This window comes from Sus scrofa, chromosome 3 (genome assembly GCF_054392235.1).
Source record: "Sus scrofa isolate SSC_HxYL_T2T_F1_AM1 chromosome 3, Sscrofa_HxYL_maternal_Yorkshire_Landrace_v2.0, whole genome shotgun sequence".
Lineage (NCBI taxonomy): Eukaryota > Metazoa > Chordata > Mammalia > Artiodactyla > Suidae > Sus > Sus scrofa.
In genome coordinates, this window is record NC_139385.1 from 65,772,143 (window position 1) to 66,917,022 (window position 1,144,880).

Sequence of the window (1,144,880 nt, forward strand, 5' to 3'; positions counted from 1 at the left end):
TTGGTTTTTTTGGACGCGGATGGGGGAGAAGAAGGAAGGGAGGCCGACTATGCGGCGGGGGTTATGGTCCTGCGGTCTCTTAGTCCTGCCTGCTCGCGCCTCCCCGCGGTCCTGGCAGCGCCCGCATGCAGAACGCGGGTTCGGGGCGCAGGGTACGTAGGCGGGGGCGCGCAGAGCCGCCAGGGGACGCGCACAGCCCTCAGGCGGCGGCGCGCACGGGCCGGCGGCGGGGGCCGCGTCGGGGCGGTGACGGCCTCGCCCGGGGAGAGAGCCTCGCGCGCCCGCCTTCTTCCTTCCGGCGCCGCGGCAGCCGCCGCCGCCGCCGCCACCGCCACCACCACATCTCTGGTGGGGCGGGCGGTGGCGCGGAGGCCGCCGGTGGCGGCGCCGAGGCCTCCGGACGGGCCTCCCGCGCTCCCTGGGCACCAGGCCACGGCGCGCCTCGCTCCCAGGCCCTCGAGGTCCGAGTCGAGCTTCGTCCCCGAGGCCGCGGAAGGGCCCAAGGACCCCGCCAAGCTCCGGCTCCACGGAGGGTGAGCTCCCGCACGGCCAGGGAATGGGCTTCCCAGACCCGGGGACCCCGACCCGCCCCCCACCCCGGTGGCCGGAAACGGGAACCGGCTTCTCTTTTCCAGCAGCATCCCAGTGTGTTTCCGCGTCCTCAAGTGCCTAGTTCGTGGGATTAAAGGGGAGAACCTTTATCACGTTAATTATGCAATGAGGCGGCGTCCTAGCTGGGGATGCAGTGATCAGCGGCATCATTGATGCCAGTGATCCATAGTTTTCTTCTTTCAGCCTTGGCTGAGAATTTGCATTGGTAATTGGGGGCGGTAAGACGAAGAAAAGATTGCACTGGGGTGCAAGGAGCATGCAGAGAGGGAGACAGAGACCAGGGAAGAAAGGCCACGTGCAGCCCTTCCTAAATGCACAATTAAGCACGTCTTTGGCGAGTGGGCGGGCTGGGAGGGGATGGTTGGAAATGTCAGGTAGGTTCCAGGGTGCCTTCCTCCCTACTTCTGACAAAAGAGAGGCCTGTTAGAAGTTGGAGGTTGAGGCGTAAATTTCTGAGGCGGGGAAGATGAACCAAGTCTTCCAAAAGCTGCGTGGTTATTTTCCAAGTCTGTAAAGGCAGGAAAGGGCTGGGCACTACGTGGAAACTAGCGCAGCCAGGTTCTGGGAAGACTGTCATAAAGGGTTTTTTTGTCTGAAAGACCCAAAGTCTGGGGCTTGGGGCCATCAGGAGTTGGCGATTGGTCAGTTTTCACTGCCCAAGTGAGGCATGTCTCAGACATTCTTAAAACCTGGCAGCTCCCTTTAGCTCCCGGCTTATTCATTCTTTTCATTGACTGGGTGAAGAAGAAGAGACACAAAGAGAGAAATGGCCCTTCTTCCCCCCCCCCCCCATTATTATTAGGGCATAGGCCATCCATGTTGGGTCAAAATGGGAATTTGAAGATGGAAAGAAAGTTCTTTCTTTGTGCTTGACCTTCAAGAATAGAATCTGCAGGAGGAAAATTCTCTGCTTCCCTGGAGTTCTTGCAAAAGTGAACAAAGAAAGGGAAGAATTAGTTCACATCCTGGGCAATTTGCAGTTACGTTCAAATGGGTTTCCATATGCTTGAGAGTATACAATACAAAGGTGAGCCAGAGCCAGGAAGAGAAATGGGGGAGCAAGGTGAATGTAGGACCTCAGAGATGACAGAAACCAAGAGAGTGTTTTCACCTTGCAGGTCTGGAAGAATCTGCACGGGAGTATGTAAAGCTTAATCTTTTTATCATCTGAATATCATATTGCTTTTCATGTTAATACTGCATTCCTAAGAATAAAAGCAAGCCTGGCTCAACTGTGCTCCCTGTGTTATTTAAATGAGTTGGATGTTTCTTTCGCCAGCTCACTCTCTTAAATCTGTCATCTCTGTGATCCCATGAGTTTGGCTTGTTTTCACTTGTTCATTCACGATATGACATTTGGCTAGAATTTGCCAGGGTGTTAAAAGCTTGAAGAAATTTAAAACCCAGCGAACATCTCTCTCATTGAAACATTCAGTCATCTTATATGGGCATCCTTTACCCAGTCTCAAACATATCAAACAGGTATAATAGGATTTGATTATTTTTCCTCCAAAAATTTCATTTTTCGAAGGAACGAAGCAGCTAGCTCTTTGGGTACTTTTAGAATATTTATTCATTTACCAAGCCATCCAGAGGTACCCGCCCCCCCATAAGGTATGTGTTGAACAGAATACACTTGAATAATCAAAGTAGTTAACTGGTTCCCAAGTATAAAGCAAGTTGTGTTCAGTAGGTTGATCTTCTAACCTTTTATGGTGCTTTTTTTTTTTTTTTTTTTTAATTGTCTTATGTAGTGATAGGAAGGCCTGAGAGCCTCAGGCAGAAGGCAAATACTGCAAGGAAATGTGGACCAGGCCTCAGAATGTATGGGAAGGAGGCTGTGGATACCTCTCTAGTTATGTGCGCTCTGTGTCCCATAGAGCTCTCCTTTCTTGTTCACATGGAGATTTTAGGAAGCTTAAAAACCTAAATAGGAGTAGGTACACACATATTCTTAGAAATGTTTCTTTAACCGTGATAATAATAGGAGCACCTCTCAGGCAGGGGATTGGCAAGTTGAGGACCTGCCTGGAGCAGGGCCTGACCAGTAGCACCCCCTACAGAGGTGTTTGCTGCTCCTTGTTATCACTCATGAGGATCTGTTTTCACCTCTGGTTCCTTCTTCAACTGGCCAGAGTGAGGAGTGTGTTTTCATTTTAGTAATGAAGGCTACCCAGTCATTTTGAGATGGTAAATTGTAATGACGATGGCCAAGTAGACGAAGGAGGTTTCTGAACTCAGATGGAGAGAAACTCGTATTATGCATTTCAAACTCACAGGGATTGTCATGAGACCTTTTATATATTATTGTAAATTCATATGCAGTATTTCATTTTATTAAGTAGTGATTTAATACTTTTGTTCATTGAGCAACACATCTTAGTTCGAAATCCAAGAGTATGAAAGGGCTGGTTGTAGAGTGTCCCCGTGGCTTTAGCCTGTTGTGGTCTGGTGTCCCTTCTCCAAGGGTTACCAGGTCTATGTGCCTGACCAGATTGTTTTCATGGCGTTTCCTTTAGTGTCTGGATGTGGGTTTTTTTTTTTTTTTTCTTCTTTTAATTGAAGTACAGTTGATTTGCAGTGTTGTGTTAGTTTCAGGTGTACGAAGTGATTCAGATATATATAGTAATATATACTATGATATAGTAATATATATGCTATATTCCATTATAGTATGTAATAAACTATAATGAAAAAGAATCGGGAAAAGAATTCTGATATATATTTATCTATATCGGGATATAAATATATTCTTTTCCTGATTTTTTTCCATTATAGTTTATTAGAAGACTGAATCTAGTTCCCTGTGCTATACAGCAGGTCCTTGTTGTTTATTTTATATATCGTAGTGTGTATCTGTTAATCCCAAACTCCTAATTCATCCCTCCCCCGTTCCTCCTTGGTAACCATAAATTTGTTTTCCGGGCCTGTGAGTCTATTTCTGTCTTGTAAATAAGTTCACTTGTATCCTGTTTTAGATGCCACATATAAATGATACTACATCTTTGTCTCCCTCTGTCCGGCTTACTTCACTTAGTACCATAAGCTCTAGGTCCATCCATGTTGCTGCATGGATGTGTTTTGAATGACGGTTTTAAAAACTGAACACTGGACACATGGTCCTTTCCCCCGGGGGTGCTTGTGTGAGAGGGGTGAGGGGTGAGGGTCCCGGAGTTTCTGTCTTGGTAGAGGGCTATCAACAGGGCTCTTCAATGGGCCTCTGCCTTGCCCTCCTGCATACCACACATGAGACACACTGGCCTCCTTGCTGCTTTGGGGTTTCTGGGACCTGGACCAGCTCTTTGCCAGGTGGCTGTGTGATGGGTTTCTCGCTGTGATGAGCCTCTTCTCAGTGGTCCCCCCTTCATCCCTTAGCCTTCTTGGTTATCAAATGTGTCAGCGCCTGGCATGATCCTGCACATGAATGGCTCTTATTGTTATGGCCTGGCTGCCTCTGTTTGCACCAAGCACCCAGAGAGCAGGGGGTGTGGTTGCTGTATCCCCAGAGGGGAAACAGCTCCTGGCTCAGAGTAAGCCCTTGGTAAACATTGCTAAATGAATGAATGGCATTTGGGGAGAAGCTGGTTTTTGTTTTTCTCTGTCTAGTTGTTCTGTTCATCCTTCTGCCTCCTTGGAGTTCAGGGAGCTGAGTGGAAGTTAACTCCTCAGCTACCATTCCTTTCCCAGGGCCCCTGTCTCATTTTATCTCCTTGTAGATTCCGTGTTAATTCCCTTTCCTAAAGTTCATCTCCCCTCCACCACCCCTTCATAGAATTCACTGGAAAGGCCATCCTTTTCTTTCTTTCTTTTTTGTAGAACATGTATTTTTGGTTTTGCATGCATTTCTAATTTACATAAATGGTCCTGTGTCATATAGGCCATTCCATGTTTGCTGTATTCCCTTTGCACCACGTTTTTGAGATTTATCTGTGTTGCTGTGTGCATAGCAGACCACGTCTAGACCAACTGCTTTTAAATTTTTTTTTAAATACCGTTTTAAACAGAGTTAAATGGGCTTTTTTTTTTTTTTTTTAACCACAGGATGAGTGAATCGTGGAGTCAGAGTAGTATTGGGCAGGGGGAGCCAAACTTCACAAATTCAGAAAGATGGTGCTGGGGAGTTCCTGTCGTGGTGCAGTGGAAAAGAATCCGACTAGTATCCATGAGGATGCGGGTTCGATCCCTGGCCTCGCTCAGTGAGTAAGGATCTGGTGTTGCCGTGAGCTGTGGTATAGGTCGCAGACATGGCTCAGATCTGGCGTAGCAGTGGCCGTGGTGTAGTCTGGTAGTTACAGCTCTGATTCGACCCCTAGCCTGGGAACTTCCATATGTCATGGGTGCGACCCTAAAAAGCAAAACAAAACAAAACAAAACCCCAAAAAACAACTATGCTTTTGGATGAGCAGCACTCAGACATGGGGAAAAAGCCACTGACAGCTGAACCAAAAGGATGCTTTCAAAAGCATCTTGTCGAAAGTGCAAAGGAGGGAGCATTCATACCCAAGGATGGTGATAGGGCCCAGTCATGTTAGGCATCACAAACATGTGAAATGTATGCCATCTTCTCGAGCAGGAGGGAAATAGGCTAGGATTTCTCATCTGTCCGGTGATCTTCCTGCTTCCCCTGTATGTCCCTCAGTTCTTTCACCACCAGTTCTGCCCTGTGGGTTTTCGAAGAGCCCGGCTTCTGGCTTGGTTTCAGAGCCTGACGCCTTGACTTAGTGACTGGAAGTAGGGAAGCTCTGCAGAAGGCAGAGCTGCCCCTGCCGGCAGGGTGGGGGGGGGACGACACACACACACTCAGGTCCCTCCTGTTAGTGCAAGAGGCACTCAGAGAGTCATCTTGACTCCTTGAACAGAGGAGACTTAATTACAGAAAATGTCCAGCTTTTTAAAGGCCATTGTCACCTGGCTGCAGGGAGAGCAGTGGCCCTTCCAGAGCCTGGGAGAGAGAACCAGGTGTCAGGCCCAGACTCTGAGCCTTGAGGCTGTCGCCCTTGGACCAAGGCAGACCCCGTGGGGAATATGTGTATTCAAGGAAACGCCGATTCAGAGGGTGGGCAGGCCCAGAGGAGCCAGCCGGGGCCTCCCCCAAATTCAGAGTGGCTTTCTTTTTATTTAAAAAAAATGGGGCAAAAGTCATGAGTTTTCCAAGATCAGTCCAAATCCTAATGCTCCAGGGGCTGGTTACCTACAGGTGGGAGGGTTGGCAAAGAGTAGATGGGAACAGTGAATGGTCTTTATTCTCGTTGGACCGCTTTAGGCCTTTATTCAGAGCACAGGCAATTCAGAGCCTGACAGTTTTCCTTCTTAGACTGGAAGAAGGTGGCCGAAGGAGGATGGCTCTCAGGTTAAGAGGCCCAGAATCTGCATTTCAACAGGATCTCCTGGGGGTGGTGTGGGCAGGAAGAGCTGAGGAGGGCTGGGGGCCTGACCAGCTGCTCTCAGGCCCAGCTGCTCATTGGAATCCTGAGCAGAGCTTTTCACACACACCCACATTCATCCTCATAGGTTGGCCTTGTCTTGGCTCAGGGGTTCTTGGGACCCAGGGCGTTGCTATAGTTTTTAAAAACTGCCCAGGTGGTTCCAGTACACAGGACTGGGAGCCACTGCCCTAAACATGAGGTCCAACAGCGTTAGCAGGTGCATGCGGTCACAGAGCAGAAACACCATGGCTAATGGACATATGGCTGTTTAGGATTCATAAAAGCCTAGCCTGTCAGACACAGTGGCTCCTGCTGGTTCATTCGCTGGTCTTCAGATACCTAGAGGGTGATAGGATGTGGCGCCTCTGCCTGTGCCTGACCTGATCCAAATGCTGCCTGCTGCTGGTAGCAGTGACCCCACCTGACCCCTCTTTTCACGTAAAACTCTTCAGTGGCATCCTTAGCTCACCGGCTCCCCACAGTCCAGCCTTGTGTGACCACATCTGCCTGAGTTCCTTGCTGGCCAAGCTCAGGAAGCTCCAGCCACTTGGCCCTGAGTCAGTGACTCAGGGCCTGGGCCTCTGTTCCTGCTGTTCTGCTGCTGGGGCACCTAGAACCCTGCCCCTTGCTGAATAGGTCACTGTGCCACCCTGCCCGCCCTCTGCCAGTTTGTGGCCCCACGTCCTCTGCCTCATCCCACGTCTTGGGTGGAGTCTTTGGTGCATGTGGGTTTCTCCATTAGCCTGCCGTCTCCACCGGGAAAAGTGGTGTGTGTGTGTGTGAGAGAGAGAGTGAGATTGGAGATTGCTCTTGTTTCCTTACACCTGCTTTGTGGGATGTGTTAGGACCCCTTTTCATGATGAGCTTGGTAAAGAGTTGTTTTTAGGTGGGTTATTGTGTCCTTCAGAGATTATACAGGTATGCGTCTCCCCGTGCGTGTGTGTGTGTGTGTGTGTGTGTGTGTGTGTGTGTGTGTGTGTTGTAAGTGCAGAGATACTGGTCCTGAGAGGTGAGGTGTTGGAGGGGTCCAGGCTTTCGTCTCACTGGCTCTGGTTAGCATGCCCCTTGGAGAACAAGTCGAGTCCTGGTCTGTCTTAAATTTTTAACCAGCTTTTTTACCTTACTGGCTTCTTCACTTGCCTCTGAAAATTTGTGAATTTTCTCATTACAGACCATGAGGGGAAAAAAAGGTAAGTGCTCAAAAACGATGCCTCTCTCCACATAGCTTTCCCACTGCATGTGCTCCCCGGAAGCAGGAGAAGCGATGTGGTATTTCCCGAAGCCCTGGGTGAGCTCCTGCCCCAGCCTGCCCTGCCTTCATCAGGGCTGGGAACCTGCCCTCCTCACCCCTGCTGCTTCTGTCAAGGGAGTCTGCTCCATGCTCCATGTAGTGAAGGAGTCATCATGGGGTGGGGGGATGGCAAGGGAGGCTGGGTAGGGGGGAGTGGGCCGGGCAGGGGCTCTGCCTCATTTGTGACTCTATTTCCTTTAAAAATCTCAAGTACAAACAGCAAAACTATGAGAGCCAAGCATCTGTTAGCAGGTGTTTGCTGTGTTATTCTAGGTTTTCAGTATGAAATCATTTTTGAAAACTAAATAAAAACTAGGGAAGACAGATGCATTTACTAAATACTTGGATGCTTGTCACCTGTCTGTTTGGCTCCTTCTTTCTGGGCCACAGAAGCCTTTACCCTCCTTTCCCCACTTGACACAGTGCTAAGGACATTGCTGTTGGTGGTAGTCAGAAAAAAAATCAAACATCAGAAATAAAAACACCCATATCCCCATAGGTAGGTGGCATTTTCTATATGTTTTTGATTTCTCTTATCAAATGGTTATTTGTTTATTGCAAAAATGTTTTTAAAATGTAAAATAGTACAAAGTAAAAAATGACTGCACTTATCCTTTCAGAGTTTTATTCTGTGCATCACACCTGTGTCCATGTTTGCATATGGCTATAATTACCTACATTCACACGCACATATATATAATTCTTCTAACAAACAGGATCACAATTCACTTCTGCAACTTGCCGTTTTTTGGTTGAGTGACGTACCTTGACACTCTAGAGCTATGCAATTGGCTTGCAGCCTTTCTACATAACGTTTTATTTTAAATTAAAAAAATTATTTTTGGACTCCAGCATCATTTATTAACTTTCCAGTCAGTATGTTGTAGTTGTCTATCTGTTCAAATGCATGTGAGTGTGTGACTTATAAAATACAACTTTATTTTCAAGTAATTTTATTTTTAGTTCCTAGTAGCTTTCAGTTGTATTCTGGTCTCGGTTAATAGGTATTAAATATATAACCACCTCTGATGTGGAGTCTGCAGAGATATTCTGAGGTTGAAAGGAGACCTCATACCCCTGGGGAGGAGGGGTGACCAGTGTCTTCTAAAGCATCTTCCTTCTCCTAAGTCAGCCTGGTATGTTCCTTGGTTGACATTGTCATCCAGCAAATGACAAAGGTTGCCTTGTTGCGCCCTGGGCACTAAGCTGTCCTGGGGCACCAGCATGACCCAATGCTACTAGGGGAAGCAGAATGGTCCAGCTGTGATGGGTGCAGGGAAGGAGATGAAAGTAGGGGCCTTGATGGAGGGTAGCCAGGTGCCAGCAGGGTGGTGGTGGGTGTGGTGCTGAGCTCCCCTGTGCTGTGGGGGGAGGAGAACAGATCTGCCTGGCTGCCCTTTGCAGAGGCCCCAAGGCTGGGAGGGGACTCCCCCTAGCCCCCAGCATAGGCCAGCCTTGGTGACCGCCACAGGCCGTGTGGCCTATGAGGAGACTGCAGCAGGGCACAGGGTCATTGGCAGGGCTGTCTGGTCGGTATGCTGTGTACTAGTGAGGATCTCTGGATCACTGGTATACGCTCCTTCCCATGAGGTTTTGGCTGGGGTGAGTGTTTGTAAATGTGAAGCTTTCCAAATCTGCAGTCCCATCACAACCCCCACATGTCACAGGCACCATCCCTGCCCGTCCAGGTGAGCTGAGGAGAAGACAGGGGGAGGTGGGGGCCTTGCATGCCTCCCCTCTCCCGGCCCCCTCTTCCCACACTGGGAAGGGGAGAAGCTCTGTAGAAGCTTTAGTTCATGAGGAGTTTAGCAGAAATCACTTTAGAAGTAAATTGCCATCTGGAAGGCGACCTTGGGTGGTAGGTTTTAAGTTGGAGCATGGACACTCTAGCAACCTCTTTCTCCTAGTAGGTGTGCAGGTGGCTGTTTTGTCCCTGCCGATGAGAATGCTGGGGCCCAGAGAGCTGAGCTGTTCAGTAACTAGCCCCCAGCCACCAATACAGAGAAGAGAAATCCTGCCCCACCCCCACCCCACCCCATCCCCAGTGAAAGAAACCAGACAACCAGGTGAGGAAAACCTGGAGGGCGGTCAGGGCTTCAAGATAGTGCAGACCTCACTTTCCAACTAGCCCAGAGGTGGGAGTCCTGCCCTAAGCCCCTGGCTTCCAGGGGGCATGTTCTCGGGAGCCTCATTTTCCTGGAGGCTGTTTATTCATCATCTTTTTACTTATACCTGGAGGTAAGCTAGCTCATGGGCAGACTCAGATCTCTTCAGAACACTAGTTCCCACTGCAGAGATTAGTCCTTAAACCATAACCCCAAGAGCCAAGTGCTGGGGTGGCTGGGGTTGTGCTCGGGGCCAGAAGCGGGGAGGGTGGCATGTGTGAGCACAGTGGGAAGCTGGGGTGGGGGGTCTCCCCCGCATGTGGAGCAGACCAGCTCCCTGCTGTCCAGGGATGATGAACCACAGCCCCATCAGCCAGTGGAAACTGATCCAGCTGAGGATGGTCTCTCCCTGTGGCTTGGCTGGGCTTCCAGAAGTCCTGTGTTAAAGGTGACGTGAAATGCCTTTCTGTCTCTCTTGCCAAGAAGTGAGTGTGACATCCCGGTTCTTCTGTGTCCGGTGCAGCAGAGTGTGGCCTGCTCAGTACCCACGTGCCCTGCACCCCTCCCAGGCAGCGGTAGCATGAGAAACACCACCCCCAAGGCTCAACACAGGCCCTGGCAGGCAGGTGAACAAGAGGGACACTCTAGGTTCCTTCCACCGTTTTAGAGATTCTCTCCATCTCTAGGTGTGGCTGCAGTTTGTCACCCGGTCAGGATTTCGATCACAACCTGGAATCACCAGGGAATGGCGACACCCCTCTGAGAATTGCCCACAGCAAAGGTCTGGCCCCAAGCAGGTCCCCTCCGGCCCTGGCAGGTGCTGGTACCAGGGACACAGTAGCCTGTGCCAGAAAGGAGCCAAAGGCACATCTGCAAAAGTACAGTCTCATCACCTGTTCCAAAACCAACTAGACAGGGCTCCTCTTCATTAAGGTGTTTTACATTTGATTTGATTATCTAATTGAGAAGTTAGTAATTCAAAATATGTTAAGTTAAATACTGAGTCAAAATACCCATGGTACTGGTAGAAAATATTTTTAAAATATTTGTGTTGATGCTATTGACTGAAATTGCCCATTCGTTCATATTGCTTTTGGCTTAAATGCCTTATTTGTAAGCAGCGGGGCCATTTTGCTTGTGTTTTCCAGGGAGAAGTGCTGAATGGCTGGCATTTGACAACATGCACCACCAGTGGCTTCTGTTGGCCGCATGCTTCTGGGTGATTTTCATGTTCATGGTGGCCAGCAAGTTCATCACGCTGACCTTTAAAGACCCTGATGGTAGGTACGCCTCCTGGTGGAATGGATTTTGGCGCATTCAGGGCTTGCTGTGACACTGCCCTGGGTTCATGCTCCAGTGAGCTCTGGCACGGAATCAGGATGGATGCCAGAAAGGACGCTGAGGTCGTGGCGTCCAAGGCCTTGATGTTGCAGAGGTTGGAGGGGAGGTGGACAGGGTGGAGGGTGCCACCATCACCTCACCTAGGGGCCGGCAGGACATGCTCTCCTTGGGGCTTCTCTGGTATCCTCCACCCAGGCTCTGGGTTTGGGGACCAGCCCTGCTTGGGGTCTCCTGAGACGCTGCTGGCGATGCTGCCTGCTAGTGGCCAAGTGTCTGCAGGTCACCTTCGGTGTCCAGAAGGAAGGTGGCATAAATATTTGTGTATTGGGGGTGTCCTTGGGGGATTTTTTAACTCCCTTTGCCTTGATGTAGGCATTCAGATAAGGGCACATAAAGAGCCCCAACCTAGCCTCAGGAGAGCCATGTCTGCTGTGCTTGCCGCAGCCTTAGTGTTTTTTCTGTGACTTGGGTGTCTTACCTGCTCTGACAGCTCCAAGCCTGACCCTAGCACAGTGAAACCTTGTGAGTGACCTGTGAGGTGCTGAGCACATGTCAGGAGCCAAGGGGACGGTCATCTTGATTCCTGAGGCCACTCCTTCAGTGTCAGAGTGAGGCAAGGTGCAGGGGAGATGTTGAAAAGGCCCGTGAGTGGCCCTAAATTGGCCTGGCGCTGCTGGGCTGGCAGGGAGGCCACTCACAGCATCTTTATTCCACCTAAGGCTTTGATCTGCACCTGCAGGCGGCGGCCCTCAGGGAAGGAAGTAGAAAAGTATCACAGGCCGTTTTCCCAGTTTCCTCCCGGCTGCACAGCCTGTACCATGTGTGGCCAGTGGGCTCCAGGTTCTGCTCACCCTGGAGAGCTCCCCAGGGATGTCCCCAGCTGTACTGAGGCTGCACAATGTACCCCCCCCCAACTTCCATCCTTCCTGTAGAGGAACAGGGTGAAAAGGAGATCTGCAGGCAAAAGAGAGATGCTGAAATTAACCCCAAGGGGGTTCTCGGCTCTGACAGTTCTGCTCAGTAGCGATTTTCAGTGCTCGGGGCCCGACTGGCTCTCATCTCAAGTCCAGGAGCTGTGGGGAGAACCTGAGGGGCTTTCACACCTGGGGAAGGTGGAATCACACCCTGCAGATGTCTGTGGCTGGGAGCATCCAGAGCATCGCGGATGATCACGGTCACTCTAGGGACCAAGCCTCTGTCAGGACAGCACAGGCCGAGTCTTGGAAAGTGGTTGGAATTTGAGGATCTCAGCCTGATGGTTTGGCCATTTCTCCAGTTGCTCCAGCACAGTTTATGTCACCACTGTGTGTTGGGGGGACCCCTAAGAGTCAGAGCAGTAGTTCTCATTCCCAAGGCACTTGAAATCCCGTGTGGACTTTGTAAACCTCCCGCTGCCGGGGCCAGCAGAGTCAGGGGACGGAATCTGAGAGTGGGGCCCAGGTGTGGACCACTGACAGGAACATGGCTGGGGACCGCATGAGAAACTGAGTTGCTGCGAACGTGAAATGGTGTCACGGAGGGTCCACACGTTTCGCTTGTGATTTCCTTAAGTGTCACTTCTTGGGAAAAGAGACACTTAAAAGGTGGATCATGAGGTTAAGTTGTCTGTGGTTTATTTTATTGAAAAATTAGGTGCATATATAATAAATTTTACATTCCACCAAAAATAGTTAAATAAGACATGTGCCTCTTAGTTTTAATATAATCTGGCAGAATAGCCTCTAAAGAGCACCTTGCTTCTCAGTGGTGTCTGATAAACGAGGTGTCCTGCTGTGATGTGGCAAGTTTTCCACTGAGTGTTTTTAGCCAAGTGTCCAAGCTCAAGAGGGTTTTGGGAAGAGGAGCTGCAAGTGGACAGAGCTGAAGGCAACCTTGCAGAAGAGGATGAGGCCTTAGGGTTTTAAACCTGGAGAGGAGGCCCGAGGCCATCCTGGGTGCTGCTTGCAGGCGTCTCGGGCCCCATGAGGTGCGTGGTGGTCCTGGCACCCTTGGGTCCCACGTGGTCGCTGTGCAGTGAATGTGAGCTCGGTGGTGGAGATGCTTCTGGGGGGGAGCATCAGAGCCGGTGCAGGCAGGGCCTGCCCCCCTTCACACCTCCGAGACTCCCAGGAGCCCAACCAGCCCCGCATCATGCAGCAAACTAGAGTGAGACTCTTTGCTCTGGAGCCCAAACATAGCCAGCCTTTCTTAAGCACACAGTTCTTACCTAATTGTCCCCATGTCCCTGGCTGCAATCACAAAGGTGGTGTCTGCTGGCTGAGTCGAGAGTTCAGGAAGTGGGCCCATGGGCACGACATCTAGCTGGTCTGGGCCACTGAGTCGGGGTGGCCCCCCCAGAAGTTGAGCACTCAGCCCCTCGTTGCCTTCAGCTCCGTCCACTTGCAGCTCCGCTTCCCAAAACCCTCTTGAGCTTGGACACTTGGCTGAAAACACTCAGCAGAAAACTTGCCACATCACAGCAGAAGGACATCTCGTTTATCAGATGCCACCGAGAAGCGAGGTGCTTTTTAAAGGCAGGGCTCAAGCACCATGGTTAGTGGGGATGGTCACTCGGCTGTAGGGGCCCTTCTGTCTGCGGAGCCAGCTGTACCCAGGGGATCCCGGGGTCCTGCAGGAAACTAAGAGGGGTTTTAAATATGTGGCTGTGAGGAGTTCCTGTCGTGGCTCAGCAGTTAATGAATGTGACTGGGATCCCTGAGGACACTGGTTCGATCCCTGACCTTGCTCAGTGGGTTAAGGATCCTGCATTGCTGTGAGTAGGTCACAGATGCAACTCGGATCCCATGTTGCTGTGGCTGTGGTGTAGGCCGGTGGCTGCAGCTCTAGTTCAACTCCTAGCCTCTGATTGGACTCCAATGGTGTGGGTGCAGCCCTAAAAAGCAAAAAAAAAAAAAAAAAAAAAAAAAAGCCATGAGAGATTTCCCCTTGGGTTGAAATTTATGTTCGGTGTTTTTGCTTTTGAACCAAAAGCCCACTGAGCTCTGTCATCATCACAAGGAAGTAAGTGACCATGCAGCAGTGTCCTGGGTGGTGTAAAGTGACAGCAAATCTGTGGTTTTGGTGATCAGGGAGCCGGTTGCACTCAAGTGTCCTCAGGGCTGCTCCTCTTGGCTCTGTCCCCTGGGAAGTGGGCTCTGTTTCAGAATCCTAGTCAGTGGACATGTGGTTTCTGAGGGAGAGGGGGTCTCTGGCTCAGCAGTGAAGCCTGTGTGTTGGTGGCCGTGAGTCATCCTTCTTTAACAGATTCCAGTGTCACTTTGAACTCAACTTTGTCATAGGGAAAGAAATCCCCTTTAGTGACGGGAAGTCGATGGCATGGTATGTTGAGACTTGAACCCAGAAATGACATCTTTGTGAATCGGGTGTGTGTATGTGGACACTGATTTTTCCTCTCGCTCCTCCTCTTCTAGTCTTTTGCCTCCACGCAGCTACCAGCCACTTAAGGGCAGAACCTATGACAAGATGGCTTTGTCTGCCTCTGCCCAGCGAGTAGTGCAGTGGTGACACTGGGCAGCTGACACAGTGTGGTCAGGGAGATGAGGGGGTGAGGTCACTGCTGGAGAAACAAGGCAGTACCTCGCTTGGCAAATGTAAGGACATTTTGTAAAACAGATATGATGATATGTAGAACGAAAGTGAGGCGGTGTGTTACGAAGATACCTGGTCATACCTGTCGGATCACAATCCTTGGGCCTGAAGCTGGCATCTTGCCCAGAGGGTCAGGGTAGGGAAAGGATTTGTTCTCAGATCAGTGGGGACAGTGGTTGTCAGCAAAGCAAAGGAAAAAGCAAAAACCAGACATAAGTTGTGCAGTCAGTTTTACTTGAATCTAGTTGAATCGGGTTCAAAGTAAAAAACAAATAAATAAATAAAAATTGGCGGATGACTGGCTGGTGTGTGTGGCCGGAAGGTGAGATGTCCATGGCTACGAAAGCCCATTTTCGATGCTTCTGAGTGATTGAAACAGGCTGCTTTTGAGAAATTCCCTATCAGCCATTTGTTTAGAATTCAGGCTATTGTTGTCCATCTGAAATGTGGGAAAGGAAGCTTAGGTTTTTAGGAACCCTTTCATCCTGTGGCAGAACTGAGTGTTGCTGGGCTGGTGGAAGATACTGGGACCGGAGGTGAACAGAAGGAGTGGAAGGTGATGTTTTCCTGAGCGTGTTGGTGCTCAGAGGAGGAGGATGGGAGGACGCTGGCATTTCAGCCCTGAGTGTGTTCTGGGGCCTTGGGGCCTCGGGCACTGCTGCTGCCACTTTCACTTCCCACTGTCCTCACCACAGGTATAGAACGGCCCCTGTGCGCAGGCTTGGATAGGGGTGCATTTTAACTCAAACCTGGGAAATGGGAAGAGATTTCAGAGGGACTCGTAGAGGTGTGTGGCCAAGATTTCTGTTGGAGTTGAGAACTAGGAGGTATGAGAGTTGGGAGGTGTTATTATTATTGGCAGGGCCCTGGGAAGATGTGTTTCTCCCCCCAGCACAGGGAGGATGTCAGGCTGATGCTTGCTCATGGTGGGGCTGTTGGGGGAGAGGATGGGGGAGCAGGGATGTTTAACAGCCAGATGGCGGGGTCTGCAGAGTGTTGGTAGTCATGGCCCAAGAGAAGTAGGTTTTGATTTTCTTTAACAAAGTAAAGTGTGCCTTTGTGTATGCTTTGTTAGGCTGATGTCTCTGCTTTTATTTCAAAACTGCTTTTTTTCTCTCTAATTATGTGCTTAGGCTTTGCAAACTTTTGAAAGTAAATGTTTCTTTAATTGTAGAGATCTGAAAGTTACCTTCAAATTCTACCCAAATGTTTTCCCCCAAGCCAGCTTGTTGTAAATGACTACTCTGGTCTAGCTTTTTGTAAGATTCCCTCTAGTCTAATTTCATTTCCTATAAATTTTGAAAAGAATGTATAAGCACTAACTTGACTGCTGACTTGGGTTTTTTCTAATTCAACTTTTAATATTGAAACCACTGTAGAGTTTCATGCAGTGGTAAGAAGTAACGCCAAGTCTACATACACTTTACTCTTTTGTCTCAGTGTAACATGTTGCAGAACCACAGTGCTGAGTCACAAGCAGGGTTTTGACAAGGATGCAGTCAAAATGCAGAACATCTCCATGACCAGGAGGTGCCCTTTTATAGCCACACCCACCTACCTGTCCCCGCCCCTCTTGTGCCCCTCCCCCTTGGCATCTGGTCTCTCCATAATTTAGTCTTTTCAAGAATGTTGTATCCAGGAGTTCCCGTCATGGCACAGTGGTTAACGAATCTGACTAGGAACCATGAGGTTGTGGGTTTGATCCCTGGCCTTGTTCAGTGGGTTAAGGATCCGGTGTTGCCGTGAGCTGTGGTGTAGGTCGCAGACGTGGCTCAGATCCCTCGTTGCTGTGGCTGTGGTGTAGGCCGGTGGCTACAGCTCTGATTCGACCCCTAGCCTGGGAACCTCCATATGCTATGGGAACAGCTCTAGAAAACGCAAAAAAAAAAAAAAAAAAAAAAAAAAAAAGTTGTATCCAGTATAATATCTTTGGGGGTTGCTTTTTTTTTTTTTTTTTTTTTTTTTTGTCTTTTTGCCATTTCTTGGGCCACTCCCACAGCATACGGAGGTTCCCAGGCTAGGGGGCGAATAGACGCTGTAGCTGCCAGCCTTACGCCAGAGCCACAGCAACACAAGATCAGAGCCATGTCTGAGACCTACACCACAGCTCACGGCAACACCGGATCATTAACCCACTGAGCAAGGGCAGGGACTGAACCCGCAACTTCATGGTTTCTAGTCGGATTCGTTAACCACTGTGCCATGATGGGAACGCTTTTTTTTTTTTTTTGCATGTTAGTACTGCACCTGCAGCATATGGAAGTTCCCAGGGCTAGGAGTCAAATCAGAGCTGCAGCGGCCAGACTATACCACAGCAATGCTGGATCCGAGCTGCGTCTGTGACCTACACCACAGCTCACAACAACCCTGGATCCCTGACCCACTGAGTGAGGCCAGGGATCAAACTTGCATCCTCGTGGATACTAGTCGGGTTCTTAACCTGCTGAGCCACAACAGGAACTCCCAGAGGATTGACTTTTATTCACCGTAATTCTTGGGAGATTCATCTGATTTACTTGTGTATCAGTACTTTGTTTCTTTTTAGTGCTGAGTCGTCTTCCATGGTATGGATGGACAGCTCTTTGATTAACCTTTCATCTGTTGAAGGACAGCTAGTTTGTTTCCGTTTGGGGCTGTTGTAAATAAAGCTGCTGTGAACATCCATGTTCAGCTCTTTGTGACACAGATTTTCATTTCTCTGGCGTAAAAGCTCAAGAGTGCAATTATGTTGGCTCGAATGGTAGTTGCATACTTAGGTTTTTTTTTTTTAATTACTCAATGAATTTATTACATTTATAGTTGTACAATGATCATCACAATCCAATTTTATAGGTTTTCCATCCCACAACCTAAGCACATCCCCCCACCCCCTGAACTGTCTCCTTTGGAGACCGTAAGTTTGTCAGAGTCTGTGAGTCAGTATCTGTTCTGCAAAGAAGTTCATTCTGTCCTTTTTTCAGATTCTACATGTGAGTGAAAGCATTTGTTGTTGGTGTCTCATTGTATGACTGACTTCACTTAGCATGATAGTTTCTGGATCCATCCATGTTGCTAAAAATGCCAGTATTTCATTCCTTCTAATGGCTGAGTAATATTCCATTGTGTATATGTACCACATCTTCTGGATCCACTCCTCTGTTGATGGACATTGAGGTTGTTTCCATGTCTTGGCTATTGCAAATAGTGCTCAATGAACATTGGAGTACATGTGTCTTTGCGGGTCATGATTTTCTCTGGATAGATGCCCAGGAGTGGGATAGCTGGATCAAATGGTAGTTCTATTTTTAATTTTCTGAGGCATCTCCATCCTGTTTTCCACAGTGGTTGCACCCATTTACAATCCCACCAACAGTGTACTAGGGTTCCTTTTTCTCCACATCCTCTCCAGCACTTACTGTTTGTAGACTTTTGGATGATGACCATTCTGGCTGGTGTAATATGGTACCTCATAGTGGTTTTGATTTGCATTTCTGTAATAATGAGTGATGCTGAACATCTTTTCATGTGTTTTTTGGCCATCTGTATGTCTTCTTTGGAGAACTGTCTGTTTAGATCTTCTGCCCATTTTTTGATGGGGTTGTTTGTTTTTTTGGTATGGAGCTGCAGAAGGTGTTTATAAATTGTGGAGATTACTCCCTTGGTCAGTTGATTCACTTGCAAAGATTTTCTCTCATTCTATGGGTTGTCTTTTCGTGTTGTTTAGGGTTTCCTTTACTGTGTGGAAACTTAAGTTTAATTAGGTCCCATTTGTTTATTTTTGTTTTTACTGTCGTTACTCTAAGAGGTGGATCTGAGAAGATGCTGCTGTCATTAATGTCAGAGAGTATTTGGCCTATGTTTTCCTCTAAGAGTTTTATAGTGTCTGGTCTTATATCTAGGTCTTTAATCCATTTTTAGTTTGTTTTTGTGTATGATATTAGGGAGTGTTCTAATTTCATTTTTTTATATGTGGCTGTCCAGTTTTCCCAGCACCACTTATTGAACAAGCTGTCTATTCTCCATTGTGTATTCTTGCCTCCTTTGTCATAGATGAGTTGGCTGTAGGTGCGTGGGTTGAATTCTGGACTTTCTATCCTGTTCCACTGATCTGTATTTCTGTCTTTGTGCCAGTACCATATGGTTTTGATGACTGTTGCTTTGTAGTATAGTCTGAAGCCAGGGAGCCTGATTCCTCCAGCTCCATGTTTCTTTTTCAGGATGTTTTTGGCTATTCTGGGTCTTTTGTGCTTCCAAACTTTAAAATATTTTGTTTGAGTTCTGTGAAAAATGTCCATAGTAATTTGATAGGGATTGCATTGAACCTGTAGATTGCCTTAGGTAGTATAGTCATTTTGATAATATTAACTCCTCCAATCCACGAGCATGGTATGTCTTTCCATATATTTGTGTCATCTTTCATTTCTTTCATCAGTGTCTTATACTTTTCAGAGTACAGGTCTTTTGTCTCTTTAGGTAGGTTTACTCCTAGGTATTTTATTCTTTTGGATGTGATGGTAAATGGGATTGCTTTCCTAATTTCTCTTTCTGGTCTTTCATTGTTAGTATAGAGAAATACCGTCGATTTCTGTGTATGAATTTTGTATCCTGGGGCTGACAAATTCATGGATGAGCTCTAACAGTTTTCTGATAGAGTCGTTAGGATTCTCTAGGTATAGAATCATGTCATCTGTGAATAGTGATAGTTTCACTTCTTCCTTTCCAATTTGGATTCCTTTTATTTCTTTTACTTCTCTGATTGCCATGGCTAGGACTTCCAAAACGATGTTGAAGAGTAGCGGCAGGAGTGGACATCCTTGTCTCGTTCCTGATCTCAACAGGAATTCTTTCAGCTTTTCACCATTGAGAATGATGTTTGCTGTGTGTTTGTTTGTCGTATATGGCCTTTATCATGTTGAGGTAAGTTCCCTCAGTGCCCACTTTCTGAAGGGTTTTTATCAGAAATGGGTGTTGGATTTTGTCAAAGGCTTTTTCCGCATCTATAGAGAGGATCATATTCTTTTTCAATTTGTTAATGTGGTCTATCCCACTGATGGATTTGTGGATATTGAATAATCCTTGCATCCCTGGGATAAATCCCACTTGATCCTGATGTACAGTCCTGTTAATGTATTGTTGGATGCAGTTTGCTAGGATTTTGTTGAGGATTTTTGCATCAATGTTCATCAGTGAAATTGGCCTGTAGTTTTCTTTTTCTGTGGTATCTTTGTCTGGTTTTGGTATCAGGGTGATGGTGGCCACATAGAATGAGTTTGGGAGTATCCCTTCCTCTGCAATTTTTTGAAATAGTTTCTGAAGGATAGGTGTCAGCTCTTCTCTAAATGTTTGGTAGAACTCGCCTCTGAAGCCATCTGGTCCTGGCCTTTTGTTTGTTGGAAGTTTTTTAATCCCAGTTTCCATTTCAGTTCTTGTGATGCGTCCATTCGTCTTTTCTATTTCATCTTGGTTGAGTCTTGGAAGATTGTACTTTTCTAAGAATTTGTCCATTTCTTCTAGGTTTTCCATTTTATTGGCATATAGTTGCATGTAGTAGTCTCTTATGATCCTTTGTATTTCTGTGATGTCCGTTGTTACTTCTCCTTTTTCATTTCTAATTGTATTGATTTGAGTCCTCTCTCTTTTTTCCTTGATAAGTCTGGCTTAGGGTTTATCAATTTTGTTGATCTTTTCAAAGAACCAGCTTTTTGTTTCATTGATCTTTTCTATGGTTTTCTTTGTTTCTAGTTCATTGATTTCTGCTCTGATCTTTATGATTTCTTTCCTTTGACTCACTTTAGATCTTGTCTGTTCTTCTCTCTCGAGCTGCTTTCATGTAAAGTTAGCTTGTTGAGTTGAGCTTTTTCTTGTTTCCTGAGGTGAGCTTGTATTGCTATAAACTTTCCTCTTAGAACAGCTTTTGCTGCATCCCGTAGGTTTTGGAGTGTCGTATCTTTGTTGTCATTAGCTTGTAGGTATTTTTTAATTTACTCTTTGATTTCTTCGGTGATCCATTGGTTGTTTAGTAGCATGTTGTTGAGTCTCCACGTGTTTGTGTTTTTTGCAGTTTTTTCTTGTTGTTGATTTCCAGGCATATGGCATTGTGGTCAGAGAAGATGCTTGATATGATTTCAGTTTTTTTAAAGTTACCGAGGTTGGATTTGTAGCCCAGGATGTGATCCATCTTAGAGAATGTTCCATGTGCACTTGAGAAGAATGTGCATTCTGTTGCTTTTGGATGGAATGTCCTATAAATATCTATGAAGTCCATGTGGTTCAATGCATCCTTCAGGGCCTGTGTTTCCTTATTGATTTTCTGTCTGGTTGATCTGTCCATTGCTGTAAGTGGGGTGTTAAAGTCCCCCACTGTGATTGTGTTATTGTTGATTTGTCCTTTTAGGGTTGTTAGCAGTTGCCTTGTATATTGTAATGAACCTATGTTGGGTGCATAGATATTTAAAATTGTATCTTTTTCTTGGATTGATGCTTTGATCATTATGTAATGACCTTCTTTGTCCCTTCAAATGGTCTTCATTTCAAAGTCTATTTTGTCTGATATGAGTATTGCTACTCCAGCTTTCTTTTGATCCCTGTTTGCAGGAAATATTTTCTTCCATCCTCTGACTTTCAGTTTGTCTGTGTCGCTAGAAGTGAAGTGGGTCTCTTGAAGACAGCATATATATGGGTCTTGTTTTTGTATCCATTTAGCCAGTCTGTGCCTTTTGGTTGGGGCATTTAGTCCATGAACATTTAAGGTAATTATTGATATGTATATTCTTCTTGCCATTTGATTAATTGCTTTGGATTTGTTGTTGTTGCTCTTTTTTCTTTCCTTCTTCTCTTGTTCTCTTCTGGTTTGATGACTATTTGAGTTGTATTTGAGTTGATTTTTCTTATTTATTTGTGTATCAATTGTAGATTTTTGGTTTGCAGTTATTCTGAAGTTTTGGTATGAGTCTATATATATATATAGATATATATATGAGATTGTTTTAGGTTGTTGGTCTCTTAATTGCAAGTGCATCACCAGTGTCCTGCATTTGTACCCACCTCTTCTCATGATTTCTGATTTTGGTGGCATAATTGTGCATGGATGATTTCATATATTTACTGTATATATACATTTCCTGGTGAGCCTTGTCATTTGTGGCATTTTTGTTTCCTGTTGTGGCCTTTTCTGCCTAGAGAAGTTCATTTAGTGTTTGTTGTAAAGCTGGTTTAGTGGTGCTGCATTCTCTCAGCTGTTACTTATCTGTGAAGATTTTGATTTCTCCTTCGAATCTGAATGAAAGCCTTGCTGGGTAAAGTAATCTTGGCTGGAGTTTTTTTTCTTTTCATCATGTGAATTATATCATGCCACTCCTTCTGGCCTGCCGAGTTTCAGGTGAAAAATCTGCTGATAACCTTACTGGGATTCCCTTGTATGTTATTTGTTTCTTTTCCCTAGCTGCTTTCGAGATGTTCTCTTTGTCTTTAATTTTGGTCAGTTTGATGAATATGTGTCTTGGGGTGTTCCTCCTTGGGTTTATTTTATATGGTACTCGTTGTGCTTCCTGGATTTGACTGAGTGGTACCTTTCCCATGTTAGGGAAGTTTTCGGGTATTATCTCTTGGAATTTTTCTGTCCCCTTCTCTTTCTTCTCCTTCTGGCACCCCTATAATATGGATGTTGGTGTGTTTGATGTTGCCCCAGAGTTCTCTGAGACTCTCTTCATTTGTTTTCAATCTTTTTCCTTTTCTATTCTGCATCCGTAGTTTCTGCTAGTCTGTTCTCTGCCTGGCTTATTTGTTCTTCTGCCTCCTGTATTCTGCTGTTAGCTGCTTCTAGTGAATTTTTTTTTCAGTTATTGTATTTTGCATCTTTTCTTGTTTAAGTTTTATGTCTTGTATCTCTTTGCTCAGTATTTCCTGTAAGTTATCCATCTTGCCTCCAGTTTATTTCCAGTGTCTCGCATCATCTTCAGCATCAACAGTCTAAAGTCTTTTTCCTGGAGGCTGAGAATCTCCTGATCACTTAGCTGATTTTATGGGTTTTTTTCTTTCTCCCTCATCTGAGTTATAGTTCTCTGTCTTTTCATTTTTATAGGTTTTTGGTATAGTGACCTTTTTACAGGTAATCGAGTTGTAGCCTCTCTTACTTCTGGTGTCTGCCCCCCTTGTGGCTGACGTTGGTATGGAGGGGCTTGCTGTAGGCTTCCTGATGGGAGGGGCTGATGCTTGCCCACTGGTAGGTGGAGCTGATTCCTATCCCTCTGGTGGGTGGGGCTTTGTCTCTGGATGGGATTAGAGGAAGCTGTGTGCCTGAGGGGTCTTTAGGCAGCCTTTTTACTGAGGTGGCTGTGATCCCACCTGGATTGTTGTTTGCCCTGGGGCTTCTCAGGCTGACTGAAGGGTGGGGCCACATTTTCCCCAGATGGCCACCTCCAGAGAAAGGCACTCTGGTGAATATTCCCAAGAGCTTTGCTTCCAATGTCCTTCTCTCACAACAAGCCACATTCACCCTTGTTTCCCCAGGGGGTCCTCCAAGAACTGCAGTCAGGTTTGACCCAGATTCCTGTGAAGACTCTGCTTTGCCCTGGGACCCATGCTTTGCCCTGGGACACAGTGCACGTGAAAGTCTGTGTGCGCCTTTTAAGAATGGGGTCTCTGTTCCCCCAGTCCCGTAGAGCTCCTATGCACGAGCCCCACTGGCCTTCAATGCCAGATGCTCCAGGGGCTCTTTCTCCCAGTGCCAGATCCCCACACGTGGGAGTTTGATATGGGGCTCAGAACTCTCACTCCTGTAGGTGAGTTTCTGAATCATCACTTTCCAGTCTTTGGGGCTTCCCACCCATGAGGTATGGGGTTGCTTATGTCACGTAATCCCTCCTCCTGCCCCTTTATGTGGCCTCCTCTTTGTCTTCTGGAGTAGGATATCTTTTTGAAGGTTTCTGGTCCATTTGGCTGAAGATTGCTCAGCATTTAGTTGTAGATTTTGTTGTTTTTAGGAGAGAAGTTGAGTTCCAGTCCTTCTATTCCGCCATCTTAATCCCATCTCCTGCATGCTTAGTTTTTAAAGAAACTGCTGCTTCTAGAGTTTTCTAGAGCTGCTGAACCATCTTACATTCACCAGTCATATAGGATGTATCCTCACTAGCATTTGAGTTTTCACTGGTTTTTGTTTTAGCCTGTCTCTCTGTGGTGTCAGTTTGTGTTTGCCTGAGGCCTGGTGAGGTTGAACATCCTCTCGTGTCTTTATTTACCACCTATAGATCTTTTTGGTGAAACATCTATTCCTGTTTTGCCCATTTTCTAATAGGATTGTTTGTATTTTTTACTGTTGAAAATTGAGAGTTCTTTACATATTCTAGATACCAGTCTTTGGTCAGATGTGTGGTTTGGATGTATTTTCTCTCCAAGTCTATAGCTTGTCTTTTCATCCTCTTTGGGTTTTTGGCAGAGCAAAAGTTTTAAATTTTGATGAAATTCAGTTTATCAGTTTTCCCAAAGATTTACTCCTATGCTTTCCCTATATGTTTTTAAAGAACAGCTATTTATTTATTTATGTTATTTATTTATTTAGGGCCACACCTGTGGCATATGGAAGTTTCCAGGCTAGGGATCGAATCAGAGCTGCAGCTGACGGCCTACACCACGGCCACAGCAACGCCAGATCTGAGCCTCGCCTGCGGCCTATGCCACAGCTTGCAGTAGCGCTGGATCCTTAACCCACTGAACGAGACCAGGGATCAAACCCACATCCTCATGGATACTAGCTGGGTTCTTAACCTACTGAATTACAAAGGAACTCCTCTGCCTGTGCTTTTTAAAAAGTTTTATAGTTTTATGCTTTACACTTAAATGCTGCTGCATTTTGAGTCTAATCTCAGTTGAGAAGGCTCTCCCTCACAGCATTGCTTTTGCACCTTGTCTGCTATCCCTTGAGGATGTTTGTGCAGGTCTCTTTCTGGGACCTCCATGCTGTGGTGCTGATCCGGGTCTGCTCCTCCACAGAAAGACATTTTAACCTCTCTGTCTCCTAGTATACAGCGCCAAGCAGGAGCTTCTGTTCCTGACCGCCGTTCCCGAGGATGCAGCGAGGTCGCCTGGAGAGACGCACTTTGCTGAGGAGCTGAAGGTGGGCATGGCTGGGCTTCAGCACTGTCCCCTCTGCCCATTGGTCCCTGGGTGTCTCCCTCTCACCTACTCACTCACCCCCCGCCCCCACCTGGCCCTGGCGGGTCCCCAGTTGTGGGGAACAGCCGCTCTCCCCCCACCCCTGCCCTCAGCAGCTGGTTTCTGCTTTCTCTCTTTCTCAGCTTTATAGTCGCTGCTTCTGCACGTATCTGCTCATTTTTTTAGCATCTGTGCCTCACAGAGCCTTGTGCATCGTGGGTGATCTGGAGTGTTGACCGTGTCGAGCTCCCGACCATCCCAGAAAGAGCCTTGAGGGGAAGGGATCTGGGATATTGGGCAAATGGAGAGAAAACCAGAGACTGGGAGAAGACCTCTGACCCCGAATCCTGGGAATCATGGAATTTCAGAGTATGGATGAGAGAGCTGAGTTTAGGAAAAAAGCTGATCATCAAAAGTCACGTGGGAGTGAGCAGCAGGGCCTGGGGCCAACTCACCCGGAGCTCACCTCCCTGGACTCTCTGACTCTAGGTCTTTCTCCTCTGGCTCCCCTTGCACAGGAATTCCTGATTATTCCCCAGCCAAGATGAAAGGCCCACTCTTTTTTTTTTTTTTTTTTTGCCTTTTAGGGCTGCACCTGTGGCATATGGCAGTTCCTAGGCTAGAGGTCAAATCTAAGCCATAGCTGCTGGCCACAACCATAGCCACACCAGATCGTCTGTGACCTACGCCACAGCTCACAGCAACGCAGGATCCTTAACCCACTGAGAAGCCAGGAGTTAAACCCACATCCTCATGGATACTAGTCGGGTTCGTTACCGCTGAGACACAAGAGGAACTCTGAAAGGCCTACTCTTGGGCCCCACTCCATACTGACACCTGTGCTAGGTCTGGAAGGTTTAGGTTGCAGTCTTGCCAGAAGAGATGAAATGGGTGAGTCCAGCTCCAAAAATGTTTATCAGCCCCGAATTAAACCCAGAGGCGGGGGGACAGTCCTACCAGTGATCAGTGTAAGGACACGGACAGAACCCAGTAAAGTTGGGACAGCCACACCTGGTCGGAGTGAAGTGCTGCCTGAGTTTGCTTCTTGCAGGGTGTGGCTGGGGTGGATGGAGCACCTCTGCAGAAGCCTTTGAAGCAGGCCTGGAGGGCGCTTCGGGTTGTGGCCTTCCAGGGCAAGGCGCCAGTGGGAATGGGTTGCAGAGACAAGAAACAAGCCCCACAGGAAGTAGGAGGCTGGCTTTAATAGGAAGAGTTAAGGAAATAAATATTTACTGACTTGTATAAATAATGTGCCCCAGTGACAGCTTTGCAAGAGGCCTGTAGGGCTTTGAACTGGGGTACCACCCTGATGCTGCGGTGCTAGAGGCAGGAGCGAGTGGCCCACACCGTCACCTCTAGAAGACAGTGTGCTTGTCCTGAGAGGCCGTTGGCCTGCAGGACCAATGGTGGTTGAAAATACTGCATCTAACATGCCTTACAGTTTACAGAGTGCTTTGCGGGATTTTAATCTTACTGGTCCTCACAAGCAGTACTCTCAGGTGTAAATACTTCCATTCTCATTTCTCATTTCACGGTTGGAAAGTGCAGAGCTCAGGGGTGCTGGGCCTGGATGTAGAACTCCGGGTTCTTGTCTTCGACTCTTCCTGTCCTCTCCCACTGGTTCTGCTAAAACTCAGCTGAAGCTGAAAGAAGTGGGAACTGTAGTCAGACTTGGTTTTCTGAGACCGAGAGTCGTTAGATATTAAAGTCCATATATGTTTGCCCCAAAGAAAGGTGATGTATAATGATGATGAGGTTATGTGTAGCTTACCTTTAAAAGTTTATTTTGTGAATAATGCAGCTGAACATTTTTGAATAGAATATAGTGGAAAATAATATATCATTAATATCAGTTTTGGGTGTTTGCAAAGGGGAAAAGTAAAAAATGATGACGGCAAACACAACTGAACGAGAAATTTTTCTTCTTTGTATATAATCCTTAAGCTTGAAGAAAAGCAAACTTGAAGGAGATTTTTCTGTGGTTTCTGAAGAGAACCTGTACTGTTGCTGCCACGGGCGGCACTGCTCTTAAGTGTTGTCTAGGATCAGGGTTAGAGCTGAGGTTTAAAAAGTCAGAACAGAGTGAGGAAAAGAGAAGGATTCTGGATAAGTGAGCCAGAGTTGGGATCCAGGAGGGAGGTTAAGTTAGACCTGTCTATGAAGCAAGAAGGCGAGTGTTTCCCACAGAGGTGGGGGCAGGGTGGCAGGCTTGAGCTCCAGTTTCTGGGGAGGAGCAGGGTTCAGTCATTCTTGGGGAGGAAAGTGCAGAGGGATCCTTATGCAGGTGTCTGTCCCACTGCCAGAATGGCTTCATGTTGGGAAGTCCCTCCACCAGGGAACCCAGGCAATGCAGTCAGACATCCGACAGCCAGCCAACCCTGGGGGAGGCTGTGCCCTGAGGCCGAACAGGGGTATTCTGAAGTCTTCCTGTTTTGTAACTGGCCCGGGGCCCCTCAGGGTGGACAGGGTTGCCTGGCAAGGCCAGTGTGTTTTAACCAATACAGTAAAGGTAGTTTGGTCCATTCAGTCAAGTAAATTTAGAGAGATCATCTGCTTTGAAGTCTTGAGGAGATGTCCTGTGTAAATTTAAGAGAATAACTAGGCGTGGTAGCAGAAACATCTCAAGATACTGAGAAAAGGGGCCATGGCTAGAGGCGGCCAAAGGAGTAGGGTTGGAGGAGACAGCCTCCCTCTTCAGAACTGCCTTTGCAGATGCTTCTGGGAGAAGCAGGAGGCACCTGTGGGCACTCAGCTTCTGCCTGAGCTGGTGGGTCTCCCTCCATCCCCCCCCCCCCCAGTGCACCTGCGTACACATGCACGCGTGCGCACATGCACACGTGCGGCACCTCTCAGCTTCCGCTGCCAAGGCTTTCCCTGGGCCCCCACAGCACCTGCAGCTGCAGCCAAGCAGAGTTTAGGCCCAGTACATGCTGTTGGGTTAGAGTCCACTGCCTAATGGGGCTGTCTGAATGTAGAAAAGGGCCGTGGTCATAGAATCACTGGGTTCAACAGCTAGTAGTCCCAAAAAGTGTCATAACTTGGCACTTGAGCTTTTTCATCTTTGGGGGTTTTTAAGTCAACCTTCTCTCAAGAAGGAAAGTCAGATAAACCTGTTCTGCATCTCTTTTCCTTGTCAAATGACTCAGATCACGGACTCAGCTCCGTGATCTACAGAGCAGTGGAAGGGCCCCAAGGCCCCTTCAGGAAGTGGCTGGAAATAGTGGGTGTCACTGCGGAAAAGTGTGGGGGGGGAAGAAGAGAAGGGGCCCCTGGATGACGAGAAAGGACAGGTCAGTCCTAGGGGAGGTGCAGAGGGGCTCTGGGGGAGGGCTGCAGCCTTTCTCAGTGGAGCGCCTGCTGAAGGAAGACAGAAAATGAGGTCCTGTCTGTGCAGAGCTACCTCCGGATACGGAAAATACCCAAATGTGGTAGATGTGATCTGCGGAGGACTTGGAAGAGATTTCTAGAACTTCTTAGAAGTCTTTATAGGTGCCCCCCTCCGCCAGTATTTTCAAATCAGGTTTTTTATAAGAAGGAGTAGCTACTCATTGTGTTTGCTAAAGAAATAACCAACATTGAAAAGACATCAGCTATGCTCTACCATAACTAACTCTCTTCGGCCCCTGTTAGAACCTCTGTGTATTTTCGTTTTAAAAATCAGAATCATTCACTGAGGTGTAACATTAACACAGTAGGTGGCTCCATTCCTGAAGACGGGCACACATGATCTGTGAGGCCAGGGGCTTTGCTGGGCAGTCTTGTCAGGAAGGAAGTTCAGCCACCCTGAGCACATGCTAGGCACGTCGGCACTGGTTATCCTCTAAAGTGAGAAGATCCATGTCAACCATGGGGTGGAGGCCGTCATGCCAGAAACTCCTGCCCACCCAGAAAGTGGGCCTCCAGCCCCGAGAGCGGGTGAGCTGGCCACACAGCCTCCCCTGGGCTGTGGGATCCAGCTGGGAACTTGGACTCTGGCTGTGTTTCCGTAGTTGGGGTCCAGGCTGCAGAAGCAGGAGGGAGAAGCTAAACTTCGGTACCAGGGACATGACTGCCAGGCAGGACCCTCCACATACCTGAAGCTGCATTTCAGAGAAACAACCACGCTCAGCACTGAGGAAATGCAGCAGTGGTTCCTGCCTTGTAAAAACCCATACCAAGTGACCTAAGGTTTTTCTTAAATTAATAAGCCAGATATACCAATGTACCAGATTATCTTCAAAACAGCCACCGTCTGTGAGAATAGCAGGTCCTTAGGAGCCTGCCATCCACACACACAGACTCAAATTACCTGGAGGGAGATGCAGGTGGGAGCCGGGAGGCAGCAGCTGGCCCTCCCTAAAATCCCCAAGTGAAGTCTCCTGCCATTTCCAAGAAATCATGGGCCGCAGTGCGGTCTGTGCAGGGACAGACAGACAGCCCACTGTCCCCTCTGTTTGTCCAAACCAAGGATGAGATAGCTGGTCAGCCATCTCTGGTGCACCATGGTCCAGCCTGAACCCAGGCGCCAGCGGTGACTCGTGCCCTCAGCCCCGCTGTTTCTGTGGGGGAGGCTCCCAGGCTCCCACCTCCCCAAGTTAAGGCCCAACCTGGCAGAGGTGGGCACAGGGGTCCGTCCTTTTTCTGCTGACAAAGCCCCAGTGCCCATCCTGCCTCTGTTCCCTGCAGCCGACCGGGAAGATGCCGTTGGGCGACCAGCTGGTTCAGCCCCTGGTCTACATGCAGCGCCTGGAGCTCATCAGAAATGTCTGCAGGGAGGAAGCTCTTAGGAGTCTCTCCCACACTGCCATCTCCAAGTTTGTCCTCGACCGAATATTCGTCTGTGACAAGCACAGGATTCTCTTCTGCCAGACTCCCAAAGTGGGCAACACCCAGTGGAAGAAGGTGCTCATCGTGTTGAACGGTGCGTGCAGCGCCCAACCGTGGCTGCCCCCGCTGGACCGCAGGGTCTGCGGGAAGGGTGGCCGTGACCTGGGCAGGGGCAGGGGCATGGAGGAGGGCAGCAGAGAGGAGCCAAGGAAGGGCAGGTCAATCCCCAACAGCTTGCCAGGGGTCTTCCTTTCATGTCATACAAGTAGGTGGGCTGTATCCAGATGCTGCTGTTTTCAAACCTACTTTAGGACCTCCTCACTTGTCCATCTCTGCCTACGGGCTAGGTCGGTCCCTTTTCTTCTCTTCCAAGTTGTTCACTCCTTCCTGGGAGGTCAAGGCCCCACGTTGAGCCGCTACCCTTCCAGGCTGAGAAGGACCCTCAGCCAGTGCCAGGGAGGGGAGCCCTGCTGGGGAGTCTGGGGACCTCTCCGCTTGCAATCTCTTGGGTCGAGGAATCTGTCCCCACCCCACACTGAGCATCCGTAGTCAGAGGATTTCATCAACCTGCTTCTGGAAATGTGCTGTTCACTCAGGAATAAATTGAGATCATTGAAAAGTCCCCTCACACACTACAGTTTTGATTCCTCACCACTTTTTTCAGGCACCATGTTTGTTTGTTTAAACTCCAGTTACTCTGAACTGACCCAAGGTAATTGTGGGCTGTGTCTGTTAAATTCAGCTTCAACAGGAACGCATTCCTGTGGACAGCAGTGTGACTCCTGGCTCGGGAACAAGGCCAGGTGATAGTCAGAGTTGGATGTCCAGTGGCCTCTTCACTGGTTGGTTGGGGGAAAAAAAAGAGAGATAGTCACTTTATCTTCTTGTGATGATGAATATGCTTCTTGAGTAATCTGACAGTATGTTATGTTGGGTTTTTCTTAGATTTATGTTGCTGCAGCATATGGAGGTTGCCAGGCTAAGGGTTGAATTGAAACTGCAGCTGCTGGCCTATGTCACAGCAACACTGGATCCAAGCCACATCTGAGACCTACACCACAGCTCATGGCAACACCAGATCCTTGACCTAGTGAGTGAGGCCAGGGATCGAAATCATGTCCTCATGGAAACTAGTTGGGTTTGTAACCCACTGAGCCACAACAGGAGCTCTGGATTTTGACATCAGACAGTGAGGTTACAAATCAAATTTAAAACAACAAAATGAAAGTCTTGCAAATTTGCCGCCATAGTATGAAGTATCAGACTTTAAAGAAGAGCCTGTTGACGAGGGCGAGGTAAAACCGTGCAGGTCTGCCGGGCCATGTGGTAGGAAAAGGATGGTCCTGGACAAGGGCAGTACATGGAGACAGGTACCAGAGCAGGTGCAGATCCTCAGAGCTGGCTCTTCTTTGACCCCTCCAGAGCAGACGCGTGTCCTGCTCATTTACAGCCACGAGTGGTACTTCACACAGAGCTCCGGATCGGGCCTTAAATATTCCAGGGAGACTGTGGCCACTGGTTAAATGGCCCAATAGAAATCCTTCCCTGCCAGACACTGAGTTTAACAGTGTGGTTGATACAAAGCTGGATGGATGGGATGTAGAGGGTTGCAGAGACTTGGCCAGCGCCCCAGCATAAGGATGCTTTATCTCCGTTTGTCTAAGTTGAGAAAAGCGTGAGACACCCGCCAAACACCCCAACCCTAAGATGAGCCCTGGGGTTCTAGCAGCAGCTCTGGTCGGTCCTGCCTGCCTTCTCAGACACTTGCCCTTCTCTTGGCCCTGCCTCAGGTACATCACTTAGCTCCCAGAGCACTGGCCTGATTTCTCCAGCACTTCATGTCTTTGCCACCTGCAGGTCTGGGATGCTGCAAGGTCACCTGTGAATATTGCAGGTCCGGGCAGCGTACAGGGGCTTTGGGCATAAATCAGAAGCATGTTGCAGGTCTGGCGTGCTCCCCAGTTTCAGAGTAGAAGGAAGCGTGCTGGATTTCGGCGTTCTGCCTGCGGGCAGTCAGCCAGCTTTCCTGGCAGGCAGAACCCTGCTTGGGTGCTGTCCTCATCCCTCTCTCCCCCTCCCTCTTCCCTCCCTCTTCCTCCCTCTCCCCCTCCCTCTCCCTCCCTCTCCTCTGCCTCTTCCTCTCTCTCCCTCCCTCTTCTTCCCTCTCCTCTGCCTCTTCCTCCCTTCCCCTCCCCCTCCCTCCCTTTCCCTCCTTCTCCCCTGCCTTCTGGGTCACCACTGGCTTTTCCTCACGCTCCTCCTGCCAGCAGAAGTGGTAGAAATTCAAAGACTAAACGTGGGTATTGGGGGTGGCTTGTGGGGTACACAGGTCTGAGTTCAGAGATGGGGCTTCTTTCTGTACAGGCAGCACCCCCAAGGCAGCCAACATGCCTTCTTCCTGCTTGCTTTCCAGGAGCCTTTCCTTCCATCGAAGAGATCCCGGAAAATGTAGTCCATGACCATGAGAAGAACGGCCTCCCGCGTCTCTCTTCCTTCAGCAATGAGGAAATTCAGATGCGGTAGGAGCAGGCTGGGTGCTGATAAAACCCCAGGCTCAGTGCTCTGTTGCCTTGTGTCTCCCAGGTCACTGCCACCCCAGCTGCTGGTTGTGTGGATTAGAGAAGCAGCTGGGCACATCCGCAGCTCAGCGTTGAGCTCATCTAAATTCACAAGTCTTCATGAGACCATGAGACTTTCCGAGTGTCTTCACCACCCTAACCTTCATGTAGCCTGTTAAAATGAAGGTTACATAGTTGTCTTAACGGGAACGAATGGATTTCTTACTGAACATGACCTTTGTTTCTTCTTCTTTTTTTTTTGGCTGCACCTATGGCATGCAGATGTTCCCAAGCCGGGGATCAAACTTGGGGCCCAGCAGTAGCAATGCTGGATCCTTAACCCAACTAGTATCCATGAGGACTCAGGTTGGATCCCTGGCCTCTCTCAGTGGGTTAAGGATCCAGCATCGCTGTGAGCTGGGCTGTAGGTCACAGACGCAGCTTGAATCTTGGAGTGGCTGTGGCTGTGGTGTAGGCCGGGGGCTGAAGCTCCAATTCGATTGGACCCCTAACCTGGGAATTTGCACATGCCCTAGGTGCGGCCCTAAAACAAAAGACAGAAAGGGGTTTGGGCTGCAGGGAAACCCCAGCTCCTTTTTCACTTTCTCCAGAGGCACCTGCCCTAAGGAGTGGTGGTGTGGGCTGGCCCTAGCACAGGCCTCTCGGACCATAGCAGGGATGGAGACTGGCATCGGGAGAATCTCTCAGCAGGTGGAACAGTTCTCCCGGTAGCTGTGAAGCAGCCTCACAGAGGAGGTTTAAAGGAACGAGTGTGTAATATGCGATCAGTGTCACGGAATCGGATGGTCTCTCATCGCCCTTTTCCTTTTCAGCCACTTGATTGTCGTGCTTCTGGCGCTAGTCATTCACTCTTCCCACCTTGTAGAGCTTCAGAATGGAGGTGTCAAAGGCCAGAGCAGAAACCCTTCCTCCCGGAGGCAGGCTGTCCAGTCGCCACCCCTGAACTGACCTTGGCCTTGCGTGAGAGTAGGTGTGCTGAGACAGGCAGCACAAGGAGGCCTCCGGCCTGGATGAGCACACGGAATTAGAGCTGTGCGGCCTTGTCATTGGTCATTGTCCTTAGAGCTCTTCACACTGGTAGCACTGCACCACCATGGCAGTCCCCCCAGGCCCCTTCCTGCCATCCAGAGCCTGAACCCTCCCTCCGCATTTTCTCTTACCACCACCCCCCACCCGCCCCCAGTTTTCCTTTCCCTGCAGTTTTGAACTCAGGGTTTTTTGGTTGGTTTGTCTGTTTTGACTGAGCCCACGGCATGCAGAAGTTCCTGGGACAGGGATCAAACCCAAGCCACAGCAGAGACAACACCAGATCGTTAACCCACTGAGCCACCAGGGAACTAACTCCGGATTGAGTTTTTAAAGATGCACCCTTAGAGTAACTTTCTCTGGCCTCAGCCATTTCTAACTTGATCAGTGTTCCTGCCCTTATGGGTTTTTTGCCCAGGAACAAAGACTTTTACACACTCCTGAAGTTTGGAACTACTCCATTAAACAACACGTGGTTAAATAGACGCCTTCACGGGGCCCCCAAGCTGTGGAGTACTGTGGTCTTGGCCAGTTAGGGTTTCAGAACCTCCATTTCCTCCCCTGTGAAATGGATTATTAACCAGATCTGCTTCCCAGGGTGGCTTCGTGAGTTAAATAAGAGCCACACACACGATGCACTGGGCCTGGCGGCTGCTGCCATCCAGCTATCACTCTTCATGCTTCCCTGCTCACCCCACAGCCAGCACTACCAGCAGTTAACCAGTCAGGTTAACCTCTTGTCTGTCTTCATTTCTCCCCTTAGCTTGAAAACATACTTCAAGTTTTTTATCGTAAGAGATCCCTTTGAAAGACTGATTTCTGCGTTTAAGGATAAGTTTGTTCACAACCCCCGCTTTGAGCCTTGGTACAGGCACGAGATTGCGCCCGGCATCATCAGAAAGTACAGAAGGAACCGGACAGAGACCCGGGGCATCCAATTTGAGGACTTTGTGCGCTACCTGGGTGATCCGAACCACAGGTGGCTGGACCTTCAGTTTGGGGACCACATCATCCACTGGGTGACATATGTGGAGCTGTGTGCACCCTGCGAGATTAGGTACAGTGTCATCGGCCACCACGAGACCCTGGAGGAGGACGCCCCATACATCCTGAAAGAGGCCGGCATAGACCACCTGGTGTCTTACCCAACCATCCCTCCAGGCATCACCGTGTATAACAAAACCAAGGTAGAGCACTACTTTCTGGGCATCAGCAAACGCGACATCCGGCGCCTGTACGCACGTTTTGAAGGGGACTTTAAGCTCTTCGGGTATCAGAAGCCAGATTTTTTGCTAAACTAATGTGTAGGACTGTGTTCAAGTCAGACCAGAGGCTAACCCAGTAGAGGTCTGGGCGCAGAAATGACACCTCCTCCATCACACTCCTCTGAGGACTCCGCAGCTCCCTGGACCTGTGTGGGCCTCGGCCGGTGAAGCTGGACTCTGATCCACCATAACGTGGGCTCAGGCATAAGATGCACTGAGGGCTCCGTCCCCCCACCCCTACTAGTGCCATTAGGCCTTTGCTCTCCTCAGAAGATCAGAGGACTAAACATCTACAGTCTAACAGCTGGGAGGGAACATCACCTCCCTCAGGTGTCAGACACCTGCAGCTGCCCCGAGGGGGCAGGGTGAGGGGGGCGGTCTGCTGTCGCCTCCACATTTCAGGAATGGTACCCAGTGCTTTCAGGAGAGATGGAGAAGCCAGTCATCTGCCAAGATCACTGGGGCCGAGACAGGACCACATCTGGGTCACAAAAAGACACCTCTGGCTCTCATCTCGGCAAACTTCTTTCCATGACTGGTTCCTGAGAGATTCAGGGATGACCAAGGGTACTTTTAGGCAGTCCATCTTTTCAGAACACATGCCGGTGTGTTGCTGGTCCAGATTTCTGAGCCTGTACCGCCCCCCCACCACCCCGGGTGATCAGGAGACACAATTTTTAAAAGTGAGGGGAGTGTATGTTCTTGCCACCTGAGAAGGGGACCGTCTCTGGGGCCATAAAGGGAATGTGGCTGGGAAGGGGCAGAGCCGCTTGGGGCCCGGAACTCAGGCTGCCGTGACCTGGGCTCCATCTGTCCTGAAGACTCTCCACCTCTTGTGTCTGATGGTCCCACACAGAGGGCATGGGGGTTCTGCCCCAGCTGCTCGGGGCAACATGCCAACGTTGCCCAGTCTGTGCAGTTGACACGTGTGGATTTCCTCTCATCTCAGCAGAATGCACACCTCTGGGCCCATTTCTGGTGTGAGTTGGATAATCGAGTCCACCAGCAATAAAATCCTGGGCGAGGCATCTTCTCAGCACCAAGGAGCAAGCCACGGCTACTTCTTTAGATGCCATCCGACAGCGAGGCCCCTCGAGGTGAGGGCCAGTGTCCCCATGAGCTGTCTCAAGTGCCCAGCCCACACTGTGCCCTGGAGCCCAGCTTCCGCTCCAGGCGGCCTCCACCTCCCTCTCAGTGTGGCCTCCTGAGTCCGTCAATGTGAAAGTAAAATGGAATAAAAAATATGTGCCAACCTGACATGGGCTGCAGTTCCAGGGGAGGCCTCGCTGTGGTGACAGGCACGCAGGCCTGTGCGGATGGCTGCTGGTGACACAGCAGGGGAATGGGGCTCCCCTGTGCCCATCTGCGACGTGCTCAAAGGGGGTAGTCAGCGTGGTGGCCTGTCTTGCTTAGCTGACAGGCTGAGGGTGTAGCCCCAGTCGTTTTTCTCTCAAGTTTTAGCAAGTCCCTCAAAGTCATCTCACCGCCGCCGCCCCCGCCCCCATGCGCAGATGGGTTCCTCTTTCCTATTTGAAATGTTAACAGTGTGAATAATGTTTGTGAATTGAAGGCCTTAAAGTTAGGAACAAAAGGTTGGACATCTGGGTGCCCCCCATCCCAGGCCTCTGGAACTTAGATTTTGGCCATTTTTCTCTGGCATTTAGGTCATTTTCCTAACGTTTTTCCAGACACATAGAGACAGCCCCCGTAATGTCTAGACATTGCACAGTGAGCCGGAAACCCAAGCTCCCCACCCCCACCCCAGCCCCTGGGCTCCTGTTCCTACCAGCCCGCCCCCCCTGCATCCTCCCCCTGAGGTCCACCACCTTCCTTTCATCTTCCTCCCTTCCAGCACCTAAGAGCAGGTGCCATTCTCCTGTCACCTGCGCGGTTTTCCCCCACATCACTGCCTAGAAGGCAGCTCTACACAGGCAGCCTGGAGCGAACCTGGCTGCATCCTGCCTGGCAATGCCCAGCCTTTGCTAGGGTCTCCCTCACCCTGGGCTGCTCAGCCTGTGCCTGCACAGCTCCTGCATCCACGCTGGGCCTTCTTCGCTCACCAGGGGGGTGGGGGCATGGCTAGGGTGCTGGTGGGGGGGGGATGCCTCCAGGAGTGGGAGCATAGCTAGGGCGCCTCAAGGGGCAAGTGGGGGGGGAGTGTCCCCACCACCCTCGCTGCCCGCCCCACCCCACCCAGTGGAGACATTTGGGGTGTGGGGGGGAGATGGGCAGCCAGAGAGGGCAGACTCTTCAGGAAATGTCTAGGTGAGAACTCCCAAGTAGCCTTAAGCCTGGATTTGGAAGAAACAGAAGTAACTCCATCTTCAAGAAGGGGTCTTAAGGCCAGGAGGGAAATTCCAAAATTTGGAAACTTCCTATTAAACTAGGTTGACTTAATAGGCATGTGTCTTAGATTGTTATTCTCTTACTGGATTTCTCTCCTTCTCCCACATTTAATTTTATTGGCCTTATGTTGGAAACCGTTGCGGGAAAATGCCCAGAGCCAAGGTGAGATTTGGTTTTCATAGTGGCTGACTCTGCACTGAGATGGCAGGTCACCAAGGGCAAGGGGCCCAGGTGACTCTGTCACAGGGGTCCTGGGAGGAAGAGCCCCTGACCAGGGAGGGGTCCCAGAGGTTCCTGGGGGTGTTGGTTCCACATCAGCCCACACTCTCCCCCTCTCCACACCCACCCCTGCTCTAAACCCCAGCATAGCCTGTTCAACTGGAATCTCCAGAAGGAGGAAACAGAAAAGACTGGGATTAGATGGAGAAAATGATCAAGATTCAGCAAAACTTGCCAAGTGCCCAGTCTGCACAAGACAGCAGCTTTGCCACCTACTTGAGATTTAAATTGTTCCAGGTACATTTTCCAAGCCCTTTGGACATGCCAAGCCTTGCACAAGGTTTGTGGGATTCCCAAGCTGAGCAGAACCACAGGCTCACGGGAGGAAGGGCTGGGAGGGGCTAGACGGGCCTGGGAGTGGCACACAGTGGCAGTTACACAGGAAGGATTAGGGAATTCCGTCTTTGTTTCCTCGCTCCCTGTCAATTTAATAGCAGTTACCTTGAAGCTGTCTACAGCAAGGCTTAATGGCAACATCCATAGTCTGTTTACCTGGTAAGTCTTAATGGACCTTTCTTTGCTTGAAGCCTTTTTGTCTTATTTCCTATTGTCTGGAATCTGTAAGCTCACTTTCTGTGGCATTCCAAGGGACCAAACTCCTGGACGGTGTTTTCCTTTGTGCTTTGCCAATTTCAGCTAGCCAGCCCTCTCTTGCCCTCCCTCCCTCCCTCTTTGCCTCCTCTCCCCCCTTCTCTCCCTCCCCCTCCCCCTCCCCCTCTCCCCCTCCCTCTCTCTACTCGATAGAGAGGAACAATCAATACACCTTAGCGTTTTCCCTCTTTCCCTCCATTTTCCCCAGCAGCCTCTCTCTTCACTTTGTCACCCACATTATCACAGGTGAGTGCCACCCAGTCCTGCACAGCAGCACAACACGAGTCTCAATCTTTCAAGCCTACTGTATCTATTTTTCAGCCACCCACCCAGCTCTACTGAACTATTGCCACATATTTTAGGTTTCTGTAATGGCAGTCCCACGATCAAGATAACAGTTTATTTCTTATTAGATAAGTTAACATTAGCTGTCCTAACAGAAATCAAGGTTTCAGTGACTTAGAAAAATAGAGTGATGATTTCTTGCACACATAACAATCCAGTGGTCTGTTCCTCATAGGCAGGGATTTTCCAGCTCCTGGCTCCATTATGCCCAAGAGATGCATGACCTTCTGCTTCCAGGGGAAGAGTTAAAAGGAGAGGCGTGCTAGGGGTGTTATTATGAACCAGTTTTAGAGTTGGGATGTGTGCCTTCTTCCTTTTGGCACAGAGCAATTCTCACAGAGCTGGGAAATGTAGTTCCTGACTTAATAGACATTTCCTGGTAACAGCTCCACAGATTTGTGGTGGATGTTGACAAATGGATAATAGTACTTTACTGTTTATAAAACACTTTAATGTAAATAATGACATGGAGTAGGCCTAAAAGGTGTACCAGCTCCATATCATAAAGGGAGAAGTGGCTTCAGAGGAGTTAACTTGCTCAAGATTCTACGGCAAGATTTCTGGTATCAGGCCCCATGTGTAGCTTGGAAGTTGTTCATGTTCTTATTACAACAAGAAAAAAGCTGAAAAAACTGAAAATCAGTGCCTTTCCTTATGTTTCTTAGAGAGTGGAGAAATGAGTGACTTCAGAGATTCCCAGCTGAGATCAGCTTTCCTGCAGCATAAGCTGCTGGAGCTGGGAGCCTGTAGGATCACTTAAACAGTAGTTTTGACAAGTTGCCAGAGGTTGAGTGAGCTCCCAGAAGTTCTTATGATGAAGAGTCAAGAAAAAACTCTTCCTGACCCTGCAGGTAGAGGAGAAAGATAACTGCTTTGAAATATGCCTACAGCCTCCTCCATAACAAAGGGCTACTCTCTAGGGGGAAAGACTATCTAACTTTACCTCAACCTATCCCACCTGGGAGACTGGGCATTTATCCAATTCCAGCCCCCTCAAGCCTCCTGCCTCACCTCAGGGGTGAAAAAATAGCTAAGAAACACCCCTGAAGGTGACAGCTGGGAGACACAGGCCACTAAAAGATGGAGATTTAAAAATAAAATTGTGGAATGTTGCCCCTCCCCCACACCTTGCTGCCACGTCCACAGAAATCAAATCTGATGACAGTGAGTTACAGCTGAAAACACTGCAAGGCGTAGACTCTCTTTAAGGAGACGTTCCCAGAGAAGCCCAAGGATGACAGCAGCAAGGCCGAAACTGGAGCCTCTGGCACCTGTGGCTGCAGCAAACCTTAAACACAGCCGAGCCCCAAGCCAGGTTAATGTACATTGTAACATTAAAGGCCTCTTACCTCAGTTTCTATTACCTGAAGCCTTGTGTCTGGATTTGAACTTCCCCCCAGATTGCAAGGCATGCGAAAAGACAAAAAAAAAAAAAAGAAGAAGAGCATCAGAACCAGACTCAGACAGGACACAAGTGTTGGAATTATCAGGCAGAGAATTTAAAATAACAGGTTAATGTGTGGAGGGTTCTAATGGAAAAAGGAGACATCATGAAAGAATAGGTGGGCAATGGAAGCAGAGAGATGGAAACTCTAAGACAAATCAACAGGGAATGCTAGAAACAGTGTAACGGTGTAATGCCTCTGATGGCTTATCAGGAGATTGGGCACTTCATATATAGTGTTATTTGAAGGTGGACTCAGATTAGCTATCTATATAAATTATAAACTTGAGTGCCACTGCTCAATAATATAAAATGTAAAATGTCATTGATATTCTAAGAGAGAAAATTGAATCATAAGAATGTTTAAAACCAGAGAAAGAAAAATGAAACAGGAGTTCCCGTTGTGGTGCAGTAGTTAACAAACCCAACTAGGAACCATGAGGTTGTGGGTTTAATCCCTGGCCGCGCTCAGTGTGTTAAGGATCCCGCGTTGCCGTGAGCTGTGGTGTGTAGGTCGCAGCGGCTCAGATCTGGCATTGCTATGGCTCTGGTGTAGGCCGGTGGCTACAGCTCTGATTGGACCCCTAGCCTGGGAACTTCCATGTGCCACGGGTGCAGCCTTAGAAAATATTTTTTTAAAAAAGTATGAAGATCATACAACTGATGAGTATCAGAGCCAGGAAAATTTGCACCCTTTAACTTCCATCCCCCTGACCTCTTCCCCCAGCACAGGCCATCCACGAATTACAGAGCCACACACAGTTTCTAGGAAAAGCAGAGCCTTCCCACACCTTTGGGCCCTCATTCCCCTGCAAGTCCCGGAGCACTTGCAAGCACGGGGACTGCCCACAGAGTATCAGATTCAGGAAACCTGACTCCTGCTCACCTGCAAGGAAGCCTCAGGTCAGTTACCTATCACAGGAAAGAATGTTCCCAACAGAGCTTGCTCCCCTTTTTCATGCCTTCTTCAACCCCTACTACTCACTTCACTCCTCCCACCCAAGACTCGGTGACCCCCAAAGAGCAGGGCCTGTCTCCATTTATCACCATAGCGCCTGAGCCTGAACACTCAGTGCGCTGCCTTAGCTTGTGCAATTATTTCTAGTGAGCATGGCATTCGTTTTTTTCACAGGGACCCCAGCTGAGGCCTCTACCCATCTACTGTGCCGGGCACCTCCTTGGCAGCATCACCTGCCTCTACCCCCGCTGCCAGTGCTCAGTGGGGAGTCAGGAACTAAGCTGCAGCTACCCCACCCCACCCTGGGGACTGCTGAGCATCCTGTAATGGATGATGGGGATACTAAGAACACAGAGTGATGGTCCACACACAAGGAAGCTGGCAATTTCTAAATGCACACTCTTCCTCTTGGCCATTTGTTGCCTTTTTTTGGAGGAAAGGGCCATATGTAAGAAGAACAAATTAGCCTTTCTTTCATCTCTCACAGTGACTCGAGCGTGAGATAGACTTGAGGGCCTTTCTGCATGATAGCAAAGCCAATCTCGGAACATCTGGTCGGTCCACTTGTGTCAGGTGACACTGCTCTGGAAATAGGACTCCGAGAAGCTCACCGTGAGCCAGGTGTATTGGCTGTGCTCCACCTTAAGATCTGGAGGCTCAGATGACCTCCTGCAGGGCTGGAGGCTTAAGGCAGAGAACAGATACAGCTCTGAGTTGAAGCGCAGGAACTGGGCACAAGCAGAGCAGGAGAAAAGAGGTAAGGCCTCCTGTTCCCATCCTTGTTGCTGGTAATGAGCTCTGGCTGCCTCGGAGAGGTTAAAACAGTGCTTTGTGGCTGGTGAGAACACACTCGAAAAACCACTGCTCAAGGCCCTCCCAGAAAACCCTGGAAATCCCCATGCTAAGGAAGAGTATTCCTTTTGCCTTCCTCCTGCATCCCCGACACAGGGATGTCCTCTTTGGTTCTGTATCCATACAGGCGCTCTATTCTCTAAGTTCATAATCATGACTGATGTCCCTGTAACGTAAGTACACTCCTCTCTCAATAACAGGCCAGAACGGTTGACATGGATACAAAGACACATAAGCCCACCATTCCCCCTCTTTCTTGCTGTTCCAGCCAAACCTCACGCAGTTCTATGTCTGAGCCACTGATGTGTTGCTCAGACACTGACCCAGGCTCAGGACCCTGCATTTTTCCAAACCTGGGTTACAGATGGGAATCTGGAGCAGCATTATCTGTCTTTCCTGGTCCCTGGCCTTCTTCCACTTGGACCTTGCTCCTTTCCCGGGAGCTTTGCAGAGTCTGCCTGCTGCTCCCTCCCACTGAGGCAGAATCCTGTTTGATCTACCCTGAACAATGGTCTTCTTTTGCTGCCCAAGTTTGGCATGATTGATTTAAACTAGTTTGTCAAAAACGAATCCCAAAGTCAATAAGCCAACTCAATTACTGTGACGTTCAATTGTCAAAATAAACTTTTTTTAGGATACAATTTTTATAAAGCTAGAAGTGACATTTTAATTTAATTTTATTTTATTTTATTTACTAGAGCATAGTCGATTTACATTGTTGTGTCAATTTCTGTTGTACAGCATAGTGACCCAGTCATACATACATGCATACATACACATTCTTTTTCTCATACCATCTTCCATCATGTTCTACCCCAAGAGACTGGACATAGTTCCCTGTGCTATACAGTAGGATGCCTTTGCTTATCCACTCCAAACATAATAGTTTGCATTTACCAACCCCAAACTCCCCATCCATCCCACTCCCTCCCCCCTCCCCCTTAGCAACCACAAGTCTACTCTCCCTGTCCCTGGTTTGTTTCTGTTTTGTAGATATGATCATTTGTGCCATATTTTAGATTCCACACATAAGTGATATCATATGGTATTTGTCTTTCTCTTTCTGACTTAACTCACTCAGTATGAGAATCTCTAGTTGCATCCATGTTGCTGCAAATGGCATTGTTTTGTCCTTTTTATGGCTGAGTAGTATTCCATTGTATAAATGTACCACACCTTTTTAAGCCATTCGTCTGTTGATGGACGTTTAGGTTGTTTTCATGTCTTGGCTATTGTAAATAGTGCTGTAATGAACACAGGGGTGCATGTATCTTTTTCAATGAAAATTTTGTCTGGATATATGCCCAGGAGTGGGATTTCTGGATCATAAGGTGTTTCTATATTTGGTTTTCTAAGGAACCTCCATGCTGTTTTCCATAGTGGTTGTACCAGTTTACAGTCCCACCAACAGTGAAGGAGGGTTCTCTTTTCTCCACACCCTCTCCAGCATTTGTTATTTGTTGACTCATTAATCATGGCCATTCTGACCAGTGTGAGTTGGTACCTCATTGTAGTTTTGATTTGCATTTCTCTAATAATTAGTGATGTTGGGCTTTTTTTCCTGTGCCTGTTGGCCATATGTATGTCTTCTTTGGAGAAATGTCTCTTTAGGTTTTCTGCCGAATTTTCTATTGGGTTGTTTATTTTTTTGTTGTGGAGTTGTGTGACCTGTTTGTATATTTGGGAGATTAGACCCATTTTTTTCACCATTGAAAATCAAGTTAGCTGTGGGTTTTTTCATATATGGCTTTTATTATGTTGAGTTAGGCTCCCTCTATGCCCACTTTCTGGAGAGTTTTTATCAGAAGTGGGTGTTGAGTTTTGTCAGAAGCTTTTTCTGCATCTATTGAGATGATCATATAGTTTTTATTTTTCAGCTTGTTGATGTGGAGATATTGAAGAATCGCTGCATCCCTGGGATAAATCCTACTTGATTGTGCTATATGATCCTGTTAATATATATTTGGATTCAGTTTATTAATATTTTGTTGAGGATTTCTGCTGAGACCAGCTCAGCAGGTAAGGGCTGAAGAACGGGTGCTGTGAAACTTAAGGAAAAAGTTAACACAAAACAAGACACAGAGACATTTATCTTAAGTAAAGGTGGGAACCAGGGACTCAAGGTCTCAGGGACCAAGAGCCCAGCCTCAAGAAACCACACTGCTTTTATTGTGCTCTTTAGGATTACGTCAAATGAGGAGGGGGCTATGGGTGGAGGATATAGGGTTTGTATATTATTTTATAAGTTCTTTTATTATTTTAAATGTCACTTAGCTGGTAGGTGGTTAAGCTTTTTTTTTTTTTTTTTTTTTTTAATCTTTTTGCCTTTGCTAGGGCCACACCCATGGTATATGGAGATTCCCAGGCTAGGGGTCCAGTCGGAGCTGTAGCCACTGGCCTACGCCAGAACCACAGCAACGCAGGATCCGAGCCGAGTCTGCAACCTACACCACAGCACATGGCAATGCCGGATCCTTAACTCACTGAGCAAGGCCAGGGATCGAACCTGCAACCTCATGGTTCCTAGTCGGATTCATTAAACACTGAGCCACGAGGGGAACTCCTTAAACTTTAGGCACATAACAATCATTAGCATTTGAGTTAGCTATCTATGCATAGCATTCCAGAGAATCCTCACTGTGCTTCTGCATTCCTATTTGCAGCAACCCAGCTTGCCTAGGTTTGCACCTTGGTTCTCTTTGCTAATGCATATTCTGCTAAGGATGGCTCATAAACCGCTTGGCCATAAGGTTCCTCTTTCTCTTATTCCTTAGAGGACATATCATGCTTGTGCAAACGGTGTGCCAATCTGCACAGGTCCGGTGTGTCTAGACCAACACATTATGTCCTCATTCAGCTGACCCTATGAATAGCTTATGCCTTTAGGTCTTTGTTCTTAAGCTTAAGTCATTTACCAGCACTGTGACTGTTTTTCAAGCAGGAAGATGGGATAAAGTAAATTAGGAAGATGGGATAAAGTAAAGCAGTACAAGATGGAGTTTTCAGCAGAGGCTAAGAAAATATTGTAGAAACATGTCTCACGACATATTTTTTGCATCTATGTTCATCAATGATATTGGCCTGTAATTTTCTTTTCTTGTGGTAACGTCTGGTTTTGGTAGCAGAGTGATGGTGGCCTCATAGAATGAGTTTAGGAGTGCTCCTTCCTCTGCAATTTTTTGGTAAGAGTTTCAGAAGAATAGGTGGTAACTCTTCTCAATGTTTGATGGAATTCACCTGTGTAGCCATCAGGTCTTGGACTTTTGTTTTTTAGAAGTTTTTAAATCACATTTTCAATTTCAGTACCTGTGATTGGTCTATTCCTTTTTTTTTTTTTTTTTCTTTTTGCCATTTCTAGGGCCGCTCCCGCGGCATATAGAGGTTCCCAGGCTAGGGGTCTAATTGGAGCCATAGCCACCAGCCTACACCACAGCTCATGGCAATGCCGGATCCTTAACCCACTGAGCGAGGCCAGGGATTGAACCTATAACCTCTTGGTTCCTAGTCGAATTTGTTAACCACTGCACCATGACGGGGACTCCTGATTGGTCTATTCCTATTTTCAATTTCTTCCCAATTCAGTCTTGGTAGATTGTACTTTTGTAAGAATCTTTCCATTTCTTCTATGTTGTCCATTTCATTGGCATATAGTTGCTTATAGTAGTCTCTTGGGATCTTTATATTTCTGTGGTGTCAGTTGTAACTTCTCCTTTTTCATTTCTAGTTTTATGGATTTGAATCCTTTTCTTTTTTTCCTTGATGAGTCTGGCTAAAGGTTTATCAATTTTCTTGATCTTTTCAAAGAACCAAATTTTGGTATCATTGATCTTCTCCTGTTTTCTTTATCTCTGTTTCATTTATTTCTGCTCTGATCTTTATGATTCCTTTCCTTCTGCTAATGCTAATTTGGGGCTTTGTCTGTTTTCCTTCTCTAATTGTTTTAAGTGTAAGGTTAGGTTGTTTATTTGAGATTTTTCTTGTTTCCTGAGATGATTTTATGGCTATAAACTTCCCTCTTAGAACTTCTTTTGTTGTGTCCCATAGGTTGGTTTGTTTGTTTTTTGTCTTATCTATTTGTCTTTTTGTCTTTTCTAGGGCTGCTCCTGCAGCATATGGAGTTTCCCAAGCTAGGGGGTCTAATAGGAGCTGTAGCCACCACCCTACACCACAGCCACAACAACGCCAGATCCGAGCCATGTCTGTGACCTACACCACAGCCCCAGCAATGCCGGATCCTTTACCCACTGAGCAAGGCCAAGGATCAAACCCACAACCTCATGGTTCCTAGTCAGATTCGTTAACCACTGAGTCACGTTGGGTACTCCGTGTCCCATAGGTTTTGGATTGTCGTGTCTTTGTTGTCATTTGTATCTAAGTATGTTTTGATTTCCTCATTGATTCTTCAATAATCCATTGGTTATTTAGCAGCATATTGTTTAGCTTCTGGGAGTTTTTTTTTGGGGGGGGGTGTTTTTTTTGTTTTTGTTTTTGATGTTTTTCTCTTGTAGTTGATTTCTAGGCTCATAGAATTGCGGTCAGAGAAATTGCTTAAAATAATTTAAACTTTTTTGAATTTACCAAAGCTTGATTTATAGCCCATGTGGGTTCTATCCTGGAGAATGTTCCATGTGCACTTGAGTAGAATGTATATTCTGCTGCTTTGGGATGGAATATTCTCTAAATTTCAGTTGGGTCTCTCTGGTCTGCTGTGTCATTTAAGGCCTGTGTTTCCTTCTGGATTTTCTATCTGGATGATCTGTTCACTGATGTAAGTGGGGGTGTTAAATTCCCTGTATTATTGTGTTTCTGTCAATTTCTCCATTTATGGCTGTTAGCAGTTGTCTTATATATTGTGGTGTTCCTATGTTGGGTGCGTATACATTTACAATTGTTATATCTTCTTCTTGGATTGATTCTCTGATCATTATGTAATGTCCTTCTTTATGTCTTGTGACTTTCTTTATTTTAAAGTCTATTTTGTCTAATACGAGTATTGCTACTCCGGCTCTCCTTTGAGATATATTTTTAAAATGTGAGAGTTTTTTGTTTTAGCTTAATTGAGGTGAAATTTATGAGCCATTTGATTTACCTATTTCAGATCTACAGTTCAATGATTTTTAGCAAATGTATATAGTTGTGCAGTTATTTAGAACACACTCCTTGCTCCAAAAATTTCCTACATGACCATTTGAGGTCAATATGTTTACCCACTTTCAGTGAACTCAGGCAACCACTGAGCTTCTTTTTGTTTCGGTAGTTCTGCATTTACCAGAAATTCCATGTAAATAGAGTTGTACAATACATAACTCTTGAGTATGACTCTTCTCCCTTAACTTAGTCTTAGGTTCATCCAAATTGTCATGGGTACCAATGTTTAGTTCCTTTTTACTGCCAAGTGGCCTTCCATCCTATGGAAACACATTTTATCTATTCACTGTTTCATGGTTATTGGGAATTTTTTACAAAGTGTTTAGCTCTTATAAATAATGCTGTATATAAATGTTTGCATACAAATCATTGTGTAGATATGTTTTCATTCTTTTTGGGTAGATACTTAATAGAATTTCTGGGTTGTATATATTAAGGAAAAGGAAAAAAAAACAACAACAATGTAATGATCTCAGGGAAGTTTCTAAAAGGCAAGAAAGTTGGCACCAACCTCCACATTACACAGAGAATAAGAGTTGGCCATAAACGAATTACACTGTGAAAATAATTGGAAACCAGAAAGATATCAATTAAAATAGCAGCAATGTATTCTCTAAGTATTCAGTTGGCTAGATATTAGATAATTGTGACCCAAATGCTATAGACTTGTGAGCCAAAGACTGGTCTGGTCACCCTGCCCAGCCTAGGAGGACTGGGAAACCCCAAGACATCTGAGTTTTTTCTGGAAAAAAAGGAAAGCATTAACCACTGTTTCCATCTCACCTAGCATAACTGCATGAAAGTTCATGATTAACTTTATTTTTTATTTTATTTTTATATTTTGTCTTTTTAGAGCTGTACCCACAGCATATGGAAGTCCTCAGGCCAGGGTTGAATAGGAGCCATAGCTGCCGGCCTATGCCACAGCCACAGCAACACCAGATTTGACCTGCATCTGTGACCTATGCTGCAGATCACGGCAATTCTGGATCCTTAAACCACTGAACAAGGCCATGAATCAAACCCCCATCCTCATGGATCCTAGTCGTGTTTGTTACCATTGAGCCACAACACAAACTTCATGATTAACTTTAATCAACTTCCTGATATTCTGTAATTTTGGCATTCCTACTGATGTTACTTCTCACTTATCTTAAAAATGCCAAATATGGGAGTTCCCATCGTGCCACAGTGGAAGCGAATCTGACTAGGATCTATGAGGACACATGTTCGATCCCTGGCCTTGCTCAGTGGGTTGGGAATCCGGCATTGTGGTGAGCTGTGGTATAAGTCGCAGATGTGGCTAGAATCTGTCATTGCTGTGGCCTGTGGCTGTGGCCAGCAACTACAGCTCCAATTCTGCCCCTAGTCTGGGAACCTCCAGGTGCCGGGGGTGCGGCCTTAAAAAAAAAAAAAAGTCAAATACGAAAACAAAAAATTTCAGATAAATCAAAAGTAGTTCCTGAGGAGGAAAGTGTGACGGACCTCTGACCTGCACTTCCAAGCATAAGAAGTGGAACAGGATGGCAGAAGTGAGAGTACCCAGTTTACCGTTGGGGACATCAAAAGGACACAAGTGAAGGGGATCCTGGAACCACCACCTAACTCACCAACTATCCTGTGGTGGTATCCATTCCTCTGCCAGCTTTGTTTCACCATCTTCCTCCAGGGGGCGCTGTCTCCTATTCCAGCACTTGCTAAAACTGAGTTCCCTTTGTGTACACAGGAAAGCTCACTTAGGTGGTTGGTTTTTTTTTTTGGTTTTTTTTTTTTTTTTTGGATAGGATTTATTACAAAGATCTTTCTAATATCAGAAACATCAACATATAGTTTGTATATACCATATACAGAGTAAATAGTATATATAGTATATACAGAGTAGCTTGTGTGTATATATGTATATTTATATCTATGTATCTATCTGTAAATTTTTTTTCCTAAGAACGACTGTAAGCTCTGGAAAAAAATATAAATTAAAATAACAACTATAAAATTGTTTCATGGCACTGGAGAGTGATCAAAACTATGCTTCAGCTGGAGGCTATATGACCTGGATTGTTTTCTCAGGACACTACAATGAGGAAAGTACAAAACATTACTGTTCCGAAATTAGGTTCAGGACACACATGTCAAATGTTTTCTGCCAAAGGTCAGGTAGAGGATGGGAAGTGAAACTAAGTCTACAGAGAGATTGCTGAAAATCTCTGAGCAAAGGGAATGGAGATTTTGTCTATTACATCATAAACTCTAAAAACAATTGGAAAGCTTCCCTTCCAGAAGATAATTTTTAGGAAAAGACTGGAGCCTTTTGCTTTGGTCTTTGTATGATGTCGCCACTATTTTACTCTTGCTGGAACTTGCCTCAGTGGTGGTCAGAGCAAATCCAGCTAATTGCACCTTGTTCTGAAGGGAATGGGGACCTACTGCGGGCCCAGAGCAGCTGTTGTATTTGCAAAGGGCCATCTTCACCACCCTCCCCACCTCCACACACAGTGAAGGAAGCAGCAAAGGGTTTGGCCTTCCTTGGCCTGAGCACACTCCTCAGGAGGTTTGGTGGGAAATCTTCCACATGCCTGTCCAGAATTGCATGCTCATCAGCATTGATAAAACCCAGGCAGGTAGCATTCATGAGCACGTTTTCTATTCCCTGAATGTTCAAACTTGCAGGTAAATTAATTATCCCACAGAGAGTTCTTCCTGCTTAATGTTCAGCAAACATAGTAGAGTCAAGATCTGCATAAAAAGCTTTGGGTGTGTACAGATATAAATATATCTGTGTAGGTGCATATGTGTCTGTCTGTACACACATACTATTAAAAAACAAAAATTTCACCAAGTAGGGGTTCCTGTTGTGGCTCAGCGGAAATGAATCCAACTAGTATTCATGAGGATGCAGGTTTGATCCCTGGCCTTGCTGAGTAGGTCGGGGATCCTGTGTTGCTGTGAGCTGTGGTGTAGGCTGGCAGCTACAGCTCCAGTTCAGTCCCTAGCCTGGGAATTTCCATATGCTGTGGGTGCAGCCCTAAAAAGCAAAAAAAAAAAAAAAGTAAAATGTAAAGTCAATTTGGCTTAATGAAGTGATTCATGAACTGGGCAGCATCCTAGCTGGCAAATATGGAGGAGCTCTGAGGAGTTGTACAAAATGGAAGACTTTTATAAGCAAAAGGAGGAAAAGAGCAGATTGTTTCAGGCTTAGGTAACCCACCTATAGAGGACAGAAGGTAAGTTGATGCTGACCAGAACTTTCCATACTAACCAGTTAAGACCACATTCCTAGGGGAGTTTGTAATTGCAATTAGGTTAGATATTAAGTCTTGGTTTGCTGATCTGGGCTTAGTGCAAGTGACTCCATTTTGGCTTTTTTCTTTGTAACAATACACATGTCCCATTTATCCATATCCGTGTGTCATTTATGTCGGTTTCAGGAAGCCTTGAGCTTCCATTCTTGGCAAATAGATATAAAATGTATGCTTTATTTCTATGTGACTCACTGGGATTCTCTTTCATTAAAAGCTTTGTGCTCTACACATTTTTTTTTTTTTTTTTTTTTTGCTTCCCCTATTATCATGCATACACTTCACTGACAACCTTCAACCCATGCTGCTTGAGAGAACTGTCCTGTGCAGGGAAGCCACAGTATCCAGTTGATTCTGTCTTCCCCTGTTAATGGAGGATGTCATTAAAAATGTAAGTGGGGGAGTTCCCATCATGGCTCAGAGGGTTAAAAACCCAACTAATTATCCATGAGGATGTGGGTTCAATCCTTGGCCTCACTCAGTGGATTAAGGATCTGGTGTTGCCACAAACTGCAGTGTAGGTTGCAGGTGCAGTTTGGATCTGGCATTGCCAGATCTGGCTGTGGTGCAGGCAGGCAGCTGCAGCTCTGATTAAACCCCTAGCCTGGGAACCTCCATATGCTGCAGGTGAGGCCCTAAAAAGGAAAAAAAAAAATGTAAGTGGGAACCTGCATGTGAGTGCAGTCACCTGGGGAAGCCTTGGTGGGTACAATCCATGAGCAAAGCACAGGAAGGTATTTCATGAGGGGACCCAAGAAATGAGGACGAGGCTCTGAAGGAGCTGTGAATGCAGACAACGCAGAAGGAGTAGGACTGTTTTCTGTCTTGAATTTCTTTTAGCGTACTTGCTTGTCTTTTCGCAAGATGGGTCTAGGCTGTAGAAACCAATAGCGAGATGATATAGGAAGCTGAGTTATATATTTGGGGACTACTTTGTGAAGAAGATTTACTGGGATATAGTGGAAAAAATTTGTTGGGAGACATTTCCATCGTAATGCTGTATATGCTCAGGTTCAGGGAGTTCCAAGGGTTTGAAAAAAGGCCGCAGAGCTTTTGTCGGATCAATAGCCTCCTTACCTCTCAGCCATTAACTCCATTAACACTGATGACGACTTGTTTCCGCTTTGGTCAGCAAGTTCCAAGCTTGTAGAATGACTGATGGTCATTTTCTACAGAAATTCACAGCATCGCCTGCTCATTAGGCATCTGTGTCACTGGCGACTGGAATGTTTTCCGTAGATGATTTTTATACTCCATGAGTCCTGCAGAAGCTGTGCCTGATTTTTAAAAACTGTCTGCCAAGAGCCAGGATATAGGCACAGGAATCAGCGATGTTTCCTAGTGACTGGCTTTTATCCTCACCCTATAGGAATTCCTCATCCATCATTTAGCTTTAATGCTTAGAGATCCTACTCATTTGAGCATTACCGTGTTTTCTCAACAGAATTGGAGTGTAAATATAATTGTGAAATAAGGAACAAGCATACTCAGTGCCCATCGAGGGCTGGCATCAGAATCTCTTGGGTGTTATGGGGGTTTCCAAATTCAAAACATCTCATTTTGCTTCTTCCCCTGTCTTGGCATATGATTAGTTACTTCATCCTTGTGTGCTCATTAGTTTTTGTTTTTGTTTTTTTGTTTTTTTTTCCCAGGAGGAATAATAATACAAGCTACTAAGCTGGGATGTTATGCTACAAAATCTACCAATATGTTCTCAAATCTTAGTGTCCGGGAGGTGATACTGGCTAAAAATGTACTTAAGATCAAGAAGACCTTAGATGCTTTAGTAAATGATAAAGCTGTAGAATTTAATAATGGGTGTAGAATATTTGGGGTTTTATTTTTCACTTTGAGGTTGCTAAATAAATACCATCAGACTTTCCAAAATACCATTACTCAGGGTCCCTGGCAGAAACAGGAGGATGCATTGAGTGAATCATCCTCATCATTCTCATCATCATGACGATCAATACATATGGGTTATACAGTTCTGTTTCTCTGTGTCACTCAACTTTGTTGGAAACTGGTCATTGTAATACAATATACTATAACAACTCTGAGTACTGATCGACTTCCTCTCCCAGGGCTTGTTATTGTTATTTGCTTATTTATTTGTTTGAAAACAGACAAACAGACTGGATTATTTCTGTGAAGTCTGTTTTTATCCTCCACCCCCCCCCAGGTGTGAAACCTCTGATGCTGTTATTTAGACAGCACAGCCTCGAGTACTCCCACTGCTTTGACCAGCTCCCTTGACTATCTGTTTCCTTGACTACACTCAGCTAATAAATTCTATTAATAGCTGGCTGATTGCTCTATTATTTCCAACCATGTCTGGGACATAAATTATTGCACAGACTAATCCAGCCAACTCGGTCTGCTTTGACAGGACCGTTTTCTAGTCCACTGTTTGGGATTTGTTCTGACCCCAAGAAAGTTCTTGCAGCTTTCTTTTTCCCTATTTCTGTCTGGCACATAGCTGACCTGCAATTTAACCTGTATCTCCAATGAATCTATCGCTCTCTACCCTGCTGCCTTTCACCACAACTTTCACTGTTCTTAAGAAAGCCCTTAGACGTGAACTTCTCCACCCTATATTGCAAATAAAGTCAGTCCCTTTCTGGAAGGAATACTCCTATTTCCATCAGAAATTAAATTATATATATATAGCCTTTGTTTCTGTGTCTCAATATGTATATATGGAGAGAGAGAGAAAAAAAATATAGTCTACACATGGAGAGAGAGAGTAATACCCAGAGCAACTACTACAAAAACTACACATATATGTGTTTTTATATGTGTAAGATTCTAAAAAATATATGTAGATATACATAAAAACTATATATATATAAGCAGTAGATATCTATCTATATGGATAGATGCATCTATTATCTATCTACCTTTCTATTTTTCACCCTCAGATTCCAACATTTTATCACTTCAAGTGAAATTTGGAAACCTCACTTCCATTTAGATCTTTTTACCTTTCTGACTTTTATTTATTTATTTATTTATTTTTGTCTTTTGTCTTTTGAGGGCTGCACCTGCATCATGGAGGTTTCCAGGCAAGGAGTGTAATAGGAGCCACAGCTGCTGGCCTACACCACAGCCACAGCAACTCGGGATCTGAGTCGTGTCTGCCACCTACACAGCAGCTCACAGAAATGCCGGATCCTTAACCCACTGAGCAAGGCCAGGGATTGAACCCGCAACCTCATGGTTCCCAGTCAGATTCGTTTCTGTTGTGCCACGACAGGAACTCCTCTTTCTGACTTTTAAATATGGTTGTCTTGAATTTCAGAGAGTTATAATTTTTGTTTTTATCATCAAATATGATTTTAAAAATTAAAACAGGAGTTCCCATTGTGGTGCAGCAGAAACAAATCTGACTAGTATCTATGAGGATGCGGGTTTGATCCCTGGCCTCACTCAGTGGGTTAAGGATCCCACATTGCCCTTGAGCTGCAGCGTAGGTCACAGACGCGGCTCAGATCCCAGGTTGCTGTGGCTGTGGTGTATGCCAGCAGCTGTAGCTCCAACTAGACCCCTAGCCTGGGAACCTCCATGCTGTGGGTACAGCCCTGAAAAAACAAAAAAATAAATAAATAAAAATTAAAACATATGATTCCAGAAATTCATGAAGAAAAGCAGAGTCTATTCTATATGCCTATATTTCTTCTCTTTCAGTTGTTCCATCTTCTTTCCTGATGCTCCAAGATTCCTTCTTTTTATTTAAAAAAATTTTTTTATTGTAGTTGACTTACAATATTGTGTTAGTGTCAGGTGTACAGCAAGGTGATTGGGTTATAGAATAGATTACTACAAGATAATAAATGTAATTCCCTTCTCTATAAAGTAAGTCACTGTTGCTTATTTTATGTATAGTAGTTTAGCTCTATTAATCTCATACTCCTAATTTGTTTCAAGTTTCCTTCGTTTTCCTTTACCTGAGAATATCTTTATTTCCCCTTTATTCCTCAAAGATTATCTCAGTGGATATTGAATTTGCAGTTGACTTTTTTTAAGCGCTTAAAAAAAATGACCTCCATGGTGTTAGATGAGCTCCACTGCCATTTTAATTGATGTTCCTCTACAGGTGATGTTTCATTTATCCCTGGCTGCTTTCAAGATTTTTTAATTTGATTTTAGTTTTCGTTCCCCTCTGGTAACTGCAAGTTTAATAATGATGTGTGTGGTCAGCAGGATAATGACTCCCAGCTCTAAACTCCAGATCCTGGGAGTATGTGACCTTCCATGGCAAAGGGATTGTGTAGATGTGATTAGGTTACGGTTTCTGAAATGGGAAGTTAGCCCAGTTTACATGGATAAGTACAACCATGTTTCCCCAGCTGTGCTCAGAGGGAGATGTGCCAGCTGAAGAAGGGGGAGGTGGCACTACTGGCTTGGAGAATGGAAGAAGGGCCCGTGAACCAAGAAACACTAGCAACCTCTAGAATCCGGAAAAGGCAGAGAAGCACACGCTCCCCCAAAATCTCCAGAAAGAAAGGCAGCCCTGCTGACACCTTGATCTGAGCTTGTGTTGAGACTTCTATTGGACTTCTGACTTATAGAACTCTTAAGATAATAAATCTGTATTGCTTTACGTTTGCAGTGATCTGTTATGACAGCTCTAGCAAATGAACGCAATGTGTCTTATCTTCTCCAGCTTTGCCTTCCTTGAGGCTCATTCTGTTTCTTAAAACTATAGGTTTGTATCTTTTACCAAACTTGTAAGTTTTGAGCCATTGTTTCTTTGAATATTCCTTCAGTCCCCTTCTCTTTCTTTCTTGTCTCTTTCTGGGACTCCAATGACACAAATGTTAGATCTTTTGTATTACAATTCTGTCCATTCTTTTTAAGATGACACTGTCCATTCTTTATTCTTTTATTTATTTATTTATTTTTTAAAGCCTCCTCTCTCTGTTGCTCAGATTGGGAGAATTTTATTGATCTCTCCTCAAATTCCCCACTTTTATCCTCTATCATTTGCATTATTGAACCCCCAAGGAACTTTTGAAATTTTTTGTTGCATTTTTCAATTCTATAATATCCATTTGGTTCTTTTCAATAATTTCTATATCATGACTGAGATTTTCTATTTTTTCATTTCTTTTCAAGAGGGTTTGTAATTGATGTTGAAGGCCTTGTGTTGAGGCTGCATTAAAATTCTTGTCAGATAAAATTCCACATGACAAATCACATCAGTGATGGTGTCAGTAGATTGTGATTCGAGTTGGGGTTTTCTTTGTTCTTTTTTATAACAGGTGATTTTTTTTTTAATTGTATCCTCAGCATTTTGTTTGTTATTTTAGGAGCTCCTGGATCCCATTAAATCTTTTATTTTAATGGGAAGTCACACTGTCTCTACAGCATACTGAATCTGGCCTGCATTTATGGGCTGTGGCTCCAATAACAATGTAATTTTCGGAAGCTCTGGTGCCATTTTCTTGACCTTTATCTGCTGCTGCTGCTGCTGCAGGGGCAGGAGGGGCTCTCCAGGCCCTCTGTGCTGCTGTGTCTGTGCTGTCTGTGGCCTTTCTGGGGGGCGGTGGTAGGGGGCGTCTCAAGCTTGGGAAGAAAGTCGCGCATTTCCCTTGGCTGTTTATTGTTGGCTGGGCTCCCAATCCATCCCTTTATTGGTGATGCTGTGCCCACCTGATGCCTTATCAGACTGACTCCCATTGGATGTGGGGGAAGAACTAGCCCACCTGCGCTACCTTCTGTTGCTGGATCAGGGGTCAAAAAACACCAGGTCCAGGTCCCCTCCTTCTGGGGTGTGAAACACCTGCCACAGTGCTGTTCCTCCTGTCCTGGGTTCCCGGACTAGCCCGTCTTCATCTTAGCACATCTGAGAGATCCCCTTTGGTTGCCTCTCTTGTAAACTTCAGGATTTATAGCTGTGCTTAGTGGGTAGGACCAGGGGAAGGTAACTCCATACCATCTTGTCTGGACTTCAGGGAAATAGCATTTTTTTCAATTACACCTTTCCCCCCCTTCTTTACAATGCAATGGTGCTAACTTTCAATTTTTTAAATATTTTATTTTATTTTATTTGTGGGTTTTTTGTCTGTTTTTAGGGCCACAGCCGCAGCATATGGAGGTTCCCAGGCTAGGAGTGGAATTGGAGCTGAAGCTGCCAGCCTACACCAGAGCCACAGCGACATGGGATCAGATCCGCGTCTTCCACCTATACCACAGCTCCTAGGAACACCGGATCCTTAACCCACTGAACAAGGCCAGGGAACAAACCCAAGTCTTCGTGGATACTAGTCAGGGTCATTAACCACTGAGCCACGACGGGAGCTCTTTTCTTCTTCTTCTTCTTCTTCTTCTTCTTCTTCTTCTTCTTCTTCTTCTTCTTCTTCTTCTTCTTCTTCTTCTTCTTCTTCTTCTTCTTCTTCTTCTTCTTCTTCTTCTTCTTCTTCTTCTTCTTCTTCTTCTTCTTCTTCTTCTTCTTCTTCTTCTTCTTCTTCTTCTTCTTCTTCTTCTTCTTCTTCTTCTTCTTCTTCTTCTTCTTCTTCTTCTTCTTCTTCTTCTTCTTCTTCTTCTTCTTCTTCTTCTTCTTCTTCTTCTTCTTCTTCTTCTTCTTCTTCTTCTTCTTCTTCTTCTTCTTCTTCTTCTTCTTCTTCTTCTTCTTCTTCTTCTTCTTCTTCTTCTTCTTCTTCTTCTTCTTCTTCTTCTTCTTCCTCTTCTTCCTCTTCTTCCTCTTCTTCCTCTTCTTCCTCTTCTTCCTCCTCTTCCTCCTCTTCCTCCTCTTCTTCCTCTTCTTCCTCTTCCTCCTATTCCTCTTCCTCTTCTTCTTGCTGCACCTGCAGCATATAAAGTTTGCAGGCTAGGGATCGAATCTGAGCTACAGTTTCAGGCCTACACCACAGCCACAGCAATGCAGGATCAGAGGTTCATCTATACCACAGCTCACGGCAATGCCAGATCCTTAACCCACTGAGCAAGGCCAGGGATCGAACCTGCATCATCACGGATACTAGTCAGATTCATTTCCGCTGAGCCACGATGGGAACTCCAACCAGTAGCTTCTGTTAGAAGGTCCTGTCCTATTTCCCACTCAACCTGAACAGAGCTGCAGAATCCTCGTGAAAACATTATGCCTGGCAGTCCCTTCTAGAAGCTTCTAATCCCAGCCCCAGTCTATTCCTGGTCTTGGCCACAAAGGTGATTACACTCACCTTTCATCTAAGGACACCATACTTGCTGCCTGGAGTTCTGTTTGTGGTTCCCTGTGATCCCTGCATCCTTTTCTCCTGTTGCCTCCAAGAGAAGAAAATTCCCAAGTTGTGTTTTAGTTTCTTTCTCTTTCTCTTCCTCCTCCTTTTAGTATGTAAGAGCTTTCCCTTTGTTCTCCAATACTTGTTCCTTTTATTTCCTGAGCATTTCTCCCCAAACCATTTTTTTTAACAGTAAGGTGAACAATTTAGACAAGGCCTAATGTAAAACTATAAATGAGTACAAAATTGTCCACCAACATCTATTTTTCCCCAAGGCATTTCATGAACTCTTTTAACAGGCTCCTCAGCATGATTTCTATGGATCTGAGTGCTTTTGCTACCCACTTGTTTAGCCATAGTATTTCTTAAATTGCACAGCTTTATGCATCAGCACATCTTGTAATGAGTATCTTGTGGGAGGAGCCTTTTCATGTTTTATTGATGCTTCATTTATCTGCGGCCTGTGCCTTCCTTGCTCTTACTGACATTGTATATGTGCTGCGGCCCTGGACAGTCATTTAGCTCAGCCTGTAGGTTTAGAAAACCTGCTATTGGGAGTTTCCGCTGTAGTATAATGGGTTAAGAATCTGACTATGGTGGCTCTGTAGCTGTGGAGGAACAGGTTCAATCTCTGGCCCAGTGTAGTAGGTTAAAGGATCTGGTGATGTCACAGCTGTGGCTCAGTTTCAATCCCTGGCTCTGGAACTTCCATATGATGTGAGCGCAGCTGTAACAAGAAAAAATGTGCCTAGAGTTTGCTTGGGTTAGGCAGGCTGCCCCAGGCCTCATAAAAGGGACTTGCCCGCTGGGGGCCTCGAGGCTGATCCAGGGCCTTCTTCTCCTTGCAAGTGGGAGTTATATTCCCCTTCATCCCTCCCATTTGGTCATTACTCATTTGGTCACCTTTTCCCTCCAGAGGATGTGTCATCCCTGAATGCCTGCAGTTGCCTCTGGTGACTCCCCATTGCTCTCCGAGGTCTAGAACAGTGCTTTTTCTCGACCTCACAGTGCCCGCAGCTCTGGTTAAAAATGGACCTTTTTTTTTTTTTTTTGTCTTTTTGCCATTTCTTGGGCCGCTCCCGCAGCATATGGAGGTTCCCAGGCTAGTGGTCCAATCGGAGCTGTAGCTGCCAGCCTACGCCAGAGACACAGCAACGCAGGATCTGAGCCTCGTCTGCAACCTACACCACAGCTCACGGCAACGCCAGATCCTTAACCCACTGAGCAAGGGCAGGGACCGAACCCGCAACCTCATGGTTCCTAGTCGGATTTGTTAACCACTGCGCCATGACGGGAACTCCAAAAATGGACTTTCTGATTCTTAGTTCTGAGATGGGGCCTGAGATCTTTGGTTTCTAATCAGTCCAGGTGATGCCACAGCTGCCAGCTGGCAGAGCGCCCTGGAGCAGTGAGGTCTGGGAGCCGGATCCTGCCCAGCCCTATAGCACAGCCTGCTCCCTGTCATCCACATGGCTGAGTGGAAGCCAGCTCATGGGTAACTAAGCGTCATGGTGAAAGTGATACCCAAGTCGGTCCTTGATTATCTAGGGACATAGTAACTGTGATGAGGGTGGCAGGAACCTGGATCAGAGGGGTGGGTTTCCCCAGCAGGTGCCCTTAATAATTAGGCTGATTATTAGGCAGCAGTTAATTATTTTTAAAATTTTTTATTACTCAATTTATTACATTTATAGTTGTACAATGATCATTACAATCCAATTTTATAGGATTTCCATCCACAACCCCAGCGCATTCCCCCACCCCTCGAACTGTCTCCTTTGGAAACTAAGTTTTTCAAAGTCTGTGAGTCAGTATCTGTTCTGCAAAGAAGTTCAGTCTGTCCTTTTTTCAGATTCCACATGTCAGTGAAAGCATTTGATGTTGGTATGTCATTGTTTGACTGACTTCACTTAGCATGATAATTTCTAGGTCCATCCATGTTGCTAAAAATGCCAGTATTTCATTCCTTTTAATGGCTGAGTAATATTGTGTATATGTACCACATCTTCTGGATCCACTCCTCTGTTGATGGACATTTAGGTTGTTTCCATGTCTTGGTATTGAAAATAGTAGGCAGCGGTTAATTAGAATGCATTTTTGGCTGCCACAGTCCAGAAGCAGACAGCCAGTGGACTGGGTGGGCAGCCCAGTGAGTGGCATTCGTCCATAGCAGAGGGATGTTGGGGAGGGACCTGAATCCTCTGGAGGGAGTTGGCACTGGCCAGGAAGGACAGAGATTACCAGGGCCTTCTGAGCCAAGCAATAGTTAAGCCACAATGTGTGGTCCCCAGACAATGAAGAGGTGAGAGAACTCAATAGAGTGATCTTGAAGGCGGGCTCCTGAGGGACCCATCATGACAAAACAGGGGATCCTGTAATCTGGTCCTGGGGTGCTCACCCACTGCTCTGCCCAGACTGCGCATGGAGGGGTCTAGTATACTCACCCCCACAATGTTCATGATGTGTGAGCCGACTGGCCTCTCCTAATTGGGAACATCCTCTCTGATTGCTTTAATTTACTCTCAAACACAATGGCATCCTGGCCACTCTAAATTCGTTAATCCTTCTATCTGGCCCTTTATACTTTACAGAGCACCTCTGTGTACATGAGCTTGTTTGATTCCAAGAGCAAGACTGGGTGGATCACTGGTCATTTGCCTCATTTAAGAATGAGAGAATTCAGGAGTTCCCTTCGTGGCACAGTGGTTAACGAATCCGACTAGGAACCATGAGGTTGCGGGTTCGGTCCCTGCCCTTGCTCAGTGGGTTAAGGATCTGGTGTTGCCGTGAACTGTGGTGTAGGTTGCAGACGCGGCTCAGATCCTGTGTTGCTGTGGCTCTGGCGTAGGCCGGTGGCTGCAGCTCCGATTCAGCCCCTAGCCTGGGAACCTCCATATGCCGCAGGAGCAGCCCAAGAAATAGCAAAAAAAGACCAAAAAAAAAAAAAAAAAAAAAAAAAAAGAATGAGAGAATTCAAGTCCAAGTCACACAGTAACAGTTACAATCAGGACTAGAATCCGGAGTTCCCCTCGTGGCTCAGTGGCTTACAAACCCCACTAGTATCCATGAGGATGTGGGTAATCCCTGGCCTTGCTCAGTGAGTTAAGGATCTGATGATGCCATGAGCTGGGGTGTGGGTCTTAGATGCGGCTTGGAGCCGGTGTTACTGTGGCTGTGGTGCGGACCTGCAGCTGCAGCTCTAATTCGACCCCTAGCCTGGGAACCTCCATATGCCTCAGGTGCAGCCCTTTAAAAAAAGAGACTGGAATCCATGTCTCTATTCCCCGACCAGTCATCTTCCCAGCAGTTTGCATGGGTTGTCCACAGCTCCTGATGTCCACTGGAGTGCACTGGGATAGTTTTACATTGATCTTGCTGAGCAAAGTTTCCTGCGGGAAACAAAATCCCAATTTCTTTTCTTTTGGGAATGCCTGGGGGAAGAATAGCTCTTTGCTTCAGCCATTTTCTTCCATGTGTTTACTGCACTTATTACCCAGATTACGTTTAAACTGATCCTAAAATAGTGGAAGAATTGTTTTTATCTCAGTAATACATATTCCATACATAGGATAGTTTATTCCTTATTCTTCTATGCATTCCTAAATGCTATACATTTCTCCCCATGGTATTCTGTCCACTCCATCATTCTGTCTGGAGGTACATGCTGGACCATTGAGCAGAATGGGGATCCCAGAGGCAGACAGAATTTTCTGAGTTTAGAAGACAAAGGTGGGAGCACAAGCAACTAGAAATTGTGGGACAGAGTGCCAGAGGGAGAGTAATACAGAATTCAAAAAAGAAAGAGCTACAGAGTCTTGTATGGGTGTCCACTCGACTTTCCCCTGAATAGTAAGTTGTGCGTTTATAACATGAGACCCTAAGACGTAGGATAAAGAGAGATCAGAGAGTGATGAGCTGCATCGTTCCCAGGGCTCACACCGTCCTTGAAACCATGCAAGCTCTGCATTAGCCAGAGTAAAGAGGCCTCCTCAACATTCAGAGCATTAATCAGAAACTTCAAAAAAGCCACGCCTTAGACACGGGTCTACCTTGGTCCCAAAGCAAGTAACCTTCTTTCAGGTCCCAGCTGGATCTGAAAGCTGGACGTGGAGCTGAGAGGTACCCTCAGATGCTGCAGTGGGCAGATGGGATCCTGCAGCCCCTGTCTGCTTCTTGACCAATCCCAGAGCTCTCATCCCCACCCAGGGCTGCACATGCTCACAGCAGTGCACGTACGGACGCTTGCTCTGATGCCTCGTCTCCTAATAAAAGGGCAAGAGCAAGAGCCCATCCCTCCCCGCCAACAGTAGTAATTCCCCAACTCCCCCCCTTACTTCTCCTATTTTATGGTAAAAATGTAAATAAGGAAATGAGGCAAGAGAGTTTTGACCCAGGAAAGGCCAGTGCTGAGATTTGAATCCAGGTAAGAGGGTTCCGTTGTTCTCTGCTCCTAACCACCCATCTTCGTCCTGCTGCCTTCTCTTCCCATCTCCAAAACTCACTCTGGCATTCGATGCATAGTTGTTTGTTGAGCCCATGTGCTGGACCATCAGCCTGATTTAGCATCTAGTCTCTTGGGTCCAGTGCCCCAGGCGTCTGGCACCCTCTTGACCTCTGTCAAGGGAGGGAGAGCCACATTGCTTGGCTCCTCCCCAGCTTCCTCCATGCCTGAGCACCACAGAGCTGTTGTTCCAGATGGTTTGTTTATGATGTGCAACATATCAGATAATTGAAAACTGATGTTTCTGTCTGGATCACTAGACATAATGCACCTGGAGTAACAAATCAATGTCCTGTACTGCCTTCCAAGGCTTCAAAGTCAAATGCGTAGCTCACCCCAGTGTGTGTGTGGGTGGAGTTGGGCGGGGTTTCAGGGGTAGGTTGATAAAGAAAATTCCCAGTGTGGTCACTCTTCTGGGTCAGGCATCTGTGTCACTCACCCACTGGGTCCAGTATTCTGCCAAGTGGAATCAGCCTTCCAGCTTGAGGGTCATGCAGGCTTTGTGGGTTTAGAAGAGGTAAGATATCCATCCTGCAAAGGTTTATGGGGCACAGCCTGCAGGCCCTGAATTCGGAGCTGTTGGGAGATACACCACTACCTCACAACCTCACACAAACTCAGTTTGGGGGTGAGACAGACCCACACGATTGCTCAGTTATGTCTGTACCTGTGCTGATGGCTCAGGGTTCATTTTGTGCAGACTTTTAAACTAGCTAAGCAGTTTCTGGGTATGTTCTTGTTCAAAAAGTCACCCCTACAGTAGGCAGGGCAGCCTTGCTCGTATAAGGTGTTCAGCCAGCATAGACCAATTCTAGGATTAAACCGCAGAACTTGCCCTGTTCTGGTTGAGCTTTGTAAATGTGAAAATGAGGGGGGTTGGGGAATGAATAGTGGCTCCAGAGCATGTGCATCTGTAAAGGAAGTAAAGGGGGTGGGCTGCAGAAGCAAAGTGAACCAAATCAGTTTCCACACCTGCCCTCCAAGGCTTCAAAGTCAAATGCACCGGTGTGTGTGTGTGTGTGTGTGTGTGTGTGTGTGTGTGTGTGTGTGTGTGTGTGTGTGTGTGTGTGTGGAGTGGGGTGTCAGGGGTTAGGGTGTCAAAGGTTTCTAGATGCTGGAGCAGCACACACGTTGTTCACTGGGGTTAACTAGTTTAATTTTAAATATGAATAAGCCCATTAATAAGCTTGAGTCGCTGCTGCGGGGAGTGACTCTTGGAGGGTGGATGTAAACACTTTAAAATGCAGAGACTTGGAGAAGAGGCTCTTTTGGAGAGGATGGAGCCAGCAGTTCAGCAGTAAACTGTGTTGACAGATGAGGAAATCATAGACTTGTTGATTAAAGATTTAGCAAATAATTCCCCCAATGGTCCTCGCTCTGTTCCTTCCTCTCTCAACAGAGGCCAAGTATGGGGACTTAGCCAATTTTGTTCCTCTCCTACCAATCCCTACAATCACAATGATTAGAGATTCCGTGAATTCATGAGCAAATATCCCAAGTTGAGCATCATTCATTTCAATCTGGCTAATCTGCATAAACAGAACAGAAATTTTGATGGAGGAGAAAAACCGGGATTTCTATTAAGTCAGTGTTTCTCAAACTATCTTTAATTTCCAGTCCACTGTAGAACAATATTTTTGTAAAATACAATAAAATAAATTACTAGGGACATGAAAGGAAACACTGAAGATACACACGAGGCTATATTTTTATTCAGATTCTACTGATTCTATTTATCAATAAGTTGAACATAAAATTACATTTCAATAAATATAATCACAAGTATAGAACTGGGAAAAGAAAAAATAACCTGTATACATTCATTGAAAGTATGCATGGTATAGGCATAATTAATCTATACACTTGAAACTTTTGCTGTTTCCATAATTCTAACTAAATAAAACTCATGATTGAAATAATGATTCCCCTTATGAAATGCCTATATTCATGGTTTGAATAAATGCCATGTATATTCATATATAAACTTTTTAGGGTGACAAATGAGTTTACTTCTTGCTTATTAGTTAATCTAGATTGCCAATAATGTTATTTGAAAAAGATTTTCCCTTCTGTTCTGTACTTTGTTTTAGTAACGAAAAGAGTAGAGAAACCATCTCACAGAAGAATGTTGATAAAAATTTTAATTTAAAAAATTTACATTTTAAAGGACTTTCTGTGAATCCAGAATGAAGCAAGTGGTACCTACTTATTTCCAAAATTAATCTTCACTCCTTCATTTGTAACCAGTTCCACCAATTTGTTCAGTAAAGTTAGAGTTGAATTTAAATTACCTTTTAATGGGGAGTTCCCATTGTGTGTGGCTCAGCAGTAACAAACCTGACCAGCATCTGCGAGCACTCAGGTTTGACCCCTGGCCTTGCTCAATGGGTTAAGGATCTGGTGTTGCCGTGAGCTGTTGTGTAGGTCGTAGACTCTGCTCGGATCCCAAGCTGCTGTGATGTAGGCCAGTGGCTACAGCTCCAATTCGACCCCTCGCCTGAGAACTTCCTTGTGCTGTGGGTGCGGCCCTAAAAGGACAAAAAAAAAAAAGTTAAATTACCTTTGATGAAAGTAATTGTTTCCAGCCTATGAATTTCTTATGAGAGTTTCTTTTGATGAAAAATTACATCCAAAGCACAATACCCACAGTGTAAAATGTGTGATAACTGTTCACAGATGTGCAACATCAAGACCCTCTCTTAAATTATTGGTCATTGTGGCTAAGCTGTGGCACACAAATCAGCAATCTGTACAGGCTGTCTTTCTTCACGCTTCCTTCCCTTTGCTCTCAGTCTTGTCTGAAATTGGTAAGACTAGGTTCCTGTTTTACATTTAGGTCTTTAATCCATTTTGAGTTTACTTTTGTATGTTGCTGTTAGAGAATGTTCTTTTAAAAAATGATACAAATGCACCCATTTATAAAACAGAAATAGACTCACAGACATAGAAAACAAAATTACGTTTACCAGAGGGGAAAGGTGAGGAGGGGGGATAAATTAGGAGTTTGTGATTAACAGATACAAGCTACTATATATAAAATAAACCACAAGGACTTACTGTATAGCACAGGGAACTATACTCAATATTTTGTAATAACCTACAGGGGAAAGTAATTTTATATATATATATACATATATACACACACATATAAATATATATATAAATATATATGAATCACTGTGCTGTAAGCCTGAAAGTACGATGACATTGTAAATCAACTATACTTCAATTTAAAAAATAGACTGGAGTTCCTATCGTGGTGCAGCAGATACGAATCTGACTAGGAACCATGAGGTTGTGGGTTTGATCCCTGTCCTCTCTCAGTGGGTTATGGATCTGGCGTTGCTGTGAGCTGTGCTGTAGGTCACAGATTCGGCTCAGATCTGGCATTGCTGTGGCTGTGATGTAGGCCAGCGTTTACAGCTCTGATAAGACCCCTAGCCTGGGAACCTCCATGTGCCACGGGTGCAGCCCTGAAAGGACAAAGGACAAAAGACAAAAAAAAAAAAAAAAAGAAAAAAAGAAAAAACACTGCATTCCTTCCTTGAGTGGAAATATTAGGTCATTAAAAACACAAAGCTAGCAGACAAAGAAGCACATCTGATTTTCTAGTTTACATATCTAAAAATTGGGATCCAAGTTTTGGTTTTGTTTTTGTTTTTGTTTTTGTTTTTTTGTCTTTTTGCCATTTCTTGGGCCGTTCCCGTAGCATATGGAGGTTCCCAGGCTAGGGGTCACATCGGAGTTGTAGTTGCCGGCGTATGCCAGAGCCACAGTAACTCGGGATCCCCGGCAACACCGGATCCTTAACCTACTGAGCAAGGCCAGGGATCAAACCCGCAACTTCATGGTTCCTAGTCAGATTCGTTTCTGCTGCGCCATGATGGGAATTCCAAGTCCTATCTTAATGAATCTATTTCTTGCCTATCACTTTGTCTCTCGCCAAATTTCTTTCTTTCTTTTTTTTTTTTTTTTTTTTGTCTTTTTGCCATTTCTGGAGCCGCTCCTGCGGCGTATGGAGGTTTCCAGCCTAGGGGTTTATTGGAGCTGTGGCCGCAGGCCTACACCAGAGCCACAGCAATGCAGGATCCGAGCCATGTCTGCAACCTACACCACAGCTCACTGCAACACTGGATCTTTAACCCACTGAGCAAGGCCAGGGATCAAACCTGCAACCTCATGGTTCCTAGTCGGATTCATTAACCACTGTGCCACGATGGGAACTCCTCGCCAAATTCCTTATGAGTGACGGCATGAAGAACTTGAACCTCAGTGAGTCCAGACACAGGGTGAGTGATTCTAATTTAAAACCATGGGTTCAAGTCCCAATCTGTGTTCTGGCTAGGTTCAGGCCGTTAGTGCTGTCAGTTTCATTACCGCAATATTTTCTCTAAAGGCATTGAGCACCTGCAGGTTTTAGCATCTGACGGGGTCCTGGAATTGATTCCCCACGGGACACAGAGGGATGGATGACTATTGCCAAAATTCTAAGTGTTCATTCTGCAGTTCAAACATTCTCAGTAGAACTTTTCCCCTTGACATACCTCAGTTGTCAATAATAGTTCTTTGTGATTTACATGTTCATATAATAAAGAGAATAATCTTGATTGTAACACATGCCGCTTTACCCATTTTACAACTTCTGTTAGGACACTAATGACAGTTTAGTTTAGCTGACTTTTTTTTTTTTCATAGCATGAATTTCTCGATGAAAAAGAAGAGCACTATTTTACACCCCGGTACATGTTCCTTTGTCCAGGTGACAATTCTAGGGTGTTTTCCTATCATGACACCTTTCCATTTCACACTTTGAAATACTCTTTCCTATGAAATCCTTCCTTGTGTTACACTCTTCAGAGCTAGCTGTCTTCATGGGCAACAATGCCGTAATGAGAGGTTCTCCTTCATGCAACCATCATATTCAAATTATATGGAAAAGAATTGCCTTGTTGGTGATATCTGTGTGTTCATCAAGTTGCAGTAAGCAGTGCTTTGCGAATCTTCTTTATTCTGTGAGTTGGTTTTCCATAACATTCACCAGTTCCTGAAAACTTTGAGCTGTATATCACTGGAAAGTGGTTCTTGAGCTACTTTCTTTGCATCAGGTTGACCTATTTTAAACAAACATCTTCAATGCCATTTTCCACCAATACATTTAGATGTGTTAGTATTTCAAAGTGTTACTTTATAAGATGCACGTGAGTCACTCATGTATATAATGTAACATATTGCACATTTCTTCTGTCAGCTTTTTAATTCTATACTCCTTCTTTCAAACAATTATTTTAGTTTGACTCTTAACTTCTTTATGGTTTGCTTGTCAATGCCAGTTGGGTTTGGAAGACTTTCTTGCTCTGTTACCCAGCACATCTCCACAAATAACAGACTGGCCCTAGCTTTTCACCATCAGTCATGGCTACAAACCCAACTTGACACAAAGAAACTCACACGTCCAAGGAAAACCAATAATTTTGATCTTCACCTCTTTATAGCACTTAGACCACCATCATCAGGCTTACTTCTGCAGCTACATTCAGAAAATATGCATCTTTTCCGGGGGGGAAAAAAAGAAATGCCAGTGTTGCTTTTTTCCCCCCATCTGTACATCCTTTAAAATAGGGTTCCCCATTGAGGTGCAGCGGAACCGAATCCGACTAGTATCCATGTGGATGCAGGTTCGATCCCTGGCCTTGTTCAGTGGGTCAGCAATCTGACATTGCCGTGAGCTGTGGTGTAGGTCACAGATGCCACTCGGATCTGGCGTTGCTGTGGCTGTAGTGTAGGCCAGCAGCTGCAGCTCCAGTTTGACCCCTAGCCTGCAGCTGTGGTCCTAAAAAGCAAAAATAAAATAAATAAAATAAAATGTACAGATTTTACCTCCCTCTTTGGTCAATCATAAATTTTTAAAAACTGACTTAAAAATGAAAATGATTGTGACACTAGCAAATTATAAGATAATACCCCTTTTCTGAGTTTTATACACTTTTAGGATACGTTTGGCAAATAGCACATGTTGTGCTGTGATTTGCACTCAGCGGGAGCCACAGGCAGCTCCAGTTGAACTTGACTGTTCCCAGAGAGATTTGTGGCTCAGAAAACCCTGACCTGCCAAATTGCTCTAAAAGTTCCTAAAGGATTACCCTCAGTCTGTGTATTTATCTCCTTGTAGACTGGTAGCAAACTGTTCAAGGACCAGCATTTTCTGCTCTGGCACTTTAGGTAGCAGCACTGCGAGTCACCCTGCTCTGCTGTTGTGCACGGGAAAGCCAGGGCCAGGGAAGGCCAATGGAGAGCGGCTTGTGGTCCTTGGAGTCCAGAAAATACAGGATGTATGTAACCAACCAGAAAAGCAGGGAGTTCTAGAATCCCAGGGGTGATGGCTCGTTAGATTTTCAGAGTAGCCTCTCTGTCTCCGTGTGGACCTAGTGAGCATGCTCCTTGGTGAGGGCTGGGCAGGACCAGGCAGGGCCGTCCAGATGCAGTGTCTGCCAAACATCCGTGTCCATCCATCCAACAGGCTTTGATGGCTACATACTTTTAAGTTTTATTAATTCTCTTAGGAATATGTTTTTTTAGCCCATTGCCAGAGAGGGGGTGTGGACTATTTTTTTTTAAAGTTGATGTTGAAGTATAAAAAATTAATAAGGAGCTTTATAGTTTGTTTGAGGAGGTCCTTCATCAGACCAGTAAACTGTATTTTTCTCACCAAAATGCTAATAGAGAAAATAAAGATGTCTAGAATTTCAAAAATCAAGGTTAAAAAGGACAAAATGCAGTGGCAATTATTTCTAATTTGCTTTTCACTTACTGGGATAATGGGGTGGGGCGGAAACTAGCCACATCTGTGACATTGTTTTTCAGATTAAGGTTCTAATAAAAAAGTCTGAAATTCTATTTGCTTAATAACAAAACATAATTTATAAGTAAAAATCTGTTGATTTTTTTAAGGCACAAAATTATAAAATTACAAATATTTGGACATAAATGCAGTTTTTGAGTATTTGTATGCCCAAACACATACATAATTGACTAACAATCCATGCTCTAGTACATGTGTATTTAAAATTTCTTAAATCATTTTCTTTTGAAATTAGTATAAATAAGCTGTCTTTACTATTAGTAAAAAGTATATTTCATTACATATTATTTTATAGATGGTACTAAAATCAATTGTACAGTATAATTTAAAACATGTCAATAAAATTTGTTTAACCTAATATCATTTTTCCTTATCTGTTTTGCAAAAATTATGACATCATTTTAAGAGGTCCTAAAGGTAGTTATACAATTACATATTTCCATGAAAATTGTTCCCGAGTAGAGTGAGATGGGGAATTGTCACAGAAGACTTTACAGTGAGAATATTGGGGGCATCAGGATGGTCCCTGTCCTTCTACAGGAAGGAATGGGGTGGTAGGGGATAGAGTGAGGAATTCACGATGTGTGTGTCCTTTTCTTCCATTTTAGCCAACTATTGGTCCTTCCAAACACATAACTTTCTCCTTGCCTCAAACGTTTTTTAAGATATAAACACAATGACATCTTTTACAATGCGTAGAAAAAAGCTGAAAATTATATTTTCCCAAAGATATCATTACAAAGACATATATAATTTCCAGTTGAAATATTGCATTTCTTGAATGTTTGTTAAAGAGACCACGTGGCTGAGATGATGTTTGGAATGGTTATTAGGACTTTTCTCTTTATGACCTGTATCTTTAATTCCAGTGCTTTAGGACATTACTATGTAGGATTGAGAAAACAATACTGTTTGCTAGATCATTTGGAGTTCATGACAAAGGTAAATGATCTTGCTCATGTTGTAAGTATTCCATAATTACCAGTTCTTTTAGAAATAAATCTCTCATTGTGATGACATTCAGAATTCCAGGAATGTTCATTTTTTTTTTACTTTATAATTATCCTATCCTTATACATAGTGAATTCCCATGAGTGATGTTTGTTGCTTCCTTTGAAATGGCCAGACCACGCTCAGTATCAGAGAATTAAGCAATATTGATTTTTTAAAAAAAATTTAGGGAACTAGGTTGAAGTCAGACATCTTTTTTTTTTTTTTTTTTTTTTTTTTTTGTCTTTTTGCTATTTCTTGGGCCGCTCCCGTGGCATATGGAGGTTCCCAGGCTAGGGGTCGAATCGGAGCTATAGCCACCGGCCTGTGCCAGAGCCACAGCAACGTGGGATCCGAGCCGCGTCTGCGACCTACACCACAGCTCACGGCAACGCCAGATCCTTAACCCACTGAGCAAGGGCAGGGACCGAACCCGCAACCTCATGGTTCCTAGTCGGATTCGTTAACCACTGCGTCACGATGGAAACTCCCTGTTTTTAACATTTATTTGATTTTAATGCAAAAAGCATAAAGTTGAACATCCTATATACTTTAAACATATATATTACATTTTTAATATAGAACATATAATCCTACAGTCTGGATAGTTCTGAGAAAATTTTAAATCAATATATATGTATGTGTATTTTCTAGAAACAGAATGCATAAATATAAAATGAAAAGTTGGGGTTCCCATCATGGCTCAGCATCCATGAGGAGGCGAGTTTGATCCCTGGCCTCACTCAGTGGGTTAAGGATCCCGTGTTGCAGTGAGCTGTGGTGTAGGTCGCAGATGCGGCTCAGATCCAGTGTTGCGGTGGCTGTGGTATAGGCCGGTGGCTACAGCTCCAATTGGACCCCTAGCCTGGGACCCTCCATGTGCCATGGGTGCAGCCCTAAAAAGACAATAAAATAAAATAAAAAATGAAAAGTTCTGTCCATTGAAAAGAACTGGAAACAATGATACCTCCCCGCCCCCCCCAAAGACACAAGTCCAGAGCACCCCTAAGTCCAGGTAGTTTTCTGAACACCATTTCTCACCGAAGGAACCAGGGCTCCCTGGGGGAAACATCTGGTTCCAAATTTGGGACAGAAAGTGTACAAAATGAGTTATAACCTCCTGGCATTCCAGAATACAAGGAAGCTCTCAAAGACTACCAGGAACTCAGGACCCAATAAAAGAGGCTTCTGTGGGACAATTGGAACATCAATAGGAGTTAGAATGGCAATAGATTAACATATATTAAACATGTTTAAATGCATATATTTATAATGGCTAATAATAAAACACCACACAATTGTGCCATATGCTTGGAAAATGACTCATTATTTTACACTCATAAATAAAACAAATTCCTGTTCAGATTTATCTTATTACCTTGAGGTAAAAAGATAATTAGAGGGGGGTTAATAATTAGAACTGATAGGAAAATATTATGATTGTCAACTTCTAATGAATTAAACTGGATCTGGGCCATGATCATCAATGGCTGCTGACAGAAAGTAGATAAACAGACATTTGTGTCTCCTGATGGAAATATACTATATCACTCATGAAGGAGTCTTGCAAGGGAAAAAAAAGAAGAAAAGATGAGTTGGATTAAATTTCTACATCTACCTTTAGTAGGTAGAATTTTAGCATTAGTAGCATTAGTATTTAGTATTTACTAGGTTGTAGTAATTCAATATTAGCAGGAAATATAGGAGATGGAGAAACAAGTTAAAGGCACAAGAATACAGTCAGCAAGATTAGGATTATGGCAAACTATAGAAAGTATAATCCAGTTTCTTTCTCCAAAAAATTTATATATTGAAAGGAACTTAAAAGATACATAAATCAATAGGAATGTATGAACATAATTTGAATTCTTACCCAAGCAAACAAACTTGAAAAATAAGACAATTAGAATTCTTCTTCTTTTTTTTTTTTTTTTTTTTTTTGTCTTTTAGGGCCACACCTGTGGCATATGGACGTTCCCAAGCTAGGGGTCAAATTGGAGCTGTAGCCAGTGGCCTACACCACAGCTACAGCAATGCCAGATCCAAACCGCATCTGTGACCTTCACCACAGCTCACAGCATCTCCAGATCCTTAACCCATTGATCAAGGCCAGGGATCAAACCTGCGTCCTCATGGATGCTAGTCAGATTAGTTTCTGCTGAGCCATGAGAGGGATTCCAACAATTAGAATTCTGAACGGACTGGATATTTGATGATATTGAGTGAATTCTGGTTAATGACTTCTTAAAAAGTCTCTTGAAATCATGGTAGTTCATTTTGAAGAGAATTCCTTATCTTTTAGAGATACATGCTGAGTTATTTACAGATGAAATGAGATGGTATCAGAGTTGAAAAATGCAGGGGAGGGACAAAGTGGGAAGCAAGATATGTCACAAGCTGTTAGAGCTGGGAGATGGATTCATGGAGTTTCATTATTATTATCCTCTCTACTTTTGTATATGCTTGACATCTCCTATAATAAAGGACTTTTTAAAAACAAAGAAGTTACCCTTAAAAAATAAAATTTCACTCTCCTTCATCCTCTTGTCTACCTAATTACTTCCAACAATTTTTCTTTATGTATTTTGAGGTTCTTTTATATCAGTTGCATATATTTGCTTAGAACTTAATATCTTTGTGGTGAGTTGAACATTATCATCATTAGGTATGACTATCTGTGCTTTTTGCCTTAAAATCTATTTTGTCTGCTATTAATGTAGTTATCTTAGCTTTCTTTTTATTAATAATTCCCATAATATCTTTTTCCATCTTTTTATTTTTAACTTATATTTGCCCTTATAATTTAGGTGTGGCTTTATAAAATGACATTTGGTTGGATTGGATGTTTTCCAAGTCTGGCATATTCTATCACTAGCTGATGAGTGTAGTCTTTTTACATTTATTATAATCATTGATATAATTGGATTTATTTTTGTCCCCTTAATTGTATAGTTTCATATTATTGCCTTTTTACTTATTTTTTCTTAACATTTTCTTAACTTTTTTTTTTTTTTTTTTTTTTGTCTTTTTGCCTTTTCTAGGGCCGCTCCCGCGGCATATGGAGGTTCCCAGGCTAGGGGTCGAATCGGAGCTGTAGCCACCGGCCTACGCCAGAGCCACAGCAACGCGGGATCCGAGCCGCGTCTGCAACCTACACCACAGCTCACGGCAACGCCGGATCGTTAACCCGCTGAGCAAGGGCAGGGACCGAACCCGCAACCTCATGGTTTCTAGTCGGATTCGTTAACCACTGCGCCACGACGGGAACTCCCATTTTCTTAACTTTTGAACTGATATCTATGACTTCTTCTTGACAAGATAACGAGTTTCTTCTGTTTTCTTCCTGCTTTGGGGGTTCATTCTGTTGCTTTTTTCCCCCAATTTTGAATTGAGTGTTTAGCACATTAATTTCAGTTCTTATTGTCCTCTAATATAAGCATTTAAGGCTATAATTTCCTGCAAAGTATGGTTTTAGATGTAGGCTACATAGTTAAAATATTTAATTTTTAAAGTCTTTCTCTTTAAATCTATAGATTTACAAAACAGCGCTATTGAGGTATATTTGAAACATAATAAAGTGCATATATATATATATAAAGTGTATAATTTGATAAGTTTTTTCATGTCAGTAACCCCCTAAGGCCATCACCACAGTCAAGATGATGAACATAAGCATCAATCCTGGAAGTTTCTCATTTACCGTTGTCATCTCTCCTCCCATCCCCATGTGACCATTGATTTGCTTTCTGTGACTGCAGAAATTCATTTGAATTTGCATTTTCAAGATTTTTGTTTAAGTAGAATCATTTGTGTATGTCTGGATTCTTTCACTCTGCATCGTTATTTTGGATTTTATCCATATTGATCCATGTATCAATTGCTCATTCCTTTTTTTTTTTTTTTTTTCTTTACTGGTCACACTTGCAGCATATAGAAGTTCCCTGGCCAGGGACTGAATCTGAGCTGTGACCTTTGCTGCAACTGTAGCAACGCCAGATCCTTTAACTCACTATGCCGAGGGGCCAGGGATTGAACCCACACCTCTGCAGGGATTCAAGCCACTGCAGACAGATTCTTAATTCACTGTGCTACCGTGGGGACGCTGCTCATTCCTTTTTATTGCTGAGCAGTATTCCATTGTGCAGACCACAGTATGTTTATCCATTCATCTGTTGATAGATATTTGGAATATTTTTAGTTTTTGACAATCACAAAGAAAATTGATGTGCGTATCATGTACAAGTTTTTGAATGGACATAATGCTTTCACTTTTCATCAATAAATCCCTAGTAGGAAAATGGGTAGGTAATGTAATAAGTATATATTTAATGTTTTAAGAAACTGCCAAACTATTTTTCAACGTGTATGCACTGTTTTAGTTTCCCACCAGCAGTGTGTGAGAGTTCTGGTTGCTCCATGTACTTGCCAACACTTGCTATAGTCAGTCTTTTAAATTTGAGACACTCTAGTAGGTCTGCTGGATAGCTTGATTTGGTTTGATTCGCATTTCCCTAATGACTAAGGATGTTGAGCATCTTTTCATGTACCACTTGCCTTTTGATATATCTTCTGTAGTTAAATGACTGTTCAGATCTTTTGCCCACTTTCTACATACAGTTATGTGTTTTCTTATTATTGAGTTCTGAGCATTCTCTATACTTATTCAAACAAGTCTTTCATCAGGTATATGATTTACAAATATTTTCTTCAAGTGTGCAGCGTACCTAACATTGTCATTTGAAGAGCATCCAATTATCAGGTCTTTAATGTCCTAGTGCCCCAAATCACTAGGAACACTGCAGTTTGTATTTTGCTTTCTCATTCTTTTCAGTAACGCTCACCATGGGGAACCACGGGGAGTCTCAGTAAGAGGGTGTTAGAAAGAGCCTTATATTGGATTTGGGCTTTGATTAAGTCCTTTTAGAAAAGATTTAAGGAAGTGGGAATTCACTCCAGATTGGGTGCTGTCAGAAAGCAGGTGCAATTCTATGACTGAATATCCCAGTAAATCTTATTTATAAGTAGGACAAATCAGAAGCTATACTTGGGAAGAAGTAGTGTGTATTCTTTCCTTTCACTGAGAGAGAGTTAGGTCAGCTGAGAGAGGAAGACAGTTGATATTTTGTGGGTTGCACAGTGATCTTGTTTTTGTTTCACTTTATTGTGGGCCCAGGATGACTTTGTCTGATGTTGGTATTCTATGAGATTACTTATGTCCAACAGGAGAACAACATTTACTAGTTGTGAGCAGCCAGCTAGGTTTGTAATAATACTTAGGTCTCCCCATGGGTATCACATAAGTTCCTGGAGGTAAGATGCTCTTTTTTTCTCTCTTATTTTTTTCTCTTATGGTCATGATTTGCTGTTACATTTGAGACCCATGAAATAAAGATTCTCTCCTATGCATCCCCCTCACGCCAAGGAGTTCTGTGATTTTACATAGAGGTCAATGATCCTTAAGTTAATTTTCAATATGAGACTAGGTATAGATCTAAGATTTTCTTTCTCTTCCTTCTCTTCCCCTCCCTCCCCTTCTTCTTCATTTTCTTTTGTGTATAGACATGCAATTATTCCAGCATTGTTTGCCGAAAATATCATCCTTTCTCTGAATAGCTTTTGTAGAAAATCAACTGCCCATATATATGTGTGGATGGGTCTGATTTTGGAATCTTTATGCTATTCCATTGATCTGCTTGTTTATTTTGACACAAAAACCACACTATCTTGAATGCTGTAACTTTATAATGAATCTTTTTTTTTTTTTTTTTTTTTTTTTTTGTCTTTTTGTTGTTGTTGTTGCTATTTCTTGGGCCCCTCCCTCGGCATATGGAGGTTCCCAGGCTAGGGGTTGAATTGGAGCTGTAGCCACCGGCCTACGCCAGAGCCACAGCAACGCGGGATCCGAGCCGCGTCTGCAACCTACACCACAGCTCACAGCAACGCCGGATCATTAACCCACTGAGCAAGGGCAGGGACCGAACCCGCAACCTCATGGTTCCTAGTCGGATTCGTTAACCACTACGCCACGACGGGAACTCCTATAATGAATCTTAAAAGCTTTACTTTGTTCTTTTTTTTCAAAGTTGTTTTGGATATTTTAGATCCTGTGCATTTTCATATGAATTTTAGAATCAGGTTGTCAATTTCTACAAAAAGATGTGCTGGAATTTTGATTGACATGGCATTGAATCCATAGATCAATTAGGGGAGAACTGACATCTTAACAACCTTGAGTCTTTTGATCCTTGAATGCAGTCCATCAATTTGTATAGCTCTCCTTTGATTTCTCTCAGTGGCATTTTACAGTTTTTGTGTATATGTTTTACACATTTTGATGATACTATAAATGGTATAGTTTCTAAAATTTCAGTTTCCACTTTTGCTAGTATATAGAAATCAGTCCATGGGCTATTTAGAGATGTTATTTCATTTCTAAATGATTAGTGATTTTCTAAATGCTTTTCTATCATTGATTCCTATTTGCAATTCACTCGTGGTCAAAGAATATACTCTGTATGACTCTACTCCTTGAATCCTTTTAAATTTATTGAGAGATGTTTTATGGCACAAATATGTAATACTGATAACTGTTCCGCATGCAGTTGAAAATAATGTCTATTCTGGTGGAATGTTCTATATATCAAACAGCTCAAGCTGGTTGGTAGTACTATTCAAGTCTTCTATATCCTTACTGGTTTTCCATACATGTGTTCCATTGATTCTTGGGAGAAGGGTATTCAAATATCTAACTATAATTATGAATTTACCTACTCCCCCTTACTGTTCTATCAGTTTTTTTTCCCACATACATGTTGAAGCTCTGTTATTAAGTACATACATGTTCAGGACTGTTAATGCCCTCTTGACCAACCAACTCCCTTATCAATATGAAATGGCCATCCTTTCTCCTAGAAATATTCTTGGCTATGAAATCTACTTGGTCAGATATCCATGTATCACTGTAGCCTTATTTTGATAAGAGTTCAGATGGAATAACTTTTTCTGTCCTACTTTTAACTTACTTGTAACTTACCTTAAGTTGTACACAGCTTCTCTTTTTTGTAGACAGCATATATTTCGGTCTTCCCTTTTTTTTTTTTTTTTTTTTTTTGTCTTTTTGCCTTTTCTAGGGCCCCACCCGCGGCATATGGAGGTTCCCAGGCTAGGGGTCTAATCGAAGCTGTAGCTGCTGGCGACAGCAACAGCCACAGCAATGCGGGATCCAAGCCGCGTCTGCAGCCTAAACCACAGCTCACGGCAATGTCGGATCCTTAACCCACTGAGCAAGGCCAGGGTTCGAACCGCAACCTCGTGGTTCCTAGTCAGATTCGCTAGCCACTGAGCCACGATGGGAACTCCTCGGTCTTCCTTTTATATATAATATGACAGTTTTGACTTTTAATTATAGTGGTTAGACCATTACTACTTAATTAATTAATATGGTTGAGTTTAAATCTACCATTTTGCTATTTGTTTACTATTTGTCACATCTGTTTTTATTTCCCTTCTTGCTCTTTTTCTTCATTCTTTTGGATGAATAGACTTTATTTTTTTAAAATAATTTCATTTATCTCTTTTGTTGGATTTTAGCTATAAATATTTGTGTTACCTAGGTGATTCTTTTAGGGTTTGGAATATGTATCTTTAGCTTCTATTATATTATACCATTGAATTATACCATTTCACATGTAGTATTAAAACCCAACAGGCATATCCTCCTGTTTCTCCTCTATTAGCCTTTGTGCTATTTGTCATATATTTTTTCATGTTATAAGTCTCACAATACACTGATATTTGTTTTAAACACTTCTTGCTCTCAGCAGGCAAACCTCCGACTAGCTTTTTTCTGTTCTCTTGCTAGAAATGTGTCTAAAGTAAGAACAAATAAGATATGAGATCACAAGATTTCATAATTGTTAGTATAGAGTTTGTTACAGCCATTTAAACTACTCAGAAGCCCCCCCCCCCAAACTTCCTAGATGTTGGTTGTGAATTTTTTGGATAAGCAACCTTCAAATACAAGTGAATTGTCTTACTATGTAGAAAGAGTAGATGAAAACCCAGAGAGTGATGACAAAGAGAGCTTACAACCATTTAGTAATGAGGAAGAGATGAAAACCTAGTTTGATTACATGTGTTATCAGACAAAATAGAAAGCTGAGGAGAGACATTCATGGAAAGGGTGGGTGGTGTTAGGTAGGAGAAGGGCCTGGGTGGGGCGGAAGGGAATTTGCTCTGCATTTTTCTTTATTAAGGGACTAGAAGTTAAGTCAAAGTCCTCTCCTTTTCCCTTTTACAAACTCATCTCAAACTTTCTCACCTCCCTTAAGGAGGCATTTCCCGTTTTCTGGAGCCAGATTTAGTGGAAGTATTTTATATTTTACTTAGCCATTTTTAGATGTATTCACAAATTTAGAATGAAGACATTTTTGCTTACAATAAGGAACAGCACGGATTCTGGAATAATGTAATGGATTTTATTGTATTCAAATACATAGAATAAAACATGGTGAAACAATAGGGAGAGAAGAACAGGTCATGTATAGGGAGGAATTCTGAAAACTGAGCACACCGTGTGTAGGGAGGAATTCTGAAAACAGAAGGCGCACTGGGTCCTTGCTTAAACACCAGAGTGGCTTTTAACTTGCTCCTTCGAGCAAATTTTCTCTGCAATACTGCACATTAGGAGTCGGTTTAAGAAATTCTATTTCTACTTCCCAATCAAGGACACAATACAATTATCCATTTCTTAAGTCACCTTTTTTTCCCAGCACCTAGTTTGGTATTTCCTGGCATTCTTAGTTAAAATTAGAGTTCTAAATTAAAGCTCTAAAATGCGTCCAAAATTTAAACTTTCCTTGAGTAGCTTGCTGATGACGAAGTCCAATGAGTGCACACTTCAGGCTTCCCAGTCCTAGGTCAAAACTAGGGATCCAGCGATGTTCTGGTAACTTTCCCTCAGTTCTCTCTGTTCTGTCTCTCTGCGTGTCTTTCTCCAGATTCACTAACAAATAACTGACATACATCATTATCTAGAGTTAAGGCATACCGCATGATGGTTTCATTTAGATATATTGTTGATATGTTTACAACAGGTTTAGCTAACATCCATGTTTTCCTATAGATGCATTAAGGAGAAAGGAAAGGAAAGAACGACAGAAGCAGATTTTCTCCTGGTGATGAGAACTCTTACGATTTGGTCTCTTAACAGCCTTCCTGTATGTGGTACAGCAGTGTTAGCTCTAGTCATCATGTTGCACCTTACATTCCTTGTACGCATATATCGTTTCTCTCATTAACCACAGCCACAGGTGGTCTTGGCCAGGCCTGGGAACCAGGCTGGTCCGCGATGTGCGATGCGCGGTGTGGGGAGCTGCGCGTCGGGCCGGCAGAGGGCAACTGTTCTGGGCGCGGCGGGGGGCCAGGCAGAGAACCTGCCAGCCCAAGACGCGTGGAGACGAGCGCGCACGCACACGCGCGGGGCTGTCCGGAGCGAGGAGCGGAGGGTTTGAGGGAGACGCCGAGCGGGGAGGGGTCGCCGCGTTCCCTTAAGCCGCCCGACTACCTAAGCGAGTGGAGCGAAGCGAGCGCGGGGCTTGGGCTCCGCTGCGCCCGCCCACGCCGGGCGAGGGACGCGGCCCCACCCTGCGCCCGCCCCCCGCAGTGGTCTAGCGGCCCGGAGCGCACCGCCCCCAGACGCGCGTGGCCCTCGGCGGAGGCGGCGGTTCCCAGGTGCAGAGTGTTCTGCGTCCTCCGCTCTTCCCTCCTGGCCTAGTCGCCGCAGACCCGCGGTCATGAGCCCCGAGCCGGTCCCGCCGCCTCCTCCCCCACCGCAGTGTCGCGGCTGCGACGGCGGGGAGCCGCTGGCCCAGCGGGTGGAGAAGGGCGACGAGGCCTTCCGCGCGGGCGAGTACGAGACCGCGGCAGAGCTCTTCCGATCCGCTCTGGCCGGCCTCGCGCAGCCTGATCGCGGCCTGTGCCTGCGGCTGGGAGACGCGCTGGCCCGCGCCGGCCGCCTCCCCGAGGCCCTGGGCGCGTTCCGCGGCGCCGGGCGGCTCGGGGTGCTGCGGCCCGACGAGCTGGGGGAGCTGGCGGGCGGCCTGGCGCGCGCCCTGGGCCCGCGCGAGAGGCAGCAGCCGGCCAGGAAGCCCGGCGACGCCTCGGAGGAGGCACCAAGCTGGAGGCCGTCGGCCTCGGCTCCCGCTTCGCCCCGGGACCTGCTGGGCTGCCCGCGCTGCCAGCGGCTGCTGTACAAGCCGGTGACGCTGCCGTGCGGGCTTACCGTGTGCAGGCGCTGCGCGGAGCCTGGGCCGGGAAGGCTGTCCGCGCGTCGGGTCAACGTGGTGCTGAGCAGCCTTCTGGAGAAGTGCTTCCCCGCAGAGTGCCGGGCCCGCAGGCTGGCGGGCCAGGCGCGGAGCCTGCAGCGCCAGCAGCAGCCGGAAGCCGCGCTACTGAGGTGCCATCAGGCCCTGGACCTGGGTAAGTGGGCGCGGGAGCTGGGCCGCCTGCCTGCCCGGGCATCTATGGAGCGGTAGGACCGCGGTGGGAGAGCTTGGTTCAGGCATTGGGGCTCTGGCTTTTTGGAGGTGGTGAGAGTGAGAGCAGGGGCCAGGTACACCCTTGGTCTGTCTTTTCCAGGACCCCCGGGGCTTTCCTGAGCCGCCCAGTAAGACTAAGATTGGCTTTCGCCTCATCTCAGCTGTAGAGTAGTGGGGCGATGGCCAGGTATTCTCTCACGTCCAGCAGGTAAGGCAGATAGCTAACACCCTCGGGCAGGGACCCAGAGAGCCTTGTGACGGAGCAGGATTTGTTTTGGGAATTTAGCTGGTGAATCCAGGAAGGATGCGCCTCTTCTTTGCTCTCTGGTAATGACCTCCTTTCTCTCTCAAAGGCCATGAGATGGTATTACGTGTAATTACTTTTTCAGATGGTTATATTCTAACTGGTACGTGCGGATTATTTTTAAAGTGGTTTTTTTTAAACTAAAGTCTGTGACCAGCACCAGGTGCTCTCTTTATCTTGCCACCTCCACCCAACCACCACCTGTTAGGAATATGTAATTTAAAGAAAGTCCAAACTTAAGCCCTGGTCATGGCGTTTGATTCTGAATTAGCATGCTGTGTTGACAGTTTGGGGTGGAGAAGCATGTGTGAAAAGAAGGTGATTTCTGAATTTGCTGGTTTTGACACAGGATGTGTATGTATTATTTAAGAAATACATTTCAGGAGTTCCCGTAGTGGCTCAGTAGTTAACGAACCTGACTAGGAACCATGAGGTTGCAGGTTTGATCCCTGGCCTTGCTCAGTGGGTTAAGGATCCGGCGTTGCCGTGAGCTGTGGTGTAGGTCGCAGATGTGGCTTGGATCCTGGGTTGCTGTGGCTGTGGTGTAGGCCAGTGGCTACAGCTCTGATTAGACCCCTAGCCTGGGAACCTCCATATGCTGCGGGAGCGGCCCAAGAAAATGGCAAAAAGACCAAATAAATAAATAAATAATAAAATAAAAAAAGAAAAGAAATGCATTTCATAAGGCTCTAGAAGCCAGATACAGTGATTCCTCTGATGGAGCTGAGCAAAGGGAATTGAAAACCTCAGGATTCAGGGTTTTAGATGCTATTAAGAACATGAGAAGAGGTCTGGATATCTGTATTAACATGAGTTTAGAAGTTGATTCCAACCCTTGTAGATGACTTTGAAGAGTGCAAGACTTCAGTGGAGGAAGTAACTGTACATGTTGGCAGCAAGAGAACCAGAATTAAAAGTGAAGTCTAAAGATGTGACTGAATTGCCACAATCTCAGGATAAAACTCACTGATGAGTTGCTGCTTATGGATGGGCAAAGGAAGTGGTTTCTTGAGATAGAATCTACTCCTGGCGAAGATGCTATGAAGATTGTTAAAACAGGGGAGCTCCCGTTGTGGCACAGTGGAAACAAATCCGACTAGTATCCATGAAGATGGGGGTTCGATCCCTGGCCTTGTTCAGTGGGTTGGGGATCCGGCATTGCTATGAGCTGTGGTGTAGGTTGCAGATGTGGCTTGTACCCCACATTGCTGTGGCTGTGGCATAGGCCAGCGGCTGCAGCTCCGATTGGACCCCTAGCCAGGGAAATTCCATATGCTGAGGGTGCACCCCTCAAAAAGCAAAAAAAAAAAAAAAAAAAAATGTTGAAATGGCAACAAAGGGCTTAGAATATTATATAAACTTAGTTGATAAAGCAGCAGCAGGGTTTGAGACTTCAATTTTGAAAGATTGTCTACTGTGAATACAGTGCTATCAAACAGCATGGCATCTACAGAGAAATTGTGAAAGGAAGAGCCAATCACTGTGGCAAACTTCGTTGTTTGCTTATTTTAGGAAATTGCCACAGGTTTCCCCTGCCCTTCAACAACCACCACTCTGAGCAGCTGGCAGCTGTCAACATTGAGACGGGCAGGACCGTCTACTAGCAGAAAAGATTGATTTGCTTAAGGCCCAGATGATGATTAGCATTTTTTAGAAAAACAGTATTTTTAAACTAAGGTATACACACTGTTTTTTAGACATGATGCTATTGTATACCTAGTAGACTACAACGTAGTGTAAACATAACTTTATATGCTCTGGAAACCAAAACATTTGTGTGACTTGCTTTATTGCTGTGGTCTAGAACTGAGCCCACAGTATCTCTGATGTATGCCAGGAGGAAAAACTATGGGAAGCCATCGCAACAGTGTCTAGAGAGAAATCTTTTTTTCTTTTTAGGGCCACGCCTGCATCATATGGAAGTTCCCAGGTTAGAGGTTGAGTCGGAGCTGCAGCTGCCAGCCTATGTGCCACAGCAACGCCAGATCTGGGCTGCCTCTTCAACCTACACCACAGCTCATGGCAATGCCAGATCCTTAACACACTGTGCGAGGCCAGGAATCAAACCCGCATCCTCATGGATACTAGTCAGGTTCATTACCACTGAGCCCACTGGGAACTCCAGAAAACGCCCCTGTGTCACGTTCTTAACATTCTGAGCCACAATGGGAACTCCCATGGGAAATTTCTTGATTTAAATTCTGTACTACAAAAGGAAAGTTGAAAATTAGTGACCTCCAGGCTTCTCTTTTAAGATATTAGAGAAAGAAAATCATATTGAATCCAAAGAAAGTAGAAAGGAGGAAATAAAGGTGAGATGGAACATCAGTTGTAAGAAAAGAAAAATACAGTCTGATGTTTCTTATGAGCATTGATATAAAATCATCAACAGGAAGTTCCCATTGTGGTTCAGTGATAATGAGCCTGAATAGCAACCATGAGGATGTGGGTTGAATCCCTGGCCTTGGTCAGTTGGTGAAAGATCCGACTTTGGCATGAGCTGTGCTGTAGGTTATAGACACGGCTCCGATCCTATGGCTGTGGTGTAGGCTGGCAGCTATAGCCCTGATTTGACCCCTAGCCTGGGAACCTCCATATGCTGTGGGTGCGGCCCTAAAAAGCAATAAATAAATAAATAAATAAAATCCTCAACGAAATATTAGCAAATTGAATCCAGTGATAGGCTTAAAGAACAACACATTATGAACAAGTAGAATGGAGTTTCCCTCATGGCTCAGCAGCTATCAAACCCAACTAGGATCCATGAGGTTGTGGGTTCAGTCCCTGGCTTCACTTGGTGGGTTAAGGATCTGGCATTGTTGTGAGCTGTGGTGTAGGTGGCAGATGTGGCTTGGATCCCAAGTTGCTGTGGCTGTGGTGTAGGCTAGTGGCTATAGTTCTGATTAGACTCCTAGCCTGGGAACCTCCATATGCTTCGGGTGTGGCCCTGAAAGACAAAAAAAAAAAAAAAAAAAAGCCCATGAACTAGTAGAATGTTATTTTGCTTAATCATTGTAAGTCAACCAGTGTAATTCATCACATGTACATAATAAATGAGAAAGATCATCAGATCCATATTAAAATTTCTCAGGAAACTAGGAATGAAAGGCAACTTTCTTAGTATGTTAAAGACTATCTATAGAAACTATTCTAATTAAATATTGAATGTTTCCCCATTCAGTAGGTGACAAAAGTATTCAGTGTCATCACTGTCACCCACCATTGTACCTAGTGCAATGAGGAGAAAATAAAAGGGCATCAAGTGTAGAAAAATAAAAGTTATTATCTATAGATTACATGTTGGAATACATAGAAATTCCAGGATAAAATTTGGACTATTATAAATTATAAGTGAATTATCAAGATTGTTGAATATTAGGTTAATACAGAAAGAGCAATGATAATTATGTATACCTAGAAAAAACAAATAGAAAACAGATTTTTATTTATTTGGCTGCTCCCACAGCATATGGAAGCTCCCAGGCCAGGGACTGAACCTGAGCCACAGCTGTGGCAATGCCACCTCCTTAACCCGCTGTGCCACAGTGGAAACACTGAAGGTAAAATTTTAAAATAACCCATTTATGGAACAGAAGATTTCTTGGAATAAATCCTGAAATATCTAAAGGATGTTCAAGACGTCTGCACTGAAAATACAAAACGTTTCTGGGAGAAATTAAAGTAGACTTAAATGAGTGCAAAGATGTTATTTTTTCATGGATTGCAAATTTCAGTATCAATAAGATGTCTGTTTTTTGCAGATGGAGCTCTAGATTCAGTGCCTTTTCAATCAAAATCTCAGCCCATGGTTTTGGTGGAAATTAATGACTGGCGAAGCCGGCATTGAAGAAGAATAACAGAGCTGGAGAGTTTTACGGTGTAAAGGCTAACTTAGTATAATGTTGCAGTGGTTATAGGACAGAGTTGTACTGGCCCAAGGACAGACATGCAGAAACTGACTCTTGATTTACTACGGATACGCCAGTGGAATTCAGTGGGGAAAAAAGTATTTTATTTTATTTTTATTTTTAATTTTTATTTTTTTTGTCTTTTGTCTTTTTAGGGCCATACCCGAAGCATATGGAGATTCCCAGGCTAGGGGTCTAATCGGAGCTACAGCTGCCGGCCTAGGCCAGAGCCACAGCAACACCACATCTGAGCTGCATCTGCGACCTACACCACAGCTCACGGCAGTGTCGGATCCTTAACCCTTGGAGTGAGGCCAAGGATCGAACCTGTAACCTCATGGTTCCTAGTAGGATTCATTTCCACTGCACCACAATGGGAACTCCAGGAAAAAAGTATTTTAAATAATCTAAGCCATTCACTTTTTCATATGGAAAAGAGTGAATCTGGATACTTACTTCATCTCATAGATTGGAATTAGAATTAGATATCTAAAAGGGGAGTTCCCATCGTGGCGCAGTGGTTAACAAATCCGACTAGGAACCATGAGGTTGCGGGTTTGGTCCCTGCCCTTGCTCAGTGGGTTAATGATCCGGCGTTGCCGTGAGCTGTGGTGTAGGTTGCAGACGCGGCTCGGATCCCGCGTTGCTGTGGCTCTGGCGTAGGCCGGTGGCTACAGCTCTGATTCAACCCCTAGCCTGGGAACCTCCATATGCCGCGGGAGCGGCCCATGAAATAGCAACAACAACAACAAAAGACAAAAAGACACACACACAAAAAAAAGATATCTAAAAGGATCATAGGAAAACATGAACTTGGGACAGGCAGTTATTTCTTAAATAAGATACAAAAAGGATAACCATAAAAGAAAAATAAATATAATTTAATCAAAATGAAGAACTTCTATTTCTTAGAGACCCCCAAAAGAGTGAAAAGGTGATGTCTATTTGTAATACATATCTTACTGCGAATGCAAATCCAGAATATCTAAAGAATGCTTGTGGTTCACATGAGGTTGCAGGTTTGATCCCTGGCCTTGCTCAGTGGGTTAAGGATCTGGCAATGCCGTGACCTGTGGTGTAGGTCGCAGGTGCGGCTCAGATTCCACATTGCTGTGGCTGTGGTATAGGCCGGCAGCCGTAACTCTGCTTTGACCCCTAGCCTGGGAATCTCCATATACTGCGAGAATGGCCCTAAAAAGCAAAAAAAAAAAAATACCTATGGTTCAAAACCAAAAAAGGTGTTCTGTGTAAATAATAGGCAAAAACTTGAGCAGATGCGTTATGCAATTACATCTCAAACTGGGCACTCAATGTATGAAAGGGTGCCTAGCTTACTTAGTGATCAAATGCAAATTCAAACTAAGATAAGCTATTACTACACACCTACCAGAATAGTTAAAATGAAAAAGACTGACCGTACCTAGTTTGGGCAAGCAATTGAAGGGATTGGAACTCTTCAATTGCTGGTGGAAGTGGCGGTTAGTACTAGTTAAGTATTGGGGGAGTGGGCAGCAAAGTTAAGCATGTATACAACCTCTTGACACAGTGTTTCTACTTCTGAGTGTATACCAAACAAGAGCCATGAATGCCATGTCCACCCACGGACACATATAAGGATGTGTCTGCTTTATTTATAGGTGCCAGAAACGTTTGAGAAAGAGTCCCGGGGTAGAATAAGTCAATCAAATCAGTGTAACAGTACACAGAAGTTAATCTTTGAAAGGGTCACCAAGACCTACAACAGTATGGATGAGTCTCAAGAAATGATACTGAGGAAAAGATACAAGTGTCTGTTCCATTTATATAACTATGTGCATAAAGAGTTTTAAAAAGCAGGCTAAAGTAATGTGTAGTCAAAGAGGTCAGAATGGCAGTGACCCTTCAGAGAGGTGTCCTAACTGGGTCAGAGCCCAAGGGAACCATCTTAAATCCTGGAAATGATCACAGCGGTGCTTCTGTGGGTGTGTACGTAGGTGAAAGTTCAGGAGGTAAATGTAAGAGTTATGGACTTGACCTTGTAAATCTTGTGTCGATTAGAACAGATAACCCATGAGCAGATTGCCATTTATTTATAACTCCTATTCACTGGAAACTTTACCCAGTTGTCATTGCTTTGTGTCATTTCATTCAGCCCTTAGAAAGTAACACTTAGGCAAAGCTCCCCTTCTCCTCACTGCCCACTCATTTTTCAGACCATCCAGCAGTGACCTCAGCTCTCAGCACCACAGTGACCTTGGGTTGCAATTGGAGGAGAACAGCTCTTTGATCAACCCTAAGCGCAAATTCTGCTCTCTTCTCTTTCGCAAAAAGCCTGTTCTCAGGCTGTCTTCTTTTAACTCTTTTGCCTGTACAGGGGTTCATTGGAAAACCCTGTAGACTTTGTGTTAATTTTTTTGGAAGAAACTTTTTATTCCAAATACCTTCTCCACACAAAGAATGTTAAGTTGCTTTTCTGCTTCCATTTAATTTTGAGCAATTGCTCAGTAAACTTTTAGTTTTATTAAGCTTAAGGCTTAATGCTTAGAAAATGTGATGAGATTTAAGATGTTAAGATTAAATTATGAAGTGCCGGCTTCATAAGTGCATTGCGAAATGCTCCAAGCCAGCAAAGAAAACAGTTTTGATTCATTCAGTGTCTGGATGGGAAGTGAATTTTATTGCTTTTGGACTTCAGTAAAAGCCTTTAGAGTGTGAGGAGTAGAGTTTTAAATGCATTTAGAGTTTAAATGCATAGAAATGTGTTTTTCACTTAGGAAACTCAACATCAATTGAACTAACACAAAGTGTAAGCAGAGAAATAGTGAAGAAACAGAAAAATTAGTGACCCAGGAAATATTGAGCTTGTTAGCAAGTCAGAAGCTCATTTATTATAAAACTAGTAAAACAGACACATATGGCAAGTGTGGTGAAGAAAAACACAAAGCAAAGTAGTATCAGGAAGGAAGAAAAACAAAATTGCAGATATAAAAAATGGAGCAGATTTTAAAACCAGTACACAAAGGACAATTTTAAGGAAATGATAAATTTTCCAAAATGATGAAGAAGAAGTAAAAGCCTGACATGGACCAGTAACCATAAAAGAAATTGAACTCAGAGATTTTTTTCTGAAAAAAAGGCACTATAGCCAAGCAAGTTCTATCAGACTTTCAAGGAAGATTAATTCTCACCTTATTTTAGATCATAAAAAAATTGGGAAGAATTCCATCTCATTTTATAAGATGAGTGTAATCTTGATACCACAATCAAGTCAGGCTTGTACAGGGAAAAAATTAGAGGCTGATCTTACATATGTACAAAGATGCCAAAACTTTAAATTTAGTACTTTGAATCCAGCAATGCAATGAGTTAAGGCTAAGAAGGAAGGATTATCCAGGGAATGTCAAGATAATTCAACCTTAGACCAGTCTTTCAGTGTGATTTACTCTAGCAGGGAGGAGATGTACTCCATGTAATCTCTCAGATGCAGAAAGAACATTCCATAATTTTCAACGCCCACTTGTTACAGTGCGCTCTAGAAGACTCTAGGAGTAGGAGGCAATTTACCTAATTTGATACTCTCTTTCAGAAAATGATAGTCAACTCACTTCATTGTTAAAACATTAGATTTTTTTTTTTTAAATTTGAGAATCCAAAAATGTCCACTGTCACCATTGTTGTTGCAGTTTGAGAGTTAAAAGACAACACAGTACAGATATCAGCCTGCAAGAGTCCAGACTAATTGTTCCCATATGATGTGATTGTTCAGATGATTCAGAGAGAATCAGCTTTAGCAAAGTGGGAACAAGATGGGAGATTTCCATTCTCACCCGGAATTGGAGTGTTTCCCAAGCTGAAACTATAGGTCCAGCTGCATTTTATTTTTTTTTAGATTTCCAAAAATCTCCAGAGAAGATTTCTGCATTTCACAATGCATGTGAGGCACTTTCACCTTATATTCAATTGGAAATGATAAATCTGCAGTTCTGTTTAGTGTAGATTGACATACTACAAAGGCACCTATCATGAGCAGAATCTAATAGAATCTTACAAATACCTTCCAGGCAGTGGAATGCTCATTTTAAAACCATAAGCATGCGGATTGACATCAGTATTGCATAGTACGCATGTGCATTTTCAAAGATGAATGTGTAAAATCTCATCACTGATCAGCAGGTGAACCTTTTCGATTGATTTTGATGACAGGGAACATTTAACTCTGAACCCAAATTGAGGAAAATGCTATCTTCTCCAAAATAATTCCATTCTTCTAATTAGACCGTATTACCAAAAAAAAACACTAATTTACAATGCTCTGAATTTCATCAAAAAACGGTTGTGAAAATTTATTTTCTTTGTTATGTAAATGCCTGCATTATATCCTCCAGTTTACCTCTTGCTCTGCAAAGCCTAAAATAGCTTTACAGAAAAAAAGTTGTTGCTCTCTGCTCTAGCCAGTCAGGGACTTAAAAAAATTCATTTTTTTTTTTTTTTGGTTTGGCTCTCCATTCCTGCTCTTCCTTTCCCCTTCTCCCACTTCATTCCTTGTCACCCCTTCTCTCTATTACACATTTGTAGCACATTTATTACACATTTATAAGTATGGCCTGCTCCCCCTGTCTTGCTACAATTTTTTTTTTCTGCGTGAGTTCTTTTATGCACATTTGCTCAGCTTCCTATGTAAACTAAGAAGAGATGTAGTAACATTTGTAAAGTACCAAGTGATTACTCTGAGAAAAAGTCAAGATCAAGGATATGGAATAAGCTAAAATGAGTATAAAGTAGAGAGATGAGAGAGAGATGAGAAACCTCTTGGGTACCCAGGTTTTTTTCTTTTTTTCTTTTTTCTTTTTCTTTTTTTGCTTTTTAGGGACTCGCCTGTGACGTATGGAAGTTCCCAGGCTAGGGGTCTAATCAGAGTTGTAGCTGCTGGCCTACACCACACCCACAGCAATATGGGATCTGAGCCGCGTTTGTAAGCTACACCACAGCTTCACAGCAATACTGGATCCTTAGCCCACTCACTGAGGCCAGGGATCAAACCTGAGTCGTCTTGGGATGCTAGTTGGGTTCGTTACCACTAAGCCAGGATGGGAACGCCCCCAGAGTATTTCTTGATCAACTCAAGTGAACACACAGGCCTGTTTCAGAGATCCTACCATGAATATGGACAGAGTGAACCATGTCCAGCAGCATTAAAAAATAAATAAATAAATAAAGGCTATTACGATTCTGCTCTCATGAGTTCTGGCTTTGTCCCGTTTCCATGGCACTCTGCCTCATCAGTGACTTCATACAGTATCAGCCATGCATGGTGGGTGTCTCTCAGCTTCTGTGTAGCTGGACTTACGTCCTTAGTAGCATATGAGTAATTCTCAAGATCTCCTAGGTTTGAGGATTGTAAGGAAAAGGAAGATGTTTTCCTTCTTTTCCCACTTAACATATTACGGGTATAATTAGAGTCTTAAATCTGGGTCCACACAGTTGTGTGGAACAATAAATTATGTTTTACTTTTCTGTTTTTAAGCATGCGTTTTGCCGTATCCTTTCAAGAAAATTATTCTAAGTTGGTTAACATACCTAGTGAGAACATTAAGATGATTCAGCATCTACTCAATGGAAATTATATTGTGGCGTGTGTGTGTGTGTGTGTACACTTTCTTTGTGTGTGCGTGCATTTTGAAATCTTTCTAATTTCCTGAGAGAAGCTATATAAAATATATTTACCAAACTACTCAACTCCTACATATGATCAGAGGAGGCATTGTTTATTTTTATCTTTGTTTTTTTCATTTACTATCTTTAATGACTTAAGGATAATTTTTAAAAATGCAGTCATTTTTATTTATTTCCATGCCTCATGTCTTTCAGCTCCTGATGATAGTTCGTTATTGCTGCTGCGAGCAGAGTTGTATTTAACCATGAAGAGCTATGAACAGGCTCTACAGGATGCCAGTACAGTTTGTCAGAATGAACCCCTTTTACCTAAGGTATTGGTGTTGTTGAATTTAGAAATAAGAAATGTGTATTTATGGGATTTTCTGAAGAATAAATTAGGATATTTGTGATTAGGTACCCATGGAGAATGTACATTTCCCTCAAATTATGGTCTAAATGTGGCAATACCTTTCATAATAAACAAATTCAGTTTAAAAGACCAAATTTCCAACGGTATCTAGATAAGAAACACTAATTTAGGCTGTTCTTAGTAGATGATTGACTGAATGATATTCTTTGTGCTCTGAACAAATATGTAAACAAAGTAATGGAATTTCATAAATTTGTGAATGAAGAAAGAGAAAATGTTGGAAATGTCAGTTTAAGTGGGAAGATCACTTAATATTGTGATGAGCCATTGAACCTTAGTGTGCGTGGTGCATGGAGAGGTGTGAGTAAAGGGTGAGTGTTCCTTCCTGTTTTTCTTTTTTTTTTTTTTTGCCTTTCAGGGCATATGGAGGTTCCCAGGCTAGGGGTCTAATTGGAGCTGTAGCCGCCGGCCTACCTCACAGCCACAGCAACTCAGGATACAAGCCACGTCTTCGACCTACACCACAGCTCATGGCAACACCGGATCCTTTACCCACTGAGGGAGGCCAGGGATCGAACACACAACCTCATGGTTCCTAGTTGGATTCATTTCCACTGTGCTGCAACAGGAACTCCCTTGTATGTATTTCGAATAAGCTTAGTCTCTGGATCTTGGCTGGAAAGAAGTAATACTTGGTTTGCTGACCTGTTAGTGATTATTTCAGTTGTCCTTGAAGATAGATAAGTCAGAGAATAAAAGTTGTAGCTTTTTTTCATCAATCTTTTAATTTTAAACCACTGAAGAGGTTTTAAAGAACTCATGAGATTAACACCTGTAGCATTCTCTCTTAGCTCATAATTTAAAAATATTTTTTCTTCTACTGCATTACTTTTTTTAATCATCTTTGTTTAGAAACACTGAGGAGACATTAATGCAGGTTAATAGACAAGATGGATATATTCTACCTTCCTGCCTTCCTTCCTTCCATCCATCCATCCAACAACTCATCCTTTAAAACAAAATGTTTTCAAATTAGATTGAGTGTTAAGTTGGGCTTGGGGATGAACCAGAGAATGGGTTCATTCTAATGGGTTCATTCTAATAGACCACCAGAAATTAATTTATTAGACCACCAGATATTAATTTATTAGACCACCAGAAATTACTTTTGTCGCTTACATGCTTCACTAAAAATCATTTCCTACCCATATTTCTGGTGCTTTTTCTCCAATTCCTTGATCTGTTATTCTTTTCAGCTAATTTCTCTCCATAATCCTTGAACCTTAATAGTTATGAATTACAAGTCCAGTTTCTGACTGACAGTAGACCTGCCTTGCCCTCTGAAGCTAGATTCTTAGATTCTTCTCCATGGTGCTGATCTTTGACCTCAAAATCTGGCACTGTGTTTGTGACAAAAGATAGACATGATTATTACAGAGTTACATGGCTAGTGGTACAATGTCAAGGGTCAACCCGACATGCAAAGAAAAAGAAATTTTACTCAGGATAAAAGTTGGTCAATAAAAATGGTCTCTGAGTGAGGTTGCAGTCCTGCAAAGCAGAAAAAGTCTTTGAAGCAGCTATTATAAATAAGTATAGAATTGAATGAAATTATGTCCAAAGAGTTGAAGGAGAATATCCTATCTTTGAATTAACAGACAATCCCAACAGGGAAATTGAAACTATTAAAAAATGGAAATACTAGAACTGAAAAATACAAATGCTGGAATAAAAAGTTGTTAAAGAATCACCAAACTGAGGATAGAGTGAAAGAAATTACACAAGCCAAAGACAGAAACATGAAATTAAAGAAAAATGAAAAGAATCTTAGAAACCTATGGTACAATATACGTGTAATTGAAATCCCAGGAGAAGATAGCAAATGACAGAAAAAAACTTGAAGAAATAATGGCTGAAATTTTCCAAAAATAATGGTAAATACCAATTTCAGGTCTAAGAAGCTTAAGGAACCTAAAGCAAAATAAATACAAAGAATGTACTGTCACAGTTTTTATAATTTAACTTGAAGTGATTAAATATTAACTAAGTAGAATTGGATTTTTTTTTTTTTTTTTTGGCCTCAGCATGTGGAGGTTCCCAGGATAGGGTTCAAATCAGAGCTATAGTTGCCAGCTTACACCACAGCCACAGCAACTCAGAATCCGAGCTGTGTCTGCAACCTACACCGCAGCCCACGGCAACGCTGGATCCTTAGCCCACTGAGTGAGGCCAGGGATCCAGCCCACATCCTTATGGATGCTAGTTGGGTTCATTTCCGCTTCATCACAATGGGAACTTCAGAATTGGATAACTTTGAGGCATATTGTAATCCCCTAAAACCTCCACTAAAAACAGTACAAAGAGATATACAAGAAAGCCAGTAGGGGAATTAAAATGGAATAATAAAAAATATTGATTAGCACAAAAGAAGGCAAGAAAGGAGTGGGGGAAAAAGCAAATGAGACAGACAAATAGTATAATAGGAGTAAATAATACCACCACATTGATAGTTATGTATAAATATTCCAATCAGAAGGCAGAGACTGTCAGACCAGACCAGAGCAAGATTTTTTTTTTGCATTTTAATAATTTTTTAATAATTTTTATTTTTTCCATTATAGTTGGTTTACAGTGCTCTAGCAATTGTCCACTGTACAGCAAAGTGACCCAGTCTTTCTCTTTCTCTCTCTCTCTCTCTCTCTCTCTCACACACACACACACACACACACACACACATACACACATATAAATACACTGTTTTTCTCACATTATCCTCCATCATGTTCCATCACAAGTGACTAGATATAGTTCCCTGTGCTACACAGCAGGAACTCATTCCTTATCCACTCCAAAGGCAATAGTTTGCACCTCTTAACGCCAGACTTCCAGTCCATCCCACTCCCTCCCCTTCCCCTTGATAACCACAAGTCTGTTCTTCAAGTTCATGTGTTTCTTTTCTGAAAGACACAGATTTAAAAATCTATAAAAATAGGAGGTCCCTGTTGTGGCTCAGCAGGTTAAGAACCCGACTAGTATCCATGAGGATGTGGGTTCGATTCTTGACCTCACTCACTGGGTTAAAGATCTGGCTTTGCTGCAAGCTGCGGCATAGGTTGTGGATGTGGCTCAGAACTGGCGTGGCTGTGGATGTGGCATAGGCTGGCAGCTGCAGCTCCGATTTGACTCCTAGCCTTGGAACTTCCATATGCTTCAGGTGTGGCCCTAAAAGGTAAATAAATAAATAAATATCTGTAAAAATTTACCCTCAGAGGGATTTTCCCCCATGGGAAAGGAGACCAGGAGGAACCCAGCAATCCTGGTCACCACTGTGGACTTTTGTAGCCTTTGGACCCTGACAACCTTCACCAGTCCTGTACCCAGTGATGGAGCTGCTCAGCATTCTGGCCCACAGTCTCATTCCCAGTGCTGGAGCTCTCGCTAGGGTGAGGCCCACCCTCCAGAGCCCGAGGTGCTGCTGCGCTCTGCTGACCAGGATTAGGGTGCCATAGGGCCCCACCACCTATGGAGACCAGAGCTGCCTCTGTGCTCCGCCCTCCCCCTTGGGCTCTGGAGGGACTTAGGGACCATGCATCTACTCCTCTGTCATCACAGGGCCATGACGCTGCTGCTCTGTGCCCTGCCCCCTGGATCCTCTGTTGGGGCTTTGACCCTCTGTCACCAGACCATGCAGCTACTGCTTTGTACCCTGTCCCCTTCCTCATGTGTCCTCACTTGGGACACTTGTGTTCCTCATCATCCTTGGGCTGTGCTACTGCTGTGTCTTACCCCCACCGCCACTTAAATCACTGCAGGGAAACCTACCCTGGTTCCATGGGTGATGTGTATACACTTGTACCTCAGATACTGACTCCATCACAGCAAGTGAGCCTATGTCCTGGGCCATGTGGCCTGGTAGTTGTGCCGGCCACTAAGCCCATGATTCCAGCTCTGCTGATGCTCTGAATGCAAGTGCCCTAGGCCTGGTACCCCAGAGGCATCCTCCCACAGATAGAAAAGAAGAATAGGAGGAGCCCTAGCTGCTGCTGCCATTTCGGACACCCACAGGTGCTGATAGCCTTGGCGGCTGAGGCTGTGCACTGTCTTTGCCAGTGTTGAACTCAGCTGGCAGATCTGCACAGGGATAGTGCCCTGCACCCCCACCCAGCTAGGTGGAAAATGGGTTTAGATGGCCCTTTGAAGCCAGGTCATCCAGATGGAAAATCAATAAGGAAATCATGTCCTGTTGAGGCAAATGGATCTAACAGACACATACACAACATACCATCAAACAGCAGCAAAATATATGTTCTGCTCAGGTGCACACAGAACATTCTCCAGGGTCACATGCTAGACCACAAAACAAGTCTTAATAAATTTAAGAAGACTGGAATTTTGTCAAGCATCTTTTCTAAACATACTGTTATGAAACTAGAATTAACTGGAGGAAAGCTTGAAAAGTTACAACTATATAGGAATTAAACATCCGGGCTTTTGAACAACCAGTGAGTCAAAGAAGAAATAGAAAGGAAAATCAAACATATCCTGAGACAAAATGAAAATAGAAACACAGCATACCAAAACTGATGGAATGTGGCAAAAGCAGTTCTAACGGGGAAGATCTAAAATAAACTTAAATCTCAAGAAGGTGAAGAACAAAGTAAGCCCAGAGGTAGCAAAGGGAGGGAAACAATAAAAATTAGAGCAGGATTAAATAGAGCCAAGAAAGACAACATAAAAGATTGATAAGACTGGAGTTCCCATTGTGGTGCAGTGGAAATGACTCAGAATAGTATCCTTGAAGATGCAGGTTCAATCCCTGATCCTGCTCAGTGGGTTAAGGATCCAGCATTGCTGTGAGCTATGGTGTAGGTCTCAGACATAGCTCAGATCTCATGTGGCTATGGCCATGGCGTAGGCCAGCAGCTGTAGCTCTGATTTGACCCCTAGCCTGGGAACCTCCATATGCCTCGGGTGTAGTCCTAAAAAGCAAAAATAAAAAGTTCAACAAAACTAAGATATGGTTTCTTGAAAAGGTACAATTGAAAACCCTTAGCTGGACTTGGAAAAAAAAATGACTCGAAGATTGTAAGTAAAAGAAGAGACGTTTGATACCACAAAAATACAAAGGTTCAAAGCAACTACTTTGAACATTTATAAACCAACAAATTAGATAATTTAAAAGAAATGAATAAGTTCCTAGAAACATACAACTTACCAAGTCTGAATCGTGAAGTAATAGAAAATCTGGACAAGACCAACAAAAACCAAGGGGATTGATTGAACCAGTGGTAAAAAATCTCCCAGCAAAGTGAGTCCCAGAACCAGGTGGCTTCACTAATGAATTCTACCATTTAAATTAATGCCAATCCTTACCAAACTCTTCCAAAGCTCTAGGAGGATGGAATACTTCCAAAGTCATGGATCGCATTGCCCTGATACTGAAGCTGGATAAGACATTGCAAGAAAAGAAAATTATAGCCCAGTATCTCTGGTGAATGTAGATGCACATAGGAAAAAAAATTCAACAGCACGCACTAAACAGACTAAAAGAAATGGCCAGAATAACTGACCCCCTTGGAAACACAATACGTGAACTAGTCAAACAAGCCACAGTATTTATAATGATTGGAGAAAATGTTGCATCCATAAAGAATATACTGATTGGATACTCATTGGAAGATACTGATTCATCTTGCATGGTGTTCCTCTTTTTGTGGGCCTTTGTGTATTACACTTTGTGCTGTGGTTATTTCTATCCCTTCTGTCAACCTGCAAGGGATTCTGTGCTCCTTGAAAGACAGGAACAGGGTGGGGACCTGTGGTTCTGGAATCAGTTAAAGCCAGTTCTTCCTTAGTGTGTCCCTTGGAACTGCTTTGGGTTCAGATTCCAGGTATGGACTCCTGTGTTTTGCTAGTAGGTTGCCCAGGCAGTAGAGCTGGAGCTGTGCCTGGTGGGTTTGTGTTTATTCTACTTCATATGAAAATGAAATAGGTCTCATGATTTTTAGGGCTATTGGAATGTAAGTATTATAATCACACGGTTTCTATTTTAAATGTCTCTTTGTCTTTGGATGAATCCAGGGACATCATGTGAAGGCGCTGGCTCTTTCTGGACTGGGGAGAAGTAAAGAAGTGTTGCGGGCATTTCTCTACTGCCTGGCTCTAAATCCTGAATCTCACTCAGTGAAGAAAGAGGCACAGAAGGTCTGGTTTGCTTTCAGTGACTTTCTTTTCTTTCAGTCTTGTTTTCAGCCTTTGGGTCCATGCGGGGGTGCTCCTGTTATGTCACATAAACAAGAAATGGGGTTCTGAATATTCTTGACAGTGTGATTTAAAACAGAGTGGTGATGAGGAATTCACGTGTTTGGTAGCTTGCATCCACGGTGAGCATGGAGTGTTGCATGAGACAGGGTTCATGTACCTCAATTCTGCTGAAACAGTGACACATGTTTGTGAGGCTGGGAGGCAAAGTGATTTATCCTTGCACTTGTAAGTCAGGTATTGTCGTTTATGTAGGAGCCCAAAAAGGCATTGCGATGTATGCAGTATACATCACTGGAGCTACCGAGGTTGATTTGAAAGTTTTAGCAAAGCCTCACCAACATGATGCAGAAAGGCCTGCTCTTCTTTGTAGATCTTTAACCCAATCTTATGAGAGGTCCTGAGTGACACTTGATACAGGAACCTATCCTATAAAAAAGCCCATGTGATCATAGCTTTAGATTCTGATGACCGTTCTTGTTTTAGGTCAGTGTTTCCCTATATTAACATAATTTATTGCCAACTTGTACATTTACCCTGTAATTTCCACTCTACTGTCTAGTTCTAGTCTCTAGAGCAAGAGGAAATGAATTGTTCTTCCTGCTTCATTTTAAACCACCTTAGATATTTGAGAACAGCGGTTATTTATTTATTTATTTTTTTGCTTTAAGCTGTTCTTTGGACCAAACATCCTTTCCCCATAGAACAGAGTGATAAGCTTTTCTCCTCTGGATGCCTGCTAGTATGGCCTGAATTTTAGCTCCCACATCCAAAGGTTACAGGTGGTGAACTTTTACCTTCCTTCGTGTTCACAGGCAGTTTGTTTTTAGCCTGATATAGTCACCCTGTTGGCTTCTATTAGCACCGTATTTAGCCAAAGTAGCCCAGATCTTTTTTTTTTTTTTTTTTTTTTTTTAAATGAGGCGTTTCTAGCAGTATTTTATCCTTATGCAGTTTGCTGGTCTTTGTTAATCCCATTGAATTGTCAGTCATTGGTTTTGACTGCTGTTTCAACTTGTGAAAATAATATTCCATCTTGTGTCAGCTGTTTTAACTATTCCTGCCTGCCTCATCCCACCCACATTTCATGAGAATCTTAAAACATGCCTCACCTCCACAGATTCTTTTTTTTTATTATTTTATTTTATTTTATTTTCCCACTGTACAGCAAGGGGATCAAGTTATCCTTACATGTATACATTACATTTTTTTTCCCCCACCCTTTGTTCTGTTGCAACATGAGTATCTAGACATAGTTCTCAATGCTACTCAGCAGGATCTCCTTGTAAATCTATTCTAAGTTGTGTCTGATAAGCCCAAGCTCCCAATCTTTCCCACTCCCTCCCCCTCCCATCAGGCAGCCACAAGTCTGTTTTCCAAGTCCATGATTTTCTTTTCTGTGGAGATGTTCATTTGTGCTGGATATTGCATTCCAGTTATAAGTGATATCATATGGTATTTGTCTTTGTCTTTCTGGCTCATTTCACTCAGTATGAGATTCTCTAGTTCCACCCATGTTGCTGCAAATGGCATTATGTCATTCATTTTTATGACTGAGTAGTATTCCATTGTGTATATATACCACATCTTCCGAATCCAGTCATCTGTCGATGGACATTTGGGTTGTTTCCATGTCCTGGCTATTGTGAATAGTGCTGCAATGAACATGCGGGTGCATGCGTCTCTTTTAAGTAGAGTTTTGTCCGGATAGATGCCCAAGAGTGGGATTGTGGGGTTCTATGTATAGATTTCTAAGGTATCTCCAAACTGTTCTCCATACTGGCTGTACCAGTTTACATTCCACCTCCACAGATTCTTACCACAGCATCACGAGAAATTCAGCCCGGGCTCAGAAAGATAAAGCAGATTAATGAAGGTCCCAGAATTTAGGTCTTGTGGATTCTTGCCTGTCTGGTGCTTTTTCAGACAGGATGTTCTCCCCTCTGGATGATAGATAGCTTCTCCCACAGACGGCGCCCCAGCAGTCCCAGCTCCTGATGCCCATGAAATATGGTACCCTCCATGGAAGCCTCCTGCAGCTCTGCTGACCCCCCAGGGCCAGTGCCGAGGATGCTTACATCCCTGCTGGTGACCAGATGCTGGTCCTCACTGCTGCAGAGGTGGTGGGTCCTGGTGCCCTCCACTGCCACGCAAAGAACAGGGGGCAGGTTCTTTGTTTAGCTTTCAGTCAGTCCTTCCTCCCTCCCTTTCCTTTTTAGTGCTGCATCTGCGACACATGGAAGTTCCCCAGTCTAGGGGTCGAATCGAAGCTGCAGCTGCCAGCCTGCACCACAGCCATGGCAACACTGGATCTGAGCTGCATCTGCAACCTACGCTGCAGCTTGTGGCAACACTGGATCCTTAACCCAATGAGTGAGGCCAAGGGTCTAAGCCACATCTTCATGGATACTAGTCGGGTTCTTAATCTCTGAGCCACAATGGGAACTCCTCAGTCAGTCCTTTTTGTCTCTCTTAAGCCCTTGGATTCAGCTGAATCTGTGAGGTTTGGCGGGGCCCTTGAGTGATTGGTAATTGCTTCCCACCACCACCCAAATCTTGTCCATGGTTCTTGAAGTCAGAGTTATGTTCCTTCACCTTCTCTTCCTTTGAACTTCTTCCTAGTTGGCTCTTCAGGTTCTCCTGTAAAATTAAGCAGCCCTCTAGAACTCTCTTAATCTCATGGAGATCACAGCTTAGGTTCAATCTAGGACCTGCTGCAATCCCACATCTCTCTCCTATCTTTCAGAGTTTAGGGGTGCTTTTCTATAGCATGTGTGTAAGAGCCAGACTGAAAGAAACTATAATACTCATATTTTGTAACATAAAACTAAGATGGACAGGGACTGGGAGCTAAAATACTTAAGATATTGACTATGGTTTCAGAAACATTTGAATTTTAAAACATTGTCCAAACACTGTATAAACCAACTATAATGGAAAAAATAAAAATCATTAAAAAAAACGAAATGTATTCACGGAAGCAGTAGAAACTACAGTGTTGACAGGTCCCGTTGGTTGAGTAGGTGTTTTTATTTTAGTTCAATAATTAAATTAAGGTTGAATTTCTTGCCGTGAGCAATGTTTATCTCACTACAATAATGGGTATAATCAGTTATGTGAGTGGTCTTATACTTCTTTTACAGAAAGGATATTGCTTTGTAAAGTCCTACTAAAACTATATTTTCTTTAAAAAAAAAAATCAGCAGTTGGAATATAGTGATTATTCTTGTCAATATCTTAGGCCTTTTCGGCCCCCAAGTTTCCTCCGAATCTTTAAGGTATATATTTTCCAAAAGTGTTTTAACATAGATGTTTTTATTCTTGGTAATTTTATAGGTCATATGTGAGGTGTTTTTCCCAGCTTCTGAAAATGGGCCTCAGAATTTACCATCTGCCACCCAGAGCAGAATGTTGAACACCGTGTTAAAGGCTCAATGTCATGGCCACTTAGACAGCCAGCCTCCCCCGGAGGAAGGGGGCAGTGCAGGGAGTTCTAAGGTAGGAAGTGCATGTGTCTGTCCATGTTATCTTGATGAAGCCTTGTGTCATTCCTTAATTTTGAACAGTTGCAGGTTATTCTCACAGTGGCATGATGTTAGCTAGAAGTACTTCTCAAGGCCAGTTCTGGCTTCTCAGCCTGAGGGTTGAAACTTTTAACAGAAGATTTTTTTTTTTTTTTTTTTGATCTTTTTGCCTTTTCTAGGGCCACTCCTGCAGCAAATGGAGGTTCCCAAGCTAGGAGTCTAATCGGAGCTGTAGCTGCCGGCCTACCCCACAGCCACGGCAATGCACGATCCGAGTCGTGTCTGCGACCTACACCACAGCTCACGGCAACGCCGGATCCTTGACCCACTGAGCAAGGCCAGGGATTGAACCTGCATCCTCATGGTTCCTCGTGGGATTCGTTAACCACTGAGCCACGACGGGAACTCCCTGGAAGTAATGAAAATTATTGAAGATTGAAAGAAACCTTTTTTTTGTCTTTTTAGGATCACACCTGCAGCATATGGAAGTTCCCAGGTTAGGGGTCGAAGTGGAGCTACGGCTGCCAGCCTACGCCACGGCCACTCGGGATCTAAGACCACAGCTCACGGCAATGCCAGATCCTTAACCCAATGATAGAGGCCAGGGTTTGAACTTGCATCCTCATGGATGCTCGTTGGGTTCATTACCACTGAGCCACGATGGGAACTCCCTGAAGGAAACTTTTAGAACATCTCTAAACAACCCAAAACACTGGGAGACTTGAAGTCAATTTGTCTTGGAGAAGAGAAAGCAGAGGGATGATTTGCATCTATGGAGGTTGATGTTCAGTTGATCTGTTTCAGGCAGAAATTATCCTGTGTTTTACCATGAAAAGTGTAAAGTTCATCTCAGAAGTTAGTGGATGAAACCAATTCTGAAGGAAGAGTATAAACCCTCTTATTTTCCAAAGATTCCTAAGGAAGGCTGCTTCTTGAATTTTTTTCTGTCATGCTATGATTTCTTTAGTATTCTGAATTCTTTTTCCTACTCAACCAGAATCCTCCTGAGAAATCTGATGTTTTCAGAAGTACCCATTCTTCAGTTTTATATTTTATACTGGGCCTGCACTGCGAAGAAGATAAGGAAGTGTTAGAAAGTATCCTTCCAGTGGCACCCAGCACTGGCTTAAAGAGACAGTTTCCAAATAACTTGGAGGATGCTCATGACCTGAACGTGTCTGGAAAAATCCCTAAAAGAGGTCAGTGAGCTATTTTGTCGTGAAGTGTATGACCCTTGAGTGATAGAATGCTGGCTGATATTCATTACACTTTTTGGAGGGCCATGCCCATGGTGTGCAAAAGTTCCTGGGCCAGGGGTTGAATCTGAGCCCCAGTAGTGACAATGCCCAATCCTTAGCTGCTAGGCCACTGGGGAACTCCCTATTCAGTATGCTTTTTAACAACTCTACACAGGTAGTTTAAGATCAGTAATGCAGTAAGTATATCACCTCTAAGATTATAAAACTGTTTAAATGGCTAATCCTGCAAGGAACATCATAGTTAGAAGCATCAGAGAAAATTGAGGTATAACTGTGATGTTTATGCATGCTTACTGTGAAGATAAATTATGACTATATACAGTCAGCCCTCAGTATCCACAGGTTCCGTATCCCCGAATTCAACCAAACACAGATCAAAAATATTTGGGAGAAAAAAAAAATCCAGAAAGTGCGGAGAAGCGAAACTTGATTTGGCCCTGTGTAGCAATATAGCATTTATATTGGATTTGCAACTATTTACATAGCATTTACAGGTATTAGGTATTTACATTAAGGCAGAAAGCAAGATGCCTTTAAATTCTTAACCTTATGTGTTGTGCCTCTACCATTTTCTCCTTTTCTCTCTCTTTTTGTTTGCAGGAAACATAATTTCTTACATTTAAAAACACATTTTCAAGTCCAAGCAACCCTCATGTATTGCATTTCACTTTATTGAGCTTTGCAGATACTGTGTTCTTTTTTTTTTTTTTTTTTTTTTTTTTTTAACAAATTGAGAGTTTGTGGCATACCTGTGTTGTCCAAGGGTGGTTAGCAATTTTAAGCAAGAGAATGATCTTTATTTAATACATATACCATTTTTAAGATGTAATACTGTTGCACACTTAAGGGATTACAGTATAGCATAAACATAAGTTTTATATGCACTGACAAACCAGAAAAATATGTATGACTCCATTTATTTTAATATTCACTTGATTGCAGTGGTCTGGAACCCGCCCTCAGTATCCCTGAACATAAATATAAGTTTTATATGCACTGAGAAACCAGAAAGATGTGTATGACTCTATTTATTTTAATATTCACTTGATTGCAGTTGTCTGGAACCCACCCTCAGTATCCCTGGGAGGGGGTGCTTAGGTTTTATGCAAACACTCTACCATTTTATAGAAGGGATTCCAGAATCAGGGATCTTGGTATCTGTGGGGGTCCTGGAACCAGGGATGTGGAGGGACCGCTGTCCTGCCGAGGGTGATGTCACCTTGGTGTAACACCTTATCCAGAGGAAATATAGGTACTGCATGCTCGTGCTGTTACCCAGATGTGCACGTGCTGATGAGAGCATTTAACTTTTTTTCAGAGGCAGATTCCTCACCGCAGAGGGACGCGAGCTGTAACCCAGGAGAAGGTGCAGAGCTCCCGATAGATGTGGCTGACTTTGAGTGTGCCCTCTGCATGAGGTAAGAGGACACAATCTCCGCAACTCTGACAAATGCAGCCTTCCTGAATTTTGTGTCTTAAACGTAATAGGCTTTTCACTGTCAGAGAAATTATATCTACCTCAATAACAATTGATTTATTTTCTAAAATTTTGATAAGGAAGATATCAATGGAAAATGCATATATAGGTGATTTCTAGACTTCTTACGATAGTCAGTCGGTTACTTGAAAGTCTCTTGTGGACCTTTCTTGCTGAAAACCCAGATGTTTCCTCCAGGTTGCTCTTTGAGCCTGTCACCACGCCATGTGGACACACCTTCTGCCTAAAATGCCTTGAGCGCTGTCTGGACCATGCCCCACATTGTCCTTTGTGCAAAGAAAAACTTTCGGAGGTAAGTACTTCTTGGGAAATGACAGTTCAGCCCGACTCCTCTCCCCTCTGTAGATGCTCATTTTGTGGATTGGCTTTGCTTCTCCCCATTTGTTAAAGATGTCAGGTTTCTCCAATCAGTGTGAGGTCTTTTCCCATCTCTCTGATTTCTCAGAAAACACATGGGGGAAGTGTAGATACAGAAAGAGATAAATTTCAAGGAGATTTTTCGGGCACAAGTTATAGTTGAGCTAGCCTGAAAAGAACTAATATTTTTGGAGCTTTTACTGTGTTAATTGTAAAGAGTGGCGGTGCCGTTGCTCAGTTCTCACCATATGTTCCTAAGGGTTGAGATAACAGTATGGAGCACTTGGTGGGTGCCAGGGACTCCTTCTACCACATCTCAAGGTGAAGTCATATTATGATGCTTGGTTCTGCTTAGAATTGAAGACTTGATCATTTCTTATTAATAAAAATGTATTGAAGTATAGTTGATTTACAGTGTGTTAACTTCTGCTGTACAGCAAGATTCAGTTATATATATATACATATATACACACATACGTTTTTATGTATACATACATATTTTGCATGTATGTAATGTATGTACATACATTACATATGAGCACACACACACATACATTTTTCATATTCTTTTCCATTCTGGTTTATCCTAGGATATTGAATACAGTTCCCTGTGCCCTCCAGTAGGACTTTGTTGCTTATCCATTGTACATGTAGTACAGCCTCTGCTAATCCCAAACTCCCAATCCTTCCCTTCCCCACTTCTCCACCCTCCCCTTTGACAACCCCAAGTCTCCTCTCTTTGTGAGTCTGGTTTTGTTTCCTAGATATCTTGATTTGTGTTGTATTTTCGATTCCACATATAAGTGCTATTACATGGTATATGTCATTCTCAGTCTGACTGACTCTGCTTCGTATGACAATCTCTAGGTCCATCCTTGCTGTTCCTAGTGACATTAGTTCATTCTTTTTTGTGGCTGAGTAGTATTCCATTGTATATATGTCCCACATCCTCTTTTAGCCATTCATCTGTCGGTAGACATTTAGGCTGTTTCTTGGCCATTGTAAATAGTGCCACTGTGAACATAAGGCTCAATCATTTCTGACCACTGGGAAGTCGCTTTGATGCCACACGAGTTGCAAAGGTTCTTTGTCTGAAATCAAGACCTGTAAAACTTAGGTTCCACAAGGAAGCTATGTAACTGTGTCTAACATAATTAAAAGACTGTTAAATCCATTTGTTGGGCATGGTAAATACAATAGACAGCATTTAGAAACTGTAGGCTTTCTGATCAAACAGTGGATATGTATGAACTGTAAAGGGCTGTGATCCCTTTGGCACCACTGACTTTCCACAAAGCAGGTTACTTAGCTTTAGTGGGAATGGGATCTTCCCCCATTTCCATAAAACACTACTAAGAATATTTGCCTTAGTTGCCTCCTAGACATTAAGCTCCCTTAATACATCATAAGTAGGATCAATATTTTTAAAACAAATATATGTATTCATTATGAAAATCTGTATGGTAAGAGGAGATAGAATGCTTATGTGACTTTTTCCATATTGGTAACTTTTTAATTTACTGATTAACCTTGTTAAAATAACTTGTTATAATTAAAGTCTCTCTAAGACACTGTAGGTACACAGGCTACTTGCAGACATGCTGAGTCTAATTATCCTGCATTCATTCTCAAGAGGAATGTCAACCATGGACAGGGCTGTCACTTGTCATCGTGTGCCGTCATGGTGGCTGTTCCTGAGTCTGATAGCATCCACCTTGGCGATCCCTGTGTGATTCTACCCTAGGGTGTTTTGCTGTCTCTTCTTGCTAACAGGGAGGTGGCATCTGGCCTGCCGCTTGCTGTACCCAACCTAGTCTGGGCCAGTGGGCCTGGAGAGGGTGCACGTGTCCTCAAGAGTAAACCGCACTTCTTTGTGACTACTATTTATAGCACAGACCCACACTCCCTTCCAAGTTAAGTGTTGTCTGGGGCGGGGGGGAGGGGAGGGGGGCTATGCAGCGAAGATGTGGATTCCATCCCTGGCCTTGCTTAGTGGGTTAAGGATCTGGTGTTGCCATCAGCTATGGTGTAGGTTGTCAGCGCGGCTTGGATCCAGCCTTACTGTGGTTGTGGCTGTGGCTGGCAACTACAGCTCCTATTCGACCCTTAGCCTGGGAACGTCCATGTGCTTGCAGGTACAGCCCTAAAAAGACAAAAAAGAAAAAAGAAAAAAAAAAAAGACTATAAGCTCTTTAGGGACAGAGATAACATGTTTTGTTTTTACTTGGTCTTTAGGGACCAGATATGCTAGGGGTTTGAAAAAAATCCATGTTGAATGAATGAATGATTCCATGCAAGGTATATATACATAGATTGCCAATGTTCCAGAAATGAGAATATAATGAAGCAAAGTTCAGACTCCTACTCTGGTCTTTCTTGAATGCAGAAATCACTTCATGAGCTTGGACTTCCTCACAGGTGTTACTGTAAACATGAGCTATCCATTATCTATGTAACAAAAAGACAAGTCGGGCTAATTTCATTGTATTGCTCTACGATAAAACGAAAGCATGAGCTAACAGTTTGTACTTAGTCATTAATAACAGCACTTAGTCATTAATAACAGCAGTTATAAGGTAGTATTGTGAATGAAGCAACACTTGTTTCTGCTGGTTCGTCTCTTACTGAGGTTCTCAAGTGCAGTGGTTTCCAGAGGTTGAATTCCAAGTTCTCAGTCAGGCATAGTGATCTTTGGAGCTTGTTTACATGAGCTAAAGGGAAAGATGGCAGTGTGTCTAGGACTCACCCGTGTGTTATTACATAGAGCAAGCCCACGCCCAGAAATGCAGCAGGTTGCCAAAACTGCAGGACATTGAAACCTACCAGGTCTGGGGTCCCAGCTATGCCATGGTGGCTCTGTATTGGTCCCTTAATTTCAAAGACCCCAGACTTCTTTATGAGTGCAGGGTAGACACTACCTATAGGATAGAGCAGTAAGCCTACCTTAACTTATAGGTATGTTAGGATGTCTGTGAAAAAGAGCTGTTACTTGCAAATTTGTATGCTTGAGATAAAGTCAATGCAGAGAGTTTTATCACACACACTCAGTAAGAGTTCTTCCGCCATCTGTGACCCTTCAGCCTGCCGATCCTAGCATTATTGAAATTCAGTTTCCACCTCCTTTCCCTTCACATCCAACTTTTTTTAAAATTTAATTTTTATATTATATTGGGCTCATTTATTTATACACATCCAACTTTAATTCCTTGGTCCCTCACACCTTTTCTCAATCCAAATAAAGTCAACTCTTGGCTTTTGGTGTGTGTTTGTGTAAGAAGCACAACAGAACCAGAGAGCACCCACAAAACTGGGAAATTGGTTTTAGTTTAAATCCACAATCTTAAATCTGAGATGCAGATTATTATTCATCATTCCTGCTTGGCTTCTCTGGTCACTGAAGCCTACATGGTGATTATTTCATAAATAGGAAAATAATCTCTTCCAGCTCACCCCTGTCCCCTCCCTGACATTGTGACACTTGCCAGCAAGATTGGAGTTGCTCCTCCAGGTAGACCCCTCCTCCTGTGCCCCCCTCCCCTCAGGGCTGAGTTCCCTGCTCTCACCCCCTCCCTTTTCTCCCCCAAGTCCCCACCTCCACCTCCTTGTTGACCCTTGACCCAGAAGAGAACACTTCGTCCTTGAGAATGAATTACCACATGGTATTGATACTGGAATCTGGGTTCTTTTTCATCGCAGCTGAAGAATGAACTTTGTGAACATACAGGAGCAAGCAAGCAAAGTCTTTTTATTTTTATTTATTCTTTTAATTTTTTTTTGTCTTTTGTCCTTTTAGGGCTGCACCTGCGGCATATGGAGGTTCCCAGGCTAGGGGTCTAATCGGAGCTGTAGCCACTGGCCTAAGCCACAGTCACAGGAATTCCAGATCCAAGCCACGTCTGCGACCTATACCACAGCTCACAGCAATGCCTGATCCTTAACCCCCTGAACAAGGCCAGGGATAGAACCTACAACCTCATGGTTCCTAGTTGGATTCGTTTGCTGTGCCACAATGGCAAAGTCTTTATTAAAGGAAAGCAAACAGCTCCCAGGGCTGCTGGGAGCGGGGAGAAGAGCCCCCTTCTTTACTATCCAGTAGGGGTTTTTATCCCTTAAAGATGGGGGGGGGGGTCCAGAAAGATGTGGTTTTCTCCCATTAGCCTTGCTCAATTACCTATATCAGTCCTTCTCCAATAGGGTTTTAGGGGTGGAAATGGAAGTTTTTGGTTTCTTTGTCCTTTTCTTTGCTTAGCCTAAGTCACCATTCCTCTCATTCCTTTTTTATCTATTGAGAGGTGGGCTAGAGATTCGCATTTCCTGTAGTAAACAAAGCCTGTGCAGAATGTGCATATCCTACAATAAAACAAGGCCTGTGGGAATGTTCCTCCCTGGAGCCCTTAAGCCACAAATGTTAATCAATATCTATATCAAAGAATGTATAGGGGAGCCGTGCTCCTAACACTGACAACCTGAGTTATTATCTGCCTCAGTATTACTTACCATTGTCTTTTGTCACAGTTGTTGGCCAGCAGGAATTTTAATATAACGACTCTGGCCGAAGAATTAATACTGCGCTATCTGTCGGATGAACTGTCTGACAGGAAGAGAATTTACGACGAGGAAATGACGGAGCTGTCAAAGTAAGTCGTTGTGCTTCAGGTGCTTGGTATTGAGTTCAGGTTAGAGAAGAAAGTCCTTGTTAGCCTCACAGCTGCAGGTGTTTCCCCCTTTGGCAGAGAAATGAGCCTCAAAAAAGAAAAAAAGGAATGATCCCAAAGAGTTTATGGAAATTTAACTGAAAAAGGGTTTAGGAAATATTTCACAAATGTGTTTTGACGAAATTATGAGGTTGCTTTTTGTATCTCAATAAACAGTATTGAATTTTTCAGAATTGAAAAGGCACAGCATGTAGAAATGGAAGGGAAAACTGGATTATGACTCAAACTTGATAGTTGTTTTTCCTCTTTTAAAGTGATTAAAGTTTTGGGTTGTAATAACCTGAACATATTGAAATTCTTTTTTAGGGTCACACCCACAGCATATAGAGGTTCCCAGGCTAGAGGTTGAATTGGAGCTGTAGCCACTGGCCTGCATCACAGCCACAGCAACACAGGATCTGAGCCGTGTCTGTGACCTACACCATAGCTCACAGCAATGCCAGATCCTTAACCCACTGAGCGAGGCCAGGGACAGAACCTGCGTCCTCATGGATACTAGTCAGATTCGTTTCTGCTGAGCCACAATGGGAACTCAGGACATATCGAGATTCTTATCATTCATCTCTTTTTATCTAGAACTCATTACCTTTGACTACTTTATGGCTTGTGCTTTCATCAGAATTTGTTTTTATTCCGATATAATTGATATTCAACATTATATTAGCTTCAAGTGTCCAACATCAGTTGATATTTGTGTATATTGTGAAATGATTAGCACAATAAATCTAGTTAACATTTCTCACCAGGTATAGTTACTTTTTTTTTTTTTTCTCTTTTTAGGGCCACACCCGTGGCAAATGGAAGTTCCCAGGCTAGGGGTCGAATGGGAGCTGCACCTGCTGACTTACACCACAGCCACAGCAACGTGGGATCCAAGCCACATCTTTGACCTTACTACAGCTCATTGCAACACGGGATCTGGATCCTTAACCCACTGAGTGAGGCCAGGGATTGAACACGTATCCTCATGGATGCTAATGGGGTTCCTAAACTGCTGAGCCACAATGGGAACTGCCAATTTTTTTTTTTCTTATGGTGAGAACTTTTAAGATCTACTCTCAGCAACTTTCAGACATGTAACAAAGTCTTGTCAACTAGAGTCACTGTGCTGCCCATTACATCCCCAGGACTGACTTATTCTATAACTGTAAGTTTGTACCTTTGGATCCCGTCACCCATTTCACCCCCTGTCCCCTGCCTCTAGCAGCCCAGTCTGTATCTCTGAGCTTGGTTTTGTTTATTGATAGATTCCACACATAAATGAGGACATAAGGCATTTGTCTTTCTCTGTTGGAGTTATTTCACCTAGCACAGTGCTCTCAAGAACATCAGAATGCTTTTGTAGTGGTCATCAGCATATTCTCTCTCATCAGATTCTCTCTCTCCCTGGCTTGGCATGAAACCAGGGTCACCTGATGGATGTTCTCCTGCTGTGTGGCCCTGGCTTTCTTTTCCTGCTTAGGACCGAAGCAGGCCAGAGGGTTTTGTTCTGTAAATAAGCAAATTGAGGTTGGCTAGCCTTAGCTGTTTTACAGCGACCAGCTCTCCCTTCTGTTGCTAATGGCTCCCGCGTCTAAGTTACCCTTTCTCTCACCCTGCAGTCTGACCAGAGATGTGCCCATCTTTGTGTGCGCCATGGCCTTCCCCACCGTCCCCTGTCCCCTCCACGTTTTCGAGCCCCGCTATCGGCTTATGATCAGAAGATGCATGGAAACTGGCACCAAACGGTTCGGCATGTGTTTATCTGCTGAGCACGCGGGGTAAGAATCACCAGCCTCCAAAGGAAGGGTCCTGATTAAATGCATCATTTGTTATTTCTCTTGATGAACAATTGAGGAGGATGTTGCAAATCTCTAGTGGCTCCTCTTAAGACAAAGTATAAATCCAGGGCCGTCCAGGATGTGATCCCAGCCTTCTTCCTAGCCTCATCTTCTACTCCGTCCTTTCAGACATTGTACCTGCTGGTCCACTGCCATATCATTTGCCTTCATCCAAGTATTTCTCCCAATACGGGTTGTGTTTTCACGCCGCCATTCTTCCCTCTGCCTTCCCTTCAGCCTCCCACATTATACAAGCAAATCTGGTCCAGCTTTTCAGATCTAAAAAATTGTTTCATCTTCCATGAAACCTTTGTCTACATAGCCAGAAAAATTTCAGTCTTAGGAAAACCCATGGCACTTGGTTTTTCTCTCTGTTTTGCATCTGCTATCTGGGGAAGACGGTCCAGATCAGCAGAGAGCTCCCCTCCAAGGCCTGCTTTGGGAACTCCAGGTCCTTTCCACCTCCTGGCCTCCTGATCCCCTAGGGCTTTGTTGTTACTGAGTGGTCCTGATGAGGTCACTGCATCCAGGTTCTAGCTAATGCTTGTAGGGGATTCCAGAGCAAAGGGGCCCAGGTCTCTGCTGCTCACAGTTGCTGCAAAGGAGGCTGGGAAGTGTTCATCCAGACACCCAGGAGGGAGGGGAGAATGGATGTTTGGGCCACCTTCTAGGCTAGTTTCCACCATCTACACCTAGGAACAGATCGTAAAGATATGTGTAGGGCCTTTATGGAGAAAAGTCTACCACTGTATGGAAAGATGTTCAGCAATGGACAGAAATACTACGTTCATGGGTACATAGATTCAGTGTCCCCTAGAGATGTTCGTTTGCTCCAGTTTGGTCTATAAGTCAAAGGTCACTCTGATCTGCACCCCAAGAGGGGCTTTTTTATGGGATTGCTCAAGCTGATTTTAGAACCCCTGTGTTAAGGCAGCAGATCAAGACCATGATGGTTTTGAGGACACCTGCTGAGCCAGATGGGAGAATATTCCTTCAATGAACTTAAAAGTCCAAGTCAGTAGATCTTTGAAACAGACCATAGAGATAAGCAGTCTACTCATATATGGACTCCCAAGTTTATATATAATTTTGTGAAAAAAGGCAAAACCACTTAATAAAAGGTGCTCAGACAGTTGGTGGGTGGTCTAAACAGGAAAGGAAATTTCTTCTTTGCCTTATGCTGTACACACGTGTATGCGCCCATTGTGAGATGTGAAAACAAAGTGCTAAAAGATTTGAGAGAAAATATTGGGGACTGTCTTTATAATTAGAAATAGGGATTTTTTTGCTTTCTTTTTGTCTTTTTAGGGCTGCACCCCCGGCATATGGAAGTTCCCAGGGTAGGGTTCGAATTGGAGCTGCAGCTGCTGACCTACACCACAGCCACAGCAATGTGGGATCCGAGCCTCATCTGTGACCTGCACCACAGCTCACAGCAACATTGGATCCTTAACCCACTGAGGGAGACCAGGGATCGAACCTGTGTGCTTATGGATCCTAGTTGGGTTCATTAACTACTGAGCCACAAAGGGAACTCCAAAAGAATTTTTTCTTAACACAAGATGCCGAGAGCACTAGCCTAGAGGAGGAGGTGAATAAATATGAATATATTAAAATTTGAGTCATCATAGCAGGAGCAGAGTGACAACAGAAGTTCTGCAAGTTCCACTTCCACCGAGGATATGGATCACCCAGACTAGATTTACTCCAGATAAAGTACGGAGCATATGCTTCTTGAACCCATTGAAGTGCTCAGGGTAACAGAGGCAAGACGGGTCCTGCAGGGAGAGCAGGCAGGAGCCCTGGCTCACCTGTGGCCAAGCCCGGGGGAGGCATGGGGGAGAGGGAGGATGCTGATGATTCTTGGGGCAGATTCTAATGGCCTCATGTGGCGAAACACGAGAGCTTTGAGCCCCGGCAGCTGCAGGCTCTGCGGCCGAGACAGACTTGGGAGGAGCCGACACTGGAAGGCTGAGCCCCGAGCACAGGGCAGCGAGGCCTCCCCTGACAGGGCTCTTCAGGGCCTGCATGCATGTCCCTGCTGAGGAGATGGACCCTCACGTGAGCAGGAAGAGAGTGTTTGGCCATCCCAGTAGCGGCGTTAGGACTGCGCAGGTGGCTCACCGGGGCATCGGACTTCAGAGCTGTATGCTTGTGCGAAGTTGTTCCCTTTAGAATCAGAGCGCCTTGGGTTCTGACCTCAGCCCTCGGTCCTCCTGTGGCCTTAGATCAGTTGTTGAGTTCTTCCAAGCCTCCGTGTTCATGCTTGTACTTGGATGAGTACGTGCGATAAACTCTTCTGCGTAATGCTAGACACTGTAGGCACGGCCAGTACCTTCAGGACACGGGCGTCAGAACCATGATGGGGTGGGATCAGGTGGGAGAGCTTTGCAGTGATGACACAAGTAGCCCAGGCCAGTATCTGGGGCTGTCCCTGCGTGTGGGGACAGGTGAGGGAGGCAGGACCTGTCAGGGAGGGCGAAGGGGGGGAGCAGGGGTGTTGGGTCAGCGACTGGTGAGCAGGGGCACAGTGTCACGGGTGACTCCGCTGGGGTGGTGTCAGCGGATCGGTGGGGTTTGGAGGCTGGATGGGGAGCCGGGAGATGAAGGCAGTGGTTGGAGCCGACTTTCCAAGGCAGCACGCTCTCTGGATGCCGGTGACGCCCTCTGGGCCTAGGGGTGAGGGCTGTGAGGGGCCGAGGGCTGTGTTGGGTCCGGATCCCCGCCCTGTTGGCCTAAACGACTGGGGCAAGGGTGCCATGTCCCTGAAGGCCCTTCCTCTGCCCCCCATGCCCACCTGTGTGTAACGAGAGGAGTCATCTGCTGGTGTCCTTCAGAGAAGAAGAGATCCTTGCTGCTCTGATGTGGGGACGCTGCTCTTTTTGTTTGGCTTTTGATTCCTTCGAGACCTAGGCTTTCACCTAGGGAGAAGTAAGGACCTCCTGCCTTCTGTTCTGGTCCATTCTATTCTATCCCATCCCATCGTATTCTGTTCTTTTTTTTTTTTTTTTTTTTTTTGTCGTTTTAGGGCCACACCCACAGCACATGGAAGTTCCCAGGCTAGAACCAGAGCTACAGCTGCTGGTCAAATTGGAGCCACAGCAACGCCAGATCTGAGCCACGTCTGTGACCTACACCACAGGTCACAGCAAGGCCGGATCCTTAACTCACTGAGCAAGGCCAGGATCCAACTCACGTCCTCATGGTTACAGCTGAGCCACGACGGGAACTCCATCTTCCTGCATTTTAAAAAGTCACAGTCGTTTCTTCCGGCTGTCCCGTCCCGCCAGGCTCTCGGAGTATGGCTGCATGCTGGAGATTAAGGGTGTCAGGACCCTTCCTGACGGAAGTTCTGTCGTGGATGCCATTGGGATCAGCAGGTTCCGCGTTTTAAGCCACCGCCACAGAGACGGCTACAACACGGCAGACATCGAGTATCTTGAAGATGAAAAGGTGAGGCTGGTTTTACTGGTGGGGGTAGAGGTCCTTCACCTCGTTTCCCTCTGTGTTGTGGGGAGGCCAGGCTAGGTCGTTACTGGCAGTCTTACTGTTTTCCTCCTTAGTTCAGTATGTAAGTGCCTTTTTTTTTTTTTTGGTCTTTTTAGGGCCACACCTGTGGCGTATTGTATGGAAGTTCCCAGGCTAGGGGTTGAATCAAAACTATAGCTGCCAGCTGACATCATAGCCACAGCAATGCCAGATCCGAGCTGCGTCTGCGACCTACACTACAGCTCCCTGGCAATGCTGGGATCCTTGACCAGCTGAGCAAGGCCAGGGATCGAACCTGCGTGCTCATGGATACTAGTCAGGTTTGTTTCTGCTGAGCCACAACGGGAACTCTGTATTTACTTACTAACTCAGGATTTTTACCTGAGTTGGAGCTGGTGGAGAAACCCTCCCCTTCTGCAAACTGTGACTGCCACACATTGCAAAATGGGTTTGTGAGTTGTCGTTTTGATGTTCTGTCCCAGGGGTTGGAAGGCCTTGTCTGTGAGGGATGCACAGTAAGTATGGTGACTTTCCAGCTCACGTGGCCTCTGTCGCAGCTTCTCAGCTCTGCTGTAGCACAGATGTAGCCACAGATAAGACATAGATGAGGGAACATGATTGGTTTGCAGTCAAGTGCTGTTGGCAAACACAGCATATGGGATTTGACTTGCAAGTGGCCGTCCATCCCTGTTCTAGATGCTGGTTTTGGTTCAGGATGTAATAATGTAAAACCCTGGTGCTTAAAAATACCTCCTAAAGCTACATATCAATGGCTTGGCTCTCTTACCCCTTTAGAAGTCTTTACATGTCTAATAGAGACATCAGAAGATGTATTTTGACAGATCGGCAACATTTTTGAAAGGATTCTCAAATCTTTTCCTAATTGTCTTTAGTCATTAATTGCCCCAAACAAGAAACAGCTCTGTTGCCTATCTGCAGATGAATAGATAAACAAATTGTAGTGACTCATACAAGGCAACGGCCTGGCAGTAAAAAAAGAGTGAATTTCTGACACACAGAACAACATGAATGCATTTTCTAGACATGGTCTCCTAAACTGAAGAAGCCAGACACACAAAAAATACACTGTGCGACTTTGCTTATGCCCTTCTGAGAATAGGCGTAACAAGTCTTTGGCGATGGGGTCAGAGAGCGGCTTCAGGGTAGGGAGCTGTGATGGATGGGAAGGGGGTGGAGAGTCCTTCTAGGAGATGGAAGTGTCCTCAGTTCTGTTCAGGATGGTGGATGTGCTAGAGTGTATGGTTGACGACACTTAGAGCCCACAGTTGAGAACTGTGCTTTCTCAGTGTGTAAGTCATGCTGCAAAAAGCATTAAAAATGACTATAAGGAGGAAGCCCTTGGAATGACTGGATCTCTCTTTTGAATTCTTTGATCCACATTTGGAAATGTGGATGGGGCATCTTCAGCTCTCTCATATACCGCTGGAGGGCACTTTGGGGACAGAGATACATTTTTGTGACACCTGTGAGCAGTCACATCCACACCATGGGGTCAGCTCTGTCCTTTTTCCAGACAGAAAAGGACATCTGTTTCTGGTCATCTGTTCACCCTGATTTTCACAAAGACTGTCATTTTATAACCAGGAAGGACCTTTGTAGTTTAGTCCCATTTTACAGATGAGAAAATTCTGTCCTAAGGAGGCCACAGAACTGGCTCACATTCCCACACAAGAAGCAATGCTGAAGCCAGAACAAACCTGGGCCCCTTGTCCCCCGCCCAGTGCTTTTCCCATCAGGTGTCCTCAGCAGAACTGAGCCATACTGGCCCGTGAGATGGGTACCAGGTTGAGGCGGGGGCGGTGTGTGTGTGTGTGTGTGTGTGTGTGGTCTGTCTAAGGGCTTAGGGCCTCCCGGGGGCATCAGGCTCAGGCCATGCGCTGTCACTGTAGCATGTCTTTTGGAATATAGTTTGGTGATGTGGAATACAGTTTTAAAAGGTTACAACTCTTTGACTTGATAATTCTGCTTCAGGGACTCTATCCTAAAGAACTGAGAGCCCCTTCTCTCTTTCTCTCTCTCACACACACATGGAAAACCACCTTTGCATAAATACGTATGTTACTTGTGTTATTTTAAAATCTATCTCACTTGAAGGATTGAGTGAATTATGATGTATCTCAGAGGGTTGTGTGTCGCCATGGAAAATTATTCATAATAACATCAGACCTATGTTATGTCAAGAGAAACATCTGGGCGTTACAGATGGACAGGCAGGGAGGGTAGCTTCAGATCCATGGCATAATGAATGTGCAGATTTCTGGGTTGGGCATCTATCGAGTTTATAGAACACTAATGAGTTCCCTGTGGCCTTGTGGTTAAGGGTTTCACATTGTCACTGCTGTGGCACGGCTTCGATCCCTGGCCCAGGAACTTCTGCATGCTGTAGGTGCAGGCAACAACAACAACAAACACCACCTTATAAATTATCCAAGTGCCGGGAATCCACCCAGTGGATGTGGCTGTGGCCGCTGTGGGGGTGTATGTGTGTGTGTGTGGCGGTGGATTGCTGAGAAGGTCGTCTTTTTCCTCATTTAGGTGGAAGGTCCAGGGCACGAAGAACTCTCCACGCTCCACGATTCTGTGTATCACCAGTCCGTGTCCTGGTTTACTTCGCTGCAGGATCACATGAAAGAACAAATTTTAAGCCATTTTGGGTTAATGCCAGACAGGGAGCCTGAGCCTCAGGTATGCCGTCCCCCTCCCCTTCATGGAGCTGAGACCCAGGGTGCTGATGGAGAACTTGGGCATACCTGCTGTGCTTTTGACTCCATCATGATCGCCTCTGAGCCAGTTCATGGATCAGTAGCCCCAGGAAGCACCTAATGGGTAGTGTGTGCCTTTGGAAGCAGAGCAGTAATTGCCTTCTGATGAACACGGTGTGAAGGTAATTCTTTTCTATCAGAAATCAGTTTATTCTGATGGGCTGTCAGTCTTTGTTCTTCTCTCACCCACATGGGAAGATCTGGCAGTCATTTCACTGTACTGGCAGGAACCCTCCGCATTTTGTGCATAATGCTGCCTTGTACCTAATGAGCAGGTGTTGCATAAATGAAGAGGAAGTTCCCTAAAGCTTGTTCAGTCAGAAGCTCTCCTAGTGGAGTTCCCATCATACTTCAGTGGTTAACGAATCCGACTAGAAACCATGAGGTTACAGGTTCAATCCCTGGCCTTGCTCAGTGGGTTAAGGATCCGCCGTTGCTGTGAGCTGTGGTGTAGGTTGCAGATGTGGCTCGGATCCCGTGTTGCTGTGGCTCTGGTGTAGGCTGTCGGCTACAGCTCCAATTGGGCCCCTAGCCTGGGAACCTCCATATGCCATGGGAGCAGCCCAAGAAGTGGCAGAAAGACCAAAAAAAAAAAAAAAAAAGGGCTCTCCTAGCCATCGGTCCTGTCAGCATCATTGGCTTTCTCCGGTGCTCCCAGGAGCGCTTTCAGTGATGCTGGTTCTTTAAGTGGTGAACGGACTTCAGGTCTGTGAAGCATTTCTGAGTGCTGAGGCCACCTCTGCCCTGCCTTTAGGTGACAGAGCCAGGCAGGGTGGTTTGGGCTGGTGACTGAAAGCGTATGGTTCTTCCTATATACACACTCCCACCTGTCCTGGGAGGGGCAGGACCAGGTCTCAGGATGTTTAGGGTAAGATGTGTAGCTTTTCCATCCATTTTTACATTCTTTTCTCTCTTGAGAGCTTCTATCTTCTCCCCATGCTTGCGTTCTTTCTTTTCCAAACTCAGGACAGTGCTTTCAGCTGAAAACTGCCCCTGAGCCCTTCCCCACCCTCCGCTCCATCATAACCTCTTCCTCCTGTTGTGTAGCCCGGATTCAGAAAGCACAGTGATTAGAGTAACTTGGTTATGGTGTGAGTCATTGTTTTTTTCTAGGAATTTTTGCTTATTAACTCAGTTTATCTGGGAGTTCCCATTGTGGCTCAGAGAGTTATTAACCCCACTAGTATCCATGAAGGCGTGGGTTCATTCCTTGGCTTCGCTCAGTGAGTTGGGGATCCAGCATTGCTGTGAGCTGTGGTGCAAGTCACAGACAAGGTTCAGTTCCCATGTTGCTGTGGCTGTGGTGTAGGCTGGCCAATGCATCTTGGATTTGACCCCTAGCAGAAACCTCCATATGCTGTAGGTGCAGCTTAAAAAAAAAAAAAAAAAAAGCACCCCCCCCCCCATTTATCTCTAATTGTAATGCATCACACAAACACAGCAGCTTCAAACAATAGACATCTGTTGTCATACAGTTCCAGAGGCCATAGGTCCAACCCAGGTCTCCTGAGGCTGTGCTCAAGGCCACAGCAACACTGGATCCCCTTCTGGATGTTCTGAAGCAGAATTGTTCCCTGACCTTTGCTGGCTGCTGGCGTACCCTGGGCCTTCCTTCCTCCATCCTCTCCTCCAGGCCAGCAGCATTACATCTCTCTGACCATCCTCCATGGTCACATGTCCCTCTGACTGTAGCCCAGGAAAGCTGTCTGCTTGAAGGACCTGCTTGTTTGACGAGATTGGCCTCCCCATCAAGCCTGTTACTCAGTTCTTCCCTGCTCTGTAAGATGAGGAAGGAACGGGGATGGTGAGTCTCATGGAAGGTCATTTCTTCCAAGACCTATACCTTCCTCCCTTGGAGAGGAAGCTCTGGTGCCTTGTGCGCAGTGACGTAGGATGCCCGTACGCTCTGATCGCTCCCCAAGCAGAGGTGACACCAGAGCCCCCTCGTTCCCTGGTTCCCAGTTTGGATTCTACTTGCCTGTGGAGTGGGAACGGAAAAGAGGCCACAATACTGGATGCCAGGGCCTGGATGTCTTGGTTCCAGCCCCAGGAATCTTGAGAACAACGACGTGTGTATATAATTAATAATAACTCTTTATATATGTATTCAACAACTCATATATATGCATATTTGATACATATGTCCATTTGTCAAGTAGATGTTATTAATGTTTTTTTTTTAATTTCTCCAGGCCACACCAGTGGCATTTGGAGGTTCCCAGGCTAGGGGTCAAATTAGAACTGTAGCTACTGGCCTGTACCACAGCCACAGCAACACGAGATCTGAGCTGCATCTGTGCCCTGCACCATAGCTCACAGCAATGTGGGATCCTCAGCCCACTGAGTGGGGCCAGGGATCGAACCTGCATCCTCATGGATACTGGTTGGGTTCTTAACCCGCTGAGCCACAGCGGGAACTCCACATCGACTTTATTATTAGATTTATCTTCTCATAGGACCCAAAATGTACACATATTACTGGCTTTATAAATATTTTGGCTTGTATAGTCTGCTTAAAGCTTAAAAAACAAAACAAACAAACAAAAAAACCCAATGCCACACAACATTGGAAAGTAGAGGTAAAATCATGGTCCCCTCCTCTTGCGGGTCATGTGCTCTGAAGTAGAGCCTCGAGAGAACAAGAGTGACTGAATTCACAAAGAATTTCCCTGAGGAAGCTGCTTATCTTTGCAGACTCTTCCTCTGTGAACTCCCCACCTGCCTGTGTGTAACCCAGAGGTATACTCTGTGTTTTCAGGGCAGGATGAATGGTGAAGCAGACCTGGGATAGAAAGTGGCGTTTAACCCCTGCTCACATGTCTGTGGGTGAAACCAAAGACAGCGCTGGGGGAGCAGGCTTGTCTCTTGGGTGCTAATTTTGTGTTTTCTTTGCACTTCTCTCGCAGAGTAATCCCAGCGGTCCTGCGTGGTCCTGGTGGATCCTGGCGGTGTTGCCGTTGGAACGGAAGGCCCAGCTGGCCATCCTCGGCATGACCTCACTGAAGGAGCGTCTGCTCGCCATTCGGCGAATTTTAGTCATCATCACACGTAAGATGAACAGTCGGCAAGAGCTGGTTAACAGCAGGGAGAGAAATAATTGACTTTCTCTGTCAAGGCTGCTGGAAGCCCTTGGGGTTTTAGGAGGGGTGCCAGATATGGACGAGTTGCCTCCATCCATTGTGCTTTGTAAAATGCTTGTTGATAGAGTTGCAAAACGGAACACTTAGCAAACGTTGACTCCTGCTCAGAAGTGCAAAGTCTGCACAGGACTGTATAGGTTTACTCTGAAATTTGAATGGAGCCCATAGTTGGAAAACAACCTAAAAAAAAAAAAAATCTCTCTGAAACAGATGCTTCTGGTGTGCAGAGTACTGGGAACAGGGGTCGGGATGGGGATCCAGATGGTGGACAGTGGTTTAGGTTTTGCAAGAAAAAAGAGACACCTTTCCTAGAGAGGGGTCTTGCTTCTCCCCTCCCGACGGAAACAGCATGCTTCTCCCGATGGGAACAGCATGCTTCTGTGGGTAGATAGTAAGAGGAAAAGCACATTTTTATCTGGAAGCCTATTTCTCTGAGTACACACTAACTGAAAACGTGCTTTTGGGCTTTAAGTGAAGTCACTGTGGAGTTGTCTGTGAAGTTGAGGCATCCAGCTATTGTCCCTTGCAAGGGCCGAAGTCAGTCCTTACCCTAGAAGTAGTAGAGAACCGGATAGAACTGTGTTTTGTGTCCTGTAGTAGTTCAAACATTGTAAATTGCATGTCGTAATTAAATGAATATCAAAATACAAGAAGATATCTCTTGGATATAGAACAGTCAGAAAACCATGTAGTTGATTTGAGGATATGTATTTACACACACTCATACTAAAGGAAGAATAAAGGGAGCTACAGCTGTATGTGCATTGGGATGTTAAGAGCACAACCAAAGTGGTACAAAGACCCTCTTGCAAATATAACCCTGTCTCACTGACTCCGTGGATGTGAAGGAAGCACTTAGAAGACGGTCATCTTTCTATTCAGATTTATCTTGGAAGTCAGACCAATCAGTAAGGTTCAGTTCACCATTCATCTGCTAATACAGGAAGCCTTTAAAAAGCTCCTATGAAATGGGTATTTATTTATTCTAGGAAAACGTACCAGGAAGGGGACAGGGGGACAGGTATGGAATGTAAATATTTAGCAAGTTTTTCTCCAATCCTGACCTAAAAATCTCTTTTTTTGGCTTGAAGTTTTATAATGATGAGACCAGGTGTTATCTATTAAAAAAAAAATCATGTGACTTCCAACCTCTAGTATGTTTTGGTGATATTAATTGGAATAGCCATTTGGACCTGAGGTACTGAATCTTTCTATGGTCCAAGAGCTGGGGCATTTCGTTGGCTTCTTGGCCTGTGATGTGGATATTCTTAACTCAGAAACGAGGAGAACAAGACTAGAGAGGAAACCAGCTTTGAGTTTTGCTTTATTCATTCCAGGGATGTGATGTTTGAGTTTTTAAAAATATATCTAAAGATACTGAATGTTGGTGGTTTATCAACCCATCAAGCAGTTTATTATTAGAAAGACTTCATAAATCATATTTGTTTCTAATTGTAGGAGTTTTCAGTGGCTGAAATTCAGCTTCATCATAGCAGTGAGTAAATACTATTCTTGTGTAACTTAGTCATGAAGAGAAAATTAGAAAGTATTTTCCAATCAGATGTTCCCAGTGCCTCACATATTATCATTCTCAAATCTCATCTTGAACATGGTTTAGAGATAATTGGGCTAAGTGATTTCTAAAATGTGTTGTTAATTCATGCATTGACAATACTATTCACAATGTTTAGGCCCTGTATCCTAACTTGGTCATCTAAAAGAAAGCCAGACTGCATCTAGTACACCAGAGACCTTTGTCAGAAATGGTTTGTGACCATGCAGGAGCATTGACTATGCTCTTTCTCTTTTGGAAACCCTTTTTCTGCCTTAAAACCGTATCATTGCTGTTTCCATGTGGAGGTGTCCAGATAACCACAATGCGATCACAGTTTCTCGAGCTTTTCTGAAGTTGAGCCTCTGTGTTCAGAGACTCTGGGCTTCCCCATAGCAGTTGTGTGCTATTGCTCTCTCACATCGCTCTTGAAATGACCTCAGTTCTTTAACCAGAATCATTCACTTATCTCTTCCTGACTGTCTGGCACTTTCTGAGTTCGCTTCTCATTCTGAGCCTGCTCAGCAGTTGTGACGCAGACTACAGCAACCAAAGTTTTTATTTTTAGTTATTTATTTTGCTTCTTAGGGTGGCACCCACAGCATATGGAAGTTCCCAGGTTAGGGGTAGAATTGGAGCTACAGCTGCCAGCCTACACCACAGCCCCAGCCACGTGGGATCCGAGCTGCCTCTGTGACCTGTACCACAGCCCAGGGCAACGCTGGATCCTTAACCTACTGAGCGAGGCCAGGGATCAAATCTGCATCCTCATGCATATCAGTTGGATTCATTTCGACTGCAGTACAGCGGGAACTCCCAGAGGTTTTTGTTGTTTCTGTTTTCAGACCCCAAAGGGAGTTGACTGCTATTGTTTCATGCGATGTCCAGCATCATACCTCTGTATTGTGCAAAACAAACAGGAAGAGATTGGTACTTCCTGAGCACTTAGGTCCCATTATTTGTCATGAACTTGAATGAAGGCAGCAATATCCCAAGTCATATTAGGCAGGAAGCTTCCTTTTACACATGTGAAAAATGAAAAAAGAAAAAAAATCTCCAATTGGGTTTGCGACAGATCCAGCTAAAGTAGAACAGTCCCCCTTCCCCTCCCCACCTTTTTTCTATAATAGAGATGTCATTTCTAAGGATTTCTCAGAAGAATAATGTAATGTCTCATTGAAAGTCACAGCATTCCAGTTTAATTTTACAGAAGCTGTTCTGACCCTAATGTTTTAGTTAGAGCAGAATGAAAATAGAACCTACTTAGAGTAATAACAGTGTAGGGGAGTGATTTTTCTTCTTTAGATTTAGCACTTACAGTACAGAACAGAACACTCTGTTAGGTATTTTTCCATTCACTCTCCTAAGTGGCTTGACTCGTAATTCCATCCCTGTCTGTATCTTTGAAATGCAGCTGATATCCTGACAGGCAGTATTCTGAAAGCCCTCGGGATTTGGGGGGCAGGGGTATTCTTCCTTTTTTATGTGTTCGTGGCTTCTGAATTAAGAATTTTTTGAAAATTCCAAATGAAAACATTAAAAATTTTTCAGGTTTATCCATGCGAGCACAAGATTGAACTAATTCATAAGCCAAATTTTGGAATGTTATCCTGTTTTTATACTCACAAAGACATCCTTTCTTACCACAGGACTTTTGAATCATCAAGAAACAAAGTTAGTAGATGGTAGAATTGCTGTGAACAATGATACTATCATTTTGTCGTAAAAGTTTTGGAACATTGGCAGTTGATGCAGTCAGCTGACCTAGCCGTATGACATAAAGTCAGGATTCATAAGCTACCTTTAAAAAGTGTTCATCTGTTTCTTTTCCTTTGTTTTTTAATGTTGTCTTCCACCACTTAAATTACTGTTTAAAATTTAGATGCTGTCTTTCAAATAATAATAAAAATATTGGAGCTCTCCCTGTGACGCAGTGGGATCAGCAGCTTCTTGGTAGTGGTGGGATGTGGGTTCAATCCCTGGCCTCACTCAGTGGATTAAGGATCCTGAGTTGCTGTGAGCTGAGGTGTAGGTCAAAGACGTGGCTTGGATCTCGCATTTCTGTAGCTGTGGTATAGGCTGGCGGCTGTAGCTCCTATTGGACCCCTAGACTGGGAACTTCCATACGCCGCAGGTGTGGCCCTAAAAAAGAAAAGAAAAGAAACCTATCAAGGCCATATTCAAGTAACAAGGAGGGGTGGGAGGGAGAGCTCTCTGGCATTTCCCATCCAAGCGCTCTCTTAGAATAGTTAACACAGCAAATGCTCACTCAAAACTGAGAGAGTTAAACAAGCTCTTTGGGAAGATAGGGTAGGAATAAACATGAAGCAATAGTTAATAAACTCTTTGCAAAAATAGCAAAACTTCAAAGATGTTGTTGTTGTTAATCTCCAAAGAACTGTTTGGGACCAAGTGATAATAGAGCCTAGGTGCAAATGTAAAGACCATGAATTTGAGAAAGAATCCAGAATCAGTTAATAGTCCAGGTAAAAGAGACAGACTGTGAATCCTGAACTTTCTAATGGGGCTTGTCTGGACATCTTGGGAAAGCTGTTTCATCTGATGTTATCTACTTCATTTCTGGAAAATTTTCACCTTCAAGTCATCACGTGGTATGCAGGTCCAGTTAGGGTTTGGTGCTTTCGTGAGATGTGTCACATGAATCCAAGAGTCTGTTCTCTGGAGTTTTGTGGCACACATAGCCGTTGGTACCTAATATGGGCCTTTCTGGCCACGTTGAAGAGAGTCTTTATGGAGGTGTCTTTTTCAGTAGACGAAATCTGCAGGTTGCAAGGTGTTCAGCTTAAGGTCTTTGACTGCCTGGGACATACCCCAAAAAGATTGCTTTGTTACAACATGGTCGTTTATTATAGAAGAAATGAAGCCTTTACAGAATGACATGTATCTCCTTGTATCAGGTGTGGATCAGAAGAGGCAGAGGCCAGGGCCCTGTGTCTGATTACGAGTTGCAAAGGGGATGGCTCTGAGACTGCGAAGGACCAAAGGCGATGCTTTCAGCCAAGGTTATTTGGAAGATCTCTGCACATTTTGCCAATTGAGTCTTAATAGTGCTGTCAGCGCTTTGAGCTGACCTTGCAGATTGAGCCTGGGTGAGCCCAGTGAAAGTGTTACAAAGCTGGCAGGATGGCACAGATTTGTTGAAGCACCTGAGTTGGGAAATGGGTTCTTCCTTACTGAGAAGCTTGAGAGGAGGTTCCCCAGGAAGAGAGAGTCTTTTTCTAACAAAATTTTAGCCATAGAAGCAGTGTTCTGTCTCCAGGGGAAACCTTCAGTCCAGTGCGAAAACATACAGACCATGATGAAAACATAGATTTATATCCACGAGGCGGGGGCAGCTGTATGAAATCCATCTGACAAACCTTGACTGGTCCATCAGGCAATTCAGAGTGTCTAGGAGCCACGTGAACAAGTTCGCCTGGGTTGTATTTGGATGGGTGGGACGAGTAAGGTAGCTACTTCTCGAGGCCTTATTATCTCCCCACCAGGATTGGTTCAGGAGTGCCTTGTCAGGGGGCCACTGGTTTAAGGCACAGGCAGTGGTAAGGAGTGCTTATCAGCTGTCACTACAAGTGTTCGTGGTTTTGCCTGTGGCTACAGTGTGAGAGTGGATAATTCAGCCTGTTGGGCCAATGTAGCCGAAGGTTAAGGTGCTGCTTTGATGACCTCAAGAGGAGTTGCGGTAGCAAACGCAGCCCAATACGTACCATGTTCATCTTTTAAATGGGAACTATTAGTAAACCACGAAAAACCTACATCCGTTAGAGGGGTCTCCTGCAAATTAATACAGAGACTCAAATGGTGGTCTTGCAGTGTGAAACAGTCATGAGGGGTTTCATCAGCGAAGAGGGGAGAAGATAAACAGGATTAAGGTTGAGGACATGAAAGAATTATGGGAGGAGCAGTTAGCAAAAGGATTTCGTAGGTGTGCTGAGAACTTAGGACGGCTGCACTGCACAGGGGCCAGAGAGGGTTCGGGAGGAGCGGTGATTATTTCTTTGGTGGCCTTCACCAGAAGAGCAGTGCCAGGCATGGCTCTGAGGCAAGGGGAGTATTCCAGTGCCATGGGTATAGCTATTGGCGGTAATACCCTCTGGGTTGGTGACAGTCCCCTTGTTTTGGGGTGAAGACTCCAAGGCTGTTCCCTTCCTTCTCACATACAAAGGGGAAAGAAAGGGGGAGCTGACGATGAGGCTGTCCAGGGGTACATGGTCTCATTGAGCGTTTCTTTCAGGTTTCAAAGCTATGTCATCTCCTCAAATAATGGGGTCACATTTGCTGTTTTTATTTAATTTTCTAATTTTTTTCTGTACCTGTGGCATGCAGAAGTTCCTAGGCCAGGGATCAAACCCTCACCACAGCAGCGACCCTCGCCGCCGCAGTGACAGCGCCGGCTCCTTTACCTGCTGAGCCACAGAACTCCTGCTGTTTTTAAATAAAGCGTGTAGGGGCTGGGCCACAAGAGATAAATTTGAAATCCAGTTTTGACAGTAGCCAGCTAGCCCAGGAATGCCACGTGATTAGTGCAGAGTTTTAGACTTTGGGAGGTCAGGATGCCACGAAGCCAGCCTGGATCCTAATGTAGCCCTTGTTGTGAGATCAAGTGGCCAAGATGTGAACTTGAGTTTGGGCAAAGCACACTTTTTTTCTGGAGGCTTTGTCCCTGAAGCTGAAAGTTTTAATAGGTAGATGCTGTCTTCATGTGACTAGGCTTGAGAAACAGCACATAGAAATAAATCACTATATAGCTGACCCTTGAACAGCATGGGTACGAAATACCTGGGTCCACTCATTTATGGACTTTTAAAAAATAAATATGGGAGTTCCCCTCGTGGCTCAGTGGTTAACGAATCCGACTAGGAACCATGAGGTTGTGGGTTCGATCCCTGGCTTTGCTCAGTGGGTTAAGGATCTGGTGTCGCCATGAGCTATAGGTAGGTCGCAGACGCGGCTTGGAGCTGGCGTTGCTGTGGCTATGGGATAGGATGGCGGCTACAGCTCTGATCAGACCCCAATGCTGGGAACCTCCATATGCCATGGGTGTCGCCCAAGAAAAGACAGAAAAAGACAAAATAAAATTAACAAATAAAATAAAAAGTAAATGTGTACTATAGTCACCCTTGGGTGAATCCATGGATGTGAATGCAAAGTTCTGACTATGAAATTATACTAGGATTTTTCAACTGCATGTGGAGTTGGGGCCCCCAGCCGCCGTGTTAGTCAAGGGTCAGCTGTATGTTGTAACAGCATAGAGCCTGCAGAAAATTTTTATTTCATCCCAATCAAGTTTTAAGACTTGTGGAAAGTCAGAGGACCTTTCCACGAAACCCTGCAGCATCACTGTCCAAGTGTATTATTTATAGTCCTTCCCAGGTAAAGGCAAAAAGATACGGACTCATCTTTTCAACTGCAATGCAAAAGAAGGCACTGCATAATTCAGTTAAAGTGAAAAAAAATGCCTTCTGGGGGGAATGTCAGTTGTGCGTAAGGGTTGGGGACAAGACAGTGTCAAGGGATGACAATGTTGTGTGTTGCTTGCACGTCCTGGAGAAACCTCTATTGTTGGCCCTTGGATTTATCTTTTGGGTAAAATAGGAGTGTCACAGGGATTAACACAAAGCATCAGGAGGCCCTGATAGAGGAGTGGGATAGAAGTGGAATCTTCTATCACAGACTTTGTGCTTTGAAGGGCTTCTTTTTTTTTTTAGTCTTTTTTTTTTTTTTTTTTTTTTTTTTGGTCTTTTTGGTATTTCTTGGGCCGCTCCTGCGGTATATGGAGGTTCCCAGGCTAGGGGTCCAATCGGAGCTGCAGCCACTGAGCTACGCCAGAGCCACAGCAACACTGGATCCAAGCCGCGTCTGCAGTCTACATCACAGCTCATGGCAACGGCGGATCCTTAACCCACTGAGCAAGGGCAGGGACCGAACCCGCAACCTCATGGTTCCTAGTCAGATTCATTAACCACTGCGCCACGACGGGAACTCCTGAAGGGCTTCTTTACGTAGAGGGTATTGATTAATTCTAGGGAAAAGTTTTTAGGGATCACTTTGATGAAAATACACTGTGGATTTTGTCAGTGTCAGTGGGAGATTTTGCAGTAAGGTGATGGCTGATTCTGTAGCAACACATGATCAGTGTCTTCAGAGTCAGCTCCAGTCCAGCAGAGACAGAGCAAATAAAGATGTCAAAGCATCACTGAATGTTACCTGGTTGGGTATTTTGATTGCAGCAGTCTAGGTCTAGAATTACATTCCCCTTTGGGGAGTAAGACATTTTGGCATCTTACTAATAAAGGATGCCTAGACCTAATAAACGGATAGGGTCAGAGGGGCTAAGGACACGAAGATGGGTATCTCTCAGAGTCTGACTAAAAAGAAATAGGTTCAGAAACATGACCCTGCTGGGGTTTGTTGGGGACCCCGCTCTTGGGCCTGTTTCTGTACTCAGAGGCAGGGGAGTGCTGCTTTAGAGCAGTGGGGCTGAGCTCCAAGGGAGGGTGCCTCTGATGTCAGTAGGGACAGACATTCGCCCCCAACCTGGAGAGTGATTTCTCTGACCCAGCAAAGAGGGAGAGTGGGGAAGAGCGCCTGTAGTTCCCCCTCGGGAGCTCCATCACTGGGAGTTAGGGGGGCACTGGAAAGGCTGGCGGAAGGGCTGAAAGTGCCCGGAGTGTTTAAGCTTGTGATAATTTTTTGTTCTGCTATCCTGGCTTTTTGCAGTAATAAAAGAAACTAGGAGATTTTGGTTTCACTTAGGGGCCTTCATTTGCCAGAGTAGAAAATTGAGACTTTTCATGATCTTGCTTTTAGGTGACTCATCTGGGGGTGGGGTGGGGGAGCGAGTGAGCCAATTTGCTAAATTAACTGGATGTGGAATGGACATAGTTTCCCTTTCCACCCTTGTCCTTTTACCTAAAAGAGAAAGATCCTGGTTCAGCCATTAATAAAGATAGAATTAAAGGCTACCTGAGCAGATTCAGCATCTAAAGATCAGGATTTTCTTTGAGACAGTCGTCAGTTGATTGTAATAGTTATGAACAAGTTCATCACAGTTGTGTGTGCAAGACTGATTTTTGTTCCTATCAGTAAGCTTAGGAAAAGCTAATGGAATTGCTAGATGGAGTTCTCTGGTGAGTGTTCTAGCATGTTGCCAAAAAAATAGGAGTTTGTTTTTCTTTCTTTTTTTAATTAAAACAATTCTCTTTTTTTGTCTTTTTAGGGCTGAATCTGAGGCACATGGAAGTTCCAAGGCTAGGGGTCAAATCGGATCTGATGCTGCCAGCTTACACCACAGCTACAGCCACGCGGGATCTGAGTGATCTACGCCACAGCTCACAGCAACGCCGGATCCTCAACCCACTGAGCGAGGCCAGGGATCGAACCCACATTCTCGTGGATACTAGTTGTGTTCTTTAACCACTGAGCCACAATGGAAACTCCCAGGTTTGTTTTTCTAAATCCATTTTAGGATGTTCCCATCAGATAAGTTTCATCCAGTCTTTGGCTTGACCCTCACCAACAAGCATGTGATGCAACCAACTGGTATAAAGCTGAAAGACCACGTTAGTGAGTTTGATAGCTGTGTTAAATTCTTTGGCAAACCTGTGTGGGTCCTTGGTAATGTTAGGAAACTCTTTAACTATGGCTCACAATTTGGCTTTAGTCCACAGAACACAAGCTTTTGTTTGGTTTCTTAGAGGTCCTACCTTTCAAGGGGCAGGTTCTGACAGGTTCAGGGGAGGAAGGAGCAGGGAGAGGTTTCGGGAAAAAAGGAAGTTTAGTGTAAGAATCAGAATGGGGATGCAGAGGGTACAGAGGAGGTGGGAGGCAGTGCAGAAGGGAAGGAAGAAGACGGCCCTAGAGGTGGGCACCAGATGACTGTCCTGGGTCGGGAGACATGAGACGCGGGAGGGGAAAGAGGCCTCAGAAGCCGTTTCATCTTCCTTCAGTTGTTGTTTGCTTCAGTTAATTTAAAAAGTGTACTTTGCAGGGAGACAGTTTTAGATTCCTGATAAAGGTTTGGAAGCCTCAAAATAAGCATCCCATTCAGTTTTGACAATTTTATTTTTTCTGTATTTTTAGGGCCACGCCCATGGCATATGGAGGTTCCCAGGCTAGGGGTCTAATCTGAGCTGTAGCCGCTGGTCTATACCACAGCCACAGCAAGGCCAGATCCAAGCAGCGTCTGTGACCTACACCACAGCTCACGGCAACACCGGATCCTTAGCCCACTGAGCAAGGCCAGGAATCGAACTTGCATCATCATGGTTGTTAGTCAGATTCATTTCCACTGGGCCACGATGGGAACACCCAGTTTTGACAATTTTAGACTCCTGGCTGTTCAGTTCAGTTTAGGAAAGTAAGTTTGAGGCATTCAGAAGTTCCCCATAATGCCCATTGGTGTTCTAAATTATTTGTGGTAAAGTCAGTCCTTTAGTTGGAAATGCACACAAGAAGGGATCATGGTTTTTTAACATAAAACCAGCCAGGATCCCTGAAGTGGTGCAGGCATGGTGCCTACAAGACATTTAGATGACCACGATTCCATTTCTTAGGGGTTTTTCTCTAGCGCAAAGGGGAAAAACCATTCTGAACAGCACAAGTCCAGTAGGAAGAGCTCAATTCCAAAAGGGGTCAGACCAAAAGCTTGCACAGTTCCAGTAGAAACAGATTGGTTTCAAAGTCAGGCCAAGTGTCAGGCAAGTACTCACAGAAAAGACAAAGCCTTTAACGGGAAGGGCAGAGCCTTCAAAAAGGCAGATCCCCAATAAAGCCTGGAGCTGTTTCCAAATGCGAAAAGGGGAGACCTTGAATCCAAGAGAAGACTTACCCTCAAACTCCAGGACTGACAAGAAAGCAGTGATGCAGTGGGCATGCTGGATGCTGGCACCTGTTTGCTCACCAGTCTTAGAGTTATTGGAGTTATTCCAGTCTTACTTCTCTGACAGCAACTAATGTTTGTCTGAAACAATGAAAACGCACTCATTTTACCAGCAAGATGGGTTTATTTAGGAACAGCAAAGAATTGCAATTTGGGACATGTGATCTATGGAAAACCACAGGCAAGTCTGGAGAACAAAGGAGAGGAACATCCTTTTTTAGAGGAGAAGGGGGAGTTGGGAGGGGCTGTTATAAACAAAGAGTCCATTGGAGGAAACAGAGTTCAAAGTATAGTGGCTTTTTATTGGCTGAGCTGTGACAGCCTCTCATTGGCGGGCTGTGGCTGGGCATGGAGAATTTCTTCCTTCTTCCTATTGGGTAGTAAAGTAATAACATTTTTCCTGTTGGAAATGCAAGGTATAACTTCCTGCTGGGTCTTCAGTTGGCATCAAGTGGTAGGGCATGAGGGCTTTGTCTTTTGGCCTCCTGATTCCATTTTATTTTATTCTTATTATTTAATTTAATTTTAATTTTATTGTCTTTTTACGGCTGCACCCACAGCATGTGGAGGTTCCCAGGCTAGGGGTCAAATCCAAGCTGTAGCCGCCGGCCTACACAATAGCCATAGCAACTCGGGATCCAAACCACATCTGTGGCCTACATCACAGCTCATGGCAGTGCCGGATCCTTAACCCACTGAGTGAGGCCAGGGATTGAACTTGAATCCTCATGCATACTAGTCAGATTCATTTCCACTGAGCCACAATGGGAACTCCCTGACTCCATTTTAAATGAGGTTTCCAAGTGTTCATTTTCACAACCTTTTGGTCAGCTTCTTCGCTTCCTCATCCTTTCGAGTCAGAGATTTCCAGCATCTGTTCAGGACCAGATATCAGAAGGAGCCTTTCTTAGCTATGAGATGTGTACCCAAGGCTCAGTGCCTTCTAGTTTTGAAGCAGGGGTAAGGTGCTTCCAGCAGTGCTCGAGGGAAGTCTTCCTCTGATGATGTTTCCAGAATACCCACTCATCAGGCTCTAGACTGTGTCCAGCAGGATGCTTGGCCTTGGAATTGGGGAAAGCTGCTTTGATCTGCTGATGATAGGCTTGGGCATTAGACATTAAAGATGTACAGAAACTGGTTATAGTAGCCTGAGCCTGCAGGGGTTATCTGAAGGCTGTGTGCCAGTAGATACTGGTCTGCTGGTGACTGTCTTGTGTGGAGTGAATTTATGTTTCCCAAAGGGGATCCTGCAAACAGCAAGACCAGAGACAATACCCTAAGCCAGAGGAGTTCCCATAGTTTTGGTAAGTTTAGAAATTTTTAAGTTTGAAGATCCCATTAGTTCTCTCAACCTTGGCTGGTGATTGACAGAAGCAGTGATGATTCCAGAAGTTTGCAAAACTCTCACTAAGACTTGATTTGCCCAGTGAAGTAGGTGCCTCAATCATGGGCGGTTGTGGAAGGTCCATCCCAAGTGGGAAACGTTCTCTGATAACTTATTTGCCACCATGAGGGCATCAGCCTTGGAGCAGAGAAAGGCTTCAGCCCATCAGGAAAGCATACACACAATAACAAGAGCATCTTGGTGACCCTGGTGACCAGTGCCAAGTGGCAGTTGGTTGAAGTCCAGTTGCAGGTGTTCAGAGGGTCTAGGAGGAGGAGCTCACCTGAGGCCCCCGGGAACAAGAATAGTTTCTCCAGGACTGTGGACTGGGTAGGTCAGACCCTGTTGGTAGACTAGTTTTGCAGTTTTGCAGAACTCTCCCTGCCATTTGATGTACAAGTTGACTCATCTTAAATGCACTCCGGGGAGTGAAGAGTTGCAAAAACTGAAAAATAGGGTTTGCCAGGGACCTGGCAAGAACCAGGAGGCTGTCTTGGATTTTCCGCAGCACTGACTATTCATTAAATTTACAGCCATTGTTTATCCATCTCAACTTCTCTGATTCGGGGTCAGACCCAATGTTGCCATGTTGCAAGGACATCAGATGACAAAAGTCTGGCAGTGAGGGGTCATTTTTGGCAGATGCAGAGTGGACGTCTTCCACACATGGCACGGCCTTTAGAGACTCTGACGCTGCTGCCTCCACGTGAAGGTCAGCGGGGCTATTGCCCTGGTACCCAGCTTCATGCCTTTTAGTGTGGCTCTCGCTTTGGACGACACCAGTCTGGGAAGCAAGAGAGCAACAGAATGGAGATCATTGACTTGTCCATTTTTGACTGGAGCCTCCGGGGACATTAGAAGTCTCCTTTGGTTCCATAACATCCCCAACTCATGGATGACCCTGAAGGCATCTCATCTCTCAGTAGAAGTACTCAGAGCTTATCCTTCTGGTCACTGTTGTGTGGGGGAAGGTGTGGAGCTTGGCCTGTTGGGCTGATCTAGTGTGTGGGAAGGTTCCCTTTCCTAGGAGTTATTCTGGGACATGACAGCAAGAACCGGCTCAAATATCTCTGCTTTTAACCGGATGACCCATCAACTAAACAAGATTAGATCAGGGTTGGTTAAGGGGTGTCTCACAAATCAGGTGTCATGAAATGAGGTGTTATTACCCTCCAGTCATAGGGCTCGACTTGTCAGGGAGAGGCTGTAAGGTAGCAGCGTGAGGAATGTTGCAGAGTTGAAAATGCAGGTGAGGTGGTGAGAGCAGAAGGCTCTTATAGGGAGATGCCTCCTTACGGAGAAATGCTGAGACATTGCAGAGTTAAAAAGACTTTGGATAGGGCGTGAATTTGGACACAAGCATCATTTGCATGGTTCAGCTCTGCTGAGGCTTCCCCAGCCTTAAGACTGTGTGGTGGACATGCCGTGGGTCAGGTGGTCTGCTGCAGTAGGCTGCGTTTTATTACCAAGTTCTTCCTTTGCACAAGTAAAATGAAAAGTTTTCAACAGTTGGGTAGCCCTAGGGCAGGTGAAACCTGCCTGGGTTCTTCTTCCCAAGGAAGGGGTTCAGGGACTGAAACTTGCTAAATTTCATGGAGTGGGGAACCCAATAGGGAAGAATTGGGAACCCAGGGTCTGCGAGAACCAGCCAAGCCTGGGATCCACCAAGCTGTTTTCTTAGTCATGGTCCAGGAAATCCTATATAACCTCATTCTTTTTGGAGATAGTGGAATCCTTCAGCGTTTAGACAGCGACCTAGGTAGTGAACAGTGTCTAGAGGTGATTGTCATTTTCCCCTAGAGACTTTGTGTCCCTTTGCAGCGCACCATTGGAGCAAATACATGGAGGCTTTTGTGGACGCCTCTTGGGTAGCTGAGCTCAGCAGCAGGTTGGGTCTTCGGCATATTGTGAAAGAGTCGCTTTCCCAGGAACTGGAGGGTGCTCATGTCTTGACGGAGCCTTTGGGGCCTCAGCGAGCCCACGGGGCAGGCATGCATGTATCACTGGTTGTTCCAAGTCAGGGCAGTGGGAGATTGGCTGGTGGGGTCTAAGGGATGCTGAGAAAGGCGGGACAGGGGTCCATGGCGTGAAGCATTTCAAGTCAGGTGGAATCTGCGACAGAGGGTGTTGGGCTCAGAACACCTGGAAGAGGGTTAACTGTGGCTGACTCTTGACCATCGTGACCAGCATGGGTCCACTTAGGTATGGATTTCATTTTCAATAAATAGTACTATGGTGCTATGCACTCAGAGCTTGGTGGCATCTGGGGAGGTGGAACCACAGATGTGGGGGTCAGACTGTAAATTACATGCACATTTCAGCTGCACGGTGGTTGGCACCATGCTAATGCCCATGTTGTTCAAGGGTCACCTGTATCCTACTAGTAGCTCTTGGGCCCCGGACTGATCGCCACTGCCATCATTAAGTTTCCAGACCAGCGGGACGAGCAAGCTGCAGGGCTGGTGCAGGGAGGGATGGGCTCCTGGGCCCCAGTCCCCTGCTTTCATTGTGGGGCTTGGGTGGCCTCAGACTTTGATGGATGGTGAGGTGACCTGGGGAGAGTTGGAGCATCTCCTGGAAGCTTTAGAGGGGCCACACTTTTAATTCTTTCAATGCTAGTCATTACAAGTAACCTGCACCTGCTTGGCTGTGTCAACTAAACTCGGGGCGTTTTGTTCAACTTCTTTGTCCTCTGTGACCAGGACAGACTACAAGGACCATGAAAGATCCGTTTGAGGTTGGTCTGGAAATCCTAAAACGAGGTCTCTTTGGGAAGCCAAACCTATTGGCCTTTTTAATTTGCAAAGGAGATCTTTGCCTAGAAGGTTGGAGGCTGGGTCACGTAGCGCAAAGGAATGTTTTTCAGTGAAATGCCCAAGACTCATGTCTACCAGTTGAGATCAAAATTCTCTCTGAACTTTACTAGATAGCCCCACTATGAAAATCCCCTTTTACTCTGAGGGTTCTCTTGGCCTGTGAAGGTGGCCAAGTAGAAAATGCAGCTCTGGTATCAACAAAAATTTGCCTTATTTTCCCATTAATTTTATTTTATTTTATTTTTTGTCTTTCTGTCTTTTCTAGTGCCGCACCCACAGCATATGGAGATTCCCAGGCTAGGGGTCTAATCAGAGCTGTAGCCACCAGCCTACGCCAGAGCCACAGCAATGTGGGATCCGAGCCGCGTCTGTGACCTACACCACAGCTCATGGCAACACTGGATCCTTAACCCACTGAGCGAGGCCAGGGATCAAACCCGCAACCTCATGGTTCCTAGTTGGATTTGTTAACCACTGAGCCATGACGGGAACTCCTTCCCATTAATTTTAATGTTAGTTCCCCCTTGACAGTTGAAGGGAATAACTGATAATAGTTTGAGAGCAATCTCTTTTCCGGTGTCTCCCAGTCGATTACAGCTGCGATACCAATCTTTGGACAAGAATTTTTTAAAGTTGGACTCCTAAGGCCTTGTTTCTCCAGGATAGGGAAGGAGACAAGGTGAAGAAAAACAGAAAGGAGAGACTCTATACAGGCCTGATCCCGTTGTCTTGGGAGTGCTGTCTGCTTCAGCTGTTCTTTGCATCCATCCTTAGAAATCTTGAACATGAGGCCACCAGTTTGTGTGCAGGTGCAGTCAGGGTTGGGGGCTTTCTTTTTTTTGTTTGTTTTTTGATATCATATGAGTTCTTTTATTTCTATTTTCATTTTTTATTTTAAATGATTTTTATTTTTTCCATTACAGTTGATTTATAGTGTTTTTTCAGTTTTCTACTGTACAACAGAATGACCCAGTCACACATATGTATTTATAGATACATTCTTTTTCTCACATTATCCTCCATCATGGTCCATCATAAGGGAGTAGATATACTTCCCAGTGCTATACAGCGGGATCTCATTGCTTATCCGTTCCAAAGGCAATAGTTTGCATCTATTAACCCCAGATTCCCAGTCCATCCCACTCCCTCCCCCTCCCTCTAGGCAACCACAAGTCTGTTCTCCAAGTGCAAGCGTTTCTTTTCTGTGGAAAGGCTCATTTGTACCGTATATTAGATTCCAGCGGTAAGTGAAATCATATGGAGGGACTTTCTTTAGATGAGACTCTTGGACCCAGGAGTCAACTCCTTGGAGTTTGGAGGCACAAGTATTGGTCAGTACACTTGAGAAGGGCTTTTCCAGTGTGGCTGAAGGCTTTTGGGAGATACTTTTTCCAGTTAATCAAGTCCCCAGCTTGCAGAGTGTAGTGTGTGAGACCTTTGTCTCCCTTGGAGCCCTGTGAAATGAGAAACTGCTCCAGGCAGTGAGGGAGGAGTTAGGATATTTAGGAGTTTTTGAAACAAAGGGCAGGGAGCAGGAACAGAAGAGTCCTGGGGCTCTAGGAAATCCCTCCTTTGATATGCACCTCTGCTGTCAGGGCCAGGATCCTGAGTTTTCCCAGCCTGCAGGACTCACCAGCTCTCACCCTTGGAGGTGACTACTGCATTTACAAATGATGGTGACATTCTTTATCCTTAACTACAGACCTGGCTGCAATACCACCCAAGGAGGAAAAGGGAATATCAGGATGTAATAAGGTGAGGGGAGCAGTGTGCAGCATCCACACATTTTAAAAAGTTTGTTGCTGATCACCTGAAGGTGACTACCGGTCACAAGGAGCAGACATCACCATGAAGGATTTTAGCGTTTTTTCTAGATATGAGGAGATGCAAGAATTGGGCACATGAAATCTTCTAAAAATATCTGACTATCTGAAGACCTGTTCTTCCAGCTTTCCCAGAGCACAGAGTGCCTCCCTCCTGATGTTTGCCCTGAGCTGGTCAGCAGCTGCAGTGGCTCATAATCTAATCAGGTGGCAAACCATTTGGTGTTGAGTGTATACACCCTTCAGGATTCAGATTGGATTGTTGGAAGGGTTGCTGTCCCCTCAGTTCAGGAGACAACTAGAACACTCCTGGTAGCCTGCAGTCTTGGAGACACAAACTTGACCAGAAAATGAAGAATTAGAGGCCCAATCAGAAGAATCACTATGTCCATGACGAAAGAGATACCAGTGGATTTAGCCAATTGAACTAAGACTGGGGATGAAGTCCTGTGTAGAATTCCAGACATCCCAGGCAAGAGGGTTATTCATGTCATGGGACCAGCTTTCCTGTCAGTATATTTTCTGTATATCTTGTCCCACTCATCTGGAGGTATTTGTCCATGTGTACCAGGAGGTGTTAGCAGCTGCGCAGATACTGCCTTGTCCTGCCATGAGATGATCAAAGCCATTCTGTTATCCATCCCTGCATTGGCTAAGGAACCCACCACCACAACTTTTAACTGGTCTAATCTAGAAGCTGTGGTTCTGGCCTATTCCTCCGTTGGGGTGGTTAGATTTGGAAGAGTGGCCTTGTAAGCACCCCTTCCCACATAGCTGCTAATAACCCTAGCGTGAGGCCTATTCCTACAGTTACCAGTCCCAAGGCTCTTTCCCCTTCTGTCTGCTTCCCTGGGTGAAAAATACTTATCACAGGGTTGTCGTGTCCCAGGGTACATTGACTGCATGAACACATGGCACCTTGGGACCCTCTGACCTGGTTGGAATAAACTGGTCCTGGGTTTCCTTTAGGCAGTTGATTCTCTGGGCCCCACAGAGAAACACAGATCCTTCTGGGGTCCATATTGTCCTCTGTATATTTTTCCAGAGAGAAGAAAGGACTGGGGCCAAGGGTGAGTTCATGGTGCACGCGTTACAAGAGGAGGATAACGGGTCCAGCTTGTAGGGCCTGGTCAGCCTGCAGGCTTTTTTTTTTTTTTCTTCGGAGGACCGCCACACCAGCTTTTATTTTTGGTGTGCTTGAACCATTCTTTGATGGGCTTTCAGTAGTCAGCAAATTCTAAGGTCCTCCAAGAAAAGTGGGGGTACCCTTGGAAGGCTGGACCATCTTTTGGGTTGGGTCAGTTCCTTTGCTGATTCATTTTAGGTTCCTCCTATGGAATGGTTACAACTTGTGAGGTTGTTTTTCTCAGCGAGGAGCAGTTTCCCCAGGCCTCCCGGACTGTGGATGAATGGTGGGGCCAAGCTCTGTAGAGAGGCTTCAAAGGGCACAGCACATTCTAAGGGAACTGTGGTGTGTGCTGAGGTGACATCAGACTAATGCAGGGCAGTGTTAGTTCAGGGGTGGATACTAGGGTAGCTACTAGAGGAAATTCAAAGGTTATATAGTGTTTAGGCCACACTTTACATATTAATGGGGGAAACTAGGAGAAGTTTTGGGCTGGCGGGGCTAAGGATGTCCCTATGAGGCCATTACACATCATTGGCATATGGCCTGACACCCCAGTAAATTCCCTAGTTACTTGGGAACATCCCAGAGGACCGGAGGTAATAGTGCCTCTTTAATTTGGAATCAGAAGACCCTCGTGAGGTTAGTAATTCCTGGAGGGAGTTTCATTATTGGATGCAGTGGGTCTGACATACAGGGCACACAGTCGATGAACACACCAAGTGTTTTTGATGAAGGTAAAAGCAATTACTACATGTGACAAGTAAGGAGACAGGGAGATGGCTCTCAAAACACTGGCTTCCCAAATGACTGGACTAGGGGAGTTTTAAGTCTGGAGAGCATGCATATTTATGAAAGGATAGGCATGATATTATAATGAGGCAGAGGTTACATAAAGATTACTCTTGGTTGCCGAAAATTGTGACTAGATAGGTACTTAGTTGTTTATTGGTTGTTTATTTGCACTGTAGTCTCTTGTTGACTGGAATACATTGTAACCTTTTGGGAACATGTGCTTGGAACTTTCTGCAGCTTGTCCTTTTTTGGTCTGTGACTTCTGGTCATGGCCACTGGTCATTGTGTCGTTGTTTAGTAGCTAATGTAGTAAAATCAGCATACAGTGAGGTTCAGGATCTGTTAGAGGTCAGATTCATTGCCATTTTGGTTTCAGCTGGTTCTATCCAGTTTATGTTTTTATTTTCTTATAACTTCCTTTGTTTATGTCCGGACCCTATGACTTTAAAGATATATGTAGTTCCTACTGAAGTGAAGGGGTGGTGGGTTTTGAGCAACTCTGGTAACATTAGGAAGGTCAATTTCAAAGAAGAGAAAACAGGTTTTAAACCCATGTACTGAGACATTCATCCAGAAGTCTTGTTCCCAAGTCTGACTTTCTGCAAGGGTGAAACTGCTATGTGCCAAAGGTTGTAGGTGCCACGCTGGGGCAGAGGTCCCCAAGATGAATATTCTGGGAAAGTTGTCTAGGCAGTTGCTGAAGCAGGTCATCTGGGCCCCCATTCCCATTGCAGGGCCAGTAAGCCATGAGCAGTTGTCCAGACAGGGCTTAGGATCCCATCTGGGGCACCAAAATTTGTAACCAAACAAGTTGGCTCTTTGCCCTTATGTTACCAGAGTTGCTCAAAACCCACCAACCCCTCACTTTAATAGGAACTGCATATATCTTTAAGGTCACAGGGTCCAGACACAAAGAAAGACCAGATAGCAAGACAACTGTCTTTTGCAGAGAGAACAGGCTCTACTACAGGGCAGCCAAGCAGGGAGACAGGAAGCAGTGCTCACATCTGTCTCCCTGGTCGGGTTTTGAGTAGAACATTCACTGTGGAACTAGGGAATGAGAAGAGGGAGGGAGGTTGGAAATGATTGATGGAAAGTAAGTATAAGTTTCAAGAGTTCTCTGCACAGGTGATGTGGTCCTTCATGCCTCTGCATGGGTCTCATGTGCATTTTGGGGGGAGGCCCATATGTTACATGTGGATTTTTGACCTGTGACATCTGAAGTTCACTGTGGGTCTTTCTAGTTGCTCAGTATGCCTGCTCTCTTGACCAGTGCTTCCTTGAAGGGGTCATTAGCAAGTTTCCATTTCTGCAGTTTTCTAGTACTCCTCCAGACAAGCTTGGGAGGCTTGGTGATTCATTGTTTCCATCTTCTGAGCCTTGTCAGTTACAGGGTATGGTTTCAGTGCCATCCCTGAAAAGGTGGTACTGGCACCTCAGTCCTGAATGTTGTTGTCAGGTGTGTAGATAAGAATTTGTTCATCACCTTGAGCCCTGGAGTTGTGCATAAGAAATGGTTTTCCATATCTGGTTATGTTACACTCCTCTGGAATTTCACTTCCATGCCATGAAGTTGGATCTGGAGGTTGGTGTCTGTTTTGAATTCTGTTTGCTTGTCTCTGATGAGTTTCGTTTTGGTGGCATTCACAGGACCTCTCCATCCTGAATATCACGGAGAGTTGCCTCAAAGGACCTATAGTAGCATTGCCCTTGGCTCTTCTTCCTGTTGTTTTTAATCTCTTCATGGTTTTCCTTCCTCCCCCTTCAACACTAATGTTCTTCTGGTGTTTTCCTGTCCCATCTTGAGTGATTGCAATGTTTTCTGAATCCTGGCAAGTTGTACACTAGACCTTGTAGTTTCTTCTCTCCTCTTAATGCCAGTACCTTTTACTCCTATTGCTGTTAAAGGAGTGGAGATGGGGAGTTCCCGTCATGGCTCAGTGGTTAACGAATCCGACTAGGAACCATGAGGTTGCAGGTTCGATCCCTGGCCTTGTTCAGTGGGTTAAGGATCCAGCGTTGCTGTGAGCTGTGGTGTAGGTCGCAGACGCGGCTCAGATCCCGCATTGCTGTGGCTCTGGCGTAGGCCAGTGGCTACAGCTCCGATTGGACCCTTAGCCTGGGAACTTCCATATGCTGCGGGAGCAGTCAAAGAAAATGGCAAAAAGACAAAAAAAAAAAAAAAAAAAAAAGAGTGGAGACGGTAACAAAAGTTTTGATAATGCAGTATTGGCTTTTCTTTTTGCGAGTATACCAGTCCTGCCATATTCTGCTGAGAATTTTTGAATAAAGATGTTGTATTGCTTAGCAACAAAGAAGGGTTGTTTTCTTCCCCCTTTTGTAGCTGTCTCTCCAGTAGTAACTGGTTTACTGGCAGGGAAAACCTTACTAAAGCTTTAGGGACTTGACACCTGAGGTCATCCAGTCAATAGGTACCAAGGGTGTGGTAGCTATGTCAGTTGACCCACGTGTGAGAGAGTCACACTCACTGACACCTCTTCAAATAGTGGCAGATGTTTCTTACGGGTCTGCCATGATCGTACCTCTAAATAATACTGGTTTAAAGGGAACATCATCCATGAACCCTGGGAATAGGAGGGTTGTAGGGGGTTAATTTGATGCTTGGTACCCTCTGCCCCCCAAGGCTATGACACCCGATCCCTGTGTGGTAGGAGAGCCACACCTGTTCTCACTCCTCCTAAAAGGAGATGTTCTATACAGGGTTCACGCCACTGCATTCACTGCCTCTTCTATGTGGTATCTTGACTGAGCTCCTTCCAGACTCCACCATTATTAAAGGACCCAACCATGTCCAACCAAGCAACTTACTAATCCACCATGTGTCACAAGACCCCAGCCTCCACTTGTCATCCTGTGTGCATTTCTCTATCTGCAGCTTCTCCCCCAGCCCTGCTCTCCTGCAGGTTTCAAGCCCTGATCTATCTACCTGATCCCAGGTGCCGTTACCAGCAACGCTAGTGGGGCAGGAAGGGTTATTATTGGCAATACGGTTACAACACAGCTTTTGGGCCAACAAAACATGATAGTATTTTTAATGTATTAATCCTGTAAATGAAAAATATAAATAAATGTTCTGGGCTAATTGAAGCCAGAGACATTGCCTAAGCATGGACATTTTTTGACAAGACCAAATATCAAGGGACATTTGATGTGGACCAAAGGTCTCAGTGACTGTTTAGGACAGGACCAAATATCTGCTAATCATATTATTTGTCATATATACTTTTAGTATATAACTTTTGGATTTCCAGTTGGATCAAACTGTGGATCTTTGTTTTAGTGTAGTTATGTATGTGTATGGATGGATGACTTTAAAATTGTTATTTTACCAGCACTAATGCGTTTATTCAGTAGCTGATTTTTTTTTTTAATATGAGATACAACGTACACCTTTCCCTGTTGAGGCCTCCGCTCGTAATTGATGCTTCTTTCTTGTGGATGATTCACCTGTTGGGGTCTGTAATTGACAGTGCTTCCTATCGTTGATGCTGGAGTGGTCCTGCATGAACAGCCCTTTTGGCCTCCCCATTCCACTTTAGTGAGGTTTCCCTTTTAAAATTTTCGTTATCTATATTTTGTTATTAAATTTTAAATTTCATGCAAACATCATAAATTAAGTATATATTTTATGATGTTTGCATTAAATTTATACACATATACACACATGGATGGATAGGTCTCTATGTACTTACCTTTTATTTTTTTCCCTTGTACCTAGGGGGATAATTCTTCTTTTTCCTCTTTTTTTTTTTTTTTTTGTCTTTTTGCCATTTCTAGAGCCGCTCCTGTGGCATATGGAGGTTCCCAGGCTAGGGGTCTAATCAGAGCTGTGGCCACTGGCCTACACCAGAGCCACAGAAACGTGGGATCCGAGCCGTGTCTGCAACCTACACCACAGCTCACAGCAACGCCAGATCCGTAACCCACTGAGCAAGGGCAGGGATTGAACCTGCAACCTCATTGTTCCTAGGCGGATTCGTTAACCACTGAGCCATGACGGGAACTCCAATACTTCTTTTTCTTAAAAAAATTTTTTTTTTTCCTGTTTCAAGCCTCTAGTACCCTGAAGCTGAGGTTTTTCATTTCTGTCTCTGGCTGATTGGAGGGAGAAGGCTGTCGGGGTAGGGAATCAGATGGGCCAATCCAATTACATATGCCATCAGGTGCCAGTAGGGGGATCACCACGAACATCAGCCTGGACCGAAGTACCTGTGCGGAAATGAGGACCATAGCGGGGCAGACCTTTGAGGTCCTCCCCGTCAGCCGGGGCTCCTTGGTGAATCTAGTTGGTGGGTCAGGAGTAGTCAGGGGCAGGCCCCTCTGTCCAGCACACCTGCTGCAGCAGTTATGTTAAAATGTACCCATGGGACTTTGTGGAGGTGACTGAGTGACATGGAGAGGCCAGTGCCCTGCCACCGAGGGCCACAGGGAGAAGAATCAGAGCCCATCAGGAGGCAGAGGCTGGAGGGAAGAGGGAGCACAGGGCAAAGAAACAGCCAGGGATGGACTGGTCTGGGTAATGTTTGGAGCACCTGGCTTAGGGGTGGTGTCTCATGGGCTGGTCCTGGCCCTGGGTGATTGGGGTAGAAGGAGTACTGCCTCCTGGAGGGTCAGAGCCAGACAGAGGAGGTGGCTCAGAGGGTGGGCACTGGATTGGGTGGTTTTCCTGTGAAAGTCATGCTTCTTGGTGAGCCCCTTGCTCTAAGATTTGGCTACTCTGGGAGGGGCAGTGTCTCCCCGAAGGAAGACCCCCAAGATGTCAAAATGTCACCAAATATGAAAAAAAAAATGCATGATTAAACAAGCTTGTTTTAGTATTCTGGCTGCAGCCTCTGTAAGAGCTTTGTGCTCTGGACATGAGCAGGTATTTCTATGCAGGGGTGGGCCTGGGCCTGCAGGCACTGACCTCTGTGGGTGCAGACCCACTGCTGTAGTCAGGCAGCAGCAGGACAGCTGTGCAGAGCAGGGGGCTCCCAGCATGTGACAGTCCCCAGGTAGAAAGATCAGGCCTAGATAACCAATAAAATACCCTGAGGTAGTTTGCCTTGGTCATGAGGTTGAAAAAAGGCGTTTGCAACATGGATAATTTCTCACCTTTTACTTTAAGGGATCATTTTAAAACCTCGCATAGTGGACCTTCTTTATTTCATATACTCTTTTAACTTGACTGGTTTGGTCAAGTTTGTACTGGCTAATTGCTCATACTGCCTACCCTACCATCCACCCCACCCCACACATGCAATTTTTCACAAAACTCTGGGAAAAAAAATTGAAGAGAGAGGTTGGGAAGTTCTGTTTGTATATTGCTCTTTGATGCTAGTCAGGGATGGTGTGATGATAGCATCTTAATTTTATAGTTGTGATTTTACCAGTTAAGAATTTGATGTGTATATTCTTCTACTTAATTGAGTGGATTTGAACACATAAATCAATGGAGATGAACTTAAAAATCATGCTTTTTCCTATTAGAGCTAGGCAGTGTATTATCACATTCATAGAATGTCGATTATTCCTCGGGTTCGTATTTCCCAAGTTCAAGTCAGGTGTAAAGATGTAATAACGCTGTTTGGCGTTTCTTGTGGCATAAGTGAGGCCACACTTCAGTGTTGCAGTATTTACTTTGTGTATTCCTCTACTGTTCACTTACTTTCATTGGAATTGTGTATCGAACATGTATTTGGAGTAATGTGTTGTAAAAGTTCTTTAATAAATAATTGCACCCAAGTAAGAGGATAGAATGATTGGAAATTAGATCAAATCAATACGGAGGCTGTTGTATTAACTTTCTGTGGCTGCTCTCCAATCAATTACCATAAGCTTGGTGGCTTAGAACACTAGAAGTGGATTATTTCAGAGTCCCAGAGATTAGAAAAAGGTGTCAGCAGGGCTTTCTCCAAAGCCCTTTTGGAAGAATTCTTTTTTGCCCCTTCCAGCTCCTGGTGGTTGTTGGCAAGCCTGGGCTTGTGGCAACATAACTTCATCTCTGTCACCATGTGGCCGCCACACCTGTGTGTATCTGTGTGTCCAGAACCCCCTCTTCTCCTCTAAGGTCACCAACGGTTGGCTTTAGGGCCAACCCCAATCCAGCATGACCTCATCTTGGCTTGACTGCACCTGCAAAGACCTAGTGTCCAGAGGTCCCATCCACAGGCTCTAGTTGGACATGAGTTTTGGAGGAACACCATCCAACCCAGTACAGATGTGGAATGATTCCGGCTCCAATTCTAGCTCCTGGTCAAGTGGGCTTGGTACCTATGTGTAGGCTGCAGATAAATGGCAGCTGTGTTCACCCTCAACCAGCGGAGGTCTTGAAAGGTTTTTCAAGGGGAAGACCTTGCAATGGGCAGAATCTGGGGCAGAGCAACTGGTGGTCCACTTTGTGAGGAAAGAAGAGTAGCCCAAGATGAGAATATGTATGGACTCCTGGGCAGTGACAGGTGGCTTGTCTGGATTCAGGAGCCTGGAAAGAAGAAGACTGGGAGACCTGGGGCAGGAGCCGTGGATGGACTTAGGGGAACAGCAGACAGTGTGGTGAGACTCATGTCACCTGTGTTACCTGGAGAGCACTCAGCGTCAAAGGGGTGCTGAGCAGCCAAGGAGTAGAACAACCAGCCAGCATCCGTTGTTGGCTGTCCTGGTGCTGAGCAGCCAAGGAGACAGAACGACCAGCCAGTCTCCTTGTGGACTGTCCCAGTGCAGGCACGGCAGTGGCAAGATGGGACTGTGAATGGAGCCAGCAGCATGGATGTCCACCTGTCAAAGGCGATCTGCCCCAGATTCCAATCTGCCATTAAGAGTGACAGCCTGCATAGTCATTCAAGAAGACTTGATGGCCAGTTGAACTTGCTGGACCCCTTTAGGCCTAGAAGGACAGTGGCTCCTTCTGACAGAAGTAGACACTCTTGAGCATTGATGTAACTTCCCTGCCCCAAGGCCTCCATCAGAACCATGATTACTTGCTGACGGAGTGTTTGATTCACAGCCTAGGATGTCACAGACCATGCAATCTCCCAGCATCCTTCTCCCAGCAAAAGGTGCAGGAGAGGCCTGTGACCAGGGGAGCTGCCTGTCCCATAGGGGGTCGGGGGGGGGGCTGTTCAAGGGAGAGTGCCAGCCCAGGGGCACTGCCTCACAGAAGTGGGGGGGGGGGGCAGCCCCCAGGGTGCCGGATGCACTTTGGGTCCAGTACCTCTTTACGTGGTGATTGTGTCCCCAGCAGAAAGAAGACCTGGCTCCAGGAGCCCAGGGCTGGTTTCCAGGACTCCCAGGGACCCGTTTGGAGCCTCTGCGCCTCCACCCTCTTAACCTGAACCCTGCAGGCTGAGATGTCTTGGTTCCCAGAAGTAGATTTCTGCCTGTGAACGTAGGATGAGACTCCTTGAAATAGAAGCTGCCCTTTTCATCTGGGCATGTGTCAAGGTCACCAGCAGGCTGGAAGAGTCACTGTCCTGAGGGGGCGTTTGACCTGGAGGCGGGGAGAGGTGATGTGTGTGCCTGTGGGCCCTCCCTTGCTCCATGTCGATGGTAAATGAACACAACTCCAGCCTGGGACGTGTAGACCAAAGTTGAGTACTTCTCAGGTTCTGAGTCATCACAGTGGTTAAGCCCCTGAGACCAGCAGAGGAGCTGGCGGGCGGGCAAGGGGGGCTGGAGTGGATGACGCGGAAGGGAGATGACGGTACCAGAGGTGGCCTTGGGACCAGCAACTGACCTACAACCTTGGCTTGTTTGTTCGTTTTTGGTTTTTGGGGCTGCACATGGGACATAGGGAAGTTCCTGGGCTATAGGTCGAACTGGAGCTGCAGCTGCTGGCCACAGCCACAGCCACACAGGATCTGCCACCTCCACCACAGTCATGGCAACACTGGATCCTTAACCCTCTGAGTGAGGCCAGGGATTGAACCCACACCCTCATCGATATCAGTCAGGTTTTTAATCCACTGAGTCACAACGGGAACTTCCCTACCAATCTGTTAAGAGAGGCCTGTGGGAATCTTGAAGGAGCTGCTTCCAGAACATCTGTGAAGAGGTGTGTCCGAGAGGCGCTTACAGGGGCAGAGGCAGACACTATGCTCTCAGCCCTCAGCCTTCAGCTCTGCTCCTTCCACGTTGTCTAACTGCAGCTGCTCAGACCCCCACGGCTGGCCAGGAGAGGGACAAAAGCCGGCCCTCTGCCTGACTCCCTAACTCAGATGGTTCTGGGGCCAGAGCTCCCTCCCCAGGGGATCAGCCAAGCTCTTGTGGGGCCACCTCCTTTCTTTCCTTTCCAAGCACATTGCCTTTTTTTTTCTTTTTTTCTTTTTTGGCTTTTTAGGGATACACCCGCAACATATGGAGGTTCTCAGGCTAGGGGTCCAATCAGAGTTGTAGCTGCTGGCCTACACCACAGCTACAGCAATGCAGTATCTGAGCCACATCTGCAACCTACACCACATCTCACAGCAATGCCAGGTCCTTAACCCACTGAGCAAGGCCAGGGATCGAACCTGCAACCTCATGGTTCCTGGTGGGATTCGTTTCTGCTGCACCACGATGGGAACTCCAGTGCTGGATCTTTAACACACTTGCACCAGGCTAGGGATTGAACCTGCACCTCCTCAGCCATCCAAGCTGCTGCATTCTGAGTCTTAACCCACTGCGCCTCAGCAGGAACTCCCAAGCGCATTTCTTGATAAACATTCCACACACTAAAGAAATTCTAAGAATCTGTTTCCCAAAACCCAGCCTGCAGCATTATTCACATCAGTGGAATATGTGGGCCGCAGAATGTGTTAGTAACAAAGCCTCTGTCTGGCGGCAGAATGTCCAGCAACCAAGTCAGAGGTGTTGGGCTCTTAGCAGCTGGACTCAGGCTGAGGGTACCAGGCAAAGGGGTGGACTTCCCTTGGCCAGCAGTAATCCCACCAAACCTGGAGACCTGGCTGCACCACGCAGGAAGGCCTTACCAAGGTGCCCATACTCCTCATTACCGGAGCCTAAGGGCTCAGGGCCTGGCTAGGTGGCTGTGGGCAGACTGGTGAGTGCTGAGGCCCCCTGTGGAGGGTGGAATGGTGACAACCTCCAAATACCCTTGTCCTCACCCCCATGACCTGTCTTATGTTAACGTACAGGCAAAAGGGACATGGCAGGTTTGATTAAATAGGGATCTTGAGGCGTTCCTGTTGTGGTTCAGTGGAAATGAATCTGGCTAGTATCCATGAGGATGTGGGATTGATCCTGGCCTTGCTCAGTGGGTTAAGGATCCCCCATTGCCGTGATCTGTGGTGTAGTTCACAGATGTGGCTCAGATCCTGCATTACTGTGACTGTGGCGTAGGCCGGCAGCTGTAGCTCCCATTCCACCCCTAGCCTGGGAACCTCCATATGCCACAAAAAAAAAAATCTTCAGACAGAGATTACCCTGGATTAGGTGGGTGGGTCCTATGAGACCCTTGACCTTGATGGAAGGAATTTTTCACACTTTGAGGCATATGGGGAGGTCATTCTGGCTTATGTATGTTTTAACTTGAACTTCATGCTAACTCAAATAGCCTGTTTTGTGGCCCGTCAGACATGCATGGTACATCCACTTTCATCATTAAAGAAAAGAATGATTAAACAACCAAAATGGAGTCGCTGTGGTTTAAGCATCCAAAACAGAGCTGGGTGGCCATTGTGGATGTGGCTTTAGACAAATTCCTGTGTCACTGAGAACTTGAATTTTCTGAACTCTATCAGACTCAAGGACACTGCCAGATGCTCTCAAAAGTGTCTGCTTTTGGCTGCAACCTTACGGTCTCAAGGCCTCCCATCATAACTTCAGTCATTTGGACCCCAAGCCATCTTTGCTTAACAAGCGTCCTTCCTTCTTGCCAGCTCCAGTTATAACTCTTGACAAACAGTTTTTGTACTTTTGTGGTTTTCGTTACTTTGTAGTCCAGCAGAACACAATGCACGCACTTCTTGAATCTGTGTCCTGGGCTGTAGTTCTCAGTTGGACTCAAATAAAACTCTCTTCTCTTCGTATTGTAGTTTGCTGTATTGATCATTTCCATCAACAGCCTCAGAACTGAAAGATCATTAGCTGGGGGTAATTTGTGACAGAGCAGCAGGCAACTCATGCACTCCAGAAGGACTGTTTTCCAGGTACTGGGCCACCCCCTTGCCAATCCTCTTCAGGAGGAAGGATGTGACAGCTGTGTCATGAGAAAGAGGACACCTCCCCCCCGCAACACACCTTGGGTCTTCAAAGGTTGCCTCGGAGATACACACTGCCAGGGGTCCCTGTTGAGCACGACACCTCAGAAGCTGACTTTGGAAAACACAGCAGGTGACTGGCCATTGTTTCAGAAAGAAGAGAAAAAGAAGCTGAGAGGCATGGTAGGAAAGAGTAGGAGGGAACGCATTTCTTCCTCCTGCAGCAGTAGCGTCAGACCAGACGCTATAGGTCAGCTGCTCAGTGCATGGGCTGTGGCTCCCTCCCTTGGATGCCCACAACAGGGGCAGTGGCACAGAAAGCAGGCGCAGTTTCCAGATCCCTCCTCTGTGTCTTCACCTCTCTAACACTGTTGCAGAAACAGCAATTGGCATAAACACAGCCCTGGAAATAAGTAGCAGGACACTTCAGAAGCTCTGCTCACAACTGAGGGCCACCCAATGGCTCTTGGGGTCATGATTGGTTTGTCTTACAGAAGAGCATAACCTACATGGCTGCAGCCAGGGCCTTGGGGCCAGAGGAAGAGAGGGACGAGGTGGGGACCCCTAGTGTGCACCAGAGCTAGCTCTGCAGTGTTTTGCTCTTGCTCACCTCTGGACAGAGTTGGTGCACCCTCACCTCTGGCTGCTGTTCACAGGAAAGGAGGCTCTGAAAGGCCCAGAGGCCCCAGGCCCCTGCCAGGATCGAAACCAACATGTGAAGAAAGTGACATCAAAGAAAAATAGAGCACCCAAATAAGTTGTAATAGTACTGGACTATTTATAACTCCAACATGCCATTTCTGTGCATGTTAGTGAGAGGATGCTCGTGGGAGGAGGGAGGAAGGATGGGAGAGAATTGGACTCTAGCAAGGACCTTCTCTAAGTCAGTGGTCCTCAAAGTGTGGTCCTGGCCCAGCAGCTTCAGCACTGTCATCTGGGAACAGCACTTTCTCAGCTTGATTGACATCTCCCAGCAGGAAGAGGGAAGATTTTCTCCTCACCCAGCAACAGCCTGGCCAATGAGAAACCACTACAACTCAGCCAATGAGGAGCCACCACAACCCCTAGCTCTTGCTCCCCTCTGAGTGAACTTTCCTTCCCCACAGCTCCTCCCAGCTTTCTTGTGTATAAAATACTCCTCTCCTGTGTTCTCCAGACTTGCTCATAGTTCGCTGTAGCTTCCATGTCCAGAATTCTAATTCCTCTGCTATTCTCAGATCAACTCAATTTTGTTACAGACCAACTACATTTTTTTCCCCCTCAAGGATTTTTTAAAATTTCACATTCTTGTTATGGAAGAATTCAGACCTATACAAAAAAAGGAAGGATGGCATAATTATCCCCGCTCACCACAAATCAGCAGTACCCTTTTATTTTAAAGGTTGAAATTGTTATAAAACAAATGCCTAGAAAATGAATGCATAGAAGAATGAGTTACACGTGTTAAATATGAATGCTTTAAGGGTTTTTATGTGCTAAGTGCTTTATTAATTCGTTTATACCAACTTGATGGAAACTTCATGGTGTGATCGAGTGTCATCATGTTACAGGTAAGAAACAGCCCTGGAGAGCTTAAGGCTCTTGCCCCAGGTCACAGCAAGTGTGGAATTGAAGCCCTGGTTAATCACGAGATCCCTTTTACCTATTGTCACTGATCAAGGTCATTAACAAAAGACTTGTATGTTGTTTAAGGGGCATGTAGCCTAAACAGCATATTTGCCCAAGTCATTTTATAGGAATACACACAGTCAGCTGTGTTCGAGCTGAACTAGTTCAGTCCGGATAGGACTGGACAGGACCACTAACCCTCCAACTGGCCACACGTGAGTGTCCTTCAGGGACCTTTTGATGTCTCAGGGCCCAAATTCCACCCTCAGATGGTGTGAAGTGCCTCAGTTTTCCGACCGTACAGAGGCTGGTAGCTTAGTTAGGCCAAGAAGCTAACTAAGGGTAGAAGGACGATGATTGCACTTTTTCCCAGTCATCTCTCCCCACGACAACCCCCCCACCCCGGCCTCAGATGCCCTCCTGCTTTAATTCTTTATCCCATAACTACCCCGAGCCTCTGCCTTTGGCCTGTTCTCCCATCTCCTTGTTTGGCTGCCTTATGAATAAACTCATTGCTGCAAACCTCAGGGCCTCAGTGGGTTTTGCTGCACGTTGGACAGGATGAAACTGGTTGGGTAACAGAATTGGGATCTGAAGGCAGACAAGTCTGACTCCAAACCCATAGGTGGAGATGAGGGAGCCCAGGAGTGATGCTGCTCCCTCAGCAACCTGCATCCCCTCCCGTAGTATTTCAGTAGTCAGCTCTTTTTCTCATTTCCCTGCTCTGTGCTCTTCAAAAGCAGAGTCTTTGAACCTGGTCTTAATTCATCTCCTCAATATGTGCATTGAGCTCAGCTTTAGGCTCGCATATAGCTATTTGGTGAATCAGCAAGTAAAGGAAGAAAGTGAAGAGAGGGAGAGAATGAGGGGGAAGGCAGGGTTTTAGCGAAGTTCCTTCTGAAAAACAAGGGACGTTTGTGCCACCTGCTGGACATTCGCGATACTGCAGAGGGACTGGTGCGCAGATCTGTGAACAGCGGGCAGGGAGAGCCCCATCAGGGCTCAGCAAGTCAGCTGAGATCCCAGGACATGTCTTCGGGAAAATGAAGCACAATCACCCTTGCACAGGCATCAGTTGTGGAGCAGAGCGCTTCTTTAGACCCACTCTGCATTTCTCCCCTTCATCAGAAATCCTAGGCAGAGTTGGACTTTATGTGAGAGGCATACAGGAAAATTCTGATACATATCTTGATGTGTCATTATTTCTGGTTGATTTCCGAGGGGCAGCCTGTCACACAATCTCTTTACATTCCTCTCTCCTTGGGCCATTTTGCCAGCTAGTTAATACTTAAAAATATCTTAAAAATACTGGAGCACTCCAGTCAAAGGAACCCTGGAGTGAGTTCTTTTATGAAGCCAAGAGGTTTTTTACAAAGCAAAAAGATTTTTGTTTTAATATTTAAACGATTTTTAAAAAAGTTCCCAGACCCAATGGTACAAATAGTAAAAGACGACACTTTCATGGGATATGAAACCAAAACAGCCCAAAGTCACGTGGAAAATTTCACCTGTGGTTGTAAAGTCAGCAGCAGGGCAGAAAAGGATGACAGTCACCTTGAAGTGGACCTGGGAAGCTTGCTTATGTGGACAGCCTGTTCTATTTAATGCTCTCCCCTCCTCACAGTAGTGGCAGCAGCAGCACCCTCCTAAAAAAAAAAAAAAGTGTTTTGGTGTCGTTTCTCTCTACTTACAATTAAGAATCATTAGTTAACTGTGCCAAAGGAGCAGCTTTGAAAGGTAGCCCTGGGGGCTAAATACCACCTCTATCCTGCAGTTCTTCCCCTTCAACTGGTGCTAGAAGGTTAAGACCATGGAATTTGGAGTCAGATCTGGGTTCAGATTTTGTCTCCATCACTCACTAGTTGGAGGGCAGGTAACAACCTCATCAAGCTTCTTTGTCCTCACCTGTGAAATGGAAATAAGAAACACTGTCTAGTAGGGTTTTATGAGACTGGAGGAGACAGTGCATGTAAACAGTAGGCAGTGAAGAAATAGAAGTTATTATCACCACTACTTACAGACGAGGCTTCTGTCTTTTCTGCCTGGAACTCAGAATTGATGGGTGGAGCTCTAGCAACCCCATTGCGATGATGATGTAAGCTTGTGCATCAAAGTCATGCTTCAGGACTGATGAAGCAGAAAGCAGGGGAGTTGGGGTCTTGGATGACATCGTGGAGCCACCATAGCAGCCCTGGCCCACCTACTTCTGAGGAGCTTTAGGTTATATGAGAGGAAACACCCCCTCCACCTTGGTTAAGCCACTGTGACTTGATAAATGTTAGTAGCAGCTATGTGCAAGTCCTTGTTGGGCAGCTTTAAGGACAGACTTCGTAAAATTTCTGGGCCTCCGTTTCATTTATAAAACAAAGGAAGGTCTTAGATAACCGCTGTGTACCTTCTCTTATGTAACACGGCCCCATTTCCACCTCCTGGGTCTGGAGATTACACCGAAGCAGAGTTTTCTTGGGTTCAAGGCGAACATTGATCTTTTTGCTAAATTACAACAGCCTGGTTTGGGGACAGGGGGGAGGGTGAGGAGGAATAAGGCGGAGGGGGCCAGCAGAAGGCAGAAGAAAACCTCGAGGAGAGCTCCACATGCGCTCAAGACCTTGCGGTCCTGATCCTCTTATTGCAGTGCCCCAAACATTGCCTGAAGGGGATGCCCTCAACCCACTTGCTGACCTCAAGAGCTGCCATGGTCAGATTGCTAGGAGGATTTATCCCATACAAGCTCAGCCTGCCTTTTCCTAGTCAGACCTACTTCTGTTGCCGCGCCTCCTCAACGGGATGAAAGCAAAACGTCTAACAAAAGATATCAATCTGGTGATGTTTTAAATGATGAACTAGAGCAGCAAGTGGCTGTACTGAGAAATGGCCACAAGGGGTCACTGCGCGCTCAGTAATGAAGAGATGCCCGCGGACGCGGGAGCGGGTCGGGAGGGAGAGGCTGTTTCCAGCGGGTTTGAATTTGATAAAGGAGCTGCCTGGTGGAAGGCATCGAAGATGGTCCTTCCCTTCAGCTGGGAGGGAAAATCTTAGTGTCGTCTTTGAGCTGGAAAACAAGCTTTCAGAATATTACTGTTATTGTTTTCATTGTTACAGGATTTTGGAATTCTCGTGTAATTTTTCTTGACTCACAGCTGATAAAAGTTATAGATCCTCGCTCTAAAAAGATCAAATACCCACTGCAGTAAATCGAGGCCAAAGCCGGTGGCTTCAAGGTGCCTGATGATTAGTGTCTAGCTCCCCCTGCTGGGTGGAGGGTGAGAGAACGTCTGGCCACCAGACAGGGGTTTGAATTCCACGCTGGTGGGGGGACCTGCCTCACTTATTGGAGCCTTGACTTTCGGATTTATAGAATGGGAAGTCTAACTCCCACCTTGGTCTGGAGTTATTGTGGATGAAGCACTAGGAGAGCCATCAGTAGGTGGGGAGCACAGGAAGGAGAGGCCCTGGGAGCTCAGTGGGCTGGGCTGGAGCTGGATGTGTTAGCCTTTGAACAGAAGAGGCAGGTGGAGCAGGGGAGCTTAGGGGAGGGGAGCGCTCTCTGGTTGGTGCAGATGCACGTGGTGTAGACGGTGGTTCTCAAACTTTAACAAGCTCGGAAACACCTGGAGGGCTGTTCAAACAGATCTCTGAGACAGTTGACACTGAAGACCACGCAGTGGTAACCAGCTCCTTCCCCTGCCTGACAGCAGGAGCCCTGGACTCGCTCCTCTCCAGTGGTTGGTCTGAAGTCAGGGGTGAACTTCAGAATTTCCGGTCAGTTAGGAGTCCTGCCTTAGGAAGTGTCTGGCACGCCATTATCCTGTTCCTTTATTTTGGCCTCCAAGAGATTTCATTTGACCATCAGGTTCCCTGGCTTTAAAACATTTGAAGATTATTGCTCTAAAGGAGTGTTTCTCAAAGTATGTCTTTGGGACCAGTGACATCAGCATAGCCTGGAAATTTGTGACACAGCTTAAGCCTTGGGCCCCACCCCTGACTCTCTTCCTAGGAGTTTAGGTGGCAGCCTGCAAATGAGGGCGTAACAAGCCCTGCCGGTGATGCTGATGTGATTTAAAGCCTAAGAGTGCTGGTCTAAAGGAAGCGTGATCCCGGTGCCCACTCTGCTATTCTTTTTTTTTTTTTTTGTCTTTTTCTAGGGCTGCACCCACAGCATATGGAGGTTCCCAGGCTAGGGGTCTAATCAGAGCTGTAGCTGCCGGCCTATGCCAGAGCCACAGCAACGTGGGATCAGAGCTGCGTCTATGACCTACACCACAGCTCATGGCTATGCCAGATCCCTAATCCACTGAGCGAGGCCAGGCATCGAACCCACAATCTCATGGTTCCCAGGCGGATTCATTAACCACAGAGCCACTATGGGAACTCCATCCGCCATTCTTCTGTTGGCAGATGTGCGCCAAGCGTTCTTTCCTCTCTGGCGTCCCTTACCCTTCCCGCCTTCCGTTCTAGGTCCCAGGTGTCTGATGATGCTCACCCAGCACCCCTCTGAGCCCCTCTCAGTAGATCATGAAGGGCTGACCAGGTGCACGGATTTCTACTGGTCCCATAAAGGGAGTAAGGAAGTTCCCACCCAAATTTCCACTTGCAAAAATGCGTGCTTTCTTATGAACCCGAAAGAAGAGAAAACGGGAACCCCAGGGCCAGCTGAGATGTATTGTGGCCTTTAGAACCTCTCAGATGGCGAAACAATAACGGTCGCGGTTGGTTAATCCAGTATAATACTGCTTCGCACAATAGGCCAATAAATGGGAGAGGTGGGTTGTTGGGGGCAAGGAACAGCGACTTTATTTGGAAAGCTGACAGCCCGGGGAAGATCCCTTTGAGAGCTGAGCTGAAAGCTGTGCGGCCTTATGTGGGCACCATCCTGGCCAGCCATGTCTTCGACCTGGTGCCCTTACCGGGGACATTCCTCTAGCTGGTCCAAGGCAGAAGAACTTCCACGGGGACAGAATATCTCAGCTCCGCTCTGGAAACAAAGCTCAGGTTTGGTGAGCTGCCCGCCCACGTGGAGTGGAGGCCGCCTCTGGGTCTGTTTCACCCCCACCAACGCACCGAGGGTGTCCGCGGGGGCACTCACACTACAGCCGTCCTGTCTGCCTGGTTTCCCAGCCCCTGGCCACAGGGGTGGAGGGATATATGCTGAGAAGGAAGCGCCAGCCCCTCTCCCAAGTAGGGAACTGCCCGGGCCCCTGTGGGCACAACTAGTGGGGCTCCGGGAGTAGAGGAGGTGCGAGAGCTCGGGCGGCTCGGATTCCACTCGGTGCTGAGTTCTAAGGGTCAGACGAGGAAGAAACGAGAGGAGGCGAGCCTCCTTCCTGCCTGAACCCCCGCTTCAGTATCTTGTGTGCAGTAGGGGCCGCATAAATGCACATTAGACCCCCGCGGCTCCTCCCTCCCCACTCCGCTCCGGGCCTGGGTCACGCCTTCCGTTTCCCTGCTGTGTGGTCTCTAATGGCTTGGCTTGCTTTCACCTGAGAAGGTGCCTATTTTTAGTTTCCGTGCACACGTGCAGCAGCTCCGTGGAACCACCTCCAGCGCCAGCGAGGAAGAGCTCAGAGTAGAGCGGGGAGATGAAGTGGGCTCAGCGCCCTGGAGTAAAACACAGGTTTGGAAGGATCTGGCCCCCCAGGGAGATGTGGGAACAGAGGAAGCTTCAGGCCTAGGAGAGGACTTGGCACCCAGCCTGCTTGATCTCTGACCCACGGGTGTGTATTTCAGCCAGGAAAAGCAGGTTTTGCACACATTTTTGTGATCTGATGAGATTCTACCTTCAAAAGGCCCTGAATCTAAAAGCTGAGATGCAATAAAAGACAAGCCACAAAGCCACAGGAAGTGATTTTGAGCTTAATCAGAAAGCCCCCCTCCTCCGAGGAGCCTCCCCTGATTTACCCCTCAGTTTTTCCTTGCCCCTCGGTCCCCAGTCCTAGCCACACTAAAGCTAACAATGGTGGCACTTCAGGTGCCAGCGTCAGCCCCAGGCACTTGGCAGGCACTGCCCCACAGCCAGTGTGCTCTGTAGAAGGCCCTGCCCCGCCCAGGGTTGTGCAAGGAGATTTAAATCCGTCCAGCTGCCTCCTCCTTTTCCCATCCATCCCCTGGCGCGTGCCTGTAAGGAGCTGCAAGGGTTAATTTTACGTGTCAAGTGAACTAGACGGTGATGCTCAAGATACTTGGTCACACATTATTCAGGGTGAGTCTGTGAGAGCGTTTTGGGAAGAGATGAACATTCGCTTGGTGGACTGTGAGTAAAGGGGCCTCAGCCAATCAGCTGCAGGCCCAACGGAGCAAAAGACCCGCCCTCCCGGTTCCAAGAGAACTCCTCCCCCCTGAAGGCGTCACAAGGAAAGTCAGCTGCTCCTGGTCCTGTGCAGCTTCCGGTCGTTGGATTTGACCTGGGAAGACAGGTCCGCAGATTTTGGACTTGTCAGCCTCCATAATCATGTGAGCCGATTCCTTTTACTGAATCTCTTGACACACAAACACTTGTCAGTTCTGTTTCTCTGGGAAAGCCTAATATAATTTTGTTTACTTTTGTAAACACTGTGCTTTTTGCAACCGGAGAATTCAGTGAAGTACCACATCCATCGGGGCAGCAAAAGCTTTTTTCTTTTTTCTTTTTCTTTTTAATTTTATGGCTGCACCTGCGGCATAGGGAAGTTCCCGGCCAGGGATTGAATCTGAGCCACAGCTGCGGGCAGCACTGAATCTTTTAATCCACTGCCCCAGGCCCGGAATGGAACCCATGCCTCTGCAGCCACCTGAGCCACTGCAGTCAGATTCTTAACCCCTTGCCCATAGCGGGAACTGCTGAAAGCATTTTTCTTTTTTTTAGGGCCACACCTGAGGCACACGGAAGATCCCAGACTGGGGGTCCGATCGGAGCTGTAGCTACCAGCTTGCGCCACAGCCACAGCCACGCCAGATCTGAGCCGTGTTTCGACTTATGCTGCAGTTTGCAGCAATACTGGATCCTTAACCCACTGAGTGAGGCTGGGGATGGAATCCACATCCTCTCAGATACTATGTTGGGTTCTTAACAGGATGAGCCACAAGGGGAACTCCTGGTTTTGTTTTTGTAATGGGATCCATGGATGTGCCAGGTAGCTCAAAATACTAATAACATGTTGCCATTTTCCCCAAGGGAGGAACTTCTCCTTATTTCTAAAGCAGGAAATGGATGCTGTTTTCCTAAGCAGGAGTGGTAAATGTTGAGAGAAGAGGAGCTTTGCCAGCTGAACCCCAGTGCCTTGTAATCAACCAGCAGGATTTTGCTCCCAACAAAGGTGACAGGAGCAGGAGGTGAGGGGCCTCTGGAGCTGGACTTCCTCACCAATGGCTGGGCTGCAGGTGGTGCTTCTTGCTTTTCTATTTTTTTGGTTGCACTGTTCAATTTTCAAGCACGCGCTGCTTCCGAATGGTCCCGGAACTAGCCTTAAGATCAGCCCTGGAATGGGGGCTCAAACAAATCCTTGGCATCTGAGCCTCTAGGGGGACAAGCAGCACTTTCCTGAGATGGGCCCCGGCCAGTCCAGCCACAGGACAACAGTGACATGTGGCCTCAGGTCTTCCTGGCTGGAAGTGGAGGTCTGACCTTGTGGGACACCCACCGCCCTGCCCTCAAGACTCACATTCTGGGGGACAAGGGCTCTTCCGGCAACCCTGCTCAGCCTCCCACCAAGCAGGGCTCCCATCTGAAGCCTCATCCTGGCCCCAGGAAGGACACAAAGGGGGTCAGACATGAAGCCACGCTGCCCCAGCCATGCCCACGTTTCTCTACCCTCCTGCCTAGCTGAAAGATGGGGAAGGGGACACGAGAAGGCGTCTGGGGGTCGTTTTCCTGGCCATGTTGTGCCCCACCCAAACCCTGGCCTGGGAATCCCCTTCCAAGAGGGGAAGGAGGGGAATTTGGGTCCTGGGTGTCCCAGCCAGCATCCTCACCTGAGGTCCAGGTAGCCCATCCCCACCCAGGTGGCCTCTGCATGCAGGTGAAGGAGAAAAGGTCCCTTCTCAGTGTTCCCTCCGCCATCATGGTGCCTGCCCCTGATGTGTGGGCAGAGCCCTGGAGCAGCTACAAACTGCCTGGAACCCGGCACCTGGATGAGGGTGTTATGATCTTCAGAAAAGAGGCAGTGAGGTCCAGACAATCACACGATCGATCAGGTAATCATGAAGGATGAATGCTCCCGTGCCTGATTCCTCCACTCCGCACACATCTGTGCCATAGTCCTTCCTATCTTTGTGTGCCCAGCGGTTCCCGCCTTTACAGCTGCTCACAGTGTTCCATTGTATGAAGATACAGATATATCTGCTGTGTGCACTTAAGATCCGCTCACTTTGTGTATCTTGCTGTGTTTGTGCCCTCCCTCCATTTGAAAAGTCGTAAAAGGCATTCAATGAATGTGACCACTCTACACAAAATCTGGCAGCTGCACACAGCCGAAATGAGTTCTTGCTCATCTGAAATTTTGCTGATATAAAAGATGTGTGGCACACAATTTACAAATAATTATAAAATACCCAACACTCTTTATTGTAAAATCCCCATAGGCAATTGATTCACCCAGACTTTTCAAAATGTTTTTCTTGAACTCTCGTGCCCCTAGCCATTCTGCAGTCACGTTTCCACTATGATTGGATAAATGGAGTGGTTTCAATGCTTCACATGATTCTTGGTATTTTCTGTGTCTGTTTTCATCTTGCTTGCATTTGAAAAACTTAACCAGGAGTTCCCATTGTGGCTCAGCGGGTTAAGAACCTGACACAGCATCCATGAGGATGCAGGTCTGACCCCTGGCCTTGCTCAGTGGGTTAAGGATTGGGTGTTGCTGTGGCTGTGGGCATAGGGACTACAATCTGAAAAATAATTCTGCAATTGTTAGTGAAATTCACGAGACCACTGGAGGATGAACAGAATTTTGTTAGTGATTTTGTTATTTAAGTTTAGAAATGACATAAATTTTAGGGAGTTCCCGTCGTGGCGCAGTGGTTAACGAATCCGACTAGGAACCATGAGGTTGTGGGTTCGGTCCCTGCCCTTGCTCAGTGGGTTAACGATCTGGTGTTGCTGTGAGCTGTGGTGTAGGTTGCAGACGCGGCTCGGATCCCGAGTTGCTGTGGCTCTGGCGTAGGCCGGTGGCTACAGCTCCGATTCAACCCCTAGCCTGGGAACCTCCATATGCCGCGGGAGCGGCCCAAGAAATAGCAACAACAAAAGACAAAAAGACAAAAAAAAAAAAAAAATGACATAAATTTTAAACTAAATACCTTGTTTTTCAGTTTATACTTATAACTTTGGTGTGACCTGCTGTCTCTTGCAAATTCTATTATAGGTCATTACAATCCCATCACCACCGATAATGTCACAAACTCAGACTATAAATAAATGCCTGATATTCTCCGATGTGGCAGAGAAGTCACTCACATCATCGTAAATGAGCAAAGCTTTACCATAAATGTCAATTGATATTTTTGTTTATGTTTATAAGACAGTAAACCAACAAAGATGTATGTTGGAATTTCATGCATTTGTCAATGATGTAAGCCACTTTTTGCTGAAATAGATAATAGTTTATAAATACTGGAGGGATGTTTTCTCCATTTTTTAGCTATTTGCAATGTAACAGCTCCAGGCACAGCACTCTTAAATTTAATCTGCTTTATTAACACGTTTGCCAAAACTTTCTCAAGTCCAGATAATCATCCGAATAATAAACCCAGCCCTGGTGTGCAGTATTCGCCAATTCCCCTTGTGTAAATACTCCCAGCATGGTCAGTTTCAAGCTATTGACATGTTGTCATAAAGAAGTGACACCTGGAGTTCCTGTCATGGCTCAATGGTTAACGAATCCGACTAGGAACCATGAGGTTGTGGGTTCAGTCCCTAGCCTTGCTCAGTGGGTTAAGGATCCAGCGTTGCCGTGAGCTGTGGTGTAGGTCGAAGACGCGGCTGTGGCCCTGGTGTAGGCCGGCAGCTACAGCTCCGATTGGACCCCTAGCCTGGGCACCTCCATATGCTATAGGAGCGGCCCTAGAAATGGCAAAAAGACAAAAAAAAAAAAAAAAAAAAAAAAAGTGACACCTAAGCTCATTTTTGAAGGGCCAGTCTGGGTTAACTGGATGGATGAAGATGGGGCTGTTCTAGGCAGAGAGAAAAACATGAGAAATGCATGGGGCTCAAGTGGAGCATGAAGGACCCCGTCCAGACCATGGAAGGCCTTGTCTGCCCATGGGAATTGAGAGGAATGAGAGCTAATATTCATTGAATGAACACACTGGGCCACCTTCTGAGCTAGACAGCATCTCATTTAACCCTCACCAGAATCTATGAGAGAGGAATTAAAAAATTTTTTTGAAATACTCTTGATTTATAATGTTGTGTTTAGTTTCAGGTGTAAAGTGATTATATATACATATACACACACATATGTATATTCTTTTTTTAGGGATACATTAGGGGATTGGGTTTAAAATATGCACACTACTGTATATAAAATAGTTAACCAACATGGACCTACTGGATAGCCCAGGGAACTCTACTCAATATCTTGTAATAACCTATAATGGAGATAAGTGTTTTTATTTTTTATTATTTTTATTTAATTAATGGAGATGTGTTTTTATTTTTTATTTAATTTAATTAATTTATTTATTTTTGCTTTTTAGGGCTGCACCTGCGGCATATGGAAGTTCCCAGGCTAGGGGTCTAATTGGAGCTACAGCTGCCAGCCAACACCACAGCCACAGCAACACCAGATCTGGGCTAGGTCTTTTTTTTTTTTTTTTTTTTTTTTTGTCTTTTTGCTATTTCTTTGGGCCGCTCCCGCGGCATATGGAGGTTCCCAGGCTAGGGGTGGAATCGGAGCTGTAGCCGCCTGCCTACGCCAGAGCCACAGCAACGCAGGATCCGAGCCATGTCTGCAACCTACACCACAGCTCACGGCAACGCTGGATCCTTAACCCACTGAGCAAGGCTAGGGACTGAACCCACAACCTCATCATCCCTAGTCAGATTCGTTTCTGCTGCACCATGACGGGAACTCCTGAGGTAAGTATTTTTATTACCCGCTTTTACACTTAAGGAAACTGTTGCAGCTTAGAGCATTGGCTGACCCTAAAGTCACACAGCTAGTAAATGGTAGGACTGGGATTTGAACTAGGTTAGTCTGAACTAGAACTCCACCTACAACCTCTTTAAAATTTTTTTATTGAAGTATGGTTGATCTACAAAGCTGTGATAATTTCTGCTGTACAACAGAGTGATTCAGGTATACTTATACACATAACCATTCTTTTTCAGATTCTTTTCCCATATAGATTATCACGGAATATTGGGTAGGGTTCTCTGGGCTATACAGCAGGTCCCCATTGACCAATCATTCCATATACCACAGTGGGCATATGCCAATCCCAAACCCCCAGTCCATCTCTCCCACCCCACCCCCCACCTGTCCCCTTTGGTAACCATAAGTTTGTTTTCTATGTCTGTGAGTCTGTTTCTTCTTTGTAAGTAAATTCATTTGTATCATTTTTAGATTTCACATATAAGTTATGTATCATATAATATTTTCTCCGACTTACTTCACTTAGTATATCCATGTCCATCTATGTTGCTGCAAATGGCATTATTTCATTCTTTTTTATGGCTGAGTTGTATTCCATTTTGTATATGTACCACATCTTCATCTATTCGTCTATTGATGGATGTTTTACCCACAGCTTCTAAAGGGCTCTCCTTTTCCACAGAAATCCAGGCAGAAAGTGAGGGGGCCTGAGCCAAGGTGGGCTGTGTGTGGGGAGAGAGGAGGGAGGCAGTAAAGTGGAGACAGCTTCAAATAAGATCCAGTAACCAGCTGGGTGTGGGGGTAAGAGAGAAAGGGGAGAAAAATATGCCAGTGGAATTTTTGACATGAACAGTTAGGTGACTGCTGTTGCTATTGGCCAAGGTAAAGAACATACTGGAAGAAGGGCTGATGAAGGAGAGGACGAAGGGGGTTGAGGTACATTGCACGGAAGGCAGGAGAATGCCTAGGAGGCATCAGAAACACTGCCCTGGACCTTTCGGGGGAGCCTGCCCTTTTGGTTCAGGTGCAGCCATCGCAAACCTATGGGTGGGGAGGGGCGTGGTCTCACCTATGCGCATGTGCAATCTCTCAGGGGCGTGTCAGCATTTAGCCTCTTGACCCAAACCCTGAGAGCCAACAGGGAAGGTGGGGGGTCTTCACGTGTGGAGGCGTTACCGCTTGGCTGAGCACTCCTGGAAGGCTGGCTTTGGTCACTGCAGATTCTAGTCAACGGTAAGTAGTCAGTCCTGCTGAAAACTGCTGCAAGACCTTCTTTTCAGAGATAAGCCTTCCACCGGGAGGCCCCTCCTGAATGGAGAGTCCACCCTGCAGACCCCAGCCTGGGGCTGCCCTGCCCAGGCTAGACCCCGAAGCTAGGTCCCCGAAGCTCTCGGAGGACCCCGTCCCACTCTCTCTGGCTGAAGGAAGATGGGGGCCAGGGCTCTTAGGCCCTGATGATCGGGGAAAAAGAGGGGCTACCCATCTCTGAGGGCTCTTTGCTGGCCACGAGGCTCAGAGAGAGCAGCAGGTGTTTTCATTCACAGGAGAGTGAGAACCCCACCCCTACCCCGTGGTGCCTGCAAGATGCAGATTCCTGGGCGCCTCTAAAATTCACTGGGTCTGGGGCGGGGCCCAGCAATCTGCATTGTAATGACTTCCTGCCTCAGGAAATTATAAGGAATTTTGACTAAGCATCTGGACGCCCCATGGCGCCCGCAGAAGGACATAAAAGCATCCCTCACCTACCCCCAAGTGAGTCTGCGCCGGGCAGCCCCGGAGGACCACGCTGAGAGCAAAGCCAGGAAGTGGGAAGGAGGGGGAGGAGGGGAAGCTGAGAGCCAGGGGCCTGCCGCATCCTCAGCCCCTGGTGGGGGGGGGGTGTCAAAGACGGGGGAGCCAGCTGGGTCAGGGAGCGCAGGTGGGACAGGGCAGCAGAGGACCCTGGGCTGTGGCCACTGGAAAGTCACTTGGGCAGAGCAGCCTTCATGGGGTGGTGGACAGAAGCCTGACCTGAGGATGGGGAGGGGGCCAGCGGCGGGGGTTTCCACAGGCAGCCGCGGAAGGAGAGGCTGATTCCATCACCACGCGGCCATCTGAGATGAGCCCAGGGCCTGGCTTCACCCGCTGCTGCCATTGCGGTGGGGGTGGGGGTGGGTTTCTCCTTTCTGCACGTCTAGGGAACCCCGTTTCCCCTCATCACCTCTGGGATCTGCCTTCCCCAAGCCTGGCTGCGGAGCGGGATGTGGGGCTCCGGGGCACTGTCTCCCATCCGCGGACCCCCAAAGCAGAATGCAGGACTCTTCTGCTTCCCAAACTGCTTTGAGCAGCCCTGTGACAAGAGTCGGGATTACAAAAAACACAAATGTGGGCAGTTGGCAAAGATTCCTGATGTTTGCAAGTTCTCGCAGTTCCTAACATCTGGGGATGGCAAAGAGAAAGGTGAGGAGACCTGACAGGAAGGGGCCAGACTTCTGAAATGCAATAATGCACAATAAGGAGAAATACTGAGAATATATTCCATACCATTGGGCCCACTGGCCACTGTATTAAATTCTAACACGTTTCCATATTTGATTCATATTTATTTTTAAGCAATGGGAAATAATAAGTGATAGAGCAGACCTTTAAGTGCCAGTGTATTCTCCCTCCAAAGCCTGTGCACGAACAGGTGCACACACAGACTCTGTCACACACACACACATACACCAGGCAGTGAGAACTGGGATCTTGACTCCTCTCACCCAGCAGACTCTCCACTGTGTAGACACTTAACACCTTTGAATGTGGGGCTCCTCAGAGGAGCTAAACGGCTGAGAAGGAATCTCAGCCACTCACTTTATCCTTAAACTTGGGGACAGCCTTGCACTGTTCTCCATTTCTCAGTGAAACAAAAGAAAGCCATCTTCAGAGTTCCCATTGTGGCTCAGTGGTTAATGAACCCCACTCGTATCCATGAGGACTCGGATCCCTATCCTTGCTCAGTGGGTTAAGGATCTGGTGTTGCTGTGAGCTGTGGTGTAGGCTGGCAGCTGTACCTCTGATTCGCTCCCTAGCCTTGGACCCTCCATATGCTGTGGGTGCAGCCCTTAAAAAAAGAAAGAAAAAGAGAAAGTCATGTTCACCCAGCATGCATTCTCAAACTGTCCTTTCCACGCTGAGCTGCTGTGCTTGCTTTACAGACAGCCACATTGTGTGACTGTGCCTCATTTTCCAGATCTGTCCTCCTCTGATGCCCATTTTGGTTCTTTCCTAAATGAAAGCTCCATCTCCCGAGGTTTTACCAGCCCTGGGCACTGCAGGACGTTTCTAAGTTCAGGGGATCAGAGGTGATGGAAACACATCCATCAAAATTGACTGAAATGTGGTGCCTTGTGGTTGTAGGGTGCATCCTCTGCTCCTGGTGAGGCTGAGGATCATTTCTTAGGTCATTGCTCATTCTCCTCTCTCTGCCCTTGAACTGCCTGACGTGCCCTTGGTATAGGTTGTTCATCACGTGAGATGATGTCCATGGACTGTGTTTATGTTCCCAGAGGAAGGCACAGCTGGGATGGAGCCATTGAAGACACTGGCTGAGGCTGAAGCACGAGACCTAGGGAGCAAGATGCAGGGGAGATTAGACCTGGAGTGGAGAGGGGACGGGTCCTCTGAGAGGAAGGGAAGCTTGTCGCTGGATATAGGGCCCACTGGTAACCTAGGATGCAGTGGATGGTCTCATCTCAAGATCCTTAAATTAATGCATCTGCAAAGATCCTTTTTCCAAAAAAGATGACACTCACATGTTCTGGGTTACATCATGATGTGGACATATCTTTTGGGTGGGGGCACTGTTTAGCCGTCTATACTAATTGCTAAGCAACCCTTCTAGAAAGCAGATGAAACCAAAAGCATCAAAGAGGTGTGACTCAGGGACCCTGCAGAGTAAGGGCCACAGGGATCATCCAGTCCCATTGCACAGAGGACAACACTGAGGCCCCTGAGGGGAGGTAGCAGAGCCCAAGACTGCCTCGTGAGCCTTCCTCTCCTCATACCTGGGAACAAGGTCCACTTGCCCTTCCTGCAAACAGCAAACCTTGTGTGGACATCTTTTCTGCCATCCCGAAGTCACGGCCACAGGCAGACTTGATGGCACGTAGTCAGGGCAGAACATTGGGAGCAAAAACCTCTTGATTTTGGCGGAAGCTCTTAATGCTTCCTGGCTGGTGTAAATGACTGTCCTCCTAAATAGATGCCTGGAATCCATCTGATTTTTCTTGAAGAGCTCAACTGATTGCCAACGTCATCTGTTGTAAACCGCTACGACCAACCTGCCATCTATTTCAGGACAAAGGTTTATTTGTCATTGTGAGGTTTTTGTGGAGGGAGATGGGGTGGTTGTGTGACCAGCTGCAGGAAGGGCCTGTGTTTGAAATCATCCTCCATCCTTTAATGACCAGGCTGTGTGCCCTGAGCCAGTTAGCTAACCTCTCTGAACCTTCTCTTCTTCTCCTATGAAATGGGTCAGTGACCCCCAGCTCTCAGAGGTGGTTCAATGATTGGTGAAAAGCCCCTGGCGTGGAGTCACCATTCAACAGATAACTTTGAGTTTGACCTTTTACAGGAAAGGCCCTTCCAGTAGAGAAAGGAGAGGAAGTGGTGCTTAAAGGAACCGCTAACACGTGTGTTCGAGTGGGTCCCAGTGCCTCATGTGTATCCACTCACTCTATCCTCTTAATGACTCTGAGGTGCAGGCACTGTGATCACGCTGTTTCACAGGTGGGCAAACTGAGGCTTAGTGCAGGGAAAGCGACTTGCCCAGGGTAGCAGAAGTCTCTGCGGGAGAGCTGGGTTTGTGCCCAAGCAGGTATCTTCCAAAGCCTGACGCGGCCTCTGCAGCGTTTCAGAAAGAACGTGCCAAGGTGGGTGGAAGAAGCGCAGGCGGGATTTGCAGGTTCAGAGGACAGCTCTGGCTGGAGACACCCAGGAGTGCTTCAGGACACCGGTGGCCCTAAAGGGGCTGGGCTGGATTTGAACAGACGTGTCTGCCCCAGAGCCCATCTCCCCGCCTCACCCTCAGCTGGGCGGTGGGGGGGTTGAGTGATTGGGATGGAGGTGGCACAGACAGGCCGGACTGCAGGGGCCAAGGAGACACTGCTGGCCCTCAAGGCTTCCTCACCAGGTAGGGTGAGCTTTGTTCTGGTCCAGTGACCCTTCAGGGAGTTATTAACCGTGAATCCAGGGCAGGAGGTGTCATCTAGGGGCTGTCCCAGCAAACTGGGTCATGCAGTCACGCTGTCACTGAGTGGCCAGCTGCCTGGGCCTCCAGAGAACATCCAACCAGCCCAAGTGGGGGGCAGGGGGTTGGGGGGCCAGGCTCAGGCTCAGGTGTGCTGACCAAACAGGGCGTGGCCAGCGAGAGAATCTCATATAGCCCTGTGTTGGGGGCAGCCCCGGGCAGTGAAGGCACCTCACCTTCCTGGACACACCTGGCCCACACACCTGCAGCCCCCACTGGGTTCTGGGAATGGAGAAGCATCTTCAACTTCCCACCCAGAAGGGACTTTCTCGCTCATGAAAGGAAGACACCCCGGGGTTGTTATTTGAGTAAGTCCAGCAAGAAAACCCAGCGTCTACTAGAGTCATTAGGCAAAAATAGTCTTGTGAGTGGTTTTTCTTCTTTTTACCAAAGCAGCCTTTAAGAGGAATGGTGGTGCCTCCTGTGTAACCATGGGCCCCAAACTCTTACTTCCCCCTCTCCCGGGGCCGGCGGGGGGGAGGTAGGGGGCTGGGGAAGGGCCCTGCCTCCAGGAGGGTATTACAAGTCACCTTGTCCCAAAGCAGGGCCCTAAGGATATGGGGTGAGGGCAGTGAGCTGTGTTGTTCCTCAGGGAGGGTGGGTGCATCTGGGCTGCACAGGCAGCTTGGGAAGGGAGCGAGGACAAATCTCCCCTCTTCCCACCTGGACTTGGCCCAGGATGCTGTGGACCTGTCAGGAATGCTGTGTACCTGGCCAGGGATGCTGTGGACCTGGCTGCAGCACTGGTGAAGGGCTGCAGGGGAACAGGTTCCCAGAGCTTCAGGGTTTGTGATGTGGAGGAGGAGCGAGGCTGGGGGCCCCGTGGTGACCACCCAGGCCTTCCCGTGTGTCCTCACCCCCAACCCCACTCCAGGTCATGGAGCCCTTCTGGGGACCATGCTGCCATGTGACAAATGCACAAGTGCCAGGCTTTTCTCTGGAGCTGAGTCTATCCATTTCCCAGCCACATCCCACGGCTTTGCTTTGTCTCCAAGGAAATAATGAACCAGTGTTAGTGTGATATCAGAAAATTGCTAATTATGGCAAGGAGCTAACGCAGCAAGCTGGGAACTCACGGAGCTATAGTTAGTGATGACAGAAAAGGAAAATATTTGACTGTTTGGTGCTATACTCAGGTTCCCTGGGGGAGGCGAGAGACGAGGGTTGGCACCAAGCCAGGCTGGAGCCCCCAGTCCCCAGACTGTGCTTCCTCCTGAGAGTGGGGGGCCAGGCTCGTGTCACTGGGTCTGATGTCCCAGAGGGACCCAGTGTTGCCTATTCTCATCCCAAACTCAGACAATGTCTCACACTCATGGTTACACACACACACATGCTCACATACCATCCTCACACTCATGCATAATCTCAAGTTTACATACCACATTCACACACACACTGTCACACATATACACCTGGTCTCACACACTCTCACAGTCTACACACACTCACACATAGCTCTTCTGTTCACACACCGCATACTTTAAATCAAATTAGAGCTCTCCTCCTGGTCCCAGAAAGAAGGTAGTGACATTAGTGTCTTCTGCTCAGAACCAGCCTATTACCTTCCTTATTCTCTGGACCTTGAGAGGAGGACCAACCTCCAGGGGGTGGCAGAGAGAACATTAGCAGTGCCTGATGTACATTTTGCTAAGAAGCCTCAACTTCAGTAAATGTTGGTATAAGCTGTACTTGCAAATTACTGCAAGGAGAAGTACTTTCATGTGAATGAACATCTCATCTGTTAACAATGTGTGATGTGTGGGTGGGTACTGCATGGTGTGGAGCCTCAGGAACACATGAGGAACCACCAGCCCTGCTGCAGTCAACATTCAAGGTGCTTCTTGTGAGCAGTCAGGCTTGGGAGCCACTGTGAGTCTAGGTCCCAGTATCACAAAACCTGTTGTCCAACCAAGCATCCAAATCTTGGGTTATAACACCAACTTCTAGTGAAAGCACTCAGGGCTTGTTGAAGAAATGATTGATTCTGGGTATGGGGCAGGAAGGATACAAGTTGATCCTGGAGCATTTGGGGTGCTCGAGAATAAGGAAATGCTCAAAGAACACAGTGATGGGGGCATGACAGAGGGACATAGGAGCCAACTGCACTAGCTTCCAGGTGGGCAAAGCTAGAACAATTTGAGCAACAAAAAATTGGACCATAAGCAATGTTCGAAAGAAATATCCATGAATCTATACTGATATAAATAAATGGTAAATAAATGAGGGAGAACAGACAAATATCTCATACAGAAGAATTACAGGTAATTTATATAGATGCACCTCCCTTAAAGAAGTGGAGCATAACTCCTCCATCCTCAAGTGTGGGCTAGGCATAATGACTTCAGAGAGAGTATAGTGTGAAAAGAGGGGGAGAGAGCAACCTCAGCCAGGTGATCGAGGTCTACATCAACAGTGATAAGTCATGTACCCTTGATTTGTAATCACTTCTGGGGTTTTCCTCCCCAAAACCCATTATCTCAGTTTAACCATGTGGAAAACATCATGCAAACCCAAATTGAAGGACCGTCTACAGAATACCTGAATGGTAGTCCTCAAAACCACCAAGGTCATCAAAAACATGGAAAATCTTGCAGTTGAAAGAAACCTAAGGAGACATGATGACCAAATATAACATGGTGTCATAAGTGGGATCTTTGGATAGCAATGGGCATGAGCTCAAAACGAAGGACATCTGAATAAAGAATGAACTCTGGTTGGAGTTCCTGTCATAATGCAGTGGTTAATGAATCTGACTAGGAACCATGAGGTTGTGGGTTCAATCCCTGGCTTTTCTCAGTGGGTTAAGGAGCCAGGGTTGCCGTGAGCTGTGGTGTGGTTCACAGACATGGCTTGGATCCTGCGTTGCTGCGGCCCTCGTGTAGGCCAGTGGCTACAGCTCCGATTAGACTCCTAGCCTGGGAACCTTCATATACTGCAGGTGCAGCCCTAAAAAGACCAAAAAAAAAAAAAAAAAAAAAAAAGGAACTTCATTTTCACATCCATACTAGTGAAACCAAAGTGCATGGAGTGAAAGCTGGGCATTGGAACATTTTAAAGCTCCTGCATGATTGTGATGTGCGGGCAAAGTGAGAAGTTTTAGGCCAGTTTGTGCTACAGAAACAGGTCACTCTGGGACAGATTTTTCTGTCCTTCCAGCTTCATAACTATTACAGGTGTACAAGGGAAGCTGTTAATTATAAATGATTCAGAGATCTGGGCTGCCACTGTCTCCAATGGGAACAGGCCAGAAGGACAGAGAACTCCCAAGGTCTTGCACCAGAAATTACAGGCTGCAACAGAAGGGGCAGATGCCATTTGCACTGACCACTCTTTGGTCAGACTAGTCACATGACTCCATCCAACCCCAGAGGAAGGAAATGCAACGTCGTGGGCCGTGTCCTTAGAAGGTGGAGAGCAAAAAATATTTGGCAAACAACTCTCATGGCTACCACACATGTGCAGTCAGAGCTTAGCAAGAGGAATTTCAACAGAAAAGTTTTTCCTCCCTGTGTGTGGTGTTGACTGAGGCCCTGGTTCAGCCTCATGCCCAAGCCCTTCTTGAACACTCAGTCATGGAAAATGGCTGTCTGTCTTGGGTCCTGTGCCCTGTTTCTGTCTTGATCTCCTATCTAGGGCTCTAATCTCCCTAAGAGTAGGGACCCCTAGAGACTGGGGTCCCACTGAGCCACCCCCTGCTCCACCAGCTGGTGGTTGAGGTCTTTCTATCTGCTGACTGAATTCCCAGAGGCTCCTTAAGACTCAGTTTCTGAAGAGGATCCTCTCTGTGTTCCTGCCTCATGCTCTGCCCAGCTGTCAGGACACCTGTGACGGCCACGGAGGCTCCTGACCTTGCAGCTGGGCTGGGTGACCTCTTGGCTGTGTCTATATGTCGACTGCTACATTCTGCCTAAGAAACTAAGTTCCTTATCACCATAGATCCACCCCTAAGATCAGCCGCATGGCGAAGTTCTCGATGCTCTCAGCATTCTGGGGTGAACCTATATGACGGGAGCTTCCTAAAACATGAAGGACTTTTAAAAAACGTGGTTTTATTAATTAAAAATTTTTTATTATAGTTGCTTTACACTTTTCTGTCAATTTTTGCTGTACAGCAAAGTGTTAAAATATTTTTAATTGAAGTATGGTTGATGTACAGTAATATAAATTACAGGTATACAGTATAGTGATTCACAATTTTGTTTTTTTGGAATTGTTTTTTCTTTCTTTTTTTTAATTTATTTTTTTATTGTCATTTCCCCCAACACACTTTTTCCCCCACTGTACAGCATGGGGACCCAGTTACACATACATGTATACATAATTTTTTCTCCCATTGTCGTGCTGCATTGTAAGTATGTAGATGTAGTTCTCAGTGTTATACAGCAGGATCTCATTGTTTGTCCATTCCAAAAGCAATAGTTTGCATCTGTTAACTCCAAGCTCCCAATCCCTCCCACTCCCTCCCCCTCCCCCAGGACAACCACAAGTCTAATTTTCAAGTCCATGATTTTCTTTTCTGTGGAAAGGTTCATTTGTGGTATATATTTGATACCAGATACAAGTGATATCATATGGTATTTGTCATTCTCTTTCTGACTTACTTCACTCAGTATGAGAGTCTCTAGTTCCATCCATGTTGCTACAAATAGCATTATTTTGTTCTTGTTTATGGCTGAGTAGTATTCCATTGTGTATACATACTACATCTTCCTAATCCAATCGTCTGTTAATGGACATTTGGGTTGTTTCCATGTCTTGACTATTGTGAATAGAGCTGCAATGAACATGCAGGTGCATGTGTCTTTTTTTTTTTTTTTTTGTCTTTTTGCTATTTCTTGGGCCGCTCCTGCGGCATATGGAGGTTCCCAGGCTAGGGGTCTAATCGGAGCTGTGGCCGCCAGCCTACGCCAGAGCCACAGCAATGCAGGATCCGAGCCACGTCTGCAACCTACACCACAGCTCACGGCAACGCCGGATCGTTAACCCACTGAGCAAGGGCAGGGACCGAACCCGCAACCTCATGGTTCCTAGTCGGATTCGTTAACCACTGCGCCACGACGGGAACTCCTGCATGTGTCTTTTTTAAGGAAAGTTTTGTCTGGCTATATGCCCAAGAGTGGTATTCACAGTTTTAAAGGTTATACTCCATTTGTAGTTATTATAAAATATTGACTATATCCCCATGTTGTATAATATACCTTACAGCTTATTTATACCTAGTAGTTTGTACCTCTTACTCCTCTACTCCTGTCTTGCCCCTCTCCACTTCTCTTTCCCCTTGGTAACCACCAGTTTGTTCTCTGTATCTATGAGTCTGCTGCTTTTTTGTTGCATTCACTAATTTGTTGTATTTTTTAGATTCCACATATAAGTGATAGAATACTGTATTTACCTTTCTCTATATGATTTATTTCACTTAGCCTAATGCCAATGGCAAAATTTTATTCCTTTTTTATGGCTAAATGGTATTCCATTGTGTACATATACCACATCTTCTTTATCCATTCATCTGTTGATAGACACTGAGGTTGCTTCCATATCTTGACAGTTATAAATAGTGCTGCTATGAACATTGGGATGCATCTTTTCAAATTAGTTATTCTTTTTTTTCAGATATGTACCTAGGAATGGAATTGCCAGGTCACGTGATAGTTCTACTTTTAGTTTTTGGAGAAACCTCCATATTATTTCCCATAGGGACTGCATCAATTTACATTCCCAACAAGAGTGTACGAGCATTCCCTCTTCTCCAACACTTGTTATTTGTGTTCTTTTTGATGATGGCCATTCTGACAGTACAAAGGCCTTTCCTCTAAAGAGTTCAAGGAGGGGCATAGTCAGGTTGATGAGGAATAAGGCTGTGGGGAGGGTGAGGGAGCCATGTGGACATACACCCTACATTAGTTTCCACACCCCCCCATGAGTCCGTCTGTGTTCTGTCTCTTGATTGGCTGAAAACCCAATGTCAGTTCAGTTCTGTGCAAGTGCCTGGGAACAGAAGTGAATAAAAGATGTGGCCTATGCCTTTGAGGAATTTACAGTCTATGGGGAAGAGAGATATTGAATAAGTGTGAAAATATGAACAACCTTGGGGGGTGTGTGATGGTGTGTGTGTTTTGGAGCACCACAGGAGCAGGTACAAAACATAGGAATTTACCTAGTCTGGGGGTCAGAAAAGACCCCCTTAAGACAGTGTCATTTAAAATGAAACTTAAAGCATCTAACAGTGCTTGGTCAGACCAATAGGGTATGTGGCTTAAGCTGGCCACAAATTCTTTGTTCTTCCTCCCACTGAAGTACAGATTCTAGTTCTCCCCTTGAATCTGGGCAGGCCTAACCTGACCTAGAGAATGTGGCAGAAGTGATTTTCTGCATCTTCTCAGGCTAGGTCCTAAGAAGCCTTGAATGTTTGCCCAGACCTTCAGAAACATGTTCAGGGAAGATAGATATGAAGTAAGAAGTCCAACCTCCCTGAGACCACCATGCTGTGAGGAAGCCCAAGCTAGCTTCATGGAACAGCCTTATGGAGAGATTGCCAGTTGGCTGCTGGCTGTTGCAGCCATCCTAGAAGATTCCAGACATGTGAGTAAAGATGGCTTTTGATGATTCCAGCCCCAGCCACTATCTAACTGTAACAGCATGAGAAACAGTGAGAACCACCTGTATGAGCCAGGTCAGCCCAGAGAACCACAAAAAATAACTAGACACTGGGAGTGGCAGAGGGTTCCAGGCAGAGGAAGAGCATGTGCAGAGTTCAAGACAGTTTCCTTAGACTTCGTTTAGAGAATAAGGCTTCTGGATCAGCTTAGAACCAGCTTAAAACCAGTCACAGTGCTTGGCCTTCAGGCACTGGACAGATATAGAGGGTCATTTAATTTATTCCTGGACAGACTAGGGAGGGGGCTTCATATACCCCTTGAGATTATGGCTGAGTTGGCTTGGGTTTGGGTGCCTTAAATTCCTCCTGGGATTTAAAAGGAGTCTAAGAACTCTTTTTAAGAACTGGGGTAGAGATTTAGATTTTTTTTTTTTGGTCTTGTTAGGGTTGCATCTGAGGAATATGGAGGTTTCCAGGCTAGGGGTTGAATTGAAGCTACTGCTGTCAGCCTATGCCACAGCCACAGTGATGCAGGATCTGAGCAGAGTCTGAGACCTGCATCACAGCTCACTACAACGCTGGCTCCTTAACCCACTGAGTGAGGCCAAGGATCGAACCTGCATCCCCATGGATACTAGTCAGATTCGTTTCTGCTGAGTTGTGACAGGAACTCTGAGTTTTAGATTTTTTAAAAAATGGTGTTTGCTAAGCCAGCCATAATTATGCTGGGAACAAGTAAGAGACACTCCTAGCTGAGTACAAAAAGACTCAAGGAAAACAATAGCTCTTGGGTCAAGAAGTGTGGATTTTCCATATAGTCTATGTTGACTTGGTTCATAAAAATAAGCTTCTCCCCCTCGAGGTCTAAGAGTCCACAGGGTTGGAATGCATTTGAGAAGACTAAATGTGAAGGAAAAAAACCCCAAACCAAAAATTCAGAGGAAGCTCACAGAGCTCTGGGATCGCCGGCCTCTCCCTGGGTCCCGATTTTGGTAAAGGGCCCTGGCTGTGCCTGAGCCTTTCCCTGGCATGAGGTTGAGGCCACCAGGTCCCCCAGAGCAAATGAATGCAGGAGGGCAAAGTGGATGGATCCTGCCCAGAGGCTCCCTTTGGCGTGAGCCCCGCCGAACACTCTGCCACCTCTGCCTCCAGGTGGCGCTCTGTAGCCACGTCCTGCTTCCCCTTTAAAAGGCGCCTGATGACGCGCGCACCCCAAGCTTTGAGTCAGCCTCTCCCAGAGCCCCTAGAGGCAATTAGGGAATTGCACGTGGAGCTTTCTAGAATTGGAAAAGACAGAAGAACAAGGAAACTGGATCTGAGGTCTTCTTCACGGGCCATTAAAGAAGTTCTCACTTTGGGTGGTGCAAAGAATTGAAAATTAGCATAGAATCTGCTCATGTTACCTGGAGATCATTTTACCGAGACATGCTTAAGTTAACTGTGTAACAAACTGCCTTTTGTCCTCATTCTGGAGCAAGGACCTGTTCTTCCTTTAACTGTCTTTGTGGAATCCCAGGTTCATAGAAGCCCCTTCATTTGTCACAAGCATATTTCTGGTTCAGGTGCCCAGGGGAACAAGATGAGCCAAGTCAGGCTTAGGTAAGCTCCCCAGCTAACCCACGTGTGTAGCTGAGAGCATTGAGAAACTGCCTGTCTCCTGGCTTCTCCTCAAAGTACATCCTGAGGCAATGTCTGATGTGACTGATTTATTCAAGGATGTGGTTCCAGGGAGCAGGATGGAAGGATCAGACAGGTGTGTTATCGAGCCAGGCACTACAAACAGAAAATGGCTCCTTGCTCCTTCGGGACTCTGAAGAATCTTCTGGAATAAGACTCAGAACCGCCCACCTGGATACTGAACACCCTTGAGGGCGTTAGGTCTGCCCTGCCAGGTGAGGTGTGTGTGCAACAGTTCCCACTGGCGTCCTGCACCTCGGCGTCAGAGAGGAGACCCCAGGCAGGTGTGGCGATGCAAAAAGCTGGCAGTTCATACCTGTGTGAGGCTGACAGCAACCAGGACCTGGTGCTCAGGGCAGCAGCTGGAACAGGAGGTGAGGCTAAGGGGAGCTGGAGTGACATACCAAAGGTGCACCTCTCAGGCATGGATCCCATGCCGGGCGGTGTAACTGGTTGGTGTTCAGACCACTCTGCTTCATAGTGAGCACGTGGCATGTAAATGGGGCTAGATTCCTTTGGAGACCGGTCCACAAGCAACTCAAGCTGCTGTCTGATGAGCCGCTCGGGAAAAAATAACCATGCCATCAAGGCTCTCCGAGCGAAGACAACAGAAAAACCACTGCACTGAGAAAAATCGTGTTTGTGAAGTTCATCTCGAATGCTGGTGCTTGAGGAAAGCAGGTTTCCTTGGAGAAATAGAATGAGTAGTTAGAGGCTCTGGAGATTGAAAGGCATTTCTGAGTACTTTCCAGAGCTTTCCACAAGGAGTGCACTAGAGTGTCACTGCATTTACCTCCAGGGCAAAGGCAGGTGTACCTGGATCCCCAGCACCATGTTGACATCATTCATCCCTAATTCTGGTTCCCATCTGGCTCTCAAATGGAAGGGAAAGAGGGGTAGGATCTGGGTAGAGAGTTTCCTGGAGAAACTCTAATGAGTTTCAAGAGAATAAGGAGGAGGAAGACGTTAGAGAGGGCAGGAGTGGGCATGTGAGAGAAAATCTATTGGAGTTAACGAATCCTCTAGATGTAAATGTTTACTGGATTCTTAAAGATGGAAGGACCACGTGGGAGGATGGTGGGGGGAGTACATGCCTTGCACAGACTTTCATCTGGAGATGCCAGCTCCAGGCACAGGCGCTGTGGACCCGGGAGGGCTGGGTGGCTTCTTGGTGGGTGTGGCTAGCGTGGAGCGGGGATTCGGACATAGGTAGTCACTGTCCATGCCACGTGGAATGGCATGTGGCAACACGTGATTCCTAGGATGAAAGTGCTGGACCTGTAGATCCCCAAGTTCACTGAAATTGAAGTTTTTAAAACATGGTTTGCTAACATCTCATTTCAATGGAGAAAAAGCTTTGAGTGTTTCATGGAATCTAGATTCTAGCCAGGCAATGGTTTTGCAGGTGAAGAGACCATTTAAAACGTTATCTAAGATGCTCAGAGGGGGCCGTTGCAGACTTGGATGCCTGTTTCATCCTTTCTGGCACACCACCTGTTCCCACAAGCAGATTTATGAAAATGTAGTGTTTACTGTACAATATTCATGTTTTATTATATGCGGTTACATTGTAAGAGAGTGATCGTGGTCACAGCCTCGCCATGGGGCCAGGGCTGAGTTCCAGCGACATGGGGATGGGACCAGATGTCGTTGGCCTGGCTGTCATTAACCTTGTTCCTTGGGTTTATAACCTTGGGGTCACTGTGCCTTGGGGAAGGCGCTGCCTCTTCTGCTGCTGCAGGGAAAGAACAGCTGGGTCTCCTGTCCCTGCTGGGTAGACAGCAGACCGAGTGAGAGTATTAATAACACGTTTGGAGACAGAGGCCTCAATGTTATCTGTGCTAGAAAAGAGTCTGGCACGTTATCCAGTCTGCGCCCTCAGCTTATCTAAGGAACCACACAGCGCGGATTCATCCTTTGCCCCCGCTCCCCAGCCAGCCTTCCCTCCTTGGAAACCTGAGACCCTTGGCTTCAAACCTGGCCCTCTGGGCCCGGCATCAGATGGGCCCGGCTCCCCTCTCATCTCCCTGAGTCCTGGAGCCGGGGGTCCCAGCAGCTGGAGTAACTCTACCCGGGCGTCTTTTCTTTGCCTGGACGAGATTTATATGGCAGGGTGTAGTCTTACACAGACATTCCCCAGAGAGGCCCTGAGCTCCGCGTCACCATAGCCCCCACTCAGCTCCTGGCAAGTTCATGTGAAGATGGGTTTTTAGATAAAACTGCATCGATCCTTAAGCCCACTGGGATTTGCACATGGTGGAGAGCCCACTTTCTGTGACTTGGTGGGTTGTGCCAGCCCTTATGAGGGAGGGGAGCAGGGAGAGGCAGGCTCTACCGATTCACAGGCCTGGGCTGGGAGTCGAAACAAACCAAACTGGAGTCAGGGCTATCTCCCTCCCTGGCTGTGTGACCTGGAGCTGGTGGCTTAACCTCTCTGTGCAGAGCTTCCTGACCTGGAAAAAGAGGGTAGGAACAGCCTCACATGGTAGTTGTGAACTCACGTTCATGAAGCATAGTCCCAGGCACAGAGGGAAAGGTCAAAACCAGTTAGCCATTATTACCAGGTCATTTCCTTAACCCATTTAAGCCCCGGAGCCAACAGCTTTGCTGTTGTCCTTTGATACGGGCCATTAATGACAAGAGGACAGGTGTCACGTACAGAGAGGCCATGGCCCAGGAAGTGAGTGGGGGAACCAGGAATTTGACTCCAGACTCTGATCCATCACCCCCAATGCTACATCCCAGCGGTCCAGGTACTGGCCTGCTAAGGATGCTGGTGATGGAAGGCGAACTCTGGCATAAAATAATACATTCCACTGGGCACAAAACCTGATGCCTGGATCTGGGGGGGGCTGGAGACATTTCTAGGCAGAGTCACAAATGCCATGTGAGCTGGCATATCCCCCTTGAACACATGCTCCATCCACAGCCAGTGCCCTTTTATTTATCTGGCAATGTCAGTTCCAGGCAGCCTGGGCCTAACTGCTGATATGAATAGTAATCAGCTTCTCCCACCTCCCTGTCTTTGCAAGAAGCCAGGATGCTAATAACCTCCCTGGGGAGGGGCCACAGCCTTGCCCAGTGTCTGCACCAAGGCCCAGCCTCCAGCAACCGCATCCATAGAAGTGGCAGCCATGGATGAAAAGGATTTTTCAACTTGGCTGGTAGTTTTATTTTAAAACAAACAAACAACAGGAGTTCCCGCTGTGGGGCAAAGGAAACAAATCTGACTAGTAACCATGAGGTTGTGGGTTCTATGTCTGATCTCGCTCAGTGGGTTAAGCATCTGGCACTGCCATGAATTGTGGTGTAGGTCACAGGTGTGGTTCGGATCCTGTGTTGTTGTAGCTGTGGTGTAGGCTCACAGCTGTAGCTCCACTTGGACCCCTAACCTGGAAACCTCCATAGGATGCAGGTGTGGCCCTAAAAAACAACACAAATAAATAAATGCTTGTTTCTGTTGGCCAGAATGGAGTGACATTTGTACTTTTGAACAATTGCTCAAAATTGTTTTCTATGGAACCAGCATTTTATTTTGATTTTTAAAGTCTAAAGTCCATTGATTTTGTAATTCCATACCCCAAGAAATTGTGACCACAGCCCCTCTCAAGTCTTCTTACACGGGGGTTTGTGTTGGAGGCACCCCACGTGTCCAGTCACCCAGAGAAAGGCCGGGGGCTGTTCTAAGGATGGTTTGATTTTAAGGTCCTTGAAATTGGATCCAGCCTTCTTTTGTTTGGTATGTGTTTGCTGTGTGCTCACTTGGACGGATTGAGGCCCTGCCCTTGGGGGCTTCCATTCAAGGCAAGATGCTGGCAGTTTCCATCTGAGGATGGTTGGGGTGCTTCCTTGCTGCCCAGGCCCTGTTGTACAGCCCTCCTTGTTGCCACACTATGCCTGTCCCCCAGCCCTGGAGAGGACACAGATAATTACTGTAGGGCCTGCTGGAGAGGTTTCCATTCCCACAACTAAATTTATTCCATTGGAGTTTGTTCTTTGCTTCAGTCTAATTGGTGCAGTCATTATGTCAGAGCGAATGTTATTACTTTAGTCAAAAGCAGTAAACTAGAAAAGACATTCTGTGCCACAGCTCTCCTCTCTTTCCCAGGGCTAGGATCCTTAGGAAAGAGCCAACGAGACCTGATTATGTCCTGTCGCCACCAACTCAGACCTTCTGGGGCCCTTGGAGAATGAATGGAAAACTGGCCTGTGTGGTTTGCCCCTAAATAATCTTTTTTTTTTTTTTTTTTTTTTTTGTCTCTTTTTGTCTTTTTTTTTAGGGCCGACCCATGCATATGGAGGTTCCCAGGCTAGGGGTAGAATTGGATCTGTAGCTTCTGGCCTATATCACAGCCACAGCAGTGCTGGATCCAAGCCGAGTTTGTGACCTCCACCACAGCTCACGGCAATGCCAGATCCTTAACCCACTGAGCAAGGCCAGGGATCGAACCCGCATCCTCGTGGATACTAGTCGGGTTTGTTAACCACTGAGCCACAATGGGAACTCTCTGCCCCAAATAATCCTAAACAAGGTAGTGAATGTGCACAAACATAGACTACGTCTGCATAGATAGAAAAAAACAAAAGGCTCTGCACTACTTTCCTTCTAGGATGTGTTATTCTATCCTGCAGGAGTCCTCACCATCCAGGGTGCTGGTCTCAAGTCATGGAGGGCAGTGTGAGTTTGTTGAATGAATAAATGAAATATGCAGTGTCCATGTGTATGACGCTGTGCCATGCTCGTGCTGCCTGAGGCAAATCAAACACCAGCTCCACTTTTGCTGAGCTTGTGTCCTGCCTGTCTGTGGGTGTTGGGTGACAGGTACCAGTGATGAGAAAAGAAAGACAAACCCAAATGGAATTTATGTTTATGCTTTTCACCCAGCAAACTGCGTATCAGATGACAGAAAAATCAGAAAATCTGTGGGTAAAATTACAGTGCAAAGTTTTATAAAGTCATCAAGGTAAATCCTCTTTTGCAAAATTGCCACAAAATTATGAATGTTTTCATGGCCCTAATTCAGAAAACATTCTTAAACAAAGAACATCTTGGTTTGATTCCATTTGTTGTGGAGCCCATATTGTACGGATTTTTTCCTCCGTGGGGTATAAACATGTGAGGATGCTAAGTGAAAAATTAGATCATTTTTCAGATGCCTAGATTTCTAATCGACAATTATCTAGAAGACTAAAACATGGTTTAATATAATCAACATGCTTTTAATCTAATTATCGTCTAATATTTAGGACTGCTTACAGTATCAACTCCTTGGTTTTTTGTGTGTATTTACAACCTGTCAGTCAAGACACAAATATCTCCATCAGGTGATACAACACGGCCCTCACTCTGCAGATGGTTCTTGGGAGGTTTCCTGAGAAGTGAGGAAAAGCCCATGGTCCTATTTTAGGCTGAAAGCACATAACTCTGGCTTTTCTGTATTTTAATGTGTAGCCTTACACTGAGAACTGCTGTAAACAGCCTGGGTTTCTCTTTGCAGAACATTGGAAATGAGCTATTGTATTTATTTGTCAGGGCTGCCAGAACAAAGTACCACAAGCTGAACGGCTTAGACAACAGCACTGTATTGCCTCCCAGTCTGGAGGTTGTGGGTCCGAGATCAAAGTGTTAGCAGGGTTGTCTTTCTAAGGGCAGTGAGAGGAGACCTGCTCCAGGCCTCTCTCCTTGGCTTGAAAATGGCCATCTTCATGTTCACATGGCCTTTTCCTTGTATCTACATCTGTGTCCAAAAGTCCCCTTTTCTTTAAGATGCCAGTCATCTTGGATTAAGGGCCCACAATCCTCCACTCTGGCATCTTAACTGATGACATCAGCAATGATCATATTTCCAAAGAAGGTCATATTCTGAGGTACTGGCAATTAGGACTTTATAAATTTGAGGGGGACACACTTCAACCCTTAACAGCTTGCCCTCCTCCTTCTCCCTGTCCTCTCCGTGCCTCTTCCCGAGCCTGTCCCCATGGGTGACTGAAACACCCTTAGAGACTTGTCCTGAATCTTGGAGATGAAGTGATATTCAGCTATCTCACCCTGATGGCAGTCAAGCCCAGGAGCAGTGGCCACATACCAATTTCTGTTAACTCTTTAGCACCAGGGCCCTTCACCTCTGTGCCACCAATATTCACCACCAAATTCTGATCAGTGTGTGAATCGTTGCAAATTAGCGCCTTCAGCCTGTCACTTTACCATCTCTCGGAGGGGATGCTGGCTTGGTGTGACCATGAGATGTGGTGAGAACTGCTGTATTTTGCAATGAGTAAGAGTTAAAAGGTGGGGCTTGGGTCAGGTTGGCATGGTCTACCAGCATCAGTCAGAGCTTGGGGCAGAGACCACCCTGTTCACATAATGATGCAGGACTGAGACCTAAAGGACCAGCAGATGCTCTTTTTTAGGCAGTGTGACATGATAGGAGAGATTATTTTGCAATTATTGCTGAGGTATCTTATTGACTTTTTAATATCGTGGAAGTGTAACTTTCTAATGTATTCAAAAGGGCATCACAGGCAGACAGACAAGACAGCCTGCTTTGGGCAGGTCCAGCTTTCTGACTGGATGGCTCACGAGTGTGCCTGACACCACAGGCACAGGAAGAGGCAGGAGACATCCCGAAAGAGAGCCAAAGGCCAGAATCAAAGGCAGCCACATCAGAGGGAGAGGAGCCAGGCAGAGCTGGGCTGGAATCCTGACCCCATCTCTTCCCAGCTGGGTGGCTTTGGACAAGCTGCCTGACCTTTCTGACCGACACTGACCCCTCATGTTTAAGGCACATCACAGTGCCTGCCTTGGGGAGCTGCTGCAAAGATTAGGCCAGCACGGGGTGCCCATAAAGTACTTTGTAATGGCTCCTGTGTCATTGGTGACTTCATCTCTCTCCCTGGGCCTGACTCCAGCTGGTAATATAGACATAAGCCCAGCAGGACCGTCCCAAGTTCACTCGTTGGCTTGTCTTTGCCACCAAAGCTGTTCATAGGGTGAGAATGGGCCTGGAACTGTGTCCACACCCCCACCCCTCTTTGCTCCCCAGGCTCGTGGAGGTGCCGATTTCTGCACACACAGCCAGGGCCCCACAGCTTCCTGAGTGGCGAGGGGCTACAGGCAGGAAGGGGAAATGAGGGGCCCGAGGCTCTGCACACCTGGCCTGGATCAATGGCCACGTTGTGGAGCGGGCCCTCGGGGCAGCTGGAAGGCGGGCTCTGCGGCTGGGAGTCCGTCATCGCCTCTTCAGGGCCTGGTTTGTTTCCCAGACTTTTGTGAGTGTGATTTGCACCTCCAGTAACTCATCCTCCACTGCCCTTCCACCTGACAGTTCCCGTCATCACTCATATTCTCTTCTTCCTGATACATTTCTCCCAGTCTCTGTCTCTCTGTTTCTGATGTTCTTCCGTCAAGTAAAGGTGGGAAAGCAGAGGCCTGGGATGGAAGAGAGAAAGAACTGGAGGGAGAAAGGCCACCCAGGTTATTCTGGAAAAGTCTGTGTTGAATGCAGTGGTGGTCAGCCAGCTTTCACGGCCCTGGTCCCAGCAGACGTGATGGCACCTGAGGTGGCCAGCAGAAATCACCTGCCCACACTCTGCTTACCCGCACGCAAAGCCCATCTCAACCAGACCTTAAAAAGGACACCTTGGAGTGCCCGTTGTGGCCCAGTGGGTTAAGAACCCAACATAGAGGCCATGAGGATGCAGGTTCGAAATCTGGCCATGCTCAGGGGGTTAAGGATCCAGCATTGCCGCAAGCTGCAGTGTAGGTTGCGGATGTAGTTTCAGTCTGGTGTGGCTATGGCTGTGGTGTAGGCCGGCAGCTGCAGCTCCTCTTTGACCCCTAGCCTGGGAACTTCCATGTGCCAGGGGTGAGGCCCTAAAAAGAAAAAAATAAAAAAGACACCTTGCCCAGTTACAAATGACAGATAAAACTGAGACTTCAAGAGACTTCAAAATTCCTTGTTCAAAGGCCCACAACCAATTGCAACTATTGATGTGATGTGGGATCTAAAAACCTGCCACGTGGCCTTATGTCCCCTGTTTTTCCACCCAGGAGACCTGTATCCTGACACCTCCATTGGTATCACCTCATATATGTCCACCTGTTTACAAAGATCATGAAAAACTCCTGCAAATATTCGCTGGATGCAAGTGTGTTTCAGAACTACACTAAGATGGGTCCTACCTTTTTTTCTGACTAAATGATGCAAAGTTTCTTAAAATTCCAAACTTTCCAGAAATGTATATCATTTTACTTCTAGAAAAATGCTGCCAAAAATTGGTGCCTAATTCTCCATCTTCTTTTTTACATTGACAATAACTCTATTTTTGTTGCTATTGATTATTTTGCATGTGGACTCAAACCATCGAAGCTGCTCTGAGTTTGCATTTTTCACTTTCCATGGCTTTACAAAGAGGTCTAAGTCATTCTTATGCATGTATATTATTCCATTGTGTAAAGGTCCCAATATTTATTTAATCTTTTTAGAGTTCATTTGAGTTACGTGTATGTTTTTAATACTTTTTTAAGGTTTTTTTTTTTTAACAAAGTCACAAGGAACATTCTTGAGTCTTTGAGCACTTATAGAAGGGTTTTGGAGGCTTAAATCTCAAAAGTAGAAATGCCTGATCAAAAGGTATGACCTTGAAACATTTCAGTTGACGTTGCTAAGTTGCAAGCCAAAAGGTGGACGGGTTAACACTCTCACCAGCGATGGACCCAGGCATCCATTTATTTCTTATACCCTCACCAATATTGATCCTCAGTGGCCCATTTTTGGCTTCTCCAATCTGATCCGTGAAACAATATGTTATGTCAGCAGAATGTGCATGTTTGGAGAATCTCCTAAGGAAAGTTCTAGCATTGGCTTCCCAGGCTTGGGCTGGTTCCTCCTCCTGGACAGTCTGCTTCTTGACTCTTTTCTTAATCCTTTGTACTTACGTGAACAGGAAATGCCTATGAATTCCTAGCAGAAGCCTCAGCAGAATCTAACCAGAAGGACAAACCAGGTTCAAATTCATGCCCTAAGTTCAGAGCAGAGATTGTGACTTTTAGACCAGAAGTGCCAGCACCCACTGCCATTAGCCTAGCGAAGGGTCAGCACACCATCTTTGGATCTCATCACCAAGGCACTTTCTAGCTACCTTCATACTCTAAAATGATGATAAAGGGGAGGAGAGCCTTCAAGGAGTGATTCTGTTTTGTAGGTAGATGGTGCTTTCCCCCAGCCAATCAGGCAGCCTTCTCGATAAGCACTCAGAGGGTGATGTCCCACTTGAAGTCAGCTTTTAAGGGACAAAGATGTGGTCATGCAGGCTCCAACCTGCTAACTGCTGCCACTCCCATCCTTTCCAGTCCCTCTCTGCCATTTCCAAGGATTTCTCAACTCAGCTCAAGACGTATGCTGGCCAATTATTTCCTTTGTCAGCTGTGGGTCTTACCTGGCCAATAAGATTGTAAAATCCTTGAGGGCAGAGACCAGATCTTATCCTCATTCGGTGCCCAGTCAGCCCCGACAAACCTCCCCCAAGTGCAGTGGCGAGGGCAGATGAATTCTGGTGTCATCCTGGATTCCAAGGGCTGTCCAGATTCCCTGGTGGTTTGACCTGTCCTCCCACCCCCCACCCCACTCCAGCTCCAATTTAATGTCACTAATGAGGCCTGGAAATGAGCCAATTCCAGAACCGGCCAGAAACTGGCCTTGTCCAGGTGGCCGTCAGACCACCCCCAAAGCCAGCCTGGACCTCTGCTCCTGAGTGGAACTTCTCATAAAACACGTGCTGTGTTTCTCCTCTCAGACACATACTCCTGAAATTAACTTGTCACCACTCTCGCCAAGGTCCCTGCCGGATGGGAGGCAGGAGATGTCTACTCATGTACCTATATCCGATTTTTTTTTAAAAGAAAAATGTTTACATTTGTATCACTACATATATTTCTTTAATTTCTGAAGATTAGTTTTTGAGTGCCACGTTGCTTTCCTAATACTTGGCCTAAACGTCACTAAGCCTGCTTTAGCTAAGCTTCACACTTCTCAAGTGTGAATAACATAACTCATTCAATGCCACTTATAAAAAGAGGAAACCTGCAAAGCTCATTAGAGGTTCTCAGGCATTCATTCAGGAATTAATTGCCAGATTTTATGCCCCATTAGAGCCTTTCCAGCTCTCTTTAGGAGCCATTCCTAAAATCAGGACTTTATTAACATGTTTGAACATAATTTGCTCAATGACACCTTCTATGAAAGGAAAAATTCCTTTCCTTAAATTTTCATACCTGCAGAAGAATATTGTGGATTATAATATGAATGAATACTTGTAGAGAGCTGTGATCGGTGAGGGGAGATTGTGTTGCAAGGCACCCAAAAATGATAGAGAGGTAAGAAGATGGAAAGGCACTCACCCCCGGGGTAATTCAACCTGGGGAAGAAAACCCTGATGAGTGACTTTGGAAAAGAAGGTTACATTCTGTCTGTTATAAACCTCTCAAACTTGTAAAAGTTGATGAGCATTTCCACACCATCCTATGTATATTTTAAATTTCCCTTTTGGACCAATGGATGTTTTAGAAGTAGGTTGTTTAATTTCCAAATGTTTAGATATTCTTGCCTTTTTAAAAAAAAATTTATGGGGGTCTAAATTGATGCCATTATGTTCAGAGACCATATTCTCTATGATTTCAGTGCCTTTACAATTTTTAAGACTTGTTTGATGGTCCTGGTTACAATATGGCACGTCTTGATGAATGTCATGAGCACTTGAAAAAAAGTGCATTCTGCTCTCGTGGGATGGAGTATCTGGTATGTGTCAACTAGATCCTATTGGTTGATGGCATTGTTTAGATATTCTCTGTTTTTGCTGTTTTTTTTTTTTTTTCCTTTTCCCCCTAGAAATTCTCTCAGTTGCCAAGAAGAGGGGTGTTCAAGTTTTCAGTTATAACTGTGGATTTGTCTATTTTCCTTTCTAACTCTATTAGTTTTGCTTTATAGATTTTTAAGCTCTGTTATTTGTTGTGTATATATTTAGGATCATTACTTTTTCTGGCGAGATTGATTTTTTTTATTATTACATAATGTTCCTCTTTGCCCCTGGTGATTTTCCTTGCTCTAAAAATTACCTTATCAGATATTAATATAGCTACTTTATGTATTATTACTGTTTGTGTGTTATATCTCCATACTTCTGCTTTCAATTCTCTCACTGAACTTAGTGAGTTTCTTATAAATAACACATAGTTGAAACTTTTTTATCCACTGAAGCAGTCTCTGATTTTTTAAAATTGGAACATATTTGATTTACAATATTATACTGCAGGTGTACAACACAGTGATTCAATATTTTTATAGATTATACGCAATTTAAAGTTATAAAATATTGGCTATTTACCCTGTACTGTACAAAATGTCTTTGTAGCTAATTTATTTTAACATAGTAATTTTTACCTCTTAATCCCCCTCTTCCCTCTTTCCACTGGTAACCACTAGTTTGTTCTCTGTTGAGTCGATTTTGTTATATTCATTCATTTTACTTTTTATATTCCACATATAAGAGATAACATACAGTACTTGTCATTCTCTGACTTACTTCTGGTATTACTTAGCATAATACCCTCTATGTCCCCCCACAATGTTTCATTCTTTTTATGGCTGAGTAATGTTCTATTGGGTATATACATGCCACATCTTTCTTATCCATTCATCTGTTGATGGACTCTTAGGTTGTTTCTATATCTTGGCTGTTGTAAATAGTGCTGCTATGGACATGTATCTATTTGAATTCATGTTTTCATTTTCTTTGGACTTAATACCCAAAGGTGGAATTGCTGGATCATATGATAGTTCTATTTTTAGTTTTTTGAGGACCCTCCATGCTGTTTTCCTAGCAGCTACATCAATGTCCATCCACACCAACAGAGTACTAGGGTTCCCTTTTCTCCATATACTCACTGACATTTCTTATTTGTAGACTTTTGATGCCAGCCATTCTGACAGGCGTGAGGTGATATCTCATTGTGGTTTTGCTTCACATTTCTCTGTTGAATAGTAATATCGAGCATCTTTTCATGTGCCTCTTGGCCATCTGTATATCTTGTTTGGAAAAATAACTATTCAGCTCTTCTGCTTATTTTTTTAATTGGATTGTGAGTTTTTAAAATATTGAGTTATATGAGCTGTATATATACATTATGGATATTCACTGCTATTGATATCATTTGCAAATATTTTCTCCCATTCAGTGTATTTTTGTTTTGCTAATGGTTTCCTTTGTGGCACAAAAGCTTTTAAGTTTAATGTATTTGGACTATTTACATTTAAACATGGATATGTTAGAGGTAGTTTGGCCATTTTATTATTTCTTGTTTCTTTCCTCTGTTTCTCATTTGTCTGTTTCTTTTACCTTGTCTTCCTGTAGATGACTTGCACAAATTTTAGAATTCCATTTTATTTGCTTATAGTGTTTTCAAATGTATCTCTTTGAATAGCCTCTTTAATGATTGCTCTGGGTATTATGGTAAACAATATGGCTTACCACAGTTTACAATTATCAGCATTTTGCCACTTCAAGTGGAGTGAAGAAACTACTTTCACTGAGGTCCCTTTATTTCCCCCACATTGACTTAAATATCAGATACTGTTATTTTTGTTTCCATAGTTGAATAAGATTTATGAAACTCATAAGGAAAAGGAAAGTCTATTGTTCGTACCCATAAATGTTCTCTTTCCATTGTTGTTTCTTCCTTCCTGATGCTCCAGAATTCTTTCCTTATTATTACCTTTCTGTTTGAAGAAATTGCTCTAGCCATTTGTTGAGGGTAAGTCTGCTAACTGCAGATTTTGTGTGTGTGTTTATCATCTGACAGTATGTTTATTTCCCCTAAATTCCTGAAGAATCGTTTTGCCAGATTATAGAATTTGTAGGTTAGCAGGTTTTTTTCCTTCAACTCGAAAAATATGCCACTTCTTTCTGGTATCCATAGTTTCAAGTGATGCAGAAACTACTGTCATATAAATTGATGTCCTCCTATAGGTAATGTGTCATTTCCCTCTGGCTGATTTCAAGATTTTTTTTTTTTTTTTGGTTTTTTTAGGGCCACACCTGTGGCATATGGAAGTTCCCAGGCTAGGGGTCGAATCAAAGCTGCAGCTGCCGGCCTACACCACAGCTACAGCAACGCCAGATCCAAGCCACATCTGCAACCTGTACACAGCTCATGGCAAGGCCAGATCCTTAACCCATTGAGCAAGGCCACGGATTGAACCTATGTCCTCATGGGTATTAGTCGGGTTTGTTACCAGCAAGCCATGTCAGGAACTCCTGTTCTTCTTCTTTATTATTCAGAAGTTTAATTATGATGTGTCTTAGCATACAATTTTTTTAGATTTATCATGTTCAGGATTCACTCAACTTCTTGAATTTATAGGTCCTTTGCCACATTTGGGAGGTTTTCAGGTATTATTTCTTTGAATCCTCTTTTAGCCACAGCCTCTTTCTCTCTCCTCTGGGACTTTGATGTGACAAATGTTGGATCTTTTGTTCTTGTGACACAGGTCCTTGAAGCTCTGTTTTAGTGTTTTCTTTTGATTTATTTTCTTTGTCTTATTCAGATTGGGTAAAATCTATTAATATTTCCTCAAGTTTACAAATTCTGTACTCTCACATCTCCACAGTATCATTGAGCTCATCCAATACTTAAAAAATTTTTTTCAATTACTTTTATAAAAATTTTTTAATGGCCACACCCATGGCAAATGGTTCCTGGGCAGGCCAGAGATTGAATCTGAGCCACAGCTGTGAACTACACCACAGCTGCACTGGGCCAGGAATCAAACCCACACCTCTGCAGCAACCCAAGCCACTGTCGTCAGATTCTTTACTGACTGCACCACAGCAGAAGCTTTAGTTACTGTTTTTAAGTTCTACAATTCCCCACTGTCTCTTTTTTTATAACTTGTGTTTCTTTGCTGAAATTAAAAAAAAATTTCATTTGTGTCAATCGAAGTTGTAATTGATTGTTGAAGCATTTCCACTATGTTTGTTTGAAAATCCTTATTAAATAATCCCGACATCTGATTCCTCTCAACATTGGCATCAGTGGATTGCCTTTTTTCACTCGAGTTTCTGGTTCTTGGTATGACTGGTGATTTTTTTTTTTTTTATGGTATCCTGGACATTTTAGCTCTAATGTTAGCAGACTGTCTTTTTAGGTCCAGCACCTGGGCTACTTTTGTGAGCTATGGTTATAAAAACCATTACATTTCATGGCCTTCATGGTGCTATGTGATCTGCTTGGTTCATCTGGTGCTGCTGAGGCTACTACTGGTTGTTCCTGGTGCTGCCACAGGAGTGGAATGAATTTCTCTAGGCTGGTGCCTCCAGATGAGGGAAGGGGCAGGACATGGAAAGAAAGAGGGGTTCCTGGGCAGGATGCCTAGCACACCCCCCCACCTTTGGGGGCAGAAAGCACCTCTGGGACAGGTATGTCTTGTGAGCGCATCCCTCTTGCCAATGCCCTGAGCCTTGGTGTCTCTTTGTCAGGAGACAAAGAGGCATCCTGGGCTCAGAATTTCCTATGGCAAGATCCTCTTTGACACTAACTGTACAGAAACAGTACAGAAACACCTGTACCTTCCTGGTGTTTCTCAGTGAAAGGGTTGAGTCTCAAGCCAGGAGGAAAGGAGAACCCTTCCCCATGGCATTTTTTTTTTTTGTCAGCAGGGTTCCTGATCCATCCCTTTTGGTGTTTGGAGATGGGACTCCTGGTTTATCCAATGGAGGAGTGAGCCTCCCTGGTCCATTTTCTATTGCAGAGCTGGGGGTTGGAAAATAAGGGGCCTGTGTCACTTTCTAGGGGGTAAGAGGGTTGGAAAAAACAACACAGCCATGCTTGCTGCCTTGTTTTTCCTCCAGTTTTCAGTCTCTCATCAGCTCATTTTCCTCTCTCTACCTTGCAGAGCTCTTCTGGGTTGCTTCTTACATTAAAACAAAAATATTTGGGAACTAGGGCCAAACAAAGTGTCCTTAGACTTGACAGCAAAAACACAATTCAATTACTCATTTGGACCTCATCAAAATTAAAAAATTTTCTCTCCTGTGAAGAGGGTGAAAAGAAGCTACAGACTGGGAGAAAAGCTTTTCCTTCCTTCCTTCCTTCCTTCCTTCCTCCCTCCCTCCCTCCCTCCCTCCCTCCCTCCCTCCCTCCCTCCCTCCCTCCCTCTCTCTCTCTCTCTCTCTCTCTCTCTCTCTCTCTCTCTCTTTCTTTCTTTCTTTCTTTCTTTCTTCTTTCTCTTTTTAGGGCTGCACGCACAGCACATAGATGTTCCCAGGCTAGGGCTTGAATAGGAACTGTGGCTGCCAGCCTACACCACAGCCACAGCAATGCAGGATCCTAGCTGTGTCTGTGACCTACACCACAGCTCATGGCAATGCAATATCCCTAACCCACTGAGCGAGGCCAGGGATAAAACCTGTGTCCTCATGGATACTAGTCATGTTCGTTAACCACTGAGCTATGATGGGAACTCCAAGATTTCTAAACCACATGGCCAACAAAGCAATAGTATCTTAAAACTCAGTTGTATCAAGGATGTGAGGAAACAAGCCACAGAGTGGGAGAAAATTTTGCAAAAGTCACATCAGACAAAGAACTGTTATTCAAAATATACAAATAATTCTTAAAACTCAATAAGAAAACAAAACATCCGCAATATAAAATGGGCAAAGACCTGAACAGACACTGGTCCGAAGAACATATAAAGATGGCACAAAGGCGTATTAAGAGATGTTCCACATTCTTTGTCATTCTGGACTTGCAGACCAAAACAGCAATGAAGTACCACCACACACCTATTGGAATGGCCAAAATCCAAATTCTTGTCACCATCAGATCCTAGCGAGAAGGTGGAATGACAAGATACACTCATGGTTGGTGGGTGGGCAAATGGTACAGCCACCTAGGAAGACAGTTTGAAAAAAAAGTAAACATACTCTAATTCTACATTCCAGCAATTCTGCTCCTTGGGATTTACCCAAATGCATTGGAAACTTATGTCCACCCAAAAACCTGCACAGGGATGTTCATAGTGGCTTGTCTCATAATCACCCAAACTTGGCAGCCACCAAGATATACTTCAGTAGGAAAAGGGATAAACTCTGATGCAGCCAGACCATGGACTGTTATTCAGTGCTAAAAAGAAATGAGCTACCAAATCATGAAAAGACACCAAGAGTCCATAAATGCATCTTACTTAGTGAAAGAAGCTAGTCTGAAAAGGCTGCCTGTATGATTCCAATTATATGACATTCTGGAAAAGGTAAACAGTAGAGACACTAAAAAGATCAGTGGTTGTCAAGGGTTAAGGAAGAGGGAAGGATGAGTAGGCAGAGCACAGAGGGTTTTTAGAGCAGGGGAATTATTTTGTACGATACTACCATGGCAGGTGCATGCCATTACACATGTGACCAAACTCACACTGTACAGCATCAGGAGTGAACCTAATGTAACTACGGATTTTGAGTGATGATGTGACAATGTAGGTTCATGTGTTGTAATAAATACACCACTCTTGGTGGGGGTTGTTTATAGTGGGGGAGGCTGTGTGTGTGTGGGGGGGGATAAAACTTCCTGCCCAATTTTGCTGTGAACCTAAAACTGCTCTGAAAAATAAACTATCTCTCTCTTTTTAAACCTCAACAGTAAAACAGCAACAAGTCTGCATAGTTGTGGCTGTGGCATAGGCCAGCAGCTGCAGCTCCCATTCAATCCCTAGCTGGGGAACTTCCATATGCCCCAGGTATGGCCCTAAAAAAGAGAAAAAAAGGAGAGAGAGAAAGAGAAAAAAAATTCAATCAGAAAACATGTAAAAGACATGAGCAGACATTTAACCGAAAGGTATACAGATGACAAATAAACACACAAAAAGATGCTGAACATCATTGACTTTCAGGAAAATGCAAATTAAAATTATTACAAACCTGTCAGAATAGCTAAGATAAAATAGTGACCATACCTAGTGCTGGTATGGATGTGGAGATACTGGATCAGTCACATATTGCTGGTGAAAATGTAAAATGGTCTAGCCATTTTGGAACATAGTTTGGCTGTTTCCCCTAAAATTGAGCATGCAATTACCGTATGACCAAACAATTGTGATCTTGGGCATTTATGCCAGAGAAATGAAAATGTAAGTTCATAGAGGAAACTTTATATGGATGCTTGTAGCCATGGAATACTCCCCAGCAATAAATATGAACCATGTAGTGACAAATGCAGCTACTTCTGAATCCCTTGGGTGGGTCTAGAGGGAATTAAGCTGAGTGGGGAAAAAAAAAAACCTGCCTCAAAGGCTTACCCACTATAATAACTCCATTTATATAATTTTGTTGAAATGAAAAAATATAGAAATGGAAAACAGGTTAGTCAGGGGAAGGAAATAGACGTCTATAAAATGTCAACCCGGGGATCCTTGTGGTGCAGGAAACTTTCTGTATCTTGACAGCAACAGTGAAAGTGCAAACCTACCCACATGATAAAACCACATAGAACTCGACCCGCCCACTCACACAAGTGCAAATAAAACTGGAGCGAACTGGTAAAACCCACATGCAAGCAGTGGACAGTGTCATTCTCAGTCCAGACCCTGGCTGTGGGGTCCTGCTACAGTGTTGCAGAACGTTGCCATCAGGGGAGGGTGTGTCTCTGTGTTCTTCTGAAGCTACACCTAGTTCAAAAGTTTCAAATTGGTTTGTTTTTTTTTTAAGTGAGCCTTTCAGTTCTTTGAAGCTGGGCTCTGTGTGCACAGGAGCCCATGGGCACAGCAGAGGATGAAGCCCTGGCTTTCATGTTGGTGATGCAAGGATTCCATGCAGCTAACCAGCACCTCTGTTGTCCCCCTGACTCCTCCTGGCTTCTGAGTGGTGGGTCCTGAGAACACTAGGTGGAGCACCTCTTGGTCGTTTCTCTTCCTCCAAGTATCTCAGATTCTAACACCCCACACACCCAGCTATGGTGCTAGGTGAGGCTTTTCCTATATGTGATACTTTCCTCTCGTTTGTTTTGATGAGAAAAAGAGATGTATTATGGTTAAAAAAATCAAATAGTTTATATATTAATATTCATCAATCAATATGAAGTACTATTACTTATTTAACATGCTAACAAATGCAAAGTATTACATCTGGAATGGATAAGCAATGAGGTCCTACTGTTCAGGGAACTATGTAGCACAGGGAACTATTGTCCAATCTCTTGGCTTGGAACATGACGGAAGATGGTATGAGAAAAAGAATGTATATATGTGATGGGTCACTATGCTGTACAGCAGAAATTGATACAATGTTGTAAATCAACTGTAATAAAATAAAAATTTAAGGCAAAAAAATAAAATGCTAATAATTCTTTACAGTTAAAAATTAAGCATAAAACCACTAACATGATAAACTTTAATGATTACATGTTGTACTAATGGAGGTTAGCAGGAGAGAAGGCAGAATGAAATCTTGATTGTTTATTTGGAACTAAAACGAGCTCCGCCAAAACATGATCTGATGAGAAGCTTAATTAACCCTTTGGAAATACAAGTAGAAAATATCTGGAGTTCCCGTCATGGCGCAGTGGTTAGCGAATCCGACTGGGAACCATGAGGTTGCGGGTTCGGTCCCTGCCCTCGCTCAGTGGGTTAAGGATCCGGCGTTGCCGTGAGCTGTGGTGTAGGTTGCAGACATGGCTCGGATCCCGCATTGCTGTGGCTCTGGCGTAGGCCGGTGGCTGTAGCTCCGATTTGACCCCTGGCCTGAGTACTCCATATGCCGCGGGAGCGGCCCAAGAAATGGCAAAAACACCAAAAAAAAAAAAAACCAAAAACAAGTAGAAAATATCAAGTCAGGAGTTCCGGTTGTGGCTCAGTGGTAATGAACCTGACTAGTATCCCTGAGAATGCAAATTTGATCCCTGGCCTTGCTCAGTGGGTTAAGGATCCAGCATTGCTCCTAGCTATGGTGTAGGTCGTAGATGTGGCTCAGATCCAGCGTTGCTTTGGCTGTGAGGTAGGCTGGCAACTGTAGCTCCAATTCAGCCCCTAGCCTGGGAACTTCCATATGCCATGGGTGTGGCCCCGAAAAGACAAAAAAAAAAAAAAAAAAGAAAGAAAGAAAAGAAAAAGAAAACATGAAGTCAGTAATTCTGTGCAGATGTCAAAGTTCTCCAGGTTCCTAAAGAAGCTCTGTGGACGTCTTGCACTTTTTGTGTAGATTACCTGGTGTCTTCCCCAGGGCTGATATTTGAAAAATTAGTATCCTATTACATTATAAACATTTCTCCAAGTGAATAAAGCCTTGATGAACATGACTTTAGTGGCTTTATAAGGTTCGATGGGATAGAGAATCATCATTTTCTTAACCATGAGATATATAGATTATTTATATTACATAAAATGATACACACACATATATAACTCCATGGTATGTATTATGATCTTATGTGATACTCTCAGCCGAATTACCGGATGAAAAAGAAAGAACATCTTGATGTAATATAATGCATTTTGGTCCAAAAAGTTGTGTTTTTTTTCCCAGAGGTGTTGTATAAATTTACACCTCCTAGAAGAGTGTTCCCCACTGGAAAGCCTTTCCAGAATCTGGTGATGTACATTTAAAGAGAAACATGTGCTAATTTAATAACAGGAAAATAGAATCCTGTCATTCTTTTAAATTGCTTTTCCTTGGTTGCTAGGTGGGTAATGCTTTTCCCCTGTGTGTCTGTTAACAATTTGAAGTCTTTTTGGAAAATTATTCATGTCCTTTGAGAAATACCTGTGAGTGATTCCACCAGTTTTATCGACTATGTAAAATTCCTTTGAGAAGTGAAACTTTAATTTACTTAATCATTTTTCTGCTATTGGATACATGTAATTTCTGAGTTCTGTTATAAATTATTTTATCCACATAGAAGATGTTAAAATGTGTTTATGTGTCAGTTACTGTTTATATAGCAGTGAACCAATCAGACAAAGGGATTTGCTTTCCCTTGTAGGTCATGGAGACAGACTCTAAACAGATAACCATATGGTTGAAATGCTAAGAAGGGTGAATGGGGTACAGGGGTTGGGTTGGTGGTGTCTGTGCTATTTGACAGAGAAGATCTAACCAATAAAAGACCAGGAAGAAGTACAGAGCAAACCAGGCAGATATCTGGCAAAAGGTATTCTGGACAGAGGGTAGAGCCAGTGCAAAGGCCATGAGGCATGCATTAGAGAAAGAACAAGGAGCCAGCATGGCTGGTGTGCAGCTAGTTAGGAGGATATGTGCGGATATGAGGTCTCATAGGGATTGCCAGCAAATTGACCTTACTGTAATGAGATGGAAAGTGACTGTAAGATTTGGGGCATATAAGTGGAATAATACAGATGATATGATTTATACATCATTTGAAGGCCCATTCTAGTTGCTGCATAACTAGAATAGATTATAGAGTCACACAAGGGGAAACAGGGAGAGACCAGCTGGGCCATTGAGCTGTCCTGGTAAAGTTCTCATGTGGGTGGTAAAAAAAAAAAAAAAAAAAAAAAAAAGTTGGATTTTAGACATAATCTGAAATTTGAATGGTGGGTTGACTGTGCTATGTGAGATAGAAGCCAAGGATGTCTCAAAGATTGTTTGGCTTCAAGTACCGTTCATTCGGAGCAGAAAACCCATGTCTGCTCCAGGGTTCTGTTTGGATGTAGCAAGTATGAGAGGGTGCTTGATCCTTAGGCAGATGTCAAGTAGGCAGTTGGCTATGAACCTGCCACTCTTGGGAGAGGCCTGGGCTGGAGATAATGAATTTCCTTGTCCTCAGTGATTAGGAGTAATGATCCCTCATAGGGAGTGGGTGTAGAGAGAGGGAAGCAGAGACCTGAAACCAAGCTCTGGGCACTCCAGGTTGACTTGATAAAGGGGAACCAGCCAAAGAATCTGAGGCAGCGCATCAGGGTAGGAGGAGAGAGGGGAGAAGACCAGGTAAAGAAAGACTTTCCAGAAAGACTTTCCAGAAAGACACAATGAGCAAGATGAAGGCTGGGAGCAGAGAGCTGGGTTTGTCAGCAGGGACTCAACTGGTGCCCTCAGTGGATTGGAGAGTGGAGGCCAGGTTGGAGATTGGGAGAGGAAGTGGACCCAGAGACTGTAGACAACCATTTGGAGGAGTCTTGCCATAGAGGAGAGCAGAGGAGTGGGGCTTGGCTTACAGGGGATGAGCTTCAAGAACATGTTCTTTTTTTTAATCTAAGAGATGTTTCACCTGATTTGTGTGCTCATTTGGGGGGGAGGGATTATGATTTGTTAAAAAGAGTGCTGGTATGAAGCCCTTGAACAGGCAAGAATGGATGGGATCCAACACCCATGTGGAGGTGAGGGCTAAGGTAGGGACACAGTGGTATGGACTTCATGTTTGTGGCCCATCAAAATTCCTATGTTGAGACACAGACATGGAGAACAGACTTGCAATTGCCAAGGCAGCGGGGAGGGAGTGGGATGGATGGGGAGATTGGGGTTCATAGATGCAAACTATTACCTTTAGAATGGATGGGCAATGAGGTCCTACTCCACAGCATGGGGAACTATATCCAATCTCCTGGGATAGACCATCATGGAAGATAATATAAAACAAGGAATGTGTATATATGTATATGACTGGGTCCCTTTGCTGTATAGCAGAAATTGGCACAACATTATAAATCAACTCTAGGAGTTCCCATTGTGGCGCAGCAGAAACAAATCTGACTAGTAACCAAGAGGATGTGGGTTCAATTCCTGACCTCACTCAGTGGGTTAAGGATCCAGCATTGCCGTGAGCTGTGGTGTAGGTCACAGATGTGGCTTGGATCCTGTGTTGCTGTGGTCATGGTGTAGGCTGACAGATGTAGCTCCTATTCGCCCCCTAGCCTGGGAACTTCCATATGCTGCAGGTGCGGCCCTAAAAAAGCAAAATAAATAAAGAAAAAATAAATAAACAACCCCCCCAACAAACAAACAATACATACATATATACTTAAATAAAAAATAAATTTTAAAAACTCCGAGGTTGAAACCCTGACCTCCAATGAAATGGTGTTAGGAAGAGGGGCCCTAGGGAGGTGGTAGGGTTTAGATGAGATCATGAGGGCAGACTCTCCATGATGGGATTAGTGTCCTTCTCTAGAGAAAGACTAGAGCTCACTCCTTCTGCCTGTGAAGACATTCATCTGTAAGCCAGGAAGAGGGCTCTCCCCAGAACCTGGGGGAACCTTGATCTTGGCCTTCTCAGCCTCTAGAACTATGAAAAGTAAATGTTTGCTGTTTAGGATACCTAGTCTATGAATTTCCATAACAGCCACAACTAGGACACATTGGCCGTTCATTCATGGCAACAGAAGTGAAGGCAAAGATTACTGAGGTCCAGATTCAGGGGAGTTTGCGGGTTTGTTGGTGGAAGTTTATAGAACTTCTTTGCTGATTGCTTTTACCTTTTCAGTGGAATAAGAAGCAAGTTCATTGTCTGAGAGTATGGTTGGGGGAGAGAGAAGGTGGGAGTAGCTGTCAAGGAGAGTGGAAGGGGTGTTCCCATCATGGCGCAGTGGAAATGAATCTGACTAGCATCCATGAGGACAGAGGTTCGATCCCTGGCCTTGCTCAGTGGGTTAAGGATCCGGCGTTGCCGTGAACTGTGGTGTAGGTTGCAGACATGGCTCGGATCCCGTGTTGCTGTGGCTGTGGTGTAGGCCAGCAGCTGTAGCTCCAATTCAACCCCTAGTCTGGGAACCTCCATATGCCATGCGTGCAGCCCTACAAAGAAAAAAAAAAAAAAGAGTGGGAGGGTGAACGGACCAGAGGAGTATGAGATTGCAGGGAGCATTAAGGTACCCCTTGAAGTACATGGTCAGGGTTTTAAGTCAGACCAGTCTGCTGGTTGTGGGGTTTTCTTCAACCTCATTCACCAGCTCAGTTGTAAGTATACAGAATGTTGGATTTCATAATAATTGGGGTTTTGACAGGCAAGTAGGGTACAGGGAGAGCGGGCCAGAGAGTCTAGGGTGCAAGCAAAGGAATGATAGATCCCACGGGAATCTAAGCCTGAGAAAGAAGGAGGCAAAAATATAAAAGATCTATTGTGGTCTTCTTAAACACAGTTTCTTCCATATTCTCATCTTCCAGTGAGAGTCATGGCAGTGTCTTTTTCCACTTAAACTTAGAGCTAGGTGGGGAGTTCCCATCATGACTCAGTGGTTAACGAATCTGACTAGGAACCATGAGGTTGCGGGATCAATTCCTGGCCTTGCTCAGTGGGTTATGGATCCAGTGTTACTGTGAGCAGTGGCGTAGGTCTGTCACAGCTTGGATCTGGCATTGCTGTGGCTCTGGCATAGGCTGGCAGCTACAGCTCTGATTAGACCCCTAGCCTGGGAACCTCCATATGCTGCGGATGTGGCCCTAGAAAAGACAAAAAGACCAAAAAAAAAAAAAAAAAAAAAAGACAAAACTTAGAGCTAGGAAATTTTAAGAGGTAAATTGGAAAATTAGTTACTTTAGCAGTTAACTTATAGATAACTTATTAACTTGATTCAGAAAAGCCTGAAATTTGCTAAAACTTCTCCCAGGAATAATGCTTTTTAAAAGGAAAGGTAATCATTCTCCAGGCACTGAATTTTGCTTATGTCTCTATTTGGGAAAAGAAGGAGAAAATGTTTCCCTGGAAGCTGCCTAGTCAGCATGGTGGCCCTGGCTTCATCCCAAAGAAACTCTTACAGGTTACCCAGGTCTTTAGGTAAAGCTGGTAGCTGCTTGGATGATGGGAAGTCAGGCAGTATAAAAGGTGTCCTTACTCAACCCTAGTCCCTTTGTTGAACAAATAGATAACTGCTGCCCTCTTGTACCTTACAGTCTAACACAGAGGAAGATAGCAACAGAATTGATACATAAAATGCAAAGAAATTGAGAGGACAGAGGTGCTAGGGGTAGGGATGGAGATTAAATTTTAGAGAGCGGTCAAGAACAGCCTCACTCTGAATGTGATGTTTGGGTAGTACCTGGAGACAGGAAAGGGGTGCACCTGTGACTCTAGAGGGAGACTGTTCCAGGCAGAGGGAACAGCAGATGTGTAGATGTGTTTAAGGAGATCACTCAAACAGAAGCAAGTGGAGAGGCAGGGAGTGTAGAGATGAGAGCAGAAAGACAAGTGGGAGCAACATCTGAGAGGGCCCAGTAGGTCGCAGTAAAGACTGGCTTCTATTCTAAACTTAGCAGAAAAATGACATGACCCATGGTGGTTGTTTTTTTTTTTTTTTTTTTTTCTTTGCTTTATTTTTATTTATTTAGTACCTTTAACCCCCTCTTTTTAGGGCCATTCCCATGGCATATGGAGGGTCCCAGGCTAGGGGTTGAATTGGAGCTGTAGCCAGCCTATACCACAGCCACAGCAACACGGGATCCAAGCCGCATCTGTGACCTACCCCACAGCTCACAGCAACGCTGGATCCTTAACCCGTTGAGTGAGGCCAAGGATCAAGCCTGCATCCTTGTGAATACCAGTTGGGTCTGTTACCACTGAGTCATGACAGGAACTCCATTTATTACTTTTCAAATTGAAGTGTAGTTGATTTACAATAGCATATTAGTTTCAGGCGATTCACTTACATGTACATACATGTCTGTGTATATATTCACATATATTTTTTTCAAATTATTGTCCCTTATATGTTATCATAAAGCATTGAATATAGTTCCCTATGCTATATAGTAGGTCCTTGTTGCTTATCTATTTTATATACAGTATTGTTTATCTGATAATCCCAACCTCCTAATTTATCCTTCCTACCTCCTGTTTCCATTTTGGTAACCATCAGTTTGTTTGCCATTGTTTTCTGTTTTGTAAATAAGTTCATTTGTATCTTTTTTTTTTTTTTTTTAGATTTCACATATAACGATATCGTGGTGTGATATTTGTCTTTGGCTTACTTCACTTAGTATGATCATCTCTAGGTCCATCCGTGTGGCTGCAACTGGCATTATTTTGTTCTTTTTATGGCTGAATAGTATTCCATTGTATACATGTACCAGATCTTCTTTATCCATTCCTCTGTCAATGGACACTTAGGTTGTTTCCATGTCTTGACTCGTGACTATGCTTTAACAAGAGCACTCTGGCCCCAGGGTGAGGATAAACCAGTGGGCAGAGTGGAAGCAGCAGAGCAGTGGGAGGTCCTGGAGTCACCTGGATGAGAGGTGATGGTGGCCAGGCCCAGGGAGGAGGCCCAGTGCCACTTGCTCCTCTGGTGTGGTTCTCATTCCACCTTTGCAGACCTCATGGAGGATGAGATCTCTATAGCTTAGAGATAAGGGGAGTCTAATTAATGGGAGCAGTTTGACAAGCTCTCCTCTCAGGAATAAATTTGAAAAACACATGAAGAATGGGTTCCATGCAGAAAGGAAGCCAATAACTGTAGTCCAAGAATGACGCTGAGAATTTGGTTGGATTTCTTGAGTCTTGCAAGTTCTCCATCTCTATTAGTTTTGCACCCTAATTCCATTTCCAGGTAACGAGGATCAATAACAATGAAAAGGACTCTCAAGGATAGCAAAAAATGGAAGAAGTTTAGGAACCTAACCTCTTTGCAGCCAGACTGAAGTGGCAAAGAAATCACCAGAAATGGGGTCCATAGTGGCAACTCTAAGGGCTCTGGCCCTGTGGGATATGGGGAGGAGGGCTGTTGATAATAACTCTTCAGAGGCCAACTCTGCAAGAGGCACAGAAAATAAGAGTGTTGTGGGAGTTGATCACCTCGAAGAAGCCATGTAACGTCAGCCAGCCCTCTCCAGCTATAGAGAAGAGTTCTAGGCATCTCCACTAGCACCTGCTGCATTTTGTGGTCGTCTGCAAAACGGTGGCAATTGAGTTCCATCATGCTCTTGTTCATGCACAAACTCATATTTTGGACCAATGGTTCAGGAAATTAAACTGGCTCAAGAAAAGTTTCTAAATCCTGCAGCCACAATCTGCTTGCTTGGAAGAAGGAAAAGGACTCAGCCACAAGTGTCAATTCAGTAGCATCTCTGAGATTGTCCCTTTATGGTGACTTGATTCTTTCAAGAGATCCCCAATTGAGAGAGAGGGAAAAAGAAAATCTGAATAGACCTGTAACAAGGGAGATATTGAATTAGTAGTAATAACAGTAACTCATAGAGAAAAGCCCAGACACAAATGGCTTCACTGATGAATTCTACTGAATATTTGAAGAAAAATTAATACCAATCCTTTACAAACTCCTCCAAAAAGCAGAGAAAAAGGAAACATTTTCCAACTCATTCTATGAGGCCTATAGAACCCTAATCCCAAAGCCAGGCAATGATAACTAATCCCCAAACCAAAGATATCACAAGAAAAGAAAGCTACAGACTGATATGTCTTGTGAATACAGGTATAAAAACTCTCAACAAAATACCAGCAAATCATATCCAGGAACACATGAAAAGGATTACACACCATGACCAAGTGGGATTTATCTTGAGAATGTAAGGTTGACCCCAAATTTGATCAATGAAATACATCATATTAACAGAATAAAGGACAAAAACCATGTGATTGTGTCAACACAGGTGAGGAGTACATTTAACAAAATTCAACATATCTTTATTATAAAAATATTCAACACACTAGAATTAGAAGGAAATTTTCTCAACTTGATAAAGAGCATCCATGAGAAATCCTCAGCTGACACCATACTTAAAAGACTGAATGTTGCCACCCTAAGATCTGAAAAAGGGGACAGTGTCACTCTCAGCACATCTAGTCAACGTGGTGGTGATTCTAGCCAGGGCAATTAGGCTAGAAAAAGAAGTGAAAAGGCATCAGATTGGAAAAGAAGTCAGACACGTTATTTGCAGATGATATGATGACATTTGTAGAAAACCCTAAGGAATCCACTCAAGGACCCATGAGAGCCAATGGATAAGGTCAGCAAGATTGCAGATAAAAGATCAGAATATAAAAAGTAGGTGTGGAGTTCCCATTGTGGCTCCACAGGTTTAGGACCCAACACAGTCTCTGTGATGATACTGGTTCAATCCCCGGCTTCGCTCAGTGAGTTAAGTAAGTATCCGGCGTTGCCACAAGCTGCGGTGTAGGTCACAGATGCGGCTCAGATCTTGCGTTGCTGTGGCTGTGGTGCAGGCCGGCAGCTGCAGCTCCAATTTGACCCCTGGCCTGGGAACTTCCACATGCTATGGGTGCATCCCTAAAAAAGAAAGAAAGAAAAAAAAAAAAGCAGTTCTTATCTATACACCTGCAGTGAACAATCAGAAAATAAAATTCAGAATTCCCTTGACAATAGCATCAACAACTTCTCCATCTTCTGGGTGTTTGAATGTTGACGTGAGGTGAGGAAATGGGGTCAGACCACAGCTGCAGGACGCCCAGGGAAGGTGTTTACTCCCAAGAGGTGTGTGTGGGGGGGAGATGAGGTCAGAGGTCAGTGAAAGTTAACCCTGGGTTCTTGTGGAAAACTACCCACTTCAGATCAGTCCTGCCAGTCTCAGGGGTGTTCTTAAATATCCACAAGCAGGCAGCTTGTGGATTACCCAAAACAAGTATTTCCAACAACAAACAGGGTTCCATACTGGCAGAATTGGGGGACACTGATATGCCTCCCAGTCCCCAAATTAGACCCTCAGTTCTTCAATAAGAAGTTGGCAGCGCAGATTAAAGTCTTGGTTCCTGGAACCAATAAAGACATCTCTGCAAGAGACATTTGTACTTTAGTGGGAATGAATTATCATCCATTTCGTGCCATATGTGGAGATAAAAACAGAGGTCAGTTACCTCCAAGGACCAGGAGATACACTGGGAAGAAAATCATGATTAAAAAAAAGAACTTTTCTTGATTCTCATTGTTCACTTTCTCCCTTCTACTAGTGAATCAAAAACAAACTTTACCCTGTGCTTGGGTAAAGTTTTATAGGTGATAAAGCACATGATGATTTTATTTGGTCTTTATAGTAAATAACTGATGAAGCAAGCAGGAATGTGATTGATTCCTATTTGCAAGAGAAGAAAGCAGAACCTAAAGATAAGGACCATCCAAGGCCACCTGTCATTAAATGGTTGAGCCGGGACTTCAGCTTAGGTCTCTGAATTCCAAATTATGTGCTCTTTCAACTACGCTAATGTTGATAGGATCTACTGTCTCCTTTTCCTCAGACAGAGAGTTTAAATCACAGCTAATGCCTTTTGAAGCAACACAATAATACCTTTGAAAATAATTTTAGGGAGTTCCCTGGTGGTCTAGTGGTTAGCACTCAGCACTTTCACTACTGCAGCCCAGGTTCAATCCCTGGTCTGGGAACTAAGATCCCACATCATGCTGCTGCACACCATGGCCAAATAATAATAACAATAATAATAATAATAGTAACACTTTTAAAGGAATTTCTTAGATCAACTAAAAATGAAAGATGTACTCTTTTTATAAATTCATTGTTAGAATACTTTAGCTCTTTTTTTTTTTTTTCCCCAAAAGGCCCCATTCTATAGAGGATGCATAAAATTGCTAGGTCATCAGCCTATGTTGGAGAATTTGCTGTTTTCACTTAGGCCCTTGATGCAGCAGCTGTGTTCTGACAAATAAAGGCATATTTCAGAACTGGCCCTTGCTGAGTGTGGAGAGGGAGCCTCTGACTGAATTACCATAAATCCTGGGAGAAATGCTAATGACATTAGCATCAGGGCAGCTCGGAGTCAACAGGAACCTGCCTGACCCAGGAATACCTGTGTTGGTGGCCTGGAAGTGGGTCAGGGATTTTTTTAAGATAAACATTCTTATATTTCCATATTAAACACTATGTAGGTCATTGCCTACCTAAGGGCTTGGTTGCTATTGAAGCTGCCAGAATCAGAGTCGCATGTGTTTCTGTTACACAGGGGGTTGGTGGCTGACAGGTGGCTGCATTTGGTGCAAAGGGAGGGGGCAGGGGGCCTGATGGCAGAGAGGAATGTGGGAAGGACATGCCTACCCCAGGTCCTTCCACTCCCGCCCCCCACCAAGGAGCAGCAGCCTTGGAGATGCTCAGGGAAGCACAGGCTCCCCCCTCTTCCAGCACCACCCCCCAAGATGCCATTTCAAACAGCCATCTCCCAGGCCTTCAGGAGAAAACATGAATCACACCCTCATGTCAGGAGGCCTTGGTCACCTCCATCCTTTTCCTCTGGGTGGTAGGGGGCATCTCAGGACCAGCAGCAGGACCCCACGGAACCCAGAGAGGTATGCATTGAGTTTGGGGTCGCTGCCCAGCACCATGTTTGCAGCAGTGCCATGCGGAATCTGCACCTCTGCCCATCAGAGCCCCAAGGCAAAATCTGGGGTCTTCCACTCCAGGTAGGACTCTGGTGATGGAGACTCCAGACAGGGCTGAAGAATGTCACCTGGACACCTGCTAATTAGTTTTTCTGTGATCTTGGAGTGTCCTGCATGCCTCTCTTAAAACATTCAAGTTAGAGAAAATCTTTCTGGGAAAGAAAGGAACATGTGTGTTTTACATTTTTTATTGAAGGAACTGGATATTTTTGTGAAACATACACCTTAAAGCAATCAGAAATCCACGGAGTGGAAAAGAACATTTCTATAAATTCATCTTCAACACACAAGGTCCCTGGGCTTACTGGTTACTACATCAGTAAAAGGAAGAAGGTTTAGGCTGGTGGATCTAATGCCTGGGGGATTTCCTGGAGACCCTTTTCTGCTTAGGAAAGCAGGAGAGCAAGGAGCTCACAGGGAGAATGGCCAAGACCTTGGCTGAGGCTGTGCATATGCTCACCATGAAGGCTCTGCACCCAGGTGGGGTGTCTGTGGTCCAGGAGGGAGTTTGACTAATGCTTGGGTCCCTGTGCCTGGTTAGTTCCCCTTCACTGCTTGGACCTGGGACACAGCTTTCAAAGTGTTTACTTCTAACCCTGGTCAACAGCAGGTCGGGGGACCTGAGTTCCTGGAGTTGGCTCACTTGCTACCTACCTGCGGACACTGGGCAACTTATTTAATTTGAGCATCTCAAAATCTTTTTGTCAGTAAAATGGGGATAATGATTTTGTAGATTCTGCTGCATGGGTGTGGGGTGAGGGCTAAATACGTGGGAACTTTGAAAGCAGAGGGCCCGGTGTAGAGAAATATTTGCAATGAGCCCAACTATGACCTTGGACAGAGGGGCCCACAGCACTGTGTTTGGCATATCATGACCTTGGCCCTGTCTGAAGGTCACCACCTTCAAATATCTGCATGACCATCAAATGGGAGAACTATGAAAGGCCATCTGTATGCCTTCAGAGAAAGAATCTGAACACAGGCTGAAGACTTCCTCAGCAGAATGTCAGTTCAGCACATGGAGGAGGAACTCATATTTAGCTGTGAAAATCCTGGAGGAGGATGAGACCTGGGTAGCCAAGGAACCATAGTGGACGTCAGGGGGCCAACCAGACCCCCATCAGGACTCTCTCCCCTGGTGCTGCTGAAGATGTCCCCAGGCTGTCAGCCCTCTTTCAGAAGTACCAAGGCCCAGGGCTGTTCACCCACATGGCTTGGGACACCTCTGAAGGGCCACCCTGCTTCAGGGCCCCCCGTGGAGTTGGCTGAGACCTGCCTGAGTCTGCATTGCAGCCTAGCTTCTCACCTGGCCCAATCCTGCTTCCTTCCTGTCTCTTCCCTTCCACAGGTGTTGAGCTTGGGAGCCCAGATTGGAGCCCAGGGACCCCTGATGGTGGGGATGGGATGGGAGGGGTCAGAAAAAAAGAGGAGATCAGATTGAATGACCTTGGAGGTATCCTGGGTCTTTGATGTTAAGCCTGCATCTCACAGCCGAAGGAGTCAGGGATGCTGTGGGATGCTCACTAGCAGGGCAGCTTCCCAAGTCCTCCCTTGGCCCCAGCCTGGACCCACTGGACCAGACCCGCTGGACGGCATTCATAACAAGGATTGTCCTTCCAACCAGGAAAACCACTGCCTGAACAGGTGGGCGTGGCTCTAGCATCAGATACAATAATGCAGGCAGTTCTGAGTCGTCTGAGGCCAGTGTGGGATCTGGTGGATGCTTTTCTGTGCATAAAGAAATAGGACTGGAGTTTCCATTGTGACTCAGTGGGTTAAGAACCCAACATAATGTCTGTGAGGATGCAGGTTCGATCCCTGGCCTCTCTCAGTGGGTTAAGTATCTGGCATCGCCGTAGGTCACAGATACTGTGGCTGTGGCATAAGCCTGCAGCTACAGCTCTGATTCTACTGCTAGCCTGGGAACTTCAATATGCCACATGTGCAGCCATAAAAAAGAAGAAAAAAAGTGCATAAAGAAATAGGACAAAGGAGTTCCCATTGTGGTTCCATGGTAACAAACCCAGCTATCATCCATGAGGATGTGGTTCAATCCCTGGCCTCGCTCAGTGGGTTAAGGATGCGGCATTGCCATGAGCTGTGGTGTAGGTCACAGATGCAGCTCAGATTAGACCCCTAGACCCATATGCTGTGGGTGCAGCCCTAAAAAGCAAAAAAAGAGAAAAGGAAAAAAGGAATCAGATAGGGACCAGCCTGGACATAATAAGTCTTTCACACATGCCCCCACTGCCTGCCTCCTCTCAGCACTGCTCCCTAACACCGTCACAGTGAAATGACCTCCTGGTCAGAAGGGCTCCACTGTTCATATTTCCTGCCAGGCCTTTTACTCCCAATAGATTTTTTTCAAAGAGGTCATTTACGTACATTTTACCAAAAAGCCTGGGGGTCAGAGATTCTTTGCAACTTTCAAATGCAGTTATCAAATGATGTTAATTTCCCTCCAAAAAAGGCAAAACCTCTGATCAACTCTTAAGTATTTATAGGTCACCTTGTTATTCAATTATTTCTGCAGGAACTCAGGAAAGCACCCAAGTTTTATAGCCGAGTTAGTCATTCAGTTCTAAGCCTGGCCACACAAAATGAGCATGAATCATATCAGGAATTTGCGCAGTGAAATTCAAATCGCAGTTTTACTGTTCTCTTAACCACTGCTCAAGCTGGCCTCCAGCCTTGTGTTCAAACACTTTCTCTCTGATCAGCCCTTGTGTCAGTGAGACCATAGCCGAGGCAGCATGCTCAGAAAAGCACATGCTTCGGCTCACACAGACCAGCGTGGGCACTGGGCCGCTCTGTGACCTCAGGCAAGTTGCTGCACCTCTCTGAGCCTCACCTCCCTCCCCTGTAAAATGGTGCTCATCACCTCCTTCTCTGGCAGATGTCTTATGGCCATTTTTCTATCTTCCTGCAGGACTCGTTGTCCCTGGGTACACAGTAGGCAGCTGGTTATGTCCTCCTGCTCATAACTAGTGGCATGTTTCACTTTGTCTTTTTCGGCCACACCCATGGCATGTGGAAGTTCCTGGGCCAGGGATCAAACTTTCATCACAGCAGCGACATGAGTGACAGTAGCAACAATGCTGGATCCTTAACCTGCCGAGCCACAAGGGAACTCCACTGGCATGTTTAAATGCCCTGGAAGGGGAAAAGGGGAAGGATGGAGAAGGTGTAAAGATACTCGCCACCCACCAGGGGGAGGCAGAAACAAAATGACAAATGAGCACCAGGAAGCAGTGCTAAGCACCAAGTGAATGGCCAAGATAAGTATTCCAGGATCAACGCTGTAGAAGCACAAGCTCTGGGAGGCACTGGATGGTTTTCTGAGATGACGGTTCCCAACCTCGGCTGCACAGCAGCATTGTCTGAGAACCTTAACCAAGTGTCCGCACCAGTGTCCCACTCCCAGAGCCTCTGCCTTCATTGGCTTGGGGACATCTATATTTCCCCAGATCTCTCCCTTGAGTCCAGCATGTGCCAGGGAGCAAGGTCTGAAAAGGCAGGACATTTGAACAGTACTTTTTTGTTCTAGACACTCACTGACATGGTTTCAAGAGGCCCAGGCAGGGGAGGAGAAGGGGAGGAATCAGAGCAAAGGCCCGAGTGACAGTGATGTTTCCTTTCCAAAGCATCCTGGGGCTTCACTTAGGCTCCAGGCTCCCAATGCTGTCACCTCTCCCCGTAACACCTACTCCTCAGGGAGAAAGGATTGTTTCTTCAAACATGTAATTGGCCCATTGTAATAGGAGGCATGGAGCCCAGTCCTTGGAGCTTATGCAGTTTTATTATGGAGTCCAAGCTTGTACTGCTCGCCACATAACTGCTCACCACACAACTCTGGCTGATATATCCATAGACCAGAAATAGCAATTAATGGGGCAAGGAATAGCCACTATTTGGAAAGCAGGCAGACGGAGAAGTTGATGGACTCGTGTCCCAAAGAACCATATTGGCTGAGTTAGAAATCAGGCTGCTTTTAGACTAAAAGGGGAGGGAGTGAAGTCAAGCATTTCCTGGTACTGTTCAGTCTCCCCAGGGGATGTGTTAATTTCTTCTGCCCACAGCCTGCAGAGGTGGGCCTGGTTAGGAGGTTTCCTATGAGTTAAACCGAGCTATTTCAGGGTAATGCTCATTATCTGAGAGACGAGGCTCCTAGAGATGGGCCATTTCAGCTTAGAGGCAACATCCCTTTTGTGATTAACTTGTAATACAATTGAAAGGTTCTTCCCTATTACAATTTGAGGGTGACCCTTCCTAAACCAATGATGAAAAACTACAACTATGAAAAATCGTAGGCTTCGTAAAGTTTAGGCTAGACATGCCCCTGGGAGAGGTAACCGGTTTGGTCTGTCATCTGGTTAAGTAGCTGTCCCCAAGGTCCCACAGCTTGTAACCTGTTGAACTGGCATCTGAGTCCAGTTCTAATTCCATAACCTCTTAACTACCAGTGGAAACCTCGGTGTCTGCCCTATGTTGAGCCATTAAAACATTGAGAGTTGGTCCCATGGTGGAAATTATTGCTCATTCACAGTGTTTCAGATGAAGCTCCCTGAGCAGAGTCCTGAGAAGTAGTGTCTTTTTCCATTCCAGGTCCTGTCCCAGGAGTATGTCCCCGGACAGACACCAAGAATCTTTCCCCACAGGGCACAGCCCCTCTCCCCTCTGAAGCCCTCCTTTAGAGAGCAGCTCAGGCAAATTTCCAAATTGTGAGAGGGAAGCCATGGTGTGCCTCCCTGCCACCTGCAGCCAAACTGCAACATTTATGGGCTGGCCCTGCCAGAAGATTTTCGGGGATTTAAAAAGCTGAGAACTGGAACTAAGTCCTTTTAGGGAGGCAAGAAGCCAAAGAAGATGCCTCTGCTAGGGAGAGGCCCCGCCTGAGAGCTCCCCCCCCCGGGGGGGGGCTGGGGATCAGAGAGAGGGAGGCCAGTACAGGGAGAGGAGACAAGGGCCAGGGCGACGCCCCTTCCTGGCAGGCTGCCCAGACTCCCATCTCTGCCTTTAGGCCTAAGACATCCTTTCCATCCCTACAGAGGGGAAACTCCTCTGTAGGGTGGGGGCAGCCCTGCCCTCCCCCTGCCATGCCCTTGTGTGACCTTAGATGAGGCTGTGAATCTCTTTTGCCCCAGGTTTTGCCACTGAAAAGTGGAAGCTAATTACAGCTTCCTTGCAAGGTGCTTGTGATGATAACGTATGCAAGAGATGGGGCCTGGAGGCACTTAGCTACACTCGCAAGTAGCTTTTTAGAAAATTGTATGTACTTATTACTTTTTAATAAGTAAGGAGTGAGATTCCTTTCTCTTGCACTGACGTGGACACTGAGGACCAGGGCAGAGTTGGGGACCTTGCCCCTCCCTGAATCACCCCAGTCCCTAAAGCACAGTGCCCTGCAGGTGGCCTCGTTGGCCAAGAAAGGTTTACAGACTGGCTTGGAGCCAGTATTGCACATGCTCAGAACTTGTAGAGTCCGGAATGGGGTATGACTCTGCTAACCTCGAGCTGCCATCGGGCCATGTGGAACTGGTGGCTTGCAGGGAATGCTACGACTGTGATGCAGGGAGAGCTCACCATTGTGGGCTGGGGCAGAGGGCATGGCTCTCAGGCCAAGGCAGACTTGGCAATGAAATATATTCTCTGTTGAAAGGATTCTTTGAGGTAACTCATTACAAATGGCTCTGACGAGCAGTGTGTGGTGTGTGAGGCTTGGAGCCCAGAAGGGCTGGAGTCTAGGCCTGGCTCTGCTGCTGGCCGAGCGTATGACCTGGAGATGGCACCCCTCTCACTGGGGTCCAAGAGGCCTCATGAACCAACCAACCAACCAACCAAAGGGAGGGGCAGCCTGGGTGATATCCATGGCTCACCCACTGTATTTCACCCATTGTAAAAGACCACGAAAATGCATCTCTTAAACTAACTTCAGCTATGTTAGCAAACAATAAACATAGTCAATGAGTGAATAAATCAATTGACCAGGTCTTCATAGAGGACCTGTGAAGAGTCTAGCCTGGTTCTAAACACCTCAGGCAAGACCCAGGGCTCTTACAGTGGAGCTCTCAGCCTCTGACCCTACTGCCCGTCCGGGTTTCATTGTTCCAACTGCTGCAGTGGCCTCTCCAAGTTCAAATGCCCTTATGTTCATCTGAAAGCCTATCATGCACACTAATCTTGGTTTCTAAATGTGATTCTCCAATACAAGGAACTAGGGCTCCCAGGAAAAAGGACCAATTCCAGGGTTAAGGCTGGAAAGTACAAGATGAGCCTGGCTCACTTTGTGGTGCCAGAAAGTAAGGAAGCACTGCAAGAATGATGGGGACATGTTAAAAGGACTCAGGAGATGGGAGCCAGCTTGAAAGCATTCTCACTGACCAAACCTGAGACAACTTGAACATAAATAAATGAGACGTAATCGAAGTCAAACCATTCAAGTAACAGAATCCATGAATCCATACCAACACACAAAGCCATGTGCAAACATACTTAGATGCCTCCATACCCACAGGAAGAGGGGCTGCTCTTTTTTACAGCAGAACGCCAGCTAGTAAAAGCCAAAAAATGTTGGGGTTGACAAAGGCACTGATTTGCAACCACCTTGGTAATAGCTGAATCAGGCAAAGAAGCATCAGTTTTGCTAAAACTATTGGGTGAAAAACTGATGAAGAACAGGTTATGACTTAAGCATTACAAGGGGGAAACTGGTACCTTCACTACAGATGAAAAACTCCTAGTGGACGGTACCTTCACTAAATGTTCAGAGTTCACATGACCCATGATGGGACAAACAGACCTTGGGTGCTGAGTTAAATTTCCTGAGTTAGGCAATTGTATGTGACGGCAGGAAGACACAAAGGTGTGTCTCATCAACCTCCCACTTGATGTTCTTGCCTGGATGGTCCTTGAGTTTGGGCAGGACCACTGACCTTTTTCTTTCTTTGTTTAACTGAGGTGTAGTTGATTGTTCATCTTATATTAGTTCCACTCACCCTGGGACCCAGCTTTGCCCATCAGTGAGCCAGTGCTAGCCCCTGGATCCCTGGTGCTCCTCGGCCCCACGCACCAGCAGCCAGCAGCATCCACATCTGGCAACCAGCAGAACCTCCTGGGGGCCAGCCACACCTACCAGACCACACATAGTAGTCGAGCCCCCAGAAGAAAGGATCATTAAGGTGATCAAAGAACTTGGGAGAAGAGCGAGAAGTTAGAGGTTTTCAACCAAGAACTAGAAGAGCTGACTACTGTGTGTGGTCTGGTAGGTGTGGCTGGCCCCCAGGAGGTTCTGCTGCTGGCTGCTGGTGGGTGGGGCCAGGGAACTCCAGGGATCCAGGGGCTAGCACTGGCTCACTGATGGGCAAAGCTGGGTCCCAGGGTGAGTGGAACTAATATAAGATGAACAATCAACTACACCTCAGTTAAACAAAGAAAGAAAAAGGTCAGTGGTCCTGCCCAAACTCAAGGACCATCCAGGCAAGAACACCAATTTGTCTCAGGTTTGGTCAGTGGGAATGCTTTCAAGCTGGCTCCCATCTCCTGAGTCCTTTTAACATGTCCCACCTTGTAATGCTTAAGTAATAACCTGTTCTCTTCTGGCCCAACAGAAGGACCCACAGAGCCCACATGGGAGGCACCTCGGGAACATCTAGCTTGGGTGGCCAGAGGGACACAGCAGACATCTCCTACAAAAGGCCACTTCTCCAAGGCTGGGAAATGTAGCCAACTTACTGGGTACATAGAAACAAAAACAGCAAATTAGGCAAGATGAGGAGACAGAGGAGTGTGTTCCAAACGAAGGAAGTAACAAGATAAAACCCCAAAAGAAGAACTAAGTGGAGACAGGCTGTCTTCCTGCAAAAAAAGTTCAAGGTAATGATCGTGAAGGTGATCAAAGAACTTGGGAGAAGAATGGATACACGATTGAGGCAGAAGGGGCCGGAGCCCAGATGGATGTTTCCTGACCAGTGACTAGAATGTCACAGGCACACGTCTGCCTCTCCTGAGGAAGTGGTATGGTCACATCACTTCAGGAAAGATGGCAGCTGGGGAAGGGAGGACTCCAGAGAGCCAGACAGGCCAGGATTTGTGGTAAACGAGCTCCCCTAAGACTACCTGTGTCTTGGTGAGTCCCTCTGTGAATGGGCCTCTTTCCTAGAAAGGAAATAAGTATAAGCTCCCATCAGAGAACTTGGGAGAAGAATTGATCATTGAGGTGATCAAAGAACTTGGGAGAAGAGCAAGAAGTTACAGGTTTTCAACCAAGAACTAGAAAATGTAAGTACCAATAGCTTTTTTTCTAACCAACAGACTGTGGTAAAGTGGCTGGTGGGGCTTGATGCACCATGACAGGATTGCAGCACATAAGACTGTCCCGTCTTGCTGGAGTCTCTCACTCGCTTGTTGGTTTTGAAGAATGAAGCTGCTATGGTTTTGGAAAAAAAGGGGTTTTGATGTCATCTTTTCCTATCTTTTTCTGCAATTGAGGTATGTCACTCTCAGCCTCATCTATTTTCTGACATTTTGAACTTGGGTTTGCCTTGATGGTCCCATTTGTGTTCATTTGGTTTGTGGGTTGAAAAGTTCTTCTGAGGCATCATGGTGGCACTGGCACGTTTCACTATTTTCAGTGTCCCCAGTTCATTCTTTTTAAATGCATGATTTCTGTAAAGAGTCAGTTGGATTTTGCAGGAATTGGGCTACTTAGTGCGATGATCTGTAATTGCAGGGTTGCTCCAGGCCACCTAAAGGCTCAGGTCTCCCAGGGGAAGCCAGCCTTGCCCTGGATGGTCCCCAAACCCAATCAGACTATATTTGATAATCTGTTCATGGAATTGCTGCTCTCGAAGACGTCTCAGAACCGTTCTCGCGTGAAAGCCATGTGGGTAAGACGATGCTGATACCAGCAGAGGTGCTTTGAAATAGCCGAGACATGGTTTAAAGAGGACCCTGGTTATTGCTGGAATTGGGGCAGAAGGGGAAGGAGCCCAGATGGATATTTCCTGACCAGTGACTAGAATGTCACAGGCACACGTCTGCCTCTCCTGAGGAAGTGGTATGGTCACATCACTTCAGGAAAGATGGCAGCTGGGGAAGGGAGGACTCCAGAGAGCCAGACGGGCCGGGATTTGTGGTAAACGAGCTCCCCTAAGACTACCTGTGTCTTGGTGAGTCCCTCTGTGAATGGGCCTCTTTCCTAGAAAGGAAATAAGCATGAGCTGAGACATCTGTGCCATTTCCAGGCAATTGGAGCAGGGATAGCTGGGTGACAGGCCCAGGCTCACGCCTGCTCTTCTATCTGTGTCCACTCTGCAGCAGCTCGGGGTCCCTGAGTCCCTTTGGGTCTCTGGCTGTTGGGCCCTTTGTGAGCTTGTGCCTGGCTATGCTTTTCTCGTGGAAGTAATTCCTTCATTCGCCGTGCTCCAGTGTTGTGATAATTTTAGCACATGGATGGGTATTCCTTTCTTGTCCTGGACAGATGATGGCATCCTAACACTTCCGTTAGGAAACAAAGCCTCACTGGCATCTCCCCTAGTTTGATGGACTTCAACCTTCTGGAAGGGTCTGAGGTTTTTGCCTTTGGGTGAAGCAGAGGAACCCCGATTTCTGTGTTTTCTAAAAGGGAGACATGAAAATCTTGCATTTTTACTAACAAGTGCTCCCACCTCATTGAAATTCAGGCTTGAACTATCCGCCCTGAACATGCCGGCAGCGCTTTCTCCAATTTTGGAAGCCGCGATCTCGAGAGAGAACTTTTCCATCTGTCTCCTAAGCTGCAAGTGCAGGCCGTTATTTATCACGTTTCCCACTTTGCGTTCAAGTACGATTTTCTTTTTCTTTTTTTTTTTTTCCCCGGGTATTAAGAATTCAGTCGGCTTGGTATAAAAATAGGGTTGGCAAAGGCTCCTGCAGACTGGATTTTTTGAACAGCATGTTTGGGGGGAGGTTCGTATTGACTCCCGAAGGGCTTTCATCCTCAGCCGGGACTTGATAAACTATCCTGGTTGTTTACAGTCTCCTATCAGACACGTCCGTAACCCACGTGCTCCAAATCTGCAGTAAGAGAGATGTCTTCCAAGGCTTTGCCCACCTGGCGGGGAGGTGTCTGCCCCTAGAGGCGAGGAGATGACACGGCACGCGGCCAGAGTGAGGCATGTGTGTGCGCATGCGCGTGCGTGTGCGCGCTCGTCTAACATCCACGGCAAATCCACAGCCTCAAAGGAGGCAGCCAGTGGTTGGTACACGCATTCAAAAGCAAATGTATTAACAGACTGAATAAGGGAGTTTCTGTTGTAGCTCAGCCTAACGAACCTGAATAGTATCCATGAGGATGCAGATTCAATCCCTGGCCTCACTCACTGGGTTGAAGATCCGGCGTTGCTGTGAGCTGTGGAGTAGGTCACAGATGTGGCTTGGATCCTGTTGCTGTGGCCATGGTGTAGGCTGGCAGCTGCAGCTCTGTACCCGTAGCCTAGCAACTTCCATATACCATGGGGTGGGTGCAGCCCTAAGTAAAGCAAAAACAAACAAACAAAACAAACAAACAAAATAGACTGAACAACTGACACGCCAAAGGACTCCTGGTTCTCTGGGGCAGCCAGTGCTGTGGCAGTGATGTGACAATGAGATGACTGGGAGCTGGGTTTCTCAAGCCTGGGGCCTCCAGCTGGCCGGTGCCCCCTAGGGAATCCTATCCCTCCCTCAAGCCTGGCAGGGACACCCCTGGGCATGGAGTGTAGGCTGCTTCCCCCCAGCCACATAATGACAGACAGCTCAGGGTCTGGAGGAAAGAATGGGAGCCATGGCGCCAGCACTCTTGCAGTTAGAGCGTTTTCATTCACTGCTCCAAGCTGCGGAGTTCTGTCCCTGGCCATCCCTAGCCGCTCACGTCATGCTGGCAAGAGGCTCAGGGTTGGTGAAATAACTGTGAAGGATGCCTATTTCATGGCAGCGAAGTCGAATCCTTTTCCACCCAGCCTCTCTTTTATAGTAATAGCCTATCCGGCACGGAAAGGAACAACAACGACAAAAAATTGCTGTCTTTTGCGCCGTAATTAAAGTATTGCTTTCTCAATAAAACATTAGCTAGATTATCCCCCCAAAAGTGTTGTTTACCATTGTGACTATAAATGTAACATTACCAGCTAAAATAGTATAGGAAACATTACTTACATCTCACACGTCTTCGGATGGGCTAGTTCAGAATAAACAGACTTATCTTTGCTGTCATCGAACACCGTCTTTAATTTAATGGAGACGTTATTAAGATAAAATCTCTATTCAGTTCCATATTGTATCATATTAACACACGCAATTAGTAATGCTTTATCAGTGATGAAGAAAGATGATGACTGCTTTTAAGCCAAATTACCTTTATCATGGTAGCACATGCAGGAAACGGCAAATATTTACCCAGTGTATGTTAATTCTTATTTAATTGTTACACTGCTTTTATCAACCAAATTAACCAATGGATTTTTATAAAAGGGAATGTTATCATAGAGGAGCTTCCAATATTGCGTTCCATCTGCTTTTATTTATATAATTTTGACGGTTTCTTTTTCTCTTTCATTTCATTTTTAATTAAGAGGAACACGTGGAAAATTGAACATTTGGGCCTAATTTTAGCAGAATTTGGAATAATTAGACCTATGTTCTTGTGAATATAAAGATTGTCAGCTTTGGGACTTCAGGGCCTGCGTCTGTTCATTTGAACCGGGGCACAGGATGGTGGCTAAACACGGTCAGGTGACTCTAGGGACATGTTGACAACCTTGAAACTCCCAAAGATAACCTATGACTAGGAAAACAAACAAACAAACAAACAAACCCTCACCATGGTGATTTTATCCTTAAGGAGGCTAAGGGATTCCTTTCTGTACTTTGAGAAATACACCTCACAGCATAAGGGGGAGGATGTTATAGTAGTAAGCACCCTAAAATTCAGGTTTGGGGAGTTCCCATTATGGCTCAGCAGGTTAAGAACCTGACATAGTGTCTGTGAGGGTAAGGGTTCGATCCCTGGCCTGGCTCAGTGGGTTAAGGATCCGGTGTTGCTGTGAGCTGTGGTGTAGGTTACTGATGTGGCTTGAATCTGCGTGGCTGTGGCTGTGGTGTAGGGCAGCAGCTATAGCTCTGATTTGACCCCTAGCCTGGGAATCTCCGTATGCCACAAAAAGAAAAAAAAAAAAAAATGAAAGAAAAAAATTCAGGTTGGGAGTGTTCTTCCCAGCAGTTTGTAAGCAAACCTGGTGTCCTTTGGTGCTGGAACTGCCCTGGGACTCAGGATTTTGTGATTCTAATTGTGGGGTGTGTATACAGAGGGGAGAGATGGCAAGGAAAGAAAAACTTGTATTGAGGAATTTCTTGACCTGCTTTGGCTAGGATCTTTTTTTTTTTTTTTTTAATTTTTTTTCCTGGCCACCCCAAGGCATATGGTTCCTGGGGCAGGGATCAGATCCCAACCACTTTTGTGACCTATGCTGCAGCAACACTGGATCCTTTAACCCATTGTGTCGGGCTGGGGGTAGAACCTGCATCCTAGTGCTGCAGAGACACCACTGATCCCACTGGGCCACAGGGAGAACTCCTTTTTAATCATTTCTTAAATGGGAGTATAGTTAATTTATAATGTTTTGTTAGTTTCAAGTGTACAGCAAAAGTGATTCAGTTACAGGTATACAGGTATATATATTCTTTTTCAGATTCTTTTCCATTATAAGTTATTAAAAATAGCGAGTATAGTTCCCTGTGCTATACAGTAGGTCCTTGTTGTTTACCTATTTTGTATATAGTATTGTGTATCTTAATCCTAATCTCCTAATTTATCTTCCCCCTTCACCCCCACTATCCCCTTTGGTAACTATAAGTTTGTTTTCTATGCGTGTGAGTCAGTTTCTGGTTTTTTAAAATTAACTTTATTAAAATATAGTTGATTTACAATGTTGCGTTAATTTCTGCTGTACACCGAAATGATATATATATATATCTCATATATGTTCTTTTTCATATTCTTTTCCATTATGGTTTATTACAGGATATTGTATTCAGTTCCCCACACTATACAGAGCTAGGATCTTCTTGATCTAAACTTTCTTAACTGTTTCCTCCACTCCAGCCCCCCAAATACCCAGGGTAGAGGCAGGGTATCAGTGGAAATCTGTATATCCTGCAGGTCCAGTTTGCAATTGGAAGATATGAGCTCAAACCTTAGTGAACTTGAGAATCTGAATTTTGCTAAATTTTCAACTTGATCTTTGGAAACCCCCTTGAAGTCAGAACTTCTGCCCACCTGTCATTGCTTTTGGGGGGTGGGGGCAGAGTGGCTGATCTCCTTGAGAGCTGTATCTCAGTGCAGAGTCAGTGAGCAGCTGGGTGGTGCCTTCCGTGTCCCCAGGGACACTTCATGTGTGCCCCACTCCACAAGCACAGGGGCAGTGCAGCTGGCTGTCTCAAAACCTCTTCGAGTCGGTCTGATGGTAACTGTGCAAAAATTAGACCCCATACAATGGGACAGGGACTCTGCCTGGGCCCAGACTGGCCAGAGCTAACACTAAGTTTCTGGGCTTATGAAGACTTACTCTCAGGTCAATTGAGATAAAAGTACCTTAAAAAGTGTGTGTGCATTTCTCATAACAGGCACATCATGTCCTGTGGCTGAAGGGCTATTGATCAGGTCCTTCTAAGTGGGACTGGACACTGACTCATGTGACCTGGAACAAGTCACTTGATTCATCTAAGCCTTGGTTCCTTATCTATAAAAAGCATAAATACCTGTTATCTGTAAATTGTAGCAAATAATGTGTGTTCATCTAATGCTCAGGATCTTTTAAAGAGAGAGTGAAATAATAAAACTCTTTTTTTTTTTTTCTGTCTTTTTAGGGCTGTACCCGAGGCATATAGAGGTTCCCAGGCTAAGGGTGGAATCAAAGCTGTAGCCCCTGGGCTATGCCACAGCCACAGCAACACCAGATCTGAACTGCATCTGCAAACTACGCCACAGCTCATAGCGACTCCGGATCCTTAACCCATTGAGCAAAGCCAGGGATCGAACTTTTGTCCTCATGTATACTAGTTAGATTCGTTTCTACTGAACCACGGCAGGAAATCCAAAAAACCTCTTTTTAAATAGCTGAAAAAATTACATAGTGCAAACTATCATCATCATTTTTTTTTTAAACTGAAAAAATCTGAGTTATTTTTTATTCCCTCTAAACCAAAAAATCTGAACATATTACTGGAAAAATAGGTTCAAAAATGTCCATGGATGAAAGGGAATCATTTCGAGTTGTGCAAGAACCCAAAAGGTGCGGCATCTCTGGAAGTTCTCTTGTGGCTCAGCAGGTTGAGGATCTGGTGTTGCCACTGCTGTGGCATGGGTTCAATCCCTGGTTCAGGAACTTCCATGTGCTACAAGGGCATCTCTGATAACCCAGTTCTGGTTTCAATGTTCAGGGCATGATTAATCTTAGAAACTTGAAAAAAACCAAAGGAGTATATGTTATCAAACTGGAAACAAATAATTTGCATCTATGTGCTTGCTAGTGTTCAAGTAACAATTTACCAGCAGTAGTAATAGTAACAATAGTATCATTATTCCCATGAGTAAGGATTACCACCTGAGAGCCAGGGTTATAGCGGGCAGCCTTATAAAATTTCATTGCAGGCGTAAATAAAAATAGAAGGTACCCAAAGCCTCTGTATACCTTACTTAAACCAGTACTTCCCAGCCATGGGCATCTCATAAAATTCAGAGCCTGGCCATTGGCACTTAATCTCTGTGAAGCCCGTGTGTTTGGGTGAAACTGCTTCCCCTCCAAGCCCTATGAGATGACAACTGGGCATGAATATTTTCCGCTGTATAAAGTGGCTTGTCTGGAGTAAACATATTAATTTGACCCCAAGGGAGAGGTGAGAACAAATCAACTGGAGTGAGCCACTTATACTCCTTATTTCTGAAGATGAATCCTCTACATATTTTCATCTTGTAATCGGGCACTTGCCAAAAAAAAAAAAAATCTCATTTTCCATCTCCATAGCCTATGTATACCTCTCCTCACTTTGGTAGGTCTTGTTTTTAGGAAGTAGCGATGTTTTAAAATTACATTTTAAGCAGGAAAAAAAATCAGTCTCTGTATAATTAGTGAATGTAACCAGAGTATTTGCAATCAACATCTACTTAATGCCTTATTACCCTAATGGAAGTTATTGTAAGTGATGATCAAATTGTCAGAAAGAAGTTATGCTAAGTGATGATAAAATTAGCATTATTAAGTGGTTAAAAAAAAAAAACCTGTCACCTTCTGCTTGGCTTTTTTAAAAAAAATCTCTATGCAAATTCATCCCTACTGAGCAAATCTGAAGGACCCGTGTATAGTATCTGGGCCAATGAAGGTACCCTGGGCTTAATCAGCCCCCCCCCCCACCCCGAATCTGTATGCTGAAGCCCTATGGACTTTGGTAAGAAATTAAGTCATGAGGATGGAGATTTTGTGAGGGGATCAGTGCCTTCAAAGGAGACACATGAAAAAGATCATCTCTATCTCTGCCATGTGAGGATACAGCAAGAAGGCAGCCATCTGCAAGCCAGGAAAAGAGCCCTCCCTAGAAAACAAATGGGCCAGCACCTTTATTTTGGACCTCCTGTCCTCTAAAACTGCAAGAAATAAATGGCTGTTGTTTAAGTGATTATTTGTTTCTTGGCCTGAGCTGACTGAGACAGGAGGAAATGCACCACCTCTCACCCGCAGCCAGAGGAGGTGTCCGAGAGCACAGGTGAGATAGACAGGTGCAACAGCTGTTGTCCCGTTGTCAGGACACTTTGCACAGCTTTGCTCATGTGGCACCTTTGTCTCTGTTCCTAATCCGTGGGTTTTGCTGTTGATCTTGCGGCCCAGGCTTTGTGCCAGAGAAGGAATAAACACGGAATAACCCAAGAAGCGCAACAACTGGGAAATCACCCTCCCTGGGCCAGCTGATCACTCATACCCGTCTGGTACCCACGTGACTCCTTCATCTCTTTTCATTAGCACTTAGTGGATACACTGAAGGGGAAAATAAATAAATATGGATTTCTAAGTTAGTGTAACTCACTCTGGCTTGTCTGTTAAAAGCCCTGACGCTATCTTCATGTCGGTGGGAATGAGGCTGATGAGGCAGATGTGAACGTGTTTTCAAAGATGAAATAAACAGCACGTCCCTGGAGAAGGGTGTGCGGGTGAGTCTGGGGTCTGCGGCTCCTGGATTATGATGCTCCTTAAAGAAGAAGCAGTGTGGGAATTCTTTTGTGCTGCAGGGGCTTGGGTGGCTGCTGTGGCATGGTTCAATCCCTGGCCTGGGAACTTCCACATGCTGTGAGCACGAACAAAAAACAAACAAACAAACAAACAAACAAACAAACAAACAAAAGGAGAAGGAGAAGAAGACGTGTGTTTGGAAATATCTACCCCATTGGGCTCTCAGTGCTGTGCTCCTGGTGATTTTGGTTGGTTTGCTCACTGCTTGCTCCTCAGCACCGAGGACAGGGGCTGCCAGGCGCTCAGCCAGACAACCCTTGTGGGATAAAGGCATGTGCCTGATGATCACCAGCACCCTGGCTTGAAAAGAGGAAATGAAGAAGCCAGTTATGCCCCTACTTCCAAAGTTCTCCTCTTTACATCCCTCTCGTTCCTGCCCTGTCTTTGGAGAAGCTGGTGCTGGGAAGCTCTTGCCAATTTCCTTCTTCTTCGGCCACTCACCACATTTGATTGCTTGGGAAATTGTGTCCTATCTGATCGACAAAGCCTCTTTCATTCCCTCCACAAGGGCTCTGGGCCCGGTCTCTTGCCTAGGCAGCTACTCCAGCCTCCCCCCGGGCCTCCCTGCCTCCACAATGCATCCTGCAGCCCAGGCCAGAGTCACTGCCCTCCAGCACAGCTGCCATCATTTCCCCTTTGCTCAGTTGGTGGCAGAGGTTCCCCGTTGTCTGTGGAAGAAAGTCCAGGTTACTCATGCAGGCCCAGGGACCCTGCATTCTGAGGCCCAGTCTCACTTCCTCAGCCTGGCCTGTTGGTGGGGCTTCTTTGAAGCTGGGGACATTTGGCATGGCCATTTTAAAATGTAGGTTTTAGGGAGTTCCCATCATGATTCAGCAGAAATGAATCTGGCTAGCATCCATGAGGACGTAGGTTCAATCCCTGACCTCACTTAGTGGGTTAAGGATCCAGCATTACCGTGAGCTGTGGCAGAAGTGGCTTGGATCTGGCGTGGCTGTGGTATAGGCTGGCAGCTGCAGCTCCAATTCAACCCCTAACCTGGGAAACTTCATATGCCATGAATGTGGCCCTAAAAAGATAAATAAATAAATAAAATTAAGTAAAATAAAACGTAGGTTTTAGGATTTCCCTTGTGGTGCAGCAGGTTAAAGACCCAGCATTGTCACTGCAGCGACTTAGGTCACTGCTGTGGTACAGGTTCTAACCCTGGCCTCGGAACTTCCTGCCATGCAGCAGACATGGCAAAAAATGAAATGATGAAACAAAATAAAATGGAGGTTTTATTATTACTCAGGTAGGGGAGGCCAACAGATTAAGAGACACATAGAAAAGAGAGTTTGTTCCTACTCACAGTTCCCAAGAGGAGGGGATGCCGTGCCAGGCAGGGCCACAGGGGAAGCACCACGGTGGCTCAGGAGGCAGAGGAAACAAGGGGAGGCTGTGGGTGGTTAAGAGCCCTTATTGTGGTTCCTGCAGGAAGGAAGGGGCCAGGTGGGAAAAGCAGGTTTAGGACTGGCCCTAGTTTGAATCATTTCAGCAGGCTCTGGGACATAGAGGCTGTCCCCACTTGTCTGGTACTTGGCCTTGGGGTGATTAGGGCAAGTGAAGAGTGGTCCTGCATATAAGGCCTGATAGAGGGCTGGTTGGGGGTCTGGGGTGTGGATGGGTGTCTTTGTATATGAAAGGCGAGCTCACAGCCCTAGGAACTGGTAAGCCCTGGAATGGGTCATTCTTTCTAGGCTTCTCTAGCAGCCAAGATGTCAAAGCATCAAATACACAGAAAATAAGCATAATTAATACAATGGTCTAAAAAAATAGAACCCCAAATTATTAAAATATTGCATAATGCCTAGACTAGCCAGTCTCCCCTGTTCCCAGGTTTCCCACATTCCTAAGCCCTCCTCTCATGCAGACCTCCTCCCCCACTGCCACCCTCTATACCAGACTTCTTAATTTGCTAGAAAACACTCAACAGTTGATGGGACGTTAGACTTGGCTTTTCCTGTTCGATCCCTGGGGAACTTCTGATCCTCATGTGGAGAGGTACCCCCATGCCTTGTCTCTGCGCATATGGCCACTTCTGTATCTGAAAGCCTGTTGTGGTCCATTTCCTTCACAATTGGCTATTAGGAATCCAAACCAGTCATCTGTTCAGCTAGGTATTTGCCATTTGCCAATTCAGAAGGCTTAAAATAGTCATCTAAACTATTTTGTTAATTTTTAATGGGCTCTGTCTGTGTGACTGGATGCCAATTCCTCAGAGCAGCCGCTCTGCTCAGCCTCCTGATGGTTGAAGAACTTGGCCGAGCCCCCAAAGGCTTTTTTTTCCATCCCATAGACTTTTATTCCAGCTTTAAAATTACATAAATTCCACCTGATTACTCACTTCCTCATTTTGTTCATGCTTTGTCATTAATCAGTTTTATTAAAATTGGTGATTGACTCAAGTTCCCATAGCATGTAAAAGTAGTTTACGTTCAGGATTTGTTGGAGAAAACCCTCTTTTTATTTATTTTTTATTTTTTTATTTTTTGAAAGTGAACAAAATGATGAGAAGGTGAGATTGCCATTTCTTACACGTTCTTCCAAATCTGTCTTTAAAAGGGACATATCATTCCACCTCCTTAATCTACTCTACTCAGGTAGGGGAGGCCAACAGATTAAGAGACATGTTGAAAAGATAGTTTGTTACTACTCGCAGTTCCCAAGACGAGGGGATGCTGTGCCAGGCAGGGCCACAGGGGAAGCACCAGAGTGGCTCAGGAGGCAGAGGAAACAGGGGGAGACTGTGGGTGGTTAAGAGCCCTTATTATAGTTCCCATGGGAAGGAAGGGGCTTTTACAAGGGGCTTCATTTCAGTGGGCTCTTCCAAAACTTCCTGTATGGGTATATGAAGCAGAACTCATGCATACTTATTAAAAACTTTAATTAAAGTCTATTCTTGAATCTGACATTTAAAAGAAATAGTAGATATAAAAAATGTCTTTATGATTGAATGTTCTCCCCCAAATCTCTTTTGTGACTGAGGTTGTAAAACACTCTCATGCCATAACTTTGCTATCTGCCATTCATCATGATGGTGTTTTTTAATGCTCTGCAGATTTCCAGTCTGGGTATAGATGCCTGTCTAGGAATAAAGGACATCCAACTTTGAGTAGTTAATTGCAATGAATCCCATAGGATCTAATCATTGCACAAAACATGTAGGATTAACTAATGTCAAATTTGCTTGTCACTGAAGATGGTCCATGTGGAACAAAGCTTGCTAGAGTGGATGTGACTGATAATTTTGGACATGCACTGAGTATCTCACACACATCTTCTCATTTATTTTTCAGAATAACCCTATGAGGTAGGTACACTAATGATCCCCTTTTGAAAGTCAAAAAAACTGAGTGGAGGCCAGGCGAGCCTGGGCACGTAGCCCAGCTGCAGAGCCTGGTCCTCTGACTCTGCCTTGGATGGAAGGCCCCCTCTCCGGGCCACCTCCCTCATCACCCCCAGAGTCAGCCACACCCCTTTTCTCACTGCAGCTGCATGCATGCTTACCCAAGGGTACAACTCCCTATTACAACATGCTCTCGAAGAAAAAATAATTGGTTACAAGATGTCCTAGAGATTTGAGAAAGGCATAATGGCAACCAGTAGACCAGGGACTGCAGAACTTCTGCTGTCCCTGCGTAGACTGGACCTTGGAGGCAGGACCTGGCTGATATTTCCTCTCTTTCTGCCCGCCAGCCACCTGCCCGGTGCTGGCCGTGGGGCAGGGCTCAGCTGAGGAAGACCTTGGTTTTGTGGACAGAGCTCCCGCCTGGGAGGTCACACCAGAGTCAGAATGCTCAGCTTTGACCCTGGGCTCTATGCTTTGCGAGGTGACATTCGGCAAGTCCCCTAACCTCTGTGAATCTCAGCTTTCTCATCTCTTAAGAGAGAGATGAAATCTGCTTCCCGTGGTGGTTGTGAAAACAAGTGAGAAAATTATTGGGAAGGTGTTTTATAAACTGTAATTAGTACAAGTATCAGCAATTTGGCGAATTGTGGTTGCATCATAACAGGCTTGTGCCCAGGCACACACCACCAGCTACCCACCTTCTAGGCCTCTCTGTCACCCCAGGGGCCCGGATTTCTGAGTCCGTATTGGCCAGTTTCCCTGGTAAGGCCAAGAATAAGAGTGGATACCATTGGAATCGAGAATTCCAAGCCCAAACTCCACACAGCTGAGTCCTGCTGGCCATGCTCTGAGGTGGCTGGAACTGTAATCTCAGACATGAACTGTCATTGTCACTCATCATGTGCTCACCACCTCTTGTGACCTGCCACTTGCCCTGACCGGATGAGGCAAGTCCTGTTATGATCCCTCTGGAGCTGTGAAAGGGCCAAAGCCCACAGAGGCTGAAGGTCCCTCAAGGTCAAGGGACAAGGGAGAGGCAGATGCAGGCTGCCAACCAGGGCGCCTGGCCACTTGGCTGCGGATGGCCTCTCGTAACTCTCTGAGAGCTTGAGGGGTTTTGTGGGGCTGGGAGAGCCTGTACCCCACCCATGGGGTCCCGTTATGTGGGGGCTGGAGTCACAGTCTCCACAGGATATGGACAAGCAAAGCTTCCTCTGTACTCACCGGCTCCTCCCAGCCCCTCACTTAATTCAGCCAAAGGAGGAGAAATGTCAGTCTTTTCTGTTGGATGACCTCTCTGGAGGGTGGATGGGTCCAGGCCAGGCCCTGGAAAGCAGACACTCTTGAGGCATTTGTGAGGGCGAATGTGGGTACCCCCATCTTCCCAAAAGGCTGCCCAGGCTTGGGGACGGGGAGGGGGTGGAGTCCAGGCTCTGCCAGAGGGAAGGGTGGGAAGGGAGGTGCTGAAGGCCACCCACCCCCATTATTTTTTTTTAATTGAAATATAGTTGATTTACAATGTTTCAGGTGTATAGCAAAGTGATTCATATATATATAATCTGTAAATTCTGATTCATTTATATATTCACGTATAAAAATTGATTCCTTGGAGTTCCCGTCGTGGCTCAGTGGTTAACGAATCTGACGAGGGACCATGAGGTTGCAGGTTCGATCCCTGGCCTTGCTCAGTGGGTGAAGGCTCCAGTGTTGCTGTGAGCTGTGGTGTAGGTTGCAGATGCAGCTCAGACCCTGCATTGCTGTTGCTTTGGTATAGGCCAGCGGCTACAGCTCCGATTGGACCCCTAGCCTGGGAACCTCCATATGCTGTGGGAGCAGCCCTAGAAAAAGGCAAAAAGACCAAAAAAAATTTTTATTCCTTTTCAGATTCTTTTCCATGGTAGGTTATTACAAGATATTGAGTATAGCTCCCTGTGGTCTACAGTAAATCCTTGCTGGTTATCTGTTTTATATATAGTAGTCTGTGTGTGTGAGTGTGTGTGTGTGTGTGTGTATCCCAAACTCCTAATTTATCCCTCCCTCTACCTTTCCCCTTGGTAACCATAAGTTTATTTTCTATGCCTGTGAATCTATTTTTGTTTTCTAAGTTCATTTGTATCATTGTTTTAGAGTTGACATATAAGTGATATCATATGATATTCATCTTTCTTTGACTTAATTTCACTTAGTGTGATAATCTCTAGGTCCATCCATGTTGCCTCAAATGGTTTTGGTTTTTTATTTATTTTATTTTATTTTATTTTTATTTTTTTGCTTTTTAGGGCCTCACCTGTGTCATATGGAAGTTCCCAGGCTAGGGGTTGAATTGGAGCTGCAGGTGCTGGCCTACACCACAGCCACAGCAACTCGGGATCCGAGCCACATCTGCGACCTATACCACGGCTCACGGCAACACTAGGGCACCCCCACACTGAGCAAGACCCGCATTGTCATGGATACTAGTCAAATTGTTTCCGCTGTGCCACTATAGGAACTCCCTTGGTTTTTTTGTGGAGATGAAATTCACATGGCAGAGGATGAAGCATTTTTCAGTGGCACATTCACAATGCTGTGCAGCCATCACCTCCATCTAGCTCCACAATATTGTCACCACCTCAAGGAAGACCCTGTGGGGGCAGATTCTGGAGTTGGGAGCTGGGAAGTACATGATAGAACTCCTCGGCTGGGCCCCCACCTCTGTCTCCATCAGATCAGCTTATGATGCTTTTGTGCAAGCGGATTCCAACGGGGGAATCCCAAGGGAGTCTGCATCTGAGCCCCCATGGGGCAGAGGACACTGGAGACAAGGCAGGGTGGGGCCTGAACTGAGAGTCCATCTGCGGGTGTTCAGGAGGCCGCTGGGGGTTTGGGAAGCAACCTCAACTCCAAGAATAGCGAGGCCCCAGCTGACATTTGGGTTAGATCAGCAATTTGTCTGCCTAAAAGGCAGCATCTCAAACAGGCACAGAACATCTCTAGTATATAAAACGCCTTCCTCAGAGCTGTACCCACTGTACCTTGCCTTGCAGAAGCCACTGTGCTTCAGACAGCAGCTGTAAATTGTCCGTGAAGCAAAGGCTGCTTTCCTATTGGCTCTGGGATCCTCTCAAGGCGGGGCCCCATCGCTGGCTGTTTCTGGCTTGGGCTGTTAATGGTGCAAAGCAGGCAAGAAGGAAGTGGGGGATGGGAGCCTGGCCCTCCTGGCCCTGCCAGCAGTGGTCCCCTTGGGCAGCCAGGGTCTCCAGCTTCTTGAAACCACAGACAGTTCCAACAACAGAGCAGAGGCCCCCTTCCCTGGCCAGGCTGAGGCTGGGCTGTGCCCCATCCTGTCCCTCCAGGCTCCTGCCCCCTCCCCCCTCTCCTGTCTGGAGCCTAAGCCACATTTTTCATTTCCCTTCTGGTGCATTTCTGGTATTTCTTAGTTGCTTTACTGAAAAATCACTTTGAAGAACATCTCTATTCTTTAAAGCAAGGCATACCTATGCTGTCCTGAGCTAAAACTGTATTTTATTGAGGATTCCCTTCTATTGTGATTATTTAATGGACAATCTGGCCTGCTGGGAATGGCAGCAAATATAACTATTGACAGGAAAAAAAAAAAAAAAAAGATGCGCTTTCTGAGACACATTTGGCAAAGTAAATCCAGCTTCTTACAAGAAAAGAATGTAATGAATTTTTCTCTATTTTTAGTTACGCATAAATCCCTTTAATACGTTTGAGCTCCAAACTCCATATTTGTCTTGGTCTGAAGTGAAATCTACAGGATAAGTTTAAAGGACAGTATATTTGTCCAGTGCTGTGGATCGAGGCTCCCCAAGTGGAGGGAGAGGTTTACAGGACCCTGGGTGTCATGGCAACCCCAGAACTGGACCCTCAAGCGCATGTCCTGTGGGAAGGAAAGTGCCGTCCCTCAGCTTTCCTGGGAGCAGACTGGACGGGGACAAGGTGCCCACCGAGGGCCTGGGAATACCAGTTTTGGTGTCCAGTCAGCATCGAGGGGAGGAGATAATTTTGAACTTGGCCCCCAGGGCATTTAAATAAAGACCCAAGTGGCAGGGGACGGGAGGGAACTATACTGAAATAAAAAGTGAAGCAAAGGACCCTGTAGGACCCAGGTCACTGTAAGACTCTAAGTCCCCTTATTTTAGGATTTGATTTTTTTTCCCCTTAGTCACAGGTAGATGGTGAGCCCTCTCCTGACCTGAGGTAGAGCCAGGCTTCCATGGGAAAGGGGGCGCTCCCTGACAATCAGAGGTGCAACTAAGTGGACTTCACTAAAAAGGGAAGTCGAGGCCATGAACTCTAGGGTCTTGAGGGACACAGTGTGTCACTGGTCCTCGCTTGGGGACAAATGAGCAGCAAAAGTAGTGCTCCTGACTTCAGAAGCCAAAGTCCCCGAAGGACAAAATGTGAGTGACCATGACGCTGGCTTTGCATGTGTGTCAGGGGAGGGACTTTTTTTTTTTCTTTTTAGGGCTGCATCCACGGCATATGGAAGTTCAAGGCTAGGGGTCGAATCGGAGCTCTAGCTGCTGGCCTGCACCACAGCTACAACAATTTGGGATCCAAACCACATCTTCGACCTGCACCACAGCTCACAGCAGAGCAGGAGCCTTAACCCACTGAGTGATGCCGGGGATGAAACCTGCATCCTCATGGATCCTAGTCGGGTTTGTTAACCGCTGAGCCAGGAAGAGACCTCGGAGGAGGGATTTTGCCTGTTTTGGGGGGGGGGGGGCCGCTGGCAGGCTGAGGACCAAGCCGGCTGACACCCCTTGGCCACACCTGCCTGGTTGCTATGGTTTGAGAAGCATAATAGCAGGGGTCCTGTAGTGCAGAGGAACACCCCACCCGCATCCTTACCACGTGCTGTCTTCAGTGGGTGAACATCTCAGACGACCTGGAAGGTGCTGACATCACTGAGGTGCTCACCTCCTCTGACATCCACCAAACCCACACCTGCTGCCGCCAGGGCAGTGAACATTCCCTGTGCTGCTGGGAGCAGCCCCATCCTCTCCACTCCCATTCCTTGCCCACCAGGGACCCAACCCGGCTGTAGCCCTGAGGGCGTGGCAAACAGGCAGGCGAGTGCTGAGCGGTATTATGCCTTTGTAGGATGCTCCGGGCTTCCTTAAGCTCCTGAACAAGTTCTTTACCTGTTGGTCTTTGATGAGGCAGTGAGACAGAGGTGAAGGTCTTCATTCACTCCCTGAGAAATGAAGCCACAAAGAGGCTCTGCCACTTGGCAGAGTCAAAAGCCCTGAGCAGAGCACAAGCCTTCCATTTCTCCTTCGTCCCACCCCAACCATTGCGGTGGTGATGGCCTCTTGGAGTGATTTAAAAAATATCCCTTTGAAATGGACAAGATAGCTAGTCTTTTAAAAATCTCCAACAATGGAGTTCCCGTCGTGGCGCAGCAGAAACGAATCCAACTAGGAACCAGGAGGTTGCAGGTTTGATCCCTGGCCTCGCTCAGTGGGTTAAGGATCCGGCATTGCTGTGAGCTGTGGTGTAGGTCACAGACTCGGGCTTGGAGTGCCCACCCGGGAACCTCCATATGCTGCTGGTGTGGCCCTAAAAAGACAAAAGACAATAAATAAATAAATAAATAAATAAATATCTCCAATAAAATTTAAGATGATCACACACAGAGGGTATTTTCCATGAGAGTGCCCGTGATTGACAGCACAAACCAATGCAGAGTTGGAAATCAATCAACTTGCCAGGTCAAAACGCTTTAGTATCCACTCCCATGAAAGCCTTTTGAAAAGTATCTTTGCTACCTTCCCGATCTTTCCCTGCCTTTTGTCTTTTCCCTGCGCGCTTTAACATGTGAACATCTCCGCCTGGTTGCCAGGTGCCTCTGCGATGGAGTCATGGCTGGGAACCTATACGTCTCCCCCGCCCCTGGGTTTTCCTTGGAGGGGCAATGAAATGCACAACTTTGCGGTCTCATTTTTCAGCCAGATGTCTTGGTCCATGTAGAGCAGATGCAGGCTTTGAGAACTTTCAGAGTGGCAGGGAAGGATCTGCTCCAAAGATTTCATTCGAAACTTGCACTATCCACCACCATTTTCATTCCCTTACGGGCAGAAATTGACTACCTGCTGTTCTTCCTAAAGGAGATGGAAGAACCAGATCCTTCACAAATGTTGCTTCTTTATGTGAGCCAATAGACGGGCTAACTGAGCCAAATCTCACTTTTTTTAAGGGAATTAAAATTTGAGATGAGGACATGCAGGCAAGTTTTCAGTTTAATTCAGCACTGTAAGGAAATCTAGTCGGATCACAGAAATAGTTTCCAACCTTCCCTACAGTATTGAAAAGAGCACATGCTACATACGCCACTGGCAATGCCTGAACTCCAGCTAATGTACTCAGTAATTGAAGAAACAGATCAAAACCCCTAAATTCCTGAGTGCTTTAGTTTAGATTTTTCTTCCCAAGGCCTGTTGTATAAGTGGAGACCTTCTGCCTTAGTGAACGAACATGTGACTGGGGTTTACAAAGGACAGCTGATTCAGCAAACACATTTACATGTGAGAATAACTGCCAACAAGGCAGAAGCATCCATACACATCAAAATAATTAACAAGTAGACCAAATCAAACAGACCAACACCAACAAAGACCTCAAATGAGGGAAATAAAAAATTTTCCCTTCTGACCTCATCCTCAGCTCTCAGGGGATCTTGGAAAGTCTCTGCACCAGCTCTTTTCTGTCTGCCTGCCAACTTTCTTATTGTTGGCCCCTGAGGAGTTGTACCCTCTGATAATTACCGAGGAAGGATATGCAGCAGATCACTGAGTCAAAGAGTTGGAGCTATTCCGAGGGTACTGGGAAGCCACTGAAGGGTTTAAGGAGAGAAGTGCTATATTCAGGTCTAAGTTTTAGAAGGATCACTCTGACTGCAGGGAAAAATCAGTAAGGGGAGGATGGAAGGAAGATGTATGTTTCATTTTGCCCAGAAACTCTAGATCCCTTGAGGGTAGGCATGGTGTTTGATTAATCTGTCGCAATGCTTTTCCATGGTTGGCACTCATTGTTTGTTCAGTAAATGAGGCCAGTTGCAGAGTGATTATATCCTTTGTCTTATTGCAAGAACAGCTGGAGGTCAGCCTCCAGCCATGTCACATATAAAATACCTATAGGTTTCTTGCCAAGAATTGCCTGTAAACTTTTTTCCTTCCTTCCTTCCATCCATCCTTCCTTCCTTCCATCTTTCCTTCCTCCTTCCCTCTTTCCCTCCCTCATTTCTTCCTTCCTTCCTCAATTTCTTTCTTTTAAAATTTTTTTTTGTGTGTGTGTTTTTAAGGACCACACCCGTGGCATATGGAGGTTCCCAGGCTGGGGTCAAATCAGAGCTACAGCTGCTGCGGGCCTACACCACAGCCACAGCAACGTGGGATTCAAGCCACACCTGTGACCTACACGACAACTCATGGCAACGCCAGATCCTTAACCCACTGAGTGAGGCCAGGGATCAAACCTGCATCCTCATGGATGCTTGTCAGATTTATTAACAGCTGAGCCATGACAGGAACTCCTCTTTCTTTTTCTTTTTCTCTCTCTCTTTCCTATCTTTCTTTCTATTTCTTTCTCTATTTTATCTTTCTCTCTCTCTTTCTTTTCCATTCAGCATTCCTGTATCCACAATCAGGTACGTAATTTATTTGCCCAGGGCAAAATGAATTTGGAGAGTTCTTTGTCCAAAAAAGGGGTGGGGAGTGTATCCTTAAATAGGCACTCAAATATAAAGGTTTTTCCTTTTTTATGCACATCTTCTCTGCTCATGTGCCTATTCCATTGGACTTTACTTATAACACACAAGTTCAAAGAATTCCTAAGAACTTAAAGATGGTGAGAGCAGAGTATTAAATCCCAGGCCTGGGACCCACCTGCGCACAGGGCTTTGTGACACTGCACAGCTGATACCCACGAGGCAGTGCTGCCTGGAATCCAGAGCCTCAAGCTGAGAGGTTCACAGCAAAGTGAGCTGGGTGCTAGCGGGGAGGGGATCCCAGGGGTGGGTCTTGAGGGTGCTACCTACATTCTAGTGATTGATTTAAGTAGCGTCGTAATCACATGTACTACAAATTTATGTCGTTATGCATGTCAATCTATATGGATTGTGTTTTCCAGTTATAAAAATTTAAGCAAATGATGCAGATAAATTCAACGTGAATCTAATGCATTTTCTAAACTTCCCTCTCCCGGGAACTTTCTTTTTGTTTCCATGATTGTTTGGGGTGTTTCTACCTTATCATTCATCCCCTTCTAAGTTCTCAGGAGAAATTTAGACTTGGAAGTCCCAGATGGCACACTTCCTTTTTTTTTTTTTTTTTTTTTTTTTAATTTTCCCACTGTACAGCAAGGGGGTCAGATTATCCTTAGATGTATACATTGCAGTTACAGTTTTTTCCCCCACCCTTTCTTCTGTTGCAACATGAGTATCTAGACATAGTTCTCAATGCTATTCAGCAGGATCTCCTTGTAAATCTATTCTAGGTTGTGTCTGATAAGCCCAAGCTCCCGATCCCTCCCACTCCCTCCCCCTCCCATCAGGCAACCACAAGTCTCATCTCCAAGTCCATGATTTTCTTTTCTGAAGAGATGTTCATTTGTGCTGGATATTAGATTCCAGTTATAAGTGATATCATATGGTATTTGTCTTTGTCTTTCTGGCTCATTTCACTCAGTATGCGATTCTCTAGTTCCATCCATGTTGCTGCAAATGGCATTATGTTATCCTTTTTTATGGCTGAGTAGTATTCCATTGTGTATATATACCACCTCTTCCGAATCCAATCCTCTGTCGATGGACATTTGGGTTGTTTCCATGTCCTGGCTATTGTGAATAGTGCTGCAATGAACATGTGGGTGCATGTGTCTCTTTTAAGTAGAGCTTTGTCCGGATAGATGCCCAAGAGTGGGATTGCGGGGTCATATGGAAGTTCTATGTATAGATTTCTAAGGTATCTCCAAACTGTTGTCCATAGTGGCTGTACCAGTTTACATTCCCACCAACAGTGCAGGAGGGTTCCCTTTTCTCCACAGCCCCTCCAGCACTTGCCATTTGTGGATTTATGAATGATGGCCATTCTGACTGGTGTGAGGTGGTATCTCATGGTAGTTTTGATTTGCATTTCTCTTATAATCAGCGATGTTGAGCATTTTTTCATGTGTTTGTTGGCCATCTGTATATCTTCTTTGGAGAAATGTCTATTCAGGTCTTTTGCCCATTTTTCCATTGATTGATTGGTTTTTTTGCTGTTGAGTTGTATAAGTTGCTTATATATTCTAGAGATTAAGCCCTTGTCAGTTGCATCATTTGAAACTATTTTCTCCCATTCTGTAAGTTGTCTTTTTGTTTTCTTTTTGGTTTCCTTTGCTGTGCAAAAGCTTTTCAGTTTGATGAGGTCCCATGGGTTTATTTTTGCTCTAATTTCTATTGCTTTGGGAGACTGACCTGAGAAACTATTCATGATGTTGATGTCAGAGAGTGTTTTGCCTATGTTTTCTTCTAGGAGTTTGATGGTGTCCTGTCGTATATTTAAGTCTTTCAGCCATTTGGAGTTTATTTTTGCAGATGGCACACTTCTTTGTGATCCTGCCTACCATAGGGGAACCCAGCATAACATCCTGAATGAAAGGGTTAACTTTTTCCAAAAGGCCAAGACCTAGGAAGAACCAGGACCATATCACATATCAGCAACAGAGCCAGCCCCCTTCGACACATAGGCCATGTCCATTTTGGCCCCTCATGGCTGAAAGAAACCCTCAGGATTTCTTCCATAGAGGTTTTTTGTTTTTTCAATGAAAAACTAGAGCCCTCCCTCTCCCAGAGGAACAGGATCCACAGTTATCCTGACAAAAGGATTGTACATCTCCACTCCCATCCTGCTGGTGGCAACCCTTGTGGCTTCTCCAGCTGTTGGGACACACTGTTATTCATGGTGCCTTGAGGGTCCAGGATGAAAAGGACTCCAGTCTTACTGGATGGGTGGGCTGTGTATTCCTTGCCCACCCAACTGAGTTGTTAAATGGTAAGTTCCAAATGAGGGGGCTTAGACTATATCAATGCCTTCATATCAAGTAATCTATATGCAAAATATAATACCCATCACACTTTGTCAATACATGTCATCATTTTAACGATACACATTTTTTTAGAATTTTAACCTTGCTGGAAGTAAGACATACCTTGCAATCAATTGACATCTTACATTCTTGGTCAAGGCTGTTGACATCATTGCCCTTACCTAGGGAAGCATTCATATTGAAAACATCAGCCTCAAAACTCACAGAATGGAGATCATCGACCCAGAGGAAAATCCTGTGATCACAGTGAAACCATGTGGTTACAGGATGTGGTGTGTGTGCTTGTGGGTGGTGGGATGGGGGGATAACCCAGGCTAGTTGGCAGCATTCTCAAGGCAGGAGTCACAAGTAGGCTGACTCCACAGAACAGCAAGAAGAGCTGAGGTACTCAGCACCAGTTTTTTTTAGGGCCTCTTGGAAAAACTGCTGCATCACCAGTGAGCTTTATGGCCCCATATCACAGAGCAGGACATTGGGTAGGAAAACACCATCCTCCTAGAGTCATATAGTGACTCAGGAAAGTCAGACTAGATATGAAGAAGTTTCAGGAATGTCTGAAACAATTGATTCCACTTACATTTTCCTTTTTATGAAGGCACAAGAGTGATATGTGATAGAAATCTCTAATTAGAAGAGTGATTGTAAAAAAAGAAAGGCAGAAAATAACAAATATGGATGAGAATGTGAGGAAATTGCAACCCTGGCACATCCCTGGTGGGAATGTAGAATGGTGCAACCACTGTGCGAAACAGTACGGTGGTTTCTCAAAAAATTAAGCACACGATCCACCAGTTCCACTTCTGGGTATAGACCCCCAAGGATCGAAAGCAGGGACTTGAGCAAATAATTATGAACTCATGCTCTGAGCATCATTACTCACAACAACCAAAAGGCGGAAGCAACCATAGGGTCCTTCCACAAATGAATGGATAAACAGCATGTGGTCCACACATACAATGGACTATTACTTGGCCTTAAAAAGTAAGGAGTTCTGGAGTTCCCGTGGAGGCTAGGTGGAAACGAATCTGACTAGGAACCATGAGGTTGTGTGTTCGATCCCTGCCCTCGCTCAGTGGGTTAGGGATCCAGCAATGATGTGAGCTGTGTAGGTCACAGGTGTGGCTCGGATCCCATGTTGCTGTGGTGTAAGCCGGCAACTGCAGCTCCAATTTGACCCCTAGTCTGGGAACCTCCATATGCTGGGGATGCAGCCCTAAAAAGACAAAAGACAAAAAAAAATAATAAAGTTCTGACACATGCAATGATGTGGAAGAACTTTGAAGACATGACACTAAGTGAAATAAATCTGGCACAAAAGGACAAAGGCTGCATGAATCTATTTGTATGAGGCCTGAAGGTAGTCAAACTCACAGGGACAGAAAGCTGAACAGTAGGGGCTGTGGTGAGGGGAGATGGGGAGTTACTGTTTAATAGGTACAGAGGTTCAGGTTGGGAAGATGACAAAGCTTTGTGTGTGTGTGTGGGGGGGGGGGGCGTCTTTTTGCCTTTTCTAGGGCCGCTTCCTGCGGCATATGGAGGTTCCCAGTCTAGGGGTCGAATTGAAGCTGTAGACACCAGCCTACGCCAGAGCCACAGCAACGCAGGATCCAAGCCGCGTCTGCAACCTACACCACAGCTCATGGCAACACCGGATCCTTAACCCACTGAGCAAGGCCAGAGATTGAACCCTCAACCTCATGGTTCCTAGTTGGATTCGTTAACCACTGAGCCACAACTCCGACAAGGCTTTTTTAGATGGATGATGGTGATGGTTGCACAACAATGTGAATGACTTGATGCCATCAAACTGTCTCTTTAAAATGGTGTAAAATAGGAGTTCCGAGGTGCCTCACGGGTTAAGGATTGGCATTGTCACTGCTCTGGCCTGGGTTTGATCCCTGGCCTGGGAACTTCCACATGCCATGGGCATGACCAAAAAAAAGAGAAAAAGGTTAAAATAGGAACTTTATATTATGTATGTTTACCACAATAAAAACCTGTATCTTATTAAACCTAATATAAATTATAAAATAGTTTTAGGTGATAGAGCATTTGGTGAGAGCTAATTGACAGCATTTTCCTTTTTCCTTTTTCATTGGTATGTAAAGTAGATCTTTTAGCCACCAGCATCCTAGGTTTGTGACATATGACATATGCCTTCTTTCATCTCCTCCCTTCATAGGAAAAAAAAAAGGTCCGTTTGCAAGGCTCGCATTTGAAGAGTTGTACCCAACTTCATCTCTGATCAATTGTTAGGATTTACTCCAGCACTGTTCTAAGAGCTGGGATTAGAGACGTAATTTTTTTTCTTTTTTAAAGTTTTATTGAAATATAGTTGATTTCCAATGTTGTGATAATTTCTCCTGTACCACAAAGTGATTCAGTTATTCATGTACACACTGCCATTCTTTTTCAGATTCTTTTCCTGTAGAGACCATCACAGAATATTAGGTAGAGGTCCCTGTGCCCTACAGCAGGCCCCTGTTGGCCAGTCATTGGCCAGTATTACCTAATTCTTGACCTCAGTGAATGTCAACAATGCTTGTTGTTCAGGCAAAAAGTATGCAAAATGCTTAGGTAGAATTGTGAGCTCTAGAGCAGAATTTTTTTTTTTAATTATTATTAAGTGGTTTTCCGAGGCCAAAGAGGGAAGGAGATTGAAGGCAAGGGAGCCAGAGGAAACTTTTTGGTGTGATGAGAATATTCTGTGTATAATGACTGTGGTTATATGGTTATAGTCAAAACTCACCACATGGCATGTTTAGATACTGTTATTTTGGAGTTCCCATCATTGCTCAGTGGTAAAGAACCTGATTGGTATCCATAACGATGCCGGTTTGATCCCTGGCTTTGCTCAGTGGGTTAAGGATCCGGCACTGCCATGAGCTGTGGTGTAGGTCAAAGATATGGCTCGGATCTGGTGTTGCTGTGGCTGTGGTGTAGGCCGGCAGCTGCAGCTTCAATTTGGTCCCTAGCCTGGGAACTTCCATGGGCCACAGGTGCGGCCCTAAAAAGACCAAAAAAAGTTTTATTGTCTGTAAATTATAAATAAATGAATAAAATAACCCAAAGAGAAGAAGGAAGGGAAAAGGAAGGAAGGGAGTAACCTGGAAAACCAGGTTCTTAGTCTAAACACTACTGAGCAAGTCTCTTTGCTTGTCTTGGCTGCTCCCCCCAGCATATGGAGTTCCCTGCCCAGAGATCAGATCCAAGCCAAATCCGCCCAAGTCACAGCTACGGCAACCTGTGACCCTTAACCCGTTGTTCGGTGCTGGGGATCGAACCCACGTCCCAGTCCTCCCAAGACGCTGCCTTTCCTGTTGCCCCACAGCTCTGAGGTCCTTTATCGCTTCTCTGTATCCGTGGAAATTTATAGACAAAATATAATCAAAGCGAAGCACCAAACCACGGAGCAGAGGCAGTGCTTGTGGTCCCTCAGATGGGTCCCTTCTTCTTCTGGGTAGGCAGCTCAACTCCATTTCCCTCTGTGCCCAGCAGGTAAGGAGGCCCAAGAGGCTGATTCTGGCCAAGGAGACATGGCCAGAAGTTAGGTGCGGTCAGAAACGAGGTGTGCCCCTCTCAGGTCCGGCCCCTAGAACATTCCAGTGGGATCCTCCACGTTTGTCCCCCTTCTGTGGTGCCCTCCGCCATGATGGGGCATCTATCCTTCCTGGATCACCTCTGGAGACATGCTGCCCAACCCATGTGGACTGTGATGTGAGCAAGAATGACATCATTGCTGTTTTAAGCTGCTCAGATTTTATTTTGTTTAGTTTATTTGAATAATTAGCATAATCTGAATAAAACAAAAAGCAGAGTGTGAGTTCAGTAACAATTCTTCAGATATAGGAAAGATCAGAGGAGGGATCGTGATCCTTGAGCCTGGCCAGGAAGACATAGATAAAAAGGGAAAGGGGGACATTCCAGCCCCAGCAGGAGCGTAAGGATTCAGAATTTGGTGATTTGGTTGTAGTTTTCCCGAGAGCTGGAGAGAAATATTTGATGTAATAATCCGCCTCCGGGTACCTCCCCCCACCGAGGGCACACCCCCAAAGATCTTCACCATCCAATCATATCAAATATGCAAATGACTCTGAAGGACTCCGGCAATGTGGAAACAAAATCTATATCACAGGAAAGAAGCCAAAGCTACTCGCAGCCTGAGTTATGCACTTTGCAGGTGTTGACAGAGCTAACCTGAGGTCAGTCTTCTCTAATACAAGCCCGCAAACGCATCCCAAAGAGAGGAGGCTAAACAGAATAGGATGGATGAGAGCTCAAAGCTGCATCTTGCAGTCTCTGGGAAAAAATGTGAGGGCAAGCTCCAAGAACCACACTGAGCAGCTGACAGGTCGTGTGAGCCCTGGAGGGTGGGGAGAAGCCACATCCGCTAAGCCCTGCTGAGGGGTACCCATCACCCAGCACTCCACAGTCGGGTCACTGGGTTCATCCCAGGCTTGAGGGAGGTAGCCAAGAAGAGTCGATTTGATTTGGTAAAAAGGGACATTTATTAAGAAACCTAAATAAGGAGCAAAACCTCCCTAAAGGGTTCAGGAGAAAATATCTAGAAGTTCAAGGAGGTTCCCCCTTAACCTACACACAAACCTCTGAATTATTGCAGCCTCTGCAAGGGGTTTCAGCCACGGAAACAAGGTTTTTCAAACACTTTATCAGAACCTCACCTCTGGAGACAATGATGAGAAGGAACAGTGCTTGCTGAGGTGAGCCATGCTTTGCAATGATTGGTGAGCTCGGAAGATGGAAGGATGGGGCCAGGCTGAGGAGCAGGGATGGCAAGAGATTCCTCATGCATGCTCCCACCCCAGGAGCACTTGGCACTTGCTGTTCCCGTGGTGGAAGACTTTTCCCCACTGGAGTTTGCAGGCACAGCTCCCTCCCTTCTACTCACATGTCCTCGTCAGAAGGTCAGAGATGACCACTAAGAACAAAATACCCCCCACCCTCCCACCCTGGAAGCACCGTCTCCTTCTCTGCTGTAATTTCCCTTCAATACATTACTTTCCCTGCTGGATGTTAAATTATGTATCTAGGTATCTGTGTTCTAGGAATGCATGTCCTTTGTTGTGTTTTCTGCTGTGGCCCCAGGGCCTCAAAGAGGTACCTGGGGGTACAGTAGCCTTCAATAAATACTTCTCTGCTGAGTGATCTTGCTTGCTAACTCCCGTCAGTAGCTAGTGGCCTTTCGGAGAGCTGTGTTGAGACAGGCTGGAAGCATCTGGAGGTAATAACCAACAACAATGGGTATTTTTCCCAGGATGAGGAGGCAGAGCCAGACAGTAGGTTGGCCACCCCTCCTACTGGGGTCGAAAACGGCCCTGGGTTTATAGTTTCCTAATGCATTAGCTGGTAAGTCAAAACTCTGGGTTTATGGATGGAACAAATGTCACAGTGAAAATCTGGCCAGGGAAGAGATTCTAGCTGGCAAGGTACACAGAGCAGGACAGAGTGGAGCTGTTGTGAGAATGAGCATGAAGCTAGGGTGCTGGGGTCTGAGGAAGCCAGGTCTGGGTGGCAGGTCCTGTGCAGAGAGAGCGTTTGGAGGCTGAATGGGGGAGGTGGGGCTTGAGATACTGCCCAGGATCAGGGAAAGAAGAGACACAGAAGGACCAGATCATCCATTGCCACCCCCTAGCTGCCATGGCATCCTTGCATCACCCGGAGCTGGTCCACCATCTTGCTGGTGCAGACCAGAGCGATGAAGACTGCATGAAAAAGGAGTGAGCAAAGAATAAATAAAACCAGATTCATGTCACTAGATGATATCCTTTTAACATGCCTGAAATTTAGACTCCTTCAGTACACTGGGTTACAGTGTATTCTTGGGTAAACTCTTGGGTCCTTTGTTTGTTTGTTTGCCTTTTAGGGCTTCCCCTGCAGCAAATGGAAGTTCCCAGGCTAGTGGTCAAATTGAAGCTGCTGGCATACACCACAGCAATAGCAACGCCAGATCTGAGCTGTGTCTATAACCTACACCATAGCTCACAGCAACACTGGATCCTTCACCCACTGAGGGGGGCCAGGGATTGAACCCACATCCTCATGGTTACTAGTCGGGTTTGTTACTTTTGAGCCACAGTGGGGACTCCCACTCTTGGTTCCTTATGGGAAACTTGATGGAAAGGAAACCGACACCTCCTTTTTTGATTGGAGAATTCGCCAGGCAATGGCAGCACTCTTTTACATTATATTTTAAATCCCAAGTTAATCATGCCAGAGCCTGGCACAATACCGCTGGCTTCCCAGGGCCAAGGTGCGCTGTCTTCCTCTCTCTCCCCAGAGCCAAATAAAAGAACATCACTGAGCATCTTGGGACTGCATGGCCCAATTTCTGGGATAGGACACAGAATTGGTGGGCACATCTTTATTTCTGCCTACAGTATGCATTCTTGTGTAATAATCGCCTTCCCATTTCCTAGAGTGTCTTCCATCCAACGATGACAAACATAATACAAACACCACTTGCAGAAGAGATGGTCTTTTATTAGTTCTTACAAAGGCCTTAATTTCCTTCCAGGCTCATCTCTGTCACTGGGAACCAACTGATGGTTGGGAGTGAAGCAAATAGATCAGAACAGTAAACACCAGGTTTTCGAAATATGGTTATGCTTCTAATGGTGAAATAATTATAAGTAGGGGCCTTAAAGCAGACTTTTGTTTAGCCCCAGTAAGAGTTGTACTATTACAGTTTGATGCTAGATTAAGACTGGAGTTTTAAATGATTTAATTGTGTCTCTCCTGAAGTGGTACGGCTTTATCTCTAGAGAGAGGAGAAAATAATATTTAGTTGCATATTTAGAATATTTTTTTTCCCCCTGAGTTGCTGTTTGGATTTCAGAACTGATTTCTCATGCAAAAGAGCTGTGGAAATGTCAGAAAATTATGCAGAGTTCCATTTTAGTGATCACCACTCAGGATGGTACCGTCAGATGCAACGAGCTGAGTTTCAGGTTCTGGTACACAGGTTCTTTTTATGCAAATGGAATTTTACACAAATGACACAAATTCCAGGTTATTCCTTTCTCCATTGTTCATGGCTCATTTTAAGCAAGAATTGGGTTCAAAAGCATCCTGGTTATAGACTGTGCATATGGGTTCATGCCACCTGCTTACCCCTTTCTGCCTGAGTGACTCTGTTGATGCCACTTGAAATTTATCAGCCATTAGGATTTATTTTTGCAAATCTACATGCCTCAGCCCAGATAAGTCGGATCATTAGTGGGTGCAAATGGAAGCTCAGGAAATGAGCGCCCTCCAGCACTTGTCACTTCATTGTGACTGTTGCCTGGTCTGATAAAACAGAAAGAGCAGGCGGGGTGGGCACGGGGTGGGTTGGGGAGGGCAGTTTCCCCCACCTGGGACATTGAACTCACATAATATGAGACAGCACACTGGGCCGAGGCAGTCAGGTCTCACCAGAGAGACCAGGATAAATGTGTGTCTCCCCAGTAGCTCAAGGAAAAGATTCCAGCAGATGGCAGGAGGCCAGCCAAGGGACAAAGAAAGTTAGGAGCATGATGGGAACGGCCCTTTGAGGCCACAAGGTGAAGAGGTGGGAGAGACGCTGACAATCAGCCAATTACCACAAAGACATCAAAGGTGTCTGCGGTGCACCCAGCACTGCGTTTTCCCATTTCTTGCAGAATGAAAGGCTAGCCCAGTGTGCGCTGTCTGATGGGTGCAGGTGGTACCCGTGGGCATCTTTGGGGCCTTTGCTGATCTGTCCTCTCCCAGGCCTGCACCAGGAGAGCCACCCTGCAGGTCAGAAAGGTTGGACCTCCTGGAAAATGCCTACCTTCCCTAGAGGGCCTTCCCGTCCGTGGGGGAGCTCTCTCTCCACCCAGTTGTGCCTGTGTCCCCCCCACCCCGGGGTGGGGGGGCGGTGGTTAGAGAGCCCGGGGATTCCTTGGCCCACTCCCCTCCACTCAACCCCAAAACAAGACCATCCTATCTCAGGATGCCTGGGAAGAAAGCCGCTGCTTAATGAAAAACAATCAGGACCAATCTGCCTTTTAATAACTATCGCTTGTTAATAGTTATTAATTGATGCCAGAGACAAAATGTAAAAGTCACCCTGGTGACTTTACTAAAATAAATTGGTGGAAGGCCATAGAAGTAAATTTATTCCTTTTATTTTAATATTTTATTTTATTTTATTAGTGGTGCCCAACAACATACCAAAGTTCCCAGGCCAGGAATAGAATCTCTGCCACAGCAGTGACCACACTGGTTCCTAACTGCTAGGCCACCAGGGAACTCCAAATGTATTCCTTTTATTTTTTTTGTTTGGTTTTTTGGTTTTTGTCTTTTTGCCTTTTCTAGGGCCGCTCCTGAGGCACATGGAGGTTCCCAGGCTAGGGGTCTAATTGGAGCTGTTGCTGCCGGCCTACACCAGAGCCACAGCAACGTGGGATCCGAGCCGCGTCTTCGACCTACACCACAGCTCATGGCAATGCCGGATCCTTAACCCACTGAGCAAGGCCAGGGATCGAACCTGCAATCTCAGGGTTCCTAGTCGGATTTGTTAACCACTGAGCCACCATGGGAACTCCAAAATGTGTTGCTTTTAAATAGCATACTTTTTAGGATGACTCATGATCCTGGTTAGCTCCTGGCCAAACTCGGATGGTTGGTTACTCTGCTTCTGGTTAATCTGAGTAGCTGGTTTAGGATAGTGTAGGATAAACGATTAAGTTTTTCAGACCTGGAGAGCAAAATGTAATAGATGATTGGCTCCCTTTGCTTTATCTACAGAAAGAAAAGTATGAAGGAAACCCCTGTGAGTCAACTTAGCAGGGAGACCCCAGGGAATCTGGAGTCAGGCCACCTGGACTTGAACCCTGGCCCCATCACCTACAGGCTGTATGAACTCAGGCAAGTTGTCACCTTTCCCTCTGTGCCTTGGTTACTTTATATAAAGTGGGGATAACAGAGCATATTTCTATGGGTAATTTTCTAAATTAAATGAACTAATGTGTGTGTGTGCTCTTATGATTTATAATAAGACATATTTGGTCTTCATCCCCTTTCTGGCACAGAGAGCCTAAAATCCTTTGAATTTCTTGTGATGAGAGCAAGGACTGTGTCTTTTGTTATGTTAATGAGGCATGATTTGGATTGAACCTTAGGAGGGCAGCTGGTTGCCAGTGGAGCCAATCCTGTGACTGGAGGGTTGGAAATTTCAGTTCCACCTCCTGACCTCTGGGGAGGGGAGAGGGGCTAGAGGTTGAGTTCAGTGACCAACGGCCAATGAGTTCATCAGTCATGCCTGTAGAATGATGCCTCCACCAAACAACGCAAAAGGATGGGTTCAGGGAGTGAAGACATGGAGATGCAGGAAGAATAGAGCTCCCAGAGAGGGCATGACAGCTTTGCACCCCTTCTGCACCCCTGACGCTATGCACCTCTTCCATCTAGCTCTTTCTGAGTTACATCCTTTTATAATACATCGGCGGTGACCTAGTGAGTAAAATGGTCCTCTGAGTTCTGTGAGCTGCTCTAGCAGATTAATCTATCCCAAGGAGGTGTTTGTTGGAACCTCTGACTTACAGCCAGTCGGTCAGAAGCAGAGATGACAGCCTGGACCTGTGATTGGCATCTGGAGTGGAGGCGATCTTGTGGGACTGCGCCCTGAGCCTGTGAACCTGATGCCATCTCTGGGTAGATTGTGTCAGAATTAAGTTGAATTGAAGGACACTCAGCTTGTGCTCGGAGAATAGCTTCCTTATTGGTGGTGGGGAGAAACCCCACCATGTGCGCACGCGCACACACACACTCACACACACACACACCATGGTGGAACTGGGTGCAGAACTCTTAACATATAAGAGGCTTAGAATAGCCCTAGTACCCAATAAGTGCTTAATACATCTCAGTTATCGTCATCATTATTCTCATTATCTCATTATTCTCTTTTCATAAGCCCCAAATTACTGCCAAGTACAGAAAGGGTTAAAATAAATATAACTCCCAAGTGTACATTAGGACTTTATGTCATTGCTCATGTGTTGTAACTCTTATGTCACTAAACATTGTATTCTTTGAGTAAACCTCAAATGTGATGTTTTTCTTCTTGACTCTGCACTGGCCTGGAACGTTTCCATTTCCTCTGGCCACATCTGCTGGAGCCAGTTCAGAGAAGCCTCCTAGCAGCCCCCTGGCCAGACTCCCTCCTTAACCTGGAGCTCATGCATCTGTAGCCTTCCCTTCTGCTCTAGGGCTCTTGCTGCCCCTCCAACACACACACGCACACACACACACACACACACACACACACACACACACACACACTCTATTATGAACCACATTCCTAGTAAGCTGTGTCTCCAGCTCATCCCAGAGAGCCTGGCGGAATGTTTCCACCATCTTCACATGGATTTAAAGGTGGGCCTTTTCCTGACGAACCTTTAAGGAGGAAAAAAATGACATTAAGAAAAGGTCATTAGGAGTTCCCTTTGTGGCTCAGTGATTAATGAATCTGACTAGGATCCATAAGGATGCGGGTTCGATCCCTGGCCTCACTCAGTGGGTTAAGGCTCCGGCGTTGCCATGAGCTGCCGTGTAGGTCGCAGACAGGGCTCAGGTCTGTGGCTGTGGTGTAGGTCAGCAGCTGCAGCTCTGATTTGATCCCTGTCCTGGGAACTTCCATATGCGGTGACCCTAAAAAGCAAAAAAGAAAAGGTCATTATATGTGGTTTTCTTCAGTGGCACATTACAAATATTCATTTTGTAAAAGATCCTTTCAAATATCAAAAGTTTCATGTCCATACTAGTCATTTAATGTATTCAACAAATAATCAAAATTGCAACAGAAATTTTTTGTTTGTCTCTAAGACTTTATCATTACCTAACTACTTCCTGACAGGTCATTTCATTTATTGAGGAACTTCTACATGCAAGGCATTGAATTTGGTGCTATGAAGATGTCTGGCCTTGGAGTATGTGTGTGTGTGTGTGTGTGTGTGTCTGCTGGGGGTGAGCTCAAATGTGGAATACTTGGGGCTAGGTGAGGCCAAGAAATAGCCGCCAGAAAGTGGAAGGAATAGAGACTGGTCTGGCTCAAAAAGTACAGTTGGTCATCGGGCATGGTGTGGACTGGGTACAGCGGTTCTAATTTTAGAAATGATTGGCCCTCAGTGACCAGTCAGGCAGATGAGGGGAAGCAGAGGAGCCTGAGCTCTGCTCCCAGACATTGCCCGAGGCAGCTGGAGGAGGAGAATGAGGACCTTAGCCAAGGAGCTGGAGGCAGAGATGGTGAGTGGTGGGCGGAGGCTAATCGCCAGGTGGGCTGGAGCTCCAGACTGGACCATGGCCCTACAGGGAAACCAAGAAAGGACAGTACCCCAGCAAGGAGCTCTAGGCCAGTTGGGAGGTAGAGGATTCACAGGTTGGGTGGAGACTTCCGTTTTCCCAGCTCCTTGTCTGATCAGAAGGAAAGGAGACGCCAAGGGTGGCAGTGGCTTTGGGGCTGTCACCCGTCTATGGTATCTCAGGCCCAACCTCCCCAGTTGGGGTGCAGGAGACTGCTCATTTACACATCAGTCAGGATGCTGGCAGGTTGCAGGGAGCACGCAAACTCCGTAGTCTGATGATTTAATACAGGAGCTATTTGTGAAGGTCTGGGCAGAGTTTAGGGAAATTGACAGATGCACTAGAAATAGTCACTGGCACCCTTCAGTCTGAGCAGCACCCAGAGGAAGCAGTGGCACGTGGAGGGGCTGCTGGAGAGAAACACTGGCCTTCCATGGAGGGGGGCAGCCAAGCCACGGACAGGCAGGATGCAGGGCACTGGCAGAAAACACCCACCTCACCCTTCTCCCATCCTTTGATATCTTTTTGGCGCCTCGCATTGGCCAAGTCAGTGAGAAGGCAGAAGGCAAGCAGGTCTGTTAGCGTGGTCCATGCAGACCAGCCTCCCGTGCGCGGAGCTGGGAGCAGAAACCAGGAGCGTGGATCTGGAGGGACAGTGGGAAGTACACAGAAGATGTCCATCCCCCTCTTTGACCTTTGGCTTCATCATTGGTTTCTTTTTGGGGGTGGGGTGGATAATTGGTGTTCCCAACCAAGGGCACATACAGTTCTCTCTCGGTGATGGTGTCAGGGTCAGAGTCCCTGCTGAAGTCAAAGACATTAGCACCACTTGCCTTTTTTTTTCATGATTTTTATTTTTTTCCATTATAGTTGGTTTCCAGTGTTCTGTCAATTTTCTATTGTACAGCAAAGTGACCCAGTCACACATCCATTACCACTAGCACTTTTCATATGAGGAGAAGAAACAGGGATAATGGCAATTCATCAACAGACACACAGATGCCATAGTCCTGCCTTTTGTAGCTGGTCAGGGGCCTCAGTTACAACATAGGGTTCCTCCTCCCACAGGTTCCTTTCCCTCTGCCAGTGTCTTGGCTGGACAGCAGGGGTCACCAAGATCTTTCTTCCTGCAAAGTCTGATTCCTTGGTGGTCTTGCCTTGACTGGTTGCCAGCTTTCCTTTCATCCAGGACCACTGGGCAGGCAAGGATGAATCTCCTGGGCTGCAGACTCCCATTCTGTAACAGTCACCCTCTCTCCCCTTGGGTGATCAGAACCCCAGACAACACAGTGACCCCCCTCTTCCTACTTGGTTCAATGGCAGGAGAAGGTCAAAATGACCAGAAGGCTTTCCAATGTAGCAGAACCACAACTGTTGTCCCAGGAGCAATATGCCTCCCTCGGACACTATTAACTCTGAACTGCCTGCAGCCAAGGTTGTGAGGACAGAAAGGACACACTCCTTCAGGTGTTATCTGGTGTGTCAGTGAGAGAAGCCACTCCCACCTCCAATCCTTGGTTCCCGCAGTTCTAGAGTTGATGGGACCATGTGCCAGCAGCTGGTTTAAGGCTTATCCTGCGCCCTGAAGGACAGCATGCCAGCGTATCTGGGCCATCAGTGGGCCACTGCCCCATTCTACCAAGGCAGCTGTGACCGGTTGATGGGACATAGGGAAGACCAGTAGATTCTGTGTCAGGAGCCAGTTGTCCCAGTTCCTTTGCTGTAGGATGTGTCCTCTTGTCATAGGAGATCTTGTGTGGATACAAGGATGATAGAGGAAATGTTCTTTGGGGCCACAGATAGGGGTCACTGGCAGAAGTGCTTCAGAGTTAGGGGTGTCTGAACAGGTTGCACTTAGTAGATTCATATCATCATTCCCATCACCCTTGATTCTCAGACACTTCCCTCTTTGGGTACTTTTTAATGCTACTCCAAGTCTACTTTTAGCATAGGTACCACCTAGAGGCTTGTTCGAAATGCAGATTTTCATGTGCTAACTGAGACCTAATTAATCAAAATCTCTGAGAGTGAAGCCCAGGAAATTGCATTTTTGGATAAGCTGGCCAGAGTTAGCAAAACATCACCAGAAGAGTTCAGCCTCCTTATAGGCCAGGGCTTGAGTTCAGGCTTTGAGTAATCCTAACAAATAATGACTGTCACTTTCAGGTACTAAAGTCAGCAGTTCAAATCCCAAATCTTGAGTGAGTGCATCTTCCATATGCTGCTGCCGGTACGGCCCTATTAATTAATCTCCTGATTGTGTGTCTCATTTCTTCTTCCTTGTCTTTACATCCTTTGAATGCACTTCCATATACACTTCCTAGACTCCTAGCAATAACACCCAGCAGAGTTCTAAAACTCTCTTAGCTGTGTAGGTTATTATCTTCCCGAGCAGGCCTTGTCAATGTATCAGGGTACACTGGGATGGAACTCTTATTAGGGTCTAAAGGTGATGGCAGAGGATTTTTTTTTTTTTTAATGGCATGTGGATGTTTCCAGGCTAGGGGTCGAATCAGAGCTGCAGCTGCTGGTGTACACCACAGTCACAGCAATGAGAGTTCTGAGCTGCACCTGCGACCTATACCATGGCTCCTTTAATCCACTAAGCAAGACCAGATATCTAACCTGCATCCTCATGGATACCAGTTGGGTTCTTAACCCACTGAGGCACAACGGGAACTCCCAGAGGGTCTTTGATGCAACGGCTCAGCTCAGCTTTGGGGGTGGTGTTTGGGGAAAGTCCGAGGTCTTCTTTTCACTATCAAAAAATTAATGGGAGGGAGTTCCTATCATGGCTCAGTGGTTAATGAACCCGACGAGCATCCATGAGGATGCAGGTTTGATCCCTGGCCTCACTCAGTGGATTAAGGATCCGGCATTGCCGTGAGTTGTGGTGTAGGTCGAAGACACAGCTCAGATCCCGAGTTGCTGTGGCTGTGGTATAGGCCGGTGGCTACAGCTCCAATTCGGCCCCTAGCCTGGGAACCTCCATATGCCGCTGCCAGTGCAGCCCTTAAAAAAAAAAAAAAACAATTTAAAGGAATTTGGCAGTTCAAAACTCAACTCTCAGCCTCTTCCTGTCCGCCCAGAGGTCTCCATCCTGCTTCTTAGGGCACAGCCCCTTCTTTACGGTGATATAGGACAGTGAGAGGAGAAATCTTGCGTCGAGACTTGATGGGGTTGGTTCCTTAATGGATGTGATAACACTGAAGTGGTTACAACCAGACTCGAGACGGTGCCTGCCCTATAGCTGTAGGAAACGAGGGACTCCCTCTCTGCTTCCATAAAGATTTCCTGACTGAGTGTTCTGGGTTTTCTTTTGATTTTGTCTTTTCCTGTATATCCCCCTTAGACCTATCAAAAGCAGTCATCTGAGCCACCATCACCTGTCATCACTATAATTGATTATGCTGGCTTGGACATTGTTTCCCCCCCCCCTAAATTCTTGTCTATCTGTAAATTTAAACTCACTTCGGGAACAAAGTCTTTAAGATATAATAAAATTAAGAAAGAGGTCATACCGGATTAGGGTGGGCCTTAGGTCCAATAGACTAATGTTCTTATAAGAAGAGGGAAATTTCAGAGTCCCCTGGTGGCTCAGAAGGTTAAGAATTCCATCTTCTCACTACTTTGGATCACAGTTGCTGCTTCCTCTGTCGTGGGTTTGAATCCTGGCCCAGGTACTTCCACATGCCATAGGCAGGGCAAGAAGAAGAGGAAGGAGGAAGAGAAGAAGGAGGAGGAGGAGGAAATTTGAACACAGACACAGGGAGGAAGGCCATGGGAAGATGGAGGCAGAGACTGGCATACTGCATCTCTGGAGCCAAAGAACACCAAGGATTTCCAGCAACCACAAGAAGCTAGAAGAAGTTAGGAAGCATTCTTCCCTGGTGCTTTGGAGAGAACATGGCGCCAGTATCTTGCTTTTGGACTTCTAGCTTCCAAAACTCTGAAAGAATAAATTTCTCTTATTTTAAGCCAATGAATGAGTTGATGATGCTTTTTTATGGCAGCCCTAAGAACCTCACACATTGCCATGGCAACTGAGTACCACAGATACCCTTTTCCCAAAGCTTGGCCCCCACCCACACTTCAATCCATGCTGCCACTTGCTTGCCCATACCCCCACTCCCAAGTCCTGTCCTCCCCAGGCCCTGGGATCAGCCTTGTTACTGTCCCCACCCTCCAATGGACATTTATACATGCTGAAGTTTGTGAACCTTTGGCTTAAACCTTAAGAGGCTTGGGTAGGAGCTCTTTGTTTAAGACCTTAATAGAATGCATCTTCTATGGTGGAGTTAGACAGAATGGCAGTTGGATGGAACATTCTTTGGAAAAAGACCTCCTAAGAACCTCATCAATGTTGGTGACTTGCCAGGTACATTTTTTGGAATCTACATACCTAAAATCCTAGCTATCCCATTACTTGTTGGGTAGCCTTGAGCAGATCATAACCATATCCCTGTCTCAGTTTCTTTGGAACATGTTATTATCCTGATTTCTTCCCTTAGTCTCCAGGTTCTTCTATGTGGGCATAGAGTAAAGGGAGAGGCTCAGCCCATTTGATCCAGGAGGGCACATTCTTTCCTTGGAAGGCTAGTTTGAAGCATCATCAGCATTTGAGTTATCCTAACCTCTTGCCGATGGGCAAGAGTATACCAGCCCTTCCCGTCATGGCTCAGTGGAAATGAATCTGACCAGTATTCATGAGGACGCAGGTTCAATCCCTGGCCTCGCTCAGTGGATTAAGGATCCAGCATTGCTGTGATCTGTGGTGTAGGTCGAAGATATGACTCAGATCTGGCATTGCTGTGGCTGTGGCGCAAGCCAGCGGTTACTGCTCCAATTTGACCCCAGCCTGGGAACCTCCATATGCCGTGGGTGTGGCCCTAAAAAGACAAAAATAAAAATAAAAAAGCTTGTGCCAGTGCTGGTACCTTTCCTGGATGCCCTTTCATCCTTGTATCTTTTTATGCCTCTCTTTTTCTCTATTTCTCTTTCCCTATTTCGTATTTTCTCTTCTTCCTTTCCTGTCTTTCTTGGGGTCACAAGCTTCCTGCTGCTGTGTTCCCTCTTAAACAACCATTTCTTTTTTCTCTTAACACCTCATTTTTTCCCCTAAGAAACCTAACCTTATTACATATCAGCTCAACCACAAATTAAAAGCAAAGTCTGACATACTTTTCAACCCAGACATGAGACACAGCAGCCCTTCCTAATAGCGGAAGACAAATTTGACCATTGAAAGACAGCTTTTTCCATCCTTGTATTTCTGCTTGTATCTGGACCCTGGGGCTAGAGCAGGTGTGAGAACCCTGCATGCAGCAGGGTCATCCTCTTGTCTGTCCTGTTTTTGGGTCATGATGTCAAGGTTTCACCAAACCATCTAAGACAATGAAGGAACTTGACTCTGTTGAAGCCTGGAAATAAAAATGTCCTAGAGAAGCGTTTATGAAATCTCTGTTACTGGAATGTGGATTAAAAAGGCTTGCTGGGGTGAGCTCCTAAATCTTTACAAATGTTTAGGATAAAGCACAAATGAGAAAAACATGTTAAGCGAGGCTTTTTGATTTTGGCTTAACTGCTTTTAATTCTCTCCTACTGAAATGTGTTACTATCAGGAAGTGTGACCACAGGCCAGATGGTGAACCGGTTGTCCTCCTGTAATTGGGGTAACTTCCATGCTCTCTGTTCTCCATGACTCTGATTTTTCTTTGCCTCTCTCTTTCCCTCCAGCCTCACTCATGACATGGAAAGTCAATATTTGGGGTACTCTTATTTGGTCCCATTCCAGTGACCATGAGTCACAGTAGCAATCTGGGCCACAGGCAAGCTTTTTAGATGGAAGTGGAAACCTGGGTGGGCTGAGGGTCTTACTAATTAAAACAGCTGGAAGAAAGTGATATAAAATGGCAATAAAAAGAAAGTCAATTGTGGGGGGAAACGGGGCTTCTAGGATTTTGAAATATTTTTAAATAAAAATGATTTGCAGGGAAGTTCCCATTGTGGCTAAGTGGGTTAAAAATCTGACTAGTATCCATGAGGATTTGGGTTTGATCCCTGGCCTTGCTCAGTGGGCTTAGGTTCTGGCATTGCCGTGAGCTGCAGTGTAGGTCATAGATGTGGCTCAGATCTTCTGTGGTGTAGGCTGGCAGCTACAGCTCTGGGTGGATCCCTAGCTTGGGAATTTCCATAGGCCACAGGTGCAGCCCTAAAAGTAAAAAAAAAAAAAAAAAAAAAAAAAAAAAAAAAAAAGTTTTTCAGTATAATATACATACAGAAAATTATACGAATCCTAAGCATATCGCTCAATGAATTTTCACCAAAGGAATTATGTGTAATCACCACTCAGATCAAGAATCAGTATTGGAGTTCCCGTCGTGGCGCAGTGGTTAACGAATCCGACTAGGAACCATGAGGTTGCGGGTTCGGTCCCTGCCCTTGCTCAGTGGGTTAACGATCCGGCGTTGCCGTGAGCTGTGGTGTAGGTTGCAGACGCAGCTCGGATCCCGCGTTGCTGTGGCTCTGGCGTAGGCCGGTGGCTACAGCTCCGATTCGACCCCTAGCCTGGGAACCTCCACATGCCGCGGGAGCGGCCCAAGAAATAGCAACAACAACAACAACAACAAGACAAAAGACAAAAAAAAAAAAAAAAAAAGAATCAGTATTGACGGCCCCTTGGAAGCCCTCTTTGTGTCTGCTTTCATCATTACTATTACCATTACCCCAAAAGGAAAGTAAGACTTCCATCAGCAGCAGTTTCATCTAGAGTTACAAGTATGCATACTTTTGTGAACGGGTTCTCTCATGCACAATTATGTTTGCAAAATATATTCACATTATTGCAGGTCAAGTAACATATCCATTGCTATTGGTCATAAGTAGGGACAGGCACACAGCAGGTCACCCCAGCCTGTCCTTGTATATGGCCCACCAGCTCAGAATGGCTTTTGCGTTTGCAAAGAGTTGTTTAAAAAAAAATAACAAGAATGTGCAGCAGAGATGATATGTGGTGCATAAAACCTAATCCATTGACTCAATACCCTTTGACAGAGAAAGTTTGCAGACCTCTGCTGCAGAGAATTGGGTTGTGTGAATATACCACAATTTTTTGTTTCCTTTTACTGCCAAGGGATATTTGGGTGGTTTTCAGTTTTCAGTGATCATGAAGAATATGATGCTTGCACCTGCCTTTTGGTGTCTATGTGTACACATTTCTGCTGGGGATATACCCAGAGGTAGAATTATTAGATCATAAGGTATGAAGATATTCACTGTTGAGAAATACTTACTGCCAAACAGTGGCACAAGTTTCAACACTCACCAGCAGAGGCTGGGAATTCCAGTGGCTCCACATCCTTTGCTGCTACTTGATATTGTCTCTCTTTTTAATTTTAATCATTTCAGTTTAGATGTAGTAGTATCTCCTTGTGGTTTGGTTTGTAATCCTCTGATGCCTATGACCTAAACACTTTTTCATGTGTTTATTGAAGATTTGCATATTTCTTTTGTGACATAGCTGCTCACATGTTTTGTCCAAGTTTTGTCTGTATTTTCCTTATTGATTGGTGAGACTATCCAATTGTTTGTTTGGTAGGAGTGGCAATTACCTTGTTCTACTCAATGATTTGTACCTTAACTCCTTTGATGAGCAGAAATCCTTGATATTCACCTAGTCTAATTTACCAGTTTTCCTTTGTGGTCAGTGCTTTTTGTATCCTATTAAAGAAATCTTGGCCTACCCAGGTGTCACATGTGTATTCCCAGGGTTTTCTTCTAGCAGTGTTATTGTTTACCTTTCGCATTTAGATCTCCAGTGCAGTGAGACTAGGTTTCTTTGTATAGTGTGAGATAAATATCAACATTCATTTTTGCCAATAGGTCCGGTGCTGCTTTTGAAAAAGAAAAAAAAAAAGGCTATTTCTCCACTATAATACCGTGTCATAAATCAGTGATGGTTCTGGACTCATGAATGTCCTCCATAGGAATTCATCTATGGTTGAATAGGTACTTCAGCTTTCTTATATAAAGTCATCTTGACACTATGTGGTGCTTTCCATTCCCATATAAATTCATTGAATTGAAGAGGGAATGAGATTTTTATAGCATAAAAAGTGAACATGATCTATTCCTTCATTTAAGTCTTCCTTATGTTCTCTATATGCTATGTTGTAATTTTTAAAGCAGAGGAATTGCAGTTAACCTTTGAACAAAATGGGTTTGAATTGCCTGGGTCCACCTACATGTGGATTTTTTTTGTTTGTTTCAGTAGTAAATACCGCAGTATTGCTTGTTCTGGGGTTGGTTGAATCCTCTGAGGTAGAACTGCAGATTGGAGGAAACAGTGTTACATAGGGCAAACTTTTTTAATTAAAAAAATTTTATTTGTGTGTGTGGCTGTGCCTGGTATTAAACCCATGCTACAGCAGTGACCTGAGCAGTGACAATGCTAGATCCTTAACCACTAGACTATTGGGGAACTCCACAGAGGGCTAACTATATGTTATATGTAGATTTCCCACAGCACAGAGGATCAGCCCTCTAACCCTGCCTTGTTCAAGGGGTCCACTGTATGTAACTGTTATTAAATTTATCTTTAGCTATATGATATTTGTGGATGCTGGTTTTGTTTTGGTTTTGGTTTTGCTTTTTAGGACCACATGTGCAGCATATGGAAGTTCCCAGGCTAGGGGTAGAATCTCAACCTATGCCACAGCTACAGCAATGTGGGATCCAAACTACATCTGCAACCTACACCGCAGCTCATGGCAATGCCAGATCCTTAACCCACTGAGCAGGGATCGAACCCATATCCTCATGGATACTAGTCAGGTTCATTTCTGCTGAGCCACAATGGGAACTCCTGTGGATGCTGCTTTAAATACCTTCTTAAAATTTCATTTTGTGATTGTTCCTGATATAGAGAAATATCAATGGTGTACGATGGCCCTGTATTTGGTTGTCATGCTAAACCAATTATTAATTCTAAAATTTTGTCGAGTCTTTGGCTTTTCTACATATGCAAACATGTTGCTGTGAATAATAGGAGTTCTATTATTTTCTTTCAAATTCTTGTCATTTTTTTTCCGGTGGAACTGGCTCTATTATTCAGTATAATATGGACTAGAAGCATCCTTGTTTCATTCCTAATTACAGGAGGAAAGCTTTTACTATTTCACCATTAAGTTTGATTTTCATAGGAGTTCCCTGTTGTGGTGCAGCAGAAATGAACCTGACTAGTACCCATGAAGACATGGGTTCGATCTCTGGCCTTGCTCATTGGTTAAAGGATCCAGCATTGTCGTGAACTGTGGTGTAGGTCACAGATAGGCTCAGATCTCACATTGCTGTGGCTGTCGTGTAGACCCTCAGCTGCAGTTATGATTCAGCCCCTGGCCTGGGAACCTCCATATGGCATGGGTACAGATCCAAAGAGCAAAAAAAAAAAAAAGTCTGTTATTTATAGAATTTTTATAAGTACTCCATCACATTAAGGAAGTTTCCTTTTATTTCTAGTTTTCTGTTTCAAAATAAATGAATAGATGTTGAATTTGGTCAAATGCTTTTTATAAATTTGTTCAAGTAATAACACATTTTCCTACATCTGTCTGATAATTAGTGACTTACATTAAATGATTTTTCAATTACTAGAGTAAACCCAACCTCTCTGAGGTACATTACACTTTTCATAAACTGCAGAATACAATTTGCTTAAAAAAATTTTTAGAGTTGACCATCAAAATAGAGATTGGCTGGAATTTTTTTGGTATTGTCTTATTTTGTCTGATTTTGGTATCAAGGATATGTCGGCCTCGTAGAACAAGTTGGGAACTATTTCTTTCTTTCTTTTTTGAATCTGTTGTTCAGAGGAGTGTCTGTAAGATTGGTGTTAGTCCTTAATGTTTGGAAGTATTTACCATTGAATACAGATGAGCCTAAAGATTTCTTTGCAAGAAAACTCTTTGTTTAAATTTCAAACTATGTTTTTCAAAGTGTAATTGACAGGTAAAAAAACTGCATGTGTTTAAGTGAATAATCTTCTAGGTTTGAATAACAGTGCACACTCATGAAACAGTTACCAGTCACCACAATCAAGATAATGGAGGAGTTCCTGTCACGGCTCAGCAGTAATGAACCTGACTAGTATCCATGAGGATGCCGGTTTGATCCCTCACCTTGCTCAGCAGGTTAAATGATCCAGGGTTGCCATGAGCTGTGCTGTAGGTCACAGATGTGGCTTGAATCCCACGTCACTATGGCTGCGGTGTAGGCCAGAAGCTGCAGCTCCAATTCAACGCCTAGCCTGGGAACTTCCATATGCTGCGGGTGCGACCGTGAAAAGAAAAAAAAAAAAAAAAAAAGAGATAATGGAAAAATCCATTATTTTGAAAAGATCCCTCGAACTCTTTGTTTTACCTCCTTTCTGGCCTTCCCTGTGCCCATCCCCTGGCAACTAATGATCAGCTGTATGTCACTTTAGATTATTTTAATTTTCTCAAATTTTATAGAAGTAAATCATACAGCCTCTTCTCGCTTTTGTCTGTCTTCTTTTACTCAGCATAATTATTTTGAGATTGATCCTTGTTGCGCCAGGCCTAATTCATTTTTAAAAACTTGTGAGCCGTGTTGCGTTGTATGGACATACCACCATTCTTTTAACCAGTCACCTACTGGCGTACATTGAGGCTATTTCCAATGTGGAGCCATTGCCAACAAAACCACCATGAATATTTGTGTAGAGGCCTTGGTGTAGACATATGTTTTCTTTTCTCTTCTGTAGAGCAGTGGACTGGCTAGCACATATGGGGGGTAAGCCTTTCCCCTTGTAAATATCTGCCAAACTGTTTTCCAAAGTAGTGGTGTCCCTTCACATTCCTACCCTCACTGTATGAGAATCTCCATTGCTCCCCATCTTTCTCCAACACTTGATATTGTTGGACATTGAAACTTTAGACTTTCTCATCTACATGCAATGGTATCTCCTTGTGGTTTTAGTTGTGTTTCCCTATTGATTAATAATGTTACACATCTTCCACGTGCTTATCTGCCACCTGTATATAATCTTTGGTGATGTGTCTGTTTAATTCTTTTGTCCATTTCATATAGGGCTGTTTGTTTTATTATGATGGAGTTTTAAAAGTTATTTTCATATTTTGGATTTAAGTTCTTCATTACATATAAAATTTCCAGGTATTTTTCTTCCTCTCTGTAGTCTACCTTTGCATTCTCCTCTCCTATCAGTGTATTTTGAAAAGTAAAAGTTCTCAATTTTGATAATGTACAATTTCTCAATGTTTTGTTTTAATTCATTTTGCTTTTGATGTCATATCAAAAAAAAAAAAAAAAAGATTGCCTAGGAGTTCCCGTTAGGGCACAGTGGGTAAAAATCTGATTGCAGTGGCTTGGGTCACTGCAGAGGCGTGGTTTGGTCCCTGGCCTGCCATAGTAGGTTAAAGGATCTGGCATTGATGCATCTGTGGTGTAGGTCACAGCTCTTGCTCAGATTAAGTTCCTGGCCCTACTTCTGTATGTTGTGGGTACAGCTATTTACAAAAAAATAAAAAATAAAATAGGAGTTCCTGTCATGATTGCAGCAGAAACAAATCCGACTAGTATCCCTGAGGATGCAGGTTTGATACCTGGCCTTGCTCAGTGGGTTGGGGATCCAGCATTGCTGTGAACTGTGGTGTAGGTCACAGATGTGACTCGGATACCACATTGCTGTGGCTGTGGTGTAGGCTGGCAGCTATAGCTCTGATTCAGCCCCTAGCCTAGGACCCTCCATATGCCATGGGTGTGGCCCTAAAAAGCGAAAAAATAAAATAAAATAAAAATAAAAAATTATTGTCTAAACCCAGGTATTACGTTTTCCTCTAGAAATTTATTGTTTCAGTTTTACATTTAGATATATGATCCATTTTGTTATTATTTTTGTTTGCTTGTTTGTTTGTGTATGGTATGTTGACAGTTTCTCATTGAACCAAACATGCAGCTGCCATATGGGCCTGCATTGCATTCTTAACCTTTTTCTTCCCCAAAAGAAAATATCTGTCCACACAACACCCTGTACATAATTGTTTAAAGCAGCTTTATTCGCATCATCCAAAAACTGTAAAAAGCCCAGGTATCCTTCAAGTATTAACTGTGGTACATCCATTCCATACTGCTACTCAACAGTAAATAGAAATGAACTATTCTTATGTACAATAACCCAGATGGGTCTCCAGAGCCTTATGCTGAGTGAAAAAGTCAATCCCTGCCTCAGTCCCCTTATAAACTTTGTTGAAATGACAGAATTATACAGTAGAAAAGAATAGTTGTTGCCAAAGGTTAGATATAGGAGCAGGAGTTAGTAATAAGATGGAGGAGGCTGTGGTTGTGTAAGGTAGCATGAGGGCTCTTTACAGTTGAAATATTCTTTGTCTTGATTGTGGAGGTAGTCACAGAAGTCTACCCATGATATGAAATTTTATAGAACCACACACACACACACACACACACACACACACACACACACACACACAAGGGCCTGTAAAACTTAAGAAATTCTAATAAAATCCGGAGTTCCTGTAATGGCTCAACAGAAACGAACCTGATTAGCATCCATGAGGATGCATATTCGATCCCTGGCCTTGCTCATTGGGCTAAGGATCTGGTGTTGCCGTGAGCTGTGGTGTAGAACACAGATGTGGCTCGGATCTGGTGTGGTTGTGGCTGTGGTATAGGGCAGTGGCTACAGCTCTGATTCGACCCCTAGCCTGGGAATCTCCATATGCCGTGGGTGCAGCCCTGAAAAGAAAAAAAAAGAGCCAAAAAAAAAAAGAAAGAAAGAAAGAAAAAAATTCTAATAATATCAATGGATTGTATTCATGTCAATTTCTCAGCTATGATTTTTGCAAAACATTGGTTAAGCTGTTTTAATAAAGGCATTGAGAACTTGGACAAGAATAAGGACTGTAGAGTGAGAAAGGAAGATAAACAGTAATCTGGAAAAACATTTAGTAAAAATCATACTGAAGCCATTTAACTAGAGGATCATCAGTTCTATTAATGTTCTCAAAAAACTCATGTTTTTGTTTCATTAATTCACTATTGTTTTTCTACTTCATTGATTTTTGTTTTGATCTTTATTATTTCCTTTTTTTGATTACTTTAGGTTTCATTACTTTGATTACTTTAGTTTCTTAAGGTTTAGTCTTTGATTTGAATTTTTTTTCTTTTCTCATATAGGTGTTCAGTGCTATAAATGTCCTTCTAAATACAGCTTTAGCTGAATCTCAAAAATTTTGATATATTCTGTTTTCATTTTCATTCAGTGCAAAATACTTTCTAACTTTTGTATAGATACTTTTTATGAGGTCTTTAGGTTATTTGAAACTCTCTTATTGATTTCCAAATATTTGAGGATTTCTTACGGATTTTTGTTATTTTTTTCTAATTAACTGCCATTGTAGAGAGCATACTTTGAATGACTTCATCCCTTTTTAAATATTGTAGTTTTATGACCTAGAACATGTCCCGTCTTGATAAATGTTTCATGCGACTTAAAAAAATATGCATTTTGCTATTGTTGGGTGAAGTGTTCTTTGAGGTAGATTAGATCAGCTATATTGATAGAGTTGTTCAAATCTTCTGTATTCATTCTGATTCTCTGTATAGTTGTTTTCTCAACTATGAATAAATAGGTGGTGAAATCTTCTACCACAAACTGTGGATTTGCCTATTTCTCCTTGCATTACTTCTAATTTTTACTTTAAATATTTTGAAAGTCTGTTTGAGAAACATAAATACTAGAATTGTGTGTACTTTTGATGCATTGATCTGTTTATCATTATAAGTGACCCTCTTGATCCTTGGTAATTTTTTTGCTCTGAAAGTGACTTCACCTTATTTTAATTTACCAATCCAAGCTCTTTTGACTAGTGGTAGCATGGTTTATCTTTTTTCCATCCTTTTACTTTTAACCTATTTGTGAAATCACATTTCAGTTAGATTCTTGTAGGCAACATATAGTTGGGTCTTGATTTTTTCTTTATCTAATTTGACAATCTGTGCCTTTAAATTGTGGGGTTTAGGTGGTAAATATACATCTTCTTTATCCATTTATCTGTTAGATTGCTTCCATATTTGGGCAGTTATAAGTAATGCTGCCATGATCATTGGGGTGCATGTACCTTTTTTTTATTAGTTGTTTTTATTTATTTATTTATTTTTGTGATAAATACCCAGGAGTGGAATTAATGTGTCATAGAGTAGCTCTATTTTTAGTTTTTTGAGAAACCTCCATACTGTTTTCCACAGTGGCTGCACCAATTTACATTCTGACCAACAGTGTACGAGAGTTGCTTTTTCTCCACGTCTTCACCAGCATTTGTTGTTTGTGTTCTTTTTGATGGTGGCCATTCTGACGGGTGTGAGGGGATACCTCATTGTGGTTTTGATTTGCATTTCTCTGATGATTAACGATGTAGAGCATCTTTTCATGTGCCTGTTGGCCATCTGTATTTCCTCTTTGGAAAAATGTCTATTTGGTTCTTCTGATCATTTTTTGACAGAGTTGTTTTTTTTTTAATGTATGAGCTGTTTGTATATGTTTGATGTGAATCCCTTATCAGTCACATCATTTGCAAATATTTTCTTCCATTCAGTAGACTGTCTTTTTGTTTTGTTGATGGTTTCCTTGGCTGTGCAAAACTTTTAATTTTAATTAGCACTCATTTGTTTATGTTTGATTTTATTTCCTTTACTTTAGGAGATAGATCCAAAAAAAATATTGCTATGATTTATGTCAAAAAGTCTTCTGCCTAAAATTTCAGTATATTTTTAATTTCTATAATTTCCTTTTGATATATTAGGGTTTTCTATTGAAATTCTTCATTGTAATGAAGAATCTTACAAACACATTAATCCTGCATTAACATAGTACACATTAATATCTGTGAAGGTATATAGTAACTGAAATATCTTGATCAACTTTGTGTCTATTTCTATTGGCTATTTTTCTTTTGACCTTCTCTTATATATACTTGATATTTTTAATTAAATGTCAGACATTATATATGAAAATTGAGGAGGATTTTTTCTTCCTTCAAAAAAGATTAATGTTATCCTCTGACAGCTCAAATATGGGCAGTTTATCTTAATCCTTGGTTCAAAGCTGTGTTGTAGCTTTTATAAAACTGAGTCTATCTTTGATTCAAACCTACATTTTGTTTATACTCCAGAATCTCAGCTGAGAACATAGGTGTTTACTATGCTCACAATTTTTATCTCCCCATAGATACAAAATCACTAAAATCTCTGCAGTGTTTTCCAGCTTTTTCCTTTTTTAAAAAGAGGTTTCTGAGCCTTATGTATTGCACGCATTTAAGAATCAGAAGTACCTCAAGGAGAAAATGGCCCTGAGTGTCAGGCTCCCTTTCCTGAACTTCTCTTCCCCTGAGTACTGGGCCCTTTAAGTCTTGGCTGCCTTGGCAACCCCAGACTCTTATTTTGCCTTCCCATCCCTGTGAGATTATTAAAAGCTCTTCTGGCTTCTCTGATTCTTGATAACCTTCCTGTGCCCACTTCAACCTTACTCCTTCTGTATCAGGAATCAGCAAATGTCCTAAGAGGAAGAGTGGCATGAAAATGGTTGAGTTCTCAGTGGGTTTCCCTTTTCTCTAGGGCTTTGGCATTTATCCCAGCATCTCTCCAATGCCCTCAAACAAACTGACTTTGTATTTACGTTCCTATTTATTTTCGCCTTAATCATTAGTCTACTACAAATCATTCCATCATGCATAGCCTGAAAAGAGAAATACTCTGTGGGACTTTGTTTTTTGTTTTATTAAAGTATCATTGCATTACAATGTTGTATTAATTTCTGATATACTGGAAAGTCATACACACAAACACACACACACTCTTTCTTATATTTTCTTCCCTCATGACCTATCCCAAGAGATTGGAAATAGTTCACTGTGCTGTATGTCATGACCTCAATGCTTATCCATTCTAAATGTAACAGGTTGCTTCTACTAACCTCAAACTCCCAGTCCATTCCACTCCCTATTCCCCCTCCTTGACAACCACAAGTATGTTCTCCATGTTCTCTGAGTCTGCTTCTCTTCTGTAGATAGGTTTATGTGTGCCATGTTTTAGATTCCACAAGTGGTATCATATGATACTTGTCTTCCTCTTTCTGACTTATTTCACTTAGTATGAGATTCTCTAGTTGCATCCATGTTGCTGCAAATGGCATTATTTCATTCTTTTTTATGATTGAGTAGTATTCTATTGTATATATGCACCTCTGTAGGATTTTAATAAAAAGCAGATTTTAATTGGGAGCATGCAGATGCCAAAGATTATAGATAATTTTTTATCTGTTTCTACCTGGTCACACTTACTAGTGCTAGTGTTCTCATGATAACACTTTCTGTTGTGCTCACAGTAATCAAAGAACAATAACAATGGAAGAATCTATAGAAGAATACGTTTTCGAGGTGTTAAACTTCCTAATATTTCCACCTTTTGCTTTTTGTCAATTTTTACAGATAACCTGTTCTGTGTCCATTGTCCAATGTGAAAATACAATAGAACAGAGAGTTAAGAGGCCGGTGAACTTCTGGCTTTAATGTTGCAAGAACCCAGACCTTTAGGACAACCTAGAAAATGTGAGGCCTCAACAAAACTCTTGAGAGAAACAGAGTAGGGAGAGTTGAGGTTCCCAAGACAAGAACATAATTCCCCAGAACTGGAGATGATGGAAGGTGATGGGAGAGAGAGCTGTGGTGTAGCCATTGCTGTTGGTGCCCTGCTCCCATTCCCCAGTCCCAAGTAACCATCTTTGAATACGCCAGTCCGACATCCGGCCACAAAGGCCTGCACTTCTATGCCTGAGGACATTCTCTGACATCCAAAGCTCATTTTGCCTTCACCTGGGGCAGACTCAAAGTATCAACCAACAAGCCTTTCCAGCAAACAGCTTTCAAGCAATGACAGATAGGAGCCGGTATATAAATCCCCCAGCCCCACCCCCTGAGTCATGCATTCCACGCAGGTTCCTATGTCAGTCCCCCAGCAGGCTAAGTTCCAATTGCCCACGGTGGCTTGATGATACCCTGTTTTGGTTGCTTTCCCTCCTCTGTCTCTCTTCCCAGCTCCCCTGCTGTGTTTTCTTCATCTCCCAAAGAAATGATTTGCACTTAGAAGCCTCATCTCGAGGGTCTACCTGAGACTTGGCTTAGACTAGTGCAGATACGGCCAGACCTAGCTCCAGACAGTTACAAAAAGAGATAACGAGACCCCAGAGATGAAAGGCTGAGGGATCACGAGGGCCGAGGGCCATGGGCCATGGTCGGCTTCACAGAATGTGTGCTGAAGGCGTGGTAAATTAAAAAGAATCTCTCCGTCAGTGAGTGGTCTGTTTCCTGGTTGGGTAGGTTAGTGGTAAACTACATTTTGAAAATAAATAAATGGGAATTTCCCTTGTGGCACAGCAAGTTAAAGATCTGGTGTTGTCACTGCAGTGGCTTGGGTTGCTGCTGTGGCATGGGTTCGATCCCTGGCCTGGGAACTTCCACATGCCATGGGTGCGGCCCGCAAAAAAGATTCATCAGCTCAAAACAAATGCTTTTGGTTGCAAGTGTAGCCTAGACTGAGCTTTTTATCAGGTCGAGATATTCTGTGCCATTTGCCTTTACTTAAACATCAGAATGTTCAGAAATAGGGAAATGATTCCAAATGTATAGAAACAAATAGATTTTAATGATTATTCTAAATAACGTTTATTTCAAATTTTCTGAAAGACTTCAAAATGGAGCCAGAAGTAACTTTTATAGTTTTTTTCTTAAGCCATTCAAAATTGGATATAAAATAGTGTGGTTTTCTTCTTATTCCTTTCTGAAACTTCCACTTTGCTCATTAAACCTTGTAAATCATGTGAGATTATGAAACTGCTGATTAAGTTAAGGCCTGCAAACTTAAGTATGGCTGGCCTCTTGGCTTCACAGTACCTGAAAGTATTTTTTTGCAATTGACCTGTTCGTTACTGCCAGTGACTCAATAAATTCACTCCTGCTATGTAGGAGACTTTTTTTTTCTGCATGTGTATATGTTCTGTGCAAATCATTCTACATGTAGATTTTTTGGGGGGATGTGTTTGTGGGAGAAAGTGAATGCCATGTCTTACTCTTTTGCCACCTTGATCCCGGATCTGTGTGTGTGTGTGTGTGTGTGTGTGTGTGTGTGTGTGTGTGTGTGTGTGTATAGATATAACATATATATCTATACACAAACACAAATTTGTCCCCAGTAAACACACATGTTTGATTTACTCCTCATTCCACTTCTTCTCTGTTCAAAGTAGAAGGAAACTTTCTTCCGCAGAAGGGAAACTGCAGAAAATCACATTAACCCACGATTCCTCATCCAAATCACTCTGGCTATGACTTAACATAGGAAACACAAGGGATAAAACTAGAAGATCGTGGAGTTCCTATTGTGGCACAGCAGAAACAAATCTGACTAGCATCCATGAGGATGCAGGTTCGATCCCTGGCCTTGCTCAGTGGGTTAAGGATCTGGTGTTGCCATGAGCTGTGGTGTAGGCCAGTGGCTACAGCTCCAATTCTACCCCTAGCCTAGGAACCTCCATATGCTGTGCGTGCGGCCCTAAAAAAGCAAAACAAACAAACAAACAAAAAAGCAAAACAAACAAAAAGGGGGATGTGCTCAGAAATCTCCAAAGGAACAGACATCCTCTTCTCCCTCAATGGCCTTCTGCAGCTTCTCCCAGGATGTTCAGAAGGTCCTTTTAGCAAAGGTCATTGGTCCTGGAAAAAAGCCACTTCAAATGATTCCACATAAAATGGGGACCAAAATTTGATAGTCTGTGGGGGAAATAAGAGGTCTGATAGTGACAATCTTTTTTTTTTTTTTTTTTAAGGGCCACACCCACAGTGTAGGGAGGTTCCCAGGCTAGGGGTCGAATCAGAGCCACAGCTGCTGGCCTACACCACAGCCACAGCAATGCCATAGCCACACCGCCTCTGTGACCTATGCCACAGCTCTTGGCAACTCCGGATCCTTAACCCACTGAGTGAGATCAGGGATCAAACCTGTATGCTTATGGATACTCATCTAAACCCGCTGAGCCTCAGCAGGAACTCCAATAGTGACTTAATCTTTACAAATAAAGTGAAAAATTATGAAAGTAAGTTTATCTTACATATATTAAAATGTAGGTTGTGATTGTAATTATGTGCTTATTCTTAAGACAAACAAGAAATAAACTGAGTATTATGGGGGTGTTTTGGGGTGCAATATTCCTGACAAGAGCAGAAAAGCACATAAGGACATCCTTCACTGCAGAGTTTTTTGGCACATGCATAAAGAAAGTGTCTCCTTTATTTAAAAAAAAAAAGAAGCAGCAGCAACAGTAGCAGCAAAGGATTTATATGTTTGCCTAAAACCTCTCTTAATCCTTTGACATTAAAATCACTCTCTTTTGAAATGCCCAAGTGTGAATTTTCTCTTCAGTATATAACTAGAGAAACTCTACTAAACTGCACTAGATAACAGTCTTACATACGATTCCAACAGCTCTCCAACCCCACTTTCATCTTCTGCATGAAATCCCACTGTCTTTTGCACAATGTGTCATTTCGCTTTGCAATTGGCTTACACCACGTATCCACCACTGCATTGTCTTATTCTGCTTAACGTCTGACAAACACGGAGGGACAAACTGTACGTTCTTGGTTCCTGGAGGAAACAGATGGCATGCCCACTCAGACGGTAGAATTGAGGAGAGTTCAATAAAGCACACTTTTCAAATATCGTGGGGGCAGAGTTAGGAGAAACCAGTAAAGGATGCTGAAGAGGTCTGGGTCATCATCAGGAAGCCATTACCAGCCATCCCCAGGCCTCCAACCCCCTCCTGTGACCCAGGGAGCCGAGCTGGAGCCCAAGGGAGGGAGGCTTTGAAGGGGCTGTGATTTAGGTAGAGGGACATAAGCTATTTGCAGTAACCCAGCTGAGAGGGAGCTGGGAGAGTTAATTACCCCATCACCCCTCTTCTACTGTCTTCTGATCCCCTGCCAGGGACACCCATTGGCCAAATCCAAATGAAATCCAGACTACAAGGAAGCCTGCTGAGTGTGTTTAAACAGTTCCGCCTCTCAGGACATAGGGTGGGAAGGGAAAAATGGGACCTAGAGGGGCAAATAAAAATATATATGGTAAGTATGATAGATACTGCCCCCAAAGATATTGGTTGACTCTGTAGATTCTGATCTTAAGTGAAAAGGGATGTCTGAATAATAACCAACTTTAAAAGTTAAAACATAAATTTATGAAAACATAAAGAGGTGGGAGACAGTATTTATATTCATATAAAGTCAAATTCAATGCAAAAGACATTAAAATTATAATGAGAAATGGAATAATTTTATAAATTGGTATAAAGTATAATCAATAAAAAAGCAAGCAGGAACATTTATGCGCCTCCAAACATAGCACCAAAATATAGAAAGCTCAGTTTTAAGACAATCAAAGAATAACTAACAACCCCCCACTGCAGGGATACAGTAACACACATGCATCAGCCAATGGCCTGCTGAATCTGCAAATAACAACCCACTCTTTGCTTCCCTACTTGAAAAGAGAGTTTCCCAACCAATAACCACTCCTGTGCCATAGGAGCTCCTGAGCCCTTAAGTCACGTATTGTGGAGCTTAGGGGTGCTGACAACTTCAGGTTTTTTGTTTTTGTTTTTGCCTTTTTACCACCACACCTATGGCACATGGAGGTTCCCAGGCTAGGGGTTGAATCAGAGCTACAGCTGCAGGCCTTGCACCACAACCACATCCAATTTGAGTGCCGAGCCGCACCTACAACCTATACCACAGCTCATGGCAACACCAGATCCTTAAGCCACTGAGTGAGGCCAGGGATCAAGCCCACAGGCTCATGGATTCTAGCTGCGTTCTTAACCTGCTGAGCCACAGCGGGAACTCCTGAAAACTTCAGTTTGAACTCCCCTCCCTACACCTTGAGCAGCTTTTCCTGGTACTTCTCAGAGAACTAGTTGAGCAGACAGACCACATGGCCTGAGAATATGATAATCTCATGTGGCTCTCTCCACTGCACTCTTGTATGTTGGGCGTGGACAAGTGTCTGTCTCCAAGACATCTGATTGGGCAGCCTCTTGCAGAGATGTCTGTATTGCTTGTCACGGGACAGGCAGGTCCAGGCAGGCGACCCAAGGAGCAAGGTCCACAGCAGGCACATGGCTGGGAGTTAGTGAGAATGTGGCCACTGGGGCTGCATCTCCATCATGTGATTTGAATGCTTCTGTCCCTTTGTACTGGGCGGATGTGCCTATCTATGCTACCAGCAGTGTGAATCTTCAAACAACATATGCACGAACTGAAACTGAGGATTTCCTCACTATTTAAAATATTCCTATAAAGTTTCATTCGATACACAAATCCATTTGCCTTTCACAATTTATCTCACTGATACATGCGCCAAGAAAAGTCAAGAAGGACTGTTAGATGCTTGAAATAACTACCCTTTTAACTGCGGTAGAAGTTTTGTGGTTCAAGTGCAAATGTGTCTCACCCATAAAGGAAGTTTGTGTCAGTCCTAACAATGAAGGGTTTGAAGACATTATTCTTTCAAAGTTTTGTTTGGAAATTATATGCAGTGTATAGTAAGAGGATAAAAAGAGAATGTTCATGAGAGTTAAAAAAAAAAAAAGGAATGATAACATTTACCAGTGTAATAAATACTAATACTTCAGTATTTATTTTAAAATATTTGTTCCTAAAATAATACTTCAAATGCTAAAGTCAAGAATACATATATGTATGTGTATATACGTATAGGTATATATATGTGTGCGTGTGTGTGTGTGTGTATATATATATATATATATTTGAATCACTGTGCTGTATACCTGAAAGTCCCATGACATTATAAATCAACTATAGTTCAACTAAAAAAAGAATAAGTAAAAATTTGTAAAAAGAATAAAATTAATGAGATAGATACACACAAACTATCACTTGGCATTCTGACTTGAAAGCCACATACCTGATTTGAAGCTCAGGGTGCCATTTAAAATTTATTTGAGTAATGCAATGTACTTCAACCTACACAATATCAATTGAATGATTTTTTTTTCCCCACCGACGTGCTTTAATAACATGTATGAGGTCTTATCACTGTCCTGTTCCTGGGCTTCCAGCATCTCATTTGTATGCAAATTCTCGTGTATGCAACTTATTCGCTGGTAAATGGTGCCAGCAGATTGAGTGGCTCCGTAATTATGTTCCATCCCTGTCTACCCTATTTGTTTCTTATTATATTCCTGCCACAGTCCCTGCTTCGTGCTCCAGTCATGAATTACCAGGCAGCTCCCTCAGCAATTTTTCTTGTTTCACCTCCCACCCCTAACGTGTTCCCCACTTCCCAGTACTTTCTAAAGTGTGGGAGACCTGTTCCTTCTTCTTTTTGATTGCTTCCTTCTGTTATTTCATTTCTAACTAGAAGTCTTTGGTTCTAATAGAGAATCAAACTAACTTTGCCCCTTCCCTCGCAGCTTGATTTATGTGCTGCTGAAATTTACTACTGGTAGTAAAATGTTTTTTATCTACGTGCATATATTTGGGGTTGCTCAGGAAGGCTGAGAAATCTAATGAAAATTTCATGTGGGATGGTCATGCCAGGAATAAACAGTATGCATATAGATTTACATATAAATATAAACACAACGTGTAGACGTGTTTTTAAACATACAAAAACAAATGTAAGTGAATGAAGTGTGTGTGTGTGTGTGTGTGTGTGTGTGTGTAGAGACTATAGGTGCTCTAGAACAGTAATACTTGTGTTTGAATCCTAGATCAATCACTGATTATTTTTGTGACCTTGGGCAATTTCTTAAACGTCTGTACTTCACATTGGTGGTACATGAAATGAGGATAAGAATCAGATCTATTTCACAGGGTTTGGGGACGACTGTGCCAATGAGTACATACATAGTGCTTCTCGGGGCATTGTAAGCATTCGATAAAGGTCCACTATTTTTATGATCACAGACAATAGATATAGACACACACAAAGAAACATCAGCTAGGTTAGATCCCCCCTGTTCACCTAACGAAAACCAAACTTCACGGCATTTTCTGAGTGCCAGAGGCTCGGCCATTGTGCTCTGGGCGGTGGGGGGGCAGGGGAGGGCATCCATGATCCTGCCCAATCCTCCTGGGGGAGGGTTCCAGTGGGCTTCCTCCATCACACCTATTCTCTGTACCAAACCTAGCTCCCTGGCAGGGGAGGCTGCCCCACCCACTGTGGTTGGGAATTCTGATAAATGCCAGTCAGCACTAACCAGTCCATCCTCTTACTACCCGTGAGATTCCAGATGGTGATCCAGGTGGTTCCAGGTAATTCCAGGTGGCCTGCCCAGCAGGGGATGGCAGGATTCCCAAAGACACCACCACCATTCCAGCTTCATGCAGAGGCTCACTCATGCAGCCCACGTGGGCTTGTTTCCAGTCCGGGTAGATAGGACCAGCAGCGTTTCCTGTGCTCTCCTTCCCCGTCATAGAGCAGGAAGATGTGGGATGGACCACTCCCACGAAGTTTACAGAGTAAACAGGGAATCGGCTCTGGGGAATAGCAGCCCTTCCCCAGGGCAAAGGTAAAGCCCTGACTTTCTCCTGTTGGAGAAGGGGATGGGGGGTGGGGGAGGGGTGGAGTCCAGCACCCTGCTGCTGAACTGCTGGGTGCAGAGCACCTGCCCACCCCTCTTCCGTCATCCTTTCTCATCACTTTCTGCTCCTAGCTCCAGAGATACCCTGTGGCATCACTATCCCAAAGGGCTTTGCAGTTTACAACCTGCTTAGGTAACAGCCCTGTTCCTGTGGGAGGATGTGTCTTATGCGTTCCCATTTTATAGACGAGGAAACTGAAGCTCTGAGATGTTAGAACTTGTTCAGGGTGGCACACCACGACAAGATTAACACCTGACGGCATCTGGGCTCCTTATTGGTTTCAACCAACTGCAGTGAGGTAACTTTTTCATTCATGTCCTTCCTCGACAAATCCTTGTTGAGGGCCTACTATGTGCCCCCAGGTCATGCTGAGACAAAGCCTCCAGCCTCCCAGAGAAGATGCACAACTAAGTGATTGTAATTAAGTGTGATGGGTGTTAGAGCAGAGGAAGTACTTTTATTAAACATCGTCCAGATATTTTACCAGAGGCTGGAAATAAAGCTGAATGAATGCATCTGTGCCCAGCCCTGCCTCCAGGGACTTGTTTTTTGTGGAAATTATTTGAATAACAATAATAATTTTTTTAAGTGAAAGATAGTTAATTTACAATGTTGTGTTAGTTTCAGGTGTACAGCCGAGTGGTTGGATTATGTGAAATATATATATATTTCATTTTCTTTGCCATTGTAGTTTGTTACAAGATAGTGAATGTCATTCCCTGTGCTCTAGAGTAGGACCTTGATGTTTATGTACTGCATACATAGTAGTTTGGACTTGTTGCTACTCACATTCCAGGCCAGGGGCAGGGGTACAGGGGTCCTGGCTGAGAGGGCTGGTGCACAAGGAACTCATACAAAAGCACAGCCCAGAGGGTTCAGTAACCTGCCGGTGGTGAGTTGTTGCTGGGCGAGTGGGGGAGGTGAGTGGAGGGGGAAGTGGAGGAAGCCTGGTTAGGGAATGCACCCAAGGCCCATTCTTAGTTGGCAGAAAATGCCCTCTCTGACATTCCCAGGCCAGGGGTCGAATCGGAGCTGTAGCTGCTGGTCTACACCACAGCCATAGCAACGCAGGATCTCAACCTCATCTGTGACCCGCACCACAGCTCATGGCAACGCCAGGTCCCCAATCCACTGAGTGAGGCCAGGCATCAAACCCACATCCTCATGGATACTGGTCAGGTTCATTAACTGCTGAGCCACAATGGGAACGCCAACCTTTTCTTTTTTAAAATGAAGGCGGAGTTCCCATCGTGGCACAGTGGTTAAAGAATCCGACTAGGAACCATGAGGTTGCGGGTTTGGTCTCTGCCCTTGCTCAGTGGGTTAACGATCCAGCGTTGCCGTGAGCTGTGGTGTAGGTTGCAGATGCGGCTCTGATCCCGCGTTGCTGTGGCTCTTGCGTAGGCCGGTGGCTACAGCTCCGATTAGACCCCTAGCCTGGGAACCTCCATATGCCGAGGGAGCGGCCCAAGGAATAGCTAAAAAGACAAAAATAAATAAATAAATAAAATGAAGGCATTCAGCCTTATCAGGGGTCACTCTCCTTGGTATGAAATTGATGCATTTTATATGTTTTCTGAATAGTAAGGTAAACAAGCAAAATAACCATAGTGATATTTGCCAGCACTTATTGTTACATCCTGTTTGTACACACTGTCATTTAATTTGCACATCACTCTGGGGCTGGGGCGATATAGATGAGGAAGCTGGAGTTAAGTAACGTCCCCAGGGGACCACAGCCCGTAGATGGCAGAGGTAGGATTCAAGCTCAAGTCTTCCTGACGTCAGATCCCACCTCTTAACCCCCAGATTGCCCATAGCGACCACCCATCACAGAGGCAAATGCCACAGTGGCAGCTCACAGGTGTAATGAATTCTGCTCAGGGAGAAGTAATGAGGAAGGGTTTAGCATGCATGGGGACTTGGCAGAGAGCAAGTGGAAATACAGGCATCGCCCAAAGAGGAAATGGCATGGGAAAAGACAGCATGGCAGGGGAGTTGAGGAAATCATCCATGGTGTGGGGGTCTGAGGTAGTGGCAAGGGGAGGAGCGTGAGCGTGGCTGAGGTGATGTTGGGAAGGCAGAGGCTCTGGCATCAAGCAGCTTGTCTGCCCAGTGATGGAGCCTGGGATTTTCCTGTGGGTGGTGGTGAGCCGTGTGAGGGGAGTACGATGTCATCATTTTTGCCATCTCTTACCAAGAAAATTTGGAGGCAGTTTGGGAAGTACTCTGGAGCCTGTCTTGGGGGAGATGAGTCATAAAGCCAGGCGCCTCCACATTTCTGATGCTGCGCCTTCCTGGGAGAAGAAATCGTCACAAGATACTCCCACAAACCATCACAGTACCGGAGTGTCCATGCCTTATGTGCAGGAAGAAGGACACAGAAAGTGAGCACTAGAGAGATGCCGTCAAAATCCATGTGCCTCTTGGGCTTAGAGGGAGGTGCTGGTTACACAATGTTGTGAATGTTGTCCACGCTACTGGGTTGTACAACATCCAGACGGTTAAAGGTAAATTTTACGTTATGTGATCTTACCTCAATATAAGCAAATGAGTAAGTGGGAGTGGGTGTTCCAGTCTTCTCCTACCTCTGTGAAGTGCTCACACATCTGGGTACACGTGCCCTTTGATGAGGAGTGGAGGAAGGGCATGACTGTGGGAAGGGAATATAGAGAGAGGATTTGACATGTGACTGAAGAAGTAGAATGGATAGAGCTTGAGGATTGGGCGTGGAGGGGTCCGTGGGGCAGGAAAGAGATGGAAAGGCTTCCTATTTGCGGTTGGGATATAGGGACATAAAAAGGTTTTCCCCTCATGGGGAAGCTAGTGTGGCCAATACTAGGATCCCTTCCCAGTGGTTGGCATAGGATGGGATGGGCCGTTTCTAGGCATGTCCAGAAGTGAATCCAGCCTGAAGATATGGGTGGATGGCCCTATTTGGACGAGGAAACTGGGGGTCTAGCCAGAAAAGGCCCTACTGGCCAAGGGCAGAGCAGGAGGCCAGAAGGGGGCAAAGCCAGGAGAGGGAAACCAAGAGCAAGGCAGGAACAAGGCAGGAAGGGTTTCCCAGGGACCATGCAAGGGGGTGCAGGTGGGGGAGTTCCAGACCAGGGTCTCATTCTCATGGTTGGCCCTGATGCCTGGGATGGCCTGAGGAAGCAGCAGAGACTTGGACGTGGGCTTGGGAGGCAGCATCGAGATTGCAGAAGAAGCCACTCGGGAGAATGTGAACACTGCACTGAGGATGGAGCCCTGGGGAAGGACGCAGTTTAAGACGTTGGCAGAGGGATGGAAGCCTGACAATGAGAGAAATCCCCTGACCACAACCAGGAGAATTTGGAGTCACAGGGCCAAGGGGAATGTTCCAGAAAGAAAGATGTGGTCACAGGTGTCAAACGCTATGGGAAGACAAATGAAACAGGAACTGAAAGAGTGTCATTAGCTAAGCTCCCTGGTGATGTGAGTGAAAGTAATTACAGAGATGAGTGATGGGCTGGGGAGGCGAAGGCCTGGAGCAGGAGGCCCTACTGCTGTGGGTGGCCTGGGGATGGAGTTGAGGAGGGAAAAACCCCTGGAGGAGAGCAGCCTGGTGTGGTCTGACTGCTCATCTGGTGCTCTTTCTCCTCTCCCAGTGCATCTTTGCCCCAGAAAGTTCTGGAAGGCTTACTATAGCTCAGAGGCAGGATGCAGCTTTTGGTTCTGATCTCTTGGATGTCTGGGCAGTTTGGGGAAACCAGCAGCATTCTAGACAACTAGCCCATCTAAGTCCACATGCCTAATGATAAGAACATTCAACAATGTTTCTGGGATTCTCACCCTCATCCACTGTTGGTGGGAAGGTAAATTGGTACAACCACTATGGAATACAATACAGAGGTTCGCAGTAAACTAAATATGGAACTACTATATGATCCAGCAATCCCACTCCTGGATGTAGATCTAGACAAAACTTATTCAAAAGGATACATGCACCTCTGTGTTCATTGCAGCACTATTCACAATAGCCAAGACAAGGAAACAACCTAAATGTACACCGACAGACGAATGGCTTTAAGAGGTGTGGTACAGGAGTTCCCATCGTGGCTCAGTGGAAACGAATCTGACTAGCATCCATGAAAACACAGGTTAATCCATGGCTTCACTCAGTGGGTTAAAGATCTGGCATTGCCATGAGCTGTGGTGTAGGTCTTAGATGTGGCTTGGATCTGGCGTTGCTATGATTGTAGTGTAGGCCAGCAGCTGCAGCTTGATTAGATCCCTAGCCTAGGAACTTCCATATGCTGTGGGTATGGCCCTAAAAAGGCAAAAAAAAAAAAAATTAAAAATGAAGATGTGGTACATATACATAGCGGGATACTACTCAGCCATAAAAAAGAACAAAATAATGCCATTTGCAGCAACATGGATGGAACTAGAGATTCTCATACTGAGTTAAGGCAGAAAGAGAAAGACAAGTATCATATGAGATCACTTGTAGAATCTAAAATATGGCACAGATGAACAGAAGATGTCTCACAGACATGGAGAGCAGACTTGTGGCTGCCAAGGGGGAGGGAGTGGGATGGACAGGGAGTTTGGGGTTAGTAGATGCAAACTATTATGTTTAGAATGGATAAGCATTGAGGTCCTACAGGGAACTACGTCTGGTCTCTTGGGACAGACCATGATGGAAGATAATGCGAGAGGAAGAGTTTGTACAGATATATGACCGGGACACTTTGCTGTGTAGCAGAAATTGACAGAACATTGTAAATCAACTATAATAATATATATTTTTTTAATGTTCCTGAGTGTTTGCATAAAGTTAGAGGAGCAGAGCAACAGAGAGCTCCTCCCTTGGCCACCATGACCACACTTGTCTGGTTTGTGTCAGGTGGTCTCTGGAGCACGGCTCAGGCTGCTGCCTCCAGCCTTCTGGTAGACCTTGCTGCACTGTGGGTGACAGGCAGCCGGCTGGGTGCCTGGCGGGGACACGCCATTGGCTGGCTCAGTCACTCGCCTCCACACTTTCACATCCTCTATCAACACCTGCACACTTCAGTGGTGACCACACACACTCTTCCTGTTTGTACGGAAAGCTTGCCAGGGAGAAGGGAGCTGAGCCCTCAGCCTCAGAAGAAAGACATTGAACAACTTGAGAGTGAAAGAAAAGGAGCGCATGAGTTGAGAGGTAAGATCAAGCTAAAGAGCGTCTGCCCCCTCACCCCAACCCTGGTTGCCTTGAGTAGAAGAGAAGCGACCCTTCCTTTGTACCCTTCAGGGGCTGATTCAGGGGAGCGTGGCCCAGTCTGCCCCACAGAGAGAATCCAGCCTCCCTCTGGTAGAGGGAGACTTGGAATGTGGCCCAGAAAGGTCACAGGATCACATGGGGGTGACATGAAAAGAATGCACAAATGGGAGTTCCTGTTGTGGCTCAGCGGTAATGAACCCAACTAAGATCCATGGGGATGTGGATTTGATCCCTGCCTTCACTTAGTGGGTTAAGTATCCACCGTTGCCATGAGCTGTGGTGTAGGTTGCAGATGTGGCTCGGCTCCTGCATTGCTGTTGCTGTGGCTTTGGTGTAGGACAGCCGCTGCAACTCCATTTGGACCCCTAGCCTGGGAACTTCCATATGCCGCAGGTGCAGCCCCAAAAAGCAAGAAAAAAAAAAGCACAACCTGGGTCTGAATATGCAGACACACATTTGGCATGGGGGCTGGGCTGTGGACCTCAGGAAGAGAGCGTCTGAACCCCATTTGGGCCATTAGCTACACCTCAAATAAAGAGCATGTGACATGGTCACAGGCTGGACCCCAGTGCCTGGCCCCAGTGAGTGATCTCAGAGGTCTGGTCACAGGACGGGGAGGGTAGTCAGGGCTCACCCTGAGGCCAGCACCAATCCTGTACAAATAGCCCAGAATGCATGGGGTCCTCATGGTCAAGGGTGGACAGCACTGTTGGTATTCCTTGGCCAGCATACTATGTGTGTATGAATGTGTATATATGTACGCACATCATATGCACAGATACATGCCGCATTATAGGTACACACACACGTAGACACATGAATGTGCATAAACAATACAAAATAGCAATAGCAACCAAATTTTTGAGACTAGAGAGCTAATGGTGTGACAAAGTTTAGAACAATTTTTTTTGTCCTAAAATAGGAGTTCCTTGTGATTTGAGTCTTAAAAATTTAAAAATCCAATCCTGTTTGGATATGCATTTTATAATCCCTTTTATTCAAAGGGGTGAAAATTCCATACGATGGAACTGTTCAGGTAGTCTGGGACCAGATAGTGCCGCAAGAATTAGCTGAAGGCCAAATGTTAGGTCACACCCACGTCAACAGAGAGGTAGCAGGAAGCTCATTCTTTGAGTCTTGAGTGTGCACACTGAACCATCGATTTAAAAATAAACAACTTGTGGTCTCTGCTTTTGCCCAAAGTATTTGGTTCTTGGTTCACAGTGGAGGAAGAGCACCCTCCTTTAAGGGCTATCAAGGTTTCCCATCCCACTAAAGTGAGGTTATTAGAGCAATAGTAGCACAAACACTCTACATTCTAAGGTTTTGGCTTTGTGTCTGTCAGCTGCTGTTTTCTTGCTCTTCTTAACCTGCACTTAGCGTTCAGTTATGTTGTGCATATTTTTATTTATTTCGCATTTAGATAATGGAAAACCTATCCATTGCTCTTCGGCTAGACCTCTGGGTTCAAATCCCAACTCTTTACACTTCCTGTGGCTTCAGACAAGTCACTAGACTTGCATCAGGGAGGTCCGGGGGTCTGTAAAATGTGTACAATAACAGTCAGTCTCTGCCTCTTAAATAAAGGGTAGATGAGCTCATAGAAGTCAGGTGTTTGGGGAACTGGAACAGTGAATGAGCCCTGTGTTAGTGGCCATTACTATTGTTATTGTCGTCACCACCTTTTGTGCAATTAAGCCATCAGACTTGGAGGGAAATGGTAGGAGGAAAAGATTAAAGGTAGGGAGGGGGCTAGGTAGATGGGAAAAGGAGGAGACACATGAGAGGTCAGAGCCACAACACCAGCATGCAGTCCTTTCCCCTGCGAAGGTGTCCTAAGCAGGGGACTGGAAAGGAACAGAGCGATCCTCCCTGCGAGCGGCCTTGGGTGAAAGGACCAAGCCCTGGAATCCAGTAGGCCTGATTCCACGAGCTTGTGATCTCTTACATATTCTGTATGTCCATGTGCCCAGCAACCAGAAGCAGATGCATAGCTGTGACATCTGAATAAGTGTACGTGCCCTGTGTTTAAGCGCCCCTCAAGTGGAAAGCACATGCTGGCACACTATGTGCCTTCTCAGGTTCATCGATGCTCAGATCCCTTGTGTAATGCTGCCTATTTTAGAAGAAATCTGGGAACTAGCCTCAGCGTGCTTTGCCAGGGTCTGACTACCTCCAGGCTCTGCTGCTAGCCACCCCCCCCATGCTATTTCTATTGTGTGAGCTGAGTAGTAATGGAATGGAATGGATGAGGAAGCCAGGAAATTAAGAAAAAAAGTTGAAAGTCACACTGGGAATTAAAGGTGTGGGGAACTGGATGCTGGTCTTTGATTTCCAGACTCTCTATTCTGCTCTGCAGAGCAGGGGAAGGAAGTTCTTGAGGTTTGCACCCTGCCTCTGGGTTTGAGAGCCTTGGGGTGCTCCTTCCATAAGTCACATTATCTTCCCCACTTTGGTTTCTTTGTCTGTAAAGTCGGTAAAATAATCTGCCCTACATAGCTTACAGGGTTGTATGAGATTCCAGTGAGGCCACATCTGCAAAATGCTGTTATGTAAAGCTGAGTTACAGTGTTTCAGGATACAGCAAAGTGATACACACACACACACATATTTTTTTTCAGATTCTTTTCCATTATAGGTTATTACAATGTATTGAGTATAGCTCCCCATGCTCTGCAATAGGTCCTTGTTGTTTATCTACTTTATGCACAGTAGTTTGTATCTGTTGATCCCAAACTCCTAATTTATCCCCTCTCCTTTACCTTTCCCCTGTGGTAAGCAGAAGCTTATTTACTATGTCAACCATAAGCTTGTTTTCTATGTCTGTGAGTCTATTTTTATTTTGTAAATAAGTTCATTTGTATCATTTTTTAAAAGATTTCATATATAGGTTATATCCTATATTTGTTTTTCTCTGTCCAATTTACTTCACTTAGCATAATAATCTCTAGGTCCATCCAAGTTGTTGCAAATGACACTATTTCATTCTTTTTATGGCTGAGTAGTATTCCATTGTGTGTTTTTGTGTGTATGTGTGTATACAGACAGAATTGCCTATATATATTCCACTGGACATATTATGTGTGTGTGTGTGTAGTATACACACAAAAATATATACCACATCTTCTTTATCCATTTATCTGTCAAAGGACATTTCAATTGTTTCCATATCTTGGCTATTGTGAATAGTGCTGGTGTGGACATTGGCGGGTATTTGGTAGAGTTTTTGTCTTTTGTATGTATGCCCAGGAGTGGGGATTCCTGGATCATTTGGTAACTCTGTAGCTATTATGTATTTCTGATTCAAGTAAGAAAAAATGTTGAAAGTGACTGTCAGTAAAGACAAGTTAAAAGGAAAAGTGCAAATGATGTCGATTCATTACGTAGGATTTAACATGTGCTTTCAAGTGAGTACTTTGTACTCTCTGGTATTGCTAGTCCATAATTTGTTTAAACAGGCTCATATATGGAAATCCACTTATTTCCATTTTTAATCCTTCAAATCAAATGGCAATGACTGTTCTTCTACACATCCTTCAGTGCAATCATTTTACCAGTTCTTTTAATTTTTGCAAACCTTATAAGCCAATGGTGTTGCCTCATTTTGGTTTCTATTTGCTTTTCTTGATTATTAGTGATCCCCGATGTTTTAAAACATAGTTTTTCAAAAGACTAAACCCATTATCCTTCATCTAGCAAACAGTCATGATACACTTTCCTTTGAAAATGAAAGGGCACCATTTTTCTCATGATTGAAAAGGCAAGCAGGTATTTGTGTACAAATAGAAACCTGTTAAAAAGCACCTTGCACAGATATTTCTCTTTAGAGCTTTTACTAGTGCTAAAAATGGGGGAGTTATAATGAACACAAGACAACTAGACTCCTGCAATAATGAATAAACACGACACTTGGATTTATTGCTCTTCCTCTGCTGTAGCCTGTTGACAGATTTTTTTTTTCTTTACAGAAAAATTACCAGGATTTAAATCTCTGTCATATGGCACTTAATTCAGTTGACAATATGTTACCAATTAGATTCTGCTTAGACTACCATCAGCGGGCAAACCACGGAACATGTTAAGTAGGATGAAAGTCGGACAACTAGTAAGATGCTTGGTGGCAGCTTTCTCAGGGCCAAGGAGCAATGCTGAGACGGAGGGTAATAAGCCATAAAGGGCAGGTAGGGCCTGTACTCTCTTCCCATCCCCCAAAAGACATCGTTTCAAGTTCTCCTAAAAGCCTACAGGAGGATGCGTCGGAGTCAGTCGTTGTGTCTAGTCATGTCTGTTGCCATTTGCTGTCTCTCTTCCACCCACCATCCAGTTGACGCCTTTGATGACAAAAAAAGGCCCACTTATTCCCAGTCCTCTCTAGTGTGATGATCCAAAACTTTGGCTCGGTGGCCATGTCCCATTCAGGGCTGTATTTCAAGAGTTCTCCTTTCTGCCAAGCCCGGGTGTTGACCACCATAAGAGGGAATTCCTGTAAAGTAAGATAAGCCTCCTTTTCTGTTTTCTCCGGGAATCTGTCCATATCAGACTGTGCTCCCCCAGCAAGGGGGAGAAACAGAACTGCCCAGGGCTGAACAAAAAGACCATCTTTGTGAACAATTTGGGGAGCTTACCATCAAGAGATGGGATCTGAAGGCCAGGCAGCCAGACCCAGTAAGAACACCATTAAAAACCACAACCATAGAGATGTGGGCATAGTCCAGGCCATGCAATGTGGTACCACTGTAACAGATAAGACCTCAACTGCTCCCACATTGGGACATCACTTATGTAAAATACTGGGTTGGAGTTCGCTGGTGGCCTAGCGATTGCTGTGGCATGGGTTTGATCCCTGGCCTGGAATTTCTGTATGACATGGGTGCAGCCAAAAAATAAGATAATATCAAATACAGAATCCCTGTAAAAAGGGAGCAGGTGATGAGCTGCGTTTAGCTCACATGCCTGTCCCCAGGGAAAGGTCAAGTCCATCCATGTTGACTTCAAGCCATGCACAGGGAGGCCCCACCCAAAGGAATGCTGGAGTGGTAAAGGAAGGGTGACAGGGGACAGCAAAAAGGGACAAATGCCTTCTGTGGTTAGCAGACAGCAGTCTCTGAGCGGAGGCTGGCTGGTTCTCTTCTCAATGGGAGAGACCGGCCTTTCGTGTCTTATCTGTAAAGAGAGTTTTACAAAAGGGAGGATCAGGAAGCTGAGCCCCTGCTGCTTTCCTGCCTTCTCCTTCCGGTCGCTCAGGTGGAGAATGAGACTGCGGAATTTTCTTAAGGACTTGAGCAGCAGTACGGAACCTCCTTGTAAATCAAAGTCATAGGTACTATTTCTCCAGCTTCTCCTTGGGTCGAGCATTTTATAGTCAATTTCTGAGTTCCCACAATAGCCCTGCAGTGTAGCTATGACACACTCCTTTTACATACAAAGAACAGAAGCTCCAAGGGGTCATGGGACCTCTGTGGAGGTCACCTGTACGCTGGCCAACTGCATAGAGTTAGATGTGGGGCCCAGACACACAGCTGTGAAACTTTCCACTCCCACCAGCCTTAGTCCCAGAGTCCAGGCTGCCCAGAAGCATAGCATGTGGTATTATTTGAATGAAATTGTTTTCTTCCAGGCCACGACTCTGTGTGTGAGTGTGTGTGTGTGTGTGTGTGTGTGTGTGTGATCCAGCCACATATAACCAGGAAGAATTCTGAGAGGAGAGTTAGGGGTTCCAAAGAAAATCATCTCATATGTTATAACTTTGCCTGGGCCGTCCCTGTTTCTAAATACTGTGACAATACTTTTTGAAGCAGAGATCAAAGGACATATGGTCTGACTCCTGGGTTATCAAAGGGAAAAAGATCTGAGATGGTGACTCCCTGAGATGGTTTGCGATGCGTGGGTACAGTCATTTACAGAGCACCTGGAAATCATGGAGTTCTTTGGGAAACACTTTGAAATTCACATTATATCGCACTCTCCAAACTTGGGATGACTTTATCGGCAGAGATGGGGACAATCCTATACATTGGCTCTGTGATTCCAAAGCTATGAGGCCTCTTGCCCATGATAGTAACAAAGGTGTTGAAATCTGTTTGCATCACCTGTCAAACCCTGAGAAATAATAGGGGAATTCTTTCTACAAAAATGAATAGATTTCATATGGCAAAAATAGCCAGTAAGAAGGGACAGAATTTACAAAGCCACTGCAATGTAAATCCCTAGAAAAGAACTTAGAGGAGTTCCCGTCATGGCTCAGTGAAAACAAATCCAACTACTATCCATGAGGACATGGGTTCGATTCCTGGCCTCGCTCAGTGGGTTAAGGATCCGGCGCTGCCCTGAGCTCTGACGTAGGTCTCAGACACTGCTCGGATCTGGCATTGCTGTGGCTGTGGTGTAGGCCAGTATCTGTAGCTCCGATTCAACTCCTAGTCTGAGGACCTCCATATGCCGTAGATACAGCCCTAAAAAGACAAAAAAAAAAAAAAAAAAAAAAAAAAAGAACTTAAGAGAAAACAACACGAGACCTACATGAAAAAAAAATCTGCATGAGGATGTAAAACATATAAAATGGAAACACGCAGCCTGTGGAAACTAGAAAAGAAGATGCAACATGAACTGTTACCAACCTAACCCACATGCAAAATGTATATAGAATAAAATTTCTGATGTGTTGTGGGGAGGGATCTTGGTTAAACTCCAATCTGAAATTCTAACAAATCTTAGATGATAATAACAAGGATATTTTTAAAGAAAACAAGAAAAGCCGGGGGACAGGTACAAAAGTTTCAGTGGTCACATGGTTCCAGATGGATGAACAGATCCGTGGGAGAGAGGAGAAAGTACACTCGCAAACACTCTCACATACATGCAAAGGCAGCGTGGGATAAAAGCACCTTTTCGATCAGTAATATCAAGAGCGAGGACAGTCAGATTGAGAATGCTCCTGCTTTGACAGAGTTCTTCCTTCCTTCTTTCTTTCTTTCTTTTATTACTTGATGAATTTATTACATTTACAGCTGTACAATTCTCATCATTCTCATCCCATCTCACTGGCCAACCCTCCTTGGTCTCCTTTTCTGGCTCCTTCTCCAATTCATCTCTTCCCTGCATCTGGATGCTGGCGTGCCCAGGGCTCAGTCCTCCAGCCCCTCTGCTCTGTCTATGTTCATGCCCCAGGGGATCTGGTCCCATGGGACCATTGAAAAGGCCTTCTCCCAGCCATGACCTCTCTTTGGACTCAACACTCCAGCACCACTCAGCAGGGTGCCTTTAGCCTCACAGTCTGAGCACATCCAAAATAGAATTTCAGATCCCTTGAATCCCAAGTGGGATCCTTTTGCTGTTACCACATTGGCAAAAAGCCCCACTCGAGGGTGCCTTTAGCCTCACAGTCTGAGCACATCCAAAATAGAATTTCAGATCCCTTGAATCCCAAGTGGGATCCTTTTGCTGTTACCACATTGGCAAAAAGCCCCCTCCATGCTTCTGGGGTCAGGCCAGCCCCTAAAAGCCACCCTCACTTCTCTTTCACAACCCAAAGCCAATCCATTGGCAGGTACCATCCATGTGTTCTTTGAAACAGATCCAGAATTTCCTTCCCACATGCTCCCTCCGGCATCCTCTTCTCAGCACAGACCCAGAGGAATGCTTGTCAATCTTCAATCAAATCATACAATTGGTCAAAACCCTCCCATGGACCCCTGACCTCACCATTCCCATTATCTATCGCTGCTGCATAACCAGGTACCCCCAAACACGGTGGCTTAACCTTTCACTTTTGCTCCAGTTCCTGTGGGTCAGGAGTTTGGGCAGTTTGGTGTTGGCTGGGCTGGAGGACCCCTTTTCAAGACGGCTTCTTCACTCACCAGCTGGTCCCTTGTGGCCCCTCATCTTCCAGGCTCTCCCCATGGCTTGGACAGAATGCTGGTCTTGGGGTGGGTGCACTTTTCCCGCTGAGACTGTCCCTAAGGGGCTAGTGGAGGAAGCTGCCACATCAGCCAGGGGCTGCAACATTTTTGTTGGCGAAAGCAGTGGGCCGGCCCACCCAGAGTCCATGAGGTTGAGAGAAAGGCTGTCCTGATGGGGGCGGGGCTAGGCTATGATGCGGAAGTGCCCAGGGATGCTGCTGTGGCCGTCTTTGGGAAATGCAATCGCCTCACTCAGTCATTACCAAAATCCAAAGCCCTTACCATGACCTAGCAGGTCCTACATGATCCGACTCCCACCATCCCTCGACTTCTAGAACGCTTTCTTCTAATGTCTGGTTCTGCTTCAGCGAGAGGGGACTCTTTGTCATTATCTGAATCCACTGAACATAATCCCGCTTCATCGTGGTCCAGTCCTTGCAGCCTCCTCTGCCAAGTGCGCCCTTCCCTGGGTGCACAGGTACCTCTCACCTCCTTCAGGTCTCTACCCAAATGTCACGTTTCGGAGAGACCTTCCTTGACCAAGGAAGCCATTCCAGACCCTGGTTGTCCCTCATATTTGGCACTACGGAATGAATCACATGCTTAATTGCCATTATCTGCTCTTCCCGTTAGAATGTAATGTATGAACAGGACCTAGAAAAATGTCTGTTTCATTGCAAGTTTTGGATTAATAGTTTCTGAATAAGTGAATGATTGGACAAGCAATGTTTCATTAAATGGTATTAGGACTCTGCCGAAATGTTGAGGGTGGTGGTGAGGAGAGTGAGATTAGATGCGTACCTGAGACATTAAACCAAAGTAAGTTCTAGAAAGATTTTAATGTATTAAAATAAAGCTGGAACATTAATGGAGAAAAATTCAGGTGAAGATTAGTTCATCTTGGATGACAAAGGCTTTTGTAAGCCCGATACTGAATAAATGAAGTATAAATCAAAATAGATTTAACTCTGTCAAAAACACCATACTAGGAATGAAAAGAAGAACAGCAAACTTGGAAAAATACTTCAATATGTAATGAGCAGATACTCTCCTTAATTTATAAAGAGCCCTGTCAAATCAATTCAGAAAAGAAAAAAATATATAAATGCCTAATAAGCATTTTGGAAGAAAAATTCCACCATGTGGTGGCAAGCAAGCTAGTCAGTTCTGTAAAAGGGGAAGCCTGGTGGGTTCCATGAGCAAATACATGTACCTTTCTTAGAACAGTGTCTGGCATATAATAGTGCTTAATAACCATTAGGTTTTTGATTGTTTGTTTGTTTAAATTATTTTTATTTTTTCCGTTATAGTTGGTTTACAGTGTTCTGTCAATTTTCTAAGTACAGCAAAGTGACCCAGTCACACATCCATATATATATTCTTCTTCTTTTTTTTTTTTTTTTTGTCTTTTTTTTTTTTTTGCTATTTCTTGGGCTGCTCCCACGGCATATGGAGGTTCCCAGGCTAGGGGTCGAATCGGAGCTGTAGCCTCTGGCCTACGCCAGAGCCACAGCAACGCAGGATCCAAGCCGCGTCTGCAACCTACACCACAGCTCACGGCACTGCCGGATCATTAACCCACTGAGCAAGGGCAAGGACCGAACCCGCAACCTCATGGTTCCTAGTCGGATTCTTTAACCACTGCGCCACGATGGGAACTCCCATATATACATTCTTTTTCTCACATTATTCTCCATCATGCGCCATCATAAGTGACTAGATAGAGTTCCCAGTGCTAGACAGCAGGATCTCATTGCTTATCCATTCCAAAAGCAATCGTTTGCATCTACTAACCCCAGACTCCCAGTCCATCCCACTCCCTCCCTCTCTCTCTTGGCAACCTCAAGTCTTCTCCAAGTCCATGAGTTTCTTTTCTGTGGAAACGTTTATTATGTTATTAATATTATTATCTCCTAGTGCCATGGGACTTTTAAATATTCATTCATTACTTCATTCACCCATTGTTCATCAATCATCTATTCATCCATTCATCTATCTATCCATTTATCCATCCACTCGCTTGTTCATTACCTGGGGTGCAAGCGTTACACCACTTCACAGGCTTCACATTGACTCATAGATATAATGAAGAGGAGGTGCTGTGTGAGTCTCTTTAATTCTTGAGAAATCTATTTTAAAAGGCAGCCTCTCCCGGGAAAACTGCATTTACATCATATCAATAATACCAACCTGAAGTATCATACTCATTTGAGTAGTTTAAGGGCCGAGAAAGCACCTGGTGACCCACTAAAAAGCTGCTTCCTCAGTTTGGTGAACAATATTGTGAAGTTATGCCCTGAGTTTCCTGAGTTTCACAGTAGTGGTGGGCTGCTGCCTTCTTAAGGGAACAGGGCTGTTGGGGAACTAGGTTGTTGAGTCTTTTTAGTTTTTTAAATAGTGTGTTTGCAATCTGGGGGCTGAGAAACTCTGGACTGAAAACATTGTTGTGGAATTTCTGGTCATTGATATTAGGAGTCTATTATTCAGTCTTTGTCATTGTCTGATCTGCAGTTATGTTCTTGTACTTTAGGAGATGCTCAACAATCTTTGTTTAGCAATAACGTGTATGCTGCTGGGGAGTTCCTGTTGTGGCTCAGCAGGTGAAGAACCTGACTTGTAGTATCCAAGAGGATGCGGGTTCAATCCCTGGCCTCGCTCAGTGGGTTAAGGATCCGTCATAAGTCACAGATGTGGCTCAGATCTGGTGTTGCTGCAGCTGCGGCTTCGATTTGACCGCTTGCCTGGGAACGTCCATTTGCCACAGGTGTGGCTGTAAAAATGAAAGAAAAAAAAGGGAGAGTGAGCTATTGGAAGTGTAACATACATTCTGCAGCTCCCTTAAGACAAGGATTTGTGCCAGTGACACCAGGCCATGACCCACCTCCTCCTCATGGACAGGACACGTTGTGTGAGGCAGGACCACATAGAGGACATGTGTAAAGGCTTTGATAAGTTGAGATGAAACCTCAACTCAAATCCCAGGTGTGCCTCCTGGTAGAAAAGAACATCCAGTACTTTGCTGGATGACTGTGGGCAAATGACTTTTCTCTCTGAGGCTCAGTTTACTCTTCAGTGAAAATAGGCATGATAATACATTTGGGTTGCTGTGAAGACTTCATGAGGGTGTATGTAACACACTCTGAGGGCCTGGAACATACCAAGAACTCAGTAAAAAGTAGCTTTTTAAATTATGTAGACTCAGGAGCCATATCAGCTCTCACATGCCTCTTACTGGAGGAACAGGTAAATGAGACAAGTTGGGGAGAGGGTTAATTGCTCAGATTTTGGTGGAGCATTTTGTGAATAACAATAGTAATTTTCTAAATGGCCCTGAGTAACCTGGAAAAAGAGTATGTATCTAGCACAGGCCCTACTGGTTTCCTGGAGAGTAAATTGCCCGTTGGAACGGCCTGACCATTCCTTGCTAATAATGTCAACTGTTTTATATACATCCACTTAGTCATAGCACATTTGCCAGGAAAACGACAAGGCTGATGGGTGTTTTTTTCTTTTTTCTTTTTTTGCCTAAATAGCCAATCTTTTTTGGTCTTGAGTAAAGTGTCAAATATATTATTTAGATTTTATGTTCAGCTGATTGTTTACATCAGGAAGCATCCGTCCAGAGTAATTGGCAAGGGCACACATTCCAATGATATGATGAGATCCCTGCCACATTTTCCTGTGATTCTAGATGGGGCAGATCATTAGGGATTCTTGTTTCAGAATCTCATCAAAATAGACCCTTCGGGTGTTGCTGCTGCTGAGTTTGTCCACGGTGACAGCGTAGCTGACATCTGGGAGCTCTGACCCATTAGCTTGTATTCCACCCAGCTGTTCTCCTTGAAGCCATGACCTACACATTCCTGGTCAGATTTAGTGGAAGAGCAGCTTGGGTTAGCCAAGGCGGCAGATGGACTGGAGGTGCCTGACTGTTGACCCCTGACCTCTGACCCAACTCCAGAAACGTGTCCATAGGAGGGATAAGCAAATTAAATAGCTCAGAGTTGAGACCTTAGGGGTCATCTATTTTAAACCTACCGGCCTTTTCCAACACATTTTGGTAAGTAGTCAGTCATTCTCTTTGACTACCTTTGGCCACGGAAACCTCATAGCCCCTTGATATGGCCATTCCTTTTCCAGAGAGTTTCAATTATTGGAAAAGCCTTCATTTCAAAGTAAAATCAGCCTCTTTGTGATTTTGGCCCTGGCTTCCCATTTTGCCTTCTGATGTCACAATGAATAAACAAAAGAATAGGAGATTGACTAGGCCAGGCAGATCACGATTCTCTGTGTTATTGGGCCAAATAACAATAACCAACATTTATTAATTTCCAGTGGCCTGGGTTGGAAGAGGCAGGCTCTGGAAAACTCATTGCCTGAACTCTGAAATTAACCTATCTTGAGTGGGTCACACCAGTCATCCTTAACCAACCACTAAAAACATTAGAAGGCTCTTGAGAGCTTTTCCCATGAGAGTGGGCAAGGCGGGGGGGTGGGGGGCAGAGAGGGAGGGAGGGAGAGAGAGAGATGGAGGGGGAGAGAGGGGGAAAGAGAGAGAGAACACTAGGGTTGATAGTATTATAAAGGAGTCCCCAGCTGAGAAAGGGAGCTAGCAAGAGAATGTCAAAGATCCACACATTTGCCAAGTGGTGCTGACTCCCACCTGGGTTCACCTCATTCAGAGAGCTCTCTCTGCCTCTGGGTAACTCACCAGCATCAAGCTGGGAGGAGGGACCCCTTGGGGCTACTCCTCTCTGGTCTTGTTTGTTCAGACGTTCAAAATCTTGGTGTAGCAGGGGTGTGGAGCCATAGTTGAGGCTCAGAGATCAGGCCAACTAGGTCCTGGGGTTCAGGGAGTCAGGAAGAAGCATCCCCCAGGAATCAAAGACACCCAGTCTGGTTCTGGCTCTGCCAACAAGTAGCCACAGGACCCTGGCTGCTGAACCTGGTATTCCTCACCCATCCCTAAACACCTGGCTGGGCGCATATGTACTTTTTCTCTGACTCAGTGAACTGAGACTGCAGACTAACCTCCTCAAGAGGACCAGAAAGCTGCACTCCTGTACCGCCAGCCAATGGGATTGCCAGAAATATTCGTGTAACCCCACAGAACAGCCTGACAGCCCGTGGAAGCAAATTTATATGCAGCAGCACTGTTTGCATTGTCGACTTAAAACAACTTTAATTAATAATACCTACCTTTTCTCCGCATGTCAACATAACTCCACCTTTTCATTTGGAAAGAAATTAAATAAATATAGAAATAAAATATTCAATTATGGGAACCCAAAATGAGAAAATATAATTGATTCGAGAGGTTTTTTGCTACAAAAATTCCCTGGGGCCAAGGACTACATTTTATTAAAAAATACCGCACACTTATATTTCTACATTTCTTATGTAATCATTTTGGGTTTCTCAGGGGGAAAATAGTATTATGGAAGGAAAAATCATTATGACAAGTGTTAAAGATTAGTGAGCCGGATTCCCCTGGTGTGTACCCAACATCCTGCAAGTAAGTTAAGTGCCTTAGAAAGCACTGGGAACCCTTGTCATTCAGTAAATTACAGCTTTGATGCACTAACAAGGACCCTGGTGGGTTGGAAGAGTGCATTCAGCTTCCCAGGGCACCCAGCCTTAATCCCCGTGCAGTATCTGTGCCCTGGGAGAATCTGGATCTGCCTTCATCCCCATCTATTTCTCTTTTCCAAGAACAGGCGCTTCTTGGCGGGTAGAGCCCGTATTTTTATAATGCTCCTTGGCACCTGGCCCAGCTCCACGCTCCTGAGAGCCCAGCAAACGCTCCTCCAGCTTCTCAAATAGAACGTGCTTTGCCACTGATCAGTGCCTAAATGGCCTGAGAATGTTCCTCTGGCTTCCTGCTGAAACAGCTTCCCCACAGCCCAAGAAGCAGCAGAACCATGGGGATAAGGAAATCCACCCCTTCCCGGACCACCCGCCGCCCCCTGAGTTCTCGGCTCAGCTTGTTCAGTGTAGGCACTCCATGAATGGGATTCTACTCAGTTAGCTGAAAGAGCCTTTGCTTCTCCTTTGGTGCTCCACGTTATTAGATACTGAAAAGCAAATCCACCAGCCCAGTGCCTTCCTGATAGGCCAAGAACAGAACTGTCCAGGAGCTCTGGCCACAAGCACAGGCACAGGAGTCCCCTGCCTCACTCACGGTAAGGAAATACAGAAGGGTCACAGCCCTTGCATCAGATTTCTTCCTTTCCTTCCTTCCTTCCTTCCTTCCTTCCTTCCTTCCTTCCTTCCTTCTTTCCTTCCTTCCTTCCTTCCTTCCTACCTCTCTCTCTCTCTCTCTCTTTCTGCTCTTTAGGACCCCACTTGCAGCATATGAAAGTTCCCAGACTAGGGGTCGAATCAGAGCTGCAGCTGCCAGCCTTTACCACAGCCACAGCAACGCGGGATCTGAGCCAGATATGCAACCTACACCACAGCTCACAGCAATGCTGGATCCTTAACCCACTGAGCAAGGCCAAGGATTGTACCTGTGTCCTCATGAATACTAGTCGGGTTTGTTACTGCTGAGCCACAGTGGGAACTCCCTTTTATTCATTCTTTTTTTCTTTTTCACATTTCTTTAGTGATTCCTCAGCCTCCCAAATGTAGTGGGCAAAGCCTGACTATCTTGGGCCCCTCCTCTCCCCCATGCTCACAGGTGGTCCCCAGCCTGCAGCTCTCTTCCCTCAACTGCCTGAATCCTTCTCAGTTCCCTCTTACTGCTCATATCCCCAAGGAAACCACCATGCTGCATGGCTTATTCCATTCTTCAGTCTCCTCTTACAGGTGTAGCTTTCTTCCTCCAATACCTTGCTCTGGTAACCACCCAACGTTGGGAAGAGACACGCTCTGACCCTTCCCTCCCCACCCGAACACCGATCCCCAGAGTCAGTTTCTTTTCATTCACCGTGTATCAAGCAGGCAGGGAACCAGGTACGAGGCACCGGGGACAAGTTAGATGAACAAGGTCTCAATTCTAAGAGATTGTTTCCATCTTCAATTCTTCCACTCGTGCCTCGAAAGAGACAACAGGCTTATCATGCTATTTTTTTTTTCCTTTTTAGGGCCACACCCACAGCATATGGAGGTTCCCAGGCTAAGGGTTGAACTGGAGCTGCAGCTGCCGGCCAACACCACAGCCACAGCAACGCTGGATCGTTAACCCACTGAGGGAGGCCAGGGATCAAACTCACATCCTCATGGATACTAGTCGGATTCATTTTTGCTGTGCCACAATGGGGAACTCCATCATGCTTATTTTTACAATGTATTAGGAAGAGATATTCTTTACAGCCTCTTTGATAGGAAGATGAGGCTTTAGCTCAATACAACCACCCCTCTGCTCCAGAATCTCAGACATACCCCATGCCTGACATTTATATTATTATCCTTGTTTTTCCTCTGTTTATTGTATTTGTAATTTGAAGTATTACACAACATTGATATTTCTCAGCTTTTGATAATATTATATTGCTGAGCCCTCACTTTAGAAGGTGAAGCTGGTGCCCTGCCCTTGTCTCTACCTTGCAAATCCCACTTTGTGGGTTAAACAGTTACTATACACTCTGTCCAGCAGTTGCAGCCACATCTCATGGCTTTTCCTTACATCGATCATGTCATTTAATATCTGACATCATAACCCCGGGCCCGTCAAGAGAGGATGATCTCAGAATCAAGGTTCAAGGGATTTTCTCTCTCTTTGTTTTTATCCTCCAATGTGGCCACACTTTAGTTTGCTTCAAGTGTGAATTATGGTTTTATGATGCATTCAGCTTTATTACACATTCCTCACCTTACCCCTGATTTCTGGAGTTTCCAACAGATACTATTGTTTTTCTTGCATTATTTGCCCTTGTGGTTAATTTCCCCCAAGCCGGTCTTTTCTATTCAGTCCTCTTTTTCTCCTGGGGACCTCCATTCCTGATCTCCGCCTCATCCTCTGCTCCAGTCTGTTTATCCTCCTTCTAAACCTGCTATGCAATTGCTGCTCTGCAAATTTTTCCCACTGCTACCAGGAGCCTGGGATAGGATCCCCAAACTCCTAGATCCCTCAACATCCTTCCTATTCTATTCTTTCATTTTTCTAGGTATATTTCCAAACACCTTTACAGGAAAACATGTATGGGAAATGCATTTTCTGAGATTTGTTTTTGTTTTTGTTTTTGTTTTTATGCCTGAAAATACCATTGTTCTGCCTTCATGCTTGATTGATACCTGGCTGGGTATAGAAGTCTTTAGATAAAATTTCCTTTTATCCTTGATAAAAATATGTCTAGGTATGGCTTTCTTTAACTGTTCTGGGCATCCAGAAAGCTCTTTTCATTCTGAAGAATTTTGTCCTTAAAATTTGGACAATTTTCTTCAACTTTTTTTTTTTTTTTTTTTGTCTTTTGTCCTTTTAGAGCCACAACTATGGCATATGGAGGTTCCCATGCTAGGGGTGTAATCAGAGCTACAGCTGCCAGTCTATGCCAGAGCCACAGCAACTCGGGATCCGAGCCGCATCTTCGACCTACACCACAGCTCAAGGCAACATCGGATTCTTGACCCACTGAGCGAAGCCAGGGATCAAACCCGCAACCTCATGGTTCCTAGCTGAATTCATTTCAGCTGCACCATGACGGGAACTCCCTCTTCAACTATTTTTTGATAATTTTTTTCATTTCCAAGTCTATATGTGAAATCTTCTGGATGATTTCTCTCATAGTTTTTAATTTTTTTGTCGTTTCCCCCCCTACATTCTAAGAGAGTAGGGAGAGTTTGGCAAGTTTAGTTTCTAGTCCTTCTTTAGTTAAATTTTTTTTTCAATCGGTGTTATTTTTTTTAATCTGCAAACCCTGCCTTTTATTCTCTATTTTTTCTTTTCCTTATCATTTTGTTCTGATTGTAAGGATATAATATTTTCTCCAAAATTCTCTGGACAAAGTAATTAGACAGTTTTTTCAGTCTTGTCTCCTTTTTCCTAAATGTCTTCCCCCCCCACCCGGGTCTGTTTTTGTTTCTTTTGGTCTTTTTCATGCCACAGTTCTCCTCATATGCCTGATGAGCCTTGGTTTTGCATTTCCATTTCAGAGAGAAAGATTAAGTGTGTTTATGTACGTGTTCACTGTCAGCAGGTCTATTTTCTGACTGGATCTCTCTCCTTTAGAGCCTTGAGTGGGATGGAGGGGTGTGTCTGCTGGGAAGCTTTGCTTGAGGGTAACGAGATGGTGAATAGTAATCATCCTGAAGATTTCTAAAAGCATAAATGAGGACAGCTTTCTTCTAGTACTCCCAGCTATTAATGCCATTTTACGAAGAGGAAACCGAAGCCAGAGATTTGCCTGTGGTTAAATAGCTTGTAAGTGATGAAGTCAAAATTTGAACAGCAGTTTGCCTGATGAACACTTTTATTCTCATTCCCCCAAACCAAATAAATTTCAGTATAAATGGAAAAAGCATGTTATGGGAGCCAAAGCTCTGTCTTTTCTATAAACGGACACTTTCCTGGGCTCTAGAGTTCAAGTTTCCGCCGTGATGGTCACGCCAGGGACTCTGCACCTTACCACTCATGTTACAAGCCATCTTTTCCTCTTACACCATTAATCTACACTCTGCTATTAAAGCAAATGAGATAATTAAATTTCACTCACACTCAGAAGGCATCTAAGCAGAATTAAGAGTTTCCGAGGCACTATGAGCTGTGTAACTAGAGGGAATAATTTATTCTTGGGTTGGGCAGGCCATGAGATGGTAGATACTTCTTAAATTATTTTTTAGTAGATGTTAAAGCCACATTCTTCCTAATTCTGAGGTTTTGTCTGCATTCCGAAGGTCATCACTACTTTATCTTTTAAAAATTCACTTTTTGGAAAAAAGCCTATTGACAATGAATAATGATTTTGTTACTTAAAATTACCCTAAAAATTAAAAAATAAGTATATATGTATCACCTAGGTATACCAGATATCATAACATTAAAGTATGAATTTTTTTTTTCCTCTTAGGGCCACACCTGAGGCATATGGAGGTTCCCAGGCTAGTGGTAGAATCAGAGCTGAAGCTGCCAGCCTACACCACAGCCACAGTAACGTGGGATCCGAGCCGCATATGCAACCTACCCCACAGCTCATGGCAACATCGGATCCTCAACCCCCTGAGCGAGGCCAGGGATTGAACCTGCATCCTTATGGATACCAGTTGGGTTCATTAACCGCTGAGTCATGATGGGAACTCCCTGAATTGGTTTCTTAATTCAACATTTCCCACACCTTCCTGGAAGGTGGCAATAGAGCTTCTATGAAAGATGCATTCCCAGGTCAAATGAGTTTGATCATCTCTGGGTTAAATGAAGTTAGTTTTCTCTTATGGCTGGTCTTCTCAGAGCCTTTCATTGCTAATACACATTGAGAAAAGCACATTTTGGGAAATGTTCGGTTTAGAAAATACACAACTTGAGAAAATTGATTTAATTTATTAAAGAGCCATTTTGCTTCCTTTTCACTGAAAAGGCTTAGTCTCCATTACTCATACCTGGGCCCTGTTTCTGACCATGTAGCTTTTTTTTTTTTTTTTTGTCTTTTTAGGGCCACACCCATGGCATATGGATGTTCCCAGGCTAGGGGTCGAATAGAAGCTGAAGTTGCTGGCCTATACCACAGCCACAGCAATCCAGATCTGAGCCATGTCTGCGATCTACACCACAGCTCACAGCAACACCGGATCCTTAACCCAATGAACGAAGCCAGGGATTGAACCTGTATCCTCATGGATGCCAGTCAGATTTGTTTCTGCTGAGCCAGAACAGTAACTCCCAACCATGTAGCTTTTTATTCCTGAGTCATATTCAGGCTTTATTTGGGTTGGGTAACCTCACGGTTACCTTCATCTTCATTCTTTGCATTTGCGCTACAACCACCTCTTAGTTTTGCAACCACCCCCCAACATCCTTGAAGTTGCTGTATGTTAATGCCTTAATTTCCTAAAACGTTAGCCCAGGAACACATTAGGTGTGAGAAAGGAACCAGAAAGATGACAGCCCACTTGTGACCTGAAGGTGATAATAAAGCATTAGCAATAAAGTCCCTGCTTTTGGAGAGTTCTTGCAGGATCAATCATCTTAGCCTTTAGTAGTCAACAGTCTGTTGTGGAAAATAACAAAACTGAAAATATATAAAGACTCGGAGTTCCTGTTGTGGCTCAGCGGTTAACGAACCCGACTAGCATCCATGAGGACTCCGGTTTGATCCTTGGCCTCACTTAGTGGGTTAAAGATCTGGTGCTGCTGTGAGCTGTGGCTGTGGTGTAGGCCGGCGGCGACAGCTCTGATTTGACCCCTAGCCTGAGAACCTCCATATGCCGAAGGTGTGGACCTAAAAAGACAAAATAAATAATAAAGATTCGAGTTCTAAAATAGTCATAAATGTGTCAGTAAGATAGATGATCAGAAGATTGTAGTCGTGTAGGTACAGACAAAGGTGGTTTGAGACGGTAACACTCATCAAGATCCACCAGGCTCCGAAGAAAGGTTTCCCCGGTTGGTGTCCAGAGACCACATTTGTTATTACTTGGGACGGATATCTCCTCCTTCACCTGTCACCTTGGCCGCACTGCCCATCCTCTGTCTGAGTGAGAACTTCAAAGTCATCCACACCCCTTGGCTTTCCTCTCTGATTGGAACAAACCTCTTTTTCCACTGGCCAAATCCATCCTTTAACATTTAGCCCCAAGCCTCAACCAGCTCTGGCTCTTTCTAAATAAATGTATTCACCCAACCAGCATTCTTTGAGGACTTAGTGGTTTAGGCCTGACCGAGGATGGCTGACTGGCCGTATGGGTATGGGAACTTCATTTATTTTTCTTCACTTGGGAAGCCGCTGCTGTGGCCTTAGATGACCACCCTTCCTTCATCTCCATGATCTCTGGAACAGGTGGTGTAGACCATTTCACCTTCTCACCTGCTCCTGGGTAGTAGCAGCCCCTGAATCTATTTCTATCCATACATAGACTCATTGGAGTAGGTTAAAAGGCTGAGACAAAGTAAAGGACTCTTCCATCTCATGATAGTCTTCTGAAGCTACATTTAAAAAAATTATAGTTGATTTATAATGTTGTGCCAATTTCTGCTGTACAGCAGTGACCCAATCATATATATATATATATATTTCCTTTCTCATATTATCTTCTACCATGTTCTATCTCAAGAGATTGGATATAGTTTTATGTGTTGCACTGTAGGATCTCATTGCCCATCCATTCCAAATAGTTTGCATCTATTAACCCCAAACTTCCCATCCATCCCACACTCTCCCCATTTCTCCTTGGCAGCCACAAGTCTGTTCTCTATGTCTGTGAGTCTGTTTCTGTTTTATAGATAGGTTCATTTATGCCATATTTTAGATTCCACATGTAAGTGATATCATATGGTATTTGTCTTATTTTTTTCTGACTTACTTTATAGTATGAGAATCTCTAGTTGGGTCCCTGTTGCTGCAAATGCCTTTATTTTTTCTTTTTAATGGCTGAACAGTATTCCCCTGCAAAAAATGTCATCTTCTTTATCCATTCCTCTGTTGATGGACATTTAGGCTGTTTCCATGTCTTGGCTGTTGTGAATAGTGTGAAGCTACATTTTAATTGTCTTAATAAGTCAAGGGGGGATTTAGTTCCTTTCCTCAGATAAGTCAGGATAGCCAGAACTATTAGGGTAGATGGGGTGCTTGCCTTTCAGATTTCAGGCTTCTGGTTGGGTAAGTATTCAACAGGGGAAAAAAAAACCCTTGTATACATAGGCAAGTCAGCAGACTACTAAGCAGTTTTATTCTTATTGTAATTTCATTTTGCCTCTATAAAATTTCCTCAAGTACCGTGATTTCTGTGGAAAGTTTTGGATTGGGCTGTTAGAATTTGTCATGAGATATATTCTGCAACCTTGTTACCCACTAAATGCTTCTAGTTGGAAAGCTTGTAGAAACTCATATTCCAGTTGATCCAAAAGGTTCAGTTTTTCACAGCTTTATTCAATTATCCTTGAACAATGCCAGGGTTAGGGGATCCCGCCTCCACGGAGTCAAGAATCTGTGTTTAACTAACCCTTAGTGCTTCACATCTGAGGTTCTGCATCTGCAAATTCAACCAACCACCCATTGTGTAGCACTGTAGTATTTGCTACTGAAAACAATTTCCACTTAAGCTTGATTGAAAAATTCCCATTTAAGGACTGATTCAACCTGTGTGGTTCAAGGGTCAGCTGTATGTGCAGGAATGTCACCTCTCATTTTGCCCATTATTAGCTTCTCTAGGAAGCTTCTCAGGACTTGCTAATGCCTCCTCTTATGGATTATTTTAGACACCAACTCCTCCCTGACCAGATGTTCTCCCTTTGCCCTCCCTCCCCCTCTTCTGATGGATGGGTTTGGATGTTTGTTAAGGGAATTGCTTTCATTAAGTCCTCAATCTCTGTCCTCATCAGGATGGGCTTTCAAAGCACAGTCTCCCAACAAAGACCTACTGTATACTACAGGGCACTATACTCAAAATGTTGTAATAATCTAGAAGAGAAAGAATCTGAAAAAGTACATCTATGTGTAGATACATGGATGTTTATAGATATAGGTCTGAATCACTTTGATGAACATCTGAAATGAACACAACATTGCAAATCAACTGTACTTCACTTTTTAAAAAATTATGGGACTTTATTTTTTCTAATGTAAGTATTTAAGAATATGCCTTCTCCTTAAGAAATGCTATTTATATCCCTTATGTTTTAATACATGACAGGGATATTATCATTCCATATAAACATATTCTAATACCATTATGATTTTTTTTCTCATTTCCTAAATGCTTAGAAAGTGCTCCTATGCTTTCTTTCCAAGTTATCTCCTTGTTATTGGTTTGCAACTTAATTGCATTGGTAAAGTAGGCACATTTTGAAAAACTAAAGGTTTATTCTTCCCCCAACCGGCACCAAAGAAAAGCAAAAATCTACCCCATTCTAAGAGAGCAATGCTGTAGAATAACTACAGACCTATTACTTTTCTGAATGTTTGTTCAAAACTTCCCAAGTTTCCTCTATAAGAAACTGAGTCTGAGTTTCTCAGTCTAATATTCTACACGGAGAGCACAAAGACACCGCAGGTTGCTGACAAGAGCCCTGTTGCTGGTTTGCGGCCTCAGGTTAAATACTCTGCCCTTGTAAACCAGTTTCTCCCCCATAAAACAGGGGGAATGACAGTGCCTACTTCATCTGGTTGTTTTGTGAATCCAAAGAGAACATGTGTGCCTACCGCCTGATGCTTTGTAAACACTCAATACTTGCTAGCAACTCCTAAGTCCGTGATTAACTATTGTTAAACCCTCTCATTGTTTTGCCAAGTCCACCAAGAGTAACATAACATTGTTTGCTACTTTTATTGACTTTTCACAAGATTTTGTTCTGGGGTCAAGACTAGGTGAGGTCAATGAAGACTCCTAGTTATTGATGTTTAAATGAACTGCTTTCAAGTGCCCAATAGGCAGAAGAGGCAGCAACAGTCTCCTGAAGAGTGGATAATCTCTAGAGAGTAAAATAGGGCCAAGGCATTTAAACTGGGGCAAGAACAATGGGGCCCCTGAGGGTAATGATTGGGACTTTTTGCTCCTGAACCTTTGGCTTTACCTGTGGGTGAAGAAGGAACAAGTGGAGACATTAAAACAATCAGGGCAAGGTTCATTTGTGCCATATATTAGAATCATGGACTTGGAGAATAGACTTGTGGTTGCCAAGGGGGAGAGGGTGGGAGTGGGATGGATTGGGAACTTGGGGTTAATAGATGCAGACTATTGCCTTTGGAATGGGTAGGTAATGAGATCCTGCTGTATAGCACTGGGAACTTTGTCTAGTCACTTATGATGGAGCATGATAATGTGAGAAAAAAGAATGTATACATGTATGTGTAACCGGGTCACCATGCTGTACAGTAGAAAATTGACAGAACACTATAAACCAGCTATAATGAAAAAAATAAAAATCAAAAAAATAAAAATATATACAAAGACATTAAAAAAAAAAAAAAAACCAGTTGGGGCAATTGTAGAAATTTAGACACAGGGGCAGGAGTCTCACACATCTCTGCGTGTAGGTATGCTTTAAGGCTCCACATAGGCAAAGCCAGATTTGCCTTAATTGGAGTTTGTAATTGACCCCAGAATACAAGGAAAGTATTCCACTGGGCACCTGAGTTCTAAAGCATAAACACTGCTGAGATTTGAGTATGGAAAAATTACAAGCAAGTATTGCCAGGACCCCCAGAGTCATGACCTAAGAGTTCCTTTCTGAAATACGACACCAGGGGGTGGAGGGGGGGAGTCCCATAATTACAACCATCTTAAATCTAAAACAGTTATCTTTGGCTCATGTTATTAAATATTTAAAAATTTCATTTGAAATAAGAATAGTTGCCATTTGATGAGTGCTTATACTAGATGCCAACTCTCTCTTATATCTTTGCAATATTATTCCATTTATTTGTCCATAAAGGAGCGATAATCATCATTCATGTTTTACCAGTGAGAGACGTGAGAACCAGAAAGTTTAATTAAGTTGCTGAAAATCACAGGGCTGAGAGAAGCCAAACAAAGATTTGAACCAGATTTGCTGGCTCCAAAGCCTGTGCTCCTAATCAATACACAGGAGAGTTCACAGCCATCCTGTGAAGGTCACTGTTGGAGCAAATCACCCAAATCCAAACAAAACTTGGTTTTACATAGCACACATGCATCTAGTCAGTGCATCTAAAGAAGTTTTTGAATAGTCAGGCTCTAAAGACAGTAGAGATCTAAAAATTGACTGAAGAACTGCAGAGGCAAGCTCCACAAGAAAACAGGAATGAAAGGAAGTGAATTTGGGGTCTAGGGCTACTTTTCTCTTTTGGCCAATTTTGGAGGCAAGCAGTCAAGAGGCTAACACAAGCTGTGGACAGTGCTCTGGGGCTCAGAAGATGACAAAAGTCAGGATCCATCAAGAAAAACCAAAGCACAATGAACCTTATTATTTGGACTGGAACTGGAGGAAGAGTGCACCATAAAAGAAATAGGGGCTTGAAAGTAGACATGCCCTAGAGGTACTTTATTATAATTTCAAATTCCCCCAACTTGTGAAATGATGTAAAGGTAATTCTGAATTGCTAATGAGCCAACAAACCTGGTGGAAATGAATATACTTCTCTGAAAATAGATAATATCACTGTAGGCCTGAAATTATATCTGCAAATTATTTTGCAAATACAACATCCATGAGATAATTTTTAAAAAGTAGCTCAATAGAAGGACTTAAGACAATATGAATGATAGCTTGTCAGCAAAAAAAAAAAAAAAAGTAGGCAGTAGAGGTATACTCATGGAAGCTCCAGATAAAAGAGTAATTAGACACAAACTTTAAGATAACTCTACTTACAGTGTCTAAAATTGAGGGAAAAAAAGATAAGGTCAAGAATTTTAACAGAAGATGAGAAGCTACAGAACTGAATCAAATGGAAACCCTAGAAGCAACAAACATGGTGTTCTAAATTAAGCTCAGTAAATGGGTTAGTTTCACTGCAGATTATATACAGCCCAAGAAAGAATTAATTAACTGAAAGCTCTATTAGAAGAAAATATTCAGAAAGAAGAATTAAAAAGATGAAAAATTAAAATTTCAAAAGAGCAGGAGTTCACATTGTAGTGCAGTGGGTTAAGAATCCAACTGCAGCAACTTAGGTCACTGGGGAGGTGCAGGTTCAATGCCTGGCATGGCACAGTGGGCTAAAGGATCTGGTGTTGCCACAGCTGCTGCATAGGTCATAGCTGTGGCTCGGATTCAATCCCTGGCCCAGGAACTTCCATACGCTGTGGTAGCAGCCGTAAAATTAAAAAAATTGTTTTTTTCAAAAGACGGATTAGGAGTTCCTGTTGTGGCTCAGCAAGTTACGAACCTGACTAGTATCCATGAGGACATGGGTTCAGTCCCTGGCCTCGCTCAATGGATTAAGGATCCGGCATTGCCGTGACCTGTGGTGTAGGTCACAGACGTGGCTTGGATCCGGTGTTGCTGTGGCTGTGGTGTAGGTAGTTCTTTGAAAATACTAATAAAATTGCTAAAGTGACGGTGAGATGGATTTTAAAAGAGGGAGAGAAGCAATAAATATGCAATGTAAGGGATGAAAAGGGGCAAAACTACTGATCCTACAGAGACTAAGAAGATAGTAAGTAAACATGGCTTAGAGCAATCAACTTGAACATTTTCATGACTTGGATATCTTTGTAGAAGAAAATGTCTTACCAAAATTGACAGAAAATAGACTTAAAACTATTAAAAACTGAATCCATAATTAAAAGTTTTCCTTCAAAGAAAACTCTAGGCTCAGATGACTTTACAGGCAAATGTCACTAAATTCTTAAAGAAGAAATCATTCCATGATGACACAAACTCTCCCAGAGAAAAAAGAAAAAGAGGTAAATATCTCCAATTCCTTTCCAAGGGCTTTCTTAGCAAAAGCTAACAAGGTCACCTCAAAATAGAAAAATTCTATTCACTTATTCACGATCATTGGGGTAGAAATTCCCCTCGCCCGCATGAAATTGCACATTGAATTATAACAAGTAATGCATCACTATTGAGCTGTGTTTATTTCATTAACACAAGGCTGGCTTGACTTCTGAAAATGAGTGTAATTTAGTACTACTAATAGAAAAGAAAAGGAATCAAATAGTAGAACTATCTCAATAAGCCACAAAAAACTTTTTTTTTTTTTTTTTTTTTTTTTTTTTTTTGTCTTTTGTCCTTTTAGGGCTGCACCTGCGGCATATGGAGGTTCCCAGGCTAGGGGTCTAATCAGAGCTGTAGCTGCCGGCCTACGCCATAGCCACAGCAACATCAGATCCGAACCGTGTCTGCGACCTACACCATAGATCACGGCAACTTGGGATCCTTAACCCACTGAGTGAGGCCAGGGATCGAACCGGCAACCTCATGGTTCCTAGTTGGATTTGTTTCCCCCGAGCCACTATGGGAACTCCCACAGAAAACGTTTTATAAAATTCAGCTACAATTTCTGATTTCAGTCCACAATAACAACAAAAATTAATACCTATAGAGTTAACAAACTAAGAATAGATGGAAAATTCCTTAATCTGATAAAGGACCTACCAAAAATCCTAGTTTTGAAATCAGGAATAAGACAAGGATGCCCACCATTACTGCTCTTATTTAACATCGCAGTTAAAATTCCAGCTGGTAAGTCGAGAAAAGAAAGATGTAAGCATTGCAGAGGTTGGGGAAAAAAGAAATAGCCCTCAATCACATGATATTGCTGAATTACTGTGTACATAGGAGATAAAAATAAAGCTACAGCGACATTATTAGAGTGAATAGGTTTGTTTAATCCAACACCTAGAGAAAAAAAATCTAACAAATGATATGCAAGGTCTCTGTGCAAAAGAATATGAAACATGATTGATATAAAGTAATGGGAAATCTAATCAGAGGAACATACATAAGCTCAAGGATCAGAAGACAGTATTGTTGATGTATTTGTTCTCCAAACTGGCCTACATATTCTAAGCAATTTCTGTCCATACGCTAAGAGGTGTGTGTGTGTGTGTGTGTGTGTGTGTGTGAGAGAGAGAGAGAGAGAGAGAGAGAGAGAGAGAGAGAGGGAGAGAGAGAGATCTGACAAGCTGATTCTAAAATGATAATAAAAAACAAAGAACTAGGAATAGAAGGTTGTCTTGAGGAAGAAAAAGTTGGGAGTCAAGCCGCCTCCTCCAGCCATCAAAGCTTAGGATAAAGCCACAAGTACTAAAAGTGTGAGACTGACCCAAGGAGAGACAGACGGATGGAAACAACAGTTACCCAAGAAATGACTTGGACCAGGGCCGGAAGAGACACCTAACCTTGGTCACTTGTGCAGTGGCTTCTCAGAGTCAGCCTTCAGCATCTCAGGGGTGGTGGGTGGGTGGCTGGAATTTTTCCCCAGGTAATTCTAATCTGCAGCTGGGTTTGAAAAATACCGCCCCCAACACACACACACACACACACACACACACACACACACACACACACACACTCTCACACACACCCCAACCCCTCTCTTTCCTCCCTAAGCTTGGATGAGCAATGCCGTTTTTTATTTAAGACCCACTGGGAGATTGGAGAATGCGATTATATCACAAACAATGTTACAATCCCTTTTAGATTTTCTCTCTTTCCCCCAGATTCTACTCCCTGAAGCCGGGGCTCCTTCCCACCCCTCCCCGCTCTAGTCAGAGTCTCTTCCTTTCCTCCTTTCTGTGCTCCTGTTATTATTATTTTACTTTGGAGAACAATTTCTCCCTTCCCTCAGTTCCTCTAACCTACGTCTCTATCACTACCCTTGTCTAGCAAACAAAAACTTTTTTTTTTTTTTGCTTTTGAGGGCCACACCTGTGGCATAGGGAGGTCCCCAGGCTAGGGGTCAAAATGGAGCTGCATCTGTGACCTACACTACAGCTCATGGCAATGCCGGATCCTCAACCCACTGCGAGAGGCCAGGGATCGAACCCGCATCCTCATGGGTCCTATTGGAGTTTGTTACTGCTGAGCCACAAAGGGAACTCCAACAAAACCCTTTTTGAGGATTCACTCTGATAATGGAAAATACATTTAATGGCACGTTTTCCCATCACAGACTGCTGTGTGTGGCTTGGAAATTCTTTCCCTGGGTGTATTTTTGGTGCTGTGGTGAAGACCCTGTGAGCGTGGGGCTGTGCTCCCCATGTGCTGCTCCACCCACCCTCGTGATTCGGGGTTCCCCACACTCACTCTCTTAGTGCAGAGGTGCCCCAAGGCACTAACACCTTGGCATCCTCCATTGTGGGCTGTGACCTCTGCCCTCCTGCAGGGCCCGACACTTAGAAGGGTCCTGCGCTTGGGTTAATGCTCTGCTGTCATCATTTTGAAATTCTGAGTTATTAATGAACGAGGGGCTCCACATGTTCAGTTTGCCCCTGGGCTCTGCAGACGATGTGGTCAGCCATGTGCTGTGGGACAGGCTTGCTTGATTGGACAACAAAAAAGAAAAACCTCCAGGCTGAGTGCTGTGTGCCATACTTTCTCTGGTTTCTGAGAAACCATTTCCTCTTTTCAAGTTTCAGTCGTCCCCCCAGGGTTTAGCAGCTGGGTGTGTGCTTGCTGCTTTTCTGAATCTCTGATGTTCATTTCCTGCCCACTTACAAGTGTTTTCACAGCAGCCAAAGGGGGCTCTTCAGCACCTGGCCCCAAGCTCCAGCCCTGGCCTTGGCGCCTTTCCCCTGTCCCTTCATTCTGCTTCTGCTCCCACCTTGAACATGACCCACTGCCTGCTCCAGCCCTCCTCCCAGAGGCAGCCCTTGGATCCCATGGAACGCCCTCTGGCACCAGAACATGCCATGCTTCTCGCCTCTGTGCCCTGTCATGTGCTTTTCCTTCTGCCAGCATGCTCTTCCATCCATAGCAGCCACACTCCTTCTGGCTGTCATCCCTATCGGCCTTGTCAGCTTCTGCACGGAGTGCCTCAGGCAGAAATTGTCACCCACTGGCTCTTGTGCCTATGGCTTTGCGGACATCCTCTCTCATGGCAGGTGACACAGTCGAGCTGACAGACCTCTTCCCTTTTTCTGGATAAGTCAGTTCTTGACTTAGAATACAAGTTGGTCACGCCTTCTAGAAAGATCTCCCTGAGGACTTGCACTTCCCTCATCGTAGCACTAATCGCATTCTAACATGCTCTCCCCTTATTTTTTAAACCTACTGCTTGCATGGTTAAGAATGTTTGTTCTGTACATAAAAAATATTTCTGAAATGAAAGACAAATAAATAAAATAAACATGTTAATTTAAATATATATTTTATTTTAATATATAATTAAAGATATATTTTAATTTAGTTATTTTAAATATATATAATATATTATTTAATATATAGTTAATTTAAATATCTGTCTCTCTCTCTCTCTCTGAAATGATTTATGCGCTCAGGTCCTGAGCCCACAACCTGGGTTTGCTTAAGCAGCCCCAGTAGTGTCATCCTTGACTTGAGGTTGTACTCTTCAGAGCAGGGTGACAGAGGTGACGAGGTGGGGAGCTGGGCTGCCACTCACTCAGGCCCAAGAGGATGAGTTTCCCTTTATGTCATAATAAACCTCATATTGTTGCCTAGAGAGTGACAGAAAGTAATGCTAAATTCATAAAAATGTAACTGTGTGCCAAGTATATAGAATTATAATAAGCATCACAGGAGAGCTGGAACTTTGGGTACCAGCTTTTCAAGAGCTGCTGTTCTGACAGTAGGGGTGGGCCTGGCCCTGAGGCCTGGTGCTTTAATCAGTCCTCTTTCCTGTCCTCACTGTCACCCTTCTCCCATGAGCCTGGGCTCCCATTTTCTACCTCTCATGGTGCAACATCTCCCCTGGGAACCAGCAGGGGGGTATCTTTCTTTTGAGGAGTTTCCTGCTCCCTGTCTTGTGGTGGGCATTTTCCTTCTTGTGCCTCCAACTGTTTTCTGAAGCTCCCTTCTTCCAAGAAACCAACTCCCCGTTAGAAGAAGATGAAATTTCTCTTCCCTCTCCTGTCCACGTGCTCCTTTTAAGAGACCGGTTCCCCTTCTCTGCAAAGGATCCCCAGCTGGACAAGGTGCTCTCTCTGCCAAAGGTGCTGAGGACATGACCAGTCTCAGTGCACTGAGGATGGAGAGAAGACGCTCAGTGGAACTGAGCGCTGAGCGCTTACTGTAAGTGCGTGCTATGCTAGGAAGTTACAGGGAAATCAATTCGGGATTCATAAATATAAAGAAGAATGCTGTTGCAGGCAGAGCTAAGCTCCATTAAAAATGGAATAGGACGCCTTTTGAGAGAGTGAACTCCCTATCATTAGAAATGTTCATGTGTAGGCCGAACATACCAGGGCTAACAGAGAGGGAATTCTTGCATGGGGAAGGAGCTTAGGGAGAGAGAGCTTTTATGGTTTCTCCTGACTTTCAAGCTGCTACAGTTTCATTATAGGGTTCTAACCTTGTAATACAGTTTATATTTCAAAATACTGTTCTTAATTAGTTGTTTCTCTAAACTCCTTCTGAAGTAAACTAGCTTCATACAGTGGTAATTAGTTTATTGGTAGAAACAATGGCAGCATCTGAAACATGCGTATCTTTTGTATATGTGGCAAAGACACAAGAAAGACTGACGATTATTGTTCCTGCACTGGTTTCCAGAAATGAGATCTTCTAGTATCCCTGTGAGGATGTAACAGTAACTTAACCAGGTTAATAAATAACAGGAGAATAAAGACACATTTATTAATATGGAATACTTAAAAAGTGCTGGAGCCAGATTAGTCAGTCTTCAGACAATGGAGCATGGGTTTCTCATTAACTGATCTTCTTACAACTGGAGGGCACCCAGAAGGCAAGATTACATTTAAGAGTGAAAACAGAGACTTCTCCAAATCACAGTTGATGCTCTTGGAGTGGTGGCTCTGCTGGGGCACAGAGCCTGGGACATCTAGTAGACCTGACCATATGTGGCCATGTGCAGGGCATGCTGGTGAGAACATGACTTCTTTATGGTTTAGATGTAATAATCAAAATATGATTATAGCAGCTCGGCCAGATACAGTCTAATTTTATCCCCTAAAAATCCTGAGCTAGGTGGGTGGTTCAAAGATAGTACAGTTGTGTGAAGAAACCATCAAGAACACAGCCTTCTTTTAACTTCAGAACTGCCAACTTTAGTTTGTGAGTTTTGCCCTCAAGGCCCAAGACCACCTCAGGCCTTCAGTTGTTTCTGGAAAGAAAGAAGAAAGAAGTGACCTAGAGGGGGGAAAAAATGCAGCCTATTCCAGGAAAGTGAAACTTTCCAAGAAATTCCAGAGGACTAAGGCTTATGTCTCATTGGCTTGAACTGTGTTCCATGCCCAGTTCTTGCTGTAATAGAGACTGGAAAAATATAATATTTCAGCTGGGCTCATCACTTCCCCAAACTTAGGGTTTGTTAGTAGAGAAGAGGGCCGATGCACGTGGGGAGGCAGCTGGTGGCAGTGACTGACATCATAGCGTGACGGGCTAGACCTTGCTCCTTTCTTGTTTCTTGTACTCTTGGACGGGAGCATCTCCACCATGGACTTTGAGCTTCCAAGATGCTGTTACCTGATAGACATTGTGAGGATCTTATAAGGCTGTCCTTGGCCCATCCATGTTGAACAAAGGTAAAACTCTGAAATTTCTCTGTCTTCAGGACATGAGCAAGAATTGGCCCACTCGGACCCTCCACGTCCTCCAGGGGCTTTGCGGGGAACATGTGTGAATACTCTCTAGTAGAAAAGAGTCCTGACCCATCAGCCTTGTGGTGATTTCCTTCCCACGTTTCCCCCAGACCTAAGCAGAGTCTCTTCTTACTGGACACGTTGGGCTTGCTGTCTGTTATCATCGATTGAAACAGCAAGCACTCCTGTTTCGAACAGACCCATACCTTGAGATGTGTTTAAGCCAAGGAGGAGGTCCTACCATTAAATGAGAAGAGATTTATGGCTCTCCTGACATCCCAGTGAGATTGCTGTCTGGCAGCACTCAGGAGGAAACGACCGAAGACAGAACTCTAACATTTTAGAGCAGTCAGAGACACAGACTGACAGAGACAAAAACGTCCATCCCAGCCCTGGCTGCTAGATCCCTTCTCCCACCTGCCATTCTTTGGTGTCTGACATACGTCTGTTCTTTAGTTCACTCATCTGTAAAATAAAATCAATAGTCACATACCTCACATGGTTTTGGGAGGAGTAAACAGACTTGATAGTTAGATCTACCTGGTACATCATAATACAGAGATGTTGGCTATCATTACGACTAGTTATCTCCTGTTTGCAAAGGTTCCGAGTCCCTCAGTCTTGCTCGATGGCCAGTGCACATCTCAAAGGAGCACAACAAAGGGCCGGCAGGGACATTAAGTTTGAAGTCAGGACTTTGGTTCTTGTCACCAGCACCAAGATACGTCTCCTATCACAAGTCATGGGATTATCCCCCAAGTAGGTCAGTGTGGCATGAAATACATGATCTGGGATAGAAATTACTTTTCTGATCCATTTTTATGAATTGCTGATGCCTTTTCTGCTTGCATTTTCATCTTCAGTACATGTGCTTGGTTTCCTTCCTTTTGAAAGATGCGGTGAACTTCACACACTAGTCCTTTGTTGCAGATGTATAAGGCACATCTCACACAAAGACATATAGGCAATAGAATTCTGATACCAAGTCAACTTAAAAAAAAAAAACCTCTTTAATTGGAAAATACTTTAATTTTCTAAACAATGTCATAGTAGTTGGCTACATTTTGAAATTATCTTTGTCTTGTTTGGTACTTGAATGGCATGAAAAATTTCCCTCCACTGCTTCCTTACTCTCTCCCAAGGGTCATTTTCTCTGCTCTTTTATCTGTCCTGCCTGACCTCTGCCCTGCCTGGTTCTGCTGTTTCCACAGACTTCTGAATCTAATTAATGTCTTAGTAGCTATATAAGTGAATTATGTAGGCAGGAGGATGCTGGAAACTTTGAGGAAGGTACATTCCTTAGGGAATATGAAATCTGGTTTTGTACCAAAAAAATAAATAAATAAATAAAATTAAAAAAAAGACTGCTCATGGAGTGGATAGAATGTTAGTAAAGTGTAAACCACGGGTAACATTCTTCTACTCATTAGGTATCTGTTGCCTGATGACTAGATGACTAGATACAACCTTAGGAGTGTCTCTTTTAATGTCTGGGTAATAATCAGCCGTCATGGAATCTGGCTGAGGGAACAGAGAGTCCAAATACGCCACCAGAGCAAATTGGCCTCCACCACAGCACTGGGGTACAGGCCCCCACCTCTCCTCCCTATCCCTTTTCTAGCCAGTTCGCAAGCAAGTATGTCCTTAGAGGATCTTGGAAATGACCCTGGTGGAACATTCTCAAACTCTCCAGAACGTGGGCAGGAAAGGGGGAGGGGCCTGAGTGCTGAAGTTCTCCGCCAGAGGATACTGCCAGAGAGCCCAAGGCAGAGATGGTCCCTATGCCCCACGTTTCCATGGAAACATAGAAGGAGTGATGACAGCCAGCACAGCCACACCATCTGCTCAAGACCTGGTGAATGATGAAAAAAATAGAAAAAGAAAGGCACCTCAGATCTCAAGCTTAGAACTGCTCTGAGATAGCAGTGGAGAGGAAAGGCCTGAGACACTTGAACTCCTAGGTGAATTAAAACCAGAGCTGGCCTGGGGCTGGATATATTAGCATGTCATTTGCAGGCAGAGAACCTAGAGGGCTGATCCTTCCACCCCAAGATACGGTTTCACACACCCAAGAAGCCTCAGGAAGGAGAAGCAGACTGCATGCTGGACCAGGAGGGGAGTATGGTGACAAATAGTGCTGGTGGAGGTGGGGCTGGGCTTCCATCACCTTCCAGCAGGACCACCCACACAGCTGGCTTTTGGCCAGGCCTATCCTTCCAGGGGAAGGGGGGGATTGTAAAAGGAAAATTCCCACCTGGTCACAAAAGACCTCTGCATGGCAGCCAGGTCTGCAGAATAAAGCCAGAATTAATAAAGCTATGTAAGGTCTCTCCTCTCTCAGTTTCTATCCAAAGGGAGATCTTCGTTGGATGCCACATTGGCTTCTGGGCCTATTTAGGAGGTTTCCTATTCCAGGTTGGTGGAAAGTGAGTGGGGCCTTTGTGTGAACTTGTATGCCTGCGCCTGACTGAATAGGATCCATTTCTCAGGGCCTTTCCTTCATAGATGTAGCCGAAACAAACAAACCTGACCTCAGAAGCCCAGCTGCCTCCCCAGTGCCTCTCTGGAGCTTGGCACTATGGGTTTCAGCTTCCTGTAGTATTGCCTCATTTATCTCAGAAGTCCCTCCAATCTCAAGGCCTTTACTATGCACTGAGGTTACATCAGCTTCACTGGCAATACCAGTGTTTTTTTTTGTTTTGTTTTGTTTTTTGCTTTTTAGGACCGCACCTGTGGCAAAGGGAGGTTCCCAGGCTAGGGGTCAAATTAGAGCTATAGCTGCCAGCCTACACCACAGCCACAGCAATGCCAGATCCGAGCCTCGTCTGTGACCTGCACCATAGCTCATGGCAACACTGGATCCTTAACCTACTGATTGAGGCCAGGGATTGAACCCGCAACCTCGTGATTCCTAGTCAGATTCCTTTCCGCTGCACCACGATGGGAACTCTGGAAACACCAGTTTTTAATCTTTAATTTAGGTAGTCTCTTGTCCCTTTATCAAAACAGAAACAAAAACCCAAACCACCTCCCTTTTATAGAGTTCCCTTGTGGCTCAGCTGGCTGAGGATCCAGCGTCGTCACTGCTGTGACTCAGATCACTGCTGTGACACATGTTTGGTCCCTGACCCAGGAATTTCCACATGACATGAGTGTGCCCTCCCCCACCAAATTCTCCCTTTTAGTTTTGGCCTTTGCATCCCAGGAAGTGCGAGCCTTTGTCTTTTCGTGCTTTCTATTAGAGTAAAAATTCTAGCAATTAGGAGTTCCTGTCGTGGCTCAGCAGTTAATGAATCTGACTGGGAACCATGAGGTCGCAGGTTCAATCCCTGGCTTTGCTCAGTGGGCAGTGAGTTAAAGATCCGGCGTTGCTCTGAGCTGTGGTGTAGGTTGCAGATGTGGCTGGCAGCTGCAGCTCCGATTAGACCCCTATCCTGGAAACCTCCATATGTTGTGGGTGCGGCCCTAGAAAAGGCAAAAAGACATAAAATAAATTTTTGGCAACTAGATTAAGCGCTTGTTTTGGTATGTGTACCTAGGGACTGGAGGATAATGGGAACATCTTAGCAAATCAGATATTAATAATAATAATAATAATAATATCACTTTATAAAAGCTTTCATTAACTGCTCTGCATTTTACCTGTAAATAGTATTAATTGAAATTTATTTCCATGACAACTTAGTAAAAATGCAATCTACCATATTATTTGGGTTTCTTCAAAAGGACCTATTCTCCAGCTGGAGACGCTACACGAAAAACTGGAAATAAAAGTACTCATGCAGCTTCCCCATGTTAGAGGCCCCAAGCCCAAAATATGAGCTATTCCTGTAGAAAAAATATTGATGACCCCCCAGTGAAATTGCTTTAATGCTTAAGTACACTCCTGTGTAAACAGGAGGCATCGTGTTTAAATTCAAATGGAAATCTACCCATTCCTACATGGCTTTGGGGGCAAGGCCCTTTATGAGCAAATGACTCCATCAGCTCTATACCCCCCACCCCTGCACAGAGCTTCCTCCCTTTTCTTTTCCAGGATCATCTTTTGGTCCTCAGCCTCCTCTGACAGGGCAAATCTGTAGTCTGAGCTTCAGGCCCAAGATGAGAGTCCCAGTAAACACTGTTGTTTGTTCTTCATCCTTCCTCCACTCTATAAACAGACGTGGTGGGAAGGGAAGGAAAGCCAGATCTCTGTAAGGGGTGGGAGGTCTCCTTTCTGGAGCAGCTTCCTAGCTGCAGCCATGAGCAGTGAGCACAGGGACAGGATGCCTGTCTTGTTCAGGAGTGGAACTCACAGTTCTTCCTGAGTGGCAGGGCTGTTCCTTAGGCTTCCTCCACCCTCTGCCTTTGTTCCCAGGGAACTCTAGATGTTTCAGATGTCTCAGACATTTCCAAGGAGGCTTATGCTAAGGAGACTTAAATAAGACAGATTCCCCCCCCCCCCCACACACACACTGGAGACTGGGATTTGGGGAGGCAGTCCTTCACACCTGTGCTTTCTCCTGAATTCACATTCCCTTTGTTCTTTTGTAGCCTTGTTACTACTCTCAACTCACTCACGAGGGAGGTTTTTAGGAGCTTCGAGTGGTTAGCGTGTAAAATAATACCTTTCCCTCAAACTGCGTTGATGCTCACTCAGCCTCAGTTTACTGTTTCACCTTTTGCACCTCAGTTATGGATGTTAAGAAAGGAAGTATGGATGTTAGTTCAGAACCAGGGGAAGGAGGGAGGCTGAGCATCTCGTAATCCATCCCCAAAGACCAAAGAATTCTCATTGGTTTTTTTCCTTCTCCTCATTGGGCTTTATTAATTCTCCTTTGGTGGTCGGGGAGTTGAAGAAGGGGACTCCTAGGCTGGCTCCTGTGACTTTTACCCAAGGGGTCTAGATTTCTGGTGGTGGTCCTTCTTGCCTAGAATGAACAAAGGGTCGAGTACCAGAAAGGCCTCTGTAGGGCAAGAACTTGGGCGGGGGGCGCCGCCCTCTGGTGCAAGTGACTGGACTTTATCCTGCCCTGTACTGCTCTCTCCAGGAAGTCTTTGGAATCCTAAGCGAGGCTCCCAGAGCTGTGGCCATGAGGACAGGAGAGGCAGGGGACAAAAGAGGGATTGGGGGTTTTGGCCAGCAGTGGAGAAACAGGGCTATGTCCCTGATCTAGACGCCGGCTTCTCAGCAAGTCTATACAAGCAAGGGGTACGGGGGTGGGGGGGAAACGTTCCTTAAACTCAAGGAAGTAATAATAACAAAAACTTGAATTTTAGGAGATATTCCATCACCCTTTCAGCTGACAATACACCACTCTCCAGGCAGGAGGTTGGGCTGGAAGTTTGCGGACTACACCCCGAGGCCTGTCCTCTTCCCTGGAAGAAATAAGAAGAAAGGAGGTGGGTTTCCAGGGGCCGAGGAGCTGGAGGATGGGGGGGACCCTAATGGGAGGGCTAACTGCAGGTCCCATCAGAATAGGTTTCCCAGTCTCCTTTATTTCACTTAACTTACTGACTCCAGATATTTTAAACGGTTTGTTTATGGCGCTGCTGCAGGCTGCGCTAACTCTCCCCGCGCCAGGGGCGCCCAGGGCATCTCCCAGCATCCAGGTCTGCAGCCTCCTGACCGCGCGGCCCGCGGGGGAGCCGGGCAGGGTCAGTCGAATCCCGGGCCCCCCAAGAAGTGCGCGCACCCCGGGGAGGCCGGGGCGGGGGCAGGGGCAGAAGATGCGGCAGGCCGGGCCCGCAGAGCATCCCCAGCCCTCCGCGCCGCCGCCGGCCCCTCGCCCCCGCCCCCGCTCGCAGTACAGCGCGGGGCGCCCCCGGGAGGCCAAGAGGGCTGGCCCGGCGCGGGGGTCGGGGGGGCGGGGCCGCGAGGCCTGCGAGGGGCCGGGACCCCGGGGAGCGGCGCGGGGAGCGCAGGGGCGCGCGGGGCGGGCGCGGCGCGGGGCTCACGGCGCGCGCGCGTCTCGGTCTCGCCCGCGCACACGCGCCTCCCGGAGGAGAAAGGCGGGCGGGCGCGGCGGCGGCTGCAGCGGGCCGGGCCGGGCCGCCGCTAGGGCGGGAGGAGGGGCGGGCGCGGGGCGGGGTGGGGGGCGAGGAGGCGGCGGCGGCGATCTCTCCGCTCTCTGCGGAGTGTGCCTGCGCGAGCCGGCGAACGGGTGAGTGCGCCGGCCGCCGCCAGCCCGGCCGGCCCGGAGGCGGGGAGGGGGGCGCCGGGAGCTCAGAGCCAGGGGCCGGCGGGCGGCGGCCGCTCCCGCGCGGCCGGGATGCACCTTGAGCGGCGCCTTTCGTTGCAGCGCGCGGGCGGCCCGAGCCTCGGCGGCGGCGGCGGCGGCGGCAGCGACGGCGCTGACACCTCCCACCATGGACAGCTTCGACATAGCCCTGCTCCAGGAATGGGACCTCGAGTCGCTGTGGTGAGTCCCGGTGCCGGCCGGCCCGCCGAACGAGCGAGCGGCGAGGGGCGAGGGGCGGCCTCACCTGGGCCGGGGGCTCGGGCGGCCGGCCGCCGTGGGGGCGGGGTGGGTCGGGGGTGCCTGCGGCGCCGACCCCTTACTGCTTGCCCCGATGGGAGGCCCGGCCGCCCTCGGGTCTTCTCGGCCCTCTCTCCCGCGCCCTACCCCTGGCGCTGCCGCCCCAGCCCGGGGGCCAGTGATCTGGGGAGCCTGGGACGGAGCGCAGCCGTGGAGAGAAAAGGAACCGATTTCTGGGAAATGTCAGTAGTGCCCAGGGATCCACCCCTCGGTCCCCTAGCCCTTCTCACCTCCCTTCCCTCCGTTGGCGCCCCTCCCTCTTCTCCGCGACCCCCTGGAGTTGGGGCTGCAGCGAAGTGCCCTTAGAGGATGCTCCAGCCTCCCGCCTGTCTGCGCTGGGTCCTGGCGGCCGCATCCTCTCTGTCTCTCCCGCCCACTCCCACCCGAGACGGAAAGTGCACCCGAGGGCAGGGGGCGAGGGTTTCTCTGGGCGGGAATTCCAGGCCTGGGAGCCTCATTTCCGCGAGGTTCGCAATTCCTTGGGGCCCTCTCTTCACACCTCGCCTCGCTACAGTCCCACTCCTCTCCCCGCTCCAGCCCACCGGCGCCCTGGGTGTCCCTTTATTCCACGCTCACAGCTCGCAGCCTGGGGAGCGGGCGGCCGGGGGAGCCCTCCGGGTTCTGTGGCGCGGGGTTCTCACATTGAGGAGCTGCTGTAGGTAAAGCGCCGCTGGAAGCAGTTTAATTCTAGTTGCGGGTGTCTTAAAAATCCCATTGGCTGCCTCCACGTCCCTCTTATCCCCCCTCCCCCTCCCCAGTCTCCTAAAGGTTTCCAACCAGCCCTATTCAGGTGGTAAAATTACTGCTTGCATATTCCTGGAGGAACTTGAGTTATGTTTAATATTTACGGGAATGAACATCTGTGAAACAAGCATATTAACTGCACTCTGTTCTGCCTCTGGTAACGGCTTATTGTAGAGCGGAGGTTTCTTTTCTTTTTTATACCCCCCCTCTTTCTTCTTGAATTCAGGAAAGAGTTCACATGTGTCTAAAACTGCAAGTGGTGTGCACATGAATATGCAACGTGCAGTTTTAAAGCTAAACTGCCTTATGATTTATAGATCATTTAGATGATATGTGGATTCGGGTATGTTTTCAGTGATTTAGGCTTCCAGTGACTGAGCTGTCAAATGCCAGGTGTAACTAACAAAACTGGACACAAAGCTGGTTCATTATGGAGCAGTTTCTTATAAAAGATCCCAGGATGAGTTAAGTACAGCTTGCTTTGCATAATGCTGGCACCTATAAAATACACAAGGATGGGCCCTAATGTAATAAAACTTTTATATATTACACTGGAAACTTCAAAGAACCGGTGTAGAAAGAATATGAAACATGTTATTACTCTATAAAAGTTGCTAATTGCTGTGTTGTTGCTCCTGGGGTTATTTCATGTTTTCATTTACAAATATCTATTATTTTACAGGTTTACACTTAGAAATGTTGGTTTCTGGCTCAAGTTCAGTAGGTTTGCAGATAGTAACTGTGCTTTCAAAATGATATTTGCTTTTCAAAGGCAGTTTTTCAGTCAAAGGGAAGCACTTTTTGTTTGGCAGATTTGTGTGCTGCTTGTCTGCTTGCTGACTCAAAACTAAAGCCCCCTTATGACTTTTACGAGTAATATTTTGGAATTAGCAGCTATAATCTGTGGCTTTTCCACACAGGCCAGAGCTCTCTTGCCCTATGCATCTTTAGTTCCCAGCGGGTTACCTGCAGCTCAGTTACACAATAAATGTCTGTTGAAGAGCCTTGAGATTTACATTAGTTGAAGTACTTTTCTTATTGTTAGAAATGAAAAAAAAAAAAATTGTCTTTTGAAAGTTGCTGTACCTGTGGTCAGATTTTAATTAATCCATCAGTTTGTCTTTGGCTTATGAAACCGTGCAGGCTTTCTTGCATACGATATAGTAGGACCATTTGGCTTGACTGAGGGAGTGTTTTTAGTTCAAAGATGTAAAATTTACTTCTTGTAAAAGCTTCTACATTTTGAATCAGTTAACGATAAAACAAACTCCTGGAGTCTGCATTTCTAACACAGACATTTTCTCAGTCGTGGATGAATTTTTGGATGGTATTTTCTAACTCAATTTTATGGCTGACTTTTTTTTTTTTTTGGTCTTTTGTCCTTTTAGGGCTGCACCTGTGGCATATAGAGGTTCCCAAGCTAGGGGTCGAATTGGAGCTGTAGCTGCCAACCTACACCACAGCCACAGCAATGCCAGATCTGAGCCACGTCTGTGACCTGCACCACAGCTCACGGCAATGCCGGATTCTCAACCCACTGAGCAAGGCCAGGGATAGAACCCCAAACCCCATGGTTCCTAGTCAGATTTGTTTCCGCTGCACCACGAGCTCCCCATGGTTGACTTTTAAGTTTATAAGTTTTTAAGTTTGTGGTTTACTTTTAAGCTTATTGGTGACCCAAAGTAACCAATATTTGAAGTACTTCCTGGGTGTCCATTGTTTTCAGATCTATTGTTTCCTTATTTGAATCTCATAACAATCTGGAAGTAGTTAAGTAGTAAGAGTCCCGTTTACAGACAAGGAAATGGAGGGTTTTGACTGTAAAATGACATTACTGAGCCCATAAATCAAATGACAGCAGAAATTTAAACTAACATTTACCAAACACTTAGCCATTTGCCAGACACTGTTCTAAGTACATTACATGTTTTAGCTCATTTAATCCTCACAGCAATCTTAGGAAGTAAGTAAGGACTGTTGTTATTCCCATTTTACAGATTGGGAGGTTGAGGATTGGGAAAGTCGGGTAACCTACCTCAGGTCACATATCTAGAAATGGAGGAGCCATATTCGAACCAAGCATTAATTTCAAAACTCAGTTTTCTAACTTCAAATCTGGTGTATTTTCTATAGTATTGCAGATGTCTCCATGTTTATAAAGGTAGATCTGAAATTAATTATAGCACAAAACCTTGAGGGACTGGGAGTTTAGGTTGTGTTATATCAATGAAAAAAGGTCAGACCCGTTAAGTATATTAATTGAAAATTAAAGATTTGAAAACAAAATACCATGATTTAGGAAATTAGGTCTGCTCCCCTATCTGAATTAACTTATAAAATGTATGTAAATTTAAAATAGAGACCACTAAAAACTTCTCCCTTTGATTCCTCTTAGAAAAACCCTTCTCTTTAGAAGGGGGTGGGGGAAGGTACAGGTTAATAGACAAAGAGAATACCCTCTTAACAACTTACTTTTTCTCATTGGTGGGCCTCGTTCTCCAATAAAACAAATCGCAGTTTCTTAGTTGTGACTGAGGCTTTGATCCTGAGCTAGCGTAGTCTAGTGGTCCCTGGAAATGTCCCCAAGTGCCTGTATAGACACTATGAAGAGAAAAGCTCAGCTCTGTTGGACTTAAGCTCCCAGCTTTCTTGCACACCCATCCCCGTCCTACCGTACCCCCTGAAAACCCTCGTGCTGGTCTCAAGGACGGGGTGCTTTTGAGCCTGAGTTATCCAGACAGCTGTTTCAGCTTTTCTTTTCAGCTACACCTTAAAGTTGAGAAAGGTTGCCCTAATTCTCACCTCAAATTCCACTTCCCTTTTGGGTTTGAAGCCAGGTCAAGGCATTCATTTTACACCCAGCCCCCAGCTTCATCTGGTGGAGTTCTGTACGTTTACAGGGGCAGATGTCCAGAGGAGCAGAACCCCTTCTCAAACTCCTACTCTGTCCTCTTGGAGACTCTTCTTCCTCTTCTCTACCAGCTTTTGATCCAGTTGCTGGGCATGTAAGCCATTCTTCAGGGCCTTTAACATAAACCACCATCCCCTTTAACAGGGTAACAATTGCTTTCATTTATTCACTTAACAAATTTTATGGATGGTCTCTTAAATACAAGACCTCGTGCTGGTTGCCACAGGGGATACAGAGGAGAGTAAACCCTGGCTTGTTGCATTTCATTGTCTCCTGGTGATGAGACAAGTTCACAGATATAAAAGGAAGGCTTTAGCACTGGTGATTCAGAAGAGAAAAAGACCATATTTGTGACCGACAAGTTCACAGATATAAAAGGAAGGCTTTAGCACTGGTGATTCAGAAGAGAAAAAGACCATATTTGTGACCGGGTGGGTGGTGGAGGAGGCAAAGAGGAAAAATTGAGTTAAAAAAAAAAAAAAAAGGCTTCCGTGGAAAAGGTGGCCTTTGAACTAAGCCTTGGAAGATGAATGGGATTTTTACAGACGGTGGGGGTGGGGTATTGAGAGGACATAGCGGCATCTTGGGCAAAGAAAGAACTGGAACAAAGGCTTTCATGGTGTCTCTGAAAGATCCTTTTATGAATCATGGTGGAATTAACCTATACCAAATATTTTAAAGACGCAGAACTCTGTAATCAGGAGGTAGTTTCAGTGAACAAGAAAAGCTTTCCAGAGTGAACTTAGTCAAAATTGTATTTAATCTTCCTTAAATATATAGACACATTTTAGTTATGGGGAGAAAGTCTGTTGGAATATTGTATTCGGATCCCTCTCTACTACTGCCCCCCTCCATAGCTTCATGTAGCCCAGAATCCATTTACTTTTGTTCCAGTGGGCATTATACTTTATATTCTTTCACAGTGGAAGCTTTGAAGTTGTAAGAAGTGGATTGTATCCTACTCATCAATTTGTTCAATTCAGTAAGCATTCATAGCACATTCAACATCCCTCTTAGTTAGGTACCGGAGAGCAGTATCTTTAAAACATTTTCTGCCATGACTCACAGTAACAAGTATCTTTAACATCGCAACCCACCACATCATTTGTGTGCACACATACTCATAGCTAAAACAAGTGTCATGGAATAACACTTATCCGTATTATGGGAGATGTACTTGATATTTTCTCTTCTGCTTTTTAAAAAAATTTTCCATCCATGGGCTGAAACCTGTAATTTAAGAAAAACAAACAGAAACCAACCTTACTATAGGGATGTAAAGGGAAGAGAGTAACTGGTAGTAGAATAAGCCATACACATAAGTATCTGCAGCACAAAGCTCAAAGATCCCCTTTGAGGGATGAGGGCACATCCTGTTGAGAGGGGAAGAGACTTTTAGGGCAGAGACGTGTGTGAAATGCACCCTGGAGAAGTAGATTTTGAGAAGGAGAAAATAAAAGGGAGGACAGTCCATGTCGGGGGAAGACTATGAATAGAAGTAAGGCAGGAATGAAGCCTGGAGCTGGTTTGGTGAAGATAAAGTTATTAGCTAACTCAGAGTGGGGGTTGGACCTGCACTCCTCTTGGCGGGAGGGAGAGCCGATTGGAGCCACTACTGACTCTTCTCCACGCAGTGCTTCCCAGTGCCTGCTGACCCACCTGGTTCTCTTCAAATCACTTGCCTTCTAGGCGTCCTGAGGCTCCTCTCCGCCTTGGATAGAGTCAGAAAACTGCCTGGATCCCTTATCTGGACCCTCAGCCCTTTTCCTCGAGCCCAATGCCTGCCACCATCCCTTTGGTCCCCTTAGAGGTCAAAGTAGTTCAACAGAAAGGGCAGCAAGGAAAGAGGGGTGCACCTGTGAGCTACGGCCTTCGCTGGGCGGGGCCTGAGCCCGCGTTCTGTGGCCCATTGGTCTAGAGCCACCAGGTTGGCTGCGCTCGTTCTCATTGGCCCAAAGTGGCTGAATGGTTGGCTGTCATTGGCAGAGAATCCCCACCCCCACCCCCAGCATGCCCAAAGCGTGGGAAAGGGCTTCCGCAGATATAGGGATGAGAATGTTTCCCAGTAACTCTTCCAGGGCCGGAGCCTGTGGGCTGCGTCCGTGAAGGGACTGAAGGCCAGCATGGAGGAGGTAGGGAGGTGCCAATGGGAAGCAGTGAAGTTCTGGGGGCCCGGGGCTGAGGGGTGCATACACTTGGGAGGGGCATCACTTGGTACCCTGGGTGGTGTGTTTTGGAGAAAGCCAGGGGTGGGGGAGGGGGGAAATGGATTCATTCCAGGTGCTTTAGTTACGGACTTGAGCTCCATGTCAGTCTAAACAGGGAGGATGTGCCCTGGATGTGCAGATGGGTTTTAACCAAGTGCCTTTTGGTGACGATGAAGATGAGTATTGTGTGGGGGGAAGTGATTCCTTCCTGTGTTCCAGATTCTCATTTGTGACAATGTAGGAGGGTTATAAAATGCTAAGAATCTATTTCGGGAGAATGTCCCTGTGAACCAGAATGGGTCTAATCAATGACACTTTAAATTTAGCAACTTGAACGAGGCCCTCTGGCATAATATTGGTTAAAATAACAGTCAAATTAAAAAAAAAACAACAAAAAACCAACTCTGAAAATGAAATGTTTGTTTTTTTTTCTTTTTAAATGGATTTTTTTTTTTTTAACCCGGAATAAGTTTGCTGTTTAAATTTTCTTTATTTTGGGAATAAAGCCTTGGTGGCGAAATCAAGGCCATAAAAAACAGTTTTAATATCATTTAATGGAATATAATGTTTCCTTGTTTTGTTTCAAAGTGAAATCCATAAGAATTATTTTCTCTGTTGCCTGTTCTCTTTTGTTTGGGACTTTAATTGAGGTTTCTTGGATTCAGCTGGCTCCAACCTCACTTTCTGTTTGGCCCTGGGCAGCTCGCGATTTTTCTCATTTCCTATTCCCAGTCTTGGCTTTAATCACTTATAAAATGACAGCACTTATACTGGCCTACCTCATGAGGTTGTGATGTTAAGTCATAAAAGTGTCAATTGCTTTGTGAATGCCAAATGTAGTTCTTCTATACCCTTTGCTTCCTTCAAAATAGCTCTTGATCATAAACAAGGAAGGAGACAGAAAGACCACATTGGGTCGGGTCATCCGTCTGGTGCAGTGTTCTGTCCCTGGCAGTGGGACCCAGGGACATTTTTGAGTAGAGATTGGTAGTGTTTCTTAGTTGTACATCATAATCTAGCAGACAAATAGGTCCTTACTTATGGTTGTCCTAGTAACATATGTAGAAATATTAACCATTACATAATCATTGATGTTTCACTGAGAAGTTATCGAATTACCACCCGTTACATCAAGTGACTTCATTTGGCTCTGTGGGTCTCATTAAATTATGAGACCCACATAATTTAGTTTCAATTAATCATAATTTAGTTTCATATAGAAACAAAATACACAGTTTTACCAGAACGAGAGAATATGACCCATCCAAGAAACTTAATGGGTTTAGTCAGTGGAAACTAACACCTGGGGACGTGATGGGGGCCCAGAGAGTTTGAAGGCATTGCACTGGGTTGTCCATATGTAAGATCAGTGAGTACAAGGATATCTAACAGTAATATGACAAGGCTGTCTCAGAGGGTACCAATGACTGTCCCCAGGAGGCTGTAGACCCTCTGCCAAGGACTTTATAGAAGAAGCTTTCAGAGTAAGTGAACCAGGAGCAAGAAGTCATCTCCGAGCCCTTTCACCTTCAAAATCTTGTTTATTCCCATCCCTGGGGAGCGGGAATCAGAGAGTGCCAAAGTCATTAATTGTATTCACTTGTGTGTTTTCCCCTCTGCAATTTCTCCACTCACATGCAGGGAAGGGCATCGACGGTTCTCACACTTGTTCACATAATTTTTTCCCAGGAGGCTCCTTGTTAGCCGAGGTAAACAACATGACTAATTTGGAGACCCCTCTGACACAGCAACTCAGTTTAGAGTTCTGTGCTTAGCTTGAGCTCAAATAATTTTATTTTTCCTTTTTTTTTTTTCAACGGACAGGAAATTAGTTTCCAAAAGTCCTCTAGAGTGCTATAATATGTCTCTCAGTCTTAGTTAAACTTTTCTTGTCATACTTGCCCTGTTTACCTGAGTGATGAAGTGACAGACCACATTTTCTGTCAACATTCATTGAAATGTTAATTAGTTACCTGGCAGTTTAGCTAGAAATAGGGTTTATTCTGGTGGATGATCACCAGTTCTGGGCATTAATCAATTTTTGTTTTGTAATTTCAGAATACATTCGTTTTTCTATAAAATATACTTCGAGGAAGAAAACAGGACTCAGAGAACAGTTTTGAGAACAAAGGTCCATATACTTTACTATCAGGTCAGCACTTCTCAAACTTCAACGTACCTCCAGATAACTTAGGAGTCCTGGTAAAATATAGATTCTTTTTTCTTTTTTTTGCTTTTTAGGGCCGTACCTGTGGCATATGGAGGTTTCCAGGTTAGGGCGTTAAATTGGAGCTGCCTCTGCCAGCCTGCGCCACAGTAGCACCAGATCTGAGCCTCGTCGATGACTTACACCATAGCTCGTGGGAATGCCGGATCCTTTAACCCACTGAGTGAGGCCAGGGATTGAACCCGTGTCCTCATGGATACTAGTTGGGTTTGTTTTCCTCTGAGCCACAACAAGAACTCCAAATTGTAGCTTCTGACTTAATAGGTGCAGGGTGGGGCTATGATTTTGCATTTCTAACCAGCTCCCAGGTATTCCTGCTGGTCCATAGACCAAACCTGGAGTAGCAAGAACTGAAAGGATAAAATTTCCTTTGAAAAGAAGTTCTTTATTTATTTATTTTTTGTCTTTTTCCATTTCTAGGGCTGCACCCACGGCATATGGAGGTTCCCAGGCTAGGGGTCGAATCGGAGCTGTAGCCACCGGCCTACGCCAGAGCCACAGCAACATGGGATCTGAGCCGAGTCTGCAACCTACACCACAGCTCACGGCAACGCCGGATCCCCAACCCACTGAGCAAGGCCAGGGATCGAACCCGAAATCTCATGGTTCCTAATTGGATTCGTTAACCACTGAGCCATGACGGGAACTCCAGAAAAGTTCTTTAAAAAGACCCCCTTTTTTCCTTTTTATTTTGAGGAGGCTCTGTATAATAACATCCCAGTTCCACAGTGCTGGGAGGTTACCTCTAGATGCAGCATTTATTTTATTTTTCTGAGTCTTTCTAATACAATTTTGATGAGTGAGGGGGTGGTTAATTGTATTCTAGTGGGATGTAGTGGGAAATAAACATAAAAACCTAAGTAAACAAAGTTTGTAGTAAATAGGCTAATCACTTTTTATAGCTTTACAGTTCTTGTTAGTCTGTCAAAGACTGGGTCCTTCTACAGCATGAGCCAGTGCCGAATGTAACTGGATGCAGAGTCTTACAGACACTGCTCAATTTGTCGCTCCTCTCAGTGCCCAGGACTCAGACCAAAAGTGCCCATTCTCTCCCAGCTGCCCTCTCTTTGGCAAGGAGGTGGCAGTAGTGGGGGAGGGGGTAGCTCTTCAGAGAATTTCTGCACTACCCTGCGGCCACAGCTGCAAATTGCAACTTTCCCAGTGCCGAGAAGAAATCAGCTCCAGGTGGAACCCCTGGTGGGCTCAGCCTCCTCCAGTGGGGAGGTGGGTACCTTGGCTCCCAGCGCTGCCGGCCCTGTCTCCTTCATCACAGAGTGCCCCGAGTCCGTCAGGTGGTCAGACTTAGCTGCAGTTTCTGTGTTTAATTTCCAATCCAATTTCATTAGAAAAATGAGTGCAGATGGGACTGATTATGTGAGTAAATATAGCACAGTTGACTTTGAGTGTGCTGTGAGATTGGCGGGAAGTTTATTTACTTTATCTTCTTAATGAGGGCTTGCATGCAGACACACACACACACACACACACACACACACATACATTTCTGTTCTCTGAGATAGGTTGTGGCTGATAGGAGCAAGCCAGATTGGGTTTAAACAGATGTGACCATTTCAGATTTGGAAAATAGAGCTGACTCTTCAGGAATGATAGTGACGAGTTTCATTCGCAGCCTTGGGACACGTGAGCCCGCAGAGGCAGTGCTCGCAGTAGCTTGTAGCCCATTGGGGTGGTACTTGGCATGTGTGCTTTTTTTTTTTTTTTTTTTTTTTGGTCTTTTTGCCTTTTCTATGGCTGCTCCCGTGGCATATGGAGGTTCCCAGGCTAGGAGTCTAATCGGAGCTGTAGCCGCCGACCTGAGCCATAGCAATGTGGGATCTGAGCCGCATCTGCAACCTACACCACAGTTCACGGCAATGCCAGATCCTTAACCCACTGAACAATATCAGGGATCGAGCCTGCAACCTCATGGTTCCTAGTCAGATTCGTTAACCACTGCGCCACGGCGGGAACTACTTGGCATGTGTGCTTTTAGTGGCTGGGATATTGCCTTCTACCTCACAATCCATTCTTTGGTCAGACTAGTTGTATTTAACCCTTTCTTGTAATAAGCAGCTGTTAATTCCATGAATGTAACTTTTCTTTTAGACTGGGCAGAGGGGAGATAGAGTAGCCCCATAACAAGGAAAGAAGAGTTTGGTAATAGCTTTGGTTTGTACTGTGCCACCAAGTTAATGTGTTTTGTCTCACATTGGAGAAAACACTATGTATTGACTATGAATAGTGTTACAAATGATGGAATAATCTGGGGATTTGCACAACTCCCACCCCTCACCCCCTCGGAAAAGGGGGGAATTTCTCAGAGTCAGCGGTGTGCTCTGCTGTGTCCCAAGAGGAATACCCAAGAGTTCCTTCAAAACCAAAAAGCAACAACTGACAGTAGTCGGCTAAATCCTGAGCTTCGGTTACATCATTTGGAATAGGAACTTGCGTGAAAAGATGGACGTGGCCTTGTCTGCTGACTTTTGTACCAACCATTGGTGTCATTTCTCAGAGATGGTGAGGTGGAAAGTGCTGTTGGACGTTGAGGACTTTACCTCAGGGTGAGAGGCGGGTGTCTCCACTGGCCACGGACTCCACAGTTAACTGGAATAGGGGCTCGGCATCAGCCGAGACGGTTTGGTCCGTCCATTTCCCGAAATGTGCCACTTAGCCCCTCTCCTCGTCTGCAGCAGAGGTGGGAAATGAGGGTTCCTTGGATGAGAGAGTCTAGCTTTAGAGACCCTCTGAGCAAAACTGTCTGTCATCCTGGGGAAGCAGCCTACAGCATCAGCAGTAACAGTGCAACCACACCACTTCAACTAATATCCAGATGTTACAGCCTTCTCTTTGGGGTGGAAAATCAAAGGGTTTAATATTTTGCTGGGTATACAAGTTGTACGGCTAGCACATAAGTCCAGAATGAAGCCTTCAGCCCAGCCCTGTTGTCTGGGCTCAGGTTGGGATGAGGCAGAGAAGGTCCATGCTATTCCTCAGCAGCCCTGAGCATTTGCTGCTTGTGATATTTGGAGCTTAGGACAGATGTTGCCTGCAGAACCTGCTGAGTCCTTCTCAGAAGCACATCCATGTGCAAGAGGGGCCACTCAGCTGGAACCAAGTGGACTCTCTTATTTGTGTTTTGTGTTTTTTGTTTTTTTCATTGAAGATAGATACCTCCCCTGAATATGGCATGGCTTTTTCTGAGAACTAAATCTTTTAGGTGACTTTTCTTTAGAGTGCATGTTTGTTTTTTAGTAAGTAGGTTTTACTCTTTTAGCATGAGCAGAATACCTGAGAAAAGTATTTAATGGGCAAGCTGGTAAATTTTACCTACTATCTAGCCCCATCCCTGCCCCCCTGCAACTTGAATTAAAACTCCAAGGCTGAGTTAACAAGTTCTGAGTCTGGAAATTAAATATTTATAGTCTAAAAAGGAAGTATAGTAAGTTCATATCTAATATTTAGGTAGATAATTAGTTACATAAATTAATTTCTATTCTTTTCTTTACTGTTACCCCTCAGCAGGCTAAAAGTAGTATTTTAACATGCTGAAATATTATACACAATAATGAAACACAGTATGGATGCTTTAAGCTGCTCTTCATAGCTCTCTTTCTTTAGACGTAGAGGTTTCTGGGTTGAGATGAACAACTGTTTATTAAGCCAGACACAGAAGTGAATAGACCACACTTCTAGTCCTTGATGTGTTTGTACTTTAGTCTGGAACAGATTATTTCAAATAATATCAGTACAGTCTTTACCTGCTCTTATAGGGAATCCTATGGAGTATGTAAATGGGTTTCCTGTCCATTGTGGAGTTTTAGGGACGATTTCCTGGAGAAGGTGACCTCCCATTTGAGTTTTAAAGGATGAATGGGAATTAGGATGGGAGTTGGGGGGTGGGTGGCAGTGCCTGGTAGGTGCAGCAATGTTAGTTAAAGCAAAGAGGTGCGAAACAGCAAGTTGTGGACAGTAGCAATGACAAGTGTAGGTAAGTTGTGGCTCTGAAGCATTCAGGGAGGGAGAGAGGGGTTTGGGGCCTGGGTGGGCCATGCATGCATTTCAAGGAGCTTGGACATTTTCCAGTAGGTGATGGCCTGCTCTTGGAGCAGAGGAACAAAATGCTCACATTTACATTTCTTATTATTTCTAGCAGGCCTTTGACCTGGGTGAGTCTGATGGCTGTGATGGGCCATGTCTGGAGAGTGAGGTCCGGCAGGTGGATGGCCAGAGAGGTGTTTTGGGAATTTCATTGGCAAAACTTGCTGTTGGACTGGTTGGGGGAGTGAGGGAGGCTGAGCCGCCAAAGATACTTTTAGGATATTTAGCTTGTGTGGTGAGGAGGAACACGCTGAACAGGAAGGAGAGTGTGTTTGGATTTTAAAGTGTTCCCTTTGAAATGCCTGTGGGCCATCTGGGTAGAGTTGCCTGCAGGAAGTTTGCAGCATGGGAATGAACTTTAGGACACAGACAAGAGCAGAAAGAAGGATCTGGGAGTTGTCAGCATGTGGGGGTGAGTGCCAGCCAAGAAATTGGATAGGATGATCCAGGGAGAGTGAGGAGATGGTGCAGTGTATAGGCCGAGGACACGGAGGGGTGGTGGGAGGGAAGGCAGCCCCTGCCTCAGAGGGGTAGGAGCCGGGAGAGTGCAGTCCTACGGTCACTGCTTTGTTTTTTAATTTTTTAAATTTTTTGTCTTTTTAGAGCCACATCTGTGGCATAAGGAGGGTCCCAGGCTAGGGGTCAATTCCGAGCTACAGCTGCCGGTCTACACCACAGCCACAGCAACATGGGGTCTGCGCCATGTCTGCGACCACATGCTCATGGCAATGCCAGATCCGTAACCCACTGAGCAAGGCCAGGGATCAAACCCGCAACCTCATGGTTCCTAGTCGGATTCATTTCCGCGGAGCCATGATAGGAACTCTGTCTACTTTATTTTTTAATTTTCTAAAATTTATTTTACTGAAGGATAGTTGACTTACAGTGTTATGTTACTTTCTGCTGTACAGTAAAGTGACTCGGTTATACACACACACACACATTCTTTTTCATATACTCTTCTGTTATGTCTTATCGCAGGATATTGAATGTAGCTCCCTGTGCTCTACAGTAGGACCTCGTTGGTTATCCATCCTGTATATACTAGTTTGCATCTGCTAACCACAAACTCTTCAATCCACCCCTCCCCCAAGAGAGGACTGAGGGGGTTTGTGGAGTTGGCAGTGGGGGTGAAAGAGTGGCCACTGGAATGCTCTCACTCTCCAGGGAAAGGATGGGACAGGCGACTGGAGAAAGGGCTCAGAGAAGGACATGGACATGCCAGGCCCAGGAGACGAGGAAGAACACAGGTAGTTATAGATGTCTGTATGTTGGGAATAGTGGAGACTTAAAAAAAATTCTCAGGCATTACCACTGTGGTGCAGTGGGTTAACGATTCAGCATTGTCTCGGTGGCAGCTCAGGTCACCGTGGAGGTTTGAGTTCGATCCCTGGCCCAGCAGAGTGGGTTAAAGATCTGGCATTGCTGCAGCTGTGGTGTAGGTCATAGCTGTGTCTTGGATTCAGTCTCTGGCCCAGGAACTTGCATATGCAGATGTGTCCATAAAAAAAGAAAATCTCTGTGAGAAGCAAAAGTTTCAGAGAATGGGACCACAGAGAAGAGGATGGTATCAACTATTAGACTCGAAAATATAAACATGTTTCATAGATATTTTTGAATAATTGGCTAATGAATGAAAAGTTTATGTACGCCACTTCAGCATAAATCTATGTCAGACCATATGTCTAAAATTTAATTAGAGTGTTTTTAAAAGTGATTTTTGACTCAGAAGTAATTAGGTAAAGCTACACTGCCAGGAAAAATTAGTGGACTTTTCTAATTATGGACTGTTTCAAATGGATTTTTAAGATTATTTTCAAACACACAAGACTGATGGAGGCAGGCTTTCTAGGATGTTGTTCTGATATTTAACAGCAGCAGGATTTCCTTAGAGGGCACTCAGCCCATTTGGCCTCAGGGTTTCTTGGTGTCCCTCCCTTCCCCTACATGGCATGCACAAGTTCCCGGGCCAGGGATCCAACCCAGGTCACAGCAGTGAACGTGCAGCAGTGACAGTGCCAGGTTCTTAACTCGCTGCACCACCAGGGAACTCCATCTTAGTATTTCTTACACATAAGGAAGTGTAGTGAGCCCTTCACATGAACCGTATCTCATTCATTCTTTTTAACTTGTGAGCCAGGTCCTGTTATTTCCCATTTTATAGAGAAGGGGACAAGTGGAGTAACTTGCCTGAAGGCCCACAGCCAGTGCATGTGGAGCTGGGCTTTTTGCCCAGGAGCTGTGGCTGCAGAGTTGTTGCCCAGGGCTACCATCCTATATGTATCTCAGGACCTCTCAGTGGCAGAATTATAAGGCATGGATTCTGAGGTTTTTTTCCAGTCTTAAATATTGGTGATTTATACAGCTGTACGTACCCACGTGTGTATGTAAGTGCATGTGTGTCTGGTCTCTAGCAGGTGTGGTGAGGTATACAGGGAAAAGCATTTTCAGATGGACTTTCAGCTGTTTAACTCAGAATGAACACTATACCATGTCCAAGTCATTGTGTATTTCAGACTCGTGGCATTCTAATTGAACAGGCTTTTTGCTGTGCAAGGATTGTCTGTAATTCATTGTCATTTTAGGTACTGCTTTTTTGGGTGAGTATTTGGAATGTATAAAAATGGTGTGTACTCATTAAACCACCGATTTGCCAAGTTTTATGGATGACGAAAATGGTCGCAACTGTTCACCACAGCTGGTCAAATCCACCACAACACCTAAATGTGACTTTATTAATAACAATGATGGTACAGCAGTACAATTAGGAAAACTTCCTTGTGAAAGTCATAAGAAATTTTGTGTGAGGTGATTCTTTTTCGTGCACAGATTTATCTCATTGTTTCTTCTTAGTTTCTACACAAACTGTCTCTTGTAGCTGTATGACTGCTTCTATAAAATGGATTGCTTTAATGACATGGAAAGCATAAATGGGCCTAATTTCTGTTGGGAGATATTTAGGTAAAGTAAAATTAATGGATTCTTGGCTTAAGGAATTGTGATGTATTGAAACACATGACAGAAGTAACTTTAAATGTCTTCTTTAAAATCTTTGAGAATAAGATGATTTAAACTTTAAGGAAAAAAATCCACTTGGCTGACAAAATTCCAGAACGATGTCATTTGATAACAGAAAGGGCAGGACTTTCAGAGGATGTAATGAGTTCACATTCTGTGCTGTCTTAAACAAGTAACCTAACCTCTCTGAGCCTCAATTTCCTTGGGTATAGAACAGAGGTAATGCCTGTGCCACTGATTTATTATGCAGATTAAGTGAGATAATATATGCAAATAGCCCAGAACATAGTAGGTCTTCAAAAACTGGTAACTTTCTTATTAATTTTTCCCTTCTTGTTACTTGATGTTATGGCCAGCAATTTCATTCAATGATTGGATCCACTCTGTGGCTGAAAAGATACTTAGAGGCATTTATGTGAGTCACTGTTTCTGTGTGTAAATTATTTTTTAAACTGATAGCTTCCCTGCCCGCCAGATCTGGGCCTCTGTTTATTTAATGATTGCAGAACCCAGGTATAGAAGATAACCTAAGACTTTGTTCTGTTGAGAACCAAGGTTCTCTCTTATGACCCCCCCCCCACCTCAGTGCCCCTCATGCTAATGTCATGAGCCCTGTGCATTGTAGGAGCTAAGAATTCCCTGTTTTTTTTTTTTTGTTTTTTTTTAATTATATGTATTTTCATTAAAGAAAAAACAAAACCAGAACTTCAGAATTGGTGAAGCAATGATATCATTGCTTAGTTTAGGTAGACTTAGGAGTAATGACTTTCAATAGCCCAAATGGCAAAATTTCTGGTAATTCTTTTCCATCAGTACCAAACTGAGATCATTCTATTATTTCAGATGGTTGACTATACTCATACCTCTGGTTTTGATCCATACATACCCAGTGTCTGGATATAGAATGGCTCTGGATTCTCCAGCTGGATGACAGCTTCTTGCAGTCTTGGTATAGTGACCCTAAGTCATATAGTCATCATTTCTCTAGACCTCAGATTCGGTTACTCTCTGTTCTCTTTGTTCCCTTATTTTCTCATCACTGCATTAATTGCTGATACAGAATATAGGATAGATTTGTATCAAACTGCTCCATTCTGGTAAACGGAGGAGATGAATCATTATATACTTCTTTCATACTGAGATGTGAAATCAGTCTTCCCTAGGGGTTGTTTATGACACCTGTTAAGTTTGTCTACTTCCAGATAAATTAAAATGGCAATGTGGATGAAACATGAGGGTTGCAGATTGTATCAGCCAGCTTTTGTTAGGCAAAACAAACATCCCCCAGATCTCAGTGGCTTACGGTTGCAAAGTGTAGTTCTTGTCCATGTTACATGGCAGTTGAAGGTCAGCTGTGGTCCAGTGTCCTTTTCATTCTCAGACCCAAACTGACAAAAAGTGTGCCTTTTTTGGAACATACTATCCTCCTAGTGGAGGGAGAAAAAGCTTTTGCTGGATGTGGCATATGTCATGTGGCTGTCATTTCATCAACTTAATAAATCATAAGGTCATGCCTGATATTAGTAGGAAGGGAAAAGAGCCTTCTTTCCCAAAGCAGAACTGCCAGTCACATGCCAACCAGCAGGGATATGTATCCTCTCAAAGGAAGGGCGATGAAAAATTGAAAACAGTGGTATAGTTTACTGTGTGGTTAACCTTACCTTTCCTTTTCCTTCCCTCCCTCCCTCCCTTCCTTCCTTCCTTCCTTCCTTCCCTCCTTCCTTCCTTCCTTCCTCTGCCCACCCTCCCTCCCTCCCACACAGTTAATCAGTGTTTTTAAAGACGAATAACAGGATTCAAAAAAGAACTGTCTGGCAGCATATTCTTTTAAATTATAGAAGGTTTCTGTCATTTGGCCCATGATTTTCTTCTTCCTGGAATTTATCACCTCTTTTGAATCGTCACTGCCAAAAATGGGGACTGATGAAAAAACCTCGGTGAAATGTTTTCATCCAGAGGACCAAAGTTTCCCTCTTACAAGCTTACGGTGTTAGGAGGGAAATTGTTGTAAAAAGGATGTGTCTATTTAATATCTCATCTGTAAATAATTTGCCTTCACTGTGGTAGAAAAGAATACTGTTATTCAATTTTTATGTGCTGATTCTTAAATTAATAACTTGGCTTTGTTTGCCACTGACTAATTTGAATCCAAGTGTAAATGAGGAGTAAGATCCATCCATACATGGAAGAGAATCAGGCAATAAACTCTCTGCTTTCACAGAAAAAAGGTCTCATGAATGTTTTCTTTAACCGAAGCTCTACTTAGCCTCACTTTGATTTTTGAAAAAAAAAAAAATTCAAGGGACCAAAAAGACATGTGAACCTGCAAATACATAGGGGATGATAATTAACCATTTATGTGAATTAATGAATGTCTGTTTATTGAGTTCCTAAGGTAGAGAGCATAAAAGGCATTTCTGGAAACTTAGCAGGACCTCTCAGAGGCATGCTCTTAACCTTTGGCCTGCTTTATGCTCCACGGATTTTAGAGCAGACAAGGTCTCTATTCAGATCTTCAGGAAAGAACTAAAAGTAACGCTTTTCTGAAACAGGACAATTTTCCTTTCTGTGTATGTTGGGGTTATATTACCTACGAAGCATGTTCAATATTCCTGAAATAGGCTACCAATTCTATGTTAATTCTAGTGAAATGGAAGGAGTCCTACACCAATATTGTGAAGTGCTTAATGGTGTTAAAATCTCTGGGAGACTGGGCCAAAGTAAAATTATAAACTAATAAGTGAAAATGTAGTCATTACTTTCATTTGTATATTGCATCAAGATGCAATATTTTGAACTGATTGCAACTGCTATGTAGTACTTTGAAGAAAACCCATTAGAAGAGAATTAAAACTTGAACAAATTAGTATTTTTAATGGGCCTAGCAGAAGATGGTCGTGGCAGAATCTTTTCTAATTCTCATCACTTGATCTTCTTGGTTATGTGAGCAAAAGCATCTTTCCCTTCACATTTTTTTGAACTGTGTATAAACCAGGAAACATAGTTTAAAAAGCTAAAGTAGTTGTGAATTTTATATGCCTAAATCTCAGGTTGGGATTAATAAAAATAAAAGAGCAACCTTCTTAGTTGCTCGTCATTCTTTTAGTGATGGAATGATGGATCACTGATATTTTTATTTTTCGTACATTGAGCTTTTTCTTACAATCTTGCTGAATGTATTTTATTAGTCCTAATAATTGTGTGGTGGTGTGTGTGTATTCCTTAAGATTTTATATATGCAAGATCAGCTCATATGCAAATAGAGATAAGTTTGCTTTTTCCTTTCCAATCTGGGTGCCTTTTATTTCTTTTTCTTGCTTGATTGGTATGTTAGAACTTCCAGTAAGGTTCTAAGTGGGTGAGAGTAGGTATCCTTGACTTGTTCCTGATCTTAGGGGGAAAACCTTCAATCATTTACTATTAAGTATGATGTTGTCTGTGTGTTTTCATAGATGCCTTTTTATCAGGCTGAGGAAGATCCTTTCTGTTTCTAGTTTTTTGAGTATTTGTATCATGAAAGAGTGTTTCATTTGATCAAAGGCTTTTTCTGCATTTATTGAACTGATCATGTAACATTTTGTCCTTTATTCTGTTAATGTGGTTTATTACATTGACTGGCTTTTGTATGTTGAACCAACCTTGCATTCCTGGAACATCTCACTTGGTCATGGTGTATAATCCTTTTGTACATTGCTGGATTCATTTTGCTAGCATTTTGTTAATGATTTAAAAAATAGACATTTTATCAGTTTCTTCTTTATTATTATTGAATGAATACAGGGGAGGGGGGAGAAAGAAATATGACTTCCTAATGTGGAAGCTTAGTTTCTGCTTATACTCTGGATGACTGTCCTTTAAGTGATAATCAAATTTGAAAATATGCATACCTGAGTACTCAAGTTGAGAAATTTTTACATAATGGTTATCTAAAGAACTTTACCTTGACACTTATTCAAGAAATTCCCACGTACTGTTTTTTTTTTAAAGATTTTTTTTACTACAGTTGATTTACAATGTTGTCAATTTCTGCTGTACAGCAAAGTGACCCAGTCATATATATATGCACATACACACACATATATATGCATTTTTTTCTTACATTATCCTCCATTATGTTCCATCACAAGTGACCAGATATAGTTTCCTGTTATTTCTTACATGACACATTCAGATTTTAGGTCCTGACCTTGTATGAGTCACTTGAATTTTTTTCACACTTAGTAAACAGGATTATGAGGAGCAAGTGAAACATGGCATGTGAATGTGCTCTTAAGGTACTACGAGATGATAAAATATAATTATTTTTATAAGTATGTAAATATAATTATTTAGCCCAGGGGTCACAAATTCAAGTGTCTTCAGGGACCAAGAAGACCCATCGCTTGTCTGAAGCAGTCACATAATTGGATGTGATGGGAGCTGTGGCCAGTTGGAAGCTCTGCAGCCTTGTTGCAGTCCTTTCAAATTCAAAGTAAAACAAACAAAATAAAATGAAGAAAACAACCTCCCACTGTCTTGGCCAGACATCGTACATCTGTCTCCTCTGTGGGACCCCTGCTGTAGAGGGTCACTGGTGGAGTGTGAACCCTGGGTGTTTGTTTCCAGCTGCACCACGGAGGAAGTTCATAACCTCTGTTTCATCTTCTCATTTGTAAAAACGCAGATAATGTGCACCTTGCCTGCTCTGAGGGCTTCTTTGAGAGGCTGAAATGGCATAACATGTGAAAATGACCTGGCAATGATCAGGCCTATTTAAAAATGAGGACTATTGTTGTTTCTTTCTTTCTGTATTAACTTGATCTTGAGTTTCCATGAAAATACTTTTCTTGTTAAGAAGATTCTATAGCTAGACATGAGAAAACTACAAAAGGCCAGCTTGAACAGTCCCCTTTCAATAGAGTGAGCTTGGTAATAGATGCAAGACTGTTTGATTTATTTTCTTTTTTTTTCCTTTTTTTTTATCATTTATTTATATATATATTCCGTTTGATTTATTTACTAGACTTGAACAGTTACCTGCCTCATCCTGTTGTCATTGCAGTAAAAGAACCACTGTCTTGTCTTTCTCGTCATTACTTTCTGTTAGACATGTGAATTCTTTGGACAGTACAGCGATATGGTTCATAATTCTCACAAACCAGAGTGGCCTCTGTAACGGTTTTCTGTCGTTTCCTTAACAAGTAAACAGAAAGGCAGAACTTACACTTTCTAGATGTTGTAGAGGATTGTAAATACTCTAGTATCTGAGAGAGTGCGTTCTGCCGCTTTCTGATGGCAGCACATCCAGTGCTGATATCTGGAAGCCTCTGCAGGCAGTTCTTTTAGAGCCAGGTGTGACTTGTGGACCAGACCTGTACAAGATTTGCTACATAGCCTGGCCACAGTAGTGTCTGTGTCCTCAGTCAGCAGGGCTTATCATAGGGGCTCGTGATTGTAAGTTCATTGAGCTCCTACTGTGCATGAAACACTCAGAAGAGGTGTTGTGGCCTCTGTTTTGAAGAAACATGCAGTCTGGTTGGAGAGAAAATCAGTATCTATGGAGTCTTAGAAGCTGGACTCAGACTTGTGGCTCTGGCTGGATGAAGCTTGGAGATCACTCTCCGGCCCAGATCCCTCTTTTGACAGTAGAGAAAACTGTACCTATAGCAGAGTGTTAATACCCAAGGTGTAGCCCAGGGGTTCCCAAATCTAGATACTTCCCAGAATCACCTAGATCCAGAGCCTCTGGTTTGGGGGACCAGAGATTTGGGGTACAAAAACCCACAGTCTTTTGGCATAGACAGTTTGCTTAGTGGATTTGGGAATGGGAATAATTGGGCTATGCGTGGTTTTGGAATTCAAGACGTAGATGCTTCAGTGAAAGGCCAAAGGGCCTGATGGAAGACTTGCATGTTGCAGCCAAAGGGTGGACCAGGATCTTCTGGGATAGGGGTGGCTTTTAGGTGATGGTGTGGAGTTGGGAGCTGACATGGCTGAGGTGATGAGAAAGGTTGCTCATGCAAAGTTGACAGCAAGAGGCCAAAAGGGGATTTCATACCTTTGCTTTGAAAAAGAGCTATGGCAGGCTCAGACATTCTGTTGGTCACTTTGACTTTGTGTGTGATGTGGAAGGTTTTAAAGTATTTGATTGCATCACAAGTAATTCTGCAAACCCAAATTCATTGTATTTGGCTAAGCTTAATTTTTTTCTAGCTTATCATGGTTAGACAGTTGTCCCTTAGTATCCACAGGAGATTGTTCCAGGATCCCTACAGATGCCGAAATCTGCGGGTGCTCAAATCACTTCTGTTAAATGGCATAGTGCAATCAGCATCCATATCCACGAGTTCCACATCTGCAGGTTCTACATCCGAGGCTCCGAGGTTGGTTGAATCTGTGGATGGCTGAATCTGTGGCTGTGGGACCCGTGGATATCCACGGGTCACCTCTATCTTCATTGTGCTCCCCAAATTGTTTTTAGACTGGCACTGATAATTTTGTGTGCTCAGTTGATGTATTTCTTGGTAATAAAGTAATTGATATGTAGTAGGCTCATAAATATTTCCGTAAAGAAGTGTCTTATGGACAGCCAGTGAAAACATTAACATTTATGAACTATCCTTTGTTGAAAATAATTTTACTTTCTCAAGAAAGTAAGTGACCTTTATGATATTTTAAGTATCATTAAGATAGGAAATTGGGCAGTATCTATATAAATCCTTCATAAGAAATGTCTTTAACTGGTGTGTATGGTAAGACACTGATTTCCTTTTTTTTTTTTTTTTTTTTGTAAAAAAACATGAAACTGGAGTTCCCGTCGTGTGCAGTGGTTAACGAATCCGACTAGGAACCATGAGGTTGCGGGTTCGGTCCCTGCCCTTGCTCAGTGGGTTAACGATCTGGCGTTGCTGTGAGCTGTGGTGTAGGTTGCAGATGCAGCTCGGATCCTGCGTTGCTGTGGCTCTGGCGTAGGCCGGTGGCTATAGCTCCGATTGGACCCCTAGCCTGGGAATCTCCATATGCCACAGGAGCGGCCCAAGAAATAGCAAAAAGACAAAACAAACAAACAAAACCCACGAAACTATCCACTTTATATTTACTTATATTTTATAGCGACATTCCTTTTACTCCTAAAATGTTGAACATATGTATAGCTTTTGTACTGAAGTAATTCTCCCTGGTGTGTGAGTTGGTAGAAGGCAGGAACCACATGGTGATGCTCAAGAGCACAGCTCTGAACCAAGTGGTCTCAGTTCTCACCACCTTCACCCCACCCCCTGCCACTCTTGCTCACTAGCCATGAAGGACTCTTTATTTTGGTACCCTCAAGCTCTTGGAAAGTATGATACAGGCACCCCAGTGTTCATTGCAGCACTGTTTACAATAGCCAAGACATGGAGGCAACCTAAATGTCCCTTGACAGAGGAGTGGATAAAGAAGATGTGGTACATACATGCAATGGGATATTACTCAGCCGTAACAAAGAATGAAATCATGCCATTTTCAGCAACATGGATGGACCTAGAGATTATCATAGTAAGTGAAGTAAGCCAGACAGAGAAAGATATAATATGATATCACTTATATGTGGAATCGTATAAAAATGATATGAAACAACTTATTTATAAAACAGAAACTCAGAGATTCCACTATCAAACTTATGGTTACCAAAGGGGAAACTGGGGGAGCGGTGTAAATTAGGAGGCTGGGATTCATGGATACACACTACTATGTATAAATATAGATAACTAACAAAACCTACTGTATAGCACAGGGAACACTGCTCTATATTCTGTAGTATTCCATATGGGAAAAATGATGGATAAATGTATATGTATAGCTTATCTACTTTGCTGTACCCCTGAAATTAATACAACATTGTAAGTCAGCTGTACTCCAATAAAATTTTTAAAAAAGGGTAGATATAAGTAATTCCACATGAAACTATTCCATTAAAAAAAAAGAATAGAAAGAAAAAGAATTCTACCCACCACCAAGGATTTCTGTCAGGGTTCTACGAGTTAATATATGTAAAGTGCTTTGAGATTATCTAGATAGTGCCTCTTGTACACACTGACGAATCTGGGGCTTAGTCCAGGAGCTTGATGCTCAGGGTAACTAGGACCTTAGAACTGGAACCAGAACCCAAACCTCCTGATTCCCAGGCAAGGACAGCAGAGGAGGGAGTCAGTTGTCTGTGCAGTATGTTTTTTAGTGTCCGTCACTTGGTTCATCTCCCTCCCTCCTGCCCTCCTTCTCCTCCCCCCACCCACCTCTATCTCTCTATCCCTCCCATCTCTGCACCACCTCCTGTCTCTCTCAGCCATGCCGTTCTTCCTCACTTAGCCTGTGACCTGGAGGTTCGGGAACCCCCCTCACATCGAAATGCTCCCTAGGGCATCCATGACCCCCGCTCCATGAAGGCGGATGGGGCGCCAACAGCAGCTGTTTTCCATTATGAGCAGGCGCTGGGTGGCGCCCAGAGAGGTGAGAGAACTGTATTCCTCTGCTCATGGTTCCCACTGCAGAGGAAAGAGGGGGTCCTGATCGGGATGCTGGGCTGAGCTTTCTTGCAGGTAAAGATGCTGTGGAGTCCCTTGTTGTCTGTCCAAATAGGTGGGAGAGTTGTGGTTACACAGCTGGAGCATAGTGGCAACCTGAGCCACAGTTCAGAAAGGAAGTCAGCAAGAACACAGCACATGGGACCCTGGTGTCACCTGTCATTTCCTTAGGGCAGGAAGGCGTCAGATGCATTAGATTTGCCTTAATTGCAAATGAGCTGATTACATAGACTTTTTTTAATTTTTATTTTTTGTCTTTTTAGAGCCGCATCCAAGGCATGTGGAAGTTCCCAGGCTAGGGGTTGAATCAGAGCTGTAGCTGCCAGCCTACACCATAGCCACAGCAACACTGGATCCTTAACCCACTGAGTGAGGCCATGGATCAAACCTGTATCCTCATAGGTACTAATTGGGTTTGTTATTGCTGAGCCATAACTGGAACTCCTTGATTTCATAAACTTTTTCTGTGAGGCCTAACTTCTAAAAGAAAAAAAGCTGGTGTTCTGTGATTAAAGGAGAATTAAGGGGACCAGTGCTGTGTGTAAGGACTCAGGAATTCAAATGCATTATTCTAAGAGCCATTTTATAAGATTGCATATCCTAAGGGCTTTTCATGTATTAATTGTAGGCTGGGTTATGCTGAAGGTCACTTCTAAATGATAAAATCATGACCATATCGCCTCATGTGTCACTTTGATAGCAGGACTGTAGCCCTTGACTTTTTCCTCCATGATGCGATGTTTAAATTTGCCACACAACAGCTTTAACGTAACTTACGGCAATGCACTTTTTGTTGCAGTGGTGAGATCAACCACTTTTTAAAACAGTCTGGCTAGGAACTCCCATTGTGTCTTAGTGGATTAAGAACCCAGCTAGTATCCATGAGGATGTAGGTGTGCCCCCGGGGCCTTGCTCAGTGGGTCAAGAATCTGGCGTTGCTGTGAGCTGTGGTGGAGGTGGATTCTGTGTTGCTGTGGCATAAGCTGGTAGCTGCAGCTCTGATTCGGCTCCTAGCTCGGGAACTTATATATGAAGCAGGTGCGGCCTTAAAAACAAACAAACAAAAAATAGTCTGGACACCAGGAACCAAAGTGATCCGTTTCTTCCCTGGCACCTGGGTGGAGGAGAGTTCATGTTGGGGCAGTTTGGTTGAGCAGACAGGAGGGCTTTATCGGGATGGCATATTCTTCTGCCAAGTATGTGAGATTAAAGCCAGCGTTAGACTTGGAGTATTTGGACCCGGTCTGTATTTCCAGAGGCCGCCAAGGGGCAGTCATTGTTCCAGTCAGTTCTAGTCACAAGTCTGCTGAAGCTGGATGATTTAGGCCCCCAGGACAGAGGTGCCCTGTGCCGAAGTGTGTTTGTTCATTCATCCATTTATTAGTTCGTATTTCAATACATCTCAGTCTTTCTGGACCTGCTCTTTACTTATAGGTCACTTTTAGAAGGGTCTGAATGGTTTTTCATGAGAAAAGCTCATAATGAAAATTAAAGTGAAGAAAGCATTAGGGCTTTTATGCTTTGGCTAAGCTCTTAAAGAGCTTTTCAAGGAACCAGGTGTTAAACATTACTAAATGAAGGAAAGAAATGAACTTTCTTTAAAGTTCCACTAAGAACTTTAGAATAATTTAAAAAAACAAAAAACAAAAAACAAACGCACATCCACACAAGAACTTTCTGTGTGGTTCCATCCATTTTTACCCCCCATAGCCATGATTTCTTTCAAGAGGAGGCGCCTGCAGACTGCTGTGGGAGGGTGTTGGTCCACGTGGGCTGGCTTCTGGGCCTGCCCATCCTTAGCCTATGATTTTTCATTTCCGTATCCATAAAGTGGGGATGCTAATACTGTTCTGTCTCAGGAGAGTGAAATGGGTGCATTCTGACAGGTCCCCGGGGACAGAGCCTTACACTCAGCACTCGGTGACTCCTAACTCTTTCCCTGCAGTGATTCTGTGCTTCAGGAGGGGCAAGAGGGCAAGTCCGAGTCAGTTGTGGGGGGCCCGTATGCTGTGCGGAGACCCCCCTGCTCTTCTGCTCTGGGAGCCTCAGTGGGATGCGGGGAACGTGGCTCCTAGGCCGGCTGGGGGGGGGGGGGAGGTGCAGCCGCTGGGCCGTCGGGGAGGCGGAGCCAAAGGTGGAGATCAACAGAAACCCGCTGGGCCGGGAGTTCACTAGGTACCACCCTCACCCTAGTCCTCACTTGCTCACATAACCTAGCCCAGCTGGCTGATGAGGAAACCAGTAGTTAGGTTTAAGGCCAGTGACCCCCTGGGACATAGTGCCATTCTGATTTTAAAGCAAAGCAGGTTCTCTCTCTCTCTCAGGATATTGCAACTCTCAAACCTTTTATGTAGATTGTGGTTCTTTTTTTTCCTCTTTTTTGGTTTTTTAGGGCCATACTTGTGGCCTGGAAGTTCTCAGTCTAGGGTTCGAATCAGAGCTGCAGCTGCTGGCCTATGCCACAGCGACAGGGATCCGAGCTGTGTCTGCGACCTGCACCACAGCTCATGGCAATGCTGGATCCTAAACCCACTGAGAGAGACCAGGGATTAAACTTGTGTCCTCATGGATCCTAGTCCACTGCACTATGACAGGAAGTCCCTAGATTGTGGTTCTCATTCTTGGTCATTCTTTTGTGTCTGAGGCAGGACTGGGGTGGGTGTGGAGGAGAATTGTATCTTATGTACTCTCTGAGTAACAGTGACAAATGCGTGCTTAGTCAAGAGCAGAGAGGAGACCAAGATGTTTCTTAGGCAGAAAATGAAACAAGGCCTAAAAGGACAAGAAATCAGCATAACCAGCTGAATCCAGACTTGCAGACTCATTCTTATCGAACAGGCCCGTGTAATGGATCAAGTCCCCTAGAACAAAGATAGTCCCAAGGCCACAGACTACATGGCTCAACAAAATGACCCGTCTATAAAAAAACCAAGCACTCCCCTGCAGGGAGGAGCCTGGGTCTTGCTTGCTCCAAGCGCCCAACCACTCTGTTGGTTAATAAACCCTGCTTGCAATCTCATGGCTCCAGCCTTTGCCTCCTTCACTGCCTTTCTAACAATGTGCTGTCTGCATGGCCAGGAGCTCAAGGGATACCCCCACTTCAGGGGAATGACTTCCTCATCTTTTCTTACCATGAGTCTGGTAGCACCCCCTGCCCCCAGTGCTCAGACACAGCCTCGGCACCCAGCAGTCTGACCTTGGTCCTGGATAAAAATCAGTTTTAAACCAAGGAGTAAACACTGGAACAGGAACCTAGACCACCAGGAAAAGTCTAGGTTATATATGCAAGTGTTTATGATGCTGGGGCTTCGAGTTCTCTTGAAGGGCCGGAGGAAAGTGCAGCGTGTATTGTAAACTCTCGTGTGTGACAGGGTCCCCTGTGTCTGAGGGCTAAGCTCGGATCCCTGTTGCGGTGGAATTTGACATTTACTGATGGTGCACCTTTCGCGTAAGGGGTGGCAGGCCAGCAGGGAAGCGGGGCTAACTTTGAGTGCCCTGTGGCATTTTCAACTTAAAACTTGATATCTGGTAGTTTCTAGTTGGCCTTTTTATTTTTGGAGATTAAGCATTCTCTTCTGTATATAACACTTAACTACATTTGACATAATACTCTTCTTCATTTGATTTTTAAAATTTTTACTCTGGGAGATGTTGGCGGGTCCACTTAACTCAGTACACAAAATGAGCCTATTCTCTGGGTTAACGTTTAGGTCACTGATTAAAAACCAGACTTGATGCAGGGCCCTCTGAGACATTTGCTTTATGTTTCTGGGTCCAGGCCACCTCATATGTACCTACTCTCATAGTGAGGATTCTTTGTCTAAATGAAAGATGGAACTCATGGTCTCCAAGTCTCTTTCAGTTCCAGACAGATCATTTTGGTTTGAGAAGAAACGAGCCTTGAACAAGCTGTTGGAGATGTGACAAGCTTTACCCAGTATCTTGGGTGGATTTTGTAGAACCGTCAGCTTGACAAACCCGTGCATTGATACACAACATACTCGGCACTTGCAGCAGAGGCTGAACACACCTGACTTCAGGATGGAGTCTTTGCCAGCCTGGTATCCCTCAGCCTAGCCCATGACCTGACTCTGTGAACTGAAGTTCTCTGAGCCAGTCTGGGCCACTTCCTAGTGGGAAAGAGGCAAAATATGTCCATTTTATGAATTGAGATATTTATTTCAGGGAAACTTGCCAAGAGAATAACTTAGGGGAGGAAGGATGTGTTTCAGAGGGACAGTTGTTGACGCTACAAGCAAGGGGCAGGACCTTGAGAGAACTAAGTTAAAATGTCAGCTAAAGTCACCCATTGAGAGGGTGTCCATGGGTCATTCCTTGAACCACTCTGAGCTCTTATTTTCTTCTTGGATAAAATTGGTTGCTTGCCTTCAATGGCCCCTAGTCTCTCCAGCCTTAAGAATTCTGCAGTGCTGTGGGGTGTTCAAGTAAAGAAAGATCACCTGCTTGTTTTCTGTTATTGGAACAGATCGTTGGATTGGGCGTGGAGGTTTTTGAAAAAATAGAGATTCTCAACTAGGTGCTTCCTGTTTCCCAAAACTCCTAGGTTAGGTCAGGAGGGAGGCGATAGCATGCTGTGTTGGTTTCCTGTGGCTGCTGGTTCCAATTCCCACCAACCCTGTGGCTTCAGGCAGCACACATTTCTTGACAGTTCTGAAGGTCAGGAGTCTGAGACAGGTCTCATGGGGCCAGCAGCAGGGTGCCAGCAGGATTGTGCTCTTTCTGGAGGCTCTCAGGGATGGTCTGTTGCCTTGCTTTTTCCAGCTTCTGGAGGCTCCATGTTCCTTGACTCAGTCGCAGGATCCTCCTCCACCTGCCAGGCCAGCAGCCACCCCACTCTGACCTCTGCTTTTTTGACCCTCCTGCCTCCCTCTTCTAAGGACCTTTGTGATTAGCTTGGGCCCACCGAGCTAATCCAGGATAATCCCTTCAGCTCAGGATCCTTCCCTTAATCCCCTCTGCAAAGCCCCTTTGCCCACGTGAGGTGACATGCTCCCAGGCTGTCACCCCCATCTCCCACATGGCCTGGGAGACAAGGCTTTTTTCCCATGAAGGAAATACTAGCAGATTAAAGCTTATTTATTTATTTATTTATTTGCTTTTTAGGGCTGCACCTGTCATATGGAGGTTCCCAGGCTAGGGGTCACATTGGAGCTACAGCTGCTGGCCTATGCCACAGCCACAGCAATGCAGCATCTGAACCACATTTGTGACCTTCACCACAGCTCATGGAAACACCGGATCCTTAACCGACTGAGCGGGGCTAGGGATTGAACCTGCATCCTTATGGGTCAAGTTGGGTTTGTTACTGCTGAGCCCAATGGGAACTCCGGATTAAAGCATTTTTAGCATTCATGAGGGACCTATAGCTGCACTGGTCCATCTTCGGGTCACAGCAAGTAATAAAAGGAAAAAGGGGAGAAAACAAGAAAAGAGGTACACTGTTGGGAGGCAGTTTTATCAACGCAGAGTCAGAGGCCTGGCTCCTGGAAAGAGCATGTAGGATAGGACATACTCTGGTTCAGTTGTGCAGAGCAAAAGGCCAGTGGGCTCCCAAGGGCCAGAACCACAGGGATTTTGAGGCTTGGCTCCTAGGAAATTTCATGTGAGATAGTAGGTTTTAGGATCTCTGGAAGTTCACCTGCAGTGGCCACCCTGCCCTTGATGTTGAGGTCGCGGCATGTGTTTCCTTTCTGTTGGCCAGGCCTTTTTAATTTTTTAAATTATTTATTTATTTTTAAAGCACTGCCAAGTTGTGGAATCCCACAAAGAATTTCTGTATTCAGTCTGAAGGTGACATTGAAGGCCAGTGTTTGTAGTTCCCTGTAGCAGAAGCCATCACGAATTAAGTGTCTCCGGGGTGACATTTTAATTGTCACTGCATTAGATAAGAACTTATCTCGGTTTGTAGTTAAAGACACCCAACTGACTGAGGACAAGGCAGAGTTCGGGAGAACAAAGCAGGGACTCTGAAGCCACATCTTTTCTCCCATAAACCCAGCCACTTGGCATCCATGTCCTCAGAAGATGCTCGGTTGGTTTCTGAAGACATGTTTATTTTTCTAGTCCACTCTGACTTTCTAATTGGCTTTGATAGAGACGTGTCCACCTGCATCCAAACTGGACTAATGCCCCTGCTGTGTGCATGGGAGAAGTACCGAGTGAGGTCTTAAAGTAGCCTGGGGCTGAGCGTGTATGCCCGGTCAGCCAGGTGATGGGGGCTCCACAGCGTCCTGACTGCACACCACCTTCAAGGCCCAGCACGTCCTAGGGCGGGAACCCCAGAGAAGCTAGCGGTGCAGCAGCTGGAAAACGGTCTTCAGTTTGCCCTCACTTAGAACATCATCAGACAAATGCATGCTGGGAATTTGGCCAGAACCGATATATAAAGGAAAAGTGAAAGCTTGAAACATTTATGAAATACTCAAATTTGAGATTTTTCACTAATTTTAGTGACATTTCCTTATTTCCCTAATTAAGCTTTTTTTTTTTTTCCCCTGCTATCATTGCCACGTCTAGTAATAGGAGCATTCTGGTTTGACACTTTCTAGGAAACGTAGCTGCTTGTTCTCCCAGCCCTGTCGTGGTCGTGCTCCATGGAAGGGTGTTTCCAGGAAAGTGTCTTGGTGAGGGTGTCCTGAGACAGAGTGGCCAATAGCCAAGACAATCCTCCGTTGCTCTTACTGTGTCCTTGTTCCCTTCAGTTCTCAGGGCTCTACTATCAAGAAGAAGTGGCCCCTCATGGGCCCCAGACTTTGCTGTGCTTTTTAAGGACTTGTTTACTAAGTGAAGGTATTGCTCATGGTGTTTCTTAAGAGGGTTTTGGAAGAGGTGGACCGGGGAGACAGAGCTGTTTGCCATGTTTGACCTGGGAGCCTTGACGTTGAACTTCATCCCTGGCCAGCTTCCATTTAGGGCCTGCTCTTCCCCTAAGTGGATCTGCTCTAAACTCATCTCATTTTCCACCAAGCAACATGGGATGTTAGCTCAGGCCATTCTTGTGGAGGCAAAGGCTACTCTCTGGAGCAGAGAGCTCCATCACATGTGTGCTTCCTTTCTAGAGGGTTATATTTATAGCTCATTGTGATATAATTAAATGCTCTATTTACTGTCAGGAGTAAAGATCCCTTAACGGTCCTTTTGAACATTTAAACTGGAATCTTTTTGAATCTATTCAGGTTTCCTGCCGCCTCTCCCTACCTTCTCCTCTACCAGCACTTAAAGGTGGGCTTCACTGTGCCTCCAAGGGGGCAGTGACTGTTTCCAAAACCTTGCTTCATTCTCCAAGGGCAGGGGTGGTGCTATCGGGATAAACAAGGTCAGGAGGTTCTCTCTGGGGCCTCTGTCCCTGACTTCTTCCCAGGTGCTCAGCCCTTGGAAGGACCTCTCTAGCCTTTTGTTAAAAGCACGTTGCCTCTTTGGTACCCATCCAAGTACCAAAGTCAGAGACAAATCAGGCTTTAACGTCTCACCAGGTAACACGAGATCAAAGCATCTGCTAAAGCACAGAACACTGTTCACAAATTGCTGGGACGTGTTCATCTCCCTTAAGAGGCTCATCTATCAACAGGCCATTTTTCAAGTCATCTCACCTCTTCATGTGGTGTTGCTCCTGTTGTGGCTCCACTGCAAAAATACTGTTGAGCAAAACTGTACCTATAAGTACATGTAGGTAGGAGGTGTGTTGTCAAGATGATAAATACAGCTGCTCTCCTGGAGGTGGCTGCTTGGAAGGCAAGAGGGTGGGATTAGAAATTCAGGCTTGGATTGGACTTGGTGGGCCAGCTCCCTTGGGGAGAGGATGGAGAGTGACGGGAGTGAAAGGCAGGTGCAAGAGATCCAGGAGGCCAAAGAGTCCAGAAGCCCAGGAGGCGAGCTGTTTCAGGGGTGAGCCGCTGTAGAATCCTCAGCTCAGCCAGACCTGGAAAGTTCACCCTGGAAAGCTCCCCTTGGTTTGGGCGGCCATGCCTGAGACATTGACAGAACCACACAAGGAAACCAAGGCTCAAAGTGGTTGAGCATATGATCTACGGTCATGAGGCCTTTGTAGCGGTCCTCCTTCTGGAATGTTCTATGCATTCTCCTTTGTATTTATGAAGACTGACTGCTCTGATGCGACTTATTTACAGTATCCCATTGGGTAAGCTACATGTTCTCATTCTACGTAATTTAAATATTTCTCATTTCACTTTTCTCTTTATTAGCTATGTATCATGGATGGAGTAGAAGTCTGCTTTTGGCACACTAAACTGTGTATTTGCAAGTTTAAATTTAGACGTCACACTTTAAGTATTTTTTTTTTAAACCAAGATTTCCATCAGGTGGCCGTCTGAAAGCTCTTGACGGCAGCCTTTGAATTGTAGACGGCCACAATGATTCTTTTACTTTTTAACTTCTGACCACGATACAGGAACTTAACCTTTATTTGGGAGAGAAAGAGGTTCGTGTCCTGTGTTTCTGGCTCTATGTCGTGTTTTATTTGACCCAGTAACACGTTTCGTTGAGCTTTTGCTTGGATGGAGACAATGCATGACAAGGGCTGTGGTGCCCAAGCACCACAGACTGGAAGATGTTAACAGATATTTATTGCTTCGTGTTTCTGGAAGCTGGGACTCCAAGATCAAGGTGTTGGCAGGGCTTCTTAGTGCTTTCACATTGACACCCACTTCTCCCTGTGTGCAGGTCTGTGTCCGGATTTCCGAGTTGTAGGGATGTTAGTCATGATGAATTAAGGGCCCACCTACTCCAGTATGACCTTGTCTTACACTAATTATATCTGCAGGGAACCTATTTCCAGATAGGTCACATTCTGAGGTTCTGGGGGTTAGGGCTTCAATACATGAATTTGGGGCAGGGGTTGGGGGGGCGGACACACAGTTCAACCCATAACAGAGGTGAGGGGATCTGTCTTCAACACTCAGACCGTAACTGTTGGACCTTAGCTTATACTGCATTGAAATATGCCATTTCACTGAAGTCCAGCAATAGCATATTCATGTGTATCTGTAAATTAATAAGCTGAGTCATTTAATAGGGGGACAGACATAAGGAACAAAAGGACTCATTAAGATGGGTGGCAGGAAAGAAGAAAATGAAGATGAAATGGCCAAGATAAAGAACATACAAATAAACAGATGGCAGTGATGGTCATTTGGGGAGCATGGCGTTTTCTGGGTGCAGAAAATCTGTGAGGTGTTCCAAGCTCACCTCATTGGAGGAAGAACCAACAGGTCAGTCACTATTTGTGATGTGGTGGATTCTTAGCATTCATCCCACACTTAGGAAAACAAGGGTGCAGCTCTCAGGATGGCTTTGAAGATGTTCTGTTTATTGTTAACACCTCCTGTCCTGGTCCTAGACTGGAGCCTTCCCGGGAGAGGGGCAGGGGTGGTTGGCAGCCTTTCTCAGCAGGACGGGCCGCTCCGGCTCAGGGCTACCCCTGCACAGGCTCTGCTCACTTGGGTCCACAGCATGTGCCCTTGAAGGCCAAGGGGTCATTTGAAGAACACTCCGAGCCTGGGGCCGTGGGGAGGCCAAAACGTCTCCTTCTGTGGTTAGAACAGGAGTGATTTTTCGAGTTAGCCCATCTCGTAGATGAGAAATCTCTAGGTTTTAGCAGCTCTTCCCTGGTCTGTGTTTAGTAACAGACGTCAGAAGGCATAAAAATCTGCCGTCACTGCTGTTTTGTTGAGCAGCCTGGAGCTGCAGACTGTTATACCTGAAGATATCCACATCTGCAGGGCAGTGGCTGCCTTTTTGTTTTCTTTGTCTTTTGTCTTTTTAGGGCCACACCTGTGGCATATGGAGGTTCCCAGGCTAGGGATCTAATTGGAGCTGCAGCTGCTGGCCTACGCCACAGCCACAGCAACGCCAGATCCAAGCCACATCTGGGACCTATACCACAGCTCATGGCAACACTGGATCCTTAACCTACTGAGCAAGGCCAGGGATCGAACCCACAACCTCATGGTTCCTAGTCGGATTCGTTTACACTGAGCCACAACAGGAACTCCTAGGTCCATATTTGTAGATTGCGGCCTTAAGCATTATCTCATTGATGGACGGTCTAGTATCCATCTCACAATTCATGTTCTGGACATTCTTCACATAAAGACTTAGAATTTGGAGCTTTGAACCTCTCCTATATCTTTTATACTTTCATTAAAAGATATCACAGACTTTTGTCCTGCACACCTTCTGTTTCTTTTTAGAGAAAGGTCACATACTCTTAGATCACCATTGCTAAGAATACATTTATATTACTAAATTTCAGTATGTTTCGAGTCAAATGTTTCAATGCTGTAACTTCTAAAATGGACAGTCCTGTAAAACAAATATTTGAGTGTCTGCACTTTGCTGGGTGACAGTATCACTATAATTCTATTATGTATGCTCATATGTATTTTTTTCTTTTTTTATTAATGGATTTTATTACATTTATAGGTGTACAACAATCATCATAACCAAATTTAACAGCATGTTCATCCCAAGCCCTCAGTGCATCCCCCCACCTCCCAACCTGTCTCATTTGGAAACCATAAGTTTTTCAAAGTCTGTGAGTCAGTATCTGTTCTGCAAAGAACTTCATTGTGTCCTTTTTTCAGATTACACATGTAAGTGAAAGCATTTGATGGTGTCTTATTGTCTGATTGACTTCACTTAGCATGATAATTTCTAGGTCCATTCCATGTTGCTAAAAATGCTGTTATTTTGTTCCTTTTAATGGCTTAGTAATATTCCATTGTGTATATGTACCACATCTTCTTGATCCACTCCTCTGTCGATGGACATTTAGGTTGTTTCCATGTCTTGGCTATTGTAAATAGTGCTGCAATGAACATTGAAGTACATGTGTCTTTTTGAGTCGTGGTTTTCTCTGGATAGATGCCCAGGAGTGGAATTCTTGGATCAAATGATAGTTCTATTTTTAGATTTCTGAGGAATCTCCATACTGTTTTTAATAGTTACCTTAAATGTTAATGGACTAAACACCCCAACCAAAAGACACAAACTGGCTGAATAGATACAAAAACAAGACCCATATATATGCTGTCTTCAAGAGACCCACTTCACTTCTAGGGACACAAACAAATAGAAAGTGAGAGGATGGAAGAAAATATTCCATGCAGATGGGAATCAAAAGAAAGCTGGAGTAGCAATACTCATATCAGACAAAATAGACCACTCATATGTATTAAAACGTTCATTTCTGTCTGCAACTTTAAAACCAAAAGCTGGGGAGTCCCCTCATAGTTCAGTGGGTTAAGAAGGATCTGGCATTGTCACTGCTGTAGATCTGTTTACAGCTATGGTGCAGGTTTGATCCCTGCCCTGGGAATTTCCACATGCTGTAGGTGCAGCCAAAAAACAAAAACAAAAAATAAATAAAACTGAATGAAAGAAACAATATATTCTATCTTAAGGAAAACTTCATTTATTAAAATTGAGAACAGGAGTTCCAGTTGTGGCTCAGTGGGTTACAAACCCGACTGGGATCCATGAGGGTGCGAGTTCAATCCCTGGTCTCGCTCAGTGGGCTGAGGATCTGGCGTTGCTGTGAGCCGTGGTATAGGTTGCAGATGTGGCTCAGAAACCATGTTGCTGTGGCTGTGGTGTAGGCCAGCAGCTATAGTTTGGATTCAATCCCTAGCCTGGGAATTTTCATATGCTGCAGGCGTGGCCCTAAAAAGACAAAAATTGAAAACAATCCAACAGGTTTGTTGGGATGGCAGTTTGCAATATGAAAAGACTTTGCCAGAAACCATCCTCAGGGAACAGATCTTCAGGTGTTAGGACAATTACTTCCTTCATAAAATCTCGACTGAACATCTCCACTGAGTCAGATGCTTGTGATGATGTGACAGAAGTGAACACAGAGAAGGGTCAGCAGCCAATTAGGATCAGTCAGAAATGAAGATAATATATTTCTAAAACTATCATGTATGGCACAATGTGAAAATATGACCAATGATCGGAAGTCAGCGTATAAGTTCTCAAGAACATAGGAGTTTCCGTCATGGTGCAGTGGTTAAGGAACCCGACCAGGAACCGTGAGGTTGCGGGTTTGATCCCTGGCCTCACTCAGTGGGTTAAGGATCTGGTGTTGCCGTGAGCTGTGGTGTAGGTTGCAGACGTGGCTTGGATCTGGTGTTGCTGTGGCTGTGGTGTAGGCCAGCAGCGGTAGCTCCAATTTGACTCCTAGCCTGGGAACCTCCATATGCCATGGGTGCAGCCCTGAAAAGACAAAAAAAGACAAAAAAACCCCCACAGCTTTAGAATGATGATGAACACTGTTGTCATTCAGAGGAATCAGAGGATGAACATAAATGAAAGGCAGGGATTCTGTCTCAGTCACAAAGGAGAAAGTTGACCTGAGGTACAAAATGACCGCTCTGAAAAGGGATGTTATCAGAGTTCCCTGGTGGCTCAGTGGGTTAAGGATCCCGTGTTGTCTCTGCTGTAGCTCAGGTCACTGCTGTGGCGCAGGTTCGGTCCCTGAACTTCCACATGCTGCGGGCACAGCCAAAAAAAGAAACGATGTCGCTTCCGAAAATGCTCAGATTTTTCTGCTTATAACAATTACAGCAACAACGATTTCACATCTGTTAGTCAGACGGTTTTAATCTGCTGAAGGCGAAGTGTTTGACAGTTCCTTGTTCTCACCTACAGATCCTCTGCTTGGAGTTTAACCTTGAGATGTGCTTAAACGACCACGCTGTAGCACTTTTTTGTATAAAACCACCCAAACAGAAACACTCTAATAACTTGCCACGAGGAATGCAGAAATGCAGGAGACATTTTTTTCACTTGATATAAATTACTCCACTTACCTTCTTTCTTCCTTTCTGTCTGGGGGTACTTTAACTCTCACTCTAGTGTCTAGAAGCTCCTTCACAATTAAAGCATTGGAGCCATTTGCGGCGATAGAAATGTCAGAACAGGAGAATTCTTCCACTTGAGTGCCTTGCAGGATTTTAAATGCGTGAGTGTGCCTGCGTGATAAAGGGAAGAAGAGAAATGGGGCCTTTTATCTTTACCCTGTACGTGGGAATAAATATGAATTTTCCACTTTGTACAGAATTTATATCTTAAGCTTCTGATGGTTATTGGCAGAGCAAACATTCACAGGCTTTTTGTGGTACCGCGTTCAACTTTTAAAGGCGTCTTTATGTTAAATTAATTTCAGGGAATATTCACTTGGGTAAGGCGTTTTCTTCGAGGGATTCAAATGAGATTGTCTCAGGTTTTTTCCATGTTGCCTGCAGGAGATAGGATGGGAGAACAGGCAAGAAGATGGGAGATGGCTTGACATTCACTCTGCATCCGAGGTTCTGTCCTCACTTTTAGTCAGTGTGTGCTCTTACTATAAGCTTCATCTTGTATCACAGAGAACGTGCTTTGTGAGGGACCGTGTTTACTAGAGGTAGGCAGTGTTTTACATTTGTCATCTTATTTAAAGATCTTTATGACTCATTTAGGCAAAAACTAACATTAATCCTGTTTTACAAATGAGGATGATGTCCGCTAAAAATGTTTATATCCTTGGTTCTCCAAACTGGGACGCTTTTAAACAACAGGGGTTCCTGGACCAGCTTCTGGAGAGTAGGGTTTAGAAGTTCTAGAGTGTGGATGGGAGCATCTTTTGTGTGTGTGTGTGTGTGTGTGTTTAAACTTTATTTTTGGCCACGGCGTGCAGCAGCTTGAAATGGGATCTCAGTTGCCAGACCAGGGATTGTACCCAGGTCACGGCAGTGTTAGCTCCAAATCCTAGCTACTAGACCACCAGGGAACTACCCAAGGATATGGATTTTTTTTTTTTTTTTTTTTTTTTGGTCTTTTTTAGGCCCACACCCGTGGCATATGGAAGGTCCCAGGTTAGGGGTCGAATTGGAGCTGTAGCCGCCAGCCTATGCCATGGCCACAGCAGTGCCAGATCCAAGCTGCATCTGTGACCTACACCACAGCTCACAGCAACACTGGATCCTTAACCCACTGAGCGACGCCAGGGATCGAACCTGCGTCCTCATGGATCCTAGTCAGATTCATTTCCACTGAGCCATGACAGGAACTCTGAATGGGAGCATCTTGATGGTTAAGTAGTCCCCTCAGATGGTTCTACCGGTTGGGAGAGTCACATAGTTACAAAATGATAGTCTGAGAGTGGGGCTCAGTGTCTGCGAGTCCAGAGTTACCCGCTGGAAGTGACTTTCATGGGGGTCTGAGCAGAGACATTTAAAAACCTCATCAGATCCCAGCATTTGAAAGTATCCTTGCTTGTCTTGTATCTGACGTCTTTCTCTGTGCAGGGGTCTCCTGCCAACCTCCCTGGCTGAGAACCTCTGCAAGAGGCAGGTTGGAGGGGAGCCTCCACTTTCCCAGGCCGCCCTTGCTGTGGACGAGCGGGTCTGATGATTAGGGAGCTCGGCTGTGCATGTATACTCCTGCCTCGTCGGTACTGGGTTTGTCCTGTGGAACATTGTCCATGTAGATGACAGCCTTGGTGCTATTCACAGAAACCCAGCTTCTTCCTTCTGAGGCTTTGCTCCTCTAGGCTGATTGTGTCCTCTGGTGCCAGATGTGAAGCCCCCACAAGAGAAATCAGCCCCATCCCCCGAAAACAACCAAGGTATCAACTGTAGAACTGCCCCAGCCCGACAGGATCGCCCCAGGATGGGGTCACCTCTTATCTTCTCCAGACCCACAGCTCGTTTTCTCCTTCTTCTTCATCACTTAGCTCTGTATCAGATTTTGGGACCCTTGGTCATTGTTTATAACACAGATCTGAACCTGGCTTGCCAAAACAGAACGCCCACCCTCCAGGCCCAAGCTGGGCAGGGTTGAAAAGAACGGCCTTAGGAGAGAAGTTGGCTTTGCCGAAACAGCTGGCCTCTCAGCTCCATGCAGCCTGTGGTCTGTGGCCTCGGCAGACCCAGGCCAGCCTTTGCATAAGAACAGACTGTTTCTGCCCAGCTCCTCTGCTGGAAGAAAAGCAAACATATCTTTCTCTTCCTATATTGAACCCTACAGCCCTTTGTGTTTAAACACTTTTCCCTCTTGTTTGAACTATTTTTTTTTTTTGAAACAAACATTGAGCGTTGGTCGTGTAAATAACAGCTGACACTCTGTTTGTGTTGGCTTTTCTGTAACTCTTCTGAGCTGTCTATCATTCAGGTTGCCGAGAATGGGGAAACTTGAACTCACATCTCTACCTCATCACCAATTTAGAGTTTAGGAAAGTCTTTTAATTCTGCGGGCCAAAGTTTCTTCTGTGAAATCAGGTTCATACATACCCTAGCGCTGCCTTGTCGGGAGGGATGCTAAAAATGTTGGCTCCCCAGAGCCTCGCAATATCTAGGGAAATGGGTTACATCCACCAGAGACTATGTAAGCACCATGATCCGTTAATATCACTGTTAGCTTCAGTGGAATGGAGACTCTCTTTTTCACATGCTATTTAGTTTCTTATGTTGCTGCTGCTCTTGGTTTAAACAGGGTGGAGTCGTCAGAAATATTTACCAGAAAATTCTGACCTTGCAGGGAACAGGCTGATCACTCAGAAACAACTCGCTTAATTGATCTCAGATGAGCTTGGAGATGGGCGTGTGTGTGTGTGTGTGTGTGTGTGTGTGTGTGTGTGCACGCTCGGGCCATGCACTGGCTCCATCTGTTCTCAGGAAGGAAGCAGATAAGAGGCTGCTTCCCCTACAGATTAGCCAGCTCTTTCCTGGGCTGTGGATTGGATATGAAGAAGTCAACGTTTTTCCCATCTCCCTGGGGGGCGGGGGATTTAGGATTATCTGTCTGGCTTTTTGAGCAGCACCACTTTTAAAAAAATTTTTAATTTTATTGGAGTGTAGTTGACTTACAGTGTGGTATTAGTTTCAGGTGTACGGCATGGCGTATCAGTTATCCATATGAATATATCCATCCATTCTTCTTTTCCTATCTAGGTTATTACAGACTGTTGGGTTGATTTTCCCATGTGATATATATAGTAGGTTCCTGTCAATCATCTATTTTATACAGTACTGTGTACGTGTTATCCCCAGATTCCCAATCCCCCCCCCCCAAACAGTGACTATAAGATTGGTTTTGAAACCCGTGGGTTTGTTTCTGTCTAATAGATAAGTCCTTTTGTGAGCAGCACCACTTTTAACCAAGTGAAAAGTAGGAACAGATCTTCGAGTTTCTTGGATGAAAAGGAAAGAATTATGGGTAGGAGGGTTTAGATGAAAACTGAACACACCGCAGTTGCCCACAATCACGAGCTGTGTTGCTTTCAGGATGTAACACTGGAGAGGAAGATACAAATAAAAGTGTTGTCTCCCCAAGTTCATTGGCAGACGCTCTCAGACCGTCGTCCCATTTGTTGTCTGAATATCTGTCCCTGTTTTCCTCTCTGTAAAACATCCGTGTTGCACAGTATGTCCTCTAGCTTTCCTTGCAGAAATGCTGCGGGGGTTCATGAACAGAGTCCTAGCAGCTGCTCTGAAAATCAGACGGTACTTCAGAAATGACGAACGTTATTGGATTCTCATTTGGAGTGAGTAGAAATGCTATCTCCTTCCTTCACAGTAAGTTTAAGAAGATGGAAGAGGGGGTGCTTCACATTGTTCTGAAGGACTGCTCAGGTTGGATCAACCTGCAGTCATTATAAATGAGGAAACAAATGGGCCCTCCTTGGCTCTGCCAGAACCTTCCTACCTCAGATCGTTATAAACATATGACAGTCCAAGTGCCATCTAGTAGCCGTGGGTCTGCCCTGTGCCAGCCAGAATGTTTAACTGTGTGATACGAAAACACGTCTGAGAAGTGGAAAATAAGATGAGAAGTGGCATTTTGGCCCTTATTCAAGTGGCACAGAACAGAAGAGGGTGCGGAAACCAAGTTCGGCTCATTTCCTGTGTCTGTTGCCTCTGGTTCATTCGTTACTTAACACCTAGAGACACTCGGACACCACCCCTCCCCCGCACAGTCCGCTCTCAGGTTGATTCAGTTCTATTCTGTTGTTGAACAATGTGTGGAAATGTTAGAATTCACTTTCAAAATAAACAAAATGATTTAAAATTACAATGTCTTGATTTGGGGCTGGGTTTTTTTTTGTTTTTTGTTTTTTTTTGTTCCCAATTGCATAGATCTCCTACTTTCTTCCCCTCAAAAGTCACTACCTCCTAAAATATCTGTAGATTTTTTTTTAAACTGCAAGTGAACTATTTAGCAACATCGACTACACATGGGCTGCTTGGGAATTTCATCCGTGTAAAATTACTTTCTTCTGTTTCTCTTTTGGCTTAACTAGTGTGTATAAGCACTGATTTATAAATGTGAGCTGTAATAGTGTCAGCTATCTCCTGACATGATTGGAGAACTTATTATGAAATGAAGTTAATTTTCTACCGTCTTTTCTTGGAAACTATTTGACACTTAATTTTAAACAGATAAGTGACATTAAAAGACCAAGCCACTTGAAGATAATGCAGTTAGAAATTGCTGATTGATGAGCTTATGCTTATCTCATTTTGTTTTAAAAAGATCCTAATATATCTTTGGAGAATAGATTTTTGAGTGGAAGAACAAAAATAGGAGAGGTGGGTTGAGATACCCGAGAAAGGAAGATCGAAGGGCTCTGTGTGTTTTTCTCTTTCCAAAAATTATTTTAATAGTAATCCTGGAATTCATGTTTTAGTCATGGATGTCAGTTGTGGAAGATATTATTTTGCTTAATAGTTTTAATTAAAATAAATGTTTATGTTTCAAGCAAAACAGTTTAGGTCGTAAGAGGATAACAGCAACATTTTAGCATCTTTCTTTGCTGGATTTTCTTTTAGAGATAATGCTCTTTGGAGCTTTCTCTCCCCACATAAATATGCATATCATACTGGTGTTTCTGTTTCAATGCATGCCTGAGTAAGAAGCACTGAATTTGATTAACTTTATTAACCATAAATAATGAAGTGTACTCTTTTACGTTAACCTGTATTTTATTGTGTATCAGCCTTTAGACATTTGGCTATCTGGACGAGCAATCATTTATATCCTTTTAAAAAATATTTATTGCTTCCTTGACTAATTGCTTCTTACACGACTTAAAGCCTTTTTGCCGTGGTACCATTTGTTAAAACACAGCCAGAAGCAGGCAGAGCAGTGTCATTTTTCAAAAATTTAGTGTCACTTTTGTAGACAAATAACACTTGTAAATGATGGATAATAGCAGGCTGGCGCATGGTATAAAATGTGCATGAATTATATTTTCTGGGAGTTAGGAGGTTAACTTGTGTATGAGCTAATTGAAGAGCTTTATGGTAAATGCAGGATGCTGTGTGCACATTATCAGCGAGACTTAAACTAGCTGAAAAGGGGATTTTCCTTCCCTTGGGTATTATTTGGTATCTCATCCTCTCTTCTGGCTGGCTGATGTGTACTGAGTGCGTCTAATCGCCGAGCATCTATAGGATTTATACAAGAGTAGATGCGGTTTGCAACCAGTTGGCAGATTAATACTTTCCTTTTTAGAGATGGGAGTGGGGGTGAGTGCAGGTACTGAAATTATGGCGGTATAATGATTATTTTTGTATCAACACCGGCCATGGTCATCAAGCCAACTGTGGTTTCTGAGGTGGGAGATGGCCTTGATTTCTTCTGCAGCTTGCAGTATAAAAGTACCAGGAATTTAACCTGCCCTTTGGGTTGAGGGAGGCCAGCTCATGAGTCTCTTCATTCTCTTTTACACTGGATGGTTGTATTAAGTAGAAAACACACCGTTTCCAATTAGTAGCTGTTAGAATGTACGACCAAGTGTATTAACAGGCTAATAAAAACTTCAGAAACTTGCATTCTGGTTATGGGTGGGGAGGTGTGTTGGGGGCCTTTTTCATCCCCCTACCCTCCACCCTTCTAACTGCCTTTCTCTTTGGGTTTGTGTTGGGAAAGAAAAGGCGTTGAGAAAAGGAAGGTAATTGTAAGAAATAGAGAGGGTTTCTCACCTGACCGGTCTGGTCATAAGCTGGCTTTGTGTTTTCTGGGTTTAGCTACTGTTGAACTTCCTGTTTTTATCTTGGTGCTTTTCGGTCTTATTGCAACATAGCTAGGTTGGATTTCTTTTCATTTCCCCCATTAGAATAACTGTGGATGCATGCCTTACCACCCCCAAAGAAGTCTCAGCAATTATCTCCTTGAATATGTATTCCCTTTCCTCCACCCTTTCTACTCATTCTTTTGCTCAAGGACTGTCCCTAGACTTCTTTTACACCATGTCAGTGAGTGTCTCTTCTATATTTTCACTTCCTCGCCTCTCTAAATTGCCTTTTGGGTTATTTTTTTTCGGCTCTTCCTTCCACCTCATTAATGTTCTTTTCGGCTTTGACTAATGTGCTGTATAATCTTGCTAGTGATTCTTTAACATTTCAATATTTATTTATTTATTTATAGGTTTTCTTTTAGGGCCGCACCCGCAGCATATGGAAGTTCCCAGGCTAGGGGGTCTCATTGGAGCCGCAGCTGCCTGCTTACACCACATCTACAGCAACACCAGATCGGAGCCACATCTGTAACCTGTGCCGAAGATTGTGGCAGTGCTGGATCCTTAACCCACTGAGTGAGGCCAAGGGATGGAACCCATATCCTTATGGACACTATGTCAGGTTCTTAACCTGTGAGCCACCATGGGAACTCCTGGTTTTATTTTAAAATGTTTTATTTGGTTCTTTTTAAATGTAACTCACCATTTTTATTATTTATTTATTTATTTTGCAGGTTTTTTTAATTTTTCATTTTTTTAATTACTCAAATGAATTTATCACATCTGTAGTTGTATAATGATCATAACAATCTAATTTCACAGGATTTCCATTCTACAGCCCAGGCACATCCCCCCACCCCCTGAACTGTCTCCTTTGGAGACCGTAAGTTTTTCAATGTCTGTGAGTCAGCATCTGTTCTGCAAAGAAGTTCCGTCTGTCCTTTTTTCAGATTCCACATGTCAGTGAAAGCATTTGATGTTGGTGTCTCATTGTATGGCTGACTTCACTTAGCAGATAGTTTCTAGGTCCATCCATGTTGCAAAAAATGCTGGTATTTCTTTCTTTTTGATGGCTGAGTAATATTCCATTGTGTTTATGTACCACATCCTCTGGATCCACTCCTCTGTCGATGGACATTTAGGTTGTTTCCATGTCTTGGCTATTGTAAATAGTGCTGCAATGAACATTGGAGTACATGTGTCTTTGCGAGGCATGGTTTTCTCTGGATAGATGCCCAGGAGTGGGATTGCTGGATCAAATGGTAGTTCTATGTTTAGTTTTCTGAGGAATCTCCATACTGCTTTCCACAGTGGTTGCACCAATTTACAATCCCACCAACAGTGTACTAGGGTTCCTTTTTCTCCACCCCCTCTCCAGCACTTATTGTTTGTAGACTTTTGTATGATGGCCATTCTGGCTGGTGTAAGGTGGTACCTCATCATGGTTTTGGTTTGCATTTCTCTAATCATGAGTGATGCTGAACATCTTTTCATGTGTTTCTCGGCCATCTGTATGTCTTTTTTGGAGAATTGTCTGTTTAGATCTTCTGCCCATTTTTGGATGGGGTTGTTTGTTTTTTTGGTATGGAGCTGCAGAAGTTGTTTATAAATCTTGGAGATGAATCCCTTGTCAGTGGATTCACTTGCAAAGATTTTCTCCCATTCTGTGGGTTGTCTTTTTGTGTTGTTTAGGGTTTCCTTTGCTGTGCAGAAACTTTGAAGTTTGAGTAGCTCCCATTTGTTTATTTTTCTTTTTATTGTCAATATTCTGATAGGTGGATCTGAGAAGATATTGCTGTCATTTATGTCAGAGAGTGTTTGGCCTATGTTTTCCTCTAGGAGTTTGATAGTGTCTGTTTTTTTTTGTTTTTTTTTTTTTTTTCTATAATGTCTGTTTAATTCTTTCAATAGAGTCCAAAATTCTTGTGAAATACTATTTCCTTTCATCCTCACCCCCCCACTTTCCCCTCTAATTTTTTTTCTTCTTTTTTATTTCTATTTATTTATTTATTTATTTGTAATTTTTTTATTTTCCCACTGTACAGCAAGGGGGTCAAGTTATCCTTACATGTATACATTACAATTACATTTTTTCCCCCACCCTTTCTTCTGTTGCAACATGAGTATCTAGACAAAGTTCTCAATGCTATTCAGCAGGGTCTCCTTGTAAATCTATTCTAAGTTGTGTCTGATAAGCCCAAGCTCCCGATCCCTCCCACTCCCTCCCCCTCCCATCAGGCAACCACAAGTCTCTTCTCCAAGTCCATGATTTTCTTTTCTGAGGAGATGTTCATTTGTGCTGGATATTAGATTCCAGTTATAAGTGATATCATATGGTATTTGTCTTTGTCTTTCTGGCTCATTTCACTCAGTATGAGATTCTCTAGTTCCATCCATGTTGCTGCAAGTGGCATGATGTCATCCTTTTTTATGGCTGAGTAGTATTCCATTGTGTATATATACCACCTCTTCTGAATCCAATCCTCTGTCGATGGACATTTGGGTTGTTTCCATGTCCTGGCTATTGTGAATAGTGCTGTAATGAACATGTGGGTGCACGTGTCTCTTTTAAGTAGAGTTTTGTCCGGATAGATGCCCAAGAGTGGGATTGCGGGGTCGTATGGAATTCTATGTATAGATTTCTAAGGTATCTCCAAACCGTTCTCCATAGTGGCTGTACCAGTTTACATTCCCACCAGCAGTGCAGGAGGGTTCCCTTTTCTCCACAGCCCCTCCAGCACTTGTTATTTGTGGATTTATGAATGATGGCCATTCTTACTGGTGTGAGGTGGTATCTCATGGTAGTTTTGATTTGAATTTCTCTTATAACCAGCGATGTTGAGCATTTTTTCATGTGTTTGTTGGCCATCTGTATATCTTCTTTGGAGAAATGTCTATTCAGGTCTTTTGCCCATTTTTCCATTGATTGATTGGTTTTTTTGCTGTTGGGTTTAGTGTCTGGTCTTATATCTAGGTCTTTAATCCATTTGGAGTTTATGTTTGTGTTTGGTGTTAGGGAGTGTTCTAATTTCATTCCTTTCCATGTTGCTGTCCAGTTTTCCCAGCATCACTTATTGAACAAGCTGTCCTTTCTCCATTGTATATTCTTGCCTCCTTTGTCATAGATGAGTTGGCTGTAGGTGTGTGGGTTTAATTCAGGCTTTCTATCCTGTTCCACTGATCTATATTTCTGTCTTTGTGCCAGTACCTTGCAGTTTTGACGACTGTTGCTTTGTAGTATAGACTGAAATCCGGGAGGCTGATTCCTCCAGCTCCATTTTTCTTTTTCAGGATGCCTTTGGCTCTTCTGGGTCTTTTGTACTTCCAAACAAACTTTAAAATATTTTGTTCAAGTTCTGTGAAAAATGTCCATGGTAATTTGATAGGGATTGCATTGAATCTGTAGATTGCCTTAGATAGTGTAGTCATTTTGATAATATTAACTCTTCCAATCCATGAGCATGGTATGGCTTTCCATGTTTGTGTCATCTTTGATTTCTTTCATCAGTGGCCTGTAGTTTTCAGAGTACAGGTCTTTTGTTTCTTTAGGTAGGTTTATTCCTAGGTATTTTATTCTTTTGGATGAGATGGTAAACGGGATTGCTTCCCTAATTTCCTTTTCTGCTTTTTCATTGTTAGTATATAGAAATGCTGTCGATTTCTGTGTATTGATTTTGTATCCTGCAACTTTGCCAAATTCATGGATAAGCTCTAACAGTTTTCTGGTAGAGTCTTTAGGATTCTCTAGGTATAGTATCATGTCATCTGCAAATAGTGATAGTTTGACTTCTTCCTTTCCAATTTTGATTCCTTTTATTTCTTTTAGTTCTCTGATTGCTGTGGCTAGGACTTCCAGAACTATGTTGAAGAGTAGTGGCGAGAGTAGACATCCTTGTCTTGTTCCTGATCTCAGCGGGAATTCTTTCAGCTTTTCACCATTGAGAATGATGTTTGCTGTGGGTTTGTCGTATATGGCCTTTATCATGTTGAAGTAGCTTCCTGTTATGCCCACTTTCTGAAGCGTTTTTATCAGAAATGGGCGTTGGATTTTTTCAAAGGCTTTTTCCACGTCTATTGAGAGGATCATATGGTTTTTATTCTTCAGTTTGTTAATGTGGTGTAACACACTGATGGATTTGTGGATATTGAAGAACCCTTGCATCCCTGGGATAAATCCCACTTGATCGTGATGTACAATCCTTTTCATGTATTGTTGGATGTGGTTTGCTAGTATTTTGTTGAGGATTTTTGCATCGATGTTCATCAGTGAAATTGGCCTGTAGTTTTCTTTTTTTGTCGAGTCTTTGTCTGGTTTTGGTACCAGGGTGACGGTGGCCTCATAGAATGAGTTTGGGAGTATCCCTTCCTCTGCAATTTTTTGAAATAGTTTCAGAACGAGAGGTGTTAGCTCTTCTCTAAATGTTTGATAGAATTCGCCTGTGAAGCCATCTGGTCCTGGCCTTTTGTTTGTTGGAAGTTTTTTAATCACAGATTCCATTTCAGTTCTTGTGATGGGTCCATTCATCTTTTCTATTTCATCTTGGTTGGGTCTTAGAAGATTGTACTTTTCTAAGACTTTGTCCATTTCTTCTAGGTTTTCCATTTTATTGGCATATAGTTGCATATAGTAGTCTCTTATGATCCTTTGTATTTCTGTGGTGTCCGTTGTTACTTCTCCTTTTTCATTTCTAATTTTATTGATTTGAGTCCTCTCTTTTGCTTGATAAGTCTGGCTAGGGGTTTATCAATTTTGTTGATCTTTTCAGCTTTTTGTCTCATTGATCTTTTCTATGGTTTTCTTTGTTTCTATTTCATTGATTTCTGCTCTGATCTTTATGATTTCTTTCCTTTTACTAACTTTAGGTCTTGTCTGTTCTTCTCTCTCAAGCTGCTTTAGATGTAAAGTTAGCTTGTTTATTTGGGCTTTTTCTTGTTTCCTGAGGTGGGCTTGTAGTGCTATAAACTTTCCTCTTAGAACAGCTTTTGCTGCATCCCATAGGTTTTGGAGTGTCATATCTTTGTTGTCATTTGCTGCTAGGTATTTTTTAATTTCCTCTTTGATTTCTTCGGTGATCCATTGGTTGTTTAGTAGCATGTTGTTGAGTCTCCACGTGTTTGTGTTTTTTGCAGTTTTTTTCTTGTTGTTGATTTCCAGTCGTATAGCATTGTGGTCAGAGAAGATGCTTGATATGATTTCAGTTTTCTTAAAGTTATGGTTGGATTTGTAGCCCAGGATATGATCAGTCTTAGAGAATGTTCCATGTGCACGTGAGAAGAATGTGTATTCTGTTGCTTTTGGATGAAATGTCCTATAAATATCTATTAAGTCCATCTGGTTTAATGCTTCATTCAGTGCCTGTGTTTCCTTATTGATTTTCTGTCTGGTTGATCTGTCCATTGCTGTAAGTGGGGTGTTAAAGTCCCCCACTATGATTGTGTTATTGTCAATCGGAGCCACATCTGTAACCTGTGCCGAAGATTGTGGCAATGCTGGATCCTTAACCTACTAAGTGAGGCCAAGGGATAGAACCCACATCCTTATGGACACTATGTCAGTTTCTTAACCTGTGAGCCACCATGGGAACTCCTGGTTTTATTTTAAAATGTTTTATTTGGTTCTTTTTAAATGTAACTCACCATCTTTAAAAATTATGGTAAACTACACCTAAAATTCACCAACATAGCATGTAGTAAGTGTACAGTTGTGTAGTGTTAAGTATATTCATGCTGTTGTACAACCCACCTCCTGAATTCTTTTCATCTTGCAAAACTGGAACTGCTGGGTTATTTTTGCTAGTCATTCATTGCTTACTTATTTTTACGGTTCTTTCTTTTGCTTCTTTAATACTTCACATGTAGTTATTTATAGTCTGCCTGGCAGTTGAAACATCCGAGGCCCGTGGTCCTCTAAACCCATTGTTTGTTATTTCTTCTGATTCTCGCTCCATGGTGTTGCTTCATTTGGGAAGCCTGGGTTACCAGCTCCCGTTTGATTGACCTTACTCTGTGGAACAGGGCTTGGGGCCTAAAGCATTGCTTTCCTAGGACAGTGTTTGCTTTGCAAGGAGACGTGGGTGCTGCAAGGAGACGTGGGTGCTGCTGCGCTGAGACTGTTCACCCTTTCCTGGTCCCCAGGTAGAAGCAGCTATTTCCATTAGCTCCCTGGTGGCCCCAGGCTTAAAGAGCATCTCCTCCGTAGGACCCTCCCTTTTAGCTCACTGCCCAGGCTTTTTCCTTTGTTTATTTGCTTTTACCTTTGTGTCCCTTGGCGATTTTTCTTGCCTCCTCAGAGCCCAGCAGACTCTAATAATTGTCTTTTATTCAGGATCTGATGGCTTTACTGGTGGACTCCTAGAGTATTTCTCTTCCCACTTTGGGATGCCTTCGGTAATTTTTTTTTTTTTTTTTTTTTTTTTTTGCCTTTTTAGGGCTGTACCTGCGGCATATGGATGTTCCCAGACTAGGGGTTGAATCAGAGCTACAGCTGCTGGCCTACAACACAGCCACAGCAATGCGGGATCCTTTACCCACTGAGCAGGGCTGGGAATCGGACCCCCATTCTCATGGATACTAGTGGGATTTCTAATCCATTGAGCCATGACGGGAACTCCCTTATCTGATTTTCTAGCCATGTTCAACTGGGCATCTTCTGGCTCCCCTGCTGGGCAGCCTTGTCCTTGGGCACATTCTCATTTTGGGGAGGTCTGCTCCGTGCAGACCCTGTGGGGTCATCTTCTCCCCGGGAGAAGCCTTGGGGTGACCTCTGGCTGGCACTCCCACCAGGAGTTCAACATCAGGTCCCAGGCTGCAGGCAGTCCCCATGCCCTCTGGACCATCCTCCCCTCTCCCCATGTAGTTCACTGCCCCAGTTCTAGGGGAACCACAGCAAATGCCACACTTCTCTCCTTTGGAGCCTCTCTCACTAGACTCGGCGTGACAGTGGGTGGTTCAGTCCCCCCTTGCCACCCCAGCCCCAGCAGTCGTGCTGCTGACAGTCACAGGACGGCCGCTTTCCCTCAAAGAAATACACAGTTCTCTCTCTCTTTTTTTGGCCACCCCAGGGCATATGGAATTCCCAGGGCAGGGATTGGATCCAAGCTGCAGTTGTGACCTGAGCTGCAGCTGTGGCAGTGTCGGATCCTTAATCCTCTGTGCCAGGCTGGGGATGGAACTTGTGTCCCAGAGCTCCCAAGATGCCACAGATCCCATTGCACCACAGCAGGAACTCCCACGCTTCTCTCTTGATTTTTTTTTTTTTTTTTTAAATTCAGGGTGGGCAGAGGGTATGAAAAGTCATGAAATTAATTTTGGTAGATTAACTCTGAAAAGTTCCTTTGAAAAGCCCGATGCCTCCTTTGGAACTATGTACATTACCTGTCGTGGCATGGAGCTCATCAGAAACTTCCATGCACACATATGGACCACGTGTCACTGCCTCTCCCAAGGGATAACTTTATTCCTTCTCCGACCTTCTCTTGTTCGCTAAATTTCCTCTAGGATGGACCAGATTTCTGACTTTTTCTGCAAGCTGGTTGGTTCACTGTTTTATTACCTTGTAGAAAGGGCTTCTTACCTGCTGTGATCCTGAGATCCAAGGAGAATGAGCAGTGAGGCCTCAGAACGAGCCGGGGGTCACTCTGAACAGGGCAGGGCAGGGCACGGTCAATTGGCATGTTTTATTTGTTTCCATGTCATGACAAATTAACCTCATTAAAAAATAAGACTATGTGTGTAGCTTACCCCCGCTGCCACCACCTGCATGAAGTGGAGTTTAACTCCTCATCCCCAGGGTGCGGGCTGTGTTATGTGACTCCAAAGAGCGGAGTATGATGAGGTGGGAGGTGAGTGTGTGGAGGAGTAAACCTGGCAGACGCTTCCTCAGCCAGGGTGACCAGGGTCAGCGTCAGCAGTGGTAAGTCACGTGACAGGACGTGTCCTTTGATGAGACTTAACAGGAAGTGTGCATCACCTCAAATGCTGTAATCTCAGTCTGATGATGAGAAAGCCCATTACAGTAAAACCGCTGTTGAGGGACATCCTACCGAATGCCTGACTGGTACTCCTCGGAACTGTCAAGGTCATCAAAGACAAGGAGAGTCCGAGGGACTGTAACAGACCAGAGGAGGTGAAGGAGCTGTGAGTACGAACTGTAATGGCATGGGATCCTGGGAGAGAAAAAGGATGTTGGGTAGGGGGAAGCGTGAAATTAAATGAAAGCTTGGCATTGAGTTAATAGGAATGAACAGGACTGGTTCTTTAGTTGTGACAGGTGTACTCGGTGATGAAAGATGGGAACAATAGGGTACACTGGGTGATGGAGAAAATGGGTGATTCTCTCCCATCTGTGCAGCTTTTCTTTACATATAAAGCTAATGTCAAACAAAAAGGATCTTTAAATAAAATTTTAAAATAAATGTAATGAAATGAAAATAGACATTTAAACCACTTCCCCAACAAGCTCCTGAAGCAAAACCTTTGACTGTCTTCTAGAAGACACTGGAAATTGTCAAGGAAAGGTGGCCCAATTTCTATGGATGGCATTTAGCACAGTGGTTAAGGGTACAGCCTTTGAAGCCAGATCAACTGGGTGTGAAGCCGAGGTTAGTTCCTTGTAGCTGTGTGTCCTTAGGCAGCTTAACATTCCTGAGCTTCAGTATCTCCATCTATAAAATTTGCATTCTTAGGTGTTGCTAGGGAGTCATGAGAAAACACACAGAAAGCTTACCTGGAGTGTGCCTCACCCCTGTGTGGCACCAGGACTTTCCCTCTGCTTCATCCAACATTTTAATTTTTTTAATTTTTGTTTTTTTGCTTTTTGGGGCCACACCCACGGCACATGGAAGTTTCCAGGCTAAGGGTCGAATCAGAGCAACATCTCTTGGCCTACACCACAGCCACATGTGGGATCCAAGCAGAATCTGTGACCTACACTGAAACTTATGGCAACGCTGATCCATGACCTACTGAGCAAGGCCAGGGATCGAACCCACGTCCTCATGGATCCTAGTCGGATTTGTTTCCACTGCACCACAACGGGAACTCCCTCAACCAACGTTTTACTATTTACTCAAATGATTTAGCAGTGACATGTGGGTGGATAACAAGCTGCCAGGCAGGTTAGAATGACATGGTTCTCAGAAGCTCATGTTCAAGTGAAGAGGATGGGGAGTGAGTTTCCCACCTTGTTCAGAAATAGGTCTGTCACTTGTGCCTCCCGGGCCCTTTGGGGGCCCTTTAAATGTTAATGAATGCTTAGTCATGTGCGTTGTTATATCTGTGGTCCTGCAGAACTTAATTTATTTATGATTTTAAGGAAACACATCGTGTGGCTGGGATCATAAAGTGTGTTGTATGTGTGCTGTTGTGTTTGATGCCAGAAAAGCTTTCAGTTTCCTCTTCAAAGGCAATGGCAAGACATCAGGGCCAGATCCTGGGTCATCATCTTCCAGTCCTGACATCTGGCTCCTTGGCTAACTCTTCAGCCAGATGGGAGCATTGATGTGGCCTCGGGATCAAAATTAGCTCTTGTTTTCTCATTGCCTTTTTGTTAACTTGTCTCAGTTTAGAAGAAAGAAATACTATTTTTCTTCTTAAAAAAAAGAAAGCAAACTAAAAATAACCAGCTCTGGGAGTTCCCATCGTGGCTCAGCAGAAAAGAATCCAACTAGGAACCATGAGGTTGTGAGTTTGATCCCTGACCTGGCTCAGTGGGTTAAGGATCTGGCGTTGCCGTGAGCTGTGGTGTAGGTTGCAGATGCAGCTCGCATCCCGAATTGCTGTAGCTGTGGTGTAGGCCGGCAGCTGTAGCTCCAATTCGACCCCTAGCCTGGGAACTTTCATATGCCCCCAGTGTGGCCCCAAAAAAACAAAAAAATAAAAATTAAAAAAAAGAAAAGTAACCAGCTCTGGAGTTCCTACTGAGGCATGACAGGATTAGCAGTGTCTCTGCAGCACCAGGATGAAGGTTCGATCCCTGGCCCGGCACAATGGGTTAAGGATCTGGCATTGCTGCAGCTTCGGCATGGGTTGCAACTGTGCCTTGGATCTGATCCCTGGCCGGAGAACTCTATATGCCCTGGGGCTGCCCAAAACGAAAAACAACAAAAAAACAGCTCTATTAAGAGATAATTCACATAGCCTACAACTCATCATAGAAGTGTACAGTGTATTTACACAGGGGGGCATAGTCACCACGGTCAATTTTAAAATTTTCACACCCCCCCAGAAGAAACCCTGTACCAGTTAGCTGTCACCTCTACCACTTCCCCACTACCCACAGCCCTAGAAAAACCACAAATCTGCTTCATATCTCTATAGATTTTCCTGTTCTGGACCTCTCATATAAATGGAATTATATAACGTAAGGCCTTTGTGTTTGATTTGTTTTGCTTAGCATAACATTTTTTGGTTTTCTCTAAGTTGTAGCACACGGCAGTACTTAATTCCTTATTATTGCCGAATAGTATTCCATGAGATGTATAACTACATTTTATTTATCCCTTCACCACTTGACGAACCTTTGAGTTGTTCATGCTTTTTTGGCTGTTACAGTAATGCTGCTTTGAGCATCTGTATACAGGTTTTTGTGTGAATATGTGTTTTCAGTTTTCTTGGGTATAGACCTAGAAGGGGAATTGCTGGTTCAAATGTTGTAACTCTGCGTTCCACTGGTTGAGAAACTGCCACACTGTTTCCCAAAGTGTGTGCATCATTTTATATTCCACCAGAAGTGTGTGAAGATGCTAATGCCTCCGTATCCTTGCCAGTTCTTGTTATGATGTCTTTTTGATTCTAGTCAGGTGAGGCAGTATCTCACTGTGGTTGTGATTGGCCTTTCCCTAATGCTGAAGGATGTTGACCGCTTTTTCTACGTGTTTATTGGCCACTTAAGTATCTTCTCTGGAGAAAAATCCATACAGGTTCTTCTCGCATGTTAAAACAGATTCTTTTTCTTTTTGAGTTGCAAGAATTCTTTGTAATTCTAGATAGGTCTTATCAGATGTACGATTTACAAATATTTCTGTTGTTCTGTGTGTGTCTTTTCACTTTTTTTGATGAGGATGTTTGAAACACAAGGTTTTAATGTTGATGAACCCCCTTTATTTTGTTGTTGCTATTTATACTTTGAGTGGCATATCTAAGAAAGCATTCTTCATTAAGGGCATGAAGATTTGCTCCTAGATTTTCTAAGAGTTTTGTAATTTGAGCCCTTGCATTTAGATGTGATCTAAATGTGCATTAAACTGTGATCTAGTTTGAGCTGATTTTGGTATGAGGCAGGGATCTCTTGTCTTCCTTCTAGGGAGGTGTCAGTAGTTTGGGTTTGGCTTTGGGCTAGGAAGAGCTTCCTAGAAAATGTGCGTGCCCATCTCCAATGGGCTTCTCTGGGCAGACACATTGTATGTGGGCTGTTGCATTTTTGTTGCTGGGAGAAAAGCGTGTTCTCTGTGAACCCTTTTTGGGAGGGAGAGAGCTTAGGAAGCCTGCTCAAGCATTCTTCCAGACGCCTCTGTGTCTTCTCTCTTAGGATCCAACTTTGCATCTCTACTGAACGGCTATAGTAAACCTAGTTATAAAAGGTACTCTGAGTGGAGTCGGTGTTCTTTTAGCAGATATCTCAGCATGGTGGTGGTCTAAGGGCTCCCCAACACAGGGTCCAATTTCATTCTCTTACACATGGATATCTGATGTTGTAGCATCATTTGTGGACAGAAGACATAGAGTTTCAATGAAAAATGTAACTACCTAAAACTCATGGCCACCAAATGTCTTAAACAGTGTCATGCACCTAGCAAGTGTGTGGACTAGGACAGGAACCTGTTTTAGTTGGTTCAGCCTGCTGTATCAAAAAAGCTGGGTGGCTTCTACAACGGACATTTATTCTTGACAGTTTTGAAGGCTGGGAAGTCCAAGATCAGGTGGCAGCTGATTCCTCTTCCAGGTTTGTGCTAAATGTCTTCTTGCTGTGTCCTCACTTGGTGGAGAAGAGAGAGGGCTCTGGTCTCTTCCTCTGCGTATAAGGGCGCTAATCCGGTCGTAAGAGCTCCACCCCATGACTTCATCAAATCTGTATTACCTCCCAAAGGGCCCATCTCCAAATACTATCCCTCTGGGGATGAGCATTTCACCATACGAATGGGGAAACAAATATTCAGTCCATAACAGGGCCCTGTCTTCTGAATTCAGAACCAACTCTGGGCCACGTCGTGGTATTCATTCACTTTCTCTCTGGTCCCCAGGATGTATCAAAATGATACCTTTTTTGAGTTTAATGAATGTATGCACTTCATTGTAATTACCTGCCTCAAGTTCCTGGCCTTGTGTGTATTTTGTTTGTCTTACATAAAAAAGCAGCCTTGGATATCTGACTTTCATCACCCAGAATTGATGATTAAAGGTCAACTATCCATTTAATCAACAAGGTTTATAGATTTCTCTAAAAGGCAAGTAAATATTATTTGGCTTGTCTCATGGAGGCTTTTTGTTTTTTAACTGGGTCTAGAAACAGGCTCGGATGGTCTTTATAAAGTAGCATAGTATAAGCAAGCATGAACTTTGGGGTGCAGAAGACTTGGAGTGAACTCTGTTCCTGTCATTGACCAGTGATACACCCGTGGAGTCCTGAGCCTGCGTCTCCAGCAGAATTGTTGAGAGGAGTACGTGAGATGACATTTCGGAGAGGCCTAGTATGTCATTTCTTGGCATATGGTAGTCCCTCAGTAAAGCCTTGCTATTTTTATAGTTGATGCTACAACCCCAGCCATCCCTCATGTGTTCCTGGGTGGTCCTTTCTCTAATGTCCTTATTTGAATGTGCCTGCAGTCAGTCTTTCTCTCTGAAAGTAAACGTGGTCATTTTATTTTCTAGCTAGTGTGATTTACTCTCGCTATTTGGGAGTTGAAATCTCCCAAGTTTTTTTTTTTTTGGCAGGGGGCAGTGGGGGAGAGTATCCCCAAGGAACCCATGAAGGATAGTCATTTATCTTGATTCCATGAAATAGAGATGATGAGGTATTCAAGGAATAGAAGTTTGCATCCCTGCCAGAGCAGCTCACGAGCAAGGTGGGTTGCTTCCTTGTCAGAGGAGACACTTCCTCTGACGAGTCCACCTTTCCAAGGAAGACAAAGACTCCTTCAAGGAGGTGGGAGAGACTTTTGGAAAGGGCAGGGAGGCAAAGTTGAAGGAATGCAGTTCTTTGATAGTGATACTCATCATCACAGTAGGTACATTGACTGAGTGGTTACACTGTGCCACGAGTGCCTTGCTAGGTGCTATGATCATGTATGTAGGCATTTGTGGGTGTGAAGATTCCCCCAAGCTGAGAACTAGATTAAATCATTTGTGCTAGTCACACAGATCTGGGAAATGAACCCCGGCGTGGCTGGAGACTGCAGCAGAGATGTTTTCCTCTTTTTCTGGAGTGTGTGAGTGACCTGGGAAGCCAGCAAGTCTGTGAAATGCTGTCTCCCTCCATTTCCTCGGCTTTTTTTCTGTGGAACCAGCTGTTCAGGCAGGATACCTTTCCAAGAGAAGAGGCTCTATGAATGCATACCTCAGGGTCAAGGATACGCACCAGACTGCCCCGGGCAGCCCGGAGTTCAAGGCCACCTGGATAGAGAGGGTTTTCAACAAATGTATGTGGAGCCAAGAGAAAAAACCTATAGTCTTATTTAGAACAGATGGTCTTGTGCACACAGATGACACGGAGGGAGCAGAACTGCCTGACTCCTATTTTGACTTGATCGCATTTGTCAGGAAAAACGATCTTGACATTGCAAAGGGCAGAATAAACATGGTTTGGAGAAATTAAAGCCCAAGATAGAAGGGATAATGAGAGCTGCTAAAAATGCATTTAGGTCTCCTGGGCACCGGAGGGACTTGCAGATGTGTTGTGGGGCCACTTTAGATAGTGTTTTGTGAGTCAAGGAGAATGGGCTGCCTGAAGATTGTAAATGATGTCAGGGAACATGAGTTTTGAAACTACAGATGGGTGAGCCAAAGTCAGTTTCTGATGAAATTCTAGAAGCAATCTTAAACAGATGTTTGCGAACCTCTAAAAAGGCAGCAGTGATTACCGGGAGACAGAAAGGATTCGCTGAGAACAAGTTAGTTCCTGTCTGGATGGGATTGTCAGTTTGATACAGGAAAGGAACGTTGGATCAGGAGTGAATATTGATCTCATCCAGCCGTCTGAGAGTCCCTCATGACACAGCAGGATGGAGAAGGGTGAGCTGGGTGACAGCATGGTGCCATGCATTTATATTTCGTGCAACCAGCCTTTTAAAATTGGGTGAGGAGTGGATTAATTGACTCCTCCAATGGCCTGTGGACCGAATACAGCACACCGCTTGTTTTTGTAAATAAAGTTTTATTGGGACATGGTCAAAACGTTCATTTACATGCTTTCTGTGGCTGCTTTTTTGCTGCAGGAGCAGAGCCCAGTGGCTGCCCCAGTGACCATAAGGACCACACAGCCAAAGATATTTGCTGTCTGGCTCTTCCCAGAAAAAGTGCGCTGACCCCTGGCCTGGACAGAACACTGGTTTTCAGGCCAGCTGCCCCACATAATCACCTATGAAATTCTTATTAATACCCCCCCCCCGCCCCCCACACCCCCAACTGAATAGGAATCTCTGAGGTTGGGCCTGGCATTTTTTGTTTGAAGATTCCCGGGTGATGGTGATGTCCTCTCAGGGCTGGTGGCCTGTGCCCGGGAGGGGCAACATAATGGGGGTTGCTGGCGGGGCGTGGGGCTCCTGGCCGGGGGCTGTCTCCTGTTTTCTATTGGAGCTAATGATACTAATCTAGTCTCTGGATGGTGGGCGGGGGAGGGGAAGAGCTGGTCTTCCGATGACAAGAACTGCACAGTTTCTGCCCCTAAGCTAACAAAGCAATGTTGGTGACCGTAATACATGGGAGGCCCTTCACTGTTCACTCAGTGTCCCCTGCAGAACAGAACACTGGGTGGTGATTTAACCTTGAGATGATGCATGTGAAAATGGGTTAAGGGTTAACTCCTGACTCAGTGTTACCAACGTCGTGACAGAACCAGGAAATCCAAAATGGAGCAAAACTAACAATAACAACCAAGGCAACCTCAGCCTGTGTTGAAGGAGTCCTGATGGCCAACAAGGATGAAAACATGAGTAGGTGTATTCTGCTCAGGTCACATCACACCTGTGAGACATAATCCTTGTATGAGAATATGGCTGGTCTGACCGCTTTGAAGTCTCAACTGGGGTGGGGCTTCCCTGGGAGGCAAGGAGGTCTGCTCTGTGGGAGGGGTTCACGTGGAGACTGGACCACCATTGGGTGTGGGTGAGACATCAAATATCCTTGATGATTCTGTTGGTCAGGGTTCTCCAGAGAAACAGAACCAAGTACATGTATGTGTGTGTTTATATATATATAAATGTAAATGTACATATACACATACACATATATACATATACACATATATACACATATATACACATATACGTGTGTGTGCATATGTGTGTGTGTGTGTGTGTGTATAAAGAGATTTATCATGAGGGACTGGCTCATGTGATTTTTGGGGGCCGGCACATCCCAAGCTCTGCAGGACCAGTCAGCAATTCAGTGAGACCCAGAGGAGCCAGGGATTTCTAGTCTGAGCCTTAAGGCTGGTGAACAAGAACGGCCAATGGTAGAAGCTCCCTGCAGGGCCCAGGAAGGGTCTGAGTTTCCGCTCAAGTCCCTTCTTGTTCAGGGAGGGTCAAGCTTTTCTTGATTCCATCCAGGCCTTCCTGGGAATGGATGTGGCCCATCCCAGAGAGAACAGTCTGCTTTGCTCAGGCTTTTGACTCATACACTGATCCCATCCAGAAACTCCCTTCCAGATGCACCCAGAAGGGTCGCCCATGTGTCTGGGCACCCAGTGGCCTTGTCAGGTTGACACGTAAAATTAACCATTACAGTGACCATGGAGGGCAGCATCCTCGTTTCATGGATGAGAGAACAGTCTCAGAGGCTGCGAGGTAACCCATTGACCAGGGGTGGCCCTGCGCTCTTCCCACCAGGCCAACGGTGGGTGGAGAGGGCATTCGAATGACTGCCAGGGTCCCGTCCACTCCTGAGCCGACTCTGCTGAAGGAAATGGAAGTAGTGGTGCCGCGGAGCGAGAAACCTTCCCCAGGACAAAGCCTGCAGCCCCTGGCAAGCACGCTGCCCGATTTAAGGAGCTGATCCATCATTAGATGTGAGGCGGTCCTTGTACACTCAGGTGACAGCCATAGGCTTTCTGTACTTGGGTTTCATCCATAAACACCCTTCAGTCTCTTTAGAGCCCCAAGTGCTAGTTAATCCCTTAATGCTGTCTGTCAGGCGGATGAGGAGGAAGGATCTGCAGGTGGGGTTCATGCAGAATTAGGTGGCCACCATCAAGGCAAGGCTGCCACTGAGAGCTATGCTGGGTTCCCTCTGTGCTCTGAGCAGGTGGCCTCCTCTCACTGCATCCCCAGGCACTGTGGTCATAAGGATGCAAGGCACTCAGAGGGGACCCCCTGCAGGACCCTGCTCCTGACAAGCATCCTAATAGGTGAAGCACCTGCCTTGAGTCCCAGATGATTCTAGGTGCCTCACATACTTGATTTCCCCTCATTCCAGACCAGACGTGCTCGTGTCACAATGTTATCCTCATTCCACACATGAGGAGACAGCGCCCTTATGCTTTTCCTTCTTTTTTTTTTTTCCCGGCTTTCTAGGGCCATACCTGCGGTATATGGAAGTTCCCAGGCGAATCGGAACCGCAGTCTCTGGCCTACACCACAGCCACAGCAACACAGGATCTGAGCTGCATCTGCGACCTACACACAGCTCACACCAACGCTGGATCCTTAACCCCCTGAGCAAGGCCAGGGATCGAACCTCAGTCATGTTTTTAACCCACTGTGCCACAATGGGAAATACTGATTTTCCTGCATTTTGGAAGAAAGTTATCTGAAGAAGTTGATGGTGGAATGCCCTGTGGGCACCGAGCAAACCTGACTTTAGGGACATTATCACGTATATTCAGAAGACTGCTCACACAGGCAACTCTCAGTTACTGTGCAAAGCAAGATGTGAAATTCCCCGGTGGCCACTGTGCTGACCCTGAGCACGGGTCAGGTGTGGTAGATATCAAGTCAATGCGCTGACTTCTGAGCAAAACATACTTTTTCAACTGCTGCCAAGAGGAAAGTGATTGATGATCAAAGGAAAACATAAATGACTTTTTGATTACCTGTTTCGGATTACCGCAGCTTCTCTGCATCATTACCAAAGAGACTCAAAAGCTATGCAAACAAGCCTCTTGGTATAGATTCCCCTCTCCCACGTCCCCTCTTGTCACATTTCCCCACCCCTTTTAATAGAAACTCTCTTCTTGGGAAGGACGAGGCTTAGTTTCTTCACTTTCTAATTATTACAGGCATGTTAAATTGTGGTAAGAGGCTCGCACATTGCAGGCGCCCAGGCCCAAGTGGTACTACAAGCAGGCGGCAGGAAGTGGGAACAGGTGCTGCTATGGCTGTTCAGCTCTCGTGGGAGATTTAATTCAGGCTGGTGGTGAACAGGCTTACAAAGAAGGCTCTGAGGAGTGTTCCGGCTTTATGGACATTATTTGTAGGCTTTAAACCCTAAGAATTGCTAAGTGGACCTACCAAATTAAATGGCATTTGCTATACCCAGCTCCTCCACCTGAACTCCTGTGGGGACAGGAAGGGTGGGCAGTCAGGAAGTCTGGTGTTACCATGGGGATCATGGATCCAGCCCAAACAAGTGTAGTCCTAGAAGGCAGGACACAGCCCTGGGTGGTCCCCACACCAGACACGACACCCCCACTGCCCTTCCCTAAATCCATTCCCTAAATTGGAACCGCAGTCTCTGGCCTACACCACAGCCACAGCAACACGGGATCTGAGCTGCTGCATCTGCGACCTCCACACAGCTCACACTAATGCTGGATCCTTAACCCACTGAGCAAGGCCAGGGATCGAACCTTAGTCATGTTCTTAACCCACTGAGATAGAAGATGTGAAACTCCACTTGCTGTTTTTCTTTATACCTTCACAGTTAAGTTTTGTGGATTTCTTTGAGCATAAATAGAAATCTTATTCTTTCTCCTATAAGTATGTTTTCATACTGAAATATTAAAAAGAAACTGAGTGTCATGCCTACTTTGGTGAAGCAAATTTAATTCGTGTGCAGCCTGCCCAAACAGACAAATGGACATGAAAATAGCGCACCAATGGGAAGGGAAAGCAGACTCCATAGCTGGCTTTGAAGTCTGTTCCCTGACCTCCCTTCCCACTCCGCCAGCTCCCTCCCCAGTGATTGAACATCCTAGGGTCCTTTGAAAATCCATTTGTGTTTTTGTTGAATGCATCTCAGGTCTTGAAGACTCGCAGCCTGGAGACGTATTGATTGCATTTAAGGGTCCATTACTTAGGTAAACCAAATAACGTAACTGATCTTGGCTCCAATTGATCAAATCTCTCCCACGGTGCTGGAGAGATTGTAATCTAATTATGCACTTCCTGGTTTCTAAGGCGAAGGTTACATTTGGCTGGAACTTACCTGCTCAGCAACCTCTCCGTAAGGGTTTGTTCCTTCCTGTAGCTACACGGTGCGGTGTGTGCTGTCCATATGTGGACTTGCAGGTGAGCACGCATGCAGACACACAGTCTTTGCCTGTCAGGCACCCTAGGTTTTAATTTTGACTCTGTGGAAACCATGGCTCAGAAATGGGAGCCAGGCTAGGTTTTTTTAACTTTGTGCAGCCTGGCAGAGGGATGGGGGAAGACACTGCTGCCCAATCAAGTTCACTCCTAGCCTCTCTCGTCTCTACAGTCTTGGTCTCATTCCAGTTCTTTCTTTTTTCCGAGAGAAAAGGCTGTTTTCAGTTTCAGAAGGGGCCATTGCAGGATGTTTGGAGACCCGTCATTATAAGCTGCTGAGCTGTGGGCTTATCCAGGCATCGGCAACTTCATTAACCCTTCTAGCAGCCCTCCGCATCTTCCTTGGAGCCATCACATGGGCTCAGCTTGGCCTTCCACTCTATTTTTTTCTTTTTAAAAATTGTATTGGAGGATCGTTGGCTTACAGTGTTGTGTTAGTTTCAGGTGTACAGCAAAGCGAATCAGTTATACATACATCCATTCTTTCTCAAATTCCTGTCCTATATAGGTTATTAGAGCATATTGTGTAGAGTTCCATACTGTGTGCTATACAGTAGGTCCTTGTTGGTTATCTATTTGATGTATAGTAGTTTGTATATGTTACTCTCCAGCTCCTCATTTACTTCCCTCCGTGCCACATTTCCCTTTTGGTAACCATAAGTTTGATTTCAAAAGCTGTGAGTCAGTTTTTGTTTTATAAATCAGTTCTCTTGTCTCAGGTTTTGAATTAGATTCCACATGTAAGTGATATCATATGATAGGAAGCCCCGAGATACACCTGTGGTCAATGAATCGATGACAAAGGAGGCAAGAATAGACTATGGACGTTGCTTCTGTCTAAATATCCTACATAAGGAGGATTCACTTAAGGCACTGAGAGTGAATTTCTAGGTGGACTTGTTCAAGTCTTGATTTAAGAATTCCACTATATTTTAAATAGCACTAAGGCTCGTGCCTCTCCATCAGTCATCTCGTGTGGGGCAAATGATTTCATGTGTGACAAGATCAAGCGCTCTTTACATGATGCTCTTTGTGTGGTGCAGAGTTTTGGAGTCAAAATCTATGGTTCCAGGTGGGGTGCTGTAGAAGCAGCCTTTTCCAGAAACCTCGAAAACTGTGCAACCAGCATGGACCCAGGAACAGCTTGCTACTGCAGAGTTTGCGAGCTGTCTTCTTGTTATTCCTAATACTCTGGCAGTTAATGCTGCCCAGGGCGCCACAGATCTGGTTGCAAAATTAAGAGCTTTTCATAATGAGGCTCAAATTAACCCAGAATGCAAAAATCTAAAATGGATTAGTCTTGACTTGGTCAGTGGTAAACCCTGAGGCAGCAAACAAGCAGGGTATTTGCAACTGAAGCTGTAGTCACTATTCTTCGAATTCATGATCTTATTAAGTTATACCCAGAAAGCAAAGATGATAAGCATGGAGGTTTTGAAGATGCTGTTCACTCTGGAGCCCTTGATGACTGATCTGATTTATTTATAACAATGTTAGATCCAATTTTCCCATACCTGGAGTATTATACATTAAAGTGCAAGGAGCTGGCAAAAAAAAAAAAAAAAAAAAAAGAATATACAATGGAGAAAAGACAGTCTCTTCAATAAGTGGTTCTGGGAAAACTGGCCAGCTACAGGTAAAATAATGAAAATAGAGTATTTCCTGTTCTTTTGGGAAACATCTTTTGACTTCCCTCGTTAGGCCTGGTCTCAAGGAGTCACAGAGAGTACGATTGCTCCCCTGTATGGAAAGGGAGGATTAGGGATGGGGCTGTGGGATGTCGGGTCTGCTTATGGGCCCTGAGGCAGGGGGACTGTCCCCTGCTCTTAATCCACATTAATCCAAGGGCAGCGGGCATCCCCCAAAGAGATGGTTAGCATCACCTGCTGTATGGGGATCAGTGAGTGTGGTCCACAAGCAGGATGCTTAGGGGTGAGAGGGGGACACTCTGCCTTTTAGTGATCTGGGTGGTCTCTCTTGGTTGGACAAAATCTCCATGTACCAGTGTTTACTTTTATTTATTAATAGAGTGTATGTCCTTGGCTATTATGAATAATGCTGCAATAAACATAGGGTTGCAGCACTATTCACAATAGCCAAGGCATGGAGACCACCTCAGTGTACAGCAAAAGATGAATGGGTGAAGGCGATGTGGTGCATATATACAATAGAGTATTACTCAGCCATAAAAAAGGATGAAATAATGCCAATTACAGAAACATGGATACAACTAGAGATTCTTGTATTAAGTGAAGTAAGACAAAGAAAGACAAACACCATATAATATCACTTATGTGTGGAATCTAAAATATGGCACAGATGAACCTATCTATAGATCAGAAATAGGCTGATGGACACGGAGAGCTGACTTCTGGTTGCCAAAGAGGAGGGGGAGGGAGTGGGGTGGATGGTAGTTTGGGATTTGTAAACTATTATATTTAAAATGGATAAGCAGGAGTTCCCATCATGGCTCATCAGAAACGAGTCTGACTGGTATCCATGAGGACTCAGGCTTGATCCCTGGACTTGCTCAGTGGGTTAAAGATCTGGCATTGCCATGAGCTGTGGTGTAGGTTGCAGATGTGGCTTGGATCCCGCGTTGCTGTGGCTGTGGTGTAGGCTGGCAGCTGTAGCTCTGATTCCACCCCTAGCCTGGGAACTTACATATACCATGGGTGGGGCCTTAAAAAGACCAAAAAAAAAAAAGGGTAAGCAATGAGACCTGACTATATAGCACAGGGAGCTATATCCAGTCTCTTGGGATAGAACATGATGGACGAAAGTATGAGAAAAAGAATGTATATCTATGTATGACTGAGTCACTTAGTTGTACAGCAGAAATTGAAACAACACAGTACTTTACTAAAAAAAAGAGCTTATAAAAAGAAAGTGTGTTTTCAGAAGTATAGAATACTGTGTCATGGAACTTACAGTAAGTATCTTAAAATTCAACAAAGCACAATCTGTAGAGACATCTTCTCTGACAGAACCAAGGCCTGGCTCTCTCCTCTGGCTATGGGATGCATGAGTCTTCAGGAGAAATGCCTTGGCTGATCTGCTGTGTGGATTTTATCTGGGGTCTGAAAATGTAAGGTGACTACAAGGTGCTTCACAGAACTGTTGTGAGGACATGTATGGAGATGGGACTCTGAAGCCGTTTCCAAGGGTAACTGCTATTTTTTTGAAACATTTATCGTATTGCACCAGAGTTGATTTACAATGTGTTGATTTCTGCTGTACAGCAGAAATGACTCAGGTATTCGTATGGATGTATTCCTTTTCATATTCTTTCCCCTTATGGCTTATTACAGGATAGTGAATATAGTTCCCTGTACTGGACAGTAGGACCTTGGTGTTTATCCGGGTAATTGGCATTTTAATGGGTTTAATGATCATGCTGGAAAGCTTAAATTCAGAGTAATGCAGTAGTATTTCTTGAAAGTCTGCATGTAAGAAATTGTAGAAAGAATGTTCCTAGCTTGGCCTCCCCCTCAGTCTGTTGGATTAATTATACTTTCCCAGCCATTGATTTCAAGCTTGCAACCAAGTGGAAAGAGGGTGCCGTGACCTTGAGGCCTAGCCTTTACCCCTGCTTACCTGCATTTGCCTGCGCTTGCCTGATCGTTCCCACTGCATTTTCTGCATCTTTGCAAGTTTGCAGATGGTGACAATTCATCCCCAACCCCTTCAGCTGTGTCTCTGAAGCATTGGTTTATCCTCTTACAGTCTTTTACCATTAAAACACCAGGAACAAGTACCCCTGATAGGATAATATTAGCTAGTGCACAGTTTCCATTCAGATTTCCCCAGTTGTCTCAGTAATTTTCCATAGAGTTGTTTTTGGGTTTTTTTTTTTGTTTGTTTTTTTCTTTTTAAATCCGGGCAGCAGGAGTTTCCATTGTGGCGCAGCAGAAACGAATCTGACTAGGAACCGTGAGGTTGTGTGTTCGATCCCTGATCTCGTTCAGTGGGTTGAAGATCTGGCGTTGCCATGAGCTGTAGTGTAGGTTACAGATGTGGCCCGGATCCTGCATTGCTGTGGCTGTGGTGTAGGCCGGCAGCTATAGCTCTGATTTGACCCCTAGCCTAGGAGCCTCCATATGCCCTGAGTGTGGCCCTAAAAAGACAAAAATAAATAAATAAATAAATCCAGACACCAGTCAAGGATCACATATTGTTTGTATGTATGTATGTATGCATGCATGTATGTATGTATTTTTGCTTTGCAGGGCTGCAGGTGCAGCATATGTAAGTTCCCAGGCTAGGAGTGGAATCGGAGCTGTAGCCACTGACCTATACCACAGCCACAGCCACAGCAATGCAGGATCTGAGCCACGTCTGCGACCTACACCACAGCTCACAGCAACGCAGGATCCTTAACCCACTGAGCAAGGCCAGGAATTGAACCTGCATCCTTATGGATACTAGTCTGATTCATTTCCATTGAGCCACACATAGAAACTCCCACATGCTGTATTTAGTTGTCACATCTCAGCCATGGCTATATGTATTTTGCATTCTTTCGTTGACCTCTTATAGCTTTACAAGTATAGCGTGGCATGTGGAAGTTCCCAGGCCAAGGATCAAACCTGCACCACAGCAGTGACCTGAGCCACTGCAGTGATAACACTGGATCCTTAACCTGCTGCACCACAAGGAAACTGCCAGTTGATACATCTCTTTAGTCTCGCTTAAATCGGCATAGTCCCTTAGCTTTTTCAGAGTCTTGTAATACTTTTTCAGCGTTTTGAAAAGTGCAGGCCAGTCCTTAGGGTGTGACCTGTAGTCTCTGTTCAGTTGTTTCATCTTAGAAAAATGCCACCTGGGAGGAGCTGTGTCAGTTTGTCCTGTCAGTGGTTAGTGTGGGATCAGGTTTGGTCAGGTGGTTCCAGGAGTGCCTGCCAGATTTCTCCAGTCTCAAGACACTTCCCTCTGTGATGAGAGCATTTGGGCTGGTCTCTTGAGACCTGGTGAATATCCTGTTCTCCAGCAGTTTTAACATCTACTGATGGTCTTTGCCCTGATCAATTATTGCACTGGTGGTTCCTTTGCCCCGATATGTAGTGGGGGAAAAGTCAACTATACGTTGCGTGCCAGTAAAATGACTCTAGGGAGAAAAAAAAAAAGTCATGTCGTTTTTATCATAAACAAAAGGTACTTGCTTTTTCTGTATATATGTAAGAGCTTTAAATGAAATGAATTAGGGAAACTATTCATAAATGATAGCCTGTGTTACTTTGGAATGCAGGTTTAAAATTTTTGAAGTTATGTATTTCTGAATTTTGTACACCCCTTATAAAAACTTGCCTTAAAAATTTTAGAGTTTAATTCTTTTTATTGGTAATTATTGCAGCATTTGGAACAGAAGTGGGAAAATGCCCTGAGTTCATGAGTGAAAGATCTTTATAGAGACGTGCCACTCTTTGGCATATCATGCCAGGAATTTAGGAAACCCTGAATGAATCTGTTGTATTTTTTAAGCATTTCTCATTTGAGAAATTGCTTATGAAAGATGAGTTTCACTAATTAAATCATACACTTCCATAGTACATTACATATACAACTAGACGAGGAAATAAATATAATTAAAGCAAACATGCCCTTCTAATTAGTAATTGTTTCTGCCATTTTAAGCAAATTTCAGAGTCACAGAGAGCTGCTCTACTATAAACCTAATAATGCAGCTTGTGATAACAGGTGTAAATGAACACAATGGAAAACATTTACACTGCAGCACGCTAAATTAAAAATGACATTAACAAGTCTGGTTTTCAAATTCTCTATAATTAACATTTGTTCAACCCAGAGATGAATCGGGGCAGCACCATGCTAGATGTCTTTATTTATAGCTTATGATAGTTGTCATGGTTTTATCTTTGTTAAATTGTAAACAACAGAGATGCCCTGCTTCTTAAAATATGTCATGTTTATGGAATCTGAGACAGTTCTGACAAAAGGTAAAACGTGATATTTACCGGTGCCCTTACCCTGGATAATATGCAAGCGTAGTCCTGAACGGCCCTGGTCCAGGGTAGAGATAGACATGAAATATTGAAAGCAGGTTAAATATGGAGATATGCAGGTACAAGGGTAATAATACCCACGACATGATAAAATATTAGGATTCCCTTGCGTGTTTCCCCTCAAAGCACAGATGTGCCTCTAAGTGCTCTGAATCGATGTTTGTTTCTGCAAATAAATATTATCTTAAAGGCTTTCTTTTATGACCCTCGTTAATAAAAGCGCATAACCAGGGAACAGAGGAAACAGCTTTGCAGCTTAATTTGTCACAAAGGACCTGATGTTTTAGTCCTTACAGAGGATTTCATCAGGACACTCAGGACTGAATGAAGAACATAAGTGTTATTACCCTGGTAAACATTGGCTTAGATCTTAGAGTTGACTTTTTTAACTGAAGATTTTAATCACTCTGAATTCAAATAGATACATTGTCAAGGATGTGGACTCTGGATTCTTTTTTTGAGCTTTTTTTTTTTTTAAATTTTCGATTTATGTCATTCAGGTTGTTTGGGGGGCTTATCCTAGAGGCGGAGAATGGGGCCTGTGTTGCGTCCTTGTTAAGCCTGGCCTGTAGCAGGGCCTCGGTTATATTGGAGAATTCTGAGACTTGGTCTCTACTAAGTTGTGGAGCCTGCAGGCTTGCTGGAAGATAGGACTGCTTCACACCCTCTGCTCTGCTGGGCCTCCAGATGGCTGACACCCCCTGTAGATCTTGGGACTCGTCAGTCTCTGTAAGTGCACAAGCCAATTCCTTCCGAGAAATCTCTTTCTATACACACATATCTTGCTGGTTTTCTTTCTTTGGAGAAACCTGATTAATACACCAACATAGCAGGATTGTAGAGTCATTAGAAATTATATGTGTGTGTGTGTGTGTATGGGAATGTATACACACATATGTACATATGTATGTCCAGAATAATAAATATTGGTACCCTTACAGGGAAGATTTAAAGGCAGTTCTTAGCCCCAAACCTGACTTATAGTAAGAACTCAATAATGAGCTCTGTTCTTTTTTTGAGGGGTGGGAGGAGGATCTTTTTAGGGATGTACCTGTGGTATATATGTAAGTTCCCAGGCTAGGGGTGGAATTGGAGCTGCAGCTGCTGGCCTACATCACAGCCACAGCCAAGCCAGATCTGAGCCTTGCCTGCAGCCTACATCACAGCTTATGGAAATGATGGATCCTTAACCCAGCGAGTGAGGCCAGGGATCGAACCTCCATCCTCATGGATACTAGTCATGTTCGTTATCCCTGAGCCACAGTGGGAACTTCCTGTTCTTCTTATTAAGAAGTAAATTTTTCTGCAGATGCTTGGCTGCTTTGTGTGCTTCTTGGTGGCAGAGCAAGAACGTTGGTGAGAACGTGATGGCTGCTGGTGGACCATGGTGGCTGGTGTTTACCCCCTCTGTAGCTCATTGATCTCATCTCTGTAGCGCATTGATCTCCAGCTTTCCTGAGGGGACCTCACAGTCTTTTCTGGCTACCACCGGCCACTTGATTAAAGAAAACAGTCACTTTCTCCTCCTCCCCCTTCTCACTGCCCCCACCATTGCCATGGCCAGTTTCTCCCCTCCTGTTCAATCCGGTGCTCTTACAGCCCTAAGTTTTATGCAGATGGCTGGTTAGGCTGTAGACGTAGCCATGGGAGTCTCTGAGCTGAGGCTTTTTGTCCCAGAACGAATTGTCCTCCTGTACTTGTCACCCCTCCTTCCAGACCATTCACATCCATCTCCTCAGATGTGCTTCCCAGCTTAATGTAATGGGACCTGCTGGACAGTGAGCCGGCAGTGGAACCAGAAGGGTCGGTGGGCCTCTGCGTGGACAATGCTATTATCTTTTTCCTGTTTAGCACATTTCTGAATTATTTTCGAAGGAATATAAACATAATCATCGTCCCCCTAACTAAATCCTGGGTATCAAGCAACACTGAATGCTATGTCAAGCATCCATCAGCCCGCGAAGCAGCAGACAGCTGGCCAACCCACAGAGGGAAAACATGAGATAGTATGTTTCCATTTCTTGCACTGGGGATTTTTCTCTTTTAGCTGTTGCCTACTGCATGAGTGCAGGAAAGGGAACTGATGTGCTGTATTGAGAATGAAAAAAAAAAATCTGGAGAAAAGACATTGAGATTCCTTTCACTCTTTAATTCAGACTGATGCCAAGGAGGAAAGGGAAGCAGGAATTCAGAATTTTCATCTAGAGATTTTCTTTGTACCATCCCCGATATTTGTGTCTTAGAGGACAGAGGCAAACGAAAGCAGAAAGAGCTATTTCCCAGGCAGCGTGTCACTGTCTGTGAATCTGTAGATACTGTTACTGCCAGGAAATGAATGTTTATGAGGCGTCTTCCACGAGAGAGGAATTTTCTAGGTGCAGAGCGGAGCAGAAGTGAAGGATGCATTCCTGCCTTCTAGGCATTGAGCAACTGAGAGTGAGCCCAGTGGGGTGGCTCGAGGTGGAGTGAGGTGGAGAGGAAGGGCAGGGCAGCCATGCTGCACACAGTCACGGCCACGGTCACGTCTCCCGGCCCTGTTCACCTGGCCCTGCGCCTGGGTGGGAAGGAAGCTGTGCCCTGAGATCTCATTACCAGAGGCAAGATGCTCAGGTGTGAGCTGCCTAATTATGCAAGCCCAGGGTGCATGTGCTCTCTGGAGGCTCACCGGCATTACAGATACTGAAAAGAGTAAATCCGGCAGCAGGTTTAAACTCGTGTGCTCTCCATCAGAAGCTGCAAATGTAGGAGTTCCCATCGTGGTGTAGCAGAAATGAATCCGACTAGGAACCATGAGATTGAGGCTTGGACCCCTGGCCTCCCTCAGTGGGTTAAGATCCAACAATGTCCTGAGCTCTGGTGTCAGTCGCAGACACGGCTCGGATCTGGCATGGCTGTGGTGTAGGCTGGCAGCTACAGCTCTGATTAGACCCCTAGTCTGAGACCCTCCATATGCCGCAGGTGTAGCTCTAAAAAAAAGACCAAAAAAAAAAAAAATGCTGCAAATATAGAAAAGGAGTCTAAGCTTACTTTAAAAAAAAATTTTTTTTAAAGTCTAGTTGATTTACAATGTTCTGTCAATTTCTTCTGTATAGCAAAGTGACCCAGTCATACGTATGTATACATTTTTTTTTTTGTCTTTTATTTTAGGGCCGCACCTTGGCATATGGAGGTTCCTAGGATAGCAGTCTAATCAGAGCCGTAGCTGCCGGCCTACGCTGCAGCCACAGCAATGCCAGATCCGAGCTGCGTCTGTGACCTACACCACAGCTCACAGCAACGCCGGATCCTTAACCCACTGAGCAAGGCCAGGGATCGAACCCATAACCTCATGGTTCCTAGTCGGATTTGTTTCCACTGTGCCATGATGGGAACTCCCACATTCTTTTTCTCATATTATCTTCCACCCTGTTCTATCACAAGTGATTGGATGTAGCTCCCTGTACTCCACAGCAGAACCTCATTGCCTATCTGTTCTACATGTGATAGTCTGCATCTACCAACTCCTAACTCCCAGTCCATCCCACTCGTTCCCTGTCTTCCTTGGCAACCATAAGTTTGCTCTCCATGTCTGTGAGTCTCTTTCTGTTCTGAAGATAGGTTCATCTTTCTTAACAATGAAGAGCTTTCTTAAAAAATTAAAAATACACAAAAGCTCACTAACAACAGCAAAAATCCCTTAGCCATCATTTCAGGCCAGAACATCACTACAGTTTCACAAGAGTGTGTGAAAATGAAGGCACAGGAACGGAGACATTGAAAGCTCATGATTAGGGCAAAAGATCACATAGTTGATGGTTTGGTAGATGGCAATAGAAGAAACAATTGCTCTTTGTTGTCTCTATTGGTTAAACAAAAAAAAGTTTTATTTTCTGGTATCCTGCATCACGAGACCTTTTTTGAATGCAGCAGTTTTCCCCCCTCATCTCTGTTCAATTTCTCTGAAACAAAAAATCTCAAGTGCCGTAAAACAATTTTACGCCTTCTGCAATATCACGTTCTCCCCATGTAATTGCGTGGGGTTCATTTTGCACATGGCCCCGGATTGAATCCTTGCAGTCTCTGTCCTCCTCTTCAGGAGAGCCACGTGTCCTGCAGGGCTGCCCAGCCTAGTGGTGACACAGTGTTGTATTTGGAGGAGATGTGGGCCCAGGGGACGGGGCATGGCCTGCCATGTCACCCCACCTGCCCTTCTCCTTGGAAGCCGAGGCCACCTGTTTTTTTCTGAGCCAAATCCATATTCTTTTGAAAGATGCATCTGGCCCTTTGGCAGCACCATAGAAGTTCTCTCGGTCAATTGAGAATTTCTCCTGCACTTATGACATGGTTTCCATATGGGAAGGGTCCCTGGCATCTTAATGTCCCAGTTTCTGGGCATGAGGAACATGAAAAAGCTGAAGTCTGTTTATATTTGCAAGGCCTCTGGGAGATTTGTAAGGCTAAAAAAAAAAAATCTCCCTACTGAAAAGAAAATTCTTTCGCATTAGATTATTTTTTACTGCCTAATTTTATTATTTAAAAAAACTTTGCATCTACCAACCCCAAACTCCCTGTCCACTGTACAGCATAGGGAACTACATCTAATCTCTTGGGATAGAACATGATGGAAGATAGTATGAGAAAAAGAATGTATGTATATATGTATATATGACTAGGTCACTATGCGGTATGGCAGAAATTGACACAACACTAAATCAGTTATACTTTAATAAATTTTATTGGGGTATAGTTGATTTACAGTATTGTGTTTCAGGTGTATAGCAAAGAGAATCATTTATACATATGTATGTACATACATATTTTTCAGATTCTTTTCCCCCAGAGCTTATCCTCCTGCCTGATTGTAATATCTACATATCCAGTATTTAGGCTATCAAGAAACACCAGTAGGGATTACAGCGAAGTAGTCTTTGAAACTATTCACTGAGAAGGGTAAATAACATGTCAGGGTTTTCTTAGTTTAAACACTTCAAAATTCAGCGATATTTATTGAGGGACTCTGATGTTCCAGGCAGTAGTGCCACACCAGGTGCCATGTGTGCTGGCTCAGGCTGCTGTAGCAAGTACACCAGAGTCTAGGGGCTTAAGCAGGCGACATGTATTCCCACAGTTCTGGAGGTTGGAAGTCCAAGATCAAGGTGTCGGCCAATGGGGTTTCTGATGAGGTCCCTCTCCCTGGCTTGCAGACAGCTGCCTTCTGGCTGAGTCCTCACCTGGCAGAGAGAGACACTGGTGTCAGTTTCTCCTCCTATCAGGACACGAATCCCGTCAGGCAGCCCCATCCTCATGATGTCATCTGAACCCAGTTACCTTCCAAAGACCATCCCCCTCAAATACCGTCACATTGGAGGTTATACACAAATTTGGGAGAGACACAGATATCCAGTTTCTAACAGTATGTTAGAAAGTTCATCCCGTTCTTCCTTATCAAACCTGAGAATACGGTCCTGGCCTGGCCCACACTCATTCCTGTGTGACCACCCTTATTAAATAATTTGTTCAAGTTGGATGTGTTCAGCTCAAGGTGATGGTTTAATCACAGTTTAGTATGCAAGTGCTAAACGTGTATATTTTTGTTTCTTGATTGTTCTTGGCCCACTTGTTTCTCAGTCAGTCATTAGATAGCTTCAGGGGTGTGGATCTTTGTGTCTGTAACTTGCTTTATCCATCTTGTAGCAAAACGCTTATTTATGTAACCAAGACCTACTGTGCGCCAGATACCATTCTAGACATGGTACTGAGAAGAAACAGCTTTCCTATGGAAGCTTACATTTTGGTGGGTCAGATAATCCACAGGTAGCCAATGGCAGGTAGAAATATACTTGTGCTGCAGAGAAAATGAAACAGGTGATCAGGGACAGGATAGTCATTGCAGGTGGAGGGCCTCTGTCACTCAGTAGCGTGGCCGAGGAAGCCCCACCAATGAAGTGACATTTGACCTGAGGTCTGAGAAGGTAATCACACATTTTAGGGGAAAGCTTTTCAGGCAAGAGAAGCAGCATGGACAGGGGCCTTTCTTCTACCTCATCATTGTAAAAGAACAAACAAAGAAGGCCACTGTGCCAAGGGGTGGAATGAGCCATGACGGGGCAGGGCCAGGGGTTTGCAGAGGTCCTGGAATGGGGTGGGGGTGGTATGAGATGGGTGCAGAGAATGGGCATGCCCTGGAGCTTTGCAGGCAATGGTGAGGGGTTTGGCATTTATTCTAAATGCAGAGGGAAGCTGTGGGAGGGTTAAAAGTGGGAGAAAAAGAGGATTTTATTAACACCGTAGGTTTATTTAACAAATACCCTGACAATAGTAGTATTGACACTCCATAGGCAATCCCACGTACTAACAGCCTGTGCGCTTGCTGTGATGTAAACACCCCTTCTGTATGATTGGTTGGACCCAAAGAGAAATATTTTATGCAAACTTAATAAATGAATGATCTCTCTTTGTGTTTCTAACAGTTTAATATGCATCGCTTGGAGAAGTTCTATGCATTTTTATCCCAGTGTGGGCATAAATTGTTCATTCGGCTGGGGCCTGCCAATTTTAGCGAAGGCCTCCTCTTCATTTTGATTGTATCTCCCTTGTGGCTGCATGTCAAAATAGGACATAGCAGCCTAGGCCAACCTGGATTTAATGACTAGGAAACCATGGGATTTCTATGATTTGGGGGCATGTGGAGGCTTTCCTGATGCCAGTTCCGAGGATACATGGCATGAAGGTTATTAGATTAATTGGACAAGCCTGTGCTTAGCTTCAGCTGCCTGCCTGTCATCTGAACATGAAACATTGAAGATGAGTTGCCTGAGCCCTCCCTCATGAAAATCATCATGCTGCTTTTCCTGTTCACCGACTGTTCTGCTGAGCATTGCACTGTCCTGTAAGCACTGGCAGTGCCTGACATTTATAATCTTTATGGACCAGTGGGATGTTTTCCAAGGTGCCTTTCAGAAACTCTCTGAAGTCCAGGTGTGGTTGAAGCCACACCTTGCAATCAGGTCTGTTTTGTAGCTCCTCTATGGACCTGTCTCTTACTGTGGTGTAACTGGAGAATACCAAAGGCTTTTTTTTTTTTTCCTTTTTTTTCCAATGTGAATTTTCTTTGGCCACATCTGTAGCATGTGGAAGTTCCAGGGCCAGGGATCAAACCTGCACCACAGCCGTGACCTGAGCCACAGCAGTGATAATGCTGGATCCTTAACCCATAGGCACCAGGAAACTCCAACTGTAGGCTGCTTTAGGAGGCTCTTACTGAACTTCTCTGAGACCATGATATTGGCAGAACCATCAGTCTCACAGGACTTTCCTTGTCATGAGATGATGCATTTGCATAGCATTTTAGCTTAGGGTGGGGCATGCTTGGAAGTGCTGAAGACCTGGATTGGCTCTACTCCTAGGTGATGAAGAGAATGGTCATCACCCTACAAAGATTTGACTGTGAGCCCAAGGCCACCCGACCCTCTGGGATGATGGAGCCCTGGGTCTGAAGAGTTGGCGTCCGGTCTGCACAGTCCTCACCACCTAGGGAGTTAAATAAAGACCAAGACTGGAGTTCCCATTGTGGCTCAGCAGGTTAAGAACCCAACATGGTGTCTGTGAGGATGCGGGTTCGATCCCTGGCCTTGATCAGTGGGTTAAGGATCCAGTGCTGTGTAGGTCACAGATGCAGCTCAAATCCACTCTTGCCACAGCTGCAGTTCTAATTGGACCCCTGGGCTTGGAACTTCCATTTTCTGCAGGTGTGGCTGTAAAAACAGAAAAAAACAAAAAACTAAAAGGTTCTCAACCAGACCCCTTACCACCATTCAGAGTGCTATCCCATAAATGCACCCAGCACATTCACATTTAATTCAGATGTGCTTAAAAATTCTTAAAGTTGATGACTTTTCAAGAAGCTCAGTAATAGAATGTAGCAGTAGTTGAGACAGATTTGACCTCCAGCAGCATCTGTGCTGCAGATTTTAATGTTGTGCATTAATGCTAGCACCAGTTTTTCTTTCACTGATCACTCTCATACTGCTTTCTCCCTGGACTTCCTACGTTACAGGGCAGGAGTCATTTCTTAAAGAGCAGGTGTATCAGCGTTATTCTCTCACCTTGTCGGTAAAGACGCGGGCTGTTCCTCTGAGGCAGATGTCTGGCAAGTTGAGGAGCTTGGTCCCCTCCAGGTCCCAGAGACCTTAAGCTCTGCGCTCCTCATACTTATCCACTCTGCCTTTCAGTTTGCGGGAAGACATCGCTAAATTCCAGAGTCAATGCAATGTCACTCTTTCCAGTTTAGAGGGTGTGGCATGGTAAATAGGAAGAGCGTTTCAAGATCCTTTTTGCTCTGGTTTAGTAGGAGGGTGATGAAAGAGGACAGTTGTCTTCAGGATTAAGACCTCTTTGGGTTAAGACTGAATGAGAGATTTTTAGATTTCGTAGGCTAGAATTTTATAAGATTCAGTTCTCCCTGTGTTTGTTGACTAGAGGACACATGGAAAAAGGGTTGGATTGGACAGGGTTGTAATAGAGGGAATGAGAACAGAGTTATAATTTTTTTCTTATGTGTCTGTATTTTTCTTTCTTACTGAAATCTCTCTCTTTTTTTTTTTTTTTACTTAAAAAATTCGAATAAAATGGGAAAAGTCACAAGGTTAAGAACCGTGCCAGAGTAGGTGACAGATGGCCATCTACTCCTGTCCGCTTGACTTCCGTCAGAGGCACGTCCCCTGGGTGATGGGGGTTTTCACCCTTCTGTCTCACATCCCCATTCTCCACTGGGGGTTCAGCCAGGTGGGGCTCCGTCCCCTTGGGGATCTTTCCATCATTGCTCTGTCCCCTTGGGGATCATTCCATCTCAGCCGGTCTGACAGTCTGACTAAACAGTACTTCCCCCAGCTCCGAAACTGTTTTCTGACACTCCTCTCACTTGTGGTGGCCCACGAGGAAACGCTTTCAAGAGAAGGCAGGCTTGTAAGTGTCACTTGAAAGAGGCAGGTGCTTGAGGCTGGAGGGCTCTGCACTCAGGGCCATAGACCCAGTGATACCAACCCCAGTTTTTGTCACCACCTTATCATCTGCTTGCATCAGGGGCTCTGGGTGGGCTCTGATGTGCTGGTAAGGATGTAAAAGCAGGGCATTTTCTCCTGAAGCTAATGGCTAGAAAAGGGGCCCCTTATCTCACTTTCTCTCTGCTCCTTAGGGACACGAGGAGGGCCTCCAGGAGCATTTGCACCCTTTGAAACTCAGTACCGTAAACGGGCTGCATTAGTTGTCATTGCGTCTCATTTGGGCTGGACTTGTTGGAGCAAAGCAGCACTGTCATCATTGGAGTGGGACTCTTGCTTTGTGTGGGGTACTGTACTAGGGACTCAGGGGAAATGGAATTCCAAGTCATTTGTCACGTTTTCTTTCTTTAAGGAGGTTGCAGATTGACAGGGAGGCTGTGAGCCATAGTTATCATAGCCCTTAATAGCATGGGGCCAACAAGGGACCAATGACTACAGGTTCAGAAAGGCCCAGCAGAGAAAATGATGACAGAAGAGCATACAGGGAGATCAGCAGAGGGTGATAAGGGGTGGAAGCTTCCTGGGAAACTGATGGGGGTCCTGAGAAAGGGGGGCGGTTCTGAGTCATGAGGATTATGGGTCATGAAATTCCAGGGAGAAAGCATGGCAGGTAGAGCTGTTGGGGGTGAAATGGCCGGTAGTGTTGAGGCTGATGCTCGCGGTATTGGAGATTTAGAAGAAGGAGGAGTTAAGATGAAAATTCTGTTTTACCACATTTTGTTAGTGGCCCTTTGAGCTAGATGCTGAGCTCTGGAAGAAGACAGAGAGGAATTTCAAGCTAAGTAACAAAGGGTGTGTGCCGCTGAAGGAGCTCAATGCATGGGGAGCAGCCTCATCTTTCTAGAATATGAACACATGCAGGAGAGTAAGTTGGATGGAGGTCACGGGGGAGGCAGGTGGGTCAGTGGGAGGACAGGGGTGGGGAGAGCTTTTATGGCATGCTCATGGCTCTGGACATCAGCAAATCTGATAGAAAATATTGGAAAGAGTGTGAATTTGATTGGATAGCTACCAGCTCCTAGGAAGCCACTGTAGACTTATGAGCAGGAAAGTGACATAACGAACGTGGTGTTTCATTTCGCTAATTAAAACTTTAAGCACTCTTAGAATAGTCTTTTCTCAGTATAAAAGTAGATTACTTCCAGAAAAATTCAAAAGTAGAAAAACCACAAAAAAGAAAATAAACATGTTGCAGAGTCCCGTGACCCACAGATAAAAGTTCCATCGTTTGAATGCTTTGTCACATTGACGCCTTTTCTGTGCACGTGTGTCAGGGGTAAAATCACAGGAAGATGTGAACTGGTGCCCAGCTTTTTTTCCTACTTAGATGCAAAATAGTTGAGCTAGATTCTCTTTGTGGCGTCTTTCTGTGAGACACTTTTTGGTCTCACAGCCTCTTTCCTTTTGATATGTACACACTTATGCATTGTTTTGGGGGGCTTATTGGTACCTCCAGATTGTTTTTAATTTGAAGAAAATTCAGGTTGATGTGTGGACATCTGGGATCCTGGAGAGGATGGGATAAGGGGCCAGGATGTCTGTCAGGCTGAGGCCTGGGGGAGTAAGATCACTCATTGCCTCAGGGTGGTTGGGATGCACGCAAGTGCACGTGTCTGTGGATACCTCTGCTGTGTCCTTGGTCTTCATTGCAGGAGAATGATTCCTGTATTGTCTTTGCCTTTTCCTCTTTTTTTTTTCTGTTCCTTTAATGGCTTTGATAGCTTGAAGGGGATTTGAGGGGGGTGAGGAGAGTTTTATAATTTGCAGTATTGATGTTGTAAGTGTTTCTTTTACCCATGCCATTTCAGAGTCAACAGAGACCCAAATCAAAGAATTACAAAACCAAACAAAAATTTAAAGACACTCAAGGTCAAAGTTGAGAGTTCCATCCATGCTTTCCTCCCAGAGCCAAATGTATGTAATATGTATTCCCCCCCCACCCCCTCCTTTGGATCATACTTTTGAATCTTGCATTTTCACTAATACTGTGAGCATTTACCATTAAATATTATATTATCCTTGCAGATTCACAGTACTCAGTTGCAGGAATGTACCATAACTTATTTAACCTTTCTTCTGTTAGACATTGAGATAATTTTTCTCTTAATGTTTTAGCTGTTACATGAACATCAGCTATGGTGACCATTCTTTTATAGAAGTTCTTGCAAATATAGCTGATAATTCCTTTGGTAAAAATTCTTGAAAATGGAATTCCTGTTTGGAAGAAGTAAGCTTTTATACAGTTTTTGTTATATTGTCAAATTTCCCTTTGGAATGACTTGACCTGTTCAGCTGTCAGCAGGAGTGAGGCCAGCTGCTGCTCTGTACCATTGTCTGTATTGAGGATTATATTTTGTTATTTGCCTATTTGGTAGGGAAAATAGTGTTTATTATTTGTTTTTTTCTTTTTCCTTTGTAAAAAATTACTGGTGATCTGCACTTCTTACCTTTTTAATTTTTTTATCTATTTTCTATTTTTTGAAATTACTGTTCGTGTCTTAACTCATTTTATCTGATATTTTTAAACCATTTTCTTTATTTCTTTCGATGTAATAATACTGTTTCCTTTTCTCTTTATGTTTTATATCCTTTGCCCAATTTATCTTGGATCTTTTAATTTGGGGTGAATTTTATGATGTATATCAATGTGTAATTTTTACATGGTCCAATATATCAAGTTTTTTTCTATCATTGGTTTAATGATTAAGAGTGCCAGCTGTGGAGTTCCTGTCATGGCGCAGTGGTTAACAAATTCGACTAGGAATCATGAGGTTGCGGGTTCGATCCTTGGCCTTGCTCACTGGGTTGAGGATCCGGCATTGCCATGAGCTATGGTGTAGGTCGCATACGCGGTTCGGATCCTGGCGTAGGCCGGTGGCTACAGCTCTGATTGGACCCCTAGCCTGGGAACCTCCATGTGCTGCGGGAGCAGCCCAAGAAATGGCAAAAAGACCAAAAAAAAAAAAAAAAAAAAAAAAAGAAAGAATGCCAGCCACTTCCAAAATGTATTTACCTGTATTTTTTTTCTTGTTTTTATAACTTCATTAAAAAATTATTCTTTAGTCTGTTGGGATTTATTTTTGAGTAGGTGATAAGGTAGGTTAATTTTTTCCCCAAAATGCTTTACCTGTTATCTCCAAAAACCCAAAGGGTGTTTTTTGAAGACCCTCTTTTCTTCAAGGATTTGTAATGACGTGAAGTTAAGTTTTTAAAAAGTTGGTAAGATAATAATGACGCAGAAATGGTGTGCGGGCCAATCCTAGGGTTATTAAATACAAGGAGTTGAATGTGACAGGTAAATTGCACTCTGCAGCAATCATTTCTAACTGTAATTGGTGTGTCTGGTTACTGCTCTGGCTACAGGTAATTCATTTGCACTTGGAGTTTCCTGGCACACCAGCAGCATTCCCGGGTGGGGCAGATGGTTGACTCAGTCACTGAGGAGTGATGTAGGGTGCTGGTGCTTGGGTGAAATGCTCCCTAAGCATCCTTGTTTTGACAGAGTTGGTGTAAAGTAAGGATGGCTCTTGGCCTGAGCATCCTCAAGGCAGGTCCCACCTTGGATATGCGTGTGTTTCCATGGGTGCCCACAGGCTAAAGTTTGGATGGAGGAAGTTGACCTTGGCCATAGTGAAGAGAGCCTTGGATTGCTCATTATGAGATGCTGTGGAACAGTGTGCTGCCTTCTTGATGGCCTCGAGGGTGGCACAAGGAAGGATCTGACTTTTCTTTGATCAGACTTCACTTTTTAGAGAGAACTAACAACAACAACAAAAAATAACTAGAGGCAATTAGTGCGGGTGACATTTAATACTTCATGCATGGGGAGCTTGAGTGACCTTGGTGGAATGAGGGAACTTGGGTAATAATTAGATCCGCGTATTATGTTGCTCTTTACCTTGTTTGCCCCTGTATACATTTTTAGGGCTTTCTTTATAGGCATGAGATCCAAAGCCAGAAGATCTATTATTTCTTGGTTCTTTGTTATGTGAAGTATAATTTAGAGTCATCAAGACTCTTTGTTTTAGAGAGAAATGTTTTCTTCACTGATACTCTGATATAAAGGTGCCAGCATTATCACCCCTCTGGAAAATTTGAGGTTCGTAGATAAAAACAAAAAAGAAAATTCGGTTTTAGTGGACTTTCATGGTCATGGGAAAAGCAAGTTGTCTAATGACTTTATTTATTTATTTATTTTCTGACCTGAAAAGAGATTGGCGTATTTGAAAACTGAAGATGAGACTAAGTCTGTTCAGCTGATTTATGTTGGTTTAGCTTTAATTTCTATATTCTTTTTTTTTGCATTTAAGTCTATATTCATATATATATGTATAGTTAATTCTCTTGTTTTATGTATATGTGAATTCTATTTTATATGTGTATATTTTATGCGTAATGCTATTTTCTATTTCTACTCATCTTACATTATTATTCAGTGTATTTTTATGTGTTATAATAAAAAGTGTTTCTATATGTGCTTTCTGATTGATAAGTTAAAGAAAGAAATTGATTTTTTTTTTTTTTTTGGTCCTAAAACTAAGTATAGAGTCATGCAGGAAGGCTTTTGGAAAACAAATAGAGCAATCTCTTTGTCAATGCAAATATTTCAGTTTTTCAGGCTGCTTGCATGACTAGAGTGATAACCAATCTTAGAACAAGCATTTGATGTTGATTTGCCAGCCTGAAGTAACAGGTTCCTGCTTCACTTCTTACTGTGAATTAAATCAGAATAATTCTGTGCCATACATAATACGTATCATGAGAATCCTTTCATGATTTATGTACTGCAGTGTAGCAAGGATAAATATTGGAGAATCATATGACTTTAGATAAAGGGTGTATATTATTACTACATAATTTTATTATATTGTAAATCTTAATTTGATATACCCCAAAAGCTGTTTCAGAGGTTCTTAAAAAGTTTTAGAGGCACATTGTATTATAAGAATGTGCATCTTTCTTTATTAATCCTGATGATTTCTTAGCCATGTGGCCTTTATTGTCCAATAAAAATCACAAGTGGGGAATATTGATTTGTTTACAAAGCATAGACCTTTTCTGCCCATCGGAATGATCATTCAAAGCTGATATTAGAAATAAACATTCTCTAGTGTTTCCTCCTCTCAAAGTTAAAATATGAAGTTACGGTTAGGGATTTGTGTTTCATATGGAAGTCAGATAGTATTTTCTTTTACATGTTTTAAGTTTATTCTCAGAATTTACCATCTGGTAAATGGTGTGAGTTAATTTTAGAGAGTTGCAAGCAATTCAGCCGTTTGATACCGATCTGACAATTCATGTAGCCCACATTTGTGTGTGTGAGTATGTGTGGTCAGCTTGTCACAGCTCAGAGGTCTAAAATAAATGCAGTTCCTCTTCTTGTTCTTCCAACCCCTTCTTGTACTCCAGGGCTATAGAAAGGTGGGTTTTTTTTGGTGTGTGTGTTTTTGTTTTTTAAACACATAATGAAGGTTTATTTCTCGCTCATGCTATGTGTACATACTGTTCCCTGCGAGGGAGTGGGTACTCTCTGTGACACTGACCTCCCTCGGGGACCTGGGCGAAGGGAAACTCCATTTTCAAGCTTTTGTATTTGGCAAGGGAGAAAATGTAGGCGTGACACATGTGAGGAAATGTACTTTTGTTCACAAACCAGCTCCTAAAGGGTTGTGTGTGAGCTGTGTGGACATGAGCAAGCTGATTCCACCTATATGTGAAAAATACAGAGGGTCAGAATACCAAGACGGTCTTGGAGAAGAATAAGGTTGTAGGACTTACTCTACTGGATCCGAAGATTTTATTATAAAGCTATAATAATTAAGATGTGTATCGTTGGCATGGAATAGGGAGCTAGACAAATGAAATTGAGAGGAGGATCCAGGAACAGAGCCAAACATGTATAAAGACGTGATTTATGGCAGAGGTTGGCACCACAGAGCGATGGGATAATAATGGTCCTTTCAGCTAATAGTGCTGGGTCATTTGGATCACTATATGAAAAAAAATTTTTTTTAATTGAACCTAGTCCATACATTTCACCAAAATCAATTTTAGCTTTGTTTTGTTTTCTGACCAGAACTTGGTTTTATACATACATAGTTGGAAATAGGGCTCCAGTTTAATTCACTGAATTGATTAGATCATTGACAGAGCAGAGATCATTGATTAAACATACTAGAATATTGCCAGAATCTCAGAAATCTCTCGGGCATCTTTGCAATCATGAGCCTTTCCTTTCTTTCCAGAGGGACCGATATTTTGCATCCCTGTGCTGTAGTTTATGTTTACTTGTTCTTGCCCATCATACAAATGAATTAGATAGTGGAATTATGTAGTAGATATTCTTCTCTGTATTGCTTCTTTCACTCAATATTATGTTTGTGAGATTTATTTGGATTGTTGCATGTAACTGTAGTTCTGAAGGAGTGCAGAGTTAGGTATCACAGCCCCCCACCCCCACCCCCGCCTCAGGTGGGGTAGCATTGTAAATTATTTGGAGATGTTTTGCATGATAGACTTACTTGTTATCTTTTATTTCTTTATTTAATCATTTGCTTATTTAATCATTTGTTTGTATAAATATGCACTCATGGATATCTCTTTTGTTTTTGTTTTTTTTTTCTGTCTTTTTAGGGCTGCACCTGTGGCATATGGAAGTTCCCAGGCTAGGGGTCAAATCTGAGCTGCAGCTGCTGGCCTACACCACAGCCACAGCAACATGGGATCCAGGCCTCCTCGTCTGTGACCTACACCAAAGCTCATGGCAACCTGCATCCTTAACCCACTGAATGGGGCCAGGGATCGAACCTACATCCTCATGTTTACTTGTCGGGTTTGCTCCTGCTGAGCCACAGTGGGAACTCCCCATGGATATCTCTTTTGTACTTTGGGTTATAATGCAGTACTACAACTTTTTTTTTTTTTTTTCTGAAATTATTCTAGCTTTGGCTATTGGAAATCCTCTCAGTTGACTCCTGCATCTTTTTGGCACACAATTGTCATTGTGTTGGTGTGAGGGTTTTGAGTGCTTTCTTGTGTTCTGGTTCTACATGTTGTTTCACACCTGCCTTGGATATTTCCTCCCCCAGTCCTAGAATCGGCCATTTCTCCGGGTTTCCTTTTCTGGAGAATGGTATGAGCCATCAAGAGCTGGTTATCTCCCTGAGCGTAAGGTCCTCAAATGGTCCACCTGTGTCGTCCACACTGGTTTGCTAGGGCTGCATAACAACATACCACAGATTGGCAGCTTAAACAACAGGAGTTTATTTTCCCACCATCTTGAAGGCTGGAAGTCCAAGATCAAAGTGTGTACCGGTGTGGTTTCTTCTGCAGCCTCCCTCTTGCTAACTCTTCACATGATCTTTCACACACAGGCCTCTCTCATTTCTTTGTGTGTGTCCAGATTTCCTCTTCATATAAGGGTACCAGTCAGATGGGATTACGACCCACTTGAATGGCATTTTGACTTCATTGCCTCTTTAAAGGCTCTGTCTCCAAATAAGTCATATTCTGAAGTACTAGGGGGTCAGGCTTCAATATATGAATTTCTGGGAGACACAGTTCAGCCCGTAGTGTGGCAGCACATGTCAGAATTTCTTCCCTTTGAAGGCTAAGTAACCTTCCTTGGCATGTATGGATCACATTGTGTTTATCCAGGCTTTCCTCACTCAGGTGATTTCCACTTATTGGGTGTCATGAATAATGCTTCTACGCACATAGATGCACACATGTCTCTTTGAGACCTGCTTTCAAATCTTACGGGTATATACCCAGAAGCCGAACAGCTTGATCATGTTGTAATTTAGTTTTAATTTTTTGTGGAACCACCATACTGTTTCCCATGGCAGTTGTACCCATTTTATATTCCCACCAACAGTGTGTACAGTGTTCCAGTTTCTCCTTATCCTTGCCAACGCTTGCTTGTTTTGTTTTCAAAACCTATCTTAATGTGTATGAAGAATAATACATGTCTAATATAGAGTATCGACCATACTAAGGAAAAACAAATTTTTCTTTCTTCTACTTCTCAGGCATAACCAATGTTAACCTTTTGGTATTCTTTTACAGTCTTTGTTTTCTGTATGTATACGTCACACACTCACGTATGCCTCTTGTATAATTTTATCGTAATTTTAACCACATTACTTTTGTAATTGTTATCCTGTTTATTTCACTTGATATTACATTATGAGCATTTCCGGTGCCATTAAATATTATGGAAATAGATGAGCTTTCATGGCTAGAGCATAAATAATGATTTCACTGTTTTCTGATTATTGCACATGAGATTCTAATTCTCCCTCTTGTATGGAATTCCTGATGAAAATTCATCTAACGTGAATCTCTGCATTTCTGACAGTTTTCTTTGGACAGATTCCTAGAAGGAGATTTGCAAGGCAGACATTTCTCTGTAAAGGTTCTGAATATGTATTACAAAATGCGGAATTGTTTTCAGAACCTTGTTCTGATCTGTGCTCCCTCCACCCATGTGGGAGGCACCACTGTCACCCAGCCCTTCTGGGATTGAATATTATCTTTCCAACTGGTTTTTAAAAATTTTTTCCAATGAGGTGGGTAAAAGTGATTTCACTTTGATTGAGTTTGCATTTCTTCAATTATTAGTGAAGATGTTCCCTTTTCACACACTTATTATTATTTCTTTTGTTAATTTAATGTGCCTGGTGAAATAGTTGACCATAAATGGGAAATAGCACATTGGATTTGCAGAACTACCAATATTTTTATAGTATAAGGAGATGCTATTAGTCACAGCCTTGAATGTTTAAGAAGATGTAATATGTTTAATATTAATATGAAGATGGTGTTGCATTTATTAATGATAATTTTCTTGCTCTGTAAGACTTCTGAATACCAGTCAGAGATGGCTGCTTGAAACATAATATTTGAAACAAAGGAATTGCACATTACAACCTGAAGTCCATTTTGATCTAAAATTCTAATTTTATTATTAATGTGAAATAAATATCATAAGCAGTATTTCTCAACAGCAAACAAAGTTTGATTAGATGAGAGATAAGGAGACAATTTTACCCCCAAACTGGAAAGAGCACTGATGAAGGTATAAAGTGGGAGAGTTTGGAGGTGGGAGGGACAGCCAGTTAATGAATCTGTAGCCAGGAGAGTAGAGGGCAGAGTTCCTAGTGGCCTTGGCAATTCAGTAAAACCCTTATGGATGTAAATTGTTATCCCCCTATAAATTGAAAGTCTCGGATGCCTCTGCACGCAGGTTCATGTCTTGACGCTCTGTACTGCTTGGAAGAAGTAGAAGAGTTGAGTTCAAAGAGAGAACTTGCCAGAACTGCTAGTAGATGACCCAGTGTCTTCTGAATTATCCTAGGAAGTCACTCAGGCTATTTGTCTGAGACCCACATGATACTGGGGCAGGTACAGTTAGAAATTAGATTAGATGCTCTCACCATGAATGCAGTAATGTGTTTTTGTTTTGTTTTGTTTTTTTGCACATCTCGGAGAGATACCGAGAGTTTCCAGAAGTTCTTGGCTCCATGTAGATTTTGGTTGGATTAAGGTCTTTAGGTTAGGTGGGTGGAGAGACTAGTTCAGTTGGTCCTTGGGGAGGGGGTGGCAAGGAGGGAAGGGGGTGGAGGAAGCAGGCCTGGCCTGGGTGAGGGTGCAGCATGGGGTCCTGCGCCACATTTACCAGTCACCGCCCTGTGTTACATTGTGCGTACGTAGTTCAGAAGGGGAAGAACACATTACTTACACTGTTAATATTTTTTAAAATATAATGCTTTTGATTCAAAAAGCAGTAGGTAGTTGCGAACTATCCAAGGAAGACAGAAGAGCATCAACTCCTTTCAACCACTGCCTCTCCCTCATTCATCTCTGAGATAACTATGGAAAACATTTTAGGTATCCACGAACACACACACACACACACACACACACACACACACACACACGTCATTTTATGTCGAAGAGATTATATCATCCTTCCCTTCTACCTCTTATTCTTGTCCCTTAGGGTGTGCATCTTGGCTCTTTTTCCTGTCTATGCATTTACATCCCTGCCATCCAGCATCTGCTTATTCTGCCATTGTATGAAGTACTGTCATTTGTCATCCAGTCTCCTAGGAATGATAGTTAATTGGGTTTAAATTTGTATTTGTTTTGTAGTTAGTAATTCATTTTGCAGTGATATCCTAACCATGAATCGGACATTCCTCAAGAGGAGATCCCAGGGTCAGAGTCAGCATTTACTGACAGCCTGCTCCAGCCACCCAGCTGAGAGGGGTAGGGGTGGTATTTTGGGGGTATTGTCACCTTCTGTCTAGCTATCTATGATGCTCCGCTTGGGCAGAACACACTTTAACATTTGCAAACACCTGGTTTGCTTCTTACGGATCAACGTGTGGATCGGTTTATTAAGCACGCTTCATCAAGCTGAGGACTTGCAGTGTGGGATTGCTTGCAGTTTGTCCCCGTGGGTGGACCATCTCTGGGTCTCACTCCTGGCCCCACGTCAATGCCTTTGAATGCAGAGGAGAGTCTTTGGAAGTTATGGGAACAGTGAAAGGAAACAGTCTTGCTTAGTGGGAGGCTCGGCTGTGTCTTTTCTCTTCCAGAATTCCAAGCTGACTCTCAGTCATTTGCTTCTTATTTAAGAAAGCTTCAATTCAGTAATTTTCCAGTATGTTTCCCACTGAGATGTTACAGTGTTTTCTATAAATGTGTGTAGATTTTAATTGCAAAAGGACACGACTCTTGCAGGTCTCTTTGTGAAATCTTAGAACATAAAATTATCTGGTAAAGCCTAATTTTCTTAACTCCTTGAGGCTGCTGCTTGCCGAAGGCACCTGAAAAGGCTTTGTGTATCAGAGCATGTGCTTAACTGTCCTGAGAAGACCAGATAAATCCACTCCCAGTATTGCTTCTGCTCCCTGGCTTCAGTGAAGGGCAGAGTGAATGGGAAAGAAGGTTGGTGATTCATTCATCCATCCATTTGTCCGCCCCTTCAGGAAATGGCAATTGCCCGAGCCAAGCTTTGTTCTCAGCTAATTCTGAAGAGGTATGGTCTCTGGAGTCCTGTGGAGGGAGATTCGCAGGGCCCCATAGCACTAGCAAAGCAAGATGGAAGCTTCTAGAATGGTTTCTTCCTGCCAGCTCAGCAGAAGGCTCCATGATAAGGGAAACAAGATGTCTTTCCTCCTGTTACTCCCTCTGTTATGCGTCACTAAGTGTCCAAATCTCCCCACCCCAGATGAGCTGTCTTTTGTTCTCTGCTCAGCGTTTTGCAGAAGCAAAGCCTTCTGCACAGACTCCTTTCACTCGACTACCTTTATCTTAATATCACAGAGCTCCTTACCTCGTCTGTGACATTGGGCTTGCTCTGTTGTGTATGAGTGTATGTGGGAGACATAAGAAGAGACAGCAAGGACTGGGGGAAGGAGGAGAGGAGGAGATGTTTCAAGAGAACATGCAGCAAACATGTGATGAAAAGGGGCTTAGTGTCCTCTTTGAAACACTTCTTAAAGAATTGTGATAATTATCATCCTGTGTAGGCAGCCCCATACAATATAATCTTCTTAATGTTCTAGGGATCCAGTGAAATAGTTCTATGACAGATTGCACGTCTAGTGGAAATAGGGAACTTGTGCGCGATATACAGCAGCCATGGGAAGACCCCTTGGTTTTCTGACACCGTGTTATGTGGATACTTAGAATCAATCATCTTTGGTGTCAGTAGCCCGGAATGAATTATAGGACAGTAGAGTTCAAATCATTCATACATCCCACCATCCTCCTCTAAGTCGAGTGTAATTGACTGCAGAATTTTCACCCCGGGGAGACTGAGAAACGTCTTCAGGAGTCTCTGTGTCTGGGTGGGGACCACAGACTGGCGGGCGCTTTGTATCGAGCAGGTGTTGATGGAACATTTTTTGAATACAAATATATTCTTTTAAAAATTAAATGGCCTTTAATATCCAGAACTCCTGTGGAACTTAGAATTTTGATGCCAACAGTTATTGTGTAGGTAAGTAATTTACATTTTATTAGCCCCACTTTGTCATTGAAGAAAGGCCTCTGTCTGTAAAAGGAGCACAAGAATGTTTATAGCACACAGATTTTATTTCATTATATATATATTAATTTATTAAAAGGTTGTGTTTTGCATAAATCAGGGATACTTAACAGATTTGTTGAAAGGGATAAATGACAACAAATACAACTTTCTTTACAAACTCTCCAGCACTAGACAGTTGCCCAGTGTTGCTCTTATTATAATTCTCATTATTAAGTTCTATAACTACAAAACACATCTTCCTTAGGATCTAGGATCTGAATGATTTTCTTCTTCTTTGTTCAAACTGTGGGATGTGTATGGGCTAAATTTTGATAAGGAGAAAAAAATGAACCATTTAACACCTATTTTCTTAAAAAAATTTAAATTATAGTTGATTTACAATGTTGTGCCAATTTCTGCTGATAGCAAGGTGACCCAGTCATACATATGTATATATATGCACATTCCCGTGCTTATATTATCTTCCATCATGGTCTATCCCGAGAGACTGGGTCTAGTTCGCTGTGCTGTACAGTAGGACCTCATTACTTATCCATTCTAAATGTAATAGTTTGGGAGTTCCCATCAAGGCGCAGCGGAAATGAATCTGACTAGGAACCACGAGGTTGGGGATTTGATCCCTGGCCTCACTCAGTGGGTTAAGGATTTGGCATTGCCGTGAGCCATGGTGCAGGTCACAGATGCAGCTCAGATCTGGCGTTGCTGTGGTGTAGGCTGGCGGCTATAGCTCCGATTAGACCCCTAGCCTGGAAACGTCCATATGCCTTGAGTGTGGCCCTAAAAAGACAAAAAAAATAAAATAAAAATGCAATAGTTTGCATCTACTAACCCCAAACTCCTTGTCCATCCCACCCCCAATTTTTAAGCATTATTTTCACGGCCCATTCTGTGCTTGCAGTATTCTTTCTAGGGGCCGGAAATACAGAAAGCATACACAGGCCCCCTCCTGTGGAACATCCATTTAATGGAGGAATCAGCATTAGCCCAAGAAGTGTGATTTGGAGGATGACATGGGTTTCTTTATAGGAGAAGTGAAGGACACCCTGGTGAGGACTTGGGTTGCCTGAGGGAGTCAGGGGATGCTTCGAGAGGGAAGCGTCACTAAGCCAAGACCTTTGGGGCCAGGACCATGGGAGCCAGGTGGGGAGCAGAGGTGTTTAAGGCTCAGAGAATAGCACACACCTGGCCTCAGAGGCTCTGGCATAGGGATTGGGGGATTGAGAGCTGATGTTGGAGGGGTAAGTGGGGGCCAGGTCCTGCCAGGCCATGGATGCCAGGGGTGGATTCTGTCCAGGGGCACTGGGGCCAGAGCGGTGACCTGATTGATGTGCTGTTTTATTTTATTTTTGCTTTTTAGGGCCACACTCGTGGCATGTGCAGGTTCCCAGGCTAGGGGGTCTAATCAGAGCTGTAGCCTCTGGCCTAGGCCACAGACATAGCACCACAGGATCCGAGCCGCGTCTGTGACCTGCACCACAGTTCACAGCAACGCCGGATCCTTAACCCACTGAGCGAGGCCAGGGATTGAACTTCCAACCTCAGTGTTCCTAGCCGGATTTGTTTCTGGCACGCCACGATGGGAACTCCAATGTGCTGTTTTAGAAATCCCACCCTGGCTTGACCATGGAGGAGCCATGGGACCAGGACAGGGAGAAGGTATGGGAGGGCTCTTAGGAGGCACTGCCGGGGTCTGGAGGGAGCCCAAGTGGCTGGGACCCAGGAGGGGGCAGAGGAGGAAGAGGCAGTGGGACCAAGCTGCATGACGTGGACAGGGCTGGGACTGATGGGGCAGGAGGGCAGTGGTGTGGGGAACGATGGTGCCAAGCCGACGCCCATGTTTCTGACCTGAGCAGCAAGGTGGGTAGCGGTGCTGACATGGGCGACAGACGTGGAGGCAGAGGCTGGGGTTCGGGGCGGTGATGAGCTGGGTAGACCTGCTGGGCTCTGCCTGTCTATGGACAGCCTGACTTAGATGATGTGGATGGTCGGGTGGTTGGGTCAGAGCCCAGGGTCTCTTACTCCAGTCCTGCTCTTCTCTGGGGACCATGGAGGCTCCATCCCCAGGGGGAGTGGTTCTGTGTTCCCTTTCAGGCCTAAGTATTGTCACTGTCTTATTTCCCTCTTTCCTCTGTCCGTTATCTACCACGACTTGTAGCTGGGTTAGAAGGACAGCTGCATTGTACCACAGCAGGCCATTTGCATCTTCAGATCAGGGTCTTCTTCCCTCCCAGGTGAATGACTAAGTCTTAGTCGTTTGTATCTGTGTTGTCCGAGTGGAAGACCCTCATGGTGGGCCTCTCTGCCTAGACACCGGAAAGTGTTTGAGGATTCGCCTGTCCCCCTTTTGTTTTTCCTGCTTTTTAAGGGCCACAGCTATGGCATATGTAAGTTCCCAGGGTGGGGGTCAAATTGGAGCCACAGCTGCCAGCCTACGCCAGAGCCATAGCAATGCAGGATCCAAGCTGCATCTGCAACCTATACCACAGCTCATGGCAGCGCCGGATCCTTGACCCACTGAGTGAGGCCGGGGGTCGAACCTGCATCCTCATGGATGCTAGTCGGGTTCGTTTCTGCTGAGCCACAATGGGAACTCCTAGCCTGTCACTTTAACTCCACCTGTCCATGAAGGGAGCTGTCTTGGCTCTCATCCCAGCCTGGGGCTAGTTCTGTACATCATGAGTAAATTCATCACGTTCAGCAGATAGCCCAAGGTGACGCTTCCTCATCTTCAGAAATTCCATTGCTCCCCCATCAGTGCCACTTTCAGGAGTGGTTCTGGGAGGAACTTGGGGAGTTAGATTCAGTAAGCATGTGAGCCCCGTTCAGTGACATTTGGGGTCTCAGAGCTTTTTCTGGGTCCAGGAACCTGAGGCCACGGAAGTGTCAGGGAGTAGCATGAGAGCACTTGGCTGCCCTTCTGCTGCAGTGCCCCCACCAACGTGGGCACCACGCCTGTGACCCTGATACACGGGGGTTGTCTGAGACAGCGTCCTGGTTGCAGCACAGGCAGGCTGGAAAACAGGGCCCTTCCTGTGTGTGGCTTTAAAATTCCTAGGTGCTGAAGTTTAGCAAGTGATGCTATAAAGTGGAAATGAAATGCAACTGAGCATTTGGTGGAGGAACGTAATTTATTGGCTGTAACATGAAAAGCCGAGGGAGTAGGCATCCTTCTCACTGTGGGCACCTGTGATTGATGCCAGCTCTGGGCCGCCGGCTGCAAGTGGGCTCTTTGAAATAGCGTAGTAGGGACTTTGCAGGTGGGTCTCATTTGGTTAAGTTACTGCCTTTGTGAGGCTCTGCTGTGTCTTTATATTCTACCAAGGAGAAGATGGTAAATCAGAGTAATTGCTTCATCCCAGGGCACTTTTATATTGTAAAGCGAAAAGGTCCTGTTAAGAAACTCAAATTAACTTCTGCTGTTTATCCTGTGTGGCGAGCCTCTTTGAAAGCTGCTTGTCATCCGGCCTGGTGGTTTATCAGGGAACAATTCCATTAGAAGCTGACACTTGTTCTCGTGACACCAAGAGGAAAGATCCCTCAGGAGAAGCATTTAACCCTTGGCAAGGCGAAGCTGTCATGGATCTGTCATCTCTCTCACAACTCACCAGCACCTATTTATGAGAGAGATGTGGGCTCAGTCTTTCCACTGAATTAGAAATGGAGTTGAGATTCAGCAAATGGTCAAGGACCAGCAAGCATCCAGGCCCATCCTGCAGAGGTGGCCTGGCTCTGCTAGTTCCATTACACAGCGCGCTGCCTATGGTATTCCATAATTCTCAAGAAGCTCACTGTATGCAGTAGAGCCCCTGGAGTAATAGTTAATTGCGAGGCCTGCCTCATTTGAATTGCTTATCCCGGTTATATTTTAGAGGCTTTAGAAGAATTCTTAAGGTTCATGTATATCCACCACGGAGGCTTAGCAGATCTCAGAAGAATGAACTGAAATTGTTATGATCGGAAAATTAACACCCCTCTGCCTGGCATTCACTAACAAAGGATGGGGGTACCATTAGTCAGAGCCTGTCAGCGAGCAATTCCCTGGGGGTCCAGGCGAACTGCGTTGAAGAATTCAGTCTCTGGAGCCAGACTGCCTGGCTTCAGACCCAAGCGTTGTTACTCCCTGGCTGTGGGCCTTGGACAAGTTAGTTAACCTCAGAGCCTCTCGTTTCTTCGTGGGTAGACGGGAAAATGTCTCTTGGAGTTTTGAAGACTATGAAATGATGTCATGCTTGTGAAGTCCTTTTGTAGAGGGGCTGTGTGTAGTAAGAAAGGGTGGTTGGTGTGACCAAATTTAACATGGGCCCGATGAGTCTGAGACGATGATATGGATCATTCTAAAGGGCTGTTTTTCTTTGGAAAACAGGCTGAATTTGTCCCTTGGGCGTCTGTTCCTGTGTGGCTCCCTTCGTTTTCCTAGTTTCACAGATGCCGTGGTAGAGCAGAGGTGCTGACGGCCCAGACCCCCCTCAGTTCTCTTCCCGTCCTTGTCAGATGGATCGGCAGCCCTCAGGCGGCGATCCGTAAATGCGCTCAGAATTCCAAGATGGAATTAAGATTGAGACAGCCTTGGTGGTCAGAGACAAACAAGGAAGGCTGGGCTGACCTTTTCAAGAGGCTCACGACAGAAATAATCATGGGACTCACACTTAGAAAGCTCATGACGAGCCAGAGGCATAATGCTGTTGGGGGCATAGAGTGAACAAGGCTTGGGAACTGGAATTAATGACTCAAAGCGAAAAGCCTAATGTAAGTGAGCAGGGTCCCAGTGAGGGTCTTCAGGATTGAAGGGTTTGTTGTGTACACTGTTGGCCAGTGTTGACTCCTCGACAGGTCTTTAACCACTGCCGGCCTCATCACCAACATCAGAATCACCAGCAGCAGCACCACCACCATCATCACCACAAGCATCACCCCCAGCACCAGCACCACAGCTGCAATAGCTCAGGGCCTTGAAGGACCCCCTTGGAAGGATCCTTGCTTCCTTAGCCATCTCAGTCTCCAGCTCCATCTTCCCCGCTCACACCCTGACCACCTCTCTGCCCTGCAGTCCACCAGCTCTGACTCTGGACCAAGGAGGGAATTTGCAAGTCCACTTCTACGACCTTGCTTTTCTCTGACTTAAGGAAGGGTTACTGATTGTTTCGTATTTGCTTTATAAATACGAGACGTTAATTGGTTTGACAAATTAAATTTAAAGCAATTGTTACAGTTTTGAAGCGTGCCATTACATTTCCTTAATTATCCATGGTTGCTGATGTTGCTGTCTGAAGAGCAGTTGTATTTCTGTGGATACACGTTTCCCGATGCACATAGGAAAGGGCCCTTTGCTTCTCCCCGGCACCCACCCTGCATCTGTTCACTCCCCACCAAACCTGTTCCCAAGAAGGGATCAGGTGAGCCTATTGGGGGTTGGGGGTGGTAGGTTAACTGGGGAACAAGCCAAAGGAATGAAATTCTAAATACGGAATTCCAACTGGCTAAAGAAGGAAGCTGGCATACGATTCAGGGCAGTAATTTGTGGATCTTGTACTGCTGGGTTCCTCCTCTTTACCTTTCATCTCCTCCACCTACCGCTTTTTCAGGACCCCGCCCTGGCTCACATCCTTCCTTCTGCAGTGCCCCAACCTCTGGTTGTCAACCCTCTGTGCTTAGAAAGGGCCCCCTTCCCCTTGTCCCCTAGGCCGTCAGCTTCTCAGCAGCAGGATAGGCTGGTTGCAGCCCTGAAGGTTTCCCCAGTTCTCTAACCTAGTGGCATCTGGGAGGCCCTCAGAAATGCTTCTGGACTCAAGTGAATTCTGCTGTTTGAAGAAGATGGTATTTTTCAGACACAAGGAACCTGAGAACTTTGTCCAAAAGATAGGGGAGAGGTTTCTCATTTTCTTCTCCTTGAATTCACTTGTTTCCTAGATTGCAACCCTGGAGATACACTAGAAGGAAGAAGAACTTTTTTTTTTTTTTTTAAGAATTAAACCCTTGGATAAATGTGGCCACTCCTTTGCTCTTAAGTAGCTCTTCTTCCCTGAATAGACATGAAGGAAATACTTTGCAGTTTTGTTTGACGTGAGCATTCAGATTTGAACAGGCTGCAGGTGGATCACTGTGGGAAGAAGACGGACTGTCCTGGCCAGTGGGTCTGCTGGGTCCTGTCTGGGGCTTGGCTGCAGGGGGTGCTGTACTGGCTCCCGTTACCTTCCCTCTAGGCGGGCAGCTTGGACTGGGAGTGGAGTGCACTGATGCATGCATGGGGGGATCTGGTGAAAATGGGACTGTCAGCCCTATCTGGCTTACTTTAGGGTCTGTAATTGCTTTTAACAGAAATTTTATTGACGTATGGTTGATGTACAATGTTTTGCTAATCTCTGCTGTACAGTAAAGCAATTTAGTTATAGATATATTCTTTTTAGATTTTCTTTTCTATGATGGTTTATTACAGGATATGGTATATAGCTCCTTGTGTCACTATCCTACCCACAGTTGGATCTCATTGCTTATCCATCCTATATGTAATAGTTTGCATCTGCTAACCCCAAACTCCTACCCACCCCCTCCCCTACCCCTCTCTCCCTTGGGAAACCACAGATGTGTTGATTGAGTCTGTTTCTGTTTTGTAGATAGGTTCATTTGTGTTGTATTTGAGCAAATCTGTGATTTCTTTATTCACTCGCCTGTCCTTAATTCCACTGTGCTCTCGTGCACGGGTATCCTTTCCGTGTGTGCTGTGGAAGACTGTTTTTTGTCTTTTGCTGTTTTGGGGAGTGTAAAAATTATAACAGGTCAGGCTTCACTGCAGAATTCTTCTTTCAGTTCTGTCTGAAGGAGCAAGAGCTTGCCTTTGTTTAACTTGCCCTTTTTCGCTTTGCTGCAGCTCAGATTCATGGCTCACTCACACCGGGCTTGTAGACACCAGAGTTTAGAAATGCGGCCACTCCTTGGCTCTTAAGTAGCTCTTCTTCCCTGAATAGACATGAAGGAAATACTTTGGACATTGCTGTTCCTTCCACATGGTTTCTTCTTTGTGACTTTGTTTTGATGATCAAACCCTTATCCTAAGGTCCTTGATCTTTAAGAAAGTTAACCTAGGACTATCTACCATCCCTCTCTCCACTGGGACATTGTAAGGTAATTAAGGGACATATACGTGAAATATTTGGAGCTCAGTGAAAGGGAGAAGCCATTAGACTCAAAGATCTCCCCCCCCCCCCCGCCCATGCTTTTCAGGGCCGTATCTGCAGCATGAGGAAGTTCCCAGGCTAAGGGTCCAGTCGGAGCTGCATCTGCTGTCCTGTACCACAGTCACAGCAACACCAGATCCAAGCCATCGGCAACCTATACCACAGCTCATGGTGATGCCAGATTCTTGCCATGGGATCGAACCTGCATCCTCGTGGATCCTAGTCGAGTTCGTTACTGCTGAGCCACAGTAGGAACTCCCAGCCTCAAAGATCTTACTGTTATTAATTCCTACTGTTACTGTATGATCCAAAACACATTAATTTTGGAAATAATGATAATATCATGTTTGGACATCTATTCCTCCTTAATCAGCATAATTGGCTTTGGGTTGAGCCCTAAAAAATACTTTATAGATTAAAAACAAATAAATAGGAAATGATCAGGTATGTTTCTACTGCATTTTTTCATTGGCTTTTTTTTTTCCAATAAATATGTCTTTTAGAAGGAGTTGATTAAAAAGCTTCATTTTCTGGGAGTGTTATGCATTGGCAATAAATAAGAAATAGTATTGTAGCAGTTGGCTGCCTGCACTTTCACGCAAAATAAATAAATACATTTGGTGACATACATTTGAGGAGCACAATTCTTGTAATGTTCATGGAAATAGGGAACAACCTTACAGACGATAGAGATTGTACCATCTGCCAGTAACAAAGAAGCATGACTCCCAGCACGAGGCTCTCACAGAGTTGAGTGGAGATGTTGGTGTGCAAGGAATTGGACTTTTGCATGGCGTCCCCGGGGAGGCGGACCCTTCTGCATGTCAGGGGGACGGTTCCTTTGCTTCGAAAGCAAATGGCATGACCCTCGTATTGTGGGAATGGCACAGCAGGGAAGGTCTTCCTGTGAGACCTCTGGAGAAGGGTGCTCTCGGGGTTGGTGGGGACCTGCACAGACCTCCTCTGGAATGACCGGTGGGCTGGCTGTCGAGAAGGTACTGCCTTCATGAGTCAGAGCGCTGAGTGCTGGTAGAAGAGAGAAAAGTTCAGAAGCTTGGGAGCGATGAGCCGTGGCAAGTGCAGACTTTCTCTTACAGTGACATTTGCTTTAAGCAGGTGGCATTTTAGCTTCCTCGGCTGGACGTAACCCGTGGGGTGGGTGTGGGGGTGGGTAGTTCTAGTCGAGGTAAGGAGTGGTTGGGTTCCTCTTAGGAGGGGCTGGTGCTCAGTGGCAGCTACAGGGCTGCCTTCTGAGGAAGGAGCCGAGAATCCCAGGGGCAGGCCTCCAGGAAGCCTGGCGTCTCGTTCCAGGCTTCCTTGGCCCTGCTCTGGTTTTATCGGATGGTGTTGTGAAGCACGCACATATCCTGGTGGTCCCACAGGAGGTGGCCGGTGCATTTCTGATAGTAACTTGTGTGTGCTTGGTCCCAAGGGTGTTCAGGCCCCTAGAACCCCATTTGAGAACTTAAGCCTGCACCTGCCTGCTTCCCGGAGTGCTTTCAGTTCTCCTCCAGCTTAGAACAGTTGGGAAATGAGGCAGGTCCAGGTCACGGGGAGTGTTTCTCCCTCACCTCTATCTTCTTGGTACTCGGAAGGGGCCCTCACCCCCTGAGCCTGGAAATGCAGTGAGTCTGGCGGCTGCGTCACTGAGGCGGGCTTGTCTCCTGACGCCTTTGTCTGAAGCATCAAAGTCACGGTGCACGACAGGCAGGGTTTCTAAATGTGTCTGCCTCGCCCACCTCCGTGGGCTTCCTCCCCTTCTCCTCATGCGTCCTGCTGCCTCTGTGCCCCTTCCCCTTGACCTTTGGGACGAAAGCTGACAGAGGTCTGCACAGGAGGGTACCGAGGGCTGCTCAGGTTTCAAGTGTTTTCCCTCCTTGTGGTGTCTGCGTTTCTTACAGGGGTGAAGACGTCTTAAGCCAGAGGAATGACTCTCTAGTTGTGGAGTTTCAGTCGTCAGCCAGCAGATGCAGGAGGTATTACGTGGGGGGGGACGGGGGCCTTCTCCGAAGCCCGAAACCATCCTAAATGCCCACCTGCCTGCTCCGTGTTCCATCAGGCTGCTCCGTGCATCACACCGGTCTTGCGTATGGGGCTGGCTTGATAGCAAGCATGTTTGTGGGGAGTCTCTGTGCATGGAGCTGCACACAGTAGGTGCCTCACACATGGCTCTAGGCCCCGGAGACAAGAAGTACATTGCATGCAGGGCCAGCCTATTTTTTTTGATTGCAGATGCCGATGTGGGTCCAAAAGTTCGCCAGGTCACAGTAAACCTCCAGCGTGTCTCTTGGCACCAGCCCACTTCCTGCCCCTCCACAGCATGAGTTGGGTCTCCTCAGAGCAGTCTCTGCTTGAAATCCATGGAATGTTCTTGAAGACCAGGGTTTCATGTTGCAGCTATCTGCAAGAAGGGCGGGACTATCGTGCCCGCCCCTTTGTAGCTACACTGGGGTCTGTGAATGAGGGTCCCTCCCATCTTGTGCCTTCCTGATATCGGTCACTGTCACCACAGCCACCCTGGAGAGTTCTCAGTGACTGTGGGGCTGGAGCTGGGAGCCTCTCCTTTGGGAAGACTGGGCCCGCAGCTGCCCTTTACGTGAAGGTCACTGTTTGGACTCCCAAATCTAATAACTTTGGGTAATGTCCTAAGGCTGAATTAAAATGCTAATAGGCTACATGTTCTGGGTATTTTAACACTCCCTGATCTGAAATTTAAATGAAATGCCTTAGGTGCTCTCAAAGTCTTGCCAGAAGCATATTCAGCATCACCCCTTAGACAGTGAATTTAAAGTATATTCAGAAGATAAGCAGTATCTATTTTATGATCCTTTTATTTGCATCCTCTCCAGCAACATGAAAGAAAATAGGCTCTTTTACTCAAGATAGCAATTTAGCTAAAAAACAAAAAGACCCAAACCTCACTATTTTTATAGGTTTCTCTCAACCTGCAGATCCTCTCATTGTTAACAACATTTAACAGCAGTGCAGTGGATTTTTTAGGTGCAATTATTTTAGGTTTTATTGAAGTGTAGTTGATTTACAAGGTTGTGATAATTTCTGCTGTACAGTCGAGTGATTCAGTCAGACACATACACACATCCATTCTCTTTCGAATTCTTTTCCCACGTAGACTATCACAGATACTGGGTAGACTCCTCTATGCCTGACCAGTCATTCCATGTATCTCAGTGTGTATATGCCAATCCCAAACCCCCAGTCCACCCCTCCCACCCCCTGCAGTACATTGGATTTTTGTCACCTAAAGCTGTCCCAAAGCCCTTTGGTAGATCTCCTTCACATTTAAACCTTATGACTGTGCCACAAAGACACTGTTTTATCATGGAGGTGCCGGGGTTCAGAGACGCTGCTAGACATTTCCGTCATCACATCACCGGTCATGGCAGGACCGCAGTCAGTAGGGGGTGGTCCCGGCTCCCAGCTCCAGTATCCGTCCTCTAGCCCCAGCGCTCTCTAAGCAAGGTGATGACAGGGTTGCTTAAACTGGATGCTTCTGTTAGGAAGCGTACCCAGCACTCATTTGGAGGGACACAGCAGGTCCTTAGCATGCATGGTGGTAGTCCTGCTGTCTATACCAGGGCCAGATTTCTCTATTTTCTGAGCTGGAGAAGCAAGTCCCTTCCCTTCCATCAGTAAAGGGGTCACTTCCTGATTATTGGTTGCATGAACCCTTTGATTTTCTTCTTATTAGGAGGAAGAAACACTATTTTTTCCCCTTCGTCCTTCTAGTTATCCATTTCCTGGCCACTTCATAATTATGTCTTGGGAGAATAGATATTCATTTTCTTCCACAAAAAGGCCGAGGTCCTTGATGCTGCACCGTCATTCAGGTTCCGCCCTCTCCCCGTGTTGCCTGCACCCCTTCCTTTTTGCGCATTTTTCATAGTGAAGAAGCATGGTGTCAAATAGTTCAGAAGGAAGGATGGGCTTGGTAGGAGTTTGACGACTTGACTGATTAGCGGAGATCAGAAGGAGGCTGGTAACGGTGAAAACCGCTGCAGCGTGGAGCTGTAACAGCTCTGTGGGGACCTAGTTAATGAAGGGATCACGGCAGAAACACAGCCCGGCGAAGAAAAGGAACTGGAGACAGCGAAGAGCAGGCGCATTCCCATATGACAGCCGGGGCTGTGCCGTAAGAGGAAATACACCCATAATTTCTGTTTACACATCGCTGTAATTACCGGCTGCTTTAAGGTGACTTTCGGTCCTTTGTCAAAGTTGCCGAGGTATTTCCTCTTCGACCCATCAGTGAAGAGGCCTGGTACTGGTTGAAACTTGTCCTGAGGGTGTTTTTCCTCCTGAAGTGGAATTATCAGACACCCAAGCTGACCTGCTTTTTTGAGGAGACTGGCTTTCGTCTAATCCCTGCTCCCATTGTCATCATTTGCCCGTGAGCCAGACTTCTGCACGCAGGTGCATGTTATCTTGGGCAGTACCTTTAATTCTTTCACGTGTCGCTGTTCTCTCCCCTGCTCCCACCCCCTGATGCAGTGTCTACGAACCAGATAGAAATGTGTTACGGAGGAAAGAACGAGAGAGAAGAAATCAGGAAACACAACAGGATGACAGCACGTTTAATTCGAGCTACTCCCTCTTCAGCGAACCCTACAAGGTAGATGTCTTTCACTTGTTATCTCCACCCCTCGAGCCTCCTCTAATCCCATGTGATGGCAGCCAGGTCAGCCAAAGAAACTTGAGTCAGCTCAGCCCCCAGGAATGGGGTCTTCTCCGCAAATCTTGGTGTCTGCTTCACAGGGCTTTACAGCTAGCCCCTCAGTAAAATACACCTTTTGTTTAATCTTGAGATCTGCATGCTGTGACTTTTGATCAATAATGGATTTCATCTCTGCATCGATTTTCAAAGTCAACACCATTTGTTCTGTTTTCTTTTTTCTTTTTATGGCCACACCTGTAGCATACAGAAATTCCCAGGCCAGGGGTCGAATCAGAGCTTCATGCCACAGGCAGGGCAATACTAGATCTGAGCCGCAACTGCTACCTACGCCACAGCTTGCACCAATGCTGGATCTTGACCCACTGAGCGAGACCAGGGATTGAACCCACATCCTCACAGAGACAGTTTCAGGCCCTTAACCCCCTAAGCCACAACGGGAACTCCAATTATGTTTCCCAAGCTATTAGGAAACAAACATGAAACAGAGGTTGAGTTACATATTTGTCCCACACAGATCATGCCAGGAACAGGGTACTTGATAGGCAAATAAGAAACAGACTGTTCAATCATTTCTCATTTATACCAGAGGCCAGAAATGTAACCTCTCTTCCAAAGTGAAGTATCTTCCTAGATTTGACTCATATCTCAGGCCGCTGGATCTGTGGGCAATTCAAGCTGGGGGCTCCCTGCAGATTGAGTCTAATGCTCTTTTCTTTTTCTTTCTTTCCTTTTTTTTTTTTTTTTGTCTTTTTAGGGCCACACCAGCGATATACAGAGGTTCCCAGGCTAGGGGTCCACTTGGAGCTGTAGCCACCGGCCTATACCACAGCAACTTGAGATCCGAGCCACATCTGCAACCTACACCACAGCTGACAGCAGCGCTGGATCCTTAACCCACTGAGCAAGGCCAGGGATTGAACCCACATCCTCATGGATGCTAGTTGGGTTCGTTAACTGCTGAGCCTTGATGGGAACTCCTCATGCTAATTTCAGGCTTCGCTCTGGTTTCTTTTGCCTGTCCCTCTGGGTTTCTGACAAGAATAGTTGTATATTTAGAAATTGGAAGCAAAACAACTTAAGCCATATCTGAATTTTCAAGGAAAGCTTACCATGGGATGAAAAAAAAAAAATCTAGTCCTGGAAAGACTTAATCCAGACTGATTTGTGAAGTTGTGGTGGTCACTTCACTGTGGCAGGTACCAAGCAGCACCAGGGCTGGATGGCTGGTCCACATGCTCTGAGGCTGCTGACAGTGGTCCAGTCCTAGTGAGGTACAGAGCGTGGACAGAAGTCTTGCAAGATGATGACGACTGTGATTTAATGTCTCAGCTCTTCTTCTGCCCATGGCAACCAGTGACTCTGAGTAGTTCCAGGTGGTTTCCTGTGGTGGGTTTTGTAACTTTCACTGCAAGGGGACATACCCATCCATAATGCTTTTCTAAAATGTCAAATTGTTTATAATGAGAGTTTTTTTGGAGTTCCCATTGCGGCTCAGTGGTAGTGAACTTAACTAGTATCCATGAGGGTGGGGATTGGATCCCTGGTCTAACTCAGTGGGTTAAGGATCCTGTGTTGCTGTGGCTGTGGCGTAGGCCGGTGGCTACAGCTCTGATTTGACCCCTAGACTGGGAACTTCCATATGCCACAGGTGTGACCCCAAAAACCAAAAAAAAAAAAAAAATTTAAGTGCCAACAAATGCAGATACAGGTCCCCCTCCCTCCATCAATCCCTATTTCCATCGACTCTAACGAGACTCTAAGTTCTGCTTTCCTTTCTCCAGACTAACAAGGGGGATGAGCTCTCCAGCCGCATCCAGAACACTTTAGGCAATTACGATGAAATGAAGGACTTTTTAACAGATAGATCTAACCAGAGTCATCTGGTTGGTGTCCCCAAACCTGGGGTTCCTCAGGCTCCTGTGAACAAGATTGATGAGCATTTCGTGGCAGATCCGAGAGCCCAGACCCAGCCTGCATCTGTTGGCAGCACCACCTCCACACCAGCAGCTGTCCCTGGGCAGCAGAGTAAGCGGGGCGCCATGGGCTGGCAGAAGGCTGGCCACCCGCCGTCCGATGGTCAGCAGAGAGCAGGTGAGCAGGAATGCTGGTCACTTGATTTGAGCAGATCTGCTCACCCAGAGAGCCACAATAACAACCCTATGCCCCACGTGCTGAGCCCCTCGTCCTCATCTGTCCTTTTGTCTTCTTCTTCTAACTCAGCACCACAGGGCTCTCTCAGGACCTTGCTCGGAGATGGGGTTGGCAGACAGCAGCCACGGACCAAACAAGTCTGCAATGTCGAAGTAGGTCTTCAGACCCAGGACAGGCCGCCTGCCATGACAGCCAAGCACAGCAGTGGTGGCCACTGTGTCCAGAACTTTCCTCCATCCCTGGCTTCGAAGCCCAGCCTGGTCCAGCAGAAGCCAACTGCCTACGTGCGGCCAATGGATGGCCAAGACCAGGCTCCTGACGAGTCTCCAAAGCTCAAGTCGTCCACAGAAGCCAGCGTGCACTGCACATCGTACAGGGGCGGCCCCGCTGCCAAGCCAGAGTCCGCCAGAGCCAAGGGCAAACTTTCCAAGTTTGGCATCCCCAAGCAAGGAGAGGTAAGTCTGGGCACAGCAGCGCTTCCATGCATTTGAGCAGTCCCTGGAGACTCGCTGACCACTGTCCCCTTGGTTCCCATTCTCCTTTATTTCCACGTGTGACAGATTTCATGCGGTGGGCTTTGTAGCTGTCAATACAGGAGGATGTACACATCAATCATGGTTTCTTAAAATCTCAAACTGAGGATAATCAGAGTGGTTTAAGTACCAACAGATGCAGTTGTGTGTCTTGGGTAGTTCAGAAAGGAACGCTCCCTTCAAAGGGATTGTGTTTGTGTGTGTGTGTGTGTGTGTGGACAAGCCAGTGTTGACAGAGATGTTATTTATTAGACAAACAGTACTTCAAAGCTTTTAGTATGTAGGAGAGGTTAATTTCTATGTAAAGGAGTTCAGAAATTCATCATTTTTGTCAGCTTCAAAACTTCACAAGGTAGGCATCATCACGATTTTGAAAGTAAATGTTAAATGATTCAGTGTTGACTGTGGTAATTCTTTACATGTATCGGTGGCCCAGTCATCTTTCAGAAGTTGAGATCCGGGTTCATGGATGTTAATCAAGTAACAGCTTTCCTTGTCCTATGAAGATAATCTTAGGTTATATGAAGAGAGTGCGATCTTTTAGGTCAGATTCTTCAGGTTTGCATTTTGCGTTGTGCAGTTATTACACAATTGTAGGATGGATGAGTGGAATGTTAGACTTCAGAACAAGTAAATCATAATCACGGAGGTGACAAAGAGGCCGTGGCTAGTCACATGAACAGTAAGTCTGGATGGAAAATAAGGTTTTGTTTTGGAAAAGCATACCCGATGCTGGTTCCAGATTGATGACACTTGTCAAGAGCCCATGAAGAAGAACTAAGACTGCACTTTTTTTTTTTGTTCTGCCACAATCTGGCATACCAACTAAAACACAACACGAGTTCTAGGACATTATACTTAGGAACCGTTCAGTTGTTGCTTTCTTTTCAACATAGTCTGTTTAAAAGATGGAATAACAGTGGGGCCAGAAAATTCTTTGTATCTTAATTTGATCGAATACTGAATGAAACACATGATTTGACATTGCTTGTTGCATGCGTGATGAGGCAGAGCTTTACCCCTTTCTGAATTCTCATCTGTGTCCCACCAACTGGGACGTCACTGTTACCCCGAGAGGAGACACATTTACTGTCTTGAGAGGTTGACACATGTTCTAATAAGGATGTTCAGTGACATGTATACCAGTGACTTCTTTTGATTATTCATTTATGACAGATCCCAAAGTGTTTGTTAGGAATTAATAGACACAAAATGTAACTTCTGCAAGCATTTACATTTTTAAAAGTTTGTAGGAAACACACCTAGATAACCTCTGACAAAACGGAACTCATCAAGCTCTGATTTTCACTGTCATCGTCAGATGGCCCGTAGCGGCCAATAAAGCCTGGCTTCTCCTCAAACAGACGTGACTGTATCCTTCAGGAATCCCTTTATCATTCAAATCCCCGTCGCTTCCTTGTTAAAATGATTTTTATATATTGAAGAAACGTCACGTTTCTGAGGTCACACTTTTTTTTACTCTGAAACCCAGGGAGTTGTTAAGGCTCCCAGTGGAAAGCTGGTGTTTGATAACCAGGGCAGCCTCTTGGAGATAACTCTGCAGTTTTCAGCAGGCTTAGGGGGATGTCATTGATCCTGCGCACCTTCCCAGGAGTCCCTACCAGGATCTCAGAAAGGGACTGACACTGGGCTGGTGCTGGCGGGGAGTCACAGAAGGAGGGAGAGGCCTGAGGTCCAGAGAATCTTTCTGAGAGAAGGGAGAGCCTTTAGACAGGAAATGTTTCATTTCCCCATGAGTAATGACCCTGACCCTGCCTAATGGTCTGTAAGGTGCACTTCAAAGAGGCCAGTCACACACTGCTAGAAAAGAGGTAAGAAGAAGTGTTGTTTGTAGAACAAAGTTCTAATGGCTGTCTTTGTTATTGTTGATGATGGCTGTGGTGGTGGTTTTTTTCTCGGTAGAGGAGAATATACAGTCCTTATTTTAGCAAAAAGCTTTTCGCATTATAGACATAATGGTAATTTGAGTCTTGTAACTCTTGTGTGGTCAATCAGTTTACTATTATAATAAGAACACAGCTCTTTCCCAGTGGGCTGCATGAAGATGGGACCTGTAAGTTGGAAAGCACCATCTCCTATCCTTCAAACTCAAAGGGTTTGGTTTGTTGGTTTGTTTATTTACACTCCGTGAGATGAAGAAATTTGCTCTGGCAGATATATTGTTCAATATTCACAGGACATTTCTATAAAGGCATAATCATAATGGAAACTGAAGAATTTTATCAACTAACCAGACATTACTTTTGAAGGAAGATTGGCTTTTATTTTTTTTGGAGGGGATAAAACAATGTGGCAAACCATTTAAAAAAGTTAATGCATATACATATATATTTAAAAAAAAAAACCAAAAACAGCAAAGATACCACCTGTATGAAAATATCCTTTCCATAGTATGGACCTTGATTGTCATGGAGATAGGGAATTTTTAGGGGAAATTTCCAGAGGAGATGACCTGAGGGGAACTCGTGTTACTTGACTACTCTTTTTCAAGATGTTAGCTATAGAGCAAGACTTAAGACAGTGTGAAGAATTTGGGAGGCAAAAAGGAGCATTCAGTAAAAATGACATGGAGGTAAGGAGAGTGAAAATATAGCCGTATGGCTCTGTGTAGGGACAGTCCTCCTAAGAAAATCAAATCAATGGCTAGGTATGATGTGGTATGAGAATTTAAAAAAGAATCTAAGATGTAATCTCTGCCTGTAAGAAATTTACATGAATAAATTAGACACCAGCACTTAGCTTTTAATTTACAGTTTCTCACAGTCCAAACAAAATTTAAAATTGGGCTTCGAGCCTTAGGAAAATTCCCTCACCTTTGAAGTCCTTATCACAGGAGAAGGCTATTTTAAAAAATCGAGCATTTGTGAATCTCTTTTGTCTCATTTTACACTTCGTAAATTCTTCATTCTTTCCGACATCTGTACTCTATCTGCTGCCAAGGCGAATTATTTGTTATCATTCTTTAGTCTTCAGTACTAGGTAATTAGTGTAGAGAAATTTAGTGCAATTTGATGTAGAAGCTAAAGACCTCAAGGGAATTCCTTAACTGATACACCTGCCCCTTGGCTGGCTTTTCCCAGCTCAGTTTTGTGTTTAATGAAAAACATATTTCTGTTGTTAGAGCTGAGTCTTTCATTCTTGATGCCACCCCTCATTAAGTGAGCCTTCCCTGGGGTGCCGCTTGGAAGGGTGATTGCTATTAGGTGGGACAGAGGGGCCTTAAAGAATGACTGAAGCAGGCATTCTAGAACGTTCTAGAATCTTATTTCCAGGATTTTTTTTCTCCTTTTTTTTTCTTTTTTTTTTTCTTTTTAGGCATACAGAAGTTTCCCAGGCTAGGGGTCAAATCGGATCAGGAGCTGACAGCCAAGGCTACAGCCACAGCAACACTGGATCCTTAACCCACTGAACGATGCCAGGGATTGAACCTGCATCGTCATGGATCCTAGTCAGGTACTTAACCTGCGGAGTCACAACAGGAACTCTTCTTATTTCCAGTAGAAGCGAATTATTTTTTGTTCGATGGATGCGCACAATTAATATTTTGCCCTTACCATATAACATGAAATTCACTGTTAACCTAAAGGGCAGATGCAGATTGTGGGACCTAAAATTGATACTGTCATGGGGATCTTCTTTAGGAAAAAAAATAGAGGAAATATTTTGCACCGAAAATGTTTACAGAAACATTTATAAAAACACATCGTTAGGGCCCCTCTAACGTTAGGGGCCTCAGAGGCATCATGAGCTTCCCAGTGTCTGTCTTTGGCTCATGGAATAAGAAAGTGCTATTTGAAAAATGATACAAAATTACTTAAAATGATAATTTTAGACTGGGAAAGAATGCTTTATGTTAGTCTCAAAGTCAGTAGGATTAAAATATACATATGTGTACACTAGGTGCTACTGGCAAGGGGAAAATTGGGCAGTGCTGTAAAAAAGCCCACTGTACAGTGCCATGGGGACAAAACATGGGGCTCGGACTATGAAATCAGTTTGTTTGCCATGTTACAGCTGCTGCGGTGGCATTCTGAAACATACACGTTTTAGTTTCTGTTTGCTATTCGTGTAATCAATGGCGATGACTTAAACTGCTCTTGCAGAGGGCTTGAAGAGCTGGGAAAAGAAGCATTTGCTAAGCTGGGGGAGGAAGGAGACCAGTGGCTGCTGTCTGTCACTGACTCACTCAGTACCAGGGAAAGAGGCATCCAGATTGGAAGATCAACTCATAGACTGCATGTTAGGAGTTTTCTTCCTGGTTGGTAATTCTTCCCCCAGTACCCAGTGATCCCTTTTGGTTGATTGGATTTCTCTTGGTTAAAAGAAGTCATTCAGTAGTTTAAGATGTATCGATGAATCATAGCCTTTTCATGACGGGCATTTTAAAATCACCATTTATACCACGATCAAGCGCAGAAAGATAAAACACTGTGATTTCATATAATAGCTTTACTAGAAAATCAATTAACTGATTTTTTTGTTGTCGTTTAAGTTCACAGAAGATAAATGATGTAGGCTCTGTATATCCTGTCACTCTTGGTTACCCTTGTACGAAAATGAATTTCTTCCAAATTAAAGTCAGTACCTGTCTGTGGAGGGAAATGGCATCCACAAAGTGGCATGCACGTTACGTAGTCATGCCAGGCAAAATTTCTTAATGCCTTCAAGATGTTTAATGTTTTCAGATCAAAGAATGCTCTCTGGTGGCTCGCTGATGGCATGAGGGTGTGTGGTCAGCCTGGGGTTCATGGTCTGCTCTGGTCTCATCCTTCTCATCACCCTGTCTTTGGTCCTCTTTCACCCGTGGCAGACAGAGGCCATGTCCTGCAGGGCAGGTTGACCTAGCAGTGACACAGATGCTCAGGCTCTGTGCTTCTTCCTCTTCACCTGATACACATCCTCTGTGCTCTCAGCAAGAACGCGGAGAACTGGCACCACATGGACTTAGAAGACCCACAGCTTTGATCTTGGATGCAAGAGGAAAGCCCTTGTTTTCCGTCTTAGAGAGGGGTCATCCTGAAAATCAGATAGAAGGCTGGCAGTGGAAACATTTCCATATTTCGGGGTGCTATTATGTTCAGCCAGTGGGACCCTAAAAGGCAAAGTGCTCAGTCACTTAAAAATAACTTTAGTTTCTATAAGATTTTATTGAAAAACTTGGAGAAAGTGTATTAAAACCTGCCCTGTTGTAAGGAGGGGCAGGTATCCTTTCCTGCCCCTCCCCCTCTGGCTCCTTTGGATTCACATTATAAAAGTCGAGTCTTCTGGCTGTAGGGTGGGAAACTGCTCCCAGGCCCTGGACAGAGGCTGTTGGCAAGTCCCGCTTTACGTCCCTTGTGTATTTTCTCAGTTCTCATAAAGCTTCCTGTCCCGGAAAGCATCTGGACAGGTGACAGGGCTCTTTTCCCCTCAACTGCAACCTGCGGGTGTTACTCCAGACCTGGGGCTCAAGGGGTGCCCTAAGCCTGTGAGTCTCAAGTCAGTTGAAAAGATGTGGGATCCAGCATCTCCCCTGCCCTTTCTCCTTTGTGGTTCATTCTTTCTGTTTTTTCTTTTTTTGTCTTTTCAGAGCCACAGACACAGCATATGGAAGTTCCCAGGCTAGGGGTCTAATTGGAGCTGTTGCTGCCAGCCTTCGCCACAGCCACAGCAATGCCAGATCTGAGCCATATCTGCGACCTACACCACAGCTCACGGCAATGCTGGATCCTTAACCTCCTGAGCGAGGCCAGGGATCAAACCTGCATCCTCATGGTTCCTAGTCGGATTCATTTCTGCTGCGCCACGAAGGGAACATCCTCCTTTTTTTCTAATTTTATAAACTTTATTAGAGTATAGTTGACTTACAGGGTTGTATTAGTTTCAGGTATACAGCAAAGTGAAATCAGTTGAATGTATAAACACACACACACGTTCTTTTTCAGATTCTTTCCCCATATAGGCTATCACAGAGTATTGAGCAGATTTCCCTGTGCTAGATGGTAGGTCCTTGTCACTCATCAATTTTGTATGTTGTTGTGTGTATGTGCCAAGCCCACCTTCCCAATTTATCCCTCCTTGCATCATTTCCCAGAGGAAAACCATACGTTTGGTTTCGAAATCTTTGAGTCTGTTTCTGTTTTGTGAATATGTTCTTTCGTATCATTTTAAAATTAAATTCCACCTGTTAGTGATCTCACAGGACATTTGTCTTTCTCTGTCTGACTTACTTTACTTACTGTGATCATCTCTAGGTCCATCCAGGTTGCTGCTAGTGGCATGATTTCATTCTTTTTATGGCTGAGTGGTATTCCTTTGTATATATGCATCACATCTTCTTTATCCGTTCCTCTGCTGATGGACATTTAGGTTGCTCCTGTGTTTCAATTCTCTTGATCAGAAATCCCAGGCATGCTTTCAAATACTCAGGTTAGGAGCAGGGCACCATGGGGTGGCTGTGGCTCTGGACACCGGCAAGGACTAGGTTTGAATCCTGGTTCTGCCACTTGTTAGCCACATGGCCAGGAGTCTGTGGTTTAACCGCCCCCATTTCCTTCTTTGTGAAGTGGAGAGGATGGTAATAAATGCTCGGCAGAGTTACTGGTGGGAAGAGTAGGTGAGATAAAGTATGTGATATGCTTAGCACTGATACTATAGTAAGCTTTCGAAAAAGATTGGTTTCATTATTCTTATTTAAAATGCCCCTGAAATAACAAAAGCAAACACTATAAAAATGAGGATATTATTGGAGGTTGTTGTATGTGTGCGTATGCGTATGTGCACTTGAGCCATAGAAGCCCCAAGACAGGAGGGGGGAGGAGAAAGGAGAATGAAATTCTGCAAGTGCCTTTGTGTTTATTTGTTAAAAGTCCCTTCGCTCGAGAAGACCGAGATTATCCCGGATTAAAACAGCAAAGCCTCAGTAAAACGAGTGTCCCTTATTTAATGCTTAGCCCCCTCCTGAGAGCCTGTTGCCACTTTGGTGGTGGAATTTCACTCCTTTGGTGTGTCCAGCTTCTCTGAGCTACGTGCAGTGGAGCACATTGTACCTGAGCTCTATTTCCAGTTAAATGAAATACAAAATCAGCAAAACCCGGACTGAGGGGTGGGGGGAAAGTTAAAATGTTTAGGTAGCAAGTATTTAGAGCAACTCACTGGCATAGATCTCTTTGAAGGCAGAGAGTGTTAAATAGCATGTGTGATTGTGCTGAGGGATGGACTCACTCAGATAAGCGGTCCCTTTGTGAGAGTGCAGTGTCCTGCTGTTTACGCCGGGGCTGCCCACTGGGACCAGCAGGCTGCCCACCACCCCTGGACTTGGCAGGTTTCTGTTCAGACCCAAAGTCGGGCTTCGGGAGCATCAGGTGCTTTCACACACTGGTGGGCTTAAAACAATAGGAATGAATTGTCTCACCATTCTGGAAGCTAGAAGCCTGAAATCAGGGTGTCAGCAGAGTTGGCTTCCTTTGAGGGTCAGGAGTGAGGACCCGGTCCAGGTGGCTCTTCCTGGACTGTAGGAGATCATCTTCACCCCTGTTTTCACATCGTCCTTCCTCTATGTGTGTCTGTCCCAGCTCTCCTTTTTATAAGGTCATCAGTTCTCTTGAATCAGAATCCACCCTGATGATCTTGTTTTAATTTGATTTCCTTTGTAAAGACCCCATTTCCTTAATAAATGAAAAAGAAATCCCCCAAAACAAAATAGAAAAAGAATTAGAAAAAAGACATGGGCATGGAAACAATCTAAATGTCCATCAACAGATGAATGGATTAAGCAGATGCGGTTTATATACACAATGGAATACTACTCAGCCATAAAAAAGAACAAAATAATGCCATTTGCAGTGACATGGATGGAACTAGAGATGATCATACTAAGTGAAATAAGTCAGAAAGAGAAAGATAAATACCAGATGATATCACTTATGTCTGGAATCTAATATATGGTACAAATGAACCTTTCCATAGAAAACAAACATCTGGACTTAGACAATAGACTTGTGGTTGCCAAGGGGGAGGGGGAGGGGATTGGGATGGACTGGGAGCTTGGGGTTAATAGATGCAAACTATTGCATTTGGAGTGGGTAAGCAATGAGATCCGGCAGTATAGCACTAGGAACTTTATCTAGTCATGTGTGATGGACCATGATATTGTGAGAAAAAGTTTGAGTCACTTTGCTGTACAGTAGAAAATTGACAGAACACTGGAAACCAACTATAGTAGAAAAAAGAAAAATCATTATGAAAAAGATCCAGTTTCTATCTAAAATTTAAAACCGTAAGGATCACAATTCAGTATAGCAGTGCCAGTTGATAGTGTTTTTATGACTGTTCAGTAGTTAATTTGTGTACAGTGCTTACAATAGTGGGCGGGTGTGGAGTAAGCCCTCTAAATATCCACATTCATAGTAACAACTCATAATTATTAGACTAATTTCTAGTAGCTCTGGTGACTTCACATTTACCTTGAAATGTGCTCAGTCCCACTCTGGTTAGAGAGCTCGGAACTCGGGACAGAGGGCAGGTGGTTGAGTGTCAGGAGCGCCTGATGAGGGCGAGGCTTTTTGTTTGGCTTGACAGCTTTGTTTACTGGAGCGTCACTGCCTGCACCAGGAGCATAGTGTGTGCTCAGTAGATTTTTGTTGAATTAGTCAATTAATTTAGGGATGTAGGTAAAGGGAGCCACTCCCTGCCAGCCATGGACCTCCTCTCGTTGCGGCCTCAGTAAATTTCTGCTGAACTTTGCACGAGAAGGGAGGAGGTAGACACTCCCAACGAGTGATTTATAGCTGCTGTTGCCAAGAGAAATGGGTACCATATTTTCTGATGGATGTCAACACCGCCCAAGGGAAACAGACCACAGAGCTCTGGGTGTGCGTGGGGCCTGCAGGTGTTTGTGTGTGTGTGTGAGTGTGTGTGTGTTGTGTCTGTTTTCCAGCCACGTTGTGTGAGCTGTAGTGAAAAGATAAAGGATATGCCCCCCCCACCGCCCCAGGGCTAATGGGGTGAGGGCTGGAGAGATGAGCCTGAGCCTGCGTTTGCAGCCTTTCTGCCCTGTGAATTAAGTTTTCAGGGTCTTGAAGGAACTTCACATCCTCAGAGTTCTGAGAGGCCCCCTGGGTTCCTGTGGGCACTGATTCCCAACATGTCCCAAGGCCCTCTTCCCCCATGTGACATTCTGTGCTTTTGTGGTCCTTCTCTGTCACAACTCCTGAGCCAGTCACCAGTGGTGGCTTGCTGTTCCCGATGTTCACACAGTCTATCCACAGAGTTGCCCAGAGCTCTGTTTCTTTCCCGTTTTATAGACTCGGTTTTTGGGTCCATGGTCTGCCTTTAATACATAGCTTTACGTGTGTGACACAAGGATGAACAGTGGAAAATACAAAAATGTACACATCCAGCTATTTAGCAGCCCCTTCATTGTAATACTTGGACATCTTGAAAATATCACTGAAAGCATGGGTGATGGAAGGTCCCCTTGGGGACAGCCCTGTAGTGGCTTATCCTGCGTCCCAGCCCCATAGCCAAAAGGGAACTCACAACCCCTGGGCCATCTTCCCTGCCCTCCCCCTTCTCATGTTGCCCTGAAAATCTGCCTCTGTGTGTCTCATGCTGCTCAGCTTTAATTGTGCTCACTGGGATTTCAAATGGCTATTTCAGTTCTGTCAGTTTTTTACTGGCACCTCCTGTAGGTTAGGTCCTCACTGAGTCCCCCTGGACGGGACCTCGCTCAGGGTCATGCCACCCTTTTCACTAAGGTACATTGAAGTGGGAGTTTCCAGAGGAACCTTCTGTGCTTCATCACTGCCTATCTAAATCACTCCTCTTTAGCTTTTTAGATGTGATGATAAGTATGAGGGGAAAAGGGAGTTCCCATTCATGGCTCAGTGGAAATGAACCTGACTAGCATCCATGAGGATGCAGGTTTGATCCCTGCCCTCACTCAGTGGGTTAAGGATTCGGCGTTGCCGTGAGCTGTGGTGTAGGTCATAGACGCAACTCTAATCCTGTGTTGCTGTGGCTGTGGTGTAGGCTGGCAGCTGTAGCTCTGATTTGTCCCGTACCCTGGGGGTGCAGCCCCAAAGGAAAAAAAATTTTTTAAGTATTAGGGAAAAAGGAAAAGTCACAGCAGAGCACCGGGGGCCATGGGGTTGCATCACAGTGTTAGGGAGGGTGGCAGGGAAACCCTCATTGAAAGAGTGAGATTTGGGCCAGAAGAAGGTGAGGGAGTTTGCAGGGAAGATGCCTGGAAGAAGGTGTCGGGTCCTTGGAGGGGGAAGCTCTGGCTGAGGCCCTGGGGACTGGAGACAGGCCCCTGCCCTGGGGAATACCGGCAAGGTGTGTGCAGAGTGGAGTGGGCAGGGAGGAGGGGTGCAGGCAAGGAAGCCCGCCCTCTCGGCCACAGGAAGGACTGTGGCTTTACTGGGAGTGAGAGTGGGGAGCCTGGAGGGTCTGGATCCACCTGGCTGTTGCACTGAGCATAGACCGTAGCTGGGGGCAGGCAGTAGAGGGGCCGGGGGTGGGGGTTGAAGCAGGAGCTCAGTTGGGAGAGTCCCACCCTGATCTGGGGAAAGATGCTAGTGCTTAGGGCCAGGGGGGTAGCAAGGACAATGACAAGATGGTCGGATTCCGGGTCTGTTTTCAAGGAGAGCCGGTGGCGTTTTCTGACTGTCTGTTGGATGACAGACAGAGAGGGGAACTGAGGTCAGCTTTCCACCTGATCCTCTGAAAGGAAGCTGCTCTTCACTGAGATGGGAAAAGCTATGTAGGAAGCAGGGCGTGGGGGCGAGAATGGGAGTTGATTGCGCTTATGGAGTTTGAGGTGTCTGCTAGACATCCAAGTGGAGGGACTAGGTAGACACAAAAATTGGAGTCTGGTAGAGAAGGAAATCTGTATCTGGGTTGGAGATGGAGATTTGGGAATTTCCCACAGGCACATGGTGTCTGACACTTGGAGCCTGGATGAGGAAGAGGGCTGGGCCCCAGTGCAATCTTAGGCCAACAAGTTAATGAGAAGAAGGAGCCTGAAGGGGAGATGGAGAAGAAGGGATCTGTAGAGAAAACCAGAGTGTGGTGTCCAAACACCACAAAGAAGAAGGGTGTCAAGAGGGAAGGGAATGACCACTAGTGTTGATTGGGCTGATGTTGGATTTTGTAACATGGAAGTTACTCACTCCCTGGGGGAGAGGTTTTGGGGCCCAAGCCTGTTTGGGTTGAGTAGACAATTGAGCAGAGAAATTCAAAATATTCCATATAGACAGCTCTTTCCAGAAGTTTAGCTCCACAGGTCAGCAAAGATTTTGCAAGTAGTATGGCTTCATTGTAAACAATTTGGATGACCCTAAGCACATAAAGGAGAAAAAAAATGATCTGTAATCCTACAACCTGGAAGTAATCACTAATCAATTAATTAATAATAATTAACATGTTGGTCTAGATCCTTCTGGTCTTTTCTCACACTGCCACCTTCTTTGTAGATTTGGAATGATTGCTGTTCTATATCATTAACCCATTCATTTTTCTTGCATCCCATAACCACTCTACCATGTCATTGAACAATCTTTGGCAACCTTCAGTGCCTGTTTTTTTGCATCTGAAGTTGGGAGACTTCAGTGGTTTTATCCTGTGGAGGTGCCTTTGTCTACATAATTCTTTTGCTGGGCATTTAAGCTGTTTTTAGTTTTGTGTTTTTGTGTCGATATGATACTTTCGAAGAAAAAATTCTTAGACCTTTAATTTGTAATTCCAGAATGAATAAAAACTCATCATATATAATTTTCCATGCATTTTCTGTTCATGTCCTTTACCTATTTTTTCTGTTTATTTATTTTTTTCTCGTAAAGAAAGAGTTCTTTGAAATGTGTTATAAGCACTTTCCCTAAATAGGTTATAATAATTTTTTCAGGTTTTGATTAGCTTTGTTTAGAGAAATTGAATTTTGTATCTTTCTTCCTGTGATCTCTTCCTTTTTAATTACGGTTTAAAAGGCTATTTCCATAAATACCTGGAAGAGTTAAAATCTATCACATGAAACCGTAAAAGAACTAGATGAATAGTTACCTCTCTGGAATTAATTTTGCTCTGCGGTAAGACTTTACTTATTTTTTCAAAGAGTCGAATTCCAATATAACTGATTAATTAGTATATCTTTTCCTTATAATTTCAGCGATAAAAAGATAAATTGTCCATCTTTATGGAATTGTGATGTAGCTGTAGGTGGGGATCCTTTGACACAATTTCTTGTGAAACTGGAACTCTTAAATCAAAATGCTCCATCCTCTTCTTAATGAAGACCTCCCATTAAGTCCTACTATTCTGATAGTCGGCTTCAACCAGTGAAGAGGTTCCTTTCTTCTCAATGTCTATCATGCCAGTGTGTGCTATATCATGGCATATTTTTATTAGTGTTTACTGTTCTTCATGTCCATCTGATCTCACAAGTATCTTACAAGCATCTCGAGGGCAGGGTTCTCTTCCCTTTCACCTTTGTGCCAACATCTAGAATAGGATTCTCTTAGATCTAGGACTGAACTGTTTTGTCCCTGACACCTGGACATTGAATTTCTGCACCTGATACATAGAGACAAACCTCCTGTAATTTGTTTGAAGGATGTTTGGTGACTCAGGGACAGAAATAAAGGCTAGAATGAAGCATAGCATGTACTCTGACTGAGGGTTCATCTCCAGCTTCTCATCAGAGCCCATGCTGAATCCTAAGCACGTCATTTTCTTCACACTTTTCTATCTTTGTTTCTGCTTGGCGTGTTATCCTTTCCTGGTTTGCCTGCCATATTCCTTGTTCAAGGCCAGTTCCTCTTATAAAATGTAACAGTAATTTTTGGAAGTTAGAAAGTCACCACCTATAATTAAGCATTGTTTCTGTATTGGTATATTTGTTTTTCCATCTTATTCTGATATTTTCCTGTTTGATTACTGATTTTTATTAAGATGTTACATGCTCATTTACTTATTTTTTTTAGTTTTTTTGCTTTTCAGGGCTGCACCCATGCTCATTTAAATAATTTAAATAATGAAGAACAATGAAAATTTTAAAAATGTGTATGAGTCTGTTTCATGGAGTAAAACGAGGGGCAGGATTTATTTATTTATTTTCCTTTTTTAAAGTTTTATTAAAGTATAGTTGATTTACAGTGTTGTGGTTATTTCTGCTCTACAAAAAAGTGATTCAGTTATCCATGTATGCACATCCATTCTCTTTCAGATTCTTTTCCCACACAGATTATCACAGAACATTGGGTAGAGTTTTCTGTGCTGTACAGTAGGTCCCTGCAGGCCAGTCATTCCATAGACCTCATTGTGCATGTGCCAGTCCCAAAGCCCCAGTCCACCCCTCCTCCTCAGCTGTGCCTTTGGTAACTGTAAGTTTTTCTTTTTTTCCTTCCTTCCTTCCTTCCTTCCTTCCTTCCTTCCTTTCTTTCTTTCTTTCTTTCTTTTTCTTTTTCGGGCCACATCCACAGCATTTGGAAGTTCTCAGGCTAGGGGTCAAATCAGAGCTGTTGCTGCCAGCCTCCACCACAGCCACAGCAACATGGCATCCAAGCTGAATCTGTGACCTACACCACAGCAACGCCAGCCAGATCCTTAACCCATGAGCAAGGCCAGAGATCAAACCTGAATCCTCATGGATACTAATTGGGTTCATTAACACTGAGCCAGGAGAGGAACTCTGGTAACTCTAAGTTTTTCAAAGGCTGTGAGTCTGTTTCTATTCTGCAAATAAGGTCATTTGTATCCTTTCTTAAAGATTCAGCATATAAGTGATATCATATGTTTTTTGTAACTGTCTGGTTTCACTTAGTATGATCATCTCTAGGTCCATTCATGTTGCTGAAAATGGCATTAATTCATTTTTTATGGCTGAGTAATATTCCACTGTGTGTATGTACCACATCTTCTTTATCCATTCCTCTGTCAGTGGACATTTAAGAGCCATGAAATTTAAAAACCAACTCAAACACCACCATCTGGAGAAAAAAAAAACCAAAAAACAAAACAGCAAATGTATGATGGGCTTTTTCCAGATCAGATTCTTTCTTTCTTTACCTCTTTTACTTTCTATGAATTCATCAAACATGGAATCTCTCTGGAACTTTGATATATATTCATCTAATATGCCTTCCCTTTTACTTCTTGTAGATGTTTTGCTCTTTCAGCTTAAATACCTGAAGAATTACTTCTTTAAAATTCTGCAGGTTAATGAAAAAATGTTTCAGTATTGAGCTTCTTGAAACATGGAGTGCTCTTTTAGTCTTTCAAGATTAGTTCATTCTTCTAGGTCAGGGAATTTTTTTGTATTGTTTGCACTTTTTTTTTGCACATATTTGTTTTCATTTGCCTTTTAATTGAATTATCCTTCTATTCAGTCATACTGGTCTTTCTTTCAGATCTATTAGTTCCTTTCTAAATGTTTTGGTCTATATTTCTTTCACCTGCACTCACTATTATTTTTCTAAGCCTTTTCTCTGTGTCAGTGATTCAGTTTAGGGTGTCTTCCTTCCTGTCTCTGATTTTTTTCATTAGTTATATCACATGATTATACAAAAAAGAAAAAGGCCCCATAGTAATTACTTGTCATCCTTTTGTAAGAATTTAAATAATTCTTATGTCTGTCTTATTAATTATAAGATTAATTTGTTGTCATAATTCAGGGTTTTTTTTTTTGTGAAAAAGTTACAAATCAACTCTCCTTCACTTATACTATTAAGTTTTAGTTCTTCCTTTTCATGGGCATTTTCCAGTAACACAATCCTCAGTAAAAGAAGCATCTTTATTATAAATTCATTAGAGCACAAGGCTCCTTCATGTGATGGATGCCAAAAAAAATGGCTTAAAAGCGCACGTTTATTTTTCTTTCACTTGAAGCCTGAGATGGTATGCTGGTTCTGCTCTGTACATCCTATTGTGGACTCAGGCCCCATTTATCCTGTTGCTCTGTGACCAGTTAGGCTTATCCACATGATCTGAGATGGTCTGTGTTCCTTTCCAGCCCAGGAAAGGGGGAGGGGAAGACATATCCTGTCCTTTAAATGTTCAGCGTGGAAGGAGCACAAACTACTTTCTTTTATATCCTATCAGCTAGAATTAGTCACGTGGCTCTCTGAGCTTCAAAGAAGGCTGAGAGAAGCATCCAGTCTTTATGCTGGGTGAACATGTGTCCAGATAAAATTTTTATCATTACAGAAGAAGACATGAGTAGATACTGGAGAAAAACAAGCAGCCTCTGCTGTATAGTAGTTATTACTTTATATCAGTGGTTGCTTGTTTAAAGGTTTATCTGTCATGTTTTCCATGAGTCCTTCTAAGGAAGGAATTATTTTACCCATTCTCGTTTCCCCAATGCTTGAGTCCAACGTCTAATAGGTATTCAGTAGTTTTTTGTTGAAGTGTTGTTTTTGAATTCAGATGGCACAGTCGGTGCAATCTTTTTAATTTCTGAAAGAATAAGTCTATAAATTCATAAAGTGTTTTTGAACATTATAGAAATTTTTGACAAATGAAGGCTCCCTATTGTATCATTATGTATGATAATTGTCCCTGAAAACAATGATAGCTACAAAGTATATAAATTTGATTGAAGCAAATATAAATTGAGCCAGTAATATAGGTTCTTCTTAGTAACTATGAAAATTTCTTTGGATGGTAAATGGATTCCTGTCTAAATTCATGAGTTCTCTTATGACATTTGGGTTCAGCTTGAAATGGATTAATCTTTTTCCAATAAAGTTTCATAAGCTGTGATTTCTCTGGTGACCACATTTAATTAGATATTAAATAAACTGCTTATCTTTATACCAACAGGTTTTAAGACTTCATGTTTTCCCTGAGCTATATCTCACAGATTAAGTAGCTTGTAGAAGTAAAAAAGTAAAATAAAGTATTTAGTAAGCCACAGTATCCTTAGATTAGAAATTAAAATATGCCTACTTCTAAAATGAAAAATAAACATTTAAGCTTAAACTTTAAAGAATAGAGATAGGTAAGATAGTCTAAATATGTACATTCCATTGGGGAAAAGAGAACGTTTTTTCTTTTTCAAGTACTACTTTTCCTCCTGGACATTGGCTATGCTTCTTTTCAGTGGAAAAATGCCATCTTATCTGCAAAGGCTGAAACATTTTGAGATAAGGTTGTGAAGGTTTTAATTAAAAACTTGAATTTTTAATTTTTTTTTGATACCGCACTCCATGGTAAGATTCTCCAGCAAAATTATAATGACCCTCTGACTCAGCTTTTTCCTCCCAGCCTAAGTGTTGGAATGAGAGACCTGCAGGCCATGAGAATGTTGAACAGCAGAGATTAATTTAATCCGCAGTTTTAGCAAATGGAACACTGCAGGGATTGATCTGGAAACACCAGCTGACCTTCTGTACAGATCCGAACTAAAGAGTTTCTGAGTTGTCTGCAGAACTAAGATCCAAAATTGGAAGATCAACAATTATCAGATTGCCTAAAGGCAGAAAGTCTGGAAAGGGTTTACTTTTTCTCAGTTCAATTCTGTTTCCTGGGGTAAGCAGAGTTGGAGAAGAGACTCTAGCAGTTTCTTTAGTTCCATCAAATTGGAAGTGAAATGATGATTTCTTTTCTGTTAATTCCTCTCTTCCCCAGGGACACCTCAAGTGGAGCATGCATAGGGGCAGGTGAGCAGGGTGATCTCTCCAGGAGAGAAAGCGATGGCTCACCTGGCTATGGGAAGGCTGTGGTGAGGCGGGTTCATTTGAGGTGCTGCTTTGAGTTTCTGGCGTGTATCGCAGGCTGGCATCTTTGGGGCTTTGGTGGGTAAACAGCATTCAAGCTGTTGTCTCCTTTAACCAAATGCCTCCTGGGGATTTTCATTACAGTGGTTTAAATACTGAGTGACGTAGCAACACACATCATATTATTATTATTATTATTATTTTGCTTTTTAGGGCTGCACCTGAGGCATATGGACGTTCCCAGGCCAAGGGTTGATTTGGAGCTACAGCTGCCAGTCCACACCATAGCAACGCTGGATGCCCGACCCACTGAGTGAGGCCAGGGATCAAACCCGCATCCTCATGGATACTAGCTGGATTCCTTTCCACCGCACCATGCCAGGAACTGCAACATGCACCATATTCTTAAAGGAACTTGATGTCTCGGAATCATCTTGGCTTCTTCTTTTTTATTGTTGGTTTCTCTTTTCAAAAGTCTCTAATATTCTTCCACATCCTAGTGCTGCCTTCCTGCTTAACCACTTTCCTTTGATACTAGCTTGTCCGGCTTTTGAACATTCATCTGGTCAGCTTCGCTGTGACAAACCCGGAACAGTGTTCTCTGATTAATCAGTCACCCTGAAGATCTGGTTTCACCTCTTTCTTCCCCAGCTCAAAATCTTGGCACGTTCCCTATTCCCTGCAGGATAGAGAAAGAACATTTCATGGACCAATGTAAATTGTTTAATATAATTTAATTTCGTAAGCCGTTTAAACATTTTGAAAATTGTGGTCAAACTCGTAGCATAAACCTTACGTCTACCATTCGGAGGTTCATTCGTGTTAGGTGCATTCACATTGTGGTACAACAGTATTTCATCAGACTCAAGGGTTTTGTTCCCCTCTGAGGAGAACATAAATCTTGCGACGTCTCACACAGGTTTTAAAGTATTCTATCTTTAAATGCATAAGAATGTCATGGCAGTTAGTTGAAATCATTATATGCAATTAAGTGGCTGCTGCTGGAATCTTCCTGCAACTCGGTGATGATGTTGCTGTGCTCGTCCTTTCCCTGGTGCCTCCCAGACAGTAAGGACTGTGCTTCACTCATATCAGGTACGTGGGGACTGTTTGTTGATTGGCTGCATGGGATGATAGGACCACCGTCGAGGTAGGATATCGCTTTCCTTTCCCACCCTCCCACAAAGACAGGCGAATTCCACAATTTCATGGTGAAACACAGTTCAGCTACATCATGGGGGGAAAAAAATAGCTGAAATTGTTATCACACTCAGAGCAGCAATTAAGACTAGAAAAAGAACATGTGAAAGCAGCAGAATGCTTTTCTAATATCTGTGAATGATCTTGCATTCGAATGAATTATTTGATTTTATGTGCCTGCTCACAGGCCTTAAGTACAGTGAAAGGCAGCGTCATATTTGGAACTAATGTTCAGACTTCTCATTTCATGGGATTGGAAACGTACATGGTTTTGATTAAAATTCACCGGTGGACCTTTCCGTTCTCCTTTCCAGATCTGAGCCCCTCATTCTTTCTTTGTCCTTTTTAAAATCAATCCTAGGCTTCTTGCCAGCAAGACTCACTAGCTGCAAGACTTTGGTTAGTCTTTTTAATCGCTCTGGCCCTCAGGTGTGGTAAATTAGATCCTAATTCTGTTCCAAACCTGTTTGGGTTCCTTGACATGATGTACCAGCCACCAGAGTAAAACTAGAATAGAAAACCTTGTCAAGCTCAGCATTGTCTGTTCTGCCTAATGTAGAAGGGAACCTTTTACTGGACAATAAAACTTTAAGGTTACAATAATTTATAATAAAATCCACCAAGATTAAACTATCAAAAAATAGTACATAAAGCTGATTAATTAATTGTGTATTTCATGCATGGAAAGTGTTGGTATTCTGAATTCTGCGCTCTTTTGCCCTGCACATTTTCCCTTGAGGGTCGGGGAGGACTTTATCTGTTCTGATGACTTCCTATATCATCTGTATGATTACAATATGTGTTATCTCTAGTCCTGACCTTCCTTTTACCCGGAAAAGTCATATTTCTAATTACTTCTGGATGTGCTCATATGGATATTTTTCAGACACCCTGTATTTAAAATGACCAGCACTGATCATACTGCCTTCGGCAGAGGGCTTCTCCTCCAAAATTATGTCTCTGTCAAAAGAGGGCCTTGCACCTGGGCTCAAAGCTGGACCTTTTAAAGTCATTGTCCTTTGCTGTTTCTGTCATCCCACCTCTCCTCTATCGTTAATTCCTTTTAATTTTCTCTAAGAAAGCCTCTTGAATGGTATCCCTCACCCCTGGGTGTCATCACCTCTTGGCTTTTTGCCATAAATCTCTTCCAGATGTGGTTCAGCATCCTCATCACTACCAGATCTGTACTGCTAACATTTTTTTTTCCCTAATGCAGAGAAAATGGAAAGGAAAGAGTGAGTCTGATCATGTTGCATTCTTGCTCCAACAGCATCCTGGTCCCCACTTTCCTGGAGCAGCTTGCAGCATGCCCATGTGTGTTCCACAGGACCCTTCACTAGAAGGGTTGTCAGTAGTTCTGCAAAAATGATGTTCAGGTTAAACTGGTTTTACTTCCATATTTCTCAGCCTGTTATGTCAAATGTATATTATGAAGCTCTGAAAGGACATAATTCAAAGCAGTATTTTCTAAGCTGACTTGTTCACAGCACTCTTTTGTTATTGTTCTCATTTTGTTTTTTGTTTTTGCAAAGCAAATCATGGAATTAGTATTCTGAGAAACATATGCTGGAAAACCCTAACCTGGAAGGTAAAATAATCTAGCTACTTGGACCTTCAGTGTCTTACCTCCCCTGCCGCTCTGGCTCTCACCTCAGGACACGGAGCCACTACTTTATTCACTCAGAACCTGACTCTGACCCCGTGCTTTCATGCTTCCATGCTTTTACAGTGAACTGCTACCTACCAGAAATCTGCTGCATCCACTCACCCCTGCCCCATCAGGCACCCATCACTAAACTTCTGTCATCTCTGTAAAACCTCTACTCCTTGTAGAATGAGCTACTCTCTCTTTACTTCATAGCACATCTTGTCCCTCCATCAATCATCCATCCCTGTATCCATCCATCCATTCATCCATCCATCCATGTATCCGTCAACCCATCTATCCATCCCTGTATCCATCCATCCATTCATTCATCCATCAATTGATTCACATATCTGCCTTTTTTTAGTCTGTGAGCTGCCAGTCAGGCTGGCACTCAGTCTTACTCATATTTATATCCTGGTCACAAAGTACATTGCTTAATGCAGGTGCTTTACAAATTAATGTCCAATTAATTAAAAAAAAACTTTAAGAAAATCGCATAGTGTTTTGTTTTTATCTCCATAGAGGACTTCTGGTGTCTTATAAGCAAACATTATTCCAGGCTGGAGATTTAGAAAATAACATACTTTGTACCTTACATCTTGTCAGCATTTTGGCTGGACATTAAGTTCTTCAACACCAGAGAATACATATTTAAAAGCTGCGGGGTAGCACAGGATTAAAAGCGCCCGTGTAAAATCTTCCTTCGGGATGGCAGGCAATTGGTGGGGAAGCATCCACCCTCTAAGAGTAAATAGGAATTGAATTCTATAATTTCATTAAGGATAGGGATCTAGTTTTTTTAAATGCTGGCTACAAAAGAGTTCTTCAAAAAAGAGTAAGTGCCTGTTGTCTGGTATAAGCAAAAGTCCAGGTAACATTGCTTATCCCAGCTAACGCCGGGAATCAATGAAAATGCAGTGAGCCCTCCCTTGTCCTGGGTACCCAGCTCCATCTCAGAACAGCTTGACTGGGAGAATCTGTGGAGGATCTCAGCGAACATTAGCTCCGAGTATCCCTGTCTGTTGGTGGGAGGGTTGCCGTGAAAGCAAAACCAAAGGCTGAGCTATTTCAGTTCACTGCGGCAGACGCCTGTTCGTAGAGCTCTTCATTGTGCTGGATCCAAGTTCTCTTGGGCTTTCCCTTCCAAGTGGGGAATTCACGCAGAGGTGCTGGCTAAAGTGTCCCACATCCCATTCTTTTAGGTTTAATGGTTTGACATGAATCACCGTGCAGGATCAAGCTCTCAGAAGAGAATTCAGCCTTTGCAACAATGTTGAAATAGATGAACAAACAGAATGAGAGGGGTCAGAGGGACCCTCCTCTCAGGGTAAAGAAAGCCTCTTTATGCCTTTGACCCCTCGTTCATGCATTGATGGTCACCATTTGAGCAGGGCAGCTGTGAAGCCACTTAAAGTGTGTGTGATTATATTTGTAACTGTCAGCCTTTTTTGTTCACCAGAGAGCTAACCGGGAAGGTAGAGCTGGACCCCACCACCCTCATCATCAGCACCACAACTTATTTAGTAAGGTCCTCTCATGTCTTAATGCTTATTTATGGTATAATGTCAGCTTCCAAAATTGCAGTTCAGAAAGAAAACTCGATTGCTCTTTTTTTTTTTTTAAATTGAAGTATAGTTGATTTACAATGTTTTGTTAATTTCTGCTGTATAGCAAAGTGATTCAGTTATGCATACACACATTCTTTTTGGAAATTCTTTTCTGTTATGGTTTATCACAGGATATTAAATTTAGTTGTCTCTGCTTACAGCAGGTCCTTGTTGCTTATCCATTATATATATGGAGAGATATATATATATACATATAATGTACATATACATATATATTATATACACATACGTATATATTATATATACACATATACATTATATTATATACATTATATATTATATACATTATATATGTATTATATGTAAATTATATACTATACATATATATACATATGATTTGCATCTACTAATCCCATACTCACAATCCATCCCCTCCCCCTTGGCAACCATAAGTCTGTTCTCTATGTCTGTGAATCTGTTTCTGTTTCATAGATAGGTTCATTTGTGTCATATTTTAGATTCCACATATAAGTGATATCATGTGGTATTTGTTTTTCTCTTTTCAACATAGTATGATAATCTGTAAGTCCATCTATTTTGCTGCAGATGGCATTCTTTTTTATGGCTGAGTAGTATTCCCCCCCCCCCCCCACATATACACACACCATCTTCTTTATCCATTTTTCTGTTGATGGACATTTAGGTTGTTTCCATGTCTTGGCTGTTGTGAATAGTGCTGCTGTGAACATAGGGGTTCGAATTATAGTTTCATTTGGATATATGCCCAGGAGTGGGATTGCTTGATCATATGGCAAATCTATTTTTAGTTTTTTGAGGAACCTCTATACTGTTCTCCACAGTAGCTCCATCAGCTTACACCTCTACCCACCATGTAGGAAAATTCCACTGTTCTGTAAAGTACCATTCAAACATTATGGAACTGCATATTGGTATTTTGGCAATAGTGTGTTTAAAATGTAATTTTAAGTACTTTCACTCTTGGAAAGATCTAGGTCAACTTGGTTAGGCATTATCTTGCAGTTTCTACCTTTCTCTTAGCTTACTGACGTCTGTAGCTGTCTCTAAGGATTATTTTTCCTTAGGCAAAATAGCATAATAACACACCATTGAAAAAAATATGCTTAGAACCCCATTTTGCTGAAAATGACATGTTTTGACCTGCTTCTTTGCTTTAAATTATAGCAATGATGAAATACACAGTAGAAATTTGTTTAACACCCACACCTTTTTTTTGGGGGGGGGGGCAATCAGTTTAATGTATTAGACAGGAAGCTGTCCTAGAGCATTTAAGCATAAACATGTGGCCAGTCTCAAAAAGTAAAACTTGAGACTTGATAAAGATTGTTAATCAAGACACTGCTGGAACCGTATCAGGAAGTTTGGGGTCCCTGGATGAACTGGGTTATGTGAAGAGGTCCTGGCTAAAACTGGTGAGTAGGTCATTGAGAATCAGCACACTTAGCACACGCCTTGATGGTCCTTTTAATTTAATTTTTTTCCTTCTTGTGGAAGTACCATGTATCTACGGAAAAGTGATTCTAAATATATAGCTTGAAGACATTTTACAAATTGAACACATCTCTGTACCTATCACCCAGATTAAGAAATAGGGCATTACCAGACCCCTAGAGGTTCTCTGATGCCCTCTTCCAGGACTGACCCCACCCTCACGCATGACCAGTCTTCTGACTTCCAACAGCAAAAAGACTATTGCCCATGTTCATACTTCATATCATTTGCTCCTTTTGTTTGTGAGATTCATTCACATTGTGTGCACTGTAGGTTGTGGAGTGGCATTCCATTAATTTGTCCTTACCTACCTGTTTTTATTATAATTTTATCATTTCATTAATTTTATTTCTCTGATTTAACTGCACGCCAATTTACCTTTAAAAAGGTCAAATGCTATTCCTTTCACTGCATCTGCCATGCAATCTTTTAAAATGTGGATAAATGAGGCAGCAATAAATTGAGCCAGTTTTACGAGTAGAGGAAACTGGTAGCACATTTGCATTATTTGAAAGAGGTCACGTCCGTGGCAGTCCATTCCAATTCTGAACGTGTAAAAAGAAAGTGAATTTGGGAGAGTGCCAAGATCAATTTAGTTGCAAGATAATGACAGAAATGTATTTAAGGTTTGAACATTGGCATGTGCTTTCTCATTGGATGATTTTTTGGGCCACGCCCACACCGGGCCAGGGATCGAACCCCTGCTATAGCAGTGACAATGCTGGCTCCTTAACCAGCTGAGCCACCAGGGAACTCCCGGATGATATGTTTAAGAGACTTTTTCAAAGCAGAAAAGGTAAATTTGGTTTCGTTACCCAGAACAAAATTTCCAATATATAAATACCTCACATCTGTGTATTTGTTTTGCCGCAGACAGAACCAGCAAGAGTTTAGTGATGAAATCTGTTCTTAATTATGAGAGCAGCTGTTGGAGTGGTAGCCATTTTTTTTCCTCCTGATGTGAAGTTGCCTGGTTTACTCATTTTTGCCTGCATTTTTCAGGGTTGCTAGTGCAGAAAAGAGCCCCTTTGTGAGAGGTTGCAATTTGTTTTCTGTCTGAGAGCCAGGGCAAATGGACTAAATCTGCACAGCAGGGTGGTTTTATCTGTCTTCCTCGTGCCCCACAAGCTGTCCTTACCTCTGCTCAGCACCAGAGACCTATAAAACCACCCAACAAATGAGGGGCCTGTTAAGTGTTCTGGCAAGACTCTCCGGCAGCAAGCAGTTCATGTGAATTAACTAGGTCCTCCTGATGAGGCGGGGTGGTGGAGCTGGATGGTACAGAGCTGGAACAGATGGTAGTAACATACTAGTTTGTTTTGAGGTCTGTAGATTTATTAACATACCTTTCCCCATTTCCATTCGGTTGTTTTTACACCCAAAGGGCTATCGCACAGTTCTCATCAGGTAGCTTACCAAAAACAAAGCAAAAACACGCTTAGATTATCCTGCAGGTTATTTCTAAGCCATCATAATTCTCAGTCCAGGCCTTCACAGAAGGGGCCAGTGTTTAATTTTTCTAGGTATCTCATAGCATCCTGAAGTAAAGACTTTGGATGAAACTGGATATGGCAGCTGAGTGAAGAGGGTCTGGATTTAAAAGCTTGGTACCTCCCCTTTGTATACAGAAATCAGTGAATTGTTTATTGAAAGGAATGAACCCCCCATATGAGTCTTAGCTGCAGTGTGCTTTTGTTCGCTCTCCATATCATTTCAACTCTTGCCACAGTTCCCCAACACAGGAAACCTGACATTTTAAAAAATAAAGGTCATTTATACCATGTCATAAAATTAAAAAATAAAAGGCAGTTGCAAAAATGCAAAGGCCGAGTTACATCTTGACAAACTGGGAGGAAAACCCTTTCATAATTTGGATTATTTTATGTAGAAGTGGAAAGAGCTTTTCTTTCTCATGCCTGAAAACCAGCATTTTATAAGCTTTGTGAAGTGGATTTCTTCTGAAATTAGTGAAATTAAAACTAAGGTTTAGATGATTTTTTTTTTTTTTTTTTTTTTTTTTTCCTGCTCAGCTGGCACTTTCTGGAGCCGTGGAGTGTAACTATTGCAAAAACCTTCAGAGTTCTCAGTACTCTTAAACCTTCTGAAAACTGCTTGCCTGGCAGCATTATTCCCTTTCTGATTTTAATTAAACACAAACCAGTGTAGAACAATTATCTGAGTAATTCAGTCCATTAAAGCCTCTTTAAACAAAGAATTGAAGGAGAAGTGAATTTTTCTCACCTAAGTGGTCCAGATAATTATGGTTTTGCCTTCTGGCCCTTCTGAGGTCAACTGGATAAAAAGGTCCCAGTCCTGGTTATCTTCAGCCTCTTCCTGCAGGTAGCCAACTGTGCCAGATCCTTGAAGGTCAAAACATTTTGAAGTTCTCTGGTGGCACAGTGGGTCAAGGATCCAGAGCTGTCACTGCAGCGGCTTGGGTCTCTGCTGTGGCGCGGGTTTGATCCCTGGCCTGGTAACTTCTGCATGCCCTGGTTACAGCCACCTTTTGGTTTAACAAAAACCAAATAAAACAATCAAAAAAAAAAAAAAAAACCCAACAAAAAACCTACACATAGTGCTTGATTTTGTCAAGTATTTGATATTGTTTCAGGATATGTTACCATTAATAGTAATAGCAACTGTAAGGCTTATTTAAAATAATTTACAATTGATCCACATCGCCCCCCCCCCCAAAGGTATCATCTTGGGTTAAGGAGAAAAAAAAAGCAGGTGATGCAGATCTGTGGGAATCATCTTTTCTATGAATTAATGAAAAGTTGCAAACCATTCAGAGCAGGATGGAGGAAATGGACCAGGTGAAGAACACACTCCATTCAGGCTGCATCCTCTGGCTTCGGGATGATGAACCCATGGCCTGGTGATGCTGTGCTGTTCAAGGGGAACTGCAAATTAATCTCATACCTGTACCAGGTTCTTCTGATTAAGCAGAATGTAGATTCCCTCTAATATATTTCTAATCTCTTATGGTTGAATTCTACTCACCACAGGCACATGAATAATTCTTTAAGAGGCTTAGATTTTTATCTTTATTAACAATTCGTGTGGCATTCCCTTTATGGTGCAGCAGAAACCAATCCGACTAGGAACCATGAGGTTGTGGGTTCGATCCCTGGCCTCACTCAGACAAGAAAAAAAAAGAAATTTTTTTTTCTGTCCTTTTTGACTTTCTGTCCTTTTTCTTTTTCTTTTTTCTTTTTTCTTTCTTTCTTTTTTTTTTTTTTTTTTGTCTTTTTGTCTTTTCTAGGGCCACTTCGGCAGTATATAGAGGTTCCCAGGCTGGGGGTCAAATCGGAGCTGTAGCCACCGGCCTACGCTAGAGCCACAGCAACGCGGGATCCGAGCCACTTCTGCAACCTACACCACAGCTCACGGCAACGCCGGATCCTTAACCGAGTGAGGCCAGGGGTCGAACCCGCAACCTCATGGTTCCTAGTGGATTTGTTTCAGCTGCGCCTCGACGGGAACTCCCCATTCTGTACTGTTTTTGATCTTAGCTCTCCACTGATTGCCTGTTTTTCTTTCTTTCCTTCTTCCCTCCCTCCCATCTTTCCTTCCTTCCTTTTGCTTTTTTGGGTCACACCCGTGTCATATGGAAGTTCTCAGGCTAGAGGTCGAATCAGATCTACAGCTGCTGGCCTGCACCACAGCCATGGCAATGTGGGATCCAAGCTGCATTTGCGACCCACACCACAGTTCACGGCAATGCTGGATCCTTAACCAACTGAGCGAGGCCTGGGATCGAACCCACATCCTCATGGGTCCTAGTCATGTTCCTTAACTGCTGAGCCACGAAGGGAACTCCTGATTGCTGGTTTTTCAGTTGCATTCTTAGTTACATGCTCTGTGTTTAGCATTTTCTGAAAATTTCTCGTGAATTTAATATCCTGGGTCCATACCTCAGACTGAGAGAGTTAAATCATAAGGACTCTTTCCCATAGTTAACATGCCAGCTTGAGACTCAGCAGTTCAAGCGGCTCAGTGAATGTTTTTACTCAAACTGTTGTATTTATTCTTTGCATTCAGTCACCTTAGAATTGCAAACTGAATTCCAGAGGATGGTGGTTTGGTCCTGGCCTTTGCTTGCGGTGTGTGGTTCCTAGGGCTTGAGGAAAAGCACTGTGTTGGGGTAAGATCTTTGGGGCATGACTGGGTCCTGACATTGTGAACAGCCAAAGAGCAATGGAAATTACTGGCACTTCTTTGGTCTTTCCATAGTTGTCAATCAAAGGCTTTCTTTTTCCAAAGGTTCTAGTGGTTTCATATTTTAGGTGGCTAACAGTCCATGGACAAGTTCAGAATGTAAATGCATCTTATTATTACAAGTGGAATAATTTCCAGTGACACCTGAAAGTTCACAGCAATGACACAGATGCCAACTCCTATCTGAGTTTTTAGAACATGATCGTAGAGTTCAAGGTAAATGACAAACTGGGGAAAATTTGCGATCTGTCAATATCCTTAAAACATAAAGGACTCCTAAATATCATTTAGGAGAAAAACCCAGTGCTGTAAAAGAAGAGTGGGTAAAGGCCCTGAGTAGCCTGTTCCAAAGAAAATATCCAGCTGTCCAAAAAACCATATGAAAAAAAGGCCAATGAAAATTTCGGCATCATAACGTGTTACCTATCAAATTGGCAAAAATTTAAAGTCTGTAAAGGACTGGGAGCAGATATTCTTGTAGTATTCTTATAGAGCTCGAAACTGTTTTATTTTCTGCAAAGCAATTTGGAGCACGAGTGGAGAAATTTAAAATATCTTCAGGAATGCATATCATAGTTTTATTTAACACATCAAGGAATTGGAAAAAAAATTCCTATGCCCCATGTGAAATTAAAATATGATTTTGAAGAGTCCTTATTTATGTCATGAGAAAATTTTATAGGTTAACTAAAAAATAAGCATATGAAACAGTCTATAGTGGATGATCTCAATTTTATAAATATGCAGTCTGTTATTAGAGATCATTTGGTTGGTGGCATGTAGATTATTTAAAATTTTTACCCTTTTCCAGTTCTCATAATGAACATAAGTTTTATAATCAGAAGCAACTCATAGAATTTAAAAATACCTCTTTGATTTAAAGTTCCCTCAGATGGAGGTTATGCCATTACCTATTTTGGTAAATAAAGTGCTGTGGCTAAAAGAAATTTTTGTTTTTGTCCTTTTTTTTTTTTTTTTTTTAGGGCCGCACCCATGGCATATGGAAATTTCCAGGCTAGTGGTCAAGTCAGAGCTGCAGCTGCCAGCCACAGCCACAGCCACAGCAATGTAGAATCTGAGCCACATCTGTGACGTACACCACAGCTAACGGCAATGCTGGATCCTTAACCCACTGAGTGAGGCCAGGGATCAAACCCACAACCTCATGGTTCCTAGTCAGATTCATTTCCACTGTGCCACAATGGGAACTCCAAAAGACATTTTTTTAAAATAGAATTGATCTGGATAAAAGAAAATTAATACTGATAATAGCTGCCCAGGGAGTCTTAAGTAAGAAGAAAATACCTGGTCCTGTGCTGAGGGTCAGCACACCTGGTATTGATGGGATCAGGAAAAGAAAAGCAGTTGCCACAAACCAGTCCTTTCACAGAAATCTTTATTATTCTTTTGAAATCTTAAAGTTGTCACATATTGGGAAAGAGAAATTATTGCTTTTCTTCATGTCCTTCTGGCACAGTCGTTTCTGAAATGTGCCGTCTGCCCCATGCACATTTGTGCCAGAAGGTCATCATATCTGCACTCAGAGCAAAGACAACGTTGACATTGTGTCTGTCAGGACTGATCTTGTGTCTTCTGTCCTGGCACAAGGGCCAAGTGTGCCAGAGATCCCGAGGCTGAAACGAGATTGCAAAAAAAAACAGCAAAGAAAGGCAAACAGCACAATACTTATTTCCATAGGTGACATTATGGCCATGAATATAAAACTCGAAATCCTTATTAAGCAATCCCCAGGGCAGGCCGGGGAGTAGCGTGCTGTAGGCATAATGGGGTCATAGGCCCAAGGACATTGTCATGATTTTTTGCATTATAAAAAAATTGTCCAGAAACGTCTTTAATTAATGGCATGTGTAGTTCCCTGGTGGCGTCTCGGTTAAGGACTCGGCATTGTGGCTCAGGTTATTGCTTTGGCTCGGGCTCAATCCTTGACGTGGAACTTCTGCATGTTGCAGGAACAGCCAAAAAAAAAAAAATTAAGGGCACATGATTATGGTAAGAAGTGTAGTTGAAACCCACCGATAGTAAGCAGTATAGACAGTAAGTTTCTTAGGGCAGCATTTGCTTATCTTCACTGCTTGTGCTCTGTGGAGTTCAAGGTCTTAGTGATGTTCAAACAGTGGATTTGCAGCAGGCAAGAAAACGTTTGATAGAGAGACAGCAGAGCTAGGGAGGGATTTATTTTTGTAAGTAAAGAGTAGAAAAAAAGAATCCTCAAAAAGATATATACTGGCTTTTTTCCTCTGTTGGACTTTGCGTGGTCCCTTTTCATGGCTTATAAGACTTCTCCCTGCATCTGTTCTCACGCAGCGTCAGATCCATTGAGGCTGTTCTGAGCTTGGAATCAGGTAGCGGAGTCCTTTCCCACAGAGACTTGTGTCCCAGGACATCTCTTCCAAAAATGAGCTGGTTCTCAGCGCTGCCTTGGGCCAGGACACAATGCATGTGGCAGTAAGTGTGTGTGGAACACCTGGTGGGGGCAGGCTCTCAGGGTGACACGGAGGTAGCTTAGTCCCAGTCTCAGTCTTGGAGGACACCGGTGAGGAAGACATTCCATCCTCACACCCTTTCAGACTTTGGACAGCCTTAAACACTCCCTTCCCTTCCTGATTTCATCCGGTGGTGGAGCCCTTTCTTGGTCCATTTAACCGCCCACTCTTGGTCCCACTAGCTGTTCATCTCTTTCCTGCCATGTCACATGTGCACATGGCACAGTGGCCTCCTCTAGGAGGGAGGGGGACGTCCCCATTCTCTGGGTGATGACTTCTACCTGCTGTGCCAGCCGCCGTGTGCTCAGGGGAGAGTCAGTGACTTCCACTTTCCGCTTTCCTATTATTCTCATTGATGCTTTCGCTTTTTTATCAGCTACTAAGTAAAGGTGTCATATGTACATATATTTTGCTTTTTAGGGCCTCACCCACAGCATATGGAGGTTCCCAGGTTAGGGGTTGAATAGGAGCTGTAGCTATCGGCCTACACCCCAGCCACAGCAATGCAGGGTCTGAGCCACGTCTACGATCTACACCATAGCTCACGGCAACGCCAGATCCTCAACCCGCTGAGCGAGGCCAGGGATCAAACCTGAGTCCTCATGGATACCAGTCAGATTCGTCTCCATTGAGCCACAACAGGAATTCCAGTAAAGGTGCCATATTAATGTTACTATATTAATATTACCATATTACCAATATTAATAGAACCACGATGTGCGCATTGTCTGAGTATTTTTTCCATCTTGAGCTTATTAGCCTCCTTTGGTTTGTGCTGGGTTTTTAGCTCCATGGCAGGCACCCCCACAAATACACAGTTTATCCTTTGATGTTTTCCCGTGGATCAGCATTTTGTGGGGGTTCCTCACGTGCAGAGTATCCTCAGACATGTTTTTCAGATTATTTTGTTTCTGCGAAAGGAGGTTGGCAGCAACCTGCTAGGGATTCTGCTCCTGAACCTCAGAGGGCATGTGTGCTGCAGCTGCCTTTGGACTTGACCGTCCAAGTGAAAGTCCGATGTTTAGCTCTTTGAGTGACGTTGCAAAGACTCTTGTGACATGGACACGAAGGGCAAGAGGAGGGAGCAGACTTCAGCTCAGTACTTTCTCTTGCTGAGAGCAGGACAGCTTTCAAATGGTTTGATTGGAAACCTCTTGGAGCTCGGTGACCACTTGGGAGCTGTGACCAAGGGGCACACATTGCAGACAAGGGTTGACCAGATGTTTTCCAGGATCCCCGAACAACTCAGAATCTCTGAGCCTGTGCGCACAGGCCCACAGGAGTCAGGGGAGCGGAGCTTCCAGACCCGGATGTGTCCCTTAGGGTTTTCCCTTGGGGAGCCACAGAAAGACTTTTGAGGCCAGCCTGAAGGTCTAGCTATAGATATCGCCTCCTTTCAAAGTAGGGGCAGCATTGTCCAGCAAAAAAAAAAGGAAGGCTGAAACCAGCCCGGTCTTAGAAGGTATTGGTTTCGGAAACAGAGCTGGGCTCTTACCTTTTGCCAAGAGGGAGAAAAAAGGTGTGCTGTGAAGCTTAATATGGATTTAAACAAAATGGGCACTCATGCAATTTTGACTACAACGCCTGAGTTCTGCTTTTGTTTTTCTTGCAAACCCTGGATCTCTGAGGGCTTGATGGGAACTGGGGGTGAAATTAGGGAGCAGAGCTCTCCCTGCTCTTGGTTACCGCTCCCCAGACTCAGACAGAAGCAGGAGTGGGGACCAGCTGAGAGATGGCCAATGTGTGAGGTTGCTGATTGGCTGCTGTCCAGCCCCTGATGGAGACGTGACTCTGGATGTCCAGGGCTAGTGTTAGAACTTCTGACACACCAGCCATATCCTTAGGCTTTTAGGCCAGGAAGGGATTGCTGCTGGTGGTGAAATTTATCCTCCTGACATCAGGTAGGACCTCATCCCAGACATTTAAGAATCTGTCCTATTTATAAAGTCTCCAAAAGCGATCTTTCAGTCTCTCAGTTTAGGGTTATGAATGCTTTATGCCAGGAAATTTAACTTTAGAGCAAAACTCAGATTCTTCGTAGTTTAGTTCAAAGACCATTTCCTTTAGCTAACATCCTCTCTCTGAGTGCCCTTCATGTATTTGAAAACCAATATTAAATTGGCTTTCAGCTTTCTCTTCTCCCCAGGTGGAATAATTTCACTCCCAGTCTCTTGAATTCAGAAGAAAAGACCTTGCTAGGAAAATGCAAATCAAATAAATAGAAACCTTTTTTAAGGTTAAAAGAAGAAAAAAAGAAGAAGTTGTGGGGGAGGAAAAGAAATGGTTTCTTTGCTGACAATATCATATCTGAAATTCAGGCTACCTGAAATGAAGTAAAAAGTTGTATATTAAATTCTCATCACTGCAGAATTAATCAGTTCCTGCCCAGTCCCCTTCCAGTGAGAGCCAAGTTTACTTTTCTTTGTAGGTCTTACGGATTTCCTTTGTGAATTTAAAAGCAATTGTGCAAATCCAAAAGATTTAGGAACTATTGAGAGAAACAAGGCTCTGGAGTAAGGATCCCTTACTTTCGCCAAAACCTCAGCTCCCTCTGGAACAGAAGTTATTAATCTTTGGGAAAAGTCAGAGATCCATTTGAAAAATCTGATCAAAGCTAAGAACCTTTGTCCTAGAAAAATATGTATGTGTACAGCTAAGAACTATTCCACACAATTTCACTGAGTCCCTGGACTTCAGATTCTCATCCCCAAACCTAAAATAGGCTGCATTTTAATCAGATGAAAACGAGCCATTTTGCCTAAAACGCTTTAATGTATGACCAGAAAGGAAAACGTGAATTTTTCTTTTAATAAAAGGGTAAAAGTAAAACAGATTCCTACGGAGGTAAATTTCCCAGTGACATAATTGGGTATTTAATTTAATTGAAATTGAAAATGCTTTTTCATTTCTAAAGTATTCCCACCAGAAATATCTAATCGAATTTAATTTTGAGTAAGAGTCAGTGCTAACCTCCTTGTTACCATGCAGGGAGCTGTGTTCGGAAACCCTGTGTGGGTGCCGGGATAATGGGTTCTTCTGTTGCTTCCTGCCCTCGGCTGGTTGTATAGACCTGGGTACCCCTGACACCTTCCCGTGCCTTCTTACCTGTCAAACACTGCTTTCAGAATTGGTTTCTTAGCTTCACTTTCTGTATTTCAGTTTTCCATCGCCCCAATCTGCTTTTGCAGAATCTGGTGAGATGTTCCTTGTCACATCCCTTTTATAATCTAGCAGGGCGCTTTGGCAAAAAGAGCGGAGGAAAGGCATAATGAGATGCTGGCACAAAGGGCTGTGGCCGCCTTTCCTCGTCCAAGCATGTGTGTAGGCACTTCTGCTATGGCGCAGTGGGTTAAGAGTCCAACTGCAGTGGCTTGGGTTGCTGCAGAGGCTCAGGTTCCATCCCCAGGCTGGTACAGTGGCTTAAAGGATCCGTTGTTGCCACAGGTGCAGTGTAGGTCACAGCTGCCACTTAGATTCCATCCCTGGCCTGGGAACTTCCATATGCCACAGGTACAGCCATTAAAAAATAAGTTAAAAAAGTGGGGGGGGGGTGAAGAATGTGCGTCAGCTCATCGCTCCTCCGCTGACCAGGCCCTAAACATCGTGCAATAAAATGGAAATTCCCATGCCTCCCCAACCCCAGCCCTTGAGCACAGAGCACACTGGAAGGATAGAGGATGCATGAAGATCCAGATTCCCTAAACAGTTTTCTCCATTTTATTCTTACCAAGTAGCAAAATACCAAAATAAGTGATTTGCTTTACAGATCATATATCCATGATCAGTGTTGGCACCCATAGATTTGAAACCAGAAGACTCTCCTGCCGAATTTCAGAAGCAAGTATGTCTTATCCAAGTAAAATCTTTCAATCCGGATAGTTGGATAATTTAGATAGAGCGTTGAGTTTTTTTCTGCCCTGGGTGATACTTAAGAATACCCAGTTCTACCCCAGTTCATTGGAGTTAAGCTGAGAAATCAGTGATTCAGTGGGGTCTGGGTGGATTCCAGCCTCAAACTTCACAGGTAGTGCTTCCCAGCCTTACTGCTGCCAAGAGAAATGCCCCCAAACGGCTTGATGAAACTGAAAATGAAGTTAAGCTCTAAATAAGAGAAGGTAAGTGGGACTTCATGTCAAGGATGCCTCCAGGTCAGCAGGCTTTTTGGTTGGCCTACATACTGCTGGTTATTTTAAGTCCCAAACCAAATGAAAAAAAATATAGATTTTAATTATAGTTGATTTACAGTTTTGTGCCAATTTCAGCTCTATAGAAAAGTGACCCAGTAGTATATATTCATTCCCTTTCTTACAGTACCTTCCATCATGGTCTATCCCAAGAGATTGGGTAGTTTCCTGTGCTATCCAGTAGGACCTCGTTGCTTATCCATTCTAAATGTAATAGTTTATATTGACTAACCCCAAACTCCCAAACCATCCCTCTCCCTCCCTCTTCCCCCTTAGCAACCACAAGTGTGTTCTTTATGAGTTTGTTTCTGTTTTGTAGATAGGTTCATGTGTGCCATATTTCAGATTCCACACGTAAGTGATATCATACGGTATTTATCTTCCTCTGCCTGACTTCCTTCACTTAGTATGAGAGTTTCTAGTTGCATCCATGTTGCCGTAAATGGCATTATTTTGATCTTGTTAATGGCTGAATAGTATTCCATTGTATATATGTACTGTGTCTTAATCTATTCGTCTGTTGATGGACATTTAGGTTGTTTCCAAGTCTTGGCTATTGTGAATAGTGCTGCTATAAACATAGGGGTGCGTGTATCTCTTTGAACTATAATTTTGTCTGGATAGGTGCCCAGGAGTGAGATCCAAGTGGATAATCTTAATATCCCCTTAGTGGTTGAAGCTGTATGTTTCAGGAAGCACATGATTAATGATCACTACCTTGAATCCCAAGGGTCTGACAGGACCCCTCCATGTCACCACAGGGCTGCATTGTGGCACATTTCCCGCACCATTGCTGGCTCTGGTTACAGTGTCTTACAGATGGCGTGTCACAACTTAGACAATGGTGTGTCTGTGGTCCCCGTTGGTATCAAGGGGTGGATGGGGAGAAGGGATGCAGACAGGTCCCAGTCATTAGCCTTGTAGCTCTGCAGTGTGATGAAACGTCAGCTTTTGCGTGATTTTACACTCATCAAGAGACCCTTCACTGTTGAGGGGACCACAGTGACGAATCATTTCTCTTTTGCATTGGTCAGAGGGACCAATGGTGTCCAACCTAGTGGAAGCAGGTTTTAGATGGATGCCCAGGTGCCCTGGCAGCGAGGGCGAGCAGCCTGTCTTTGGATCCCGGCTGTGATGATTCCTGCTTTTAGCCCTGTGCCTTTCATCATTACAGTTAGCTGCTTGTCTGCCAGTGTTTGGATACAGAATCTGTGGTTGTCATGAGGTCAGTGTGAAGATCTCCCAACACTGCCCTCACTTTTATGCTTGAGTACGAGCACTGATGGGTGACCAGGTGTTCCATTAGATTGATTTCCATGCATTGTAAGGAGTCGCCAGGCACCCGTGAATCCTCCTCCTGCTAAGATTCTGAAGCCTGGATTACAGAAAAATCAGGAAAAATCAGATCATTTTAATCAAACAGGAATTTTAAAAATTCACAGCATTTAAAAAATTTCCATTGCATTTCACCTAAGGGGAAAACAAAACATAGCAACCTTTGGTAGGAAATAGGTATTTAGATAACAGGTATGCATTTTACATGACAATACACTTGACTTTCATTTACCTCTCTCGCATTAACATAATTTGTACATATTCAACGTTGAAACTCCCTTATGCCCCAGCTCAGAAAATCACAGGTGAAATTGTTCTTCAGGAGTTAGGTTTAAATGCAAATTGGAAAGGCGGCCTCAGAAATTCATGAGCATTTCTGCTCCTTGGGGCATCTCGGGTGCCCTGGCTCCCGGCTCAGGAGAGGGCTCTTTTTTCTGAAATGGCTCATTAATGCTTGCATTCCAGAAGAGGAAGCTTCCACAGGCACCCCTCTGCCCCTGAGCAGGCCACAACAAAGGACCAGCTTCCGAGCAGGCAAACTAATTAAAACCAGAGCTGCAGGGACAGAATGACAATAGAAGAGCTCTACTTGTAGCATTAATTTTCTACTAAAGATCTCATTAAAAAAAAAAAATGCACCCAAAAAGGGGGAACTGTGGAGAATTAGGGTGAGGCAGTTAGGGCTGGGGCAGTGCAGTTTTGTGCATTGATTCCAAATGGTGAGAGTTATTCCAGTGATCCCGATGTGTGATTCTAATTCTGTGCAGCCCAGGTTTGGGGCATCCAACTTAGGAGATGTTTGGGTTCATTTTTAAGTAGTCTTTTCCCCTCCAGCCATAAAATCAAATAAGATAAAACCCTCTGACCTAGGTGTTAGTCTGAATCTATGGCTAAAAAAAAAATAATCGGGGAGTTCCCTTTGTGGCTCAGCAGGTTAAGAACTCAGCTTAGTGTCCATGAAGATGCAGGTTCAATCCCTAGTCTCGCTCAGTGGGTTAAGGATCTGGTGTTGCCGTGAGCTGTGGTGTAGGTCGCAGGCGTGGCTTGGATCCGGTGTTGCTGTACCTGTGGTGTTGCCTGCAGCTCTGATATGACCCCTAGTCAGGGAACTTCCATATGCCACAGGTGTGGCCATGACAAAGAAAATAACATATTTGGGAACTAGCCTGAATTGATGTAGTTCATGAGAAGGTGGGGCCAGTAAAACAAGGAGTTTGTAGGCTTCCATTTTTCCCCTTGTTTCAAACAATTTCAACGGACCGTAATTCCTGGGGGGCCTATGTTTCCCCTCCTCCTATCAAATCTTAACAAACAGATATTTTTCTAGTGAGCGGGTAGACGGCTTTCTGGCTGCACCTGTCCATGATCATGAACAGGTGGGTGAGAGGTGAGTGCTACCAGTGAATATTAAAAATAACTCTATCTGCCATGAACACTCCCTAGAAAGCCGATGGGGGTCCTGAGAATTTCGGTGTTTGGAAATTATACAAGGTATTCTGGAAGAACATGAAAGGTATCATGGGTTGTTTTAGGGCCCATTTCTGATCAGATCAAGTGTGTCCAAAAGGTTTTACTGTTGTGTGAAATAAGGAGAGAAGAGCTCCCATGTCTGGCTGTGCTTAAGCGTTTCTAGGTGTTGAGGCACTGCTTTGTTCTGATGGTGCCAGGCTTAACAAAGGAATAAAGAAGCAGGGTGGGATCTCTCCTAAGCAGAAGTAGAGACAGAGGAGCTATGGCTGAAGGGTGGCATCCACCTCCACGTGAGCTGGGGGAGGGTGGTGAGAGGGAGCTGGGGCCATATATCCTGGCCCCCTTGCCTCTATTGACTGTGCTTCATCCCTTGATCCCCCCGAAGCTGCTCTCGATTCTTTCTGGCCTGTTAGGAATTCTTTATTTCGCTTAGCCCTGTCTGCAGTTACTTTCTTCACTTTCTGGTTCATTGCCTGGTCCCCTCCATCTGTTTAGGGACATGTGTCTTGTTTTCTGCTGCATTCCAGGCACCTCCAGCAATCTAGCATCCAGTCAGGGGCCAGTAGCTAGTTGTTGAATTAAAGAAAATCCCTTCCCTCCTGACCAGACAGTTCACACAGCTATTCCAGGAAACACTGCATGACATTATGGTTTGTCTTTATCTGATACCCCTCCTCCATGTTCCTATAAAATGATAGCAGAGGACATTGCCCAAGGCTTACCTGACTCAAGAATTTAAAAAAAAAAAAAAAAAAGGAGTACCTGTTATGGTGCAGCAGAAACGAATCTGATTAGGAACCATGAGGTTTCAGGTTCGATCACTGGCCTTGCTCAGTGGGTTAAGGATCCGGCATTGCCATGAGCTGTGGTATAGGTCGCAGACACGGCTTGGATTCTGCGTTGCTATGCCTGTCCGTGTTGCTGTGGCTGTGGTGTAGACCAGCAGCTGTAGCTCCAGTTTGACCCCTAGCCTGGGAAATAAGGAGAATGCTCCATATGCTGCAGGTATGGCCCTAAAAAGACAAGACAAAAAAAAAAAAAAAAAATTAACCGCCTCTAGCCGCTCTGGATGTGAACATTCTCTTGGGCCTGCTGCTGCCCAGAACTTCTCATGAAACAGATCCTGTGGCCTCTGTGTGCCCTGGAGGATCTGAGGATAGACACGTGGATGACTGAGAAGCAGTTCATGTCACCTGGGCCTGGCACACCCCTTGTGGCCTCTGCGCTAGACCCTCTTTGGCCCCTGTGCTGGGACTGGGGATGTATTCTGGTTGATTCCCAGGGGATTTATTAGAACCACTGTCCTCTGGCAGATGGTCAGCTGGCCCTAACCTAGAAGATTTCTATGCTGCTGAGAAGGACACTGGCTTGGAGTCACCTTTTCTGTCTTTGCAGTGCATGGACATGTCACATTCTGAAGGTTTCCTGCTCATGATGTAGGCAGTGGAAAGCCATCTAAATCGTGTTCTTTTCCACCATAAAGTTTTGCTAACCGGGCCTCAAGATCTGCTTCTAGATCAATCACACTAAACTGCAACCTCCACTCATACACCAATGTTTGTTGCTCATTTTTGGGTTTTGCCCTGGGCCTGGCTCCCCAGGGTAGGGCTGGCCGCTGAGTTATTATTGAAACTGAAATAGCCCTCATTTCAGTGTGATTTTGTGATCATATTACCCTGCTTGGGATTTTCAGCACAAGATGAATCCAACACGACATGCACCGCCAACAGTAGACGACCCAGTGTGGATTACGCAACATAAACTGAAGACATGTTTTTTTAATGTATGTGTATTTTCAAGGAGCTTTTTCAAGGGAGGACCTGGCATTTACATTCAGGCCTGGTGGATTGTAGTTTTGAATTAGCTGGAGATAATTTTAATGGAGAGAAAAGGTTAGATTGTGGAGGGACTGAATGTCAGCCAGAAAAGTTGGGATTTTTTTCCTGGGCAGAATGGGGACCCTTATCAGTTTCAGAAATGAGAAGAGATGTCGTGGAAGTTCAAACTTAGGGGGGCTCTCCTGGGGGTAGCAGAATGGATGGAGGAGGGAGAAATGGGAAATGTCTGCATTAGGAAACTGTTGAAGGACTGGAGGATGAGGGTCTGGGCTGAAAGTGTGAGAACGATGGGCAGGACGGGAAGAATGAAGCTGTAAGATGTCTCCAAGGGGACCTATGGGCCCTGCGGGAGCACCATCTGGCTCTGGTCCAGGGAGAACAGGGGAGAGAAGAGGTTGATCCTGTGACTTAAGAAAGGGCAGCTTAGAGTAATGGAGGTGGAGGAGAATTGATATGGTACTTCTTTAGGTATTTATTTTATAGGTGTAAAAAGCTCCCTGACCATTTCAAAAACCATCTGGACCAGGCAGGAAAAATATTTTGACTCTCATCTTAAGGATATAGATTTTCAGCAAGTTTAGACCATGCAAGGCACATGACTAATAAGAGTGGAAATGCTTGAATTGAGGATCTGGTGTTGTCATTGCTGTGGCACAGGTTCGATCCCTGGCCCAGGAACGTCCACATGCTGTAGGTTTGGCCAAAAAAAAGGGGGGGGGGGAATGCTGTCATGGAGCCTCAGTTACCTGGGACCTGGTCGAGAAAGTGATAAATTCTCATCTGGATATGTTGAATTAAAGTTGGAGGCAGAAAATCCAAGTGGAATTCTGAGGAAGCATTTGGAGGTGAAAGGTAGGGGCTGGAGGCAGAAGTCCTTGATATGACAACTCAATCAACAAAACAGTAATTGAGTCTCTTAGGGGAGGATAAATAGAGAAAGTGTCAGAGGCTAAGAACTCAGCCTTGGGGACCCTGCATCAGTAGGATGCAGCTGACAACTCCAACAGGCAACAGCTTTAGGAGCAAGAAGAGAACGATGGGGAGTGCCTTGGAGGGGAAGGAAGGACAGTGTGTCCAGGGAGGCGGGGCAGGGGTTCCCAGTGTCACATGCTTTGAGAGGTTATGTAGAAGGCTCATTTCTGTGTCAGAAGAAGGTCATTGTTGACTTTTGTGAGAGCAGTAAAAACATAAAACTAGTTTGGTAAAAACCTAAGCCAGGGGGTGAAAAATTTCAGAGGCAGTGCATGGATGATGGTGAAATAGGGCTTTTGATCCTAAGCCAGATTCAGTAATAAAGACCGATGGAGAGAGGGAAGGAGGAAGAGAAGAATGTTTTCTAGCAAAGTGACAGGATCAGTCAGTGGGTTTTACAGGCTGAGGAAGGTCTGTGGTTATTGGAAGGGAAAGGGAGGGAAGATGGTGAAGGAGAGATTCAAGATGATGGAGAGGAGAGAGGGAGGATGCCCTCTGGGCCCCAGGTGGAGGGTTAATCCAGGCACTGCTTCCTTCAGGACTACAAGGAGGTAACTGCAACTTATTGTCTGTTAAGAGTAAATGCCGCAAAGAAAAGCTATGGGCACATCTTTGCACAGCTGTGCCTTTTGCGTGTGTTTCCTTTTCAGCGCTTATTGCAAATGCCATTACCTCTCATAGACAAGAGCACCATATGTATGTTTGCTAATGTTATGTTTCTTCTTAGTCCAAAGAGTAAGATAAAAACTGTGACTGTGGTGGACAATACCTGTAAATATTCTGTGTTTCTTGGGAGGAAATGTTATATAAATGGATAGTGCCATGGTGACAATTCTGTATAAAATTTCAAAGGTCCTAATGATGGCAAATAGACCTTCATGTTTAGAAGTACTAACATCATTTTATTTCATAGGTGTTTATGATTTTTTTTTCTCTTTATGGCCATACCAGCATATAGAAGTTTCTAGACCAGGGGTAGAATTGGAACCACAACTGGCCTACTCCATAGCCATGGCAACACCAGATCCAAGCTGCACCTGCTGCCTACCCTTCAGCTTGCAGCAACGCAGGATCCTTAACCCACTGAGCAAGGCCAGGGGTAGAATGTGCATCCTCACAGAGACAACCCAGGTCCTTAACCTGCTGAGCCGCAGCAGGAACTCCCTGTTAATTTTTAAAAATGAATCTAGGTGATCTGGTGGAAATGGTATGGATTTTCATGTTTATAACGTTCTGTTCATAAACAAGCCTCTGTCTTAGATGAAGAGAGTGTAAGCTGCCCACTTCCCCATATGTGGTTGGAGTGGTCCAACATGGATCTTTCCACCAGTTAGTGCACTTGGTTGAGGGGAAGCTGAGGTCACTTGTTTCTGCAGGAGAAGATGAATGTCAGCATACTGTGTGAGCGTGTTAAGGGAGTGCAGAGACCCCGTGGCCTCACATCCCTGGGGAACCTGGAAGGATGCTGAGGGCACAGCTGAGCTCTGCATCTTGGTCAGCACCTCCCCTTTGTACCCCAGCAGATGGGGAGCAGAAGTCAGAAAACTGAGCCCACACTCCACCCTCCCCTGGGTTCTAGGAAGGCAGCAAGGATACAGGGTGGTTGGCAGTTGACTCCATCCCACTCCAGGGCCTGAGTCACCTCCTTTTGCTTCATTTTTCTCTCATCTCACTCATGACCCTATGTCTCTGCATCTCTTGCAGTAGCACAGTGCTGAGCCTGGGGACGTAAGAGGATCTGGAGTCCCCGTCATGGTTCAGTGGTTAACAAATCCGACTGGTATCCATGAGGACGCAAGTTTGATCCCTGGCCTCACTCAGTGGGTTAGGGATCTGGCGTTGCTGTGAGCTGGGGTGTAGGCTCAGATCCCACATGGCTGTGGCTGTGGCTGTGGCTGTGGTGTAGGCCAGAGGCTACAGTTCTGGTCCAACCTCTTAGCCTGGGAACCTCCATATGCTTCAGGTGTGTCCCTAAAAAGACAAAAGACAAAAAAAAAAATTAAGAGGATCTTCCCCCAGCTTCCTTGGGAGGGGCAAACAAAGAGCTAAAGAGAAGTAAAGTTGAGAAGGGGAGGGTGATGGGAAATGGTATAAACTTGCCGTACAGCTGTAAGCTCGCATGGCTTCCCATTGGTGCTTGTGACAAGCCAGACCTCCTCTTGGCATCTTATTTGCTGCCTACTCCCTTCACATTTTATCCATGACTCATATGTGTTGGGGGCCTCCTGTGCCTCATTTCTCCATGTCACCACATGTTCATTTATGCTGGGACAGTGGAAACCATCTCAACGCCAAGTTGTACCAAAGCAGAAAAGTCGGCTAAATTATCTTTAATGAAATCATTTTCTTTTTTAATCATAGAGTCAAGCAAAGGCAGGGGTGGGGGAAGAGTCACTTTAATTTGCAGGCACTTGGAACACCCAGCCTGGGGTTAACTATCCTTTTATCTTGCATGATGGTGAGAGACAAAGCGGGCATTCTTTGTAAATGCTTATGGTTGGCGGGGTAATTAAATGAGGTTAGGACAGCAGAACGAAGGAGACACCGGGTTGAAAGGAAAAGAGAATCAACACCATTTAAGCGCAAAAGGAGGTTTTAAAACCTGGTGGAAGTGAAGTCTGGGGCTTGCCAAGTTGGCTGCATGAGACACTGAAGCACAGGCGGGAAGAACACATCGTGGTGCAAACGAAGGTGATGTCGCCACAAAGTGGGGAAGGGTTGGTTCTACTGGGGGATCAGGAAAGGGGCTTCCCCGCTGAGTGGCCTGGAAAAGATGATGGAAGTCAGGACATGGGAAGTTAGGGGAATACAAGGAAAGTCGCGGATGGAAAATCTGGTGTTCAGGGAACTCAGGATGATCTGTGCTGTGGACTCCATCCCACAGAAAATGGTATGATACTGAAGCAGAATTGAAGGTCCCAAGCTCTCTTGTAAGGGGCGATGTCCTGTGGCTGTGTGAGGGTTAGAGTGTATAATCCAAGGCAGACATCAGGGGATCAGCTAGGAAACGATTGCCCTAGTCTAGGCGCACACTGTGGTGTCTTGAACAGTGTCTTTGCCTGGAGGGCTGAGGAATCCTACAGAGAGAGCCCTTTTGCCAATCTTTATGTGGTAGGCGCTCCCACCAAAGTTGATGTCGGCCTCCCCTGGCGGTGTCTGTCACTCAGTTCATGTGGCATTGAGGAGAGGGGTAAAACCAGAGCACCGGGAGCCAGGGCCAGCACACCCCGTGTCCACTAGGTTGTGGAGAAAGATGCACAGTCCAGTTTTGAATAGTTTGACTGTAGAGCATCAGTAGAACATCCATGGGGAGAGAGTCTTAGAGCGGGTACTCAAGGAGGAAAGGTGGGGGAGAGATGGAGTCTGAAGTCACCAGCATCACAGAGAGAAGAAGGGAGACAGAGGGAAGGTGACTGGGGGAAGTGGGGGTGGGGAGAATTTATGGACGTGGGCTGGGAACTGAACCCTGGGAATACTTGCATATGAGAGGCGAGATGCGGGGGAGTAAACAGAAGTGAAGGACTGGGAAGGAGAAGGTGGGGGCCGGATGGTGGTGGGGAAGAATCAGAAAAAGGCAGGATCACAGCCTCGAAGACAGGAAGGAGCCCAGGCGACAGAATGACATCACCAGGGGTATAGGATGTTTTGACTCCAATTTACGAACATAACATTTTAATCAGAATCGGCCCAGCATGAATTAATTTTCATGAAGTTCCTGCGGGAACATCATTAAGCCAATTTAATTCCTTCCCATAATCAATTTTCCATAGAGGGCTGTTAATCTGTTTCCAGTTTTTCTCATTTTCCTATTTATCTTAACAAAATTATTTAAATCGGGATCAATTATTTCCGTCATAAATAGCATGGTAAAGATTTGATTTATCAATAACTTAAAAAAAAAAATCTCAATTGAATTTTACCAGTTAGAGCCTTTGTCATTCATTTTCCTTTGAAGCTGTCATTTCTGAGTCCAGTTTCCCTGGGTCGTTCTTTTTACCATTAATAACAGATGACCTGTTAGGCAGTGTTTCATCATCATTCATTTTAGTCTGTGGCCGTCATAGCCATGTACATTTTACTTTGTCTTTGAATAAAAATAAAAACCCAGTAAGCCCATCTGAAAAAGATGCTTTCTCCTGACACTTTCCCTGAGCACAGGGCTTCGGGAGACCAGGTGAGCATCCTAATGGAGAAAGATGAAGTGGTTTGGAAGGGTCTTTGTCTAGCCTTCAATATCATAACTCACTAGAGCTAATTAATCAAAAGTCTTAAAGTCTGGTATTGGAGAAAGTAATTTCATAGCCTCTGTTACGATCATCATTTTTAAGTCCTGAATTTTCAACAGTGCTTTAAAATAAAACACCAAATTATTATCCTTGCTAGTCAAAATAATAATTTTCAAACTCTCCCGTGTATTTCTATTTGTCTTGTGATAATTGTGTTGATACCGTCAGAGAACAAAGCACCGTTATTGAATTTGGTTTTCTTGGCAGAAGAATAACTAATAGGCTTGAAAAGATCACACTGGATCCCAAGACAGAGAAAAAGACCCAGGCCATGAAAGTCAGCCCAGCTTCTGAGAGGCCCCTTGTGGTTGGTGCCACTTCAGGGGTGAATTTGCCACAGCCCAGAGGCTGGGTCTTGGGTACAGAAAGCTGATTTTGCCAACAAACTCTTGAGACTGTACTTGTATGAACTAAGCTAATAAGACTGATGCATGGCAACTAGAAGGTCACTTTATTCACTAAAGTAGAAAAAGGACTACAGGTTTGAAAAAGACTACAGGGTTGAAATCTGGCTGGCAAAGAGATGTGTATGCCACGCTAGCTTTCAGGTGGTTGTCATCAGATGCAATTTACTATGGATTTCTAAATACTTTGATTTATCTTCTGTGTACCCCAGGAAAGAGAGCAGGAATGGAATATTTGAAGTCCAGTAAGTACAGTGCTGGGTTTCCATCCCAGTGGTGTGAATGGCTGACTAACAGGGTATGAGTGATAGATGTGACAAAGCTTCTTCCCTTGAAAGGGCTGGGGTGCTCACCTCAGCCACCTGACTGAGCCACATGGCATGCAGATAGGTAGCTACAGTCTAGTCTTGTGGGTCTGGCATTCATAGTAATTTTTTGAAAATTTCTTTCTTTCTTTTCTTTTTTGGCTGCCCCTTCGGCATATGGAGTTCCTGGGCCAGGGATCAGATCCCAGCCTCAGTTGTGACCCACGCTGTCACTGCAGCAATGCCAGATCCTTTAATCCACTGTGCCAGGCCAGGAATTGAACCTACATCCTGGTGCTGCAGATGCCACTGATTCTGTTGAACCCCAGTGGGAATGCCTGAAAATTTATTTTTATATTTCATTTTCCATTCATTTTGTGTCATTCATAAAGCTGGAATCTCTGGAGACAATCTCCAACCTTAGTTTTGGAAAAGCTTACTAATTCCTAAGAGGCAAAAACGAGGACATTCTCCTTCCATAATATAAGCTCACTGAGAGATGAATGATTGAGTTGAATTATATTCATCACCCATCAATGTTTTAATTACATATTTTATTTTGAGATGATTGTCAATTCACATGAAGTTTTAAGAAATAATACATGGAGTTCCTCTTGTGGCTCAGTGGGTTAAGAACCTGACTAGCATCCAGGAGGATGTGGGTTCAATCCCTGCCCTTGCTCAGTGGGTTAAGGATTGGGTATTGCCACAAGCTTCAACATAGGTTATGGATGTAGCTCAGATCTGGTGTTGCTGTGGCTGTGGTGCAGGCTGGCAGCTGCAGCTGCAGCTCCAATTCAACCTCTGGCCCGGGAACTTGCATATGCTGCAAGTGTGGCCTTAACAAGGGCGGGGGTGGCGGGGCTGAGGGAGAGAAAGAATACAGAAAGACCCCATGTACCCTTTACCTATTGCTCCCAAGTGGTAACATCTTGCAACCTTATGATAAAATATCACAATCAGGATGTTAACATTGGCATGGTCAGGATCAGAGTAATTCTCTCACCACGAAGATGTGTTATGTTGCCCTTGCATCCCCCAAATAAATCCTACTTGATCATGGTGCTCAATATTACTTACACATTTCTAGATTTGATTTGCTAATATTTTATTGAGGTTTTTTGCACCCAGTCTTGAGATCTTTCCTCTTTTCTAATGCGCATATTTTAGTACTATAAATTTTCTGCTTCAGCACTGCCTTAGCTGCATCACCTGTATTTTGATATGTTGGATTTTCGTATTCACTTAGTTCTCTGGATTTTTCATCTCCTTCAATATTTCTTCTTTGCCCCATGAATTGTTAAGAAGTATGTTGAGTGATTTCCAAGGGTTTGGAGATTATTCTCTTGTCTTTCTGTTACTGATTTTTAGTACGATTTTATTATGGTCCAGGTATAATTTCAGTTTTCTTAAATTTATTGAAGTTTGTCTTACAGCACAGAAAATGCTTACCTTGAAGAATGTTCCATGGGCATTTTTTAAAAAATAGGCATTCTGCTGTCATTGAGTGGAGGTTTTCTGTATATGTCCATGAGATCTATGTTGTTCCTTTCTTCTATATTCTTCTTGATGTTCTATTTAGTAGTTCTGACTGTTGCTGAAAGTGGGTGTTTAAGTCCACAGCTACAGTTGTGTTTTTATCTGCTTATTCTTTCAGCTCTGTCAGTTTTTGTTTCATGCATTTTGGGACATTTTGAGGTTGTTTGTTGAACATACTTTTAAAATTGTTATGCCTTCCCAATGGATTGATTGTCTCATAGTTACATAACATTTCTGTTTGTCTCTGGTTTTTTCCTTTGTCTTAAGTCTACCTTATCTGATATTTAATATAGCTCATTTTTTGATTGATGTTGGTATGGTATATCTTTTTGCATTCTCTTATTTCAATTTGCCTGTGGTGTTGTATATGAAGTAAATTTTGTAGTGAGTGTATTGTTAGCTCTGTTATTTTATCCACTCTGACAATCTCCATCTTTTAAATGGTTTGTTTAGACCATTTATATTTAAGTAATTGTTGATATGTTTGGGCTTAAGTCTTCCATTTTATTACTTCTTTTCTAGTTGTTTTCACTGTTTTTCTGTTTCTCTTAGCTTTTCTGTGGGTTGTGTAAATAATGTTTAAATTATTCTGTGTTATTTATTTACAATTTTTGGAGTATACCTCTTTTTTTGAGTTTTCCTTGTGATAGCTCTAGGGGTTATAATACATATACAAAACTTATGTTACACCAGTATCAATAAACTGTCAGTACCAGTGTTGCATCATTTTATTAAAATTATAGACATTTGGGTATCTTTGCCCTTCCCTTTCTTTAAAGAGTTTTAGGTGTTTTCTCTGTATAAATTGCACATCGTATCAGATGGTGTAATAATTTTTGCTTCAACCATCAATTTTATCTCTTCTGATTTTCTTTCTTTCTGAAGCTTCAAACTTTCTTCTGCTGTTCCTTTCTCTATTTAGAGACCTTCCTCTAGCCATTTTTAAGGGAAGGTTTACTAGCACAGATTTAGTAGTTTTCCTTCCTTTGAAAATGCTTTTATTTCACCTTTCATTTCTTTCTTTTCTTTGTCTTTTTTCTTTTTGGTCTTTTTAAAGCCACACCCATGGCATATGGAAGGTCCTGGGCTAGGGGTCAAATCGGAGCTGCAGCTGCTGGCCTACACCACAGCCACAGCAACACCATTTCCAAGCCACACCTGCAGCCTACACCCCCAGCTCACAGCAACACCCGATCGTTAACCCACTGAGTGGGCCAGAATCGAACCCACATCCACATGGATTCTAGTTGGGTTCATTACCACTGAGTCACAATGGGAAACTCCCACCTTTCATTTCTGAAGGATATTGTCATCAGATATGGAATTCTGATATTTTTGACAGTTTTTTTTGTTTGTTTTTCAAAATTTGAAAAATGGGCTATTTCTGCCTGGCCATTATGGTTTCAGGTAAGAAATATATTTTCACATGAATTATTATTCATTTATAAATAACATACCTCTCTTCTCTTTTTTTCTTTGTCTTTAGTTTTCAGAAATTTAATTATGACGTCTCTTCTTATGGATTTCTTTGACTTTATCCTATTGAGATTTCTCTCAGTTTCTCAAATCTGTAAGCTATCTATGCCTTTCATCAAATTCAAAAGTTTTCAGCCACTATTTTCTAATACTTTTTCATCCATCCTCTTCCCTCATCTTCTTGCCCTCTGATGTTAAAGAAGATTAGATCTCTGAGGCTCTATTCTTTTTTTTTTCCAGTCTATTTTATCCCTATTGTTTATATTGGGCACATTCTATTGATGCATTTTCAAGTTCATTGATTCTATCCTCTGTGAAGCCTACTTTACTACTGAGCTTATTAAGTGAATTTATATCCATTGTAATATTTTATTACATATTTTCATTTTTATAACATCTAAATTTTTGTTGAGATTTTGTTTTTCATTTATCTCAAGAGGTTTTATTGCTTGTTTATAAGATTGTTGAAGGATTTTCATGGGAACTGCTTTAAAGTCCTTGTCAGAGAGTTCTAGCATCTGATGATCTCAGCGCTGGCATCAGTTGACTGTTTTTTCTCATTTAACTTATGATTTTCCTTGGTAGATTTTTATTTTTTAATTTTTTTGTCCGTACATTATGCTTTTATTTTTAAATTGTTTTTATTTTAGTTGAGTTACAATGTTCTGTCAGTTTCTGTTGTACAGTGTAGTAACCAAGTTACATGTACATTTTTTTTTTCTCACATTGTCCTCCATCATGTTCCATCACAAGCGACTGGATATAGTTCCCTGTGCTACACAGCAGGATCTCATTGCCTATACACTCCAAATGCAATAGTTTGCATGTACCAACCCCAAACTCCCAGTCCATCCCACTCCCTCCCCTTCTCCCTTGGCAACTTCAAGTCTGTTCTCCATGTCCATGAGTTTGTTTTTTTTTTCTGTAGATAGGTTCATTGGTGCCATATATTAGATTCCATATATAAGTGATATAATATGGTATTTGTCTTTCTCTTTCTGACTTATTTCACTTAGTATGAGTGTCTTTAGTTCCATCCATGTAGTTGCAAATGGCATTATTTCGTTCTTTTTTATGGCTGAATAGTGTTCTGTGTGTATATGTACCACATTTTCTTAATCCATTCATCTGTCAGTGGACATTTAGGTTGTTTCCAAGACTTGGCTCTTGTGAATAGTGCTATAATAAACATAAGGGTGCATGTATCTCTCTCAGTGAAAGTTTTGTTTGGATATATGCCCAGGAGTGGGATTGTTGGATCATATGGTAGTTATATATTTATTTTTCTGAGGTACCTCCATACCGTTTTCTGTAGTGGTTGTACCAGTTTGCATTCCCACCAGCAACAAAGGAGGCTATCCTTTTCTCCACATCCTCTCCAGCATTTGTTATTTGTTGACTTGTTAATGATGGCCATTCTGACTGGTATGAGGTGGTATTTAATTGTAGTTTTGATTTGCATTTCTCTAATAATTAATGATGTTGAGTATTTTTTCATAAATTGGGAAAATGTCTATTTTGGTCTTCGGCCCATTTTTCAATTGGGTTGTTGGGTTTTTGTTGTTGAGTTGTATAAGTTGTATATTTTAGAGATTAACCTCTTTTTGGTTGCATTGTTTGCAACTATTTTCTACCATTCCATAGGTTGTCTGTTTGGGTTTTTTTTATGGTTTCCTTTGCTGTGTAAAAGCTTGTCAGTTTGATTAGATCCCACTGTTTTTGTTTGTTTATTTGTTTGTTTTTATTTCTATTGCTTTGGGAGACTGACCTAAGAAAACATGTGTAAGGTTGATGTCAGAGAATGTTTTGCCTATGTTTTCTTCTAGGAGTTTTGTGGGGTCTTGTCTTATGCTTAAGTCTTTAAGCCATTTTGAGTTTATTTTGGTGCATGGTGAGAGGGTGTGCTCTAGTTTCATTGATTTATATGCACCTGTCCAGTTTTCCCAGCACCACTTACTGAAGAGACTGTTTCCCATTTTATGTTCTTGCCTCTTTTGTTGAAGAGTAATTGACCATAGGTGTCTGGGTTTATTTCTGGATTCTCTATTCTGTTCCATTGGTCTTTGTGTCTGTTTTGGTACTAGTGCCACACTGTCTTGATTACTGTAGCTTTGTAATAGTCTCTGAAGTCTGGGAGAGTTAGGCCTACTGATTGTACCCCCCGCCCCGGACCCTGCCCCAGGATTACTTTGGCAGTTTTGGGTCTTTTATGGTTCCATATGAACTTTTGGATTATTTGTTCTAGTTCTTCGAAAAATGTTCTGGGAAATTTGATAGGAATTACATTAGATCTGTAGATAGCTTTGGGTAGAATCACCATTTTAACAATATTAATTATTCTAATCCAGGAGCATGGGTTTCCATTTCTTTGAATTCTCTTTAATTTCCTTGATTAATGTTTTATTGTTCTCAGCATGTAAGTCTTTCACCTCCTTGGTCAGGTTTATTCCTATGTATTTAATTTTTTTGGGTGTGATTTTAAAAGGTATTTTATATTTATATTCCTTTTCTCATTTTCATTGTTAGTATACAGAAATGCAACCGATTTCTGAATGTCAATCTTATATCTGTCTACTTTGCTGAATACATTGATCAGTTTGAATAGTTTTTGTGTGGAGTCCTTAGGGTTTTCTATGTGTAGTATCATGTCATCTGCACAGAGTGACAGTTTTATCTCAACTCTTCCAATTTGGATACCTTTTATTTCTTTTGTCTGATTGTCATGGCTAGGACTTCCAGTACTATGTTGAAGAAAAGTGATGAGAGTAGGCATCCTTGGCTTGTTCCAGATTTTAGTGGGAAGGCTTTCAGCTTTTCTTCATTAAGTATTTATTTGCTGTGGGTTTGTCATAAATGGCTTTTATTATGGTAAGGTATGTTCACTCTATACCCACTTTGATAAGAGTTTTTGTCTTGAATGGATGTCATATTTTGCCAAATGCTTTTTCTGCTTCTATTGAGATGATCATATGGTTTTTGACTTTTCGTTTGTAATACGGTGTATGATGTTGACTGATTTGTGCATATTGAAACATCCCTGTGAACTTAGGATGAACTCCACTTGTCATGGTGTATGATCTTTTTATATGTTGTTAGATTCAGTTGGCTAAGATTTTGTTGAGAATTTTTGCTTCTGTAGTCATCAAAGATATTGGACTATTATTTTCTTGTTTTGGTAGTATCTTTGTCTGATTTTGATGTTAGGGTGATGGTGGTCTCATAGAATGTCTTTGGGAGTGTTCCTTCTTCTTCAACCTTTTGGAAAAATTTAAGAAGGATGGGTAAAATTTGTCTCTGTTTAGTAGAATTCGCCTGTGAAGCCATCTGGTGCTGGACTTTTGTTTGTAGGGAGTATTTTTATTATATATTCAGTTTCATTTCTAGTGACTGGTCTGTTCAATTGATCTGTTTCTTCTTGTTTAGGTTTTGCTTGGCTGTATGTCTCTATAAAGTTGTCCTTTTCTTCTAGGTTGTCAAATTTATTGGCATATAATTATTCATAGTCATTTATGTTTTTTGTATTTCTGTAGTATCTTTTGAGATTTCTCCTTTTTTATTTCTTATTTTGTTTATTTGAGTTCTTTCTCTCTTCTTCTTGGTGAGTCTGCCTGGAGGTTTGCCAATTTTGTTTACCTTGTAAAGAACCAGCCCTTGGTTTTATTGATTTTTTTCTATTGTTTTTTGAATCTCTGTTTTATTGACTTCCTCTCTGACCCTCATGATTTCCTTCCTTCTACTCACTTTAGGTTTTGTTTGTTCTTCTTTTTTTTAATTCTTTTAGGTGGCAAGTTAAATTGTTTATTTGATATTTTTCTTCTTTTCTGAGGACGGCCTGTATTGCTATGAACTTCCCTCTAAGCACAGCTTTTGCGGCATCCCATAGATTTTGAGTGGTTGTGTTTTCATTATCATTTGTCTTGAGGTATTTTTTAATTTCCCTTTTGATTTCCTCATTAACCCATTGGTTTTTTAGTAGCATATTGTTTAGTGTCCATGCGGTCAATTTTTTCGCATTTCTTTTCTTGTGGTTGATTTCTAGTTTCATGCCATTGTGATCAGAGAAGATACTTGAAATAATTTCTATACTCTTAAATTTGTTGAGGTTAATTTTGTACCCCAGTATGTGGTCAATCCTTGAGAATGTTCCATGTGCACTTGAAAAGAATATATATTCTGATATTTTTTTGATCTAATGTCCTGAAAATATGAATTAAGTCTAACTTTTCTGTTGTGTAACTTAGGATCTCTGTTGCCTTATTGATTTTCTGTCTAGATTTTATCCTGGAAATTCTGATTATTGTATTAAGAGTCTCTTTTTTTGAGGTTTAACACCCAGGCTACTTTTGTGGACTGTGTTACAATGACATTTGATGTTCTTAGCCTTGCACCCTGGTGCTGCTTGAAAAGAAGAAAGTAATTTTTCTCAGCTGGTTTCCCTGATGCCTTTAGGTTGGGAAGGGGAGTATCTGGCCATGGGGAGGACATGGCTGGAGAATGTTTCCCTGGTCAGGTGCCCATTGTGGTGGTTCTCCCTTTCAATGGTGTGTCTGGTTGAGGGAGGGCAATCTTGGGCCTGGCAGGGTAGGAGAACACTTCTCCTGGGAAGGTTTTGTGGGCAGGGTGTCAGATTCATTCCCTTGACCACTTTTGCCTCACCTGGCATTGTAGGATAAGATTCTATTTCCATTTGCAGAAGGAAGGGCTCTACCTGAGCTGCTTTCTGTTTCTACAGTTTGTGGGTTGGGCAGTGCCAGGCCCAGGACACTTCTGCTGTTGGCTGGGGCAGTCTTATGATAGCCCATCACTCTAAGGATCTAAGGTCCAAAGCCAATTTACCTTCCTCTTGACATCTTTTAGGCCTTTCCTTTGCCTGCCCCTTGTATTATTTTCAGAGTTCATTCTTTTGCTTAGCAGGAAAAGGGAGAAATACGTTGATGCCACAGTGTTGAGAAGTGATGCCCACCGGTCGGTCCACACATGTTTGAGACCCAGTTTGGACGGTCTGTGAAAAATGCAGAGCCATAATCCACATAACCTCTGTGTGTCAAAGGGATGGGCCACTTGGGAACGAAGAGCTGAAGAAAATGGCAAAAGTGAAACCACAGATGTCTCAAAGCGAGATGTGATTAATTGCCAAGTGAGTGATATGGACAAAAGACACTGGGGACTGTGAGGAAGGAAAGATCAATATATCTCCTAGTCTGATCTGCACAATTAATAACCATGGTTTGTCAATGGTCACGATGCCCATAGGATATGATCTGCAGGTTAATGATGCTTCTAGCTGGTAATATGAACCTGACAGCTTAAAGGCAGCATCTTAAAACAAAACACCTGCCCCCACATCAACCAGTCCTGCTTTACCATATAGTGAGGGAGCAGTAAACAGGATAGGGAGAGGTCATTGGCAGCTGGGTGATGGGGGAATCTTGGGAGAATAGCTTGCATAATGCCTGCACATGATGACTGAAACCCCAAAGGCAGTGCCTAAAAATCCAAAGCAAAGGTATCTGGCTGGCTCAGTGGTATTTTCAGTTTTGAGAAAACAGGTAGCAAACCCACCATGCGGATGGGCATGTGGCTGTGGGGAAAGCCAGAAGCACAGGGCTGGTGAAAGTAGGTCATTGGTTTGGCAGCTCTATCAAGTCAGCTCTGAGCCAACAGCAGGGCAGGATGGCGACTAGCAGAAGGTGGGGGCCAGATCCTGAGCGAGCCCATCAGTGCTCAGAAGGGAACCTGGAAGTCCCCCCTCTTTGATGTGGGCCTCTGCTGGTACCCACTCCATGTTGGAACCTGCCAAGCTTCCTCCCAGGTGATGCAAGCACCTGATCCTAATTTGCAGGCCCTGTGGATGGCATAGCATGTGGGCATGAAGGAGAGGAGATGGAAGGAAGGCAGAGACAAAAAGTAATGTGCCGTAGATGGCAAACTTTTTTTTTTTCAACAAAATTTTATAATATGAAGCACAGCACTCGATAGAAGAAAAAATATTGCGGGATTATTATAAGGATAATAATAGCATTTAGCGTATGTTAATAAAATGCAACATCCCAGCAGAGTATCTCTGAGTCAGTCCATGTGGTGCTAAAGGTTTTTTTCGAAAACATAAACAATTGTAAATAGTGATGTTAAGTGAAACATCAGATTGACTACTTTCCTTGTCATAGTTAAAAAAGCATGCAAATAATGTACACTCAGCAATTTCTAGTTGTGTCTAAAAATCACAGCCAAGAAACACACACTATGTTTATTGTTGTTGTTTAAATACAGTTAAATAATGAATGGTGAGCTCGGGGAGGGGAATGATCCCTTTGGTGTCCGTCAAGGTAAGAAGGGGTTGCCCACTGAAAGCCTGGCCATTCACATTTCATTTAGTGTAAAATCCGGATTGTGGCTCTCTATTAGCATCATGGATAATTTTAAGAAGCAAATAAACAACAAAACACGGTATTTTATTTTGCTTTATCCTGCCTAAGTTAAAAATCAGTTGACTTGGAGTTCCTGCTGTGGCCCACAGTGTGTTACGAATCCTGTAGTGGCTGCAGTCGCTGTGGGGGTGTGGGATCGATCCCTGGCCTGGCGCAGCAGGTTGAAGGATCCTGTGGATCAGGTTCAGTCCCTGGCCATGGAAATTCCATATGCTGTGGGTGTGGCCATAAAAAAATATAATCAAATTTTTAAAAATCTGTTGACTTTGTTCAACAGCAAACGCTTACCACCAGCCTTGTCCAGGGACTGCTTTCTTGAACAAAGCACACAAGAACCCCTGGCCCTGTTTGTTCGGGCTTCTCCGTCCCTCGTGACAGCTGCATCTCGGGATGGAGAATTCTGTACAATACTGTTCTTTCCATCTGGCGCAGGAATACTGGGTGAGCTCTCTGCAGACGTTGGTTAAGGACTGGTAACTAAATTCAAAGCATTGCCCTGTTTTTCCTTCTCCTTGTCAGCTTCTCTGCCTTTACATTGTCTCTCTTTTGCTCCCCTTCTTTCCTCCTGGATTCTGTGTTCCCATGCTTACTTCTTCAGTACGGATTTTTGGTGGTGTGGTGTAAAAGAAAAATAGAATGGATTGCAGCATTTGCATGTCTGTCTGTGACGCTGTTAAAATACCTGTGACCTTGTGATGGAGTGTGGGAGGGAGAGGTCATGAGTTAAGTGTGTGTCAAGAGGAGGCTGATACAGAGTTTAAAAGGGGGTCCGTTTTATTTTAGGCCACACCGGGGCATATGAAGGTTCCCAGGCTAAGGGTCACATCAGAACTATAGCACCGGCCTACACCACAGCCACAGCAACAATAGATCCTTAACCCACTGAGCGAGGCCAGGGATCGAACCTATGTCCTCATGGCTACTAATCAGATTCATTTCTGCTGAATCACAATGGGCATTCCAAAAGGGGCTCCATTTTATAAGCATGTGTTTAACAAAAGTGGGCAGTGTTTACAAACAAAAAGCAGAGAAAAAATATGGCTGATTTTAGGAGGAAGAATGCCAGTAAGCTCATTTGTATTTATCCGATACACTGTTTTCAAAAATATAAATTCATTTTTCCATTCAATGTAGCAGTCCATTATTGAGTATATGCAAAGTACTGAGCTGAAAAGTATTACCTGGAACTGAGGGGCTGTGAGGAAGAATGTTCGGGCTAAATTTTCCTAACTCTCAAATAAGAATATTGTAGTCCCGTGATAATGATTCTCTTTAAATACAAATAGGCCTTGGAAATATGTATTCACACACCAATCTTCTACTGCTTTCCTCATCATACTATATTTTCCAGGCAAAACCAGACTCTTGCCTTTACTTTCATACATTTTATTTTCCAGTTCCAACCTTCATTCATCCTGTTCATGATAATGTTCTTATTTCTTACCTTCCGCTCAGAAAATCTGGCTATAGCTTTATCCATCTCTCCAAAATGTCCCCAGGAGCAGCGTGCTTCCTCACCCCCACCTCATGTTAGTTACCAGTTATTGATTGTGTTAGTTCCTAGTTATTGATAACCTCTGCAGCCCACATTGGATTGCAAGCTCCCTGAGGACAGGGGCTATGTCTGAACAGCCTTTGTGTAACCCTCCTGGAATTATCCACACGGAGGTTGCTCAGTAAATAGGCACTGAGTTACACTGTAGAACAAACCTTCCCATATTTTGATGTTAACTATTCTGTTCCACCAGCTCTCCAGGCATAATGTCTGCAGTTCTTCTTCTTCTTTTTTCTTTTTTTGGCCGTGCCTACAGCATGTGGAAGTTTCTGGGCCAGGGATCAAACCTGAGCCTCAGCAACCCAACCACAGCAATGACCATACCAGAGCTTTAGGCTGGGTCAACAGGGGACTCCCTGCAATTCTTTTTAAGAGTCATTTCTAAAGCCTTATCATTTTCTTGGCTCTTATTTGAACCTTGACTACAGTATGTCTAGAACTGAAAGCAGTGTCCTTACTGGGCCCTTACAGCATGACCACTACTCTCCTCATTCTAGGGGAAAGAAAACACCCACCAGTCTGAGAGACATCTTGCCTTAATTATGGAAGGAACATCAAGTCAACCAGGAATTCTTTGAGCACTTAATGGCCATGAGCCAGGCTGCTGAGCCTGTGGCCAGACCATCCCAGGTCTGCTTCTAACCTACTGCCATTGTGCCTTTGCAAGGTTCACCTTCTCTCTTGCTTTTGATGCTGAGAACACATCAGAGCATCAGAGCCCTTTGCCTCCACAGGCTGAGTGGACTTTCTGCAGGAAAACATTGAATGTGAACTTCCACCAACATCAGGAGTTTGTTTCTTTTTTGCTCCTTACATAGGTGTTTTCTGAAAACTCTATAACTTGGAGGATCCAGCTGGTGTTGTTAACACCCCACACCATTGTTGGAGACAGTGTTACCTCTTGAATACTCTGTCAGTGTTGACAACCAGGAAGCTGGTGTTTCTGGGCTGTCTCTCTCTCTCTCTCTCTTTTTTTTTTTTTTTTTTTTTTTTTGCTTTTTAGGGCCGCACCTACAGCATATGGAGGTTCCTAGGCTAGGGGTCCAGTTGGGGCTGTAGCTGCTGGCCTACACCATAGCCACAGCAATGCAGAATCCGAGGCACATCTGCAACCCATGCCATAGCTCATGGCAACGCCGGAGCCTTAACCTGCTGAGTGAGGCCAGGAACCGAACCTGTGTCCTCATGGATGCTAGTCAGGTTCATTAACTGCTGAGCCTCGACAGGAACTCCTCTGGGCTCTATCTTTTTTGCCCTGTAAAGAAACACACCAACTCATTTCCAAATTCCCTTCTCCCTCATTCCACATCCCACACACCTGCAAAAATGAATTTTCTGATGTGACAGGCTGTGGAGATAAATTTAAGGGACACTCCACACTGGATTTATGTCCTTCGATTTTAGCCTGTTTCTGCCTGCAACTCTGAGGGGCTTTGCATGACTTCCTTCCCCCTAAAGGAGTGATGCATTTAAAAATAATTCTGGAATGACCTCTAAATTCTTAAGGTCAACATTTAACTCAGTAAGGTATCTAGCAGATCTCTACTCAGGGCTGCAAGTTGACATATGCACACACAACCTCTGCTGAACCTTCTATAAACTGTCATTTCTGTAGGTTGGTGCTTATAATATTTTATTTTATACCTAACCTGCTTTTACATTGTGGTGCTTAGGGCATGGAACTCCCATTTCCCCTTCAGTTCAAGACAACAGTGGAGAATTATCCTCTAATATCAATGAGCTCCTTATGTCCTAGTCCATTTTCTGTTCTTTTCTCAGAAACTCCTTGGCAAGATTGCCCATCATCCCACTCCAGGTGTAATCTATGGCCTATTGTTCAGAGACGCTGAAAGGTTCTGTCATGAATAGAGCTGGATGACGGGCACAAGTGCTCCTGAAGTTTCCTCAGTGGTGTGATATTGAGTGGTCAAAACTAGGCATCTTTAAGGAGTGTGCCAAATCATGTTATTTTATTTTCATGTGAAAACAAGGCATTGCAGATGAGGGATAGCTTTTGTATTCATTTAAAATCAGATCCTCAAACCATGACTTGCTTATGAAAACTAGATGCCAGGCTCCCTATCCATCAGCTTAAGCTAAGTTCTGCTGTAGGAACAGACAACCCCCCGACTGAGTGGCTTTCCCTAGAGTGGTTTACGTTCCTCATTTGTCATGGTTCCTTTTCAGTTTTGCTTCAGGAAAGACTCATTCCCAGACTCAGGCTCCCTCTGACAGCAGTGCAGGAGGGTTCTGGCAGTTGCTGAAGTCTTCCTACCTTGGCCCTGGCCTCCCACTCTCAGCCCTTCTCTCCAGAGACCCACATCAGTTGAGTCTTCCTTTGACCTGATGTCCCTGTAGTGTTATCTTCATTTGTGCCAAGAGTGTCTTTGGATCAAAACCATGTATTTTTTTTTAAAGCATATTTTGTGGACCAAAAAAAAAAAAGTATATGAGGAGGAAAAATGAAATACCTTTGGATTTTTGAGGGCTGTTCTGAATACACATACAGAATCATCATATGAGCTGTGCCAGTAGACACCACTTCTTATGAAGACTGTCTTCATTGTTGAGTGATTACAAAATCCGTCAGTTTACAAACATTTGAAATCCTAGCCTCCTCCTTTTCCCTTGCCACAGTGTAGAGAAGTTGATGTTTCTAGCTGCCTATTTAGAGTTTTGTGGACTCTGAATATGCTGTAAAAAGGCCAAAAAGGGGGATTTTTAAAATACCCTTTTAAAAATGTAATGCTCCCCACAGGGCCTTTGGAATGGTTTTATGGCACACCATCCTCCTTCCTTATTAAATGGTAAAGTAACAAACATGTAAAACAAATTGGCGTGATCATCATTAGTACAAATATATTCTTCTGCCCGTCTTTCTGCAGAATATTCTTTTTGCATTAAAATTTAATTTCATCTTAATGTTAAACGGGGCTCAGCCTTGACATTTATAATAGGAGCAGAAGCCTGTCTAATGGGCACCAGAAATGGGACAAGTGCAGCACCATCCTAAGTGTGTTAAAATTCATTTTGATTTGTGTATAACTCACATCTTTGAGTTTATGGCAGTGTTGCGTCTTAAGATGTTCCACAATCATGGGAATTTTTCAGAGGTACTTCTCCATCAGAAAGTCTTGAGTTCACGGTAGTAAAGTGTTATAGAAGACACTTAACAGCTTTCTATAACTTTAATTGCTGCCTTAAAGTACTTATGTCTAGAGGACAGAATTGTGTATATATTTTATGATCTATCAGTTTCTTTTCTTTAATAGGAGTTGCGTGCTTTGTACAAGTCCATTATTTTTGATAGTTTCTGTAATTAATGCTTAATTACATTTTATCATCCTCACTTGACTACAGCACCTTGGTGATAGTCAAAGCCTTTCTAAGTGGTGGAGTTCCTCAAAGTGGAGTATGTGTGTACACTGTTACTTTGCTACCCTATCCATGAAGATTCGGGATGTATAGCTCTCTATAGAGATAGGTATCTCACCATTTCCTAGAAAATATGTGAAATCCGTCTTCTCTCTCCTTCTAAGCTGGAATTGCCCTAAAATATAAACAAAGATAGGAAAAAAACAAAAAACAAAAAACTTAAGCAATACTTTTATGTGTAAACATCAGAATGGCAAATTGTAAATTAAGTGGAGTGTTTTTTTTGGTACCCCAGCAGTTTATTTTTCTTGCATTTACATAATGCTAAATGTATATGAGAAGTCATTACTGACCCTCTGTCAGAGGACTTGGAGGATTTTGGTTTGTGCAGTGGCGATAAGGGATCTCTATCCCTCCATCACCCCATTCACAAAAGTCTCTGGAATTTGTGTTAGCAAAGGAAGTTCAGCCTGGACCTTGGACACGCACTCAAACCCACAACATGCAGTCTCTGCCCTCACTCTCACCAGTGACTCACTCGGTTGTAGGGGTGTGAGCTGCATCTCTTGCTCTGGACCATTATCAGAGGAAGCAGAGGATCATGGGAGAAGGGGCTGTGGCGGGGGAAGCTGGCTCCTCACTTGGGTCCTTCCCATGAGGTTCTGTCCCTCTCTCACCCCTGCTTTCAGCTCATTGTGTTCTACAATTGTTGCCATCCATCACTTTGTCTTTCATTTCCACAATTTCCTGCCTATTTTTAACAACTGGCTTTTTCCTGCCTCTTCTCTCTAAAACATGGCTTAAGAAGGGATATTATAAAATAATTTTCTCAGTTCATTGGTCAGCCACTTCTGTACAGGATGAGATAATACATTTTGATGAATTTGAGAAGTTACAGCTTTTACTGATCTTTGATCTCTGAAGGCTTGTAGTTTGGACACAGAAGGGTTTAAAATTAACCAGAGTGCGCTTTTATCTTACGGGCACGTTCTCCTCTAGGTATTTGAAAATTGAATTGATGGCCATGTTTCTAAAGAAGGAGAGGGAAATAAACCCTTGGGAGTAGCTGTACTAGTCAACCTGAGGTACTTTCTCAAATGGGTCTTGCCTATAATCATTCCAAACATGTTGTAGTTAGGGAGTGTTGTGTCTGTTTCTTTCCAGTGGAGGAAAGTCAAGAGATATTAGATGTCCAATCCAGAGTCATACTGGGGCCAGGAGGCCCAGCCTTATTGAACATCTGTCCCTACTGCCCGGTCCCCAAATCACCCAGCCTGTGAATGTGAGGCCACCTTCAATGTCCCCACATTACAAACCCCTTTTCGGACTTCAGGACCCAGGCAATGATGTTGCTGGTGTTTGTAGCCTAAGGCCTGCCGTTCACTTAGCACTGGACCGAATCACGACTAACACCTAGAGCCTCTGGGGTACCAGGCACTGTGTTAAGCTTGTCCCCTCCGTTCTCTTAGTCCTTTTCCTTTTCCTGGCTCTGTGGAGTTCAACACTATCATTACTCCCATTTTACAGGTAAGGTGGCTGAAGCCCAGAGAGGTTAAACGACTCCCTGGACATCACGTAGTAAGTTAGAGAGCCAGAATTTGCACCTGCTCTCACCACCCACATTCCTGACCACTCAGGTGCAGGTGCCTCCATCCATCCATCCTTTGAGTGAGAAACGGAAGTCCTGGCAAAGTCAAGTGCATAGAAGGATCATCCTTCTGCCCTTGCACCCTTTCAAGTCATAAATGGTACAGTTCCGGTAAAGAGTTTATGTTAGGTAGTTGTTCTCTTAGTCAAACTTAAAAATAATAATACACACGGGGCTGGAAAATCAGGGAGGAGGAAAAGCAAGACATTGGAGGGCGGGTCAAGGTGAGCATCTTGAGGGTGGGGGCAGCAGAACAGGGAGTCAGCTGAGGCTGTGGGTGCTCAGAAAGCAGATGACCTCTCTGAAGTGGGAGGAGAGAAACCGAGCTCCCTTGGTACCCCCGGTCTCTAAATAGGTAGTTAGCATCTCACTGTAATTCCTCCAGACAGTCAATTCTGAGAGAGTTTAGTCAGGTTAGGTTTGCCGAGAAAATCAAGTCATCGTAGCATCACAGTATTTACAAATGAACTGCCATGTGGAACATGAATTCCTACTCAAATATCTCTTTATTGACCTTGCGTCTGTCCATCCTCCTTGTCTGTCACTAAGAAGTTGTACACTTTTGACAGTAAGTCGCAAATACAGTGCAGTTTGGAAATGGGACATGCACAGCTTACCAAAATGTGGGGTGTCATTATATCAGTGAAAGTGATGGAGATCTACTCAGATCATAGGCAGGGCCATTGGCAAGTGTTTGGCAGAGTTCAACAAGTTAATAATTAAAGAAAAAAATCAACTCGGATGATGGCATGGTAGGTATTTTGTTGTTGTTGTTGCTTGTTTTATTTGCCTTTTAGGGCCACACCTGCGATGTATGGAGGTTCCCAGGCTAGGGGTTGAATTGAAGCTGTAGCTACCGGCCTACACCACGGCCACAGCAACGCAGGATCCGAGCCGCGTTTGCAACCCACACCACAGCTCACAGGAATACGGAGCCTTACCCCACTGAGTGAGGCCAGGGTTCGGTACTGCTGAGCCACAATGGGAACTCCAGTACTGTTTTGAAGAGAAGTACTCGAAGGAATCACAGACACTCTCTGTCATTTTTGCAAAAATTATCCCCTTTAGGGGTCGAAACTCAAACAGATGTCCTCAAGGACAGCCATTCAATGTTTGTCAGAACAGTGATTTTGAAGAATAATTATGATTCGATTCGCTCTGTCCTTAAGATGGAGTGGGTATTACAGTTAGAATGTAAAAATGTTAAACTGTAAAATCAGTGAATTTTCATTCTTAGTTTTTAGACTCAATAAAAACTTTTTTTCACCACTGAGTACAGAACCTTAGCATCTACCGCCAGTGGCTTGATTTTACCTAACTCCTTTTTGGCAGCAAATCAGATAATAAGGATGCCTGTGCACACAGGCACACGTGTTTGGATGTAGGCATGTCTGTGCTCATTACTATCTAATTTTTTGAGCATTCGTTTTCTATGCAACAGGAAGTGTGTCTCAAATTTCTCGAGGGTTGCCACAGAAGGGGTAGGTCAAGAAACATAAATGAAACAGCTTCAAGTTACCAGACTGAGATGTGAGTCTGAGTCTCCTGTTGTAATTATGCAGTTGATGTTTAAGGAATATTTATTAAATGGGTGGATAAAGTCTCCATCAATGAGTTTAAAGTGGTCACATCTTTTTTCATCTGAATTTTGTGAATAAACTGGTCTCATGCATGTGGCAGTTTATTGAGAATACACATCCACCAAACCCATTTAATTTTTATTGAGCCATATTATTTTCATTATTAGTAGTAGTAATGAATTACCGTGATCATTCATTTAAAGGACATTTCATTGTCTCATATACCCCAGGCACCAGAATACTGCATACCGTGTCTTTATGTCTCTTTTACCAGATTATTCGATTCAACACGATTTGCATTCTTCCTCTCCTGGAATCTCTGTCATATTTATCCACACATCACTCTCCTTCAACTTGTTTCCTTCTTATCATTTTGACAGGCTATGAAATGTAAAAACAAAACCCTAGAAACCTTACCACAAACATAGAAATACTTGGCGATGAAAGGAATGGAGAAAGAATCCATTTACTCTTCCTGATAGATTACATTTAATGTTATTGCACAGTTAATCATGTAGTTATTTGTCCAAACTGAATTGACACAGTTGAAAGTGTAATTAAGATGTAGCTGTGAAATCACTTTGTCAGAAATGCTTTTTTGTTTCATAATGCAATCAAATTGCTAATGTTAAAGATGCAATTGTAAAAGTTTCTTTGTAATGGCTCTGGAAAACACAGGAAAGAAAGTGTTTTATAAAGTACTTGAGAAGAGTGGAAAATACCATTTCATAGTTATTGCGTGGAAAGACATTTTATTACATGTTTCGCTATTTGAACATTATTTGAGCTGTGGAAAATACACCTAGATACATATGAGTGTTTTAGGGTCATCTGTACACCAAGTGGAGTTCATGCACTTCCCCCAAAGTTTATCTTTTCTCCTAACCTAATGGGGGCTAAAAAGAAACATGTATTACTTGAGATGGAAACAGTGAAATAAATAATGTAAGTTTCAATACCTAAATGTTAGCAGCAATAGGTACCCTAAGTGGGTGTGTTAAATACTTCTATATGCCCTGTTTCATTTAATTCTTGACACCCCGTTGTGTTAGTATGATTTATTGTCCCATTTTACTGACGAGAAATTCAAAACTCAAATAACTTCCTCAAGGTCACCTTGAAAGGGATCTTTATTTTTTCCCCAACTAAAATTTTGTCTGAAGGACTTAGATCAAGGCCACATCCAAACGTTTCCCACCCATCCTCCCCCCACCCCCCCGCCCCCCAGAATTCATCTCCCTGTAGTTGAGAGCATTAGATGTTGTCATGAGTTAATGTTAAGGAAGAGGCAGTTTCAGGGTGATGTTTTGGGTGTATCTGTTTTTTGTTGGTTTTGGTTTGTTTGTTTGACAGTGGTTCTCACTCTCAGATGTCTTCCTCTTGGACTGCTGGGATGGGGTGGAGGATGCTGCCAGTGCTGGTAGCTCTGCCTGGATTTCCTGGGCTGTGTCTTCAGGATGGTGAGACGGCGGGGGGGGTGGGGGGGGGAGAAAGGGCACCTCTGAGGAGAGCAGGGGACGCTCATTTGCTGAGCAGAGGGGCATGTGTTCTTTCAAAAAGCCCCTGTCTCCACTGTTCTCGTTCATCATCCTTCTCCCTGGGAAGTTTTCTGTTCCACGTGAAATACATTGAATGGAACAGCAAGAGAAATTCATGCTCTTTGCATGCAGAGCCCAGCAAGGCCCTCAAACTGGGCTGCAGAAGCTGAACCCCGGAAGGGAGCAAGGAGATGGAATTGTTGCAGGATTTCAGTAGAGGAGGCTCTGAAACCTGGAGATTCACGTGTGCGTGTGTGCGTGCGAGAGAGAGAGAGAGAGAGAGAGAGAGAGAGAGAGAGAGAGGGAGAGAGAGAGGGAGAGGGAGAGGGAGAGGGAGGGAGGGAGGGAGAGGGGGAGAGAGAGAGAGAGAGATGTAGGGCCTGATGGCTGCAGGCAGGGGCTGGACACAGGTGTTCCCAATCTCACACACAGCAGTGCTCTGAGGGCCCCAGCCTGGGGACCTGGATCATAGCACCCTTCATGCAGACCAATGCAGGGGTGGGGGGCACAGCCAGCCCAAGTGAGTGTCCCCGACATTATGGAGGCCTAGAAGAGTCCCTTGGTGTTATGGCTCTTACATCAAATATCATGACCTCCCAGTATAAAGGAGCTCAGCCACTCTCTGTGTCCGGCCTCCATCTAGATGCCTGGTTTTGGCTGCAGGATGCCCCGTGCCGACTCCCTGCGCTCTCTTCCCAGGCTTATCCTCCACCTGCCCCTTCTCTGATTTCCTGCACTGTTGCCCCTACCTCCAGGCCTGGCTTCCCACCTCCCACAACCCAGGCTGGTCCTAAGGCCCTTCTTCCTCTCCATCTCCCTGGTCAAAGGCGGCCTCCACTCATCTCCTTCTTCATCGTCTATTCCATGTACTTACTTAGATGTGCTGTTTATTTTTCCAGTCTGTTACAGCACTTAATACCGGGCTTTGCACATAATAGATATTGAATAAATGTTTACCTAATGACTGACTAAATCAAGTAACACATGCACTCGCACGAGACGAACAAAATGTTGCCAAATTGAAGCTCATAAGTGACATGTTTTAATAAGGATCCTTTTATCTAGGACGCAGGCAAGGCCCTTTGGGTGATTCGCAAATGAAAAGACACAGTCAACTGCTTAAAGCCGGGGGAGGAGTGAGCCAGTCATTTGTGTATAATTAGGGATGAAAGCTGCTGGGGATTCTAGTCTCCCGAGCAGGTTATGAACGGCCCTCCCACACACCCTCTCTTGGGATTCTTATGTCCTTCCCAAGGCGTTTTGCCTCAAGTATCCAGAAGGGTCAACTTTGACCAAGTTCCTGCTCATCTCTTAGTGATGTCTGAGTCAGGTGGCCTGCATTAATTGGCTTTCCTCTGTTCTTGATAACTGTCCGTCTGCACAGGAGGCTTCACGTCCGAGTTGGAGACGTGTCGCAGAGAAACCCCAGAATCAGTGCTGCCTCCTGAGCCCCCAGGGGGACGTCAGAGCCTCTCCCTGGACCATCACCACCCTCTGGTTCACTGTCTTTGCCTGGATTCCATCAAAGGATAGAAACACCTCTTGGGATGGAAATGGCCTAAAATTGGGCTGTGATCATGGTCGTACACCTATAAATATAAAAAAATTCATTTAATTATTTTTTTTAATGAAAAAAAAAAAAAAACCCACCTCTTCCCAGTAAAGAGCCTCTGTCTGTTAGAGTTCAGACGAAGACTTTGTGAGGGGCATACCCTCCTCGAAGTTAATTTTCTGTGAAACATTTAGAAACTCATTGAGATAGGCAACTGAAGAATTTCTATCTGTCCAACATTCAGTTAACTGCCTTTTGCATGTATATCACCATTTATAACTCATCATTCAGCCTATATATTTTTTTACATTTTTTTATTAAAGTATAGTTGATTTACAACATTGTGCCGATTTCTGCTGCAGAATGGAGTGACCTAGTTGTACGTGTAGATACATGTAGATGAATTCCCTTTTTTTATATTATCTTCCATCATGTCCTCTCCCAGGAAACTGGACACGGTTCCCTGTGCTGTACAGCAGGACCTCAGTCATTGCTTAGCCATTCTAAACGTGTGCATCTTCCAAACTCAAAGTCCAAGTCTATCCCACTACTTCCCCCTGCCCCTTGGCGACCACAAGTCTGTTCTCTGTTTGAGGTGGTTTTTAACCTCAGCTCTTCAATGGTTTCTGGAAGTGGTCCGGAGGTCCTATTTGTCACTGGTCTTCAAAGAAAGTGTAGATGCTTTCCTCAGAGTTCCACTAGATTAGTGGTTTTACCCGGTCAAAGACTGTGTTCTCCCTGCTTGTTTTGCCAGACACGTGGAGTCTGGTGCACGGGTTTCTTCTATGTGCATATCCTCATGATGTCTGAACAAAGGGAGGAAAAACACAGTTGTTTTGAAGGAGTAGAAATTCCGAAATAATTTTCACTAGACCACCAGGGCTTCGAAATCACATTTGCTTCCTGAGAACCCACTCAAGCCTTTTTTTTTTTTTTTTTAAAGGGCTACACCGGTGGCATATGGAAGTTCCCAGGCTAGGGGTCAGATCAGAGCTGTAGCCACTGGCCTACACCACTGCCACAGCATCACTGGATCCTTAACCCACTGTGTGAGACCTGGGATCAAACTGTTGTCCTCATGGACACTTGTTGGGTTCATTATTGCTGAGCCACAGTGGGAACTCCCCACTGAAGGGCATTTTTGATCTCTGGGTACTCCATGCTTGGTTCATATGGCTGCATCAGCCTCCATCATTCTATATTCTGAGTCATCCCAGTATCTTCACTCATCTCTGAAGGTGAGGTCATCTCAAGACAGGGGAGCATGTCACCCTTTGTTGTTGTTGCATCATTAGCCCAGAGCCCATGCGCAGTGTGTGTGTGTCGCTTAGCTGTGGGACGTTTGCTGCGTGACTCACATGAATGAGTGTATGTCAGAGACTGACATTAACACCTCAGGACTCAATTTCCTCTAAGTCTGTTTAGAAAAACCCAACAGATAGCCTCTTCAAGGTCCATTTCTTTTCTTAACTGCAGGTAGAATAACATATATTTTAAATTTGGAGGATGATGTTTTAGCTTGACAAACCTCGTTCTGGATTTGGGTCCTGCAGGCCAGTGATGACGTGTCACACCAGTTAGGGGGGAGCTCCTCGGCACCCACTGCCTTATCTCACCCTTCTTTGTATCCCCAGGGGCCAAATGTGGTTCATAGCATGTAAGAGCTAAAACATTTAAAAAGCAAAAAGCAGAGCACGTTGCCTCTTCCCTGGAATGTCAGCCTCTTGACCTGCAGTGAAGGAAGGGCTGGTTCTTGCTGTGTTTTGCCTTCAGTGCTAGAGTGCCTGGCAGGTGACATCATCTAATGGGGGTGGGAGGCTTCCGCCAACCTCTGCATTTCTCTTTTTAATTTAAATTTGATTTAATTTAATTTTTTATTATAATTGATTTACAATGTTCTGTCAATTTCTGCTGCACAGCAAAGTCACCCAGTCAAATGTGTGACACATTATCTTCCATCATATTTCATCATAAGTGTCTAGGTATAGTTCCCTGTGCTCTACAGCAGGACCTCATTGCTTATCCACTCCAAATGCAGTAGTTTGCATCTACGAACCCCAAGCCCCCAGTCCTACTCCCTCCCTCTTGGCAACCACAAGTCTGTTCTCTGTGTCCAGGGTTTGTCTCTCTTCTTTAGATAGGTTCCTTTGTGCCATATGTTAGATTCCAGATATATATGACATCGTATGTCAACCTCTGCATTTCTGAAGAAGCAGAAATTCAGATTCTCCACCACCAGCGAGTCTACTTTGTCTTAACTTTTGGTCTCATCCATCTTGCTTCAGACATTAGGACATCCCTAAATGTGCATGTTATTACTGATACGGCAGCAGCTAATACAGTGAAGTAGCTTTAATTTTTAGGGAGACACATTCACAATGTGACAACATGGAAAGAATATAATGACGATCAACCCCAATGTCCGTGTTGGCCTTTAGAATTGAAAGGGAACTCATAGAAGGCAGAAGTGGGTTAGATTGAGAGCCAGCATTCAGTCAGATGTAGAGGAATATCTGAGCAAAAACTGCAGCACCATCAATCAGGAATGTACCAAAACCTTCTTCTTCTTTTATTTACTTATTTTTTTTTGCTTTCTAGGGCTGCACCTGCAGCATACGTGAGTTCCCAGGCTAGGGCTCGAATCAGAGGTACAGCTGCAGGCCTACACCACAGCCACAGCAGCACAGGGATCTGAGCCACGTCTGCAACCTACACCACAGCTCGCAGCAATGCTGGATCCTTAACCCACTGAGCGAGGCCAGGGATCAAACCCACATCCTCATGGATACTAGTTGGATTGGTTGCCACTGTGCCATGACGGGAACTCCCCTGGTCTCAGTTTTAAATAAAGTGCTAATCTGAGAGAAGCACACAGGAAGGAAGGCCCTGGAAGACCCCGCAAGACTGTCCTCAGCTCCATTATTAGATGGGAACTGTGAACAGTCAGCAGAGGCATAATAGGAAACTGATGAGAAGTTGTTATTCCACATCTGGCTTCTCTTTGTAACCAAATAGAACTCATTAGAAATAGATCACCAGGTACTAAGATGACGGTTATCAAGGACAGTAACTCTATGACAGGAGGGAAGGGATCTTCACTAAAATTAGGAAAACCTCTTTCTCCTTTTTCAGAGGAAAAGAGCTGTCTTTGGTTTGAGAAGAGAACCATGTCCTATTTTCCTTTAATGACCAAAGAAACATTGTCCATATAATAATATCATTTTCCATTGAAAGTTGGCTCTTTCACCTCTGAATCTTCCAAAGTCAGTCGTCTAGTGTTTCTCCCTGGTTCAAGGCTCAAATCCTGGTTGTTCTCAACCCGAAGAAGAGGCTGCCAGCCCCTTCTTGGTATTTGCCCTGGAGCCACCGCCAGGTCCTCGGGACTGCAGATGCTGCTCAGCACCCTTGTGTGTGTTCCTGCGTCCCCACCCAGGAACTCGGCCAGGGCTTTGGGGTCAGGGGGCTGAGTGCATTTGTTCCTCTGGCTGTGTTGCCCTCTGCAGCTTGGAGGTCCTGCGGGCTGTTTCTCTTCCATGCTGGCTTGGCACACCATCAGTGAAGATGCACTGACTCTTTCCACGGAGATCCCTGGCAAGCTTTGGACAGGCATGGGGTCTTTGTGAACTTTTGACAGGCCATCGATCTGGGAACAGACTGGGTCTGGTATTCACGACAGCTACTTTTGATATGGTGGTGATGCCCAAAATATTTTCTTCTGATGCAGAAGGAGAAGGTTGGGTTTCTGCTGGGTTTTTTATTTGTTTGTTTTTTTTCCCCCAAGACTCACATGACTGTCTTTCAGGGAAGGGAAACATGTTGGGAATGCGACACAGAGCGCGGTATCACCAAGCCAGGTGGGTGTGTGGAGAGGGGACTCAGTCGCTGGGCTCCTCCTCTGTTGGAATTGCTGTGCTCTAGACAGGAGGAGGACATGGTCACAGCCAAGGCCAACTTGGAAAACTTCCTGACTTCTCCCTTTCCCCTAGTCAGCACTGAGGGCTCCTCTCTGAGAGTTCTTAGCACTGTCTTCCAATGCGCTGAGCTAATATCCTCCAGGACCCTGGTATTTGCTCTGCCTCTGCCAGAAAGGTCCCTCCCTTAGCTCTTTTTTTTTTTTTTTTTTTTTTTTTTTGCTTTTTAGGGCTGCACCCATGCTATATGGAGGTTCCCAGGCTAGGGGTCCAATTGGAACTACAGCTGCTGGCTCACACCACAGCCATAGCAATGCTGGATCCAAGGTGTGTCTGCAACCTACACCACAGCTCATGGCAGAGCCAGATCCTCAACCCACTGAACGAGGCCAGAGATCAAAGCTGTGTCCTGATGGTTCCTAGTCGGGTTTGTTAACCACTGAGCCATGAAGGGAACTCCCCCTCCCCCCGGCTCTTCATAGGGTTTAGTTGCCGGGTCAGGCTGTACATTTGGAGGTGGTTTTTTATGAGAAATCTAAGATCTCAGTGCTCATAGAGGGGCATTTTCCCCTAAATTAGCTTTTGATTTAGTACAGCAGTTCTGACAATAATCTCAATGCTATAGGCCCGATCAGAGCAGTAGAGCCATCATTTACACAAGACTTACCCATTGAACAAGACTGCCTGCTGTTCCACAGCCAGTCTAACTTGGTTGTGAGCATCTGTCTGGCCTGTAAATTTTCCTTGAAGATGTGTCTGATATTATTCTCCTTTTCTCGATGCTTGGTAACCGTTTCCTGAATGAATTGTAAGGGTTACCATTTGTGGAGTAGTTACTGTGGGTTAGGACTGGGTTAAGCCCTCTAATCTTTAAGGTGATCTAAGTGGGTCAGTATTTTAACTGATGGGGAAACTGAGGTTCTTAGAAGCTGGGAACTTGGATAGGGTCAGGGAGACCTGAATGATGGATGTACCTGGCATTGGAAGAATAAAGCCAGTGTTAAAGTCTGGATGATTCGGGAAGTACAGAAATGCTTGCTGCTTTTGCTTGGTAGCCTTTTCCGTCTAATCCAGGGGCCGTGTGTTCTGGATGTCCTAGGACAGTCCCCATTCTGACCACACTCCTGTAAACGCTGTCACTGTTACCCCACGTGTTACTAGACCTCAGATCCTTAAATAAAGTCTGTGACTATTCTCAAATCTTTTCTGTTAAGAATCCTTCCATTCACTTACCTTATGTCTTTTCTATATGTATCTCCTTTCTATGTTCCTGCATATCTTTGCGATTTACCTTTTCCCTGTGTCTCCCTGGCTGTCAAACCGGGACCTCGCAGTTCTGTACCTGTCCCCTGTAAAATACATTGTACCCTCCTCCCCTTCTCTTCCTGAATATAAATAACCACTTTAGAATCTTCCACTTGGGATTTGGGGGCCCACAAAATAGTCTTAGCTGTCCTTGGATTATAGCGAGTGTCTGAGGGCTCCACTTGCTGAGGTGTCCTGCGTTGATACTGACCTTAGATGGTGCCACACATAGTTCAGTCCCACACAGGCTGGTGTCTGGACTGAGGGTAAGAAAATCCAGGCCAGTGTTTATTGAAAGAAGAAACTCTTGATAAAGGGCATTCGACTCTTCTTAATGAGTGTTTGCCTTTCTGACACGTGTGTTTACACTTCCTAAGTCCAGCATCTCCAGACAACATGAATGTATTCTAATTCCTTTTCCTTCCTGAAGGCTTGTGACCATGAGGTTGGCCTTGGTTACTTGAATACTGTGTAACTCCTCCTTAGTGTTCTGAAAAGGGGAGGACTTGAAGTTCCAGACTGTGAACTGCCTAAGCACACAGCCCCAGATGGCATTTCCTCCCGTCTGTGTAGGAATGTTTGTGGATTTGACAGAGAGCGAGAATGCCTTGAGTCTCTAATCCTCCTGCTCGCAGCTTGGACATCGCTCAGAAACTCAGCTGGCTTCCTGGGTGGTCTGATTAGGGTAAAACCCAGCATCAAAGTAGGCAGGTGCTGGCACTCAGCATCGAGAGCTGTCAGGAAGTGATCTTCTAGATTTCCTGGGAACTCTGGCCCGCACAGCCCTGCCAGGCCCCAGCAGCTCCTAGTGCCGCAGGTGAGGGATTAGCCAAGCTTCGTGTTGCTGGTTCGTGCTAATCCTCCCCTGCCTGTGACCTGGAGCCTCTAATTAACACCCAACTCTGCTTCCTCAAAGGCTGTGGACTCTGAGCAATAGAAAGGAAGAAGCAGAAGAGGGCGGAAAGAAACAAAGAAAGAAAATCACACGATTGTTGCGTTGGGAGTTCCCCATTGTGGTGCAGCAGAAACAAACCCAGCTAGGATCTCTGAGGACCTGGGTTTGATCCCTGGCCTTGCTCAGTGAGTTAAGGATCCCGTGTTGCCATGAACTGTGGTGTAGGTCACAGACATGGCTTGGAGCCCACGTGGCTGTGGCCAGCAGCTGTAGCCCTGATTCGACCCCTAGCCTGGGAACTTCCATGTGCCATGGGCGTGGCCCTAAAAAGCAAAAAAAAAAAAAAATTGTTCAGTTGTATTTACTTTTTTTCCAAGCATCTTGGAAAATTCTCTTTCTCTCTGGCTTTCTCCCTGGACATCTACCTACCTACCTAATCTATCTTTCTTCCTATCTGTCTGTCTGTCTCTCTATCTATGCATGCTCCATGATGAGCCAATAAACATGTGTGTTTTTTCTCTACTGAGTTTTGAGAATAAATAATGCAGATATTTTTGTTTTTGTTTGAATTCATATTCTTCCTGCCTACCTCCTTCCTTTTCTTCCTTTTGTTTCTGTGAATGAGTCATCAGGCTGCTCCTGTGACTGAGGATGAGTAACTGGGTTACTTACTGGGAAGACTGTTTATTCCAAGTTGGATTGTTTCAGGCAAATGTCCTCAGTTCCTTGCAGTGGCCCTGCCCTGTCCCCTGGGGTAGAGGTCTGTCAGGACTTTTCTTCCGTGGACCACCCCAGCTCCTCTGCTCTCTGAGGGTGATCAGCTTTGATGATCTCAGGCTCTTGGTGAGGCCCTTTCAGATGCATGTGCAGCACCTCTGAGGTCCCGTGGGGGCCCTCTGTTGTTTTAAGGAGTTGCCTTTGCAGCTGTGCAGGTGCTGGGTCGCAGAGGGGTCTTCTCCCAAACTTTTGGACATTCAGCATTTTATGAAAACTCACATAACATATTTATCCTGTAGACCTGAAAATACCCAGTCAATAGGTCCATGTCAGATGTCAAACCATGGGACTAAAAGAGACCACAGGCTTGATCTAGACATTCCTGTCCTGATCACTGTCCCCTCCCAGGGTGTGATAAGGAGAAGCAGCCGGAGCTAGGAGCCCAGCTTTGGATATGGAGACTCCAGGCAAGGCTTCTACTCCTCACTCACGCTGTGTTGCAGGTAAGGCCCCTTTCAGTTCCTGTGCTGGTTCTAAACCATTTCAGAAGAATGGCTGGCTGACCTAGAGATGCTAGCGTTTCCTCCCTAAGCCTAGAAATGCACTGGGCGTTGCGTGCAGGTCCCAGACTGGAGGAAGGGCCTGATGCTCAGCTTGGTTGACACTGGTATTGGAGCCTGTCTCCCTCTGTCCTCTTTCAACACCTGCTGCCACCTTCAGTTATTTGTTCCGCCAGCTCTCGAGGTTCATGTTTAAGAGTCTTTTGAATGCTTGATCCAAATACCACCACCTCCAGTTTAAGCTCATGGCTTTTATTTTACTTTAAAATGATTATAGTTTTAATTTTTTTTAAATTTTTTACAATTTTATTGAAGTGTAGTTGACCTACAATGTGGTATTAATTTTTGCTGTAGAGCAAAGTCATTCTGTTAGACGTATGCACATATGGATTCTTTTTCAGATTCTCTGCCTATATGTATGTGGCCATCGCTTTCCTCAAAGGAACTTTTGCCAACTCATCCCCAAGTCCTTGATTTGCAGAATATTGTGTTTGGCTGAAAAAGGTCTCAGGTGAAGTACATCACCAGCGGTACACGGCGCAGAATTTCCACACCACTTTCTTCATTCCATTATGCTGCTTTCTGGAAACATAAATCTCTTCTAATTATGAGTATATATATATTTATTATCTGACAAGCAAATCTAGTTTGCCTTTCTGTGAAATTACTTCACTGCAGTGTAACTTCTAGGAGCATATTTAACATCAATAAAAAATAAGCCCGCGTTATTGAAACCATACATTATGCTCAGGACAAGAACAAGAAGATCTCTGTAGCACAATGGAAAAGTTAATTGGAAAATATGATTAACGGAGAAGTCCACAGGGTCACATGGAAACCGTTTTCCTTGCTGCCTCTCAGGGTAGCCATTTAAACTCTTGAAGATGCTTTCTCTGATCCTGAGAGTATGGAACTGATGTTGCAGAGTGTTGTGTACGTCCCAGACCAGGATGAATTCGAGATGCGTGCCCTACCCTCCTAGTTCTCATAGTTTAGCTGGCAGAGTTTGTAAGGTGGCACAGTGTTCCAGAACTGGCAAAGTCAGTTCTTGCACAGGTAAAGACAGCACCATCTGACAGGCCCCTGGTACAGTCTGCTGGTGGTGCTCTGATGCATATAGTCTGGGGAAGGCTGTTAATGCAGGAGATGCCCGTGGAGTGCGGCAGTCCCTTGGCAGTGGCTGCTACTTGCCTCTTAAAACTGGAGGAAACTCTGTTTCCAAATCTTGTTTTTATTTTTTATTTTGTAATCAGCATAAAATCTGGAATGAGGAGAATTATATCTGAAGTGCTCTTTCTCAAAGAGAAAAATGAGCAGAGTCAGCTCTATCATCTCTACCCTGATTGTAATGCTAAATTAGGGAAGATAAATGTACCTGATTTATAGTTTCAAAGACTGCACTGCTTAACATCTCCTCTCTAGGGCTCCTATGGACTGAAGAGGGTCCATAGCAAACCTCACAATGCAAATTACTCACAGTATGTTCCTATAATTCAAACAACAACAAAAGAATCACAATGCTCTCTACAGAGTGCCTGTAAATAACTGTGGTTTTAATTAAGCCCTCAGTGAAATGAAAAAAAGAAAAGAATTTTTGGGACGTCCTCCAGCACCTCACGTAGCCCTCAGAGCTTGGATCTACTGGGTTGGAACCCAGAAAGGTCCAGTCTGTTCTTGGCCGTGCAGCCCCTACCTCCTCCTGCCCCCTTAAAAAGGAGCTGTGCACTGTGGCTTTGCTTGGTGGCCAGAAGAGAGCTCTGTGGGGACAGAGTGTGCAGCCTGCTTTGCTTGACATCGCAGTGAGGGAACATGAACTCAGCAACTGTTCAGTGAGTGGGGACCCTTAGGACCTGACCCATCACACTCAGAGCATAAACTAACCACAGGTAATGAATGTGATGGGAGGACACCACTGTATTTATGTCATCATTTCGTGGATTCGTTATAAAGCAAAACGATCCTAGGGTCTTGAGAGTCCATGCTTATTCAGTATCTTAAAACTAGGAAGCATTTACAAGATTGTGAAGTTAAAAAAAAAAAAGAAAAAGAAAAGCAGACTCCTTCAGTGACTTTTATCTGAATTTCAATTCCAGAGCTTAAACTCTTGCTGGTTGTAACTGTAGTATGCAGAAATGTAGGCAAGTTACTAAATCACACCCAGATGTGCTATGAGAGCAGTTACAGCCAAGCACTTCTCAGGTCTCACGAAAGCCTCCTAGACATGGAACGTATCCTTAAGAACCATGGACTGGAAAATACATACATTGGAGCTCGTGTTTTGAAGCTAACTTCCTGGTGGGAAACACAGCCCATTAAATGGCTGGTGCTTTAAAGAAACATAGAAGCCTTTAGGCTAGTGTTCTTCTCACCCTGGATCTGCATAGCAGGTACAAGTATTAATCAACTTTGGAAGCCCAGTCACAGATCGCCTTTCCTCAGAAGCCTGGTTTATCCCAGAGTGTGGGAGTTAAAGGAAAAAGGGAGAAAGAAGCAGAGAGGGGGAAAGAAAGACAAAAGGATTGAAGGAGGGAGGGGGAAGGGCCCAGTGCACCTGTTGTGGAATTTTCTTCTCCATTCTCAAAAGGAGCTCTTGGCACATTCAGGTGACACATGGTATCCATGGCTGGGGTCAGGACTCCATCTGGACCCTGAGGCCAGGAACCTGCATGCAGGGCCATATTGAAGACACAGCTGGCAGTGCAAGCTCAGTTTCACCTTGAACTTTGAACCAACATTACTGAGGCCACTGCATGGCCCTGCCTGTTCAGCTCTGCTTGTGGGTCTTGTTAACAGATTGCAGTCCTTGGAAAAGAATGATATTAGTTTCACTCTTCAGATGTGAACCATTCGTACATCCTTTCTTGGTAACAGGGTTGGGATAAACTGAACCCATTCCGTCGACCTCATCTGTGTGATGGACACTGTCTTTGCCCAGAGTCAGTTTCCTTTTAAGTTTAGAGAGAAGCCGGTGTGCAGCTCTGTGGCAGTGGAGGCATAATCCTGCAGATATTCTGTGTAAATATCTAAGGATTTTCTGCTTTTCCTGAATTTGAAACATAAAGAAGTCATATGTTTGTTTAAAAAAATATAAGTTCTAAAGGTATGATAGTGCATTTACCTCTGGTTCCTCTTCACTGAACATGCCAGGCTTGAATTTCAAGTGACACTCATTCTCAGATATTTGTTGGCATTCCAGCCTCTTCAGTTGTTTAGAAATATTATTTTCAAGCTATTTTAGTTGTAAAATGTAACACTCAAAACATATTTATTTTAAAAGTTTTGGATTGCTTTTTATTTTATTGCACTATGAACTTGAGACTAAATCAAATGAAGGCAGAGCAATGTGACGTAACAGAATGCTTCCTTCTAAAAGGGCATTTTTTTATGTGAAAAGGTTTGCTTTGAGTAAAAAGGTTTTCAGATGATTAATATAAGTCCCAGGGGACAAGAAACTAGATTCATTGTTTTTTAAAAAAAATAACTGAAGTCATCGTAAAGTTAACAAAGTTATATAAAAGGAGGGAGGCAGTCAGACTTAATGATCAAATGAAGAACTGTATACTTTCTTCTTGAACTGAGTTGGTCCATGGACTTAATTAATTTTGATTATGTAACATAAATGAGTTTTCTCATACTTAGAAGAGTTTTCACTTCTATTTGCCCATGCCATTTCTTAAATCAAAGCCCAAATGATCTAAAATATATTTTGTACTTTTTTAAAAGGTGGTTTTAATATACAGCATTTAATCCAAGCCATGAGGATTTGGCTTCTGCAGCGTTTATATGATTTGTATGATTTGTACATAGCACACTGCTCTGCCAGGTGTTTTGTGATTAGAGTTGGGGTTTTTGTTTGTTGAGGCTTTTTTTTTTTGCTATTTTTTAGGGCCACACCTGCGGCATATGAAGGTTTCCAGGCTGGGTATCTAATCAGAGCTGTAGCCGCTGGCCATAGCCACAGCAACACCAGATCCAAGCTGTGTCTGCGACCTGCACCACAGCTCACGGCAACGCTGGATGTTTAACCCACTGAGCGAGGCCAGGGATTGAGCCTGAATCCTCATGGATCCTAGTTGGGTTCGTTAACCGCTGAGCCATGAAGGGAACTCTGTGATCAGAGTTTTTATAGTCAAAGGTTACTGTACCTCGAAGAGCCTTGGTCTGAATTTACTCCCAGCTAAATTTACTCCCATCCCTCTGTGCTGGGATGGTCAGAGTCTTTGTTGCAGTGAGTTGAGTTTGGGTTGTCACAGGGCACAGCAGGGTTATTTACCCAGCAAATCCCCAGGGCTTGCATAAGAAACTGTCTTGTTTTCTGGCTTCTTTCTACATTTCCTATTAAAGAATGCGTAAGTCTGGCCTTATTTATCTGAAGTGATAGGATAAAAAGAGTGGCCTTACTTAGTTTATGCAGATACAATTACTGAGCATTTGAAGCAAAGTTCTTTTATCAGTAGCGGCTTTCAAGAACCACCTGACACTGACCAAGCCCAGCTTGTTCAAACTTTGTAAATATAATTAGGTGAGAACGTCTTATGAAGATGGCCTGTAAATATCCCTTGCAAATACCTGTGTGGACACAGAGCTTTAGGAAACTTGTGTTTAAGGCAGGATCCCTGGCTTCATGTCATGCATATTAAGATGATATATAGGGAGTTCCTTGGTGGCTCAGTGGGTTAAGGATCTGGTGTTGTCATTCATGTGCCTCAGATATGATCCTGGTCCAGGAACTTCTGCATGTCGTGGGCTCGGCAAAAAAAAAAAAAAAAAAAAAAAAAAAAGTACAGAATGCTATTTTGCTGCGATTTTTGAGTTTTTTATGAAGTTACTTAGCTTGAAACTTGAATTTCCTTTCCCATATTAGTACATCTGTCCTACAATAGCCTGATGGACCCTGAAGCATGAAATAGCCTCCCACATGCGCTGTGGGACCTCAGTGTACGTTCATGGTTCTCTGATTAGGACATTTTGTATTTTGAAGGTTTAGAGTTCTAGAGAGGCACTGGGGCTTGATTTCTCCCAGCTCATTTCGACTCAAGAGTTTTCTCATTTGGAGACCCCAACTCAGTGTGAGGAAATGAGAAGCATAAAGAACTTGCACCTGAATGTGGACCAGGAGGTTCCATCCTTACACCAGATGCACTGGGTGTGCATGCTCACTAGAGAAGTGGCTCATGGCATCAGTGGATGTTTCAGTGACTGGTGGGCTCTTGCACCCCTGTGTTTGCTCTTCCCCCTTCATGCCCCCGACCTCTCTCCATTCCTTTTCGAGGCATAGAAATTCGAACTCTGGGGTTGTACCTAGTGGTCTGTGTTAACGACTGTGACCCCACAGTGGAAAGCCCCATGGGGACAAAGGGGTGTGAATTACTCGTTTTTACGGAACTGCGGCTCTGTAAATGTTACCAAATTGTGTGAATGATGACTTCGTTTTCCTCTGAGTAGCCTTTGCAGATGTTAATCAAAGGTCTGCAAAGACCGCACAGTTGCCTCTAGCATAAAAGGAATTTCAGCTTACCCACCAGCATTGCCAGCTCCTGATCCGCTGTCGCTGTCGTGAGACCCTGGCCGAGTCCCTGATGGTAATTGACTTCCTGGGAATGGAAACTCAGCGGGTGGGTCCTAGAACGATATCGTCACTGAACTGAACACCTACCGAGTGTCTTTGGGTGCTGAGCTGATGTCAGGGCCTAGGTCTGCAGTTCTGTTCTGTGTGTACCCTCCACCTGCCCACCTCTGACTTGATCTCTGAACTGCTCCATCCACCAGGACAGCCTCCGCGATGGCTGGGCCTGCACCTTTGGGGAAGCCCAGAAAGAAAGATCAGAGGAAGTAGATGGCTGAGACCTGAGCATGCTCGCTCTTTAGTTTTGAGTCATCTTTTCATCTGCCCGAGGCTAATTGCAGGGTATCCATTCCACAAACTTTGATGACTACCTACTATGTGCCAGACGCTGTGCCATCTGCTGAGAACACAACTTTGACCTTAACATGTGGTTCTTGACCTCAGGGAGATCAAAAGCAAGAGACACGTAAATTCCAAAAATTTCCATGGCAATGAGAATTATTCCATGGAAGGGCTTGCATGCATCTATAATAATAAGCATATTTCATAAGAAAATATCCTTCTCGTGCTTGGAAAAATAGAGACTGGTCATCTGTGCCAAAGCCCAAAGTAAATTTTAATGAGTCAGTGGGAGCAAAAGGAAAAAAAAAAATCCCATAGTAATAATAACAATGATGGTAATAAAATCCTTAGTCATTTGCATTTGATGTTGTAGTTCTAAACTAGAAATTCCCTTCTGGAGTGTGGGATGGGAAAATTAAGTTGATGAAAAGGCATTCGGGTTTTATGTGTCATCTTAATAGTTTCTAAATCTGAAATGTAGCGTGTGATTGAGTATCTTCATAATGCTGCTAATTTTGCTGGATCAATGTTGAATTTCTAGCGATAAGCAGAGGTGAAGTGTGGCTGTGTATGTAATGTGACAGGAGCTGGGGTGGGAACCTTCCTGATAAGGATCATCGTCTTACATGGATGAGACTTAACACAAAAAGTTCAGGAATTCAGCCCTTGTTTAGTGAGCCCTGACTGCAGGAGTACCTCGGGTAGAGTTCCACGAGGAGCAGACAGAGGCTGAGCGGGTGTAGCACATGCACCTTAGATGTACTCTCTTGGTCGTGGCATCCCCGGTGAGCTGTGACAGGGATGCAGGCTCTGAGGTCAGCAGGAAGGTCAGCTTCTTTGGGGCTCTAGGAAAGCAACTCATAGGAGGTGACAAGCAAGCAGAGCCTAGAGGGCTGTGTGAGGTTTGTGCTGGCCGAGGAGGGAGGGACTGCATTGGGGGGTGTGCATGTGTGCGTGTGTGCACATAACATGCCTTCATGTTCTTTCCTAAAGAACCTCCTGAGGCAAGGGCCATGTCTCAATCCCCCAAGAAATCCCCTTAATTCACAGTATAATGTAGGACACACAGTGGTCCCTGCTGGAGGAAGGACAGAGCCTAGAAGCTCATGGGGGGAGGGTTACAACAAACTGCGAGGAGCGGTTGAGTTGAAGAGCTGTGTCTTCTCTGGAGAATCCTCTCTAGTAGGCCAGTCCATAGATCAGCTCCCTCCCTGTAAACTGAGCTAAGCCACCTGCTCTGATTCTCTCCTGCCTATTCCATAGTCAGAAAGCAGAGAGGCTCCCTCCTTCCTCCCTCCCTTTCTTCCCCTTTTCCTTTCTTTCTCCTTCTTTTCTTTGGCTACACCTGCAGCATGTAGAACATCCCAGGTTAGGTATTGAATCAGAGCTGCAGCTGCAGGCCTACGCCACAGCCACAGCAATACCAGATCTGAGCCACATCTGTGACCTACACCACAGCTCACAGCAACGCCAGATCCTTAACCCACTGAGCAAGGCCAGGGATCGAACATGCATCCTTACAGGGACAGCATCATGTCCTTAACCTGCAGAGCCACAACAGGAGCTCCCGGAGAGGTTTCTTAATGTGGGCTTTTCCTGCCCTTTATAATGGTATAACTTTATTCATGACCTTGGTTTAATTGTAATAGTAAGAATTGCACCATTAGAAATGTATTCTGTGTTGTGACTGTAGAACAGAAACAAACGCATTTAATATGTTCAGCACAATAAATGCATACTGGGATAGATCAGACCATCTTCTTTTGCTTTTTTTTTTTTCTTATATAAATTTCAGAAACCAAAGATGCAGAAGTTTTCTATTTTGGGAATATTTTTTTTTCCTAAAGCCAAATTGAATTTGTATTGCAGAATACCTATGGAATAAGTCTTTCCAAAATATCTGATTCAAGGAGTTCCTTGATGGCCTAGCAGTTGAGGATTTGGCACTGTCACCACTGTGACTCGGGTTCTATCCCTGGCTTGGGAACTTCTGCATGCTGTAGGCGTGGCCAGAAAAAAAATCTGATTCAAATGATGTACGCAGTGAGCATCATAGATAAGCTTTATACCATTGAACAACTGTTGTCACTTTGTGCTTTATCTCTTTGGAAAAAATTTGTAGGACCTTGCTTTCCACTCAGCTCGAATTCAGAAGACACTAGACATCTTTAATTTCCTTTTGCAGAAATACAAATCGGCTCCTAAATTATAGAACTTGTAATTTGTAGCTCTAGAGAATGCTTGAGTATGATGTGAAATAAAACACTTGCTGATTCTTAAGCCCAAAGCATATTTCTTTGCAGCTATTCCATATGCTATTCAGTATTGAGAGCTTTTATCTAAAAACTGACAATCTAAACTCTGATAAACATCGCAAATATAGTTCAGACCAAAGTCATTATCTATACTTTGTGCACACAATCCAGTATCTCCCTCAGGAGCCATTTTACTTCGAGCAATGTGGCATTTGGTCTGAAGAAAGGCAACCATGAGAAGATTCTAGAGGCTCAAGCTGAATAGAAATCCAGTTCTGTCTTGTCTTCAGATTTCCCCTATGTTCCTGTGTCTAGAATGGGGTCAAGTCACTGCCATGCTTCCCAGTGGGGTAAGAAAGGGTTTGTACTTGGCATGGTGGTTTAAAACTCTTCCAAAGGTAGGGGCTTGGAGAGGGAGCTCTCTGTTCTTTTTCAGAGTTTGTAAAATGTGAAACATGTACGAGGTCTATGCTTGGGATGGGTGTGTTGGGAATGCATGGGCCGTGCACAAACGGAGCAACAGTGGAGAACCATTTCAGCGACATGTGGCAGGGCCCTCGCTGGAAGCTCCAGATGGCTGGGCAAAAAACATTATTAAAACAAAACAAAACTCATTCCATGAGAAGTGGCCAAAGGATGAGAACCATGAAAAAGGCTTATTTCAGCCCTAGAGCTGGGAAGGCATCTAGTCATAACGGGAGAAAACATGTTAACGTGAGAACTTAAAATGGTTCTTAATGCTAAGGAGCTGTGTTGCCTTTCTCTTAATTGACACATAGTTTGCAAGTAGTGAAATGTTCATTTATCATGTGTATATAAGGGTAAACCAAAGCCTTATGGGGCTTCCCCGTCCTCCTTCCGGTCTATTCCCTGGCCCCCAGAAGCAACCCTTGATTCCTGGTTTGACTTTCTATCATCATGGTTGACTCTACCCACACTAGACTTTTGTAGAAATGGGATCATGCAGTGTGTACTTTTTATTTCTGGTTTCTTTTTCCTCTGCATAATGTTTTTGAGATTCATCTACATTGCTGCCTATATGAGTAGCTTTATTTTTTTTCATGCTCATGAAAAGTCCACTGTATGAATATATAATAGTAGGTTGGTCCCTGGATAGACATGCAAGCTGTTCTTAGACATGGGTTATTATGAATAAAGCAGCCATGGACATTGTAGTTCAGGGCTTTTTGTAGGTATGTGGTGTGACTCCTTTTGCATAAATACCTAGGAATGGAATTGTTGGATCATAGAATAGATTACATTTTATTGCTGAAGAAACTTTAAGAGATTTCCAAAGTGATTGTACTGTCCTATACTTGAAATATTTTCTGCCTTATTTTCTAAAAGATTGTGTATGATAGGTATTATCTTTTTTTATTAATTTTTGAAAGTATTTAACAATGGAGACATCTAGTCTTAGAGTTTTCTTCCAGGAAGTTTTCTTCTGTTTAATTGCAGATGCAATTTCTTTAACACATACAATATTATTTAGATTCTCTATTTCTTTTTGTGTCAGTTTTGGTAACTTGTATCTTTAAAGGAATTTGTCTTTTTCATCCACATTGTCAAATTTATTGTCATAAAGTTGTTTATAACATCCCTTAATTATACTTTTTAATTTTTGTACACTTTGTAGTTATGGTCACTATTTTATTCTTAATATTTATAATTTCTGTTTTCTCTATTTTTTTTCTTTCATCTTGATCTGTTTTGATAGATGGTTGTTTTATCAGTCTTGTTTAAGAGCCAACTTCTGGCTTTGCTGATTCTCTTTGTCAGTTTTCCATTTCATTATTTCCTCTTAATGTTAGTGTTTTCTGTCTTCCACTTACTTCAGGTTTAAATTGGGAAACTGTATTGACTTTAACCTTTTCCTTAAGTGAATTACTAATTAATCAGGAGAAAAAAGCAACTAATTACTATGAAGCTTTTTACATGGGAATGATTTTGTATAAAAAATACTATAGGTAAGTTGAACTTAATACCAGTTTTCTAAATATGAGCAAAATTTACCTATTAGACCTAAAATACTCTGAACAAGTATGGCAGCTCTGGTCTTGATGGCAGCTGCCCACAGGATTGGATTATTTCATAGAAGGAACCACCTCGTATTCCACAACCCTTTCTAGAATTGGCAAAGTAATTCCTCCTGAAAGATACATACCAGAGGGCATACAACATGGATTTTCTTCACACAATTAAACTGATTTGAAACATGAAAATTGGACATCTAGTTTTAATTGATGTTCAACCGTGGGCATTGATGTGAGAAATACGGTAATTACACTTAAGAGATAAACAGTCATAGCTTTATGCTCATGGATCATCCATAAAAGAATTAGGTGCCCCAAAGGTTTTTCATCCATGTCCTTTATGAGGGAGAACATTAACAGTGGGGGGAAATGATTCTATACTGCCGCTAAGAGTTAATGATTATTGTCTATATTCATAAAAATCAGGCAATAACCTAAGGTATACTATAAAGCACTAGCAGTAATGATTAGACTTAATAATACTTCCTGCTGTTCGGAGCATGATAACCAGGGCTTTTCATGCCCCCAGATGAAAAGTGCCTAGTTTCTATGGAACCATATGGAGATATAGCAATTTTGTGCGGAAGTGGTTTGGGGTATGACAAAGAAGGGACTAAGACATCCCAAGCTAAGTCTTCATATGAAACTTTTCAACTGAATTTTGTTGCCACTGCTCTTTTTCATAATAACCTTTTGAAGACAAGATTGAAATGTATCTAAAGCCTTGGAGGCTGCTTCTGTTAGGTTTTGGCTCAAGCAGTACTTGGACTTACCTTCACACTGCAGTGACACATCCCTTCAGTAAGGTTTCCTTTAGGTTGGCACTTCCTGTGGCCATTGTTATTTGGGTTGTGTCTCTTCATCTCACCCCATAAATATTTGTTTTCAGAATGAATGAATGCTACAACCCAAAGATGTTAATGAATTCAAGATCAGAGCATTTACTATTACAAGCACTGATTCTTTTCTGCTAGTGGTGCCATCTTTGTGGCAGGCAGGAGGGGAACACTGCCTGTGGTGACTTGGTCAGTAGTTCTGACCCCCAGGATGTCTAAAGTACTAAGAATTGGTTCAGCTTCAGCTGTTCATGAGTAGGTTTTTAAGAACATGAAGTGGGATGTAGTAGTGGTCTTGGTTACTTCACATTATTTTAAATGGCCCAGATACTCCCAGGATATTTAAGACTTCATTTGGTTGTCTTTTCCTCCTGTTCTCTAAGCAAGATGCTGCTGCTCTATAACTTGTGAATTACTTATTTATCATCAAGTGATGCCCAGCAACACAAAGGGTGAGCCAGGAAAAACAACAACAATAACAAGACTCTATATCTTATTTTGTAACTGCACCCAGAATATATTTTTCAAATGATAGGGGAGAATTGCTTGGTTGAAGGAACAGTCAATTACTTATTCCCTTTTGAAAAGTACCCTGAAAGAGAAGAGCTGTGTTCTTTTTCTTTCACCCTTTTTTGTATCATAATCAATTGTTCACTAGCATATCACTACTCAGTTCTGTGAGAATTTGTTAGGATTTTTTCCCTCTTCCCAGAGTTTTTAATTTCTATGATATTTTCATGGACTGGCCAAGTAGTAAATACCCAAAAGATTTTTTTTTGTGTGTGATTTTCGGGGAACCGATCATGTGGTCTCCTTGTCAGATAGCAAGCTACTTTCATCATTCACTTTCTTTACTAGATTACATTGTATTCTGTGTAGAAATCTATATTCATTGGTACAGGATTCTGGCTACTCTTAGTGAGATAGATACTCATGGCTAGAAATCTAATTGAGTATTGTAAATTCTGATACTTCTGGGTTATTTTTAATATCAAAAATCAGATGGCCTATTTAGTAATCTGTCCTATAATCACTGAATTATTGTGATTGTATGATAGGCTATGTGACTAGATGGCAAGCTCTGTAGGGAATGCAGGAAAAATCATACAGGGGCCCTTCCCCTGAAGAGCTTAGTGTCTGGCTGAGAGAGACAAGGCTGGCGCACAGGACACAGAGCGGAACCTGAGAGGAGAGGATGTCGCTCTGTGCTCCTTGTTGTGAGTGTGCGTACAGCAGGGAGCGGATTCCCAGGTACTTCCGTTTGCTTCTCCCAGATCCATGCTCACTCCCTACCCGCAACCTACTGCCAAGGAACCCCCTTTGTAAGAACCTCTTCAGGCTTTAAGGCTCTGCTGCCCTCTGGCTCCTGGTTGAGCTCAGCCAATGGGGAGGGGGGAGCAGGAGGTGCCATCCCCCTCCCAGCCCCCCCAACCTCACCCTGTCAGCAGCTTCTGGGCTCAGTAACCTGCAGCCTGTGGTTCCCGACCCCTTACAGTGGCCCAGGCAGGAGTCCCTCTGTTAAACTCTCAGCTGCCAGGTCATGGCTCACCCAGTTCCCAGCAGACCCTGCCCATAGAGTGGGCTCCAGGAGAGAGCTTGGGTTTATGAAGATAAGTGAGCTCCTGCCACATCTTGGAGGGTGGGGGTCTAAGAAACTGGGAGCCGCATGAACAGAGTAGAGAGGCTCAGAAGTGCAAATGTTCCAAAGATCTCTGGCATGTGTGATCTTCAGGCAGGGAATCCCTGGCTTTAAGGATCAGGCACTCTCCTGTGCAGGTATCCTTGCCCTGTGGCCTTACAGGGATGGGGTTCTCTCACAGTCTCCCCCTGAAGTGCAGACTTGAGATGCCTGGAATTGATGGCCAGGGAAGTTGCTGCACCTGAATCTTAGCTCCTAATTCTGTGAGAGGGCATGGCGAGGGCATGTTCCCTAAGGCATGATGGGATAGTGGGGTTTCCAGGGACCCAGGTGCCACCAGCTTCCTCCAAGCCTGTGCTTGTATTCTCCTGGCATCCTTCAGGCTCTTGGAAAAATCTTGCTCTGACCTTGTTCCAAAAGCATGGACATTTTTGCACTTCCCTTCTCTGTCTCTGCAAATCCTTCTCTCTTTTTCTCTGCCTATCAATCTAAGTTTATTTCTCCAATAGACATTAGATGCTTGCTGTGTGCTAAGTCCTGTTTTAAGTGCCAGGCTTAGAGCAGGGGACAAGGAATATAGAGCCTCTTAACCTCCCAGGGCTTAGGTTCTATCTAATGAAGGAGAGTGTAATATGCGTAACTACACAAATAAATGAGAGAATATCCAGAGTCGTGAGTGATGTGATAAAAATAATGGAGGGAGGGGATGGAGTGATGGCCTTGGAAGGAGGGGAGGGATTGTAGGTGTGGCTAAAGAAAAGTTTTGAAGAGGCGATGTTTCAGCAGAGAGGTCCTTGCAGAGGATCCAGATGAGGGAAGAGCATCCTGAGCCAAGACTTCTTCTTTTAAAGTAAACTCTAGTTCAGGGTAGTTCAAATGCTGTTGTAAAAAAGAGAGATACCTAGTTTGGTGATGAGGTCAGGAACAGCTGCAAATACAGAGCAGAAGGAGACGGTGGAGAAGTGAAACCAGGGGAAAGTGTAAGGTGAGAATTAAATTAAGCTAAATCCTGAGTAGCAAAGACATCCAACAATAAGAAAAGCAAGGAAGAATGCAAAAGACAAAAGGAAAGCTGCAGGCAGAGTGAGCAGGGAAAACAGAAAAGGCTGGCTATTAAATTGCTGTGTGTATGTGGAGGGAATTGAATGCATGGAGCTGTTAATAGTTCTACTCCTGTGATAAGACATGAATTCATGGAGTTGTGCTATTAACCAAACTACACACTTTAGCCTATGATAGATGTGAAATATGCAAAGCACCAAGGTAACCGGATTGTCTTATGAATGGTGGTTTGAGAGCTTATTTATAGGAAAGTTGGGGTAGTGATTTGGTTGGAAGAGAAACTCTAGGGATTTATCATGAAATTATATTTTTCCTTAAATGTAAATTATAGCAAAATAAATTTAACAAACTTAAAAAAACTTTAAAATGGTGAATATTGGTTGTTATTGCTGCTTTTTTTTTCTAGTTTTATCACCACAGGCTATATTAGCATCTTAAGATAAACCTAAGAAAAGATCCTTGTTAACTTGACAAAACATTTTGGCATACTGAAAATACATAGAATAATTTAATAAACACCCGGATATATTCCTATCCAGAAATAACTAATTTATTTTGGTTATTTTTATGAAAATATTACAACAATTGATGGGGCTACCTAATTCATGGGTGAAAATGTGGGACCCCGTGTTAAACAATTGAAGAATTTCGTCATATAACTTATGGTAATATTTCCCATATTTAAGCATGCAATTTGAAATAATTTCCCATAATTTTAAATGGCAGAAATGATACTGAACTGTCCATGACATTGCCACCTAGCCATTTTCACCTGACGTTTTAATTAATCTGTTCCATTATTGAGAGAATATTTTGAATCTTTCCATATCTATATGATTTGAAAACATTCCTTTGAAATAATTTCATCTGTAAAAGTTGCGTGAAGAGTCAAAGAACCTCTTATACCTTCCACTCAGATTTCCCAACTTTAATACTTTACCACGTTAAATTTTCTTCACTCTCCCCACCCTTCCCCTCTGCCCTTCCTTTCTCCTCACTCTGCCTCCTGTATGTATTTATAATATAATATTAGCATATGTTTATATAATTTTTTCTGAACTATTTGAGAATAAGTTGCAGACTTGATGCTTTTTTATTCCTAAATACTTCAGTGTGTAAGACAAAACAAATAAATAAATAAATGAAAAAAGTAGTTCCCTTTATGATGTAGCAGAAATGAATCTGACTAGGAACCTTGAGTTTGCAGGTTCCATCCCTGGCCTCGCTTAGTGGGTTAAGGATCTGGTGTTGTCATGAGCTGTGGTGTAGGTCCCAGACATGGCTCGGATCTAGCATTGCTGTGGCTGTGGTGAAGGCTGGCAGCTGCAGCTCCAATTTGACCCCTAGCCTGGGAACTTCCATATGAAACAGATGCAGCCCCTGAAAAGACAAGGAAAAAAAAAAAAGCACTGCATTTAATTGACATCTCTCTTTAGTTTCCTTTAATAGGGATCAATTCCTCGGGCTTTCTTTGTCTTTCATGGCCTTTTCATCTTTTGAGGACCAGAGGCCAGATTTTTATAGACTATTCCTCCATTTAGGTTTGTTTAATGTTCTCTAATGATTAGATGCAGGTTTTGTATTTTTGGTGGGAATGCCACCCTGGAGGGCTGCTGTTCCTTCTTAAAACACCACAGCCAAAGGCCCACAACATCAGTCTCTTTCGTTACTGACGGCATGAGCATCATCACTTGGTTAAGGTGGTATCTCTTAAGTTTCTCCACTGAAATTATTAATACGTATGATCAATAAGTGTTTTTGAGACTAGGTCAGTATCTTATTTCTCATCAAGCTTTCACTCACTAGTTTTACTGTCCACTGATGATTCTTGTCTGAACCGGTTATTATAGTGGTGCTGCCAAACGGTGCTTTTCTAATTACATTATCACCTCTACATTTATTAGTTGGCCTTCCTGTTATACTTTATTTAATCAATATGGATTCATGGGGTTTTAGCTTATTGAATGGTTCGTAGGTGAATATCCACATTCTTCAGTGCTTATATTACTCTAAATTTGGTCAGTGTGATTCCCCTCAAGCTGGCTTGTTCCCATCTGACATATCCCCATTGTTCCTCATTATTTCTTTTTCTGATACAACAAAATGTTCTAGGGTTAGTTTGTAACTCCGCAACCCCAGAGCTGGAATCAGCCATTTCTCCAGGGAGCCCTGGTTACATTTATTTCAGAAATGGTTTTTAGAAACCAAGATCTGAGCATTGTGTGTGCTCATTGCTAGTAGGTCCTTTCATTGGACTATCTCCAATTGCTGCTAGACAATCTCTCTCTGTCTCTCTCTCTATCCTAAAATATAAACCATATTTTAAATATATATAAATACATATGTACATCTGTAACTACTTTAGTGTCTACCTTACACCTGTCATTCATCCATACATTTTATTTCTCTGCCTTTCTCTACGTAATTATTCAACAGAAATTAGGGTTCACACTGATGCCTCTAATTCCAGGCCAGTTCCACAGGGGTCATTCTAGTCTCTTCTCTTTCTGTGTTTATAAACTCCCTTTTCTGACAGGGAGACAACTTGTTATTGTCCCCAATATAGTTACTTATTTGTTTAACATTAGAACACGCACACACACACAGATTCACAGTTAACACATGCAACAGTGAGAAAAAAAATACTCCCAAGAGTTCAATTTTTTTTTTTTTTTTTTGTCTTTTTGTCCTTTTAGGGCGGCATCCGAGGCATGTGGAAATTCCCAGGCTAGTGGTCTAATTGGAGCTGTAGCTGCCAGCCTATGCCACAGCCACAGCTAGATCCGAGCCACATCTGCACCCTACACCACAGCTCACAGCAACGCCAGATCCTTAACCCACTGAGTAAGGCCAGGGATCGAACCCGAAACCTCATGGTTCCTAGTCAGATTCATTAACCACTGAGCCACGACAGGAACTCCATGTAAATCTGTTTTTAACAGTGTATCTCAATAAATCTGACTGATTTGTTTCCTCTGCGCCACAATAGGAACTCCCAATATTTGTTTAATATGAGTATGTATATAAAGTTCCTACTGCATAGTGAGCACACGAGTAGGATAAGACACTGTCCTTGTCACTCAGGTATTTCAGCTCGTCTTCTCTCTTCACCTTTCTGAACAGAACAAGTGAGGTGAAATTGGTTTTGCCCCAGTGTTTATTAGAACATATTCAGGGCCAGAGTGTCCAGACTACGATGAGGTGTGGACTTGGGGGATGGGGAGGTGTTAGGAGCACAGGCGAAGGCTGTCCTTTCCCTTCCCTGTTTTGATGCCACTGAGTGTTTGTCTCCACGAGGAGGACAGCCCCTCGCATGCACCCCCATGTTCTTCTTACAGGGAGTGTTTGTGTTAGCTATTGCTACATAACCAAAACACCTCATAACTTGGTGGCTTAGAATAACTACAGTAATTTATTTTGCTTGTGGATGTACATTTTGACAGAGCATAAATCAGTCCTTAATACAGAAACAAAATGCTAAGACTTTGTTGCCCTGTGTTATTTTGGGGGATATAGGACCTGGTGAGAGGTTGCCCTTCATTAAGTTTACGTTTCCTGAATGACTGTTTAGCCTTAGATCTCTTTAATACCCCAGTGATTTCTAATTTTGAAGGGATTATTTGGTGATAAATACAACTGTATTTATTCAGGTTAAAAATATGACCTTTTGAAAGCTCTGTGTGATTGGGAAGTACCTTAATGAAGAAAAATCTTCAGGGAGTTCCCGTTGTAGTGCAGCAGAAATGAATCTGACTAGGATCCATGAGGATTCAGGTAAGATCCCTGGCCTTGCCCAGTGGCTTGGGGATCTGGTATTGCCTTGAGCTGTGGTGTAGGTCACAGACACAGCTGGGATCCTGTGTTGCTGTGGCTGTGGTTATAGGCCGGCAGCTGTAGCTCCAATTTGACTCCTGACCTGGGAACTTCCATATGCTGCAGGTACGGCCCTAAAAGCAAAAAACAAAACAAAACAAAACAAAAAAACAATCTTCATAATAAGTGGTGCAGAGAAATAATATATTGGGTCTAATGGGGACATACAGCATCGTTATAAATATGAAGACATGGTGTAATCAGTTATATGGTGGCTGGAAGCATGTATGCCCCATGTGTGACTTTTGGCTAATAATTTTTGCCAATGCAAATTGCCAAGTGACATTTATGGACTGTGTTTGTCATCAGGCGTAAAACTTTAGCTAAATATAGTATAAAACTATTGATCGTTTCCTGGGCAGATATTTTCCCATGGGTCACAGCAGGTTTTTGCCCTAAGCCTCTCATAATGCTAGGTTCTTACAGTAACAAATAGGGTAGCCTTCCTGTTCTAGTCTCATCACTTGGAGAAATCAGGACTGACTCTTCAGGAATATGAATGTAGCCTTGCCCTCCTTGGTGCTAAAAGCACAGGCTATTAGCCCACTGATGTCTGAGTTATTGCCACATGCCACAGAAGACTGTGTCTGAGGCTCTGGATCTTTGCTGCAGGTGAATTCTGTTCCTCTCTTTCGCTTGGGCACTTTCCTTTGCCAGTCATTATTTTGCACTTGTACATTCTGGCATCTCAACAGGACAGTCCTGATGAATCAACAGAGAAGTGAACCTTTACCATTCAGAGCTTTCAATTTTTTTTTTTTCTTTTTTTTAAGGGCTGAATCCACTGCATATGGAGGTTCCCAGGCCAGGGGTCTAATCGGAGCTTAGCTGCTGGCCTATGCCACAGCCACAGCAACGCCAGATCCGAGCTGCATCTGCAGCCTACACCACAGCTCACAGCAACACTGGATGCTTAAGCTACTGAGCTAGGCCAGGGATCAAACCTGCGTCCTCATGGATCCCAGTCAGATTCGTTTCCACTGCACCACGAAGGGAACTCCAGGAGCTTTCAAAATGTTTAATTGCAGAGTTCCTGTCATGGTTCAGCGGAAACAAATCTGACTGGGATCCATGAGGATGCAGGTTTGATCCCTGGCCTCACTCAGTGGCTTAAGGATTGGGCATTGCCGTGAGCTGTGGTGTAGGCTGCAGATGCATCTCGGATCTGGCATTGCTGTGGCTGTGGCATAGGCCAATAGCTATAGCTCCGATTCAGTCCCTACCCTGGGAACCTCCACTTGCCGTATGAGTGTGGCCCTAAAAAGACAAAAAAAAAAAAAAAAAGTTTAATTGCTTTCTAAATACCCAGGGTTTCTTGGAATTTCACATCCCAGCCCTGAGGACACAGCATTCTTCACTGCCTGGCCCAGGTGTTGGGTTTTGTCTTCGTGGTACCTAATCCCCAGGGATACAGGTCCCCTGGCTTCCAGCCCCCTGGCTGCCATAACTCAGTTCACCCCATTTGGGTACCACTCAGCGTCCTTCTGGGTGGATGAGAGCAGTGGCTGCTGCGTAGAACCGCTTATTTTTTTAAAGAGACATCTCACAATAAGACATAATACCTCATTTACAGTCTTTTTGTACATGCAGTTTAAGTGTTGATGAGTAAATTTTGATATGAATCTTGACTCCACCTTTCTACTTGGAATTTTCTGTAGCTGCCAGACCCGCATCCTTTGTCCTGCCCGTCTGAGTGAACGTAAAATGTGCAAATCTTTAAATGGGCATAAACGTTTAGTTCAACAGCAGTTTGATCTATCGAGGCAGCTAATCTGTAATTTCTAGTTTCTGCTGAGTTTTAGAGAGTAATTCTTTTCTTCTTAAAAAAAAATCTTTTTGTACTAAGCCTTGGTACATTCTCAGTCTTATGAAAAGTAACATAGAAATAAAAGCTCAGTGTTTGAAAGAGATTAGGGTGTGTTGGCCTTGATGTCCCAGATCCTGCAGTACAGGACAATCCCCTGACAAAGACCACGTGTCAGACAGCAGGGAGACTAAATGGACTAATGCACGTCACTCCAGGAAGCCCACAGCCCAGCACTCTGACTCATACACGCTGCCCCACAAATCAAAAGCCCTTTATACCTTCCTTAACATTTATGTAAAAGCATCCTTGTAAGATTTTTTTAGGTAAGGAAATCCTGCTGTGGCTCAGTGGGTTAAGAACCTGACATAGTGTCAGTAAGGATGCAGGTTTGATCCCTGGCCTCACTCAGTGGATTAAGGATCCACGGTTGCTGTGAGCTGTGGTGTAGGTCACAGATGGGGCTTGGATCCTGTGCTGCTGTGGCTGTGGTGTAGGCTGGTAGCTGCAGCTCTGATTTGACCCCTAGCCCGGGAACCTCCATATGCCTCAGGTATGGCCCTAAAACGAAAAAATAAAAAGATTTTTTTCAGTTAAACTTCATCAGTCATCAGAGTAGCCTTGAATAAAGAGGACAAAATGATGGAATTCTTTAATTCATTATTTGGAGAAATATGTGATGTTAGCTCTAATTAAGTGATTTGTCCAGCCAGATAGCAAAGCCAGTCAGGGCTCCTGAAGTGATCTTTTTTTTTTGTCTTTTAAGGGCTACACTCAGGGTATATGGAGGGTCCCAGGCTAGGGTTCGAATTGGAGCTCCAGCTGCTGGCTTACACCACAGCCACAGCAAAGCCAGATCCAAGCCATGTCTGTGACCTATACCACAGTTCATGTCAACACCAGATCCTTAACCCAATGGGCCAGGCCAAGGATCGAACCTGTGTCCTCATGGTTATTAGTTAGATTTGTTTCCCCTGAGCCACAACAGGAACTCCCTGAAGTGATCATTTTTAGCTTAATCTCCCAAACCACAATGCTGCCCATAGGTCTCTCATTCAGAAAAGGACATGAGGAACTTACCAAAATTCATACGATTATTAGTAAGTAAAAATAGCCTGTCCATTGAACCTGAGATTCCTAGCAGCCAAAGTAAAAAGAGAAACTTGTGGGGCTTCAAGGGTCATGTAAATATAAACGTAGTCACTTAGGAGGGGCAGAGACGTTCCTCATATTGTGGTCCAAGAGACATTATTCCTATATATCCTCATAGACAGTCATATAGAAGACAAAATTGTTTCTATCAGCCTGGCAATAACTGTAAATTTTCCTCTCGATGCTTTTGTTGCCTCCCTTTGTGCATATAGTGATCACAGTGCTAAAATAGAGTACGGAGGTACTGAGGGATAAGTACCCTGCAATTTTACCTCTTCTCTCTCTGGATTGCTCTTTAATGCTGTAATACAGTCTCCAAATGCTCCTACATAATACAGTATTTTAAATTATTAATCAAGTACAGTTTTTAAAAATATGCTCGGGAAAGACAACAAATGAACAATAAAATTGTTAACTAACAATACTTAGTCAATAAATAATGAGAAGATAGTTTTCTATCACTGCCTGAACTGAAGTATGTTTATTCCCAAGTCCAGCATTAGTGCTTTTCTCTTGAACCATCATTTTAATGCTATTGATACTTAGCATGTAGCCTCTGTGCCAGAACCTCGCATTGTGGTTCTGTTCCTTGCATCCACATCAGCCCATTTTACATTCCATAGTTCATCTTGGATTGAATAGATTGCTGCCATATATGAAAACATAATTTTTTTTGTCTTTTTTTTTTTTTTTTTTTTTTGTCTTTTTTGTTGTTGTTGTTGTTGCTATTTCTTGGGCCGCTCCCGCGGCATATGGAAATTCCCAGGCTAGGGGTCAAATCGGAGCTGTAGCCACTGGCCTACGCCAGAGCCACAGCAACGTGGGATCCGAGCCGCGTCTGCAACCTACACCACAGCTCACGGCAACGCCAGATCGTTAACCCACTGAGCAAGGGCAGGGACCGAACCCGCAACCTCATGGTTCCTAGTCGGATTCGTTAACCACTGCGCCACGACGGGAACTCCGAAAACATAATTTTTTAAACATCTTTTAATCAGTGACCTGAGTGAAGGGTTGAAAGTTAAGGCCAGTGGCACAGAGATGGCTTCTTAGTGGTTTTAGAGCAGCAGGCAGGAGGTACGGTAACCAACACAGATTCAAAGTTCTTGTGGGAGATGGGCAAGCATGGGCCACATAAAAGAAACAAATGTCAGGTAGGCAGATAGGTAAGCTGTAAGCATCACGTGGCCATGAGCCCAGCCTTTGGTCGTTTGACTCCAGATGGCATGTAAAGCACCAAGGTGCTCTGCTTAGAAACAGGAGAATGAATGGGGGGACTGCAGTGGGATAGGGATGGACTTAGTGAACCCAACTGAGGTGATTGGTAACTTTGTCTCCCGTTAGGAACAGCATCCCCCCAGCAATTCAGAATCTCTTATGAGAAGACTGAATCCAAGGTGTGCTCCTTTGGCTGAGAAAGAGTAAACAATAAACGCTGCACAGGCAAGCGGGTGAAGTAATTGCCAGACTGGGTGTGTGATTCACGGAGAAGCATTAATGGAATGTGGGTTATTTAACCTGAAGAGAAGAATAGGCTTTTCTAAACTAGTGTCTGAGGAATAATATTTTGGTAATACTAGAAATACTTCACTTTAATCTTGCACATGGAATGACTGAGTTTTGCATGAACTTGTTAATTATGTAGGATGGTGAAATTGTACACAGTGCAATAGAATTGGGCTAGGGTTAGGCAGCTTACACGGATTCTACATAATTTTGACATCTTTTGATCAATGACATGATACATGCGTGAGTGACTTCAAGTATATGAGTAGGGTATACTTCAAGGATATACCTCCATTAAGGAAAAAGGAGCCCTAAATTATGAAAGGAGAAATAGAATTAAATTGCTTGCCATTAAGGGGTTGGAAGAGGTCGATTTGCAAGAATATGGTCCATCAAATATTTGCCTGACACATAGCAGTGACTTGCTTTTCATTGCTAGCACAGTGTTGGCAGGTGATAGTGCTTTAGTGATCAGTACAGTTCTTACATGGTGTACCAGTCAGGGGTTCCAGGAGAGGATTAGAAATGGAAAGAGATAGGTGGATATATATATATATGCACATATGGTAGATAGATGGGTGGATGGAGAGACAAATAGATGGATTTATTGAAAAGAGTTGGCTTATGCGATTTTGGAGAATGGCTAGGCAAGTACAAAATCGGTGGTACAGGCCGTTGGGAAGAGCAGGCTGGGAACTCTTGGGCAGGTGGGATTGGTGGAATTTCTTCTTCAGAGAAACCTCAGTTCTGCTCCTAAGGCCTTTCAACTGATTGCATCAGGCCCACCGAGGTTACCCAGGATAATATCCTTTCCATAAGTCTCCTGATGGTGGATGTTAACAGCATCTAGAAAAGATCCTCACACCTAGGTTAGTGTTTGATTGGGAAACTGGAGCCTGTAGCCTAGTCATATTGACATATGCACCTGGCCATCCTAGGTAGATGGTTAGGATTGCATTGGGGGCTGCCGGTAGGTCCCAAAAGCACCCACTTGGTAGCTACAGAGCGAAGGTCTGAAGCCCAGCTCTACCGTGTCCTAGTCCTGTGCCGGCCAAGCGTGTTTCTTCCTCCATCTTTGCTTTAGTTCCTCATCTATAACATGGGGTTAGTAAAAGTGACACTGTGGAGTTCCTAGGCTATTCACATGAATCTCTGACGTGATAGAAGAACACAGTTAAAGGCTTGGGGTACAGTTTAGAGAGTTTTATCTTCATGTTGTTTGGAATGGCATCAGAAGTGTAAGTATGCCTAAAAATTAACTGGATGGAATAGTCGGGAAGCAGTTGGAGTGTTTTGGTGCTGGGACTCTAAAAAGTTTCTTCTTAGGTCTCCAAACACACATTAGTCAGGCCTGGTTTTAATATTTTTTTATTGTGCCCCACAAAGATTATCAGCTTATTTATCAAACACAGGGAATTGGGGGGAAAAAAGTGAATAGGGCTGATTCTCTGATGGCAGTGGAAGGCATGATACATGATTACGTCTGTAGGAATACCAAATGGAGTCATTAGGATCTATGCCACTGGTACGAGAACCAACTGAATCCATAATGACGGAACTCTTATAATAATCTATTACTAAGGATGTGAGGAAGTGGAGTGCTTAATTTTTCTGTTGGTTTATTACAGCCCTTAACAAGCACGGCTGGTAGTAAGTAGACAGTTAAATTAAACTCATGAATATCCGTCACAGTTTTTAAAAGATGAAATGGAAGCAAAAACCTTATATTGCTTGTTGGGATCAATGCAGCGAAGTATATGAAGCCCCTCTCCTCACGGGTCTGAAGCTGGGAGTAAACACACAAGAGCAAAGGGAATATCTCACTGGGGCCAGTCCTCCTTGGCACTTTACAGTAGGTAGCAGCTGGGATGGTAAGAGAAGAAGCAGTAACTGATAGAGGGTTTTCATGTCTGATGTGGTGGAGGGCAGGCGGAGGGGCAGGTAGGAAGTGTCTTGTCCAAAAATGGGAGGCCGATGTGCTGAGGACTGTCCTTGCCCTTGTGTGTGGAAGGTTACCAAGACCAAGGGGTTGTGATGTCAGTTTCAGCAGAAGCTTTTTCCCAAACTAGCAGTTAGAACTGGCAGGAGCTTGAATAAGCACCTTAAGGGCAACTCCATGGAGATGTGGGTGCCAGCAGGGAGGAGGAGCAGCAGAGCCTTCTGGATGGCATGTCACTGTCCGATGTCCCACAGAATTGTAAGCAGCAGAGTTCCATCCCTCCTGTGCTGGCCATGGGGGCACATGGGGTATGGGCAGTCCCAGCATGGAGACCAAAGAGGTAGAAAGAATGGGAGAAGCAAATGTAGGAGAGCAATAGCCCAGAGGAGGAAGCCACGAGGTGTGGAGGGAAAGGGAAGTAGCTGGCAGCAGCAAAGTGGAGAATGGAGGAGAGGAAAGGCAGGATGGTGGGGTGGCATTCTGGAGCCACTGACCAGCATGGCTGCCATGGGGGATGCAGGCACCAGGTGTGTGGGAAGGGCTGTGATTCTAGACCCTAAAAGGTACCTGGGAAAGAGGACCAAACAGATTATGTTAGTGATTGTTAGTGATCCATACAGTCTTGTAGAACCAGCCATGGTCATTTGGGACCTTCTTTCCCTCCCCAAGGGGGAAGGTGGGACGCCTGGGGAGTCTGGGGAATGAGGCCAAGGCAAAGGATAGTTGAAGAAACAAAACAATGGAAAAAGGTAGGGGACCACTGCCACTGATACTGCTTGCACCGAAAATGTATCAATAAAAAAAAAGCCCTCTTGTAAGTGAAAACTCTAGAACTCTAGAGCATGAAAGTATTTCAGATTTTAGGGCCCCAAACAGCTGTATTAACTAGTGTTTGCCTCCCATGAGAGTGAGAAAAAAGGATGTTAAATAAATTAATTCAAAATCAAATGAAAAGGGCTTCAAGCCAGAGTGTATTTTTTGGATAGAAATTTTTCTCGGTACTCTAAATTTATCCGAGTGGAATGCCTTTATCAGTATTGTCCTACTCAACCTTTAGAAATGAAGGGACTGCCATTTACTGGGAGATGTGCCTTTTATGGTGAAGACAGAACACGATGACCTTGCTTCATTCTTCTCCAGAATCGAGATACTGTTTTGCATTGTGTGTTGAACATAGAGGACACAGAATTATTTCAGATCCGGTGGACCTGGCATTTTTATACATGAAGATCAAAGCTTGGGAAATCCACAGCTTGCCTTCCCAGGGGACTGTCACATGGCAAAACTATCAGAGGTGACATTACCAATTTCTGGTTTCATACTCGTGAACCCATGAAGGCAAAAATAAGTGGGGAGACAAAAGATGTTTACAGATGAAGGATAAAATTCATAAAGAAGATGCGTAAAGTGATTCATTAAAACTTATCCCATTTAAGCAACACATAAAAAAGTGTGTCTTCATTTATAAAAGTTCTCTCTGCTGGGAATATCTTCTAAGGATGTCCCCTAACAGAAGAGAAATAAACTAGAGGAAGAGCTGTTCATGAAACCTATTTAGGAAGAAGGTTTGTCATTGGCAGCCTCAGCAAGTTGTCAGCAGTTGTGAAATTGGGCCTGTTCCCATTCAGAGTGATGGGATTCCAGATAATATTTAAGGGATGTTTGGTCACAATAAGATACCCCAGACCTTTGAGATGCATCTGATATAGGTAATGAGCTTAAAGGAAAACTCAGAGGACAATCTATTGCAAACTTTGTCAGAGTGACATAGCACACCTTTCTTTTTTTTTTTAATGGCTGCATCTGTGGCACATGAAAGTTCCCAGGCCAAGAATTGAATCCAAGCTGCAGCTGTGACCTACGCTGCAGCGATGTCAGATCCCTTAACACACTGCGCTGGGCTAGGGATCTAACCTGCACTTCCACAGTGACCCAAACCAATGCAGTTAGATTCTTTTTTTTTTATTTTTGTCTTTTTCTAGGGCCACAACTGTGGTATATGGAGGTTACAAGGCTAGGGGTCGGATCGGAGCTGTAACTGCCAGCCTTCTCCAGAGCCACAGCAATGCCAGATTTGAGCCACATCTTTAACCTACACCACGGCTCATGGCAATGCTGGATCCTTAACCCATTGAGCGAGGCCAGGGATCGAACCACCCTCATGGTTCCTAGTCAGATACGTTAACCACTGAGCCACAACAGGAATTCCTGCAGTTGGATTCTTAACCCACTGAGCTACAGTGGGAACTCCAACTCCTCATTTTAAAATCTAGTTAAAAAACAAGAGTTCCCGTTGTGGCTCGGTGGTAACAAACCCTACTGGTATCCATGAGGATGTGGGTTTGATCCCTGGCCTTGCTCAGTGGGTTAAAGATCTGGTGTTGCTGTGTGCTGTGGTGTAGGTTTCAGATTCGGCTCAGATCCCATGTTGCTGTGGCTGTGGCTGGCAGCTTAGCTCCAATTTGACCCCTAGCCTGGGATGTACCATATGCTGCAGGTATGGCCCTAAAAAGCAAAAAAAAAAAAAAAAAAAAAAAAAAAAACTAAACCTAGTTAAAGAAGGGAATAATCTCATCAAATGTATAGATGATTATATTTGCATATCTTAACCCCAAGTGTTATCTATTTAATGCAAGTGTGTAAAGAGTTATAATATTCTCATTTCCTGAGCTGCAGTTTAAAAGAAGAGACAATTTGATATATAAAACAACTGCTACTCTTTAAAACCTTTGATCAGGGCTCATCATTTATGTCATTTTCCTATATGCAAGACATTTATTAATTTCACTATGTTTTAAATATTTTTTCCTTCTCTTGAGAAATATTTTTAGTGTTTCTCATTGCCAAGCACTGTTCCAAGTGTTGGAGGTAAAGCAGAAAGGAGTCTATTGCTGCCTTTCATTGATTTCAAAATGCACATTTTCTTACATTTTAACGTCTCTGAAATTAGAGTATGTCTTACAATCTATTATGTGTCATAATGTGGTTGACAGAAGTTTTTCTTTCTCAGTGGCACCTGACATTGTGGTGCATCTCACAATTGACAGCGTCTTATAATTGTTGAAACAGAGTGTAATGATACAATTGTACGTATATATGTTTGTATGCCTAAGAAGCTGTTTTGTATTTATTTATTAAGAAAATTGAGATAATTCTTCCAAGAAACTCATTTTTGTGCCTCTGGGGAAAAAAAATGCCTCCCATATACAATGCTTTGTGTGTTCTTGGTAGTTGTAAGTTGAGAGTAAAAAAAAAAAAATAGTAGATAAAATTGGATTCAGAAGGATATATATACTAAACTCTCCTATTTTTCTTCCTTCATTATGCATGAGAGGTTTTTAAGGCAGCTTAATCATCTCAGTGTTTGCATTATGTAGGGTGGTGGCAGTGTGTATGTACCTATCTTCTATTACTGTTTTTTTCTTTGGGTTTTATGCTGTGACTAAAATCAATTTAATTACTTTATAATTCTGCTATAAGTAAATCCAATTATGAAAGTCTGGATTATTCAAGAAAGTTACATTGGGAGGTGATTCTTCCCTTTGAACATGGTATTACCATAGAATTTGCTAAATTGGGACGTTTAAAATCATCTTTGATTCACAGAAATTCAGTTTGCATGCAGTTTTAAAAAGATGGCTCTCCTGTAAAGTGTACCTGCCTTGATGAGACACACCTGCGTGGCTGAGCTGAGTCAACAGAACACTCAAAATGCAGAGTATGCTGCGTATGTGTACATTTAAACATCATTCAGAAAGGTGCCCACTGGGAATTAGAATTTATCACATCGATTTTAAGTAAATGTTCAATTTCTCTGTGAAAGAGAAGTATTTCCTCCATTGTGTATGTTAAACAAGGCAGCACTCATTGTAGCGCGTGACTTCCAGATTTTAAGAATTTGAGGCTGTAAATTATTTACACTGTTTATTTTTTTATTTTTAAACTTTTATTATTATTATTTTTGGCTGTGCCCGTGGCATGTAGAGGTTCCCAAGCCAGGGAAAGGACCCGTACCACAGTGTCGATGATGCCAGAGCCTTAACCACCAGAGCCAACAGGGCACTCCTACACTGTTCATTAAAGTTTATCCTTTTTTTTTTTTTTTTTTTTAATGCAGGAGCTTACACTTTAAATAGTCATGAGCAAATATACTTCTAGATATATGTAAAATCTTTATTTCATGAACAGTATTGATGACAACCACACACAGAGTGTTATAGGAGCCCCCAGGAGGGACCTCCCTTTCAGAGGCCAGGAGAAAATTCCATCCAAGCAGACAATGCACAGGGACAGAGGGAAAGACGTCTGTAAAACCTAGATACATAGAGAAGGCTGAACGAAGCTGGAAGGAGGAGGCATGAAAGGAATGGAGCAGGTCTATCTGGGCCAGACCATGAGAAGCTTTCTTAGCTGTGACGAGCCATCAGCCTTTACTTCTCAGGACGCTGCCATCAAAGTGTTTTGAGCTGGGGAGCGATGTGATGAGATGGTGCTTTAGAAAGACCACGACGGCTGCAGTGAGAGAACCCTTGGAGTTGCACTGGATGCCAGAAGGTGTGTCAGGAGCCAGATTAGAAAGAATGGAAGGCAGGGGTGCAGGGATCAGCAGGAGTGGGCAGAGAGCAGGGCTCTGAAGGTGAGCTGGAGATGCATAAGATGTGGGGTGAAGTCAGGACAGACCTGGAGGCTGACCCCTGGGCAGCTGGAAGGAGGGGTCTGCCTTTCCTAGAGGGTGAACATGTGCAGACAAGCAGGTTAGGGCAGAGGACCTAGTGGCCATTCCCACCTGGATGGCACACACATGCGTGCACACACATGCTGTTCCTCACGTGATGAAGAGCCTTGCTGCTGGGGGGTGGGAGGATGAGGGATGGGGTTGGGCAAGGGGCTTGCACTTCCCCCAGCCTGGGGCTAATCCTGTACTTCAGCTCTCGAGGAGATGGAAACTGAGTAGCACTGTAAGCTCTGCAGACTCTTTCTAGTGACTCGCCATCACAAGAATGTGCCAGACTTATTTCGTGGAGGACATCCGGCCTGCCAGACAGCCTCTCATGATGGGCCTTTCCCCCTTTGATGGTACCCACTCTGTTCCTGCCCGGGGTAGCTCTTGTAGTGTTAAACCCGCATTGCCAACATCCTGTGATCCTCTGAGAATCCAGGCCTGGCCCGGCCACCCAGTCACTTCCCCTCAGAAAAATCCATTGTGTCCAGGGCTTGCTCTGTCCTTCTCGGCATCACACCAACCCCCGGAGATTCCATCCTTTTAGCTGCCCCACTAGATGCTGAACAGGCTCTGCTCCAGCAGGACCCTTTCCAGGCAGGGGCCTTTGAGGCAGCCACGGTCTGTGAGCAGGCAAGGAGAAGAAGAAGGCGTTCCTGAATGGGCTGTGGTTGTGAATGAGGGGAGAACCAGAGCTGGCTTGAATCTGAGATACTTGGATTGGAAAATGTTTTGAGTTGGAGAGCCCTTTCAGAGGTCACCAAAACCAAATTCCTGGTTGTTGAGCAGTCTCTGCGTCCTGAGAGCAGGGGTTGGGGAACTGACTACAGTCATGACGGGGCTTTTGTTCTTTCATCATCATCATCATCATCATTTCGTTCCATCACAAGACTGTAACGCTGTCTTCACACGACTGCAGTAAAATCTCCTTGTGGGTGTAATTTCTCACAGTGAGTTATAGCCTCTTTGCAGGCTACAACTTTTCCTACATGTGAATGAACATTTCTTTGGGAGCCTGAACATCCTCTTCTCGCCGCCTTATTGTGGTTTCTCCAGCGCCTGGCACTGAAATCTACATGGTATCATTGCAGTGCAATAGTTATTGGTACAGCCTGGTTTGACACTAGAGCCCTGAAGAGCCACAGAGCATGCCCTGTTCTGTTTTTTTGTTTGTTTGTTTGTTTTTTGTTTGTTTTCATTTTTTAATCTCAGTTAGCTCTGCCATTTCCAAACATTAAAAATATCCAAGGACATGTGTCTACCTTGGAGACACTCTAGCAGTTACCTTGTGATGAAACAGGAAAAAAACAACAAACTAACAAACTACTTTGGTTCCCTTGCATTTCTCTTACATGAGGACTTGACGAGTGGCCCTGGCTTTTCTTGGCCCCATGTCTTAGAATTTCACTCAGGCCCATGTAGGTGATGGAGGGCAGGTGACAACAGATGTTTCCATGTGGGGCGCTATCATTAAAGTGGCTGAAACATTAAGCCAATTGTGTCTTTTGGAGAGCAGAATTGTCTGTTCTTGTTTCCTTCTCATTCTCATGTCAGCAATATTTCTTTCATGATAACATTTATTTATCAGCGTTTATGCTACTTTGACTTTTTATAAAATACCAGGGAAGATAAATGGATCGATTGACCCCAGGAGCAGTTTATTTATCCCTTTAGTCACACTTCAGTGGCAAAATCAATAACCTTCTGAAATATTTGATATTACAGTGGTTCCAGTAAAGAGTGACATTCCTGAGCAATGTGCAAGGGGAACTAAAATTTATTATCAACTTAGATTTTTTAGTACCTGTATTGATTTTCCTGGAGATGCTTGTGAATTTTTATTTATCTGTAGCTAAGCAAGTGACCTTTGTTTCAGAAAAACTGCAGTTTCAATTTGCCAAGATGAGGGGAACTGGAAGGACTCGCGTATGGTCATGAACGGGAGGTGAAAGACAGAGTAGACTGCAAAAAGGACTTTTTCCCCCCCAGAAGTGGCTTTTTTTGTTTTCACTATTCAACATTTTGCATTTTTTTTTTTTGTGATGCCAAATGCAAACATTTCAAGGTGACATGACTTATGAATGACAGCCTCGTGCCCAGCACTTGGAGGTGGGTTAGAGAGGAAATAGCATTTGAACCGGTCTTGGGTTTGAAGATGTCAAGTTCGCCTAAGCAGAGATGTGAGAGAGAGGAGCTGAAAACAGGAAGTGGGAAGGCAGCTGGGATGCAGGTGAAGGAGAAGGACAGTGGTGGGGGGAGATGTGGTCCTGCTGGGGCAGGGAAGCCATGGAAGGTGAAGTTGGCCAACAAGAGGCTGCTTGTCAGTGGGACCTTGGATTTTAGGTCTGGAGGCAGCGGGAGCTGTTGTAGAATTTGGCTTTTTTTTTTTGTTTGTTTTTTCAGGGCTGCATCCCCGACATATGGAAGTTCCCAGGCTAGGGGTCAGATTAGAGCTGCAGCTGCCAGCCTACACCACAGCCACAGTAACGCCAGATCCAAGCCACATGTTCAACCTACACCACAGCTCACAGCAACTCTGGCTCCTTAACCCACTGAGCAAGGTCAGGGATGGAACCTGTGTCCTCATGGATCCCAGTTGGGTCATTTCTGCTGAGCCATGAGAGGAACTCCTAGAATTTTTAAGCTGAGGCGAAAATATATTATTTTTTCCCCCACTGCACACGTTTATTATTAAGATGGGGGAAAGAAACTTGAAAAGTTTTGTCCACTGTGTTCCAGGTTTCAAAATATTATGAAGTCATTTCAGTTTCCTAGAAGTAAAACTATGATTTGGAGGGCCCACGTTTGTAATAAATATAAGAAATTCAGAAAAAATAAATAAAGCATGTGTACCTAGCTGGCTAAAATTTTAGTCAACAAACCCATGTCATCAATACCCTGATCTAAAAATAGGACAGAACCTCTGCTCTAGAAGCTTCCTTCCTGCCCGCTCCAAAGGTAACCATTATGCTGTCGCCATTCATTATTCTTCTGATTTGGAAATACAGACTGTGTTCTCTTTATACCTCTCTCCTTGAGCTGACATTAGACCTGTAAGCCTGCGTCATGATGTCACATGTAGTAGTAATTAATTCATTTCCCCTGCCTTTAATATTCCAAAAATACATTCTTGAAAGCTTGGTCCAGTGGCTGGAGGGGTACAGAGAGGACGAGGAAGAGGCTTCTTGAGGGGACAAAGCTTTGGGCTGGAGGCAACACGTGGGGGACAAAAGCATTGGCCTGGGCGAGTGCAGGACCGAGGGTTAAGTGATAGGATGCTAGGAAGCTAGTGGAGCAGGGGATAGGAGCTGGTAACAGAGAAGGCAGCCAGGATCGGGTGGCTTATGATCATGACCTTGCTCTTGAGGCTGGGCTGGCAGGTTGTCCTGCGCAGGGTCATGGGACTGTGGTCACTGTCAAGAGCCAAGGTTTGGCATCTAGGTGGTTGGTAAGTGTTGGCCTTGAGCTGCCCTCTCCATGCCTCGGTGTCCTCGTCTGAGCAAGGATGAGATGCTTGGGCGCCATGCTGGACACAGGGTAGGGGTTCACTACTTGAGAATAGTTACTATTTTTTGAAGATTATATGGGGAAATGTTAAGTCTCGGGGAAGCTGAAACAATAGCTGAGAGAAGGAAAGCAGAGATTTCTCTCCACATACAGATTTCTGAGTCAGCAGGAAGGGAGAAAATCCAATTCTGTCTGGATTCTGCATATAACTTTATAACGGACCCAGTGGGAATTACAGAAAGAGTTGGAAATGGAAGAGTCTTAAGACTTGTTGCCCCAGCTCATCAGCTGAGTTCTCCAGGATATTGCATACGTAAATTATCTGAGAAACTTCCTTTTCTTCTTCTCGTTTCACAGTTAATGTGCTTTTGTCCAAGTGGCAGATCTTTACTCTGCTTTGCGGTTCGGGGCTCTTCAATGAGCAGTATTCATTTGCTGCGTCTCTCTCAAGTCTTTACAACTAAATACTTGAGTTCAGTAATGCTGACATCTGCCTGCTCTATGTCCATCACTACACAGGACACGTAAAAAGGCATAAAATATGTAAGGCTATAAAAAGGTGACATAATGAAGTAAGCGAATAAGGACTTCAGGAGTGGTGTGGACAGTCGGGACTCCAAAAGTTGAAGGAAGTTGGAAATGTACACCGAGACCATCAGAAAAGGCTTCATGGAGAAAAAGAAGCAGGACAGCAAGACTCTTTCCTAAGCTTCGCAGGAGAGTCTGTTGGTGTGACTGGTGGGGTGGGGAAAGGCATGTGGGATTTACCTTTGAGGACAAAATAAATCAATCGCTCATGACTAAAACTTAAATATTCTATGCCTACAGTCCAATTTGTCTTGTGTTCATTGCTGAAAGAAAAATTCTGAATGCAGTTTCAGTGTTGGTCTTTGTTGTCTCAGAGTAGTAATCATGACCTCTGGTAAAATAGTTGGCCTCACCTTTTATTAATTTTGTAATGCATATCTGTTTCCTTTCACTTTGGCAGATCAAGTAACCAACCATTATTCCATTTTTGAATGAACCTTCACAATACAATCGGAAAACTAATAACAAATAATGAAAGAAGTAAATAATTTCTGTAAAATTTATAGGTTGCACATGCAGCATGGTTTATTTACACCTGGGGTAGAGAACTATTGCTTTAGAGTATATTTTTTTATTGAAGTATAGTTGATTTGCAATGTTGCTTTAGTTTCAGGTGTACAGCACAGACACCTGGATATTTCAGACTCATTTCCTTGTAAATTCTTACACTATATTGAGCACAGGTTCCCTGTGCCATACAGTAGGGTCTTGTTTGTCTGTTTTATATATGGTAGTGTGCATCTGTTAATCCCAAGCTCCTAACTTATCACTCTGCAACCGCTTTCCCCCTTGGAAACCAAACACAGACACATAGATTTGCTATATTCAGCATCTATAGTTCTCTGTGTTTCATAAATAAGTTCATTTGTATCGTTTTTTTAAGAGTCCATATATAATTGATATCAAGAATGTATTTTTGACAAGGGGTAAAATAACCAAATGAAACATCTCGGCGAGCAAATTTAAAGCACCTCGACTTCACTCTACTTCATTTCAGATGGGAACTTCTGACAGGTTCTTGGGTCATGCTTCTGTGCAAAAAGCATCAAGTACTGACCCAGGAAAATTATTCTAGAACCACGGTGGAAAGGTGGCTTCAGCCTGGAAGAGTTTGGGATGGGCTTTCATCTGTTTCTGAAATTGGAGATAATAGGTGAGCACTTTAGATGGTGTTGGTGGGAAGTTCCTGGCCATGAGTATTAGGTTCCTCCTGTGGTACTAGGTTATATATCAACCTAGAATATCATCTCTGTGCTGTATTTCTTATACAACCAACTTAGACGTTTAAGTTGGTTTATTTAGAAACTTAAGGTGAACTGTTTTCTTGAGTTCTCTATGGCTAGATGATTTCTCAAATGAGATTTATTAAAAAAAATAATAGAGGATGAGGAGGAAGAGGTGGAGAAGGAAGAAAATGAAAGCAAGGAGACAGCTCTCTTACAGCATAGAAGCAGCACTCAGGGAACACACGGATGGTTTATGACTTTAGTCAGTTCGCTTTAAATCACTTCCACGGAGTCCTTGATGTGCTGCTTTTTCTGTTTCATCAGCCCAGACCTTTATTGGAGCAGGCACCTCGGCATGTGGGTTCTGCATGCCAGGGTCAGAGGTCAGGCTTTGCCAGGGGTGAGGGTCCTCTCTACCGTGAGCTTGGTGGTCTCTGTAACTGACTTCAAGGGTTACATGGCTAGATGCAATTAAATAATATCTAAGTGAAGGCTCTGATCCTTAGTGCACAAGAATCGCTCTGTGCTTTGGCCTCCCTGCATTTCAGCATGTCATCTGCTTCAAATCAAAGGCATGTTCCTACACTGCATTACTGAAATGCAGTTCAGCTTCAGAAACACATTTGCAGGTTTTAAAATTGATTTTTATATTAATTTCCTTCTCCACAAGGGGGAAATGCTCTGTTGGTGAGATTGTAAACTGGCACTGTCTTTTCAGAGTGCGATTCGGCAGTACCTGCCACCATTTGAAAATAGGAGCCCTTCAGGCTGACAGTTCCATTCCTAAGAACATTTCCGGCAGAAATACCCACACGTGTGCACAGAGAACTGGTAACAGAGAAAAACTGTCAACCCAGATGCCTTCCTACAGGGAAGACATTAAAGCGTGGTGTAAAAATATTGTGGATTATCATATGTCAGTTACACAAAATGATGCAAATCTGTATATGCTGAATATAGCACATCTGTGTGTCTGTGTTTGATGAAAGAGCATCAGAAATGTTAAATGAAAAGCAATTGCAAACCCAATATATAGTCTGATCCTACTTGTATTTTAAAATAATGGCACACAACACCATTAATGATCACTTAGTTTTGGAGAGAGGTACAGACAGGTATGGAAGTAAAGAGGGATTTATATTTTTAAATTTAAGTACTTTTGTGCTGCGTGAGGTTTTTTTTTTTTTAAAGCGTGTGCTTATGTATTATGTAATTAAGCTTTTAAAATATGTTTTCCTGACATTCATCAGAAAAGAATGTTAAAGAATCAAAATGCTAATAAATTCCTCCCTCCCTCCCCCTTCTTTCCTTCCTCCTTTCCTACCTTCCTTCCTTCCATAAGTAATTTTTCCAGTTTAAGTAATATTTAAAAACTATACAGTGGCTAGATAGGTACATAAATGAATTACATAGATAGATGAGATAGAATCAGTTATTGCATACTGTTCATATTATATGTATATGAATATATGTTTCTTCATCACAAATGTAGTGGCATTCAAATAATACAGAAATATGTAAGGTTAAAAAAAAAGAAACACTTGGGTTTAAATAAAAAAACCCAAAAAACAGCTATACGGTGGCATTTCAGTCCCACCTCTGTTTTCACCTGTCCTGTGTTTCCCACTTTGTCTCACCCAACACTCTGATAGCTCTATTTATCATCTTGTGTATCCTTCTAAAGTTTTCTTTAAGCACATGCAGTCACGTAGGAATAAGTATTTTCCTGATTTGTCCTCCTCCTCTTTACTTTTTTTCCACAAAAGTTGCCATATCAGTGTGTTTTATTCTCCTCCTGGTTTTGTCTTTTTAACGCACCAATTTATCTTGGGCGTCGCTCTCCTTAGACGTTTTCTCGTCACTCCCTGCAGCGGCACGGTCTTTTCCAAGCACTTTATATAGAGCATCTCATTTACCCCTGTGATTAGCCCTGTCTTACAGCTAAGGACCCTCTGTGGTTCAGAGAGAAAGAGCCTTACAAATGAGAAAGTGGCAAAACAGCGTATAAACTGAGATAGTTCTGAACTGGATCCTTAGGTTTGAGCCCCTCAAGTGCTGATAGACTAAAACATTCAAGTCCAAAGCTGAGGATAGTGATAAAAGGAATTAGCAGTTTCTGAGTCTTTCTGCCTAGGTCCTCTGTCTAAATTTATAAAATCAAAGAGTGTTAACTGACACCCTTCCTCAGCCCATGAAGCTGTCTAGTAGTGTGCTTGGGCTGCTGTGACCAAATGCCATAGGTGAGTGACTTCAGCACAGACATTTATATCTCAAGCTTCTGGAAGCTGGAAGACTGAGATTGGGGTGTTTGTGTGCATTGTTGAGTTGGGTGAGGTTCCTTTTCCTGGCTTATTGGCTGTTGCCTTCTCACTGTGTCCTCACATGGCAGAAAAAGGCAGAGTGAGCTCTCTGTATCTCTTCTTAAAAGGGCACTCATCCCTCCCAAGGGCCCTAACCTCCAAATACCATCACACCTGGGGGGTAGGGCTTCAGCACATGACCTTGGGAAGGACATAAACATTCAGTCCATAGCACCATCTAAAGAGATTGTTGAACTTCTAGTCAGTAACATTTATTAAATCATCATATTTTTTATTAGATTGGCTAGCACACTCTGAAGTGCTTCATATATATTAAGAGGAACTACTCTTCCTGTTGTGAGAGGTGTTGAGAAAATCTGATCATTGTCATCCTGAAAAGAATGCTTGACCAGCACCAAGGAGCAGACAGGTTCAGCCCTGGATACCAAATATGGTTTATTTGGATTTAAAAAAAATAATAATTGGGGGAGGGGCAAAGCTGGTTTACTCTCTGATGTCTATCCAGGTGATGAGAATAGCATTTTTCTTCTTCACGGGTCACAGAACGGCCTGTGTGCAATTCAGAGTGATGAGAATGAGGTGACCATGTCCTCTTTCTTGCCCATAATGGAGCAGCACTCCCGGGAGAACTGACTCCCAGGAGAACTGTCTCCCAGGGGAACTGACTCCCAGACCTTGTTGGTGCTCTTGACAGACATTTCAGAAACTCCATGTGAAATCTACCCTGAATTTGAATATTCTCACCTTCTTTATAACCCCGGGATCATACTCTGCAACATTATAGGTAGCACATGCTGCAGTGAGCATCTGAGGTATGATCAAATGTTGGTAGTTACTCTGAATCCTTAGAGAAATAGGCAAGTCATTTAAAATGTGTTAGAGTTATTAAGGTTTAATGCAACCTTCTCTGGAAGAAGGCAAGAACCATTTTCTTTAAACAGACAATGTGGAAAGGAAATTCCAAACAGAGAGGAAAATGGCCTAAGAAAAGTGATCCAAAAGAATCTAGATCATGGAATTAGGATAATTACTGTCAAAATTAGTAAGTGTGAATGTCAGCTTCCGATGTTCTTCTGGTAATTCTGTAAATAAAAGGGGAACAGAATGTTACAGGAGTTGGCAACCCTTTTTCTATAAACGTATATATTTATATATGATACATATTATATTTAATTAAAACATGTACTATAGATAATGAATATTTAAGGACCATCTGGTCTTTGTTGCAGACACTCAGCTCTGCCTTGGTAGGGTAGTATGAAAGAAGCCATGGACAGAATATAAATGAATGAATGTGCTTGTGTTTCAATAAAACTTTATTTATAAAAACAGGTGGGGGACGCACATTTGACCCATGAGTCATAGTATGTGATACAGAATATTAGTTAAAAGAATGAAGTAACATTGTGTTTTCAATTTCTTAGTTGTGTAACTATTTAAAATCATGTTCAGCATCATGAGGTGTGTTCTGTAACTGTACATTTATTTTTCTGACTCCCAGTAGGTGATGTTCTGAAACTTATGAGATCTGATTGCATTTTGGAGGCACTGCTTTAGTGCTGAACCTGACCAGGGAGTTTTTAAATGTATAGTCATTGTCAATCTAGCAACTACTACACATACAAAACCTGCAGATTCAGTCTTTGGGTTTAAATGTTATTTTGTATCCTCTTTTCAGGGACTTTTACAGAGCAGCCCTTATTGCTAGGGAATTTACCTGACACCTTGTCTTGTTCCTAAAGTTAAAAACAGATTTTAAAAGTTAAAAGCAACAGAGAGCATGCACATTTACTGAGTGTTTACCATGTGCCAGGCATGATTGTAAAGGTTTCACTTTAATTCTAGCATCAACCCTGTGTGTTAGGAGCTTAATCCTCATTTCGCATAAGAGGAAACAGAGGTTAAGTAAATCACCAGCTTCTCAGTCACCAAGATTCACATCTGGCAGCCTGGCACCAGAGCTGGTCTCAGTGGCTGCCCTGCTGGCCTCCACTAGAGTTGAGCTTCTCAAGACTATTATTAGCAGCTTATTAAAGTGCACCCTTCCATTCTGAGCGGCATGCCCTTTCGCAAGGAGATGTGTACGGTTTTACTATTGGTTAAAAGACCAGAAAGATCAGGGACCTTTCTGTCTGCTATCATTCATTTCCTAGAACTCAAAGGCAAGGAGAAGAGGGCCAACCTCCTGCCAGGTAGCCAGGGAACGGGGGTACTGGAAGGAGGACTTGGGCCTCCTGACTGCAGGCCTTGTTGGTGCTCTCAACAGACCACTGTCACTTAGCATATATATTAGTATACAGCATTCAGCATTTGTCTCCTACAGTTGAATATTCTTTCCTCCTGCGTAGGAGCTGACAGCATTTCCTGCAGTGTTGAAGGTATCAAATGCTGCACCAGGCAGTGCTCAGAGGCTTTACCCCATTCCCGCAGGGACCTCTCAAGACACCCTCCACACCGGTATGATGGATGCAGGGATGTGAGGCAGAGGAGCCCAGACTGGGGAGCAGGCAGGGCCTTTTGGACCTCGAGGGCATCAGGGCTCCTTCTTTTAGAGACCCCACCCCTGTCCTGTCAAACCTATTAAAATTGACCCCCATCCCACATCGAATATTACATTTTGCTGTCTCATTTTAATACTTTACAAGTTTTGAAAGAGCTTTTATAATTTTTTTGCTTTGTTTTGATTTGACTATAATTCATTTAATTTGCAGTTGGTTTCTCTGTAATCATCAGGCAAACTCAGAAATTCATGGGCAGTGGAAGAAAAAACGAAGCTACGTTATGTTCAAGTATAATGGGTTTTGTAATGAATACTACATATAAGAATTCATAAAAACGACTTCAGTGTTTTGAGGCATTTAATTAAACATGTATTAATTTTAACATGATAGCTTTCTCTTTTTATTTGGAGCCCATATATATATTCCTTTCTTAGGTCCCAAATATTTGTGGGTAACCTTGGAAAGAGGGTAGGCTTTAAATCCAGTGCTTGAGAGATAGAATGGTCCCAGACCAGGACACACAGTTGGCTCCAACCCCCAAAAGCTGTGTGACATTGGGTAAGTTGCTTTCAAACTCTGAACCTCAGTGTTTTCATCTGTAAAATGGGGGTAATATGCCTTCACAAATCAATTACCAATTCTAATGACACAAATAAAAAAAAACCTTTTTAAATATCAGCAAATAAATACAAGTTATAAAAAAAAGAGCCACTGGGGAATTGTAGAACTTAAAAACCAGTAACTAAACTTCCCACTGTGGTGCAGTGGGTTAAGAATCTGACTGCAACAGCTTGCTGTGAAGGTGTGGGTTCGATCCCTGGCTTGGCACAGTGGGTTAAGGGATCTGGGATTGCTCTAGCTGGCCTGGGAACCTCCTTATGCTGTGGGTGCGGGCATTAAAAAACAAAAACAAAAACAAAACACAAACCAAAACCCAAAAAAACTTGCCAATGGACAAGGGAAAGGATACTTGTGTTTTTCAGTGGATAAGAAGGCAGGGGTGTGGAGTTCCCATCGTGGCTCAGTGGTTAACGAATCCGACTAAGAACCATGAGGTTGCAGGTTCTATCCCTGGCCTTGCTCAGTGGGTTAAGGATCCGGCATTGCTGTGGCTCTGGTGTAGGTTTAGCAGCTACAGCTCCGATTAGACCCCTGGCCTGGAAACTTCCATATGCCATGGGTGTGGCCCTAGAAAAGGCAAAAAGACACCCCCCCCCCCAAAAAAAGAGAAGGCAGGGGTGGCTTTACCATTAAATTAACCAAGCTTTGATTTCAGAGCTTCTGGATTTCATTGCCCTCTTACAAGGCCCTGGACATATTTTACATTCCTAATTTTGCATTTTTTTTTTTTTAAGATAGCCTCTAGGGCCTGCAAAACCCACATCTGCCCCTGAGAAGGGTACTGTGGGTGTTATGTGATGTTTTCACTCCTTTCATATAGATGTCCTGATGAGAACACATGTTAAGACACGTCGGGAGTTCCCTTCATGGCTCAGCCACTAGTATCCATGAGAACGCAGGTTCAATTCCTGGCCTCACTCAGTGGGTTAAGGATATGGCATTGCTGTGAGCTGTGGTGTAAGTTGCAGACGCATCTTGGATCTTGTGTTGCTGTGGCTGTGGTGTAGGCTGGCAGCTACAGCTCTGATTCAACCCCTAGCCTGGGAACTTCCACATGCTGTGAGTGTGGCCCCAAAAAGCAAAAAAAAAAAAAAGGCACCAGTATTGCTAATTAATGTATTTCAAATATATTATCCATAACATCTTAAAGGACTTGTATTGAAACCCTTTGCCTTTCTTTACAAGATTCAGATCTGTTAGAAATCTGTGTAGACAGAGGAAAAGAAACAACTGCTTAGTTAGTGCTTTCAATTCCAGGCACTAGGTCTGTCCGCCTTTTAGATTTCAAACCTAAACCTGACTTTTTAAAGGCATGAAGCACACAGTTGCATCATGATTTTTACGACCGTCAAATTAATTCTTTCATTTACCACTTGAGACTAATAGAGGTTGACGATCCTGTTTTCTTACTTTAATGATGTAAACCTCATTGAAAATGAGGATTCTGGAGGGTAAACAATGCTGCAGTGACTGCTATTGATTAACTGTCTTGTTGGCTTCGTTGCACAGCCTTCATTGGCCTCTTGGGCAGAGGGAGGCCCAACAATAACATTGCTGACATTTCCTTGAAAAGATGCAATGCTTTGACAAAGATAGCTGCATACGTCAGAAAAGATACAGTTTGGATGTACATGCTTTAGTCTTTTCAGAAGTTACGAGTGATGGATGACAGCACACAAAAGAGAAAGACATCTATCTTGAAGTTAGGTCGGGCTAAAGGTCCATCTGAAGTACTTAAGAATAAAAGTCCTTGTAGGATGGCGATTTTCAAATACATACAGCTTGTACAATTTTTAAAAAGAAATTGACCAAGTAGGAATAAGTAAAGGAAAAGCTAATAAAATTATCTAGAAGCACTAGAGTAATTGTAACATTTAATTTAAATAAACATTCCTACTCTTGTAGCTGTGAAAGCCTGAATGTCATTTTTAATCTGATACCCAAAATGAAATGCTATTTGAAAATGGCAAAGTTCAAACATTATACATGTGCTAAAGCTTCTATTTAATTGACAGTTTTAATTCACTTGAAATTTCATATAATGTCCTCGATGTCTCTGCTTTATACACAAGATTTCTTTAATTTATCCCAGTACTTCCATTATCTACTCTCTTTATTTGTTCTCAAATTACATTGACGTTTTACTGTATTTTATTTTTAGAGTTAGGTCTTCCCACCCCAGCACTTTGTTGGGAATACATTTTTTTACCCCTTGCTTTGGAATTATCTGAAGTTATCTTCAGTTCATTACTGAAACACTCCATGCAGGGTTTTGACTGTGAATTACAGTGTGTGTGAAGTTAGTAATATAACACTCCGTGAATTTGATCACAAAGGGTAAATGCAAAGAAGTAGGTCTTAGAATCCTGTGTGGTCATGGAGATACCGTCCCCTGCCTGTTTGGAGTTGAACAGACCCGGGCTGAAGCCTGTCTCCTCCCTTCATTGTGGGGATGATCTGGAGCAAGTCACCGGCCCTCTCAGGCCTCATTATTTCACCTGTGAATGGAGGGAACGAATATCTTTCTCATAAGGATGTGATGAGGGATTAATCCCATGATATTCAGAAAGAGTTCAGCAAGATGCCTTTGCAGTAAATACTGCTCAATGCTGATAACTGCATAGCAGCTTAATGATAAAGAGAATAATAATACAAGTGGATATTTATTGAAGGCTAACCATATTCAGATACTATATTATGAACCGGGGTTTTAAAAAATAATAACAATACTTTCTGCCATCAGAGAGCTTATATTTTCTGGAGAAAGTACATATATTTAAGTGCTTTATTATTAATTATATAATGTGACAATCACATTGTTGATACACACTCTGATACTTTGTGAGTGGGGAAACCTGATGTTTTAAAAAAACGAATAAACCCACTCATCCACAAAGCAGGTGCTGAATTAACAAGCCTGGTGTTAATGCTAACCCTGAGCAATCGATTATAAAAAGGCTCAGAGTCCTGGGTGAATTGATTGGCTTTCTGACCCAAAGATGATCCTAATGACAACTGTTTTCTTCCCTCTCATTTGGTCTCCAAAAACATATGTCAGGAAACAGTGCATTTTTAAAAGCCCTTCTGGACTCAGAGACAGGCTCTCGGACTTGGGACTGAGTTTGCTGGTCGCTGTTTGCTTAGGCGTCTTACATTGTGTTTCTAGAGATTGAGGCTAAATTGAACATGTTCAAGGGAACAGGTTAGCTGGGCGCTCTTCCGTCTGCACACCTGATGCTTTTAGGCGCTCTGCCGCACCGGAGCAAAGAGGCCGTGCCACCTGTAGGGGCAAAGCAATGTTGCCGTCATTTCAGACACCAACAGGTGATATGGGTTTGGGTAGACAAGCTAATTTAACTGTCCCATTAAGGGAAGTTGGGAGACAATGTTTGACAACGTTTTAGAAAGAGAACTGGTGTTCGCTGGTGGTTCAGCAGGTAAAGATCCTGTGTTGTCACAGCTGTGGCTGTGGTCACTGCTGTAGTGTGGATTTCATCCTCGGCCTAGGAACTTCCACAGGCCATGAGTGTGGCCCCCCCCCCCCAAAAAAAGGAGGACTCGCTGAAATTTAATTCAGAGACTACTATTTCCTAAAGTTGAAGTCAAATGTATTTTAAAGATAGTTCTTCTAAGCTGAATTATTATTATTATTATTATTTTTGTCTTTTTGCCTTTTTCGGGGGCTGCTCCCAAGGCATATGGAGATTCCCAGGCTAGGCGTCGAATCGGAGCTGTAGCCGCTGGCCTAAGCCAGAGCCACAGCAATGCGGCAACGCCAGATCCTTAACCCACTGAGCAAGGCCAGGGATTGAACCTGCCAGATTCGTTAACCACTGCGCCACGATGGGAACTCCTAAGCTGAAGTATTTTTAAAAAACACCTTTTTAAGAAAACAGCCCAAACTAATATAGTACATTTTTTTCATGAATTCTGTTGTTCTTTTAACCAGTCAAGAAATCTGCAAATCAAGGGATTGGGTCAGAAACCTCGCATTTAGGGAGCTCCTGCCATGGCTCAGCAGAAATGAATCTGACTAGTACCCATGAGGATGTGGGTTCAATCCCTGGCTTTGCTCAGTGGGTTAAGGATCCAGCGTTGCCGTGGGCTGTGGTATAGGTTGCAGACACAGCTCTGATCCTCTGTTGCTTAGCTGTGGTGTCAGCCAGTGGCTATAGCTCCAATTGGACCTCTAGCCTGGGAACTTCCATGTACCATGGGTGTGGCCCTAAAAAGACCAAAAAAGAAATCTGCAAATCAAATGCTATCATGGACTCTCTTCTACAGCCTTCATTTTGATGTAGTATATATCTGCCTTATTGTCATTACTTTTTTTTTTCAATTTGACTAATAAAATTTCTTCTGTGGAACATGGTATAGAGACCCTTGTGAAAGGACCTTAGTGCAATACACTTGAAGTTTAAATAGTCCAAAGTCAATTAGAGATTTTCCTAATAGCAAACTTGCATGCTTTGCATTTTCTTAGCAGGGAGGGGAGGCAGCAGGGGACTGCGTGAGCTTTTAGCTCTGCCTGCAGGCCTGACATCACAGGACTGGGTCCATCCTGTGTTTAAGAGGCTGCCTGACCTTGCATGTGCCTCTTTTGTTCCTGAAAAGACATTTTTCTTTAATGACTCTAGTGCATTAATTTTAATTGAGCCGTGGGGATCTTGGGACATCCATGTGTCAGGGAAGCTAAGGACAAAATGAAGAAAATGTTCCCCGGCAAGAGCAGGCTGGGGATCAGATGAGCCTTCTCCCCGTTTTGGAATGTGTGGGTGGAAGGCAGTGATAAGACCTGGCTAGCATGAGGCTGGGGGATATGGAAACCTTTCTGAAGCAGGGAAGAGATAATAAATCTGAAAGGCACAACATAAGTGAGCAAAATGTGAACAGGGCTGGAGCTCAGGCAGAGGATCCCTAAGAGGCACGGTGAAAGGAGATTTTTAAATGTATTTTGAGGGAGTTCCCAGTGTGGCTCCATAGGTTAAGGACCCAAGGTTGTCTCTGTGAGGATGCAGGTTTGGTGGGCTAAGGAGCTGGCAACAGCCTGCACCGTCAATCTGGCTCTGATTCAGTGTTGCCGTGGCTGTGGTATAGGCTTCAGCTGCAGCTCTGATTCATCCACTAGCCTGGGAACTTCCATATGCCACAGGTATAGTCATAATAAGAAAAAAAATGCCTTTTAGGCTTTAAAAAGAACTGCACACCTGGTTCGGGTCTCTTCCCCCCATCCACATTCATTGCCAGGCATAAACTGGATCAATAAACTTTCACTATCTGCATGTTCCTTGTTCCAGTATCTCTTGGCACATATCCAAACAGTAGAGGCTAAAGTAAAACTAGCTGATAACAGGTCAGCCCCCTTGCCTAGAATGTATCAGGAGAGGGTATACGGAGAAGCCGTATCACGTGATAGATTCCAGAGCTGGCCCGGTCAGAATGATCTGCCCTCCAAGTGACCTTGTCTAAATAATCCAAGTGATGGGTTGAATTTCTCTCCTAACCAGGAGTAAGAGAGTGAAGGGCAGATCCATCACAGGCCAGTCAGTGACCCCAGAGGGTTCTGTACCTTTTACTGCCCCTGAAACCTGCAGGAGGCCAAGGATGGAATTGTCCGGTCTTAAAAGGCCCCTGTACACCGCATCCCTGAAACCAGCAACTCCTGGACACCACCACAAATTCAGAACCTACAGCATCTCTCTGAGACTTATTTGTTCTCAGATTGAAGGTGGCAGTGGGAAACTCGTTTGAAGATGATGACATTTTAATTTAGTCCTTACCCTGGACACGGCACTGTGTCATATGTAGGCGCCATGCATTTCAGCACCAGACACAAATTCCTGCCAATAGAGGGATTGTTCAGAAGGAAATGCCCAAATGAGCTAGCCAGGAAAACTTAGTGTGGAGCTGCTCTGGCTCTGTGCACTATAGATATGTCCTCTTGGTGATGGAGAGCCATTAAAAACTGAAAAGCATGGAGAGCTGAGTGGTGAATGCACTATTTTAAGATTAACCTTATAGGAGAGGAGAGAGTTGTTTCAAAGGGGTGGTGAGTGACAGAGAAGCTTGTAAAGAGTCATTTCTGGCTGAAGAACCCCGCCCCCCGCCCCAGTGCAGGCCTACCCTATGGGGTGTTCCAGGAACTACCCTTCATAGAGGGAAGGACTGGGTTTGGAGGATGGTAAGGAAAAATACAGTGACCCCAGCAATCATTAATCCAGATGGCTCTCCTCTGGGGCCAGTTTATATGGATTTCACAGTAGAAGTTGCCAGGCAGTATTCTGCTTTAAGTAAACATCTAATTTTGGAGTTCCCGTGGTGGCGCAGTGGTTAACGAATCTGACTAGGAACCATGAGGTTGCGGGTTCGATCCCTGCCCTTGCTCAGTGGGTTAACGATCCGGCATTGTGGTGAGCTGTGGTGTAGGTTGCAGATGTGGCTCGGATCCCGAGTTGCTGTGGCTCTGGCGTAGGCCAGTGGCTACAGCTCCGATTAGACCCCTAGCCTGGGAACCTCCATATGCCGTGGGAGCGGCCCAAGAAATAGCAAAAAAAAGACAAAAATAATAATAATAATAATAATTTTGAAAATCTAGATTAGCAAACAGGCAAATAAAGAAACAATGGTTTGCTTTTCAAAATGGCTCCCTGCTTAAGAAGGAATCCTAGTAACAATTACTTTGTAGACCAAGCCCTCCTTCTGACCTTTGTTACTCTGTATCCAGCACATTGACTAAAAACTGAAGCAACCTCTGTCCTGACTATGCACAGACCTCCTCCCCCTATCTTTTCATTTGGCTTGTGAAATAAATCAACCTAATGCATGTGTGGTGGTTACCCCCTGGATTGATGAAGCTGAGTTGTGTCTTCTTGGTAAACCAGATGCCTGCAGTGAAGAATAAAATCCCAACCATTTTGAATGTAGCACAATTTTATTAACCACAGTGCTTCTTTCTTCCTGAAATATACAATAATTCCAGCCTGTTTTTTTATTTTTACATATCCATAAAACTAAATTTCTGTCCCTTCCTGATTTAGTAGATTTTGGTCTCTTGCTTTTAGAGTTAGGATGTTTCGGGCTGAGAAGGAAAAAGTGGCCACAGTTGAGGGCGAGAATGGGGAAGTGATAAAAGAAAGCATATTATTTTCCTTCTCTCCATGAAATCATGGTTTGCCTAAAGAGAAAAGACCTTTTGTGAAATGTAGTTCTCATCCAAATGAAACTGAAGGGTCACCCCAAAGATGAATGATTCTGAGATGTTAATTCAGAAGAGAATTTATTTTTAAAGGCTGAGATTTATTCTGAGGCAGAGGATTCTGAGTTCAGCCGGGGGACTAATGAAGCATGTATTTTATTTTGTGGAGTTCCTAGTGGGGCTGTCAATCATTTAACATGGGGCCTGTTTGTAGGAATTTTAGATCTGTTAAAGGTCTGTGCATTCAAACTGTGAGATCCTTCTTCACTGGGAATTTTCTCAAAAAAACATTTAGGGACAAGCTCATTTCTTTTATACTTGCAAGGTTTTATGTGTGAGTGGTCCATGTTTTTATGAAGGTATTGTATTGATGTGAATTTCTGTCATTAATGCATTGCAAAGGTTAAAAGGAACATTCTGCACAGTAGAGAACCTTCCAGTTCCTGGACTGGACATAGCTTTTCCTGCCTTGGGTCAAAAATAAAACAATTTATTGCTATCCTAACTCACTATCTTCCCAGATTCCAGACAAGGCTAAAATTCCAATTTAAAATACTCTTGAAATGCAGTACGTTTTTAGGGTTAACTGTCTCTCCAGAATCATACCTTGCTTTTCTTTGTTGGGAGTAATGTTCACTTTGTCGCTCAAACCACGTCCGTTCCCTGTCTTCTTGTCCCCTCTCTACCAGGACTTGTCCAGACCCCATGGACATGGGGCATTAGCTTCCCCCCATACTCACTGGTGCTATTCTTAGATCATAAATCAGTCAGTGGTCTCATCAATTCTTAGGACAATGATAGGCAGAAATGGAATGGTCTTGGCTTGAGCTCAGACAACAGAGCCTCTTTTTGTGGCCAGCTGTCCTGTTGACAGTCTTTAAGCCTAGTGTTGAATTCAGCTCCATCACAGTATAAAGAAAATTGTCTGTTAAAACTAACCAACAGAGAGAGTTCCCGTGGCCTAGCAGTTGGGAGGTCCGGTGGTGTCACTGCTGTGGCTCAAGTTCATTCCCTGGCTCAGGAACTTCTGCATGCCATGGGCATAGCCAAAAAAAAAAAACCAAACCAAAACAAAAACAAACCACCCCCAACATGATGTTCAGTGGAAAATGTGGGCTTTACTGTGAGCTCCCATTTGTCATGATCATCCAAACCTTCAGAGAGAGATGGCACTCAGCTAGAAGGGGGCACTGCCACTAAGGAACTTCCAAATGCAACGAATCCCCATGAACCAGACAGGCTTTAGGGGGTTTCCCTCAAGTCAGACCAGCAGTGGGTCTTTGGCCATTATGAGCACCCAGGCTGCCCAGTGATGCTGTTCACCAGCTCATGTCTTTCCCACCTGGATTGTTTCAAGCTGTCCCTCTGGGCTATCTCTTCATCATTCTGACCTCATAAAATAGAATGTCTCCAGAATACCTCACTTGGTTAGTGATAATTTATTCTGCAGATTGGGGCTGTAGAAACCCCCTTGCCCAGATTAATGGCTATTCTCTGGACATCAGGTAAACCTCAGCAGTGCAATTATTTGTATCTTCATTTTATATATGTTCACTGGCACACGCAGAGCTGAGAGCTGGAGAGACGCATGGATGAACTGAGCTCTCCCATGAGCAGGGACAGCCAAAGACTGCAAAGAGTGATTTATAAGTTGTGGTAGGAGAGCGTAGGCTCAGTGGTGGGGGTGGGGGTGGAGAGAAAAGAGAGACAGAGAGAGGCAAATGAGGACCAATCATGCCAAAATGAGACATGATTTGCTGCTATTTTCCTTTCCCAGTGTATTTTTCCTGGATGCTTCCCTAGCAGTGCTGTTCAGTCACTCCTGTTGTGTGTGTGCTCATGCATAAATTCAGGCCAAGTATAAAACCCTGATTTCTCTCTTCATCATAGGAATGCGGAATGTTCTTATCAATACATAACAAGAAATTGCAACTAATTTGGCTCACGACCTTATTCTTTTATCATTAATGGCTGAAATGGTGTTTGCCCAGACATTAATGAATTCGGTTCAGTAAACTAAAGCTGTTTGAAATTTTCACTAACCCGTTCCCATCAAGGACTTCCCTAGACCAGATCACTCCCGAATAAAACAATAAAGCAAATGCATGCACAGGTTCCTAAGATTTTCCAGATCAGACATACTTTACAGCGGACAGCATCTTAAAAAGAATATATATATATTCTTTTTCATACATTCATATATGTATGACTGGGTAACTTTACTGTAAAGTAGAAATTGACGGAACACTGTAAATCAACTATAATGGAAAAAAGAAAAATCATTAAAAAAATGAGATTCCACCTTTTTGAAATAGCAGATCCCCACATACTAGAGGATGAATGAACTATTTATTGAAAATATGAATTGTGTGAACTTACCCCAGAAAGGGTTCACGTATTGAGGGCTTTTTTCCCCCCATGGAAAAAAAAAATGAACCAATAGATAAGAATAAAAGTGGAAAAATGGTTTAACACCTAGCACAAAGATGCCTTTCAAATGAATCCGTCTTTGCTCTTTAATTTACATTTTGAGGGGTCATTAGGATGATGAATGAGCAGGCTAGAAAATAAAACACACTTCCTGAACAAAAGACGATCTCTGTAGCCTAATAACATTTTATGCCAGCACTTACATTTGTCAGAAGTGGATGCTATTTATCCCTATGATTATTTAAAAATCATTTTTATTGTCCTTTGTGCTGTGTCCTCTTCTGGGAGTTTTAATTCAGAGTCTGACACCTACTTATTAACTTCAGGGAGAAGTACAGAGTACAAAGGCCTCTACTCTGTAAAGAATTCTAAACAGCCCTGTTTATACTGCCTGCAGCTGTACACACATTAGCTCAGTTTGGATTTGTTTCGATCAGAAATAGAACGCCTGTTGGAATAGCATGTAACCTCTGCTTCCTCGGCCAAGCAAGCGCTCCATGTGTCTGCACCAAGCAGGACTGATGGGGTTGACAGAAGGGGGACTTTCCTAATTATGCTCCAGCCCTTTTGCATAAATACATCACTTCCATTTCCCTTGCCTCTTCCAACTGCTCCTCTGTCATCTGTCACCAGAGACGCCCGTCCTCTCCGCTCCTGTCCCCTCACCCGGGCTCCACGTGGACTCCACACCCTCGCTATTATTCCAGATTGCTTCTTCCCGAGCCATCTGTTTCCCTGGCTGTGTTATCTCCCCTTCTCCTCACTGGGCCAGGTTTGTTTCCAGGGTGGGTAGCACCCTTTGGAAATTGAGTGGGAGTCCTGGATGCATGATGAGATCCACGCCAGGAGCCCTGGAGCCAGGGATTCTCCATGAGCGGCAGCCACCCACGCACCCAGCCCGGCTGCCTGGGAAGCAGCCGCAGCATCCTTCCGCCCCACGCACGGCCTCGCTTTGAGCCTTGATGTCCACGTGCTACCCCAGAATGCCAACTCATTTCACTTGTGACTCATCTTGGAGGTTTTTATAAAGGGCAAGTGTCAGGTCTTTCCCAAGAGGAAAATCAGCCCTGATGGCGGTGAGTCAGAGCCTCAGAGTGAGCCATGTGGCTTAGCAGCCCCCGCCGGGCCCTCCCAGAGCGCGTGACACAAAACCCGGCAGCGTGCAGTGAGCACGGCTACACTTTCACAGAACGTGCGAGGGTTTCATCCTCATCTCTTTCCTCCGTGTAGACTCACTCCCGCCTGCCTACTTCAGGTGGTCTTAGATGTTCCAGTCGGCTGGGGAAAAAAAAAAAAGGCAACCAAAGCTCCAAGATGAATTCTTGGAAAGTATAATCCTATGGTGATTTTAAATCCCTCTTATCAAATGATCATGGCTGCTGATACTTCAAATCCATATTCTGCAGGGAATCCAACTTTGAATTATGGGTCTGGCTCCATTGGCAATTTAATGAACATGTAACCATCTGACCGCACTCATTGTGATTTTTAAATGGTATTAATAAGGGAAACTACTTCTGTTTGGTCCTTAACTACTTCAATTTTTTTGGATGAATGTTACAGCGGTAATTGATGATAGCTCACACCTGAAAGTGTAGCTCCTTTATCTGTTCCCTTGACACTGATTATCATCCAAGAGGTAATAAAAACCTCAAGACAACTTAAGATCAAGGTCTTCCCCTCCCCCCCTCCCCCAAGGGGCCGCACCTGCAGCATATGAAAGTTCCCAGGTTAGGAGTCAAACCCAAGCTGCAGCTGCCGGCCTACATCGAAGCTATACTGAGCAAGGCCAGAGGTCAAACCCACATCCTTAGGGATACTAGTCATGTTTTTAACCAACTGAGTCACAACAGAAACTCCAAGCTCAGAGTTTTCATATCTAGGGCAGGAATAGAGGTGTGGCTTTGGGCACATTGCCGAGACCAGGTTATCTTGAAGAACCTGGCCACGTATGAAAAAAAGACCAATTTCTTTTGCTGGTTTTTGCAAAATAAACACCAGTTGTTTATTCCCAGTCCACTCTGAGCAAAGTTGTCAGAAGCTCAGAATTGCCTTCACAGGGAACCTCTGACCAGAATATCCTACCAGGAGGTAATAGAGAGATTTTACAGAGGGGGCTCACTGCACCTCCAAGAAATGGAAGAAAAACTGATACACACTCTGTAGTTTCTATGTAATCCTTCATTAGTATTATTAATATTATCTAGACATTTATGGGTCTACTAGGAGGATGATGAGCATGGCTCAGAAGACATAAACATGGTCCCTGTTCACAAGCTGAATTTAAATAGCTTGGAGATAGTATAAACAAAAATTCAGGTAAAGGAAATAATTTCAAGAGAGGAATTCCATCAATCTGCAAAACTCATTATGGACTGCGTAGGGAAGTCACTGACTTCTTTCAAAAGCATAAATAATAGATATCTTTGTTAAAGAATACAATCTGGAAAACAGTTTTAAAATTGCACATTCTGTGTTTCCATCTCTATGACCAGCTCTGGGATTTTTTTTCCAGCCCTATGAGTTATTATTTCATTGCTTCTACCCAGCAGACACCTGGGTTGCCCTGAGTGCAGACTTCATGCAGACAAAGAAAGCCCGACCCCTTCTCTACAGTGACCTGATTTTGTGGACTTCAGGTTGTCTAGTTTTCTCCTTCCTCTGCCCATATTTAATTCAGGTATTTGCAACATATTCCATAGACTTAAAAGAATCAAGGTGTGTAAAAAGATTACTTCTTAAAACTGGTATATTGACCAGGTTGCCATTAAAATGGGAGTGCGAGGAGTTCCTACCCATAGTGGCTCAGTGGGTTAAGGACCCTCACATAGTCTCCATGAAGATGTGGGTTCAATCCCTGGCCTCACTCAGTGTGTTAAGGATCCGGTGTGGCCCCAAGCTGCAGTGCAAGTTACAGATGTGGCTCGGACCTGCTGTTGCCATGGCTGTGGTGTAGGCCAGCAACTGCAGTTACAATTTGATCCCCAGCCTGGGAACTTCTACATGCTGCAGGTGTGGCCCGAAAAAGAAAAAGAAAAAATAGGGGTGCAAAAACAAAACCTGTTGACAGGTTTTGGGAATTATCTTCCTGGAGAGACTTAACGTTGACAAACTAAGAGTTTAGCGAGAGCTTTCCTAAGTAGTTGGAATTTCTAATATGTCCTTAAATTTTATGCTTATCGTCAGTATAGATCATATCAATTTGCATCGAAGGAAAGCCCGGAAAACATGAGAATTAGAAGAAATATGTCAGTGTAAAAAACATGAGAATTGGAAGAAATATGTCAGTGTTTACTGACGGAACAGAAATTTGTTTCCTTAGTTTTTTTTTCTATTTTTAAAATTTTTTCAATTTTTATTTAATTTTATTGGAGTAGAGTTGACTTAACAATGTTGTGTTCATTTCAGGTGTACAGCAAAGTGAATCATTCATACATATAAATATATCCATTTTTTCTTTCTGAAAATGTTATTACAAACTCTTGAGTAGATTGTCCTGTGCTATGCAGGTTCTCTTTAATCATCTATTTTATACAGTGGTGTTGTTTCCTTAGTTTTTTACTAAAGCTACTTATGGTAAAGTTGTTACCAACCTCGGACTGCTTGCCACATGACAGGCCAGTAAATGGAGAGGTGAGTTGTTGAGATATGGAATAGCGACTTGATTTGGAAAAGCCAACAGACTGAGGAGATGGTGGACTAGTGTCCCAGAGAATCATCTGAGCAGAGTCAGAGGTCAGGTTTCTTTCATACTAAAAGATAAGGGGGTGTGGCTGGTTGTTACAAACTTCTTGGTGCCTGAATCCTTTGTTCTTGCAGCTGTCCATGTAGATCTGGTCCCAGTGTTCTTATAAGCCTCCAATAAGACAAATGTTATTCTCTGTTCTGCAACTTTTTATCTCTATATAAATGGAAGGATGTTATACCTCTAAAGGTCAGATCAGAATGGGCTGTCCTATATATTTCAGGTTACAGGCAACCTTATTTTGCAAAAGGTAGAGAACTAGCATGACTAGGCACAAGCAATAGAGGGCTGGAGTTAAAGGAATAGATTCAATATGGAGTCAGATTTGTTCTACACTGCTACAAAGTAGCATATTAAAGGGAGAGCTCATGAGATTTTTGAATTGATTTGGAAAGCTCTGAGTATTTAAATATCCATTGTCGGAGTTCCCCTCGTGGCGCAGTGGTTAAGGAATCCGACTAAGAACCATGAGGTTGCGGGTTCGATCCCTGCCCTTGCTCAGTGGGTCGAGGATCCAGCATCGCCGTGAGCTGTGGTGTAGGCTGCAGACGCAGCTCGGATCCTGCATTGCTGTGGCTGTGGCGCAGGCCGGTGGCTACAGCTCCAATTAGACCCCTAGCCTGGGCATCTCCATATGCTGAGGGAGCAGCCCAAGAAAAGGCAAAAAGACAAAAAAAAAATAAATAAATAAATAAATAAATAAATAAATATCCATTGTGAATGGGTAAAAACACTCTTAGTGTCCCAGTTATTAGGTGATTATACAATGGAATTTTCCCTAACTCTACGAAAGGGTAAATAAGTAAAAATTGAGATTTTTATAGATTATGCTCCATATCAACTTATTATAAAATGTTGGCTGTATTTCCTGTGCTGTGGATTACATCCTTCTTTTTTTTTTTGGTCTTTTTTGCCATTTCTTGGGCCACTCCCATGGCATATGGAGGTTCCCAGGCTAGGGGTCTAATTGGAGCTGTAGCTGCCAGCCTACACCAGAGCCACAGCAACATGGGATCTGAGCCACGTCTGCAACCTACACCACAGCTCATAGCAATGCCAGATCCTTAACCCACTGAGCAAGGCCAGGGATTGAACCTGCAACCTCATGGTTCCTAGTCGGATTCGTTAACCACTGAGCCACGACGGGAACTCCGGATTACATCCTTGTAATTTATTTATTTCATATCTAATACTTCATATCTCTTAATCTTCTTCACTGGTCTTGTCCCTTCTGGTGTATACTTGAAACTAATAAAACACTGTAAGTCAGCAATACCTCAATTAAAAAAATAAGGACTTATTCACATTTTAAAAAAACTGAGATTGTCTAATCACATAGGGTAGACCATTTCATGGCCAGAACTTATACTTCAGCCAGAAGAATTTTTGTTCAAAGATCAAGTTGCCCTGCCTTGATTTTTCTTCTCCACTTAAGCTCAGCTCCTGTGGACCTGGATAATACTGCCATAGAAGTTATACAGACTTCTTCTTCTTGCTTTCTGTTTTCTCCTGCACATGATTACAAAAGTGCATTTTCTCGGGTGTCTATTCCAGCATAGAATTTAACTGTTAAATACTTTTGCAACGTTTCTAATGCTAGCTAATCAAAGTCAGCTGACTTATCGCTTCATGTCTGTGGAATTGAAAAGTGCTGAGGTCGTGGTAGAGTAATAGCGTGGTTTGATGTAACTCTGCCAGCCATTCAGCATACGTCCTGTAAGTACCTTCTTTATGTCATTTTTATCACTTCGTTTCCAGAGCCTAGAGAGCATCTGGCACAGAGTCAGACTCGGTGAATATTTGCTGAATGAATGAAGAGTGTGCTCTTTTGTGAATTACATTCTTTTGGGATAGAAAGAAATGAACACCTAATATCTAGATGATAGTATCTAGTGTTTGTTGAGTGACATTTATGTTAGCGGGCAGCAAAAGTTACTGTTGGCTTCCGAACAAAGTAGGGTATCATCCCTCTAAAATAGTTATCTGTTTCACTTACCATTTTCATTGCATCTCAAGTAGAGTCATGCTGGGTTCATGTGTTTCACGAACATGCGTGCCATGAACATGTGGCTACAGAACAGTAGTCTTTAATAAAGTACTGATGACAGCCTCCTTATAAAGGAGGTGCCCTGTCTGTGATGCCAACAATTAGAACGGCTCCTATCAGCCTTGGGCTCTCAGTGTCTTTCTTCATGCTTGTAATACTTCTTTCTCATTTCTCATAGTGATGGGTCCAACCCATTAGCACTGTTCAATGCTGCAATCATGGCAGGTGATAGACATGTCTACCTGAGGTCCACTCACATCCCAAACAGAGCTCTTACTCTGGGTACCAATCCCATCTCCTCCTAAACGCCCCCATTTCAGTGCTGTCACTGTTACATCCTGGCCACTCCAAATCATCTATCATTTTTTTGTCACTACAAATCTAAGTTGGATTTTATTTCCTGCTGAAGAATGTACAGTAGAGGCCCATCATAACTGAGGATCCCATGGATGACTGCAGCAGCAGAAAGTCAAAAAAAAGAGTGTTCCACGCTGAGAAGCAGCATTGTACATTGGCACCAGACCTTAGAAGGGGGGATATCTTCATTCTTTAGAGAAACTAAAGGAAGGCCAGTGTCTCTAGAGCTTCATTGGGCCAAGAGAAGAGGATTTTGGAAGGAGGATGCAGAGGGTGGGAAGAGAGAGTCCTTATAGGATCAGTGAGTGTAAGAATTTCGATTTTTATCCTGTAGACCATGGAAGGCCACTGGATGGTTTTAAGCATGGAAGTGACATTGTATGAGGCCTCTTGTACAAAGAGCACTCTGGCCGCTGTGTAAAGAGTGGGGTCTGGGGAGAAGGGAAGTTAGGGAACAGGTTAAAAGAGGTGAGAAGAGAAGATACTTGGGGTTAAGGTGATGGTATTGGAGATGGACCAGGGTGTGTAGAGGACAATATCTCCTGGAGGTGGAATAGGCATGGCTTCTTGTTGAAGTGAATGTGACAGTAAGTCAGCAGGTGGCTTTAGAGGGTGAGCACAGGAGATGAGACAGATGGAAGTTTAGTGGCAAAGATCAGGAGTTCGGTTTTAGATGTTTTGAGATTTCTGTGAGATATTCCAGTGGATGTGTCAGCTAGACAGTTGGGTGAGTGAGCCTGGACATCAACCATAGGTCTGGGCTGGAGATACCTACCAGTTAATTCCTATTTAACTAACATATGCTAATTTTCATTAACATATGAATGCTGTTTGAGGCCCTAGGTGTGCTGGGTATGGCCAAGGACATGCCTGTGACCTGGAGATGAGGAAAGCGCAGGCCAGTCCTCTGTAACCACCAGGAAAGCTAGATGATTGGGGAGGAGCTGGCAAAGGAAGGGGAGAGGTGGGGGATCCAGAAGTCCCCAGAGTCGTGGAAGCCAAAGCAGTAGTCAGTGAAGGACAAGGGCCCACTCTATCCTCCGCTGCTTAGCATCATGGGAATAGTAAAGACTGGACAAGCCTGTTGGATTTGGCAACATGGAGAACATGAGTGCCTTTAGCATGAGCGACATTTGTGCAGTGATGGGGCAGGACCCAGAGTACAGTCCTTCAAAGAGCAGATGCCACAGAGCCCAGCTTCAAGCCTGTGTCCTTCCAGGCATGTTGCACGCGGGTTTCTCTGTGCGATCCATGAGGAGTCAGCCTTCCAGATTCTAGTCCTTTTTAGAGTCAGAAACTCTCATTCATTCATTCATTCATTCATTCATGTAGTACCATTCAGCCAATGATAATAACTTTTGTGTTTCAAAAAAATGCAGCAGGGGAGTGAGTTTAGTGAGAGACTTGGGGTGGGCAGGAGGGGATTCATTTAAGTCAGGCTTTGATGCCTGTACCCAGAGCTGTCTCTGGGAGCAGCAGGCCTACAGAACTTTAGGCCTGGGGAAGGACTGGGCAGCCAGCCTCAAGCAGGACAGATCTGGGCCTGTTTGAGGGTCAGGGAAGAGGCCCTCTGGCTGCAGGGCTCTGAGCAGGACTGGACGGCTGCAGAGTCGTAGTTCAAGATAAGGCCCAAGGGGTACATGCGGAGCACATGGCCTGGGAGCAAGGTCATTAGTCAGTGCTCACACCAAAAGCAAAAATGGATTGTCTTAAAAATTCATATAGGAGTTCCCATTATGGCTCAGTGGTTAACAAATCTGACTAGGAACCATGAGGTTTTGGGTTTGATCCCTGGCCTAGCTCAGTGAGTTAAGGATCCGGCATTGCCGTGAACTGTGGTGTAGGTCACAGACATGGCTCAGATCCCGCGTTGCTATGGCTGTGGCGTAGGCCAGCAGCAACAGCTCCAATTAGACCCTTAGCCTGGGAACCTCGTTATGCCATGGGTGAGGCCCTAGAAAAGACAAAAAGACAAAAAAAATTTTTTTCATAAAATCTTGGGTTTTCTTCTGTAATGCATCCATGTCTGCTTTAATTTTTAACAAAATCACATTAGTGCAATGAAGGAAAAGCAACCCTCCCAAATCATTTTCCTCTCTGATCTGCTATAGGGACAGGTGATCACAGCGTGTCGAATTTTGAAAGCCAGGCTGAGCTCCAGAGGAGTTGCCGTCAAGGCTCAGCAGTTAATGAACCCGACTAGCATCCATGAGGACACAGGTTTGGTCCCTGGCCTTGCTCAGTGGGTTAAGCATCGGACGTTGCTGTGAGCTGGGGTGTAGGTTGAAGATGCGACTGGGATCCCACATTTCTGTGGCTGTGGTGTAGGCCTCAGCTGCAGCTCTGATTCGACCCCTAGCCTGGGAACTTCCATATGCCTCGGGTGTAGCCCCAAAAAGAAAGGAAAAAAATTAAAGACTAGCTGAGAGATGCACTCTGGGTCTCAGACTTCAGTATTGGGTAGACACCTTCTTGAAGGTGAATGAAGGGAAATTGTCACTTCAAGGAAACAGGTGACAGTGTTTACAGCTAATGGTAAAATTCGTGCTTGCTCGTAAAAATTAGAATTTTAGAAAACTTGTATCTGCCTCTTAGAAGCTTGACAGCTATGTTAAATACCTAAAGACTTTTTTGATGAGACTGGTGATGATATAAACAAATAGGACCTTTTGATGTTCTGAAAGGTGTTAGCTTATGGAAGATCTGTGTGACACAACCAAACGATATTCTCCAAATTACTAGTGCATAATGTTCTATAATCATACATGTGGTGAAGATCATTCGGGGGGCCAGGTAGACCAATGGATTTTAACATCACAGAGTTTGAGAAGTTCATTGCTGTGATTTCAGAGTTGACTTTACAACTAACCTTTATCATTTCTCAAAACATTTTTGCCATATATAAGAAAAATGTTCACAATGTTGCCTTCAACTAATTGATTGGGAGTCAGTCTTGAAGGAACATGTGCAAATAAAGCCAGTCTTATGAGCCTTTCCTTATCATTAGAATAAACATTCGTTTTATTCAACTTAGCCAGGTTTTTAATCTGTTTTCCTGGCGGGTCACAGAGAATTCACTGAGGTGAGAAAGAGAACAGAACATCGTGTCATGATGTAAATAAATTCTTAATAATAGTAGCAGTAGCTCATATTTATTGAGAGTGAGTGGCTCGGATGTGCCAGGCATTTTGCTGTTACTGCCCTCAGTTTCTAGTGAAGAAACAGATGCAAAGCATTTACATAACGAGTAAGTGCCAGAGCCAGTGTTCAAACTCAGGCCATCAATTTCCATGGGCTACATTTTTAATGACATTTTATGGAATTTCAACCAAGTGGAGGGACAGAGTGTTTTCTTTATGTAGGTGATAGTTTTTTTACATACTGCTTCTTATAGTTGCTCATTCATTTTTCTACAAAAAGCTTTGTTGTTTCTACTCTTCCCACCGCTCAGGGGAGAAGGCTTCCAGGGTGGTTAAAAGGCTCCCTCAAAAGCATGGGAGGCTTCTAGTCAATGCGGGTCACCCTTTCTTGAGGGGGGGGGGGGTCCTGGCCGTGACCACCTGGGGGCCTGCAAGCTGTGGTCTAGGAAGTGGTTCTCCAGGGAGTCGCAGGGATGAGGTGTGTGTGGGCAGATCCAGCAGCTTCTTGGAAGGGCCAGGGTATCCCGGATGCTGCCCCTGCTCATCGTGGCCACCTCTGCATGTGGGGATGGAGGAAGAGTGGGTACATCCTCGCTTTCCTCTGCCCACTGAGGAAGTCCCCCCACCATCAGTGTGGAAGTCTAGGTTCAGAGGGAGGAGGTTTAGGAGGCAAACGCAGATGGACCAGGCAGCGTGTCGTGATCTCACCCTGGGAGTAGTTGTCTCAGATGTGAGAGCTCATGGCTGCCCAGTGATAAGATGCCAACCAGAAGCAAGAAGGTGGTCCAGAGGCCGAGGCTGGGGAGGAACTTGAAGGGAGTTTGGAGGCTGGTTGGCTCCATTAGGTTCAGACCATGGCATTGAGGTAAGACAGACCCACAGGACAACTGGGCTCAAAATCTAATTCATTTTCTAAAAACTTTCTAATGGAATCCCTGCAGATACACCTAGGAATCACCAGCCTTGGCTGATGTCACCTGCACTGGCCCCTTTATTCCTGGCTCATCCGTACAGTGAACCCCCAATGCAGGCTTCCCATGAGCCAAACTGTCTCTTAACTAACATACACATTCCCTCTCTTCTGAGTTTTCAGGAACAGCATGAAATTAGCGCACAGAGAAGAGCCAAATTTTGAGTGCATCCACAAAGACAAAAGCAATGTATAACTTTCAGAGTTCCCATTGTGGCTCAGCGGTAACAAACCTGACTAGTATCTGTGAGGATTTGGGTTCCATCCCTGGCCCTGCTCAGTGGGTTAAGGATCTGGCATTGCCATGAGCTGTGGTGTAGGTCACAGACACATCTTGGATTCTGCCTGGCTGTGGTTATGGTGTAGGCTCTGATTCGACCCCTAGCCTGGGAACTTCCTTATGCCTAAAAAAAAAAAAAAAAAATTATCACTTTCCCTCCCTCCTCTATCTTCCCATAGAAATGACCCTCTTCAGCAAAGGTCCCAGCACTGTGTTTTGATTTTGATTGCTGTCTGGCATGTCCCCGAATACACTGGGTGGTAACGCAGGGTAAGCTGTGTCACTTTGGTGTCCCTTGAAATGGCACACAATGGTGGACCTGCTTGGCTGGAGATAATAGACACACGTGAATACTTCTTGTTCAGCCTCGTTTGTTAGTAATGTCAGTGCCAACACTTGCTCAGGACAGAAGTCCTGCTTTCCAAGGCTGTGTTATTGACATTTTAAATTGTGGGTTCTGTGCAGGAGGAAGCCTGTCCTAGTCGTATTGCATTCCCTCCCATCTGCCCATGCCCACCCTCTAGCCTTGCACCTGACACGTGGTGCTGAGCAAATGCTTGTTGAGCCAGTGCCTTCTTTTTAAGGAATGCCTTGCTGAGATTTAAGAAGCACTGTCATTTTATCAGCCAAATAAATTCTTTTGGGTATTTTCTGGAAAGATTGCTAATCTCATCCATTCCAACTCCTGGGTGTGTGTTCAGTTTATTAACTACAGCCCCCTCTCTGCAGGCTCCAGAAGGAAGAGGGGAGTGTCTCTTTGTTGGGAATCAGTTTGCTGAGACTTCTGAGCTGTCTGGAGCCAGGTGGGGGTGGCAGTGGCCACCTCCAAGTCCAGGACTAGGAATTTCTATTCAAGATTGGACTGTTGGATCTTGGCATAGCTCCCTTTCTTCTTTCTGCAAAGAGCCAGCTTCATACCAAGAGAACACAGTGTCTACCCAGAGAATGGTAACTTTATCCTCTTTGCCTCTTGGATATTGTTCAGAGGATCAGAGGTGATGCTGATTAAAATGCTCAAGCTGCAGGGTCACCCAAGACAGTGTCTCAGACCTCTTCCTCCACTGATCATCTTCTTGCTTTCATTCTAAAACTCTCTACCCTTCTCCAGAACTTTCAGAACAAGATAAAAGACCCCTCCCCCAGGACCCTCTCGTGCTTCAGGATGCACCGCCCCTCAGGGTGCCACCTGTCAGACCTGCACCACCCCCCCAACCCCAGCCCCCAGCCCCAGCCAGCCCTGCTGTCTTTCCTTCTGGCCCAACATTGAATTTCAGTAGTTTGTAGCTAATGTCGGATGTATTTCCGACGCAGTGCCCTCTCCATGAACTATGAAGACGAGATCAGCAGATACAATTAGCTGCTTTGAGATTTAAAAGAAAAAAAAAATCAAAAGGACTCCATTTTAATTATTGCCCTGGTGGTTATTACAACTTGGAATGTTGGCTTTTGTGACAGTCTGTTTCTGAAGCAGGAGGAGAGTGGGGAAGGAGTAGAAATGAGAGTATAGGGTTGTTTTTTTTGGGTTTTTTTCCTTCCTAAGGAAAGAAACCAGGCAGACTTTCAGAAGCCGCAAAAGCCTTCTTGTGATCTGGTGGATCCCATCTGTGCATTTTTTCTGTGACATACTTCAAGTACATGAGCTGCAGTCAAAACACCTTAAAAAAAAAAAAAAAAGAAGAAGGAAGGAAGAAAGAGAAATGTGGGTGTTAATGAGAGGCCCCCAGCCTGACAGCTGCGGGGAAAGCGAATCTCTCTCTCCATGTGCCCACCTGTCCCAGAGGCATGATTAGCACACTCACACTTCCCGGGGCAGGGTGGGGGAGCCTGGCATTTTGTGTCACCCTGAGTCCAGGTGCCCCAGAGGACACATCATGGTGTAGGGTGTGTGGTTGCCCTGCCCTCAGCTCTCTTGTATGGAAACTGCAGTGAAATTAATGGAAGAGAAGGTGAGCCCCTCCTCTCTGCTTTCCCTCCTGGGGTTTGGTGGGAGGATTTGGGTAGAAAGGACGTTAATAACCCTATCGAAGGATGTTCTGGGCGTGAGATATAAAACAGCTCGCCTGCAGTTCTGCCTCATCTGGGGAGGTTATCACATGGCTTCCTCTCGAGGCCCTTTGAAAGCGGCAAGGTGGGGGCCGCCAGCCATCTTTTTGGGAATGCAGCCCTGGGGACACTGTGTGATGGATTCCTTGATGGGTGGGGGGTTTCTTCCAATCCTGTGATACTCGTAAGTTATTCTTGGTCACTGTCGCATCAGTTAGTGTTTCAGGAGGCCATGATATAGCCCGGAAGTCCCTAATTTCTCTTTGGTTTTTCTCTTGTTACCAGTTCCCTTCAGACCTATGATGCCAGTTTCCTGTTCTGGAAGTGACAGTGATGATCAGAGTTCTTCTTCCTAAAAAGGGATTCAGAGAAACAAATATTCCCTATAATATTAGAGAAGCTACTTTGCCCTCTTTAATTTTCTCACCTCTTGCCCTTCTGTCTTAGATTTTGGGTTCCGTTAAAGAATTATCGGGAGAAGAATTGCGCTAGCTTTCATTGGGTATTTTTACATCTGTATTAGTTTGGGGTGACTCTCAGCCTCTGAACACCCTGGTAGCTTCCCCTTGCCTTAGGAGGCAGAGCCCACCTGTCGAAGCTGACATTTGATTCTCCAGCCTCCCTTGAAGCTGGGATTTGGGCTCATGACCCAGGTCCTGCCAGCTTGATGCCTTCCCTCTAGACTATAAATTGGAGGCTTGTGATCCAACAGTGTAGAGAAGGCCTGGATGGAATCCATTGCAGTGAGGTCGGGGATAGTGGTGGCAGTTTCCTCTGATTTCCAGGCTGCTGTTTTCTTACAGTGCCATCCGGTGCCCACTGATGAGGATGGTGTCTATCACTCAGAGAAGCCTCTTCCCCAGACCAGCCCTATCATGCACGCTGGGCACTTTTTCTGGCTGTCAGATCTTCAAGCCTAGCTTTGTAGGTATCCTGACGTGTCTTTAAGAAAGCCAGAATTCTTTTAAATAAATGCCATTTGTACTTAAGTTTGCCAGAATTGGTTTCTGTTGCATTTTACTGAAAATCATGTTGATAGAGCTAGCCTCTGTCTTAAAGTGTGAAAGAACTGAAAAAGAGAAATGCATAGTGTAACTCATAGATGATCATAACACACTCTGCCTGAGGTTAGGGAGCTCCCAGTTCATCTATTCCATTTCCAAGCAGCCTCAGACTGAAATGTCACATCCAGGTTTGGCCTTAATATCTTCAGGGACCACTGTCAGTATCTATCAGGATCAGTGTCAGGACTTTAGGGACAACCCATACTCACCGTCACCAGAAGGCAGCCTAGTTTGTTTGTGGAAAGATCTGAGGATTGGGAAATTCTCTCATATCTTACAATTCTGCTGCCTAGCACAATGCCTGACACATAAGAGAAGCTCAGCAAATATTTGTCGAATGAGTGATTAGTTGTAGTGTCCATCATTGGCTCTAATTTTGCCCATAATAGCCCCGTAGAGGAACTCTGGTATCTTCTCTACATTATCACCCTTAAAAAAACGTGAGGGTTTTGTGATGTCCTTGATTTCTCACTGCCTCGAGGGAGCATTTTCAGTGACTTCAGATGTTCCTCTTCTTAGAGCACCTTCCTCATGAATGGCATCCAGAACACAGCACAGTGCACTGCATTTGGTTCATAACAAGGTTGTCCTCTCTTCTTTTTCTGCGTAATAAATGAATCTAATTTTTTGGTCAGCTTTGCTTCATTGTTGACTCCCACCTGTAACTCCTAAGTCATCTTCACAGCAGGCGGCTTCTCACGCTCATATGTTCTTGGAGTTATATCTTTGGGACCAAATATATTCGTTTATTTCTATTAAATTCCATTCTGTTGGAATGGCCCATCCAACTTAATGAGATCTTTCTGAATCTAATTCTGTCCTCAACGTATGAGGTATGTGTGGCTCAAAGAAGCAGTGTGACAGCCAGGACCTTCTCTGCTCATATAAATAATTCTTAGTTCACTCTTTAATCACCGTTTATTTGCAGAGTTCATTGCTCATAGGCTTAAACTCCCCACTTATTTTTCCTTGAAGACTTCCAAAAAGTCTACCCAAAGGGAGTTCCCGTTGTGGCTCAGCAGTAACGAACCCAGCTAGTACCCATGAGGATGCAGCCTCAATCCCTGGCCTTGCTCAGTGGATTAAGGATCGCATTGCCATGAGTTGTGGTGTAGGTCACAGATGCGGCTCAGATCTGGTGTTGCTATGGCTGTGGTATAGACCGGCAGCTGCAGCTCTGATTTGACCCCTAGCCTGGGAACCTCCGTATGCCATGGGTATGGCCCTAAAAAGACAAAAAAAAAAAAGAGAGAGTCTACCCAAAGAAGCTTTCCCCTTCCCACTGGTTAGGTTAGGGTTTGGGCTAGGGTTAGAGTAAGGATGGTCCCCATTGCGGTCTCCCCAGGTCTTGATGACTAAGCCACAGCAATCAGAGCTCTGCCACTGTGTCCTCAGAGCATTTTAACTCCCCATAGCTCATGTTCACTGCCGTTCAACATCTCACACAGCCGTTGTTAACTGTCTGGCTCCCCTTCCACTCCCATATGTTGTCAGACTGACTCTCAGGATCTCTTCTTTCTATTTAGTGCTAAAGAAGCTTCACTGAGGACACTAATTAAAATCCTCAACTCTGTGTGACCTCCACGTCACCTCTAAGTCTCTGGCATCAAAGAAGGCATAAATCTTTGCCCTTTTGTTTGATTTGGAGTTTTGGGGGGCTTCGATGGTGCTAAACTCTGTCAGCCTTTGGAAGATCATATTAGCCCTAACTTAAAGTTCATGTTCAGGGAACACTTTGGGTTGTGAAACAGAATTCAGCCAAAGCTCCCTGTTCCCTTTTCTTGATGAAGCTATGGCTGCCTGCAGGTCTCCGTGGCATTGACCAGCATGTGCACTCAGGCTTCTCGTTGCCTGTCAGAGCTGTGTTACCAGCAGGCTTTGACTAGCTGGTCACATGGCTGATCATGAGGACTTTTCATGACAGTCATAGCCTATTAACTTGAGAGCCTCTGTCACAGGACTAGATCCATAGTTATACCAGTTTACAGATTGGTGTTTGTGCTTTTAAAAATAACTGTGTGAAAGAGATTGGACAAAACAGAACATATCATGGAACTCTGCTTTGCTCCAGGCGAATGGAGACAATATTTGTTCAGACATTTTTGCCCTTCCTGGCCTCAATCATCATGAAAAAGCCTATAAGTAGACTTTTAAAGACATGTGTGTTTAGGAAACACCCACTTGTCGAGTTTTAGTGTAGTATCAAAGAATATCTAGAGTTGTCCGAAAAAACTATGAAACTGTGTCTCCCTTTTTCAGCCACACAGTATGAGGGTGGATCTTCATACATATTTTAACAAAGACAACACATCACAGTAGATGAATCACAAAAGCGGATAAAAAAATCCAGATATGTATTATATGAATAATGCTACTCTTTTCACAGTTTTTATGTATTGGAAAATATATGCATTTTATCAAAAGTATTTTATTTGTGTTAACATAAAATAAACAGCATGTGTTTATTGATGTTATGTTCGAGTGAATTAATAAAGAAATATGTCTAAAAAAAAAATAAAGACATGTGGGGACTTTAATCAGCAGACAAACCTATCAAACCCCAGAATTCAAGTCCAAGTGATAGCACACACGTTTGGTAAAATGACAGACCTGGAGCAGAGACCTTGACCTTATCCCCTGTTTTCTGTCTGACTTGCACAGCCATTATCAGATTCTTTGTATCATAAATCCAGGAGAAGCTGCATAAACTGTAATTCTGGGAGACCGCAGTGGGTAAGATATGGAAGTGGCTAGGCTAATCAGATGTTACAATAGTGGTAAACTGTCTGTCAGGACCAGGGCAACAGGCACCTTGTCCAGCTTCCCTTAGGAAGGTGGTTCAGAGGAATTGAAATACCAGGTAGGGAGGTGATGTCTCCCACATCTTCCTGGTACTCTCATGAGGCTTAGAAGTTCTTCCTAAGATCTCTCTTTTGTCCCCTTCTCTATCATTTCTGATGCAGAGTTTGGTCCAACCTTGTGAAAGAAACAGCACCTTTGTGGCTTGTAGATTTCTGGTGAACCTGCTGTGTTTTTTTCATCCAGTGTTTCCTTTCTCATCTGGCTCAGAGTTGCTCTGTTAGGATTCTGACTGTCAGCTGACTCACACACTCTCACCACATGCATCCCAATAACTTCTGGATAACCCTGTGAAAAAAGGGTCTGCCATGTGGATAAATTAGTCTCCACTAAATAATATTTTTGTATCTTGGGATCAAAGCATAATATATACATCAAATAGTTGATTTTTAGCAGTGATCTCTGTAACATTGCATGTAAGAAATAAGCCAGTGGAGGAATTCAAATATTTTCCAGTGTCTTTAAATCATACTTCTATTTATTTAAGATACTTTATTTGGTGGCTAAAGGATTAGGGTTGGGGTGATGTGAATTTTTTTCTGATTTTTTTTAAGGGGAGACAATATAAACAGAACAGTCTAACTCTGATGTTTATATAGTTTAAATCAATTATTAGCTGATCTCATAGTACATAAGAAAGTAGTACATTTATAATGAAATATTCCTCTTCATAGCACAAAAGGGTTACTTTTACTCTGAGATAGTTTTTAACACAAGATAAATTTTACCTTTTTTTAATCCAAAATAGGCAATTTCCCTGTTTTTTTTTTTTTTTTTTTTTTTTTTTGGTCTGAAAAAGGAGCAGAAGCTATTTGGGAATGACAAAACCATCCACCTTTTAAAAAGCTTACTTCTCAGCCTCTGCTATTACCTGCAAAAATCAATGACCCTGGCAATGAACAGCAGAGTCTTTATTGAGCAAGGTGGATGGATTAGTTTTGAATTTCTGTGGTTCCATTTCCTTTGCAGAAAAAACATCTGTTGCGATATTTTACTGAGTGTTTCCATTTAAAACTGTATTTATTTTAATTAAAAAAAATCCTTGTAATATTAGGTGGCCAAAAGAGCACCATTAGATAATAGGAAGTGGTTGGGATAAAGCACAGAGTAGTGACCAAAGGGTTCTTTTTAATTGCCATCAGAACCCTTTAAAAATGTGAAAGACAGAAAGAGGAAAACTTTTGCTATCTGGCACAAAAATTTAATTTAGAAGAGTAAGTTTTACCACCATCTCATTCAGCCCTTCGCGATGCCTTATCCTTTGGCATTTTGACACACCTAGTTTCAAAGATCCCTTTTATGTTTGTAAAATCCTTTTCTTTCTTTTTTTTTCTTTTTTTTTTTTTTTTAACTCCACTCTTACACAGAGTAAAGAGCATAAGGAATGATTTCAGACTGTGGAAATTCCCTGCCTAAGTACTTCAGGGCAGCGTCGGGACCACACCATGGAACCCTGGGCCGGACTAATGATGCTTGGCGTTATCCTTAAACATGACTGTGGCCACTGAATATGATGAGGGAGTCTTGGGGAAGAGAGAGGAAGCCTTCCAAAACTAGGCAGTGAAGGAAAAAAAACATTGACTGTGGTGAGGAGCAAAACATCTTTCAGAATCTGTGACCATCCCCCCTCTTTAAGAGAACAGGGGAGCTTTAAAAAGGTGGCAGATGGGAAGTGTTGACAAAAAAATAGGTCATAAAAGAATTTATAGGCAACTTGCAAAGTTTCCTTAAAACTTGTCATGAACAAATAGATAGTAAAACTCTAAAGAAAAGTGAGAGAATGACACACACACCATTTGGGCTGGTGAAGAGGGGGTAATGAGAGGAATGAGGAGCACGATGGATCTGAAAATGCCTTGTGATTCTGTATCTGCAGCTGCTCGGTACACAAATATGTATTTTACTGTTTTTCTGTAAGATGTGCATATGCCTCATGGACCCACTTTTGTGTGTATATTTTGAAATAAAACATTTAAGAAAACAGGAATGAGGAGTGATTAGGTACAAAGGAGCCCAACTAAAGATTTATAACAGTGACAAAAATTCACTCAAGGATTTCAAAATAATAATCACAGCTTCACGTCTTGACTGTGAACGAGCCAGGTACTGTTGAAACACTTTTAAATATAATAATCCATGTAATACACAGACCTCTGTAATATATTATTACCATCGCCATTTATACAGGGAGGAAACCTGAGATGCAGAGTGTGGCCAGGCTGCAAATCTAAGTACTGTGCCTCCAAAGCCCATGCCCTGGGCCACTTTTCTATACCACCTATGTAGTCATAAAGAGACTAAATAAGATTCTGAACTGGCTCTTAGATAGAAAAGATCAAATTGTCTTTTGACTCCAAAAGGTTGGAAGCCACAGATGAAATGAATCAGCGGCAACATTGACTTTGGGAAATATTGACCCAAACCCATCAGTTAACTGGCAAATTGCTGAAAACCTGGTTGGTTCAAGTTCTTTCCATCAGAAACTCATTGAATTAAGACTTGTGAGTCATATCCATACAAGGCCTGCCAGTGAACTCCATTAAAAAGGAAAATCACTGAGTACAAAATGCAAAGGCAGTGTTTTGAAGGGTGGGGATTATAGTTTCTATGTGCAAAGTATCTGACCCAAAACCCACAGTTTTGAGAGAAGACTTAAATTTGTTAATGGAGAGAAGTCATTGAAATAACTTATAGATATTCAGAAGGCTTTTAAGACTACTCTGTACCAAGGTAACTAAAATAAAATGAGATAGAGCTTTCCTGTGATTGAAAGTGGAGGGAAGAAAAAGCAATGTTTTGACGTAGGTAGAAAATGAACCTATAGAAAACAGAAAATGAAGGATAAGCAGGTATATTTCTGGATAATGAGAGATAATCATTGAAATCCTCTAGGACTAGCTGAGGTATTAGCTGGGGATCTGGTTAGTTACCAAATTCATAGTATTCAAGTGTTTCACAGACTTGGTTGTAATATAAGAATTTCCCAGGGAACTTGTTAAAAATGGAAATTCCTGGATCCTACCCCAGAGATTTGGATTCAGTAAGGCTGGAGCTGGCCCAGTAATTGGTAATTTAATAAGAGTTCTGGGTGATTGTGCTAGAACATTCCTGATCATGCTCAAAAAAAAAAGGAGTTCCCGTCATGGCGCAGTGGTTAACGAATCCGACTAGGAACCATGAGGTTGCAGGTTTGGTCCCTGCTCTTGCTCAGTGGGTTAATGATCCAGCGTTGCCGTGAGCTGTGGTGTAGGTTGCAGACGCGGCTCGGATCCCGCGTTGCTGTGGCTGTGGCTTAGGCCGGGGGCTACAGTTCTGATTGGACCCCTAGCCTGGGAACCTCCATATGCCGAGGGAGTGGCCCAAAGAAATAGCAAAAAAAGACAAACAACAACAACAAAAACCGAAACAAAACAAGAAACAAAAACAAAACAAAACAAAAACAGTGCATGCTAAAAATGATGTGATTCGAGAAGACAGGGTACAGAGTGACGTGTTTGCAGATGACTCCAGCTTTTCTGAAGAACAGCATGTAAGGAAAAAAATCACAGGAAAATCTTCAAAGGCTGAGTGGGCAGAAAAGAGAAACATTAACTTTATTGTAGACAAGTGTAAGATAATGCTGCTAGAGGAAAGCACTGCACTTAGGATGTGGGAAATGCAGAGCTATTTTGTTCCAGAGATGGTTCCAGAATGTAATGTAACATAGACATATCCATAAAGGATGAAACCTCACATTAATAAGTGTATCAGTCAGCTCTTACTGAGGAACAAATTGCCCCAAAATTCAGTATCTTAAAATGACAGTCATTTATTTATTCTTGCTCCTGTATCCAGCCTAGGCTAAGAATTGGCAGGACTCAGCTTCATGCTGAAGGTTGGACTCAGATCTGTTCTATAAGTTAATCCGTCTTCAGCTACATACTACCTATATTTTCATGGGGAAGAGCAAGTCATTCTGACTGAGGACATTTTAAGCCTTGGCTTGTGTCATGTCCACCATATCCCTTTGGCCAAAGCAAGTCACTTGGCCTACCAAGATCAAGGGAAAGGGAGGTGCTTTCCCACAGTGGGAAAGCAAAGGAGGCAAATATTTTCTGAACAGTAATCCAAAATAGCAGTAGAGAGATTATTCTTTAGTTTGTGTCAGGAAAAAAAAGAAAAAAGAAAGAAAGAAAGAAAAAAGAAAAGCTATTATGGAGATCCCCGAAGGTTCAAGGTCAAGTTGCCAAAGAAAACTCACCAACATTAAAGGTGTGCTGGAAGATATATGACAGTGGTTGCTTTGGGTGGAACATAAAAACGAATCGTGAATATTTTTAGGATCATCCAGGAAGGTTGAATTGAGTAGGGTTTGTGGGATGGATGGGATCTTTCATCAGAAACAGAAAGCTGATCTGATCCAAGCTGGGTTTATGTGTCTATTTTCTAATGTTTATTTCTATATATCAATGTTTATTGTATTTAAAAATCACAACTTATATTGACTCTAGTTGGCTAATGAGCTGTTGAGAGAATGACTTGGAAAATCCTTTAAGGTCTTGGAAATAAAGCAAGCACAGTGGAAAAGGAAAAAAAAAAACAGCCCCATAGTTCAAAATCCATCAATTGCAATGATTAAATTAAACATTTTCTAAATGTTAAAAAAGAACTAAGTAATACAGAATCTTTAGATAATCAGCATAGTTATTTTAGGATTAAAAATTATTCAGTCTTGTAAACAAACTCTGACAATTGATCACAATTAATGCAAATAAGTAGGATGCAGTGTTATGAACTGATTCAATTGTGCCTGTAAATGAGTGACACAATTATAGGAACAGTTTGCAAATGAGCTCCCTAACATAGATACCAATTATGATTATTCATTGACTTTGAATCAGAGAAGATCAGTTTCACAGATTTTTCCCTTTGAGAAAATAAATATTCATTTGGACAGTTTTCTTGAAACCTATGTACATATAGCCCTCTCCAAATAACTTACTAATAAGTAAAGATAAAAATTAGAGTCCTGTTGGTCTCAGTGGTTCTTTCTTGGAAAGGACTGAAGAATTTAAAGAGAGGGCTCAGAGTTCCCGTCATGACTCAGCGGAAACGAATCATGAGGATGCAGGTTCGATCCCTGGCCTCGCTCAGTGGGTTAAGGATCTGGTGTTGCCACGAGCTGTGGTGTAAATTGCAGATGTGTCTCGGATCCCATGTTGCTGTAGGCAGCAGCTATAGCTCCGATTGGACCCTTAGCCTGGGAACCTCCATATGTCACAGGTGTGGACCTAAAAAGACAAAAAAATAAATGAAAAATGAAAAAATAGAGGGACTCTATAAAAGCAGAACCCATTAATGGCTAACAGAATTTTAATACAAGTGGGAGAGTGCTTAATAGTTTTCTTCATGTCCCATGTTATCCAAACAGCTCTGCTCATCATTTGAGACTTTTCTAAAAGCCTATACCCTTCCTCCAAAATCCTTTGAGAAATATTAAAAGCATTAAGACATGTGGATGTATAATTTGATACCCAAGTAATCAAAAGTCTCATGTTCCTGGAATTAAGATGGGCTCTGCACAGTACCACATTTTCTAAAATGTTTGGTCACTAACTTAAGAAAGAACTAGGTTCCAGAAGACTTTATAATCAGATTGTTTGAAACTTGAAACATAGTTTCTCAAAGAAATAACGGTATGCGTAAGGATTTAGTTTCTGAATAGTCTATAAGAGTTAATTTCTTGCACACTGTTGCCAAAATACTACTAATGTAATATTTCAACTACATCTATCCTCCTGTTAAAACTACACTTGTTTTGTTGATTTTTAGGCATAATTTATATATGCTAAAATCCACTAATTTTAAGTGGAAAATTCAATGGATTTTGATCATTTCAAACATTGTGTCATCTCATCATTGACATCTGTTATCTTTTCCTTGTGTGAGTTGAGATTTTTCTGATTCTTTGTATGCTCCGTGATTTTGCAGGGCATCCTGGACATTTTGAACAGTATGCAATAAGACTCCGATTCTTGTTTAAATTGTATGGAGAAGGTCGATATTTCGTTTTAGCCAGCCATCACCCTGGGTGAATTCAGGCTTGAAGTTTTGGTGTACCTCTGAGTTTTAGTTTCAACCTCAGTTCTGTTTTCAAATCATTTGTGTTCTGTTTAGACCATGCCTGTTTGTGTGCCAACTAGTATCTGCTCTATGACCTGTTTATCCCATGGTTTAGATCTCAGAGTCTATAGTAGGCTGTTTAGAGTTAGATCCAAGAATATTCCACTTGGAGGTGAGGCCAGGAGATCATACAAAACTTTGCGAGGTTGATATTTTCAATCTTCTCTCTCTCAGTGATCTCCCTAGAACTTTTCTGTTTCCCAGGTCTCCTCTTTTTAGACAGCCTGCTGCCAGAAGTCGGAGATTTTAATCTCACTCTGTTGCATGTTCCTGCAACTCTCCTGGGGAAGCCTGATTTGATGCAAGCTGGAATCCGTATGTCTGTGTGCAGGGTTCTGTTCACACAGCTGATGTTAATCAAGCATCTCTCCTATCAGAGAGGAAGTTTCTTCACTTTAGTCTTAGGCTCTTGCTGGTTCCTATTCCTGCCACCAAAGGATATTTGGAGGGAGGTGGTGATAAAATGGTGAAAAGAAAAGAAAAGGAATGTTGGATCCCCTCTACATTCTCTGAATGTCAGGAGAATCTTCTCCCTCCCTTCGAACCATATTAGCAGGCTTTTCCTGGTTCCTTCTCTCTCTCTCTCTCTCTCTCTCTCTCTCTCTCTCTCTCTCTCTCTCTCTCTCTCTCCACCAATGCCCACTTCTGGGTTTCCATATTCTAGGCTGATGACAGACTGGGAGATAACAGGGGAAAAAGAAAATGGTCTACTGTTATTTTGGATTCTGGGCTTCTTTGCCGATCAGCCTACTGCTATTTAATTTTTACTCATCTATGCCTTTTGTTTTGTGTAGCTGCATGCCTGTGAGAGGCAGGATAAGGTGAGTTTCTTCCACCTTACCTGGAACTAGAATTGAACATGTGTCAGTCTATGAAATTTAGCCTTTCTTCTGGATATGTAGTGGTACCTCATTGTGGTTTTCATTTGCATTCCCTTTTTAACCTGATGTTGAGCATCTTTTCATGTGCTTATTTTGCTACTCCTGCATCTTCTTTGACAAAGTATTTGTCCAAATCTTTGCCTGTTTTTAAAGAAAATATGCATCATTTTTTGAAAACATTATCTTTTTTTCATTGAATTATGTTTTGACAAATTACCTTTGTCAAAAATAGATTAACCATTTATATACAAGTCTGTTTCTTAACCTTCATTAATTTTTTTAAGATTATAAAATGCCTAGGAACATTCCACCTACCAGAGTGAATCATGAAATAAAAATCTGAGCAGACTAGTAGGGAGATTGAATCAGTAATCAAAAATCTACCAACAAAGCAAAGATAGCTTGACTTCTACCAAACATTAAAGAGGAATTAGTACCTATGCTTCTCCTGTCCTTCAGACTGAAGAGGGAGGCACACTTTCAAACTCATTTTACAAGGCTGCATTACCATAATACCAGAGACAGACAAGGATACTATAAGAAAAGAAAATTACAGACCAGCATCTGTGATGACCAAATCCTCAACAAAATATTAGCAAACCAAATTCAAAAGCACATTAAAAGGATCAAAACCATCATCAACTGGGATTTATCCCTGGGATTCAGGGGTGGTGTAACATACACAAATCAGTAAATACAATATGCCACATTAACAAAGTGAAGGATAAAAATAATATGGTCATCTCAATAGCATTTGATGAAATTCAACATCCTTTTATGATTAAAAACTCTCAATAAATTATGTATATAAGGACTGTACCTCAGCATAATGAAGGTCGTTTATGAGAAGCCTACAGCTAACATCATACTCCGTGATAGAAAGCTGACCTCTTTTCCTCTAAGATCAGGAATAAGACCAGTCCCATTCAGTATAGTACTGGAAGTCCTAGCCAGAGCAATTAGGCAAGGAAAAGAAATATATCTCCAGATCTGGCATCTAAAACCTTGTCATCCTTATTGTAAGGACTGCTGGGTGAGTGGAAGAAGAAAGGGGCCAGGTTCTATCTACAGGCAGCTCTATTTTACCCATAACTCTTTAACTGCTACAAAAATAAAATTACCACTGTAGGCCAGAGATTTACCAAGTGTCCTCAATTAGGCATGAAAGGCAAATGTGAGAGGAGCTTGTGAGCTGTAACTAATGTATGTGAACTTGATGTATGGGTTTTTTCTGTGATAGGTTTGTAACTCTACAACTGCTTATCACTTTGACTTGTTTTGCCCAAGTTGTGGTTATGTATTCTGCTTATTTTATGTATTACTCTTTGACTACATGAGATTTAAAGAGTTGCTTAAAGACAGTCAAGATTGCTAATCAGTCAGTAAATAGAACCATTAGACAAAAGCAAAAGACAGATGCATGTGAAGTAAAGGTTTTGGGAAAGAGTTTTATGAGACCATACAACTCTGCACCAATGCTAATGCCCACGGTCACTTTTATCACTAACTCCTTTGCTGACTGATTTATAAACACAACTAAAGAACAAGGTACCTTTGCAGATTTTTGGATATCACTGACTACATGCACATCTATTTCTTCTACAGATTTTTTGCATTTGGGGAGGCTACAGTAACAGTTATAACTTCATTTCTATCACTGCATTTAGGGAACTTGTGTTTGACAGGTGTTCCTACCCCTGACTTCCTTTGGGTTCTTCCTAAATTATTCAGGTTGTTTAAATATATTTTGATATTTTTTTAAAAAGGTCTTCTAAGTACAAAAACAACTTTAACATTTAAAATGAATGTACCAGACCCTGACCTTTTGAGGTAATACAGACATACCTCAGAGATAGTACAGGTTCAGTTCCAGACCACTGCAATTTAACAAATATCACAGTAAATCAAATCACATGATTTTTGTGGTTTCGTAGTGCATATAAAAGTTATATTTACAGTGTTTTGTAGTCTATTAAGTTTGCAGTAGTCATTATTTCTTAAAAAAAACCACACCCGAAAAATCCGCATAGGACTTCTCAATGTTGCTCAGAGGGTTAGGAACCTGACTAGTATCCTTGAGGATGCAGGTTCTGTGCCTGGCCTTGCTCAGTGTGTTAAGGATCTGGCATTGCTGAGTAGGTCAAAGATGTGTCTTAGACCTGGTATTGCTGTGGCTGTGGTGTAGGCCACCAGCTCCAACTCCAATTCGACCCCTAGCTTGGGAACCTCCATATGCTGCAGGATCAACCCTAAAAAAAACAAAAATAAATGAATAATTTAAAAACCCACAAATCACCATATATACCTTAGTTTAGAAACCCTTCTTTGCTAAAGAATGCTGACCATCGTGTGAGTCTTCAGTGAGTTGTAATCCTTTGCGATAGTAAAATCAAAGATCACTGTTCAGGTTCTTTCTGCAGTAAAGAACCCAACTAGTATCCATGAGGGTGCAGGTTTGATCCCTGGTCCCTTAATCCTCAGGGGATTAAGGATCTGGCATTGCTGTGAACTCTGGTGTAGATCACAGATGCAGCTCGGATCACACGGTGCTGTGGCTGTGGCATAGCTCGGTAGCTGCAGCTCCGATTCAACCCCTAGTCTGGGAACTTCCATATGCCGAGGGTGTGGCCCTAAAAAGAAAAGAAAAAAACAAACAAACAAACAAAAAAAACACTGGTCACAGATCAATACAACAAATGTAATAATGCTGAAAAACGTTGAACTATGGTGTGAATGACCAAAGTGTGACACAGAGACATGAAGTCAGCAAGTACTATTGGAAAAATGGTGCCCATAGATTTGTTTGACTCAGGGTTGCCATGGACCTTCCAGTTTGTAAAACCAGCGATAACTGTAAAGCATAACAAAGCGAAGTGCAATAAAACAAGGTGTGCCTGTATTCATCCTTACATACGAATTATTATCGCTACCCAGGAATCACGAATTGGGTTCCCACTGTATCCCCAGGATACTATGTGAAGCTATTATGTTGAGTGAAACTAGTTTTTTAATTCATTTGAAACTCCAAGGATTTCTTTTATAAATTCATAATTCTGTAGGCCTTTATAAATTTTGTAATTTTTACCAAACGTTGGCATTGGTATATGAGATAAATTATGAACTATAATACAGCCAATGGGCTTCAGGCTGCTTTTCCATCTCACGAATTGAACTACTTATTTTTTATTTTATTTTATTTTATTTTATTTTAATTTGTGTGTGTGTGTGTGTGTGTTTTTAGGGCTACACCCGTGGCATGTGGAGGTTCCCAGGCTAGGGGTCTAATTGGAGCTACAGCTGCTGGCCTACGCCACAGCCACAGCAATGCCAGATCTGAGCTGCGTCTGCGACCTACACCACAGCTCATGGCAATGCCAGATCCTTAACCCACTGAGCGAGGTCAGGGATGGAACCAGAATCCTCATGGTTCCTAGTCAGATTCGTTTCCACTGCACCACAGTGTGAACTCCTGAACTACTTATTGCAAACTCTTTCCTTGATTTGATGAATACATATCTCACCGTGCTGGTCAGTCACTGTGTTAGGTACAACTGGCCTGTCCTGGAACAGGTGCTGGAAAGTGTACTCTAACATAATATCTGCTCCTCTGATTGGGATAAAGTCACATCTGTGGTGGCAGGTGCTTTGGGTTACGGAGAAAGCCGTCTCATCTGCTACTGACAATGGAAATGATGGCTTTGTAGACATCATTTTAAAAGTTAACTTGAAATTCCAGGTCTCTGACTTATCATGGGGGACGGGGTAGTTCTTGCTGATATTAATGTTCTTTCGACTCCTTTTTAAGAAACCACACTGATGGTTTTCACTCACTCCCTTTTCTCCATTTGCTCCCACTTTTCCAGCTCTATGCCTGTCATTCTGTCCTCTGCCTCTGGAAGAATTTTCCTATAGACCACTACCTCTGTTCTTATGAGTTTAATTTAAGGCGCTTCTCCATGAATCTCTCTTTTTTTTTTTTTTTTTTTTTTCTTTGTCTTTTTAGGGCCGCACCCACGGCATATGGAGGTTCCCAGGTTAGGGGTCGAATCAGAGCTGTAGCCACCCGCCTACACCACAGCCATAGCAATGCGGGATCTGAACCACGTCTGCAACCTACACAACAGCTCACAACAATGACGGATCCTTAACCCACTGACCAAGGCTGGGGATTGAACCTGCAGCCTTATGGTTACCAGTCAGGTTCGTTAACCACTGAGCCAGGACGCGAACTCCCCAAGAATCTCTTCTTGATGAGACCAAGGGAGCTAGCTCTACCGTAAATATACATTGCTCATTTGTTCAGCTTGAAAAGTCAACTGATGTTGGTCCATGAAAACCTCTGAACACTGATGTTGTGCATGGAATAGCAGTTGAGAATGAAGACTGGGCCTGTAGTTGGGTTTGGACTGTGCTCTGCTAGCTGTGTGGCCTTGAGGAAGTTCCTCTTCTACAAAATGTGGTTAAAAACGGAATCTGGAGTTCCCGTTATGGCTCAGTAGTAGTGAACCCAACTCTTATCCAGTTAGAACTCAGATTCAATCCCTGGCCTCACTCGGTGGGTTAAGGATCCCGCGTTGCCATGAGCTGTGGTGTAGGTCGCAGACTCGGCTCGGATCTGGCATTGCTGTAGCTGTGGCATAGGTCAGCAGCTACAGCTCCAGTTCACTCCCTAGCCTGGGAACTTCCATATGCTGTGAGTGTGGCCCTAAAAAGATCCCTCCTCCAAAAAAGGAGTCCATTTGGGAGTTCCCTTGTGGCGCAAAGGATTAAGGATCTGGTGTTGTCACTGCAGCAGCTCAGATTGCTGCTATGTCATGGGTTCAGTCCCAGGCCTGGGGACTTTAATATGCTGTGGGCACAACCAAAAAATTAAAAAAAATTTTTTTTAAAATGGAAGCCACTTTGTAAAACTATGATGATTGGATTGTATGATGAATATAAAGCACTTAGCACAGTGTCTGGAAAGTTAAGATGCTCAGCGAAGTTGGCTGTTGTTCCTGAGACTTTAAGGGCACCATAACAGACCAATAGACCTGAAACAAGAAGTGTTCATCACATTATATGTAGTCACCTATATGTCCCTTTTTCTGGAATAGTTGACTTTAATCTGCCTTGCTACATGATCTGCTGCTTCAGACAGGGTGAAATGGATATTCTGCTTCTAGGTGTAATTCAAGAAGCTGTAAACACTAGGGAATTTGACAGGAAAAAAAGTATGCAAATGATAAAGAAGAAACCTGTTTTAGAAACCATTGGATTGAAGTAGAAAATGCAAATCTAGTGGTTTTTTTTTGGGGGGGGGGTAACCTGCTGTAGGGCCATATGGTTGCTGAATGTGTTGATGCTGGTTTTAAGATCCTTGAGTATTTTAAACTTGACATGTTATTTTTTTAATGATTTCAAACATCATTTCTTTCAAGACCTTTTCCCAATGCTGCCGTAATATTGAACAGATGGCATGGCAGCACTTACATTTGCATTCTGCGATACTGCCATGTTATTTGCAGAGTTTCATATCGCCAACCTGTGATTCTTTCCCTACCTTTGAAGCATGGCTGCAGTGAAACTGTAAATAGTTTCTTCCCCAGAGTGCTTGGAATGTGGTCAAAATTGTGATCACATTTTGTTTCTTTTCAATTTTACGTGATTATATTTTGGGGTTTTACACCTACTGTTATTGGTGCACGCTCTGCTCCAGTAGCCCCTTTCATCCAAAACGACTCAGCATCCTCATTGTACCTTTGTGATATGAATAAAAAGGAGGTAGTGTTAGTGCCAAGAGGAATCTGATGGTTGGTTACATGTCTCCCTTTCACACTGCCCTGATTACTTTTCTAGTCACTCTCTGAAATCATCCTGTTTGTTTATTTGTTGGTTTAATTTTACTGAGCTCTATTTTACTAGTTACAATTCTGTATTAGTGTCAGGTTTACAGCAAAGTGAATCACTTATACATGTACATATAGCCATTCCTTTTTTCCATATCAATTATTATATAATATGTACATAATATTGAGTAGAGTTCCCTGTGCTATCCAGTAGGTCCTTATTGATTATTTTATAGTAGTAGTGTGCACGTTAATCTCAGCCTCCCAATTTGTCCTCTCCCCCATGGTTTCCCCTTTGGGAACCATAAGTGTAATTTCAAAAGCTTTGTATTTGTTTTTGTTTTATAAATAAGTTTCTTTGTATCATTTTTATTAGATTCCATATGTAAGTGATATCATATGACATATATTGTTCCCTGACTTGCTTCACTTAGTGTGATGATCTCTAGCTCCATCCATGTTACTGCAAATGAATGGCATTAGTTCATTCTTTTTTATGGCTGAATAGTATTCCATTGTGTACATATGTACCACAGTCCTGTTTGTGGTCCAGTTTCACTAGAGGATGGAGTAAGCACTATGAGCACTGGGTCCCTGTCTATTTTATTTAATGGCACAATGATGGTGCCCATTATTCACCTGTGAACAAATGAATGCATGAACGAAGTAATTAATATGGAACTTGCTAGATACTGGAATTCTTCTACCAGTGGAATATGAGTTCCCTGAACATAATTGCTTTTCTAATCTTCTTTGCCTTTACTTTTCTCAGGTATATTTGCACAGGGGTTTGTCCAGGGCTGATCCCTTCATAGTCTACCTTGTTTTTATGGCTTTTTAAATAATAAATAACTTTTTAAAACAAATGTCCCTATGGATATAAATAGTCCCTCAGGAGACTTTTTTTTTTTCACTCTGGGGGCACAATGGGTCAGTGCCAACACCGGGGCATCTTCTTGCTTCACAGATTGCAAGGCCACAGGAAGCAGGAGAGGCTGTATTGATCTAAGCTGGCTCTAGGCCTTGCCTTTTAAAGGCATGTGATGATGAAAAATAAGCCCCCCAGTATCTCTATTAAGGTCGCTTGAAATCTGCTATGGCGCCTGCCCGGCTCAGAAGGGGGTTCATGCTGTGGGCCGCCCCGTCTGACTGCTGGCTTACTATCACCATGTTTCTGGGTTTGTCATGATCATTGCTGGCCCAGCCTGTGACTTACACTAAATGTCTCTGTGATTTCAGGCTAGGAACTAGCGTAAGATTTCTGCAATCTGAGCCTTCCTCCTAGAACAAAGAGAGGAAACATTTAAAATTGATGGTTATGCTGTGTGTCTAGCAAAGGCCCACTGCGTTCTAATTATTGCCAAGTGCCAGGAGGTTCTTTGTCAGCAGAGTAGCAGAATGTGTCTGTCAGCTCAGAGGTACAGTGAGAGGTGAAGAGACACTATTATTGCCTCGATCATGTGTCTAGAAAGTGTTTTTGGCCTTGACCGAGTAGGTCTTTATAGATGTTAAGAGTTTCCGTGAAAAGGGGCAGGAACTTCATCTCTGCTGAATGAAAACTTTGATTTTTTCCTAAAACCAGAACTACAAAAGTGAGGGTCTTTGTACCGTGGGTTTATTTTCCCACTTCTGAGTCTAGATTTTGCTGCCAGAAGCCCATAAGAAGCCTCCAGCGGGCCTCGGGAGGAAATAAAGTCCTGTGTGACGTCAACTCCAGCCCAAGGCAGAAATGAAAATTTAAAAAGAAAAAACTTTTCCCTGGCCCTCACAGTATGCAAAATATTTTTCGTAGGACATTTATGCAGGTAAGATTTGAGGTACCAAGAAAAAACCATAAATAGCGCATGTTATGTGATGGTCTATATGGGAAAAGAATCTGGAAAAGAATGGATGTGTGTACATGTATAACTGAATCCCTTTGTGGCAAAACAGAAATCACAGCCTTGTCAATCACCTGTATGTCAATCAATCTTTAAAAAATGAAAAAAACCATAAAAGTCAGCTGCTTGAGTTGAGTCTTTGCCGACATGACAGGATTAGTTTAAATATCCACTGAAGAGATGTGGTTCCCTGTACTTCTTCCCTCACTTTGGAAAACCTCACTTGTCTTAGCATGAAGCTTTATTTATGATGTATTTTCTAAGGGAGGTCTTTGCTATAGGCTTCAGTGAATAATAAAGGCTGCCTAAGTGTAGTATTTTCCTCCATAATGAGCTTAACCCATTGTATGCTCTAAGCTCTAACCGTGCACCCTTCCTCTCTGTGAAAACAAATACTAATTATCATTATAAGCAGTCCTTCTCATTATGTTCCTATGGAGGCATCTTTTATAGCTCGCTTATTATAAGCTCGCAGAACTCAAGTGCGTGAAGTTAAATAAAGTCAACAGGGTTGTAGTAGATTTTCATGTTGAATACTTTGATTGATGAATTGTTCATTAAAATCTCTCAAATTTCTACCTAATTCATCCATTTAATTTATCAGATACTGTAATAATTCTTCTTCCTTCCTCATAGATTGGTCCTTTTAAAATATTCTTTTTATTCTCTTGATGGATTTCCTTCACAAATAACTCATGTAGACTTAGGTACTGTAACTGATCCAGAAGGTGTAGTAATTCACCATGCAACGTTTCAGTCATTGAAAATTGGTTGGAAATAACCAAAATTATAGTCTTAAAGTTAGAAAGAATCTCACACTTAGAGGTGTGAGTTAATAACTAGCTTCCATTCGGAAAGTTACTTAATTTCTGGTTGAACATGTTATTAATCATCCCCATCTCTGTTTGTATGGTTCTTTGAAGAAGAACTCTCAGAAAAACTAAAATGACTCCTGTCCTTGATGCCATTGGTCCAAACTCCAATGCCTGAAATGACCCAGAATCAGTTTAAACCCTTTTCCATGACATTGGCCTTTAAAAGTGTCAGATGTTGGAGTTGCCATTGTGGCTCAGTGGATGAAGAGACTGCTATCCAAGAGGATGTGGGTTCGATCCCTGGCCCCGCTCAGTGGGTTAAGGATCCAGTGTTGCCATGAGCTGCAATATCGGTTGCAGATGTGGCATGGATCCCATATTGCTGTGGCTGTGTCATAGGCTGGAAGCTACAGCTCTGATTTGACGCCTAGGTTGGAAACTTCCTTATGCCTTGGGTGTGACCCTAAAAAGACCCCCCCAAAAAAATAGGCAAAACCGATCAATAACCATAGAACTCAGAACAGATGGTTTTGTTTTTGTTTTTGTTTTTTTCTCTTTTTAGGGTTGCACCTGTGGCATGCGGAGTTTCCCAGGCTAGGGGTCAAATCAGAGCTGTAGCTGCCAGCCTACACCACAGCTCATAGCAACGCAGGATCCAAGCCACATCTGTGACCTACACCACAGCTCACGGCATCATCGGATCCCTAACCCACTGAGTGAGGCCAGGGGTCGAACCCGCATCCTCAGGGATGCTAGTCAGATTTGTTTCTGCTGAGCCACGACGGGAACGCCAAAACAATTTTTTTTAAATAAATAAAAAATAAATTAAAATGTCAGGTGTCGCCCTGCGGTCTAGTCACCTCTTTTCTTTCCTGTGATAGATTATCTCCTCTTTCTTCAGCTCCTATGCTCAGACCCTTCCTCAGTCTCATCATCCTTTTCTAGGCTCCTACAGCTTCCAGCTCAGCAACAAAGGGAATTACTGAACCCACCAGTATTAGTAGGAGTCACGAGGTTCTCCTAGTGGAAGGAAAAAGTACTGCAGGTGCTCAGGGTAGGGAGCTGAGGCTGCCCAGGCCCCAGGCTGGACTGGTTGCAGAGATAAGCCTGCTCCTAAGAGGAACATGCCACAGCCCACACTTCCAGAACTCTTACTCTGTTTGAGTTTTTCCCCTTAACATTTCACCGTCTAGGGTAGGCATGCTATATTTGTTTATAATTTTCCTATCTCCTTTCATTAGTCTCTAAACTCCACAAGGGCAGGAATTTCTGTCTGTTGTAGTCAGTTATGAATCCCTATCAATCTAGAACATTCTAGACACATAATAAGCCCAATACATATTTATTGAACAATACTCAATTCTTAGACATGGCTGTTTAATCACCTCCCTGTCCATCTAACCATCTTAACAACCAGTTCCTACTTTTCTGTCTCACCTACTGAGAGATCTCTTAAGTCTTTGACAGTTACTTAGCAGCAAACCAGATATGCTGTGTTTAAGACCAAAGAAAATTGGTGAGATAACATCTCCTGGCCTTTGTGAACAGAGGCTGGGCCCTACTCATGGTTGCTTTCTAAGTCCTAAAATATTCTCTGTAAGTCTAAAATAAAACAAGTGTGCCTAGTTACCGATGAGCCGTCCTGTGGAAGGCACCCTCCTGAAATGCTGTCAACACGTTGCTTCAGTTTTTCCTCCCACTTAGTAGGTGCTCTTATGATCCCCATGCAATGAATGAAAAAGATGATGTCTAGAGAAGTTAGGTGATTTCCACGGGGGAGACCCAAATGATTAAAAGAGAACTGGATTTTTCAAAAGCCCCTCTTCCTGGCTCTGAGGCCGTACCACCTCTCGTCTGATGTGGGGACCCTGGACACACGTAGAAGTCTCTAGTTTGGGGATCCTATCATGGGAAGAGCTGGAACTGTGGCCTTTTCTGATTGTGGCTAAGAGAGTGCCTCTGTGACTCCACCAGCAATTTCCTTCAGTGTCCTTAGCGCTTTCGCACCCCCGCCCTCACCCCCACCAGGACTGCCATGTCAGGTAATGCAAATGTGCCAGTGATGAGCATTTTCTTAGTATTGCCCCCTCACTGGGGTGGGGGGTAAGCCCCCTGACTATGTTCTTTTCCTCCTCACTTTGAGGCTGGCTCCTTGGGTGCAGGCCCTAGTGCACACAGAGGCTGAGTCATGCTCTTTCTCCTCTGTCATGGGTTAATGCTGCTCCATTTCTCACTGCACCATCCCCCCAGTCTCCAGCCCTTTCTTACTGTCCCTCCTCACCCTCCCTTTCACATTGTTTGAGCTCTCTCCCTGCTCACATGTCATATTAAATAGTTTGTAACAGATATCTCTCTGGGTGTCCTTTTTCTTTAGCCTAAAGGAAGCAGTGTGCAAAAATCATTTACTTTCCCAGGGTTAGAAATCAGGTACACAATCAAATATTGCACATGATTCATTGGTATTAGGTTAGGGCAGCTGGTTGATAGATGGCTGAGCGATTCTTTGCTTTTTTGCTTTTGCTGTGGGCCTTTGAGCCATTGTTGTGTTAGACAGAAAATAAACTTGATTCATTTTCATCAGCGCTTTCTGACTTAAAGTGACAGCTCTTGGTATTTATGCCAAATGATCTTTTTCATTACACTGTTCCCATATAATTTTGGCTGTGTTTTCATTAGATTTCAGGCCCTTTTATTTTATTTTTTGTCAACACTGTTCAAATTTTCTCAGAGAGATTCTTGAGGCAGAAATCTGCTTTCTGATCAATTCAAATACTGTCACATCCTACTGAGAGAAGCCCAGGAAATCAAAGTTTGTGCCACTACAAAGGTACCAAAGCAAATGGTTTTCTCTCCACCTCTTCCCTGTACTTGGAAGACCTTAAGCAACATTGCAGAGAGCGCATCTGCACTGCCCAGGAGGCGTCTTGCTACAATAATCTCAGCATAGTTAAAATGGGGTATTGGAGTTCCCATTGTGGCTCAGTGGGTAAAGAACTCGACATAGCGTCTGTGAGGATGCAGGTTTGATCCCTGACCTCACTCAATGCGTTAAAGAGCTGATGTTGCCACAGGCTGTGGCCTAGGTCATAGATGTGACTCAGATCCATTGTTGCTGTGGCTGTGGTGTAGGTGCCAGCTGCAGGTCCGATTAGAACCCTAGCCTGAGAATATCATATGCTACACTTTGGCCCTAAAAGAAAGAAAAAAAGAAGTTAAAATGGGGTGTTTATTTATGATTCAACTTTTTGTTTCATAAAGCTGTTGCTTTTCTCCCTTTGGCTTCTAACTGCAGAGGGTTTCGTGACACCAGTGAGGGGATAAAGACAGTCATTTCATTGGCCCCACACAGGCTTTGGACCAGGATAGAAAACAGTTCACCCTCTATGCTAGGGACACAGGAGCTGACCTGTCTCTTCTCTTCCTGAGTTGCCCAGGAAGGGTCACCAGAGGATGGCTTTGCCTGCCGATGCTTTATGTGGAAACCCAGGGTTCCGCAGACACTTCCCCAGACCTTCTGAGGCTTATCCCAGGGGAGGAAAGGGAAACCATGTGGATTAATATCCAAATTCAGCCTCAGGTTACCCCCCCCCCCCCCCCGGTTCTGCAGGCCTGTGGACTCACTGTCCCTTTACAGTAGGACACACACACTGGTTTTGAAGGAACTGAGCACTTTATGGGAGTGGAAGGGAAAAGACAGAATCCATAATGACAGCTTTCCTCCCAAGACCCTACAAATACGTTCCAAGACTAACAGCGAAGCTCCACCAGCAGACTTGGGAACAAAAATGTTGTAAATGTGCACGAATTTAAAAAAAAGAAAAAAAAGGAAAAAAGAGGAAAATCTTTAGGTAGGGTACTGTCGAGAGGTTTGTTTAAAATTTTATTTTGCATATTGAAAACTTCTCACCAGCCAGTAAAAATGCATACCAGTTTCTCCTGTTTTTCTGTGCTGCCTACTCCCACTTCTCAGGCAAGTCCTTGCACCCCAGCTGATTTCAGCTGGATTTCTTTTTTCTTTTTTTTTTTTTTTTTTAATACCACACCTGCAGCATATGGAGGTTGCCAGGCTAGGGGTCAAATCAGAGCGGCAGCTGAGGCCTGCGTCACAGCCACAGCGACAGTGGATCTGGACTACATCTGCAACAGCTTGTGGCAATGCTGGATCCTTAACCCACTGAGCGAGGCCAGGGATCAAAACTGCATCCTCACAGAGACAACGTCAAGTCCTTAATAACCTGCTGAGCCACGACAGGAACTCCGTCAGCTGGATTTCTTTATTCAGCGTGTATTTATAGCATATCTTCTTCTAGAGCATACGTAAAAACAACTTGATGTCAGGAATACACAGAATGAACTCTATTCTGGGAGCCAGGTGACCTGAGAACTTTTTGAAAAGGTGAGATGATAATGGAGAGAAAGACTTAGGAAGGACACAACACATTAAGGATTATTTGTGAATCTCTGCTTTATCTCCTTTAGCAAAATACTCAAAGAAAAAAATTTTTACGTGTTCCCATCATGGCTCAGTGGTTAACACACCCGACTAGCATCTATAAGGATGCAGGTTCAATCCCTAGCCTCGCTCAGTTGGTTAAGGATCCGGCGTTGGTGTGAGCTGTGGTGTAGGTTGCAGATGCGGCTTGGATCCTGTGTTGCTGTGGCTGTGGATTCAACCCCTAGCCTGGGAATCTCCATATGCCATGGATGTGGCTCTAAAGAGACAAAAAGACAAAACAAAAAAAATTTTTTTGACTGCACCCATGGTAAGCAGAAGTACCCGGGCCAGGGATCGAACCCGAGCCTCTGCAGTGACAGAGACAGATCCTTAACCTGCTGCACCACCAGGGAACTCCGTAAATAAAATTAATAGAATGTGCCAAATAGAATATTGTCAAATATGTAGCCCCACTTTTGCCATTTACTATAGTCATTTTAATTCATGGCTAAAAGGAAATTGATTCTGTCTTACTATCAGGCACACAACAGAATAGTCCTAAGTATCTTTAGTTGTTTAATTTCTTCAGGCCCTTTGAGTTACGTGCTCCATCTTCAGGTTTTGGTGTTTAGAATTTCATGATTAGAAAAGAAAACCATGTTCCAGCTATAAATAGTCATCAGATGTGTCTTTCTTACATATCTCCCTCCATCATTGAAGGGAAAAGAGCATATAAGAGGAATACCTATCAGCAAGGCTTCTGCTGCCTATAAATAACATATGATTTGTTATTTGTTAGAGTTGACGAGCAATCAGAAATCCACATGCAGGATTCCTGTTGTGTCTCAGTGGGTTAAGAACCCGACTAGTATCTGTGAGGATGAAGGTTCCATCCCTGACCTTGCTCAGGGGGTTAAGTATCCGGCATTGTTGCAGGCTTCGGCACAGGTCGCACACATGTTCAGATCCTGCCTTGCTGTGGCTGTCGTGTAGTCAGGAAGCTGCAGCTCCAATTTATCCCCTAGTCTGGGAACTTCCATATGCCTCAGGTGCAGTCCTGAGAAGAAAAAGAAAAAAAATCCGCGTACTTCTCTCTCTGCCTCAAAAGCAAAGAAATTGATAAGTGACTCAGTCGTGGGCAAGAAGCTGAAAAAGTTTGGATAGAAATAGGGCTCAAACCCTAGTTCTTTCAATTCAGCATATTGTGATCTCTGAACACAAACTTTCCCCTACACTTGAAGATCTGTAAAATGAAAATATAGGTACTATATTTATTGGAAAAAGGGGGTCCATAAGTGTTTCAAACCCATGTTATTCAGGGGTCAACTACGTATAGAGGGGGTGCAGGTTGAGATTCAGGAACATGTTAAAAAGGAAGTGGCTCGGAGTTCCCATCGTGGCTCAGTGGTTGATGAATCCCACTAGGAACCATGAGGTTGCAGGTTCGATCCCTGGCCTTGCTCACTGGGTTAAGGATCCAGCGTTGCCATGAGCTGTGGTGTAGGTCGCAGACACGGCTTGGATCTCTAGTTGCTGTGGCTCTGGTGTAGGCCGGTGGCTACAGTTCTGATTAGACCCCTAGCCTGGGAACTTCCATATGCCGCAGCAGCGGCCCAAGAAATGGCAAAAAGACAAAAAAAAAAAAAAAAAAAAAAAGAAGTGGCTCATTTTTGAAGTCTCAGTGACATCTGCCTGACATGTGCGGGTTTTATCTATATACATAAATAACTTCAGCACCACCCCTCTTGCCTGAGCCTATGTGGTCTTCCTCTTGCTAAGAGTAAGGACCACACATTTTTCAGTGAAATATCACAGAGGTCTTGAAATATGCTTGTCAGTTTCAGACTGCAGGTGGGACCCCGTGCTCATTATTTCTGTTCCGTGGTTTCTGTACCCAGCTTTGACAGAACAGTGTGGAAGGTGGCCCTGGTACATTGAGACACGACCCCCTAGAAACACAGTCAATATCAATTAGCAATCAGGATGTAAAACCACTGTCTCTGGCTTTAATCTCTTGATGTCATCAATAGCTTTTTGACAGGGTCACTGCCCTGACAGGCCACTTAACTTTCTGAGAACCAAATGCACTTTTAACTGCAAGCTCTGACTGTGATCACTAATTTTCATTATAAAAATAATAACATAATCGAAAAGCCTTGTCCTATGGCTAGGAAGCTGACCAAAAAATCGATTACTGAGTCTTTAACAACATTGCCTGTTGATAGAAGGCTAATACTCATTCTCTAATTTACAGATATCAATGTGGAGATTCAGGAGTCCAAGTGATTGGTTAAAGGTTTCTGTATTAACAAGTATATGCTTAATTTTTTTTTTTTTTTTTTTTTTTTTTTTTTTTTTTTTTTTTTTTTTTGATGGCTGGTCCCATGGCACATGGATGTTCCTGAGCCAGGGGTTGAATCTGAGCTGCAGGTGCAAACTATACCAGAGCTGCAATAGCTCTGGATCTTTTAACCCACTGCACTGGGCTGGGAATCGAACCCATGCCTACATAACAACCCAAGCAGCTGCAATCAGGTTCTTGACCCACTGTACCACAGTGGGAACTCTAATATGCTTAATTTTAATGAAGTAAATAAATGCTGGTGTTTTAAGAGTTTGTCTTTAAGATAACTGTGGTGATCTTTTTTTTTTCTTGGTGTTTTTTGGTCTTTTTAGAGCTGCAGCTGCAGCATATGAAGAGGTTCCCAGGCTAGGAGTTGAATCAGAGCTGTAGCTGCTGGCCACAGCCACAGCCACAGCCACAGCCACAGCAACGCAGGATCTGAGCCAAGTCTGTGACCTACACCACAGATCACAGCAATGCCGGATCCTTAACCCACTGAATGAGGCCAGGGATCAAACCCCTGTCCTCATGGATGCTAGTCAAGTTCGCCAACCACTGAGCCATGACTGGAACTTGTGTGTATGTATGTGTGTGTGTGTGTGTGTGTTAAAGACATTTATTAACATAGATTAACATAGATGACCAGCCATGTGAAAGTATAACAGTGGAAGTTTTGAAACAATCTTTTTTGTCTGTTTTGGTCACTTACTTATTCATTCATCAAACATCTTCAAGTGCGTATCATGTGGGATCAAACGCCCTGCTAGGAACTGGTCATAAATGCATAAATGAGAGATACTCTAGCCTCCGTAGAATATGTTAATACAAGTAAATGATGCTCATCAGCATTTTCCCCCTTTTGCTCTTTTCAGTTCAGTGTGGCATTGGTTACTGCAGCAAGGTCATATTAAAAAGTTAGTGTGAAGGGGCGTGGGGAAAAACTGCTTAATGGGCCTGGTGTTTTCCGCTGGAACCATGGAAATGTCTTGGAACTAGACAGAGGTGCTGGTGACTCACACTGGCTGTACCAAATGCCACTAAATGGTACCCTTTAAAAAACGGTTGGTTTTCTGTTCCCTGACATTCACCTCCTTTCTTTTTCAAGTCAGTGCACTTTGCGGTTTGTTCCTCTTGCTATGTTTATTTGGCTTTGTGTTATATACTGGGGTTGGAGGGTATGCGAGAAGCCTGGCTCAGTCACGTGCTGGCACTTTTGGGTATCTTTCAGTAGAATTCTGAAGATTTTTTCTTACAGGTCTTAAATATTTCTCGTTAAGGTTAGCCCTCATTTATTTTCCTTGATATTGTGGGTAGGATTTTTTTCATATTTTCAAAGTGTTTATTGCTGCTGTACAGAAGAGCTTTTGAGCTTTGACTGTTCATAGCTAACCACTTCTTAAACCTCCCTTTTAAATAACAGTAACAGTGGAGGGCTTTTGGATGTTTCTAGGTATATGATCAAAAAATCTGCTGAGATTAAAAAAAAAAAACTGAAATGATCACAGTTTTACATATTTTCTCTGTTGATACAATACTTTAAAAGGGTGCTCGTATTAAATATTAAACTATTTTTGCATTCTTTGGAGAAATCTCACTAAATTCCCACTAATTCTTGTAATAAATATTGAACCATATTTACTAACAGTCTATTGAGGATTTTACATTTATCTTCATAAGGCATATTGATTTATTCTCTTATGTGAGGTTTTTATACTAATTTAATAAAATAAGTCACATAGCTTTCCATTACTTTCTACTCTGGAAGAGAATTTTATGGGAGTTAATTCTTCTTTGAAAGTTTGAAATACTTCACTCTAAAGCTATTTGGCTTAAAGCCTTATTTGAAGATAATTTTTAATTTCACTTAATCTGCATTCTCAGATTTATAGGCTTAATCTCATCTTTCTTTCTTTTTTTTTTTTTTTTTTTTTTTTTTTTTTTTTGTCTTTTCTAGGGCTGCAACCATGGCATATGGAGGATCCCAGGCTAGGGGTCTAATCGGAGCTGCAGCTGCCGGCCTACACCACAGCCACAGCAACCGGGATCTGAGCCATGTCTGTGACCTACACTACAGCTCACACTGAGCGAGGCCAGGGATTGAACCCGCAACCTGATGGTTCCTAGTCGGATTCGTTAACCACTGTGCCATGAGGGAACTCCTCATTTTTCTCTGTTAAGTCAGTTTTTTTCAGAAAGTTCCCAACATCATCAAAATTTTTCATTTATTATTAATATCAATACTTTCTTATGATTATAAGCCCCTTCATATATTTTGTCCCCTTCTTATATCAAGTTATGTTTATTTGGGCTTGCTTTTTTATTGAACAGGTTTTTAAAGTGACTTTATTATTGTTTTGAATAATGTATTTTATTTTCCCTTTTGTTTTTAAGAAACTGTATTTTGGCTTTATAAATACTGATTTTTTTGTTTTATAAGTATTCCATTAGTTTTTCCCTATTTGTTATTTTCTTCTTTTTGTATGTCTCTTTGATTTTAAATTTTTAATTGGTTAGTGCATATATTTCCTCTTAAAAATAATGAAAGCTTGTAGTGTATGAATTTACTTCTAAGAGTATCTTCGGGGCCTCCTATAATTTTTTTTACATTATTTTATTTTTTTGTGGATATGAATAGTTATTTATAAAGGTGTGGTATTTGTTTTACTCCAAGAATACTAGGAGATTTTTACATCTAGCTGTTCTAATTCATAGCTTAATTGTTTTGATAACTTGTGGTTAAAGAGTCTGGGCTGTATAATAACTATTTTCTGGAATTTTTTGAAGTTTTTTTTTTTTTTTTTTTTTTAATGGCTGCACCCATGGCATATGGAACGTTGATCTGTAACCCACTGTGCCAGGCCGAGGATTGAACTCATAACCTCTGCAGCAACCCAAGACCCTATAGTCAGATTCTTAACCCACTGAGCCACAGCAGGAACTCCTGAAGCTCTTTTCTTGCTCAGTATATAACCACTTCAGTAACCATCTCATGTATGCTTTAAAAATTGAGTTTTCCTCATAACATTCTAGTTCATTATATCTTTCACTTTATCCTATTTAATTTTATTTTCAAATTCTCTATCCCCTTTATGTAGTTGGGTTTTTTTTTTTTTTTTTTTGGTATCCTTTGTCTATTAGGAAAAATAGGGGTGGATTAAAGACATCCAACCCTAATAATTCTATTTTTCCTTTTTCTTAGCATACCTTGTTTTGATGCTCTATTAGTGTCTTATTTTTTTCTCATTCTTTGTTATGCTTTCCAATTCACTTTTTTTTTTTTTTTTTTTTTTTTTTTGCTATGAACTGTCTTTTAGTTGAAAATAACATTGCCACCATTTGCTGTCATTTTGTTTGCATTCTTATGATATACCTTTAGGCACTGTTCTTTATTATTCTGTACTTGTTTTGTTTTTTTCTTCCCCCCTCAGTGCATACATGGCTAAGTGAGAGTGGTGATCATAGTTCTGAGAGGAAGAGATGCATGTGAGCAGCAGGGCAAAAGGTGAACCAGTTTGCTGAGCCCATTCAGGGGATAAGGAGGGAGATCAGGGAGATAAGGCAGGGATGAAGCCAGCCTCCAGCCCCCATCATGGGAGCAGAGTTAGCCTTGCAAGAGGAGGTGTTCGGGTCGGGGTAAGACCCACTGAGGAGAGAGCTGGCTGACTGCATCCTTGTCCTCAGGTGACCCTAGCCTCAGGTAAGGCTGGGGACACAGCCTGTGGATGGGGCTTCACATCGATCTGTAATGATCCTCACCCACTCCGTTGGTGGCACTGACGTGACACCTAATTTCTTTGTATCTCAGTTTTTCTGCAAATCAATAACAGTAAGACTTATTTTAAAATACTTCTGCAGAATTATTTAAGAGCATGCCTATGATCAGTAGTTTCTAAATGTACGAGGGCCTTTTGAGGGCTTGCAGACAAACAGATTTTGTGACCTTGACACAGTATTTCTTTAGAATGAAAGTTCCGCCTTCAGTGCATCAGATGAGGAGTTAAGCTATTTTTGGAGAAAGGGTGCCTCTTCGCTTCCTCTGACGTTTGATGCCATTTCCCACTGATGGGATCCAGGCTTTTCTCCTTAAGCTCAGCACTATTCTTCCGGAGCTGTGTGCTTGGCATGGTAACTAGGGACCCAGCCTCTGGAGGTGGTAGAATGCTCCTGGCTATTTCTTGAGCTCTGCTTAGCCCCAGCTCCATTCCCCACATTTCCCTGGCAGAGCACGTGGTGTGTATTTCTCAGTGGTACAGTTTGGAGAAAGCAGAGCCGTGGGAAAAGGAACGTGATCGACAAGGCTGTGGAGAAGGAGAATCAGCTGGGGTTGCTAGTTTTTAATTGGAGTTTAGATGGAGGTTCAATGAGGTGAGACTGTTATGACAGATTTCAAAATGTAATGATAGGAAAATGGGGTGGGTTCATCAGAGTTGGAATAAATACGGAGCAACAGCTCAGCAACTCAGCGTGAAGCAACAGCTACAAACCTTCACCAAATACCGGGTAATTAAAATTTGCATTGTGCAGCCCTCCTTCTCAGTGGGTACCTTTCCAAGGAAAGCGATGACTTTATGGTGAAAAAATATAAACATCAATTTGGAGATGAAAATCACATGCATGTTTTAATCTTGTTCATAAACACGGAAAGTTTTAAAGATGTAAATATAATCAAAGTACACAACTGCAGCTGAAACCAGATTTGAGAAGGATTTGAGGAAGAAGATGAAAGGCGCCCCCCCACCCCAGTCACTCCATCCCCAAAACCTACCCATCCCAGCCCTACCTAACTATCCCCTTCTTTGTGTATTTGCAGAAAGAAAAGAGGTATGATTCTGGCTTCCAGTTTCTGAGGGCAAACATCTTTGCCTCTAATCTGTTAATGTCACAGAGGAGATGGTAGCATTAACCCTTTCTCTCCACTGTCTCTCCTGTCTATTCCCCCTTTGATCTGTGCATGTGATGTCTGAGGTTAATGTGTCTGTTCCAGAGTGACTAAGTGATGGACGATTGGCAGCATGGGACAGAAGCAAGAGATTGACCCAAACACTGTCCATTTCTTCTAGGCTGTCAATTTCGTTGGCACATAACTGTACATAGTATTCTCTTTTGGCTTTTTTCTTTTTGTGATATTGGTGATTTCTCCTTTTTTATTTCTTATTTGTTCACTTGGGTTCTCTCCCTCTCTTCTTCTTGCTGTGTCTGGCCAGAGGTTTGTCAATTTTGTTTACCCTTTCAAAGAAGCAGCTCTTGGATTTATTGATTTTTTTCCTGTTTTAATGTCTATTTCATTTCTTTTTTCCTCTCTGATCTTTATTATTTCCTTCCTTCTGCAGACTTTAGATTTTCTTTGTTCTTTTTCTCATTGATTTAGGTGGTAGGTTAGGCTGTTTGAGATTTTTCTTGGTGTTTGAGGAAGGCCTGTATCACAATGAATCTCACTGCTTTTGCTGCATCCTATAGATTAGGTATAGTTGTCCAAATACTATCCGTATTTTTTTTATTTCCTTACTTCAAGAATGACAGTGACCTCAGAGTTCCCATCGTGGTGCAGTAGAAACGAATCTGAATAAGAAGCGTGAGGTTGCAGGTTCCATCCCTGGCCTCACTCAGTGGGTTGAGGATCTGGCATTGCCATGAGCTGTGGTGTAGGTCACAGATGCAGCTCATATCTGGCGTTGCTGTGGCTGTGGTGTAGGCCGGTAGCAACAGCTCTGATTAGACCCCCTAGCCTGGGAACCTCCATATGCTATGGGTGTGACCCTAAAAAGACAAAAAGACAAAAAAAAAAAAAAAAAAAAAAAAAAAAGAACGACAGTGACCTCAAGTTGAATCATTTGTAAGGGTTGAGCTTGGAGAGATAGTATGAGATAGTAGAAAATTCATTTGACTAGTGTTGGAGGGATATACATGGGTTCTACCTTGACTGTCCCTTGCTACCAAAATGATTTTAGACAAAGCCCCTTACTTTTCTGGGCCACCATTTCTCCATCTATTGAAGTCACTGAGTTGGCTAAAATGAGCTCTAAGATTCCTTCCAATTCAAACCTTTTACAATATTGTGTCTCTTGGATCAACTCCAATCTAAACGGGGTCTGGAAGATTCAAACCCAATGTGGTACCCTTCCCCAGGTGGCCCAGGAGTCAGAAATGTTCCAGGGAAGGCCCAAGATTTTTCTCTGCCAAAGCCTCTCCACCCTGTGATTTAAAGCCAGGACCTCCTGAGATTGTGGTTGGAGGTGCTTTTTCCTGGCCTCTCTTCTGGCACCTCCTCAGCTGCGCAAAGGGCCCTCCAGTAGAGTGCAAGGGGTCTGTCCAGACCATCACAGCACACGGTTGGAGCTGCCATCGAGATGACCCAGTGTAATCATCCTACGTATTTTGTCTGCACTGATGAGGGAAGTGTGTAACGGGGCTTCTGCTCTACGTTTTTCTCTCTCAGCATGTTCCCTGTTCCCTTTTCAGAGTAGGGTAGTGGACATTTATAGGATTACAGGGAGAGAGGTTCATAAGAGCAGCCTGTCATTGATATAAATCACTTCCAATGAAATTAAAATGTGGTTTTCCAGGGAAGCTAAGCTTTAAGGAACCAGGCATATGAAGTGTCTTTGTATTATGTTGGGTACCTGGGAGAGTCCACCAGGAGAGCATGAAGTCAGGTTTTCCCAAGGTGGAAAATAAAAGTCCATTGAGCATTTAGCACCTGTTCTGCCAGTATGTTACAGGAGAAGTGGAAGTAGGGTAAGAGAAATGGTCATGAGGTTGAAGATGTGTTTTCTGATTAGATCACTAAGTCCTGCCTGAGCTCTGACAGAGGTCATTTTCAAGGACTCTTGAGCCCTGGCCTGGCTGAGACTTCACCTCACTGCCTCTGTGATGATTGTCTCTGGCGGCCCTGAAAAGGAAGCAGGGTTTGAGCCAGTTCCAAAAAGAGCTCTCTGATCTAGTTTGATTAGAGCATCAGAAAGGTTAAGTTCCCGGAGCAGTCCTGAGACAGGGCTTTGGGAATGGGAGTTGGGGGTGTATTAGATGTGTGTTGCCAAACTGGAACTTTTGGAAAAATAATAGGAGAGATGAGTATAGGGTATATTAGTAAAAGCATTTTGGGTCTTCTAATTTTATGATATTCCACCCTGTTTTTCTTGAGTTATAAGGATAAACATACATGCTATGTTCATGCACTGTGAACAACCATAGTTGCACTTTACATGTTTTTTTATTGATCTTTTAATGGTGAGACTAGAATGAACTGATTTATATAAAGATAGTTTCCTAGTTTAACTAAAACATCAAATAATCCGTAAGAAAATAAATGTCACCAAAAAGTTCTCGAGGTGTTGGATTAAAGTCCTAAATATAAAAACTAAAACTGTAAAACTCTTAAAAGAACATAAATCTTTCAAACCTTAGATTTGGTAATGGTTTCTTAAACGTGACACCAAAAACAAAGCAATAAAGAAAACAATAGGTAAATTGGACTTTACCAAAATTAAAAATTTTGTGCATCCATGAACACTATCAAAAGACCAAAAGTACAACCCACAGGATAGGTGAAAATATGTGCAAATCATATATCTGATAAGGGTCTAGTATCCAAAATTATAGGAAGAACTCTTAAAACAATAAAAAGTCGAACAACCCAATTAAAACGTGGGCAAAAGACATTTCTTCAAAGAAGATACACAGATAGGCAATATGCACGTGAAAAGATACTCAGTGTATTAGTCATTAGGCAAATGCAGATTAAAACCTCAATAAGATACCATTTCGTAGCCATGATTATTATCCAAAATATAACTAGAAAAATAACAAATGTTGATGAAAACATGGAGAAATTAGAGCCTTTATACATTGCTGGTAGGAATATAAAATGGTACATCTAGCATGGAAAGCAGTTTGACAGTTCCTCAAAAAACTAAGCCTAGAGTTGACATATGATCCACCAATTCCACTCCTAGTTCTATACCCCAAAGAAGTGAGAACAGGTATTCAAACAAAAACTTGTGCACAGGCATTTGTAGATAGACGGGTTAACATGTCGCCAAAGTGGAAACAACCAAATTATCCATCACCTGATGAGTGGATAAACAAGAGGTGGTCTGTTCATACAGTGCAATGTTATTCAGCCACAGAAAGGAATGAAGTGCTGACCTGTGCTACAATGTGGATGGACCTTGAGAACATTATCCTACATGAAACCCACCTGACACAAAAGGCTGCATGTTGTATGGTTCCATTTATATGAAATATTTAAAGTAGAACAATCCATAGCAACAGAAAATAGACGAGTGGTTACCAGGGACTGGGGGAGAGGAAGGAATAGGGATTTCCTGCTAAAGGGACATGGGGTCTCCACTCAGGGTGATGAAAAAGTTCTAAAACTAGAAAATGGTGACATCGCGAATGTATTTAATATCAGTAAATTATACACTTTAAAATGATTAAAATAGTAAATTTTATGGTATGTGTATTCTACGAAAAATTTTTTAAATGTTTCCATGTATAAAGAAACCCTGGAAATACACCTTTAACCAGAGATGGGTTTTTGCAGAGATGAGAGTTCCAGGGATGGGTGTTCCAGGGACGAGAGTTCCAGGGCTGGGTGTTTCAGGGACAAGAGTTCCAGGGCTGGGTGTTCCAGGGATGAGAGTTCCAAGGACAAGAGTTCCAGGGATGGGTGTTCCATGGATGAGAGTTCCAGGAACGAGAATTCCAGGGATGGGTGTTCCAGGAATGAGAGTTCCAGGGATGGGTGTTCCAGGGAGAGGTTTTCCAGGGGTGTGGGATCCAGGATGAGTGTTCCAGGGGAGAGTTTTCTAGAGATGCTCCTCCAAGGAAGTCATGAGTAACCTGCCATCTGAAAGATGACTTGTAAGAACCAGGAAGTCCTGGAAGATGCTGATCAGCATCTCCTGGAGGAGAGAGAATTGTGGGGAGGAAATGAATGGGCTCGGGGAAGACATAGAGAAGCAGACCTCACTCTAGGAAGCCACACTGAGTTGTGGTCAATGTCATTGAAATAAAAGGCCAGAGAAGTATCTCACTGAGACCCCAAACCTGCAAACACTACTTTCACGTTGCCACAAAACTACCTCCTGCACTCCAGGAATATTGTAGTAACAGCATCTCTGAAGCTTGAAAGGTTCCCCAGAGTCAGCTGTGACATGAAGCCCCCATTCCTCAGAAGCTAATATTATCTCCTCAGCACTGAGCTGTGTGGGTTACAGAACCAGTGGTTCTGGGGCATGACACCCAGCCTGTTCTGGGAATGCTGATGGAATGTGTCTCTTTTTGGGCTTTTGGGTTTCAGCCCATCACCCAGCAAATCCAGCTCCGAGGACCACTGAACTGCCAGACTTTCACTTTAGCCATAGCAACCCTGAATTTGGCAGGTCCCGTCATGTATTGGGTGGGTGGCTGAATCCACTTTGGCAGTGGAGGCCACACCTGCCAGTAGTGTGCTGTACCTAGCAGCCTGCCCCGCTTAGAGTCGACGTGGCTGGAGGGCCCAGCGCTGCCACTGGGGCACGTGCAGGGCTCCTGGCTTCCCCATCTGGGGCACAGCCATATTATTGGGGCGGGGGAGGGGCGGCCTCAGCTGTGATGGGAGCTTATCTGCAAGTCCCACTTTCGGCATGTTCCCTGATCCAAACGCCGTTAGGCTTGGAGGCTATGTGTCGCCATCTTTGTCACCTTAAATCTGTTCTTTCGGGCTTAATTTTTTTTCCCCTTTGCTTTGCAGGAGAGTAGATCTGGAGAAACCAACAGCTGTGTTGAAGAAATCATTCGGGTAAGCCTATTCTTTTACAAATCTTTCCAACTGCTTGACCTAGATTTCGAGCAGAAGGAGGCACGTGGCTGCAGTGTCCAACTGAGCCCATTATTCGTGGGTTGTTTGATGTCTCCCCTTTCTGAGGGTAATTGCCAAAGTTGCCAAAATGACACTTTACAAAGCAATGGCTTCTGTGAGAAACCAAGGAGCTCAACCTGAGTCTGGTGCCTCTGCCCAGGCTGAGGTGACACTGTCTTGGAGGGATCAGCTGGCGGATAGAACCTCGGAGCTGAGATGAGAAATATGGTCGTGTTTGCATTTGGATGCCCCCATTTATCAGCCAACTATTTTAAAGCATCTTTTAATAGTGTCTGCTTTCCAGGCAGGCAGAGGTTGCCTTGTTATTTTTCTCCTAAACTTAATGAGAATCAGAAGCACTCTGACAAAGAGGTAATGCTTGGCTTTGAAAATTTATCTCTCTATTGTTACACATGTTAGTATTTTGCCTATGACTCTGTCAGCCTATCCTTTCCAGTTTGTCATAGCATATGCATACCCTCTGTGAGCCAGTGTCACTTAGGCTGGGCTGTGCTGACACCTGAGTGTTCACCTAAGTATTCAGACTTAGAATCAGGATGTCTTCTTCCACCTGTATTTTTTTCTTCACTCGTATTTTTTCATCAGGATAACTTACTAATTTATAGCTCTCAAAAAGCTGACATTACACGGAGCGAGACACCAAGACAAATCAGACCAGATGCTAGGGTGATTCCCTAGAAAGAAAAAAAACAAAACAAAACTTTATTTTAACAGGTTTTTACCTTTGGGGCATCCAACACTCTTTTTCTTGAATTGCTAGTAAATTACCATCATGCGATTATTTGGTTTAAAATTTTGCATTAACCATCAACTTGTCAGAGGTAGGATTTTTTTTTTCATCCCAAGCTTTGTTTCATGAATAAACCTTTTTGGTCTCACACTGACCGAAATAGTTACTTGGTGTTTGACTTGTTGAATTCTGACGATTTTTGTTTTTCTGACAGAGGTTTATATAGAAAACCTCTGTTGTCAAAGTGTGGTAACTTCGTTTCTGGCATTTAAGTGTATGTTAAATCAGATACATGTTGTATTTTATATCTATACTTTCTCTATCTTGGGGCTTCGTTTCAGGTTAAACACAGATAGTGTAAAATGCGGATGTACTTTTCCTATTTTCTCCTTCAACATACTTTCATGTTTGGGGTCCGAATATTCAGCATTTAAACCATCTTCCTTAGATCTGTTATGGTGTTTATTTCTGTGAAGTGATAAGAAACCACAACACACCATCCCCTCTTTGGTTTTGCTGTTTAACTGTTTAAAAAAAAATCCTACCCCTTCTGATCCTTTCTTATCTTTTCTGAGGATATGGAAGAACTCTGTCACTTGATCTTTCTGTTCCATACTCCAAGCAGGGCTTGGAGTTTATAAAGAGCTTGAGTAGTTCACACACCGAAAGAATATACTTTCAGTAATGCAGAATTCACTTAAAATAAAACTGAATGCTGCTGTCAAGAGTTTAAAGCATTTGTTTTTTCCCCAAGAGAGCTGATGAGAACTTCACACCCCCACCCGACTCCTGCATTTCCAGGAGACTGACCCCTAATCCATCATCCCACTGGTGTTGCCCCCTGTCCCCCTTGAAGCAGGTGCAGTACAGGAGGGAGAGCCTGGACCAGCGAGATCGTTGGTCCCTGTGCCTGTGCAGGGTCCAGGGTAGAGGAGACGTCATCCTCCTTAGAAGACCGCTGAGCTCTAAGCTCCACTCTTCCCAGGGCTCCTGATGCATGTCCAGGAGAGGCGATAGTACAGACTTGGAGGTGACGGGGTGCTGGTATTCAGGGAAGCCCTTTCCTCTCCCCTCACCCATCAGCCTAAGGTATCAGTGGTGGCCTTGGTGTTTCGGGAGCTCCTGGAAGATCAGGTCTGCATTCCCAGTTTTGCCTGGCATATGCTGGCTGTCACTTGCCTCTCTTGCTGCTCATCTCCAGAATCATTTTTGCCTCTTGTCCTAAGTGCATCCTCTCCTCCAGACACAAGTCAGGGCCCCTTCTCAGTTACAACAGCCTGTTGTGTTTGTCATGTACACGTTCCACATCAGCATTCTTCCCACATGGGGGTGTGTCCCCAATGTCCAGATTTAGAATTCAGGATTTTGCGGAATGACTAAAGAAATGAGCAAGTAAGTGAAGAGAATCCTGTTGAGGAGAAGGTCAGGGACCATGGATGGCTTGCAGAGCCCGTTTGCTGCAGTCGTCCACGAGGTACCCTCGCCCCGTTGATGCGGGATGTTTGCAGATCAGCATTGTGATCCAATTTTCCTGTCTCCTTGCCATCAGCTCAGGTAAACCTGATATTCCCAAGGTTACCAGAGATACTCGCCACTTGCAACCATCTCATTCAAAAAGTGACGGCTCCTTCTTATTATGGAAGACATGCAGGGTCATGAAAAATACTTTAAAATAACAAACACTGAGGTCCTCATCGACAAGCGGTCACGTATCCTTTCCATGTGGGAGGCACCCAGGAACGATGGTCGCTGGACAGACATGAGTCCTTGCCCTTTTGGTACTTTCAAAACCGATGGTGTGCTGGGAGGCATAGATATGAAGTTTCTTTCTTTCTTTAATTAATTAATTAATTTATTTATTTATTTTGTCTTTTTTGCCATTTCTTGGGCCGCTCCCATGGCATATGGAGGTTCCCAGGCTAGGGATCTAATCGGAGCTGCAGCTGCTGGCCTATGCCACAGCCACAGCAACGCGGGATCTAAGCCAAGTCTGTGACCTACACCACAGCTCACAGCAGCACCGGATCGTTAACCCACTGAGCAAGGGCAGGGATCGAACCCGCAACCTCATGGTTCCTAGTCGGATTTGTTAACCACTGCGCCACGATGGGAATTCCTTTCTTTTTTTTTTTTTTTTTTTAAATCTCATAAATGTATAATGTTAACTGTGATAAATACTCAAAGGTTTATGAGCACTGACTCTAGGGTGCATTACCTGATTTGGGGTCAAGAACAACGTCCCTGACGGAGCAGCCTTTGGACTAAGAGTTGGAGGATGACGAGGAAAAATGGGGAGCTTTCCAGGCAGAGGGAATGAAGCACCCAGCTTGTTCGGCGCCTGGCAGGGAAGGAGAAGGTGGCATGGCTGGGGAGCGGGCAGGAAAAGCCAGGCGGGGAGGCTGGTCATGCCTGGCTGTGTTCAAGAGCTTGAAAGGATAGGGGAACCAGTGGAGGATTTGAGCAAGGGTGATGCGGTCAGATGGGCCAGGCAGAGGTGGGGGATGGCTTGCAGGGAGGCAGGAGGAAAGATGAGGAGTGGGAGGCAGTTGCAGGGTCCAGGTGAGGGATGCTGGCTGGGCTGTCACAGAGGAGGGAAGATGGACAGAGATGCTGGTGTTGGGGGAGGGAGGACATCACACATTAACTTGCAGACGTGCAGAGGCTGAGGTGCCTGTGTGACGTCCAAGGAGACGTAGAGAATGTAGATGAGCTCAGAGCAGATGTCTGGGCTGCAGGCTGGCATTTTGGATTCATTAGCACAGTGGTAATAAAACCGTAGAAATGGGTCCCTTTGCCCGGAGAGAGACTAAAGGCTGAGAAGCAACAAGAGCCTAAATTCCACCGTGTAAAGGCCAGGGCAGGGAAGGGCCCCTGGCAGATCATGAAAGGGAGTGATGAGAGAAGCCGAGGGAAGATTGTGGCCATGACAAGTCACAGAAACCAGGGAAAGAGTTTCCATTCAACAGGGCAGAGAATTTCTAAGAGGACAATAAAAAACAATCACAGATTGGGAATTTCCCTTGTGGCCCAGGGGGTTAAGAACCTGACTAGTATCCATGAGGATGCAGGTTCAGTCCCTGGCCTCGCTCGGTGGGTTAAGGATCCAGCGTTGCCGTGAGCTGTGGAGCAGGTTGCAGATGCACCTCCGATTTGACCCCTAGCCTGGAAACTTCCCTATGCTACAGATGTGGCCCTAAAAAGACAAAAAAATAAAATAAACCCCTACAGTAGATTCATCAACCGAAAGATCATTGGTGACCTCATGGCATGCTGTTTCTGTGCGGGAGAGGAGAAAGGGTCCAGAGTGGAGAAAACAGAGGATGGGGCCCCAGATGTTGGAGACCCCTTGTAAGGAAAGGTTTCCATTGCATTTCTTTCCATTCCATTCATTTCCTATCCAATCACAACCACCGAGGAGGGGCTAATGTTTATGGAGCAGGTACTGTGTCTGAGGCAGACTTGTAAGTTTCTCGCACGTGTTATCTCGTTGGACCATCAGAGCCGCCTCCTATGTAGCTGGGCACTGTTGCCATTCCCATTTTACAGTCAAGGAAACTGAGGTACCAGGAGGTTAAATCCAAGTGGCCAAGGGCACACAGCTACCACGAGGGAGAGCTTGGGATTTCAACCAACACCATCTTGCACCAGCACCCTCTCACCCAACTGCTGTGCTGTCTCATTAAAGGAAGAACCTCCCCCCCAACTCCCCGGCTCATTCACGAAACCACTCAGGCGTTTTGCTGTGAAAGGGAGGTTTCCCCCACAAGTTTATGATCAAAAGTGCCTGATCACGCATGCGTGCCCTTGAACTCACAGAGGTTTTATGGCCAGCGTTATCCACCTCCCCTTTAAAGTTCTTTTTCCTCCCCCCACTCTTATTTTTGCTGAGGTGACTTTTTTCAAGTCATTTGAATATTACATTATGTTCTCCAGCATAATTATTTTTTTATTCTTACTCCGAGAATGTTTAATCCCGGGACCTAATAAATCTGTGTAATACTGCAAAATTCATGTAACCAAGGGAGAAATTATAACTGAGTTCCACAGAGATGGGCGCCCAGGGCTGGGAGCCCTCGTGGCGGACATATGTTTGTAACAGACAGTTTTCTGAGTTAGACTGTATTTCATCCTTAAAGGCTCCAGTGCTGTAATACTTCGGTGCTTTTCGTAGCATTATCCATTAACGCAGAATGGCATTAACATTTGTTCAGCAAATAAAATCCGTTTACAACTTAATGGGGTCGTGTGGGGCTGGAATCTAGGAGGCACAGATCGCAGGCAAGACAGCTGTAGGTGGCAGTTATTGAGGGCTCTGCTCATAACGCAGCCAGCCTTTGTAATAGGAGCCTAGCATTTGTGAGCTGGTTTGGACTTAAAGGATGAATTGAGAGGCCATTTCAGTGCACCCTCTGAGCAGCTGACCTTCTTGGTTTTCCTCTTAGTCGCTAATTTAATTCCAGTTTCCTGTGAAATATCCATGGTGAACATTTGTGTAGAGTGGCCTTTCTGTTTAGAGGAAAGGGGTGACTGGGAATTGTTTACATTCTGGAGACCCAAACCAATTTCCTGACACTGCAACTGAATAGCTCTCCAGCCAAGAGAGGGAACTCCTCTTCCTTAGTTTCCTAGTAACTAAAGAGAAAAGGTTTCTCATTGTGATTCAGGCACACCTGTGAGTGAGAGGAGAATTGAAATAACTGGCCTAGGCAGGTGTTCCCCTTGTGGTTCTTTGGAATCTGACTAGTATCCATGAGGACACAGGTTCCATCCCTGGCCTCTCTCAGTGGGTTAAGGATCCGGCGTTGCTGTGAGCTGTGGTGTAGGTCACAGGCATGGCTTGGATTGAGTGTTGCTGCAGCTATGGTGTAGGCCAGCAGCTATAGGCAGTGCATGTCATACCTCACATGTTCAGGTCCTGGATGGTGGGTGGGCCAGGAGAAACCTTGTGTTTCAATGTTATGTGCTTCTTAACCCAGATGACAATGTCTTAACCTACTTTTGGAGGAGATAGACAAAGAGATAACTTGTTTTAAGTGATCGGTTTGGATTGTTTGCAGAGCTGGGCCTTGGTCACCTCTCCCCTCTTCACACCAGACAGACATTTTCTGCCTCATGTTGTTTTCTTTTTGAGTTATCTCATTTGCTTCCGGTAGTAAAGATTTTTTTATTAAGGACCAAATGAACCCACCAGTGGCAAAATCAATCCCAGATATAAGTGGAGAAGAGTCCCATTTATATATCCCATTACTCATTAGAGTAAAATAAAAATCAAAGCAAAAGTAAACCTGATGGATGTCTAGAGAAATTCACCAAGCAAAACCTACAGGTCTCATCCAAGATAAATTCGATTCACTTGGTGGTGGTGGTTTGATTTTTCTTTCTGCATTTGGCCACCTGGATGGATGGAGACAAAATACCACAATTTACATCTCATTTCACATCTGCCATGCATTTTTCACGAGATGTTATGATATTAGTCCTTTTGGCTGAAACCAAAAGCCCTCCGGAAATGGCTCCATTTCTCTGCCGGGGGCTTCCTGATGCCCTGGAGAGGGATCCAGCGGCCCGCTCCTGGCTTCGGGGCTACTTGGCTGCACTCTGTAAACTGTGTAATGACTCTGAAGGTACTCGGTTTCAAACAGAGGCAGGGTCCGAAACCACCCTAATTCAGGATCTGCTCTGAGTCAAGAGGCTTTGAGTTCACAGCCAAAGTTACCATGAGGTCTGGAAGCTCCTGTTGGGAAGGAATGGCTTTGCCTTTCTGTACCGACCTGTCTCTCTGTGATGTACACCATTAGGAATCACAGAGGCATGTACAGACCCTGGGGCTTTGAAGGCCAAGGGGAGTTAGCTGCCCGAACAGCAAAGGTCTGTGCAAGTCTTCTTTCTGCCTTCCCAGTAAAGGGGGAGTTCTGAGACCTCAGTCAGTATCTTTGCCTGGGTGTGTGACTGACCAGAGGAGAGGGAAGGGGCTGACCAGAGGAGAGGGGCTGACCAGAGGAGAGGTGCTGGGAAGGGGCTGACCAGAGGAGAGGAGGGGGGTTCACAAAACGGAAACAGTGGCTAGATGCCACTGGCTCTCAGAGATGCTTGTGGCAGCCAGCCTGCACACCATGCGCTGGGTTTTTGACAAGGTCAAAGACACAGCGTCTTCATTTCTCGTCAGGGTGCTTTGAGAACATCAGCACTGTGTTAGAGGACTGACATTGTTGTCCTGCAGAAATGGTCACAACATTGTCAACTATACTTCAATAAAACTTGTTTAAAAAGGAAAGAATGGAGTTCCTGTTGTAGCTCAGTGGTTAGCAAACTCGACTAGTATCCATGAGGACACAGGTTCGATCCCTGGGTTAAGGATCCGGCATTGCCGTGAGCTGTGGTGTAGGTCGCAGACGAGGCTCGGCTCCTGCAGTGCTGTGGTTATGGTGGAGGCCAGCAGCTACAGCTTCAGTGTGACCCCTAGCTTGGGAGCCTCCGTATGCCCTGGATGTGGTCCTAAAAAGACTAAAGAAAAAAAAAAGAGAGAGAGAGAGAGAAGAAAGAGGCATTAAATTACTTTATTTTTAAAGTTTCTATTGTTCTATCCTTGCATGGTACATCAACAGAGCAGAGATAAGATTGAATATGACTCAGGAGGAAGTAGATTTACTCAGTGCCTTAGAACACCTGCCAGACACACAGGAGGGATTCATCCTGCGCTTATAGGATGAGTGGGTGAGAGAGAATGTGGGGGAGAAAACAAATGCAGATTTGCCCCTTTCACTACAATGTCAGGACTCCTTTGAAAGGTGGTTGGCAGAGTATAGCCCCAGCTGCACAAGAATGTAGATGGAAGCCCCAGCCCATGAGCCCATGGACCACAGAGTGTCATTGGGTATCCACAGCATCTTCATAGTATTTGCTTCTTCATACTTCACCAAGTCTTCATTTCCATAAAAATAAGCATTTGAACTTTGGTCAAATGCAAATTCTTACCTCTATTCATGAATGAGGTTTACCATGGCAGTGTTGTTTTTATTTTACTTGTAGGGTTGAAAATAGTAATATGCATAAAATTATAGTATCTAAAAAACACTTTCTTAAAATATTTTTATTAAGGTATAGTTGACTTATAGCATTTTGCTAATTTCTGCTGTATAGCAAAGTGACTCAGTCATGCATATATATGTGTGTATATATATATATATATATATGTATTTTTTTTTTTTAGTATTATTCTCTATCATGGTCTGTTGCAGGAAATTAGATATAGTTCCCTGTGCTATACAGTAGGACTTCATTGCTTACCCATTTTAAATGTAATAGTTTGCATCTACGAACTCCAAACTCCCAGTCCATCCCACCCCCCACCCCCTCCTCCTTGCCAACCACAAGTCTGTTCTCCATGTCCCTGAGTCAGTTTCTGTTTTGTAGATAGGTTCATTTGTGTTGTATTTTAGATTCCACATATAAATGATTTCATTTGGTATTTGTCTTTCTCTTTCTGACTTACTTCGCTTAGTATGTCTCTAGTTCCATCCATGTTGCTGCAAATGGCATTATTTAGTTCTTGTTTGTAGCTGAGTAATATTCCATTGTGTATATATGGACCACATCTTCTTCATCCATTCATCTGTGGATGGACATTTAGGTTGTTTCCATGTCTTGGCTATTGTGAATAGTGCTGCAGTGAACATAGGGGTGCATGTATCTTTGTGAATTCTAAGTTTTGTCTGCATATATGCCCAGGAGTGGGATTGCTGGGTCATATGTTAGTTCTACATTTTGTTTTCTGAGGAACCTCCATACTGTTCCCATAGTAGTTGTGCCAATTTACATTCCCACCAACAGTGCAGAAGGGTTCGCTTCTCTCCACACCCTCTCCAGCACTTGTTATTTATAGAGTCATTAATGATGGCCATTTTGACCAGTGCAAGGCGGTACCTCATTGTAGTTTTGATTTGCATTTCTCTAATAATTAGCAATTTTGAACATCTTTTCATGGGCCTACTGGCCATCTGTATGTGTTCTTTGGAGAAACGTCTATTTAGGTCTTCATCCCATTTTTCATCTGGGTTGTGAAGAACACTTTCAAATGAATAAATTCCCTGTAATCTGAGTTTCTCTAAAGTGCTATTCTCTGACAGTGAAATTGCTAATATTTAGTACTAGCCACCAAACTTGCTTTATGTCCCTTGCTCAATTGATGCAACAAATGCAATTTTATGTTCTTTTTTCTGTTTCTGTACTTAAGTATAATATAAACATACCTGCTCATTGGACTTCGGAAAAAGTACTGGAAAGCAGAACTGATAGTTATTTATAGAAGTATTATATGATTTTATTTAATAAAAAATAGCTTAGGGTGCTAATTAAGCACAGAAACATTAAAATATTTGCTGAAGTGATATCAGTACTTAAAATATGAAGGCAAATAAGATTCAACTTGTTTGCAAGGGCGATTTTGGAAGTGTGAGTGTGTGTGTGTGTGTGTGTGTGTGTGTGTGTGTGTATCTGTGTCTGTGTGAAACCCTTGTGTCGGAAAATTTCTAGCGTGCAAGGCCCTGGGACCTTATTCATCTCTGCCCTGCCCTTTTGGGTTCTCTACCTGAACTAGAAAGTCTGGCTGGTGGCTGGTCCTCGCAAATGGGTCCTTGAGAGTACAAGTCCCTGAAGACCTCCCATGGCCCCCATCAAATTCCTGAGGGCACTGCCATCTTTCTCCAGAAGCCACCAGTTTCAGCCTGTGGCTGGCACTGCCACCTTGAGGGGTTGCCCCTCTGAGGCGGGTCCCTCTGTTGATGGTATCTCCCATCTCTGTCTCTTTAAGCGGGGTGCCATCATGCTTGGCACCTTGTCCACTCTCAGAGTCCACACCACCCCTGACTTCCCTGATGGAGCAGTGAGACTTCTGTGGCTGCCAGCACCGGGGGCTGTGTCCTGGACCCCTCCAGGTAGCCAGCTAGTTGGGGACTGACCCCCACTGTGTGCTGCCTCCTGCTTCCAGGGCAGGACCATGGTAGCCAGCCTGTGCCATCTCTCTTAAAGAGCACTATCCCCCCTGGGGCTGACCGTGGAGGTGGTCAGCAACCTGCCATCTGCAACCTCTGCCTGGTCGGTGTTTCTCAACCTTCTGTCCTCATCAACACCCTAAGGAATCTTTGCACACTCTTTTCCTGTTCGCCTCCCATGGCATTCTAGGACCACACATACGCTGTGCATCTGTTTCTGTGTGATGCGTGTATCTGCATGTATACATAGCAAGATGTTTCCATCCTCAGGAACCAGATTTATCCAGCTTAGCCTAACCACTCAGCTTGCCCACCCTTGACACTGCATCTCCCTCCCACCCTCACAGGAGCTTCACCTTCTCCATCACTGAGGACACAGATGTTATTACCCTGCCTGCTTCACTCAGCCCACATGCCAGCCTCTGTTCTAGGTGCTGGGGGCCCAGCATTGAGCAGAATAGGCAGAGGGGCCACCTTCCTGGGCTCTTATATCCCCATTTGCTGCAGAGCTTGAAGCTGAACCTCACCCCTCTCCCCCTCACTTTCACCTGCAATTAAAGAAGCATCCTTCCTTCTCCTTTCCGCTAATCCCTCTCCCTCTGCTGTGAGATCCCACCCACCGAGTGGCCACCTCAGGAGCTGCCTGTCACTCCTGGCTTCTGGTCCTCAGGGTCAGGGTGGCATATTAGCTCCGTCTTTAAAGAGAAGTTTCTTCAGTTTCCTCAGTGTATTCCTTGTGTCTCTTTTCCTCCTCCTGCGTTAGACGTCCCCGGCCACTGTCACTGTGTGCCTTCACTTCCATTTCCTCCTCATCCCACCTCTGTCTGGTCCCCCCTACATCCGCTCCCCTGAAACTCCTTGCACCCTGGCCTCCACTCAACACGCTGTCCCTGGAGTGCAGAGCCCACCCCAGGGTGACCTCTTGGTAGGTGTCCCATGTGCCCGCTTTCACGGGCCACCTGTCACACCACACCCTCCTGAGTTTACTCCCATCCTGGTGCTCATTCCCTCTGGGTCCCCTCCATGGATGTCTCTCCCTATCACTGTCCCTTAGCTTTAGGGACACCCACCCTCTCTTCCTCTTCTCCTCGCAAGCTGGTTTCCTTGGCTTGTATTCACATCTGTGCCCTGATGTTGCCTCATGCCTCCTCTGGCTTTTCCTCTGCTGGCCGTCTCCTCAATCTCCCTCTAATGGGTCCGCTTCTTCCCATCCCCGTGGTTCCCTCTGCCTTCAGTCACCATCCTGTCCCCCCTTGATCACTCCAGAGATCTCCCCTCTGGCCTCCTGTCGCCTGCCCACGTCCCAGCCAGCTCCCCATGATGCAGGCAGAACCCGCTTTCTAAAGCATGTTTGCCATCAACAGTTTAGTGTTGATAAGGACAAAGTTGGATTCTGGGGTACGGTCTGCAGAGCCCCACGTGCTCTGGCCCTGGCAGTGTTCCAGCCTCTCACTCACCACTGCCCTCCTGGCACGCTGTACCACTGCTCTCTCCCTCACCTCTGGCTTAACTCCTGCTCTCCCCTACTTCCTGCACGCTGTCTCCCCTGACCCCAGACATCTGACTCTTTCCTGGTTATCTTCCAAGCCTCACTTAAGAAGCCTGCCTCCAGGAAGCCTTCCTGTTCTTAGAGTCTGAGTGAGATGCTCCTATATTCCCCACATGCCCTGTGCTCTAATCATAATACTTATTATACTGAGTCGTAATGGTCTCTCTGAAGCCCCATTAGGCTGCTACCATCTCTCTCCAGGGACTAGCAAAGTGACTGGCACATAATGGATGTTGAGTTAATGCCAAATAAATGGATGAGGAAATATAAGTGGATGACTTTGACCTCTTGCTCTATGCCTGTTTTTGCTCTCCACCCGGTGGTTCTTCCAATCCTACCACAAAGAAGATGGAGGGGCTTTCCCTGGAAACAGAAGCTCTTCAAGGACAAGCAAGATTGCTGGGTTACCTGGGAGTCTTAGGACACATTCTGCAACTGGCACAAATTCCAGGGATGAGAACTCACCTGATAACTCCTAAGGGTTGGGGGTGATAGGGCCTCCCTAGTTACGCTGGTGTTGACGCCGGCAGAGCTCAGACGTTTTGGAGGCTGATTATCTTTCCCGAGACAAGAGTTTTTCATTTTGATAGCTAATGAGTGTGATGTACAAGTCGAAGAAATCAAGATAATACATTTGCAAGGATAATTTGCTTAATTACCGTGTTGCCACTCGTGGAATCGAGGAACGGAAGTCAAAGCTATTTCCAGTGCTAATATGCTCTGGGTGAAGCGGTTCTTGAACAGTTAAAGCACATGTATCCAAAGGTATCAACTCCAGGCACACATTTTAAAATTGTTTTTACTATCAGGAAAACCACACACCATTTTCTGGTATTTATTCAAATGGAGACTTGTGAAGTTACACTGATTTGCTACACATGGCTACTGTACTCACACGGGAAAGTTTTAAATAATTTCTAGGATTAGAGATGATAATTTGAGGATTGACAAGACATAGGCCATGGAAAATTAGAACATCTATCTAGATGTTAATCATATGTTTAAAATAAGGTACAGTGACCTGTAGTTCTTACATTTGTCATGATTTAGATCATCATAACCCCCCTCCCAAAAAAACCTTAGAAACCTAATGATTCTCTTGCCATTTCATTTTTACATTGTTTTTACATTGTAAACACTGATACATTTGGTTTAGAATTGTGCAGTTCTTTTGTTTGTCATGGTGGTTGGATGCAATGAAATGTAAGTATTTTTAAAATGTGGGCATTGGCACTTGGGACAGGTTTCATACATTTTAGAGCATGCTCCCATACCTATCTGTATTGCTGTTTTGTCCTGATTTTGAAAGATGTCCACACACACAGCCCACAGTTTCAGAGTAGGTTACCTGGCATTGGGACTCTTCCGGCTCCCACATGAACTGGTTTTTCCACTGAGGCATCTTCCCTCAGGCACATGGCTCCACTCCTGGGCCCATGAGTAGCCCAGAAGTTCTGGAGAAGCCCTATGCTTGGTTGGCCTTCCAGAAGCCACCCCCACCTCCATGACCTGCTGCCTCCTGAACCCCTTGAGTTCTGATGATGAACTAGGAAAAGTACACCTCTTCCTGTAGTAGAGTCCTCCCTTACTCGAAGTCTTGGTTACCTGTGACAAGCAAGGTCTGAAAATATTAAATAGAAAATTCCCCAAATAAACAATTCCCAAGTTTTAAACCACATGCCGTTCTGAGTAGCAGGACGAACTCTCGCGCCATCCTGCTCCATCCCACCCAGGATATGGACCATTTCTCTTCAGCACATCCCACCAGTCAGTTTGGAGTCATCTTGGGATCTGTTTCCATACTCATGTTCAAGCAGCCCTTATTTTACTTAATACTGGCCCCAAAGCACATGACTAGTGATGCTGGCAATTCAGATATTCTCTTACTGTGCCTCATTTATAAATTAAACCTGATCCTAAGTATACATACGTGTCAGAAGAAACCTAGTGTACTAGGTTTGGTACTGTCTGTGGTTTCAGGCGCCCACTGAGGGGTCTTAGAACGCAGCCCCATAGAAAAGGGGGATTGCTGGATTGGGCTGGAAAATAATTGTCATATCCTGACACTAGCTGAATAATTTTGCTTATTACAGCTTCCTTCTCTCTCTCCTCCCAGTGAGAAATGTATACCTACTTGTGTAAATGTTTATCTTCCCTCTCTCTCCCTAGAAATTTCCTAGGAAGTTATAGGAGTTGTAGCACATGGGCAGTTTGCTCTTTATTATTACAACTTTTTCATTATAATGTTTTCATTGTACTGTGTTGTTTTTTATTGTAATTCTAAGTAGTTAGAGGTCTGTAGTTCTGTGGAATTAAAAATACTAAGATTTTATATTCTGCTCTTTTTTTTTTTTAAAGGAGAGGTAGTTTAGGGGGTTTCCTAGTGGCTCAGCAGGTTGAGAATCCAGTGTTTTCACTTGTGTGGCATGGGTTTGATCCCTGGCGTGGGCAGGAACTTTCACATGTGGCAGGTGTGGGCAAAAAAAAAAAAAGGAAGTATTGTTCTATGAAGATTGATTAGGTTTCTGAAACCTGATTAAAAATCTTAAGATCATGGAGTTTCCATCATGGCTCAGTGGTTGACAAACCCAACTAGTATCTATGAGGACTTGGGTTGGATCCCTGACCTCGCTCAGCAGGTTAAGAATCCTGCATTGCTGTGAGCGTGGTGTAGGTTGCAGACATGACTCGGATCCTGAGTTGCTGTGGCTGTGGTGTTGGCCAGTGGCTACAGCTCCAATTCGACCCCTAGCCTGGGAACCTCTATATGTCGTGGGTGCAGCCCTAAAAAAAAAGACCCCCCCCAAAAAAAAAAAACCTTGCGATAACATGCTTATTATTGACATATTATGAAATTATACATCAATTTAAAACTCTATTCCTTAGATGCTTACAAATATCTTTTAAATAATCTCAAATACAGATTTTTTTTTCTGTATATAAAGTACCTATTTTCTAAAAATCACGCTGGGATTCTACATTAATTCATTTAACATTATCAAAATACTTGTCTCTACATGTTTACTTTATGAATCATTTTAGCCTTCCCTTTTCTGGCAGTAACTTGTGATCTCCCAGTATTTGGGGTCAGTTTTTTTTTTAAATTTTTTTGAATTCAGTTTAACTGCATTTACCTGGGTGAGGGACGAGGCTTTTAAAAATAGACCCTTTAGGAGTTCCCATAATGGCACAGTGGAAACAAATCTGACTAGCATCCATGAGGACGCAGGTTTGATCCCTGGCCTCGCCCAGTGGGTTGGGATCCCTCATTGCCATGAGCTGCAGTGTAGGTCACAGACACAGCTCAGATCCCACGTTGCTGTGGCTATGGTGTAGGCTGGTGGTTTCAGCTCCGACTGGACCCCTAGCCTGGGAACTCCAAAAAAAAAAAAAAAAAAATTAGCTAAAAATGTTAGTAACAGCTTCTAAAAAAAAATGACAAATTCACCCCAAACTTACCCTGGCTGCTTCCCTGGAAACCAGATGACAATCTCTGACCCTGGTGAGTTAAAGGCTAGGCTTCAAACAGGGACATTGTTTGAAAACTCCCTTGCAGATAAACCAGAGAGAAAGAAGAATGGGGCCAAAGAAAATTCAGCCACGACGAGTGGAGATGGTATTGAGAAAGGTTCCTTCCAAACAGTGAGATTAGAATCTCCCCTCTGGTCTGCAAAAGAAGACTTGATCATTCTGACTTTTTTTTTTTTCCTTAGGCCCACACCCATGGCATATGGAAGTTCCCAGGCTAGGGGTCGAATTGGAGCTGGAGCTCCTGGTCTGCACCACAGCCACAGCAACCTAGGACCTGAGCAGCATCTGTGACCCACACCACAGCTCATGGCAGTGCCGGATCCCCAACCCACTGGGTGAGGCCAGGGATCGAACCTGCGTCTCATGAATGCTAGAGGGGTTCGTTACTGCTAAGCCACCACAGGAACTCCCCATTCTGACTTTTTCACCTTCCATTTCCTTGGTTTTTTTTTTCATTGAAGTCTCTCACTCACTACCCCACACCCCAACCCCAGGCTCTGCATTCTTTTGGATGTTTACTAGTTATTGTTGAATAAAATGAGGAGCCAACTGGGATGTGAATACAGACTCCAGAGCAGATTCCTAACATGTTCAAAACAGTGTCAGTGGCAGAAGTAGGGCAGGTCATGGTAACTGGAGTCATCTAGAAAGATCATCAGCAACCACTGGATCATTGAAATGATTGATCACTTCAGCACAAAAGAGCACAAAAGGAGACTTGTTAAGAATAAGCAGAGGACAGAGTGTTAGCTCCAGGGGTGATGGGCTTGTCCGCTTAATAATTTATTTTTACAGTGCGCCACAGCAAAAACCAGGCACATGCAAATGGGAATGGGAAGAAAAAGCAGTGAGCAAAATACACGGTGCACTGGAGCAGATGTTTCAGAGATCAGATTAGTGGTAATTTTTGGTTTGAGCATTTTTAAACTGCATTCCTTCACCCCACCCAGCCTCCCACCCCCAAGGTCTTAGCAGCCCTGGAAAACTCCCAGTACCCTGAAGGATGTGTGCTGGACCTTTTATCACTAAGAGTGATAAAGAGCCCATCAAAGCAGTGCTGCATGATGACCTCGCTTTCTTTGGCATGCAGGGATCTGAATAGTCTCCTGGACTAGAGCAGACTCCATGAGTTAAAGCAACAGAAACAATAATGGCAGCATGGCCTAACCTGTGTCGATGGCTCACTGTGCCCTTGATAACAGTTCTCTCCTTTAATCCTCACTAGATGATGTCACCTCCATCTCACAGAGCAGGAGGCTTCGAGAAGGAGAGGGTAACACATGCAAATCAGAGACACAGTTAGGGTCTAAACTCCAGGAGCTCAGACTCCAGAGCCCAGTGAACCATGTAGAGTGATTTTTTTTTTTTTGAAAGTTTGAATGTTTTCTTTTTTTATAGTTCTTTTTTTATTAGAGTATAGTTGATTTACAGTGTTGTGTCAATTTCTGCTGTACAGCATAGTGACCCAGTCATACATATATACACCTTCTTTTTCTCATACCATCTGCCATCATGTTCTATCTTAAGAGAATGGATATAGTTCCCTGTGCTGTAGAGTAAAACCACACTGCTTATCCATTCGAATGTGATCCTTTGCATCTACCCACCCCAAACTCCCCATCCATCCCACTTCATCCCCACCCCGCCTTGGCAGCCACAAGTCTGTTCTCCATGTCCCTGAGTCTCTTTCAGTTCCTCAGAGCAGGCAAATTCTGCTGATGGGGGATGCGGCAGGGCTCTTGTGTTTGGACCACCTCTTTCTCATGGCCTTGAGGATGTGAAAGGATGCATCGTGGCTGCAGTCGTTGCTTCGGTGGTAAGAAGCCTCACAGGGTTTTCGAAGAGTTAGATTGAGGATGGCTGTGTGCCCTGCAAGCACAAGGCGGGTGCAGTGAGCTCAGAAGTACCTTTGAGAGCTCCTTACAAATTGTTCTGGAGTCTGTATTCATGTGTAACCTGGAAACTACATAGCACATCTTGAAAGGCTGGGTTCTTCTGCATAGACCTGTGTTATGGTACCTGCTCTAAAGCTCTGTGATACTGACACCAGCTGCCCATATTACCCCTCATGAAAGCCACAGCAGTCAACACTGCCCTTTTCCCCAGGAGAGGGTTGGGTAACGTCAGAGAAACAGAGGCACCAAGAGGTGGCCACAGCCCACACCCCTGACTGCTGTTGGAGCTTTTGCATCAAACACCCTTCTCAGTGTCTCTGCTGATGATGGGTTTGGTGACATTGAGTCAGTAGAGATTTCAATACAGCGTACATTTTTTGCCAAGAAGAAAGCTATTGTTCTCACTCATTATTTGATATGGTTGTAGCATCTACTGCCAGATACATTTGTGGATACAAACATCCCAGTGAGTCAACATGTCGAATCAAGTGTTTTCATTCATCACAAGCTTTTCTGGAGGTAAACCAATCTTGGGAGTCTGCGATTGAAATAAACATTTTGTTTTGGAACTGATGACTGTGAGCTGCTATTATTCTCATTAGGATAATCAAGTATTTTCAAATTCATTAGAGATGAACTTCACTTAAGGAAATCTCAATCTTAAAATCCAGTTGTGGAACATTTGTGAGATCATTGCTGAGAAATCATTGCTTTGCTACAGGAATCCTGCCTACAGGAAAGGATTATCCTAGGATTAATAGAAAACTCCCCTAGATATCTTGATATCTAGTCTCTAGTTATCTGCCTACAGCTTTTTTACAGCTTAGCATTACTAGAAAACATAAGTTTTGGAATCACATTGAGTTTGATTGACAAACAATAAAATATAAAGGCAGTGATCTCTTGGAATACAAATGAAAGCCAGTGGGACATTATAAATTACTTTGCAAAAATATCATTTTTTTTATACAACAGTTCAGGTGCATACACGAAGTAAATAAAGCAGCTGCAAAGAGAATAAATGCAGACCACACCCCCTGGTGGGACATGATTTGATAGCTGCTTTGTGGCTTTTTATCTCTTTAAGTGCAGTTACAGTGCTTATTTAAATATCTTTGCCTTCTTAGTTATTGTAAAACTATGTTCATTTATGTCAATTTATGCTTGATGGTTGCTTTTACAAGTATATGTTTATACCAAGTATGCCTAATTATGAGTCAGATTACCCAGGCAAAGTAATTTTTATAACATACGTTCCAGTCTACTCTATTTCTGAAGATTCCTTTGGAGAGCTCGCAAAAGATTAAAAATGATGCGTAACTTCTAACTTCTAGCAGTATTTTCCCATTGAGATAAACTTGATAGATTGCTTGGAATGCCTGTCTTGCTTATTGGCAAATGACATAGAACCCTCCTACTTAAATATAAATCCTTTCCACATGAAGTCTTCTCCAACTAGGAAGAGCAATGTAAAACTCAGAAATCTACTTAGGCTTAGGAGGACAGTGAATTAAAAGAGTGGAAGTCTTCAAAAAGGTAGATTTAGAAAATCCCCAGCTTCTACAAAGACCCTAAACAGAGGACACAGAAGTGAAATGGGTGATATTCCTATATCATATATGAAGGATGATGTCTTTTCAGTATTGTGTTTTTCATTGATATACAGATATAATTTCAAGTTAGAATAAGATTGCCTACATTTCTCTATGATTCTGTACCACCCAGCCATATTCTCAGTTAGTACTTGAGTGATTTATTGGAAAAATCTAACTTCATGAAAAAACGGACTCACTCAATATTTAAAGACATATTCTTTCAGGTTTGGATTAATTACTTGTTAATTAGATATTCACCATCTTGAGTTATTACTATAAAAGAGCCAGTGATTCCTAGCATCCAAAAATGAGGGAGAGCTGGAATTTCACATGTAGAAAATTCATGTCTTCTTGGGAACTCAAAGGCATCTAAAATTATGAAGCTTGTTATTATGTCTGTTAGAAATCCACTCTTGAGTGAATTAGGAGTTTATAATGATACCTATGGTTACTTGAAAATGAAGAATTGTGCGTGCATAGTCCATAGTAAGTTTTCTTTTTTTTTTTTATTAGGGCTACACCCACGGCATATGGAAGTTCTCAGGCTAGGGGTCGAATCAGAGCTACATCTGCCAGCCTATACCACAGCCACAGCCACTCAGGATCCGAGCCGTGTCTTTGACCTACAGCACAGCTCACAGCAATGCCAGATCCTTAACCCACTGAGCAAGGCCAAGGAGCAAACCCGCACCCTCATGGATCCTAGTCGGGCTCGTTAACTGCTGAGCCACGAAAGGAGCTCCCATAGGAAGTTTTCTAATGGATTTTCTTCTCCTCCTGTGGCAGCAGCAATATGTGCTTGACCCAGTTGGCTGTGCGGCTCCAAGGAGATCGAGGATTCCACACAACCTGATGAAGTGCTATTAAAAACAGCAGTGCTTTAGCTCAGAGTTAGAAGGTGCAGAGACAGAAAGAGCATCACTCTAACAGGAGAAAAAGCTAGAGAAGGGGCAGGTTAACTGCTTTTTATCAAACCCATGAAAGAACTGAGGTCACAGTGCAAGCAACCTGAAATATGAAGAGACAGGCACCTTTAGGAAGAACTAGGACGTGAGCATTTCCATATAAGGCACATAACCCAAGGCAATAAAAACCAGTGAGAGGCTTGTAATGAATTGCTAAAGCTGAACATGGGCTCACAGAGGGCACCACGAGCCAGGGGAGTTTGTATTCTCCTGCAGGCTTATCATCCCCAGATGCTCATATGGAAGACCTGGGAGCAAGCTGACCTGTGGTGGTGGCTTGGGGAAGGGACTAGCAGCCCCTGCTGAACTTCCACCCAGACACATCTCTGTCTCTCCTACTGATGAAAAGCCTTCATCTGTAGGAGAAAGCGCACAAAACTGCAGCCTAAGAGCCTTAGTGAGTCCTCCTACAGCTGGAGGGGAGGAATGGCAGCTGCCACCCAAACTCAACTGAGACCCTTCTCCCCTGCTGTTCATAAGAAAGCAAAGCCTTAATCTTCATGGGGAATGGCAACCAAAATTCATCCTGAAAGCCACTCCACCTGCAGGGAAGTTCAGAGGGAAGAACAGGAGAAAACAAAAAGCTCTACCCCTGGGGAAGAGACAGGAATACGTGCTACCTAGTATTACATTTTATCTGAAGGAAGGCCACACCACCACTGCTCATGTTCACAGCGCCTGCCTTACACTAAGCCTTCATCAGAACGTCAGAGACCATCTTCCTTCCCTAGTTCTCCAGCCACCACACAGACTAGCACTGAGTGAAAATAACACTGAGCCACAGCTGTGAGAGCCATGCATTGAGAAGACCCAGAGCCAAGTGGGGAGACTCATAGCCCAGCCCATCATTAGATTAAAATAAACCTGCACACCAAAGACCTCACAGAAGCAAAAGCATGCCCATCTCCAAGTGTAGAGCATACCTAACCTCAGAATCTACTATCTTATAAAACATGTTTGGTGTTCAACAGAAACTTAGAAGACTTATAAAAAGTTAAGAAAGGGTTTGTGGCCCAGTGGATTACAAACCCAACTAGTATCCATGAGGATATGGGTTCAGTCCTTGGCCTTGCTCAGTGGGTTAAGGATCCAGTGTTGCTGTGAGCTGTGGGATGGGCTGCAAACACAACTCAGATCGAGTGTGGCTGTGGCTGTGGCTGTGGCTGTGGCTGTGGCTGTGGTGTAGGCCGGCAGCTGCTGCTCTGATTCGACTCCTAGCCTGCGAACTTCCATATGCTGTAAGTGCAGCCCTAAAAAGCAAAATAATAATAAAAAGAAGAAGGGGAAGGAGAGATGAAGAGGAGGAAGAAAGACAGAAATACAGAGATTGAGATTCTATATGTGCTTCTCTACCAACCAACTAATAAACATAACTCTGGAATCATCCTTCTTACCCTCTGCCCTAATCTTTTTTTTTTTCTTCTGTCTTTTGTTATTTTAGGGCCGCACCTGTAGCATATGGAGGTTCCCAGCCTAGAGGTCGAATTGGAGCTATAGCGGCTGCCCTGCGCTTTACCCCAGCAATGTGGGATCCAAGTCCTCTGTGCAACTTATACTACAGCTCATGGCAACGCCGGGTCCTTAACCCAATTTGGGCTTCCTTCAGGCTGGAATCCTAGAAGGGACGGAGGAGCATGGCTATTCCTTCTCGATGTCATTGGTTTGGGCTCTTCTTTTTTTTTTTTTTTTTTTTTTTCCAGCTGGGATTTCTGGACCCTCCCAGCTAGAGCTAGGGCAACAAAAGAGGGGTAAGGGGCCAAGTCACGCTTGGTGGTCCTGCTGAGCTGACACTGGTGCTCCTTTGCCTTGGTGGGTTTCTCTTTCCCTCTGGCTGAGAGAGAATATTCCTTCTCTCGTGGGCTTCTTTAATGGTTCCAAAGAGATTTTCCCATCTGTGAACATTCCCCTATAGCTACTCTGACAGGGGCATGGGCTCTCTTCCAGTCTCCCACACCACTCACTTCTTTCCCTGTTCTTGGCCCCCCCTTGGCTTCTGCATCCAGTGGTAGATCTTGTCTCTGGAAGTAGGACTGCAGTCCGCAGCCAGCATAGCCTGCCGTGCCTCCACCCCTGCCCCTCAGTCAGCCGCTCCCCTCTTGAGGTTTTCAGGCTTATGTTAGGTACTGCCAAGCTCCCAGAGCAAATATAAAGCCCTCTGAGGGTTCTTGGGGGTGGGGAAGAGGGGTTTTAAAGCTCTTTTACTTGGTCTTAAGCTAAGAACACACTGTCTCCTTTTCCCTCGTCTGCTTCAGATCAGGGGGGAACAAACGTCACAGTGTAACAGCAACTTTCTCCAAAGAAGTTCTCTTTCTGTGTGGCAGATGAGTCAAAAGGTCTAAAAAGGCTTTCTGAGCCCCTGGATGTGAGCTCTGCCCTGCCGAAGGGCACCTCGCTTTGACTATATGATTTTATCGTTTGTTCTCAAAAGACCAAGGTGGAACAAGCTCGTTTCGCATCCTTGTCAAGTTTACTCAGTTTTAGCCTGGTCGAGAGGTACATGCTCAGGTAGAAGGTACACTGCATAAAAGGTTTACCATTTTGGAGTTCCCGTCATGTCTCAGTGGTTAACGAACCTGACTAAGAATCATGAGGATGCAGGTTTGATCCCTGGCCTTGCTCAGTGGGTTAAGGATCTGGCATTGCCCTGAGCTGTGGTGTAGGTCGCAGACACGGCTCGGATCCTGTGTTGCTGGGGCTGTAGTATAGCCCTAGCCTGAGAACATCCATATGCCATGGGTGCGGCCCTAAAAAGACAATAAACTAAAAAATAAAAGATCTACCATTTTTGTTCTGTTACTGTAGAATCTGCCAGCCAGGATGCAAATAAACCACAGGTGTTGAGAAAACCTCATGCCTCAAAGACTAGGCTTTCTTTTTCTTAACCTTTCCTATTATCCCTTTCCCTTTTTTACTTTTATACTTAGTTTGGTCTCAAACAAGGTACATGGACGTCACTGAAACTGTGCCCCAGCATCCATGCGCAAGTCCTAGTGTCTGCACATGATTAAATAGTCTGGGTCAGAATCTCATTTTATAACTTCAGTAGGATGAGCCGGGGGCAAAATTAATGCATATTAAGAGCCAATTCTCTTTTAATTTATTAAATGTTTCTTATCCCATGTTTCCCAGTCCTCCATCAAGAGCTAGTTTTAAAAGCCCCTTTTAACTTGTGAATAAACCTAACAAACACAAACAGTGTCTTTATTTAAAATGAGCTGGGGTTGGAAGTGATTCAGGCTGATCTTTAGATATATCTTGTGGGCAAGTCCTCTGCCCGCTTCCCCACTGCCCTCAACACCTGCCCACAGGAGCTGTCACTGTACCCAGATTAGCATGTACCTAATGGTGGCCTTGAAAAGCTTCTCGTTTAGAGCACTTTGTCACATAACATGAAAACGTTAAAGGAGGGGAGCACAGACGTTTAAAAATGTGTCAGGATTTCCTGATTATCGTTTTTTATGAGGTCAAACCCGTCATTTTGACACTTAATGAATAAAATGCCCACGTTGCAAGACATGGGATAATGAATTGTAAAAAGACATAATCAGCAATGACTAAATAATTAAGGGAATTGAAATGCAGAGTCATTGGGGAATGCATTAATAATAACACGATTTGTTCCATATGCTAAGGAATTCTGTTTTTAGAAAATCAGTCATCACACATGCTCCCTGGCAAAAAAGGGGAAAAAATTAATGTTGACTAATAGGAACTGTAATTAGATGTTCTGCTTTTAAACAGCTGAATAAAAGATGAAATCATATAGAAAGTATATTTAGACACAAGTCAGAAAGTAAACTGATTATTATTCATAGGGCTGTTAATGGGAACTGTAATTTATGCATCTTGTGGGAATAGTGTTAGGCAATTAAGAAAGGGAGTCACACTAGACTTCCTTTATGCGTTCACGTTTATGTGTTTTCTTATATCAGTGACTCTCTTTTTCTCGTCCTCCACCACGTGAAGCATCAGAGTCCTGTCTCAAGGTCGTGGGCAGTGAAGATTGCAGGGTCTGGGTCTTGGCAGGTCTTATCTCCAGACCATGCTACAGTGGGACATTGCTGGGCTATTGTGCACCTCTGAGTCTTTGTCGGGTATCACCAGCAGGACAGCACAGTTTTTTTAGCTTCTTTTACCGTTTCCCCTTCAGCAGCTTCCTCTGAGTTCACCAAAACAGTAATATCTTATTTCTAGGGACCACTGTGGGGAGAGTGGGTGATGATGACAGAAAAGCAGTCATTTGTAGACAGGCCAAGTCCTGGCTTCAACGGTTCTGAACTGTTAAGATCATAAGTGTGTGTGGTTTTAAGCTAAGTTTGAGGCAATGTGTTACAACAGCAATAAAATAAGTTAAAGGGAGTTTCCTGTTGTGGTTCAGCAGGTTACGAATCCAGCTAGTATCCATGAGGATATGGGTACCATCCCTGGCCCTGCTCAGTGGGTTAAGGATCTGGCGTTGCTGTCAGCTGTGGTGTAGTTCGCAGACACAGCTCATATCTGAAGTGGCCGTGGCTGAGGCTGTGGCTGACAGCTACAACTCTGATTCAACCCCTAGCCTGGGATACTTCCATGTGCTGCAAGTGCAGCCCTAAAAAAGCAAATAGTAATAAAGTAATAAAAACCAGCATACATACACACACACACACACACACACACACCTGCACAAATTTTAATGAAAGCAGGTAGACAAAGTTTTTTAAACACCAATCTTAAAATACCCCAGAGCCGAGACCGTATGCAGCCACAATTACCTGGAGGAGGTAAGAGACTAATGCTTCCAATTGAGCCTGGTTTGCTCAGGTATTTGGACTAATCCTGTCCTTTGCCTTAGCTTTACTTCCTGGCTTAGATAACAGTTTATTGCTTTGTGCCCTGTGGATATTCCATAAATACTTCTCGACTGTCTGATAGTCTGAGTATTGTAATCATTTCCTAGATGAGGAAGCAGGTGAGGTTAGGAATGCCAGGTAAGAGGAGGGTATTGTCTGGGGTTGCCTAGCAACCTGGAGGATGCCAGGCTGCCTTGGAGTGGTCTTCATCTACAGTCACTGCCCTTACCATGATGCAACCCATTCCACTCCAGATGAGCTCCCTGGATAACAAATCTTTTGCTCATCTCAGGCTCTTTTACAGGTGCCAGTATTGAGTCAAGCCCCAGAGGATCATGAGTAGAAATCACTGATCAGTTGCCCTATTAGGGAAACCTTGAAATTCATGAATACGTAAAATTCATCTTACGCAGAGTTATTGAGCACTTAGCTGTATTCCAGCATAAGTGTTGAAGATAGCACTGTGAATAAGACAGATCTGCCCCCCACCCCAAGATTTCATGAAACAGAGTGTGGTTGGTCCATCAGAGGACTTCCTACTGGAGGTCTCCTGAATAAAATGTCCTATTCAGCAGAAAATAGTTTTTTTAATATAACCCGTGGCCCTAAACTAAGAAATTAATGAGCCCACGTAACAGTGAATAAGAAACTTGCAAAAATCACAGAAGCATGCAAGGTAACACCCATGCACCTGAATCTAGTGCAGTGGGGTGCGAAGCTTAGCCAGAAAGTTTGGGTTTTGTTTATTTGCTTTTGCTTCCCTTGTGGAAAGAGGTTTCTCCTCAGTTCTCTGGTACTAAATAGCAGCAATCCCAGAATACCCCCACAGCCAGAAATTAGTCACACCCAACTGAGGCACAGGTGCTTGGTGGCTCTGAAGTCCATTTTACCATGGATTAGCTGAGTGATTCTGCCTAAATCATCTACTCTCGTCAAGCCTATTTTCTGCCCCTGTTAAATGGACTCAGCATCATGGGCAGGTGAAATGAGACAATATATGCAAAGCTCCAGCTTGGGGCAGAGCTTCCCAGGGGAGCAGCAGCTGCATTAGGAGTGAGGATCTCAGGCGGTGCCAAAGAGCTCAGCTGCCTCTTCTTCTCCACCATCCCCCCAAATGAAGCTCTGCTGTCCCACCTTCACTCCCATATCCAAGGACAGATCTCGGAACCTCAGAGGTTATCAGCCTTCCAGAAACTTCCTTCGCATTGCAAAAACTTTTTTTCAAAATTACCAAGAAACACTCGTGCTGCACTTTAACTTCTTTGTCTTCTTTCCCTTTAAAACCCACTCAAGACCCCTTCTTACTCAATTCTCTCCACCTTTTATAGGTGAATTTCCAATGTCATTACCTTTGCTGTCTATTGAGTCTGCCCAGGGAATGAACCCATGAGCTTAAAATGGAAACAGAAAAACCACTCCCTTTTCTGTAGCCGCTGCTTCACTAGCAGTCATTAAATAAATTCAGTGTTTTAATGCACCAACAAAAACACATGATTGTTTAACAGAGTATATTATGGAAAATGGCAGTGTTAATAGTCTCCATGGAGTTCTAGTTGGGGAAAAGTACATTATAGCCTTTTCCAAGGCAGGGGGCTGTTTTTGTATGTGAAAGTAAAGTTACGGACATCGTACATCATTTTTATATCTTGTTGCTAGGCAACGTATTAGAATGTGCTTATTGCAAATGTGTCCGCTTTCTTGTTTTCTTTTTTTTTAAACTCCTTAATTCTGTGAAATTAGCCCCGTTATTGATTCTGTGGTCTTTCCTGAGTGTATTGATTGAGGTTCATCCATTAGCTTGGGGTGGGAGGGGGAGAGGGAGGCAGGTTTGCGTTTGTAACTAGAACACCTCCATTATCACTGATCATTAGTTCTCTTGTTCATCACTCTTTGTTTTCATACAGAGACAGCTAGAGTTTTGGTACCCAGGGATGGCATATTCACAGAACAAGAGTAAGATGGGAACAGAATCTGCTGGGGAAGGCAGTAAATAATTGCACATGTTTTCTAGGATAAGCTTCCTGTCACTGCTTCGTCTCCAGGCCCCAGAATATTTGTTTTCTTTCTCCTGGAGGATGACTCTTATTTCTGCCTATCTTTACTTGTTCTTATTTCCTGCTAATTGGCTACATCAGAGCCCCCACCCCCACCCCACCTGCCGTGACTTAAGAGAACTCAGGAGTGGTATTTTAGGAAGGGAGAGAGTACAAGGAAATAGGACTTTTAGTTTCCCATGAAATAGAGCTCTTCTGGCCTCCCTCATCTGCTCTGCCCAGGCTCCAGCTACCTGCAGCTGCTTTGATCACCTCCTCACCACCCTGGAGCTACAGGGATGCAGGACACAGGACACCTGACTCAGGATAGCGGTTGATCATCACATGTATCCTCAGTCTGGGGAGGGGACTCAGGGCCATACAGGGGCTCCACTCTGGGACAGAGTGAGCCAGCAGGGGCTGCGGGAGGCAGGCTTTGGAGGAGCAAGAGTTTGGCAGCAAATCCTGAACCCTACAGGAAGGAGGTGGCCTTGAGTAATTCTGCCGGGTGGCAGGGAACTAGACTCCCTCCCTGGGGCTGAGCATGACCTGCACCTGCTCCCCTGGGTAAGGAGGGCTGTTTGGCTAGGAGACCATATGCATGGGGACAGAGCGGGCGGGGCTCCTGGGTAAGCGATGGGAGGCCCTCCTGGCTTTCCCAGATGTCAGGGCAGCACATGACATTGAATCTCAGCTTCAGTCCTTCCATCACAGAGGCAGATGCTTACCTTGGGTCTTCTGACTTGAAGGCAAAAGGACAGGACCAAGGAGTCGCATGTACAGTTTGGGGCTTATGAGGAAGACCCTTCTATCAGCTGAGATAACAGAGAAGTAAAGGGTCTCTTTGGGGACTTCACACCTTCTCATGGTGGGAAGAATGGAAGCTGGGTATGTCCGCAGGGTTCGTCCCTTAGGTTCATGGCCAGTCCTTCCAAGATATGACAGTCAGTGATCTTGTAGGAAAGAATCCACAGACCAGGTAGCAACCCCTACACCACACTGTTTGCTCTCACCTGTCCTGGGCTCTCTCCCCTTCCTCCTAGGTTCCTCACTCATCTCTCAGGCAGCAAGCTCCTAACCTGATGAACCAGATTTTACATTCATGGGTGACAGATGTCAATTCACACACATTGACAGTGGCCTTCTATCACTGTTGCCAGTGCGAGAAATGGTCCTGTGGGTACCGGGAGCACCACACAAACAAAGCAGGGCATGCTTGGGGGTTAGGCTAAGATTAATGCCCCCTTCTCAATCCTTCTCCCAAAGCCCCAGCTGAACCTTGAGCCCTTAAACATGGCTTTGATAAACTCCTGAGGTTCTGATCAACTCCATGATCTGTGATCAACCAGGACGTTTCCATGAACTCTCTGGTTCCATCAGGATGTCTCTTTCTTCAGAAATGATCAAAGGCTGTGGAAAAGCAGGAACCCACTCGAATGTGTTGTACTACAGACTATAAGAGATGCCCATGTAAGGAGTCAGTTTTCTATGTGGAATGCTTCTCATGATTTGCCAGATGGTAGGCTGGGCTCCAACCTACTCATTTGTTTCCCAACCAAGGCACACTAATGCTTTTAAATTTTTATCCTGGAGTAAGCGTGGGTTGAGGGGGAATGGGTATATGCGGAGAAAAGGGATTCCTGAAACTAGCGGACCTCCTACTCCAGCTTCTAGGACATTGCAGTTGTTGTAAATGACTTGCTCTATCATATGCAGTTCACCTCAGATTACCTGCATTGAACCTGCAGTGGTTAGGATCCAGGTTTCTCATACAACGCGCTGGCTTTGTCACCTGGCACCTGTCCTCCTCTACACTTCTCAGGTCTTGGCGCATGCTCCCATCATAGGGCCAAGCACAGGTTCTGTTGATACTGTTGTCTGCTTCTGTATCTGCCCCGTTCCTGGAATGTGAGCCCTGTGAGACCAGAGGCTGCTACTTCCTGCTCTTTGTGGCATCCTTCCTGCCCACCATACTGCTTCACGTAGAGTAAACAGAAGCTCAAGAAATGTTGGTTGGAGTAATTAACTAATGAATTGAAGCCCACAGCAGATAAATTCACAAAATGACCCACAATGGAGGAGGCTGCTCCATCCACCAGGTGACTCTGGAACCCGGGCTGATGGGATCTGACAGATGCAAACCTATTTATCATGGCCGCATCTGTGATGTGATGCACATGAAAAGGTTTAATCTATGGTTTACTTTAACTGTCCTAATTTTTATTTTTCTGCCATCTCTGTGAGGCATATTCTTTCATATTATGCTTGTGTTTCCTTTTTTTTTGGCCCAAGAATAAGTTGTCATTTGAGAATGATCTTTAGGACTATTTGCAGGTAAAACTGTCATGTTTTGTGCGTGTGTTGTCAAGGGGGACACATGGAAAGGGCAGGCAAATGTTACTTCAGCGTGTGTGTGTATGTGTGTGTGTAGGACTGCTGCAGGCATTCAGCACATGTGAAGAATGTTTCCTGCACTGATTGCCCTCCTCACATTGTAAAGAAGCTGCAGATGTAAACATGATTATGAGATAATGGAGTAAGTGCTCTATTACTAGGTACAAAGTGTTTTCGGCCTGAGGAGGACTTTCTGGGTTTTTCCTGCCCAGAAAGTAATCAACTGTTCTGTTGATTTGGATCAGAAAAATCAGTAATTGATTGCTGGTGTGGATGATGAGGATTATTTCCTTGAGCACCAAATGATGGCTTATTAGATTTTGTAAAAGTTTTCAAAACTGATTACTGCCAGTACTCTCGCCGTGTTTTATTTATTGGCTTATGTGTCTGTCTGAACAACGCAAGTCTGGAGCACGCATCTGATTTCTCTTTTCGTCTTCAGTGTCTAGCATAGTCCGATGATCCGAAGAGCACTGATGCAATATATACTTCTCACTTTTAAACAATTTTTATTCAAGATGAAATTAAATGAATAGAGGTGGATTTTTCTTATGATGCAGATGTATAATCAACATTTGTTTTCAAAGAACATTGTACCTTTGAGACCAAGTATAGACTTTAGGAGTGGAAGCAGAAACACTGTATCCTGGAATCACTGAAACACCCACACCCACTGGGGAACAATTTCATGCTTAGTCACCACTACTTATTATTTGCAATTAATTGCATTAAGGAAACTTTAGTCCCTCTGGGGGAACAGATTCATAATGCCATCAGACCTTGTGTACACCTCATGAGAACTGCCTTTTTGAGTTTCTTCTGCACCCAGATGCTGAAAATCTCTCTCTTTTTTTTCTTTTTTTTTTTTTTTTTGTCTTTTTAGGGCTGCACCTGTGGCATATGGAAGTTCCCAGGCTAGAGTTCAAAGTGGAACTCCAGCCACAGCAACTCTGGATCCAAGCCACATCTACAAACTACACCACAGCTCACGGCAATGCCGGATCCTTAACCCACTGAGCGAGGCCAGGGATTGAACCCTCGTCCTCATGGATACTAGTCGGATTTGTTACTGCTGAGCCATGATGGGAACTTCCAGGTGCTGAACTCCTAAAGGGATTTTTTGTTTGGCTTGGTTTTTTTTACTATTTTAAGAAAATTAAAATCCATTAAAAAAATTTTCACAATATCTAGCCCATCAAGTGAAATAACCAGTGACTGAATTCTAAATTATGTTGGCAGTTCCAGTGGTTTTTCAAAGCCTTGCATAGGGAGATTCCATAGGTGCCTACTCACACATGCATTATTCATTTAAAAAAATAATTTCCATAACTTTTTAAACTTGGTAATTACATGTTTTAATTATGTAATTACACATTCTAATTATGCAGTTAAATCCGATTACAGTAATTATGTAATTATATAATTGACACATAATACACATGCAAAAAACTGGAGAAGCATGTATTTAACAAAGGAAATGGTTCTGAGGGAGGTAGTTATGGGAGGAGCCCCACAAACATTGACTTTTAAAAAGAATAAAGGAACTTGGCTAACGAAGGACTTGAAATAATATAGGGGACCCCCCTCAGACAATCATACGTGAGTACTGATGCTATAGCGGGTGTGTTCACAATTCCTAAGTTTTTGATCAGAGGGAATGCATGAAGCAAAGAGCTGGAACTCAGGGGCATGGGTAAGATGGGAGATCGTGCAATTAGGTGTTAAGATAGGGACCTGGTTGGTGAAAACGTTTTCGCAAAGCAGCCTCCCCCATCCAGGTTGTCCTGAAGGAAAGAAGCACAGGTTCTGTGCTCAGATGGCAGGACACTGCCACACTCGGCAGTGTTCCCTGCAGCGTCCATGGCGGCCTTACTTCGGAGTTCACTTAGTAGTGCCATTGGCATGATCTGTTGACCTGAAATATCCACAATCACTAAAAGCCGTGACCCTGAAGACCAGGGTAATGAACACAGGAGAGGATACCTTGCAGCTTGTTTAGATGAGGGTTAGAAAAGAAAGCTGACGAAAAATGACAAGAAGTTAATTAGCTGGAAAATTTTTGGAAAATTTTCTCAAAAATGATCTGGCTCATGTTGATGAGGGAAATACTGCTGGGAGCTTACAGACAGGATTACGTGTAGGGAGTCTAAATGGCACAGAGTTGGGTAGAAATAGAAAATATGATTTTTGCATTTCTACACCGAGGGACAATCGACATACAGTAAGCTGTGCCTGTTGAGAAGAGCAGCTTGACAAGTTTTCACACAGGTTTATACCTGTGAGAACATCACCACAGTCAAGGCAATGGGTGTGTCTACTGCTCCCGCAAGTTTTCTCAGACCCCTTTGTCACTCATCCCTCTTTCCCTTCTCCATTTGCCCTGCCCATCCCCCAGGCCATCCTGATCTGCCTTCTGTCATTATAGAGGTGTCTGCATTCTTTTTAGAGTTTTATATAAGTGGAATCACACAGTATATACTCTTTCTTGTTTGGCTTCATTTATGCTACATAATTACTTTGAGATTTATTCATTGTTAGCTTGGATCCATAACTCATTCTTTTGGGAGTTCCTGTTGTGGCTCAGCAGTAACGAACCCACCTAGGATCCATGAGGATGCAGATTCCATCCTTGGCCCAACTCAGTGGGTTAAGGACCCAGCACTGCCATGAGCTTCAGGGTAGGTCGAAGACATGGCTTGGATCCCACATGGCTGTGGCTGTGCTATAGGCTGGCAGCTGCAGCTGCAATTCAAACTCTAGCCTGAGAACCTCCATATGCCAAGGGTGCAACCCTGAAAAAAAAAAAAAAAATTCTGGATTTCCTGTCATGGCTCAGTGGTTAACGAATCTGACTGAGAACCATGAGGTTGCAGGTTCGATCGCTGGCCTTGCTCAGTGGGTTAAGGATACAGCATTGCGGTGAGCTGTAGTGTAGGTTGCAGACATGGCTTGGATCCCTCGTTGCTGTGACTGTGGTGTAGGCCAGCAGCTACAGCTCCGATTGGACCCCTACCCTGGGAACCTCCATATGCTGCAGGTGTGGCCCTAGAAAAGACAAAAAAGACAAAAAAAGAAAAAAAGAAAAAAGAAAAATTCTTTCTTTTTATTTTTGAGCAGTATTCCATTGTATGGATATATCGTATTTGTCTCTCCATTGACTGTCAAAGGACCTTTGTTTCTATTTTTTGTCTAACACAAGTGAATCTTTTATAAACTTGTGCACATGTCTTTTGGTAGAATTATGCTTCTTTTTTCCTCTGGAGTAAATCCGCACGAGTGAAATATTTGGATCAAATGGTAAATGTATGTTTAACTTTTTAGAAAATCTACCCAACTATCCTCCAGAGTGCTTACACATTTTCATTCCCACCAGCAGTATATGAGTGTTTCATTCCTCTACAACCTTGCCAATAATTGGTCTTTTAAATTCTAAACATTCTGCTGTGTGTGATGGTATCTCATTGTGGTTTTAACTTATATTGCCTTAATTACTAATTATGTTGAGTATCTTTTTAGGCACTTATTTTCTATCTGTATCTTTTTGATGAAGTGTTTGAAACTTTTGCTCTTTTCTAGTGCATTGTTTTTTTCTTACTATTGATTTTTGAAAATTCTTTATATATATACAAGTCATCGTTTGCAGATACATACTTTACCCACATTTGCTGTCAGCATGGGGCTTGTCTTTTACATACTTTTAAACAATGTCTATTGAAGATAGCATTGTGTCTTTCAAAGATGACATTGTTAGCTTTTTAAACTAATTTCAAGGAAGTTCAGTTTTATCAATTTTTTTCTTTATGGATCGTGTTTTAGTTGTCATAGTTATAAAATCTTTCCTTTTTTTTGTTGTTAAGGAAGGTTTTAATTTATTATCCACTGATACAAAATTTGTATTTTAACACTTGAGTTAGAGAAAAGGAATATATTTGTCTTATTTTGTGTTGCTTCCCTAACACACAAATTAATAGAAATTGCTTAAAGACTATGGTAGAGGGATTTCTATCTTGGACTTTTCAATTATTGTTTCCCTTTTATCCATCTCCTCTTCCTCCTCTTCTTTCTCTCTCTCCTTCATGTTCCCTATCACTTTCTTTTTTATAAAATCTTTCCTTAATCCAAGGTCACAGAGATTTTTTTCCCTATATTTTCTTTGAAAAGCTTTGCAGTTTTAGATTTTTACATTTAGGTTTAAGATCCCCTTTAAAGAATGGATGGAAGTTTAATTTTTGCGCACAGATATCCAATTGTTCCAGCACCAATCGTTGAAAATACTGTCCTTTCTCTATTGAATTGCCTTTGCACTTTTGCTAAAACTCAGTTGTCCATATATGTGTATTTCTGGATGCTCTGTTTTGCTTCTCTCTCTCTCTTAGCCTTTACACCAATTTCACACGCTCTTGGTCACTGTAGTCTTATAATGAGATTTTCTATCAGATACTGTTAGTTCTCAAATTTTGGTCTGGTTTTTCAAAGTTATTTTCAAATTTTAGCACCTTTGCATCTCCTGGTGAATCAGCATGTCTATTTCTACCAAAAAGAAAAATGCTCCAGGGATGTTTATTGGGATTGTATTGAATCTACAGATCAGTTTGGAGAGAATCGACATCTTAACAATACTGATTCTTCCAAACCATGATCACAGTAGATATCTCCATTTATTTAAATCTCTTTAATTTCTCCCTGCAGTGTTTTGCAGTTTTGACTCTACAGGAAGGACTTGAACATCTTGTATCAGATTTGTCCGTAAATATTTTGCTGTTTTAGATGGCATTTGCTTTTTAATTTCAGTTTCAGTTAGTCGCTGGCATATAGGTATATAACTGATCTTTGTTTATTGATCTTATATCCTGCAATATTGCGAACCTAACTTGTTAATTTTGCATTTTCGTAGACTCTACTGAATTTTCTACATAAACCATCATGTCATAGAGTTGTTCAAGGCTGTGTCCTGATTGTCTTTCTACTTATTCTGTCAATTGCTAAAGGAGGGATATTGAAATACGGCTACAATTATGGATTTGTCTGTTTTCCTTGCCATTATATCCATTTTTTTCTTCATGAATTTTGAACTTTGTTATTAGGAATGTAGTCATTTAGGTTGTAATGCCCTATTGATAGATGGACTTCTACAATATAACCCTCTTTTCTCTGGTTGCACTGAGATGTACTTTGATGTTAACATAACTTCTCTAACTTCCTTTTGACTAATGTTCATGTAATATCTATTTTTATCATTTTGTTTTCATCTATTTTTTATATTTAAAGTGTGTTTCTTATAAGCAGCATATAATCAGTCTTGATTTTTATACACTCTCACCATTTTTGTCGTTCCTTTCTTTTTCAGTTTTTTGGTTTTTAAGGCTGCACCCACAGCATGTGGAAGTTCCCAGGCTAGGGGTCAAATCAGAGCTGCAGCTGCTGGCCTGCACCACAGCCACAACAACACCAAATCTGAGCCATGTCTGCAACTTATACCACAGCTCACAGCAGTGCCCGATCCTTAACCCATCAAGCAGACCAGGGATAAAACCCATGTCCTCATGTATACTAGTTGGGTTCTTTACTGCTGTGCCACAACAGGAACTCCCATTTGTGGCTTTCAGTTGGAATTTGAGGATGTTTACACTTAATGTGATTATTGATGTGCTTAGCATTGAATCTGTTGTCATGTTCTGTTTCCTATTCATTCTTTTTTTGTTTCCCTTCCCTCTTTTTCTGCCTTCTTTTGTTTTGTTCCATTAATCCATTTTTACCTTACTTGTTATCTTATTAACTCTAACTCTGCATTGTTATTTTAGTGGTTTTGAGATGTAGGAGACATCTTTAACATGGTATACTTTCAAGTGCTACTATTTCACTTTATATACAATAGGACACTGTCATTTCCCTATCACCTTTGTGCTATTGTTGTCATATGTTTTACTTATATATAAGTGCCACAGAAATTATTATTTTTGTTTAAACAATAAATTCTATTTTAAACACATTTAAATAAAGATATATTTTTTATATTTTTAATCTCTTAAATTACCATTTCCAGTTCTCTTTAGTCCTTTGTCTATGTCCATATTTCCATCTGCTGTTTTCCTTCTGTCTACAGGAGTTCCTTTAACATTTCTTATAGTGGAGATATGCTGGTTATGAATTCAGCTTCTATCTGAAAATGGCTTTATTTTACCTTTGTCACAGTATTTTTGCTGGTTATGTATTAGTGAGTTGGTATTTATTTTCTTTTCATATTTTTAAGATATTGCTCAACTATCTTCTCACTTGCATGGTCTCCAACAGCAACAAAAATCTGCTATAATCGCTATCTGTACTTCATTTTACTTTGCTCCTTTTAATATTGTCTCTTTATCACTGATTTTGTACAGTTTGATTTACTGTATCCTCGTATAGCTGGCTTCATGTTTCCTGTGCTTAGATTTCATTGAGTTTCTTGAATATATTAATTTATAACTTTCATCAAACTTGAATTTTTTCTTTCATAAATTAATCTTTGAAATATTTCTTCAAACATATTTTCTATCCCCCTCATCTCTTTCTTCTTTAGAGACTCCAGTGCCATGTACATTAGGACACACATGAAGTTATCCTATAGTTCACTGATATTCTTTTTACTTTTTTTTGACCATATTTTTCTCTGCCTCCTTTTGTGTGGTTTCTATTGCTATGTCTTCAGGTTCACTAATCTTTTCTTCCGTGATCTCTATTCTGCCATTAATTGCATTCACAGTGTATTTTCATCTCACATGTTATAGTTTTTAGCTCTAGAAGTTTGATTTGGGTCTTCTGTATATCTTCTACATCTTTACTTAACTTTTGGGACATAGATGTTACAATTATAATAACTATTTAATAGCCTCATTTGTTAATTTTATCACCTATGTCAGTTGTGAATTGGTTTTGATAGTGATTCTCCTGACTCTGGGTTTCATTTTCTTGCTTTCTTGTAGGTCTGGTAAACTTTAGTTGGATATGAGAATTCTGCCCTTTTGTATTTCTATGATTCTTCTTGAACTTTGTTTTGGGGTACAGTTAAGTTACTTGGGAACAATTTGATCATTTTGCATTGTGTTTTTAGAATTTGTTAGAATAGAGCATTATTTAGTCCAGTCTGTGGCTAATTATTGCCCAAAGCTGAGACAAGATTGTTTTGAATGCTGTATTCAATGCCCCATTAATAATGAGGTTTTCCATTCTAGTAAAAACAATTACTATTCCTGGTTTTGCGTGAACACCTGGTGTCATCCTTCTAATCCTTTCAGATGATTCTTTCTTGATGTCAAGTTATTTCATCATCACTTGTACTACTCAGGACTCTTATGAATACTCAAGGAGGACTTTCTGCAGATCTGCAGATTTATCCCTATGCCACAGTCTCATCTCCAGCACCCTGTCCTACAAACACTAGTCAGCTTGTCCTCCCAGACTCTTAGCTCAGGGTGATACTGGGCTCTACCTGGGTTCTCCTCTTGCTACCATCGTCTGAAAATACTCTTAATGCAAGAAGCTAATGCAATGCACAGCTTTACCTCACTTCTTTTCCATCTCCCAGGAATCAGTGTTGTTGGCTACCTAATGTCTAGTGTCCTGAAAATCTTTGTTTTATGTATTTGTCTTAATTAGGAAGTTTTTTGAATTAAAGTACATTTTCATAAAAGGAAAATAATCATAATAATGTTAAAGTATAAATTTTGAATCAAATAATTGCAAGCACAATGTGTTAATATTTATCAGTTGCAATGAGTACTACAGGGAGATATTAAATATATTTCAGTGGGAAGTTTGCTGGTGTTTTCCCAACATTGAAACTTACTAAGCTTCGGCAGATTTAATTAGATCCTAAACTATGAAGTACCTCTATACTGAGATTTTCCTGTTTTAAAATCCTGATCTTCTGAATAGATTTTGACTGTTGTTGAGGGTGTAAGAATAAGTAGGATGATTTGGTGTTAAGAGGCCTTTGAACTTCTTTAACTTTGAAGGGTGGTGTTAAATAAAACTATAGATATTGAACAATCTCCTAAGTCTCCTCTATCACTTTTCCTTTATCCAGTTTGTCACACACACAAAAATGCTTCTAGATTAATTTTTCTCAGACATACTGCTTGGTTTTTCACTCACTTACTTCCTCAAAAACCTAGCTGCTTAGAAGAGGCAGCATATAAACAAAACAATGTAGTATCATGAGGTACATGACAAATAAGGTACAAAGTACTATGTAGACATAGAAGAAGATAGTATTCTAACCACCTGGAGAGCAAAAGAGGAATTTACTAGGTGGACAAGAAAAGAGAGGTATCAGAAGCAAAGTAAAGAGCATTGTTGAGATATTACAGCTGAAGAAATGAAAGTTCTTGGAAAACAAGGAGGGTAAATGTAATGAGAGCCCAGAGGCTAAGTCATGATGAATGACAATGATGGGGGGGCGTTACAGTTTTCTTTTGATCATCCTCCTATATGCCTGTTATCACAGTACTCACAGGACCCCCTTCTGATTGACATCTTAGCACTACAAATATAACTCAGGAGTTCCCGTCGTGGCGCAGTGGTTAACAAATCCGACTGGGAACCATGAGGTTGCGGGTTCGGTCCCTGCGCTTGCTAAGTGGGTTAATGATCCAGCGTTGCCGTGAGCTGTGGTGTAGGTCGCAGACGCGGCTCGGATCCCGCGTTGCTGTGGCGTAGGCCGGAGACTACAGCTCCGATTAGACCCCTAGCCTGGGAAACTCCATATGCCGCGGGAGCGGCCCAAGAAATAGCAAAAAAAAACCCAAAAAACAAAAAAAACAAATATAACTCAATGTAGACAATAAGTTATATAGTCAGCATTGAAAGGTGTTAAGCCAAAGAGTGACATCAGCAGACTTGTATTTTTGAGTGATTACTTTGGGTCCTCTGATGAAGAAACAAATGTCATAAAATTTGTCCTTCTGCCATAAATAACTAGAAAACTGCACTAATTTAATGAAATAACTATTTTCAGACATTGAATAATATGCAGTACAGACTTGTGATCCTATACAGAAGAAAAATAAATTAGTTGACTACTGAAACCTCTTCAGATTTATACTCAGAAGTACTTTCCAGACTGTAGTGTAGAGAGAGAGCTTCAAGCAGAACCTAGAAGTCTCGCCAAGATAAGAGGTGAGAACAGTGTTTGGAGATGCCCAGGGAACTGGAATTTGCAAGGCAGAATGCAGTAGTGGAGTCATTCAGAGAAATACTTCCAGAAATCTGTATAGGAAGCCCCCTGAGTCTTTGGCCAAATACTGATCCTTGTGTACATACTGTGAAACTCCATGGCCATGCAAATAAAGATTTCCATGGAGCTATAAACCAAACAATTTCCCAGAGCTCACATGAGACAGGTATATTTGAATTCTCACAAGCCATAATGGAGAAGTCTCATTAAAAAAAAAAAAAAAAAAAAAAAAAAGAGCTCCCATTATGGCACAGTGGAAATGAATCAGACTAGTATCCATGAGGATGTGGGTTCCATCCCTAGCCTCATTTGGTGGGTCAGCATTGCTGTGAACTGTGGTGTAGGTCACAGACATGGATTGGATCCCTCATTGTTCTGGCTGTGGACCAGTAGCGGTATCTCCAATTTGACCCCTAGCCTGGGAATTTCCATATGCCACGAGTGCCCTAAAAAACCAAAAAAAAAAAAAAAAAAAAAAAAAAAAAGACCATTAAGTAGAGATACCAAAAGAGTCATGCATTAGTAATAAAGATAAACTATTCCCAGAGCAAAGGCTACTTTGGACCCACCCTAACATACTTTAAAATTAAGTCGTAAGATAAACCTTATTCACTAGTAACAAATTTCATCAATTTTTGAAGAAAAAAGGTAAAACAATAATCACTGCAACATTCATGGTGTTAAGCATTCAATCCAATTTTTAGACATACAAAGAAGTGGCAGAACATTAACAAAAGGAAAACTGATCAATAAAAACATTCCCAGAAATGAAAACAGTTATGGAATTATCAGGTAAAGGCTTTCTAATAGCTAATATAAATGATCTTGAAGATTTAAAGGAAAAGACTAACACAACAAGAAAGAAATTCTAATAGCTAATATAAATGATCTTGAAGATTTAAAGGAAAAGACTAACACAACAAGAAGATTTAAAGGAAAAGACTAACACAACAAGTTCTAAAAATGGAACTTCTAGAGCTGAAAGTATAGTATTTGAAATTTAAAATTAACTTAATAGACTTACCATTAAATGGGAACTTCAGAAAATAAAAATCAATGAAGCTGAATATGTCACCATGGAAACTCTCCAAAATGAAGCCAGGGTCAGGGTGTGGGGGAGGGTTGCAAAAGAAAAGGTACAGGATCTCAGTGTTCTGTTTCACAATATCTGTGTGGCTATTGTATGTGTACATGACAATCCCAGAAGGAGAGAAGAGAAAAAATGCAGAAAAAATATCTTGAAGAAATAATGGCCGAAAGATTTCTATATTTGATGAAAACTATAAGCCTACAGATCCAGGACATTCAACAAATCCCAAGTAAGAGGTTCCTGTTGTAGCTCAGTGACTTAAGAACCTGACCAGTATCCATGAGGCTGCAGGTTCAATCTCTGACCTTGCTCAGTGGGTTAGTGATCCAGCATTGCCAAAAGCTGTGGTGGAGACCAAGAAATGGCTTGGATCCCACGTTGCTGTGGCTGTGGTGTAGGCCTGCAGCTCCAATTCCGTTTCTAGCCTGGAAACTTCCATATGCCAAGAGTGTGACCCTAAAAAGGACCAAAAAAAAACCAAAAAACAAAAACAAACTAGTAAGATAAATACAAAGAACATACAAAGTAGTGTATACTCAAAATTTTAAAAAAGAGTAACAGAAAAATTTTAATCAAATAGAAAAGAAAAAGGAACGCTACACATGGGGGAACAAATATTAAAACATAATTACAGTTTTATTGTCAGAAGTAATACAAACCACAACACAGTGGAATGGCATTTTTAAAGTGTTGAAAGATGAAGTTCTCACTGTGGCTCAGAGATTAACGAACCTGACTAGTATCCATGAGAACTCGGGTTTGATCCCTGGCCTTGCTCAATGGGTTAAGGATCTGGCATTGCCATGACCTGTGGTGTAGGTCACAGACACTGCTCAGATCCCATATTGCTGTGGCTGTGGTGCAGGCCAGCAGCTACATCTCTGACTGGACCCCTAGCCTGGGAACTTCCACGTGTCATGGATACGGCCCTAAAAAGACAAAAATACATAACTAAATTGTTGAAAGAAAAAATAAACCTAAAAATAAATATCGAGTGAAAATATTTTCAAAAATGCAAGCAAAGTAGAGTTTTTCAAATAAAAAAGTGAGAGAATTCATTGTCAAAAAATTGAAGTAATTTTTAAGATACCTATTCAGATTTAATACAAATAATGCCAGGTGGAAACTTGGAGCTATGTAAAAGAAAGAAGTACTCCAGAAATGGTGAATATAGTAGTGAATGTAAAATATATTATTCCTAATTTAATTTTATTTTAAAGATAACTAGCAATCTAAAGCCAAAGACAGCAATTTGTTGAAGTGTTTATAACATATGTAAAAGTAGAATGAATGACAACAGTAGTACAAAGGACTGGAGAAGGAAATAGAGGTTCCTGTTGTAAAGCTTTTCCATTAGAAATAGAGTGATATATTACTTTACAACGTGATAAAAATACATATTGTGAACTGAAGAGCAGCAACTTAAACAGAAATATAGAAAATAAGCCCATAACGGAGGGAAAAAATATAAGCAAGATTCAATTAATACAAAAGAAGGCAGGGAAAGAGAAGAAAAAGAACAAAGAATAGACAGCGTGCATAGAAAACAACTACCAAGATAATAAACTTAAACCAAAGTCCAAGGTAATGTACACTTAACATTAATTTAATGTAATTTCATAATGAAATGAAACAGTCTAAATACTCTAAAGACCAAGATCTTTAGAATAATAAAGGCAGAAATCAACTATATGCTGTCTACATGCTTTAAATATGAAGACAGAGATAAAAAAAATGTAAAAGGATAAAAAACATATGCCCTATTAATCTAAAGAAAGACTGAGGGTTGATATTAAAATCAGCCAATGTAGAATTTAGAGCAAATAATATTGCCAAGGTTTTAGTGCTGTGCAAGTTACTAAAAGTGCATAATAACTTCAAATATGTCACTTAATGAAAGAGCTTACATTAATTATAGAAAAAACTAGTGGAATTTCCAGGAGAAATTGGCAAATACACACTTTTGGAAATTTCAAAGCTTTTTTCTCATTATTTGATAGATCAAGTAGACAGAAATTTTTAGTATGATTGTAGAAGATCTTAAAACATGAATAACCAAACTTAACCTAAGTGAAATTATGTCCAATAGTATTATACCCAATAGATTTACTAGTTAACCTTACAGAATACTACATCCAGGAGTTCTACACTCAGTCATCTTTATCAATGTACATGAAGTGTTTGGTAAAATAAAACATTTTTTGATCTGTAAAACAAATTTTGGTAAATTTAGAAGTATTGAATAATATAGGGTATATTCTCTGGCTAAAAAAAAATTTAATTCAGAAACCAAAATCAAAAATATATCTGGGAGTTCCCGTCGTGGCGCAGTGGTTAACGAATCCGACTAGGAACCATGAGGTTGCGGGTTAGGTCCCTGCCCTTGCTCAGTGGGTTAACGATCCGGCGTTGCCGTGAGCTGTGGTGTAGGTTACAGACGCGGCTCGGATCCCGCGTTGCTATGGCTCTGGCGTAGGCCGGTGGCTGCAGCTCCAATTCGACCCCTAGCCTGGGAACCTCCATATGCCTTGGGAGTGGCCCAAGAAATAGCTAAAAAGACAAAAAAAAAAAAAAAATATATATATATATATATATATATATATATCTGGAAAATTCCCAGATGTTAGAAAGTTCGCAACACATTTCTAAAGAATCCATGGGCCAAAGCATCAAATCACAAGAGAAATTGGAATGTATGTTGAATCTAATGAAGATGTAACATATAAACATGTGTGGGATGCAGCTAGAGCAGTGTTAGAGGAAATTTTATAGCTTTCAATGTTTAAGTTAGAAAATAAGAAAATAAGTTTCCAACTTAAGACTTTAGAGTGCAAAAAGCAAGTTAAACCTCAGGGAAGTAGAAGAAAGTAATAAACATCATAGTATAATTTACTTAAATAGAAAACAGACAAAGAAAATATGTGGAATCTAAAGCTGGTTCTTTGACAAGATCAATAAAATTGATAAAGTTCTTTTTTTTTTTTTTTTGGTCTTTTTGTCTTTTTAGAAAAAAAGAGAAAACACAAATTATCAATATCAGCAATGAAAGAGGAGACAGCACTACAAATTTTACAGTCATTAAAAGAATAATAAGGGGCTATTTTGAGCCACTTTAGGTGATAGGTGAGATGTTCAAATTTATGTAAAAGATAAAAATTAACACATCAGACACCAGAAAAAAAAAATAGAAATCTGCTTAGTCCAATCTTTGTTAAGGAAACTGAATTTATAATTCCCCAAAGAAGATTTCAGACTTCACTCATAAATTTTTATGATCAGTTGAAGAAGATATAATATTAATCATGTCCGAAATTACTCAGAGAACAAAATGTTGTGATCTGTGCAAGGGTTGGAAAAAATTTCCAGCATAGTGCAGTGAAGAGAAAGAGAGTTTGTTGAGAGAAGAGACACTGCTAGCGCAGCAGAAGGACTTCCTAATGATCAGGGAGAGCCACTCCTGAGCACATGGTGGAGCACATGGTAATGTCTGTTCTTATAGCCCAAAGGCAAAAGAGAGAGAGGAGCATCCTTACTCTGCATTTCCTGATCTGTTGATTGGGGAAAGGGGGGGTCTTCTGATACACTTGCTCATTGGTTTGGAGCATATAAGGCCCCTATAGAGGTGGGGTGAGGAGTGGACCACATACCTTTCCTACTAGGGGCAGGAAGGAGTAGGACAGGTTGCTCAAGAAGGGGCGGGGGCTCAGGAACTTTGTAACATTTACAGTGAGACCAGTTCTGATCATTCTTATCTTGGCTAGAGGCTTTGAGTTTTATCTCCTTGGAGAGGCCTTGAAATCCCACACACAAGAGAAGGAAACTTTGCCCAAATAATTGTGGGAGATGAGCATTATCTGATATCAGAACCAGACAAAGAAAACTGTGGACTAGTGCCTTTCATGTACATAGATTCAAAAAGCCTTCATTAACATTTTAGTAAATTAGGAATTCCCGTGGTAGTTTAGTGGTAACAAACCAGACTAGTATCCATGAGGACTTGGGTTTGATGCCTGTCCCCGCTCAGTGGGTTAAGGATCCAGCTTTGCCATGAGCTTCATTGACGGTTGCAGACACGGCTCAGATATGGCATGGCTGTGGTGTAGGCCATGAGTGCTGATTTGACCCCAGCCTTTGAACCTCCGTATACCGCAGATGCGGCCTTTAAAAAAAGTTTAGTAAATTCAATTCAGAAATATATATAAGAAAGCTTATTCTATGACCAAGTAAATTATCCCAGGAATGCCAGGAGGGTTTAACATGTAAAAATCAATAAATATAACTTTCCATTTTACCAGACAAAGGAGAAAACCTTATAATTTCAGATGCAAAAAAAGCATTGAAAAAATTGAATATATACTAAGTCTCAGCAAAGTAGAAGAATAAGAGAACTCCTCCAACTTGATAAAAGGCATCCCCCTAAAGCAAACAGAAACATCATTCCAAAAGATAAAGGAACACATGTTTTCCTTCTAAGATAATGAATAAGGCAAGGACATATTCTCTTGCCAGTTTCTTTATTCAAGTAATGACTGATACAAAAATGAAATAAAACAGTCCATTCACAATAGCATCGAAATTACAAAATACTTATTGAGAAATTTAGCAAAATACATCCAAGAATTATACTCTGAAATTTATAGAAAATTACTAATGTAAATTAAAGAAAACCTTAATAAATGGGATGCTAAACTATAGTGTTTAGGGAAGCAGACATTGGCATAGATAGAAATGCAAGTATAGTAGAGCCTAAAAGAGCCCCCACATATATAGTCAGCTCTCATTACTCATGGTGTTTATGTTCCATAAAGTTGCCAAGAACATTGAATTTGCAAATAGGGGAGATAAAATGTTAAGTTCCCCCAAGCCTCTCTGGTCACAACATTTTCATCACTCCATCAATATATAACCTTGTTTTATGTGTGTTTCTATTTAAAGATACCTTATGTAATAAATACTGTTGGTGCATTAACATTAAACTCATGGCCAGCACTCTAATGCAGGCCTGAATGAAGCTCATCTAAAACCCATTATTTTCTCTATAAAGCACGTCACAGCTTTCTTGTGATGTGCCTTTCTTAGGAGCATAGATAACACATCAGCACTATGCTTGGGGAATATAACAGTGAAATCACCAGAAAAAAGTACAGAAATGCAAAAATATGGCACTGCATATGTCGTGATGAGGACACTATAATCTGAGAGCTGAAATAGGAAGGCAAGTGTCACCTTGTCTCCTCCATGGGAATGTGTACATTGATCAATTCATGCGTTCATCATTCTAGGCAAGTCCATGAATGACCACTATCGTACGGTGATTTCTAATAAGAAATATGTATTTGATCTTTGTCCCTGTTCCTAGGCCAAAGCTCCTAAAATCCTTGGAATTTCCTGGGTGAAAAGAGGGAGAAAGATTTCTTTTGTCATTCAGAACAAACCTCTTTCAACCACACCTGAGTTTATGTTAATGAGGGGATTTTGGCTGAAGCCCCTGAATAACCTAAGGAGGGTGGCTAGTTGCCAGGAGAACCAACCTTGGAAGGGGGGTTGGAACTTTTAGCCTTACTTCCTGACCACCAGGGAGGGGCAAGGGGTGAAAAGTCCAGTTAATCACCAGAGGCCAATGATTTTGTCAATCACAACTACATAACACAGCCTTCATGAAACGCCAAAAGGATGGAGTTGGGGTTGGTGAGCTTCAAGGTTGGTGAACAAGAACTCATCCATGTGCTGAGAATGGCACGTCCCAAACTCCACAGGAATAGATTGTCTTGTTCCATGCACGTGGGTTGGAAAAGAATTTTCCAGCATAGCAAGGTGAAGAGAAAGAAGAATTTATTGAGATGAAAGATGCTAGCTCAGCAGGACGATTTCCTGATGATCAGGGAGAGCCGACCCAGGGTAAGTGGTCGTGGCTGTTTTTATAGCCCAGGGAGAAGAGAGGTCTTGCGATACACCTGCTGACCTGCTTATTGGTTGGGGAAAGAGGGGTCTTAAGATATACTTGCTGGTTGGTTGGGGGCATATAAGGCCCCTATAGGTGCGGAGTGAGTAGTGAGCCACAAACCTTTCCTAGTATGGGCGGGAAGGAGTAGGACAGGTTGCTTAAGGTCGGGGAGGAGCATTACAGTGAGATGGGTGGGGTGATGATAAGGGTCTGGTAATTCTTGTCTTGGCCAGAGACTTTGAGTTCTGTCTCCTTGAAGAGGTCTTGAAGTTCCAGAGAGAAGACCTTCTATGAGACTTCTAGACTCCACCCTATATGTTTCTTCATCTGGCTGTTCATACATATCCATTCATTGGTGCCTATTGATTTGTGGACATGTATTTTCCTTTATCTCATATGAATACCTAGGAGTAGAATTGCTGGGTTATATGTTTATTGGCCTTGGCACTATTGACATTTGGGGCCAGATAATTCGTGGTTGTGGGGGCCTGTCCTGTGCTTATTGGGTGTTGAGCAGCACCCCTGGCCTCAACCCACTTGATGCCAATAGCTCAGCTGTGGCAACCCAAAAATGCTTTCAGACCTTGCCCTTGGAAACCACTATAGAATTTGGTAGTCACTTAATGGAGGTTAATAATACAATTATAAAAACAAACAATGCTCAGAAATGGTACTGTTTTATCCTCAGATGCATGGATATTTCTCAGAGTTCCTTTACTAGGGAGAAGCAGACCTTAGAGCTCTCATTCATTCACAGAAGATTCTCTTTAGTGCATTTCATTCAAAAATTCCAAAGCGGGAGGCCCATTGTGTCTAGATGTTGAATTGTGTATGGTAATATGCTTATTTAATAGGCTTTTAGTGGTTTTGTTTTGGGTGTGACTGTTGGACACTAGGGTTACAATGTTTATACCTGGTTCTTAATCCATTTCAGCTCCTTCTTGTGGCACTTAATTTAAAGGCTTTTCACAGTTCGAGTCACTGATGTTGCTGTCACATTTCTTCCCTTATCTGTGCTGTGTACACAGTTTTGGACAAGAAACATTAGCTTGCAGTATTTTCCAAAGCAGGTTGGTAAATGCTTGAGTAGTCATTTTGTTGGAAGAATTCATCCCAGGCGAGAGAGTTTCACATGGGAACGTATGTATTTTCTGATGAGCAATCGCTTTGCATTTATTTTTGCAGGAGCTGCCACCACGAATCTAATTTTAAGTATCATCACCGGGGTCCAGGCGTGTGTAATTTTGATGGGAGCTACATCCCTTTCATTGTTGAAATTAGTTGAAAGATTCTGTAATTTGCTTGGAAATGCAAAGAAGATCATTTTGTAGCTATACTTTAATTTGCAGAGCTTGTGCTTCTGTCACTGATGTTGATTTTTCCTGATAAGACTTTAAAAAGTGTGGGCAGGACTCAGCACTGTAACTTGCCCTGTGGAGGCAATTCTTCTCTGGCTTCTCCCCCAGGACCCATTCTCACTGCTGCTTTGCAGCATTTCCCAAATGGAAGGCTTTCCTGATGCAAGAGGCATGGCTGCCACCCATTGCTTGTTGATCCCAGCTGGTATCCAGGGAGGCGTGGTGGAAGTTCCAAGAGAGGGCAGCCACGTTGTCATGCTGGTCACGCTTTCATGATTTCTAGGGCCTCTGGAAAAGAGGGCTGTACCAATAGCCTGAGCCCTCCCCAGTGTCTTACTCAGTCTGTGCATGTTCGGCTTTATACAGAGCATCTCATAGGCATTATCTAATTTTTTACCTAGAGTTGCTTTCTGACCCTGAGCAGTATCATACCAAATCTGGGAGGCATCCTGCAGATGACATAGCGGAATCAGGGAGTGGGTAGCTCCAGGTCACAGAGCTGGTTCAGAACTGACAGAATTCAAAGCCAACTCCCTAAGTAAAATTCAGGATTTTTCAATTCCTGCTCTGCTATAACTGTCTCTATCCAAATCTGAAATCCAGCCTAACCGTCTCACTCAGACACTTTAGACTTTCAGAGCAGCAGCCCTGATCAGAACTCCCCAGAGTTCTGATCATTAGTTGCCCCAAGCGATGTGCTTCTGGAACATGAACTTGGGACCTGTCCGGAAAGAGAGGTGAAGGGCCAGGGGTGGCCAGGAGCTGGTCAGGGGAAGCATGTTGCCTTGAGGCCTTGTAAAGCAAAGAGCTGGGAGTTCCCTGGTGGCCTAGAAGTTAAGGATACAGCTTTGTCACTGCTATGGCTCAGGTTCAGTCCCTGGCCCTGGAACTTCTACATGCCGCAGGCACAGCCAGGGGAAAAACAAAAACAAAGAGCCAAACCATGAACGGTTCTTAGAATGCAAAATGCACCCACTTTGTACTGCATGAGTTTGAAACAAGCGACTCGCAGGTATCCAGGGAAGACAGCTTCCAGAGAATACCTAGATCATCATTTTTGCTTATTTCCTACCTTCTGTGCTTTAGCCTGGCACTCACTGGCCTCTGATTTAAAGAGTTGAGTTTTCAGGCAGTTTGCTAATGATGACCCAATGAGGCACTTCTGGCTGCGGTCAGAGTGAGTGGGCGCGAGCCAGCCACAGCCATGGCCTCCCATCGCCATCTGTGATTTAGAGCAAAATCTTTGAGAGAAGTATAACTGCCTGAATTACTGCTCTTTTATATGTTTTTAAATGAGAATGCAAGGGCCAAGGGCATTTTTTCCCATTTAATACTATTAAATCCATCATTAAATCTCTCACTGAACACTGGCTGATTTTAATGATGCCCTCAAGGACCGATCCTGGTGCTTGACTGTGTTAATATTGTTGTATATATAGATACAATAAATAATGCTTAGCTAAGATGGTATGCAAGGCATTGCTGTGTGTATCAATAAAAATAGTCTTGCTAATGAGACCAAGTGTCAGGAACAGATGGTGTGGTGGGAATCCAGCCATCGGAGCTAAAAGTACGGCAAAGGACAAAGCGCTGTGGCACATTGGCTCTGTCCCTAAAACCAGCCTGAATCCTCTAAATATTTTACAGCAAGTTGGCATAAAAGGATTAACTTGAAGGTACCATTTATATTTTTACTATCTTACCTTATAGCACTATGGCATAGAAAGTACAGATGCTTTCCAGTATCTGTTGTTTACTGGCTTCACTATCCCTGATTTCTGGGCAGAGTTCGAGACTTACCTGCCTGATTGCTCACCCCGTTAGGAAGCTACACTCATGTTTTTTTACACAGGACCAAGAAAGAGAATGTGGGAATTTTTGATATTTTGCAAATGTTTGTTGTTTGGAAGGTAATACATTTTTATTCTGAGAATTCACTATGATATTCTTTACTTTATGACTACTTTAATCTTTAGTAATAATTTCAGTGGATAAAAAAAAATGCAATAGGAATTCCCATTGTGGCTCAGCAGGTTAAGGACCCAGTGTTGTCTCTGCGAGGATATGGGTTTAGTCTCTGGCCTCTCTCAGTGCATTAAGGATCTGCTGTTGCTATGACTGTGGCGTAGGCCCAGCTGGGCTCCAATTCAGCCCCTGACCTGGGAACTTCCATGTGCTGCAGATGCAGTCATAAAAAAAAAAAAAAAAAAAGATGTGACGCACACACACAAACACACACATACACACACTGGAATATTACTCATCCATAAAAAAGAATGAGAAAATGCCACTTGTAGCAATGTGGATGGACCTAGAGGTTATCCTACTAAGTGAAGTAAGTCAGAGAAAGACAAATATCCTATGATATCACTTACATATGGAATCTAAAAAAAAATGATACACACAAACTTATTTACAAAACAGAAATAGACTCACGGACATACAAAACAAACTTTTGGTTACCAAAGGGGAAAGAGCAGGAGAGAGAGAAATTAGGACTTTGGGAGTAACATATACATGTTACTATATGTAAAATAGATAATCAACAAGGTCCTACTATATAGCACAGGGAACTATATTCAATATCTTGTAATAACCTATAATGGAAAATAATCTAAAAAAGAATATATATGTACACATATTTACTATATTTCAATAAAAATTTTAAAAAATTTTATTGATGTATTGTTGCTTAACAATGTTGTGTCAATTTCTGCTCTACAGCAAAGTGACCCAGTCAATAAGATGTTTTTAACGTAAAAAAAGATAGCATCTATCATGAAAAAAAAATTCAGTGGCTACAGCTAATATTTAAGGATATATATTTAAGGATACACATTAAAAGGAGCTCATACTCTGAGGGTGGCTTTAGCACTCATGTCTTTTTTGAGCCTCTTGTGGGTTCCAGGCATCAGGTCCCATCATCTATCCCCATTTTCGGGTGAGGCAACTGGACCTGAGAGGTTAGCTAACTTTCCAAAAGACACAGAGCAAAAGTAGCCCTACTGAGATTCAGACCCCCCTCCCCCCACCTCCGCCACCGCCCCAGCCTGGAGGTCCCATGTTAGAGCCCAGATTCTCCACCTCCTGCTGTTCCTATGCCTGACCCTGCATTGTGCTGGGTGAGTGTCACATCTCAAGGAGATTCAGAGAGCAGGAGCTCTGAGCACTTGAGTAATGGCAAGAAGAGAGGATGTCAGCTGGAGTGCTGCACTAGGTGAACTTTTAAGACTTCTTAAGTAACTCACACGTTGGTACTGAGTCCAACTCTAGGAATTTTTTTTTTTTTTTTTTTTTTTTTTTTTTTTTTTTTATTATTTTCCCACTGTACAGCAAGGGGGTCAGGTCATCCTTAGATGTATACATTGCAGTTACAGTTTTTTCCCCCACCCTTTCTTCTGTTGCGACATGAGTATCTAGACATAGTTCTCAATGCTATTCAGCAGGATCTCCTTATAAATCTATTCTAGGTTGTGTCTGATAAGCCCAAGCTCCCGATCCCGCCTAATGGGAGGGGGAGGGAGTGGGAGGGAGGAATTTCTTGAGTGTCTGGAAAGAGTTGGAAGTGTTCCGAAGAGTTCTAAACTCTTCCATAATAATGGAAGAAGCTACAGCAGAGAAACCTTTCATCTGCAATATCTTTTAGAACTCTCAGCTTAAGTATCTACCAGAAACTCAAAGTAAAATAAAATGCCCTCATTTAGTGCCTTTATAGAACTTCTGATAAGATTCCATGGTAAAGCGAGACAGGGCATAAGGAGAGAGTAGAGTTGTATTCTTTCTAAGCCAGTCTTCCTCTCTTGAGCCATTGTAACCTTTACAGGTAATTGTTGGAGCCGCAAATATAATTTTTGAACTAGTGCTGTCCTTTTAAAGGCAAGTAGAATCCACCTCCTGAGCTATTATTTTAGATTTAGAAAAAGCTGCTTGATGTGAGTGGGCACTAAGCTTGTGATATGTAATTTCATGACGCTTAGACCCCCTGACCGTAATTCTCTGTTCTCTGTTTTACTCTCTTCCTGTTACACGGCTCCACACAGACTAGAACTTGGAATGGCTTAGCTGGAGTTTATTTAGGAACAGACAAACCAATTCCGGCTGACCTGCAAGTACCTCTAGCTCATTCTCCTGTTGCTTTTTCCACCTGTGAGTCCTCCTGGCTGCCAACCTCACAGGGTCCCGCCATCATCTCTGGGCATAAACACTCAATAAGGCACAAGCAGTTTAAGATGCTGCAGTTAGGGTTCTCTGGGTAGACAATTGCAGAGCTAAAGTGAAGGACTGAAAACACACAAAACGAGAGTATGAAGAACACGTTTGCGAAGAGGAAAGCTAGTACAACTGTCTTATTGGGTCATTATGAATTTTTAAAGTCTAATAACTTAGGATGTCCTCATGACAGAAACAGCCTCTAAAGGTAATTGGAAGCGTATGGACTAGATTTTCGGGCAGTACCATTACATTGGTATGGTCTTACTTCAGATCCTAAAATAAAAAGGGCCTAAGAGGATTGACGGTCATATTATTCAATAGAAGAAAATTGCTCTCGTGTTTAATGCCATGGAGAGCCTGTGCCCCACATGCCAAAAGCCTGAGATTTTAAACTTGAGAAACAGAATACCCTAATACTGCACAAAGCTTTCTACTCTCCCAATGTCATACTCATGCCATGTGCACCAAAAGAATTTCTTGTGTGTGCAGCTTGGTTTGCCGCCTATTTGCCTTCAGTCCATCCTCTGCTCCCGGTCTGTATCTTGGCCCCTGAGGGGTGGAAGTCCCAGGCCTTGTGTCTGTCATTTGTCCTTGCTGTTCTGTGATGGGTGCCACCATCTTTTGTGTGATACCTGCCTCTATCAGACCTGGAGCCTGTGGAGGCTAGACAGGGTGTTACAACATGATGCGTGCATGTACATGCACGCACACACACACACATACACACACCCAGAGTGAGCCCAAAGAGAGCCCTCAGACTGCAGACCAGGGGCAGCTCCCAGACCAAGTCTTATTTCCAGGCAGAGAGGTGTCTGAAAGGACAGAGTCCTGGGAACTCGGGCTGCACGGGCCTGGTTCTGATCAGCAGAGACTGCCCCCAGATTCTCTGGACTGGATCCAGTCCCCTGAGGGGCCTGAGGTTTAAATAAATCCCTGGCTAATCACTCAGGCCAGAGCAGCTGGTGAGGCAATTCCAGGCTTCACAGCCAGGCATCTGGGGAGGGTCCCTCGAGTGTTTTCTTTGGTGCTGTCGGGGAACGCCTGGGTGCACCGAAAAAGTAGATCAGAGTGAATGCAGCTGCTGGAGGTGCTGCATTTTGACTGACAAAAGTACGCTCCCCAAGCTTAGCCACAGAACTAGTTCTCAAAAGAGTTGATTGGCGGCTCTAATCAGGCACCAAAGACCCCCCCCCAGATCACGTTCCTTCTCCCCAAGGGCCCCTGTCTTGTACTAGCTGAGCAAGAATAGAATATCTTAGGAAAGTGGTTGCTTTAATCAATATCTTCAGGGTGGTCTCAGGACCATTCGTAAATTTTCTGGAGGAAAGCTTCTGCAAACAACAGCCTCCACATCATAAAACGTGCCTGGCTTCTAGAAAGACAGTCAGGCTAAACACTTTACTACAGATGATTTGAACAAAGATGTTGTCTGGTTGAGAAAAGAACACACTATTTGGGAGTTCCCTGGTGGTACAGTGGGTTAAGGACCCGGCACTGTCACTGAAGTGGCTTGGGTTGCTGCTGTGGCGCAGATCAGTCCCTGGCCCAAGAACTTTAGCATGCCACGGACATGGGCAAAAAAATAAAAGGGGGGGGGGTAGAGAGAAAAAAAAAAAAACCCACGCTATTTGTCAGTGACCATTCTGGACTTAGAGCGATGTGGGGTTGAAGTAAATCCTCTTAGGTTATTTAACCTTTGCTGTCCCATGGCGTCTACGTGGATCCCTTGTGCCCTTGAGGGAGAGTGGCCTGGGTACACATCCTGAGATTGGGTGGGTTCTCCGACATTGCAGGGCAGCTTGGCCGCTGGCACAAAACTGCAGAGTTGACATACATACCCTCCTATAGAATCCCTGGCACAGACAAAACACAAGCCCTCTCCAAGTACATGGACTGTGGAGAAGGAAGTGGTACCCAGCAGCATTTCAGGATCTGCACAGTTGGGACCAAGGCTGAAGGGAATGTGCATCTCCTCAAATTTAGAGGAGAATGTCAGGAATTTTTAAGAAGAGGGTGTTCGCAATGCATGCAATTACCAAACTTGGAAGTAGAGCAAAAGCTTTCCTGCCATTTCGAAGTTGGGGAAATAGGTACGTTTTCTCATTTAAATCTCTACTCATTCTCTGTTTTCCTCCTGTCAGTGATGGATTATATCCACCACTGTCTGCTGCAAAAGAGATACCAAGAGAAGGGAAGACCACTTGGGGCTCAAGGATCTGAGCAGCCATTTGCTCTGTCTCTGTACCCCGTTTAGCTCCTGAAACTCTAGGCACTTGCCTAAAACAGCAAAGCAAAATCGACTTTGGGGTGTTGAAAGGGTTGTGTCTGGCAAATACTTGAACTTAAGAAAGTAGACCCTCTGCACATTCATGGGCCCAAATTTGCATTTGTGTCTTTTCTGCTTCTGGATATCTGAATGTCATTTGTTTAAAATATTTTGAGTCTTGTTATGGACTTTGAAGCACTAATTTTACCTTCAGAAACCTTGTCCCTGCATCCGCCATGAGTGGGGCATGCGTGTGCACATCAGGGTAGAAGTATCTGTCCACAAAGCCAAATACCAGTTTGCACAGTCAAATGTCAGGAGAGGCCTGATCAGGCCTTGTCTGTCACACCAGAAGTAAAGCCCGAGGAACTGAGCGAGTGTATTCCAAGCTGGATCTCTTGAGAATCAACATGCGCGGGTCAGGGCTTAAACAGTTTCAGGAGCAGCTTCAAGTGGATTAACTTGGAAAGCCTTTGCAAGGCCAGTGTGGGCCCCTCGCCTGTGGTGACAGCAAAGGGCACAGCTCAGGCAGGAAGCCCGCTAAGTGTTCACCGGGGCCACTGCACTGCCTTTTAAAATTCTAACACTGACCTTATCCTTTTGAGGTTCTCTTCCTTCCCCTACCCCCACGCTGGCAGAATTAGTGCCTTTAAAAAAAAATAACGCTATAAATCTGGAATCCTCATTCTGTATTTTATAATGTTCACTAGCATTTGTAGAAGTGTGGGCTCCAGGGCTTTTGGTGACGTCTACATTAAGCCTTTCAAGTTCACTCTGTTTACAATTATTACAACATGAGGAACCTAAATCCCAAAGACAACTGTCTTCCTGCCAGAGGGGGAACGGAACATCAAAACATCAGCCAGAGTAACTTAAAGAAGAAAAAAACTTTCAGGTTTCTGAAGCAATAGTTTTTGGTGTGTGTGAGCGCATTTGTTTATTTGGAATGAAGTCTCCCAGATCATCAAGTTATACACGGGTTTAAATATCCCACCGGCTTGCAGCAAACACGTCAGCATTTATTTCTCCTCACATCAAAGCATAATACACTGTATTTCCAGTTTACAAAAAAAAAGAATTATAAAATATCTTTTACATATATATGGATTTTATTACGTTCAAAACATTCTCTGTATTAACTGTACCTGGTTATTAATCTGCTAACAAATGCCAATGCCTTTTTGGTATATTTCTTCACCCCGCTTCTCTACCTCTTTCTTTTGCCCTTTCATTCATTCAGTCATTGACCAGCTGTGTTCAATCCCTCTGTCAAATGCCAGCATGGTCTTCTAAGACCTCAAGACAGGAGTCGGCAAACTTTTTCCCTAAAGGGCCAGGTGATCCATATTTTAGGCTTTGTGGGTCATATGGTCTCTGTTGAAGCTGCTCAGATCTGCCCTCACAGGACACATCAGTCAGCCAGAACCCTAGTGAATGAATGGGTTTAGTTGTGTCCCAATAAAACTTTATTTACAAAAACAAATGACAGGCCACTTTGGTCTGGAGGCCATTGTCTGCTGACTCCTGCTCTGTGATAGAGCAATGAAATCAGCAGAGAAAGTTCTCTGATCTCATGAAGTTTACATATGAGTGGAGGGAAACAAGAAACCAATGAACTGGTAAATATATAAATGTCAAGTGGTCATAAATGCTAAGAAGGGAAGTAAGGCAGTTTGAGGGATAGAGTGCCAGGGCGAGTGTTATTTTAGACAGGGCAGGCTGGAAGACCTCTGAATTGAAGTGACAGTTGAGCAGAGACCTGACAGAGGAGCAAGGGTATGGTGTTGCTGTCTGGGGTGCAGCAGTCTGGCTAAGGGAACAGCAAGTACAAAGGTCCTGAGGCAGGAGCTTGTTTGGGGAAACAGCAGGGAGGCCATTCTAGCTAAAGTAACGTAGGAGGAGAATAATGGCAACTGAATCCTAAAGGGAACTAGAGGCCAGAGCATATAGGACCTTATAGGCTATTGTAAGCCTCTTGGGTTTTATTCTCCATAAGACAGGGAGCCATTGCAAGGTTTTCAGCAGAGGAGTGCCATGATTGGTTTTGTGTTTTTAAAAGGTCTTTAACCTATAAAAGGATATCTATGGAAAACCTACAGCTAACATCATATTTAGTGATGAGAGACGGAAAGCTTTCCCCTAAGATCAGGAACTAGGTAGGAAGGTCCCTTCTCACTGCTCCATCAGCATTGTACCAGAAGTATTAGCTAGGTATTGACTTAAAAAAATGCACAACCTGGAGTTCCCATCATGGCTCAGCAGTAAGGCACTCAACTAGTACCCATGAGGACATGGGTTTGATCCCTGGCCTCGCTCAGTGGATTGAGAATCTGGTGTTGCCATGAGCTGTGGTGTAGGTCACAGATGTGGCTCGGATCTGGTATTACGGTGGCTGTGCCATAGACTGGCAGCCACAGCTCCGATTCGACCCCTAGCCTGGGAACCTCTATATGCTTCAGATGTGGCCCTAAAAAGACAAAAACAAAAACGAACAATGAAAAAAGCACAACCTGAAAGTTGAGAGTTAAGTTTTATTTGGGTTGAAATTAGGGCTTGAGCCCCAGAGGCAGCATCTCAGGCAGCCCCAAGAAACCTCTGAGGAGGCAAGGGGGAAGCTAGGATATATGAGTTTTTGCAACAAAGGGAAGGGAGTAGGAACAAAAGATTTACAGAAAACTGTTTCTATGGGAAGAGGTAAAGGTCTGACAGAAGTTTAGTGCTGGTCTCAAGAAGGTTACTACTAGTCACAAGGAGCAGACATCACCAAGGAAGGGTTTTAGCATGTTTCAAGATATGATGAGACGCAACAAGTGGGGTCATAAAATTTTCTCCTAAAAATACCTGACTAGCTGAAGACTTGTTCTTTCAGTTTTCCCAGAAAACATAGTGCCTCCCACCTGATCTCCACCCTGAGCTCAGCTTAGTGGGTGCTGAAGGCTGGCAGCTGCAGTGGTTCATGATTTAATCCATGAAGAGGCTGATGTCAGGTGCCAAGCTCCAGTTCACATGGGGAAATTAGGAAAGAAAAAAGAAAAGAAAAAGCATCCAAATTGGAAAAGAATATGTAAAACTATCTCTCTTCACTGATATCATCATCTTCTATATAGAAAACCCTGAATAATCCTATCTGCACACATGCACACACAAACACACACACACACACACACAACTATTATAACTAATGAGCAAGTAGCAGCATTGCAGGAAACGAGATCAATATGCAAAAATAAGTATTTCTCTATACTAGTGGTGGACAGTCTGAAAATGAAATTAAGAAAAGTCCATTGGCAGAGTTCCCTCCTCCCCCTTGCCAACCACTAGTCTGTTCTCTGTGTCTGTGAGTCTATGTCTGTGTTGGAGATAAGATCAATTGTGTTCTATTTTAAATTCCATTTATAACTGATATCATTGGTATTTCTCTTTTTGACTTAATTTACTTAGTATGATCTCCAAGTCCATCCATGTTGCTGCAGATGGCATTACTACATTATTTTTTTTTGTTGTGTAGTGTTTCGTTGTATTATATGCACCGCATCCCCTTTATCCATTCCTATGTTGATGGACATTTAGATTGCTTCCATGTCTTGGCTGTTACAAATAGTTTTGCTGTGAAAATTGGGGTGCCTGTATCTTTTTGAATTAGAGTTTTGTCCAGATATATGCCCAGGGATTGCTGGATCATATGGCAATTCTGTTGTTAGTTTTTTGAGGAACCTCCATACTGTTCTCCACAGTGGCTGCACCTACTTACATTCCCACCATCAGTGTGTAGGAGGGTTCCCTTTTCTCCACACACTCTCTAACATTTGTTGTTTGTAGACTTTTAAGTGATGGCCATTCTGACCAGTATGAGGAGGTACCTCACTGTCGTTTTGATTAGGCAAATATTTCTTAAATATTACATGACAGGCACCAGCAACAACGGAAAAAATAGCTAGGTTAGAACTCATCAAAATCTAAACCTTTTGTCTTCAAAGGATATCAACAAAGTGAAAAAGCAACTCTTAGAATGCAAGAAAACATTTGTAAATTTTCTGTTTAAAATGTATCTATTATCCAGAATTTATTTTTAAGAAACCAAACTCTTACAACTCAACAATGAAAAAAAAAAAAAAAAAAACAACCCAGGAAACTATGTCCAATATCTTGAGTTAGAACATGATGGGAGATAGTATGAAAACAGAGAATGTATATGTATGTATGACCAGGTCACTTTACAGTACAGCAAAAATTGAAGGAACAATGTAAAGCAACTATACTTTAATAAAATTTTTAAATGGGCAAAGGATTTGAATAGACATTTCTCCAAAGAAGATTACAAATGGTTAATAAGCACATGAAAAAATGCCTGTCATTAGGAGAATTCAGATCAAAAACTACGATGAGATACTACTTCATGCCACTAGAATAGCTCAAATGAAACAAGTATGGGTGATGATATGTAGAAAATGGAAGCGTCCTGCTTTGCCGGGAGTGTAACATGGTGCAGCAGCTATGGAGACCCATTGACAGTTCCTCAAAAAGTTAAACATAGAGTCACCAGTGACCCGGAAGTTCCACCCCGAGGCGTGTATCCAAAAGACTTAAAAACATACACAAATACTTGTACATGAATGTTTATGGCAACATTATCTGTAACAGCCCCAAAGTTGAAACAACCCAAATGTTTATCAGCCGATGAGAAGGTAAATAAATGTGGTACAAAGAAGTATTTTTTGGCCATCAGTAGGAATGAGGTATTGACGTAGGCTACAATATGGACAAACCTTGGAAACATCCTGCTAAGTGAAGGAAGCCAGACAAAAAAGGCCAAATGTTGTATGAGTCCATGTATATGAAATGTCCAGAATAGGTAAATCCATAGAGACAGAAAGTAGTTACCAGGGGACAAGAGGAAAGCAGAATTAGAAGGTAATAATGTTTCTTTTGAGGATGATGGAAATATTTTAGAGTTAGAGATGGACAGATGATGACTGTAAAACATTGTAACTAACTAAAGCCCATTGAATGATGCATGTTAAAAAATTATTAAAGTGGCACATTTTATTGTATGTGAATTTTACCTCAGGTTTGGAAAGTTATTTTGTAATCCCTAGGAAAAATAACACAATGGCAATTTTAGGCTCTGAGGTGCCAGAAACACTCACCTGGAGAGTCTGCTTTATTGGGAAGTGGCCAAGTTCTCCATGATAGGGTCTCTTAAGTACATACACACTCATACACACAGTCACACATGCAAATCCCAAGGGTCTTTCCTTTCCTACTATTTTATTTCTCTGAATTGTGAAGGTGGACAGTTCAGAAGAAAAAAAAAATAACAAAATGAGCTTTCACATAGGAAATAAAGTTCTACGGTCCATGCCTATTACCCTTATGTATGTAGGCAGTTTAGTCTTAAAGCCCATTGTCTTTTGCTTTCCTCAAAGCCTATCTAAATTTCAAGTTCCAGGAGTTCATGAATTAACATGCTTTTCCATAGCCACTAGAATTGAAAACGACTTAACATCTTAAACATCACCACAGATGAACATCAGAAAGTTCGTGATAATGGAAGAAAAAAGAATGTATACATGTATGTGTAACTGGGTCACTATGCTGTACAGTAGAAAAAAAATTTTATTGGGGAAATAACAATAAAAAAGAAGGTGCACCAGTAGAGCCCATAATTCATCTCCCTCTTTCTTCAATGAGAAACCAATGAAAACTTTTTCTCAGAGCTTTTTTTATCTCCTCACTAAATTCACAATAATCCCTAAGGAGGGGAAATACTTTTTTAAATGTCCTGTTTTTCTGATTATTAAATGCGGTGTGTTCGTTTAAAGGGGATGCCAAAGTATGACTTTTTAGTCATTCATGGTCAACATATCCTGAAAACTACAAGTCCATAAAATTATGACTTAAGGGTATCCTTATGGAGTTCCTGTCGTGGCTCAGTGGTTAATGAACCTGACTAGCATCCATGAGGATGCGGGTTCGAGCCCTGGCCTTGCTTTATGGGTTAAGGATCCGGCATTGCCGTGAACTGTGGTGTAGGTTGCAGATGCAGCTCATATCCTGAGTTGCTGTGGCTCTGGCGAGGGCCAGCACCTACAGCTCCAACTGTTCCCCTCGCCTGGGAACCTCCATATGCGGCGGGTATAGCCCTAAAAAGACCAAAAAAAAAAAAAAAAAAAAAGTATCCTTGTACTGAAATGTTTGAGAAGAACCTCTTGAATGGAGATGACTTTTCTGAGCTCCCTGTTTCTCTATTTGTTTGTGTGGGGTTGAGGGGTGGGGAGACACACATATGTGTAGTATATACCGAGATGAACTCCCAAAACATTTTTGATAGATGGATATAGATACTTAGACAGATGGGCGTTCATCTAGATCCCTCTGCTGTTCACATAGAAGACAAGATGGAGACGGGAGTGGGAGGAAGCCAGGCTGCTGGTCCTACCCCAGCCAGTTACTGCTGAGAGTGGGGGAATTGTGCTGGAGCACATATATGTTCATGAATACTTCTCCTGCCTGCTCGCTCTGCTCTTAACACTTTGTTTCTCTCACCTTCCATCCCAGGCACTGCCTGTCTGAGATACCCACTGCTTTACCACTTTCTTAGATCACTGGCATATCCCTTCCTTCATCAGACATGTGTCGAGCTCAGTGCTGATGTTGCATGAGGTATGGGGAACAGCCCTGGACCCGTAGGAAGAAGAAAAGGAGGAGACCAGAGGCAGAGGAAGAGGCAGCCTTCTCTGAGCAGAGGGAGCACCAGGCCAATCTGACCAAGGGCATGAGGCAGGTGCAGGAGTGACTCTGGCTTTGGTGTTGCAGAGACCACTCTGCCTTTGGCTCTCAGACCTAGGACAAACCAGCTGAAATTGGTCCTTATTACACAGTCAGCCCTGCAGGGACCAGACCCTATGGACATGCAGGCTGCCCATTAGTGCTGGAACTAATTTCTTCAGGTTGTGGTTTTTAAAGTAACTCCAGCGTCTGCTTCAGGAACTCTGGGCAGGCTGAGCCTGTGTTCCAGTGGCAGGAGTGGGACTACAGGGGCCTTTCCTCTGTGCAGCCCAGGGAGCTGGTAACAGTGGCTGATTTCTCCCTGCAGGGAGGTGGCCTGGTGGCTCTCCAGGGCATTTTTGTGGCTGGAGGAAGGACAGGAACAGAGTAGAAAGCCTGTCAGATTCTGAAGGGTTGCACTGGCATCCTTCTGCGTTGTAATAAGGTAGTTTAAGAGAGTTGTAATGTAGAGTCTTGGACTAAAATCTGGGAGCAGAGTGGACAAGGTCAGGCAATGGGATGCTTCAGCCCACCAGGGCAAAGTGCAGGCACAGGAGTCCAGGGCAGAGTCTTCTGTCTAATGCCCACTGTCATTACAGGGCTGAGGCCTGACGTCAGGTAGGACCAGAACAAGGCTTTGGGAGGAGTGGAGGCTTCCTCTGCAGAGAGCCCTGGAGATGCCTGGTACACTTTCCCCAGTCCTTCCTGGGAAGGAAGCAGGTAGTGAGAAGCCCTCAGCATGGACATAGGAGCTCCCAGTCAATGCTGGTTTAAAATCAAGCACCTAAGCTTCCATGTCTTGGCTATTGTAAGTAGCTCTGCTGTGAACATTGGGGTACAGGTATCTTTTTGAATTAGAGTTTTCTCCAGATGTATGCCCAGGAGTGGGAATATGGAATCATATGATAACTCTGTTCTCAGTTTTTTAAGGAACCCCTCTATACCATTCTCCATGGTGGCTGCACCAATTTATATTCCCACCAACAGTGAAGGAAGGTTCCCTTTTCTCCACGCCCTCTCCAGCATTTAGTATTTGTAAACTTTTGGATGATGGCCATTCAGACTGGTGTGAGGTGATACCTCCTTGTGGTTTTGATTTGTATTTCTCTAACATTTAGCTATTTGGAGCATCTTTTCATGATCCTATCTGGATGTCTTCTTTGGAGAAATATCTATTTTAACCTTCTGCCCATTTTTTGATGGGGTTGTTTGGTTTTTGATATTGAGCTGTATGTGCTTTTTGTATATGATGGGAATCAAGCCCTTGTCGGTCATGTCATTTGAAAATATTTCCCCCCATTTCGTAGGTTGTCTTTTCATTTTGTTATGGTTTCCTTTGCTCTGATTAGGCCCCATTTGTTTATTTTTGCCTTGGGACACTGACCTAAGAAAACATTGCTACAGTGTAACCATCAACAGATGAATGGATCAAGTAGATGTGATAGACACACACTCTCTCAATGGAATATTACTCAGCCAAAAAAAGACTGAAATAATGCCACTGGCAGCAACATGGATGGACCTAGAGATGATCATACTAAGTGAAATAAGTCAGACAGAGAAAGACAAATGTTATATGCTATCACTTTTATGTAGAATCTAAAAAAAATTTTTTTTTTACAAATGTATTTACAAAACAGAAACAGACTCACAGACATAGAAAACTAATTCATGGTTACCAAAGGGGGAGGAGGGATAAATTAGGAGTTTGGGATGAACAAACTTAACTTCCTTCCTTCCTTCCTTCCTTCCTTCCTTCCTTCCTTCCTTCCTTTCTTTCTTTCTTTCTTTCTTTCTTTCTTTCTTTCTTTATCTCTCTTGTCTGTCTGTCTGTCTGTCTGTCTGTCTGTCTGTCTGTCTGTCTTTTTAGGGCTGCACCTGCGGACATGGAAGTTCCCAGGCTAGGGGTCCAATCGGAGCCACATCTGTGACCTACACCATGGCTCAGAGTAATACCGGATCCCCGACCCACTGAGCAAGGCCAGGGATCAAACTTGCATCCTCATGGATACTAGTCCCGCTGAGCCAAGAAACTCCAAAGCTACCCTCTTTTCCATTGTCCCCACATCCAAACTGTCACTGTTGCCAAGATGCTCTGTCTAAAGCAGCACCTGGCACATGTGACCTTCCACATTCAAACCCTCACTGCCCACCTACTGCTAGCCACCCACTCGTTGTCTACCTGCCAGCCTGTTCCTGAGGTCACCCAAACCTCACCAGTTCTGGATATTATACCCTCCATGCAGCCCTGACCATGCCAGCGCTGCCTGGCCCTGAATTTGGAGTTCACAGCCACACCCGGGGGACTGTCCTGCTGGTGCCTATGCATGTACGTGGTTTCCTATCTCTGGAACTGCACTCTAAGCTCCCCTACAGCAGAGTCCCTTGTTCCTGCTCCCTGTGCCCCTTGACACACTCAGCCCAGCCCGGTGCTCCTCCCTAGCCAGCTTTCTCTCCAACTTCTAGTGACACTGTCCACTGTCTGTGATGCTTCTGGTGATCTGGCTTCTGCTTGATGCAGGGCTCCTGTCGATGCCTCAAGAGCCAAGCCCTCTCCCATTTGGGCTGGACTCTGCTACAGAGCCCCAGACAGAGCAGACAGCAATCATAAAAGATGACTTCAGCGGGTTTTTTTGTGGTTTTACCAACAGCCCTTGGTTGGAGAGCCTGCCATCCTCTGAAACAATGGGGGAAAAAGATCACTTCCTGATGCCAGTTCCTTTCCCTTGTAATTAGGAAGCTGGTTTGTTGGAGATACAGTTTCACAGGTGCAGGGTCCACCCTCGACAGGTGATACTGTTTTGATTTGTCTCCTCACTTGTAAAACAGAATGGAGAGAGAGAGATTTCAGACCGTAAAGCATATTCCACCACAAATGAGACATTAGTGTGACGAATTCATCAATGTTGCTAAATATTTACCCAATACAGGGCTTCCACCTTCTGCCAACCTGAAGCATTTTCTTGGCAAATGTGCTTTATGGAACTTCGAAAGTCTCTCCGTGTTACTCTTGTAACTACGTAAATACAACCATCTGTCTGTCTTAGGTACACACACTGACCTCTATTCTTCTCCCCTTTTTTAAACTTTTGTTTTAATTTCTTGAAATGTGTCCAAAATAATCCTGACTCTGCTGTTGATTCTTTGTGAGGAGCCAAAAAGACAATTATAAGGGACTCCAGAAACATCTAGTTCATTCCTTTTTTGCTCAGTGTTATTTGAAACCCCTTTGAGAATTGTAATGTAAAAGTTCCCCACACTTTCTTCCTTCCTCTTGAGAGATCATTAGCCATTCTTGTGTGTCTCCTACTGCTGCTTTCTTTTATTGTTCTACTCTAGATGCTTGGTATTTTTTAAGCATCAAATTTATTTCAAAGTTCCTATTTGTGCAGAACCAAACTACTGTTCTACCACAGCAGTAAATAAGATCAGGTCAGCGGGCATTGATTTAGTTCCTGCTGTGTGCTTAGTTGCTAGGCTCATTTTTAAAAGAAATATTCACATTTGGGGGATTTTTTTTTTTTTTGGCTACGCCTATGCCATGTGGAAGTTCCCAGGCTAGGGGTCCAAATGGAGCTACAGCTGCTGGCCTACAACACAGCCACAGCAAGGGGGAAATCCAAGCCACATCTTCGACCTACACTACAGCTCACGGCAACAATGGATCCTTAACCCACTGAGTGAGGCCAGGGATGGAACATGCATCCTCATGGATACTAGTCAGGTTTGTTACCGCTGAGCCACGATGGGAACTCTAGGACCAACATCCTGACTTGAGTTTTGGCCCTGAACAGTTCTCCTTAGCTTACTCAACTCACTTTCTTGAGACTTGACTCTGAATGACTTCTAACTCTGAGTTCAGATCCACCCTTAATAGTGAAACTCCCCACTCCTCCTCCCCAGTGGAATTTCAAAAACCTGTGACTTAGAACAGTTCTCAAAGAGGCATTTCAGAAAGATCTTGATCTGTTCCTGCACTGTTCTTTTTGTTTGTTTTTTTGGGGGGAGGGGGGTGGTTGGCATGGGGAGGGGTGTTGTTTTATTTTGTTTCTTTTTTTGACCTCCCGCAGCGTATGGAATTTCCCCGGCCAGGCATCAGATCTGAGCTGCAGTTGCAACTACACTGTCCCTGTGGCAACACCAGATCCTGTAACCCACTGTGCTGGGCCAGGAACTGAACCTGTGCCCTGGAGCTGCAGAGATGCCGCCAGTCCCATTGCACCACAGTGGGAACTCCATCCCCATACTGTTAGAATGACAGACTCATCTGCCCAACAGGGACAAGCAATGGCGTGAATGTGTGTTCTAGCAAGTTCCCTTCACAACAGCCTCATTTGCACATCACACCTCATTTAAGTACCTATTCTCTGAATACCTGCCACAGGCACTGCACTAAGGAAGACCCTGGGGATGGAGCACTAAACAAAAGAGGGGTTTCTGGCCTCAGAAGGCTTAACTGTGGTCTCAGTCAATGTTGATTGTTAGAAGCTGTTAGCACTCTAGACATTCAGAGAAAGGAGTGGTTAAGAAAAGGAGGCCAGGGAGTTCTTATCATGGCTCAGTGGTTAACCTGACTAGCATCCATGAGGACAGGGGTTCGATCCCTGGCCTTGCTCAGTGGGTTAAGGATCCAGCATTGCTGTGCACTGTACTGTAGGTCACAGGCACAGCTCAGATCCAATTGGGCCCCTAGCCTGGGAACATCCATCTGCCATGGTGCAGCCCTAAAAAAAACAAAAACAAAAAAAATTGCCACCATGCCTTCCTGAGGAGAAATAACGAGGAAAGGGAAGCAGCGAATGCTAGAGAACCTGTAAACATGAAGACCTGGGCTATATATTGGGATGAGGTTTCCAGAGCAAATACTTTCTTTCCATCTCTACACTCAGAAGAGCTGAGTATAGCTAGCCTTTCCTGTGTGGACTTCAGCAAGGATCCTGATGTACGTCCACCGTTGTTCTTGAGGTCAGGTGGGATGGGAACCATCTAACTGACTCCTTTTGGTAAATGCTTTGATCATACTCTTGTGGTGTTCACAGGTCAGAAAACAGGGGGCCCAGCTCAGGCAGGTGCACATCCTGGTCAAGGATGGAGCGAGGAGCCCTGGCTCCTGTGGAACACTTCCACCTGCCTCTCCTGCCCCTGCACCTCAGCGGGGTCTGGTGCCTGCTCTTTTCTTCCTCTTCTCTTCTTTTCTCTTTTGTCCTACTTCTTGTTTTCAGTGTGGGGAGGGGAATAGAAAAAAGAGAGAGGACCAGAGTTCAGTCAGAAATGTGAGAAACCAATCACGCTGGATCAGCGTAGTGCTTGTATTTAAGGAAGCCTTGCTGGAGGTCATGGTTCTCCATTAAGTAACATTTATAAGGTAACTCCAATTAACTCTCTTGTTACTTCTCACCAAACCCCAGTGAGGCATTCTTATCACTGTTTTACAAACAGAAGGACCCAGAAGCCCCACTTTCACATTCTAGCTGAGCCATAGAATGACCCTGTGACCTTGGACAGATAACATCTCTGGGCCAAGCCCTCTCATTTGAAAAGTATGAATGCATCGCTCCCTACAATGGCCTTCACCCCCAGGTTCCATGGTTCAATGTGACTCTGGGACCAGACTCAATAGCTCCTCATTCCAAGTCCAGTGCTTTTGTGCAGTTATTCTGTTTTGGGGGCTCTGAAATACTAGGGGAAGCATACGTTTTTTTTTGAATGTAAATATTCTCTAAACAAGGTGACCTTTAAAACACTTAGATGGAGTTTTGCATCTCTAGCAGTCAGCTTACACATCTTACTCAGGCCAGCCCTCTATCTTGAGAACCACGCTGCTCATGACACCTGGGCTCAGGTAGCTCCCCCAGCTTGCTGTTGGGTCTGAGTTGCTTGGTTTGGTAAAGGCTTCCTTCACCTTGGTGCTCATGCCTATTCTGGCTTCATCTCTGTCTATGCCAGAGCACTCACCACCACCAGCACCACCCCGCACGCCACCCTGGTCAAGCCGGGCTCCTCCCTCGCATGCCCTCAGAGCCACATTGACAGGGGTCTGGACCTTCATCAAGAATGTGCTACTGCTTCCCTAAGTCCAAAGGGTCTTTGTGGTCATGCTGCTATGCCATCCTCACCATCTGCAGGCACTTGGGCACCCTCTAGCTCTCCTTTTTGACTCTACTGAGGTGTAATTGACATATCAAAAAACTAACCCATTTCAAGGGTGCAATTCAATGATAGGCAGTAAATTTATAAGTTTGTGCAACCATCACCTTAACATAGTTTTAGATGATTTCATCAACCTGAGATCCTCCATGCCCATTCTATCTGTAGAGGTGGGATATGGAAAATATATTTGTGGGACCACCTAACAGGTGAGACGGCTAATTTTCCAAATACCCAAAGCACTCTTTAAACAGTAATAAAAATATATGTTCTAATAAAAAGTAAGGATATAAATAGATAGTCTAGGAATAGGAAAAGAATGTGTCAAGCAAATATGCTCTACTAATGATTTGAGATGTGATCAAAGCAACAGTTCAAGCATTTTTCCTATGAATTTGATCATGACGTAAAAATTATTTTTAATTGAGGTATAATCAAATAAAATTACAGTATATTTAAAGTGTACAACATGGTGACTTGATGTATGTAGACATGGTGAAAGGATTCCCACCATCAAGGTAATTAACACATCCATCATCTCATATATTTACCTTTTTTTCCCCTTTGGTGAGAACACATAAGTTCAACTCAGCAGATTTCAATTATACAGTTCGGTGTAATTATTACAACTGTAAGTACATTATTATCAGCTGTATATTAGATCTTCAGATTTTATTGATCGTGTAATTGAAAGACTGTACCCTTTTACCAACTTCTCCCTATTTACCTGCCCCCGTCCCATGCACCCACCATTCTACCCTGTTTCTTTAGATAAAGTGATGTCTTTCCCCATCTGACATATTTCACTTAGCATAGTGTATTCAGGGTCCATCTGTGTGGTCGAAAATGGCAGGATTTTCTTCTTTCTTAAGGCTGAATAGTATTCATATATATCACATTTCGTTTTTCTGTTTGTCTGTCATTGTCAGACACTTGGGTTGTTTATTGCCTTGGCTTTGATAAATAATGCTGCGGGGAACCTGGGAGCACAGATCTCTTTGAGATAATGATTGGTTACCTTTGGGGTACACCCAGAAGTGGGATTGCTGAATTATAATGGTAGTTCTAATTTTAATTTCTTGAGGAACCTCCATACTAGTTTCCACAGTAGCTGTACCAGTTTACCTTCCTACCAGCTTTGTACAGGCTTTCTTTTCAGCCCACATCCTTGCCAGAATTTGTCATTTCTTATCTTTTGGCAGTCACATGCTTTACCCCTTGAACCATACCCTTTTTTTTGGGGGGGGGCACACCTGTGGCGTATGGAAGTTGCCAGGCTAGGGGTCCAATCAGAGCTGTAGCCACTGACCTATGCCACAGCCACAGAAACGCCAGAACCAAGCCACGTCTGGGACCTATGCCACTGCTCATGGCAACACTGGATCCTTAACCTACTGAGCAGGGCCAGGGATCAAACCCACCTCCTCATGGATACTAGTCAGGTTTGTTACCACTGAGCCACACCAGGAACACCCCTATTTCTTTTTGATAACAGATACCCTAACAGTTGTGAGGCATTATGATGTTGTGGTTTTGATTTACATTTCTTTTTTAAAAAAATATTTTTATTGAAATACCATTGATTTACAGTGTTGTGCCAATTTCTGCTGTACAGCAAAGTAACCCAGTCATATATATATACATATATATATATACACATTCTTTTTCTCATTATTATCTTCCATCATTTTCTATCCCAAGAGATTGAATATAGTTCCCTGATTTGCATTTCTTTTATGATTAGTGATATTGAACACCTTTTTATGTACCTGTTGGCCATTTGTGTGACTTCTTTGGAAAAATACAGGAGCTGTATTTTAATTAGGTTGTTTGGCTTCTTGCCACCAGCTTGCATAAGTTCTTTGGCTATTTTGGATATTGAACTCTTACCAGATATTAACCTGTTCCATAGGTTGCCTTTTCATTTTGTTGATGTTTTCTTTGCTGTGCAGAAGCTTTTTAGTCTAATGTCCCACTTGTTCATTTTGCTTTTCTTTCTTTCTTTATATATATATATATATATATATTTTTTTTTTTTTGCCTTTGCTTTTGGTGTTAAATCTTTAAAAAATCATTGTCAACACCAGTGACAAGGAGCTTACTCTTTTTGTTTTCTTCTAGGAGTTTTATAGTATAAGATCTTACATTCAAATTTTTAATCCACTTTGACTTGATATTTTGTGTGACGTAAGATAGGAGACACATTTGCAAATGGGTATTTGGTTTTTCCCAACACAATTTCATGAAGAGACTATTTGATTCTCATTGTATGTTCTTGGCTCCTTTGTCAAAAGTTAATTGACTATATAAGCCAGAGGATTTAATTCTGATTTGTAATTCTATTCCAGTGATCTATGTATCTATTTTTATGCCAACACCATACTGTTTTGATTACTAAAACTTTAATATAGTTTGAAACCAGGACGTATGGTACCTCTGGCTCTGATCATCTGTCTTAGGATTGTTTTGGCTATTTAGGGTCATTTATGATTCCATACAAATTTTACAGTTTCATTCTTTGCTCTGTGAAAAATGCCACTGGAGTTTTGATAGAGGTTGCATTGATAGGGTAGTATAGCTATTTTAGCAATACTAATTTTCTCAATCCCTAAACATACTTATCTTTCCATTTGTGTCTTCTTCAATTTCTTTTATCCATGTTTTATAGTTTTTCAGTATACCAGCAGATCTTTTACTTCTTTGGTTAAATTTATTCCTAAGTATTTTATTCTTTTTGATGTCATTATAAATATAATTTATTATTTTTATTTATTATAATTTATTATTTTTATAATTTATAAGTTATTTTCTTAATTTTTCTAATAATTTGTTATTAGCAACTTATTTGTGTATATTGATTTTGTGTTCTTCAGTTTTACTGAATTCATTGATTAGTTCTAACATTTTTATTAGTCTTTAGTGTTTTCCATATATAATATGTCATCTGCAAACAGAGATAATTTTACTTTTTCCTTTTCAATTTAGGTGTCTTTTTTTCTTTTTCTAGCCTAATTGCTCTGAGTAGGGCTTCCAGTACTGTGTTGAACAGAAGGAGCAGGAGCAGGCACCTTTTTCTTATTAATGATCTTAAAGGAAAAGCTTTCAGTCTTTCACCACTGAATATGATGTCAAGGGTGGGCTTGTCATATTAGGACTTTATGTTAAAGTAAGGTCCTTCTGTGCCCAACTTATTGAGAGTTTTTATCATAAACAAATGTTGACTTTTGTTAAATACATTTTTCTGCATTTATTGAGATCATCATATGGTTTTTATCCTTCATTTTGTTAACATGGTATAGTGTATTTACTAATTTGTATGTGTTGAACCATCCTTGCATCCCTGGAATAAATATATACCACTTGTTTATGGTGTATAATCCTTTTGATGTGCTGTTGAATTCAGCTTGCTAGTATTTGTTGAAGATTTTTGCTTGCATGTTAATCGGAGATATTGGCCTGGAGTTTTCTTTTCTGGTGATCTCCTTATCTGGTTTTGGTATCAGAGTAATGCTGGCTCTGTAAAATGAATCTCAAAGTGTACCTTTTTCTTCAGTTTTTTTAAGAATTTAAGAAGGATTGACATTATTTTTTTTTAAATGTTGTGTTGAGTTCACCAGTGAAGCCATATCCTCTTGATGAATTTGTTCCTTCGCCATTATATTATGACCTTTGTCTCTTATTGTCATTTTTTGGTTACTTTCTATTCTATTTGACATAAGTATATTTAACCCTGCTTTCTTTAGTTTTTTTGTTTGCATGGAATATTTTTTTCCACCACTTTGCTTTTAGTCTGTGTGTGCTTAAAACTAAAGTGAGTCTTATATATAAGCAGCATAATAGTTGGGTCTCATTTTTTTTTTTAATCAATCCAGCCAACCTGTGCCTTTTGCTTTGAGAATTTAGTCCATTTTCATTTCAAGTAATTATTGATAGGAATGGACTTACTGTTGCAGTTTTGCCCAGTGTTTTCTGATGTTTTTAAATTCTTTTTTCCTTCCTTCATCTCCTGCTCCCTTCCTTTGTGATTTTATGACTTTCTATAGTGGTATGCTTTATTTTTCTGTATCTTTTATGTGTCTACTATAGGTTTTTGCTTTGTGGTTACCATGAGGCTTATACAAAGCATCTTACAGCTAAAACACTCTATTTTAAGCTGATGACAATTTAACTTAGAATGCATACTAAAGCTCTACATTTTTACAACCCCCCCACATTTCAAATTTTTAATGTCACAGTTGAAATCTTTTTATATTAAATCTTTCCATTAACAAATTTAATAGTTATTTTAAATAATTTTGTCTTTTAACCTTTATACTAGAGTTGTAAATAATTTATCACCATTGTAATACCCATCATCATCATAATATTTGAGTATTACAAGTTTAAATAAATATTTACCTTTATCAGTGGCTTTTGTACTCTCATATGTTCTTTTTACCTCTTTCTTTTTTTTTTTTTTTTCTTTCTCCTTTTGGGACTCCCCCAATGCATATATTGTTTTATTTAATTGTGTGCCACAAGTCCCTTAAGTAATCTTACCTTTTTTCAATCTTTTTCCTTATCTTATTGGATGAATTCCACTGCCCTTTCTTCTAGTTCACTGATCTTTTCTTCCATTTGCTCTAGTCTGATTTGGAATCCCTGTATTAAACTTTTCAGTACAATTGTTATATTCTTCAGATCTGTGATTTCTCTTTCATACTTTTTAATGTTTTTCTGTCTTTGTTGAATTTTTCACTCTGTTTATACACTGACCTCCTAACCTCAGTGAGCATCTTTATGATTGTTATTTTAAACTATTGGGTAAATCATTTATCTCTATTGTATTAATATTGGTTTCTGGAAATTTACCTTGTTCTATTGTTTAGAACATATTCCCTTGTTTCTTCATCCTCTGATACATTCTGTGTTGATTTCTACACACTAGATAAACCAGCCACCTCTCTGTCTTAACAGATTAGTCTAATATAGAAGGTAAACCTCATCAATCAGCCTGGTCTGAGCTGCTGGCTATCTTCCAAATCTTTGTGATTGACCAAGCTCCTGTCTTTGTTCTTAGTGGCTCTCTGTTCTTGTGAGTGTTCCCACACCTGTCACTGTGCCAAAGGGGAGATTTGTAGTACCTGGAGGTAGGCTGATCAGAAGTCGGACCCTCTGGTAGCAACTGAGAAAGTATACATTTGAACGCCTTCCATGGAGAAATGAGAAACTAGGTGTTTTGACCTGGTCCCTCTGCACTGAGCCAGGTGTAAAGCCATGGAAGTGTTTCTGTGCTTCTTAGCAACTCTGTCTAGTCCTATTTTCTATACTCCTATAGGATTCATGAATGCAAGTCCCATTGGTTATCAGAGGTGGATGATTTGGGGGCCTGTCCCTCAGATGGCATCCTTAAAAATTGAAGTGCTAGGTGTGTAGTCTGTAATCCAAGTATTTCACTCCTCAAGGAGAAGCTGGGAGTTGGGGGTGTTCCCTCCCATAGTGCTGTGCCAGGAGTGGGGTCTATGGCAGGAGAGTGTCTTAGCCTTTACAGACTATTTAGATATGGGCATTTTCTCTATTGCCTCATATGTAGGCATCATACATCTAATTTCTGGATTTCTTTTAGAGGAATTGCTCTATGTGCAGGTGTATATTCAGAGAGTCAGGGAGAGGAAGAACATTCAGGAGTCTCCTATATTGTCATCTCAGTCCAGAGGCCCAAATATGATTTTTTTTTAAATAGCTGTACCTGCAGCATATAGAAGTTCCTGGACCAGGGATTGAATCTGAGCTGAAGCTGCAACCTACACCACAACTATGTCAATGCCGGATTCTTTTTGTGCCAGGCCGGGGATCGAATGTGCACCACCACAGTGACCAAAGTTGCTACAAAAGAATTCTTAACTCACTGCACCGCAGTAGGAATTCCTCAAATACAACTTTTTAAGAGAGAGTTAGTAGGAGTTAGTAGGATTCCCATTGTGGCTCAGTTGGTAAAGAACCCAACATAGAGTCCATGAGGATGCAGTTCAATCCCTGGCTTTGCTCATTGGATCCAGCATTGTTGCCAGCTGTGGCATAGATTGCAGGCGCAGATCAGATCTGGTGTTGCTGTGGCTGTGACATGGGCCAGCAGCTGCAGCTCAACTCTGATTTGAACCCTAGCCTGGGAACTTCCATTTGCTGCCAGTACAGCCATGAAAAGAAAAACGAAGAGAGAATGTAAAGGCATTTAGCAATAGGAACTCATATACTATCTGAGAGATGTAAACTGATAGACCGTCACTGGAGAACACTTTGATATTATATTAAAATTTCAAATATTTATTCCATTTTCCTAGAAATTCTATACCAGAAATTAATTCTATAGAAGAAAGATAGAACCATGAATAAAATCAATGTATAAAATTTTTTGCCAAGGCATGGTTGTAGTAATGAAAAGATAATAACTTAATTCTCCATCACTTGATTAAATAAGTACAGTGGTCTATACATCCTTTAAAAGAAGTTAAATTTGTATGTTTTGAGGGGAGCGAAGAAATCAGAACGATTAAGTCACCAAACAGTGTGACCTCATTAAAAATATATGTGTAATCTCCATGTTTGTAGATGTATATAAAATCTGGATAAGTAGCCAGTGCTTAAAACTCTTCACTGTGGGTATTATCTGTAGGTGTTAGGTTCCTGAGTGGCTTTCTTTTTCCTGCATTTTGTGTTTTATTTTATTTTATTTTTTGTCTTTTTGCCTTTTTCTAGGGCCGCTCCCACGGCATATGGAGGTTCCCAGGCTAGGGGTCTAATCAGAGCTGTAGCTGCCAGCCTATGCCAGAGCCACCACAACACGGGATCTAAGCCGCATCTGCGACCTACACCACAGCTCATGGCAATGCCAGATCATTAACCCACTGAGCAAGGCCAGGGATTGAACCCGCAACTTCATGGTTCCTAGTCGTATTCGTTAACCACTGAACCATGACGGGAACTCCTGCATTTTGTATTTTTGCATTGTTTAACTTCTTAAGAAAAAAGCATACATTGATTATGTAAGCAGAAAGATGCAATGAAGAAATCATGTACCCCCCAGCATACCAGGGATGGCGTTATAATTAAGGACTTTACTGAATCAGAAGTTAGAGACAATAGAGGGAGCAAGGGTTGCCCCATTCCCCCCATGTGGCCCCACCAAAGTCACAAAAGAGCAGTTGCTCCAGACTTGCAATTCCCAGAGACCTCGCTCTCTATTTACAAGGCCAAATGCTTCCAGGATAAGTAGCTGCTCACCCTTTTATGAGACAGCCAGTTTACTCTTGTAGAGGTTTTTTGTTCTGTTATCACATTATATCATATTATATTACCACTAAGTTACATTGCATTGTGTTACATATTGTTACAAAGTACATGTCTCATATATGCCAGTATGTAGCCTCCCTAAGGACAGCAGCCTTATTTGCAACTGTAACCCCAACTCCTACAGCAGTGCACCTGTGGAATACTGAATGTTAGAAAGTTTACAAAAACCAGTCCTCCCTATAGATTTGACACTAATCGTGCTTCTTGTCTCCATAAACCATATACAATGTTTTTTCCACAAGGCAGCCCCTCAGATGTCTGCTACAGCAACCATGATCTCATACTTTTCTGCCACAACACTAATTAGACACAGCAGACCAGTGCAGCAGCCATGAGGATATATAGTTCCTCAACCATCACCCATTAAGGCCAGGATGGGAGTTGGTAGCTGGGGTGGCTCCATCAGCAAAACACAAAAACAAAATGCAACAACCATGAGAACTATGGATCTGTTGTATTTACCCATCTTCGTTCATTGTTTATTGCTTCCCTTTCCCACAGTACTCATGTTTCCTAGGAGCAAGGGCATGTCTTTTCTATCCCATGTTGCCTCCCTGGGCCCTTAGAATAGCTCCTGGCACATAGTGGGTCCTGAACGCTATGTTTGGTTGGATGCACATCTGGATGCATTAGGAGGAATTGAACTGATTGGCTTTACTAAGTCAGGAATTTTCAGCATAATATCTCTTCTCCAGATATGGAACTATATGTTGTCAGCAAGGATCAATGAGGAAAAATTGCAGAATTTCTGTCTGAAATTTGTAGGTTATCCGTTGGCCATGTGTGTTCTGAGCCTTCCTTCTCACTTGCTCCTCCCCCAGAGCCTTCTGCAAGGTTGTCTTTGCTTCCTAATTTCCTAAAGTTCTTTTCTTCCTTTCCTCATGTAAAGACACCTGTAGCAGCTCAATTCAGGAGCTTAGCTTTTTAGACATCATTAATTTGATGCCTTCCTCTTTTATCTTTGTTTCTTTGTTCTCACAGAGGATCTTTCTCCCCAGGGGTAAGCTCTTTATCAGGCTATTCTAAACTTGGTCTTTTGGGTCATTGTTTTTTTGTTCTTTTTTTTTGTTTTTGTTTTTTTTCTTTTTTCTTCTAATAGGAGTAGTTGTCATCCTGTTTTTATTTTGACCCTAACTTTTCTTTTCTTGAAGACCTGTGAACTTTTAAGGGGAAACATCTTAATCTTTCTCTTCTCCCTGTTAAGTATATTTTAACCTCATGGTTTAAAAAAAAAAAAAAAAAAAAAAAAAAAAAAAAAAAAGTTTCTCCAGGGCTAACCACCTTTTCCCAGCCTCTGGATTTGGCTGTCCACATCAACACTTCCGTGACATTTCCTGTCTCTTCTAACATCATCCTGCCTTTCACGTTCATCCTTAAGACCAAGAGACATCCACTTGGACTAGGACAGTGCCCTTTGGTGGTTTATAAATCACCTCTCAAACTGAGAAGAAATATTTAAGCAAAGTTAATAGACAGAAGCATGGTATCCAGAGGGAAGTTTGCTGGGGGAGAGGAGGACCTGTGCCTTTAGCAGGCTTGGGCTCACAGCAGCCCAGCAGCCAAGACCTGCCTTCCCTCTGCTGACCCAGAGATCCTACCACACCAGGGACTTTTATTCTGGCCCCAGCAGCATTCAGGGTCTGTTCTCATCCAGGCTGACCCACCTTGCTCTCTGCCCCACCTGAATGATAACTCCTGCCACCATCCCTCAGTAGCTTTCCTTCTCCACATCCCCATTCCCCACTGCCTCCTCCAGCTCCAATGAGACGAGCTCATGGGCCAGACCAGCTGGACTGCCTGCACCTGTCATCCCGAGAGGAGTCCCTAAACACAAAGGTAGAGCATCGAAACTCACTGTAACCCCAAACCAGCTTTTGGAAAAAGGACCCATCCTCCTTACTAGAAATTGCCCCATGTAGGAAAAATACCAGCCACTGAGACAACACTCCCCTTCCCTCTGTACTCATGGTGCTTTAGTGGCAGAGGGAGTTTGCGAAGCAAATTATTGTTTAATAAGCACATTTTCATTATGCCTTTCTATTTGACTATCAATAATTAACCAGTTAAATGTTAAGTAATTAACTGAGTGACACTGATTAAGAAACAAACTCATAAATATCTTCTTCTGTATCCAACCCTTCCTTTCACAAGGTCCAAGCCAAAAGCTGCAACACTCATCATAAAGATGGTGACATAGCAGTAATTACCTTCCATGGAGCACTTGCTTTGTGCCAGACTCCGCTGGGTACTTTGTGTATTATCTCTAACCCTTTCAGTTAATCTGCAAGATAGGATTATTAACACCAATTTCCAGATAAGGACACCAATAATCAAAAATAGACACTTGCCCAAGGTCATTCTGCTGGTTCATGGCAAGGCCAATGTTTCACAAGTTTGACCAGTATAAGCACCAACTCCATGCCTGTTCTGTTCCACCATTCTGCTTCTCCATAATGGAGACACGGGCTTCATCAAATGCATGTTTCCAGATTGTCTGTCTGTGGAAAGTGGTTCAGGAACATGTTAAGTGGAAAACATGTCCAAGAATGTAATTATCACCCTCATCTTCTTCTGGCTTCCCCAACCTTCCTCTCTGTCCCAGATCATAGCATCTTTCCCCTCAGGTGCCTGGAAAAGAGCAGTTGGATTACTGCACACCACAGCGAGTTTTGAGATTACCACAGTCTATATGCTTTTCCCTGGGGGCTGATTTCTGAGTGTTTGTGCTACCACTGAAAGGTGTTAATATAGATCAGAAATAAGGTGACAGTGGCATCACTAACAACACGACCTTTCTCACGAGCTGGTCAGAAATTTGGCTCATTTCTTATACATCTAGAATGAATGTCATTTATTCTCAGAAATGATACAGGAAAATACCAGCCCAAGATTCAGAATCTGGGAAACCCCTCTAATGCTTTAGTCTTTTCTGTAAAGCATCTTGTAAAATTTAAGATTAAACCAATGAATTCTTCTAATCAGGAGCTCAGGGTTTATAAGAGTACAGGAAACTAGCAGGTGCCTATATGTTGCAGAGGGAACTCAGAGGTGAAGTTTTCTCCTGGCTTTAATAAGAGTCATTAAGTCCCCGCAACTATACACTCAACATCAAAACCGCCTCCTTTAAATTCTGAGAACTCAGTGTAGATTTTCCTACTTTTAGCATTTTAACACAATTTTCCATTCTAAAATCAATCTCCAGATTAAGGAATGGGAATGATAGTATGCATTAAACATATTTTTAAAAAGTTTATTGAGGAGTTCCCATCATGGCTCAGTGGTTAACGAATCCGACTAGGAACCATGAGGTTGTGGGTTTGATCCCTGGCCTCACTCAATGGGTTAAGGATCCGGCGTTGCTGTGAACTGTGGTGTAGGTTGCAGATGCGGCTTGGATCCCACGTTGCTGTGGCTCTAGTGTAGGCCGGTGGCTACAGCTCTGATAAGACCCCTAGCTTGAGAACCTCCATATGCCGTGAATGCAGTCCTAGAAATGGCAAAAAGACAAAAAAAAAAAAAAAAAAGTTTATTGAAGTATGGTTGATTTACAATACTGTGTTAATTTCTGCCACACAGCAAAGTGACACAGTTGTATATATTCTTTTCTTTTTCATATTCTTTTTCATTATGGTTTATCCCAGGATATTGAATATGGTTCCCTGTGCTACACAGTAGGACTTTGTTGTTTATCCATCCAATATATACTGGTTGGGTCTCCTAACCCCAAACTCCCAATCCCTCCCCTCCCTTGTCCTCCCCCTTGGCAACCACAAGTCTGGTTTTGCTATCTGTGAGTTTCGGTTTTTAAACACATTTAAATAAATATGTTTCATTTTAAATGAATCTTGAAAATGTACAGTTCACATTGTTCCAAAAGGTCCTAAGTAAATAGAATAGGGAAAACACTTAACACAGAAGGACTAGAGAATAAGACAGATCACATCCATCTTTCTGCAGAAGAAAACTGGAGAATGGAGTTCCCATCATGGCTCAGTGGATACAAATCTGACTAGCATCCGTGAGGATGCAGGTGCGATCCCTGGCCTCACTCAGTGGACTAAGAATCCAGCATTGCCATGAGCTGTGGTATAGGTCACAGACACGGCTGGGAGCTTGCCTTGCTACGTCTGTAGCACAGGCCAGCAGCTACAGCTCCAATTTGACCCCTAGCCTGGGAACTTCTATATGCCACGGGTACGGCCCTAAAAAAAATACATACATACATACATACATAAATAAAATAATAAAGAAAACTGGAAAGCAACAAAACTACATCTGGAACAAGAAATTTTCAGAAAAGTCCAAGATGAAGGGATCCAGCATGTGATAATCTTCTGAAGAGTGGCCGTTGTGTCCTGACTGCAGTCTAGGCTCTTATCCCTCCCACAGAGAGTCAGGAATTGGCAGGACAGCTGCAGTCAGGGAGGGAGTGGTCTCTGTCTCCAGCAGGCAGGACTTATCTCCTCACAGTGAATTACACTCTGCAACACGAAGGAAATAAGGAGGGGCCAGACACACATGGCCTTGGCTTTGTGAGAACCAGAAATCACGTGGTCCGAGCAGGAGTGTGTGCCCCAGGTCTTAATGCATCCTTGAAGTTTCCAGTCTGAAGGTTTGCTTTGGTGTTTGTCAGTGCTCGGTGCTTGCCTTCCTGCTGCAAGCCCGGAGGTCATGTTGCTACCTCATGCGTCTGTCCTCCCGTCTGTGAGGCTTCATTTGAAAGCTGCTTCTTGAATTGACTTCATTAATCTTCACCTGCATGGTGCACCCTCTGTTCTATCCACTGGTGATTAACCTTATTGAGAGCAGGGGACAGTGACAAGTTAAAGTGCTCTGGCGTTGCAATGAATTAGATTAGTCAGTGTTCCAGTCAAAGATTTTCCCGCTCAGTGGGGAAGCACAAGATCAAGAAATATAAATCCTGCAATGGGGAATCCCCTTCTCAGGCCAATTTTAGTTCATAGTGTACATATGCATGGCTTTTCAGTCTAAAGAAATAAGATTTCATTATGATTTTTGGTAACCCTATTTTTACAGATTTCCATTGGTTATTTGCATAGTTTTAATTTTAGCAGCCTATGCTGTACTAAGAAAAATGGGTTTTTACAGACTCTCACAGACCTAGAGAACAGACTTGTGGTTGTTGAACAGACTTGTGGTTGGAGAGGGGAGTGGGGGAAGGAGAGATTGGGAGTTTGGGGTTAGCAGAGGCAAACTGTTATATATAGGATGGATAAACAGCAAGGCCCTGCCATGTAGTGTAGGGAACTATATTCAGTATCCGGGAAAAACCATAATGGAAATGAATATTTAAAAGAATGTCTATTCTTTGCTGTCCAGTAGAAATTAACACAACATTGTAAAACAACTATATTTCAATAAAAGAAATTTTTCAAAAAAAAGAGAAACAGGTTTTAATAAAATCTTAAGAAGGAAGGTATTTTTATTTTTCAGCAGAGCTACTGTTCTTCTAAAAGCTTTCCATCAGTGCTTATGAATGAAATATATTTAGTGTTATTTTTCAAACTATAGGCCCTTCTACTGTAATAACAAAATGAGGTTGTTTTTGAATTTTGGTTGACTTAGGGGCCAACTTAGAGGTTTTGGCTGTGACCTCATGGTTCTGAGTCAACATCTGCTAAGGCTTCAAGTCTGACCTGGAGTCTGTGTTTACAGTCCAGGGAAGGGTTGACAGTTAGAACATACTTTCTGTTTCTCCCAGGAGTGTGTTTCTCTGCAGGAGTGTGTTTCTCCCACTTTATCTTATTTGAGGGCCTGGGCCCTGCCTCCCAGGTTACAGGCCTGCTCAAAGGTTTTCCTTTCATCAGGTACAGTGCTCCTGTTGGCTTCCAGCATTGAATGGACATGCAGTGTGATGCAAATTACTAGGTTCTGTTGTGGGTGGCACTTATCTGATAAGAGTGTCATAACATGAATAAAAAGTGTGAAAGAACAGCAAGACTGAATGATTATTCTGATAGGGGAACTGAAAATAAAAGTATGCTCTGATCTGCAGCACCCACGGCCACACATAAAAATCAACTCTGGCATTTTTGCCTTCGCCAGGGGTTGTCTTTTGCAAAGAGCAGAGGTCTGAGCACAGAGCATTCTGGAGTTCACCATGGTCATTTGCCAGGCCTGCAGAGGTGGACCCCCTTTCCAGCAGACTTCTGGGTTGGGCGCAGGTGGAGAGACATTGATGAGAGAGAAAGTTATTTAATCTCTGTCTATGCTGGCAACAGTCGTATGTGTTTGGTCAGACAAGTGTAGTTTATGACTGCCATTGTTTTACAAGCCAAAAAGAGAATCTCGGAGAGATTAAGTGAATTCCTATTACTGTATTCATTGTGTAGGCCTTAGAGAAGTTACACGAGAATTGTAAGACATGATCCCTTCCCTCAAGGAAGTTAGCATCTAGCAGGGATTAAAAGGTTTATCATTTGATAGTGTAACACCCAAAAGGAAAACTTGCTGCCCAGAGAGCCTGTCACCATTAAAGAAGTGACAGAAGTCATGGCCAGGGGTGAGAAAGAATGAAGACTTATGTGAAATTGGAATAACATGAAAGGAAAACCCAAAGACATCAGGACAGGAGAACCTTGGGCAGGACAGGAAGTCAACCCATCAGGCTTGGGAGAGGACTGTGTGTATAAGTGACCTTCAGCCTGAATATTTGGAGCCAAGATCCCTGGGAGCTGCATGGCATAGTCACTGTTTCAGATAAGATACTTCCGTGACAATGACCAAGGCCGACTGCCCTGAGGAGAGAGGGCAAGGGAAGTGTCTTTCTATTCACTGAATCTAACAGAAAAGTTAAAATAGAGTTTAATGTTTTTCTAGTTTAATCTTTGTGCAAACTCTGTATACTCTGCAGATCTTCCTAACCACATCTTTCGAACTCTGAGGTTAGATTTCAGGTGAAAATTCAATTTTTGTCACTTCTTTCTTTTGGCAACCAAGAGCTACGCTGCTTAGTGAGTGGATCTAGGTCATCTGGCCATATGTCCTGAGACAGGCTGGTGCAGGTGACACCAGAGCATCAAGGTGGCAGCTATCTGGAGGGAGAGGGGGCTATCCAAAATGGGCACCTAAAAGTCTGCTCATCTTGAAGCTGTGGGTTCTTGGGACTCATGTTCAGCTTCACTGTCCATTATGCAAGAAAATGGAAGCTGGTTCCCAAGCCCATGTCCTTCTGAAGATTGGTCTATGGAGGAGGGAGAAAGAGTTGGACAATTAATGAAAAGCAATATTCTCTACCGCTATCATTTAACCATCTGGTCTTTCATTTACGAGAGAAATGAGTGTATTTGCTATAAAGAGACTAGGCATTTTAAGTCTGCCCAAGAAATAAGATACCCTGAAATATGTCCCTTGGGTAACTGAACATCAGTTTAGGTAGATGGGACTGGTCAGGCTGTCTTAAGACAGGTACATTGGAGTTTCCATTGTGATTCAGCAGGTTAGGGATCCAGTATTGTCTCTCTGAGGATGCAGGATTGATCCCTGGCCTCACTCAGTGGATTAAGGATCCAGAGTTGCCATGAGTTGTGGTGTAGATCACAGATGTGGCTCAGATCTGGCATTGTTGCTGTGGCTGTGGTGTAGGCTGGCAGCTGCAGCTCTGATTCAGCCCCTGGCCTGGAAACTTCCCATATGCCATGGGTACAGCTGTAAAAGGAAAGAAAAAAAAAAAGACGTGTTAATTCTTAATCCCGACAATTGGCTGAAGAACCTAGGCTCAAAACTGAGGACCTCCCAGTGCTGGCGAGTAGAATATGACATCATTGCTTAAGCTACACAAAAATTCAAAAGGAAGAGAGGCAGACAAATCAAAGGAGCGGCAGGGAGGGTTCTAAGATTAGAAGGTAGCTACCTAGACTTTAGAGTAATTGACTTCAAACATCATATTTCACTTCCTGCCCTAACCTGTGGTCCAGAAAGTGGGTAAAGGACAGCCAAGAGGGAAAAGAGGAATGCAGCAGAAATGAGGGGTGGTTGGGCTGCTGGAGGTCAGGAGCTTGGCTGGAGGTGGGAGAGCAGTGGATGCGACAGAGTGGGGTCGACAGCCCGGCAATGAAATAGCATCCTTTCCCTGTGCAGAAAATCACCTGAGGCCAACTCAGTGACATTTTAGCAGTTATGAAACATGCTACCTTTGCTTTCATTTTAAATCACAACCAGAAATAAGGGACAAATTAAATGCTTTTTTTGTCAGACCTTTCCTCACTGACTGCTGGTATGACATCAGAGATCTTTTCTGGTGAGAAAACTTCAGGATATTTTCTCCAGTAGAAAGTACAGATCAGGAGTTCCTGTCATGGCTCAGCGGAGATGAATCTGACTGGCATCCATGAGCATGCAGGTTTGATCCCTGGCTAATCTCAGTGGGTTAAGGATCCGGCATTGCGCTGAGCTGTGGTGTAGGCCACTGACTACAGCTCCAGTTTGACCCCTACTCTGGGAACCTCCATATGCCATGAGTGTGGGTCTAACAAAAATAACTACAGATCATACTTAGAAATCGTAACAATCTATTTACGTAACTTCCTGTTTTAGTAATAAATAGTTTATCTTGATCATTACTAACTTAATTATAGATTGCATTTGCACACTACTTCATTCTTTCATAAAAATGCTTTCCCAAGTACTCTCTCACCTCAGATTCCCAGCGTCAAAAACACGGAGAGAAATTCTATTTCTCACGGTAGAGAGAAGAATTCTGAAACTCAGCTCAGTATTAGTCAGTGCTGGTTTTTATTGAATGATTAAAGCTAAGGAAACTGTATATGCATTTCATTTAATCCTCATGATTAAACCATGAGCTAGTTAACATCTCTATTTCCTCTGATTTGAAGATGCCACAAGCTGAAATCTAATCTTATTCCAAAGTCCGTGGTTTGAAATCACTACGGGTTTACTGAAAATATGACTTCCCTAAGCTCACTGAGCTAGGAAGTGACAAGAGAGGAAATAAAAATAGTCAACTTGCCCTTAATTTTCCCATGCAACGCCAATGGAGAAGTTTAATATAATGGATAATCAAGCTTAAAACACCATTACATGGAGTTTCTGTTGTGGCTCAGTGGTAACAAACCTGACCAGTATCCATGAGGATGAGGGTTCAACCCCTGGCCTCGCTCAGTGGGTTAAGGATCTGGCTTTGCCATGAGCTGTGGTGTAGCTTGCAGATGCGGCTTGGATCCAGCATTGCTGTGGCTGTGGTGTAGGCTTCCAACTAGAGCTCTGATTTGATCCCTAGCCTGGGACTTCTATATGCCCTAAAAAGTAAAAAAAAAAAAAAAAAAAAAAAAAAAAGAGAGAGAGAGAGAAAAGAAAAGCACATCAACTAAAAACAAATGTATTTAAATAGCTGATATAAATCATTCTTAGGTTTTTGGAAATTCTAACAGATTTAACTGTTTTAAACAAACTTACTGTCTATACTAGCCCTTCCTAAGCTTAGTAGTGCTCATTAGATGGGAAAAATCATGTGGAAATGCACAGTTGTAATTAAAGTAATATGAGCGAACAGTTTTACATTGTGATGGGCATTCAGTTCAATTCAGCAAGTTAATTTTGAGCACCTAGTATGCAAGTTATCTTATTTAGTCTCTACAAAGATGGTCGGACAGTATCCCTTTTTAAACAAATGTTTAGTCCTTCTTTAGGGCACTTTTTTTTTTTTTTTTTTTTTTTTTTTTTTTGATGGCAGCCCTTGAAGTATATGGAGGTTCCCAAGCCAGAGACGGAATCTGAGCCACAGATGTAACCTACCCCATGGCTGTGGCAATGCTGGATCCTTTAATTCACTATACCAGGCTGAGGATCAAACTCTTGCCTCTGCAGCAGCAACCCGAGTCGCTGCAATCAGATTCTTAACCCACTGTGCCACAGCAGGAACTCATAGAGGACTGTTCTTGAAGGAACATCAGGATCATGAGGGTTCTGAAGTATGATTTTTTTTTTAGGGCACCCAAGGCATATGGAGGTTCCCAGGATGGGGGTTGAATCAGAGCTATAGCTGCCAGCCCACACCACAGCCACAATAATGCAGTATCTGAGCCACATCTGCAACCTACACCACAGCTCACGGCAACGCCAGATCCTTGACCCACTGAGCAAGGCCAGGGCGCGAGCCTGCATCTTATGGATGCTAATCAGATTCGTTAACCACTGAGCAACAACCTGAACTCCCTCAGTATGATTTTTACTCTACATTTGGGGGAAGGGCGTCAGAAGAGAAAGAAGTGGTAGAACACAGTTTGAGGGGTGTATTTGCAAAACTACAACACAAAAAAGAACCTAACTATTACCATGAAGAGAGAGAGAAAAAAAAAAGTGCTTTGGAGGAGCAGGAGAGGGAGTTCTCATGTCATATGGGAATAGAAAGGGAACCAGCTATGACCTCACGATTTTAGTGATGTTTGAGATACACCTTAGAGGGTGGCTAGAAATCCAACAAGCATGTGGGGAAGGGGCATTCACCCACAAAGGGGATATTGTAGATAAAAGCAGAGACTGTAGTTTGTCTTATATGTAGTGTGTGTACAGTTTAACAAAAAAGGCATGAAACAGACCTTGTTCTAGAAGGTCTTAAATACTAGAGGGAGGTCTTAGCAAATGCAGTGGAATGAAAAACACAGACTGGTACTGAGGAGACAGATGTACATGGATAGCTTTTTTTTTTTTTTTTTTTTTTTTTTGGCTTTTTAGGGCAGCACGCACAGCATGTGAAGGTTCCCAGGCTAGGGGTCGAATCGGAGCTGTGGCCACAGCCATAGCACCACAGGATCCTTAACCCACCAAGTGAGGCCAGGGATCCAACCTGCATCCTCAGGGACACTAGTCAGATTTATTTCTGCTGAGCCATGATGGGAACTCCAAGAGACAGATGTACAAATGTCAGCGGTGACATTGATGAACTTGGGCAAATCAGTTACTCTTCTTGAGCTTTGGCACCCCACCTGCAATATGGAGATAATAATAATGGCCTAAAAGTTGGGCATCAATGAGAAATCTTGTGTGGAACTAGCACTCTGAGAGCCATAAGACACATCACGTCATCACCACCCTCATCATCCTTATCTCTTGGGTGATGGTTAGGAGGGCGGTGGAGAAGGGGAGCTTTTTGTTTGGCTCTGTGCTTGAGGAAAATGAAGTTGGCAGAAGGTGGAGGACAGATTCATAATAACAGAAGAGAAAGAACCATCAGAAGCCCTTCAAGGTAAAAATAATGACGGTATGATCAGGATGGTGAGCACCAGAAGGAAAGGTAGAGACATTGCGGAGATGCTGTCTGGTTTGGCATGCACTCGCCACCTCTCTCCCTGGACACAAATTCCGCAAGGCTGCTTAACAGTCCCCTCAAAAGAGACGATAGGGCTGGATACGGGATGGAAGGGGCAGATGCTTGGGGAGCAAAGGGGAGAGGGTCATTAAGGGACACCGGGTCTTTCTTTGCTTTCTGTTGGAGAAACCTTGGTACTCGCAGGATGCAGAAGAGTACTCATGAACTTGACCCCCTATGGCACAGGTGTCACGGAGGGTAAGGCAAGGCAGAGGGTCAGTAAGTCCTCTCAGGGTGGGTGTGCACACACTCGCTCCCCATGTGGGTGGGCACCCTGCGGTGCTGGAGGAGGAGAGTTGCCCAAGGAAGGAAGGCACAGGACCAGCCGCAAGAAACTCTCCCTTCAGACACCTGTCAGCATCCCTCTTCTACATCATCCCTGTTCCCACCAAAGAGGTGAGAAAATATCATCACCTAAAGGGAGTGTCTTACTTTCGTTAAAATGGATCAGCTCCTGCTTCTGTGCTTGCTTAGGTTTGGAAGAGGAAGGAGTCAAGAAATGGAATTCAGAACCAATTTGTCCATCCCAGGTCAGTTTCCTGGTGATTGGAAATTGATTCAATTTAGTTCTACAGTCACAGAGTGAATGCAAATATCTTCCAGGAGAAGGAACTAGAGAAGAATACCAGACATGAATAAAACACCCCCCACCTGCCTCCCTCTTAGAGTTTAGTTAAAGTGTATGTCAAAAGGCATATGAAGTATTGAAAGCTGAACTAAAGCTGTAACCTTAACACTGTGTTATAAAAATGACAACACTAATTCATATGTGAATTTGTTTTTTCACTTTTACAAGAATGACATTTTTTATGAAGAACAAAATGATGTGGGAGACTTACCAGAAACTTAGACTGATAGGAGTTTCTAATAAAATAACCACTCTAATAATGATCCCCAATGTGGTTTTTTTCCTTTGGCCACTCCTGTGGCATGTGGAAGTTCCTGGGCCAGGGACTGAACCTGTGCCACAGCAGCAGCCTGGCCACTAAAGTGACAACATCAAATCTTTAAGCCACTGCACTGCAAGGGAACCCCAGTGATCCCTAATGTTAAAAGTACTTCGTGGAGTTCCCACTGTGGCACAACGGGATTGGTGGCATCTCTGCAGTGCCAGGATGCAAGTTCAATTCCCCAGCCCAGCACAGTGGGTTAAAGGATCCAGCGTTGCCAGAGCTGCAGCGTAGGTCGCAACTGGAGCTTAGATCTGATCTCTGGCAGGGGAACTCTGTATGCTGCGGGGCAGCCAAAAGAGGACAAAAAGGACAAAAAGAAAAGCACTTTGTGCATTCCTTCAGAAACACCCTGTGAATTTTGTAGGATTGAATCCAAGAGAAGCAGCCCCTTTATATGATATTTTGCATACAATTTTTTACTACTGGGTAGTCCCTTTCCTTAGGAGCCTAAATGAAATGAAAATAGGATCGCCTTGAAGATCTTTTTTAAGGTGTAAAGGTGACAGAGACAGCCATGGAACCAAAAATCGGTAAAATTAGAGGAAAAAACCCATAAAGGTGGTTTCAAAGCATTTTTTTAAAATCCCTTTCATTTCTTATTCATCCCTTGTTCATTTCTTATCCCTCCCATGCGTTATGAAGGCAGACTTGTGTCTTTGTATGTTACTAACTTCAATACAATCTGTATCACAATGTTGTTTGCTTTTTGCTTCCTTTAGGAAATGACCTGGCTTCCACCACTTTCTGGTATTCAAGCACCTGGCAAAGTGGAACCAAGCAAATTTCCATTTCCAAATAAGGTGAGCTGCTGCGTCACTCAGGGGGAACATGCTTTACTCACCCAGAGTTTTTTAGTGGACAGTGGGTTTTCCCTGGATTGTCTTTTCCTCGGTAAATATTCCTGCCACAGGCACATGGATCTGATTTTCAGCACTTTGCAAGACCATGTCTGTTTATCGAAGGGAGAAAGTCAAGCTTGCAGTCTTACCTCCATTTGCATACTCCCTGCAAAATATGATGAATATTGTAATTATTGTTTTATCTCCCTGCAAAATATGATGAATATTGTAATTATTGTTTTATCTCAAAACACTTGTGAATGATCTTACAATCATTTTATACATTCAGTGTGATTGTGTGTCTTGATTTTTCCCCCAAAAGCTGTTATTAAATTAATGATGTATCTTTTTAAATTTTTTTTGGTCTTTTTAGGGCCACACCAGTGGTGTATAGAGGTTCGCATGCTAGGGGTCTAATCTGAGCTATAGCATCTGGCCTACACCACAGCCATAGCAATGCAGGATCCAAGCCACATCTGTGACCTACACCACAGCTCACGGCAATGCCAGATCGTTAACCCACTGAGCAAGGCCTGGGATCCAACCTGCCTCCTCATGGATGCTAGTCAGATTCGCTAACCACTGAGCCATGACGGGAGTTCCTTAATGATACATCTTAAAATCGGTGTCTTAGAGTTGAAGTATGTAACTTCTTAGCTCTCTTTTACAAAGCTTTAAATATTTTCTAGGGCTTTAAAAAGAACATTGCCGTATGTTCTAAGAACAAGCGCACACACACAAAAATCAGACACCAACTATATTTAAATTCTACAAGAGTCTAATAAGTTTTGATTTTTTTAACCCTACAACCTACTCATTATAAAGACAAAATCATGCAAATAGAGAACTAGGAAAGGTTCTAGCACTTTTGTCCAGATTTTATTTCCCTGCCCCGATATTGCTATCAAGAGTTTGCCGCCTACAATTTCAGTCATTTTCCCTGTGCGTTGTATACACATATGTGCATATGCAGTTTTTTAAAAATCCGAAATGGTATAGTATTAAGAGTACTTTTTCTAAGAGTTCATTTTTTTCCAGACACACACAATACATAAATGTCATTGCTACATATTCACATCACCACTTTCTGAAGTGAATTATTAAAATAATTGTTCATTATAATTACCACAATGGTACATTCCATTCTAGGAGCTGATTTTTTTTTTTCCCTTGGCAAAGTATTTACAAATCTTTTCAAGTGAATATATAGAGATTTTCTTCATCTTTTGAACAGTAGAAAAGTATTTCATCATATGAAGGTGCTGTCATTTATTCGCTCAAGCGTCTCTAATGGACATTGATTCTGTTCCTGGTTTGCTATTAACACAGACACCCTAATCACAAACATTTTTTGGAAATGTCTCTGTGTGTACCTGTTGTTCATTGTCTCTTGCTCAGATCCCTAGAACATGAACTCTGGTGCCAGAGGAATCAGAAGCCGTATTCACCTTTGATTGTGTTTCGAAAGAATGTTTTTATGAATCTTTGCCCGTGTTTAATATTATCTCTCTCTTTTTTTTAACCGTTGTATCTGTACTATGGGTGAAAAATTGGTATTTCATTGTTTAATTTGCATTTCTCGCATAACTTCTCAGGTTGAGCACTGACTGTTTTTCCTTTGCAAATGACCCACTCATATCTGTTGCCACTTTTTAAAAACCGATTTCTAGGAACTCCTTATATCTTACTCATTTATTCTATAGGATGCAAATATTTTTTTGCAACCTTATTTGTGTACCTTTTAAACCAGCAAAGTGTTTGATTTTTCATATCAAAGAAAACAGATCTTTCCTGCCCCAACATTCTATTTTATTTTATTCTGTATTTTACTCTAATTCTTTTAAAATTTTGGTTCTTAGGTTTAAAAAAAAAAAAAAAAAAAAAAACCTTTTTTTGCAGGTGGCATGACATAGGATTCTAGCTTTATTCTTTTCATTAGTTTAGTAAATTATTATTTTTTGTCTTTTTTTTTTTTTTTTTTTTTTTAGGGCCGCACCCGTAGCATGTGGAGGTTCCCAGGCTAGGAGGGGTCTAATTGGAGCTGTAGCCACCGGCCTACACCACAGCCACAGCAACACCAGATCCGAGCCATGTCTGCAATCTACACCACAGCTCATGGCAACGCCAGATCCTTAACCCACCGAGCAAGGCCAGGGATCAAACCTGCAACCTCATGGTTCCTAGTCAGATTCAGTTCTGCTGCGCCATGACGGGAACTCCAGTTTAGTAAATTATTATAACACCATCAGTGAATGAGCTCATTTTCCCCACACTGGTTTGAAATACCACCTAAGTGAACAGCTAAATGAGCTGAAAGTCTCATAAACACATAGATTTGTTTCAGGACTATCTGTTTTGTTATTTTGACATATTTATCTAATTCTTTCCCAATAACTCATTGTTTAAATCAGAGGTCAACTAATTTTTTATGTAGAGGCTCAGGCAGTAACTAGTTTAGGCTTTGCACACAATATCTGAATGAATGATTATGACCATGTTCCAATACAATTTTATTTACAAAAACACAATAAAGAAGTCATACAACTCAACAAGAAAAAGATACCTTGTTTGAAGAATAGGCAAAGGATTTAAATAGATATTTCTCCAAAGATGATCTACAGATGACTAAGAAGCATATGAAAAGATACTATTGCTAGCATTGCTCGTTAGAGAAATGTAAATCAGAACCACCAAGATACCCCTTCACACCTACTTAAATGGCTAGAATCAAAGACATACAATACCCAGTGTGAGCAAGGGTGTACAGATGCACGAACCTGGATATTAGTTGCTAGTGGGGTCTAAAATGATGCAGGCTCTTTAAAAACGTTTCCACATTTATGCGGACAGTTAAACATTGCATTATTATATGACCCAGCAATTCCATTCCTAGGTATATACCCAAGAGAAGTGAAAACATACATCTGCAGAAAAACTGGTACTTGTTCCCAGCAGCATTGTTCATAACAGGCAAAAAGTGGAGGCAATACACATGTCCATCCACTGATGAATATGGATAAACGAAAATGATACATCCTTATGATGAAATATTTTTGAGGAACAAAAAGTAACGAAGTACTAATACATGATTCGACATAGATAAACTCTGGAGTTCCCATTGTGGCTCAGTGGAAACGAATCTGACTAGTAACCATGAGGATGCAGGTTCAGTCCCTGGCCTCGCTCAGTGGATTAAGGATCCAGCGTTGCTGTGAGCTGTGGTGTAGGTTGCAGACGTGGCTCAGATCCTGTGTTGCTGTGGTTGTGATGTGGGCCGGCAGCTGCAGCTCCAGTTCAGCCCCTCGCCTGGGAACCTCCATATGCTGTGGGTACGGCCCTGAAAGGACAAAAAACAAAACAAACAAACAAAAACAAAATAGATGGACCTTGAAAACATGCTGAGTGAAAATGAAAGAACAGTCACAGTGGCAACATATTATATTATTTCATATATTTGAAATTTCCAGAATAGGCAAATAGAGACAGAAAATAGATAAGCGGTTGCTTATGGTTTGGGAGTGGGTAGAGGTGGGTTAAGTGACAGCTAAAGCATCAAAGATTTCTTTTTGAGGTAGTGAAAATGTTCTAAAGTTCATTTATAAGGATAATTTCAATGTGTTACCATTAAATATAGTAATTGCTTGTTCTGTGTCTACCTGAGGTAACTTACTTCTATTTTCCTGTCTTTCTGAATATTTTAAAGTTTTGTGTTTTCTTTCCATCTTTAAAACTTAATATTAAAAAAAATGGAGTTGCCATTGTGGCTCAGTACATTAAGAAACCAGCTAATATCGATGAGGATATGGGTTCAATCCCTGGCCTTGCTCAGTGGGTTAAGGATCTGACAGTGCTACAAGCTTCGGTGTATGTTGCAGATGTGGCTTGGATCTGGCATTGCTGTGGCTGTGGTGTAGGCTGGCAGTTGCAGCTTCAATTTGACCCCTAGCCTTGGGAACTTTCATATGCCATGGGTGCAGCCTTAAAAAGAAAAAAAAATTAAAATTAATGTATAATTTACAAACAGTAATATTTGACCTGTTTAGTGTCCTGCAAGTTTTGACTAACATATGTGTTCCCAAGTCCCCGTAATTAAGATATAGAAGCATTCAATTACCACCCAAAATTCCGCCTTGGTACTTGGTGGTCAGTTCTTCCTGCATTCCCAATCCCTGGCAATCACTGATCTGCTTTCCAGAATACACACACATGGAGCAAATTTGAATTTAGTTGAATAGTTTATTCAGCATCTATTGATATATTTTTTCTTCAGTCTGTTAGTGGGAAAATTACGTTTATAGATTCTCTGATTTTTTTTAATCGCTTGTACATTCCTATGATTAATCCACTTAATTATGGCATGTTGCTCACTGAATATACTTTTGGACTTAATATGCCAGTATTTGATTTGGGAATTCCCTTATATTCATGAGAGAACTTGGACTAGTTTTCTTTTTGTGTACATTTGTTCGGTTTCCATAACAGGAATATAATAGCCTCCTATAACAAAATTATAGCTTTCTACCATTTTCTGTATTCTGGGACAGTTTAGATAACATGCCAATTTCCGTCTCCTTAAAGGCAATGGTATACCTCCTTCATAAAACTTCCTCTGCATGGAGTTTTCTTTTAGGGGTAGATGTTTAACTCTCTCTTCATTTTCCCCCTTTCCTATTGGCTTAGATTTTTTTACTTCTTCTTCTTGGCTTAACTAATCTTGCTTGTTCCCTTTTTTCCCAGTTAGGGTTTTCAAACATACAATATTCTGTTTTTCTGGCAATTGCCTTTACAATTTTAATGTATTAACGTATTAAACTTACTTTTATCAATACCTGCAATTGATTCACATCTATATCCTATCCCCAAATATAGAATAATCTGCTTTAATTTGGTCTCTCTTGCCACCCTCTCTCAGTTTAAGATTATTGACAATATTTCAAATTATAGTTATCACTATTTTTAGCATTATGGCGTCACAATTATTTTAGTTTCTTTCTTTTTTTTTTTTTTTCTCGTTTGGGCCCCCATGGCATATGGAGTTCCCAGGCTAGGGATCAAATCCAAGCCACAGTTGCAACCTACATCACACCTTCGGCAGTGCAGGATCTTTAAACCCACTGTGCCCAGCTGGGAATTGAACCTGTGTCCTGGCCCTGCAGAGATGTCACGGATCCCATGGCACCACAGCATGAACTCCTAGTTTCTTAATTTATCATGGTTTCGTGGGTCTCAGGTCTTCCTCTTATTATGATGTGCTTCTTGTTTTGCTCGGATATATTTTCTGACAGGCTTCTAGTCCAGTCTTGATCCAGAGTCTCAAAGGGCCCTTCTGCGTGTTTATCTTCAGACCTTCCACTTCCCTCCCATCAGTTTGTTCACTCCTCTGGTGATTTCATCTCCACCTATTGTTTTAAGTACTCTGTATGCTCAGCTGATGACTCCCGAAGTTGTATCTCCAGTCCCTTTTCTGCCCCCCAGACTCCAAACTTACATGCGTACTTACTTACTCAGCATCCCCACTTGAGGATCTAGCAAACATCTCATGCCTGACACACCCCAAAACTAAGCTTTTAATCCCCCCACCAACCTTCTATCTTGTGTTTCTCATTAAATGATTTCTCCACATTTACAGTTGGTTCAGGCCAGAAGCTTTGGAAAGCCCTCTCTGTTTTCTAAGGCACCTGTAGCAAAGGACACAAACCAGGTGCCTTAAAAATAAATGTACTCATTCGCTCACAGTTCTGGAGGCTAGACGTCTGAAATCAAGGTGTCCACAGGGCCCTGTTCCCTCTGAATGCTCGGAAGAAAATGCTCCCTTGCCTCTTGTATCTCCTGATGACCGGAGGCAGCCTGTCACATCCCTTGGCTTGCAGGTGCATCACCTCCCTGATTTCTGCCTCTCCACTTACCTGGCCATCGTTCCTGTGCTCTGTGCCCAGCCCTCCTTCCTTTCGTACAGACAGTAGGCATTGGATTTAGGGCTCATCCTAATCTACCATCTCTCCTTGATCTTAACCTGCAAAGCCTCTATATCCATAGAAGGTTAAATTCATAGATCGTGAACAGACATGAGCTTTGAGGGGACACTATTCAATCCAGTTCACCATTCTTAATTCTTCTCTTTCCATCAAAACAAACATCCAACCCATCGATAACTCACCACTACCCTCCTTTCAGAATATATCCAGAATCAAAATGTTTCTTCCCACCATCTCATCGTAACGGGCACAGGATTTCAAATTTAAATGAAAATAAATGTGTCTTATTTAGGAATACTCTTGGATTTGCGTGGAGCTATTTTAGTTCTAGTTCTTTTTGCCTTCCTCAAGAAAGAAAGAACAGAAGTCCCCTGGTGGCCTAGCGGTGAAGGATCTGGAGCTGTCACTGCTGTGGTTTGGGTTTGATCCCAGGCCTGGGAACTTGCGCATGCTGCAGGCAAGGAAAGAAAGAATAGGTGACTTTTACAAAGTGCCGGCCGGAACATTACATGATTTTGGCAGTGCTTTTCTTGCAAAAAGTTCACAAGAAGTCCTGGTAATTTATCTTGTACCACTGAAATAAGACTGCATTAGAGTCATTTCTACTATAATAAATTACCATAAACTCAGTGACTTAAGACAACACAAATTTATTGTCTTTCAACTCCGGAAGTCACAGGTCTAAAATCAGTTTCGCTGAGCTAAAATCGAGGTATGAGCAGGGCTGCATACCTTCTGAATGCTCTGGGGAGGAATTGCTTTCTTGTCTTCCTCAGCTTCTGGAGGCTTCCCTGGGTACTTAGCTCGTGGCTCCCATCATTCTGACCTCTGACCTCCTTGTCCCATCTTCTCTGGCTTTCCCTTATAAGGAACTGTGTGTTTATATTAGGCCCATCTGGATCATCCAGGATCGTCTCCATCTCAAGATAGTTATTCTGCAAAGTGGCTTTTGCCATGAGAGGTGACGTATCCATGGGGTCTGGGAATTAAGATACAGACTTCTCTGGGGGAACCCTTCTTTTGCCCTCTACAAAGACATCACTCATCCTCACACATAGTACACTTCCTCTAACCTGTCGCTCAGCCAATTAGTATTCTGACAGCTGGAGGCTTATAGTTCATTAATTAGATTATTAATGTTTGAGATTATCATGATTGCCAGTGTGTAGGAGCTAGAATTGTTTTTGGAATTTGCAGGGCAAAATCTCTAAAACGACTAATAAATAATGAAATTAAGCCCTTATTGAGAGTAAAGGGACAGTTTGACCTCACAAGGAAAGTCGATTTAAATGTGCTTTCTGAGTTACCAGTACCACTAAATTAATTAGCTACATACTTCCGAGAATTTCTCCAATTTGTCTAGATATTGGAGGACATAATATATAATAAAGTCAATGGGCACTGAACTGGGATTTTTTTTCTATTCTCTGAAGACTTAATTTGGAGTCACAATTCCCTAGACAAACACTCCCAGACATGTCTGCCTTATTCTTCAAAAAACTCAAAAGTAATTGAATTTGGTAAAGAAAGAATGAATGCCATTATCGGGTATTTCAACCAAGAAAAAAAAATGAATTTGCTTTGTCCTTTTCTCTTCATTTCTTTCGCAATCTTACAAGTTTTGAAATGCAAATGGAGAGCTGAAATTGTAGAATTTTTCCATCCTCAGAAGGCATTTGTGCAAATCTAATGGCATTTCATAACATTTCATGTGTCAGTGGATGCCAAATCTGATGGGATCAGATCTGGTTTGAAACTGTTCTTGCTGATCAATCTCTAAAGCATCAGGCAGAAGTGTTCTAGCATCCTTCCAGAAATGAAGAATCCTATTGCCTTTCTCTTTATACATCACAAGGAGAATGAAAGCCAGCGCGTGTGAAGGAAAGTACTCTGAAGTCAGAAAAGTTTCTGTCTCCCACTTTGGATTCCTAACATGCTTCAAAAACTGACCACACAGTGTTTGGGCTCATACTTCACATTTACTTCATTACCTCAGAGTAAACATTTACATTAATTGTAACTTATATTATGTCAATTATTTGGGGCTGTAGAAAAAAAGAATGAAAAAGGAGAAGAGGGAAGACCAAATCCTATAGCAACTAACTTTATGTGAGGGTCCAAAAATTAAAAAAGAAGATATATTTCTATTTCTTGTTCTAGTGATGGGTTGACAGACAAGCAAGAGGAAGGATGAGTCATCAAATCGTTCCAAAAAGCCATTTTTAAGTAATGCCCTCACAGGATAAGTACTGCCCTCTATCAGCAACATGGCTAAAGAAGAGCTATATTTGATTGATCTAAGGTGCATATTTTTTACCTTTTATGGTCCCTAAAATCAGGATTTGTTGTACAGTTTGATGGCATTTTCCAACTAGTTGGCAGCAATTTTCTTCCATAGTTATACATGAGGTAATGCAACATTATGTAGTTTTGTTACATTTGATGAAATATAGTACTTATCATAGACCCTCCTTGAAGGGCTTTCTCCAATGGCCAGTGTATGCTTGATTATTTCTGTCTTCAACAAAATGATTTGTACAAACTTTACTCCCCAGCTTAATACTTTTAAGGGGGTTAGGGGATTCCTGTGTTTAGGTATCAGGAATTCACGATTCAAAGATGGAGAAGAATAAATTCCTAACTGTAGATATTCTGCTAAGTAACCAGGAGTGGCTCCCCTCTTTGTGCACATGACGTCAGAATGACCCACACCTGATGCATTATGATGGCAAACTAAAAGCTCTAGAATAACCTTAGAAATGTCCTATAATGGGATTACAGGCAACATTTTTTATATACTTTCCTATGTCTCCTAATTTTCTTTGCTATATAGGTATTAACTTCTGTTTTTGCTTAAATAACAAATGCTGCTTAATAAGATGGAGCCATCCTTGGGTCAAGACAATAATAATAGTAGCATTCTATTTATTATACCTTTTAACTAATTATGTACTTTAAATATGTATACCAAATATATTTAGACCATGATAAGCATTTTTTAAACATTAAAGAAAAACCATAGTTGAAGAGACAATTCCTATAATGGAAGTTTGACACAGTGCAGTGAAAACATTAAGAAAGCAAATAAGTCCTTGTGAGATTTGGGAATATCTGAAAAAACAGGTAACGCTGGAACTTCTTTGTACCTTGAAGGAAGAATGAAGTTTGCCAGGCAGAAAACCGAAGATGGCAGGAAACACATCCAGTGACCTTGGGATAGGAAAGGCTGTAAAGGCTTGAAGCACTCACACAGCAGTTATGATGTGCCTTTCAGCCCTGGGTTATAATAATATGTATACACATCATCTCCTCTGCTAACTCACTGGACTCCCAGCCCGGAAGGCAAAGATTTTGTAACTGTTGAGGACCCAACAGAGAACTTGGCAGGCACGGTAGAGTGCTCCCAGAGGGGGCTGAAATGCCAGTGTACAGAGAGGATGAGCCCCTCCCCAGGCATCTGCTCACCGACAGTATTCACAAAGGCAGGGGATGCCTTTGAGACAGAAGCTAAAGGTGGTGGGATGTGTGGGTGTCTAGGTGAGACTGGCAGGAGACACAAAAACAGAAAGGACTTCAGTGCGTGGGCCCTTTAAAAGGAGGGGCTTGTGTTTCCCTCTGCTCCGAACCCAGCCCAGCCTGGATCTGGCTCAGTGAAAGATGAGGGGTCTTCACACTCTGTGGGGCCCCCAGGGTTTTGCAGCGAGCTGAGCAGTGCGATACTCCTTCAAGCAGCAGCAGCCCTGGGCCCTGTGATTGGCCAGCAGAGAACCAATCAAAATGCGGCCCGTGCCCTGTTTCCCTAAACTTGGGAGGAGCCTCAGAACGTAACTCACACCTTCTACCAGCTGAGGGACCACATGCTGGCCAAATGCCTGTAGGAAGGATAATGAATGGGACACTCTTTGTACCCGCAACAGGACCAGGTCTGGAAACATAAGTCATAGTAATTTTGAGCTACATGTTTTCAGAGCACCACCCAGAAGACATCAGCTAGAAACATGGGATGGCATATCAGGGACAAAGTCTTTATTTTGCCACTCTAGCAGGGCAGCCGTCTATGGCGACTTTTTTTTTTTTAACCAATAACCATTCTTTGCCTCTCTTTTCTCCCCACACAAAATAGTAATCCTCATCATCACTCATTACACAAATGTTTTTATTAAATTTCGAAGTTTGCTGTCTATGAAATACAAGGTCTTGCAGTGCATAATTATAATCGAGGTTCTTTGTACATTCATTTTCAGTTCTCTGCTTGAGTCATCTTTGAGGTTTCAGGATGTCTAAAGTATGTCAAGAAATAAAATGATCTGTGTCTAATAACATCAGCAGTTTCACAAAAATTCCTACTGTTTTTTGTTTGTTTTTCAAGAATGAACTTAATGTTGTCATTCCCGTGGTGGCTCAGCGGCAGTGAATCTGACTAGCATCCTTGAGCAGGGCAGGTTGGATCCCTGACGTTTCTCAGTGAGTCAAGGATCTGGTGGTCGCTGTGAGCTGTGGTGTAGGTCGCAGACGTGGCTTGGATCCCATGTTACTGTGGCTGTGGTGTAGGCCCGCAGCTACAGCTCAGATTTGACCCCTAGCCTGGGAACCTCCATATGCCGAAGGTGTGGCCCTAAAAAGACAAAAAAAAAAAAAAAAAAAAAAAAGCTTAATATTGAAAATCGTCTCAGTTACCATTCTTGTCCATTTAATGGAGATTGAGCCTTCACCTTTCTGGCACAAGACATCCCCAAGATGTCAAAATCTACAGAAAGCAAAGAGGATTGCATTAAATTGGACTCAAGTATTTTTCACATATCAGAACTTGCACTAATTACGTTCAGATATAGACTCTAAATTGAGAGTGAGAAATATACCAGTCCATTTGGAGGATTTAGCTGTGGCTGTCTTCTTCATAACAGCAACTATTCAAATTGGCCAAAACCATTTTTGAGGATTATGTTTTAGTTCATCATCTCAAGAACCATAATTTATCTGAATACACTGTTTCAAAAAAAAAAAAAAAAAACTGAGTCTTGGACTGAAAGTTGAGCTTGTTCTTTTTCTTCAGATGAGTAACTCATTTTTACCTGCATTAACATTAAAGGCATCTGTGTATAACTCAATCTGCTTAATACAGTGAATATCCACCCAGCTCTTACCCACTAGTCTGAATAAAATTTAAATAACTTAAAAAATAAATATATTCACTATTTTAAATAATTTAAAAAGCTACAAAATAGAAGTTAGTTTCATTTGTATGGATTTTTGTTTCACACACTTAAATCAGAAAGGAGTTTCACAGGACTTAATGGCTGCTATGTATTTTTTTTTTTTTTTTGCATTCCTACCATCTCAATAATTCATTCTTTTATAACTCTCCTTTATATTTAATATTAAATAGGAATTTTGCAAGGAAGGAGAATGTGAATTCCCATGATAAAATTTAGCATTTCACTTTTTTTTTAGAATAAGAAGCATTCATTTTGTTTATTTTTATAACTTTTTTTATTTTTGGCGCTCAAAGCAATTTTTATTATTTTTCTTTTTTTAGTTATTACTAATAGTTTTTTTTTCCTTTTTTTGGTCTTTTTGCCTTTTCTTGAGTCGCTCCCGCAGCATATGGAGGTTCCCAGACTAGGGGTCGAATCGGAGCTGTAGCCACCGGCCTACACCACAGCCACAGCAATGCGGGATCTGAGCCGCGTCTGTGACCCACACCACAGCTCATGGCAACGCCAGATCCTTAACCCACTGAGCAAGGCCAGGGATTGAACCTGCAACCTCATGGTTCCTAGTTGGATTCGTTAACCACTGTGCCATGATGGGAACTCCTTTAATTATTATTATTAAAGTATAGTGGATTTACAATGTTTCTTTAAGTTCTGTTGTACAGCAAAGTGACCCAGTCACTCACCTTTCCCTGTGCTGTACAGTAGGGCCCCACTGCTCATCCATTCCAAATATAACAGTAAGCATTGCACTTTAAAGGAAATTGAGTTCAATCATTATTTTACCTGATCAGTAACTAAATTCAAATACTGGCTTTCTGCCATTTCAGAGGGGTAGAAATCTGTAATAATCTTTCTATCCACCAGTGTGAGATTGACAACATTTGTTCGGTGAAGTGTCCCTGATGGAATGGTGGGCAACCTCATGTGCAGAAAGGTGGTGAGAGTGAAGTCACATTCAAAGGGAGGTGGGTTAGATTAAAGCTCAATGATGCAGTAGGTCCGAAATATAAGAATTAAAACCATAAACCTCAGAGGAAAAATATAGATAAATCTTTCTGACTTGGATTTGGCATTGGGTTCTCAGATATGACACCAAGAGTATGAGCAACAAAAGGAAAAAATAGATAAATTGGATTTCATCAAAATTAAAAATATTTGTATAGTAAAGGACATTAACAGTAAAGGGAAAAGACAACCAACAGAATAGGAAGAAATACTTGCAAATTATATATATGATAAGGGCCTAGTATTCAGAAAATATAAAGAATTCTTTTAACTCAACAACAGCAAGTCAAACAACCCACTGTGCTTTTTTTTTTTTTTTTTTTGGCTTTTTAGGGCCGCATCCATGGCACATGAAGGTTCCCAGGCTAGGAGTCAAATTGGAGCTACAGCTGCCAGCCTATACCACAGCCACGTTAATGCGGGATCTGAGCCACATCTGCGACCTACACCACAGCTCACAGCAACACCAGATCCTTAACCCCCTGAGCGAGGCGAGTGATTGAACCTGCTTCCTCATGGATGTTAGTCAGATTCATTTCCGCTGAGCCATGATGGGCACTCCAAACAACCCAGTGATTAAAAGTTCAACGTACTTGAATAATATTTCTCCAAAGAAAATATACAGTGGCCAAAAAATGCTTGAAAAGATGTTCAACCTCATAGTCCTTCGGGAAACGTGAATCAAAACCACAAATAGAAACTACTGCACACCCACTAAAATGGAGCTAATATGGTTCAGCCACGATGGAAAACAGTTTGGCAATTCCTCCAGAAGTTTAACATAGAATTATCTTATGGCCCTGCAATTCTGCTTCTAGATCTATATGCCAAGGAATTGAAAACAAGGACTTGAACAAGTGCATGTGCATCTGTGTTCACAGCAGTATGACTCACAATACTCACAAGGCAGAGCAGCCCACATGTCCATTAACTGATCCACAAATTGTTGTATGTACACACAGTGGAATGTTATTCAGCCATATAAAGGAATAAAGTACTGATATATGCTACAACATGGATGACTCTCCCAAACATTGTGCTGAGTGAAAAGCCAGACACAAAAGTTGACACATTGTATGATTCCACAGATGTGAAATATCCAGAAGAGATAAATTCATAAAGGCAGGATGTCGATTGGTGGTTACCAGGGCCTGAAGAGAGGGGAAGTGGGAAAACACCGTTGAATGGGTAAGAGGTTCTACTTGGGAATGATGGAACTATTTTGCAACTAGAGATGATGCTTTAGTACATTGTGATGGTACTAAATGCCACTGAATTGTTCAATTTAAAGCTTAATTGTATGTGCTGTGAATTTCACCTCCATAAAGAAAACAAAAAGTCCATAATAGAAAATAGAAGTAACGGTGAGTGGTATTACCAGGACTGTTTCACAAACATATTAATAAAAGTGTTTCTCTTTACAGTAGCTGGCAGAGATTACCATCAGTGATTAGGTTCTGAATGACCCATCGTGTATCTCGTATTCAATTTATATTTTGAAAGTCAAAATAAGAAAATTAATTGATGTTTCTTGTTTTTGTAGGACTCTCAACTCGTTTCCTCTGGACACAATAATCCAAGTAAGAAAGCCTCTCTACAGCTTCCTGGGTGGGGCTTGGGGGTGTGTGTGCAACAGGTGAGGAGGGCGGGTACGTCAATAGACAGTATGTTTTTTTTAATTGTTATTTCCCCTATACAATTTTTTTCTACTGTACAGCATGGTGACCCAGTTACACATACATGTATACATTCTTATTTCTCACACTATCATGCTCCATCATTAGTGACTAGACATAGTTCCCAATGCTACACAGTTAAAGGAACAGGAGAATTCACTTAAAGCAGTCAGCAATGAAACAGACCTCTGCAGTCTGACAGACATTGAGTTCAAAAGGGAGATACTGAAAATACTGAAGGAATTAAGAGAGGATATGAACAGTACTGCAGATTGCTTTAGAAAGGAACTAGAAAATATAAGGAGGAGCCAAGAAAAACTATAAAATTCATTTGCAGAGATACAAACTGAGGTAAAGGCAATAAAGAGCAGAATGAATAATGCAGAGGAACAAATTAGTGACGTGGAAGATAAAATAATGGAAATCACCCAAACAGGACAGCAGGCAGAAAACCAAATGAAAAAAAACATGAAAGCAATATAAGAGACCTATGGGATCATATAAAATGGGCCAATCTATGCATAATAGGAATTCCAGAAGGAAAAGAAAAAGAAAAGGCGATTGAAAATATATTTGAAGAAATTATGGCTGAAAACTTTCCAAATCTAAAGAAAACAGATATCAAGATACAGGAGGCACAGAGGGCCCCAAACAAGTTGAACCCAAACAGGCCCACACTAAGACATATTGTAATAAAAATAGCAAAAATAGTAGTTTTTTTTTTCTTTTTGTCTTTTTAGGGCCACACCTGTGGCATATGGAGGTTCCCAGGCTAGGGGTCTAATCAGAGCTGTAGCCACCGGCCTACACCAGAGCCACAGCAACTCGGAATCTGAGCCGCATCTGCGACCTACACGATAGCTCATGGCAATGCCAGATCCTCAACCCACTGAGCGAGGACAGGGATCGAACCCACAACCACATGGTTCCTTGTTGGATTCGTTTCTGCTGCGCTATGATGGGAACTCCAAAAAAAAAAAATGGACAATAGTTTTAAAAGAATTTCACTAAAAGACAAAACCATGTGGGGAGTAAGAAGGCCATTGGTTCAAGAACTGCCCAAATGGATAAGATCCATGGGGACCTTGAGTGGGCCTCTGTCTTTTTTCAAGGGAAGGAGGTCCAAGATGTAAAATGATGAATTTCAATGCAACCCTGGGCAGAAGGAATGTCATGCTTTATTGTAGTTGGCCTCAGGTATATGTGAGGGGGAAATTTTTTTAAGGCAACCAATGACTTCTCTAAATTGAAAGAAAATAGGTGGACAAGGAGAACAATCAGAAGACCTCATGATAAATGGTCTTGGAACCAGCAGAGAAACCACACCCTCTTCCAGGGAGAAACAGACTAAAGTGTCCAGGAAGGAATCTCATTATTGAACCCAGGGTCTAATAAAACAAGTGGCTACATCATCAGAGAGAGAATATCCCATGAAGTATTGTTTTAATTCCCTTCTTCGGCACTTCTAATTGGTATTAATGTTTTCTTGAGCATTAAAAATGCATAAGCTACCCCTTTCATGTTGTGAAAGCACACCCACAAAGACCTGGCTTTGTTCTCCTCACCAACCAATCAGTTGAGAGCATCCCTTGCAAATTTCAAAGATGTGTTTGAACAATGACAATCATTCAGAGCCAGTAGATGTGTCTCAGGCACTGAGGCTCACCCACTGAGCATCTGTGAGGGCAGAAGGATTAGGGAGAAAAGACATCCAGATGAAAGCACTAGGAAGCCCTGCACATTTAATGCACAATTGCAGAAAGGTCAGGGTTAAGGGGATGATGACATAATGATGTATGGGCAATATCACTTAATTATCCCACCCTCTGTTGGAATGTGCTGTGAGCACAAGCTCCAGGAAAGAGGTGAAATGCCAAGGGCCTTGAAATCTATAGAAAATAATAAATGTCATAGTAAGAAAAGGAAGCAGGAGATGCCTGGGTAAGTCCACAAGGTGTTCAGGTATCAGCATCCTATGCTGAAGACTAGAGCATACTCAAGAATTGCCGTTGCTGTCCCCACCACTTCTTTCCGTTTGAGCTTACAGTTCAGGGTAAAGGGAGGAGATAACAAATATAATAGAATAAATGCACCTTCTCAGCTTGGAGTCTTTGACACATAGGAGAACAAAGAAAATAGCTGTTCAGGCTCTTCTCTGTTCAATCTCTACCTATCTTATTTCACTTAATCCTAACAATAGCTGTAGTAGGAAGAGCATTTTCACACCCATCCTACACATGATGAAAATTAGTTTTATGCAGTTAATAACTAACCTGGGACCCCATGGCTTTAAAAAATGACAGGATTTGAATTCAGGGATCTCTACCCCAAAGATAGTAGACTTTCCCTCCCATTACCTTGACCCCAAAAAGGTTGCTTCTGTCCCTTCATTGTGAGATTGAATTCTTGTCCTAGATTTTTGTTTGCATCTGGCATATTTTTAGAGCCTGCCGTAACATTCACTTGCTGGTTAAAAATTGGAGTGATGTGGTGTATATATAAATAAAGGGAATACTACTCAGCCCTAAAAAAGAATGGAATCATGCCATTTGCACCAACATGGATGGACCTAGAGTCTATCATACTAAGTGAAGTAAGCCAGACAGAGAAAGGCAAATATAGCATATCACTTATATGTGGAATCTAAAGTATGAAAAAAGTAAATTTATTTACAAAACAAAAATAGACTCACAAACATAGAAAACAAATGCATAGTTACCAAAGGGAAGGGGGGTGGGGTAGGGATAAGTTAGGAGTTTGAGATTAAAATAGCCATAGTTCTATATATAAAATAAAAAACAGGTCCTACGCTATAGCACAGGGAACTATATTCAATATCCTATTATAAATCATAATGGAAAAGGAATAACAATGAAAATCAGAGGGCTTTCTGCTGTAGATTATAGCACATTTGAAACTTTAGGAGAACTGGTCCCACAGCATTTCCTATGCTGTTTCTTGTATTTGGTTTGGAATCATGATAGTTTTGAAAATCATGCCTCCACTAAATATGTAGAAAATAGAAAAAACTGAACTTCAGAGAAACAAAATATGTATGTGTGAATTGATGGACTAAACTTCCCCACTTTAGGTCAGTGCTTTTTTTCTTTTTGAAAGTAGAAGAACTATGTTACTTTGATGCTAAGAAAAAAGAGTGAATAATTAAACAGGAAATTATTTTTTAATGCACATCTTTTTAAAGATAGCTACTTTACCCAGTTTTCTGATTACCAATTAATTTAACTTAATATTATTAAGTAGAAGTTTATTAAGTATTGAAAAACATAAATATTGAAGCAAATGATTGTATGTCTACAGTTTTTATAGTTATGAGAGTGTTCTATTCAAATGGAACACTGAGCATAAGCACTTCTTTCTGTCCCTTCAGAATCTCCATTGAAAGAGCCATAAAGCTAGAGTGATGGAAGTAAATCCATAATAACACTGAGGACAGGAGAGGATGTCATTACCACACCAGAAATTCAGCTGAGTTTTTGGAAATTAGAAAGTGACTAGGACCCTACCGTTAGGTAATCCCAAGCAGGGAAGGTCATGACCCAGAAGAAGAAAACAGGAAAATAATGAAACAGGAAGAAGCTGAGTGGTGGTGGGAATGTCCTTGGGGGCTCCAAGAGAGAGTCCAGTGGGCCCCTTGGCCCCACAGAGAAGAGGCGTGGACTGCGGACAGTGACAAGGGCACGGCTGTCCTTCCTCCAGCCTCATACCAGCAGGTTCTCACATGGATCTTTCAGTCTGGTTTTCCTCCCCCTAAAACCAAAAGACCAAAAATACATGGTAACGTTTACTATGAAAATGAGCAGCTAACTAGAATGTCTTCAGGAGCTGGTGCCTAAGAGAGAAGCAGAATAGGTTCTGAGATAATACAAGACCTGAAAAACAGACATTTATAGGAAGTTCCTGATGGGGCTCAATGGAAACGAATCCAACTAGTATCCATGAGGATATATGTTTGATCCCTGGCCTCACTCAGTGGGTTAAGGATCCAGCATTGCCGTGAGCTGTGGTGTAGGTCACAGACATGGCTCAGATCCATCATTGCTGTGACTGTGGTGTAGGCTGGCAGCCGTAGCTCCGATTCAACCCCTATCCTAGGAACTTCCATATGCTGTGTGTGTGGCCCTAAAAAGCAAAAATAATAATAATAGTAGAAATAGAATTCCTAGGGAAATGAGCACTCATTATCAAAAATACTTATATATAATGAAACAAGAGGCTTAAATAAGAGCAAGGAAAAACAACAGACAGCAGAGAATTAAAGAGACCTCTAAGAACCTCAGATATTAGAATTACCAAGCCCAGTCAAATACAAGTGCTTATTTTAATTTCCAGAAATGAGAAGGTGAAAATACGATAAAGAACAAAAAACGTGTAAAAGTGTACCAATCAAAAGCTCTAGAAGTTAAAAAATAACAATAGAAATTAAAATTTCTTTGGTCAGGTTTAACAGCAGATTAGACACAGGTGAAGAAAAAGTAATGAATTGGGAAATTGAACTTAGGAAATTATCTAGAATGCAGGCTAGAGACACAGAAATGGAAAATATGAAATGAAAAGTTAAGAAACCTGGGGTATAAAATGAGAAGGCCTAACATATTTTTAACTAGAATTCCAAAAAAAGATAATGTAAGGATGTTGAAGGAGATGATGACTGAAAATTTTTCCAAAATTGAAAGACACTGACCCACAGAGTCAAGAAGCCCCATGAATATTAAGCAGGATAAATAAGTCCACACTAGACACGTTATAGTTAAACTTCAGATCACACAGATAAAAAAATTCTTAATATCCTTTAATACCTTCAAAGAAGCAGTAATTAAACTTCCAGCTGACCCCTCAACAGTAGACATGGGAGCCAAATGACAATGAAGATATAACTTCACTTTTGTGTAAGTCAGAATTGACAAGGTGATTCTCAAATATATTTAATAGAACAAGAAACCAAAAGAAGAACTGAAGAAGAACCAGGTTGGAACCTTGCCATAACAATGCTATGAATGAATGAATGAACAAATGAATTTTTTAGCTAAGTAATGAAGGCAATACTAGATAAATTGAGCAATGAAACAGAATAGAAGACCCAGAAACAGATCCATGGATATATGAACACGAGATTCACTGCAGAGCTGACAATGTAAACCAATGGAGAAAGAACAGGCTTCTTAATAGATAGGACCAGAATAGTTGGTTATCTCTAGGGAGAAAAAGGAAATTAACTCCTACCTTGCATCATATATAAAAACTATTCCAGGTATTTGTACAAACCCTAAATGTGAACAGTAAAAATTAGATACTTTTCAAAAGATAGTACATCTTTCTGATATATTTCTTAAGTAAAATACCCAAAAAGTATGAAATAGAGGAACATGGCAGATTTTTATAAGGGGACTGCTGCACAGCAGTGAGGGTGAATAAACCAAAGCACACATATCATGTTAGCTGAATCCCAAAATCGTGCTATTGAATGAATAAGTCATTCCCAGGAGAAGGCACATGGTATGATTCCATGCCTATGAAATCTAAAATTGGGAAAAACTAAAGACTGTTTTATTTACTCAGAAGTTCATGGCAGAAAAAACTATCAAGCCAAGGTGGAGAATGGTTAACACAGAATTCCTGTTGCCACTCAGCAAGTTAAGAACCTGACCAGTATCATGAGGATATGGGTTCAATCCCAGGCCTCACTCAGTGGGTTAAAAATCTGGCTATGGCATAGATCACAGATGTGGCTCAGATCTGGTGTTGCTGTAGCTATGATATAGGCTGGCAGCTACAGCTCAGATTGAACTCCTAGCCTGGGAACCTGCATGTGCTGCAGGTATAGACCTAAAAAGAAAAAGAAAAAAATTCCATTACTAGATAGCTAGGCTGCAATAGGATGCAAGCTCAGGAAGTTTCTGGGCTATTTCTTGTCAGTGTCCTATTTCTGGGCCTGGAAGTTATCTCCACAAACTCATTTTACTTTGTAAAAACTGTACATATATACATTTTTATGCACATTACGTGCATACTGTGTTTGAGTTTTTTTAAGGAAACACATAGCCTTGACTTGAGACAGGTTAGCCTGCACCCATATGCCTTCATTCACGTTTAGGGCCAGTCCCTCTGTATAGTTCCAGTCCCTCTGCTTTGTTCCTTCAAAACTAATATCTAATTGTCATAATACTGTAAATCCATTCCTGATGTATAATTTTTCTCATTGGCCTCTAGGCGATTCCCAAAATTAAATTATTAATGTAATTAATATTAATGAGGATGACTCATTAATAATTACTGAACAGAATATAAATATTTGAAGGCTTGGCTCTATAGGAGGAAAGGTATAGCTGTGCAGAGTGGTATGTGGTAGAAGGATGGAGGCAGGAGGGAAAAATAGATGGTGAGTTCGCTCACTTCACACAGTAGAGAAGAAAATGTACTGTCAGAAGTTGACTAATCAGGAAATAGAAGGTTAAATGTACTTAGACTTCAAAAACCCGCTAGATACTAAAAGTAAGGATAGAACTAACAGAAATTGTAAGAGGGAGGGGACATGTATTAAATACCTTCTCTCTCACTTTTTCATAGCAGAAATCATTATGTACTGTCTGAAGTGGATTCATCTAGAAATAAGTACATTACTTAGCATAACGATTGCAGGGCTAACAGAACTAAAAGCAAAAGCAAGCAAAGTTGTTACCTTTTCTCTAATGTTTGATTTTTTTTTTTTACCATGAGCACAGATTTATTTTAAAGAAAAATTGCATAGCAAAATTCTCCTCCCCAGCAGAGTACAGCCTACGTCTATTTTGATTTCCTTTTCAAAGCTTTTTAGTCCCTCCCATAGCACTATTGATGTGATGGAGAGTGCAGTACCCCAGCAGTGTAGTCATTTTAAGTTGAAAGGGTATGAATTAGATATTCGCTCTCTACTTACCAAAGTACTTGATGTATAAGCCTTTGATACATTTATTGGATTAAAAGGGTAGCTATTACAATATTTTAAGTGGCCTATTGGAGACATCAAGCTGCTTCATACCTCAAGTTGTGTATCCATCTCAATAGTGAGTGTACCTTTCTCTTCTTTTCCCACTAGAGCATAGGGTTCTGGTTTGATGATAGGTCATCAGGCAGAAGAATATCTTGAGGATGTAATGTATGCTTGGTACTTTGGAAGGCTCAGGTAGACAAATTTGGAGTGTCAAGTCAAAAGCACACATATAAGTCCAATTGAAAAATGGGCAGAAGGCCTAAATAGACAATCCTCCAAAGAAGACATACGGATGGCCAATAGGCATATGAAAAAATGCCCAATATCACAATTATTAGAGAAATGCAAATCTAAATTACAATGAGGTACCACTTCATGCCAGTCAGAATGACCATTAATAAGTCAACAAATAACAAATGCTGGAGAGGGTGTGGATAAAAAGGTACCCTCTTCCACTGTTGTGGGAATGTAAACTGGTACAACCACTGTGGAAAACAGTATGGATATACCTCAGGAAACTAAATATAGAGCTACCATATGGTCTAGAAATGCCATTGCTGGGCATATATCCAGACAAAACTTTCATTGAAAAAGATACATACACCTCTATGTTCATTGCAGCACTATTTACAACAGCCAAGACATGGAAACAACCTAATGTCCATAGACACATGAATGGATTAAGAAGATGTGGTATGTGGCGTTCCCACTGTGGCTCAGTGGCAAGGAATCTGACTGTCCATGAGGACGCCAGTTCAATCCCTGGCCTTGCTCAGTGGGTTAAGGATCTGGTGTTGCCGTGAGCTATTGTGTAGGTCATAGACACGACTCGGATCTGGCATTGCTGTGGCTGTGATGTAGGCCGGCAGCTGCAACTCCGATTCAACCCCTAGCCTGAGAACCTCCATATGCCCTGGGTGTGGCCCTAAAAAGACCAAAAAAAAAGGAAGAAAAGGAAGATGTGGTACATGTATACAATGGAATATTACTCAGCCATAAAAAGACAAACTAATGCCATTTGCAGCAACATGGATGGATCTGGAACTCTCATACTAAGAGAAGTAAGCCAGGAAGAAAAAGACAAATAACATATGATATCACTTACTTATGGATCCAAATATGGAACAGATGATCCTGTCTAAAAATTATAAACAAATAAGCAAACAAAAAACAGCAATAGATCATGGCCAAGAAGAGAAGACTTGGAGTTCCTGGGGTGGGTGGGGGGAGTAGGATAGATGGGCATTTTGGGGTTTTTTTGGATACAAACTGTTATATTTGGGATGGATGGGCAATGGGATCCTATAGTACAGCACAGGGAAATGTGTGTCATTGGGTCACTGTTGTACAACAAAACTTGACAAAACATTGTAAATCAACCATACTTTGATAATAATAAAATAATTTTTTAAAAAAAGGAAAGTTCCCATTGTGGCTCAGCAGGTTAAGAACCCGGCATAGTGTCCACGAGGATGTGGGTTCGATCCCCGAAGCATCTGGCATTGCTGCAAGCTTCGGCGTAGGTCACAGATATGGCTTGAATCCAGTGTTGCTGTGGCTGTGGCGCAGGCCAGCAGCTGCAGCTCCGATTCGACCACTAGCCTGGGAATTTCTATATGCCACAGATGTGGCCCTAAAAAGAAAAAAAGAAAAAAGAAAAGTACACAAGTACACATATACTATACATATATATGTGTATGTATATTTACATGTGTGTGAGTGTGATTATATATTCACATGTATACGTGTGTGTATTTCTATACCTATTTAAATACATATCTTTATATATGTATGTATTTTCTTCCTCGGGCTCATTTTTTCCTCTCTTCCTCTTTGCAATTACATGTCTCTGTGCAAAATGACCCCACCGCACCCAAGGCAGTCTCTTAGGCCCAGTGTCTTAAAGATCACTTCAGACTCCCTCCCAAGGAGAGCAGTGTGGTATCTATTGTGGAACAATTGAAATAACCCAGACAACCCACCACCTGTCCCTGTTGGTGGCTGCAGAGACACATCTCCTGAGCACCCAACTAAAAAATCTTCCGGAGAGGTTTATTTTTTTTAGCTTACATTCATCCTTTTCCCTTGGGTCCCGATCAAGCACCTATGATTCTTTCTGGCTTATGCGCTTCGACGTTTCAAGTTAACTTCTGAAATTGCATCACCTAAAATTTCCGGATGCCGGGGAAAATTTTCTGTGTCCTTCTTTCTTAAGGACAAACATCGTTTCAATCCCCACTTCCATCCCAAGTTAGCTTTTTCCCAGAAAGGTGAATTCATTACCGGCCCTGAAGTTGCTGCGAGGGGCTGACTCCTAGACTCTTCATAAATGCCCTATCTGGCCCCATTGTATCCTTCCGATTTGCCAGAACCTATTCTGTTTTCCCTGTTGCCACAACATAAGTGCTGCTAAGAGCAGAGATAATCAGCGGCAGCCTTGGCCCTGCCCTGAGCCAGCCCACAGTTCCTGCAGCCCCCAGATCCCATGTGCAGTAAGGCCTGCATCTTCTCAGCCAGCATTGTTGGTCAAGGTAAAACGTATTTATTCAAACATCCAAACAGTATCTTCATTTATCCTATTGATTTCCTTTTTTTTTTTTTTTAATCTAAGTTGTTTACTGTTGCCTGCCGTTTACATTTCTGATGACGATCGTATGTGGGGTGCCTTGCAACAGCTATAGTAACCAATTTCTCCAAATTTAAGGGGGTGGGATCCATATATTTGAGAAAAATTAAACCTCCGTTTAGTTGTGTCTTATGTAATACAGATGTTACAACTCTTTCTTTGGGGCTTCTAGCAAGAATTGTGGTTATTCAGTAGAAGAGTGACTCTGGAAAGTACTAAATTAGGTTATTTTCTAGCAAGAAAGCCAGTTGATGAGGTCTTGCATATTTCCTAAATGAATTTACAAACAGACCTGGCCTGGAAGACAAAATATATCATGAATCTCTTGAGCTTGAAAGCAAGTTTATTCATTTGCTGCCTCTACTTTGGCTTCAGCCTGGTTTCCCACATAGTGAGGCAGTTGTGGAGAGGCTGTGGCTTTTTTTACAAGGTGGCTGTCCCTCATGGATGTTCCAGCGTTGTGCATACACATGTTAGGATCCTGTCTGAGATAGCCATGGGGTCTCTATTTAACTCTTCTTTCTCTCACAACTGTTTCATTTCCTATAAGAAAAAGAAGAGAACTTATAAAAGTTTACTTTTGAGTTCAGTTTGGACCATATCTTTGGATTGTGTTCATCAGGTAATTTAAGGGGTGCTTTGCAAGCCTAGGTGACAGTAAGCTGACAGATAAAGCTGCTCAACAGAGCAGAGGCCTAAGGCTCTAGGCAGTAGGCTGGGGAATTCTATGACGTCTCCAGACCTGACTTGAAATAGCAAAGCAGGAGTTCCCATCGTGGCTAGGTGGTTAACATACCTTACTAGTATTCAGGAGGACGTGGGTGCCATCCCTGGCCTCGCTCAGTGGGTTAAGGATCCAGCATTGCCATGAGCTGTGATGTAGGTCACAGACGTGGCTTGGATCCCCAGTTGCGGCTCGGATCCCCAGTTGCTGTCGCTGTGGTGTAGGCCAGCCACTGCAGCTCCGATTCGACTCCTAGCCTGGGAACCTTCATATGCTGCAGGTCCGGACCTAAAAAGACAAAAAAAAAGAAGAAAGAAAAAGCAAAGCAGAGGAAGTTGCTCTCTTCAGGCCCATCTCCTGCGGCTCATAACCTTCCCTGGGGTTTATTAAACTCTTAATATTGCATAACCATCACAAACACAGCCAGCTCACGATGGCAGTCATGACCCTTCTTCCAGCCTCCCACCTCAAGGAAATAAAAAGAAAGGCCTTACAACATGAGGATGTGTGCTTTCAAACCATCAATGGCTGAGGATCTAAGAATTACATTGTGTCAATTGTGAGAGGAATTTGATCTTTAAAACCACAAGTGACCTGGTTCCAGGCTCCCTTAATTAAAACCGCCAATCCTCAATGACCACAGATGGTAAAAACATTTCTTAAAACTAGCCTCTCAGATGGCCAGGAAGGATTTCTGATTTTCATCTTATTCTTCATTCCCTGGGTGGCCCCAGAGCCTGCTGCCAAGGGCTCTCTGTGGAGTCTCATGTGAGGATCTGGAAACCTACGGGTGTGACATCAGAGTTCTGTAAAATTCTGTCCTCCAAGTTCTGAGCCAGCCTAACCTGATTGAGCTTGGGTTAGCCGAAGGGATCAAAGTTCGAAATGCCTTGCCTGTAGAATGCTAATGGGGTTTATTTCCTTAAATTTTCTGTACAATGAAGTGGAAGGAAACAGCTTCCATCTGTAAGATATTCATCTTTTGGCAAGGTCTCCACACTGAGTCCCTGGTTGTTTGCAAACAGCCCCTTCGTACCTATTCACAGATCCCTGCCTGGGCAGTTGTATTACATAGAAGAAATTATTTTGCAAATCTGATTCTCAAATAGTAAAAAAAAAAAAAAAAAAAAAAAAAAAGATGTTTTCAAAGCCTCCTGCTGCATGCTTTGAAGGATTGTTAATAGGAGCATGGAAATATATTTAATCTCTCTTAAATCTTAAAAACCGTAACACTCATATATTGGTATTTTCTTCTGCTTCCTTTTTAAGAGAAAGGTGATGCTGAACCAGAGAGTCCAGACAATGGCACGGCCAATACATCGTAAGTCTCTTTCCTGCTTCTATCTGAGATGACATTCTTTAATATGCTTATAATATGAAACAGTGCAAATATCTTCTTGTAGTGGTAATAATAATGGAAGGAAGCCTGTGTTTCCCTTTCTCATGATAATGTCTTTTTAAATGGTCCTGGGGGCAGATGCATTTTGAGATCTTAACTGTGTCTTAGCCCAGAGTAATCTTAAAAATGCAAGGCTCCTCTTTATAAAGTATAGGTGTAATGAGATTTGTGGGCCTTACGGGGTCAGGGAGGGGAGGACACCTTTTGGAATTTGTTTGGTGCCTTTCATCACCGTCATAAATAATGGCAGAACTGTTCACACCTACTGGGAGTTGGTCAGTCCCACACACCTGGGAAGCACACCTGTCATTTGCAAGCCTGACATTTGCAACCTGACCTCTGAATTATGTGAAAGATACCATTATAGATATCTCCGGATCCTCACGAGTTTGTTCACGTTTTTCTGAGTTAACAAACACAGTTTCTGAAAGATAAAAAGAGGCTTTTTTAAAATCTGATCTTCCCTCTATGTTTTTCTTTTTCCTCAATACTCAAGGATTTCAAAAAATGTTTTGATGACTAATTTGATGCCAAATTGATATGCCAAAATTTAAATAAAATAATTCAGAAGCTAAGAAATTATTTTAGCTCCATAGGAATTAGTAACAGGTTTTCCACTTGAAAATCTTTTTAGTCACTTCTGGGGAGTTAAATTTTTTTTTTTTAATTATAAGACAATTTTGTGAATGTTTCTGTAGTTGGACCAGTACTTTTATTAGTAAGCATTTAAAGTGCTACTCATTGGAAATGAGTTTGTGATATAACATTATTGAGTGTATTTGTCCAAGATCTGTTTCTCAGTCGAGCAAGAATCTTCTGCTAGCATAGCATGGCTATATATTACATAAAGTTTATGATTATATGCTTGTCTTTCTTAAGATATTACCCTCAAAGTTCTAAATAGTTCCATTATCATGATTTCTAATGATATAATGAATGTGACTGTTTTAAATGGTTAAAATATTACTAAATATTACTAATTTTTAAATTTTTGACTATAAAATATAATGGGAAAAGGGGTTTAATGCCATCTGGAGGCACTCTGGAGAACTGAAAAGGGTAGAAGCATTAAAAATGTAGCTCTCTTGAGCCATGTTTGAGACTGGATAAGAATTTTTGCAACTAGAGTATAAACCGTTTGGGAGTAAGTTATATTTTTCATAAATGTTTATTAAAAAGTGCTGATTACTATAGAAACAACAGTTCTTTTTCAAAGTCTCATTAAAAATCATCTTACAAGCAGACAAAGAAGCCTACAAAGTATTTTGGAGAGCTGCTAGCATCCTGCCTTTTTTTTTCAGACTTAAAATCACATTCAGTGGATTTCCAGTTTTTATTATTATAGTTTGATGTGCCACAAAGTGCTCCTCCCCTTACACATTTCTGAAGAGTTCATTCACTAGAAGAGTTGGTTTCCATAACTCATTAACTTATAAAATAAATATGCTGTCTAGGTATTATCTTTCAAGCCTCTGGAGATTTGCAAATGGTGAACGCTTGAAGCATCACCCATATTCCTTTCTTTGAGCAAAGCAGTTCCCGAGTCACCTGCCTCACCTGCCTCCTGATCTAGAAATAGCAGAAATAATGTCTGAGGCTTTGCAGGAAGCTCTCTTTTAAAAGTGGAGAATTCTGAACCTGATCCTCTCAAAAACAAAAACACCTCTCTAACAGTGGTTCTGTTAGAATCAGGCAAGAGGAACAGCTAAAGAGTAGGGATGCCTTTGACTTAAGTGGCATTTTACAGTCTTTGTGTAGTACCCTAATTGAGCTTTATCTATGTGGACAGATAGGTAGGGTAGGGACGAAATATCTTTATTTTATGTATAAGGATTTTAAGGATCAGAAAAGTCATTCAACTTAAGTGAAAAAATTAGGACACAGATTTTTCAGATATTTTGCTTTTTTGCCCATTTACCATACAGATGGGTCAATGGATCTTAGGAGGCAAAACAAAGCCATGAGTCAGAACCAAGTAGAAGAATAGGGGTCCGTTTATTTGTTAAGTGGTAGGTGTATTAGTTTGCCAAGGCTGCCATAACAAATAGCACAAGCTGGGTCCCTTAAACAGCAGGAATTTGTTATCTCAGTTCCAGAGGCCAGAAGTCCAGGATGAGGCATTAGTGTTTGTGTCTTCTGTAAAGGAAGGTGCTTTTCCGGGTCTCGTTCCTTGTTGAATCTCTTCTCCCTGTGTTTCTTCACGACATCATCCTTCTATGCACGTCTCTGGGTCCAAATTTCACCTTTTTATAACAATGCTAGTTATATTGGGTTATGGCCTACCCTAATGTTCTCGTTTTAACTGGATTACCCCTGTGAAGACCTTACCTCCAAATAAACTCCTATTCTGAAGTACAAGGGTAGGGCATCAACATAGGGATTTTGAGGGGATACTCAACGTTAAGGGTCAGAGCAATCGAAATGATTTAGAAGCCAGGTGAGCGGGATCAGGAGTATACAGACGCCAGAAGATAGAACAAGGTGAGAAAGCCTGATATAACCGACCAAAAATCATGAGCCGCATGGTGACCAGAGGGGTGAAGCCGAGCACAGAACACTGTAGAAAATACACACACATGGCACTAGGAACAATACCTCTTCCACATTTGTGGTTTGGTGGGCCAGACTTGGCTTCAGGGATGCCTGCACAGCCCTCTCGCTATATAATTCCTTTACCTGTGAGTCATTTAAAGCCAGTGGATGGGTTGAAATTGTCATGTAAAACTGGGAGTCTCCAGAAAGAGAGCTCTTTTTCTGAAGAAGCATCTTTCCTCACTGGCCTCTCTTCAGGGCAACAGGTTAGCATTGTTTGCAGTGGCCAAGACACAGAAGCAACCAAAGTGTTCACTGATGGATGACTAGATAAGGAAAATATGGTGCACATATACACAATAGAATATTACTCAGCCATAGAAAGAGGGAAACCCTGCCACACGCCACAATGTGGATGGACCTTGAGGGCAGTGCTGAGTAAACCAAGTCAGAGAATGACAAATACCATATGACTTTACCTAGATGTAGAATCTAAAAAAAACAAAAACAAAATGAGCCCGTAGATTCAGAGAACAGATTGGTGGCTACCAGAGGCTAGGGGTAGAGGGTGGGAAAAATGAACAAAGGTGGTCAAAAGATACAGACTTCTAGTTTTATTTATTTATTTATTTATTTATTTATTTATTTATTTTTGTCTTTTGTCTTTTCAGGGCTGCACTCGTGGCACATGGAGGGTCCCAGGCTAGGGGTCGAATCAGAGCTACAGCTGCCAGCCTACACCACAACCACAGCAACACTGGATCTGAGCTGCTTCTGCAGCCTACACCACAGCTCACGGCAACGCTGGATCCTTAACCCACTGGGTGAGGCCAGGGATCAAACCCGCAACCTCATGGTTCCTAGTCGGGTTTGTTTCTGCTGTGCCACAACAGGAACTCCCAGAGTTCTAGTTTTAAATGATTCAGTTCTAGGGATGTAACATACATCATGGTGATGATAGCTGATAATATTGTATTAAATATATGAAAGGTGATCATATAGTAAATCCTAAATGTTTCATCACAAGGAAAAAATTTTGTAACTGTGCTGTAATGGATGTCAACTAAACTTAGTGTAGTGATCATTTGGTAGTCTCTCTGCAAAGGAAATCATTAGGTTGTACACCTAAAATGAATAAATAACTAAAAGCAGGAGATTACTCATGATGTATCTTAGGTAGTTGTTGCCCAGTAGGACAGAGTAGTCTGGATAATACCTGAGGATCCCTTCAGTATTTAATGGTCCTATGAATGTTCTTAAAGATGAGAGGTGTAATTTATTCTACACACACAAAAATTAAAACTCCTGTGATATCGGAGTTCCCATCGTGGCACAGTGGTTAACGAATCCGACTAGGAACCATGAGGTTGCGGGTTCGGTCCCTGCCCTTGCTCAGTGGGTTAAGGATCTGGCGTTGCCAGGAGCTGTGGTGTAGGTTGCAGATGTGGCTCGGATCCCGAGTTGCTATGGCTCTGGCGTAGGCCGGGGGCTACAGCTCCGATGAAACCCCTAACCTGGGAACCTCCATATGGCTCAAGAAAAGGCAAAAAAGACAAAAAAAAAAAAGGCAAAAAGACAAAAAAAAAAAAAAAAAAAAAAAACAACTCCTGTGATAGAGTTCCAGTTGTCTTGTTGAAAAAGAAGCTTATATCAGATTAACTCTCCTGCAGATAACTATTAAAAACTCCAGATGATATTTGTATTTCTCTTTCTGATTTACTCCACTCAGTATGAGAGTCTCTAGTTCCATCCATGTTGCTGCAAATGGCATTATATTGTTCTTTTTTACGGCTGAGTAGTATTCCATTGTTTTTTTTTTTTAAACTATTTGAAAACACTGAAAGCTGATCATAAGGATGCAGAAAATGTTGGCAGTTTGATCCTTAAAATAAATTAGAATGCATGAGATCCGTGTTTTTATAGCTTCTCTCCTAAGGGCATGCCCCACTCCACAGGAGCAGCTATACCTCAAGGCCATAATCATATTTTCATGAAGTATCAGAGAATGAGGTTCAGTGCTGCCAGAATGGCTGGGATTTAAGGGAGGAAATTCCAGAAGGAGGCAGCCACAGAGAAGAGAGTTCCAATCCTGTGTTTAAATTCCCCTTCATGCTTGGGTGACTTCTAAACTGCATATGTATGTAGGAAAGGCCAGTGAGCCCAGTGGAAAATAATAGCTAGAGGGCTGAGAAGCTGAGGAGAGATTTTTTTTTTTTTTTTTTTTTTTTTTTTTTTTTTTGTCTTTTTGCTATTTCTTTGGGCCGCTCCCGCGGCATATGGAGGTTCCCAGGCTAGGGGTCCAATCGGAGCTGTAGCCACCGGCCTACGCCAGAGCCACAGCAACGCGGGATCCGAGCCGCGTCTGCAACCTACACCACAGCTCACGGCAACGCCGGATCGTTAACCCACTGAGCAAGGGCAGGGACCGAACCCGCAACCTCATGGTTCCTAGTCGGATTCGTTAACCACTGCGCCACGACGGGAACTCCTGAGGAGAGATTTTAATAGTTGTGTGATTGCAGAGTTTGGAATTTGAATCTCACCCAAGTTATAAGGATTTGGCAAACACTTGGGGTTTTGTTTGAAACCTCAGAAAGGCCATGTCTTAAGAATGAAGGGTTCATCCTAAAACTAAGGGCAAAACCAAAATAGATCATAACAAAGTGTAACGCTAAGCATTTATACATTCAGCTAGTGATTAACAATCTTTAAATGAATAAAACAGAATGTGCCTGTGTAACAGCATTCATAATTTTTTTTTTTTTTTTGGTCATTTTGCCTTTTCTAGGGCTGCTCCCACGGCATATGGAGGTTCCCAGGCTAGGGGTCTAATCCGAGCTGTAGCTACTGGCCTACGTCAGAGCCACAGCCGTACCAGATCCAAGCCGTATCTGCAACCTACACCACAGCTCACGGCAACGCCAGATCCTTAACCCACTTAGCAAGGCCAGGGATCAAACCTGCAACCTCATGGTTCCTAGTCAGATTTGTTAACCACTGAGCCACGGTGGGAACTCCCATAATATTTATTATCTAGTCAAAAATTAAAGGGTGTGTATAGAAAGAGGAAATTGTGATCAATAATCAAGAAAAAAAAAACGACTATTATAATTGAAGTGACCTAAATGTTGGCGTTTTCAGATGATAACTTTAAAGCAGGTATTAAATTAACTTCAAGGATGTAAAAGAAAACATGGCCTTGATAATTGAAAGAAGAGGAATCTCAGCAGGGAAATGAAAGTGATTAAGAAGTACCAAGTGAAAATTCTAGAACTGAAAAGAAAATATTTGAAATGAAAATTTCACTGGATAGCCCTAAGTGAGGAGTAGAAAAGACTAAATAAAGGGTAAGTAAACTTAGTTCAGTAAGTATTATCCAGTATGAAGAACAGTGAGAATGGAGATTAAAACAATGAACAGAGTCTCAGAGAATTATAGGACAATACCAAGTAGTCTAATATACATGTATGTGGCATCCCAGAAGGAGAAGACAGGAAAAACAGATCAGAAAAAAAATCTCTGAAGAAATAATAGCTGGAAGTTTCCCAAACTGGCTGAAAACATTAACTTACAAATATAAGAAACTTAACACATCCTAAACAGAATAAATAAAAATAAAACCACACCTTGAAACATTACAGTAAATTTGCTAAAACCTAAATTAAAGAGAAAGAAAAAAAATCTTGAACACTGCCAGAGAAAAATGACATATTATGACAAGGGAACAGTGATACAGTTAACCAAAGGATTTCCATCACAAACTATGGAGGCTAGACTACAATGCAAAGACATCTTTAAAGTGCGGAAAGACTACAAAAGAAAAAAGAGGAGTTCCCGTCGTGGCGCAGTGGTTAATGAATCCGACTAGGAACCATGAGGGTTCGATCCCTGCCCATGCTCAGTGGGTTAACGATCCGGCATTGCCATAAGCTGTGGTGTAGGTCACAGATGCGGCTGGGATCCTGCATTGCTGTGGCTCTGGTGTAGGCTGGCAGCTACAGCTCCGACTCGACCCCTAGCCAGGGAACCTCCATATACCGCAGGAGCGGCCCAAGAAAAAAAAATACAAAAAAAAAAAAAAAAAAAAGAAAAAGATAAAGAACTGTCAAGCTAGAATTCTAAATCTAGCAAAAATATCCTTTGAAATAAGGTGAAACAAAGACATTTGGTTTTACAAAAGCTGAGAGAATGTATTTCCAGTAAGCCTGAACTATAATAAATGATAATGAAATTTGTCAGGCTGAAGGATAATAATATTAGGTGGAAGTTCAGACCTACAAGAAGGAAATGATAAATAAATGTGTACATATAAGTGATTCTTTAATATAAAAAACAATATACTGTTAGGAGATTTGTGACATACGTAGATTAAAATATCTTTGTGCAAAAGTAGCACAAAGTATAGGAGAGGGCAGATGGAATTACATGGCTTACAAGGTTCTGACATTTTATGTGACATGATGTAATATTAAATCCAAGTAGACTGGTCATGTTAAGGATGCATAGAATAATACCTAGAAGAACCACCAGAAAAAGTACCAAAAAAGCATAAATGTCCTTGGAGGAATTAAAATACCAAAATAAATTAGACTTAAAAGATTGCCTCCTGTCTATTAAAAAAATACAGTTTAAATATGAAACCACAGAAAGTTAAGCCAGAAGAAGAAAAGAAAGACTGTGTAAACAGTAAGCATATAAATGCTGGTATGATACTATTAATACTACCAAATAGATTTCTTGACAAAGAGTATTAGAAGAGGTGAAAGAACATTTCATCTTGCTGAAAAGATCAGTTAATAAGGAAAACATAGCAATCATAAATATGTACATATTTATTAACGGATCATCAAAATATATGAAATAAAAACTAACCAAATGACAATAATAGAGATTTTTGACATCCCTTCTTCAGTAATCAGTTGAAAATTAAACAGAATAATCAGACATATATAGAATATTTGATTATCCAACCACTTTACAAAACCCTACACCAAACAAGTGCAGATTACACAGTCTTATCAAGTACACATGAAGCATTCACCAAGATAGACCATGTTTGTGTATAATAAAAAAGTGTAAATAAATTCCGTAGATTAAAATCTTACAGAATATGTTCTATGATCATAGCATTGTTGCCTTATAAGTCAATAGCAATGAAATAGCTAGAAAACCCCTAATATTTGAAAGTTAAATAGCATTTCTAAATAGTTTTTGAGTTAGAGAATAAATCACAAGGAAAATTAGAAAATAACTTTAACTGAATGAAAATGCATGTACAATTTATGAAAAGTAAAAGGACTCATGGAGTTCCCATTGTGGCTCAGCACTAATGAACCTGATGAGTATCCATAAGGATGCGGGTCTGATCCCTGGCCTCGCTCAATGGGTTAAGGATCCAGCGTTGCTGTGAGCTGTGGTGTAGGTTGCAGATGCTGCTGGATTCTGTGTTGCTATGGCTGTGGCATAGGCCAGCAGCTGCAGCTCCAACTCAGTCCCTAGCCTGCGGACTTCCATATGCCATACATGCAGCTCAAAAAATAAATAAATAATAAAACAGAGAAAATCAGTGAAGCCAAAATTTGGGTCTTTAAAAATTTTAGTAAAATTATCAAATACTGATAAGACTAATCAAGAAAGAAAGAAGGAAAAATACAAATTATAAACATTAGCACAGAAAGAGGGGACCTCACTACAGAACTTAAACAGTAATAACTGGGTTATGAACTACTTTCTGCTAATTAATTCCACCACTTAGATAAAAGTTTCCTTGAAAAATACCATACGTAATTTACCATAACTGCCACAAGAATAAATAGGATATCTGAATGACACTATTGCTGTTAAAGAAATTGAATTGGTAACCTAAACTTTTCCACAAAGAAAATTCCCCCAGAGCCAGTAGTTTCACTGTTAAGTTTTATCAAAACTTAAGAAATGTCGGAGTTCCCATCGTGGCGCAGTGGTTAACGAATCCGACTAAGAAGCATGAGGTTTCGGGTTCAATTCCTGCCCCGCTCAGCCGGTTAAGGATCCGGCATTGCTGTGAGCTGTGGTATAGGTTGCAGATGTGGCTCGGATCCCGTGTTGCTGTGGCTCTGGCGCAGGCTAGTGGCTACAGGTCGGTGGCTTCGACCCCTAGCCTGAGAACCTCCATATGCCATGGGAGCAGCCCAAGAAATGGCAAAAAGACAAAAAAAAAAAAAAAAAAAGTTTATGCCAATGAAACACCAACAAATGAACTACTAGTCTTACTCAAATCCCTTGAGAAAATAGAAGAGGAAGAATTCCTCTTATACAATGAATTGTATAAGGCCAATATAACCTTGATACCAAAATCTGACATAAACTGTGTAAGAAAAGAAAATTATAATTGTATAAGGCCAGTATAACCTTGATACCAAAATCTGACATAAACTGTGTAAGAAAAGAAAATTATAATTCTCATAAACATTAAACAATCCTAAATAAAACATTAGCATATATAATTCAATGATTCATAAAAAGGATATAATTCATTATGACTGAGGGTTTATCACAGGAATGAATAGTTGGTTTAATATTAGTAGAAATACTTATTATAATCCACCATATTAAGAGAATGAAGAAGAAAAACCATATGATCCTCTTAATAGATGAAGAAAAAGCATCTGACATAATTCAACACCCTTCCATGATTTTTAAAGCTCTCAGCAAAATAGGATAAGAAGGGAACTTATTTAATATGACAAAGGGTATCTATCCCCAGACCTACCTGCTAAGATCATATTTAATGGTGAAACACCACTTTTCTCCTAAAACTAAAAACAATAGTAATGTCTGCATTTGTCACCTCTGTTCAGCATTGTACTAGTCAGATTTGCAATAAGGCAAGAAAAGGAAATAATAGGCATAAAGATTGAAAAATCATTTTGAAAAATCTTTATGAGTAATTATTTATGGATCAAATCATAAGAAACAATAAACAACTACTATAACCAATAAATTAATTTAGCAGGGTCAATACGCAAAAATCAATTGTGTTTCTCAGAGCAGTAGAGAATCGCAAGATGAAATTTAAAAAGCAGTCCCATTTACAGTGATATTTAATAAATTTAGCAAAAGACATATAAGACGTGTACACTGAAAGTTGTTAAACCTTGCAGAGAGAAATTTAAGACTTCAGTAAATGGAGAGATGTTCATAAATGCAAAGGCTCGTAATGTTAATATGTCAGTTCTTCTTGTATTGATATACAAATGCAATATAATATTGATCAAAGGGCCAAGATGGGCACATTTACAGAAAATAGCCTGCAGAGGAAGAGTTGACTGAGATCCTGATAGATAGCCATCTTTACTAGAAAGGTGCTAGAAATAATGAGCAAATGGGAATTTCCAGGGTACAGCAAAGGCCACTATTTGGTAGGGTCACCATGCTGGCTTAATTCAGAACTGCCCACACTGACACTTCCACACTCAGGTCAGAGGTCAAAAGCACAGGCTTGTAGAAAAATCCTAGGGGGAGGAACTATACACATTCGAACAAAGTAACTATAAAGAGTGAGTGAAGGTTTGATCTAAAATATAATACAAACGAACATACCTATGAAACAGAAACAGACTCACAGTCATAGAGAACAGACTATGTGGTTGCCAAGGAAAGGTAGTGGGTAGGGATGAATTGTGAGTTTGGGATTAGAAGATGGAGACTCTTAAATATTGAATGGATAAACAACAAGGTCCTGCTGTATAGCGTAGGAAACTATATTCAATATCCTGTGATAAACTATAATGGAAAAAAATATGAAACAGAATGTGTGCGTGTATGTAACTGAGTGATTGTTGTACAGCAGAGCTGACACAACTTTGTGAATCAACTATACGTCAATTAAAAATTTTTTTAAGGAGTTCCCGTCGTGGCGCAGTGGTTAACGAATCCAACTAGGAACCATGTGGTTGCGGGTTCGGTCCCTGCCCTTGCTCAGTGGGTTAACGATCCGGCGTTGCCATGAGCTGTGGTGTAGGTTGCAGACGCGGCTCGGATCCCGCGTTGCTGTGGCTCTGGCGTAGGCCGGTGGCCACAGCTCCGATTCGACCCCTAGCCTGGGAACCTCCATATGCCGCGGGAGCAGCCCAAGAAATAGCAACAACAACAACAACAAAAGACAAAAGACAAAAAAAAAAAAAAAAAAATTTAAAAAAAGAACAAATGAAGATTCAAATGACCTTCATAAATGAAGGAAATTGGAATCAACACAGTTAAACTCCCAGAAGGAAAAGAAAATATAACAAAATGAAGCAGACGCAAAAGGAAGTGGTCTACCAGGTGTGCACATTGTGCAGTGAAAGACTTGGAAACCATTATGAGCTCAAAATGAATTAGAGCAACCCATGAAATCTTCTGTCTCCAAAGTTCATAGTGGGTAGTTAATAGCAGGAAGTAATATGTGGGAAGGGCTCATTACCTAATAGGCACTCAGTAAATACTTATTCTTGCTATTTAATCAGATTCATAACTTATAAAAGATAGACAACAACCCTGTCTCTGCAGCTGGTACAGATCAGAGCTTAATGAGAATCTTAATCTCTCCTTTAAAAAAAAAAATAAAAGGGATACACTTAGGGTTAAGTTTACAAAGGTCTTCTAATGAAGCGGGGGCTGTGAAGAAGCTGGGTGGTGGATCTCCTCCAGAGATGTCAGCCAGAATGAGCTCTTCCCCCAGCCTTCAGACAATAGGACCACAGGCCCGCGGTGCCTGGCTTTGCCTCTCCCCAGTGAAGTATGCATGGCCCCAAGGTGGCTGGAGAATTCACCTCCACCACTGGCTCCTAGTATTTAATATCTTGGAAGATTTGGATATCATTAATATCTTGGAAGTAGGTCTAAGGGATGCCCAAAGCTCCTTCCCAGGTGTCTGGTGGGCACCTATGAGTCATTTATAAAGATAACAGGTGAAGTGTGTCTGTATCAGTGAAAAGTGTCTCCATTCATTCAGGCTGCTATAACAAACCACCATAGACTAGGTAGCTGTTAAACAGCAGAAATTTATTTCTCACTGTTTTAGAAACTAGGAAGTCTGTGATCAGGATCCCAGCAGATGCAGTATCTAGTGGTAGTCCACTCCCTGGTTTACAGATGGGCATTTTCTCTCGTTTCCTCACATGGCAAAGAGCAGAGAGAGAAGCAAGCTCCCTGGTGTCTGTTCTTACAAGGGCCTTAATTCTATTTGTGATGGTTCTACCCTCATGATCCAATTACCTCCCAAAGGCTAACCTCTTCATACTATCACATTGGTGGCTGGAATTTCAACATGTAAGTGTGGAAAGGAGCAACGCAAACATTCAGTCCATAACAGTATTTATTAAGAATATATTGACCAAAAAAAAAAAAGAAGTTCCCATTGTGGTGCAGCGGAAACAAATCCGACTAGGAACCATGAGGTTGTGGGTTCGATCCCTGGCCTTGCTCAGTGGGTAAAGGATCCGGCATTGCCTTGAGCTGTGGTGTAGGTCACAGAACGTGGCTCTGATCTGGTGTTGCTGTGGCTGTGGTGTAGGCCAGTTGCTACAGCTCCGATTCGACCCCTAGCTTGGGAACCTTCACATGCTGCAGGTGCAGCCCTAATAAGACAAAAAGACAAAAAAAAAAAAAAAAAGAATATCTTATGCTCATTGTAGAAGTATCTTAGAAAATGTTAAATATGAAGGAAAAATATACAGAGGAATAATCATGTGCTAAACCTATAAAGAAATCTGTCATGTATGCCTGTGCTTTTAATAATATTATACAACCTGACCATATAATAAGTTTTGGAATTTGAGAGATCAAAGTTCATTTGAGAACGGTTACTGAAAGATGTTTTTTTTTTTCCAGAGAAATTTGAAACCTTCCTGATATTTATTTTGGCCATAGCAATCCGTGTCTAAATGATGAACTGTGACTGTTCTTTTAGCCCATGAGCTACCTTCCCCAGAGACTTTCTTTCCGTATCTGTTTAAGTCATTTGCCAGGATCCTGTCTGCTAGGAAAATGAAAAATCTAGTCTACAGCCTTGGCCTAGAGAAAAGTGGCCAGATCCTGTTTCTCCAACTCTTAGACACCAAGAATAGAAAAGAACCTAGAAAGGGTCTTTAGAGGTCCTTGGACCCCACTGTTAATGTGAATGGAATTAGACTGAAGGTTCTCAAGGGGTGTGGCTTGTCCAGTGGACAAGGAGAGAAGTCCTTAACCTTCACAAACCATCTGGTCCAGTTGGGGCTGGGCACCACTGCTGAAGGAGGAGAGGGGTGAGGGGGGCTGTCATTTTTACATGAGAGGGAAACTAGATGTTACTGTTGATTACACCCTCAGATTAAAACACTTGATGAATCTCAGAATCTAGATTGGAAATTATGCCATCACAGAACAAGCCCACTAAGCCTATTGTCCATGATCTTGCAGCAGACTAGAAGGCCCATGGTCCCAGAGGTCATAAAAGAGAATTCTTCCGCAAAATTAGGAAGCCTGTTCCTATCTCCTGTTTGGTTCCCTAGACTCAAGTTTTCTCTTTTCTCTACACGTGAAGAAAAGAGAAAGCTTGAGTCTAGGGAACCAAATATACTTCTATCCAAACATATTTCCTATCCAAACATACTTCTCCTGGGGGCATCATCTAGGTTAGGATTTTCCAAGCTTTTGTTTCGATAATTTAAAGGTTTTTTATTATTTTTATTTTATTCTTATTAGAGTCTGATTGATTTATAGTGTTGCATCAATTTCTGCCGTACAGCATAGTGACCCAGTTATACATGTATACTTTCTTGTTCTCATACTGTCTTCCATCATGTTCTATTCCAAGAGATTGGATAGAGTTCCCCATGCCGTATAGTAGGACCTCATTGCAAATCTATTCTAAGTGTAATAGTTGGCATCGACCAACCCCAAACTCCTCATCCATCCCACTCCCTCCCTCTTCCCCCTTGGCAACCACAATCTGTTCTTTCTGTCCAGGAGTCTGTTTCTGTTTTGTAGATAGTTTAAGGTTTTTTATTTTAATTGTGCTAAAATACACATAGCATGAAATTGACCATCCTAACCATCTTTAAGGTGAAGTTCAGAGGCATGAGGAATATTCACACTGTAGTATCACCTAGCATCACCTCTGTCTATTCCCAGAACGCTTTATCTTCCCGAACTGAAACTCTGTGTCCATTAATATGCCAAATTAATAAATCACCACAGCCAGGAACTCCTCATTTCCTGCTCCATCCCAGCCTTTCTCAACCACTGCTCTGCTCTGTATTTGTATGATTTTGACTCATCTAGGTACCTCATATAAGAGGAACCATCCAGTATTTATCCTTTTGTGACTGGCTTATTTCACTTAGCATAAGGTTCTCAAGGTTCACCTATGCTGTAACCAATGTCAGAATTTCCTTCCTTTTTAAAAAGGAATTTTCTTTCTCTTTAAGATTGAATGATAGTCCATTGAGTATATAGACATTTTCTTTATCACCATTCATCCCTCCACGGACACTTGATTTGCTTCAGCCTTTCAGCTGTTGTGAATAATGCTGCTTATGGACATGAGTAGACACATATTCCTTCTCATCCCTGCTTTCGGCTTCAGAGAAAACACCCATCTCAAATTTCTGCACATCACCTACCAAGGCAGCTGCCCATCATACTCTATGAGAATATGTTTCAAACAAACGTGTCACAGAAGATCCCCCATCATTCCTCTGATGTTTTCTAGTCTTCGTTGATAGTTTTTAAATGTGAGTCAAACCACTCAAATTCATTTTTATCAGCCCGTGTTCACAAAATACGGTCTGGGTTACTGACCAGCTGACAGGAGCATTTGTGCTGAGGGAGCGAGGAAGGAAAAGAAAATAATATGTGTGGAGCCCTGCTGTGTTCCCAGCCCCCGCTAGGTCACCTTACATAAGACTTCTTCTGCTTTCCCAGTAAGCTTGAAAGGAAGTCCTCCCCAGATTACAGATGAGGAAACCAGGGCTGAAAGACCAAAAGAAACTGGTCCATCAGTGAGTCTGTTCCCTCTCAGATCTGCCACGGGCCTTCTCTCTGGTCCTCATCCCCCAAACAGGCTAGTTGCTCGGGCGCCCTCCAGGACTCCCCTCAGAGAACCCAAAGGATTTCTGTTAGGGCCAAGGAAAGCCTCAACTCTAAGGAATGACAGCTTGGAAAATTTCAGGACCCATTCACAGGCTCCAGAAGTGGGTATTTGGGCATATGTCAGATAAGAAGAAGGGTACTTTTTTCACCCATCCGTAAGTAGACCCCATAAGGAAATGCTTCCTTCATTTCATGATGACAGCGAACAGTCTCTGGAAGTGAGTCTGGCACCTTTGCAATGAGCTCTTTCGGTCCAAAGAGACGTTAATTAATAAACTGGAGCTACTCAGTATTCAGTGTGACTGTAGCAGATGGCAGTATTTTTCTAAGGAGTCCCTCTGGCCAAGGGAGACTCTGGTAAATCAATAAATATTACCATATGTATTGATCACTGTGCCTAATCAATAAATATTGCCTGACGTGAACAGACTGACGATGCTTCCTCCAAATGGTTTCTTTCCTAAAGCGTCTGCATGCTCTTGTGTGGCAGCCTCGCCCAGCATTTAGAACGTAGTATTTATTCGGTAAAAGATTATTAGTGTGAGTAAATGAATGAACACAGAATAACACAGGATGGTTGGAGCACGTTTGCTGTGCATTTGGTCTTTCTTTCAGATATGCCATTAGCTGGATTTGTTCTTTCTTCTCCATGGATTTTAATTCGATTGGAAAGCTGCAAAATGCAGAGCTTGTATATTTACAGACAGATTTATCCCCTTTCCTCAGATCACAGGTTCTCCTTGCCCCCGCCTGCCTCTAATGCTGGTCCCTTCTCAGGCATCCTGCTACCGTAATGGTACACTTCCTGTGCATATTCAGTGCCTGTTTTGTGCCAGGCACGCTGTCTTATTTCAGTGCCCAGCTATCCATTGAGTACTGTTACATTACTGCGTCTCACAGTACAGAGGGGAAAATCGAGGTCTCAGAGAAGGAAATGGGCTCTTGGAGACCTCACGCTTGGCAGTGGCAGAGCTGAGATCCTGGCAGGGTCAAAGCCACTTGGAGGTGCTGCTTTTGGTCTGGTGCAGAGGGCATATGAAGTAGAAAAGATATTGAGGAAGCAATCCTATTTGTTTTCCACTTAGCAAAGTGTCTTTTTCTTTTCATTTTTTTATTGTTATTTCCCCAACACCATTTTTTTTCTACTGCACAGCATGGTGACCTAGTTACACATACGTGTACATTACACATATATTCTTTTTTCTGCCATTCTCATGCTCCATCATAAGTGACTAGACATAGTTCTCAGTGCTAGACAGCAGGATCTCATTGCTAATCCATTCCAAAAGCAAAAGTTTGTACCTATTAATCCCAAGCTCCCAGTCCATCCCACTCCCTCCCCCTCCCTTGGCAACCACAAGTCTATTCTTCAAGTCCATGATTTTCTTTTCTGTGGAAAGGTTCATTTGTGCCATATATTAGATTCCACATATAAGTGATCTCATATGGAATTTGCCTTTCTCTTTCTGACTTACTTCACTCAGGGTGAGAGTCTCTAGTTCCATCCATGTTGCTGCAAATGGCACTATTTCATTCTTGTTTATGGCTGCGTAGTATTCCATTGTGTATATATACCACATCTTCCTAATCCAATCATCTGTCAATGGACATTTGGCTTGATTCCATGTCTTAGCTATTGTGAATAGTGCTGCAATGAACATACGGGTACATGCATCTTTTTTAAGGAAAGTTTTGTCTGGACATATGCCCAAGAGTGGGATGTATGGGTCATATGGTAGTTCTATGTATACTTTTCTAAGATATCTCCATACTGTTCTCCATAGTGATTGTACCAGCTTACATTCCCACCAACAGTGCAGGAGCGTTCCCTTTTCTTCATACCCCCTCTAGCATTTGTTATTTGTGGACTTATTAATGATGGCCATTCTGACTGGTGTGAGGTGGTATCTCATGGTAGTTTTGATTTGCATTTCTCTAATAATCAGGGATGTTGAGCATTTTTTCATGTGCTTGTTGGCCATCTGTATATCTTTTTTTCTTTTCCATTATGGTTTATCACGGGATACTGAATAGAGTTCCCTGTGCTGGACAGTAAGGCCTTATTGTTGATCCGTCCTATATATAATAGTTTTCATCTGCTAATCCCAAATTCCCAATCCATCCCTCCCCTATCCTCCACTCCTTGGCAACCACAATCTCTTTTCTCTGTCTTTGAGTCTTTTTCTCTATCGTAGATGAGTTCATTTGTGTCATATTTTAGACTCCATATATATAAGTGATATCATATGATATTGTTCTTTCTCTGTCTGACTTCATTTAGCATGATAATCAAGAGGTCCATCCATGTTGCTGCAAAAGGCATTATTTCATTCTTCTTTATGACTCATATTCCATTATACACATACACACACACACACACACACACACACACACACACACACACACACACACACTGCATCTTTTTTATCCATTCGTCTGTCAGTGGACATTTAGGTTGCTTCCATGTCTTTGTTGTTGTAAATAGTGCTGCTGTGAACATAGGGGGTGCATGTATCTTTTTGCATTATAGTTTTGTCCAGATATATGCCCAGAAGTGGGACTGCAAGATCATATGGTAGCTCTATTTTTAGTTTTTTAAGGAATCTCCATACTGTTCTCCACGGTGGCTGCACCAATTTACATTCCCACGAACAGTGTCCGGGGGTGGGGGTGTCCCTTAAGAAATGCTGTTTCTGAGCAAAGGGCTGGCATTTCCCTAAAAGCCCTTATTATCTGCCCTCCTCCACATGGTCAAGGGCATTGCACCGACCGAGCCTGGGAGGAAGCTTGCGGGAGGAGGCAGGAGGAAGCCCAGCTACAGGCAATGAGTAAAGTCAGTCTTTAAGCGCAGTGATGGAGGTCTTGGAAATAGCAGAGACTGGAGTCTGGAATTCCTCGGACAGTCCAAGTACCTGGTAGAAGCCAAAGGCCAGCTTCCCAGCCCCCACCCACCTGCTCACCCCAAAAGGCCTCCTGCTGTTGGCAGAGCATATTTTGGTAAAGCTGTACTCATGTGATCCCATCAAAGCATGTAAAATATTTAAGCCTCTGCCCTCAAGGTTCTACCACCGAGAATTCCGTCTCCACTTTTAGCTTCTGAAAGGACCAAAGTATACAGAAGCCTGGGCACTGTGGCCACAACAGGCAGGTAGCCACACTTTCACACACCTGCACACACTCACCTATCTGTGTTAAGAAAGCCATTCCTGCTTTAACAGTGGGGACTCTGTGGGACTTAAAGCGTCTCTTTTGAATAGGGCAAATGTCAGTATATCACGAAGAAGAGGGAACAAATGGTGAATACTAACACTATGCCAGACTGTGTCCTAAACATTTTCTAAAAATAGGCTATCTGTATGAGATGATGGTTCTGCCGGGACCACCAGTATAAATGCAAATACAGGATCACCCTGTAGATGAGTCAGTTCTTTGAACCCTCAGAGCAACTCCAAAAAGTCAACAGCATTAGAATGTCCCTTTTTCTAGGTAAAGAAACCAAGGCTCAGAGAGCTCACAGAGCAGGTGTGGCCCAGCTGAGATATTTCCCCACAAGTGTCTGACTTGAGAACACCCTCGGACCCACTGCCTCGGACCCAGACACCTGGGCAGCAATTTCACAAGGAGCTAGCCCTGCTGGGCTCAATTGCTGCTTCAAAATACAAACAAATGAAGTTCTGAGCAGCCAGATGGCAGGAAACGCAGGGACTGGGGACTCTTTCATTGGAAAGTCTGTTTGACACTAAAGCTAGAGGATTAAGTTAGATTAATTGGCTTGTACGCGTGGGGGAGAGAGTATTATTCATTTTGCCTTTGGAGTTTTGGCAAGAAAAGAGAATAATAAGCAGAGTGAGACGAACAAAACAACCAATAGCTGGGTCGAACTGTTAACCATATAGCCTCCCTTCTTGAAACAGAATGATGCTACATTCATACAACCTGAGAAGTGGACAGCTCTGAAAGTAGAGGCTTTTTAATGCAGAAATATATAAAAGTCATTTTTTATCATTTTGAAAAAAAGATATTACCATTTGACTACAAGGAAAAAAAATCTTTTTCCTCATGAGCCGACTGTAAAAATAGAGACATTCTCTAATGTTATGAGTTTTGTTTTCCTGTTGACAGGTTGGGCTGGGTCACGTGACTCTCAAACCCCCCACCCACCCACCCCGCCCCAAATTTACTGAGCATTTACTAATTTACTACCTGCAAGGCACTGTTCTAAGCATTTCACTCATATTATTCTCACAGCTCTCTGGGATGGTTATCCCCATTTACAGATAAGGGAAATGATGCACTGAGAGGGTAAGTAACTTGCCCAGAGTCACACAGCTAGTGTGTGACAGAACTGGGATTTGAACTCATTTTTTTGCCTCCCGTGCCCAGGCTTTTAACCATGCTTGCCTACAGTTTCCTAGACTCTCTTTCAGCTCCTAGACCTCAAGTTACTTCCAAATGCTAATGATAAATGTGTCTCTGAACAAGAGAACAGCATTTCTGAATTATGTGGTACCCCGGGTATCCTTTAGTGTTGCAAAATATGCTTGCATTAATGATGAGCTTAATTAAGATTTTTATCATTTCTTTAAATGTCTGTAGCATATCATTATTGTATCTTGCCTTTGAAATGTCCCAGAGGTGATTATTGTATCACATTTTGAGGTTAAGTTTGAATTCTATTGGTTTTTTGTTTGTTTGTTTTTTGGGTTTTTTTTGGAATAATACCATTACCATCATGCCACATGGCCTGAGAATGGCAGAGACTTCAGTGCCTTTAAATATCCTAATGAGTTCCCATGGTAGCACAGCGGTAACCAACCCAACTAGTGTCCATGAGGACGCAACTTGGATCCCTGGCCTCACTCATTGAGTTAAGAATCCGGCCTTGGAGTAGTTCCTGTCGTGACGCAGCAGAAATGAATCCCACTAGGAACCGTGAGGTTGTAGGTTTGATCCCTGGCCTCGCTCAGTGGTTTAAGGATCTGGTGTTGCCGTGGTGGTGTAGATTGCAGACTCGGCTTGGATCCCGCTTTGCTGTAGCTGTGGCGTAGGCTGGCAGCTATAGCTTCGCTCCAACGCCTAACCTGGGAACCTCCATATGCCACGAGTGTGACCCTAAAAATAAAAAAAAGAATTTTTTATTCTAACCCTTACCCTAACCCTAATTGCTGTGAGCTATGGTGTATGTCACAGACTGGCTCAAATCAGGCATTGCTGTGGCTGTGGTGTAGGCCAGCAGCTGCAGCTCAATTGGATCCCTAGCCTGGGAACCTCCATATGCTGCAAGTGTGGCCCTAAAAAGACAAAAATAAATAAGAAATAAAAGTACTAGGAGTTCCCGTTGTTGTGCAGCCGAAACGAATCCAACTAGGAACCACGAGGTTGAGTGTTTGATCCCTGGCCTCGCTCAGTGGGTTAAAGATCCAGTGTTACCATGAGCTGTGGTGTAGTTCGAACATGTGGCTCAGATCAGGCATTGCTGTGGCTGTGGTGTAGGCCAGCGGCAACAGCTCTGTTTAGACCCCTAGCCTGGGAACTTCCATACTCCATGGGAGCGGCCCTAGAAAAGGCAAGAAGACAAAAAATAAGTAAATAAAAGTACTAAATTTGAGGTTCATATTTTGAAGAAAAGGGATCCATTAATACTTGAGTATTTGTATGGTTTTTGTGGCTTGGACTAAGATCTTAGCCTGTTGCCCTAGACATCAATTTTGCAGATGCTGGATTGGGGTGATGCTGGGCTAGCCCTGAAACCCTGGGGACTCTCCTTCAGTACCAGGATGTGGCATCCTCTGTGGAGCTGTTAGTCAAACTTGATCGAGCAAAAATAAACTAAAGTCATACCATGGAGAATGTTAGACCTAGACAAAAGGCATTCAGAAGTGCAGGAATGGAAATTTCTCTTCTTCCAGGAGTTGTAAATGGATGTCTTTGTTGTTGCATGTCCCTTCTAACCTCCAAACTGGAATTGCCAGATAAAACATAAGACACCCAGTTACATTTGAATTTCAGATGAACAAGGAATGGGTTTACAAGTGTAATAAGTACATCTCATGCAATATTTGGGACATACTGACGCTAAAAAGATTGATTTTCACCTGAGATTCAGATGTAACTGGGGAGCCTGTATTTTTATTTGCTAACCCCAGCAACCCTGCCTCATCTCACATAGACTGCAGGTCCAGGTGGGCTTTAATTTAAATCTGTAACTTATCAAAGAGTAAAGAAGATGAAGACAGGAGAGAAAAGAGATGGGAAAAGAGAGGAAGTAGCAGGAGAAAGAGAGAAAGAAAGAATGAGTTCTGACAATCTGCCAAGCAAAATAACTAACAATTTGCAATAAAGAAATCCTAAAACAGGAGTTCCCATCATGGTGCAGCGGAAACGAATCTGACTAGGACCCATGAGGTTGCGGGTTCGATCCCTGGCCTCGATCAGTGGGTGCCATGAAGTGTGCTGTGGGTCACAGACGCCACTCAGATCTGGCGTTGCTTGGCTCTGGTGTAGGCTGGCGTCTACAGCTGCAATTCGACCCCTGGCCTGGGAACCTCCATATGCTGTGAATGCACCCCTCAAAAGACCAAAAAAAAAAAAAAAAAAAAAAGAAGAAGAAAGAAAGAAAAAAAAAAGAAATCCTAAAACAGGTCCTAGGATGGAAAAAGTGTGTTTCACAGACTCTTTAGCCTGAACATTGGCCAAAACAAACAAACAAAAAAAAGCAGGCATCCTATTAAAATTTGAATACCAAAGCTCATCCAGGAATGGAAAGATTTGGAATTTGAAGCTTTCAGTTTTGTTAGAATACCCTGATTCTTTATTAATTGCAAGGAGGATTTTGTTTTTTCATTGAGATGCTTTGGTAATTCAATATCGAAGAAAGCTAAGTAACTTCCGTTGATGTTAGTAAGACGTATTTAAAACTTCATGGGTCATGTTTTGTTTGCTTGCCTCATTTTCGTGCTGACATGCCAAAAAAAAAAAAAAAAAAAAGGAAGAAAACCTATCAGATGCCTGATATGAAGGAGAATTTACCTGTTTAAAAAAATCACACAGTTCTTCTGTGAGACATGAAGATGGCTTTTTTTTTTTTTTTAAGTTAAAAAATATTAACTGACAGCTCAAGGCAGGTTTTTTTTCTTTAATCTTCAACCAGACAAATTACTATAAGCAAGAACGCTCTTGCCTTAATCCTGGACACGTCACAGATGTGACACTGTTCTGCAGGAGATGGCTTTTTAACTGTGGATGAGGGAAAATAACCTTTGGAATTTTTAGGATGTTATTACAAGCAAGTTTACTAGTTTTTGACTTACTAAGCCACAGCTGGAGCCAGCCTTCATCGGGGTAAGAATATTTTCATGCTCCTATTATATCTTTCGTATTTCAAGTGTAGGGTTATTACGTTGGGGGGAATATGGCCTCTAAGGCTGTCTGTCGAGTATGCAAATGTGAAGGTCCTATAAAAAGGGAGAGGAACTGACAGCTTCCGTCTGTGCCGTAAACTTAAAGACTCCAACAGATGAGGCGTTGGGGCTGCTGAAGCAGGAATTGGATCACACCAACCATTTTGGATAAAAGAAAATGTTGTATTTCTCTGGGAGGCATTAAAGGATCTGGGCTTGCAGCCTCCCTCACAGGCAGACAACTCTGTGTCAGGCTCTCATTTCTGTAGCTGTGGTCGTATTCTTGCTGCTGCTTTAAAAAGGAAAAAAAAAATCGACAGAAGAGTGCAAAGAATTTTTTGACCAAATTAATTATGAATCTGTCTGCTCCGATTTTATTTGGGGTTAGTGAAATGCGAACCATCATTGCTTTTTCTCTCACCTTTTCTCCACGTTTCTTGCCTAAGGTACAGTATGTGGTTAGTTGAGAGAAAGAACAGTGTTATTCCATATGGTTTCCCATAAAAAGAGTTCAGAAAATTCCAGAGCCTGTCACTCTCCCTGGAGCAGAGGGGACCTCCCCACTGGCCTGGCTGCCTGAGGAGCCACAGGGAATCGCACCGGTACCTGTGACGGCCAGGCTAGGCACAGGTGCTGTTTGAAGACGAAAAAAAAAGGATCCAAAGGAAATTGTTGGGTGAAATCAGTAACAGAGAACCAGGCTATATGGCGACTTCAGTATCCTTTCTGACCTGATTGTCGTTTTCAATCCAGTCTTCTCACTGTGGTGCTTAACCACTAACCACGGTGCAGGTCAGATCACCTGGGGAGCTTTTTATTATTTTTTTTAATGATTTTAATTTTTTTCCACATAGCTGGTTTACAGTGTTCTGTCAGTTTTCTACGGAACAGCAAAGTGACCCGGTCACACATACCTGTATACATTCTTTTTTTCTCACGTTATCCTCCATCATCCTCCATCATAAGTGACTAGATGTGGTTCCCAGTGCTGTCATCCATTCCAAAGGCAGTAGTTTGCATCTGTTAACCCCGAATTCCCAGTCCATCTCACTCCCTTCCCCTTCCCCTTCCCCTCCCCCTCCCCCTTGGCAACCACAAGTCTGTCCTCCAGTCCATGATTTTCTTTTCTGTGGAAAGGTTCATTTGTGCTGTATGTTAGGTTCCAGATATGTGATATCATATGGTATTTGTCTTTCTCTTTCTGACTGATTTCACTTAGTATGAGAGTCTCTAGTTCCATCCATGTTGCTGAAAATGGCATTATTTTGTTCTTTTTTATGGCTGGGTACTATTCCATTGTGTATATATATACCACATCTTCTTAATCCATTCATCTCAAAATGGCTTTTTAAAATATCAGCAGCTGTGCTCATCCAAGAAGTCTTGGTCCATCAACACCTGCCCCTGTGATTCTGATGCATGTCCTTGGTTGAAAACATTCTCAGGAGGTCTCTAGCCCAGCTAACCAGCAGAATCACTGTGGAAGTTTTTTAAAAATGAAGATTCCTGGGTCCCTCCACCAGAAATTCATATTCAGGGTGGCTAGGTTTGGGCTTAGGAATCTGTAATTTTTAAAAATTTTCCCAGTTAATTCTGATGATGAGTTGGATTTGGAAACACCTTTGCCCCCAACTGGATCACATAGGTTTCAACCAGAGAAGCCTTTGGGATTAAAAAGAAAATGAACCACACAGATAGGGCCTTTGAAGTGGCATGCTGTGCTTCCATGGTTTTCATCTTAAACTTTTTCCTAGCTGTGTGCATCTCTGCTCCTCTTCCATCCCAGAGGAGAACTGCAGAACCCTTTTCCCCTCTGGCTCTCTGACCTCACCTCCTCCCTCCATCCTTCTCCAGGCCCTGTTTGCTCTTTCCCAAGGTACTCTTCTCCCCTGGGCCTACCACAAGCTGCTATTTTCCCAAACAAAAGAAAACACCCACACCGTCAATGACTGTTGCTCCTGAGCTCTGCCTTCTCTCCCCCAGCCCTCTCCTGGGCCCGCCGTTCCTGTCCACTGCAACTCTTTGCTGGCATCTGTCCTTATGGGCCACCATGACCTATTTGTCACTGGGCCAAACCAGTGGCCCTTTCCTTTCCTGGTCCTTAACATCCTTGATGTCTTTGGAGCCTGTGACTGTCTGTCAGGTTCTCTGTCTGCCATTCGACGGCACTGCCTTGGCTGTTTTGCATTGCTTTTTCCTGATCAGGGTTCAGTCTTTGTTGCTTTTTCTCTCCATCCTCCCCATGGTGATCTCATCCATTCACATAGCTTTCACTCTCATCTCTGCCCAGGAGGCCCCCAAATCAAGATCCTTAACTCTGATGTCTTCCTGGAGCTCCGAACCAGCCTTTCTGGCCACCCACCGGGACCTCAGCTGCTTTTGTTAATGATGCCACTCAGACCCTCTCTCCTTCCTTGGCTCCCAAACCCAATCCCCTGCTGTATCCTTTCACATTCTCTTTCCATAGCTTCTCCTACATAATTCTGTTCCTTTATGTCTCCATGGCCACACCTTTGTTCAGACCTTCCCTGCTTCATCTCCTGCCCTCTATAGAAGCTTGATCTCCCTGCTACCAGTTTCTTCAATCCAACTGCCTGACTAATTGATAAGTACAATTCTGATCATGCCAAAATGTGAGTTAGCCAGGTATTAGCACAGTGACTGAGGAACATAGTACATCTCATGATTCAGAACTGTGAGCTTTAATCCACTCAGTAAATGATCTGGGGGCGAGAAAAGCAATAAAAGAAACGTGATGCATTGCTTGTTGGTTTAAATTTCCAGAACTCAGAGATAGTATATTTATCTAGAGATATCCATCTACATATCTCTGTATTTGGGGATAGCAAATCCTTAGAGTGGTCTCCATGGTGGGATCCACACCTTCTGGTACCAGTACTTCATTTTACCCAAACAGCCACAGTCATGACACTATGTGTTGATACCGACCTTCTGCCTAGGGCTTATTTATCTTACATCTGAGGTCTGAACTATAGTGGATGGTTTAGTCTTATGTTTCTTTGAACAGTATTCATGGGCGTAAAGGAGACTCTGTTACGTGGGGTACCTGTAAGCCCAGTGCCTGCACCAATGGGTGTTACTGGTTGCAGGAATGGCTTCAGACTTCAAGGTCATACCTGACATTCAAGGACCACAGGCTTCCTATTTTGGACCCAAACTTCTAAAGCTCTATTCTGATTCCAGGTGAACTGTTGAAGATAGTTTCCATAGTGCAGAGGATGAATGAGCTTAAATGGAGACAAAGTGTCTACACTTCAAAGTGGATACCAGTAGGCTGTGATATGGCATTACCTACAGCAACCCCAAAAGAAACTGTGCAGAGCAATATGCTCAAAAATACTGTAAATAAATCAAAACGAAACACTGAGAAATGTACTAGCAAGCCATATGAAGGCAAGAAAAAAAAAAGAAGCAGCAGCAAAAGGAAAAAACAGTATACAATGGATAATATAGCAGACTTAAACTGACGTATAAATAATTATATTCAATGTATGTGGTCTAAATATAGCAGCTCAAAGATAGAGATTGGCAGAATGGACTTTTTAAAAATAACCCAACTATCACTGTTTTCAAGAAACTCACTTCAAACATAATGACATAGGTAGGTTAAAAGTAAAAATAATAGAAAATACATCATGTAAAAATTAATCGAAAGCTCGGAAGTGGCTATATTAATAGTAAAAAAAAAAAAAAAGAGTTTAGAGCAAATACAATTACTGGAGACAAAGAAGGAAATTACATAAAGATAAAAGTATCAACCCACTAAGAAGATTAACCAATCTGAAATGTGTATGCAAAAACAAAAGCACTTCAAAATACATGAGGCAAAAATTGATAGACCTGAATAGATAGACAAATCCACAATTGTAGTGACTTCAAAAACCTACTTTCAGCAATGAATGGATTACTAGACAGGAAATCAGCAAGGATATAGAGAAACTGGACAGTATCATCAAGCAACAGAATCTAATTGATATTAGTAGAACCTTCGTCCAACAACAGCAGAATACACATTCTTTTTGATTTCCCATGAAACATTCACCAAGATGAGCCTTATTCTGAGTCATAAAACAAACCTTAACAAATTTGCAAGAATTGTAATCATATACAGTATATTCTCTGACCATAAGAATCAAACTAGGAGTTCCCGTTGTGGCGCAGTGGTTAACGAATCCGACTAGGAACCATGAGGTTTCGGGTTCGATCCCTGCCCTTGCTAAGTGGGTTAATGATCCGGCGTTGCCGTGAGCTGTGGTGTAGGTTGCAGACGCGGCTCGGATCCCGCGTTGCTGTGGCTCTGGCGTAGGCCGGTGGCTACAGCTCCGATTGGACCCCTAGCCTGGGAACCTCCATATGCCGTGGGAGCGGCCCAAGAAATAGCAAACAACAAAAAGACAAAAAAAAAAAGACAAAAAAAAAAAAAAAAAGAATCAAACTAAAAATCAGTAATGGAAAGACAACAGGAAAATTTCCAAACAGTTGGAAATTAAACAGCACACATCAATTTAAAACATAGTTCAAAAAGGAAATTTATTATATATATAGAATTGAATAAAAATGACAACACAGCCAAAAAATAAAAAAACACAGCTTATCAAAATATGTGGGATACAGCTAACACAGCACAAAGATCGAAGTTTCCAGAACTAAATACATTAGAATTATGGAAAGATCTCAAGTCAGTTATCTAAATCCAACTTCAAGAAACTATAAAAAGCAGAGCAAAGTAAAACCAAAGCAAGAAAAAGAAAGGGAATAATGAGCATAAATCAATGAAATTGAAAACAAGAAAACAATAGAGAAAATTAATGAACAAAAAGTTGGTTCTTAGAAAAAATTAATAAAAATTCTAGCAAGATTGAAGGTAATGAGAGAAGAAACACAAGTAATAAATATCAAGAATGAATCAAGGGCTATCACTGCAGACTTAGCACATGTCAAAAGGATAGGGTAATCCTATGAACATCTCTACAAACAAATTTGATGACTTGTGTGAAACGGACCAATTCCATGAAATTAAAAAATTTATCAAAATTCAGCCACATTGAAATACTTAAACTGAATAGTATTGTAACTATTAAAGAAATGTACTTTAAAAATTCCCTCCAAAAAAAAAAAAAACCTTTAGTCACTGATGTTTTCACTGCAGAATTTTACCATATATTTAAAGAAAAATTAACATTAATTGTATACAATCTCTTCAAGAAAAAAAAGGGCAGGCGGGGAGAAACACTCCGTGAATCATATGAGGCCATTACCCTGATGTCAAAACCAGACAAAGACAAAACAGGAAAAGAAATAACAGACAGGTATCTCCCAAGAACTTAGAAATTAAAAAAAAAAAAAAAAAACACTTTAAGGGAGTTCTCATTGTGGCACAGCAGAAATGAATCCGACTAGGAACCATGAGGTTGTAGGTTCGATCCCTGGCCTCGCTGCTCAGTGGGCTAAGGATCTGGTGTTGCCGTGAGCTGTGGTGGAGGTCACAGATGAGTCTCAGATCTGGTATTGCTGTGGCTGTGGTGTAGGCCAGCAGCTGTAGCTCCAATTAGACCCCTGACCTGGGAACCTCCATATGCCATAGCTGTGGCCCTAAAAAGAAAAAAATAATAATAATAATTAAAATAAATTTTTAAAAATTTAAAAAAGCCTTAAGAAAAATTTAGCAAGTTGAATCTCACAGTGTATAAAAAGAACCAAGTGGGATATATTCCAAGTATGCAAGGCTGGTTCAATATTTGAGAATCAACTAGTCTAATTTACTATAGCAACAGGCTAAAGAAGAAAAGTCATATGATCATATCAATTGATTCAGAAAAAGCACTTGACAAAATTTAACATCCATGCATTGTAAAAACTCTCAGGACGCTAGGAATACAGGGGGAGCTCTCTCAATTCAATAAAGAACATCTACAAAACACTTACAACTAATAGCTGACATCATACTTGATAGTGAGAAAATGGATGTTTTCCCTCTAAGATTGAAAGCAAGATAAGGATGTTCACTGTCAGCACTCTGATTCAATGCAATACTGGCAGTTCTAGCCATTGCAATATGGCAAGAAAAAGAAATACAAAACATATACATTGAAAAAGAAGAAATAACTGTCTCTATTTGGAGACAACATACTTGTCTATAAAGAGAATCCTAAAGAATCTACCAAATAGAACTAATAAGTAAGTTCTGTAACGTTACAGAGTACAAGATCAACACATAAAAATCAGTTGGATGTACACAGAGGCTCTATAATGAAAATTATAAAATACTGATGCCTAAAGGTCTGAAATACTCTCACGTGGTGTCTACCAATGTGTCTATAGCAGCACCATGGGAAGTCTCTCCTGGCAGAAGAGTACAAACTCTGATCTATGGTGAGCCTCAGAAATTGCTGGGTAAATATGTAAAAGATTAAGTGCTTAAATGGATAAAAAAATTACTGGCAGCATGAATACTGATATTAAAGTTTTTCACTGTCTCAGTGTCAAAAGCCTGAGAATGTCAGATTTCCAAAGTGAGTCAGCATTCTTGGATTGTTGTGCATGAATGTCACTTGCCAGGATCAACACCCTGGGAGTTGAGCTTGAGGTAGAATTTCCAAATCCTGCAAACATTATGGTGACAGCCACGCAGCACCCCAATGCTAGGCAGTCCAAGGTGTGAGTCACAGGCATACCCTTGGTCAGTCTGCAGTGAAGAGATGCCCAGCTTGGCCTCAGCACTCCATCATTAGTGGTGACAGAAGACACGTAGCCGTGGGGCGGGGAAATGAGCTTTGAAAAATAATAAGCTGCTAAAATAGTAGTCCAAAGGCAAGGAGGAGAGATGCCTGGCTAGTGATTGTTGTTGCTTAGATTGGATGAGTTTTCAAGCTGGGAAGAAGTTTGGAGACGATCTGGTTCTTGGAACTTTGGGTTAGGTCCAGGAACAACATAGCACTCTGCCATTACCCAGTCCTACAGATGATACACACTTGGGATTCTATTTTGAACAGGCTGGAAATATACAGAGACGATTTAGAGGAGGGAAAAAAAAACAGACCTAGAACATTAGAGATGAGACCTTGGGATACAGACGGTATATATATTGGTAGCATGCAAATCCACAGTCTGGTATTTGTTTAGTGCTGTATTTATGTTCATGAAACAATGTTTTTCGAAGCACTTTCACCTCTGCCATATCATATCACACTGTCTTCAACAGCAACCTACAAAGAAGGCAGAGTTGGATTCTTTATTCCCCTTATAAAGAAGCCACAAGGAAGTTTATGGCCAAATAGTTAACATCAGAACCAGGAGGAGAACTCAGATCCCCAGCTCTGCTGGTCCTCTGCTCCAAGCACCTGGCAGAGCTGTCAGACCCTGAAAACAGTTACCAGGACCTGGGTCCTTACTTGGACCTTTTTTTCCCTCTCGTTTTCATCCCAAGGGCCATTCCTCCAGAAGAGAATGACTTGCTTATTTAAAACAAAAGTAGCTTTTACAGCAGAGGTCTGTCCAGAGACCTAATTCATCTTCTTTCTCATTGCACTTCCTTGCGACATTTTCTCTCTAGACCCAAAACTTCCATCTTTTCTTCCTCTGAAAAAAACTAAGGGCTCTGAACTTGGTCTTGGAGTTGGAAAGTCTTTTTCAACATAGAAGCGCCACAGTCTCAAACACACACACACACACACACACACACCACTCCCCACACCCAGGGCAGGAATGAGCAGAAGGCCATCTCAGGTCAGCTGCAGGGCCACTCAGCTGTGTAGGTGGCAGGGACCCCCCCCCCCCACAATGGCACTGAGAATTCTCAAAACCGCAGCCATCCTGATTTACACTCTTGTGACATGCCCCTTGTCACCTTTCTCCTTCTTCTAATCTTTGCTTACAAAGAGCCAGGTGGGCTTTATTTCCGTGGGGTGGGAAGAAAAGTTGAGTTGAGAGACCTAACACCTTCAAATCTTCACTGTGTGCCAGGGATCTCAGAAGAAATAGATGGTGAAAAAGGAGAGCAGAGGGATCAGAGAAGTTGTCCGACTCCCTCCCCACAGCTGCCAGTAATCCCACCCGAACACAGAAATCAGACGCTCTGTCCTAAGATGTGCAGACCTTCCGTGAGTCCAAGTTCTAGGCATACAGAGACCGCATGTCTAGTGGCAGAAAGAAGCAAGAACAATATAGAACAGTAATAAGTACGACTTGATTCTCTTTCTTTGGTAGAAAACAAAGTGGGTGGAGACATAACTGTGCAGGTTGCTGGCGCACACCCTGGCTTCTTCAACCTTTTATAGTAAATGCAATGGAAAGTTTAAATAATGGCTGCACAGGATAGCCTGGCCTAAAATTACATACTATCCAGCTGAGATGCAGTGAATTGTAGCTTCCTGCGTGTAAACCACCCGAGGCTTGATGTTGTCAAATGAGGTGATGATGGTGGGAGGGTGTTGGAGGCGCATGGAGGAATATTAATGAGACTTTTTACAGTTCTTCCAGGCAGCCAAGATTTTAGGTGATTATATGTCAAATTGACTTCTCAGGCAATTCATTTAAGAATTTCATCTGCACCCCTTACCAAAATAAAAGTAATAATAATAATCATACTAATGATCGGTTTTGTTTGAATGCGTTGGGATAGCTAACTATGGGGGCCATGAGGCTGTGAAGAGTGGATGCCTCCATGGGGCAGTTGAGTAAGAGTTAGGATGACTCATGTTTACTAAGTGCCCCGTGGGAGTGGTTCGGGATATCTCCACACGCTCAAGTCATCCTTTCCCCAATTCTGGAGAGTTCTTTCACCAGAGAAAACGACTCGGTGATGGATCTCTATTTTTACAGATACCTTATTTGGGCTTCTTTATCAGCTCCTTTATTTTATGGAATGAAAGTGCTTCTCTGTCCCTATGAATTTTCTCTAACAAATGAAATCTCGTCTATTACCAATTGTAAAAACTGAAAAGTGGGATGGACTGGGAATCTGGGGTTAATAGATGCAAACTATTGCCTTAGGAATGGAGAAGCAATGAGATCCTGCTGTGAAGCACTGGGAACTCTATCTAGTCACTTATGATAGAGCATGATAATTTGAGAAAAAGAATGTATATATGTATGTGTAACTGAGTCACCATGCTGTACAGTAGAAAATTGACAGAACACTATAAACCAGCTATAATGGAAAAAATAAAAATCATTATAAAATTTAAAAAGTTAGGAAAAGAAAACTGACAGAGCACTGTAAATCAGCTATGATGGAAAAAATAAACATCATTTAAAACAAACAAATTCCCATCGTGGCTCAGTGGTTAATGAATCCAACTGGGAACCATAAGGTTGTGGGTTCAGTCCCTGGCCTCGCCCAGTGGGTTAAGGATCCAGCATTGCCGTGAGCTGTGGTGTAGGTCGCAATGTGGCATAGATCCCCAGTTGCCATGGCTGTGGTATAGGCCACGGCTACAGCTCCTATTAGACCCGCCTGGGAACTTCCATATGCCGCAGGTGTGGCCCTAGAAAAATACGAAAAGACAAAAAACAAACAAACAAACCCTGAAAAGATAGCATTGTGGTGTTCGTTTGAGAAATGTTTATGATGGTTGTTAGAACTAAACTGTCTGTCTGTAATGGAAAAAGCGAGGGCAGGGATGGCCCTGCCAACTGTGGGCCGCAGGTAAAATCAAAGTTTTTACTGGAGCTCCCTGGTGGCCCAGCAGGTTAAAGGCCCAGGATTATCACTGCAGCAATTCAGGTCACTGCTATGGCGCAGGTTTGATCCCTGGCTCGGGAATGGCCACATGCCTCAGGTGTGGCCAGTAAATAAATACATTAAGTTTTTACAGGAAAACACATTTCCAAGATGTTTCCCTGGCAGGTTGAGGGCACACATCCAGCATCTCTCAAAAGGTCTGACTAGAGAAGAGCATATTTATGCTCAGAGACACAGGCACCTGCCCTGACTCCTCCAGTTGCCAGGAGGCTAGTGAATCACCTGAGTTCAGTTGTCATGGCTGGAAATGTTGAGGGTACAAGGATCCCACCTGGGAGCCTCTCCCAGTGAAGAGCTCCAGGTGGAGCCTGATGCCCCTGAGGCCCCGCTGAGGAATCCAGGGCTGCACTGTCCAGTCCAGGCCACTAGGCACAGGTATATCCATATGTCTCATAAACATATGACAGCTTTTGATAGTGTTTGAGTCCTAGGAGTCAAAAGCCCTCTGTTCATTGATTATTTTTTGTTGTTTTTGTTCTTAGTCAATGTGTTTATTTATTTATTTATTTATTTTAAATGATTTTTATTTTTGCCATCATAGCTGGTTTATAGTGTTTTGTCAATTTTCTGCTATATGGCAAGGTGACCCAGTCACACATAAATATATACATTCTTTTTCTAATATTATCCTCCACCATGCTCCATCACAAGTGACTAGATAGAGTTCCCTGTGCTAGAAAGCAGGATCTCATCACTTATCCTTTCCAAAGGCAATAGTTTGCATCTATTAACCCCAGATTCCCAATCCATCCCACTCCGTACCCCTCCCCCGATTATTTTTCAAATGCAGAGTTCCGAGAGAGTATATGATTTTCTCCTATATGGAGAAGGAAATAGACTGTCTTACCACCAGATCACCAGGCTGGTAAATAACACTAGAAAATAGAGCCAGAAACTCACATTCAGAGCCCCCGACGTCCTCTGGGCTTCCAGTATGACTGCCTGCCCACAGCCACACCAACTCCATCCTTATCTTTCCTTTTTTCTTTTTTTGGCCATGTCCATGGCTTGAGGAGGTTCCCAGGCCCAGAATCAAACTCATATCACAGCAGTAACAATACGGGATCCTTAACCTGCTGAGCCGCCAGGGAGCTCTGGACCCCTGTCTTTTTACCTGCTGCCTGAGCAGTGGGGTAAGAAGAGCTGAATGGGTCTTCCTTCAGAATTTGACCTCGAGTCCGCAAAATCCTTTGAAAGTCTCAAGCATGTATCTCTAATTTCTTGGGTGGAGAGTATTGTAAAGCATGTAGTTGCATGATGAAAAGGCTATATTTTATGTAAACTACCTTAAGATTGGACATAATGACGCAGTGGGAGAAGAGAGGTGTTTTGAGTCCTTTACTTCTTGCCAATTTGAGTATCAATAAGGCACCAAAAATCACTGGCTTTCGTGCTCATTCTCAAAAAAAAAAAAAATGTAATGACTTTATTTTTGAGTAATAAGGGAAAGATAATAGGAAGTCCTTGTGTGTCACAGGATAAAAAAGTCATGTAATAGCCATTTCCCTGTGATCAAGGAACCAGAGATAAACCTATAGGACTTACAAATCGCTGGCTCCAGGAGGCAGTGTAATTGCCATTTCTGTAATACCCACCAACCCTTTAATTTTTCTTTGGTTGAAATCACCCTGACTTCTAAAAGAAAGTGTTAAGTGTTTTCCTTTAATAGAAAAAAAGAATTAGAATTACTATAAGTGATGATCCTTGGTGAGAAATCCTAATGGTAGGTTGAACTCTTTCCATATGAAATTCAATTTGGGCAAATCTGGTTTTTGCAATACCTGAGACTAGAACGAAAGTTCCATTTCCAAGCATCTGACTGAAATACACACAGAGACAAGTAGAATTTTCTTGCAGAGTCACATTTAAAGTTCCCCACGTGGGGTCATAATCTTAACATCCCTATCAGTTAATACTGACTTGAGAATTTCTGTGAAATGGACTTCTCATCTCAATGTCATTTCTTCCTGCTTTGCTTAGTCCATTGCCCAGCTCTTATAACCACACAGCAGTCTCTTCCTTTCTGTTTGGTTCAGTTGGGAATCTGTCCATCTGCTAAGTTCCTGCTCCATTGGGGGTCCCATGCTCAGCACTGGAAATGACAGTGAATATGAGGACATGGCACAGCCCCTGTTTAAATGACATTGATCCCGAGCGGGTGCAGATGGTGCTGGAAGGGAGAGAGGGTGTTTCTATGGCAGGTGTCAGGAGCTGTGATAGAGGGGTGCATCCACGTGGGCTCAGAGCCCCCCAAGTAGCAGCAGCTCCTGCCCCAGGAAGCCAAGAGAGCTCAAGACTTTGACACAGAATTTCCTCGTGCTGCATTTAACTTGGTATCCAACTACCTGACCGGTCCAAAGGATACAGAAGGAGTCTCATGCATCATCTTGGTCCTTCAGAGTCTAGAGGAGGAGGAGACCCCTGGAGCCCAGCCAAGGCAGCAGGTCCGTGATGGGGCTCAGAGAAGAGTGATGGTCAGAGGAAGTGGATTGTCTGGTGGGCTTCCTAGAGGAGCAGTTCTGGGGATGGACCCTCAAGGTGTGGGTGATTCATATTTCAGAGGAAGGAGGCCAGGCTGCAGGTGAGGACGAAGCGCCCAGCACTGTGGGACCTGGCGTGCTGCTCCCTCCTCTCCTGTCCTCTTCTGAAAAACTCCAGGGCCTTCATCAACCTGTCTTCCTGTTGCCAGTGCCCAGGCCCAGCCCCCACCTCCCACCACAATAAACGGATAACCTCTTCTCAACCCTGTTAATAAGACAGAAGAACAAGAATAAAGAACAGTGCTGCTGGGAGTTCCCATCGTCGCTCAGCAATTATGAACCCTGCTAGTATCCATGAGGACACAGGTTCGATCCCTGGCCTCACTCAGTAGCTTAAGGATCCAGCTCTAATGTTGCCACAAGCTGCAGCATAGGTCACACACGTGGCTCCAATCAGGTATGACTGTGGCCGTGGGCGTAGGTCACAGATGCAGCTTGGATTCGACCCTTAGCCCGGGAAAACCTCCATATGCCTTCGGTGTGACCCTAAAAAGAAAAAAAAAAAAAGGAGAGAGAGAGAACTGTGCTGCTGAAGAAGGGGCCAAGACCAAGGTACAAGCAGAATCCACTGTCCTGTTCCCCTGGCCACAGGGGACACCCAGGCTGATGGGAGACCTCGGCAGGCAGGAGGGAGGGGGCCGCACCTATATGTAGCAGCTGGGGCCTTTTTGTGCCTGGAGACCCAGTCCTGCAGGGAAAGAGTTACCAGTGCTCTGGATTTGGAGGAGGCAGCCTCAGCTCAGGAGAGGGGGTTGGGCCAGGGCCGCAGTCTTCCCTGAGCTTGGGAAGGCTCTCCTGACCTTGCTACTCTAGCCCAGCTCCTCCTGGGTCCTGGAAGCTGATGACAAGTCAGCCACTGCTTCCCAAATCTCCCCAGGAGCAGGGCGAGAAGGCTGTATTCCAAGATGCCCTTACAGCCTTTCGAATTTTAGATAATATTAATCCCATGTTAATTACTAAGATAATTACATGAAATTGCCCTTCTCTGGTCCCCGATCAGAGTTAACATACTGAAGCAAGATCTCCCTCAGAATGAATTTCTGTTATTTATCTGATAACCCTCGTGCAGGGATGCTTCTCCCTTAAGTTCCATTATCTCCTGACCCAGTCACCCAGTCCTGTTATCCGGTGCCATCTCCCTGTGGGAGGGATAAGTGGCTGGCAGGACCGTCGAGGCCCCCCACCTCCTGCACCGGTTCTCCTTGCCAGAAAGGGGTGGGGTGCCAACAACCCCAATTTAGAAACCACCAACCTCCAGTGTCCCTACGACCTCTGAAATCCTATTCCCAGCCAGTTCCAAGGGAGTCGGGTATGGAGAAAGGTCATTTTAGCAGGAAGGCAGGAAAGAGACCCATTCTAGACCATGACGGGGTGGGCTCCAAGTGGCTGCGTGAAAAAGGCCTCTGGGTGGAAGCAAAACCTTGAGGTGGGGGGAGCACCTGTAAAAAGGTAGGAGTTTCAAAGATAAGCATTTCCAATTTCACAGCATTGTCTAGTGTTGGCCCGGAGATCAGTCGATTTTCTGCCATTTTAATGAAAAAGTATGCACCAAGAGTTTTGGAAATTGGAGTCTAAAATTGGAAAATCAGGAAGTCTGCATTGGTCTAGGATCCTGTCTCTCTCCAGCCCTCCTCTCCTGTCCTCCATCAATGAATATACCCACTTAGGCAGGACTTACTCCATGAGTTCCAGGATAGTAGCTAATTTCATCATAATTAGTGCTGATTATTTTCTTAAGCAGTAAGTAGAAAGGCACTCTTCTGAAGTCAAATTCTGTAGCAAAAACAGGCGCTCTCACTTAAACTTTTTTCACATGAATTATTTTCTTTGCAGATTCTTTTCTGCCTACTAAAAGACAAGTGCAGGCAGACCTCAGAGATACTGTGGTTTGGTTCCAGACCACAGCATTGAAGCAAATATCCCAGTAAAGCGAGTCACACACATTTTTTTGGTTTCCCAGTACATATGAAAGTTATATTTGTGTTATTACCATAGGCTATTAAGCATGCCATAGCGTTATGTCAAAAAAAAAAAAAAAGACAAGGTACATATGTTAATTAAAAACACTTTCTTGCTAAAATTGCTAACCATCATCTGAGCCTTCAGCAGTTATAGTAGTAAAGCATTAAGAATCACAGCTCACCATAGCAAATATAATAATGATGAAAAATTTGAAATATTATGAAAATTACCAATATGTGACCCAGAGACATGAAATGAGAAATGCTGTTGGAAAAAGCATGGACTTTAATGCAGGGTTGCCATGAACCTTCAGTTTGTAAAAAACAGTTATCTACAAAGCCCAGTAAAGCGAAGCACAATTAAAGGAGGTCTGTCTGTAGATAAAAACATGAAAAGTTGACTAGGCAGTGAACAACTTGATTTTGCGAGTTTACTACTCATTACATATGCCTGGAATATACCTGACCTAAAACCTTGAGGACATACTGATGCTCTCTTGAAGAGGGACTTTGACTGATGCTAGTGACCCTCTTGGGACCTCCTCTGCCATAGATTGAGCAGGGTTTCATGTGCAGGGGTTCTTTGATCCATTCTGTATCACCATGGGAACAACCTCCAAAAGGATGTCATTGGCAGATAAGCATGTTGAGTGGGTCACATGTTTCCCATTGGAAAAGCCCGTGTGTGTACCTGAAAATTAATTGAGAACTAATTGTAATTCATTTCCTATATTTGGCCTGATTTTCAGCTCTATTCGTTTTAAAAAGTGGTGAATGACTCTTGGTATATGTGAGTTTTTTTTTTTAATTCAGATTATCTGATTTGAGTATTCAGACCACCTGAATTTGTTTCAAGGTGAAAAATTGTAGAAGTATCAGAGGTGATATTCAGAGTACTACCCAAGGGGTAGTGCCGAAGCTGAATTCATGGAAATGCCTCAGTTGGGGTATCATTGACCATCTCCAAATCTAATGAATAGCTAATAGGATGCTTTTTCTTTATTATAGAACATAGATGGCTTTTCCTTCCCTTTACATGTTAATGATCAGCTTATTATGTTTGTGGCAGAGAAGGTGAGTGGATTAATATAAAAACCTGCATTTAATCAGAGGCAGCCCCATATCCTGAGGGTGTATGTCCCGGGGACCAGAATATTGGCTGGACCCCTGCAGAATCCAGTTCCACCTTCATAGGCCACATAATCCCAAAAGCCAGAATGGTCACCTTGGTCCACACAGCATATGAAAAGGTTGTTGAAATTCTGTGATAAATCTCACGTAACCTATGGAAATCCTGATCCAAGAGGCAGTTGGCTTCTTTCCCTTAAGACTTAGGGGGTCCAGAGTTCTCATCATGGCACAGCAGATACAAACCCAACTAGGAACCATGAAGTTGCAGCTTCAATCCCTGGCCTCGCTCAGTGGGTTAAGGATCCGGCATTGCTGTGAGTTGTGGTGTAGGTCGAAGATGCAGCTCAGATCTGGTGTGGCTGTGGCTGTGGCTGTGGCCAGCAGCTGTAGCTCTGATTCAGCCCCTAGCCTGGGAACCTCCATATGCTGCGGGTGCCACCCAAAAAAGCAAAAAAAAAAAAAAAAAAAAAAAAAGACGACTTAGGGGGCAGGAACAAGTAAATGTGAACTAAAGTGGAGAACGCTTTAATTCATCAAACTTGGGAACTGCCGACTTGGCACATAGACCAGATACTTCTCCCCTCCAGTTAGTCCTGAAATGGCCTGGACAGAGGACCGTGTCTCTCACGTGACTCTGAACACTGGGAGGACACTGGAGAACTAATAATCGAAAAATCCACAGGCATTTTAAAGGCTGGAGACTAGAACCAATGAGGAAGGAGAAAGGGGGCCAGGATTGTCTGACAAGGAAAGAAGATGGGATCTGTGCTCCTGCTTTTTACCACTTCGCTAGGTTTGCTTCTCTGCCTTTCTCCCCAGCAAAAGCAAGGAGCCATTCTCAACTTTGTATCTGTAGCACCTAGAATATACCTGGCCCACTGGGGGTGGTCCATAAATAAAAAAGTTGGGAGTTCCCGAGGTGCTGCAGTGGGTTAAGAGTCTGATTGCAATGGCTTGGGTCACTGCAGAGGCACGAGTTTGATCCCTGGCCTGGTGCAGTGAGTTAAAGGATCCAGCATTGGCACAGCTATGGCGTAGGTCACAGCTATAGCTTGGATTTAATCCCTGGCCTGGGAACTTCCATATGCCACGGGTACCACCATTAAAAAAAAAAAGAGGTTGATTTTCTCCGTTAGAAAAAGTGAATGGACCTCAGTTATATCATGGTGGTTGTTACAAGATGGAATGGTTAATAAAATACCAGTAATAGGGAGTTCTCTTGTGGCGCAGCAGATTAAGGACCTAGCACTGTCACTGCAGTGGCTTGGATCACTGCTGTGGCAAGGGTTCAGTTCCCGGTCCTAGTCTGGGAACTTTCACATGCCTCAGGTGCAACCAAAAAAATAAGATACTACTAATAATATTGAATATTGAGTAATTCCTATATATCAGCCACTGTATAAAATTTTTATGCAGGTTCCTCATATAATTCCCACATTCCTAAGAGGTAAACATTCTTACTTGTCCATTTTATTTTTTTTATCTAGGGCCACACCTGCAGCATATGGAAGTTCCCAAGCTAGAGGCTGAATCAGAGCTGCAGCTGCCAGCCTACACAACAACTACAGCAACACTCCGATCTGAGCTGCACCTGCGACCTACACTGCAGCTCATGGCAACATGGGATCCTTAACCCACTGAGCAGGGCCGGGGATTAAACCCAAATCCTCGTGGATACTAGTCATTCATTACCACTAAGCTTCTACCGGAACTCCCTTATTTGTCCATTTTAAAGATGAGGAAACCGAGAGAGCGGCTCTGAGTTCTTTGCACAGGGACACACAGCTCACATGCGGCAGAGCAGGGACATGAATCAGCCAGTCAGGCTCTCCGACTGCAGAGCGTAGGCTCTTAATTCCTCTGCACACCAGTCAGAGCTTGATGTGGAAGGAGCACCCACTCCGCATGTTTCAAGTAGGAAGGCACTTACTATAGGGCATGATTGGCTTCTAAACCCACCAGGGGGGCTAGGGAAGCAGAAGACAGGGGGCCAGCAGGAAGTCAGAACCAGAGAGGATTGCTAATGGGAACCTCAGAGTCTGCAGCACCTGCAGGTATTACTCCCCAAAGGATGCCTGCACAGCCCTGGCCGAACCTCACACCTGCTGAAGCTTATATACCTGCTTCCACTGCCCTGGAGCAACCATGGCTTGTTACATTCAGCCCTCCAACCCCTGTCGAGGTGCCTCTCACTGGTGACATTGAACCAGAAGCTTGGCAGGCAAGAATTCCAGAACATAGAGTTTCCAGGCCTCTGGCCCAGCAAAGCAGGGCCAGAGTGCTTCAAAGGGAGAGATGACGCTGTGATGTCAGCAGATCACCTCGCATGCTGTGCGGTACTGTCTTGAAGGAAGCTTGGGGACTTCTCCAGAAAGCTTGGAAGACAGGATAACCTGTGTAATCTCCCATATTTCCTCCCAGAGGCTGAAGAACAAGCCAGAAAATGATCTCCGATACCCTAGCACTGCTCATGATTTCTGAAAGCAACCATTGAAGAATTCCAAAACACGTAAGGGTGATTCCCCAGTTCTTTAGTAAGGACGGGTTTGTGCCTGATAGTAGGCTTTCAGGAACTACCCCCCTCCCCTGGAAGCCGTCTTATTCAAAGGGAAGGTGGGGGCAGTTGAGTTGATACACAGCCTTCCTACAACGCCCTGGTTCTGTACAAGAGTTAGATAAGATATCGAGAATTCTGTTCTGGGGATTGCAGATGGCTTTAATGAGAAGATGAAAATTTGCTTGGAATTAGGCAGTGGTTTTCCACCCTGGCTGAATAGTAGATTCACCTGGGATGCTCGTCAAAAATACTGATGCCTCTGCCGGACCCAGGACCAATTAAATTAGCCTCTTTGGGAATGAGGCCCATGAATCAGTGTTTTAACACCCTGGGTAATAGTGACCTCATCATTGAGAAACCTCTAGGAGGCTTTATAGTTTCCACTGCACTTTCACTTTTATTGTCTCATTTGAGTCTCAACTATCATACCATTTTATTAGCAGACAAACTAAAACAGAGTTTGGGACTGAATCCAAGGACCACGGCTATCCAAAACATTCAGCTCTTCAGACTGTGTCTAGTTCTTGCTGTGTTATATAGTGGTTCCCAGGCTTTGCTATAAATCAGAATCACCTCGGGAGCTTTAAAAAATCTGGATGTCCAGTTCACTCCCCAAATCGATTACATCAGAAGGTAGAGGTGGGGTGGGAGCCAGGCACTGATATCTTTTAAAGACCTCAAGTGGTTCCAATGTGCAGTAAAGTTTAGACACCACCGTGTCAGGCCAAACTCAGCCAGCATGACTTGAGTGCAGCTTCATGCTCATGCCTTAAGGAGATCATGCTTGGTTCTCTTTCCTAACCATAACAGGTTAGCTCTTCAAATAAATCTCTTTTAATCAAGGGCCATCTCAGCCATCAACTTGTCAGTAACAATAGCCACAAAAATGCAAAAACTGGTATCGTGAGCCAAAGAACACATCGTAACCTGCCTGCCGTAGGTATGACCTTTCTAGATTCAGTCCATTCTCACTGTCAGACGTGATAAATTAAGCAGGCAAACAGTTAGTCAGCAAACAGACTGGGCAACCAGTTTACCAGTTTACTGACCATTAACATTTGATATCACAGTCTGGAGCTTCCCTAATCTGATGTTGTTTCTCATTCCTTTCTGGGTAAGTACACTGTCCGCTTCAAAGAGGTTCATGTAAAGAAACGCCCATCATCAAAAAAAAAAAAAAAAAGTTCCCATTGTGGCTCAGTGGGTTAAGAATCTGCTGACTAGTATCCATGAGGATGGGGGTTCCATCCCTGGCCTCGCTTAGTGGGTTAAGGATCCAGCATTGCCATGGGCTGTGGTGTAGGTCACAGACACACAGCTCAGATGTGACATTGCTGTGGCTTTGGCACAGGCCAGCAGCTACAACTCCAATTTAACTGCTAGTCTGGGAACCTCCATATGCCATAGGTGTGGCCCTTAAAAAAAAGAAAAGAAAGAGAAATGAAGACTTTTTCAGAAACACAAAATCTGAGGTGTTCATCAACACTAGACCTGCCTTACAAAAAATACTGAAAGGCGTTTTCCAAGCTGATATGTAAAGACACTTCAGCAACATGAAAACATAAGAAAGTATGCAAACAACTTAGGAATAAAAGTAAAAAGACTTTAAATATGCTAATTCAGTAATAGGGTGTTGTTTAACCGCTTAACTATAGTATAAAGGATAAAAATGAAGAGTTTTTAAAAATAACTACACCTGGCTGGGGCATAGGCTGGCAGCTGCATCTCAGATTGAACCCCTAGCCTGGGAACTTCACATGCTACAGATGCGGCCCTGGTAAGGAAAAAAAAGAAAAGAAAAGAAAAGAAAAAAAGAAATGCCTGTCATCAAATCTGGACAGCACAGGAAACTCCACGTTCCTGGACGAGGTCCCTGACCTCTCTTCCAGCATCTCTCGGAAGAAGAGCGTGTTCTCTCACACCCTGTACCTGAAGTCATTACGCTTTAGAAACGGAATCCTCTAATACCAAGAACCCTGGTTCAGAAGCTCTTTTTCTAAAAGTCCTTGTAACGAACAAAGACAGGAATTTTAAACCATCCTTAAAGAGCAACCCTTCCCTGTTAAAGTACTCTTTCTAAACCCCGGGTTGTTTTTGATAGAAATGATTGAGTACATCCAGCCCTCTTTCCCTGTAATTCTTCAAGGAGGAAGCAGTTTTAAAGCCTAAGTGTTTGGAGAAAGCTACTTCATAACCAGGGCCTAGATTGCCCTGAATGGAAAAGATGTGTGTTCTCCCATCTTCACAATTGCACCACCCGCGTGTGGCACTTAGAGCTTCCTGGGTGGGGAGAGTCATGGGATGTTCACGGCATCCGGGGCCAGCATTCCATTTTTCCTGGACAACTTGTTCCCGAGGGGCTGCTCCAATCCCCTTGCAAGACCTGCAATGCCAAGTAAAAAGAACTTTTTAAAATACGCAACTGAAAAACAAGAGCACAATGAAAAAAAATTGGGATATTTCAAGTACCTTTAGTGAGAATAGTCTTGGCTACAACCAAAAGAAATAGGGAATGTGATGGGAGATTCTGCTGTGGTGCAGCAGGATCGGCAGCATCTTGGGAGCCCAGGACGCGGGTTCGATCCCCGGCCTGGCACAGTGGGTTAAGGATCACCTTGGGTCACACCTGCGGCTCAGATCTGTCCCTGGCCTGGGAACTCCATATGCCGTGGGTTGGCCAAAAAAAGAGAGAGAGAGAGTGAACAAGAGAGAAATAGGGAATTCAATAAATCAGAGTAAAAAGTGGACAGACCTCCCTTGCCAGGTGATCAGCTTCTTACAAGCCGTGTTTGCAGGGCCACCCCCGTTGTGTTTTGCTCTCAGTCTTCACCAGCAGTCATCAGTGTGCAGTTGCATTATTTTGCAAAGCCTCCCCTTTCTCTCCCTCAGCTCCTCCACACACCGAGTTACCAGCATCTTTACCCTCACAGGCATGTTCAGCGCACCCTGTAAGGCAGGCAGTGTAGACAGGATTGACCCCTGGAAGAGGCACGGGGATCTGGGGGCTGGGGGGACACGAATCCTCCTGAGGTTCGAACACCCTTCACCATCTGCAAAAGCTCTGAGCCCGTGTTGTCTGGTCCAGCAGCCACTAGCCACGTGGGACTGTGGGACCCTTGAAATGTGTATGTGGTCATGTTGAAATGATATGCTGACTTAAATTAAGTACATTGTTCAAATTCATTTTACCTCTTTCTTGCTACTTTTTTTCTTTTTGTCTCTTTTATCACCACACCTGCGACATATGGAAGTTCCCAGGCTAGGGGTCTAATTGGAGCTGCAGCTGCCAGCCTATGCCGCAGCCACAGCCACACCAGCTCTGAGCCACATCTGTGACCTATATGGCAGCTCATGGCAATGCCAGATCCTTAACCCACTGAGCGAGGCCAGGGATCAACCCACCTCCTCCCAGATACTGGTTGAATTTGTTACCACTGAGCCACAGTGGGAACTCCTTGCCACTTTTTTTAGCTGGGCTATTAGAAATTGTTTCCGACCTGTCAGGCTTGCATTATGCACCTGTAAGACAGTTTGAATGATGGCTGTTCATGCTTTAGCTCGGGCAATTGGGAGTGATCTTGGAAAGGGACATACTGCATATTTAATACCATCTAGCAGCATACCAATTATTTATTGATGCCTAGGAAATTACCGCAGAACTTGTGGCATTTATTATCTCATGGTTTCTGTGGGTCGGGAGTCTGACCCTGGCTTGGTGGGGTTCTTTGGCTGAGGTCTCTTGAGAGGCTGCCATCAAGGCATCAGCCAGGGCTATAGTTACTGCAAAGCCCGCTGGGGAAAGATCCATTTCCAAGCTCACACGTTGGTTGCTGGCAAGACTCAGTTCATTCTGGGGGATTAGGCTGAAAAACACCTTTCCTCCTTGGCCACTGGCCTGAGGTCCCCCTCAGTTTTCTGAGGTCCCCTTCAGTTTCCTGCCCAACATGGCAGCTTTTATCAGCCAAGCAAAGCAGCAAAAAGACCAAGAGTACGCATGTCTGCCAGTGGGCATCCCCCAGTCTCACAAGTGACATCCCATCACATTGCCCAACTGGGTTCCTTAGAAGGAAGTCACTGGGTCCAGCCACACTCAGGGTGGGGAGTACACAGTACTCGAGGCGAGGGTCATGGAGAGCGTCTTAGAGCTACCTGCCAGCGCCAGCTAAGTAGGGTCCATGGATGGCCTATATCCATTCACCCATGTCCTGTACTGACTCTAAGGGGTCCCATGTGCTGCACTCACAGTGGCTGGTTAATGCATAAAGAAACTCTGAGATCACATATGAGAAACGATAGCCAGTGGTGACTTAGGGGGCGAGAGTTGGAAGTGGGCAGGTGAGGACAGGAGAGGCAGGAGACATTTTCCTGGATCCCTGGATCCTTTTTGCTTTGGGGGTAGGGTTTTGTTTTGTTTTGTTTTTTAAGTTTTATTGAAGTATCATTGATTTACAACATTGTGATCAGGTCTGCTGTATGACAAATGGGGGCAGCTCTGATCCACCATGTAGATTACTTTTCAGAAGGAAAAGAAGACCATGGAATGTGGGATATAAACCAGCCCACCCCCAGGCACTCCAGGCTTGGCAGCCCCCCTTACTGACTCCATTCATCTCCTCTGGGAGCCTGAAGCCAGCATGGTCCCCCATCCTCCAGGGCTCTGCTCCAGGGCCCATCCCACTGGCTTGTCCCTGTCCCCTCCTAACCCTCTGAGGCTCTGGAGGCAGGAACACAGCCTTTGAGCTGGTGAGCCAGTGAGTCAGGCTCCACTGGTTGAGGGAAAGCTCTTTTCTGGAACAGATATAGGGGTGAGAGGAGGCACTCCGGATTCTGGGGTCCTACCCTGTGGACCAGGGTGCACTGGGGGAGGTCTGGGCAGGAGTACACAGCAGGGCATGTCTGAGTGCCAGCCTCCCTCCACTCCTTTCTCCTCCATCCCCCCAACCCCTGCCCAGACCACAAGCCTCAATATGCCCTCAGAGGTGGCTTAAGGGTTCATTTCACAGGCTCTCCGCTTTCAGAGGCTGACTCAAGATGCAATAAACCTATGTAAGCAAGAGGCTATGGCCCCACGCCCAGGGCTTCTCAGAGTGTGGCCTCTGGGCCAGCAGCCTCTGCATCACCTGGGGTCTTATTAGAAATGCAGATTTGAGGGCTGCTTCCCACACCCCCCTTCCCACACCTACTAAAAAACCCTGGAGGCGGCCCAGGCCCCTGTGTTTTACAAGCTATGCTCTCGTCTGAAAAGCAGTGGCCCAGCATCAACTCCTAAGGCTCCTATGAGGGAGCATCCTGCCTCCCCGGTGTCCTGCGGTCCTCTGGAAACATTCTCCCCCAGCCCTTGGGGGTCCTTGCTGCCCCAGAGGACTGATCCAATGAGGAATTTCTCAGCACACTTAGCTCCAGCTTCTTGTTTACTTCCTTGGAAGAATATCTCGTGACTCCATGCATTTCTAAATGTGTGTTTGTGGTGCAGCTTGGGGACATGCTGTTCCTTCAGAAAGAATGACAGCTCCTGCAGACAGAGTGTCTGAGAGGACTGCACTGCCAGTGACACCTGGGCCAGTGCCTGGGGGCCTCAGCACAGGCTCCTTGGGGGCCTCAGCAAACTGCTCCATTGTTCTGCTCACCATTTAGCGTATCTGTTGTCTGATTTTGTTTGTGGATGCTCTTAGGAGAAGAGAAAAAGAGAATCTAGTTTTGTGAAACTACTCCAGAGCTGTTGGATGTGTGTCAGGTGTCATACAGAAAAGTCTCAAAAATATCCCAGTTGGTTCATTTATAATGGAGGGAGGGACACTTCCCTGATCTCCCAGCCAGGTGGGGAGCTGGCCCCATCTCTCATTCTGGTCCTCACAGCCACCTGGTGCAAGGGGTTGCCACCTACATTCCTGGTCTCCAGGAAGTGCTCAATCTTTCCAGATTCCCAAGCTGGTGCCCAAGGGCCAGGCTCTGTGCATGCAGAATCATATAGGAGATGTGTCCAAAAAGAGTCACTCTATGCAGTGCTGTACCATCGAGAAGTACTGCCGTGTCTGTTTTCTATTTAACTTTTAGAACAACCACGTGAAACATCTCTTTGGACACATGAGGAGATAAAGCACTCCAGGGAGTCAAGGGACTTCACCCTGGGCACCTGGCTCCAGGGTCAGATCTTGGGCCATTTCCTCATGTTCTAACCTGGCGGTTTTACTTTTAATGAAGTCATGTCAGCACAGGTCCAGGATCCCCTCTAATTCACCAGCAGTCTTCCTGGAGTCCAGTGGTAAAGCAGGAAGATGTAGAATTCAGAGCCACAGGAGATATGGAGGTCATTTGATCCCAGCTTCATTTTAGAGATGCAGACACAGTATCCAGGGTGAGTTAAGGATTTGCCCAAGTTCCCAGAGCTTGTGAGGGACAGAATTCAGACTCCATGCTGGCCAGCCTCCTGGGTGCTGTTTGGGAATACATTCCCCCACCTATGCTCCAATATCATGGATGTGTTATTTTATTCTTGTTGATTTTCACTTTCCTTTGATTTCTACTCACTCTATAATAATATACAAGACAGAACTATCCAGAAAAGGCAATTGCCTGATTGAGATTTCAAAGACACATGCTCACCCCATCTCTTACCAGGGTTTGGCAGGTTTCCCAAGTGAGGCTGGCTTTTTTGAAGGTCTTAAGTGATAGGAAATGAGATGCTGTCCCCCAGGGTAGTTGGTCCTGAGTAGTCCTTGGCAGGTGGACTCAGTATATAAGTGGAAGAAAAGGACCATTGGAATGTATTGTCCTTACGAAAAAAGAAGGTCCTAAACAAAAGAGCTCCCAGGGTACCTTCCCTCCCAGAATAAACATGGCAGAATCAGAAATGTGTGATTTTATTGACAGCTGGAACCAACCCTGAGAAGGGTTCTTCCTATGAACCAACATTGCTTCAAAAGGTGTGTATCTGAAACCCTGAGTGGGAAAACACCAGAGATGGTCATCTAACTACTCTTTGTCTTGTTCCGGATTTCTACGCTGGCCTCTGGAGTAACGTCCTTCATTTGTGTTGGACGCACTACCTGAGCAACCCCAGGCTCAGCCTTCTCGGTTCCCAGTTCACTGGAATGGCATGAGCTAAACTCTTCTGAACAGAGGCGCACCAGAAGGTGGTCACCTGTTTATGAAAATAAACCCAGGCAGATGCTAGCATTGACCCTGACAGAGCAGCAGACTTCAGAAACAATGAAACGAGTTTTATAACTTCCCCTCCAGTGTTCCAAGCAGTGGAGAAGACGGCTTGGGGAATTCCTTCCGAGAGATGGACTTGCATAACACCTAGGTTTATCATGCCCTGCCAATTGTTAGATGAGGTTTTTGCATAGATGAATATGTCTAATGGGGAGTCATAAGCATTTGTCTTTGGCTTTAAATCTCAAATAGGTGGAAATTGTAGCAGCACCAGCTATAGAAACAAATCTGCAAACCAAAAAGTGCAATTAAAACTCAGATTTTTAAGAAGCTGTTAAAACATGGCAAAACAAAATGAACTCTAAAGGACTGAAGGATTCAGATCTGTTAGGGGCCCCAAATGACAAGTAATTCCAGGGAAATCCTATTAATTAAAAACCACTGCTCTGTGAAATGACTCCCATTACATTTGAAGGTAATGCACCCATTTGCAAAACCTGGCTAAGATACAGAAGAGCCCTAGAAGCAGCTAGCCACCTGTTAGGGGTGGGCTACTATTTCTGCTTCCTGAGAACTTTTGGACCTCAAAAATAAAAGCATCAGCCACATATAAAGTTGTTTACCACTCAGCTACAAAATAATACAAACAGAGAAGCTGCCATTATCAAATATTAAAGTTGCAAGGGTTATACTGAATTCCTCCCTTTTCTGAGAGCTACTGAAGTTACCTTCGATGAAGCGATTGGGTTCCATGAGAGTTAGTTATACCAGAGCCTCACAACGTTAAGGCACTTACGAATGGCTAAAACAGCACTGCTGATTTTTTTCTTAATTTTATTGAAGTATAGTTGATTTACAGTGTTGGGTTAATTTCTGCTGTACAGCAAAGTGATTCAGTTACACATATGCATACTTTTTTTTCTCATTCATTTCCATTACGGTTTATCACATGATATTGAATATAATTCCGTGTGCTCTACAGAAGGATCTTATTGTTTACCCATCCTGTGTATATTCGTTTGCATCTGCTAATCCCAAACTCCCAATCCTTTCCTTCCTACCCATCTCTCCCTTGACAACTAGACAAATCTGTTCTCTGTGTCTGTGAGCCTGTTTCTGTTTTGTAGGTATGTTCATTTGGTCTTATTTTAGATTCTACATGTAAGTGATGTCATGGTGTTTGTCTTCCTCTTTCTAGCTTACTTCACTTAGTATGATCATCTCTAGGTCCATCCATGTTACTGCAAATGGAATTATTTCATTCTTTTTTAGGGCTGGTAGTATTCCATTGTGTATATATACCACATCTTCTTTATCCATTCTTCTGTCGATGGACACTTAGGTTGTCTCCATGTCTTGGCTATTGTGAATAGTGCTGCTATGAACATAGGGGTACATGTATCTTTTCGAATTATAGCTTTGTCTAGGTATATGCCCAGGAGTGGGATTGCAGAATCATACAGCAACTCTATTTTTAGTTTTTGGAGGAACCTCCATACTGCTTTCCATAGTAGTCACCTCAGTTTGTGGCAATGCTGATTGGAATGTAACGTGTAAGAGGAACCAGCCCTGGGAGATAGTACACTTTCCAAAGACAGGTGCCCACCAATAAAATAACACCTGAGTCCATTGAATGAGTAAGTGATTAGGGTTTAGATGCCAGTTCTGCTGGTGGAGCTGAGGCAGCGTTTTCATGCATCCTTCAGAAACATGAAGGTCCCCCCGAGGTGGTGCTTGGCAAAGTGGGAAGGGAAGTGTTTGTACCAGGATCCCCCGTCAGAGCTCTGGGCAAACTCCCATAGTCCTTCTCTGCACAGTTCACATGGGAGCCTCTCTCCCTGCATGAAAGCATAAGAACCCCTCAGCCTGTGGCTCAAACCTTCTGACCCTTTGTACCAGGTGTTCAAGGTGAGGGTGAAGGGCATGTTCTAAGATGCCTGGGACAGCAATTCTAAGAACCTATTGTCTCCAGTTTGCCAGTACAAAATGGATAGAACGGAATCTGAATCACCTAATTGGATGTTTAAAAAAGAAGCCCTGCCCCCAACCTGTCAGCATCCTAGCTCTCAGCTGTCTGGCCAAACTCACTGTGAAGTCACCACCATGCACTGACCTGAAATGCTCCTGACACAGTGTGACAGCACCTTGGGGTTCAGGACACGAAGCCAGATTTCTCTGCACCTCTGGCTGCAGCCCTGCCCTCTGGCCTTCATTCACAGAGTTTGCTTTTATCATCTCTTTTATTTCACCGTCCCCATTGTCATCAGGCTGTGAGTCCTGCTAAGGGGACTCCGGGTAGAGGGCTGACCTCAGGCTCGCGGGGCATGTCTCCTGTGCACTCAAGCTGATGGCTGTGTTTTCGGTCCTCTATAGACATAAAGTCACATCAGATTCATCAACCATGGCAGCAATTACATCCGAAGGTATATTCCCATTCCCCCTCCACAGCCTCTGGAGAATGTCATCTTTTCCTTTCAATATGGCTGGAAAATAGAGCAAATGGTTTAGTTTTAAGGCATGAGTGGAAACATCTTTTGTCCCAAGTTGTTTACCGTGCAAGTTTCTTAAATGCTCCAAGGCATTCCCCTCAGAGGTGAAAGAGGAATAGGAATGAAAAATGAACATTGTTGAGTGTTACTCTGTACCAGCTTCTGTGCCAAGCATCATCCAAAAATGGACTGTGTAATGATTTCTCTGGAAAACCCCACTGAGGCAGGTGTGGGGTCACTGGGCCGACTGAGCAGCAGAGCCAGGATGCCTCCTGGGCAGCTTCATTCCAAAGTCCATGCTCTGACCCCCGAGGTTTACTGTTGGACAGGAGCTCAGGCGCATAGGAGGTTGCCGTGACGATGCGGAGGGGAGGGACCAAGGGGCACGGGAGGGGCATGGCTTTGTGTGGGCGTCACCAGTGGGAGGGGCCAGTGTGATGCTGAGGCACCTGTGCTTTTGTGCATATAAGTAGCCCCAAAGGCAGTCCTCAGCCTTTCAGAGCGTCAGAGTCTTGGTCTTACTTCCTTTTTCCAAAAGTAGAGCCAGAGCCCCGCCATCCCACGCCCTGCCCTGGCATATCTTTACCTCAAGTTCACCCCAAAAGTCATTATAAAAATATTCAGAGGAATGTATCGACGATAGGCCTATAATTTCCTTTTAAAGGAAACAACACATTTTAGGGACTAGTCTTTGGACTTGGAGGTGACTTCAAAAAGGACAGTGAAGCCTTTTGAGCACAAGGGGTCAGTGGCCTTCACACTGATCCCTGGTTCCCTAAGGTCCATCCAAAACTTGACTCTTCCCCTAACGGAACTCTTCCTCTACAGAACAAAACAGCTCTGCATTCATTTGTGTGTAGAATGCAGTTGAGAGTAAGATTTCTTTTGAAATGACCTAATCTGAAAACTTTTTCTATAAAGAAATAACCAGAAATGCTGATAAGAATACAATGGCATGGACTTCCCATCGTGGCTCAGTGGAAATGAATCTGACTAGCATTCATGAGGACACAGGTTCGATCCCTGGCCTTGCTCAGTGGGTTAAAGATCTGGCATTGCCATGAGCTGCAGTGCAGATAGCAGACAGGGCTCGGATCCCATGTTGCTGTGGCTGTGGTGTAGGCCAGCAGCTGCCGCGCTGATATGACCCCTAGCCTGGGAACTTCCACATGCCACAGGTGCAGCCCTAAAAAGCAAAAAAAAAAAAAAAAAAAAAAAAAATGCAGTGGCATCCGCATCAAATAATAGGGTTTGAATTTTGTTTCTCTCTCTCTCTCTCTCTCTCTTTTTTTTTTTAACTTTTATGAACCCAAAAGTACACTTTCCTACTGCATCTGTCATGATGCATCTGAGGGACCCGGGGCACTAGGGAGTTGCCTTCCCAGAGTCTTTCCAGAAAGCTTCCTCCTCTTTGGTTTCCTCATCCAGCAGGATGTTCTGTTCAGGCAGACATCTTCTCTAGGTCTTTGGGTGGGGGAAGACCCAGCAGCTGTGCTCAAAACTCAAGTTTATTGTTTCCTAGCTCAACAGAGGTCTGCCTGCTCCCTCCCTGTTGACCACCTATAGTCATGGAGACATAGCCCAGCACCTGCCATGTGGCAAAGATTTGTAGAATTAAAACTTCAGGAGGAAAAGCACCTGCTTGATTCTGTTTGTTTAAAACCTCATTTTGAAGAAGCTGCCATCCCATCGTGTCCTTTGGCTGTTGTGAGGGTCCATGTCCAAGATGTGGCAGTTTGTAATTTCCTAAGTGCAGCAGAGGAAAAGGCCTTAACAGGAAGTTTTCTTTTAACGTGGAAATTGAATAGACTTATTTACTGAAACATTGCTCTAATACAGGTATTTTGATGCTAAGTTGTCTTGAATTTGCTAAGTATTGGTACCTCTTTGTTCCCTCTTTCAGAATGCTAGAAGATGACCTTAAGCTAAGTAGCGATGAAGAGGAGAATGAACAGGTAAGGTTTTCTTTTATGTTGTGGTTCTTTGACTGTGACACGATGTCGCCAACCTGGTAACCCGTTCTAGGTGTCACCGGAGTCATCATGCAAATGCTGACTTGTGATGCTCTGAGTTTTGCCAGGAGATCTCTGCTGATGACAAGATTCTGGGCCATTGGGCCTGTCTGTTCAAATATTTTGGCCTAAGTTTCCCTTAAAGCTGTAATTCTGTGATCTTCATGGCATTGACGCCAGCAGCAGCCATTTATAAGGAAGCCAGTGGGGAGCAGGCTTCAGTGTGAAATAGAGCCTTTTTTGCAGGCAAGGTTACTGGCCTTCCAGAGATCAAATGTGTGAGCTTCATTTCATCAGCATGCAATAAGCACGCTGTAGCATTAAATATTGAGAAGTCTTATACAGATATTATTAACACAGAGGCAAAGCAAACGTAGAGGTGAGCTAAAACTATGAATAAAAAATAATCATGCTCAGAATAGCCTGTTTGTCTTAAGTGATAAATGGGCTTGAAATGTTCTCCCCTGGTGTTGATTTATCAGCTGGAGACATCAGTCAGGGGTTTATAAATACTCTTCTGTTTAGTCAGTTAAGGCGAAAAAATACCCACTTAACATTCATCACTTTCCCTTCTGCCTTTCAGGAAATGTCTGTATTTTAAAAGCAAGTTTGAAAACACAAAAGACAGATTTTCCTCTACTTCTCTTTCCTTTTTCTCATCACCTGTTTTGTGTTGTGTCAAGCTGGAATAAATATAATAGGTAAAAAGACAATTCAGAGAGGTTTTCTGCATCATTTTTATATGCGCTACAAGACCCTTATGCTATTCAGTTGATCTTGGAATAGTGTGTGTTGTACAAAATTATCACGAGCGCTGGCAGATGATGTACCTGTCTAGACATGAAAATGCAAATACAGTCCCGAGAACTTGTGCGGAGGTGAAATAAAAGTCAAAGGAGGGAGTTCCCGTCATGGCGCAGTGGTTAACGAATCTGACTAGGAACCATGAGGTTGCGGGTTCGATCCCTGCCCTTGCTCAGTGGGTTAACGATCCGGCGTTGCTGTGAGCTGTGGTGTAGGTTGCAGACGTGGCTCGGATCCTGCGTTGCTGTGGCTCTGGCGTAGGCTGGCAGCTACAGCTCTGATTAGACCCCTAGCCTGGGAACCTCCATATGCCGTGGGAGCGGCCCAAGAAATGGCAAAAAGACAAAAAAAAAAAAAAAAAAGTCAAAGGAAATTTCTAGGAAGAGCATCTGTGCTGAATGCGGCTGTGAGGTCACAGAAGCACTTGCCCACCTTGTAAGAGAAAATGAGGCACCAAAAGAGAGGCTGGGTGTGAGCTAGAACTTAGTGCCATTTGAAACTAGACTGGCAAGCGGAGAAAAGCCTGAGTGAAGGCAGTTTGAGCAAGGAAGCCCCCATGGGCTTTTGGTTGTTTAGAGATGGATTGATTGGTGTCTTGCTGTGCACAGCAGACAGCTACAATCCAGCCATCTTGGCAGAACTGGAGAATGACTTTGGCCCTCAGGCTGGTTCCTCCTCTCTGTGTCTCTAAGTGAATGACTTCATCTCTTGTTTTTTTGCCCAGTGAAGGTTCAGATGGGTACGTCACGAATTAGGTCATAGCAAGTGGAGATTGTGTGTGCTTGATATTGGAAAAGAGGTTTACAGACTGTTTCATTCAGCGAGCTTTCCTTAATTTGGAAGTCATTTTCAGGGTTATTTCCAAGAGATATTTCCACTGAAAATGCAATTTAAAAGAATCGGTTATTGGGTTTCCATTGTGGCTCAGCAGCAATGATCCTGACTAGCATCTGTGAGGATGTGGGTTCAATCCCTGGCCTTGCTCAATGGGTTAAGGATCAGGCATTGCCATGAGCTGTGGTGTGGGTTGCAGATGTGGCTTGGATCCCACATTGCTGTGGTGTGGTGTAGGCCAGCAGCTGCAACTCCGATTCCATCCCTAGCCTGGGAACTTCCATATGCCACAGTTGTGGCCCTAAAAGACAAAAAATAAAATAAAATAAAATAATAAAATAAAATAAAATGATAAAATAAAATAAAATAAAATAAAATAATAAAATAAAATAAAATAAAATAAAATGATAAAATAAAATAAAATAAAATAATAAAATAAAAATCAGTTATCAATGATGGACTAGACCCATTCTCCCAGGCAGTGAGGACTTTCAGTTTACTTACCATTTTGCTTTATGAGCTGGCTTCACCTTCCCAATCTGTAGCCATGGTAAATACTGTACTGTGACTATACAGGTCAGATCTTTCTTCTTGCTTTTGGTCCTTACATAGATATACCTTCCTATCTCTCGCAATGAAAGCAGCTGATGGCATGAGTTACTTTCTTGCAGTAATCTTCCCTTGTAATTAAGACCCTCGGCAGTGGTTTTGTGTGTGGTAGTTTACTGATTGCTCTAACACTGATTATATTAAGTTATCTTTTATGGATATTTTCTATATGTCCTGGCCCAATCACAAAATCGCAATTCCTGTGCTTTTAAAAAATACTAACAATAAAGAGTTTTTTTTCTCTTCGAGACCAGAATATGATTATGTCCCAAAAGTGTAGAGCCTGTGTACACACAACACACTCATACGCAGTCTGCATTTCTCTGGCATCAAGAGGGAATTCAGCATCTAATGTAAATGATTTTTTTTTTCAGATGTGATCAGAGTCTGTCCCTGAACCCCAAATCTTTCAAAAATGGGAGTTCCCATTGTGGCTCAGTGGGTTAAGATTCAGGGAGGATGTGGGTTTGATTCCTGGCCTCGCTCAGTGGGTCACGGATCCATTGTTGCCACAAGCTGCGGTGTGGGTCTCAGATGCGCTTGGATCCTTCATTGCTATGGCTGTGGTGTAGGTCTCAGCTAAAGCTCCGATTTAACCTCTCACCTGAGAACCTCCATGTGCCACAGATGTGGCCATGAAAGGAAAAAATTTTAAATATTTCAAAAACATATTGCTCATTTCCCTGCCTCGATAAACATTGTGTTCTAAAATCCTTGGCTTTTTCTTACGTGGTATGTTGTTGTCCTTATGAATATTGGTCATAGCCCATGTCACCACTGTGATAAAGGGACATGCAGAGTAGTGTCACCTTGCTGTGCCTGTTTGATCTTCCTAAAGCAGCCTCCCACTCTCGTGCATTCAAATGTTCCTATCTCATGTTCCTTTATCCTCTTTGTCTTTGTGCTCTCAGGAGCCAGCCTAGTTTAGTGAGTGAGAACAGGTTTTGCAGCTCTGCTCTCTGGGCTCAGATCCCTGCTCTGCTGCCCAGGAGTTCTGCAACCTTGGCCCAGTCCCTCACCTGCTCTGTGTTCCAGTGTCGCCCTTTGTGAAACTAGAATTAGCGTGAGATCCCTGCAGCCTGCCTCTTCTTCCCAATGTGTGCTCACTCATCATCTTCATGTCACCAGACCCAATCAGCTTTCTTCATCTTTTTTAGTCAACTTAAAACTGAATATACCAGCCACAGAGAAAAGTTACACATCACCTAAGAATACAACTTGAGGGAGTTCCCATTGTGGCTCAGCAGATTAAGTGCCTGACATTGTGTCCTTGGGGACGAAGGTTTGACCTCTGCCCTCACTCCATGGGTTAAGGGTCCAGTGTTGCTGCAAGCTGTGGCATAGGTTTCTGATGTGGCTCAGATCTGGTGTCGCATTGGCTGTGGCAGAGACCTGCAGTTGCAGCTCCAGTTCAGTCCCTAGCCCAGGAACTTCCATATGTAGCAGGTGCAGCCATTAAAAAGAAAAAGAAAAAAGAGGAGTTCCCGTCATGGCTCAGTGGTTATTGAATCCAACTAGGAACCATGAGGTTTTGGGTTCGATCCCTGGCCTCAAATCAGTGGGTTAAGGATCCGGCGTTGCCATGAGCTGTGGTATAGGCCGCAGACGAGGCTCAGATCCTGTGTTGCTGTGGCTGTGGTGTAGGCCGGCAGCTACATCTCCAATTAGACCCCTAGCCTGGGAACCTCCATATGCCTCAGGAACAGTCCTGGAAAAGGCAAAAAGAAAAAGAAAAAAAAAGGAAAAGAAAAAGGAATATGACTTAATGAATATTCATAAGCCACACTCACCCATGTAACCAGCACCCAGATGGAGACACAGACGTGACCAGCCCCTTGGATCTCCTATATCCCCTTCCAGACAGCATCCTCCAGAATAAGCACTCCCCTGGTTTCTAACACCATAGGGTCTTTCTGCTTGTGTGTGAAGTTTGCATCAGGGGAGTCACGAGTGCACTGTGTTGTTTCTGGCTTCTGTCGCTCAGCGTTTTGTCTGAGAGACTCACGTTGTCGCTGTAACTGAGGTTTGTTCATTTCCATTGCTGGGTCCTCTGCCGTCAGGCGCCTGCAGTACTGTGCTCACCCTCCCTCCTGTTGCCCAGCACGAGGGCGTTTGGGGCTCTTGGAATAGCGCTGTTACTAACATTCCTATACAGGTCTCTGGGGAGCCTATGGGAACATTCCTTTGGGGTCTGTCCCCAAAAGTAGAAATGCCGGGCTGCAGGAAGTTCCATTTGAGTAGATTATTCCAAACCATTTTCCCAAAATGCTTGTTCCGACTGCCACTCCGACTAGCAATGCAAGAGAATTCCCGTGGCTCTGCATTTTCCCCCACATGCTTGTCTTCTTATGTTCATGAAGAGCATGGTTCCGAATTTTTGTGGATTTGTACCTTCTTTGGTTTTGACATGAGGGCAATGCTGGCTTAGAACATCAGTTGCAAAGTGTTCCCTGCTCTCCTCTTTCTGGAAGAAATTGTATAACATTAATGTTAATTCCTCTTTAAATGCTTGTCAGAATTCTCTGGGGAAACTGTGTGGGCCTGCAGACTTTAAAAAAAAAAAAAAAAAACTTACAGATTTTATTTCCTTAATAGTTACAGGGCTAGTCAGATAATTTCACAGTGGGTAGATTATGGTAATACTGCTCTTTGAATAATTAATCCATCGTGTGTTGACGTCATCCTATTTATATGTGTAGTTGTATTCCTCTATTGTCCTTTTGATGTCTCGGTCTAGAGTGACAGCCCCAGTTTCAATCTTTTTTTTTAATTTTGATTAAAGTATAGCTGATTTACAGTGTTGTGTCAATTTCTGCTGTACAGCAGTGAACCAGTTACATACACACACACACACACACATACAATGTATATGTATATAGATTATTTTTCTCATATTATCTTCCATCGTGTTCTATCACAAGGCATTGGATATAGTTCCCCATGCTATACAGCAGGACTCTGTTTCTTTCATGATACTGATCTGTACTTTTGTGGTCTGTCTTACCAGAGGTTTGTCCATTTCATTGCTCTGTTCAAAGAACCAGCTTTTTGTTTCATCAACATTCTCTATCAGTTTTCTGTTTCCAGTTTTATTGATGTCTTATTTTTACGATTTCCCTCCTGGATGCTTTGGGTATATTTTGCACTTCTTTTTCTGGTTCCTTGAGGGAGCTTAGGTTATTGATTTGAGACTTGTCCTCTTTTATAAAACAAGCATTTAGTGCTATCCATTTCACTCTCAGCACTGCTGAAGCTACATCTCACAAATTTTTATATGTTGTTATTTTCATTGTCATTCAGTTTAGTGAGGCATCCTCTTGGATGCTTTTAGAGGTGTGTTGTTTTATTTCCAAGTGTTTGGAGATTTCCTGTAATCTTACTTGTATTGATTTTTAGTTTGGTTCCATTGTGGACTGAGAATACATTTTGTATGATTTCAGTTGTTATAAATGCATCAAGTATTTTTTATGGCCCAAGACATGGGCTCCATTGGCATATGTTTTATGGGCACTTGATAGAATGTGTATTCTGCTGATGTTGGGTGGAATGTTCCATAATGTCAATTAGATCCTGTTGCTGATGTTGCTGAGTTATTCTGTATCTATAGTCTATATCCTCGCTGACTTTCTGTCTAGTTGCTTTATCAATTGCTGGGAGAAGAGCATTGAAGTCTGTCCAACCATGATTGTGAATTTGTCTATTTCTCCTTTCCATGTTATCAGTTTTTACTTCCCATATTTTACAGCTGTTATTCTGTGTACACGTAGTTGGGACTAACATCTTCTTGCTGGCTTGACCTTTTATCATTATGTGTGTTCCACTCTATTTCTGGTCATTTTTTTTTGCTCTGTGCTTTATCTGGCCATGTTTATCAATATAGCCACTGTTGATTTCTTTTGATTAATGTTTGCCTACCTTTTTCCATTCTTTTACTTGTACTCTACCTATGTAGTTATATTTAGAGTGAGTTTCTTACAGACAACATGTGGTTGTCATAGCTTTTATCCACTTTACATGTTTCTGTCTTCTGTCAAAATTCATGCATTTGGACCATTTACATTTAATGTAGTTATTGGTTGATAATTAAAGTTACTAACCAATATTAATATTAATTAATGTAGTATAATGTTATGTTAATGATCATTAATTATGTCAGGGATTAAGTCTACCACTTTATTTTTTGTTTTCTTTTTTTTTCATTTTTCTGTTTTCTTTTTCCCAAATCCCCATAGGTTCCTTGAACATTGTGTACAGTTCCATTTCTATTTATCTGTAGTGTTTTTGAGTGTATTTCTTTGTACAGATTTTTTTAGTGGCCGTCCTAGGTCTTACATTCTATGTGCATACCTTATAACCGTTCACTGATGGTGGCATTTTAGAAGTTTTCTCCCTGAGTGTTCTATAATTTCCTCTGTCACAGAATTGATCACAATGTGGATAATATGAGATTTAGCTGTTTGTCTTCCTGACTTCACCTTTGTTTGCCTATTGCCTGCTGTGCTGACCAGCATCCAGTAGAAAAGCCTCATCTTCCTGTAACCAGATGAGCTCACCCAGAGAGAGAGACAGAGAGGAAAAATGGAGAAGAGAAATCAGGAATGAATGCTGAAAGGTTCCAACATTCAAGATGGCGTGTGTCGGAAGCTGTGGCTTGGATTCCGTCCCTGGCCCGGGAACTTCCATATGCTGCAGGTGTGGCCATAAAATTAAAAAAACAAAACAAAACAAAAATAAAAAACCCCATGGTGTTCAGTAAAAGAAATAAAGGTAGACCAAAAGTCATCTTTGATACTGGAAATGAACAGCAGGAAATTCTCTCAATCCAACGCAGTATTATGCATTATTCATTTACCTATTCAGCACACCTCTGCTGTCCCTGACACAGTCCCTGTCCTCAGGAAACTTACTGGAGAAATCAAGGATGAATGCTGAAAGGTTCCAGCATCCACAGGATCATCTTCTCCCTTCCCTTTATTACAAGAGGACACTGCCTTCCTCTTATCAAAAGTTTGTCCCATTTTCTTTCAGTTACCTGGGGACTTACTCCTTTGACTCCTTGCCACCCCTCCTCCCACCAGAACTACTCAGAGGGTCACTGGTGACCTGCATGGAGCCATATGCCATGGGCTCTTTTCAGTCCCCTGTCTCGCATGAAGACTGACAGCATTGGAAACGGCTGGTTACCCCACTTTTCCTGAGATGTCTAATACCGTACCTCCTGGTTTCTTCTTGCCCTTCTGGCTGTTTCTTCTCAGGTTCCATTGCTGACTGCTCCTCCTGTAGCCCATCTTGAATGTTGCAACCTCTCAGCATTCATTCCTGATTTCTCTCCATTTCCTCTCTGTCTCTCTCTCTGGGTGAGTTCATCCTTTCCCATGACCTTCAATGTTTATATGCTTCCAATTTCTAAAGGTGTATCCTCAGCTCAGAGCTTTCTTCTGAGCCACAGCCCTACTTGACTTTTCCGCTTGGATGTCTCACAAGCATTTCAAATCCGACCTCTGCCAAACTGGAGTTCTGATCTTGCCCCACCCCCACCCCCCTACTCACACACAAGTATGTTCCTCTTGGGATTGTTGCCATTTCTAAACCTGGAAGCACCAGACGCCCCGTCGTTCACACCTAGAAACATCAGGCTCATGCCCGATGACTCCCTGTTCCTCACTCAAATATTAATTTCATCTCTGAGGCCTACAAATTCAAAAATATTAGTCTGTCCACTTCTTCCCATCCTGGCTAGTATAAACCAGTCCAGTAGAAACCAACCTGTTTCTCTTCTTCCCCTTCTTCTATCCTTACAGGATCTTTTTAACAAAGATCAAGTCAGATCATCAAAATCAGATCAAGCCATTCCTTGGTCTACAATCTGAAAAGGATTCCCATTCCACTTGAGGTGAAATCCAGAGCGTGGCCAGCAGGGCCCTGCACAGACTGGCTCCTCTCACATCTTCCCCTTCACTTCACACTGATAGGATTCATGGCACTTCTGCCACCTGGGCTTCCTTTTAGCTCCTCCAAGAAGCCAAGTTCAGCTGCCTCCTGTCCTCCATAGGCCTCTGCTCCCTCATTTTTGGCCCCCAAAATACCTACTCATCTTGGAAATATCGCATAGGTTTAATTTCATTAGGGAACCTCCAGTCATCAAAACGGGAACCCCGGTTAGTCCTTCTCACAGTTAACTAACCTTTCTTCTTAGGTCTCATCATGATTTTAGTTATGTATTACATGTACTTTTAAAGTATCTGTCTCTATCAACCAGACTGGAAATTTCCTGAGGATAAGGACTGTGTCAGGTACAGTGGTGGTGTGCTGAATAAATAAATGAATAATGTATAATGCTGCGTTGGATTGAGAGAATTTCCTGCTGTTCATTTCCAGTATCAAAGATGACTTTTGGTCTAACTTTATTACTGAACACTATGGGTTTTTTTTTATGTTTTTTTGTTTGTTTGTTTGTGTTTTTAATTTTATGGCCACACCTGCAGCATATGGAAGTTCCTTAGCCAGGGGTTGAATCCGAGCCACAGCTTCGACACATGCCACAGCTCCAGCAATGCGGGATCCTTTTACCCACTGCATGGGGCCGGGGATTGAAACCGCACCTCTGCAAGGGCCCTAGCCACTGCAGCTGTATTCTTAACAATCACCCTACTACAGTAAGAACTCCTGAACACTGTAATTTCTCAAACTAGTCCTAGCCAAAGATCAAAGGTGTTGACAGAGAAGACAAAAACATAGACCCAAGGTCAAAAATTGTCTGTAGGTAGAAATTCCCATTATGGCTGAGCGGGTTAAGAACCCAACTAGTATCCAGGAGGATGCAGATTCGATCCTTAGATTTGCTCGGTGGGTTAAGGATCTGGTGTTGCCGTGAGCTGTGGTGTAGTTTTTGGCATTGCTGTGGCTGTGACATTGGCCAGCAGGTGCAGCTCTAATTCGACCCCTAGCTTGCGGCCCTAAAAAGGAAAAAAAAAAATGTCTGTAGATAAATAAACAAATAACCTACCTATTTAGGAGAAAAGCATTTATCCAGTCTCTGTAGAAATGTTAATAGACATTTCTTAATGCCAAGCCATACCAAGATGATAACTTTCCAAAAGTTATCTCAAACAGAAGCCTCCAACACCAAGAGAATGGATTTCTTCACAGCCTTCCTTGGCAGACATTGTAGAATTTTCACTATAATCTTCAGAGCCAGAGTTGTGACCGGGTATACAAAATTTGGAAGTAAAATGGAACGGGAGGCATGTTTTCCTGTTTTCTCCTATAATTTTCATGCTTGATGAGGTTCAAATGAGAAATGGGACACATGGTTTGAGAATCATATTTCCTGTCTGGGTCAATAAAGGAAAGACACAGGATATGTGTGGTGATTCGTTTGATCTCCTTTCCTGTGACTCTTGCTTTCAACAATTCTAGACGCCACTGTTTCTGTGGAAGAAAGGAAAAGAATTAGATTCAAGATAAAATGATTCCTGAAGGTACTAGTTACTAAGTACTAAAGAAGTTTGTTCATGAATTTGGAAGAGAGAGATGAATTATGTCACATGTCTTCTCATTTAGTTAAAAAAAAAAATGAGTTCCGCCTCTCAAGTGAGGGTAGGTAAGCTTGGGAGGTTGGGGACAGCAAATATCTAGATGAAATTGTTTCAGCCAAGGCATGAGGACAGGGACACATGATGAAGACATTCAGCAAGGAGCAGCTGAGGTGGTGTCAACTGCAGACAGTGTTTCAGACATGACAAATCTATAAGCTCAGGGAAGCACAGAGCCAGGATCCAGATTGAATGGCTGTGTATGCGCCTACAGCTTCCAGTAATTACATTATGCACACATATTAGGCAGTCTTTTCATTTTAATTCTGTAACTGCATTTTTCTCTTTAAATGAGCATGGTTTATCCACTTAAACTGACAATTTAAATTTTACAGGCAGTCATCATTGGATATAATCTGGAGAGGGAAATTTTCCTACTGGCCTAATTTCCTTCTCACAATGAAGAAAAGTTACCTTTTAATCTCCAAGTCATATCTGGAGAACATACAATTCGTTTCATAGACGCCCAGGTAGTTAACATAAATCTCCAAGTTAAAGAGCTGATTCTTTTCTTAGTCTTTTTTTTTAATTAAAGTTTATTTGATGTACAATGTTTCTTTGATTTCTGTTGTACAGCGAAGTGACCCAGTCATACATGTATGTACATTCCTTTTTTTTTTTTTTTTTCATACTCTCTTCCATCATGTTCTAACTCTAGAGATTGGACATAGTTCCCTGTGCTGTACAGGAGGACCTCATTGCTTATCTGCTCCTGATGTAATTAATACATGGAGTCGTAATCACGTCTGTCAAAAAGAATCTCGGTCCTGTTAGGATGACTCTGGGGCGTAGGTGAGATTTCGCTGCGTGCTGAATTGCAGTGCTTACTGCTTTTTGTTCATGGTGGTTCCTTCTGGAGAGCCATAGGGAACATCCCTAAGCTCACTGTTCTGCTCCTTTCCCTAGCGGTCATTGGATAACGAACATCAGTTCTGGGTGTAATATTAAAAGCAGATGGCCAGTTGTCATGGGCGCTGTTCACTTTTTCCCTCATTCCTTTCTGTTGCATAGAACCTCTGAAGCCATCAGCAGTGCCCATCCATCAGTCACCAAATGAATTAGCTGAGTGATATGCAGACGTGCAGTGAAACTATGGGAGGTTTGGGCAGCCCAGCTCCACTTCCCTGGGTGCATTTTTCTTCTCAGGATCAGCTTGGTTGATGCTGAAGTTCTTAGCCTGTGAAAATTTATCACCCGCAGAGTCAATCTGCATTCAGGCAGCCAAGTCTGAATAAATAGAGTCATTGTGCTTGTCTGGGATTTGTGGCCAGGGTTCATCCAGTCAGCTTGACATTCACATCCCAGGAGAGTCATAAAAGCCAACACCCTGGTATGTACTCTTGAATCCTGCCAAAATTGTGTAGAATTATATAAACAGGAGTTGAAGCGGTAATCAGGTCCAGGTTTGAGAGGCTAGGCTCCAAAATCAGGTTTCTCCTACATTAGAAATGAAGCATACTGTTGATGGGGTTTGTCGTCAATAAGAGCTGAAACCATTTCTACCTAAAAGTCATTCTGAGAAAAATCTTGAATGCCTTCTGAATGTCAAATATCATGCAAGACGCTGGCTTGTTGGGCTTGATGAATTACACATTGGTGATATTCATTAGGATAATTTAACCTCAGAAATATAAAGTACTTTTTAAATGCCAGGAAATGCCCTGTTCGCAGTGACTTTAGAAAAAAAGTATATATTACCTGTATTAAACCTAAAGGCAAAATATAAAAAAAGTAAAAGAGAAGTCGATATATGTTTTTATTTTTTGTCTTGCATTCATGTTGTACCTAAGCTAAATATCCAGTTAATCATACTGATAAATTGGTTTCTTTTTAATATAGAAACAGAATGACTCTCATAGAAAACTATCAGATCTTCATCATCATCTGTATATGAAGTCATCATGATTCAAACTTTTCTGTCACGATAAGTGAAAGCCAAATATTTAACAGGGTTTTGGGGTTTTTTTGTTTTTTTGTTTTTGTTTTTGTTTTTTTGTTTTTTTTGTTTTTTTGCCTGACAGCCCTAAAGCTTAGTGAAGTAATATTTTATAAATAATAGTTTACTGTTTTCGGAAGCAAATGGAAGATTCTTTTAAGGTGGCCAGTTTTATTATGTCATGCCACCCTTTACATAACATTTGTGAAAAGAACAAGGATAGGTAGAAAGGCATAAAAATGTAGGGTTTTTTTAATGTTAATAATAATTTCCAAACTTGAAATAGTCAGCCAACATCACTGTCAAGAGACAGATACACAAAGGCCCCCAATGCTGACTCCTCATTTCTTGGCTCCAACCTCCCCTGGGAGCTGACTGAGATTTATGTCTGTTTAGCCATGTCCACCCAGGTTGGAATCCTAGGATGGGACTAATTTCAGTCTGCGGACCCTCCTTGGAAATCTGGAAAATGAGACGATTATATAAAAATTGACTGATTAGCCTTCCATTGAATTGAGGCAATATCCAATTAACAAACAGAGAATCATGGCTTTGTTACACTGAGGAGTTCAGAGGAAGCTACATTCTGGAAACTAAGCCAAGTTTTTTTTTCCGTGGTATCGGTGCCACCAAAACAGACTCCACTCAGAAAAGAGAAGAAAGGCCACATGCTACATTAATGGATAGGCAGGTTCTTCTCAAATGCAGCCGCCAGCAGGGCTGCTGGTTGGCAGAGGAAGTAAAATTCTCCCTCCAGAGGACACTGCTGTGTAATTCAGAGGAATAGCCCTTTGTCCTGTGACTTCTGTGAGGTTTTTTCCTTCAAGAGCTTTTGCAGAAGTGTAAGCATTTTAGATAAGAGAGTGCTCCTTGTAGTCGCCGCTGTCATTCATATCCGGGCGGGGGGGCTTTCGGATAGCATGGGAGTTACCTATAGTCGTTCAGATGTCGCATCCAGATAGGGGCTCAGAAAGTTTTGTCTGTATTCGTGTTTTTCCAAATCTTGTCCAAGTGGGGCCGGTTATCTCAGAAGCACAGTTCTTCTCAGGAGACTATCAGCCTCATTTCTTCATGGAGCAAAATCCTTTGCAGTAGCTCAGGGTCCCTGGGCACTTCCATTTCTGTCCTGACCACATCTGTAGACAACAAGTTGGGCTGAGTGAAACGACCATCCTTAAGAAGCAGACCGGATGTTTCCTGAAATGTAGGCCACCAGACACGGTTCTCTTTCCTTAGAAAATGGCCACACATCTCTGGGTACCTCCCCTTTCAACCCAGAGGTCATTCTTTTTTTTTTTTTTTTTAGAATGATTTTTATTTTTCCATTATAATTGGTTTACAATATTCTGTCCATTTCTACTGTACAGCAAAGGGACCCAGTCGCACATACACACATATACATACACATTCTTTTTTTCACATTACCCTCCATCATATTCCATCATAAGTGACTAGATATAGTTCCCTGTGCTATAGATGAAAACTGTTGCATCCAGAGGTCACTCTCAAAAGTCCAAGGCAGTTGAAGGAAGAGTGTGTGATTACAGCATATTATATGTGAAAACACTTTGATGTATAAGCTACTGAGCAGTGGTTCCTGGAGAGGTGAAAAGCCTAATACCAATAATGACACAGTCAGAACTGCTTCAGCTCTCTCTTATGTTATGTAATTGGTTTGCAAAGTGCAGTTGTGAGAGTTTTTCCTAACCGTGACAATCCTATTTTTACCTTCAAATATTGCTCTTTTGTCTGGGTAAAAGAGATGTTTATGTAAAACAGAAAGCCAGGCTTAGACTTTGGTAGCTTAGATTTTGGTTCTTCAAACACAGGTTGCATTTTTAAACAAAACTATCAAAAGACTCGTTCCTTTCATCTTGTCTTTAGGCGGGAATAAAGTAACACTCGTAGTCTACAGTTGGGGCTCTGGTTACATTCATAATAACAACCACCTACCAAGGCCAGAAAATGGGACTCCACCAAAGCATCCTATGAAGGTAGCATAAGGACTTTGTTAAAAGCTCCAAGAGGCACTTGGCAGGCCTGACAACGTGGAGAGTGAGCAATCCGCCAGTGTCCCCCTACTGCGCCAAAGATGTGAGCTATTAAATGGCCATCGTCACCTTGGCTGTGCTTAGGGTCTGGCCTGCACTGAAATTGCCCTGCGAAGAGAGTTCCAGGAATGTGTGGTTGACCTGAGAAGCAGGCCAGAAGCCAGGCATCCACGTAGAATCCGCAAGACCTAGACTGCATCGCCCTGCACGCTCTGCATTAAGCCTTCCACCCTCCACTCCCAAGAACCAGGAGTTTCAGTCCCCTGTCCTTAGAGCGTCTCCAGGCAGCTCACACATCATTAGATGGTTCTTGATTGTTTGCTTTCATCTTGAAGTTGTAGCTACATAAGCACATGTGCACAAGCACACACACGAAGATGCACACATGCGAAGACACACACACACACACACGCACACACACACGCACACACATGCAAATGCTTACGTGGATGGTTCCATTGCCTTACCAATTGCTCTGTCCCAGAATCCAAATGCTTCTGCCACTCTCACAGATCTGAGAGTTGACAACCGAGCTTGGGTCTTTAATCTTCATCCAACAGCACCTCTGGATTTGTCCAATGGACCCTCAGTGGCCATTGTCCCTACCGAGACCTGGGTAGGCACTTTCTTTATATATGTTGTCCCTTGCTCATGCCTTTTAAAAAATAATTTTTAAAAAAAGGAATATTTGGGAGTTCCCATCACAGCGCAGCAAAAACAAATCCAACTAGAAACCATGAGGTTGCAGGTTCAATCCCTGGTCTCGCTCAGTGGGTTAAGGATCCCACGTTGCCATGAGCTGTGGTGTAGGTCACAGATGCGGCTCCGATCTGGCATGGTTGTGGCTGTGGTGTAGGGCAGTGGCTACAGCTCTGATTCAACCCCTAGCCTGGGAACCTCCATATGCCATGGGTGCGGCCCTAAAAAGACAAAATAAATAAAAATTTAAAAATAAAATAAAAAAGGAATATTTCATTTGTAACTATACTAACAGAAGCTTGAGTAAACTTTAGAATCTATTAAAGACTGAAGCCCATTGCTGCTTCTGAGTTCTCATCCTCTAACACCAGTCATTTTGAGTTCAAATTGTATGAATAAGATAAAGGCTAATCCATCACCCTGCAGGGCTTCCAGGGAGGCACTGTTATGGCACCTGGTGATGTATTTATCAAGCATTTATGTGCCCTGTGCTATCAGGTAACCAAGGGTTATTCGATCATCTAAGTGGTACCCATTTCCTGTCCTCCAGGAACTGGGGTTGAGCCTTCCTAAGTTTGGTCCTTTATAGGTAAATATCCAGATGCCCAGGTACAAGAAGCTACTTGCCATGGGACAGGTTGCTCCCCACGACCTGGCGTGGGGCTGAATGTCACCCAGCTCACTTCTAGCCACCCCTGCCATCCACACTGATAGCCTCATACCCAGCCCTGGTCTTCCCACCTTCACCTCCCACTCCAGACTGACTGCTCACCCTCCACACCAGCCACCCTGCTGCACAGACCTCCTCCAGGAACCCACTGGGATCCTCTGACCCCTAATGTTGTCCTCACGGCACTCAGTGTAGCCCATCACTTAGGTGCTTTGTATCATCTGGGCATTCACGGGGGTCCCAGCCTCCTGGGAGGAATCCCGTGTCATCACCATGGACAGGAGACAGCCCCCCTCCCTGGGCATGTTCTCACACTGTCCCCCACATCTTCCCTTCCTTCTCCTAACTCCTAGCAACTGCCCCCAAGTTTTCCTTCATGATGGCAAAGCCTCCAGGGCCTGGAAGCAGAATGTCCCCATGGCAGATGTTAACAATGGTTCCCAGTGTGTCTCTGTAGTCAAATGTCCTGGAAATGCTTAGTGAAGTCAATACTGCCTCTCTCGGATCCTCTTGGAAGATTGGAATTGCCAAACTAGGAAGTACCATGGACCTCACATGAAGCCCCCCACCCCAAATAGCTCTGTTAGTAACAGAATCCAAATTATGAGTAACGTTATTCAGGCAGACTTATCTGAAATCATCAATGAATCAGCACTTCCCACAGGATAAAATAGGCACTTATAAATGTTTATAATTGTCTTTACTAAATTTCTGGTAGACTTATGCTAACCTAAGCAAGGCAGTTAAAATAAAACCACAAGTCAAAATTTCTCTAAAGAGGAAAGTGTACCCTAGGTTTTTGTTCGGTTGGTTGGTTTTTGTCTTTTTAGGGCTGCACCCACTGCATATGGAAGTTCCTAGGCTAGAGCTCCAAGCGGAGCTGCAGCCACCGGCCTGCGCCACAGCCACAGCAACACAGGATCCAAGCCATGGTTCACGGCAACACCGGATCCTTAACCCACCAAGCGAAGCCAGGGATGGAACCTGTGTCTTCATGGATACTAGTCTGGTTCGTTAACACTGAGACACAATGGGAACTCCTCTAGGTTTTTAAGGTAGTAAAATAGAGAAAGAGACAGTGGAGGGGGAAAATGTATTTCCACCAAACTCTGAAATGGGCGCCATGGCAGATAGCAGCGTTTGTTATGGCCAGGTGTTGCCTGCTCACTTCCCACTGGTGATCCACCTGCAGGTGCTGTCAGTCACTGGGAAGGAGGCACCGGGAAGAGGGAGGATGAGTTGGGCTCTCTGCCTTCGGTGAGCTTCAAGGAACTTGACTTTTAGCCAAGACCGAAGTTCCCGTGAAACAGATGGCAGACTCCCCAGGACCGAGCAGAGCCCAGAACTAACCCATGTTCTAGAGCAGGAGCTCTGAGAGCTAGAGCCTCAAGCCTGCATTAGAAGGATGAGCGGAACCTGGGGTAGCAGGTGGACACTGAATGGAGAAAGGACAGGCTGGAGAGAAAACAGGAAAAGCACTGGCTTGATTTAAGGGGACACCAGGCGTCAGAGTGATGTGTCTCCAGCCGACCTCATTCAGCTCTTTGCTTTCCTTACCTGCAGGTTCCTCAGCCCCTAACATGCTCTCCTCTCATCCTGATCTCGTTTATATGTGTAGAGTCATCTTTATTAGGCTGACTGAACATTGTGCCCCAAAGAAGCAGCATTTCCACCTGATGCCCAACTGGTTGGCATCTCCCTTCACTCTCAAAACTGTTCTTATTTGGATGATAAATTATATGTATCATCTTCCCCTAACTCTGCCGACCCCTGTTGAGAACAGGATAAGGTCAAAGTCCACTGAGCACAATGCTTTCTAGACAGCACTTCTAGGAATCAGAACATGCAAAGTTGCTTGTTACTACCGAAGTGGGGGGAGCCAGAATAAGACACTTTCCTTTGTCTTGCGAATATTGCTCAATGGGTTGGAAAAGGTCAAATGGAAGCTCACAACATAAAAAGTTAAGACGCTCATCAACTAGGACCAAAATGAAAAACCACAGCATAGAGTTAAGTTAATGAAACATAAAATGTGTTAATAGATGGAGAAGGAAATTAAACATGGAAATAAATTAATATATGCAAGGCTCAACTTGAAGAAGAATGGCTAGAAGAAAGGGAGGCCTCCCCAGCCAGAATTCCTAGAAAGACATGTACATCCGTCGAAATTCCGCAGCCTGCTTCAAACACAGCGCAACACAAAGGCATTAAGATGAGCTGTGAAGCATTTATTCAGATAATTGAATGTGGAGATGGTGTCCTGACACAGGTGCAGCAACCAGATTGCAATCACGGCTGCATCCATTGCTGTCTCCTGACTGTCAGAGTCATAAACCTGATCTTGTGTGTAATGGGACAGAGGTCAGGAGGAGTGCAGAAACAGAGTGTGTCCTAACCCATGGGATTCTAGATCTGCTTCTCTTTGAACAATAGCAAAGTGGAGATCCAGAAAATCCAGCCACGCATCTCCTTATGACTGTCATTTGCCGAAAATAGATTGATGCTGTGTATTTAATTGGCACTTAATGGCTTTAATCTCACAAATCCAGCGGTCTCCAATTGACATCCAGGAAGCAACTTGAAATTCACACACGCCAACTTTTTTTTTTTTTTTTTTTTGGTGGAGGAGGAGATGATAGCATTTATTTGACTTCTTTAAATTTTTAAAAGTCTTTATAGAGTTTTGAAGGTTGCTTTCCATTTAGTTATTATAAAATATTGACTATATTCCGCATATTGTACAATAAATACATCCTTGAGCCAATTTTGCACCCAATAATTTGTGCCTCCCACTCACTCTCACACCTCTATATTGCCCCTCTCCCCCCAACCACTAGTTTGTTCTCCACATCTGTGAGTCTGCTGCTTTTTTGTGTGTATTCACTAGTTTCTTATATTTTTTTAGATGCTACGTGTGATATCATACAGTTTTTGTCTTTCTCTCTTATTTCAGCTAGCATAATGCCCTCCACGTCCATGCATGTTGCTGCCAATGATGAAATTCTTGTTTATGGCTCAGTCATATTCCATTACATATACTTACCACATCTTCTTTATCCATTCACGGCTTTTTTGCCATGCCTGCACCCGTGCGAAAGTTCCCAGGCCATGGGGCAAACCCTCCCGGATCCCCACCACCACCACCTTCATCCCTCCCTCCCTCCCTCCCTGCCCCATGCCGGTTTCTCTCATTGTAAGTCTTCTTTGCCCTCCCGGCAGCAGCTTTGTTATCCCTCCTTCAGTGTGCCTTCCTTGAATGTGCATTCCAAATGCAGCCCCTCACATTCTGGTTCCCAGGGCCCATCCTTCTCCTTTGGTCATAACCGTTGTAATTAGGAACGCTGCTGTGCATTTAACTTTTTGCATCTGGCTCACCTCTGGATTCTGAGTACAATCTGACAAAAGCTTGGTGGATTTGACCGCCACCGCTGTGCCCACACCCCCCACAAGCTGAGCCCAGGCCCTGCACCTAATAGGCACGTCAGATTGCTTTATGGAGCGGTCCACGTGTCAATTCTGTTTCCGTCAAGGAGGAAAGAAATTCAATCATCCTGGGACCCCTTCCTGAATTCCAGACTCTCCCCTTTGTTTTCTCCCTACTCCAATATCCATGAACTTGTTCTGTGCTCAACCCAATTACGGTAAGGGCACTTAATTTCCTCTTTGATTTCCCCTCAATAACAGATTGTGACTGGGAATTCATTTAGCATACATTGAAACCTGCAAGTCTACTGATTATGTTCCCAAGCACCCAGCTTGCTGTAATAAAGACAGAGAAAATATGTCATCTCTTGAAGAGAACCTGGAAAATGATTATTTCTGGCAGAAAACTTGTTTTGTCTCCTAGGCTTACCCTTCAGAGTCATTCATGAATGAGTAATGAACTCAGGAAAGATCAGTGACGCATTCTCTTAACCCTCTCAATCTCTTTTGCTGAGAACTGAATAAAAAAGGAAAGTTACAAGAAGAGATGATGACTTAGGAGAAGAAAAATATGGTTGCTGTAACGTACAACATTTGAAAGAAGGAAATTGAGCCATTCATCTAGTTTACTACGGGTAGTTTTTCAGGCTTCAATCATGGGTTACCTAGATAATTTTTTTCTCTGCTATTTAATTCCAATGTTTATTTATTTTATTATTTTCCAACAGTAAAATAGTGTGCCACAGCCAAAGTTTAAGAGAGGAGACAGTAAAAAAAAAAAAAAATTTGGTCTTTGCTTTGGTGTATAACACACAGTTTTAAGTACCGTAATCTTTTTTGTCTCAAGGAAGTATTTAAAACATAACCTATCCTCATCTCCTTTCTTGATGGATAATGAGTCAACCTCTTCAAAGTTTTTAATGATGTGGAATAACTGCAAATTAAATAGCAGGATCAAAAGCAGGCATTAAAAATTTTAAAGTAGAAGTTCCTGTTGTGGCTCAGTGATAGTGAACCCGACTAATATCCATGAGGATGTGGGTTGAATCCCTGGCCTCAGTCATTGGGTTAAGGATCCAGCATTGCCATGAGCAGTGGTGTAGGTCTCAGATGCAGCTTGGATCCTGTGTTGCTGTGGCTGTCGTGCAGGCTGGCAGCTGCAGCTCTGATTTAACCCCTAGCCCTGAAAAGCACAAAAAAAGTAAAAAATAAATGTTTTTAAAAGCAGGCATTAACGAAAGTGGTGCGGGCAGTCACTGGTGCCAGGTACCACATCGTGTGGACCAATGGAAGAGTAAAGGTCACAGAAGGACAGAGCTGAGTGACTGGCTAGATTGTGTTGTCTCAGCCCAGAAGGGTCTCTGGGTCCCAAGATCATGTCCTTCTTCTAAAGGAGAGCAGCCCCTGCTGCCAGCCTCCAGCTCAGCCAGCATCTGCCCTGCAGCGTTATTCTCAGCGGGTACCACCCCCTGGGATGCATCAATTCATAGGCATCCCATTGATGGTCAAGCATCTGAGTTTCTTGTTTAGGGTTTGTTTTGCTTTGCTTTTGCTTCATAAATCATTTTCCTAAACGCTGCACGTTTCCTGATCACAAAAGTCAGTGGGAAGTATTTGCAGGCCTGGAGCAAGGAGTCAATCAGCTTAAAAAATTGACCCCCAGGGCTCTGGGAAAATTCAGATACCGTGGTTGAATTTCTACGGATCTTTCAGTCACGTCTCCTTTGAGTTTCGTTGTTTCAGGAAGAGTCTGTATCCAGTGCCTCCTGCTGAGATGATGTTAAGAAACTGTGCTAATCAAACAAGCCATCTTTCCTTGGGGAAAAGGAAATACTTTGTTGTATGTTTAGCCAAACAGAGGCAGGAGCAGAGAGTGCAGTTCTTTTCAAGGATAACTGCCGAAAGTGAAAGCCATCTTCTGAGGCTCTTTGCCTCGAGGAGACAAATCTGGGAACAGTGATGGCTGCCCGGTCACCTGCTAGTGCTTTTTGTGAATGTGCTCCTGGAATGGCCATCAAGAGAGGGCAGAGTAAGGAGAGAGAAGGAGGTACTGTCCCCTGAGGTATCTGAGTGGTCACCCGGTCTGGCTTCTCATCCCTTACACCTGCCTCATTGGATGGGCTCGGGCCACTCCATCAAGAGAAAGCGCTTATACGTCGTCTTCTTTCCCATCTCAAGTGAGTCATGTGACACTAGAATAGACACCGGGGAGGAAGGAAGGCACAGCTGCCACTTAGCTTGTCTACTGCTGCCTGGACCTTGACTGGCCCCCTCAGCATCCATTCAGGACAGAAGAGGGGAGTTTGGAACCTGAGACTTGGATTGAGGAGCAGACTCGAGGTCCATTGTGTACCTGAAAGGCAGAACCTGTCCCGGGTGTCAGGCTCTCAATTCCCAGTTCAACAGAGTTTATGTGTTTTCCTAACTCAGTGTGTCCCTGGTGGAATTATCTTAGTCATTTATGAATAAGTTCCTCTCATTCACTTATTTTCAGCTCCTCATGCCAGGCCCCAGGAGCTCTTGGGTTATTTCTTTCAGATCTGCCTTTCCTTCCTACTTTGCTGTAGCATCTCCACAGAGACAGCCTTGTCATTCAAAGGGGATAGTTCCTCATTGTGTGAGGAACCTTTCTGGCCTTTGAAAGGCATTAGCATCTCTGGGGCCAGGCACTAAAGGCCAGTAGTCATCCCCTCATGCATGTGATACACAGAAACACCCAGCTCAATTCCAGATGCTTCTGAGGTTGGGGCAAGGGTAGCCCGGGGAAGAACCCCTGCCCAGGGCTCAGACAGGCTTCTCCTCTGCCATCTGGTCTGGGACCATCTGTGCATCTTCTAGCCGGACCACAGCCCTCCCTGTCTTTAAAGTTTTGCTCAAATGTCAGTGGGACGTGTTCCCTAAGTGACTCATTCATTGGTGATTACTCTGCAGATCTTTACGGAGCCCCTGCAGACAGTTTCAGGCACTGTCTGAGGAGCTGCTGGTCCACCAGCCGTCCGTTACCACTTGAGGCTGTGCCTTCCCGCACTGTCCTACCTCCATCTTTTTACTTGCAAATTATCTCGTAAAGGTGCACATCATCCCTGGACCTCTCGCCTGACTCCCTACCCCTCCCCAGGGACTCAGCTTGTCCAAAAGAGTGACCACTTCTGTTTTTGCTCTTGTTCCTCTTCGAGCCCAGGGCAGTCATCTGTGTAGTAGGAGTTCACAAAGTGTGGCTCCGCCTGCCTGATCCCAGGGTGTGCAACTGTCACCCACGGTATATTTCAGTTCTATAGTGGAGATGACGGTTCTGATGTGTCCCTTTTTTCTGATCTGAAGACCCTGTCTGTTTTGTATGCTCCCTACCTACTATAGGGAATAGCTTTAGCATCTCTGGTAAATGGTCATCTTTTTTTTTTTTTTTTGCTTTTTAGGGCTGCACCTGCAGCATATGGAGGTTCCCAGGCTAGGGGTGGAATTGGAGCTGTAGCCACTGGCCACAGCCACAGCCATAGCAACTGGGGATCCAAGCCACATCTGCGACCTACACCACAGCTCATAGTAATGCCGGATCCTTAACCCACTGATTGAGGTCGGGGATCGAGCCAGAAACCTCATGGTTCCTAGTCGGATTCATTTCTGCTGCACCACAGCAGAAACTCCATAAACAGTAATCTTGACACACATCTGGTACAAATTGAAAATGGACCCCCTGGTGCACCCCGAGGAAGCCTCAGCCTTTGAGGCCATACTCTGGTCTCCTCCCAATGGTGACTTCTCAGAGAACAGAACGTGCCCTCTGCCTTTTGTAGACTCAGGGTGCTCAGCAGTGGAAGGCAAATGCACAAAAAATAGAACAGGCCAAAGAAAGGAAAGTGAGTGTAAACCTGGGAGGATCTGAGGGAACAACGGAGGCCTTCTTATGTCCTTTTTTTCATGTCATTTTTGTATTACAAAAAATTTCAGTTTGATAATATTCCCCCAATGTGTTCACCACCTCGCTTCAGCAGTTATCAACCCAAAGCCATCTCGTTTCATTTATATGTCCCCCCACTCTCTCTTCCCTCCCACTCTATTCTTTTAATAAAGCAGATCCAAACATCACATAATTATATTGTAAATATTTTAATGTGAATCCATAAAACACTCTAAAAAAACATTGCCACTGGAGTTCCCTGGTGGCACCGCAGGTTAAGGATCCTGTGTTGTCACTGCAGCAGCTTATGTCACTGGAACTTGCACATGCCACAGTGTAGCCAAAAAAAGAAAAAAGCATTGCCACAATTACATTACTATGTCTAAAACATATCAACAATCTCGTAATAACTTCACATTGGAGTCAGTGGTCTAATACCAAGTTGTGATGACTTCTTCAATAAATCTGAAAATGAAATAAAAAACGACACCTTCATTGGGAAAGAAGGTGCAAATGGACCACAACAGAGCTTTTTCTTACCAGAAAGTAGAATAAAGCAGTGGTAAGCTGATATCAGAAAGTGCCAGTGGAATAGCTCTGATCTGTGCCAGGTCTCCTGAGACCTGTCTGGCCTCACCTAGAGAGTAGGTCCAGCCTCTGCACGCTCGCCCCCTGGTGGCAGGTGTACCCGGAAGGGGCTTCAGTTAACTCTAGAAATGGTTTACCAACACAACAGGGTTCTCTACTATGTTACCAGCAGCTTAAATTTGGCCACCTGGCAAAAATGTGTGTGATACAGGGTTTGGTTTTGGGTTCTTTAAAGTATTGATTGAGCACATAATTTAAAAGTCAGAATATTAAATAAACATCTCTGCCCTTTCTTCCAGCAGGCAACCCAGAGAACAGCTCTCCACGCTCTGTCTGACAGGTACCTTTTGTCATTTTTATGAACTATAAATTGCTTTATGAAACATTGAGCCCTATTTATTGTGGCATATAATTCATAATCGGATTTTGTCCCTAAAGTATCTGTGAACTGGGATGTTAAACATTTTGCATGCCTCGATTTGTCATGCATGTGCAGAGTTTATTACTGCAAAAATCGCCTTGTTGTATTTCATGGGAAGTGTGAGGCATCCCATGGTTGTGCAGTGAAACAGGAGACGAGAAACTTGGAGGGAAGGGCCCGAATGGTGCAGTAAATTCTGAACTTTGGAAGTGGTTGAGCTCCAAGCTCATTTTTCAGCAATAAGTACGTCATTTATTCTGGGATATTTTCTTCAGACCTTTTCCCTACCATTTCTCCGAGAGCTATCTGTCTTTGGATGAGATTCTCTCTTGAAATACTTTATGCACGTAAACCCAATTCATGGTCATGCGTGCCCAACTTTTACTCCTTTATTTGGCTTTTTTTTTTTTTTCTGACTTGTGTGTTATTGAGTAAGCTGTGTAAAGCCAATCACCGAATATACTCAAACTGTATTTCACATCTTGCTTTGCCTATAAAGATAGGGGGATATGTGGAGTTGCTTACTAGAATAGACTAGACCATTTCTTGGCTGGAGTTGGTTTTTGAGGTCTCACTTGCCAAGGGGTGTGTGTGTGTGTATTTGGAGATCCATGAGGAGAAGTTCCCATCGTGGCTTAGCGGAAATGAATCCAACTAGGAACCATGAGGTTGCAGGCTCGATCCCTGGCCTCACTCAGTGGGTTAAGGATCTGGCATTGCCAAGAGTGTACACTGTGGCGTAGGTCGCAGACGGGGCTCGGATCTGGTGTGGCTGTGACTGTGGCGTAGGCCAGCAGCTACAGCTCTGAATGGATCCCTAGCCTGGGAACCTCCATGTGTTGCAGGTGCAGCCCTAAAAAGCAAAAAAATAAATAAAATAAAATAAAATAAAATAAAATAAAGAGCCATTAGGAGGCAAAGATGAAGCCTCTCTTTTCCCCATGAGTGAGGTTTTCGCAAGCTGGCGGAGATGTTCCCCTCGGCGGCTGGCAGACACCCCAGCATTGTCTAGCTAACCATCACCCACTCCTCCTTCTCAGTTCTTCTTTGTGGAAGGAGCAATAATTAACTGTGTAAACCAGCTCACTTCGGTGCTTCTCCAAGGTAAAACCTGTCACTTAGGTGAATTACCTATGCACATGGGTGAAAAGTATTTTCCCTATGGTGGCAGGCTGGCCCTGAGTTTTTTTATTTCAAATGAAAAGCCTTCCCCATAACAACCACATAAGCCTGTGGGCTCCGAGAGTGGCTGTCACGTGATCTTCCAAGATTGCTTCTGGGATTTTTGCAAGAGCTGGTGACTATACTGCTTCTGAGTCTGTTGGTGGAAGAAGAGACCCTAGATGAAAATACACTTAAAATCCGACACATTCATTCCTTTCCTCTACATGTTTCTTTTTTCCCTTTGACTTTTCTTCTTAAGCGGTTCCTTCAACAAAACCAACTGAGAAGCAAGAGAAAGCCCTCAGTTTATAATAGTATGCCATTGCCAGTGGTAACAAGGTTTCTTTGGGGGGTGATGAAGATGGTGTAAGAGTTCTGGTTGTGGCTCAACCAGTATCCATGAGGACGCGGGTTCCATCCCTGGCTTTGCTTATTGGGTTAAGGATCTGGTGTTGCTGTGGCTGTGGTGTAGGCCAGCAGCTGCAGCTCCGTTTTGATCCCTAGCCTGTGGATGTCCATATGCCATAGGCACAGTGCTATAAAGAGAGAGGGAGAGAGGGAGAGGGAGAGAGAGAGAGAGAGAGAAAGAAAAGAAAAGAAAAGAGAAGGAAGGAAGGAAGAAAGAAAAGAAGGAAGGAAGAAAAGAAGGAAGGAAGGAAAGAGGTGTAAAATGAGGTGATGGTGATGTTTCACAACCTAGTAAATATGTTAAAAGCAATTGAATTGCACGCTTTCACAGGGCGAACTTTATGGTGTATAAATTCTATGTCAATAAAGCTCTGTATATAGAGACAGAAGGTCTCTATGACCTTTGGTAGAATGAATCAAAACCTATTTTTTTAAAAAACAGGGACTCCTTTTGAAGACATGGTTATAGATACAAAAACAAGTCATCAGAAACTAAGACTGGTATTATTCTAAGCCTTCTCCCCAAAATATACAGGACTCTGTCCTGGGTAGAAAATATGCATGGATTTTAATGATGAGGAAGGCTATTATTCCCCTTGACATTTTGTTATGCTCTCCAAAACCCCTCCTGAAGCCCAACAACTAATTGATTAGTAAGTTAACATCTTATTAATTTGTTATTATATAACTGCCAAGTATAGATATTCTGCACTGCTAAATCCTCCCCTCCAAAATAACCCATTCCCTAGAAACAGAGACACAGAGGTTCCCATTATTAGTGGTCTTCCTGTGAATTTCTCTGTCTTCAAATGTAACACAGCATTTCACCCTAAATCTAAAATTTTCTGTTCAAATGTGAAGTTGACTTTGCAGACTGTTCTAGCATTGCAGGTACTTCTCTGTGCTTTTCCTGTTTTATTATGTTTTCCATTGATTCAGGGCCATATGAGTATTTCCATGGCTGAGAAGTTTCTGTAATTGTTGGGAGATACAATTAAAAACCCTTCTTCCAAATAAGGACTGATAACACCTACTAAATCAGTTGGATTCTCATTTTCTGGTTCCTTAAGGTAGAGAATGCTAACCATGCCAGAGCTCATCTTCTATCCCATTACTTATTCTGTTGAATAAAAACCAGTCTTTTCCTGAAAATGATGGCTGGGACTCTGGGTCAGAGCACTGTATGGCTGACCTAAAATCCTGTCTGTCAGAGGAGCCACCTCAGGAGGGGAGTGGAATTGAATACAAAGTCATGCAACCCCCACCCCCCAAGGTGGAGACGTAACCCCAATTACTCTGGCTACTTATAGTGTGGTGGTCATTGATTATAATTCACTTACACAAACTACTCTGGTTTCCTAATAGTTTCAGCCTAGTATCACCTCTTGATATAAACTTCCATGATGATTAGGCAACATTTTGGTTTCTGTTCTAGAAAAAGAGGCCAGTTGTTTGCAGAGTTGTGCAGTTCTGGAGTTGGACAGAGAGCCCATGTTGGCTTGAGCCACACCACCATACACTCTGGGCCTCCACACCCCACTGGTTAGCTCCTCTGTGGGCCCGTGTCACTTCCATGTGGCCTTGTAATTGCCTGAGTGAACACAGGACATTGGACCCAGAAGTAGAGCTGTTTTGTCTCAAGATGTACCACTTGGGGATGAAATGGGATTTGGTTGATGAGGGGTTTTGGTGGGGAGAACATGAGTTCACACTGTTGGAAGCCACCTGTCCTTTGCTTCCTGTGTGAAAGCCTACCCTCAAGGCTTTGGGACCTGGTCTAATGAGACCAGATATAGGGGAAGGGGTAGCCTTTCCCTCTCCTTTCTGAGAGTACATAGAAATCACATCCCTGTGAGCTGTCAGAGGGTAGAGAATATCCAGATGTCTTCTGAAGTTCATGCTTGTCTGTCTTTCCCTGGCTCCAGTTTCCTAGGCTACAGGGGCATTCTAAGCAGAAATCCAGCATCTGACATGAGACATTTGGCTTCAAAGTTCCCTGAGTCCTCAGGAATCAATATGCAACCTTGATAAATTTTACCAAAATTTAAAAAGCCTCTGTGGTCACTCTCAAAGAAAGCCCTTGGCCTTATTTGGTTTCACCTGAGTGATGGGCTTCATTTATGGTTCAGCCAAAATAGCCCAAGCACTTACCCCACAGTCCAAACGGGACCCCCATGGTGAGGCACATGCGGGCTTCAGCCAACCTAACCCACGCCCCTGCAGTAATGGAGAGGGTGTGGGAAGCTGGGTGGCATGGGTTTTGTTCTTTTCTCCTGCTGACAGTAGCACTCTTCATCTGTCTCCTCTGTGCCATGGAGAGGCAGCTGGCCTACCACGGCCCTCCTGATGCCCCAGATAATGAAAGAGCAGGAGACCAGGGCAGGAAGAGGTGGCAACATTCTCAACAAAGTAAACCCGTCAATTCCAAGAAAACCTCCATTTGCAGAAGGGCGTGCTCCTTATTCGCCGCACCTTGTAATGTGCCTCTCGAGTGTCTCTTCTCCGTCTGGATGCCTGTGCTGGGTGGCATGGTGAGAGGTGGAGAAGAACTGGGATGAATGGATAGAGGGTCATTTCGAAAGGCACATCTTTGGTGTAGGTGCTGTCGCATCACCAGGAATGTGGAGAAGATGCAAAATGCTGTTAGGAGAAGGCAGGATGTGTGTGCAGCATATGAAGTGCCTCTGAATCCCATTAACTTCCCTTCCTAAGTAGTAAATAGTAGATAACTGTGATCAAAAAGAGGATACGTGTGATTTATCAAGCTGAGCAACTGCACGTTTGCAGAGAAGCTGGAGGTCAATCTGGAAATCCAGGGCCAGAGGAGCACTAGGCAATTGCCAGGCCTAAGAAGTTAATCATCCCCTTGGACCGCTTCCATCTGTCTCAGAGCGACAGAGCTGCTGCAGAGCAAGCACGGATGCTTTATAGCCCCAGATCAGGAATTAATATTTTCTGTGAAACCTCAAGCATCATTTGCTGTAACTTGGGTTTTGTAAAAATGGAGCATAATTTCATGTGAATAAATCACATGCGGCTAGAAAGATGAGAAGCTGGGTAGGGGGTGGGGGTGTGCTTGACTTTTTAAAAAAAAAAAAAAAGGAATGAGTAAGAAAGCCCATGTGAAAACAGTTGAAGTGGTGGCGCTGGGAGGGCGCAAATGGCCGTGTGGTTAAATTGTGCATATAATCATCTTCTGAAATGTCAGCCCGTGACTCCAGAAATGGCTACATTTTTATAGCCTTGGAGATGCATCACCAGAGTGTAACCTCTCAGCCCATCTGGTAATATCTCAGGTCCAAGATCCATTTATACTGGAAGCCAAACAACTGCCATTGATTTATTCATTTGTGCTACGAGGCTTTATTGAACGTGTCCTGTGAGCTCAGTGGGTGCCAGGCTGGTGCAGGTGGGCAGTGTCCAGAGGCAGCCATGCACCTATGCTCATGGTCTCCCATCCAGAGGCGCCGACTTGGCAAAGAGAAGGGCCTCATTAGCACCTCGCATCTGCTGCCCTCAGGCTCGCCCTTCCTCACGCATATCTCACCCCTCAAATCTTCTCTTCCCATGAGGGACAATATAATGAAAAATGATGTAAGTGAGGAATCTTCTGAAATGAGAATCACTCCATGGGAGTCCCACCTGTGTCTGAAAGCAGGGCTGGAAGTGGCCCCCCTCCAGAGAGGAGGGCAGAGCAGGTGTTTGATGGCAGGCTGGCGGGTTTGCAGTCAGCCTCATCTTCCTGACCCTCTGCCGCCTAGACCAACTGCAGCCAGGCAGAGTGTGCTGGGAGGGGCCACCAGCACCAGAGAGTAACTTTCCACATTCACATTTTGCATGATGTCCTTGGGGTCCTGAGAGGAAAGTCACAGTTACCAGGCACACTGCTAATGGCTGGCCTCTTCACTGAGGGCCCACAGAGGGGCCAAGGGGGACTTTGAAGAGGGTTTCAAGGTGTCCCCACTGTGGATCAATGGTAACAAACCCGTCTAGTATCCATGAGGATGCGGGTTCGATCCTTGGCCTCCCTCAATGGGTTAAGGATCTGGCATTACCGTGAGCTGGGGTGTAGGCCACAGACACGGCTCAGGTCCTGTGTGGCTGTGGCTGTGGCTGTGGCTATGGCTGTGGCTGGCAGCTGCAGCTCCAGTTTGACCTCTAGTCTGGGAATTTCCACATGCCACAGGTGCAGCCCTAAGGAAAAAAAAAAAAAAAAAAAAAAAAAAAAAGGAACATTTCATTCAAATTTCCAACTTGGACCATGATAAGGTGGCAGGAGAGCATGAATCAGGTCCGCCCACAGTGGTCTCCACTCCCCCCAAGGCAGGGGCTTCTTATGATGAATCTTTTTGGTATACCATGTAAATAAAATAGTTTAAGAGAGCTTTAGGGTTTAGAGGCCCTAGCCCATTGACTATCTCATGTTATGACCCCACAACAATCCTGTGAGACAGAAAGGACCCATTTTACAGATAAGAAAACTGAGCCTGAGACAGGTAATAGACGCACTCAAGGTCACAAGCTAGCAAGTGGTGGTTCTGGGCCTAGACCTAGGGTCTTCCAGCTCAGGATGAGTACAATTCCCTGGTGCCCCTCCCACAGCAGCAGAGCAGGCTCGAGTGGGGTCAAGAGCAGGTAGGTCCTGTACATCTTTTATCATAACCCTGTTAGCCAGGAAGGAGGAATTCAACATTCAGGCCTTAAAGAGATGCTATTTTCAGTGAATCTTTATTGCATTTTCCAAAATACCCTCCCTAAAATCCTAGCAAGTCTGGGTTTCCAGAAACGCGTAGCTGACCCACAGTCTTACGGCTGTGAAGCCGCAGTGTGGTCTGACTCTAGTTGATGCTTTTAGCAGCTTCAAGAACTTCTTCTCCCTCATCAAATTATAAAGGTCCCTGGGGAGGATGTAGGTAGAGCCGACATCCTCTCAGAGCACAGAGGAAGGGGCTTGGGGGAGGAGGGCATTGGAAGTAGCATGTGACGGATGGGAAGTCACGTGACCCAAGAGTGGAAAAGGGCAGGATGGCCTTCTCTGCAGACAGAATGAGCTCCCTAAGCAGCCAAGGCTGGGAGTGCAGCGGGGGCAGTGGGCCCTTCACTCTTCTAGGTTGTAGGCATCTGATAAGTGTCTGGGAGCCAGCTCTCCACAGCCCCCAGTGCAGGGGACAGGGGTACCAGTCTTCCTTCAGTGTGGGATCAAGCCTCGTTGTCCAGACACCTTAACTAAGCAGTTTCTGAGACTCCCACACCTCATGGAGCTGCTGACAAAGGCTCGCTTCTGCCCTCAGCTCACTTTAGGTAGAGCCGACATCCTCATTCTCAACAACAGCTGGAGAATGGGCTCCACATGGTGCATATCGGCTAGTTCTACATAGACAGAAGGACTGCTCCATAATGACTTAATGCCTTTCAAACCAGACCAAGAATTCAAATGATGCCACTCATCTCTGCTTCCATGATAAGGAGGGGGAACAAAATACCAAACCCCTGGCCCAGCTTTCCCTAACCTCTTCTCTTTTTGACAAGACCTTGTGAAGCAGCGTGGGCTTGTGAATCCTTGAACGTGAGCTAGAATTTACTTTGGGCAAAATAGTTCTCCATCTGAGTCTGAACTTTCCCAGTTGCATAAACAGGATGGTAATAAGGCCATCCTTGTTGGGTTTATGGGCAAATTAAATGAAGTGATAAATAGAAAGAAGGGCTTTGTTAATCTAGCCACATAATAGTAATCACTGCACTGCATTGCTACCAAGATCGAGTTCCTGTGCCCAATGCCTAATGAGGCCAAAAAGAAAGAAAAGGAAAAAAAAGAAACGGTTTATCGCAGGGCCCTGCAAGGAGACAGGTGGCTTGTGTTCAAAAAACACCAAACTCCTCACAGCCCTTTTAAAGGCAAGGTGAGAGAGAGGGGCATGGTTAATTGCTATGAACTTCTTGTTGTCAGAATCCTTTAAGAATCCTTTGTTCCTGTGACTGTCCTTCAGGTCACACTGTTCCTATAAACCTCCAACAAGGTAAAGGTTCTGCAACTTTATATCTCCATATGAATAGGCTCTTAAAGGTCAGAGCCCTGACTCCAGCATCAATCCGCCAGCCTGTGTATTTCAGGCTTTAGGCAACATTCTTTTACAAAAGGTGCAGAACCAGTAAGACAAAGCACAGGCAACAGAACAGATCTAATACAGAGTCTGATTTGTCCTTCCCTCTTACGGCATCGCTAAGAAAATCCACTATCAAGGTACCACGAGATCACTCTCTAAGTGCTACTGAAAAGCTTAAAAACCGAGAGGAAGACGACCGAGTGGATTTAGTACATGAAACCACAAATACCTACTAGTATGGAGCATGTCTTTCCCTCGACCTTATAGAAAAATAAAGATAAGTAAATTCCAAGAAATATCCCATACTATGGCTCATACCATCCCTACTTTGTAATAGGTTCTAAACTAGCCCCTTTTCCCCTAAAAGCCCGTCTGTGGGTCTTTGGGTGAGTTCACCTCGGTCCCTGAGCAGGCTACAAACCATCTCTATCCTCCTAATCCGCTCACCTGGGAAAGTCTTCCTGGGTCATTTCCTGACACCTTTTCCAGCTATTCTCCAGACGATTGGATTCCTCTCATTATTTCAAAGGAAACCATCCTTATTTCAAAAGCAAACAGTGACTCTCAGAGAACATGGGAGATCCCAGGTAGAGATGGGTTTGGGGCCGTGTCAAGGGAGGAGAACACTAACTGTGAGCCTCTGTGTCAGCGCCCTCCTTGCACGGGGCCAGCGGTCCACATCAACATTCACAAGCATGGACACCCTTACTGCTGCCTCCCACTGCCGCCTGACGGTCCCCGCCCACCCTTCCTGGCTGTTGGCTGACTGCATTAGCATCCTAAGCCAACGCAGGCTGTCAGGTCTAAAATTCAGCTTTTCAAAAGCCCCTCTAGTACTCATTTCTGCCATAAAACTGAATGGCTCCAGAGAAGCCATTGAGTTCTATCAGGTAAATAACACACATTTTAAAGGGTCCCAAACATGTATTTTACACAATAGGACAGAGCAGCCTGGAAGAAACAGTTAACAGTCTTTGGAGTGAATAAATAACGAGTTATAGGAGGCCGCTAATCACCGGTTAAGATGGTTCAGTGGGTTGGGACATGCCTGCAGGTTCCTGTGGACCTGCTGCTCCAGGTCTGGGCAGGGAGGGGCAGCGAAGGGGCCTCTGGGTGAAAGGAAGCTTTAACCCTTTTAGCCAGTGCCTACAGTGTTAGCCAGTGCCTACAGTGACCACAAACCTACTAGAGCAGATGGGGTGACACTACCTGGGCATACATAGTGGGGTTTAAGCTCTTAAAAAAAGAATTAAAGGAGTTCCCATCGTGGCGCAGCAGAAACGAATCTGACTAGGAACCATGAGGTTGCGGGTTCCATCCCTGGCCTTGCTCAGTGGGTTAAGGATTCAGCGTTGCCGTGAGCTGTGGTGTAGGTCACCCATGCAGCTTGGATCTGGCATTGCTGTGGCTGTGGTGTAGGCCAGCACCTGTAGTTGCAGTTAGACCCCTAGCCTGGGAACTTCCATATGCCACAGGTGTGACCCTAGAAAAGACAAGGAAAAAAAAAGAATTTTAAAAGGTTATTATTATGGAATTCTACGAAATCATCCAGGTGAAACTTTTGAAAATTATAAAGCACTGTTGAATTTAAAGAATCGTTCACTCTCAATCAAAAAGAAAAAAGGAGTTCCTGTTGTGGCTCAGGGGGTTAAACATCTGGCTAGTAGCCATGAGGATGTGGGTTTGATCCCTGGCCTTGCTCAGTGAGTTAAGGATCCAGTGTTGCTATGGCTGTGGTGTAGGCCGGCAGGTGCAGCTCTGATTCGACCCCCCAGCCTGGGAACTTCCATGTGCTGCAGGTGCAGCCCTAAAAAGAAAAGATAAAAAATTTTAAAGAGTGATAGTGGTGACAAGCTGTACAACGATGGAAATATATTTAATGTCACCGACTTCTTCAGCTGGAAATGGTTACAATAGTACATTTTAGATTTTACCACCATAAAAAAAGAAAGAAGTAAACATACCTCTCTACCTGTATTAAATATTCCAGGCTCTTCAGGATGGTTCTTTTTCTCAGTGGTCTTGAGTGGGAATGGGTTCCCACTCCTGGGTTTGAGGTGCTTGATTGCAGGCTGGAGAGTCTTTCCTTCTCTGCTGGCAGAGATGACTCTGGATGACCCACCATTCCTTCCTTGCTTCTGGTACCTACCCAGGTCCTTGGACTCTTTAATCAATAGGTATTGATAAGAGGCCAGCCAAGAAATTCAGCCAGGTCTTTATTAGAACTCATGCTGCTGGAAGTGAAAAATAAATAAGAGATGCTCTTGCTTGCTCCCTGGCGGGGGATGGAGTAGGGAGCTGATCTCTTAACTGGGGTGAGGGTGGGGATGGGTCGGGCCCCTTGGTGGTGCCGTGTACAGGAATCATGTGCAATTCTCTGTTTTTGCTCCTGGCACCTCAGAGGTGGCAGTTGGTTTGTGGCCTTTTTGTATCTTCTTGTTCATAACCACCCTGACTGCAGCAAGCACGGGGTTATTTTCAGTCCCTTGCAGTTTATTTGTATTCCACTGCTCAAGGGATATTCGTCCCAGGTGCCAACTGCAACAAAGAGTCCCAGGTGCCAGCCTGTCTCACGCCTGTCGCCAGGGGTCATGACCGCAGAAGAACAGAGCTCATCACCCACACCCCCTGGGTTAACCAGCCTTAGGAAAGGGACCAGAGGGAACCAGACACCCTGTAGATGGAGTTACATAACAGGAGCATACCACAAATTACTAGTGTGGACCTGTTACTGTCCACACTCAGCTCCCTCTCTTCTGGACCCTTTCCTACCAGGCCCTTTATAGACAACGTCAAGAAAGCTACCAGAGGCAAAATACTTAGATAGCAGAACCGGAAGTTATCTTGACTAAAATTCTTTGTCTCCGGGTTTTACTCCTCTTGAACACTGCATCCCTTGCCTTCTAGACCAGGGACAACGGTACAGTGTACATCTGTTTGTTGTCCATTTAATTTTGAGTATGCCCCGCCCCAGATTTTTGCATGTATCCAGTACATGAGACATCTCCAAGTTGGAATTAAGAGAAATAAATAAAGAGAAATAAGAGTTTCAGTGTTTCCCACTGCTGTCTTTTCCCTTTAAACATATATGCTGCCTACTTGTACCTACTTGAACAACTTCTTCAACTGAATTAAGCCCTGACTATTCGGCACTGAATGTGTTGATGGTTGGCTAGTTAGTGGTCATTTCTAGTCCAATGTCCCAATTGGTTACACGTGAAGATACTACATGGTCTCTCCAGCCTCCCTGATGCGGTCACCATTCTCCCAGCCTGGTCTGGGAACTTGAACTAAAAGTAAAAGGAACCCGAGTTCCTGTCATGGCTCAGCAGTAATGAACCTGAGTGGGAACTATGAGGATGCAGGTTTGATCCCTGGCCTGCCTCAGTGGGTTAAGGATCCGGCATTGCCGTGAGCTGTGGTTTATGTTGCAGACGCGTTGCTGTGGCTGTGGTGTAGGCCGACAGCTACAGCTCTGATTAGACCCCTAGCCTGGGAACCTCCATATGCCACACATGTGGCCCTAAAAAGCAAAAAGAGAGAGGGAGAAAAGAACCCAAGAGCAACAAATCATATATTTCACCGGAAAAAAAATTCACAGAAGATGCATTTTTAAACCATGGGTATATTTCTTCATGCACTGATGCCATCACTCACTCACCCATGTCTGTGCTTTGAATATGTGGAAAAATGCTTGTGGTCAGTGGATAGTTTTTAAGCTAATAGATTAGTGGGGGTTTTGTTTTGTTTTGTTTTGTTTAAACCCAAACTACTTAGATGCTTTTGATGGAAGTTTATTTAAATTGTGACACCACAATTGTTTTTGGTTTTGTTTCTTCAAATCTCCTTTGAGTGGAAAAAACTAGCTAAAGCCCTGGAGCCTTCTTCTCTGCCTTAAGAGCCTTTCAGCCAGCACCTCCCACCTGCTCCATCCTGTCTGTCCCCCATCCCCAGTAAATTCCCTCCCAGGCCAATTCACTCTTGGGGGTGCGGAGCCAGCTGGAGGGAGCTGCCCATCCAGCTGCGAACTGCGGGCACCCGGCCTGCCCCTCCGCTTCTCTCTGTCACTCACCGCTGGCCTCCTGTGACTCATGCCTCTGACGTCCTCCGGAGGCAACATGGGGCCAGCGCTGGCCAGCTGGCCTGCTGGCTCCACTGACTGTGTTTGGAGCCCAGTGAGCTCCCCTGCTGGTGTTGAAAGGTTAACGTGCCCCTCCTGGAGTAGAGCAGTCTGACCTTTCCCGTGCTGGCTCCCAGGCCCGCCCAGAACAGGCAGGCCAGCTGCCCCACCATATCCTGCCATTGGCACACGATGCCCACCTCTGCCCTCAGCAACCAGCAGCAGAGCCCAGCCATCTGCAGCCCTCTTCTTTGGGGACAATCCTCCCAGCTGCTGCCAAGCTCTGAGCAGATTCCAGAGCTGCCTCCTCTCCCTGAAATTCTCCTCGACCTTGAAGTTCACCTCGCGCTGCCCCCTACCCATTGCACCTGCCATCCAGTATGTCAAGGCCCGTTCATACATTATGAGTCAGTTACATTAAATCTTGAAACCAGACCAACTCCTTGGGAAGGGAAAGTCCGTGGCTCCTTTTTCCATGTCCCAGACCAGGTCTGCCTGCTGGCTGGCCCTGCTCTGCTAGCTGGACAGGCCTCGTGAAGCCCAGCCCAGGTCTGAGTCCCGAGGCCCAGCCACTCCCCGCTTGTCCTCCCTGTGGCCTCATCTGCCCTTTTCACAGCCAGGGAGCCTCTTTAGCCCACAGTTCCCCATTTTTTATTTTTCCTTTTTCAGTTACCCTGCGGCATATGGAGTTCCCAGGCTGGGGATCAGGGATCAAATCAGAGCCACAGTTACCACCCAAGCCACAACTGCAGCAACACTGGATCCTTAACCCACCATGCAGGGTCGGGAATCAAACCTGCATTGCAGCGCTCCCAGGACACCACCGATCCCGTTGCAACACAGCGGGAACTCCCAAGATTCCCCATCTTCAAATGAAGACATAACCCCTGTTGAGCTACCCGCATCTGGTGGCTGCAGGTGCCGGGGAGGGGAGGCGGAGAGCAGGAGTGCAGGCACTTTCAGCCACAGACCTGGTGAAGGCACAAAGAATGCAGGTATCTTGCTTCTCTGCCAGGCTGTGTGCAGCAGAGCCTGTTTTTGTTGAGTCATTGCCCAGCCACCAAGCTGTTGAATCTGTTGAATGGACGTCTAAAAGGACAGCCGGGTGGGCCTTTGCTGTCCTTGGAAAGTAAGCACAAAGCTGCATGACAGCTCAGCCCTCAGGCCAAGGCCCATCCATGGTGGTCAGTGTCCTATCACCCTCAGGCCTCCCAGGGTCACGTGGCTGTCATGCCCGCCCTGTGCTGGGACTTAATACCGTTATCACACTAGGCCAATGACTGCCCTCCGAGGGGGTGGGGGTGCTCGGGGGGGCAGTGCTGTGGGCCCCACTTTCCACATGGAGAAACTGAGACTTAGAGGATGGAGTCACGTGCCCAGGGTGGCTGTGGTCCAGGTTTCCAGTGACAGCATGGCTTTGCTCAGGGAGGGCCTGGCAGGCTGAGCTGGTAGCCAAGGACCTCATCTTCACTCTGTCTACAGAATCCCTTTGAAACAGGACAAAATGCAGCCTGCCACAGCCTGACACTCACAGCACAGCCCTGAGCGCTGTTCACAGGGCCAAGGGCTGATCATGCAGAGGCACATTGAATCATGTTTCATCTTTGTCTGCCCCATGCTTGAACCTAAAACAGGAATGAGGGAGTTCCTGTTGTGGCTCAGCAGGTTAAGAACCCAACTGGTATCCATGAGGATGCAGGGTCCATTCATGGCCCCACTCAGTGGGTTAAGGATCCAGCGTTGCTGTGGCTGTGGTGCAGCCAGCAGCTGCAGTTCCAATTTGACCCCTAGCCTGGGAATCTCCATGTGCTGCAGGTGCAGCCCCCTCCCCAAAAAAATCTTTATTTTTAAATATATAGAAAAATAAAATGGGAATGAACACACACCCACAAAGGATTCTGCTGGGGGCTTGCATTGTGGCGCCGACCTCATGCAGTTCTCTCCAAGAATGTCCTTCTAGGGATTTCCTCCTGCATCCGACACTTAAAATAGAAGATGACTAAAAACTTGAAAAGTGCTGTGGTCATGCTTAGATGGATTTATATGATGAGGAAAGGAGAGCTGAGCCAACATGATTTCCTAAGACTTATATTCTTAAAGATTTTTTTTTTCCCTTCCAGCTGGCTAAAAAAATACAAGCTCTTGACTAACATTTCACAATGAAGGCCAAATTTTGCTCACATACCTGCAGCAATTCTGTGCCCCCATGAGTCTTTAAAATATGAACTCTGCCCATAGATTGTCCCTTGGGGCACTCGACATCTATCGCCCCAAGTTCTTTGCCTGAGTCAAGTGAGGTGAAGCTTCTGGGTAGAGGAGACCACACAGGCTCTCTCTGGGTTTCAGAAGGGATGCAGCAAAGGCTTAATTTCCAAAGTATACAGACAGCTCATTCATTCAACTCAGTAACGACAAAACAAAACAACCCCATCAAAAATGGGCAGAAGACCTAAATAGCCAATTCTCCAAAGAAGACAGGCAGATGGGCCACAGGCACGTGAAAAGATGCTCAACATTGCTAATCAGTGGAGAAAAGCAAATCAAAACTACAATGAGGTAACACTCACACCAGTCAGAATGGTCATCGTCAGAAAGTCTACAAACAAATGCTGGGGAGGGTACGGAGAAAAGCGAACCCTTCCTCACTGTTGGTGCAGCCACTCTGGAAAACAATATGAGGTTCCTCAAAAAAACTAAAAATAGGAGTTCCCATAGGGGCTCAGGGGCAACAAGCCCTACTGGTATCCATATGGATGCAGGTTCCATCCCTGGCAGCTGTAGCTCCAATTTGACCCCTAGCCTGGGAACGTCCATGTGCTGCAGTTGTGGCCCTAAAAAGACAAAAAAAAACAAAAAACAAAAAAAAAAGCAGAAACAATGGAGTTGCCATATGATCCAGCAATCCCACTCCTGGGCATATATCTGGAGAAAATACTAATTTGAAAAGATACATGCACCCCAGTGCTCATAGGAACACTATTTACAGTAGACAAGACACAAATCAACCTAAGTGTCCATCCACAGAGGAGTGGATAAAAAAATGTGGTACAGGGAGTTCCCATGGTGGCTCAGCAGAAATGAATCTGACTAGTATCCATGAGGATGCAGGTTTGATCCCTGGCCTTGCTCAGTGGGTTAAGGATCCAGCATTGCCGTGAGCATGGTATAGGTCACAGATACAGCTGGGATCTGGCATAACTGAGGCTGTGGTGCAGGCTGGCAGCTGTAGCTCCGATTCAACCCCTAGCCTGGGAACTTCCACATGCCACAGGTGCGGCCCTAAAAAAAGCAAAAAAAAAAAAAAAAAAAAAAAAACGGTGGTACAAATATCCAGTGGAATACTATTTGGCTATAAAAAAGAATGAAATAATGCCATTTGCAGCAACATGGATGGATCTAGAGATTGTCGTTCTGAGTGAAGTATGTCAGACAAAGACAAATGTGATATCACTTATATGTGGAATCTAAAATATGACGCAAATGACTTTATTCACGAAACAGAAACAGGCTCATAGACATAGGGAACAGACTTGTGGTTGCCAAATGGAAAAGTGGCGGGGGGGGGATGGACTGGGAGTTTCAAATTAGCAGATGCAAACTATTACATATAAAATGGAAAAACAACAAGGACCTGCTGTATAGCACAGGAAACTATATCCAGTCTTTTGTAATAAACTATAACAGAAAAGAATTTTAAAAAACAAAAGAAGGGATGTCATAGCAGGAGCTCAACCAATAGAACTCCTTGGGTCCCTTTCAAGCCCAGGCACTGTTACAGAGTCATGAGTCCAGACACAGGAGATTTAGTTCCCCTGCACCCAGACACTTGCTCTTCCTTCTGCCTGGAACAGTGTCCCTTCTCCCCCTCTTCTTCTCCAACATGCCTTGCTTCTTCTTCCCAAGCTTCAGGTCACAGCTGAAACCCCCTGTCCCCGTGCATTTGCCATCTGCCCCCATGGCACCCTCCACTTGCCTCTCAGTGGCCCTCCTCACTATGGTAACTAGCAGCTGAATTTCCTGCCTTCCCTGGAAGACAAGCCCCACCCTGAGGCTGTTAAATCTCAGCACCTACTGCAGTGCCTGATGTGTGGCCTTCACTCTGACTGAGCGACCTCATCTGAGTCTTTTTTTCTCCTCTGTCAAGTGAAGATCATAAAGCTCACTCCGTCCATCTCAAACCATTGTTGTCAGGCTTTAGGAGATTATTCTTGCAAAAGAGCTATGTTAAAAATAAAAGGCTGATTACAGATGGCCCACATTTTAATACTGCAGTTGGTGCAGAAAAAGAAAAGGCAGCTTGAATAGCTCTTACCCTTGATGAGGAATAAAGGGTCAAGTTGAAACACCATATTCCCTCCTTTACCCTTCAGCCTTTGCACCCCAACCTCACGATGGCTGTGGCTTTTCTCCAGGAGTAATTAATAAGTTACACAATGTCAATGGTAGTAAATATTATAATATAAAATGTATTATTACTGAAGTGGCAATTTTAATTCAAAATTGTTATTTGCATAGAACTCCAACTTATTTTTTTCATGTTGAATATATATCATGAAATAAAGACAGAATTACTTCAAGTGGTTTATAGCAAAAATGACAAGAAATATAATGATTTTAAATGTGTATTATACGGAGTTCCCTTGGTGGCTCAGCAGTTAACGAACCCTACTAGGATCCCCACGCGGGTTCGATCCCAGGCCTCGCTCAGGGAGGTTAAGGATCCAGCGTTGCCATGAGCTGTGGGGTAGTTTGCAGATGCGGCTCGGATCCTGCATTGCTATGGCTGTGGCCGTGGCCAGCAACTGCAGCTCTGATTGGACCCCTAGCCTGGGAACCTCCATATGCCGCAGATGTGGACCTAAAGGACAAAAAGACAAAAGAGGAAAAAATAAAAAAATAAATGTGTATTATAGATTGAACATATCCAAAATCAATATAGAGATGCTGTTGAAATCCAGTTTTTCTGGGAAAAGTTTGAGTTGCCCCAGTTACTAAAGTCATCAAGTCATTCTAGGAATAGTTGTATTATAATTTGTTATCAAAATACAATTAGACATTTCACAATGACACACCTTCCTCATAGCACTGCCTCTGAATGGTAGGACGATATTGACTGAAGAATGCCTCAATAGTGATTTCCTCTTTTCCTTACTTGGTCTAGAATCAGAATAGTACATGTAGCAAAGCCTTGAGAGCATTTTAGTTTGTGTAGGTTTGGTTAGAGCTGTAAAGTAATGCATTTGTAAATTAGAAACCATTAAAATTGTATCACTGGTTATTTGCTTTACATGGGGTACCTAGTAGCCTGGACATGGGATGCTTGGACTAGTACATCCTCAGGATAAAGAATAATGTATTTATAAACTCTCTGATGCAATCTCCTTCCCATAAATATTCTGTATCACCAAGCATAAAAACAACTGGGTTCCTATGTTGCCATCCTCATCTTGAGCCGTTCCTGTGTTCATTAAATCCACCTTTGCATAAGGTAATTTCCGGTAGATCATACTGCCATCCATGCATCTACAACTTTTTTTATTGTTGATGTTTAAGCAAAGATCAAGCAGGATTAAGAACTAATTCATCAATACTACTCAGCCATAAAAAAGAACAAAATAATGCCATTTGCAACAACATGGATGGAACTAGAGACTCATACTAAATGAAGTAAGTCAGAAAGAGAAAGACAAATACCATATGAAAGCACCTATGGAATCTCATATATGGCACAAATGAACCTTTCCACAGAAAATAATCTCATGGACTTGGAGAACAGATTTGTGGTTGCCAAGGGGGAGGGGAAGGGAGTGGGATGGACTAGGAATCTGGGGTTAATAGATACAAACTATTGCCTTTGGAGTAGATAAGCAATGAGATCCTGCTGTATAGCACTGGGAACTATATCTAGCATTTGTGATGGAGCATGATGGAGGATAATGTGAGGAAAAGAATGTATATATATGTGTGACTGGGTCACTTTGCTGTACAGCAGAAAATTGACAGAACGCTATAAACCAACAATAATGGAAAACAAAGTCATTTTTTAAAAAAGAAAGAAAAGGTCTAATTCATCAGTTTAATTTCTCAGTCACCACATTAGTATCAGTCCTTTTAAAAAAAATTTTAATGAATGAAAGATTCTTTGAATTCTGTAGTACTTGCCAGTTTTCAGAAGTTTCACATATACTATTTCATGTAATCCGAGAACAAATCTTTTTTCAGTCCCCCCACCCCTGTATTGTCCCTCCCCTCTTCCCTGTCCCCACTGGTAACCAATAAATTGTTCCCTGTTTGATGCATCTGCACTTTATTAGGATCTCTAGAGCATTACTCATGATCAATATTGGCCTCCATACTAAGTATTTACACATAAATGGAGAATTGTCACAACTAAAAATTCCCTAATCTAAAATAAAATGTCCAGGAGAGGTCCCTGGTGGTTTAGCAGGTTAAGGATCTGGCATTGTCACTGCTGTGGCGTGGATTTAATCTCTGGCCCAGGAATTTCCGCACGCCATGGGCATAGCCAAAAAATATAAATAAAATAACCAGGTATAAACATAAATCTAATTGTAGATGTAGATAATTTGAAGCACATAGCTAACTAGATGTATATGGGGTAGTATGTTACCTACATGCTCTGCCTTTATTACCATCTCAGCCGTGTTCAAGTGCCCACTCTTCTCCTAACCAGAGAGTAAATTGGTTTTTTGGTTATTTTGGGGGGTTTTTTTGTTTGTTTTTAGGGCCCCACCCACGGCACATGGAAGTTCCCAGGCTAGGGGTCGAATTGGGCTAGAGTTGCTGGCCTGTGCCACAACCGCAGCACCACGGGATCCGGGCCGCATCCATGACCCACACCACAGCTCAAGACAATGCCAGATCCTTAACCCACTGAGCAAGGCCAGGGATCAAACCCACATCCTCATGGATGCTAGTCGGGTTCATTAACTGCTGAGCCACAAAGGGAACTCCCAGAGTGTGACTTTTGACAAGCCTAAATAATCTCTGTGTTTCCTATGCAATAAATAGCTATGCTTCAGAGAACTATATTCAGTGTCCTGTGATAAACCATAATGGAAAAGAATATTTTTTTTAAAAAAGAGCATATATATGTGTATAACCAGATCGATTTGCTTACAGAAGGAATTAACATAACCTTGTAAATCAGCTATACTTCAGTTAAAAATACTTTTTAAAAAGTTAAAAATAATTAAATAGCAATGCTTGGGGACACCAATTTAATCCTATCTCCACAGAGCCTCCTGAAGCTTCCAACACTGTCACCATCTTGGTTACCTGGTAATAACCTGCAAAATTTTCCTCCATCTTTGCCCCTCAACAGTGCTAGCAGCTGGGTAGCAGGTGCATGACAGGCAGGGATTATCAGGCTGCTCTTGAGCAGAGCCTTGCACCCTGGGCTTCCACGCCCCAGTCATTGCACAACAGAGGTCTTGGGAACCACAGTCCCACGTGATTTCCCGAGTTGAGTATAGCTGCTGTCATCACATGCTCCAGTGTGTCCTCTGCCCCAGCATGATCCTGGGCAGTGCCTCCCTCACTCTTAAAAGCATCCTGATTTCAACCACAATGCATTACCACCTCCCACTGTAAGGATGGCTACTGTCAAACAAACAAACAAACAAACAAAAAACAGAGAACAGCAGGTATCAGCGAGGAAGTGGGCCCACTGAGCCCTTGGGTGCTATCGATGGGAGTATAAAAGGATGCAGCCATTAGAGGAAAAAAAAATAGGACAGCTCCTCAAACAATGAAAAATAGAATTACCATGTGATCCAGTAATTCCACCTTTGAATATATACCACAAAGAATTGAAAACAGGGTTTCTAAGAGATATTTGCACACTCATGTTCATAGCAGCACTGTTCATAATAGCCAAGCAGTAGAAGCCACCCAGGCATCCACAGATGAATGACTGACTAGACAAAATGCAGTCTCTACCTGCAATGGGATATTATCCGGCCTTAAAAAAAGGAGGAAATTCTGGCATGTACTACATAATGTACTTTGAGGACATTGTGCTAAGTAAAATAATCCAGTTCCAAAAAGAAAAAAAACTGCATAGTTCCACTTATATGAAGCACCTAGAACTATCAAATTAGAAGCCAGGCCTGCAGGATGGAAGAAGAGGGAGTTGGTGTTTAATGGGTATGGAGTTTCTGTTTTGAGATGGAAGGAGTTTTGGAGACAGATGATGGTAATGGTAGCAAAACAAGGTGACTGTATTTAATGCAACTGAACTGTACCCTTAAAAAGGGTTAAGAGGGTGAAATGTATGTCATGGGTATTTTACCACAATTTTTTTAAAAAAACCAAAGAGTCCTGGGAGCTCTCTTGTAGCACAGTGGATTAAGGGTCTGGCATTGTCACTGCAGTGGCTCAGGTCTCTGCTGTAGCACAGGTTCAATCCCTGGCCCGGGAATGTCCACATGTCCTGGGTGAGGCCAAAACAAAAATAAAGCATCCTGGTTTAGACCATAAATTACATGTCTGCCTTCATTATAATTCATTTGGAATATGTGTTGGTCAGTGTTAGGAAATGTTTTCGATGTAAGCCTTTTAGTTCTAAGTTTGGAATAAAATGTTCTTCTTACCATAAAGGCAGATGGGGGGAAGTTTAAAGGACATCTGTTTGGAGTGGATGGCATGATAGTTCAGTTCGCACAAGAATCAGGCCACAATGAGGGGAAGTCCAACTTGATCTTTTTTTTTTTTTTTTCTTTTTTCCTTTTTAGGGCCACGCCTGGGGGATATGGAAGTTCGCAGGCTAGGAATCAAATCAGAGCTGCAGACCTGCACCACAGCCACAGCCACACTGGATTCTTAAACCAGTGAACCCACCTGCACCACAGCTCTCAGCAACGCCGGATCCTTCACCCACTGAGCAAGGCCAGGAATCAAACCTGCATCCTCATGGGTCCTAGTCGGGTTTGCTAACCGCCGAGCCATGAAGGGAACTCCCCATTTCTCATTTTCTAACACCACCGCCGTGACTTCAGTTAGCATTTGAGGTCAGTGTGTTAACCGTCTGAAGTGTCAGGCATGGCAGCCCCTGTGGCTCTGGTGTGACTTAATCTCTAAGCTTTCTGAAGAAGATCATCTGTCGGAGGACTTCCTGCTAGAACCCCAGTCAGGGCAGAGCTTCAACGGGAAATGTGGGACTTAATGAGCTTGTCTCTTAATGGTTGCATTTCTGAGGGGCGGGGTCACTTGCCCCCAGAGCAGCCCCATCTAGAGTGAAACTTGGTGCCTGCTGTTGACCTCCAACCTCATCTAGAATGTGCTGCCTGCACGTTCTAGAAAGAGTAAGCTGTGTCCAGTGCAGTAGGCAGACCTGAATCTTAGGGTCAAAAGGCTTTGCCGTCCAGGGTTCTCGGTCTCTCTGAACAATGGAAACTGATAAGAGGTCAGACAAAAAATACTTAGGCAAGGCTTTATTGGAGCTCCTGCTGCAGCAGGGGTGGAGCAAAAACAAGCAACAGGTTCCCTTGCTCACTCACTTCCTAAGCAAGCTGTTGCTTTATATGGGCTGAGGGTAGGTATGGGTCCAGAAGTCAGGCCAGAGAGGTGGCTTAGGTGGTCTGCTCACCCCTTTGAGGGTGGCGTGTGCAGAAAGCCTGTGCGGTATCCTGCTTTTACTTTTGACTCTCAGCTTTTGTTCTCGGCTCTTCAAAAGTGGCAGTTGGGTTTTTTTTTAGTCTTTTTTTATCTTGTCCATAATTTGCTCCAGTGGCATGTACAGTTATTTTTAGTCCTTTATAGTTTCTTTGTATTTTCTTTCTGGAAGATTTGCTTGTTCAGGTGCAAGCACTGCAACTAAGGGTCCCAGGTCCCAGGTCCCAGCCTGTCTCATTGGAATGAATTGCTTTCCGAGGGAAATTTCCCCCTTGTATGTAGTGTTGAAACTGACAGTATTAATAGCCTGAACCTTGCCAGAACACAGGTTGGGACTTGTACCTGCGTTTTAAGTTAGCATTCACCTGATGTCTGGACTCACGGAGGTTCACGTTCTTTATGACTCCACGCAGAAGGAATTCAGCGAGAGACAATGTGATAGGCCAGAAATAGATTTCTTAGGAAAGGATGCTTGTGAGAGATACAAGCGAGCAGGCACAGAAGCTCTGCCCTGAGGATCCAGTGGGTTACAGTTTTATCATCCTAAGGGGGTGGGGGTCAAAAAAGCCCACCTCCTCCTTTCTGGGAGTCATGGTAGATCCTCCTTGGTATCCGGTAAGGAGTGTATTTCAAATCAGCAGAGGGGCAGTCCTCAAACTCCTGCCCTTGGTCTGAACATGAATGCAGGCCTCATTCCAACCCCATCCAATGACCTTAGGCAATTCCCACACTTCCACTAGTCAAGCAAGCCTGCCTTGTTCTGATGTCTTTTTGAGCAATTTATTAACTTGCAGTGATCTCCCAAAGTCCCCTAGGTTTCCCTCTCTATGCATGATTCTCTGTTGGGACTTCTACCACTACCTGTGCCTACTCCATCCTTATCAGCATGAGAACAAAAGTGGCCACAACAACAAACATATGCTTGGAAGGTCAGCTCTAGGTGGACAGATCCCACTCTCAGTGAAACACCCTCTAGAAGGGCATAACTTTATTAACTCCAACATTGGTACTAAGCCTGTTCTGCAGAATAAAATAACATTTCCCAGAGTTCCTGTTGTGGCACAGCAGAAACAATCCGACTGGGAACCATGAGGTTGCTGGTTCGATCCCTGGCCTTGCTCAGTGGGTTAAGGATCCAGTGTGGCCATGAGCTGTGCTGTAGGTCGCAGACGTGGCTTGGATCCAGCATTGCTGTGGCTCTAGGCCGGCAGCTACAGCTCCAATTCAACCCCTGGCCTGGGAACCTCCACATGCTGCAGGTGCAGACCAAATAAATAAATAAATAAAAAGAAAAAATAACATTTTCCAGTGTCCAAGAGGCAGCACAGAACAGCTCAGGGTAAGTGGAGCCTGGCTGGTTGGGAAGTGCCAAAGGCCCTTCAGGATGGACACTATCTACCCCTGCAATGGAAGCCAGTTCTGGTACATTTCTTCTCCTAGAAATTCTAATCTCTTTGTGTGGCCACGTTAGCTAGCGGGCGATGCAGTTGGGGGGGGATGTAAACAAAGTTTGTTTCCCTGGGAAAGTGTTTAACAGAAGGCTCCCTTTCCATCCCTTTCAACTCATTCGGAAGCTTTAAAGGCACTGTTTTCACCCTGAATTTTGTGATGGTGAAACAGACTCAGATGATATTTTATCATCCTTTTATCTTCTGACTCTTCCTCCATCAAAATGTCTATTGGATCACATTGCCCTTAAAATACAACTCTGACACCCTGAAATATAAAGTCTCAAGTCCCCAGACTTCCCAATCTGTGATTAGTTGTAATTAATCCTCTCACATGTCATTCCATCTAGGATCCTGTCAAGTAACCCCAAAGACACTTTGCCAAACTTCGAGCAGGAAATTCCTGCTCGTTTTTTAAAGGCGATGCTGTTGTTGGCCAGCTGCCCCTTCATCTTCCTTAAGGGATTCACCCACAGACATTCCAGAAGCATTTCCTCAGTGCTTGGCATCGTACATTTCTCCACTGGATGGATAAGAAAGATCCCAAACCTAACGTTGCTAGAGTTAGCACATAAAAACCCAGAAACAACTTTGGTATAAGTATGTTCCTCATTGTTTATCTGAAATTCAGATTTCACTGGGGATCTGTATTTTATCTGGCAGTCCTACAGAAACCAGGACTGTGGCTGAAAAACCAATAAAATACGTATTCTGTGAAAGTATTTGATCTTTGTTGGAAGTTACAGAAGAAAATGTCAAGATCTTGAAGGGCCATCTGTTTCTAAACAATCGATGCAGCTTAAATCAAAATTCTCCTCTCCAAGAGCGCTTCCTTGAAAACTGATTTTCCCTCTTTTCAGATAACGGCATAAGCATCTCACTCCTAGGAGAACAGTGCGCAATGCTTCCTTTTTTAATCTTCCAAACAAGCGTGTGTTTTTGTGCATATGGAGTGTATGCCATCCTTATAGCACGTGTTGGCCTGTTTGGAAATCCAAGTGGAAGGGGGTACCATTAGTAGGTCAAAGTCACCTGGCTGAACTCCCAGCCCAGCCCACCATCCGCTTCCTGGCGAAAAACATCAGGCTCCACTTTCTATGCAGCGCAGCCCTCTGCCCCAGTACTACGATGACCTTTTGGCGCCATTTCTAATTTATATTTTGCTGAGTTATTTGTGCCAAGGACTGTCTGCTTCAATAAAGCAGAAGCTTTTTCTTGCTGCCCCTGAGAAGAATTCCTGACCTGTTTCCACATCTGCGAGGAGGCCAAAGAGATTTTTCTGTTGACCTCTATGAACAGGGTTGCGAGGTTCTCATTAACCGGACGGCATGTGGGTGACACTTTCTTTCAAGCTCTGTGTCTTACGCACAAGGACTCCCTTGGTTATCACATCCCATTAATTATTCATTGCCTCGCTTTTTTCCAGATGTAATTAATGAGATAAGTTACACAATGGCAGTGGTAGTAAATATTATTATATAAAAGCAATTACTGCAGTGGCAATTTTAATTCAAGATTATTTTAATTACATGGGACTCTAACTTATTTAAAATCCTGCCTCCACAGAGCCTCCTTTGAGCTTCCAAAGCTGTCACCACCTTCGTTACCTGGAGATAGTCTGTGAAATCTTCTTCCGCCTTTATGTTAGCAAGCAAGTAGGGAATTCTAGCAGATAGATACCTGGGTAGATTATAGGCAGGAACTGCCCAGCCCCAATGCAGAAGCCTGGAAGACAGCCTGTGCATTGGGGACTTTGTTATAGAGGAAGACAGAGGTGGAAGGAACCAGTGCTCTGGGCAGACCAGCTTCATGGGCCACTGACCATTGCTCAGATGGTCCACGCTTGGTTTAATGCTCTGCAGTTGTCCTCTTGAAATTCTTAAGAGTTTGATCCTTGATTCTGTGTTTGGTAAGCAAAGGGGACAGGAAAGCATGCAAAAGGGACTTGGAACCTTGGTTCCTGGGTAGACCCACCTCACAGTGATGGGTTCTCCCGATGTCCACATCCCTGCCTGGTTCCCTGGCAAGCCCCTCCCCAGCCTGCACAGTAGCTGCTGCCTCTTGCACCCCCAGCAGGGCGTGGACACATGTGGAGCTGTGTAGGGCAGCAGGCCCAGGGCTCCCGATAGCCCTTTCCACTCCAAGCTGGCAGCACTAAAGTCTTTTTCAATAGGTAGCTCTTCCAGCGCAAGCCTTTACCTAAACTTGTTCCAGGTGCTCCATGGGTCCTGGTGCAAAGATGACAATACCCTTAGCAGTCACCCTGTGCCCATGCTGGTTGGGGCGATGGCCTGTGGAGGGGGGGGGGAATACCTGACTTGACTTTATCACCCCCAGCCAGGGCACCACCTGATAACCCCCTGCAATGCCTATTAGGGCTTATATCCACACCACAAGTACCCCAGGGCCCAGAGAGCATGGCATGAAATAGCAAATAAAAAATGCTATGGCCCTAGAGTTCCCCTTGTGGCTCAGCGGGTTAAGAATCCATCAAGTATCCATGAGGATGCAGGTTTGATCCCTGGTGTCGCTTAGTGGGGTAAAGGATCTGGGGTTACTGCAAGTTGCAATGTAGGTCCCAGACTCAGCTCAGATCCCTGTTCCTCTGGCTGTGGCTGTGGCCAGCAGCTGCAGCTCCAATTTGATCCCTAGACTGGGAACTTGCATATGCCTCCAGTGCAGCCCTAAAAAAAAAATTTCTATGGCCCATTGAGAGACCGTGGCAGACAGGAGGACGTGCTATATTTTAGTGCTTGTGATGATATTTTTCTCCCTGCCTTTTGCATAAGGGGCTGGCATTCTCTTTTTGCGGTGAGCCCTGCAAATTATGTGGCAGGTCCTGGCTCCACGGCTTAGGGAACCTGGGTCGCTGCCCTTATTTAGCATCAGGAAAGTCCTGTCTTTTAAGGGCTTAAAATCCTGATGGAGTGCATTCTCTCAGGTGATACTGCAAGGTCCCAAATGCACTGGAATCATCCAAGGCACACATGCTGTGTCATCTGACTACAGACCTTCCTTCTGTCCTCTCTCCCTCCTGTTGTCAGATGTCTGTGCACTCCCTGACTCCTCTGTTCTTCACTGGCCAAAGAAAAGTGAACAACCTTTGAAACAGAGTGATTCCAGACAGAGCAGTTTGAAGTGGGAGCTCCCTGCAGGCAGGGACTGTCCCCAGGGTCAAGCTGCAGGCTCCCCCGCCTTTCCCCAGAGCCTGGCTAGGGCCTTGACTGCATTTCCTGGCTCTGCCCAGTGGCCAGTGAAAGAACCAGCTACAGCTCTGCAGGCCTGGCTGGTCCCAGGACCATTCAGACCCTCTGGGGAGAAGGTGGTCCCATGGGGTGGGGCTGGGGCTGAGCATCTGGCCTGTAGGTCAATGCCTGGTGATGCCTTTCCCAAAGTGGGCAGCTTATTTGGGTAGCAGGAATGCTCACATTCTCTGCCATGGTGGAGCAGGAGAGTCCCAGGGATCAGACTAATTTGGCACCATATTCAGGAATAATAAAGCAAATAAGATCATAGTGACCACATTCTAGTTTATTTCTCTACCCCTTCTTTGCCTTACCTCCTGCTCTCGTCTGTTCTCCCTCTTTGCTGAGCCTGCCCAAAACACCACCTTTCCATTTTCAGCAAACCTTAAAGTAACAAAGGCCTGGCCTGAACCTGTCTTTCCTTGATTAAGATGTCCTTGTGGTCATTTCCTCCTTGCAGGCTTATCTGGTTCTCTGCATCTGCACATGTCCGCTCACTTTCAGCCCCATCCCTCCCGAGTGTTCTCTTGGAGCGCAACCTCTGAACACTGTTTTTTGGGAGGGGACCCTATCTCTGCAATTCATTTGTCCCCCTTTTCAGCTACAGCCACATCAGAGGGAGACTGGAGACCCCGGGTCCAGCGTTTGTCCCAAGAGCATCCCGCTCAGAATAGTCTCTTCTAAATTACATAGGGTGTTTGCTCATAAAATTTTACTTCTTGCGGTCCAAGAAGTCAGTCAATCCCAGGCTTTTTTTTCCAGCTCTTTTCATCACCGCCCATGTGCCTCAGTAGAACAGCTAGAGTACAGAGAACAGCAGAATCAAGACTGGTAAGAGGAGCCCATTTTGCCCACGTGGTTCTAGAGACCCTCAAAACTTGAGGGCAGGTGCGCAGGAGCCAACTGCGTGTGCATGCGCAAGCCTCGGGCCTGCCGCACCAGGGTCCCCAGGACCTGTTCCCTTTCCGCTTTATGGAGAAAGGCGGAATCGCGGGCGCGGACTTCTGGGACCAAGATAAGTAAATTAATAAAAGGGCTACTTGGTACCAAATTATGTAAAGTAAAAGGAAAGATAAATGTTTCCACCCCCTGGTCTGGGTCTGTTTTGCCTCACCCTACACACCTGCCCTGGTGAATCTCCACCTCCTGGCTGGCCTTGGCTTCGCATCCATCTTGCTGGAGGCTTGCCCCCTCCATACTCTCTGAGCTACATATGGCTTTGTCTTCAGGAGCCAATTCAGCTCCCACTGCCTCCGTGGACGCCTGTCTAAAAGCAGTAACGCTCCTTATTTCCCTGGTCTCTAAACTGTTAGGACTAAGAAATTTATCACAGAGTTTAGCACTCCATATAGACCATCTTCTTTGGAACCTTATTCTAGGCCCTCTGCGTCTGAGGGCTTGGGTCATCAGCATGCGGCCTCCTGCCCCCGACTCCATGCAGAACAGTGCCAGGCAGGTGGTGGGTGCAGAGCCGCAGTGCAAAGAAGGAGCAGGGCGAATTCTAAATGGCAGAGAAACCCCCACTGGCCTAAAACTAAATGAAGATGTTCTGGACATGACTGGCTTCAGGCCGATAATGCCTTCAGCTCATCCTTGAAGTCAACACACTGGCAAGATAAGAAATCTCCCGCCCCCAGCACAGCGCCTGAGATGTCAGAGACTCAGTACATAGTTGTCAAGAGAAGGTCGGTGATTTCCTGGGCTCATAGAGGTGGCAGAGGTAGGCATTTGGCATGTGCTTCGCTGTAACATAGGGAGTTTCCTGATAGCTCAGTAGGTTAAGGATCTGATGTTGTCACTGCTGTGGCATGGGTCACTATCATGGCATGGGTTTGATCTCTGGTCCAGGAACTTCCACATGCTGCAGGAACAGCCAAAAAAAACTTTCTTTAAAAAAAAAAGGAAAAGAAAAAAAACTGTAACATAGTGACCTCCATGCACATTCAGGAAGAAAACACAAGACAGCATGTTATAGACCATTTCGGACTAACTACCAGCAACAGTGAGACTTGTGGCTCCAGTGATCTCTGGTTTTCTCTTAGCCTCCCCACGGCTCATCATCCTGGGTGCAGGAAAGGAACCTTCTAGTTAGAAATTCTGGTATTAAGCATTACTAGGGATAAATGACTAAAAGAGAGTCATTCGGGTTTTTTAATTAATTACAGATTTATCAAAGAATATGAGAAGAAAGAGGGACCTTAGAAGCCATCTAGTCCAAGCCCATGTCTTAGTAGAGGAGGAGGGGAGACGCTCCAGGAAGCTGCAGGCACAGCTGGGACTAGAACACAGCTGTGCAGCTTCCAGGCGGTACCCTTCTCCTTGAACCCATCCCTCTAACCCTGTGGTCATACCGCAGATATCTGAGAAACTGGGTTTGTTGCATGTGTTTGATCTCATGAATGGAGCAGGCTTTCTGCCTGATTGCCTATCCAACAGCCACTCCTGACATCCTTACAAAGAGAACTCCCTATTCAGTTCCCCCTGCACTGAGCTGCAGGTTTTCGGGGAGGCTGTGGGGGGGAGTTGGTTAGGGAGGCTCCAGGCCTAGGAAGTGACTAATGATTGGTCCAAGCCAGTCTTAGCAGTCTTGTTACCCTGGCTATGGAACTAGTTTTAGTCACGTGATGCAACTAAGCCAGTGAGACATGAGTCATTTGTGTAACGAGAGAAATAAGACAGGACCCTTTCTTTGGCCATCGTCGGCCATGTGTGATGGCTGTAGCAGCCTCTGAGGGCATTGAGGGGTGTCATCCTGCAGACAGGCCCGGGGATGGCAGTGAGAAAAGATGGAGAGAAACTGAGTCTCTGATGAGACTGCAGAGCCTCTGAGTTGGCCAGTCCTAGAAGTCCCCCTCCTTGGCGCTTCTTATTATGGGGCCTGCGTGTCCTTCCTTACTATATTTTTGCTTGTTTGAATTGTAGTCCCTGTCACCAGACACAGTCTGTCAGCTAAGCTCTATTACATGGCCTTTAAAACAGCCCTTAAGAACAGCACTTCCTGCAGAAACACCTAATAATACTTGACACGTTTGCCCTGAAAGTGAGTCCTCTTCAGAGAAATGAGACCAGCTTGGTTTACAGCAGCTCAAAGACCACAGCTTGAGTGGTAAGGCCATGAGGCTGTGTCTCAGATGCTGTCATTTCGTTTCCATAAAAAGTCCTTTGGGCTCGCTCGCTCGTCATCCTGAAGTCTCCTATTCCTTGGTGAGATGCAAATTCAACACCACATCCTGCTGACATTCAGAAGCTCACTTTATTTGCTTTAAACACAGGAGAGAAATGGAATTGGTTTATTCAGATGGAGATGAGGGGAGGAGGAGGGTTTTCTGAAGCCAGCGGGATCCCAGACTAAGATGGGGTGTTGCCTTCTCTCTGGGCTCCACCACCCTCCCTTGTTCAAGATCATAGCTGTCTGGAGCTCTGCACTGAAACAGCCAGGTTCATGGAAATGGGAGACTTCTAAGAAGTTGTGTTCAAAGTCCATTTGCTGCATCATGGTGGACATTCCTTTTCTGGGGAGACAAACTAGCTGATCTCCCAGGTTCCTTTCTGATCATTTTATAACCTCCCAAAATGGCTAGATGGGTAATGTAAGTTAAGAACTCTGATAAACTGGAGTAATTCCTATGGGTTTGAGCTGTCATGTTGGAAGAAGTATTAGAGTTGTTAAAAATTAAAGAATAGTGTTAACCTTATATATTAAGCACTGTCTTCTTTTTTTTTTTTTTTTTTTTTTTTAATTTTCCCACTGTACAGCAAGGGGGTCAGGTTATCCTTACATGTATACATTACAATTACATTTTTTCCCCCACCCTTTGTTCTGTTGCAACATGAGTATCTAGACATAGTGCCTGGCAGCCCTGTGCTAAGAACATGACAAGTACTTTCTCATTTAGTCCCCCTAGCAACCCTCTGGGGTCAGTGCTTAATCCTGTGAAGCAGCTGAGGCTCAGAGAGGTTATGTAACTTCCCCAAGGTCACACAGCTAGCAAGCAGAGAAGGTCAAATGTCCATCTGGGTCTGTCTGATTCTAAAGCCTATACAACATTCTGTCTCATGTGGTGGCAAAAACTATCTAAATGTACGTGAGACCCAAAAGGCTAATAATTTACCCCATTGCTGGGAAAGTCTGGCTCCTCAAAGAGTACAGGTTAGCACCAGGAGCCCAGGATCTGGGCTGCAAGCTCTCCCCTCCACTAACTAGGTGTGGGGCCTTGAATAGGTCATTTAATCTCCCTGTTTTGCCTTCTGTAAAGTAGACATTCTGCAGCTTCTATTTTATAGATTTATTGTGAGACTCAGAGGAGGGACTTGAAAAGAAAATGCTCTGAAAAAAATTTAAAGGACTCTATAAATTGAAGCATCTATCACTATTAAAGGTAGTCAAGTAAGGACAAAAACTAGATAATTTGGGGAGTTCCCGTCATGGCTCAGTGGTTAACGAATCCTACTAGGAACCATGAGGTTGCAGGTTCGATCCCTGGCCTTGCTCAGTGGGTTGGGGATCCGGCAGTGCCGTGAGCTGTGGTGTAGGTTGCAGACACAGCTCGGATCCCGCATTGCTGTGGCTCTGGCGTAGGCTGGCAGCTGCAGCTCCGATTCGACCCCTAGCCTGGGAACCTCCATATGCCGCAAGGGTGGCCCAAGAAAATGGCAAAAAGACCAAAAAAAAAAAAAAAAAGACTAGATAATTTGGACCAATACTGTGTCGCAAACAGTATTATCAAGAAAGGGAAAAGACAACCCACAAACAGGAGAAGTTGTTTTCAACTTGTACATCCGACAAGGGACTTTTAGCCAGATTATATAAAGAACTATTATAATTCAATAATAAAAAAATTGTGAAGGGCAAAAGATTTAAATAGACATTGTCCAAAGAAGACACACGTGTGGCCAATAAGCATACAAAAAGATGTTCAATATTATTAGACAAATGCAAATCAAAGTCACACTGAGCTCCTACGTTACACCCACCACTATGGCTAGAATCAAAACAGTGGACAGTAGGAGTTCCCATCGTGGCTCAGTAGTTAATGAATTCGACTGGTATCCATGAGGACACTGGTTCAATCCCTGACCTCGCTCAGTGGGTTAAGGATCTGGCATTGCCATGAGCTGTGGTATAGGTCGAAGACGTGGCTCAGATCTGGCTTTGCTGTGGCTGTGGTATAGGCTGGCAGCTGTAGCTCCAACTTGACCCCTAGCCTGGGAACTTCCATGTGCTGAGGGTGCGGCCCTAAAGACAAAAAAATACATAAATAAATAAAGGACAGTAGCAGGTGTTGACAAGCTTGTGGAGAGATTAGAACCCTCATGCTCTCCTGGTGGAAATGCAGAATGGTACAACTGCTTTGGAAACCAGTCTGACACGTCCTAAAAAGATGAAGCAGAGAGTTACCATAGGACCCAGCAACTCTGCTCATAGGTATATATTCAAGAGGAATGAAAGTGTATGTTCACACCAGACTTGTAGACGAATGTGCATGGCTCCCTTCGTCATAACCCAACAGTGGAAACAACTCACTGTTTATCAACAGATGAATGAACAAACAAAATGTGGTCCATCCAGACAATGGAAAATTGTTCAACCACAATATTGCACTAATACATGCCACAACATGGAAGAGCCTGAAACACATGCCAAGTGAAAAGAAGCCAGTCACAAAAGACTACATACTGTATGCTTCACATTTATGGAAATAAAATTTTTAGAACTGAAAAATATAGTAACTGAAATTTTAAATTCAGTGAGTAAGCTCAACAGCAGAATGAAGAGAACAGAGGAAAGACTCTGTGAATCTGAAGATAAAACAATTGAAATTGCAAGTGTAAACAACAGCAAATAGGTTAAGAAGAAAGAAAAAAACAAAAAACAAAAAGGACAGCCTCAGGGAGCGTTGGACTGTAACAAAAAGAAACCAAAGAAAAGGGACAGTGCCTTAGGGACCTATAGGACTATCTAACATTTGTGTCATCAGTATCTTGGAAAGACAAAAGAAAGAATATGGGACTGAAGTATTCAAAATAATAATGGGTAATATGTTTCCAAGTTTTGCAAAAGACATAAACCTACAGATTCAAAAAGCTGAGCAAACCCCAAATAGAATAAATCAAAATAAATTCATGCTGTAACATATTATTCCAAAAATGAAAGAGAAAAAATCCTTGAAAGCAGTGAGAAATAAACAAAACCTTACTCATAAGGGAAAATGATAAACACAATTTGAATGATGTGGGGTTCAGAAACCATGGTGTTCAGAAGGAAGAGGCACATCATTTCTAAAGTGTTCAAAAAAAGAACTGTCAAGCCCAAATCCTATGTCTATTGAAAATATCCTTCAGGAGTGAAGGCATTCCAAGATGAATGCTAAGAGCCCTTGTCACCCTTGGACCTACTCAAAAAGAGTGGCTAGGAGTTCCCATCATGGTTCAGCGGTAATGAACCTAACTAGTATGCATGAGGACACAGGTTTTATCCCTGGCCTCATTCAATGGCTTAAGGATCCAGGATTGCTGTGAGCTGTGGTATAGATCACAGACATAGCTCAGATCTGGTGTGGCTGTGTCTGTGGCTGTGGCCAGTAGCTACAGCTCCAATTCGACTCCTAGCCTGGGAACTTCTATATGCTGTGTGTTTGTCCCTAAAAAGACCAAAACAAACAAACAAACAAACAAACAAACAAACAAAAAACACAGGGAAACAAACAAAACCAAGCAAAGTGGCTAAAGAAGTTCTTGGAAAAGCAATGATAGAAGGAACCTTTATAAAATAAATCATACCAAGAAAGAAAGAGGACCAATGGAAAGAGTAAAAATAGAGTAAATACAATGATTTTTCCTTCTCCTCTTGGGTTTTTTAAATTGTGTTTGGCAGTTGGAGAAAAATTTTAAATATTGTTTTATGTGGTTCTCAATGCATGTAGAAGAAATCTTTTAAGACAATTAAGGTGGTGAGTTTTCTATGCTTTACTCAAACTTTTAAAAGGACAGTATCAGTAGATTGTGATACTTCTACTAATATATTTTCTAATATAGCATCTAGAAAAAGACTTTAAAATCTGTACAAAGAAATAAATTCAAAAGCACTGTAAGTAAATAAAAATGTAACTGTAAAACATATTTTAAGGAACAATAAGACAGAAAACAGATCAAACAAAACAAAATCTGAAATGGCAATTTAAGCTCTAGACATATTAGTAATTATATTAAATGTAAAAGGCCTTTATTCACCAATAAAATACACAGATTGGCAGAGAGTATTTAAAAAATAATCCAGGAGTTCCCCTTGTGGCTCAGCAGGTTAAGGACATGACATTGTCTCTGTGAGGATTCGGGTTTGAATTCAGCCTCGCTCAATGGGTGACAAAGCCAATGTTGGCATGGCTGTGGCATAGGCCACAGCTGCAGCACTGATTTGACATCTGGCCTGGGATCATCCATATGCCACAGGTGCAGCTATAGAAAGAATAACAATCCAAATATATACTGTCTACAGGAAACCCAATTCAAATATGACACTATAGGTAAATTGAGGATAAAAGGATGAAAAGATATATCATGTAAATTGTTGATCAAAAGAATGTTGATGAAGATCAGAGTGAGTGATGATATCACTATCAGATAATGTTGACTTAAGAGCAAAGAAAATTACAAGGGACATAGTGGGACATCATAAAATGGTAAAAGAATCAAGCCATCAAGAATAGTATTCTTAAATGTGTTTGCACCAAACAAGAGAGCTGAAAAATACATGAACCCAAACATTGATAGTTTGACAGTTTCTTTAAAACCAAACATACGCTTATAATACAACCCAGAAATCACACTCCTTGGCATTTGTCCCAGAGAAATGACCATATCCATGCACACAAAAGCTCATACACAGATGTTTATAGCAGCCTTATATGTAATAATCAAAAACCAGAAACAACTGAAATGTCCCTTAATGGATGAATGATTAGACAATGAGTGGATGGTTGAACATCCAGAATCCATGAAAAAAATAACAAGCTATTTTGATATACTCAAGAACTTGAGTAGATCTCAAAGCATTATGTGGACTGAAAAACAGCCTATCTCAAGAGGATATACAGTATGATATTTAAGTTATATCTCTATAAATCTCATTTTAAAAACTATTCATAATATGCAATCCCCTGTAATAACATTCCTAACATGACAAAAACTTTAGAAATGGAAAACAGATTAGTGGTTCCCAGGGGTTAGAGATGGTGAGGGGTTGAGAAGTAACTGTGATTCCAAAGGCCTATCGTGGGGGAAATCCTTGGGCTGATGGAACATTTCTGCATCTTGATTGTGGTGATGCTTGCATGAGTCTACACATTTGATAAAATAACAGAACGATGCACAACTTGTACAATTTTCCCTTTTCTGGTTTTGATCTTACAGTACAGCTTCCATAAGATGTAACCATCTGGGAGCACTGGGTAAGGAGTATAGCACAGCTCTTCTATTTTTGTGACTTCAGGTGAATTGGTCATTATTTCAAAATTGTTTAACATGTTTAAATAGGTGGGCTGAGAGAGTAAGTATATTTGGTTAACCTCTCGTTTGACCCTGCTAATCTGAATCCCCAAGAGAGGCGAAACTCCTGGTTGTGGTCTTTTTGTATCTCTCTCTCTTTTTTTTTTTCATTTAAAAAATATTATTGAAGTCTAGTTGATTTACAATGTTATGCCAATTTCTGTTGTATAGAAAAGTGATTCTTTTATACATATACACATATACATATTGCAACAGAACAAAGGGTGGGGGAAAAAATGTATACATGTGAGGATAACTTGATCCCCTTGCTGTACAGTGGGAAAAAATAAATTAAAAAAAAAAAAAGAAAGAAACCAACTAGCATTTACTATTGCTAGACAATGTGTTAGAAACTTTATCTGCGTAATCTCATTTGACCTTGACAGACAACTGTATGAAGTTAAGTATTATGCCCATTTTAAGACATAAGATGATCAAGGTTCTAAGGTTACTTTCTCAAGGTCACAGAGCTCACAAATGGTAGATTGAGGTCTCACTGACTCAGCTCTCCATGATACCATGTTACACTCCCCAGGAAGCATGTTTCAGTAATAAAAATAACAGTTTCTTTGATCAAAAAAATAAATAAAAAAATATATATTATTGAAGTCTAGTTGATTTACAATGTTATGCCAATTTCTGTTGTATAGCAAAGTGATTCTTTTATACATATCCACATATCCATTGTTTTTCAAATTCTTTTCCCATATAGGTTATCACAGAATATTGAGTAGAGTTCTCTGTGCTAAACAGCAGGTCCCCGTTGACCATCCATTCCATACACAATGTGCATATGTCAATCCCAACCCCCCATTCATCCCTCCCCCCAGCCTTTGCCCGTTGGTAACCATAAGTTTGTTTTTGAAGTCTGTAAATTTGTTGTAAATTTGTTATAAATAAGTTAGTTTGTATCTTTTTTTTTTTTGATTCCTCATGTAAGTGATATCATATGTGTGTCCTCTTTCTGACTTACTTCACTAGTATGAGAATCTCTAGGTCCATCCATGTTGCTGCAAATGGCATTATTTTATTCTTTTTTGTGACTAATATTCCATTGTATAATGTGCCACATCTTCTTTATCCATTCATTTGTCGATGGACATATAGGTTACTTCCATGTCTCATCTGTTGTAAATAGTGCTCCAATGAACACAGGGGTGCATGTATATTTTTGAATTATGGTTTTGTCTGGCTAAATGCCTAGAAGTAGGATTTCTAGATCTTTTGAGTAGACCTATTTTAGGCTTTCAGAAAGTAGGAGATTAGATTAGGAATCTCAGACTGGTGCTCCATAGGCTTCTCCTGATTTACAGAAGTGTCTCATTGCTAAAGTTAAATCAAACTTTTCATTGTTACAAATTCTCAAATTAGTTTACTAGGATTTTCAGTCTAGGGATTTGATACAAACATCAGGATTGGGGGCTTCCTCTGGGGGAAAAAAATCAAAAGATTTGGTAACACTGGCAGGGATCTGCTGGCCTGGGGGAGATGAGTCAGGACTGTCCAGCTTAACACTCCTGCACTGGGGAGCCAAGGGTCCACTGTCATTTATCATTGTGTGTCATATGTTTGTTTTTCTTCAATCCGGACATTTCACTCATTTATGCTACTCACCTGGCCCCTGTAGGTTTGGGATTTTCAACTGCTAATGTAGATGGAAGCCTCCTACAATTAACCATTTTGTGAAATCTTCAGCAGCCCCAAGGCAACAGAAAAATGACCTATGTGAATATAGGAACATTTCATGGGCCATTTCATAGCATAATTCAAAACATTAGCTTACACACCATATCAGAAATCATTTTTCTTTTATTCATTCAATCAATATTTGTTGAAAATCCATTTATGCTGCACCCTCTGCTAGCTCTGGGGATACAAGGGTAAAGTAGATAATTCCTGTCCTTAATATGATTAGGGCTACAAAAGAAAAAAAGGCATGATGCACTAAGGGGCTCAGGGAAGGAGTTGGGAAAAATTTTCAAAAACAGGGTACCATTGCAGCTCAGTCCCGGAGAGTGAGTTGGAGGCAGCCAAAAGAAGAACAGGAGAAAGGGCTTTGGGGCACAGGAATTAGTAGGTGCAAAGGTGCCCAAACTGTCAAAATAATGAGAGATGTATTATGGCCAAGGTTTGGGGATAGACCCATTGAGGTATCGCTGGAAGTTTGATTGAGGCCAGAGCAGGAAGAGCTTCAAAATCCATGCTTAATAGAGTTATTCCTGGAGATATTATAGAGCAAACAAAAACTTTTAGCACAAGACCAACACTCCTATCCAGCAATAGTGAACCTTCTAGTGCCAGCCTTTCCATTTACACATCTCATAATGTGGTTATAATTTTAGATCAATTAATATCTGTAACAATGCCATCCATAAAGGAATTCTGTTGCCAGGGCACCAATTATGGTTTCGAAGTCAGGCATGTGTTGAGTTCCTATGAAGTGCTGAGTGAGAAGGAGCTGTGACCTCTTCTAAACTGTTATCATTCGGTCCAGCCCAAAGGGGTACCCACAGGACATGCAGTATTGTGCTGGGCATCAAAGCAAACCACACAGTGCCAGCCAGACACAGAGCCTGCCTCCTAGTTCCTTGTTAGTTCATAGCTTGTGGACAGCTTTAGGTATTTATCCAGGCCCCTCGGTACACTTGGGAGGAGCACCCGTGCCTGTGAGTGAGATCCAGGATTTGTCATGTAGGTTCCAGATCTTTTACAGTCTGTGTTCAGACTCAGCTCAGGCTGATTCAGAAGAGAATGTGTCACTGCAGCCAAAGGAAAGGACACAGCAAGCAGATTGTTTAGAATAAAGCTGGGACTGTCTCAAAAGCATATGTGGTCTGGACCACTCACAAAACCAGCAAAGCATTTCATGAAATCAAAATACAAAAAGTAAATAAACCAGCCAAGAGACAGTTGGGCAGAAATTATATAGTAGATGAAATTCAGAGTCCATGTAAAGACGTTCTGTGAAAGGAAGGGGTGTTAAAACTGGAAAAGCACAGAAGATGCAAAAATCCCCTTAAGTGTTTTTTTTGTTTGTTTTTAGAAAAGAGAGATTGTAACCTTTTTGAAAGGTTAAATCCTTTTCTCTTTAACTCATTAACCTAGTAATAGATTTTCTTCGCTTGATTTTTTTTTTTTTTATTCAGCAATCAATGTGAACATCTATTATGTCCCAGGCGCTGTGCTACGCTTGGTGACATAAAGCCTTTTATTCTATGATCTCAGTAATATTTTCACGCCCACAGACTCAAGGGCACCATGATCTTAAAATGGCCTAAAGTCCAAGAATGCTCCTAGAAGTTGTCCAATGCTGTGTCATCACATCCATCAATTCATGTTATCATTATCAGGAAAAAATGGCTTTTTTTGTTTTTTGTGTTTTTTTGTTTTTCATGATCGCATCCTGGGAATATGGAAGTTCCCAGGCTAAGGGTTGAATCAGAGCTGCAGCTGCTGGCCTACACCACAACCACAGCAACGCGGGATCCGAGCCGAGTCTGTGACCTACGCAGATCTTTAACCCACTGAGCGAGGCCAGGAACCACACCCGCATCCTCATGGATACTAGTCGGGTTCTTAGCCCACTGAGCCACAACAGGAACTCTCAAAAGTGACTTTTTATTGAAGTTTGTAAAAGTGGTAATGTCCTTGGTAGGGGAACATGACCACGAATTAGCACACTCAGATTTTTCAGCTTGCAGTTTTAAATAGATAAAGCCTAAAGTCTTCCTTCAGGAGGGTCTGTCCGATAGGTCTCTTTCATCTTCTTGATTCCATGACTCCAGAGAGCCTTCCTGTCTTCACCGGGCCCATCTGTCTATGAGTTCTCACCTGCAGTCATGACCATTGCCAATGTCTTCATCTTGCCCCGCTGATTGTGGCAGGTCCCCCACCAGAGGCAGAGTGGCTGCAAGACCAGTCATTATGCTGAGTCCAGAATGACCAGCTGTTCCCCACAGACCCCCCAAAAGGCTAGTTTGTGGAGCAGGTCGTGGAGGTAGGGGTGGTTATTTTGCTTGCCCCCATCCTCGTCGTGGATTGTTTGCAGTGACACGCTCTCCACCTGCACCATTGAAACACCAATGTATTCCCTCCCAACCCCAAGGGCATGGAAGGCGTCACAGCCCTTCAAAGCAGAGCCCGAAGGAAACCTGAAGTGCTCAGCTCTCTCACCTGTTTCAAAAATAAATACTAGTTATGCCAGTAAAACTGTCACTTTAAGTGAATCTCACAGTTTAAGGAAGGAACACGTACAACCCTGAGGCTTTCCTGCCAGTCTGATTCAGATCAGAGGGTCCATCTCCTTGTGCCCGCGTGCCTCATTACTCTAGGACAGTCATAAAAGAGAGGCAGCACAGTAACTGTTTAATGGACATTTAATGGAAATTAAAGTGTCGTCTCTCAAAAGACGGTTGCTTTGTAGTGCCACAGCCCCAGGGAACTCCACGCACGTTCCTGTTTCGGCTGTAAACACAACACCTGGGTGCACAGAGCACCAGCCTCGCATGGCTTTTGTTGTTGGAATGAAAGCAGGAGAAGCTACCAAGGGGTGATCAGAGCCTTTGACCATCATATAAAACCAATCAAAATGCTCTTTATGTCTCTTCGTTTCCTAGTCTTTAGCAAATGTCTTTGCAGAGTGTGGCAGAGAGACACACGTGCTGTGTCTTTCCTCCACCGTGTTGTTTGACTTTGGGGCGGGGGGGCGTTTTAGATTTTGGTTTGTGTCCATTTGGTTTGGGGTGGGGTTTTATTTGTTTCATGGAGTTTTTCCCCAGTGTTTTGGGAGCCTACTGACAAACTATCAATATAGATGCCAGACAGCCGTGTTTAGTCAGAATCTAATAGGTTTTTTTTTTTTTTTTTTTTACTTCGCTGATAGTAGCCATTTCAAGTCAGCCAATGGGAAAGATGGATTTTAGTTCATAAGGGAAGAAAGAAATATTATAACCCTTCGATCACTAACGGTCCCTACCCAGCCTCTGTCTAAAAATCCAGGATTCCTCACTTAGCACCAGAGCAGACAGCAGGCTGGAAAGGGAGCCATTGCAGCTCAGGCTGGGCATAAAGGCACAGATGTTGCCTGACATGGAAGAATTTTGTGAGACAGTGGGTATGGACTGTGACCTTAGAGGAAAAAATAAAAACCACAAGGCAAGATTGTGTTCAGATTCCATTTTGCCCTAAACCTGTGTTTCAAAAAGGTGCTTTTGTTTTAGGTCTATCCTGAAGGGGAGTTTCTTATCTTATCATTCTTCTGGGAGAAGCAAGGTTCCAAAAAGTTTTACCCCTCCCCCTGCACCTGCCCCCACACTGAGGATTTATGAGAATCTGTCCTTGGGCAAAGCATTTGTCAGAGATTTAAGGGGCGGGTGGAAAGGGCCCTTCATCTCGTCTGGGCTGCTTTGCACTTGAGACCATAAACTCTTGACAGGCTCCCCCCACCTGGGCCTTCACTCATCTTCAGTCCTGTTGAAGCAGTGGTCACAACTGGAAGGAGCCGGCAGGTATTTGCTGACTCAACGCTTTTTTAAAAAAGTGGTCACTGCATTTTCCGGGTTTAGGATTTGACTTCAAAAGAACAGAGTTGGGTGTTTTTCAATGCAGTTAATAAAGAGCTTTGAAGATGTTGAATCCTATGTGAGTACCGAAAACTTCCTTTCTGGCTCACTCTTCAGGTGGATGTGTATTATTTGAATTTTTCGTGGTTCCTAATGACCATTAGAAGTGTCCTTTTTTTCCCTGTTCTCTTTGAGTACCTAATTTGAGCATATAAGTTTCTGGCAAATTTCAACACACAAATGAACTTCAAGTATAATTTGAAGTGGTGTTACTATAAGCTGCTGTACTGGGGTTGAATGTTAAAGTCTAGAATATAGAAAAATGTGTAAGTGGGGAATCTTCAGTTCTTTAACAAAGGGCTCAAAGGAAAATTACTGTTTATACAGCAAGCCAGCTCCTGTCAAGACTCCAGCACCCGGCTCCCTGGGCGGAAAGAGGTGGGAAGCTAGACTAACTTTGTTGGTCTGCAGGCTCCGGAACCTTCCAGCAGGCAGTGAAAGCACAGAGCAGGACCCAGTGCCCCATTCTTACAGCCCACTTCCTAAAATAAAGCAAGCAGACGTTTTCGTTCTTTACAAACTATTTCAAGCATTTTGGACTTCCTTGTGTTTTTGTAAATGATTGGAATGGGGGATCCATTTGAAAAGCCATTCCCAGAAATACCGGCAAAGTCAAAACGGTCCTACTGAAATGACACCACCCTCCCTCCTAAAACGGTCACACGAGGAGCTAGTGGCCGACTACCAAGTGACACCCACGTTCATTCCTAAGTTTATTTCTCTGCATCCTTTTTTTTTTTTTTTTTTTTTTTTTTTTTTAACCACAAGGCTGCTTTGACCTTGACGGTGGCTCTGTGCGTGCCAGGTGATGGCTGGCAGATGCGCAGGCTGTGCGCCTCCTCTGCTTCGGCTGAGCCACAGCCCACTCACCCGTGGTCCCCGTTTGCTCACTTGGCTTTCCTTCTCTTTCCTCCCCGGGGCCTCGTGGGCCGGCAGCGCCGGGGTCCAGCAGGCCAACGGCAGGGCCTCTGCACCCTCCAGCAAGGGCAGCAGCAGCGGCAGCAGCAGCAGCAGCGGGAGCAGTTCCTCCAGTGACTCTGAGAGCAGCTCGGGATCTGACTCGGAGACTGAGAGCAGTTCCAGCGAGAGTGAGGGCAGCAAGCCCCCCCACTACTCCAGCCCCGAGGTAAGGATGTGCGGCCTCTGAGTGCCGCCCCCGCAGCTTCTCCCCCGCCCCTGCCCCAATGAGGGCAGCGAGCCCTCCTCTGAGTCCCACATCTCACACCTCCACAGCCCCAGCCTCCGTGCTGTGACACGGGCCTGCCAGCCACCGTGACCCCTCCGGACCTCCACCGCCTGGCAGCCTGCCCAGGTTTATTCTGCCTCATCCACCCCCCCCCCCTCAAAGTTCTCTTCATTACAGAGCTTCCTTTGAAGTATAGACACACGTCATCTCTCATTGTCCCCAAATCTCTATCTTGACTTCCAGAACTTTCCAAGTGTGCTATAAACATCCCTGACTGGAAATAACCTGTTGATGTGGTCTCCCTCAGGGTCAGGCCATGGCAGTCACCTGACAGGGCAGTGACTTAACGGGGGAAAGGACTTTTGTGTATCAGACTTGGTTAGAATCTTACCTCTTTGCAGTTTGTCATGGCCTGGAAGAACAGGGGCTGTAAATATTAATAAAACCTTCTTAACTGTGTTTTCTTTGTGAAAATGTAAGAAGAAAAATTAGCATCAGCCTACAAATAATAGTGAAACCTTTTATAGCTATGATGAGGATCCATGTGGAAGATTTAGGTGCCTCATATAAAAATATTATAAGGTACCAATAAAAGCCATTGCTATTTCTAGTTTAAAGGAGAAAGGGGGAAATTAAATAGTAATTCAGAGCATGGATTCTTGAGAGAGGGCAGAAAGCACACTTTTTAAGTCCCCGGATCCCTAAGCATAGACTTTGATTTCTAAAGAAGGAATGAAACATGCATCTTCTTGAGTGTATAAACATTTGACATCACTGTGGATCATAGCATTTAAATTTTTACCCACAATCCTCTGTATTGTTTTAGGGCCCACATTTCTAAATGGACTCTAAAATGAAATCAAATAAATCAACCACTTAATAAGCAAACTGGTGGTGAGAGGGGAGCACCTTTCAGGCCTATCAAGACTCATGTTTCCAACTTGTGTACCTGTGTTTGTGTGTCTGTCTGTCTGTCTCTATCTCTCTCTTTCTCTATCTCCCTATATAAAGGGGAGACCCTTAGCAACGTTAACCTATAAAAGCTGTATTTTTTTTTTCTTGGCCGCACCCACGGCATATAGAAATTCCCAGGCTAGGGGTCGAGCCACAGCCACTGTAGAGGCAATGCCAAGTAGTTATGTTGAGAGCCACACGGGAAGTCCTAAAAGCTGTATGTTGATATCGCCCCGACTTGTCCCAGAAACTAAATGATTATTTCTTCATCATCATTTCATTCATTCATGCATTCATTCACTCATTCAGGTTCATTCAACAAGTATTTATTGTGCCTCTGCCACAGATGTGGATGCTTGGCTCTGGAAGACAGCAATGATGTCACAGAAAAAAAGGTCCCTGTCTTCATAGACCTGATATTCCACTGGGAATAATTTGAAAAGAACAAACATTTTTTAAAAAGGCAGGAGTTAAATAAAACAAAGGAGTTAACCAGACTTCTTCAGAACCAGCTTTATGCTCTCACTTGTGGAAGACTCCAGAATATTTAGTAGAAAGAATTTGGTTCCAGGGACATTGCAAGAGCCAAGGGGGATAGTGACGGTGGATTAAATTGTTAGGGTCGGTGAATGCTACACACACACACACACACACACACACACACACACACACACCAGGCTCCTCTTTGTGAAACTGAAGGTTAAATTCAGAACCATAGGTCTTATTTGCACACTGAAATGTGACCCCTGCAGTTCCTGATGAGGCTGAAACCAGCCTCAAAGAAGCACCGTTATAAAGGGCTTTAAGCAGATTCTTTCTAAATGTCACTGAGATAATTAAAAAGACTTGAACTCCTTGGTGACAAAAAGAAGTGCTCAGCTTCCTTAGCCAAGGTCCCTAGCTGAGGGGAGGTAGGAAGCCTGCTAAAGCCAGCCTGAAAGTTTAAGTTACCTGAGGCCACGTGTAATTTTCAACTCCGGGTTTCTCGATCCAGAGGGAGTGCAGAAGCGACAAGTGATGTAGCCACTGCACATGACTTCTTTCTGCTGAAAAGGAATGTATTTGCTGGAATAAAAGTAAGGTTTCCTTGGGAGTTCTCTAGTGGCTCAGTAGGTTAAGGATCTGGTGTTGTCACTGCAGGGGTTCGGGTTACTGCTGTGGTGCAGGTTCAGTCCCTGGCCCAGGAACTTCCACATGCTGCAGATGCAGCCAAAAAAAAAAAAAAAGAGAGAGTAAAGTTTCTTGAAAAAAAGTAAAATTTCTTTTAACATTTTCCCCAAGATTACTATAGACACATGCCTTTCAGAAATAAAATGAGGAGTTCCCATTGTGGCGCAGCGGAAACAATCCCAACTAGTATCCATGAGGACTCGGGTTCAATCCCTGGCCTCCCTCAGTGGGTTAAGGATCCAGCATGGTTGTGAGCTGTGGTGTAGGTCACAGATGCAGCTTGGATCTGGCGTGGCTGTGGCTGTGGCGTAGGCCAGCAGCTACAGCTCCAATTGGACTACTGGCCTGGGAACTTCCATGTGCCACAGGTGCAGCCCTAAAAAAAAAAAAAAAAAAAAAAAAAAAAAAAAAAGAAAGAAAGAAAATGAGTTTGCAAAATGAAAACAGGAAAAAAGAGGAAAAGCGTTACCCAGCCAACTCTCCATGACATCTCTCTTTTACTCTGACTCGGCTGGCCCAGATCACCTTACAAAGAGCAGGAAGACCTATTTTCCAGAACTTGACTCTCCTGAGTTTTATCTGAGCCATAGTTTAAGGTTGTTGTTGCAGAAAGCCACTGCATTTTACCTAAATCGCCATAGTATGGCCCCAGGTCTGCAAGCTAGCATGGAAGAGCCCCTGTAAACAGTATTTCCATCACTGCAGACACCCCTCTGTGGCCTGACATTTGCTTAGTTGTCCTCAGACTGGTTGTGGGTTTTTTTGTTTGTTTGTTTTGTTTTCATTTAAGTTGTTATCTTCTTTCTTGGCCTGGGCTGTCCTTTCACGCCAGAACTTCACAGGGGGAGCACACCTTGCCCTCAGTCAGCACCTCTACACCAACACACAGAGCTCCTTAGCCCGGGGTTTCCCTAGTAAAGGGTACCACATGGACAGAAAGAGCCTGGTCACAGGATTTTGAGGAGGGCCAGGATTAAGTAAGCTTCATCCATTTTTTTTTTAATCGTCTTTTTAGGACCATGGCATATGGAAGTTCCCAGGCTAGGGTTCCAATCAGAGCTACAGCTGCTGGCCTACACTACAGGGACAGCAACGTGGGATCTGAACCTCATCTTCGACCTACACCACAGCTCATGGCAACACCAGATCCTTAACCCACCGAGCATGGCCAGGGATCTAATCTTCGTCCTCATGGATGCTAGTCAGATTCGTTTCCACTGCGCCACAATGGGAACTCCCTTAATCCATTTCTTTACCGTAAAGCATCCCCTCACGTTGCTCCTGTAAGCAGTACAGCGTTTCCCAAATGTATCTGACCTTGGAAACCTGTGTTCATGGGATCTACGAACTAAAAAGCACATTATGGAAAATGCCGCCCTAGATCATTCTTGAACATCAGCAGAAAGGCGAGACAGGTTACTCACTGATTCACCAAGCTCCTCCTTAATTAGGCATCTGTGGGGTACATGGCAGTGGATGCTATGAAGGATGTAGATGAAGTGGGAACTCAGGTGGAAAGCTTGTGCGCAAAGCAAGGGGAAGATTAATGAGGGAGGGTGGGGGGAGTCCTGGCTGGAAGTACGATGCACCAAGCCAGCAAATAAGCAGAAACCTCCATGGACAGCTCAGGACATGGACCAGAGCCAGCAGCAGGAAACAAGCCCCATGTCCTGAGTGTGCCCGTCCTCCTCTTCTGCCACTTAATTCTTGGCTATTTAAGCTTCTTTGGCCATGACTGTTTCACCCCTGAAATAGCAGATAATCTCGTGTTGCCTGAGTCCTGAGGTTGTTCTGAGGAATCTACAATGCACATGGAGTGACAGCTTATTTGTGAGTCGTTCTCAGAGGAACAGAGTCACAGCAGGCTGTCCCCCGAGCCTATTACGGGTCCTTCGAGGCAGAAAAAGAAGCAGAGATCTGGCCCCTGCCTCAGAGCAGTGTTTGGCTTTGTTGAAGACACGAAGTTTATATGCATGAAACAGATATGGACACCAAAAGATGATGCAGATAAGGATAAAGAAGGCAACAGGTATTCTTTGGAGAGTTAGTGGTGTTTTTCCAAAAATTGGATCTAATTCTTCCGTTGTAGGTTGAAGACTGACATTGCTCAAAAGAAACGAGGTCCCCCTTTCGTGAGGCTACACCAGAGAGTAAAGTAGTGGGAGATTTGGCAAAGCAGCAATGAAGAGAATCTGCTCTTTCAACCCAGACAAATATGGGTTTAGCCGTGCAGCTCTGGACATGTCATTTAACCTCTCTGAGTCTCAGTTAGAGCCTGGGGGTGATGCTTGCTATTTCCTGTCTTTACAGATTAAGTTAGATGCTACCTATCAAGTGAAAACACACTGTAGGTGGTCTGGCAATGAAAGATGCCTGTAAGATGATGGATGCCCGAGGAATTTGGATGCCATTTGAGAGGCAGTAGGAGGTCCCTGTATATCTTTGAGCAAGGAAAAGTGACTTAGTGATGTGTTGAAGATGCTCCTTCAGCTTGATTTCTTCAGCTGTAAAGAACAGAAATAAATAACCCTAAAGCACATCAGGCAGTGGGCCCATACTTTATTTGTATTAAAGTCTCCCTTCTCTGCTAAGACTCCCTCTGGGAAGGTTTACGGGGGTCTCCCTGTGAGCTGCTGTGCTTTGGCTCCAGGCAGACCTCTGTGTTCTCTTATGCAAGACATTTGAGATGTGGAAGGTTCCGGATGGTGGGGACAAGGGCGAGCTAGTGTGAGACACAGTTGTAGGGCCAGTGTGAGTGACAGGCTCTGCCAGAAATGTTTGCACCTTCTCCCTTTCTGCATGGTCCCTTCAGCATCCATGCATCCCACTGGGCCCTGTGTGTCTTGGGAAGCTACAGCACAGAAGTCACTGACTAGCCAGTGGTCATGGAGAAATGGGGTGAGGAGGAGACAGCCTCAGGGCCATCGACTTGTTTGCCATCAAATTCACCTTCAGCCACAGGCAACTCATCTCAGGGAGGGTGAGAGCTTCCCCTTGTCAATGACCCAGTCCTGTGCCCTGCTCCCCGGTGTCCTCTATTGCATTCCTCTTGAATGGACCAGGTGTACTCTGCAGTTCTGCTGGCTCCCTTTCCCTGGAGAAGCCAGATGAAAGTGAGGTCAGGATTCACAGATGACAACACAGAGGTGCCAAAGGCAGTTTATCGTTTTCTCCTCCAGAGCCCTGGTCCATCAGGCTGCATGAACGCAAACAAAGTAGAAGATCAGGTCACAGTCCAGACTCCCTGTCAGGGTCATGAGAGTTCCCCCTTCCAGCTGTTTCCCAGGAGGAAGCTCTCCAACCTTATGGTCCCAGGGGAAGGTCTCAGATCCCCATGCCGGCCCCCACTGAAATGTCGCTTATCCTTCTCAGACCCTGGACACCCTGTACTGTAGCTGGTCTCATCTGCTTAGAGGGAACCAGAAGGGTATCCACGGTTCCTGCCATAGCTTGGGTGCCTGGCGCCCACACTCTGGCCTCTTCGTCTTGGCTCCAGGTCTCTCTGGCCCATGAAAGGCTTCCCGTCTTCCTGAGCTGTGCCCCAGACTCCTCCAGACTCAGTCAGGACCCCTGTGTCTAAGGTACCGCTGTCCCCAGGCCTTCTTCCCCTCACATCTTTGCCTCCTGTCACGAGGCCACAGTTCCCCTCTTAAGACAGACCTCACTTTTGGTAACAAATCTTGGTACATGAAAGCAGTCTTTGGGACATTAGGATGTTTTCTAAAAAGTTTTTTTCTCCTACAGGGAAGCTTGACTTGGTCTGGGCTTTAACTAACCAAGTTTGAAATGCAGAGCTCAGCCATTCTTCTTTATTCTAGACTCATATCTAGGCCCCCCTTGGGTCAGTGGAAGCCATGAACTCAGCGTAGAGGCCACAGGGAAGGACAAATACATCACCTTAATCACTCCAAAAATTTTTATCTAGAATCACAAAGAAGATTCAAGCTAAAGTTCTATACTTATTATTATTATTATTATTATTATTATTTTTTAGGTTTTTTTAGGGTGGCACTTGCAGCATTCTACCCCTAGGTAGAATCAGAGTTGCAGCTGCCGGGCCACACCACAGCCGCAGCAACTCAGGATCCGAGCCATGTCTGTGACCTACACCACAGCTCACAGCAACGCCAGATCCCTGACCCACTGAGCGAGGCCAGGGATCAAACCTGCGTCCTCATGGATACTAGTTGGGTTCATAACTCTCTGAGCCACAAAGGGAACTCCCACCTCTCTTCTATTACTAATCATAGATGCTAGATTAGTGGACTTTTATTATAAATCCACAGCATTTACTCCCTGCAAAAGCATCAGTTCTTAACCTTTTTTTTTTAAGACATAAATCCCTAGAGGCATAAATGGAAACTAAGGACCTCTCTTCAAAAAAGGTGTCTACATAACATTTCACATTCGGGAGTTCCTGTCTTGGTGCAGCAGAAACAAATCCAACTAGGAACCATGAGGTTGCGGGTTGATCCCTGGCCTCACTCAGTGGGTTAAGAATCCAGCGTTGCCGTGAGCTGTGGTGTGCGTCGCAGATGTGGCTCAGATCTAGCGTTGCTGTGGCTGTGGCATAAGCCGGCAAAAACAGCTCTGATTCGAGCCCTAGCCCGGGAACCTCCATACACCACCAGTGCAGCCCTGAAAAGACAAAAGCCAAAAAAAAAAAAAAAAAAAGCAAAAAACGAAACAAAAAAACCATTACAGGCCATTCATTGACACCCACACCTCCAACCACCCCCAACCCCAACCCCAGAGCCAGCCTGTGAACCAGAGTTTAAAACCTGAAATGTCCATGATTTGCTCAAAGTTAGCAAAACTGCTTGCAGGAAAGGCTTCCATTGTCACCTCCTTGTCTGAAACATTTTGGGCAAAAAGTGATAGAAGCAGATTGAGGACGGACAAATCAAGTCCAGCTGTCAAAGCATGTAGGGCATGTGCACAGGTGATCCTTTGGGAGTACAGGTTCCAGTTAGCCCACTTGGAATTTCTCCCCAAATTTTAAGTCTCACCAAAAGATGAGTGCTAACACTCCAGACTACACCCAGTGACCTTTCGTGGACCCTCAAGGTTACATATGTATAAATATTAGAAATATACTTTGGAAGGGAGTTCCTGTTGTGGTGCAGCAGAAACGAATCTGATTAGGAACCATGAGGTTGCAGGTTCGATCTGTGGCCTCACGCAGTGGGTTAAAGATCTGGCATTTCCCTGAGCTGTGGTGTAGGTCATAGACTCAGCTCGGATCCTGAGTTGCTGTGACTATGGTGTGGGCCAGCAGCTGTACTTCCGATTGGACCCCTAGCCTGGGAACCTCCATATGCTATGGGTGCAGCCCTAAAAACCAAAAAAAAAATAAAAATAAAAATAAATAAAAAGAGAAAGAATACCTTGTATAACTCTCAGAAGTGTTGGAAATGGATCCTTGTCAAGCATAGTGCATGCCCTTATTTTCCCAAATTTATCAAAGTACTGCGCTGGCATTTTGGTGCCAGGGCCCAGGAGGGGGACAGCCTCTTGTGTGCCAGCTGATACTACTCACACTTACCACCCCCATTTTCCTTGCATTTCCAGTCCCTCCGTTTTCTGCTCATGCACCTGGAAGAGTAAGTCAAGAGAAAACCAGCCAGGTCCCTTTTAAGTGAGCCCATCATAAAAGATGTTTTCTTTGTTGTGGGTTTTCTGCTTCTAGGCCGAGCCAGCGTCCTCTAACAAGTGGCAATTGGATAAATGGCTGAACAAAGTTAATCCCCACAAGCCTCCTATTCTGATCCAAAATGAAAGTCACGGGCCAGAGAGCAATCAGTACTACCCTCCCGTGAAGGATGATACACAGGACTGTGGGAAGCTTCCAGAAGTCTGCCCCAGCAGCCTGAGAGACAAGGACATCAAGAGCGCCTGCAAGGAGGAGCAGAGACCAAGGACCGCGAACAAGGCCCCCGGGAGCAAAGGGGTGAAGCAAAAGTCCCCTCCCGCTGCCGTGGCCGTGGCTGTGACCGCCGCCCCCGCCGCCCCGCCACCCGCTGTGCCCGGGGCGCCTGCCGAGAGCGCGCCTCCACCAGCCCGGAGGTCAGGGGGCAAGAAGCCCACCCGGCGCACTGAGAGGACCTCGGCCGGCGACGGTGCCAACGGCCTCCGGCCTGAGGAGCCCGTGGCCGCCGATGCGCTGGGGGCGAGCGTGGCGGTTCCCCCGGAGCCCACCAAGCCCAGGCCCTGCGGCAACGGCAGGACCAGCCACCGCAAGGAGCTGCGCTCGGCCGTGACCTGCGAGAAGCGCCGCACGCGGGGGCTGAGTCGGATCGTCCCTAAATCCAAAGAGTTCATCGAGACAGAGTCTTCCTCTTCGTCCTCCTCCTCAGACTCGGACCTGGAGTCAGAGCAGGAGGATTATCCCCTGTCCAAGGCGCAGGCGGTGGCCACCGCCGCCCCTGGGAACGAGCAGAGGCTGAAGGAGGCTGCCAACAGCATCATCGGCGGCGGCCCCCGGGCCCCCGTGGGCTCCATCAATGCCAGGACCACCAGTGACATCGCCAAGGAGCTAGAAGAGCAGTTCTACACCCTGGTCCCCTTCGGCCGCAATGAACTCCTCTCCCCATTGAAGGACAGTGAGGAGGTCAGGTCGCTCTGGGTCAAAATTGACTTGACCCTCTTGTCCAGGATCCCAGAACACCTGCCTCAGGAGCCGGGGGTCTTGAGTGGTCCTGCATCCAAGGAAGCTGAGAGTGCACCCCCAAGCCACACAGCTGACGCGCCCCCAGAAAAGGCTTTGCCAAAATCCAAGAGGAAACGTAAGGTAGGTTTGGAAACACATGGGGTCTGAAGGCGTGGCCGGAGGGGGGCCTCCCCCTGAACTTGAACTTGCAGGCAAGGAGGTGGGCACAGGGAGGCTGCTGGCCTGGAAAGTTCCGGGAGCACGGGTTTTATGTGTTTTTCCTTGCAAACATTCATAGAGTACTTTAGCTATGTCAGATGGAGTGCTAAGAACTTGACCTATGTTAACTCAGTTAAATCCTTAGAACCGCCCAGTGGGGCAAGAGCCCTTATTTTTCTCCTGTTATAGGATAATTAAGCCCTGTCCCACTGCATGTGGAAGTAGGCAGACAGGAAATCTTCACTGAGTATGTGCAGAGGGAGTTCCCATTGTGTCTCATTGGTAACAAACCTGACCAATATCCACAAAGATGCAGGTTCAATCCTTGCCCTTGTTCAGTGGATTAAGGATCTGGCCTTTGGAGTTCCTGTCATGACTCAGCAGCAATGAATCTGACCAGCATCCATGAGGACACAGGTTTGATCCCTGGCCTTGCTCAGTGGGTTAAAGATCTGGTATTGCCATGAGCTGTGGTGTAGGTCACAGACGAGGCTCAGATTTAACGTTGCTGTGGCTGAGGTGTAGCCAGGGGTTCAGCTCCGATTTGACCCCTAGCCTGAGAATCTCCATATGCTGCAGGTGCAGCCCTAAGAAGACAAAAATAAATAAATAAATAAAAATAAAACCAAAAACCAAAAAAAAAAAAAAAAAAAAGGATCTGGTGTTGCCATGAGCTGTGTAGGCTGGCAGCTTCAGCTCTGATTTAACCCCTAGCCTGGAAACTTCCATATGCCTTGGGTACAGCCCTAAAAAGCGGGAAAAAAAGAAAGAAAGAAAGAAAGAGAGACTGTGTGGAGAGGCAAGCTGGAGGCTGGGCCTAGGAGAAAAACTACATGCGGGCAAGCCCCCATCTTTGCTGGGAGGGGTAGCCAACAGCCTCAGAGGGTTTCATAAGGCTGTGTGTGACTTGAGTGAGGTATGAATATGGAAGTGCTTGGTGGGGTTATCGGGTGATGGGCCCCTGGGTGGGGAAACCAGCCTGCAGTCTCAGAGCCAGCGGCCAGTGCTCCCTGTGGTGTTGATCTGGAGAACTTTGTGGTAGAGACGGGCCAGAAACAGGGCCCTGAGGATGAGCGGCTTTTGAGTAATCAGTGGATCAGAAACAAGGTGGCACCAAATAAAATACAGTGGGTGAGAAACCAAAGATTGTGGTCTCAAATTTAAGACAGAATCATTCACGGCAGTTAACACTTGTATATGACCTGACGAGGGCTGTTCTTTTTGTACATATTAAATCACTTATAAATTCCTTATGACTTTATGAGGCAGGTATTACTGTCATGCCATTTTACAGATGAGGAAACTGAGGCTCAGAGAGCCTAAAGCAGCTTTCACTAGACTCGTGTAGGTGAGAAGGGGCAGAGCCAGGAATGAAGCCAGGCTGTCTGGGGAAGGGAGGAGTCTTCTGCTAAGAAGTCATCACCTGAGAGGTTTCTGTAGTGTTTTCCCCACAGGGAAATACTTCTGAGTGGGGAACTCAGAAGGCTCCCTGCTTGGAGTTTAATGCTCTGGTTGCCATCTTGGAATTCTTCCTTTTATCTTTGAATTTGCGTTTTGAGGGCAGAGCATGAGGGGACAGTAGAGCACACCTCGGGGCATGTGGAGCTTGGATTCATCTCCTGTCCCACCTCTTTCCTAGGGCCCTTGCGGGGTCTGCCAGCTCCTCTGCCCCTTTGCAGCCTTCCCCTCCACATCCCCGTCCAGGGGCTAAGGCACAGGCACAGTGATGGTCGGGGTCAGGATCAGCGACTCCCCAAACCCAGTCCAGGCACTGAAGGGTTTCCCAGGGGAGATTGCAGCCCCCAAGGGATGGCCTTGGGGAAGAGGAGACTGGCCTTCCTCACCCCTCAACCCATGGGCCCACACCTGGCAGGCAGCAGAAATCCTTCACTGGTGGGCTGCACGCATGCTCCCAACTGCAGATCAGGGCCCCCAGCACTGGGAGAGTCTGCATATACCCCCTAAGTGTTCCCATGTTTCATGGGGCATAATACGAAATAGCAAATAAACACCACCATGACAAGTCAAGAGAAAGACTTCAGGGAGTTCCCTGGTGGCTCAGCGGGTTAAGGATCCACTGTTACCACTGCTATGGCTGGGGTTGCTGCTGTGGCATGGATCCAGTCCTGGCCTGGGAGCTTCTGCATGCCGTGGGTGTAGCTGAAAGAAAAAAAGAGATAGAGACTTCAGAAATCAAGAAAATGTTTCCGACTTTAGAGCTTGATAACATTACTCTTGAAGTTCCCATTGTGGCTCAGTGGGTTAAGAACCCAACTAGTATCCATGAGAATGTGGGTTTGATCCCTGGCCTTGCTCAGTGGGTTAAGGATCCAGTGTTACCACAAGCTGTGGTGTAGGTCCCACGTTGCTGTGGCTGTGGCATAGGCTGGCAGCTGCAGCTCCAATTTGACCCTTAGCCTGGGAACGTCCATATGCAGCAGGTGCGGCCCTAAAAGGGCAGATAGGTAGGGAGGGAGGGAGGGAAATAGATAGATAGATAGATAGATAGATAGATAGATAGATAGATAGACAGACAGACAGACAGACAGACAGACAGACAGATAGGCAGGCAGGCAAGCAATGTTACTCTTTAAGTGCTTTCATTTTTTCTGGAGGTACAAGTGACATAGCATTATATTAATTTCTGTTGTACAGTATAATGATTCAATATTAGTTTATATGTGCTGCAAAATGATCACCACCCTAAGTCTGGTTAACATCCATCTCTATGCATAGTTATAAATTTCTTTTTCTCCTGATGAGAATGTTCACGATTCCTCTTTCAGCTGCTTTCACATATGCACAGAAGTGTTATTAACTATAGTCACCATACTGTACATGACATCCCAGGACTAATTCATGTTATAACTATGCGTGCACACTTCCTGACCTCTTTCACCCATTTGTACACTGCCGCCGCCCCCCTCCCATGCCCCCAGGCAACCAGCAGTCTGTTCTCTACAAACATAAGCTGGGAATGGGTTTGGGGTTTGTTTTTAGATTCCACATATAAGTGAGATCATAAGGTACTTGTCTTTTTCAGTCCAACTTATTTCACTCAACGTAATACCCTTCAGGTTCATCTATGTTGTTGTAAATGGCAGGACTTCCTTTTTTATGGCTGAACAATATTCCATTGAGTGTGATATATATGTGGTGTGTGTATATATATACACATATATGTAATATACAATGGGATATATATAATGTATGTATATACCACAGTTTTTTATCCATCTATCCACCCATGGAACTCTAAGTTGCTTCCTTGTCTCAGCTATTGTAAGCAATGCTGCAGTGAACATGGGGATGCATATCTCTTTTTGAATTAGTATTTTCATTTTCTTTGGATAAATACCCAGAAGTGGGATTGCTGGGTCATATGGTGGGTCTGTCTTTAATTTTTTAAGAAACCTCTGTACTGTTTCTGGGGTGGCCGCACCAATTTACATTCCCACCAAGAGTGCACAAGGGTTCCCTTTTCTCCACCTCTTCACACACTTACTATTTCTGGTCTTTTTGTTAATAACCGTTCTGACAGGTGTGAGGCAATATCTCATTGTGGTTTTGATTCATATTTCCCTGGTGATTAGCACTGTTGAGCATCTTTTCATGTACCTGTTGGCCGTCGGTATATCTTCTTTAGAAAAATGTCCAATCAGATCCTCTGCCTATTTTTCAATTGGATTTTTTGTTTCTTTGCTCTTGAGTGGTATGAGTGTATGAATTCTTTGTATGTTTTGGATCCCCACCCCTTCTCAGATACGTGATTTGTAACTATCTTCTCCCATTCAGTGGGTTGCCTTTTCATGGAGTTGATGCTCTCCTTCTCTGTGATGAGGCTTTTTAGTTTAATGTGGCCCCACTTGTATATTTTTGCTGTTGTTACCTTTTGCTTTTGGTGTTAAATGCAAGTCATCATCAGCAAGACCGACATCCTGCTCTGTGAACAAGGGGCCCAGCATTTTCATCTTGTACTGACACCTTCACAAGTCATGCGTTCAGCCCTGGCCTCCTGGGTGACCTTGATCAAGTGACCTTCCCTTCTCTGTACTTCAGTTTCTTCATTTGTAAAATGGTGACATTTGCAGAGGTGTTGTCAGGTCCAGACAGCATAATTCAGTGCTATTGCCGAGCTCACTACTTCTCTACCCTTCTTTCCTTCACTTTTCTTCTATACGTCATTCCCCAGGTGATTAATTCATCAGTGGATTGGCTGAAGGAAAGGGTATTTCAGAGCTAGAAATTGATAAACAGATAGATTGGAAATGTATGTGGCTGGATAGGCAGAGTAGCTCTATAGAGGGAAATGTATAAAAAGACATACATGTAGATTCCATAATACTCTGTAGTTAAGGAATTTTTTTATCCATGGCCTTTTTTACTTTAACTCATGAAACTTCATTTACACCATGCCTGACACTCTGCTCTCCTTGTGAAGTCTACTGAATCATCATTAAACACATGCAGGAAAGTGAAAGAACATTTTCGTGGCGCTCTTTACTCAGCATCTGGGGTGTAAAGACCCCAGTTCTGGAACACCACAGACCTGGCCACCCAGCCTACAGAGCCCAGACTGGAGCCCAAGGCTGGGGATCCAGAGCTTTGGCTTGGACCCTCCTTGGGGCACAGTTTCTTGGGAGCCTCTGGGATCCTTGCAACAGAGGCTGTGTGACAGTCCTAGCAAGAGAGAGAAGGTCAAAGTCATTCTGTCTTTGGTGCCGGTGCTTGTCTCCTGGAAGACGCTGCTGAGAGCCCTGAACATGCCTCCCCTGTGTCGCTGCCATCTCACCAGGAATGGAACTTTGTTGCATGCACGCCAGTTGCACTAGTACACATCTCAAGTTAAACACAATTGTGCAAACAAGAACCCAATCCCACCACTGTTTTATAAAAATGTCCTTCAAAGCCATGAATTTTGAAGGACAGATCCGAGCTCGTCACTGCCCTTGCAGCATTAAGCCCGGAATAGGTTGCCAGGCCTTGTTCGGGTACCAGGAAGTAGCAAAGTGAGTGATGCTGAAGCCATGGAGTGACTCTAGAACAGGGCTTCCATGGTGGGTGGGATCTACCTGTCAGCAAAGTAGTTTTCATCTGGCACAGTGTTCCCTCCTAAATTTTATTCCTGGTGTCAGGCTTGTCCTCTCAATAAGGTGTCAGAGTAAGACTGACAAGATTTCATCCTCACTCATGGAAGAGCTGAAGGGGAACCTAGCCCAGGGCCCGGAGTGGTGCAGCCACTTGGGTGCAAGGCTGTGGTCCAGGGTGGCCCGGTGAGCCGGTCTCCCAGGAGACCTTCTCTGTGGAAGGTGGTGATGGGAGCTCACTGTGCTCCCTTGCAACCCCACACTGATTGGTCTCTGCTTATTTCCCCACAGTGTGACAACGAAGACGACTACAGGGAGATCAAGAGAGCCCAGGGAGAGAAGGAGAGCTCCTCACGACTGACCGCCTCTGGCAGCAGTACCCTGTCTGCCAACCACTGCAACATGACCATCAACAGGTATGTGTGCTCCCACCAAGGCAGAGCGAGCCAGAGGGGTGTCTGGGTCTGACTGAGAGTCACATGCCACACCGGAGGAGGGTCAGGGTTTTGAAGGACTGCTCTGCTCTGGGTCCCCAGGCTTGCTTCCCTTGATTTAACCCCAGGGTAACCATCCTGCCTGGAGGTGTGCCTCATGTCACAGGTCCGGGTGCGCTGGAAGTGAGTACTTTGTAATAAAAGACCAGTTACTAGTTACACATAGTCCCACCCTTTCAAAAACACAGCTCTACTCTGAAAACTTAAAAAACAAATTTTCAGGAGTTCCTATTGAGGCTCAGCAGTTAATGAACCCAACTAGCATCCATGAGGACTCAGGTTCAATCCCTGGCCTTACTCAGTGGGTTAAGGATCGGGTGTTGCCGTGAGCTGTGGTGTAGGTCACAGATGTGGCTCGGATCTGGCATTACTGTGGCTGTGGTGTACACTGGCAGCTACAACTCTGATTGGAACCCAAGCCTGGAAACCTCTGTGTGCTGCGGGCATGGCCCTAAAAAGAAAAAAAAAAAGACTATCCCAAGTTAATAAAGCCATGCCATAAATCTATTTTTAAAAATTTCAAACTACTGTTTTAATAGCCAGGAAACCCATGAGAACACTAAGCTTATTACACAAATGGAAAATACGAATGTGAGCGGAATCTCCCTGACACACCTAAAGTTCTTGGGTATAGGCTGAATTCATGGTGATAGACAGGATCAGGGTCTCCAAGGTAAAACAGCCACCCCGTCCCTCCTCTAAAGGGGTTCCCTCTGGACCCACACAGCCCTGAACCCCTCTGACAGATGGCTTCCTAGCAAAGCACAGTCCTGGATATTTATTATAAGCCAGTAGCTTCTCATCAGTCATAGAAGCTTTTTCCATTTAGAAATAGCTCAGCTCAGAAAGCACTTTTCCTCTGCTCAGACACTCCTCACTCTCCCCGACTGCATACATAGAATTTTTAAGGGGAGATTAATGTTTTGGCGCAGCCCATAAAAATGTAAACCGAAAGGTTAGGGGAAGATGAAGCACAGCACTAAAACCCGGAGAGGAAACTGGAGAGCAAGGGCACCCGGGAGCAGGGCCAGAATCCCCTTGGGAAGGAGACTGAGAGCCCTGGAAGGTCTGAGCTGTCCACACCAGCCAGCCCAGCCCACAAGCCGCCGTGCTGACCAGAGAATACCCCCAAAATAGTGGGGAAATGTCCATGGGGAAAGTGTGGTTCCAAAATATCTTTTAAATGCATTGTAGAGTTATATGTGTGCTTCTTGGTTAATGCCTTAAATAACCTTTCTAGGAGATCTAGTAACTACTATAATTTCTAGTAGTGATGAATATAAGCCCTATTTCAAGATGACTGCACCACATGATATGACATGAAAATATCTGTGATTTCCCCCAGTGACACAATCACAGGTATTGCTAATAGCACTCCAGCAAACCACTGTTCCGGCTTCTTGTCTTCATTCATAATGAAAGGAGGTGGCGATTTCAGTGAGATGTTAATGAAAATGAAGATGTTAACTTTCCTCCACCCAAGTTCATGGACCCCAGGATTAAGGCTCTTGTTCCAGAGCCTTTGCCTGGCAGAGCCTCCTGGCTCTGATAGTTTCACTTATGTTATAAGGACATAATGCATGTGAAAGTGCTTTGGGTTTTTCTAGGAAAGGTGGTCTGTGTACTGCAGGAGTTGTGGTGACCACTGTCTAGCTTTACTGGTGTAATAAGACAGTTCTGTACATATGGTGATCATCTGTCCCAAGGAGGTGATCCCAAGAAAGTTTCAAAGTTATCTTGGCCAACTTGAATAGACAGATTTATAGGATGAAGAAGCAATAATCATATGCCTATGATAATGTTCATTGTAATAATTTATTTCTCTAGAAACATTTAAAATCAGGTGGTATGTAAAATAATAGAAACTAAGAAATAAGATCTTTTTTTTGAAGGGGGGGTGGAGCGCTGCACCTGCAGCATATGGAAGTTCCTGGTCTAGAGGTCACATCGGAGCTGTGGCTGCAGGCCTACACCGCTGCCACAGCAACACCAGACCTGAGCTACATCTGCAACCTACACTGCAGCTTGAGGCAATGCTGGATCCTTAACCCACTGAGCAAGACCAGGGATCAAACCCACATCCTCATGGACACTGTGTCAGGTTCTTAACCCACTAAACCACAACAGGAACTCCAGAAATAGGACTTTTTCATTCACGTGTCAAGAAACAATTGTATTCAGACCAGACTCAACATCTGTGTCTTCATTCTCACCGGATGAGCCACTTTTGACTCACCCAAGGTAGTTTTCCAGAACACATCCTCTCATTTCTGAGTTGTTAGATGCACAGTACTTTTTGAACTAGAGAACTGTCAACAGAAATTCTCTTTCCCTATTTGCATAACATTAGGAACTTTGGCTTCTCATTTGTTCTGTGTTTATAATTTCTACACTGTGACCACCAGTTAAGGAAATTGCTTTTGGAAGTGACTTTCCTGGCTTGTTTGCAGTGATAGCCAACACATGCAATTAAGAAGTCATAACTGGAGTTCCCATTGTGGCCCAGTGGGTTAAGGACCCGACGTTGTCTCTGTGAGGATGCAGGTTCGATCCCTGCCCTCTCTCAGTGGGTTAAGAATCTGGCATTGCTGCAGGCTGTGACATAGGTTGCAGACGCGGCTTTCCTGAATTAGCCATGATTGAGTTTATTTCAGGCTAATGTGTCTTCCTCCAAATTTTTTTTTCAAAGTGAAGTAGCGGAGAGAACCATGTCAACATAATAACACATTTCGAAGACTTGAATGGAAGTGACTTCTTTCTCTGATGGTTAATTGGTTGTAGGGAGTGGGGGAGTGGTGTGGGTTTACATTCAGGCCTAGACAGTCATTTTGAAGGTGGAACAAGGGGCTAGGAATCAGAAAATGTTATGTCCAATGACACCACATTCTGTTCTTTGTTCTTTGTTCTGATCCATGCCTGGTAACCTCGAAATTGAAAGTTGGCAATTATTCTGTGATTTGGAAGTTATTCTGTGACTCTCTTATTGTCCATGTAATCATTAGTACAAGCTCAGGTGTCCTCAAAAGTCCTTTTGGAAGTGGTGCTCTCCTGTATCATCTAAGTGTTTCCCATTACCTGCTGTTTGCATGTGTCAGGAAAACAGTTAAGTTGTTTGTTGTGTATTTTGAGATCCTTGAATGCAGAACTTGGAACATGAAAGTATTGCTCTTCCTCGTCATTGAGCTCCGGAATTAGTACTCATTCTGATAGGGCAAGTAAAGAAACCATGAACAAAATTTTCTTGTGACGGTCCTCAGGCCGTTAAATTGTTTCCTGACATAATAATGCCCAATAAACGTCTTCCCACCAGCAGGTTTTAAATGGGAGGTTTGGGTCATATATAAAACACTTGCCTCTCCCCGTGCTGACTGTGTGACGTTCTGCTTCTGTGGTTTCCTTTTTCAGCTTGGCAATACCAATAAATAAAAATGAAAAAATGCTCCGGTCACCCATCTCACCCCTCTCCGATGCTGCGAAACACAAATACCCAGGCGAGGACTTCACTTCCTCCAGCAGATCCAACAGCAGTGGTTTGTTCCCTTCCAACTCCTCCAACAAAAAGCATAAGGCCGAGAGCCAGCTGCAGACCCACGCCGGAGACCTCCCGGTACGCTGCCTCGCTCCTACCCCAGTTAAAACAAGGGTGAAACTGAGCACAGCCCTCTCCTCTGTCTCTGGCCCAGCACAGTCTAAACACAGGCTGAGGACCACCAAGGAGCCCTAAATGCTCCACTGGGAAGAGCCCACAGGGGCACTGCCCTGTGCCTCTCACGCATACAGCTGCAGAAGGAGGCAGGGAGGGGCTGTCGTAAGCCTCATCTGCCTAGGAACCCTCTTTGGAGGACTTCATTTCCCCTTCTGAAAAGAAATAGCCCCAAAATAATACTCCAGGAAAAGGATGTTGGGAGTTTTGGGTTTGTTTGTTGCTTTTTAGAGCGCATCTGCAGCCTATGGAGGTTCCTAGGCTAGGCATAGGTGGCCAGCCTACACCACAGCCACAGCAATGGGGGATCCAAGCCGTGTCTGTGACCTATGCCACAGCTCACAGCAACAGGGGATCATTAACCCACTGAGCAAGGCTAGGGATCGAACCCACATCCTCATGAATGCTAGTCGGGTTTGTAACCAGCTGGACCACAGTGGCAATTCCCCCACCAGCCTTTATATTTGAAAAGATTCCTTGCCCCAGGGCAGACTTAAATCTGGAATTGAAACCACAGGCCAAAGTTGCTGGGCTTGCCCTCTGCCCTAGTGACCAGGGTAGCAGCCAGTGTGGGAGTTTCCAGTTACTTTGTCCAGCGTGGTTCCAACACCCTGCCTTGGGTCCACTTCTGGCCTCACAGCTTAGTCACCCTGTGACTTTGGGCCAGTTGCTTAATCTGTTAAGCCTATATTATGTGCAAAATGATGGTGACGAGATGTAAATGAGACAGTAGGTCTAAAGAAACCAACCCCTGTGGACACCTGTGCAACTAACACTACATCTTTTTCCTCTTTACTACCACCCTCGGTCTAAAGCTGGTAGTCCTGTACCATACATCCCCCGGGTACCTTATTTAATTCCAGCCTCTCTCCATGGTGCCCTCTTTGATAGGTCACTGTGCCTATCAAAACTAGCAAGGCTTTTGAGTTCTCATGTGGTTCAGTGGGTTAAAGATCTGGCATTGTCACTGCTGTGGCTCTGGTTACGGCAGTGGTGTGGGTTCAGTCCCTGGTCTGGGAACGTTCATGTCTCACCGGTGTGGCCAAAAAAGGAAAAAAAGAAAAAAGCAGTAAGGCTTTGTGAGGCAGGGAGAGATGCAACATGGGAATAGGACTCTGCAAAGAAAATGAGGGAAAGCGTTACTTCCATGAATTAAAGAGGCAAAAAAGTTGGTAGAAGGTCCAGCAATAGCCTAAATCTTATTGTACACCAGGAAATTAACCCCCTTTTGCACCCTCCTTTGGGAGCAATGATCTTTAATTCTAGGACACAAGAATCTGAGAAGACCATATGAGAACAACCTGAAATAAAAAGCTAACAATTCAGATGTTAAAACAAGCACAACTTTTCTTTGCCTCTAGAATCCTTATATGGCAAAGCAACTATGATGTGCTCTGGTCTACCAAACCAATTAGACTTTATTCAGGCATTCTTTCACTGAACATGTGTTTATCAAGGAAGTACCTACTGTGCCAGGCACTGTGCTAAGCAGCAGAGATGCATTGATGTAACAAATTCAGTCGCTGCCTGCAGGAGGCCTACAGTCTAGCTGGGGAGAGTAACTTACACCAGGGCTCATGTACATTCATAATTTACTACCCTGGGTGCCAAAAAGGAAACATCCAGAATGCTAGAGGTTCTCATAATTAAGAGACTTGATCTACCTATAAAATTGGTCCACATTTAAAGAAACATTGGTATACACTCTATATATAGGCATGTAGAAGTTCCCAGCCAGGAACAGCTCTAACCAGAGCCACAGCAGAGACAATGCTAGATCCTTAACCCACTGTGCCACAAGGGAACTCCTAAAATTAAAATGGGAACGCCCATTTTAATTACTTCAGAGGAATCAGTCAGGCTCTCTCTGTCCACATGTTCAGCACCAGTAGGTTCTCTCTCAGCCTCTGTATCTCCAGGAAATAGGATTTAAAAAATGTTCCCCAAATCAATAGTGTTCTTTTTTGGAGTTCCCTTGTGGCACAGCAGGTTAAGGAGCTGACTTCATCACTGCAGTGCCTCAGGTCGCTGCTGTGGCACAGGTTTGATTCCTGGCCCAGGAACCTCCACATGCCCTAAGCACAGACAAAAAACAAACAAAAACAAGTGTTCCTTTTGAAAAACACATTTACAGTAATTTCTAGGAATTCCCATTGGCTCTTCTTATTCATCCCAGACAGCTGATGAGAGCCAGTCAGCTGGTAACCTGAATGATCTCTCTCTGGAGAAGGATGAGTAGAGCTCAGGGGTCCTGGACCAGCATCAGCGGGAACTAGTTGGGAATGCATGCTCTCAGCCCACTCCCCAGACTACTGACTCTAGGATGCTGGCAGCGGGGCTCCACTGGCTGTGTGTGATGGTGATTCTGATGTAGAGTCACGTGGGGGAGCTACCACCCTAGCCCCTGGGAGGAGTGGAAGCTCTGGGCCCCAGGCCTCCACCCACATTAGCCATCTGAGCTTGGGCCAGCTGCTTCACCTTCCCAAGCCTCAAGTTCTGGGTCTGCAAGAGCAGGCACGCTAGGACCCTTTTGATGTTATCGTGGGAATGACACTTGACAACGCAAGTCAGACCCCTCAGCTTGAGATCTGAAAAGCATGTATTTTTTTTTTTCCTTTATTGAAACCTAAAGTACCATCAGCTCTAACCTAGAGCCCAGAGGTTTACCTGGTTGCTCCTCCAGCAAGGTGGCCAGTAACTCAAAGACAGCTGTGTGTGTTTCTTGTTTAGAAAGCAGCTCACGGCAACTCCGAAAGCGTTCTCCATAAGTCACGCCCGCAGACAGAGCCGTGGTCTCCGGGCTCCAATGGCCACAGGGACTGCAAAAGGCAGAAGCTCATCTTCGATGATATGTAAGTGTGGACTCTGTTGAGATGGGGAGGGCCAGGTTAATTGGATTCTACAGGAAGGTAGTCGATGTACGTCTTAATTCGGTGTGGCTATTTCTGACACATGACCTGATCAGTCAACCATCACCCTCTCGAAGGGAATTGAAGCTTCACCCCTGAGTCCTGGGGGACTTTTGAACAGCCAGTGTTAACAGAGTTGCATCCAGCACGTTGGAAAACTAAGACAAAATGGCATTCATGAGTCTTAGACGTCTAAGCACCTGTATTGCGGGTGGTATGCTTCCAAAAGGAGCAGGATTTTTGTTTCTGTAAATTATAGCAGGCAAAGAAAAATAGTGATTCACTCCTGAAAGCTTTTTTCCCCCTCTCAATTGCTGCAGTCTTTATCACAGTATAAACAACCCTCATACAGGAAAAAATATATCCTTTTGTCCATCTCTCCATCCTAGCACTGAAAGCCAAGTGTTAGTTTCTTTCTAAGCCTCAGTTTAAGAGGAGGAGAAACAAGGCAAGAAGAATTCCTGGAATGCTCTGGAGATGCTGAATGTGACAAATGATAAAATGATACTGAAAATTATTTAGGCTCTTAGGGGAGAAAAAATATGTGTCAAGGATAATCCTGGAAGGCAGAAGATAAGGTTTCAAGAGTTTGCTTGAATCCCATTTTCAACTTCAGTTGTTCACCGAGTGTGAAGGTCTGCATCAGACACTGCCTTAAATCCCAGGGTGCAGCCTGGGCAACCGTGAGAGCCCCTGCCCTCTGCTCCTAGTCCAGCTGAGGGGACCAACGATAAGCCTTGAGTCCCGCCCAAAGTCAGAAAATAAAATGGTGCTAAATGTCTCTGGGTCCCAGCCTCCTGATCAGAAGAAGTGCTAGTCAGGACCTGCGTCTCCTGGGGCTCTCCTGAGATCCAGCAAGGTCTTCTCTCCCCAAGGGGATCATCTGGAGCATGGACAGCTCGGGAGGTGGTAAGGACTCTTCCACCCTCCTCTTCCTCTCATCCTCTCCTCTAAATCCCAGCACCCTTCGCAGGATAGACAAGATCTGCTGATTCACCTCTGAGAAACGAGAGTGCTGCGTTGCCATCCTCAAGCCCTGCTTGAATTCCATCAAGCTAATTAGGGCATAGACTTTGGGGGCTGAAAGGCACAGTCACATGTTTGGCTTATTTATTGACCACGTGCCAAGTTGGTTGGATGTATACAAGCATAAAGGTGGCCCAGGAAGACGTGTGTTTTTCTCCTCTTCCTGTGGCTGCCGCTGCACTCTTCCCCTCCCCTCGCCAGACCCCTGCCCCTCATCCCCCACTGCCCTGAGCGGCAAGGGAGGCAATAATTAATGCCCCAGGTGAGGGGCATAATGGGTGTACAGTCAGTCAACTCCATATACAATTAAAGTTCAATAGTGTAAATTGTTCAAGTGAGCTCTAACCATTTCTTTTCTTTCTTTCTTTCTTTTTTCTTCTTTGTCTTTTTAGGGCCACACCCACACAGCATGTGGAGGTTCCCAGGCTAGGGGTCGAATTGGAGCTGTAGCTGCCGGCCTACCCCACAGCCACAGCTATGCAGGATTTAAGCCGTGTCTGCAGCCTACACCACAGCCACAGCAACACCGGATCCCCAACCCACTGAGCAAGGCCAGGGATCAAACCCGCATCCTCATGGATACTAGTCGGGTTTGCTAACCGCTGAGCCACGACAGGAACTCCTAATCATTTCTTAATACAGGAGATTAGAATTATGCCTCATGAGAATGCCAGAATTTGCCGTCGGAAGATATAGGAATCTTTTGATTTTTATCTTAATTCAAGATGCTCTCCTTAATCTAAAGAAGCAAATTGAAGATAAAGTAGTTATATGGGGGGGTCAGCAAATTCTTTGAGGAATTAAGAATAACTGTACCTCAATGGATATATAAAAAAGAGAATTACTTGCAAAAAAAATGTAATAATAGTAAAATTCACCCAAAACATTTTTTGAAAGCATTTATACTTTGTCTTACAAATCAGTTCTTTCTAAGAAGAGAAATGCAAGGAATTCCTGTTGTGGCTCAGTGGGTTAAGCACCTGACATGGTGTCTGTGAGGATGCCAGCTGGATCCTTGGCCTCACTCAGTGGATTAAAGATCGGGCATTGCTGCAAGCTGCAGCGTAGGTCTCAGATGAAGCTTGGATCTGGCATGACTGTGGTTCCCTAGCCTGACAGCTTCCAAATGCTATAGGTGCAGCCCTTTAAAAAAAAAAAAAAAAAAAGAATTAGTTGCAAAAAATAATAGTAGTAGTAATAATAATGACGTCTTCTGAAACATTTTTAAAGAGCAACTATACTTGTCTTACAAATCAGGTCTTTCTGAGAAAAGAAATTGCTCTAGAAATAGTTCAAAGCCCCCATCACTTTTACCACTTCCCAAACCTCCCTTGTTCATCTCAAGAAGCTTGTGGATATTATGAAAGATCTGGACTTAGGGAACCACAAAAAAAATAAAGAGGAAGAAGTCGTCAATCTAAAAACATGATCAAGCACATGTGTATTCAACACTGAGGGACTCAATCTCAAGTATATTAAGGGCATGATATTTAAACACACACAGGCATGGGACATGAAAATCTAAGGAATTTTCCAGTGTATGGACCTGAAAGCCAAGTCTGAAACAGCAACAGCAACTTGGACCTGCACTTCCTTGGACCATTTACAAGGGGAAATGTTTCTTAATCTGCAGGGACTGTGGCTGATGTAATTGTGTCACTATCTGTATCAACCAAAAGCCTGTTATCATTTGTTCTTCCCATTAGCACTACGTATAATTTTTCTGGCTGACAGCTACAGTGACACTACTTCTTCTTTTAGGGATATAGATAAAATAGAATAAAAAAGCACTCTGACACATCCATCATGTGGAAAGATAGACGTCATGTTCCAGTTGCCACGTGTCCCCATTGATTTGAAATCCATAACCGTAAAAGAAACAGGAAAAGTGAAAAGCCACTCAGGAGTTCCCGTCGTGGTGCAGTGGTTAACGAATCCGACTAGGAACCATGAGGTTGAGGGTTCAATCCCTGGCCTTGCTCAGTGGGTCGAGGATCCGGCATTGCCGTGAGCTGCAGTGTAGGTTGCAGACGCGGCTCGGATCCGGAGTTGCTGTGGCTCTGGCGTAGGCCAGTGGCTACAGCTCCGACTAGACCCCTAGCCTGGGAATCTCCATATGCTGCGAGAGCGGCCCTAGAAAAGGCAAAAAGACAAAAAAAACAAACAACAACAACAACAAAAAAAAAAGCCACTCAACCACTGAACTGAGAAAGTGGTGGGAAGATTCTTCAAGCTCAAAAAGCAAAAACAGGCATTGTCTCTTCCTTGGAACAATAAAAATAAGTGTCCCTTAAGAGATTCCTGGGCTAGGAAGTCACCTAAAGTTGTGTAAAGAATCTCCCAGGTGCAGTTGGTGGGCGCTGAGCATTTACTAAGCACCAGATACAGTGGGAGGAGCTAATTAATTAATTGTGACTAATGAATTCTCAGTTTTTAATTCCGGGAAGGCAGAGGCACAGGGGTGGCCTCTCTGGAAACGTTCCCTGGGACCACAAACTCCAGCCTCCTCCGGCTCCATCTCCACTGTGTACCAGCTTCCCCATGGGCAGCCTGGAGAACCACGACCTGGCTTCAGCCACTGCCCTTGACTTCTCCTCACTGGCCGTGTCAAGAGGCAGTGAAATGACTAAAGAGAAGCCACCAGAGGAAAAGAAAAAACTAGAGAATTTGCACTGGAATCCTTTATAGAGTTGATGGAAATCCAGTTCTTGGGCTCCGAAAAGTAACAGATGCCACACTGTCATTTAATTTTTCAAACCGCATCATGTAGCTTTTTTTAAAAAAATCAATTCATTCTTGTGTATTATAAATACTCATTAATGGTTGAATAAACATTCAATTCAGACAACAGCTGAATCCATTGGGCAGTCAGATAACAAGTTTTGGAGAACCCAGCTGAGTTTGAATAACATTCCCAGGGGGTGATGTCTGCTTTTTTTTTTTTCCCTTTCTTTCTTTTTTCCAGGAATGTAAGGCATCTACTTCATGCAAGTAAATTTAAACGCATGGGCTTCTAGCCTCTCTTTCTATGTCACTTACCAATTCAACAGACACCCATTTGTGCCTTCAGGATGCAGATGGAACGGATTAGAATAACACTGACTTTATAAAGATGTGATCCAGGTCAGCCTGTTCTGCAGGCTCAGAGGGGAGGCAGCGAGACTGCGCCTCCTCCCTGACATTTAGCCATGCACCACATTCACTGCGTGACAGCCCTGGTTTTAAGGTGACACTGATGTGATTACCAAACTTTCGTTTAAAAAAAAAAATCTGTAGGAATTCATGTCCAGGAGTGACAGCACTTGATTCACTCAAAGCCTAGAAACTGATCTTATGAGTGCGAAGCAATGAGCTGTAAATTACGTGGAGTCATAATTAGTGATGGGGGAGTTCTTGGCCCGGGGGGAAAATCCAGGGAATACCTGTGTTGTGAAGGCCCCAGTACAGAAGGCTGAGCAGAGCTGAGTGGTGAAAAGCTTGGCCTCCCTTTCCACCTGCCATATTGCTGTACTGGGGAGCCAGAGAACCCCGGGTGCCAGCACTGCCTGCTGCTTACAGAAGGATGTGCTGTCTCTTGCCCATATTTCACCAGGAAGAGTCAGTCACGATCATCACATTCAGCCAAACCACCGAACGTCCCATCTGTCCCTGTGGCACCAGTAACAGAAGCCCAACTACTTATACCTCCCATCGTGGGGAAAAGGCTCTCTAGCCACACAGTTCTGAAGCCACAGCCGGTGAGATGTGGCTAGCGGGGCAGGAAGAGGGAGTTGGCATTTGTAGTGTAATTATGCTTGGCAGTCTCATAGCTAAAAGGGTTTTAATTTTATCGAGGATGAAAGATTCCTGGATGTAAAAGGTCAGATGACTTCCCCAGAGGACACCAATTGAAATCCTGAAGCAGGTGATACTACATCAAGGCACGGCACTCCCTCGGCGAGCTTGCCAAGGCCACTGTTCCTCTACCCTTCCCAGCCTCTTCAGAGCTGGACCCCACTTTCCTGGTACCCCATTCATGTGTCTTTCTTCTGTTCTTCCTATGGAATTTTTTCCATTATGAAATTCCTCTCAGCCAGGTTTTTATTTTATTCTAACCAAAACAGAGAGAAAGACAGAAAAATAAAAGGACTTGGCTGGGGATTGTGGGGGAGGGCAGAAGTGAAGCACAAGGCTTTTCAGATCTCCCTGATTGAAATTTCAGCTCCCTGATCATGTTAAGGACTTTGTAAAATTATTTTATCATAAAAGTCACACCCAGAGGGAGTTCCCATTGTGGCTTAGTGGGTTATGAACCCGACTTATATCCATGAGGACGCAGGTTCAATCCCTGGCCTCACTCAGTGGGTTAAGGATCTGGTGTTACTGTGAGCTGCAGCTTAAGTCACAGATGCAGCCCCAATCCCATGTTGTGGCTGTGGTGTAGGCCAGTAGCTGCAGCTCCGATTCAACCCCTAGCCTGGGAACTTCCATGTGCCACAGATGTGGCCCTAAAAAGCAAAAAAATAAATCATGCCTGGGAAAGAACAGCCATCAAATTTATGAGTTCCCATTTCAATAGAGAGTTGCTTATGATCAGATGACAAACACCTGCCACGTGCAGCCTGCGTGTCCAGGAAAGCACATGCTGTTTTCTGTGTGTGGCCAAGAGGGAAACAGTTTCCCATTGGAGCCTGTGGCCTGTAAGCCACAGGATGCATGACCGCTCGTGGTTCTGAGAAGCCAGGGTCCAGGCACTGGGGATCCCAGCCAACATCAAGAGCATGGAAACAAAAGCTGCCTTTGAATGCTTGCTGCCTAAAAACAGCCTTTCTCTCGGGAAGCCATCATAAAGCCAACGGCACCATTCAAGGTCCCTGGCTAGAAAGTGCCCTCATCAACAGCCTGCACTTACTCAGTGTGTTAAAAACAACGCCTTCACTTCTCAAGCCTTCTTCTTGGTGAAGAAGACACCTCTAAGCTTGGGACACAGTGACACCTCTGGGACTTCTCAGATGACAAGCTGACAGGATATCAGATGATGAATTCATCTGGTGCGCCGTTGCCGGTTGTCTGACTTGGATTTCAACTTCCTTAAGAAAAGTATCCTGATGTCGACTGTGCCAAGGAACCTGCTTGTTCAGATGCGTGGAGTTCTCATCACTGCCAGTTTTCACAAAACAGGCTGGCTCTGCCGGGGGCGGGGGGTGCATTTCACAGAGGTAGGAATTACAGAGAGCAGCCTGCAAGCCTCTCTTCAGGAGAGCGTTCAACTCCATCTTGGCCACGAAGGAGAACAAAAAGCGAGCTTGCACTAATACTCCCACACCAAAGAAATATTAGGGTCACTCAGACCCTGTGGCTGCTTCAAACTGAGGCCACGTGTATTGGGGGGGGATTCTCTCAAGATCAAGCGCTCGGGTTGTTGTTGTTGCCGAGAGCTCTTATGACAAAGATACACAGGGCTGAGCTTTGGCTCTATCTTTTTTAATTTTTTTTTTATTGAAGTGCACTTGATTTACAATGTTCCTTCAGTTTCTGCTGTGCAGCAAAGTGACCCAGTCACACATGTATAGACATTCTTTTTTTTTTTAATGCTGTTTTTCCATCATGTTCTGACCCAAAAGATTGGACATAGTTCCCTGTGCTATACAGCAGGACCCCACTGCTTATCCACTTCAAAGGTAACAAACTGTGCATCTAGCCACCCCAGACTCCTGAGCTCAACCTGGGCTTGTCCATCACTCAAACCCTGTTTCTGAAGAACCCCAGAGATACCGTGAGGTACTCGTACTCAAACTTTTTATTAGGTTTGTTCATACAGCATCATAAATCACCATCACCATGAGAAACCACATGAAGAATGTTATTATCAAAATGAAAAACAAAACTCTGGCTTTTCCACATGGGGGAAAAAAAAAAGGCAATCTGACAAAAAATTTGTTTGAACAATGAGATCATTCGATTTTATTGTAGTGCCTTTGCTGTGTTATATTCTGTAACTGTCATTGGGGCGACAGCAATTTTACTTTCCTGCTGACTTGAAGATCACTGTTGGAGTGATGCCTTCGTGACAGCACACGTCCACCACACTGCTGGACCATCTGGGTGACCTCTCATTTTCCCATGGCCTTGATAATGATCCGACGTAGAAATGTGTCTCTAGAAATCACCTGAAAGGAGAGAACCGACCGATCATCAGGCAGACTTTAGTGACTCGGTGTAATGAGGCCCCCATTAGATACCAAGATGAGAATTCTAATGTGTTCCTTAACGGCGCTTGATAGTATGATGCTTCAGCATCTCAGGTGACTGTTACAGCAGCTGTGACATTGTCAGAAAATAGATGAGTTACTTATTAGTGTATCCACATACACCATCATGAGAGTTTGTGACTCAGCTTCCCCATCAGGTTTAAGGAGTACATTTATATGCCGCAAGTAAAAATAGCACTGATTAAGGTTCCCATAGCAGGAATTTGGTGCCACTGCCACCCCAGGGGTAATGTAGAAGATGCCTTGGCTTATTACCAAGAAAATTCTTGCATGAAAACGAAATGCATTTGAAAAAAAGGATGATCCATTAGTGACGAAAAACAGGCCAAGAGAAAAATGACCCAACTCCTCTGCTGGAGTGTGGGACAGATAATGATGTGGAGAATTTCAGGTTGCCATGGAGATGTTCTCTGGCTCGTTGGCTTTGAGGCTGCATCCCATCAGAAGCCCACACTCTCTTCTAAGCTCCAAATGCGAAGGCAGAGGGAATTCATTTATCTTGAACCATGCACCTGGAACTATAGAGTGGGGAAGATGAAAGAGGTCTGCAACAGGGCCTCCAGTGACAAGGTCCCAGCTGCAGAGTTACACACATGCATTGACTCTAGCCCAGGACAGTTCAGAAGGTAATTAAATGCCCCAAAGTGAAGTGTAAACAAGTAGTGGTATCTGAGATCAGTAAAGACATAGATGTGCATTAACCAAAATCACCAAGAAGACCTTGTGCCCTAAGAATTTGAGGGATGGGTAACATCTGGCTCACGTAAGCACTTAATGAATGAGCAGAGAGGGTGTGTTCCATGGAGGAGCAGATGGAGGAACAGAGCTTCTAAGACACAGTGGCATGTTAACCAGACAGTGAGGGCACCGTCTTGGCTGTGGTCAAGGAGCTTGGTGAGTGAGTGACATGATTAAGAGGGTTAGGTGAGATTATTAGGACCTCAACCAAGATTTGATCTCATAGGCCCTGGAGATTGATTTTAGGTCTGTGAGTAGATGGCGATGGAAGGAAAACCATGTTTTTCAAACATGGGTCAAAGGTTAAAACTCAGGATGGAGTGGGTGGGAGTGAAACTAGAGGCCAAGAGAAGTGCTGAAAGCCTAAGCTTGGGTGGTGGATGTGGTCCTTGAGAAAAGAAAGGTATGTTTACAAGGAAGCAGTTGATAACAGAGGGGGAGACATGGATGGAGGTACCGGAACTTCTCTCCTGAACAAACAGGCTCCAGAACCCCACCTGAAGCTCAAGTGTCAGATCTGGTTTGGGCCGCGGGTAGGTCTGGTTTTCTACTTTGGGGCATTGAGCCAAAAGACACACACACACACAAAAAAAAGAATTGCAGAGGATTTTTAGGGCATGGAACTATTCTGTTTGATTCAGTAACCATGGATCCATGTCATTATACACTTTTCAAAACCCATAGAATGTGCAACACCCAGAGTGAACCCTAGTGTGAACTGTGGATAATAATGATGTGTCAGTTTAGGTTTATCGATTGTAGCTAACATGCTATCCTGGTGGGGGTTGTTGGTAGTTGGGGGAGGCCATGCATGTGTGAGGCAGGGAGTTTATGGGAACTCTCTGTACTTTCCCCTTCATTTTGCTCTGAACCTAAAAGTGCTTAGAAAAATTAAGTCCATTGAAAAGCAAAAACAAGAACAAAAATAATAGGAAATGCCAGAATTGGCATCAGAGACCCAACAGACAGGTGTTGCCAGTATGTGTTCAAAATGTTACCAGATGAAGTCTACAAATCCTGTAGAGGCTCCCTGCCTCCGGATGGGGTGGGTGTTGGGATGGGGTTCCAAGCAGACAGATAGCGAAACTGGAAACTAAAGGTGAGATCCCCATAGCACAGGCTGTGTTCAGTGGCCAAAGACTGTAGAATTGAGAGCTAAGTTCACAGATCAACTTCTCACCCACCTGCAAGAGAGATTTTATTTTAAAGAGTAAAGACAGGAGTTCTCTTGTGGTGCAGCCAGTTAAGGATCTTGCATTGTCCCTGCAACAGCTCGGGCCACTGTTGTGGCGTGGGTTCAGTCCTTGGCCTGGGAACTTCCATACACTGTGGGTGCAGCCAAAAATAAAAGTAGAGTGAAGACCAAAGGAGGAGGGAGGGTAAGACTCATGATAGGGAGGCATGTACATTAGTCTGTGGGGGAGGGGCAGGGCCTTTTCAGAGGAGTGGGGTGCCACCCCCTTTTTACCTGGTGGGTGTGTCATTTAATATGCAGCAAAAGGAACCTCTAATCAGACTCAGGGTTTGTTGGGGGTCAGAAGTGTCACCATCTTGGTCCCAGCTGGTTCCATCTGTTTTTTTGATTCTTTGTGTGTAGCTTCCTTTCTGTTCTTTGCACCCTTTAACTTAAATATTTATGTTCTCTCATGCTAATGGTGGGGGGTTGATGGGTTTTGAGCAAAGACCTGGAGGAGCTCTGACCACAAAAGATCCATCTCTGGCAAAGAAGGGAAAAAACCACCAAGTAAAGGCAACTGAAAAGTCATTTAGGTGAAAGAAGTGTGAACATGGGGGAAATAAAAAGGAAGAAGAACGTCTGGGCAGGGCCTTCCTTTGAAGGAAACCTCAGGCCTCACCCACCAAGAGGAATGGAAGACGTTGGGCCTGGGGCAGGAAGAATGTTGAACAGACCAGGATCCAGACGCAGGGAGCTCCATTATGCCCTTTAGGGATCTCCTGCAACAACATCCCTCATTTCTTTGTTGGAAAAGTTAAATATTTGCCAGTCCTGCAGTACTGGCAATATTTTATGGGGAAGAAGAGATGGAAAACCAAGGTCTTTTTCTTATTCCTGTGATTTGCAACCCCAAATTAAGTATTTGCTTTAATCCTGCTTTATTGATTGATCAACTGACTGATTGAAACCATTCAAATGAGGGTGATAGCTTTGGATGGTAATGTCATTGACATGGTATATGTGATTTTTCCAAGCAGTTTGACCTCTTAGCATAAAAAGGATGCTCTGACTACCTCATGTTACAGTGAGGGAAAAGACCATTCGAAGCTGAAAGAAGGCAGTTCAAAATAAGTGTGTTGAGTAGATGAAACAGTTCATGGTTCATATCACTACCTACATCTTTTCTCCCATTGAGGGGGTCCTGGCTTATGTTGGATATTCATGAATAGGTCAAGCTTTCTTGATTACGTAAAGACCCCACAGTACAAAAAAAGTTTTTGCTGGTGGTACCTAATGTGTATAGGTTTTTATAAACCTACCAGACAAAGCATTTAAAGGTACTATCTGATGAGTAGCTTAGTGTGACCCAGGGTTACTTCACACACTTAGCTGAGTCTCTGGATGAATTATGGCCATCTCCCAGCAGAGCCAGTGCTGGCCAGGGTTGTTGCTTTAATAATGCCCATGTCTGGTATTCATGTTTACCAGCCAGCTAGTCCAAGCTCTGGAGAATTCATGCTGTGTTTGCATTGTGACAAGGTAGACATCATTTTACAATTAACTTCATTACACCTGGAATGTAATCACATAGCATCACTTCTTCTCATTCTTCACTGCAAAGCTTTGAAATAATTATAGAGAGAGATACAACTTTAGGTACCCCTTATGCATATAAATGACACTGATTTTCATAAGGCTGCATAAATATACTCACCCGTATATATCCATACAATTATTATGAGGTACCTTTGCCGTCTTTACATTAAAAGGGGATTGTTTCATGTAAATATGCTGTGAAATAAGATCTTTCACTTTTTTAATTTTATCTTTTTATTATTTTTGTGGTGCATTTGCTTTCTTAACCATGCAATAAAAATCCAATTCACAAATTAGGTCTTGGGGGTCCATGTTAAAATCATGGTAAATGTATATATTTATCTGGGTACATTGAGTGTGTTTTGAATTGTTAACTTAAGAAAAATTGTGGTCTTTTACATATTGGCAGTTATTTGGAAATGCAACAAACAAACAAACACCTTGATGCCATGATGTATTAAACTTGTACTTCAAGTTTGAGCAAAAGGAAAGAATAGCCTCAAAAGATTTTTTTCCTTGCACAATAATGACGTTTCAAATCCTTCTCTCCTCGCAGGCCACGCAGTGCAGATTATTTTATGCAAGAAGCTAAGCGAATGAAGCATAAAGCAGACGCAATGGTAAGACCTTTTCTGTCCAGCTCGCTTCCTCCAAATGACGTTTGTACCGCAGCTTCATCAGTGGGGCAGCATAGCTGGGGTAATTATAAAATCTATTACAAGGATGGCTGCGTCTGTTAAATGCAGAAATGTTTATATAATCAAGTACTCATCACCCAGTAAATTATGACCTCAACCAATAATATCTGAGTGGGAAGAAGCCTGGATAAATGAAGATTTCAATTTAGTCCTCAAGTTTGGATAGGAACCAGAGGCAATGGACTCAGTAGGTGGTAGTATTTTTTTTCCTTAAAAAAAAAAACCCTAGGTTTGCTTTTTTCTCTCTTGTTAGCCTGACTAATCCTTGGTTTGGTCCCAGGATCAAATCTCCTTTTCAAAAAGACTTGTGTTTGGAGTTCCCTGGTGGTGCAGCAGGTTAAGGGTCTGGTGTTATCACTGCTGTGGCTTGGGTCACTGCTGTGGCTCAACTTCGATCCCTGATCCAAGAACTTCTGCAGCCAAAAAAGGAGAAAAGACTTGTGTTTGTCATTTGTATATGCCAAAATGACTACTTCCTCTGAAACTGGACCACCAAGAAACTATTACACTGCACATAAGACCCTAAAGTCACTATGGTTTGATGTTTTTCAAAGAGTAATTTCCTTTCCTTGGGTTATCTCTGTGGGAAAGCCTAAAGCATTCGGACAAGAGAGAGAAAACTTCTGTTTTGTTTTGTTTTATGGTTTCCTGTTTTTTATTTTTTTATTTTACTTTTAAAAATTTTTTTATCATTTATTTATACATATTTTTTCTACTGTACAGCATGGTGACCCAGTTACACACACACACACACACACACACATATATATTCTTTTTCTCACATTAAGTGTTCCATCATAAGTGACTAGACAGAGTTCCCAGTGCTACACAGCGGGATCCCATTGCTAATCCATCCCAAAGGTTACAGTCTGCATCTGTTTATCCCAAGCTCCTAGTCCCTCTCACTCCCTCCCCTTCCTCCTTGGCAACTGCAAGTCTATTCTCCAAGTCCATGATTTTCCTTTCTTTGGAAAGTTTCCTTTGTGCCATATATTAGATTCCAGATATAAGTGACATCATATGGTATTTGTCTTTATCTTTCTGACTTACTTCATTCAGGATCAGAGTCTCTAGTTCCATCCATGTTGCTGCAAATGGCACTATTTCATTCTTGTTTATGGCCAAGTAGTATTCCATTGTGTATATATACCACATCTTCCGAATCCAATCATCTATCAGTGGACATTTGGCTTGATTCCATGTCTTAGCTATTGTGAATAGTGCTGCAGTGAACATGCGGGTGCATGTGTCTTTTTTAAGTAGAGTTTTGTCCGGATATATGCCCAAGAGTGGGATGGCTGGGTCATATGGTAGTTCTATGTATAATTTCCTAAGATACCTCCATACTGATCTCCATAGTGGTTATACCAGCTTACATTCCCACCAACAATGCAGGAGGGTTCCCTTTTCTCCACACCGCCTCCAGCATTTGTTATTTGTGGACTTATTAATGACGGCCATTCTGACTGGTGTGAGGTGGTATCTCATGGTAGTTTTGATTTGCATTTCTCTAATAATCAGTGATGTTGAGCATTGTTTCAAGTGCTTGTTGGCCATCTCCATCTTCCTTGGATAAATGTCTCTTTGGGTCCTTTGCCCATTTTTCCATTGGATTGTTGCTTTTTTGCTATTGAGTAGTATAAGTTGCTTGTATATTTTAGAGATTAAAAGAGATCATATGGTTGCTCCATCTCAAGATCTCATCCAAAGGGACTCCTTCCTGTCTAGTGATTCCAGTTCTGCCCCCTGTCAGTGTTCATAGTGGAAATCAGGGCACTGGAGATGAGTAAGGCATTTCAAATGACCTTGAGAGTGTTCTTTCAGGATTGAAGATGCACCCATAACTGTGCCCCTACCCCAGTGGCACTGATGTTGTCCATCAAGTGCTGATTTGTAGGAGGATCACTACCTAGGTACACTGGTGTAAGGAGTACCAGGCAAGAGAGAAGGGAACTAGAGATGGAATTCTTATCCTTACCACCCCACGGTCTGATGGAGAGTTCTGGTGATATTGCATTTTAAAGCAGAATGAAATTTCCTGCCTGAATCATCCGAGGTTCACCAGGAGTCTGCACTGTGTCATCGTCCCTAGCTTGACCTTTCCTAGTGACACTCTGCTCCAACCCGGTGGGCCTCCTGCCACTGCTAAGCGCACCTGACGTGTGCCAGCCAGCGGGGCTTTGCACCTGCAGAGCCTAATGCTTTCATGTTCACAGCTTCTCACACGTACACACCCTCACACTGGTGCACACTCGCACCTTCAGTGCCCTCCCCAAATTAGCCTGATCACTGTTCTTTCCCAGTATCATTTTCAGGCCTCTTCCCTGAGGTCTCCTGAGCCTCCCTGTGGCCCCATCCCTCACTCCCTTGCTGCTTTCTTTTTTGCATTGCATTCTCCTTCTGCCATTTTTTTTTTCTTGCTTTTTGTTAGTTAATCACAGCCTACCTTGCACTTTGAACTACATTGTAAGTGCATATTTTTTCCTCTCTAAATATATGTTCCTGGAAGGAGCTTTTGTGTGTCAAGTGCAAATGGCCCAGAATCAGGTGCTTTAGAAGATACTTGTTGAGAGGAATGATTTCCTTAATCTGAAAGCACTACCGAGAAATATTGCTCTCTAGCCTCTTAGGGTTTTAACCTGTTTAAAATTTTTGATTTGCTAATGCAAGAGAGCTTTGGTCTACATTGCCTTTTCCTAAGGTATCATGATTAATGAGGGGACTTTTTTAGAGCAAGACTTACATTAGTAGTTAAGAGTATCTGTATAATTCTGTTTTGATGGATGAATGGATGTTTGAAAACTAGGGAGATGGTGCCGTCCCTGTTTAGACTGTGTCGTGATCCATCAAGAGTAACAAAGTGTGAGGCCCCGAGCCTGGTGTTCAGATTTAGGTGAACCTGAGAATGTAAAGCTGATTCTTCGTTATCCTTGCTGATGTGGGAAATGATGGCCGTGCATTTAGACAACCTCTTATGCCCCTCCAAAATCATTTTTTAATTCATTTTAAACATCATGGCCCTTAAGCTAAAACGTGCCTTCAGCTTCATCTGCTCTCCCTTCCTCTCCTCACCCTCACCCTTAAGTATGGTCCTAACTGTTAAGGAAACAACAGAAAAATACATAACCAAAGGAAGGCATGTCAACGATAATAACCAAGGCCTTCCGACCATCAAAGTGGGAGTATATACCAAGAAAGTGTGAAAACCCTTACAAGGGATCAGACCTGTCAGTTTGTTTCTTTTGTTTTGTTTTTTTGGTCTTTTTTTTTTTTTTTTTTTTTTGTCTTTTTAGGGCCGCACCTGCAGCACATGGAGATTCCCAGGCTAGGGGTCTCATCGAAGCTACAGCTGCTGGCCTATGCCACAGCCACAGCAACACTGGATCTGAGCCTTGTCTGCGACCTATACCACTGCTCATGGCAACGCCAGATCCTTAACCCACTGAGTGAGGCCAGGAATCAAACCCGCATCCTCATGGACACTAGTCAGATTCATTTCTGCTGCACCATGATGGGAGCGCCCAAACCTGTCAATTTGGACGTATACTTAGCACAGCTGGAAGGGACCTGGGGGAAATTGACCAACCAATAGGAGTTAGAAAGAGAGAAGCAAGACGTGGAAACAACCATGCACAAGTTTGCTTGGCAGTTGTGATATGGACTCTGTATAATTCTGTGTAAACCATTCCCTCACTTATCCTAAGCCAGTAGTAATCGGTGAAAATAAGTGGAGAAGGAGGTACCCTATTTCTGTCTCCTCTTGACTCCATCCACAGGAATTTGGAACTTCAAAGTCGAGTTTCTCAAATAGAGTCTAGAGATTATATGACAAAGCTGTTTACAAAACTATTCTTAAGGAGGACACTCTGTTAATTCTGTTGATTAGGTGGAAAAGTTTGGAAAGGCTCTGAACTATGCTGAAGCAGCCTTGTCATTTATTGAGTGTGGAAATGCCATGGAACAAGGCCCCATGGAATCTAAATCTCCTTACACGATGTATTCGGAAACAGTAGAGCTTATCAGGTAAGCGCTGAGGGAGTTGGGGGTGGGAGGGAGGAATGTATGTAAGAAAAGAATGTCAAGGAGTTCCCACTGTGGCACAGTGGGTTAAGAATCCAACTGCAGGAGTTCCCACCATGGATCAGTGGTTAACGAACTTGACTAGGATCCATGAGAATGCGGGTTCGATCCCTGGCTTTGCTCATTGGATTAAAGATCCAGCATGGCCGTGAGCTGTGGTGTAAGTCTCAGATGCTGCTCAGATCCCATGTTGCTATGGCTGTGGTGTAGGTCAGTGGCTACAGCTACGATTCAACCCCTAACCTGGGAAACTCCATATGCCTTGGGTGCAGCCCTAAAAAGACAAAAAAAAAAAAAATGTCTCCAACTGCAGCATCTCAGGTCACCATGGAGGTGCAGGTTCAATCCCCAGTCTGGTACAGTGGGTTAAAGGATCTGCCATTGCTACATAGGTTGCAGCTGCATCTCAGATTCAGTCTCTGGCTGGGAACTTCCATGTTATACTGTGGGCGCGACCATGAAAGGAAAAAAAAAAAAAAAGGCACATCCACCTGCACTGTCAGCTATCAAAGAACCAATGTTCATCCCGCAAAACAAGGATGTGTGATCTTGCAAGGCATTTTTGCATAGCCTGCCTCCTTTGCTCTCGGTGCTAGCGAGGCAAGGCAGCTCCTCCCACCCCAAAGACTGCAGAAAGGAAGCTGAGCCTAAGGATGATATGACATGCTTACTTCACCCAGCTGGGAAGTGGCAGATTTTGAACTCACTTCACTTCCTTGCTGCGTTTTTTGTTTTATTTGTTTTGCTTTTTTAGGGCACATAGAAGTTCCCAGACTAGGGATCGAATCAGAGCTGCAGTTGCTGGCCTACACCACAGCCACAGCAATGCAGGATCCAAGCCACATCTGCAACCTACACCACAGTTCACAGCAACACTGGATCCTTAACCCACTGAGCAAGGCCAGGGATCAAACCTACATCCTCATGGATACTAGTCAGGTTTATTACTGCCGAGCCACAACAGGGAATCCCTGTTGTGTTTTGTTTTGTTTTTTTAATCTGATTCAGGTTCATATAATCTAAATCCTAATTCCCATCAGGAAATGATTCAGGAGTATTTAATGAAAGGAAGGAAAATTCAGGGGGATTTGGGGAAAGGGAATCCATCCTCTGATGCACTCTCTGAAAAGGTACTGGTATTGTTCTGGTCTGAAACTTGGACCTGAGCTCCATCCCTGTCGAGACTTATAATGTGAGCAGAAGAAGGACTTCTGACCAGAGCACAGCAAGGGGTGTGGAAAACTCTTGTCTTCCGTGTTGGCAGTGTGGAAAGGCACATCTGTATTATTGAAATGTCTGTTTAACAAACCATTAAGGGAATTCATCCATTAACCCTACTGAAAACCTTAGTCACACATTTTATGTCTTTCGCTGGTTCAACTGCTTGAGATAATGCCTAATACCCGCTATGTGAAATAATTCTCAAAACTAACTTCAAGAGACGTTTTAAATTCTGGCAGCCTAAAAATAGATATGTTTTATCATATCTCACCAATTCAGATGGAAGATTTCTTTTTGCCATTTCTTGGGCCGCTCCCACAGCATGCGGAGGTTCCCAGGCTAGGGGTCAAATCGGAGCTGTAACCACCAGCCCACACCAGAGCCACAGCAACGCAGGATCCAAGCCGCGTCTGCAACCTACACCATAGCTCATGGCAACGCCGGATCCTTAACCCATTGAGCAAGGCCAGGGATTGAACCCTCAACCTCGTGGTTCCTAGTCAGATTCGTTAACCACTGAGCCACAACGGGACTCCCAGGTTTAACCTTCTTGGTATGCATTGGCCCAAGTTTGCAACTTGGTATTTTTTATTTGTTTTATTTTTGGCCACATCCATGGCCTGGGGAAATTCCCATGCCAGGAACTGAACATGCACCACAGCAGTGACAACTCAGGGTCCTTATACCACTGACATACCAGGGAACTCCATCACCTGGGTATTTTTACACCACTCTCCTTCAGTAAAAAATAAAAGACCACAGCCTTGGAAAATGTGGTCCCAGCATCGAGAACACATCATCTTCCAAAAGCACTTTTCAAGAATGTTGTGAAAGTCAACACTGACTAACCATTTTTCTTCCCCCCGCCCATTTAAAAACATTTTATGGAAGTATAGTTGATTTACAAGTTGTGATAATTTCTGCTATACAACAAAGTGATTCAGTTACACATATATACACATCCATTCTTTTTCAGATTCTTTTCCCATATAGATTATCACAGAATATTGATTGGGTAGAGTTCCCTGTGCTGTACAGCAGGTCCCCACTGGCCAGTCATTCAGTATACAGTGTGCATGTGCCCATCTCAAATCCCCACTTCACCCCTCCCCCCACCCCACCTGTCTCCTTTGGTACCCATACGTTTGTTTACAAAGTCTATGAGTCTGTTTCTGCTCTGCAATAAGATCATTTGTAAGTTTTTTTTATCTTTTTTTTTTTTTTTTGCCATTTCTTGGGCCACTCCTGCGGCATATGGAGGTTCCCAGGCTAGGGGTTGAATCGGAGCTATAGCCACCGGCCTACGCCAGAGCCACAGCAACGCAGGATCCGAGCCGCGTCTGCAACCCACACCACAGCTCACGGCAACGCCAGATCGTCAACCCACTGAGCAAGGGCAGGGACCGAACCCGCAACCTCATGGTTCCTAGTCGGATTCGTAAACCACTGCGCCACGACGGGAACTCCTGTATCTTTTTTTTAGATCACATATAAGTGATATCATATGATGTTTGTTTTTCACTAACTTCACTTAGTATCTCTAGGTCCCATCCATGTTGCTGAAAATGGCATTATTTTATTCCTTTTTATGGCTGAGTAATATTTCATTGTGTGTGTGTGTATATATATATATACACCCCATGCCATTCTTCTTATTAAAATACTTCTACTATACCAATGTATTGGTGATTTCCTTCATACTGTTTTTTTACACAGTACAGTATTTGGAGTAGTGAAGAAATCGCTGTAGTTAATAAAAAAAAAAACAAACAGTTAGTTTAAGAGGTCCTAGATTCTCACAGTTCTTCCTCAGAATAAGGCACAGACTTAGATGCCCACCCATAGGCAGGCAGAGAAGAAAATGGGGAGACATGGATGGGCACAAAGCAGAAAGATGTCCTAGAATTAAAATTAAATCATTTGAAACCACAGCCCACAAATGTAGGCTAAGACTTGGCTTGTTGAACCTAAACAGAGTGGCTTCCTTTAAAAGGGTCTCCTAACATAAGAGCCAAAATGTCCAAGATACAATAGAAACGTACTCATTGTATCAAGAAACAAAGAAAATCACAACTGAAGTGAGAAGGGACATTCAGTTGATGCAAATAACCAGGACAAATCAGATGCTGGAATTCTCTGATGATGATTTTAGATAGCCATCCTAGGAATGCTTCAACAATTACAAATGCTCTTGAAACAAACAAAAAATTAAAGTCTCATCAGAGCGATAAAATTTATTTTGAATAAGAACCAAATGGAAATTATCAAACTGAAAAATAGAACAAATAAAAATCTCACTGAAGGAGCTCAATAGCAGAGAACAGATGACAGAGACTGGGATACACTTGAGAACAGAAAACAGAATTTATCCATTCTGAGCCACAGAGAGAAAAGAGACTGGAAAAGAAAAGCAGATAGAGCCTTAAGCACCATGACAGTCGAGCCTCCAGCTCATTGTCGGAGTCCAAGAAGGAGATGGAGAGAGCGGGACTGAAAGATACTTTGAAGAAGTAATGGCTGAAACTTAACAAATTTGACAAAAGACGTAAACCTACAGGTTCAAGAAGCTGAGAAAAACCCAAACAGCGTAAACCCCAAACCATGCATGCCAAGACACATCAACATTACATTTCTGGGAGTTCCCATTATGACTCAGTGGGTTAAGAACCCAGCATTATCTCTATGAGGATACAGGTTCGATCTCTGGCCTCGCTCAGTGGGTTAAGGATCTGGCATTGCCATGAGCTGCAGTATAGGTCACAGATGCGACTTGATCTGGTGTTGCTGTGGTGTAGGCCGGCAGCTGCAGCTCCAATTGGACCCCTGGTCTGGGAACTTCCATGTGCCTTGAGTGAAGCTGTAAAAAGATAAGAAAAAATTACACTTCTGAAAACTAAAAAAGATAAAAAATGCTAAAAGCAGCCAAAGGGGAAAGATACATTACCCAAAGGAGGACACCTGTTCAAATAACGGCAGACTTCCTACCTGAAACTGGAAGGGCACAGTGAGACACTTTGCACCTGCTGAAAGATAAAAAACACGGTCAGGGGTGAGCTCTACATTCAGTGAGACCTCATTCTTCAGGAATAAAGAGGAAATAAAAATATTCTCAGACTAAGGAAAATGAAAAACCTTTATTTCTCACAGACCTACCTTTAAGGTTGGCTAAGGGAAGTTTCACAAATGGAAAGGAAGTGACAGAAAAAAAAGGAATCCTGGAGTAACAGGCAGGAAGGAAGAACAACATAAAAGTAGAACATGCAATAAACTATGCTCTTCCTGAGTTTTATAAATCATTGAGATTGAAACAAAAATTATGCCACCATCTGATCCTGGAGACTTTATTTCAAAGCATGGACTTGGAAGTAAGGTTTCCACACTTCACACAAAGTAGAAAATGTTGACACCAACAGGTCGTGATAAGTCACGGATGTATATTGTAATACCCAGAGTGACCACTATGAAAACTATGCAAAGAGATTCACTCAGAAACACTACTCATCTGTGTGGAGGTAGCCTCATAACAGTATCATTTCTTGAACAGTCTGCAACAAGCCAATCCACTTTGCCAAGAGCTGTACAAACACTCTTAGCTCATTTTTACAGCAGTGCCATGTGATCAGCACTTTATCAATAAGGAAATGTCACATTGTAAATAAATCTCACTTATAAATAGGGAAACAGGAGCTTAAATTAGATGTTAATTTGTCTAAGCTCTCACAACTAATAAGTGACAGACCTCAGATTTGAACCCAGGATTCCCTGGCCATTCCACATCCTGCCTCTACTCTAAGACTCTCCAGGGAACTTGGTATATTATTGGAGTAAAGAATGGCCATAGGCCTCTGGTTCAGAGACATAAGGGGGATTGAGTAAAGAGTTTATAAACTCTACAAGTTATGCACCCTGTGCAGTGATAGTCTGTCAAAATAAGAGCTCCATAAGGATAAAAATGGAGTCGATCCAAGCATTCATCTGAGTACAAGGGATAAAAATTTTTCTGGAAGTTAGCCTTGAAGGATTGAACTTGGCCTTGGTCTTGACAAGCACTCAACCATAAGTCAAAATTTGTAAAAATGGATGTGTCACTGTACACATGGGTAACGCTGGAACTGATAGCCCTCCTGACTTGTATTATTAAAGAGCAGAAAGTAGCTAGACGTTCATAAAAGCCATTTTGTTCTAGTCATGATGATAATGTAATGTTTAGGAGAAAACGGGGCAACCTTGGCAGGCTTTTAAGAAAGATTCACCAGCAAGCACTATGAAACACAAAGTATTGAGCAGAGACCATTTCAGAGAAGAGCGGTCTGGTGTTAATAAGAAAGCTTGATTTCTCCCTTTTCCTTTCCTTTTTTTTTTTTTTAAAGGTATGCTATGAGACTAAAAACCCACTCAGGACCCAATGCCACGCCAGAGGATAAACAGCTGGCTGCATTATGGTGAGTGCATCATATTGGCTTAAAATAGCCTCCCCAGCCTAACCCATCTTCCTTGGCAAACCAGGTGCCGAAATATACAGCATTTTCCTAGTGCTTCCAACACGCCAGACCAAATGCGGTTCTCATGGTGGCAGGAGTCCCATACATGAGGTGAATTCCCACTTATTGGAAATCACAGGGCCTGCGACACAAGGACGTTTTCTGTGTGTGTGTGTGTGTGTGTGTGTGTGTGTGTTCAAATCAGATGAAGCTGTGTTTTAGTCATTGAAATATGAATTTGTGCCACATGTAATCTCCTGTGTTTAGCGTTTTTGATGCAATAGTAGTAATTCATATGTCTCTTTACATGTGGAACTAGAATCCAGATGATGTGGGAAAGTTCTTAACATAGTCAACTGAAGGGTTAATCAATATGTCATAGGTTTTTTTCTATAATGATGACAACAATAATGATTATGTGATTACAGTAATAAGTGTCCCCATTACCTCTCCCCAGGACACCTGACCCCTCGCTCTCATATCATAGGACACCTCATTCTTGGCTCCTCCTATGACAGGGAGTCTCTCCGATGGCTCAGACTCCACTCTAGAACCTGATCTGCAAGTTGGAGAATCAAATCTCAATAACAATAATAATAACAATACACATATAAGAGAGGCTCTCAGGTGGTTTTGCTTCATCACATCATCTGGAGTTGGGTGTGCGGAGAGGAGACTATTGCTCAAGAACATGTTAGAAAATACGGGGGATACAGCCAATATTTTTGTAGTAACTGTAAATGGAAGGGCAGCACTTTTTAAAAATCGTATCAAAAAAAGTTTTTTAAGAGACTCTTAAGTTGCATTTGGTATGTTGGTAATTCTAGTATGTCAACCCCAGATCTGAGTTAGCAAATAATTATGAGTGAAAAGCACCAAGGAAACATGTATAGGGCTCAGGAAGCACTTTCTGTCCTCTTTTCAAACTTTAAATTTCATATTAGGATTAATAAATTACCAACAGTCAGTTAAAATCATATACAGTAGAATGCTAGTGTGTAAATAACAAATATGGAAACTGTAAAATAAAGGAATACCTAGTCTCAGCCTAGTTTTTTTATTGTTTATAAAACATATTCATGTCCGTTACTTTCTTTGAACTAATTAAAGTCCAGTAACATTGTTTAAAAGGGAAGGGCAGGCTATTCCTTCAGGAGAGCTGCTGCTGCTAGAAGTCCAGGATGTCAGAGGCAAATCAAAATAAGATGGTTCTGCCCTGAAACTCACCTAGTCAGCAGTGAGAGCTACGTGCTAGAGCTTCCTCACCCGTCTCATGGAGAGAGGGTGTCCCCTAGTGGTGGAAGAAGAAAATGCCCAGCCCCACAGCCCCAACAAAGAAGCTGTAAAGCTAATAGATGATGTATTTATGGAGTAACTCCTTGAAATTTTGGATTATATTGAACAAGAGGAAGGTCGGATACTTACATATATGTTGGCATAGACATGTGTGTGTGTGTATATAGACACATTCAGTGAGTTGGAACAAGATTTTTAAGGTCTTGTTTGCACAGGGTACACTCATATTTGGGGGCCTGTTTTTTTCTACTGCAGTTACCGATGCCTGGCTCTCCTGTACTGGCGGATGTTTCGACTCAAAAGAGATCATGCTGTAAAGTATTCAAAAGCACTTATCGACTATTTCAAGGTACTGTCCGACTAGCAGGCAGCCTCTACTTCTCAGTTATCTTCCTGTCAAGGACCTTTTCCAGGTAGAATCCATTGCTTTGGGGACAATACAGGATCCCTCTGATACCCACACTAACTCCACTTATGACCCACCTGTGTGTTCAGGACTCAGAAAATCGACTTGAGAGCCCACCTAATTTATATCCCTGCCTATATCTGAGTATTGTTTATAACCTCTAGAAAAAGAAGGTCTGTGTCCTAGAAGGTCTTTTTTTTTTTTTTTTTTTTTTTGGACCACACTAATGGCATATGGAAGTTCCCAGGCTAGAGGTCAAAGCAGAGCTGCAGCTACTGGCCCACACCACAGTCACAGCAACACCAGATCCAAGCTGCATCTGTGATCTACAGCACAGCTCAGGGCAACACCAGATCCTTAACCCACTGAGCTAAGCCAGGGATCAAATCCACACTGTCATGGATACTAGTCAGATTTTGTTTCCGCTGCACCAGAGCAGGAACTCCTGGAAGTCCATCTTTATAGCGAACATAAATTTCTCATGTTCACTTAAAGCATCCTCCTTTAAGACGTCACTATTTAGAACTTCCTCTTAGCTATCTCCAATAGCTAATTTAATTTCTAATAAATGTATTTTGCTTTGGGTTTTTGTTTTTTATTTCTTGTTTTGTTTTGTTTTTTTTTTGCTTTTTAGGGCCACACCTCTGGCATATGGAAGTTCGCAGGCTAGGGGTAGAATCAGAAGTTCCCAGGCTAGGGGTAGAATCAGAGCTACAGCTGCCAGCCTCCACCATAGCCACAGCAATGCAGGATCCAAGCTGCATCTGAGACCTACACCCCAGCTCATGGCAACACCATATCCTTAACCCACTGATCAAGGCCAGGGATCAAACCAGCATCTTCTTGGATACTAGTCGGGTTTGTTTCTACTTGAGACACAACAGGAGCTCCCTAAAAGTGTTATTTTAAATGATAAGAAATGGCCCATTAGAACCCAGAGTCACTAGGACAATAGCATATACAAATAGAAGGAGAGAACTGGAAACCGTGCTTTTATCTATCTTAGGAAATGAAATCATTTTCCCTTGGAGAATGAAAAGCTGATGCACTATTGTTAAGTGGATGTGAGGAAATAATTCACTGGAGATTTCTGGGCCTTTTCATGTCCATTTGTCTGTAGAAACAAAAAGTTACACCATCTCTATCTTCACCAACTTTGTCAGAGACACAACCATCAAGTTAGATCTTTAATCTCCAACCTTCACTACTTGGAAATGATCTCTGATGACCTGGCTGTGTTGGGGGTTCCATGGGCTGTGTCCATCCAAGGCCATCTCCTTCCTGGCCATGCATGCAGTAACCAGGTGCTAAGCTGAGGAGGTAGCTGTCTCAGTCCACTGACCATCATGGGTCATAATGACAAGTACTGACACTAAGCCTTTCCCTTTACTCTGAGGGCCTAAAGTCAAGGTAAGTCATTTTCAAAAATTTAGAATCTAGGAGTTCCTATTGTAGTTTAGCGGTAACAAACCCAACTAGTATCCATGAGGACATGAGTTTGATCCCTGGCCCTGCTCAATGGATTAAAGATACAGTGTTGCCACAAGCTATGGCATAGGTCACAGATGCAGCTCTGATTAGACTCCTAGCCCGGGAACTTCCATATGCTGCAGGTGCAAAAAAAAAAAAAAAAAAAAAAAATTAGAGTCTAAGAGCTAATTCTCAAAGGAGTTATTACAGTCAAGCAAAACATTTGAATAAAGAAGGACTCTGAACTCTGTACGCCACAGAAGTTACAGCAGGTCTCTTAAAGGATCCAAGAAGTTCTTACATATGTAGGTAGCACATGAGTTTGTCCAGAATGAATGGAGAACACAAGTTACAAATCAGAGTTTCCCCTCCAGAGGCTATTGGTAGTTGCCTTGACCAAAGGCTATTAAAATTTAGAGTTTGTGAGAAGATCCTCCTCAATGGCATATGTGGCTGTATTCAGTGTCCTGGAATAAACCATAATGGAAAAGAATATAAACAGGAATGTATGGAGTCCCCTTGTGGTGCAGTGGGTTAAGGATCCAGCATTATCCCTGCCACCACTCCGGTCACTGCTGTGGTGCAGGTTTGATCCCTGGCCAGAGAACTTCCACATGCTGCAGGCACAGCAGCCAAAAAAGAATGTGTCTATGTATAACAATTGCTGTGCAGCAAAAATTGACACTGCATTTCAATTTTTAAAATTTTTAATTTTTAAATTAAAAAAAAGTTTAGCGATGATGAAACCTTCAGGAAACGATGCTAATTTATCCATAAAAATTAGTTTTCTCACTTCAGCTGGCTCTGGGGGAAAAAAAAAAAAAAAAAAAAAAGGCTTTGTCCCCACCCATGTCTTGTACAGTCACAGGGCTTTAGTGAAGAGTAGAAGAGGCCTGAAGGCAGTTTTATAAAATTACTGCATGTGAGGCCATTCCTTACCATTTTGATAACACCTCCACTAAAAACTAAAAATCAGTCACCACTTCACAAAGTTTTTCTTAACCAAAAGAAACACTCTGTGTCTAAGGATCCAGGCTGAGGCTATTTTCTTGTCTCTGGGAGGGAAAATTCACATCAACATTATAAAGGCCATTTTTTCCTTAACAGTCTCATAGACTTATGTCCAAGAAAGCATTAGCAGGCTCTCATGGAAGAAATCTATCTGTGCATTTAGGAACTTTCCTTGCCAAAGGCAAAATGTCTTTTAGATGCGTGATGCAAACAGCTGGCTCACGCAACATATCCTCAATTGGATTATTTAAATAAATCTGAGTTTTTGAATTCACTATCTGTTAAGGAAATACATTTTAATCTGTTCTTTTAGAAATATTCAAGAGCAACTTCCTCTAATATTTGAAAGCTTTGTAAATTAAAACATAACAATTGATGCCTTGTGTTTTCAGGACTTCATTGTATGTCAACAGTTTGTGCAGATATGCCCTACACTTAAATTTAAGATGTTCTCATTGTGTATGGGATAGGGAGTATTCCTGCTCTTTTTTCCTTTTCAGAAAAAGTAAGCTAGTTGAAGATTTTTTTAATTAGGCTGATTTAGGATCAGCAGCCCCTCAGGATTATGACTTAATTTGGTGCATGAAAATCCAGGCTGCATGGTGAGCTCTTTGCTTTAGCTCCGTGTAAAACCCAGCAGGCCATGCAGCTGGCCCCCACTCTCTTCCAGAAAGTAAGCCTGGCAACTAGAACTTCCCAGATCCTATTTCTGTGAGTCTGCATTTTATCTACCATGCCTGCTGTTGCTTCTCTCAACAGTCACCTGAGAACATGTTACTGTCAACTGTTTAAACTCAAGCAGGTGGCACTCACTGTCCCTTTTTTTTTTTTTTCCTGCAGAATTCATCTAAAGCTGCCCAAGCCCCATCTCCATGGGGGGCCAGTGGAAAGTAAGTTCATTTTTCCAAAGTAAAGATGAGGCATGAGATGTGCCATGAGGCTGGGTAACATGCTCATCTGCCTTGAGGGGAGGCCCCACCTCCCTGGGTACAAACCTCTCTGCCCTTGTTTTCCTACCTATGCTCTCCCCTTCCAGGAGCACTGGAACCCCATCCCCCATGTCTCCCAACCCCTCCCCCACCAGCTCCGTGGGATCTCAGGGGAGCCTCTCCAATGCCAACGCCTTGTCGCCTTCAACCATCGTCAGCATCCCGCAGCGCATCCACCAGATGGCAGCCAATCACGTCAGCATCACCAACAGCATCCTTCACAGCTATGACTACTGGGAGATGGCGGACAACCTGGCCAAGGAAAACAGAGGTGTGTTTGCCTAAGGGAAGCGTGTGTGTGGCTCACCCACAGCCAGGGGAGACAGCCTGATCCTTGGGCATCAACTGCCAAGTCTTCATCACTTACCCAACAATGCAAAGCAATCATAGAAGCTGTTACCTTCCGTGTGAAACTTTTCCTGACTGCTTCCCATCACTCAGGGCCTCCTGTGCCTTTACTTCCCTTTGTCTTCACTACAGGAAAGATCAGAGATAGAGATGGAGGTAGAGATGGTATAGGTACAAATGATACAGATGCAGATTATATAAATAAATAGAGCAGACACACATCCCTTTAGCAGGTGAGCCCCTTCAAGGTGGGATTCCATTTTATTCAACTTTGTATTCCTAAGACCTGGGAATGAATGAATGAACTGATGAGTATGAATATTACTAGCTGATTAAGTGATAGCTGTTTACAACAAGAAAAAAAAAGTGTTTTATAGGTAAGCTGTATTTCTTTTTAAATAATGTTTGTTTTTACTGATTATAAAAAGAATGCACGTTTACTGTGGCTAAATTTGTAAAGTACACACACCAAAAAAAACTATAGAGAAAAAAAATTTTTTTCTTTTGTAGCCACCCTGCAGCATGTGGAGTTCCCAGGCCAGGAATCAGATCTGAGCCACAGTTGTAACCTACTCTGCAGCTGTGGCAACACCAGATACTTAACCTACTGTGCAGGGCCAGGGATCGAACCTACATCCTTGAGGCTTCAGAGACACGGCCAATCCCCTTGCCCCACAGTGGGAACTCTGAAAAAAGACTTTAATCATCAGTGATCTTATCACCGAAAAGTATTTCCTATTGCCATTTTATTGAAATTTCCTTTTAAAAAAGTTTTACCATAGTTGATCTACAAGGTTATGATAATTTCTGCTGTGTAACGAAGTGATTCAGTTATACTTTACATACATCCATTGTCTTTCAAATTATTTTCCCACATAGATGATCGCAGAATATTGGGTAGAGTTCTCTGTGCCACACAGCAGGTCCCCATTGGCCAGCCATTCCATGTACCTCAGTGTGCATACGCCAGTCCCAAACCCCCAGTCCGCCCCTCTCCCACCCTCTGTCCCCTTTGGTAACTGTAAGTTGCCAGTTCTATTGAAATTTCTTCTAGTCTTCTCCAAATATTTATAATTTTTACCAAAATAAGATCATGATATGTATACAGTTTTCCATCCATCTTTTTTTTTTATTTAGCATTATAACAGGCCTTTCCTCATGTCACTAACTAGTTCAGAAACATCTTTATGATGGTTCTCTAATACTGTCATAATAGCATATGTAATCAAAAGCATCATGACTTTTCTCGAGCCACTCTCCTGCTGTTTGACTTTTATGATAACTTCCAGGTTTTTTCCACTATTACAAATAATGTTATGATAAATGTCCTAATGTAAATTATTGTTGATATCTCTGATTATTTTCATGGGAGGAACTTGTAGAATGAGAGGGTCTAGAGGTATAGATTCTTTAAGATAGATATGGACCTATATTGTTAACTTTCTCCTATAAGACTGTACCAGTTTACCACTCTTTTTCCAGGAATAGATGAGAGTGCAAATATGAGCTCACTTTCAAGTCATTAAATGCAAATTTTGTTCCCAGGGTAACATATGCCTATGAGACTAAGACCAGGATGTCCATGGTGAGATGAGGAATTTAGGGCACAGACAGGCAGGTGGATCCTGAGTACATAAAACCGATAATGCAGCCAGATAGGACATAACAGTAGCTCGGAGGTGTCACACTCTGAAAATGCAGTGGGAGAGCCAGGGAGGTCAAGGCCACGGGCTGGGGCCAGCAGGACTGGCTCGCTGGAGGAGCTAGCATGGAACAGGGTTTTCACAAGCAGATAGTAGTTGAGTGGTTGAAGTGCAGTGGTGTGGGTGTCACAGGTGCATAATAGAGAAGGGACAACTGTACACAAGGTCACGTGGTCAGTTTGGGAGAACCTGAGCAGGCTAGGCTCTAGACGGTCCTGCCAGCTGCCCCTTGATGTCCCCTAGAAGAGCCACAGGTCCAGGGCACAGTCAGCGAGTTTTCCCAACCTGCTCCTCCACCCTCCCCGTCCCCCCGGCCACCTGGAACTTGGGTTCTCTACACCTTCCCTGCAGGACCCCACGCGGCCTGTGTAGGAGCACCTTTGTAAAACTCCTCCCAGATTCTTCCTTTCAGGGAGTGTTGTTAGGACCAGCCACATGATCCGATTTAGGACAGCATGGAGCACATGAACTGATTTGTCCCTATCGGCCACTCAGCTGTGACCTCTGCCATGGTGGCACCCCACATTCTTCATCTCAATGCACTCCCCACATCCGCCTTCCTGCGCCAAGGGTAGTGCAGTAATAAATGTTCAGCGAAAGGACACAGGCAGAGGATGTCCAGAAACCATCTCAGTAGACATGTTTCAGAACCCATCTCTGATTTGCCCTCCAGCCTGGAGCCTCCTCCCTCAGACCCCCTCCAGGGGCTCAGCATGTGCACAGTTGAGTACAGTTGAAGGGATGACAGAGCTGCAGGCCAGGTTCAGGGGGGAAGCATTGCTACACAAGGAGGTTGCAGTCTGAGGAAGTAAATTTTTTTTTGCTATTTGGCTAAATAAATGTCTTTTTTTTTTTTTTTTTTTTTTGCCATGACATGTTTTCTTTATTAATTCAGAATTAGAGTTCCCATCATGGCTCAGTGGTTAACAGATCCGACTAGGAACCATGAGGTTGCAGGTTCCATCCCTGGCCTCGCTCAGTGGGTTAGGGATTCAGTGTTGCCATGAGCTGTGGTATAGGTTGCAGACGCCGCTCAGATCCCACGTTGCTGTGGCTGTGGTGTAGACCGGCAGCTACAGCTCCAATGGGACCCCCTAGCCTGGGAACTTCCATATGGCACAGGTGCGGCCCTAAAAAGCAAAAAAAAAAAGGAATTATTTCAACAAAATACATATATATTATATACATAATGTGTATATGAAGCATGAAGAGTTAGATCTGTTAAAATCAATGTACTTAAAGCACATTGGAAAGTTACGTGTAAACACATAAGATTCATTCAATTCAGTATCGCCCAAGTCATTCATTTCAATCAGAAATCACCAGTGGAGTGATTATTTGGATACAGGATGAGCCCACCACTTTGGGGGCTCAATTTTGTGTGGTGGAGTGCTCGTGTCACATCATGGGACAGGGAAGGCTTCATTTGTCTAGATAGAGCCCGGTGTGTGTCGCTCTAACACCCCTCTCTGTCCCCTAGAATTCTTCAACGACCTGGACCTGCTCATGGGGCCAGTCACCTTACACAGTAGCATGGAGCACCTGGTCCAGTACTCCCAGCAGGGCCTGCACTGGCTGCGGAACAGCGCCCACCTGGCATAGGGACCTCGCCTCCGAGCCGGACTGTGCTCTTGTCTTCATGGATGGCTCAGCATTGCTGGACACTGTGCTACTGAAGTTCCCAGCCACAGCATTTCTCCAACCGCGGTGAATATTTTCTCAGCATCGCACAATGGTCTTTCTTCCCAGGGCACGTGTGTTTGTCTGTGTGGGTGTCGAAGCAGCTGCCTGTGTGTGTGTATAAGACACCCAGCTCTTGAGAACACCTCTTTCTCTGTCTAGTTTTCAGAATCCAGGCTAGACAAAGTGATCAGACATTTCTGATGAAAGAAAATGTGTTTACACACACATACATACACGCACACACACACACACACACACACACACACACACACACACACACTTTCTAGTTCAAAGCTAAACCATGACTTCTTAGGACGTTCAACCAAAATCTCATGGGTTAGTTAACCAGGTGCAATACAGCACACCAAAAGCTTGACTGCCAGTTAAGATGAACCTAGTTCTTATATTCTTGATTACTTTCAGTATTAATATACTCTTCCCCAATTATTATTTTTTGATTGTGTGTATTAATGGATAATTGAATAATGAAAATCAGTCAGTTATTTTTGTGCTGGCCGTTTACTAGAGTGCATGTTACCAAATACCTTTTATCTAGCACCTGCCCCCCCCATCCAACTTTACTGTCAGCTAAACATGTTAGAAGCAAATGAATGGACTCCCACAGGCCCTCCCTGCCCTGCCTCCCAGAATAGTGACCTTGACACTGAGATGTGGTAAAAAGTCTTGGTGTCTTTGAAAACGAACCAACATTAAAGCAGCAACGACTGTGTTTAGGGCGCTCAGTGAGGAACTGCCACCTTCTTCAGAGGCCATGAGCCCGCCCAGCACGTCTTTTTCTTCTTCCTGCCACTGTGACAGACAGAGGCTGTAGAGCCACATGGCATTTGCCAGCCACTATTTTTCATGTCTTTTCTTTCCGTGATCGCTTTCTTACCACTGTTCTTGGCCAAACTAGGGTATTGCCTAGAACGCCTCTTCACTGGGCATCTGTATCTGTTGCTTATCAGGCCAAGAACTCTTTGCCATCCTGATTCTGCCTCATCCTCTTGGTCTTTATAGAAAGTGCCCCTGGTGGCCTCCCATGCATTTTGATCTGGGGGAATGTGTTTTAGGCTTTGATTAGCAAGCTCCTTACTCCACAGAGCAAGTTATTCCTGCCATGACCGCAGTGGTGTCTGGGGTCACAACGACCAGACATCATGCTTCCGCCCTGTGCGTCTGATATGTTTACGTCTTGCCCTTGATTCTTGTCTTTTTTTCTTTTTTCTTTTTTTTTAATTAAGTTTACATTTTCCTTTCTGGACATCTTGTTTACAGTTTTTGTCTGGAATTTATTTCTTGTGTTGTCTCTTGTCATACCCTAGATGTAGTCTTCTTGTTCAATATATTTGGATATAAAAATATTGGTTAAAAAAAAAAAAAAAAACTCCTGGAAAAGAGGATAATCCTTGCCACACTTTAAAAACAAAAATAATAACCTTAAGGCCTCTCACTTGACAAAATTGCCCCGAATCTGCCTGAGAAAGACAGGCGATATGATGTGTGGAATAATCCATTTTGCAAGGCGAAGGTAACACAAAACACGTCTAACAGGTACTGATGGGCTCGTGGGTGTGGTTGCCACGTTAATGTATTTGTCAGCCTGATCTGTCGGGAGAAATCAGATGGCTGTAGTTCGCTCCAAGCACTGATTCAAAACCATACAAATGATTGAACAGCTTCGGCGATTGGAAGTGAATCTCAATGACCAGGTGAAGACTCTGTGAAATTTCCATTTGGCCTTGACCTTCAAGCATCTGGAAATACAAACAGTCTTTCTTTTCGTACGTTTATCCACCTGAGATGCTTCTGATGGTCCTCTCAGTAATTGTTGCCAGGGTTCCTGATCCCACTGGGGTCAAAGTTAAGACATTTTTTTTTTCTTTTTTGAGGGGATTGAGGCTCAGTCCCACTCAGTCTTGTGGAATTTGGATGAAATATTCACGTAAAGGGACGGCCCCCAGGGTCCAGCGTGCAGCCCTGAGGTGCCCCTCTGGCTTTGCCCACCTTTGTGTAGCAGGCCTGGTGGTGGTGTCCACGTGATGTGCTGCCCCGTGAAACCCATCTGAACACGTAGGTGGTCTCTGGCCAGTGGTGCCAGCTGCACTCAGGCAGCAGCCATTTCCAATGCAACGTGAAACTGGTCATTCAGGAGCGGTCGCAGCACACCGTTCTCAGCATCTCTTGTTTCACTCCCGCTGGGTAGGGCCTGTTGGGGCAGTGGTTTTGCTTTGCTTTGCCATCCATGATTTCGCCATTGTGGCATCTTTTGATCATTGCTTGTTTCTTGCATTGAGTTTTGTTCCCAGTAGAAAGGTCTCCCTTGCGTTTTCTGATTTCAAAAGGAACACATGCTCATAGAAAAAATGCACCCAATACAGAGACGTGGAAAATCGGAAGACTCAGCCCCCTCCCCCAGAGCCAACCACTGCTCATCCTTTCCTGTATATCCTCTAGAAACCTCCCATGTAAATATAGAAGGTCTATTGGCATTTTTTTTCCTATTTGAAGCCATTCTTTCATCAGAAGTTCATATGCGTTCAGCAGGCCTTCTCCTCCATAATCTGAATGGACCTTGATCACAATTGTTCCGGTTCTCTCTGAATTCAGAGAGGAATCCAAATAGTTCCCTGATCAAAAAGTGGGCATTTGTTACTCTTCGACACAGCTGGGACTTAACGTGCAGAGCTATGCTCCGGAAGAGAGGTTTGGTTAAAATGTACTTCTGGAAACTTTCAAACTGCCCGTGGAACCTCGGACCCTTTCTCTAAAGAGGAATGTACTGGGAAAAAGGAAAAAAAGAAAAACCTGAAAGAGTTGACAGATTGTGCGTGCGATTGAACACATGGAATCAATGCAATGAGGCTTCCTGCACTAAAATGTACCCTCATATCTACAACAATGACGTGTGTATTATATAACAGTGATGTGTACATTCCTGACATCCCATACATAATATACGCAGTTTGTATAAAAGCATTCATTTAAAAATATATATGTACAATACAGCTAACATAAACCTGTAGTACGCCTGAAGGATATGACTAGTGCCTAATCTTAAGTGTAAGTCCACTGCGTGTTCAAATCACCTTGGAAGTGCAGTCATTGTTATGAAATGAATCAGTGCAGCCAACCTTATTTACAAACCACATCTTTGAAACTGTGCAGTCGTATATACATATATATTTTTAAATAACATTTTTCACGGTTTTCCAGAGTTACTGTTGAAATCTGTATCACCAAAAAGAAAAAGAACAAAAGCAAGATTTTTTTTAATGATGTAGACACTCTTCAGACCCAGTAAATCTGTGTGTGGTTTCCTGTTTGTAGATACCCAAGAAACTTTAGCAGTCACCAGCCTTAATGCATGTACAGGATATTATTGTGACTTAATTTATCTGCAGTTTTTAATCCATGTGAAATTGGAATTTATAAACTGACTTGGATTAAATATGTCTGCCTTTCTAAGGTTGCCAATGTTACATTAAATGATTTATGTTGTAAATGAGAGACATTGAGTTGTACGTTAAAAAAAAAAATTGTCCACCCATTTCTGTGAATATTTTTACAAGGAAACTTCAGAATCAAAATATATTCAAATACGCATTCTGGTCCCCCGTTCATAGTCTCTTTAGAATGAAGCTTGTTGTTTCATAAAATTTTTAAATGTTGCTCTTCCACAGATTATCATTACTAAGTCTCATATTTTTCATGGGGGGGGAGTATGTTTTTCTTTATTGTAGGTGTAGTTTACTACTTGTCTTTCTCACACATTTACACATGTGCACACATGTGTGAGAACACACCCCCCCATGTCCCAGAAAGTGCTGAATATTCAGGAAGCTTGAGAGGTTTATTTAGATGACCGCATTGGTGCCTGTCCAGTCAGAGTGACCCTGGGACACTGTTTTCACTTAACATTCCTTAGTGACACAAGTTAATTCCCTGACTTGTATCTACTGGGTTTTCCCAACTCTAACCAACATGGTGGAATAATGTTGGCAATAGTTGGTCGAGAGAAATGAGAGAATTTTGAACTAATGAAGATAGAAATAGCCGACTGGTGGCTTGCCCCGTGTGGGAGGGTGTTTTTATGAAGCTCATTTTTCACTCTTCTCTCCCTCTTTTTTCATTCCCTTCTTCCCCAAGCTAAACTAAACAAAGAAGCAGAAACAGCAGCAAAAACGAAACAATTGTTTCACCTTACCCAGCCTATATCCTTAGATACTAGCTCCAGTCTCCATGGAGACCACCTCATCCCAGAGATGGCCAGGATGGGGTCCTCGGCTTTGCTTGTTCCAGAGACCACTGAGCCTGATACTCTTCCAAAGATGGTTTGGGCTAAGAAACACCCAGTGGTCTTTCCAGAACTGTCTTTCTCTGATGCGGTTTTGCTGAAGTCTATTCCCATCCGAATCATAGTTTTAAGAAGTAACACATTTTCGATGAAACGTGCATCAACTGGAGTCTTGAAAGACATTTTTTTAAATGATAGGAAAAAGAGAAACCCAACAACATAAAACTGCATTTCCGACAATTTGGAGCCAGAGTTTACTTCCTAATTTTCCCATCCCTGGAAGAGCACAGTCTTTCGATATTACTGCTTCCTGACAAATAGCGCAAGAAATATTCAGGTTTTTGAGATTTGTGTTATCTTTGTCCCAACTGAATTATTCTCTGTATATCATCAGAGGGGTCAGTGTGTTTGCATTTGGCCTGAGGAAAATGATTTAAAAAAAAAAAAAAAAAAAAAAACTCTGTTCTCAAACTAATTACATCTGACCACAGTTTGGGTTTTTATTATTAACTGGTGCCCTGAAGCAGCGGGAGGTAAATTTGGGGTCGGCCACGAAGGATTTAGATTCCCAGCTCTGATTCACAGTGAAGGGGATCAGAGGATAACATCTCTCTGTGTTACTCTTAAAATCCACCTCTTAGAGCCAATTTTAAACACATTGATCTGAGGGATGAATTCATGGGACTAATTGCAGGCCAACACAAGGATCACCATTCATCTTTAAGCATAAGGAAGGAGTGACGAGACCTGAAAAGTTGAATCAAAGACTTGTTTCTCCACTTATTTCTAACCTAGGGCAAGCTCATCAGAAAATATTTATAACCCAATATGATGTAAAATAGCACCAGTGTTTAGGATTTTCAAACAGTGCTATTTGGTTATAAAAAAAATAATCACAGTTTTCTAGTTTCCATATTGTTTTCCAATCCTTGTTCAGTTCTTTGTAAAACAGAACGGATTTTTTCCCCAGTAGTTATAATCTCTTGGTTTCTAGATGCCCAGATGAGCAAAGAGAATAATTACCAGTGATGAGCGTGTGTTAGTTAACTTGACTAAACAGCATCTACGCATGGCAACCGGATGTATACGGCTTTTCAAAGAACAGTCTTTGAGTCTCCTCTATTCCCTTCATGGACATGAGTGATCATGAAGCCAGAAGGATAGCCACATAGTTGAGGTCTCAAAAATCCCAAGTACGTAACATGCTAATCTTCAGTGATAGACATTTTTCCAGCATTACCAGTGACTTTGGGGGGCCTATTTAGGTAGTAAAATAGTGATATTAACACTCTCCTTTGAGTAATTTGTAAACCGATTATGAACCCCCTAAAGTTCCCAGGGCTGTCAACACAACCCAAAATGACCTTCTTTGTGAGCTGGCTTGACCGTTTTTGTTCCTTTAGGGTTTTTTCCTTCTAAGTGCTTTAAGTCAGATTCAGTATCTCAGTTATCTAGAGGAATAATTATCAGAGGCAATGGGGACTTTAAGGAAACCAAGATTCAATGTTACAACTCATCGGTGTTGGGGATGGGAAGTCTGAGAAATAAGCTGGCTGTCCAGACACTCTCCTTCTTTGCCTGCTGCCCCTGGTTCTTCTTCTTCTTCTTTTTTTTTTTTTTTTTTTTTTTAAGACCACACCTGCGGCATATGGAGGTTCCAAGGCTAGGGGTTGAATCTGCAGCTGCCGGCCTACACCATAGCCATAGTAACATGGGATCCAAGCCACATCTGCAACCTACACCACAGTTTGTATCGGTGCCAGATCCTTAACCCACTGAGCAAAGCCAGGGATCGAACGCGAGTCCTCAGGTCAGGTTCTTAACCCAACTGAGTCACAACGGGAACTCCACGCCACTGGTTGTTAAATAAAGCTCTTCTCCATGTGAAATGTAACCCAGAGCAGTGACTGCCCCCCTGAGGGAGAGTGAGGATCACAGCCTGGGGCAAGCCTTTGGACATCCTGGTGGTCACACACAGCCGGAGTTAAGCATCGCTGTCAGAACAGAGGCAATGGAAACCCAGGCTCTCTTGGCAGGCACCAAGAGGCAAAAGTGTGTGATGTGGTAGGTGACACTTTGTCCCAGCTCTGTTTAGGTTCTGCGGGACCAAGAGGATGACAGCGGGGTAACCAGAGGTCTCTCCATGGAACCCCTCAGCCTTTGTCATTACCACTTTGAGTTCATCCCACCTGCAGGTAGGGCTCTGATAGACCAATGAGGTGGCAGGGGTGGGGGGTGGTCTGTTCTCACCAGGAGCAGCAGGGCTGCAGTTGGTGGTCCAGCCCCACCCTCCTCTTCCTCATCCAGTCCTGGCCTTAAGAAAGCAGGGGGTGGAGTTCCCGTTGTGGTGCAGTGGTTAGTGAATCCAACCAGGAACCATGAGGTTGCAGGTTTGGCCCCTGCCCTTTCTTGGCTCAGTGGGTTAAGGATCCAGCATTGCCATGAGCTGTGGTTTAGGTCGCAGACGCGGCTTGGATCCTGCGTTGCTGTGGCTCTGGCTTAGACTGGCGGCTACAGCTCCGATTAGACCCCTAGCCTGGGAACCTCCATGTGCCACGGGAGCAGCCCCAGAAAAAGCCAAAAAGACAAAAAAAAAAGAAAAAAGAAAAGAAAGAAAGCAGGGGGTATGCAGCTGGGAAGAAGGAGAGGGAACACTGGGTCCAAGCTTCCAGTGTTTTCATCCTCCATGGGCATACAGCCTCCCTCTTAAACACCAGGCTCTAGACATCCCACTGGAGCCAGGTGCACAGCCCCATCTCCTGTGCCCTCCTGCTTTTCCTTTTAAGCACCAGGAGGCCAAGTTCTCTTCATATGAATCTTGTGCCCCTGATGGTAATTGTTGTTGATTTGGGGCCAAGGGACAGAGGACAGCTGCTCTGGGAGCTTTGTCCCTGAGAAAGGAGATCTCTCCTAAGGGACTTGCGTTATATCATGAGCTTCAGGAAAGAGGAAACCTCTCCTGAGGAAATGATGGATTTTTTTTTCTCTAGTGGGTTAAATAATGCCTTCAACAATGATAGTTGAAGTGCAGGCTAACCCTTAGGGTACCAGGAGAGAGAAAGTCAACATAAGAACTTAGTGATTTTGTGAGGTCCAACGGAAGCTGTAACTTCTAGTCCCGGACATCAGGGCAAAGACGGCAAATCTGACTGCTGACCTGAGTGTCTGAGTGTTTCAAGGCCCCAAGTGTTAGGTTGAAGTTTGGGGCTTTTACCAAATATTTGTATTATTTACTCACAGAGGCTTCCTTGGGTACCTAAAGCACTAAATCCCAGTGCTCTGAGCTTAACCAAAATAATCATGAAATACTCCTTCAAAAGGGTCTCTTCTTTTCATACACTCTGGACACGCCTTTGCTGGCCTTCCTCTGAGACAAAAGAGCAACAGCTGAAGGTTCTGAAAGATCCAGCCTGATTTAAGCCCCAGTCGATACCAACACCCTTATCAGGGTGAACTCTGGGCATTTAGGTAAAAAAAATATCTAGGGTGTATCTAGGAGGCGAGATACACTAACTGGACACTTGAATTTCATTCACTGATTCTCAGGCAGGATCTTCAGGACCAGACAGGCCCATTACAGCATAGCTGCTGCTGCTCAGGGTCTGTGGCATCGAGTTTCAAGTCCTTCCCAGAGTCCACTGGTGGCCTAGCAGTTTAGGATCGAAGGAAGGTAAGGTCCCTCCCACTTAGTTTGCCTCAGTTGGAGCAGGAGTTTAAATTCCAGTGTTTTCCTTTGGCTATGTCATCGTGGATGTTTCTTCTTGGAGCTGGCAGCTCTAATTCATTCCTCCAATAGCAAAGGCCTCTGTGTTACATCAAACACCACCTCCAATTCTGCACCTCACTCTTGGAAAAGCTGCCAGCAACTCAGAAACCTGCTCATCCGCCGTAAGACATTTCCAGTGATCCAATTGAAACATCCATAAAACCAAATTAAATGGCCTTCATCTTCTCTTACAGGAATTGGTCTTAGGGTTGTTTCAAAACTGAAGAGGACATGAAGTTGGACAATTCTCTACAGTAATTTATGCCGTAAAATGTATATATTGTAGCCTTGACTGTAAATACTATATTTATTAAGGTTTGATACCCTTTTCGTTTTTGTCTAGTTATTCACTCTTAAAAGAGCTGAAGTTCATGTTTGTTCATGTTTGTCTAGTTATTCACTCTTAAAAGAGCTGAAGTTCACTTGGGGCTTCTTGTTAGGGCATTTGGATGTGGTTAGAAAGTCCAGGATCTGTGTTAATAGTCACTATTTTAATCCTAATGGTCATATAACAACCTATTAAGCATCACCATTCTAAGCCCTACCCCTGATGAAAACATGTGCTCTTCTCTGTCTTTAAGAATGTGATGGGAGTTCCCCTCGTGGCTCAGCAGATAACGAACCTGACTAACATCCATGAGGACAGGGGTTCGATCCCTAGCCTTGCTCAGTGGATTAAGGATCCAGTGTTGCCGTGAGCTATGGTGTAGGTCACAGATGCAGCTTGGATCCTGTGTTGCTGTGGCTGTGGTGTAGGCCGGCAGCTGCATCTCTGATTCAACTCCTAGCCTGGGAACCTCCATATGCTGCGGGTATGGCCCTAAAAAAAAAAAAAAAAGAAGAAGAAGAAGAAGAAAGAAAAAGAAAAAAAAATTGATAAAAATCTTCACCTAAGGAATTAATAAAGAACAGTGTCTTGAGTAAGTAAGGAACACTTCCTCCAGCTCTTCTCAAAATTCGTGAACACTTTTTCCCAGGAAATTCCAGTGGATTCTCGTGAAGCAGCCCAGAGCTTTTCCTCCCACAGAGAGGTCTCACCTCCCAGGCTGCTTCTAGGACACCTGCATGCCTGGAAGCCTCAGGTTGCTCAGATCTGCTTAAGGAAGTATGAGTGTGAAATCTCCCTCCTCTCTTTCCCTCTCATGTTATTAAAAAAAAAAAAAGTTGCTCCCACACAGCTGTATGTATCATATTGCAAATAAAAGTCCAGATTCAAATTGTGAATAATTCAGTAGTGAATTATTTGGGGAAGATATTAGGAAGGCATAGAGAGATACCACTAGTTTTAAGGATTTGTCTGGGGGATGTTTTCTTTTGTCTAAGTTTAAATTTTTATGTACAAGGATGATGGAATCATTGACCATTTCTTCGACTGTTTGGAGATTTTACTATGTCTCTAAGTCAGAGGAAACTTACTGTGTCTCTAAGTCACAGTTCTTCCAATGTGCAAGCACCTTACTGTACTGTAACAGAATGAGCCTTAAGGATTTATAAGAATAAGCACTTTTATATTTGAAGGTAAATACTCATGCATCAGTGAAATTACTTTTTTAATGTCTTAATAAACCTTGAAATCAATACCACTCTGTCTCAAAAACATCCTCCTGTCTCTTCCTAGAACAACTTCTGAGTAAAATGATCTTTCTTAGATCTTTCTGCTATGGCACAGTGGGTTAAAGGATCTGATATTGCCATAGCTGCCATATAGGTCGAAGCTGCAGCTTGAATTCAGTCCCTGGCCTGGGAACTTCCATTTGCCTCGGGTATAGCCATTAAAAAGAAATGTCCTTTCTCTTGTGTTTCAGTATTTTGTTTTAAATATAATCAACTCTAGTTATGAACTTTCTTTTCCTCTGCAAAAGCATGAATCCACCTGAACTAGGAGAATGGATGCCAGCATTTTAAAGAAAGGGGCACCAATTAAGAATGCTCTTGGCAAGAAAGGTTAAGTGACACTTCAGAGCGAAAAAGAAATAATGGAACCCGTGAAAGAGCCTGGAATAACCTTGCTAAGAGAGTTTTTGATTTTTGTTTATTGTTTGTTTGCATGTCAGAGCTTTGTTTATTGTAAAGCAATGCATTAGTGGAAGCTATCACACTGTGACATAGTTAGAATACAAACAGCAGACAAACATTGAAAATATTCAATGCTAAAACTTACTTAAACCTACATTCCTTTTCTCCTTTTCTTTTTTGAAATTTATTTTCAATCAAATGAGTAATACAAGACTACGATCTTTATTAACGTCTGCAATACAAGTAGACAAATACCCCCATTGATTCCCACCCAGTTCCACCCACAGGGCTGCTCTAGTCAGCTGGCTGTACTTGTCCGTATCTGTGTTATTTGTGTGTTTGTGTGTGTGCGCGCATTTACCTGAATAGGGTCCTGCTGCACACAATGTTCTGTGTTCTGAACTCACTCTTGCCACTTAACAGTAAGTCTTGGACAGTCTTCAAGATCACTACATGGGGAGTTCCCATCGTGGCTCAGTGGGTTATGAACCTGACTAGTATCTGTGAGGATGCAGGTTCAATCCCTGGCCTCCCTCTGTGGGTTGAGGATCCAGTGTTGACATAAGCTGCAGTGTAGGTCACAGATGCAGCCTGGATCTGGCATGGCTGTGGCATAGGCTGGCAGCTGTTATTCCAATTCAACCCCTAACCTGGTTAACTTCCACATGCACAGGTGCAGCCCTAAAAAGAAAAAAAAAAAAATTGGTACCTAAAGATCTACTTCCTTGTTTGGATCCTCTATACAATATTTCCAGAGTATGGTCTACCAGAGTTTATTTAACATCCTCTATTGATGGATCTTTAGTATGACTCATTAATTTTTAAAAATTGAGATGTTATTATATACAGTGGAATATTACTCAGCTGTAAAAAAAAATGAAACACAGCCATTTGCAACAACATGAATGCAAGTAGAAATTATCATACCAAGTGAAGTTAGACAGAGAAAGACAAATATCTTAAAATATCACCTATATGTGTAATATCTTAAAAGGATACAAGTGAACTTATTTGCAGAATAGAAATAAACTCACGGACTTTGAAAAGAAACTTACTATTGCCCAAGGGGACAGGTGGTGGGGAGAGGGATGGGTTGGGAGGTTGGGATTGGCATATGTACACTGAGGTATATGGAATGATTGGTCAATGGAGAGCTGCTGTTTAGCACGGAGTACTCTACGCAGTATTCTGTGATGGTCTGTAAGGGAAAAGAATCTGAAAAAGAAAAAAAATGAGATGTAATTCATAGACCAGCATATTCACACTTTTAGTGTCTATACTTCATTGCCTTTGTGTATATTCACAAGGATGGTCAACCATTACATTACCTAAATTCAGAACATTTTCATCACGCCAAACAGAATCCATTCTTACTAGTAGTTATTCCCCATTCACCCTTCCCTCAGCCCTGGGCCACCACTAATCTACTTTCTGTCTCTAAGGCTATTTTGGACATTTCTTACAGATAGATTCTTACATGGCCTTTAGGTTTGGCTTCTTTTATTTAGCATAACATTTTCAAGATTCTTCCGTGTTGTAGCATGCATCAACACTCCATTCTTTTTTATGCCTGAATAATTTTTTTACATTTTTTATTCATGATTTTTTTCCATCATAGCTGGTTTACAGTGTTCTGTCAATTTCTACTATACAGCAAAGTGACCCAGTCACACATATATTTACATTCTTTTTCTCGCATCCTCCTCCATCATGTTCCATCGTAAGTGACTAGATACAGTTCCCTCTGCTATACAACAGGATCTCATTGCTTATCCACTCCAAAGGCAATAGTTTGCATCTGTTAACCCCGATTCCCAGTCCATCCCTCTCCCTCCTCCTCCTCCTTGGCAACCAGAAGTCTGTTCTCCAAGTCTATTATTTTCTTTTCTGTGGAAAGTTTCATTTGTGCCATATATTAGATTCCAGATATAAGTGATAACATGGTATTTGCCTTTATCTGACTTATTTCACTTAGTATGAGAGTCTCTAGCTGCATCCATGTTGCTTGAAATGGCATTATTTTGTTCTTTTTATGGCAGAGTAGTGTTCCATTGTGTGTATATACCACATCTTCTTAATCTGTTCATCTCTTGATAGACATATAGGTTGTTTCCATGTCTTGTCTAGTTTGAATAGTGCTGCAATGAATATATGGGTGCATGTATCTTTTTCAAGGAAAGTTTTATCTGGATATATGCCCAAGAGTGGGATTGCTGGGTCATGTGGTAGTTCTATATTTAGTTTTCTGAGGAACCTCCATACTGTTTTCCATAGTGATTGTACCAATTTACATTCCCACCAACAGTGTAGGAGGGTTCCCTTTTCTCCACACCCTCTCCAGCATTTGTTATTTGTTGACTTGTTAATGATGGCCATTCTGACAGATGTGAGATGGTACCTCATTGTAGTTTTTATTTGTTTTGCTTGTTTGTTTTGTATTTTTGCCATTTTCTTGGGCCACTCCCGCAGCATATGGAGGTTCCCAGGCTAGGGGTCCAATCGGAGCTGTAGCTGCCGGCCTACACCACAGCCACAGCGATGCGGGATTGGAGCCGCATCTGCAACCTACACCACAGCTCACGGCAACGCTGGATCCCCAACCCACTGAGCAAGGCCAAGGATCGAACCTGCAACCTCATGGTTCCTAGTCAGATTCATTAACCACCGAGCCACAACAGGAACTCCAGTTTTTATTTGTTTATGCCTAAATACTATTCCATTGTATGGAGAGACTACATTTTGCTTCTGTAGTCATCAGTTGATACACATGGGCCGTGGCCAGTTTTTGGCTATTAAGAACACTGCTGCTATGAACATCCATAACACAGGTTTTTGTGTGAAGATAACATTTCCAAGTCTCTTGGGTATGTACTTGGGTGTGGAATTTCTGAGTCATAGATTCACTCTTTGTTTGGCTTTTTGAGGAATTTTCAGACCGTTCCCACCATCAATGTAGGAGAGTTCCAGTTTCTCCACATCCTCATTTGCAGTTGTTATCACCCATCTTTTCTCATGATAGCCTTTCTACTGAGTGTGAGTGGTATTGAATAATGGCTTTGATTTGCATTTCTCTAATGACTAATGATATTGTGTACTCTTCTAGGTGCTTATTGGGCATTTTTAAATCTTCCATGGAAAAAACATCTGTTAAATCATTTACCCATTTTTAAGAAGCGATTTGTCTTTGCCTATTGAGTTCTAAGGCTCCTTTGTGTGTTCTGAATACTAGTGCCTTATCACATATAAGATTTGCAAATATTTTCTCCTATTCTGCGTTGTTGTTTTTTTTTTTTTTTACTTTTCTCCATAGTGTCCTTTTTGGTACAAGAGTTTTTAATTTTTTATTGAAATATAGTTGTCGTATAGTGTAGTGTTAATTTCTGCTGTACAGCAAAGTGGTCCAGTATACATATATATGCATTCTCTTTTAATATTCTTTTCCATTGCAGTTTATCTCAGGATATGGTTCCCTGTACCATACAGTAGGGACCTTGTTGTTCACCCATTCTGTATGTAACACTTTGCATCTGCTAACCCTAAGCTCCCAGTCCGTGCCTCCCTCATCACCTCGACAACCACAAGTCTGTCCTCTGTGGCTGTGAGTCTGTTTTTGCAAAAGTTTTTCATTTTGATGAGGCCCTGTTTGCCTTTTTGAAATATGTCACTCATGCTTTTGTGCCGTATATAAGAAGGCTTTGCCCAACCCAAGATCACAAGGATTTACTCATATATTTTCTTCAAATAGTTTTCAAGTTTTAGCTCTAAAATGTAGAGGTAGGGTCCATTTTAAGATGCCTTTTGCATATAACTTGAGAGGGGGAATCTGAATTCATTCTTTTCAGATGGATATCTAATTGTCTAAGCACCATTTGTTGAAAAGATTATTCTCACCCCCATTGAATAGTCTTGTCACCCTTGTCCAAAATCCATTGACCATGCACATGAGGGTTTATTTCTGGACCCTCAGTTCTAATCCAGTGATCTCTGTGTCTGTCCTATAGCAGCACCACACTGTCTTAATAACTGCAGCTTTGCAGCCATTTTTAAAATTGAAAAGTGTGGGAGTTCCCTTTGTGGTTCAGTAGGTTACGAACCCAACGGGTATCCATAAGAATGCGGGTTTGATCCCTGGCCTCACTCGGTGGGTTAATGATCCGCCATTGCCATGAGCTGTGGTGTAGGTCACAGACACGGTTCAGATCCCATGTTGCTGTGGTGTAGGCCAGCAGCTGCAGCCCCAATTCGACCCCTAGCCTTGGAACTTCCATGTGCCACAGGTGTGTCCATAATAAGCAAAAATACAAAACAAAGCAGTAAAATAAAATTAAAAAGTGTGAGTCCTCCAACCCTATTCTTTCGCAAGATGTTTTGAGCTACGAGTGGTTTTTTAATTAACCTGCAATTATGTATTCAATTTCTTTGAAAGGCACTTGTTTCAAGCAGGTGACGTGTAGCCTGGTTAAAAAAAACAGGAAAGGTGTGCCTGAGTAGCATGGCTGAAAGACCAGCATGGAAAATGCAGAATGGGCTTGGAGCCAGCCAAGTCCCTGCCCATTTTCAGTCTCTGTCTCCCAGACATGGCCCCCACCAGGGTTATGGGGCTGGAATTGGGCTGGGGCATGTGACATATGTAATACGTGTTCCTGAGGGTATGATAGAAGTATAAAGTTGCTCTAGTAATTCTGTGCCTCCAGAGCTAGTGGCTTCTTTCTGCCCCAGTGCTACCTGCTCAGATACCCTGGTGTGGGCTTGGTACCCTGGCCACTCTGATCCACTCGAAGACACCCCCTGGGTCCATCCACCTGAGATCACCAGATTTCCCAGGGCTTGACAGGCAGGCTTGACCCCTACACCTCTTCAGGACTTTTGCCTCATGCAGGTTTTATTTCTTTCTGGCTGCTTTTCCTGATCTTCCTGGAGTTTAACAGATTGTCCTATGATCATCAAAGATGTGGATTTTGCTTCGTTGCTGATACATGGGAACAAAGAGCAGACAGGATGAATTAATCCAGAAGGGACACTCAGAAAACTACTTCACAGCTTCCCTGGTGGCTCAGCATGTTAGGACCTGACATTGTCACTCTTGTGGCTCTGGTTACTGCCATGGCGCAGGTTCAATCCCTGGCCTAGGAACTTCCACATGCCTCGGGCTCAGCCAAAAAAAGAGTATTTTGTAGTTCCCCTTTTGGCACTGTGGAAATGAATCCAACTAAGTGTCCATGAGGATACGGGTTCAATCCCTGGCCTCTCTCAGTGGGTTAAGGATCCAGTGTTGCTGCAAGCTGTGGTGTAGGTCGCAGACTCGGCTTGGATCCCATGATGCTGTAGCTATGGCATAGGCCAGCAGCTGTAGCGCCGATTGGACCCCTAGCCTGGGAAGTTCCCCATGCCATGGGCATGGCTCTAAAAAGCAAAAAGCAAAAGGAAAAGGATAGTTTATATTTCCTGCTTCCAGCCCCACCCGCCACTGCCCACACCAAACACCCTCCAGGGGGGTCAGTTCTTCTGAGACCCTTGAATGAAATCTAGGGTTGACCCCACAACTTTTCCAGGCATCCTCAGATAAGAACAAGTCCTCTGGTCTTCTAATCACGAGCGTTGTCTCATTTTAGTCATCAGGGGGCCTGGCCTGTGCATTGCTCAGGATCCACTCAAAGCTGAAGCATTTTCCATACCCACCTTCCAGTGGAAAGTGGGCAGGTGGCAAAGGGACAAGGTCAGCCTCTCCACTGCCTCGGTTATTGTGCCTTTGTGATTCCAGCTCCTCCAGCCTGAAGCAGGGGAGGAGGTGTCTCTTTCACTGGCCCTGATGTACCTGTGCTAGTTTCCTTGCCTGGGGCCGATGCTGACTTGGTGTCCTTGAGGGGCCTTTGGAAGGAAACTGCTGTCTTCCTTCCGCTCCCTCACTTCCATGGTGGGGCTGTCTCACCAGCCAGCCTGCTGACACTGTGACCTTGGACTTCTAGCCTCCAGTACTGTGAGAAAATTAATTCCTGTGATTCAAGCCACTGACTGTGGAATGCTGTCACAGCAGCCCTGGGAGACTGATACATGGCCTTCCCCACGTGTGGGCTTCTGCTGGGACCCCCAGGCGCTCCCAGCTGAGGCCTCCTCGTCCCTCCAGGACAGGCAGCGTTGGAGGCTAGGCCCTCAGACAGGCCCCGACCAAACCTCTTGTGCAGGTGACCCACCTTATCCACAAGGAGGACACGTCCTTGAGCCAAGTGTGACAGACAGCCATTCCCTCCCCATCAGGGACCCTTCTCTGATGCCTGGGGCAGCTGTGATGCCCACACCTCAACCCTCCCTCGTGAAATCACTGTGCTCCTCAAACCACAGGCACACAGGCCAGGCCCGCTCATTAAATCTGAGGAATGGAGGGAGTTCCCATTGTGGCTCTGTGGGTTACGGACCTGCCTAGTATCTGTGTGGATGTGGGTTCAATCCCTGGTTTTGCTCAGCAGGTTAAGGATCACGCGTCACTGTGGCTGTGGCACAGGCTCGGCTGCAGCTCCTATTGAACCCCCAGACTGGAAACTTCCATATGCCACAGGTGTGGCGTTAAAAAGGAAAAAAATTTAAAAGAGAGAGAAAAAAAAGAGAATTAGTTCTATTTTAACATCCAATTAAACTGGAATGAAGACCTGGTGGTTATCTCCTTCTCAGGCCCCCTCTTGCCCGCTCCCGGGTGGCTGCCTTTTAGCCTCCCCTCACCCCCCTTCAGGAGGACCCTGTCAGCGAGTAGGGAGGGGGTGCCTTTCCCTTGGCATCTGTGGGCTGGGGGCCTGTGGTGGAAACTGGCCATGTTTTCTTCTCACCTTCCCAGGTGAGGCTTTCCTTGCCAGCTCCCAAGCCCAAGTCCATGCCCACACTCCGGGACCTCCACTGGGGACCCCTGCCTCTGACCCCAAGAATCCATGGCAGGGTCTTAACCCCCTGCACTTCCTGAGCTGGATCCATGCCCTCTGCTCACCCCCAGGTCGCACCATGCCCAGCCTGCCTGGCCTCACAACTGGCAGAGAACTGGTGTTCCATCGTGGCTCAGTGGTAACAAACCCAACTGGTATCCATGAGGATACAGATTCCATCCCTCACCCTGCTCAATGGGTTAAGGATCCAGCCTTGCCATGAGCTGTGGTATAGGCCGCAGATGTGGCTCAGATCCTGTGTGGCTGTGGCTGTGGCTATAGCGTAGGCCGACACCTGCAGCTCTCCTAGCCTGGGAACTGCCATGTACCGCAAGTGCGGCCCTAAGAAAAAGAAAAAAAAAAAAAAAACTAGCAGAAAACTGGTGATGATAAGCCTGTGGCACCTGAGAGAGGGGACTGGGAGACTCTTCTGAACCCAAACACCTGTGGGACAGCCACCTGCCTACATCACAATGAGGAGCTATGGTGATGGCATGGGTTGTGGACTTCTTCTTTCGTTTCATTTACATTTCTTTGACTTTTATTGTCAAATGGATTCGCTCTTACTGTAAACACCACAGGGGAAGGGAGAACAGACTGAGAGCCAAGATGCACCTGAAAATCTATCAAGAGGTAAGTTGTTTGTTGGTAATGCACCTGGAGTTCTCGTCCTGGCGCAGTGGTTAACAAATCCGACTAGGAACCATGAGGTTGCGGGTTCGGTCCCTGCCCTTGCTCAGTGGGTTAACGATCCGGCGTTGCCATGAGCTGTGGTGTAGGTTGCAGACTGTGGTGTAGGTTGCAGACGCGGCTCAGATCCCGCGTTGCTGTGGCTCTGGCGTAGGCCAGTGGCTACAGCTCCCATTCGACCCCTAGCCTGGGAACCTCCATATGCTGCGGGAGCAGCGTAGAAATAGCAAAAAAGACAAAATAAATAAATATATAAATAATGCACCTCATGGACATAAAAACAATCAGCGATGTGTGAACGCATGTGTGAATGTATGTAATTGTTTAAATTGTTCGATTATTTTATTGCAACGTATTTTTTAAGTTTTATTGACGCATAGTTAATTTATAAGACTGTGATGATGTCTGCTGTACAACAAAGTGATTCAGTCAGACATATACACACATCCATTCTCTCTGATTCTTTGCCCACATAGATCATCACATAACACTGGGTAGAGTTCTCTGTGCTCTGTAGCAGGTCCCCTTTGGCCAATCGTTCTGTATACGAGTGGACTTCTTTTTTTATTTTTATTTTAATTTTTGGCTTTTTAGGGCTGCACCCAAGGCATATGGAGGTTCCCAGGCTAGGGGTCAAATTGAAGCTGTCAGCCTACACCACAGCCACAGCAATGTGGGATCTGAGCTGTGTCTTCAACTTACACCACAGCTCACAGCACCACAGGATCCTTAATCCATTGAGCGAGGCCAGGGATCAAACTCACATCCTCATAGATACTAGTTGGGTTCATTTCCGCTGATCCATGAAGGGAACTTCCTTCTTTTTTTTGAATTTTTTAAAATTATAGTTGATTTACAATGTTGTGCCAGTTTCTGCTGTACAGCAAAGTGACCCAGTCATACATGAATTCCCTTGCTTATATTATCTTCCATCATGGTTTATCCCAAGAGAATGGGTCTAGTTCCCTGTGCTACACAGCAGGAGCTCATTGCTTATCCATTCTAAATGTACCACGGGACTGGGAGTTTCGGGTTAGTAGATCCAAACTATTGTGTTTGGAGTGGATGAACAATGAGATCCTGCTGTCTAGCACAGGGAACTATATCTAGTTATTTATTTACTTATTTATTTAGTCTTTTTAGGGCTGCACCTGTGGCATATGGAGGTTCCCAGGCTAGGGGTCCATTTGGAGCTATAGCTACTGGTCTACACCACAGCCAGCAATGCCATATCTGAGCCACGTCTACAACCTACAACACAGCTCACGGCAACACCAGATCCTTAACCCACTGAGCGAGGCCAGGGATCCAACCCGGAACCTCATGGTTCCTAAGTCAGATTCGTTTCCACTTCGCCATGACGGGAACTCCCTATATCTAGGCATTTATGATGTAACATGAGGGAGGATAATGTGAGAAAAAGAATGTATGTATATATGTATGACTGGGTCACTTTGCTGCACAGTAGAAATTGACAGACACTGTAAATCAACTCTAATGGCAGAAATAAAAATCATAAACATAAATAAATAAATAGATAAGTAAATAAAGTGTGCCGTGGACTTCTAATCCTTCCTTATCTGAAGCTTGGAGACAAGCATCCGAGGAGGGCTGGGGCTGGGGGACACTTATGTCATAGCTTCACTTGCAGTGTGCTGATTCAAAGGACTTTTCCTCAGAAGTGTGAAGGTGTTTCTCCAGTTTCTTCTCATAACCAATATTATCTTCATAGCTATAGTCCTCCTCTCCCCACCCTCCTACTCCATTGAGGGTTTCCTCTATATCCTTGATGTCAGAAATTTCACTATGACCTTACTTGATGAGGGTCTTTTCTCGAGTTCCCTAGTGGTCTAGTGGTTAGGACTTGGCACTTTCACCGCTGTGGCCCCGGGTTCAGTTCCTGCTCTGGGAACTGAGATCCTGCATCAGGGTGCTGCTCACCGCATCTTTTCTTCTGTGTGTCCTTGATTCTGCTCAGCTCGTGGTAGGTCCTTTCTATCTGAAGCCTGTACCCGTCCTCAGTCTGGGAAACCATCTTCCCGTCCGGCCTGAGTGTCCTCTCCCCCCAGGCTCTCTGTTCCCATCTTCTGAAGATCTTTAGATGTAGTCTCATCTTGGAGTTAATCTTCCTCTTCCAGAGTTTCCATTATGGCTCAGCCTCAATGAACCTGACTGGTATCGATGAGGACACAGGTTCAATCCCTGGCCCCACTTGGTGGGTTAAGAATCTGGCATTGCCGTGAGCTGCAGTGTAGGTTACAGATATGGCTTGGATCTGGTGTGGCTGTGGCTGTGGTATAAGTAGGCAGATGTAGCTCTGATTTGACCACTAACCTGGGAACTTCCATATGCTCCAGGTGTGTCCCTAAAAAGAAAAAAAAAAATCCCATTTCCTTTTTAGGTTTTATCCTTTCTATCTCCTGGTCCATCTTTACTATTCAGAGAGAATTCCTTGGCTCAGCCTTTCAACTTACTGTCTCATCAGCTTCAGTGCTTCTGCCCATTTACTGAGAATTTTATTTCAATCATCAAATTTTTCATTTCCAAGATCTCTCAAACATTCCTTTTTATGGGTGCAATATCACTTTATCTCTCTCTGAGGATTCTAATTATATAAGTGCCAAAGTCTTGTTCTGTTTGCTCCATTAACCTGCTTCTTTGGATGTAAACGTTTCAATTCGTTGGGGCTGGTGCCTCTCTTTCATGGCTTTTTGGCTTTTTCAAACGTTTAAGGGTCATCGGCTGCCTGCTCCACTTCGCATTTGAGTTTGCAGTCTTCCGGCCAATGCTCTTTCTCTTTATTGTATCTAGTCTCTCAGATGTAGAGAGCACCCCATCCCTCCTGGGCATTGCCAGGGCTTCACCTTCTGTGACCATCTGAACCCAGTGCTCCATGTTGGCACTGAGACCTCTACTGCCTGCTTCTCAACCTTTGGGGTAGAGAGGTTGGCAGCTCCTCTATGGTGACCCAAGTGATTACCCTTTTTGGATCCTCCCAATGTTCTTGACCTCAAAGCTCATCACACCCCAGAGCAGCCCTCTATCTTTTCAGTTTAGTACAACCTCAGAACCATGGTTTTCTCTTCATGGTGACCCTAGGTTTCTTCCATCCTTCAGAGATGCTTCCAAGTTCCTGGACCTTTTAAGGTACCCCTTCTAGTTTTTTAGTGCATCTGTGGATGATGATGTTGATGGTAGTGGTGGTGGTGATGATGATTGTGATGATGATGGTGATGGTGGTGGTGGTGGTGGTGATGGTGGTGGTGGTGGTGATGGTGGTGGTGATGATGGTGGTGGTGATGATGATGGTGGTGGTAGTGGTGGTGATGATGTTGGTGGTGATTGTGGTGGTGGTGGTGATGATGGTGGTGGTGGTGATGGTGGTGGTAGTGGTGGTGGTGGTGATGGTGATGATGATGATGATGGTAATGATAATATTGATGATGATTATATCTCTTTGGCCAACTTGATTCTTTTTCTTTGTTTTTTGTTTGTTTGTTTGCTTGCTTGTTTGTTTGCTTTTTTGGGCTGCAACCACAGCATGTGGAAATTCCCAGGCTAGGGGTCAAATCAGAGCTCCAGCTGCTGGCCTACACCACAGCCAACAGCAAAGTGGGATCCAAGCTGCATCTATGACTGACACCAAAGCTCACAACAACACCAGATCCTTAACCCACTGAGTGAGGCCAGGGATGGAACCTTCCTCTTCATGGATACTAGTCAGGTCTGCTACCACTGAGCCACAACAGGAACTCCTCCTTTCTCTCCTTGAATAAAACCAAGCACTAATGTTTTCCAGTGACAGGAGAATTTCTACATGGAGCTCAGGCATGATGCAGCTCAGGCTTCCTTACTGCATTCCTTCCTATTCCATCTCACTTGCTTTCTGAGATTGCTTTGGGCTTATGGACTCCACATTGCGGGAAGCTCACTGAGGCTGCAGCCCTATGGCAGCTGCCTCCTTGGTGAGGCAGCTCTGGTTATTCTGGCCTTTCCAGTTCAGTTCCTGCTCAGCCCTTTGAAGAACTCCTTTGCTGTTCAGTCCTGCTGCTGCTTCTCTGCGCCTCTGGTCAATGTATCCAGCTGGACCCTGGCAGCTCTCTCCTCCCTGCTAACTGTTATTGGCCTTTGTTGCCTTTGCCATAACCATTAAACTAGTATGAGGTGGGTTTTTGGCACCTACCCCTAATTTTTCCTTAAAAATATTCCATGGACATTCCCTGAGTAGTGGTTAAAGATCTGGTGTTGTTGGAGTTCCCGTCGTGGCTCAGCAGAAACAAATCTGACTAATATCCATGAGGATGCAGGTTTGATCCCTGGCCTTGCTCAGCTGGTTAAGGATCCGGCGTTGCCATGAGCTGTGGTGTAGGTGGCAGATGCAGCTCCAATCCTGCATTGCTATGGCTGTGGCATAGGCCAGCAGCTGCAGCTCTGATTTGACTCCTAGCCTGGGAACCTCCATATGCCTGGGTCTGGCCCTAAAAAGGAAAAAAAAAAAGAAAGAAATAGATCTGGTGTTGTCACTTCTGTGGCTCAGGTCACTGCTGTGACATGAGTTAAATTTCCTGCCCCGGAACTACTGCATGCCGCAGGTGCAGCAAATAAAATAAATAAAAAAGCTCCATGGAGGTAGAAATGTATTCTCCATCACAGACCATGTTGAGGCCATTTCTACTCTGGCCTTTAAAGAACCACATGCAGAAGCCAGGCAGTTCCAATCCACTGCTGGTCAACACAGCACTTGGTACCCTGGGTGTGAACAGGGATTTATCCCAGGACGAATCACAGAAATCAGATCTCAGTGCTGGGACAGAAAAGCTGAACCAGCAACAAGAGAACCTGACCCTGACTTGCCTGGACACTTAGATGTGGGTCCTCACTCAGTGGAGCTCAGAGCCCAGAGCCTAGGGTGGGTGCCCTGCAGGTGGAGGACAAATGGGAGAGGATGATGGGGAGAGATCAAGTAAAAGGTTCCATCCTTTCCACCAGAAGGATTATTACAGAGCCCGCTGACCTGGAGGGCAATTCACATTCAGCCATTATGCCCTGAAGGGAACAGTCCTCTAGCCCAGGACATTTCCAATACAGGACTTGGAGACATGTCACTGGTGACTGATGTCATCTCAAAGCAGGTACGTAAGCAGGATGTAAGTAAGGCAAGAGTGTGGAGCATGCAGGTGAAGGTGGACACGTGAGTCTGGGCACAGGACCTGCCCCTTGGGGAAGTGGAGGCAGGTGACGGCCAGGTAGTCTGATTCATGCAGCACTGGGAAGACTGCTCTACCTCCCTCATGACTGAAAATTCCTGGAAGTCCACCCCCAGGCTCTTCTTTGCAAAATGTCCTTATTTCCACAAGGTGTCACAGGAAGTCCCTGACACATGCATGATACCTCATCACACTGTATCCTCCTGATGAGCAGGAGGGAACTAGGGAGAGGTGGGGGTACCAAGAAGGGCCGCAGAGGCCGGAAGTAGAGAACAGGGAGATGCCCAGGGGAGGAGGAAGCCCTGCCGTCAAATCTAACCACTGCACCATCACCTGCTCCCTAACAGCGCATTTACGTGAGGTCGTTTGCTTTACAAGGGGACTTTGGTCTGGCTGACTTTATGTGGATACTCCTGATCTGCCCTCCCCATGCAGGCAGTGCTGCAGTATGAGAGGAAACTCCCCCTTGGGTTAGCGTCACTGCCTTCCTGGGAGAGTTCAACATGTTTATCTTAGGCTTGAGGTTGTAATTATGATTGAGCAGAACGCAGCTTCGGAATGTCTCTTTCTTCGTTTCATGTAAATTAAGTTGCTGGTGCCTGTGGGAATGCGTGTGTCTCTCTTCCTAAGGGGAACTGGAGAATTCATTAGTTATTGACTAGGAAGTGCTCTGCAGATAAAAAGCTCTCCGGAAATGCGAGTTATTATTATTAGGTGCCTTCTGTTTATAAATCATCCTTAATGGGTTGTTCAGTATTATTCTGTTTTGCTTTGTATGAGAACTGGCTTCGAACCCCAAGTTCAGCAGTGGCCAATACACACGCCCAAGTACACACACAAGATACAATACAGATTTTTCAGTGGTTTTGATTTATTCACTTCAAGGGCATGGGAGGCAGCAAGAACTCCAGCCAAGGAGTTCTTGTCATAGCTCAGTGGTTAATGAATCCAACTAGGAACCATGAGGTTGCAGGTTCTATCCCTGGCCTCATTCAGTAGGTTAAGGATCCGGCGTTGCCGTAAGCTGTGGTGTAGGTCGCAGACGCAGCTCAGATCTGGTGTTGCTGTGGCTCTGGCGTAGGCCGGCAGCAACTGCTCCGATTGGACCCCTAGCCTGGGAATCTCCATGCTGCAGGTGCAGCCCTAAAAGGACAAAAGACAAGAAAAAAAAAAAAAAAGAACTCCAGCCAAGTAATCAGATGTCCAAAGGATGGTTCCAAAGATCATACTGCCTGTGACCTTGAAAAAGTACATTAACTTCTCCAGGCAACTGGCTTTACATCTGGGAGGTCGACCAGTTGCATGAGATGATCCCTGTCTCCCTTCCTGTGTTAGCATTTTGCGTAATCCATATGTGCACACATGCCTGTCATTTACTCAGCCCTCTCAACATGTGGGACATGGGTCTCAGGGCTTCATACCTTGTCTGAAACCAGAACTGTCAACTCCATGGTTACACAGCTCAAGGGCAGTGCTCTCGGCCACTGTCCTCCACACTATTCACAGGGCTTCCAGGTGGTTCAAGAACACACACACACACACACACACACACAGAGCACAAAGAAAAGCACTTATGGATTCTACTCATTCGCTTTTCTTCAGCCTCATAACCAAACTCAAACTGGCCATGAAAGAGGACTGCTGGCTGTTTGCATCAATTCGACTCTCATTTCCTCCTCTTTGCTCAGGGAAATAGGAGAGGCCTGCTGACTGCCTCTGGAGGGAGTGGAGGGAAAAGAAGGGAGAAAAGAAGAAAGATAAATAGTTGAATAAAATCTCTATATTTAATTTCGTTTAATTAATATGAATTCATTAAGGTTAGGTGTGGTGGGCCACAGGCTATACCAAGATGAATGTCTGTTCAAGCTCAAAAAAACTTTCCCACTCTGGAGGAAATCCTCTCCCATGATTATACTAACCTGACAATCTCACAGGGAGCAGGGTCTGAATCTTTGCCATCAATCTCCTGAAATCCTTTCCCACTGAATTGACACTTTCTTTCTCCGAAAGACTCATTCTTTTTTTTTTTTTTTTTTTGCTTTTATTGGAATTTATTTGAGTAACAATGTTATATTAGTTTCAGGTGTACAGCAAAGTTAATCAGTTATACATATACATATATCCATTCTTTTTTCCAACATAGGTTATTAAAGAATATTGAGTAGACTTCCCTGTGCTATACAGTAGGGTCTTGTTAGTTATCTATTTGATGTACAATTGTGTGTATATGTTAATCCCATCCTCCTAACTTATGCCTCCCTCCAGTGGTTTCCCCTTTGGTAACCACAAGTTTGATTTTGAAATCTGTGAGTTTGACTCTATTTTATAAATAAGTCTTTCTGTATCATTTTTATTAGGTTCCACATATAAGTGATCTCATATGATATTTGTCTTTGTCTGACTTACCTCACTGAGTATGATAGCCTCTAGGTCCACCCCTGTTGCTAGAAATGACATTATTTCATTCTTTTTATAGATGAGTAATATTCCATTGTGCATGGGTACCACATCTTCTTTATCCATTCCTCTATCAATGGATATTAAGTTGCTTCCATGCCTTGGCTATTGTAAATAATGCGCAATGAACATCGGGGTGCATATGTCTTTTCAAATTATGAGTTTCTCCAGATATATGCCCAGGAATGGAATTGTTGGATCATGTGGAAATTCTATATTTAGTTTTTTAAGGAACCTCCATACTGTTCTCCATAGTGGCTGTTCCAGTTTACATTCCCACCAACAGGGTAGAAGGGTTCCCTCTTCTCCACACCCTCTCCAGCATTTATTGTTTATAGACTTTTTGATGATGGCCATTCTGACTGGTGTGAAGTGATACCTCATTGTAGTTTTGATTTTCATTTCTCTAATAACTAGTAATGTTGAGCATCTTTTCATGTGCTTTCCATCTGTCTTCTCTGGAGCAATGTCTATTTAGATCTTCTGACCATTATTTGACTGGGTTATTTATACATATATATAAAGCTATATGACCTGTTTGTATATTTTGAAGATTAATCCCTTGTGGTCACTTCATTTGCAAAGATTTTCTCCCATTCTGTGGTTTTTTTCAAAAATATTTTTAATGGTTTCCTTTGCTGTGCAAAACTTTTAAGTTTAATTAGGTCCCATTGGTTCATTTTTGTTTTAATTTTCGTTACTCTAGGAGGTCGATCAAACAGGATGTTGCTGTGGGAGTTCCCATCGTGGCACAGTGGTTAACGAATCTGACTAGGAACCATGAAGTTGCAGGTTCGGTCCCTGCCCTTGCTCAGTGGGTTGACGATCTGGCGTTGCCGTGAGCTGTGGTGTAGGTTGCAGATGCAGCTCAGATCCTGTGTTGCTGTGGCTCTGGCCTAGGCTGGTGGCTACGGCTCCGATTGGACCCCTGGCCTGGGAACCTCCATATGCTGTGGGAGCGGCCCAAGAAATGGCAAAAAAAAAAAAAAAAAAAAAAAAAAGATGTTGCTGTGATGTTGCTATTATGTCAATGATCTGCTTACATTTTCCTCCAGGAGTTTTATAGTATCTGGCTTTATGTTTAGGTCTTTAATCCATTTTGAGTTTATTTTTGTATATGGTGTTAGAGAATGATCTAATTTCTAATTCTTTTACAAGTAGCTGTCCAGTTTTCCCAGCACCACTTATTGAAGAGAGTGTCTTTTCTCCCCTGTATATTCTTGTCTCTTTTGTCATAGGTTCCTAGTTGGATTCGTTAACCACCGTGCCACAACGGGAACTCCCCATTTTTCTTTATTAAGATTGGATTGGCAGGAGTTCCCACTGTGACACAATGGGATCAGAGGCAGATTCAATCCCCAGCCTAGCACGGTGGGTTAAATGATCTGGCATTGCCACAGGGTCTGTGACTTGGATCTGATCCCTGTTCCAGGAACTCTATGGAGCTGGGGAGTCAAAAAAGGGGGGGATTACTTTTGCTCTTTGGGGTCTTCTGTGTTTCCATACAAATTAAAAAAAAATTTTTTTTCTAGTTCTATGAAGAATACTCTTGGTAATTTGATAGGGATTGCATTGAATCTGTAGATTGCCTTGGGTAGTATAGGAGAGACTAGTTCTGAAAATGTACAGGTCTGGTCTGAAAATCTCCAAAGAGCTGCTGGATTGAAAATTCTGCATCAGAGGTCAACAATTGGGAGATAGAAGAGGTGATATCTGTAAACTAGAATATGTATAAGTTAAGATAGAAGAGGATTCACAGGAATGCAGGCTCACAGATGCGGGCTTTTGCATGAGGAATGGTGATCCTGGATCTCCCAGACTTTGGGAAGGACTGTCCTGACCTCTGAAATCAATGTGAAGGGCTGTGGTGAGCTGTGCAGAGAGTCTGGTTTTCATTGTTGAGTGAATGAATGAGTGAATGAATCTGTAGATAATTCCTACCCTTCAAGTTCTTAATCTCTAGAAAAATAGTATTTTTTTTCTGATGGTGATGGACTGTTCTAGGTTTGTTAATTCATGGACCCAGTACAAAAAAACAAACAACAACAACAAAAATACTTTCTAACAGGAAGTATTGGCTCCAAACATTAAAAGGGGGAAACTTACAGGAAGCAAACTCAGACACAAATAATTGAGGATTTGTATACTATGGTGGAAGGGAACCCTGATTGGTGTATGTTTGGTCAAAAGCCATGTGGACCTTGGAAAATAAAGAATCAGCCCTGGGGAGCTGTCTTGTGACTTGTAGGCTATTTAGAGGTAGCCTTGACCTCTTGACCTCTACCCACTAGATGATGCCAGTAACACCCGTCTCTAATTTGTGACAATGAAAATTGCCTCCAGACATTGTCAAGTGTCTCCTGAGAGACAGAGTCTCCCTGCATTAAGAGCCACTGCTTTGTAAGAAACGCCAACCTTTCTGATATATAAAGACCCTCAGTGATTTGGCTTTGCCTCTCTTGTCTCAACCCACTTGTCCCCAGAGAGGGCTCCAGTGATGCAGAGCCTCCTTGAGGTCTTGGAACCAAGCCCCCCTCCAGGGCCTCCAGGCCTCTGTACAGCTTCTCCCCACTTCCTAGACCACCTCCTCCCACGTCACTCAGCCAGTTCCTCAGGACTTTTCAGAACTCACACAGCCATCATCCAGAAGACACCACCCCCAAATGCTGCCTTCCTTTACCTCCCTCCCTCCTGCCATCCCAGTGAGGGACCCGTATCTGGGCCCCGGGGAGCACCTGTCCAAGCTCCACCCTGCCCCTTCCTGTGCTACCTGGCCATCACCTGTGTGCAGACTTTTGTGGCACCAGAGTATGAGCGAGACTGCGAGGCCAGGGTGGGCCTCTATCTTTTGTGCTTTCATGCTGTTCCAAGCACAATGCCAAGCGCACGGTAGATGCTGCATAAAGAAGTCTGAGAGGAGGCAGGGTGGAGGGAGAGACGAAGGCAGACAGGGAACCCAGGAGAAGGAAGGAGAGAAAGGGGGAGAAAGACAGCTAGAGATTTTTCTAACATTATAGAAGTAGTAAATGTTGTCCTCTGTATCCCATTTTTATTTCTAGAAGTCCATTAACTCAGCCATAAAAGTAAATGCTGGTCCCCCATAAAAACCTTATATATATATATCAATAAAGCAAGGCCCTTAGCACATACATCAGTTGCTGGGCTATTATTTTTGTTTAATCTCAGGCAAAGTACTTTACCCTTTCTCTGATGATTACACTTATTCCAGATGGGTCTTATTTAAACACTGGCCTTTCTCAAGTGTTCCTCCTCGCTGACTGCCCCTCGTCCCACTGTAGCTGGCCTGGTGGTTGCCACTGAGGGTGAAGGTGAGGGGGCTGACTTGTGAGTGCCCCCTCACAGACCCTGATATTGCTCTGCTTCTGCACCATTCTGCTTACTCATTCCATGCTGAGCCCGCTCCAGCCCTCTGCCGGTTCCATCAATGAGGGAGGGATCCACGTCCCCTTGAAGGCTGCCAACAGAGTTCCGCTTCCTCCACCTTGCCCATGAGATGCTAAAGGAGGAACTGCCCAGGAGGCTCCTAGATGTGACTGAAGAGATACATTTCTGAGCCAAAAATCAGCACTTAACCCCCCGGCTTTCCTGAAGCTGGGGGTCATCTCCTATAGGAAGTATAGTGCAAAACCACAGGCAGATACATCCAGGAGTTCCTGCTGTGGTGCAGGGGGTTAATGATCCAGCTTGTCTCTGTGGAGGTATCAGTTTGATCCCCAGCCCGTCGCCATGGGTTAAGGACCCAGCATTGTCTCAGCTCTGGTGCGGGTTGCAGCTCAGGCTTGGATTTGATCTCTGGCCCGGGAACGTCCATATGCCAGGGGGGCCACTGAAAAAGAAAAAAAAAAAGACACGAAAAAAGGAAGTAAATGGAGACCCTGAATTCCTTTTCTTTTTTTTTTTTTTTTTTAATTTTATTCTGTGGCTGCGTGCTCAGCATAGGAAATTTCCCAGGCTAGGGACTGAATCCAGGCACAGCTGAGATCTACGCTGCAGCTGCAGCAACCTGGCATCCTTTAACCCACTGTGTTGGGCTGGGGATCGAATCCACACCTCCGCAGTGACCTGACCCACTGCAGTCGGATTCTTAAGCCACTGCATCAGGCACTAAATTTGGAATGGAAAAATCTCCACGAGTAACCCAGTTTTTTAAAAAATTAGGCAAACGTATGTAGAGAATCAGCAGAGGGTCTCAGGTGAATGAAACATTTCCTCTTCTGCTGGAATAATCCTTTTTGAGATATTTGCCAGTTGTTTTCCCATTTTCTAACTTATCACCTGCTGCGCCTTAGAATTCAAGGTAATTCCATGCTCATTGTCTCAAAGGAAGAATTTGTCCAGCAAAGGGGGGGAGGGGAAAAGGAGATGAATGGAGTTCTTGAAATGGGGCTCGTCTGGAGTGGGATGTGCCTCAGTAAACCCTACCCTCAAATTTTGAAGAATTACCTTTAAAAAAAAAAAAGAGAAAACTATCCCATGAACAACGTTTTATCAATCACATGTTGAAATGATAACATTTTGAGATATGTTGGGTTAAAATATTGTTAAAACTAGTTTTACTGCTTTTTACTATTTTTTTTCTTTTTTTCTTTTTACCGTCACACCTGCAGCAAAGGTTGCACCTAGCCAAATTTCCTGGGCTAGGGGTTGAATTGGATCCTTTAACCCACTGAGCGAGACCAGGGATCAAACCCACATCCTCTCAGAGACTATGTCAGGTTCTCGACCCACTGAAAAACAATGGCAACTCCCTGCTTTTTACTTTAATTGTGGCTTCTGTTGCCCAAACTTGGCCTGTGTACACTGGCACTGAACTGAATCACAGAGACAGAGTCTTGGGTGAAGTAGAAAAGAACAGCTTTATTGGTTTGCCGGCCAAAGGGGGCCAACAGCAGGATAGTGCTCTCAAAACTGTGTCCCCACTCCCCCCCCACCCCTGCTACGTGGGTAGTGAGCCGTCTTGATAGTGTTCAAGGAGCAGGGCGTGGTCAGCTCATGGGAATTCTTCTGATTGGTTGGTGGTGAGGTAATTGGGAGTCAGCATCATCAACCTTCTAGTTCTGGAGTCTGCATGCTGTGGGCAGCATACAGTTAACTTCTTCCACCGGGTGAGGGTTTTGGTATCTGCAAAACAGCTCAAACGACTTGGCTCAGAATATTATCAGCTCAAACAACGTGGCTCCTTGAGAGGGAGCTAAATGTCCTTGACTTTGTTTAATGGCTAAAGTATTACGATTTTTTTCTTGCTTGAGTGTTTTCCTTTCTTTCTACATCTTCTCACTTCTCTGATTAAATTTCTGTGTTGACTAAAGTTCTTGTGCAGACAAAAGGCCAGTGGAGGACATGGGTGGGGGTCTCTTTTAGGAAGGCCCCATAGAGTTCTGCTCAGTTACACTGCTAGAAAAATTTAAGTTGTATGTGTGGCTTGTGTTATATTTCTGCTGGACAGTGCTATCCTAGAGAAAAGCCTAAAGGTGGAGACCTTTAAATGTTCAGCCAACAGCAGCACCCTTCTCATCTGCATGTGTCCAATATTCTTCTCTTGAGCTCAGAACCAACATTTTTGATGTATTATTACTGCTTTATTATTTCTGTAATACATTTAAGGTTTTCCTGCACGCATTCAGGAACATGGATAACATGTTAGATGGTGATCCTATACAAAATGAAAAGACAACCCACAGAATGAGAGAAAATATTTGCAAATGAAGCGACTGACAAGGGATTAACCTCCAAAATTTATAAACACCTTCTTCAGCTCAATACCAAAAAAAACCAAACAACCCCATCAAAAAATGGGCAGAAGATCTAAGCATATAATTCTCAAAAGAAGACATACAGATGGGCAAAAAACACATGAAAAGATGTTCAACATCACTCATTATTAGAGAAATGAAAATCAAAACCACTATGAGGTACTACTTTACACCAGCCAGAATGGCCATCATCAAAAAGTCTACAAACAATAAATGCTGGAGAGGGTGTGGAGAAAAGGGAACCCTTTTACATTGTTGGTGGGAGTGTAAATTGGTGTGACCACTGTGGAAAACAGGATGGAGATTCCTCAGAAAACTAAAAATAGAATTACTATTTGATCCAGAAATCCCACTTCTGGGCATCTATACAGAGAAACCATGACTTGAAAAGATACATGTACTCCAATTTTCACTGCAGCACCCTATACAAGAGCCAAGACATGGAAACAACCTAAATGTCCATCGACAGAGGAGTGGATCAAGAAGATGTGGTACATATTATATACACAATGGAATATTACTCAACCATTAAAAGGAAAGAAATAACAGTATTTGCAGCAACATGAATGGACCTAGAAATTATGCTAAGTGAAGTCAGTCAGACAGTCAGACACCAATATCGAATGCTATCACTTACATGCAGAATCTTAAAAAAGGACACAATGAATTTCTTTGCAGAACAGATACTGACCCACAGGCTTTAAAAAACGTATGGTTTCCAAATGAGACAGGTTGGGGGGATGGGGGAAGCACTGAAGGTTTGGGATGGAAATGCTATAAAATTGGGTTGTGATGATCGTTGTACAACTATAAAAGCAATAAAATTCATTAAAAAATGTGAGATGGTGGGAGTCTAAAACATGCCTAGGTATTTTACATTAATCATTAATTCTATTTTTTTCCCCACACAATGGCCTATGGAAGTTCCCAAGACAGGGTTTGAATCCAAGCTCAGCTGCCACCTATGCCATAGCTGTGGCAATACCAGATTCTTAACACACAGCACCAGGCTGGGGATTGAACCCCTGCCTCAGCAGTGACCTGAGCCACTACAGAGACAATGCTGGATCCTTAACCCACTGCAGTACAGTAAGAACTCCATTTTTTTTTTTTTTTGGTCTTTTGGTCTTTTGTTGTTGTTGTTGTTGTTGTTGCTATTTCTTGGTTCGCTCCCGAGGCATATGGAAGTTCCCAGGCTAGGGGTTGAATCGGAGCTGTAGCCACCAGCCTACGCCAGAGGCACAGCAACGCAGGATCCGAGCCGCGTCTGCAACCTACACCACAGCTGACGGCAATGCCGGATCGTTAACCCACTGAGCAAGGGCAGGGACCGAACCTGCAACCTCATGGTTCCTAGTCGGATTCGTTAACCACTGCGCCACGACGGGAACTCCCATTTTTTTTTTTTTAATTCTTAATTGAAATTATTCCATCTTTCCATTTTTCTGACTGAAAGTTACATTTTCTTATCATGTAAATATGTGTATTGCAGGTCCTCTATTTTAACTCCCTAATTATCTTAAAATTCAGTTCGTGTAGAGTTGTCCAGGTTGGACAAGATGCCACAGATACATCTCTCCTTGCTCCTCCATCTAAGTACAACTATAAACCCTGGAGATGATGCATGAGGCAGCCGAAGGAGAGGATGGAAAGGTGGAAAGAGAAAGGAGAGCTTGTTAGGGCCCTGGGACTGGAGGACAAGCCTAGCAACAGGGAATCTCCCAACAAAGCACCCAATAGAAGAAGGCAACTCAGGCCTGGTCTCTCCCAACCTTGAACCTGACAACAGATGGTGACCCAGGCAGGCTCATTTCTCCCTGCTGAAACAGCTGTCCCTCCACCAACACTAAATAAACCCTACAACAGGAGTTCCCATCGTGGCGCTGTGGAAACAATCCGACTAGGAACCATGAGGTTGTGGGTTCCATCCCTGGCCTCCCTCAGTGGGTTAAGGATCTGGCGTTGCTGTGAGCTGTGGTATAGGTCACAGACGCGACTCAGATCTGGTATTGCTGTGGCTCTGGCGTAGGCCAGCAGCAACAGCTTCAATTAGACCCCTAGCCTGGGAACCCCCATGTGCTGTGGGCGCAGCCCTAAAAGGACAAAAGACAAATAAAAATAAAAATAAACCCTACAACAGTGGCAGGGGGGACCTTCCCCTGGTCCTGAAACTCCCCTCCCCATCAAAACACAAGATACCACCACATATGGAGCTACATGCTAAAAACAAAACAAAACGAAACAAAAACAAAAACAAACAAACAAAAAAACTACCGCAGGAAGCACCAAACTGGGAAACCTTCTTGTCCTCCAAAGCCTAAGACTCACCCAGAGACACCAGTGACCCAAGTGGCACCGGAGGGGAGAATGCAATGCAGCAAACTTCTCTGACAATCTAAATACACAGAAGAACATGCTTTGTTCATGGAATGGATGGATCAGCATAGCTAAGATGTCAATTTTCCCCCATATTGATCAGTTTAATGTAATTCCCCCTCCTCCAAAAAAAATCCCAGCACAGATTTTTGCAGACATAAACAAATTTTCTAAAATGTACATGAGGAGTTCCCCTTGCGGCTCATTGGAAAGGAATCTGACTAGCATCCATGAGGACACAGGTTCAATCCCTGGCCTTGATCAGTGGGTTAAGGATCTGGTGTTGCCATGAGCTGTGGCATAGGTCACGAAAGCGGCTCAGATCTGGCGTTGCTGTGGCTGTGGTGTAGGCTGCCAGCTGTAGCTCCGATTAGAGCCCTAGCATTCCATATGCTGTGGGTGCACCCCTAAAAAAGACAACAACAACAAAAAGTACATGATGAGTTCCTGTCGTGGCACAGCAGAAACGAATCCAACTAGGAATCATGAGTTTGTGTGTTCAATCCCTAGCCTCGATCAGTGGGTTAAGGATCCAGCGTTGCCCTGAGCTGTGGAGGAGGCTGAAGATGCACTCAGATCCCGCATTGCCACGGCTGTGGTGTAGGCTGGCAGCTGTAGCTCTGATTGGACTCCCAGCTTGGGAACCTCCATATGTCACAGATGTGGCCCTAAAAAGCGAAAAAAAAAAAAGAGAGAGAGAGAGAGAGATGAATTTTCAGATTCTTCAACAATTTTCTGATTTCCCCTCACTCTGCTGCAGAGTGTTGCCTGTTATCTATCTTAACACCTTCCAAAACACTGATGTAATCCCTTCAACCTTTTATTTCTGACTCCCTATGGTCTCTTTCTACCCCTGAAGGAAAAGCAAAACTCTCTTATATATTTTTTCCCAGGCCATAGCTGGTCCTCTGAATTCAATGGATGGTGAGTCCGTAAGCCCTTAACTGACCCGTGAACAAACATGTAATAGCTTTCTTTAAATTTTTCAGAAGGAAAATTCCCTTCAAGAGATCCCTTTTGGTACTGAGTTTCCCTCACATCATGAATCCCAACCTCCCATCTCGCCAATACTGAACTTTGACTTTACTCATGAAATGTTTCTGCTGAGATCATTACAATTCTATTAGCAAAGCCAGGTCAACCAAGAATAGGCATGAATATTGGGGCTAGCCTGATCATGAAAGATTGTTATCTTCACAGAGACTTCAGCCTGCTTTATGGGAACTCAAAGAATTCCACTCAAAGAACGCATCTGTTTTAAGAGACACAGTGGTGGCTGACTCCTAGTATAATAAATAATACTTAGACTCCCAATTCAGTTTGTGCTCCACAAGGATCGTGCTTCTCATAAGCACCAGCAGGTGGATCCTTCTCTACAACACATTCAGTGATCCTGTCTATTCTGAGTAATTCATAGAGATTTCCAGCTATCAAAAACACCATCCTTCCATTGGGTCCTATTTCCTGGAGAAGGATACCCAGAAACCTTCAAAATAAGACAAGCACAAATTATTTGAGCGAACTCCCTGAGGGAGTCCCACAATGGGAATAATACTGTTTGAAAAGTGGTTTGAGGAGTTTCACTTTTGGCTCAGTGGAAATGGAATCTATATTTAGTCATAAGCCTTATTTATTTGAAATAGTAAACAATACTACTAAGTCGCTTAGTTAAAGTTTTGTGTGTATGTTGTAATTCCTAAATCAGCAACCCTTTTTTTTTTTTTTTTCTTAAAAGACCATAGGGAGTTCCCATTGTGGCTCAGTGGTAATGAACCCGACTAGTATCCATGAGGATGCAGGTTCGATCCCTGGCCTCACTCAGTGGGTTAAGGATCCGGCATTGCTGTTGCTGTGGTGTAGGCCGTCAGCTACAGCTCCGAATGGACTCCTAGCCTGGGAACCTCCATATGCCATGGGTGCGGCCCTAAAAAGACATAAAAAAGTGGTTTGACACATGTCTCTTTAGCAGAAGTCATAAATGATACTACTTCGATCCAGAGACCCAAAGAGCTAGTCTAAACCCATTATCCAGAGTTATCATGGACAGTCGTATAGCCCTTGATTTCCACTTAGCCAGCCAAATACCTTGTGCCCTGGAAAACACCTTGGCCACACCTCTATCAATGCTATGGGGTAAACAGAACAGTTTTGACTAAACTAAAAGAAAAAGGCATCCGCTCTCTTGAACAGACTCAGGTGGATTACACTCTCATGGCCTAGGTTTCATAATCCAGGCCCTTGGCTTCCACCCCAATGCCAAAGACTAATAGTCACTCTGCTTCTGCTAATTGTCTGGTTTGCAGTTAGCTGATATGCCCTACCAGAGTCTTAGATGCTTCGGTGCCTACAACCACTGTCACATCAGAATTTCAACAACTCATCCTATGACAGAAGAAGGAAAGATTCACCTTCCATCAACCACAGACTATATTCAAAGGACAATTTTCTGATCTTCATCAACAAAATCTTGGTAATGGTAGAAATCTGGATATCATGATTAATGTCCTATGGCCAGGCTTTACCTGCTCTTGGCCAAAAGGAATGAGAAAAAAGAAAAAGAAAAAAAGCAGCGCATGGCCTTCAGAAGTTGGCCTGACCTTCACAGTGAGGTATATTCATCTTCTGTTAGATATAAACAATCTAACCGAATCTCATTCACTGACAAGGTCACTCTGAGACCATGATAAAATGAGACAAAGGAAAGCCACTTCAATAAAGACACTTGAGCTTTTCAAAAAACTGCTGTTGGCATAGTATTTTCTTTACTATCCTTTTATATTTTATTTGTATTTTTTTTCTTTTTAGGGCCACACCCCTGGGGTATAAGAAAATTCCCAGGCTAGGGGTTGAATCAGAGCTGCAGCTGCCAGCCTATACCACAGCCACAGCAACACGGGATCTGAGCCTCGTCTGTGACCTACACCACAGCTCAAGGATCATTAACCCACTGAGTGAGGCCAGGGATCGAACCCGCATCCTCATGGATCCTAGTGGGGTTTCTTAACCTCTGAGCCATGAAGGGAACTCCTAGACCATTTATCTTTAGTGTTATTACTTATAGGTTTATTTAGATCTTTGATTATATTAGTTTTCTTTTTTCCTTCCTATTTTGTTTTTGTTCCTGTGTCTTCTCTGCTTTTTTAAAAAGTTATTTGAATTGTTTTTAGAATTTTATTTTATTCTATTTGGATCCAGAATCATCAGAGTTGGTTATTGTTCACGAGAGTGAACATGTATGTGGCATAGTGTGAAGTCTCTCTCCTCTGGCATTTGAAAGTATTTTCAAAAACCTCCCAACTTGTTTTTAGAATTTCATTTTAATCTGCCTATTGCCTTTTTTTTTTTTTTTTTTTTTTTGTCTTTTTAGGGCCACACCCACAGCACATGGAAGTTCCCAGGCTAGGGGTTGAATCGGAGTTGGAGCTGCCAGCCTACACCACAGCCACAGCAATGCCAGATCTGAGCTTGTGTCTGCAACCTACACCATAGCTTACAGGAATACTGGATCCTGAACCCACTGAACGAGGCCAGAGATTGAACCTGCATCCTCATGGATACTAGTCAGGTTCATTACCACTGAGCCACAGTGGGAACTTCCTGTTGTCTTTTAAGAAAAAAAAAAAAATGGATTGCTGATGTAGGGATTACAACATACACACAAAACTTTAACTAAGAGACTTAGTATTATTGTTTACCATTTCAAATAAATAAATAATTCTTATGACTAAATATAGGCCTTTGCTTTCTTGCCTTTTTTTTTTCCCCACTGTACAGCAAGGGGATCAAGTTATCCTTACATGTATACATTTTTTTTCCCCACCCTTTGTTCTGTTGCAATATGAGTATCTAAACATAGTTCTCAATGCTACTCAGTAGGATCTCTATTATAAATTGTGTCTGATAAGCCCAAGCTCCCGATCCCTCCCACTCCCTCCCTCTCCTATCCCGGCGGCCACAAGTCTATTTTCCAAGTCCATGATTTTCTTTTCTGAGGAGATGTTCATTTGTGCTGGATATTAGATTCCAGTTATAAGTGATATCATGTGGTATTTGTCTTGGTCTTTCTGACTCATTTCACTCAGTATGAGATTCTCTAGTTCCATCCATGTTGCTGCAAATGGCATTATGTCGTTCTTTTTTATGGCTGAGTAGTATTCCATTGCGTATATATACCACCTCTTCCGAATCCAATCATCTGTTGATGGACATTTGGGTTGTTTCCATGTCCTGGCTATTGTGAATAGTTCTGCAATGAACATGCGGGTGCATGTGTCTCTTTTAAGTAGAGTTTTGTACAGATATATGCCCAAGAGTGGGATTGAGAGGTCATGTAGAAGTTCTACGTATAGATTTCTAAGGTATCTCCAAACTTTTCTCCATAGTGGCTGTACCAGTTTACATTCCTACCAACAGTGCAGGAGGGTTCCCTTTTCTCCACACCCCCTCCAGCACTTGTTATTTGTGGACTTATGAATGATGGCCATTCTGACTGGTGTGAGGTGGTATCTCATGGTAGTTTTGATTTGCATTTCTCTTATAATCAGCGATGTTGAGCATTTTTTCTTGTGTTTGCTGGCCATCTGTTTATCTTCCTTGGAGAACAGTCTATTCAGGTCTTTTGCCCATTTTTCCATTGGTTGATTGGCTTTTTTGCTGTTGAGTTGTATAAGTTACTTATATATTCTAGAGATTAAGCCCTTGTCGGTTGCATCATTTGAAACTATTTTCTCCCATTCTGAAAGTTGTCTTTTTGTTTTCTTTTGGTTTCCTTTGCTGTGCAAAAGCTTTTCAGTTTGATTAGGTCCCAATGGTTTATTTTTGCTCTAATTTCTATTGCTTTGGGAGACTGACCTGAGAAAATATTCATGAGGTTGATGTCAGAGAGTGTTTTGCCTGTGTTCTCTTCTAGGAGTTTGATGGTGTCCTGTCTTATATTTAAGCGTTTCAGCCATTTTGAGTTTATTTTTGTGCATGGTGTGAGTATGTGTTCTAATTTCATTGCTCTGCATGCAGCTGTCCAGGTTTCCCAGCAACACTTGCTGAATAGACTTTCTTTTTCCCATTTTATATTCTTGCCTCCCTTGTCAAAGATTAATTGACCATAGGTGTCAGGGTTTATTTCTGGGTTCTCTATTCTGTTCCATTGGTCTGTCTGTCTGTTTTGATGACTGTGGCTTTGTAATATTTTTTGAAGTCTGGGAGAGTTATGCCTCCTGCTTGGTTTTTGTTTCTCAGGATTGCTTTGGCGATTCTGGGTCTTTTTCTGTTCCATATAAATTTTTGGATTATTTGTTGTAGTTCTGTGCTTTCTTGCTTTTTTGATGGCGCTGTCATGCATATTACATCTGCTTACATTGAAAATCACATAAGAAGGTATTATTATAATTTTAACTATCAATAGCCATATATAATTTAATAAACTTATCAGGCAAAAAATTGTCTATTTTATTTAACCAGATGTTTACATTTTCTTTTGTTCTTCTTTCATTTATGAGAGATATGGTTTCCTTCTGCTAATATTTTATCTGACAATATGATATTTTGACTTTAATCCTAAAAGACAGTTTTACTGGATGTAGGACTGAAATGACATTTCTTTTCTATCAGTGTTATCATTACATTGTTCAACTGTCCCCTAGTCGCCATGATTTCAAGTGGAAAATCTGAAGTAATTTGAATCTTTGTTTATACGATATATGACACTTTTTTCCCGGGGAAAAAATATACATACTTTTACTTTGTTTTCTAGCAGTCTGATTTTGATGTGTGTGGGTGCAGATTGCTTCAGTTATCCCTTTGAATTCACTGCGCTTGTCGGATTATTAAATTTATGTTTTCAACAACAGCAACCCCAAAAAGCAAGGCCACCTCATAATTCAGCTTAAGTATGGGAAAAAAAAAAGTCACTGTGCCACCCAAAAGAACCAAACATCCCCTTTTTCTCTGCCAGATAAGTGACTGCTGCTTTTTTACCAATTACAACTTTATCTTCCTCCTAATCTCCTCTCCCCATAGACAAGACTGATTGAAATGCACAATCATAGAATCACACCTGCTTTCTGTCAGCCAAGCTAGAGGGTACCCTAACTTCCTTAAACCCTCCTCCAAATCACCCATCCAAAGACACATCATAGATTCTTCCTGACTCTCTGATGGAGAGAGTCCCCAAAATGTGTCTCCCCCACAATGAGTAATAAACCCAGCTTGCTAACCACAGGGGTGTCCCTGGGGGTCTTTGGCTGGAGGCCACTGACACATTCATCTTAGGGAGAGTCATAACAAAGATGTTTTAGGGAGAATTATCTGTAACAAACACATGGGAAGGGGCAGAGAAAGCTATGGGGTCATTATTAGGTAGCAGTTATGCTCATCTAAGAGGGAAGGGATGAGGGATAGTGCTAAGATGACAGTCACGGCAATAACAATGGAGGGACAAGGGATACTTGGAAGAAGAATTGGTAGGAATTGAGTAATTATGATTAATTTATCGGGCAACTCATTCCTGCCAGGCCACAGTGCTGAACAAGACAGCCAAATGCCTCTTCTCAGAGAGTTTAGATTCTAAAGAGGGCAGTGTGACAGAGACCGTGCAGGCATGTGATAAGGAAGGAGACAGACGACAGACAGAGGGATATGACAGAAAGTGGACAGGAGGAGTTCCCTCGTGGCCTAGCAGTTAAGGATCCGGTGTTGTCACTGCTGTGGCTTGGGTTCATCCCTGGCCTGGGGACTTCTGCATGCCATGGTCATGGCCAAAAAAATTAAAAAGAAATAACAAATTTAAAAAGAAAGCAGACAGAAGGGGGACCGCTTGGGCAGGCCATTCATGGAAGGTCACTCTGCAGTGGTGAACTTTGAGCAAGGACCTGCACAGGAAGCAGGAGCTGGCTCCAGAGAGCTTGGCAGGTGTGTTTCAGGCAGAGGGAACCGATAAGGGGGAAGAGCCGGCGTTGAAGTCAAGGAGAGGCACAGAGCACAGAGTTCCGTTGTAAAGTGGGGGCGAAGAGGAGAGTTCAGCCAAGTGAGGTTGGCTGGTGACCACAGAGTCTTGGATGCCAAGATAGGAATTTTGCTAACAGGGAACCAAACTGCACAGATGCTCTTTGCTCCAAATTCCCTCTCCTTGCTTTTTTTCTTGCTACCCTTCCTGAGATTCCCTCTGGGGACCTTGGCTTTCCTTGCAGTGGTGCACTAGCCACAGGCCCACGCATGAGCCACATTCCTTGCTCTTCCTGGCTCTTAAAGGGAGCAACTTCTGGAGTTCCTGTTGTGGCTCAGGGGGTTATGAGACCAACTAGTATCCATGAGGCTGTGAATTCAATGCCTGCCCTCTCTCAGTGGGTTAAGGATCTGGCGTTGCCTCAAGCTGCAGCATAGCTCACAGGTGTGCCTTGGATCCAGGGTTGCCATGGCTGTGGTGTAGGTGGGCAGCTGCAGCTCCAATTCGACCCCTAGCCTGAGAACTTCCATATGAAGCAGGTGTGGCCCTAAAAAAGTAAAAAATAAGAAAACTAAGTAAGTAAATGGGGCAACTTTAGCTTCTGACTCAGCATTTGAAATTATTTCCCCTGCAGGGATTTTCAAATAATCCTTACGAACCATCGGTGTGTGTAGAACAACTCAGCCATCAGCTTTCCTTCATAATTACAGCAAGCACCTCTAGAAATGCCCAAAGTTTGGTGAAGTATGACTAAGCTTGTGTCTAAAAATAAGACCAAGTTATGCTTTGCAAAATTCCAGTTATTCTTCCATAGCTTTCTTCTTAGCCACTCTCCCACAAGAGGTTTTTTTATTTGCCTATGCTATCGTATATTCTGATTTTGTCTTTCAGTTGGTTGTTGTTTGGTTGTTTTACTTTCAAGGGGTAACTGTGCTTCTTCCTACGTTGGGATCTTTCTTCACATTGGTTGTCCCCCTACCCATACTTTTTTTTCAAGTTTTAGCTATACCTCTGTTTGTTTGCTGAACACCTTTGAGACAATAATATGGAGCTTGGTGCTTTGCTTAGCTGAAATGCATTCTGTCTGTTAATAATTATTTCTACTCTCACTGCCCTTTCCCTTAGCTTCTGAATATCAGCCCTTGTTTCTAGATAGACGTCTTTTCATTTTGGCAATTCTCCACTGTCTCCCTCCGTGAGTAATGAAATTGTCATTTCAAAATCTAGTCTGTCTTTATTCCTTTGTATTCTGAGACCCTACCCCCCATGCGAAAATATCTGACATCTTGTATATGTGGTTTAAAAGCCTGTGATCATGAATGCTGCTTGCAATATTGAGCCTCTTGATTTTTTTAAATCTTTCCCTGATTAAATTCATATGATGATTAATTCTGCTTGTCTTTTATAATCCCCTTATCTTTATTCTGGCTTCCTCATGTCTTGAAAAAAAAAAAAAAAGACAGAAACAAAAGTCTCTCTGTTGTTCTTTCTATCCTTAATTGAATATATTTTTAGCCATTTTAGTTTTTTTAAATCATAGCAAATGAATTGCATTATTTTGAGTATTCTGGACTGCATAATATAACCATCATTCTAATTCATTTTATTTATTTTATTTTTTCAAAGTGATAATAGTAACAATTTATTGGGTTGTTACTATGTATGGATAAGTGAACAACGAAAATAGAAAGAATTGAGAATATTCAATTATAAGGTACCTGCACTGTACATGTGACCACATGGTATTATTTCTTTTTTTTGTTGTTGTTGTTTTAATTTTTAAACCCTTCTTCTTTCTTTTCTTTTTATAGGCACACCTGAGGCATATGGAAGTTCCTGGGCTAGGGGTCAAACTGGAGCTGCAGCTGAGGCCTACGCCACAGCCACAGCAAATTGGGATCCTTGAGCCACGTCTGCCACCCACACCACAGCTCATGGCAACGCCAGATCCTTAACCCACTGAGCAAGCCCAGGGATCTAACTTGCATTCTCACGGAAACTAGTTAGATACGTTTCCACTGAGCCACAATGGGATCTCCTATCACATTACTTTTAACTTGAGTGTTTGTTTTTATAGTGGGCTTTTTTTGTTGTTTTTTGGCCATGCCCACTGCACGTGGAAGTTCCCAAGCTGGGGATTGATGTGTACTACAGCAGTGACTTGAGCTATGGCAGTGACAACACTGGAACCGTAACCCACTGCGCCACACAGGAGCTCCTATAGGGCTTTTTAGGGTTTTTTGTTTGTTTATTTGTTTGTTTGTTTGCTTTTTAGGGCCACACTTGTGGCATATGGAAGTTCCCAGGCTAGGGGTTGACATGGAGCTACAGTTGCCGGCCTACACCACAGCCACAGCAATGCCAGATTCCAACACCACGACTCAGAGCAATGCCAGATCTTTAACCCACTGAGCCAGGCCAGGGATCGAACCCACAACTTCATGGTTACTAGTCGGATTTGTTTATGCTGCGCCACAACAGGAGTTCCAGTCTTTTTGTTTTGTAGACAGTATCTTGTCTTATTTTGCTCTTCTTTGTTTTAAACCTGGAGACCCTTTTTAACTGGTGTGCTTAGACCATACACATAAAGTGATTTTTATATAGTTGAATTAAAATCTATGACTGCTGCTCCCAAGAGTTTCTCACTCTTACAGTAGGCCATACTCGGCCTCTAGCGCTTCATCAAAATTACCATTTAAGTTTTCCTACTATCTTATGGTATCTAGCAGCCTCTGTGCCAGGTAAGCAGATCTCATGTTGCATCTTCTGGATAAGCTTGTCTCCCAGATTTTGGGGTAGTGGTTTGGATGGTGCTCTCAGTTCTGCAAAGCATCTAGGAAAAGCCCCTGGTTTTGTAGTTTGTTCAACTTTTTCCTGTTGTACCAAGAGAATATTCACTTGTACAATGTAAGGATAAGGATGATGATTTCCAAGATCTTTACATGTCAAGGGTGAAACTTGATTCCTTTTTATTTTCAGGATCATTTTTAATATATACCTTTGCCTCAAAACCTCCACCTTACTTAATGTGCAGCATGGAACCCATCCCCATTAAGAAAAAAGCAGTTCCTCACTGCTTTGGTTATAATATAGCAAAGATATTAACCAATGCATTCAAATAAGAAAAAAAATGATTAGAGAAATAAAAACTCTAAATGAAGAATTAAAATAATACCTCTTTACAGGTAATATGATAGAAAACTTGAAAAACATAAGAAAATCAACAGAAAATACCAATACAAATAGTGGCCATTTTAATACAGTAGAATATAAAATTAAGAAAATCAATAGTCTTCATGTAAATAATAACCAGTATAAAAAGACATAATAAATAAGAAGACTATTAGCTACAACAACAAAAACACAAAAACAAAATACATAAGAATGGATCTTTAAAAATGTACATAAATATAGAACCAAATTTTGGGAAGCTTCTAAAAGACTCAAATGAGACAAATAAATAAATGAAAGAGGTCCCATGTCCTTCAATGGGATGATTTACCATCAAAAATTCTCCCCAAGTTTATATATGCTTAATTGAGATCCCAATAAAAATATGAACAAGTTTTCCCACCCAGAACTACACAAGTAGATCTCAGAAGAGGAAAGTTAGCAGACAAGAATAGCTAAGAAAACCCTGGGGTGGTGGGGGATGGAGGAGAAGGGTAATAGTGGAAGCCTTACTAGATTAATTAAAAAAAACACTTTAGGAGTTCCTGTCGTGGCTCAGGGAAATCCGACTAGAAACCATGAGGTTGCAGGCTTGACCCCTGGCCTTGATCAGTGGGCTAAGAATCTGGTGTTGCCGTGAGCTGTGGTGTAGGTTGCAGACAAGGCTCCGATCCTGTGTTGCTGTGGCTGTGATGTAGACTGGCAGCTTTTGGTCAGATTTGACCCCTCACCTGGGAACCTCCATATGCCTCGGGTGCGGCCCTAAAAGAAACCAAAAAACAAACAAAAAAAAAAAACTTTAAACAACTAATTGGCATGTGTTAGATGCCAGTTTGAAGGGGCTACTGCTGGCAAAATCTGGGACAATTGGTGCATCAAAAAAAAAAAAAAAAAAAAAAGAAAGAAAAAAAAAGGAGTTCCTGTCATGGCTCAGTGGTTAACGAATCCGACTAGGAACTATGAGGTTGCAGGTTCGATCTCTGGCCTCGCTCAGTGGGTTAAGGATCCGGCATTGCCGTGAGCTGTGGTGTAGGTCGCAGACGCAGCTTGGATCCTGCGTTGCTGTGGCCCTGGTGTAGGCTGGTGGCTACAGCTCCCATTAGACCCCCAGCCTCGGAACCTCCATATGCCGCAGGAGCGGTCCAAGAAATGGCAAAAAGAAAAAAAAAAAAAAAAAAAAGAAAAAAAAATATAATAAACTGCAAAATTACAATAAATAAATAAAAACTTCGAAGTTCATTAGAATTTTTCAAGAAAATGAGGAAAAACAAAAAGAAAGGGAAAGCTCATTTGCCACCGTTAGAGGAAACGATTATTAGACAATACTGTTCTATGGAAATCAGTAGTTATAGGAAAATAATTAGGCATTTGCTTTCCTCTTTAAGGAGAAATGATAGTTTCACCCCAGGTGCTAAGGGACAGTTCTTCTCAGAAGTGAAGTGCTGGCTGATAAATGTGAAAGGAACAATGGAATTATAAAATCACTCCTTTGCAACCCAATGAAAAGGCTGATTCAGTTCAGGATCATCAAAGGATGCTGCAACCACTAGGTGAAAGGTTGTTGAAGAGAATGGTCACTTGGTACAAGGTACCACTTCATAGCATCCATAGGGGAAGATATAGTTTTACCATGGAGAGATCTGGCTGTTACCACCCAGTCAAGTGATTTAACTTCCTAGTATTACTAGTAGTGGGACAACCTGAACCTCCTGGTATCATGGAATATGAAGTACATAGCATTGTGTGTGCATAGTTGTTGCCAATGTGGAGTGGGAAATGAGGGTGGCAGTGCCCAAAGAAATGCCACAATTTGAGAAATTTTATCCTGCCCGATGAGCCCAAGGTCCCACTAGTAAGTAACCATACCTGTTTAATAACGGAATCATAACATTATTTTTGCCTTCACTATATGTGCACAATTTTTTTTCAAATGGCTACTAAGGTGCTATGTCACAAACACTAAGTCCGTTGTTGGGCCCTCCCTCCTTAATAAACAAAAGTGTTAGGTATTTCTTTTGGCCTAAAAATGCTGTGGGAAAAAAATTCATGTAGACTAAATTCCATGATCAATCAATACAATGCCTCCTTTGCACATATCCTCACCTAGCTTGCCCTTTGCTTCTTTCATTAGACTCGCTTTGCAAACCAGATGCTCTGGTCTGAGCCACCCCCTGGGCACCTGAACAATTACCTGTGCCCCTGACTGCCTCCCAAACCTGTGTTCCATGCAGCAAACAGAGTGACTTTCTGACTTCACTTTATCCCTTAAAACCATTCAGTTGTTCATCATCCTGAGGATGCAGTCAAAACACAGGCACATGCTTCCTGCTCTGACCCCTGCTCGCTCCTGCCACCTCCTTTTTCAGCACACACCCCACTGCCCAGCCCACTCCCAAACTTCACACTTTGCCATTCTGGAAACTATTCCCTGTTCTCTCTCCCTTCTCTGACTTTACACGTGCTACTTCCTCCATGGGAGTGGCTGGTCTCTTGGACCTTACGGAGATGCCACTCTGCCTGGGAAGCCTCCCCGGGCCCCTTCCTCTGTGCTCCATACATCACCTTCTGCCGGCAGCCCTGAGCCTGTACTGCAGGTGCACGGTTACTTAGATGCTTCCCTCACTACACTGGAAACTTTTTCAGAGTAGGATGTGCATTTTGTTCACTGTTGATGCGACAATGAACTGCCTTCAGCATGCTCATCACAATTATTGAATCATCCTGAATTTTGTGAACGATGCTGAAATATGTTGACTTGTTCCAGGACTCCTTGCGGATACCAAAATCCCCAGACCCTCAAGAACCTTATGTAAAATGGCCTGGGAATTCCTACTGTGGCTCAGTGGGTTAAGAACCCAACTAGTATCCATGAGGATAGGAGTTGGATCCCTGGCCATGCTCAGTGGGTTAAAGGATCAGGCGTTGCCGTGAGCTGTGGTGGAGGCTGCAGGTGCTCCTTGGATCTGGTGGATCTGTTCTGATCAGGGCTGTGATGTAGGCTGGCAGCTGCAGCTCCAATTCAACCCCTAGCCCAGGAATGCCCATATGCCTTAAAAGAAAAAAAAAAAAAAAAAAAAAAGTCTGGGTAAGCCAGCTCTGGTTCCAATTTCCTTTCTAAGTTTTTGTGGGCTTGTGCTCATTCTTATTATTTCGTCTTTCAGTATAAATTGCCTTACAACATAACAGCATATATATTATCACAATCAGCAAGATCACTCTTTCCTGAGAGTAAATCACATGAGTTACAGTGTGTATATCATCCAGGGGACTGGAGAACAAATCTTTGTTTTCTAAAGATTTCATGTTCTTGTCTTCTGTGTCTGATATGTGAGACTAGATGTGCATTTTCCAAGAAAAGTTTACTGCTGGATACAGAGGTTAAAGGATATGAGTCAAGGCCTTACCTAGGGCTGTCCCCACAAAGGTCATGGTCTGCACTTTCATAGGATCTTGAGATGTCAGTAACTTTGGACATTTCAAAAAAGGTTTTTAATAAAGTTCAGAAAAGAGGAATAAGGTGTAGTGCTCCAAAGTGCTTCCCTGTGTGGGAGTCCAGAGTGACCATCTCAACTGCTTTACCTAAAGCTTTCCCCAACTCCCCTTATACTGGGAAAGATAGTCCTCCTAAGAATAAATGGAAGGAAATAAATGAAAGAATGAATATAGGAGTTCCCACTGTGGCACAGTGGGTTAAGAATCCCACTGCATGGGCCTGAGTCACTGCTTGGTCCCTGATCACATGCCGAGGGTGCAGGGAAGGGTTTGGGGGAGAGTGAATGTAAGTGACTGAATAAAATTAAAATAAGAGCGTCTGCAAGCATTGTGTAATATTTTATAGGCTAGCATAACAGATTATTCTATTTTTATTTTATTCTTTTTATTTTCTTTTTAGGGGTGCACCTGTGGCACATGGAAGTTCCCAGGCTAGGGGTCAAATGGGAGCTGCAGCTGCAGGCCTATGCTACAGCCACAGCCTCACCAGATCTGAGCCACATCTGCCACCCACGACGGCAGCCTGCAGTGTGTATATGTATGTATATACACATTTACATTTATATATATATGGAATACTGACACACACATATATACACATATACTGACACACATATAAACATAATAAGGGGATGCCACTTCTGTGGCATCTCAGACGACACCCTGATCTTGCAGCTGGCAACTGTCTGTGAGCCTGTTGAAATTATGCCATGTGCATTAAGTTGTGAGGTCTCAGAAAAGCATGCAACCTGACTTTGAGACGTTAGCTAACAAGAATACTGAAGTCGAAGTGCATTCATAAGTCTATAAAACGGCAAAAACGAAGAGGCTTAATTTAAAAAAATAAACAAGTCATTTGAATATTCTCTGACTTACTAGTAAACATGTCTCAGCTCTGCAAAAATAAGTTTTCACAAGAGTACTAATTGTTTCCTAAGCACGTGCAAACTCAAGACTCTTAGGTAAGGGAATAAGGGAAAAGTGTGGAGACTTTACAGGGATGTTTGCGTCATGTTCGCGCATTACAACAATAAAGACTACTGGTACTGTAATACAATACCAACGTGAGATCTCCAGGCAAACCAACTCTGCCAAGGGGGGAAATGGTCCTTACGTAACTTTTATTTTACGGTCTTTTGCTGGAAGGCCCTCAATTAAAATGGTATTCAAGCATACATAACGTTCGATTTTTTTGTTTTTATATTAGTGGCAAATTGCTTTCGCGTGTAACCTCAGTGCTATTTGTGGAATGTGACACCTGCCGAAGGTTTACAAATGTCCACGTGATTGGAGGCGGGCATTCATCGCGTGGGCAATAGTGTTCGAGCTCCCTGCGGGAGCTGGCAATGCTTAAATCCCGTGGCGCAGTGTACATTCCCACTAACCTCTGTGGGCCCTCATTCCCACTTGCTCCCTGACACAGCAGTCTCAGTTCACGTGTGTCCCTTTCTCCACTAGATGTCACTGTAAATCAAGTGCTAGTGGCGGGGCACCCGGGTGTTTTGCGGATCTTCAGACCTGTCTTCTAGGGTTTTAAGCATGGTCAGTCCCTGCACTTGTGTCCTCCCAATTGGGGAGTGCAGAGTGGGGCGGAGATTCACTGAGGCGAGGACAGCGCCGCGACCCGGACTTAGAGGCCTCAGGTCTCGGGCTGCAGGGCTGGCGGCAAGATGAGAAAGGCGGGCCAGCGCGGCGCTCCTCTCCTTCCAGGCGAGAGAGACGGTCACGTGCCGCGGAGGCGTGCCCCCTGCGGGCGGGCTGGGGAGGGGCGCCGAGCGAGTCGTTTAGGGTCGCCCGGGGCAGGGCTGGAAACTGGCGCGTGCGCCGCGCCAGGCGTAGTGCGGGCCGGGGCGGGGACTATCGCCGCAGCCGCGCGCGCAGGGCGGGCCGCCGCGGGGCGGGGTGGAGCCTGGGAGCGCGCCGGCCACCGGAGGGGGAGGGGCGGCCCGGGGCGGAGCTGCGGCGCGCGCTCCCGCTGGAGGGGGAGGGGCACAGCAGCCGCCGAGCGCGCGCAGACCGGCCCCGGCGAGCGTGTGGCGAGTGTGGACCGCGGCGCGGCAGTGCGACTCTTTCCCTCGGCCCTCTTCCCCGCCCCCAGCGAGGGCACCGTGCGGCGGCGGCGGTGGCGGCGGCGGCGCCCGGGCCCGCGAGGCCGGAGGAGGCGGCCGTGCCCGGGCATGGTGGTCTGGGGCAACGCGGAAGGTGAGCGACCCCTGGGCCGGCGGTGGGGGCGGGGTGGGACCGGCCCCGCGTCGCCCGGCAGCGGCCCGAGCGCGGACGGCCTGAGGCGGGGCGGGGTAGGGCGCGCCAGTCCGGCCACCGCGGCGCGTGGTCGCGCGGCCTGGGCGGCCCGCGGCGCCCGGAGCGCCGCAGCTGCCGGGTTATGTAACGCGTGACCTCCCCTTCCCCCTCCGCCATGGCGCGGCCGGCCCGCCGCCGCCCGCGCTCGGGCGCCCCTTCGACGCGCCGCGCGGACGACTCGCGCCCGCGGCCCTGCTCGCCGCGCCCCCGCGTCCCGCCGGCGGACGCCTCCCGGGCCCCGCTCGGACTGAGCCGCAAACTCCCTCCTCCTGCGCCGGCGCCGGGCCGGCCATTCAGTCCCGCGCCATTCATTCGGGCGCGCGTCCGGCGGGTGGCTGGGGAGCGGCGCCTGCAGTCGGCTGGGGTCAAGCGCTGGATTCTCCACCCGGTCTCCTTCCGCGGCATCGCCCCCCTTCATTCCGCAGCAGCCCCCTCGCCCCCCACTGGATCCCGGAATTGGTGTCCGACTCTCCGAAGGCAATTTCTCCTCACTTCGTTTTCCGTGTTACTTATCTCTTGCCTCGCTGTGCAGGGCACCTTTCCGCAGGTGTCCTGACAAGTGCCCCTTTCACACCTGCCGCTTCGCTTCCTGTGAAAATGATTCAGCACCTGTGCCGATGGAAAGGGGCATTTCCTTTTCTCTCTAACCGCTTTTACTACTGAAACCCAGTGTGTAAAGAAATATCTTGGTGTATCACTCCTGAGTTGACACCCGGCCCCCCCCGATTTAAAAAAAGATTGCAGATGATTTCTGTTTCTCACGTCTTTTCAGATAACTAAGCGTGGAAGTGGTATTTAGGTGAAAATAACATAGACTAGTAGATGCCATAAAAGGGCTTGTAGCTAACTGGTAAGGACTTTAACGATGCTGAATTGTATGTGTCTGCTTTTGCTTGGCCTCTCCACTGTAGGATTGAGAATTAGCCATTTCCTCTTTAAGGTAGGACAGTCACAACCTTGCTTCTTTCTGGGGACTGCACAGTAACCCATCCTGTTAACTTCTACAGGCTTTCCAAACTTCATCGCAGCTTTCCCACGTATCCTTGGCTTAGAGCAGATGGTGCTAGCCTGTAGTTCCCTCCCTGTACTTCCGATGACTTTTGGAAGCTCATCTAAACTCCCTCTTTTTCCAGGACTCCTTCCCTGGTCTAGAAGGCTCTCCATTCATTTGTCACTTACCCTGTGTTGCTCTGATTGTCCTTTTATTCATAGCTTCTTTTTCTCTTATCTTTATTTAGGTCTATTGAGGGCAGAATCTGTACCCAAATTGTCATAGAACTTTGCTCCTGTTTTCATAGTAAGCAGTACAGATTTAAGATTTTTTTTAAGGTGGAATCACACTTTTAGGATTAATTTCTTTGAAATCTCAAGTAGAAAATGCCTTTTCAAAATTCTGTGTTTGAATATGTATGGTCACTCTGTTTTCTCCACCCCCAACTTCAAAGCTCAGATTCTGTGTAAGAAAAAAGAAACCCTGTGTTCGCCAGCAATAGGCTGGTCACTAACAAGAAGTTAGAACGACTACATGTAATATGTATTTCATAGTCTTTTCTTTAATAGCTGCTATGGTAGAAAGACAGGAACTTCAGAGTTAGATGTAGATTTCATTCTGACTCTGTCCATTATTAGCTGTGTAACCTTGGACAATATAAGTTACTAATAGCTCTGATTTTTTTTTTTTTTCTCATTTGTATAATGAAGACATTTCCCACCTTGGGTAGCTGAGGAGTAAATAAATGAGTTCTTAAATGTAAGGCATCTAGTGAGTCCCTGGTATGGTCCGGAGATAGTGATCCCTTTGGTATAGCTCTTTATTGCAGTTCACAGTCTAGAGTGAGTTGGGATGTGCTGAAACAAAGTGTGAGAAGAAACTTCTTGTCTCCAAATAAATGAACAAGTCCTGAACTAAAGAGTAGTTAAGCTCTTTCTGCTTCTTAAGAGCTATGAGCGTGTGCGGCATATTGTAACTCATACAGTATGCTAAATAGAACATTTGAAAGTGAAGGAAATACCTTTTAATCTTGTTTTCCACCTATAACTGCACCCACTAAAGCATTAACATGGATATTAAAAAGAATCTCTGATTTTTTTCAAAGTCAGATTACGAATGGAGGTTGAAGAAGGATATTTAAAAATTTTTTTCAGGAACAATTAGGTTGCATACTGTTCTCTTAGTATCTCATCTACTTAGAAATAGTATGTTGAATCACAGCCTTCAGTTCAAGTTTCTCTCACTTAGACTGTTATAACAGTGCGGTAATCTTATTTATTTTATTTATTTATTTTGTCTTTTTGTCTTTCTAGGGCTGCACCCACAGAGGTTCCCAGGCTAGGGGTCCAATTAGACCTGTAGCTGCTGGCCTACACCACAGCCACAGCAACACAGGATCTGAGCTGTGTCTGTGACCTACACCACAGCTCACGGCAACACTGGATCCTTAACCCACTGAGCCAGGCCAGGGATCGAACCCACTTCCTCATGGATGCTAGTTAGGTTCATTAACCACTGAGCCATGAGGGGGAACTCCTAGTGCAATAATCTTAAATCCATTGTCACTTACATGCTCAGAATCCTCCCAAAGCTTCCTTTACCCTTAGAATTGAATCAGAATTCTGTGCTGTTTCTTGAACAAACCAAACTGTTGCTGTCTTAGGGATATTGTACTTGCTGTTCTTTTGATTGGGCCACCCCTTCCTCCTGGTGGTTATCTTGCCCTGAAATCTCTTTGCTGCTCAGATGTCATCCCTTCTCTCATCCCTAAAATAGAAGCCAGCCCTTCCCTCTGTTATTTTCTATTCATTTTGCTTTATTTCTCTTGGCACTTATTATAAGGTGAAGATAGACTCTTCCCTTATTTACCCATTTCCCCTATTAGACTGTCTTGCTCTAAGACCTCCCCCCTACTGGAGGCTAGAGGTCTTGTCTGATTTGTTCATGGCTCTGTCCCTGGTGCTTAGAAGGGTGCTTGGGACATTGTAGGCTCTCTGTAAAACCTTAGTGAATGAGTGATGTAGTTGATATTAACATCAGTAGTGGGGTCAGACTCCTGGCTCCTACAGTTTGCTGATTGTTGTGGCTTTGGGCAAGTCAGTATCTTCTGGTGCCTTAGTTTGCTCATCTGTAAGATGGGACAATAATACCTACTTTATAGGATTATGGTAAATAATTGAGTAAATATATATGAAGTGTTTATAACAGGGTTATTTCAGTTTTTAAAACCAATACTTGAAATTACCTTGGACTATAAAAATGCAATCACTGAATTTGATCTTTTACTGAATCTTTTTGGTTACCGAAGTATGTCTATGGAACTCCTTTTTAAAATAAATCCGTTTTGTGGATGTCTAGAACAGATTAAAAAATAAACTGCCAAGAATGGTGACCAGTATTCAGTCTTAATGTGTAAGTCAGCTTTTTCATTCTTAAGATCTGTGGAAGATGCTAAGAGTGATTATCCCAACAGCCGCCCACCAGAGTGGCTTTTATGTAGTTCACTTTGAAGTTCAGCTGGAGATAGAATTGTGGTGATGAAAGGACTTGCTGGAGGCCGAAAACAGGAAAACCCTTGAAGATCCAGTTGAAGTGTGAGTCTTGTAGTATTTGGGAAAGGAGTGATGTTTTATCATCTTTAGTGTGTTCAATTTCTGCCTTCTTTCCTTATGCCTGCCCCCACCCCTACCCCCACCGCTTTTTAGGGCCGCACCTGTGGTATATGGAGTTTCCCAGGCTAGGGGTTGAATTGGAGCTATAGCTGCCGGCCTACACCACAGCCACAGCCATGCGACCTACACCACAGCTCACGGCAACACCGCTTCCTTAACCCACTGGGCGAGGCCAGGGATCAAACCCACAACCTCATGGTTCCTAATTGGATATGTTTCTGCTGCGCCATGATGGGAACTCTGTATTTGGTTCTTAAGTAGAGCTTATAGCAAACTAGCTCTATTTCATATCTCCTTTTTCCTTTCCATTCTTTTCATTATGTGATTTTTGTTTTTTCTTTAGCATACTAGATAGGAAAGAATTGATGGGGACAGAAAATAACTTTATAATAACAGAGGTAATGCAACATGAATTCTTAGAAACTGAGATTCTGCTTGTGGTAATTACACTTGCATAATACCAGTTATTTTTCTTAATCCACTTGTCCTTAGTAGAATGCCTCTTTGTAGAAGCATTGGTTTTTTTTTTTTTTTTTTTATTTCTCAGTTTGAACTTCAATCTGTAGGATCCTAAACTTTGGGTTGAAACTTGAAAAAAAGAAAACTGAAATATTGCTCCATGTATCATTTGTTCCAAATTTTAATAATAATTGCTACATCATTAACTATTTACTGTGTGAGTCAGACTCTTTGCTTTGCGGTGTCTCATTTAATATTCACCACTACCATGAAAGGTAGACATATTATAAAGAAACAGATTTAGAGAAATGATGCTGCTTGGGCAAGTCACATAGGTAAGACAGAAGCCAGGATTTCAGTCTGCTTCTACCTGATTCCATAACCAAAAGTCTCGACCATTTTGGTATGAGGACATAAAAACAAGGTTTCTGTTTGGAAGCTTGCCATTATGTCTTATCCCGTTATTTCTATGTGTCGATGTTCTTTTATTTTATATATGCAATTTTTTTTTTTTGTCTTTTTGGGCCACACCCGAGACATATGGAGGTTTCCAGGCTAGGGGTCGAATTGGAGATATAGCTGCTGGCCTATGCCAGAGCCACAGCAACATGGGATCTGAGCCGCGTCTGCAACATACACCACAGCTCATGGCAATGCCAGATCCTTAACCCACTAAGCAAGGCCAGGGATCTAACCTGCAACCTCGTGGTTCCTAGTCAGGTTCCTTAACCACTGAGCCACGATGGGCAGTCGTGTGTCATTCTTTAGTTAACAACGAAGAACTAAGTGGCATTTTTACCATCAGTGTCATTTGTGGCTGCTTTCTTTTTACTTTTGGATTTAACTACTGTAGATCTTCCATGACTTACAGTGGGAATACTTTCCATTAAATGCATTTTAAGTTGAAAATAGTATTTAATACACCTAACCTAATGAATGTCATAGCTTAGCCTAGCCTACCTTAAACATGCTCAGGACACCTGCTTTAGCATATAGTTGGGCAAAGTCAACTAACACATAGCCTATTTTATAATGAAGTGTTGAACATCTCATGTAACTTATTAATACTGTACTGAAAGTAGAAAACAGAATGGCTCTCTCAGTACAGAATGGTTATATAAATTGAAGCATTGTAAGTTAAGGGCCATTTTTACTAAAACGCCTGCAATTTTTTATTTGTGTGAAACATTTTAATAAGTTGATGATGTGCAGAATCACCTATTAAGTCATTAGAAGTAAGTCACAGCATCGTATGTGTCATGGAAGGCCAGCTTTGTAATTAGAAAAGGTTTTGCATGTAATAGATGTATCAGATTTAGGAAAACATGAATGTCTTTAAATTTGCCTAAAGCTAAAATAAATTTCAGGTGGCAGGTAAATACATCTGTTTCTGCTGATCATGGAGCAGATCTTTGTTGTTTTTGGTAAGGAGGGACGCATTGGTGTGGAACATTTTTACACTGTGGTAAATTTTGATGATTTTTGACATGTTGAAGAATATCCAAATTATGCGTTGACTTCTCAACGCTTAATAGAGTCATAATGCCAGTACTAGAATGAACCCTGTAGATTTTCTAGGCCATGCCCATAATTTTTTTGGAGGGAAATGAGATCCAGAGAGTCATTGACTGTTTAGGAGAGGAAAAAGGACTAGAATCTGGGGTTTTGTGGTTTTTTGTTTTTTGTTTTTTTGTTTTTTTTAATTCCAAAGCTGTTTTTTCTCTTCTACATTAAGCTATGCCCTTCATCACCCAGGAAAACACCAGTTTTGTATGCTTAGTGTCTTATGTTCAAGCACGTGGAGAATTGAGTGGTCTTCTTATAAACTTGTGATGTAATAAATTCTTGAGGAGTTCCCGTCGTGGTGCAGTGGTTAACGAATCCGACTAGGAACCATGAGGTTTCGGGTTCGGTCCCTGTCCTTGCTCAGTGGGTTAACGATCCGGCGTTGCTGTGAGCTGTGGTGTAGGTTGCAGACGCGGCTCGGATCGCGCGTTGCTGTGGCTCTGGCGTAGGCTGGCGGCTACAGCTCCGATTCGACCCCTAGCCTGGGAACCTCCATATGCCGCAGAAGCGGCCCAAAGAAATAGCAAAAAAAAAAAAAAAGAATAAATTCTTGAGTTTTTTTTTTTAAATCATTGGTTTTAAAGTAATAGAAACAATCCTTCTATAATGGAATTATAATGCTTTCTCATGTAGGCCGGTAACTTACTGCCTTATGCACATAGGATGGTTTGAGAAGCCTTTTAAAAACCAGTCTGGTCTTGTGGTATTATTCTTAAATTAAAAGATCAGTTAGGGATGGGCAAAAAAAAAGTTGGTTGTGATGTGAACCATTTGTACTTGAACCTAGTGTCTGAGGAACCAAAATGTTGCTGTTGTCTTCAGTCATTCCTGATCAGAACCAAGGCTAAAAATGAGCTCTTGGGACGTTTCGTCAGAAGATACTAGCTGAATTTCCCCGTTTTTTTTTTTTTTTTTTTTTTTTGTTTTGTCTTTTTGCCTTTTCTAGGGCCGCTTCTGAGGCATATGGAGATTTCTAGGCTAGGGGTCCAGTCGGAGCTGTAGCCACTGGCCTACACCAGGGCCACAGCAACTTGAGATCCAAGCCACATCTGCAACCTACACCACAGCTCACGGCAATGCTGGATCCTTAACCCACTGAGCAAGGCCAGGGATTGAACCCGCAACCTCATGGTTCCTAGTCGGATTTGTTAATCACTGAGTCATGACTCCTGAATTTCCCATTTTCTAAATGCCTTCATTTCTACACTTGAGATTGCTGAGAATGGACTTAATATGTTTTTATCATTTAGGCACTAGTCTTAATTATGTAATTGAGGTTATGATTTAGATTTCTCACTCTTAATGCTTTTCATCAGATTTTTCAGTTTTACCTTATAATAAGCTCTATTTCTAGCTGACTTATTGGCTATTTTAAGCCTTTTTTTTTTTTTTGCTTTTTAGGGCCGCACCTGTGGCATATGGAGGTTCCCAGGCTAGGGGTCAAATTGGAGCTACAGTTGCCGGCCTACAGCAATGCCAGATCCGAGCCTCATCTGCAACCTACACCACAGCTCATCCTTAACCCATTGAGTGAGGCAGTGCCACATCCTTAACCCATTGAGTGAGGCCAGGGAATCCAACCCACAACCTCATGATTCCTTGTCAGATCTGCTTCCACTGTGCCACAACAGGGACTCCTATTTTAAGCCTTTTTAAAAATTTAAGCTTGGACAGTCCTGAATTTAAAAAATATTGTTACAGTTTCTTCTCTTTTTTGAGAGCATAACCAAAAAAGTCACTCAAGAGTGCCTTCACTCGACTTTTTTATTTTTCTTTTCCTTTTTTTTTGCTTTTTAGGGCAATGTGGGATCCGAGCTGTGTCTTTGACCTACACCACAGCAACCTGCAACCACATGGTCCCTAGCACTCAACTTTTTTCTCATCAGTTCCCGTAAGTCCTGAGAAGAAAGGTAGGGCAGAATATTCTATTTTACAGCTGTGGTATGGCTCTGGCACTAACTACCCAGAGTTAGGGCAGACATTCCAGGTCAAGGGCACGGTCCCCAGGTCTCCTCTTACTTTAAGTGCCAGCTGCAGGCTCCAGGACTTCCAGGCCACCTGCACTTCTGACAAGCTGACCACATATTTGGAGTTACCACTACTCCCTTAGATTTGAAAATTTGTTAAAATAACTCCCAGAGCTTGGGAAAGTGCTGTCTTTGAAATTGCTATCATTTCATTATAAAGGATAGAAATGAGGACCTGCCAAATGCTGAGCTACCTAGAGGAAGGAAGGCCTGGAGGGTCCAGACATGATGCTTCCACGTCCTCAGGACATGTCTTCCTCCTGCCTCCTCATGATTCCACCCAGGGAAGCTCACCCCAGCCTCAGGGTCCAGAGTTTTTCTTGGAGTTTTATTACGTAGGCACGATTGATTGAATCACTGCACACAAGGTCAGATTCCATCTCCAGCCCCTCTCCTCTTCCATGAGGTCAAGCTGATGCCATGTGGCGCAAAGCCAGCCCTTTAATCACCTGGTTGGCCTTTCCAGCAGGGTCAGCCCCATCCTGAAATGAGAGGCCCACTGGGAGTCACCTGTTGTTATACAAGGTGAGGTCCTAGGGGGTCCACCATGGATAACAAAGAGACTCCTATCAGTTGTGAAATCCCAAGGGTGTAGAGTCTCCCAGGATCCAGGAACCAAGGCTAGCCAGATTGTTTGTGGGAGAATAGTAGTTGGATCCAGGGACCAAGGCCAGCCAGATTGCTTGTGGGAGAATAGTAGTTGAAGAGAACAGAAGCACAGTTTTGACGGTCCAAACTAGAATGCATTTCTGGTAGCTCTAATATACTCAGACCTGGGACAGGTTGCATTTGAATTTATTCATGTATGTTGAAAGACTACCTTCTGTTGAAAATTAACCTTTTCTTTCATCAATAACAATAGTACTTGAAAGCTGGGTTGATGTTCATTTGAGTCAAATATTTTATTAACAAGTTCTGTTGTAGTTAGGGTTATAAACTACATAATTTTTTTGTAATTTAAAAGCACAATAATTTTGACTAAAAAGTTTGATTTTTGGTGTTTCTTTTTGAATTTGTAATTTTAGACTTAGGTTATTACTACTGTTAAGTGAAAGAAAATCTAACCCTATGAAGCGAAACTTTTGTTAAAGAAGTGGTGGTGTTTGATGCTGTATTTGTTAAAGCTGTAAAATGTTTTAGCTACTTAATTGCCATTTTGAATTTTAGTTCTTGAGATGAAGTTTCTAGCTCTTCAAGTTTACAGTGTTGAAGGTTAATAATGTTCTTTTGCATATTGTTTATGCCCAGTAGAAAATCTTATTTCTGGTTGTCACTTAAAGGTTATTACATTCTCTTGGAACTCACAGAATGTTTTTCAGAAATAGAATCTATTAATTCAGGCATAGAGTGCTAAATAAACCGTTATGCTGAGTAAGACTTCTAGAGTCTTTTGAAGATTGTAGTATCTCCTTAGAATGTCACATCATCTTAAAAAGTAGTGGGGTTCGTTGTTGTCTTTTTAAAATGTATGATGGGGAGTTCTTGGCTTGAAGCAAGGGAAAAGAGTCCAGGAAGTAGTGCAGTGGCAATTTCTTAAACATTCTATTCTATTTTCACTTGCAGTTACATTTAACATAAGGATTTGTGAGAAAAGAGATTTGTGACAGATGGAACCGATAGCAGATCTAGAAAGGAGTGAGTTTGACCATATTCGAATCACAGTTACCCAGTGGGATTTGTTTGTAGTTCTGTGCCACCGTGATGCCAGCATACCTCGTGAGCGTGGAGCTCTAATGCTTTGTGTGGATGGAATACACAGAGGGGGACTTATGCTGAGACAGTTTGGGAGATCTTGGCATTGACTTGGCTCAGAGAGGACCTGTCAGGTCTCTGTGCAGCCGTCCCATCCCCCATCATCTGTTTACGAATATTCACGCTGCCTTTCCTAACTTTCACAAAGGAAGCTTCGGACTTCTTAGTGTGATATTCAGGGACTTCTCTTGTATTCTCTCAGCTGCCTCATTAGTGGAGATGCTCAATAACCAGCTGGGCCACTGGTTTGAAGTTCACAAAGGTGAGGGACAATGTTTGGAAACCAGTTGATTTCACTGCACTTTGGAAAGCCAGAGAAGGTGGTTCTTTGTACTTTATTAAAACTGTGTCTTCATTTCCTTTCCCTTCTGTGAAAATCTGTAATTACAAGGAAGAAAATTACTAGTAATTCTTTTAGAACACCTCTTTCAGCTTGTTTTCAAATGACTGATTTTGTTAAATCAACCATTTTAGGGAAGATATTTTTATTGTTATGAATAACCAAAGGGATAAGAGAGAAATTTGTTGTATTGAATTGTTTGGGATAGAAGTTTTGCTTTTAATGAGATTAGCCTTGAACTGGGACTTTACAAATGTTTGTTATGCATTTTCAGGTTTAATACAGGTTTCCACTTTTAGCTGAAAATAGAGTCTTCCTGTGAAAGCTTTCTCAATCCAAGATATCAGAAAGCAAAGAAACATTTACCTTAGGACTCATCCTGCTAATGGAGGCACAAAATAAATCGAGATAAAACGGAGATGCTCACACACCCCGTGACACAGTGCACAGCCATGGGCAGTTCTTCTGTAACTGCAGGACACATACTGGATGCTGTTTTTGCTCCCCCTCCCTCTTTTTTTTTTTTTTTTTTTTCCCATTTTAGGGCTGCACCAGCAGCCTATGGAGGTTCCCAGGTTAGGGGTCAAATTGGAGCTACAGCTGCCGGCCTGCACCACAGCCACAGCAACACAGGATCTGAGCCCCACCTGTGACCTACACCACAGCTCATGGTGACGTCAGATCCTCAACACAGAGCCTCTGAGCGAGGCCAGAGATCGAACCCACATCCTCATGGATACTAGTCAGGTTCATAACCTGCTGAGCCACAACAGGAACTCCCCTTCACCCCCTTTTTTTTTTTCATAGAAGCAAAAATTCTCTTGGGATTTCTTTTAGTTGACAAAGACAGGTACTAATGTAGGTCTTGTAAGAGTGAAGTGGGTGCAAAATGAACTTCTATATCTTGTATATCCAGACTTTTTTTCTTAATTTTATTTTTCCATTATAGCTGGTTTGCAGTGTTCTGTCCAGACATTTTTCTTGTACATTTTATTGCTAGTCTCCCCTTTCATTTCTGTGTAGTTTATTGAAATAATTCACTCTAAAGCATAATGTTAACACTGAAATGTACTTATGTTCGTTAGGATGCAGGCTAACGAACTACCAGGGTGCCAGGTTGTGACAGAGATTCAAGCACATTGATGAGGGACGCTGAGGAAGTTGTCCTCTCCCCTGTGATGGGAGCTGCCAGCTCATAGCCCATTAAGGACTGCTTGTTTTAGGTCATTCTGAGGCCAGAGTGCCTTCTGTTTGCTTAGCCATCCCCTAGGGTATTTTCCACATTGTCTTGGTTGAAGTCAGGTCACCTCAGAGCTGAGTTCCAGGGAAAATAAACGAATTGCTTTAAGGATATATGACACAGATTTTTGCATGCATTTTTCTGCTCACATCCGATTGGCCAGAACTTAGTCACATGGCCACTCTTGAATTCTAAAGGAGCAGAAGAAATGTATCTAGTTGGCAACCCTGCTTCTCACTAAAAGGGGGTCGCAGAGGTGTTCTTTTACTGAAAGAAAGGGAGAAATGAACACTGGGGGACAGTTGGCATTCTGCCACTCCACAGTTTGGGAGTTCCAAAGCCACCCTCATTCTGACACCAGCTGCAAGTTTGGGGAGTCCCAAGACCATTTTCAGATTCAGTACTTCGCTAGAAGGCTGTTGTACTTGTGGTTATAATTTATTCGTGAAAGGATACAGGTTAAAACCAGCCAAGGGCCTGGGGCATGCAGGAGAGTTCCACGTGTGGAACTTGGAATTGTCCTCTTTACTGGAGTGTGGGACAGTGCTGATTTCTGTTAGTGACAATTGACAGCATCCACAAATAATTCCCAACCAGGGAAGCTCACCCAAGCTTTAGTGTCCTGAGTTTTTTATTGGAGTTTGGTCAAACAGATGGGAGAGTGATAGTGCATGGCCCAAACCTCCACTGTAAATCACATCGTTAGACTCTCTGAAGTGGCTCTTGGCCGCCGGGTAAATAAAGACACTTATCGGGCAGGACATTCCAAGTGCTAAGGCCAGACCTCTCTTTGAGCAAGGTTAATTCTTTATTGTATAGCCTTAATCTGTGCATAGCTTTTGTTTTTTGGAAGTATGGACAGAATAGCATAATCTGTGTACTTTCATCTCAAAATCCTTTTTAGAAAAATGGGTAGATGTATATAGAATCATACATTTAGAAAACTGCAAGAGACTAGAATTTGTCCGATCCAACTCTATCCACAAATGAAAAATCTGACTGCTTGATTTGCTTAAGGTCAGAGGACCAGTTAAGTTGGTAGTGTCTCTTGTTTTCTACTTCTCATGAATATGGACACATACATTTGGGGTCTAGATGCAGGCTCTTTGCTGGGTCTGTTTTTCTCCTTGGTCCTTCTGTCAGATGTGTAAGCTATTATTGTTTGTGACCCAGACAGATGCTAGAGTCAAAGTTTGTGTTTTGTGGAATTATATTAGGCTAATTCAATTCACCTGGAGTGTTCTTACTTTTCAGAAGTTTATTATTTTGATAACACTGTTCATTGTTCATTTCTCAATGAAGGTCTGGGGACATAGGTTTGTACAAAATAAGTGTGATTTTGTACCACAAATGGACTCTGTAGCCTTATCCAATGTTCTGTTTTAGCCCTTCTACCCTAGAAGGTTCCTGTGTGCAAAATAACCAGTATTCGGCCTACTTATTCCAAAAATGTGTCGTCAAGATAAATAGGAGATGTAAAGACCCCTTGGAAAAATCTTCATTGTGCGCTTACAGCATCAGTGATCTTCAGCCTTAGATGATAATGGTCTCTGGTTGAATTAGAACAGAGCCTCAAAACAGCTTTTTACTTGGTGTTCAAGCCTTTGCCATTTAAGGGCAAATAAGAGCACATTGGAGCAGCTTTGTCAAAGCTCGTTAGTGACTGTGTCCTAGCACTTGGTTTACTTAGTCACTTATGAGGACAATACTTGGCCTTAATAAATTATTTCTGCATGTTGCCTCCCAGTGCCCTTCCCAAGAAAACAATCCCAGATACGCCATACAAATTTCCTGGAGAAGAAAGCCTCTTTCCCAGCTTGTATTCTAAGTGAACATCTCAGTAACCTTTCTATAGTTTGCCAGTCCCTGCCTGTCGAGAATTTCCAGTGTCAGAATCTTTTTTTTTCCCCTCATACTTTCTTTGCTCATTAAAATATTTTAAAAAGTTTTAATAGTGGTAAAATACACAAAACCTAAAATTTACCATCTTAACCATTTTTAAGTATGCCGTTCGGTGGCATTAAGTACATTCACATTGTTTTGTAACCATCTTCCCACAATGCTTTATACCTTATGTAACTGAAACGGTGCCCATTAAACTAACTCTCCATTCTCCCTCTTCCCAAATCCTGACAGCCACCTTTCTGAATTGTCTCTACAAATCTGACCACTCTAGATACTTTATATAAGTAGAATCACACAGCATTTGTCTTTTTGTGACTGGCTGATATGACTTCTCCTGATGTTCATCATGTTGTGGCATTTGTTGAAATTACCTTCCTTTTTAAAGCTGAATAATATTCCACTTTCTGTATATATCACACTTTGTTCATCCATTCCTCCACCAATGGACACTTGGCTTTTAACTGTTGAGAATAATAGTGCTTTGAACATGGGTGTGCAAATATCTCAAGACCCTGCTTTTAGTCCTTTTGGATATGTACCCAGGAGTGGAACTGCTGGATCATATGGCAGTGTGATTTCTAATTTTTTGAGGTACCACCGTAGAGTTTTCCATAATGGCTACTACATTTTACGTTCCCACACAGTGCGCAAGGGTTCCAACTTCCTCACATGTTTGTTCACACTTCTTTTCTGGTTTTTTTTTTTTTTTTGGATGGTAGTCATCCTAATGGGTATGAGATGGTACCTCATTGGGGGTTCAATTAGCATTTTTCTAATGGTTAGTAATGTTAAGCATCTTTTCATGTGCTTAATGTGCATTTGTATATTTTCTTTCAAGAGATGTCTATTTAAATCTTTTTCGTCCTTTTTTTTTTGTCTTTTAGGGCCACACCTGCAGCGTATGGATGTTCCCAGGCTAGAGGTCAAATCAGAGCTGTAGCCAACAGCCTGTGGCATAGCCACAGCAGTGCCAGATCCGAGATGCACCTGTGACTTACGCCACAGCTCATGGCAATGCCAGATCCTTAACCTACTGAGCAAGGCCAGGGATTGAACCATCGTCCTCATGGATGCTAGTCACATTCATTTCCACTGAGCCACGACTGGAACTCCACTACTTGGATTCTTAACTTGCTGAGCCACAATGAGAACTCCCTAGATTTTAAAATATTTTCTCATTCTGGGCCTTTTACTCAGTTGATTGTTTCTTGCTTCACATTTTAAAATTTTGATATCTTCCAATTTATTTTTTCCTTGTTGCCTGTGCTTTTTGGTGTCATAGCCAAGAAATCATTGCCAAATCCAGTGTCATGAAGTGTTTCTTCCTATATTTTCTTTTAAGAGTTTTACAGTTTTATTTTAAACATTTTATTTTTATTGGCCACAGTGTGCAACAGCTTGATGTGAGACCTTAGTTCCCAGACCAGGTATTAAACCCGGGCCACAGCAGTGCAAGTGCAGGATCCTAACTGAGAGACCACCAGGGAACTCCCCTCTAAGAGTTTTATAATTTAAGGACTTACATTTAGGTCTTAGATCCATTTTCAGTTAATTTTTGTATGTGGTGTAAGATAAGGGTCCAGCTTCATTCTTTTGCATGTGGATATCCAGTTTTCCCAACTTCATTTGTCCAAAAGACTTCCCCCCATTGAATGGTCACAGAGAAGCCATTTTAAATATACATGTCCCTGGAATGGGTCATACCTTAAGCCAGTTCTTGTTGGCAGAGAATTGACAGTTGACTGAGGTAAAGAAAGAAGCCCTGATGAGAGAAACATGATGAGGAGAGATGTTGAGCAGCAATTTGGTGGGAGCCACAGTAAACTTGTCTTGTTTTGATCTCACCTGGTGATGGTCTGGGTAGCCGCAGGTTGCTTTCTTTGTGTTTGTGTCACGTCCATGGCATATTATACTACTGTAATACGCTCATCCATTTATCCATTGCATATTCATTTGCATATTCCAGTTGATTGAGCAACTATTTCTTTCCTATTAAAACGAAGATAAGATAGACATATGGCTAGAGTAATGAGACTAAGTAAAAGCCACTTAGAGTCAGCTTCATTACTTAATAGTATACTTTAGTGTTAAGAATATGTAACCAGTAGATTAACACTAATGAATATGTGTTTGGGCATTTTCTGCATTTGTAGTGGGGATTTTGCTGGCGTGTGATGAACTGACAGTCTTCAACTGAAGATCACAGATGAATGTTAGAATAATGTTCTAACATTATTAGAACCTCATAATGTTAATAACCCTTTAGCAAATACATGAAATACTACTTTTGCATGAAAATGATTTTTCCTGGTGATTAACATCATTCTGTGGGGAGATATTAAAATCCACGAATAATCATAGTAATGAAGACAGAAGGAAGTTCTTTTTAGGGGCATTTGACAGCCTTTTAAAATGCACATGGGAATTCCAGAGTGAATTGATGACAGTGTACTCCAGTAGAGATGGAATGAAGTTAGGGGGGAAGTATGTATCAGTAGTTTCGATACAGTTTTTCATAAGCAGGACCCTCCCAAGATTCTTTGTAAGAGCATGGGAGAGTCAAACTATCTTAATCAGACCCCAAATAATCTAAAACTTACAGAAGCAGGGTCGCTAAAGTTGAAGTGGGTTTGGAAAGTAGAACTTTCCTTGCTTGCTTTTATTTACCCCCAGCTCTTGTTTCCTCCTGCATCCAGCTTGTGGCCCTGTAGAGATTCTGTGGAGCATTAGTCACACTTTGTTTTATAGCTGAGGAATCCACCTGCTGTTGGACTCACCCCAAAGCATATAGCCAGGCAGCAGTAGAGCTGGAATTAGAGCCCAGATCTTGTGTCACTAAGTCTATTGTGTTGTAGACCATGAATAGGTTACTTAAATTAATGACATTTGTATTTTATGGTCTTCAAAGAGTTTCCACATATGTGATCTCATTTGACTTTCACTCTGTGACCTGACAGGGTAGATTTGTATAAACTCATGTTTATTAGGGGAATGCCCAAAATGCTAGTGTACTTTGGCATACATGAATGCATTCTTTATTTTTTTAACTAGTTTTTAAAAACCCAGAAACTGGCTTTTACATTAACGCTTGGATAGGCGAGGTTAATAGGCTACTTTAGGTTGTGTATTACAGTCTCAGAAATGTTTATTGTTTTCATCAAGGCCATCACACATTGTGGAACTAGACTGGGAAACCAGTCTGCAGGAGTTTCATCTGAAAACTAGAAGGCAGTTTTTACTTCAAGTCCTGCTTGATTTTAAAGGGCATTCTCTTAGTGGGCCGGGTCATAGGAGGACACGTTGTGATTTAGAAGGTTGCTTGGAACCCGGAGGTTGTGTTATTTCTGAGGGCTGCTCTTTCTGTCAAGCTGAGGTACCTGTTCTAGGGAAAGTCCTATTTGAAGAAGCAGATCAGTCATCTATTCTCATATGACTTCCAAGGCATGGGCAGAGTCACTTTCTAGAATCCTTGCTGGTTAACAGATATGTGGCAATACCAGCATCCAGGTTAGAAGTATAGGTAACCTATTCTCTGGTTTCACACTCCAAAGGTGCTGATCTTATCTGTGTATCACTTTGGGGAGAGGCAGTGTCTTATCATACTGCTGACTTATTTTTTTTTTTTTTTGTCTTTTTAGGGCTGCACCCATGGCATATGGAGGTTCCCAGGCTAGGAGTTGATTTGGAGCTGTAGCTGCCAGCCCCTACCACAGCCACAGCAACGACAGATCTGAGACTTGCCATGGCTCGTGGCAATGCCAGATCCTTAACCCACTGAGCGAAGCCAGGAATCAAACATGCATCCTCATGGATGCTAATCAGTTTTGTTTCCACTGAAGCATGATGGGAACTCCCATGCTACTGACTTTTAAACAGCACAGAATAAGATTGGGAATCTCTGGAAGGATGTTTTAAAATGAGAGAAAGAGAAGATTAAATATGCAAGGTATAGTTTCAAATATTGATATATTTGGGATACATTGTACTCGAGACATAATACTGCTCCCATGCTTCAGCTCTTACGCTTAAGTTCATTTTCTTTATTCACCAAGAATGTATTGACTTCGTGTCATATACACAGTCCATGGTAATTTTATGTAGAGTATATTTTCCATTCAGTTATGTTTCAAGTATCAGAAGGGAAATAAATGTAACTCTCGCTGAAATGAGTGCAGTATGAGCAGTCTTTGATGCTGTGTGCATATCTGCAGACGTGAGATAAACCTACTTAGACTGCTTGCTTCTTGTCACCTGAGCCTCCTTTTCGTTTGGCCCTACTCTTAGATTGTCTGGAAGCTTTGCCAAACACAGGGTTGGCCTGTTTTTGTTCTTGACCGGCATTTTAGATCTTTAGTTTCACATTTTATTATTTTTAAAAATTTTTAAATTTTATTAAAATTTTAAAGTTTTAAGTCATTTATCCATAAATCTAAAAATAATTTACCATTTTTAGTGAAGTATAGTTGCTCTACACTGTTACATGTTACAGGTGTACATTATAGCGAGTCAGTTTTTAAAGGTTATACTCCATTTAAAGTTATTATAAAATATTGCCTAGATTCCCCGTGTTGTACAGTATATCTTTGTAGCTTGTTTTATACCTAATAGTTTTGTACCTCTTAATCCCTACCTCTAGATTCCCCCTCCCCCATGTACTTCTCTCTACTGGTAGCAACTGACTTGTTCTATTTAAGTCTGCCTCTTTTTTGTTATATTCACTAGCTTCTTATAATTTTTAGATTGCACACATAAGTGATATCACACGATGTTTGTCTTTCTCTGTCCACATTATTTCACTTGCATAATGCCCTCCACATCCATCCATGTTGCTGCAGATTGCACAATTTTCTTCTTTTTTGTTTATGGCTGAATAGAATTCCATTGTATATATACGTGTACCAATCTTCTTTATCCATTTATCTGTTGACGGATACTTAGGTTGCTTCCATACTTGGCAATTCTAAATAATGCTGCTGTGAATATTGGGGTGCATGTATCTTTTTGGATAGCTATATATAAAAAAATGAAACCTGAACGTTCTCTAACACCATATACAAAAATAAACTCAAAATGGACTAAAGACCCAAGGTAAGAAACTGTGAAACTCTCACAAGAAGACATAGGCAGATCTGTTTCCTAAAGTAAAGGAAATGAAAGCAAAGATAAATAGGACCTAATTAAACTTAAAAAGCTTTTGCACAGCAAAGGAACCCGTTGACAAAATGGAAAGACAGCCTACTGAATGGGAGAAAATATTTGCAAATAATATGACCAATAAAGAAGTAATATCCAACACATAAATAGCTCATACAACTCCACATCAAAGAATAGATTTAATATTTTAGATACTGTAGTTTGCTTTATACTCCATAGTGGTGTTTTTTTGTTTTTGTTTGTTTGTTTGTTTTTTAACACCCTCCCCCACTTACTGTCAAAAATCTTCCATTTAAGTTCCCCTTAAGTTCCTGTGTAGCCTTAGAGTTTCCTTGACTGGTGCTCATTTCTTTTCATATTGTAAAGTTCATGTTGGAACTCATACAAAAACTCATGCTTGTGGTTTCATTAATCTCAGTAGTGCCTAGCATAGCGTGTGATTTATATAGGGGAAGTATCCTTTTAGCTTTGCTCTGTAGATCATGTAGTGTGGTGTCCTCTTTATATGGATTCTGCATCACTTTTTTTTTTTTTTTTTTTTTTCTGTCTTTTCTAGGGCTGCACCCGTGGCATATGGAGCTTCCCAGGCTAAATCAGAGCTATAGCCGCTGGCCTACACCAGAGCCACAGCAACACGGAATCCGAGCCGCATCTTCAACCTAAAAACCACAGCTCATGGCAGTGCCGGATCCTTAACCCACTGAGTGAGGCCAGGGATCAAACCCACAACCTCATGGTTCCTAATCGGATCCGTTAACCACTGAGCCATGATGGGAACTCCTGCATCACTTCTTAAACACCATAATTGTGTTGTGAAATGTAATTTCTACAGCATTATACTAAACCTTCTAGCATCTCCCCTCTGACAGAAGAAAATTAGACAATTGATGTCATCCAGCAGTGACGGGGCTGGTTAATTGGCCACCGTAGTATTCAGCAAAGACCAGATTTACAGTTAGATGTTTACCCCAAATCCACTGTCTGTCATGGGCCATCTTAGTCTATACATGGATTATTTAATGAATTTGATTGGACAAGCTGACTTACATCTTTTCTGGAATACGTTTAAAAATGCATGTAAATAAACAAATGTAGAACATCCAAGTTGTTACATAATCAAATTTCTGAGGCTGCAGTACATTATTTAAGTATGTGGATATAGCAGTCTTAATTTTTTACATTTAGTTTCTGAAAAGAGTTGTTCACTGTGTCTTGTGCAGCGCACCAAAGGGAACTCTGGTTAGTAGTCAGCCACTCAGATAATAAAGTAATTGAGACTCAGAGAGATGAAGATTTACAAGATATTAATGAAGCCAGTTAAAGGCAGAGCCTGGATTAGAAATAATTCCTCTACCACTAGTCTTTTATTTATAATTTTTTTTTTTTTTTTTTTTTTTTTTTGTCTTTTTTTGCTAACTTGGGCCGCTCCCATAGCATATGGAGGTTCCCAGGCTAGGGGTCCAATCGGAGCTGTAGCCACCGGCCTACGCCAGAGCCACAGCAACGCAGGATCCGAGCCACGTCTGCAACCTACACCACAGCTCACGGCAACGCCGGATCGTTAACCCACTGAACAAGGGCAGGGACCGAACCCACAACCTCATGGTTCCTAGTTGGATTCGTTAACCACTGCGCCACGACGGGAACTCCTATTTATAATTTTTTGATTCACATATGTTCTATATTATGCTGCAAACAATAACAGATTGTTGTAGTTTTATTCAGTTTTTAACATTGATTTATCCAGGTATGTAGTTTTACTTGCTGCATTTGTTTTCATTAGTATTGAGCTTCCACCTTAGAGAATTTTCCTTCTACTTAAGGGATCTCCTTTAGAATTTTCTTTAGACAGGTTTGCTGCTGGCATTAAGCTCTTAATTTGCCTGGCCTTTATTTCATCTTTCCTGACTGAATTTGTCTCTAGGTACAGTTCTAGATTAGTAATCTTTTTTTTTTTTTCTTTTTTTTTTGTTTTGCTTTTTAGGGCCACACCCATGGCACATGGAGGTTCCCAAGCTAGGAGTAAAATCAGAGCTATAGCTGCCAGCCTACACAGCAACGCCAGATCCAAGTCACATCTGTGACCTCCACCACAGCTCATAGCAACACCAGATCCTTAACCCACTGAGCAAGGTCAGGGATCAAACCAGGGTCCTTATGGATCCTAATCGGGCTCATTACTGCTGTGCCACAAAGGGAACTCCAAGTAATCATCATCTTTTAGCACTGTTGTCTTCTGGCTCTCTTGTTTCTGTTGCAAAGGCAGCTGTCTGTTTAATTGCTGCTCCTTTGAGTATTTTGAATAGAATCTTTATTTTTCCCACCCATGGAAGCTTTTAAGATTTTTTTTTTCCACTTTAGTTTTTCATAGTTTTACTATTATGTGTCTAGACATAGCTTCTATTTTTTCCTGTTTGGGGTTCATTAGTCTTCTGGAATTTGTGGCTTGATGTCTTTAATCATTATTTCTTTAAATGTAACTTCTGTTTTTCTTCCCCACCCCATTTTTTTTTCCCCTTCATTTTTTGGCTCCCCCCACCGTACCCCCCTGGCATGTGGAGTCTCCCGGCCAGGGGTCAGATCCAAGCTGCGCTTGCAACCAAAGCTGCAGTTGTGGCAATGCTGAATCCTTAACCCATTGTGTGGGCTTGGGATTGAACTTGCATCCTGGTGCTGCCAAGATGCTGCTGATCCCTTTGAGCCACAGCAGAAACTCCTACTCCCCAATTTGTTTAAATTGAACTCTCTCAGTATCGTCTGTATCTTGTGCCCTCATGTCCATATGCTCCATTCCTTTGTGCTTTGTCTGGACATTTTCTTCTGACTTATTCCAGCTATTCTTTTTTTGCTTTTATCTGTTTATTAAACTCTTAATTTTTAATACTGTATCTTTCAATTCTAGAGTTACCATTTAGTCATTTCTAGTATTTCCCAGTTCTTCCAATATTCTGGAATTTGTCTTTCTGTTTTTGAGCAGAATAAACTTGGTTACTTTAAAGTCTACTTGAGGAGTTCCCATCGTTGCTCAATGGAAACAAATCCGACTAGTATCCATGAGGACGCAGGTTCATTCCCTGGCCTCACTCAGTGCATTACGGATCCTGTGTTGCCATGAGCTGTGGTGTAGGTTGCAGATGCAGCTTGGATCAGGTGTGGCTGTGGCTGTGGCTGTGGCGTAGGCTGGCAGCTGCAGCTCCAATTTGACTCCTAGCCTGGGAACCACCATATGCTGTGAGTGTGGCCCCAAGAAGAAAAAAAAGAAAAAGAAAAAAATAAAGTTTACCTTAAATCCCATATCTAGGTGTTCCCGTCGTGGTGCAGCAGAAACAAATCTGACTAGGAACCATGAGGTTACCCTGGCCTTGCTTAGTGGGTTAAGGATACAGCATTGCCTTGATCTGTGGTGTAGGTCACAAACACTGCTCAGCTCCTACGTTGCTATGGCTGTGGTGTAGGCCGGCAGCTGTAGCTCCGACTCACCCCCTAGCCTGGGAACTTCCATATGCCATGGGTGCGGCCCTAAAAAGCAAAAAAAAAAAAAAAAAAAAAAATCCCATATCTGGAGTCTCTGTGGGTCGTCTTTTTGTTTGTTTGTTTTTTTGTCCTGGGCAAAATGGCAGTCCTGGGCTTCTGGACGAACACATTGGGTAGCCACACCCTTACATTGTCACATGTAAAAGGCAAAATGAAAGAAAACAGCCCCATTCTCCTCTGGCCTCTACCACACTGGATGGGGTTATCACTTTGCCTCCTGTTCTCTGAGCTCTTTCTACTGTCCCCTTGTTTCTCTGTTGGACTCTTTCTGCGTGTCTTTCAGGTACCTTTTAAGAGCGCACAGGAGTTCCCATCATGGCGCAGTGATTAACAAATCTGACTAGGAACCATGAGGTTGCGGATTCGATCCCTGGCCTTGCTCAGTGGTTAAGGATCCGGCGTTGCTGTGAGCTGTGGTGTAGGTCAGGGACTTGGCTCAGATCCTGTGTTGCTGTGGCTTCCCACGTTGCTGTAACTCTGGTGTAGGCCGGCATCTGCAGCTCTGATTAGACCCCTAGCCTGGAAACCTCCATATGCCTTGGGAGTGGCCCTAGAAAAGGTAAAAAAAAAAAAAAAAAAGGCAGACAGAAAAAAATCATAATTAATGTAAAGTCAGCATGGAGAAACTAAATATTGTATTTATACTAAGAATAGAAATATTCGAAAGAAAATATCTGCTGATGTGTATGGAAAAGTCTGGCTGTTTTAAGGTGTTACTCAGTAAAAGATTCTTTTAAACCATATCAAATTCAATTTAACTTAGATAATGTGTAAGCCTTCTCCAGTGGCATATGGTAACCATTTGCTATTAACCTATATGGTTACTAGACGAAAAATGCTTAAATGGAGATATTAATTTTGTGAAGAATAACACAGTCATGTCCCAAGATGGAGCCACTTGGGTTAGAAGAATTTGACTTTACAAGGAGTTTCATTTAATGCCTGCTTTGATTTCTACCCTGCTTGTTACTAAGCCAACCGATACTTGAGATGAGCCATTTTGGTGGCTTTATGGTACAGCTGATCGTGTGTTGCCATAAGGAATGCCAGGCTTATTAATTTATTATCGGTGATAATCTTTCTGCATCATGTCCCCTAGTCGTATTGCTTTGATTGACCTCTTTCAGGATTTTTGCATAATAGATGAATTATACTATGAATGCACTCTTACGTGTTCAGGATGTAATAGCAAAGACAGAATTAAAGAGCCACATTATAGGGCCATTCATGAAGGAAAATGTTTCCTTAGGTTCTGTTAACACTAATTACTGTCAGCAAGTAAGCACAGTATGTTAGTTGGATTTGGTGATGTTTTATGTATGTGGGTGTTAGGAGTGATGCTCAAAGATGCATAAAAGTTTTTTCCTATTAAAATTAATTTTTTCTTTTTTAAGGGGCACACCTGTGGCCTATGGGGGTTCCCAGGCTGGGGGTCAGATTGGAGCTGTAGCTGCCGGCCTACACCACAGCCACAGCAATGCCACATCCAGGCTGTGTCTGCAACCTGCACCACAGCTCACTGCAACATCGGATCCTTAATCCCCTGAGGGAGGCCAGAGATCAGACCTTCATCCTCATGGATGCTGGTCAGATTCATTTCTGCTATTTTATTTATAACTATTTTAAATAGTTATAATTAAAACTTATCTGTAAGGAGTTGTGGGGGAACAAACTTCACTTGTGAAGCAGGGAAATGATATACCTTGAACTTTCCGAATGGAACATTTGGATTTATTTTCTTGTTTCTCTTGATATTGAAATAAAATGTCAATTAGTAGTACACTGTGTTAGGAAAATGACATATTTCTTTTTCTTTAATACAGACGCTCCACCATGAGACGAGGTGGATGGAGGAAGCGAGCTGAAGACAGCTGGGAAAAATGGGTGTGTTTTAAAAGAATAAAAATAATTATATTGAACTGTCTAGGTATTTTTCATTATTTTAGTTTATAATGTGGTTTAAGGCATTTTCTAAATTGTAAATCACTTGAGACACCAACTCTGTGTTTTCACAATGTGCTGAAAGCTTAAACTTTGAGAAATTTTGTCCTGAGGAAATAAGTGTTCTGGTGCGCAAAATTGACTTGTATGATAATTTTATTGCGACATTGCTAATGATACTGAGAAACAGGAGAACACAGATATCCAGTGATAAGGGATTTGTCAAGTAAGTTATCTCTGTGCAGTGGGATAGTATGCACCTATCATCTGCTGTTTATTTCTTAACCTGGCAAGATGGCCTTGACAAAGAGCATGTATTATAAAGGAATGTTACGTATGATCCTGTCTGTGTAAAACCTCTCTGTTCTGAGGCACAGAAATGAACTTTGAAAGTTAAGATCCCGAAATGTTAACAATGAATGGGATCACAGCTAATTTAAATTTTCTTCTTTGTATTTTCTGAAAAAAAATATTTTTGATAGCATGTAATATTTGAATAATCAAAAAGTGAAATCATTTCCAGTTTGGAAAAATATAAATACCACTTCTAGACACCTACAGCTTTATTTTAAAAATGTTCTTAATAAAGTAAAATTAGTAAAGACTTAATTGATCATTTAAATTGGTGAAAGGTAATTATTTTTTAATGATTTTTTATTTTTTTCATTATAGCTGGTTTATGGTGTTTTGTCCATTTTCTGTTGTATAGCAAGGTGGCCCACTCACATACACACGTATACATTCTTTTTTCTCACATTATCATGCTCCATCATAAGTGACTAGATATAGTTGCCCATGCTATAAGCTTAATTATTTCAATGTTCAGGAAAGCTGTATCTGAAGTCATAGCTTTGTAAAGGTTTTTAGCAAAAATTATAATGTTTTTATATTTTTTAAGATTGGTGTTATGAAAATTAGTATTACTCTCAAATAGATTGATTAGATCCAGAATTTAGCCATTGAATCATTTGCTGTATTCTTATGTGTGTCTATGAAGGACTACTGATTTGTCAGACTGCTTCAGTTTACCTGAAGTTATTAATCTTTAGCTTCCTGTACACAGAAGATAGTGGAAGCCAGTCTAAAATACACTCTCATTGACCACTTGTCAAATTTTTATTGGTTTAAACTTCAGTCTAATTTTTTGCTTGACTTTGTAAATAAGATCACTGTTTTGTGATGTTAAATTCGTTACTCTTGACTTAACTTTTTCTTTTACCACTGAAAACATGTAATACTCAGAATTGAGTTGACATAAGGAAGAGCCTCTCTTGACCTGAGGTTTTATTGCCCTGTGTTCTGATTCATGCGTATTGTACCTCATGTCATGGGTAATCATGCCTTGGTCACTAGCACAGAATAAAGCCTTTTATTATTTTTTTAAAATAAGAATTTAAAAAAAAGAGAAACAGTCTGGCAAGAAAATAAAACATGTGATTGGCTTCCTTTTTCTTTAATTCTAGGGTGGGTATATGGCTGCCAAGGTCCAGAAATTGGAGCAACAGTTTCGATCAGATGCTGCTATACAGAAGGATGGGACCACATCTACGATTTTTAGTGGAGTTGCCATCTATGTGAATGGATATACAGGTTGAGTACTTTTTATTCTTAGGTACCATATTTTGACATGTACTTTTATTAGGATCGACAGTGATTTGTTTTCAGTTGTTTTTAATTCTTTATCTTCTGCGTAAGGAAGTCAAAGGTAAAATCCTCTGCTTGGACACTCCTCCTTCCTAGTTTCTTTCCATCCCTCCCGTACCTGCCCCCGTCTTATTTTAATTTTTATCAAAGCATCTAGTTTTTAAAAGTCAAATGAGGTTTACAGTGAAAAATTGTGGTCCTCCTACTTCAACTAGCTCACCACACATTTGTGAGGGCTTGTAAACTGTGAGCTTGAATAGCATGGGATCTGGTAGGGCCATTTTATTGGTAACTCTTCTGCTGTCATTACCGGAGGTCCTTTGGGGCTGGTAGAGGAGGAGGTGTGGTGTGTGTGTCAGATTTCCCAGAGTCTTGCCTAGAGAAGGGTGTAAATCCAGCTGCTGCATTCTGGTTGCCAGGAGGGGAGGAAAGGGCCAGAATTCTGTTTAGGCAGTAGAGTGCCCTTCAATGCTCCTGTTCTATTTTTTTTCTCCTCTACATCCCTTTCTCCTCTCTCCCCCCACCTCGACTGTTATCATTGAGTCCAGTGTCTGAAAGGGACAGGATAGTTTTTCCCTGTGAGATAGGGAGGAGATCTGGAATTGTAATTTAGAATTTAGCCATGAGCTTCCTGTTTTACCACCTGTCCACAGGTCTGCTCTTGGGGGTGCCCAGTGCCTGCCTCTGCTTCATGAGTCTCTCTGGGTTTCTGGCACCAGGCACCCTCCTCTGGGCAAACACACAACTGGCTTACCTCTCAGATTGAATCTTTCTCTGATCTGCACTGTCGGTTACCACTTGTCTATTGGCTGTTAGTTTTCTCTTCATTCTCTTGAGGATTCCCTTCCTCTTAAGATGATTTTATTGTGTTTTTCCAGGTGAATGACTGTAAATATTTGTGTCCATCTGTTATGTTTTTTCCTTTACACTTCTCAAGTTGGCTGCTAATATGCTCATCTTTGAGGTCTCCATTTATCACCTCCCCTTGGCTATCTGATTGTCTTCCTGCTGCTGGAGGTGACTTCTCCCAGTTCTGGGGGGCTGTGGCGCCTGGAATTTCTTCACATCTTAGCATTTATTAGATTGTATTGAATTGCCTATGGATAAACAAGAACAAGAGCTGCGCTTTCGCTTCTTCATTACTCCTTGGTGCCTCTGCAGTGACTGGTCATAACCACTCGGAGTATTTGTTGATTGCAGTTAAGTTTTAGTTAACATTTGCCTTGTCGAGTTTTATGAGGCATCATTGACAGTTTAGTCTAAGAATATCGTCTTAAAATGACTGCCGGTGCAAGTTTGGAAAACGTCACATGTAGCTTTTATAATTAGGTATCTTAGACCATTCAAGCTTCTCAGACTTTCCTGGGATGCATTATAAAGGATTAAAAATGCTAATAAAAAGAAACACTGCTTGTTATATCAGCCATTTATGGAACCCCCCAACTCACGGGGGAGGTGAATTTCTTTTTAACATAAGAGGAAGAAAAAAAGATTCTTTGTGTGTGTGTGGCATGGGGGAATGAATATTGTGGTGATCATTACTATGAGAATTTGGGATTCTTATTTATTTCATCACTAATTTTTGTATGACCTTAAGACGTTTTCTCCTTTGGACCCATTTAATTTGTACCCCTTACTGTCTATCCTTTTTTAAAGCCAGGGGTAAAATATTAATTTTTTTTGGCACCTGTGGCATGTGGAAGTTCTTAGGGCCAAGGATCAAACCCACACCACAGCAGTAACAATGCAAGATCCTTAACCTGCTGAACAAAGGGAGCTCCTTTGTTCTTGTTGTTAGGATTACATTATAACTCTACAAGTAAAGTTCCATTGTGTTGAATTTCATAGGGACACATGCAAATTATAGTGATAGAATTTTTTTAGAAATATTGCCAGTTTTAGTGCACACATTGCAGCTTTATAGGTAAAACGGAATCTAACAGTCTCTTTAATGAATCAGCAAGTATAGTGCTTTAGTTGCGATGAGACAAGTAGGGAATACTGTGTTACTGTTGATTTTTAATCGTGCTCCTCACAAGCTATAGCCGATATTCCAGGTTTTCTTGATTCTGTAAAGCTCTCAGTTCTGCCACCTGAACTTTGGTACTTCCCATCCCTTCCAGTGCAGTTAGCTTTGAACTTGATTTTTGAGATAAAATCCCCCATCTTCTGGATACTCTGCTTCTGTTAACTTATTCTGTCTTCTCTCTAAATAGCATCTTTTCCCTTGTAAGGTTAACTTCTTTTCCTTTCATCCACCCCCCTCCCCTTTTTTTGGCCACCCTGTGTCATATGGAGTTCCCAGGCCAGGGATCAGATCCGAACCACAGTTGCAGCCTGCGCCAGATCCTTCAACCCACTGTGCCAGGTTGGGGATTGAACCCGTGTCCTGGTGCTGCAGAGACACCACTGATCCTGTCGCGCCACAGTGGGAATTGCTCATCCCTTTTTTTTTTTTTTTTTTTTTTTTTTTTTTTTTTTTTAATAAAAAATGTTTTGACTGTGGATTCACATGCAGTTGAAGGAAAAAATACAATGAGAGACCATGAACCTTAGCCCAGGTTCCCCTAATGGTAACATCTTAAAAAAAAATGGTAGTATGTCAGGAGTTTCCTGTCGTGGCTCAGAGGTAACGAAGCTGACTAGTGTCTTTGAGGATGTAGGTTCAATCCCTGGCTTCGCTCAGTGGGTTAAGTATCTGGTGATGCCATGAGCTGTGGTGAAGGTTGTAGATGGGGCTTGGATCCCGAGTTGCTGTGGCTGTGGTTTAGGCCGGGCAGCTATAGCTCTTGATTCAACCCCTAGCCTGGGAATTCCATATGTAGTGGGTGCAGCCCTAAAAAGATGGAAAAAAAAACAAAAACAGATAGTAGTAGTATGTCATCCTGGAAGCTGACATTGATGCAGTCAGGATGGATACAGAACATTTTTACATGAGGTTCCCTCCTGCTTCCCTTTAATAGTGACACCACTTCCCTTCTGCTCTCAGCTGCTCTTTAACTGCTGGCAACTACTAGTCTGGCCTTCATTCCACAAATACTACATGAATAAAATATACATTGTATAACCTTCAGAATTGACTTCTTTTTACTCAGCATAATAATGAGAAGAGTCATCTTAGTGGTGTGTATCAGTAGTTTTTTCCTTTTCATTACTGGTTGTATTCTATTATATGGATGTTTCACAGTTTAACTGTTCACCTGTTTAAGAATATCAGAATATCTGGGTTATTTCCTTTTTTGGTTGTTTTTGTTTTTTAAAGGGCCGCTCCTGCCGCATATGGATGTTCCCAGGATAGGGGTCAAATCGGAGCTATAGCTGCTCGTCTACACCACAGCCACAGCAATGCCAGATTTGAGCCGCATCTGTGACCTACACCACAGCTCATGGCAATACCAGATCTTTAACCCACTGAGTGAGGCCAGAGATCTAACCTGTGTCCTCATGAATGCTAGTCAGATTTGTTTCCACTAACCATGATGAGACTCTGATTATTTCCTCTTTTTGGCTATGAACATGTCTTTACAGGTTTTTGTGTAAACATAAGTGTGTAATTGCTGGGTTGTATGGTAGTTGTATGTATACTTTTTTAAGAAATTGCTGAACTGTTTCACAAGTGGCTGTACTATGTACATTCTGACTAGCAGTTTATGAGCGATCAGTTTCTTTGCATCCTTATTAGCATTTAGTGATTTTTATTTTAAACATTTTAATAGGAATGCTGTGGTAATATCTCATCATGGTTTTAATTTGTATTCCACTAGTTTCACAACCTCACCAGCATTTTGTAAAGACAGGTTGGTTTTTGTTGATTTTAATTTAGAGATTCTAACATATGTAGAGTTATCTCATGAGAGTTTTAATTTGCATTTGCCTCATGGCTAATGATGTTCAGCATCCTTTTATGTGTTTATTTGCTACCAGTAGATCCTTTTCTGTGCACGTGAAATGTCTGTATTTGTCTTTCACCTGTTTTCTGGTTGGATTGCGTGTTTGTTTTTTCTTACTGTTGAATTTTGAGAGTTTTAAAATATGTTTTAGATACTACACCAGTGTTAGATATGTGATTTGCAGTTATTATCTTCCAGTCTGTAGTTTGTCTTTCACGCTCGCAGTCTTTTGCAGAGCAAAAGTTTCTCCCTTTTTTTTTTTTTTGTTTTTAACAGCTGCACTTGTGGCATGTGGAAATTCCTGGGCTGGCGTCTCAGAGCTGTAGCTGAGGTTTATGCCACAGCTACGGCAACACTGGATCTGAGCCTCTTCTGTGATCTTTGCCGCCGCTTATGGCAACACCAGATCCTTAACCCACTTAGTGAGGCCAGGGATCAGACCTGCATCCTCACAGAGACAGTGTCAGGTCCTTAACCGCTGTGCCACAACAGAGACTCTGCAAAAGTTTTTAATTTTGATGAAGTCCAGTTTATCAGTTTTCTTCCTTTTATGGATTGTGCTTTCAAGTCAGAAGTCTTTGCTTAGGACTAAGTCCCAAAGATATTCCCCAATTTTTTTTTTCTAAAAGTTGTAGATTTATGTTTAAGTTCACGGTTCATTTTGAATATTTTTGTTTGTTTTTGGTGGCCTGTGGATATCCAGTTGCTTTAGCACCATTTGTTGAAAAGGCTGTTCTTCCTCCATTGCATGACTTTTGTACTTTTGCCAAAAATAAATTGGGCCTGTTTCTGGGTTCCCAGTTCTTTCCTCTTCGTCAGGACCACGTGGTCTTGATTACTGTGCCTGTATAGTAAGCCTTATTATCAGATAGGGTGATTATTGCCATTTTATTCTTCTTTGTCAAGACTGTTTTCAGCTCATTTCTAGGGCCTGTGCTTTTCCACATAAATTTTAGAAGAAGCTTTTCTGTGTGTGCAAAAGAAATACTTTGCTGGGATTTTGATGGGAATTACATTAAACCTATAGTTCAGTTTAGGGAGAATTGAAATCTTTAAGTTTTCCAGTCTTTGGACCTTCCATCCCATTTTACTCTACATTAATTAATTACATATATTTTGACTGCTGCTTGTGTGTGGACATGTATGGATAGAGATTTCGTGATGGAGAATGTTGATCTCTGGGCATTAGACATGAACAGAGGCAAACAGGTGGTAACACAGAGGAGAAGGAATTGCCTTTGGAGTTAGAGTGAATCCTTCATAGAAGAACTGACTTTTTAAACTGGTCTTGGGTAAGTTGGCATTTTCTAGATGAAAATGGGTAAAGGCATTCTTATCCTAACCTCCCTTTTAACTATGAGTCTAATTTTGCTTTTTGTCTTGTTTTGTTTTGTTCGTTAGTTTGTTTTGCTTTTTAGGGCCACACCCATGGCATATGGAAATTCCCAGGCTAGGGATCAAATCAGAGCTACAGCTGCTGGCCTACACTACAGCCACAGCAACAGGGGATCGGAGCCATACCTGCAGCCTACACCACAGCTCATGGCAATGCTAGATCCCCCACCCACTGAGTGAGGCCAGGGCTTGAACTCATATCCTCATGGATACTAGTTGGATTTGTTTCTGCTGCACCACAACAGGTACTCCCATGAGTCTAATTTTGATCAACAGAACTATTCTGACATTTCAGATTTCTTTCTACTTACTCATTTCTGTGCTGCTGTTTGTGCTCTTGCTCTGATGAAAATTCTTCCCTCACTTTTGTGACTGGAATTCTGTTCATCCATTAAGGCCCAGTTAAATTAGATTTGCCTCCTTCCCTAAAACCAGCCCATAGTATAAACATTTCATAGCATTATTACTAGAAACATTTATTTTCGACAGCTGAGTTTTGTTTTGTATTGTCAGGTCTTATTTATGTATTAGGTTTTTCAGCATCTGAAAGCCCATTTTCTGTAGTATCCACTGGCCAAACGTGGATCAGAGATAATGCAGTGGGGCCTTAATAGAGATCAAGGAAAGCTTTTGTACAAGGTTTAAAAATTTTGTTTATAGAATGTGTTTTAACCAGATGAGCAAACCTTTTTTTTATAATAAGCTGTGCCCTGAAAAATGACAGTGGTTTTCAGTGGCTGTTCAGATGTTCTGTGATGGCCTTTGCTGTGGTGGAATTTCCCTTGCAGAGCTGTAGGCCTAAACTGGGGTCCTGCATTTAATATGTACCTTTTACCTTTACTGTGCTTAACTCTCTGTTACTTACTGTGGTTGGTTTTAGTTAAGCCTGAAATTTGATTGCATGCTAAATATTCTCAAAGAATGGTCTATAAAAGTAACAGTAGGACTGTTACGGAATATAACTTTAAACTTTGATTCAGAAGATGCTACAGTATTTCAGAGTGCCTTCATTGTTGTTAGGAACACTCATCATTTTTTTGGTCTTTTTTTTTTTTTTTTTTTGGTCTTTTTAGGGCCATACCCAAGGCATATGGAGGTTCCCAGGCTAGGAGTCTGATCAGAGCTATAACCGCCAGCCTACACCACAGCCACGACAAAGTATGATCCAAGCTGTGTCTGTGACCTACAGCACAGTTCACAGCAACACCGGATCCTTAACCCACTGAATGAGGCCAGGGATCGAATTTGAGTCCTCATGAATGCTAGTCAGGTTCACTAACCACTGAGCCACGAAAGGAACTCCTAGGAACACTCATCATTATTTTGTGTAAGTTCTACTGAGTAGTTTGAATTTTTAGGATTTCAGAATCCTTTTATTGCAGTAGTGTTGCTTCTTTAAACCAAACAATCTTATCATTGTAATACCATTTGCTACCAGCCAACTTGCTGCAAAAATTACCTGGTTTATATTTTACTTAACCCCTAATAGTCTACCTCAGAAAGAAGGTGGGACCAGCTAAAACCAATGAAAAGAACAGTAAGGCAAAAGTAACTAGCTCTGACATCTCAGAACCTGTTACAGGAAGCTGCAGGCAACCAAAACTTGTGTAATGGGTGTAAGACTAGGCAGATATGTGGTTTAGAGTAGCTTAGAAATAAGTTCTGTGTTTATAAATTTAAAATATAAATTAGGTATATCAATACATATTATGTATCATAAATCAAGTGAGTTAATATTTATAGACCAGCCTAGCACTTTAGTACTACGTTATTATTATTATTATTTTGTCTTTTTGCCTTTTCTAGGGCCACTCCCGAGGCATATGGAGGTTCCCAGGCTGGGGGTCCAATCAGAGCCATAGCCACCCACCTACACCACAGCCACAGCAACACAGGATCCGAGCCGCATCTGCGACCTACACTACATTAAATATTTAAGTTATAAAGGGGTTTTCCACAGATCAGTGAGAGAAAGGGTACGATTAGTCAGTGTAATTTATTGCAACAAATTAGAGGACTGGAAAAAAGCTTCTACATTCAAAATAATTGGAGATGAAACCCCAAGATCCCAATAGATTAAAAAGCAGATTTCAGAAACAGTCTTATTTCAGGGAATAGACCTGGGTAACAAACATGGAATAAGTTCAGCTTCACTAATGGGGAGGTATCTGATGAAGTGGGATAGGTTTTTTTAGCAAAGTTTATTTAGTTGTAAAAATTATTACATGATTGTACCTATTATGGGTACATGATTGTACCTATTACAGGATGAACTGGCCACTCCATTGCTGGATCAAGAGTATAAGTTGTTACTAGCTTTGGAAATTGACAATATAGCAACCATATGAAGAGCCTTTACTGTACTTAAAATCTTGGACTCATTAATTCTTCTAAGAGTATGTATTCTAAGGCAGTAAGCCTAGTCAGCCCTCTGATAGAAAGTTTATATAAAAGAATATCTTACCACATTGTTTTATTAATTAAAAGTAAAGCATTGTATAAGAATAGAAATTTAGTTCTAAATTGTATCATCTACAGGGTGACTTAAAACAATTAAAAAGGTAACTGGTTAATTTGTAACACTTAAAGGAAAATTTTTGGTAAATGAGAAAGGGTAGAAAATGAAAAGTAGAGGAGATCAAACTCTCAGGAAAGCACAGAAAAAATGCTAGAAGCAAATACAGTGTTAACTTTCCTTGGGCATGGAACTATGAGTGATGTCTTCTGCTTTCCAAATTTTTCATTCTAGGGATGTTTTTCCTAGACTAGAGAATAACCTTTAATTCTCTAATTTGGTATTATTTGTCTTGGGAAAGATGGAATTACATCAGAGCCTTTTTTTTTTCTTTTAGGCTCAAGACTTTGGTCTAAAAATATACTTGATAAGATAGGTTGCAGAAATAAGGAAACTAAATTACCTACGTAAATTTTTTGAATCATAGTGTGTGGTGGATTGAATTTTGTTCCTGGAAAATCTGCTTCCCCTCCCTAGGGGAGGATTATACTTCCCTGCTTGTTGACATCAGGTGTGGCAGTGTGAGCAGAGACAGTCTGCCTCACTTTGGGGATGAAGCTCTAAGGCCAGGTTGTGCTTCTTTACACCCTCTTTTTCTTTGCCGCAATGACCGGCAGTGTTCCAGACAGGCTGCTCCATCAGCCTGGATCCCAGAGTAAAGATGACACGGAGCCATAGGTCCAGGGACAAGTGGGAATGTAGATGAATGTGCTTCATGAGCGAAAAATAAACTTGTGAGTCACTGAGATTTTTTGAGGTCCTGTGCGACTGTAGCATAACTTTTACCCTGTGCTCTCTGAGCAGTATCTGAAGTAGTGGATAGGAAAATACTTAAAACAAGTACAGTATATATTTTGTTTTAGTGTCCTTGAAGTGGGAGTCTGGCTGTATTTTTAGATCAGAGGTTGGCAAACGTTTTCCGTGAAGGGCCAGAGCTTTTGGGCCTTACACTCTGTCCCAGGTACTCAGCCCTGCTGTCGTGGCCCTAAAGCAGTAAATGAACAAAAGCAGCTCCTCCAGTAAAACTTTATGAAACAAGTGAGCCCGGTTTGGTTCAAGAGCCCTAGTTTGCTGGCCTTGTTTTATTTATTTATTTAGTCTTTTGTCCTTTGTAGGGCCACACCTGAGGCATATGGAGGTTCCCAGGCTAAGGGTCTAATCAGAGCTGTAGCTGCCCGCCTATGCCAGAGACATAGCAATGCCAGCTTGGAGCCGCGTCTGCAACCTACACCGTAGCTCACGGCAACGCCGGCTCCTTAACCCACTGAGCGAGTCCAGGGATTGAACCCGCAACCTCATGGTTCCTAGTTGGATTTGTTTCCGCTGCACCACAGCAGGAACTCCGATGGCCTTGTTTTAGACCCCAGGCTCAGAGAATCCTGGAGTTGGGAGGAACTTTAAGTCTTCAAGTTGAGCGTTCCTTCTTTACTATTGGAAGGTGGGAAGCTGCTCAGTGTCAGCCAACTAGTGATGGCACATCTGCACCAACGCTCAGGACTTTGCTCTTCTGTCCACTGTTTTCCTAATGCCACATTTCATTGGAGTGGAGACAGTACTTGCTTCTAAGTACTTTCTGTTGTGTGACTTTAAACTTGTTAAATTTTGTACTGTTATGTGTACCAGACATTGTGGTTTATTTAATAATCAAGATAAGTGAGTTATTGACTTATTTTTTTCCTATGTCGTGCTAATTTATGTATATGTATTTTTTTCCTTCTTTACGTTTTCCTGCTTTATTTCCTTTATCCATAAAATTGAGTGTGATAGGACCTGCTTTGCTTTTCCTCACAAGTTTGTGAGGGAAAATAATCTTCACATTTTGTTTGCTGGGCATAATGGTTTTAGTGCTTAGAATTGTACAATAGCTTTGTAAGGGATCTTAAATATCATCTAGTCATGCCTCTCATTTTGCAAATGAGGACACTGAAGCTAGTGAGATGAGTTAGCTGCCCAAGATGTCATGACTCTTTAGTGTTAAACTACACCTGGAAACCAGGCCTCCTGGTCCAGGGCTGCAGCCTGTGAAGGCTGATCAGATATGAGGTTATGGAGACACAGTCAGGAGCCTGATTGCACCTGCCCCACAAGCTGTGTCTGACTTTGGAAAGTTGCCTTAATCTCTCCATTCTTTGATTTGCTTTTCTATAAGTTTTTCTGCCTATATAATTGATGCCATATATAAGAAACTTTTAAAATGCATTAATGAATAAATAATGTTCTTGTTTAAAAAGTTTAGTAGAACTTTAAGGAAAATAATTTGATTGGTGAATGTCCCTTGGGGGAAAAAAAAATCTTTTGGAGTTCCCTTTGTGACTCAGTGGGTTAAGAACTCGACATAGTGTCCACAAGGATGTGGGTTCCTTGGCCTTGCTCAGTGGGTTAAAGATCTGATATTGCTGCAGGCTGTGGCATAGGCCTACAGCTGCAGCTCAGATTAGACCCCTAGCCTGGGAACTTCTATATGCGGTGGGTGTAGCCATTAAAAAAAAAAAAGGTTTGGAGTTCCCTTGTGGCCTAGCAGGTTAAGGATCTCTGGCATTGCTACTACTGTGGCTTAGATCACTGCTGTGGTGTGGGTTAGATCCCTGGCCCAGGCATTTCCCAGGCATGACAATAGATAGCCAGATAGATAGATAGATAATAAATCAATCTTTTGTTAGAACCAGTGCTGTTTTTTTTCTTGTGGTAAAAGTCTTATTTGAGAGCTGCTGAGCCTCAGAGACAGGCTCTTAATCAAAATGTCTCTGGATGATTTTTGTTGGTTAGGTTGCTTTTTTAAAAAAAAAAAACAACCAAAACAGTGTATTTAAAAATAGTACAATGAGGGTGTAAATAGAGTTGAGGGGTGTTAATTTTATTAACTTACTATTTGAATCAGTCCAGTTTAGCTTCATTAAGCTTGTTTATACCAATGTGGGAAATGAGTGGCTATTTGGTCTCCAAAAGCTTTTTAGTTCTGACATTTTCTGCAGTGTAACATCTCTTGTAGAGATGTGGAGGTTAGAATTTCCCTGTGTAATTTTTCTGTTTTGTTTGGTTTTTGATTTGCTTACTCCTTGTTAGTGCCTCAAAGACACTTTTGGAAGAAAAGGTACTGGAGGGTGGGCAATACGAGAGTGGCCTCAGCCCTGGCATTCCTGGCTTCTTCCTGCTTTGGGCTGGAGGTGGTTATCCTGGCGCTCATGCACATAGTAGGTGACACGGAGTTGTTACTACATGCATGGTGCTTTTCGTAGCAGTTTGTAATTGTTAGCTCTTCTAATAGCCTTCTGAGGCACTGTTGTCATCCCCAGCTTACATGTGAGAAAACTGAGGCCTGAGGGCCACACAGTTTGCTAGGAATTGAAACCCCTCAGGTTCTTAAAGACTCCACTTTAGAGTCAGTGCTGTGTGGCCTAACTTGTAAGTGAATAAGTATTTTGAGAATGGAGGTTTTAGTACCACTTGTACTCCACTTTTGCTAGAGGGGTGAACTCCAGGCAGAAGTCTGTGGTTCATTGAAGCTGTCTTTTCAGCAATGCTGCTGAGCACCTGCCTTGTGCAGCCGTGTGGAAATGAACAAGACAGTCATGGTTCCTGCACTCGAGGGACACACGTTCAGGGGAAGCCTAAGAGTAAACAAGTAACCCCTGTCATTGGCACTATGAAGACTGCTAACAGATGTGGTAGATTGCAGGGATGAGGGCCTGTATGTATGTCACAGAACAACCAAAATGAGGGCAACCACCAGCTACTGTGCAGGTTAGGCTCTTTGGGCTGAGGAGTGATTCCTGGCTGCTGTCTGTTGTGTGCTGTTGGCAGTTGTGTTCATGTTCAGAAGTTTTAGCCACTGTGCGTCCACATGTACTGTCTTCTTTGAACACTGTTTTGTGTAGGGTCTGAGGCAGGAGCCTCAAGTCATAAAGTCATATACTCGAAAGGAGTTCTGATGTCATCACAGCTTATAATAACAACAATTTATGTACATTTTATTTTTATCTAACAATTTGTTAAAATTTTTTATTGCATTATCGTTAATTTACAGTGTTGTATTAGTGTTTCAGGTGTGATATTTTTGTCTGGTATCAGGATGATGGTGGGCTCATAGATGAGTTTGGAAGTGTTCCTTCCTCTGCAATTTTTTGGAATAGTTTCAAAGGGAAAGGTGTTAACTCTTCTGTAAATTATTGGTAGAGTTCACCTGTGAAACCATCTGGTCCTGGACTTCTGCTTGTTGGGGGTTCTTAAATTACTGATTCAGTATCAGTATTGCTATTTTTTCTGTTCATATTTTCTATTTCTTCCTGGTCTTCGGAGATTGTTCCTTTCTAAGAATTTGTATGTGTTTTCTAGGTTGTCCTTTATGTTGGTGTAGAGTTGTTTGTAGTAGTCTTCTAGGAGCCTTTGTATTTCTATGGTGTTGGTTGTAGTTTCTGCTTTTTCATTTCTTACTTTATTGATTTGGGCCTTTTCTCTTTTTTGAGACTTTTCTTATTTCTTGAGGTGAGCTTGCATCACTATAAACTTACCTCTTAGAACTGCTTTTGCTGTGTCTCATGAGTTTTGGATTGTTTTGTCTTCATTTTCGTTTATCTCTAGGTGTATTTTGATATCTTCTTTGATTTCTTGAGTGTCTATTGGTTTTTAGTATCATATTGTTTAGCCTCCACATGTTTGCGGTTTTTTGCAGTTTTTTTTCCCTTGTAGTTGATTTCTAGCTTCTTAGTATTGTGTTGGAAAAGATGCTTGATATTTCAGTTTTCTTAAATTTACTGAGTCTTGCTTTGTGGCCCAGCATGTGATATCTTTTGGAGAGTATTTCACATTCAGTTGAAAAGACTATATTCTGCTGCTTTTGGAAGGAATGTTCTATAAATAGCGGTTAAGTCCATCTGGTTTAATGTGTCATTTAAGACCTACGTTTCCTTATTGATTTTCTGTTTGGATGATGTAAATGGGGTGTTCAGGTCCCCCATTATTATTGTGTTACTGTCAGGTTCTCCTTCTGTGTTAACATTTGCTTTCTGTCTGCCACACTCATTTCATCCTTACAGCCATATTTGTTTGTAAAGAAAGAGAAGAGAGCTTAAGGAAGTTAACAAGTGCTTGTCTAAAGAATGTTAAAGCCATGATTAAACCCAGGTCAGTCTGGTTCTCTACATCATCTTACCTTTTAACTAGATTGGTTCTCATGGTCCACTTCACACTAAAGAATTTTCCAGAGTTTTCAGAATTAAACTTGAAGGAGCTCTCTTAACTTCATCCAGTGAAAACAATGAACTCCCCAACTTTTCCAATTCCAAATTTCTGCAGTAGTTAGAGTTCAGAGAGAAGCTCTAGTGGAGGGGAAAGTGTACAATGAATGTGAGTGCCAGAAAGATGTGCTCCTGACAGCTTGCTGTTTGCTGTTTAAGTCATGTGACAGAGCATTGCATCTAGCCTTTCACTTGGTTCTTTTCACTGTTGTTTTATAGGGTCAACAGGCGCTTTAATATTAGGTAGAGAATGTAAGTCAACTATAAATTCCTGACTGGCCAGCTGTCTCGTTTCCACTATTTTATATGAAGTCATTGTGATGCTGAGTTTAGTTGTGATCCCTAACCCCTGAAAACTTCAGTTGTGAATTTTGAATTAATTTTATTTAAAAGTTGTTTCACTTCTCTTTCCAGTGTACTGTCCAATTTGGTAGTCACCAGCCACATGTGTTATGCACATGAAATGTGACTAGTCTAAGTATATGTGTGTTGTGAAGGCAAAGTAGTGCTGTATTCTGCTAACTTAGTATGAAGAAAAGAATATGGAATATCCCAATTTTATATATTAATTACATGTTGAAATGATGATATTCTAGATTTATTGAGTTAAATTACTGAAATTAACTTTATTTATTTATTACTATTTTTAATGAGACTGCTAGAAAATTTTAAATTGTGTATGTGGCTTGTATTTGTGGTTAACAACTGTATTTCTGTTGAGCAGTGCTATTGTATTCAGTCAGTACATCAAATGAATTCTATAAGATAAGAATTTACCAAGAAGTAATCAAACCTGGCATGTTTCTATGTGCTTTTGTTAGCTTTTTTCTTCCTCTAAAGACCAAAACTCACAGCATTAGAATAGTTATAAGGGTATTTATTTAAATACTTGGACCTGCATTATTTGTGCTTGAAGGAACTCTGTTGCTTGAATAATAAAGTAGACACACAGCCTCCTCGAGATGCCACCCGCCACCCCTGGGGTACAGCTGGTACCAGGGGAGGTGTGGTACAGCGTTTTCATTAGCATAATAGGTGGAAGAAATAAAAAAGCTATTGAAAATAATTGGTTTAGCGTGATACAGGTAATACCAGTCATAACATAACTTTAGTGAGTCAGACTTTTTTTATGGGAAAGTATAAACCACATTGTTTCTTGTTAGGGTAATATCTGTTGTTTTATTAAAAATAAAATCATCTGAAACAGAATTGGGAAAAACACTGTTTCTTGGTCTGCAATTCTTTTTTTTTTCTTTTTTTCTTTTTAGGGCAATACCCGAGGCATGTGGAAGTTCCAAGGGTAGAGTCAAATCGGAGCTATAGCCATAGCCACAGCAACATTGAATCCTAGCTGCCTCTTGGACCTATAGTACAGCCCATGGCAATGCTGGATCCTTAAGCCATTGAGCAGGGCCATATCCTCAGGAACACTGTGTTGGGTTCTGAACCTGCTGAGCCACAACAGTAACTCCTGCAATTCTTTTTTTTTTTTTTTTTGTATTGTTTAAGTTTATTTTTCAGCTTTGATGCACGTTCATACTAGGAAACTATATAAGATTATTTTAACTTTTCTAATATTTTCTTTTCTTTTCTTTTTGTCTTTTTAGGGCCACACCTGCAGCATATGGAAGTTCCCAGGCTAGGGGTCTAATCAGAGCTACAGCTGCCAGGCTATGCCAGAGCCACAGCAATGCCAGATCCAAGCCACGTCTGTGACTTACACCACAGCTCATGGTAACACTGGATCCTTAAACCACTGAGCAAGGCCAGGGGTCGAACCTGCAACCTCATTGTTCCTATCAGATTCACTTCTGTTGTGCCACAACGGGAACTCCTCATATTTTCTTAAAAGTTTAAATTACAAGTTTCGGAGGAGTAAAGACTATTAAGTTTTATAGTAAGTCTGTCATAGTAAACAATTTTAAACGTAAGATATAAATGTCAAGGTCATATGGCTAAGTGTACAAAATGTTAAAAAAAAATTTGCACTCTCATTAGTATTTGATTGATCATAGAGGTGGTGCTCTGCTCCTCTAGGCATCTCTTGGCAGTAGATGGTTTTGATTGGCTGACTGTCTCCAGCAGCAGGGAGAATCAGATGTGCTAAAGCAAAGGGGCTCTATCACTGTGTGATTTTGCTCCCCACTTTGTTTACTGGAAGCACAGCTAAGGAGAAAGTAAACCAGTGATATGTCCTTTAAGTCATCCTGTTTAAGAGATTGTTCAGCTGGAGCTCTCTACTTTCTTCTGTGTGAAACTTTTCGTATATTTTCATTTGAATTTTACAGATCCGTCTGCTGAAGAATTGAGAAAGCTAATGATGTTGCATGGAGGCCAATATCATGTGTATTATTCAAGATCCAAAACAACACACATTATTGCTACAAATCTTCCTAATGCCAAAATTAAAGAATTAAAAGGAGAAAAAGTAATTCGACCAGAATGGATTGTGGAAAGGTAAGTCTAATTTTAATTAAACTAATGAGTTTTAAAAATTGCAATACTTTTTATTTATATTCTAAACACTTATCTAACTTGCATTGCTTCTTGAGACTGAAGAGTCGTCACTGTCTTAAGCAGTACTGTGCTCTTTAACCTCGCATGACAGTTTGGGTGGCCGGGGGTTTGCTGTCAGTGTTCTTTGCATCCTCATCTGCCCAGGAATAGGGGCGGTGACTCGAGTAAGCAGCAGGAAGCAGTGATGGGAGGGGTGGACTCAGCATGTCGTTCACTCAGCAAATATTTGTACACCTGTTATGGGCAGGCACTATTCTTTTTACTTAAAAAACATCAGTGAACAAAACAGAGGTCCCTCGCCTACCTTTTGGAGCTTACATTCTATTGGGGAAAACAGAGAATAAGTAATATATTAGTAAATTTATATCATATGTTAAAAGTTAGTACATGCTGGAGTTCCCATTGTGGCACAGTGGTTAATGAATCTGACTAGGAACCATGAGGTTGCAGGTTTGGTCCCTGGACTTGCTCAGTGGGTTAAGGATTCAGCATTGCCGTGAGCTGTGGTGTGGGTCACAGATGCGGCTCGGATCTCACGTTGCTGTGGCTCTGGCGTAGGCCGGTGGCTACAGCTCCGATTAGACCCCTAGCCTGGGAACCTCCATATGCCGTGGGAGTGGCCCTAGAAAGGGCAAAAAGACAAAAAAAAAAAAAAAGGTTAGTACATGCTAAGGGAGGAAAGATGATCAGGACAGTGTGGACCTGGAGTACTAGGAGAGGGGAGCAGATTGCACTGTTACTCATTCCCACTTGGCAGTTATTATTGTTCCTTGGCTGTCAGTTTGGAATTTATGTTGCCAGTCAGTGGTGGCCATTCAAATTAACTTCCTCAGTTTAAATGTGTCACTGAAACTTTGGTGATAAGCCAGAATTTAAGTGTTTCATATATAATATATATGAATGAATGCTAGATTTATGAACGTTAAAAGGGAAAGTAGGAGTTCCCGTCGTGGCGCAGTGGTTAACGAATCCGACTAGGAACCATGAGGTTGCGGGTTCGGTCCCTGCCCTTGCTCAGTGGGTTAACGATCCGGCGTTGCCATGAGCTGTGATGTAGGTTGCAGACGTGGCTCGGATCCTGCATTGCTGTGGCCCTGGCGTAGGCCGGTGGCTACAGCTCCGATTCAACCCCTAGCCTGGGAACCTCCATATGCCTCAGGAGTGGCCCAAGAAAAAGCACAAAAAAAAAAAAAAAAAAAAAAGCAAAAGTATTAAAGTCCTAATTCTCTATATGAATAGATTGTAATCATTACATAAGAGAATGGTCAGATTGTATAGTGGAGTGTTAATAAAACTTAGAAATTATTTTTTGTCTTTTTTTTTTTTTTTTTTGCTATTTCTTTGGGCAGCTCCCGCGGCATATGGAGGTTCCCAGGCTAGGGGTCGAATCGGAGCTGTAGCCGCCGGCCTACGCCAGAGCCACAGCAACATGGGATCCCAGCCGCGTCTGCAACCTGCACTACAGCTCACGGCTCACGGCAACGCAGGATCCTTTAACCCACTGAGCAAGGGCAGGGACCGAACCTGCAACCTCATGGTTCCTAGTCGGATTCGTTAACCACTGCACCACAATGGGAACTCCCAGAAATTATTTTTTTAAGTCAACGGCCAAACTGTTTTTCTTATCCTAAATTTCATTAATTCTAGTACCTTCCATTAATTTATTCAGCAGATTTAGAATTGCTCACTTCCTTTGTATAGCAGATTTGGGAGAGGCAATATATTGTAGTGGAAAGGCTGTGTTTGGGCTGTGGAGATGTAACCTGGATCTGTGTTTTAGCTCAGCAGTTAGGTAACCCTGTGATCTTGTGGAGCTGGGGGAACAGTTCTGAACTTTGTCTCCTCATTTGTAAAAGACAACTATTGTCATCCCACTATGGTTATGTGAGAACTAGAAATAATTTGTGCAAACTATCTAGTGCAATGCCTTACACATTATAGAGGCATAATATGTAAGGAGCTACTGTTATTTTTTTCTATAAACTAGCAAGTATTAGAAAATAAATTCCAAAAAGTCAGGTGTGCATTTTTTTAAAAAAAGGCATTTGACTATATCAGAAAGCCAAATTATTCTAATAGATTGAGGTTTTTTTAGGGCCGCACGTGTAGCATATGAAAGTTCCCAGGCTAGGGGTTGAATTGGAGCTGCAGCTGCCAGCCTATCCACAGCCACAGTGATGCCAGATCCAAGCCGTGTCTGTGACCTACACCACAGCTCATGGCAATGCTGTGAGCAAGGCCAGGGATCGAACCCGCATCCTCATGGACACTAGTCAGGTTCTTTACCACTGAGCCACAATGGGAACTCCATTGAGTTTTGTCGTTGCTGTTTTCTCTTTTTTGGCCATGCCCTCGGCATGTGAAAGTACCTGGGCCAGGGATTGAATCCAAGTTGCTGCAAGCTACACCACAGCCACAGCAATGCCAGGTCCTTAACCCACTGTGCTGGGCTGGGGATCGAACCCTTGCTGCTACAGAGACAACGCCAGCTTCTTAACCTTCTGTGCCATGGCGGGAGCTCCCAGATTAAGAGTTTTTAAGCCTCGGCAGATTAAGTTGTTGGCTGGTCCCTAGAACATCTCACTGATCCTTGTTCTGTGTCCCCATGACCCAGCTACTTTCCATTCATTATATGGGATTCATGAGCATGGCTTTTAGCCATGCAACTCCTTAGAAAAGAATTGTAAGGTTTGCACTGTAAGAAATTAGTATCAGGAGTTCCCTTGTGGCCTAGTGGTTAAGAATTTGGCATTGTCACTGCTGTGGCTCAGGTTAATTCCTTAGGATCCTTGGTCTGGAAACTTCTGCATGCTACAGGTGCTGCCAAAGGGAAAAACAAAGTATCATTCCAGAGTTTAACTGTGTTGTCACTTAAATACAGTCCTTTCACTGTGCTAGGGCTAGAATTTGGATCAGGGAGTATTAGCTTGGCTTTGGAGGAATGGGGGAGGTCCATGAATGAATGTGGGGATAAAAGGGGCTCTTGCTGGTGGGACTTGACTTGCTCAGAAAGTGGGCTTCTTTACAGCCCTTTTTTAACCTGTTCTTCCTGCCCTGAGTGCAGCTAGAGAGAGAATATAATAAAAAATGCCGCTGAGGCAGTTACAGGTTATAACATTCATCTTAATGGATTTTATTTTAGTTTGAAATCAGGCTTAATTGTCTGTTTTTAAGTAACTGAAGTGACTTTGGAATCATGATTATATGGCCTATTTGCTTTATGTTATATGTGAGAATGCAGGGCTAAATGAAGTTAACTGATTTGCCCAAGAATGACAGAATTCAGAATCCAGATTTTCTGACTCATATTTGGGTCTGCTCTTTGCCATTTATTCAAGTCGTTATAGGTAAATTGGCCCATGTGGAAATGGATCAGTGTGGGCTTTACCCTAATATGTGAGATAAATGCCCAGTGTCTACCATGTCAGAAGCTTGGGCTCCTTCTTTCACACTCTAATCCCAGTCTTGTTAGTCTTGTCTTCTTCTCAGCAGTATTTTAACTAGATTTTTTTTTTTTTTTTTTTTTTTGTAGGTCCACACCCTTGGCAAATGGAGGTTCCCAGGCTAGGGGTTGGATCAGAGCTACAGCTCACAGCAGCACCAAATCCCCGACCCCATGGAGCAAAGCCAGGGATTGAACCCACATCATCATGGATACTAGTTGGATTCATTTCTGCTGTGCCACCCCGGGAACTCCTTTAATGGGATTTTATAGTTAGAAATGTAAACATTGTATTAGCTGTTTAACTGATGATACATGATATTCTCTTCTATAATTAGTTTTCCTGTTTTGAGTTGGAGCAGTTGAGAAGCAGCCACAACTTCTGTGCGTGTGGGATGATTGCTTTGATTAGAATTCCCTGGTGTCTGTGTAGGTGCCATTAAACCTGAGTTCATGTAGGCATGATTATGGGGCCACAGCTTCTGAGGGGCAGGGGAGTCCTTTAATGAGGAGCCTTTGTGCATTAGTTTAAGGTCTGAGATTATGTTATTGAAGCCTTTGCCTTGTAAATCTGATGTTTGCATATGGTATGGTAGAAGTTAGTGATTTTCGATTTTTTGTCTTAGTCCTTTAGACAATTTTACATTGAAACTCAGAAGTAGTTCTGAGAAACTGCTGTGTTTAACCATACTGCTCATCAGGCCTGAGTGCATGGGCCTCAGTTAGGCAGAGTCTTCCATGGCATGGGGCCTGCCTCCTCTGCTGTGGAGGTCTGCTGTGAGCTGAGCGGTGATGGAGCTTCATGCTGACTCGGAGATGGGGGGGGGTCTTCTGATAGGAGTGTCTGGCTCCCGTCAGCATGTCCTTTCACTCTCAGCTCCCACCTTGTATGTGTTAGGGCATCTGTCACCTGCTTGTGACACTCTGAAGACTTCATATCTCATATAGACCACAGCTTTGTTTCTAATTACATTCCTTGTAAACACTCAAGGAATGCAACTCCAAAGGGTGGTTTTGTATTTGTTTGTTTTTGAATTTTTTGGCTATGCCTGTGGCATGCAGACATTCTTGGTCCAGGGATTGGACCTGTGCCACAGGAGTGACCTGAGCTGTAAATGGTCCGGATCCTTAACCTTGCTGCTCCACAAGAGAATTCCAAGTCAAATAAAAGTTGATTACAATTTTATGTCATGATTTTTTTTTTTTCACTTACATTTTCGTGACTTGCCTCAATTCTTCTTGGAAAACGTGCATGAGTCTAGCTTCCGATACGGCTTTTTTTTTTTTTTAATTAATCTTGGGTTGTTTACTTTTTTCTCTCACAGCAATACAGAATTCTTCTGAAATTATTTTTACTTGGCCAACTAACCAGTATACACATTTCAGTTCTCCCTCAATGACTTGATGTAGGTGATATTTTATTAGAAAATAGATATTCACAAACTAAATAATTAATATGAATAGCTTAACTTTCAGTATCTATGGTAAAAAATAAAAAGCAATATGGACCTTACATGCTGAAGGGCAAAAAGTCACATACATATGTTCACACCCATTATTTCCTTTTCTGAGCTTGGTGAGTGGTTGGAAAGGTTAGATAATGGGGGAGGGGGGCAAAAGGAATTTTAATTTTAAATGCATGAAGATGATTTTTGCTTGGAGTTCCTGTGGTGGCTCAGTGGTAAGGAACCCAGCTAGTATCCATGAGGACGCAGGTTTGATCCCTGGTCTTGCTCAGTGGGTTAAGGATCCGGCATTGCTGTGAGCTGTGGTGTAGGTCACAGATTTGGCTTGGATGTGGCATTGATGTGGCTGTGGTGTATGCTTTTGGCTGTAGCTCTGATTCTACCCCCAGCCTGAGAACCTCCCATGTGCTGAGGTTGAGGCCCTAAAAAGACCAAAAAAAAAAAAAAAGATGATTTTTGCTAAATGGTGGAATAATAGGCAAAAACAGCTTGGTTTTTCCTTGGCATGTAATGACTTCGTTTCTTGTCTTAAATCTATTTTTGAGCGAGGAAGAAGATGGGCATATGGGTATATACATACAACAAGTGTTAGATACTGTTTTTCTAGTAGCGAGTGACTTGGGACATTGACCGAAACCATAAAAGCAGTTGACATATAGAACTGCTTCATCTAAAAAAATGCTATTACTATAACTATAATAAAAGGTTTGAAATGGAAATTAATGTAGTGATTTGTTGTTGTATCTTAATTTTTGCAAACTTTCCCAGATTCTGATTATAACTGTCAGTGTAAATTCATTGTCAGCATAGGGAACAAGGCAATGATTTGGAGAACTGTTAGATACAAAGTTTTGCTTTAGAGATAACTTTACCAGGGCTCTAGGACAAAGCAAGAATTAAGACTCCAAGGTAACCGAATACTTCACTTGCAGTGAGTATGTGTCTGATCTATTGTGTAGAATGTAAACTCTTTAATATATCAGAATATATTTTCAGTGTACATGGAAAGAAAACTCACTATGTAAAGAAGCCATGATGCCATGTCGTCATAATTTCTTTTGGTAAAGCGAAACTCCTTTTTGTTTTGAAATTTGGATTTGGATATTTGGCCCCTTTTTTTTTTTTTTTTTTTTTTTTTGGTAGGAAAAATAGAAAACATAGATACAATTCCTTTGACTTTGGATAAGCAGTGAAATTAAAAAATGTTAGAATTTAATGCCTGAAAGATTTCTTAAAAGATCTTTTAAAAATACGCTTTCAGATAATGTTTCTCTCCCTATGTCTATAGATGGATAAGTGGATAAGCAGGGGTAATAGGAATGTACAGCAAGTATATAGTGGTTTGGGCTTGAAATTAGAAGAATTTCTTGTCTAACTGTAGTGCATTGGGCTTTAGTTCCTTTTACTAGGTATCTCTGAGGATGTCTGCTTTGAGACCTGTGGTATTTAAATTGGCTCTCTTATTTTATACCAGTCTCTGAAGACTTAGTTACATAAGCCTTAAATTCTGCCAGGTGACATGGCCCTTTTTAAGAGTCATGTTTGATCAGTGTTGACCAGAGCACCTTTATAACGTCTGGGCTGCCCAGCAAACTGTCAGCAGGGTGGGAGAAGCCAGCACGATAACAAGGGGTGTCCAGGCTTCATTGAACTTTGGTTTTACTTCACATGTGCATCTGACACATGTCACAGTTTCAGTCTCCATTCACCCCTTAATTATAGCTACACTGTGCCTGATGAAACGGGCAGAGGCTAAGGCTGGGATTAAGTCCCTCTGCTTTGGAGGGAGGGGTTGTAGGATGGAGAAGGTGAGATAGGTAATACTCTAAGAGCCAGGCAGTTGAGACCAGTTGTTAAAGGAAGAAAAGTTAACTTCTGGCCCGATAGTAAATCTATTTAGAAAATTGAGGTGTGTTGTCACCAGTATGTTCTCTGCCATCATAATTTAGTAGTTCAGCATATTTAGTAATTCCACCTGAAGTTAAGGTGCATAAAGTAGAATTGCCATATATATATATAAAATATATAAAATTACAAAGAAGACATAGTCTGTAACATTATATAGTTCCCTATTTAGAGTATATCATCATCATCAATATGGTTTTCTGTATTCACTTCTTGACCCAATATTTAAAAGAAACTTTAAAGCCAATTCAGTCATTTCTTACGTGGTTTGTTTATATTTTTAAGTTTCGTGGAGTGCTCTTTGAGAAAATAAAAATGTCAAAACTCTTGACTTTATAAGATAATAAGAAAGTATTTTGTTACTATTTTTTTTCCTAAATAATTAAAGGATTTCTTAATATATGTTTTAGGTTTAAAGACACACATGTGCTCTGAAATATTTCCTGATACTCAAGGAGCCTGTTTTGTTTTATTTTATTTTGTTTTGTTTTTGCTTTTTAGGGCCACACCTGCAGCATATGGAGGTTCCCAGGCTAGGGGTCTAATCGGAGCTATAGCTGCTGGCCTACACCACAGCCACAGCAATACCAGATACTTAAACCCACTGAGCGAGGCCAGGGATCAAACCCACAACCTCATGGTTCCTAGTCGGATTCATTTCCACTGCGCCATGATGGGAACTCCTAAGGAGCCTGTTTTGAAATTTGGATGTTAGCCTAAGTATATTAGTTGGCTATTTTAAAATTTGAAATGAAAATGATAGTTTTAATTACAGTAACCATGTGTAACTTAGTTTATTAGAAGGCAAAAATCAGTTTAAGGCAGCTTAATCAAATTGGTTTTAGTTCTGAAGTGCAGTAGGTGTCTGGAAGTATCAGTTAATGTGTCAGTACCATCTAGGACTGTAATACTGGGGTTCCCAGGTTTTTACTGATGATATTTGATACATATTCAGTGATATATGTCTATAGTGATATACACATGATAGCTTCTGCCCTCTCAGAGTTCTGTCAGGTGGCCTTGTTTGTATCACTCTTACATATGTAAAATAATATAAATTGTTTGTTACTCTTGAAGTTAAGATTCTTTGTCTTTTTTAAAATTTTCCAGTTTTTCACATTTAATAGATCCATTCTGAATCTCAGAAATTTAATCCTCATCCAGTTTCCTTATTCTGGAAAAAGTTAATGTGTAGGATAGGATTTGAGAAATTCTTGATGATTCTATAAGTCATTGGGGGGATTGTGGTTAACATTAAAGTCACAATGGTTAAAATACTGACTAGTCCAACTCTGTGCTTACAGTTTTTCTCATCCTACTCTATAGTTTTTGTTTTTTCCTCAATGTGAGATTGTTGGCCGCTAATTTTTAAAATTTCAGGCATATGACTTTTCATGGATGGAATGTCTTGTTCTTAAGTGTTTAAGATTATATTTTATTAGGAAAACTAAAAGGGAGAAGGAGTAAGCTAGAAAAACAATACATTGATTTGTGTGTGTGGTCATTTCCCAAGTAGTAAACTCTTAAATTGGGTTACTTTTTTGTTTTAGCATCAAAGCTGGACGACTCCTGTCCTACATTCCCTATCAGCTATACAGCAAGCAGTCCACCTTACAGAAAGGTCTCAACTTTAATCCTGTGTGCAAACCTGAGGATTCCCTACCAGGGCCCAGCAGCATCGCCAAACAGCTCAACAACAGGGTGTAAGTTTGAGGGTGTTTAGATTAGGGGACACTACAGAGCTGATTTTTAACAGTGGGAAGGGCCCCCTGCTCTACTGGAGGTAGAAGTAAATATAAAACCTGATTCTTCATCTGTATGAATCATTTTAAAATATGGGTGTGGTTGTCTTAACCTGAAAGTTTATGGTGGGAGTTTCATAAATAAAATGTAAACAAGAAAGCTTTTCCAGTCACATTAGATTCATGTGTTCAACTAATGGATCTTAAATTACTAGAAGTGAAATTTTCCATAGAGTTTCTTGAAAGTAATTATTTTTGACACATGTAATTTTCTACAGAATGTTGCTTTCTTGAACACTGAACTAACTACTCCATCTTTACTTTTGTTATGTGTTGTTGCATAGAAAAGACGATCAATGAAAATATTAGCATTTCCAGGTTAATTTTGAAAATTCTAAATCAGTAACAATTCTAAATATGGAAGTATTTTATATCAATGAAACTTTAGTTGATAACTCTTAAGGTTATAGAGTTCAAGGTGAATCTAGACTTTATTCCATATGTCTAATTTTTTTTAAATATATTGATTTAAGCTTTAATTGCAGTAATCCTGGGTAAATTGGCTTCACAGTTAATTGTTGTGTTGCCTTAACTTGTATATCAGGTGGTTCATTATCATAAGCCTTCTCCTTATTTTAAATTGCTTGCTTTGGGAGTTTTATGTATTTGTCCAAAAAACCAGGAGTCTAATTAACTTGGGAGGATCCAGTATCACTACCATCTGTAGTTTTGTTGTCATTTGTTTTTTAACTTGTTTTCACTTATAAGCGTATTTGTTTTTCATGTTACCTAAAACTTTAAATTTTTTTTAGCATGATCACTATGTACAAGTAATACCAGAAAACCTTCTGAATACGCAACTTTTTTTTTCATACTCCACTAATAAAAGAAAATACATATGTGTTTGAAATTCTTTGTGTCAGTTTTAGGAAGAAATTAGCTATTACTAGATTTTACTTATTGGTATATTTATGATGTTGCCTAATAAATGTATATCCACCTGTGATTTCTTTCCAGTACAGCGACTTTGTAGAGATCCATTTGTCTAGACTGAAACACCTTAGTGCAAAAAGAATGGGTGGGAGCAATGTGTTTTCTTGCCAGTGTGTCTATACCTGTTGCATGTGTTGCTAATATACATGTAAAGAATCTTAATAGATGACAACATAGAAAACTAGTTTTAAGACTTTTCTGAGTTCACTTTCATTGCTTTCTAGGAGCTTTAGTTTTTGATATGTTCAATGCATTTTATAAATTTCTTTGAAATTCCTTTATATGACTTTTTGCTCCCTTACTCTCTCTTTATCTCAAGGCCAGACTTCTCTGATGTGTGTCATATTAGTTTTTCTTTCTTTTTTTGGTTTTGGGGTTTTTTTTTGTTTTTGTTTTTTCCATGCCTACAGTATGTCGAGGTTCACGGGCCAGGGATTGAACCCTGCATTGTTGGAGAAAGGGGGATCCCTTCCAGGGCCTGAGCATGGGCTCTTGTCTAACACTTGGAAATGAACTGTCCAAGAAGACACACGTACTGACAAAAAGCAAGAGACTTTATTGGGAAGGGGCGCCCGGGCGGAGAGCAGCAGTGTGAGGGAACCAGGAGAGCTGCTTAGCCACGAGGCTTTCAGTCTCAGGTTTTATGGCATTGGGGTTAGGTTCTGGGTTGTCTCTGGCCAGTTGTCTTGCTCAGCCCGTACTTGGTCTGACTCGGGGGTCCTTCCTGGTGGTGTGCACCTCTCAGCCAAGATGGATTCCAGCACCAAGGATCCTGGGATGTTGGTGGGATCCTTCCTCCTATTGGATCTTCCCAGGCTCTCTGGTTAGTTTTCAAGGCAGCACTGTGTTCCTTATCTGGGTCTCTTGCTGCAAGACAGCTCATGCCAGCTGTTATCATGCCTGGCCAGGTGGGCGGTTTCAGGCACTAGTTCCCTCACAGCCCCACAGCAGCGACCCTGTGACCATGCCAGATCCTTAACCCACTGGGCCACGAGAGAACTTCTCTTTCCTCTTTTAATCATTTCCAGTTGGTCTTTTTCTCTTTCACTGGTGTGATCATCTGTGAGGATCGGATTTACTCGGTTGGCTGTCAGATTCCATGAGAAGGTTGGCCAGTGCCACAGCCACCCTAGAAATGGGTGGAAATGTTTGGCATCAGCTCCAGGGTGGTTTTTCTATGTAGTGAGACTCATTACTAATATACCCAGTCAGTATTAAGAGGAGAAATTTTAGACCAAGTTGGGTATTGCAGAGGTCACATCACCTGTGCTGCTTTGCTGTGTGCAAGCCTTCCTCTGGAGCCTGAGCTCTAATTGGACAAATGCTCTGGACTTTTCTAGGTGGACTGAATTACTGCTTTGTAATTCAGGTTTTTGTTTTTGTTACTTAGATGATTCTTATGAATGCCAATGAATTTTGTCTTTATTACAGAACATTACTAAGCGGACATCTAGAGGAGCCAGGATGTGAGTTTAGCATAACATTTGTCATAATTCCTGCATTTATAAACCTGTCATCAGGACACTTAATCCAGATTGATCTGGACCTTCCACCCTGGTGTTATAGTGCTTTTCTTAGAAACCAGGTGCTAATTCCCTTGTCAATAGGGCAAACATCCTCATCTTCCTAGGTATAAATTTTATTGAATTAATCATACACACTGACCTGACTTTTTTTACTTTTTGTCTACTCATATAGCAGTTAGCCCCATTTATGATTTAATGGCAGTCTTTCAGTCATTTTCTGAGGGAAAATAACCAGCCTCAGGATTGTAGCAGTATTAGATTTAAGGTGGTGAACAGTCCTTGCATAAAACTAAAATTAAAACTGGGATTGGGAGTTCCCGTCGTGGCGCAGTGGTTAACGAATCCGACTAGGAACCATGAGGTTGCGGGTTCGGTCCCTGCCCTTGCTCAGTGGGTTAACGATCCGGCGTTGCCGTGAGCTGTGGTGTAGGTTGCAGACGCGGCTCGGATCCCGCGTTGCTGTGGCTCTGGCGTAGGCCGGTGGCTACAGCTCCAATTCGACCCCTAGCCTGGTAACCTCCATATGCAGTGGGAGCGGCCCAAGAAATAGCAACAACAACAACAACAACAACAAAAGACAAAAGACAAAAAAAAAAAAAAAAAAAAAAAAAACTGGGATTAAGATTTCTTACCCATTTTATGGGAATTATTCATTTTGTATTATTTCAGTAAATATTTATTGACTACCTAGTAAGTGCCAGACACTGTGCTACAAACCGGATATTTAATACTCAAAGATTCCAATTTTTAGTGGGGAAAAATAAAAAGGATTTCTTGGAACTTTGTTCAATCTCAAAAAGATACCAGTGTTTCTTCTTTGGGAGTGTCTGCAATTAAGAAAAAAACAAAACTAAACTAAAAGGCGGTTATTGAATTTTCCTAGTTGCTTTGCTCCTTCAGCTTAGTAAAAAATTATCTTTTGTTAGAAGAGCAATAATAAAAAAATGTTTGGCTTAATAATTCAGATTTGGTGGGTGAATATTAAAGTGTGTATCACTAAATAAGACAGTAGGTAAATGAAAAATTGTTTGTTTTGGCTGCACCCTTAGCATATGGAAGTTCCTGGGCCAGGGATCAAACCCAGGCCATAGCAGTGATGGTCTCAAATCCTTAACTGCTAGGCTACCAGGGAACTCCAAGACAGTACTTAAATGAAAAATTATTTTATCTTGAAAACAAGACATTATTAATTTGAACAAATTTTTTTTTCCTGCTTTAGAAATCACATAATTAAGAAGATTGAGACAGAAAATGAAGTCAAAGTCAATGGAGTGAACACCTGGAATGAAGAAGATGCAGATAATGGTTTTGTGGAGCTAGAGCCGATCTTTCCAGGAAGGAAACAAAATGGAATTCCGCATCCCAGAGACAGCAGTGCCATTTGTAATGGACACAGTCATAGCTCTAACGGTGCCTTAAAGACACAGGACTGCTTGGTGCCCATGGGCAGCAGTGTTGCCAGCAGGCTGTCCCCAGACTCTGCCCAGGAAGAGGCAGCAGCCGAGCAGAGCAACACTGGCTTGCGGGACTGTGCCATGCAGCAGTCCCAGCAAAGTTCCAGAAGCACAGATGCTCTGCAGAATGCACACAGAACTAATTCTTTCTCCTTAGCACCTTTGCACAGCAACACTCGAGTCAATGGTGCACACCACTCCACTGTTCAGGGGCCTTCAAGCACAAGGAGCACTTCTTCAGTACCCATGCCGAGCAAGGCAGCACCCTCAGTGCCACCCAGACCCTCAGACTGCAACTTCATCTCGGACTTCTACTCTCGTTCGAGACTGCATCACATATCCATGTGGAAGTGTGAACTGACTGAGTTTGTCAATACCCTGCAGAGACAAAGTAGTGGTATCTTTCCAGGAAGGGAAAAGTTAAAAAAAATGAAAACAGGCAGGTCTGCACTTGTTGTAACTGACACAGGTAGATACTTACTAAAATTGTTTTCTTAAACAATCATGCTTGATCATTTTGTTCTTAATCTGTCATTGGTGTTCTGATCCATACTAAGCTCTTGTGGTGTTCCTACTGTAGGGCAGTGAGTTAAGAATCTGACTTCAGTGGCTTGGTCACTGCAGAGGTGCAGGTTCTATCCTCAGCCCAGTATAGTGGGTTAAAGGATCTGGCGGTGTAGGTCATAGCTGTGGCTCAGATTTAGTCCCTGGACCAGGAACCGCCATATGCCACAGGTGCAGCCATTAAAAAAAATAATAATAAGCTCTCATAACGTGAAAGTCTTTCGGAATATCAGGTTGTGTAGGTAATAGTAAGTATAACTTGTTATGGAGAGTTATTAAAATATCTTTTATAGAATTAGATTTGATTGTAGCTAACTGAAAATTTTTTGGTAATTTAAATAGTAACGAGATTGGGATCCTGAGCATTCATTCTTTATATAGACCTTATCAGTTGTTGAGGTTTTGAACTGTAAAATATGTATTTGGTGCTTAAACTCTTGTAAGAATGAATTGGTTTGGTCAGAGTAACTGTTCATTTCTAAAAGCTTGCATCAGAATTTTTAAATAATTAAATAACTTTGACATAAGAGGTATTGTAATTACAGTGGTAAACTCTTAGTGAGATTAAGTGTTTTCGCATATAAGTAGATTGGTTAATTGTATTTTGTTTTTTAATACTTGTAATCAAAACCAAAACCAACAGGAGTTCCCTTGGGCTTCAGCAGGTTAAGGATCTGGTATTACTGCTGCAGTTGCTTGAGTCACTGCTGTGTCACAGGTTCCATTCCTGGCCTGGAAACTTCCACATGGCTTCAAGTGCAGCCAAAAACAAAACCAATAAGCAAAACCAGCAATACGCAATTGTATTTCTGTGACTGTTATTATAAATTGGTATCTGGTGTGAGGTTTTAGTTGCTTTTTATGGATTACACGTTTTGTTTGATTCCACATCCCCATACTCCCCAAATGGGAAGACTCTCAGAGAAACCTAGTATTACCCTTTAATTTATTGCTGTGGAAACTGAGGTGCAGAGAGAAACTCATGGTTCCCCCAGAATGTGACAAAGCCTCTGCATGTGGATTTTTTTTCTCTTGTGTTTTGCTGTGTTTTACATGTTCCAGATGCTTTTTATTATTTATGAAATATTTCAGAATAATGTTACAGGTATTAAATTATCCTTATATCATGCCTTGGCCTTGTAGTCTAAAGGTTATTTAATTTTGAAAGCTTCAAAGAGCTGTTAAGATTCAGTTCCATGAATGGGAATAAAATGAGAACTTCTTATATTGTGAAATGAAAGCATTCATTAGGCATTTAGTATATGCATTCTGTATTACTTAAATCTTTAAAGCTGTTATTTTGGGTTGTTTATGCTTAAATAATACTTTCATACAGCAGAATTATTGTTGTTAAGATTTAGTTTATAAGTTATTTCTCTAGGTGATACAGAGGATAGGAAGGGAGTCCATGGCTTTGGAGTTAGGTAACAGCCTGAATCCAAACCCAGGCTCCTCCCCTCTGATGATGCAGGCCCACGGGCACATGGGTTTACCTCTCTGAGCCTCAGTTTCCGGTCAGGAGAGGAAGATCATATGGACAAAGGCCTCGTGCCTTGCAGTTAGAACTAGGTAAACGCCTTCACAATCACAATTTGGTAAATAGAGTTGTCTGAACATTTGGGAGAATAAATGTAAAGTTTTGGAAGCATGTTATGAAGATTAACCTCAGGACTGTTATTCTTAAATCGTCAGAGGAAAACTCCTTTGTGAGATCATCACCGTGATTGGCTGGTGGGCTCTGAAATCCGACTGCCTTGGATTGAATACCAGCTCAGCCTTTTACTGGCTGGCTGAGCTAAGTTATTAATCTGCAGAATGGGGAATATAAGATTACCTATCTCATAGTGTTGTTGTGAGAATTAAATAAATCAACCCATGTAAACTTTTTATAATAGTGCCTGACACCTACCAAGCACTTAATAGTAGTACATTTACTGTTTTTTAATCAAAGAATGTTGTTGACTGCATGGAAGAGTGATCATCTAAAGTTATTTAGCTCTGTGGAATTAAATATATAAAAACACCATTATACGTTTTTATAAACTATTCACACAAATAATTTTGAAATAAGCACTTAGACAAACTCTTAGTTGTTAGACTTTAGACTTCACAGTTGATTTTAAATTTTGTTTGGAAACTGAATTTGTATCTGTGAATTATTTTTAGAGCTAAAGAAATTGAAATTTGATTTCTCTTGAGGTGCAGGAAATAATTATAGAATCTATACTTTTATTTTATTTGCTTTTTAGGGCCACACCTGCATGCAGCATATGGAAGTTCCCAGGCTAGGGGTTGAATCAGAGCTACAGCTGCTGGCCTACACCACAGCCACAGCAATGCCAGATCCAAGCCATGTCTGTGACTTACATCACAGCTCACGTCAACACAGGACCCTTAACCCACTGAGTGAGTCCAGGGCTGAATGGATACTACTAGTCAGGCTCATTGCCACAGAGCCACCATGGGAACTCCAGAATCTATACTTTTTAAAAGCTTCACTCTGCTTGTAAGCATTTAAGAGTATAATTTATAAAATTAACTAGACCTGATTTTTTTTTTAAGTATTAAAAGTTAGTTTGGGGTTTGAACTTTCTCTTTTTCCTTCTAGGAAATATGTCAGTATTGAGTTCACCCAGACATCAGAGCTGTATAATGCATGTTGATATGGATTGCTTCTTTGTGTCAGTGGGTATACGAAATAGACCAGATCTCAAAGGTCTGTATTCTTATTTATGTATTAAGAAAAATTGATGTATTTTGTAACTGTGTATTCTAAGGGATCACAAACTATTCTTTAAGAAATACTTAATCTAATTTTCCATGACCAACTCAGTTCCTGCTTCCAAATTTTTTGGGCTCCATTATCAAGAAAGATAGAGGAGAAATTAGAAGGTTTTTTTCCTCCCTGTAGAGATCACGTCTTTAGGGAAGACTATTTATCTTTAGCTGAAGTATCTGTCAACTAAGACTAATGTAGATGGGGGCATATGTTGGGCATTTTCTATATTTTTATCTATATTTACTGTTACTCTGTCAATAAATAGAAATTTTATGGTAGCATATGTCCTTGCAAGTTGAGGTCACTTATTTCTCTTGAATAACTTAATTAACTGTCCTGATGCTAGGGAACATTCCAGGTTTTGGGTTGTAGAATAATTTCGTATTACTGAATATTGCTAAAATGTATTGTCATCTGTGAAGTCTTTGTTTTGATGGGAATTTTAGGTAATTGTGATTATAATCAATACTTTTGAAAACATTTATTCTGGATTTTTCAGTTGTCCTCTCTGTGTCCAAAGGAGATTCTATTAGGGTTTTCTTTTGAGAGTCAGTTCTTTCCTTAAGGAAAGCAAAAAGGCTGCTGGGGTTAATACAAGGACTTTGTGTCAAGAGTAGTTACTGCTTCAGCTCTGATAGATGTGTTAAGAATGTTAAAAGAGCTGATGTTACCCCTGAGTGTCGTTCTGATGCATTTTTTTTTGGTACTCACAGCGAATGCATTCAGTGAAAAATATATATATATTAACCATGCTGTTGGTTTAAAAACTTAGAGTTACCTTAACACATTCACAATCAAGGGAAAGATCTGTGGAAGGTTTTATACTTTAAAAGTTTGAGACTATGTATACTCCCCTTTGATTATATAGTAGGTCCAATAGTCCTCTGCCTATATGTTTAATTTGTTTTCCTTCTTGCTGTAAAAATAAAGATTAGATAATTGCTCTAATTTTCTGATACCAGAAATATAAAAAAATCTAGATACAGTTTTTCTTTCTCTCCCACCCCAACCACTCTGAATCTACGATCTGAGTTGTCGTTTTTCTACTATAAGAAACGAAATAAAAACCATGGAAAGCTATGATAGTGTTTCTGTTAAGTTGAATAAATGCATCAGAATTCTTGTAAATAGTTAATTTTGGGAGGGGTGCAGAGAAATTTAGATAACTTTCACATAGTGATCGATAATCTTGGAAAATATTAGCTCCTTTCTGTTTTAATACCTAAATCTAAAAAGAAAAAAAGTCATATTTTTAAAATCTTCTAAAAATGTTTCCTTTACATGTTGTCAGTGTTAACATTCCTGTAGTTAGATTTAAAACTAATCGTATTCTTTTCCTTACAGGAAAACCAGTTGCTGTTACAAGTAACAGAGGCACTGGAAGGGCCCCTTTGTGTCCTGGTGCCAACCCCCAGTTGGAGTGGCAGTATTACCAGAATAAACTCCTTAAAGGCAGAGCAGGTACAGATAATAAGCTGTCTTAGTGCTCCCTTTAAAGACTTCCACAGTTGACTGTTGGTATTGTTACGGAATAACGGCAGAGTTGTAATAATTAACTCTTTCATTCAAGGGTTGTAAAAGTTACCAGTGACTTCTTACAGCAAAACGCGAGTGTAATACAAATGACTGGTTTAGAGTTGTGCTTTGTTGAATTGATGGTGTTATTTTCCTGGGAAAGAGAATGAAGAATGTTTTAAAAGGTGTGATTAGTTTGCTTTGCATAAATTTGCATTGGGGGTGAAAATCATGAACATCATTTCATGGAGGCCTCTCAGGTACTAGTTGCTTGGTCATGGGTTACAGTAAGGACACTAAAGTTTGTGTTGCTGAAGATGTGAAGGACTCACTGGAGTAAGAAGCTGTCGGACTTTAATTATTCCAATAAGAAGATAAATACCAGCAGTCATTCCCATATCTTTGTTGAACCTGTTTCATATGAGAGACTTTTTTCTTCTCTCTCTTAAATTTTGGCTACTAATAAAAATCATAAATCGTACTAATTAATAATACTATTAAGCTTTTCACGTCCCCCCAAGTTAAATTCCTTGAGAAATTATTTGCTTAGAAATTATTTGGTATTGTTCAGTTTCTTCATAGGGGTCGTTAAAGCCAAAAAAATTTTTTTAATTAGTTTTTCAGAAAAATTCTAATCAGAAAATGGTCAAAATTAGATATGCAGTAGAATGGAAGGCATACAGTTAAATTTTGTCCCAATTATTTTAAGTCCCCAGCTTTCGATTATAAAATCTCTCAGGCTTATTTTAGAAATGATTTCAGTGAAATTAAGACGAAAGGAAAGCCAGTGGACATTTCTGAGGGCCTTTTTGGGATTACATTCTTTTTGTTTGTTTTAATCGTCTGTTTACATGCTATAAGTACAAAGGAGAATGATTACAGATACATCTTTATGCTTCTTGTTTACCTGTATTGTCCAGATTTCCTAAAGTGTTTTTTGGTCATTAAATCTTTTAAGAGAAATGCTGAGATTCTAGTATTTTGTGTGCCATGAGTAGATGTTGAGGCAGGCAGTACTGAGCTCGTTGAGATTTAGTTGTTTCGTGGTTTTTGGCAGTATGGGTAGTTTGTTAAGTATTGGTAGTATGGTTTTGTGGTAGGTTGGTCTTTTTATATTTTCTGTGTGGTGTTATTTTAAAGGTGAAATCTAAAACTTTAGAAAATAAGTAGTCTAAGGGAGTGCACAAGACTTGCATTTGGGGCGCTCAAATCAATGAATGTTAAAGAGGGAAAAATCCCATGTGCATACCATTGATAGCATTTCTTGGATACTCAGTGAGTTTTTCCAGGTAGACTCTTGTGTTTGCATGCCAGTCCTTATTTCCCAGTCTGCATCTAGGATTTGGGCCAGTTGTAATGCCACACATTCCTTAGGGTAGCAGAGAGCTAGCTACCTACATTGTAGCTCTTGTAGCAATGAGCTACATACATTGTAGCCAAGACCCAAATTGGCTTTGGGCCATTGTAATGCTACACATTCCTTAAGGTAGCAAAGAGCTGGTCCTCTTATGTCTTTCCTTCCATCACAGATGATCTGACACAGTTTATTAACAGAATTCATTGGTTACTTAATTGTCTTTATCAGTTTAGCCACTGGGTTTTCATAGCACTGTAATGACCTTTTTATAACTCACATCCCCTCTGCCTCCAAGTGTAAGTGGTAAACCAGACGTAAACGTTACAAGTACTGCAGTTTCACTTGCCATTGAGAACTGTCAAAAGCAGTTCTTCCTGTCACTAGAAAAAGTGAGTATGATACTTTGTGTTTTATACTGTCTTTAACTTGATATCATTCACTTTTGTGTCCTAACAAGCCTTTTGACCCGTTAGGATCTTACCAAAATATTTGCTACATTAATAACATGAATCAGTTGTCTTTAATTATAAAGCTTGGTTGGAGCTAAGCTTGGATTTGGAACTTGTTTTTTCAGTGCTTTTGTTCCTCTTGTTGTTCTTCGATCTTTCTTTCCCTGAGTCCCATGACTAGAGATTTGGTCCCATGATACCAAATTTTAAAACACTGAAGATCAGTTTAGGAATTTGTATCTTTGGCTTCTGTGCAGGAGCTTTTAAAAAATATTCAGATGTTTTGGCTTGTAGGTCTAGGCAGAGTATTAGAACAGCATCTTCAGGCCTTTGTGGAAACTTGGTTTCTCGCTTGTCATTTCCAGAGACTCTTTGTCTCATCAGACCAGCTTAACAGGGCCCTCTATCCCCAACTTCTTCAAAGCTGCTTCTTGCACCAGCCTCAGCCGTGAGCTGTCTCCTTGAGGATCTCATATCTGGAGTCCATTTATACTCACGATTTCATGGTTGGGGCCTTACCGCCCCTCCTTAATCCCAGAATGCAGGTGTTTCCTATCCCTTCACCAACTTGAGTGTTTGTTCTAAAGAACAACAGTTTTACAGTTGTTTTAGTCAAGATTTATTCTCAGCGATTTCTTTTTCACAGACTTGGGTCCTGGCCTCTGATTCCTCCAACCGTCCCTCCACACTCTCCAGGTGCCCGTCTAGCTTGTCGCGTTTTGATGAGCAGTTCTCTACTTTGCCCTCCAGTGAGGACAGTGTGCCCCTGCATTTCCCTGCACCTCCCATGAAGCAGCTCACTCCGCGGGTGGAGGGACCGCGCCCCTGCCGCGCTGAGGAACAGGTCAGCCACCCTGTGAAAGGATGCAGACGCGAAGTGCCGCCCAGGCAGGCGTGGGGAGCAGGGACGCAGGCGCCGCTATCACCGCAAGCATGGCCTTTCTGCCACTTTTAGAACAAGTTCTTAGGTTATTTAACTAGAGTTTTGAATATAAGTCACCTAACTCCCCAGCTTTTAGGGCAGAACTCCTTTGAAAGGCAGCTGGATGTGGCTCTTCAGGCCTCAACTCTTCTTTTTTTTTTTTGGTTTGGTAGCAGCCTCTGTTGAACTGGGATACTGACAGCCCCGAAATTCTTACAGATTTTCAGTTTAGAACAATGGGTGATATTTAGCCTTCCAGAATCGTCCAGAAACATGGGGTAGCCTGCTCTGCATTCTGTCTTGAATTTGTCATAGGACAGCATATGTTAGTCACAATGTGTCAGAAATCATGGCTCATATTTTATCTTTTGCTGTTTTTATTTTTGATGCAGGTGGAATCTGACCCCATTAAGATACTGATCCTCCAGGAGTTTAGTTTGCCTTTGCGTTTTGGGTGTGTGGGTGCCAGAATCCAGAAATGCTTGTGTGGGTTGCACAGTTGGGTGAAATATGTGCATGATTGCTGAGGTCACACCAGGAAGGATTGTTTCAGCTTCTGAAGCCAGACCTCTGCAGTGTTTTCCTGGTGGTGCTTTACTTGACTGATTTTTTTCATGGAACATTATGTCTCTGAATAAATAGAAGATAAATACTGGGTTCGTTAGTTAGGTGTTGCCAACAGTGTACTCAGAATAGGTTGGTCTAGAATTAGCTGAAGTGTGAGCTTGGTCTTATTTTACTAACTAATGGTATTTTTTGTTCAGAACAGTGGTGAACTATGGCTGAGAATAGATGTTTTCAGAGCATATTCTTCTTGGAACTCAGTACTATCCCAAGAGACAACACTGAAGTTGTGTTTTTAGCCTATATCTCACTCACTGGTGAAGTGATATGAAGTGCACTCGGTAGGCTCTGGACTGTGTGTTCTCATGTTCTGGTGTGAAGCTATAAATTTAGTGTGGATATTAAGGCTTATTTGTGAGCTCTACTCTTTGGGCTGGAGTTGTAGTCTCTCAAGCAATTGCTTTTCTGATCACACTTGAATGTTTTTAATTGAACATACAATGTTAAACCAAAAGTAGAATTTCCTGAAAGGGGAGAAAATACTGTGATACCCTTTTATCTGATGTGTGTTGACAAGAAAAATCTTAGATTTGGAATGAAACTTTTTACGGTATGTGACCTGTGAAATAATGTTTTAATCAAGTGGCATATAGGAATTTTATGTTTTTGGAAAATATTGTTAATCAGATGTAAGCTTTGCAGATGGTTTTCTTTAGGAAACGGCAAAGGATGTTCAGAGGAGTTGATTGTATTTTCCATTAACTGGTTTCCATCCCAGAGAGCTCTGTCATCCTTTGAGGCTGTAGGGAGGGTTCATCTCCCTGATCGCTTTTCATCCTCATCCATCTCAGAGATTGTGTTAAAGGGATATTTTATATTTATGTTTTGGCATATATGTTTTAAATCTATTGTTAAAAACAGAACCCTCTCTATTTATTATGATAAGTTTTAATCAGACTGTTGGTGAAGAATATATGGGAAACAAATCATTTTAGATTTACAGATTTCTTTGATTAAATAAGGGGGTAAATGTCATTGGGGATAACTGTGGATTTATTGAATATTTGAATATGAAAGGAATGGTAAATTTATTGAATAAAAGTTAAGGAAAGTCAGTTTTTAACATAGTCATTAATTTTTATTTTTAAAGCGGAAATACCAGATTCATCAATGTGGGAAAATCAAGATTCTGCACAAACAAATGGAATTGATTATGTTTTGTCAAAGGCTGAAATTGCATCTTGTAGTTATGAAGCCAGGTATGTAGAAATGAAGGGTGTTATAATACTTAATGAGTAATTTACTTAATGATTTTTATATAGTTTTTGAAGTGGTTTCAGACATGCTAGTCAGGCCTGTGATTTAAATGTTACAGACATGTTATGGAAAGAAATCTTTCTAGTCTTAATCCCTTCCGTTTCCCTTTTTTCTCCTGTCCCAACTGCTAGGTAACTTTATTTATTTATTTATTTATTTTGTCTTTTTTTGCTATTTCTTGGGCCGCTCCCGCGGCATATGGAGGTTCCCAGGCTAGGGGTCCAATCGGAGCTGTAGCCGCCTGCCTACACCAGAGCCACAGCAACGCGGGATCCGAGCCGCATCTGCAACCTACACCACAGCTCACGGCAATGCCGGATCATTAACCCACTGAGCAAGGGCAGGGACCGAACCCGCAACCTCATGGTTCCTAGTCGGATTCGTTAACCCCTGCGCCACGACGGGAACTCCTGCTAGGTAACTTTAAATAAGTACCCTAGTGTCCTGATAAACCAATAGGTCCTCCAGTGGAAACCAGTAGAAGCTGGACATTGTTATTTTTAACCTTGTCTTTTGAAGCACAGTTAAAGTTTTGAGTGGGAGAGGGCCTCACTGCTGTTTACTCTAATCTTTCCATCTTCCAGAAAAGTTCCCAGTTACTTAAACCTAATTCTCAGTGTTTTTGTTAAGTTCTGTTAAAATCTGATTGCCTGTTAAGTTTCATCTAAACCCTTTCATCCTGGACGCCTATCTCCTCGCTTTAAAAGATGCAGTATTGTCAGCTTGTTAAAACCTACTTCTTAGAGCTTCATCCTAACTTCATCTTAAATCCTAATTACAACCTGTTTGAATACTAGAAGAAGCAGACATATATACCATACTTTAAAAGAAAAAATTGATTATAATAGTTGTAAAAATAGAGGGAGTAATAATGAAGTGATGAATTAAAAAGAGCATACTTTTTTTTTTTTTCTTTCTTGATAACATAGACAGTTTTACCTTTGTAATACAGCAAGCATTTACTTACACATTGTTGGCAAGTATTTAATAATTACAGAAAGAAGTCACATCAGGTACATATTTTTTAGTTTTTTTTTTTTTTTAAGGTAGTATCTTTATGGCTTTGTCGTTCTTTTTAATTGACATATAACCTTAACAGTATCCAATAATCACATGATATATGTAACATTTTTCAGTCTTGATTTAAAGTTAAGGTTATTCATGGAGTTCTCCTGTGGTGCAGCGGGTAAGGATCCAGTGTTGTCACTGCAGGGGTTCAGGTTGCTGCTGTGGTGCTGGTTTGAGCTCTGACTCAGGAACTTCCATGTGCTGTGAGCATGGCCAAAAAAAGGAAAAGAAGACAAAGGCCAACTAAATAAATAGGGTCATTCAAGTCTAATCTGAACAAAAAAATAGCAACATCATCTAACCAGAATAGTTTGTTTTAAATCTTGCCAATTATTTTATAAAAAGGATATTTAAGAAGAAAGGATTATATTCAAACATACGTAATTATAAGGCATTTTCTTTTTTTTCCATTTATGACATATCAAGCTTTACACTTGTACAAATTTTGCCTTTCTCAATTGACAGAATTTTGTGGGTTTTTTTGTTTTTTGTTTTTGTCTTTTCTAGGGCCGCTCCTGCGGCATATGGAGGTTCCCAGGCTAGGGGTTTAATTGGAGCTGTAGCCGCCCGCCTAAGCCACAGCCACAGCAATGCCAGATCCGAGCTGCGTCTTCAACCTACACCACAGCTCACGGCAATGCCAGATCCTTAACCACTGAGTGAGGCCAGGGATCGAACCCAAAACCTCATGGTTCCTAGTCAGATTCTTTAACCACTGAGCCACGATGGGAACTCCCGACAGAATTGTTTTAATCTTTGGTAGTTGATAATGTAGCCAAGGAATTGAAACTTAACTTTAATAAAAAAAAGATAATTAAGTCAAATCTGGGAGTCCCCGTCATGGCGCAGTGGTTAACGAATCCGGCTAGGAACCATGAGGTTGCGGGTTCGGTCCCTGCCCTTGCTCAGTGGGTTAACGATCCGGCGTTGCCGTCAGCTGTGGTGTAGGTTGCAGACGCGGCTCGGATCCCGCGTTGCTGTGGCTCTGGCGTAGGCCGGTGGCTACAGCTCCGATTGGACCCCTAGCCTGGGAACCTCCATATGCCGCGGGAGTGGCCCAAGAAATAGCAACAACAACAACAAAAAAGACCAAAAAAAAAAAAAATCTGAATGCATTTTGGATTATTGTATTTTTATTAGCATGGGTAGTTTAGAGCTGATTTTACGTTGTGTTTGGTAGGCTGGTCTTTTCCCCCTGCTGAGTTAAGAGACAGTGGCAAGCAGCAACGTCTGGTGGCTGGACCTTGCATTCCCTATCTGGAGGGTGTGATGAAACCCAGAAATACTTTCTCAGGCTTTGGCTTTTGCTTGTTGGTGGGATGAGAGCTCCACTCTTTCTGTGCTGCCTCTGCAGGGTCTCCCTTCTCACCCAGCAACCTGGGCTTGATGCCAGCTGGGGAGTGAGTGCCCCAGCTGCCTCATAGTCAGACATCTTACCAGCTCCTGGTGGTTTTAGACTCCAGAAGCCACAGATGTGTCTGGGCTCCAGGCTTCTGTTGGTGTGTGGATGGTGCATTTGTATTGTTCCACAGATGGCGGTTGTCATGCTGAATTACAGGTGTAATTGGGATAACAGTGTATGAGGGCTAGATACAGTGTGGCAAGCCATTAAAGATGGCAAGTGTTTGTTTTAGATGATGCAAAAAGTGACGAAAATGAGTTTGAGTGTAAGTTGGAAAAGAAAGCCGAAACCTGCAATAGTGGGGTTTTTGTCCTTTAATTGTAATTTTTCATTTTCTCGAGGGCTATTTCCTAATGAAGGCTATTTCCTAATGAAGGCTTTTTTGGTGTGTGTGGTTGTGTAATAGTTTAGATTTTCCTTAAGCTTTTTAAAAAAATACTTATATTCATAGTTTAATCAGAGAAATATTTCTCTATTTGAAGTGGGGACTAGATTGTAGGGACAGTCATCCCAGTTTGAGGCATTTTGGTGAGTTTTCAACAGACACAGACTTTGTAATAATGGCGTCAGCTGAGGATGGAACATGAGCATGAGATGGTAGAAGTTTGTATGTGGTAGAATATATGTATGTAGGTCAGAGTATGCACAGCTGTGAGTGGTGTTATTCCTGCTCCCGTGAAGAACCAGCTTTACCCATACTGAGTGAATAGAGATACCCTGGAGTCCTAGATTTTTAAGATCACATTTTTAAACCTCTGTCATCACGTGCTTTATAAGGACCCTTTACAGTTCTTAGCAATGGAATGTCCCTCAAGATAGTGATTGATGGTGACAGTGATTAAAGGTTGAGGTTTCCTGTCCAGTGCAACACCAGCATGTGGCACACGGAGGAAGGAGTGTGCGATCTTCACAGACCTGAGGATGAACACTTCCTGCAGCAAACTCCTGAGGTCTCGGGGTCAGTCCTGCACGGGGTCTTAGCCGAGAGACATAGCCATCGCTGCAGTGAAGAGTCACTTCAGACTGTTTGGCAGTTGTCTTTACTCATTGATTTTATGTGAAAGAAGTCTAGTTTCCCAGCACCAACTCAGGGTATTTTCCTTCCGTTAGTTATCTGAAGCCTCTTAAGTTTTCCTTTTTTGTTCATAACTTCCCTAAATGTTTCTCTCTATGAGGTAGCTCTGCTTGAGTACATATTTGGTGTATTTTATTTTTCCAAGTAATATGCCCCTAAAATTTTTTGTGCAAGTGAAAAACTTGAAAATGAAATGAGTGTAAATATAAGAATATGATATTTATAGGAATTACATAACGCATTCCTTTCCAAATGAACCTTTAATTTGTTAAGTTTAGCTTTTAACTCCTAAACCTAAAAATCTAGCATGTTAAAATATTTTAAGCTATTTATTTATGTCTTTGTAGACTTCTCAACTATTATATATTAAGTTCTCTGCCTTATAAACAGGGTTCATTGAATTGAATCTGTCCTCTCCTGGACTGGTACAGGCTGTCCCCAGGGAAGTTTTGAGAGCTGCTGTGTTCATATAGTGCCTAAGACACCAGTGTTTGCTAAGAGAATGAAAGCATTGTTTCCTTTACCATGATTTGTTGGTCATTTCTTCCTTTACTGTCCTTTCCCCCCATTAGATATTTCTCATCTGCTGTGGGCTTTGCAGTCAGATAATCTACTTCTGTTTTTATATACGTTGGAAATGCAGGAGTTTTTGTTGTGGCTCAGCAGGTTAAGAACCCAAAACATGTCCATGGGGATGTGGGTTTAATTCCAGGCCTTGCTCAGTGGGTTGAGGAACTGGCATTGCCACAGGTTGCAGGCAACAGGTTGCAGATGTGGCTGGGATCCAGTGTTGCTGTTGCTTTGGCTGTGGTGTAGGCCTGTAGCTGCAGCTTCATTTTGACCCGTGGCCCAGAAACTTCCATATGCTGCAAGTGCAGCCATTAAAAAAAAAAAAAAAAGCATGTCATTTTGCATTTACTTCATCTGAATAACTTGGAAGATTCTTTTCCTTCTTGCCTCTCACTGGTGGTCTGAGATGGGCACAGTGCCACACACCTCTAAGTAATTCAAGACTTTGTATATCTGTTTCTTCACACAGGGCACACCTCTATACTAAATAAGCACTTAGTAAATATTTATTGAATAGCTATATAAAGTAACCATTTGATATATTTACATAGCAGTATCTAATCTGGTGAAACGCTGCTTATTATTTGCTTGTGTTTTTTTACGTTATTGTTTTTTCTTGATTCATTGCAGTGTGGTAAAATTCGCTAATTACATGTAATTCTGTAATTATAGTTTTGCGCTGGATGCTCTAAATAGCAAAGGTAACATAGGGCACTGAGACACACACAAGATTGTAAATTGACCATTTTCAGTTAGTCTCTCAAGGTGTTGGAGGCCTGGGTCCTGCCCAGGGTCAGGTCCCATCATACACAATGCTGTGGGCATCTCAGCTGCTGAGCAGCCGTGGGCGTGGTTGGTTGAGAACTGGGTAGTGGCAGGATCAGTACATCTGCTTTTCTGTCACATGGCTGCTTCTTGTAGTTCTTTGCCTACATTCTTTGCCTTCGGGGATGACTTGGCTGAGCAGGGCAGAGTTGGGAGAGGTAGACCTTTCTGACCGCACAGTCCTGCTCTCTGGTGGTTGTAGTGTCGACAGCATACGGCACGCTGGCATCTCTGAGAAGGGGCCAGGGGTCTGGGTCTCAGGAGACGTCTTGACATTGGCAGGAGCCAAACCTGGTCTGTTAATAGCACATTTTGGCACAGCTGCACATGTCACACTGATGAGACAATTGTGGGATTTTCCCCTGGGGGAAGGCAAACCTGTAAGTTTTCTTAATGCCTATTTTTTTAACACCTGATGAGAATGGAGGTAAATGAAAATTGTGTATTAGTGGCAAGGGGAGATATTACCAATATTTGATAACTTGTTGTGGCATTTTGACATTCCTTGTATAACCGCCATTCTATTTTGTTCTTTCCCTAGACAAGTTGGCATTAGAAATGGAATGTACTTTGGGCAAGCAAAACAACTTTGTCCTAGTCTTCAGGCTGTACCGTATGATTTTCATGCGTATAAGGAGGTTGCACGAACGATGTATGAAACTCTGGCAAGGTACAGTGTGTGATCCGTCACTCTCCCAGCTCTGTTATTTCACTATTTTCGCCTAATATTAAAGCACGTTCAGTTTTCCTTGGGACCATCAGAGCTACATTTGCTAGACCCTCATCACTCTCGGGAACCAATGTCACAGCCTCTCTCCTTCCCCTGACCACCTCCAGTAACGGCAGCCCAGTGCCAAGGACATTTCTGCACTGCTCAGGTGGATCAGGTGCTTCCTGATGCTGATGTAAAATTGGAACCAGACAGATGAAGGATTGGAATTTTGTAACCTGGCTATTCTCTGTTATTACATGAATCATAGTTTTGTTTAAAATTAGAACTCGGAGCTCCCGTTGTAGCTCAGCAGGTTAGTGTCCTTGAGGATGTGAATTCAATCCCTAGCCTCACTGAGTTAAGGATCCAGTGTTGCTGAGATCTGCAAGATGTGCCTTGGATCCCGCGTGGCTGTGGCGTAGGCCGGCAGCTGCAGCTCCGGTTCAACACTTGGGAACTTCCATATGCTATAGGTGCAGCCCTAAAAAGAAAAACATAAAATAAAATAAAATTAGAACTGCAGATTAACAAGAAGAGACTTGTTCAAACCCTTTGTCCTCTAAAATCACTAGGAATGCCAAAAGTTAGTTTTTATAAATGTTTTTAGTAATACAGTTGACCCTTAAACAGCTTGGGGGCTCAGGGGCTGTTCTCCATCCAGTGGAGTTTCTGCCTCTAACTTTGAGCCGGCTCTCAGTACCCCTGGGTTCTCTGCCTTCACCCCTCACTCAGAGCTCTGTATTTACTCTTGAAAAAAGTACCTGTGTAAGTGGACCTGTGCAGTTCAAACAAGTATTGTTCAAAGGTCAACTGTAGTTTCAGGAGGGTGATTAGTTGGCTTGAGAAAAGGAGATTAATTTTTAAAACATTTACAGTGTAGATGTATTTAATATTCAAAGCTCAAAATTTGAAATACATGAATGGCAGGCCATGTGTGCTCTAAAACTGGAGTCAGCATATTTTTTCTAGAAAAGACCAGATAAGGTCGTTGTCCCAGCTCCTCAATAGTGCTGTGTACCCTGGCAGCAGCTACAGACACAGTGGGAGTGAGCAGGGCTGTGTTCTAGGCCTCTGGAGGGCAGGCCAAGGCTTGGGGTATTGATGAGCTAAGAGATACACGTGCCTTCTTCTTTCTTTCTTCTGCTCCTTTTCACTTAAAAGTTAAGTGGCTAAATAATGGCACTTGGGCCAGTTTAATTAAAATGCTAAAAATATTAGCATTATCTGTGAGGAGAAGAAAGGTGCTCTAGGAAGACTCTTTGCCATGTTTTTTCTGCTAGATGTTAAGCTGTAATGGGTTGTATTGCTTTGTGTTGGTAGCTACACACATAACATCGAAGCTGTCAGCTGTGACGAAGCCCTGGTGGACATCACTGAAATCCTCGCGGAGACCAGACTCACTCCTGACGAGTTTGCAAATGCTGTCCGCATGGAAATCAAAGACCAGACTAAATGTGCTGCCTCTGTGGGAATTGGTTAGTAGCCAGCTTATCTCGTGCTGTTCATTTCACTCAAAGCCTTGCTCTGGGATGGTTGAATACCACTCTGTTTTTAGGAGTGATTTTTAGATTTTCTTTTCGTTACCTTACTGCATAAGCCACCCACTTCTAAGACAGTTCTTACAGCATGGCTCACAATTTTAGGCAAAGCATGAAATAAAAATGTTGGAAATATAAGTAAATGGTTGAAAGTGTCTTTGGAGTAAACAAGTTGGAATATTTCTTACTTGCTTTTCAAAAATGGGGAGATCTGGGGTTGGGATTAAGTTGAGCTCTGTAACTCAGCTGCTTTCTGGCTAGGGTCTCCTTTCCGGGGGCTCAGCAGTCCTGTCCTCACCCTCTCCAAGCCCGGAGTCCCGTATTGACGTGTTCCTTCTCCAGTTATCCCCTCTCCCTGCCCCTTGTCTGTCCTATCGTTAAGCCCCTTGTTTTCCCTGGCCTCTCCTATCATCTGCCCTTCTGTTGATTCTCCCCCAAGTGCTCTGGTCCCTGTATTATCCCCAGGCCTCCCTGAGTCCCTCCTCCTTTCTCGACAGCCTCTTGCCAAGACGCCTCTTTGCCCGCTGTTCCCTCAGGGGGATCCAGAGCAGATCCTGCTGCTCTCTGTCCGCACAGGCTGGGGAGCAGTATCTCCTCGCCTGTCAGTTCTGACCACTGCTCTTTTGTTCTCATTCAGAAATCCTCTTCCTCTGAAGTTCCCTATCTCATTTGTACCTCTGTGATTTTAATTATGGAGATAACTGAGTGACAGTGACAACACAGAGGCCAGTGCTACTAAAAGAAGATTTTTATCACGTATATTTCTCGAGAGGAGACCAGGGCCTGCCATGTCACACAGGCCACTTGCAGAAGTACCAGGGTTGGGTCAGGAGATGGAAGCAGGCATGAGGGTCAAGTCTAAGGCCAGAGCCTCTGGTGGGGTTGCTGCAGGGAAGGCTAGACAGGGCACAGTTTAGGATTGGCTGCTCTGGGTAATTCCTGTGGTCTCTGGGGGCCTGGTACCTGGCCCTGGGATGATTTAGGACGGCCGAAATAGTGGGTTTTGGTGTGAGTTTGAGAAGTTGGGATGTCTGGCATGTGTGTAAGAGGCATGCTTCTAAGGACGTTGTCTGCTGTCCTCAGGAATTAACCAGCCCTGGGGGGCAGGATTTTTAAGGTATCAGAATATCCTAAGGTACAGAAAAGACAAAGCATGATTAACACATCAAGGGCATCCTCCCAGGTAGCAGCCAGCCTGCCCTCAGCTCCCCGGGCTTCAGTCTGCAGCCCTTCTCAGCATTCATGTAGGACTTACCCTCTTTTGTCCAGGATCAGGCACAGGTTTAGCTCTTTGTTTTCAGTTTTAATTGACAAGTGTGGTGATACAAATATATGTTCAAGCATACAATTAAGACACAGATCCCAAATGATGTTTCTACCCCTCAGCTCCCTTTTCTTTAAAACCCATCACTATGAACATTTTAATGTGACTTTGCAGTACTTTTCCTTCTCTTCATGGCTGTCTACACATCTACCCTAGGGAAATGTATCTTTTTTACATAAGTCTCCCGTAAAACCAAGGTATGTTCTTTATAGAAGCCTCTATAATTTGGGGAGATTTTGTTACTTATACAGAAGTCCATCTGACTCCGTTTAGGTGTCTCTCAGATCCCTGACATCTTCTTGGGCCCCAGGAGCCTTCTGCTCTGCGTTACTTGGCCGTGTCCCCACACATGCCTTGGAGCTCCCTGTCTTCATTTTTAAAACTCTCACACCCTCCGTTTCTGCTCTACACGTTCCGATCACATAGTGACAGTTGTGGTTCTGTGGGCTTTTTTCCTCCACCTAAACAGTGGCATTTCTCTGGCCTTATTTCTTCCTGTAAACCGCCAATCTTAAGGTTGAGACTGTTTTCTCTATTCCTTTACCTGGGTGGGTTTTTTGATGGCATGTATTTTGTATTTTTTTTTTTTTTTTTTTTGCTATTTCTAGGGCCGCTTCCGCGGCATGTGGAGGTTCCCAGGCTAGGGGTCCAATCGGAGCTGTAGCCGCCTGCCTACACCAGAGCCACAGCAACTCGGGATCCGAGCCACGTCTGCAACCTACACCACAGCTCACAGCAACGCCGGATCATTAACCCACTGAGAAAGGGCAGGGACCAAAACCGAATCCTCATGGTTCCTAGTCGGATTTGTTAACCACTGCGCCACGACAGGAACTCCGATGGCATGTATTTTGGAACAGAGAGAAACCTGTGGTCTCTGGGGGCCACAGATGTGCTGGTTATAGTCTGTAATACGTAACAGAATTACATAAGTTTTGTACTGTGTTTGAAATGGTCCAAGTTGAAAATTATTCTCATTCTTTTTAGAAATTTAATAGGTAACCTGTCTGTAGATGTCTTCATTAAGGAATTTTAAAATTGTGGATTTTTCTCGAATGACTTTTTTCTTTCTTTTTTAAAATTTAGGTTCTAATATCCTCCTGGCCAGAATGGCAACTAGAAAAGCAAAACCAGATGGCCAGTACCACTTAAAACCAGAAGAAGTAGATGATTTTATCAGAGGTCAGCTGGTTACGAATCTACCAGGTAAATACAGATCTTTTCTTTCTAACTTTTATTTATTATGAACATTTATTAGTGCTTTTCACAGTTGTATTACAGATCTCTCTTTTCCAAAACATGAAATAAGAAAATGTTTAATCTTTTATTGAGTGCCATGGGAATGAAATTGAGAATTCAAGTATTTAAGTGTTTCTCAAGTAGCAAGACCAAAGAATTCTAAGAAATCATATTTTGAAGAATACAATGAAACTGACTTTTGATCCTTTAAATAAATCAAAATAGTATACTTCTAGGCCCCATGTAACGGTTTGAGAATCGATTCCCTACTTATAGAATTGTCACTGAACTAATGACGCTTTTCTGAGTTTAGTGAGCGAACAGTTTAAAAGTAGAGAATAGAGGCGTTCCCGTTGTGATTCAGTGGAAATGAATCCGACTAGTATCCATGAGACGCAGATTTGATCCCTGGCCTAGCTCAGTGGGTTAAGGATCTGGCGTTGCTGTGAGCTGTGGTGTAGGTCGCAGGCGCGGCTTGGATCTCGTATTGCTGTGACGTAGGCTGGTGGCTACTGCTCCGATTGGACCAGGAACCTCCACATGCCACAGGTATGTCCCTAAAAAGGGGGGGGGGTAAGAAAATACATGAACCATATTAGGAAAAATAAAACCTAAAATGAAGTATTTTGTTAACTCAGGTTGAAGTAAAACATCCACAAAAGCTTACCTGTCCCACCTAATAAGCAGGATGGTCAGTCATTTCACTTTTCTCTGTAGTTAATGTGTGGCTGGCTAACCCAGCATGTAAAAGTCTTTCGGTAGTGGAATCATGAAGTGTAATAAATTGTATCTGGTAAATAGTTGCCCTTTCAGGGCCTTTTGAACAAATGTAATTGTTTTGTATAGGGCAGTTCATTTCACAGTTATTAAATAATTAGACTTGCTTTCTGTGGTAGATACAGCTTTCTAATTTTTCTAAATCATGGTACTATCTCAAATCATCCTCTCCTATTAGTTTGTGAAGCAGCCTATGTTCATTTCACAAAGCTCCCATGTGTTTATGGTGGGGAAGTTCAAGACAGTGTATTTTTGGTGAAAGTTCTTTTAATTCATTTGTTTGTTAAAAGTGGATTTAGTGGTATTTTTAGATGCTTGTTTATAAGCTTAATAAAAGTATATCTGCACTATTTGGAAGTTTCTGTTATAGTCCATAATATATAAATGACCCAAATGCCATTTGATGTTGGGGTCGTTTTAAAGCTTCCTGAGTCCCTAATAAATAACATCCAAGAATGTGTTAGTGTCAGAAATGTGAAATAGGACATTTTAGTGGTCACTTTGAGGTTAAAATTTTAGAATGATTAACGTTAAAATCATGCCGGCAAATTACCTTATCAGATAACACAATTTAACAGTTGTAATAACACATCTTATTGCAGTTTTGTGTAAGAAGGAACCGGCATGTGAAGTTTGAGTTTAGGTTTATACTAGTCAAATCTTGAGATCCTGCAGACTGGAAGTCCATGGTCACCGCGTCAGCAGGCAGGTCTCTTCTGAGGCCTCATGGTTCCTGGTCGGATTCGTTTCCACTGCGCCACAGTGGGAACTCCTGACTTGTTTTTAATAGTTTTTATGCAGCATTAAAGAACTGTCCCTTTCCTTAGGCGTTGGACGTTCGATGGAATCCAAGTTGATGTCTTTGGGAATTAGAACTTGTGGAGACTTGCAGTATATGACCATGGCAAAGCTCCAGAAAGAATTTGGACCCAAAACAGGACAGATGCTTTATCGGTTCTGCCGTGGTTTGGATGATAGACCAGTTCGAACTGAAAAGGAAAGAAAATCTGTTTCAGCTGAGATCAACTATGGAATAAGGTTTACACAGGTACTGATCTCTTCACAGATTTCCGCCTTATATTCTTTGTATTTTCATAGAGTCCTGTCTCTCCAGCTGTGATGCTTGAAATTCAGTCTTAAAACTCTTAGAATTCCCATTGTTGCTAAGCGGTAACAAACCTGACTGGTATCATGAGGACTCAGGTTCGATCCCTGGCCTCACTCAGTGGGTCAGGGATCCAGCGTTGCCATGAGCTGTGGTGTAGGTTGCAGACGTGGCTTGGATCTGGCATTGCTGTGGCTGTGGTGTAGGCCGGCAGCTACAGCTCCGATTGGACCCCTAGCCTGGGGAACCTCCATATGCCGCGGGTGCGGCCCTAAAAAGGCAAAAAAAAAAAAGTCATAAAACTCTTGCCATTCCCAGAGTTTGCAGAATGTTGTTTTTAGTAAACAAGAGCAGGACAGTAAATCACACACATGGTTAATGTTGGACGTTCAAATACTTGAGAAGAATTGTTAATTCTGTAGGAAAATACCATGGAGGGTTGGGTTTTTTTTTTTTTTTAATGTTTGTCTTTCTGTAGCCTAAAGAAGCAGAAGCTTTTCTTCTGAGCCTTTCGGAAGAAATTCAGCGACGACTGGAAACTGCTGGTGTGAAGGGTAAACGCCTAACTCTCAAAATCATGGTACGAAAGCCAGGGGCCCCTGTAGAAACTGCAAAATTTGGAGGCCATGGAATCTGTGATACCATTTGCAGGTAACAGACTCTCCCTGGGTCTTGAGGCATTTGATTGTAGTGTGGGGACAAGGAGATGCTTAGGGGCTTGGGGCAAAGGTCCCACAGGGAAGTTGCAGTGTATGGCTTGCGTGAGACATTTCTTTCCATTGTTGTCTCTGAAAACTGGTAGAAAGCATTTTAAACCCTGTTTTTTTATGTGAGGGACACTAATAATAAAACTTTGTATAAGATTTGTGACCAATGTGAAAATACCTAATTTCGTATGCAGTTTTATACTACATGGTACATTGTATTTTAATTCTTGTGTCAGTCAACCAAAGCTTTGAGACTTTTAAGCCCCCAAAGCCACTTTTAAGAAAATATGAAATGTTCTTCGATTAAGGGTTGGTTCGTGCCTGTCGCAGATGTGGCCGCACAGACAGGGTGGCGTTGCCAGGAGTCATGAGACGTCTGCTCCCCAGCAGCAGAGTCTCACCTTCATCACTGCAAACGGGTTGAAATTAGACAGTAAACAACTTAACTTTTAAGTATATTTTTATGCAGTTGTTAATCTCAAACAGTTATACTTACCTGCTTCAGTAAACATTTTTATGTATCTGCATTTCATATGGTAGTTGGTTTGCAAATAGTGTTGGCGGTCATTGCTCTAAGAAGTTGGTTATTAGGCCCTTACTCAGGAATATAGTTATCTTTTTAAACATGGTATCTATGGGAGAATCAGATCCAGTTTATAATACCTTCCCTGAGAATACAACCTGTGACTTTATTTGTTTAAGATATATGTACCAGATCATCCAAAAGTAACTTTTTCTTTCTAAAAAGACCAGACAATAGAGTTTCCTCTTGCTGTCTGCATTTTTAAATATCTTATAGTTTTCTGTAACTGTATATTGCAGTGCATTCAGCAGTATCTAGGGGCTCCTGCCAGCTCAGTAAGAAAATCAGCCTGCATTTAATCCGTTTTGGGTAATCTAGGTACTCCAAAAATCTAATTACAATATTTAAAAATTTGAGCTTTTAACTGTCCTTGATTTCCCTCAGTTCAAGAATAATACTCAGCTTTTTTGGTCAGCACATACATGTTTGCTGTGGTTGGCATTTGTTCATTTTTGTCCTAAAACTTAAAGAATGGTAGCAGGAACCCCACGTACCCACCTGCATGCTTGGCAGTTGCTGTCAGATGCCCCTCGCTGCCCTTCCTCCCCTTCCCCCAGTTACTCTGAAGTGCATCTCAGCTACCGTATCATTTCTTCCACAGGTATTTGTGTTTATCTCTAACAAGATAAAGACTTTATAAAGTAAACACAGCACGGTCCCGAATCTGCATTGCTGGCAGTAAAGTATACCTTTTGCCATGGCTTTAAAGTAGTATCTGTGGGTGACACATGATAATGCACAATCAGTACCTGATTAATTGAAACAAATGTAATTTTATACATGTAATAAGATGTAGATCAATTGTAAGCCATTAATTTAAACCTCACATTTTGGTAGTATTATAACTGCATAAGAAATGCTTTAGGAGTTGTAGCTAAAGCTGGTTAAGAACCTGATCCATGAGGATGTGGGTTTGATCCCTGGCCTCACTCAGTGGGTTAAAGATCTGGCATTGCTGCAAATCGCGGCATAGGTCACAAGTGGGGCTCGGATCCATTGTGGCTGTGGCTGTGGCATAGGCCAGCAGCTGCAGCTCCAATTCAACCCCTAGTCTAGGAACCTCCATATGCTGCAGGTGCGACCATGGAAAGGAAAAAAAAAATGCTTTAGGTGAGAGATTATGAAATAGTATAATACGGATCCTTTATTTCCTGTAATTCAGGGATTGACAAACTACTTCCTGTGGCCAAGTCCAGCCTGTGGCCTGATATTACTTGGTTTGTGGGAGCTAAGAATGATTTTTATATAAAAGGTTGTACAAAGTGAAGAATATATGAAATAGACCACAAAGTACAAGCTGTTTTCTCTCTGGCCCTTAACAGAAGAGCTTAGTGGACCCCTGCTGTGCTCTAAGGGAAGTCATGTCTGGTTGAGTAAATTCAGAAGTGTCTAATTCTGGGAGTCAGACTTCCTCACAGGCTCCGTGTGACTCAGACACATTAAAATACTGTCATGGAAGTGACAAAATTTTAGTTGCATTAAGTCAAAGAGCCACATTAGATTGAGAGCTTTGGCCTGACCATCACTTAGGAAGAATGTTCTTGTAACAGTTCACCTTTTGGGAGAGAATTCTTCCCTCTTGGAGTTCTTCTGTGTCTATGTGTTTTGAATTTGAGTGGCGTGTGCGTTTTAAAAGCGATAACTGAATGAAAAGTTCAAGTACAGCTCCCAGTCCCTTGCACTACCCCCTGCTTGGGGACTACAGCTCACCCTTCTTTTTATGGTTTCTTCTGATAGTTACATCTGCACTTCGCCATAGACACTTATACTGCGATTTCTAGCTCATCTGAGTCGTGCAGGATGCTTACAGACTTGGTGCTGGGGAGGATCTCCCCTTTGCCCCCAGTAAGGTCAGCGGATTTGGGCTCAGTCACCAGTGTTACGTTATTATGACATGTACGTGCTCTACGGAGCTGATCTGGACTCTCCACCATGATCACGTTTTCTTTCTTACTGACCTAGTTCTTCCTGGAGTTTGAGTAGCTTGTTTTGCTTGCTTTTTGTGAATTCGCCACTGAGTTTACCCTCAGACTCCCATCCACTGTGACTGTGTTTCAGCACATCAACATCTATTACTGGTTTGACCTTGTCTCTCCAAGCCTTCTCTCCTGGGGCCCTGCTGCTCCAGTCTGGGTTCACTTATTGTAAGACTTGCTGTAGAATTGGAGTTGTGGCCTGTGCCTTCTCTGTTTGGATCCCTGTTTTCCTGGATCCCTGGTCTTCTTGTATCTTGAGAGAAGAATTCATGAGTGTAAACCTGTCCTTGCTCATGCTCAGTAGTTTTGCTGACTTACAGGTTATAAACATAACTTAGGAGTCATTTTTCTAAAGGCTCCATTGTCGTGTTTTCAGGCTTACTGTTGAGAAGTTCAGTGCTGACTTCCTGTTCTTTATAGGAAGTCTGCTCCTTCTGGAATTTTATTGATTTGTCTTTATGCCACATACTTTTTCAGTATTAAATTTGAGTATCTCTTACTTCACTGATGCAACAACAGCATCTCATCTCTTAAATGATGATCTGGTGCCAGTGTCAGTCTGTTTCTCTGAGTTCCTAAAAACTGTTTAGTTGCTGTTTGCGGCAATTTATATGAACAGCATTTATATCTGAATGCTGTTGGGAGCCTCTGGATTCTTAGTGGGACATGCAGACTAGTGGGCCTCACTCTGGGTGAGTGGCTGGAGGGCTCGGTCTTTGGTTTCCACAACCAGCTGGCCAGATCTCTGCCCAGGGGATGGATGGGAAGATGGAAAGCTGGCAGCTTGCGTTCTGGTTACTCAGTAGGAATGGGGTCTGGGTGGGCAACGGCAGAGAGTCTGCTTCTCTGTCTTCCCCGCTCCTTTCAAAGGTACCCGACCCTCTAACTGCTGAGCTTTTCTGAGGTTCTGGAAAGGAACTCGGCACATCTCAAGGTGGCGCCTGCATTTGGCACTGAGCGGCATTTAGAAACCTACCCTTTACCAATTTGCTTTCAGTATAATAAATTATTGCTAACATTTTTCCTCTACTCTGTCTTCTATCCCTTTTGTATCTTTTAAGAGTTTATGCCTTCCGAAAGTAAGTTCAGTCCGTTTAATGTTGTTTTGGAAAGAAATGAAGATCTGAATATGTGTTTCAACCATTTTCCACTACAAATTTTTCTTTTAAGTTACTCTCCGTTTATCTGCGGGGTATAAATTTAAGATAATTATTAGGTAAGAAACCAGTGGAAATGTTTTGCAAATGGTTTCCAACATGTGCTTTTCTTAGATAAATGCATAATGTATTCATGGTAGTGAAAAAATCCAGTCAGTGGAGTTTTTGGCACTAATAATGCTGGTGCAGTCTCTGGTCCTCCTGAGAATTGTATGTTCTAGTCTGTCTGGGTTTTGGACAGGGCGCCACCGTGCATCCTTCAGTAGAGCTGTCCACGCATTCTGTGTCCACTTAGCCTGAGGGAAAGGGCCGCGGTTGGGTGTGCTCACAAGTTGAAAGTAGAGTCAGGAGCATCCAGACCTTCTCTTCTAAACACTAACCACACTTCAGTGCAGATCATCCTGCAGCCCGTGGCCGCGGTTGGGATCTGGAATGTTGTACGTACCACTCATGCTCGAGGTGCACCCTAATATGCTTATATTTGTATCTACATTAACCAAAATACATCTCATTTAAAACATTTTTCTCATTTTTTGTTGACCAGGTCTTTGGAAGTCCCAGTGTTCTTGATGATTTTTTTTCCCCCTTGTTCCCAGTGTGATTGATTTAGTATTACTGGCTCCCTGGAAGGAAGACCTGTCTCATTCTCTTTTTAAGGATTATATTTAGTACTTATTCAAACTTTCTGGTAACTTTCTTTGCAACTTTAACTCTTTAAACAGTTCCGTACTGCTGAGGTACTAGTGAATACATACAGAATGCAGCTTTCGTTCCTTTTAAAAAGTTAATTCTGTCACTTACAGGACCGTAACTCTTGACCAGGCAACAGATAGTGCAAAAGTAATTGGAAAGGCTACGCTAAACATGTTTCATGCAATGAAACTCAACATATCGGATATGAGAGGGGTAAGTAGGTACCATTTTAAAATAGGACCCTGTGTCGTGTTTTTCTTGATCGTGGTATGATCTGAGGCCTTCATGTGTGAGATGCAGAGGGGTTTATATGCAGTCTTTTCAGCTCCACTGATGTAATACGAGAAGAGAAACTGAAAGCCTCTTGACTTTCTCACCTGAGCTGGTCCCCGTACTTAAGAGTTACTTGAGTTCTGAATCCTCTTTCTGCTTAGAGTAACAAGTGTCCTATCTTGAGTTGTTAGGTACCTTCCTTTTAAACAACCAAGGGCCTACTTTGCCTGCAGTGTCTTGCTTCCTGCCCTTGTTCCCCTAGAGGTAGGTGGGTCGGCGGGGGGGTGGGGGGGCGCGCCAGCGTGAAGCCGCCTGTAATTCCTGACTTCTGAGGGCCTTTTAGTCTACTGTCTGATAGATGATCTTCAGGGGGAATTTACCACAGGTGTATTAAGGTGCCTTTGCAACAGATTGGTGAGAGGGCATCAAAAAATGTGAGAATCTTAATTTTTTTCAAGATGAGCCTGTGGGTGGTTGTATTTAGGTACACACATGAGTAGAGGCCGGTCACGGACTGGGCGTGGGTTTTGTGGAAGGAGCAGGAAATTAGTTCCTAAGCCTGCTGGGGTGGGGCTCCATGCCAGGGCTGTGCTACCCAGCACATTTGGCTCCTCTGCACAGAGTACTGCAGGGACCCACTCCCCCCAACCCCACCCCACCCCACCCCACAAAGCTGGTTTTCACTCACAGAGCACTGCATCTTAAAAAGACAAATGATAGATGAAGTTGCAAGTACACTGTCCCCCATGTAAACATTTTTATAATCTTATTTTAAAAACATAATTGATGAGAACTTCAGTGGGATATAGTACTCCACTTTTTTGGATTTTCTGATTGTGAAGCAATCATATTTGGGTAGAAGTGGATACTCCTTAGATTGAGGTGAGTAATTGCTCACTAGCTAGTACAGAGGTGGTATTTGAAATAAATCATAGAAACACTTTTGAAGGTATTCCGTTTGAATACTTTCATTTAACCTTTTTCCGTAGAAACCTATTTGTTATTCTGGTTCTAGGTTGGGATTCTAGTGAATCAGTTGGTTCCGACTAATCCGAACCCTTCAGCTGGTCCCAGTCACCCAGCAGTGCAGTCGAGCCACTTTCCTGGCAGCTCACACTCTGTCCTCGATCTCCTCCAAGTTCAAAAAACGAAGAAGCCCCCAGAAGAGGAGCACAAGGAAGGTCAGTGTCGTCAGGAGGCTGTTAGTGTCCACGTTGTGTGGCACAGCTCCATGTGACTTCAGGACCAGACTGACATTCTGAACTAAGATGCCCCCTCCCTCCCCACTACCCGACGCTATTTTCTGTACTTTTCAGTATTTCTAGCTGCGCTGGATCTGGAAATATCATCCGCCTCCAGCACTTGCACTTTTTTACCATCTCTTTCTGCACATCCGACATCAGGTGCCAGTGCTGCCACCAGCAGAGCGGAGCCCTCAGGGAAGTGGAACGGCCTGCGCTCTCCCCTCAGTTTAAAGTCAAGACTTAACCTTAGTATAGAGGTCCCGTCGCCTTCCCAGGTATATTTTCTTTTCTTTTCTTTTCTTTTTTTGTCTTTTGTCTTTTGTCCTTTTAGGGCTGCACTTTGGGCATATGGAGGTTCCCAGGCTAGGGGTCTAATTGGAGCTGTAGCCACCAGCCTACACCAGAGCCACAGCAACATGGGATCCGAGCCACGTCTGCAACCTACATCACAGCTCGCAGCAGTGCCGGATCCTTAACCAACTGAGTGAGGCCAGAGATCGAACCTGCAACCTCATGGTTCCTAGATGGATTCGTTAACAACTGAGCCACGACGGGAACTCCCCCAGGTATATTTTAAACATTGTAAATAGGACTGAAGTACAAAGCGGATTCCCAACAGGAAGAATGTTTTTCATTTCTGTATCAGTACAGAGCTAGGAAAGGGAGGAGGGGTACCTGCTGGGGCGAGCCCTGGGGTCACCAGATCCCGGATGGGGAATAATCAGCTTAGGGCCAAGATGACGCTTTTGCCAAGACCTGCAGCTCCTGCAGGCTTTAAAACACAGGTGAGAGCTGGTTCTGTGAATGGCTGCTATCAGCAGCCACCATCTGTCTCCCAGTGGTAATCCCGGGGACCTAACTGTCCAGCAGCACGGCTTTGGTGCGCATTAGTAGAGGCCTTAGGCCAGAGGTTTTTCTCGCAGCATTTGCCAACAGTTTCCTCTGCGGGGTGAATCCTTTTCCTCACCCAAGCCATGAACTCTGAGTGGGCTCCAGCTGTGGAATGCTGTTGGCATTTTTGCTCCTTGGAAACTTAAAATAGCACTCTAAACTCTGCCGGGAAAATCAGTTTTCTTTTCCCCTAAGGCTGAGGTAGGAGGCTGAGGATGTGCATGCTGCATCTGAGGCTGGGGAAGGGATCTTGCCATGTGCTTGTGTGGGGTCCCTGGGGCTGGGGGGCTCCCCAGAGGGGCCACCTGGGCTTAGGGACCTGCATCTTTCCACAGGTGGGCAGACGATTCTAGTGTGTGGCTTCTAGAATCCCTTTTGACTAGCTCGATGCTCAGCCTAAATGTGTTTATAGTTGGGGGCAGATAGTATCCTGTCTAAAAGGTAAACTTCCGACCCAGGACCATTACTCCTTCCCAGCAGTTGGGCATGTGCCTGGGGCACTGGCCGCTCCCCCTGAGTGTCACCAGGACTCTGCCTGTCTGCCTGCTCTTGGGCCAGAGGTTCAGTGAGGACATTTGGCTTAGCTGACCCTGTGGTACTGGGCAGTGGCGTGCACCTGCCATCTGCAGATTCCACGCATGGCTGACGAGGCTTCAATGACAAAAACCCAAAGACATTCCAAAAATGTGCTGGTTCTTAGCAAAAAAAACCAACCCCCCCCCCAAAAAAAATTCCCATTGTGGCTCAGTGGTAATGAAATATCCATGAGGCTGTGGGCCCAATCCCTGGCCTTGCTCTCAGTGGGTTAAGGATCCAGCCTTACTGTGAGCTGTGGTGTAGGTCGCAGGCACCAGCTCAGATCCCACGTTGCTGTGGCTGTGGCACAGGCCGGTGGCTACAGCTCTGATTCGACCCTTAGCCTGGGAACCTCCATATGCCGTAAGTGTGGCCCTAAAAAGAAAAAAAACAAAAAAACAAAACCAACCAAACATGCTGGTTGGGGGAGTGGCTCTCCTCGCCCCACCACCTGCACCTTCCATTCTCTGTTGAGAACGTTCACATTGAAGTGACACATTAACTCCCGACACATCGTCTCTGTGCACGCTGTAACGTCACACTGTCTGCTGTTTCACAGCTCGACCCGTCTGTTCTGGAAGCTCTTCCACCTGATCTCCGGGAGCAAGTGGAGCAAGTGTGTGCTGTTCCGCAAGCAGAGCCACATGGTGACAAGAAGAGAGAGCCAGTCAATGGCTGCAGTACAGGAATTTTGCCGCAACCAATTGGGACAGTTTTGTTACAAATACCAGAACTTGAAGAATCTAACGGGGATACAGAAATTAGTGTAATAGCCCTGCCAGCGTTTTCCCAGGTGGGTTAAGTGGAGGGCTCATCTTCCACTCTGGTCTCCATGTCCTCAGCCATCCTGCTCGGCTCAGACACTTGTCACTTCCTTTTCTCTTCACACCACGGCTAAGGCAGGGCAGGGGAGCTGGCCTCACGCCAGGGGGTGGGGGGGGGGGGGCTGCTGGGTTGTGTGGGTGCTTGAAGCTTTCACCCAGAACAGAGAAACACACTCTCTGGGCCACACTTGAGGAGCAGGCTGAAGCTGTCTAGCCAGACATGAGGGACAGTGACACAATTAGCATTTGATGTTTAAAAAGGCATCACATGTGCTCTTGTTTTCTTGCACTTGGCTTCTCATTTTCTACTAGTGCTTCTTGCACTTCCTGGTTGTTCTGTAGTGTTTTTTTTTTTTTAATTAAGTTGATTCATACCCCAGATTCTATTCCTTTTTCTCACCCTAAAACCTTGGGAGGGTTCAATGAGCTTTGATACGGAGGACCTATTACGAATTCAGACAGATCAGAAAAGTATGACTTGAAATAGTCTACTTTATGAAAAATATAACCCAGCTGCCAACATAGTGTCAGCTCAGATTTGACTGATTTTTTTCTTTGCCACTAGGTGGACCCTGAGGTGTTTGCAGCCCTTCCTGCTGAGCTTCAAAAAGAGCTGAAAGCAGCCTATGATCAAAGACAAAGGCAGGGAGAAAACAGCGCTCAGCAGCAACCGGCCGGCGCACCTGGTAAGCCAGCCCTGGAAGCAACACGTAACAAAGTGAAGTGCGAGAAAGAAAGTCGTTGTTGTGTTGATTACTGTAGTGTTTAATGGCCAAGGTCTAAGCTGTTAGTCATGTCACGCTCTTCACACTCAGGACAGGCCAAGTGTGCCACACGGCTAAGTGTCTTCACAGTCCTAGTTGGATGTGTAACTTCTTGATTTTCAAGTCTGAATCAGGTATTGCCCAGAAATCTTATGAATATCTGTCTTCTGATGTATGTTTAAAGCACAAAAATCTAAAGGTTTCTGAACACGTATCACAAATACCATATTTAAAGTGAAAACCGGATAGTGCCTCCTTAACTTGTAGGCATTTGGCCTGTGGAACTTTCATTTACTCCTCCAAGCACCCAGTACCGACCAGCAGGGTTTCAAAGGTCATTAGGAAGTGGCTGAGCAGTCTGGGAATGGCGGGCCTGCACTTGCAGCCGAGGTCTTTAACTAACTGCCTCCCATGGCCGTGCGCGAGGCCCGTGCTGGGGGCGTGCGTAGGGAGGACACTCCAGCTACTATCCACGCGTATGTTGTTGAGGATCTTCTGTTCCTCTTCTTTTAGTGCCAAAGAATCCGTTGCTGCAGCTAAAACCAGCAGCAGTGAGAGAAAAGAAAAGAAACAAGAAAAAAAGTCCCATGAGTCCCCCCAAAAAGATTCAGAGCCCTTTGAAAAATAAGCTGCTGAACAGTCCTGCAAAAACTCTGCCAGGGGCCTGTGGGAGTCCCCAGAAGTTAATTGACGGGTTCCTAAAACACGAAGGCCCTGCCTCTGAGGAACCTCTGGTAATACTTTATCCTCTTCATACTTTGCCCTTTGCTTCATGGGATCTTAATGTACTTGATGTTATATAAATATAGCACTTTATCATTTCTTTTCTTAACAGGGAGACCTCTCTGCTTCCACTTCAGGTGTTGCTGGCCTTTGTGGTTTGCAGCCTGACCCGTCTGGGTGGGTTAGACCCCCAGCACCCAACCTGGCTGGAGCTGTTGAGTTCAGTGACGTCAAGACCTTGCTCAGAGAGTGGATAACCACCATTTCAGGTTGGCTTGGTGCATTGCGGACTGAGACGTGGTGGTCCTCTGATCCCAGACTGCCGACAGAGTCAGAACTGGTTTTCTAAATCTGATAAGCTTAAGCCAGCACCCCAGCCCCCCCCCCCCTTTTAAGCTCTGGGGCTGGCTTTGAACAAGTCCCTTGTCACGGCCTGTTCCTCTGGTAGCTGCCATAGTGTTCCTTTATCCTGCAGATCTCTGCCTTTCTCTTTCCAAAAGATGGGTTGGTCCTCATTTGAGGTTTTTCCCTTCTCTAGATCCAATGGAAGAAGACATTCTGCAAGTTGTGAAATACTGTACTGATCTAATAGAGGAAAAAGATTTGGAAAAACTGGATCTAGTTATAAAATACATGAAAAGGTAACTATTCAGCGCTTTTGCCAGAAGGAAAAAACTGGCATGTCTGTCACAGCAGCCGTGGAGGGAGATGAAGTCCTGAGCACCCTGGGTACTTTCTGGCGGTTATGTTAACTGTACTGCAGAGGGGATGCCCTGGATGCTAAATGCCCGTGATAGTGACCGGCTAGTAAGAAGGTCAAAATAAGGCTGGTTCAACTGTATAAACCTTGAGGGGACACAGACATACTTTTGAGTGCTCTACTTTGCCAAAAGGGATTCCTTTATAAAGATGGCAGAATCCGTAGAGCCTAAGTACAGGTTAGACCGATTCTTGAAGGAGGAATGAGTCGTTCCTGATCTTTCTTCTTTCCCCACCTCCAGGTTGATGCAGCAGTCGGTGGAATCAGTTTGGAATATGGCATTTGACTTTATTCTTGACAATGTTCAGGTGGTTTTACAACAAACTTACGGAAGCACATTAAAAGTTACATAAATATCACCAGGGAGCCTGGTGCTCTCTGCTAGCTGTGCCATAAGTGCTTGTGAGGTATTTGCAAAGTGCATGATAGTAATGCTCTGAGTTTTCTAATTTGAAATTTCTTTTTAAGCCAGGTGTTTTTGTACATTTCTTTTCAATAAGTGCCAAATTTGTCAGTATTGCATGTAAATAACTGTGTTAATTCTTTTACTGTAGTATAGATTCTATTTGCAAAATGTTTGTTTATAAAGTTTTATGGATTTTTACAGTGAAGTGTTTACAGTTGTTTAATAAAGAACTGTATGTATATTTTGTACAGGCTCCTTTTTGTGAGTCCTTGAGGAAGCAAATCCTCAACTATGGGCTCCATGCCAAGCTCTGAAATTCCTGCAAGTCCCAGAGTGGGACTCTGCTTGTTCCAAGCAATCTGGCCATTCTGGACCCCAAGCATGAACACAGGACCATGTTAAGAAAATCTTCTTTACTTCTTCCAAGTGGAGAAATTTACATATTTTGAATGAGAACACACACACAATTGAAGGTTAAATTTTTCCTGGGAAAATTATGTCCCCCAGATGGTTTAGAGGTTTTGAGTTTGCCTCTACTGGCCCTTGAGAAACTTCAATAATAATGAATGGTACAGATTTTCAAATGTATATAAAAGTATTTTCCTATGCTATAGGTTATGCCATAACACTTTAAAAATAGTTTGTAATTCTATGCCAGTGAATACTTGGGAACATTTTCTTCCAACACCCCACATTGACTTTCATTCAACACTGTGCTATAAATAGGTAGTCAGGTGTTAGGGGTCTGCCAGAAGAATTCATCTCAGGCTGACAGATTTCTTACATCAGGGACCCACTTCCCACATTCTTCAGGAAAACCATAAAAAACTAACTATATTCAGATTATTAATACGAAGAAACCATTATGCTGTCTCTGTAACAACTTGGAAAGAAATACTAAGTCCAAACAGTTAATCAGTACCTATTGATTGTCTCGTCAGAAAATGTATGCATGATAGAATTTTCTAGGACAAAATAGACCAAGATTGATATATAAAAACTCCTACCGTTAATAAAATAGTTCTTTTCCTTGAAAGAACGAGCTGTACGGGGGTGGAGGCCCACTGGAGAGCCTGGCAGAGCCCGCAGGTCAATGTCTGGTTTCTTTATTGGAGTTCAGAACTGCGCTGATTACACTGGACTCTCGTGACTACACAAGCAGTAGATAGCAGCCAGCTATGCTTTACACCATGGCTTCACACTAAGCAGGTAAAGATAGAGCAGAACGCCTAATTTTCTTCTATTTTTAAAAATTTCTAAGGGCATATGGCAGAAGAACGCTGGGGGAAAAAAATCACTGTGGGAAGGAGATGCATAAATAAAGAAGTATTTCTTACATCAAAAAGTCCCAAGAATCACAAAATCTGAAGAAGCTTGGTTAATCAAATACTGCAGTACTGATTTAATCAGTATAAAATTGAAAGAGCTTTAGATCTGTAATAAAAATCCAGATTTGGGGAAGGGCAAACTTTAAAACAGCAGCCAGTAGAGAAGGGTTGGGAAGGCGCTGGGCAAGTGAACAGGCACGTTGGAACTGTGGGGACATGTATCGACCACTGTCAAACCAGTGTAAGGGTCTTGGTTTCTCATGGAAAACATTTTATACACCTATTTTTTTCCTTCTATACTTCAGTTCATCAGTTTTCAGATAGGTCCACTCCGTTTTTGTCTTGTTTTTCTTGGTGATATTACAACGTAATATTGCATCTACTCCATGTGGAAAAATTAGATGATTTCAAATACTTTCTTCAGCTCCACAATAAGCTGCCAGTCACTCTTCTGCATTTCGTCTCTGAACCAGTCTTTGAGGGCATCAATCGACTGCCGGCTGATCTGCAAGCCCAAGGCACAAACAGTGAACAAAACAATGTAACAGACACATGAGCACATGGCCCCAGAGTCTGTCACCAGATGCTGCTCCTTACAAAGAACGCTTTAGACGGAAGTGACAAAGGCAGAGCCTGCCTGCCCTGGGGGGGCCAGAATCCCAGCACCAGTCTGCCGGCCTGGAGTCCTGGTGGGCTCTCTGAGGATCCACTGCCCTCAACCAGACAAGGCCCTCCTGGAACATCCAGGGTGGGGGAGATGGGCTGGGAACTTGGGGCTGGCAGAGGCAAACGACTACACTCAGAACGGACAGACAGCAGGGTCCTACTGTCCAGCACAGGGAACAATATTCAATATCCTGTGACAAAACATAAGGGAAAACGATATATAAAATGCGTGTGTGTGTGTACACACATATACATGCATACATTTAACTGAGTCACTCTAGAGTATGGTGCAAGTTAATACCATGTTGTAAATCAAATGTACATCAATAAAAAGAATCTGGTCCCTCAGATCCTGAACTTAAGCCCTTAGCTACTGAGAAAAGGTCAACCAGAAAAGCTGACTGTTCCCTGTGGAGCTCCTTTTGTGGCCCAGCAGGTAATGAACCTGACTAGTACCCACCAGGATGTGGGTTCTAACCCCGGCCTCGCTCAGTGGGTTAAGGATCTGGCCTTGCGGTGAGCTGTGGTATAGGTTGCAGACTCAGCTCAGATCCCTCGTTGCTGTAGCTGTGGTGTAGGCTGGGGGCTGCAGCTCTGATTCAACCCCTAGCCTGGGAACCTCCATATGCAGTGCAGCCCTGGAGAGATGAAGGGGGGGGGGGCACTCCAGCTGAGTGAGATACTTGCCTTACTGACGAGAATATCTGTAGCTTCAAAATGTCTCCCATACATTTTGGGAGACTCGCCAGGGATAGGTTCTATCTTGACGCAGACTTCCTGTCCTTTTTTTGCAACATCCACTTGTTTATGGTTTACTTCAATACTCGTTACTATTCCAATGTCAACAAACTGTAAAGAAAGAAAACTAGAGTGTCAGGAGAGGAACTGCGCTGGTCACAGGCACTCTAACTGGACAGCTGCAATACAAACTGGAGCAAATGAGGCAGCTGGAAAGCCCAGGCCCAGTGACCCTCTCTGGCTCAGCATGGCGCCGCCACAGCCTCTGCCTTCACAGGGTGGCTGCAAGGACAGAAGGCAACCGCACAACATGCTTTGAAACGTGGAAAGCATGCTATTCGCTGTGTTCCCCATCTCTGCACTACCTTCCCACAAGACAGCTGCCTTAGGGAGAGGGAACCGCAGGCACAAGAGTTTCCAATCAGAGGAGTTTCTGTTGTGGCTCAGCAGAAATGAATCTGACTAGTATCCATGAGGATGCAGGTTCGGTCCCTGGCCTCGCTCAGTGAGTTAAGGATCAAGCATTGCCATGAGCTGTGGTGTAGGTCCCAGATGCAGCTTGGATCCCGCATTGCTGTGGCTGTGGCATAGGCCAGCAGCTGCAGCTCCGATTCGACCCCTAGCCTGGGGAACCTCCATATGCCGCGGGAGCAGCCCTAGAAAGACCAAGAAAAAAAAATTTTCCAAGCAGGAACTTGGAGCAACGAATGGGGAACACGAAGCTGAAGTGAGAAGCAGGGAAAGATGAGGGCAGGCAGCACACACTGCGTATCATTCTGACCCGGGCACTCTGAGCAGCCTGGTTAGTTACAGCCTGGGGGGAAACAAATTACCACCCTGCTGCCTTTCTTGTAAAGAGTGAAAACAGGGACTCTGGTTTGGCCAAAACCACATAGGTGAGAATTACTGCCAATAAATGTCACAGCTCCGTCCATTGCATGCTCGAGAAGCAGTAAGTCACAGCACTCGGATGACTTCAAGTGCCCTTTCCCACTCAAGGAACCAGGTCTGGAGCAAGGAAAGTACTAGATAAGCCTGGAGCACCTTGATGCACCAGAACGCAATAAAGGTCTCCAAGTCCAATAGGCGAGGACACACGTTAGCTTGAATGGGCTCCCATGACCTGTTGAACACTGGATAATTTGGGTATTGAAAATACTGCTAACAGATAATATCAAATTTTACTTTAAAAATGAAAAAAGGCTGGGGAATGAGGTTCTTGACTGGGTAGGAAGGAGGAATCACAGCGCAACCATTCATGTGATAACTAAGGCGAAGACTGCCAGTGGTTATGAAAGCTATGGGATGCTCACAGGGGCTCCCAGCGTCCACAGGGGATTCCGGGAGGAAGCTGTCTTATGGGGATGCCGAGCCCACTGCACCTGCCCCAGTGATCAAAGTCAGCATGGTGACAACCCGTATGATGATGCAGAGGCACACAGATCACCTATGTGCTGTATCCCTTCCCATCATTTTAACCCGCATGTAGTCCCAACAAGCAGACAAATCCAAGTTGAGAAATAACTCGCAAAATACTGGTCTGGATTCCCCTTCATAAAGGAGGACGGACTGTTTGGATGGAGACACACGCAATAACCAAATGCGATGCTCCTTGAAGAAAGCCTGACCCAGGTCAGCAAATGACATTATTAAAGACATTTTGGGGACAACTGGTGACATGTGAATTATAGGATTTTATTAAATTAAGGTTAATTTTTATTAGTCACAATGTTAATCTAGAGGAAAGGACAGAGTGCTCGTTATTCTCCAAATATGCTCCTAGAAAGACTCAAAACAGCAAAGATTTTCTACAAAGAGTAATAACTCAAAATGCTTTGTAGCTTTCATGACCTGAAGCATTGATACCAGGTGTTAGGAATCAACACTGAGTAAGGACCAGGACACTGAGGTGTGAATGACAGGAGCGGACAAGCTCTGTGGGACTTACATTTTGTCACTGAACTTGGTCTCCCAGAACTGCTTTAAGAGATAAGTTTTTTTTTAAATGGCCACACCTATAGCATATGGAAGTTCTCAGGCCAGGGACTGAATCTGAGCTGCAGCTGAGACCAACACCACAGCTGCTGCAACACTGGATCCTTTAACCCACTGTACTAGCAGGGATTGAACCCTCACCTCCACAGCAACCTGAACCAATGCAGTGGGATTCTCACCCACTGTCCCACAGGGGGAACTCCCAAGATGACACACGTTTTAAAAGTACAGCCACAGAACTTACGTTTTTGCTAGGGACGCACATAGGTGTCCCCTGTTTCACCTGACCGGCTTCCACGGTCACACCCATCACTATCGGATCTCGAGAATTAAAGATAAACTGAGGAAGGATTTTAATCTTGCAGGGAAACACTGCTATATGCCTAAAAGGAAAAAAGACAATCCAAGGATTTTTAAGCCTCCCAAATCACTTAGAAACAGGAAAAAACACACACAGGTGACTATGAGGCCGAGGGTGGAGCTCAGGAGCCTCAGCAGAACCTGCTTCCAGCTGGGTCCCAGGGCTCATGGGAGGTCTACCCTGGGGACCACACAGCCTTTTACACCATACCCCCTCCTTTTCTCTACCAGGTCCCCAAATCGGCTGATCCAAAAGCCCACCTTCTCCATTTATCAAGCAGATGTTCAGAATGCTTTAACAGTTTCTAGCAGTCTTAATCCAATTCACATCTTTCCCTTCAGGTTTCGTGATCTAAAGGGAGCGTTCTGCTCTACAATGCATGTCAGACTGAGCCATCAGCCGTCCCTCCCTATGGTCACTCTGCTCTGAGCCTCCGTCTCGTCCTGCCTGGACCACAGGAGCCTGGTGCACCAACTCCCTGCCGGTGGCTGACGGGGTCCCACGTGACAGGGGTCCTCCCCGACCCTCCCCCATTGCCCCCTTCCCCCAACACCGGGGACACCGTGGCTGCCTCCACCCCTGGAGCCCAAGCCTTCCAGCAAGGTCCCTCCTCCTGGACACTTCATCCTTCTCAGGTGGGCCGCCCCCCCCACCCCAAAACCCACTATTAAACACAGCTCTCCTCCTCAAGACCCTTTCCTGCTTTAGTTTGCTTTCCAGTAGTTATCCCAATCTCCTGTGTTCTTGGCTTGTCTTTCCCCTGAGCTCCCCAAAGTCCTGATCCTGGTCACGCTGACCCCCTAGCAACTGCAGCAGTGCCACCTCCACTGGGCACTCTGCGAGGTTTGCTGGAGGAATGACATTTCCCCCACACAACATCTCGCCCCATTTCACTTTCTAATTCTCCACCCTTTAATTTTGTTACTTCCATTCCCCTCAACCTCAGAAAAGGAACCCCAGCAAGACCAAGCCCCAAATGGAGCAACACCCCATCAATGGAACCCAGGCCTGCTGAACTGAAAATGAAAAGTAAACAGAGATGCTACACAGAGGACTGATGACACGCTGCTGGGATGTCGTGGGCGGGAAGACTCTGTGGTTTACAACAGAGCTCCTGGGACACGGCCTCTGGGAGAGGGGCAGGTGCCACACATCTACTGTCCATACACCTGTCTGGTACTTGGTAATCCCCAAAAAATCAACTTTATTACCAAAGACTTAAAGTAGAAAAGAGCACCAACTTACTTAAATTCTTCTTGTTTCTGTTTCTTGTAGTCTTGTCTGTATTTCGTAAAGGCATCAAATAAATGATAAATAATTTCTGCACTAAAAATTCTAACTCCTAAACTATCAGCCATTTCTTGTGCATCCCGTTCAATTCTCACATCAAAGGCCAAAATTACTGCATACCTGAAAGGTGACAACACATCAAAGATCACTGAATGAAACGCAGACCATGTCTTAACCGCTCTACTGAAGCCAGTAGGCAACAGGAAAGCCTTCACGGCAAAAGAGAAACTACTCACTGAGGGTCATGTTCCAACATCACGGAAGCCTTCATAACATCCTTTTTATGGACGGGACCAATGTTAATTCCTGCATACTGTAAAAAGGGAGGTTCCTAGTTTAACTGCCTGTGGTAGGTACCAGGAACACCACCACAAACCACGCCCACCACAGACTCCTGCAGAGCTGGTACCGTCACTTACGGGCACTTCTGATGTTTTCAGAAATTCAAGGAGAGCTTCCAACGACCCCAGCGTGGATGCCTGCACATACACTCCTTTCTCTTCTAATTTGATAGCATTAAGGGTCTGCTTTAACTCATGGATCAGTTCATCCTGAAAAGAAATGACATTTGACGAGGTTATAAACCCATTCTATCTCAGCAGCCTAGAATTAAACTATGATTCTCTTCTTGATTAAGTGCCCATCCGAAAACATGAACCCATGGCTTAGGAAGGCCACGGTAGAGCAGAGCCTGTGCAGGAACAGAAGAGATTCGGGGGCCAGGGCTGAGCTGGGTGCATCCCACTTCACCTCTGTTAGCTTTGCTCCTGATGAACTAGTCTTCACTCTGCACAACCTGGCAAACAGAACAGATGGGTGAACAGAGCCATATACAGCATGAGAACCTGCTAAATGAACGAAATGTGCTACCGTGGCCCAAAGCCACTTAAGGAAGAAATACCCTAATCTCAGCCGTCCTTTTCTCCATCATTGCTCCTTTGAAGGTGGAGCGATATTGACCAGAAATAGGTAAAACAAATGGATGCCATTAAAGACCCAAGTCCACACCATACTCGAAACTGGCAGAGGGACGCCAGCCCTGCTCTCACTGTCCCTAAGTTGGCTGATTCCCTGACAACAGTGTCAGAGTACTGCTTAAAGAACAATGGTCCAGCACATGGGACGAGTTGTGTGCTGGCACAGTAGTATTTTCACACTGGCAAGAGAATAAATTAACTACGTCTCAAATGCTTGCTTTTGCGAAACTCCGCTGGGCTCACCTGTGCCATCTGTTTCTAAAAACAGGTAGACAGACTTTAAAATCACTCCTAAAACCTAGTAAGATATTTGCTTAGTTCCGTCTACTTATCTGAATATCTTAAAAAAACGAGTGAACAACTTCTAGCTTCCAATTCATCTTTTATCTAAATAAAATGCTATTTTAAAAGTTTTATGTATATATGATCATGTATGTCCATTCATGATTATATAAAGTAATGTAAAAACATCAGCTGTTTATTAAGAGACCACCAGGTAAGTCTTCACAAAGACAAGATTCCTGCTTCATCCATCATTTCTAGCATGTGCCTGACCGACACAAGGTACAACTCAAAACGGCTTTGCAGGAAAACAGAAATTAAAGTAACTTACTTTGAGAACTGGGATTTCATCTTCTTTATAAGCCACAAGGAGGGGCAAACCAGCCAGTGTTTTCTCCAGGTCCTTCCCAAGAATCTTCACCCCCTGAGCTGCTTCCACTTCCTTATGCTTTTCATACTGGTTCTACAGAGATGAAAACACCTGTCACCACATTTATCTGAAAAGCAGTTCAACTGTCACAACCTTAGGAGTGGGAAAGCTTCTTGGACTAGACACGAAAAGCAACAAACACAACTTGACAGACTGATAAATTCAACATTAAGTAATTCTGTTTTCTCAAGATACCATAGAATAGTAAAAAGACAAGTCACAGAACAGAAGATGCTACAATACATCCAATCCAGAAACAGATGAGTTTCCTGACTGCATAAGCAATACCTGTCAATCTGTAATCAAGAGAAATGATGCCTGGGACAAATGGGCATTTCACAAAGCAGAAAATTTAAACATAAATAATGACCAACTAAACATATAATAAATGTTTTCCAACCACATTTCAATTAGATAAGTGCCAGCTGAAACAGCAATGAGCTACACACCCACCGGAATGGGCAGTTTTAAAAACGGACAGTATCAGAGCTGTTGAAGATGTGAAACAATACCAACTCTAAGACACTGCAGTTGGAAGCATGATGCGCGACACTCCCTGGGGACGATCGCATGGCACCATCCAGCAGAAGTGGCACGAAGCCTCAGTGCTGACACAGCAGTTCACTCTAGGTACATGCCCTGGAGAAACTGGTATGGCTACAGTAGGAGAGACACCAGCCTGCTCAGGGCCGCCACACTGCCAGTGACAAAAACTTAAAACCTGGAGAAGGCCCACACTTCTCCATCAACAGGAACACAAATAAATAAAGCATGGGACAGTCATGCAGTGGAAAACTACACAACAACAAAAAAGAACCACTTAGCGCTAAACGCAACGTGGGTAAATCTCAACATTATTGTTTAACTGAAAGAAGCCAGATACAAAGGAACACACTGAAAATGATTCCATTTATATAAAGCCCATACATATTTTTTAGAAGTGTACCCTCAGGTATTAAAACTATTTAAAAAACAAAAAACCCTAAAAGACTGTCCTAAAAATGGGAACATACTAAACTTTTAGGGAGGGAAGGAGCAAAGATTTGCAAGAGGCACAAAGAAGGCTTCTACGGTGCCTGCAATGCTGATTCTTGCATGCTTCCTAAAAATCTGATAAACTTTCCTTCCATATTCTCTGTATGTTTCTGGATATTTTATTTCAAAACAAAAAATGCTACTGAAAAACTAGTTAGCAGTATACAACCAAAACAATGCAGTTTTGACTTTTATGAGAAACTTAGTTGGTAAATACAAACTCTCCCACATCCTACTCTGACAGATGGTCCTCACAGGATAAAGACACGCAAAACAAAATGAGGACTGAAGGCTGCGTGCTGTGTATTAAGCCAGGGGGCTCTCAAAGGGAGGACGCAACCGTAGCAGAACTCTGAAACACCGTACAGGTCCCCTCGTGCCAAGGCTGACCACTCTGACTTACCTTCACCCTTAACTCCTTCATAGGAGGAGGTAAAAGGAGGCCTCGGATCTGAGTGACAATGGGCCCTTCTACTCCAGGAACAATAATTGTATCTCCTTCCTTCAAACGTCCATTGATCAATATGACATCTATAGTGGTGCCCATTCCTGGGAGAGCCTTAACCTAGGAGACATCATTGCAAAGGGAGTGAAATATAGGCTACAGTGCAGGCGGAAGCTGAAGTGAATATCTCCACCCAAGAACCCTATTTTAAAAGCTGGCCATTACCTCCATGACCTGTGCTCTCAGCTCTTCACAGTGAGCGAGTCTCTTGCTCAACATGGTCTGAGTCAGCTCGACGAGAAGGTAAATCAGACTTCCCATGCCATCGCCAGTATGCGCAGAGGTAGGTACCAAGGACACAAAAGTGCGGGGATCCTTATTCTCATAAAACAGAGCTGCATTCAACCCCTAGAGACAGAAAAAGCAAAGTCATCCCAAAAGACCAAGCTGTGGAAGGAGGTAACCAAAATATGAGTGACTGACTAGAAGCCAAACGAACAATGGCTCTTCATTCTGAAAATTCCTCAAAAACACCAGATCATGTATATAAACTGGGGACATCAACTTTATTACAGAAAAACACTTTCTTTCGAGGTCAACTTGGTTTTTAAAATTTAAACATTCAGGCTGCAAAGAGAGGTCTCTCAAATATCAGCCTTCCGATTTAAACAGGAAAAGGGAGAAGTGGAAAAGAATAAAGATGCTACTAATAGAGGAATAGAACCAGTATTAATGAAACTACTGACTTAATTATAAAGACAATATAAAAAGAGGAAAAAAATATTCTATGATCTAGTCTCTTCATAAAGAAGGGAAAGCTTTCTTACCTGCTGTGCAAATTCCACAATAATAGCCTTTGCTCTCTCCTCGAATTCGTCTTTTGTATTCTTTTTCTGCTTCTTTAAAGTAACAGCCACATCAGTATCGGGGCTCTTTTTCCAATCATACAACCTATCAATCTGGAAAATTTTTTTTTTTTCATGAGAAAAATCTCAAAAGCATTAGCAACACTCAGGAATTTAATTAAGGTTCATGAAATAGCTCCAGCAAAGTCCAGAAAACTCCAGATATATATATATATTCCATATATCCAGAATATTACTTGGCTATTTCATTGTACCAAAAGCCTCTTAGAGTCTGCTAATCACACATACACTTAAGTAGAAACTGCTGAAGTACCACACTGCCCATCAGCCTCCAACCAGTTCATGAGAGGCTGTTATTTCTCGCAAAAGATGACAGCCTAGAATTACCCTAAGAATATCAACATACACTGGAATTCCAAAATCATTTTGTTAAAAAAGACAGGAAAAAGGATTAATTACAGTCAAGTCCTATCACTCGGAAAATTACATATGAAATAGAAAATTAAAAATTATTTCCTAAGAGAATAACAGCCCATGTTAATTGTTGTATTGCTCAAATTAGGGTTTAATCTGTTTAATCAAATAATCTATTTTCCCTAACTTTTCAAAAGAGTGATAAATGGGTATAGAGAAGACAATTACAGAGATTATCACAACACTGTAAGTCAACTATACTTCAATGAGCCTTTTAAAAAGGAAAAAAATATATATAATAGTAAAAACAAACAAAAAGCACATAATCTGTTCAAACCAAAACTCATAATCTGCTCAGTCAAGGGTGATAATATAAAGCAGACCAATCTGAATGCTTTAAGAGGAAAAATCACTAAGTAGAAACAGACCCAGAAATGACAATGATGATATAATACATATACTGTGGCCTTAAAATAGTTATTATAAATATATTCAATGACTTTAAAGGAAAAAACATAACTTGTAAAGCTAAATATATATATATGATCTAAAATGAAAAAAAAATCACTCCATGAGGTGAAGCAAATTAGCATACTGCTGACGATTGGTGACCTTGAAGACAAAGCAAATAAAAACCACCACAACTGAACATATACAGAAAAAAGAATGGAGGAAAGAAAACACTTCTGCCACTATAGGACAATATTAACAGAAGTAACTCGAGTTCTAGAAAAGTCCTAGAATTTTATCAAACACTTTATAGGGTAAGAAAACAGGGCAGAAAAACATCTGCACATATAATGACCAAGAACTTTCTAAGAAAATCAAACTCAAGCAGGATAAACACAAAGAAAACTCTTATATAATCTGACAAAACTCCGAGAAAAGTCTTAAAAGCAATGAAAAAACCCTCACATTACATACCAGGGAACAATGAATGACTAGAGCTAAAAGCCAGAAAGTGATGAAGGAAAGAAAATTTTTTAGATCTTTTTTTTTTTAACCTCTATCACATAAAAAATTCAGAAACTATTCTGACCTAAATGATAAAAAAAAAAAAAATTTCAATACATCTAAGCAGTGCTTTTAACAGTGCTAAACATACATTTCAGTGCTTATATTGAAAAGGAAAAAATTATGAGAAATCAATGATCTAAGCTTCCATTTAATGAAATGGGAAAAAGAACAAATGAAAAGAAATATAAATAGAAATGATAAAATTAAACCTCCAGTCAATAAAATACAAAGACAAATGGAGAATATCAATAAAACCAAAAGCTGGTTTTTAAAGACATAAATTTCTAAACTGACAAAAGAAAAGTAAAAAACCCAAATAACCTAAATTTAAAAAATTCCATGCTGGAGTTCCCGTCGTGGTGCAGTGGTTAATGAATCCAACTAGGAACCATGAGGTTGCGGGTTCAATCCCTGGCCTCTCTCAGTGGGTTAAGGATCCGGCGTTGCAGTGAACTGTGGTATAGGTTGCAGAGGCAGCTCAGATCCCACGTTGCTGTGGCTCTGGCATAAGCCGGCGGCTACAGCTCCAATTCGACCCCTAGCCTGGAACCTCCATATGCCACGGGAGCAGCCCTAGAAAAGACAAAAAAAAAAAAAAAAAGAAAAGAAATTCCATGCTGATGTGACTTTACTACTGAATCCTGCCACTTAAAGAAGAAGCACTAATTCTACACAAACGCTTTCAGAAAATAGAAAAGGAAATACTTAATACATCTTATGAAAAAGCCACTACTTCTGTATCAAAACCAGACAAAGGATATTATAAAAAAACAAAAACAAAAACAAAAAAAAACCCTACATACCAATAATTACAAATACGGACACAAAAACCTTCCCCAAAACAAGGTCCTATTATTTATCACAGGAAATGATATTCAATATCCTGTGATAAACCATAATGGAAAAGAATGTATAACTGAATCATTTTGCTGTATTAATTTCTGCCATACAACACTGTAAATCAAATATACCTCAATCAAATTTTTAAAAAAATCTCTTCCAGAATACTGTTAAAAATGGCCATACTAACCAAACAATCTACAGCTTTAATGTGATCCCTGTCAAATTACTCCACGACATTTTTCACAGAACTAGAACAGCCCTAACATTTATATGGAACCATAACAGACCCAAAATTGCCAAAGCCATCCTCAAGGAAAAGAACAAAGCAGGAGGCAGACAATATAAAGCTACAGTATTTGAAACAGTGTGGTACTGGCACAAAAACAGACATGTGGAACAATGGCACAGAACAGAGAGCCCAGAAATAAACCCATACACCTATAGGTCAATTAATCTTTGACAAAGGAGGCAAGAATATACAACAGTCTCTTTAGCAAGTGGTGCTGGGAAAGCTGGACAGCTGCATGCAAATCAGTGAAGTAAGAGCACGCCCTTACACCATGCACAAAAATAAACTCAAAATGGCTTAAAGACTGAAGACAAAACACCATAAAACTCCTAGAAAAGATCATACACAAAACATTCTGACATAAAGTGTACAAATGTTTTATTAGGTCAGTCTCCCCAGGCAATGGAAACAAAAGCAAAAATAAACAAATGGGACCTAATCAAACTTAGAAGTTGTGCACAGCAAAGGAAACTATAAACAAAACAAAGCGACAACCTAAAGAATGGAAGAAAATATTTGCAAATGATGTGACTGACAAGAGCTTAATTTCCAAAATATACAAACAGCTCATACAACTCAACAACAAAAAAACAAACAACCCAATCAAAAAAATGGGCAGAAGACCTAGTCATTTCTCCAAAGAAGAAATACAAATGGTCAATAGGCACAGGAAGAAATGTTCAACATCACTAATTATTAGAGAAATGCAAATCAAAACTACAATGAGGTACTACTTCACACTGGTCAGAATGGCCATCCTTAAAAAGTCTACAGATAACAAATGCTAGAGAGGATGCGGAAAAAAGGGAACCCTCCTACACTGTTGGTGGGAATATAAGTTGGTACAACCACTATGGAAAACAGTATGGAGACACCCTCAGAAAACTAAGGATAGAGTTATGATCCAGCAACCTCACTCCTGGGCATATATCCAGATAAAACCATAATTTGAAAAGATACATGTTACCCCTATGTTCATTATATATTAAAAAAAGTGTTTATATGTATAACTGTACAGCAGAAATTAACACATTATAAATCAAGTATATACTTCAATAAAAAAACCTCTTCCAAAAAAATTAGCAAATGAAACCCAGCAATATAGGAAAAATATATCATGACCAAGTAGAGTTTATTCCAATAATGCAAGGTTGCTTTAACAATTAAAAAATCAATAGTAGAGAACAAATTGTGCTAGAACTACTGGACCTGACACCCTTCAAAAAAATTAACAGAATGGATCACCTAAATGTAAAGTACCAAACTCTAAACCTCCTAGAAGATAACAGGAGGAAAGCCAGATGACTGTGGCTATGGTAACAGGTAGATACAATACCAAAGGCATGATCTCAGAGAATTAATAAGCTGAACTTAATCAAAAATTTAAAAATTTTGCTCTGTGAAAGAGCATGACTCGAGAGTGAGATCATAAGGCATAAAATGGGAGAAAATATTTGTAAAAAACACATCTGATTGATAAAGGAATGGTATCTAAAATAGACAAAGAACTCTTAAAAGTAAGTAAACAAAGAATCCAATTTTAAAATGGGCTAAAGAGTTCCCATTGTGGCTCAGCGGTTAATGAATCCAAGTAGGAACCATGAGGTTGCGGGTTTGATCCCTGGCCTTGCTCAGTGGGTTAAGGATCCGCCGTTGCCGTGAGCTGTGGTGTAGGTTGCAGACACGGCTCAGATCCCGTGTTGCTGTGGCTCTGGCATAGGCCGGTAGCTACAGCTCTGATTCGACTCCTAGCCTGGGAACCTCCATATGCCGTGGGAGCGGCTCAAGAAAAGGCAAAAAGACAAAAATAAAACAAAATAAAATGGGCTAAAAATGCTTAATGAATACCTCACCAAAAAAGGTAAGACAGACGGCAAATAAGTACATGAAAAGATGTTCCACTTCTTATGTCACCAGGGAAATGTGAATAAAACAAGATACCACTACATACCTATTAGAATGGCCAAAATCAAAAACACTTAAAATACCAAATGCTGGTGAGGATATGGAGCAACAGGAACTCTCTTCTAATGCTGGTGGAAATACAACATGGGACAACACTTTGGCAGTTTCTTACAAAACTAAACATTCTTACCGTACGGCCCAGCCAGCATGCTCCTTGTCATTTACCCAGGAGTTGAAAACTTATGTCCACACAAAAAACTGCAGTCATATACTCTTTTTCATGCTCTTTACATGTTATTGTATATTGGTCCAGACCCACAGAGTATACAACGTCAACAGTGAACCCTAATATAAACTATGAACTTTGGGGAATAATGATGTATCAATGGAGGTTCATCGACTATAACAAATGTACTTCTTTAGTGGAGGATGTTGATAATTTGGGGTGGGGCTGTACAGAGTTGAAGACAGAGGTGTATAGGAAAGCTCTGTACTTTCCCATCCATATTTGTTCAAAGTGAGCTCTTTAAATGCAATGAAGTAATAATCAGAGTAAAAAGTGAGTAAAGCCCCATCCCTGAAACATCAACAGTAATTCACCTTGTTGTGGGATGAGTATTTGACAAAAATCAATAGTCATTGAAGACTTAAACAAAACAAACACAAATCTAAGCAACCTAGGAATAGATAAGAACTTTCTCAATTTAATAAAGTATATTTACAAAAACCCCCACAACTGACATCATACTTTACAGTGAAAGAGAACTTTTCTCCCTAAGATGGGGAGGAAAACTGGGCCTAATCATTGAATTTAACCAGGCCACAAGATAAAAAGTCAGTATGTCCTACTGTCTAGCACTGGGAACTCTATCTAGTCACTTATGATGGAGCATGATGGAAGATAATGTGAGAAAAAAGAATGTACATATGTATGTGTGACTGGGTCACCTTGCTATATAGTAGAAAACTGACAGAACACTGTAAATGAGCTATAATGGAAAAAAATAAAAATTATTTAAAAAAAAAGTCAATATGTAAAAATCAACTGAGAGTTCCTCCTGTGGCAAGTGGGTTAAGAATCCAACTCCAGCAGCTGAGGTTGCTATGGAGGCACAGTTGGCTCCCAGGCCCAACACAGTGGGTTAAAGGATCTGAGGTTTGCAGCAGCTGCAGCACAGGTCTCAACCATGGATTGAATTCAGTCCCTGGCCCTGGGAACTTCCATATGCTGCGGGTGTGGCCATTTGAAAAAAAAATGGGGGGGGGGATCTTTTCATACAGGGTTTTGAAATGCATATTTATTTTGGGCAAAAGTGAACCTTGACTCTACCTTACACCATGCACAAAAGTATCTTAAAAACACCATATCTATAGTGATAGCTAGAGTGGAGAAATTTTTCATAAACTTGTAGGAAAAGATTACTTATATAGAACACAGGCAACAAAGTATAAAAACATTCTAAGTCAATTTCACCAAAATTAGAAGTTTCTCCTCTTCAATATACATAATTAAGAAAATGAAAAACTAAGTCCCTGATTACAAGCATCTATCTGCAACATACACAAATGACAAAGTACTTCTATCAACAACATACAAAGAACTCTTAAAATTCAGTTAAGGCAACTAACAATCTAATAAAAAATGAGCAAAGGATTTTGAATAGATATTTCACAGAGAGAGACAGCAAATTAAGTACATGAAAAGATGTTTGATGCCATTAATCATCATGGAAATTCAAATTAAACCAGTGTAATTTGGCACTACACACTTACTAGAATGGCTTCAGGTAGGGTTAAGTGTTTTCAAAAATGAGCAGAAATTGCAACTCTCAGAAAGTGCTGGTTAAAAAACATAATCTCTTTTGGGAAAATGTGTCAATTTTCTCATGAAGCTGAAACCCAGCAATTCTATTCATAAATACTTCTAAAGGTAAAGAAGACAAACGTCTACACAGGCTTCTGTAGCAATGTTCATAGCTGCTTGATTAAAACCCTAAAACTGCCATCAATCCAAAAGCCTTCATCAGGTAAATGAATGAAATGTGGTATTATCTAGATAATGAAATATTACTAAAGAACAACCTATGATCTATGCAACAAAATGGATAAATGTATAATAACATGAGCAGTAAAAAAATGCCTCACTCAAAAGGTCTCAAACTGTATAATTCCATTAATATGAAATTATAAAATAGGCAAGACTAGTCTACAGTGGTAGAAAGAAGGTTGGTGTTTGGAGCTGCAGAAGGGGCATGCTGACTCTAAAAGAACATAGGGACCATTCTGGGAATATGGAGATAAGTTTGTATTCTGAATGACAGTGGCTATATGTGCATATTTATTTGTCAACATATACTGAACCGGACACTTACCATGAGTACATTTTCCTCTCTTTTCTTCTTCTTTTTTTGGGGGGGTCTTTTTAGGGCTGCACCCACAGCATGTGGAAGGTCCCCCCCCCCGCAAGCTAGGGGGTTGAATCAGAGCTACAGCTATCAACCTTTTTTAACCACAGAAAATTTAAACAGCATATTTTCACAATTTAGTTTTTCAGAAGGAGAACTTACCTTATTGAGTGCAACAATGAAGGGACATTTTTTAGATTTCAAAAGGTTGATAGATTCAATTGTCTGGGGTTCCAAACCATGCATAATATCAACAACCAAAATGGCAATATCACAAAGAGAGCTTCCTCTGTTTCTCAGATTACTGTTGGAAAAGAGGGAAAAAGATGCACAGAAACAGAAATCTTGAAATTAATGCTTTTACTTAAAGAAACTAAAAAATTTAATTCCTTTGTGAAAGCTATACAGAAAGAATGAAATGAAGTACGTGTGTTAAAGTCAAGTGCCATTAACCCTTAACTAGCCAAATGCTTATCTGACAGTGAACTGACATCAGTTGGAATGACTTAGTTCCAGAAGTTACCCCATTATTTCTGCCAATTAATTTTACTAACCAAGATTTTTGCACTAAGGGACATGGCCAAGAGACAACAGGATAAAATTCCATCTGTAATGAGTGTCACAGGAGACAGACCAGGTATGTATCAGGATTTGCTCTTTCAAGGTGGAAAAGACTTCTCTATAAAAAACAAGTATCCAAATAAACTGCTACTAAACCAGTGAGGCACGGATGAGGGCTGGGAATTACAGGTACCACAGATCTCAAAAGAGTACCCAAAATTAGTGACTACTTAGAACTCCTCATTCATTGAAGCTTTAGACTCAATGGTTTCAAGCAGTCTGCTTGATGACAAAAGATGCAAATCGCTCTTACCTGAAAGACTCATGCCCAGGAGTGTCAATAATCAGCATTCCTGGAATCCGTACATTCTCCCTATCAAACTAGAAAAGATGGGGAAACATGGAGAGCTTATTAACAAAGCCGAAACAATGACAGCTTCTTTGCAAAACAATTATTCTGCTGTTAAATCTTCAAAATATGATCACTTTCTTTTCCAAATGAACCGTTTTAAAATAGTCAGTGAGTTGATCAGCAAAGCACAAGTTAATATTTTCATTAGTATCATGATTTTTGTCAAAAAAAAAAAAAAAAGTGAAATGAGAAAACATCTCCCTTGTTAGTCATATAACTTCAATGTAGTCTCTCTCTCTCTCTCTCTCTCTCTTTTTTGCTTTTTAGAGCCGCACTTGCAGCATATAGAGGTTCCCAAGCCGGGGGTCAAATCGGAGCTGCAGCTGCCAGCCTACACTAGGGCCACAGCAACGCAGGATCCAAGCCACCTCTGCAACCTACACCACAGCTTATGGTAATGCCAGATCCTCAACCCATGGAGCCAAGCCAGGGATACTAGTCAGATTCATTTCTGCTGCGCCACAATGGGAACTCTCCCATGTAGTCTACATTTAAACAGGTTATTAGTATGTGACAAATGCCAGAGTACTCATCTGAGAGTGACTACAAAAAGCTGACACACAAAAGGTTCTCAGTATTTGGAAATTTATCTAGTCCAACTTTAACGCAATTCTAACTCTAGAAAATATGCCCAAGTATGTTTTAAAGAAAATTTACCATGTTGACTTAAAATATTAAAGAAGTTCATATCCTGTTTAGTCAAATAATATCATAAACCCTTGATTTTCTGCACAAAGGTACACAAATGAATGGAAACATTACAAGAGGCCAGATATGGACATTCTCTTTTAACCTGAAGAGCAGTGCCAATCAACAAATCTACCACACACAAAAAACTTTTATTTTGCTCATCTAAATAACTTCCCAAAATCTTATCTAGTTGATCTAGGTCAAAATGATTCAAATGCAAAACATTTCAAATGTGTCATCTGGTGGTCCCAAATCAAAATTCACTTATTATTATTTTCACTTCACTGGAGTATAAATGATATAATCACAATATAATTACACCTGTCATACAAAGGTTATCCTGAGAACCTTAATATATGCCTAATAAAAATCATGCTTTTTAACTATGTTCTAAAATAACACCAGATTTCAAGTCCTAGCAAGTGGGAGAATAAGCTATTATAAAATTGCTAGTGACTAACTCAGAGAAATACTAGATCAAAACAACAAAAACTAAATAAAATTTAAATTAGAGGAGTTCCCTGATAGCACAGCAGGTTAAGGATCCAGCATTGTCACTGCTGTGGTGTGGGTTCAATCCCTAGCCTGAGAACTTCTGCAAGCCGTACATGTGACCAAAAAGAAAAGGAAAGGGGGAAAAAAAGGAATGCAAGCCTAAGTCAGTGCCATCCAGAGGGTCCAACATATCTGGCCAGAGCCAGTGCCAACAACACGGCATGAAAAATAAATAAATAAATTACAAATTTAGAAAACTATAATTCAAGAAAACCATCCAAAGATTTTAAACTACATACTGAAACGGAACAACACATAACTGGAATGTTGACCCAGAATAATCACCAAGTTGCAAAAAGACCACATGACTTATAAAGAGAATGAAACCCAGCTTGTAATCAAACTTGAAAGCTAAAGCTTTATGGTATAAGAAACTGGCATAACAGTCAAGGTAATTAACCGAGGAAAATGTGAACCAAGGATTTTATACTTAGCCACTGACTTTCCAGGATGAAGGACACAAAGTAAGTCTTCAATATTCAAAAAACTAAAGGAATATCACTCTTATTACTCCTTCTTTAGGAATTTACCAGCAAACAAGCTTCATAAAACAATTTTGAACAAACAAAACAAAAACTGGAGAGAAAGGCCCTTTCTATATATAGAACTAAGACTAAATAAAGAATAAAATACTATAAAGCACATAATAATACATGCTGTGCATTACACCAGACAGCATGACTTCAACCAAAGATGAGTAAGACTACTAGAATTGTTATCAAAAATACTCAGGAGCCAATCACCAGGCAGACAGAACTATCTCAACACGGTAACAACTGAAATGGATTAAAATACAGTAAACACGCTGAGATCCATGAGTTTATAATAATACAAACCAAACCAAACCCATCACTCCTTTGCCTTTATTTAAAGCTGGTCAATAAAAGGTAAAGGAGCCTGATCCTGTCTTTCCTCCTCCACACCTCATCACTCAATGACCAAAGAGCACCTTAGAACTCTAGAGGTAATCAGGTGATGGGACTGGAATACCAACATTTGCAACCCCTAAACACATGAAACGGTAGAGATTACTTCAAAAGTCACTCCTGGGTGGAAGAAGGGGGTTTTTGAGAGAAAGGGCTTCTGAGAAAACTAGCAAGGTTTATTTCCTTACGTAGGTGACACAATGTATGCATTAAACTAAGTTTTACATTAATCTTAGGGTACTTTATTGTGTTATATTTTGCATAAATAAACTGAGTATGTCCGAAGTAGAGAAATGGAGATAAAGAAAATATAAACAATGTGATAGCAGGAAAAGAGTGGAGGAGGAAATAGAATTTGTGAGCATGGAGATCTACAGTAAATGTGTTAAAATACAGCGGGAAACAGCACCGCTTCAGAACAGCGACTGCCTTCTGGAGCAAAAGGGAAGAAAATGGAATGGGAGGACTCCTACAATAGTTAGTTTTATGACTTTAAAAAAGAGACTGAAGAACAACAGGGCAAAATGGCACCTGTTAATAATGAATGATGAGCAAATGAGTCTGTTGTACTATCTTTTTTTCTATGTTTAAATTTGTATCTTAATTTCTGTCATAGATTAAAACACATGAAATAAAGTATACTTACATTTTTAATCATCTTAGTTTGTTCATTAATAGCTTCAAGAGGAACATTGGTGGCGCCAATCTGCTGCGTGATACCACCTGCTTCACCATCTTGTACGTGTGTGTGACGGAGCTGGGATAAGATAGCAGATTCAGATTTGAATTTCAAAATGCAAAAAGAAGCAAACATAGTAAGAAAATAAATTATTGCAAACAGAACTCCTTATGTGTTTCTATGAGCTTTAGGGAACCATTCATAACTATATATAAAAAGTTATATATCAATGCATACAACATTTTCTTACTTTATCTAGAATTTTTGTCTTCCCTGTGTCCACATGACCAAGTACACAAATAACAGGAGCTCTTAGCTTTTCTGTATTTACATTTTTACTATGTTCAAGTCGTCGTTTCTAGGAATGAAAAGAAAAAACACAAAGTTAAATATTATTTCAAACACTATCATTTTCCTTTAAATTATTTTGCAAGAGAATGCCACAATCTGCATTCAAGTTGTATGCTGATTTAACTACATGAAATTGCATTTTATAGTGTGAACTTTATAACCTTTGGACAAGGAGATATCTTGTCCAAAGAACAGATTTCATGGCAGCACTACTGATTAGGAATAAGAACAGTGTAAAATGTGGGCTCAAACTTTCTATATACTTTGATATGGCTAATTTTAGTGGAATATAAAGAAGAGAAAAGGAATTGTCTTTTTGTCACACTTACTATATAGCACAACCTCTAACCTACGTAGGGGTTAGTTAATATAAAAAGAGGTATATTCTAGCATTCAAAAATTTCATTGGATCTTAAGAATTATTAAAAATTTTAAAGCAACATATTTCAAAACTTTATCCAGTGTGCAAATGCAATACAACTTTTCACTTAGGAGAGGGTTAATGCAAGCTTCAGCCTAAGACATCCACCTGACATCACTTACCTTTCTAAGATACCACTAAGCATGAGAAAGCTTGTCCTTGAACTGCAATGTTTTTCTCTGTAGCATTTACTTCTAAATACTTCAGCTTTCCGAGAACCAAACGAAAACACAAGGCAGCAGTTCCTCTTTAAAATAACAGCCTTTCAAGTACAATAAGGCTGGCATTCAAATGAAATAAAGCTTTCATAAAAAGTCTTTAGTAATGTCATTTACAAAACCATTTTCCATCCAAAAACCATTTTTGCATGAACTCTCTCATTTCTACCAGTAGACAATGAATCTTTCTATAGAAACTGTAAGGAAAAAACATTCTGAAATGTCAAAAGTGAGATGCAAGTATTTACTAGCAAAGAGTACTAATCAGCCACTTCACAATACATAGGACTCCAAAGCAAACGGCAAAGCAAAAGCATTTACTCATTCCTGGCTTAACTAACACCTTAGTTAGGGCTTGACATGGCTGAAAATTGCCTTTTGCTCCCGTACACGATGAACTGTTGAAATTTCCTGGGGAACAATGTAGTTTAGAGACTTTGACTCCGAAATTCTACCTCTAACATATCTGGCCTAAAGCAATGGCAAGGTGAGTATACAGAGGAGTCTGTGTACAACAGTGTTTGTCACTGGAGTATTGTTTATACTAGCAAAAAACAGCAACTACTTCGTCTTCCTTAGTAGAGTACTTCTCAATCTGTGTGTCCTATATCCCAGGGCTCCTCTATCTGGTTGCATGTGAGTGGTGACCTCGATCCACCAAGGAGATTCTTACTAAGGGGAGATGTCAGAAAACTGTAACACGTAGCAAGGTTTCAGAACAATCATTTTTGTTAGGGACTGAATTGTGTCTCTTCCAAATACACTGAGGCCCTAACCCCCAATGTAACTTATTTGGAGAGAGGACTTCATTTAACCTTTCTATTACCTCCTTAAAAGCCCTAAGAGTAGAGCCCTAATCTAGCAGGGCTGCTGTCCTTAAAAGAGAAAATTAAAAATCTTTCTGAGCACTTACAGGGGAAAAGCCAGGTGAGGACACTTGCAAGGAAGGAAGAAGGTCCTCACCAGAAAACAACCCTGCAAGCTCTGGAATCTTGAATTCCTAAGTCTAAGAACTGTCAGAAAATAAATTTCTGTTGTGGCAGCCCAAGCAGATATACAAGGTTAAATTAGAGTCCTTCCATAAAATGGAACGTAATAGAGGCTAAAGGTGCTGAGGCAGAACTTCGTAAATGATGGAATGAGGCACTCAGCAAATCCTCTCTGCAAAATTAAAAGATAAAAACTGGACAGAATAGTCAAAACAGCCACTTAAAGGCTCTAAGAAATTGGCCAAAAGCATGTAACAAATTGAGAAAATCTACCGACCACCAGCAAGAGCAGCAGAAGCCTGTGGGGTTCTGGGCCGGAGCTGCTCCATCACAAGGCTCCCCTCTCAAGGCTCCAAGGGAGAAAAGTGGTCCTCACGGATGCCAGTCAGATTCATTAACCATGGAGCCACAATGGAACTCCCAGGAACTCCTATTATTTTTAAATAAATTATGGAAACTCTAGAATTAAGTGCATTAACAAATTTAAAAATTCATTAGAGGAGCTTAACAATACGTGTATCCTGGCAGAAGAAAAAACATCAAAGAACTTAAGGATGAATTAATAGAAATTATACAGGCTGATCAAAGGAATGAAGAACAATCGATAGAGCCTGAAGTGATCTGTGGGACCCCCTCAAATGCACCAATGACAGAGAGGAGAAAGAAATAGGCAGGAAGGTTATTTGAAGAAATAATGGCACAAAACTTGCAAAATCTGATGAAAACATTTAATCTACAACATCAAAAAACTCAGTAAACTTGAAGTAGGATAAATACAAAAGATCTACACCAAGACACATTCGAATTAAATTGCTAAAAGCCAAGATCAAAAGGAAAATCCTGACAGCAAGAGAAAAATCACTGTGTATAGTGAACCCAAGAAAGAGTAACAGCTTAATTTTCATCATCAAAAGTGGAGGCCAGAGGCAGTGAAATAACATAGCCAAAGAATTAATAAATAGGAGGAAAAACTGTCAGGCAAGAATCCTGCATGCAGCAATATTATCTTTAAAAATGAAGGTGAGGAGTTCCTGTTGTGGCTCAGTGGTTATCGAATCCAACTAGTATCCATGAGGACGTGGGTTTGATCCCTAGCCTTGCTCAGTGGGTTAAGGATCCAGCATCCCTGTGGCTGTGGCACAGACTGGCAGCTATAGCTCCGATTCAACCCCTGGCCTGGGAACCTCCATGTATGCCACGGGTGCAGTCCTAAAAAAAAGACAAAAATAAAAAAATAAAGAATAAATAAATAAATAAAAATGAAGGTGAAATAAACAACTTCCAGATTTAAAAAGATCAACATGACGGGAAATATCTCAGAAGTTTAACAGGATGAAATGAAATGACAACAGATGGTAACTAAAACCAAATGAAGAAATGAGGACTCCCAGAAATATTAGCCTATAAATATATTTTTCTCCTCTTACTTTAAAAGATGTAAGATCAGATAAGACATTAATAACACCACTGTTTTATTGGATTTAGAACATTCATAAACCTAATATACGGTGACTAAATCACATCTCAACCAAGCTGTTTAAAAACTGTTGATCTAGAGATCCACAGCATATTGTTACATGAGACAGAAAAGAATATGCTTATAAAGTTTATAAGTTTATAGGGAGTTCCCGTCGTGACTCAGTGGTTAATGAATCCGACTAAGAACCATGAGGACGCAGGTTCAATCACTGGCCTTGCTCAGTGGGTTAAGGATCCAGCGTTGCCATGAGCTGTGGTGTAGGTTGCAAACGTGGCTGGATCCAGTGTTGCTGTGGCTGTGGTGTAGGCCAGCGGCTACGGCTCCGATCAGACCCCTAGCCTGGGAACCTCCATACGCTGCGAGAGCGGCCCTAGAAAAGGCAAAAAGACAAAATAAATAAATAAAGTTTATAAGTTTATAAAGTTTACCTAATTTTAATCAGTTATTTTTTTTCATCGTGAGGCTCGTAAACACACTGATGAACAGGACAGTTCTTATTACCTCACTGGGGAGTGACATAATGTGTAACTTGGACTTTCTTTCTTACACCCATTCTGTTTAAGTCATCAAACAGTTCACAAAGATTCTCTCATGTTTAGGTACAGAGCAAGAACTGGCTTGAACAGGTGCACTGGGAAGAGGCAGAGATACAACCAGGAGAAGGGAAGGAAACCCAACTGACTTATAGAGTGTAGAAGCCAGAGACACTGCTCAACTCCCTAAAAAGAGAAGTCTCTCTCCCCGAAATAGAGAATTATGTGCCCCAAAATGTCCATAATGCTGGGACTGAGAAATCCATTCAGAAAATATATCTAGATGCCACAGGAGAAGGCAAATACTGATATATAGGTATTAAAACAAAAACTTATAACGAAAATTATACATCAAAAGATTAAGAAAAGGAAAGATGAAAACGTTTTTAGTTTTTCAGATACTTCAGCATCCTCAAGCAAACTAAAGTAGTTTTCAGTGTATTATTTATGCTAGGTTGACATCATTAAAGAAACATTACTGAAGCCTCCTAAAGCCTACTGTATTAAGTACAAACAACAATAAGCCAGCTAGACATGTGAACTTTACTAAACAGAAGCCTTATTAACTCACCAGATTTAAACAACTGAAGTGATCAGATGCTGCAGACTAACTAACCTAAAAACTTAAGGCAAACACTCAACTGGTGTTTATAAGAGAGGGCATAAAGCTCAGAATACTTCTGCATACCTATAAATCACCAAAGAGCACATTAAAATTTGGAGAAAACAAGAAAAAATGATGAAGAAGTCACCATTTTGACTTAGTAAGACTGAGGTCCTTGGGTTAGACCAGTGTCAGAGATTTACCATGTCTCAATGTTACAAAAACTGGACAAAGCTACCACTCTGAGACTATATTTTTAAAAGTGCTCCTCAATAAAAGCCTTTTGTGTGGTTCTAATAATTACAGAGGAATGGGAAGGAAAGGAGGAAAGAAAAGAGGAAAAACAAATACCTCAATCCTCCGTTTTGCTTTGTCATAAGCCCGTTCTTCTTTAGTTCGATCGTCGTCTGAGTCATACTCAGATTCTGAGCTCACTTCTTTACTTGGCTTTTTATCTAAGGTTTTCCCTGCATCCTTCTCATCTGACACCTTTTCATCTTCTTCATCAGCTTCACTGCCTTCACTCTCTCCTTCTTCCTCCTCCTCCTCTTCACTCTCTTCTTCTTCCTCCTCCTCTTCCTCCTCCTCCTCCTCTTCTTCAGGGTTTTCTTTTACTTCTATATGCACCGTGTTTCCTTCTTTCAGGAGATCAAAGATTGTGAAATAAAGGAAAGTTAAAAGTAAGACATTTCTATCAAAATAGAGACCTTAAAGGAAAAATAATTCTAAAAGTGTACCAGATAAGGCAGTAACATTATATCATTAATTACAAATGAATATTTTCACACCTCATATATGCAGTGTCTGTCTAAATGTTACAAGGAACTTAACAGTACAAACCAATGCATTAATCCATACTTAAGCTAATAAAGAAGAAAAACACGCCTAAGGCCAGATACAAGAGAAGACAGAACCCAAGGAGGTGAACACTATGCTTAGTACTTGTTTCCCCTTGGGGTCACCTGCTGATCCTGGGGGGAGGCACAGCTGAAAGGCTAGGCAGTGCTCTTACAGCCTCTCAGAGCTGAGGGGTCTGGGCACTGGGAGTTCAGGCCTATCAAGGATCTCAGGGGTCAGGCAGATGGACACTGGTTAATGCCCTTATTGTGGGGTGAAATCCTGAAAACTGGTACCCAAGCAGGAAGGAGAAACAAAAAGTAAACAGGACAGCCCCATTACTGGCAGATCATCTTCAGATCCTCTCAATTCTAAATGTGGAATAAGATGATTCTATATTGCTTGGTCACTTCTGGCAGATGTACACATAAATTCTCTCTGGAGGAAGAAAACACCAACCTTGACATCCAAGTACTTCTATAGTTTCAAACAGCTGAGGAGAAACTCAATGAACCAGAAAACAGAAGAAACAATCTAGAATGAACCAGAGACCCAGCGGGTGAAAAATAATGAAAAGAGGCAAAGACATAGGGATACAGTAAGAAGGTCTATCACAGGCATGACCTGAACTCCTGAGGAGAGACAGCGCCTCCCAGCACTGCAAAACTGGTAACACATAGGCAGAATACATACAAAGAAAACAAACGTGGCTACATCATAATCAAACTGATGAAAACCAAAGACACATAAGAAATTTAGGTTGACACCTGACTTTTAAACAGAAACAATAAATATCTTTGAAGTGTTAAATAAGTAAAATTACAAAGAATGCCTCACTCAGTATTTCACCCTCAAGAATGAAGATGAGATAGATATTTTCAAAAAAGCAAAAACAGAATGTCTCAGTAACCAATTCATACTAAAGTAAATTCTAAAAGGTCTTCTTCAGACAGGAAGAAATGATCCTAAAGAATGTTAGAGATGCAAGAAGAAATGAAGCAGGACAAAAAGCTGAGAATGTGGGTAAACTTAAAAAAAAAAAAATTAAAAAAACTTTAAAAAAAAGGCTATTATGGGGTTTAAAACAGAGAATTAAAATAAATGAGAACAATGTATATAAACTGAGAATTGGTGCAGTCACTGCTGTGGGCACAATGGGTTAAAGAATCCGGCGTTGTTGCAGGTATGGTAGAGGTCGAGGCTGTGGCTCGGGTTCAGAAGTCCCTGGCCCAGGAACTTCTATGTGCTGTGGGTGTGGCCATAAAAAAAACTTTTTAATTAAAAAAAAAAAAAATTTGAAGGAATTCCTGTCATGGCTCAGCAGAAACTAACCTGACTAGTATCCATGAGGATGTGGGTTTGATCTCTGGCCTTGCTCAGTCAGTTAAGGATCCGGCATTGCCTCGAGCTGTGCTATAGGTCACAGACATGGCTCATATCTGGTGTTACTGTGGCTGTGGCACAGGCCAGCAGTTGTAGCTCCGATTCGACCTCTAGTCTGGGAACTTCCATATGCCACACCTGCAGACTAAAAGAAAAAAAAAAAAAAAAGAAAGAAAACTGATTGAATGTTTTCTCACACATGCTATGGCCTTTACATCACCTGGAAAGAAGATAAAGAAGGTAACAGTAGTTCCAAGATCCACACTAGGAGTTCCCTGGTGGCTTAGCTGTTAAGAATTCAGCACTGTTGTGGCTCAGGTTTGATCCCTGGCTCAGGGAATTTCTAGATGCTGTGGGCGTGGCAAAAACAAAAAAGGGAAAGAAAAGCAAAGATCCATGTTAAAAATCTCTAGAGTAACCACTAAAAATAAGCAGAAAAGCATAAGACTTCCAAACTCATGGAAGGAGAAAAAAAAGTAATAATAAAATTTCCACCAATCCAAAAGAAAGGAGAGAAAAACAGAATAAATAAGAACTTGGTACACTGATGAAGTACACTGATAAATATAAAACCAATATACTTCTCTGATCATGTCAAATGTTAGATGTAACGGGCCAAGTATTCTAGGTAAAATACACATCGACAAAGTGGATTTAAAAACCTCAACTACATGCTGTTTAAGTAGAGAGAAAGAAAATTAAAGATAGGAAAAAAAAATCGTATCAATTAAGTCAGACTTTAAAGCAAAAGACATCACTTGAAATAAATAAGTGATAAAACAGTCAACTCATTAGAAAGATAAAAGACAATAACATAGCACTAAGATATATAAATCAAAAATTAGTAGAACTCAGGGAGAAACAGATAATCTCCAAAGCAGGATAGGAGATTTGAATACACCCTTCTCAGTGAGAGGGGGAAAAAAGCACATCAGAAAAAAAGCTCAGAACATAAAAGACCTTAACAAAATGATCAGCACACTTGACTAAATATAGAGAATGTGGCACCCAACTAGTGCAGAATATAAACCCTGTCCAATCACATATGAAACATTTACAATAACCATCCATTTGTTGGGCTGTATATTAAGTCAATATATTTCAAAGGACAGAACCATATATGTCTGTTGATCACAGTGAAGTAGCAATACATAATTATAAAGTACTCACTTTCATAAATTAAGAAATATACTTCTACAAAAAGATACATACACCCCTATGTTCACAGCAGCACTAGGTATAATAGCCAAGACATGGAAACAACCTAAATGTAACGAGATATGTAGTACATTCACATGCACACACACAGGAATATTACTTAACCATTAAAAGGAATGAAATAATGCCATTCACAGCAACACAGGTGGACCAAGAGATCATCATACTAAGTGAAGTCAGAAAGACAAATGCCATATGATATTTAAGTGAAAATACAATACAAATTAAAACACCTATGGAACAAAAATAGACTCACAGATATAGACAACAAACTTGTGGTTGCCAAGTGGGAGGGGGAAAGAGTGAGGAATATAGACTGGGTATTTGGATTAGCGATGCAAACTAGTGTATATATATAGAGAGAGAGAAGATGGATAAACAAGGTCCTACTGTACAAGGAACTATATCAAAAGAACATGAAAAAGAACATATATGTATAACTGAGTTACTTTGCTGTACAGCAGAAATTAACAATACTGTAAATCAACTATACTTCAATACAATTAAAAAAATGCATTTCTAGGAGTTCCCTTCATGGCTCAGCAGAAACAAATCTGACTAGAATCCATGAGGATGTGGATTTGATCCCTGGCCTCACTAAGTGGGTTAAGGATCCAGTGTTGCCGTGAGCTGTGGTTTAGGTCGCAGACATGGCTCGGATCCTACACTGCTATGGCTATGGTGTAGGCCGGCAACTACAACTGATTCAACCCCTAGCCTGGGAACTTCTTTCTTTACGCCGCAAGTACAGCCCTAAAAAGCAAAGGAAAAAAAATCTAAATAGGTAAAATTAATATATCAAAACAGAAATTTAAAAGTAACAGATCAGAACTTAAAGAATTTGGCTAAAGTCAGGCTTAAAGAGAAAAAAAAATAAAGAGCCAAATATCCATGTCAAAACGTTAGGAAAAAGCCAAATTAAACCCTAAAAATGTAGATTCTAGTAGTAAAGGATGAAATGACAAAGGAAAACACTTTTCATTCATAGTGATAAGGAACTATACTATGTCTGTATTATCTTCGTATTACATTTTAAGTTAGGCTAGCTTTGATAACCTAACCCCATTTGTAACATTACCATTCTGAAAAAAATCCTAGGTAACTATCTTAAAAATGTCCTCTGAAAAACCACTCATTAATAAAATCAGCACCCACATGAGGACTTAGGAACCACGGAAATGTTTATACTGCCTTCATGTTCAGGAGACTGTTTCTTCACATACATACACACCTCCAATGACCACTGGACTTATCGATGTGTGCTTATGAGCTATTCACCTGTTTCTGTCTCCTCATCGCTAGCCATAGCTTCCCAATCATCCAGTCCAGCATCTTCAGTTTCTTCTTCCTCTTCTGTAAAGAAAAGTTTTCATAAGGACATAGAATTTATCTAGACATGAGATTGCTTTTAGAAAAACAAATTATGTAGAAAATTATGCTAACATAAAAAAGGTTCAATTATGCAAAAAATACATTTATAATTTCATTATCTTTAGAACTATTTTTTCAATATACCTAGCATATTAAACACTCTATCACCAAATGCTTCACAATTTCCTCATGTTTTGAACACACTATTTTAAAATTAATCCAGATTTCATATCTGAGGTAATTAAAATATTATTAACTCATTACAATATTCCTTTAGATCTTGAAAAGGGTACATGATGGCATTCATTTGAGGACGAATGAAATTTCACATATATCTTCTTTTTGATCTTTGATCTGTTCTTTATACATAAGAATGTATTATCTTTTTGGCTTTAACCCCTACAAATACATACAAAAACTACTGAAATTACATAGTTGGAGATAGATATCTACACTTCTACTTCAGTTGAAAATAAGAAATTTCTACTTCAGCTGGCAATAAGAACAGAATGTGCTTACAGCTCTAAAACAGAAAGATATAATTTTGAATTTAAAGACTTTAAACCCTCATTATTAATAATAATGATTTTTTTACTGATATATAATCAAGCAAAATTATTCCCAAATGAAAGGAAGATGAGAGCAGGACATGTAGCATTTGTTTTCCTGTCATAATTACTATCTGCCAACAAGCATGGACACGTCTTCTTGAAGCGGAAGAAATGAGTCAGAAACACATATACCCCTAACTCCTTATAAACTAACAATTCTTTCTAGTCCTACAAATATCACCTAAAATAGTGAACTGCTATTAAGCCTATCAATCTGAACTTCTATAATGTCATCAGGTAAATCATCCCTTTCATACTGAGAATAGGAGGAGGAAAAAGTAGAAAAGGATCAATAATACCTTTCACTAGTGTGGGTTAGTTGTAACTTTAGTTCTCTATAGCTGTTCTCATTCCTATCTTGAAACACAGGAGAGTTTCTTAATTTTACCAAACATACAGTTAGCCAGCCTCTGGCTCTCCTATCAATACCTAGTCTCATGAATTAGAATAACATTTATCTTAAAAAACAAAAGCAAAAAACAAAATAACAATTTTATGCAATCTCAACAAACAAGAATAAATAAGCTCAATCTTCTTACTGATTTAGCTGCCAGAAGCTGATCTCTAAGAAGATCTTAAAATGCCAATTTTGATGACTCTTAATAAAAGTTGATTAAAAATGCTTCCAATTTGCTTCCAAAGGATTAAATTGAGAACTTTAGGTCTTCTTGGTACTACCTAAGAATTCTGACCCATAAATAAAACATCAGAGAAAATCCAAATACTTCTATCCTCTCTACAAAACATCCTACTGACATTATTTTAAAGAACAAAATTGATTCAAGTCTCACCCCTACTCTCTTTCAAATGATAATGAAATGACTGAGAGAAAAGAAAAAACTATAAAAAAAAAAAAAAAAAAAAGGCGGCCATCCTGCCAGACATCTGGTTTCCCTGAAATGATAACCAAGCAACTTATGACACATCAATGTTACTTAACAGGAATTAACTAGTGAATGTGACTGGCCTGGTTCAACAGGAGGAGGCGTCTCTTCTTTTTCTGCTTCTCCTTGTTCTACAACTTCCACAGAAGCACTTAAATCCACAGGTTCCGATACTGAAAAAAGCAATAGAAACTAAGCTAACAATACTTTTCAGTGCATAATTTGTTAGGATACTCTGTTGTTGAGTAAAAACCAGCAGTACAAACCTAAATTTTTTAGCAAGTTTAGAAAACATTTAAATAGCACTGTCTTTCAAAAAAAAAATTTTTTTTCCCTTTCTACTCAAGAATAGAATATAAAATTATAGAAGGGAAACAAAAAAATAAGAATATTTGTGCTTATCAGAGTTAAAAAGTTATTTACAGCAAAGGATCCAGATGTTTAAAACAAAAGTACTTTTTCATTAACTTGTCATTTGAATCAGTTGAGAATGTAGTAAGAAATAAGGTTTAAAAGTCAAGTTTCAGAAAGCAATTCTAATTTGTTGATTTCCTTTTTAAAAGACTTGTTTTGCAGGCTGTGGGGGGGAAGGCAAATGAAACTTTTAAAATCATAGGCTATTTTTGTATGCAAACCTTTATTTTCCAGCTGCTGCGGTGTTTTTTTCTTCTTTTTATCTTCATAAATTGGCCTTTTCTTTGGCAAAGAGTCTTTTGATGGCACTTCAACGCCTGAGGGATAAAAATGGAAAACTTAAGGCTTTAAACTACTTGCATGTCACCTAAGACACTGCAGTGACAATGCTAGATCCTTAACCTGCTGAACCATAGGGGAACTCCATTTAAGGTATTTAAAAATTTACACACATTAAAGTCCCATGGTTTTGGTATCCAGTTCTGACTCTTGTCTACTGCACGGTCCTGTAATCACCATCATCATGGCTCTGTCTCCTCGTGCTACTCAGGGAAGGTAAACCCTATTCACATCTGTAAGCCCTTGGTAACCACTGATCTGCTCTTCAGCCCAAAGATGTGCTCTTTCCAGAAAGTCACAGAAATAAAACTTTACAGTCTTGGCTATCCTCAGAGTGGATTTGAGTCATCCTCGTTACTCCACATGTACCGAGAGCATCCCATCACACATGGCAGTGATGTATCACAGTCCCTTTATTCATTAGTCAACTGAAGGATATTTGTCTCTAGTCTTGACAGTTAGGAACAAAGCTGCTGTGAGCATCTGCAGGCAGATTTGTGTGTGTGAACTTTTCTCTAGGGTAAATATTTTGAAATGGGAATAATGAGACATTAAGATAAATATATACAGTTGACCCTTAAACAACCTAGAGGTCAGGGCTGTCAACCCTCTGTGCAGTCAATAATCTGCATGTAACTTAACAGCCCTCCGCATCCAAGGTTTCTTCAGAGCCATAGTTCACATCCTCTGATCTAATCAACCATGAATCATGTCGTTACTGTATTTACTACCGGAAAAAAAAAATCTAAAAATCTGCATTTTAGTAAACCCATACATTTCAAACCCCCATTGTTCAAGGGTCAACTGTTTTCTATCAGCTGTTTCATATCCACCGGTGATGTATGAATTCCAATTCTTCCGCATCCTTGCAGAGATGTGGTAAAGGCAGGTGTTGGATTTTTTAAATTTACATATTCTAATAAATATGTAGTGATACTTCATAGAGGTCTTAATTTGAATTTCCCTAATGACACTGACCATTCTTTCTACATGCTTATAGTTTCTTGACGAAGTATCTCTTCAAACCTCATGCCCAGTTTTAAACAGGGTTATTGACTTTCTTATTGTTGAATTTTGAGTTATCTTCATAAAAACACTGTTGTCAGGTATGTGATTTCCAGGCATTGTCTTTGAATTCTCTCAATGGTGTCTCTCACACAGCAAGTTTTAACTAGATTTCCTCAATTTTATAATTTTTTCCTTTTATATATTATGCTTTTGAAGTTGTAACTCAGCACTCTGCCTAACACAAGCTCACAAAGATTTTCTCTTCATGTATTCTTTTAAAGGTTTTAGAGTTGATATCCACAAAACATCCTGTTGTGATTTTGACTAAGACTGCACTGAATCTATAAATCAGTTTCAGAGAACCAGTATCGTAACGACAGCATATCTTCCAATCCATGAAAATAATAACATCTATTTACAAAGCTCTTTGATTTTTTCATCAGTGTTTTACAGTTTCAGCATATAGATCCCACAAATATTAGAATTTTAATTAAGTGTTTCACTTTATTTTTCTTTTTTGGGGGGGGTGCTCCCATAAATGGTACCATTTTAAAATTTGATTTTCACTTGTTAATTGCTAGCATACAGAATTACAACTGATATTTGCATAGCAGCCTTATCTACAACCTTGCTAACCTCACTTATTAGCTGTAGGATTCTGTGGGAGGCAGATTCCATAGGATTTTCTATGTAGGCAACTGTTATCTGTGAGTCGACAGTTTTACTTCTTCCTTCCAATCTGTATGCCTTTTTTGCCTAATTGCCTGAGTTAGGACATTCCAGTGCAGTGCGGAATGATGGTGATAAGAGTGGACATCCTTGCCTTAATCACAGTATTAGAGTTTAGTATTCAGTCATTCACCAGTGACTGTCAGAGTTTTATGGTTTCTGTAAACGTCTCCAATCAGGGAAGCTCCCTTCTATTCTTAGTTTGTGAATTTTATCACATATGATGTTAAATTTTGTCAAATGATTCTTCTGCATCTATTGAGATGATCTCATGTAGGTTTCCTTCTTTAGTCTGTTAATATGGTAAAATATTATTTTTAACTACTGAACCAATCCTGCATTCCCAGGATAAAACCCACTTGGTCATGATATATTGTATCTATCTATGTATCTACACTGACACAGAGAGACAGACAGACACACACACACACACACACACACATTTCCATCCTGGCTCAGCAGAAAAGAACCCGACTAGTATCCATGAGGATTTGGACTCAATTCCTAGCCCCACTCAGTCGGTTATTAAGGATCCAGCATTGCTGTGAGCTGCAGAATAGGTCGAAGATGTCACTTGGATCTGGTACTGCTGCAACTGTGATGTAGGCCAGAATGTACAGCTCTGATTTGACCCCTAGCCTGGGAACTTCCACATGCCGCACCTGCAGCAAATACATATAAACATATCTATTTATATAGGTGACCTTTGAATAACATATGTTTTAAAACTACAGAGATACTTATACCTCACGTTTTTGTCACTGAATATATACTATTGTATTATATGGTCCACTGCTGGTTGAATACATGGATGCTGAAAGTGGATACAACAGTCTGACTATAAACTTACATGCAGATTTGTGAATACACAGAGACGTGCCCCTAACCCCTGCATTGTACAAGGGTCAATTGTACTGCTGGAATCAAACTGCTAATATTTTGTTAAATTCTGCATGTTCATCCATGAGGGATACTGGTCTACAATTTTCCTTTCTTATAGTGTCTTTAATGTCTATAATGTCTCACTGGGCTATTAAAAGTAATGCTGTAGCCATGAAATGAGTTGGGTAGTTTTCAAAGATAATGTTTCTCCCCTAAATATCTGTTAGAATTCCAAAGTGAAATTACAGAGGATTTGAGTTTTCTTTGTTGGAATATTTTTTAACTAAGATAAAATGTACAGTAGAAAAAAAAATAAAAAAATAAACTAATTTATTGGGGAAATTAAACCCACTCCCCAAAAAAGCATATTTTTAAAATAGATATAGGACTATCCAGGTTATGTATTTTTTGAGTTTTGGTAGGGTGTTTTAAGGAATGTGTACTTGCTTTATGTTTAGTCATTCCAGGCTAAAGGCTATGGAACAGACTAAAACATAAACTCCTGCACACTTCAGGGTAATTATCAGAAAACATCTGCAGATACCTACCCTCTCTAAGAACACTTTCTGAGCTCAATGACTTCTCTATTTGTTTTACTGGCCATGCCCGAGGCATGTGAGAAGTTCCTGGGCCAGGGATCAAACCTGAGCCACAGCAGTGGTAATACCAAATCCCAAGGCCATCAGGGAAGAACTCTCACCAAGTTCATAGTTTTAAATTATAATTTCCATCTAATCTCATAAGTACAAGTCAAACTACTCCATAAAACAGCATTTCTTTTTTATTTTTTGTTTATGGCCACACCTGTGGCATATGGAAGTTCCCAGGCTAGAGGCTGAATAGGAGCTACAGCTGTAAATCTACACCACAGCCACAGCCACAGGATCTGAGCCACATCTGAGAACTACACCACAGCTCACGGCAACACTGGATCCTTAACCCACTGAGCAGGGCCCAGGGATCAAACCTGCATCTTCATGAATACTAGTCAGACTCATTTCCTCTGAGCCACAATGGAAACTCCTAGTTTCTTTTTTTTTTCCTTTCTTTTTTGTCTTTTGTCCTTTCAGGGCCACACCTGTGGCACATGGAGGTTCCCAGGCTAGGGGTCAAATCAGAGCTGTAACCGCCAGCCTACACAAGAGCAACGCCTGATCCAAGCCATGTCTGTGACCTACATCACAGTTCACGGCAATGCCAGATCCTTAACCCACTGAGTGAGGCCAAGGATTGAACTCGAAACCTCAGAGTTCCTGGTCAGATTCATTTCCGCTGCACCACGACGGGAACTCCCTAGTTTCATTTTTTAAAGAGCTAAATCCCCAAATGAGAATACAACTTTCTGAGATCTAAATACTGTGTTTCTCTACTGCTCCTGGCTGAACTGGGAATACAATGCATAACAAAGAGGCAGTCATACAGGTCAGTTTCATCTCCGCTCTAGGACCTTGGGCAGGGTATCTAAGTCTCCATTTTCTTCATCTGTATAATGCGAATGAAAATATCTTTAAGTTTATATGAGGAAATAATGTAAAAGGTATCAGTTACATACTAAATACATAATAAATGGTAGCTGTCACTTTAATTACAATATGAGCACCAAAATTACTATAATATAAAAATCTGTGGATTGTAGGAATGGAATATTAAGGGACGTCTCACTACAGTCTTCTCAATAGAGCAAAGACACTATTTTAACTCATCTTACCTGTCAAAAACATAAGTAATTACATGTCCAAACTGTGGTCTCTAAACTAAAAAGAACAAAGGTTTTGGGTAAACAGTTGATTTCCAACTCCAGAGGAGAAAAAGTACAAGACGAACCCAAGATATCTCATGGTGTTTTTAGAAAGAGGTCAAAGAACACTGTAGTTATGTGAAAAGTCACAGGGACCAACCTGAATGAGCTCCTACCAGCCAAAGACGATGTAATTTCTGAGTATCAAAAACATCAAAGACTTCAGGAGATAAAAACATCAATTATATAAAACTCCATTAAGACATAATTATGATACACATCCAAAACAAAATTAAACTCAATGGTCACCTCTGGGGGTTATGAAGACAACAAGCTTATTATTATTTTGTAAATTAGTAAAGAAAGGAAAAGAATTAAGCACGTATCCTGGTTTTCCTACATGAACTGTATTTTTGGAAAAGTTTTCCTTTAAAGATTCTAGCTAATAAATGCAGAAAGAATGACAGACTATCAATTCTGCAATTCTTAATGAAGTGCTTGATGCAGGCAATAATCACCTAGTGGAATTAAAATTATTAGGGGAAAAGTCAATGAAGGACTTCTGTAAACTCACTGGTTAATCTCAACTTCACTAGAAACCAAACAACCAGACCACGTGCCTCCTCAAATGAGGCATTGGGTAGTACATGCACCACTAGGAAGCCAAACTGTTACATTTAAAAAAGGACAAGATACAGAGAACTAAATTAGAATGCAATTAGACAAATCTAGACTAGGAGAAATTCTAGAGAAAAATCAGTATCTTCAACAAACAAATGGCATACCAAAAACAGGGGTGGTAGCGTTGTTAATGAGACACAGCAACCAAATCGAACACATGAATCTAATCTGGATCCTGATTTGAATAAATCAGTTATAAAAGACATTTTGGGGTCAAGTGGGAAAAAATTAAACATGGACAGAAAATCAAGATGATATCAAGGAATTAATTTGTTAAATATAATAATACAAATGAAGTTTACTTTAAAAGTAACCTTCCTTGGAGTTCCCGTCGTGGCGCAGTGGTTAATGAATCTGACTAGGAACCATGAGGTTTTGGGTTCGATCCCTGGCCTTGCTCAGTGGTTAATGATCCGGCGTTGCCGTGAGCTGTGGTGTAGGTGGCAGACTCGGCTTGGTTCCCGCGTTGCTGTGTCTCCGGTATAGACTGGTGGCTACAGCTCTGATGAGACCCCTAGCCTGGGAACCTCCATATGCCACGGGAGCGGTCCTAGAAAAGGCAAAAAGACAAAGGAAAAAAAAAGTAACCTTCCTTGTCTGTTAGAGATACATACTAAAATGTATGTAAAATAATAATTGCTTCTGGAATTCACTTGAAAATACTCCAGGAGAAAAAAGTGAATGGAAGAGGACAAAACAATAATGGTAAATGTTGAAGATTCTTGAAACTGGGTGATGGGATTCATTTTACTATTATTCTGCATTTTTGTTTATTTGGCGAGGACCATAGAAATCCCTCAATTTAAGAGATAAAACTGTATCTTTACATATTTTGTATTATTATAATAACCTATTATTATTTACACACAAATTTTTATCAGAGTATAAAAGTCATCTCCCTAAATAATGAAATTATCTCAACTATTCCTCATGTTATCATTGGACTTTTTTCACAGCATTTTCATTGCAATTCTCCTTCTGACAGAGATATAACTGCATGAGAGAAGTTTCTAAACAGGTTCAATTAAGAACACCACCTACCCTGAGCTTGTAGAAGTTTAAGGGTAGCTTCGGCTCTGGCTCTGGCTTCTCTCTGGGATTTAGTTAAAAGTTTTCCTTCTTTTTTCAAGCGTTCTTTTCTTTCCTTTTCCTTTTGCTTTTTCCTTTCTCTTTTTTCTTGTTCCAATCTTTCCTACAAAAGAACACATGACAGACAATTGTATTAGCTTGATGAATTATAAAATTTATTTATTTTTCTGTCTTTTTAGGGCCACACCCATGGCATATGTTGGTTCTCAGGCTAGGGGTAGAATCTTAGCTGTAGCTGCCAGCCTACACCACAGCCACAGCAATGCAGGCTCCAAGCAGCGTCAGCGACCTACACCGTAGCTCACAGTAACACTCGATCCTTAACCCACTGAGAGAGGCCAGGGATCGAACCTGCGTCCTCATGGATGCTGGTCAGATTCGTTCCCACTGAGCCACAATCACAACTCCAGAATTATAAAATTTAAACAATCGGAGTTCCCGTCGTGGCGCAGTGGTTAACGAATCCGACTAGGAACCATGAGGTTGCGGGTTCGGTCCATGCCCTTGCTCAGTGGGTTAACGATCCGGCGTTGCCGTGAGCTGTGGTGTAGGTTGCAGACGCGGCTCGGATCCCGCGTTGCTGTGGCTCCGGCGTAGGCCGGAGACTACAGCTCCGATTCAACCCCTAGCCTGGGAACCTCCATATGCCGCGGGAGCGGCCCAAGAAATAGCAGCAACAACAACAACAAAAGACAAAAAAAAAAAAAAAATTTAAACAACCCCAATTTCCAACAAAGTTCTTGATATACATGCAAAGTATCCTTAGGAGATTCCTGTACATAAGTGTTAATTAATATCACATGATAGACTCTGCATTGGCAATGACATACAAGCATCTCTTGTCTACCTGAGGAAATAAAAGGATTTTCTGTATCTCCCTATTTCTATGAGAATAATGTATTATTATTCTGAAGTATTCTGAATCATGCAACTAAGAAATTTTTCGTATCAAAAAGCTAGAGAGAGTTCATCAGAAGATTTTCAGTACAACAAAACATCAATATCAACAACTTTGTGAAAACATACCTCTTCCTTCCGCTTGGCTTCTAGCTCTTCAAGCCGTTTTATCCGTTCTTCCTCTTCTCTCTTCTGTCTTTCTTCTTCTTCTTTAAGCTTAGCCAGAGCTTCTTGCATAGCTTTAACTGTGGCTTTGCTAGGTCCTTTTTTCTTCTCTTTCTCTTTTTCTTCCTTTTCTCCCTTCTTTTTCTTCTTATCTTTTTTCTTTTTGTCTCCTTCATTGTCATCTACCAAAAAAGAAGAGAGACAAAGAGTTTTTAAAAAGGTTGTTTCCAGAGTTCCAGTCATGGCACAGTGGAAATGAATCCCACTAGGAGCTATGAGGTGTCGGTTTGGATCCCTGGCCTCACTCAGTGGGTTAAGGATCTGGCGCTGTCTTGAGCTGTTTGTGTAGGTCAAACAGACACGGCTCGGACTCTGTGTTGCTGTGGCTGTGGTATAGGCCAGCAGCTGTAACTCCAATTGGACCCCTAGCTCAGGAACATTCATATGCTGTGGGTGTGGCCCTGAAAAGCAAAATAAATAAATAGGTTGTTTCCTAAGGCAATATGAGCAAACCCCAGAATTCAGGGACCAGAGTGGGCCAAGGCTGATGCCAGCTGCAGGCTAACATCTCTAGGCATAAAGGCATCCTGAGCACTTGAGAAGCCAGAAGAGCTCAAAACAACCCTCCTGGCCTCCTCAGGAGCTTACATTACAATGCTGCTCCTCTGAGTTGTCCTGAGGGATCAAGACAGGGGAATCCTATCAGTAGGAAGAAGGTATACTGTACCCAAAGTATCTTCTTAATCCATACTGTCTGGATTCCTAAATTCTGTAGCTAGTTTTGTTTCTATAACATGGGAGTGATAAGAATCATGCCTACCTTAAGAGGATATTAGGAGAAAAAAAATAGAAAATATAATTAGAGTCTAAGACCACCATAGCATTCTGCTAAAGAATTAAAGTTTACGAAGCTTTCATGATGGTTCTCCTCAAGGATGTACAAACAATACGAGTGGTTAAAGAAGCTATGCCAAATTTCGCATTAAAAGTTTTCTAGGCTAGGGGGCTCCCCTGTGGTGCAGCAGGTTATGGATCCCACACTGTCAATGCAGCAGCTTGGGTTGGTGCTATGGTGCAAGTTTGATTCCTGGCTCGGAACTCCCACATGCCACAGGCACAGCCAAAAACAAACAAACGAATTCTAGTCTGAAGAAAACCTATGTCGATTCTTTGATCTTTGTTTTCATTCTGAATAAGAGGGGTAAATTTAGCTAGAAAGTTTTTTTTATTGGTTATGGTACAAAAACATGAATCACTGTTGCCAAAAAATGTTATCTAATTTTAGCGTGTTACTTTTCCATTTCATAGACTGAATTAGGTTTTTAAGAACAGGAAAGAATTCAGATATTATCTCACACTGTTATCAAAAAAATAAAATTTTTATTAGGCAACTTCTGGTCTTTATCAACAGCAAAAAGTTGCTTTTCACAATGAAATTATGGGAAAATCCTAGTTTGTGCATAAAACCTTTGAAAGGTATTTTTTACTGTACACATAAACATTTAACAATGAAAAAATCGAGTACAAGAATACTCAGACGTAATTTTTTAAAAGCTTCTTGCAACTCAGCGCCCTTATAACCAAGGATAAGTAATAAGATGGTTTGGGAGCCCAAAGATGAAAACTTGGACTAAGGAGGAAGCTAAGCCCTCCGCCCTTTCCTCTGCACCACTACCAACCTTCAGCAGCTGCAGGAGTCTCCCCTTTCTCCTCAGGGGCAGGAGCTGCTCCAGAATCAAGAATCACCTTGGATTTTACAGCTTCCTCTTCAGTTTTTCTTTGTGAGTCTTTTGGTTTACTCTGGTCCTTTTTACCAGATTCTAGCTCTTCTTTTTCTTTCAGCTTCCGCAGCTTTGCCTTTTCTTCATCCCGCTTTTTTCTCTCACGCTCTTTCTTTTCTGCCTTCTTTTGAGCCACTGTCTTGATTTTAAAGGAGGAGTCGTCATCTTCATTCCCGCTCTCTACATTAGGACCTGGCTTATTTTTCTGATTTTTTTTCTGTCCTTTCCTAGACGGCAAAAATTCATCTGATTCATCCCCACTTTCACCGGAAGAATGTACTCTGGCACGCTCTTTAATTCTTTTACTGTCAGCTTCATCCTCTTCTGACCCATCCCATTTCTTGTTTGATTTTTGAGCTTTCCCTTTAGCTTTTTTGGAGACTTTATTAAAATCATCATCATCATCACTCGCAGAGTACATTTCCACTTTGGGCTTTGCAGTCTTTTTCGATTTTGAATCTTTATCTTCCAATTCTTCACTATCATTATCTTCAAAACTTTGTTTTTTGCCTTTCTGTCCTTTCTTTTTTTTATCTTGTTTTGAGGTGGATTCATCTTCATTATTTTCTGTTGGCTAAAAAAATTTCCATTGTTAGAAGTATTAACAGAGTTATACTTTATTTTTTTAAAATAACCGAGACTCTTCAAAGTCATGTACTTCATTAAGTACACACAGAAAAAACTTTCAAAATAATTTCAAAATAAGATCCCTTTAACAAGAATATAAAACCTCAAGCAAGTACCAGAAGCTCTCCTAGGCTCAGGCACATCTCACATTCACTGTAAAATGCAGAATCCAGGTGCTCTGAAGCAAGCACTAGTCACCAGTCCTCTTTTACTGCCTTCTACAAATGGCACAAAAGCCAGGGGTGGGGGGGAGAAACTGAAAGAAAAACACCTATCACTTTCTCATTACTTGATGCTTATCACATTCAAAGGATGGGCAAGAAACAATATAAAAAATCAGAGACAGAGTTAGAAAGTGTGATACTTTCAAATCTAGCAATTTTACAAACCAGGAAATACCTTTAGATTCCCAAATAAAGCATCTTTATATCTGTGAAAGGTTTTTAACTATTTCTTTCCTAAAAATTGTTTTCCCCCTTTACCATCAAATCTTATAGAAACGTTTACCTAACATATGTACATTGCTCAAAAGTTACCAAAAGCGGTCCTTAAAATGAGCTAGGAGGAAGCATGATCCAGCAACAATGAACAATCTTTCACCTTTACTGCAGCAGTTTCTCTGTCAGCTTTGATGCCTTGAGCCTCCCAAGACAATTCTTCCAGTTCTTTCAGGATATCATCTTCACTAGAAACAGATTAAAAATCTATTTTGAGGTACTGAATTAGTGTAATAAGTAAATCTAGTACCAAAGCTAAGAAAAATCAAATATATTTAAAATATACTTACTCAAAATCTTGTCTTTTTTTCTCCTTTTTCTTTTTCCCCTTTGACTTTTGAGGTTCCTGTTCCTTGGCAGCACCAGCTCCTTCTATTTCTGCAGCCAATGCGTCAAGATCAATGTCATCCTTGGCACTTAAATGAAAACAAAGAAGACCTAAATGTTACTCAAGAGCAAAATAATTTGCCACATTCACTTACAGACAAAAATTTTTTTCATTTTAGCCTTTTTCATGCATTAGCAGCCCACTGAGAAAAATCGTTTGCAAAGTTCTTTTACGACAACACTTGAGTTATACCTACTTATCAGACTCTCTGTATCTGCTTCAATAAAGACTGAGTTGCACTCGAATCAGAAAGAATAACAATGAAGAGCTCGAGGAATAAAATCAAGGTAATCAAGAAACTTTTGTTGATAACAAAGTTTCTTTGGGATTGCCTGAATGAAATTACTTATAAAATGAAGAGAACTTGAAAGATTAAAAAAAGATTATTTCTTGATTATCAATAATGGATACCTATATATTTTTACTTAGAATAGCAGAATTTTTAGAGCTTAAAGAAACTTAATCTAGTCTATTATCTCATTTTACCAAAGGGAAAACAAAGTTGCACAAAGTTTGAATGCCTTCAGCAAAACATGTCCACACATACAAATCTAAATAAATTAGGAATGATTCACATAAAATAAATAAATGAAACACCTGGAACACCCCAAAATCCAGACCAAACCTGCTCATAATCTTCCACATTCCTGGTTTTGTTTCTGGCTCCATCCCACGATGTCCTTACCTACCTACCAATATTAACTGGAGTAAACCAAACTGAGTTCCAGCTAAAACCGACATTAAACAAAGGAAGTCAGCCGGTTTGAGATGTACAGGTAGAAAAGGTGTGAATTCAAGTAAGTGATATAATAATAAAACAAAGACCTCATGCAACATGGCTTCCACGGTGAATGCCTTGTTATGAAGATACTTCACTTCAATAAAGAGAATTCCAAAAGACAATTAACTTTTAACCACATAACTTAAAGATTATGAACAAGACATTGAGGAAATAGGATTTATCCTCAAGGAGCTTTGTAGGGGAGAGAACAAATGAGGAAGCCAGGAATTCCAAAATGCTAAACGCTGTGATTTAAAGCAATTCTACACTTTAGTAGCTGACCAGAATTGAAATGTGTTTGTTCCCTCTTGTCCTATATTTTAGACAGTGTATTGAGGGGGATTATAGAACACTGAACCACTATACTGATGGTGACTTCCCAAAGCAACAAATGCAGGATGAAAAAGTCAAATACTTCCTAGCAGAGGAGAAACCTAGAACCAATTACTGAAGGAGAAGCAGGAGTGAACCAGGCAAAGAGAGTGCTTGTATCAGACACAATGAGTAAAAAACTAAAGGCATTAACATGCTCGGTGCCTCAGGTATATGAACCAACTCAGCAGCTTTTCATAGGTTCCTGATTTCTTGAACCCACCCATGATCTAAGGGACCAGAAACTCGGGTGGGAGCTAGGCAATGTATTTTTAGCAATCTTTCCAGGCAACTGTAGGTGAGATTTGAATCGTTTTTCTTTTTTATAAATGAAGAAATTGAGGCAGAGAACTCTAGGATCATACAAGGCAGAGATGGGATTTGAACCCAGGGTGTTCTGATTCCAAAGCCAAAGATCTTAATCCCGCTGAAATAATCAAATATGCATTTTAGAAAGCTACCTCTGGTACAAATGACAGGGCAGAATCCCAACCAGTTAGGATGCAGGAAAAGGGAGGAAGTTTTTATAGTTAATTGGAATGACAAAACACATACCTGAGTTGCAGCAGTGGCAGACAAGATGAAGACATGCACGTCAGATAAATACCACGGGGATTGATCAGCAACACTTAAGTGACAACTGGATGTATACAGAAAGGAGGGAGGAAGAACCCAGCACAAACCTAAGTCTGGCCCAGCATGATATCAACCAGCACTATCTCCACACACCCCTGCCAATATTTCACACCACAGCAGCTTCTGAGACAGGGTGAGATGGGAAGGTGGTTCATGACTGAGGCTCAGCAGCTAAACTCCAAAAACTTGCAAACTCTCACCTAAATGATATTCATCTAATCAAAATAGCTTCTGATTGGCTATATTTCCGTAATATTAACAAACATTTCTAGAGTAACAAAATACAAGACTACATCTGTATGCTCTTGAGTGTGAAAAGCCACTTCTGGCTAATAGAAATTAACATATTTGAGTGCTTATATGTCAGATATTGTGCTAACCAACCACTAGACATACTATATATTATGTTGCTTTATCCTCATAACAACTGTACTAAGCTTAAGGATGATGATCAACAATTTCAGGTATTTCACATACCAGAATTATACTGACTTCCCAGAAAATGCGAAATAATCAAGTTCCTGAAAATTATTTGAGAAATCCAAACATAGCTACAAAGTATATCAATGTTATAACAATGACTTAGCCTTAGCTACAATGGGTTCTTTCATGCGTATTAAACTTCCTGCCCGATTCAAAAGAATGTCCTAAAATGTCAAACATGACATACAGCAGGACATGAAGGTGACACGTAATGTCAGTGATTTAACTAGAAACTTTACACCATACTCTGCCTACATTTTTAGCCCCACTTTTCTACCTACCCACTACACACTACAGCTTTAAGATTTCAATAAACAGTCAAATATAAAATTCAGTCATGCTGATAGAGAAAGCTTTAAAATCTTCATGGAATCTGTAAAAGTATTTTCCTGTAGGTACGTCTTTCTGCAGATCACTTTTTCCTTTATCAAAAATACAATACTCCTGCTAATATTCCCCCTAAAAGCCCCTAATCCTTTATTCTAAACTTACTGCAGATTTCCAGAAATAACAGGCAGCTTACTGTATTCAACTCAGTATTTTAATAGGCCACATTCCTCCATCAAGATAGAAAAAAAAGTTACAACTTAATGGCCTTAAAAAATGAGTATGTGTAGTTTTTTAAGAAATAGTCAAACTCCTTTCTAAAGTGACCTCACCATTTAATACTCCCACCACCAACAATGCATGGAGACATGCATTTTTTTCCACATCCCAGCCAGTATTTAGTATTATGGCTACTTTTCCTTAAGCTTTTCTAATATATGTGTGATTATAGCACATCAATGTCTTATTTTCCATTTCCTTAAAGGCTAACAAAGTTAAACATTTTTCATGTACTTATTTGCCATTCATATATATTCAGTGAAATGTCTCTTCATATCTTTGTCATTTTCTTACTGGATTGATTTTCTTTTAATGTTGAGTTTTAACTCCTTTTTTTTTCCTTTGGTCTTTTTGTTAGGGCTGCACCTGCAGCATATAGAGGTTCTCAGGCCAGGGGCTAAATCAGAGCTGCAGCTAGGCCGACGCCACAGTCACAGCAATGTGGAATCCAAGCCACGTCTGCAACCTACACCACAGTTCAAGGCAACGCTAGATCCTTAACCCACTGGAGCAAGGCCAGGGATCAAAACTGCATCCTCATGGATACTAGTCAGACTCGTTTCCACTGAGCCACAATGGGAACTCTGAGTTTTAACTCTTTATATGAGTTATTGGTCAGATACATGGTTTATGTATACTTTCTTCCAGTTTGTAGCTTGTCCAATTAGCAGGGTTTTTAACCAGAGCAAAAATTTTGAATTTGCATGAAATATCATTTATCATGTTTTTTCCTTTATGGATACTTTTGGTGTCACGACAAAGAACTTTTCAATAACCCCTAGATCCTGAAGATTTTTAATATATTCTTTTTTTAATATGTTATATTTTGAAGGTTGTATACTTTAATGTTTGTATTTAAATCGATGATCCATTTTTATCTTTTTTGCCTATGGGTATACAACAGCTCCAACAACATTTCAACTGTCCATCCTACACTGAATTGCTGTTGCACCTCTGTCAAAAACCACTCCGTTGTACTTGTATACTGCCATTACTAAGTTCTCTGTTTGTCTCTATTGATTTGTGTCTCTCTCTCTGATGTCATGGTCACAAAAGCTTACAGAAAGTCTTGAAATCAAATGGAGTGATTCCTTTCCCTTTATTATTATCAGAATTGTTTTATTTTATTTATTTATTTATTTAGGGCCACACCTCCAACATACGGAAGTTCTCAGGCTAGAGGTCAAATTGGCATTGCAGGTGCTAACCTACACCACAGCCACACAGGATCCCAGCCACATCTACAACCTACACCACAGCTCCTTAACCCACTGAGTGAGGCCAGCGATCAAATGCACATCCTCATGGATACTCTTCAGGTTAATTACTGCTGAGCCACAAAGGGAACTCCCGTTTTATATATTCTTAACTCCTTTGACTTTTCAAACAAATTTTAGAACAATCTTGTGTACATCTACCCCCCCCCCCCAAAATCTTGTTGTAATTTTAACAGCAACTGCATTGTGTATGAATTTTTTTTAAATGGCATCTCAATTACGTTGAGTTTTTCAATCCATGAATGTGGTATGTTTTTCCATTTATTTAGATCTTCTTTGATTGCTTTCATCAGTTTTGTGATTTTCTAATTACTTTAAAAGTTAACTTTTAAAGAAATCCAAAGTTGTATTTTTAATCTGTTTCTACATACTCAATACACACAAATGTGACTGAATTTTTTTGTTGATCTGGTATATTTCAATTATTATCTCTTTGCAATAAGCAAACAGTTAAGATTTGAAATTAAAAGTACAATCCCCCCCCAAAAAAATTGGACTTCATCAAAATTTAAGTGTATACAAGACCATGTGAAGGCAATGAAAAAAAACAAGCTACAAAAGTGGGAGAAAATATCTGCAAACCACCTATCTGAAAAAAAACTAGTATCTAGAATACTTGAAGAAATCTCCAAACGCAACAGTAAAAATGCAAACAATCCAACTAGAAGATGGACTAAACGCGTAAAAAGGTATTTCACTAAAGAGCATTGACAGGGAGTTCCCATCATGGCTCAGTGGTTAAGGAATCCGACTAGGAACCATGAGGTCACAGGTTTGATCCCTGGCGTCACTCAGTGGGTTAAGGATCCGGCGTTGCCGTGACCTGTGGTGTAGGTCGCAGAGGCAGCTCGGATCTAGCACTGCTGTGGCTGTGGTGCCAACCGGCGGCTACAGCTCTGATTAGACCCCTAGCCTGGGAACCTCCATATGCCACATAAGCAGCCCTAGAAAAGACAAAAAAAAAAAAAAAAAAAAAAAAGAGTATTTGCAGATGGTAAATAAATGATGTTTCACATTATTAGCTACTTGGGAAATGCAAATTAAAATCACAATGGGATTGGGAGTTCCTGCTGGGGCATAGGTGAATCAGTTGTGTCTCTGCAGTGCCAGGACACATGGCCTGGCACAGTGGGTCAAGTGGCATAGGTCACAACTGAGGCTCAGATCTTATCCGTGGTCAGAGAACTCCATCTGCAGTGGGGCGGCCAAAAAAAGAAAAAAGAAAGTACAATGGGATATCACTACATACCCATCAGAATGTCTTCTCCCCTCAAAACAATGATGAGAACAGTGTTGGTTGAGAATGCAGAGGACCTGGATCACTCAGACATTGCTGGTGAAAATATAAACTGGTACAGCCACTCTGGAAAACAAGTCTATCATTTTCCTGTAAAACTAAAAATGTACTTACCATAGGACCCAGCATATGACCTCTTTCACATTTATCCCTCAGTGACCGCCCCCCCCCAAATGATGTCATGCAGAAACTTGTAACAAATGTTTGGAGCAGCTTTATTTGTAATAGCCAAAAGCTGATAACAACCCACATTTTTAATGGGTGAATGGTTAAATAAATGGTTCATCCCCATTCCATGGAATACTCTTCAGCAATAAGACTGAATGAAATATTGATACATGCAACAACTTGGATGGATCTCAAGAAAACAAGACTGAGCAGAAAGGGGCCAATTCCTAAAGGTTATATACAAACATGATTCCATTTACATGAATTTTTGAAAAGAAAAAATTTTCTAAGTATAGAACAGATTCATGGTTACTAGGGTTGGGTGGGGAGGTACACAGAAAGGAGTTGAACATGATACAAATGGACAACATGAGGAATCTTGCAGTGATGTTCTGTATTTTGACTGTAGAGAAAATACAAATCTACACATGTGTAGCACCAAACACAAACACACTAGTACATGTGAAACTGGGCAAATCTGCATATGTTAGGTGAGCTCTATCAATGTCAATATCCAGGGTGTGATATTGTACAGTTTTTCAAGATGTTTTACGTTCAAGAAGAATTTGAACGAAAGGTACAAGGATCTCTCTGTATTCTTACAATTGCATGTCAATCTACAATTATCTTAAAAGTCTGAGAAAATCAAACACTGTTTAAATGAGCAGGCAAACCTCAAACTGAGGAAAAAGTTGCAATAAATATATTTGATGAAAGGTTTGTCTATGATACATAAAAAGTTCCTACTTTCAACATTAAAAAACACAATTTTTTCTTTTCCTTTTTAGGGCCACACCCATGGCATATGGAGGTTTCCAGCTAAGGGGTTGAATCTGAGCTATAACCGCCGGCCTACGCCACAGCCACACCAACTTGGGATCCAAGCCGCATCTGTGACCTACACCACAGCTCACGGCAACACTGGATCCTTAACCCACTGAGGGAGGCCAGGGATCAAATCTGCAACCTCATGGTTACTAGTCGGGTTTGTTAACCACTGAGCCATGACGGGAACTCCAAAAAACACAATTTTTAAATGGGCAATGATTTATATACACTTAAACCAAATGAAACACAAGAAAGGCTGGTAAACACATGACAAGATGGCCAGTATCACTAAGAAATGTAAATAAAACCACAATGAGATGCCACTACACAGCCACCAGAATGACTTAAATTAAGGACTGATAATACTAAGTGCTGAGAGAGGATGTGCAGCAGCTGGAACACACCCCTAGAGAGAATGCAAAAATGGCACAGCCACTTTGGAAGAGACAGCTTGGCGGTTTCTTCAAGTTAAACATACACACTTACCATAGGACCCAGCAATCCCACTCCTAGGTATTTACCTAAGAGAAACGAAAACATATGTCCACACAAAGACTTGCACTCAAATGTTCATAGCAGATTTAATCATAATCACAAGAAGCTGGAAAAAACCTAAATATCCATCTACCAGGTAATTCATAAACAAATTGTCATCTATCCACACAAAAGAATACTTAATGATAAAAGAATTAATGTTACACACACACACCAACATAGATGAATCTCAAAAGTATTAAGTGAAACCCAGTCAGCCAATAAAGGAATTGATTTTATTTACATGAATCTCTAGAAAAGGAAAATCTAGAGTGCTTCCCCCCTCCAAAAAAAAAAAAGCTATAGTGATTTTTGGCCAGAGAGTACTGCCTACAAAGAGTCATAAGGGAACTTCTGGGGTTAATAAAAATTCAGTGTCACAACTGTAATGAAAGCAGCATAGCTGTTTATCAAAGCTCACAGGCTCCACATTTGAAATTTGTGAATTTTATGTTCGTTACACCTCAAAAGAGAGTTTAAATTTCTAGGAATACTATAAAAACAGGTGAGAAGTTACAGAATGCACTTATCTTACTGAACAGTAAAGGTTAAAATTTATATATACTTAAGTCATATACCCGTTTTTATAAGTTATGTAAATAAAAATGTATAAATATTCACAATACTTTAATTTCTATTAATGCAATGTAACTAAAATATGTTATTGTGAAGGAATCTTTTTATTTATTTATTTTTCTTTATTTTTATAGCCACACCAGCGGCATATCAAATTTCCCAGGCTAAGGGTTGAATGGGAGGTACAGCTGCCAGCCTACACCACAGTCAGAGCAACTCAGGATCCGAGCCACATCTGCAACCTATACCACAGCTCACAGCAAGGCCGAAAACCCTGACCCCCTGAGCAAGGCCAGGGACCAAACAAACCCACGTCCTTACATGAATACTACTAGGATTCATTTCCACTTCGGCAAAATCCTGAAGGAATCTTTTTTAAAACATGGTGTTTCTTGTTTAATTGTGCAAGCAAGGCATGTGATCAACTTTGGTGTTTGACTTTTTGGAATAATCAAAAATTGCAAATAATATGAAAAATAAGACATTCCATTTTGAGATCAGTAAGTAAAGCTTTTTAAAGACACATAACCAACAAAACAACAAAGTTTACAGCAAGTGAAGGAAAATGAACTTTATGTGCAAATCTCTCAATTCTAAAATTAACAAACTTCATTTATTAATGACGAGCATTTTCCACTAAAAAGCTGTCTAACGTTAGATAAGAACATAGGAAATCCAACCCTTTCCCACACAAATTAAAACCTCCAAGCTTCCTAGGATTCTATCCTACCAGCCCCTCTTCTCAATGCCTTTTTATTTTTAATTTTACCCTCTGTGGGTCTTACAATCTATTTTTTTGGGGGGGGGGGGCTGCACCCACAGCATATGGAAGTTCCCAGGCTAGGGATCAAATCAGAGCTGTAGCTGCTGGCCTACACCACAGCCACAGCAACGTGGAATCTGAGTCACGTTTTCAACCTACGCCACAGCTCACGATAACGCCAGATCCTTAACCCAATGAGTGAGGCCAGGGATCGAACACACGTCCTCATGGATACTGGTTGGATTCGTTTCCACTGAGCCACAATGGGAACTCCCAAGGTTCTTACAATGTGGCCCCCAAATTTCTGACACTCTGAAAGGTGGGGATCTATGCCTCTCCCCTTCAATGTCAGACTGTGTGACTATATGCTCAAGAGAATATGGAAGAAATGATGCTATAGATTCTGAACAGAGGCTTTCTACTTTATGGCTCTTCAGATATTCACTGCCAAGCTAATGAGGATGTCCAGACCACACAGAAAGGTTAAGGACAGGTATTCCAGCAGAAGTCCCAAGCAACAGCCACCATCAACTACCAAAAGTGAGTGAGTGTCAGTAAGGCAGCCTTTAAGATGACTCCGTCACAGCCACCATTTACCTGCAGCCACATGGAGACCTCCAACCAAGACCTGAGCTCAGTCAGCCCTCAGAACCAAGAGAGATGATTTTTATTGTATTAAACCACTACGTTTGGAATGACTTGTTACGATACAATAAGGAGGAATCCATTCCTTACCATTAACATTAATGAACTCAGAAGTACCTACTGTCTTTAAAAAAAAAAAAAAAAGCCCCCCCAACTTAAAACTTTCTTAAAGGCATTCATAAAAGGAATATGAAATCATCTGCTACTTACATCATTCATTGCAAGCAAATGGAATGTTACTATGTTCCACAAAATTCAGCCTAATTTCCCACTTTCTAAATACCTCATACATTGAGGTGATAAGAATACTTTTAAAAGCAAATACAAGCATCTTCTTGTATACCCCCAAGTATATATGTTTCTTCATTACTATGGATTCCAATGTACATAACAAAATCAGTTGAGAGCAGCTTTTTCAAACTGGATTGAGTACCCTCAATGGTGGCAGGGTGGGGTGGTTGCAAAAAGGAAATGTTGGGTTGCGGGTAACTTCAGAAACCTGAAAATTCTCCCCAGTAACTTTTATCTAATTTGTTTTAATTTTATAGATTTAAGATGCACATTCCATGAACTATATGGATGGCCACTTTATCAGTGTACTATCATAGAACATCAAGCCAAGCTTTTGTTTACTCTCCCCCACTAAGCTGTTTCATGGTGATGAAAAATATCAGAGGCAGACTTACTACATAAATTAAACATTTCTGCCAAGAGAAAGGGCTGTAATATAAAGTCATTAGCTCATATTAAAAAAGATATTAGAAAATTGAGCCCTTACTAGTATAAGCATACTGAACTCCAAAGAAGTCCATTATAGGAGGCAAAACATTCACTATCAAGTGGTCATTAATATTGTGCTACCCAAAGAATAATTCCAGGATAAGAAGCATCAGTATCACCTGTTAGAAATGCAAAAATCTCAGGTCCCACCAAGACTTAACTGACTCAAAATCTCCATTTTAATAAGATCCACAGGTGAATCATAAGCACATTAAAGGATGAAAAGCACTACTCTACAATCAACACAACAGTATCATTCTTCACATCAATGCTGCCCAATTTGAACTTTAAAAATTTTTATTGTATTTGTTACTATTCAATATAAACATCTTTAGGATTTCATAAGTACATAAGAGCTAGGAGTTCATGCTTAGTTTTATGCCTAAAAACATACATAAGCAATATTGATCATTAAGTCAACATTCTCAATTAACACCTCTAAGGACATAATTTATGATCTCCATTGATTAAACTGAACACTTCAAATACTCACTGAAAGTGAACTCATAATCTTTGTACTCTGTAAAAGTAACTCTGGTCCTTAATCAGTGTTAAAGAATTATTCGGAGTTCCTGTTGTGGTGCAGCAGAAATAATCCAACTAGTAACCAGGAGGGTGTTGGTTTGATCCCTAGCTTCACTCAGTGGGTTAAGGATTCAGCATTGCCATGAGCTGTGGTGTAGGTCGCAGATGCGGCTCCAATCTGGCATGGCTATGGCTGTGATGTAGGCCAGCAGCTAGTGCTCCGATTCGACCCCTAACCTGGGAACCACCATGTGCTGCCGGTGCAGACCTAAAAAAATTAAAAAAAAAAAAAAAAAAGAATTATTCCCACCTAATTTCCTTTGATAATGCCTGGTAGAGCCAATTAAATATTAATAAAAATTTGATGCAGGTAACTATTCTCAGGGGAGGGTACTTCTCACTTGCTGAGCAACACCATCATTAGAATGGTCTGGCTGCACCTGTGTGCAGAATTATTAGGCAAGAGAGAAGCAACTCAAGATCTTGCATACTAGAAACATACACCACACTCCTGTTCCTTCTCACCTGGCTTACTTACCTGATAGAAGATTTAGTTAGAAAGGGATCTGCAAGACATACATACAGTAACTCTAGAAGGCCAATTTGAAATTTTGAGGGTGGCACTCCCATATTAACTTGAACCCACATTCGCCCTTCACTTCCTCACTGTATTATCCCTGCACATGCCTATTTGCTATATTAAAACGTAAGCTCTTTTGAGAACAGAAAACTCCTTTTTCTATGCTCAATTCACCTCCTTACGTTCTACAACTAGCAACCAGCAGGAAATGTAACACATTCTTAATAGGCACTATTAAATAAAGAAAAAACCCTATTCTGGAATGGCAACCTCAATTTTCATACAGTAGGCAAGGCTCACCAGAGTCCTCACTGCAGCTCAATAAACACCCTATCTACCACTCTAACAATTACTGTAGTTTGAGCACAGTAAAATTTCCAAATTCACTTTTTCTGAAAACAGTATTTTCAAACACCTGTTTAAAAATCCCAGAGAGGAGTTCCCGTCGTGGCGCAGTGGTTAACGAATCCGACTAGGAACCATGAGGTTGCGGGTTCGGTCCCTGCCCTTGCTCAGTGGGTTAACGATCCGGCGTTGCCGTGAGCTGTGGTGTAGGTTGCAGACGCGGCTCGGATCCCACGTTGCTGTGGCTCCGGCGTAGGCCGGTGGCTACAGCTCCAAATCTGCCCCTAGCCTGGGAACCTCCATATGCCGCAGGAGCGGCCCAAGAAATAGCAACAACAACAACAAAAGACAAAAAAGACAAAAGACAAAAAAAAAAAAAAAAAAAAAAAAAAAAAATTACGAATAAAAATCCCAGAGAAAACTACAATGACAATTCATTTATCTAGCACAGATAAGGAGTCTCTGTATGTGAATTTTCCAAATGAATGGAAATGTACCACTCAAAATTTATATTTAAGATGTAAATCTTTCTTATAACTGATATGTAACCTCTGGAAATATGTGCGAATGTCTGGGGTTGTGTCAATATAGTGGAGAGAGGGATGAAGAGCGTGCGCTGGATACAGACGAAACAAGGTAATCTATGAATCAGTAATATTTGAAGCTTGGGTGATGTACAGGTGAGTTATCTACTTTTGTCTATGTTTGAAATTTTTCATTTAAGAAAATTCACACCACAGTAATCAAACCAATGTGGTACTAGCATAAGGAAAAATGTAAACACCTAAAGAATAAAACTGAAAGTCCAGGGAGTTCCCGTCGTGGCGCAGTGGTTAACGAATCCGACTAGGAACCATGAGGTTGCGGGTTCGGTCCCTGCCCTTGCTCAGTGGGTTAACGATCCGGCGTTGCCGTGAACTGTGGTGTAGGTTGCAGACGCGGCTCGGATCCCTCGTTGCTGTGGCTCTGGCGTAGGCCGGTGGCTACAGCTCCGATTTGACCCCTAGCCTGGGAACCTCCATATGCCGCGGGAGTGGCCCAAGAAATAGCAACAACAACAAAAGACAAAAAGACAAAAAAAAAAAAAAAAAAAAACCGAAAGTCCAGAAATAAATCCATTCATCCATGGTCAATTGATTCAACAGCAGTACCAAAACTAACCACTAGAGAAAGAAATAATCTCCTCAACAAACAGTGCCAGGATTAGATCTCCACACATAAAAAAGTTGGGCCCCTACCTCAAACTGTATACAAAAATTACCTCAAAATGGGTTATAACCTAACTGTTAGAGATGAAACAATAAAACTCTTTAGAAAAAAAAAATACAAATAAATTTTCATGACCTGGCATGACTTAGCAGCGGATTCTTAGATATAACACCAAAAGCATAAGCAAAAACAATAAAAAATAGGCAACTCAATTTTATCAAAATTAAGTATTTTGTAAAAAGGGCACTATATCAAGATAGTAAAACGACAACCCACAACACAATGGGAGAAAATATTTACAAATCATATACCTTACCTTCTAAGAGTCAAGTATCCAAAATATATAAAAAACTCCTACAATTCAACAAAGAGAAACAAGCCAATTTAAAAATGAGGAAAGGAGTTTCTGTCATGGAGTTTCCATTCATAGCAGCACTTTTCACAATAGCCAAAATGTGGAAACAACTGAAACACCCATCGTTGGATGAATGAGTAAACATTATGCGGTATATACACCTAATGGAATATTATTCAACCATTTAAAAAAATGAATTATGGATACATTCTAAAATGGGGGAACCCTGAAAACAAGCAAAATCAAAGAACCCACACACAAAACATCACAGCATGGTATGATCCTATTTACATGAAATATCCAGAATAGGTAAATCAAAAGAGTAGGAGTGCCCTGGTGGCTCAGCAGGCTAAGGATCTGGCACTGTCACTGCAGCAGCTCAGATTGCTGCTGTGGCGCAGGTTCAATCCTGGCCCCAGGACTTCCGCATGCCATGGACAGTGCCAAAAAACAAACAAACAAACAACAAACAACAAACCTGTATTCCTGGAGTTCCCAACATGGCTCAGTGGAAACGAATCTGACTAGGAACCATGAGGTTGCAGGTTCAATCCCTGGCCTCACTCAATGGGTTAAGGATCTGGTGTTGCCGTGAGCTGTGGTATAGGTCGCAGACACGGCTCAGATCTGGCATTGCTATGGCGGTGGTGTAGGCTGGCAGCTACAGTTCTGACTGGAGCCCTAGCCTGGGAACTTCCATATGCCATGGGTGCAGCCCTAAAAAAAGACAAAAAAAAAAAAAAAAAAAAACCCAGATTCCTAGTATATTAGTGGTTGCTAGTGAATGAGAGGCGGACGGAAAGGGGATGTAACTGCTTAATGATAGAGGATCTCCTTTGAAGTGATGAAAATGTTCTGGAACTAGACAGGGAAGATTGCACAACACTGTGAATGTACTAAATGCCACAGAATTGTACATTTAAAATGGTTAATCTTATATGAATTTAGTCTCAAAAAACTCTCACAAAATTGATATTTCATACCACCCAAACAAGAAATAACTAATATAATTTAACACATCATTCCTCAATCAGGAGTAGTAAGTCTATAGACCTGCAAAAAGATTTTGTCCGTAAACCAAACAACAGCACAGAACACAACTGCTACTTAAATGTCTAATAATTCTCCTCCATTCTAATTACCAATAGGCTGAGATGACCAAGACCTAAAAATTATAAACTCAGCATGAGAACATAAAAGACGACTTACACGGGGGGGAGGGGGGGGTAATTTTAGCCAGATATCTATAATGAAAGTGTGACTTTCAAAAATTAAGAGCTACACCACAATGAAATGCAGTCTGAACTTTGTCTGCAAACTGGTTTCAACAAACCAACTATGAAAGCTATTGTGGGAGTTCCCGTCAAGGTTGGCAAACCCAACTAGTAACCATGAGGTTGCGGGTTCGATCTCTGGCCCTGCTCAGTGGGTTGGGCATCTGGCGTTGCCATGAGCTGTGGTGTAGTTCGCAGACGTGGCTTAGATCCCATGTTACTGTGGCTGTGGGATAGGCTGGCAGCTGTAGCTCTGATTCAACCCCCAGCCTGGGAACCTCCATATGCTGCGGCTGCGGCCCTGAAAAGACAAAAGACAAAAAAAGAAAAGAAAGAAAGAAAGCTATTGTGGAGCTGTATGAACTGGATGTTAAGTATTATCTGTGCTGGAGTTCCCATTGTGGCTCAGTGTTTAACAAATCCAACTAGGAACCATGAAGTTGTGGGTTTGATCCCTGGCCTCACTCAGTGGGTTAGTGATCTGGCGTTGCTGTGAGCTGTGATGTATGTTGCAGCTGTGGTGTATGTTGCAGCTATGCCTCAGATCGTTGCTGCGGCCGTGGTGTAGGCAGCAGCTACAGCTCCGATTGGACCCCTAGCCTGGGTACCTCCATGTGCCACGGGTGCAGCCCTGAAAAAGACAAAAAAGAAAAAGTATTATCTGTGTTAAATGCACTAGGTGGAATAAGGGTATTATGGTTATAAAAGGAAACATTTCAAGAGAGAAAATGTCAAGATGTCTATAAAATACATAAAAACAAAAATGACAACAAAATACTATAACAATGATTAAATCTAGGTGAGGAGTATACAACTGTTCTATGTGCTTAAAATTTTTATAATAAAAAGTTAAAAAAAAAAAAAGAAAGAAAAAGAAATCCTCAACGGAACACTAGCAAACTACATCCATGAACATACAAGGATTGTATATCATGACCAAGTGGGATCTCATAGGACTGTAAAGTTGGTTCAACACATGAAAATCAATTGATGTAATTCACCATATATAAATGGAGTACATGAGAAAACCATATAATCATCTCAACAGATGAAATAACAGCCATTTAAAAAAATCCAACACCTACTCATGGAGGGAAAAAAAACACTCAACAAACTAGGAACAGAAGAGAAACTTTTCAATCTGAAAAAAAGAATGTCTACAAAAAACACACCTAAAACACTTAATGGGAAAAACTGAAAGCCTTTTGCCCCTTAAGATCAGAAACAAGACAAGGATGTCCACTTTCCCCACTTCTATTCAACAGGAGACAATAATATCTAGCCAGAGCTTAAGGCAAGATGAAGAAATAAAAGCCATTTAGATTCAAAAAGAAGGAGAAAACTATGTGAACTGATGATGTGACTGTGTACAAAGAAAATCATAAGGAATTCACATAAACAAAAAACCTTTCAAGCTAAATATGACTTCAGTAAGATTGTCAACAGAAGATCAATATATAAAAATCAATTGTATTTAAACCATTCACCAGCAATAAACAATCTAAAAATGAAACTAAAAATAATTATATTACAATAGCATAAAGAAATGCCTCAGAATAACTTTTTAAAAGAGTTGCAAATGTACTCTGAAAACTACCCAAAAAATCACTGAAAGAAGCTAAAGACCTAAAAACATTCCATGTTCATGGTTCTGAAGGCATTCTGGCAATACTCCCAAAACTGATGTGCAGAAGAGATGCAATCCCAATCAAAATCCCAGCTGCCTTTTTTTTTTTTTTTTTTTTTAATAATTGAGAATCCAACCATAAAATCTGTATGGAGATGCAAGGAATCTAGATTAGTCAAAACAATCTCAAAAAAGAAGTTAGAGAAATCACACTTCCCAATTTCAAATTTACTAACAAAGCTATAGTAATCAAGACAGTGTGATACTGCCATAAGGACAGACACATAGATCAACGAAACAAAACTGAGAGTTCAGAAATAAACCCCTACACATATGGTCAACTGATTTCAATAAGGAATTAGAGAAACAGTAATCTCTTTATCTTTAAAAAAAAAAAAAAAAAAAAAGGAGTTGCCATCGTGGCTCAACAGAAACAAATCTGACTAGCATCCATGAGGACACAAGTTTGATCCCTGGCCTTGCTCAGTGGGTTAAGGATCCCGTGTAGCTGTGAGCTATGGGTATAGAGCACAGACGCAGCTGGGATCTGCTGTGGCTGTGGTGTAGTCCAGCAGCTATAGCTCCAATTCATCCCCTAGCCTGGGAACCTCCATAGGCCACAGGTACAGCCCTAAAATGACAAATAAATAAACAAAATTAAAACATAAAAAAAATAGTGCTGGGACAACTGAATATCCACATATAAAGAATCAGGTTGGACCCCTACCTCAGACAACATGAAAATATTAACCTCAAACCCCTTAGGCTCAAAGTGTGTAAGAACTAAAATTATAAAGCTACTAGAAGGAAGCATAGTAAATCTTCACGACCTTAGATTTGGTGATTTCTTAGATCTGACACCAAAAGCACAAGCAACCAAGAAGAAACAGATTAGTATGATTAAATTTTGTGCTATAAAGGATACCATTAAGAAAGTGAAACAACATTCCCCTACGGCAGAAAATAAACATAACCCACAGAATATTCTGTGGCGAAAATACCTGCAAATCATGTCTGATAAAGGATTTGCATCTAGACTAAATAAAAGAACTCAATTTTAAAAGAGGCAAAGGATCTGAATAGATCTCCAAACAAAAGATCTGGACATGAAAAGATATTCAACATCAACATCTTAAGCCATCATGAAAAAGGTCACAATAAGCAAAAGTCACAATAAGACACAACTTCACACCCACTAGAATGGCTATAATCAGAAAGTCAGACAATAACAAGTGTTGATGAGGATTCAGAGAAACTAAAATTCTATACATCACTGGCTGTAATGTAAAAGGGAGCAGCAACCTTGGCAGTTCCTGGGCGAAGAAAGTTAAAACTAGTTGGCAATTCCTGGAAAAGTTAGAGTTACAATTGACCCAGCAATTTCACTCCTAGGTATATACCCCAAAGAACTGAAAACACATGTCCACACCAAAACCCAAAAGCAGATTTTTAAAGCCGTATTTATTATTCATAACAGCCAAAAAGTTGAACAATCAGATCTCCATTAACCGATGGATAGGTAAAAATGTGGCATATCCATACAATGGATTCTTAGGACATGCGATTCTAAACTTAGAAGAAATTCCAACTACTTACAGTACTGTGAGTCACATCTATTAGTGCCTAAAACCTAATGAAACAAATCTGAGTTAAAATAGTACTTTGTGTTTTCGGAGACTGTTTACACAAAGCTTATGGTAGGAAAGATGTTTTAGAAACCAAACAATATTTTATATCTCAATAGAAAGTATCTATCACCAAAGGAAGATTTGAAAAACCAATGGCTCTAAAAAATGACTGCTACCTTGGTGAAAAGTAGGGATTCCTCTGAAAAACCCTACCTGAAACTTTATATACCATGTATGACATGGGAAGGAATGAAACATTCAATCATCACTGCTTTCATCTTAGACAGGCTATGAGATAGTCAGTTATTTAATTAAGGATAAGTGAGAAAGAAATTCTTTAAAAATTTTTGGCACTGACTGACCTATGGACAATGGCTGTCATTCTTCTACCTCCTTTGGTAAATTCTTAATCTTTACTAGTTGCTTCACCAGTAAAGATCCTATATAGATATTCATTTTTCTTTGGAAAGTCTACATTTCAGAGTATCATTTCTTAAATCAGCTAGTATAGCACAGTAAAAAAAAAAAAAAACCACAGGTTCTGGAGTCAGGTTTGGCTTAATAGCTTAGAGGCTCTAAGCCTCAAGCACATTATTATGTTAAATTTCAGTTTTCTCTTCCATGTTGTATCTTCTATAACATGTTATATCAAGCAGTTCTTATAATCTTTATACCTTTCCCCTTTCTCCAGATCACAAGGTAGTTACAGCATAGTTACTGCTTCTACATTAAGTATTTTTCATTATTAAAATTAGGTAAATACCATGATAACTACTAGGGCAAATAATACACTGTGATTATTTCCTTCCTTTTCTTTCTTTTTTTTTTTTTTTTTTGGTCTTTTTAAGGTCACACCCGAGGCATATGGAAGTTCCCAGGTTAGGGGTCCAATCAAAGCTGTAGCCGCTGGCCTACGCCACAGCCACGGCAATGTGGGATCCTTAACCCTCTGAGCAAGGCCAGGGATCAAACCCATGTCCTCATGGATGCCCGTCAGGTTTGTTAACCGCTGAGACACAACAGGAACTCCTGTGATTATTTAAATTCTGTTTAATGAGTTCAAAACACCTGTATTAAAATTTCTTGGAGTTCTCACTGTGGCACAGCAGAAACGAATCCTACTATTATCTGCGAGGGTTTGGATTCCATCCCTGGCCTTGCTCAGTAGGTCAGGGATGCTGTAAGCTGTGATATAGGTTGCAAATGTGGCTTGGATCCCGAGTTGCTGTGGCTGTGGCATAGGCCGACAGCTGTAGCTCCAATTTGACCCCTAGCCTGGGAACCTCCATGTGCATCAGATGCCGCCCTAAAAAGCAAGAAAAAAATAAAATTTCTTAATAGTACATATGTGACACAAGGCATAAGGTAGAAAGAGAGAAGTTATCTGTCACTAAAACATTCAAATGCTGCTATAATGTCTTTAATTTTTCTCCTTGCTCTCTCCCTCTTTACTACTACATATATTCACAAACTGATAATCTAAGCACAATTTAGGCTTCATCTTTTACTTTTTTTTTTTCTTTTTTGTCTTTTCTAGAGCTGCACCCAAAGTATATGGAGGTTCCCAGGCTAGGGGTCGAATTGGAGCTGTAGCCTCTGGCCTACACCACAGCCACAGCAATGCCGGATCCAAGCCACGTCTGCAACCTACACCACAGCGCAGGGCAACACCGGATCCTTAACCCACTGAGCAAGGCCAGGGATCGAACCAACAACCTCCTGGTTCCTAGTTGGATTTGTTAACCACTGAGGCACGACACAGCTACATTTAATAACAGAGTTCAGTAAATCAGTAAGTTGGTCAGATCAACCTAAAAGAAAAAAGTTTCCCTAGTTTTCCCTAGGAATTCCCTCTGTGTGTCTCTGGAGCCCTGGGACACAGATTTGATCCCTGGCCAGGAACAATGGGTTAAGGATCTGGTGTCACCACAGCAGGCCACAACTGCAGCTCAGATATGATCCCTGGCTCAGGAACTCCCTGTCACGGAGTGGCCAAAAAAGGGGTGGGGGGGAAGATTTCCTATATTAACAGCAAGCAAAACCATAAGATACCGAGGAATAAAGCAAACAAGAAATATCCTAAAGGCTCAAATAAATAATACAATTTTATGGATAATTAACCAGAGAAGCATGTCACATGACTCATTTGTCCATCACTATATTTCAGCATCTAGAACAATACCTGGCACTTTCATGGAGACAATAGGTTTCTTGAAAGGAATGATTCAATAGGTTTCTTGAAAGGAATGATTCAATCAATACCATAAAGGTATATGTACCAAATAATCTAAAAACTTAATAAGACTCCCAATTAAAATCTGTCCCAACAGATTTTTAATAGACCTTGATAAATCCACTTATTCCATAAAAAAATAAAGAAAATTGTTAAGTGTATCAAGAGCATGAACATGCTCAGAGATGTCAGAGTAAATCCTAAGCATTCTAAGCACCTGCTGGGCAAACATTAATGGAAGTCAAACAGATTGGAAAGTATCTCACAAATGTCTAAATCTAGTTAAGGAACCCCTAAAATCAACAGTTGTCAAAGTAGTCCCCCCATGACCTACTCAAGGGGTCTAAACTAATTCAAGGGGTCAAAACTATTTCCAAAATAGTATTAGCCTTTTCTCGTTCTCATTTTCTCACAACTGTACAGTGGCATTTTGCAGAGGCCACCTGATGTGTGACAATGCTACAGACTGAATGGAGACGAGAATCAAGCAATCTACTAGGCCAGACAGTAAAGAGGTTTGCAAAAATGTTTAGCACTGCTCTTTTTCGTTGTTTTTTTGAAAACGATTTGACAATGTTATATATGTTAATATGTAATGTGCTTACAATTTACATTTTAAATCAATAAATATTTAAAAGAATTTTTCAGTTTAAATGTGTAATATGGTATTAATTGATATAACCAATATAAATTACTAACAAACCCAAAGGGCTTTGAGTAAGGAGATCCTAGGAACAGAAATTTTGAGAACTCCTGTTCTAACCACTCAATTCCTCAGTAAAACAATGCTTTACTCAACTTATAGATCAACTGCAAGACTGGAATAAACTTAGAAGGTAAGTAAAGCACAACCAGCACGCAAGTAATATCAAAAGCAGCTGCATCACTGAGTTCCCACTGTGGCACAGGGGAAACAAATCTGACTAGTATCTATGAGGATGCTGGTTTGATCCCTGGCCTCACTCAGTGGGTTGGGGATCCAATGTTGCCGTGAGCTCTGGTGTAGGTCACAAAACGTGGTTCAGATCTGGCCTTGCTGTGGCACAGGCCAGCAGCTGCAGCTCTGATTTGACCCCTAGCCTGGGAACTTCCATATGCCGTGGATGTGGCCCTAAAAAGCAAAAAAATAAAAATAAATAGCTGCATCATGAGTGGCTCAGTGGGTTAAGGACCCAACGTTGTCTCAGTGAGGATTCAGATTGGATCTCTGGTTTGGCTCATTGGGTTAAGAATCCAGCACTGCCTTCACCTGTGGCTCAGACCTGGTGTTGCCATTGCTGAGGAGCATGCCACAGCTGCAGATCCAATCCAACCCCTGGCCCAGGAACATCCATGTGCCACAGGTGCGACTGGAAAAAAAAATTAAAAAGTAGCTACATCAGCTTCCCAGAAATGAGCAGTATAGAAAGCTGAAGAGGTTACTATAAGCTAACAAGTTTAAAAGGGGACTTCTTTCCCTCCTTCCACATATCAATTTCCTAAAGTATCAGGATAGGAACAGGCTAAGCCAAGAGAACTCTCAAATCTTTTTTCTTTTTGACCTAATGTATGTGAATAGGTTTATTAATTCAAATACTTGCAAATGACAAGTAAATCCCTTTGTTGAACTAGACTCTCTGAGCTATTTGCCATTTGGACTATTTCCTCTCTGGGAAGCTTTGGGGTACCACTTGCTGTGCTCACGGCTCCTTCTGGACAGGCTCATAAACATGACGGGGGAGAGACCCTGCTACCCTGATCAAACCTGACTAGACGGAATTTCCGACAGCAAGACAAAACTCTAAAATGTAGGCAGCTGTCTCACGATACCCAGAACTCCCCAAAAAGGAGCAATTTTGCCAGAAATGACAGGAGCACTATGTGGAGTTAAAATCAAAGAATAGAAGAATCACTCTACTAGCTCAGCACTAGCACAGAGAATCATAGCTAAAGATATCCTAGAACTCTACTGAATCTTGACTTTCTGACTCCTGAATGACACCCCCACCCCCAGTCTGACTGTGGGATAGGTCAAGCTATTACCTTATCTTCCTGCCCTATCTTTTGTGAGGCATGGAGATGTATTAATCCCAGCAATTAAGTTAACATACCACATTCCTTGTAATCTGAAAAATATAACTACCACATTTGGGAGATTAAAAATTTTTTAAAAAGGATCAGAGTGACGAAGTGTAGGCTAACTGAAAAACTAGATAATCGAGATTCTTTTATCCCTGCATACATCAGCAAGAGAACATCCATCATGTTAAATAAATGGAAACAGTAGGATATCACTAGTGTACACAAAAATCCCATAAGACATGGTCCCAATTATATAAACTGATGACTGGGAAGGTTATAGGAAGAAGTGAAAATATTGGCCTTCTATTTTGTTTGATCCGTGAATACTGAATCCCACCCCAGTAAACTGAAAAAGGCAGGAAAGCTTGCTGAATACCTATCAAAATCTCACTCTCAGAACTATACAAGCTGGAGTTCCCGTCGTGGCTCAGTAGCTAACAAATCTGACTAGGAACCATGAGGTTGCGGGTTCGATCCCTGGCCTTGCTCAGTGGGTTAAGCATCCAGTGTTGCCATGAGCTGTGGTGTAAATTGCAGACTCGGCTCGGATCCTGCATTGCTGTGGCTCTGGCATAGGCCTGGTGGCTACAGCTCCGATTCGACACCTAGCCTGGGAACCTCCATGTGCTGCAGGAGCGGCCCAAGAAATGGCAAAAAGACAAAAAAAAAAAAAAAAAAAAAAAAAAAAAGAACTATACAAACTGAAACAAAATTCTAGAACTCAGTGTTTAAACAAAGGTCACTGATATAACAAAACAAAACATACCCGATCTGAATAAAATTAGGTACTCAGATTAAGTAGTAAAAATCTAATTTTAAATGAGTACTGAGGAGCTAAGAATTTAAAATAATGATATAAGGATTAAACCAGGGAAGTGTTTTATGTTCTTTCCCAGACCTGACAAGTGCTTCATTTCTCACCCAATTCTTCCTGAGTAGAAACATGCCTGGCTTAGGACAGCATGGAAGGACAGGAAGGTGGGATGAATGTAAAAGCTTTTCAAGTGGGGCTCTTTATAGAAGAGAGTAAAACCAGATAAATAGCTCATTTTACACAAACAAGCTATTAATGCTAAAACAACACGTTCCCCTTTTAGACTTGCTTCCCAGTCTGTTTTTGTTCCTATTACAAATATTCAAAATATCCTCTAAGAAAGTACTATTTAAATATACAAGTCAAAGCAAACTAACTTACAAAGCAGTGGACCTTCCTGACACCTCCCCTTGCAGCCCTGCCCCAAATGTCTTTTTGTGTAACACCAAAACAAAAAGGTGCAGCAATTCTGGTTAAATGGGGCTCTGCAAACTCCTAGATTTTCTTAGATACAATCTGAAAAGGATTCAAGCAAAGACGTCCACAAAGCATTAAACAAACTTGACATTGGCTTATGAGAAAATGCCTTTTTCAATGACACTGCCACCTTTCCTTCAATATGTCAAAAAAAAGACTACAGATTTAGTTTCAGGGGGAAAAAACCGAGTAATATTCCTCTCTACCACCAAGCCAATTATTTAACAACAGGCTCCAGTGTTGGCACTTTAAACTTTACATCATCCATGAAAATCTTTATGAATCAACAAAAGACACTCCCTTTTCTTTAAAAAAAAAAAAAATACAGAGGAGAACAAATCTCTCAAGAGCTTTTTTCCATTGTGAAAGAATTTGGAAAGTAAAAACTAAGTACAAATAATATGGATTTTTTTTTTTTTTTTTTTTAATCTAAAGAACAGACTTCAGGAGTTCCCACTGTGGCACAGTGGGTTGAGTCCAACTGTAGCAACCTGGGTCATTTCAGAGCCGCAGTGGGTTAAAGGAACTAGTGTTGCCACAGCCGCAGTGTAGGCTGCAGCTGCCGTTCAGATTCTATCTCTGGCCCAGGAACTTCCATATGCTGAAGTGTGGTCATTAAAAAAAAAAAAAGAAAAGAAAGGAAGAAAGCACAGATTTCTATAATCCTGATCCAAATAAACCAATTGTAAAAATATATATATTTTTTTAATAAGAATCAGTGAAATTGAAAAACTAACTGGGAGTTCCCGTCGTGGCGCAGTGGTTAACGAATCCGACTAGAAACCAGGTTTGGTCCCTGCCCTTGCTCAGTGGGTTAAGGATCCAGCGTTGCCATGAGCTGTGGTGTAGGTTGCAGACGCGACTTGGATCCCGCTTTGCTGTGGCTCTGGCGTAGGCCGGTGGCTACAGCTCGGATTAGACCCCTAGCCTGGGAACCTCCATATTCCGAGGGAGCAGCCCAAGAAATAGCAAAAAGACAAAAAAATAAATAAATAATAAAAAAATAAAAAACTAACTGGATACTTTATAATATTGAAGAAATTATGGATAGTATCCCTTAGATTGAATGATGGTGTTATGGTTGTGTTTTATATTATGTTTCTGTGGTTCTTTTTGACCCTCAAGTAATTATTTTTCAGATATGCCTGAAAGACTTACACAGGAAAGGATTTTTGAGAAGTCGCTTTAAAATATGCTGCAGGTAGACCAAAAAGACCAGTTATGTGACAACAATGTTTGAAGCTGGGTAATCTGGTTAATTAGTACATGAAGCTTTACTACACTCATCTATTTCTTGTGTAAGGCTGAAGGAAAAAAAAATCCTATGCACCAAAACATCCTGTCAAAAGCAGAGAAATTTTGTCCCACTAAATCACCCCAGAATTCTGCTTATTTTGTCTTATTTACCTGGTTTAACAATAAGGTCTACTCTTCAAAGCAATTAACTTCCTCCAATACACCTGTAACTGAAATACAAGACTTACCTGGATGTTTTTTAATTCCATTCATCAGCTAGGTGAGGGCCAGGTGAGGACACAACTAGTAATCTTACTTTAAGACCACCGTTTGAGCCAAATGATGAACTAACACAGGTTGTTTTTATGTTTTGAATTTATCTTACCCCCGCCCTTAGCTGTCTGAACTTAACTGAGAAGTATACAAAGGTGAAAAGTAACAGCTATTTTTCCTTCCCAGGAAATAAACCCTTTCAATGAGAAGAGAAAAGAACTCAATCGAAGATGACACCCAGAAATGTTCCAATAATCTCAGGGTACAGAACTCTACCTACATCCTTACACTCCACTTCCAAAGGCTTTTAAGTGGTTAGAAAAGAGCGACCCTGGCTGGTTTGTTTCTCTCCTTCTCCTTCCTTAGGGGAGGTGCTAGAGAGCAAAGAAATGACCAAAAGACAGGCCGGAAGAAAGAAAGCAAAAAGCATGGAGTCTGGACAATCAGCCTTTAAGTAAGTGAAAACTGTACCCAAATTAACTAAAGTTAAGAGGGAACCAGCTTATCCACTTCTTCCTAGAACTCCTACATACCCGAGCAGCTGAGAGGGTGGGAAAACCTGGCTGTGGGCATATCAGATCCCAACTCCCTGTGTCTCCAAGAATTCAGAGGTACAAAGGCAAAAAAAAAAAAAAAAAAGAAAAGAAAAAGAAAAAAAAAAAAAAAGAACTCTTCTTGACCCTCGCCAATAGTGCGGCCGCAAAAAACCTCCCAACCCCCGGGCCGCGATGGCCAAGCAGCTCCTGGCCCGGTGAGGCCGCCCGAGCCCTGGGCCGCGGATCCCTAAACAACTGGCCGCGACCCCTTCCCCGAGCCGGGAGAGGGGAGCGAGGGGTCCGAGTCTCGGCTGGGAACCCGCCGGCCGCCGAGGCCCTCGCGCCCGCCCGGAACTGGGGTCTCGGTCCCGCGTGACCCGCTCTGGGCCCGGCCGGTGCCCCGCCGAGTGGGTCTCGAGCCTCGACCCCGGTCCACCTCGGGCCCGAGGGATGCGCGCGACCCCCTGAGCAGCGCCGGCCCCCACCGTGGGGACCCCGCCACTGGCTACCTGTCTTCGCTCTTGTTTTTCTGCTTCTTCCCCATCCTGTGTCAGCGGCGCTCGCAGACCCAGCCCCTCTGTTCGGGCTCTCACAGACCCACAGTCCTCCGGCTGACTTCGGGCTCCGTTCGGCTCCGTCCCCCCTTCGCTGCCGCCTCTCGCACCCGGCTCTCCACAGACCCGCGCACTGGGACAGGGCACATATGGTGTGAGCTCTGAGTGCGCAAGCGCATCGCCCCGCCGCCTCGGCGTGGGGACGCAGGGCGAGGCTCATCGAGAGCTGCGCCTCGGGTAGAGCGTCTCCAGTGACCCGCCCGCCAGGCGGGAGCTCGAGCGCCCCCTGCCCACAAGCGTCCGCCGAGCACCGACGCCCGCGCAGTTTCCAAGTTCTAGAACCCAAAGTGGACAATGAAGCTGAAAATTTCCCGTCAAGCCCTACCGGGAAGGGAACACACACTTGGGGAATTGTAGCTTAGTTCAGAAATAAACTTTGTGATTCCCTGCCACCATTCCACCTCTATACTTTTGTACTCTCAGCTGCGTGAAGTTCAGGAAAGAACCACAATGAACTAATGGTGAGCGGTCTCCACGTTCCCAAGGGACGAAGAGAAATCCAGGGACGTCCTTGGGCCTCTCAGTCAAGTTCATGAATTTTGCAGTATGTAATTACCGACCCCCGAAATAAACAAAAACCGGAAAACAAGAACACACTCATTAACTCTCCAAAGTAGATCGTAATCTTTACATCCAAAGCGAGGGCGAGTGCTAAAAATTTGTCCGGAAAAGTCTCGAGGGAACCCTATTGGGGTTATGAGTGTTCTATATCCCCATCTAGACGATGATAGGACGAGGGTTAACTACATAAAAACTAATCATGCCGTTATAAATTATAACTTAGCTTTTTTTAAAGAGGGGAAATTTTCAATCAACAATAAAAATGAAGCTGGATTGTCACTCCTAAGCAAGATAGAAGCTACTTCATTTCTGATGGAACAGAATGTCAAAGCCTAAGAAAGCCAGCTCCAGGATGAGCACTATGTAACTACAACCTCCGGCATACTTTGCTCTCTCGCAGCTGGAGTGTTTACCCGAGGCTGGAACACCTCGGTTCCCGGCGGCTGGGGCAGGGAGGGTGGGGAAGGAGCGCCTGCGCAGAAGGGCTCACCTCACACCTCCCCCCCCCCCAGCCCCCGCAACTTCCTGGGGCTTCGGAGATTGTATCGCGTGAGAGTCACAGCCAATGAAGAGGCGGAAGTGACGACTCTTCGCTGCCACCCGCAGCTGCTACGAGGCTGCATCCTGAGTGGATTGCTCTTCTGCCCCGCCAGGTTCTTCATTTCTCAGGTATCGCCGAGAGATCAGGTGAGGCAGAGGGTGGTTGTGAAAAGACCAGCTACGCATGCTGGGGCTAATGGGCACCCAGCTGCTAGGCATCCGGCCGGGGCGGGGGAGGGGCGCGGCTCAGACGCAGGTGTCCGCGCCGCGGAGGCTGCTTAGGCGCATGCGCCCCGGGAGGCATTGAAGTCGGGGCGACCTGAATTCTGCCCTCATCTGTTCCTGGAGGCGCCGGGAGTGGCCAGGATACTTTGGGGAAGTGTCTGGCTTGCAGTGAAGGGTGAGGCCCCAAGGTTGTTTCGGCGGTACACGGGCGAGGGGGACGGGGGGGGAAATCAAGGAAGTGGTTAGGTGATTTGAGGACAAGTGCCTGCCCCTCATTCAGTTGAACTGAAAAAAGAATCAGAAGCTTCTGGTTTCTAGAATTAAGAATGAAGTTGTTAGGATCACTGCACCATCTGCTTTCCACCCTTTCTGAATGCGGTGTCCACCTCCACCCGGCCCCAGAACAGCTCTTGTTTATTGATTCTGCATCCAGTTATCGCAAATTCTGAGCTCAGCCTATAAAACTTCGGCGATGAGCATCCTCTAGAACCCTGGTAATAACAGGTTCTGACAATCAAGTCAACGTTTAGAATCTAGATTTCTGCCTCATCCGCCCCATATGGAGAGTCACAGCCTTGTGTTTTTCTCTGGAGGTAGGGAGAGTGACATAAATTTTATGTATTTGAAAAACAACTTCTTTAAAATTTTATAGCATTAATGTGGATCTTAGATTTTGGTTTTTTAAACCCAGAAATACTTCTAAACTTAACGGTAATTTGAACAAAAGCTAGGCACATGTTCCTTCAACCATTGACAAATGTTTTTTGAGCACCTGTAGTATTCAAGCACAGCTAGCTCCAGGAATACAAGATGAAATGAAGGGCATTTTTTCAGCTTTTTTCATGTAAAAAAGTGGAATCAGAAGTGAGGATTGCAGGGAGCGCCTGTTGTGGTGCAGCTGAAACAAATCTGAATAGGAACCATGAGGTTCAATCCCTGGCCTTATTCAGTGGGTTAAGCATCTTGCATTGCCGCAAGCTGTGGTGTAGGTCGCAGACAAGGCTCGGATCTGTCATGGCTGTGGCTGTGTCATAGGCTGGCAGCTGTAGCTTCAGTTCGACCTCTAGCCTGGGAACCTCCATATGCCACAGGTTTGGCCCTAAAAAGCAAAAAAAAAAAAAAAGAAGAAGAAGAAGAAAAAGAAGCTGGGCGGATGAGTTTGTTCCGATTCTTGAAAGTGCTTCAGTAGTAGATGCAAATATTTCATAGTTAATTGAGATGCAACAGTCTCTAATAGGTAAATTATAAATTGAATTCTGTGGTAATAACCCAAGGATACACATAAAATCACCATCTGATTATTGCTGGTAAAAAAAATAAAATTATTTTAAAATATGTAATTGAGAGAGTTCCTGTAACCTATTGAAATTTTAAAACTTATTTAAATAAAAATTTTTGGAGTTCCCTGGTGGCTTAGCAGTTAAGGACCTGGTATTGTCACTGCTGTGATATGGGTTCACTCCCTAGCCCATGCTGCAGATGTGGCCAAAAAATTTAAAGAATTCTTAATGTGAAGTGTTTGGTTGTCAGCAGAACACTATGTGGACTACAAATTTTAAACTTGCTGGCATCTTTGAAACTAAGAGAAAATGTGATCTTTTTTTTTCTCTAACATTATAAACCTTCTCCCCAGCATCAAGGCTGAACTATACCATTTAGAAGAATGGAAGCGAATGCATCTGTTGACATGTTTTCAAAAGTCCTGGAGAACCAGTTGCTTCAGACGACCAAACTAGTGGAAGAACATTTGGATTCAGAAATTCAAAAGCTGGATCAGATGGATGAGGATGAATTGGAACGCCTCAAAGAAAAGAGACTTGAGGCACTAAGGAAGGCTCAACAGCAGAAACAAGTAACCTCTCTGCTCTGCTTTCTGAAATTGCTATAACAGTATGCTTCCAACAACTTATATATCCATGTACTGCAGTAGTCACATTTCAGTCCTCAATTGTAGGGTTTTTTGACCTCAAAGAACCTATTGCTGTTAAAAATTTGCCTGGTGGGGGGGGAGGAATAGATTTAAAGCTACATTCACAGTGGAAACGAATCCACCTAGGAACCATGAGGTTACGGGTTCAATCCTGGCCTGGCTCAGTGGGTTGAGGATCCAGCATTGCCATGAGCTATGGTGTAGATCACAGACACGGCTCAGATTCTGCGTTGCTGTGGCTCTGGCGTAGGCTGGCAGCAGTAGCTCCGATTAGACCCCTAAACTGGGAACCTTCATATGCCTCAGGTGTGGCCCTAAAAAAAACAAAAAGAGAAAAAAAAATCTATATTCAGAATTAGCCTGATTAGTATGTTAATCTACAGTCAAGTACTAGAAATACTTACCTAGGATAATTTTCTGAGCTCAGACGTGTGGATGAGGAAAAAATGAATGAGGAGGAACATGGGGAGCAGAGGGTTTGTGGTTTTCCCTTTCAGGTAGAGTAGTGATTTAGCAGTGCTCAAAGCAGGCACCTTAAGAGCTGGAAGACAATTTATTTTTGAAGGAATTATTTCAGGCATTTGCAATGTAACATTTAATTGTGTGACTGATTTATTAGAAAGAATGCATGCTAGGTCACAAAGAAAGGTGGCCACAGCCCTGTCCTTGTCAGCCTTTTAGAGGATGACTATGGAACAGACTCTGATCAAAACCAATCAGATTAAATTCTGTAAATTGAGTTTTGATCTTAATGTTTCCATTAGTTTATGTTACATTGAAGTACATTATCACCAGCTTTGGTTCCTCTCAACTGGCTGTGCCTAAAACATTAGCTTTTACTTTTCTAAAGAAACAGGAAGTTTTGTTTGTGCTGCTGAGCATCTGTTTGATGATGCTTACACTCTCATTGCTTAGAAGAATTGCTACAAAAAGGAATCTTACAGTGTGACTGAGTTCCAATTTTTATATCTCTAGTTTTCTAAAACACATGTGGTTTTGAAACCATATATCTATACGTATACATACACATACACACATATATTTACATATATACAGGGTTTTTTGTGTTTTTTTTTGTCTGCACTCTTGAATTAAAAATTCCCCAGCCAGGGATTGAGCGTGTACTACAGCAGTAACTCTAGCTTCTTTAATGACAATGCCAGATCCTTAACCCACACCACAAGAGAACTCCATGTATATATACAGTTTTAAAACCAGACTACTTCTCTCAATTTAATGCTAATAATGATTTAAGGTACTCTATGGTGAGGTTCTGCTACACCTCATTTCATGATTAAGTACTTTTGAATCTACCTGATTGGCAGTGAGAGGCATACATTTAATGAATTTGTGAACAGTTAACAATAGTCTGAATATTTTTAACTAAAAACAAGCAGAGGCAGGCAGTCTTTAGGGCTTTTCTAAATTAACACACAAATCATTTTAACATAAATCTGCCCTAGAGTAACCCAGAGGGTCTTATTTAGAGCTTTCATTGCACTTCAGTAGGTGTTTTTTTATTAAAATGTTTTCTGAGGAAGTAGGCAAGAAGGCTTAATGGTTTTTATAGATACTCTTTCTGCAAGAGTGGTGTAGATTGCATAGTAATTTTGATTTTCTAATCCTTGAGGTATTGAGGAAATCAGTATATTTCCTGGTAGGGATCGAACCCGTGTCCTCATGGATGCTAGTCAGTTCGTTAACCGCCACAACGGGACCTCCCCAAGCAATATTTTTTAGAGCTTTGTAGGAACTTGGATCAAATGCTTCTGATTTTAGTAGTTTTAAGCAAAAAGAAATTAAATAGATCTTTACTAAGTCTCTGTTTTTATAGAGTCTAAATTTTTATTTATTTATTTATTTATTGCTTTTCAGGGCTGCACCCGCAGCACATGGAGGTTCCCAGGCTAGGGGCTGAATCGGAGTTACAGCTGCCAGCCTACACCACAGCTCACAGCAAACGCCGGATCCTTAACCCTCTGAGAGAGGCCAGGGATGGAACCCGCAACCTCATGGTTCCTAGTCGGATTTGTTTCTGCTGTGCCATGACAGGAACTCCCTAAATTTTTATTTTTGAAGTTCTAAGAAAATCTATGGTTTAAGTTACCAAGAAAGATAATTGTCTCAAATCCGAGCCAGGCTGTGGAGCTTGCCATTGCCCACAGGCTATTTGTGCACTAACACTAGAAACCTAGGAAAAGTAAATCACTAGAAGGAATTCATTTCCCTCGAAGATAAAGCCAACTTGACTACAAAGTATTATGGTGATTTGGACATAAAGTGTTAAGTGATATTAAAAGAGATATTTCAAAAGTGTATTTCCCTTTTCTCCAAATTAGGAATGGCTTTCAAAAGGACATGGGGAATACAGAGAAATTCCCAGTGAGAGAGACTTTTTCCAGGAAGTCAAAGAGAGTAAAAAAGTGGTCTGCCATTTCTACAGAGACTCCACATTCAGGTAACTTCGTTTCTTTCCATCAGTGACTGTTTTTGGATAAGATGAGATTGTTGGATAGAGATAACTGACCTAGTAGAGAAATTAAGAAAAATAGAAAGGGGATTACTTCCTAAGTTGTTTCTCTGTACTAGAAGTGTATATATTAAAGTTAAGCAGTCATTAAAGGCTTAACTTAGGAGTTCCCATCATGACTTAGTGGTTAATGAATCCAACTAGGAATCATGAGGTTGCGGGTTTGATCCCTGGCCTTGCTCAGTGGGTTAAGGATCCGGTATTGCCATGAGCTCTGGTGTAGGTCGCAGACGTGGCTCAGATCCCGAATTGCTGTGGCTCTGGCATAGGCCGGCGGCTACAGCTCAGATTTGACCCCTAGCCTGGGAACCTCCATATGCTGTGGGAGTGGCCCTAGAAATGGCAAAAAGACAAAAAAAAAAAAGTTTAACTTAAAAACCAGTAGCATATGAAAGTATAAATTATTGGTGATTAGCATTTCCATAGAAGTGGCTATTTTCACTATATTTTTACTAGCTAACTTTAAAGACATCTTAGGAGTTCCCATCAAGACTCAGCAGAAGCGAATCTGACTAGGAACCATGAGGTTGCAGGTTTGATCCCTGGCTTTGCTCAGTGGGTTAAGGATCCGGTGTTGCCATGAGCTGTGGTGTAGGTCACAGATGCAGTTCGGATCTGGCATTGCTGTGGCTGTGGTGTTGACCAGCAGCTACAGCTCCAATTAGACCCCTAGCCTGGGACCCTCCATATGCCCTAAAAAGACAAAAAAATAAATAAATAAATAAAGACATCTTAAAAATGTGGTTAAATTTTCAGTCAATGCCACAAGAATTCTGCTTTTGTCCCTACTCTTATGATATAGCCACAGTGTTGGATTTGGGCCAACACCTTGAACACCAACCTGAAAGTCAGTTACTTCTCAGCTGGCAGTTCATGGGGAGGTAGTGGCTTGACCAAGCCTCTCACCAGAAGCATAGTTGGGACCGCCAAGCTTGGATGCAAGGAGAAGCTCAAGTCTGCCAACCTCTCTTTGGAGGCAGCTCTCTCATAAAGTGAAAATAGCTCCAGAAGAGGTTGTATCTTAAAGGACTCAAGCCTTTTGTTGTATTTATTTTTTTCCTGGCCATACCCTCAGCATATAGAAGTTCCCAGGCCAGGGGTTGAATCCAAGCCACAGCACTGATTTTTAACCCACTGCACCCAGCTGGGGATCGCCTCGAGCCTTTTTTTTAGCCCCCAAATGTGATTAGTTGCCAACATTTTTAATGTTGGCAACTAGTTGAATTTTAGATATATATTTTTTTAAATCAGATAATTGATGGCTGACCTAGGATTGTTTGAGGACAATTTGCAGATCCTGAATGGCTCCTTGTCCCCTTAGACAGGTGCTCATATACAGAGTCTCTGTTCTTCACTCTGCTGTCTCCGCCTGACCCGCTTCTCTCATTTCCATAGCCTGCTTGGCTCTGGTCTTTGCCTCATCACCCAACAATGTGGTTATTCCTTAACACCTTTCAGGGACTGATTGTAGGATTTACTGACTAAGAAAATACAATTAAAGAAAATACTGAGAGGGTGCAATGTTCTCTAAAAGGAAAGTGGGAAAAGGATTAGGAAGGTAAAAAGACATCAAAAAACCTATCTGCCATTGTGGTCCACGGTCACCTCCCACTTCACATTCCTAAGGTGCCAAGCTCAGTCATGTGATGAGGTAATAAGTTATCCATATAAGATTGATATTATTTCTTATTATTAGCTGACTTTGCCCACTGGGTTGTTAGTTTTGTGCAGGCAGAGAGTATGCCTTTGTATTGTGGCCATCCGTGCTCCAGGTTCCCAGCCACAGAGCAGCAGTGGCTACACACAGTAGGTGCTCACTAAACATACTTGATGGATGTATAGACATCACAGCACCAGGAATACTTACCTTAAAACTGAAAAGTCAAGATTTAAATGAGGTGATAGGTAGAGAGGCAGATAGCAGAGGTTGTAGCCCATGACAGGCTAGATGCTTCATATTGTATAAAATCCTGGAGCATTCACAATCACCTTTTGGGGTAAGTGGGTAAAATGCCTATGCTTCACGTGTGGACACCAAGATTTGGAGAGATTAAGTGACTTACCTGATGTCACTCAGCTACTAAATGATAAAAGAGGATTTGAACCCAGATTTTAAGCCTAATGCTATTTTGACTACACCATGACTCCTACTTCAGGATTTTTAAAAATTGGATTAGTTGACAAATGATGCATAGACCTGTTTAAAATACATTCCATATTGATCTGGTAAAACGACAAAGTTGATTTATGTACAAAGTTTCAAAAACATATTTCTCATAATGTTTTATCACTTGTTTGGAGCTTCATTGAAAAACCACTTATTACATTGACAACTATGTCTAATACTCATGTTGCAACAGAACAAAGGGTGGGGGAAAAAATGTAATGTATACATGTAAGGATAACCTGACCCCCTTGCTGTACAGTGGGAAAATAAAAATAAAAAAAAAAAACACTTATTAATTTGTTCTCTCCTACCATTTTTCACTAAAATCTCATGGCTGCCCTGTGGGTGATACATAAAAAGAATCACTCAGAAGAAAAGTGATGAGGCATCAAAGGTATAATAAACTCATTGGACCCAAGCCTAACTCAAAAAACTACACCAGAAAGTACCCAAGGTTGTTCCCTGATGGCCTAGTGGTTGAGGATCCAGTGTGGTCACTGCTGGGGCACAGACTCCACCCCTGGCCCCGGGAATTTCCTTATGACACAGGAGCACCCCAAAAAAAATTACCCAGAAAACCTGCTATTAAAATCAGCCATGGGGCTTTTGGTGCCTTAGTCGTAGAAAGCAGTAGTTCTCAAACTTTATTGGGCATGAGAATCACTGCCTGTTTCTCAGTTGACCACCAGAGCATTTATTCATCTGAAAGCTGATTGTAATAATCACCTCTGGGTAAGAACGGCTCAAAAAGATGATTGTGGTAGTCTGTTTGCATAAACCCTAGAGGGAAGACCAGTTTAAAATATAAAGAAAATGTCACTTTCCATTTTCCTTTTCAGGTGGCTTATTTAATAAAACTTACTGCTAGTAATTTTCATTTCCTCAGACCCATAGTGACCCTATCTGCAGCCCTTAACCTTAATACGCTTTTTTGCTAAGCAAGATTCCTTCTTAGTGACACCATTCATCCCTTCTTAGTGACCTCAAATATGGTACTGTATGTACATTTCTAATTCTGAGAAGTGTCTTCTGAGTTCAGCCAAGTTCAGATATGTCACCCTGTATGAGATACCAGGAGACACACATAGGAGAAATGATAATTTTTGTTCTTAACCATGAACGTGATAACCTTTTGAACCACGTAGGCACATGTAGACTATTAATGCTGGATTGTGAGGCATCTTACCGATGAAATGAGGTCATTTGACACCAAGGATAGGTTGGCTGGAGAAATTACAGAACTCGGAAAAACTAAAGAAAATTAGATGTGCCTTAAAGATAATTATTTTAAAAAAGAAATCAGTTTTAGCTTTTGATTTTCTGTGTGTTTTTTTACAGGTGTAAAATACTAGACAGACATTTGGCAATACTGTCCAAGAAACATCTTGAGACCAAATTTTTGAAGCTGAATGTGGAAAAAGCACCTTTCCTTTGTGAGAGACTTCGTATCAAAGTCATCCCCACACTAGCCCTGGTGAAAGATGGAAAAACACAAGATTTTGTTGTTGGATTCTCTGACTTAGGAAATACAGATGATTTCACCACAGAAACTTTAGAATGGAGGCTGGGTTGTTCTGATATTCTCAATTACAGGTAAATGAGCACACTATCAGTTCATTTTAATTCACATCTTCAGGTGATATTTTTAGAGAATTTTTTTTATGGTAACATTTATTTTATGGAATGAAGATCTTTTGAGCTGAGAGGTAGAAAAACCATCACAAAGGAAAAGCATATTTCTTTAAGTATACATTATACATGGACATGATCTTACAGCAAAATCAGAGTCATAGATAAAATTGAGTCATGGAATACACTTAGCTGTAAAAGTTTTCAAACTCACAGATCCTATGGAATGTAATTCTGTATTAATCTGGAAACCCAAAAACCCAAAATGATACTCCAGAAGAATTGACTCCTGATTTAAACCAGATTACGCAAATTAATAATGACTTGCTTTTTAAACACTAGATTCTTAATGTAGATGTTCCTGTACCACTTGTAGAATCTGATAAAATATATAAAATTTCATTTCTTTGCTTAGCTTAAATTACTATGGGGAACAGTCACAAGCTGAAAATAATCTAAAATCCAATTTGCATTTTCTTATTTATTTATTTATTTTTTGTCTTTTTGCCTTTTCTAGGGCCACTCCTATGGCATATGGAGGTTCCCAGGCTAGGAGTCTAATCGGAGCTGCAGCTACCAGCCTATGCCAGAGCCACAGCAACGCGGGATCCAAGCCTCGTCAGCAACTTACACCACAGCTCACAGCAACACCAGATCCTTAACCCACTGAGCAAGGCCATGGATCAAACCCTCAACCTCATGGTTCCTAGTCGGATTCGTTAACCACTGAGCCACAATGGGAACTCCCCAACTTGTATTTTCCACTCTTCTCTATGTCCACTTCTCTAGACACATAATTTGTCTTAATTCCACAAAATAGAGCATATCATCTTACCTTTGTGTTTATTTTCGATTTGCAGAAATAACGTAAAATCTTCCAGTTATTCCAGTCATTGGGGCTTTCAATAAGTAGAAAAACCTCTCATCTTTTTACTTCCTTCCTTCTTTTATTCTGACTCTCTCCTACACATGCATAAATCACTCCTACATAATGGAAGTTGATTTTGGAGTTTAGGTTTTATTTTCTTAATGTGAAATAACATGTTAAAATTTTTTGTTTGCTTTTTTGCTATTTCAGAGCCACACCCACTGCCTATGGAAGTTCCCAGGCTAGGGGTCAAATTGGAGCTGTAGCTGCTGGCCTACACCACGGCCACAACTCGGGATCCAAGCCGCATGTGTGGCCTACACCACAGCTCCCAGCAACACTGGATCCTTAACCCACTGCTCGAGGCCAGGGATCAAACCTGCATGCTCATGGATCCTAGTTGGGTTCGTTAACTGCTGAGCCACAAAGAGAACACCAGTAAATTTTTGAAATGATTTCTAACTTTAAACAAGTTGAAAACTAGTACAAAGAATTCTCGTGTCATTCACTCATATTCCTCAATTTTCAACATTTTATATTTGCTTTATCATTTTCTTTCTAGGTATGTAAACTTTTTTTCAGAACCATTTGATTGGGTGTTATAGATCATCCCTTTCTGTGTGCATTTCTTAAGAATAGGAACATTTTTCGATAATCACAGTGCAAGGATTAAAACAGGAAATATGTAGTTTACAGACTTGATTCAAATTCCACCACTGCCCCAATAATGTCCTCCTTATTGAAAAAAAAGTGGGTTTCATGTACTTGGTATGTGTTTTTAGTTTCCATTAACCTGAACCTGTTACCTTCCTTTGTTCTTCAATACCTTAACAATTTTTGAAGAGTATAAGCTAGTTATTTTATAAAGCATCCCCCAATTTGGGTTCATCTAATGTTTCCAAATTTTGCATGTTTTCCACTCGAAATGTGGAGGTGATGTGTTCTTCCTTCTCCGTGCCTCGCAGGAGACAAATGGTGGTTTCTCTTATTTCTGGTGGTGATAACTGAGCACTGATTAACCAGTTGTCTGCCAAGCCAACTGGAAGACCTTTTCCAGACCATTAATTTACTTTTTCATTTATTTGTATTAGAATGGGCTGTGGATATTTTATTCAGTGGGCTGTAGTCTGTTACACTTATTATTTACATTGAAGCTCAGATGTGGCCAGTGAGAGCCCTTTTCGTACTTACTGGCTTCTGTGTCCTTTTATCATGTCCCCATGTTCTTGGAGCCCTTTGTTTCTGGTGTAGGGAGATCTTCCAGGGCCCTCAGGCTGTGCTCTCCATAGGAACTGGCTGTTTCTCCAAAAAGCCATGGTTCCTTTCAGTGGCAAATGCTAGTTCAAAACCAAGACCTAGATGCTAGGAGTATTTCCAGGGATTTTTGAAATACCTGTTTTTCAAGCATCATTGAAAAGAGTTCCATACTAATTCTGGGTTAATAGTAGTGAATACTGTGAGTTTTGTTAATGTCCGTAGAGATCTAAACATTAAAAGGTGTTAAACAGAATCAAGCCAGTCATGACAGGCTATCAGAAAGAAAGCAGGATTTTCCTTTGTCATTCTCAACAGTGACAGGAATCTAATACATATTCATCACACCCAAATAGATGAAAATAACTGATTTGCTGTTATGCACCAAATTCTGTTGGTGCATCTTGTGAAATGTTAACCAGTAATTAATGAAAAGAAAACAAAACAGGGAGTTCTTGTCATGGCAAAGCAGAAAACGAATCTGACTAGGAACCATGAGGTTGCAGGTTCTATCCCTGGCCTTGCTCAGTGGGTTAAGGATCTGGTGTTGCTGTGAGCTGTGGTGTAGGTCGCAGACGTGGCTCGGATCTGGCGTTGCTGTGGCTATGGCATAGGCTGGTGGCTACAGCTCTGATTAGACCCCTAGCCTGGGAACTTCCATGTGCCTCAGGTATGGCCCTAGAAAGACAAAAAGACAAAAAAAAAAAAAAAAAAGAAAAAAAGAAAACTAAACATTGATCAAAAGCATTTAGTTGTACAGTGTGAGGTTTAAAACTATTAACCATCAGTATAAATAATATACTTCTTCCTTGACACCAACATTTTAAAGAAAATTTTACTCCATTCTACATGTTACAATGAGGAAGGATAGATTTTTGTCCAATTTAGTATACCAACTGTACTAAATCATAGAGAGTAAGTCCTTTTCCAATTTGCTTTCTTTTTAGTGGGAATTTAATGGAACCACCATTTCAGAGCCAGAAGAAATTTGGAACAAACTTCACAAAGCTGGAAAAGAAAACTATTCGAGGAAAGAAATATGATTCAGACTCTGATGATGATTAGAAATCAGTTTTAATTCTTTGTAAATCTACCTTTTATTTCTCCTTCTTCAGAATGAGATGTATTTTCTAAATTCTGTTGACTTCAGTACACTGGTCTTCTAATGGTCATATTCTAGAGTTTTAGGCAGTTGCATCGCACTGAAAGACATCTTTAATATTTTCTGTGTGGAGGCTCATGTTTAAGGTGAGGAAAACTTCTGAGTTCTAAAATTATCTGAAAAAGGTCTGGATTCTCTATTTTTGAGATTGGTTTTATCATGATATGATTCTTACATTTTTATACCATTCTCAATTGTGTTTTTAATCTACTAGATTAGAAATAGAATGCAGCAAACTCTTCTAGGACTAATTCTTACACGGCATTATTTACATTACACAAGAGGTCAAGTAACATTTACTGGTGTAAAAGACTGCACTCGTAAATGAATTAGAAACACTCTTCACTTCTGCAATATATTTAACTATTAAAGAACTGTTTATTTATTCTGTATGCTGCATGGTGTTGTTGAATCAACTAATGGCAGCAGATAGCTTTGTCAGGTTGTGAACATATTGCCTTACTTAAAGGGTCTTGATTGCTTGTATTTTAAGACATGCATTAAACAAGAAACATTTTTTGAATGGCATCACGAGGAGAACTACAGACCCCTAAGAGAAACAACCATAACTTGTAAATATTTTTTAAAAAATTAAAGTCTGTAAATTGTCAAAAGAACATACAGCAAACTAGAACATATATCCAAGAAAACACTAAATCTCGGAAAGAATAGTCAGTCTTCATGGTATTTGAACCATGACCCTGCACCCTTCCTCCTCATCTCCCAGTCTTAGCATACAGTTTATCTCTAGGAAGAGCAGACCCCTCTGGCATCTCTCATTCCCCCAAGCTCTATGTGGCAGGAGCTCTATTCTAAGCAATACAGCAAAGACTCCTGGAACGTCCTTCCTCCACCCAGTGCCCACTTGTAGCACAGAATATCCACCCCAGGCACACCCAGCACACTGTTTTCTAATCACTGTTGCCCCAGCTTACTCATAAACTAAAGCAATAGTGATTAGGGTGGAGGTTCCATGCAAGGAGGGGGCAGACAGAGAAGATCAGGGGCTACCATCCACCACTCTACCTACAGACCACAGGCATCACTCTGAGAAAAGCAGGAAGGGAGGAGCACAGAGGTTCTGCCCAGTGGAAGAAGCCAGCTGCACAAGCAGCTTCCCTAGCATTCCCGAAAGTGACCGACTTTAGAACAGTGAGAGAAGCTGAAGCCTGAGGGCGCTGCTATAGACAATGGAGATTTGAGGTGGGGTGGAGGAAGAGAAGTGAGGAGACTGGCATCTCCATGATACCAGCAAGCCACACAGAAGACCAATGAGGATAGCAGCATGAAAGAGGCAGCTCAGAGTAGTCTAGGCTTAGAACAAGCCTCAAAGACTACAAGAACCTGAACTGGATCAGACCGTGTGGCAAATTATGTCCCAAGGCATTGTCAATTAATAGAGAAGTCCACTAGCAGCTAGTGGATATTAATAGCAGGGTGTGATAGCAATAGAAGCAGACCAACATACAAGGCGCTCAGGGAAAACTGCTGTTCTTGGGATTGTGAAGAGTAAGGACAACTTCATACATCCAGGCTGTATACTCTGCAGAGGAATATCAGAGGCTGTACAGTTCAGGGTAAGTGAACTTAACCAAAATGGTCCATGTAAGACACTAAACAAGTAAATGAGTCCTGGGGGAGAGGAGAGCATTGGTCTCTAGAACTGCTGTAGTATCTAAAAAGTCCAGGTTTTTTTTTTTTGTTTTTTGTTTTTTTTAGGTCTTTTTGCCTTTTTTAGGGCCGCACCTGCAGCATTTGGAGGTTCCCAGGCTAGGGGTTGAATCGGAGCTGTAGCCACCAGCCTGCACCAGAGCTACGGCAACGCCAGATCGAGCTGTGTCTGCAACCTACACCGCAGCTCACAGCAACACCAGATCCTTAACCCACTGAGCAAGGCCAGGGATCAAACCTGCAATCTCATGGTTCCTAGTCGGATTCGTTAACCACTGAGCCATGACGGGAACTCCCTAAAAAGTCCAGTTTTGAACACAACAAAGAAGATCTGCAAAGAAACAGGGAAGTGTGACCCATACGTGGAGAGGGGGGGAACAATCCCAAAAAATTGCTCTTGAGTGGGCCCAGATATTGGAAACAGACAGAAATTGCAAAGCAGCTAGTAAATTGTATAAATTAAAAAAAAAAAATACTAAAAGCATCCTGGAAGTGAAGGTATGGTAATAGTCCACTGAATGAAGAATATTAGCAGAGATAGGAATTAACCAAATGAAGATCTCTGTACTTAAAAGGACAATAACTGCAATGAAAGGCTCATCAGAGGAACTCAACAGAAGCTTGGAGCTTGCAGTGAAGAATCAGCAAATACAGGATTAACCAATACAGATAATGCAATCAGGAGAACAGGAAGGATAAAAGAATAACAAACAGCTTCAGAGAAATAGGGACCATCAACATGTGTATAATGGAAGTGTCAAAAGTAGAGGAGAAAGAAGACAGTTGGAAAATTAGTAGAAGAAATAATGCCTAAAATTTGAAGAAAAACATGAATCCAAGAAGATCAGCAAATTCTCAGAGCAAAATGATATACACCCAGACATGTCTGAATAAAAATGTTAAAAGACATCTTAAAAACCACTCCTGTACAAGAAAATGCCCTCAAGGTTAACAATTGACTTACCAGAAACAATGAGGACCTAAGGCAGTGGAATGAAATGCAAAGTGCTGAAAGAAAAAAACCGCAACTAGGGATTTTATATCTAACAAAGCTATCAGAAATGGAGACAAAATGACACTCAGATTTAAAACTTCATTCCCAGGAAACCCACCTTAACAAGAAGTTTTTCAATCCAAAAGGAAGTGAAACCATACAGTAATTCAAACCTTTAACAAAAAACAATGCCAATAGAGGTAATTTTGTAAAACTAAAAAAGATGTTGTAATGACCTATTTTCCCTTCTTTCAGCAGTTCTAGGGCGTTCCTGTCGTGGCTCAGTGGAAATGAATCTGTCTAGTACCCATGAGGATACAGGTTCAATCCCTGGCCCCACTCAGTTAAGGATCCAGCATTGCAGTGAGTGGTGGTGTAGGTCGTAGACGCAGTTTGGATCCCACATTGCTGTGGCTCTGGCATAGGTTGGTGGCTACAACTCTGATTTGACCCCTAGCATAGGAACCTCCATATGCCACGGTGTGGCCCTAAAAAGACACCCCCCCCAAAAAAAGTTCTATATTAAAAGCACAATTATATATATAATTGTGGCGTTGCACCTATAACATATAGAAATGTATATATGACAACACTATAAAGCAGGTGGGAGCATATATTTCATATTTCAATAATGAAAACACAGAAAGCAAACAAATTACAAATTAATATAAAGATCTGTATGTTCATGTTCAAGTATTTTAAAGCAAAATTATGAAACTTATATGTAACATTCAGAGGTGCAATATGTGTAACAAAAGAAGGGATAGAGCTTTATAGGAGTATTTTACTAGAATTAAATTGCTATGAAGCTAATGTAGCTTCTAACAAGCTATATACTGTAAGACCTAGAATACCCACTAAGAAAATAAGATTAAAAAGGAATTAAAGATTAAAGGACTTAAAGTATTACACTATAAAATATTCACTTAAGAAAGCAGGAGTTCCCCTCATCGTGGCTCAGTGGGTTAAGGATCCAGCATTGCCATGAGCTGTGGTGTGGGTTGCGGACACAGCTCAGATCCTGAGTTGCTGTGGTAGTAGCATAGGCCGGTGGCTACAGCTCTGATTAGACCCCTATCCTGGGAACCTCTGTATGCAATGGGTGCTGCCCTAAAAAGACAAAAATAGAAGAAAAAAGAACAAGTGAACAAAGAAAATGGAGAAGACAAAAAGGTAAAAACATACCTAAAACCAACCATATATATAGTAACAGTACATGTGAATGTATTAAATCATTATGCAAATATTGTCAGACTGGATAACAAAAATAAGATTCAACTATATTTTGTCCACAGGAGACACAGTTTAGAATCAAAGGTAAAACAACAATGAAAAAGCTATGCCATAGAAGTACCAATCATTGGAGAGCTGGAATGGCTAAACTTAGAGACAAAATAGACTAGAAAATGTATTTATTACAGAAAAGAGGGTAATTTTATGATAGAAGAAAATCTATCAAGAAGCTATAGTAATTGTAAACCCCTTTGCACCTCACAATAAAACCCATGTATTTTAACAATTGTATATTTTGCTGTAAGAATTCTGAAGCAGAATTTGACATAATTGAAGGGGAAATAGACAATTCAGCAATGATAGTGACATAACCCCTCCCTGCCCCCTTTAAATAATGAATAGAAGGACTAGGCCCAAGGAAATAAAAAACTTAACAACACTATAAACCACTACACTTAACACATCTATAGAGCACTTCCACAATAGCACAGTTCTTCAAGATCACGTGGAACATCCCCCAAGATAGACCATATGTCAGGCCGTTAAAAAAAAAAAAAAAAGCCTCAGTAAATTTAAAAATATTAAAGTCAGGAGTTCCCGTCGTGGCGCAGTGGTTAACGAATCCAATTAGGAACCATGAGGTTATGGGTTCGATCCCTGCCCTTGCTCAGTGGGTTGACAATCCAGCGTTGCCGTGAGCTGTGGTGTGGGTGGCGGACGCGGCTCAGATCCCGTGTTGCTGTGGCTCTGACGTAGGCTGGCAGCTACAGCTCCGATTTGACACCTAGCCTGGGAACCTCCATATGCCGCAGCAGCGGCCCAAGAAATGGCAAAAAGACAAAAAAAAAACAAAAACAAAAAACTTTTCAAAAAAAAAAAAGTCATACAAGGGCATGTCCTCTGACCACAATGGGATGAAATAACAAATCTGGGAGATGCAAAACTGGGTATAATTTAATGCACTCCTAAGTAACCAATGGGTCAGAGAGAAAACCAGCAAGAATTTAGGAAATCCTTAGAGATACATGAAAAAAAAAAATGCAACATACCAAAGCTTAAGGAACACCACTAAAGCACTCCTGACAGGAAGACGTATAGCAGTAAACACCCATATTAAGATTAAAACATCTCTGGTGTTGCTGTGGCCATGATGTTGTCTGGCGGCTACAGCTCCAATTGTACCTCTAGCTTGGGAACCTCCACATGCCTCAGGTGCAGCCCTAAAAAGACAAAAGAAAAAAAAAAGATGAAAAGATCTCAAGTCAATGATTGTCTTTAAAATACTGGTAAAAGGTAAAAGTAACCCTAAAAACAAGTAGGGGGAAAAACCTTAGAACAAGGTTACAGTCGTCAAAACTGTGGTACAGGCATAAAGATAAAAAAACAGATCAATGAAACAAAATTGAAATTCCAGAAATAATGCTTAACATTTTGGTCAATTGACTTGGCAAAGGTGCTAAGACAATTCAAGTCAAAGAGGAGTTCCTGTCTTGGCACAGCAGAAATGAATCTGATTAGGAACCACAAGGTTGCGGGTTCCATCCCTGGCTTCACTCAGTGGGTTAAGGATCTGGCATTGACATGGCCTGTGGTGTAGATTGCAGATTTAGCTCCAATTCGACCCCTAGCCTGGGAACCTCCATATGCCACAGACATGGCCCTAAAAGGACAGAAGACAAAAAAAAAAAAAAAAAAAAAAAGTGGTGTTTAGACAACAGTATCCACAGGTAAAAGAATAAAGCTGAACTCATCCTCACACAATATGTGAAATTTAACTCATAATGGATCAAAGACCTAAATATAAGGGTTAAAACTATAGAACTCTGAGAAGAAAATCTAATCATAAATCTTTAGGATCTTGTATTAGGCAAAGCCTTCTTAGAAACAACACAAAAAGTACAAGTGGCAAGAACAAAACAGATGACTTCGACTAAATCGACATTAAAAACTTTTTTCCTGCAAATGAAATTGCCATCAAATTGAAACAACCCACAAAACAGGAGAAAATATTTCCAAGTGTTGTGTCCGATAAAGGACATGTGTCCGGAATACCTAAAGATCGCTTATAACTCAAGAAAAACACAGGTACCCCCAATTGTTAAATGAGTAAAACATCTCCATAAACTTTTTTTTCCTTTTTTTGCTTTGCTTTTTAGGGCCACACCCGAGGCATATGGAGGTTCCTAGGCTGGGGGTACAATCGGAGCTACAGCTGCCGGCCTACACCACAGCCATAGCCAGATCCGAGCCGCATCTGCGACCTACACCATAGCTCACGGCAACGCTGGATCCTTAACCCACTGAGGGAGGCCAAGGATCAAACGTGCAACCTCATGGATCCTAGATGGGTTCATTAATCATTGAGCCACAAAGGGAAATCTGACCATAGACTTCTCTTCAAGGAAAATTTCAGATGACCAATAGGCATGTCTTAGGTGCTAAGTCCAGTAACCACCAGGAAAATACTCATGAAAACCACATAATGACATCCCACTTCACACCCCTCGGACAATTATAATAACACTGGACAGAGCCCTGCCTACAAGTGGGCTGGGACTGGTCGTGCTGTACAGCCAGCTCTGCCTACCAGCACACCCACAGTAGCTTCATCACAACACAAGGGTCCACATAGCCCACAACGGGGATACACCTAGAACACATGGCTCTGGTGACCAGAGGGGAGTGTGCTGCTGGACCCTATAGGATGCCTCCTATATAAGGCTACATCTCCAAGATCAGGAAATGTGCCTGAACTTCCCAACTCATAGAAACAAATACAGAGAATTTAGACAAAAGGAAGAGACAGGAATATGTTCCAAACAAAGGGACAAAACAAAACCCCAGAACAACTTAGTGGAGATGAGCAAACTAACTAACAAAGGATTTAAAGTAATTATCATAAAGATGCTCAGTGAACAGTGGAAGATGATGAGCACAATGAGAAGTTAGAGAGTATATAATATGAAGAACTAGAGTTGAAGAATAGTCACTGAAGTTAAATGCACTACAAGGAATCAAAAGACTAGATTTCACAGAGGAACATAGCAAACTGGAAAGCAGTAGTGGAAAATCACCCAAACTGAAAAAAAAAATTTTTTTAATTTAGGAATACCAACAAAAAGAGACATAGAATACTATTCAAAAATATTAAGGGGGATGCGGTGGGGAGGTGAGTTGAAAATGCAGGGTGGTTAGAATGTGTGTGAACTTAAGAGGTCATCAGGAGTCCTTCTGCAGTGTTGGTGGATATGTAAATTGGTGCAGGCACTGTGGAAAACAATGTGCAGGTTCCTTAAAAAAGAGAGTTACCATGGGATCCAGTAATCCCTCTTGTGGGCATATATCCGGAAAAGACCAATACTCTAATTCAAAAAGACACATGCACCCCCAATATTCATAGTAGCTCTGTTTACAATAACCAAGACAAGGAAGCAACCACACTATCCATCATCAGATAAATGGATAAGGAAGATACACACACATATATATTCTTTATCCATTCATCCGTGTGTGTATCTACACACTCACACAATGGAATGTTACTCGGCCATAAAAAAGAATGAAGTAATGCTATCTGCAATAATATGGATGGACCTAGAGATTATCATACTAAGTGAATTAAGTCAGAGAAAGACAAATATCATATGATATCACTTATCTGTGGAATCTTTAAAAATGATACAAATGAACTCATTTGTACAAGTTATCTGTGAGTCTTATTTGTAAACATACTCATAGACTTTGAAAACAAACTTACATTTACCAAAGGAGAAGGGTGTGGGGGTGGGAGGGAGATAAATTAGGAGTTGAAGATTAACATATACACCTGCTATATATAAAATAGATAATCAAGAAAGGACCTAATGTATAACACTGGGAACTCTGCTCAATTTTCTGTAATAGCCTATATGGGGAAAGAATCTGAAAAAGAATGGATATATGTATATTATAGTCACTTTGCTCTACACCTGTAACTAACACAATATTGTAAATTAGGAGTTCCTGTCATAGCTCAGCAGAAACAAATCCAACTAGTATCCATGAGGATGCAGATTCAATCTCTGGCCTCGCTCAGTGGGTTAAGGATCCGGTGTTGCCATGAGCTGTGGTGAAGTTTGCAGATTCAGCTCAGGTCTGGCATTGCCCATAGCTGTGGTATAGGCCAGCAGCTGTAGCTCAAATACCACTCCTAGCCTGAGAACCTCCATATGCTGTGGGTATAGCCCTAAAAAAAAAAAAAAAAAAAGGTATACTGAGCTGATTCTGTCATATCTTACCAATATCTATACCTTCTACAGTATATTAACTGATGCCTCAAATCACAGCAATGACAAAAAAAAATTGTAAATCAACTATACTCCAACATAAAATACAAATTAAATTTAAAAGTAGAAATAGACTCACAGACATAGAAAACAAACTTATGGTTACTAAAGGGGAAGGGGTAGAGGAGGGACAAATTAGGAGTATGGGATTAACAGATATACACTACCATATATGAAGTAGATAAACAACAAGTATGGGGAATTATAGTCAATATTTTTGGCATATTGACTATACCAGTATTTTTGGTATAGTCAATATATTTGGTACTTGAAATACTATAAATCAACTCTATTCAAAAGATAAATTTTTAAAAGAAATTGATTATGTTTCTATACACTAACAGTGAAATTATGAATAAGAAATAAAGACTACAATTACAATACAATAGTAGCAAAAACAATACTTGGGTAGGAGTTCCCTGGTGGCTCAGCAGGGTAAGGATCCAGCATTGTCACTGCTGTAGCCCAGGTTACTGCTGTGGCACAGGTTTGCTACCTGGCCCGGGAATTTCTGTCTGCTGAGGAGGGAAAAAAAAAAAACCTTGAGAATAAATTTCTTCAATGAATGACCTGGACAATGAAAACCACAAGACTTTGATAATGGAATCTGCAGACAACAGAAGCAAATGGTAAGATATCCCTTCCTCATGGATCAGAGGAATTGATTAACATTGTTAAAGTGTCCATACCAACCAAGCCATTTATTGATCTAATGTGATTCCTATTAAAATTCCAATGGCATATTTCACACAAATAGAAAAAAAAAAACGATCTTCAAATGTGTCTGGAAACACAAAAGACTCTGAATAGCCAAAGCAGCCTGAGAAAAAAGAAGCTGGAGGCATCACAATCCCTAATTCAAATTACACTACGAAGCTATAGCAATGACATCAGAGTGGTACTAGGTAAAAATAGACACATATGCTAATGGAACAGAATAGAAAGCTCAGAAATAAACCCCTGTGTACATGGCCAGTTATTTAACAAGGGGCCAAGAACACTCAATGGGGAAAGGATGGTCTCTTCAAAAAATGGTGTTCAGAAAACTGGATAACTACCCAAAAAAATGAAATTGGATCCTTACCTTCCATCACTCACTAAAATAAGATTAAAGGCTTAAACATTAAGACATGATGCCGTAAAATTTCTAGAAGAAAACAAACATAAGGAAGAATCTCCTTGATGTTAGTCTTGGCAATGTTTTTTGTTTTGTTTTGCTTTTTAGGGCCACACCTGAGGAGGTTCCAAGGTTAGGCATAGAATAGGAGCTGTAGCTGCCAGCCTACACCACAGCTCACAGCAATGCCGGCTCCTTAACCCACTGGGCAAGGCCAGGGATCGAACCTTCATCCTCATGGATGCTAGGCAGATTTGTTAACCGCTGAGACACTATGGGAACTCCAGCAATGATTTTTTTTTTTTTGGATGGGACCCCAAAAGCACAAGCAATGAATGCAAAGATCAACAAATGGAACTACATCTAACAAACAAGCTTCTGCAGAGCAAAAGAAACCATTAACAAAATGAAAAGGCAACATATGTATTGGGAGACAATATTTGCAAACCATCTATCAAATAAGGGGATAACAGCAAAAAGATATAAAGAACTCATATAACCCAATAACAAGAAAACAATACAATTTAAAAGATAGCAGAGGAACTAAAGAAACATTTTTCCAACTGCCCACAGTAGACCTCCAAGTAGCCAACAGGTACATGAAAATGTTCTTCTCACTAATCATCCAGGAACTGCAAATCAAAATCACAGCGCGATATCACCTCACACCGGTTACAATGACCACCATCAAGAAGACGAGACAACAGATGTTGGCAAAGTCAAAGGGATGAGGGAACCCTCCCTCTTACACTCTTGTTGAGAATGTAACTTTGTGCAGACACTGTGTTCAACCGTGTGGTTCTCTCAAAAAATTAAAAATGGAACTGCCATATGATCCAGCAATCTCATTTCTCAGAGTGTATCCAAAGGAAATGGAAGCAGGACCTCAAAAAGATGGCTGTGCTGCCATGTTTATTGCAGCATTAGTGACAATAACCAGGATATAGAAGCAACTTAAGTGTCTGTCGGTGGAAAAGGAAGATGTAAGATACACATATATACATACACCTGCACATTTATACATGTATAGGTATATACTCAATGGAATATAATTCAGCCAAGAGAAAGGAAATCATTTCGACCATGTGGATGGATCTTGAGGGCATTATGCTGAGTGAGATAAGCTAAAGACAAATATTGTATAATATCACTTATATGTGCAATCTAAAGAAGTCAAACTCATTTTTAAAAAATGGGAGCACCTGCTGTGGCATAGTGGGTTAAGAACCCGACTACAGCACCTCAGGTTGTTGCAGTCACCAGTTCAATACCTGACCCAGTGCAATGGGTTAAAGGATGTGGTGTTGCTGCAGCTGCAGCTCCAATTCAATCCCTGGCTTGGAAACTTCCATATGCGGCAGGTGCGGCCCTAAAAAGAGAGAGGCTAGTGGTCCCTGAGGGCTAGTGGGTGGGGGAATTTGGGAGATGTTATTAAAGAGTACAATCCTCCAACTAGAAGATGAGTAAGGGAGTTCCCTGGTGGCCTAGTGGTTAAGGATCCCATTATCACCGCAGTGGCTCAGGTCACTGCTGTGGCACAGGGTTTGATCCCCAGCCCAGGAATTTCCACATGCCGCAGGTGAGGCCAAAATAAATAACTAAATAAGATAATAAAGAGTAAGTTCTAGTGATCTAATGAAGAGCACAGCAATTATAGTCAACAATACTGTGTTCTATCAAAACATCAAAAATGCTCAGAGCCTAGATCTTAAGTGTTCCTAGCACAAAAAAGAAATGCTTAGTATGTTCAATGGTAACAGATAACACTAGCAGGTTAACAATGGTGGTAACCAAATAGCAGCATGTAATTGTATCAAATCACCACATGTACCTTACATTTATGAGTTATATGTAAATTATCTCAATTTAAAAAATTTAGAAACAAAAGAAAAAGAACCAGAAACAGCAAAATAGCTGAGACAAGCCCCTTCCTCTCATGCAAAGCCACATTCCCAGAAAGGTTTGAGAAAAGATCTTAGCAAAGGATGGCTGAGGGACAACAGAAACTCTGCAGCAGTGGGGTTCCTTGTTATTTTTTTTTTTTCCAGTGGTTCTTAACCTTAGCTGTTTGTATCAGTTTCTTGTTGCTGTTGTAAAAATTACCATAAACTCCATGGCCTAAGACAACACAAATGTATTACCTGACGGTTTTCTGGAGGTCAGAAGTCTGAAATGGAACTCTGTCGGTTCAAATGGAAATGTCGGTGAGGCTATGGCCTTTCTGATGGCTTTATAGAGAATTTATTTTCTTGCCTTTTCCAGTCTTTAGAGGCTGCCTTGTTTCTTAGCTTGTGACCATTTCCTCCACCTTTATAAGCATTACCAGCTGATGGAGTCTCATATCATGTAGCTCTTCTGCCTCCCTCTTCCACATTTAAAGACCCACCTGGATAATCCAGGCTACTCTACCTAATTTTTTTTTCTTTTAGGGCCACACCTGCAGCATCTGGAAGGTCCCAGGCTAGAGGTTGAATCTGAACTGCATCTGCAACCCATACCACAGCTTACAGCAGTGCTGGATCCTTAACCCTCTGAGTGAAGCCAGCGCTGGAACGCACATCTTCATGGATACTAGTTGGGTTCTCAACTGAGCCACAACAGGAACTCCAGTTCTAACTATTTTAAAGTCTGTGGGTTAGTAACCTTGATTCCATCAGCTGCCTTGATTCCCTTCTCCTGGGTAACATACATCCACAAAATAGGTCACAGGTTCTGGGTATTAAGATGTGGACTTCTTGGGGAGGCCATTATTCTGCCCACTACACGTGGGGAACTTCCAAAAGTACTGATGTCTGGTCTCTACACGCAGAGATTCTGATGTAAAATGGGCCTAGAATGTCGCACAGGCATCAAGATGTTTTTAAAACCCTCCAGGCAATTCTAATGACCAGTCGTTGAAAAACAACTGCTCTAAAGTAATAGAATATACAGGGAGTTCCCATCGTGGCTCAGTGGCTCAGTGGTTAACGAGTCCAACTGGGAACCATGGGGTTGCGGGTTTGATCCCTGGCCTTGCTCAATGGGTTGGGGATCCAGCGTTGCTGTGAGCTGTGGTGTGGGTTGCAGACGCGGCTTGGATCCCACATTGCTGTGGCTGTGGTGGAGGCCGGCGGCTACAGCTCCAATTTGACCCCTAGCCTGGGAGCCTCCATGTGTCACGGGAGTGGCCCAAGAAATGGCAAAAAAAAAAAAAAAAAGAAAGAAAGAAATAGAATATACATATATATCCAGCATTATCCTAAATGCTTTTTTTTTTTTCTTTTTATGGCCACACCCCTGGCTAGGGGTCGAATGGGAGCCCACAGCAATGCCAGATCCTAGCCACATCTGCAACCTACACCCCAGCTTGTGGCAACGCCGGATCCTTAACCCACTGAGCAAGGCCAGGGATTGAACCCACATCATCATGGAGACTATTTTGGGTCGTTATCCCTCTGAGCCACAATGGGAACTCCCTAAATGCTTTTATTATTTATATACCATTTAACCTTCCCAACAACCTGTTTTTACTTAACATATGTTAAAGTAATCAGATTAGGCCCAAGATGGAGTCACTCGTGCTAAATCTCTATGTCCAGCTATCCCACAAAAGGAAGGGTCAGGTCAACCAGTCAGCGCTTGCCTACTTAGCACGCATTTATCTGACGTGCTCCAAGATTCCCTTTGCTCCATCAGAGGGAATAACCCTGCTTTTACCAATCAGCACATGCCCAGGGTAACTTTCTTGTTCCTGCTCACTTTTGTCTACAAACATCTTTCACCATGTACAGCTTTTCAGATCACCTTGTACAGATCTTCAGAGTTCCTTTCCTTCTTTCTTTCTTTTTTCTTTTTTTTTTTTTTTCTTTTTAGAGCCATACCCATGGCACATGGAAAGGAAATTCCCAGGGGTCAAATCATAGCTATAGCGGCTGGCCCACACCACAGCAACTCGGGATCCAAGCTGCATCTGTGACCTATACAACAGCTAAAGGCAACAGAAGATCCTTAACCCACTGAGTGAGGCCAGGGATCAAACCTTCATCCTTATGGATATTAGTTGGGCTCATAACAGCTGAGCCACAATGGGAACTCCCCAGAGTTCCTTTCTGTCTGCTAGATCGGACATGGCCTGATCCACGAACTGCATCACAAATTGCTGAATAAAGCCAATTAGCTCTTTCAAAATTTATGATTGCTGGATTTTTCCTAAGATTGTGCTGACGTTTTAGAGATATTTCCTCTCCAACAACCCCACAACAACTCTGAACCAGGTACTATTTTTATTTCCATTTTACAGACAGACTCAAAAATTTCCCCAAGATCACGTGGTAGAAAGCAGTAGAGAAAGGAGTGAAACCAAGTTTTGTCTGATTAGTAGCGTCTGCATCGTTTTGCTTCTGGATGGTAGAAGCATTTAGAGTTTAGACGGACGAGGTTAGATATTTAACATCTAAATTTTAGAAGCAATACAAACTGTGATGAACATTAGAAGCTATTGATATGGCCTGAGGAGTCTTGATTCAGGGGGTCTGTGTTTAGAGTAGTAGAAATAGGTCCCTAATCAGGTACTTTTAAGTAATCTTGAATACCTACTGTGTGGCACAGGGAACTATATCCAATCTCTGGGGATAGACCATGATGGGAAATAATATTTTAAAAATGTAAAAACCTATGGAGTTCCTATTGTGGCTCAGTGGGTTAAGAATCTGACATAGTGTCCATGAAAATGCAGGTCTGATCCCTGGCCTTGCTCAGTTGGTTAAGGATCTGGCATTGCCACAAACTATGGCAAAGGTCACAGATGCAGCTTGGATCTGGTGGTGTTGCCATGGCTGTGGCATAGGCCAGCAGCTGCAGCTCTGATTCAACCACTGGAGAAGGAACTTCCATATGATGCAGATGCAGCCATAAAAAGAAAAAAAAAGTAAAAAAAATAAACAGTCTTGAGTATTGATAGGACAGTTACATTTCATGATTTCTTTCTTTTATTTTTCTTTTTTTTTCCGCTATTTCTTTGGCCGCATATGGAGGTTCCCAGGCTAGGGGGTCTAATCGGAGCTGTAGCTGCCAGCCTACGTCAGAGCCACAGCAACGTGGGATCCGAGCCGTGTCTGCAACCTACACCACAGCTCACGGCAACGCCGGATCGTTAACCCACTGAGCAAGGCCAGGGACCGAACCCGCAACCTCATGGTTCCTAGTCGGATTCGTTAACCACTGCGCCACGACGGGAACTCCGTTTCATGATTTCTAATCTAGTACTGAGATTAACTACTTTTTGTGCATTTAAAATCAAATGGAAAAATATATTTACATATATATGTAAAAATATATTTCTGCATATATAAATATATATCTATAGATATAGATATACATTTACTCCTCTAAAAATAGAGAAGTTGGGGATCCATGCTGTAAAATCAGCAAAACTGTAGATTAATTTCCCAATAAAGCACCACTTTTGGCTTTGGGCAGCTTTCTCCTAAAGAATTTAGAAGGTTCTCTATTCCTTATTGGGAGGCTCCAACCTCCTTAAGTCATTTCCAGACGCCTCAGTAACCACATTCATGGCTTAATGCATCATTATTATTATTATTTTTTTTTTTAGCCTCAGTCTCAGCATGTGGAAGTTCCCAGACCAGGGATTGAACTTGCACCACAGCAGTGACAACACCAGGTCCTTAACCCACCAAGCCACCAGGGAACTTCTTCTTCTTCTTCTTCTTTTTTTTTTTTTTTTTTTTTTTGTCTTTTTAGGGCCACACCCATAGCATATGGAGGTTCCTAGGCTGGGGGTCAAATCAGAGCTACAGCTGCTGGCCTACACCACAGCCACAGCAAAGAGGGATCCGAGCCGTGTCTGCAACCTACACCACAGTTCATGGCAACGCCAGAGCATTAACCCACTGAGTGAGGCCAGGGATTGAACCAGCAATCCTCATGGATACTAGTCGGGTTTGTTCACCTCTGAGCCACAACGAGAAGTCCAGGGAACTCCTTATTGCATCTTTATTTAACACTGGGCACCCAAGTTTCCCAGATCTCCATCTTTGAAGCAGAAAGGGAATGAGTGACCACGCAAACACCCCCAATGGGGATGGTGCTGTGTGGTCATGAGTTGTCTGTGGTGGGTGTGAGGGCAAGGTGGCTGGTTCACTGGAACCTTACAACAGTGCAGAGCAGTGACCACAAGCCTGGGCTGAAAATCATCCAAGCCTGGAATGGAGCTACACACAATGTGATTGGCCCTAGCAATATAAGTGTGAAAATGAGCTTTAAAAAAAAAATACCTTTTGGGAAATTATACTGACGTGAAAAAAAATTTCTTTTAAAAGCATGGGATGAGATGCACTGGGAGTTTGGGGTTAGTAGATGCAAATTATTAGGTTTAGAATGGATAAGCAATGAGATCCTACTGTACAGCATAGGGAACTCTATCCAGTCTCCTGGGATAGAACATATATATAGAATATAACATAAGGAAGAGAATGAGTATATATGTATGACTGGGTCACTTTGCTATACAGTAGAAATTGACACAACACTGCAAATCAACCATATTTTACTTAAAAATTAAAAATTAAAAAAAGCAAGGAATGGAAGACTTGGCTTCAGGGAAGTTAGAGTAGACACACTTGACTCTCATTTTCCCTCTAAATACAACTAAAAACCTTGGGCCTCATATATGTTTGTTTAATAAGAAAAGTGAAAAAGGGAGGGAAAAAAAGGCAGACAGGTTCATGACCTGAAGAATAACATGGCAGTGAGTTCCCTGACTTTTGATTCCTTTCTTTCCTTTTCGTGTGTGTGTGTGTGCGCGCGTGCGCGCACGCATGCTTTTATTTTGTTGTTTTGGTGTTCGCTTCCTATATGCCAGACTTGAAGCTGTAGAAGCCAGCCACCTGGAAATACCTATGGGCCCAGAAAAACTGCCTCTTCTCTCCCCCAAAAGACCTCAACAAAAGCCTAAGCAAGGACCAGAAACCAAAGGATCAGGAAAGGAGAGCCTGGCAAGACTGTCAACCTTTGGACAATTGCTGCTCTGCTCCAGCCAAACACCAGAAACACAACTGTGGCCCTGCCCCATGCAGCAGAGGCTGAATGGGGAGCCTGGACTCCCCCCTTGCCAGGCTGTAACACGGGGGCCCCTATCCTCCTGCTGTGGTGCCTGCGAGAGAGCTGGGACTTTCATGCCCATTGTGCTAATGAATTTCCTACTTCCGTCACGGGGTCACTGGGAACCACTTGAGGAACCTGGGCTTCCAGCACCTCCTGGCAGTCACAAGCACCTTGTCTCCAATAGAGGTGATTCGGCCGAGGTCCAGTGGGACAATCAGGACTTTACTATCCAGCGATAATGAAGCGATAATGTCCAGGGAGCAGCAGGGAGCCATCGGCAGAGGCTGAGTTGGGAACCCACCCCTGCACAGCAGTAATGCAGATACCCTCCCCAGCAGATGTCAAACGCTGAGTGGGAGCTTCAACTTCCATCACCACCTAGTAGTAAAGACATGACACCTCTTCCTTCCAATGCTAGACCAGTGTCAGAGGGAGCTGGCTAAAACAGAAGGTTGAAATAAGATCCAGAGTCTCATACTATAAGACCTCAGATGTCCAGATTTCAACTAAAAGTCACTCATCATACCAGGAACCAGTAAGCTCTCCAACTGAATGAAAAAAGACCATCCCTAGATGCCAATACACAGATGACAGGTATTAGAGTTATCTGACAAAGATTACTAAATCCTTCAACAGAAAATTACCAACACACTTGACACAAATGAAAAAGTGGAGTCTTAGCAGATAAGTAGCAAGTCCCAAAGGAAAAAAATTTTTAAAGTAGAATCAAATAGAAAGGTTGCATTCGCACAACACAATTACACTGTCATCTCCTAGTCTAGTGGATCCCATAATAAATTATTACTGAGGACAAAAAGCCAATCTGTGCATCTCAGCCCAACTTAAAGTTAATTCAAGAGTTCCTGTTGTGGCTCAGTGGAAACAAATCTGACTAACATCCATGAGGACTCAGGTTCGATTCCTGGCCTCGCTCAGTGGGGTAAGGATCTGGCATTATCGTGAGCTGTGGTATAGGTCACAGGCACAGCTCAGATCTGTGGCGTAGGCTAGCAGGTACAGTTCAGATTTAATCCCTAGGCTGGGAATCTCTATATGCCATGAGTATGGCCCTAAAAAGACCAAAAAAAAAAAAAAAAAAGTTAATTCAGAGTCAGTGGGTGGGAAGCCCAAGCCAGCTTTGAGCACACGCCTCTTGACATAGACACAGGGCAGTTATTCTGAAGGGGGTCTTTACAATCCATGGGGCTTTCCTATTCCCTTTAGTTACTCAAGAGGCCACTCTTACAGAGGCCCCAGCTGGCTTGGAATTACTGGCTGCCAATGAGGAGCCTCTGAGACTCAGGTCTTTATTTCTCAAAGCAATAAATCATATTACTTAGATAAGTCTTTATCTCAGGTTTTCCAGGGTCTCCCTGGTCCTGAGATTGGTGACTCCATGACCTGGGTTTCCCCCAAGATCTGACTTTGGGTAATAACCCCTGGGAGCATCCAATCTACTCCATTCCTGAATGCGAGCCCCCAATGTGTGAGGCACGGTACCCTATTCCCTGACCTGACCAATGGCCCTCCCTGACCAAGGACAACCTCCCCCGCCTTGTTAGGGACATGTCATCCCTCTGAGATCCCAGCCACCACCAGGGGACAGACACCTCCAATCAACCACAGTGGGCCATCATTCCCCAGATAATAAGCAATGTTCTATGGCCTTGATCAATGCTAGTTCCCAAATCACAGTGCTCCCCAGAGAGGCCAACACAGCTACAAGCAGAACTCTGTGCTCTCCGGAGAGTTACAGGACATAAGACTGAAGGCAAGCAGGTTTATCCTACCCGACCTTTGACCCCTCACTGATGTGTAATCTGGATGAGTCATTTCGTTATTGAGAATCATTGTTTCCTCAACTGTCAAAGATAGGCGGTGATCATTAGTCTGTTCTATACATCGTAAGGGTGCGTGCTATAACCACACGTGGGAAAGTATTTTATATGCTGGGAAGGGACCCACCACTGTGAGGTGTGATGGGGTGATCTCTTGGACAGGTTCCCATATTTGGGATATTTTAAACAAATTACATGAGTCACAGCATCTAAGAATTTTATTGGTTCCTGAATAAGATGGTTTTATTGGTCTCACACTTCCATGCCTGTGGACAGTAAAGAACGTGACTTCAAATTACTTCATCAGTTTGTTTGCAGGCTGGCCAATAGGCCTTGTGGGGTTTTATGATCTGTACATGAAAGGTTCAATGTTGGCTTCAAGGGAGCCAGCAATTTAGCCCCTTAGCCCAACAGGAATCAGAAAAATGTCAGTAAATACCTGGCAGTGAGCTTCTTGAGGACAGAGGCTGTGTCTTACTCAACTTTTTATTCTTGGCATCAGCCCAATCATTGGTATATTGTGAGTGCTATGTAAATATTTATTTAATGGATGGATAGAAATATTTTGAAAGGAATACAGTTGTCACTTGCTTCCCAGAATTGCTTTTTGCTATGCCTGCCTAGGCATTTATTATTTGCCTTGCTTTTGTATTTTCTTGTTATGTGGGGTCAATATTTTATTTCACACTTATTGGAGAAAAGGCATCATATGAATATAAATTGAAAATACACACAAGTACCTATAGCAGGTTCATAATTCAAATACCCATTCTTCTTCATGTAAACTAGAATAGATATGAAACAAATTAAAGATCCAGCTTTCATTCACAGACCATCTCCCAAATGCTTTCAGGCAAAAGTAGTTTCAGGTCCATGTCACAGTGGTTTTATGACCATTGAAAAGTATTTTTCTCAGAAAGTTTACTGGGTGTAAGGGGAAAGCCAATAAAAAAAATGTGTATTTGCATGTCTGAATTTATATATATAAGTACTCACATGTTTGTAAATTGGTGTTAAATCATTGCTCTTCACACACAAGGGAATTTCACAATTTATGGATGTGCCAAGCCCAAGATAAAAAGGAGGAATGCAAAATAGAGAATTTTTTTTTCTTTTTAGGGCCACACCTGCAGCATATGGAAGTTCCCAGGCTAGAGGTCGAATCAGAGCTGCAGCTGCCAGCCTAAACCACAGCCACAGCAATGCAGGATCCTGGCTGCATCTGCAACTCGCACCACAGCTTGCGGCAACGCCGGATCCTTAACCCACCAAATGATTCCAGGATTTGAAACTGCATCCTTGTGGACACCATGTGGGGTTCTTATACTTCTGAGCCACAGTGGGAAATCTGAGGATGTTTTTTTCTTTTTTTTTTTTTTGGCCATCCTTGCAGCATGTGGAAGTTCCTGGGCCAGGGATGGAACCCATACCACAGCCATGACCCAAGCTGCTGCAGTGACAATGATGGATCCTTAACCAGCTAAGCCACAGGAGAACTCCAAAATAGAGATTTTTTTTTTCTCTAGGAAAAAAAAAAACATGATGGAACCTCTCAGTGAACTGGGGTTTGACTATTATGAACAAGTCAACTCTTTCTGAATCCCAGAGCTGGAAGGAGAACTCTCGTGAGCACAGGCGATCAAAATACTTCTCTTCCTCCAGCAACCACTGACAAGAAAAGCAGTAAGATTTCAAAGTGTCCTTGTAGCAACCAACAGTATATTTAGACAAGGCACATTTTCTATCCGACAGTTTTAGGTCATCAAAGTTTTCTTAAGCTGAAATTTCAATCATAGTTTTTCTTCCCATTGACCTTAATAAAAACTGGAAGATATAGTTTTTTGCAATGAGAATATTTGACTCTGGAGACTTTTGTTTCTCAGGATGGAATCGTAGAGTGTGGAAAGAAATATAAAAAAAAAAAAAAATCATCCAGCAGTTCCCATCGTGGCGCAGTAGAAAAGAATCTGACTGGGAACCATGAGGTTTCAGGTTCAATCCTTGGCCTTGCTCAATGGATTAAGGATCCGGCGTTGCTGTGAGCTGTGGTCTAGGTTGAAGATGTGGCTCGGATCCTGCATTGCTGTGGCTGTGGCTGTGGCCGGCAGCTGTAGCTCCAATTTGACCCCTAGCCTGGGAACCTCCATGTGCCATGGGTGCGGCCCTAAAAAGCAAAAAAAAAAAAAAAAAAAAAAAAAAATCACCCATAAATTCAGTGTTAAATGTATGAAAAAAAAAGTCACATAGATGTTATTGTTGCTGATGTTTTGGCTAGTCTATGATAAAGAGCAATGCAACAATTTACATGACCCTAGGGTCTTTTCAAATGAATATAAAGGCTCTACAGGTGCACATCAGATCAGATTGGTTTCTTCTTTCTCTGTAACAAAAGACAAGATCTTTCCAGGATACAGAAACAGGAAAGCTCCTTTCAGCTCATGTCACTGCAGAGGTACAGGTTCAATCCCCAGCCCAGATGCAGAGGGTTAAAGGACCTGGTGTTGCTGCAGGTACTGCATAGTTTGCAGTTGTAGCTTGGATTCAATCCCTGGCCTGGAAACTTTATAAGCCATGGATGTGGCCATAAAATTTTTAAAAATTTAAAAATTAAAAAAAAAAAGAAGTTCCACCCAGGCAGGACTGATAGTGGTGGAAGGATCAAGCACTGGTTTGGACAGAGATCAAACGGAAGCAGGAGTCCAGGAAGCACCTGTCTGAAAGAGACTGTCCAGACCCTGAGAGCCGAAAGCCAGCTGGGGCAGCATACAGGGGAAGAAAGTCTTGGCTGTCAGGGGGAAGAGTGGCTTGGTTTCCTAGCTCTGTCCCTATACTTGTCCCCTTCCTGGCACAGAGCTCCTCAAACCTTTGTAATTTCCTAAGTGATGAGAACCATAAAGTTATCTTTTTTTTTTTCCACTTTTTAGTGCTGCACCTGCTGCATATGGAAGTTCTCAGGCGAGGGATCAAATCAGAGCTACCACTGCCAGCCTACGCCACAGTCACAGCAACACAGGATCCAAGCTGTCTCTGTGACCTACATCACAGCTCATGGCAATGCCAGATCCCAGACCCACTGAACAAGGCCAGAGATCAAACCTGCAGCCTCAGGGATACTGGTTGGATTCATTTCTGTTGAGTCTCAATGGGAACTCCAATCTTTTGTTATTTTAATGAGGTGGGTTCTGGAAAGCCCCTAAGAATGGGGGTCTGCCAGTGGTGCCAACCATGTGATTCAAGGGTTTGAACCTTTGATCTCACCCCACGGGAGAGGGGCTGAAGGTTGAGTTCAGTCACCAAGAACCAATGATTTAATCAATCCTGCCTCTGGGATGAAGCCTCCATAAAACCCCAATGGAAATGGGGCAGAGAGCTTCTGGGCTGGTGAACATGTGGCGATGCAGGGAGAGTGGTGTCCTGAGAGGGCATGGCGGCTTCACACCCTTTCCCCACCCTTACCCTACACACCTCTTGCATGTGGCTCTTCCTGACTTACATCCTTTATAATCAGTGGGCAATCTGGTAAGTAAAACATTCTCTTGAGTTCTGTGACCCATTCTAGCAAATTACTGGAACCAAAGAAGAGATCGTTGACACCTCTGATCTACAGCCAGTCCATCAGAAGCCCAGGTACATCTTGGACTTACGATTGGCTTCTGAAGTTGAAGGTGGGGGCAGAGGGCAGTCTTGTAGGACTGAGACCTTAATGTATGCAATCTGAAAGTATTTCCATGTAGATAGTGTCAGAATTACGTTGTAGGACCCAACTGTGTTGCAGAACTGCTTGGGATAGAAAAAAGTACACACCTTGGAAGTGGTGTCAGAATTATAGGGGGCATGACAGGGAATATCTTGAGCTGTTTCTATTTAGTCTCCCTTAAGACCAGGGACAGTCTATTGTATACGGAATGGATGGTCAACAGGGACCTGCTGTATAGCACAGGAAACTTCGTTCAATATTCTCTGATAACCTAGATGGGAAAAGAACCTGAACAAGAATGGCTATTTGTATATATATAACTGAGTCACTTTGTGGTACAGCAGAAATTATTACAACAGTGTAAATCAAATATACTCAATAAAACTTTAAAAATAAATAAATAAATAAATAAATAAATAAATAAATAAATAAATAAATAAGACCAGGCACAGCAAGCTTTCTTTTCAATACCTCCCCCACTGTGTGTTCGCAGGTTTTTGAAGGGGAGGTTGTCCGTACAGACCAGTTGAGGACTGGGCATTGGTGGGCATCGTTTCTGTGGAGCTGTTGCCAGGAAACGTGCTGACTGCCAACCAGGGGAGAACCTTCTAGGATGTTGATCTGGGCCCTCAGCGCTGAGTTAGATTGGTGACATAGCGCTTTTGCAAATTTATTTACACAGTGTAATAAATTTGAGTTATTGGTCTGTGCTAGACCTTGGTTGACAAAATAAAGACAAAGGGCTCCACTTTTCAGTAGGGATATGGTTTCCAATGGGGCACATTATTTATCTGCTTTTTATTCCTCATCTGGCAGCAACAGAGAGAAGACCAGCATTCTCACACCCCCTCCCCAAATGTATGCCCTTCTCCAAATGTAAAGTTCAGGAACTCCTGGTTTCTGGGTCTGGATCCTTGCTAAGAATGCCCTGCCTTCTTTCGCAGCCACAGGGAGAGCACAAAGAAATCCTAACCCCTCAAAGTCTGAGCTGCAAATATGGAGTTAGTGACTCCCCAAAGCCATAGATAGCCTTTCATTCATTCAGTCCGTCAACATCTACAGAACACCTCCTGTGTGCCATTTAGAGGATACCAGAAAAAAGACCCAGTCCTTGCATTCAAGTTGTTTTCAGGCTGAAAACAAAGTGTCACAGGTGCTGTGATAGAAATATCCATCAGGCAGCATGGGGCCTATCCTGGGAGCAGGCGTTGGAGCCCCAATCTGGACCCTGTGAAGGGAGGTTGACAGAATTCTTCATGCGTGGACTGATTCAACAAGTACTTACCCAACACCCGCAACGTGCCAGACTCTGATCCAGGCTTTGGGGGCTCAGTCATGAATGAAGCAGCCATGTTCATTGCTCTCACAGGGCTTACATTCCAGCTGTGGCAGGACAGAGGGTAGAGAGAAGGCAAAGGTTGCAGAGGAGACAGCCTGTCAACAAGTTGGCCAGTGAGCAGGCCATTTACTCCATGGGTTGCTTGAGTATCACAGGTGTGTTGGGCAGGGCGTGACGTGAGGGGGTTATGAAGACAAATGAGACTCAGTCCTGATCCCTCCCTAAGGGCTTCTCCACCACATGGAAGAGGCTGTCCACAGGCACAGAGCAAATGATGGGGCTGTACCTGGGGGAAAGTTAGTAGAGCTGGGGCATAGGGCTGGTGATAGAGGGGGCTTCCGCTTCTGGTTATGTACTCATCCCTTGGGCAATCTGGGGTAAAGAACCCTTCCTGGAAAATTCATATAAGCCCTCTTGAAGTGTTTTTTGAGGTGGACATTCAGGGGCAAACTGTAGGTGCGGGATGTACATAAAAGGCTAAGGTGTGGCTCTGCTTACCTGAAACACAGACAAAGCCTAAGAGTTTCTAACACTCCAAATTCAATTCCTTCCTTCCTTCCCTTTCTCTTTCTTCCCTTGTCCCTCTCTCTTCCCCTCATCTTCATCCTTCCTTTCCACCTCCCTCCCTCCAAACTTCCTTCCTTCCCCTCTTCCTTCCTTCCTTTCTCCCTCCCTCTGGCTCTGTCTCTCTCTCCCCCTCCATCCTTCTTTCCCTTACCTTCCTTTCCTTCCTTCCTTCCGCCCCTCCTTCCTGTCCTCTCCTTCTTTCCTTTCTTTCTTCCTTGGACCGGCTTCCAGAAACCAGTGTGAATAAAAACAATCTAAAAACAATTGCAGGACCTGAAATCATCAACTGGAAACTGTAGCAATCATTGCCCTCTGAGCTGTGGGAGGAAACTAATTGTTTAATGTTTGCAAAATGCCAGGACATTCTTGAATAAAAGGCCTTATATAACTTCAAGGTCTTTATAATGATTATGATTCTTACTATAATTCGTAAGACTTAGCCATACCTGTCCTCATAAGAGGATAAAGTCAACATTTTCTGAAAGAGGAAGCAGGCCAGGGACTCTGTATAAGGTGTGATAGGCTGACCGCCTCGAAGGACAAGAGGCCCACATGGCAGATGAGTGTAAGACAGAGGGTGGGACTCTGCTTAGGCCTATTTAGGATGAAAAATCCAGCACATGGTGATCAGTTAATGATGATTGTGTCTGCAGGAGTTCCCGTTGTGGCCTCGCAGGTAATGAACCCAACAAAGATCCATGAGGTTGCGGGTTTGATCTCTGGTCTCACCCAGTGTAATAAGGATCCAGTGTTGCCATGAGCTATGGTGTAGGTAGCGGACGGAGCTTGGCTACCACATTGCTGTGGCTGTGGTGTTGGCCAGCAGCTGCAGCTCCAATTTGACCCCTAGCCTGGGAACTTCGATATGCTGCGGGTGTGGCCCTAAAAAGCAAAAACAAAACAAAACAAAAAGATTGTGTCTGCTAAGTAAATAAGAAAAGTTGGAGGGACTTTCGAGGAAAACCCAAGTTATAAAAGATTATGTAGATGATACAATGATTTTTTTATAATACTTATTCACTTTTAGATTTTTTTTCCTTTTTATAGATGCACCTGCGGCAAATGGAAGTTCTCAGAACAGGGGTCAAATCAGAGCTGCAGCTGAGGCCTACGCCACAGCCATGGCACCTGATCCTTAACGGAGCCAGGCCAGGGATCAAACCCATGACCTCAGAGAGGCAGTATCAAGTCCTTAACCCAATGAGCCACAACAGGAACTCCTAGACCCTTCAGTCAAGTGCTTGCTCCACGCAGACATTTAGCTCCAGGCTTGGAAAATGAAAGTAGTTTTCATGTTGCAATAAAAGCCAAGTCCTTCCACTTAAGCTTCCAAGAGGAAGTATTTTTGTTGCCCAGAAAAACAGCAAAGAGGATAAAATATTTGGGGTTTTATATCTGAATGCAAGCAGGGCTTTACTTTTTTCTGAAGGGTCCTTTCCATAAAGCCAGTGAGAAGCCTATGAAAATATATACTTTCATGGATTATGAGCTTTTCCTGTATCTACACGGTTCTTTCTCTGTTTTTGTTTCTTTTTTTCCCCTGGGTTGGAGCTGCTCCCTGTCATTCAATGCTGGCGGCTCAGTGGGTGCTGAATAAATGGTTCCTGTTGGGTGGCTGAATCTGAGAGTTGCTACAAACACAGCGAAAATTCCAAGTTCCTATATTTTTCCAGTGTTTTGGATGAAGCATGACATTTTCTGCTCAACTAAGGGAAATCAGATGGACCATCTCAATGTTGCAGGGAAGAAAAGTAAAAAGCAAAGCTGTGTCTGAGAGGCACACAACCTCTTGTTTAAGAGGACTTAATTCAAATGTCTTCCTTAATATCACCTCTTTCTCTTTTTAAGTTTTTCTTTTTTTCTTTTGTCTTTTTAGAGCCGCACCCACAGCATAGGGAGGTTCTACTTAAAAATCACTTTAGGGAGTTTCTGTCATGCCTCAGTGGTTAACGAATCCGACTAGGAACCATGAGGTTATGGGTTCGATCCCTGGCCTTGCTCAGTGGGTTAAGCATCCAGCGTTGCCTTGAGCTGTGGTGTAGGTTGCAGATGCGGCTCGGCCCCTGCATTGCTGTGGCTCTGGTGTAGGCCGGTGGCTATGACTCCGATTCGACCCCTAGCCTGGGAATCTCCATATGCTGCCTGAGAAACGGCAAAAAGACAAAAATAAATAAATAAAAATAAAAATCACTTTAGGATTTATTGTGCCAGATCATCAGTATGTCTGTGCTGTGGCTGCTTCTGAGAATCCTCGCCCTTCTTGGTGAGGCTGTTCCCTTTTTCCCAAGAGACCTGGAAGATGGGAAGGATAAACATAGGAACATAATGGTACTTCTGATTCTTAAAACTGCAGTGGAAAAAGCTATTTTCTCCCACCCCGAGTTGTTCAACAAATCCTGGAGTCAGCAAGTAGCCTCCTACCAGATGCCCCACAAAGGGAAGAGGTTCTCTAGGATGTGGAGAACAGCATTGCTTGAGGCTGAGCTTTAAATATACACCATTGAAAACCGCTCATCGTTCCTCTATAAACATTCGTTCACAAAGTATTTACTGAATTTATTAAAAGACCCCATATTTGCATAGAGGATTGAGGTGGCTTACCATTTGAAAACTAATGTAATGCAATAGAAGACTAGCACCACTGGGATTCAGGAGGTGTGAGTCAGGGAACCACTGAGGCTGATGTCATTGCCATGCTTGAATGTCAGATTCAATCCTAAGGTTCCTTGAGGTTGGGGCCTGAGGGAAAAAGGTCATGTTTTTCAACAAAGAGAAGGAGGAAGTATAATTCCTCAAGAGAAGCAAGATTTCTTCCTGGCCCTAAATTCTAACAATTTCTCAGAGGGGGCCAGTTTTATTCATTCCTTTCTTTCTTGACCCATCCAGTCAACAAATATTTTTAAAATTTGCAAGGAATCTGAGGACTCTAAGGAACTTTGGGGAGCATATAATGTGATGAGGGAGAGGCTGGGGGCCAAGGAGAAATGAGTGACACAACCAAGTACCATGAATGGTATTGTCACCGGTTAAAAAGGTAAAAGTGCACCGATTAAAAAATAAACAAAGACATCTTGGCTCATTTCATTTTTAGTATACCCATGAAAGACCAAGTCATTTCCTCATTTCTCTTCACTTTACTCATCAGAAAGTTTTAAAGTAGTATTTACTCCAAAATACCAGTATCTTCCGACGTCAACTCTGAGAAGCTCTTAGTAAGAAAACAAAACTTTAAAATGTGTTTAGGGAGTTCTCACTGCGGCACTGCGGTTAATGAACCCAACCAGTAGCCATGAGGATGTGGGTTCGATCCCTGGCCTCACTCAGTGGGTTAAGGATCCTGCATTACTGTGAGCTGTGGTGTAGGTTGCAGATGCGGCTCGGATCTGGCATTGCTGTGGCTGTGGTGTAGGCCAGTGGCTACAGCTCCGATTTGACCCCTAGCCTGGGAACCTCCATATGCTGCTGGTGCGGCCCTAAAAAGACAAAAAGAAAAAAGAAAGAAAAAAAAACGCATTTAGGTCAACCTACAGTACAAACATGCTGATGTGCAACAGATCTATTTCCAAAGATCCGCAGATCATCAAGATTTGATGATATAATCTACTTTCGTTAAAGACTCAATAAATCGAAAAGAATAATCTAAGGAGACGTTCTTACAGGTTTATAATAGCGAGATGATTTTCTCTGTTCTCCGCCCCCTGTGGGTACTTGTTGCTGCCTCCTGCGCCCCCTTCTGGTAGGCATTAGGGGCTGCCCTAGGGGCTGCCCTTCCCTTCAGCAGCCTTTGGGGCTGCCCTTCCCTTCAGCAGCCTTTGTGAAATCCCAATGTGCAGAAAACCACTTCTCCCCTTCAGTGCCCGGGATGACGGAGGGAATTAGAGAGTGAGAGTTGGAAGGGCAAAGGGAGAAAGGGAGCAAGTGGGAAGAGGGAGCCCCTGCCCAGGGACGGGGTCCTGGTCCTCACCACGCATGCTCCCCTCTTGGCCATCTCAGCCGCCCAGAGCAGGGGAAGCCAAACTGCATGTCCCAGTCTGTGAGCTGTGCTACTTTGGGTCTGGGTGGAGGTCCCAAGGAGGACCAAGGACATAATTTATACTACGCGTTTCTCCGGAGCAAGCACAAGTGTCTCGCCAAACCTATGCGTTAGGAGCATTTGAGGGAGAAACGCCGAAAGTTCACCTAAAACACAAGATGAGGATGAGTTTACAGGGAACATGGGATCTCAGCTCTGACTGCGACACTCACCCACCCGCGCACGGTTCAGGCCCAGAGCTTCGCAAGGATTACTGCTCCGATGTCTTCTCGGGAGAGCACAGGAGAAGTTAGCCCTGAGGTCATCTCTGTGATAACTTCCTCACCATCCTGAACATTTCAGAAGTGTTTTCATGGCGGGGAGAGGATGACTGGTATCATTCGTTTTAATACAGTGATTGGCATCAATATCACTTCCTAATGGACAGAAGCAGGATCAGAAGCTGCTCTAGTTCAATGTTTGAGGCTGACATTTTCTCTGCTTGCAGACTCATCAGAAAGCAGCAGCAGGGGATGCTATGGAGACAAGCAGACCCTGGACGCCCCTGCGGCATCTGGTAGGATGCGGAGGCGTCCAGGCTCCAGCTTCTGCGTAGTTATCACCTCACTGTTTGTCTTGCCCTCCTCCTCTTCCTCTTTCTCTTGGCAGGTGACTCATTCTGGCTGGGTGGCTTCCACAGGATCTTGTCCCTTCCCTGGAGATGCCACCCCATGTTGCACTGTCCTTCCCCACAGTTTTGGTCCTCTCCACACATTCTTTTGGTTCTCACTGTCTCCCCCAGCCCCACTTGGAAAGAGCACTGGGCATGGCGTCCATGGAATTTGTCTCAGTGCTGGCTCTGGTTTTCCAGCCTGTCACTGAGGTCTCCTGAGCTCCTGCTGGGAGCGAGAGAGTAGTTCTTACTTCACAGGGCTGTAAACTCTGTTCGATGTAATGTGGATGAGAGTGCTTATGGAACCATGGAAGGGGGCGGGCCAGGTAAATTAGTCTCCATCTGCAGTGCACCGTTTCTTGTTATTTCATAAAGCTTTAAACTCCCATAAGTTCCAGGTGTCACTTTCAAGTGGAAAGGTGGCCAGGAGTGAGCAAACATGTCAGGGAATTCTCCCAGGACTTTTGAAGGGTTGGGAGAATTCCTCTCCCGCGTCCTGTGTGCATTAGAGTGGATGGACAGGTCCATTTCACTGGGTCACGCTGGGGTGCTTAAGGTGGGCTGATGGGGACTGTGGCCGCAGAATTTTCCCAGGAGGGTTCAGAGCAGCCCTGAAGAGCCTGGCTGAGGGGCACTGGCAGCCATAAAGGACATTTTTCAGGGGGCGCAGACTGAAGCTCAAAGGAAGGGAATCATAACGGCAGCTCCAGGAATGGCCACCAGGGATTTCATACCAAACTTGGGCTTCTCCACCCTGGACCACTGCCCAGATCCCTGCAGTATCTTCTCTGTCCTCCTGAGCTCCCATTTCAGCACAGATCACACCAAGCTGTATCCCTTCCTTCTGTGTTTGCTTTAGGAGTTTGTGCTTCTGAAAGACAGGCTGTAACAGACATGCCAAACCTCCTGAGATGTCAAAACCCATGATGTGTCCAGTCTGCCAAGAGCACCACATGGACCCTGCTGTCATGGCTGGTGTCTCAGCCGGGGAATCTCACAGTGGCAACGTCCAGGTCAACATGGACAGTGTGACTCATGAGCATGAGTCAGGGTGGTGCATGACTTCATCAGTCATGACGTGTCACAACTCCAGGGGACCACTTCACATTATTGTTGCTGATGACAGCCCTGGAGCATGGTGCCATAGCATACAGAGTCAGAGGTGCTCCCTGGGGTTGAAAGAGCCATGGCTCTGCCTGGGACATGTGACCAGCAACATTTCTGCTTCATTTAGGGCCACAACTTCTTTTCAAAGCAAATTATATTGTGTTTCCTAACTGTCATCAACTGTACCCTACTCTGGATTTCCAATCAAGCAGAGATCACAGATTGAATCCTTGCTCTGTTATTTTGTAACCATACGAGCCTGGATAAATCATTTAAGCTTCCTAGGCCTCTATTTCCTCATCTATAAAATTATTGTGAAGCTTCAAGGAAATCGTGTGGAAAAGTACTTTTAATCTAAGAGATTCTCCACAAATATCGAACACCCTTTCCCTTGATTCTTTCTACATGATTCTTAATGAAGATCCATGTCATTTCTGCACTAATTCTGCCCTGTATTGCATGGTGCCTGATAGAAATTTCCAAGGAACTGATCTTTTGTTAACCCCACTGTCGGATTGTCTCTGCACTGGAGGGATTAGTGATGGCAAGGGAGACAGTGAAACCACTTCTCTTTTTTCTTTTTAGGGCTGCACCTGTGGCATATGAAAGATCCCTGGCTAGGAGTTGAATTGGAGCTGCAGTTGAGACCTACACCACAGCCACAGCAACACCAGATCCAAGCTGCATCTGCGACCTACACCACAGCTCATGGCAACGGTGGATCCTTAACCCACTGAGCAAGGCCGGGGATTGAACCCACATCCTTAAGGACACCATGTCGGGTTCTTAACCTGCTGAGCCAGAACAAGAACTCCCAGGCCAATGCATTTCACGTTTTTGTAGTTGTTGAGGAACCTATAAGTACTGCAAGTCATATTTTAACCTTTTAGGAAAATGAACTCCTCAGTGATCTTTAAACTGGCCTCCTAAAGCACTGGACCCTTGACAGTTTAAAAGTACTTTCAAATACTTTATCTTATTTTGATTTGGGGACCCATCCAATAATCTGATGACATGGGGTCGGGGAAGAGGCAAGTCATTTGTCCTGCATAAGTGAGGAAGTGGATTTGCAAGGACAGAGTCAATGCTGCAGAGTGACAAGGCAGCTGGACAATGCAGAACTGGGACCTAGGACAACAGTGGTGATGTCAGGGTAGGCATCATTTCTCCTGGCCCACTCTGTCTCCTTTGTAAAAATCATTCCTGGGAAAAGGACAAGTCCATCTCCTTTGAAGATGAAGAAACAACTCCCCAGAGTTGTTTTTTTCAGACATTTTTCCTCTGTATGGTGAAACCCACATGGTAGATAAGACATGTTAGAAGTACCTTTAGACATTCAGATTACCTGGAGGAAGAATTACAAGGACAGATAGAAAAACCCCTTTCTGGAGTTCCCTGGTAGCCTAGCAATTAAGGATCCAGTGTTGTCACTGATGTGGCTTGGGTGACTGCTCAGGTATGGGTTCAATCCCTGGACTGGGAATTTCGGCATGCCACAGGCAGGGCCAAAAGGAAAAAAAAAAACAAACCAGGAGTGGAATGGACTGGGAGTTTAGGGTTAGTAGATGCAAACTATTACATTTAGAATGGATAAGCAATGAGATCCTGCTGTACAGCACAGGGAACTAGATGCAGTCTCTTGAGATAGACCATGATGGAAGATAATATAAGAAAGGAATGTATATATATGTATGACTGGGTCACTTTGTAGTACCATAGAAACTGGCACAACACTGTAAACCATCTATACTTTAATTTTAAAACCTGCTTGGAGGGTTTGTGTTGGCAGCACTGAAGAGTGGTCCCCATACTATGTCTGTCACCTCTGGTTTTCAACTCTGCTTCTCACCATTGCCCTGAAGCAGTAGTGAAATGCCCGCTTATCCCTTGCTTTGCCTAAACTTGTAGCTTTACTGTTTATCCCCAGAGAGACTGAAAGTGGCAATGGTGCTGCCAGAGGAGGAGGAAAGAAAAAGAAGGGACATGAAAAAGTAGCCTTGATCTTAAGAAGCCCCCTCACCCTCCCGCCCAGCTTTTCCTCTGCCTTTCTCCCTACAGGACCTTGGACGTGATGCCCCACATCCTCAGCAAGGCGCAGGTGTTCCACATGGCTGAGGTCCTGATTGTTAGAATCAGAGAAATCCAGAGGAAGTGTCCAACCTGGACCCCTGACCAGTATCTGAAAGGTTCCTGTAACCCGTGGGTCATTTTCACAGTATGAAATTAATAGGGACAAGTGCGCATTGTGCCAGATCCCCCAAAACCTCAGTTGCCTCCTGAAAGGCAATTAGGGAAGAGGATCTGATTAAGAGCCGAGCACCCTGATGCAGTGAGGGATTGTGGGGTCAGCATTCACCTGCCTCACAGGTGGCTTCTGTGCCTACAAGGGAGGTGCTGGCAACATCAGAAGCAGCCAGGACCTGAACTGTGACTTTGGCAATGATGTCCTTGCACGAATCAAATACTTCAAGAGACAGGGCTTCTAATGCTTCAGGTCAAACGCAGGATCATTAACATGCAGGCAGCCTCAGCTGTTACAGTGAGACCAGTAATTGTGAATCTGAGTTTCACCTGAAGGGCATCAAAATATCATAAATCACATTGAAGAATAAGTTTCCGCATTTTGTGGTCTGGTGTGTGTCTTAACAAAGGGGTATGTCCCTTTAAAGATATTTCCACAGATATGGGCTATAATGTGGATTTCTGTGAAATGAATCCTGTACCTCAGTGGCTTGTATAGCAAATAAAAATACCAGAATGCAGATGCAATGAGACAGGCTGCCTCTCTGGAACCCTGGGACACAGGTTCAATCCCCGGCCATCACAGTAGGTTAAGGATCTGATCTCTGGCCTGGGAACTCCATGTACCAAGGGGCAGCAAAACATATAAACAAACAAAATCCCCCAAACCAGAATCCTGATTAAATTTGAATTCTAGATAAATAATGATTTTTTTTTTTTGGTACTCTAAGTGCTATGCCATATTTGGAACACATTTATACTCAACTATTATTCACCGTCTATCTGAAATTCAAATTTAGGCATGTGGTTATTTTATGTGGCAACTCTATCACTGATTTCTTTGATAAAAATCAGTTTCAGAGTTCCTGTCATGGCTCAGTGGTTAATGAATCTGACTAGGAACCATGAGGTTGCAGGTTCGATCCCTGGCCTTGCTCAGTGGGTTAAGGATCTGGCGTTGCCATGAGCTGTGGTGTAGGTCACAGATGTGGCTCGGATCCCGAGTTCCTGTGGCTCTGGCGTAGGCTGGTGGCTACGGCTCCAATTCAACCCCTAGCCTGGGAACCTCCATGTGCCACGGGAGCGGCCCAAGAAATGGCAAAAAAAAAAAAAAAAAAAATCATAGTTTCAAATTTTAGTTGAAAACTTTTCTTGAGAAAAAGGATAAGCGTGGCCAGCCCCAGCTGCTGGGAGGATAGTTTCAGGAGAGTCACTTTTTTTTTTTTTCTTGTCTTTTTGCCTTTCCTAGAGCTGATTCCACGGCATACGGAGGTTCCCAGGATAGGGAACTGTAGCTGTAGCCACCAGCCTATGCCAGAGCCACAGCGAAACGTGACCCAGTTACACATACATGTATAGATTCTTTTTTCTCACATTATCATGCTCCATCAAGAGTGACCAGATATAGTTCTCTGACTATATCTAGTAAACTATATCTAGTTTACCTCTTGGTTTCCTTCCTTCTGATGGGGATGGAGTAGGATAGTTACACAGGTGGTTGTAGAAATCCCAATGGGGCACATAGGTAGAGAAGGAAACCTAGAGAACTTTGAGAGACCACTGTAATCTAATGATTACTCAAGAAAGCCATCAGAACACTGTGGAATAAAGCATCTGGCTTAACTATAAAACTGTAAATAAAAGCACAAGATATGCCTCAGGCCATTAAGTGAAAGATAAAATGAGGACTGCATTCAAGAGCAGCAAAATAATGAGCCATAGGATCAAAGACAGGAATTTAACAGGAAAATGACATTCCAAAGTAGGAGACCCTCGTGATACAGAAACCCAAGAAGATTCAACATATTTTGGCATCTGTTACTACCCTTCTGCAGATATGAATAAGCACGAGTGCTTATCCAAAGTCCTAGTTTGACCTCATAGGGTCATTACCCAATATGAAGGAGGAGCTAGTGATACAAGCTTGATGTCTAGTTGAAGAAAGAGGAAGAAGGCAGTCTTTTCTCCTCCCCACTTCCCCTGGATTATAAAACTGCAGCCACCCAGTCCTCAGGGCAGAGCCTCCTCTACTCCCCACTATATTTCTCACAAGGGTCCTATCTTAATAACTCTATTTCTTGCCTATCACTTTGTCTCTCACTGAATTCCTTCTGTGCTGAGACACAAAGAACCTGAGCTTCAGTAAGTCCACACACCAGGTGAGTGATTCTAATGAAAAAACTGTGGGTTCAAGTTCCTAACTGGATTTAGGCTGGGTTTGAGTCAGAGGGGTTTTTGGTTGCACTTGCAGCACTGAACCTCCTACACCCAACTTCCCCCAACTCAGCTAAACCCTCCCCTGACTTTGGGGCACTTAAGACTAATAGAGCCTGGACAGTGATTCTTCAGTTGGAGCTTCCATCAGGAACATTGATCATACACCATATGGGTAGATTATCTAATTTGGGGGCTGGGTGCTCTAAAAGTCATCAATGTCCCATTATGTTGAGGCAGAATACTAACTCAGGTAGTCAGTGTAGGAGCATGCTCTTTGATGCATTTTTTGATATGGCCACTGATTAACATTTGTGGCTTAAGGGCTCCAGGGAGTAACATCCCCGCAGGTCTTGTTTATTATAGGGAGTGTACCTATGCCTAGATGGACATTAATCCCTAATCCCCTGTGACTCAGTTTACAGGAAGAAATGGTCACAGAAACCATGAGACCCACAGGACATTTCCACCCCTAAAACCCCTATTGGATAAGGACTGACATAGGCCAATGGGATGAAAGCACATCTTTCTGGACCCCATGTAGGTATTTCTCCCTCCCGTCTTTTAGGGATAAAAACTCCTATAGGACAACAGAGATTGGGGAGTTCTTCTCTCCCATCCCAGCAGCCCTGGGAGCTATTTGCTTTCCTTTAATAAGGACTTTGCTTGCTTACTGCCTGTGTGTTCACAGAGATCATTCTTCAACTGTGTGAACAAGAACCCAAATTCTGATAATGTCTTTCTGGCATCACTATCAACACTTTACAGTGTCTAGAACAACTGTCATCATTTCAAGCAGAATTTTCTTTTTTGAAGCAACTGCTATGTCTCAGCATCTATGAAGCCCAAATCAGAGTCTCTGCCTTTAGGAACCATGACATGGTAAAATTTAGTTAGGAAGAGCAGCCAGCCACATGTGTGCATGAGGCAGAGCGGCAGGGAAGACATTGGTGATAATGTAAGGTGCCTACCTCTTTGTCAGGGCTTGTGGAAGTTCCCATGACCATTAGTGTCCTTGACCTCCTCCAGGGCTCCCTTCTTCGTCTCTCACACTCTGCCTTCCAAGACATACTGTCAAGGCTGAATCCAAAGATGGAATTCTCACTAAGAAGAACTGACTGAGAAGACCCCAGGAACACACCTTTTTGCAGATTCCATCTCACTGGTTAGGAGTCCATGAGGGAAACAGTTGGGTGAATCAAGTCCTGCAGCACCTGCCCCCAGAGCACCCTCATGCGCCTTCTAAAGGCACATAGGGTTGGGGATACCCGGAGAAAAAGAATCAGACTTGGCTTCTCTTTTTTAGACATAAGTGAAGCCATTTTTGGCCTACGCCATTTTGTAAGCTAAGCTTGGCTGCAATGCTCGCCCTTGAACAAGTCTTGGTAATTATTGATCTTAAGGGAACAAAGGAATGCAGTCGAACAACAGGGCGGTGTTAAAGCAGAGTCCTAGTTCTTCCTCATGGAGTGTACAGAGCAAGGTGATAGTCTTCAAGTTCTGCAGAAATGAAGGCCCAGGTGGACGGTGGACGATGGAGTGAGATGAACTTCCCAAGTTCAACCAACAAAGCGTTGGACTCTGTGAACGTTGGCCCCAATTATATTTGCTGAATTCTCTGCTCAAGCCCCTTCATGAATGTACATGTACTCTTAGCTTCAAACTTCCCCAATTTTGCTGTTCTGGGAGACACTGCTTTGGTAAAAGTGTTCTCTTATTCTGCTGCAAATGATAAATCCTTCCTTCTCCTGGTCTTTGGCTTGGTTGTGTCTTTTGACTCCACACCCACCAAGAGGTGAACCCAGATTTGGGGGAACATGCCCACCATGGACACACATGTCCAGTAAGCATGTTACCCAAGGGTAACTTGGGTATGAGAGGGTGGTGTCCCTCACCCTGAAAAACAAAAGCCAACAAGAAGCACCATGACATCCTAATGAGTGCTCTGGAGAAGGCACGGCTGAGTTACAGGTTGGCAAAAATATAAGGGAATTAACTATGCAACTATTTTTTTTTCTTTTTTTGTCTTTTTGCCTTTTCTTGGGCCATTCCCTCGGCATATGGAGGTTCCCAGGTTAGGGGTCTAATCGGAGCTGTAGCCACCAGCCTACACCACAGCCACAGCAACACGAGATCCAGGCCGCATCTGCAACCTACACCACAGCTCACTGGCAACGCTGGATCCTTAACCCACTGAGGGAGGCCAGGGATCAAACCCGCAACATGGTTCCTAGTCAGTTTTGTTAACCACTGAGCCACGACGGGAACTCCTAACTATGCAACTACTAACAAATCCTTTTTAGCACCCTCTATGTGCCAGCCACTGTATGACGAATGAATGGTCCCAGATCACAGTCTCCTTTTCTAGTTAGCGTACATTAGGGACATGATAAGCTAATTTCTCTAAAGATGAGATAAATAAAAATTGGCACGGGAGATTTGGCAAAGAACTGAGGCCTGAGTTCATGCAAGAGGTAAGGCCATTTATGAGGTGCTAAATTCTCACACTAGCCCTCATTTTTATTCCATTAACAGACAAAGGACTGCCTTTCAGTGTAAGACATTGGCTTAGTCACAGGGCTAGTAAGGGACAGAATCTAAACCCAGATTTCTTCCATTTTAAAGCCTACTTGAAAATTTTGTTTTACTTTTTCCCCAAGTGCACAAGCACATAATTAAAAGATTGTGTGTATTGGGGTGTTAGGGTGATCAACTGTCCTGCTGATTTGTCTGGAACAGGTGGGTTTTCTGGGTTGTGGCACGTTTCAGTGCTAAAACCTGGAACATTAAAGGAGAAAAGTCCTGGGCAAATCTAGATGAGCTGATCACCCTAGCTTGGCATTTTCCCTACTAGAAGGTGAGACAGGAGAGAAAGGGGCAGGACACAAATGCCAGATAATGAAGGAGGGACTCAGCTGTTGGCATGCCATAAACACTGGATGGAACCAGATGAAAATGATACAGAGTAGGCTAGTTACACAGGTGGTTGTAGTAGTCCCAGTAGGAGTGCACAGATAGAGATGGAAACCTAGGGAAATTTGGGGGACCACTATTAAGTTAATAATCACTCAAGAAAGCCATCAGAACATTGTGGAATAAAGCATCTGGCTTAACTATACAACCATAAACAAAAGCGTAAGATGTGCCTCGGGTCATTAAGTGAAAGATAAGGACATTCAAGTTCAGCGAGATAATGAGCCTTAGGGGAATATGACATTCCAAAGTAGGAGACTCTCATTATACAGAAACCTGAGATGATTCAACATATCATGGCATCTGTTACCACCTTTTTGTTAATTTCAATAAGCACCTTGACGGCCCTAGTTTGACCTCATAGGGTCAAATACTCTCTTATCCAATATGAAGGAGGAGCTAGTGATATAAGCTTGATGTCTAGTTGAAGAAAGAGGAAGAAGGCAGTCTTTTCTCCTCCCCACTTCCCCTGGATTATAAAACTGCAGCCACCTAGTCCTCAGGGCAGAGCCTCCTCTACTCCCCACTATATTTCTCACAAGGGTCCTATCTTAATAACTCTATTTCTTGCCTTTCACTTTGTCTTTCACTGATTTCCTTCTGTGCTGTGACACAAAGAACCTGAGCTTCAGTAAGTCCAGACACCAGGTGAGAGATTCTACTGAAAAAAATGTGGGTTCAAGTTCCAATTTGGGTTCTGACTGGGTTTGAGTCCTGTCATGTGGGTTCTAGTCCCAATCTAGGTTCTGGCTAATTTTGAGTCAGAAATGTTTTTGGTTTCAAAACCAAGGTGGCTTTGAGAACTAGTCATTGCCCTTTAGCTCATAATGACTTCATTGTAATATAAAAATCACCTCCCCTTCTGCCATGAGAGTTTCAAAACAGACCATAAAAGGCAAAAGGGGGGGGGGCAACGGCCCAATTCCTGGGAAATCCTCACCCTTTCTTGAAGTAACAAGAATATTCTTCCCAATAAAGAATATGTAGTACATATTTACAATGAAGTATTACTCAGCCATTAAAAAGAATGAAATAATGCCATTTGCAGCAATATGTATGGATCTAGATATTATCATACTAACTGAAGTTAAGTCAGACAGAGAAAGACAAATATCAGATGATATCACTTATATGTAGAATCTAAAAAAAGATACAAATGAACTCATTTACATAACAGAAACAGATTCATAGCCTTTGAAAACAAACTTATAGTTAACAAAGGGAAGAGGTGGGGGGATGGACTAGGGGTTTGGGATTGGCATATACACACTGAGGTACATGGAATGACTGGCCCGTGAGGACCTACTGCATAGCACAAACTCTACTCACTATTCTGTGATAATCTATATGGGAAAAGAATCTGAAAAAGAATGGGTTTGTGTATGTGTATAACTGAATCACTTTGTTGTACAGCAGAAATTATCACAACATTTTAAATCACATAATAAAAGTCATTTATGGCAAACCCACAGCCCATATAATAATCAAAAGAGAAAAGCTGAAGCCTTCCCACCAAAATCTGGAACAAGACAAGGATGCTCACTCTCACTACTTTTATTCAACATAGTATTGGAAGTCCGAGCCACAGAAATCAGACAAACAAAAGATAATAAAAGGTGTATACAAATTAGAAGAGGTAAAATTGTCAATACAGGGAGTTCCCATCATGGCGCAGCAGAAACGAATCAGACTAGGAAGCATGAAGTTGCAGGTTTGATCTCTGGCCTTGCTCAGTGGCTTAAGGATACAGCATTGCCGTGAACTGTGATGTAGGTCACAGATATGGCTCAGATCTGTGGCTGTGTCATAGGCTGGCAGCTGTAGCTCTGATTTGACCCCTAGCCTCGGAACCACCATATGCCACCAGGATGGCCCTAAAGAGATAAAAAAAAATTGTCACTACATGCAGATGAAATGGTGCTATATAGAAAACCCTAGGGACTCCAAACAAAAACTGCACAAACTGATCAATGAATTCAACAAAGTACCAGGATACAAGATTAACATTCAGAAATAGGTTGCATTTCTGTATACTAACAATGAAATATTAGAAAAGGAATATAAACAAACAATACCTTTTAAAATCACACCCCACAAAATTAAATACCTAGGAATAAACCTGACCAAGAAGGTGAAAGACCTATACTATGAGAACTATAAAACATTTATCAAGGAAATTAAAGAGCATTCAAAGAAATGGAAAGATATCCCAAGCTCCTGGATTGGAAGAATTAATATTGTTAAAATGGCCACACTATCCAAAGCAGTCTACAGATTTAACATGACCCTAACAAATTACCCATGACATTGGTCACGAAACTAGTACATATAATCCAAAAATTTATACGGACCCATAAAAGATCCAGAATTGCCACAGGAATCCTGAATTAAAAAAAAAAAAAAAGCAGGAGGCATAACTCCCCCAGACTTCAGGCAATATTACAAAGCACAGCAATCACGATGGTGTGGTGCTGGTACAAAAACAGACATACAGACCAATGGAACAGAATAATCCAAAAATAAACCCAGTCACTTATGATTAGTTCATCTTTGATAAAAGAGGCAAGAATATAAAATAGGAAAAAGACAGTGTCTTCAGCAAGTGGTGCTGAGAAAACTGAACAGCTGCATGTAAATCAAAGAAATTAGAACACACTCTCACATCGTGGACAAAAATAAACTCAAAATGGCTTAGACCTTAACATAAGACATGACACCATGAACCTCTTAGAAGAGAAGATAGGCAAAACATCCTCTGACATAAACTGTACATATGTTTTCTTAGGTCAGTCTCACAAAGCAACAAAAATAAAAACAAAAATAAACAAATGGGAACTAATCAGCTTACAAGCTTTTTCACAGCAAAGAAAATCATAAAAAAAAAACCCTAAAGAGACAGCCTATGGAAGGGGAGAAAATAGTTGCAAATGATGCAACTGACAAGGGTTTAATCTCCAAAATGTACAAATAACTCGTATACAAACAACGCAATAACAAAAAACAGCCCAATCAAAAAATGGACAGAAGACCTAAATAGACATTTCTCCAAAGGAGACATACAGATGGCCAAAAAGCACATGAAAATGTGTTCAACATTACTAATTATTAGAAAAATGTAAATCAAAACTATAATTAGTTACCACCTCACTTCGAATGGCCATTGTCAGTAAGTCTACAAATACCAAATACTAAAGGGGGTGTGGAAAAAAGGAAACCTTCCTACACTGTTGGTGGGGATGCAAATTGGTACAACCACCATAGAAAACAGTATGGAGGTAACTTAGAAAACTAAATATAGAACTACCATATGATCCACCAATCCAATTCCTGGACAAAACTACAATTCTAACAGCTACATGCACCCCTATGTTCATCGCAGCACTATTCACAAGAGCCAAGACATGGACAAACCTAAATGTCCATCAGGAGATGAATGGAAGAAGAAGATGTGGTACATATGTACAATGGGATACTACTCAGCCATAAAAAGAATGAAATAATGCCATTCACAGCAACATGGATTTTCATACTAAGTGAAATAAGTCAGAAAAAGAAAGATAAATACCATCTGCTAACACTTATGTGGAATCTCAAATATGGCACAAACGAACCTATTTATAGGACAAAAACATATTCACATATATGGAGAACAGACTTGCAGTTGCCAAGGGGGAGGGAGGAGGGACCTGGAAAGATGGGGAGTTTGGGCTTAGTAGATGCAAACTATTACATTTAGAATGGACAAGCAATGAGATCCAACTGTACAGCACAGGGAACCATATCTAGTCTCCCGGCGTAGACCATGATGGACGATAATAAAAGAAAGCTAATGTGGATATATATATGTATGACTGGGTCATTTTGCTGTATGGCAGAAATTGGCACAACACTGTAAATCAACTATATTTTAATAATAATTTTAAAAGGAAAGCCATGCCTGGTTTTCTTTTTCTGGAGACCCTCTATCCCATTTGGTTATACCCTCTGGGTGAACAAGAAGACTCTGAGAGCATCCTGGGATCCCCTTCACAATCAGGCCTTTGCAGCTCCCCCATGTCACACCTCTCATTCTCCATATCTTTAGTTTACTCCTCTGTTTTGATGGAGCACATCCTCCAGCAGCTTTCTCAGAAAAGTGAGTGGAAGTTTAATTTTTTGAGACCTTTCATGTCCAAAATATCTTTATTTCTACTCTCATCTGAATTGGTGATTTGGCTTGCTTCAAAAGTCTAGTCTGGGAGTAATTTTCCTCCATATTTTTAAGGCATTGCTCCCTTGGTCTTTTTGCTTCTAGAAGTACTCCTGAGAACACTGAGGTCATTTTGATTTTAATTCTTTGTATATGATATAGCTGCTTCTCCCCGCTAGAAGATTGTAGAGTCTTCTCTTAGTCACGTGTTTGATATTTCACAGTGACACGCTTTGGTGGGGTTCTGGTTTTATCCACTATTCTGGGCACTTAGTCCTTTAAACCTGGAAAGTTTAAAGATTATTTTTTCCTCTCATTTCACTTTTGTCCTTTTTTTATTTCTTAGAATATTTTGTTATTTTCTATTTTTTCTGTTACTTTGTTTTTATTTTTCAAGGCTTTTTTGGTGTTTTCTGAATGTTCCTTTTTTTTTCCTATTTAGGGCTGCACCTGTGGTATATGGAAATTCCCAGGCTCGGGGTTGAATTGGAGCTGCAGCTGCCAGCCTATGCCACAGCCACAGCAACACTGGATCCTTAACCCACTGAATAAGGCCAGGAATTGAGCCTGCATCCTCACATCCTCATGGATACTAATCAGATTCTTAAAATGCTGAGCCACAATGGGAACTCCCTGAATATTCCTTTTTTTTTTCTTTTGTCTTTTTTGTCTTTTTGCCATTTCTTGGGCCACTCCCAAGGCATATGGAGGTTCCCAGGCTATGGGTCCAATCGGAGTTACAGCTGCTGGCCTACACCACAGCCACAGCAACACAGGATCTGAGCCACGTCTACAACCTACATCACAGCCCACAGCAATGCCGGATCCTTAACCCACTGAGCGAGGCCAGGGATCAAACTCTCAACCTCATGGTTCCTAGTTGGATTAATTTCCACTGTGCCACAATGGGAACTCCTTTCTTGTTCGTTTGGATATCTATATTTTACGTTGAAGCCTTTCTTCAAACGTCAGAAATTACATTGTTATCTGGCCATATTTAAAAGTTGAAATCCAGAGGCATTCCCATCATGGCGCAGCAGAAACGAATCCGACTAGGAACCATGAGACTGTGGGTTTGATCCCTGGCCTCGCTCAATGGATTAAGGATCCAAGTTGCTGTGAGCTGTGGTGTAGGTCGCAGACGCAGCTTGGATCTGGCATTGCTGTGGCTCTGGCATCAGCTAGCAGCTGTAGCTCCAATTAGACCCCTAGCCTGGGAACCTCCATGTGCTACAAAGACAAAAAAAAAAAAAAAAAAAAAGAAGTTGAGATCCAGAAAACTTATCAGAAACTCTGAGCACTTAGATGGGGCTTATTGGCCATGAGCAGCCCTGTAATTGATCTTGATGGGTTCTTTTTTGGGAAATCCTCTATGTTATACCCGTAGATATTTTCTCACGAGCTGGTCATATTCAAAGAGAAAAATCCATCGGGACTCTAGATTTGTCTAGAGACTAAAGACCCAGCTGCCAGTGTTCTGGAATCCAAGGGGAGGAAGCAGGCTGAGGAACTCAGCATTCCAAATGCCTTTCACTTTGTTTCTCTGTTTTCTGTACAAAACACCCTTCCTGATGTGCCAGATGGCTTCCTGCCCTAGGACTCTCTGTATTACCCTGGCTTGGGACAAAATCTCTGCTGGCATCAGGGAAGAGATCCAGAATTTCAAAGGTTTTTTAATCATCTTTCAAACCTACACGTCCTATTTTAATCTTTTACTCTTACTTCCAGAGGTGGCCAGGGCTGGCAATTTGAATCTTTTGAGGACTTTGCATGAATCAAGTTGGTTTTTTGCTTCTCCATTGCAAAGGTGAAATTTCACCTTCTTATGCTTTTTTTTTTTTTTTTGTATTTATAGGGCCGCACCTGTGGCATATGGATGTTCTCAGGCTGGGGTTCCAACCGAAGCTGTAGCCGCCAGCCTACACCAGGGCCAGCTGCGTCTGTGACCTACACCACAGTTCACAGTAACACCAGATCCTTAACCCACTGATCAAGGCCAGGGATCAAAACCACGTCCTCATGGATGCTAGTCAAGTTCGTTGACTGCTGAGCCTCAAGGGAAACTCCCTTTTGCCCATTTTTATCAGTTACCACTGTCCACCTATTTCCCATCTTTCACAATTTTGTTGCTTTTATCTCCTACAGTCTAGGAATTTCTCTGAAGACCAGAAGTTTTTAACTATAATTCTTGCTTTTTCTCTATATCATACTTAGAAGAAAGTTGGTAGAGTCTTCATCCTGTGGATTTATGTTTGTTTTTTTTTTCTTTTTCTGGCTGTACCTGAGGCATATGGAAATTCCCAGGCTAGGGGTTAAATCAGAGCTGTAGCTGCCTGCTTACGCCACAGCCACAGCAATGCAGGATCTGAGCTGTGTCTTCGACCTACATCACAGCTCACCGCAACACTGGATCATTAACCCACTGAGCAAGGCCAGAGATCAAACTCACAACCTCATGGACACTATGTTGCATTCCTAACCCGATCAGCCACAACAGCAACTCCTCTGACTTAGGTCTTTTTAATGTAAATTCCTTAACTGCGGTTTTGGTGTAGTTTTGAAGGGTGCAAAATTCTATGCATGTGTTCCATCTATCCTCTTTACCTGGAAGCCCAGTTCTGGACCACTATGTAATGGCATTTTAGCTTAAATTTGAAGAATGAATAGGAGTTTGCCAGGAAATAATAGGGATAAACATTTTAGGCATTAGGAAAAATATAAGCAAAGGCATGATCACTGAAAAGGTAGGTGCTTCTTGGAGAAACATCTGTTTGAGCCTGAGCTGCCAAAACAGAGAGAATTCTGGGAGATGGGTAGTGGACAGCTAGACAGAAGCCAGATCACGAACTAGCCCTTTAGGATATGCCAAACACCCTAAAACTTGTCCCAAAGGTAAAAGGAGGTCAACGAAAAATTTTGATCTTACTCTATGATCAGAATTTGTGGGTTGGAAAAATCACTCTTGTAGCCGTGGGGAGGCAGATGGCAGAGGCACAAGCCTGGTGGCATGGAGGGGACTGGGGAGGCTGTTGTTTATGGGGCTTAAGCCACAAAGTGGCACAGGGAAAGAGAAGGAAGACGTGGGTTTGAAAGGGACTTAGGCAGTTCCCATTGTGGCTCAGGGGGTTAAGAACCGGACTAGTATCCATGGGGATGTGGGTTTGATCCCTGGCCTTGATTGGTGGCTTAAGGGTCTGATGTTGCCATGAATTGTGGTACAGGTCACAGAAATGGTTCAGACCCCTCATTACTGTGGCTGTGGCTGGCAGCTGTAGCTCTGATTTGACCCCTGGCCCATAAACTTTTATATGCTGTAGGCATGACCTAAATTAAAGAAAGGGGGGAGGACTTAGGAGATAGTGTTGACATGTTGGTGATTGATTGTGTGACAGCTCTTCAAAATACACCATATGATGATTACCTACAGAAACAGCTGATCTTAGAAAAAAAGTGCTTAGCTTCAGTCAAGGAACTTGGTGTAAAATTTGAAAATGCTTAGACAGTCTATTGAGAATCTAGTTTCCTCTGTAAACAAAGGATTTCCACCCAGAATTCCTAGTCTCTGATGTATGTATCACACCTGGAACGTGCTGGTGGACCTAAGTGGTACAAAACTCTAAGAAGCCCTCTAGCGCCCCCTCCTGCTGGTGTGATTCCCTGGTCTTGGGGAGTGGCAACTGTGACTTGCTTCTAGCCCACAGGATGTGGCAAACACAAAGGATGTCACTTCAGTGACTACATTACTTAGGGTTGTAACTTACCTCTTGCTACCAAATTCTCTCCCTTGTTGGCTTTGATGAAGCAAGTTGCCCTGTTAGGGAAGCCCATGTGGTAAAGAACTGAGGGGGGCTTCTGACCATGAGTCAGCCAGTAACAGAGACCCTTAGCCCAACAACCCAAAGGAACTGAATCCTAGTAACAACCACACGAGTGAGCCTGGAAGCAGATCTTTCTATTTAACTTTCCGTCTTTTATCCACCCATCAATCCATCTATCTTTTTGGATGAATTTCAGACTAATTTCAGTCTGAATCATTGTTACATTTTCTCCCAAATTCTTCAGCCTGTATATGATTGACAGATGTTCAACATTTGTTCATGTTTCCTTTTTGTTGTTATTCATTTGAGGTTAAGATTTTTTTAATGGCCATACCCGCAATATATGGAGGTTTCCATGCCAGGGAATCCAAGCGACAGCTGTGGCCTGAGCCACAGCTGCTTCAAAGCCAGATCATTTAACGCACTGTGCTGGTCTGGGATCAAACCCGCACTGCCACAGCTACAAGCCACTGTAGCTGGATTCTTAACCCACTGTGCCAAGGTGGGAACTCCCTGAAATACACAAATCTTAAGTGCACCGTTGGATGAGTTCCAGCAAATTCATATACTCATAGTCCTGGTCAAAGTACAGAACATGACCATCCCTCTAAAAAGTTTGCCCCTTCCCAGTCAATCTTCTACCAAGGCAACTACTGCTGAGAGTCTTCATTAATTTTCCCTGTTCATTTAAATTGAATAAATAGCATGCATTTTTTTCTATAAGGTTTCATGCACTCAGCAAAATATTCTTTTTTTTTTTTTTTTTTTTTTTTTTTTTTTTTTTGGCTGCATCCATGGCATACAGAAGTTCCTAGGCCAGGGATTGAGCCCACACCCTAGCAGAGACCTGAGCCACTGCATCCTTACCTCATGCCATACACAAAAATTAACTAAAATGGACCCCAAACCTAAATAGAAGTGCTATAAAAGTCTTAGGGTAGAAGATATAATAAAATCTTCATGATGTTGAATTTGACAATGGTTTCTTGGATATGACACCAAAAGCCCAGGCAACAAAAGAAAAATAAACTAGACTTCATCAAAGCAAAAAATTTTGTGCATCAAAAGACACTATCAACAATGGCAATCCACAGAATCAGAAAAGAAATATTTTCAAAATTCACATTTCTGGGGGTTTAATATCCAAAATGTAGAGAGAACACCTAGGACTCAACAGCAAAAAACAAACAACTCAATTCAAAAATGAGCAAAGGACTTGAATAGATATTTATCTTTCTAAAGAAAATGTACAAATGGCCACTAAGCACATGAAAATTTGTTTGCCATCACTAATAATTGGGGATTGCAAATCAAAATCACAATGATGCCATCTCATACCCTAAACTCAACAACAAAAAATAACTCAATTAAAAAGCGGAACACAGGAGTTCCCTTAGTGGCGCAGCAGAAACAAATCCGACTAGGAACCACAAGGTTGCGGGTTCGATCCCTGGCCTTGTTCAGTGGGTTAAGGATCCAGCGTTCCCATGAGCTGTGGTGTAGGTGGCAGACTCGGCTCAGATCTGGTGTTGCTGTGGTTCTGGCGTAAGCCAGCAGCAACAGCTCCGATTAGACCCCTAGCCTGGGAAACTCCATATGCCGCGAGTGCAGCCTTAAAAAGACAAAAGGCAAAAACAAACAAACAAACAAACCAAAAAACCCCACAGATTTGTATAGATATTTCTCCAAAGTAGACATACAGATGGCTAATAAGCCATCTATCAATAATGAAGAGAAGAAAGTTGCAATTTGTCTGCTATGATGGTAGACCTATCAATTTCTCTCTGTAGCTGGATCAAATCTCCCTTAATATATTTTGAGGCTATTTCATTAGGTGCTTATATATTTAACATTATTAGTACGTCTTCTTAATGATCTGAACCTTTGTCATTCATGTAGTGTTTCCATTTTTAGTAATATGTTTCTATCCTAAGGCCGTGAACACAGATGCAAAAATCCTCAACAAAATATTAGAAAACCAAATTCAACAGTACATTAAAGGATCATACACCATGATCAAGTGGTATTTATCTGAGGAATGCAAGGATTGTTCAAACCCAGCAAATCAATCAATATGATACATCACACTAACAAAATTGAAGACTAAATACCACATGATCTCAATAGATGCAGGAAAAGTTCTGAGAAAATTCAGCATCCTTTTATGATGTAAAAAATCTTCAGAAAGTGGGCATAAAGGGAACCTATTTCAATATAATAAAGGCTATATATGACAAGTCTACAGATAACACCATACTCAATGGTGAAAACCTGAAAGCATTTCCTCTAAGATCGGGAACAAGACAAGGATGCCCACACCCACCACTTTTATTCAACATAGTATTGGAAGTCCTAGCCACGGCAATCAGAGAAGAAGAAGAAATAAAAGGAAGCCAAATTGGAAAAGAAGAAGTAAAACTCCCTCTTTGCAGATGACCTGATACTATACATAGAAAATCCTAAAGACACCACCAAAAAACTGCTAGAGTTTGTCAATAGATCAGTGAAGTTGCAAAATACAGAAATCTGCTGCATTTTTATACACCAATAATGAATATCTGAAAGAGACATTAAGGAAACAACCCTGTTTACAATTGTATCAAATCTGATTAAGGAGGTAAAAGACCTGTACTTGGAAAACTCTAATACACTGATGAAATGAATAAAGACAACACAAACAAATGGAAAGATATATTGTGTTTATAGACTAGAAAAATATTGTTAAAATGACCATTCTACCCAACCCAATCTGCAGATCCAATGCAACCCCTATCAAAATACCAATGGCATTTTTCACAAAACTAGAACAAATAACTGTAAAATTTGTATGGAAATGCAAAAGAGTCAAAACAATCTTGAGGAAGAAGAAAGCTGGAAATATACTTCTTGATTTCAACCTACACTATAAAACTACAATAATCAAAACAGCATGGTGCTGGCACACAAACAGACACATTGATCAATGGAATAGAAAGCCCAGAGATGAATCCATAATTTATGGGCTATTAATCTACAAGAAAGTAAGCAATATAAAATAAGAAAAAGCCTCTTCAACAAATGATGTTAGGAAAACTGGATAGTTACATGTAAAAGAATTACACTGGATTACTCTCTTGCACCATGCACAAAAATATTTCAAAATGAATTAAAGACCTAAATGTGAGACCTGAAGCCATAAAACTTCTATAACATAGCCAGTAAGTACTTTAACATTTGTCTTTGTAATATGTTTTTGGATATATTTCCTCAGACAACAATAAACAAAAATAAACAAGATAAACAAAAATAATAAAAATAAACAAAAACAACAATAAACAAATGGGACTACATCAAACAAAAATTGCTTGCACAATGAAGGCAATTAACAAAACAAAAGGCCACCTACTGAATGGGAGAATATATTTGCAAACAGTATATTTGATGAGAGGTTAATACCCAAAATATGCAAAGAACACATACAACTCTACATATAAAGACAAACAATCTGATTTAAAATTGTATTTGAACAGACATTTTTCCATGACATACGGATGGCCAAAAAAAAGGCACATGACAAGATGCTCAACATCACTAATCATCAGGGAAAGGCAAATCAAAACTTCAATGAGATATAACCTCACACCTGTCAAAATGACTATTATCAAAAAGGCAACAAATAAGTGCTGGTGAGGATGTGGAAAAAGGGAACGCATATGCATGTTGGTGGGAATGTAAATTGGTGCAGACACTATGGAAAACAGCATGGAGATCTCTCTAAAAATTAAAAATAGAGCAATAGTATGACCTAGCAACACCACTCCTGGTTATTTATTCTCAAAAACAAAAACACTAATAAGAAAAGATACTTGCATACCCCCCAGTCCATTGCAGCATTACTTACAATAACGAAGATATGGAAGCAACCTAAGTGCTTCTTTATTAATAGATAAAGAAAAATAGATAAATAAGATGTGGTATATAGAATATTAGCTATAAAAAAGAATGAAATCTTGCCATTTGTGACAACATGGATGGACCTAGAGGGAATTATCTGAGTGAAAAAAGTCAGACAAAGACGAACACTGTGTTATTTCACTTATATGTGGAATCTGAAAAACCAAGACAAATGACAACAACATAATGAAACACAGAGCTGTAGAAACAGATAACAAACATGTGTTCGCCAAGAAGGGGAGTGGAAAGAAATAGCGTCAGGGGTGCAAACTTCCAGTTGCAAAATAAATGAGTTATGGGTATGCAGTGTACAGCATGGGGGATATAGCTAATAACTGTTTCATATTTGTATGATGACATCATAATTCAATTTGTCATGATGATCAGTTTGAAATGTATAGAAAAAGACTGTACTTCCAGGGATCATTTCTATAGTTTGTGAAATGTATAGAAATATCAAATCACTATGTTGCATAACAGCAACTAATATAGTGCTATAGATCAATTAGACTTCAAAAACAATCAGATAACCTCATAGAAAAAGAGATCAGATTTTCAGATTTGTGGTTACCTGAAGAAGAGATGAAGGGTGGGGTGGGAAGGGGGACCTTGATGAAGGCAACTAAAAGGTAAATAAATACTAAGGATGTCATGTACAGTGGGCTAACTATAATTAACACTGCTCTGTTATATATTAAAATGATGAGAGTAAAGCCTGAGTTCTTCCCACCAGAAAAAAATTTTTTGTCTTTCTTTTTGTATCTAGATGAGATGATGGATGTTCACTAAACTTATTGTGAGAATCCCTTCATGATGTTGATGGGTATAGGTCAAATTGTAATGCTGTATACCTGAAACTTATACAGTGCTGTGTGTCAATTAATATCTCAATAAAACTGGAAGGAACCCCCTAGGTCCCACTCCCAGGTGATTCTGATGTGTAGCCCAGGTTGAGAATTACTGTTTCACAGAGTCTCCAGAATCACCTGGACTAAAAAGAACGCTGATGAGTGGTTTTGTGTGGCCATCTGGAGACTCCAAAGCCTCCTCTTGCTTTTCAGGACTATACAGAGCCCAAATTCCTCATTGATGTGGGCACCGCTTCTGGCTTAGCTGGGTCTCCTCTGATTTGCTGAGTCAGCCTGTACAGTCACTGTGAGCCCATCCCACCTGCTCCTCTGTCAGCCTCCCCCACAGCCTTCTCCAACCCCTTCCCCACGCTGCATGGGCTTAAATAAAAGATATGGAGGCAGTGCCCAATCAAAGCAACTCAGTTTCCCTTATGTTCCACCTCCCTATGTGCCCTGAATCTATTTTTCTAGCACAGACATAATAGTCATTTTATACTTCCAGGAATTTATTTATATTTCTTGTGATGAGCGAATTGAAAAGGGGAGACTTAAGATCCTGAGTAAAAGCTCTTTGAGAGGGCAATAAGAACCAGTTCCCTCAAAATTGTTGCTCCAGAGTGTGAGATCATAAAAAAGCAACACCCCCAGTATCACCATGTCATCAGGTTGTGTATGAGCTATGGCCTGAACACAGAAAGCACTAAAGGACCAGCTCATCACGTGGGCACTGCAAAGAGCCAGCTCATTCCCCCCTGAAGCCCTGTCTTTCCAGAAAACTGCAAAGACTTCTGGAATTCATAAAAAGAACCTGGTCAATGGCTTCACCTCATACATTTGGGAACCTAATCATGCACCATCCTGTTATTTCTCCTCAAAGCCTAGAAGCACTGAATAATTCAAAAGAAAGATTAGTTTGTACCTCTGGAAACAAACAAACAAAAAATCAAAAGTCAGGACATATTTACAGGCACATAAAGAAATTACTTTTATGTTGGAAACACAAAAGAAGCTTTACAGTGGTAAAATTAGATGGGACTGGTTGTGACTTTCTCTGATCCTAAAAGCAAGTAGTATTTCATTCTGTCCTCATGCTCCAAGGGGGGAAGGAGTGGGATGGACTGGGAGTTTGGGGTTAGTAGGTGCAAATTATTGCATTTAGAATGGATATGTAATGAGGTCTTATTGTACAGCACAGGGACTGTATCCAGTCTCTTGGAATAGACTATGATGGAAGATAATATAAGAGAATGTATATATATATGTATGACTGGGTCACTTTGCTGTACAGCAGAAATTGGCACAACATTGTAAATCAAATACATTTTTAAAAAATAAAAGCAAAGCAAAATAAACAAACAAAAAAGCCTTAGAGTTCCTGCTGTGGTGCAACAGGATTGGCAGCATCTCTGTAGCGCCAGGACACAGGTTGGATCCCTGGCCCAGTACAGTGGATTAAAGGATCTATTGTTGCCACAGCTGCAGCATAGGTCACAACTGTGGCTTGGATCTGATTCCTGGCCTCAGAACTCCATGTGCCATGGGTGGCCATATATATATGAGAAGTGAGAAAATGCAGAAAAAAGCAAAACAGTGAAGCAACACAAAATGGTAATACTTTAACCATTAATAAACGTCAAGGACCTTTAGCTCCTCCTCAAGGACAATAGATAATAATCCTCAGCCATGTCCTTGGAGCTGTTTTGCAGGTGCTAAAGCCCCTACCAGGTGGAAGAGGTTAACGGTATGCTGCCCACAAGCATGCAGACCCCAGACCAGTTGGAACCAGAAGGTTGACTCACCACCCACCAATCAGAAGAATGTCCCCAAGCTGACCACACCCTGCTCCTTGAACACTATTAAGGCTCCTCATTACCCCCTCCAGGGGGAGGTCACAGTTTTGAGGGCCCTGTCCTGCTGTGGCCCCCTCTGCCTGGCAAAGCAATAAAGCTATTCTTTTCTATTTCACCCAGAATCCTTTGCGTTTCTATTTGGCACCAGTGAGAGGCTAAGTTTCTGCAACAAGTTCTGAACATGGGGTGGGGGTAGGGTTTCTCCTATGTCCCTGCTCCTCACCCAGCAAATACCGGTCCCTGGACGACACTGCCCTGCTTGCTGCCAGCAAGGCCCACCCCCCACTGTGACAAGTGCTTTCTTAGCACCTCCACAGAATGCCTTGTGGGTGGTTGACCAGATGCTTTTTATTTGCTGGGGATCTTGCTATAAGTTTTTGTTTACTTGTATGCAGAGGTAGAATGAGAGTAGTGTTAGATGAGGATAGCTTACAAAGCAAGAACCACGGACAGACCTTCTATTTGTCCTGTGTTCGGGTCTTAATTTAGAAAGGTGACTTAGTGACAACAGAGAGGTCTGTGCCATGGTAAGAAAAGTTTAATAATGCTCAACATTCCTCTAGAAGAAAGACGCAGGTCCTGACACTCCGGGCTGCGGGAGAAACATCAGGTTTTGGTCTGGAGGCCGAAGACTGGAGCAAGGGAGGAAACTCAGAGCCTTGAGGGGGCATGGGGGTGGGGGGTGGGGTTCTGTGGAAAAGGCCACAAGGAAGGGCAGAGGAAACAGTGTAGGACTGGCTAGTTTGCACAATTTCTGTGGGCTTTGGGCTATAGAGATGGTCTCTAATTGCCTGGAATCTAGCCTTGCAATGATTTAGTGCTGGGAAATGTTGGTTCCACGTGTGTGAGTTAAATAAAGGAGGTGGTTGAGGAATAAAGGCTCGGATTGGTTGGTGTGTGTGAGAGGCATGCTCCCTGCTGAGCTCTTTGCTGTCTCTAAGAGTCACTAGCTCTGGGAGGAGTAGTCTTTCCCTGACCAGCAAGCTTTTTAATATGTCAAGACATCATAAAATACAAAAAATAGAAAACATGACTAATACACTGTTCAAAATAGCCCACTGCAGATCAGCAGCATCAGCACCTGTCAGCATCCCCAGCATCACTGGGGAGCAATACTGAACCTTGGGCTGCACTCCAGCCTGACTGAATCAGAACTGCAGGTTAACACAATCCCCAGGTGGTCCAGGTGCCCCTTAAAGCTTGCTCCACACTCCTAGGTGTTTGAAAAAGAGGTAAACAAAGAAATTACTTATGCTCAGAGAAGATGATAATTTGTTCAAAGTCACAGAACTAGTAAGTGGCAGAGCTGGGATTCAATCAATGGTCTATTTGACTTCAAATCTCATTGATATATTAATATTAGATCTAGATCTTAGTGTATTAACATATAGATAAGATGGCTGGAAGTTTTCAGGATGTGTTAAAAATTATGATGTGGTGAGAACGGATTTCTCTTAAGAGCCTCGCCTACACCACAGCCATAACAACATGGGATCTGAACCACATCTGCAACCTACACCACAGCTCACAGCAATACCAGATCCCCAACTCACTGAGAGAGGCCAGGAATTGAACCCACATCCTCACGAATACTACTCTGATTTGGTTCCACTGTGCCACAATGGGAACTCCTAATTTTTGAGCCAGTCACTAAGGCTGATACTGGAAATTCAAAGATAACTAAGTCATAGTCCTTGCCATTAACTGAAAGTTTAGTAAGGGAGATGTGTTAGCTATCTACAGCTGCGTGACAGATTCACTGAATTATTATATCTCGGTTTCTGTAGGTCAGAAATTCTGACGGGGAACAGAAGGCGTGTCCTGTCTTGTTTCATCGTGTCTGGGGCCTCTGTTGGATGTTCTTTTTTTTTTTTTTTTGTCTTTTTGCTATGTCTTTGGGCCGCGCCCACGGCATATGGAGGTTCCCAGGCTAGGGGTCGAATCGGAGCTGCAGCTGCTGACCTACGCCAGAGCCACAGCAACGCGGGATCCGAGCCACGTCTGCAACCTACACCACAGCTCACGGCAACGCCGGATCTTTAACCCACTGAGCGAGGCCAGGGACCGAACCTGCAACCTCATAGTTCCTAGTCAGATTCGTTAACCACTGCGCCACGATGGGAATTCCCTGTTGGATGTTCTGATGGCTAGACGTGGAAATCATCTAACATCCGGTGGCTGATTCTGGCTATTGGCTCTAGGCTGAGGGCCTGTCTCAGGCTGTCCACTGAAATGCCCACAGGTGGTCTCTCCATGTGGCCTGAGCTTCCTCACAACATGCAGCTGGGTTCCAAGTACAAGCATCCCAAGAGATGAGCCAGGAGAAAGCTATATTGCCATTCATGGCTGAGCCTTGGAAGCTATATAGTGTTACTTCTGCTGCATTCTATTGGTTGAGGCAGTTACAAGGGTCCCAGAGGAAGGAAAACATGGACCTGACTTCCTAATGCAAGACTGTCAGTGTCATAGAATAAGGAGAGCACTTTGGTTGAGATACACAATGGCGTGGCCAGCTTTGGAAAATACAGTCTGATCCATGAGGTGGATTTGAAAAGTAATTACCGCATGACATGACAACAGTAATATCATAGAGATTATCCTGGCTGCTACCAAAAATGATAACAGTGGGTCATAGGCTCCAACTTGAATCTAATATATTATTTTTCTTCCTTTTTTAAAACAGCTGTGTTGAGATATATTTCCAATATGATAAAATTCACCCATTTAATATATATGATTAAGTGGCCTTTTTTAAAGTATACTTACAGAGTTGTGTCACCAGTACCACCATCTCATTTCCAACACTTCCAAAGAGGTCTGTTTTCCAATGGGACTGGCAGTGAGTGTATTGGAGATGGTGGACAGGGCACTGAGCAGTGTCAAAATTAAAGTAGGCTGAGGTGACCTTGAAGGGGAGTCTTTGCTCAGTGGTGAGTAAGGGCATTAAAGAAAGCCATAGCTGTTGGAGATGACAAAATAGGTAAGTCACTGAATCCTAAAATTTCATGATTAAACAATGCCTTGAGGGTCATCTGGTCCAGGAAGTGATGGGAAGGAAATCCCTGGACTCAGCCTCTTAATGTTTGGGGTCTAGTCTCTGCTCTACCACTTCCTAGCTGGGAGGTCTTAGACAAACCAGTCAATCTCTTTCCTTATATGTATAATGAAGGAGATAAAATCTGCCTGACTTAGAGCATTATTCCAGGCATTTTAACTTAGACAAAAGCCCATTTAAGATTCTGAAGCATTGTGGAAATATAAGACATTAAAATGACATTGCCTATGTTACAATCCTGGTCAGTCCAGATCTACCAAGACTGATAATTTCCAAAGTGAACAGGTGCTTTCTAGATAATTTGACATTGAATGTATCAGTGCATTTGTGCTTACGTTTCTACAGAGAAGCAGAAGGAGCAAAGATGAAGAAAGCATTACAGCTCTCTTTTTCTTTTATTTTGCTTTTCTGTGAGTTACAACTCCTCAAAGGGGACTTTAGATGAGAATTCAGAACCTGGCAAAATGAAGGAAATGAAGCTGAGATTAATAAAATAGAAGAAAAGTCATTGCCAAATCATGTTTGGGGCTGAGCCCCTCACTTTGCCCATATTGGCACCTTCCTCAATTGTTTTCAGAAACAAAGGCAGTACAGTGCTGTCTCCGCTGTTAACAGTGTGACATGCCTGCTGGGTCCATTTCCCCACATTACCTTTTTTTTTTTTTTTCAATCTTTTATATACAATGGAATATTACTCAGCCATAAAAAGAATGAAATATGGCATTTGCAGCAACACGGGTGGACCTAGAAAGTATCTTGCTAAGAGTGAAGTTAAACAGTGAGACACAAATGTCTTATGCTATCACTTACATGTGGAATCTAAAAAAGGGATACAGGAGTTCCTGTTGTGGCTCAGTGGTTAACAAATCCTACTAGGAACCATGAGGCTGGGGGTTCAATCCCTGGCCTTGCTCAGTGGGTTAAGGATTCGGCATTGCCATGAGCTGTGGTGTGGGTCGCAGACTTGGCTCGGATCCCATGTTCCTGTGGCTGTGGTGTAGGCTGGCAGCTATAGCTCCAATTAGACCCCTAGCCTGGGAACCTCCATATGCTGTAGGTGTGGCCCTAGAAAAGACAAAAAGACAAAATAATAATAATAATAATAATGGTAAATAAAAAATAAAAAAAGGGATACAAATGAACTTATATGACAGACTCACAGACTTTGAAATCTTATGGTTACCAAAAAGGACAAGTTGTGGGGGAGGGTGGTCTAGGGGTTTGGGATGGAAATGTTCTAAAATTAGGTTCTGATGATGGTTGTTCAACTATAAATATAATAAAATTCACTGAATTAAAAAATTTTATTAAAGGTCTTTATAGAGCAACATCTGGACTCCAGATCCAGCTGTCAAGGAGACCCTGTTTTGCTGTGGGTACTACCTGGGGCAGGTAAGTGGCTGTGGCTGCCCAACCTCCTGTTGGGAGATGGGGACATCCCCAATTTTCTTGAACCATCAGTTCTCTGACCCCAAGATTGTCAGGAGTTCCCACAAAGGAGCTAGAAGAACCTGGGAATGCCTGGGGCACACTCACCCACCAGCCTCAGGAAACCCTGTGGAGACTGGGTCCCCATGCAGGGCAACCTCTGACGACTCCGACCCCGGGGATGCTTTCCCTCCATGGCCTATCACTGGACTGGACCTCAGGAGGCCAGCATTCTCGTGGACTCTGTTGCTGTATGTCTGGAAATGAAACTCAGAGTCTATCCCCTTCTCCCTCTCTTTGACCTGAAGAAAGGTGGACATTGTAAACGGCTTCTGACTAGCCCACCTTCCCAGTTACCTTTGAGAAAGGTGAGTCCTGAGGGGCTGGAATTCTGGAAAATGTCCTTGGAGGTTTCACAACCGCCTGAGGCCCAGAGAATGTAAAGAGAATTCCTTACACAGCACTCACCTATGTGATCAGACATGGCCACACTTGAAGACAATAAATAGGGTTCCTAAAAGTCCAAAAAAAAAAAAAAAAAAAAGGAGTTCCCGTTGTGGCTCAGTGGAAATGAGTCTGACTAGTATCCATGAGGACACAGGTTCAATCCCTGTCCTTGCCCAGTGGGTTAAGGATCTGGCGTTGCTGTGGTGTAGGTTGCAGATGTGGCTCAGATCTCACATTGCTGTGGCTGTGGTGTAGGCTGGCAGCTACAGCTCTGACGGGACCCTTAGCCTGGGAACCTCCATATGCTGCAGGTGTGACCCTAAAAAGACCAGAGAATTGTCAAAAAGCATTTATTTCTAATAACGAAATTAATACCTATTCCTTGTAGAATACTTGAAAGTGACTGAAAGGTAGTGTGATTACACCTCCACAAATTGTTTAACATTTTGTTTTATAGTGTGAAATTCCTCTTTGTTTCTCATATGGTTAACAAAGACCAGGACCCAAACTACAGAGTAACAAGGATTGCTATTTTTACAAATGAGAAAAAGGGAAATGATCCTGCATAAACCCATCAAGTGTTCTAAGCAGATGGTTCTGAGGAGGTGAAGGTGGAATGACCCATAAATTTAGATGCAAAAACACCCAATCCCAGGAGTTCCCGTCCTGGTGCAATGGAAAGGAATCTGACTAGGAACCATGAGGTTGCGTGTTCAATCCCTGGCCTAGCTCAGTGGGTCAAGGATCCGGTGTTCCAATGGCTGTGGTGTAGGTGGCAGACAGGACTCGATCTGACATTGCTGTGGCTGTGGTGTAGGCCTTCGGCTACAGCTCTGATTGGACTCCTAATTTGGGAACCTCCACATGCCGCGGTGCGGCCCTAAAAAGATAAAAGACCGAAAAAAAAAAAAAGAGACGCCCAACCTTAATCGGGGAAAAGAGACTTTACTTACCTAGTTTAAAAGTCTGGTAATAGCAAACAATGGTGGAGATGCCCAACCCCTGCTCTACAGGATGAATGTGGTGTATCCGCTTTAAAGAACAACTTTATAACATCTGGGGCAGCTGAAGAGGCAAATCGGCTTATTTTCCATTTCCATACACACACGCTGAATATAAAATTGGTAATATTCATGAGTGCCCTTTAATGACCTGCTTATGTAAAGAGCTTAACAATAAGTCATGAACATTTCTATGCTGTTAAACAAGAGAACTCATTATTAAAAGGCCTCCAGCTAAGGCCCAACACATGCTTCCTCTGTTTGCACCTGCAGGGGGCTCCAGCCTGATAAAAGGTAACCAGAACCCTTGGCCCACGCCATCCCCGGGGCGGCCCACGCCATCCCCCCGGGGGGCCCAAGCGCGAAGGACCCCCACTGCCAGCCAAGACGCTGCAGACCTGATTTATTCCTTTCACCGTCCACTCCCCTCCTCCAATTAGTCCTTGATTTTGCTCCAGTCGTGGGTGGCTCCAGCTCTCCTTGAAATGAAAGCTGTAGGAAGCAGGGAACAGGAGCGCGCAGGGGTAGGAAATGGCCTGGGCACAGCGCCATACCAGAGCATTTTGTGCACAGCACTTTTGAGCACATTCCAGCAGAATTGAGTGGGGAGTGGGTGCAGTCAGGGGAAAGGAGGAGAGGTGCATAGGAAAGTCCTCTGCTGTCTCTCCTGCAATACCGAGGTTGCTAAGCCAAAACCTCGCAGTTTGATCTCTTTAAGCACTTTACAGGCTCCAAGCTCAGCTCTTCCATATCTGGACCCCCAGTAACCCTTTGGGCTCTCTTATCAGTTCTAATTCTCCACTGTGCCGTTTCCGCATTTTCTCCATTTCCTGAAGCTTCTAACTCCACGGCCTCTACTCCCAGTATATGATGAGGCCTCCTCTTTCACAGACTAGGACTCATTAAAGGGCTTCCTCTGCCGTTTACTCTATACAATGAATTGCATTGCACTGGTGTTTTCCTCTCTTCTTCCTGCTGCAATGGAAGAGGGGTTCCCATTCCTGCCTCAGGCCAATCTCTATGTTTCTGAACTCATGCCTGTACCCTTACCTGGTCACGTAATGCCTCCGTTTCCAATATCCTCGGTAAATTCTACAGGGTTTAAATATTCCAAGTCACGCCCAGTGTAAACCATAATAAAATGGCCTGACTCATGTCTTTCTCCAGATGCTACCCTACTGATTCTGGCCATCACAGGCACAGGGAACAATTAGGGCACATGTCTTAAACATTCAGACTTCTCCATTTAACCATAAGACATCTTCTTTCCAAATAAATTTATTTCTAGATGTGGTTAAGTGCGGGCACCTGACCTAACCTAGGGATTGAAGTGCTTCTCTGATTTGTTTGTTGTTAATCTGAATATCATTCCATAATGTGGCTACATCACAATTGTTAATCGATTCCCCTGCTGATGAATTTTTGGAGTGTTTCCAGTATTGGCCTATTATGAATCAAGCTACTACGAATATTCTTGTACAAGCCTTGGGGGGACATTGGTTTTTACTTCTCTTGGATAAACACCCCCAAAAAAAGAAAAAAGAAAGAAAAAAAGGAAAAAAAAGGGTAGATGTACATTTAATTTCATAAGAAATTGCTAAACAATTCTCCAAAGCAATTTTACCCTTTTACATTCCAACCAGAAATGTTCTATTTGCTTTATGTTCTCACTGTTTGATATAGCCAGTCTTTGATTTTAATCTTTTCAGAGAGTATGAAATGCTATCTCATTTGTGGTTTTAATTTGTATTTCCCTGCTACCTAGTGGTCTTGAACACCTTTTGTTTTGTTTTGTTTTTTGCAAGCAAACAAAGTCTTTATTACAGGAAAGCAAACAGCTCCCAGGACAGCTGTGAGGAGGAAGAAGAGCCCCCACTCTCTATTGTCCTATAGGGGTTTTTATCCCTTAAAGATGGGGGGGGGGTACCAACGTGGGGTCCAGAAAGATGTGGTTTTCTCCCATTGGCTTTGTCCAGTTACCTATATCAGTCCTTGTCCAGTAGGGGTCGTAGGCGTGGCTATGTCCCATAAGTTTCATGGTTTTTTTTGCTGAGCGCCTTTTCATGAGATTTTTTGACCATTTGTAGAGCTTCTTTTCTGAGATGGTGGTCACATACTTGACACTGGAAGACCATGTAAGGGGTGTCTTCTTATTTTACCAACTGTATAGTAGATTAAATCCCAAAGAAGAAAAGCATTCAGCAGTTCAAGCCAGGCACTGAAATATCTTGAGGTTAAATTGAACTTTTTTGAAGTTTTGGGGAGGGGGCTCCCCTTCTGCCTTCCACTGGCCAGTGTTACCCAAGTGCCTTTGCTGTGCATTCTTGGGCAGCCCCTTCATTCTGTAGGTCTCTAAGCTGTGCAGTAAATGCCTGAGCTGTTTGTGGCTATTTCTGATATTGCTCTTCCCCTGTCCTGCCAGGGAGGCTGCAGGGTCCCAGGGATAGCCCTTGGTTCATCTGCCATATTTCCATACTGGATGAAGTGAGGCTTCACTTTTCTGTTGCTTCCTGTCCTAGAAGTCAACCCTTTATTATTTTTCCTGGAGCCCCATGAATAAATGAAAAACAAATGAATAAATCAACAAGCAGCTAATCCATCAGGATCTGAGTGCACCCCATCATAATAACTGGCATCTGGAGGAAGCACGGCAGTTTACAACGTATTTCCACACATATAATTTATTTTTATCTTCAAAACAAAGTCATAGGGCATCATTATCATCTCCATTTTACAGACGAAGCCAACCACAGCTCAGAGAGGTTAAATGAGTTACCATTGATAAGCACCCTTGGCTGTTCTTCTTGAGAATGGAGAGCTGTGACTGGTATTCACAGATGGCAACACAGCAGAGGCCACCCAGTCTCTACAACCACAGACCAGTTTGGAAGGGAGATGAGTGGGGATGAAGAAGGAGATGGACAAAGGGAGCTTGAGATGCTGGCCTTCTTTAATTCCCAAGGATTGCTGACTTAGGCTAGCATTCTCTCTGTGGTCTGGTCTTAATACTCCCTCGAGGAACGCCCACTCAAAGGGACTTCCTTGAGCATGCTCAGTGCCTCAGTTTCCATCACCTTTCATCTCCTTATCCAAACCAGGATAGCACTTCTTAATCTTTTCCCCTGAAGGTCTCTGGATGGCAGAGGCACATACAAGCCACTCTAGGGGAGTGGGTGTCTGGAGCAGAGTCACCAGAGGGGGATGAAAGAGAAATTTTTTTTTTTAACTTGATGTTCTTTTTTTTCTTTTTACAACTGCAGCCTTGGCATATGGAAGTTCCCAGTCCACACCACAGCCACAGCAATGTGGGATCCAAGCCACATTTTGAACTATGCTGCAGCTTGTGGCAACCTTAACCCACCAAGCTAGGCGAGGAATCAAGTCCACATCCTCACAGATGCTATGTCAGTTCTTAATCTGCTGAGCCACAATGGGAACTCCTGATGTTCCTTCTTAAACATTCATGCAGGTTTCACAGTCTTCTCCACAACAAAGATGTGCATTTTTATTTTTTATTTTTAAAATTATTATTATTATTATTTTGTCTTTTGTCTTTTTAGGGCCACACTGGTGGCATAGGGAGGTTCCCAGGCTAGGGGTCTAATCGGAGCTGTTGCTGCTGGTCTATGACACAGCCACAGCAACGCCAGATCTGAGCCGCGTCTTCGACCTACACCACAGCTCACGGCAACATTGGATCCTTAACCCACTGAGCGAGGCCAGGGATCAAACCCAAAACCTCATGGCTCCCAGTCAGATTTGTTTCTGCTGTGCCACAATGGGAACTCCAAAGATGTGGATTTTTAAATCTATTTGTTTTACTGTAAAAAATGATAACCCCTCTGCAAAGATGTGTGTCACCTCTATCCTCTGGTATCCCCTGGCAGACTGGGTCACTTTTCACTTGGGAGAAAACAAAACTTAAGGCATTGTGGGAGTTCCTGTTCTGGCTCAGTGGTAGCAAATCTGACTAGTATCCATGAGGACAAAGACTTGATCCCTGGCCTTGCTCAGTGGGTTAAGGATCCGGCATTGCTGTGAGCTGTGGTGTAGGTCACAGACATGGCTCAGATCCTGTATTGTTGTGGTGTGCTGTAGGCCAGCGGCTACAGCTCTGCTTCAACCCCTGGCCAGAGAATTTTCACATGCTGCAAGTGCGGCCCTAAAAAGTAAAAAAACAAAACAAACAAACAAAAAAATCTTAGGGCATTGAAATCCTTGGTTAAAAACCAGATTGTCCCTGAAAATTATTTTAAAGTCTCTGTCATCAATTACTACAACTCTATTATCAGATCAGCCTAGAGGGGAGCAGGACACTCGGGTTAGAAAGAAGAGAAGCAGCAGAAAGAAAATCTGGAAAACTCAGGGCACTTGCCAGAGGCATTGGACTCTTGTTTTGGACCTGAACATCATAATGACAGGGGTTGTGACATGATAATGAGTCCCCCAGACTGTGGCCTCCACCCACCCAGCCCCAAACTAGAAGCCACAGGGACCGGAACCTGGATCCGAGAGTCTCCTAACAATTACGATTTTTTTTTTTTTTTTTTTTTTTTTTTTTTTTGCCTGCACTTGTGGCATGTGGCAGTTCCCAGGCCAGGAATCAAACCTGAGCCCAGCAGTGACAATGCCAGATTCTTAACCGCCTGAGCCACCAGGGAACACCAAATTACGATTTAAAAATAAATAAATAAATAAAGCTTGATATTCCGATTTTTTATGTTTTGAAGCCATTTACCTTATTTGAGGAAATTCTGAAGCTACTCTTGACACACATGAAGTTAATAAATGTCATTGGCAGTGCTCATACCTGCCCAAGTTCCCCCAGCCTGACAGGGAAGTCTGGAATTATGGCTGAGACTAACAAGCAAGCAAGCAAAACAATACCTCTTTCTATTATTGTCCTTGCCAATGTGAAAATGGTTGATGAACAGGGTCTTAGATTTAAACTCTGGGTTTACATATGCTAAAGTCTTCTACTATTTGCCAATTGCAATAGGGAGGAAAATCAGAGAAAATTCACTTTGAAAGCCACTTTAGGGGTTCCATTCCTGGCCCTGCTTGGGTTTGATCTCTGGCCCTGCTCACTGGGTTAAGGATCCAGTGTTGCTGTGAGCTGTGGTGTAGATCACAGGTGCAGCTCAGATCTGGTGTTGCTGTGGCTGTGGTGTAGGCTGGCATGTGCAGCTCCAATTCAACCCCTAGTCTGGGAACCTCCATGTGCCACAGGTGCATCCCTAAAAAGAAAAAAAAAAGGAAAGAAAGAAAGAAAGAAAGAAAGAAAGAAAGAAAGAAAGAAAGAAAGAAAGAAAGAAAGAAAGGAAAGAAAAGAAAAGAAAAGAAAGAAAAGAAAGAAAAAAGCCACCTTAGAAGTTCCCTGGTGGCCTAGCAGGTTAAGGATCCAGCATTGTCACTGCTGTGGCTGGGGTTACTGTTGTGGCTCAGGTTCTATCACTGGCCTGGGGAACTTCACATGCTCTGGGAATGGCACAAAGGAAAAAGAAGGCCACCCTAAACAGAGGATGACTTGCATGGTTTTTGTGATTTTGATGACAACAGAAGTGCAGTCCTGGCTCTCACATCTTTCTGCTGAACCTCCCACATTTACTCCCTCTTCTGGATTCAGGATGCATTTAACTCACCAACTCCAGCAGATGGTTGGAGCCAGAGGAGACCTTGGTGGTTCATCTGCTCTCATCCAACTTTTTGACTCTATAAATGGGAAAACAATGTTGGCCATGGTGGGAATCCTCAGCTGGTTAGTGGCAAGTCTGGGGCTGTGAGCTGGGTCTCCAGACTTCCAGGCCTGGGATCTTTGTGTCATGCCCTGCTCTGGGTGGGACTGCACAAAGCAGCTTGTCTGTGTGGACCTGGTGCACATCTTGGCCTAAGGTCCACTGCTGAGTCTATTTAGATGTTGGGTGACTAGGGTTCTCATCACCAGTGCCAGGAACCCCAAATGTCTCATGACTCACCAGAGGCTACCAGAGAATTGCCATATTGAAAAGTCTGAGGCCAACAAACTTTGGAAGGGGTGGGAGGTCAGGGGATGTGTCACAGAGTTCCATCTGTACAGCAAGGACACGCCTGCATATAGACTGCACTTTTATTTGGGGAGGCCTGTGAGACAGATGGAGACTATAGCAGGTGACAAGGTCCCCTCAAGCCCCTCCTGGCAACATCAATACAACTCATATGCATAGTCACTCTTGGGATCCCTAGGAAAAGACAGAGAATCATTTAGGAAATTACCTTTTTTGTTTGTTTGTTTTTTAGGGCCACACCCACAGCATATGGAAGTTTCTGGGCTAGGAATTGAACTGGAGCCATAGCTGCTGGCCTACACAGCAGAATGGGATCAGAGCTGCATCTGCGACCTACACCACAGCTTACAGCAATGCCGGATCCTTAACCCACTGAGCAAGGCCAGGGATCAAACCTGCACCCTCATGGACACTCGTCAGGGTCGTTACCATTGAACCACAATGGGAACTCCAGTAAATTATTTTCAAAAGTCAAAAATTACAATGATCCTCATAGTAATGGTACTTGAACTTAACCATCCATTGGGCCAGTATATTGTAGTCATTAAGAGTTATGCCTTAGAGCAGAATTTGGCACAACCCTGCAAATCAACTATAATTTACTTTTTAAAAATTAAAAAAAGAGTTAGGCCTTAGGAGTTCCCTTGTGGCTCAGTGGGTTAAGGATCTGGTACCACTGCATTGGCTCAGGTCACTTCCTGCATGCTGTGGGCAGCCAAAAAAAAGAGTTATGCTTTAGAGTGCCACCAACCTGGGCTCAGACCTAGGCCAGGCCCCTTACTACTCTTCTACCAGGCC

General features: G+C 43.2%; 7 protein-coding genes, 7 long non-coding RNA genes and 1 pseudogene across 62 annotated transcripts; 11 read left to right on the plus strand and 4 right to left on the minus strand.

The window, feature by feature from the left end:
• Positions 1–228: 228 nt before the first annotated feature.
• CHST10 (carbohydrate sulfotransferase 10) lies at positions 229–35,424 on the plus strand. Of its 3 annotated transcripts, none has more exons than XM_085018634.1 (7): positions 229–533; positions 9,918–10,060; positions 10,583–10,714; positions 24,359–24,453; positions 29,157–29,391; positions 31,711–31,816; positions 33,666–35,424. In XM_085018634.1, exons 2-7 carry the CDS (start codon positions 10,015–10,017, stop codon positions 34,201–34,203), a joined length of 1,152 nt encoding a protein of 383 aa, XP_084874760.1. In that variant the 5' UTR covers positions 229–533; positions 9,918–10,014; the 3' UTR covers positions 34,204–35,424. The 3 variants fall into 3 exon arrangements, with proteins under 3 accessions (XP_084874760.1, XP_084874761.1, XP_003124937.4); XM_085018635.1 differs by lacking the exon at positions 9,918–10,060 and adding an exon at positions 10,121–10,215; XM_003124889.7 differs by lacking the exon at positions 9,918–10,060.
• LOC146404678 (uncharacterized) lies at positions 9,037–14,531 on the minus strand. Its single transcript, XR_014841430.1, has 2 exons — positions 13,195–14,531; positions 9,037–12,567 (listed from the first exon to the last, which is right to left on the minus strand). It is a non-coding gene; the product is annotated as an uncharacterized LOC146404678 (long non-coding RNA).
• A 43,060-nt stretch (positions 35,425–78,484) lies between the features above and the next one.
• On the plus strand, positions 78,485–119,747 carry LONRF2 (LON peptidase N-terminal domain and ring finger 2). 2 transcript variants are annotated; one of them, XR_014841372.1, is made up of 12 exons: positions 78,485–79,478; positions 89,597–89,715; positions 95,835–95,957; positions 99,351–99,512; positions 100,536–100,737; positions 102,116–102,215; positions 102,473–102,587; positions 107,168–107,289; positions 108,969–109,127; positions 112,478–112,640; positions 115,233–115,897; positions 117,772–118,008. XR_014841372.1 is itself a non-coding variant. In XM_021087177.2 (12 exons), the coding sequence occupies exons 1-12, from the start codon at positions 78,794–78,796 to the stop codon at positions 118,558–118,560; spliced, it is 2,295 nt and encodes a 764-aa protein (XP_020942836.1). In that variant the 5' UTR covers positions 78,485–78,793; the 3' UTR covers positions 118,561–119,747. The 2 variants fall into 2 exon arrangements, 1 of the variants encoding a protein (XP_020942836.1); XM_021087177.2 differs by lacking the exon at positions 117,772–118,008 and adding an exon at positions 118,366–119,747 and having other exon boundaries at positions 115,233–115,382.
• Positions 119,748–155,166: 35,419 nt separating this feature from the next.
• LOC146404679 (uncharacterized) lies at positions 155,167–157,466 on the plus strand. The gene is made up of 2 exons (XR_014841434.1): positions 155,167–155,248; positions 155,949–157,466. It is a non-coding gene; the product is annotated as an uncharacterized LOC146404679 (long non-coding RNA).
• Positions 157,467–272,649: 115,183 nt separating this feature from the next.
• On the plus strand, positions 272,650–866,949 carry AFF3 (ALF transcription elongation factor 3). Of its 18 annotated transcripts, none has more exons than XM_021088183.2 (26): positions 272,650–272,770; positions 309,283–309,405; positions 310,305–310,424; positions 408,198–408,272; positions 410,806–410,926; positions 412,771–413,080; positions 413,210–413,595; positions 583,635–583,682; positions 669,619–669,699; positions 683,478–683,514; positions 695,218–695,269; positions 714,221–714,274; positions 746,872–746,923; positions 770,387–770,427; positions 811,735–811,924; positions 819,798–820,898; positions 826,355–826,479; positions 829,963–830,164; positions 832,991–833,112; positions 844,514–844,577; positions 848,542–848,678; positions 854,327–854,398; positions 855,989–856,082; positions 859,461–859,510; positions 859,657–859,880; positions 863,141–866,949. In XM_021088183.2, exons 3-26 carry the CDS (start codon positions 310,372–310,374, stop codon positions 863,260–863,262), a joined length of 3,813 nt encoding a protein of 1,270 aa, XP_020943842.1. In that variant the 5' UTR covers positions 272,650–272,770; positions 309,283–309,405; positions 310,305–310,371; the 3' UTR covers positions 863,263–866,949. The 18 variants fall into 18 exon arrangements, with proteins under 18 accessions (XP_020943842.1, XP_020943846.1, XP_020943845.1 ...); XM_021088187.2 differs by having other exon boundaries at positions 770,390–770,427; XM_021088186.2 differs by having other exon boundaries at positions 309,328–309,405.
• LOC146404680 (uncharacterized) lies at positions 314,309–319,871 on the minus strand. The gene is made up of 2 exons (XR_014841435.1): positions 314,589–319,871; positions 314,309–314,514 (listed from the first exon to the last, which is right to left on the minus strand). It is a non-coding gene; the product is annotated as an uncharacterized LOC146404680 (long non-coding RNA).
• LOC146404681 (uncharacterized) lies at positions 337,373–345,694 on the minus strand. The gene is made up of 3 exons (XR_014841438.1): positions 344,208–345,694; positions 339,699–339,933; positions 337,373–339,440 (listed from the first exon to the last, which is right to left on the minus strand). It is a non-coding gene; the product is annotated as an uncharacterized LOC146404681 (long non-coding RNA).
• On the plus strand, positions 482,347–487,520 carry LOC146404682 (uncharacterized). Its single transcript, XR_014841436.1, has 3 exons — positions 482,347–482,398; positions 485,781–485,875; positions 486,334–487,520. It is a non-coding gene; the product is annotated as an uncharacterized LOC146404682 (long non-coding RNA).
• LOC146404683 (uncharacterized) lies at positions 504,944–510,676 on the plus strand. Its single transcript, XR_014841440.1, has 2 exons — positions 504,944–505,771; positions 506,230–510,676. It is a non-coding gene; the product is annotated as an uncharacterized LOC146404683 (long non-coding RNA).
• On the plus strand, positions 789,911–797,684 carry LOC146404684 (uncharacterized). Its single transcript, XR_014841442.1, has 2 exons — positions 789,911–790,669; positions 793,064–797,684. It is a non-coding gene; the product is annotated as an uncharacterized LOC146404684 (long non-coding RNA).
• A 45,009-nt stretch (positions 866,950–911,958) lies between the features above and the next one.
• On the plus strand, positions 911,959–998,960 carry REV1 (REV1 DNA directed polymerase). 25 transcript variants are annotated; one of them, XM_085018565.1, is made up of 25 exons: positions 912,574–912,639; positions 920,224–920,317; positions 934,662–934,937; positions 936,202–936,262; positions 937,783–937,909; positions 953,286–953,454; positions 961,878–962,030; positions 965,808–966,511; positions 969,215–969,322; positions 970,730–970,846; positions 975,343–975,451; positions 980,991–981,119; positions 982,482–982,636; positions 985,110–985,229; positions 986,867–987,087; positions 987,623–987,795; positions 992,371–992,473; positions 993,549–993,714; positions 993,937–994,052; positions 995,804–996,037; positions 996,634–996,754; positions 997,346–997,566; positions 997,668–997,824; positions 998,094–998,196; positions 998,557–998,960. In XM_085018565.1, exons 4-25 carry the CDS (start codon positions 936,212–936,214, stop codon positions 998,666–998,668), a joined length of 3,669 nt encoding a protein of 1,222 aa, XP_084874691.1. In that variant the 5' UTR covers positions 912,574–912,639; positions 920,224–920,317; positions 934,662–934,937; positions 936,202–936,211; the 3' UTR covers positions 998,669–998,960. The 25 variants fall into 25 exon arrangements, 20 of the variants coding, with proteins under 20 accessions (XP_084874686.1, XP_084874692.1, XP_084874690.1 ...); XM_085018566.1 differs by lacking the exons at positions 912,574–912,639; positions 920,224–920,317 and adding an exon at positions 911,966–912,147; XR_002342523.2 differs by lacking the exon at positions 934,662–934,937 and having other exon boundaries at positions 912,451–912,639; positions 993,850–994,052; positions 997,693–997,824.
• Positions 998,961–999,119: 159 nt separating this feature from the next.
• Positions 999,120–1,067,589, minus strand: EIF5B (eukaryotic translation initiation factor 5B). 2 transcript variants are annotated; one of them, XM_021087193.2, is made up of 24 exons: positions 1,067,394–1,067,589; positions 1,041,868–1,041,993; positions 1,041,681–1,041,765; positions 1,040,352–1,041,027; positions 1,038,637–1,038,854; positions 1,037,563–1,037,713; positions 1,031,366–1,031,461; positions 1,030,814–1,030,903; positions 1,029,143–1,029,217; positions 1,024,778–1,025,061; positions 1,020,081–1,020,188; positions 1,019,798–1,019,908; positions 1,016,882–1,016,949; positions 1,016,170–1,016,311; positions 1,009,096–1,009,227; positions 1,008,494–1,008,676; positions 1,008,227–1,008,388; positions 1,006,690–1,006,821; positions 1,005,519–1,005,650; positions 1,005,336–1,005,412; positions 1,005,055–1,005,219; positions 1,003,693–1,003,831; positions 1,001,403–1,001,564; positions 999,120–1,000,554 (listed from the first exon to the last, which is right to left on the minus strand). In XM_021087193.2, the coding sequence occupies exons 1-24, from the start codon at positions 1,067,426–1,067,428 to the stop codon at positions 1,000,447–1,000,449; spliced, it is 3,657 nt and encodes a 1,218-aa protein (XP_020942852.1). In that variant the 5' UTR covers positions 1,067,429–1,067,589; the 3' UTR covers positions 999,120–1,000,446. The 2 variants fall into 2 exon arrangements, with proteins under 2 accessions (XP_020942852.1, XP_020942851.1); XM_021087192.2 differs by having other exon boundaries at positions 1,024,778–1,025,064.
• Positions 1,067,590–1,068,643: 1,054 nt separating this feature from the next.
• TXNDC9 (thioredoxin domain containing 9) lies at positions 1,068,644–1,080,756 on the plus strand. Of its 4 annotated transcripts, none has more exons than XR_014841411.1 (5): positions 1,068,644–1,068,746; positions 1,070,458–1,070,676; positions 1,073,094–1,073,212; positions 1,076,790–1,077,610; positions 1,079,831–1,080,756. XR_014841411.1 is itself a non-coding variant. In XM_003124892.5 (5 exons), exons 2-5 carry the CDS (start codon positions 1,070,488–1,070,490, stop codon positions 1,080,265–1,080,267), a joined length of 681 nt encoding a protein of 226 aa, XP_003124940.1. In that variant the 5' UTR covers positions 1,068,644–1,068,746; positions 1,070,458–1,070,487; the 3' UTR covers positions 1,080,268–1,080,756. The 4 variants fall into 4 exon arrangements, 3 of the variants coding, with proteins under 3 accessions (XP_003124940.1, XP_013851420.1, XP_005662437.1); XM_003124892.5 differs by having other exon boundaries at positions 1,076,790–1,077,044; positions 1,080,150–1,080,756; XM_013995966.3 differs by having other exon boundaries at positions 1,068,644–1,068,728; positions 1,076,790–1,077,044; positions 1,080,150–1,080,756.
• A 25,710-nt stretch (positions 1,080,757–1,106,466) lies between these two features.
• Positions 1,106,467–1,112,524, plus strand: LYG1 (lysozyme g1). The gene is given in 7 exon segments (XM_021088396.2): positions 1,106,467–1,106,509; positions 1,108,767–1,108,927; positions 1,109,061–1,109,141; positions 1,109,745–1,109,849; positions 1,109,852–1,109,976; positions 1,112,097–1,112,224; positions 1,112,406–1,112,524. Coding segments are annotated over 7 exon segments (762 nt in total).
• A 17,286-nt stretch (positions 1,112,525–1,129,810) lies between these two features.
• LOC146404685 (small nucleolar RNA U3) lies at positions 1,129,811–1,129,899 on the plus strand (annotated as a pseudogene).
• The last annotated feature ends 14,981 nt before the right edge of the window (positions 1,129,900–1,144,880 follow it).

Coding starts and splice junctions, on each gene's coding strand:
- CHST10 (XM_085018634.1), top strand. CDS start 10,015: ATGAGAAACACCACCCCCAAGGCTCAACACAGGCCCTGGCAGGCAG. Junction 10,061..10,582: donor ACACAGGCCCTGGCAGGCAG/GTGAACAAGAGG, acceptor TGTGTTTTCCAG/GGAGAAGTGCTGAATGGCTG. Junction 29,392..31,710: donor GGTGCTCATCGTGTTGAACG/GTGCGTGCAGCG, acceptor CTTGCTTTCCAG/GAGCCTTTCCTTCCATCGAA.
- LONRF2 (XM_021087177.2), top strand. CDS start 78,794: ATGAGCCCCGAGCCGGTCCCGCCGCCTCCTCCCCCACCGCAGTGTCGC. Junction 100,738..102,115: donor TGGAAAAATCCCTAAAAGAG/GTCAGTGAGCTA, acceptor ACTTTTTTTCAG/AGGCAGATTCCTCACCGCAG. Junction 102,588..107,167: donor GCAAAGAAAAACTTTCGGAG/GTAAGTACTTCT, acceptor CTTTTGTCACAG/TTGTTGGCCAGCAGGAATTT.
- AFF3 (XM_085018570.1), top strand. CDS start 310,372: ATGGACAGCTTCGACATAGCCCTGCTCCAGGAATGGGACCTCGAGTCG. Junction 770,428..811,734: donor CTCCACGCTCTGTCTGACAG/GTACCTTTTGTC, acceptor GTGGGCCGGCAG/CGCCGGGGTCCAGCAGGCCA. Junction 856,083..859,460: donor CACTTATCGACTATTTCAAG/GTACTGTCCGAC, acceptor TTTTTCCTGCAG/AATTCATCTAAAGCTGCCCA.
- REV1 (XM_021087178.2), top strand. CDS start 912,615: ATGGTGGTCTGGGGCAACGCGGAAG. Junction 970,847..975,342: donor ACTCCTTAAAGGCAGAGCAG/GTACAGATAATA, acceptor TTATTTTTAAAG/CGGAAATACCAGATTCATCA. Junction 996,755..997,345: donor GCAACCGGCCGGCGCACCTG/GTAAGCCAGCCC, acceptor CTCTTCTTTTAG/TGCCAAAGAATCCGTTGCTG.
- EIF5B (XM_021087192.2), bottom strand. CDS start 1,067,428: ATGGGGAAGAAGCAGAAAAACAAGAGCGAAGACAG. Junction 1,041,994..1,067,393: donor AAAAACAAGAGCGAAGACAG/GTAGCCAGTGGC, acceptor TTTTCATTTAAG/TGCCAAGGATGACATTGATC. Junction 1,031,462..1,037,562: donor TAAACTTCTACAAGCTCAGG/GTAGGTGGTGTT, acceptor TTTATCCCTCAG/GCGTTGAAGTGCCATCAAAA.
- TXNDC9 (XM_003124892.5), top strand. CDS start 1,070,488: ATGGAAGCGAATGCATCTGTTGACATGTTTTCAAAAGTCCTGGAGAAC. Junction 1,070,677..1,073,093: donor AGGCTCAACAGCAGAAACAA/GTAACCTCTCTG, acceptor TCTCCAAATTAG/GAATGGCTTTCAAAAGGACA. Junction 1,077,045..1,080,149: donor TCTGATATTCTCAATTACAG/GTAAATGAGCAC, acceptor CTTTCTTTTTAG/TGGGAATTTAATGGAACCAC.